At 38.5% G+C, this 1,153,433-nt stretch overlaps 3 protein-coding genes and 1 non-coding gene across 4 annotated transcripts; 1 reads left to right on the top strand and 3 right to left on the bottom strand.

Annotated features, from left to right (window-relative positions):
- The first annotated feature begins 147,817 nt into the window (after positions 1-147,817).
- LOC110678094 (mediator of RNA polymerase II transcription subunit 15-like) lies at positions 147,818-222,004 on the top strand. Its single transcript, XM_021850689.1, has 6 exons — positions 147,818-147,829; positions 148,855-148,971; positions 157,255-157,686; positions 158,125-158,206; positions 220,859-220,935; positions 221,118-222,004. Exons 1-6 carry the CDS (start codon positions 147,818-147,820, stop codon positions 221,625-221,627), a joined length of 1,230 nt encoding a protein of 409 aa, XP_021706381.1. The 3' UTR covers positions 221,628-222,004.
- A 140,174-nt stretch (positions 222,005-362,178) lies between these two features.
- LOC5564275 (dopamine D2-like receptor) lies at positions 362,179-1,116,598 on the bottom strand. Its single transcript, XM_021849536.1, is given in 13 exon segments — positions 362,179-362,483; positions 392,514-392,571; positions 392,573-392,615; positions 432,543-432,686; positions 432,804-433,004; positions 446,530-446,616; positions 462,272-462,495; positions 463,966-464,218; positions 515,694-515,803; positions 1,041,718-1,041,908; positions 1,103,311-1,103,936; positions 1,104,594-1,104,961; positions 1,115,495-1,116,598. Coding segments are annotated over 11 exon segments (2,007 nt in total). The 5' UTR covers positions 1,103,795-1,103,936; positions 1,104,594-1,104,961; positions 1,115,495-1,116,598; the 3' UTR covers positions 362,179-362,271.
- On the bottom strand, positions 419,240-420,792 carry LOC5564274. Its single transcript, XM_001648574.2, has 4 exons — positions 420,311-420,792; positions 420,084-420,246; positions 419,538-420,024; positions 419,240-419,478 (listed from the first exon to the last, which is right to left on the bottom strand). Exons 1-4 carry the CDS (start codon positions 420,664-420,666, stop codon positions 419,345-419,347), a joined length of 1,140 nt encoding a protein of 379 aa, XP_001648624.2. The 5' UTR covers positions 420,667-420,792; the 3' UTR covers positions 419,240-419,344.
- On the bottom strand, positions 467,481-467,552 carry Trnat-agu. The gene has a single exon. It is a non-coding gene; the product is annotated as a tRNA-Thr (tRNA).
- Positions 1,116,599-1,153,433: the final 36,835 nt, after the last annotated feature.

The raw sequence follows: 1,153,433 nt of genomic DNA, 5'->3' as shown, positions 1-1,153,433 counted from the left end.
GGCCGTTTTCGTTCGTAAGCTGGTGAGCGCTGAACTTCCTTATAATCGGTCTAAATTCCTCATCCTGGCCAACCTGAGCGTTGAGTTCTCCGATAACGATTTTGACATCATGGCTTGGGCAGCCGCCGTATTCACGTTCCAGCTGCGCGTAGAAAGCGTCCTTATCGTCATCATCACTTGCTAGGTGAGGGCTGTGTGCGTTGATTATGCTGATATTGAAGAAACGGCCTTTGATCCTCAACTTGCCAACCAGCCAATCACGTGCCTCTGCATTTCGCCCATCACGAGAAACGCTGTGCCCAGCTCATGTCTGTCATCGTAGCTCTGGTAGATGGTATAACCATCCCTATACGTATGTACCGTCGACCCTTTCCAGCAAACCTTTTAAATTGGATTGTCCGGAAGTTGAAGCTGTCCGTAATATGAATTATAACGGTACTTTATTGAGGCTTGGATTCTGGTGCTTGTTTTGATAGGTCCCACTTACCCCGGGTGTAATGATATTTTGGGGTAAGTTAGACCAAAGAAATTTTCATATGAAATGAAAACAAAATACCGTAAAACGGGGTAACTTTGATAGTTTTTTCAATGAAAACTTGAATATTTTTGCATGCTGTTTCAAAGATTTACAATTTATATTTTTAAAACAAGTACTGGCATCCTAGCTATCGATTACAGTCGATAAATTGACAAAAGATTTATTTTGAATGGATATATAATTTTTCATATAATCTAAAGTTGATTTTCTGTTTTGGGGTAACTTTGATAATGGAGTATGATTCGAACAAAATTGAATGAGTAACGAACATTTGTAGGGCATTGCATACCTCTAGGCGTTTAACGTTATATGGAAATTTCTGACTTAGATTACAAAAATGGTCCCAGTTTGTGAAAATGCTTTACGCTAAGAGATTTGAGACCGTATTTAAGTTCTATGATAACTAGGCTGTCAAAGACAAGTGGCCAACTATTCAAAACTATATCAAATAGTGATCGTAGAACAGATTGTTTGTAAGCGTTTCAAAAATGCTAAAATTGTGTATTTTTTTAAAATTCGTATAAAAAGCCTAACATGTTCTTGATTCAAATGAAAACCGCTCTTACATGAAGTGTCATACTAATATTCTTTAGTTTTGCATTCGTTTTGCTTAACTGATTAACAGAAATTATGATATTTCGTTTAGTATGTGGTGGGTTACGCACTATCAAAGTTACCCGCATTATCAAAGTTACCCCGTTTTACGGTACTCGTTTATCGATAGCAGCTTGTATTTACACTTAAAACTGTGGCTTACTGATGGTAATTCGATTTATAACACAATAGTTTTTGCGAGCTAATGCAAGACTTGAAACATGTCACAATTTATCAGGCAACTTAAAAATGGCGCAATATTTTTTTTGTATCTACCAACATACCAACTTTGTAAAAGAATGCCCCCTTGGAAAACGTTTCCTAAATGAGCTATGACGAAAGGTCCCACTTACCCCGGATTCCACTTGCCCCGGGGTACCATATTCAGAATTTTTATTGTTCGTATGTTACTCACATTGAATTATTGTACTTGTATTACTCACGTCTTTTCGATATCTCGTACGCTTTTTCCGCTAAAAATAAATTAACACTTGCAGTCAACCCAGTTCCCAGAGCAATCCACGCCGGTAGCAAATCATCCATACCGAGTATTCCACTTTTCTCTTCCATAGACACGTCCTGCATGTTTGTAAAGATACTTTTACCATCCCTCGTCAGTTTTAAAAACGCCCTAAAATATGTTTCGTACAGATCGCTCTCCCATTTTTTCAAAAGTCCTGCCTCGAATAACATTCGCTCGGAACGATAAAACAGTTCCAACAGGCCACTTCTCCTTCCCGTCATGTACATCCCAATCTCCATCATGATCGTTTCCGGGATGGTGTAGTAGCGGGAACGTTGTTTGGAAAAATCATAGTTGTATGGCATTCGCATTGTATGCTCTAAATCGAACTTCTTCCCATAGATGGCGTTGATACCATCTAATTTCGAACTCGTTATATCTGATTCGTCGAATTCTACGCCTCGTAACCGGCTGTCGTTCTTCAGCGCATCTTGACCATTTGTGCCAATTATGAGTTTCATCCCAGCCTTACTGAACTCTTGAAGGGATTTTAGTTCTTTTAGCGATGGTTTATCCGTCATGGTTGAAATTATCCGCGTTTCATATGCATTTAGCATCAGGAAAAAGTACAGGATCATTGCGAGAAATATCACCTTCTCCTTGGTTGAGGCATGGTGAAGATTGTAGCGTTCAAACCCGCAAAGGACCAGAAGTATTGGCTCATTTTTGAAGATATATGGTAACTTGAAGTGAATCAACTCAATTGCCACAAGAAGTATTGCCAGAAAAATCCAAGCCTCCATCGTGAATGGCCTGATGAACATTTCCCACACATTGACGTTTCTAGGGCGTGGAACGATGATGACATTGGTCCACGTAACAACATCGAACAAAGTTCTGTAGTGCGATGGTGGAAGATCGTCTCGGTGCAATATTAACAGTGAGATATCTATTTCGTTGTTCATCAAAAAGTTGAAGTAGCATGCCATCGATTGATTGTTCGAGCAGGGGTTCATTATAAACTTGGCATTGGCATTCAGATATTGTGCTGTACCCTCCATCCAACGACGACTCACATCATAAAGACCATCTGGGGTAGTGTAAGTGAAATCTCGGCCTTCCATATTGAGAAGGAAATTTTTGAACAAATGCCGTGGATGGATGAAATCTGTCAAATTGACTATCTTTGCCTTGAAACCTGAGTGAAAGATTGCTCTTTCATCGGTCTGAATAATGAGCTTTCTCGTGAATTCCACCCCAAAGGAAAACACAGCCATTAACTCAACAGTCGACCTCATATGTTGACGATCAAATAGCATCATCAAACGAGTGTTGGGATTGAAAATGTCGATCATTCTCTTAAGAGTTGGTTGGTATTTGAAAACATCTGAAATCCGAACGCTGATGAGAATAAGCGAAGGCCACTGAGGCAGAGGTGAATCAAAGCTCATCATGAACGATGAATTGACAACGTACTTGGTAACGTGATCGATGCGCGGGGATGTCAGGATTTTTTCAAATTGGTCATCGAACGGCTGCCCATCGCTGAGGTCCAGGAAAATGCACTCGAAGCGTCCATATTGATGCTCTTCGAGATACTCGATAACGGAAAGCGAATAGTCCACTACGTCTGAAGGTAAAGTTGTGGATAATATTGCTTTTGATGTCAGCAGAAGTTGAAACAATGTGAAGCTTCGAAGGTTCATTGCTGATTTCAAAGTTGTTTTGTACACTGAAACGTTGATAATGAAATCACTTACAGTATTATTTGATAGGCATCTCTATAAAGTGTAGGTTAATGTTCATTTCATTAGGCTGTATGCACTAGATTGAAGCTGAGGGATCTTTCATGATATCCATTTTGTTTTTTTTTTATTTCTCCGTAAATTCAAACGAGATATCTATTTCTTATATCTGGATTTCCGTGTTAGGCGACACTACCATCCTAATTTTGTAAAATTAAATTAGGCTCTTATTAACAACATTGACATTTTATTTGCCGTAGCAATTCTGAATTCTTACAGGTGTGATGATGTCATATGCTAATAAGAGAAAAAAAATGTTTCCAAATAACTTAACCTAACTTAATCTAAATATACAACACATTGCAATAGTAGATTGCAACGATTTTTGTCTAAAATTGTTATAAATTTGTTCGACATTTGACCCAATGTTTATGCATTGAATATTCTATGTAACTCATTGGTAGGCTTTCCTGAAAATTTTTTTAAGGATCAAGAGCTTGTTTATAAGACAAGGTTTTCATATTATGTTAGCAAGTGAATACAGACGTTTTAAATATTTGTTATGTTTGGCTCGAATGCCCCAAATGTGATTAAGAAAGTTGAATTTTTATCTAGCATGATTCCTAGATACTTATCTTCATTTGACCAATTTATTGGAATCCTCTTTCATGGTGACAACATGTCTACTTGAAGGTTTCAAATATAGAGCTTTTGTGGGAATATTATAAGTTGAGCTAATTAGCTAGCTTCCAGCATTAGGAGAAATCACCATGTTTGCAAGTATGAAGAAAAAACTTCAAACATTTTTGCAATCTACTACAAATGACACACTGCTTCGTTCTTTGTCGGAGAGACCTGTGTTAAACAAAGATTTTTGACATCCCTGAGGTAACTCAGGTAATTCAGATGTGAAAATACTTTAAAATATTGGTCCCAAAATGCTGGCTTAAGGAACACCAGCTCTTACAGGAAGTCTTTCAGACTTGGAGTTCTGATGATTAACCTGAAGTGTACGATATGACAGGTAACTTTGAATTATTCTAACAATGTATGTTGGTAAATTATTATTTTTTTAAACGTAAAAGTTGATGAATGGTCGATTGTTCATATCGGAATCCATCTTCTGTACAAAATTATCTTAATAAAAAGTTTACTGATGGAAGAAAGCAAACTGTTAAGACGATAGCTAGGATTTTTGTCTGCTTTTAAATTGGGTAATATTAAATTTATCAACTAAGAATAATAAGCTACTTTCTGGAAGTTTTATTTTCAGAAAGACTATATTTTTTAATAATCGAGAATGGTTTCAAAATCTTGAGTAATTGGATTTTAAATTGGACTAGCGAGTTCGAAATTAAAATGGTGCGCGCTTTCAAACTGCAAAGCAAGTTTGTGAGCTTTTTCGCAATTAGTTAGTTATAATTTGTTTGCCTCTTTCGATGCTGGAATTGGCTTCTGCGGTTTTGTTTTACAAAAGTTTAGATAATTTCCAAAATTGCATAGAGCCAGGGACCAAATGAGAATTTTGTTTTCAAAATCTTCGATTCTTTATTGAGAAAAACTTTTTTTAATTTCTTTTCGACTATTTGTTCTTTCGACGAAATGTTCCCTCGACGTTATGTCACCTAACCTTCTTGGACTGCTCAGGCATTTACTCAAAGGACGGTGCAAGCAAATTATAGTCAATTTTTCAAGGATTTCTCTAAATTTCTAACATAATGTTGCCCTATAACTCCAACAAGGGATTGTCCCAGGGTTCTGCTTAAATCGTGCACATCTATTTTTTTACGTGGAAATTTCAGAATTTTTCTCATACATTAAGTAAATTTGAAGAATCTTTCTATAAATTTGGCAAAAAATTTCAAATACCGTAAAACGGGGTAACTTTGATAGTTTTTTCGAAGAAAACTTGAATATTTATACATGCTGTTTCAAAGAATTATAATTTATATTTTTAAAACAAGTACTGGCATCCTAACTATCGATTGCATTTGATAGATTGCCAAAAGATTTATTCTGAATGGAATTATAATTTTTCATATAATCGAAAGTCGGTTTTCTGTTTTGGGGTAATTTTGATAATAAGGTATGAATCGAACAAAATTGAATGAATAACGAACATTTGTAGGGCATTGCATACCTCTAGGCGTTTAACGTTATATGGAAATTTCTGACTTAGATTACAAAAATGGTCCCAGTTTGTAAAAATGCTATTCGCTAAGAGATTTGAGACCGTATTCATGTTCTATGATAACTAGGCTGTCAAAGATAAGTGGCCAACTATTCAAAACTACATCAAATAGTTATCGTAGAACAGATTGTTTGTAAGCGTTTCGAAAATGCTAAAATCGTGTCAATTTTTAATATTCGTATAAAAAGCCTATAATGTTCTTGATTCAAATGAAAACCACTCTTACATGAAGTGTTATACTAATATTATTTAATGTTGAATTCGTTTTGCTTAACTGATTAACAGAAGTTATGATATTTCGTTTAGTATGTGGTGGGTTTTTTTTTTCCTCTGTGGGGACATGATACCACTGCGACCATTAAGTTGATCTATTGTGGTGTTATCCTCTTTGTTTTTGCCGTACTGTAGAAATATGTTTCTATATGAAGTAACTATCTCCACAGCTATTGGCGTGCATCCCAATCAGGTACTACGTTTCGGATAAAATGTAGTACCTGTTTTGGATGATAGTACTGAATTTCATTAGGCTCTAGCAAGCCTTTATCTAAATATCTACAACGCTTGTGGTATAGTGCAACACACTTGCACAACAAATGTTCAGTGCTTTCGCTTTCTAATTTACAGAAACGACACATATCTTCTGGCAATTTACCTATAATTTTAAGGTAACGTTTGCTGGGGCAGTGGCCTGTTAATAAGCCAGTATAAGTACTTAGATCGTGTTTATTGAGGTTTAACAACCTCAGCGTTTGATAGGCGTCTGGTTCGATGAATCGTTTGGACTGACGAGAGTCCATTGCGTTCTTCCAGTTTAGTTTAATTTTTGCCTTCATCCAGCTCTTTAATTGCATTTTCAGAGCACAAGAGGCCATTCCGAAGAACGGTTGAGGCCCTATAAATTGCATGGAAGAACCTTGTTTTGCTAACTGATCAGCTTTTTCATTTCCTTCTATTCCGCAATGGCCAGGAACCCAATATAGATTAACCTTATTACGATAGGACAACTGCTGCAGTAGCTTGGAACACTCCCAAACAAGTCTTGATGTGTAAGTTCTAGACTTCAAAGCGTTCAGGGCTGCTTTGCTATCCGAACAAATACATATATTAGCATTCCGGTAGCGCCTTTTAAGACAAATGTCAGCGCATTCAAGAATGGCATAAATTTCGGCCTGAAAAACTGTTGGCCAACTTCCCAGTGCATAAGATACATTTACTCCTGGGCCAAACACTCCTGACCCTACCATGTTATCTTGTTTTGAACCATCAGTGAAAAAAATTAATGATCCAGATCGGAAAGTTGGTCCTCCTGTGTCCCAATCCTGGCGAGTTACATCAGCAACCCCAAAACGATGATCAAAAAAGTTACGCTTCAACATATAATCTTCGTTCACTAAGTACACTGGACTTATTTTGAAATGCTTCAATATAGTCATATGTCCTTTTAGTTCACTATCAGCGCTATCTAAGGACCTTCTGACTCTGATAGCACTCTTAACTGCATCCATTTGTATATAGTCATGAAGTGGAAGAAGATTTAACATTTCGTTCAACGCATTTGAAGGGGTATTTCGTATTGCCCCAGTAATTGAAATAGTAGCAAGCCTTTGTAGTTTATTTAACTTAGCTTGAGTAGCGACTTGTTTGGTTTTTTCCCACCAAAAAATTGATGCGTATGAAATAATGGGTTTAACAATGGCCGAATAGATCCAGCATATCATCTTCGGTTTCAAACCCCATTTTTTACCAAAGGTTCTTTTGCAGCCCCAGAAAGCATTTCTTGCTTTTTCTATCTGTTGTTCTATATGCTTATTCCAAACAAGCTTACAATCTAATATAACGCCTACAAATTTGGCACTAAGAGATAAGGATAGCTTAGTATCTCCTATTTTGAGAGCTGAAATACAGATTTTACGTCTTCTTGTAAACGGTACTATTGTAGTTTTATCAGGATTTATACTTAATCCTTCATTATTGCACCATTCTAAGGTTAAGTTGAGTGCTGTTTGCATTCGCTCGGAAACAGTTTTATCGAATTTTCCGCGGACTATAATAATAATATCATCTGCAAATCCAATTATTTCGAATCCTTGAAGCTTTAGCTTTACAAGTAGGTCATCAACAATCAGAGACCAGAGAAGAGGAGAGAGAACTCCCCCTTGCGGACAGCCTTGAACAGCTGTTACCTTTACAACTGAATCTCCTAGATATGCTGATATTTCCCTTCTAGATAGCACCTCTTCTATCCACTCAATCATTTTTTCAGGAAAATCTCGATTTCTCATGGCGTTTTTCATCGATGTAAAACTAGCGTTGTCAAACGCGCCTTCTACATCGAGAAAAGCAGCCAATAGTATCTCCTTAGTGTCAAAAGTTTTTTCAATTTTTGAAACCAGCGAATTGAGAGCTGAAAGTGTCGACTTACCAGTCTGATAAGCGAATTGAGCTCTACTTAATGGCTTATTTTTAAGTATATTTGATTTAATGTACTCATCTATAAGCTTTTCCATTATTTTTAAAAATATTGATGTAAGACTTATTGGCCTAAATGATTTTGGCACTGTTTTATCTTTTTTATTAGATTTCGGTATAAACACTACCCGGACTTGCCTCCATTTAGTTGGAAGATATCCCAGAAGAAAGCTAGATTTGAATAGAGTCATTAGAATAGGGATAATAGTTTCCTTGCACTTTTGAAGATGCGCCGGAAAAATCCCATCTAAACCAGGTGTTTTGAAAGATTCGAAAGAATCCAATGCCCATTCAATCTTAGAATATGTAAAAATATCTGCAACCTCAATATTGGATCTATCAGATCCATTTAAAGAGGTACTGATATCTTGATTTCTTGATCGATTTGTTATGGGGATGGATCCAGGAAAATGAGTTTTCACCATTAATTCCAAACTTTCTTGTGTATCTGCAGTGTAGGACCCATCGTCCTTTTTTAACGTACCTAGACCATTATTATGATCCTTAGAAAGAACTTTCCGAAGTCTTGCAGCTTCATGAGAACTTTCTATGCCTTCGCACATGTATCTCCAATTTTTACGCTTTGATCTTCTTATTTCTTTATTATAATTGGTTAAGGCCTCTTTATACAGAGACCAATTTCTTGTCAATTTTGCCCGATTGAATTGTTTTCGAGCATTTTTTCGAAGCTTCTCTAACCGGTAGTTCCACCAAGGAACATCTTTACAAGTAGATCGTTCTTTTGCTGGACAGCTTTCATTGTAAGCATTAATGATGGAAGAAGTTAAGCAGTCGGCTGCCTTTTCTAGTTCCAAAGATGAATTTATCGTGTCAGAAATGGATTCCTTTAGGTATTTAAGTCGAGAACAAAATAATTCCCAGTTTGTTTTCCGTGGGTCTCTGAAAGTTTCTCTTAATATATCTTTTGCGCAGAATTCAAATAAAATTTGCTTATGGTCTGATAAAGATATTTCGTCAGATACATGCCAATTGTTTATATTATCTGAGAGTTTTGAACTACAAAGAGTTAAGTCCAATACTTCCTCTCGTATAGCATTGGAAAATGTTGGAGAATTACCCTTATTGCATATATCTATGTCATTCTGAGATACGTAGTCAAAGAGTAACTCACCTCTACTGTTGATTCCTGTGCTGCTCCATATAGTGTGATGCGCATTTGCGTCACATCCGATGATAAATGCTTTGTTTTGTTTTTTGCAGTGAGACACAAAAGCTGCAACTTCCGGAGGAGGTACTTCATCAACATCGCCAGGAAAATAAGCGGATGCGACATACACAATCGTTTTTCCTTTTGCGGTTGGCACCTCTAGGGAAATAGCAGCAATATCTCTTCCGATGAACTCTGAAATTGGTGTGAATTTAACGTTACAGTTGAGTAGAATTGCAGCTCTAGGAGCGAGCTGCGTATTATCATAAATCAACTTACATCCAGTAGTTTGTAATCCTAAAATTGTATGGTTTTTTGTCCATGGCTCTTGTAGAAGAGCCACGTCCAGTTTGCCTTTGATAAACGTTTTGCTCAAAATTGCAGAAGCAGCCTTTGCATGATGAAGGTTTTCTTGTATAAATTTTATACTTCTTTTGGTCATTTCTCTTAAATTATTTGTTTTGATTTGCAGGCAGTTTATCCGCCTCTTTTTTAAGTGTTTGTTTGTGGGATTCTATCTGGCGGTATTCCAAATTGTTGTTCCTTTTTTTAGTATGATCCGGTTGAGAAATAGAGTGTACCACAGTGCTTTTATCATTCTTTTTCTCCTTGGAATGTGGAGAGCATTGATTGACGATAGTGGTACTCGTAGTTAGAGTGTAGTGTGCGTTGTTTTCAGCACTTTTTAATGTGTTGTCCACCCCTATTGGGCCAGGCTCGCTCATCTCAACGTCTCTAGCACCTTCGAAATGTTGTCTGGATTTTCCTGTTTCATCCTTACTTGCTTTTTCTTCGTTATCTTCAATAACTTCAGCCTTCGAATTTCTTTTTCTTATATAGGCCACTCCAAATTTATAGTCTATTATAAACTTGCAGTTTTCCAGAGACTTTATGGAAACGGCATCAACAGTGAAAATGAGTTCCACGTGATGCTGTTTGACCGTATATCTCTTAAGAATCCTCCAAGCATCGACTATTAAGTCTTCATTCTGACTTTCTATTAAAGCTAAGATTTCTTCGTTAGAATCCTGTTCACTGCGTGGAAAGAATCCTACTAATATTTCAGGCCGGGGTATGTCTTTTTCTTCAACTGCAATAAGGCTTGCATTCTCCCATGGTTTGATATTGGAGATTTTAGCCTTTAGCCAGTTGACTGTGTCCTGGTTTTTGCAGATAATGATCATATGCCCTGGTCTGAACAAACAATTGCCGAATTTAGGTTTAATTGGTTCCTTCCTTTGTTCAGCAACTTTTTTAAGAATAGCATTTTGAATAGTGACCAATTGTTGGGTAGTAAATTCTGTGTTAGGAAAGCCTTCGGGAAGGATGCCAATTCTAGTACAGTTCACTACTTCTGAGAACAATGGTTTATTGAGTCTGTTGTTTCCCTCAGCCTCTTTAGGATCTAACGAGACGCCGCCCTTTGAAGCTTGTTCTAGTCTCTGTTGAACTGAGGACTTTGCTTTAGAAGACTGTCCTCTTACAACTTGACGAGCAAGCTTTTTGGGCGGATTTGTGTCGCTAGATGTAGATTCACTTAGGTCTGCATTTCTGCGACGCTTAGATGGATCGGGTTGCACCACGCGGAATGGTTTTTCCGCTAATAAACGAGCATCATTTGGACTATGTCCATGTGCTACGAGGTATTTAAACCTTTTCTTGCCAGCTCCATTGAGACGTTTCTGCTTTTTATCACTTGTAGCTACAGCGGTTGATGGTAGCTTACTGCAACCTTTTTCATCTCCATTGTTAGTAGAGTTAAGTGTAGCGATAGAAGCTTCCATCTGCTTTTCCTCTACAGTATTTTGTAAGGAATCCTTGTTCGATTCCATAATAACAGATGACGATAGTAGAGTGACATTAATCCCATCATCATAGTCGTCATCATCTACATACATGTCTTCCCGCTCAGGAGTGTTAAGAATTGATGAGGAACAGGAGCTTACTCCCTCCAACGATTCTTTCTCAATTAAGTCATTTTCTCTAGTAAATTCCATTGTACGCCGTACTTGAGCTCTGTAACAGTGAGGAATACTATATGTACTTTAATGTTGCAAAATTTATGTTTAATTGTTTGTCGTACGTATATGTGCATTAATTTTCTTATTTTTATTGTTATTATTATGAAGAACGTTTATTTGTGGAAAAAGAACAAGTTAAAAACGCTGACATAAGAAAAGCAATATGTACAGTAGCAATAAACAAAAAAGAAAACAAAAAATAAATAATATAAATAAAATAAATAAGTATATTGAAAAAAAAATAAGAAAAAAACAAAAATAAAATAAAAATTGAAATTTAATAAAAAAAAATAATAATAATAATATAAAAAAAAATAAATATTATAACAAAAAAAAGTTACTAATTTAATAAGTACACAAATTAAGAAAAATAAATAAATAAAATTTTAGAGAAAAATGATGATAAAATAAAATAAAAACAAAATTAAATAAATAAATAAATAAATAAAAAAAAACTATTGGAGAAAACAAATTATTTTAATAAAAATGTCTTTCTCACTGCACACCGTCTTTTTTTCATGTCAAACAAATCCAAAATTGGGAAACACTGACACAGATAATTTAGTAGCACTTTATTGTACGGATTTTAATGATTTATTTGTAGCTATCACAGAGTACTTCTTTTCGGAATATTAACACTATTAGGATCGATTACTATATCCTTATTAAGCAATGAATTCATTCAACTGCATTTATATTTGCAGCAGATACATCATAGTATGCACCGTATAAATATCATGCGCAATCACTATGCTTACAACGAAACTTGCATGCAAGGCTCAATACTAAGACAGCCTCTATCAATCGCAGCCTCTATTGGATTGCTTTTATACCTTTGTATGTACCGCCATAGTACTTTCACAGAGCACTTTATTCGGCACTAATAATTAATTGATTATTATCATTAAAAATGCATGCTCCTACCTTACTGCACTAGAACCACTCAAAACACCAACAAATCTCACTGTTAAACGCGCGAATTTACCGGCGGTTTACACTATGAAAATCAGCGAAAGTATAACGTGGGCGATAGTAGTCGAACACAGTAATAAGCAGAGTTGCCAGAAAAACTGGTGGTGGGTTACGCACTATCAAAGTTACCCGCATTATCAAAGATACCCCGTTTTACGGTACCGTAAAACGGGGTAACTTTGATAATGCGAGACTCTCAACATACTAAACGAAATAACAAAGTTCCTGTTCATCTGTTAAGCAAAACGAATGCAAAAGTAAAGAGTATTAGTATGACACTTCATGTTAAAGCTATTTCCGTTGGAATCAAGTACATTTGAGGATTTCTATGCATATATGGAAAATTTATAAGATTTTAGCAATTTTGAAATGCTCTCAAACAATCTGTTCTACGATCACTATTTGATGAAGTCATAATGAATTCGTCACTTATACTTGATAGCCTAGTTATAGTAGAACTCGAATTCGGTCTCAAAACTCTTAGCGAATACTATTTTTACAAACTGGGACCATTTTTGTAATCTAAGTCAGAAATTTCCATATGGCGTTAAACGCCTTAAGATATGCAACGCCCTACAAATGTTCTGTAATTCATTCAATTTTGTTCGCGTGATGCTCCATTATCAAAGTTACCCCAAAACAGAAAACCGACTTTCGATTATATGAAAAATTATATATCCATTAGGAATAAATCTTTTGGAAATCTATCAGCTGGAATCGATAGTTAGGATACCAGTACTTGTTTTAAAAATATGAATTAAAATTCTTTGAAACAGCATGCATAAATATTCAAGTTTTCTTCGAAAAAACTATCAAAGTTACTCCGTTTTACGGTACTCCTTTTTTATCTCTTTAGGAAATTCTATCAAACAATCGTCTGTATTTTGCTACTAAAATACTATATTTTAACTATAAATCTTACAGAAAATTGAATTCCTGAAGAAATAATCTTCAGGGATTCGTTTGACGATTTTTCCAGGAGTTCTTTCAAGAATTCATTATGACTATCTTGATGGAATTGCTCAAGAAAATCCTCTAAGAATTTCTTCTGGAATTGCTTTAAGCATTCCTACAAGGATTTATCCAGGCATTCCACCATATGACGAATGATTATTTCTGGAAATTCCTTCAGGAATTAACACAGAAAATCTTCCTGGAGGCTCTTCAGGGATTCCATTAAGTATTTATCCGAAAAAAGTCCACTTAAAATTTCTTGAGAGATTTTTCCAGAATTTTCTCCAGAGATTCTATAAAGTTGTTTGAAGAATTCCTTCAGCTATCGCTATTTAAACCATCAGTCATTTAATGATTTAATTTCTCCAGAAATTATTTATGGTTATGTTTCATCTTATCATGGTAAGGTTTTCCTCCAAAACTAAAACTGGCAAGTTTATTGACCATCCAATATCAAAATATGATCTGACAGATAGCGGAGAATAAAAATAAACAAATTGTCGACTACCAGCATCGAGCCCTCGACCTTCAGGATCTATGATATAAGATCAATATTGGTACGTTTAAAAATATGATTTTGATATTTCCGTCTGTACTGGTTACTACTGAAATAATTGAGATTATTACTCACAGTTCCTCCGTAAATTCCTCCAATAATACCTCCAAAAACTTCATCTTGGATACATCGCAAAATTTTCATGAGATTCCAGCGATTTTTCGTGGATTTTTTCTGGAAACTCGTTACAGACTTCGTTCGGTATTTTTTCCGAGTCTCCTTCCGCATTACATCACGGAATTTCACAGGAATTTTTAGAAGAATTTTTGGGCAAATTCTTAAACGTTTCTTTTAAAAATTCTTCCAGCGAGTATTTTGAGGTGTTCCTCCAGATATTTTGTCCGGAAAATCGTTATGAGATATCTTTATTTTCTCGTTCAAGCAATTCGTCTTGAGTTTTTTTTTTGTTTGCACTTTTCCAGGAATTCTTACCGGAATTTCTCCGCCTATCTGTCCAAGAATTCTTTGACTCATTTCTGCATAGATCACATCAAGAATTCCTCTAAAGATTCTTCAAAAAATGTCTCTAAATATTCTTACTGTAACCTTTTAAGAAATTCCTCCTTGAATTTGTCCAGGGACTCTAGTAGATCTTAAGTCAAGAATTCTTCCAAAATATGAATCTGAAGTTTTTTTTTTCAGGCATCATTCCGAACCCTCATCAGAAGCTTTGTCCAGTGATTCATTTATTTATTTTCATGTCGTCAATCAGAAGTAGACCATTTTGTTACAATTTTACACTTAATATTATATAGTTTGAAAACGTTATTTTCTTAATCTAGTTCGAATTTTGATATGACATAAATTTTTGTTTTAGTTCCGATTTCGTCATAGTAAAGTCAATAGTTTCGCAATGTTTATTGTAAACAGACATTATTTGATTTAAAGGCTCAAATTTGGCATAATTTGTGCGGTGATGGTTTGTATAAAAAATATTACGACTTCGCAGTTGTCTTGAAGGAGCATAAAAATTTAATTTTGATAAAAGTGTCATCGAGTCAATACGATGCGAAACTATATCGTTTACTAACGAGACCATTGCGAATTCGCGACGTTTCTTCAATGTTTGAATATTAATGAGCATGCATCGTGCTTCATAAGATGGTAGAGGTAACCTTGTCCAACCTAATTTTCGAAGTGCGAACAACAGAAATTGTTTTTGAACTGATTCTATACGATTTTCATGGGTTGATGAAAATGGTGACCAAACTATGCTACAGTATTCTAAAATTGAACGCACATAGGTTATGTATAATGTTTTTATAGTGTATGGATCGTGAAAATTATAGCTAAATCGTTTTATAAATGCTAACATCTTTTTTGCCTTGTTGATAATTGTATTATAGTGATCTATAAAAGTAACTTTGGAATCTAAAATCACTCCTAAATCTCTTATTCTTACGCATTTTTCTACTAGTTGATTCCCTAGGTAGACTGTTGTGTTAGGTATACTACGCTTTCTGCTAAAGGATATTGAATTACACTTTTTCACGTTCAATTGAAGAAGGCTTTTATTGCACCATTTGTAAAACATATCAATTTCATTTTGAAAAGTATGTATATCTTCATCGTTTACTATTTCAAGAAACAGTTTCATATCATCAGCGTATATGAGAGCTTTCACTTTTTTCAGAATGAAGGAAATGTCGTTAACGTATAAAATAAAGAATAATGGCCCTAAATGAGACCCTTGAGGAACTCCCTTTAATTGGAATAGATTTTACTCCTTTGTATCTAACTATTTGTTGGCGATTAGTAAGATAAGACTCTACCCATTTAAGAAGGTCCGGTTGAAATCCTATTTTTTCTAACTTAAAAAGCAACATTGGTATGTCAATGCGATCGAAAGCTTTACTGAAATCTGTATAGAGAGCTTCCACGTGATTACCATTATCCATGGCTGTCAAAGAATAATGAAAGAACTCCAGCAAGTTTGTGCATGTTGAGCGTCCCTTAAAATAACCATGCTGAGTATGAGTTATTCTGTTTTTAACCATATCGAATAAAATTTTATTTATTATTGCCTCGAAAATCTTTGGAATACAAGAGATAATGGCTATCCCACGATAATTACGTATGTCGGATTTTTTGCCACTTTTAAAGATCGGCACTAAAAATGAGCTTTTCCATGTTTCAGGGAAACTACCTGATTGCAGAGACATATTGTAGAGCCAAAATAGCGGAGATGCAAGTTCGATTGATAACATTTTCAAAAATACAGGTGGAATCCCGTCAGGTCCAGCACCTTTGGAGACATCTAGACTTTTTAGTGCATCTACAATATCATGTACTTTGATTTGATTGACGCAAATGTCATTTGGGATTTCCGGAAGAAATGAGAAATATTCACGATCTCGATTATTTTCCGAATAAGTAGTGTAAACGTCTTGAAAAAATGTTGCAAACAGATTGCAGCTTTCTTCAGAGTTCACACCATTTTTATCATCAAGGTGCATTTCAGATGGAAAGTTGTTAGATTTGGTTTTTGCTTTAACGTAATTAAAGAAATTTTTAGGACATGATTTCAATTCACGCTCAGTTCGTTCATTATACTCTTCAAATGCGGTATCAATGGCAAGATTTAATTGATCGCAAATATTTAAATAGTTAATTAAATTTGCATCATTTTTACATTTGTTGTATATTTTATGTGCCTTTTGCTTACGATTCTTTAAATTTTTGATTTCTCTACTAAACCATATAGGATACTTTGAGTTATGATTCCTTCTTCTTTTTATTAAGGGTATATCGTCGTGTATTATGTCGTTTAAAATTTTGTAAAACATTTTAACGGCAGATTCAACATTTTCTTCGTTTCTTAACACATTTTGCCAACTTACTTGATTGATTTTCTGTCTTATATTGTCATAATTTGCTGAACGATAATCATGAACTTCTTCAAAGTCGCAATCTTTAGGTCTGTTATTTCCATGCACGAATAAAGAAAACTCAATAGCTGTATGAAAAAGTTCGTTTTTCCATAAGGGAGTCAATGATTCTACCACACAGAAATCTTCATCAGTATTGGTCATTAAGAGATCTAAATAACAGTTCTGCTGATTTTTAACGTGGTTAATATGGTTTAGACCTAGACTTGCCGATGTATCACATATAAATTGCAAAGCCTCATTTTCTCCAAATATTGGCAGCAGGATGCTCTCGTTGTCGACGTCTGGGAAGAAATCAATATCACGTTGATTGAAATCTCCATATATATGCACTTTTGTTTCGGGAGGAAATCCGCCAATAACATGTTCAACAATATTGTAAAATTTCTCATAAACTATTTTACGAGCGTTTTTCGGCGGAAAATACACAGACACAAACACATGCGTTTCGCCTGCTATGTGTACTTTCATCCATATATGCTCAAACTCTTTGAATTTAGTGGTTTCTATGATTTCTGCACTAAACAATGTAGAAACAGCAATTAAGACTCCTCCTCCTGACTTCTTCTCAGACGTTTGACAGTCACGATCATTCCTAAAAACATCATAATTATTTCCAAAAACTTCTTCACTATTCACAGTTTCATCCCAGCTAGTTTCTGTTGCCAAAATAACTCTACTATGGATTTCTTTCATCTTAGAAGCGCTTTCCATACGGTTAAAGTTTTGGCAATAAACCAAAACTTCTGTACCTAACTGTGAAGAAGTTTTAAAAGTAGTAGAACAATCTGATTTACTTAGATTAGTTACCTCTTCATCTTGGAATTCGGTACTTGTTAAATTTGAAGATATATTTAGATCTAACACGTCATTGTTGTTTTCTTCATCTAGGGAGAGCGTCAGTTTCGTTGAAAACACGAGTACCTAGTACATCCACACGATTTGCATGATGCAGTTGATGTTGAAGGACAGCTCGGCTCCATCCAGTTTGTTGGTTGGTTGGTGGCGGGAACGTGACGTTGTTGACCATTGCAGACTGGATAGGGGTTTAGAGTTTTCCCCCTTTGGAATTGTATAGGTGGGTAGTTCGTTGGCGGTCTCGAGTATCGATCCTTTGCTACAGCCAGAAGCTCCCTGTCAAGTGGAAGGAAATTGTTTCCTTTTCGACATCTGTTTATGAACACCTTTGGTTTTTGGCTGTTGTCATGATCACACTTTCCGTTACTTCTGCCCCTGAAGTGACTGTCGTTATAGTTCATAAAGTTTGGTAAAATATTTAACGGCTTTTCTTTGTTGTTCATATTAGTATTTGTCGTGCTCTTGGAAGTGTTGAAGCTTTTCTTTGCTTTCTTCCGCTTTTGGGCCTTATCTTTGGCTTTTTGCTGTAGTGCACGGCGTTTCTGACGTTTGTCATATTCCGTCCAGTCCGAACGCCAAACTTTTTTAGTTCCAAGTAAACGCCAACCTGCGGTACCAGAGTTTAAATCAGCAGTTTCAGCCAACTCTTGTAATAGGCTTGGCGGTGACTCATTTTCCACAAATCGGGCAGTACCAATGCTAGCGTTATGTTCATTGCAATGAGCAGCCATTTCAATGGTTAGGCTGCTCAACGACTGAACCTCGGTACAGATCTTTTTCAATTCATCAGTCAGATCCACCGTTAACGCCTCAACAAAATCTTCAATATGTTGTTTTGAAGATTTCATTGAAATATCTAAAAGGCCAGTTAAATGGTTTTTTATAGCAATCAAATCGTTGCTGGGCATATCATTTGTATTTCCTGAATATTTTTCGGCCACACGCGATAATGCCGATACAGCATTTGATACGCTCGACGATGTGCTGCTGTTAATGCACAGCACCAATTCCTTGAGCTGAAGCTCAATTTGGTCAAATAATTCACCCATTGCGCTGAGCTTTTTCAGATCAGCAGCTATTCGAAGATTGGCGTCAGTTTGCGCCCTAATTGAATTAATTAGCTGCTGCTGTTGATGCAGCACTTTGCGGGTGTCAATGCCGGTTTTCAAATTATGTTGACAATCGTCACATAGAGGTACCATGTAGGACAAAATAAAACACTCTTGGTGCCGTTGTACTCCAATGCACGCCGCGTGGTAGTTTTTGGAGCAAAACTCGCACTTCCATAGGAACCGATCGTCACTGATATTACAGGTTTTCACACTACACTTCATTTTTGCCGGTCGCGCGCGATGTTTGTCAATAAAAAAAAATTAAATAAAAATAATTACGGAGCACTTAAAAAACGCGTCTACCTCCGACGAATGACTGAACTGAACTTGATTAAAGAAAAACAGGAACTTTCGCAGGTCTAAAGCAATTTCTTTCAGGGCTATATCTTCGGTTTTTCCGCAGAATTTTTGAGGAATCCATCTAGGAACCTTCCGAGATTGTTTTGGATTGCTCCAAGGAATTGGTCCAGGAGCTCTACTTTGAAGTTTTCTGAACTTTCTTGAGAAACTGTTCTGCAATGCTTATAGGTGATTCAAAAAACTCATACATAAAAATTTCTTTAAAAATCATCTGGAAGTTACACCAATGATTCCTCTATTCGACGAGAAATTACTTGAAGGAGTCCCTTGAATAATTCCTCCAGGAGTTCTTCCAGGGATTCCTTAAAGTTTTTTTTTTGCCAGACATCACAGAATTTCTTCAGGGAATTCAATTTTGTCTGAATAGTTGAAATTTTAAGCTTTCATTCCATACAAAAAGATTGGAAATCGGTTAAGCTGTTCAAAAGTTATAATTTTTTTTAAACATTACAAATCTAATGCGCTGAGACTTACAGCGTGTGCCGATAAAAAATAACTGATTTTTTATTTTCAAAAAACTATATCTCAAAAACTAAAAAACATACATCGTTGAAAATTTGACAGTATACGTAAAATTTTCTGAGCTTTCAAGAAAAAATAAGAACAGCGATAGTCCCTTTGGTCCCGAGGCCATCAAATCACGGAAAAAACGGAAATTATTGAGTTTTTTCATGTAAAAAACACAATTTTTGTGAAATTTTATATTTTTACTGAAAAGTCAAAATCTTTAGCCTTCATTTCGTCCAAAAAGATTAAAAATCGGTCGAACGGTTCAAAAGTAATACATTTTTTTTAAGTAAAAATTTTGCAAAATCGCGATTTTTCTGGTCACCCTATTTCGGAAATGGTCACCCTAATAAAAAAATCCAAAAATACGTGTATCCTTATTTCGGATAAGGAACAAAATAGCAAATTTTCATGGAATTCGGAGACCCACTAGATCGGTTTTTCATGGAATGGCTGAATATTAAAACAGTATTGTATGAAAAATGTTGAAGAGTTGCTTAAACGAGGTTAGTACTTAGCTTAGATTTTTTTTTATAGACCAAAGGAAGTCGCCTGGCAAAACTCCCTGCAGGAATCAAAAGAAGATCACGTTTTAGAATCACAGGTTGCTCCCTAGGAAGGTTTTCTAGAGGAACCCCAGAAGGAATTACTGGGAGAGTCCTCAGTCAAATTCTCGTTTCAATTCTATAAAGAACAAATTGCAGCACAACAAATTCTGCAGGACGAATGCCCAAAAACGTGATTTTTTTTCTGTTGCGTGTTAAAACGTCCTATTATTGGTATGCTGTCTTTGAAAGAAAATTTCCAAATAGATTCTACCTCATTACCCTGATAGCTTCTTCTTTTTTTGGCATTACGTCCCCACTGGGACAGAGCCTGCTTCTCAGCTTAGTGTTCTTATGAGCACTTCCACAGTTATTAACTGAAAGATTACTGTGCCAATGACCATTTTTGCATGCGTATATCGTGTGGCAGGTACGAAGATACTCTTTGCCTTGGGAAGTCGAGAAAATTTCCAACCCGAAAAGATCCTCGACCGGTGGGATTCGAACCCACGACCCTCAGCTTGGTCTTGCTGAGTAGCTGCGCGTTTACCGCTACGGCTATCTGGGCCCCAATACCCCGATAGCTATTTCCCCGAATGCCATTTCCCCGAATGCCATCACCTCGAATTGCATTACCCCTAATGTACCATTACCCCGAATGTTATTTCCCCAAATTTACAATTATCTTGACATGATGATATTGACGAAATTTCTCCATGATATTGATTGGAATTCAGGGTAATGTCATTCGGGGTGATGGGTCGTTCAGGGTAATGGCGCTCGGGTTAATGCCATTCGGGGTAATGGGATTCGTGGTAATGAGGTAGAATCTTCCAAATAATATACATCGGGTGATCAGAACATTTAGTTCGGACTCCTGCCACAGGTGGTCCTGCAAATATCAACTTTTTTATGTGCAAATATCAACAAATATGTTGTCTTCTGCAAAGTTGTAAACTAATGTAATTGAAACAAGTTTGTTCAATGCGCAAACTCTCCATCTGGCCACCTAAACGGAATACTATGAAATTTCATAGAAAGACCTCAAAATACCGTTTTATACTAATATTTTAAAAATTAACTTTTTGTGACAACAATGTTCTACAAAGTGATGTAAATAGTCAAAATACACAATTTAATGGAAGTGAATAGGGTTGTATACCGGAAACAGTTTTTTTTTTTTGAGTTAAATTTTAGTAAAGAGTGGTCACTTTTGATGGTTTTGTTGTTATCAGAGAGGCAGGTAAAACCTCCCTTTGTTCAAACTACATTATAATCAGTTGTTCATTCTTACGGTTTTACTCGTATCCATGAATATCCTAACGAGAAATATTCAATATTTTAGGAATTTCTCCAAGAGTTCAGCAAATGATTTATCAAAGTAATGCTCCAGCGATTCATGTAGGAATTTCTTTGGGGATTTCTCTACCCCTATTTATTTCGTCAAGGATTCATCCAGCAAACTTTTCAGGATTCCTCCTAGATGTTTCTTAGGGGATAACTCATGCGGTTCTTATATAAAATCCTTCGGGGATTCCACCGGTCCTTCCTTCATTCATTCATTCATTCATTCATGGTTGTGTATCGTTAGAAATTCCTCAAGGGAGTCCTCCAAGAAATTCTTTAGCAAAATATCCCTAAATTGATTCAGGGGTTACTTCAGACAGTCTACTTGGAATTTATTGAAAGATGCCTCCTGGATTTTTTCCAGAGATTTCAGCACGAATTTGTTTAAGAATTCCTTCAGAGATTAAATCAGCTATTCTTCCAGTCATATGATGATTCAATTTCTCCAAAAAAATTTCCAGGTTATGCTTCAGCAAATCTTGATAATGTTTATAATAAAAATTCCAAATGTTCCTTTAGGAATGATTCCAGAAAATTGTTCAAATTAAAGCAATTTAAAGACCTCCATCTGAAACCAAAGAAATCCCCAAAGGAAATGATGCTTCAGTGAAATTTACCAGGATTTTCTTCGTGGATTTCATCTAGAATAGTTTGATTGAGAATTCGTCAAAAAAATGCTTACTGCAGAAATTTTACAGTGCATTCCTTTAAGTTTTAATAAGAAAGAGAATTGAAAAGTATTTTTGGTAACCTTGAGTTAATCTTCTGGACAAATCCTGAAAACATCCCACCAAAAAAATTTCTTGAAGATATCCCTATACACTATTTTTTCTTTGATGGACGTCTATGATGTATCGTGTAAAAAATCAAGTATTCTGAATTTCTTGAATTGTTTCTAAATGCACTATCGGAGGTATTCAAAGTCAAATATTTTACTGGAATAATTCCTTAAATATAGATAATTAAAAATAATGATAACTAATGGTACCCCCTATTAGATCGTTTCTGGTAGCAATATGTTTGTATTACAAAATCCCTCATTGCGTGTAAAGCCGCTCACGAAATGGCCATCTCATCAATCCAGTGGAGGTTTAGACTACGATATTGAGATAACAACATATAGACGTTTATGCACTTAACCAAAGGGGGACGGACCTGGTGTAGTGGTTAGAACACACGCCTCTCACGCCGAGGACCTGGGATTGAATCCCATCCTCGAGATAGTCACTGAAAAAAAAGTTGTCGTGACGACTTCCTTCGGAAGGGAAGTAAAGCCGTTGGTCCCGAGATGAACTAGCCCATGGCTAAAAATCTCGTTAATACAGGAACACACACACACTTAACCAAATAGCGCTTTCCGCCTATTTTACTAGCGCTACGTTAAGCATAATGTCGGAAGTAATGCGCTGTAGAGAGCATCCGATGAATAACACAGCGCACTACTTCGGACATTATATTAAACGTACAGGAAAAACAGCGCCGATGAAAAAACGAAAGGCACTATTCGGTTTGGTGTCAGAGTGACTATACTTTAGAGTAATTGTATGCATGGGTCACGTGGAATTCATTTCGCAATTTCAGCTTCACTTTGTACATTCAAATACAGACATATAAAGCATTGCTCTAGACATGATGAAAAGAATCTTAAACAACGTTTTTTGATGATTTGGTTTTATTTAAAATCTAACATTCATCGGACATATTTACGGCCTTGAAACATCACGCAATGACCTGTTGACAGTCGTCAATTCTACATTTTTCTGAAAAATCTCTCCATCAGAAATATAATAAAACTGCTGAAAACTCCGGCCCCAAGCACAGCCCACACAAGTAATAAATCTTCCAAGCGTAATACATCCACCACAAACTTCCGTTCAATCGCCTTCCAATTTTCCACTCTCCGTTCACATTCATCCCACGTCCACTTTACCAGCAGTCCAGCCTCAAAAAAAGTTCTTTGAGTATAATACAATAGTTCCATCAACGGATCACTACGCATCACAATGTAGGTTCCCAGTCGCATGTCAAAATATTCCCTCAACACCTGGTATCTAACCAGTTGCTTTTGGTCTTCATAGTTTGTCAAACTCTGAACAAAAAGATCCGTTTCAGGATTCAAGCCAAAATAGGCACTCACTCCGTCTAACTTCGGTTGACCCGAGTCTTCCTCAATCGGAATGCCACTGAGCCGCTCTTCAAGTACTGTGAAGCGAATAAGCGGTTTACGAATTTTCATCACTACGCTCGAATGTACTAAATCTTCAATGGATTTGATAGCTGCACTTCTTGGCCTGTCAATCGTAAAGGACATTATTCTAGTCCCGTAAGAATGAAGAAATACAGCGATCGAAGCACCTACAAAAAATCCGATGAATTTATGCTTTTGACACAACATTAGCCACGATTTGTCTATCAGGTAAAGGACCGTAGCAATCGACAAACTCACTATCCATGCTTCCACGCTAAGGTTACAGAGCGGTATACTCTTCACGGATGAGACCTTTCCACCCGGAACAGCCACAACGTTCGCCAAAGGGAAAACCCTGAAAAACATCCGCGTCAAAACTGTTCTCTCCGCGGTAAACTCCTTAAGCGTAACCGATATGATAGCCCCACTGTCGGTCAAATGGTGTTGATAACATGCCATGAACACTTCTGCGTTTACACCGTCGCATGGGCTCTTCACGTATTGCGCTGTGCCGTTCAAAAACCTGCCGGTCCCCTCCATCCACTGTTCGTCCATCAGCGACAAAGCTCTCTCCGAAGTGTAGCGAATCGGACGTCCCTGCAGGTTTCGCAGCAGGTTCCGGAACAGCTCCCGGGGATGAACCAAATCGGTGAAGTCTTCAATCCCGCCATCAAAGCCCGTCCGGACGACCTTCATGATGCGTATTTCAACAAATGCGACTCGAGTGTACAGGGTTTTCTCCGTGAGGAACTTTGCCATCTCCTTCATGAAGCTGAGAATGGCCCCTGCGAACAGCACCAGGATTCGGGTGTGCGGGTTCAATCGCAGGAACATCGACGATATCCCCGAGGAGTCAATGGAGTAGTCCGGTTTTCGCAGGTTCATCACCATTAGCGTTGGACTGCGGGTAAGGTAGCTCCTGGCGGTGTTCGAATAGGTCATGTTGATGACGTAATGTGGAATGTGAAAAAGTCGTGGCGACTGAAGCAGTTCTACGAACCAGTTGTCGAACGGAATGCCTCCACCGATGTCGTACAGAATGCACTCGAAGCGACCCGGTTGATTGTTGAAGTGCTCGATTACGGAGAGGGCATAGTCCAGCAGGACGGGTGAGATCCAATCGGAAGTGGTAGAAGTTGCACAGAATGTTATGACCAATGTGATGCACAGTATTATTCGTGTCATGGTTGGGAATGATGTATGAGGTCCCGTGTGAATAAACTTATCTAATGGAAACTTCATTAGATTGATTGAAAAAGGGATAAAACAAAAACGGTTGAATATCTAATTGCGTAAATGTGATTTATTATTCACGGAAAAATCAATTTCACACAGCAGGTTTTGGGAAGAAAAAAGAGGGTCACATAGAATATTGCAAATAGTCAAATAGAATTTGCAGTGAATGATTTATCTTTATTGATATTGTCATTGGATTGTTTTTACTGAAACAAGAAGGCTAATCGACGAATCATTAATTGAATTTGAAGTAATCCGCAAGATGACACTAGTCTGAATTTCAAAGTTATTATTGGATGAGAGGTGTCTGTAGTGTCTGGAAGGAGGAACAGGCACAAGCCAATCTAATGGCTGGATCAGCCGAATTGCACCAGTAGCAATCCCAGCACAATTTCATCACTCGAATCACTTTACAAAACTGATGTGTCATCATCTCTTCCCGTTTGCACAGTTTTCCATTGTTACGGAAACTATAAGCCCTGCTGCTATATGGTAATTGATTTAACCTCTCGGGAAAATTGTTTTACCCTCTCGGGGGAATTGCCTTGCCATTTCGGGGGAACTGATTCACCCTCTAAGAGGAATTGATTTACCCTCTCGGGGGGAATTGTTTTACCCTCTCGGGTAAATTGATGTATCGGAGGAATTGATTTACCCTTTTGGGGGAATTACTTTAGTCTCTCGGCAAATTTGTTACATCCTCTCGGGGGAATTGTTTACCTTCTCAGGGAAATTGCTTAACCCTCTCAGAGGAATTGATTTACCCTCTCGGGGGAATAACTTTACCCTCTCGCTAAAATTGTTTTACCCTCTTGGGGAATAGCTTTACCTTCTCGGAGGAGTTGTTTTACCTTTTCGGGGTAATTGATTTACTCTCTCTGGGGAATTGCTTTATCCTTTTAGATGAACTGATTTACCCCCTAGGGGGAATTGATTCACCTTCTCCGGGGAATTACTTTTCCCTTCTCGGGGGATTTACTTTATTCTCTCGGGGGCATTAATTTACCCTCTCGGGGTAGATGATTTACACTCTCGGGGAATTGCTTAACCCTCTCGGAGGATTTGCTGTATCCTCTCGGAGGAATTGATTTACCCTCTCGGGGAAACTACTTTACCTGTACGGGAAAATTGTTTTATTCTCTCGGGGGAATTGTTTTATCCTTGTTGAGAATTGTTTAACACAAAACCAATAACCTAATGTAAATTTTAAACCAGATCTATATGCATATCCAAATCAAATCAAAAGCTGAACCCATTATCATATCAAAGCTTCATCAAAAGCAAAACCTTGAGCGAAATCCGAAGCCATAAGTTGAGCTACATTCAATGCTAAATCCAAAGCCAAATCTATAACAATTATCGAAGCAAATACATTCTGAATGCAAAAAGAACGACAGAGCCTAATTTAAAGTCTAATCGGAAGCCAAATCAAAGCCAAATACAAAGTCAAATGCAGTGCCATACTTCAATTTAGAATCAAATTCAAATTCAAACTCAAAACCAAATCCAAAGTCAAATGTCAATCCAAAACGGTAGGCAAATTTAAGTTTCATGTCAAATCCAAAGTGTGGTCCAAGTTCAATGTCATAACAAAAGCCAAATGCAGAGAAAATCCAAAGTCAAATTGGAAACCAAACGCAAATCTAAACCCAAAGCCAAATCCAAAGCTTGAGCCCAATCCAAAGTTAATGTAATTTAAATCCAAAGACAAATTCAAAACTAAATTCAAATGCAAAGCCAAATTTGAATCCAAAGCCAAATATAGATCCTAATCCAACGACAAAGTTAATGCTTAATGCAATAACAAATCGCAACGCAAAATACTAAACTAAACTCAATATCAAATTAAAAGACAATTAAAAAAAAATCAAATCTACTGATAAATATAAATCTACCGACAAATCAACAGATCAATCCATAGAAAAACTCATGGGAAAATTCACAGAAATATGAACATACTAATCTACAAACCAGTTTCAAGCAAATATCTTAAACAAACCCACAAATCTATGCGTATGCAAATCCACAGACAAACCCACAGATAGACTCACACAGAAATTCACAGACATATTCACAAACAAATTCACAGACTAATTCATAGACATATTCACAGACAAAAACATAGTTAAATTCACAGACAAATCCAAGGATAAAACAATGAAAAAATTTACAGACATATATATAGACAGATTCACAGACAGACTCACAGACAAACTCACAGACAAATTTACAAACAAATTCACATACAAATTCACAGAAAAATTCACATAGAGATTCACAGACAAATTCACTGAAAAAACCACAGACTGATTCATAGACAAATTCACAAACAAATTCACAGATAAATCCACGAAGAAATCCACAAATTTACATGCATATCCACAGACAAAATTACAGACAAACTCACACATAAATCTACAAATCTCAGAACAACACCAGAGTCAAATCCAGAACCAAATCAAAAAAAAATTAAGAGCCAAATTTAAAGCCATGAGTAGAACCAAATCTGAAGTTAAAGCCGATTCCAAATCCAAATTCAAGGCCAAGTCAGAAGCTAAGTCCACAGACAACTCAATATTCAAATCACAACATAAAATACAGACAAACCCATAAATATATCCCAATGAAAGTCAAATCCACAGACAAAGAGCATAGATTCTAGGATCAATCAATGGACAAATCCACATATCATTCCAAACACAATTTCACAGATAAATCTATTGAAAAGTCCACAGACAAATGCAAACATCCTCAGACAAGACATGTAAACCTACAAATAAATTCATGGACACATTTACAGGCAAAATTCACAGGCAAAATTCACAGGCAATCTACTAATAAATCTACAGATCCAGAGATAAATTCAAATACCAAAAGAGAAGACAAGCGCACAGAGAAATCTGCCAACAAGTTCACAGAAAAATTCATAGACATATCTAATTATGAATTCTCAGACACGTCTACAGATAAATCCATGGACAAATTTTCAGACATATTAAACAAACACATAAGCAAATCCACAGATAAATCCACTGGAAAATCTACATGGATAAATCAACAGACAAAAACATAGACAAATCGACAGAAAAATTTTCAGACCAATCCAAAACCAAATTCGAAGCCAAATCCAAACCCAAATGCAGTTATACAGCCAATTTCAAAGCTACCGTATCCAAAACCAAACCCAGAGGCAAAGACAAAAGAATAATCCTAAACCAGATCAAAATTGTGTTGCTCAATTATGGCCCTCTATTAGTTTTCAACTTCTACTCATTTCTCTCGTCGCTCACTTGCGATTCTATTTATTATATTCTTTCAATGCGTTCCTTGCTCCCTTCCACTTGGAGTAGTATCGCGTTCACCAAAAAAAGGCAATAAAATGCTCATTATGATTGGTGGATTTCTTCGGAAGAAATTCTGTAGATATCTTTGGAAGATCTCCTAGAGTAACAACTTGAGAATTCGTTTGAAGGATTAGCGGAAAAATATCTGAAATAAATTTTAGGATGGATGTGGAGAAAAAAAATGCTTGAGGAAATTACTGGAGGAAATTATTTGGAGTTTTCAAGGATTTCCTGGAGAAAATCAAGAAAATCTAGAAGAATTTTCGGAGAAACCCTTTAGGAGACCCCGAAAGTTTGTAACTATGATAATTCCTGAAACTTTTCCTCGGGGAATTTGAGACTAAATTCTTGATGAGCCTGTTGAACCCGTTATAGTCTCTGAAGGTTTGTTTAGAGCCTGTACAATTTTGCAACAGGATTCAATGCAAGCAGAATAAGGAAAATAGACTTTAGAGACCATTTCGATTAAAATAGATATTGTTGAGATCTTCCATTATATCATACACTTTTTATAGACTTGCATTAAATTAGAGACCAAGTCTTTAAAAAGAAGCCTACTACCAGTGCTGTCTTCAGAATCATTTATTGTATCAACATTTGTTATCATTCATATTAAAAAATATGAATGTATTTTATATTTATATCATTTATTAAACAAAAGTAGCAGTTTGATCTACTTGCCTTTACAACCAGTGAGGTTATTATTATTTTCTCATCTGTTTCTGTACAACAAATAGATAAACAGTTAAAATTCTATGAATTTGTGAAGTTTTTTTTTTGCACTAAAGTAACCTGGCTAATCGCAAAAGTTTTCACGAGAAACTGAAGATGCTAGAAACATGTTTCATCACGCAGAAACTCCATCAAATGTTTCGCTGGAATTTCTTCAACAATTCTCTTGAAAATACTTTTCAAAAAATCGTCATAGTTTAAATGTTTTTATGGAAACCTTATAGTGTTTTCCATGTTTCATAAGAATAAGTATGACGTTCATCAATGTTGTATGTTTATTGGGCTTATGATAAACAATTGTATTTATTTCTCAAGCTTTCTGCCGACCTTGTTTTTTTAAATCGTGGGTAGGACAATCCTTTAACTGTCCTTCCCAGGTGTCAAATTCAAAGCTAAATTCAAAGTTGAATCCTAAACCAAATACAATTTTAAAGCCAAGCAGCCCTGTCGTCGTAAAATTTGAGCTTCTTAGTCGTCCCCTTTAGAGCGGGGCGGTGCTATAGCCCAAAGGGCGCTTCTACTCTTAGGTGTCAGCCAGGGTAGACGCGTCACGCGAAGCGACGCGAAAATCCTTTGGAGTTTGACATTTCATTATTAATAATTGTTATTCCTTCCCAGGTAATTTTCGCGTCGCTTCGCGTGACGCGTCTACCCTGGCCGACACCTTAGGCGTTAATAAGAGCGTCCCATAAGAAAAATTGTCATAAATACTTCAATATGTATTCCAAACACACTAGAACCAATATGCATTTGCCCGTGTTTAGTTTGTGTTCCATTTCAAATAAAATGTGGAACGAAAGGACCAAGTACTTAAACATTGTTAAGTTAAAAAATGGTCTGAACATTCCCCACAACTTGAACTAACAGATGTACGTCTTTTTTACATGTCAATGTTATATGGAAGGTGCTCAAAATCAGAGAAATGTTTTTTAGTTTAAAAATTTATAGAATTTAGTATACATTTTCTAATTGTTCCTCAAGTTAGAAGTTCAATAAACTACATGAAACAACAACGCGTTGTAAATTGAATTAAGAGCAGGACATGCACTTTCTTGGAAGTTCACTGTCTTCTGTGTTGACGTGCTAAATTAGAATGTGATCATTTCTATTGCGGTACTCTTTCAGTATAAAATACTGCAGAGCCAAAAGTGATTTCAAATATTTTATTTTTTTTTACGGGTATGTACATCACAAACCATATATAGGAAAACAAAAAGTTTTTTGTATTCATCCCACAGAAAAAATGAAACAGCTGTATCATCGGTTTTCTTCTGACGTAACGTCTCTACAGGGGCAGATCCAAATTTCTATCTTCAAATTCGTTACGCTATTTATTTAATCAAATAATCATTTGAATCGGTGCATTGTAACTTATTTTCTATATCTTCTAGTCCTAAGAATAATCCCATAATAAAGGCTAATACGTGACCAGTGTTGACTGATATTACTGATTAAAACAACATTATGTATATTTGCTTCTGAATTTCAGAAACCGATTTGTATGAAAAATTCTCGCAACACCTGACGTTTTACAAGATAATAAACAAAATATGGTTAAAGTTCTAGTGGGTTAGGTCTCGTCTCTTTCTTGAGTTTTTATGACTCAATCATTTATAAACATGACTAAAATATTTAAAGGGCCTGCTTTTTTCCTCTGTACGGGAAATGTGATATTCTTACTAAAATTGAAATCATTTAAAACTAACCCTCTATCTGCAGCATCATTTTTTACTACAAACATTTGTTTAATTCACGATAAATTTTTAGTTTATCAATATTTTTTCAAGTTCTCAAGAATCTCAAAGCCCATATTTGTTTTAGGTTTATTTTTATAAGGCCGATACAAATATAATTTTTTAACTTTTTCCCATCAATCTTCAAACGGTCAAGAAGGGGGACAATTAAAAATAGACATTGATTTTTTTTAATAAATGTAATTAGTTAAGAAATTTTAATAAAACCTTCAAATTTTGATAAATATTTTTTCATCTGCCAAACTTGGCCTGATATTTTTCAATCGACCTGAATTGACTAAATAATGACGATGAAATGAAATGGGAAGAACAAAATCCACACAGATTCTCAAAATGGAAGAGAAGGGTGTCAGTATCAAGAGTGGATTACCTAACCGGAAAAAAATATTTTATTTGCAATGCGTATTTTGCAACACTCGTCGTGATTAATTAACATGGCGAGCATTGTTGAATAAATGTACAACTTGTTCTGTAAAAATAATCATTCTGTAACTTGTTGCATAAACTACTGATTTGTACATGAAATCGCTTGAGCTACTATTGATACACGAATTCCAGTAGTTTTCCCTCGGAGCTGCAACTAAAATCTCTCGAATGAAGCATAAAGATCGTCTCTAGAACTTTTCTTCATTTTTATATATCTATTGTAAAAACTGCTTTCATTGGTTGATCCACTATTGGAACACGACGGCAATTACTGATGCAAGGGAGCTAAATTGTTGCGATTCTTGATGCTAACCTCAGAATTCAAAACGAGCAGTGAGCTAATGGTGAAAACATATGTTTTTCTGATGAAATTAAAGATGGTGGCTAATTTTAAATTGGTAGACAAAAGTATTTCATATGTAAGCTACATCCACTAAGTTTGCTTTCTGTTTCAGGGGCTTTCCTGCAAACTGTTTAACTAGCGCCAATATGAGTTAAGCAAAAAGTCTATTCTAGCGAACTATTTCTAACAATATGTGCCGATGGTGGCCTAGTTTCAGCGAGAATTACTCAACCATAACAGACGTGACCTTTTTTTATAAAATAAGGTGCAAAGTTGTAAAATTAAATATAAAAACATCATTCTAAAGTTATTTTGAGAATTGATGCAATGCATAAAGCAAACTTGGAGAAATATATGAGTTGAATTAAAAAAAGAACTTTCATTCCCAAAAAAATTGAGGGTTATTGAAACAGGACATCTAGAAAGTTTAAACGTTTTTTTGGAAGAGGTTTTCAAACTTCAGCCATATATATTTTAGTATATTATTTTTTGCAAAAAAGTGAAGTGTTAAAGTTCAATAAGGAGTTTTTCAAATATATCGCTTAATTTGATGAATTTTCGATTATTTAATGAAGTGCAAAAAAAATGACTATTGCTTTGGATTTCAATATATTTAGTTATGATTTTGTATTGTAGTTTTGCGTTGGATTTATTAGTGGATTTTGGAATTCTGGTCGGAGTTCTGCTAAACCGAAGCAAGCGCCAAACACTCAATTTTGAGATATTTAACTTTAAAGCTGTACAGCTCGACAATTTTGACTGATATCATACAAGGCGTTAAGATGCACCTAATTTACATAGGATAAGGTCAAATATACACATTTATTATTATTTATTTAGTTAACATCTACACAGATAACACTGAATCAACAATTTCACGCCACAATACTCGGTTCGTGGCCGCATCTCTCCATCCTCGGTTCTGCCCCACGCTCGCCAAATCGATACGCACTTGATCCGCCCACCTAGCTCGCTGCGCTCCACGCCTTCTTGTACCAACCGGATCCGAAGCGAATACCATCTTTGCAGGGTTGCTGTCCGGCATTCTTGCAACATGCCCTGCCCATCGTATCCTTCCAGCTTTGGCCACCTTCTGGATACTGGGTTCGCCGTAGAGTTGGGCGAGCTCGTGGTTCATCCTTCGCCGCCACACACCGTTCTCCTGCACACCGCCGAAGATCGTCCTAAGCACCCGACGTTCGAAGACTCCAAGTGCTTGCAGGTCCTCCTCGAGCATCGTCCACGTTTCATGCCCGTAGAGGACTACCGGCCTTATGAGCGTTTTGTACATGGTACATTTGGTGCGGGCGTGAATCTTTTTTGACCGCAGCTTCTTCTGGAGGCCATAGTAGGCCCGACTTCCACTGATGATGCGCCTCCGTATTTCACGGCTAACGTTATTGTCAGCCGTCAGCAAGGATCCAAGGTAGACGAACTCGTCGACCTCCTCGAACGTATCCCCGTCTATCGTAACACTGCTACCTAGGCGAGCCCTGTCGCGCTCGGCCCCACCAGCTAGCATGTACTTTGTCTTGGCCGCATTCACCACCAGTCCAACTTTTGCTGTCTCGCGTTTCAGGCGGGTGTACAGGTCTGCCACCTTTTCAAATGTTCTGCCGACGATGTCCATATCATCCGCGAAGCAAACAAATTGACTGGATCTCGTAAAAATCGTACCCGGCTGTTAAGCCCGGCTCTCCGCATAACACCTTCTAGCGCAATATTGAACAACAGGCACGAAAGTCCATCACCTTGTCGTAGTCCCCGGTGGGATCCAAACGAACTGGAATATTCGCCTGAAACCTTCACACAATTTTGCACACCTTCCATTGTCGCTCTTATCAGTCTCGTGAGCTTCCCGGGAAAGCTGTTCTCGTCCATGATTTTCCATAGCTCTACGCGGTCGATACTGTCGTATGCCGCCTTGAAATCAATGAAAAGGTGATGCGTTGGGAACTGGTATTTACGACATTTTTGGAGGATTTGCCGTACAGTAAAGATCTGGTCCGTTGTCGATCGGCCGTCAACGAAGCCGGCTTGATAACTTCCCACGAACTCGTTTACTACGGGTGACAGACGACGGAAGATGATCTGGGATAATACTTTGTAGGCCGCATTTAGAATGGTGATCGCTCGAAAGTTCTCACAATCTAACTTGTTGCCTTTCTTGTAGATGGGGCAGATTACCCCTTCCTTCCACTCCTCCGGTAACTGTTCTGTTTCCCAGATTGTGCCTATCAGCCGGTGCAGACAAATGGCCAGCCTTTCCGGACCCATCTTTATGAGTTCAGCTCCGATACCATCCTTACCAGCAGCTTTATTGTTCTTGAGCTGGTGAATGGCATCCTTAACCTCCCTCAAAGTGGGGGCTGGTTGGTTTCCATCTTCCGCAGTACTGACGAAGGCATTTCCTCCGTTGTCCCGTCCTTCATTGCCTGTGCTCTCAGCACCATTCAGGTGATCGTCGAAGTGCTGCTTCCACCTTTCGATCACCTCACGCTCGTCCGTCAGAATGCTCCCATCCTTATCCCTGCACATCTCAGCTCGCGGCACGAAGCCGTTGCGGGATGCGTTGAGCTTCTGATAGAACCTACGCGTTTCCTGAGACCGGCACAGCTGTTCCATCTCCTCGCACTCCGTCTCCTCCAGGCGGCGTTTTTTCTCCCGAAAGAGGCGGGTCTGCTGTTGCCGTTTCCGTTTATAGCGTTCCACGTTCTGCCGGGTCCCTTGCTGCAGCATGACCACCCGCGCTGCATTCTTCTCCTCCAAAACCTCCTGGCACTCCTCGTCGAACCAATCGTTCCGTCGACTCCGTCCCACGTACCCGACGTTGCTCTCAGCTGCATCGTTGATGGCTGCTTTTACTGTTCTCCAGCAGTCCTCAAGAGGGGCTTCGTCCAGCTCACCCTCTTCCGGTAATGCAGCCTCGAGTTGCTGCGCGTATGCCGCTGCGACATCCGGTTGCTTGAGCCGCTCTAGGTCATACCGGGGCGGCCGTCGGTACCGTACGTTGTTAACGACGGAGAGTTTTGGGCGCAGTTTGACCATCACCAGATAGTGGTCAGAGTCGATGTTAGCGCCACGATAGGTCCTGACGTCGATAATGTCGGAGAAGTGCCGACCATCAATCAGAACGTGGTCGATTTGCGATTCTGTCTGCTGTGGTGATCTCTAGGTGTATCGGTATGGAAGGCTGTGCTGGAAGTAGGTGCTACGAATGGCCATATTCTTGGAGGCGGCAAAATCAATTAGTCGTAGGCCGTTTTCGTTCGTCAGCCGGTGGGCGCTGAACTTTCCAATCGTCGGTCTGAATTCCTCCTCCTGGCCAACCTGAGCGTTTAGATCTCCTATGATGATTTTGACGTCGTGGCTTGGGCAACTGTCGTACTCGCGTTCAAGCTGCGCGTAAAAAGCGTCTTTATCATCATCAGTGCTTCCGGAGTGAGGGCTGTGCACGTTTATTATGCTGAAGTTGAAGAACCGGCCTTTGATCCTCAACTTGCACATTCTCTCATTGATCGGCCACCACCCGATCACGCGCCTCTGCATATCACCCATCACTATAAAAGCTGTTCCCAGCTCATGTGTGTTGCCGCAGCTCTGGTAGATGGTATGGTTACCTCTAAACGTTTGCACCATTGATCCCTTCCAACACACTTCCTGCAACGCTACGATGCCGAATCCACGGTCCTTCAGCACGTCGGCGAGTATGCGTGTGCTCCCGATGAAGTTGAGAGATTTACAGTTCCACGTACCGAGCTTCCAATCGCTAGTCCCTTTACGTCGCTGTGGTCTTCGCCGATTGTCCCGGTTCGTATTCTCTCGTTGATTATTCGTTGCTTGATTTTTTTACGGCTGGCTTGCAGGGCCTGACACCAACCCCCTAGATTTCCGGAGGACCATTCCCCCTAAATGTTCGGAGGGCCATAGTGCGCAGTTTAGCTTAGAGTCCTTCTCTGGCACTCGGACGATGATCAGCCGCCCCTGACATGGGGAACAGACGCTGTTGTGAGCCGCTCCTAACATGGAGTACAGACGCTCAAGGTTTGCAAAAGCAAAAGCAAACCCCCCCTTCCCTGTCAGCATACGACCAAAGTTCCCACCGGGGGTTGGTTACCCGATCTTCCCTAAGGTTACTCGTACCCCGGCCAGTACCGCGAGGAGGTAGGGATAGGAGTTGCTGGGCAAGAGGCTAAGGACCGCACAAAGGGGTCTATTTTATTCCTTCAGGTACGCGAGGTACCAATGGTACGCCATGCCCAGCCATTTACCAACCAATATACACACTTACATCTCGCAAAGATCTTTGTTGAATAAAGTCAAATTGGTCGATCGATATCACACAGAGTGGTAAGATGCATCCGATCTACGTGGATTAAGATCAGAATACTCCAGGGCGTTGATAAAGATAGTAATTTTCAATTGTTCTACAGTGCGTTGAGATGCATTTTGATCTACACAAGATAAGGTCAATATACTCCAGGGCGTTGAAAAAGTTTGGAACTTTCAATTAATGTCTTACAGGGCGTTAAGATGCACTTGTACTATATAGTTAGGATAAAGTCAAATAACTCCAGGGCGATGATACAGCTTGATCGATTGATGACATACGAGGCGTTAACATGCATCTGATCTTCGTGGAATAATGTCAAATTATTCCAGGGCGTTGATAAAGCTTGGTATTTTAAATTGATGTCCTGAAGGGCGTTGAGATGCACTTGATCTATATAAGATACGGTCGAAATATTCCAGGGCGTTGATACAGCTTGGAAAATTTTGATTGATGTTCAAAGGAGCGTGAAAATGGTCCAGATCTAGGAGGGAGGCACAGATACTACACACGAAATATTGAACAACACTTTTCCAAATTGCTAGATAACCACCAACGACCATCAAGGCAGGCTTGGGAAAAATCGCTAGTTTTCTTGGAAAAAGGGCCATAGGTTTATGTGCATTTAATTTAAATTTTGATTGGAAAACAGTAAAAAGATGCGTATTAGGGCGATTAAAATTTTAAAAATGTTTGAAAATCCAATCTCCCATATGCTCCTTACCATCCTTACCATAAAAATAGTGTTCTGTGAAATTTTCAGCTTTCTAAGTGGTGATTTAAAGGTGACCCAAAGACAATGTAGGTTTATATGGAAATTACTATGGAGAAATTTTGAGATATGTTCCAATGACGCTAGTACTATAATGTTAGTACAAATTTATTATCTCATAGTAAAAACTCATTCTTCAAACTATAATAAAGAAATTTGCTGAAGAGAGAAATTCAATCAGACGGATAGCAGAAGAGATATTCATGAGTTTGTTTGTTATTATTTAGCTTAATATGGGATTATAGCCCTGCAAACATGTACAAAAATCCAAAACAAAATTGGCTCAAATGGTTTGGTTCTTCAGCAACATCCTTCATTAAGGTTTGAAGAATGAGTTTTCAAAACGGGATGATAAGTTTTTACTTACATTACAGTACTAGCGTGTTTGGAACATTTCTCAAAATTTCTCCATAGTGATTTCCATATAAATTTATATTGTCTTTGGGCCACTTTTAAATCACCACCTAGAGAGCTGAAAATTTAACAGAACACTATTTCTATGGTAAGGATGGTAAGGAGCATATGGGAGATTGGATTTCCAAACATTTTTAAAATTTGAATCGCCCTAATACGTATTTCAGTAATTTATATTCGATCAAATTAAAAGGGGCTATTGTGGCATTGCTTTTGGGTGTGCAGGAATTGATTTTCAACCGATTGTTGTCAACTTTGTTGAAATGCAAAAATATGTTTTGATCAATTACGCGCTTTTTTCATGTTTGTCCATTCTTTAAGATCTGGGCTCACAGTGACAGTTCGTGACAGCAGAATCTCGGCTCACTATGACATACATAAATTTTGTATCGGTTTCTCCCTCCCTGGTCCAGATCTCACAAAGATCTGAGTGTAATAAACTCAATTTACTTTAGGGCGTAAAGATGTAACTGATCTACGTGAAATAAGGTCAAAATACTCCAGGACGTTGATGAAGCTTTGATTTTTCAATTGATGTCCTACAGGTCATTAAGATGAACTTGACCTGCATAGGATAAAGTCAAAATACTCCAGCGTGTTGGGCGTTAATACAGCTCGGAATTTTCGATTGATGTTCTGCAGGGCGTAAAGATGCTCTAGATCTCGCAAAGATCTATGTAGAATATTCTCAAATTACTCCAGGGCGTTGATACAGCTTGATTGATTGATGTCATACAGGGGCGTTAAGATGCACTCGATACCACAGTGATTTTTTTTGCCCATTTAGTGATCGAAATAGCATAGCGCCTAAACCATTGATTTTAGAAAAAAAGTTTGTTCAGAGGAGTTTCTTGATTTGTAAAAGCGCTTCTTTTGGCACTAGCGGACAGGTGATTAAATCACCTAAAAGTGAGATAAAAAAATATTTTTTTTACCTGATTGAGATAGACGATTGGTGTCTTCAGCAAAGTTGTAGTACTTGTAAATTCAAGACACTTTGTCGAAGACACCAAATTTCTACCTCTTATAGATTACAAGATACAGCGTGTTTTTTCAAAATGGCCCCCAAAAATCAAAATTTTAATATAACTTTTTTTCAATATTTTTCACATTTTTCATGTCTTCTACAAAGTTGTTTGCCTACCAAATATACACGTTTTTGCCGAACATTTCAACTTAGTATCTCTCATGCTGAAAAAGTTATTTCAAAATAATCGATATTTTTTGGGCTTTTTTCTACTGACATCATGCGTTTGGACGCAGAATGACGCATTCTTAAAGGACTATCTTTTGGCTCTCAAATGATACTAAAAACTTTTGGCCGGGAGTGACCTTTTGATTGCTACGCACAACCTAGTGAAACTATATAATTGCATATATTAGCGATTCAAAAACCCTTCTTCTCGTTTTAATCACATTTTTTTCATATGAGGCATATTTGAACGGTTTCATTTGTTTGCAACGCAACCATTATTCGTGTCACTATCGTATAGGACGTTTTCTTCCTTACAAAATCACGCAATATACGACATAGCTTATAAAAAACCCTTTCACATTATATAAATTCGTGTGCGGTGTTGGAACAAAATGAATCGTCAATAATATGTGTGCTGACGCTTTTACAGTAAATGCACATGTCACTACTACTAATGCAGAAAAAGTTGTTGCTGATTTGACATTAAACTGTGACAGCGAGCGTCAGATAGATATAAATCAGTGGTTCAGTGCTATTATCAAATTCTGTTACTGCTCTGTTAGTGTTACAATCACAAACTCTGCGAGAACTGTTAACAATGGCTGGTACAACAAATACAGGTAGGTCGTTAGGAAGTTAGTTGTGCGGTTCCTTATTACCATATGATTTGTCATTTTGATTTGCTTGGTTGCTTCAATTTTCCGGATCCTTTCAGTGGAGCTCGATAAACGATATATTTTCAATTTGTGGGTTGATACTAAAGGCAGTTTTGAGGAAAAAAAGCGGAATGTTTTGACATACATACTAGAAGCTTGTGCTATTGATGCTGATGTCTCTCCTGGTGTTGCTTCTAAAATTGAGTATAAAGTCGAACTTGTTTGCTCCTACTTCAAAAAACGTTGGTGCAAGCATGGGCGCTCAAAGAGGAATGTTTTGAACCGTTATTTCAAATACTTTGAAAAGCCATTCAAACTTACTGAAAACATTTTGTTGACGTCGAGAAATATACCATCTGGACGTAAATCGATTCTTTTTGAGGAAAGCAGCAACATAACGAAGAGAAAGAAAACAGCTGACATCAGGAATCGCTTCCGATCGAAGGAGCTAGCATACGCTACGCAAATGAAGCTTCGAGAAGAAAGGTTGACAGATGCAGCAGCAATTATAAGAGAAGCTACTCAAACTACACCTTCCAGAGCAACCAGGATAAGGGATTCGTGGAAGCAAACTGAGAACAATCCAGTTTACGCTTATACGGATATGGAAGCTCTTGCTCTGATGGTAGACAGTGATTTATCCGTCTCGCAATATAACTCCATTCAATCAGGAGCGAAGAAAAGGAACGCAAACATTTATCCTCCGTATAACCGAGTACTGGCTGCTAAAAAGACCTGTTATCCTGCAGATGAATTCATTACGATTTCAGACACAGAGATTGAAATCAATTTGCAGCAACTACTCAATCTAACTTCCGAACGAATTGTTGAAGTGGTAGAAGAGCAATTGAACAACTTCACTGATGCCGAACTATTGGACATTGAGATGACAATCAAATATGGAATGGATGGCAGCACTGGTAATTAGGAGTATAATCAGGTTTTTGAAAATGATGATGGTTCGAAGACCGATTCAAGCATTTTTATGTCGGCACTTGTACCGATCAAAGCTGCATGGAAAGAAAAGGTCCTTTTTCAAAATCCTCGTCCGTCGTCCACACGTCTTTGTAGACCAATTCACATTCAGATGGCAACTGAAACAGCTGAACTTGCTATTCGCGAGAGAGATTATCTAGCTCGTCAGATTGAGATGCTTGAACCGACGAAGCTGGTGAAGAATGGCCGTAAGATATGTGTGAGGTACAACATGTTGTTGACCATGGTAGATGGTAAAATTTGTTCTGCATTAACAGAAACTAAAGCAGCAGCGAGATGTTATGTCTGCAAAGCAACGCCAAAGCAGATGAATAATGTTGACAAAATGTCAAATCTTCATGTTGACGAAAGCGCATTTCAATTTGGCCTAAGTATCCTCCACGCTTGGATAAGATTTTTGGAGTACTTTTTAAAAGTATCCTATCGGCTAGAAGTGAAGAAGTGGGCACCTCGAGGTGCAAATAAGGAAGCAATGCTTAAGCGGAAGGCTATGATCCAACAGCGTTTCAAGGTGGAATTAGGAATGCATGTGGATAAACCACGCGCAGGAGGAAGCGGAACATCCAATACAGGAAACGTGGCCAGACGTTTTTTTGAAAATGCCGTAGCTGTGGCTGAAATCACTGGCCTTAATCTTCCTGCCATTCAACGATGCGGTACCATATTACAGGTAATTGTGGTTAATATCATTAATGAGTAATATTTACAATTTTTGTGATATTCTTGCTCGTATGATAGGTAATGGCATCAGGACGAAAAATTAATACCGATGCATTCAGTAGTTACTGTGAAGAAACAGCCCGGTTATTGATTCGGTTGTATGAGTGGTACTACCTTCCAGCAAGTATTCATAAAATACTTTTTCATGGATCTGCAATCATGGAACACTTCTTAGTTCCGATTGGACAGCTTTCGGAAGAAGCGCAGGAAGCTAAGAACAAAGAGTGGAAGAGGTATATATTAAAAATATTGATTTTTTCAGTTTTAATTCTACAAAAAACATCTTGAAATAGATATCGGGAATTCCATACCAGAAAAATATCGCGGAAAAGTACAAATGAGGACCTTATTCATTGGTTGCTAGTTTCATCGGACCCGGTTCTAGCAGAAGCTCGAGGATGGCCAAAAAGCAAAATTAAATCTTTATCTGACGATGCTAAACTACTACTTATCAACTTACAAGGAATAATACTATCTGGTTGAGCATAATTACAAAATAAATCTGTTTTGTTGATATTTTACTAATTTTATGTATCAAATGCATAGTTTGAAATTTGTAACTCAATTTTTACATCATTAACCATTAAAATCATTGTTTATATATCACTACTTCTTGCAAAGGCCTAAAAAACCACAAATAAATGCATTTTTATAGTTTCACTAGGTTGTGCATAGCAATCAAAAGGTCACTCCCGGCCAAAAGTTTTTAGTATCATTTGAGAGCCAAAAGATAGTCCATTCAGAATCGCAAACGGTTAGGTGCGTCATTCTGCGTCCAAACGTATGATGTCAGTAGAAAAAAAGCCCAAAAAATATCGATTATTTTGAAATAACTTTTTCAGCATGAGAGATACTAAGTTGAAATGTTCGGCAAAAACGTGTATTTTTGGTAGGCAAACAAATTTGTAGAAGACATGAAAAATGTGAAAAATATTGGAAAAAAGTTATATTAAAATTTTGATTTTTGGGGGCCATTTTGAAAAAACATGCTGTATCTTGTAATCTATAAGAGGTAGAAATTTGGTGTCTTCGACAAAGTGTCTTGAATTTACAAGTACTACAACTTTGCTGAAGACACCAATCGTCTATCTTAATCAGGTAAAAAAAATATCTTTTTATCTCACTTTTAGGTGATTTAATCACCTGTCCGCTAGTGCCAAAAGAAGCGCTTTTACAAATCAAGAAACTCCTCTGAACAAACTTTTTTTCTAAAATGAATGGTTTAGGCGCTATGCTATTTCGATCACTAAATCGGCAAAAAAAATCACTGTGGATACAGGGCGTTGATACAGCTTGGAATTTAAAACTGATTCCCTACAGGGCGTTAAGATGCACAAGGTCAAATTACTCCAGGGCGTTTATTATTAAATTATTAAATGACGCCCTAAAGGACGTTCAGATGGAGCTGATCTATGTGCGACAAGGCCAAATTTTGTTAGGGCGTTGGTAAAGGTTGACAGTTTCGATTGATGTTCTACAGGGCGTTAGTTTGCACCTGATCTACATGGAAAAAGTTAAATTACTTTAGGTCGATGATACAGCTTGAATTTTCTACTGATGTCCTACAGGGGGCTAAGAAAAATCTGAGAAAAGCTCCTTAGTCGTCGACTAAGCGCGACTAAGCAGGACAACAGGGCTGAAGCCAAGGCAACATTCTAAACCTAATACAGATTCAAACTTAAAGCCAAATCCAGAGTTTAGAACATTGGCAAATCCAGTGCTATCAAGAGCGGAATCCTAATCCATACATAAAGCCTACTCTAAAACCTAATCTAAGAACAAAACCAGAGTAAACTGCAAAGTCAAATACAAAACCAAAGCCAATATTGAATCAACGGCATAATGTAATACTTAATATGAACCCAAATCATGATTTAAATCCAAAGACAAACCAAGATCCAAATTCAAATCGAAAGCCAAATCCAAAGTCAAAACCAAATATAAAAAAAAACCTTGTAAAATCCAAAACCAAATCCAGAGTTAAACCTTATCGTATACTTAATCCAATCCTTATCCATTCAAAATCAATCTATCATGTTTCTTAATTTGCGTAACTCAAATAATGAGTCTCATTTCAGCGATAGCATTAAACGAATCGAATCAAATTTCTCAAAATATTTCACAAAATAGTCACCATTCATCCACTTTTCATCTCTGGCTATGTCTGCCGTTCTTGACATTACTCGGAAAGATCAAATAGCTTGCATGCTTGTTTTGCTTCACACAGCCACCAGCAGCAACCGGAGGAGCCCATCAGACATATAAGTAGGGCCAATATGCGGCTAGACGTTCCACTTTTGTTGTGAGCTACTGCTGTTACGAAAATATTTTGCTTGTTCGATATTTATGCAAACGACCTACCTTCAGACTCGTCGATGGGGACCGGGTAAATATGACTTGCATAAACAAAATTTGATCAATAAGAGCCGAATCCTGGAAGGAACAAACAAGGATAATGTTATTGTAAGGACCTATTTTGAATGACTATATAAACAGATACGGTTATCAAATTGAGAGAAGCTCCCGGTTGGGATATCACACGGCACTATGGACCATAAATGGAAATTTCGCGACAAAATCGACCTGATAGGGTGTGGTCTATTGATTTCGTTACAGCCTCCTGTGGGATGAGCGACAAAATAAAGACCTATCGTGTACGGTTCGCGTTATGTGAGTGCCAGAAGATATTCGTGTTCAGTCGAAGATGGATTACCAACTAGTGAGCTCGTTCTATGCTAACGGTTACACTTTTTTTTTTCTGGTAACGTTACGTTTATGTAATTTTCAAACAAACTATTTATGGTTCGGCACTGTAAGTGTCGACTGGAATCCCAGGATCATTCCCACTGGAATCCCTGAATTTCCACTGGAAAAATATTTGCAATTAGCAATTTTGTAAAGGCAAGGTGTCACTTTACAGCATATATTTTCAAATATAAATTATATCGTAATCGGGTTTCTGTGTATCGTTCAACTATCATTCTACGATGTTTAAAAAATATGAGATTCAAAATGCTTCTGGTTGAAGAACTAAGTAGTTTTTCCAGAAACTTTAAAAAATCTATTTTGTCAAAGTTAAACATTATATTTTGCATAACAAAAATCTTCATTCTTCTAAAAAAAAATTGATTTCCTCCTCTATTCTATAATATTCCCTTCTATTCAATATGATAAGAACGATATAACAATATACATAGAAAACCGATTGTGATTAGATCAAAAAATTAAAAGGTATAATAAACGTAAGGTGTCCATTTCATAAAATGAACAGTCCTAAAAGTCTTAAATTTATGTTTTTATATAAGATGTGTAGAGTACACAGAATCTCAATAAAACATTTAATTTTTGTCACAAAATTCTGATTTCTAGACCATAACGCACATCATAGGGAGAAAACTCCCCCACGGGCGCTTATTGACATTTCCATTTTCTATCTAAGCGAGGTCATGTTCCATATCCACAAAATCCGGCCAGTACCAGCAGCTGCTGCAGATACCGAATGTCATCTCGATATGGAGGCAAAGCACCGGTCAGTGCAGTGGATGATGATGTGTAAAGAGCTTCTTGCTTCGGTCGTTTCTGTCCACTATCGAGTCCGAGCTCTATAAGCTGCATTCGAGCAACAGTCAGCGCTTGAAATTTCCAAGGATTAAACAGCAGGAAATTGCTGGCACCTGGCGGTGACAGGATTTTTATCCGGGGTTCCGTTGAAATTCAATTTCCATATCACGCCTCGTTTCTGTGCTTCTTCGCCATATCTAGTGCCCGGTTGGCTGTTGTTGGCTTGTTAGAAAAATGCTGCCGTACAATGAGTGCAATCCAAGATGACGACGGCGGCGGCGATCTCCACGTGCTTCGTGATGTCCTTCACACATATGGGGACCTTATCGTTTACCGGGTCGCTTGAAGTGGTTCTGCTTTTTGTCGATTTCGCTCGTTGAATGTTGGGATGTTCAGATTTTTCATAAAAGATGTCGAATACTGTCATATTACCATCTCCATTTTTTCTTAATTTTTCATATATATGTATGCATTCTAACTTGTACATTTATATGAATATCTCTTACAACGGATGAAGAATACAATGTTTAAAAATAATAAGAACGAAAAAGGAATCTAAATAAGTAATCAATTCAGTACATTAGCATCAATGCTAAGCAACAATTTGAACTACACGTACTCTGTTGCCCAAGCCAATTTAAACAAAGAAACAAAGAGTTTCGCCAATCGTGGTCATTATTTCCGGATTTTGTGGGTTTGATCAACGGATCTTGAACTCCTTCTTTGGGGCCTTCCTTAGCCGAGTGGTTAGAGTCCGCGGCTCCAAAGGAAAACCATGCTGAAGGTGTCTGGGTTCGATTCCCGGTCGGTTCAGGATCTTTTCGTAATGGAATTTTCCTTGACTTGGGCATAGACTATCATCGTAGCTGCCACACGACAAACGAATGCGAAATGGCAACTTTGACAAAGAAATCTCTCAGTTAATAACTGTGGAAGTGCTTATAAGAACACCAGTATTTGGATTTTGATCCGAATAAGCCGATCGAACCATATTCGGAGAGTGTAACAGTTCGAGAACCATAGCAGTTCGTGGCACATCGCATTCGAATGTATGAATGTAAACATTCACTCTCTCGTTTGGTACGTGGCACGAGAGCATAGGGGGAGATCCCCCAGTACCGGACAGCACCCAATACCGGACAAAGTCGAAACATTGAGAAATCATGGTCCAATCAAGATGGTGTATTAGTAGTAAAGGAAGCATTGCGTAGTAAAGGAAGTTTGCGTAGAATAACACATCCTTGAAATATGCATGCCTTTTTAAAAAAGTACAAAAGATTGAAAATTTCAAAAAATTTGATGTATTGCCTTAATTTTGACCCTATTTAGTAATTACTTTGTATATGAAAAAATACTTTGGATCACGCAAGCATATTCGAACATAATCCTAATTTGATAGTATGAATGTATTTTGTACCATAATTGGACTAAATATGGACAAATTACAATTTTGTTTAAGCACCTCCTGTCCCCCAGTTTCGGACAGCCTGATTTGTTATATGATATCTTTGTAATTATTGCACGAGTGTCTCAAAATACATTCATTTTTCATGGATTTCGTCGATCATGGTATCAAACATGCAATAAAATTAGGAAAAATGAACATTCAGTACAACGTAAAATGTGCTATTTTTCATCATATAAGAAAGAGGTTTTTGATGGACAATTTTGTCTGAATAGTTGAAATTTTAAGCTTTCATTCCATACAAAAAGATTGGAAATCGGAAAAGCTGTTCAAAAGTTATAATTTTTTTTAAACATTACAAATCAAATGCGCTGAGACCTACAGTGTGTGCCGATAAAAAATGACTGATTTTTTATTTTCAAAAAAATATATCTCAAAAACTAAAAAACATACATCGCTGACAGTATACGTAAAATTTTCTGAACTTTCAAGAAAAAATGAGAACAGCGATAGCCCCTTTGGTCCCGAGGCCTTCAAAACACGAAAAAACGGAAACTATTGAGTTTTTTCATGTAAAAAACACAATTTTTGTGAAATTTTATATTTTTCCTGAAAAGCCTTTCTTTAGCCTTCATTTCGTCCAAAAATATTGAAAATCGGTCGAACGGTTCAAAAGTTTTAATTTTTTTTTAAAAAAAAATTTTGCAAAATCGCGATTTTTCTGGTCACCCTATTTCGGAAATGGTCACCCTAATCAAAAATCCAAAAATACGTGTATCCTTATTTCGGATAAGGAACAAAATAGCAAATTTTCACGGAATTCGGAGACCCACTAGATCGGTTGTTCATAGAATGGCTGTATATATTTTGGATATAGTAATGCCAATGAATTCGCAATGTACATTATACTGACGCATCATACGGTTTATTGGTCAATTTTGAGCATAATGTGTTCTGTATGATTTTTCTGAAAATAATTTTCTTTTTCTTAAATGCCAAGTGGGTGTGTAGAAGTTTAATTGAGAGACAAGTGCAGCAGAGTTTACACGATTTTCATAGTTGCAGCCTCCCTTTAGTTCAAACTCTAACATAATTTCGTGACGATCGCAACATTTTAGATTTTCTATTGACACCCAGTATATTGCCGTAAGACGTAGTTAACGTCAAAAGAAGAATGCGCGAAGAAGCAGAAATTGTTCTGCTTCTATAGTGCACTAGCCAACCCAAAGGAATCGTGGAAGACAATATGAACGAGTTTGGTTGCCTAAGAAAGGGGTCGGCATTTTCCCAATTTTCGACAGTCTATCGTCAAAAATCAAAAGTTTTATCCATTTGAGTAAAATGTTGTACAAATTTCCGACCGATTGGTGGGAAAATATTGAAAATAGCTGCTCCGCGCAACACCGTAATTATAAAAAGGATTCCGCGAACGAAACCGTCTGAAAACCCCTGTTATAATGTTTATACAGGAATTAAAAGATAAATAGTTGGAAAGACTTTTAACGGATTCACAAAGAAATCATCAACACAATGAAAACAGGACATGGGTTCTCTCGTGGTGTAGGGGTAACGCACCCTATCTAGCGAACAGGGAGTCGTGAGTTCGATTCTCACCGATCAGACGTGTAACTTTTTCGCAGATTCCACATCTGTCCATATAATCCAATTGCAATGTATATGTAATGTTTAGTTTTACGGTAGTTGTCCTAAATTGTACTCGTGATTCCCGTGTGGGAAAAGTATTAACAATAATTATTTCATCTTATTATAAAACCACGATCAGCAGAACGTACATCCCTATTCAGTTTAAAATCTCCTGCCATCAGCAAAAACCTAATCCGTCCATACAAACGGCAATCCGATTTGTTACCATTGAAACGAGTGTCAGCTCAGTGAATGTGTGTTGCTGCGCCAATTGTGTGGGGGACCAATTGTTCTGCGGATGTGGGTTTCCGCTAACAATTTTTCAACCGGATTTAGCAGATCCAACCATCTTTCCAGCCAACAATAGAATCCGAGTGTTCGCGCCCCACACTAAACTCCCGCTAAACAATCAACTCCATTCGTTTTCCGACACTGACCGGTTTAGTTCATTATTGTTCTCCACGTCGATATGCCCGAAGGTGGGGGTCCAATGGCTTATCTATGAGTTATGAGCGATTTTTCGAAGCTCTAAACGGTTGTCTCCTTTTTGTCGTTTTAGCGAACGTGTCTTCTGGTGCTATCGGTGCTGGCCGCGCTGGTGGCCGGTGTTGATGTGTCCTCACAGCAATCGAATGGACAGAAGCCACAGGCCGTGCAAAAGGTCACCGATTCGTCGTCGTCGTCATCGGATTCGGATGGCGCTGTCGGGAAAGCGATTATCGCCGGTTTGGATAAGGCGCAGAACAAAAGGGGAGCTCCGGTCATTCCAACAACGATTGTCGGTAAGTGAGAGGATGCTGTTTTACGGTTTCTGCTCTAATTTACAGTGACGCAATTCCATTTTCGTACCGAGCACTGTTTCCAATGACAAACTGTATTCATTTGCTTAAATCTTTGGAGTAATGGAAAAGTATTGAGTTTGTGTCAATAATTGACCCAATTCCATATTAGTACACCTAACAAAAATGATACGTACAACATTCAAAACTATTTTTTAATGGACTAGATGGTTGCTTAATTTCTTCGTTGTGTTATTTAGATGTAGTAGAGCACATTTGGAAAATTTCTAAGCGGACATTTTTGAAACTTAAGTAAATATAAGAAAAAATACACTTTTTCAATGTTTTTTGCTAAAATATTCGGTAAGTCTATTGTTCGACTAATTTTTTTTTTTTCAACATTACGTCCTTAAGAATGATTACCTCGAATATTGCACAAGTTTCAAACAATTATAATCAGTTTTAGAGTAACTAGGAGTGGATATCGACAACTTATACTTTTGGATCTTAGGTAATATAACTTTTATAACAAATCCAAAACCAAAATTTTTAATGAATTTCTCTCAGTTTGGCTCCCAAATTGATATACATTATACATAATTAATATTTATATCAAAATATTGCGTTATTATTATTTTTAAATTTTATTTTACTACCAAACATGGTTTCAGAGATTTATAGAATATATATTATTGCCGTAACCGCAACGCAAACGCTATTGAAAATGATGAAAACAGTAGGATATATTCTATTAATAAATATATCAATGCTCTTTGCTCATCCGAGTTATTTTGTATGTTTCTTACAAAATTCATAAAACGCAAAATAGGGGGCTAGTTTGAATATAATTTGAACATTAATTCTAAGATAATTGAATATTGCGATAACATCAATTATGTGGAGGTTTGTACAGTGTTTTTTAGGGTACTTTATTGTAAAACGAAGTTCGTAGTTCAAATTCTTTTTACAGACAAGTTCAAAATTAACCATTAGGGTAAGTGTTCCCTTAGTTGTGGGTGTTCCTATAGTTGCGGTAGTGCCGTTTTCGCTGATTTTATTACATTAGCCACAGACCCGACACTGCCAATCGACGTATTGGCTTGTTGTACACGGAATAGTTGAAAAGAGCGTTCAAGTGCGTTGCTATAAAGCTGATGAAATATCACTGAAATTGCTAAAACTTGTCTTGCTTGTATCAATAGTTGCGGTAAAGTGTTCTTATAGTCTTATTCTACTTTCTGGCGTTACGTCCCAACTGAGACAAAGCCTGCTTCTCAGATTTGTGTTCTTATGAGCACTTCCACAGTTATTAACTGAGAGCTTTCTTTGCCGATTGACCATTTTTGCATGTGTATATCGTGTGGCAGGTACGATGATACTCTATGCCCTGGGAATCGAGAAAATTTCCTTTACGAAAAGATCCTCGACCAGTGGGATTCGAACCCACGACCCTCAGCATGGTCATGCTGAATTGCTGCGCGTTTACCGCTACGGCTATCTGGGCCCCTTATAGTGTTCTTATAGTGGAGGATCCCATAAGAAAACAACGTATACCGCAACTATAGGAACACAACTTAAAAATATACCGCAACTAAAGGAACAGTGTACCAATAGTGGAGGTATTATTTTTCACTGACATGCCGTGGATTACTGCGATGAAATCATTTTTCTCATAAAGTTAATAGTCGTAACTTTAACATGTACATTCATTGCGCTTCTTGAATTTAGGCGGTTAAATTAAGTTCAATCGTGCTTAGTACCTCCACTAATGGTACATCTACCCTACCTGTTGTTTAGAATGAATTTGGTTTATATTGATTAAAAAAATCATTTAAGAAGAGTTTTGAAGTTATGGCACAACAATTTTCTGAACTCATAAGTGATAAATTTCATATATGTCCGCTAATAAATTGTCCAAATGTACTTCACTACATCTGACCATCATAATAAAGCACTTCAGCAATCAAATAGAGCTTTTAAATTTAGTTTTGAATGTTGTACGTTGGAATTTTGATAGGTGTACGAATATGGAATTGGGTGAATTTTAGACATAGATTCAATACTTTTCCATTAATCCAAAGATAAATGTAAATGGAAACATTCTGTGATTCTCAAATAACAGATGACACCTATTGCCTTCAATTTGGATGAAGTATTTTAAACTCAATGCATCATTTAATAGTTTTTTACTAACCCTATGGGAAAACAATATCCTGTACGAATATGAAATTGGGCCACTGTAGATTTTGAAAAGTACATTAAGGTGATTATAAAAAGAAGCCAAACGTTGAATTATCAAGTGCACAAGACGAGAGAATCTGACAACAGTTCGCGTTGAAAACCAATCAAATTGCTTGCTTGCTGATGGTGACCCACGAGGAGCGCTGTTTGGTTCTCAAATCTTGTGCTCTTGAAAGTTTGAGGTGTGGCTTCGTTCTATAATCACCTTAACGCCTTCGCTATCTCTGTGTATTGATGCGACTCTATGACGTTATCCCGAATGCCTCTACCATTAGCACGAATGTTACATAGCCCCGAAATCATGAGAGAGTTGTATTAACTACGTCATACAAAATTTGGTCATTTCCACCCCCCTTCCTACTTCCCATACGACACATTTATGTACGAAGACTCTGAAAATTTTTAATGGCTCGCAACGTTTCCCTGAATCCCGCTCCTCCCTCGTAAATCTTGACGTAGCTTGGTATCATAATATTTGTATGGTTTTTTGTGAGCATCATTAAGTTAATTGAATTAATTATCATGCAACTCTATATGTACCAGTATTTTGTGTGTGTGTGTATTGTTTTAATAAATTGTGGTAAAATATTATAAGTTTGGCAACACATTTTCTTTTTTTGAGGAAAAAAAAGCTATGATGACTTTTGGCAAAATTTGATAACGTTACATTTTGTTTTATTTCAATATAATTTGGTATTTGAAAAATTCTATAGTGGACTATCTACAAAAGGAACACCAACCCTTTAGCCGCTATTGTTTTGCTAAATGAAATTCAAAATTGTAGCACTTACAGTATCGGACATGAAAAATGCACCAAAGCCGATTTCCCATACAAAAAAGTCAACTTCAGATAGCTATATCTCCGCCGTTTCTCAGCAAATTCGTTTCATTTTTTATGTAACTACCTACAAAATGCCTCAATTTTTGAAAAATATAATAAAAGTTGTGAAAAAACTATCGATTAAAAACTTACAGATAGGTTGAATTTTGACATAAAAATGCACCAAGACACAAAGTGATGTAGCAGAAAAACTACGCGTCGTAGCATTTTGGTGTCTTCAGCGAATTTGATCATTGAGTGACAAGAACCAAAGGCGCTGAAGACACTACAAGGATACGGTGCATAGTTTTTTTAATACATCACTTTTCATCTTGGTGCATTTCTTATGTCAAAATTCAACCTACCTGTAACTTTTAAACCAATAGGTTTCATACAACTTTCACAACTTCACAGAAAAAATGAAAAGAATCGGTTGAGAAACGGCGGAGATATAGCTCTCTGAAGTTGACCATTTTGTATGGGAAAACGGCTTTGGTGCATTTTATATGTCCGATATTGTACATACTGCCGTCACAGAGAACAGACATGGAGGCTCGAACAAAATTTCATCCAAACCATGTGTAAATGATCGAATCAACCATCAGCGCCACCAACGCAGACAGCCCGACATACAAACTCGTTTCGACAACACGATATCACTAGTGAACGTCAAAATGCATTATCACACAAAGCGACGCTAGCGACAAGTGGCAATTTTTGATATCGACACTTGCGCCAAAGTGTAAAAAGCGGCAAATTTGTAGCGTTCTTAATATAACGACAGCGCCGCGTAACAGGAGCATAACGACATACTTTATACCAGTACAATGCTTCACACATGCTGATAAGAAAAGATGAACGTCTGTTCTCTGTGCTGCCGTTCTACGTATGTGTAAGGTTTACATAGAATTTGGGACAAGTAGAATAGGTCAATTTCAAATGTTTGTTTTCGTCAGCTTACTTGGTTACTTGTACGGTTAAAATTTGATTAAATTCTACTTGACGTATTTCTTTCATTTTTGCATTTAGAAAACCTGAACACCCCTTATTTTAAAGGTGTGTGTGTGTAGAATTTTGCTGCTTTTTAGATTTTGAAATTCGCTCTTCAGTTGTCCAATTGCCGTTCAAACAAGAAGAGTAGCGTATCAAAACTTTGCTCGCGCATCGCGAAAATCGAAGCTACTTGCACACCAAGTTAGCAAAATCGCTAAAAGATGCCAAATCAACCGTTTCAAATGTAGGGTAACTCGGTGTTATACGCCCCATCCAGGCAATACGCCCCTCCTCGATATTTAACGAACCAGATTCAATATGAAATTGAAAATGACTGAGAATCCTTACAATTCATGAGACTGTCTCACTATGAAAATTTGATAGTTATAACGCGCAGCAAAACAGAGATAATGCAAACAGTATCAAAAGTCGAATTTCGATGTAATTTTTCACGTAGTGTTTTTAAGCATTTTTTGAGTCAAATACCACAACATCAAAGCAACCAATTGTAAAACGTAGACTCTTGAACTAATGAACGAATATCATTAGTTAGAATGACCAAAAAGAGTGGAAATTCACTGAAATATTCGTTTTTCAACATCTTCTCATCCCTGGGCAATATGCCCCATCACGGGCCGGATGATATGCCCCACTCTTGATGCCATCTATTCCCGAGCAAGATCTTTAGCAGTTTTTCAGCGTGCATAAGCAGCTGACAGTCCTGGGGCATATAACCCCTGTGTTGTGGGGCATACTGTCCATTTGTCATGGGGCGTACTATCCGTTTGTTGTGGGGCATATTATACTGATACTAGGGCATATTGCCCAGGCTTTTTTTGAAGTGCGTGATTCAGATGATTGAAAAAAAGATGTTATTTTCAGATAATTAAATAGATGTTGCGGAAAAGCTTACATTTTTTTAACAACTAGTAAGATAATGGTCCTATAGAAGTGCTTTTTTCATTAGAGATAGTGCTTTTGACCGAGATATATCCATTTTTGCTTAAGGGGGGGCATATTATACCGAGTTACCCTAATTATAGTGTTTTGGGATCGTTTGTCGACAGCCAGAAAGCCTGGATTGGGGGGAAATCGAAAAACGGAAACCGCTGCATCGACAAAGAGAGTGCCGATGGTTTCAAGCGGAACCTTAACCTCTCTCTCCGAGATGCCGCAAATAAGCCGGGTGTGGCATCTAAAACCGTGCATCGATCCAAAAAACGAGTCGGACTGTCGACTTACAAGAAAGTATTGGTTCCAAATCGCAATGATATGCGAAAAGAAACACTGTTGTTCCGTACGGATTTGGCATCTTGTCATTACGGTACAAAACCATGGAGTGGTACGTCGCCAACAACGCGCAGGTGGTTCCCAAGGACAAGAACCCACTCAACACTCAAGCTCCGCCCAGTTGAGAAATATTGGGCTATTGTCAAGCAAAACCTAGAGAAAAAAAACTGCTAGTGACAAGAAGCAGTTAAAGGCAACTTGGCGTTCTGCGGCGAAGAAGGTGGACAAGATGGCTGTACAAAATCTGACGACACGGGTTAAGCGAAAGGCCCGGCAATTCGAATTCGGAAAAGCAGAAGCGTAATTGAATATTTTTCTGATTTTTATACTATTTGAACTTGAAAAAGAAATTAATTTTATTAATGAACGATTTCACCAATTAACAAGTATTTTCCCTTGACAAAATTTTGACCGCATCACACTTTAATACTGAAAAACATGGAAATCCAGGTTTTCTGCGTGTTTTCGCCCATACAAAATGCAAGAAAAAGATTTTACCAAAACAATATTTAAAAAAAATGAATTATGGAAAAATAGCCCAAATACTGATCGCTGGCGATGAAAAATTCTTTCTATTTTGTTAAACCGCTATTTCAGACATAGCGTATCACAGGTTACAATTTATCTTGTGAAAATCCGAATGTAGTTAGGCAGCGTCTATTTATAACGTAACGCTAAAATTGGAAATTTTTCAACCCCGACCCTTTCTATGAAGGGATGAAGGGAATGCTTTTTGTAGGAAAGATTCGAACTTGTTGTATGAGCCGTAACGCTTGAACCTATTCCCCTCTTCCCATAGGCAATATGAAATTTGTGGACGGTGCTTTTAGAATGGTACAAAATATCACAAAAGTGTGTCAATGATCTAGAGTATCAGAGTTTGGCTAAGAAAATTTTATTTAGCAATTGGACTATAGCAATTTTTTTAAATGAAAATAAAGCCGGAACAAATTACCCCCCCCCCTTCAAATTTTTAAAAGTCAGAGGGGGGAAAATGTTTTATTTTCATATAGGTTTCCACTATTTTTCGTGGTTTTTGCTAGTTTTGTATTTCATCCTTGCGATATTACATGGGGTGTTATTGTTTTATTATTCCTAAATCTTTTTGTTGATGCCAAAAGGTTTGGAATATTTCTTGAACGTTTTTTTAGAATTGTATTTACGCCATTTTCATTGTAACAGCGTAGCCTTAGAGAATAGAATACTTTGGTGATTCACATGAATTATCATTTCTATAAAGCTTCAAAAAACATCTTGCCAAATCAATACAGCATTGGTTCTTAACATTTATGTGAATACATGTTTTCCTAGGGGATTCTTCTTCTTCTGGATATATAAATATTGAAAGTGTAATAATCATCCACAAGCTGCATATCAAATAAGTTACCATACCTTGTCTTCATTGTGATGTGTAAACGTTTTCAATCTATTTTTCTTTAAAGAATATAACCATATTTATGGGGAAAATTGCTTCATAAATATAAAAACTGAATCTATATTAATAAAAATGAAATGGTGTTTGTATGTCACGAAATGGCTCACGAACGGGGCAACGGATTTGAATGATTCTTCCTCCATTTTGTTCGTCAAGGGTTCCGACGTGTTTGTGTGTATAAAAGTTCCAGGAAGTTCACCGGGAAAGTAGGAAAAACGGGACTGAACGGAACTGTCATTTTGTATGGGACTGTTCATAGCGGTTTTTAACAGCCTACTTGATGGCAAGACGAAGTTTGCCGGGACCACTAGAACAGGGTGATTACTTTTTTCTGTCAGTAAAATAAGTAATCATAGAAAAAAGATGGTTGTATGAATTTTTATTACCAGTGCATATCCAGTTCTGGACATCTATAACATTTGCCTTCACTATACATAGATAACAGATTTATTTTTTTACATTAATTTCCAGCCACATGCGTTGTTTCAGAAGCATTACAGTTAACACGCACGTTATTCAGAAGCATATATTTTAACCAAAAAAGATATATTTTTTTCGATAAAATTGTCAATAATCACTCTTATGCTATTCCCTAGTAAGTCTAAAAGATTGTTGTTACATGCTGTTTCAATCAGACAAACTTTTCAGCGGAGTTTAGTCAAAAATACATATCTGTGGAAAACATGCGTGCCAGGTGCAATGCCTTTAAAACAACATATATGACTAAAAACCAAGGTAAATGAAAAAAGATTTAATCTTTACATTGTCAAAACAAACTTTATAGATGTACAAAACAGGATGTACACTGCAAATCAAAATTCATACATACATCTTTTATCTACGATCATTTACTTTACTGACAGGAATTAGTAATCACCCTGTATAGAATAAATGTCATCAATGCTGCTTTTCAGGACACATTATCTCACGTTCGCTAAGGTTTGCAAAGAACATTGCACAAGTGGGCATAGAAGGGCAATATTTCTCACATTGCCAATTTTCTTCAATTTTATTCAAGACTATGAAAATATTTTTACAACCAGAATAATATTACGTACATGTTCTATTTAAATTAAAACAATCTTAGTTCAATTTCACAGTGTTCTTAATATTGTAATCAGTTTGAACACAATTCGAAGTTTGCTTTTGTTGATTTTATCAATTTTATCGATCAATGTTATGAAAAAATGACGTGATAACAGTTCAAAACATTTTGATTGGCGGATATATGTTGCGAACACATTGTTATGCAGCATGTGAGAAAAAAAATGATAAATTTACCTGAATTTTCATTTTATTATATATTGCCCCACCCCCCTCGTCACATATTAATGTGAAATGACAAAAGGAGATTTTAAGATTTGTTCCGATCTATACTAAATTGGCTCAGTAATGTTTTATGGTGCTTAGCCTAAGCAACAGTTAATTGGTAATGACTTTTGCAGAATATTTTTGCATGTAGCCATTGGAAACATTTGAACAAGATTAACGGTTTTTCAGTTCCTCATCAACATATTTAAAATTAACGGTTTTGCTAATTACGTCCTAAAAACGGGCATAGCTGAAATTATTGTCAATCTATTCCTTTGAAACTCTTCCCAGAGATCACAAATAACTAGACAAACCTACTCTGAATCAAGTTTTGATGGTATATTTTTCCGATAATAAAGGTTAATGAAGCTCCGTTCAAATAACTTAGATTTTATTTGTATTTGAAGACTTATACCATGAAATGGGCGTACACGTAACCTCAAAATGGGCTCTATTTTTTAACATGCAACTTCACCATAAAAACGATTTGATGGAATTTATTTTCTGACGTTAACGGTCTGTTTATAAGTCTTCAACTCAAATAACCAAGCAGCACTTCGATTCGCCATGCGTGCCCTATGTTAGCCGTATAATAGCCCTATGAGCCTAAAAAGGGTATAAGCGGACTAGTTGTTACATGAGGAATTCAAATGTAGACAGAGTAACACGCTTTTGCTATAAGCCTATAAAGGAAATCAGAAATATTTTGAAGGGTTTTTTGTCTGCTGTAATTATCAGAAGTTGATACATTGTTAGTTTGATTATTTATAAATTTTGAAATCAATGACGGATCCTGCCCCCTTAGAGAAGATGTGCAATAAAGTAATTGATCATATTTTCAATTTGATGAACGTTAGATACTTTTAGAGCGTGATGAGCTCCCTCCAAGAATGCATGAGAAAATTCGCTGTCTTTCGTTCTTGTTTCATGAAACTTGTAAATGAAGACCTGCTTTTAGTTGCTGGATATTTTTTTTATACATGACGGATAATTTAAGAGAATGGTAAGCTCCATCCAAAATGCTTTATTTGTGTTATTTGTGATAGAACATACCTGCAATATATTAATAGAGTTTTTTCAGGTTTGATGCATGGTAGATACTTTTGGAGCATGATCAATTCTATATAAGAATTTTGGACAGACCGATATGTGTATATATTTTGACCATTTTCGACACAATCAAATGGAAATGGCCAAATTATAAACGCTTAACGCTCTGTCCAAAATACATTAAACACCCTATCCATTATGTTCTCTTATTCAGCGATAAAGTTTAATTGGAATTCAAAATCAACTGGAAGCGTATGAAGTAAGAAGAAATTAACCACATAGAAAGCAGCGGTCCGAAATAAAGTAATATAATGAAAGTTATAGGGGAAGGGGTGGTAAAATGAACACCCTAAGGAAATCATTGTGTTTCTAATAGAAAAACGAGGAATTAGTATAGTTCTATCCCACAACATCAAAAATAGGGATGTTATCTATAGCAGTGACATGAATAGACCATTTCCGTGAAATTTTTTTATTGGCTGATATGCTATCTGTCAATTTACTGAACAAACTCTCCTAAGGAATCGATATGTTTTGAAGCCTCTAACTATTGGAAAACAATGAAAAACTGGCGGCACATTAGTTTGCCCCTCGGTCCCCTACAATTTATTTCTCTCCGATTTTTATGTGACCCCTTTTTTCTCCTATGATTTTTTTCTCCACATCGTGGTGAATATTTGATCAGCTGGTTCGGATCAATCATGACAGATAGAAGCGATCATAGGGACCTCACGGAAAATTCTCCATCTCTGTCCCTCTTCCATTAACCTCCATAAGCCATTTTACGAGACGTTTCGGAACAGCAGATCGCTGAAGCGGCATCAATTGACAGGAGACCTATGGGATTAAATCCAGCGTGATTTTTAACAACGCCTCATCTTACTAAACGAGGACATGGAGAAAATGGTAAAAAAAGATCTAAAAATGTTCGTTACTGCAACATTACACCTAGATATTGTATAAGCTATCTCTTGTTCACCTATATTTCACATAAAAAGGCATGTTTGTGATCAGAAATATTTTAATATTTTTTCTCCATTTATGTTTTTGCCTGTATGAAAAGCTACGCTAGAAATGCGCACAGTCATCAGCCACCATCATCGCGAAAACTGACGACGATGATTGAAAAGTCTCAGGTCTCCTGTCATTTGACCTGCTTCGTAAAATGGCTCATTGACTGTCCTGCTCTTGACGTTCCTTCCGGAATCATTTGTTTTTGTTTATATGGAGTTGACATTCACTGCGGTAAATGTTGATATATTTATAAGGAGATCTAAGCTTGTGTCAGGCGCACAACGATCTACCTTTATTTATGTTTTCATCTGCTCAAAATATGGATTTTTGTCATAATCTGATCAAAAGAAGCAGCTTCACCGAGAGGAAAGAAGATGAGAAGCTGCTTTCTGTGCAGTCACCACTTTGGTAATATTTTTTGGATGCCGTTTTGGTTTGATCACGACGAAACGTTTCACAACCACCATCTCCTTCCCCTGGGGCTGCTGAGGTGCTCCTTGAATATAAAAAAAGTCCTGCTCTCTTCTGGTTTTATGGTCGACCGGGGGCTGGCGATGAGGGTTTCACCGCGTAGCAGCATAATGTATTCGAAGCTGTTTCATCCCAACTGGAAATCCGGAAGACTGCAAGAAGTCCTCGATTAGCACATCCACCATTTAGTTTGGATTCCCCTAGCATCCGTGGGTATCAAGTGACCAGAACCAGACATTTTTTGAGAAATCTTCGTCCCTTCCACAATTTTGGGTGGGGAGCAGAACCCTTTTTATGAACTATAGTGGTAGTGGAGCACCGCAGCGGCTGCAGGCGGGGTGATGAAGAGGATATTTATTGCGGTTGTGAATAATTTCGTGGTGGCGGAGGACCATCAGATTGGTAGAACTGACCTTTTAGGAACCCCTATGCAGGGCTGTCACATATACAGATTTATCTGTATTACACAGATTTTCTTATTCTGACACAGATTCAATTTGTATGGAACACAGATTTTCTTTCAACAATTTTTGTATGGACACAGATTTTTTTGTATGGAGCACAGATTTTCAAACCTGGTGGATATAGATTTTCTATCAAATCATCTGGCAGCTCTGCCCCTATGAGAGGAGTATATTTAACGGGGAAGCGCTCATGGTTCTGGTAAATAAACGGGGAAGCGGCCTGATGGTTCCGGCGACCGTTTGACCACATAAATACTTCTGAGCTTGCGACAGATTTCTCCGCAATGTTCTGCATTTATTCGGGTGTCGAAGATAATAGACGCGTGTCAATATTTCTCTCTTTTATTCATTTCCTGTGCTTATGCAGAGCGAATAGTGACGTAACTATTTGCTCAGGATAAACATAGCGGAAGAATAAAAGAGATAACTAGTGGCACGAATCCATGATCTTTGGACCTGACTTGATTCAGAACATGGATTTCTCCGTTCCTGCCGTGAGTCCGATTTGACACTGACATGTCATTATGTCTACAAACACTCAACGCAGGGGTGAGGTGGAAATGTGTGGAAAAATCTCCTATTTGTACACCCACAGGGTTGAAACAACTGTGCCGCACGACAGTTTCCACATAAAAAAGTGGTGAATATTCAAGTTTTCAAAAAAAATATAACAAAATAAGGAGTTCATATAAACTGTTTCTAAAAGCGTCAATACTCATGAAAAATAATCGGCTTTCGTAGCAAAATATAAAAATAGGGGGTAAGATCTGACGGAAATGGTCTATTCAGACTAAAATAGCTGAATTATCACATATTTTTGGCGCTAGCAAAAAACGGTGTAAATGTTCATTTTACCTGCACTATGTGGGTAAAATGAACAGCTGTTGGTGGTAAAATGAACATCATGAAAAAATTGTGAGCAAAACAAATATTTCTGAAAATTTTTATTGCCTTACCGAAAATATATCTATTAATAAATGTAACCCATTTAAAAAAATCCTAAAGGTATCAGATTTGACATCATATGACAACGATATTCACCTCACTGAAAAACCTCAAGTCTTCCGAGCTGAAAATTAAGTCAGTTCTAATTTTAAAACGTGGATTTCTAGAATCTTGGTTTTCGTTGATGTTTTCACTTTAAATGACTTACGTATCAACTTGAACACTCCGATTTATGCTCTAAATCGTCCGAGCGTGATTAAAATTCATCGAATTTTTGTTTTTCCTTGGTAAAATGCATGGTGTTCATTTTACCACCACTTCCCCTAGAACATCATATATTTGGGTGCAGAGATATTTGGGAACTTCCATGTTTCACTTTGGAATGGGAGATTTTTTTCGGCCGAAATGTCTGAACTTTGCAATTAGAAACAATGGTTACGGCGTAACATAAAATTTAGTTCATCATCTTGTACAAAATTCCGTCCGAGGTCACAATTAATTATACAATTCAATTTTTGATCAAGTTTTGGTGATATACTTCTTTTGACGGTGAATGAAAATTCGTTTAAATATTTCTGCTTTCTGGCATTCCCTTTATGTGCATGATTGACCGCTGAATTTTAAATGTAATATTTTTGCTGCACATAAAAAAATAACTGGCGATCACAGATTTGATGGAGATTTTTCTGATGATATGAAATGACCCGGGGAGCATCGTGGTTAAGTTTCCTTCGTGCACACCAGCAAATAAAGTTGAAAATCCCCCGTTCCTGTTGTCCATGAATAGTTTATCTGAAATGTGATTACGTATAATGAAGAGTGGTGAAATAAACATTCAGAAGCAAACAGTCTCCGGGCGATAGTGTCTGATGTATTTGTGTATTTTCATCTTCCATCCCAAACAGGAACCCCCCAGCATGCGTACATAAATCAACCGGTGGCCGCAGCAGGATCGCTTGCCGGAGCATCTGTTGGGCAGGTGGCCTACACATCCTACGGGCATCCCCACTTCCACAACCAGGCCGGGGCCATCAGCGGTAGCGCCACTTTGAACGCCGGAGGGCATCAGCAGCATCTGGTGCAGCAAAGTGGAGCAGCAGCTGTCGCAGCACCTCAGGTAATGTTTGTGTATGCCTTCGTGTCTCTTCGGTGTTTGTTGGGGGTTTGAATGTGTGTACCGAGGTCCAGAAAGATAAATAAGCTTGTGGCACAGAGAAACAGACCTAACACTTAGAACAAATCGCGATCAAAATCATAGTCGCGAAAACATGTACGCCCAATGCTAAAACTACTGTAGGTGGACGATGGACCAACAGGTGGCGGTAGTGTGTAAACGTCAAACACGAACAAAAACGACGCGAGCGCTGTGGGTGGTCGATTGACCACCTTCCATATATTCGAATCGAACGTTAAAAAGTTAGTCGATGGACAGCAGTGAGAGTGTGACGTCTGTTTGTCTGTGCTTGTGGTATGTTGTTTTGAATGGAGCTTGTGGTTTGAGGTTTTAGGATTTTTCGGATGGATCTGCGTGGATGTCATAAACGAGTACGGTTTTGCATTAGGGAAACAGGAATGCATTGAACGAGTTGTAGAATTTACCTCATATTGATAACTCATTTTGAATTAAAAACTCTTCAGCAAATATTATACATTGTTCCTTAAGTTTTATTTTCTCTCTAAAATGTTTCTCAGTTATAAGACAGAAGAATCAGCATGAGACTTTGACGGGGTTGGTACTCCAATGGCTATACAGATAAAAAAAAGTTTTTGCTTCAATCAAAAGATATAAAACTCTAGAATGGAATCTTGCACAATTTTGGTATTCAAAATTTCTTACGCTTTTATGGTGTTGAAATTTCCGGAACAACGTATAACACCATTATTCGACATTTCATATATGCATTCATTCATATATGCATTCAAAAATAAAAATATTAAATCTGAAAACAAAGCATCAATATTAAAAATGATTCTGATGATGAATGGTGAATGATCAAATGGTCTGATTAATGTTGTAATCTCGGGGTCTTTCTTAGCTGAGTGGTTAGAGTCCGCAGCTACAAATCACAGTCATGCTGAAGGGGTATGGGTTCGATTCCCGGTCGGTCCAAGATCTTTTCGTATTGGAAATTTCCTTGACTTCCCTGGGAATAGAGTATCATCGTATTTGCTATGTCTGAATTAGACGATTATAAAAATCTAATGTACATCGGATTTTTTCTTACTAGAGATCAGTATTCGGTTTATTTTTTCATAATCGGGAGGTTTTAAAATATTCTATCAGTGAATTTTTTTTCCATACATTTTGTATGGGCTCAATGGTGTTGAAATACGAGGTTTTCATGGGTTTAAGTATAAAAAATAGCTAAATTGTGTAAAAAATCAAAATTTTCCCGATATAATATTTTAAAACTTTCCGATTATGAAAATATAACCCAAATACTGCACTCCAGCGAGAAAAAATCCAATGTTCATTCGGTTTTTATAATCCTCTGGTTCAGACTTGCCATACGATATACGAATGCAAAAATGGCAACTTTGGCAAGAAAAGCTCTCAGTTATTAACTGTGGAAGAACTAATAAGAATACTAAGCTGAGAAACAGGCTTTGTCACAGTGAGGAAGTAATTCCATGAAGAAGAAGAAGAAGATTACCTCAGTATTTATTTTAGTATTGAATAATTTCCTAGGCGCCAGTTCTTCAAGTTTTTGTATGAAGCAATGGTTTCTTTGAGCTCTAGCAACTTAAGTATCAACTAATCCATATCCGACTGTTTTTTCTAACCTTCTTTTGTGTTGCTATATTCTCATAAAGTTCAAATTTACTCTGAAACAGCTTGACGGCTAGTATAGTTTTGAAACCTTCTGGGAATACGTTAATGGTGTACATTGTGAAAAACATCATCAGCTGCTGACTGCCCGTTGGACCGTACCAGATCGCAACTCACCCAACTCATGTCCTTTTATGTAGTAATCAAAGCCGTTCTTTGCACGTCGGCATCACCACCGAAAACAAGTCATGTTCAAATCATGATGATGTTCGTCCTCCGTTCACTTTCCGGGTAAGCACTAAAAAATCCCACCAACATCGCTCGGCTTCACGGCGCAAAATATTTGCCAGTTCCATGAACTAGATTATACTCTACACGCTTAAACAAAGTTACACAAAATAGAGCTCTTCTGACCCAACACATCAGGTGTGCAATATTAACACATGTTGAAAAATCTGATCTTTCTTGAAAAGTATATGATACACAAAGAAACCTCGCCATATTTAGCATTGCTGAGCGTCGTGAATTATTAGAAAATTAAGAAGAAATCAGCACTAATTGATTTTTCAAGATGTGTGAAAATAACGTACTAGGGGGCCCAGATAGCCGTAGCGGTAAACGCGCAGCTATTCAGCAAGACCAAGCTGAGGGTCGTGGGTTCGAATCCCACCGGTCGAGGATCTTTTCGGGTTGGAAATTTTCTCGACTTCCCAGGGCATAGAGTATCTTCGTATCTGCCACACGATATACACATGCAAAAATGGTCATTGGCATAGTAAGCTCTCAGTTAATAACTGTGGAAGTGCTCATAAGAACACTAAGCTGAGAAGCAGGCTCTGTCCCAGTGGGGACGTAACGCCAGAAAGAAGAAGAAGAAGAAGATGTGTTGGTCCAGAAAAGCCTGGTTTTGTGTAGCTTTAATTTAAAGAGTATTCACTAGCACTAAAAACCATTCCAACACGCCAAACGCTGACCGGCTGCTCACAGTATATGATGCTTGAGTTTATATTAACGAAGAATTTCGGCGGATGGTGCACTTCTCTGTATGAACGAACCTAGGGTGGAATCCATGCAGGAAACTAAGTAATTTTTTCTCTGAGTTATGTCTAGATTTCCCGTGGCGGAAACGCCCGATAGCAGGCTATGTTTGCGGTAACCATGAACGAAATCGGGGCCATCATCAGAGCTGATAGGTACACTTCAACACGCGATGGTAAAAAAAAAAAAAATCGGATATGATTCAATAGGATGTGGTTTAATGTGGGAAAAAATGATATGGGGCCATCATCAGAGCTGATAGGTACACTTCAACACGCGATGGTCAAAAAAAAAAAAATCGGATATGATTCAATAGGATGTGGTTTAATGTGGGAAAAAATGATATGGCAATCGACGTTTGATGATGCACTTGCCATCTTTGTGGGCGTTGAAAAGCCTACAAGTGAGTACGCTCAGTATAAGAGATATAGATAGTGGTTTTTCGATTGTTCTATGCCCTAAGAGCATTCCGAAAAGCGAAACTTTTTTTCAATCCAAAATGATTTTAGATGGGAGGCTCGAATAGCTCACCAAAATTGAATATTATGTCGTGGTTCGGAGATGCTAGATCAATATATTTTTGTGATCATCTTTAAAAATGTATCAATAAGCCTCCAACGCTTTAGGGCAATGCTAAACTGAAAAGTGCTGAATTCCAATTATTCCTCGTTTGATAATAAATCTTTGCTAAATTCATATTTGACTTTCAAATATTGAAATTAAATGAGTCACTCAGAGCCATAAGAGTTGTTCTTCATGATAGTTTAGCGTGATAAGACTGTTTTGTGTTCGTAATTTGAAAGCCCATTTTTCACTAATGATAAAAAATATGAGTTTTCTTCAAGCTTCAACGAAAGTTTGTCAAACAAAATCCACTGAATTATGGGCAAGATTCTCACAAAATTATGAGCGCCATTTTCCCATTCTGGAAAGAGTTCAAAAAAAAATCCTTAAAGTTTAGAAAGATTTCTTTAAAAATCTTGGGCAGGATTCACATAATTCTAGGCAGGCTTGATAGAAACTCCTCTGCGATGCAAAGAGGAGGCGATATTGCCGTTTTTCTAAGGAGAACAGATCCTCAAGCGATTCGAGTGAGAGAGCAAAAAAAAATGCGAGGGGTTTTACTGGCACTCTCTCTCTCTCTTATTGCGATGCTCACCTTTACTCACGCTTCGAAAGCGATAGCAATCTTTTTTGATGCAATTTCATTCTGGTGTGTTTTGTGCTGCTTCTTGCTCGCTCAATTTTCTTTGCCTCTCTGCTTAGCATTTTTTAGCTCTTTCGCAAAGAGGCAAAAGCATCTCACTGCTCTAGACTATGTCACCGTACTCTGATGATGTTGAGTAGGTATCAAGCCTGATTCTAGGTGAGGTTCTGATACCATTCCGAACAGAGTTCATGATAAATCCTAAACAAGAATTTCAATTATTCCTGATTATGATTACAAAATAAATTTTGGTCAATATTCTGACAGAATTCAGTGCACAATTTTAACAGAATCCTGCAAGTTATTCTCATATAATTTTAGGCATGATTTTCGTAAAATTTTGAGCTGCATTCGCTTAAATTTCAAAATACGATTTCAGTACAGTTCTAGTCAACACTATCAAACCTATTTGGATTTCTGACAGAATTTTGAGTAGGTTTCTCGTAACATGTTGGACCACATTTCTCATAAAATTCAGAGCACGAGTCTTGGAAAAGACTGGACTGGATGGCATTATTCTGAGGATAGTTCTTACTGAATCTTCGATGAGGTGATTAGCAGGAAGTATCGTTTTTCAATTTTTCGAGAAAAAAAGCTACTTTAAAAAAATGAATTGAAATCAATATTTTTTGGGCACGAAGGCAAAAAAATGTTTTTGTTTGTTTTGTTCTTGATGAGTCACAATACTTTAAATTTGCGTTATCCAAAAAATTCATGTCTATATACAATATATGACAAACATTTTTACAATAGGTTCATTTAATTTAAAAATGCTTTTAATAAACGTAATTTTTTTAACATTGCTCTCTAGACGAAATTTTTATTTGTGAATGGGTTTTGGCAAAGTGATCCAGAAAACAAGTTTACGCAGAGAGATACATTTTGAGCAAGCATTGCATTTCATCTCATCATTCGATCATCTGAGCAAGATACGGATCAAATAATAAGATATTATCTTAGAGCTCTTTGATCGATTTTTGAACTGCATCTTTGACTCACTTGAGTCAAGATGAAATCTTCTCATCTGAGTAATCCGTGCATCAAAAAGCCTAAATAGAAACATTACAAACAGCCCGGTGTCTAAACAGAATTGTAAATCATCTGTTGGATATTAATCAACGGAAGTAAGGCTCAAGAATCCATCATTCAATCATCAGCAATCATCAAAAATGAAAAACCAGTTTTTTCGTTCAATTTCAAAGATATCCTCATGAAAATCTATCACTACATTACAGATATCAAGTGCAATGCAATGATAGATTCTTATAAACATTTCTTCGGTTTTGAGCAAAAAAAAAACTGGTTTTGAAATCTCGCAAAACGATGATGGTTATTTTCCTCGTAAGTAGATGATTCGTACTTCGAGGAAATCAATTATAATTTTTCATATATTTATAGGTTATATTTATGGTTCCATTGTTTTGCGACTATACTCTTGATATGTTTTATTTCTGTCGGGCCACAAACGCAACTTATAAGCAGAAGAATCAAGTAATAGAGCGTTTTCGTAGAAACACTTTATATCAACCATAATGAACGATAAAGAAATTACATATAATTGAATCAATTTGGATTATCATTATTGTTAAAAATAAATATGTTCAAGGAAATGGAAGATTGCTTCATTAGGCATTGAAATAAAATAAGTCGAGACAGATATCAGTTTTTCGTTAAGCACACCACAATTCAGAAAAGCCTAAATAAAATTTCATAAAAGATCTTGTGAGATGTGTCCCAAGAAGCTGTACGCTTCTTGGTACGCTTTTCTTGTTAAAGAGGAATTCATTTTTAAGGAATTCTTCCTCTTTGGACAGAAAGTCCAAACAATACGAGTTTAGCCTACATTTCACCACCAAAAAAAGCAGCGAAAATCTAAACTCCCATTTGAGGGGTGTTTCAGATTTACTAGTTTTTTGAAGTATAACGACAACATGTGGGTAGAAAGAATCGCAAGAGTGTAAAACGCAAGTGCTGATTGGAATTATTTAAAATAACAATGGCAGTACATATTGCTCTTTATGGAACTTCAATAGCAGACTATGAAACACAGCCGAGTGAAATATATGTATACTGCTTATATTCGCATAGTCGTCGTAAGTGCCACTGACGTTTTTTGTATATTTTCATGGTAAACGACAAATAACGAATGGTTAAAGAATGTTCCTATGCATTCATGTAGATAAGGATAAGAACAAACGTCCTATCGATTACAAAACATAGTATTTTCATTCATACGCTGAATCATGTAGTAAAAATGCTACAGTTGTCAATGGCGTTTACATCGACCATGCGAACATAGACAGAATAGCCGTATAATCAAATTTAAAACAGAAATTAACCCAGATGTCACCAAACAAGCGCCAAGATCATCATCAGATAGAGAGATGACATCATATCAAAGCGCTCTTGGATTGCTGATAATATCCCTTCACCTTCTAAAGATGATCAAAGTGATCAGATGAGTTTGCAATGCGTGATTTTGAGCTTTAAGCCTGATTTGCTACTGAAAAGGAATCGCTAAAGAAATTTCTCGCCGATTCCTTGCAGAAATTTTCTACAGCTACTCCCATTTGAACTTACAGTTCTTTTCAATTGCGTACTGCGATCAGAAAAAAGCGCATTCTTGATCGATTCCTTGCAGAAATTTCTGATGCATCAAGATAGGCCGAGAAATTACTTGTCCGCAGTGAATCAGGCTTTCGAATGAAACATTAGACGAGAACGTTCTTCCACAAAGTTGTTTGTATTAGTTAAGCCCTTTGTTTGGTGTTATTGAAAATTAGGGTGGACCACATTTTCAAAGAAGTTGTGTAACTTACTTTCTTATTTGTAGAAATCATATTATATATGCTTCAGCAAAGTTGTAGACCATTCAATTTCAAGCAACTTTGCAAAAAAAGGTTTTTTTTTTGTATCTCTTAAATTGACCGATTAAGAGTTTTTTTCCTACAGTGATATAGGGTGGTCCGAACAAAAGGGGTTTGGTGGCTCTAGCGTTTCAAATATCTCTTAAAAGTAGTCTATGAAACGCTTTTAGAACTTTAAAAAATGCGAATTTTGGTGAATGCAGAACCTCGCTGTCTCCTTCCGTTTAGGAGTTATTGTGATTGTGGATATCTCTGATTGGGGCAAACTTGAGAGAGAGAGAGGAAACAGCTAGATTAGAATGCCAGCTCTTAAAAGTCAAGGGAACCTGTCACCAACTGTCACTGGAAAACCAACACATTCAGAGGACAGAATGTGTAAAAGCGTCAAAATTCAAAACGTTGTGGTTTGACGAACTGCTATTGATTTTTTGTATCTATATCCTAATAGTGAACAACATGAAGTAAATATGATTTTGACCAAAATAAGTTCATCTGACCGTTGTGCACTACCCAAGAATTGAAAAAAGAAGTCAAAGAAGGCAAAACATACCAGCGTCAGTGAGCTGTCTCCTCTCTCTTTTGACGGCATTCGAAAGACAAAATAAAATTGTATATTGTAACAAAAAATTACTGATGTGTTATTTTTGTTACTCTAATAAAACGCCTTGCAAAACAACTAATATTCATCACAAAATTTTCAATAACTTTTGAACTAAAAAAGATATCATATTTTTACAAGTAAACTTGCGTTTTGTTAAGTTCTAAAAATTCTTTGTTTTTAGATTCTCGTTCATAGCGACTTTGACGAGAAATTAATATCAAAAACACTAGAATTGAAAAATGTATTTTTGTTGAACCACCGTACCATGATAAGTCAAATTTTGAGCTGCAGAAAACTTCTTTTAGCAAAGTTGATCAAAATTTGATGCTCTACTACTTTGCTTTTTTGTCTTAAAATAAATTTTCATGCTCAAAATGCAAAATAATAAAACAAATACATACCATGGAAATCTTCAAAATAGTTTTATAGCCCTATCTTCCTTATTTCAGGTTTCTCGTCAAAGTATTCTATGAGCGACTTCTAGAACTTAACAAAACGCAAAATATTGATGATATATGTTTTAATTCAAAAGTTATTGAAGTTTTTCTGCTGAAAATCCTTTGTTCTTCAGGGCATTTAGCAAGAGTTACAAAAAAAAAACACATCTGTATTTTTATACATAATATACAATTTTATGTTGTCTTATGAATGCCGTCAAACTATATTTTTTTGTTTTCCCGAATCAGAAATATTCACAGTCAAAGCAGGCACGTTTTTGTGAGAAAAACAACAAAAAATCCCAAACGGAAGGATATAGCGATTTTCTTCACTCACCAAATTACGCAACTACTTTGATGAGATATTTGAATTGAAAACAATAGATTCAGAAAACCAGTTTTGTTTGGACCACCCTATGCCACAGTAGGAAAATAGCTCTTAATCGGTCAATTCAAGAGATACAAAAAAAAACTGTTTTTTTGCAAAGTTGTTTGAAATTGACTGGTCTATAATTTATCTGAAGCATGTATAATATAATTTCTACAAATAAGAAAGTCAGTTGCATCATTTTATGAAAACGTGGATCACCCCACGAAACAAAGGGCCTGTTTCTTTCCGCTTAAAACTGATTCCTGGACCACTGTGAACTGATCCTTGCGAAACATTTTTATTGATTTCCTAATCATTTTTTTTTTTCAAAAAGCTATGATAAGTTTTTCTTTTTCGTCTATAATGAGCCAAATTATTAAAAACCGTGCCTGATAATCTTCGATTAAGATTACACTTTGCACATGTTCTCATTATGAGCATGAGCATGAGCATGAGCATGAGCATAAATGACCGTACAATTCGTAGTTGCTACTCCGTGATTGACCAGAACAATCGAAGTTGCACAGGGATTTAGTGGATGGGGCTTGGGATTAGCTTACCATTCATCAATGTGCACAAATCGAGAGCTCAAACTTAAGAAGTCAATAACGGCGCCGGCCACGTCCTTACGGTCATCGGGGAAGGGAAGGAATGTTAGTTAGACAACCATTGGTTTTAGAGACCGAAGAATCTTCTGCATCTCCATAGTTGTCATGGAAAGGATATTGGGTTAGTGGGATAAGGTAAGGATCTGGGAGTCATCTTTAGTTGATGATGCGATCCTTGATATATTCACGCCTGACCGGATTCGCGATATTATTTGATAAATGAATTGTATGCCGAACAAATGTCCATCGTTCGCCCCCGCAAGAGCAAGCAACGCGACCAAAGGATCAAACACTACTAACTCACTTTGCACATGTTCTCATTATGGTAGAGTAAGTGTTGTCCATAGAAAATTCTGCATTTTAAATCAAGAAAAACTTTTGAAAAAGGCATCTAAGTTGTTGCATGCAAATTGTAGCTCCAAACCTGTTGGTTTTAAAGAATAAGGTTCTATAAGGAGATTCAGGTGAATCGTTTGGGCAAGCAAGACAAAATAAATAAAGAAAACATATTTTGTATTTTATCATGAAAAATTTAAAAATATAACTTTAATTAAGGTTACACAAAACTTCGTTTTTGATACATTTTAAATTTTTATCATGGAATCTTGATTGACCGGCGACCCTATTTTAAGTTCTTCAAACATCCCATGGACCCCGAAAAATGGATGTTCTTGATAGCAGTCACTGCTGTAATCTATGACAGATAATGTACGAATACTGCTACGATTCTCTGTTGTCCACTAAACTCACTAAAAATGTAGTCAGGAGCCTACCAAACTTAAGGGCCTAATAAGGAACTCGAGAATGGATCCCATCCAATACTAATTTTGTGGGTCAGGTAGTTGGGAAGGTCTCAACTCGCACAAATATTTTTTCAATGATATTTACAACAGGGCGATGCAGATTTTTTTGAGAATCGTTCGAAAGGGGTTTCATAAGTTTTGAAAGATTTTGCTTATAGATTCGAGAAAGTGTTACCAATGGTGAAAACATTAAGAATTTCTAATTTCCTGAAACTCGCTGACAGTTTCAAAAAAATTCTGGTGAAATTGGTCAAGTATTAAGCATAAAGTTAGGAATTTTCTCTGAAACCCTTAGAAATGGTGCTAGTTACAATTTCAAATCTATACTGAAAAAAATATTCAAGCAAGTTGATGAAGTAAAATTAAGGTGAATTATTGATACTACAATACTGGTTTGATTTTATAGCCTTTTTTTGCGAAGAACTTTAAACTGTCATCGTTTCATAGTCCAATTTTTTCTAAATCTTTTTAATCCTGTTCAAGTCCCTATGAATGTGCATAACATAGGAGAAAAATAAAATACATAAATTCTTAATAATGTTCGAATCCTCTGAGCAGAATCTCAATAAAGAAACTTAAAAGTATATGGAGTACCGTTTACCTTTTAATTCCGCTCCTAAATGCTTATCTTTGACAGATACGCGTATTTCGACTACCAATTGCAGTCTTCTTCAGTGTCAGTTACTCGTATCCACAATGGATACGAGTAACTGACACTGAAGAAGACTGCAAGTTGTAGTCGAAATACGCGTATCTGTCAAAGATAAGCATTTAGGAGCGGAATTAAAAGGTAAACGGTACTCCATATACTTTTAAGTTTCTCTATACATAAATTATTTAAACTTTAATGAAATACGATTTAAAAAAGGGGTGTCAAAATCAGGTCATATTTCAAAACATAAAACAAAAGTTTAGTATGTTAATTGAAATTAAATTACAATTTTAAAATTTTCGCAGTATAAAAAATCCACCACACATTTTTTTTCTTGAAGCTCAAACTGTTCACTACAACTTCTCCGTACAACATTTTTTCTCTAAAGTCAAAAGTTTTGGAGCTTGTAGTTTTCAAATTCAAATTCCAAACCAAGCTCGTAGACTAGTTTCAAAAGTTTTGAAATGAAATTCGTCTCTGTGATTTCGAAAGTATAAACGAAAATATATACACAAAATTATGTTTATTTTTTGTCAAATTTGGCCAGTGAATATTTCCAAACAGAAAAAGAAGGGTCGATTACACTCAAGATTTTTTTTAACAAAAATTGAGCATGAGCATGAGCATTGATGACCATAAAATTCGTAGTTGCTATTCCGTGATTGACCACACTAATTGAAATTGTACAGGGAACCAGCATATGTAGCTTGGGAGTAGCATCCCATCTTCAATGTACATTTTCGAGGACTCTAAACTTAGTGATGTCAATAACGGCAGCGGCCACGTCCTTATAGTAATCGGGGAAGGGAAAAAATGTTAATGTGACATCAATTGTTAGTAAAGACCGTGTATACCTCTGCATCTTCATGGTTGTCACGGGAGGGAGTTTTATTAGTGGGAGGGTTAAAAATCTACATGATCAGGATTTACCTTGGTAAGTGATGCGATTCATGTAACCAATCTAGTTATCTATCAATGCATAGGAATCTTAAACGTCGAACTATTCATAGGCTTGAATTCCGTAATTTTATTAAACATGAATAAGCGCTTATGCCGACGAGTTCACCAGTTGGTAATCCATCTGACGACGGCGTCAACACGCATAAGCTTGGATATAAAATAACTCCGATGGCGCACAAATGAAGTGCTAACCAAAGAAAAAAAAAATCGAGAAAAAAAACAAAATCGAGGAAAAAAAACACTTCAACCGCGCGAAAAAAGAATCGAACAACTTGGGCCTTCGCAAAGCACTGTCCGAGCGAATGAAATCAACCGAAAAAACTCTCCAAGCGCCCGAAAAACTAATTGTACAGCATGGTCCTTCGCAAAGCACTTAACAGTGAACGTGTTTATGCAAGATCAAAATTCTTGATAACCCTTACAAATATTTAACTGAAAAAACTTCAAAAATTGCTTGTATTTCAAATAATTTGTAATTGAGCAAACATTAAATTCGATGACATGTAGATTATTCGGAAGATCTTTGGTATTAGTGCACATGTCTGGGCAGAAACGTAATTTTCTCATAACACTTCAACATTTTTTACTTAGAAACCAACAAAACCTTTTTTTTTTCATTCGGTTTCCATATAAATGAACGTTTAAAGACATGACACCGTCCTTCGTAATAAATTTGATTTTAATAATCCAGTTAACATATTTGAGGGAAATAGATTGAGGTCTGAGTTCTAAACACATGAAGATTTTATTGAACTGTCTGTCACCTCCTTGAGACGTGATGCCAAAAATAATGAGAAGAAAAACGGACTGCTTCACAAATAGATTCTCCATAAGGACTCTTATCTGCATTGATCGACTTCTCTTCATTGTTGCTCTATTTGTATTAATGCTGACAACTGGTTAAAAAACATGATAATAAAAATCTTCGAGAGCAAGATATACCATGATTTTTTTCTAATTGGGCAAAGTTTTGAGCGAAGGAGTGAGCCTATTAAGAAAAATCGATCATGTCAGTTAAACCCTTATGAGTGATTCCAAGCAACAGCACCAAAATTTGGTAAATTTTTTAATTCATTTTTTTCTATTGAGCTGAAACTTTGCACAGTTTTCCAGTTCCATCTAAATCGTCATTTTCCGATATCAAATCTTCAAGTTGAGTCACGACTAACTTTTCAAAAGGGTGTATGTGAAAATGGTTCAAAAATATTCAAAAAGCTGCACAGCAAAAACGGTTCGTTCGATTGTTAGACAACTAAAGAAACAAAGTTAGACAACTAAATAAAGATTCCAAAAAAATACAAACAGTTAAAAATTTTTTTTTTTTTGCATTAAAAACATAATTTTTGACAAAAAAAAACTCAAATATCTCAAAACCCTATCGGAATACCAACGTAATTTTTTGAGGGAAAACGGTCCATTATATTAGCTATCTACCATAAAAATTTGGTGATGGTAAACCAATAAACAAAAAAGTTATGACATTTCAAACATGTCACAATTTTCACATTTAGTAGAAAAAAAAAATTTTTTTTCGGTGTAAATTATTACGGGAACCGCAGTTTGTTGCTGATTTTATTGTTAAGGGCCTTGCGTGAATTAAACAAGTCGTTTTCATGTATTCATTAGTATTATGTATATTATATGTATAAATATTATGTATATGTATAAATATTATATGTATATGTATATATGTATAAATTAAAATGAATTAACAGATTACACGAAAATATTTTTTTTTTACCAGGATATTTTTTTAGAGTATGATCGATGAGTTTCTAAATGTTATATATAAACTTTAAAAGTTTTGGATTTGGGTATGCGTTATGAGATCATGAAAACATTTTATTAATACTTATTTATTTATCTATTGTTATTCATTTTTTTTACAATATCGAACACTTTTGCATCATTATCAGTACAGTTCGAGTATAGTTTTGCTTTAATTTTATTTTCTGACAATGGAATGAAACAGTGAAATTTTTGGGTTCCTTGGATCGTTTTCGCGTTATTATATTGCTCGCTGAGCTCTGATGCCGTTAATTCGTACTCTTCAGTAGTAGTAAAACAAAATGATAATTTTGTTAAATCTTCTTCTTTTCTGCGATTCGCCCAATCAAATAGTTCTTTTGCAGTTTTAATTGGATGCTCACGTTCTTTGGCTAAACTTGCTCTTGTGGCCATGCGCTTTATGGTTCCTCCAATAGCATTACAAGGACCTTTGCCATGTGACGTAGCAAAGAAATGCCATTCTGCATCAATTCCGTGCTTTGATTTAAGTTGACATAGGCTCGAAAAATTCTTACGGTTTTTGTACTGCGATGCTGCTCCATCAGACATGAAATATATCTTTCTGATTTCTTTATCCTTATCAACGCGTAAAAAGTTAATCATTTTGGCAATGAACAAATTTACAGATACTGAGTCGTGTCTTAAATCTTCGGAAATTACAATAAAACTAAAATGTTCAATTTGCGTACTTCCATTGAAATAAATAACGAATGGATGAATTGTAGCTTGTTGTACGTTCCAGTGATGGGACTGCACTTCATCTTGCAATACAAAGCTATAGTTTTCAGAAAAATCACATATGTATGTATGTATGTATGTAGGTAGCCACCAATCCTTGCTTGAGTCTTGCTCTGCATGCGGCTCCACTCAACAGTAAGGTCAAATTTTATTACCAATCTGCATTCAACATATCGCTGTATGAAGGGCCAAAAGGGGGGTGGCGGACCCGTAAGTAGAAACACTTACGCGAAACCCGCGGGAAATAGAGAATCTCCTTCCAGCCATATGATCCAACAGATTGAGTATTAGAATTTGCAATACTTGTCAAGCTTTCCACGGAAAGGTTTGTTATAAGAAGGGCGCGTCAAATCTTTTACAACTGTTGGAGAGAAAAGTACTAGACGCGAACGACTAACACTTTTCCTCCTGACTCCGATTGGCACTCCACTTCATTGTCCAGTTGTAAATTCAATGATGCCCTGATGCTCCCTCCCTCCCCAAAACATGATAAATTCAATAATAGTGATATGTTATATAGTAGAGCAGATTATAATATATAGAATAAAATGAAAATAAAATGGTAGTAGCAATAAAATATGACGCAGTAAAACAGCATCTGAATGCATGCAGTATTATATCGGCCGACATATAATTTTCTTTTGAATATTTGTCCTACTGATGATATTATGCTGGTCGAGGGAAGAATGATAAAAATAAACTAATAATTTGAATAAAAATAAAAAATCAGCGATTCGTTAATAAAGTTTCCAGTTTCATCAAAAACAAAATTCCAGCTTCCATATGTTTAGGGAGGACAAACAAAATAATATTACATCCGACGCTTCTTTTCATTCGCTGTAGCCTACTGTAGTAAACAAGGACAATTACATTAAAGTCATTTTTAAGTAGGAGCATGTAGTGCAAGGATGTTACGGCACATTCCCCTAGACTCCGGCTGACACCCTACTACATCGTCCATATGTGACTTCTCTGATGTCCTAATGCACCCTCTCAAAACCCAGCATATAATAAATGAAATAATTATAATAAAATATATAAAATGGAATTTATAATTGTATATGATATGAATATAGATGTTTCAGAATTTCCATTCTTTAAATGTGATAAATATAACCTTATTAGGTAGTCTCCAAAATAAGGACGAATTACAATTTCCGGAATAGAACGACATGCTGAAATATTAATAGCAGTGATTATTTTAGTATCTCCGATGACTCCATGATGCTTCTGGAAATTATGACAATGAATTAGTATAACAAACCAATTTTAAATAAGTAGTTCGTGCACCTCCACTGGACTAGTAGCTAAAAGGAATTAAAATTATCTGTTATTTTATGAGCCAAAGGAAATATTTGTATATCTATTTATTACCTATGAACAGTAGATATTGTACAACGCTACACAATATTACATAAAATAATATTACAAACTAGTCCCTTGTATGAAACGACAACACTGTTGTTACTGATGTTACTTTCGTGCAACATCACTTCATATCCAAATTTCCCAATTTGGCGAATTATTGTTCCAAAGATCTCGTACAATGAACTACAATATAATCATGATACGTACATCCTACGTTTTGTTTTTAACTCTTGTCGTACCTAAGAGAAAAACACAGCTTCAATTTTAACACTATTTAAATGCTCACACCTTCCTGCTGCCGCCCCTACATTTTTTTTATATATAGAGAGAAGAAATTATGATATATAACTTAATTAATAACTTAATGTAGCTTTAGTCTGTTTGCAGCTCCAACATCGATCCATCGATTGTTCCTACTTTGTTCTCTATAAATTTAATAGAATTGAAATTTAATTTATTGGAATTTGGAATTCCACATACTAGTGCCAATAGAATGTTATGTTATGTAAAGGTCAGTATACTCTGTAGTTCCATCAGGTTAAACTGCAATAGATGTATAATTTACTGTTCATTGCTCTAAAAAAGACGAATATGTATTCTTACCAGTATCTCCATCAGTTAATCGCGACTAAAATTATACATACTTGTTTATCTTAACATTTATTTTATGATTATAAATACAGACAAATGAAAGCATGCTTGGATACTAGTAATACCTATATAAAAAAGGAATATTGTATACTATTTGTATTGAAATGATTATGCCTATGCGATCACAGACAATTTAAAGCGATTTTTCCGACTTGAAGCACTGTAGGCATGATGACTAAGTTTAATTTACTGAAATAATATAAAGTTATATGAAATGAAGACAGATTTCGTTCGATTTTGTTACCGCAACCAAAAATTTTATATTTTCAAAAACAATCCAAATCGACATTTTTTTGCCCAAAATATTACAAACTTCACTAAATTGTGTAAAGAAGTAATTCTACAATATTAACTTCAACTCAGTTGTAGAAACAGTTGGACTATTTGATTTAAGAATGGCGCCAAACTAGATTTTAGGTGTGTTGCTAGAATCAAATGGTTTCATGTTTCCAAAACTAAACAGTGGCAGTAACAAACCGTACCAAAATCGAACGTGTGCTGTATCATGAAGTATAATACACAGTAAAACTTTCAGCAGTCGATGTTTCATTATTGAATACATGCACAATTTCATGTTTAAAATCAGTACACCAAACATTTCTATAACTGAATCGGTAATATAATGTAATTTAATGTATCATAAAAAAATATAATATTACATAACATATCATAATACAATTATATTGTGTATATAATATAATATAATATAATATAACATAATATAATATAATATAATATAACATAATACAATATAATATAATATAATATAATATAATATAATATAATATAATATAATAATATATAATATAATATAATATAACATAATATAATATAATATAATATAATAAAATATAATATAATATAGTACAATATAACACAAAATTATATTACATTACACAATATAATATGATACAATATAATATGGCAAAATATAATATAATAGAATATAATATAAAACAATACAATATAATATAATCGAATTTAATACTTCAGTCGTCGCACTGTTGCATTTTGTACAACAGTGGTGAAAAAAAAAAACCTCGCTTATAGTACACAGCACCAGCATGGTGGATCTGACAATGGCAAACCGTGCGACGACTGAAGGGTAAATAGAACATAACATAAAAACAGAGCTCCACAATAACACATGTTCGGACTTGGTAAACCGCATACTCCACCGTCCCAGAATCGACTATCATGCCACATTGTTAAAAATCAACAACTATAATGTAAAACTATCAACATTTTAAATTTTTCTTGATAGTTATTTAATTTATTTCTAAACAGTAAGTTTCATTTTTCATATGAAAGAAACCCAATCTACACAATGAATCAAACTGTCTACCTAACAGTTAATATTATTATTGTCGAATAATTTTCGAGGACAAAAACAAGAACCACAACTTCTTGACCTTTTGTTTATAAACTCTAGAAAGATTCGCGAAACCATATAACATGGAGGACGAAAAAGCAAGATAAATTGTACAAGATATGTGGGTATTCATGATGTTTTAAAACTAGGTTTATGAAATGTGAATTATAGTGGAAAGTATTATTATCTCATTGTTATTGATTTTTCAGACATGCCCTTATCGCGAATCCCTCTCGTATTCTACTAAACTCATGCCGTGTCAAATCAAAAACGCCTTTACGGGAACAGCTTGCATGCCACGCATCGCGGTGTCTCTCAACGCTCTCAACGAACTAATCAACCTCGCATAAACAACACATATACAAGTAACATTTGCAAACACCACCACCACAACATTGAAGCACGTGATACCATGCGCTACCGAGTATGTATTAGTAAAAACCCGCTTTGGATTATTGCACCAATAAAATACACTGACACAACGATGATATGCAAATCAGAACAAACTCACCAGATCCGCATTGCATTCTCCTATCTTTATCTTCGTGTGCAGCGCTCGCTTTCTTCCCGCTTCTACATCTATAATCTGCTCACTAATATACATACTGCGCTTCCACTTATTGGCGTGGTACCACTCACACACTACTCTCGTTTTATGCATGGTTTGCTTTTTTCATTCACTCTTTGCCCAGAGACCGAACCCGGCCCCCAGCGCCGCCGCCGCTAACCCGTCCGGTCTTGGGAGTGTCTAGCGCTGTGTCCTGCTATCTCCGACATCGGCGAAAGGCCAACACCAGTGGAGCACCGTTGCAGGCAAAAAACCTGCTGATTCACAGCGGCCACTTCTTCCCCACTCGCGACAATAACCGCTGATGACCGATCTTCCCCCTCTAAAGCGAGCAAACTTTCCACGGAACTACACATCGAAATGATCGCGTCCAAATTCGTCGACGATTTGCGCTTCCGGAAGACACGCTCCTCCGTAACAACCAAGGCGGACATTATTGAAACAATCACGCCGAACCGAACCCGGGTGATGTCGCGTCGAATTTCGAGGTTATGTTTAGAATTTTCGTTTAAACAACCGAACGATCCGGAACGTGCATACAATCGCACTTTTTCCTCACTAGAAGGCCATCGTCGACTTTTCTGCAGCTTCACTCATACACACAAAACACACTGCTCAGCAAAATTGGAACCAACAAATATGGTCGAATGCTTTCAAATTCACACGAGACATTTCTTATTCACTTTTCTCATGGCTAGATCACTTGTAAAATCGATTTTTCATTACGCTCCGTAAACTCGAACACGCCACACTTATGACACTTAATTTCGCAATTTATTTTTGAAAAATACACTAAGTAATAAATAAATCTTTGGGCGCGGTACTATATCACGACTGTTGCCTAGCAATGCACGCGTTCCACTGAGTTTTCAGAAAAATCACATATGACTAAAAATTCACCATCTTGTAATGTATTTTTCGTATTTTTTAAAAAGCGGGATAGCTCTGTTTTAATAAAGTCGTGAGGAATTAAACTTTCTAATTTCAAGCAAAAAAATGACACAAACTCATCTACAGGTTTTACAATAGTTTCTAGGTCACACCTATCCGTGGTCACCCATTGCTCAAATGATAACTGATCAATATAATTTTCTTCAAACTCAGCGAATAAAGTATTTTCCAATGATGAAGAATCTGGACAATCCGAACAAAATCGTAGATAGCAATTTGATGTTGTATTTTCACACAAAAGACTACCAGTTAACATTTTAATATCCTTTGATAAATTGATTCTTTTCAAACTATGTAAGATTAGGTTAATATTTTCGTGTGTTGTGCACACACAAACATTATGTGTTCCTGAATTGGATAGAAGTTTGCATTGCCTTGGACGAAGGCTTGCAAATGAGGAAAAACCAACCTTAATATTTTCGTTAATTTCCATGAAGCGTGTATACGCTTCTTTCAAAGTAGTCATCATTAATCGTTTTTGGATTGCTTGACGCTTTCCATCTTTTTTTACAGATACAAAATCTTTTTGGCCAGGCATAGCTCTACTTACTTCATCGTCTTCAAAATATTGAATTATTTTTTCTTTTGTCTCATCTGTTAATGAAGTACTCGACCTAGCATTTTTGGTTGCAAGACAGTTATTTTTGAATTGTTTTGCCTCTTTTGCTGTATTTCTATTGGTTTTGAGCTCATCAATGGCGTCTTGAATAGACCACGAGCTTGGCAACATCGACAAAATCAATAATTTTTCTTTCCTTGTCGTGGCTAGATTCGAGAACCTTTCCTTCATATTCATAATTACCTCATCGTAGTCTGTATTTTCCACATCCTCAGGTCCTAATTTGAAGAGGTTTCTTCGTACAGCTTCGTTGATTTCACGGTATTTTTTCTCGGGATAATTGACGTAACCCATCTTCGTCCATTTAATCGGAGTCACTTTTATTCCAGCTATCCCTTCGTTGAAGCGTTCGATGTTGACCTTCTGGATGCACTCATCTTCGGATTGATTTGTTGAAACAGATGTCGCTGATGGTACCGTGGCAAGACTATCTGCACTTGGTACTTCTGGTAACTCCTCAGTTGTTGTCGGTGCATCTAGTAATTCCTCAGTTGTTGTTGTTTTCGAACTTCCTGCAACCTGATCCACCGATGATGTACAGATTGCCCGTTTGTCAACGTTTAAACGGCAGGACGTACAAATGCGTAAATTTGTATTCAATGTAGACATTGGAGCATAACCAGCCGCTTTCAGTTTATCTATGGTGCTTTCGGTGAGATTTCGTAGCTCTTTCGAACACTTTTTTTCTGCAAACGGCCTGCAACAGTTGAGAAAGCAACTACTCATGTTGCTCGTTAGATTTTAATAAACAAAATCACTTTTAAGTTTTTACTGACTAGTTTGGTGTCGTTTGCTTGACTGATGAAAAATTTTACAATTAAATCTTTTATAACCATAGTGGTAGTATATTTTTAGCTTTTTCGTGAGTATGTTCATGGTATGTACCTATCATGTTTTTGATGTTGTTGAAGTTACTCGCTTTCTCCCAAATATGATTAACAAAGTCTATTCTCTACCAAGGCGGGTCTATACCCAGGTGTAATCAGATTTTAACTTTGTGGAGAAAATCAGCGCCGAGAAAACCGACCTGCTTTACGTATACTAGATCACCTGGGTATAGACCCGCCTTGTTCTCTACGAGGTAAACTTTTTGCAGGTAAACTAGTCGTATACCTGTATAGAAAACTTTTTTTGTAGCTTTTGTCTTCAATATTAGATTTCTTATAGGTTTCTTTTATCAAACGGTTTCAACACTATTGAGAGAATTTTTCTTCAGTTAAGTACAATAAAAAATATGACACTATCAAGACTTTAGATCACAACACTGGATCGCGTCTAACTTTCTAATAGATGCTATAATAGTTATGAATAATTAAATAAAATATCATGAAAACAACTTGTTAACCTCATGTGGTACCCTTAACAAAAAATTCAGCAACAAACTGCGGTCCTAAAAAAATTAACAATGAAAAAAAAAAAAAATTTTCACTAAGTGTCAAATTTGTGAAATATTTGAAATGTCATAACTTTTTTGTTAATTGGCTTACCATCACCAAATTTTTATGGTAGATAGCTAATATAATGGACCGTTTTCCCTCAAAAAAATTACGTTGGTATTCCGATGGGGTTTTGAGATATTTGAGTTTTTGTGACAAAAATGATGTTTTTAATGCAAAAAAAAATTTTTTTTTTTACTGTGTGTATTTTTTTTGGAATCTTTATTTAGTTGTCTAACTTTGTTTCTTTAGTTGTCTAACAATCGAACGAACCGTTTTTGCTGTGCAGCTTTTTGAATATTTTTGAACCATTTTCACATACACCCTTTTGAAAAGTTAGTCGTGACTCAACTTGAAGATTTGATATCGGAAAATGACGATTTAGATGGAACTGAAAAACTGTGCAAAGTTTCAGATATTTTTGAAATGGTCGATCAGAATCGACTTGCATGCCTCCGTGGAATCCCTCTTATGAGTAAACTGTATTTTTTAACACAACGACACCTTCATGCTTCCAATGGCCTCTATTCCCCTTTGAAGCACCACATTAGACAACGGACTAGCATGCAACGCCCAAATAGCACAGTCGGAAAACATTGCTCTCGAGAAGTTTTTCGATCCGAGGCGGGAATCGTACCCGAACTCCTTAGCACGATGCGGCAAAATGCCTTGGTGACACTAACCGCACGGCTACGAAGCCCACAATTTCACAATGTTGTTTCACCATGTTTCATGCTTCCGGTGGCCTTTTCTGAAGCACCATACTACACAACGGACTAGCATGCAACGCCCAATAGCACAGTCGGAAAACATTGCTCTCGAAAAGTTTTTCGGCCAGAGGCGGGAATCGAACCCAAACTTCTTAGCACGATGCAGCTAAATGTTTTGGTGACACTAACCGCACGGATACGTAGTCCACAATTTCACTTATAAGCGGTTTCTTCATCACTGCTTAGGCCTTAAACCTGGTTTAATCGTATGGGTAAACGTGGTTTACGGCTTAAGCGAAGGTGAAGAAATTGGCCCTTAAGTACACAATGCTGTTTCACCATGTTTCGCTTAAGTATTGGAATAATTGATAAAATCTTGTAACATAAATGTCTTCCAAGTGTTCCATTGAAACTTTCAAACGATTCTGCTGTAGAAGGTGGTTTCGATTGAATGCAATTTCAGTCTAAGTTAGATATATCATAATTTTTCGAATCCACCGTAAAATGCGACTAAACTTTTTCATCTAAAACACAGTTTATTCTGAGCTATCAATGCAACTGCATATAGGTATCCACTGCAATTAATTTGATTACTCTAGTTGGGTAAAAAGGTAACCCGTAGAGTAGAAACTACGGCTCAATCAATCGAACAACTTTTATTGGTGAGTGAGTGACAGCGCAGCGATGTGAAATTTTTTCCCGAATATTCAATGATTTTTTTTTATTTGAAACTTCAGCACTCTCTGTGGGTCGTTCAATCTATTCAACCAATCGAATGGAATTCCGAAAAGCAAAAATCCCTCCACTCGAACTAAGCCCATCGCCATAGCCATTCCATTCCGATTTAATCCACATCCCGTCGTTCGCAAAATGATAAACTCGAAAGTGAAAACAATGAACAATTAGACAAATTTGTTCCGTTCGCCGAAACGGATACCTTTGTTTTCCCTTTCGTTGGGCTTTTTTCCGCACCGTTTCACATCATCCAACGGACTGAGCGCAACCCGAGCAGAGAAGTATGTCAAACGGATACCATAATTTGAATACCAGCATACATCGCATCGTTAGCAATCTTTACGTTCTTCTCATTCTTGGCATTACGTAATCAGTGGGACAGTGCATGCTTCTTATGAGCACTTCCACAGTTATCAATTGAGAGCTTTCTTTGCCAAAGTTGCCATTATTCTTAATGTCATTGCGTTGATATCCAATATCCGAACAAGGTTTGAAAAATTTCACAAAATCAAATTGAGTCATCCATATAGCATAAATAATATCAAGTAAAACAAAATCAAGGTATTTTAGTTTATATAGTTTATAAACTTTTTATAATTTATAACTCAGTTTGGTGTGTGATTGTTATAGGCTTGCCATTCGCTTTTGATCGGGAACACCGAATCGGCGAGGCGAGTGAATAAGGGATCAACAGTCAGTCAGTCAGTCAGCCAGTCAGACAGCAAGCTCATCCGAAAAGTCAGACAAGTGGAAAAAATGCGAGTTCAACAAGTCTCGCACGGAAGGCCCGCGCATCCAAAGTTTCGAATAACAAAATGATACCTTTACACAATGTTGTTCACAGTGCTGTGAAATGGTAGACGGACATGGATGGGGATAACGAAAAAATGGGTTGCAAAAGTTAATGATTCCGCGAACAAGCCTTTTTACATGAGCTGATAATTGTGCGAGTTTGGTTTTGATAATAATTAACAAAAGGGTTTCGAAAGCGGTGGTCTTTTTTTGTTGTTCGGTGCAAAAGTTAACGAAATGTGAATTAAAAAGAGGACGGCTCAGTACATTGTTCTGATCACTTCACTGGCGAGTTTCAGTTTCAATCAGGTTTCCAGACAGACTATGTAGTTCAGGCTCGGGAAGTGGTTAGGACAGGTTGGACATGTACTACGCACGAAAACACCTGTCTAGTCAAAGGATTTTCCTACCCACGAATTAACAAACCAAAAACACTTGATCAGCAGAAACTCGATCAACGTCGTACTTACTCTTATGGAGAATGGAAGATATGATAAGGATTTTCATTTTCATTTACTAGACATGAGCCTAGTAAAGTATGACATGGTTTATACATGACCCCCAAAAGTTTTGCCTCTTGAGAATCCTGGGAACTAACTGTAATAATTGCTACAAGAAACTTCTTTAAAAATTAGAAAAAAAAACAAATGTAGCAACCCTCTATGGCATTTCTGATTGAACCAATAGATGGTTTCTTAAATTTATCTACGGCCAACCCTGTATATGTTCTGGGACAAATTGCAGTGGGCATTCCTTGAAGTAATTCTTGAGAAGTTTATGGAACATCCAAAGTGAATTATCAGAAGATTTTTGAAGAATCTTTGGACGAAGTAATGGGTTAATCTAATAGCAGTCGCATCGTGTTATAAACAGCACAGGTGTGATGCTGCTAGTGATTTCTGAACGTACGATCAATCTTGATATAGTCCATTTTACGAGACGTTTTTGAACAGCTGATCGCTTGTTTTATAAATGAAGTTTTGACAGGGGGCGGTGTCAAAACGTGTGAAAGTAACAGCAATATCATCAATGTTGCCGTTTCGTAAAATGGACTATAATCTATCAAAATCTCTCAATGATGTTCAGAACAATTACTAAAAAACTCCCACAGCACACTGTCTTGAAGTTTGTGATTGATTCAGAATTGCTGTAGAAAATTATGGAAATAATTTCTAGTTAATTCCTTTAAAATTATTTGATCAAATTCCTACTGATATTTTGTGGATTTTTCGATTTTTCGAATTTTTTTTTGCAGAATTCTTTAAGAACTACTAGCGAAAAATTTGATAGAATTTCTGCGCTATGAAACATTTTTCAAGCAACTTCAGTTTCTCCTTAGAACTTTTACGATTAACCGGGTCACCGCGCAGCAAAAAAAAAACGCATATCTCATTATTTTTTTTTTTTTTTTTTTTACTTTATTTGTGTGAATTTTAACTCATCCGGCTAGTTTTTCACTCATGGCCAATTCTCAGAATTTTTGCTGTTTATCCATTTGTTGTCTAGATGTAAATGAGAAAACTAGAACAACCTCACTGGAAGTAAACGCAAGAAGTTTGGTCTAAATTTTCGAATTTGTTTGGAAAAATTGATTTCAATAGGATATACAGTTAACTCTCCCTTACTCGATATTCCGTATCTCGATATCGAGTTAGAGAACCATAGTAAAAGTTGGTTTTCATGGCTAACTCGATGGTCCTTTTGAACGCAGTTGCACTGCTTTTGTGTTCTGTAACTCAATACCTCCCTAACTCGAAGGTCCCTTCAATATCGAGTAAGGTAGAGATGACTGTAAATATAAAAAATTTCAATTTTTTTAATATGAATGCTAACAAAAGTGGATCCAATGAATGATCCTAAAGACAGGACTGATAGTAAATGTATTTTTACACACTCGGTCTCTATTTTTTGTACGTATGTATGTATGTATGTAGGTAGCCACCATCCTAGCTTGAGTCTTGCTCTGCATGCGGTTCCACTTAACAGTACTGTCAATTTTCATTATCAATCTGAATTCAACATACCATTGTATGAAGGGCCAAAATGGGGTGTGGCGGACCCGTAAGCAGAGACACTTACGCGAAACCCGCGGGAAATAGAGAATCTCCTTCCAATAATATGATCCAACGGAAAGTATAATAAAATTTGCAATAACTGTCAAGTTATCCACGGGATGGTTTGTTATAAGAAGGGCGCGTCAAATCCATTACAACTGTTGGGATAGAAGAACCCATCTACAAGGATGTTACGGTTACTTCAACCCTTGACTCCGGCTGGCACTCCACTCCATTGTCCAGCTGTAACTTCAATGATGCCCTGATGCACCCTCCCAATATCACCCATGTTATATGATTCAATTTAATGATTGTTATGCAATATAATTAAATACAATAATTTAAAATATAAAAAATATAAGAAATCATGCAATAACTCGATGATTTGACCTAGAATCGTTGAATGAAAGATGATTAATATTAATACATAATAGAAGATTGTTCCAACAAGCCTGAAAAAAAAATACGATGACAATTTATACTAAATGTTTACGACGGCTTGCTGCTGATATATCCTGAACAAAAAAAACATTTATTAAAAATATCATTTGCACTTCTTTTTCGATGATCATAGGAAATGGTGCAGAAAATCTGTAATAAATTTTTTAATTAATGGTTAAATAGCAAGGTCATTTTTTATTATTAATTTGTATTTATAATACCAAAAGGAGGTTGGTGGACCCGTAAGCAGAGACACTTAACGCAAAACCCGCGGGCAAAAGAGTATTTCCTTCCAACGGTATAATCCAACATTAGTTGGATAATAATGAGAATCGAATTGCTTATTCAGCTTTCCACGAAATAGTTTGTTACAAGAAGGGCGCGTCAAATACAGCTGGCACTCCACTCCATCGTCCATTTGCCACTTTAATGATGCCCTGATGCACCCACTCGGTCTCTATTTTTTGCACGTTTTTAGAAAAGCTCTACTTTTAAAAGAAAGTCTAAGAAAAAAGGTACTCTAACTTTTTTAACCAAAATTTAGAGAATTTGTCTCTCTTTGTCCTTATTCACCTCGCATTGAATCCTGATGCAAATTTGTACAGGCTGAAAAAAAAACTTTCAGAGGTTATAACAGGTTCAACAGGTTCTTCAGAATTTCGTCTTAGTTTTCCCGAAAAAAAGCTGCAGGAATTATTATAGTTGTTTTATTTAGAATTCTTCCATGGTCTTCCACAGGGTTCTCTTCAGAAATTATTTTAGAGATTTATCTACCATTCCTCCACTTAGTCTTTCAGCAATGTTTCAAAGGATGCTTAGAGAAATTTCTCCAGAATTTGCTCCAGGAAATCTTTGAGAACTCCAAGTAATTTCCTCAGGTATTACTATTATTTTTCCCACAGCTATCCTTGAATTTTCTCCAGATATTTTTTCACTAATCCTTGAACCTAATTATTCATTTGTTACTCTTTAAGAAACCCTGCAAGAATTTCTCCACCTGTTCATGTGAATTCCTTCAAGAATTCATCTACGTTTTCTTCCTGGAATCCAAAATTCCTTGCGGGGTTCTTCGAACAAATCTATTTTTTTATCTAGGAATTTTTCCAGCATTTTATCCAAGTATTATTTCTACAGTTTTACAAAACATTTATTAAACAGTTTCTCAACAAACTCCCATGCAATCTGATCTGTCAGAGTGATCTTCAATTTCCTATTTTTAAGGCACTCAGTCGCTACCAGCCCGGCGAAATGTTTTCTTAGTATTGTGGTAAAGGCTGGCATGAAAATGATGAGTTAGTAGCAAAGAGGAGTCAGTTACAAAAAATAGTTTTGTAAAAACCTACTCTGATTTTTTCTCAGCAATTTTTCATTTCATATAAATTTTATACTGCCGTGAATCGCAAGTTAGTCCCAGCTGTAAGAAGGATACTCTTAGAAAATTCCATGTAAATTTCAATCCAGCTAGATGCACATAAAAGAAGCGAAGCTTTTGACATAAATTTACATCCGATCTTAAAATTACATTTCTACACAAAAAAATACACGATATGACGTAAAAATAAGATACAATGATCTACTACTATCGGTGGTCGATTTTCATGTTACAGTACGAATTGTTTTGAAGTTTAAAAAAATGGAACTCTTACCATGTTATCAGCGACAAAGTTGCTCAACATAACATTTTCTAAAAGTTTGCGCAGCCACAAATTTAATCAATCAAAAATGCTTGAGTCAAAATTTTAACTTAAGTGAGGGCCACCCTACTGAACTTTTTTCTTAAAAAATGTAAAACTCAATTGCGAATAACTTCTCTGAAGACATCGAACATCTAAAATCGACAAGAACAGAGAAAACACTTTTTTCCTGCTAAATAGTCAATTCGGTCCATTATGTAATCTATGCTCAATGGATAATCCTTCTCCACAGGCCTGGATTCCGAGCCAATAGCTTCTAGCCGTCTTGAATGTTAAGGTAAAGGTGCATCGAAGCCAAAACCAGACGTTCTGACAATTTAAAGGATTGGTCACGCACTCGTGATAACCAACCGATCAAATTCTTTGTTTGGTTCTCCAGATTTGTACTTTTGAAAATTTATATTGTGGCTACGATTCATCTTCACCTGCAGTGCACTCTCAACTCCACCTCAACCGCAAATAGTTCACGTATGTGTGGCTTACCACAAACTTGGTGGCCTCTTTAGGGTTCTGTTTTCAATAACAGTGCTTGTTGTTCTTCCGGCATTCATACAACGTGACCAGCCCAACGCATCCTGCCGTGTTTTACAAGCTTGACAAACCAACTTTTTAAAGGCATTAAAAGCTTTCGGAAACAGGCTCGCATTCTAGTAGGGATCACGTGATTTGACAGCTGGTTTTGAGGCACTTTGACAATTATTGTATGAAGACGAGAGTCCCGTTTTCGCAACGGTCCTCCACCGATGTAAACAAATGCATAGGTGGACTTGTCACATGAAAAGACCTACATTATGCAACCCATGCCAAACGCCAATTCTTCTGATCTCTTCAAGAAAGCGAGTCTGCTTGCGGCAGCTGGACATACACTTCTATTTATACTTGGGAAAACTCAAGATTCATGAGAAGCCGCCAGATATCATTTCCTCGTATACCGTTATGTTTTCTTCGTAGCACCTAGAGTGACTTTAGAGGTGGCGACAATGTCAACATTGGAACACTAGCGCACTATCATTTCCGAACTAATCCGCTTTCCAAATAAGCAGGAAACCTGTCAAAACTTCAAACTCTTTCCGATCGACTTCCTCCAGCGTCCAGGATTCATGGCCGAATAGACCAAACTGTGACTTGGCAATACAATCACTGAAGAGGTCATAGTAGTCTTTTAATAGCAAGATCACGGTGCTTCAATTACCGTTATTATCAAATAAAATATACCATCCAAACGGCAGGGCTGGCATCAACTCGCACAATGCGCGCAAAGAGCAGAATTTAACCACTGCACAAAGAGGAGACAGACGCGCGCAAAGTGTAACAACACGAACACAATGAGGGCACGCAGTAGGAAAGAGAGTGTAAGCGATTACGCAAAGAGTAATGCTGACGGAGTGTGTTGGCAAAACATGCTCAAAGTGTACACAATTTGGCTCTTTTTACCTTATAACATGGGTATTTTTAAAACGAGACCAACGAATAGATGTCGGATATCGATGTCCGTTGTTGTTTTGATATTCAAGATGGCGACTTCCGGTTTGTGAAAAGCGTTTCAAACCCATGCAATATGGGTATTTTTGGAACGGGGCCGACGAGTAGATGACGGAAATCGATGTCTGACGCCATTTTGGAATCCAATATGGCGACTTCCGGTTTGTGAAAAGTGCTTCAAACCCATGCAATATGGGTATTTTTGGAACGGGGCCGACGAGTAGATGACGGAAATCGATGTCTGACGCCATTTTGGAATCCAAGATGGCGACTTCCGGTTTGTGAAAATCACTTTGAACCCATGCAATATGGGTATTTTTGGAACGGGGCCGACGAGTAGATGACGGAAATCGATGTCTGACGCCATTTTGGAATCCAAGATGGCGACTTCCGGTTTGTGAAAATCACTTTGAGCCCATGCAATATGGGTATTTTTGGAACGGGGCCGATAAGTAGATGACGGAAATCGATGTCTGACGCCATTTTGGAATCCAATATGGCGACTTCCGGTTTGTGAAAAGTGCTTCAAACCCATGCAATATGGGTATTTTTGGAACAGGGCCGACGAGTAGATGACGGAAATCGATGTCTGACGCCATTTTGGAATCCAAGATGGCGACTTCCGGTTTGTGGAAAGCGCTTCAAACCCATGCAATATGGGTATTTTTGGAACGGGGCCGACGAGTAGATGACGGAAATCGATGTCCGGTGTCGTTTTGGAATCCAAGATGGCGACTTCCGGTTTGTGAAAATCACTTTGAACCCATGCGATATGGGTATTTTTGGAACGGGGCCGATAAGTAGATGGCGGAAATCGATGTCGGACGCCATTTTGGAATCCAAGATTTGTGAAAATCACTTTAAACCGGATTTCGACATCTTAGATTTTAAAATGGTGGCAGACATTGATTTCCGCTATCTACTCGTCGGTCCCGTTCCAAAAATACCCATATTGCATGGGCTCAAAGTGATTTTCACAAACCGGAAGTCGCCATCTTGGATTCCAAAACGACAACGAACATCGATTTCCGGCATCTACTCGTCGGTCCCGTTCCAAAAATACCCATATTGCATGGGCTTGAAGGGATTTTTGCAAACCGGTAGTCGCCATCTTGGATTCCAAATTGGTGCCAGACATCAATTTCCGTCATCCACTCGTCGGTCCCGTTCCAAAAATACCCATATTGCATGGGCTTGAAGGGATTTTTGCAAACCGGAAGTCGCCATCTTCGATTTCAAAATGGCGCCAGACATCGTATTTCCCTCATCTACTCGTCGGCCCCGTTCCAAAAATACCCATATTGCATGGGTTCAAAGTGATTTTCACAAACCGGAAGTCGCCATCTTGGATTCCAAAACGACAACGGACATCGATTTCCGGCATCTACTCGTCGGTCCCGTTCCAAAAATACCCATATTGCATGGGCTTGAAGGGATTTTTGCAAACCGGTAGTCGCCATCTTGGATTCCAAATTGGTGCCAGACATCAATTTCCGTCATCCACTCGTCGGTCCCGTTCCAAAAATACCCATATTGCATGGGCTTGAAGGGATTTTTGCAAACCGGAAGTCGCCATCTTCGATTTCAAAATGGCGCCAGACATCGTATTTCCCTCATCTACTCGTCGGCCCCGTTCCAAAAATACCCATATTGCATGGGTTCAAAGTGATTTTCACAAACCGGAAGTCGCCATCTTGGATTCCAAAACGACAACGGACATCGATTTCCGGCATCTACTCGTCGGTCCCGTTCCAAAAATACCCATATTGCATGGGCTTGAAGGGATTTTTGCAAACCGGAAGTCGCCATCTTGGATTCCAAAACGACAACGGACATCGATTTCCGGCATCTACTCGTCGGTCCCGTTCCAAAAATACCCATATTGCATGGGCTTGAAGGGATTTTTGCAAACCGGTAGTCGCCATCTTGGATTCCAAATTGGTGCCAGACATCGATTTCCGTCATCTACTCGTCGGTCCCGTTCCAAAAATACCCATATTGTATGGGTTTAAAGTGATTTTCACAAACCGGAAGTCGCCATCTTGGATTCCAAATTGGTGCCAGACATCGATTTCCGTCATCTACTTATCCGCCCCGTTCCAAAAATACCCATATTGCATGGGCTCAAAGTGATTTTCACAAACCGGAAGTCGCCATCTTGGATTCCAAAACGACAACGGACATCGATTTCCGGCATCTACTCGTCGGTCCCGTTCCAAAAATACCCATATTGCATGGGCTTGAAGGGATTTTTGCAAACCGGAAGTCGCCATCTTGGATTTCAAAATGGCGTCAGACATCGATTTCCGTCATCTACTCGTCGGCCCCGTTCCAAAAATACCCATATTGCATGGGTTCAAAGTGATTTTCACAAACCGGAAGTCGCCATCTTGGATTCCAAAACGACAACGGACATCGATTTCCGGCATCTACTCGTCGGTCCCGTTCCAAAAATACCCATATTGCATGGGCTTGAAGGGATTTTTGCAAACCGGTAGTCGCCATCTTGGATTCCAAATTGGTGCCAGACATCGATTTCCGTCATCTACTCGTCGGCCCCGTTCCAAAAATACCCATATTGCATGGGTTCAAAGTGATTTTCACAAACCGGAAGTCGCCATCTTGGATTCCAAAACGACAACGGACATCGATTTCCGTCATCTACTCGTAGGTCCCGTTCCAAAAATACCCATATTGCATGGGCTTGAAGGGATTTTTGCAAACCGGAAGTCGCCATCTTGGATTTCAAAATAGCGTCAGACATCGATTTCCGTCATCTACTCGTCGGCCCCGTTCCAAAAATACCCATATTGCATGGGTTCAAAGTGATTTTCACAAACCGGAAGTCGCCATCTTGGATTCCAAAACGACAACGGACATCGATTTCCGGCATCTACTCGTCGGTCCCGTTCCAAAAATACCCATATTGCATGGGCTTGAAGGGATTTTTGCAAACCGGTAGTCGCCATCTTGGATTCCAAATTGGTGCCAGACATCGATTTCCGTCATCTACTCGTCGGTCCCGTTCCAAAAATACCCATATTGCATGGGCTTGAAGGGATTTTTGCAAACCGGAAGTCGCCATCTTGGATTTCAAAATGGCGTCATACATCGATTTCCGGCATCTACTCGTCGGTCCCGTTCCAAAAATACCCATATTGCATGGGCTTGAAGGGATTTTTGCAAACCGGAAGTCGCCATCTTGGATTTCAAAATGGCGTCATACATCGATTTCCGGCATCTACTCGTCGGTCCCGTTCCAAAAATACCCATATTGCATGGGCTTGAAGGGATTTTTGCAAACCGGAAGTCGCCATCTTGGATTTCAAAATGGCGTCAGACATCGATTTCCGTCATCTACTCGTCGGCCCCGTTCCAAAAATACCCATATTGCATGGGCTTGAAGGGATTTTTGCAAACCGGAAGTCGCCATCTTGGATTCCAAATTGGTGCCAGACATCGATTTCCGTCATCTACTCGTAGGTCCCGTTCCAAAAATACTCCCATATGTTCCAATAGAAGCTCCTATAGAAGCATTCGGTAGGTACTCAATGAGCCACACAAAGAGTGTGTGTTCACCATTTTCCATCAACACTTTGTGTCGAAGGACGCATTGCAGCGAGAGCAGAAACACAAAGAGGCGTCAAAGAGGGAAGAACCAGTGAGAAAGTGTAGCTGTCGCACTGCACGCAAATTCATGATCAACACAAAGTGCGCGCTCTTTGTGTTTTTCTGTTTTCACTGAGGAGATGCCAGCCCTGCCAAACGGCAGTCAGCAATTGATTCCTGACGTTGTGCTGCACCTCTGAGCCGAATTTGAGAAAAATCCTAAGTCAGAATTTTGAGTTAAACCCTTTTGAAATTTTTTCGATAGAAATCACATTATGTATGCCACTTTAACTTGTTCAAACACAAAGATTATAATAAAATTTTGAAGCTGGTTAAGGAAAAATACTTTTTTTTCTAAAATTTATCTAGATCAACATTTGAAAAGGGCCAATTCTATGTTTAGTTATTACTAATCAGCGAATACACGAAAAACTATATCTACAAATCTAATGCTTGGTAGTGGTTTCAGAAAATTGTCCATAGCATTCAAATATGCATGAATAATTCTTGGACAGGATATTAAGATAAGCCCTTTTGAAGTGTACGGAAAGAATATTGCATGGTGAATTTCGTTCCATCCATAATCAACGGTTAGGTGCATACATACTCATTTCACCTCTGTGGTTGTTCTTATTTCATTCAATTCAGCAAGTTGTACAAAATTTACACGTACACATGTTGTCTAGACTGCCATTATCTTAAGATAGCATCCTATCAAAATACGAGAGTAATTAATCCTCGAGACGCCAAATAAATAAGGCCCCCTTATCAGAAGCACGAATTTTGTCTTCATCTACTAACTATTCGAGACCTCTGTTGATTTCGGAGTCGTAGTAATGAACTCCGAAATCAGAAGAGCTCTTGAATAGCCAGCAGATGAAGACAAAATTGATACCTAGAAAGCTACAGCGAATTTCCTTAAATGTTCCTTGTTTCTTTAAATTTCCTTAATTGTTCATCGTAAAGTCGTTGCGAAAGTTCATTGAACCCTCTACTAGTGGAATCATGTTTTCACCACAAAAAATAGGACAGGTGTACCAGTTTTCACCACCCTAAGGAAAAATATTGTTTATAAATAAATCCAAAGGCCTTACGGTCAATACGTTAAACTTGAGCTTTCAATCTAGGTTTAGTAGGAAAAATAAGGAAATTGGCCAGAACGTTGGCTTTTGTATAGAAAACTGGGATGGCGAATCCTGACCCACTTGCACCAGTATTCGCCACGTTTCCAATTTCGGTCCCTGAATTCGCCACTTACTTTGATTTCTTATGGAGGGTGGCAAAACAGGAACAGCACGGTGAAATAAGCTGCAAAGGAGCGAACATTTTAAGGAAAATGATTTTATTCTATTATTTTCTGAGCAAATTTCAAGGTTTCTTAGAACGAAGAATATACTAACACTGAACGATTGGCAATCATTTGTGTCGTAAAATGGTATATAATCCGGGGTGGTGAATACGGATACCGATACACCTTTCCTATTTAAACCGCAATAACTTTTTGGTTTTCGATATTTTAACACCATTTTTTACAATGTCTCATTAAAACTCGAAACTCTTCTGTTTTCAGAATCTGTGTCGATTTTGATCATTGATCATATTGATTCGAAGACATTCTAAAATTCATTGGGGAACCGATGCGTAGCCAAATTTGTGTACCCGTTTTTGAGTGATACGCGTTTATGTTTCTAGTCAGTGACGGAAAGTGGCGAACAGAGTGCTGACTTACTCACATCTGTCATGATCGCGAGTAAACTAAGCCAAAGTGATTGTCAAACGTGTTCGGAGATGTTCACATTCAATTGCGCTTTTGGGAAAAAGCTTATTCCCCTCCGAGATTTCTGGTTTTAAGAGTTTTCACTACAAAAAGGTAGTTGACAGTCGACTTAATGGAATTGTCTGTAAAAAAAATGGTGCAAAAATATCAGTTATCGCAATTTGAATATGCTTTGTGGTGAAAATATTAAACTGGTGGAAGAGGGGTTAAGTTTTTCTTGATGTAATGCTTCCAGAAATAAAGTGAGTTTTTGGAAACCTTTAAAAAAAACTGGAAAGGCTGGGGAATAAATTCGTGTAAGAAAAATATTTAAAAAATGAGAAACTTGAGGATGCAGTACTACGCATATCTTTTATGTATTTCCTTATGCTTTCTGAAAAAAACTTTCATAAGAAATCCCTGAAGGAATTTCTATAGATTAGGAATAGAATAATCTCTGATTGAAATTCAGGACAGCTTTCAGGAACTTTCAGGAGCTGTACCTGGCAAAATCGTCAGAGAAAAAAGTGTGGAAACGAAGACATAATTTCATTAAATTTATATGAAATTGCAGGAAAAGTATCTTAAACAGCTCCAGAACAAGTCCATTGACCAGCTATCAATATAAATTCACCTGGCATCGCTTGGAAACTATTGTGAAATTCGTTAATGAATGTCGTACATTTTTCTCAATAATTTCTATGCAAATTTCCGACATTTTTCTTCTTCTTGGCATTAACGTCCTCACGGGGACAGAGCCTGCTTCTCAGCTTAGAGTTCTTATGAGCACCTCCACAGTTGCTAACTGAGAGCTTTCTTGCCAAAGTTGCCATTTTCGCATTTGTATGTCGTGTGTCAGGTACGATTATACTCTATGCCCAGGGAAGTCAAGAAAATTTCCATTACGAAAAGATCCTGGACCGACCGGGATTTGAACCCAGGCACCTTCAGCATGGCTTTGCTTTGTAGCCGCGGACTCTCTACTCTAACTCTACTCTACTCTAACCACTCGGCTAAGGAAGGGCCCGATATTGTAATAAAAGAGGGAAATTACAGGAATACCTTTGAAGTATTTAATGAGAAATCCACAAAGGTATTCCATGGTGTCAAAAATCACGATAATTTTCGAACTAAAATGTACCTTGGAATTTTTTCGAAATACAGTCATCTCTCCCTTACTCGATATTCTGTACCTCGATATTTCCCCTAACTCGTTGGAATGCGCGGTCCCTTCAATTTAGCATGCTTTGATACCTCTGTAAGTCGATACCTCTCTAACTCGATGTTCCCTAACTCGATGCTATCTGTTCCAGTTTCCCAAGTAAATTTACCTCTCTAACTCGATATTTTCATGAAAAGTTCCAAATGACCTCCAAATGTTAAAAAATTCATGAATTTTAATATTATGACTAAATTGATAGTAAAATTGAGGTTTCCTATTCCTGGGTGATAAAATTTTAAATTTTTGCCGACGGGTAAAAAAGTTTCACACAGGTAAATGTGGTAAAATTGTATCATATTTCACATTTAAATTACTATTTTGAATGTGTTTTGTCAAAATAATTTAATGTTTGAAATTTGGGCTGCAAAACGGTGAGTCGACAACAAGGAAGGAGCGTTCAACACAGCTCTGGTCCTCACAAGTTCCTACCTCACGCTTCCACGGGTCAAACGATGACAAAGACCGCCAGCTAAGGGTTGCGTACTTAGCTGGTAGTGCAGCCTGGGCACTGTTGTCCTTCTGACATCAGCTAGATTGAGGAGGTACGTCTCGAGCGTCTGTTCACCAGGAGGTGCGGCTCAAACAGCGTCTGTTCTGGTATCCAGCGGCTGAGCAAGAAATGCTGAATCGCGCACAGCTAAATCCAAGGTGGTAGCCCCATCAGCGCGATCGTCCTAGTGTTAGTTGGGACGTTAAACAGAGCTGGCACGATGGCGCTCCGGCGAGACAGGAGTGTTGGCGTAGGCCCAATAAGCCACCCGTAAAAAACCTTATTGCGAATAACATAGGAGATAATACGACCCGGAACAATCGGCAAAGACCCACGCGACGAAATAAGGATTACGATTGGAAACTTGGAACATGGAACTGCAAGTCACTTGGTTTCGCAGGTTGCGACAGGATAATCTATGACGAACTACATCCCCGTAACTTCGATATCGTAGCGCTGCAGGAACTTTGTTGGACTGGACAGAAGGTGTGGAAAAGCGGGCATCGAGCGGCTACCTTCTACCAAAGCTGTGGCACCACAAATGAGCTAGGAACTGGCTTCATAGTGTTGGGCAAGATGCGACAACGCGTTATCGGGTGGCAGCCGATCAACGCAAGGATGTGCAAGATGAGGATAAAAGGCCGTTTCTTCAACTACAGCATCATCAACGTACACTGCCCACACGAAGGGAGACCCGACGACGAGAAGGAGACGTTTTACGCGCAGCTGGAGCAGATTTATGACGGATGCTCGCCGCGTGACGTGAAAATCGTTGTTGGCGACATGAACGCACAGGTAGGACGAGAGAAGATGTACAGACCGGTGATCGGGCGGAACAGTCTGCACGCCGTATCTAACGACAACGGCCAACGATGCGTCAACTTTGCAGCCTCTCGTGGTATGGTAGTCCGAAGCACCTTCTTCCCCCGTAAAGATATCCATAAGACCACCTGGAGATCACCCGATAACCTAACCGAGAACCAAATCGACCACGTTCTAATCGACGGAAAATTCTTCTCTGACATTACCAATGTTCGCACATACCGCAGTGCGAATATAGATTCGGATCACTACCTAGTTGCTATATGCATGCGCTCAAAACTTTCGACGGTGACAAACTCGCGTCGAAGCCGAACGCCGCGGCTTAACATCGAGCGGCTACGGGACTCAGAAGTAGCCCAAGAATACGCGCAGCAGTTGGAAGTGGCCCTACCAACGGAAGAGCAGCTCGGCGCCGCCACTCTTGATGATGGCTGGAGGCACATAAGATCCGCCATAGGTAGCACCGCAACAGCAGCACTAGGTCCAGCGGCCCCGAATCAGAGAAATGACTGGTACGACGGCGAATGCGAGCAGTTGAAGAATGAGAAGAATGCAGCATGGGCGAGAATGCTGCAACACCGCACGAGAGCGAACGAGGCACGGTATAAACAGGCGCGGAACAGACAAAACTCGATCTTCCGAAGAAAAAAGCACCATCAAGAAGAACGAGATCGCGAAGCGATGGAAGAGCTGTTCCGCGCTAAAGACACACGGAAGTTCTACGAGAAGCTTAACCGTTCGCGCAAAGGCTTTGTGCCACAAGCCGACATGTGCAGAGACTTTGACGGAAATCTTCTCACGAACGAACGTGAGGTGGTCGAAAGGTGGCGGCAGCACTACGACGAGCACCTTAATGGTGATGTGGCCAGTAGCGGAGGTGGCACGGAAATAACTTTGGGAGCACGCGCGGACGACGAAAGACTTCCGCCTCCAGATCTCCAAGAGGTTGAAACGGAGATTAGACGGTTGAAAAACAACAAAGCCGCTGGAGTGGACCAACTTCCTAGCGAGTTGCTAAAATACGGTGGTGATGCACTGGCAAGAGCGCTGCACTGGGTTATTTCCAAGATTTGGGAGGAGGAAGTATTGCCGGAGGAGTGGATGGAAGGTGTCGTGTGTCCCATCTACAAAAAGGGCGACAAGTTGGATTGCGCCAATTATCGTGCGATCACAATTTTGAGCGCCGCCTACAAGGTACTCTCCCAAATTCTATGCCGCCGTCTATCACCAATTGCTAGAGAATTCGTTGGACAATATCAGGCAGGATTTATGGGCGAACGAGCAACAACGGACCAGATATTCGCCATCCGCCAGGTGTTGCAGAAATGCCGCGAATACAATGTACCCACACATCATTTATTCATCGATTTTAAATCGGCCTATGATACAATCGATCGAGAACAGCTATGGCAGATTATGCACGAATACGGTTTCCCGGACAAACTGATAAGATTGATCAAGGCGACGATGGAGCGAGTGATGTGCGTAGTCCGAGTATCAGGGACACTCTCGAGTCCCTTCGAATCTCGCAGAGGGTTACGGCAAGGTGATGGCCTTTCGTGTTTACTGTTCAACATTGCTTTAGAGGGTGTGATAAGAAGAGCGGGGATAGACACGAGTGGCACGATTTTCAGAAAGTCCGTTCAGTTACTTGGTTTCGCCGACGACATTGATATCGTAGCACGGAACTTTGAGACGATGGCGGATACGTACATCCGACTAAGGGCTGAAGCTAGGCGAATCGGACTGAACATCAATGTGTCAAAGACGAAGTACATGATAGCGAGGGGCTCAAGAGAAGACACGGCACGCCCCCCATCTCGAGTTCATATTGACGGTGATGAAATCGAGGTTGTCGAAGAATTCGTGTACTTGGGCTCACTGGTGACCGCCGACAACGACACCAGCAGAGAAATCCAGAGACGCATCGTTGCTGGAAATCGTGCCTACTTTGGACTCCGCAGAACGCTCCGATCGAGCAAAGTTCGCCATCGCACGAAGTTGACCATCTACAAGACGCTGATTAGACCGGTACTCCTCTATGGGCACGAAACATGGACCCTACGTGCAGAGGATCAACGCGCCCTTGGTGTTTTCGAACGGAAGGTGTTGCGGACCATCTACGGCGGAGTGCAGATGGAAGACGGAACGTGGAGAAGGCGGATGAACCATGAATTGCACCAGCTGCTGGGAGAACCAACCATTGTCCACCTCGCAAAAATTGGGAGGCTGCGGTGGGCCGGGCATGTCACCAGAATGTCGGATACCAACCCGGTGAAAATGGTTCTCGAAAACAATCCGACCGGCACAAGACGACGTGGTGCGCAGCGAGCAAGATGGGTCGATCAAGTTGAGGACGATCTGCGGACCCTTCGCAGAATGCGTGGCTGGCAACGGGCAGCCATGGACCGAGTCGAATGGAGACGTCTCCTACGTACAGCAGAGGCCACCCAGGCCTTAGCCTGACTGGTAAGTAATTTGAAATTTGAAAAATATGTGTTCTGTATCTTGATACCTCCCTAACTCGATGGTCCCTTCAATATCGAGTAAGGGAGAGTTAACTGTATTTATTATTTGGACCAAAAGTTAGTAATTGGAAAATTAAAAAATACTCATCCGGCAAAGATGTATGCATATTTTTTCAATTGGACAGATTTGGATTGACAAGAATTTTGTATGAAAAAAAGCATAAAAATCCCAAAAAACATAGATCCCAATTTACGTAACAGACTATTTTCAAACTATTGGGTTATAAATAATTTTTCATGATACTTATCCTCGTCAAAAATAATCAGAACTATAACTAACTTGAACAAAAGATGAAATTTTGACATCGTATTTTAAAGAAGTGGAGTTTTGAATCGAGTTCTATGAAAAGAGCCAAAGGCAACAAAAAACTTGAAGAGCAAAGTAATTTCTAATGAAATGCTGACCTTTTTTCTTAATAATTAATGGGAGAATTAATGGTTGAAAAAATCATAAGATACCTCTTAAGAGGCCCTTCTGGTTTAAACAAATCCTAGAGAGAATACCTGGAAAAATAACAGATTATTGAATAATTTACTTGGGTTATATTTATAGAAATTCATGAGGGCATCTTCAGAGGAACTAACCCTTTGCCGATTTTTTGTAAAAAGGCCCTAAATTTGTTTGATAAAATCTTGTTCTTGTTAAAAAACACGATAGAGCGTGTTTTTGCTTCTACTCTGACTCAAATAATGGCTATCAATTGAACCATGACACTTTTGATCGTGTTTGATGTTCATAAATGCCCCAGGGGTTTAACTTTTTAACAATCGGGTTATTTCTATCTGACATTTCGGAAAGGACATGGAAAGCAAAAACCATCCAATATTAAAGTTTAACATTTAAATTTAAACCCAAGAGGTGGGACCAAATCTCAATAACTGGAAAAAATGTTTTCTGAACCTAAACAAACGAAAAACTTTTAGAAATGACATGTTAACGTGCTTTTGCTAAAATTTTATCGTTTAGCACAAAAATAGGAACAGGGCTTTGAAACACTATTAGATGATGGTTGATAATTTCCTGAAAATAATTCGAATATTTCTTCCAAATTTACTGGACAATTCGTTCAACCTTTTCTAAAGATTTATCGATTATCAAGAAATGTTTGAACCATTTTTCACAAAATTGTTTACCGTCATCTAATTCAAAAATTTAATTAAGAATTTCTCTGAAGATCCCTCAGTACTCAGGAGTCCCACGAAAAGTTAAAGAATTCTTTGATTTATTCCTGAAGGAATCAGTAATTCTCGACTTTAAAGCTTTTAAAATTAACTATCATTCCGTGGACCCATTAAAATTAATGTTCGTGAAATGGAAATGTATGGAAATCTTCATTTATCATTATGAATCAACAGATACCAATGACAGGTACATCAAAGTTTTATGTATGTAATCCAACGAATAATCTGGCGTCTACCAAATATTTTTCGAAGAGTACAATGAGGAACTTCAAAAACTCTTCAAGAACTCTTGGGAAAATCCAACAAAAAATCTTGCGAATGAGACGATTTAAGAGTTGTAAGATTTCATAGGGAATTAGAATCCACCAAGTTCTCACCAAGAACATTTCCTAAGAATACAATACAAATCGCATCACTACATCAATCTGCTTAAGATATTCGTAACTGGTATGTGATAAGTCAGATTGAACTAAGTGTTTTGAATGATGCCTGGAAACGCTCTTACAGTGCTCTTCGGAATGCCAGAATATTTGTAGTATTTACGGTAATATTAGAACTTATCTATTGGATAAAACATCTGTTTCAAACAGGGGCCTTCCTTAGCCGAGTGGTTAGAGTCCGCGGCTATAAAGCAAAGCCATGCTGAAGGTGTCTGGGTTCGAATACCGGTCGGTTCAGGATCTTTTCGTAATGGAAATTTCCTTGACTTCCTTGGGCATAGAGTATCATCGTTCCTACCACACGATATACGAATGCGAAAATGGCAACTTTGGCAAAGAAAGCTCTCAGTTAATAACTGTGGAAATGCTCATAAGAACACTACGCTGAGAAGCAGGCTCTGTCCCAGTGAGGACGTAATGCCAAGAAGAAGAAGATCTGTATTAAACTAACATTGGAAACATATGGTATTAAGGAGTCTTTGACATATCTTTAATAGTGTATGCTGATTCTGCTTATAGATTTGAGAAGATTCCGCCAATCAACTGCAATAAAGCTTGCAACATACCAAAACAGCGATCAATTCTAGTGTTCTGAAGTTGACTAACGGCTAACTTCGCTTTTGTTCAAGTTCTCGGTTGGCCAAATGCAGCATTGGGCGTTAATTTTTGCGTGACTATGCTTCAAACAGTATGCCATTGCAACTATTTTATTAGTAATTTTGTAGATAAAAAACAGGAAATATTTAAAACCAGAAATCAGGTAAAAACGCAATTAAATATATTAAAGCTAAGACAGCTCTTAACATTTATTCGTAAATCAAGAAAATGACAGTTTTTTATAATTACTCGCGGATCCCCTGAGACCCGAAAAGAACCTCGGCTAGTATAATTCATAACCAATACTCTCATAAAAGTATTGGTTTAAATACTGAAAGAGAACTGCAATTGAATCACCAGTGTGTTCCCTAGCCAAACATTCGAATAATTCCTTTCGAAATTTATTCAAAGGTTTAATAAAATAAATCATTAATATGCTTTGTCATAAGAGTTGCTTGCAACTAGCTTAGGGACTACTCTAGAATTGCTTCTAGGAACTTTATCAAAAACTCTTTTGGGGCATTCGTTCAGAATATTTCCAACAATATCTTCTAAAAATCCAGGAATGATCTCAGAAGGATTTTTTGGAATATTGTGTTACTTGAATGCCTGGATAGATGCTTGAGAAATCTGTAGGAAGAATGTATAATGTTGTATATATCGTATACCATGATAATCTCAAGTTAATTTTGAATTTTGAACTGGCCATAGTTAAGGCTATGGTCATGAGATCGTTACCAATTCATTTTTAAAACATTTTCTTTAATTGAGTATGGTGTTGTTTGGTACAAAACATCAGGTAAAGTCCATCGTAAAAAAATCTGACCAGTTTTTGTGTCAAATGTTCATTTAGTTAGCTCCGTTTGAGGTTTTTTAACTTTGCATTAGCATTCTAAGTTTGAATACAATTCATATTAAAATGTAAACCTCTTTTAAATTAAGCGATTCTATGAGATTGGTTCAATTTTTTTTGGGAAGGTTAGATCTGGGTAGTTTGGCCAAATGCCGTTTCGCCGAAATAAAAAACCAATAGTGAACTACAGCTTGCATGTATATGTAATAAATTTCAAGGCTGAATTTCAAATAGCTTATTTAGCTTATTCTGAAAGATAGGATAAATCAATGATGATACAAACAATTTGCTTTTTAATGTTGGTTCAAGAATCAGCCAGTGCTAAAAGAAGAACATCCTAAACGTAAGTAATTGTTCACTTATCTTGTAACGGTAATAGCTGTCAGCCGAGGTTTGCGCATTGCGTTTGTAGTCAGCCTTTGACAGAAACTAAAACGGTTTACAACTTGTATAGAAAGAACAGCCTATGATTGAAAGAAGAAAAAGTCTCTTAAATCTTAGCAAGTGTGATGCATATATCCATTATATCAGTATGACTTAACAGAACTGCCGATAATTTAAAGAGGGTAAATTTTCCAATTAAAATATAAGCTAAACTTTTGCAAACAGATATGAAACCAGAAGAACTCTAAAGAATAGCATATATTTATTGATTTTATCATTATCTTGGAGCACTTATATAGAAACAAACATGGCGTCCCGTCACATAATAAAAATAATCAAATCAATTTATTGTGTCACATTTTTGAATATTACACATCATCGTTGTACCAATTTGATCATTTTTTTGTTCGTAATTCGGCCAAACGGCATTCGGCAAAAAGGCCGGACACCGAAGGTTAAGTGTATTGGTTTGGATAATTCCTTATTAACAGGTGTGAGTCAGATTTTAAAACATCATTCAGCGTATGATTTGATACCTATGTGTTCTTATTCTCATCTAGATACAAGATGTGCAAAGAAAACATCTTAAAGCATTCGTTATTTGTCGTTCAAATATCAAAAATATGCCGAAAACGTCAGTGACGTTCAAATCATCTTTGCGAACACGGGCAGTACATTGAATACAAAAATGAACATCTTCTGGATATGATAAACGATTTCCTTCAAAACAAACCTTTTCTCAAGACTAGTTCTAAGGAAGATATGAATTCAGACAAAAGATTAGCAATATCTCAAACCCGTATGGAGGTCAAACAGCTCGAATTTACAAGAATTCTTCATTTTTTTTTAAATATATGATGGTGTGCTCTCTTGTGATAATGTCTTCAACAATGGGTTATTTTGTTAGAAAATAGATCGAAAAATATTTTCAAGATGTTTCATTGAAATTTGACAAGGCATTTTTCAGAATAACCTGTTCATAAATTATTGTCAAAATGCTTAGGGTTTATTCACATATTTCATAACGCTCAAAATGGTAATTCTTGATACCCACCCACCCCCTTGTGACGCATTTTGTATGAAAATTTCACAAATTTTATATGAGCCGTAACATCAAGAAGACACCCACCCACCCCTTTCAGCGTTATGGAATTTATCAATAAACCCTTAAGGTATTTCTACAAGAGTTAAAAAAAGCTGTGATCAATGAGAGTGTTTACAAAATAACTTTGTTAAAGTTTCCAATAAATACTCATTTCTGCTTTATTGGGCTATATATCGGTATTTTGACGCTCTCAATATTTGCAACTCTATCGATCTTCCATACAAAATGCAAATTTAATTTTGATCCCTTGACCTGGTTTGTAAATTGATGTTTTGATGTAGTCATCTTCTCATTAATTTGACACTATATCCCCGTTAAATCTATATTACTCATTTTCCAATAATTTTCCAAGAACCACAAGCCTTACTCTGACTGAGCAGCTGTTTTCATGGAATCATATATTATCCTGAATATGAAAATTAGTTCGTTCAAAAATCATAAATAAATAACTTCCTATGAATAAAATTCATAGCAAGTGTTGAGCCGGAAAAAAGAAACTTTCTGTGACAAAGCTCAAACTCATAAACTACGAAATGAATCCATAAGCATGTACAGCGAGAAACAATTTCCCGAATCAACTTTGTCGAGCAGCAACTCGAAATGAAAAATTCCTCCGAATTAAAATGTTTAAGTAATATAAGCAATTACAGTCAACTTTTCATCCTGCACTCGCTCGGAGAAATACAATGGATCCATTAATCCCCCGCAGCAGTTGCACATCCATTCAGTAAAAAAGGACGACGACGATGAGGACACATACATATGGCTGGGGAGCTAAAAGAAGCTGTAGCACATTGCCGCATGCAACCAGCGACTCAACTGCTAAAAGCTCACCGTACACTGCACAGCACAAGCTGCCTTTCACAGACTACCAAACCAGCAACATACGACCAGAAAAAGTGCATTGAAGTAATTAAAGTTCATAAAAAGTTTCTTCTACAATCTTTTTCTCTCCACTTGTTTTCAATCTTGTGTCGGATTCCGCCCCCTCCATCAAGCTGTCTACTCATCTATAAGCGTTATTTTTTGCACTCATTCTATCTTAGGAACGGATTTGGAAAGAAGCAGACCTAGACCTAGTCACTCGCTGAGAAGCAGTTTTCCCAGCAGCCTTAGATAGCACAGTGGCATTTTAGACACAAAAAATTAATACTATTTTTTACGCTTTGCGAGCAAATTAACTTGCTGGTAAATAGGCAGCTATGAAAGTTTATTATCACAAGTTTCAAAAAAGTGTCAAATGAAAAAAGAAAAAAAGTCGATGTTTTATACGCCTATGAATGATGACAGCAACTCCACCGCATGCTCAATCCAGTCGATCAATACGATAAACAAAAAAGTTTGGTTTTCTTTTGAGTTTGGGTCCAGGTTTCAAATAAATTTCAGTAAAAACTGCTATATGTATGTTACTAGCTGTAATTAAACAGTTCGTCCAGCATTCCAACTCAAAGGGCGAAGGGCAATCCCAAAAGTTAGACTTATGGTTGCCTCTGCAGTTTGCGCAAACAAACTTTATGGTATCTTCCTTCACAGGGCAGACGTCCTTGACTTGAGAAGAACCTCCGCAAATAATGCATTTAGCTGCTTTTTTAGCATCCATGCGGGAAGTTTTCGTACCATGACCCCACTTTTGGCACCGATGACACTGAGAGGGGTTCTGGAAATTTCCTCCTGGCTTACATTCACCTTTTTATACATTTCGTGATATGATTTATGACCGCTTCGTTAAACAAATGGAACCACTATGCAAAGTTACTGTGTAACGCCAACCGACCCTGAAAGTGAGAGGGTTGCATGAAAAAAAAAACAAAAGCAGTACCATCGCAAGAAAAATGATGCAACAAAGTGATATGAACTTGATGGTATTAGCTGCCATACATATAAAACGATAATATCTCTTCATTCCCGTTCGTTGGTGCAGCATTTATGGGGGGTATTGGCACTGTTAAGAGCGCGCTCCTCCTCCGTAATAGACACAGTTATCAGGCCAGTGCCCATCGTCGTTCAGGGTGTTCGAAACCGGCAGAGGCGTCGGAACAGAGTTGTTTCACGCTCGGGTGGGTAAATTTTTAAAGCATGGCAGCACCAGCCAGCGGCACGTCACATCACATTTAGGGCTTCTGCCTCCACCGGCGATAGTGCCAATGAAGCTGAAAATGAAACCCACAAAAAAGGGACTAAAAGGATGGCTATTTTGCAGCGAGATGGCGATATAATGCACCATAGTGGTGGAAAACCTAAATGAGTGGTTCAAGGAACAAGCTGATAGTGACGTCCCCGCAATATCGATCTCGATGCTGCATTGTGGACTTTGTAGTCTTAATTAAGTTATTCAAGAGCCGAAAAATGTAGAGTTTTAAATTCGAAATACTTGTGAATCTTTGTATATCCTGAAGTAAAAGCTTAAGAACTAGATATGCTGTATAAGCCAAAACTGTTATCCTAATTTGTTCAGTTATTATCTTAACATTATTAAATAAACATATATGAATATCACCTTTTTCATCTTTCTGAACAAGTTTTTCAAACCTGGGTTAGTTCATCTCGGGACCGACGGCTTTACTTACCTTCCGAAGTAAGTCGTCACTCTAACTTTTAAAGTCATAAATGACTATCTCGTGGATGGGATTCCATCGCTGGTCCTTGGAGTGAGAGGCGTGTTTTCTAACCATCACACCAGTTCCATCCTAAGGAAATTATATATTTGTAACATATATTTGTTTAATAGACCTAACCTATTTGTAGAAAGTAATATGTCATTCCAGGGTTTCTCAACTGATGGTCCGCGGACGCCTAGGGGGCCGTGAAGATCTCTTAGGGGTTCGCGAATCCATTAAATAAATGCAAGAAATCGCTAAATCGTTTGTTTTGCATTGAGCATTAGTAGTGGGGTACAGATTTTTTATATTTCAATTATCAAACAATGGAATTATTTATTTTTTTGTATATAATTTGTTCATTCAGAAATTTCATAACGTTGAAAATGCCCATTTTTGGACACTCACCCACCCCCTCGTAACGCTTTTTATATGAATCTTCTGAAAATTATGTATGAGACGTAACCTAACAAGGACACCCACCCACCCCTTTCAGCGACTAATGACTGATCGATACTTGCAATGTTTTTCTGCCAATAAGATATTACAATACCAACATCAATGACTTTGCAAAGTTTTTTCGTTTGTGACAACGAACCTAATCTCGTTCCTAGAGGTACATAATTTTGGATTAATCATTGGCAGGTTTTTTTCAGCTTCCTGGCGAGACCCCCGGAAAATCTCTTGAAAGTCTTTTAGTGAACTATTGAGAAAATTAAAGAAATTAGAGATTGATCCTATACAGATTTCTGCAAAGATCTTGGTCAGACAAGACTTATAAATAATTCCGGGCGATTTTTAAACGAACTCCTGAAACGGCCTTCAGTTGGCTTCTCAAAAGCTTATTGCAAGCTTTTTTTGTCAGTAGCTTCAGGGGTAAGTACTAGGACTTTTAATATGCCCTAAGTTCCTGCTCAACAGTTGCTTTTATATGCCTCTATTACGTTCATCACATAGACGTTCCTAAGCAATGTCGCTCAAATGGTCACTATGTACCCTAGCATCAATCTGCCTTTGCCGCAGTTTTGCAGTCTAGTATTGGAGAAAACTAAACAATTATGATAAGACCTGAAATGCTACCAAAGTGATTGAAGTGAAGAACGAAATAGTTCTATTAAAATTCCCCATTCCATTTCATCAGTCACTGTCACATAATTACTTTTCATTAGAGTAAGGTGGGGCAAAAGTTCGACCTTAGTGGTATAATCGAATTTCCCAGAAAAATAATAGCTCTTGAAACAAAACATATACCATACAGCGAACCTTCAACATATTGGCTATAATTTTCCTTAACAAACTTTTGTCAAAATATTCACCCATTTTTAGGTATAACAGTTTCAAAATTGGTTGTCTTAAACGAACTTTTACCCCACCGGTGGGGCAAAAGTTCGAATCTAGTGTGGGACAAAAGTTCGTTGGCTAAAACACAAAATATCAATACTTCCATGCCAGGCATACTTTATACCAGCCGTAAACTTATGTTTTCCGAAAAATACACACTAAATTTTCATTGAAAAAATGCCCAAAACAGGGTTAATTGGAATACACCCAAAAAATAGCAGTGTTTCGCAAAACTAAGTGAAAATGTAAAATTTTTGTGACATTTTTCACACGATCAGGAAAATTTACCTAAATTTGGAGATAATATATAGATTATAGGCAATTTGAACATTTTTCCGTGAGTTTATACATGGGTCGAACTTTTGCCCCGCTATGGGCCAAAAATTGTTTCCAACCATTTATGCAAAAACTAATACACGTCAAAGCATCCTCGTGATAGGTCTAGAAATGCCCTTACATAAAATATTGAAAAAGATTTTATCTTCATTTGGTTCCATGCATCGAAAGTTTGACCAAATATTACAATATTTACGTCGAAAAACAACAAATAACCATAACTTTTCCAAATCTCAATCGATTTTTATGATATTTTGAGTGAAAGTATTTTACTTGAATAGCATTCGAACCACTATGACATTTCTTAGTTTTGTTTTGAATTGAGCTAGAAATCTTAAAAAGAAACTCTTACCCCACTCGAACTTTTGCCCCACTTTACTCTATATCACTTCACTGTCACAGCTAAAACTTTTATCAAAATTACATCATACTGATTTCATATAAATTTATTTTTATTACCATTTACCATTTGTTATCATTACTAAAAATTGAAACTTAACTAAAAAATTACTAAAAATTGAAAAGTTGAAAAAAATAACGATTTATCACTACGATCAAGAAAGTTACAGTAGAAAAATGAAATCATTTCGATCAGTTCTACTGCGCTCGCGGTCACTATGAACACTTTTATCATGAATGTGTTAAGAACTACGCAAACGTTTTTATATTCAGAGAAATGATTGCAGAACGTATTATCACCATCATTAAACTAGTAGAGTTCATATTAGTGTTATTATTTATGTGTTTCAAACAAAACTATCACAATCACTTCCAATGAATTTTTCAAATTTTCAACATACACTTCTTCAAATATCATTATCAGCACTATCACAATCACTTATTTTATAACGAGGAGTGTAACGCAGAGTTCCACCAAACAACCATTCATGTTGCATTATAAAACGATGAATCACATGTTAGCTTCAAAACTTAACCACCATAACTGACCAGGTCAAGGACCTGATAATATGCCGAAACATATTAAAAGATCCTCCGCCTGTATGCAGCCGTTTCATGATAAATCATGAACCGTTGGGGGTGTGCCAAAGTATTGCCAAGGTGACACCTTCTACTTTGGCACCGTCAAACCCTGTAATCTTAGCCAGGGCAAAATCTTTTGTTGCAAGTTTGATCTTATTTCAAGCAGCTTGCATGGAAAACATCTCGCTAGAGTAATCGATCACTTAATCACACCTTTCTATTTTTTTCAAGGACATGTAACGGGACTAGGGGCGGCAAAAACCAGTTGATGTGTCAATCTTGTGTGAATGTCAGGGGTTACTCTTAAATCACTAACTTAAGCAACGGAAAGGAAGGGGCAACTTTCGTACATCAGTCTAAAAATGTAACACTGACGAATTCATGCGAATTGCTTAGTTTCAATGCTATTTTTAATGAACTACATACATGACTTTTGGGTGTACCTGTCAAGGGTATCTGCTTATGCATAATGAGATCTTTGGAAGTCTTCCATTAACTTTCATTTCTAGACCATCCATTTTAGGGGTCCGCGGAATGTTTGTCGAAATTCAAAGGGGGTCGCCGCTGTAAGAAAGTTGAGAACCACTGGTTATTCTGTATCGGGTATTTTCAACCAGTTTTTGAATCTCTTATGACGTATGCCCCGTTTTTTTAGGATCCAATAGCTTCCTTGCCCGAGATTCTCTGAAATTGTGTCGAGATTCTCTGTTGACGTGTCTTTGTCTTTTCAAATCTGAAAATTAAAATCAAAATAATATTAGAACTTAGCCCTGGACTATTTCATAATGATGCTTAGGACGTTATATAAAAAAATACTCATCTGATATCTGCAGACGAATCCGTCAAAATACAAATCAGGCACATATGAACTCTGCACAGAGATATATGAGAAAATTATACTCGAATACTCGAATTACGACAAACAGGTTCCTTTTCAAAGCATGTACTGTAATTTGTGACAATGCTGTCCGACATTTCACAAGAATCATCCTCAGGATTCTAATACAAATGAACAAAGGATAATACAATAATTCTCCTAAAAAGTTTGTGAGAGTTATGTCCCAGATTTGTTAAAAATAATGAGAGTTCTTCCTAAGATTTTGTAAAAATGTTGCTCAAGTACTCTGTAAAATAGAGATTCCCTGTGTGAAATTAGCGCTTACTTTTATGGATCGTCGCAATCCATACTCACGTTAAACCGTGTTGGTAAAATATGTCTCACGGATATTCCAACTCCAAGTGAAGAAATTCCTCTTCGAAGGAAATTCCGAATGAACCTCCCAACGAGCCTTCGAAGGATTTTTTTTTTCAAAGACACTTACACGTTAGTGCTTCCAGGGGACATTTATGCCCTTTGAAGGAAGCACCACACTAGACAACGGACTAGCATGCAGTGCCCAGTGGCACAGTCGGAAAACATTACTCACGAAAAGTTTACCGGCCTGATGCGGGAATCGAACCCACACTTCTTAGCACGATGCGGCTGAATGCCTTGGGGACACTAACCGCACGGCTACGTAGCCCACAAGATGGAATTTTTAAGCCACTTTCGAAGAACTTCCCGAATGAACTTCATGAAACAACTTCCTGAAACAACAGGAGTAGCGACTTCCTGAAGCAATTTATCGAAGGAACAATCCAAAGAAACTTCTTAGGAAGCTTCCTGAAGTAGCTTCTTGAAACAACTTTCCGAAGAAGCTTCCTGAAAAAACTTTTCGAAGGATCTTCTCGAATTAACTTTCCGAAGGAACTACCTAGAGGAGCTTCTGCCCGAAAGAACTTCCTGAAGGAGCTTCCTGAAGGAGCTTCCTGAAGGAACTTCATGAAGTAACCTTTTGAATGAACTTCTCGAAAGAACTTCCCGAAGAAACTTTCTGAAGAAACTTTTTGAAAGAGCTTCTCTTAAGAATTTACCGATGTAATTTACCTAAGGAACTTCCCGAAAAAAAACTATCGAAGGAACTTTTTTAAACAACTTCCTGAAGCAACTTCCCAAAGGAACTTCCTGAAAAATCTTCCCGAAGGAACTTCTAGAATGAACATCCCGAAAGAACTTCCCGTAGGAGTTTCCAAATTAACATCCCAAAGGAATTTACCGAAGGAACTTGCCGAAGAATTTTCTTGAAGGAGCTTCCTTAAAGAACTTCTCGAAAGATCTTTCCGAAGGAACATCCAGAAGGAACATCCGAAAGTTACTTCTCAAAGGAATTTACAGAAAGAACTTCCCGAAGAAACCTCCCGAAGGAACTTCCTGAAGGAACTACATAAAGGAACTCCTCGAATGAACTTCCTGAAGAAACTTTTCGAAGGAGCTACATGAAGAAACTTTCTGAAGGAACTTCATGAAGTAACCTCTTGAATGAACATCCCGCAAGAACTTCCCGAAGAAACTTTATGAAGGAGCTTCTTAAAAGAATTTAGCGATGTAATTTACCTAAGGAACTTTCCGAAGGAGTTTCTAAATTAACATTCCAAAGAAATTTACCGAAGGAACTTCCCGAAGAATTTTCCTGATAGAGCTTCCTTAAAGAACTTCTCTTACGACTTGTGCGACGACTTCAACTTGACAATTTTAAACACTGGGGAAGCAACACGAGTAAAACCTCCAGCTCCACCAAGCATGTTAGACCTCTCAATCTGTTCGAATTCGCTATCATTGGATTGCACGTGGAAAGTGATTCAAGATCGCCATGGTAGTGATCACCTGCCTATCAAAATTTCTATCACCAATGATTCGTGTCAGGCCCGCCAGATCGACTTAGCGTATGACCTCACGAAACATATTGACTGGGGAAAGTACGCTGAGTTGATCATCGATGGCGTACAGTCGGTCGAGTTACTTCCTCCGTTGGAAGAGTATCGGTTCCTATCCGAATTAATCGTCAACAGTGCTTTTCAAGCACAGCGTCGACCAATACCGGGATCGGAAGTTCGACGTCGGCCACCCACCCCGTGGTGGGATGAGGAGTGCATCGTAGTATATCGGGAAAAATCCGCCACGTTTAAAGAATACCGGAAACGCGGTTCCCGGGAAAACTACGAGCGCTATACCTCTCTTGAACGCAAGTTTGGTAGCCTTGTCAAAGCGAAGAAACGAGGATATTCGCAAAATTTCGTAAACGGTCTTTCGAGGGAAACGTCGATGACAGCATTATGGTCCGCCGGGAGAAGAATGCGCAACGCGTCGTCGGTAAACGAAGATAAAGAACACTCTTCTCGGTGGATCTTTCAGTTCGCTAAGCAAGTGTATCCTGACTCCGTTCCCGTGTACAGGACGCACAGTATTTCGATCGGCCGAAATCGTGAACTTAATTCTGTAGCACCTTTAAACGTGACTTTTTCGGAATGGTGTCTTCGGACGAAAATTTTCTAAAAATATAGCGCATATATTGACGGTAAATGTTAGTTCGCAACTTTGCCACGGGCGGCGCTGCGAAAATATTTTTGCTAGCACGCAGAGCGAATTAAAGTGCTATTTGGTTACTTGGGATGTACGAAAAAACGCAAAAATCTCAAGTGAAAAATAGTTGTAGGGCGAGTCATTTCGTAAAGCGTCTTTTCAGGAGATTGAGAACTTTCTTCATAAAAGTATTTGGAACCTATTGAGTGTGTGTATAAAGATGAAAAATGTGTCAAGGAGAAGAAAAAGAAGAAGTTTGGAGTCACATAGCCCTCTACCCATCATATAACTAAGTACTACAGGGTAATAAGAGTCATTGATGAAACTTCCTCTAAGTAAAAGGGATACTCGTGGATACTAATGACACTATCGACATTTAAAACTACGAATGATGTATTTTGAATCCTATTAGGTTTCATCTGCCACCAGCTGCCACCCGAATATATACACGGACCCCAAAAATGACTGATTTTTGCACTTAAATGGTTATAACTGCTTTTCCTTGGTCTTTAGAAACCTAGTGTCTTCTAGAGAATGATTCATTTTGACTGTTTACACAATTTTGTAGAACATTGTTGCTACCGGAAACTTCGCATTTTCAAAATATACGAGAAAAACTAGTTTTAGGGGGTCGTTCATAAAATACTCTCGTATTTTGGAAATGCGGCTGAATACACACTAGGTGTCTTTGGCATAGTTGTTTGTATTTGAATTATCTACAACTTTGCCGAAGACATCATATTTAAAGATCGTCATTTCAAAAAAAATATTTTCGCAGCGCCGCCCGTGGCAAAGTTGCGAACTAACATTTACCGTCAATATATGCGCTATATTTTTAGAAAATTTTCGTCCGAAGACACCATTCCGAAAAAATCACGTTTAAAGGTGCTACAGAATTAAGTTCACGATTTCGGCCGATCGAAATACTGTGGGACGGTACGCGCTTGTTTGCCAGAGAGAAACGAAGTTGATAGACCCTTTTCGATGCTTGCCCAGTAAACACACCATCGTAAATGATGAGATATAAGAGTACAAATGTGGAGGCGATATACGCACATCTTGCATGCAGCCTTATGGCGCATGTACGTATATCGCCTCCACATTTGTACTCTTATGCGCTATCTTATACGATTTTGTGTTTAATGGGTGAGTTCTCACTTGCTCTCCTTTCATGTAACAACTCCGCCCCAGGAATGGATAGGATTAAGTTCAACTTGCTCAAAAACCTCCCAGACGTCGCGAAGAAGCGCTTGTTGGACTTATACAATCAGTTTCTTGAAGGCAACATTGTTCCGGATGATTGGAGACAAGTGAGAGTAATTGCCATCCAAAAGCCCGGAAAACCCGCGTCGGATTACAACTCGTACCGCCCTATCGCGATGCTGCAGTGCTTACGCAAGCTGTTAGAGAAGATGATTCTTTATCGGCTTGACAAATGGGTTGAATCGAACGGCTTTCTCTCAGATACGCAATTTGGTTTCCGCAGAGGCAAAGGAACGAACGACTGTATTGCGTTACTTTCAACAGAAATCCAACTAGCCTATGCTCAAAAGGAGCAAATGGGCTCAGTATTTTTGGACATTAAGGGGGCTTTTGATTCAGTATGCATAGATGTCCTTTCTGACAAACTCCATGATTGTGGGCTTTCATTATTATTCAACAACTACTTGTATAATTTGTTGTCTGAGAAACGTATGAGCTTTTCTCACGATACCTCGACAACTTCACGAATAAGTTACATGGGTCTCCCCCAGGACTCATGTTTAAGTCCCCTTCTTTACAATTTCTATGTCAGAGACATTGATAATTGTCTCGTGGAAAATTTCTCGCTAAGACAGCTTGCGGATGATGCCGTTGTTTCTGTAACAGGACCAGGGGCGGATGATTTGCAAAGACCACTGCAAGATACTCTAGACAATTTGTCTACTTGGGCCTTGAAGCTGGGTATCGAATTCTCCCCGGAGAAAACTGAGTTGGTTGTCTTTTCTAAGAAGCGTGATCCTGCAAAGGTAGAGCTTCAACTCATGGGTAAGGAGCTTGCTCAGGGTAAAATTTATGACACTGTACTACTGGTACATGAGTCTGGAGGTTTTGATCTGTCAATGAAGCAGGAAATCCATGGAATTCTAGATCATCTCCGATCGGAGTATATTCCACTAATTTTTGCAAACAAGTTCGGTCATGTCAGCAGCGACAGAACGTTTTACACTGATGGGTCAAAAACAAATGATTCCACTGGATTTGGTGTTTATAACGAATTTCATAGTGCCACCCACAAACTTCAAAACCCTTGTTCGGTATACGTCGCAGAATTAGCGGCTATACACTATGCATTAGAGCGAATAGCCTCTCTTCCCTCTGATCGATATTTCATTTTTACGGATAGCCTCAGCTTAATTGAGGCTATACGTTCAATGAGGCCGGTAAAGCACTCCTCGTATTTCCTTCGCGAAATACGACCTTCACTGAGTGCTTTATCGAATCACACCATCACCTTGGTATGGGTCCCTTCACATTGTTCGATACCGGGTAATGAGAAAGCAGACTCACTCGCCAAGGTGGGCGCTATGGAAGGCGATATTTATGACCGTCAAATCGCCTTCTATGAATTTTTCGCTATTGTTCGTCAGTAAACCCTGCTCAGTTGGCAACAAAAATGGGACAATGGTGACTTGGGTAGGTGGTTGCATTCCATTCTCCCTCGGGTGTCCAGGAAGCCGTGGTATAAAGGGTTAGACATGAGTCGAGACTTTATCAAGGTAATGTGTCGGCTGATGCCCAACCACTACTCTTTGGGATCGCACCTCTATTGAATAGGGCTCTCAGACAGTAACCGTTGCGGTTGTGGTGCAGGATACAGAGACATCAATCACGTGGTGTGGTACTGTTCCGAATACGGCATTGCCAGATCCGATTTATGTGAATCCCTCAGGGCCCGAGGGAAACCAGATAAGGAAGACATTAGAGATGTTCTGGGTAGGCTGGATTTCGATTACATGATGCTTATTTACAATTTTTTGAAGCAAAATGATGTCATTGTTTGGTTTCCCATTCTCGCTGTCCACATAGTCCCCTTTTTGGTTTCGTTTGTCCACCTTGTCCCTCGAAATACGTTTGTTTGTACCGTTACAGGTTGTCGTCATGTCCACTCTACGGTTGACCTGCAGCAACAACGATACTCACTACCACGCTGAACGTCAACATGTAAACCTTAGCCCTATCCTCTCCTTCATTTTTTTGTTATCCTTAACCTCGGCCAAACCGCGAGTTTTACGGTTCCCCAAAACTAATATAGATTATTAAGAAGATTCATGGATTTGTAAAAAAAAATCAATTGAATTCGGCTCCGTAATGCCTAGTGGCGCTTGAGCCTGTTAAATAAACGTTTAAGGAAAAAAAAAAAGAACTTCTCTAAAGAACTTCCCGAAGGAACTTCCTGAAGCAACTTTGCAAAAGAACTTCCTGAAGGTGCTTTCCGCAGCATCTTCCAGAAAAGTCTTCCCAAAGAAGCTACCTGAAGCAACTTCTCAAAGGAAGTTCCTGAAGGAGCTGCATGAAGGAATTTTTCGAATGAACTTGACGAATGATCATCATGAAGGAGCTTCACGAAGTAACTGCCCAAGGAAATTTACAGATAAAACTTTCTAAGGAATCTTCCCGAAGTAAGACCATATACTGAGAATGAACAGAAGGAATTTACCGAAGAATCTTCTCGAAGAAGTTTTCTGAAGCAACTTCCCAAAGAAACTTCCTGAAGGAGCTACATGGAGAAACTTCCCAAAATACAGAAGCAACTTGCTGATGAAACTTCCTGAAGGAGCTTCCCGAAGTAACTTCCCAAAAGAATTTACAGAAGGAACTTGCCAAAGGAACTTCCTGAAGGAGCTTCTCGATGTAACTGCCCAAAGGAATTTACAGAAGAAACTTCCCGAAGGAATTTTCTAAAGCAACTTCTCAAAGGAACTTTCTGAAGGAGCAACATGAGGGAACTTCTCGAATGAACTTCACGAAGGAACTTCCTGAAGTACCTTCCCGAAGTAATTTCTTAAAGGGATTTCCCGAAGGATCATCCCAAAGGAGTGTACTGAAGAAACTTCCCGAAGGAATTTACCGAAGGGCACTCACAAGACGCGACGCGAGACTTGACACAACACTTATTGTTCTTACAAACATAAAAAGGATTTAAGGTGAAGATGAATCGAAGCCATACTTCAAATTTTCAAGAGCACGGATCTGGAGAACCAAGCATCTGTTCAAGCTGAAAACTTAATCGATTGGTCACTAGCTGGTGGTGACCAATCCATTAGGTTTTTGGCTTAAAAGGGTATTTGGTTCTCCAGATCCTTGCCCTTGAAAAATTGAATTTTGGCTTCGATTCATCTTCACCTTAAACATTTACCTTCTTCGTCAACCGGTTTCGGGCTCGATGTTGCCCATCTACAGGACGATGTACAACTGATTACATAGAAGAGAGCAAAATAGCATCGCACTTTGTCCAGTACACGTCAGAAACAGATAAAACTATTTGAATTCCAGTTTCGTCAAGTGAAAAAGCGCAAACTTATCGGGGCATCGTCGCTATTCATCAACGATTGTTCGGCATTGGAGATGAACATAGATTCCCAAGCAGTACGCATCGTACCTTCGTGCTGTGCGTACACGAATTCTCTCTGCTCTTGGAAGTTTTTTTTTAAACTACCTAAAGCAATAAAACAGTACTTTCCAGTACTAAAATTAAAAACGGTACTTTTCAGTGCTACTATTGATCCCTTTACGATCCTTGTTTGGACCCGTGCCTTCGATTTTTCGTTGGACCCGTTGGCGAAAGCTAGCGGTGGTAATCCTTCTTGGACACCGTCTTGGGAAAAAACCTCTCGAAGGTCACTATTCTTATTCAATAAACATGGTTGCAACAACCACAACCGGAAGAGAGAATCTCTGAATTCACAACTTCCTTCCAAAAAAGTGGGATTTAAAACTGTCACTACACGTGGCAAGTATGGAAGAAAGGACGCTTCCCCAGAATGCAAGCTTTCTTCCAAGGGTGAAATGAATAATGTTGATAATTGTATCGAAATGAGCAATCAGTTCGATGCTCTAGACAAATTTTCTGAACACCAAATCGAAGCAGCCTCTAGCCCAGGCTCTTTGATTCAAGTGAGGAAGCAAAGAGTGCCACCTATCGTGGTCAGTTGTTCCGGATTTGGGGGATTTAGGCAGGAGATCTTGAACTCCATTAGGGGAATCAAGGTCTCCTTCCAAATCGCAAAGAAAGGAGACTGTCGCGTTTTGCCGGAAACTCTTAGAGATCGCGAACTTCTTCTCAAACATCTTGAAGAGAAGAAACACATTTTTTTTACTTATGACGACAAAACTGAACGTTTGTTCAAAGTCGTCTTGAAAGGTCTCTCAAGTGACTATAAGTCACCTGAAGAGATCAAAAATGGAATAAATGATTTACTTGGATTTTCCCCAGTCCAAGTAATCATTATGAAAAAAAGAACCCAATCTGGCATTGTTCGGAAAGGGCTTTCTCAAGAATATTATTTAGTTCATTTTAACAAAAAGAACTAAATAATATTAAAGCTTTAGAAAAAGCAAAATTTATGTTCGATGTCCGTGTGACGTGGGAACATTTCCAGAAACCTGAAGGAAATTACCAGAACCCCACTCAGTGCCGTCGGTGCCATAAGTGAGGTCATGGTAGAAAAAATTGTCGCATAGTAGTCGCGCGTAGTCTAAACATAATCTATGACAAAAGGTCGAAATACAAAACAAAGAAAGGACAGAAAGTCGAAAGACAGATTGCCGAAGAGGAAAAGAGAAGGGACATATGGTCGAAAACTTTGTTTCAAAGAAGGAACATTTTCCCACCATGCAAATCGTTTTCGATCTTTTGTCCTTTCGATCTGTTATCCTTCGACATTTTGTCCCTAAATATTCTGAACAAACGAAGAAAGGAATAACCAAACTGATACATCTCATAGCATGAAATTGAATCATAAGTTGAGATAATTAGCCAAGGTATATTTCTACTTCCTTTTGGTAGAATTATCAAAGGGCCAGATATGAGAAGATTTCTCAAACTCATTGTAGTCGTGTCCAAGCCACAGCGACGCGATTTCGCGTCAGTCTAGATGGTTTCATATAAAGGCTCCCCCAAATCAACGCGATTTTTTCAGCAACAGCGACGAAAACTCACCGCGATTCTGTCGTTGTGTCGCTGAACGCACTCTTATCTAGATCAACGCGACGATAATCGTAACGAAATCGCGCCTCCGTGGCTTGGGCACGCTCATAAAATTGTGCATGCAGCGAAACATCAGCGAAATGGTGCCGATTATTGGTCACTGTCGCCGTAAAGAATTCCATTGGTTCGAGGGAGCCTTAACCCTCTAATACCCAAAATTTTATTTTCGATCTAAATATTTATTTTAGTTATTTAAGGTGATTATAAAACGAAGCCAAACTTTGAATTTTCAATTGCACAAGACGAGAGTATCTGACAACAGTTCGCGTTGAAAATCAATCAACTTACTTGCTGGCTGGTGGTGACCAATGGGATAGATTTTTAACGCAAAGCGGTGTTTGGTTCTCAAGTCTTGTGCTTTTGAAAATTTAAGGTGTGGCTTCGTTCTATAATCACCTCAAAACACGTTTTGGGCAATGATTTATTTTATTTCGCAAATCTATGATTTTCTGTTTTTGATTTTTACAATTTTCATTTTTGAACATCCCTATCCTTTTTCATTTTTCTTGAAGCCTCTTCTAGTTACTGATTTTGACAATAATAAAAATTTAAGTTTTTACGGTACTTATTAGTATATTATTTTTTTATTAGTTTTCTGGAAATATTTTTATTTTCCGTGTAATTAACGGAAACAGGTTTGAAATTATTTAAATACCACCAAGTTCTTCTTCTGTGAAAGATTGATAGTAGAAGTATATAAAATTCACGATTTTTCAAATTACACGTTAAATGAACCCCATGCATTTGTAGGTTATATAAGAATACAATTTTTCAAACAATTTTCTAAATTACAAAAAAGTTTCAAAAGCTTTAAAAAACTTGTCTTATATACGTGTTATGAGTCAAAATTTGAGCCAAAAATAATATCATTTTGATTTCCGAGCTACGAAAAAATACACAAAATTCCAAAGTGTACCCCGTTTTTTTTTTTCCTTCTAAGCAATGGGGGGATAATCTGCTCAACAGACTCCGGACCGAGGTCCGGGAGTGTGGGGTTGGGGACCATTTACTACGTACAAGCAGTAAACAGGACTACACCCTCGACCCACTAAACCATTTCCATTGCCGCCAAACCCTTCGTCTCTCCGGGACCACCAAGAAGGCATTGCTTCGGAGAGGGGCTATTGCACATCGCATCCTCCAGGTTAGCTGCGTAGCCATGCAGCAACGAACATCGATGACACGCTTATGGGGGTCCACCAAGGTAGCATGCTGGCGCATTGCCAGCTTCCCGGGTGGTCCTCACCTCCCGTTGTCCGCTGAAGGCGGGCAGGGTCGACCACTAAGCCCGCGCCCAGCTGCACCGCAGGTATCAAGAACTGATACTGCGGGCTTCGCAATTTGACCTACTGAAGGCTCAGGCCCTATCAGCTAGCACCAGCTGGGATTGCTGACGAAGGGGCCTCCACCTGCCCCGAACAACCAGAGGCTCGTATCCACCCAGTAGGCCGGCGCCACGACAGCAGCGCTACCAAGATGTTTTCCCCGCGGCCACTTAATCGCTGTAAGGGTCGATTTCGACCGTAGGGCACCGGTATGACCTACGTAGCCGACTGCGAACCCTTGGACCACCTGTTGATTAGCGTCTGCACTAGTCACTCCTCGAGTCCACACGCCACCTCCTTTGGAGTTCCGAGACGATGTGGGTGATAGCCGATGAAACGGCATTCCAGCCAAACTCGTCTGCACACATCCTCTGGACCAAATTATCCGGAGTCGTGTCCCGACCGCATGTGGCAAACATGCGGTCACGCATTGTGCGGAAACGCGGGCACACGAACAAAACGTGTTCCGCCGTTTCCTCTAAACCTGCACAAACTGGACATTCGGGAGAACCCGCATGACCGAAACGGTGTAGATATTGTCTAAAGCATCCATGACCCGAAAGGACCTGTGTTAGGTGGAATGTTAGTTCCCCAAGGCTATTGACCCAGATATCTAACCTCGGAATCAACCTGTGAGTCCACACTCCCTTGGTGGAACTGTCCCACGCACGCTGCCATTTGACCATGGAGGCCAGTCTGGCAGTCCTGCGTATGCCTCTTGTGCCGCGCATTTCGAAGCACTCTATGTCTTCCATGATAAGGATACCAATAGGCACCATACCGGTGATGACGCAGAGTGCATCGTGTGACACGGTACGGTACGCGCTCGCAACCCTCAGGCACATTACCCAAGTAGCACTGGCAACAAATGCAATATTTTAGAAAAATAAAACAAATTACATTGCCGTTGCATTTCAGATAATTTGTAGCATATCTTATTGATGATTTTCAATTTTGGTTACTAAACTATTACATTGTAACTTACGCTTTGTTTACATCACATAGGTGTTGCATTTTCACTTGCATGTAACTTAACCTAGAGCTGTCAAAATGAATAAGTTACATTGAAATTGAATCTGTGGTTGCAAAGAAACAAATAACACGCTAGGTTACATACAGATTGCTAAGTCACATGTGTGTAACAGCATGAAGTTTGTTTACCATTTGTCATAGGGGAAGGGGTGAAAAAATGAACAGGATGGTAAATGAACACCGAACTTGTTACGCATGAACATCAAATTTCAATAATTTTTATTACACACGGATGATTTAGAGCATAAATAAGAGTGTTTTTTTGATACGGAGATAAATTGAAGTCAGAAGTCAGAACCACGCTCAGCAATTAAAACTGATGTAATTATAGGCACGGAGATGTTAAGGTTTTTCAATGAGGTGAATATCGTAATGATATGATGTCGAAGCAGAAAGCTTTAGAACTGTTTTCGAAGGGATTATAATCATTCATAGATGTTTTTTTAAGACTGTGATAAAAAAATTCAAAAATGTTTGTTTTGCTCCTGTGTTTTACCACCATCATAAAATGAACATTTCCATAATATTTTAATGACGATGAAAGTATGTGAAAATTTAGCTGTGTTAGTCTTAATTCGTGTCGCAGCGTTAATTAACATCTCTATTTTTGATTTTGTGCGATAGAACTAGTTATAATTAATAAACAAATTAATAAATGAAGGACAATTTCTGCGAGTAGAGATATCACAGAACATTGAGTTACATTTGTAATGTTCTCTTTACTACTTCTGTGGGAAACGCCAATCTTCGAGCCGATGACACGGAATGACGAGAATTCGTTTAAGGGTTAATTTTCAAAAGCAGTTTTTACGTTCAAAATCATGAATATATTCATATGTTCACTGTATTTTCTGTATTTTATTCTCCAACCGAAACACAGTGAACACATTTTCGACGAGTAAATTTCAGTTTTGAACAGAAAAATGGCTGTTGAAGTTTCGATGATTACGATGACGGAACCTTGAACGTTCAAGTTTTTGGGTCCTCTAGCTAGACAATTCGTAATCAAACGTCAACATTCCACCGCAAAATCGCTAGTGTTTGGAGGTGATGTTTACTTCAAATTTTCGAAATCAACATCTCCAACTTAGTTCTAATACCCTCCGTCCACGAATTATTGTGGCGCGTCGATCGTCGCAAGTTTCTCGTTAAACAGTCAATCCCGTAAATGATTATGTTTTGTTAAGCTTAATTACTTTTAGACGACAGCAGTCAGTGGCTGTCTTCTTTGTTGAAATTTGTTCTGGGATTCCAATTCCCACAGGGTCCACTTATGCATGTCATAGTTTGTATTACGTGCAATAAATATGTTAAATTTGTCCTTGAAAAACTTATCGAAGGACCTAAACTTTAATCAACTCGTGGCAAAACCTCCACCCCCCTATTTCATAACACCAAAACAGTTGTTGAATTCAAATTCTACCAAACTTAATGCCACGCTGAAGTAACGCGCAAATTAGAACCTTACAAATATAAATTTTTCGCATCAGCATGTATCTATTATTGAACAATAACAAAAGCCTGTAGGTATGCATGAGCCTATGCATGCTATAAAACGTTTGACTTTAACTGTGCGCCCTGTAATAATCAAGTTGCCCTTGAGAGAGAGCGAGACAGCACCAACACACGGCGCACAGTAAAAGTCATGAGAACAAAAGAATTTATGGCACGTACAGAGGCTCATTATATATGCAGAATCGATGAAGAGAAATCACTCATGTTAGTTAGGCCCTATTGAAGTGACAGCACAGAAATGCACAAGGGGCTACCATTAACAACGCGGTTATTTTTTCCCAATTTTAGACCTACCTTCCCCCTAGTAGTCATTTGTCCATACACAAAATTTACAATTTGTATGGACCGTGGTCATTGGGCAGAATATCTCCCCTCCCCCAATAAATGACTACGTGGTTTATGGATGACCCATAAGCACGCATTTTTCTAATTGATTTATTAACCCTAGAAATACTCAAATGGATGGATGTTGTTTCTACTATTTGATAGAGAACATATTTGTATATCCGACTATAATAAAAAAACAACCTTTTTTTCACATCTAAATCGCTATTTTCCTTATCATGGGCATATTACCCTCAGTCCCTAATATTGGAACAAATTGATCAATTTCTAAATTCAATTCGTTGTTTCACCTCAGGACGCAAGATTGCATTACTTCCTAGCGTCTTGTAGTGAAAAATTGTTAACAAACCCGCATCTTGTCACCTTTATTCACAGAAGAGAGGATCGATGAAGAGAAATCGATCATGCGACTTGCGCCCTTATCATAGCACACGCTTGAATTTGCCTTCTTTCGAGCTATTTGAGCCATTTAAGCACGTCACGAACCATGTGCTTTCTTGGACGGAGCATTTAATTTTCATACATTTGTAAGGTTCCAGTCAATTGGCTTAGAGGATTTTTGCACATTATTTGATGATTTATCGCAAATTCATCGTTTTTCCGATTAAAAGCAAGACGATATCGTTTAGGTGTTCATTTTAATACCCCTTCCCCTATTGACAGCAGTGTAATTTATGAGCAGTTTCAGTATAGTTACACATCAGTTTCAAAATAACATAAGATTTCTGGGTAACTAATGTGTAACAAACGAGTAACTTGCTGACAGTGGTCAACACTACATGTCAAAAATTTTCATACACATTGTGAATTTTGATATAAGAACTTTACTATTTTATGACTAGTTATTGTTTTCATAGATATTTTTCCAGCGATTAATTAAAATTGTTGAATTTACAATTTGTAGCCTATCTAACAGCTTTTTAATAGTTTTCATCATTTTAGATTGGCTGTTCTCAAACAGTTATTCGGAAGTGTTTCTGCAGCAAGATGAAATTAAATGGCGATTTATGATAGGCAACCCAGAAAAACCAACTGCAGGACACGAAACAAAGTGATTTTGGAATAACAATCTTCACAAACAATTAAATTAAAATCAAAAACACTGCTGATTTGAGTAACAGTTTCAATTTCCATTTTTCTTTGTCAGTTCTAATGGAATAATATCTCAACAGTCCAGGTATCATGTGTTATTCAATATGAAATTATTATCTATTTTATGAGCGCGTCAATTTTGAGCAAGTAAAATGATTGATTTCACCACAAATTCAAATCGGCATGTTAAATCTATTATGTACTTATGAATAATTACGCGTTCGAAATTCATACGTATTACTTTTATTGACATTCAATTCTAAAATGGTTGTTGTGTTACAACAATGTCAGAAAGTAACAACAACTTCAACGCCGTTTCATTTATTTTGTCGCAGGACAACCCATGCGTAATCAACAAATTACATAGCAGTCGCTTGTAAACATCTTATGTAACGAACAAACAAGTTACATAAGGCTCGGCTTTTTGCGCTTTTTCGGTTACATTGCAGTATTTTTCCATGTTGCAAATGTATCATATTGTAACTATTGAATATGTTAAGTAGCCGTTGCTGTAAGCTACTTGTAACAATATGTGCTGCTTGGGATAGCCTATAAGTACTCTCTAGCTTGCTACGGTAGCTATCGGTACTCAAAGCCGTGCCCCAAGCCGGGCCACCATACCTCAGTATGGACGAGGCGACACTGGCCAGAAGCTTACGCTTGCTGGCGTACACCGCAGAGCTATTGGACATCATCCGGGACAGTGCCACAATAGCTGTGGAGGCTCTCTTGCAGGCATAATCGACATGGCTACCGAAGGTAAGCTTGTCGTCGATCATCACCCCCAAGTGTTTGACGGAGCGCTTCGAAGTGATTGTGCAGTCGCCTACACTGATCACCGCTTGCTGCACCGACTTTCGGTTGTTGACAACAACAGCCTCAGTTTTGTGGTGAGCCAATTCCAGTTTCCTGGAGCTCATCCACTCCTCCACAATTGCGATCGAGTGGGCTGCAGTCAATTCCACTTCTTCGATCGATTCACCGTAGACCTCCAGCGTAATATCGTCGGCAAAGCCAACGATGACCACACCCGCCGGGAATTTTAATCTCAACACCTCGTCGTACATGACATTCCATAACACCGGACCCAGGATGGAACCTTGCGGGACTCCTGAGGTTATGTGAAAGCACTTCCGACCCACCTCTGTGTCATAGACTAATACCCGATTCTGGAAGTAACTTCCGAGAATCTTGTACAGGTACTCGGGTATCCCCAGACGCAGGAGCGCATCAGCAATAGCCGCCCAACTGGCACTATTAAATGCATTCCTTACATCCAGAGTCACTACTGCGCAGTAGCGAATACCCCTCCTCTTACGCTGGAGTGCTATCTCAGCGGTTTTCTTAACCGTCAGAATAGCGTCTACAGTGGACCTCCCTTTCCGGAAGCCGAACTGGTTGCCTGAGAGACCATTTACACCCTCGGTGTACCTCGACAGTCTGTTGAGGATGATCTTCTCGAGCACTTTCCCCACCGTGTCAATCAAGCATATTGGTCTATACGCCGACGGGTCACCGGGTGGTTTCCCCGCCTTTGGCAATAGTACCAGGCTCTGCCTCTTCCACGCATCTGGAAATACTCCCTCGTCCAGGCATATCTGCATAGCAGGATTGTGCTACTTTTCCCCGAATGTCGTTTCCCCGAATGTCGGTTCCCCGAGCGCCAGTTCCCCGAGTGCCCTGTTTCCCCGAATGCCATTTCCCCGAATGACCCGTTTCCCCGAAAAGTGTAGCAGTTCAAATAGGTGCTATAACAGTTTTCAGTGGCAGGATGGTGAATTTGAAAGAATGGTAAGCAATCAAAAGAAGGAGGTATTTAGTCATTCTCGACTATACACATGTTGCCAAAAATGCTGAGGGCGGAAAAACTCGTAAGAACCGCCAATCAAATAAAGAAGGGTGCATATCAGATGATCAGTACATTCACCCCCCTGAAATGTATACAGTTATGTCAGATATGAGTGCCAAAATCTTTTCGGGAAAGTGGGCTATTCGGGGAAACGGGATATTCGGGGAACTGGCATTCGGGGAACTGGCGTTCGGGGAATCGACATTCTGGGAACCGACATTCGGGGAAAAGTAGCACAACCGCATAGCAGATCTGAACATACCGGGAGCCTCCAAGATTGCGACTTTGAGGGCCAGGTTTGGAACTCCGTCCAGACCTGGTGCCTTCCCCATGCTTAGGGATTTTGCAATCCCTACAAGTTCCTCATCAGTTACTCTATCCTCATCGCCAGCCCCAATCCCCGGCTGTCCTACAAAAGGAGGCCATGGGCTAGGGTTGTGGCGCGGGAAGAGCCCCTCGATGATCCCCTCCAGCATCTGTGGAGATTGCTCCGTAGGAGCAATTGCACCTCTTGTCTTCGCCATTACGATCCTGTAGGCATCACCCCACGGGTTCGCGTTGGCACTCTGACAGAGTCCCTCGAAGCAGGCCTTTTTGCTTGCCCTTATCTCGGACTTCAGCGCGACTTTGGCAGCGGTGAACACCGCCCGTCGTTCTTCACGCTCCTGCTCGTGTGTACCCCGTCTAAACTGCCCATAACTGCATATTTGTATCATTCGACAAAAGTAGGCATTGAGTAAATGGAATACCAAGTGTGCATTTCATTGCAGTATGGGAGGAAACTATTATTTCAAAAAATTACCAGGAACTCAAAAGTGCTTATTTGAGGCTGATATTTTGTACAACTTATGTCATATACTAGGAGAATAGTCAGAAAATAATTCTGATCGAAATTTCATTGCTATTACATTACGAGGCACATTGATAATCTCAATGTGACTGTTATGCGGTTATAATTACCAATGTGACAAAACAACTTGCTATTTTTTCGAATTTTCTAGAACAATCTCACCGATTTCATTAAGTTGATCGAAAGTATTTATCATTAGATGACTCTCCATGGTATTAACTCCATTTTGTCAAAAATGTCGAATGTGAATGTTATGCAGTTATGGGCAGTAAAGGCGGCGTTGGGTATTAGAGGGTTAAAAGTGTTCTTTTTTTCGCGGCGATTTTTTGTCGCTGTCGCTAAAAAAAATCTCGTTGATTTGGGGAACCGAATGCGGAAAGTCATCCATGCGTTATCGTCCAATACTAAAAATAGGTGGCAGTACTGCGCAAACGTCAAACTCGAACAAAAGCGATATGAATGCTACAAGTGAACCGATGGCCAACTACCAAATATTAGAACTGTCATAGCTTTTAACACTTTGATGGTAAATTTACCTATTGTTCTGAAATTTTTCGGACAGAGGAACAAAAAATGTTCCAAGTCTTCGTTTTCCGAGGCCACCAAAGTGGTATGCGTCATCTTGAAACTACTCCACAGGGGAGACCGGGGAGGCTTGATCCTTTTTTCTCTATACGGCTGCATGCAAATCAACTTAGTTACCTACATCTTTTACCAGAAACTACTCGGAGAATAAATCCAAGGTATTCAATTTATTTCGAGAAATATTATTCGAGGAATTTAAAAACATAATTCAAGTATTGTGTAGAAGTTTGCTCCAGAAATTCCTATTGAAACAATTTCTCTATTATTTTCTCCAAAACATCCTTATAATTGTTTCCAAAACTTCCATATTTTTTCAAAGATTTATTCAATGCAGATTTCTATGACATTTTTGTAAATGTCCCAAATAGTTTTTACATACTACCTGAAAGATTTACAAAATGAAAAAAAAGGAATCTTGATAAGAACTGTCCAAAGTATGCTCATGACTTTTAATCAATTTCGGTGGGACTTAACAAAGTTCTTCTTCTTTATGGCGTTACGTCCCAACTGGGACAAAGCCTGCTTCTCAGCTTAGTGTTCTTATGAGCACTTCCACAGTTATTAACTGAGAGCTTTCTATGCCAATTGACCATTTTTGCATGTGTATATCGTGTGGCAGGTACGAAGATACTCTATGCCCTGGGATGTCGAGAAAATTTCCAACCTGAAAAGATCCTCGACCGGTGGGATTCGAACCCATGACCCTCAGCTTGGTCTTGCTGAATAGCTGCGCGTTTACCGCTACGGCTATCTGGGCCCCACTTAACAAAGTTATATATTCCTAAAAAAAACTCTGCACAAATATTTGAAGGAGCTCTAGGAGAAGCTCGAAAATAAAAATTGATTAACAATATGTGATAATTACTTGATTGGCAATCATGTAATATGTGAAGATTATCTACAACTCTTTAGTTTCGTCGCACTGGTTCGGAACCAATTTCATTAGCAAACGCCACCCGCCAGCATCGGTCCGATACCTTCCATTTATCCATTTTTTATCGTCAGTATCTCCACAAAACGCAAATCCGACGACAAGATGGATCAGCATAAAAAAAAACAATCAATGATCAAAATACATCGCAAAAAAAAAATGAAGTCAACTGGGCGGTCCAAAGGTGTGGACCTGCCAAATATAATCAAAACAAATCGGTTCTCCCGCCAATCAAACGAATCACACCCTTTCAGAAGAAAGGAGATTCGGCGTTTTGCTTTTCTTGCTTGCCATTGATGGGGAACTGATTCACCGTAGCTAAAAAGTCAAACTCCCCTTTTTCTCGAACAGGTGAACGAACGAGACCTGAAAAAAACTAACAACAACAACGCCACCATCAAGAGTTGATCCAATCTCTTAGCTGTCAAGCCTTTATCAAGTCGGGATCCACCCCCGTGTCAATTGACCGACCGAGGGACGGATTTTAGGGAGAGAAAAAAAAACTTGTACTTCAGTTCCGAAGAAAGAAAACTGAAACAGCTGGGTTTAGCAACAGGGGTTTGCAATTTTTGAATGATGCGATAAAAATTATTAATTTGGGAAGAATTTTCACGCAACTTGTTGAATGCCTTCTGTGAGATGCTTCTCCAGATTTTGTGAGAAGCTGACTCAGCTTTAATGAAAAGATTCTCCAGCCTCTAAGAGAAGCTGCTCCAGTTTCTAAGAAAAGCTGCCTTAGCTTCTAGAAGAAGTTTCACCAGCTCTTTTAAGAAGCAGCTTTTATAAGAAGCTGATCCAGCTTCTATAAGATTCTGTTACAGCTTCTAAGAGAAGCTGCTCCAGCTTCTATGAGATGCTGCTCCAGCTTCTATGAGATGCTGCTCCAGCTTCTGTGAGAAGCTTCACCAGCTTCTGTGAGAAGCTTCAGCAGCTTCTGTGAGAAGCTGACTCAGCTTTTATGAGAAGCTTCTCCAGTCTCTATGAGATTTTGTTCCAGCTTTTAAGAGAAGCTGCTCCAGCTTCTAAGAGAAGCTGCTCCAGCTTCTATGAGAAGCTTAGCCATCTTATATGAGAAACTTAGGCACCTTCTGTGAGAAGCTTCACCAGCTTCTGTGAGAAGCTGACTCTGCTTTTATGAGAAGCTTCTTCAGCCTGTATGAGAAGCTGCACCAGCTTCTATGAGAAGCTGCTTCTATGAGATTCTGTTCCAGCTTCTGTGAGAAGTTTCACCAGCTTCTGTAAGCTCCATCACCAGCTTCTGCGAGAAGCTTCAGCAGCTTCTGTAAGAAGCTTCAGCAGCTTCTGTGAGAAGCTTCAACAGCTTCTGTGAGAAGCTACCTCAGCTTTTATGAGAAACTGCTCCAGCTTCTATGAGATGCTGCTCCAGCCTCTGTGAGAAGCTTCAGCTGCTCAAACTTCTAAGAAAAGCTGCCTTAGCTTCTATGAGAAGTTTCACCAGCTCTTTTAAGAAGCAGCTTTTATGAGAAGCTGCTCCAGCTTCTATAAGATTGTGTTACAGCTTCTAAGAGAAGCTGCTCCAGCTTCTATGAGATGCTGCTCCAGCTTCTATGAGATGCTGCTCCAGCTTCTGTGAGAAGCTTCACCAGCTTATGTGAGAAGCTGACTCTGCTTTTATGAGAAGCTTCTTCAGCCTCTATGAGAAGCTGCTTCTATGAGAAGCTGCTTCTATGAAATTTTGTTCCAGCTTCTGTGACATTCTGCTCCAGCTTCTGTGAGAAGTTTCACCAGCTTCTGTGAGAAGTTTCACCAGCTTCTATAAGCTGCATCACCAGCTTCTGCAAGAAGCTTCAGCAGCTTCTGTTAGAAGCTTCACCAACTTCTGTGAGAAGCTTCAACAACTTCTGTGTGAAGCTGCCTCAGCTTTTATAAGAATACTGCTCCAGCTTCTATGAGATGCTGCTCCAGCTTCTGTGAGAAGCTTCAGCAGCTTCTGTGAGAAGCTGACTCAGCTTTTATGAGAAGCTTCTCCAGTGTCTACGAGAAGCTGTTCCAGCTTCTATGAGATTTTGTTCCAGCTTTTAAGAGAAGCTGCTCCACTTTCTAAGAGAAGCTGCTCCAGCTTCTAAGAGAAGCTGCTCCAGCTTCTATGAGAAGCTTCCCCACCTTATATGGGAAGCTTCACCAGGTTCTGTGAGAAGCTGACTCTGCTTATATGAGAAGCTTCTCCAGCCTCTATGAGAAGCTGCCCCAGCTTCTATGAGAAGCTGCTTCTATGAAATTCTGTTCCAGCTTCTAAGAGAAGCTGCTCCAGCTTCTATGACATTCTGCTCCAGCTTCTGAGAGAAGTATCACCAGCTTCTAAAAAGCTGCATCACCAGCTTCTGCGAGAAGCTTCAGCAGCTTCTGTAAAACGCTTCACCAACTTCTGTGAGAAGCTTCAACTGTTCCAGCTTCTATGAGATTTTGTTCCAGCTTTTAAGAGAAGCTGCTCCACTTTCTAAGAGAAACTGCTCCAGCTTTTATGAGAAGCTGCTTCTGCTTCTATGAGAAGCTGCTCCAGCTTCTATGAGATGCTGCTCCAGCGTCTGTGAGAAGCTTCACCAACTTTTGTGTGAACCTTCTCAAGATTCTGTAAGAATCTTCTCCATGCCTCTGTGAGAAGCTTCATTTTCTGTGAACTGGGAACCACTGGCGTTAAAAATCTTGCGGACAAGGCAAAAACATCATCAATTCAGTGGATAACAACAACACCTGGTGTTCATTGAAGCCGAAATACACTTGTTCCAATACCGATGCCATCAAAAGCTTCAGAACCCGGTCTGTTGCGAATCTAACTGTATGAATAATTTTATTGTGCTAGCAGTAGGATTTTTCCTGATCGGAATTTTAAATTGGTCGGACACGGTGTGGTGCAAATCCACCTGATGCTTGAACCGGTCGGTTGTCCAACTGAGACGAAGAAAAACGAAACACTTGTTTTGCGGGGTATCGATTTGGAAGAAAAAACTCTCTCCAAGAATGGGAACAAGTGTCAAAGAATGACCCTTAATGGTGATTCGAAATTCAAATCGAGATCGGTTTCCCCTGTCATTCGAACTTTGCAGCACAGGTTGATGAGGGTTTCCGATGGAGCGTATCGTCTGTGACTCGTCTGGAAATGATTCGGTTTGATTTGTGTGCCGGACGGAACGATGATGATGAAAAGGTTTTTTTTTGCGTTATTTCAGATATGTGGGTCATTTGGGAAACATGTGTTCGTGGCTAATGGGGTTTGAAAACGGTTTTTCTGTATACTACCCTGCGTTCCGTTTTCTCGAAATCAGCAATATACGATAACGCGTGGACAATGGATTTTACCAAATCTGAATCAGTTCTATTTATAAATAACAAAACCTAGAAAAATTCGACATACTCTGATGGCATATTTTTGATACTAAATGGGTTTCTTTTTTAAAAAGTCAGCGAATTTACGAACACCATGCTGTAATAAGGTGCAAGGGACCAATTACTGAAACGTATATGAAACCTGAATCCAAACTCAAAAGAGATCCAAAATTTTTTGTTTGTCGTAAAGATTGACTGGATGGAGCATGTGGGCAGTTGATATCATTATTCATAGGCGTATAAAACCATTTTTTTCGTCATTTGAAACCAAACTTCGGCTGTTTCTGTTGAAACACTGCTTGATAAATATGCTTTCATAGCTGCATATTTGCATTTTCCATCCCATGGGCAAAATGTAATTTGGTCCAAACTTACTTACAAAGATTGACTCGCAATAAGTCAAAAATTTTTGTCATTACCAAAGATATAAAATCAGACAGAAACGTAAACGATTATAGCGATATCATTATTTCAGCATCATATTTTAAACAATATCGCATGTTGTTCGTCCGGAAATTATTATTCAATAAGCAAAATCCGCACATCGAGCACGCAGCTGCGATTCCCACGAAGAAATTAACATTATCGTTAATCCACCTGCAACAACATACGATCCCACAAAGTCACGAATGCTTTGCACCAAACGTTTTATACATCACACCTCAACCGAGCTTCGACTCTTGGGACCGCACGATAATCGGTTTCAATTTTCCCGCCTGCAGAGACTGCAGCAGCACCTGTGGTGGTGGTGATGAGTGGCGTCTGGATCAGGTGAAAATTGTCTTCAGAAATGTCTGAACACGTCACGCAAATTTAGAAAAGATCTCCCCTTGGCTTGGCTTGGTGCGCCGTCCCCCGTGGGTGAACTTTCTACAAAAAGACACCTTTTACGGGTCTTTGTTTCCCTTCGCGGAACATGGTTGATTATCGTGGGTGGCGATGGAAAGGTGGCGTGCGTGAGGAAATGTTCTACATAGGATGCTACCCAGCAGCAAGCATGGCCACGGTGCTCCGCAGACCGTTATTATCAGAAAATAATCGCGCTCAAACCTGTGCTCACCAGTCGATTTCTGTAGCTTTACTGTATAACTGGGCAAAATAAAAAATGGTCAATTTCAAAGTTACCAAGTTATCTTCTTGGCATTAACGTCCTCACTGGACTGAACAGAGCCTGCTTCTCAGCTTAGTTTTTTATGAGCACTTCCCCAGTCATTAACTGAGAGCTTTCTTAGCCAAGTTTCCATTTTTCGCATTCGTATGTCGTGGGGCTAGTACGATGATGATGATACTCTATGCCCAAGAAAGTCAAGAAAATTCCCATTACGAAAAGATCCTGGATCGACTGAATCGAACCCAGGCACCTCAGCATGGCCTTGCTTTGTACCCGCGGACTCTAACCACTCAGCTAAGGAAGATTTTTTATGGTATAAATCTACAAATTCAAAGAAAAACAATGATATTCACACGATTTTTATCTAGCGTTATTTTCAGAAAAAAAAACAATATCAATGCTTGTTTCAAAGCTTTGTATGCATTGTTTGTTATGCAGGTATTGTTTACCTCAAACATTCTTTTATGAATATTGAAAATATTTCCAGGGATTACTTCGAAAATTCGTCCTGGGGTTTTGCAGAGGAAAAAAACTTAATTGATGAATTGGAACTTCGCAGGTTTCATTGGAGAAGCTCTGCTAACTCTGAGCAACCTTCTTGAAGACAGGAATTACCTATTTCCTCAACATTTCGAGACATCTCTCAGTTGCAGTACGGTACAGTTACCAAAGACTCCTGACTTGGAACATTCATTTCAGTATCAGAAGTTACATGTTCATCACTGCTCGATGAGTCATTGCTACTAGATAGTTGAGTACAATTAGACAGTTTTAAACGACAAGAATCACAAATTTTAAGCTTATTTATTCTGTTCAGCAAATCCCAACAAAACCAATTTCTGAATATTATCTTCCGTAAGATTTTGACAACTTTGTTTGAACACTTGAATACATCTTGAACTGATATAACTCATTGCGAAAAAATGATATTTGTACAGCTTCACGCACAACAATAATAAATACCTCTGTAAAACGCCTCCTTAATACACAATATAATGCTGTATCTTCTTTCGTAGCACGTCAATTTCACAGGCAAATAAACGTCACCTACAATCACTGAACAATCACTGTTGATACAACACTAATGCTCTCACGGTTTCAGACTTACCTTATATACTACATAGGTACTTCACACCACGAAGTTTTTGTACCGCATTTTGTCCAATGATGATTGCTACAGTGATAAAACTTGACAACATAGCGCATTTTTTTTGTACCCATGAAGTACGTTTAAAAAAAAGCATCGTTTTTCTTTTATTCATTTACCATGTCCAAATGTATGGGTATGGGAAACACGTGTTTGTTCATCATACCTACTAACACAGGCAAAAGTGATGAAATCCCTTGTGGAGCCTGTTTAGTAGAATGCCTGTAAATATACAAAAAGATGAGTAGTACTGTTCCTTTTAATTCTACTATTGTATCCTTCGACAGATACGTGTATTTCAACCTCAACTGTCTTCAGTGTTGTGTACTTGACTTGACTGGGTTTGTGTTGTTGAAATCAAAATAACATTTTTCGGAATGGAGAAACACGGAATATGTTTGAAAAGTGCCTATTTTTCTTTTTTTATTAGAAAATTTTGTATAAGTATGAGTATATCTCGAAATTGATGCAACCTACACAAATTTTACTTAAGTACTCATTTTCTGTACTATCAAATAAATACATAAAAAAATATTGTTTTCCTTTATTTCGATTTTTTCAAAATTGGTAATATCTAATCTAATCTAATCTAATCTAAGTGCTTGCACAGCCAGTATTGAAAAGCATCCTGGAAATACTGGAAATAATTCCTGTATTTTCTTGTCGACATTAATGTTTGCAGCATATCGTTAATATGTTACAAATATTAAAATGGCCAGGCCTACTGTGCAGACTTGGGTTTGAAGATAATTAAAAAAAATCACGACCATCAGATTATTCACGAATGAATAACATGATGAGCGAAAAATTTTCAATTTTACAAGAGAAGAAACGGGGACATCCGTACCAACCGTTTCATTAAGAGGGAAAATGTAAAATTGTTGGAAGTGACGTAGCTAAAATAATTAATGCACACTCCATTGCTGTTTGGACTTCTTTCCTTGGGATGAAACACAGGTATTTCTTCCGTATGCCCTGGCCATGAAGCCTTGGCTTAAGCGCCTTTACTCGCTCTCTGAAACGAAAAGAAAAGTAAATCTGATCTCTCTCCCATTTGTGCGATATAGGATAAATGTATGTAAAATCCAAAATTTACAATGTTGAATAAAAAGATTAAATTGGAAACTCCTCACCAAAGTTGCAGCTCATCATGTATCCACAAGCGACATCAGTAGCACTATTCAGCAGCAAATTGATATCAGAATATTGACATATTCTAGTAGGGTTTTCTAGCAAACACAATTTTAAATTTTCACAAAACGAACACTATCCCCTCGTCTTACTCACTAATCACAGCAACCCACCACATTTAAATAAAGAAGCAATCCTCCAAATGTCAACCAACACACCATCACCTTGGTAGCACATGAGGTACCCGATCATTCGCAGGATTTTTTCACCCTCCGGTCGGCAGCGGGAAACCTTTTCGATTCCCAATGCTTTTAACGAAAAGCGACTGATTGTATCTTTTATCTAAAGATTTCTCCTAATATCACTATTTCCCGTTTGAACTTAACATTAAACTGGAAAGATATTCCGAACTACAACACACGCGACTACCATCACTTGAGAATTAATTTTCAACTCGAATTTATATGTTTTCGTTGCATATTTAGCGCTACGTTTCATCAATTATATCAAATATAATAAAGTATGGCCACTTGCAATGGTAAAACACTGAAATTCACGAGGAAACTTCCGGGAATTAAATAACCATCAGCCGACATTCGGTTGACCACGAAACGCGATCGATTTTTTCAAAATTGGTAATATTTTATAAAATTATAACTTTTTTGTCCATAATTCTTCCATTATGAAACATTGTGCAATAAATCATATAAGTTGTCCCCTAAAACATGTCCAAAAATAATAAAAATCACAGATGCATTTTCATAGAAAATCGATTTTAATTTTTTTTATTAAAAAAAAATCTGTCATAATTTTTTACCGTGCATATTTTTTTTCAAATAGTCCTAAACAATTCCTACAACAACCGCAAAATATATTCAAAAATTAAAAACATCAATGTTGCGGTTTTTAAGAACTATTAGCTTCAAATTTTCATTTGAAAACATCGTTTATATTTTTTACCGTGCACTCTTTTTTTAATTCAAGTGTTGAGGTGCTGGGAGTATTCAATCACGACACTGATTTCTTGTAGCAGATCGAAAGGCCGTTTTATGTTGATCAGCTTGAACTAAATAGATTTATTGTAATATTATAGCTTAAAATTACTGCATATCTACTTACAAATTTCAGTGTTTCTATGCACTAGGTTTCAAACCGTCTAACAACTAATCGTAATGAAGCTGCTTCTCGAATTCCACTTTTTACAGACCGTCTTTTTCAACAGATCTATCATTTCAGCTGAGCTATGTATAGGGTTACCAGTTCCGACTGTTGCGCCAACACTTAAGCATAAATGTTTTGATCAAACGATAAACGATTTAGCTACAATTCGCTGAATCAAAATATTTTTTTCTGGAATGGAGAAACACGAAATATGCTTGAAAAGGGCCTATTTTTCTTTTTTTATTTGAAAATATTATATAAATATGAGTATATCTCGAAATTGATGCAACCTAGATAAAAACTGCTTAGGTACTTTTCGATTGCAATTGTTCTGTACTTTCAAATAATCACATAAAAAATTATTGTTTTCCTCTATTTCGATTTTTTTTTTCAAAATCTGTAATACATTAAAAAATCATAACATTTTTGTCCATAATTCTTCCATTTTGAAACATTGTGCAATAAATCACATAAGTTGTCCCCTAAAACATATCCAAGAAAAAAAATCGAAACTGCGTTTCTGGAGAAAATCGATTTTAAGTTTTTTTTTAAATAAAACATAATCTGTAACTTTTTTTTACCGTGCATATTTTTCTCCATATAGTCCTAAGCAATACCTACAACTTTGTAGAAGATCTCAAATCGATCGGACAAACCGTTTTCGAGTTACAGTTTTTTAAAGTTTTGCTATGCATTTTCCGATACGCCCTTCTCAAAAATAAGGCGAGGTTCAAAATGGCGGTCTGAAAGTGCATAATGGCATTTTTGGTCATAATGAATCTGTATGCAAATTTTCAGGCGATTCAAAAAATACAAAAATAATCGGGTTTGCGAAACGGCGTGGAACCACTCATCATGCTTAAAGTTTTTACGAACACTAGGGATGTGTATTGAAAAAAACAATAGAATTTGGAACTTTGAAGGATTCTTTTGAAGCGTTTTTTCTTCGAAAAACTTTCTCAAAAAAACATTTTTTTTTTGCTATATCGGAAGTAATTACGTACACTAGCGTACGTGATGTGTTGGATTTAAAAAGAAGATATGTTTGAAAACCAATAGAAATACGACGCGTCGGCTCAAATTTGCACTTAATTGATAATGATGTTGAATAAAAAACTTTTATTTAGATCTCGCAAGCATGACTGGAAATAATCATAATTTTAAAATCTGAACGTATTGTGCACCAAAGTTGAAGTAAATGTTGACAAACTATTAGTTTGGGCTAGCACCTCCTGACTCCCAGGGTCAAACAGCTCGATTTGTTACAGGATATCTTAGCAATTATGGCACGAATGTCTTTGAATACATTGATTTTGACGATCATGGTGTCAAGCATGCTATAAAAAAAGAACGAACTTTCAGTAACAAGTGTTAAGAAAAGGGCATGCTGATAAAAGTAGCTGCAGCTGCTCAATCAAGAATGGATGATAAATTTTGTGAGTTCGTTTCATACTTTTATTTAAAGTGCACAATATTATTCTGGTCAATCATGGAGTACCAACTACAAATTGCACGATCATTAATGATTAAGCTTATGCTTAATATCGTAACAAGTGTAAATTTACACTAAAGAAGATTGACATCTTCCTGGCTCTGGCTCAATAGAACTCAAATTACTCATGTAAATGTTGCAAATATTTTGAATATGAACAAAATATCTCTACCCCTGGAGTGAAAACATTCCATGATGTACACATTTAGGGAATTTCTAGGTTGTTTCTGGGATTGAAGACCACCTTCTTCTTCTTAATCTGAGACTAGGCCAGAGCCTACCTCTCAGTCTAATGTTTTTGTGAGCACTTCCGCAGTTATTAACCGAGAGCTTTCTTCGATAACACAGCGTAATAAAAATAACATTTTTGCGTGTCTCAAGGATCAAATTATGTGTCTTTAGTAGATTTGGAGTTGCTGAATCTGATGCCATTCTCAGAAATGTTCCAGCACGTCACAATTTTTAGCTACAGGTCGTCAAAGTTGTATAGAACTCTGGTTTTATTTATGTTTACATGAAATTTAAAGTACAATTTATCTATATTTTTTGAAATCTAATCCACCAAACATGCAAAATAGAACTTACGCTTTCATTCCAGATATAATTTGATTGAAATTGCGCGATTAAATTTCGATTAAACCGATTTTTTCAACATGCTTCCAGTCTCCATAGAAAATTCTTCGTTTCTCTTATATGGAAAATACAATAATATTCTAAACCATCAAAAAATAACTTTTCCGCATCGAAAGTATAATAAACTTTGATGAATAGTGTTTTTAAACACATACATTTTAAATTCTGTGTCAAATTAAGCAAATAAATTTCCGTACAAGCTGGCAAACTTGCATGCAAGTTGGGTGCAATAGTCAATTTTCGCATTTTCAACAGTCAACACCTCAAAAACTAGACGTGCTATGATATTTCTGAAAACGGCTATGAATTCAGCAAGCCTTAATTAAGTGAATAGCGGTATTTTGGTGCTGGAGACAAAAACGTGTTCCGCAGTGTAATTGACCATTGTTATATGTTTTTATCGTTTTTAAAGTAGGATATACAAATCTTCAAAAGCCTGGCCTGCAATGTGCTTGCACGGCGTGGCGTTCCTAACCATAAAAAAAAACATTTTCTTCTGCTCCTGTGCCGCGATTTATCCGGGAACCTCATCATGCTACTTTATCGGGGGAGGGCTAAGATCATGCACTTTGTCAATCTTAGCCTCTAGCTGTTCTGCTAGTTCACTGTTCGTGAAAAACGCTAGCCTACTCCGACGAAGAGTTCTTCGACGTAGGAATATCTCCCGAACCGTTGTTTGCACTACGCGTTTCATCTCGCTCCAATACTGACCGGTAGAGTGCTGAAGTTGATCCAGCGATTCCTGTTGGAGGATGGTTCCCCTTGCGCTGTGACGAGCCGGTGATACGCTCATACTATTCAGAATAGCCCCGACGGTGGATCTATCCTACTCCGACGAAGATTTTCCCGGCGACGAGTGATCTTCCGAACCGATGCTATCCATGCAGATGCCGAAGTGCGATTCCGGTTGGAGGAAAACTTTTGGTTCACAGGCGCCCGACGTCCATTTTCCGGTGCTTTTTCACGATCTAAGTATTCAGTAAAGCCCCCTACGGGGGACATAGTCTACTCCGACTCGACATTGGTCAGCCCGCTGCCAGGTTCTGTTCTGCAATTCCGGTTAACTCAGAAGCGGTCGTGCATTTAGCCATCTCCAGCACCACCTCGCTCGTGTTGTGTATGAAAAGCAACCATTCCTCAGGGTGCGTGTACTCAGTACAGGCATGCGACTGATCGTGGGTTAAAGGGTGACTTTTGGTTTGCGCCCGATGGTCTCCTTTATCTTATCTCTTCAACAAACTGACGTGTCAAGTGTCGGTCCGACGATTCCGGCTGGATGTTGGATTCCGGTTCATCGGTGCCCCCCCGATCCGTTGTCAAGCACTACTCACTGCGTCTCGTTTCGCTGCTCTGCTCGCCAGTTACGTTGTAAGCCAGACATTATTTGCACCACCATGTTGGTCTTCATATTTCAAAGATCGGGATCACTTACCATTCCGTGTATCACTCCTTCTACGATGAAGTACTCACCAAAAGCAGCCGCAAACGCGCTCCGTACTGTCGAAGACAACATGTTCTGGCGATTCTTCAATCTCCCTACACTCAGGACAAACTGGTGAAAACACATGGCCGAATAGATACACAAGTTCCTGTCAGGTCCTAGACGTGACCTGACAGGAACTGTGTCAGGTGGAAGTTCACTTCTCCGTGCTTCCTGTTCACCCAGGCCGATAGATTTGGGATGAGCCTTGCTGCCACTTAGCAAGCGAACCGATTTTTGCCAACTTCATCGCCTGTCTGGTTTCTCTTCGCTGATAGCAGTCGATGTCTTCGGTCAGGACGATGCAGTTTGGGATCATCCAAGCGATTACACATGCTGCCTCCGAAGATATAGTCCTGTACGCGCTCACTACTAGCATGGTAATGAGTCGGAATGCACTGTTCAACTTCTTTCGATTTTCGACATGGAGAAGCTATTGTTCGGAACATTTTGAGGTCGTCGGCAAAGGATAGTTTGAAACAAGAGATAAGTTCGCTCAGGTCATTAATGTAGATAATGAAAATAAGTGGTCCAAGTACGCTACCTTGCAGTACTCCGGACGGAATGCTAAAGTATCTTGATCTAATCGAGTTCACTTTTACGAAAGCGCTACGTCCAGAGAAGTATGAGTACAGCCACTTTGTAAACCAGTCGGGGAAATCTAGATGCTTCATTTTATCGATGATCAGATTGTGTGGTACAGTGTCGAAAGCTTTCGCAAAATCCACATAGACTGCGTCGACTTGGTTTTTGGTTCCCATGCCTCGGGATATTTCTGACACTTAGCACATCAGGTTTGTTGTCGTTAATCTGTTCTTCCTAAAGCCATGCTAACTAATGGAGATATACGGAGCAGAAGCACCATAGAGATTTTCGTGAACTATTTTTTCGAACACCTTGCTAAGACTGCACAGGATAGATACACCACGGTAGTTGGAGACAATGTTGAGATTCCCGGATTTGTGGATCGGTACAATTGCCGCTAGTTACCATGCATTTGGAAAAATTCCATCTCGGAGCGAACGATTGAACACAGCAGCAATGGGCAATGCAAGTGTATTGGTGCAATTCTTTAGTACCATTAATTGCTTCACAGCACTTTGCGCATTGCTTTGCCATGGTGAATCGCCTATGGCTATGCATTACGTATTACTTATTCTCGCTTCCCAGACAACCAGAAATCACATGAAAGTTCACGTTATAACTCGTTTATTTATACTAATTACATCAAACCCGCAAAACATCGTGGATAAACTCGTCAAATTGATGAGTTTCCTCGCATAAAAAACCTTTTTTCTGAGTTCATTTGTACATTTTGTTTCGTCCCGTACACTCGTACAAAGTAAGTCGAATCAATTCGTAGCAGCTGTCAAATCAACATTTGTTATCATAAGTTAAGTCGCAAAAGATAACAGGTTAGTTCGGGAGAATATTTATACACTCGCAATGTATATTATTAATCATCACATAATATATGCACGCATATCGCCTCCACTTTTGTACGTAGAAGGCCATTTCGCGACATCTTATAAGTGAAATTTTGCACATACAAAGCCTCCAGGTGATTCCGTTATGCGTACATTTTGGTTGTCTGGGTTGTATGTTGTAGTTGCAAACGTGGCTTGTATTGGAACTTGTATGCAATTTGTGCTTCAACTATTATTCTTCAGATGTCACGGTGATCATAAAAAAATTGCGTGGGTCGTTGTACGATTTGGATAGGTAGACAGCTACTAAAAATCCAGTATCACTTTTGCCACTTTCAAGCAGTTCAACATTCAAAACTCGACCGGAAAGTTGAACAAGAGAACCGAAGAAATCCGTTGGTGTGAGAATCGTATATATAAACGTTGCACGACTATCGAAATAAACAACATTATTTGGAGCTGATAACGAACATAAACCAAAAAAGAACAGAATTGCCAGAAAATTATTCAAATGTCGATTGCACGCTACATAAATGATGATATTTGAAAATATCTGAAGGTTGTAGACACAAAAGTCAATTTGAACAAATTGAGTTGTAAAATTATTAAAAATAATAGAATCGTTCTGGTGGGCTTCGATCTCACGACTCCCAACACACTGGACTGGGCGCGTTAACCAACTATGCCACAGAACGGATAACGATTCTGCATCGCAATTGGCCAACCTGAAACCAAAGTCCGTCACGACCCCATATTTCAGTTTTTGGATAAATCCCCGTTGGAATCTGTAGTAAAATTACTAGAAGATCCTGAAGATAAAAATTTGTTAATTTCTGAAGGAATTCCTGGTCGAATTAAGGAACAAGCTCTAAAAAGTGCTGGAGAAATCATTGTGAAAATTTTCGGTTATGCATTTCTTGAGGAATCTCTTGAGATGTATCTGAAAGAACTCATGATATGATTCCTGAATAATGCGTGATGAAATCGTTGGAACTATCTTCTAAAGGAATTCCTGTATAAATCTGTGAAATACAATTATAGCAATCTCTGTAGAAAGTAATAAGGAGTCAGCCCTGAGGAATTAGCTTAGCTTAGCTTAGCTTAGACTGACTAAACACACATATCAATGCACATTGGGGAAATTCGAACCCAAAGGTGGAAAAAATTGATAGGTTTCACAATAGAAAGATAAAAAAAATAAGTTTTATAGCTTATTCGAAAGGAAATTTTCTCAGGAATCGATTGGTGATGGTTTCATGAATATGGGGCCACTCTGGGATAAGCTATGGTGACCGTTTTGCCCCAATTCCTTGAAAATTTTAGATTTTCATGTTGTTTTGAGTAAAACTGTTTTATTGTGGAGATTATTTCCCATGAAATCCATCATTTATAGTCCATTCAACAATGTTTCACAGAGAACGTTATAAAAAGATGGAAATTTAGGGGATTATGGGGCCAAATGTACAATAAAATATTTTTGAAGAAGAATTTTTGATTTAATTTTTTTCAACGTGTTTTTATATTGAAATAAATTTTAAAATAGTCTAATAATCATAGATATAGGTTGCAGAAATAAGTTGTTTTAAAATTTTTAGAATATGTATGATCATTATTTATGCTCTATGCAATATATTGTGAATAATTTACCTACTTATATCACAAATTCCAAATATTTCCAAACGATGTGCGATAGTTTGGGTAAACGATATTGATCTAAATCAGCGATTCCCAAAGTGGGCGAATTCGCCCCCCTGGGGGCGATTTTCAAGCTGAAGGGGGCGAAAATTCGTAAAATAGAATTTAGGGGGCGAAAAATTCAGAAAGGGGGCGAAAAAGCTAACATGCTAGCATTTGAAAAAAAAAAAAAAATACGCGTACCCTTTGGAGGGCACATTTGAGGGTTAATCAATTCCAAACTTTACTATTTCCAGGACTATTTTAGCTTAGATTGTTATATCTTTAATCATGGTAATTTTAAAATTTTGGTAGACAACACTTTATGATTGTCAAACACAAAATATTTGTGCTATGCATTCAGGTATTTTAATATCATATGATTTTTAAGAATGGTTGGTATTTCAGTTTTCACAAGGTTGGAATGATTAGTCACGGGTAACAATTAAATCTCACAAAATATTTTGGATGCACAAAACATGTGTCTGAGATTTTTTTGCAAATGCCCAATATTTAACATAAGGAACTTTTGCATGGGATTTTTACGAGACCAAAAACACACAATTGAAAACAAAATCAATGCAGTTCACCCATGTGAAAATAAATGCGTTTTCTCAGAAAACATTGCATTTGGTTCAATTTTGGAAAGCTTTAAATGACATTTAAATGATTGAACGCAAGATATTATTGATAAAAATATTTTTGAATGTATCTTATAGTTATTGTATTATGATTTTATGGATATGCCATTCGAGGACATATTATGGCGCACAGCGTTTGATTGAAATAATTGAATCACAAATCAGGGGGGCGATTTTAGATTAATATTGGCCTCAAGGGGGCGAAAGTTGGAAAAGTTTGGGAAACACTGATCTAAATGATCGATTGCCGTTAGCCTCATTGATAGGAGATAGTGGGAGCATAACGTTTTTTGGCAATGTTTGCCCCAATTCCCCTAAAAACGATTTCTTTCATAATTATTGGACAGATATCTCCGAATTAAATTTATTATGTACTAAATTGTTTATTCAGTAGTTGATACAGTATTTAAATCCTAAAAAATAGGAGATTATGGGGATCTTTTACACATAAATAAAAAAAAAACAAATGAAAACACTCAAAAATGGATCCATTAAGTAACTATCAGCAGTTTTTTTTCCGATTGAAACAAATCACTCAGAATTAAATTGATTACACAATCATACCTGAAGAAATTTCATGAGAATAAAATTGCCTGGAAGTGCCCAAGTAGCTCTGCCTGCACCCTACTACTGAAAAAGTGATCATAAACAAACAAAGTCTTCCATATATTTCAATATGGCACATTTTGATTGAAGATGTAGTAGTTAATAATGCTTAATTCAAAATAAATTGACGCTTATATTGAGCTGTTCGGTAATCCAATCCGCATGGTTATTTAATTAATTAACTCATTACGCGTGGTAAACATGGAAAAATCATGGGTGAAATTATGAAAAAAAATCCACGTGCTCGACTGGGATTTGAACCCAGGACTCTTGTATGCTAGACGAGCGCTTTACCAACTAAGATACCGAGCCCGTAAAGCGCTCGTCCACCATATAAGAGTCCTGGGTTCAAATCCCAGCCGAGCTCGTGGATTTTTTTCATATTTTCACCCATAATTTGTCCATCTTTACCACGCGTAATGAGTTAATTAATTTAAATTTCTTCATGTTATGCATTTTAGAAGGCTCTTGAACATGCTTGAAATTCAGTCAAACAGATGTAACCATAATTACTGTTTACAATATTAACAAAGTGTGGTTTACCATTGATGTCAACCAACAAGCAATCTGTTAACAGCAAATGTAGAGGCAACATAACAAACATAGTAACTATAAATTATACTAATGAAATGAATGATCGATTTTGGAAAAATCTAGAATTCAGCATTATTAACAATTGCATTATTACTTTTATGATAACTTTTTCTGTAGTGTATGATGGCAATTGGAATATTGAATACCAAATATCCATAAAAAGACAAAATTATTTCCCGAATAATTTCTTGTAAAATGCAATTTGACTCTCATGAAATTGCTACAGTAATAATTGAGTAACTAACCTGATCCTGAGTAATTTGTTGCTATCAGAAAAAAACGGCTAATGATTTCTTGATAGATTCATTTTTGATTTTTTTTATTTGGTTATTTTTTTGTTTATGTGTAAAAGATCCCCAAAATCTCCTATGTTTTATGATTTAAATATTGTATCAGATACAGAATAAACAATTCAGTACACAATAAATTTGATTTGGAAAAAAGAGTTGAATTAATTACGAAAGAAATCGTGTTTAGGGGAATTGGGGCAAAAATAGCCAAAAAACTATATGCTCCCACTATCTCCTATCAATGAGGCTAACGGCAATCGATCATTTAGATCAATATCGTTTACCCAAACTATCGCACATCGTTTGGAAATGTTTGGAATTTGTGATATAAGTAGATAAATTATTCACAATATTTTGCATAGAGGGTAAATAATGATCATACATATTCTTAAAATTTTAATACAACCTATTTCTGCAACCTATATTCATGATTGTTAGACTATTTTAAAATTTATTTCAGCATAAAAACACGTTAAAAAATTTAAAACAAAAATTCCTCTTCAAAAATATTTTATTGCACATTTGGCCCCATAATCCCCTAAATCTCCATCTTTTTATAACGTTCTCTGTGAAACATTGTTGAATGGACTAGAAATAATGGATTTCATGGGAAATAATCTCCACAATAAATCAGTTTTACTCAAAACAACATGAAAATCTAAAGTTTTCAAGGAATTGGGGCAAAACGGTCACCATAGCTTATCCCAGAGTTGCCCCACATTCATGAAACCATCACCAATCGATTCCTGAGAAAATTTCCTTTCAAATGAGCTATAAAACTTATTTTTTATCTTTCTATTGTGAAAGTTATCAATTTTTTCCCCCTTTGGGTTCGGAATTCCCCAATGTGCAATGGTTGCTATTCCGTGATTGACCGAAGTCAGTGAAAATGCACTAAGAATCAACTAGAAGTTCGGCTGGGATTGGCCATAATCTTCTTCAGTGTGCATAATTCAGTGCATCTATTTATACAGGATCAATAACGGCGCCGGCCACGTCCTTGCAGTCAGGTGGGATTGGGGCAAGGAATGTTAGTGTGTAACCTTTGATATTTGGAGACCGTATTTGCCTCTGCATCTCCACAAAGGTCACTGGGAGGGATGTTTGTTAATAGGGAGGATCGTTGGGTCATAGAATTTACTTTGATGAACTATTAGACCATGATAAATAATTATTTATGAGATATAAGCATGCTTATATGTAAATATATATAATAATATCTTTTCATTTGATATGAACAATTTCTATGTAAAGGAAAATAATGCCGATACTTGAGGTAACGAACCATTCAAAGTTTGTTGAACAAATACTTAAATGTAACATTCCTGCAGCTGTCAGAACGAAAGCATGTGTTATTATATTTTATTTATTTGAAAAGAAACAGAAAACTCTATTGGCTGGAACATAATAGAAAACTCCTACTTTTATGCTGACACTTACAGTGGCGAACCACCCAAAGTTTGTTGGATAAAGTGACCCTTTCGCAAGTCCACACTTGTAGTGTCGAACCATTCAAAATTTTGTTTTTGATTACAAAAATAAAGGTAAAGAGAAAGGGGTTTAAAACAATGTTAAATCTCAATAATTCATGAATCAGAGTTTATGTCGACACTCACAGTGACGAACCATTCATAGTCCCACCGTTGTAACGATTAAATGTGCAGTCATACATATTATATAGATTAGAAATAGTATCATGAAACGAGCTCACCAATTGATCCGTCATTCTTGACTGAGCAGCAACAATCCACTTTCAGCTTCACTCGTTTGCTCGGCTATATAAAAGCACTCAGAGAAAATAGGCGCGCGACCCGAGAGGGAAAACAACTGACGACTGCTCAGGCTTTCTTGACGCACTGCCCAGGAGCAAGCGTCAAGGTCGAAGGATCAAAAAGAACTAATCGAACGCGGCACTTTTTCACTTAACTCGACCGATGCGCGACATGTTTGATCCTGCCCTCATCGCCTGCCCCCGCAAGAGTAAGCATCAAGGTCGAAAGATCAAACACTACTCAGTAAGGATTCAGCCCTGAACAATTCATGACAAAATCACTCAAGGATTTTTTGGCTTGATCTTTAAAGGAATAAGTGGAACTCTGAATAAATTGTAGAGGAACCTTTAAAAAAACCTCTAGAAGAATGCCACCTGAGGTATGCTTGAAGGATTTCCCCCGAAGGAATTCCTGTTTGTAACTGTAGAAAATTTTTTGGAGGGATTATTGATCAAACTAGATTCTGGTAGAATCCCAGGAAAAAAATCTGGTGGTATCTTTAGTATAATCCATGGATTCCTGGAAAAACTTCAAAGTGGAATAACTATAGTACATCACTAAAAGATTCTGGATAATATGTTTTTTATGACAAGAGTTAGATTGGCAAGAAATAAATTTTATTCTCGATATAAAATGATTTCAATTAAATCGACTAGTGAACACAAATTTGAAGGATTTTTTTTAAATAATAACGATCTGGAGAACACCGTGACGCGTCGGTTTCAGTGGGTGGGTCGTAGGCTTGGCTGCGAGCGCTAGAAGCAGGTGGCTGATGACGCGAGCGAGGCTTGTTCAATTATTTTCGCGCGTACTTGAGCACGTAATTTCTCACCCTTGGGAACAATTCAAATGATGATGCGAATTGGGCTGCTTCGAGTCGGATGGGCTGAATGGATGGTTGGATAGATAGATGGATGGGTGACTGGCAAATGGTACGTGTGCTTCACCTGATGATGTCTCGCTGTTTGTTCTTAAATTGTTTTTGTACGGGTGTAGGTGGTTCCTGGTAAATGCAATGGGTTTGTTTCTTATGAATGATTCTTGTCAGGGAATGTGATAGTTCCGAAAGAGTTCTGTATAACATTAGGCTGATGAAGTGGCTGTTAAGTTCGAGTGATACTTAGTACTTTGGAGGAAGCGTGTGAAGCGTCAGGTGTTGAACATTGGAACAAGTTGTGTCATAGGCAAATATGTTTCGAGTTGCTCTTGTTCTCGTTACCATTTGTTTTTGGAAGGGTTGAAATACAATTAGGAATAGAATTAAATTGCAAACCTAATTCCAAATGGCACATTTGCAAACAACAATCCAAAAGCTGTTTAGAACGATTCATCCATTCGCTGATTGCCTTTCCGATTCTCGATACCTACACGCAATAACCAGTAATTCTAATATTATCATTTCAGGCCGTGTTCCACAAAATCAACTACGTTGCACCGAACTCCGCCCTCAAGGTGGCCACATTCTCCGCCGCTCCGGCTCATTACGAGTACGGTCCAGCTGTTGCGCCTACACTGACTAAGGTAACTCTTCCCGGAAGCGTTTAGATAGATCGAAACCGGAACGATGATTCCAAATCACATTTTCTCGCGCAGCTTTTACACACGGCCGCCGACTGCGATTCTATAATGTTACCCGGAATGCAATTTACCGGAAAACCATTAATGAACACTTCCACAGCTATTAACTGATAGCTTTCTTTACCTAAGTTGCCATTTTCTCATTCGTATATCGAGTGGCAAGTACGGTGATACTTTATGTCCAGGAAAGCCAAGGAAATTTCCATTACGAAATGATCCTGGATCGACCGGGAATCGAACCCAGACACCTTCAGCATGACTTTGCTTTGTAGCCGCAGACTCTAACCACTCTCTTATTAGTGCTTCTATAGAAATAATAAGTCTATTATAGGTGCAAAGAAGCTTAAGTTTGAGCATGAGCAGGATTGACCGCCCGCAGGATGCTACACCGTTATTGCAAGAACAGCTGTACTTACACAGGGAACCAACAGACGCTACTCGGGATCAGTAGCATCTTCAATGTGTAAATACTGGTGCTCTCATTATAATCATAAACAATAACTGCGCCAGCTGCGTCCAAATGCAGGTCAATTTGGGATGAGAGGAAAATGTTGACGTGTTACTTGCTTTATGGAAGCCGAGGAGTCTGCACTTCCACAAGTGGGAGTTTGGATATGGGGTAGGGATTCGTTTTGGTAAACGATATATATATATATATAATTTAAAATGAAAGCGCCTTACCGGATCCGCGATATTACTCGACAAATGCATTGAACGCCGAACAAGTGTTCGTCACTCGCCCCCATAGGAGCAAGCGATGATATCAAAGGATTAAACACTACTAACGCGTTCCGCGATCTGCGACACTATTAGGTACACCGTGATACGCGAGAGGCGCGCAACACGATTGATCCTGCCCTCATCTCCCGCCCCCGCAGAAGCAAGCGTCAAGGTCGAAGGATCTAACAACACTCGGTGCAATGGAGCTTAATTTTCAAGCAGTACTTGCTTTAATTTTTCAGAGAAACAGGAATTGGTTGGCGCTGCATTCTTCTGCTCAGGCATTCTCAATAACATGGTTGATCCATATTTTGGCATCCGCTGCAGGTACTTTCTGATATAGACGGCGACTTGACCGACCAAGATTGGCCAGTATGCCTGCCTGTTCGTTGCCGTGTATTCCAGTGTGGCCAGGAACCCAAGTAAAAGTGATTCTTCTATTTCTGTCGTTTATGGTGTTCTGTATCGCTTGAATCCAGGGGTGCTTTGCCGTTGGTGATTCCAGAGCTGATAGGACACTGGCTGAATCCGTAGCAACTAAAATGGGTTTACCACTTGGTCTCGCGATTGCTTTGAACAGTGCTGCTGCCTCAGCGGAAAATACGGAGCATTGACCAGGCAAACTGTATTGAGCTTTCCAGACAGGACTGAATACGCCTACTCCTACGGTACCTTTTGCCTTAGAGCCATCGGAGTATCGGATATCGGCGTTAGAGAAACGGCTTCTAATTCTTTCGATGAACAGCAGCTTGGCCTGCGTCGGGTTGTTTCCACCCTTACGAAATAGAGACTTCATGGCCATGTCGATTTCGGGTCCTCTGGCCTTCCAGCTTCGAGGCTCAACACGGTGGACTCTCGCCACCAGGGGGAGCGTGGAAGTGGCCACATCGTTTGGGGTGCGGTTTGCCTGCTCAGTAAGAAAGCAAACTTGCCCACTACTTCTAGTTTTTTCGAGGTAGCTGATTGCTCGGTGGCATTAATTCATTGTAGTCCTGTGACGAAACGAGAGCATGCCGGCTTCTACACAGGCAGAGGAAGCAGGTGTAGAGGGGAGAAGGCCCGACAGTGCTCTGACGGTATTATTATAGATCGGGGACAGTGTAGAGACCAGGTTTTTCCAATTCCCAAGAGGTGATTTCAATCACATGAAACAGTCTACTATTGATTACGGCATCTGCGACTCGGCGACGAGTTGCCCTGCTACTTCGAGTACACCGGTTTGTAATGTTGCGGATCATACACACCCTGTTCTTACAAGCCTCCTTGACCTTGGGAAAATGGTCTAGAAAAGTTAAGTGTCGATCGATGTTAACGCAAAGAATTCTAATGCTCTTCTTAGTAGGTATTGGACATTTATTTATCTTGATAGGAATCTTTGTTTAATATTACATACATGGAGTCTAGCACTTTTTTCTGCTAAAATTTCGAAGCCTGTTTCCTGTGCCCATTTGGCGACAGCAGTAAGGTTGTTTACAGTTTTCGTCTAACGCTTCTTGGGTGCATGCCAGTGACGATTAGCAATATGTCATCAGCATACACTAGAATAAAGACTCCCTTGAGAATAGCCAAGAAAACACCGCTCATGGCCACAAGAAAAGGCGTGACCGCAATCACTGACCCTTGTGGGACGCCAGTTTCTTCATCAAATGAATTAGATTTGCAGTTTCCAACAAGCACCTGAACGGTTCGCCCGTCGAGGAATTTTTTTTCCATGCCCAATTATAGGCTTTTGCCAAGTCCAGCGATGCTATGTGATGTCCTTGAGTGCGTCGTTGAGAATCTGACCGAGAGAGGCCATGTAAGTTCCGGTTCCAAATCCGGGACGAAAAGCGTGTTGCCGGTTATCTAATTTATGATGCTTCCCGAGAAATTCCATGAGCCTTCTATTAACCATTATCTCCATTATTTTTGCTGTTCAGCTTGTCAATGCTATCGGCCGATAGCTGCTCACGATATTGGTGGGGCCAGAGTTTTTCGGAATAGGTACTATGTAGCTGTGTTTCCAATCAGCGGGGAGGGTACCAGAGATCCATTCTTTGTTGATCATAGCGAGGAGAGTAGTTTTTCCACTCAGAGGAAGATTATTGAGCATCGGGTAACCAATGTCGTCTGGGCCAACCGACTAACCATTGGCCTTTTTAGAGCGTATTTCAACTCGTTCATTGTAAATGGTGAGTTAAAAACTTGCCCTCTGCCAGCTGGAACCTGGAACTGCTGTATCGCCGTTTCAGGGGATGGGTGTCGCTTGAGAAAAGTATTGGGGTATCGCTGAAATGAAAAAATGCCATAGAAATAGTTCGCTAGGGCGTATGAGATACGATGTGGGTCCCTTGTAGTTGTGTCATCGATCTCGATAGCCACTCCTTTGTGGCGTGTTTTTCCCAAGATGCTATTGACTCGGCGCCAAAGCTCAGATGATGATTGATTTTCGTTTAAGCCATCGAGAAATTTTGTCCAAGATTCTCCATTAGCACCACGAATCACTAGTCTACATGTATTGCGGGCAGCTTGGTAAGTTTCCAGAGCGAGAGCCCTGTCAGGACGACCTTCTGGTAGTTTTTTCTCATTCGCTTAATATTCCGAAGGGATTTTCGTCGAGCTTTCACTGCATTTCGAGTGTCCTGGTTCCACCAGTGAAAAGCACGACGTCCTGGAGTAGGGCTGGTGCGCGGGATATTGATGGAAGCTGCTCTATAGATCGGGTTGGTGAGGTCCAAGATTGAAGTTGGGGATAGTTCGTTAGCAAGTTCTGTCTGGAACCCAGACCAGTCGGCTCTATCGTATAACCACCGAAGCCGCCGCGTTGTCTCTGGACAAATAGTATTTTTTAATACTATGTAGATTAGAGCGTGATCACTTCCACGAAAGTCGGTGTCTACGGATCATAAAAACCGATTTGTGATGGAAGCCGATACAAGAGAGATGTCAATTGCGGATTCAGAATGGACACGGAAAACGTAGGTGATCCATCGTTGAGTATGGTAAGGTTTATATGGTTAGCAATGTTGGCAATAATAGAACCTCGCACGATATTGTTGCTACTACTCCATGCTCGATAGTAGCTGTTGACGTCACCGAGAATTATCATCGGCTCAGGAATTTGATTGAGTACCTCATTGAATTGACTCTCCAGGTTGTGTAACTTTCCATTCGATAAGTAAATCGAAACCACCGAGATCGGAAAAGGCTGAGACATATAATGCACATAATTTGAGCGTGGAATATCATGGATATTTACATGATATGTCATGTAAATTTCAATTATACGTCATGTAATCCAGCAGGATTCTGTGTGATTACATGACATATAACACATTTTTACATGATTTCAGACTTAAATTTACATGACGTCATGTTTACATCGCATAAATGAAGTTTACATGAAGTGTAATCTTCATTATTTTTAACTGTCTGCGAGTGGCATCCATCGCAATGAGAAATGGCAGAAATTAACCGACTAAGTGAAAGCAGTTGAGGGTCCGCACGGGACTTACCGCCCGGGTTTGGGTTCCCGGGGTGCCCAGGAGTAGACCTAGCTGCAGTTTCTCTTGCGGCAAATCGATTATGAGTTGTAAAAGTGGATGTTTTGTTGTACTTACCGGCTGTATTCGATTGCCCGTGATGCTTCTGCATATTTCGTTTCGGAAGTGAAGTTCTTCGCTGTTGAGTACTGGTATGATATCGGCACTCGGTTGATGTACCAGGACGGATGGACCAAGACGGATTGGCCATAACGCGTTCTTTGAAGGATGTCATAGCAGACCGCGTTTTTGGATTTCGACAGCTTCTGAATGGATTCCTTCTAGGAGCTGGTTTGACTCCGACGTTGATGTCCACGTTATCCTCAGGGGAATAGAACATAAGTCCCTTTTGCGTCCCTCTTCCAACACTTTCCGGATGCCAGAGGTTGTCCGTCGGTTCCGGTACAGCCAAAACTTCCACACCGATGGGGCTCTGGCTGTCCGGATAGTATGTTGGGAATTCCGGGGTACAGGCGCAGTGTCCTTTATGCGTCCCGGAGACAACAGTGACGCCAAGGGGGTTCCCGCCAGTTCCGGTAGGGGTGTAGCATCCGCACTGGAGGGGCCCCGACTGTCTCTGGCCCCTGTTGTCTGTTTGGAAGCTTGGTAGTTCTAAAGATGCGGTTTGAGTATACTCAGTCGACTCCTCTCTTTTTATTATCTCGACACTGGATTGCAGAGTAAAGACGATGTAGAAAATTTGGACTCACGTGGTATGGGCTGTGTTATGCAGAACTGAGCAATATGTAGGGAGAACTTTCTTGGAGGTACGACTGTTATGTTGATGTTTGAGGTTATGGCTTTCAGTCTTAAATAATACTCAAAAACGGATTTTTGCTTACATCCGACGTTTCGGACACATGTAAAAAGGCACAATACATACTATATACATATAGCAATTACGAAAATGTCGTACTAGTTGGATTATTTCTAGAAACAGAAGATAGCCCACATGGACATGTTTAGTATCAACTCAGAGTTTTCAATCAAGTAGGCTATGATACTGTTCGCACAGGACTGTTACAAATTTTCTTTCTTCCATCGGTATCAGATTTGAACTACATTAGGAACAGGTAAGGAACTGAATTTACATGCAATTTTCTGCCATATTTTACCTACAGTTGTACCTTATGTTGGCAGATGAGGCCCACACGAACCGCCCCAGAAAAGATTGGATTTTTTGTGACTACTTGCTAACTTTACTACATCTTCTACGTCTGCTAGATTCTTAATCAGAATAGCTTGGATCGCCAAACGGATGAAGAATCAGAAATTAGTTCCATACAAAAATATAAAAATTTCCCAAAAAACAGATTTTTTTTATATTTTATAACATGAAAAAAACTTTTTTTCGGAGTTTTATTTTTTTCCTGAAAAGTTAAAATCTTAAGCTTCCATTCCATAAAAAAAGATTGCAAATCGATTGAGCTGTTCATAAGTTATGATTTTTTTTAAATAATAAATCTATTCCTCTGAGACCTACAGTGTGTGCCGATAAAAAATGACTGATTTTTTATTTAAAAAAAAAATTATCTCAAGAAATAAAAAAACACGCACCGCTGTAAATTTTACAGTAAACGTAAAATTTTCTGAACTTTCAAGAAAAAATGAGAACAGCAATAGCCCCTTTGGTCCTTATGCCTTCAAAACACGTAAAAACGGAAGTTATTGATTTTTTATGTTAAAAAACAATTTTTGTGAAATTTTATATATTTCTTGAAAAGTCAAAATCTTGAGCTTTCATGCCGTCCAAGAAAATTGAAAATCGGTCGAACGGTTCAAAAGTTTTTTTATAAAAATTTAGCAAAATCACGATTTTTCTGGTCACTTTATTTTGGAAATGGTCACCCTTATATAAAAAATTCCAATAAACACGTGTATCCTTATTTCGAATAAGGAACAAAATAGCAGATTTTCACGGAATTCGAAGACCCACTTCGGTTTTTCATGGAATGGCTGTATAATTATGTATAATATACTGTATAGTTATAAATTTCAGAAATATCTGCATCTTTCACTCACAGAAGTTTTTGAATAACTGAACACAATCGTTACCCTCCTAAGTACCGTTTTGATTCATATTACGGACACTTAAAGCCTCAGTGAAGTATAACCCAGCATAGAGCATACAAAATTGATTATTCTGTATGATTCCTTAGCGTTATCAAGCGTCGGAAGCCCTTAACTTTCGAATGGTGGGTAAAGAATACGCTTCCGCAACTTGAATAATTTTAAATAAATCAAAAAGTGTGGCCTTTTCATGATTATTATTCCGGACGCTTCCTAACTTTTGCCTCATATTCCGGATACTTTGATTTGAATTCCGGACAGCTCATGATAATCATAAATGGAACAGTCAAATCATCAATTGAAATTGTCGAATCACTAAAGAGACATCTAAGGTAGTTAGGCATTATAAATTTTCAAAGATATTCATGAAAAAAGTTTACTAAAACGAGCCTCAAAATTGAGAACTTTTGAGCGGCAAAAATTGAAACATTTCGTGTGAAATGTTTCCCATACAAAGTATATTGTCCGGAATTTGAAGCTGTCCGTAATATGAATCAAAACGGTACCTAACAAAAAGTAACAAATTATGACATAGGGTTGTTTTCGACCCAAAACTTCAAACAGCTCGCAAAAATCAGTGTGTGGACCGAATTTTGTTCTGTTGAGTTTCAGAACCTCTCCCGAAGATCCGGATTTGGTCACTGTGGCCACTGGGAACCTGCTACATCTAAAAAAAAAGTCCCTTCAGAGACCCTTACTTTGACAACATGTAGTTTCGTAACTTAACAAGTAATCTGAACCGTTCTCATATTGTTTAATAAGTATTCACGTGGACTGTGAATAAAGATTATCAAAACACTTAGTTATTCAAACCCGGTTCCGGAAACCCGGAACATCCTAAAAGTAAGTTTCCATCGAAAAATTAGTACATTAAATGATCAAACAAATTTTACAAACAAATTAAAGCAAGAAAAGACATTATAAATACAACTATCCACTACATAATTTTTAGAATGTACTGCGGAGTACTTCGCGAGACAAGTTGTAGTCAAAAAGTGACGAAACGTGATTGAAGTTTCGCTGGAGTCCATTGATAGCTCCATGTATTGCGTAGATCGTGCTACGAAGGGGCAGTCGTGGCATTGCACTGTTACGCAAAGCCCGAGGTTGAACGTTAACCTTAAAGTTATCAGTTCCAATATACACTCCCGTGCAAAAGTTTGGGTTCATCCCCTTAAGAACATACAAAAGTGTTTAGTCCATATCTCTGTGATTACACGCCCAATTGAAACTCCATATGGCGCATTCAAAAGCCAATGAGTTATTCTTACTTGTGTAGATTTGTTTTATTTTTCTAAAATATTGCATTTGTTACCAGTGCTACTGGAGTAGTTATGCGTGTAGATTTGAAGTTCTTAATTCAAAGGAGTAGTTGGATAATCTTAGATGGGCGTTGGATTGAAATCACAAAAGACCATTGTTTGTTGATTTTATATAAGCATGAATTGCAATGATAAATCTCCCGATGAGCAATGGTTACCTCTATAAATCTGAGTAGCTACACTAAAGGTATTCAGATTTGTTTAAGAAAGTATACCTTAGATCATCACGAAGGATATAGCCACCAAAATGTTCCCTTGGTATGGCTAAAGTTTCATGTTCCGAGTATACTAAACATTAATAAAAAGATATCAAACTAAAGCTGCTTTGCCTCAAATGTAGAAAAATTCAATTAACGTGTTATTAAGTAAATGGCATAATGTAAATGTAATTTAATTAAAAGATGTTTGGGTGTAATTGGTCCTTTCAGGTAATGGTTTATCGATTATTTCAGTAAATGGTTTTCTGATAAATTGCATTCCGGGTTAAGGTTTTCCCGGTAATGACGTAGAACCCCCGACTGCACTTGGCGGCTAAATGCAATTCCATTCAATTTAATTTTGAATGCTTGTTCTCTCTTCCTCGGTTGGTACAGTACAACTACGCTGCAGCAGTGCCCCAGCAGTATCAATACGCACACTACCCACATCAGACGATTCAGGTCTACCAGCATCATCATCCGCATCAGGCACCGGCAGCCACGGCAACAATCATCACCAATGCTGCCGGTCAACTACAGTACCTGCACCATCCTCAGCAACAGGCGGCCACGATCTACACGGCCCATCAACCGGCAGCCGCTGTCCATTACACGCTTACTCAACCGGCAGTTCAGCAATCGGTGGGCCAACAGGCGCAGGCTGGAACCATCCACTACCATCATGCCCACCAACCCCAGCATCCCCAGCAGACGACCTTCGTCGGAGTGCAGCCTTCGGTTCCCGTTGTTCATCAAGCGCCGATAGCCGCCATCAATCAGGTGCACCAGGCCAATCAGGTTATTGCGGCCCAAGCACAACTGGTCAAGGTAAGAATAAATGAGCGCCGAGTGACGTTCCACGCAGGAAAGGAACTCATTTGGTTGGACTCCAAACGAATCAGTCATTTTGGTTGGCTAGATCTTAGCTTATTTCTGGATTGCTTTGAATGAATTTTTTACAACATAACAAACCTTATTTGAATTTGGTGGGGTGTGTGACAGTAAGTTATATTTTTCACGAACAATTACAAACGATTTATCAGAAAATACTAAAGCCGCACACAAGAATTGTCCTGATCAAACTTGTTCATCTCGTCCAAAACTACAACTTGCAATGTTGGCAATGCATGCATCAATTCCGTATGGAAGCCATCGTCCATCGGCTGTTATACAGTGCGTTGGCGCTAAGGCTCACGCACGCATCGCAGCCGATTCCCATTTCATCAGTAAATATTTATGCGATTCTCCTTATTATCTCTTCAACAGTACCCACTGCCGACGGCTTCGCCCATTTACGCCACCAACGCGGTCCAGAACCATCTCTATCAGCAACAATCGGCCAATTACGGTGAGTAGTACCCGCTGCCACAATAATGCGTTTTCTGGGATGAAATCAGGGATTGTGTTTGTAACTAGATACGTTGTCGACTATGTGTAGTGGTTGTTAATGTCTGTGACCGGTCGAAGGTAAATCGTTCTTTACGAGGGGTCGTTCGTTCCATTCAATCGATGGGATCGTGTGCAGTGTTTCATTCGGGGTCATTTCGTAATGGGTTGTGGTAACTGCACTGAATCACCGATGACAACGTGACAATTCTAATTCCGATGCCCCATTAAATGCCGTTAAAATATGTGTGGCGATTCGGCCTATTGAGACTGAATATTTATAGCGGATAAATCATTTACTCTGAAACCGAAATTCGAGCCTTATTCCTGAAATATCATTTAACTCGATTATTTTCAGAACATTTGATTTCACTTTCTTAATTTAAAGCGCGTTTTACTTAGACTGTCCACAAAAATCGGGGGTGACCCATTTCGCATAAGGACGTTTCGCATACGGACGTTTGGCAGTTTCATACAAGAACAGGTAGCATTTTAAAGAAGGCATATTATTATGATAATGTCAAATGTCCATTATGCCAAACGTCCGTATGCGAAACGTCTTTATGCGAAATGTCCCACCCCCACAAAAATCAAGCCTGATGCACAAATTGTATAATAATATAACTGTAAGGGTTTCTAACCTAAAATGTTAGTATTTAGAAACCTTACCTATTCTGTATTTCTAACGATACCCAGAATACCAGCAAATTTTCACGTATAAGAAGTCGCTAAACAGTAGGGTGCGGCTTATTTTTCAAAAGTTCTCAAAACCAAAACTGCATGTACTCTTATGAATTCGAACCACATTAGAAAAGACACCTCAAAGTTTTAGCCAAAAATTTTAAGATTTAGAGGTGGCGCAAGCGTTTTGAAGGTGAATTTTCAAGTTATAAAAAATGGTCTCAGTGAAGTCACCTACGGTAATTTCCAACCAATTTTTTAAACTTTTAGCACTATTATCTTCAAAATTAAATTTGTCTAAAACCAAAGCTAGTTTCAATTATAAGTAAGCATTCTAAACAGTAACACAAGCTTTGTTATTCTTTGAAGTCCGTCATCATCAATGCTACGCTACAGCGATTGCATTCAAAGCTATTCGGGATTGACATATGATGTTTCACAACTGCACAGGTCAGACTCGATTATCCGGAGTATCGATTTTTATTTCACTCTGGATAATCGAATCCTCCGGATAATCGAATCACTAAAAAAAACATTTAAATCTGCGATAAAAAAACTTAAATATCATCTTTTTTCGTTGTTTTATTTATATGATGCAGTGGCGTAGCCAGAAATTATTTCTGGAAACATTAGGGGCCTTGAGAAGAAAATATATTGTTTGACCAACACACACTAAAAACCCGTTTTCAAAGCCCCTTTTTCTTACCTACATCCAAAACTGCTAAACCATTCATATTGTTTTAATAGTTAACTTCTAGTACCCTGGTACTGAATTAGGGATACAGACATTCAGAGATATGACATTCGGTGAAAAATAGCACTATCAAGCAAATTTAAATGAGAAGTAGATCTATTGAGATTCAATATCTCGGAATCCACACACACACAACGGTGAAATGTGTTCCTACTCTAGATCACCAAGGCACTTAACTAATGTTTGATGTATTTAGCTTTCTTCAAATCATAAAGCTAAAATGAGAATTGAACTGTTGTATGTCGCTTCCTTCGCAAGATCAGTGTTTTATTTTTATATATTGATAAAATATTAAAATTGGGTCCTAATGCCCTGTCCCAATTTTAGTGCCAAACGCTTAAGTTTAGGCCAAAAACACATGTTTACTCAATTTTCTAATGTTTTCCGTTGGTTTAAGCCCAAAAACATGTTTATTAGATTTTGTCACATCCTTTGGCTTAAACTCAAATTTTGGGTGTATTTTGTTTTCCGTGTCCCTTACGAAATGTCAGATAGGAACAACCCCAGTGGTCGAACTAAAACCCCTGTGGTGTTTTTGTCTACTAAGCGAACGTCAAACATGATCAAAAGTGTCAAGGTTCATTCATGGACCAAATTTTGAAATTAAAGTTTAAACATGATATAGCCATTATTTGAGCGGGAAAAATTGCTAAAGTAATTACAGTAACATGCTTTTTCGTGTTATTAAATAAAAACAAAATTTCATTACAAATTTAAGGACCCAATTGGAGTCTTAACTGTTTTAATATTAGAGAACAAGAAAATCATCATAACTGCAAACATTTTTCAATGCTGAGATGTTCAATGTTTCGATTTAAATTCATAGACAAAAGTTTCCTATCTGGTTTAGGGACAAAATGTCGAAAGACAAAACGTCGAATGCCAAATCGTCGAATCCCAAAACGTCGAAAGAGACAAAACGTCGAAAGCAGTAGTTTTTCAAGCGAAGGCTCTCGGATAGCTGGCGTTGCTAAGAAGAAAATGGTTGCGATGCGGATAGCATTGGAAACAGCAAAACCACGGTAGACACAACAAGGTAGGCTATTCCCACGTGTAAACAACGATTTTCCATCAAAACATGTGTCGTCATTCCTATCGTCAAGCATGAGGCCTTGAGGATAGTAAAGGAGAGCAGGCCTTGCTTTCTTTTGCACTTGTTTGAGTTTGCGATAGGAATGACGTCACTGCCAAACGTCATTTTTCGAAGTATAATACCTTGCTTCTTTTTACCGTGCAGCAAAACGTACAATTTTCATCACAGTAAGCATGGAACAAATTTCCCAGAAAAATGTCAAACAACTATTCATTTCTATCGAGAAAAGAAGTAGGGGAACATGGTCCAAGACGCACTGATGGGGTAAAATGGCCCACGTCATTAAATCATTCCTAGATCGTTTCAATTTGTATTCTTTGCCAAACGAAGTTAAAATACACACATTTTTCTCTTTTTTGCCTAAACATTAAGGTTTTCCGATGGTTTCATAAAGGAATAAGCGTTTCCATACCACAGAGCAAACTCATGGAGAAACATGGTTGCTAACTAGTAGTTCTCCATACTAAATGGCATTCTACCCCATCCATTTGGTCATTTTGAACCACCTCCATTTTTCAACCAACTTTTATACACGATTTAAACCCGTTAAAAAACTCAAATTTGGGAAATGTTTTCATGATGGTAGCTAGCAAATATTGTAAAGTTACTGTTAGGACTTCGAATGGCGTTAAAATGTGGATCTCATTAAGAGAAAACGACACAAATCCTTAAAGTGGCATTTTGGACCATTTTGCCCTACGTAGTGCAGCCCTTGAAGCAAATCGATTGAAGCCTAAGTTAAGGAATCTTGAGAACCGGATTAGCATGCTGAATAAGAGGAATACAAACAACTGTGTCGCTGCTCGATGGTTGGTGTTAGAAATTGACTGTTCAAAAGGTTGTTTCCTGTATTTTTCACTGCTAGCGCCAACTGCTAGAATTTCAGAACGATGTAAAAAATCATTAGTCATTACCTTATTAGTGAATTTCTTATTCTTTAGAAATGTACTCATTCTTTTGTCAAATAATTACAATTGAATGGATTGATTGATTGTCTTTTCGGAAACATATATTCACGTCCACATGTGTAGAAATCGGGATGTCCAGCAAGTATTCAATGCTAACTATTGAATTAACTTCTATACCTACATTGATTTATTATTTCTGTAGCTTATTTTCACAGACAAAAATACATAACAACTAGATAATTTTCAATTTAAAACATACTCAATGGGATGGTACACAAATAAGCACTTGAGTGAGAGACTCAAACAATTGTTTTATAATCAGAAGATTAAAAAGAATCTTCAACATTTTTTGCAAGTTTTGGCTATTTTAATTCGATCATTTTACTATCCTTTCCAATACCAGCTAAATATTACGCTATCTCGGTATTTATATAAGAAACAATATATTTTATTGGCTTTACTATTCAATACCTGGTTTAGTATATGATTATACTTTTACATTTTTATCCATTTTCGCTGACATTTGTAATTATGTTTGTTTATGTAGTTTCTTCCTTTCGACGTTTTATCCTTTCGATGTTTTGGCATTCGACATTTGTCTTTCGACGATTTGGCATTCGACGTTTTGTCTTTTGATGTTTTTTACCCAACTTTCCTATCTTAATCAGGCGATTTTTCTCTAATTAAATCACAAATAAATTACATGTTCAATGAAATGTTTTTGTATCATAACACTGTTCGACAAAAAAAAGTCGATATGAATGCACAGAGACCGGACACCCCGGGCTTGAAAGTATAAAAATAAACAAAAATAATGGCGTTTTCAGAATGTTCGTGTCTGCCCCAGGTCATTTTTAAAATAAAATTGAACTTTTTGCATTTTTTATTTAAAAATCTAATCTAATCAATAAACCGACACAGTGTTTTGTATTCAGGACAGGGGAATTCATGTGCCATATAATGTTTTCAACTTTAAATACAATATGAAGAGTTGTAATAAGATTTGCAGGGAGCCCTCCCTCCTTTTTTGTACCCTCCCCATTTTTAAAGTATCGCAAATGATGGAATATTTGATATACAGGGGGTTGTCAAAATAACTGGGACAGGCAAAAATTGGGCCAACTTTGGAATGCTGTAACTTTGACAAAAATTGACCGATTTCAATTCTTTAAGAAGTAATGGACGGGTCAACTAATTTAGTTTTGAGGTGCATCCACGGAGATGAACTATGACCACCGGATACCGGTGATAATCCGGATTTCCGGAAGCATGTCTTATGCAGTAAAATTATGACGTGGTTTTAGCAAAGGTCTCGGCTAAAACATCAAAATTTTACTACACATGAAGATAGAAGATCTAATTCTGAAGCGATTGGTGCGCCAAGTATTAATATTGGTCCAGAAACAACCAATATATGACCATTTCTCCGGAATCGGTGCCGGTAGTGAATCCGAATTGGGATCAAACAATTTATTCACTCAAAATAGGTCGCACAATATTGTTTTCTCCCTAGCTTATCATAAAATACCCTATTATAAGTTGAAAATGAGTCTTGTACAGATTTGGCCACTCATGGCGCCGCCCAGTGCCCCGGGGGAACCTTGCATAGGGGACATTTCGATTTTGACACCAAAGCATATCATGCGACGACTCATTCTTCATGTCTTGTCGTAAATAGGACAACTGTAGACTCAAAATGGATAGTTGACTACAGTGACTACTTCCGGGACCACTGGATGTTCCAGAGGGAACCTGTAATTAGGGACAATTGATATTGAACTCCAATACATATCGTGCGACAGTTCATTTTTCATGTCTCGTGCTAAATAGGGCTATTGTAGACCTTAAGTGGATATTTGACTACAGTAATATTCGTTCATAGCTATGGGCCTATATTGCGGCAAAGTGAAATTAATCAGAAAGATCGAATTGAGGTTGGTAGGATTCAATATCGCCGGTTCAAAATTATTTCTAGTTAGCAAATTTGACGACTTTTCAGAGCTACATACTTGTCAAAAGTTGTCGGTTGACAAAGGCTCTCAGCTATTAACTATAGAAATGCTCATAGAACAGTTGAGAAGCAAGCGAAAAAAAAACAACAAATTTAGTCCGTAGCAGTTCCAAGATGTCTTTTAAAAAAGTGTTTATGGAAACCGTGGGAGTCGAGAATGTCCGTGGTTAGCATGACATAATTTGTTCTGATGAAGGAGAATAAATATTGTATACTATTGTACTGATGAAGGTCGTCGAAATGGAAGATTTGGTCTTCCGGGTAATAATGCATTCCGGTAAATGGTTATTCGGGTAATGGTACATTCCGGTAAGTGGTCTTCCGGTAAATTGCTTTCCAAGTAATGTTAAAATGTTTTTTGAATTGTTCGACATTATGAGTGTTGACGTATTTTTAAAACTTCTATCAAAGACTTTTCTTCTTGAGACAAAAATGCACAGCAATACTTTTATGTAATTTTCAAACAAACTACAAGTGACGGCATTATTCCTGTTTCATATAATTTAAAATATATGCATTTATTTTTCTCTTTTCGCCATTAATAAAAACTTCTTTTGAATAATTCGGAATAATAGATGTTGACGTTTATTTTAAATCTTCTACCAAAAACTTATCGAGACAAAAATAAAAAATAGCTTTAAGTATAAGCCGTATTTTTCCTCCTTATCCATGGATCGCATCACGGACCAAAGGTGACTCCTCCTCCACTAATAAACACCCTTCCCGTGGTAATTTAGGAGATGCAGAGGTATTCTCGGTCTCTAGAAGCAACAATCATTACACCCTAACATTCCTTCCCCATCCCAACTGACTGTAAGGACTTGGCCGGCGTCGTTATTGATCAATTATATTAGATCTGCTAGATCTGGGGCTCAGATAGCCGTAGCGATAAACGCGCAGCTATTCAGCAAGATCAAGCTGAGGGTCGTGGGTTTGAATCCCACCGGTCGAGGATCTTTTCTTGTTGGAAATTTTCTCGACTCCCTGGGCATAGAGTATCTTCGTACCTGCCACACGATATACACATGCAAAAATGGTCATTGGCATAGTAAGCTCTCAGTTAATAACTGTGGAAGTGCTCATAAGAACACTAAGCTGAGAAGCAGGTTCTATCCCAGTGGGGACGTAACGCCAGAAAGAAGAAGAAGATCTGCTAAAATTGCACTCCGAGAGTAAGCGGAAACTCCCATTCCATATCTATTTGGATCGCAGTGCAATTCTCACCGGTTCCGATCATTCACGGAGTAGCAACAATTGACATGTACAGTCAGTCTATGCTATGCTTTCGACGTTTTGGGATTCAAAGTTTTGGCATTCGACGTTTTGGTATTCGACATTTTTTCCCTAGACCATGTTATTTATATCTATAAATGTATTTGTTCGTAAACTGTTGTGTGACTTCTGGTTGTCTGGGTATTATACAATATTTGTAAGTTTTTCAAACAGAATTGTTTAATCATTTCAAAATTATCAGACCACGCGATTTTGTAAAATTTTCAGTGGCGATCACAAAATTTTTAGAGTTTTTGAAACCATGATCATACACTTTTGATGTGTGAGCTGTATGCAAATATATTATATATTTGCTCTCGGGGAGACTCGTCTCATGCGCTGCTCGGCCCTGCGGCTCGCCATCGGTATCCAAGTTGTGAAACAACTGCTTTGTAACGAAAAGCCTCAACAACTATTTTCGTCTCATTATGCAGGTGTCTAGATGGTCTATATGATATGGCCAAGAGTTACAATTTCGATCCTTGTTGAAAATTTTTGTAATCACTTCAATTATTGCGCTGAATTTTAAACAGCACATATGACGGAGCGCATGAGACCGCAGTGAGACACATCCCAAGAAAAATGAGGCGAACCAAAAAAGGTCTCACAATGTACAAAGCGCCCGTGCGCTTGCAAGCAATGAGGCTCCTGCACTTAAGGCTATAGCACATGCACAGTAACTCTACTCGCTGCCCTGTACCGCTTCCTGTTCTGTCGGGTACCGGCCACAAGCATACGGCTTCTGGCGACATTCTTCATGTTTGTCACTCTCTGGCACTCTTTATCGAACTAGTCGTTTCGTCGTTGACCAGTGACAATCGATAATAAATCTTCGAGCTCTTTAGTAGAATACCTATAAGTAGATGAAAAAACGAATATAGTACTTTACCATTTAATTCCAGTAGAGTTTGAATCCTTTGACAGATACGCGTATTTAGACCTCAACTGTAAGGCCGTCTTCAGTGTCGTGTTCTAGACTTGATACTGAAGACGGCCTCACGGTTGAGGTCGAAATACGCGTATCTGTCAAAGGATACAAACTCTAGTGGAATTAAATAGTATAGTACTAAATTCATTTTTTTCATTTACTCATCTCTCTACTATCCCGTCGTTGTCACAGCTTCATGGTTAGGGTCCCACAGGCTGTCGACATCTCTAGAAACGTTGATTCTTCTCAACTGTATGAATCTCATCTGTCAACAAGCGTTGGGTGTTGAAGCGCAGTGTTCTGTTAGTTCTAGAACTCCTGACGGTGGATAACCGCTACAGTCAGATAATGACCCGAGTCGATAATAGACGCTCGAAAGGTCCTGACACCCGTTACATCTGAGAAATGTCACTTATCATCCAGCACGTGGCCTATTTGGGTGCAGACATCGCCTTTCGGGTGTCGGTGGCCAGGTGCGTTTGTGGGTATTCTTGCATCCGAAGTAGGTGCTTCTGATTGCAATCCCTCTTGCAGCAGCGAAGGTTACAAGCTGCAGGCCATTATTATTGGTAACGTAATGAAGACTTCCCGTCCAATGACGGGTCGGAAGAAGTCTTCCTTCCCGATTTGCGCATTTGCGTCACCGATGATTATCTTGACATCTTGTTTTGGGCACTCTCCGTAGGTCTTATCCAGGCACTCTTGGAACTCATCCTTCATGCCATCGGGCTTACCGTTCGTTGGCGCATATATGCTGATCAGGCTGTATTTGAAGAACATGCCATTTTTGCCATTCTTAGTTGGTGAAGGGCTTAAGCTCTGGTTCTCTATAGTTTGAAGTTCTTTTGGACATGCTAATATGGTGAGCCGTCATGCGCTAGCAATGTTAAGAAAAAGAACATGGAGCATATTCATGCTTATGATTCAGCATACGTCATCTCACTTTTAAATTTACTGTTTAACATGAATTGAAAGTTTTCGTTAGACTTATTGACAACATTCAAAACAAAGATGGTTTTCAGTATTTATTTTAGCGACGATTTTGACATTATAAACTTTGACGTCAGGCACTTAAGTCTTAAATATGATTTGATGTGGGTTAGAAAATCTATGTTGTGCTGTGTTGTACCTATATGTTCGTTTTTTTTTTTCAAAGCCGTAGATTATTGAATTAACTGTAACATCTCAAGATTTTTTAAGGCGTATGAAAATGTGTATGGTCTAGTGATCAATGAGTACTATGGGAATATGTCCAGCACATTTCATTCCCTTTTATCACCAAGCAATCACCAAACGGCGTCCATTGTCATCAAACACGCCGTTTATAGCACTCAACATTCGTCATGAGCATCTGTGTGTATGTATGGTGAACCATTACGAAAAAAATTGTCCAGCTACTCTAACATCGCGCTTTTCCGTTTCTTCCGTCGATTCTTGCCTATAGGTGACCCCGATACTCTGACCAACTTTGGCACAAACACGGATGCTCCCCAAGAAAATGACATCAATGGATATAAGTTTGGCAAAGGGTTCAAACCATACAACAGGAAAACGGACATCAAACCCATCGTGGAGTATGAAATTGACCGGGACGAGGATCGCCCACAGGAAGAAACGGAAGAGCCATGCGAAACAGAGTTCAAACCGGACAAGAAGCAGAGCTCGTTCAACAGGAATTTGTACAACCTGTTCCGTACGTATGAAGTGGCTAGCGCTCTGCTCAAGGCTTCCAACGACCAGAAAGCCAAGGAGGATAAGCAGAAAAAGAACAAAAAAACTGACGACGATAACGGGGATAGAATTCAGCTGATTCATCCACCCAGCGAGGGGGACAAGAAACTAAAACCTTCGAAAGGGAAATCAAACGAGAGGAAGTATCACTATTACTACGATCATGATCACGATCACTATCACCACTACGACCATGACGATGGCAAGCAGTACGGCAAGCACTCGTATCGACGCAACCTGGATTAGTGGAATGCGGTAGGGGCAGCAGTATTTTGAATTTCATCACGCAATCTTGAAGTTTCAGGTGTTTTGGAGAATAACAGTCTGTCGTTGTAGTGTATAATTTAACAATTTTGTGTAGCAAAATGCTCAATGCGAACTTTCCAATACTATACCTCTTTGTGAGCAAGAGATACAGCATTGGAAAGTTCGCATTGGGCATTTTGCTATACAAAATTGTTAAGTTGGGTAGTCGGGATCCTGACTTCTAGTCCGATAAATCTGAAGTTTGCACCACTGCTCAAATATAACATGAATTTCACTTAACCAAATTTCGAATTATGAAAAATCTTTCATTTTCAGTTAAATCACAGATATTTATTTTACAAACATTTTGATATCAATTTGTTTTACTGGAAAATGTTATTCTACAAAATGTTGTGTCTTATCAAATTGCCCAATTTTGCCGTAGGGCATTTCGCTCTAAATATTTTCATTCAAGAATTATTGCTTTGTGCTTTGCGAGAGAGGACCTTGATTATTGAGTTGAAATCTGATTCAGGGTCACTTCTGCGTCCAACAGTCCCCTCGTGGTGTAGGGGTTATGCGCCCTATCTAGTGAACAGGGAGTCATGAGTTCGATTCTCATCGTGAAGACGTGTAACTTTTTCGCAAATTCCACATCAATTTGTCCATTTAATCCAATTTCAAAGTTTAGTTTTTCTGAATTTGTTCAAACTTCCACTCGGCTGGTTAGCCGTAAAGCCTTTAAATGATAATTAAAAATATTTATTTCTAATTCAAAATTTTATCATGTTTGTCAACATTTAAGATTTGCAGTAACTCAACGTAATCCGTCATTGCAATCATCGTCATCATAGAATATTATGTGTTCACTGAGAGATAAGAATACAGTAAATACATTTTCATGTTAGATTTCTATAAATAAACCAAAGAACTGCTCTTGAAAATTCCCAAATTAACCCTTTTATCGGCAGCTTCATTTTTTCACCACAACAAAATATTCAAATCGGGATAACTTTTTTGTTCTTAGCTTCCTATAATAGAAGAGTTTTTTGAGAACTTGTGAAAAAATGGTGATCGAATTTTTTTTTGTGAATATAGTAAATGAAGCTGCCAGTAGAGGGGTAATGATGGATTCTGCCCTCTTAAAAGTTTGTAAGGTACCGCGGGGCAAGTGAGAATACGGGGTAAGTGGGGCGTTTCGTCATAGCTCAACTAGGAAAAGTTTTTCATGGGGGTATTCTTCTAGAAAGTTGAAGATACAATGACAAGGAATGTATTTAGTACTGAACATATTGTTATTTTTATTACCATGTGGTTCATGTAACAGTTGTCAGTTCAGCGCCATTTTCAACTTGCATGACAAATTGTGACACGTTCCACGTCTTGCATTGACTCGCAAAAAATAAATGTGTTTTAAATCGAATTTCCATCAGTATGCTATAATTTTGGGTATTATTACAAGCTGCTAACGATAAACCAGTATTTTGTTTTCATTTCGTATGAAATTTTCGATGGTCTATCTTACCCCAGAATATATTTGTACCTGGGGTAAGTGGGACCTATCAAAACAAAAACCAGAATCAAAAGTTTTCGTACATGTTTCATACATTCTCCTAGAGAGTAACACTAAAACATTCAAACAAATGATTTTTTATCAAAAAAGATCAACCTCAAATTACGTAATTGCATAGGAGGGAGAAGAACAGTGTTATTATTCTTTATTTTTAAATATATTTTTAATTTTTGAAATACGACTTTAAAATTGAACAAACACACAGCTGAACTTTGAAATGCATCATGAGAATGATTACTTTTCTATTTTATTTGAACTTTATTTGTTATTTCTACCAAATTAAGTAGAGATGGAAAACAATTCCACCCCATAAGGTGGTTTTCTGCCATGCATATAAATAATAACAAAACATATTTATAATTTCGTCAATTATTGATTGTTTATGTTCTACATTTTAATTAACACTTATAAATGAAATAAACATGTTTAATTCCTCTTTACGCTTTTATTGAGGAATTTTCAGTTAATATTAAATGTGAGGTGACATACTATTGAATAAAGGGTTTCTTTTTAAAACGTAACGTATTTTATGGTTGATCCCTTATGTACATCAAATATGTACTTAAAATTAAAAAAATATGAATTATCTATCCTATTATTGTAATGGTTGACTTACTGATGTGGATTGACGCATAAAACTGGATGTGTCCCACTTGCCCCGTTTAGTGAAGTAACTGCGTCCAATGGCTCATTCTAAAACTTTCTTCCAAGGTTTTCACAATTTTGAAATTATTCGATTAGTTTCATGCACACACCAGCAAATATGTTGCCAAAACGTGATTGTGTTGTTGGATTTGAAAAATATTGACATTTGAAAATTTGATTGAACAATTTGTTTGAACTATCGTTTTTTTCGTTCCCACTTGCCCCGCGGTACCTTATATGAAAAGCTCACAAATAAAAACTAATTAATTTTGTAGTTACTTTCAAGCTGCGTTGAAAATTTCAGGAAAATTTAACTTCTAGAAGCTGAGACATCAGCCTCCAGACTGGACCAATTTGTATGGCAAAACAAATAATTCGCACTTTTTTTTTCTGTCCAGTAAATATCCAGGTTACATTGGCAACTTAACAACAATTTATTCAACTGAACAGAGGTTGTATAAACAACATTTTAGCTGAATAAGCTGTTATTGAGCTACCAATGTTACTTGGACAATGGTAGATTTGGCCATTTTAGCGCTTTTTATCAACAGCGCTTTATTTATGCTTCCTACTGTTTTAGTGTCTTTTAGAAAATGCTCCAGTAAGTAAATGCGCTTCTTTTGGCGTATTTAGCATTGGATCTTTCTCCGTTGAAAGTGAGATAGAAAAGTCAGTTTTTAAAATTTTCAATGCTCGAGGATGAAATCTTCACAAAAAAATGTGGAAAATGCTGTTTTGAGCAACGTTGTTGGAGACACTTAGTTCATAACTTCATTACTTTGCCAGATCCAGTCGACTGTCCACAACTCGATATTGAAGGAAGCATCGAGTGAATACCCTTGTCTTGTGTTATGAGTTGTGCGTAAGTTGCATGTAGTTTTTGGAGGTTGGTTAACGACAATAACTCATAATTTTTTTTCACAATTTTGTACACCGAAATTTCTCTTACAAACTATTATTAAGAAAATGAATGCGTAAAGTGAATCAGTCCGCATAATGAGACCTTGGTGAAGTGCCCTAATTATTTCGAGTCTTCGTGAAGAAAATCCTGGAATTCCAAAGCGCTTTCATAGGACAACAAAGCATTACCAAAGGGGTACAAAAGCCAATTTCAGGGATTATCAAAGATTTATGAAGGATTCACGAAGAGGACCCAATAATTTTTCGAAGCTTTTCAAAAAGTTTCCAAAAGATTATCATGAGATTCTAAAACGTAACCAGAGATTTGTGTTCCAAAGTATTCCGAATAACTTTAAAGAAATCTGTTATTAAAAATGTTTTTGAATTTATTATTTGTACAGAATCCAACTGAATGTACCCGTAAAAATCAGGAATGTTTCGTTTTTTTTACCAAAATACATTGGCGTAATATAGGGTGTTCCAGAAAGTATGCGCACGACTTTGATAACTAGAACTATAATGTTTTTACAAACAAGTACCGTAAATTCGGGTGAAATTGATCACCGTGTCACTCGATTTTATTTCTTCCTAATGGAGCACAAATATCAATGTAACCTGCAGTGAATGAACGTTGTTGGTCGTAACTATTGTTGAATTGTGTGTAGTTAAGTTTTTTGCGTTAAAGAATGTATATTTCTATAAAAATAATGTAAAATTCCAAAATCATGTGCGGTGCAATATTGAAAAACATCCATAAACTTCTAGTTATAAACAAGGATTTGAACATGGTATAAACCTGAAAGTTTGTGAGGTTGCTTGAGATATATCCCCAAACCAGATTTCATGACCAAAACTCGTACCAATTCGGTCATTCGGTTGAAATAATTGAATTTCTGTTAGATATCGAGATATTGCTTAGGAAGTTGCATACATTTAGGCGTTTTTCGCGTAATTCTTGAAATTTAACTATTTATTATTTCTATAATTATTGTATTGTTAAGAATTTAGCAAGCATATTCGGATTCAGGGCCTTCAAATTTATTAATTAGAGTTGGTTTGAAAACCAACAATAATCGCATTTACAAGTGATCAATTTCACCCCGAAATGAGATTCCCCGATTTTTCATTTTAGAGATACAGTCGCCTCTCCACATCTCGATATCGAAGGGACCATCGAGATAGGGAGAGATCGAGACATAGAACAAAATTTTAATGAATATTGATCATTGCACGAATTTTTAGATTCCAATGAAGTTTTTCATTTGATAGATACAATTTACACACTCACTAACATCAGCAGGCGTATGCTTTAAAAGCTATGACGTTTCAAAATTATTTAAAGCAGCTAGATTAATTGCAACGAAACTTGTTTATTTTCACGCTGTGTTATGGATAAGAACAAATATTTGAACATAATTGTATATTCTACAAAACTTTTCTAGTCGCCGAGCGTCGGTAAATACCGTGTACCATGCCCTGTATGGCTACTTTTTTCTGGGGCTTTCTAAGGCTAAATTATCTAAAATTTACCGGAAGCATAAAACAACCATTGCCAACTGGATCTCAAGCTATCAACAAAATGGGTTTTTTCACGGAAGGAGTATGCCCGGGATGCGAAAAAATTCGGCACGGAGAAACGATCCTGGCTAGTTGAGTTGTATCTTTCGAAACCAACACTATATCTTCATGAAGCCAAGCATATGTTCGAAAAAACTTTCAAAATTACCATATCTGCTTCCTCAATTTGCCGAATATTACACCACGTGGAAAGCTCTTGAGAGAAGGGCAATCCAGATAGGTTCGGATTTACGGTTCTGTAATGAATTGGAGCTATTACGATGGGATTATCACAATCTCGTATTTCTCGATGAGGTCAGTTTTGATAATCGAGCAATGTTAAGGAATTATTTGATCAAGGTCTTCTTGTTCTGTAACTCGACTCGCCAATGATTCAGAAAAGGCCGTTTCTTCTACTCGAACGGTTTCTTCAGCTGCGGAAATAAACGATTGGCCCAACAAATCTCGTGTCTCCAACGCTTCGATGCGACGCTTCATCATTTGCATTTTCACAATCAAGGTTTGTACTGTTGTTTCCAAGTCATTGAAAGCTTCACGGATGGAAACAACTTCATCATGATAGCCGGCATTTACATTGTGGGCCATAGCAAAGCTACGACGGATAGCTTTCAACTGTGGCTGCTCATGGACAGCAAACAATTTGGCCAGATGTTTCGGTGGTGGTTCGTTCGTCATTTGCTCCTGAAGATGAGGCTTTGTGGTAAAAATGGCATTTGCCCACATCATCCATGCTATGTCCTGTGCTTTCCAGTTTTCACCATGTTTTTCACGCAGCTTTTTAACGAGCACCTCCACTGCTTTGTTGGAAGCTGCACCGGCCTTATCCCTTGCCGCAGGTTCCAAAAGCTTGTCTTTAACCGTTTTGAAAACACTTCGATTGTTGACAGACAACGAATAAATGTGTAAAAGCAAATAAATTTCTTTCTTCCTCCAGTTCTGCAGTAAGTTTACCGTTACTTTATCAACCGGATAGTACCGGTGATTGGATTCATCCCGAAACAATGCAAACCGAACGAAATCCGCTTCTTGTGGCATTTCCGCATTCCAAAAGGGTCAGCAACGCCATTATCGTCACATCGGAATAGGACCTCTTGCTTCAGAAATTTGCTCGAAAGCAACCAGCACTGGTGTAAAAATTCCGTCACCGTATTGTCAGCTACACCCCACTTGCTGACTTCTTTTCCCGACGAATGACCCTTGAAATCGCGAACAGAAACTAACAGCCAGCAGCCGTAAAGTCCATCCGGAAGTTTTTCCCTAGAAAACCCATTGATTGCTGGATCCAAAACGTTGGGATCAGCAACATCGTCTTCTGAATCGGATCCGGTTCCCGCTTCAAAATGCAGGTCGTACTCGAAGAGCGGATCGGCATTCCCACTGGCGGAGGAACTTCCGGCAACTTGCGATGCAGACTCGTTGTTCATGTCCATCGGTTCCCTCAAGTATTCAACGTTGAGAAACGAACTTAACTCGTTATCTGGAGGTGTGAATTCTGCACCAGGCATTGGAGCGTTCTTCCGGCAGCGTTTCTGGCAATGTTCGGACTGCATTGCGAAATTCGATGATGTTGGCTAGAACGTAAAGAATAATGAAAGTCAAACATCACTGTTGCTGACTAAAACACATTGAATTTCGAACAAAACACTTACCAGAGATGAGTGTTGAGGACGAATCACCTGATGTTCGATGAAAATCCCGATTTAAGCACAATTTTTCAAGAAAAAATGTGTTATGGTGTTATGGTTCACACAAATGATAAACAAAACAAAGACGAAAAAATGGTAGCAAAGCAGCTGTCATACTGTAATGTGAGTGTGTGTGTGAGGTGTGAAGATGTGCACTGTGCAAAAATTGTTTGCACAGTAGTCTAATAAGGTGCAAAATGCTCAATACTAGATTGAAAATCACTCCGTTACCAGGAAAACTAAAAACAAACAGATGCCATTTTGTCTTCGCAAATTGTTTTGAATCTCTAAAATCTAGTCTAGTAACCTTTGATAATGGGCATATCGACATACGGAGAGAAAATTGTGAACGAAAATCACATCGAGATAGGGAGATATCGAGATAAGAAGGATATCGAGATATGGAGCGTGAAAATATATGCTGAATGAGGGGACTGAAAAAATCATCGACATAGGGAGAGATATCGAGATGTAGAACATCGAGATGTGGAGAGTCGACTGTATTTCTTAGCACTAAAATGACATTTGTTAGAAAATTTCGGTACCGTAAAACGGGGTAACTTTGATAGTTTTTTCGAGGAAAACTTGAATATATATGCATGCTGTTTCAAATAATTATAATTTATATTTTTAAAACAAGTACTGATATCCTAACTATCGATTGCAATTGATACATTGCCAAAAGATTTATTCTGAATGGGTATATAATTTTTCATATAATCGGAAGTCGGTTTTCTGTTTTGGGGTAACTTTGATAATGGAGTAAGATTCGAACAAAATTGAATGAACTACGAACATTTGTAGGGCATTGCATACCCCTGGGCGTTTAACGTTATATGGAAATTTCTGACTTAGATTACAAAAATGGTCTCAGAGTATGAAAATGCTTTCCGTTAAAAGGTTTGAGACCGTATTCAAGTTCTATGATAACTAGGCTGTCAAAGATAAGTGGCCAACTATTCAAAACTATATTAAATAGTGATCATAGAACAGGTTGTTTGTAAGCGTTTCGAAAATGCTAAAATTGTGTTAATTTTTGATATCCGTATAAAAAGCCTCAAATGTTCTCGATTCAAATGAAAATAGCTCTTACATGAAGTGTCATACTAATATTCTTCAGTTTTGCATTCGTTTTGCTTAACCGATTAAACGAAAATTATGATATTTCGTTTAGTATGTGGTGGGTTTCGCACTATCAAAGTTACCCGCATTATCAAAGATACCCCGTTTTACGGTACCGTAAAACGGGGTAACTTTGATAGTTTTTTCGAAGAAAACTTGAATATTTAAGCGTGTTGTTTCAAAGAATTATAATTTATATTTTTAAAACAAGTACTGATATCCAAACTATCGATTGCAATTGATACATTGCCAAAAGATTTATTCTGAATGGATATATAATTTTTCACATAATCAAAAGATGGTTTTCTATTTTGGGGTAACTTTGATAGTGGAGTATAAATCGAACAAAATTGAATGAAATACGGAACATTTATAGGGCGTTGCATACCTCTAGGCGTTTAACGCTATATGGAAATTTCTGACTTAGATTACAAAAATGGTCCCAGTTTGTACAAATGGTTTTCACTAAGAGATTTGAGACCGAATTCATGTTCTACTATAACTAGACTGTCAAGGATAAGTCACGAACTAATTGTGACTTCATCAAATAGTGATCGTACAACAGATTGCTTGTGAGCGTTTCAAAAATGCTAAAATCTTATAAATTTTCAATATCTCCATACAAGTCCTCAAATGTACTTGATTCCAACGAAAATAGCTTTGGCATAAAGTGCCATACTAATACTCTCTATTTTTGCATTCGTTTTTCTTAACTGATTAACAGAATCTTTGTTATTTCGTTTAGTATGTTGTGGGTCTCGTACTATCAAAGTTACCCTGTTTTACGGTACATGAGTCAATGAGACTCACCTTCGTACTTGTTTTCCTGCATTCAATTGTTTGGCATTGTCAACATTTTAGAAATTTTACATTTTATACATTTCAATTTTTCCTTGGGGCATTTCAAATGCTGCCTGCGAAAATTTTAACCTTTACCAGTTAAATTTCTGATTTTAGAAAATCAATTCTTATCTAGCCAGAACAGTCCCTACTTTTGGGTTTTGTTAGAAATTGACTAGTTATGAATGCTTTTATTGAAGCACTATGTGATGAATTCAAGTATATTATACGATGTTCCACAACACGTTTTGTTTGAAAAAAGTCAACTTTACTAGAAAAAATATTTACAAAATCGTAAAATTCTGAAGAATCACTAGTTTTTCTCTCAACATAAGATAACTTCATGAAATCATAGCTTTTCAGGTACCTATTTTGAAAATAAATAAAATATTTCATGTCAGATGATCTTATTTAAAATATGTATACTTTTGAATGGGCAACAAAAATTTAAGATTTTTACATATTTTAACGTAAATATAAGGACTTGATTTTGACCCTCTTATAAATCAACCACAGCTGAAATCGGATTTTTAGTTTCTGTTCGATTAAAACAAGGAATAGTCAGATCATCATATTATCGACCATTATAAATATATTTTTTCAGATTTTTATTGTACGCATATCATGACCTAGCACAAATTTCACAGAACAAAGTCGCGCGATTAGTGCTGAACTGATAAGAAGTGTTTCTAGAAATATGACACCATCGACTAACAGACCAATGATTGCCCATGGATGTCATGCGAAGGAGTTTTGTAAGTTGGGAGAGATCATAGCTGCATGATCAGGATTCACATTGGTAAGTACTGCTATTCATGCAACCTAAGATCAAATAATCACCTATCAGTACTTCAAAGACAACGTGGACATAAGGTTTGTCGACATTATTGTCGAACCATTCTAAACCATTTTTTACAATAGGGCGATATTCAAAACTGAAAAGGCAATAGAATGCTCTTTTTCAGTGGTAGTAAAAACGAAATCCTGAAGCAAAGAAAGCTCTACGGAAGATGAACTAAACACAAAAAGTTATGTATTCACTTTACACTTGATTTCTAATCACTACTTTTTTGATCCAGTTTCCAAATTGCAAGTAATTTAAGTTTTTCATTATTTTGCATACGTTTTGACAGTCTCCGACTACCATTCTTCCATGCGCTTGTGTTGATAGTTTGAGAAATTTGAGAATCCAGCGTAGCGTGATCAGTGGGAGGAATACAAACAACAGTGTCGTCGCTCGGCGGCCGATGAAAGAAACTGAATGTTCAAAAGGTTGTTGCCTGTACTTTTTGCCGCTGGCGCCAACTGTTAGCGATTCAGAACGAAATAAACAGTCGTTACCCTATTATAAAAACAAGGTAAATCTAAAGGTATGAGCTTTCCACTGTTATGTAAAACATGTACAAGAATTTATGTCAACACTGTGACGAACTGTTTCATAATATATTGTATTGTATTGTAAGCATGAAACGAGCTCACCAAATTAATCGTCCTTCCATGACTGAGTAATCATAATCCACTTTAATCAGCATGCTCATTGCACAAAAAATCACTCCTGCGATGTGAAAACCTGAACTCGACTGCTTGGGCCATCGAGAAGCACTCAGAATGCATGCAAAATTAAACGAAAAAAACTGATAACGACAAAAAAATAAACGAATTTACTGCTTGGACTTCAACGAAGGACATGCCCAGCAGAACACGTGCGGAATAAACCGAAAAAAAAACTTTGACGCCGACGCGAGAATGGATGTGAGGGTTGAATTTAGAATACGAACATGATTAGTAATTGTGATTGGCATGTCTTTTGGAGTACTTCTATGGCAGGCTTGCCAAACCTTTTTCAACCGCGGGCCAAATCGCATTAACAATTTTTCGTGGGGCCTATGTTTTTAAATGTATTCGAATGAAATCTGATGAAAGTCAGTGAATGAAGCAAAATTGTTTTGGAGAAATCGAGAAACAGAACATCCTGCTGAATTTTCGAAGAGTCCCTTTCAAAATCATACCAAGGATGTTCTGAACCATTTTTAGATGCTGTGAGTATAATGCCAAGGATTAAGCGATAGCGTAGTTACGGTATACTTCGTAGATTTGATACTAGCAACATTCATGTATCATTTGATAATCTCATCCAGACTGCTTTCAAGAATAAGGCTGGGGAGTAAACCTCGGTCCAATTATGAACAACATTACTTGAAGCATGCATATTGCTTTTCCTGGCCACGCCCCATCTTTACCGTAACTTGGGATAGGGGGAGGAAATGCTGATGTAGCCCTGTTTCGAAAAATAGCTTGAAATATCCTAAAGTTCATTTCAATTGAGTCATGTACCAAAAATTATTACACTTGACAGTTAAAGTTAGCCATAACCCTAGACACAAAACGAACGTATCATTTTTCTCCTGAAGAAGACGCCATACCAGCGTCGAAACGTCGGGTTAAATAATAAAACTCGTTTTTAACAGAAAAGACTGCGTTGCCGATATTTCATCAATCATTGAAAATACAGTCGCAGCCGATATTTCATCAATCATTGAAAATATACTCTCAGCAGAAAAATTAATATCTTACATTATGAATTTTACCACAAAATATCTTCGGTAATGTTCTTAAAACCAGCAATATTTTCGCGTTGCACTTCTACAGTACTACAAAAAATCGATAATCGATCCTTCAAAAAAGTTTGTTTGGAATTTATCATACAGCTTTAAAAATCATACAAAATATGATATAATATTTTAGTTACAAATACCTTCAGTAGAAGTTTCATTCGTTTTAACACCAATCATTTTCTAATGAAAAAGAAGAAGAAAAAAGAACAAAAACTTTTGTAGTAAATACTAAAAGGACCCTTTAAGCTTTTTTGTGAGTTACATTGTCAACAAGTTTCAGACATTCCTAGTAGGATACATGTATTATCATTCAAATATTTTAAAACCTGTACTGGTTGGATGTTTATCGAATTATAAAAACGAAATTTTGACAAAATGTTTCCATAATAATAAAAACATTTTTTAGAAATCAAAATGTGGAGTTTTTGATTCCGGGGTAAAGTTGATCAGTTACTGCAGTCAATTTCCTAAAGTAAAGAGTTACGCTATTTACTCAATTTGGGGCCACTGAATCTGAATCAAGTCTCAAAAATCTTACAGCTTGTTGATAAATCGGTCAATTTTAGAATTGAATGTTGTGAATTACAGAATACACCACAGTAAAAGCCAAAAGGTATGCAATTTTCTTTGAAATTAGCAACTCGCTCACATAAAGAACATTATTTTCTCTGAAAATGATTTTTCATCATCAATGCAAATTCAAAACTGGATTCACAGAACATATATGGAATGTATGTAATAGTTTATTAAAATGATATCTTTATATAGCCTTGGCAATAGCCGATTGTTTGGAGGAGAACCCTTCAACAGTTCATCAAACATTTCCTAAAAAATATGTTTTTCCATGGTATAATTATCTTAAATGTCAAACCAAATTTAGGAACACCAAGAACATCTATCAGGTAATGCGACATCATATAAATTGTGATAATTGAAATCGTATCATAGCTCTCTTAACAGTTTATACATGTGGATACATGACTGATCAACTTCTCCCCAGTGATCAACTACACCCCGAATTACGGTACTAATTTTTGGAGAAATCCTCAGTAATTTCGGGAAATCCTTAACAAATTATTAATAAACAACTTAGGGATACTGTAAACTAACAATTGGAATTTATATGCAATAATTACCTGTAGGACCTTCCAGGAGAAATAATTAAAATAATTTCTAAAGCATTCTTTGGTGGAACTCTTGAAGAGATTTTTAAGCAATTTGATACACACTACCAAAAAATAATGTGATATACGTCTGTTGGGATGCACATAAAAGAAGCGAGTCGAATGACGAAAATATGTGTCTAATTTCAAATACGTTAGTGTCTGATTCGGGAAATGTCGATCACAGTTCCATCGTTTTTTTTTGTGTCCTTTAACATTTAAAATGACATTTCTTGTTCAATATATCTTCAAGGACACGTTTTTGTGTAGTTCTAACACTTACATCATGTCACGTCATTCAGTCATAAAGTAAAATTACGTCCACAGTAATTTTCATTATTTTTAAGAGTGTAGAGATTCTTCTAGAAATTTTATGGTGAGATCGAAAAGTCTGGGAATGATTTTCTGTGGGAATCGCAGGACGAACTTAGTGAAAACTGGTAAAGGAGTTCTTGAAGAATCTACTGAAAAGTACGAAAAAAATTCATTAAGAAAATCCCATAGTAATTCTAAGAGAAATCTCTTCAAAGCACATGGTTGAAAATAAATTAAACCAATACAATTCTGTTAAAACTACGCACTTTGTGAAAATCTTGTTATTACGACTGACATTCTATAAAACAAATATTTGCTAGGCCCCCCCCTAGGCCTCCTCCAGAAAAAAATCTTAGCTACGTCAAAGGGTAATATTTCTTGTTTCTTTAAATTTTCCCCAAGATTTACCATGAATAGCTCGCACATAAAAAAGGAGGACGATTTCCCATGGGGGCTCCTTTCGTCTGCGTTTTTACTGGATGGTTTCTTTTCGTTTCTCAGACACCTCTACAAGATCTTCATTAGAAATTTATTGCAAGGTTTTATCAAGTTAACCATCTTGAAATTAGAGGGTCTTGTTTCCCGGACTCGAAAAAATCCCGGGATTCGGGATTTTATTTTTAAAAATCCCGGGATTTCCCGGGGAATGGCCGGAGCGGGTATTGAAGCAATGTTTAATTTTATAGAGCAGTTTCAAAATAACCAAACCTGTTTTTGAAGGTTGAGTCGAATTATAATAGACAAAAAGAATGCTATCATAGATTTCATTCAACAATATTTCACCTATTTGCAGATGAAGTCAATGGGCATTTATTAAAGTTAATTTGAAACGAAAATCAAACATTAGGTGATAGCAATCACTCTCAAATTTTACCAAAATTAATTACATTATTGTGTATATGGAGTCTTCATGTTTTTAAATTATTGGTATGACAGCCACAGACATTTTAGTCTTGGAAAAGTGTAAGGTTCACAGGGCAAGCTAAAACGGTTACGGGAAGATAAAATAGCAATGATAAACTTTTAATATCATGAAAAATTCGACCTCCAAAGCATTTCTCGAAAAGAACCTGCTATAGTCTATAAAACATTATGTTACTAACATACCAGAAAAAGAAAGTATAAGTATAAGTGGCCTTCAACTTCAATATAAACGCTTTGTGAGTAAGCTAAATACGATAACTAAAATACATTCTTGCAGCAACAGTTACCAGAAAAAACATGCAGCTTATTTTATGCCATTATTAGAAAATAATACAACAGTATTTTCTAGTTCAACATGCAATTTCGGGAAATCCCGAGATTTTTGAAAATATCCCGGGATTTTTTAGCTCCTGGGATTTCCCGGGATTTTTGTCCCGGGATTCTCGGGACAAGACCCTCTACTTGAAATGTTCCTAGAATCACTTCAACTATTCATCCCTAAATTAATACCAAAAAGCATTTTGATTGGTTTTAAAATGTCTAGTAATTTATCAAAATATTACATTAGAAATCAAATTTAAGGATAACTCCAAAAAATCAACCAGAGATATAACTTAAAACACGTATAAGAATTAGGGGCCTTCTTTAGCCATGTGGTTGGAGTCCACGGCCACAGAGCAAAGTCATACTGAAGGTGTCTGGGTTCGATTCCCGGTCGGTTCAGGATCCTTTCGTATTGGAAATTTCCTTGATTTTCCTGGGCATAGAGTATCATCGTACCTGCCACACGATATACGAATGCGAAAATGGCAACTTTGGCAAAGAAAGCTCTCAGTTAATAACTGTGGAAGTGCTCATAAGAACACTAAGCGGGGAAGGAGGCTCTGTCCCAGTTAGAACGTAATGCCAAGAAGTAGTAGTACGTATAACAATTCGTTTGTGGGTTCTCCAGAAAATATTTACAAGCATCTACTAAAAACCTTTGATGACCCATTTTGCGTAAATACGTTTGGCATAAGTACATTTCGGGAAAGTTTACTAAGGGTTTTCCAAAGGGGCACTTCCAAGACATTAGAAGGAGTTTTTTTTAAGTTTTCCTAATGATTCCAAACCAATTTAATGCTAATAAATCTTTGAGCTGTTTATGTTTTGGTATACCTATAAGTAGATGAAAACCCGAATTTAGTACTATACCATTTATTTCCAGAGTTTGTATCCTTTGACAGATACGCATATTTCGACCTCAACTGTAAGGCCGTCTTCAGTGTCGTGTACTAGACTCGACTTTAGTACACACAACTGAAGTCCCGCTCGAGTCTAGTACACGACACTGAAGGCGGCCTTGCAGTCGAGGTCGAAATATACGTATCTGTCAAAGGATACAAACTCTAGTGGAATTAAATGCTTTAGTACTCAATTTGGGTTTTCATCTACTTAATTTAATGGTGTTTCATGAGATTGCAAGATGTTCCCGGTGATTATTGAAGGCTTTGAAGAATTTTGCAAGCAGCTTTTGAAGAATTCTCAAAATGCTTTTGAAATTTCAAGATGTAGTTTCAGAGCTTCTACGAACTCCCCATCAAAAGGATAACTACGAGATATCCAGAGTTTTTTAGAGCCATCAAAAAAAATCCTATACATTCCCAGAAACTCTTAATGGATGCTCAAGGAATTCGCATTGTTTATCAAGTGGTTTGCAAATATGCTTATCATGTTGTATGCAATCTCACTTGAATCGCATTCCAGAATTCGGTTGTTTAAGATTGTTTTCATACCATCCTCATGAATAGCCAGTAAAACTTTGATTTTCTTTCAACTAAAATTGAGAAATGCAATGAAACATTCAGCAGAAGAAATCAAACAAGCATTTTCCGACCGTCGTCGACATCACTTTTAAAACCGCTCCAAGCGAAACCTAGCACCCGGCATAGCGAGATTGTAATTCTGGAAAGCATAATTTTCTCAGATTCCGTCGCTTTTATCCGTCCAACCGGATGGCTCCGAAGAGTAGAAAAAAATGGAATTCCTTACAAGAACAACTATACTTTCTTTGTGGAAAGTCTTTTATCCCTTTGTCACCCCGTGTCCAACGTAAAGATGGAAAACTTGAAATAGTTTTCAATTTGCAGTAGCAGGCAGGCACCGAGTTGAGACTCCAAAGGAAGTTATGTCTATTGCATCACGCGATGATGCCCATAGTCTTCTTGGGAGAAGTCGCAGCTATTCTTGGATTTTTCAGCTCCTATCAGGTAAACGGCATCCCTCCTCAAAGGAGGACAAAGTTGGGCCTCTGATAGACGAGGGCAATGATTCCCAAACTATTCGCCACGATTCGTAGCGTGTTTGGATTTTGATCCGAATAAGCCGAACGAATCATTTTCGGAGAGTGTACCAGTTCGCGAACCATAACAGTTCGTGGCATATCACATGCGGAGAGCCGTGTTTTCGTTCATAGCTCGTTATTTTTCACGAACGATAAATGTCATGCGTGGTGTATGAATGCAGGCGGATAAATGGGATGAAATTATATTTATTATGATCGTTAAATTTTCCAAAGCCTGGGTACGAATGATTAGCAACTTACTTATAAATTAGTTCATAATCGTGGAAATTCTTTACAAATTGACCGTCAAATTAAAAAAAAAGTTGGAATCTGATTTTAATAGATGATTTTTTAGCCTCAGTGTGAGTGAAGCGCCGTGCCACATAAGGATTTTTTTGAAATAGCCATGATCACAAAAACATTGGGAAACTCTGTATAAAGGAGAAGGGGACACGGAGGGAAGAAAATGAATTCCCGGACTATCTTGCTGCCAGTGACTGTGCTGTCAAGGGCATGTCGAGGCCAGACGTTCGTCCATCCGATGGCCATTTCCATCATCGCCGTTGTCACCATGGCCACGCTGATAATACCGGAATGTGAAGCACGGGTCAAAGAATCCCTGTTCCAGCGAAAACATTTTTAATTATTTTTCAATTATGAGGATGCTCGGAATGCTTCCTTTGTTCTGGAGTTTGGAAAAAATAGCTACATAAACGGTTGAAGTAGGAAGCAAAACTTTCAAGAGCAAACTCACGGGAACTTGTCAACTTATACAATTAATCAAAGACAATTTTTCAAGTAATCAACCTTCTTAATTCATTAAGAAAACGTACTTACTCAACATGACTCGTTCGATTGTTCGAACCCTTCGGTTTTATACGATTAACTTCAAAATTCGTTAATACAGCCTAATTGCTTCCATCACACCTAGAAGCTCACGCCATTTGTGGCGCAACAAAACCCGATCCTTTGGCACCTACGCCAACCAAAAGGTTTTGTTTTCGAAGCCACGTGCAACATGTTCCACACGCCGCACAGCATTTCCATCTCCCTCAAACCCCCCGGTCTCCTTTTCAGTAAACCATTTATCGGATGCTGTTTGCAAAATGGATCCTAACGGAACGTTCTTCTTCCTCAAAACTTTTTCGCCGTCAGCTACAGAGCGGAAAAGAGCGAGAGACAGAATCAGGCTACACCCCCACGGAAGGTGAAATATGGGCTGCGTTTGTTGCTTTTACAATGAGAAAAGACGATACGAGAAGATGAACCCGCACAAATAAAGGGATGAACCGCTTCCGAATGGCTTCTTTTGTTTCGCCAGCCGAAAGCGCATAAATTGGAAGAAAAGCTACTTTCCGAAGTTTATTTATTCCTACTGGCAGTTGCGGCTCGAGGTTGATGCCGGCTTTCTGTTCTGTTGATTGCGTTTCTTGCTTTTCTTGTGCACCTGGAGGGGCTTTGAAGAGCCGTGGAATTCTCGGAATAGTTTGCGCCTTGGTAGTAATGTATAGAAATGAGTACCGTAAAACGGGGTAACTTTGATAGTTTTTTTTTTTGAAGAAAACCTCAATATTTATGTATGCTGTTTCAAAGAATTATACCGTTTTGATTCATATTACGGACACTTAAGGCCTCAGTGAAGTATAACCCAGCATGTACCATACAAAATAAATCATTCTGTATGATTTTTTAGCGTTATCGAGCGTCGGAAGCCCTTAGCTTTCGGATGGTGGGTAAAGAATACGCGTCCGCAACTTGAATAATTTTAAATAAATCAAAACGTGCGGCCTTTTCATGATTCTTATTCCGGACGCTCCCTCACTTTTGCCTCATATTCCGGACGCTTTGATTCGAATTACGGACAGCTCATGATAATCATTAATGGAACAGTCAAATCATCCATTGAAATCGTTCAACCACTTAAGAGACGTCTAAGGTAGTTGGGCATTATAAATTTGCAATGATATTTATGGAAAAAACCTAATAAAACAAGCCTCGAAAATGAGAACTTTTGGATGGCGAAAATTGAAACATTTCGTGTGAAATGTTTCCCATACAAACGAGAGTGTCCGGAATTTGAAGCTGTCCGTAATATGAATCAAAACGGTAATTTGTATTTTTAAAACAAGTACTGGCATCATAGCTATCGATTGCAGTTGATAGATTGTCAAAAGATTTGTTTTGAATGGATATATACCGTTTTGCTTCGAAATCCGGACACCTAAGAAGAAGTGTTATTTCAGACTTATATATTACAGGCAAATTCAAACATACTCGAGCCATATCGCATTTCTAAAAAGTTTGTCGGTTCTTATTTGTTATTATGAACAGAAAAATACCATATACAAAGCAAAAGTCATTGAAATATTAAAATTTCTACAGTGACTTTTGCTTCGAAATCCGGACAGCATTTTAGAGCTGATTCGAATTCCAGACACTTCTATTTATCTATTATATTTAAAAATTTTGTAAGTATTTCATTCAATTCGAACAGAATTTTGTGCATTTTATCAAAGATAATTTATGTGCATTTTATGTGCATTTTATCAAAGATAATTTCACCAGTTTTCCGTAAAAACTCCAGTTACATTTATAAATAAGCATTCAAAAATATGGTGAGCGTTGCGGGAAATTTGAACCACTCTCTCCTATTGCTGCCTCTCGTGCAGCAACATGTAGCATCTAGAACAAATCCGTCCCATTGTTAGAGAATTAGTCCACCAGAATAAAAATAAAACACACACATTTTTAACTGAGATTTTTATAAACACAACAAAAAGCTGTTTGACTCATTTTCAATTATTCTTTGAATATATTTAAAGTCACATTTCACTCCATATCCAACAAGGCTGATAAGTGACCATCTACATCAAATAGTGATCGTAGATCAGATTGTTTGTAGGCGTCTCGAAAATGCTAAATTCGAATCAATTTTTAATATTTGTATATAAAGCCTCAAATGTTCTCAATTCAAATGAAAACAGCTCTTACATGAAGTTTCACACTAATATTCTTTAGTTTTGCATTCGTTTTGCTTAACCGATTAACAGAAATTATGATATTTCGTGTAGTATGTTCTGGATAACGCACTATCAAAGTTACCCGCATTATCAAAGGTACCCCGGTTTACGGTACCTTGAGACATTTTGTTATCAAGGAAAATTAGAAAGTTAGCCTAAAATTAGAAAGTTCAAAATCGTAAATCTAAAAAAAATACTTGCTCTGGATATTCTTGGGAACCTCAATAAAACGTTATAGGTTATTTTTCTGAAGTTTTAAACCTGATTATATACAGAATTATCTAAGAACATTTTTATCAATCCCTCGAGGACCCCCGGAATTTCCTGAAAAACCTACGTTGATATCCTGATGGGCCAAACCATATTGTTTTCGATCAGTTCCCGAAGGTTAGGGGGAGATCCCCCAGTACCGGACACTTAAGCCACTAAATTCATAATTCGAAAAATATTGATTTTATGGGCTCGTGTTACCCATTTATGATAAACATTATCATTTTTGAAGTGTACAAAAATAAAATTGAAAATATAAATATGAATTTTGACAATGCATTTTGATGATATATTTCAGTACCAAATTCATCGATCTTGAAAGGTGGCACCTAATACCGGACACGATCTGGAAATGCCTCGAATTCTGCAAATTTGAACATCATTGAATGTGTACACTATAGGAATAGTTTATAATTACCAATACAATGCATTTGCAACATTTACCAGAATAATTTGAGTTTTTCTTAGTTTGCAAGATGCCTATCAAAAACCTCTTCCATATATGATGAAAAATAGCACATTTTTCGATGATGTTCTGAATGTTCATTCTTCTTAATTTTACTGTATGTTTGATACCATGATCGACGGAACCCATGAAAAATGAAAGTATTTTGAGACACTGACCTAATAATTACAAAGATATCATATAACAAATCAAGCTGTCCGAAACTGAGGGACAGGAGGTGCTTAACGAAAATTGTAATTTGTCCATATTAAGTTCAATTATGGTACAAAATACATTCATACTATCAAATTAGGATTATGTTCGATCATGCTTGCGTGATCCAAAGTATTTTTTCGTATTTAAAATAATTACTAAATAGGCTCAAAATTAAGAAAATACGTCCATTTTTTTAAGATTTCCAAACTTTTCTACTTTTTCAAAAAGGCATGCATATTTCAAGGATGTGTTATTCTACGCAAACATAAGTCTACATAATAGCTTTCTTTTCGACTAATACACCATCTTGATTGGACCATGATTTCTCAATGTTTCGACTTTGTCCGGTATTGGGTGCTGTCCGGCACTGGGGGATCTCCCCCTATTTATACCGAATCCTGCTCTAATACAACAATTGTGCGATAGGCGATGGTAGTAGTGTTATAGAATGAGGATTTATTTTATCAGTTGTAATGCCCAGTAACGCACTATGGAGGATCGCAGCAAGCCGTGCGCGCGGGCGGCTGCGTTTTGAATTTTGCGTCACGTTTACTTCGCTCTGCTTTTTTCCGATTCGGCATGTAAAAATTAGATTCGGCGGATGGTGCTATGCCACGTGCAAATGTTCTGTGGAAACATGTTTTTTAAAGAGCTAAAAGTGTTTTTTTTTTCGGGAGATGATATGCTTGCGTTTTGCTCGAAAGTGCTCTGTGATATATCCAGCGTTGCTCGCGACTCGTTTTTTTTTCTATCTCCTGTTTGTGTTAAGCGTGTTGATTGAAAATATGGAATGTGAAAAGCGACGGATTGCAAAAGAGTTTCGAAAAAGGAATTTGGTTTGTTTGTTCTGATCAGCAGCGCATGATCACACCAGTTCGGGAATAAATAATTCCTTTCCCAGGGTTGTAGGATCCTTACGGTTCCTCTCCGTCAATGATTGCTCCCGCGTACTTTTCCTAGTCAATCGATAGATGAAGATTCGATTGCATGAAACGGTTGTATGACAATTGCCAGCAAACCATTTGTCAGAAAGTCGTTTGCAGAATCAATTAGGCAGAATAGACCACTTGCCAGAAAACCTTTTGCCAGAATGGACCATTCCCCAGAAAGTCATTCTCCAGAAAGACCATTTCCCAGAAAAAGGTATTACTTCATAACTTCTTTTATGTAAAGCGTTTGAAGTCCTTCAAATTTTCTATAATTTTCAGCGTACGATACATAATTATACGAAACATAATTGTTTCGTAAGATTATTAACTTTTTGTTTGAAAAAATATTTTAAACTAAGAATGGTATTATAGACTTAGAGGACAAATAGCTGTAAGGGTAAAAGTGAAACTATTCAGCAAGACCTAGCTGACGAACGTGGTTTCAAATCCCACCGGCTGAAATATTTTTCGAATTGAAAAATTTCTCGATATCCCAGGGCACAGAGTATCTCCATATCGGAAATACAATATACACATGCAAAAATGGTCAATTAGCAATGAAAGCTCTCTGTTCATAACTGTGGAAGTGCTCGTAATAACGATAAGCTGAGAATCCCCCTCTGTCCCAGTTGGGACGTTACGCCAAATAAGAAGAAGAAGTCATTATAGACTATTAAGATTTTTTTCTAAGTGAAAACTATTTTTAAATATTACGGTGATAATCTTCCAGACTATTTTATTAGCAACTGTATTTTCAACATTCTATAAAAGATTTTCCCTTCTTTGAATACTAAGCTGTTCTTTAGGGCTACACAAGGACTTAGAGTAAAGTGGGGCAAAAGTTCGAGCGGGGCAAGAGTTTCATTTGAGATTTTTAGCTTATTTTAAAACAAAACTTATAAATGCCATGGTGGTTCGAATGATATTCAAGTGAGAAACTTTCATTGCAAATATCATATAATTCGATTCAGAATTGGAAAAGTTTTGGCCATTTTATGTTTTTTGACATGAAAATTGTAATTTTTGGTCAAACTTTGATTGCATGGAACCAAATGAAGAGACAATCTTTTTCGATTTTTTTTATGTTAGGGCGTTTCTAGGCCTATCATAAGCATGCTTTGACGTGTATTAGTTTTTGCATAAATGCTTGGAAATAAATTTAGGCCCATAGTGGGGCAAAAGTTCGACCCATATATAAACTCATGGACAAATTAGCAAATTGCCAAAAATCTTCACATTATCTTTAAATTTAGCAAAATTTGCCTGATCATGCGAAAAAAGTTACCAAAATTTTGAATTTTCACTTTGTTTTGCGAAAAATTGCTATTCTTGGGTATACTACAATTAACCTTGTTTTGCGCAATTTTTGGATAAAAATTTAATGTGTATTTTTCTGTGAACATAAGTTTATGGCTGGTATAAAGTATGCCTGTCATAAAAGTATCGATAATTTGTATTTACGTCAGCGAACTTTTGCCCCACACTAAATTCGAACTCTTGCCCCACCGGTGGGACAAAAGTTCGTTTAAGACAATCAATTTTAAAACTGTTATAACTAAAAATGGGAAACTATTTTGGCAAAAGTTTGTTCAGCAAAATAAAAGACAATATGTTGAACGTCCATTGTGTGGTATTCATTTTTTTGTTTTTCAACTGCTATTGTCTTTCTGGAAATTTTTATTATACCACTAAGGTCGAACTTTTGCCCCACCTTACTCTATATAGCTTCATAGGAGATTTGCCCTTCTTTAAATCAGTGACTGTTCTTCATAATTACACTGCAACAGTGTTTTGCTGCCTGCAGCTAACAGAAACAATGGAAGTTATTTAAACAATATTGTGTCAAATCAATTTTCAATAACTACAGTTTGAAAAAAAAAATCAAGGAAAAACTGGTGGCAATAAAAATGTCTGCAAAGAGGATTCAAGTGACACTTAAATGCGAAATTCGGTAAATGGATAGTCAACACCTGTCCTAAATAAAGAAGCTATACTGAAAGTGAGTGGACCATGGAATGTTAACCATTAAGATTGTCTTATTTGTAATCTTCAATGACTGGAGTGATTCCAAAACATAATTTTTCATAAACGACTTGTTCTGTATAACAAATAACTGAATAAGAGAAAAAAATCCGTGAGTTTTTTTGGTTTACACTCCAAATCATGACAATGTGGCACTCTTCCAAGTGATTTCTAAATATCTCCGGTACCAGATAGCCGAAACTAACAATCAGATTAAATACTGAATTGATTCTGGCAAACGGTTTTCTGGCAAATGTCATACAATCCATGAAACTATAACCGGCAAGATATGACTGATTTGAGGATCTTGAATTACTTTTCCACATACTATACGTCTATAGTGAACTCATATATATTAAGATGTCTCGGGACACTGTTCTCAACCTCGGTAACCACAGAAACACGTCTCGCTGTAAGGTGTTAGTTTCAGCGAGCTTTCCACAAGATTGGGTGTCCACGGGCCTTGTATATGGAAACGTCCTACAAGTTCCATCTTAAGATGGTGCTGTCACTCGTGTAACCTCCCTAGTGTGAACATTGTAATATTGAAGTGACCACAAAATCAATGTTGATACCAGCAATATTACAAACCGAATCTACCGGAAGACTTGACAATTTGGTATTTTCAGTGCCATGAGACAAAATATGCTTCATGATCACTAGCGCAACAATATAATTTAGAGCCAAAACTGTTTGCCTTTCGGGTGCCCTTAATTTTCAAAACAACTTTGTCGAAGACTTGAACTTGTTCAAAATACTCCACTTTCCATGTTCACTTGCGCCTCCTAGTAAAATGCAGTCGGGTCTCCTATTAAACGCGTTCCCATAACGCGCATTCCTACTACGCGTACTCCTATAAGACACGCTAGAGCGTTATAGGAGACTCAGGGCTAATAGGATTTCATCAAAATTGTGTTGTTGAATATCTCGTATGCCTAAAGAGATAGCACAGTACTATCTTGGGCGTAGTTTCAGCATTCAGTACGATCTACCTTTAGGAGTTGAAGTTCATACTTTTAGTAGATAACTTGGCCTGTTAGGGCCTGACTGATGACTATATGTACCATGAGGGATAGGAATGCAAAATTTTTAACATATGATATTGCTAGATCCTGATGTTTTGGAAGGTTGGTGTCTTCGGAAGAGTTGTTCAGTAGCTCAAAGGCTGACATGCGGTGTACGAAACATTTGTTTTGAAAATAACTGAGAACCCTGATCACATGGAAACATGACGTCTCCTGAAAAGTTGTTCAGTAGCAGAAGGGCTTACATTATTTAAGCCAAGCGATTCGAGATTTTGTCACCTGGCGACGCTTTAAGCATATAATTTTTGTTTTGTGAATAACATTAGCCTTACCACTTAGGAAGAAGACGTCTTTGGCAAAGTTGTGCAGGAAGAAAAAACCCTGAAGTTATTACTGAACCCTAGTAGCACACATGTTATAATTGAGGCAAAATAACTCTTATACAATCAGATCTGGTCATATAAGAGTTATTCTGCCTCAATTATAACATGTGTGCTACTCGGGAAGAATCCCTGAAGATATGCTTAGTAGAATTTCCAAAGTAATGCCATATGTAATTCCTGGAGGAAACCTTGGAGCTATTTCTAAAGGAATCTTTCATAGAATTCTTCTAATATATCAATCAAGATTGTTTTTCAGGAATTCTTATGTAGATTTTTACAGTGACCTCTCAAGAAATAATCCCAAGGAACGTCCCCCAGACGTGTCTCCACGAATAACATCAAAGATTCTTCCAAATATACCTCCAAATATTCCTTCAAAAGAAACTTTTCGAGTTTCTTTCAAAAGTTTCTCCGGACATTCCTCTACCAAATTTTCGTGGATTAATTCCAGAAGCTCTCTCAAATTTTTCTCAAGCGTTTTTTACAGCGTTTCTTAATTATTTTTCCAGCTATACATTCTACAATTTCTCCATGGAGTTAAACATACCTTTGAATAAATCTGTCTTAAAATTAGTTAAAAAAAACTTGTAGATATCTCTGAGATTCTTCAAAGGAATTTTTGTAGAAATATCCGAAGAATCAATCACATTAAGAAATCTCTATAAAGTTTTGGGGGATGAATACTGGTGAAATTTCGAGTGCAACACTTTACAAAACATTTGGGAAAATGTTCGTAGGAAATTGTAAAAAAAACTTATTCTATGCAGAATTTTAAAAAAAATTGTGAAAATAAAATTTTGAAGGACGCAACACTTGAGGAAATTTCTTTAAAAAAAACTTACTGAGCAGTTAAACAATATGAGATACATTCTTGGAAAAATTCCTGTAGCAATCTAGTAGAAATAATTAAGAAATTTGGATGTAGGCCGTTAGGTCAAATGTCGTTAGGCCGAAATAACATTTGATAATTTAAGGCAAAAAATACTTACTGCTGTTTCAAATGAACACGTTCATTTATCTATTATGTATCACTCTTTCGACTTCAAATGATCATTAATTTCAAGTTATATGACTGCTCATTTTGGAAATGCAAGTGATACAGGAGTATTTCTTTCCATATCCGATGGTATTTATTTCATTATACTGTTTAAAGATTTAGAAAAAATGTTCTATTTATTATTTTGAGTTTGGGTTGTGAAGGATTCCTTTCAGGCAATCCATAATAAATAACTTTAAGAAAATTTGGAATAATTGCTGGAGAAATTCCTGGAGAACTTTAAATTCTTGGAGGAATCTTCAAAGTTGCCTCTTGATAAATATTTATAAAGTTTTAAATTTAAACATTCGTAAAAAAAACGATTGTTCACTGCAGGCATTCTTATTAAAATTAAGGATTATTAAGGAAACTGCTGAAGAAATCTCTGAATTATTCGTAGAAATTAAGCGTTAAGAAATCATGGAACACAACCCAAGGAACAATTGGTAGCTTTTAAGATACTTACGTGTTTAATACAAGCTGCATTGCAGCAACCATTGCTGAACAAATTTTTAGTTGAACCATTAATTGAATAACATTAATTTCCGCTTATAAAAAAGCTGTTATTCCACTTGCAGTTTGTGTTTTGAATAAGAGCTGAATAAACCTCCGAAAATGCAAATATAGTAGCTTTTGTTCTACAACACATAAGAAGTGTAACAATTGACTGATTAAAAGCTTCTATAGGTTGTAGCCATCATTTTAGTAGCATATTAAACATTTGATTAACAACAAATCGTACAGAAGTTTCAGTGTCTAATACTTAAAATGTTGACCAGCATGATTAGTAAAACTTATAAACAATGTGAATAACAGTATATGAGTATGCTCTTATTCAAGCAAAACATATTATGTCTTTTTATGTTATTTTCAAATGTTTCAAATGTTTTTCAAATCAAATCCAAGACGTGTATGCGATGGATGGATTAACGTAATGGACGTAATGGCGACGTAATGGATCAACGAGGGTAAAGTTCGCATCACATTGGATTAAAAATATCAAAATTTAAATTTTCTTAATGTAGTGATCATCATCTGCGACGTTATTGATATCGGAAAAAGTTACTAATCATAACATTTTTATGATAATTGAAGTATAAATAATAATTTAACAATAGTTACATGAAAGTGTTTACCCAACTTACAGTCAAGTGTCACAAATAAACATACATAGTTAATTATTGTTGAATAATGTTGACAGCTGAAAAAATGCCCTACAAAGAGCTGAGAAGATGGTATTTAGATCCAAATTTAAGTCAATGATCAACATTTTTCATTGGAATGATAACAGTAGAATCAACACTTATTAAACTTCTCCAAAGAATCTCTGCCGACATGTCAAGATTGTTTTACTAATGAGTTGAACAAGTCATTTTTCCTTCTATTAAAGAGCCAATATTCCACCAAACAAATATAATTGTATAAACAGATGAACAAGAGACGAACTAACGTTTTGGTTGCTTCGCACTTCAGCTGTTTCCATGTTTAACATGAACATGATTAAAAGCTGAATAGGTATTTTATGAAGTCTTAATACAACATAGATATATCATCCGAGCAGGTCATCCAAAGAAGTCCAAAATAACGATTACTAAACACATTGTTCAGCAACAAAGAAGCCTTACAAAAGAGGTCACACCATAGCCAAATTTTTGAAAAATGGACAAAATATCAATCAATAAAAATGGACAATCTAAAAATTGCGTTGTATTCCTAATGTATTGCAATGTTGAACTTACTAATATTATTATTATTTATCTTTATTTGAGTGGCTTTTCGCCCTTGGCGAATTCGCCACTAACTTACTAATAAATAAAAACATGTTGGATGCAATAATAACTGGTGCTTTCTCAATACAATATTTAATTATGTTTAGAAAATATTTTGAATCAGTCTTCTGACATAGGATTATTGATTGAAATATATTTTATATTTGTATAATGTTCAATAGATGGAAAAAGTACGACAAATAATTAAAATATTAACCTAGTAGAAATATTATACATTTTATAAATGAATTTTAGTATAGTTAGATGAACAATTCAATTGAAGTTTTAACAAGTAAAACTTAATGAAATTCGAGTAATCATTTCAGACTGTTTTTATTTTGTGAATAAACTTTATTTTTGACCAGCATTGAAATAAATTTTCTCACTGTGCGCTATAAATAGCCGACTGAGTTCAGCTCGCATCAGTACTGAACAGCAGCAGAAGTAATGCGCTTATTCAGTTGTTGATCAGCATAGCACGTGTTGATTAGTTATTGTTGAATAGAAGCTCAAGCATGATCAATAATCAGCTACAAGAGGTTTATATTGGGCACTGGAAGGCTGATATATGAATTCAAGGATGACGCAGATGGCAAGGTATACCGCTGACGATGGGAAGGTCTCGAGTTTGAATCAAGTATTCAGGTAATTATTAAAAGTGTGGTTATTAATTCATGGTAAAGGTATACACTGCATTTGATGTATACAGTGTTAGCTATTTTTAGTCATTTATTTGTTTTCAATCAATTTTGTGGCAGTTGAATAAAAGCTGAGATGAATGCTTATAAAGCAATTTTGAAGTTGTAGAATAAAGTCAATATACAACGACACGCTTTATAACTTCTGCAAATTTGTGTGAACAACGTCTGAACAAAGGCTTCACTTGGAAATAATTAAAATGTTGTTCAACATGATGCTGAATTAAACTGCAATAATGTAGTTTGTTAAACTAGCGTTGTTAAATCATCAATCCTTATTAAGCTAAGTGAAACCTGAATAAACATCATTACAATATATGATTACAGTCACTAAATGATAAGAAGCTTAATAATTTCGCCAGATTTGCTTGAACAATGTGTGCGTAGCAGCTGCAAAGTAATATAATAAAGCAACTATTCAATATGTAGTTGTGAAAAATTGCTTAATAAATGATTTTAAAATAGGCAAATGTTTCTTGGGAAAGACCAATTATAGGTGACTTCCATATCCTTACCTTATTCCACTTAACCAATATTCTTTCGAAGACATCTGGCAAAATGCAAAAGATACTTCTGTCTCTCGCAACAATAGTGATCTACCTTATATTCCTTTGTTTCCCTGATGACCGTATGGAAGTGGTCAGCGCCGTGGTTAATTTGTAAATTTTGAGCTTTCAATGTATGTACATTGAATACGGTAGGCTAATCCCAAGTCCCATTCATGGAATCACTGTGCAACTTCGATTGTTCTGTCATAGCATCTACGAATTGTTCGGTCATCTTTGTTCATGCATAATCTTTGGAATATCTCCAGGTGAATTTCTTGAATGTTTTCTGTTCCAATTCTGGAAGAATGTATTGTTGATAAATTTATGGCGGAACTTGGACGAATTGAATAGAGCAGAATCTCAATAGAGAAACTTAAAAGTAGATGGAGTACCGTGTACCTTTTAATTCCGCTCCTAAATGCTTATCTTTGACAGCCTAGTCCTTAAATATCTTGCGGAATGACTAAAGGAATCTCTGACGAGCTTTGTGGAGGAAATTCCTGAACTCAGCGATTTTTACCTTGTAATTTGTACAAAATCTCTGCAAATCACAGTGTTTTGCGAACTTGTAAAAAATAGAGCAAAAATACCAAGAAAAAAAAGTTTCCGCCTTTTGAATATTTTTTACGATAAAAAATTAAGCTGCCGGTAAAGAGGTTAAAAAACATCCATTCCAGTATCCTTTGCGGAGATGCAGTGGTGAACACGGTCTCCAAATAGCAAAGGTTACACACTAACATTCCTCATCCCTAACTCACCTGTCTGCAAGGACGTGGCCAGCGCCGTTATTGACCGGTATATAAACCCGAGCAAAGTCGAATAACAACCGGATAACATAGTGATAACAAGATGCTCATCATGATTTCATTTTGTTATTTTTTGTTATCAACACGAAGACTCTTGTTATCAACCAATTTTGAGCTGTCAGATCGAGGATGCCACCAACGGGTGAATGACGTCAAATGTTTGATATCATAATTCGATCTTTATAACTAATTGATAACATAATGAGTTATCAATGAGGGAAATTGGCTGGATAACAAAACTTGTTATCAATGTGTTTCGAATGATAACACAATGAGCTATTTATATGATTTCTTTAGTATAAACTTTTGTTATCACGTTTGTTATGTTGCCTGCTTATTCAACCAAAATGATAACAATTTTTGTTTTCAAATGCTTGTTATCGGATTAAGGCTATGCGAAATACCGAATGATTCCGTCAAATACGCTTCGAAACGAAATTCCGCGGAATTCCACGGAATTCGCACAGGCGAAATTTGTATTTTGCTATTTCGTTTCGTTTCGCCAAATTGTTAAAATATTTCCACGGAAAATTGAAAACAAACGGAATAAAACGGAATTTCGCGAAATTCGAGTTTAATTTCGAACAAAAAAAGGTAAAGCGTTCGCTTCTACTCCTAGCTACAGTCAAAAATGGGTCCGTATTACGGATCAAATCGACTCATATCATGGATCAGAACACTATAACAGCAAATTATCTGCGAGGCAAACGAATGGTGTGCTAGTGAAAGCATACGTTTTGGCGTTTCTTTGGGAATCGTCTTATCTTAGATTCATAACTGGTCGGTGTTCAGACAGACTGAACCAAGTGTTTTTTCATGGTTCCAGAAAAACCCAGGCATGCGAAGTATCCAAATATTTGTGTTATTTGCTGTAATAATGGAACTTATCTATTTGAAGATACATCTGTATGAAAATAGCATAGGAAAAATCACATTTGATTGAGTCCTTAACGTATCTTTAGAACAGCAAAATATCATCTAGTGCGGTCTGTCTGAACACCGACCAACTGTGGTATGGGTTTCAATGCCCCACAAATATGAATCGACGCTTCTAGGCATATGTATGAAATTTTATATCCTACGAATGGAACAAAAGTGTTTAAGCATGTTATTGTTGATTGCGATGCTGTAGGGGAAGACGGGGTAAGACCGCCCGCCTAAGCAATGTAATTCATAAGTCAAAATCAAGAATCAATAAATCCTTTTTAGACGCAGCATGTCGTTTTTTGAAGCCTTAGGCATGATCAAAAATTATCACAGGTGTTGTATTTCTAAAAAATATTTATTTCTTGAAGCTTTTAAAAAGTGATGTCTTATCACGATTATTTTTAGCGACGGGGTAAAACCACCCACCCACGGAGTAAGAGCGACCACCACGATTTTCGTACACAATTTTGCGAAAAAATATATCAGTTCCCTGTGATTCATAAAAGTATAATGTTTTATGAATTCTGCATTGATTAACGTAAATATTAAATTATTTTTAGGGTGAATTATTTCAAGAAACTTAAATGTATACCGTAAAACGGGGTAACTTTGATAATGCGGGTAACTTTGATAGTGCGAGACCCCCAACATAGTAAACGAAATATCGAAGTTTCTGTCAATCAGTTAAGGAAAACGAATGCAAAAGTAAAGAGTATTGGTATGACACTTCATGTCAAAGCTATTTTCGTTGAAATCAAGTGCATTTGAGGATTTTTATGCAAATATTAAAAATTCGTAAGATTTTAGCATTTTTGCAACGCTTACAAACAATCTGTTCTACGACCACTATTTGATAAAGTCATAATGAGTTCGTCACTTATCCATGACAGCCTAGTTATAGTAGAACATGAATACGGTCTCAAATCTCTTAGCGAAAACCAGTTTTAAAAAATGGGACCATTTTTGTAATCTAAGTCAGAAATTTCCATATAGCGTTAAACGCCTAGTGGTATGCAATGCCCTATAAATGTTCCGTGATTCATTCAATCTTGTTCGATTTATACTCCATTATCAAAGTTACCCCAAAACAGAAAACCGACTTTCGACTATATGAAAAATTATATATCCATTCAGAATAAATCTTATGGCAATCTATCAAGTGCAATCGATAGCTAGGATGTCAGTACTTGTTTTAAAAATATGAAATATAATTCTTTGATACAGAATGCATAAATATTGAAGTTTTCTTCGAAAAAACTATCAAAGTTACCCCGTTTTACGGTACTTATTATTACCTTGAAACACCCATATTTTGGAAAAACTATGCGGATTTGGCTTGTATTTTTCACAAAATTGATTTCATTTCACCTGAACAGTAATGTACAACGTAGTTAAAACTTTGAAAATGGTTTACACAGTTATTTGTTATAAATTAGAAGTGGCGGTCTTACCCCGTCAACAGTGGTCGGTTTTACCCCGCTTGCGCAATTTTCACAACTATGGCCTTATATCAGAGCTTAATATTTACAATTCATATTTCGCTTCACCGAAGCATATTTCACGTTTCTGTTAAAGCATGGACGGGTAATTTGTTATGTTTTTCCAAAAAAATCCCTTCCGAAATCCTTAAGTAAGCATCTGTTAAATTTAGATCAAATTCAATATCGACGAGCAGAAACTTTGTTTTTGACATTTGTTATGAAAAATTTGATTTAAATATCACACTTAATACTCCGGTATGTCAAAAATCTTGTGTTTATGGAAAGTGCTTGATGAACTTTTAAGAAAATTGTCATTTTAATGCCAAACTGAAGGTGGTCTTACCCCGGCGGGCGCTCTTACCCCGTCTTCCCCTAAAGATGAATGGTTCGCGTAGGTAAAATAGGTTCTGCGTAATTGCTACTCTATTTGATGAGATATTCTCCGTTTAATCCAACTTTGATCCATATCTGTGTGCTATCCATAACTGTTGGATGACTGTAGTATTGACTGGTCCGCAGGATATGATAAACTACACTGCCGTTGTAAAGTTTCCAAAAACGCCAATTTGTCCTAAATTCCTCGCGGCGAATAGCCCAGGAAAGGAACAACTGCGTTTGATGAACTACCGCAATGTTATCTTCCATAAGAATGAAGAAAGTAAAACTACGGTCTCCTCCGGGAAACATCGCGTGTCCTGTTGAGCAAATCCGTTAATATATCACAAAAACTGTTTGTACACAAATGTAATAAAAGCTGCGGAGCGTGAGTCCCTGATGTTCAGGATTTGCTCAGGTGGTGCAGATTATTGATGCGCGCGCATTAGTTCTCTCTCTTGCTTTCCCGCTATGACGTCACTTTTAACACAGCATAAGAACAGCTCTCCCAAATCAACGCGATTTTTTCCGCGATGGCGACAAAAAATCGTCGCGATTTTGTTTTTGTGTCATAAAACTCTACATGTAGCAGCGATTGTTTGTCGCTGTTGCCGTAAAAAATCGAGTTGATTTGGGTGATCCAAAGCCACACCTCAAATCTTCAAGAGCACAAATCTAAAGAACCAGACGTCCATTCAAGCTGAAAACTCTATCGATTGGTTACTCGATGGCCAATCGATCAAGTGTTCAGCTTGAACCGCTGTCGGGTTCGTTAGATTTGTGCTCTTGAAATTCTGAGGTATGGCTTCGATTTATATTCACCTTAAACAAGAAAGATGCATACATTATTTTTTATCGAAAAGTGAATCTAGGTTTATTCACGCTGTACCACACCACCAACTCCTCTCTCCTCTTATAACGTGACATAATTTCCTCACGACCCCCAATTAAAAAAAATGCGAATATTGATATTGATTGATATATCATTACAAGTATTAGAAGCCAAAGGCCGCAAGGCAAAAGTCTTAACCTTTTCAATACCGACATCAAGTTTCAAAATTCTCTAGTTTCGCCAAATCAGTTATAAATTTGATTCATGCATTGCATGCACCATCAAAATTGGTTCCGGATATAGATTCAAGTTTGGTGGGGTACCTAGGGTATTTCACAATGGAAAAGCGCAACATTTTTTTTCGATTTTCGCACATCTAAATCCCGAGAAAAAAATGAGCCAAACATTAAATTTAGCTCATTGAAGACGGATTGTCTGAACGAACATGGGTGAACTTGTCAGCCTTATTTGCGGTTCCTCTATGCTATGTAGTCCAGGTTCAAAACTTTTTTTTTCGAAATTTTCAAATATTTTTTAAAATACTCTCGAGGCTCAAAATTTAGTGAAAATGTGATTTTATAGTCTGTTTTAAACAAAGAATCTGAAAATGAAATAATATCAACAATCCTTAATTCTTCCAGAAATCGTCCAGATATTCCTTCACAGATTTTGGAATAGGATCATTTCTCCAGTATTTGCTCTTCAAAATGATAGAAATACCTTAAGTATTTTATACAAGGTTTACTCTAAAAGTTTGCTTTCGTAAAAATTTGATCCCTCCAAGAATTAGTTCACAGTTTATTCAAGGCTTTTCCAGAAAATTTATTAGGAACTTCTAAATTAACACCAACAGGTAATCCTGGTTAAGTTGCTGCCGCAATATCTCTTGGAGTTTATTACTTTTGCAGTTCTTTTAAATTTATCTTGATTGATTTCTTAGGTACCGTAAAACGGGGAAACTTTGATAGTTTTTTCGAGGAAAACTTGAATATTTATGCATGCTGTTTCAAAGAATAATAATTTATATTTTTAAAACAAGTACTGGCATCCTAGCTATCGATTGCAGTCGATAGATTTCCAGAAGATTTATTATGAATGGATATTTTATTTTTCATATAATCGAAAGTTGGTTTTCTGTTTTGGGGTAACTTTGATAATGGAGTATGAATCGAACAAAATTGAATTAATAACGAACATTTGTAGGGCATTGTATACCTCTAGGCGTTTAACGTTATATGGAAATTTCTGACTTAGATTACAAAAATGGTCCCGTAAAACGGGGTAACTTTGATAGTTTTTTCGAAGAAAAGTTGAATATTTATGCATGCTGTTTCAAAGAATAATAATTTATATTTTCAAAACAAGTACTGGCATCCTAGCTATCGATTGCAGTTGATAGATTTCCAAAAGATTTATTATGAATGGATGTATAATTTTTCATATAATCGAAAGTTGCTTTTCTGTTTTGGGGTAACTTTGTTAATGGAGTATGAATCGAACAAAATTGAATGAATAACGAACATTTGTAGGGCATTGCATACCTCTAGGCGTTTAACGTTATATGGAAATTTCTGACTTAGATTACAAAAATGGTCCCAGTTTGTGAAAATGCTATTTGCTAAGAGATTTGAGACCATATTCATGTTCTATGATAACTAGGCTGTCAAAGATAAGTGGCCAACTATTCAAAACTACATCAAATAGTGATCGTAGAACAGATTGTTTGTAAGCGTTTCGAAAATGCTAAAATTGTGTCAATTTTTAATATTCGTATAAAAAGCCTCAAATGCACTTGATTCCAATGAAAACAGCTTTGACATGAAGTGTCATACTAATACTCTTTACTTTTGCATTTGTTTTGCTTAACTGATTTACAGAAACTTCGTTATTTCGTTTAACATGTTGTGGGTCTCGCACTATCAAAGTTACCCGCATTATCAAAGTTACCCCGTTTTACGGTCCCAGTTTGTGAAAATGCTATTCACTAAGAGATTTGAGACCGTATGCAAGTTCTATGATAACAAGGCTGTCAAAGATAAGTGGCCAACTATTCAAAACTACATCAAATAGTGATCGTAGAACAGATTGTTTGCAAGCGTTTCGAAAATGCTAAAATTGTGTCTTTTTTTGCACTTGATTCCAATGAAAATAGCTTTGACATGAAGTGTCATACTAATACTCTTTAGTTTTGCATTCTTTTTGCATAACTGATTAACAGAAAATTCGTTATTTCGTGTTAATATGTTGTGGGTCTCGCACTATCAAAGCTACCCGCATTATCAAAGTAACCCCGTTTTACGGTATTTGTTGATGGATTCTTTAAAATTTAATTTAATTCAATACTCCAACAAATACTAAAGCAAATATTCCAGTGATTCCTCTGTTCTAGTTATTTTTCTTCTTTCTTGCATTGTGTTCCAACTGGGACAGAGTCTGCTTCTCAGTTAAGTGTTTTCATGATCACTTATCGACTTGCGTCCCCTATCTCATTTATTCATGCCACAAAGCATACAGTACAGTAAAAAAAAATGAATATCATTATTCCATGTTTTATGGTATATATTAGCTTAACTTCACATCCACATGAATAAAAAAATTGTAAGGCATTTCTAAAAATCAAATTAATTTTGGACTCCTCTCAATATTTTTGAGATTGTTTTAAATGTTTGTAACTGCTTTTCGACCCACTTCTTAGTTGTAACATTCAAATTAAACCCACTCATTGCCTTGTGTGAATGTCAGATATGTTGAAATGGAACCTAATAAGGTTATTAAGAAAATTTCACACAAACAGAAAAGAGTCTTACCAAAACATGTAAGGATTCCGCTGAGCAACACTAAGGTTTCCATATGGTAGAGGATTTAAAAATACGTTTTTTATGCCTATGGTCAAATTTCCAGCTTTTGAAAAGAAAAAAAAACTTAAACGTGTATTCCGCGAAACAAATTCAAAAATTTCGTTTCGTTTCGAAAAATTCCGTGAGATATTTGATTTCGTATCGAGTTACACGAAACATTTTTAAATTTCGTTTCGTTTCGTCATTATCAGCGCAAGATATTCCGCGTATCGTTTCGTTTCGTATCGACATGGAAAAAATCCATATCGCATACCCTTATATCGGATAACATATTTGTGCATCTTCACTGACTTTGGTCGATCCCGGAATAGCAACCATTGATATGTGTAGTCAGTCTAAGCTTAGCTAAGCTAGACGGATAGTTTATTTAAGGATCCAAAGCTTGCTTGAGGCAAACATCGGTTCAATTTGTAATTATAGAGATGAATCTTCACTGCAATGTGAACTTTTTGGTTTCAAAATAAGATAAAACATTGCCCGTAACGCAGGTAGATCACTTTTTCGAGGTGCGTTACGGGGTAAGATCTACCATATTGTACTCTTGTTGTATCTATTCTTTTGAATACATATTAGTAGGATCGGAAGAGTATAAGAGAGTAACAAGACACTAAGACCCACCTATTTGTCCTAGATAATGAGGAGGTCGAAGTGAAAAAATGGCTCAATCAGCATCTGAGGTTGGTTTCAACTCATGAGACAATTTCTTTCTGAGTTCAAGAATTTATCTTTCGATATCTAGGAGGGAAACGATTCCGAATCAGTGGAGTAGCAGACCTCTTAACTTCTATAATAAGCTTTTTGTTTCAAGAAATCTAAATGTCTCATGGGATGAATCCTGTTCACAGTTTCAAAAAACGACTTTGAACCTTATAAGTAGAAGCAATAATTTGATACGCTAGAGTACCGATGCATGGTCAAAATCAGTATCATTCAACCAGCTTAGTCGCCGAACCTGATTAAGGGGCACGCTTTTGAGAGTTTAATGGTAACAAACTGTTTTCTCCAAAAGGTATAAATAGCGGTATCTTTTTCTAAAGAGGCTCTATGCAAAATGGTAAAGAATGATATTTGTATAAAAAACGACTACTTCATTATTTCTCAATAGTAATGGAGTAGAACGACATGCACTAAACAAAGGACACGGGTATACCACAAAAGATCAAAGAAAACTGGTCGCAGTGGTTCATCCCGAACAGAAACAGAAGATAAAACATTGGGTTATGGATTTAAATGAAATAGTGCTGCTGCATTAGAGTTACTTAACCAAAGAAAAACTCCAACTGATAGTGGCATAATGGATCACCAAAAAGATTGTCCTCGACATCTGACTCATTTTAAATTTCCCCCGCAAAATCGCAAAGTGGATTAATCCGTTTCCGTGTCTTTCTTTTGATTCCGCCACGAACAACACGCAGGGGTATTCATTTAATTGAGATGTATAAATCTTGATTACGACGCCGAATGTGCTGCTGAACCTTGATTTGCTTTCACAGAAAAGTTATTTCGGAAAACGGGGGGAGGAATGATGATGATGTTGAGGTTGGTTGGTAGAGGTGGTTATACCGACTGCAGACAAAAGCTGATTCCGGTCGTTCGTTCCGAATTTGCGGCTGGATGCAGCAGGCAGGCAGCAATAGTTCGGCCGTCCCCGGTGGAACTTTTGGCAGTGGGACTTTAATTAAGGAACGCTTCCAAACTACGATGATAGGTGTGGATGGTTTGTAGGCTGGAGCGATTTTCACCTCGGGGAATGGTGCATAGTGAAAGCATAGGCTTTGCAAGAATTTTGTTCGCTGGTGGTGGCCATTGTTCTTGAATCTAGAGTGACGTTTTAAAACAATGAGTTTCAAAAAGGAATTCAACGAATGTTTTTTTATGTTTTCTTTCCTCTTGCAATTGAAAATTAAATAAATGTTTGGAATAAATCTAACGCTCCTTATATTTGCATTATTGCAATGTGTGTGAATATAAGACATTCTGCAGACTCACATATTCGTCGTGATTGATATGGTTATAAACTCAAATGTGTTTTATTCTCTCTATTGAGATTCTGCTCAAAGGTTTCCAATACGTAAAAGAACTGATATTGGTACAATATAGGAGATAGAGCATTATCGCATTTTTGTACTTACTAGTAATAAGTTAATACTAGGTTCGTGAGAATCATTTACTAATTGTCTTGTAGCAGAGACTCTCGTCTTCTGGAAGCACGCCAAACATATTAATCAAATGCTTTCTGTTTGGCAGCAAAACTCATTCTCTGGTCCATTTGACGTTAATATATTGTAAATCCTAACACAGGTGCAGCTTGGTGTTGCCAATCCTAGAGCAAAGATGGCTAAAAGGAGAAAGATGAACGACTCTCTATAGGCCTTTTCATGTGACAGGTCCTTCTATGCATTTGTTTACATCGGTGGTAGAACAGTGCAAACACGAGGCTGTCATACCCATAGAAGAACTGTCAACGAGTTTCCCGTACAGCTGATATGGAATGTCTTATGAATAGGCCATATATGTTGCCAACGACATACTATTCATGTAACACTACTGCCATCTGTTGATTGAAAAGCGCGTTAACAGTTGTTTCGGCTGAATGCAAATTATGGTGCTATTGAAAAACGATGATGAAGTTATCAGTACACGCTTTGCCAAATGTGTAAATATTTGGCTAGGCATAAATCAACAGACAATCATCGGTCTCAAAAGTGACACAATTTCGGGTCTGTATTCATCCAAGCCAATTATTTGCAATAATGTACGCATAGAAATCAAGAAAAAGGAAAAGTTTCAATTTTCATACCACATGAATTTTTTAATATTTATGAAATATGTTTGCCCAAATTGCAAACTAGAATGAAACATCGAGATCAGAAAGTGCGTGTTCTACTTACACGCTCAACGGTGTTTCAGAAATTTATTAGGTTAAAAGTCTATGAAAGTGTTAATTCTTGGCGATAATAATTCATTTTAATATCGTATGAAAAGCTTAGGCGACGTATCTTCAGTGCCGATTTTAAGGTGAAGATGAATCGAAGCCAAACCTCAAATATTCAAGAGCACGGATCTAGAGAACCGAACACCCGTTTGAGCTGAAAACTTAATCGATTGGTCACCACCAGCGAGTGACCAATCGATTAAGTTTTCAGCTTAAACGGATGTTTGGTTCTCCAGATCCGTGCTCTTGAATATTTGAGGTCTGGCTTCGATTCATCTTCACCTTAAGGAGCCCTACAACATTAAATTTAGAGAACCGATACACCAATTACTTTATTTTTCAGTATAAAATATTCTTAAATTCCATATATATTAAGTTATATCGAATCAGCACCATGAATATTCCACTAACTTCTCTAACTTTAACGAAACTTACTTTAGAAATTTAAAAATGCTAGAATATCATTTATTTATTTTCAAAACGACATTGGCGTAGGAACAGAGGGGGCCAGGGGAGCCAGGCTCCCTCCAGAACCATCCAGGCACCCCCACCCCCCCAGAATTTTTGATGACAATAAAATTAAAAAAAAATAAAAACAAACAAACAATTAAACATGCAGCAAAATCTTCTGAATCCAATGTACAAGACTCTTGTTATAGACAAACATTTCTACATTAGTTACATTATTTTATGTTGTAGAACACTATAGCGAGAAAACCTCGCTTGTCATATATAGCATCAGCGTTGTGGTTCTTACTTTGGTGAATCACGCGATAACCGAAAGCTTATCTGTCCGGCTGTCGATCGATTGGTAACTGTTAGAACTAGCTTCTTGTTGTATGTGGTAAACGCAATTTTTCGACATATCTGTTGTAAAAAATACCGTGGTAGGGCAAACGCTCCCTTAGTGGAGGTAGCTCCAATAGTGGAGGTAGTGTGTTTTGGCATATTTCGCGCTAATAAATGATTATATGATATTTTTATATTATGTACGATGCGAAAATGATACAAGTAATCGAAAAATATTCATGACATTTGACCGTAAAACTATTTAAAACAATTATTTTGCTTATTTTTTTTGCTCCTTTGCACCTATAGTGGTGCATCAGTACCCATAGTGGAGGGTCCCATAAGAAATCAATGGATTGCGCCCAGGCGTTGCAGAATTCGCTCTCATTTGAGAATGAAGCACGATCAAAGCAAGCAAAGAAAAACATCCCATCTGTTGCGGTCCACGATCGTCATTGTATCGCAAGGTGTAACAAGTCTGATAAATGGAAGCAGCAAGCGAGAGCCCCAACGAGAGAGCGATGATAAAATCCCTTTTTCTCGCTTGTTTACCGTTGGGGATAGGTGTTTTTCTTTACTGGCACGATAAACAATCCACGAACTTCCAATAACAACAATGTCCCCCAGGCTTGGAGCATGTTTAGAGGGGTTTTATCATGCACTACTATCCCCCCAATCTGATCAAACTTGTAGCAGTATACGATAAACAGTCTCTCATAATGTGCAGCATGTTATGATACTTACAGAGAGCGATACGTGAGAGATTCTCTCAATTTTCTCAGGATTCAATCCCTGATTGCGCCACTAAAGGAACCATTCTTAAAACATACCTCCACTAAAGGAACAGTGTTCCTATTATTGGTGCAAGGCTTTTTGCAGGGAAATTTCAAATAAATCGTGATTTTTATACATTTGAATGATAGAAGGATTTAAGATCTATCGAATGATACGTTAAAATCATATATTTCATGATTTTAACACCATGTTTTAGCAGTTTTCCCTTAGGAGCACCACTAATGGTACACTTGCCCAATAAAAAATGAAAGTTTGATTCCAAAAACTCGTTTTTTTAATAATCCAAATAATTCTGTTTCAGCAAAGAGCAGCACTGCATACTGATGTCCCATGTTTTTTGGAGGATACCCTGCTCGAGGTGTGTGTTATGAGAATCCACTAAATAAATCCATACATCAACTTCAACTCGTATAATGTCCGAAAAAAATAATTGAAAAAATAGACAAAGTTACTATAGGAATTTCTCAGGCTATAAATAGCGGGAATTCTTGTCGAAAAATAAGGCTTTACTTTCAAGGAATTTCGGCATGGTCAAGTTTTCTTGAAATGAATGGTAGAAATTTAACATGATGTGAAAAAATGTAACAAAATCGACCATATTATTCTTTGATTTTGATTCAATTTTTTAAGTAGTTTTGCATGAATAAATTTATTGCTTGAATTATATTTTTTCAAGAAAGATTATTATTTCAAAAATTATTTGATTAATATTCAATAGATTTGTAGCACAATTTTTCAAAAAGCTTTTAGATTTGCATTAAGGTACACCGAGGCAAGTTGAAACGGGTGGTGTAATATGAAATGCCAAGTTTTAAATATGGTGCCAATAAATATCGGCAGATTGTTCTACCCTAAACGTTTGGACCATTTATTAACTTAATGTTTTTGTGTTAATATTTCTTATCATACTACCATTTCACTATGATATCTTTCCATTTGATCTAACACCAGCCATTTCAACTTGCCCCGGTGTACCTTATAAAATTTTAGTATAATCAAACACCTCAAGGAATATTTAAGGGTGGCTTCAGAACTTTTGCAAATCTTTTCGAAATTAGTCAATATTGTGGGATTTGTTCATACTTTCAAAGCATTCATCCTGGTGGACATCCACTCATATGTCTACTTTTTATTATCAAATTGATTTTGAAAAATGTTCCCGGATTTACCTTAAAAATGTTACTTAATCTTTCAAAAGTTCAGTTTTCGCTCGCAATTCCCTTAAAAAATCATTAATTCTGTCAAATCTAACACAGAGATATTTCGCTGAAAGTTCTATTACAAATTCTTCTTTGAATTGCTTTAAATAGTTTTCCCAAAAACTTTATTACAAATTCTTCCGCAAATTTCATCAAAAGTCCTTAAGAAATATTTCCTAAATATTGCACATATTGCGTCAAAATGTCTTCTTTGTTTTCTTTTTTAGAAATTTTGGTTCAAATCCCCGGTTAATTCAAGAATTGAAAAATAATTGTCTTGCCCTCGAATATTTTGAGGAAATTTGTTGAAAGCCCCCAGCAATATTTTGCTTCCAAAATTAGCATAGCGGTAGAAGAGTCTGTAGCAAAATAACTGGGAAGGGGAAAATTTATGAAGATATTCATAAAAGAATTTCTATTGATTTTCCTTAAACCAGTTCTGTAGAAATTGGTTCTTGGTTTGAATTTTTGTGCGATAAGAAAGCTGAAAGCTTTTAGACTTTCTGGCAGAATTCTAGAAAACCAGAAATCAAGGAAGGATAGCTTTTAAGGATAATTTCTAAAGAAGATTCTGATGGACCTTTAGAATTTTGTTTTATTTGTTAATTCATTATAGAACTTTTTACTATCCTGTAATTTACCTGTAGAAAAAATATTATAAACTATCATTCATTGTACCATTGCCCACCTATTGTTCGACTTGCTCCAACATTTTGTTGTTTCTCCATCCTTCGCATAACGCTTTGAGAAGCCTCATACAAAAATCTGTCCATACTCCAAAAAGCAGCGTTTTAAAGAATTTAAAAAAGTAAAATTATACAAGTTTTGAAAAATTACAGAATTTTTATGCGTATGGTTTCTGATTCCTGAAAATCCATTAGGAATTCCTCAACAAATTTTAAAAGTAATGTAAAAGTTTCCACTAAGATTTAAATAAGAATCTCACATTTTCGCATTGAATTTCTACAGTACAAAAAATAGTCGAAAGTAAAACCTTCAAAATAGTTTGTTTGGAGAGGTAGGAAAAAATGGTTTCTACATCAATATGTTCACCATAGTATCATGAATGTTTAAAGTTCATACCAAATATTATATAAAATTCTAATTACAAAAACTTTCAGTAAAAATTCCATACGATTTAACGCGGATCATTTTATATTTTAAAAGACGTCGAAAAGGACACGATTTATGTAGTAAATTCCTATTAGAACCACTTAAGCTTTTCTGTGAGGTACATTGTTAACATGTTTCAGAAACTCTTAAATTTTGCGGCAGGAATTGAATGATTTTTTCCGAATTATATTTAAGCTGCAATTATTTCAAAACTTACCAACAAAGTTATTTCAAACCTTTTGTTTCTTTAGAAATCTGATGTGGAGTGCTTCATAGAGGAATTCATAAAGCAATCCCTAAAAAATATTAAGTTATTTCAGGAGTAGTTTTTAAACTAAAAAATTGAGAATGTTTAAATTTTTATATGTTTTTTTTTATGGAAGAGTCCTGAGTTTTTTATTCGCAAAAAATGAATTATTTCGAGAACCTGAAAGAATACTTGATGGAACTACTAGAGATTTTTTTAGAAGTTTAATAATGAATTGCAAGTGCTTAGTGAATCTGATGAAAAATTTCTTCAATTATAATCCCAAAAAATCGTAAGTGCGGTTTTAAGAAAAAAAGAAAATGCTTAGATGAATCTTTGGTATTTTTTTCAGATAAATCTACGAGATTTTCAGATAAATCTATGAAATTTTCTGATGAGATCAAAAAGCCTGAAAATGATTATCTCGGGGAATCCCAGGACGAACTCAATGAAAACTAGTAAGCAGTTCTTGAAAAAAGCGCTGAAAAGTACGAACATAATTCATGAATAAATTCCTGTAGGAATTCTCAGAGGAAACTCTTCAAAGCACATGATTGAATACCTGAAAAGATCAAAGAAGAAACACAAAAGACAATCTTTGTGAACTTTTTGCTAGAATTCTTTAAAGATTTTTGACTGGATACAACACGAATGAATCTTTTTCGTAGCGATAATTGAAATTTACAAATATCACCGATATGCCGCGAAATGAGACAAAATAAGAAGTAAATTAAATCGATACAAATCTGTAAAAACTACGAAATTTGTGAAAATCGTGATTATTGCGACCGACATTACATCTGTAAAACAAGTATTTGCTAGGCCCCCCTAGGCCCCCTCCTGATGGATAGAACTTAAGGTAAATAAATAAATTAATGTTAATTAATAAAATGACACTAATATATGTTATGAAAATCATATAGAAAATAATGGTATAAAATAAAAATGGCCTATGAGTTTGCATATAATTATTAAAATGGCTTCGAAATTATTTATTTTAAAACAACCTCCTAAGGAGAAGTTGTAAAGAATCGTTCGAGTTACATGAAAAATACATACGCTGAATTATTATTATGGCTTTTAACATGAAGAATTCGAAAAAAAAAATTCAATTGTTTAATTCAAAAAAAAAATGACGAAGTACCTTGATAGGAAACATATATTCCGAACAAAGTTTGATGTTGGAGGCTTTCAAAGACGTATTTGAAACACAAATTTTGTTCGATTTTCATTATTTTAATACAGTGTTTAAATAAAAACATTTTGATTCTTTTTAATGTATTTGAATACTCTGAGCAGAATCTCAATAGAGAAACTTAAAAATAGATTGAAGTACCTTGTACCTCTTAATTCCGCCCTAAATACCTATCTTTGACAGATACGCGTATTTTGACTACCACCTGCAGTCTTTTCCAGTGTCAGTTACTCGTATCCACTTTAAGCGGAATTAAGAGATACAAAGTACTTCAATCTATTTTTTAGCTTCTTTACATTTTAATGATAAAATAGGAATCTTTATGTGGCTTCTCTGATTGTTAAATGGCTGGGCATGGCGAAGTTTACGAGATCCGGACAATTTGTTTGCTTCGCGGATGATATGGACATTGTCGGTCGAACATTTGAAAAGGTGGCAGACCTGTACACCCGCCTGAAACGCGAGGCAGCGAATGTTGACCTGGTGGTGAATGCGTCCGACAATTTACATGCTAGCAGGGTTGCCGCGTTTAAATCTGCATTTCTTCATTGGAATATCTGTACTTCTGTATCAAGACGCAAAATATCTGTATTTTAAATCAGTATCCCCAAAAATTGATATAATCATGAGAATATAACAAGAAATTCCAGAAAATACTATTGATTTGTAACTACAATAATAGATAGTCACAACTCAGCTTGAATTTTAAAGTTTTCAAAATTTGGTATTTTTATTTATGCTCAAAAATCTGTATAATTTTGGCAAAACTCTGTGTACAGAATCTGTAAATCTGTATTTTTCCAAAATACCTGTAATCTGTGTATACAGATTCTTGGTCACGAAATATTCGAGAAAATCTGTAAAATACAGATAAATCTGTATCGCCTAGATAGCAGTGTTACGATAGACGGGGTACGTTCGAGGTGGTCGACGAGTTCGTCTACCTTGGATCCTTTCTAACGGCTGACAATAACGTTAGCCGTGAAATACGGAGACGCATCATCAGTGGATGTCGGGTCTACTATGGCCTCCACAAGAAGCTGCGGTCAAGAAAAATTCACGCCCGCACCAAATGTACTATGTACAAAACGCTCATAAGGCCGATAGTCCTCTACGGGCGTGAAACGTGGACGATGCTCGAGGAGGACTTGCAAGCACTTGGAGTCTTCGAACGTCGGGTGCTTTGGACGATTGTTGGTGGTGTGCAGGAAAACGTAATGTGGCGGCGAAGGATGAATCACGAGCTCGCCCAACTCTACGGCGAACCCAGTATCCAGAAGGTGGCCAAAACTGGAAGGATACGATGGGCAGGGCATGTTGCAAGAATGCCGGACAGCATCCCTGCAAAGATGGTGTTTGCTTCGGATCCGGTTGGTACAAGAAGGCGTGGAGCGCAGCGAAATAAGGTGGGCGGATCAAGTGCGTATCGATTTGGCGAGCGTGGGGCAGGACCGAGGATGGAGAGATGCGGCCACGAACCGAGTATTGTGGCGTGAAATTGTTGATTAAGTGTTATCTGTTTAGATGTTACATAAATAAATGAAATGTCGCTTCTCTAGAAGAGGTCATTTTTAAATTATTACAAGTTCAATGTAATAATTTATTAATTAAATTATGAAATAGGACATTTTCATAAGTTGGTCCTGATTCTCCATCAAGAAAAATATGAAAATATGACGTGTCCTCTCGATATCTTAATGATTTTAATGAAGAATCGTGATTAACAAATGATAATGGCCTATTTATTTATGCAACTAATCATGTTTGCAATAATCTTGAAATAACTCAAAAATCATAATCTGTTATATTCAGAATAATTTCAAGATTCTTATTCTTTTATCAAAACATATTGATTAAACCAAAAATCAGTTTATTTCCAAAGTTTAATCACCGCATGACTTTATTGTAATGGTTTTTTTTTCGGTGAACGTGATAGTACTCATTGAATTTGAAGTTGCCACACCCTTCTAATGGAAAGATATATTTTCGCCACGGGAAATTCATCTTTTTTTTAATTTCTATGAAATCGTCTGCAGCATTCCCATTCAAAAATTATTTGCGCCCTATTTGATTTCCTGAAGGATTTTAAGAGTTCTCCAAAAAATCAGACTTCTGTGAAAAATCTCAGTGAAAACCGCTCGAAGAGTCTGCCAATTCATCAAAAGGTTCATGCCAAGTTATCTTAAAACGATTTCATCAAAGAGGTTTTTTAAAATACGTCAAAACATTCAAAAACAAAACTTCCAAGAATTCTTCCATAGATATTTTCTCTCGATTTTCGGAATATCCGAATTTCTCCAACATGTTGTGAACTTTTTTTAGAACACAAGAAATTGTTTGTTCAGAGAGGTACCTGTGAGAATCTCCGCAAAAGCTAGGTCTGAAATTCTTCCAGAAGTTCTACTTACTTTTCATCTGGAATTCTACTGAATTTACACTAAATTCAATTGTGTACAATCATTCTGTGCAATTCTTCATATAACTGATAAGATTATCGAATGATTCCTACAGGTATTGTGCAAGGATTCGATTATAAATGTTATAAGCATTGCCTTAGGTCTGACGGTAAAGTGTCGTTAATAAATAATAATACTAATAATAATTGCCTTAGCCTAATAAAGATAACTAACTAACTAATTGCCTTAGGTAGGGTTTCTTCTAGAAATTGCTACAAGATCCATAAGTGTTGTGTTGTGTCTCTCGTCGCATCGTGTAATTGAAATTGCTAGAGGTTTTCTTCAAAGTGATTGGATACTCTCCAAAAAATTTACCCAGAAACACCTCTTAAGCTTCTTCAAAGAAGTTTGCAAAATACTTTTGATTATTCAAATTTGTTTAGGAATTTCTCATATATATTTGTTTGAGCATTCCTTCTCGGCTTATTCTAGAATTTACTCTAGGTGGAAAATAATAACATCATATGGTGATTCATGCAGAAGTTTCTATGTGAATTGAGAATTTCTTTGAAAGTTTTTCGAAAACTCTATGAAGATTCTGGAAACTTCCAAGACATCGCTCGAAATAAATATTCCAGAATTTAACCAAAACAATCTCAAGATATATATTTTTTTTACAGGAATTTTATACAATACATTTTGCATTAATTTGTTCAACCAAATATTTAAAACAGGAATTCTCTCAAGGTGCGATAAGAATTATTTCATGGATTTCTAAATATTTAATCTTATGCTTTGTCAGGTTTTATTTTCTTTTATCTATGAATATTTCTAGAAACAACAAAACAGTCATCTGCGGAATTCAAAGGAAATTTCTCAACATATTGCTTTTTCGATTCCAAAAGTTGCTGCTATGAATTCTTGAACACTTCCTTGCAAGAATTCCTGACATTTTTTTTGTATTAAGTATTTATAGAAGAAATCGATATGAAACTTCTGGATGAGTTTCCTAAGCAATACTACTTTGGAACAGCTTTTAAAGAATTCCGTGGAGATATTCTTATATGAATCTTTGAAGGAATATTGGTGGTCTTAGATTCTTGAAGTAGTCGTAGGTGTTAATTCTAGAACAAATTCTAGAAGGCATTTGATGAAGAATATCTGAGAGAAATACTAAAAGAGTTTTTAAACTTTTGTTAGATCCTTGTATGTAGTTCAATGGGAGACATTTGATATATCATTAGTTGAACTCTTGACGCATTTTGTGCCAACGCGAATAGATATTGGCAGCACCCTCTCAGATTTCAATGAAATTTTCTGGATCTGTAGACCTTGACGAAACAAGCCGCTTTGAATTCTTAGTTTTCCCAAAATTTTGGGACTATCATTTGAAAAAAATCACACGTAATCGAAAAGTGGCAACTTCCACGAAACAGTGTTGTATGGATGACTTGTAGAAGATTGTCTCAATATTATAATAAAAATACTGAAAAAATCTCATTGTGGTCTACACTATTTTTTTTTCTAAATTTGGAGTTGATTTAAAATAATGGCCATTATTCAACGAAATTCTGTCTCAAGATTTTGATGCTTACCGTCAACCGTCCATACATCGTATCGAGATAGGCACTATTGAGTAACAAAAAAAAATGTCAATGAAAACTTTTTGAGCGTGTCATTTTCAGAGAAAACTTAACAAATTGAAGTCACCATCATGTTAGGGGCCTTCCTTAGCCGAGTGGTTAGAGTCCACGGCTACAAAGCAAAGCCATGCTGAAGGTGTCTGGGTTCGATTCCCGGTCGGTTCAGGATCTTTTCGTAATGGGACTTCCCTGGGCATAGAGTATCATCGTACCTGCCACACGATATACGAATGCGAAAATGGTAACTTTGGCAAAGAAAGCTCTCAGTTAATAACTGTGGAAGAACACTAAGCTGAGAAGCACGCTCTGTCCCAGTGGGGACGTGCATCAAGAAGAAGAAGATGATCATGTAAGAATTCAGAAAAAAAAACTCAGTACGCGAGCCAATTTTGTCTGTTCAGTTTACTTTGAATTATCGAGAATTCCATATAAAAATGGTCTCGTTTGGAACTACACTACAAAAAAAAAGATTTTCACAAACTCAAGTGGATTAAAAACAAAATGTTAATATTTCATTAGGAAGTTTTTTTTCTCTCAAAATAAGCAATTGTGTTTATTACCAACCGTCCAAACATTGTGAAATTGACACTTGTAAAGAAAACAAGTATTTTAACAAAAACTCTTCCATGTGTTAAAATAATTTCAAGATTGTTTTTTTAAACAACATTTAGCAGGTGAAAGTCATAATTATCTCAAAATTCAATAAAGCTCAATAAGCGAGTAAATTTTTCATGATTAGTTCAGTTTAATTTATTTCAGAAACCATAAAAAAATGCTTCAATAATTTTATTACATGTTGTTTTTTGGAAAATCGTCGAGATATTTCTTTAGATATCAATACTAGCATTTTCTTTTGGAATCTGGTATACATGTTCCACAATTTTATCAAGAATTCTTCTAACGAACTCTTTGAAGGCATTTTTCTAGAGATTTTTAATGGAAAACATTTAAGAATTTCTTTAAAATTTATTTCAGGGATGTCTTTAAGAAAAACTGTGAAAAATGTTTCGATATTTTTTTCAGCAATTCTTTCTTAAATTCTTTCAGAATTATCACCAACGATCAAAAGTTACTAGAGGTTCTTAGATATATTTTTGGATAAATTATTATTAGAAAAATAAAACCTGAAGAAACCATTGATTTTTTTTCTAATGTGTACTTAAAAGATTTCTTGTGTCAATAAAAAACCTAAAGAAAGCACTGAATGAAGTCCTAAGAAAATGTTTTTTCAGTGATCCATTATTTTTAAAAATATGCTTGGAAGAATTCATGTTCCAACATCTTGAGAAAAATGAATTGCGCGGAAATCACAGAATATTTTTTTGTAAAGAACAAAAACGAGATGTTCTAGATGAACTTTGTCACATACCAGGAGTAAATAAAAACATGATATGACGTTTCTGGATAAATTCATGCAACTATTGAAAATTTTCAAATTTTGGAAATCTTTTGATAAAATTTTTAAGAAATGTTTGTAAAGAATACTCCAGGGATGATTTCTATATCTTTTTCTTCTTCTTCTTCTTGGCATAACGTCCTCACTGGGACTGGGCCGGCTTCTCAGCTTAGTGTTCAATGAGCACTTTCGCAGTTATTGACTAAGAGCTTTCTTTGCCAAATTTGCTGTTTTCGCATTCGTATATCGTATGGCAGGTACGATGATACTCTATGCCCAGGGAAGTCAAAGAAAATTTCCAATGCGAAAAGATCCTGGAATGACCGGGAATCGAACTCAGACACCTCCAGCATGGCTTTGCATTGTAGCCGTGGACTCAAACCACTCGGCTTAAGTAGACACCCCAGAATTTTTATATAAAATTCTTGAAAAAATATCTGATGCAATCCAAGAGAAATGCCAGGAGAAATTTGTGCAGAAATTGTTACAAAAGTAATTCTAGAATAATCCGTGAAGGAATGCTTGGAAAAACATGCCAAATTCTTAAACAATTTTCCAAAAATCCTATGACAAACTTCGTTGGAAAAGCCCAATCAGCATTTCTGTAGAAATGCTTATGCAAATATCTTAAAACTATTCAAGGCAAACTACTGGAAAAAAAATTGGAGTATTTTATTTAAAGAATCCATGCCTATTACAATGTTTGAAGATGTTCTAAGCAAAACTCCTGGTTTGCTGTAAATATTGTATTAATTCCATGAATAAAATTGAATTTCTGCAAAGGAGTTCTGGAAGCAGCTCTCACAGCAGAACATACTTTTTGATTAGTCGCAGGTTATATTTCACCGGCGATTTTCAGTGGAAGTGGGTCTTCGAAGGAGTTTATGGAGCCATTAGAGGCAAAATTACGAGAGAGTTATCAGGGCGAATGCACAAAAGAATATCTTGAGAGATTACTAAAGATATCTGAAGGAAAAACAACCGTTAAAATTAACTCATGATTCGTTTTTTTTCTGAAAAAAAACATAATTCCTAGAGCGTCACTAATTATGGGTGTGCTTTCCAATTGAGTTCGAAACGGAATACATTTCTTAAAAGTGGAGAATATTTTTTGACAGTGGTATTTTAGATTGAAACTTGTAAGAATCCCTAAAAGCTTCTTAGTACGTTTTTTGCAACATTTACTAAAACAATTCATGATGTAGCGTTTGTAGCAATTTTTAAAAAAAATCGCGGATGATATCGGACTTCTAAAATTATTCTGGACGAATAAATTATGCATGGAATTCTTGGATGAAAAAAAAATCAAGATAACTTAACAGATGCTTGGCAAAAACCTCCGCAAAATCCTCTGTGGACAATAGATAAAACATTCAAATGATGTTAAATTTGGTCTTAATTTTAACCGAAATCATAGAACAACTTTACGTAAATATGATTTGTAAAGATCATCTGTTAAAAGTTCAAAAAATATATTCAGCCAGTTTTTTTTTTTCATTAGTCTGGGGGAAGACAGAGTACTTCGTGAAGCCCAAGCAGGACAGTTCGGTTTTGCGTCGTCCGATAGATTTTGCTCACGATTTTGCGCGTGTTTTCGTCGCCGGAGATTTTTTTTTCCTGTTTTGGAGCGTCTTGCTGGGTAGGTATTTGGGAAGGCCCAAGCAAGACTGTTTGTTTTCGGGACGCCAAGAAGTTTTGCTGTCAGTGTCAGTTTTGTGTTCAGTCGAGAATGGATTACCAACTGGTGAGTTCGTTTCATGCTTATGATAACACATTTTTTCTTGAAAGCGTAACTTTTATGTAATATCAAAACAAACTTTGTAGGGTTTGTCACTATAAGTGTCGGCATTATGCTTTTTTCTTATACGATTTCAATATACATATATTTTTCTCTTTTTGACATTATTAAAATTATCTTTTGAATTGTTCGACATTGTGAATGTTGACGTTATTTTCTAAAACTTCTACCACATCGAGACAAAATGCACAGTAATATTCATATGTAATTTTCAAACAAACTATGTATGGTTCGTCACTACAAATGTCGGCATTATTCCTGTTTTATTTTTTTTAAATATATACATGTAATTTTCAGTTTTCGTCATTAATAAAAACGTCTTTTGAATTGTTCGACATTATAGATGTTGACGTATTTTTTAAAGCTTCTACCAAAAACTTCTCGAGACAAAAATACAAAACTAGCTTTAAATATAAGTCGTATATTTCCCTCTTGTCCATGGATCGCATCACCGACCAGAGTTGACTCTCAGATCTTTTCCTCCCTCACTAATAAACACCCTTCCCGTGGTGATTGTGGAGATGCAGAGGTATTCTCGGTCTCTAGAAGCAACAATCATTACACCCTAACATTCCTTCTCCATCCCAACTGACTGTAAGGACTTGGCCGGCGCCGTTATTGATCAATTATATAAGATCTGCTAAAATTGCACTTCGAGAGTAAGCGGAAACTCCCATCCCTTATTCATTTGGATCGTAGTGCAATTCTTACCAGTTCCGATCAATCACGGAGTAGCAACCATTGACATGTACAGTCAGTCTATGCTATGCTATGCTATGCTTTTTCATTCGTCTGGGGGCAGACAACCCCCTGCCTCCTTAGACTACGCCCATGACTGTTCAAGATTTAACGTTTGGTCTTCAACCTTTTCTTATTAGAATGATAAAGTTCTGCCCACGGCTTCACATATTATTGGCGAATCAATCAAACTGACTGGATCGGTTGAAAACCATTCCTCACTAACCATTTAAATGTCCATCAAAGTACCACTTCAACCTTTCGATCACAACAAGTTCATCCATCATGGCTCAGGTCATAAAGCCACTGCGTTGTGGAATACGTTAAGCTTCTCCCGACCAGTGTTTCTTCTCCCGAAAAAGGCAAGGCAATTACCCATTTCTGTTTGTAGCGCTTAACAATACTGATGGAATTTCTGATGACATCCTTGGAGACGACTACAAACAATTGATTCGGCACTCTTTCTAATCCACAACGTTAACTGAAGCATTACTTGTTTTATATCCACTGTGCAAAAGAATAGACAGTGTTTGGATTTTGATCCGAATAAGCCGATCGAGCCATATTCGGAGAGTGCTACAGTTCGCGAACCATAACAGTTCGTTGCACATCGCAATCGGAGAGCCCTATGAATGTAAACATTCACTCTCTCATATGGTACGTGTCACGAGAGCGTTCAAGAACAGTAACTCTCACAGACTGCAACAGTAACGAGCCATTCGGGTGATTTATGTTTTGCATAAAATTGGTAATAACTTTCATATTTTCTAGTAATGCAGCCTTCAACAACCTAATCCATTGGATCATTGAACATCCTTTTGGACAGAAAATGGAAAATATTCGCCTCTGTTTCTTGATCAGGATGAGAGTGGATAAGCGAATGTTACAAGTGTTAACACACATTGATCGGCACCAAACAGTGAATGGTGTGTGTCTGTCTTGTTTACGTTCATGGTTCGTTATCTTCCACGAACGATATATGTCATGGGTGTTGTATGAATGTAGGCGTATAAATGGGGCAAAATTATGGCTCGTGTGTCAATGATCGTTAAATTTTCCAAAGCCTGGAATCTGATGTCCTTGTAGGGGTGCGTTTCATATATTGGCGTTCTTGTATGAAATTGACATATTTTGGGGCCATCCCTTCCTGTTTATAGCTACGCCCTTGAGTCTTCCGGATATTTTCAAATAAGGAGCTTGAAAAAAGCTGTATGAACCTATCTATATTTCCAAATCTCGTAGCCTAAACAAATCCTTAAATTGGGCTTCTTGAAAAAAATGTGCTTTCATATAGATATGGGCATGAAGGTATTGATCTATTTATAAACAAAAATCTCTTTAGTATATTCAGTATTAATAAATTTGTACAAACATTTCCGTCCAATTAAATAATTTTCCTATTTTGCTCTGGTTTCGTTTTCAGGATCATATGCCGTTCCAGTGGCAGCCAAACAATACCTATCAACTGTCGCTTCTCCCACCGTAGCCACCCCTTCCCATGTGAGTAACAGTCACCGCTAATTCAATTGGAAAGCGCGCGTTGAAACATAAAGCTTCTGTGGATTTACGTCCTGAAATATTCAATTTAATTGATCCTAGTCGCAAATTGAATTAATCCGAATAAATCAATCTACGCGCTAATCAATCTTCCTCACTCCCACCGGTTTTCCATTACGTTTCAGATCAAGCAGCTGATCCCGGTGACGACAGCGACCACCACGCAGCATCACGGCAAGGGCGTCAGTTATTCCACCTTCACCCAGCAGGCGAATCCCGCCTCGTTGGGCCACCAGCAAAACCAGTCTCCATACTACAACACGGTCATCGCCCAACAGTACCAACAGCAGCAACAGCAGCAAAGTCAAGCCCAGCAGCAACAGCAACAGCCACCGGCAGCCCGCTTCCAAGTGTACTCCACGTTGGCTACGCCGCTGCAGAAGCCCCAAGTTCTGTACGCCGCCCATCAATACGCCCAACCGTCCATCCCGGCAGCCATCTACGCCACTGCGGCCAGCCCTTTTCAGCAGTTTCAACATCAACCGCAGTCATCGTACCCGCACTACGGCAGTCAGTTTTTCCACCCTCAACCACCCCAGCATCAACAGCAGCTGCAACCTTACGCCCAGTTGGCCAAAATCGCGTACAACCCGGGAGCCGCTTCGCTGCAGAAGGGATACTATCCCGTTCAATAGATCCGACCAGCGCATTTCAATCCCTGCCCCCTTTTGTTCTAGCGGATCGAAGTGATTGTGAATTGGCTGCCATCATCATTGCGTTCTGTTTTAGTTTTAGGTTTTCTACCATTTAGTAGTTACGTTGCAATGACACACACACACATTCCCGACGTCAGCCCCATGGAGTCTCCTCAGCGTAGTCCCCCACTTCCGTTCTCGATGGTGGATGCGTTTGCTGGTTGGTGTTTTTGTTCGATATTTATTGGTGTTTTAGATAAGCTCCAAGCATAGATTTAGGCCTCTGTGTAGGTCGCAATTGAAATGGATTAGACAATAGACATCTGTTGGATTGTTGATTTTGATTGACTGAACGAGCAATGCTCGGGTAGGTTAAATGGTTGTTTTACGGTTTGGAAATGGTAGAGAAATCCTTCGGCGAACCTGGGGTAAATATTTTAAGGGAGTTTGGATACAAAAGAAAAGTCGGGGAAAAACGTTGATATTTTTAGATCATTGGTAACGTTTCGATCCTATTGTTCGGTTCTTCTTCAAGACTTGATTAAATTTAAGATTCACCAAACAAATCCTGAGGCAGACAAAGAGATTCTGAATACGCCATCAAGTTTGTATATTTAGCCCATCCGTGTGTATTTAGATCATTTTTTTTGTCAAACTGTGTTATAAGACTGAGATTAATTAACCCTACATGACATTATAGACTACTACACTGCCGTGAAGCGCAAGTCAGTCCCATCAGTATTTTCGTCAAAATTGAGTTGAGTTCAGTTTTTAGCATCTCTTACAATGCTCTTTCAGCTGAATCTATGACAAAAGATCGAAAGACAAAAGGTCGAAAGGACGAAAGGTCGAACATATTTTTTCAAAGAAGGAAAAATTTCCCACCGGACAAATCATTTTCGACGTTTTGTCTTTCGACCTTTTGGCCATAAACCCTTTCAGCTGTGGTGCGATTTTTTAGGAAAAATAAGAAAAAAAACAGCTAGTCAAATTATCCCATAATGATAAGTAATCGCATATCAGTCCCACTACAGACTTTCGCACAGTGAAATACAAAAATGTAACTCGTTTTGATCATCTTTATACTTTTCTCGGAAAGACATCGCAGTGATAAGCAAGTTGTGAAAGTTTTATAAGATCTTCTGGATTTTTTTTTTTTAATATTCGTATGGAAAACGAGTGGGGCCCAGATAGCCGTAGCGGTAAACGCGCAGCTATTCAGCATGACCATGCTGAGGGTCGTGGGTTCGAATCCCGCCGGTCGAGGATCTTTTCGTAAAGGAAATTTTCTCGATTCCCAGGACATAGAGTATCTTCGTACCTGCCACATGATATACACATGCAAAAATGGTCAATCGGCAAAGAAAGCTCTCAGTTAATAACTGTGGAAGTGCTCATAAGAACACTAATCTGAGAAGCAGGCTTTGTTCCAGTTGGGACGTAACGCCAGAAAAAAGAAGAAGAAGATGGAAAACGAGTTTGAAAACTTTACAATCCATTTTCTCAATGCCTACTTTTTTACAAATGGGACTGACTTGCGATTCACGGCAGTAAACTTCTGCAAAGGAGATTGGGCAAAAATGTATGGGGTTTGGTCCCGGAATGTACACAAATGACTCATTTATCATTTGAAAGATCTAAATGAGACAAGAAAAAGTTGATATGGTGCCAAAAATATTCGTCGTGGGAGAAAAAAGTTATGTGTGCTGGAAAGATGTGAAAAGGAATATGTTTTGAACATTTTTCTATAAAATAATATTTTCTTGCGCAAATGTTTTGAACTCGTGCGTATGTATGTACTAATGCATGCTTTTATTTAAACTGTTTAGATTTTTCAAACATTGTGATTTGACACAGATTTTAGGACCTCTTGTATTGCTGCAATGTGAATAATTAAGGCATACGGAGATAAATAAATAATAAGGTTATAGATATGTGCGCTTGACAAACACGTCGCTTTAGGTAACAGAACACAAATATCAAATCGAATTATCCTAATTCAGTGTTTTAGTAATATGTTTGTATAAACCAGCGGTTTATGTACTAAGGAAGGAATTTCCAGACTATATCCGTTTTAACTTTACAGTGGTTGCGTTGTTGGATTCTGTTCTACACTGGTAGAAATACCTCGCTTGTCGCACACAGCTTAAGCGTGCTCGAAATCTGCGCGACAGTTACCACACTTCTATCTTTGATATCAATAACATAATACTGTCATGCTACTGCCTCTCAGAGAAGGGAATCATTTGAACTGGAAGTAACTGTAGTATTTGACTGTTTGCTGTGTATAAACTGCCAATAATTCGAGCAGAACCATTTCAGTTTGCTATTAATGTCAGTTCCTTTGGTGACGCCTGAGCACATGTGATTCGCTAAGATCGCTAAATACTCATGACTCATGAGGATATCAATAATGTGAATGTTCTGAAGTAATCACACTTGGGCTGGGAACAGCTTTCATCGTGATGAACGACATGCAAAAACATAAAATCAGATGGTGGTCGATCAACAAAAGAATGTGCAGGTTGAGGATCAACGGTCGATCAACAGTACTGATGATGAAAAAGACGCAACGACGACGACGAAAGCAAGTAGGCCTGCCACCCAAGCTTCCACATCAAAATCATCATGGGAGAATAGAACGCCAAGATGAGGAATTGAGATGGACTTTTGGGAAGATCAGTGCTCACTGACTGGCGAACATGAATGTCCTACGCTTAATTGATTTGCCATCTCCAAGAATATGGTCATTCGCAGCACCTAATTCCAAGATAACCTCCCGTATTAATATAACTGGCGATCACTACTGCAAACGGACCCAAATCGATTAGGTATGGATTGATGGATTGCACATCTCCGACATAATCAACGTCAGAATCTATCGTGGTGCTAACATTTACTCTACCCTCTACCTGATAATAAGAAAACTGCGCTTAAAACTCCCTGTCATTAACGACGAACGGTACTGACGCCTGCCTCAGCAAGACCTTCAGCGACTGAAGTAGAAGGATATCGCCACAGCATCGCTCCGCATCTCGAGCAGTCGTTACCGGAATTGGTTTTGCTGGCTAAGGGTTGTTCTACTACAGTAAAAGTAGCTTTCAACTCACAGGTGGAATCATTGTGCCTTAAGGCGAAACTGGATTGGATTTCCATGTTCGGCTTTCACGATTTTTCATATTTTTTGGTTCATTATTTTCAAAATCGGTTTTCGTCGAAAGATAGAGGAAGGTTCAAGGTATCTTCTGATTTTTTTTCCTAATGGAAAATGTTTTCCGTTTTCGAGATTACCATTTTCCTGTGAAATTTTTTTGATTTCCCTCGAGCCAACTTTTGGCTTTGCACGCCGATATCTCGCAGAGTTGATATGGAAACGCAAAATTTGGAACTCGTCGAAAGATGGGGAATTTTACAAGGAAAATAATCGCCGAAGACACTATATGTGGAAAATGCGTTTTTCGCGAGATTACCATTTTTCTAGGGAGCGTTCCACGGAAATTTTCATCACCCAGTAGTATCATACGCATGCGTGTATGTGTAAAACAAGAAACCAGCAGCAGATGACCGGTTTGCTCGGTCGATTACGGACAGCACAAAACAGAGAACGAAAATCATCGAGGACGGGTGGGATATTTGAACAGATTCCTGCAGCAGCAAACACATTTTAGCCAAAGACTGGCGGATTGATGAAATGAGAGAGTTAGCATCATTCCTTCTGTCCTCGTTTGCCTGTTGCATCCGTACAACCGTTGTCAATTTATTTGGCTTTATAAAATCCCCGCAAGAGCCAAATCATGATCTGCTTAGAAAAATTCATGCATGTAATTTTGATAGAAAATCATAAACAGAATATGATATTTTCGCAACGATGTGAACAACTAAGTCGAAGACCTTCTTGCACATAAGTCTCTTGAGATGGAAACATTAGCAAAACTGGAGCCACTTAGCATTTCACCGCCCTTGATCTGCTGAACAATTTTGTCGAAGACACCAACTTTCTATCTTATCTTAATCTCAGGGTATTGAAAATTATTAAAATTATTTTCATTATTATTAGTATTGATTTATTTTCTTTCATCTGACAATTGTCTACATGAAATTGGGACTTAACCAAAAATCGTTTTGACGCCTGATGTGTGACGTAAATCACAGGAAAGATTCACCAAATTCGTGTAAGCCTTCAACACTAGAGAAGATGCGGATCATTTCAGTCATCGGCTCGTGGTAACCGAAAGCTGTTCGATGGAACCTTGGTTGGAGTGAAGCAGTGCTGCGTAACATTCTTGAAGCTACACGAAAATTCAAAACAGCAAGAAGTCTGGAACAGTCGACTTCTCCGTTCAGTAGTTTTGCGATAAAAGCAGCTTGTTGAGTCTTACGCCGCCGGTCTAGTGAGTCCAAATCAAGCAGTTTACACCGGAGCAAGCGTGAAGGTCGGTAGATCAAACACAACTCACATACAAAACCAGTGCTTTTCAGTGCTAAAATTAAAAACGGTACTTTTCAGTGCTAATAAATCAGTACTTTTCAGTACTATTTTTTCTACTATTGATGCCTTTACGATCCTTGTTTGGATCCGTGCATTCGATTTTTCGTTGCACCCGTTGGCGAAAGCTAGCGGTGGTAATCCTTCTTGGACACCGTCTTGGAAAAAAAAACCTCTTAGGAGGTCTCGTCTCCTTTCGTTTATTCACCAAACATGGTTGCCACTACAAACAAAAGGAAGGGCGAATCTCTGAATTCACAACTTCCTTCCAACAAAGTGGGGTTTAAAACTGTCACTAAACTAAAGAGAGGACCTTTCTCCGGAATGCCGGAGACTTTCTTCCAAGGGTGAAATGGATAATGTTGATAATTGCATCGAAATGAGCAATCAGTTCGATGCTCTAGACAAATGTTTTCGAACACCAAATCAAAGCAGTCTTTAGCCCAGGCTCTTTGATTCAAGTGAGGAAACAAAGAGTGCCGCCTATCGTGGTCAGTTGTTCTGAATTTGCGCGATATAGACAGGAGATCTTGAACTCCATTAGGGGAATCGACGGTCTCTTTCCAAATCGCAAAGAAAGGAGACTGTCGCATTTTGCCGGAAACTCGTAGAGATTGCGAGCTTCTTCTCAAACATCTTGAAAAGAAGAAGCACATTTTTGTTACTTATGACGACAAAACTGAACGTTTTATCAAAATCGTCCTGAAAGGTCTCTCAAATACTAAATTGAAATAAATGATTTACATGGATTTTCCCCAGTCCAAGTAATCATTATGAAAAAAGAACGCATTCTGGCTATCTTCGGAAAGTGCTTCATCAAGAATATTATTTAGTTCACTTGTACAAATCTGATTTAAATAATATTGAAGCTTTAGAAAAAAGCTAGACTTATGTTCGATGTCCGTGTGACATGGGAACATTTTCAGAAACCCACTCAGTGCCGTCGGTGCCAAAAATGGGGTCATGGATCAAAACATTGCCGCATGGATGCTAAATGCATGATTTGCGGAGGTTTTTCTCACGTTAAGGATATCTGTCCTGCGAAGGATGATACCACAAAGTATGTATACGCAATTAACGGGGGAAATCATAAGTCTAACTTTTGGGCTTGCCCTTCGCGTAGGCGAGTCGTCGAGGCTCGCGACAGGCAGATGAACAATAATGTCCGTTACGATAACTGTCGTTTCCGGAATTTGCCTGGTAGAGTTTCGAACAATGCTCATTTTTCTGTTAACGATCAGCTTGATCAAAAATCATAACCATTAGGAAGATAATAAACGTGAGCATTAACAAACTAATTTAAATCCATCGGATAGCCGTTCGAATCTCTCAATTTCGGAAAATCCTTTGCCAATATCGTAGCAGGTAATTTTAACTCCTCCCCTATTCGTACTATGAGTATCCATTCTACTTGTTTCAAAAGATGGAAAATCAATGGAAAAAAAACCCTGCCGCCACAGGAAACTTCTACTTCGCCTCTTTGTCTACCGAAAAATTTTACAGAAAATCTTCAGATAATGTACCCACTTCAAGTTATATGTCTGCCTCTGATTTTAATTTTCTAACTGAACAATTGAATCTAATGATTTATGAAATGTTCAAAGCCACCACTATGACTGAAGCAGTCCAAGTCGGAGTAAAATTTACTAATCAAATTGTTATTGGATTACGTTTTTCTAATGGATCCAAATAATATTTTAAATATTTTAAATTGGAATGCTCGTTCTTTTAATGGTAAAGAGGACGAGCTGTTAAATTTTCCTACAGCTCATAACGTGCATGCAGCAGTTATTACTGAAACCTATTTGAAACCTGGATCCAAACTCAAAAGAGATCCTAACTTTTGTATTTATGCTAATGATCGACTTGATGGGGCAATTGGGGGAGTTGCAATCATCATTCATAGGCGTATTAAACATCAACTGTTTTCGTCATTTTAAACTGCCTATTTAAACACCGCTAGCGCATGACGGCTCACCATAGTAGCATGTCCGAAAGAACTTGAAACTATTGAGAAACAGAGCTACAGGTCCAAAGCCCTGATAAAGGTGGATGGTTGTGATGGCTATGACCGTGGTCATCATGTAAAGAACAAGCGGACGATGCTGTATCGTGTCAGCATCGAGGAGGCAGCCCCTCTAGCACGATGTAGGTAGCGCAACCCTGGTTAGGTGGCCTATCGAAGACTCTTCACCAACCAAGATAGGCAAAAGTAGAGCAAACGGATTGATTTTACGGCAACAGACCCGGCAACGAATAAAGGACAACGATTGGAAAGTTGGATCTTTGAACGTGAGAACTTTGAATGAACCCGCGTGTGTTGGACTCCTGGCTCGTGAACTGCGGAATGTCGGCGTGAACGTGGCAGCTATCCTGGAACTATGCTGGCCGAGAACCGGAGAACGCGAATTCCGAGCGGTGGACCCTATCGCCAACACTTCATTCAAGTACCACATCTACTACAGCGGTGGCGACAGAGCAGAACGTGGAGTTGGCTTCATAGTGATTGGGAAGCAGATGAAGCGAATTATTCGGTGGAAACCGGTAAGCGACCGAATCTGTGTGTTGAGAATGAAAGGCAAGTTCTTCAACTACAGCCTAATCAGCATATATGCGCCAACGAACGATAAGCCCGATGACATGAAGGATGAGTTCTATGAGAGCCTGGATAAGACCTACGGAGAGTGCCCAAAACAAGACGTCAAGATAGTCATCGGCGACGCAAATGCGCAGATCGGGAAAGAAGATTTTTTCCGACCCGTCATTGGAACGGAAAGCCTTCATTCCGTTACCAATGATAATGGCCTGCGGCTAGTAACCTTCGCTGCTGCTAGAGGGATGGCAATCAGCAGTACATACTTCGCGCGAAAGAATATCCGCAAACACACCCAAGGCTGCTGGGAAGGACGAGATCCCGGTCAAGCTTCTCAAGCACGGAAGCGAGCAGCTTTACTAGTCGATCCACCGAGTACTTCTGAAGGTATGGGAGGACGAAGAATTGCCCACCTGCTGGTTGGATGGCCTCATCCGCCCTATCTACAAGAAAGGGCACAGACTGGAGTGTGCCAATTACAAAGGAATTACCCTGCTGAATTCGGCGTACAAAATTCTGTCGCGCATCCTGTTTAACAGACTGAGACCGCTCGAGGAGTCCTTCGTCGGCGAATACCAAGCTGGTTTTCGTGAGGGCCGTTCGACAACGGACCAGATGTTTAGCTTGCGAATGATCCTAGACAAATTCCGGGAGTATAACTTGCAGACTCACCATCTGTTCATTGATTTCAAGGCGGCGTACGACTCAGTGAAAAGAAATGAGCTTTGGCATATAATGTCTGAAAATGGTTTTCCGGCGAAACTAATTAGGCTGATACGTGCTACGCTGGATGGTTCGAAATCAAGTGTTCGGATCGCAGACGAGGTGTCAACCTCGTTTGTGACGTTAGACGGATTGAAGCAGGGAGACGCACTTTCGAATTTACTGTTCAACATTGCACTCGAGGGTGCTATTAGGAGATCTGGCGTGCAAAGAAATGGCACTATTATCACAAGGTCGCACATGCTCCTTGGCTTTGCGGACGATATAGACCTGATTGGAATCGATCGCAGGTCAGTGGAAGAGGCCTTCGTGCCTCTGAAGAGGGAGACAGCGAGGATAGGCCTGACCATCAATTCTACCAAGACGAAGTACATGGTTGCAGGTAGAGATAGAGTCAGGCATGGTGGTGTAAGTGCTGAGGTAGTGTTTGATGGGGATGTGTTTGAAGTTGTTGAAGAATTTGTTTACCTTGGAACACTTGTGACATGTGACAACTACGTTTCCCGCGAAGTGAAAAGACGTGTTGCGGCTGCGAATAGGGCCTTTTACGGACTACGTAACCAGCTTAGGTCCCGCAGCTTGCAAACCGAAACAAAATTCGCCCTGTATAAAACATTGATTCTTCCGGTGGCTCTCTACGGGCACGAAGCGTGGACGTTGAAAGAGTCAGACCGGAAAGCTCTCGGTGTTTTCGAGCGTAAAGTGCTGCGGAAAATACTCGGTGGGAAACTCGAAAATGGTGTGTGGCGCAGACGCATGAATCACGAGTTGTATCAAGTGTACAAAGATGCGAATATTATCAATCGTGTAAAATACGGCAGACTTCAGTGGGCTGGTCACTTAGTGCGAATGTCGGAAGAAAGAATTGCGAAAATAATATTCAGCAGGAAACCAGGTAGAGGTCGGCGGCTTCGGGGAAGACCACGAATACGCTGGCTGTACGCAGTGGAAGAGGACCTGGCGACCCTAAACGTTCGGGGCAACTGGAGAAGTTTCGCCCAAGACCGACGAAGATGGAGCTCTACAATACGCCCGGCAATGGCGTGATGCTACGCTGTAGCCATCAAGGTATCAAGGTAGGTAGCTGCCTATTTGTCTTTTTAATACTCTTGACAGTTTATTTGCTCCAAACTGACTTGCGAAAATTAACTCGCAATTAGTAATATTTTTTTTTGTTTTTGGTGGCTTTAATGCCAAATATCGCTCATAGACGACGGGGTTGGTGGTCTGATGACTACCGCTTCTGTTTCATAAGCAGAAGGTCATGGGTTCAATCCCAGGCCCTTCCTTTTCCTTGTACTTTGTAGTTGTATATCTCTCACATACTTCTGTCTTCCATTCTAAATCTATCACACTCAAACTATTCGTTCATAGCAAACTCTAGAACCAGAGACGGACAAACGCTTCCATTCTTCCATCATTATAGCACGCCTTTCCTTACGTCTGATATATAGGCAGTCTGCTAACCACAAAAACAAACCTCTCTGCCATGCCTTTCCCCCAATCCATACACTTCCGCATGAACTGGCTGTTGAAGCATGTGCATCGTAGTCACCTTGCAATCCAGAATACTGAAGATCTTAATCATAGTAGTCATTATATAATAATGTCAGAAATAAATTCATTCCTTCCATTACCGTTAGCCTAGCAACACGCATTTTCCTTAATTCTAAGAGGTTGTGGACCCAGTAAGAGCTAGGTAAAGAGACCGAGAGCAGCAATACGAAATGGATTCGAAGCTCGGTATAGAAAAGCTGACAAACGAGAACTACCCCCAGTGGTCATTTGAGGCGGAGATATTACTAGAGCGTGAAGATCTCTGGAAGTACGTCGTCGATGCGACTCCGAACCCGGTCACTGCAGCGTGGACAACAGGGGACAGGAAGGCTCAAGCGACAATTGCTTTATTGGTCGAGAAGCGTCAACATCCACTCATCCGAGACGTCAAGACTGCGAAGGAAACCTGGAATCGATTGAAGGAGCAGCACCAGAAGACTACAATGTGTTCAAGAGTATCGCTCAACTGCCAAGTTTGTGATAAGAAGCTTCCAGAAGGAGGAGATCTTGAAGCACATATGTACGAACTGGAGGAACTGTTTTCAAGACTTCAAGGTGCAGGAAAAGACCTGGGAGAAGATGTTCAAGTGGCAATTCTTTTGCGAAGCCTTCCGGCATCCTACGAAAGCATCCGGACAGCCTTGCTGGTTCTGAAGGACGATGAACTGAAGATGTCTTTCGTCAAAGGAAAAGTTTTGGATTACGCCCGGAAGCTACAGGAGAATGATGCTGTCGTGGATGAATCCGCGTTTAAGGTAGAAGCAAAGAAGATCATCTGTCATTTTTGCGGAATGAAAGGGCACAAGAAGAAAGATTGTCAAGCCTTCAAAACATCAAACCATCCCAACAAACCTACGAACAAGAACTCGAAACTGAAGCACAATCCTGGCACTGGTAAGGGCAAGCCTCATGACAAGCTGTACGCGTTCGTTCTTGATTCTGCTGATCGTAAAAGGGTTGACTGGATCGTTGATTCCGGCGCGACGTCTCATGTGTGCTGCGACAGAAGTTTATTCGAAGAAGTGAAGCCAAGTTCGGAGAAGAGTGTTTATCTCGCAAACGGGAAAGAGGCCAAAGTCCAAGGGATTGGTACGGTGAAAATTTTCTGCGTAGATTCCAACGGTGATCGGACGATTATGGCCTTGTCCGATGTTCTCTACGTCCCTGGATTGGAAATGAACCTCATCTCGGAGGGTAAGTTGATCGGAAAAGGCGCAAACGTGCAGTTTGGAACAAACGGTTGCCAAATATTGTCCAAGACGGAAGTAGTAGCTGTAGCAGTCAAACATGGAGGCCTGTACCGGTTGAAGATCCATGGTGAACGAGCGATGGTTGCCGGACAGAATCACACCGAGAGCTGCCAGCACACTTGGCATAGGCGTTTTGGACACCGGGATGAAGCCGTCATCCAACAAATCATCAGCAAGAATTTGGCGAGCGGAATACAGGTACGTGACTGTGGAACCAACGAACTTTGTGAACCGTGTCTCAAAGGAAAGCAAGCTAGAAAGCCGTTTCCGAAGTCCACCGAGAAGAAGTCAACGGCTACGTTGGACCTGATACACACCGACGTTTGCGGCCCCATGGATGCGTACTCACTAAGTGGTTTCAAGTACTTCGTGACCCTGATCGATGACCATAGTCGCTTCTGTGTGCTTTATTTTCTGAAGAAAAAATCGGAAGTTCCGGAAAAAAATCAAGAATTCGTACGAATGGTCAAGACACAACAAGGTCGAGTTCCGAAAGCCATACGATCGGACAATGGTGGAGAATATGTCAGTGCAGAGCTGCGGAAGTTTTACAAGCAAAACGGAATTCAAGCACAGTACACTACAAGTTACTCGCCGCAGTCCAATGGAGTTGCTGAACGAAAAAACCGATACCTGTCCGAAATGACAAGATGCATGCTGGCTGATGCCAAATTGGACAACCGATTCTGGGCGGAGGCAATTATCAGCGGCAGCGGTTTATCTTCAGAACGTACTTCCTTCGAGAGTCGTTGATGTCACTCCACATGAAATTTGGTACGGACGGAAACCAGATATGAAACATTTGCGTGTTTTTGGAGCAGAAGCATATGTGCATGTCCCGAAGCCACTCCGGAAGAAGCTGAGTCCTGTTTCGCAGAAAATGACGTTCGTTGGATATTCGGTGGACCATAAGGCGTGGAGGTTCCTGGACATGAAATCGCTGAAGTTGGTTGTAAGCCGAGATGCGGACTTCATGGAGCTCAATGCAGGAGGACATCAGGCCAATCAAGACATCGCGAGAAGACCGGAAGTTTGGGAATATGACCTGGATGAGCAGAAACAAGAACTGATTCCTGTTCAGGAAAATCCTGGAGCAGATGTCGTAGATCAGGATGAACGAGACACTGATGACAATCTTCAGGAGGAGTTTGAATCTGCTGCCGAATCGTCGTTCGAAGACCGAAGGCGGAAGTCACTATCACACCAAGGCGTTCGGATCGAATTACCAAGGGAATTCCTCCACTTCGTTATCAAGAAATCACCGGCGCGGTCGTTGGTAATTTGCAAGATGAGCCTCTTTCGTACACGGAAGCTGTCAGTGGTACCGAACGCAATCAGTGGGTTGATGCGATGCAGGAAGAATTGGACTCTCTGGCGGAGAATCGGACGTGGGAAATGACTGAGCTACCACCCGTAAGAAAAGCCATCGGTTGCCGCTGGATTTACAAACGCAAGACGAACGAACATGGTGAAATTGTACGCTACAAGGCTAGATTAGTGGCCCAAGGTTTTTCCCAGCGCTATGGCTTGGACTATGAAGAAGTTTTCGCTCCGGTTGTAAAGCAAGCCACCTTCCGGATCCTGTTGACTGTTGCTTCTCGTGAAAACCTGATTGTCAAGCACGTGGACATTAAGACGGCCTATTTGTACGGTGAGTTGCAAGAAACCATATACATGAAGGTACCTCCAGGAATCTACCAACCCAGTTCCAACACAGTTTGCCGATTGAGAAGAAGCTTGTATGGCCTCAAGCAAGCTGGTCGTGTTTGGAATAAAACGCTGGATGAAGTACGTCGGAGAATGGGATTCGTTGCGTCTACGGCGGATCCATGTTTGTACAAGAGAGTTACGAAGAAGAGGAATACGTTCATCGCAGTTTATGTGGACGACATGGTAATCGCGTGCAGCAGCGAAACCGAATTTCAAGAAATTATGGCTACTTTGGAGAAGAAGTTCAAAATGTCGCTATTAGGAAATCTGAAATTGTTCCTGGGAATGCATGTGGAGTTCAACAATGGCTGTTACATGGTGAGTCAGAAGGCGTATATTTCCAAGCTTGCGGAGAAATTCGGCCTTCAAAATGTCAAGCCGTCAGCAATTCCCATGGACCCAGGATATATCCAACGAAAGGAGGAGGATTCTGAAGCACTACCCAGGAGTGACGAATATCAAAGCCTTATCGGAGCACTATTGTACGTATCTGTGATGACCAGACCAGACATTGCTATCGCTACATCAATCCTTGGGAGAAAAGTGAGCAGACCTTCTTATGCTGATTGGACAGAGGCCAAAAGAGTGTTACGCTATTTGATGACCACACGGGACCTGCGATTGAATCTAGGCGCTAGCAAGGATTATCTGAAGTGTTTCGTGGACGCCGACTGGGCAGGTGATGTCAGCGACAGGAAATCGAACTCAGGATATCTCGTATATTTCGGTGGAGGATTGATTTCATGGGCCGCTCGCAAACAGAACTGTGTGGCGTTATCATCAAACGTAGCTGAATTCATCGCTTTGGCTGAAGCCTGTCAGGAGTTACTGAGGTTGAAGAAATTACTGGACGATTTTGGTGAAAACAATGAGCCGATCAAGATTATGGAAGATAATCAAAGTTGTATACACCAACTGGAGAACGAAAGAGTTGAGAAACGATCAAAACATATTGATACGAAATACGCATTTACGAAAGATTTGAAGAAAAACAAAGTTATCGACGTAGAATATTGCCCAACGGGTGAACAAATAGCCGATATGATGACGAAGCCTTTATCAAAAACTAAACTACAAACCTTCAGAGATGCATCTGGATGGAAATTGATCAAGAAAACTACGCTTGAGGAGGAGTGTTGAAGCATGTACATCGTAGTCACCTTGCAATCCAGAATACTGAAGATCTTAATCATAGTAGTCATTATATAATAATGTCAGAAATAAATTCATTCCTTCCATTACCGTTAGCCTAGCTACACGCATTTTCCTTAATTCTAAGACTGGCGTAGATGCAGTCGGACTCCACGGTCTACAGTGGGCCAGTATAAGTGCAACATCATATCCTCCCCCTTCCCCTGGTCGGCATTCTGACGTGGCAGGCGCCATTGTTGCCTAGAATAGAAGATCACCAGCACTTATACACTGAGGGTGTCTGTTAGTCCCAAGCAGTCATTCGGTTGGTTCCTTGTGCAAGTGCAGCTGATCTGGCGATACTGGAGAAGCATCCACGGGCAACCAATCAAGCTCAAGCTCCAGCTCAAGCTCCATCTCAAGCTCCAGCTAAAGCTCAAGCTCTTTAATGCCAAACATCGCTCATAGAATAACTCGCAAAGTAATTCCAATGGCAGAATTTTATTTGATGAGTGCTCTTCAGGATTGTTCTTAATTCAATATCCTGATAGCCCTACATGTTTTCCTCTTCTAGAAACCCTTCTACGATTAATTTGGTCTTAACCGACTCTAGTCACCTTTGTAGCCAATTAATTACTCATGCTGATTTCGATTTTGATCATGTCCCTGTTACATTTCAAATGTTTCATTAAGCGATCCGCAATCCTATCAGCTCCACTTTCAATTATTTTCGAGCAGACTGGAATATATATATGAAACATATATTGACACTAATATTGATGTTAACATTTCTTTACAATAAACAAAACTTGATATTGGCAATACTCTTGAAACTTTAACAAATTCCATTGTTGAAGCCAGGAGCATTGCAATTCCAAAATGTGAATTAAAATTTGAATCCGTGATTATAGACGATGATGTAAAACTAAAAACGTGAGGAGAAGGCAATTTCAACGCACTCGTGATCCTGCTATGAAAATTATATGGCATAATTTGCAGAAAGAAATCAAGAAACGTTTTTCACAATTAAGAAACAAAAATTTTAAGCCAAGGGCTGAAAATCTCCCTAATAAAGATAACTAACTAACTAACTAAATTTTTTTAAATAAATTAAAATCCTGCAGAAGCTTCTATCTATCGTCCAATCAGTTTGCTTTTCTCCATCAGTAAACTTTTTGAAAGGGTCATTTTGAACAGAATGATGGCCCACATCAACGAAAGTTCAATTTTTGCCAATGTACAGTTTCAATTCCGCTATGGACATTCGACCACCCATTAACCGTGTAACAAATTTGATCCGTTCCAACAAATCTGAAGGCTATTCTATTAGTCTTGCTCTTATAGACATAGAAAAAGCATTCGACAGTGTTTGACATGAAGGTTTGATTGTAAAATTTAAAAAACTTTAATTTTCCAGCATACATTGTTAGAATAATTCAAGGTTATCTGTCAAATCGTACACTTCAGGTTAATTATCAGAACTCCAGATCTGAAAGACTTCCTGTAAGAGCTGGTGTTCCCCAAGGCAGCATTTTGGGACCAATAATATACAATATTTTCACATTAGACTTGCTTGAGTTACCTCAAGGATGTCAAAAAACTGACACAGGCCTCTCCGTTAAAGGACGAGGCCAGCATTTCATCTGTAGTCTATTGCAAAAATGTTTGGATAATTTTTCTTCATACTTGCAAAAGTTGAAGATTTCTCCTAATGCTTCCAAAACTCAACTAATAATATTCCCCCATAAACCAAAAACTCTTTATTTGAAACCTTCAAGTGGACGTTTTGTCACGATGAGAAGGGTTCCAATATATTGGTCAGATGAAGTTAAGTATCTAGGGCTCATACTAGATAAAAAAAATAACTTTCAAAAATCACATTGGGGGCATTCTGAAGCATCCTCCCTGGTATAGTACGAATGAGTTACATAGAATATCCAATGTTGAAACATCGAAACAAATGGAAAATAGAATAAAATATAATTTTAGATAAAAATCGTTGCAATCTTTTGGAGAGGAACCAGCCTTCGGCTGAAAGTCTCGATAATAAAGATAATAATAATAAGTTGCAATCTTCTATTACCACGATCAATGCGTTATATATTTATCTTTAGTAAAAATTGCTCAAGATATTTTCCTTCTCTCGGATGCTTAAAGCCAACTTCAAACAAAGTTAAACTGCATTTAACCACCCGACTGGAATGCTCATCCTCCCTCCCTTTCCAGTCCTCTTGATATTACTGCCGTCTCACAGGCACGCAAGTCTTTAAGATTCTCCGTCCGGCCCGAAGCCCCACGTGCAACCACAAATGAACCTATTCCGGGCATGAAGCTTAAGTTTCCATTGCTTTCTATCGCCAAGAAGATGATGCAAAATTACCACATCTATTCATTCGATATGGATCTTGGCTCTGTTGCCGAAGATGGCTTCGGTGTGTCGTTTGCCGTTGGGGATCCTATCCTGGAGCAGCTCATCCACGCCACCGAGCAATGCTTTGAATGCAAATATCCCCATTCCGAGGAGCAGGACATGTGTGGAAGAAAATTGCAAAATGTCACACAGTCAGTGGTGTAGTTTTTCCTAGATAGGGAGAAGCTGGCCATTGCGGGGTGGCCCAAAATGTCAAAAGCTGTAAACATCTTAAGATTTAGACTCTCAGAAACTACTGTGAAAGTTTAAGCGGAATCCATCAACTTTGTGGGGAAATTAGAAGAGTTTAAAGTTTGTATGGAGGAAACCGACCAAACATAGGGGAAAAAAACCTTGGTGTTTTAACTACATTTTTGATCACAAGGTGCGCTGTAGCCGATGAAATTCTTCCGATAGTGACATAACTAGGAAGAGACAACCGTCTTTTCTTTAAAAACCAAACAAGTTCTGAGGTATTTTTCAAAATTTGATTGTAAAGACATATAAAACTAAGCCACCCTAACGTACACATTAAACTTCCTTGTAGGGATCCCCGAGATGGGATACTCGAAGTTCATTCGGGCTCATTCCTCCTCGTTGCCGCAAATGAAATGCAGGCTATCCGAGCACGACATACATTGTGCAGAACGTCTTAAAACCGGAAGGGAGTGTGCCACTTTCTTCTGTGTTCCGGATACCGTACATGTTCCGAGAGGGAGCTGTTTTTCATCTGATTACTTAGTCACACATCGGCTGCCGTATTATGGGCGGCTTTAATTTGTTTCCTAAGAAGAGTCAGACTGCGTATCAGAGGCCAACCAGAGCCAATAGTAGATACCGAATGGACGACGACGACATAGTTATTGTGACAGTTATTAGAATGCCATTGAAGAGCAAACACTCCTTCAGAAAAGCTTATCTCGGAAATGGGCTCGCCTCAGGGCCATCGGATGCAGATGTTCTGACGGAATTATCTTCAAGTTACCAGATGAAATTGAAAACAATTATTGAAAGGCCAACACTGAGCAGCAAACTGGGTAACAGTCGGGGAGGACCTTTTACCTGGAAAGCTAATATTGAATCCATTCGGCTTTACTGAGTTGGTGGTGTTTGTGCAAGCGTTGTAAGAAACAACTCTGCTTCCGATTTCAAACCAAACTGATTATTGATTCAGTTTGTTGTAACGTCGTCCAGTAAAATGTGCAAACAGTTGGTTCTAACATGTCCTGAATTGCTGCACGGATAACCAAGAGATAAGAGAAAATTAATTGCATAACACTAAGCAAGCTGCACAAGGTTGCCCACAAATATTTTTGCTGGAATACACAGATACACGAGATGCAGTTTGCATTACAGTATAATGAAATTTAATTAAGCATGGTACATATTACAATATATAATACAATATCTTGAATGATGTATAAAAATGATAAATTGACCAAAGTTATGAAAAGGCGTGATCTAGCCTAGGACTAAAAATCTCAATAATGAAGATATAAAGGACAATTCTCTGCTTGATATGTATTCCTGATTTGGGTTATACAGTCAGAGAGAAAAGTTAGTAACCAAATGTTGTTTTTCTATACAAAATTTCCAATTTTGAGGCTCTGTATCTCAGCTTCTGGTAATCCGAATTGGAACGATTGGATTGGATGACGAACTACAAATAACTTGAAGTATACTGAGCTCTTTGCATTTTAATCATTTTCCAAAGAGCTTAAGTGGGTTGTTCGAAGACAAAAGTAAGAAACCAATAAATTTTTCAATATAATTCAAAAACGGTAAATTGTGGTTGGTTAATTCGTTCGCAATTGTGGTTCACTTTTCAGACACACACTTACTATTTTGCATTTTTTATAAATCGAAAAATTTCTCGGTTATTTACTTTTGTCTTTGAACAACCCTCTGAAACTATGGAAAATTATGCTTAGCATACACTAAACTTCCGATGATTATTTGTAGTTCGTTATTCACATTATAGTCAATTCGGACAAGCAGAAGCTGACATCAGATAACATACTTAGGCAAGGTTCACTTGATGCAAGCCAAAAATTACAGAGCTTGAGCTTGATTGGCCGCCCGTAGTTGCTATTTCAGTATTGCCAAATCATGACTGCTTGGGGTAAACAGACACCCTCAGTGTATAAGTGGTGGTGATCTCCTAATTTAGGTAACACGCCAGAATACTGAGCATTGATGGGAAGGGGGAAGAATATGTTGCATTTCAAACGGGCCCACAGTAGACCGAATATATCCTGCGTCTACGCCAGTTAATGCGGGAGGGTATTAATGGTAAGGTAAATTTAAAGCAGGGAGGCTTGCTTTTGATTAGCAAATTGCCTATGTATCAGGCGTAAGGAAAGGCGACGGAAGGATGGAACCGTAGGTAAAAGGTTTCGTGCCCGTCTCTGGTTCTAGCGATTGCTATGAACGAATAGTTTCAGTTTGATAGATTATGAGTGGAATGTATAGGCAAGGGAAATATACAACTATAAAATACAAGAAAAGGGATGGACCTGGGCTTGAACCCATGACTTTCTGTTTATGGAGCAGAAGCGGTAGCCATCAGACCACCAACCCCGTCTTAATGCATTCCAAAAATTTCAACCCAGATACTTGCCACCGATCTACTGATCATGTCAAACGTACGGCCTTCCTTAGCAGAGTGATTATAGTCCACGTCTATAAAGCAAAACCACGCCAACCAGAAGTCCGAACGTGCTTTCCGGTAATTTTAGCGGAAGGCTTGAGCGCCACTCCGGTTGGAGACCATCCACCTGTTTTCAGGAATGCCCGGCTTGAGACCTCTCGAGGGAAAGAGTTTTGGGGTCCAAAAGTGGAAGGAAAGCACGAAGCACGGTTGGCTACACAGAAAAAAATATTTAAATTTAAACGACATGTAAAGCATAACAGTCGTGTTTTTACATTGCTTGAATCCAAATTTTGAATTAAAATTGAGTTTACATCAATGCACAACTTTGGAGCATTGAAAAACATACGATTCTACATCTTTATCAACATGATTTTGCAGCAAAGTGTATTTTTCAAGCATATCACACAATTATAGTATTATCGCTACAATTTGAAATGAATAAAACCATAAATTTCAATCAGCATTTAAATTTACATGACCAACCGTACTTTGAGAACAAAACTAATATGGCCGTCTGATTGTTTTGATTTACGTGTGGCGATCGTGTTCAGTGCTTCAAATGTATTTTTTTGCGTGGATATGCGCTTGTGCCACGGCGGAATAAACATTTACATATGCAGGTAAGTTCCATTTGATTGAAACGCCGTTTGTGACAGTGAACTTCTTTGAAAAGCACGAATTTTGTACATTTTTCCAGGCAACTGCACCCCACAATCTAACAAATGGTGCTAATTGCTAGTGCAAGCTTTAGGAGGAGCAATTAATTTATTATATGAGGAATACTATGGTGAAAAGCTCCGTTGAATAAATTATCCATATATAATCTGAAAACAGCATATTTTTATTTGGCGCATCTGATGGGGGGTGCTGGTGAAGTGCTTTCATAAATTATTGGAATAAACGAAAAGTGAGCAAGCAACGCAGGAGAAAAACGTGCGTGTAAAATTCAATGACGTTTAAATTTACACGCTGGACGTGGCTTTCACACTCGTGTAATTTTAGAAGTCGACGTAATTTTGAGTTTATTTTCATGCTCCAAATATGTGCATGAAAATAAACTTAAAATTACATTATTGTTTTAACTGTGTACGTTGTTGCAACAAGAAGACTCCCCTTTAAATAACATAGACTGTTAGTCCGAGAAAAGGAGATCTAGCCGATAGTCTAGACTGCTTTCGCACCTATTCTCATCACTGGCTGACTGTACACTAGGCTGTCCCTTATTTTTTTTGGAAAACGCGAAATGATATAAGTTCGGCATTGTAAAGTGCTCGTTTTGGTAAGAAAAACTGCACGCTAAGTGGTCCCCCAACGGCCCTGAAGGTATTAGGCGTAGATGATCCCGTGTGCAAAATCTAGCTCGCTGCTCTAGTGCACGCAGCATGAGTACGAAAAGCCACCAGTAACAAATTGTCCTGCGCGCGTTGGTAATCAGCATAGAATATTTTTTTTTCTTTGGGATTATTCAAATATAACGTAACACAAAAATGCCAAATTTAGACCCTCTCCCTCCCCCGTCACGTTACGTAATATTTGAACGACCCTTTTGTAGTTATGATTCTAATATCAGCGTGCAGTGTAATGAAGATATCCACAGTCAGCCCTGTCGTCCTGCTTAGTCGCGCTTAGTCGACGACTAAGAAGCTTTTCTCAGATTTTTTCTCAACGCCCTTTGGGACATCAGTTGAAAATTCAACATCAATCGAAACTGTCAAGCTGTATCAACGCCCTGAAGTAATTTGACCTTGGCTCATTTAGATCAGTTGCATTTAACATCCTGTAGGATATCATTCAATAATTACAACCTATATTAACGTACATGACTTTATTCTATGTTTTATATATGTCTTTATATGTTTCATTTAGTCTATTTTTTTATTCTTTATTCTTCTTCTTCTTCTTCTTATTCTTCTTCTTCTTCTTCTTCTTCTTGGCATTTACGTCCTCACTGGGACAAAGCCTGCTGCTTCTCAGCTTAGTGTTCTTTATGAGCACTTCCACAGTTACTAACTGAGAGCTTTCTTTGCCAAAGTAGCCATTTTTGCATTCGTATATCGTGTGGCAGGTACGATGATACTCTATGCCCAGGGAAGTCAAGGAAATTTCCATTACGAAAAGATCCTGGACCGACCGGGAATCGAACCCAGACACCTTCAGCATGGCTTTGTTTTGTAGCCGCGGGCTCTAACCACTCGGCTAAGGAAGGCCCCTATTTAGATCAGGTGCATCTTAACGGTCTGAAGACATCAATTCCTAGTTGTATCAACGCCTTGGAATATTTTGAAGTTATTGCCCACAGATCTTTTCGAGATCGGGAGCATCTTAATGCGCTGTTGAAAATCAATCGAAATTGCTTATCTGTATCACCGCGCTGTAGTTATTTGACCTTATTCAGGCGCAACTTGACGCTCTGTAGGACATCAATCGAAATTTTCAAATTGTTTCAACGCCCTAGACTAATTTGACAATATTCCACACATTTCTTTGCTAAATCTGGAGTATCCGCCTTGAAGAAAATCGAGCAAAATTTCCGAGCTGTATAAACGCCCTAGAGTGTTTTGACTTTGCCCTTTGTAGATCAGGTTCATCACAACGCTCTGTAGAACATGAATTGAAAATTCCAAGTTTTATCAACGCAGTGCAGTAATTTGATATTGTTTCACGTAGATCAGATGTATCTGAACTCCCTGTATAATATAAACCGATCAATCTGTGTCGATGCCCTGGAGTAGCTTGACTTTATTCCGCATAGGTCTTTGCGAGATCTGGAACATATCAACGCCCTGCAGAAAATCAATCGAAATTTTCGTGCTAGATTGATGTCCTGGAGTAATTTGACCTTATTCCATTTAGATCAGGTGCATCTTGACGCTCTGTAGCACATCAATTGAAAATACCTAGCTTTATCAACGCCCTGGAAAAAAATTACTTTATTCCACACAGATATTTGCGAGATCTAGAGCTTCTGAACGCTCTGTAGTAAATCAATCGAAACCTACGTGCTATAGGCCGTTGATACACCTTGGAGTAATTTGAGCTTATTCCATGTGTATCGGATACAACTTAACGCCATGTAGGACATTAATTGTAAACTCTAAGCTGGATCAACGCCCTGGATTAATTTGACCTTTTTCCATGTAGATCAGTTGCATGGGACCGCCCTCTAGGACTTAATTTGATTAATCCAAGCTGTAGCAACGCCCTGGAGTAAGGTTCCGCAAAGATCTTGGCGAGAAATGAAGCATATTTACGCCCTGCAGCAAATCAATCGACTTTTTCTTGCTGTATCAAACCCCTACGGTTATTTGACTTTATCCTATGAAGATCATGCGCACCTCATAGCCCTGTATAACATCAATCGAGTTTGTCAAGCTGTATCAACGCTTTGGAGTAATTTGATTTTGCTTCAAATAGATGAGGTGTATCTTAATGCCCTGTTGGACATCATTTAATAAATTCATTGTTGAATTAACGCCCTGGAGTATTTTGTCCTTATCCTTTGTCGATTAGGTGCATCTTAACCCCCTGTAGAACGTCAATTGTAAATTGCAGGATGTATCCACACTCAGGAGAAATTTGACGGTATTCCAAATAAATCAGGTGTATTTGAACGTCCTGTATCAAATTAAAATTGGTCCTACATCAATTAGAATTGGTAAGCTACACTCCAAAATCTTTTTACGACCGTTTTTTTTTACCGACGGTTCGTTTTACGACCACTTTTTTATGACCGAAATTCAGATTAAAAAGTATTCAAAATAGAGGGTCATGATGTTCAGCAAAATTGTTCAGTAGTTCCAAAGCTAGCATATGGTGGTCATTGAATTGTGGAATTCTGCCACTAGGTGGCGCTAGTGAACTTATGTTTTGTGGATATCTCAGGATCCTGACCACTTAGAAAATTGGCGCCTTCGGCAAAGTTGTTCAGTAGCTCTTTCTGTTCCGCTCAAGTTTATGGTTTTGAGCTTTACTTTTTTCTTCTTAAACAGTGTTGCCAGCTACATGAACATTTGTGATTCGGCCGACTGTATACACACAACATTTCCTTCAACTTTGGTGAACATTCGGTATCGTTATCTTTAAAATTTGTTGGTATTTGCATGGGGGTGTGACATAAAATTGGCTCTTTTGATCACAATGGAGCAGTGTTGCCATCTATTACCAAAAAATGAAAACTTGAACGGCCATTTTGGAAAGTTCTCAACCCATGCTTCAACTTTGCCGAATATCTCGAATCAGCATTTCTGAAATGTTCAAAAACATAATTATAACCCTGATTTTTTTACGACCCCCCGATAACAGTCGTAAAGAGAGGTTGGGGTGTACATCAATGCCCTGGAGTAATCTGACTTCATTTCACCTATTCAAGCTGTATCATTTTAAATTTGGTCATCTTGAATTTTATCAGAAAAGAAAATAATTTTCACCTTTAGTGCACCATTCGTTTTTGATTTTGTGGTCACCATCAACAAGTTAACTACCCAAGAAACATTTGCCTATTTTATAATAATTTATTAAGCAATTTTTCACAACTTCATACTGAATAGTTGTTTTATTATATTACTTTGCAGCTGCTACGTACACATTGTTCAAGCAAATCTGGCGAAATTATTAGGCTACAAATCATTTAGTGACTGCAATAATATATTGAAATGATGTTTATTCAGGGTTTCACTTAGCCTTATAAGGATTGATGGTTTAACAACGCTAATTTAACAAACAACATTATTGCAGTTTAATTCAGCATCATGTTTAACAACATTTAAATTATTTGCATGTGAAACCTTTGTTCAGACGTTGTTCACACAAATTTGGAGAAGTTATAAAGCGTGTCGTTGTATTATTGACTTTATTCTACAACTTCAAAATCGCTTTATAAGCATTTATCTCAGCTTTTATTCAACTGCCACAAAATTAATTGAAAACAAATAAATGACTAAAAATCGCTAACACCGTATATATCAAACGCAGCTTACACTTTTACTATGAGAATTAATAACCAATTTCAATAATTACCTGGATACTGGATTCAAACTCGAGACCTTTCCATCGTCAGCGGTATACCTTGCCGTCTGCGCCATCCTTGAATTCAAATATCAGCTTTCCAGTGCCCAATATAAACCTCTTGTAGTTGAACATAGATCATGCTTGAGCTTCTGTTCAACAATGTCTAATCAACACGTGCTATGCTGATCAACAACTGAACAAGCGCATTACTTCTGCTGCTGTTCAGTACTGATGCGAGCTGAATTTAGTCGGCTATTTATAGCGCACAGTGAGAAAATTTATGTCAATGCTGGTCAAAAATAAGGTTTATTCACAAAGTAAAAAGTCTGAAATGATTAATTGAATTTCATAATAAGTTTTAACTTGTTAAAACTTTAATTTAATTGTTCATCTAACTATACTAAAATTCATTTATTTCATATATAATATTTTTATAAGATTAATATTTTAAGTATTTGTCGTACTGTACTTTTCCATATATTAAGTATTATAGAAATATAAAGTATATTTCAACCATTTGTATGTTAAATGTGCTCTTTTCGTTTTTCAAAATAATCCTATATCAAAAGACTGATTCAAAATATTTTCTAAACATAATTGAATAATTGTATTGAGAAAGCATCAGTTATTATTGTATCCAATATGTTTTTATATATTAGTAAGTTAATGATGAATTCGCCAAGGGCGATAAGCCACTCAAATAGAGATAAATAATAATAATATTAGTAAGTTGAACATTGTAATACATTAGAAATACAACGCAATTTTTAAATATTTTGTCCATTTTTCGAAAATTTGGCTATGATGTGACCTCTTTTGTAAGGCTTATTTGTTTCTGAACAATGCGTTTATTAATCGTTATTTTGGTCTTCTTTGCTCGGATGATATATCTATGTAGTATCAAGATTTTATAAAATACCTATTCAGCTTTAAATCATGCTCATGTTAAGCATGGAAACAGCTGAAGTGCGAAGCAACCAAAACGTTAGTTCGTCTCCTGTACATCTGTTCACACAATTATATTTGTTTGGTGGAATATTGGCTCTTTAATAGAAGGAAAAATGACTTGTTCAACTCATTAGTAAAACAATCTTGACAAGTCGGCAGAGATTCTTTGGAGAAGTTTAATAAGTGTTGATACTACTATTATTCATTCCAATGACAAATGTTGAACATTGTCTTAAATTAGGATCTAAATAGCATCTTCTCAGCTCTTTGTCGGGCATTTTTTCAGCTGTCACCATTATTCAACAATAATTGAATATGTATGTTTATTTGTGACTCTGGACTGTTAGTTTGGTAACAACTTTCATGTAATTATTGTTAAATTATTATGTATACTTCGATTATCATTAAAAATGTTATGGTTAGTAACTTTTTCCGATATCAATAACGTCGCAGATGATGATCACTACATTTGGAAAATTTAAATTATGATGTTTTTAATCCAATTCGAACATTACCCTCGTTAATCCATAGTCACCTACATGTCTTACACACTTAAAATAAATCGCAGTATCCTGTGATATAAATCACCGAATTTGAACTGTAAACAACAAAAATACAGATTTTCCTGTGAAATCTACTATTTTACCGGCAAAATCCGTGAAATCAACGAATTTACCGGAGAAAATCCGTGAAATCTCTTATTTTACCGGAAAAAATCCGTGAAACAAACAATTTTACTGTAACCCTGTGAAATACTAACGAACAGTTCAGTAATAGCATTATTTTCACCGGACTGCTGTGAAATCGTGTGACAGCCGCTCTAGCAGGCATGAGCTTCCTTTTATTGCAGTTTTAGCACACCACTAGCAAGCAGTGAAAGGTGGCTTCCTGATCGATAGATCGGGAGTTCGAATCCCGGTCAAACCATTTTCTTGTTTGTCTTTATGATTTCATTCAAAGATTTTACGAATCGTTCGGTGATTTTTCACCGAACCTTCAGCTGTTGAGATTACGGTGAAATTTCACCGTGATCCGTAATTTTTTTAAGTGTGTAGATTTGATTTGAAAAACATTTGAAACATTTGAAAATAACATATAGAGACATGATATGTTTTGCTTGAATAAAAGCATACTCATATACTGTTATTCGCATTGTTTTTAAGTTTTACTAATCATGCTGGTCAACATTTTAAGTATAAGACACTAAAACTTTTGTACGATTTGTTGTTAATCAAATGTTCAATATTTTACTAAAATGATGGCTACAACCTATAGAAGCTTAGTCAATTGTTAAACTTCTTATGTGTTGTAGAACAAAAGCTACTATATTTGCATTTTCGGAGGTTTATTCAGCTCTTATTCAAAACACAAAGTTCAAGTGGAATAACAGCTTTTTGAAAAGCGGAAATTAATTTTATTCAATTAATGATTCAACTAAAAATTTGTTCAGCAATTGTTGCTGTTATGCAGCTTGTATTAAACATGTAAGTAGCTTAAAAGCTACCAATTGTTCCTTGGGTAAGGGGTCGCCCAAAAATGACATCCATCATTTGGAAAAAGCGTGACAGAGGGGGTGGGGGGTCTCGAAATCCCGAAAAATGCTGGACGTCACATTTGAAACTTTCCTAAGGAAATACTTAGTTCAAACAGCTGCAAAAACTAGGAGAGCAATGTTTATAAGCCGTATGAAATGAACGATTTTCTAAATTTATGAAAACAACATATTTCGTACAACATATTCCGATGTATCCGAGGGCTCGACATTATTCATATATTCTTTTAAATTAATAGGTGTTTCTCCATTTCGCATTTTAATTGCAATGAGCATTGAACACAAACTAAACACGTGCAAATGCATATTAGCTGCCATGTGTTTGGAATATATATTAATTTGATACAATTTTCTTGTGAGACTCCCTCATTAACGCCTAGGAGTTTAACCGCCCTCTGGGCTATAGCAACGCTCTTCTCAAAATGGGATGACTAAGAAGCTCAAATTTTACGACTACAGAGCTGTCCACAGTATAAAATAATAGTTTACTTAAAATTCTATGCTGATTACCAATATGTTACTAGTGGCTTTCCGTACACAAGAGCAGCGAGCTCGATTTGGCGCACGTTGGGGTCGTTGCGGGACCACTTAGCGTCCACGTACGAACTTCAAATTTTTACCTGATATTTTTTCCTACCAAAACGAGCACTTTACAACTTATTACATTTCGCATTTTCTAAAAATAAGGGACGGCCAACTGTACACGTAAACCTCAAACTGAACCCAAAAGACTAGAGAGTGTTCCTTGGTTGGATTCGGAGCCAACCTCTCCAGTAAAATAAAATAAATTAACAAGGAACTACTAATCGTACTCGAGTGACATGACATCTCCCCTACATTGCCTCTTCTCGTTCGCCTATGATTTCAACACAGGTAGATTTGTCTGTGGTACTCCCAAGCATTTATTAATAAACATCCATATTCAATTCAACTAGTTCATTTCTATATTTAACGTAGGCCTACTTTACCGACTTATCTTTTCTCTTTACTCTAGCTATTTACAAGTCTATGTTCTAAAGGGGGGTCCTTAGCCTTGAGGTTACGCTTTTGCTTCATAAGCGGAAGGTCATGGATTCAATTCCCAGCCCCTTTAAAAAAAATAACCCGTCCAGCCACCAGAAGACGCCGCACGGAGGACCGTGCTTAGGGGAGCACATCCATCCTCCGTCAGTATCAGATGGTGACTGAGACAAACTGACCCACTTCCTAGGCAGCTAGCCTCAAACGACTCAGGAACACAGCAAAACGAACCACCGCAAGAGCAAGGGACTATGGCTTATGGAAGTCGATTGGACCAACAGCAGAGCACTCTCCTACCTGCTCGGTGTGAGAGCAAAAGAGCAGAAAGGGAGAGAGAGAGCAGATGTAAATATAGATTAGTTAAAAATAGAACTGTATCGGTAAGGAAGATACAGATAAACTGATTCCGGCATAGTAGTGGCCACAAGTACGAAGTGATGTTACAGTTCACACAAAATTATTAAAATATCCATACAAAGTGCGTTACGAGGGAGTGGGTGGGTATGAAAAATGACCATTTTTGGCGTTATGAAATTTGTGAATAACCCAAATGAACTCCGGCACTTTGATGTGCAGAATCCAACTACATACGTGACATTCACCCTCATAACCGGTCTACCAAACATCCAATGTCATCACCTGGGAGGGAGAAACCAATACAAAATTTCTGTACGTCATAGTGAGCCGAGATTCCGCTGTCACGAACTGTCACTGTGAGCCCAGATCTCAAACATTGGACTAACATGGAAAAAGCGCGTAACTGATTAAAACACATTTTCGCATTCCATCAAAAGTGACAAAAATTGAATTAAAATCAATTCATACACAAAATGTAAGTAATGTCACGTGAGCACCTTCTAACTGATTGAATATAAAGCATTGAAAAACGCATCTTTTTACTTTTTCCAATGAAAATTATTATTTATTGCATAGAGAATTGTGGCCCTTTTTCCATGTTTGTCAGGAAAGATCGAAAGTACACAACAAAAGAAAACTAGCGGTTTTCCCCAAGCCTGCCTTGATTGTTGTTGGCAAGCTGGAGTTATCTTGCAGTTCAAACAAACGTTGTTCTATATTTCGTGTGTAGTATCGGTGCCTCCCTCCCAGGTCATCACCATCAAACGAACTGTCAAACTGATGGACGAGAAAAAAAAGCAACCCGCGAGTGGAAAGCTGCCAGATGGTATCGAATTGGCTGATCCATCGTTCAATGTTTCCATGACGGTAGATATGGTTCTGGGAATCGAAGCATTCTTCGATTTCTTCAGGAATGGACGGCAGATTTCGTTAGGAGAGCGACTGCCAGCACTCAACGAATCTGTTTTCGGTTGGGTGGTCTGCGGTGGAGTATCGATCCCCAATCAGTCGTTGAACATTAGCTGCAACGTGTCTGCTTCAGGAGGTCTAGAGGAGTTAATGGCCCGATTTTGGTCCTGCGAGGAGGTCGGGTCGGCTGTAAACTATTCGCCGCAAGAAGCGCGTTGCGAAGAGCATTTTGTCCGTACCGTACAAAGAGGAGAAGATGGCCGTTACACTATCGCTCTACCGAAGGACGAAGACGTTTTGGAGCGGATTGGTGAATCAAGAGAGATCGCAGTTCGACGTCTCCAGGCTACGGAGCGTAGATTGGCGAAAAACGCCGATCTACGTACGCAATACTGCGCCTTCATGGCGGAGTACTTTCAACTTGGGCATATGAGCAAGGTCGAGGATGTCCCAGGTTCGATGAAACGCTGCTATCTGCCACACCATCCAGTAGTGAAAGAAGCCAGTACTACAACCAAGGTCCGCGTTGTATTCAATGCTTCGAGTGAAACGTCTACAAAAGTGACGTTGAATGATGCGCTACTGGTGGGACCGATCATTCAAGATGATCTGCGATCAATCATCATGCGAAGCCGGACGAAACAGGTAATGCTTGTCGCGGACGTTGAGAAATGTTCCGCCAAATCCTGGTTTGCGAAGAAGATAGACCGCTGCAATCCATTCTGTGGAGGTCATCACCGAAGGAGGAAATCAGTACGTACGAGCTGAACACCGTTACCTACGGGACTAAACCGGCACCCTTTTTGGCGACTAGGGTTCTGAAGCAGTTGTCGGTGAATGAGGAAAGAAGATTTCCGCTGGCAGCCAAGCCAGTTCGGGAAGATACGTACATGGACGATGTGATTACTGGTTCGAACGACGTGAATGAAGCTGTGAAATTGAGAGTACAACTGCAGGAACTCATGAACGCCGGAGGATTCAGGCTTCGTAAATGGGCTTCCAACCATCCGGAGGCACTGGATGGAGTTCTGGCAGAGGATTTAGCCATTCCTATCACGGAGATCAACCTGGACCCAGACCCGTTGGTTAAAACTCTCGGTTTAACTTGGATGCCTAAAGCCGACACTCTGCGATTCCAATTCACGATTCCGGCATTGGAAGACTTAGAACCCTTGACCAAGCGTAAGGTTCTATCAACAATTGCCACTCTTTTCGATCCACTAGGCCTCATAGGAGCTGCAATTACATCGTTCAAAGTGTTTATGCAGCAATTGTGGACCCTAGAAGACGAAGATGGAACGCGGTTAGATTGGGATCAACCATTACCTCACACGGTGGGTGAGACATGGCGAAGTTATCATCGACAATTGCCGATACTCAATGAAATCAGGATCAACAGGTGCGTTTTGGTTCTGCAGACTGCATGGATAGAACTTCACTGCTTTTCGGATGCCTCGGAGAAGGCGTATGGTGGATGCGTTTATGTGCGAAGTGAGGATTCCAATAGAAACGTGCTGGTTCGTCTCTTCTCGTCTAAATCAAGAGTTGCACCCTTGAGTTGCCAAACCATTCCCAGATTGGAGCTATGTGGTGCACTTCTGAGTGCGGAGCTATTTGAAAAGGTCAACCAAGCAATCAGAATCCCAGCGACTGTACACTTCTGGACGGATTCCACTTGTGTCTTAGATTGGATAGCTGCCACTTCCTCTATGTGGAGTCCGTACGTCGGGAACAGATGCGCGAAAATTCAACGGTTAACGGAGGGTTGGCAAAGGCGGCATGTTCCAGGAGTTCAGAACCCAGCTGATCTGATCTCTCGGGGAATTACACCACATAAAATTTCAGAAAATCGGTTCTGGTGGCATGGGCCGGAATGGCTCTTAGGAGGTCCAGAAGCATGGCCACACTCAACGCCTCCACCGATCGCTGGGGAGGTAGAAAAGGAAAAACGTCGAACTGTAACGGTAGCTACAGCGACAGCCTCATCGGAATTTATAGAGGAGTATGTTGCGAAGTTTTCATCATATTCACAGGTGATTCGGACTGCTGCAATTTGGCAACGCTTGATAAAGCTTCTGAGAAAACCCAAGGCAGAGAGAAAGAGTGGATTTCTTTCAACGGATGAGCTAAGGGAAGCTGAATACACCATCCTTCGACATGTTCAGAAGGTATCCCTCGTCGATGAATGGCGGAACTTATCGAAAGGGTTATCAGTGTCGCTCAAATCCCCACTACGCTGGTTCCATCCCTATATTTCGTCAGATGGTTTGAATACGTCTCGGTGGCCGATTAAGGAATTCGGCAGAGTCTGAGCACTTCAAACACCCAATTATTGTGCCAAAGGGGCATCGGCTGACTCGTCTACTTGTCGAACAATATCACGAGCGACTACTTCATGCTGGACCCTAGCTGCTGTTGAGCACCATTCGGCTGAAATATTGGCCAATAGAAGGAAGTTGTTCATCGTTGCCACAAGTGCTTCAGAGTCAAACCTACAGCAGTGAAGCAGTTTATGGGTGAACTACCGGCTGAGCGAGTAACGATATCGCACCCATTCAGTCGAACGGGCATAGACTTCTTCGGACCAGTTTACGTCAGGCCAGGTCCCAGGCGTACAGCAGTAAAGGCTTATGAAGCAATTTTCATATGTTTTGCGACTAAGGCAATACATATCGAGCTAGTGTCCGATCTTGCCACGGACCGAGTCATTCAGGCGTTACGTAGGTTTGTGGCTAGGCGAGGTCGATGCGCAGAAATCTTTTCTGATAATGGGACCAACTTTGTTGGCGCCCGAAACCGGTTGCGAGATCTCTTACAATTGTTGAAGGATAAGGACCACAAGGAGAAGATTAACAACTACTGTCTTGATGAAGGCATAAAATGGCATTTCAGTCCGCCAAGTGGTCCCCATTTCGGTGGACTTTGGGGGCTGCCGTGCGTTCCACTAAATTTCAGCTCCAAAGGGTAATCGGGGATAACCCAATATCTATTGAAGATATGAATACGTTGTTGATCCAGGTGGAGGGCTGTCTAAATTCTAGACCGATCACAGCCCTGTCAAATGACCCTAATGATTTCGAGCCGCTTACACCAGCTCATTTCCTTATTGGAACATCTCTGCAGGCATTACCAGAGCTCGATGTAACTGCAACACCGATAAATCGATTATCTCAATTAGAAGCAGTTCAACGGAAAGTCCAGGATTTTTGGAAAAGGTGGAGACTGGAGTATCTAAGCCAGTTCCAAGGCCGGACGAAGCGCTGGCGACCCCCAATTGAAATAAGGGTCGGTAAACTAGTTGTGATTTGTGACGATAACCTACCGCCAATGCGGTGGAAGCTAGGAAAAATTGAAGAGCTTCACCCCGGAATCGATGGCGTGGTACGCGTAGTAACACTGCGGACGGCATCTGGAAGCTTAAAACGGCCGGTAGAGAAAATCTGCCTCTTACCAGAGCCAGTCATTGAGCAGGAGTTTTACTCAAACATGAAAAATTAAAATGCTTCATATCCCTATCCTTGTCCAATTCCCGTCCCAGCAGAAGAGGAGTTTTGTTTATTTACTTTCAGAAATCACAGGATTTCAGGGTGGGTGAGAATGTCTGAGCGATTCACCCCTACCTACGCCAGTGGATATGTCTGCTGTTGCTCAACCAGACTGATAGCTCGAGACCAGACGATATTACGTAAGGCATTATACTCAACGGTGGATCTATCGGTGGACGAACAATAGATGCCTTTGCTGCCTCACTCACGTTGTCCACTGCCGCCGAGCCAACAAGCAGCGATGTAAACATCATCTACTGGGCAATGGTCAGCTCGAGAAGTGCGAGAGCACATATTCTCGTAGCTGATCGTTGTTTGGTATAAGCAATGACGTCACTGATATTGCTCCCAGAGAACGGAGGAAGGTTGGATTGAGCTGGTGAGCAATATCAGAGGCAGTCCGCAATATACATACAATCGGTACGGTTGACCGTTTTTTGAATTCCTCAATAGTTTTGTTAAGTTAGATTAAGTTTGATTCAATATAAGTGCAGTGAGATTTAGAAGTTTAGAGTGTTCTTTTTTAATCGGTCCGAAGTGCACAAGGGGCGGGAATTCGTCCTTATTGCATCCCTATTCGCGTGTGGCGCTATATTGTAGCTGTGAAGGTGCATATTCATTTACTCTGGGATATTTAGCTGGATTGTGGTGAGGAGTTTTCGTTCTGCCCGTGATAAATTACTTAGAGCTGTCGCTTTGGAACCTTGGCGAATCCGGGAGCGGTTTAGCCAATCGAAGGAGGGTTCTGGAGCCGACAACCGGAGATATGCGATTGCAGTGGACGGATGACGGGAATAACTTGGGGAATAAGTAGAAAGGAGCCGGACAAGAAAACTATGGATGTGGATGCGAAACAGAGGAATGTTGATTTACTACGTACTACGTTGGATCGGTAAAGGAGAGTTTGGTGTCGGAGAGGAACTAAAAATGTCAAGGATGGATCGGTACAGCAGAACTGTGTATGGATACGGATTTCATCGCGAATTGGACCGATTAAGTAGAAACAAAGGGAATCGACAAGGTGAACTCATCGGAAACGGAAACTTATCTGAGAAACGGATTGTAATTCATCAGATTATGTACAAGAATGGCGAATAACTCTACTAATTCAAGATATGAACGCAATTCGGCTACGAGAAACAACAAGGATATTTACAAGGATAAGGAAAAAAAACGAATATTTACAGCTTGACGATCAATTCAAATAAAAAGGACTAATCAACTACGAATTGAATCGTGAGTAATATGGTTTTATCTACTAATCTAGTTTAAGTACTAATTCTAGTGATTAAGGGATAGGGCATTAGGAAACTAACAACTAATATTTACAGGTATTTACAAGCTCAATGATGGAGCGTCTCGTTTGGTCGTATCTTTCTCGGTATTCGAGTCCTCCTCAATAAGTTTTTGCCCTTTTAGGGGTTTTTGCAATTGATTATTGATTTTAAAGTCACTTTACAAAGTTGTTCATAGCTTAAGGTGTTGGTTAGGTATTGTTTTGGCTCAGTTTCGGTATCCTCAGCGTAGATTCCATTTGTAGATTTTCGCTAGGCGAGTCCGTCGAAACTGATAATATACTTAATGACCATATAGATGTTTTTTGGTACTTATAGTTACTCATTTAAAATTGTATAGCTTGAAAAACTAGTATTTAACTATGTCCCAGACTGCGGAAGCATTCGCTTCCAAATCGCTTCCCCTTATCTGACTGGTTTAACGTCTGCTTTAGGACTTTTTCACCGACAATATAAGTAAGGCATTGAACATTAGAGCGAAGATTATAACTTTTAGCATGCTTTGCGTAGGCGGCTTTTAGGTTCATTTTAATTCCATCGAACAACTCTTTCCGCTTGTCTTTAATCCGCTGTGCGTCTTCTTCAGGTGGTACTTGACTGTCGCGGATCCTAGAATACTCTCTGCCGTCTGAGACCTTATGTCGATCAAAAACTACGAAGTAGTGTGTAAATTTGGTTGACTCGTGAACTGATGTTCTGTTCGATTACGCAACAATTCGCATACATTTACGTGATGCTGATGTAATTTCACACGATGTGGCATTCCCTATATGTGCATGATTTTACGCTGAAATTTGAAATGGTTGTATAACCGTCTCATAGACATCCCAAGTTTGTGTTTAAATTAGCGCCTGCGAGGTAGGCAACAAGATAAAAAGTGCTCGAATCAATAATGATGAAATGATGTACAGTAGAAGGGATGGGAGTGATATTATAATGGTAATAACGAGTCGTTGGTAATACTTACCCAGGAAACCCAGAAAGAAAAGTATACAAAGGAATATTTCATCAAGAAAGAAACCGGAAACTAAATCTGAGAATGCCAAAAGAATTAGGGGTCTTTGGTCGGGGAGAAACTGAAGTCGATCTTTCCCGTTCAGACCGCCGAACTAACAAGATCGAAAACCAGTGATTCTTAGTGAAGCCGATTAGAAGTGAATACCATTAAAGTAATTAGTAATTGCTGTTAATTAAATTAAATTTCATATTAAAATTTTTAAAGCTATTTTCAGAAAGTTTATATCAAGTAATCAAAGTTTTAAAATCGTGAGTGAGTGAATTAGAAAAAAATTGAAAAAAGTAAGAAAAAATATTTTACATGTGAATTACTAAGCTAATCAATATTAATGTATTAGGAAACCATTATCGTGAGTGAATATCCAGAAATTATAAGGAAAAAAAGTGAATTGATTGAAAGTGAGGTAATTGGAAATGTTGGTTTGGTTACAAATTGTGGTGCTAATTCGTTTTGGCTTTCGCAGTCACCAACCGTGACCACAACCCATTGGGTGGTGTGGAGAGTGGGGAGACACATCTGCGTGCGAGTACCATCGTCGCCAGCCCCCGAAAAAAAAAAAGCATCTGCCTGTTATCGAGTGCTTGCGATCAGACGGAGGTGAGTCCCCTGGATATACCCTTTGCCTCGTGGCTGTGGGCCACTAAGGGTACACCCAGAGAGCGTGGTCATCGGAATAGTGGTTCGGCCTCGCGAGCACCACCCGTTACCACGTGGTTGCCGAAATTCGCGAGAGATCTGAATGAGGGAAGTTTGCCATCGCCAGAGCGGCTCGCCTACACTCACGTCCCGGGAATAAAATCCATGGTAAACACCGTCTCGATCGAACCTCCTACCACCCCACGAACCGGCCCACGATCGGGTTGTTGTTGGGATCGACCAGAATCAACAAGTGGTCGGGATCTTACCCGACGGCCCAGCGACGCCACTTCGAAGCGACGCTAAGACGCCCCCCAGCCGAAGTCATCATTCGTCTGGCTGCGAGGAACGACGACCGGGCCACAGTCGAAGTCTACTACAACACGATGAGCATGGTGGGGGTATCTTTATGACGAGCTGTAAGTACCAAACCAATTTCCCCTACAGAACCGAAACACAAACCGAAAAGTAGTAGTAAGAGTAGTAGTAGTAGTAGTAGCAGGGAGAAACCAATAGAAGAGAGAGAGAGTACTAGTTGAACCGCTCACGATGGAGTTTTTATGAAACGTGACGTCACGAGTAGGTTTTTTTTGGAAAACGAATTACACAAAACCAAAATTACAAATGTTGCATGCAACTTCAGCCAATAAATCTAATGCGAAAGTAGCTTTGAAGATTAAAAACCCTTTCTTTTGAAAGTTGTAAAATTGTATGCATGGTTCTTCTCATCAGCTTCAATAAATATAATTTAACGTTGGGGACTTCGAATTTTGCGAATATATAATCAGTTTCGAATGAATTTTAAAACTAGAATTTTTCTAATTGGGAAGGAACACCAGTTTGGGAAAGAAGTCTTGGGATTATTGGGAGACGACACAAGGTGGATTCTGCATAGGTTTAGACACTGAGTTAGCTGGGCAAACAAAAGTGAATTCTAGCAGACGACTTGCGTCGTCTGGCGTTTAAGCTGGAATTTAGAGGACCTAGCAGGATCCTTCTTACAAATTTACATGGATTTTCTTTCTGTGCGGCTTGACAGAAACTCCTCTGCGATGCAGAAATGGAGCGATTTTGACGTTTTTTTCTGAGGAGTAAACATTTTCCAAAATTTCCCCAAACGATTCGAGTGAGAGTGCGAAAAATACGAGGGTTTATTCTGGTACTCATTCTTCATTGTTGCTTCTTCTTCTTCTTGGCATTAACGTCCCCACTGGGATGGAGCCGGCTACTCAGCGTAGTGTTCTAAGAGCACTTCCACAGTTATTAACTGAGAGCTTTCTTTGCTTGAATTGCCATTTTCGCTTTCGTATATCGTGTGGCAGGTACGATGATACTTTATGCCCAGGGAAGTCAAGGGAATTTCCATCACGAAAAGATCCTGGACCGACCGGGATTCGAACCAAAACACCTTCAGCATGGCTTTGCTTTGTAGCCGCGGACTCTAACCACTCGGTTAAGGAAGGCCCCATTCATTCATTGTTGCTCTGCTTTCCTTTAATCACACTTCAAAAGTACTCTTGAGTGTCCCGCCCGAACAAAACAGCCCTCGCGGAGTTGTGAGCACTCTTTTTTGATGGAATTTTGCTCTGTTGTATTTTGTGCTACATCTTCCTCGCTAATTTTTCGTTGCCTCTCTACTTGGTACTTTTTCGCACCTTCGCAAAGAGACAAAGGCAGCACGCCGCTCTAGAATATGTCATCGAACTTTGATGATGTTGAGAAGTATTATCAAGCCTGACCAAAACTAGGCATGCGACGGCTCAATCTCCATGATTTTCAATAACTGTGACTCTTCTAGTTCAATTATAGATAAATGATCACTTTGATTCTTCTTTTTCCACGGGATGTGCGCTGGTTATTAGTTCCGTATCACAGAGAAATTTTATGCCAAAATATCCATCAACCGAATAGTATTGATGTGAATTACATATACAAAACTGCGATGGATACTTACTTCTCGGATTTTCCGGGTTTACGGAACCGGGTTTGCGTAAGAAGATGATTTGATAATCTCTATTCACAGTCGACGTGAATACCTATTCAATATTGTTCAATATTGAGGATGGTTCAGATGACTTGTTTAGTTACAAAACTATCGGTTGTAGCAGATTCCCACAGTGACCAAATCCGGATCTCCCAAAGGTTTCTGAAACTTGATATGTGTGCCTTCCTTTTAAGTCCAACAAAACTAAATTCGGTCAACACACTGATTTCAGGTCGAAAATGACCCAAAGTCACAATTTGTAACTTTTTGTCAGGGACTTAGGAAAGTTGAAAAAAGCGCAAGTTTTGGTGGAATTGAAAAAAAATCCGTTGTCCGTCTTTTGAATAATATTTAAAGAAATTGATGGAGAGGAGATATCATTTGTAGTTTTCTTTGATTAAAACATCGATGAAACTTTGAAAACGTTGTGATGAATTCCTCGGAGTACATTATAATATCTCTGGAAGCTTTTTTTGGATATTGCATTCCTTGTACATGAAGCAAAATGTTTTAAATACATCAAGGAGATTTTGGATTAATTTCTTGAAGGAACTGAGAAGAAATTGCAGAATTGATAAAACAATATCTACTGTGGGATCAACAATGTTGTTGCAAGATATTTGCACAAACATTCGAGAGATGTGTCTCAAGAACTTTTTGGTGTTGTTTTTCTGGAAAGATCGTTAAGAAAAATCTGGAGAAATTCCTCGACCTTTCCTTTGAGAGATTCTGACATTTTTGTATATTGCAGCAATGGCATACCGTACCACGAATTAACTTCTTCTTTTATTTTATTATAGAGCACTGAGCTTATTCGTCTCTTATCATTAATTCAGTTCTTTCTTCATTGAAAAATTGTTCAATCCGTCAGCTAAACCATTAGCTTGCCATGAACTGTAGCCTTGTCGTAGTTTTCCGAAAGGTAAGGATGGATTCTATATATAATCAGGGTATTCCCTGAAGACTGCTCAGCCAACATTGGTTCAATAACATAACCTCAGTCGAAGCTCATCTAAAAAATAAAAAAATGAGAAAAATTCAGGGTCGCCTATTTTCTCGGAAAACTCAGTTGGATTTTTTTTGTTTTCCCATGACACTACTTGCTTTGAAAAATCATAACTCAAGAACGAAGCATCATAGAAACAAAGTTTTTTTGTGAAAATGAAAGCAAATTTTTTAAGGAATAGAAAAAAAAATTAACTGGAAAAGATCTCCACAAAATTTTCTATCGTTGAGAAAATTCGTAAAGAAAAGCCGGAAAAACTATGTTCCAATTAAACTTTCTAAAATATATTTTTGAAAAGGTAATTTCATAAGCTTTAATCGCTGAAATTTTTGAAATGGTATTTTTTTTTTTCGTTTTTGAGTTATGGCCAATTTTGTAAAAAATGTGCAAATGTGCCATTTTGAGCCTTTTCTTTGAAAAATCATAACTCAAGAAAGAAGCATCGTAGAAACAAAGTTTTTTATGAACATAAAAGCAAATTTTCTAAGGAATAGAAAAAAATGTTAACTGGAAAAAGATTTCCACAAAATTTTCCACCGTTGAGAAAATTCGTAGAGGAAAGCCGGGAAAACTATGTTCCAACTCGTGTAAGATTTTCAAAGAAATATTCTTTTGAACAGAATTTTATAAATTTCAATCACTGAAATTTTTAAGATATACTACTTTTTAATTCCTGCGTTTGGCCATAATTTGGTGAAAAATGCCTAGATTTCTCGTACAAGTCTTTTCGTTCGAAAATCATAACTGAAGATAAAAGCGTCACAGAAACATTTTTTTGTCAAATCGGGATCAAATTTACTCAAAACTTTGAGATTTTTTGAAATAGAATAAGTTTTCCAGGACTTTTTTCACCGTTAAGGAAAGTAAATAGTGATAACCCGATCAGCTATTCCAGCTTACAAACAAAGTATATTTGAAAAGAGCGATTAATAAGATTAAATTCTAAACATTTTTTAAATACGCTCATTTTTCGTTCCTAAAACATGATCAAATATTGCCAAGGTGAACTGTTTACAAATTTATACATTTATAAGTTTATGAAGGTTTTTTTCAAATTTATAAGTTTATAAACAAAACTACTTAAGAACGAAACAGCATAGAAACAAAGATTTCTTCAATCATAATGTAGGCATTTTCTCCAGCAGCTGTAAGGTAACTACAAAATTGACAGTGAAATCAATGGGTAGACAATATGGCAATTAGGTATTCACCAATTCTGGTATAAAGCGTTGAAATGGCTTGAGAAACATAGGTTTACCAAAAAACTACTTATACTTCAAAACTTATACCAAAAAACGACTTAAAACCAATCCCAAATCTTTTTTCCAGATGTTTTTGAAAATTTGCAATTGCTTTGATAAAAAATCTTTGTTTTTCCGGTGCTTCGATTGAAATATGGGTTTTCAAAGAAAAGCCCAGTAAACACACCATCGTATATGATGGTATATAAGAGTACAAAGGTGGAGGCGATATACGTACATCTTACATGTAGCCTTATGGCGCATGTACGTATATCGCCTCCACTTGTGTACTCTTATGCGCTATCGTATACGAGTTTGTGTTTACTGGGAGGCTTATATGGTCATTTTCCACAAAATTGGCCATAACTCAAAAACGAAAAAAAGTACATTTCAAAAATTTCAGTTATTAAAGCTTATGATATTACCTTCTCAAAAATATATTTTTGAAAGTTTTCCACTAATTGGAACATAGTTTTTTCGGCTTTTCTTTACGAATTTTCACAGCGGTGGAAAATTTTGTGGAAAACTGTTTCCAGTTATATTATTTTTATTCCTGAGAAAATTTGCTTTCATTTTCATAAAAAACTTTGTTTCTACGATGCTTCTTTCTTGAGTTATGATTTTTCAAAGAAAAGGCTCATAATGGCACATTTGCACATTTTTTACAAAATTGCCCATAACTCAAAAACGAAAAAAAAATACCATTTCAAAAATTTCAACGATTAAAGCTTTTAGAATTATCTTCTCAAAATATTTTTTGAAAATTTTCCACGAGTTGGAGCATAGTTTTTCCGGCTTTTCTTTACAAATTTTCTCAACGGTGGAAAATTTTATGAAAAACTTTTTTCAGTTATTTTTTTTTTATTTCTGAGAAAATTTGCTTTCATTTTCGTAAAAAAAAACTTTGTTTCTACGATTCTTCGTTCTTGAGTTATGATTTCTCAAAGTAAGTAGTGTCAGAGGAAAACAAAAAAAAAATCCAACTGAGTTTTCCGGGAAAATAAGCGACCCTGAGTTTTTCTCAACTTTTTTATTCATATATTGATGAGCCCTGCCTGTGGAAAAAGTTTCATGAAAATCTGAGACCCTTCGGCCCACTTTGTACGGAAATAAAAAAAAATCCCCCCTGTTAATAATTATTATAATGTAAAACTTTCTCCATTTAAACGCCTTCGCAATTTTGCACTGATTAGGAGATTATCAATGAAGGCTATTTAGCTACACGAATTGATGACTTTGAGATACCTGTAGATTGCTTCGACAATTAAAAATTTATGAGTTGTAGCGTCATCAACGGTTTTGACGAGTATAGTCGGCCAGTAATTAATAAATTGGTTTCTCATCGCCTCTCAAAATTTGAAGTTTGATGGGCAGTGATTGACATAATACTTTATACGCAGAAGAGAAAGAGAAGTTTTAGCTATCGTTTGTCAGTTTTGGAAGCTCTTTTCGTGCAGTTGATGTCAAACAAGCATTTATATCAATCACGATGGAAATTTCTTCAGTATAAACTCTAACAGAAAAGGAACGCAATATATGCGAAACATTTTGCGGAAAATATTAAACGTCCTCCATCCACGTGACCAAAATGAGATTGTCAGTTCACTATATATGTTTTCCACTGTCCTTAGTAGTGCAGTTTGACTAGTTCTTCATTTAAAAGATTGCAATCTTTCAGCTCAAGTTTTTAGTTTGCAGAACCCACAAATCTTAATTAATATCAAATGACGTTTTCTTATCAAATATATCGTGTCGCGCGCCATTATCGGCAATAAATTTTTCACAGGGTTAATTTGTTTGCCTCTCGAAACGTCACGATATAAATTACATTTAACAGAATTTAATTTGCCATCAATATTGTATAATTGCATTGACACAGCTTTCCCAGACTGGCTTCCCACCTCAGCGGGTTAATGAGATTTATTTGTTCAATGACTTTTATAATGAACTGCCATTTTTTATCACTCTCTCCCTCTTTCGCCACCGTTGATTTCTATGTTTCCACGTTTTTTTTTAATATGTTCAAATGTGGTTTTTCAACAAGCTGACGATTGAATAATTCATCAAACGCAACTTCGACAAAAGCGAGTTGCGAATGAATGGTTTTGTGATGCAACAAAAATTAATTAGCTTGCGCAGAACAGAAGGCAAAAAAAAAAAACTCAACCTGTGAACGGAAAATTTCAGATTACACAAAAGTTTCGAAATTGGTGCTTCATTGGGTAATAATAATACATGCCCAACAACGCGATGGAACGGGAGACAAATTGGTGTGGTTTATGTGAAGGTGTTACCGAACAAGGACAATTCAACTCCAGCTCATTGAAGGTCTCATTAAAATACCATAGGCGAGAAATTAATCCTCGTAGTAGTCCAGGTGTAACTTTTTTTTTAGCAAAGTAAGGAATGGTAAGTACATATGGCACAATTTTCTTCTTTCTGGTACTACATTAAACTAAATATGTGTCTGTATTTAGATATTTAGGGGTCGTGGGGGTTGGGAGGGTTCTGACCTCCCTAACCTCCCCTACGTTTCCTCGCCAATGACAATAATTGCAAATTTATAATGAGACCTTCGACTGTTCCACAAAAAACCTTCTCTTTCAAATGTTTGTACGACCTTTCATAACATCCGATTCAGCTAGAAGGTCAAACAAACACAAAACAATATCCGGGAAAAGTGGTCCCGCAGCGTGGTATGCAGCCATACCACCGGGAACGAGTGGCGGGGATTAATTATGGTTTTTAATAAACATTCGTTATCCTCTCACCGGGAGAGGTTTTCCTCAAATAAGTTGTTAATTATGGATAGAACGGTTCATTTGCCATTTGCTCAACCTAATTAGACCTCAATTATGATTGCACTCGCGTTTTGAGGTTTTGTTCCCGTGTAGTCAATAAGGTTCAATTAAAATGTGCGGTGTGAATTTGAACTCGGTGTGGGAATCGTTACGCAATGCTTTATTTGGTTAACGAATGTTATGTGTTATTTGAGATTTTATCGGAGAAACTCTGCAAAATTATTTCATCACCGAGGTGTCGTGAAATGATGTAGGAAGCAATCACAAATGACGATTGTTTAGGTTTTCATAATTAATTTTCAATGTGTCCAATACGCAATTAACGCTACATCGCTGTAAATCAAAACCGCATTGAGAACGATTGAATGAGTATACTGATTTTTGATTGGACATTATGCTACAGAGAACTACAATTTTTAAAATACAAACAATTTCGTTCAAAATTATCAATTATTCAGAAAAGTAATTGATCAAGTCATCGGATTTGAATATTTCCGATTGGAGAATGTCTACTGTATCTATGAAATGACCATCGAGAATTATTCGATAAATTATACAAAAAGAACTTTGGTGATTCATACAGATAACTTACCCAAAGTTATTCGTGTTATTTTTGAATAAAAATCTGCACAAAGTCTTGATAACATTCCTCCAAAAGTGTCTGGAAGAGTTCCCAGAAGAATTTCTGAAAGCATTACTGTGTTTCCAGCATTTTATCCAAGTTTAATTCATGAAGACTATTCAGGAAGGAGTCATGTTGAGTCAATTGTTGAAAGAGAAATGATTTTTATTTTTAAATATAAGACACGGACACTGCCTTCAGTCATTTAGCTGAACAGACACTAAACAAAGGACAAGCATTCTCCAGTGGCACAGCCGAGAAGCATTCCTGACAAAAAGGTTCAATGGCTGAAGTGACACTATGCGCTAATATAGCTCACGGCGTGTCTGGTGGAACAATATTATCACAAAAAAATAGGCATCGCTAAATCTTTCACCATTCGAAAATACAGGTTTTTAGCTTTCATTTGACATCTTAGTAAAAGTGACGTTTAGTAACGGCACCCAAAGGTGCTGTTTTAAGTAAACTTGATGTTAGGCTGACATATCAGTTAAAATTAATTTGCTTACCGCTCAGCTGTGCGCATCTTGGTAAAAGAATGAAAATTAGTTGAACTCAACTGAGTGTGTCCTCCACTGTACGAGTAAGTGTCGTATCCCCAAGATCACATAGGACAGTTATGTCTATTACAATATGTAATCTTATATATCTATGTAATATCAACTTTCATTTGAAATTTGGGCTACCATCGAGCTTGAGAGAAAAAAAAACTATCTTTTGCAATGATTACATTTAAAAATAATGTACTCTAAAGAACAAAACTTTTAAATAAAAAAAAATGTTCGGGAACCCTCGGTGGATTTTTTTGGGGAACACGTCAAATGAAAGCTTAAATCCTATATTTTCGAATGGTGAAAGATTTAGCGATGCCTATTTTTTGTGATAAACCTTTCCCATATACACGCCGTGAGCTTACAGCCACGAGGCCCACGATTGTTCTTTCAATGAATTCTGGAGAAAGTTCTAACAACATTTTGCAGATATTTATCGTGGAAGATATCTTGATTTTTTTCTAAAGATTTTCCTACCGATTTTTTTTTTTTTTCAAAAATTGTCTTTTAAATCATTTCACAAATCACAGTGTTCACGCTTTCAAAAATTATAGTAGAAATGTTTTACTCTTATTTTTTAATTATCTTTTTAGTTTTTTCTAACAGAATTTTACTGACAAATATTGAACGACCCCATACCGCATATTGAGGTGCATGATTCCATATATTCCTCAATCGATTCCTAACCGAATTTTTCACGATATCCCACAATTCGTTCTAAGATAACTATTCTGGATTGCACTGTTATATTTGAAGAAATTCCTTCATCAGTTCTTCAATTATTCTTACAGGGGTTTCTCTGGTAATTTCTATAGAAATGCCTCAATATATTCTCCACGTACTTCTCCGGAAAAAATCTCTGAAAGAATTTCAAAAAGAATCCCTGAAGGAACTTCTGCATTCGTCCCTAGAAGAATTCCTGGAAAAATCCCTAAAAAATACTTGGTGAATTGTTTGGTGAATTCTACATGGAATTTCTAGAGGAATTCCTAGAGGAATTTGCTGAAGGAATTCTTGGAGAAATTTGTAGAGGAATTCATGGATAAATTCCTTGAGGAATTCTTGAAGAGATTCTTGGAAGATTTCATGGAGCAATTTATGAAGCAATTCTCGAAGAAATTTCTGTAATAATTCTTACAGAGAATTACTGAGGGAATTCTTGAAGCAATTCCCGGAGGAATTATTGAAGGTATTTCTGGAGGATTTCTCGAAGCACTAAAAGGAAGAATTCCTTAAGGAATTCTTGTGGGTATTTATAAAGAAATTTGAGGAGGAATTCTTGGGGAAATTTTAAGAGGAACTCCTGTAGAATTTCATGGAGTTTTTTTTGTAGGAATTGCTGTTGAATTTCTTATACGAATTCCCTTAGAAATTTTTGAAAGAGTTCCATAAGGGATTCTCGGAGAAAATTATCAGAGAAATTTATGGAGAAATTCTCAGCGGAATTTCAGTAGTAATCTTGGGGATTTGATGAAGAATTCTTCCTGGAAGAATTCCTAAAGGTATTCCTGGAGGAATAATTGATGTAATTCCTTTCATAATTCTTAGAGGACTTGCTGGAGGAAGTCTCGGAGGATTTTTTAAGGAGAAATTTGAAGAACAATTCTTGGAAAAATTGATGGAGGAATTTCTGTAGTTATTCTTGAAAGAAGGTGTTTTTGGAGGAGTTCTTAGAGGAAGTCCTGGAAGAATTATTTGAGAAACTCCTGGGGAAATTCTTGAAAGAATTCATGGAGGAATTTTGGTAGTAATTCTTGAACTAATACCTGACGAAATTCTTCTAGAATTTTGTGGAGGATTTCTCAGAGGAACTTCAGGAGAAATTCATGGAGGAATGCTTGGAAGAAATTCCTGAAGGACTCATGTAGGTTTTAATGGATAAATTTCTGGAAGAATTCTTGAAGTAAGATGCATTGTGGAAGGAATTTATGAATGAATTGCTGGAGGAATTCCTGTAGGATTTTTTGTTGGAATTCCTTTTGAAATTTTTGAAGGACTTCCATAAGGAATTCTTGGAGAAATTTTCTAAGCAAATCCTGGAGGAATTCTTTGAGGATTTACTTGAGGAGTTCTTGAAAAAATTTCTAGAGCAATTCTTGGAGGAACTCTTTGGAGAAATTCCTGGGGGAATTCAAAGAAACATTTCTGATAGAATTCTTGGAGAAATTGTGGAGGAATTTCTGGAGGCATTCTTAGAGGAATTCGATAAGGAATACTTGAAAAAGTTTCTTGATGAATTCTTAAACAAGTTCCTGGAGGAATATTTGGAGTAATTCTTGTAAGAATTCTTACAGGAGGAAATACTAGAGAAATTTTTTGAGGATTTCCTGGAGCAATTCTTAGGGGAGCTTCTGGAATATTTCTTGTAGGAATTGCTTTAGGATTTATGAAGGAATCCCCGAAGATACTTTTGATGGAACTCCTTGAGGTATTTCTGGAGGAATTTTTGGAGAAATTCTTTGATTTGTTTCGGGAGGAATTCTCGGAAGAACTTCTGGAGGTAGTCTTAGAGAAATTGCTGTTAGAATTCTTTGAGGATTTCCTTGAGAAATTCTTGGAAGAATTTCTGGAGGAATTCACAGAGGAATTTCTGGTGGAATTCTTGGAAGAGTTCCACGAGACATTGTTGGAGGAATTCCTGGAGGATTTCTTGGAGAAATTCATAAAGAAATTTCTAGAGGAATTCTTGGAGTAATCCCTAGAGGAATTTGTGAAGAAATTCCTGGAGTAATTACTTGAGGATTTCCATGAGAAATACTCCAAAGGATTTCTGGAGCAACGCTTGGAGAAATTCCTTGGGAAAAAACCCGGAGGCATTCCTAGAGGAATTCTTGGAGAAATTCCAGCAGGAATGCATAGAGTAATTTATGGAGGAATTCTTGGATGAATTGTGAAGGAATTTCTGGAGGAATTTTGAGAGGAAGTGTGGAGGAATTTCTGGAGGAATTCGATGAGGAATTCCTGAAGCAATTCCTGGAGAAATTCTAAAAGGAATTCCTAGAAGAATTCTAGTAGTAATTCCTGGAAGAATTCTTGGAGGAATTTGATGAAGAATTCCTGGAGGAATTCTTGGAGCAATTACTGGAGAATTTCCTGGAGTAAATCTTGGGAGAATTCATGGTGGAATTACTTGAGGAATTTATGAAAAATTTTCTTGAGGAATTTCTGGAGTTATTTTCGGAGGAATTCTTGAGGGAATTTGATGAGAAATTCTTGGAAGAATTCCTGTAGTAATTTTGCAAGGAATTCCTGGACGAATTTCTGGAGGAATTCTTGGAGGAAGTCCTGGAAGAATTCCTTGCGAAATTCGTGGATAAATTATTGGTAAAATTCACGGAGGATTTTCTATAGAAACTTTCAATGGAATTCCCGGAGAAATTATTGGATAAATTCCTGGAGGATATTTCGGAGGAATATCAAGAGGAATTCTTAGAAGTATTCTTGGAGAAATTCCTGGAGGAATTCTTGAAGGAAGATGAATTTTGCTAGAAACTTCTGGATGAATTCTTTGAGAAATTTCTGGAACAATTACTAGGGAAGTTCCTGGAGAAAATCTCGTGGAAAATGCTATAGGATTTTTCTAAGAAATTGCTGTAAAAACTTTTGGTGAGGTTCCGTTAGGAATTCCAGGTGGAATTGTCGGAGGAAATCCTGGAGGAATTCTTGGAAAAACTCCAGGAGGAATTATTTGACTATTTCCCTGAGGATTTCTTGAAGGAATTCCTGGAGCAATTCTTGGAATTAATTCCATGAGATATTTTTTGAGGAATACTTGGAGGAATTCTTGGAGACATTTTTAAAATAATTTTTGGAGTATTTCCGGAATAACTCTTGAAGAAATTGCTGGTAAAATTCTTTTAAGATTTCCTGGAGGAATTCTTTGAGGAATTCTTTGAGAAACTCCTGGAGGAATTCTTGAAGGAATTTCTGGAGGAATTCTTGAAATAATCCTGGAGGAATTCTTCCAGAAATTCTAGGATGAAGTCTTTGAGGATTTCTTTGAGGAATTATTGTAGGAATTTCTAGAGCAATTTTTGGGGAAATTCCTTGAAAATTTTTGGAGGAATTCCTGGAAAAATTCTTGTTGAAATTCCAGGAGAAATAAATAAAAAAATTTCTGGAGGAATTCTAGGAGATTTTTTTGAAAGAATTTCTTTGGGAATTATTGGAGCAATTCCTGAAAGAATTCTTGGAAGAATTCCTGGGGGAATTATTGGAGGACTTCCTGAAGAAGTTCCTGGAGGAATTCTTGGAGGAATGGCTGGAGAATTTCTAGTAGGAATTTCTTTTGACATTCTGGGTGGAATTCCGGGAGAAATTTTTTCGGAGTAATTCTTCCAGAAATTCTCAGAATAATATCCCGGCAGAATTCTTGGAGAAATTGCTGATAGAATTCCTTGAGGAATTCTTGGAAGTATTTCTGGAAGTATTCTTGGAGGAATTCCTGGAGGATTTCTTGGAGAAATTCCTGGAAAAAATTCAAAGAGGAATTTTTGGAGGTATTCATATAGGAATTTCCGGGGACATTTTTGAAGGAATTCAATACGGATTATTTAATGAAATTTTTTAAGAAATTTTAGTAGGAGTTGGATAGAGAGTTCTGAAAAGAATTCCTGAAGGAATAAATTCTTGAAGGTATTCCTGTAGAAATTCTTGAAGGCATTTTTGAAGGAATTCTTGAAGAAATTCCTGGAGAAAATCTTGCCAGAATTCCTGGAGGAATGCATAGAAGAATTTCTAGAAGAATTTTTGGACGAATTGAGGAGGAATTTTTGGAGGCATTCTTGAAGGAGGAATTTGATAAGGAATTCTTGATGGAATTTCTGGAGAAATTTTTGGAGGAATTCGATGAGAAATTTCGGAAGGAGTTCAAGGAGGAGTTTATGAAGTTGTTTATGGAGAAATTCTTGAACAAACTCCTGGAATTCATTGAAGAATTTCTGAGGTTATTCTTGGAGGAATTCCTGGAGGAATTTTTGGATGAATACTTGAAGGAATACCAAGGAAAATACTCAAAAGAATCCATGGAGGAATTCTCGAAGGAAGGTCTGGAGGTACTATTGGATGAATTCCTGAAGGAATTTTTGAAGCGATCATTGGAGGAATACGTTTTTCGAATGAAAATATTTGAAAATTTTTGCTCAAAATAATCTTTTGTACCATTTTTAGAGAATTCCTTGACAAAATTTAGTAATCATGGATTAATAAATTGTTTAGTTAACAGTTTCTGAAAAGTTATTGTAAGAGCTTCTTGATATAAAATACAACAGCTATTTTTTTGTCACATATTTGGGCAATATTCCACGGAAAGAACCCAGAAAAATTTCAGGAAAGGTATTTAAATCGCATATTTACTGGATTTTGTTGGTAAATTTTGGGAGCTGCATTTTTAAAGCATCAATGCGATTTATACAAATAAACTATTGATTTAGAAAAAAAAGGAATCTTGGTTGGTCATTCCAAAAACGTGAATAAAGGAAGGCATTCATTGGAAAAATTCTGAATCAATTTTCTAGACGCGTCATTGCCAGAAAACTTTTAGAAATTCTAAAAAAATCGTTTTTAATTTTAGTTATATCAGCGTTATTAGTAGAAATATTTCATAAATCATATTTTTCCGTTTTGACCCAATTTCACCCACTAGACCCATTGTCACCTCTTCGACGGTACCTAAAACAAATAGAAAAGGTTAGAGATATAATTATTATTCACTAAATTTTCTACTAATCATCGAGATCATTCCAGATCACAACATTGAAAAGCATTGTTATTGTTTACCTTCGCATTGTATCATTCTCTGACAGTTCCAGAAGATTTTTTAGTAGCCTTTATTGTATAACAGTTAAGCCACAATACATTATTGTATGCAACAATAGGATACTAGAATGTTCCATACATGCTACATGGGAAGAGCGGAGTATAGATATGACACCATTACTTTGTACTAATCAGTTGGAAATAAATTGTGAACTCGAAAACATCTCTCATTATTCCCTACCGGATCGTATCCGCGGGAACAGCAGCATTTAGGCTCTCTGTGAGAGAGCGAAACAATACTAAGCAGAGTGGCAACAAAAAATGAGCGTGAAATATGCGATACAAAACACAACGGTGGGAAATTCCATCAAAACAGAGTGCCATCACAACTCCGCGAGGCCTGTTTTGTTCGGACGGGTCACTCAAGAGTTCTTTAGAAGTGTGAGTAAGTAGCAAGAGAGAAAAAGAGTACCAGAAAAAATTCTCGCGTTTCGATGCATTCTCACTTGAAACGTTTAAAAAATCGTGTTGTGAATTTTCAGTTCAATATTAACTCCTAAGAAAACCCTCTAAATCGTTTCATTTTTGCATCGCAGAGAAGTTTCTGGTAAAAATATGGAATTGTCCTTGACATCCCTGGGCATAGATTATCGTCGTACCTGCCAGACGATATACGAATGCGAAAATGGTAACTTTGGCAAAGAAAGCTCTCAGTTAATAACTTTGGAAGTGCTTATAAGAATAAAGCTGAGAAGCAGGCTTTGTCCCAGTGAGGACGTAAATGCCAAGAAGAAGAAGAAGAAGAAGAAAAAGAAAAAGTTTCCGTCTAACCTGGCCAAAACGTCATGCATGTAATGGATCATTCATTTGACTCTACTGGGAATATAGTTACATTGGGTTTTGACAGAATTCCGATGGGTTTTGTTATTGCATAATTTTTGGTAGCGTGGGCACGAAGCAATTGATTTTGCACCAAAATTTCATCAGTGAGTTCTTCGAAGCACATCTCAAATGAGTTTGCTCTCGCGCATGAAATCAATGATTGAGATTTGAATGTGAGTTCACCAACACTGGTTAAACATTCTAATACTCTTAAACCTTAATGATAGGTACTCTGATATGCCATGAGCGTTGTCCTCTCATGTGTCACTCGTATTCAATTCATGATTTCACGATAGTATTCTTGATAACGTTACCTCTAAGGTTTGGCTAGATAATGAACGTACAGGAAAAACTTTCAAAATTTACTTTCAATTTAATGATGATGGTTATATCAAGGTGATCAAAGTTTTCAGTGATTTTGCTATTTGAATTCGGAACATTTCTTGCTCTTATATCCACTACATTTTTTTATCCATCGCTGAAATACCGCCCTCTAAGATGGCTGTGTGTAATCCACCGCACATAAAAAAGCATCGAAGACCATCGGAAGCCCCGCACTGATAACGACAGTGGCGAACACCCCAGCAGAAATTGATATCAAAATGATAAGAAATCTTGTTATTTGATTATCATCATGAAATAACTGAGATTTTTTATCATCCTGGCTGAATTAACAGCCAACATGACAAAACTGGGATCACAAATTGTCGAATGTCAAAATAATTTGAAACAATGTTATATTTAAGTTGATCAGTTGATGAAAAGCGTTTTTTTAGTTTCTAGTCACGTTTCGTTACAATTTTTTGAGATATGAGAGGATTGATTTTAACTTAAGCTTTTTAAATAATTATGAAATTCAATAGAGAGAAAATTGTACTGAATTTAAAACCAAAAATTTATAATTAATTTATACAAAAAATGAAGGAAAGCTTTGTTATTACATATTTTGTTTTCAATCTGTTATCACAAATATCTGTTGTATACAATAACTACAGATACTGAAAATATATTTTGTTATCATTCGGTTATCGTCAATAATAATGATTTTCATCAGTTTGATATCATCCTGTTATCCACGTTTGCTCAGGAAACTCTTCCTCTATGAGTACCCCAGCAGGAATGAATCACTCGCACCTATTTGTACATACCATACTTTGGTGTCATACCATAATTAGGTATTATTTAGTAGTTCAGGTATAACTATGGTATTGATGATATTATTGAAAAATATTAAAATAACTCATTGTGGTATATGAAAGATAACGACGTCTGCTCAAGGTATTGAGCTACTATTGAAAAAATAAATTCTATATGAAAATTCATCATGTATTTTTAAGGTATTGCAATACTTGACCCTATTATTAGTTTGGTGTTTCTACAATTTGCATGCGATATTATTTGAGGTTTTCCACTTATGCAGGACTTTTTGTACCTCATTCAGGTAATGAGTATTGAAAAAATATGAACCTGGTGGAAAGCCTTAGTTTTGTATTCAGAAGCAATTTTCTTCTCCTCGGGTATCCGTCGTGGGAAACTAGCTTCTTCTGCTAACCGTCGCCACGTACCATCTCAAGAAAAGAGGTGCCAGCAAAGCGGAAATATCATTTCCTTCCTCATCCGGTAGGTAAGCCATCACCGCAAGAAGCACAAGAAGTGGAGGTGCAGCTAAGGACGACTTGATGTTAGGTACGCTTCGTGAAAGGAAATTGGATCTAATTGATACGAGAGAAATGATCAAAGCTCTCCGATTCTAGCACGGTGGCGGAAGCCAATCGGGATTTCTGGCACAGACCCGGTGGCCATAAGGGAGAAATGTTATCGTGCCCTTGAAAGTGGATAGCCTTTACTATTTTGTCCAAAAACTGCCAATAAAATAATGATGTTTGAAATTATACGAAGCAAAATCAAAATAAGCATTTAGATTTCATTGGGAATTTTTGATATTCATGTTCCTTGTTTTATTTTTCCATTGGTGTTTTTTGAATTTTATGTGCTTAGTTTCGATTCATAATTTGTTTTTATTTTTTTTATTTAGCCCTTATTATTTTGTTTTTCAGGGTTAATTTTCAACTTTTTTTGCTTATTTACAATTTGCTGTACGAATTGGTTTTTACAACTGGTTTCTATTTTATAGTTGCTTACTTTTATTGATTTAACGATAAACAAATATGTGTTATAGTCCTTTTTTCTGTTCTTTTTGTTTGCTAAATATGTTCGAACTATTGCTAATGTTCAATTATTTTATTTGCTACTTCATGATAAAACACAAAATTTGAACATTCTTTAAATACTTGTTAATTTTACTCCTTTTGCCATAATATTCGTCATTGTCGTCGGGCAAAGACGTTGACGATGAAGACCCGGCACCAAGGACGGAGACGATGGTAAATCCCGTCGAAACATCTTGCACATTGATCGAATATATGCTCTTTGTGGGTCCGCTTTATGATCAGAGAAAAATGTATAGAAGAAAAGAGGGAACGATGGCTTTCTGAAGAACGTTGTTTGTAATGTTGGGGTTGCAGACGATGGCGGGTGAAAATCCATCAGAGTCTCTTCGAGTTGATGAATTGAACTTCCAGTGCGGTGGACGAAATTGGGACAGAACGGGGCATAAATAAGCAATGTTTAACAAAAAAAAAATACTTCTGGTTTATGAATAAGTGTAAGCAGACACTATTTCAAGCGGAAAACACAATGGGTTAGTGAACGGAACGATGACGAAATACGACGATAACTATTTTGAATTGACTCGATTGGAAAGACATAGGTTTAGTCGCCAAATATTAAACATCTCGTGCTTTTCATATTAGGTGTTGAACAATTCTTCCACGATTGATTTCAGGAATTCCTGAATGCATGTTGTATTCAAATGAAAATCTCCAGGAATTCTCCTTAATTTTACCAACGATTCTTTCAATAAATCTCCTTGTAAATACTCTATTTACTATTACAGTTTCCAATATAAGTCAAACGAATCCTTAACAATTTACGAGAATTCTACTTGGGAATAATTAAACAATTCCTCTCTTAATTTTTCGATCTTCGTATTCATTCAAAGTAGTTATTTCAAAACTCCACAACGATCGTCGATAAGTATTCAATAATCCATAAAATGGGACCTGTCAAAATCCTGCTTCTGTAACCTAAAAAAAAAAAATAAAACATTTTTTTTTTCAATTCTTCTAGGACTCTAGGATTTGAAAAGAGTTATTACTTAGCAGAGTGTAAAGCAATAGCCACATGTTGAAGGTCACATTACAACAACTAAGGGTAGCTACGGGCCTACGGGACTAGGTTTGCCGCAAATATTTGATCAAGCCGTCAAAGAAATCTTAATTTTGAAACAGACTCCAGCATCTTTGACGAAATATGTTAACGACGCGGTCTACGTTGGGTCGTCTCGAAAAACGTTTCGGATGCTACCTGAAGTCCCGTACATCTGCCTGGAATTTTCGTAAAGCGGGCATATTCATATTACGTGTTCAACTGTGTTGTTTGTATCGCAGACCTCACTGATTCAATGAAAAGGTGTCCCTCCAAGATCGTCGTGTGGCCCGCTCTCAACCGAGAGCTGGCTTTCTGGTCCTATATTGACTTTGTATCCGTCCAAGCATCAACAGTAACAGAAAGTTAAAAGGCCAACCTCGGAACAGGCTGCGTCGGCCGAAGTGGACGGGAGGAGACCCGAAACTATTCGTACATAGCGGTTATAAATGGGAGAGAGTGTCTCAAATTGTCTGTTCATTGCTAGGACAGTGGTTTCTAGACCGTTAAAACGTCGATTGTCAATGAGAGCGGCGGTGACACGGAACAGGATACCTCGGTTGTTCCTGCGTTGCGGTCAGATTTCAGTAAGTTCAGGCGACTACGACAGTTGACTGTGACTGCTTCATAGTGGGGCTTGAAGGTCAGACCGCTGTCGAAGATGACTCCAAGAACTTTTGTTGTCCTACGAAAAGGATTAGCTTGGTTGTTGATGATGATCATTGGCCCAACAAGTATCTTCAAGACGTCAGAATTCCACAGCCTACTGCATTGGAGTAGAGCCCGTGACGTTCCTAGTGTTCCCAAGTCTTGACTTCTCAGGGTTGCAGGCGTAGGTGCCAGACATCCCTTTTCCAGGTCTCCCCCCAGCGCCAAGGGTTGTTCGCCAGATCCAGTGTGGCAGAAATCCGCACGAACGGGGCCTCGGCCGGCATCCAGGGCATATAGCTGGGCAGCGGTGATAGTTTTGCAGGAGCCCCTAATTTGAGTCTATTGCGGTCGGCCAGATCAGGGCCTACACGGCGATTCCGATTGGGACAATACTTCCCGACAAGCTGAGACCATTTGTTCTGCGCTGCGTTGTTGGCTGGATGACTTGTAACGGGACGATGAGGTATGGTTGGTTATCTTGTGTATTTAGGGTTGCGGTGGGAAAAATAAGTTGGGTTGATGGTATTACCGTGTCTGAGTACTGGGCCCAAGCTATCCGAGCTTAAGAAATTATTCCAGAAATAACTTGAGGATCTTACACTTAATTTATATTTTTTTAATCTTCTATATAAATAAAAATGGAATGGTGTTTGTATGTCACGAAATGGCTTTAGAACGGGCCATCAGATTTTGAACTTTTTCATTTAGATATGATCCTGAAGTGTTCCGACGTGTTTGTGTGTATAAAAAGCTCAGGATGTTCACCGGGAAAGTTAGAAAAACCAGGAGTGAACGGAACTGCCAGTTTTGTATGGGGCGTTCTATGACGTTTCTCAGCAGCCTACTTGATGGCAAGACGAAGTTTGCCGGGTCCACTAGTTTTAAATAATTTTTCAGCATATTCTACAGGAGTTTGTGTTAAGATTTTGCCAGAAGTTTTTCAATGATTTTTCAAACGATTTCAACGAATTATGTCTCGATATTAAAATTCAAATACAGTAAATGGATTTTTTTATCTATATTATCGAGATTTTAAGCCTTGGGCCAAGTAGAAATAACTCTTAAATATAATCCCAGTCGTTACTTCAGACGTACCCCTATTCTATTATCTAAGTCATCCATCTCAACATGCTATAAATCAGCATGTTATTGCTTACTTCATCCCAAATTGGAATGTAAAAACAGTTGTGATTTGACGCATCAGATCATCTGGAAGTATTTGGTGCACTTATTCCTTGAACTACAAGAAATAAGTGCATCGAAGACACTAAAAGGATTCGACGTAACACTAAGCTGCTATCACACTTTGAAGCAGCATGCACACCTTAGTGGTGGTTCCGGGTCATTTGGCCGAACGCCGTTTGGCCGAAATTGGAAACAATAGTAAACTTCATTCAGTATGTATTTCCAATGAATTTAAAAGAACTGGTTCATCGTTGATATTCAAATAACTAGCTCTTTAGTAACGGTTACTACTGAAAGAAACACATTCTAAATGTAAGCAATTATTCACTTCTCTGCTAGCAGTAAGACGCTTTCGACTATAACTAAAATGGTTTATGACTTATTCGTACTTCTGCTGGATCGGGTTGCCTTGTCCCTTCAAATCAAACTAAATAAAAATCTTCATAGTTCTAGAAATCACAAGTTTTGGCTTCTTCTTTTTACAACGAAGAAAAAGTGAGCTTCTTTTACGTATGTGTTAATCGAGTCGCCATATGCATGCAATGAGTTCAGTTCACACGTTGCTATCTGAATCTTGGAGGAGAATGACATCTCACCCAATTTAACCCCAATGGACAAAACAAGGAAACATATCTAATGGAAATTTAAGTAAGTGTAATGAAAATCATCGTTTTATCAGTATAACTACAATAAAGTGATCAGACGTCCAAGATTATCCTAGACAGAACAATTTTCAACTTGGCAGTACAGTGTCAATACATTTTATTTCAATTAACTTACATATATAGAACAGGACTTAGATTGAATATGAATTTAAATTGCACATCGAATATAGGCTTCATTTGGGATGAGATCTGACAAGCGTCACGGATTTTTTCCGGGACACATCTGCTCACATTAAACTACAAAGAACTGTCAATGTTTTAAAGAAAGCATATTTTCCAACAGAAATATAAACTACATTTTTACCGATAGAGATAAAACCGGTATAACTCGAAAGAATAGCCTATATTCAGAAGAAAGAAAAAAATCTGATGAAATCATTAAAGACACTTGAAACCCTAGCACACCGTTGTTAACCCAGATGCGAATGAACCATCGGCTTAGAGTCTTGTCCTGAATTAATGGGTCATTTTTTTCGTTCTATCAAAGCACTTACATAGTGACAAACATGAGGTCCAGTCACATCAAACAAATCAACAAATTAATTAGTTACTGGGCCACATTCAACGTTGAGGCAATTTTTTTTGTTCGTAATTCGACCAAACGGCATTCGGTCTAACGGTTTTCGGCCAAATGGCCGGACATTGTTTCTATCTTATTTAGAGTTCAGAAGACCGATCCATTAAGGGGGCAGGATCCGTCATTGATTTCGGAATTTTCAAAAGCAGTTTTTTCGTTCAAAATCAAGAAAATTTACACGAAAATGTGTTCACTGTATTCTGTTCCCCTCCCGAAACACTGTGAACACATTTTCATCGAATAATTTTTAGTTTTGAACAGGAAAACTGTTTTTCAAGTTTCGATGATGACGATGATTACGATGACGGAGCGTTGATCGTTAAATAGTAAGAATATGGTTTATATAGTACAGAGTTAGGAAATTAAGCGGGAGAAACGATCTGAACCGAAGTTGTGAATAATGGCTATCAGCATGATTCATAGAATTTGCATTATAATTTAATTTCAATATTAATGGCTTTACAGTGGATTTTTTTTAAATTGGTCAATATTCGGTCAAAAGTGGTAAGAATACTCAAATTTTCAAGAGCACAAATCTAGAAATCCAGACAACCTTTTGTCTTGAAAATTTAACTAACCGATCACTCGCTGGTGGTGACCAATAATATTTTCAGCGCGAACGGTTATCAGATTCTCCAGATTTGTGCTCTTGAAAATTCGAAGTTTGGCCAAAGTTCAAATTTTCAAGAGTAGTAGTAACATTTATCAGGGGGTTGGGACATTTCGCATATAGACGTTTCGCATAAGGACATTTTTCATACGGACGTTTTGCATAATCAAAAATATATGCCTTCTTTAAAATGCTACATGACGGATTTCACGCCAACTCGACACGCGATTGGCAGCACCCCTTCAGAATTCAATGAAACTTTCTGGATGTCAAAAGTTTGTGAAACTAAGATACTTTGCATATTTTGTTTTTTCAAAATCGATCTAGACTAGCATTTGGAAAGGGTCAAAGTTTTTTTTTTACTTTTTTTTATAAACCCGTACAACTCAAAAACGGTAAGACCTACAAAAAAGTGTTGTATGGGGGATTGTCGTGATATTTCCTGACGTTTTAGAAAAAAAAATTGAAAAAATAAAAAAACATTTTCTACACTGAAAAAAAAAATGATTCAAAACTTTAAAGTCGATTTCAGATTTTGATCATCCTTCAGCAAAACTTTTCGTAATTAAATTTACTAAAAGTCATCCATACATTGCAAATTGGGCATATTTTAGAGAAAAAAGTTTTTCTTACATCGATTTTTTTAAGTCCAAAATGAATTTTTTATTTTATTTTTATTTCGCTTTAAATAGTCTAGTAGGATCACATTTTCAAGTGATAAATGAGTTTTATTCACACAATAGATCATATTTGTTTTATTGGGAGTAGTTAAAAGAAATAAAACGGAATTATACAGAGTTTTTTTTAATTAAATTCTATTGATCTCGCACCAAACCGCTAATGAGAAAATCAACTCGGTCTAACAATCCGATGGGTTTTTTTATGGTTGGAAAGATATCACAATAATATTTAATTTATTATTTGGTCAAAGCCAATCTTAACAGGTGTCTGGAAAGGGTCAATATTATGCTTATGAAAAAAGTCCTGGTTTGTTTTTATTTTTATTATTGCTATATATCCTTAAACGTAGTATCTGCACATTATTTTTGGGCTTTACTGAATAATATTTTTGGTTCATCCTCTGAATTGGTATACCGTTTGGCTGCAATTTGTGTATCACTAATAGGCATAAAACAATGATATTTTTGGGTACCAGGGACAGTTTGAACCTTATCAAAAAATTCCACCAATTCCTCTAGGATTTTAGCATATTGTTCATTAGATATATAATAGAAATTTATTTTGGTGATACATGTATCACTTTGTTTCACTGCCCAGTCGAATAGTTCTCGCGGAGTTGCGATTGTGTTTCCATAGTATTTTGCAAGACTTGCTCTTTTTGCCATTCGCTTGAGAGTGCCACCTATAGCGTCACAGGGGCCTTTGCCGTGAGATGTGGCAAAAAATGCCACTCTGCTTCCAATCCATGTATTTTCTTGAAATTACACAAGCTGACATTTTTTTTTTATTTTTATAATGAGCTGCAGTTCCATCTGACTTAAAAATTACTTTTTATTTTTTTTTTAACAAAATTTATCAATTTTGAAATAAATAGCTGAACTTCTACTGTGTCATGGGTCTGATGTTATAATAAAACTAACATTTTCCAATTTATTATCTTTTTTATGGTAAATCTCGAATTGGTGTATCGTTGCTTGAGAATTATTCCAGTGATATCCTTGAGCAGCGTTATAATTTTCAGAAAAGTCGCTAATTACCAGTATTTAACCTTGTTTTAAGGAGTCTTTTTTGTTTCGTAGAAAAGAAGACTGTTATTTGCAAATAACAGCATGAGTTTTGAGCTTATCAGCTTTTTAGGTAGATAACAATACAAACATATTCATTATTTCTTATTTATTTGGCGTTTAACGCAAGTACGTTTAGTAAGTTTTTTTTCACAAAACTTTTTCTAGAAGAGAATTTAATGGGGTATGGATAAGGTTGTTACTTTTCAATGTTTGCAATACTGTTGTGATACCTATCAAACCATAAAAATCCGTTGGATTGTTAGACGGAGTTGATTTTCTCATAGGCAGGGGCGAAGTTCATTGATTGCCTGCATTTAAAAAACATAATCATTGTATAATTCCGTTTTTAAACTATTCTCAATAAAAAATACAATCTATTTTCTGATTCAAACTCATTTATCACTTGAAAACACAATCATATTTGACGGTTTAAAACAAAACCTTTGAAAAAATAAATTTCAAATTTTTTTTTGGGACTTAAAAAATTTGAAGTTAGAAAAACTTTTTTCCCTTAAATATGCCCAATTTGCATTGTATGGACGACTTTTAGTAAATTTAATTACGAAACTTTTTGCGTAAGGATGATCAAAATTTGAAATGGCCGTTTTTTTAAATCGACTTTAAAGTTTTGAATATTTTTTTTTTCAGTGTAGAAAATGTGTTTTTATTTTTTCAATATTTTTCTCTAAACCTTCAGGAAATTTCACGACAGTCCCCCATACAACACTTTTTTGTAGGTCTTACCGTTTTTGAGTTAAACGGGTTTATAAAAAAAGTAAAAAAAAAAACTTTGGGACTTAAAAAATTCGATGTTAGGAAAACTTTTTTCCCTAAAATTTGCCCAATTTGCAATGTATGGACGATTTGTAGTAAATTTAATTACGAAACTTTTTGCCTAAGGATGATCAAAATCTGAAATGGCCGTTTTTTTAAATCGACTTTTAAGTTTTGAATTTTTTTTTTCAGTGTAGAAAATGTGTTTTTACTTTTTCAATATTTTTCTCTAAAACGTCAGGAAATTTTACGACAGTCCCTCAATTAGCTTTTCACCAATTCTGGTTTAAAGCGTTGAAATGGCTTGAGAATAATAAGTTTACCAAAAAAAAAACAAACAAAGAGCAGTGAGAAAGTGCAAGTGTTGTCAGCTGTATATTACTCGTTATTACCGAAGCTGTTGAAATGGACAAAGTTCAATACTACGAATACTATTCGCTATGCTGTAACCCCTTCGGACTGGACGGCCACAAATCAGTAAGGACAAATTTACGCTCGATTAGCCATGGTCTCATGACCAAGTATCATTCGAATAGAGTTCGGTGGATTACGGAGAAGATGAAAATCTGCATGAAGTGCATGATTATGATTAACCAGAAACGAAAATCTTCTGGTGTTAGCAACCAACGACAATCTTCCCGGTTGAAAAAATCGATAGTATTAAGATGAATATGTAAGTTATATACTGAATAATTGAATAAAAAAAATAAAAAAAAAAATAATAATAATCTTATTTGTTCCATAGAAAAGAAAGAATCCCTTTTCAGTGTAATGAAAAATTGAGGCAGAAACAGTTTTTTTTTTCAGTTTTTCTTAGCGGTGTAATTTTTCATGAAAAATATCATCCATTCCGACTTATACTTCATTAAAACCAATCCCATATCTTTTTTTCAGATGTTTTAGAAAATTTGCCATTGCTTTGATAAAAAATCTTTGTTTTTCCGATGCTTCGATTGAAATATGGGTTTTCAAAGGAAAGGCTTGTATGGTCATTTTCCACAAAATTGGACATAACTCCAAAACGGAAAAAAAGTACATTTCAAAAATTTCAACGATTAAAGCTAAAATATTTTTCTGAACATTTTCCACAAGTTGGAGCATAGTTTTTCCGGCTTTTCTTTACGAATTTTCTCAACGGTGGAAAATTTTGTGGAAACCTTTTTTCAGTTAATATTTTTTTTTATTCCTAAGAAAATTTGCTTTCATTTTCAAAAAAAACTTTGTTTCTACGATGCTTCGTTCTTGAATTATGATTTTTCAAAGTAAGTTGTGTCAGGGAAAACAAAAAAGTTCCAACTGAGTTTTCCGGTAAAATAAGCGACCCTGAATTTTTATCATTTTTTTTATTCATATATTGATGAGCCTTGCCTGTCGAAAAAGTTTCATGAAAATCTGAGACCCTTCGGCCCACTTTGTACGGAAATAAAAAAAAATCTCCTTATCTAACGAAGATTTTTTTTCTGGAATCTGCATTAAACCCTAACAATGCTTTCTCAATTAATTGAATACCGATTAGGGTCAACTTTACTGCAAAAGTTCCCATATTCCCACACCGCTTTATCAGAGAAAGTTTTCTCCCAATGCTCAATCATAGAAAACTCAACGATGAGATGCTATCGGTAGTGAAGAAAAGAAGATTTCCCATCGCCTTGGATACCGCAACAACAACACCAACCTTCCGTACTATGTAAGCTATGTGCTGTCAAGATTGGAATAACATCAACCGATCGCCACTCTACTGACTGGTCGGTCCATCTTTTTCATCACATCCACCTCCTCTACGGTCTGTGGCTTCCGTCCAAATTCGTCTACAAGCTGTGCCAGTCCATCATCATCGTCGTCGTCGTCGTCGTCCTCAAAGTCCGTTGAAAGGAGCTTGTTTATCTCAAAGGCGTGCCGAGAAAAGTGATTGGAGCTATTCCACAACTGTTCCGGACTGTTCCCTGGCTCTCCGTTGCCAGATGATACATGTACACTGTGAATCTGGATTCTTAGTCATATTTGCACATGGACGTTGAAATATAACACTGCGAAACATTGTTTGTCTCAAGCACCAGAATACCGCTTTTACTTAATTTAGGTTTGCAGAATCCATTCCCATTTTTCCAATAACCATAATTTTTGAGATTTCGCCTGTTGAAAATACAAAATTTGACAAGTTCAGCAAAATTGCATCCAAGTTTACCAGCTTGTATGCTGATTTATTTGCCTAACTTAACAGACAACAAACTTCATGGGATGAACAATATTTACAAAATATGGTCTGCTCCAAAATATTTCTAGAAAATTTAGAAACATTTAGATAGAAAATGTCATATTGAAAATGTCTACATGTCTAAAATTTTATTCAACTCGGAATGTAAATGTAAATGTAAATGTCTGCTGTAAATGCCAATTCTGGGTTAAAATCTGAGAAAGTGGTTTTTTCTATTAAATGTCCATGAGAAACCGAGCGTTGAGTAAATTCCTTTTAGCGTGCACGACCGTTCATTCGATTCGTGGAAAGAAAAGTCGTTTATCTGCCATTGATGGATCTCGTTTCGGGGGGAGATCTCCATTCGACCGACGACGATGTGATGAATAGCAGATGAGGGGTGAATGCCCCTTTTTTTCCTGGCCTTTGCCCTACCGACCCCTTAACCCTCATCATCATGGGAAAATAATAGCCGAGTGGGACGAGCCGAAGCGTTAAGCTAATTATCGTCGGCGTAACGAAATTTGGCTACAGCAAAAGCCGACTCGGAATAAGAATATAAGCAATTCAGAATTGTATGTGTTAGATTAGGCTTCTTTCGTTCGGTTTCCGAAAGATTCCGATGAATTGAAACATGTTTTGCGTAAAAGCTTTTTCATAGCCATTTGGTTTGGCTTTGGATGGGAAAGTTGTTTGGCTTGTAGGGAATGAGTAAGTGCAGATGAGTTTTTGTGGCTTGATGGTTCTTTTTCGATAAACCCGATTGGTTGATCCTTCTTGAATTTAGGATTTACTCTAAAACATATACTGAAAGAGAGTAGTTTTAAATATGCAAATGAAGTTTGAGAAACAGTTACAAAGCAAATGTTACATAGTATAAATAACTCATTTATAGTTTTTAAAGTGCCACGGAGTTTTCTACCGACAACCATAGATGTTGCATTGAATTGTCCCGACTAACAATAGTTTTTTCCTCTGAACACCTTGAAACAATATGTTTCACATTCCATCTGTCATACATTCCATCCCGTGTTTCCCTTCACTAGAAGCAAGTGGACTTTCACCGCTCAGAAACTGTGGCAACTTGTTTTATTCCAGTTTGAGAACTGAAACTCAGTGTGGGGGAGCAGAGGGGTAAAAATCCAGCTTAGGGACAGCCCCGAAGGAAAGTTGGTCGTAATAAAGTGACTGCTCTAGCTAGAGTTTACAGCGCAGTCGTGCAATAAAATGTGAAAAGCTTTCGACAAGCTCAATCGAAAGTTTTATTGCAAAGAGACGAATGTTATGAATCAATTTAGTAAAAACTTGTTGACCTTTTGCTCCGGGTGGAATCATATGGAAGAGAAATAAAAACATATGGACTTATGATGAAACATCTCGGCATTACAATGGCCGACTTGTGTCCCTATTCGCGTTTTCAAAGGCAATACACTGGTGAAATAGTAGGCCGACATTTCGGATCTTCTTATTTTAGGAGGACAATAACCATCATGGTTTTACATTTCTTCAAAACCAGTTTTTCTGCTCAATATTCAAGAAATGTTCAGGAAAATCTATCATTGCATTGCACTTGCTATCCCTAATGCAATGATAGATTTCCATGCAGATTCGTGGTAATTTGAACGAAAAAACTTATTTTAAAATGTTGATGATTGCCGATGATTGAATGATGGATTCTTTTGCCTTCAGCTTTCTTGTAGTGCACAAAGCCGAAATAAAAAGTGCACTTTTATTCTTGGTAGATATATCCTCCGTGATGTCTTCTAGAACTCACGAACTCCTTGGAATTTATAGGTATATAGATATATTAAGGTAACCAGTGTTTATCGGGAGCTTTTCCATTACAATTCTTGCAAAGGATTTCATAAAGTTCATCTGAGAATTTCCAAAAATAGATTTCTTACGCATTCCTTATAGGAATGACTGCCAGATTTCTCCAGGCATCTCGCAATTAGTTCTTTCTTCCGACATTCGCACTAAGTGACCAGCCCACTGTAGTCTGCCGTATTTTACACGCTTGATAATATTCGTATCTTTGTACACTTGATACAACTCGTGATTCATGCGTCTCGCCACACACCATTTTCGAGTTTCCCACCGAGTATTGTCCGCAGCACTTTACGCTCGAAAACACAGAGAGCTTTCCGGTCTGACTCTTTCAACGTCCACGCTTCGTGCCCGTAGAGAGCCACCGGAAGAATCAGTGTTTTATACAGGGCGAATTTTGTTTCCGTTTGCAAGATGCGGGACCTAAGCTGGTTACGTAGTCCGTAAAAGGCTTTATTCGCAGCCGCAACACGTCTTTTCACTTCGCGGGAAACGTCGTTGTCACATGTCACAAGTGTTCCAAGGTAAACAAATTATTCAACAACTTCAAACACATCCCCATCAAACACTATCTCAGCACCTACACACAAGCCTAACTCTATCTCTACCTGCAACCATGTACTTCGTTTTGGTAGAATTAATGGTCAGGCCTATCCTCGCTGTCTCCCTCTTCAGAGGCACGAAGGCCTCTTCCACTGACCTGCGATCGATTCCAATTAGGTCTATATCGTCCGCAAAGCCAAGGAGCATGTGCGACCTTTTATCACAAGTGCCATTTCTCTGCAAGCCAGATCTCCTAATAGCACCCTCGAGTGCAATGTTGATCAGATTCGAAAGTGCGTCTCCCTGCTTCAATCCGTCTAACGTCACGAAAGAGCGGCCCTCACGAAAACCAGCTCGGTATTCGCCGACGAAGGACTTCTCGAGCGGTCTCAGTCTTTTAAACAGGATGCGCGACAGAATTTTGTACGCCGAATTCAGCAGGGTAATTCCTCTGTTATTGGCACACTCCAGTCTGTGCCCTTTCTTGTAGACAGGGCGGGTGAGGCTATCCAACCAGCCGGTGGGCAATTCTTCGTCCTCCCGTACCTTCAGAAGTTCTCGGTGGATCGACTGGTAAACCTTCACTCATTCGTGCTTGAGAAGCTCGACCGGGATCTCGTCCTTCCCAGCAGCCTTACAGTTCTTCAGCTCGATGATAGCCTTTTAAACCTCTCCTATGGTCGGTGGGTCCACAGCTTGATTGTCATCATCCTATGTTCATCCTGTTCCTCGCTACATTTCCATTTTCACCGTTCAACAATTGCTGAAAGTACTCCTTCCACCTGGCAGCCACCGCCGTTTCATCGTTCAGCAAATTCCCTTCTCGATCATTGCACATGGCGGGCACATGTACGGTATTGTGCCGCGCACCATTGACCGTTGCATAGAATCTCCGTATATCATTCCGGTTCATGCTTTCATGAGCGTCAGCTACCACACTTTCTTCGTGCTGTCTTTTCTTTCTGCGGTGGATTCGCTTTTCTTCGGCTTCCGCTGCCCTGTACCGCTCTCTGTTCTGTCGGGTACCGGCCTCAAGCATACGGCTTCTGGCGACGTTCTTCATGTCTGTCACTCTCTGGCACTCTTCATCGAACCAGTCGTTTCGTCTTCGTCGTTGGCCAGTGCCGATCACTTCCCGCGCCGTTGTTGTCACAGCTTCGTGGATAGGGTCCCACAGGCTGTCGACGTTTCCAGCAATGTTGATTCTTCCCAACTGCTCGTCTAGTTGCTGACGGTACTGCGCAGCTACTCCATCAGTCGACAAGCGTTGTATATTGAAGCGCAGCGTTCTGTTTGTTGTGGAACTCGTGACGCTGTGTAACCGCGCCCGAATTTTAGTTACAACGAGATAATGATCCGAGTCGTTTAGGGCCTCGGAAGTCCTGACATCAATGACATCTGAGAAATGTCACCCATCAACCAGCACTTGGTCTATTTGGGAGCAGGCATTGCCGGATGTCGCGGATGTGTTTGCGGATATTCTTTCGTGCGAAGAAGGTATTGCTGATTGTCATCCCTCTAGCAGCAGCGAAGGTTACTAGCCGTAGGCCATTATCATTGGTAACGGAATGATGGCTTTCCGTTCCAATGACGGGTCGGAATAAATCTTCTTTCCCAATCTGCGCATTTGCGTCGCCGATGACTATCTTGACGTCTTGTTTTGGGCACTCTCCGAAGGCCTTATCGAGGCTCTCATAGAACTCATCCTTCATGTCATCGGGATTATCGTTCGTTAGCGCATAGATGCTGATCAGACTTTAGTTGAAGAACTTGCCCTTCATTTTCAACACACAGATTCAGTCGCTTACCGAATTAGAAATTTTTGGAAGAATCTTTGAAAGACTACTCCTTCGTAGCAAATTAGTTGATTTTGATTTTTTTTACCGACCAAAGAGCATGACGAAGTCTCGTCCACCACCCACATACATGATTTCGATTCTTCAAGCGTTTAACAAATCAATCTTATCGGCTTCGCCGAAAAGCCATGTTCGGACTTAGTTTGCTACAACTGCATCATAAGCTGCTTTGATATCTACTAACAGATCATGAGTCTTTAAAACTAGTTAGGTTTTCGCGGACAAAGGACTACTTATCCTCCTTCCTCTATCTGTTGAACAGAATTCCAGACAAGGTTTTGTACACCGAATCAAGGAGTGTTGTCCCTCGATAATTAGAGCACTCCAATCTGTGCTCTTTCTTATACAAAGGGCAAATGAAATCATCCAACCAACTAATAGGTATTTGTTCTTCTTCCATATCTTCGAAATGATACGGTGAAAGAGTTCGTGCAGCTGTTCAGTTCTGTGTTTGGGAAGTTCGGTCGGGAGCTCGTTTTTCCTGGCAGCCTTGGTGTGTTCCAGCTCATCAATAGCTTTCATTATCTCATCTATCGTTGGAGGTCCCACAGCCTGTCTATCGTCATCAATTTGAATTCTGCTACCAGATACACTTCCGTTATCTCTATTTAATGACTCAAAGTATTCATTTCCACCTGGCGGCCACCATTGCTTTATCCATCAGCAAGTTTCCTCCACGGTCGTTGTTCAGGAGACGGCGCTGTTTTTCTCCGCACACCATTGACAGAATCGTAGATCCGTCGCATGTCGTTCTGTTCCATAGCTTCTTGCGGCTGAGCAACTACCTCTTCATGCTCCTTTTTCATTCTGCAATGAATTCGTTTTTCGGCTGCCCTTGCTTCCTTGTACCACTCTCTGCTCAGATGGTTACCAGACACCAACATCCGGCTTCCAGCCATGTTCTTCTTGTTCGTCATTCGCTGGCACTCATCGTCGAACCAATCGTTCCATGGTCTTCGTTGAGCAGTACCTCTTAGGCACTACTGTGCTCACCACACCGGATATCAACATACTCCTTTAAACTCAGGACTCCAAATCTACACGCATAACCACTGATCTTTCTGACGTTAATAAGTAAGGTTCACACCCAAATATGCTCAACTGATTAAGTGCTATCGAGATTCGAAATCAACGATAGATGTCATAAATCCACAAACGTCTTTGAATGAAGGCTTTGATATATACATACGTTACTGGAGATCTTTCGAAATATATGAATAAGGTTCATACCCAAGCAGACTTAAGCAAACATATTCTTTTAAATTTGAAGTCCAACGGCTTCCTAAGATTATCCAAGGAAAAAGTTTACTATTATCCGGTAATTATTGTACTCCTCTAAGTAAAAGCCTTCAAATTTACAAGCGTAACTTGTAACGTTTCTGACATTAAAGAGTAAGGTTCACAGCCAAACAGGCTCAATAAAATATCCCTCTCAAGTTTCGAAATCACCGTTTGTTAACGATTACCCTAAAACTTATTTAAGTGGAGGTCTTCGTGTCTACATACGTAACCAGAGATCTTTCGAATATGTTTTGATGAGCCGATATGGGTATAAATGTACGAAAGATAACTTGTTAAGCTTGAAGATCTGAACGCATGTACTCGAAGAAGTTCTTGTACAACCTTGAACGGTCGTTGAACCCAGAACTTGACGGAATATGTGTTCATGATACTTTTTAATACCAATGTTTTCGTACACCTTCGAGAAATCACTAGTTACGTTTGTATATCTGAAGACCTGAACTAAAAGGAGTTCAAGAATAATCTCAAATAGTCGCTGAACTCAAAACTTGATAAACCTAACTACCGTTTTGATTCATATTACGGACACTTAAGGCCTCAGGGATGTATAGCACAGCATAGAGCATTCAAAATAAATCATTCTGTATGATTTCTCAGCGTTATCGAGCGCCGGAAACCCTTATTTTTCGAATCGTGGGTAAAGAATGCGTATCCGCAACTTGAATAGTTTTAAATAAATCGAAATGTATAGCCTTTTGATGATTCTTATTCCGGACGAGTCCTCACTTTTGCCTCATATTCCGGACACTTTGATTCGAATTCCAGACATCTCATGAAAATCGTTAATAGAAAAGTCAAATCATCAAATGAAATGGTTAATCCACTAAAGAGACATCTAAGGCAGTTGTGCATTACAAATCTGCATAGATATTTATCAAAATAGCTTATTCAAACGCGCCTCGAAATTGTGAACTTTCGAACGGCAAAAATTGTCTTTCACTCCTCCGAGGAATTAGTAAACAACAAGGCCAGTAAACGTCAAAATCCCATACACAATCAAAACAGTGCAGAGGCCCATAGAGCGGCATGTGATCCGTCTGACTACTGCAGATAGGTTGAATTTGGACATAGAAAATGCACCAAGACAAAAAGTCATGTATCAGACAAACTATGCGTCGTATCCTTTCGGTGTTTTCAGCGCATTTGGTCCTTATCATATAATGAATAAATGCGCTGAAGACACCAATATGCTACAACGCGTAGTTTTTCTGTTACATCACTTTGTGTTTTGGTGCATTTTCTATGTCAAAATTCAACCTATCTGTAACTTTTGAATCAATAGTTTTCACTCAACTTTTTCAACTTTTTGTGTGATTTTTCAATAAAATCTCAACAAAGCATTTTTTAATCATTCATATTTTTTGTAAATTATTTATTATTCCAAACATTACATTCTTATATTATTTCTTATATCTAGGTGGTGTGTGTTAGGCAAGATTTCAGATTTACGTTATGATTCAATTTATATAATATCTAATTCATATACTATATTCAAGTTCCAATCCTATTCCAACTGTAATGTTGTCAAACAGATTACCTTATAAAGGTCATTTCATAACTGAAAATCTATTTTCAAATGTATGCACATTTTTTGTTGAACTCCAAATATAATTATTTCGCAATCTTTTAACCCGTATAGACCTGAGTGAAAGCAAAAATACTGAAACTTTCACCTCTTAGCGTAATCTCAACGGATTCAAATGATTTTTCGTCAGTTCACTGGCCCACATATCTAGTTTTTAGAAATAGCCAGAGAAACTCGGAAATATTCTTGTGGCCGGAGTTATTCCAGTGGGTCTAGTCGGGTAAAAAAGGCCTTTATTTTTGGAAAATACCAAGTTACCTTTATTTATCTGCAATGATAATCATTTTAATTTGCATACATCAATTATATCTGATATTCAACATTATGAATGAATAGTTTTGCATCGTTTGAAATTTACCGGATGTGGCCATTCGGACGTAGTGCCCAGAAGAACCGGCTATAGATTTGTTGAATACTAAACCGTTTCTATTCTCGAAAAGTAGAAATCAAAAATAATTGTGCACTAAAATGCGTTCCTATATGCTTGGCACAGACTTTCAGATACAAATTGGCCACTTTATCGTAAGGTTGAGGCGTCCCGGGACCCGAAAATGGTCATTTGTAGGATTAATCAAATGCAAAACTCATAGTTATCCAATTCAATCGTTTCTCAAAAGGTTTACACTGATGCAATTTTCTTAAAATTCCGTCATGTAGCGGCCATACTATAACCGGTTCCGGAAATTATCTGTGGCTTGAAATTTGCCTTACTCGAGGGGCACAAATGCACAGTACCCTTCTATCCCGACCTGACCCAGTGATCCTCCGAAATAACTCCGGCCACAGAATTTTTGCTTTCACTCAGGCCTATACGGGTTAACTGCAAGTAAGACCTATGATACCAGAAATTGTTTCAATAATATTAAATAAAAAAAATAAGGCTAATTCATATTCTCTTCCAAAAACTATCAAAGTGACCCCGATCTACGGTCCACCATACTTAAGGTACATAACCTCAGTCTCAGATGACGTTTGTTATCGGTACATCGCCCCGCTCGAAAAGCTATCATTCGCATCGGTCCAAACAAAATCCATAACTCCCGTTGGACGTGATTCGATACCATGAGATTTATCGTCAATCGAGCTATTCCTTTCAATCTGTCACCAGCTGTTGCGGTGACAGTATCGAAATCCACACTCTGCTGCATTATTGTACCAAGCGCAAAAGTGCAACGCAACCTGCATGTGAGCTCGTTATAAGTGCGAACGTTCTCAAACACATAAATATACTGCACTACCTTCATTATAAGCAGTCGTTGGATTTCACGACTTTGCGCACTGTGGACGTACTTTCTTTGGTCAAAGTCTGTATTGTTTAGATATTTTATGAAAACTGATAAGGGAAATTCGGTGGCAAATTTGGAAAAATATAGGCCCTGTTAAGAATATCTTTCGGGATACTATTTGTCATTTAAGATTATACTGTCGAGTGAGATAAGTGCTTAGCAATACAAACGAAACGAATTCATTAAAACATCTATCCAGAACGTAAATAATCATGAGCACGTCTTCTTCTTCTTGGCATTAACGTCCTCACTGGGACAGAGCCTGCTTCTCAGCTTAGTGTTCTTATGAGCTCTTCCACAGTTATTAGCCGAAAGCTTTCTTTGCCAATGTTGCTATTTTCGCATTCATACATAATTTGGCAGGTACGATTATACTCTATGAACAGGGAAGTCAAGGAAATTTCTATTACGAAAAAATCCTTGAATTTTGACCACGTAAGTTTTGATTTTTTTTTCCCACAGTGCCTATCGACAACGGATTTGATCTCATTCGACAAGCTAGATACCTACTCTGTGCTCAAGTGAACTTTGCCTGGCTTCTGTGGTGGGTGTTATTCGTTTGGTCGTTTGACTGTCCAAAAACGGAGCAATGGTCGTTCGATGCGAGAGCGCGTCCGCGTGGAAAATCTGCTTCGTTGGCTTCGTCGGGGTCAGGACAGTATCCAACAAACCCAGATAAAATGATGCTCGATATAAATGCGAAAGTGCTTTGGTGGAATTTGGTTGGCACTGTGGTTCGCCATCGAGGTGAAGACCATCATTGATATTGACTGAGCAGTAATAATGGGGAAGGAGTCCACCAATGTTTGAAAGACACTATCATTACGAGTTAATGTTCTTAATCTTTCGAAAAACTTTGGTTTGATTAACCCGTAAATATCCACGACGAGCTTACTTTGCTAAAAGTGACATAACTAGGTGACTTTTTTTTAACTATTTTGAGTACGATTTTGTTTTAAATCATAAGGATTAGTTGTGCTAATAAGTACATGTTATATCCCCCTCTGAGAGGTATTTTGTTTAGGCAGCCATGTTTTAGTCGCGTTATTTTTCAAATTTATGCAATCTATTTTTCATAAATAGTATTATAATAGAATGATTCCATCTGACTACCATTTAGCCATATATAATCACATTTCCCAGGCTGTGATAGCCTTTTTAAAAAAGGTTTTCTAACACTATTACACCTTGCACTTTATTCATTAATCAATCTAACTGAATCTAACTAGTTTTACACTGTTCAAGAGTTACCGGTAAAAGAGAGCGAGCTCGACAGCGACTACCTGTATTTAAAAGAAAAAACTGATTAGTCTGCTATTTGTCACCTCGCGCGTGGAATCAGGGCGGCGTCGTTCGATGCGTCCAAAGTCTAAGGAATCTGCTGACCAGGCTGTTGGCTATTTGCGTGTGCTGTTGGCCGTTGGTGTTGACTCGGCGGAATGGGAGGCAGGTCGTCTCGTAACTCCTCCGGGGGGTGAAAAAGCGTGGCCTCACGCGTTTCTGTTCTGGGTTGATGCGTCTCCGTTATCCTTTGTGAATTTGGTAATGATGTAACGAACAGTCTTTCTATAATAAATGAGAGTGAAAATGGCTAATGATATAATGAGGGTCGTTGAAAAAGACAATCCTCCTAGTAAGCTCCAGTTCCAAAATTGGTGTGCGTATTGATTCAAGTACACATGGTCGATCAATTTCCTGTTGGCTATCGTTTGATTATTGATGTAAGACATACTATCTTCCTCCAGTCTATGATGGGTAAGGGCGCCATGCATTGCTCCTTGAAGAATCGGTAGATGAATAGTTTCGTCTGCTGATATGAATTGTATATCTCCAATAGTTATGTTACAGTTCGAAAAGGATATGAGAAAATTTCCTTTCAGTAGTCGATCGTCTGGACCGCAATTAGATTGTAGTTTGAGCAATCTTGCATTGTTAACTATTATGAGATTATCTGTTATTAGGCGGGTTTCTGTTTTGTTTTCTCTTCTTGTAACGCAGAAACTTTGCTTGCCTAATATCAATTTGGAAATACATTCATCTGAGTACTTACTTATGTAATTGCTGCGTTGTACGTACTCTTCAGGTTTGATGGTAGTGAATAATTCATTTCCTCTCCTGATAAGGTGCGGTGGGGAATCTTGTATCACGGAATCGTTGTTGATTAGTGGGTGTAGTTCTAGTATGTTTGCTTCCTCCTTGTCTAGTTGTGGGATGCGTAGGATGTATAATAAGGTATCCTTATTAACTGCTACCTTTGGTTTTACTAGACTCAGTGCTTCATCCGGTAGTTCGACTTGTAAGCCTTGATCATACATGAGATTTGTTATTGTGTTCATTTCCTGGGCTGAAAGGAACTTGTTATTTGCGACTGAAACTTTAGTCCATAGTATAGCGTCGTGGATATTTTCTAGGATTTTGTCGATCAGATCGATGTTCATTATTGTAGTTATTGTTTCAACCTCGTTTAACAAAATTTGGTTTCCATTTTTCCTCTCAATTATCTTGTTGACTGCATTCGTTAAGAGTTGTAGTCGGTTTCCAAGCTGCTCGTTGATTTTGTATTGTTGGTTATTGCTTTCTACCAGGTCAGCCAAGGTCGAGTTGATAATTTGAAGATCATCCGCATCCGGGCTTCCACTGATCCATTTCCAACCTGTCCCTATAGCATTTAAGCTCCTTACTGTGCGAAAATGTTTTTGAGGTCTAAGCTGAGCAAGATTTGTGTACATCTTCTTAATTTTGAATTTAACTAGCTCTAATAGATGGTTGTCAATTTTGCTATACGCTAAATTTGTCAGTGAATCAACGGTTATTTGTAGATCGGTAATGTTAATTGGGTGAATTAAATTAATGGTCCCTGTCTGTATCCTACATGTTCCGTATTTTAAAATCAGCAGAGAGTCTTCATGCATATTCGTTATTGATAGATCTTGAGAAATTATTCTAATAAATTTAAAAACGATAAGTATCATCAAAATATGTAACTTCATTGTCGCTATCGAGCAATTCCTAGTCTAACTGAGTTCGAGTGTTTATTTCGGGATATGTAATTTATTATTTATTCGTTTTGACCGTTGGATTTGGTTTCCTGTAATGAGAATTTACTTGTATAAGTTTTGGAATGATAATAATAGTTTAATAGTTGTATGAGTTTCGGATGGCAAATTTCCATAAAGCTTCCCCCTAATGTTCCTAAATGGACCTGAAACGAAAAGAATAGATACATTAGTTCTGCTTCCTTAAACGCTTGAGTTTATTTTTATTTCTTTTGACATTCCTTTTTATGCGAATACTTCGAATATTATTCTGCAAACATTTTGTTTCCGAAAAACGATTATCTAATTTTTTTCTGGTGTCTTTCTTTACGTAGACGTCTGAATTGACTGGAAACTCAGGTGGGTCTTCTTTAGAGGAATTGTATTTTTTCATTTTCTGAGTTGCTTTATTAAGAAAATTTGATACCTTTTTAAAAATGTCAGTTGCTTCTTCGGCGATCTGTTGAGGATTGACGTTATTTCTTTGATTGAATACAATCTCATTGGGTGTGAATGAGGTTGCGGAGTGGACTGTATTGTTATACAGTGCGGTAACTATTGCAATTATTTCGGATGATTGCATTTCAGGAAATTTGTGCTTATTTGTATTAAACAATTCGATAATGGTGCTGTGGGTTTTCTCAATCTGACCATTAGATTCTGAGGAAGAGGCAAATTCTATTTCAGTTCCCAAATTAGCCAAGAATGTTTTTAACTGTAAGCTTGTAAAAGCTGCTTCGTGGTCGCATATTATTCTGTTGGGTGCACCAAATGTTCGAATGTATTGAGCCAAGGCATTTTGAATATCTGTGAGGTTTCTGGATGCGATTTCCATTATTTGTAGATGTTTAGAGAATGCACAAATTAATGTTAAGTAATTATTTTTATCTATGCCGAATATGTCGATATGGACTCTGTCAAATGGTTTGGTTTCTATTGGTCTAGGTGATATCTTTATATTGTAAGGTCTTCGTTCGTATTTATGTTTTGCACATATTGTGCAAGTATTGATAATTTGCCTGATACATTTAATCATTTTTGGAAAAAAATATGATCTCTTCAACTTTTTTTCAACTTCAGATATTCCACGGTGAGCTCTTTCGTGTTCGGTCTGGACCAGTAATTCCTGTCTTTCAACCGTAGTTACGTCTTCCACCATATTTTGCGTTAACACAAAATGTGTGTTGATAATAGAGAAGTGTTCTCTGTGTACCTCTTGTATTAATTGGAGTAAACTTTCCGGTGCCAGAATTGCAGTTTGTGAATCAGAAGCATACTCTTTCAACCATTCAGCTAAATTGTTTTTATTGTAAGTAGTTGAGCATATGACAACTCGTCTAAACCGAGGAAAAGGGTTTTCAGTTATGATACTATTAAATGTTGCACTTCTGAATACAATTTGGTTTTTGTAGCTATTGATAGGTTTCTCGGTGAAGTGTATGAAAAAATCGTCTGATGTATCTGCGGAGTGATTTGTATCGATTGATTCTTCGTCTACCTCATTGGCATTGGCGTCAATTTTACGGCTTAGCGCATCCGCGACGACGTTTGTTTTCCCTGATTTATAGATCACATCGTAATCATAATTTTCCAGTTCAAGGCTCCAGTTAATTAGTTTGAGATTCTTTTTTGAATTTTTAATGTATGTTAGTGGTTTATGGTCCGTAATGAGGGTAAACTTATTTCCACAGAGGTATGGCTTGAATTTGTTGATTGCCCATATTATGGCTAAAGCCTCTTTTTCAGTAGTGCAGTAGTTACATTCTGTATTATTTAGTGTTCTGCTGGCGAAAGCTATTGGTCTTTCTAGACCATCTTGTTTTTGTGAAAGTACGGCGCCGAGAGCGTAATTGCTCGCGTCGGTCGTTAGAATAAATGGTAGTTCGAAATTAGGATAGGCGAGAACTTGATCTGAAGAGATAATTGTTTTTAATTTTGAAAAGGATTCAACATAATCTTTGTCATTGATATTGATTTCCATTTCTTTTTTCAAATATTTTGTTAGGGGTTTAGTAATTTTAGAATAATCTTTGATAAATCGTCTGTAATACCCGGTAAGACCTAAAAATTGTTTTATTTGCTTTGGTGTTGTGGGCAATTTCCATTCTAAAATTTGTTGTATTTTGTCTGGGTTTGGTTTGATGCCGCTAGGGGTAATAACATGGCCCAAAAATTCTGTCTCGGTTTTAAGGAACTCACATTTGTCCAACTGAATTTTAAGGTTAAAATCCGCTAGACGTTTTAATATTTTCGAAACGTTTTCAAGGTGATTTTGTAGATTGTATCCGATAATAATAATATCGTCTAGATAAACGAAGCATATAATTCCAATGTAGTCGGCTAATATGCTGTTCATCGCTCGCTGAAAAGTAGCGGGCGCATTTTTCAGGCCGAAGGGCATTCGTGTGAACTCGAAATGTCCTTGTCCTGTTGAAAATGCTGTTTTTTCGATATCTTTACTATTCATCTCGATCTGGTGGAAGCCTGATTTTAAGTCAAGTGTAGTAAAATAAGCAGACTTTCCCAGATTATCGAGGATTTCCTCAATTTGAGGTATAGGGTATTTATCGTCTACCGTTTTCTCGTTGAGTTTACGGTAGTCAATAACAACTCTAACTTTCTTTTTTCCCGAGGCGTCTGTTTTCTTCGGGACTACCCACACGGGAGATGAATATGGACTCAAGGAGTGTCTGATAATTCCACATTCCAACATTTCACTGATTTGTTCGTCCACGTCCTTTTTATAGTGGTGCGGGTATCTGTAAGACCTTGTATAGATAGGTTGGTCGTCTTTCGTGATTATGTTATGCTTGACTGCAGTGGTTGCGGTTAATTTTTCGCCTGTTTTCAGTAGTGTCTCTTGGTGTTTAAGTATGACATCGATAAGCATTGATTTTTCGTAAGCCGATAAATGATCAGTACGAATTAATTTCTCTATGTCATTTTTGTCAAGAGCTTCGTTATTGACATTTGGAATTGGCGATATGACTTCAAAATTATTTACGGTAACGGCGATTTCTGGAATGTATTTTGGTGTTTTTTTGTTGTGGCTTTGAATCATCACTGTTGATTTCTGATCCTTAGAGGTGTAAAGACCCGGTGCTAATGTTAACCCATCTATGAGTTTAGTAAATTTTGGCACGAACCATTCCCCATCGTTTATGGTTTGAATAGTCACGATGTGGTTGTAAACCTTTTCTTTTTTCAAATGATACTTCTTAAACGGGAAAATTATTTTATTGATTCTTATTTCCTCTTTCTTGTAATTTATTGTTGCATTTGTTTTCGCTAAAAATTCGGAACCAATGAGGCCATCAAAAAATGTGTGAAAATTCATTTCGTAAAATGTTTGATCTGGTACGTTTGGTCCTAATAAATTGAGTTTTCCTTTACGTGATACGTTATGCTTGCCGTTTATATTTTTGATGGTTGTGGAGTTTATTTGTTTCGCATTTTGCAGAATTCCAGGTCGAATAAGGTTTTTATTTGCCCCCGTGTCTATTAGAAGCTTAAATTGGTTTGTTTGTAGGTATGGTAAAAAATTTAATTTGGATTTTTGTTTTGTTGTGTCACACAAAAATTTACTTCCGGCGACTCATCTTCATCTTCTTCGTCCGAATCCGAGCTGTTTTCCGGATCCTGGGAAGTTTCATTATTGTGGACCACTTTTTTGAAGCTCAATCTGCTTCTTAAAGAAGGATCAATTTCCATTGGTTCGGGAGTTTCTGTTTCCTTCTTAAATATTGAATCAGGCTTAAATTTTGATTTTTGATCGTTATTTTGAGTATTTTTGAATGGTTTCTGGTTTCCAAAGGATTTGTTCTGGTTCCCTCTATTTGAACTTTCTCCCATGTTGCTTGCCGTGATTTCTTGTGATTTGAATTTGCACAAAAACGCATATGCGTCTTCGATATCTTTGGGTCGCGCGGCTTGAGCATGTCCGAAATAATTACCGCGGAGTCCCGATATGAAGGCGGCTAGAGCGTCTTCATCTATAAAGTTATTTATCGCGTCCCAATGATTTTGATACTTGGGATTTTGTTTCGCTATTGTCTTAATGTTTTGCACGATCTCCTTGGTTTTGTTATAATATTTATGAATGCTCATGTGTTCTTGCATTCTGTTTTGCCACAATTGGCACTTATAAGTTGAAAGCTCTTGGCGGTCTCCAAGGGCGGCCGATAAAATTTCTTTTATTTCGTCAAAATTTTGTGGGTTTCCGGCGAGACACAAAATGTCTTTGGCCTTACCCGTTATTTTATTAGTGACGGCTGTCACATACATCTCAAAAATTTGGTCACTTACTAAAGGTTTAAAGCGGTTGAGTGTACTCTCCGCCGTCGTCAGCCATGATTGCAATTGTTTACGATTACCCTCGTAACTAGGGATAGATTTTATCGGATCTGGGATTTTAAATAAGTCTCCCATTGTTCCGATATTAGATGCGTTATGTGCTCCTAGTGCACCTGGAGCGTGGGTTTCCATCTGTTCTTGCTTCTGCTGAAGCATGGCGATGGCAGCCATCATCTCAGACATTTTGTCGACGATTTCTTGCATCTCGTCTGTATCAGTGTCTGATTCTGATTCGGAAATGTGGGTATCAGCTGTTTTATTTGCTTTTGCCCTACGAAAGAATTTGATACGGTCTACCTTAGGCATTCGCCTCAAGCTAGGTTTATGCAACAGTCCGCTCGTGCGATTCTGTGCTTATTTGAGATTCACGGTGGTAGCGGCCTTCCGCGACTGAAATAAAATTTCAATCAGCGCACTGCACTTGTGAACAAGAGAATAAAGGAATTGAACACACGTTCTCTAAGTACTCGTATGTCCGATGAAATAACGTTCTCTCAGAACTCGTTAATTTCAATTACTGATGCACTATTCCACTTGTGGAGGGTGTAACAGACGTGGGTAACACTTTTTATCACTTAGAAAAAAAAAATTGTACTCACGGTTTTGTCGTGTGGAGGCTCGGCGAAGAACGTTGACGGTGCTCCGTGTGCTGCAGAAGCGGGGGGTCCTCGAATCAATCCAGCAGCTTATGCTTTCAGCTGGCGACGTTTTTCAACGGGTACCACTTTAGAACTGTTTTATTAGGACAGTCTTTTCCACTGTTTATCTTCTGAAATCACTTCTTCACTGGCCTATCCGGCTGCGCCAATCACATTTCCCAGGCTGTGATAGCCTTTTTAAAAAAGGTTTTCTAACACTATTACACCTTGCACTTTATTCATTAATCAATCTAACTGAATCTAACTAGTTTTACACTGTTCAAGAGTTACCGGTAAAAGAGAGCGAGCTCGACAGCGACTACCTGTATTTAAAAGAAAAAACTGATTAGTCTGCTATTTGTCACCTCGCGCGTGGAATCAGGGCGGCGTCGTTCGATGCGTCCAAAGTCTAAGGAATCTGCTGACCAGGCTGTTGGCTATTTGCGTGTGCTGTTGGCCGTTGGTGTTGACTCGGCGGAATGGGAGGCAGGTCGTCTCGTAACTATATAACTATGCTTGAAATGTTCAAATGGCTGAGGCTGATGGACTTTTTTTGGCGGTGTACAGGAGGTGTATGGTGGTGGAAAATAAACCGCAAGCTTACCATGTACTATGGTGAACCCAGTATCCAGAAGGTGATGAAAGCCCGGAAGTATACTCTGGGCAGGGCATGTTGCCAGAATACCGTACAAAAACCCTGCAAAATTACACATTGAAGAATGAATGTGTACAAATGGAGAGCTCATATTTTAAAAGTCAATAACGGCGCCGGCCACGTCCTTATGGACATCGGGGAAGGGAAGGAGTGTTACTTAGACAATCGTTGTTACTCTGCATCTCCACAGTTGTCATGGATAGAATATTGGGTTAGTTGAATAAGGTAAAAATCTGGAAGTCACCAATGGTTGGTGATGCGATCCATGATATAATCACGCCTAATCGGATTCGCAATATAATTCGCATTGTACGCCGAACAAGTGTTCGTCACTCACTCACGCAAAAGCAAGCGACGCGATCAAGAGAACATACACTACTAACGAACCGTGTCGTTTTTTTGTTTTACTACGCGAGCATCGCGCTACATGTTTGATCCTGCCCTCATCGACCGCCCCCGCAGGAGCAAGCGTCAAGGTCGAAGGATCAAACACAACTCTTTGATGGATAAATTTTCTTCTGGAGGATTTGTTTTACAGTTCAAATTAACTTCAAGCCAGAGCGTCAATGATTAATCATAAATTCAATCATGAATAATGATTAATGATTATGATTAATCAAAAATGTTAATCATTAATCACGAAAAATCAAGAGTTAATCATTAAGCACTAATCATAATCATTGCAACATTATGTTTTACTCATTAATCATTAATCATAATCATAAAGATCGTTAATATTATTCAGTAATCATAATCTTAGTCATAAGTCAAACATTTAATCAATCGTCAATCAACCATTGAACAAAATTTAACAAATTTTACAACATTGCCTTCTAATGTATTGAAAAATGTTGCATTTCTCATATCTTGTGACACGAACAATGAGATTTTATGCCCAAGGAACGTCGAAATCCAACCAAGTACAGCATGGCTTTGCTTTGCATCCGAAGACGTTATCATAAGACTAAAAAAGACCCTTAAATATTTCCTCCGTGTAAGACGGCGCATTTCTTAGTTGTATGTGATCCGAATCCGAAGACGCGGTTGGAAGCTTGTGAGTGGTACCATTCTACATGAAGGATTGCTGTTTATAGGGGGCAGATCACAACATTTCGACCTCGCACTAGTTTTTTGGCTGTTCATAAGATTGTTGTATACTTTGTATGAAAAGCCGAAAATTGGCACAACATATTCAATATCAAAGTCCATCGCTGTATTTGCTCACGTTTGATGTTTGCAATCTAACATCGCCTGTAGAAATCCACTGAATATAGCAGAGCGTTAAGTTGATTTTGATTAAGCATTCGATGATTATAAACGATAAACCATGCCTAAAGCTTTTCAATTTGAATTGTTCTCTCAATAATGAGTAAAGCTAAAAATTGAGTTTTTGAACCCTGGGGAAAGCCCTCCCCTCTTCATAATGCTTTTTGTATGAGCATTTTCAAAATTTTGTTTGAGCCGCACCGTATGAGCCTACCCCCTCCCCCTTCGAACATTACGTGATTTGTGGACGGTGCTTTAGAAAGATGCCATTTAATTATTACATTTATTAATAATCATTGATTAATCATTCAAAATCTAATGGGTAAATGCCCAAAAGCATGCTCTAAACGCCTTGAAGTATGCAACTAACAAGTTATACATTACATAAAGATAAATTTTTCCCTTGATTAGCAATGAATCTGATATAAAATATTTTAACTTCGTTACAGCAAATTTTTAATCGTGAACCGTTTTAACTAAAAATTATTGATTCATATCAAAGGAGGGCGGAAATTTCTTTAAAACATTGTTTGAAAAGATATTTTTCCAGTTTTGCATAAAGATCTCGATAGGAAATTCCTAGCAAATGTTCAAACTGATTTCGCCCAATATTTCTCCAAGAATTGGGTTGTTTAGTGATGAAATATTTGCAGTGTTTTGTAGCCTGTTCGAAAGATCATATTTTCTGAGTATATCAAGTATATCAAAAAAGATGTCAATCCGTAGACTCAAAGACATTTCAATTTGAACAATGACAGCTCGCTCGAAGTCAAATTTGCCGGGGGTGATTCAAAAGTGATTTCCATACTAATATCGAACGCGTTATTTAAATAGTTGCAGGGCACGGACAATTTTGAAATTTTGGGTTCTGATTCAAACTTTAATGTAGATTCAGAAACTACAAAAAACTGGATACATCTAAACGAGCCAATTCTTCCGAAAAATCTAATATCAAATACTTCAATAACTCCCTTGAGAATTCATTCAATGACTTGGTTTGCAAAATTCATGAAGTTTATTATATGGAAAGCTAGGTTTCAGAACTACCAATATAGTGCTTCTCTTTCATTTTGGAAGATTTTTTGGAGTATGAATAAACAACTTATTGAATTTTCACATTTCGCTTTACAAAAAGGATACTTAAAATCACTAGAAAGGCGAGCAAATACCATTCAACTTTTATATGTATAATTATAATATAATCACATGATTAGCAGAATATTAGAGTAAACCGGGGTTTGCTCGCCTTACTAATGATTTTTTCAACAACAAATATTTTGAATACTTTCCCCGGGAAATCGACAATCCTTAACAACCCGGCATATGTTCAAGTTTATCAATATCGCTTGAAACTTCCGTTTAAAATTTAATAATTCATGAAGTTGGATTTGTCGCAAGCTACGCTTCCCAGATCCAATATTGTGACCACTACATCCAGGATACTGGTTCTTGAACCAGAGCAATTAATCACAATTTGTGATTGAAAACTCCCTCCCCTAGGACGTGTAATCTTGCCGCGATGGGTGGGCTTATCCCATTAGCACTTATATGGGAACCAAAGACATGTCCAGTCGTGGTGGTATCACATCAGGAAATATTTGTTTAATGCCGCGTCATCAACCATCTGGCATAGATGCATCAATCTTACGGATGTCATCCAACGGTTATCCTGTTACCAGGCATCGGGGTAACAGGAGCCGTAGCCACGCTTTGATGCAGATAGGTTAGATTTTGTTTAAATGGTTATAATATTGTTAATGAGGAGAATGACTAAGGATCCATCGAGTAGAATGTGACACATATGTTAATTTGTTATGCTTCTCTCATTAGAATCATAATAAAAAAACACATTTATTATTAAGTAGTTAAAAAACCGAATTTAGTACTATACCATTTAATTCCACTAGAGTTTTTATCCTTAAACAGATACGCGTATTTCGACCTCAAACTGTAAGGCCGTCTTCAGTGTCGTGTACTAGACTGGAAGTCGAGTCTAGTACACGACACTGAAGACGGCCTTACAGTTTGAGGTCGAAATCCGCGTATCTGTCAAAGGATACAAACTCTAGTGGAATTAAATGGTATAGTACTAAATTTGGTTTTTTCATCTACTTATAGGTATTCTACTAAACAGCTCGAAGATTTATTATCACATTTATTATGTTGGTATCATAAAACTACAACAAATTCATTCTCGCAAAATTATAAGAAATAGATAGGGCTTAGGCGCGATGAAGCTTTATTTTGTCACCGAAAAGTGGATCCGGACAATAAAAAATGACTTTCTTTTTTTTATTTTTTCTAGTATAGTTTTTAACACATAGAAATGTATTTACGATGGTTCTAAATGAAAACAGACGAGACCAGATTTGAATATGAATAGATGTATAAAACAAACTGATCAAAATCATTATTGACCAACATGACAAAAGTAGTAAACTTAAAATAATGAACTTGTCCAAGTACTAATAAACATGTTAAAAAGGACCTTTAGCAATACTGACTAACGGGACTGAGGAAAAACTAGATTAACAGTCAACACAAAAAGTTTCCGATGTCGTTGACTATAATCAGCGATGTAGTCAAATGTAATTCAATGAAAACTCACTAAATCCTGTTTATTCCTAATACTAATAGCTTTCTTTCTTTCTTTCTTTTCATGTATAACAACTAACAACAACACCATCACGAGAGAGCAAGTGGTCTGTCGTATGTATCAAACGTCGTGTTAGGAGCCGAAGCACATAGATCAGCACGGACACGGATCGAATTAACATCAAACTGAGGTAAAAACGATCCATATGCGTTGGTGGGTATACTAAGAAAATTTTTAGCGAACGCATATTGTATACCATTTCAGCCCCCCTATATATTCATAATACCGTACCAATAACTTTGTCTATCCAAACTGTAAACTAACTTGAGACATTATTCAATTGAATTCTCATTTTGAGAAGACCTCAGAACAATAACAATAAGACGAACATAAAGCACATTTACAGTACATTTAGATTTGATACTTCTCCTCACATTAATTATCTACAACTTGGATTCGGTACTACAAGATGGCAACATATACAGTCGTCTCTCCTAGAAAAGTATTGTATTGATTAGGATTCCTTCGGAAGATAAAGACTATTTAAAACCAAACACTTGATTCATATTTTGAAATTTATCCATATAGTATAACACATCACGTTTCAGACTAGTAGCATAAACGACTAAAATACTAGAGAATACATGACGTACAATGACCAGGCACTTCAGATAGTTCTTGTTCGCGTATAGATGGAAGTACATTTCATGTTTTTCACTTCAATAACCTTAATTCCATTCGGTAAAGAAGGATCTCCCTATCGCTATCGTTTGATATACGACCGCATTCTGTATAATTAACATTTTCTGTCTATCATTGTCAAAAGATGCTTGGAGATGACATCTGTGCTACAATTTGTCAACATAGACAACTACAACATAGCTCTGTATGTTAATTCCAAGAAATGCATTAATTAATAACATAGGGGGCCAGATAGCCGTAGCGGTAAACGCGCAGCTATTCAGCAAGACCAAGCTGAGGGTCGTGGGTTCGAATCCCACCGGTCGAGGATCTTTTCGGGTTGGAAATTTTCTCGACTTCCCAGGGCACAGAGTATCTTCGTACCTGCCACACGATATACACATGCAAAAATGGTCATTGGCATAGTAAGCTCTCAGCTAATAACTGTGGAAGTGCTTATAAGAACACTAAGCTGAGAAGCAGGCTCTGTCCCAGTGGGGACGTAACGCCAGAAAAAAGAAGAAGATATATTTTCATGTCGCTTCTCCATGCGTAAACAAGAATCCGAATGCTCAGAACTAAAGGATGACTATACAAACATGACTACGGGAGGGAAACTGAAGCAAAAACAATTTAATAAAACTACTTTTGCACAATATTCAAACAAAATAGTGTTAAAGCGGGCAACATAGCCTATTCCGTCTAAATATTGGCAAAAGAAGAGGTAAAAATTTGCACTACGGGGTCCAGTAACCCACTGGTTGCGTACTTTAAGTCGTTTAGCGCATATTTTCGGGTATTTAATCATTCGTTATTGAATGATTAATGATGAATCAAAGATAAAATATAAAAACAAAAATTAAATGACATGAGATGCCCAAAACACCTTTAAGTATGCAACGAATTTCGTTAGAAGACGACTGAAAAACATAATTTGGAAAACTACCGTAAAACAACATTACATATACTTTGCATATGGATTAAATGGAAAAAATGATGTGAAATTTGCTATAAAATTACACGTCTTCTCGGTGAGAATCGAACTCACGACTCCCTGTTCACTAGATAGGGCGCGTTATCCATACACCACGAGAGGAATCACGGATGCTGAAGTTAACCTGAATTCGATTTCAACTCAATAATCGCACACTACTCGCCATCACTTTGAAAATGCTGCATTTCATCTTACCCATCCGTTTCAACTTGCCCTGGTGTACCTTACATGCAATCTAAAGTCTTCGAGTTTAATGTGCTGGCACAAGTTGACCGACTTATTCTCGATTTAAATTATTGTAAATTTTATTCCGCCTCAAATTTACCAGAAAATAGAAATAATGTAAGGTAAAAATGTGTAATACGCCCCCCCCCCTTAAGGAAAAACTGCTCTCGCAGTAGCAAATGCATCAGTCCTAAACTTTCTCTTTTCAGGTTGCTTCTAAAAAGTGTACAATATGTTTTTTGAAACCGTCCCAATGTTCACATTTCAAAACAACCCGGGCAATATGCCCCTCCCATAGAAAAAAGGCCCACAGCGTTGAAGAAATGTTTCCAAGGAGAATTCCACCATTTGCTGAGCTTAAAGGGGTCCATTTTCAGTCGTCTGCCGGTAATAGTTTTTGTAATATGTACCATAGTAAAGGAGAGGCTTCATTTACGGCAAGGCTTGCTTATCGGACACATAATTTTACGCCAAAAACTTGATTTTCGATATTTTTGAATTTCTATTGATTGTTTATACTTCTCAAAGAACACAAATGCGCAACGATATTTTTCCATGAATAGTTAAGAAATGTAATCGTATTTACGTGTAAAAAAACCTCAATCCGGTGAAAATTCAGAGGGCAGTATTGCCCGGTTGGGGCGTATTACACCGAGTTACCCTAATCTCGGGTGATATTCTGATGTCGTGTGGCATCCGGTTGTGGTCAAGGTCACTTTATGGCCCTCCGGAAGATCGGGAACATCCACGAGAGTGGACATATCCTGAAAATTGATCTAGAGAGCTAGGGTTTCGCCAAATTGACAGAACATTTCCAGCACCCAGAGAAAAAGTAGAGCAATTGTCAAAAAATGTTGTTAACCTTTACGTTACCGGCCTCCGACAAGGCATTTTCAAACTGCTGCCATTTCGTCAATTTCCATTCGATTATTTTGAAACTACCCTCAGTTTACTTTAAAAAGGTTTCAGTTATTTGTCATAAATGGACAATTCTGTATTCGGAACCATGTCGGAGATATTCCGGATTGTACTGAGGTCAGGGTGCCAAATTCGGCATATGTGATTATTGTTTTATTTATTTCAGCTACATCACTAAAGTTTTAACGTAAAACGTGAGATAATAGTCGATTGTCATCATTTCAACATAATTTGAATAAGTGCACCGTTCCGGAACATCGTAGCCGGTTCCGCCAGGGCCAGTTTGGGGACATTTCCGTTTCATGTCCAAAACATACCGTGCGACGTCTCAATCTTCATGAATTCTGGAGAACATGTCAATAAAGGAAGAAAAAACTAACTTTCAATAGATTTGGCCACTCCAGAGCACCTGACACAGATTCCGCCAGGGCCTCTTTGAGGACATTTCCGTTTTTTGTCGGAAACATACCGTGCGACGTATCAATTTTCGTGAATTCGAGAGAACTTGTCAATAAAAGAAGAAAAAGCTCGGTACGAACAGATGTGGCCACACCAGATCTCCAGGCACAGGTTCCACGAGGGCTTTTTGGGGAACATTTCCATGTCATGTCCAAAAACGTACCGTGCGACATATCAATCTTAATGAATTTTCAATAACTTGTCAATAAATGAAAAATAACACGGTAATAAAAGATTTGTGATGTGATGTGGCCACTCCATAGCTCCAAGCACAGGTTCCACCAGGGCCTCCTTGGAGATATTTCTGTTTTAAATCCATAACAAACCGTGTGACGTGTCAGTCTTCTTTAATTAGAAAGTACATGTCCATTAATGAAGTATGAACTAGGTATCAACTAATAAGGTCACTCCTAAGTACCTGGTACTGGTTCCGCCAAGGCCTCTCAGGGGACATTTCAGTTTCATGTCCAAAACCTATTGTGCAACGTTTCAATCTTCATAAATTCAACAGAACATGTCAATTAATGAGGAATAGACGCTGTGTTTTCCTCCTGAGCATAACGTTCAGGTTCCAGAAAGGCCTATTTTATGACATTCCGTTATTTGAACAAAACATGATGTGCCACGGAATTTGACAAGTATTCAAATAAATTTAGAATAAAATACATACAAACGGATGTGGCTTCTCTTCTTTGATGCAGTCTTAGGCAGGATCTTTAAGGACAGGTGTTTTCTACGATTTTTGGAAAATCTGTTAAACAGATCTTCATGAATACGCCAGGAATGAACTGTGCAACTAGTTAAAACAGTGCATTCCTGGCGTATGCATGAAGATCTGTATAACAGATTTTCCAAAAATCGTAGAAGAAAACTAACAAGGAATCCACCAGAACTTTGTTTCGAACATAATCAAAAATCCAACAAGGTTTTGGTTAGAATGTTACCAAGAATCTACTTAAACTTCGAAGAAATATTTCTATTAATTACTCAGGGTTCTCAATAAATCTGTTGATAAAAACTTAACAGGAATTCGCTTTGGAACTCCTTATGAATACACCATAAAAGCAGTGTTATGATTTATGAAATCCCTTTGGCTTACTGACCTTTTGCATATTTACTGCCAATAATTGTTTTAACAGTATAAGAAAAGAACAGCGTATTGCCCGTTTAAAGAAGAGTAAATTCAACCAAACGTCGGTTCCGTCAAATTTCTGTGCATCTCTGTGCTCCGGACAATCACGGAGCGCAACTACGAGGCGATCATCTATGCTTGAGCTCATGCTCATTATCTTACAAATTCTTCATGCATTTTTTTTCTTTTTTATTGCTTGAAGCTTGAAACTTACCCAGACAACCAGAAGTCGCATAACAGTTTACGAACAAAGTCGTTTATTTATACAAATTGCATCACACCCACACTACATGGTGAATGGAATCGTTTGATTGTTGGGTTTCCTCGCATAAAACGTTATTTTATGAGTTCATATGTACATTTTGTTTCCTCCCGTATACTCGTACAAAGTTAGTCGGATCAATCCGTAGCAGCTGTCAAATAAACTTTGTTATCATAAAATAAGTCGCATAAGAGTACAGATTAGTTCGCAATAAAATCGATACACTCGCATTGCATGCTATTTTTCATCATATAAAAATGCACGTATATCGCCTCCACTTTTGTACGTATAAGGCCTTTTCGCACCATCTTATACGTGAAACTTTTCACATATATGCATCGCATAATGCAAAAGGTGATTCCGTTATACGTACATTTTGGTTGTGTGGGTAATAAGCCTGTTTATTCGCCCCAATTCAAATTGTATTGCTCTGGAGTGGCCAAATCTTCGTTTATTGACAAGTTCCCTCGAATTTATGAAGATTGAGACGTCGCACAGTATGTTTCCGACAAGAAACGGAAATGTCCTCAAAGAGGCCTTGGCGAAACCTGTGTCAGGCGCTCTGGAGTGGCCAATTCTATGAATATTTAGTTTATTATTCCTTTATCAACATGTTCTTTTGAATTCAAGAAGATTGAGACGTCGCACGGTATGTTTTGGACATGAAACGGAAATGTCCCAAAACTGGCCCTGGCGGAACCGGCTACCATGTTCCGGAACGGTTCGCTTATTCAAATTATGTTGAAATGATGACAATCGACCATTATCTTATATTTTACATAAAAACTTCAGTGTTGTAACCGCAATAAATAAAAAAATAATCACGTTTTCCAAATTTGGCACTCTTGTGACCCCAGTACAATCCGGAATATCTCCGGCATGATTCCGGATTCAGCATTCTCCGTTTATGACAAATTACTGAAACCTTTTTAAAGTAAACTGACGGTGGTTTAAAAAAAATCGAATGGGAATTGACGAAATGGTTGTTATTTTAAAATGCCTTGTAGGAGGCCGGTAACGAAAGGTTAATTTTATTTTTAACCGATAATTTGAAATGATTTGAATTAACAGAAAGCGTTACAGATTTGATATTTTAACATTCTGGAGTCCTATTAAGCATGGAGAAAATGGTTCCTTTGGCAATTGATGATCTTCTAGAATTCTCTACTAAAAATGTGGCAAAAATCATACAGAATCATAAAAGCAATAATAAAAAAAAAAACCCGAAACACGCTAAAGGAAGAAAGACTCAAAGTAACAGCTCTTAGCAAAATGGTAAAGAATGATGAAATGTATAAAAACCGACTACTTCATTATTTCTCAAGAGTGGAGTAGAACGACATGCATTAAACAAAAGGCACGGGTATACCACAAAAGATCAGTGATTCATCCCGAACAGAAACAGAAAACGCCATTTATTTAAAAATACACTGGAAGTTTCTTATTTTTGGACAGATATCGGGACTTGACTTTTTGTTGTAAAAGCTTTTTCGATATGTTGATTAATACAATGTCACAGTTGTTACTATAAAGCGCTTCACTCATTGGGAATTCTGGCCTTGACATGCTTTGAATATGTCCTTTGAATCGGTATTTAAATAACTGAGATCCATGCCTCCAAAAATTACCATGTATTGCAATCGAATTAGTTGCAAATGTATTGTCCAATACTGTACATTAATTGAAAGTTTTTTTTTGTTTAATTTTTTTTCTCTTTTTTGTATACGGGCTAAGGTAATCCTAAGGCCCAATAAACCATTTAAGGATTGATATTTTAGAGCTAACATTAGCATTTTGAAAATTCAACCATTTGTTCACAAACCTGGACAGTTTACAGGGTGATTACTAATTCCTGTCAGTAAAGTAACTGATCGTAGATAAAAGATGTATGTATGAATTTTAATTTCCTGTGTACATCCTGTTTTGTACATCTATAAAGTTTGTTCGACAAAGTAAATATTAAATCTTTTTTTCATTTACCTTAGTCCTGGCACGCACGTTTTCCACAGATATGTATTTTTGACTAAACTCCGCTGAAAAACTTGCCCGATTAAAACAGTATGTTACCACAATCTTTCAGACTTACTAGCGAATAGCATAAGACAGATTATGGAAAATTTAAGCGAAAAATATATGTCTTTTTTGGTTAAAACATATGCTTCTAAATAACGTTCGTGTTAACTGTAACGCTTCTGAAACAACGCATGTGGCTGGAAATTAAGGTAAAAAAACAAATATGTTATCTATGTACAGTGAAGACAAATGCTATAGATTTCCAAATCTGGATATGCACTGGTAATTAAAATTCATACAACCATCTATTTTCTATGATTACTTATTTTACTGACAGGAAATAGTAATCACCCTGTAATAAGACAGTCTCCCTCTAATACATTGCCTAGAGATAGATATTTGGTACTTTTCACTTACTATAAAAAAAATTGAGGTATCATCCAACAATCGAGCAGTGCGATCTGACTGAACATGCCATCCGAAGAATTGGTAACAGAAAGGATGATTAAATGGACACCTATTTATGAAAGCTGCATAGACCTCCAGATCTTTTCAGAGGATTTACAGCGAGTTGGAAGTTGTAATTGGTCATAGGATAAATTTGTACTAGGGATGGCCTAGAATTGAACTCATGACCGCTTAAAGTTATAGAGTAAATAACTTCTTAACTTAAGTAGACCATCATTGTTTTTGTTTTATGTGTGATCTGAACCTGATATTGGTCACGAAATATGTTCGGTATTTCGCGAAATGGGTTGTAAAATGGTGAGTCGACAACCAGGAAGGAGCGTCCAACATAGCTCTGGTCTTCGCAAGTCCCTACCTCACGCTTCCACGGGTCTAACAATGACAAAGACCGCCAGCAAAGGGTTGCGTACTTAGCTGGTAGTGCAACCTGGGCACTGTTGTCCTTCTGACATCAGCTAGAGTGAGGGGGTGCGTCCCTAGCGTCTGTTCACCAGGAGGTGCGGCTCAAACAGCGTCTGTTCTGGTATCCAGCGGCTGAGTATGAAATGTAGTATCACGTCAACCAACCTAAGGTGGCAGCCCCATCAACGTGATGTAGGTAGCGCAACCCCGGTAAGGTAGCATACCGAATTTCTCACCTACCACGAAAAATGGAGAAAGAAGAAATAACGAACGACATTTTCGGCAACCGACCTGGCAACGAAATAAGAACTATGAATGGAAACTTGGTACCTGGAATGTCAGGACGTTAAATGAACCCGGACGAGCGAGCCTTTTGGCTCGTTAACTGCAGAAGGTTGGAGTGGGGTGGCCGCCATTCAAGAAGTGCGGTGGCCTAGATCTGGAGAAAGTGAATTCCGGGCGGTTGATTCCATCGCCAATACTACGTTCAAATATAACATCTACCACAGCGGCGGCGATAAGGCAGAACATGGAGTCGGTTTCATAGTGATCGGGAAGCAGATGAAACGCGTTATGAAGTGGAAACCGATTAGCGAACGAATCTGTGTACTGAGGATTCGGGGCAAATTCTTCAACTACAGCCTGATCAACATCTATGCACCGACGAACGACAAACCTGATGACGTGAAGGACGCGTTCTATGAAGGCCTTGATAAGGCTTATGAAGAGTACCCAAAACACGACGTGAAAATCGTCATCGGAGATGCGAACGCGCAGGTCGGAAGAGAGGACTTTTTCCGTCCGATCATCGGTAAGAAGAGTCTTCACTCCGTTACCAATGACAACGGCCTACGACTAGTGACTTTCGCTGCTGCCAGGGGGATGGCCATCTGCAGCACCTACTTTGCACGCAAAAATATTCGGAAGCACACCTGGAGGCATCCAAATGGAGATATTTGCAACCAGATAGACCATATTCTGGTGGATGGCCGACATTTCTCAGATGTCATTGATGTTAGGAGTTTCAGGGGTCCTAACATTGACTCGGATCACTACCTCGTTGTCAGTAAAATTCGAGCGCGGTTATCAACTGTAGCGAATTCAAGACCACAGCGAACAATGCGATTCAATATCCAGCGCTTCTCAGCAGACGGTGTTACAGCTCAATACCACCAAAAGCTGGACGAGCGGATAAGTGAGGTCAATGTGAGCGAAAACCTCAACAATCTATGGGATGCAATCCATGGAGTGGTGAGTGAAACAGCGCGAGAAGTGATAGGTACTGCTCGAAGACGCCCCAGAAGCGGAGGGTTGGACGAGGAGTGCCAGAGGGTGACGGATGAGAAGAACGTGGCCAGACGTCGGATGTTAGTGTCTGGTACCATGCTAAACAGAGAGCGGTGCAGGGAAGCAAGATCAGCCGAAAAGCGAATCCATCGCAGGAAGAAAAAAGAGTTTGATGAGAACGTGACAGCCGAGGCGCAAAACTGTATGGAACAGCTGTGTCAAGCTGTGAAGCCTCCATTTCTAAATGAGGTTAAGAAGGCGATTAAAGAGCTGAAGAACAACAAAGCTGCTGGGAAGGATGAGCTCCCGGCCGAACTTCTCAAGCACGGTAGTGAGCAGCTGCATAGAATAATTCACCATATACTACTAAGGATATGGGAAGAAGAAGAACTGCCTGCTAGCTGGATGGATGGTCTCATTTGCCCTCTCTTCAAAAAAGGGCATAGATTGGAGTGCGCCAATCACCGAGGAATAACGCTCCTCAATTCGGCGTACAAAATAATGTCACGCATTCTGTTCAACAGATTGAGACCGCTTGAAGAGTCCTTCGTCGGCGAATACCAAGCTGGTTTTCGTGAGGGCCGATCGACGTCGGATCAAATGTTTAACCTGCGACAGATCCTCGATAAATTCCGGGAGTACAACTTGCAGACTCATCACCTGTCCATTGATTTCAAGGCGGCATACGATTCAGTTAAAAGAAACGAGTTGTGGGAAATAATGATGGAACATGGCTTTCCGACGAAGCTGATTAGACTGATTCGTGCAACGTTGGAAGGATCGAAATCAAGTATACGTGTTGCGGATGAGATTTCCACATCCTTCGTAACCTTAGACGGATTGAAGCAGGGCGATGCACTGTCAAACCTATTGTTCAACATAGCGTTAGAAGGAGCAATAAGGAGAGCTTGCGTGCATAGGAATGGCACTATTATCACACGTTCGTATATGCTCCTTGGTTTTGCGGACGATATCGACATAATCGGGATTGATCGCCGAGCCGTGGAAGAGGCATACGTGCGAACAATACTCGGCAGTAAGTTGGACAATGGCATCTGGCGGCGTCGCATGAATCACGAGTTATACCAAGTCTATAATGAAATGGATATTGATAAGCGTGTAAAACACGGCAGGCTGCGGTGGGCTGGGCATGTAGCTCGCATGTCGGAGGAACGTCAAGCTAAACTAATATTCAGCAGAGAACCAGGGAGAGGCCGTCGCCTGCGTGGAAGGCCGCGCACCAGATGGCTTTTTGCAGTTGAGGAGGATTTAAGGTCGCTTAACGTTCAGGGCAACTGGAAGCGATTGGCCCAGGACCGGGTCCAATGGAGAAGGCTTCTTCATTCGGCGTGGATTCAACGCAATAGCAAGGAATTGTTGCCCATCAAGTAAGTAAGTATTTCGCGAAATGGTAAAATTTTATGGAAAATACTGATAATGCACTGAAGGTCTTTTGAATGCCTCAAAATGTCAATTCACAGGAGGGTATCCCGGGGCAAGTGGGACCTAAAGGAATAGCTGAAACAAATTGTTCAATATAATTTTCAATTGTTAATATTTTGAAAATCAAGCTACACGGTCACATTCTGGCGATATATTTGCTGGTGTGTGCATGAATTTTACTTCGCTAAACGGGGAAAGTGGGACCTATCGAGTTTCTAGCGTTGATTTGAGTACATATTTGATGTACATAAGGGATCAACCATAAAATACGTAACGCTTCAGGAAGAATACGTACATATAATGGCATGTTAATTCGCACTTAATATTAAATGAAAATTTCTCACTAAAAGCGAAAAGAGGAATAATACATATTCAAAACATCTAATTTATAAGCCATCAATTCAAAGTAACACGTAAACTTTCAATAATTGATGAAATTTTAAACATGTTCACTTATTATCGCTATACATGGCAGAAAACCACTAAATAAGATGAAATAGTTTTCCAAAACTACTGAATTTGATAGATATAACAATAAAAAATCAATAGAAAAGAAAAATAATCGTTCTCATAATGCATTTTAAATTTCATGTTTTGCTCATTTTTGAATTCGCATTTCGAAAATAAGAAACATTAAAAAATATATAAATAAATTAGACGATTTTCTCCCTTTCTAATAATGTCGTAATTTAAGATTGATCTTTTTTTTGGTAAAAATCTTTTGTTTGAACGCAATTATTTTTGCGAGCTAATGCAAGACTTTAAACGTGATCAGTAGAAACCATATATTAGATGTACAGGGGATAGGCAAAATGATTGAGATAGGCAAAATTTTGCCCAAATTCAAATGCTTATAACTTTATGAAAAATGAATGAAATTGGATGCATCTGGAAGCAGTCGACGGCAAATTTGGTCCAGTTTTAGGAACTTTCTTGGCCATGCATATTGTCCACTGGACACCGGAGATGTTCCGGATTTTCTGAGGTCATGTCCAAATGTCATTTTTTCTGTCGCTTGTATTTTTGTGTGGTGTAAAGTAAGATAGATGTTTGCAATTTTCCTAGAAACTAGAACTAATAGGAAGTTGAATGCCACCGGACGCATTAAGATTGGTTGGAAATCTTCAGAAATATGACCATTTCCGTAAAACTGGTTCCGGAAAGCATGGTCAGTCATGTTTGTATTTCCAATCATGTAAATATTATCCGGAGCTATATCCAAGTGGACATCAACCTTAAAAATGATGTTTCCTGCAGCGTATTCAGAACCATTAGATGCACAGACCACTCTATAGAAGGTTCCAGGTGCCCTGGGGGAAGTGGTCAATTAGGAACATATCTGGAACCATATCAATATGGGCATTAAACTTCATGATTTTCAAAGGTTATGCTTTCCGAAGCATTTCCAGCACCACCGGCTGCCATGACCACTTTATAGTAGATTCCAGGTGCCCCGGGGATGTGGCCAATTCAAAACATGCCCGAAAACAAAATATGGGTAAAAACATCAGGATTTTTGAAGGTGATGCTAATAGAAGTATTTACAGCGCAACTTATTTATATGACCACTGTATAATAGGTTCCATGGGCCCTGGAGGATGAGGTCATGTTTCGAGTTGGCCACATCTCTAAGAGCCCTTGGAATATACTATAGAGTGATTATTATACCTTGTGGTTCTGAAAATGCTCGCCATTTTCCAAGTCACATGGATCTTACTGTTTATGGTAGAATGTGATTCTAAGCAGATGAACGGACATGTTCCGAATTGGCCACATCCCCCGGGGCACCTGGAACCTACTATAAAGTGGTTATGGCAGCCGGTGATGCTGGAAATGCTTCGGAAAGCATAACCTTTGAAAATCATGAAGTTTAATGCCCATATTGATATGGTTCCGGATATGTTCCTAATTGACCACTTCCCCCAGGGCACCTGGAACGTTCTATAAAGTGGTCTGTGCATCTAATGGTTCTGAATATGCTGCAGGAAACATCATTTTTAAGGTTGATGTCCACTTGGATATAGCTCCGGATAATATTTACATGATTGGAAATACAAACATGACTGACCATGCTTTCCGGAACCAGTTTTACGGAAATGGTCATATTTCTGAAGATTTCCAACCAATCTTAATGCGTCCGGTGGCATTCAACTTCCTTTTAGTTCTAGTTTCTAGGAAAATTGCAAACATCTATCTTACTTTACACCACACAAAAATACAAGCGACAGAAAAAATGACATTTGGACATGACCTCAGAAAATCCGGAACATCTCCGGTGTCCAGTGGACAATATGCATGGCCAAGGAAGTTCCTAAAACTGGACCAAATTTGCCGTCGACTGCTTCCAGATGCATCCAATTTCATCCATTTTTCATAAAGTTATAAGCATTTGAATTTGGGCAAAATTTTGCCTATCCCCTGTACTTCAGGCTGCTAAAATCAGTGGAAAAGGTGCAGAAGGCAGAGATACCATGTATCTCTAAGAACAACTAATTCACTTGATTTCGATGAAAATTGTTCCTAAGATGTAACACAATCACTAATTTTTAGGCATTCTGAGCCAAGTCCTGGGTATTAGGGTGCGGCTTATTTTTGAAAAGTTCTCAAAACCAAAAATTCGTGTGCTCTACTGAATTCAAATCACATTAAAAGAGAAACCTCAAAATTTGATCCAAAAATATTAACATTTAGAGGTGGCGCAAGCGTCTTGAAGTTGAATTTTCAGGTTATAAAAAATGACCTTCAGTAAAGTACACATAACTTTGTTATTTTTCAACCGATTTTAAAACTTTTAGCATCAATACCTTCAAAATTTAATTTGTAAAAACTTTGTTGAACACCAAATTTGTCTAAAATCAAAACAAGTTTTAGATAAAAGTAATTTATTCCAAATTTTTCCTCATTTTACTAAAAATTTCAACTTTGTTTGACCATAACTTCATGATTACTCAACCGATTCCAAATCTTTTTACATGCTTTTGAAGCTAATTTAATTGTTTTCAAACCTTTCATATATCACATTTCACTAAAAAAATGTCTTGACCAAGTTATTCAGCAAAAACTGCACAAAAACATTATTTTTTAAAGAAAAATGCCAGTTTTGTCAAATTTTTGGCAGTTAATTATTGTCTCTTAAGCTGAAACTGATTTTTATCATTTGGTAAATCTTTGGGAAGGACTTTGCAACAATTTTTAAATAATTTTGAAACAAAATTATTTTTGCATATGTTAAAAAATATATGCACTATTCAACTCGTAACTAAGACAAGATGCTTCACATATTTAAGTTTTATAGAAAAAATACTGTTTTCGGCAAAAAAACTTAAATAATCCAAAGAAATTTGATTTTTTCATTGAAAAATCGTGTTTTTGGGTAGTTTTTGTTGAATACCTAAGTCAAAAATATTTTTAAGAAAAAAATGTTGTATGTACAGTTTGAAAACAAATAAATTTGCTTCAAAAGTATGTAAAAAGATTTGGAATCGATTTAGCTTTTATGAAGTTATAGTCAAACAAAAATTATTTTTTAGCAAAATGAGGAAAAATTTGGATATAAGTATTTTTAACTAAGACAAGTTTTGATTTTAGACAAATTCGATGTTCTTCAAAATTTTTATAAATTTAATTTGAAAGAAAATGGTGCTAAAAGTTTTGAAATCGGTTGAAAAATAACAAAGTTATGTTTACTTAACTGCAGGTCATATTTTATAACTTGAAAATTCACCTTCAACACGCTTGCGCCACCTCTAAATGTTAATATTTTTGGCTCAGATTTTGAGGTTTCTCTTTTTTTGTGATTTGAATTCAGTAGAGCACACGAATTTTTGGTTTTGAGAACTTTTTAAAAATAAGCCGCACCCTACTGGGTATACATAGTTGATCATATTGAATTTTGAGTTCCTGACAAGTAAAATATTATAACAAACGATAGTTTCTATGCCCAATAATTCTGCCTTCAGTTCACTGTTGGCTTGTCCCGTTAAAGATACATGTACCGTCCTCTTTTGTGTTCGTGAGCCCACGTATTCAAGAAAAAAATAATATGCCCCAATGAAAAACAATCTCTTCTGCCGTATCCGTAAAGTCGATGGAAACACGCATCAATTTGGTGGCGGTTTACGCTTCATCCATACGAAAAACCCTTTCACTGTATGACAACGCTGCTGTCGTCCACATCGGCGACGTCTTCGACAACGATTGATGTCAGTCGATAGATAGGGTAAACGGGTATAATTCGTCCTAACGGGGAAAATGACTCCCTTAAATTATCTACCAGTGATTCCATAATTATTGTAGAATAGAATCGATTCAAAGATTTATAACAATGTTTCCGACGCGAAAGTGGATAAATAGTGATGACTTGATCCATGATTGTCTCCATGAGGACATCGAATATGTCAGAATGGCCGAGTTGTACTAGGCTTTGGTGAATAAATCTAAATTGAAGTAGGCATTGACTTAGACTAATGGCTGACAATGATCATTACGCATTAAACTATTGAAGAGAGAACATCTCAATCTTATTATTTCCTGCAACATTTCGTGCGAAATGGAGTAGAACGTTCAGAGATCCATTTTTTTCTTAAGGGTCGTATTATACCCACTAACCCTAGAAACAGTCGACGCAATTCAAAACGGTAGGACATCGGTAAGCACATACCACAGGGAAAATGTTTTTCCGTGGTGCCGTTCTTCCGCCGGAGCGTGAAGAGGCTTAGTGACGGGATGAGTCTATACTATTCGGTTTATTTTCTGGGTAGGCTGTCGTGGGGAGGGATAAAAAGATGCCGCCGCCGGTCGTTTGGTTTATGCGTAACGAGTTCCCCAATGATCACGGTTATTGCTTATTTTAGGGTCGATAAACTGGCTGTTTATCGATTGGGTGATTTTCGTGGTATATCACGTTTAGAGTTTGTGCGTGCAACAAACGAAATGTTGAAATGTGCGCATCTTATTATCATGTAGGGTGCCTGTATCAGTTCACATTTCATACACAGTGCTATTCCAGACGTATCACAAAGTTCTGCCTACACATTGCAAATAATTACAGTTCTCATGGTTGTTTTCTGAGGTTTTCACGCCTTGTTATGATGAAAACCCCAAAAACTCACCAATTTCAGTAAAAAGTACCCAACTGCATGAATCCCAACAAGAAACGACTAAATTATTTCCTCCATCAACTACTTCCACCTCTCCACCCCACCATTTGCCCATTCAAAACATTTAGCAGATATTTGGCCACCCCGCTGTGCTTGTGGATGGGCACTCGAGCAAAAGATGAGATTCCAGATTATGCAGATGAGGCTTCGCCGCTCCACTCAAATGGAGCATGAATTTAATTGTTTGTTCTCGGCTTTGGATTTACGTTATACGCTTTCGTCTGCTTGTCCAGAGATTTCGCCAATCGGGTTTCCCAGAAATGACTGCGCCTTGAAGCAAAGCCCATTAGCAATTCCTACGTTGATCTGCTTTGTTTCGAAATGGTGGTAGGGTGGGGGCCAAAATGCGTTTCTATCGTTTCATCCATCATGATGATAACGCCGCTTCTATTTTCCAATTTCTATTCCCAAGGTGCTCAATTCCAGGTAGGGCACTCACGAAGGCGCCGGAAACAACTCATTTGCGCCGCGCTTTCATTGATGTCCAATCAAGCACAGTTCAATTCCCTGGACTCTTTGTCTTGGGTGGCCGTTTAGTGCAATCACGGAGCTGCTGCGCACACCTTCGAAGGGTGGGTTTTCCCTCGAGATTGATCAGTTAAAGCGTGTGTATGCATCGCACCTTCGTTGAATCGATGCCCTCCGTGAAATTACGATAATATTTCCCACTGGCACATGAAGCGTTATCGTGAATTGATAATTGGATCTTTCATCAAGCGTGTCCGAACGTTTTCCCATATCAACAGACGCATCAGGACAAGACTGTAGCCAGGATTCGGAACAAGACAAAAAAGTTCTGAAATCAACCTAGGGCAACTCCTTCAGAAATCCATCTAGTAATAATTTCAATTTCAGCAAGTGTCCTGCATAGAATTCTTCATAGGATTTGTCCAACTTTTTCTCATGAATTTCTTATTTTTCTCTCTCAAGATTCCTGTACAAATTTGCGACAGTGTGACATCTCAAGAAATTTGTTCTCTATCTCTATACAATGCTAAATTAATATCATGATGTTAGTTTTTCGTATTCTCATGAGCATGAGCATGAGCATGCTTGACCGCTCGCAGATGCTACTCCGTTATTGCAAGAACAGCTGTACTTACACAGGGAATCAACAGACACTACTCGGGGTCAGTAGCATCCTCAATGTGTAAGTACTGGTGCTCTCATTATTATAACAAACAATAGCGGCGCCGGCTGTGTCCGAATGCAGGTCAATTTAGGGATGGGAGGGAAATGTTGACGTCTTACTTGCTGTTGAGAAGTGGCCGATCTGGGGTTTAGTGGACTGTATGTGGGTTGGTGAGGTATTTCCCAACATCGTTTGGGGCCATAGAGTTTCCTTGATGGTAGTGTTGGCCAGGCCAATTTCATAGCACCAAAGATTTACATTTACACTTTTTGGACTTAAAGGCAATATATATTTTACACTTAAATTCCACATATATTTACAGGACTTTTAAAGATAGTTAACATTTAAAAACACGTACTACACACATAATGGTCCTAGATCTACTGACGTCATGTTCCTAGCTTTGTATCTTGAATGGCATTCGTGGATATTTGGCAACGAAGTTTTACGAAGAGTTTTCTTATCTTATACGAAATTAATTTTACTGAGTGCCTACACTACCGGTCGAAATAATTCGGATTGGAGTGAGGTATGCTACAATCCAACATCCTCACCCACCCTGAAATTTCTAAATTTCTGAATTTTGTCTTGAAACATTTTATCAGTATCCTAAACAATCTATTTTAATTGTCAATTATGCTGAGTAATTTGATATGTGGTCTCACCCACCATCGAAAAACAACAGGAGACTGAAATCGTCGAGTGACGTTTGCATATCATTCCTTCAAAATTATTTTCAGATTGAACGCCATAGGCGGTCTGTGAAACCACTGGTGCCGTAGATATGGCCTTATCTCTCCTCATTCTCCATTTTCTCTTGGTGGAGATGAATTAGTCCTCGCCGTGTAAATAAGCTGGATTCATCCAGGTGCTCGCATTCCATTTGCGATGGTTGGAATAAACACCCTGTGTGTCCATCCGTGGGTGCAAATTGGACACCCCTAGTGCCCGAAATCCCTTGGAATGGGTTGAACAGACGCCCTATGCGTCCACCCTTGGTGATAGTTTATACACCCATGGCACCTTGGGAATGGATGTATCCGACGCCCTATGCATTCTAGCATAGACGTAGGTTGGGCACTTCCTGGAGCCCGTAATTCTTGGAGTTGGCAAACTGGACGCCCCACAGTGGTTCCACTTGTTCTACGAAGCGGTCATAAATCATTTTATTCAATATCCGGTGGCAAATACCATGAGAAATCGCCAAATTAATTATTTTTTATTGTTAAAATGACGAGGTTGATGTCATAATGCATATCACTTCAAAAAATTCTGATTAGGATGCGGAGATCATCATGCGAAGGCTCTGTTATATGAATGATTATATGTGAATAAAACCGACTTTGCAATTATATCTCTTTCCGTGTCCAAAATAAACTACAGTATTTATATATCTTGAAATATCTTGAAAAGGACCATGAAATCTCTACATTGAAAATAATATATCAGGACTTTTTTTTTCAACTTGAGAAGATTCCCAGCTCAGAGTTGCTTCACATGCTCAAAATCCTAGTTTTTAGTATATACCAAATAGATACCTGAAATATTTATTAATTGATAAAGCCAATTTCACATCAAATCTCTACCAAAACCAAATAACGAACATGTCACCGAATGTAATTAACCTTATGTTTCAAATACTTAAAACTAAGAAATAATTAATGAATTATTATTAACAAATATATTGTTGCTTCCTAATATATTTTTTACTCTCACAGTTTTATTTTTTTAGCGCTGGATCTATAGATACTAGAATTTTTTTGAAGATCTTGTTTTGATGTACAAAATAAATAACATTTTCATTCTGTTCCTCCCACACTTTGGGAAGTCATGTCAAATATGACTGTTGTACCATTACTAATATATAAGGATTTTATTGTCTCAGCGCTCACTAAAACTACTCATTAAATCAAAGTACAATGTTGCAAGTATATTCATAGTGAATTGAAGTATTAGTAGTGAAAATTTTATTATTTTGTCCATTCATTCCAGTTAGCTACAATTATACTGGTATGTAATAAATTCTTTGAATATTTTTATCATTGCTATTATTGGTAAAACTAACAACTTTGAAGGCACGCTGCTAACTTATTTGCAAATATTTGCAGCTAGAACCTTCACAGGTTCATTTTCCTACTCAAATATGATCATGTGATGGCAGAAGTTTGATTAAATGTGATTAAGAACATATTCAAAAACGTACTTCAAAAAAAGTGATGTAGTTACCAAGTGAGTATATCTCTATCCTCATTACTCACATCAATACTGACTCCTTGATGTCACATAACACTCTAAAATGTATTGGAAGTGATAGATATTCATCTGTACCAAGGTTATGTAATTTAAACTGTTTAAAAAATCAATTGATTTTGGTTTGCGAAGACAATGAACAAAGTGCTAAAATCGCTCAATTTTCAACGTATTTTTAACACATGAAAAATACACTCCATCATTCATAGCCCTACTATGAATATTATACAGGAACGCCATCAATGTTTTTACAATCTTGAGATCATAAATGATCCATGAAAAGTTAAAGGAGTGACAAACAAGACATTTTGTTTTTTGATTTATGACCTATGGGCGGTACCACTATGCGCCCTGTGCGTCGCCGTTCACGTTGTGTGGACACCCCTGGTGCCCGGAATCCTTAGGTTTGAATTAAATGGACACCCTGTGCGTCCTTTAGCATAGTTGAGCACCCCTGGTGGCCAAATTCCGTCGGTTTAGAAGAAATGAACACTGGCACCCCTTGATGCCCGGAATCCATAGAGGATGAATGGAATAAACGCCCTATGCGTATTTCCGTGAGTATGATGCTCACAATCCATTGAGATGAGTGGAACAAACACCCTGTGTGCTTATCCGTTGAACAAGTGGACACGCCATGGTTTCCAGAATCCATTCGGTTCACCTTGCGTCCTTCCGTGAGAATATTCTGATACCCAAAATCCGGTAGAATTCAGATGAAACAGACGCCCTGTACGTCCTTCTAAACTTTGGTGGCCACAATCCATTTTGATAGATGGTATAGGACGCCCTGTGCATCCTTTCTTGACATCCCTGATATCCAATGTCCGTTTGGAACGCCCTGTACATTCTTCCATGAGAGTAGACGGGACATCCTATGGGACCTCAAATCCGGTTGGTTCGGATTAAATAGAAGCCCAGTGCATCCATTCTAGAGAGTTGGACACCCCTGGTGTCTGGAGTCCAGTTGATTAAAAGGACGCCCTGTGCGTACTTCCGTAAGATTCGGACACCCCTGATGTCCAAAGTATTGTTGATTGGGATTAGATAGACGCCCTGTGCGCCTTTCCGAAGGAGTTGGACACCCCTTGTGTCCAGATTCCAATTGTAGTTTCTCTATCCTATTGGGCAATTCCACGACAGTGTAACTACGGGATGTAGATGGGTTTGCAACCGTCTCCAAGGCGGCATCGTTATTTCCACAGCATAAGTTGAAGTGATGTTTTCGGCAAGAGAAAAGACGTTATAGTATGGGAATAGGTCCGGCTTCGGCCGACATTTACCGTTCCTACTAACCTTACAAAATAAGCTAAATCGCCTGTCGACCTAGATGCCCGTAGAATTCGGAAGTGGACCTTTTTGGAAATGGTTTCCTTCTTCGTCGTTCTCTTGCTGTCCTGTCGTATTGCTGACGTCGAGTAGATCTTCCTTTGCACATGACCTTGTCGTCCTTGGTTGCCTTGCTCACGAAGTGTGTGGTCCCATATTGATGCGCTACTGATCATAACAATCAACAGGACTTTCCGATACAAAACATTTCAGCTTCGGAAGACGAAGGTTTGTTGATGTTCATCCAATTCAACCACCCAAATCTAATGACCATTGCAGAAGTGTGCGAGATACCCGTTCAATACCAAGAGTGATTTTTCGCATACACCATACAGATGACCAAATGAGCTCCCTTGAGTGTGGAGATCTACAGATACGTTGCTATTGTCGTTTGAGGTTATGGCTTTCAGTCTTAAATAAAACTCAAAAACGGATTTTTGCTTACATGTAAGCAAAAATCCGTTTTTGAGTTTTATTTAAGACTGAAAGCCATAACCTCAAACATCAACATATCAGTCGTACCTCCAAGAAAGTTGCTATTGTCGTCACCATACTTTGTTGCATCCATCGGTTTCGAAGCCAGTTGATCGAGTACCGTCACGTCGAAGTTGTGTTGAATTTGAAGGTTTGATCGAAAACAAATTTCGTGCAAAGTAGAGTGCATATCTGTTGACCCTTGCTGCGGGTTAGTTATGGAACCTTCTCGTGACATTTTTATGATCCGTCGTGGACTTCCGTACCGGGTGATATTATTTCGGAGTTGTTATTTTGTGTACCCGAAGTGTTCGGACAAAATTCCGGAACCTAGACCTGGGATGATTCCGCGTTTTCCCTTGAGACCGCGTACCGAGTAGATTTTTCCGTCTTGCACATCCCATGACGTAAATAACAACGGATGGATTTCCAAAAAACCGTACATCGTGGATATTAAATATCATTCGTCTTGATGCATTGTGAGTGACCTTGGGTAGTATGTTCCTACATCTTATCAATCGGTGGAGTTGATCGATCACGTAGATGTTATCGCCATTGTTAAATACAACTCCTTGCCAGTTGTGCCGCAAGTCATTTGTAGAGGAGCCGAGAGAAATAGAACGATGTAGTATGCAGAGTGAACCCTAGCTTCGCTAGACATATACGTGTAGCATTACCTGAGCAGACAGGTTGTTCCGTACAACCAATGTGAATGTAGATCTGCGTCCAAGTATAGGTGAGTGTCTCAAGTGTTCATCCAGCAGTCGAATAGTGTGTATATAGGTCCCCAAATATATTTCGTGTGATAGAGTCTCGTTAACAATCCATATACGGCTCTGCAGGATCCTCAGTGGTCCAGAAGAGTTTGTTGCATCGATTTGTATTGGATTACTTCGAATTGGTGGTGAATTGCCTAACTAGTTGATCGTGTGAGTGATAACAGTGATAGCCGAAGTTTGATCGTTCTGCTGATGATCGATTAACGCTTTTGCTGCTGGTTTATCGAAACAGAATCATCAATCATTCCGTTATTTAAGCGATGACGAAACGCAGTCCAATGATCGTTTCTGATGGAGCACACATCCATCTTCCATCCTCCATCCAAAGTAGTGGTGTGAATCGAATGAGAATGTGGAAAAGGTGAGTTAGAAACTGAGTATTCCATACTCCGGCTGGACATATACACTGAACACTTAATTTACCTGGAAAACCAGTCTGGAGGCCTGGTTCAGTGGTCCTTGATCCAAATGGTGCAGCAGTCCAGTGTATGCAGTCCGAGAGCTCCAGGAAACCATCCTTTTTCTATTTGTTAATAATTTTCAACTCACTTGTTGAACGAATCCACCATGGTGTAGCAGTTGTATAGGGTGCTCCCAGTGCTGATGTTCCAGAGTCACTTTGATGTTTGAGTGACCAGGTTCCATTGTCGCCAATGGCGAATCGAGTATCCCAAAATTGTCACCATCCACTGCTTGCATCGTCCATTACAAGAGTTTCTTGCAATCCTTTATTACCGTCGGTGTAAGTACTTCGAGACACGCGCGTCTTTAATATATCCAATTCCTGGCTCCATCCGGCAGCCGACCCTATCCGGCTCGAAGGACCATAATGTTGGGAAGTGGCCGATCCGGGGTTTAGTGGACTGTATGTGGGTTGGTGAGGTATTTCCCAACATCGTTTGGGGCCATAGAGTTTCCTTGATGGTAATATTGGCCAGGCCAAATCCGTCCTTTTCTCATTTTTCATAGCACCAAAGATTTACATTTACACTTTTTGGACTTAAAGGCAATATATATTTTACACTTAAATTCCACATATATTTACAGGACTTTTAAAGATAGTTAACATTTAAAAACGCGTACTACACACATAATGGTCCTAGATCTACTGACTTCATGTTCCTAGCTTTGTATCTTGAATGGCATTCGTGGATATTTGGCAACGAAGTTTTACGAAGAGTTTTCTTATCTTATACGAAATTAATTTTACTGAGTGTCTACACTACCGGTCGAAATAATTCTGTGGAACCGGAGTCCTCTGCACTTTCACAAGTAGCCACTGGGAGTTTGGATATGGGAATGGTTTGGGTAAAGGATTTGTTAACGATAAATGTATAATTTGAAATTAATGCGTCTGACCGGATTCGCGATATTACTCGATAAAAGCATTGAACACCCCCCAGGAGCAAGCGACAAGATCAACGGATCAAACACTATTAACGCGATCCGCAATACTACTCCACCGTGGTACGTGAATGACGCGCGTCATGCTTGATCCTGCCCTCGTCACCCGCCCCCGCAGGAGTAATTAGTTTTTCATCTTCTCATGGATAGAAATTCCAAATGTATTGCTGTGTGCGTTTGAAATGCAAATATCAAATGCGGGAACTCCAAACGCGGTAAGATTTTCTACAAGCAATCCGTAAGATTTTCTATGCTTGGTTGGCGGTGATGTGTCTAATCGTTGCTAGGTGTCCTTTGATTGTTTTGTCTTACCGCATTTGAAGGACATTTAGTGAAGATTTGCACCTCAAATGCAAACAGCAATATTACTTTTGGAGCTTCTAAAAAATCATGTGGCCTCCGATTAAACATTGTTTTGCTTACTAGTGATTACGAAAAACATCGTCTTTCCATGAAGTAGGCTGTTGAAATATGGCACGCTCCTCCCATACAAAATGACGTTTTTTCCGGCTATTCCGAAGATTTTTCTAAACTACTGCAACGCACCAACACGTTGCAGCCCTCAAAGATGATCATAGTAGAAAAATTGTGTGAATCTGTTGTTACTTGGGAGTCGGATGACCCCTCAGCAAGACCTGAGTACCGGCGAGCTAGAGCGTGAGCTTTTTGCTCTCAGGATCGGCTTTTCGAGAGGCTAACCAAGGGCTCAATTAAAGGCAACACTCTAAATGCTTTTTACTAGTTTATTTGGGTGTTACTCACAAGATCTGTGTGGGTTGTGTGGGTGTTAGGCTATGGGATGCATGCTTATTGTATAGGTTTCTTTTAAGTTTTAATTACTTTTTAGTACATATATAGTTTAAGTTTAATATAGCTTTAAGCGACTCACATTTTAACCTTACTGACAAACTAAACACATAATAGATTTTTCTTTTTATTCGGCATTATGATTTTGGATTTTATGCCCCAACGGTAACACTGTTGACCCGTTTTCCCGTCATTTCGTGATAAACAAACACCATTCCATTTTTCTTTACTTAGAAGAAGATATATAAAGCAGTCTTAGTCTGAATTGCTATTTTGGACACATTTTGAAGTTTACCATCATAAGGAGCTCTTTTATAACAAAGTTTATCAGGGGTTGCCAATAAACAATGCAGTCATTTTTTGTAACAGAATGGATTCAACTGGCTGCGTTTTCTACCACAATTTGTTTTTCGGTTTAAAAGATATTAAAACGATTGCGTTGAAGTAGTCAACGCTATCGTTTTAATGACTGTGAAGCCGAAAAACAAATCATTTTTTTATTTTCAAACCTCTCCCCCTTGAAATCCCTTCGTTGAGTGTTGAAGAAATGGTTTTATTCTTGAAAAAAAAAAACAAACAAAATATTTGGAAAATTGTTTGACAGGCAACTTTTGAACGCATTTTTCATTGTTTAAAAAAAAGCTTATGTTGATAAAATTTGAAAAAAAAAAACTCAAGAAATACCTGTATACTTATGGAAAAACCTTAGGTGGAATCGTCGAGTTAGTCTTGAAAAAGTTCCGGAAAAAACCCACTAAGAACCTTTATATGTAGCTACATATACTACATGTACTTACTTGATACTTGATGGGCAACAATTCCTTGCTATTGCGTTGAATCTACGCCGAATGAAGAAGCCTTCTCCATTGGACCCGGTCCTGGGCCAATCGCTTCCAGTCGCCCTGAACGTTAAGCGACCTTAAATCCTCCTCAACTGCAAAAAGCCATCTGGTGCGCGGCCTTCCACGGAGGCGACGGCCTCTTCCTGGTTCCCTGCTGAATATTTGTTTAGCTTGACGTTCCTCCGACATGCGAGCTACATGCCCAGCCCACCGCAGCCTGCCGTGTTTTATACGCTTAACAATATCCATTTCATTATAGACTTGGTATAACTCGTGATTCATGCGACGCCGCCAGATGCCATTGTCCAATTTACCGCCGAGTATTGTTCGCAGCACTTTACGTTCAAAGACCCCAAAAGCTCTCCGGTCGACCTCTTTCAACGTCCAAGATTCGTGGCCGTACAGAGCTAACGGAAGAATTAGAGTCTTGTACAACGCGAGTTTGGTCTTCGTCTGTAAGCTGCGGGACTTTAGCTGGTTACGAAGTCCGTAAAAAGCCCGACTCGCAGCAGCAATACGCCTTTTAACCTCGCGGGTAACATCATTATCGCAAGTCACTAGAGTTCCAAGGTACACAAATTCTTCAACTACTTCAAATATATCACCACCTATCACCACCTCACTACCAACATCACCTATGGGCCCACGATGTCTACCAGCGACCATGTACTTTGTCTTCGTGGTATTGATAATGAGCCCAATTCGCGTTGTCTCCCTTTTAAAAGGCACGTATGCCTCTTCCACGGCTCGGCGATCAATCCCGATTATGTCGATATCGTCCGCAAAACCAAGGAGCATATACGAACGTGTGATAATAGTGCCATTCCTATGCACGCAAGCTCTCCTTATTGCTCTTTCTAACGCTATATTGAACAATAGGTTTGAAAGTGCATCGCCCTGCTTTAATCCGTCTAAGGTTACGAAGGATGTGGAAATCTCATCCGCAACACGTATACTTGATTTCGATCCTTCCAACGTTGCACGAATCAGTCTAATCAGCTTCGTCGGAAAGCCATGTTCCATCATTATTTCCCACAACTCGTTTCTTTTAACTGAATCGTATGCCGCCTTGAAATCAATGGACAGGTGATGAGTCTGCAAGTTGTACTCCCGGAATTTATCGAGGATCTGTCGCAGGTTAAACATTTGATCCGACGTCGATCGGCCCTCACGAAAACCAGCTTGGTATTCGCCGACGAAGGACTCTTCAAGCGGTCTCAATCTGTTGAACAGAATGCGTGACATTATTTTGTACGCCGAATTGAGGAGTGTTATTCCTCGGTGATTGGCGCACTCCAATCTATGCCCTTTTTTGAAGAGAGGGCAAATGAGGCCATCCATCCAGCTAGCAGGCAGTTCTTCTTCCTCCCATATCCTTAGTAGTATATGGTGAATTATTCTATGCAGCTGCTCACTACCGTGCTTGAGAAGTTGGGCCGGGAGCTCATCCTTCCCAGCAGCCTTGTTGTTCTTCAGCTCTTTAATCGCCTTCTTAACCTCATCTAGAGATGGAGGCTCCACAGCTTGACCGTCGTTGTCGATGTTCATTCTGTTCTCCGATGCTCTATCGTTCCCTCCATTCAGTAACGTTTCGAAGTGCTCTTTCCACCTGGCAGCCACCATCGTTTTATCTGTCAGCAAATTACCTTCACGGTCGTTGCACATGACGGGAGACGGCGCTGACTTTCTCCGCACGCCATTGACAGTTTCATAGAATCGTCGCATATCGTTCTGTTCCATACAGTTTTGCGCCTCGGCTATCACGTTCTCATCAAACTCTTTTTTCTTCCTACGATGGATTCGCTTTTCGGCTGATCTTGCTTCCCTGTACCGCTCTTTGTTCAGCCTGGTACCAGACACTAACATCCGACGTCTGGCCACGTTCTTCTCATCCGTCACCCTCTGGCACTCCTCGTCGAACCATCCGCTTCTGGGGCGTCTTCGAGCAGTACCTATCACTTCTCGCGCTGTTTCACTCACCACTCCATGGATTGCATCCCATAGATTGTTGAGGTTTTCGCTCACATTGACCTCACTTATCCGCTCGTCCAGCTTTTAGTGGTATTCAGCTGTAACACCGTCTGCTGAGAAGCGCTGGATATTGAATCGCATTGTTCGCTGTGGTCTTGAATTCGCTACAGTTGATAACCGCGCTCGAATTTTACTGACAACGAGGTAGTGATCCGAGTCAATGTTAGGACCCCTGAAACTCCTAACATCGATGACATCTGAGAAATGTCGGCCATCCACCAGAATATGGTCTATCTGGTTGCAAATATCACCATTTGGATGCCTCCAGGTGTGCTTCCCGAATGTGCTTGATTGGCCGCCCGTGGATGCTACTTCAGTATCGCCAGATCAGCTGCACTTACACAAGGAATCAACCGAATGACTGCTTTGGCCTAACAGACATCCTCAGTGTATAAGTGCTGTTGGCCTTCTATTTTTAGGAGACAATGGTGCCTGCTACGTCAGAATGCAGACCAATGTGGGGAAGGGGGAGGAAATGATTTTGCACTTATACTGACCCACTGTAGACCGTGGAGTCCGGCTGCATCTACGTCAGTTCATGCGGAAGTGTATGTATTGGGGGAAAGGCATGGCAGAGAGGCTTACTTTTTGTGGTTAGCAGACTGCCTATGCATCAGGCGTAAGGAAAGGCATGCGCTTGGAAGAATGGAAGCGTTAGGGAAACGGTTTGTTGTCCGTCTCTGGTGCTAGCGTTTGCTATGAACGAATATTTTGAGTGTGAGTGTGAAGTATCGGTCATGGCCGAAGTGGGCACCTTGCCTTTGATCTTTTGGCAGTACAGTCGTCAGCGCGGACGGCAATTTGCATCATAGCAAAGAATCGCGACAACAACAATTTCCCTTTGATTCGACGAACATAAGATCGTATGGAGGAACTAACGGGAGCAGCGCTCCTCACCATCGGTTACCTTACGAGGCCAAGCGATCGAGCGTGGCATACGAAAAATCCATCAGTAGTGTGGGACATCAAACGACATGTTCGAGCCGGTGACCCACTAGAAAGAGTCCGTCCGATTGTTCAACAGCTACTCTCGACCCGTTTCCGTCAATCAACTGGACGGCGTTAAGTCAGAGGGGACCAAGTACAAAATCTGGGAAAATTGGATTATTCTTTCATTAGATGCGAAATTACCTTACCTTTCACTTTGATCAGATGTGATGAATGCTGTAAATTGTGAGAGATGTGTAATAAATTTACTTTGGATGATCAATAAAAATCGATGAAAGTGTGCAGTCAGAGTGGACCAAGTGCTTATTACCATACCAGTGAAAATGATCAGCGCGCTGAGGAATGCGAGGAAATGAAACCATTTCAAGAGATTTGTCAGATTTGTCGACATCGAATGATTCTTCTACTCATCCATCAATATAAGTTTATAAACATTACTCAATTCGATGCATTTGATTTTGATTTTTGACCATTTATCATATCTTGATGGGTGGTAAGAAATTGCAACAATTCCTGTGCAGACAGAGTGGACCAAGTGTATAAGAGCAATAAACTGATTGATTATTGTTTTTTACAGTTGATTTCAAAGTCCGATAGGAGTTCAGGGTAGTTATATGGTGTATGTATGGCATGTCCTAGAACTCGCTTATTAGACAAGTATATTTTTGTCGGTACTCAAGATTTTCACTTGGTCCATTCTGACTGAACGTATATTTGAATATTTCTGGTCTCCAATGCTCTGACCCTGCAAAACCAAGCTATCAAAATGCCACTGATTTGCACTGATATCTCGCGTTTAGTATCATACGGGCGTATCTGCATTGATCGATTTCTCTTCGTCGATTTTCTTTTTGGACAATTACAGGAAATTCAATCGATTTTGTTAACATTTTTCGATGTAACATGACGAAGGTGATGAGTACTTTCTACTGAATCGAAAAATGCGATCAAAAGCAGTCGCCCGGCTGAGTAATTAGCTAAAGAGAAAATCGATTAAGAGAAATCGATTATTGCAGATACGCCCTTATGATACTGAACGCGAGATATGGATTATTGAAGAGTTTAGACCACTGGTGCCGAAGGGTCTTGATAATCTTTTTATCTTAGAGGCATGCACCCAGTTTGACCATGCAAGTATTAAATGATTGTTATTTTCCTAGAAATTGTTCAGTCAGAGTGAACCAACTCACTGAACGGTGGTCTTTAGTTCAGTCAGAGTGAACCAAGTACACATAGTCCATCAAAAAATTGTCCTATCCGCGGTTTGGGTTATGATTTTTCATGATTATTATTCTACATTGAAAGTAATACAAAGATGTGTAGAAATATCGAACCAAAATGTTAACGAGGTCAAACATTACAGAGCGTTAGACTTTAAGCCCATTTTTCTCAAAATATGAAAAATGTCACTTGATCCACTCTGACTTAACGCCGACCAACTGTCGTTTACACCGATGGATCCAAGCACGAGGATACGGACCGCACCGGATTAGCGGGCACGTACAGCCTTCCCAAAGAATGCAGCGTCTTTTCCGCTGAAGCATACGCCATGACAATGGCAGTTTCAATTCCAAATGTTCATCATGAAATAGTGATCCTCACAGACTCGGCAAGCTGTCTGCAGGCCCTGGAAGCAGGAAAATCAAAACACCCGTGGATCCAAGAAATCGAAAATGCGGTGAGGATTGAACAGGTTCGATTCTGTTGGATCCCTGCACATTAGACTGATGCAAATTTTGAAGTTTCTCCTATGCTTAGACGCAGTGTTGACCAGACTCATTTCCCCGAAATTCGAATTGTGAAGCTATGAACTGTTATAACTGTGCGTTGTATTCCTGAGATGGAGGGGGAGGTGGTTGGGCTTGAGTGTTGCACATGGGATCCGACAGTTTCGATCTCGGTGGGCCGCAATTCAAGTTTCGGTGAAATGATTCGCACTCACTCACTCACTCATTTCATTTCACCGAAACTTGAATTGTGGCTCTCTGGGATCAAAATTGATCGATTTTGTGTGCAGTACTCAAGCTTAACCATCTTCAGTTCGCATCGATCTATCACCAAGTGCAGTCGTGTTCGCGCATTGCTTCTTCAAGCTGTACAAGTTTAATAGTTTTGCTGTTATTTATTCCGAATGCGAGACGAGTGTCGTGAGAGCATGAAAATGGAATTTGGATTGTGAAGAATATAAAGTGGAAATGTGTGATGAAAGAAAGTAGAACGTGAAATAACTTCGTTAATTTCGTTAGAAACAAGAAGTAATGGTTGCAAAATTGATGGCATAGGATATATGCCTGTGTGAGTGAAACAAAATGGTGCCGTTGTTGCTGCACTGTCGAAAACAGTTCATGTGTTTGTGAAATGATAAAGAAAATGTGCGTTTGGGTTATATGATGCCAGGCACAGTGGTGTAATAGAGTGGGAGTGAAAGTGCGTCCATGCAGCGTCGCTGATGCCGGCACCTTTAGCGTCGGTGGAAAATTAAAACATGGCAATTAGCAGTGCGGGAATGCAGCTAAGTATTATTTAAATAATATATATTTTATCTCGTTTATAGGAGCAGATTACACATTGTTTGCCTATATCATATATTTTTCCTTGAAAATTGTGGTTTTGCACTGTTCAGCGCTTCTTCTCCTCCTCATCATCATCATCTCCATCGACGTTATTCTTTAGCATTAGGGCGCTGCCATAGTGAACGCGTCATGCGATGCGTGTGCGTATGCAAACCCGCAAAGCAGAATATCAGCAATATGAAATATTTGATCGCAACGCGTTTGTCCTTCCATGTTTAGCGCTTTTTCTTCTTCTCCTCATCATCATCATCATTGACGTTTTTTTAGCCACACATACATACAACTGAAGTATGGTAAGATACGGATTGCTGTTCTCTATCTCTCTTTCTTTTAGCAGTTTGACATATCGACCACTACCACAATCCAGTCAACGCAACGTTGTGGATGTGAACCTTTATTTATTCATTTTTTTTTTGTTGTGTTGTATGCTCACGAACGTCTGTACAGTTGTTTCACCCTTTTTTTTTTGTACCGGTCGCGGTGGATCAAGGTTTGCTCACATCCATGTGTTAAACCTTCGCCCAATATTACACGGAGGGGGTGGAGGAGCTGTGGGTGAGGAAGGGATGTGTAGATGTGTAGCTGTGGGACTCTGTTCTGTTTTGATCATGTATAGGATTTTGACGTTTACTGGCCTTGTTGTTCACTAACTTCATGGTAGAGTAAAAGAGAGCGAATGATTTTTGTGCATAGCCCACTAGGGCAGATAGGTGCAACTTGGACACATGCTCCGTGTGAGCGATTGTAATATTGTAGTGACGTCATTACTTGCAGTACACGCAACGGTAGGTTTGGTAAATTTTCATATTGTTTTATTCTAAGTTTAAAATTCATATGTAACCTCTTTGTGTTATAAGTAAATGTTTTCTAGACAGCTGGTTTTGAAACTTTGTTATTATGTTCCGTAATTCTTATGCTTATTTTGTGCGGCATTCATTATAGTTGGTAGATTATATACATATTCAAATTAAAAAGTGATATATGATGAACTATTTTGACAACACTTTTAATTATGTAACATGCCATTGAAGAAATTCATCAATGATAACTTCCTACCACAACAGCTACTTCACGGTTGTTCTTCAATCTTCATCATAGGCGCATCAACGGGATTATATTGTATTTTTTTTTATATTATATTAAACCATATTATATTTTATAATGATTTATCATTTTAAATTATATTAGGTGTTCTAGCTGACCTTATACTGCCTCCAAATGAGACTGAAACGCATTTTTATCCCCATCACAAATTATCTAAACTGTTTCCACGCAGGTACATGTAGGCATGCATTAGTGGAGAATAATATGTTGTTTTGGTGATCTATTTGGAAGATGAACATTTACAAACAAACAAATTACGTTTTTAACTTTTACAGATTATATAATGTTTTATTGCGGTATTATATTGTATTATATTATATTGTATTGTATTGTATTATATTATGTTATATTGTATTATATTATATTATATTATATTATATTATATTGTATTGTATTATATTATATTATATTATATTATATTATATTATATTATATTATGTTATATTATATTATATTATATTATATTATATTATATTATATTATGTTATATTATATTATATTATATTATATTATGTTATATTATATTATATTATATTATATTATATTATATTATATTATATTATATTATATTATATTATATTATATTATATTGTATTATATTATATTATATTATATTATATTGTATTATATTATATTATATTATAATATATTATATTATATTATATTATATTGTATTATATTATATTATATTATATTATATTATATTATATTCTTTTATATTGTATTCCATCATGTTATATTATAGCACCGCCACCAAACCGGATCGCGCCAGTGAGACTCGCGACGCGCTTCAACTCGCCGCATTTTGAAATCAGTGTTTTAGTGTAGCGCTGCATTCTTACGATTTTTGTGAACAGAGCGCACTATTCACATATTAGCTGCGACGCTCGGGGCCTGAGAAAACAATAATTTGAAATAAGTGTTGGCCTTGATTTCTACCGGATGCATAATATTATATAAAATTTGTTATGCCTAATGACTTTTGTTAATTTTACAAGTTTCGTCTAGGGGATGTACAGAAAATGGAACAGTTACAAAACACAAATAATTCTTCAAATTCATCATCAAACCTTTCAGGAAAATGACCAGCGACTCAATTTGAACAACTCGTTCTCATAAAATGCGCGATTGCACGAACACCAGTCATTTTATATGCAGATATATTATTTGGTTTGTATTATATTGCACTTTATATTATTTTGTTATATTGATTTATATTATAGGTTCTCAGTGATTTTATTTTTGTATGCTAATACTAAATTAATTTTGAATCTTTGTCAGCTGAAATTTTGTTTTGATGTAGCCGTAAACTTTATTAACAAATCGATGAGTTTTTGTTTTTATTCAAATTATTTGTTTTACCATACCATACCATTACCATTTACCATTCTTCCCTCGATCAGCCCAATATCATCAGTAGGACAAATATTCAAAAGAAAAATAGGTGTTGGCCGATATAATACTGCATGCATTAAAATTCTGTTTCATGGCGTTATATTTTATTGTTACTACCATTTTATTTTCATACTTTATTACCATATTATTATATATTATAATTATAACTATATAAAATTTCAATATTACCGAATATAACATGTTTTGGGAAGGGAGGGAGCATCAGGGCATCATTGAAGTTACAACTGGACAATGAAGTGGAGTGCCAATCGGAGTCAGGAGGAAAAGTGTTAGTCGTTCGCGTCTAGTACTTTTCTCTCCAACAGTTGTAGAAGATTTGACGCGCCCTTCTTCAAACAAACCTTTCCGTGGAAAGCTCGACAAGTATTGCAAATTATAATACTCAATCTGTTGGATCATATGGCTGGAAGGAGATTCTCTATTTCCCGCGGGTTTCGCGTAAGTGTTTCTGCTTACGGGTCCGCCACCCCCCTTTTGACCCTTCATACAGCGGTATGTTGAATGCAGATTGGTAATAAAATTTGACCTTACTGTTGAGTGGAGCCGCATGCAGAGCAAGACTCAAGCAAGGATTGGTGGCTACCTACATACATACATACATAGTACTCAAGCTTAACCATCTGCTTTTCTATCTTAGGAGGATAGAGCATGGTTGTAGTAGTTCGTGGCTTCGTAGTTCGGAAAATGTTATTTTCGGGGAAATGAGTCTGAACAACACTGCTTAGACGATGTCAATTTTGATGAAAATGATCCTCCCAAAATTTGAAGTCATTCGGAAGAAATTTGGTTGTGCACACGATGTTTGGATGGAACACACGATGGAAATTACTATGGGAAAGGCAAACCTTTTGTGTTCAGTCCTCGTTGCAGTTACTCGTCATAAAAATCTATGGAAAAGTGAACATTCTCATTTCATGTGAAAACTTCCCAGCTACAACTTTTCGATGGGACGTAAGGATAATTTGTTATTATTGATAACAAAGTCTACATCATGCCGAGATGATCATTCAATTACTTGCTACATGCAAACCAACTTTATGATGATTAACAACAATTTATCCTGAGGTCTAATCAAAAAGTGGTCTTCGGCAAAGTTGTAATTGGGAGGATTTCACATTAGAATAATTTGTTAACTTTTCCATAAAACATTATAACGAAGAGATAGAGAGCTGTACACAAAAGATTGGCGTTTTCCAAAGTAATCTCCATATAAACTTCAAATGGCGTGTGCACAGTCAAATTAATTCCGAATCACTTCAAACTTTGAGCGGATGCTATTTACCATATTTAAAATCGTTTAAGCATGGAGCAGCTAATGAGGACGATAAGGAAAGAAAGTTACTGAAGTATCTATACGATACTGTATATTGAAAATGCTCTAAAGTAACAGGATTGCAATCAATTTGAGAATTTGAGAATTCGATGCAAAAGTGAATAACAAAACTTGAAAATGTGAGAAATAAAAGTTAAAACTACTTGGTTTTGACACGAATGCACCCCTCTGGTGTAAAGTGTCGGTAATAGAAAAAAAATCGCAATGGTCCATAAAACAAATACAAAATTTCGGATAACGATTAAAATCTTCATCCTTTAGGAAATAAATAGTTCGTCATTTCCTTCACTAATAGTTGGATGCACATTTGCGTGATAGCGTTCAATTACTTTTTGCCTTTTTTGTTCTTAAATGTTTTTTAAGTTTTAAATGATGAGAATGATTGATCAGCGCACGATTCTATACCATTACCCGGAATACCATTACCCGGAAAACCCATTTACTGGAATGTACCATTTACCGGAATGCACCATTACCCGGAAAGCCAAATCTTCCATTTTCGACGACCTTTTTCAATACATTTGTATTAAGTAGTTATTCTTTTTCATTGATGTTCAGTACAAATTATGTCACGCTAACCATAAACATTATTGACTCCCTCGGTTTCCATAAACACCTGTTCAAAAGGCATCTTCAAACAGCTGACAAGTATGTAAGTACACTAGCACTGAAACGTCGTCAAATTCGATAGATCAAATTTGCCCACCAGAAATAATTTTGAAACGGTGGTATTCAATTCTACCAACCTCAGCTTGATCTTTCTGAATAGCTTAACTTTGCCGCAACGAATATTACGATACCAAAATTTAATTACACATGTCATTTATTTGCGATTTAATTAGAAAAGAATTGCCTGATAGGGTGCAGAACTACTTGGGCACTTCCATGATTCACTTTGGCATGGGAGGTTATTCTCGGTTGAATTATCTGAAATTTTGCAATCAGAGGCACTACAGTACGACGCACATTGTGGCCAAATATGAACTAAGTAGTTTCCGAAAAACCCCACTGCCGAAGTGAATCAAAAGAATCAAGAATAGGATCCGGCTCCCTATAGATCGAAAAACTATGTCTTAAGAAACTTCGACAAAAAATCGACGTGATTCCGTTGATGAGTCGTTGCAAGCACTCTTATATGGAACCATCTAGACCGACACGACGTAAATCGCTGCGAAATTGCGTCGCTGTGGATTAGACACGCTCATCAAACTCTAAGACATCAAACTATGCATGCAGCGCATGTGCATGTCACTGTCGCCGTAAAAAATCGCCTTGATTTAAGGGAGTTTTTATGGTTTGAAAAAATCTAAAAAATCAAGACGAAACTAAGAGTGCTTTAGTGATCGAGAGTAGGAACAATGTGACGTCCATCTCTGGATTCTGAAATATTGAACCTCAATAGATCTACTTTTCCTTTGAATTTCCTTAATTGCGATTTTTTTCTACGAATGTCATAACTCTGAATGGCTGTACCCCGAATCCAGGATAATATACTAGAAAGAATAGTAAGCAATCATAACAAGAAGATATTTGGTTATTTTGGACTAAACACATTTTGCCAAAAAATCCAAGATTGGTGGAACTCGAAAGAACCGCCAACCAAATAAAGAAGGTCAAATATCAAATGACCCTAAATGGGTCATTCCAGAAAAAGGGATATACGGAGGATTTGCATTCGGTTGATTGACGTTTACAGAAACGATTTTCGGTGAATTGACACTCGGCGAAAAGTAGCACAACCAATTGTGTTAAAAATTCTAACCATTGTTTATTAATTAAAATATGGACACTTGGAGAACCGACAGTCGAATGTCAAAAGTAAAGTTACATGGTTGTAGCCAAATTTAGCCAGTTTAGCCAAGACATGCTGCAAAGATAAGATGAAAGAACAGCTTATTTTTAAAAGAAGGGTGAATCATCTATGAAATGCAAATATATGAAGATGGTCCATATTGACATGATCAATTACGAAGATATCTTAGACTCCTCTTCAATGCTTACGTATTTTGAAGGAAGAACATCCCCTGTCCATTATCGTTGGTGATTATCATAAATATTTCAAGTAATATACTGACCTGAAGGACCGTAAAACGGTTAAAAGGACGTTATTGAAAAAGGCGAAAAATAGAGAAATAATTTTCCGGTAAATGGTCCTTCCGGGTAATGGTTTTCCGGTAAATGGTTCATTCCGGTAAAGATTGTGCGATATTTGCCAGAAAACCATTCGCCAGAAAACTATTCGCCAGAATGACATCTGCCAGAAAACCATTCGCCAGAATGTACCATTTACCAGAAAACCATTTGCCAGAATGTACCATTCGCCAGAAAGTACCATTCCCCAGAAATATTTTTCTTGTCGATTTTGATCATGAAACATCTCGGAATCCAAGGATGGCCGTCACAATTTTCCACTTGTGCTACTTTTTACATGTCCAAAAGCACTAAATTGAACAAATAGTACGGTAACTATCTCGTTCTTCTCATTTTAAGCTTTCTGCTAGTGCACAGAGCGGAGACAATATAACACTGTTATTCTAAATCTTCTTCTTTCTGGCGTTACGTTCCCACTGGGACAGAGCCTGCTTCTCAGCTTAGTGTTCTTATGAGCACTGCCGTAGTTATTCACTGAGAGCTTACTATGCCAATGACCATTTTTACATGTGCATATCGTGTGGCAGGTACGAAGATACTCTATGCCCTAGGAAGTCGAGAAAATTTCCAATCCTCGACCGGTGGGACTCGAACCCACGACCCTCAGCTTGGTCATACTGAATAGCTGCGCGTTTACCGCTACGGCTATCTGGGCCCCTATTCTACATCTCTCACGAGATTTTTGGCTATGAGGTTTTGATACAATATTCTAAGCTGTTTTACCTAGTTTTAACCTTCCAGTCGTCGCGCGGTTTCCTACCGTCAGAAGCACCACGCTACTATTGTGAACGAAAAGCGAGGTTTTTTCAGCGGTGTTGTACAAAATACAACAGCGCGACGGCTGAAGTGTTAAGAAAATTTCATTTCCTATCACCGCGAGCTGTTCTTCTTCAGAATATTGTATTGTACAGAATTTCTCGTGCAACTACCAGATATTTTTTGCTTTTCAATTGACAGTTTATTGGGGTTGTGCTACTTTCTCCCGAATATCGATACCCCGAATGTCGTTTCCCTGAATACCCCGTTTTCTCAAGTAGCCTATTTCCTCGAAATGTTTTGGCACTCATAATTATCAGAACTTATAGATTATTTCAGGGTGATGAACGGTTCATATGAAAAACACCCTTCTTTTTTGATCAGCGGTTCTTTAAAGTTTCTCCGAATTCAGCATTTTTTTATTGTTTTCTTTATCGTTCTTTCTAGTTCACCACTCTGTCTCTGAAGATTGTTTCTTATCCATTTTGAACTACATCTATTTTGGGGCCGTCCATGAATCACGTGGTCGTTCAAGAGGGAGTAGAAGTGGGTGGTTCTATCATAATACCATGATCCATACAAATTTCAAATTTCAAATGTCATTCGGGATAATGGATTGCAGGAAAAAGTGTCATTCGGGTGTCTGGAGTTCGGGGAAATGATATTCGAGGGAACAACATTGGGGTAAAAATAGACCAAAAGGTTTTTAGTAGTAATTTCAGTACATGAAAAAGTATTCAAAAAAGAGTATTTGCTTACCGCTACTTGACATGGTGTTTGGCAAATAAGAATTCTCCATTATCCATGTATAGGATGTTCTTATTAATTTTACAACTGTCTTATTTGTCCTCCTCCTGAAAAATGTTCTAGTAAATGTAAATTTGGATTGCGAGTGGAGGCATTAATAACTTCATCGAACTGACGGCACAAATAGTTGCAACGTATATCGAAATCTTGTAAATATCCATTGAACTAGCCCTTAAGAAGCAACAAAACTTTTAAGAACAGCTTATGATGAAAAAAGGGAGCAATACTTGTGAAATATTCCAAACCATAATTTCCTGTAAAACTTATTAATATATAAATAAAAAATTAATTGAAACTGAAAAAACAGAAGGATTGAATTTAATAATTATAAAATAGCATAATCTCATGCTATAACATCTGTAGAACGATTGAAAATGTATATTGAAATCTCGTAAACATTAAATGAATTAGTCCATAAGAAGCAACTAAACTTTGAAGAACAGCTTATGCTGAAAAGAAGGGTGAACCTCTTGTGAAGCCTTTCAAACCATAATACCATTTTACAAGGACAACGTATATTAAAAAAAACTTACTATGCTATCAGTCATGCTAAGTATTAAACTTTACATCAGTAAGCAGTATCTTTCATGCATAGTGAAGCTGCTTTAAATGAATGCAACTGTTATTCTATTGTATATTCTTTCTAGTTCCACGGTCCCCCAGTATTAAGTGTTGCTTTTTCAATTCATATTTATAAAACTTCAAATATTGATGTTGATCGTTGAATGCTCTAGAAATCGATATTTTCATAATATGTACAGTATTGGACAAAACATTTGCAACTTTTTCGATTTTCCATACAAAATGACCAACTTCGGAAAGCTAGATCTCAGTTATTTATGGACCGATTCGAATGAAACTTTCACAGAACATCAGATATAACTTGAATTTTAACATATATTTTTGAATAATTTTTACAATCACGAGTTTATAAGAAATAACGATTTGACTAAAGTGTAATTTTCGACAAAAAATTCAAAACTTTTTATCTCAAGATCTGATAGCCCAACACAAAAACTGTCTTTAGCAAACTTATTCATCTCGTCAAAATCTACAACTTTGCTGAAAATACCATGAAGCTATTCCTTCAATATGTTTAGTTAAGTCAAATATAAAAAATCGTCAAAAAATTCACTTTAGTCAAACCGTTACTGCTTTTCAACTTGTGATTGGAAAAACCACTCAAAAATATATGTTAAAATTCAAGTTATGTCTGATAGTCTGTGAAAATTTCATTCAAATCGGTCCATAAATAACTGAGATATGGTTTATCAAAGTTGGTCATTTTGTATGGAAAATCGAAAAAGTTGCAAATGTTTTGTCCAATACTGTACCTAGTCCTACAATTAGAATATGGATATTCGTAGCTGGCTAACTAAGTCAACGGTAGATTGTGTCCAAGAGAGCCTGTACTTTTTTGAGTATATTACCAAAATAATCTGACACATTTTTTTAAGGCTCTACAATTGCAAACTTGATTTACCTGAAAATAAAATAAAAAAAATTCTAGGGGATAGTAAATTCTGGGGAATGGTACATTCTGGCGAATGGTTTTCTGGCGAATGGTACTTTCTGGCAAATGGTTTTCTGGCATATGGTACTTTCTGGCGAATGTCATTCTGGCGAATAGTTTTCTGGCGAATGGTTTTCTGGCAAATATCGCACAATCCCGGTAAATGGTTTTCCGGTTTATGGTCTTCCGGTATATGAGTCGAAAAAAAATCGGAATTGCAGATTTTTAAATATTCCCAGCTCATAGACGAATATATGTAACTTTTCATGTTAAGAACGGAATCGCTATTCCCTTTGAGCTTTCTTGAGGATTTTATTCGTAATCAAAGAAAACTATAGAATTGCTTCTCCGAGAATTTGCGTGCCCTGAAGGTGGCAAAATACGTCGTAATGCTGAGCTAACTAAAAGACTGTAGAAGCTGTGTGCCTATATGTATGTTTGACGTTATATCGTTCAAAGCCAACAGTGTATTCATTAATAAAAGTGAGACATTTACGTTTCTTTGAAATTTTTTGAGGTCCTATTAAAAAGAAAGGCACAATTTAGATGGACGCACCAGGTAATACAACTTACTGCTACGGTGTTTGTAGATTACAGTGTTGAATTTCAAAAATGTTTAATGTTAGTCATGAAAATTTTTCTGCTCTAGGGGAGGGGATTATGACCCTCAAAACCCCCCTTGGCTGCACCACTGTTCCAGAAGTCCCAGAGTTTTACTTCAGAAGAAGATTGGCTCCTCATAAAATAACATTAATAATAAAATCAAGATTGTTATATCCTCCTAGATCTGCATAAAAACAACAACAAATATTTTTTCCGTGATTTGCGCAATGCCAGGATTTGTCCAGTGATTTCACTACATATTTACCTATGAATAATTCCAATTTCACGAGTCTTTAAAGAAATCTACTAGGAATAATCATAAGCATACTAAACACCGTACAACACAAAGGAAGTTATCCAAGAATATCTTTAAAGATCTTTTTTAACATAAATATATATAGAAACATCTGAAGCAATCGGCTTATATATATATTTTTTGATTCCATGAGACGTAGCAACAAAAACTATTTCTTGTCAGAAATTGTGATTTGTGAAATTGTGAAAGGTTTTCAAGAGGGTAATGAGTTATGGACAAGGTACGTTTTTTGACGTGGCATTTAATAGCAAACCATGCTCAGCAAATTTTCAAAGGATCTTTACTTTTTATTAAATAATAAGCATTAGCATTTGGCAATCCGCACAAACTCGTAGGTGGTGCCGTCCTATACCATTGAATGAGGGTTACCTCCTTACCGTCCGTTGCCAAAATCGGAGATTTGGGACTAATACTCGATCCTAATCGAGAGCTGTCCTGGCCTCACCCTTACGAATGCTGGGGAATGGGATGAAAGATCAATTGAACACCTACACAGAACTCTAAAAACTATTATAAATGTTACGGGGTATTGTGAAATTAACGGGACGGGAAAGGCCACAGGATACGTTTGGTAACCGTTATGGCAAGTGTATTTCGATATTCCCAACAGATTACCGAATTTCGCCTTCAAAACTCCTCAGCAAATCACGGTTTATTCCAGAAAATTCTACGTACTCAGTACTTTTGATTAAATAATTTCACAAAAAAAAAGAATAACTCATGAGCAGTTAATTCTGTTAAGATAGATTAATAAACTGTTCACCAGATATTCATAGTTATAGCAGGTCAATAATAAGCCGAGGTATCTTTTGTAGCTCATTCTATTTTTTTCTTCTGATTAGGCATTCAAAGCATATTCTATCAGTGGATTGACTGTAGCACAACTATATTGATGTTTGTTTAAGTTGAACTTCATACAATTCATCGTGAAGCCATTTTAATGAATTTAAACACTGGAGACAATTTTTGAAAAATTTAAACAACGCTGTGTTCTTCGTAATAAACTACCGCCTTGTCTTACATTCCAAACATGACTCGTATTCCGTACAGCAGTGATTTCAAAAGTTAAAATTGATATGTCCAATGATTTAGAGCTTCTGTCAGTGCAAAAAAAGTTACGTTGTCTGTGTTTTGGGGTCATATTGAACCCGAATTCAAATAACTGCCCTAAATTTGAACGGATATTCGAATTTTCTGCAGCTTTGGAAAGCCAATTTTATTGAATTTAACTGAAAAATATTAAAAAAAAGAAGAGGATATTGACCCCAAGCACAGAAAAAGGGTTAGTATGAACAACCTAAAATGTACAAGAATTGATCATCCTGTGCAGAAATTTCGAAGATTTAATTGAAAAACTACTGTTGAATTGAAATACGAATGCTCTGAATATCTGTTATGTTCGGAATTTGAGTAAAAACGGTTGATTACTTTCTTCTTTGGGCCAGGGGGATGGTATATCGTCTTGCTCCTCTTTTGCTACGCCCATGCATCAAGGTAACTGATGACAGGCACAATTCTACGCGGAGGGAGAAGTGCAATGAAGCATTTTTGACTAGATACCATTTCCTCGGGGGTTTCTCTTAGCTCAGTCTACTGGGTCATTCCACGAAAGAAAATATTTCAAACCTAAAAGTATTCAAACAGCTTTAGGCGATGAAATGATTAGGGCCTCAGTTTCCTCCAAATTCCTTCATGTCATCCAGTAATTAATTTATCATCACATCCTAGTTCAGGAGGAACGGTAACCAAAATGCCGTAGCTCTTTGTGATGATACAAAGTATTAAGGCTCAGATTGATTCTGCCAAATGGAAATCCCTAGGTGGCGAACAGTGACCTCATCTTGAGACGAACAGGTAATTTGCTATTCTAGATCCGTCTGTTGATAGACAGTGGACGAGGAAATTGGCATTATCGATGGATTCGGGTTGGCTCCTGGCATTTGGCGGCTGAGGATATTGCAAATTAATTTCGATAACGGAGGCGATTTATCAGGAACTAGTTAGCTTCCCGGGCCGGCTGTGAATCATTTGTGTGCAGTATGGACGTTATTTGCATCTGATCAACGCATCCGACGGATTGAAGCCTTCTGCGGTGGATTGTGTGTTCTGTTTGCGGGTGGTTAAAATTAATTCCTTTCAAATGCTTGGAAAAGCCTTGCTTGCAACGTTTGATCGCAGGTGAGTCAATTTCAACGTCGATGTTATCCATCGGAACGAGGGGATTATAGAGAATTCTGATTTCATCGTTTGCATTGCAGTTCTGCGGAATTTACAAAGCGCATACATATATTAAAGTACAAGCTTTCATATGTGTGCTAGAACATTCCAAATTGGAGTAAGAACCGAAAGTAGAAATCATTTGCAAGAAATTTGGATTAACATATGCTATCTATCGCTCAGAACTATAAAGGATCACAAACAAGAACAGCTTTCCCGGGAAGAAGACTGATAAGAGCGAGAATGGTAGGTGTGTGAAATAGTAGAGTGATTCCAAGCAACAGCACCAAAATTTGGTAAATTTTTTAATTCATTTTTTTCTATTGAGCTGAAACTTTGCACAGTTTTCCAGTTCCATCTAAATCGTCATTTTCCGATATCAAATCTTCAAGTTGAGTCACGACTAACTTTTCAAAAGGGTGTATGTGAAAATGATTCAAAAATATTCAAAAAGCTGCACAGCAAAAACGGTTCGTTCGATTGTTAGACAACTAAAGAAACAAAGTTAGACAACTAAATAAAGATTCCAAAAAAAATACACACAGTAATTTTTTTTTTTTTTTTGCATTAAAAAACATAATTTTTGACACAAAAACTCAAATATCTCAAAACCCTATCGGAACACCAACGTAATTTTTTGAGGGAAAACGGTCCATTATATTAGCTATCTACCATAAAAATTTGGTGATGGTAAGCCAATAAAAAAAAAGTTATGACATTTCAAACATGTCACAATTTTCACATTTAGTAGAAAAAAAAAATTTTTTCGGTGTAAATTATTACGGGAACCGCAGTTTGTTGCTGATTTTATTGTTAAGGGCCTTGCGTGAATTAAACAAGTCGTTTTCATGTATTCATTAGTATTATGTATATTATATGTATAAATATTATGTATATGTATAAATATTATATGTATATGTATATATGTATAAATTAAAATGAATTAACAGATTACACGAAAATAAATTTTTTTTTTACCAGGATATTTTTTTTAGAGTATGATCGATGAGTTTCTAAATGTTATATATAAACTTTAAAAGTTTTGGATCATTTTATTAATACTTATTTATTTATTTATTGTTATTCAATTTTTTTACAATATCGAACACTTTTGCATCATTATCAGTACAGTTCGAGTATAGTTTTGCTTTAATTTTATTTTCTGACAATGGAATGAAACAGTGGAATTTTTGGGTTCCTTGGATCGTTTTCGCGTTATTATATTGCTCGCTGAGCTCTGATGCCGTTAATTCGTACTCTTCAGTAGTAGTAAAACAAAATGATAATTTTGTTAAATCTTCTTCTTTTCTGCGATTCGCCCAATCAAATAGTTCTTTTGCAGTTTTAATTGGATGCTCACGTTCTTTGGCTAAACTTGCTCTTGTGGCCATGCGCTTTATGGTTCCTCCAATAGCATCACAAGGTCCTTTGCCATGTGACGTAGCAAAGAAATGCCATTCTGCATCAATTCCGTACTTTGATTTAAATTGACATAGGCTCGAAAAATTCTTACGGTTTTTGTACTGCGATGCTGCTCCATCAGACATGAAATATATCTTTCTGATTTCTTTATCCTTATCAACGCGTAAAAAGTTAATCATTTTGGCAATGAACAAATTTACAGATACTGAGTCGTGTCTTAAATCTTCGGAAATTACAATAAAACTAAAATGTTCAATTTGCGTACTTCCATTGAAATAAATAACGAATGGATGAATTGTAGCTTGTTGTACGTTCCAGTGATGGGACTGCACTTCATCTTGCAATACAAAGCTATAGTTTTCAGAAAAATCACAAATGACTAAAAATTCACCATCTTGTAATGTATTTTTCGTATTTTTTTAAAAAGCGGGATTGCTCTGTTTTAATAAAGTCATGAGGAATTAAACTTTCTAATTTCAAGCAAAAAAATGACACAAACTCATCTACAGGTTTTACAATAGTTTCTAGGTCACACCTATCCGTGGTCACCCATTGCTCAAATGATAACTGATCAATATAATTTTCTTCAAACTCAGCGAATAAAGTATTTTCCAATGATGAAGAATCTGGACAATCCGAACAAGATCGTTGATAGCAATTTGATGTTGTATTTTCACACAAAAGACTACCAGTTAACATTTTAATATCCTTTGATAAATTGATTCTTTTCAAACAATGTAAGATTAGGTTAATATTTTCGTGTGTTGTGCACACACAAACATTATGTGTTCCTGAATTGGATAGAAGCTTGCATTGCCTTGGACGAAGGCTTGCAAATGAGGAAAAAACTACCTTAATATTTTCGTTAATTTCCTTGAAGCGTGTATACGCTTCTTTCAAAGTAGTCATCATTAATCGTTTTTGGATTGCTTGACGCTTTCCATCTTATTTTACAGATACATAATCTTTTTGGCCAGGCATAGCTCTACTTACTTCATCGTCTTCAAAATATTGAATTATTTTTTCTTTTGTCTCATCTGTTAATGAAGTACTCGACCTAGCATTTTTGGTTGCAAGACAGTTATTTTTGAATTGTTTTGCCTCTTTTGCTGTATTTCTATTGGTTTTGAACTCATCAATGGCGTCTTGAATAGACCACGAGCTTGGCAGCATCGACAAAATCAATAATTTTTCTTTGATTTTTCAATAATTTTTTCTTTGACTATCTGCACTTGGTACTTCTGGTAACTCCTCAGTTGTTGTCGGTGCATCTAGTAATTCCTCAGTTGTTGTTGTTTTCGAACTTCCTGCAACCTGATCCACCGATGATGTACAGATTGCCCGTTTGTCAACGTTTTATCGGCAGGACGTACAAATGCGTAAATTTGTATTCAATGTAGACATTGGAGCATAACCAGCCGCTTTCAGTTTATCTATGGTGCTTTCGGTGAGATTTCGTAGCTCTTTCGAACACTTTTTTTCTGCAAACGGCCTGCAACAGTTGAGAAAGCGACTACTCATGTTGCTCGTTAGATTTTAATAAACAAAATCACTTTTAAGTTTTTACTGACTAGTTTGGTGTCGTTTGCTTGACTGAAGAAAAATTTTACAATTAAATCTTTTATAACCATAGTGGTAGTATATTTTTAGCTTTTTCGTGAGTATGTTCATGGTATGTACCTATCATGTTTTTGATGTTGTTGAAGTTACTCGCTTTCTCCCAAATATGATTAACAAAGTCTATTCTCTACCAAGGCGGGTCTATACCCAGGTGTAATCAGATTTTAACTTTGTGGAGAAAACCAGCGCCGAGAAAACCGACCTGCTTTACGTATACTAGATCACCTGGGTATAGACCCGCCTTGTTCTCTACGAGGTAAACTTTTTGCAGGTAAACTAGTCGTATGCCTGTATAGAAAACTTTTTTTGTAGCTTTTGTCTTCAATATTAGATTTCTTATAGGTTTCTTTTATCAAAAGGTTTCAACACTATTGAGAGAATTTTTCTTCAGTTACGTACAATAAAAAATATGACACTATCAAGACTTTAGATCACAACACTGGATCGCGTCTAACTTTCTAATAGATGCTATAATAGTTATGAATAATTAAATAAAATATCATGAAAACAACTTGTTAACCTCATGTGGTACCCTTAACAAAAAATTCAGCAACAAACTGCGGTCCTAAAAAAAATTAACAATGAAAAAAAAAAAATTCACTAAGTGTCAAATTTGTGAAATATTTGAAATGTCATAACTTTTTTGTTTATTGGCTTACCATCACCAAATTTTTATGGTAGATAGCTAATATAATGGACCGTTTTTCCTCAAAAAATTACGTTGGTATTCCGATAGGGTTTTGAGATATTTGAGTTTTTGTGACAAAAATGATGTTTTTTAATGCAAAAAAAAAAAAAATTTTTACTGTGTGTATTTTTTTTGGAATCTTTATTTAGTTGTCTAACTTTGTTTCTTTAGTTGTCTAACAATCGAACGAACCGTTTTTGCTGTGCAGCTTTTTGAATATTTTTGAACCATTTTCACATACACCCTTTTGAAAAGTTAGTCGTGACTCAACTTGAAGATTTGATATCGGAAAATGACGATTTAGATGGAACTGAAAAACTGTGCAAAGTTTCAGATATTTTTGAAATGGTCGATCAGAATCGACTTGCATGCCTCCGTGGAATCCCTCAGTATGAAGAATTCAATAAAAGTTCAAGTTCAATTGAACATTATCGAAGATTTCGACTACCTATGTGATGGACTTTGGTGTATGTTGTTCAATATTTCGCTGGAAGGTGCTATACGAGGTAAGATTTTCCACATTTTCAATCAATTTGTTTGCTTCGCGAATAATATGAACATTTCAGGCCGATGCATGTAAATATACAGGAACATTGCTGACGGCATATAATAACGTTGGTCGTTAAATACAAACGCGTTTCATTTGTGGAAATAAGGTTAGCAAGGCTTTCTTCAAAATAGGCCACCCAATCGAAAATTCGGAATCTTTTTGATATTCATCATAGATATAGATTTATTTTTGCCTTCCATTGTAGCATCTTTGTTTCTTCATTTGCATTCACCCTAGTTTAGATGTCTTTGAGTTTTGAGTGCAGTATTTATTTGTTTTTTTTCGCTAATACATTATTCTTACTATTATAAGTTATTGGAAGTTGTAGCTCACATCTTTCCCATTCTCATAAGCTTAAGACTGTGAATGAGATTTCTTTGGTCTATACAGCATGATTCTTGTGCTTTTGTTATAACATACCGAATATATGGAAATTTCTGGAGCTGAAAAGAAGTCACTTGCCGGATTGACGAGATTCGATGGATGGTGGTCGGAAAGCCATCTGTATTGGTGTCTTCGATTTCGCTCGGAAACAACGTACGGGGCTCAAAACGAACGTGTTAAGTTTGCTCTTTCTTCGGAAGCGGATAATGGGTGAATTAAGAGACCATTCTTCGAGCCGGAAGCAAGTGCAAAAGTTTTCCGAGCATGGTCTCAGTAGTCCAATCGCTCGTGCGAGTTCTTCTCAGCTCGACAAAACACAAATCAACAGTACAGGGTGATCGTCACCCCCCCTTATAACACCTCTACCTAAATAGTTGCTTTAGTTTTGCGAATCTGGAAGCGTTTAGTTCTTGATAACAGAACGAACATAATCAACGATATTTTTCATAAACTACACCTCGAATAGAAACTCAACCACAATCAACGAACGGATGCGACGACTGGGCGTCAGCTTTCTAACAAATATAGGATTAGCGAATGCAGGCGCCTAGCAATGTAGGAAACAGTTTACCCTATCTCTTCAAAGTTCCATTGGGAAGTCTCAAATCGATTAGCATTCTTAATATATTGGATATCCCATCTCATATATTTGATTTTGTTTTATTTTGATTTAGTGATAATTTGTACTGAAGTCTAGAGAATTTCTGTGTGTTCATAAATTTTCTCATTTCCTTTGATTGATTAATAGCAGTTTCTGCTTTTGAATTGTATTAACACTATATCCCACCGCTAATACAGTTGATTTCGATTATTCTACAACAGTGACTTTTTTGTTCTATATCGTTCCACTCACCTTTGATAAATTTGGTTTACTTCAAATCCGCGGATCCTTTTCGCAGTATAATTCCTAAATGATTTCCTCTTGTCCTCTTCACTATTTAATTTATTGATCGATTTTTAGTTCCTCTAGAAAGTATCGAACTATCTCAACCTAGCACTTGGAGAAAAATAAGACTTTCTGTGTCATCTAATAGAAAAATAGCACTAACTTCTTGAGTTGTTATTCTTGTTGGTTTTTTTTTATGGTTTGGACTCCCACGCACGCGATTCGCGTCCTTATCAAACTACTATTACACCGTTTTGTTTCCTCACGAAAGTAGCTCTAGCTATGTACAGGTTTGACCTTTGCCTTAGTTGCCTAAACACGCTAAACGTATCGCTAAATATGACACACGTGCTTCGTCTCTTCGAAGTGATTTGCTGCTGCACGAGTTTCTCTTCACAAGATTTTTGATTTCACTTTTACGTCTTCTTTTGGTGGATGCGAGAGCTTGAATGTACAGTTGGGTTTTGAGCTCTCCCCCGCTTTCCGTTAGGTTTCTATACTTACAGAACGATAATAATCTACGTAGAGTCCTACTGAATTTCAAATCTCATGCTCCCACTTAGCTTATGTACACTCACAGATGTAATACTGTTCGGTTTCCGTGGCTGTTCACACATTCATACAATTTTCCGCAAGATGCATTCATATTTTCTCACGTGTATCAAGTTTAAAATATAAAAAATATCCCTAGAGACGAACATTTCCCCTCCCGTTCTAAAATTATTATCGTCAGCGATATTGTTTTCATTCGTTCAACGGAGTTCAATATCATTGGTCTGAGTTGTTAATTTGTTAATTTATGTCTTTTATTGAGTGTATTTCGTATCGCATGCAAGCTTTTGAGCATTTTCGGCTGCTTTACTCCTATAATTTGGCACTAATGATACTTCGAATACAGAATGGGAACGGTTCCATGGCAACATTTTATTGTGTTTGAGTTATAACCAAGCAATAGTTTTAGAATCATTGATTAACTGAATCAAAAATAGAAGTTAACCAATGCAATCATTCAAGTAGAAATAATGAAAAATAAAAGTGAGTGTTATGAGAAACGTTTGATACACAACACAACCATAGTTTTAGCAAAGTTACTAAAGTTCATATTCCTTTTGATGAAAATCATGATGAAGTCGTGTCTAAGTTCGATTTGAATCAGCCTTTAAGGTGAAACATCACGGAATCCAAAGATGGCCCTCTCAATAATCGACTTCTTCCCCTACTCACGTTTTCAAAGGCACAAAACTGGAGAAATAGTTGGCAAACGTTCCTGATCTTCTTATTTTAAGCTGTCTGCTAGTGCACAAAGCCAAAATAAAAAGTGTACTGTTGTGGGATGCTTTCTTCGCGACAATTGTGCTTTTGAAGTTTCGGTGCAATCCTAGAAGTTGTTTCCAAACTGTTTCGCCTTAAGTAATAAAAAATCTCTTGACATAGAATCATAGAATGACATTTTGGGCACAGAATATTATCGTACCCGCCTTACGGTATACAAATGGCAAAGAACTTTGACAAAGAAAGCTCTCAGTTAATAACTTTCGATGTACTCCTGTGAATCAGACTCAGTCCCAGTAAGAACGTTATGAAGAAGAAAAGAAGAGAGAAATGTCAATAACGTTGAGCGGAGTCAATGGCACATAAGAAGAGAAAGAATTCAGAGAAAGTTGAGAGAATCTCTCAACTCTTATCTCTTATCGCTCTTTATTAAAATCATGATTTGCAGCACATCATAAGAGACTGTTTACTGCGTATACTGCTACTGCTCTAATTAGATCTGGGATATAACAGTGCACGATAAAACCCCTTGTGTAGAGGGGTCCCTGTTCCACTTTAAACACTATTGCTATAGGATGTTCGGAGATTGTTTATCGTGGAGATATCTCAAATATATCAAAATATACATCTGGAAAACTTTGACATTTGGTAGATTAAATATAGCGTATTTAGGAACATTGATAAGTTTTTGCAAAAACTTGCAACTTTTTGAGTAAAGTTATGTTAAAAATTATGATATTTTTATAATAATTTGTTCAAAAATTCAAATATTTATATAAAAATAAGATATTTTTTTCATACCGTACATGCATTTTATCGAAACCAAGCGACGCATGGTTTTTAAAATGAAACATTTTACGATTTTGACATAAAAAGTAGGAAAAAACGTAAAATTTAAGTGATTTACACATTTTTTACCATAACTTTGTAATTTGAAGTCCTAGAACTTTGGTGTCTTCGACAACTTGTCGTATTTTTACACGTTCTAAAACATTGCCGAAGACGCGAAAGCTCTAGGACGTAAAACAAAAAAGTTTGCATCGCAGCGCCATCTATGCGGCGAAATTTCCAACTAACTTTTATCATCAAATTGAAGAACACACAAATTCAAGATAAGCCTCCTTTGACACCAAACCGGAAAAATGCACTCCTAATGCGCTAGAGGTTTTGTCTGGCTAAATTCTGCTCCTGGCCCAGTGTGCATTGGCTATCATGGACCGCTACAGATGGGATGTTTTTCTTCGGTCATCCAATACTGGATTGACATATACTTTCTCTCTGTCTTAGAGATCGATAGGAGACATCGCTAATGACTTACAGTAACACCTCAGAAGGAGTAAACACTAGTGGCTTCCAATCAGTAGCGCGAAAAGTGGGTGGGACAGGTAGGACATGTACTTCGCACAAAAATACCTGGGATAGTCAAAGGATTGTCCTACTCACGATTCAACAGAAAAATAAACAGCGGAAAGCCTATTAATTAAATTAAACTTATTATCACCTGTTCAATATACAAACAAGCTCGTGTGAAGAACGATTGAGAATTACGATAGGGAGCTATCTGTTAGAATTGTTACAAGAAACACTTGAACCCCTATAAAAAAAAACAAAAAAAAAAAATACAAAATAAGCAATCCTTTATGGCATTTCTGAATGAATCAATGGATGGTTTCTTGAAAAAATATATTCTATTTTATGAATAAATATTTTGGGACAAATTGCCATGAGCGTTTCTGGAAGTAATTCTTGACAAGTTTCTGGAACTTCCATAGTAGTTTCTTTAAAAATCTTTGGATGACCAGTCCCATCGTGTTATACAAAGCACGAATGTGTTGGTACTAGTGATTTCTGAAAGTACGAGCACTCTTTATATAATCTATCAAATTATTACTAGATTTTTGTCGATTTTAAAGGTTATTCCTTAGTTATTCCCCCACAGTTTGTTTCTGAAAAATGATTTGATCAAATTCCCACTGATGTTTGTGGCATTATTCAAACAAATATTAAGAGCAGATTATGACGATTTTCTGATTTTTTTTTTCAAGATTGTTAAATAAATTCCAGTCAAATATTTGATGGTATTTTTGCGAAAGAAAAAACGGAGGCGGGACGTTACGCATAAAGACGTTTGGCATAAGAACGTTTTGCATATTTTTATTGGTGGACGTTTCGCATCATGAGAACTATATGTCTTCTTTAAAATGCTACCTGTTCTTGTATGAAACAGCTTTATGGGAAGCGTCCATTATGTTAAACGCGAAATGGGTCACCCCAAAGAAAATAACTACACAAATTATCACAATTTGAGCTGTTTACCAATTTGTTATCTAGGGAAGTAGAACAATCTCACTGGTTGTGAAGACAAACAGTTTGGTCTATGTTTGTCAAATTTGCTAAATAAAATTAATTAAATATATATATATATATATATATATATATATATATATATATATATATATATATATATATATATATATATATATATATATATATATATATATATATATATATATATATATATATATATATATATATATATATATATATATATATATATATATATATATATATATATATATATATATATATATATATATATATATATATATATATATATATATATATATATATATATATATATATATATATATTATATATATATATATATATATATATATATATATATATATATATATATATATATATATATATATATTATATATATATATATATATATATATATATATATATATATATATATATATATATATATATATATATATATATATATATATATATATGTAGGAGACTCTGAAAAAAATCTAAATAAAATCACTGTGATGATTCCTGAAGCTTTTCCTCCAAGGCGAAGTTCTTGAAAAGTCTGCTGGACCTGTTATAGTCTCTAAAGGTTTCTCTGCAGCCTGTGCAATTTTGCATCAGGAATCAATGCAAGCAAAATTAGGAAAAAAGAAACCTCCCATTAGAAAAGAGACTTGCATTAAAATAGGGACCAACTCTCTAAAAATAAACCTACTATCAACCTTGTCTTAAAGATCAATTCTCTTTATATATATATATATATATATATATATATATATATATATATATATATATATATATATATATATATATATATATATATATATATATATATATATATATATATATATATATATATATATATATATATATATATATATATATATATAAAGAGAATTAATATATTTTAATATGAATGATAATACAAGTTGATCCAATGAATGATCTTTAAGACAAGGTTGATAGTAGGTTTATTTTTAGAGAGTTGGTCCCTATTTTAATGCAAGTCTCTTTTCTAATGGGAGGTTTCTTTTTTCCTAATTCTGCTTGCATTGATTCCTGATGCAAAATTGCACAGGCTGCAGAGAAACCTTTAGAGACTATAACAGGTCCAGCAGACTTTTCAAGAACTTCGCCTTGGAGGAAAAGCTTCAGGAATCATCACAGTGATTTTATTTAGATTTTTTTCAGAGTCTCCTACAGAGATCTATTCAGAAACTCTTCTAGAGATTTCTCTACCAATTTTCTTAGAAATTCTTCCAGAGATTTTTCAAAGCTTTGAAAAATTTCTGCACAATTGATACAACAAATCCTTGATAACTCCAAAACTACTACCTTTAGTTATTTCCACAGGAATTACCTTAATTTTCTTTTGTTGTTACTCTAGGAGATCTTCCTTAGATTTCTGCGGAAATTCTCGAAAGTTTATTTCAGATTTTTTTTTATTAAAAATGGTTCAAAAAAAAGCTCAATAAACCCTGCAAGAAATCCTCCGCCTAGTCATAAGGATTCCTTCAAGAATTCATCCACGATTTTTGCCCAAAAATCCAAAATTTCTTGAGGAGTTCCTCGAAAAAAAAATTTCTACGAATTTCTACAGTATTTCATCCGAGTATTACTACTGAAGTTATTCCAAATATTTCTATATATTTTTTTTTTCAAATACCGCGCGATCTTCAAAACTTTATTTAACTTTTCAAACCAGCTAATACAACAATGATGCTCCCAATAATGCGTCCGATCATTCCTACACAAACTTCTTCAGAGATTCTGTCCAATGTTGTTCAAGAAATTCCTTTTGAAGACTTGGAAATATTATCCCGAGCAGTGTTGACCAGACTCATTTTCCGCAATTCAAGTTTCGGTGAAATGATTCGCACTCACTCACTCACTCATTTCAATCCACCAAAACTTCAATTGTGGCTCTCTGGGATCAAAATTGATCGATTTTGTGTGCAGTACTCAAGCTTAACCATCTGCTTTTCTATCTTAGGAGGATAGAGCATGGTTGTAGTAGTTCGTGGCTTCGTAGTTCGGAAAATGTTATTTTCGGGGAAATGAGTCTGAGCAACACTGATCCCGAGTTTCGATTGATGTTTTTTTAGATTATCTAAGGAAATTGTCTAGGAAATACTAAAAATTTCTCAAGAGTCCAGGCGTTATTTCAGACATCATTGTTTATTAGCAGAGACACTAGGTTTATATGAGGTTACTTCATGATTTTTTTAAGAAGTGCCTCACGGATTTATTTTCAGAAAAAAATCCTTGGCATTTCTCTGTAGACATTGCTTAAAAAAAACTTTGACTTGCTAGAGAAAATCTCAAAGTTTTACAGGAGGAATTTCTGCAGAAACCTTTTTAGAGAAATCTCTATTTGAAATCTTATTTAAATGCTCATAGACAGTTTTACATTTAAACGATTGGTCACTAGCTGGATGTGACCAATCGATTGAGTTTTCAGCTCAAACGGGTGTTCGGTTCTCCAGATTTGTGCTCTTGATAATTTGAGGTTTGGCTTCGATTGATCTTCACCTTAAATACTTCAGGAGAGAAATATTTGACAAAATATATGACAGAGTCCATGAGGATGTTCCAATAATGATCTGTAAACAAATATACTGAAAAAAGATAAAGCACTCTGAAAGAGATTGATAAGTTTGTTTTAATAGATCAAACTGCAGTATCTAGAGACATTGAATAAGGAAGAAAATTGTTGAAGAATTTGTAATGTAGTTCATTCAGGCTCCATTAGAGGATTTCTGAGATAAATGAGATAACCTTCAAAAAAATATATGAGGAATTTTTTTAGTAGTTTTTCGTATGCTGTTCCTAGTGTTTTTTGAACAATAACTTGAAAAATTATAAAGATTTTTTTAATGAACTCCTAGTTAATTCCAAGAAGTATTTCCTGAACAGTTCTGATTTTAATGTCTAGTAATGTCCCAGGAAGGAATTCCAATTGAATTCGATGCAGGAAAACAAAATAGCGAATTTTTCATCTGTGGATTTCAAACACAATTTCATTTTGGATTCAGAATTGTTGGTTAAAAAAACATGTCAAGAATGTAGACGTGGCTTAAGGTGAAGATGAGTCGAAGCCAATCCTCAAATTTTCAAGAGCACAAATCTAGAGAACCAGATAGCGGTTTGAGCTGAAAACCTCATCTATTGGTCACACGCTGGTGATGACCACTCGATTAAGTTTTCAGCTTGAATGGCTGTTAAGTTCTGTTGAGTGCACCTTAAGATATCCAGTTTTTTTGTAAAATTTGAAGATGTTTTTGAGATGAGAATGTGTTTCTCTGATGTTTTTTTTTTCAAAACACCACACACAGCGCCTTCCTTAGCCGAGTGATTAGAGTCCGCGGCTACAAAGCAAAGCCAAGCTGAAGGTGTCTGGGTTCGAATCCCGGTCGGTCTAGGATCTTTTCGTAATGGAAATTTCCTTGATTTCCCTGGGCATAGAGTATCATCGTACCTGCCACACGATATACGAATGCGAAAATGGCAACTTTGGCAAAGAAAGCTCTCAGTTAATAACTGTGGAAGTGCTCATAAAAAAAAAAAAAAAAAAACAAAAAAAAATGCACACAGCGAAGTGGACTATCGAATTTTATACATTTCGCCTTATGAAAGATGGAACGATTATTGCAATACGAGCGCTTTATGTATCGTTAAAGCATCACTACTGGTGCTTTATGCATCGATAGGCGCGTGGTGTACGCTCGGGCCTATCGATCGCAAGGTTCTTGGTTCGATTCCAGGTTGCCGCGTAAACATTTTTTTGTTTTCAAATTCTGGTTTCATAAGGCAAATTTATGAATTTCAACCCGATTTATTGTGGCGAATTTTCATTATTGGTAACAGAGTGTGCAGCTGTTTGTTTTTAAGTAAAAAAAGGATAACGATAAAAACTATCACCATTGGTAGATAGAGGAGTATCTTTTCTTAGTCTTGGCATTGTTAAATGACGTGTAAATATATTCGTTTGGTGAACAACAACAGGAACAAGCAACGCATTTGGTTACCAATGGGTTTTAGGGCGAGATCATAAGTTACACTAGATATAGTTTTAAGAGATATCCCTTTATAAGTATTTAAAGTAAACATGGACACTCTGAGTTTCAAATCTCTCGTTTTTTTTTTCAAAATAACAAAACCCAAACTATTGGTATGTTTAATTTAATTCGTTATGTGAAATGTGCATAATAATATATCGACACATATAATTACGTCAATATTTGTTATAGGGTAGCACTGCCCCAGCAAAACGCGTAAACCGGAAAACCGTTGTCCAATGTCAAAACAGTGACGAAAAACCAATTGCGATTCAATTTTTACTCTTAGAGCCTTCTGAGCTATTGAGTATTTAAATGAACTATGTTCGCATTATTATTAATTATTTTTTTTGTCGCATAACTTGTCCATCTTTGAACTCGCACAAAAAATGTATTATCCTTCCCATTGTACGTATTCATGCAAGGGATTAATCCAACAATCGGTTGTCGTAAAGAAAACTGTTTGCCTCTTACTGGTTGAAAAAGATTGACACTATATAATCTACGTAGGAGGGGTTTGTAGCAAGGTCAATCCCGTGGTTCTATTGGCGTCCTGAAACTATTGATTGGACACATTATAATGTTTTGGGTTTAGTATGCATGCGTAGCGGGACAAGTTTTTGTGCCAAGCACCAAAATACCGGCGTTAGCTTGATTGGAGGTCGCTGAATTTATTGTCGTCTTTAAAAATGTTGAAGTACGGGTGGTTTTGAGATATTGACTGCGGAAGATGCAATATTTGTTTATTTCAGTTAATTTGCATGGAAGTTTTACAGCTTGTGTGCTGATCAATGTGCTAAATTTACCAGAAATATCAGTTTAAGGTGCTCACGTGTAAGAAACAACAAAGTCTGTGATAATGTCGTTACTTGAAAGCTACTTTTTAATGGTTTTGTCTTACACAAAAGTTGAAGTCCAATTTTGCATGATTGATGAAATGAATTGCCAAAATAATGATAAATCGTACTTTAAATTTCACTCAAACATCATTAAAACTAGTATTTCCTACAACTTTGAAAAGCCATAGCACAAAATTATTCGGCTTTGTAATTTGTTGGCAAATTCCTCATACTCATCATTAATATTTCGTCGGATTTCCTTAGCATTCAGACATAACCTTTGATAATTTTAGATTTTCTTTAATTATGACCGATTGGTTTACCATGATTTTCCCAAGGTTCTTTGGATAATATCAGAATTTGTAAAAATTATCTGACGTTTTAATATAGAAAGATTTTTTTTTTCTTTAAAAAAAAACGGGCACGTTAATACTTCCAGTGGGCATTTTGCCCTTTGAAGGAAGCACCACACTAGACAACGGACTAGCATGCAACGCCCAGTTACCCAGTCGGAAAACATTCCTGATGAAAAGTTTTCCGGTCTGGGCGGGAATCGAACCCACACTCCTTAGCACGATGCGGCTAAATGCCTGGAACTAACCGCGCGGCCACGAAGTCCACTAATTAATTAATTAAGACATGTCTTCAATACAACATCATAAAGCATCTAGGAAGATGTCTTAATTATTACTTCTAAAAGTTTTCGTTGGAATCTATATAGGAAACAGAAATAATGGGTGGGTGAAGCTATATTTTACTTTTATCAAAACCTCTATAATTATTGCAATTCAGCGTAGTTCTCAGAGAGTTTTTGAAAAAAAAGAGAGTAAACCACAGATACTCTCCACAACAATCATGATGATACTTGTGGACGAATTACTGAAAATTGGTATAGAATTGTGAAGGAAATTTAGGTTAATTATTTGTATGTAGGAGAACTTACGCATACTCCGCAATTTTGCTCTCTTCGCCATGTTTTTTTTCCGTAATATTCTTCCCAGAAGTCTCAACAAACGCCAAAAATTGAACCCAATTGGGTGCACCTAGAATTATTTTCTTAAAACGCTCTGAAAACTTGCTTGAAGTATTTCAGAATATATTGCAAGAAGAATTAATCGAGAAATTTTCAGAAAAATATCTGATGGTAAATTAGTAGGCTCCATTAATTTTCCGAGTTCAAAAAATCTCATTTTGCTAAGAATATAGACGGACTTTGAATGAACCGTAAGCTGATTGTTCTTGTTTGGAAAAATGTCTACATGAACGTTTGGATAATCTCCCTTGCCCCTTTCGAAGACTAACGCAGAGACTTTGGAACAGCACATTAACTTTTGAAATCCACTCCCCCCAAAGGTCTACGTAGTTAATAGGCAGGATTCTACCCCATTACTCCGATTGCCATTACCCCGATTGGCATGGAACAATGTCTTTCGAGGTAACAGCATTCGGGATAATGGAGTCGAATCGTTGTAACACGCGAAACAGCCATTGCCATTGTTGACACCCATCGCTTTTTGAATGTACGTTCTACAGTCAAACCTCTACGAGTCGATATCTGAAGGGACCATCCACTCATAGAACATCGACTCATGGAGGTTTCAATATTTTTATGTACCATAACATCTCAAGGACATCCACTCGCCCGTTTCACTGTTGTAAAATTTATGAATACATGAGCATCGATATTAATTGTTTTGAAGCTTCAGAGATAGAACAGGGACCCATTCCATCTCTGAAGCTTCAAAACAGTTAATATCGATGCTCATGTCGATGCTAATCAAGCCACGTGACTATCCAATCAGAAGTTAGATCAAACGAAACTTTTATAAACAAAACCAACTAATCAATACCCAATGGCTACAACCGTTGAGTAATCATAGAAATTAAACCACAGCAAAAATATCAATGATGTCTCTCTTTTTGCCACGCAACCGTCACCATTTCCATCGCGGACCCAACCGTCCCACTGGTGATGCCTCGCGTTTCCATCCCACCGGACGACAGTTCATTCGTACCGCTAACATCCGCCCCACTCACTCCTGCAACGCCGTTGTTGCGTTTCCCTGCAGCTACCCTTGCACCCCCATTTATGTCGCCGCCCGGCACGATGCGCCGCACTCACTCGATGTTCATGATTTTTTTGAACGCCTTCCGGAACTCCGGGTTGAAGATGGTGTAGATGACCGGGTTGACGAAGCTGTTCATGTACCCGAGCCAGGTCGTCAGGATGAAGGCCGTCACGCCCGGCTGGCAGGTCATGTCCAGCTTGGTACACATCGCGTCCATGATGTTGCAGGTGAAGAACGGCACCCAGCAGATTAGGAACACACCTGGAAGGGGAAGCGGGGGAGAAGATATGGAACGGTTAGTATCAATGATCGAACGTGCTCCGGGATGACTGTTTGTAATCTTCGTTTGCTACATGGGCCGGTAATTGAATTCAGTGCAGCGGCAATTGTCAATGCTGTCCATGCGTGTAGCCAGAAGGCCATTGGTAAAAGTTTCCAAAATAACTAAATTGATACAAAGTTAAATCTAATACTTCACTTTTTCAATAAGTCGGCGTTTAGTTAGAGTGTACCAAATACAAAACTTGGAAAAAAATTGAATTATTCTGTCATTAGATGCAAAACTACCAATATCACTTTGATCAGATTTGACGAATGATGTAAACTGCTATCTCCTGCAACAAATTTACTTTAGATAATGAAATGGTTTTAACCATAACAACGAACACGATCAGCGCGCTGAGGAATTCGATAGAATGCAAGACATTCCGAGTGATTTGTAGGATTTTTTTTGGCATGCAGTGATTCTTCTTCTCATTCATCAATATAAATTCACATATATAACATAATTCGATGCATCTGATTTTGATTTCTGGTCATTTTCCATGTATGGATAGTTTTTCAGAAATCACAACAATTTTTGTGCGGACAGAGACCAAGTGTCAAAATGCAATGAACTTATTGATTATTGAATTTAATTAAGTCGAGTCCAGAGTCCGATAGAAATTGTAGTAGTTAGTTATATGGTGTCTTTATAGAATATCCTAGAATTCGCTTTTTGGACCAGTTTATTTTGGCTTGTACTCAAGATTTACAATTGGTCCATTCAAATTGAACGCATATTTAAATTTTTCTGGTCTTCAACGCCATGACCCAACAATACTTTAGTTTTCAAGCTATTGTAGTGTCACTAATTTTAGAATTTAAGGTATGGATTCTTGAGGAATTTGCTTGCTGATGTCGAATAATGTTGATAATATGTTTATCTTAAAGCTTTTATCCAAGTTTGACTATAAAAATATTAAATTATTGTTATTTTCCAAGAAGTTATTCAGTCAGACTGAACCACATCACTGAAAGGTATTCTTTGGTTCAGTCAGAGTGGACAAAGTGCACTTAGTTCATCCAACAATCGTTCTATCAGTGGTTTCGAAAATGTTTTTCCATGATTATTACTTTTCATCATATTGTTTCCAATTAACACAAAGGTAAGTGGAAATATTGAACCAAAACTTTCAAGAGTTCAAAAATTGCAAACTGGCAGACTTAAATCCCATTTTTTCAAGAGATAGATATTGTCATTCCACTACACTCTGACTTAATACCGGCCAATTGTTTACGGCATTCAACTTCCTAAAATAATTGGGTCATTCGAAAATGATTATAGTTCACCATAAATTCAAGTTGTTGGATTTTCCAGGAATTCCAGGCACTACTTCGGAGAATTCGTTCAATTATTTAAGCAACGTTTTCTCCAAAGAATTCTAAGCGATTCAACATAATACTTACTGAAGTGTTTGAGGTGTCAAAAGTTGGTCGATAAAATCTTAAAAAAAAAAACAGAATATATATCATGTTTTCAGGTTTTACTAGATTATAAAGCATTCTCTATAAATTTATAAACGAGAATTTCAACGCTTAAGTTTTTCATTCAGTTTTTATCAAAATACTCCAAGAAATATACCAAAATTCCTTTTTTTGGCATTAATTCAATCATTATATATTGATTTCTCTCTGAAACTACACTAAAAAACATTTAAAATGTGTTAAAGGAATTTCTTTAAAACCCACATGACATCTGGAGATTTTTTTTTCCGTACGGGTTTGGGCCGAAAGGTCTCAGATTTTCATGAAACTTTTCCACAGGCAGGGCTGATCAAAATATGAATAAAAAAAATTGAGAAAGATTCAGGGTCGCCTATTTTCCCGGAAAACTCAGTTGGAATTTTTTTGTTTTCCTCTGACACTACTTACTTTGAATAATCATAACTCAAGAACGAAGCATCGCAGAAACAAAGTTTTTTTTTCATGAAAATGAGAGCAAATTTTCTGAGGAATAGAAAAAAATGTTAACTGAAAAAAGTTTTCCACCAAATTTTCCACCGTTGAGAAAATTCGTAAAGAAAAGCCGGGAAAACTATGTTCTAACTCGTGAAAGATTTTCAAAGAAATATTTTTCAGAACAGAATGTTATAAATTTCAATCACTGAAATTTTTAAGATGTACTAGTTTTCAATTCCTGCGTTTGGTCATAGTTTTGTGAAAAATGCCCAGATTTCTCGTACAAGTCTTTTCGTTCGAAAATCATAACTGAAGATAAAAGCGTCACAAAAACATTTTTTTGTCAAATCGGAATCAAATTTTCTCAAAACTTTGAGATATTTTGAAATGGAATAAGTTTCCCAGGACATTTTTCACCGTTAAGGAAAATAAATAATGAAAACCCGATTAGCTATTCCAGCTTACAAACAAAGTATATTTGAAAAGAGCGCTCAATAAGATCCAATCCTAAACATTTTTTAAATACGCTCATTTTTCGTTCCCAAAATATGATCAAATATTGCCAAGATGAGCTGTTTACAAATTTATACATTTATAAGTTTATAAAGCTTATTTTCAAATTTATAAGTTTATACACAAAACTACTTAAGAACGAAACAGCATAGAAACAAAGATTTCTTCAATCATAATGTAGGCATTTTTTCCAGCTACCTGTTAGGTAACTACAAAATTGACATTCACATCAATGGGTAGACAATATGGCAATTAGGTATTTACCAATTCTGGTTTGAAGCGTTGAAATGGCTTGAGAATCATAAGTTTACCAAAAAACTAACAAAGAGCAGTGAGAAAGTGCAAGTGTTGTCAGCTGTATATTACTCGTTATTACCGAAGCTGTTGAAATGGACAAAGTTCAATACTACGAATTCTATTCTATTCGCTGGACGGCCACAAATCAGTAAAAACAAATTTACGCTCGATAAGCCATGGTCTCATGACCAAGTTTCATTCGAATGGAGTTCGGTGGATTATGGAAAAGATGAAAATCTGCATTAAGTGCATGATTCTGATTAACCAGAAACGAAAATCTTCTGGTGTTAGCAATCAAAGACAATCTTTCCGGTTGAAAAAATAGATAGTATTAAGATGAAAATGTAAGTTATATACTGAATAATTTAATAAATAAATATATATATATATAAAAAATAATAATCTTGTTTGTTCCATAGAAAAGAAAGAATCCTTTTTCAGTGTAATGAAAAATTGAGGCAGAAACAGTTTTTTTTTCAGTTTTTCTTAGCGGTGTAATTTTTCATGAAAAATATCATCCTTTCCGACTTATATTTTATTAAAACCAATCCCATATCTTTTTTTCAGATTTTTAGAAAATTTGCAATTGCTTTGATAAAAAATCTTTGTTTTTCCGATGCTTCGATTGAAATATGGGTTTTCAAAGAAAAGGCTTATACGGTCATTTTCCACAAAATTGGCCATAACTCAAAAACGAAAAAAAAGTATATTTCAAAAATTTCAGCGATTAAAGCTTATGAAATTACCTTCTCAAAAATATATTTTTGAAAGTTTGCCTCTAATTGGAACATAGTTTTTCCGGCTTTTCTTTACGAATTTTATCAACGGTGGAAAATTTTGTGGAAAACTGTTTCCAGTTAGTTTTTTTTTATTTCTGAGAAAATTCGCTTTCATTTTCATAAAAAACAACTTTGTTTCTACGATGCTTCTTTCTTGAGTTATGATTTTTCAAAGTAAGTAGTGTCAGAGGAAAATAAAAAAAATCCAACTGAGTTTTCCGGGAAAATAAGCGACTCTGAATTTTCCTCAATTTTTTTATTCATATGTTGATGAGCCCTGCCTGTGGAAAAAGTTTCATGAAAATCTGAGACCATTCGGCCCACTTTGTACGGAAATGAAAAAAATCCCCAACTCTAAAAAAAAACTTCCAATGATATTCTTCAGGCTCCCGTTGAAGATTTAAACGTAGTTTTTCCAAAAGGATTTTTTTTTCTCGAAAAATAAATGTTATGCGATTACTCCAAAAATGTCCAAAAGTTCCATGGGAAATTTCTGAAGGGACTATGTCAATCATTTTCCTACCAGCATAGTAAAATTTTTCTTAGAATGTCACCTAGAAAGTCACCGAAAAATTTCAGAGCTTTATCAGAAGTCATCTAAAATTTATTTATCTATTTTTTCAACATATCAACTATTTCAACATATGTTTTTCAGCATGAATATTTTCCAAAAATTCTGCTGAATCAGATTACTATCAAGCGAAGATCACGACGGTGTTATACAGGGGTTTTAACATTTTAAATAAAGGCTTTTTTGGTGATGGTCCAGTGGTGTAGCCAGAAGAGACCTTGAAAGCGGTAATATTGTACTTTTATACTATTATTGAGTTATTTGAAAATTTGAGTAGAAGCATTTTTTCAGTATTTATTTTGATGGTAACAAACATTATATATAGAGAATTGTAACAAACCAGTATTGTGGTCAGTAGTGGCAACCCCATAGATAGATGTAAATACCGTTTTGTTTCAAATTTTGAACATGACCCATTCCGAATAGTGGCGATTTAAGAGGTAAGGATTGATATTTTCACAACTTTTGAACGTAGAGCACTTGAACATTAAAAGTATTGATTATTTTGTGAATTAGTTCGAATAGTTTTCTTGAAAAAAAATCGCTATAAAAAGTAATGTTTTGAAGTTTGGACAAAACAGGTTTTTTCTCAGATTAATTCCTACTATTTGAAATATACAGTCGCCTCTTCACATCTTGAGAGCAGGCTTGATAATTCTCCTCAACATCATCAGAGTTCGGTAACATACTCTAGAGCAGCGTGCTGCCAGTGCCTCTTTGCGAGGGAGCCAAAAAATGCTAAGCAGCGAGGCAACGAAAAATGAGCGAGGAAGATGCAGCACAAAAAAAAACCGAGTTAAATTCCATCAAAAAAGGGTGCTCTCACAACTCCCCGAGGACTGTCTGTTCGGGCGGCAGACTCGAGAGTTCGTTTGAAGTGTGAGTGATGGTGAGCATCGCAACGAGAGAGAGAGAGAGTGTCTGAAAAAATCCTCGCATTTTTCTGCACTCTCACTCGAATCGCTTGAGGATCTGTGTTGAAAATTTTGAGTTTATTTTTTTCTCCTCAGAAAAACGGCAAAATCGCCTCCTCTTTGCCTCGCAGAGGAGTTTCTATCAAGCCTGCTTGAGAGTTGTGTGTGGCCTTTCGATTCAAGTGCATGCTGCTGTAGGGCGAGCGACGGAATCAGAACCAATCCATATTGGTTAGCTCTTTTCATGCTTTTATTTAAAATCTGTAAAATATGTATGACTGTACATTTAATCGTTACAACGGTGGGAATAAAATATGATTTTCCCACAAACTATGAATGGTTCGTCATTGTGAGTGTTGGCATGAACTCTTATTCATATATTTTTATGTTTTACATATTTTTTTTTCTTTCATAACACTAATCATTTTTTTTTATTTTTCATATGAGTAACACATGCTTTTTTCCTGAAAGCTGTAGGAATAATGCGTTGAGCTATTTGTTGAACATATTTTTTTTTTGAAAAGTTTGTTAATTTTCTGAGTAAAATTATTGTCATATTACATCACATAACAAACTAAATTCCACATTGTACATCAAATTCAAGTACATCAATGTCAATAATATCATTACAAATATTAATAAAGGTGACATAAAGGGAAAACAAATTCAAGATTTTAATTCTGTTGTTTCGGTTGATTCCAATCAGGGTCGATCGCAGTGAGTGTGTAACGTCATTTAGAACCCTATTCGTAGTTTTCGTTCTCATTGATAAAATTTGTTTGTATTTGTTATGTATACTAGAGTTCGTCGTGAATGTCGCTGACAGCATAACTTCAAGTTTAGTCCGAGCACCAACCAAACAAGACGCCACCTAGCACATTAAACAGAACTAAAGAAATATTTCTGAAATTCAAATCAATTGCGTCTTAGAGAATTGACCAGAATTTCGGGTGGAAATTGCGTTCATCTAAATTAGCTCAACCCTTTTTTAAGTCTGTATCACGATTGTTCTCTGATTATAGTGGAGTGCGTCAAAGCGAATAGATCGCAAGTTGTCGGAGTGATTTCTAAAGTTAATTAAAGTTAATTCAAGTCAGGTTTGGAGTAGTGAGTTCGATTTTAAACTAAACTCGAAAACTATCGAATTTGTCGAGTTGATTTGAGATTTTATTTGAAAGTGCCTGATAATCAGTGTGTGTCAGCTAATAAGAATTCAGGACCTCCTTGCCCAATCAACGTGGGCGGCTAATCTGGGCTAGTACAAATCGGAAGCCCTCCCTCGGATACGGCTGGGACTACAATCGGCCGCCACCAAGAGGCTGTGAGTTCCCGAGAACGCCACCGATCCGAATTGCTGTGTAACATCGGCTACCAACGTCTCGAAGCTCGTGTGACATTTCGCTCTCCAATAAGACGTCCGGCGTGAGCACCGTTCCAAAGCTCTTCACTCCACTACAAGGGGTCGCCTTTACCCCTTATGCGACGCCGACGCGCGAATCACACGTTGGCTTTACCGGTCGATGGAGTAAGTTTGACCCTCAGCAATTGGTGAGTAAGGACGTGAAGTTTTACAATCGGTGAACCGCAGGGGATAACCGACGAGGGATTGTCGCCGAGAAGAATATGGTCAGATCTGACTATAGTAAATAAGAATTGGCTCAAAGATAAAATCAAAATTGATTTAAATCGTGACGTCACAGTAGGGATTAGGCCTGCTTGAATTTAAATAAATATTTACTCGTTAAATTTAAGGCAATCGATTTGAACTCGATAAATTTGAAGTTTTATAAAATAAAGTAACTTTGGTTTGAATTTTTGATTTAAATAAACTTACTTCTAGATTAGTTAGATTACTCCACTAGTTTTTTTACGTCACGAATTGATATTTTGGCTAGATTTAAGATTGGTGTTTGGGTTCTTTTAGTGAGTAAGCATTTCCCCCATTGGCTAAATTTGGATTTATTTTTCGGTTTCGGTATTTTTTATGATTTGGAATTGGTTCTGGTTAGTTTTTGGAGACGTTTGGGTTGTTTTAGTGCGACATCGGTGCTCATTTACTAGGTGACCTGCCCTGAGAGGGTAGTTTCATGCCGGGTAATTAGAAAGAGCTAACGGTCCTTCTTATTGGAAGGTGGCGCGTAAGCCGTTTGCTTAGCGTAACAGAACAGAACGTTACAAGTGCAAGTGTTTTCATTTTTGGCATGTGTTTATTACGATTTCTGCGATTCCGCTGATGATTCGGCTGGAGCTACGCCACCCGGATGGTAGCGTACCCAGGTGTTCAGTTAGGGATCGATCAGAAGTCGAGGGCTCTGTCGCTGAGTGGATAGTGAATATTGCTGGCATTGAATTGACGTTTATGAGCGATGATTATGTGTTTTCGTTGATTTGTGTTCTCGGTACTGCGAATCAGCTAGTTTTGGATTGCTTCAAGCTTTGTAAGGAATCGTCCGGAGGTTACCGGCAACGCATGATTTCTAAGATCAATCCGGTGAGTTCGTTCCATTAGGATAAGAATCGAATTCCTGCTAAACTTTTCATTCAGATTCCAACACTACATGTTTTCCTGTGAAAACTTTTTTTTGTAGGCCTTCCGAGACTTTTTTCACGTTGTGGTCGTTTCTTGTATTTGCGTTAGTTTTTGGAGTTCGATATTTTTGCTTGCTTCAATGGGCACGGTTTTTTTTTCTACCGGTTGATATTGTTTTCTGTATTATTATTAGCTGAAAAACAGACCTGTGTTGTCCTAGGGTTTTAAGTCCAAACGCGTTTTTTTTTCTGACTATCCAAGAGTATCTAAGGGTATGCGATATGAGTATTTTCCATGGCGATACGAAACGAAACGATATGCGAAATTTTCAGAACTGATCGTAGCGAAACAATTGAACGAACAATTGAAATATTTTGTACAAACCGATACGAAATTCAATTCCTCACGAAATGTTTCGAAACGAAACGAAATTTTTCTGAATATTCCGCGAAATTTTTTGTGTAGTGATATTTTTGGTATACATACACGTAGGGTGACTTCTTATATTTTTGACAGCTTCATTCAATTTGTTAAGAAAAGGGAGTCTTTTTATAATCTATCGGGTTTAACGTATGTTTATTATATTACGTGCATCTCACTACCGAATTTCAGTCGATTTGGGTGACAAACCGGAAAGAACTAAATATGACAAATATAACTAAACTGCCGAAAATTCGCATGTTCCCCTATCTGCAATGAAAAGGAGTCGCAAATTTCTCAAAAATTTTGAGTTGAGCCCACAAGCAATTTAATTTTAGAAATGCCTAAACAATGTATTTAGAAATCATGGAGTGGTGGTGTTATTAAACTAACTACAATTGAACATGAAATAATAGTTTTCGTTTTTATAGATATTGGCCATATGTATGCTTTGTACCATGAGAGAATAGGAATGAATAGGAGTGCCTGTGAAGTCGATAAGTGCCCATGAGAACACTGAGCTGAGAAGCAGGCTCTGTCCCAGTTGGAACATAACTCCAGAAAGAAAAAAAAAAAGAAAAACGGAGGAATTGCCGGAAAAAATGCTGCAGTATTTGCTGAAGTAATAAACTAAAGTTAGTTTTAAAGAATCCATGAATTATATATGATAATTCAACCAAGATAAATTTGAAAGAACTACAAGAATTCTTGGCAGTATGCTGCGGGTCGTTGTTCTAGAGAAATATGAATTTCTCTTCAAGGCCCGTCTGGATTAGCGAAACCTCCAGATTTTCCCGCAAGATGTTAATGTAGGAATCTGCCGTCATTATTCCGTCGATTTTCACGAGGCTTCCTACTCCACTCCATGAAAAACACCCCCAGACCATCACATTTCCTCCTCCATGCTTCACCGTTCCTTGGATGTGACGCTCTGCATCACACACGAGCCCGCTGCTTTCGGTTAGACAGTTCGAGCTTCAGGAGCGCCACATCCAAGGAACGGTGACGCATGGAGGTGTGACGTGATGAAATGTGATGGTCTGGGTGTGTTTTTCATGGAGTGGAGTAGGAAGCCTCGTAAAAATTGACGGAATAATGACGGCAGATTCCTACATTAACATCTTGCGGGAAAATCTGGAGGTTTCGCTGATCCAGACGGGCCTTGAAGAGAAATTCATATTTCTCTAGAACAACGACCCGAAGCATACTGGAAAGAAGACCAAGTCTTTTTTCCGGTCTTGTCGGATTAAACCGCTGGAATGGCCTCCACAAAGCCCAGACCTCAACCCCATCGAGAATTTGTGGGCAATTCTCGATGCCAGGGTTGACAAAACTGGTTTTACCAACAAAAATAATTATTTTGAAGCCTTGGAGCGCGCCTGGGAAGAACTAGATCCACAACACCTACAAAACCTGGTGAAAAGCATGCCGAAGAGCCTCCAGCAAGTCCTTAAGGCCAAAGGAGAACACATTAACTATTAAATTGCTTTTTATTTTTCTTAAATCATCTTTTCTGGGGCCAAGAAGGAAGTGGGCACTTATTTTTGTCACTGCTTATTTTTCAATACCAATTGATTTTCTTTTTCTTTGAGTAATTTTTTTTATCTAAATTTCATAAGTGCAACTTTGAAAGAGCATCAAAAATAAAATATCACAAAAGATTTAGGTGTGTTAACTTTAATCTAAACCAATTTGGTGAGAGAAATTCGAAAACTGGTAAGGTGGGCACTTTATTTTGCCTATCAGTGTATATACCACACGCGCGCAGGTTCAGGAGCACAAATCTAAAAAACAGACAGTAGTTTTATGATTGCTGTTATAGATTTATATAACGAATTCAGTGAATATATCATGGATTGCATTAACCATAGGTGGCTCCCAGAACCTATCCTTATCCTTTAACTGTGGAGATGCAGAATCCCAAGCTCCATTCATTAAAACTCTGTTCAATTTCGATTATTCTGGTCAATCACGGAGTAGCAACTACGAATTTTACGGTCATCTGTGCTCATGCTCATGCTTAACATTGAGGACTCTTGACCCACGATAATATCGCTAACTGGTTTTTTTACATTTCTGTGGGTGATATACTACAAAGGAGTAGAAGCGTGTGCTATGCCGTTACTGTTCGAAACTAAACTCGAAATTTCGCGAAATTCCGTTTTATTCCGTTTGTTTTCAATTTTCCGCGGAAATATTTTTACAATTTTGCGAAACGAAACGAAATCGTGAAATAAAAATTCCGTTTGTATGAGTTCCGTGGAATTCCGCGGAATTTCGTTTCGAAGCGTGTTTGACGGTATCATTCGGTATTTCGCATACCGTAAAACGGGGTAACTTTGATAATGCGGGTAACTTTGATAGTGCGAGACCCACAACATATTAAACGAAATAACGAAGTTTCTGTAAATCAGTTAAGCAAAACAAATGCAAAAGTAAAGAGTATTAGTATGACACTTCGCGTCAAAGTTATTTTCATTGGAATCAAGTGCATTTGAGGCTTTTTATACGAATATTAAAAATTGACACAATTTTATCATTTTCGAAACGCTTACAAACAATCTGTTCTACGATCACTATTTGACGTAGTTTTGAATATTTGGCCACTTATCTTTGACAGCCTAGTTATCATAGAACTTGAATACGGTCTCAAATCTCTTAGCGAATAGCATTTTCACAAACTGGGACCATTTTTGTAATCTAAGTCAGAAAACCAACTTTCGATTATATGAAAAATTATATATCCATTCATAATAAATCTTTTGGAAATCTATCAACTGCTATCGATAGCTAGGATGCCAGTACTTGTTTTAAAAATTTTAATTAATTTTAATTTTAATTTTAAATTATTATTCTTTGAAACAGCATGCATAAATATTCAAGTTTTCTTCGAAAAAACTATCAAAGTTATCCCGTTTTACGGTACCCTTAAGAGTACCGTACTGGCTGATTTTTATTTTTTAACAGCGGCTTTATATTTTCATGTCTTACGCATTTTTTTTAACTCGATGACCCTTGAGGGATCGGGTTTGCTTTTTACTGGCTATTGAGCAAAAGCAAATACCACAGCATACATAAACTATTGTTTTCTCTTTTGATTGCCGGCATTCAAAAGATTAAGTTTAAAAGACTTGATCAACAAATGCTCACGCTCTATCGCCAGCTTTTCAGGCGAATCCTGACCATATACCTCTCCCAATCACCAACTCCGTAGCACTTATGAGGGTGTCGCTGAGTCGGTGGCCTTTCATTAAGTAAGTGCTACATGAACAGATCGTTCCCCTATCCTAAGTTACGGCAAAAATGGGCGTGGCTGGGAATAGCGATATTCATGCTTTTAATATTATTGTTTATGATTAGAACAAGGTAACCCTGCCTTGTTCCTGAAAGCAGTCTGGATGAGATTACTAAAAGAAAACAAAGAAACATGAACATTGCTAGTATCCAATCTACGAAGTATACCGTAACTACGCTAACGCTAACGCTATTCCAATTAGAGTTACATGTTTCTCAGGAGCACAGAAATGTACTGACGAGCTTCCAACCAAACCGTCTCTCAGCTCAACGGAATCCTAGTGTGCTGCGCTAGACGGAGGCTCACGAAAATTCTAAAAGCGCGCGCTAGGTGATGTGCTCTCGGGGAGACTCGTCTCATGCGCTGCTCGGCGCTACGGCTCGCCATCGGTATCTAAGTTGTAAAACAACTGCTTAGTAACGAAGAGCCTCTACAACTATTTTCGCCTCATTATGCAGGTGTCTAGATGGTGTACATAATACGATCGAAGACTCGCGATCCAAGAGTTACGATTTCGGCCCTCGTTGAAAACTTTTGTAATCACTTCAATTATTGCGCTGAATTTTAAACAGCACATGTGACGGAGCGCATGAGACCGCAGTGAGACACATCTCAAGAAAAATGAGGCACACCAAAAAAAAGGTCTCACAATGCACAGAGCGCCCGTGCGCTTACAAGAAATGAGGCTCCTGCACCTAAGGCTACAGCACGTGCACAGTAACTCTAATTCCAATCAGGGTCGGTCACAGGAAGTCCACAAATGAAAACCTCCTCCACCCGCCTCCAATCGTTGAGATTCTTCGTTGCACCAATGCCCATGCCTCCGTGACTCGTTGGCACTCGCTGTGTGTGTGAATAACCGTCTCTACTCGAGCCCCACAGTGCACGCAGTTTTCTCCGTCAGTCCGTCCAAGTTTGTTCATAAGTCTTCTCGTTTCTATTTTCTCGTTGACGATCATGAACAGCTCACTTCTTGTCTTAGTTGAAATCTTGGAGTCATTGATGTTTTGCCATATCCTATCCTTTTTCAATCGTGCCTAGGGTTGTTCTCTTCTACCTTTCGGTTCGGTTGCTTGAAGATAAAACTGGAGAATGCTACCAGCGGAAGGATTTTGTTGGATATTCTGGGGATGTATCCTAGTTGATGATGCAGTAGCCTCAAGCACTGGAGCTAAGCTGGAATGGTTACAGGGGTCATGTTGTTTCCATCATTGAACGATTTGTGGAACGGCATGCAATTGAACTCCTGTAAGTGTCTATTCACTAAGAGGGCTTTACATTTGATAGCTGGCAGTTGTAGTTTGAGTCCTCCTTCTTATAGATTCCTAGCCAACTGCTGCATAGGGACACGAGCTGGAACTCTGCTCCAGAGAAATGTCCCCATTGTGGCCGTCATCTTTGCAGTATCAACGCTTTATGGTGGCAATATTAGCCAAATCTTAGAAGTGATGAAAGTATTCAACACTAAAACCTTTTGGTTGAGATTAAGGCAACAAAGTGAGTTTAACCACGTTAGCCGAGCAAAATTGTTTATAACTGCATCCCAGTTCAGTTTGATCATGACGAGTATTGAATTTGCAAAGATCACCCCAAGTATTTTGATTTTTACTTCGGTGTTTAGTCATGGAACGACTAATGTCCCTTGATCGATGAAGCCCACATCTATTGACGTTGTTTTCATCATGTTCAACTTTGCCCCAGCTGCACGTTTGAAGCAGAGGAAAAGGCGTCTCATTCGCTCAATTTCTTGTGTCGATGTAACTATCACAGTGATGTCATCAGCATAGGCCATTCGCGATGACGAAGGCAATTACCACAGTTGACCTTATGCGTGAAGCTCCGATTCCTTTACATGGAAAAGTATAGGAAGTCAATTTTCAAATGCTTCTAAAAAATTCAAAACATAATTTAATTAAATTCTGTTAAGTGTACGTGGTTAGATTTATGATAAGCTATAGAACCCGCAGATTATTGAGGGAAAAAAACAAAATCAAAATAATGCGTCTATAATGTAGCCCACCAAAAGTCTATCAACATGTACTGAAAAGATTTTAAATAGCTATTGTAATTTATTTTAAATAAGCATTTGAAATTTCACTTCCTATACATTGCCGGGTAAAATTTTCGACGCTTCACGCATAGAGTAAACTTTTTTTCAGATGGTAGCCCCGTACCTTCGTTAGAGCGTATTCGATCAGTATCGCAGACGAGTTATAGTTATCACAGCAGTGAATGCAAGTAGGTCACGAATAAACACATCGATAACGGATACCCTTGTCGTTGTGTAGGAAAAGTTTGTGATTGTCTCCCGTTGATCAGTATTCGAGACGAAGAACGTTCTGCAATAGCGTTTAGTATTTTTTATCATCTGCCTATTTAGACCAAGAGAAGTCATCGTGCGTGATAGGATTCTCCGAGAGACACGGTCAAAAGCTTGCTCCAAATCAAATGAGATGAGTTTCCCAGGCTGTTTACGGCGAATCAGGTTAGCGATTCTATTTTTGATAGCGAGAGTCACTTGAAAAATGTTTTTGTCAGAGCACCTTTTTCCTTAACTAGTAATAATCCATGCTACCATTTGCCGCACCATGCCGTTCTCCGAGAAGAAAGCACGACCATCAAACTTCGCGTCGTTTTTGATGCGTCGTGTTAAACCAGTCGAGGGCCATCTCTAAATGACGCTCTCATGGTGGGCCCAATTGTCCAAGAGGAACTGAGGTCCATTATCAAGCGTGCTAGAACTCATCCAATTATGCTGATTGCTGATATAAAACAGATGTTTCGTCAGATCCTGATTGACGAAAATGACACTCCCTTGCAACGAATTGTATGGCGAACTACTCCTGATCTACCTCTAGACACGTACGTCTCAAAACAGTTACCTACGGAACTGCAGGCGCACCGTTTTTGGCCACTAGAGTGCTGCACAAGCTGGCTGACGATGAACACGAAAGTTTCCCAATGGCTACCGAAGTACTGCGAAAAGATTTCTACGTAGATGACCTTTTTTCTGGAGCAGACAGCGTGGAAGAAGCGATTGAACTACGAGATCAGCTCGACACACTGCTTTCCAAGGGAGAATTTGTTCTAAGAAAATGGGCTTCCAATATTCCAGCAGTTCTCCATGGTGTTTCATCTGATAATCGAGAACTTCAATCGTCTGTTGATTTCGATGCTGACCAGTGCATAAAAACGCTTGGTTTGCATTGGGAACCTTCTACCGACTACCTCCGCTATCGAATCAGCTTCCCTTCCACCACGACAGAAGATGCTATCACCAAACGATCCGTTCTCTCTAAAATTGCACGACTCTTCGATCCAATTGGACTAGTTGGTCCAGTAGTTACACCAGCTAAACTGTTCATGCAAGAACTTTGATTGCTCAAACACGAAAACGGTGAATCCTGGGCAGGGATGAGGAAGTACCTGGAACAGTCAAGGAGCGTTGGCTGGTCTACTGTGAGCAACTACCTCGACTAAATGAATTGCGGATAGAACGGTGGGTTCTCTGCCCAACACCGTCCTCGATTCAACTCCACCTTTTTTCGGACGCCTCAAAACTTGCATACGGAGCTTGCTGTTATATCCGTTCCGCTAACAGTACTGCTACTGTCAAGGTCGCCTTGTTGACAGCCAGGTCCAGAGTTGCACCTATAAAGCAAAAAAGCATACCCCGGCTGGAGTTGTGTGGAGCTCTTCTGGCAACTGAATTTTTTCAAAAGGTTTCCACCTCTTCGAAGCGCTTCGACGAAGTCTAATTTTGGATCGACTAAACAATTGTTCTCTGCTGGTTGAAGGCAACACCTACCACATGGACAACCTTTGTCGCCGAACGCGTTACTCAACGACGAATTGTGGTGGCGTGGTCCTCCGTGGCTACATTTCGAACCTTCGTCATGGCCTAAACAACCTGTTCCAAATGTATTGAATGAAACTGAATTCTTTGAAACTCAAGAACAGCCGGTTTCAGTCTCTGCAACAACTATAGAGTCCTCCTTCGTCGACGATTTAGTGGCGAAGTTCTCCAATTACCATAAACTTCTGCGTGTTGTCGCATATTGTCGTCGGTTCCTACGAAGGTGCAAGCCATCTTCGTTGACCAGTCAACTCTTTCTGAGTTCAACCGAAATCCAAGAAGCCAAAGCTGTCATAATTCGACTGGTTCAGCAGCAGTTCCACAAGGAAGAATGGAAGGCATTAGAAAAATCACGACCAATTTCGCCCGCATAAATCAAGCTTCCCAACCTTTCGACAGTAAACACCAAATCAGTTTTGCCTGCCAAACATGCCCTGTCATCCCTCTTGCTTCGTACTCTACATCAAAAGCACCTACATGCAGCGCCCCAGCTCCTGCTGAATATCCTACGCCTGCGATACTGGATCGCAGAGGCCAGAAATCTGGCAGAATACATCGTCCACAACTGCGTAATCTGCACTAGACTGGGGTCCAATTTCTCTACAGCCACCACATCGCCGCGCCGGCCCTAGAAAAGCATTTGTGGCGGTGTTTGTATGCTTTGCAACTCGAGCAGTTCACCTGGAGTTAGTGCTCGATTTGACTACAGCGAAGTTCCTGCATGCACTGAGACGCTTCGTGTCACGGCGAGGACTCTGCTACGAAATCTACTCCGATAATGGTAGAAACTTTCTTGGCGCAGCTAACGCGCTGCGTAAGCTGATTCAAAGCAATGAGCACCACAACGCAATTGCCAACGAATGCGCCTCCAACAATATTCGCTGGCAATTCAACCCCCCAAAAGCATCGAACTGTGGGGGCCTATGGGAGGCAGCAATTTATTCCGCACAAAAGCACTTCGTACGGGTTCTTGGTACAAGCACCCTGGCCCACGACGACATGAAGACGATTTTGTCACAAATCGAGTGCTGCTTGAACTCACGCCCTATTACACCTCTAACTGACGATCCAACAGATTACGAAGTGCTTACTCCGGGCCACTTTTTGATCGGGTCCTCTCTCAAGGCTATTCCGGACATCGATGTCTCTGACGTTCCCTGCAATCAACTAAATGGCAGCAAGTCCAGAAAATGTTTCAAACTATCTGGAGAAGATGGCATTTGGAATATTTCACCACCAGCGAGTGACCAATCGATTAAGTTTTCAGCTAAACGGATGTTTGGTTCTCCAGATCCGTGCTCTTGAAAAGTTGAGGTTTGGCTTTGATTGATCTTCACCTTAAGGAAGCCAGATTCTACTCCCGCACGTGACGACTCTACAACCTGATCTCAACTTAATCCACGTCAGAGAATACCTAGTATTGGACGATCGGTGGGCTCCCTGAAGACCTCTCCTTCGGGGGTAAGTCTCACCCAACCAACGTAACTCCTAACGCAACCGCACCATCATTTCAATGAACCTGCAAGAATCTTCACACCGCCGCGACCGGTGGGCTCCCCGGAAGATTCCCATCCAACAACAAAGTCATCAATCGCAACCACGCCAACGATCCTTTCTCTTTTTCTCGGCTGCAGAAGACGTCGACCCAGCAAAGGTGCACATACCCCTTTTTTAAATTGTTTTTATCATCCTACGTTGGAAACCCACAATGGTGATACCCCATGGTTGGGCTCAAAGGCTGGCCCCTCTGACCATCCTTCTTTACTCATTTTTCGTGGGATTCCCATCTGGCATTCCCAGTCAGGTGAAGAACTAGCCATACGTCAATGTGCTAAAATTCACCTCAATAAAGAAAAAAAAATAATTGTTCGACCAAATGGAAGGTCTGTTCTGCTCCTGGGAAACTCCAACGCTTACCACATTGCATGGAAATCGCACCAATCAAGCGCGCTTGGGCGATTCATAGCCGAAACAACCTTGATGAAGCAAATGGTGATCTTGAACGATGGCTCAGCTACTTGGATCGACCCGCCTTCGAGCAACACTTCAGCGGTCGATGTGACCATTAGAGTGATGCAAATTTTGAAATGTTTGCTCCCCTATGCTTAAACGATTAAATTATGGTAAATAGGATCCTCCCAAAGTTTGAAGTGATTTGGAAGAAATTTGACTGTGCACACGCCATTTGAAGTTTATATGGAGATTACTATGGAAAACGCCAATCTTTTGTGTTAAGCCCTCTATCTCTTCGTCATAATATTTTATGGAAAAGTGAACAAATTCTTCTAATGTGAAATCCTCCCAGCTACAACTTTGCCGAAGATTACTTTTTAATTGGACCTCAGGATAAATTGTTATTCATCATCATAAAGTTAGTTTGCATGTAGCATGCTTCTCCAACTGTTCGGCAGGCAACAGTGGTGCTCCTGGCGGGAAGAATAGATCAAAGTAATCCAGGCTACTATGTTCTACAGCAAAAAAAGCAGTGTTGCTCTGAAAGTAATTGAATGATCATATCAGCATGATTAAGACTTTGTTGTCAATAATAACAAATTATCCTTACGTCCCATCGAAATGTGGTCTTCGGCAAAGTTGTAGCTGGGATGTTTTCACATGAGATGAGTGTGTTCACTTTTCCATAAATTATTTTGACGAGCTGTTAGGGGACTGAACACAAAAGGTTTGCCTTTTTCATAGTAATTTCCATATAAACTTCAAATAGCGTGTGCACAACCAAATTTCTTCGAATCACTTCAAATTTTGGGAGGATCATTTTCATCATAATTGACATCGTTTAAACATAGGGGAGCAAAAACTTCAAAATTTGCATCACTCTAATGACCATCTGCTTGAAGAGTCTGGCTCGGAGGTTCACCTGGCAAACCTTATCAGACACATACAACAGTGATTACTTCCCAATGTATCCATACTTGGGTGGTCAAATCACCAAACAACGCGACGGAAATGGCTGTACAATCCAACTGGTTTGGAATTAGGAAGGTACGTTTAGGAAGGTTCACATCCAGCGGGCTAGTGGCCGAATCGGACCGCAAGCGGTACCGTGGTGGTGCTTCGAGACAAAGGCGGCAAATTGTTGGCGACGAAAGTGTCTTCGCTCGCTTCGACGTCTACAGCAGGTCAACCCAGATCAACCCGAAGCGTGGACGGAATTCCAAGCAGCAAAAGCGTAGGTACGAAAGGCGAAGAAGCGACGGAGCAATAACCGTTCGAAAACTCCAAGGGCACGTTGATCCTCTGCACGTAGGGTCCATGTTTCGTGAACGGCTAACGCACTGCGTGAAAATCAGCAGAGGCGCTCAGTTGTTTTCATGAGCTTTCCGGGAAAGCTGCTCTCGTCCATGATTTTCCATAGCTATACGCGGTCGATACTATCGTATGCCGCCTTGAAATCGATAAAAAGGTGATGCCTTGGGATCTGATATTCACGACATTTTTGGAGGATTTGTCGTACAATAAAGATCTGGTCCGTTGTCGATCGGCCGTCAACGAAGCCGGCTTGATATCTCTCTACACGAATTCGTTTACTACAGGTGACAGACGGAAATGATCTGGGTTAATACGTTGCAGGCCGCATTTAGAATGGTGATCGCTGAAAAGTTCTCACAATCTAACTTGTCGCCTTTCTTGTAGATGGGGCATATTACTCCTCTGTTCTGTTTCCCAGATTGTGCCTATCAGCCGGTGCAGACAAATGGCCAGCCTCTCCGGGCCTTCTTTATGAGTTCAGCTCCGATACCATCCTTACCAGCAGCTTGCTCGGAGTTCGTCGGAGATGCTGGAAGCAGCATCCACCTTTCGATCACCTCACGCTCGTCCGTCAAAATGCTCCCATCCTTATCCCTGCACATCTCGGCTCGCGGCACGAAGCCGTTGCGGGATGCGCTGAGCTTCTGATAGAACTTACGTGTTTCTTGAGACCGGCACAGCTGTTCTATCTTCTCACACTCCGTCTCCTCCAGGCGGAAAACATGACCAGTTAAAGTAAAAGCAAAATTTATGAATGAAATTTCGGAATCTGTCACCTCCCACTGATGCCAAACCTTGCTTTGCACTTGACACTGTCCATCCCGATCGACAATCTAACTAATGCGAAATGTTCATTTCGTTTGTCAAACAACAAATCACAAAATTTAATCGAGCTGCAGTTGTTTGGTTCATTAGAGCGCAACGTCGGAAATAATGGTATTTCTAAATAAAACTTTCACATGATGTGATTCAGTTTTCGGTAAACAACAGCCGGCACCGAAGCGCATGGGATAATATGCATAAATCCGAATAAAAGTTTTCCTTTGCAATTTAACGTTCTCGTTTTAGCGTTGTTGTATCAACAGCAGTAAGCAGCGCTCAAAATGGCATTCCGCAGTTTGCAGTATGGCTGCGGAACTTATATTACAGTTTCTAGCGCTGATCAGGGGCGTTTCCAGTTATTGCAGGTTTTACCGAAGAATTGTGTACCTGTCCAGTAGTGCAGCATCATCAAGTGCCAGTTTCAACACCCAGTTGGTAACCCCTGTGGAAACTGGCCATGCTATCAGAATTCAGAATGCAGCCTACAAACAAAGCATCACAAAAAATTGCACCCCAGATTTCAGCTCCAGTTGTACAATTGAAAACTGTCAGCAAGAAAAACCAAGCTTAGCACTAGGGTGCGGCTTATTTTTTGAAAGTTCTCGAAAACAAAAGTTCTAAAACAACATGAATATTTGCCTTAAAGTAGCTTGTGGTACATCCAGGGTTGGGAAAAAGTATGAAATTCATTCTACAGTAGCCAAACAAAGCCAATCGCAGTCAGCGAAGCCAGTGAAACTCACGCCTATCGCTGCTGTAGGCAAAGAGCCTTGCAAATTGCAAAACATCCGTTGCTAAGGGCAACCCAAAATTACTGTAGAAAAATGTTCTATTTCTCGCTGCATTTCCCTCAACTATGGTACTGGGAAAGCCTCGTGATTTTCGCGAAATTCAAGCCTACTACTATTACCGTTCCCAGCACTGGGTACATCTATATCTGAATGTTTTAACTCAAATTATGAGGTTTCTCTTTCTATTTATTAAAGTTAAAAATAAAAATACAAACTTAAGTTTTTTTGAAACATGTCTATAAATTGGAATCACACCCTACTCAACACTGGGACCATAAAAAAAAACTTTTCACCAACGATTTCACTTTAGCATACAGAAATGCACTCCACGGATCGAGCAGCAAACCGAGCAACTATCATCATCACGCAGAGCAGTCACTGTTCACTGTGTGATGCCCGGTCCTATTTGTCTTTCATGGCTAGGAGAATAGGATGGAGTCCTGGGAAAAGGGGGTGGGGCGGAGGGCCCAGATGGAATTTATTTTTATAATCCACTCATCTTTCTCGTTCATCCACATGCAGCCGCGAACGCGAAATGTTCTGCAACAAAACAGCAAACTATCATCTGTTGCCGGATCGTAAAAAAGCGGGAGAGAAAAAAGAATTCACATCCCCGGAGGCGTCGATACCCCTAGAAGAGGGGTAAAAGAGGGGGCTTCAGTGGGGCATAACGGTGGAAAATATGTAAACCAGAAACATGAACCAGACTTCCCGCCGCAACCTGTTACAAAGTGGAGCCCGCTAGAGGGAGTTGTTTGCATTTTGAATATCATCGTAATTTCAGACGATCAAAATTGGGAAAAGTTTTCTTCGCAATGAAAAATTTACGCTCAGTCGGTTGCAATTGATATGCAGGGGCGCAAGTGATGGCTTGGGAATGGTTTCGTAACTATAGGGACAGAGAGACAAATTATTTCAACTTCATCAGTGAAGTTTAGCTGGAGGACAATCGCAAATTATTCATAATGTTAAATATAATTCAAAAGTTTTAATTTTCGAACTAATTTAAACAAAGTAAAATTGAAATCCGATTTGCATTGGATTAGGATTTTGGATTGGATTTGGATTAGGATTTGGATGGATTTGGATTGGATTTGGAATTGGATTTGGATTGGATTTGGATTGGATTTGGATTGGATTTGGATTGGATTTGGATTGGATTTGGATTGGAATTTGGATTGGATTTGGATTGGATTGGAATTGGATTTGGAATTGGATTGATTGGATTTGGATTGGATTTGGATTGGATTTGGATTGGATTGGATTGATTTGGATTGGAATTTGGATTGGATTTGGATTGGATTTGGATTGGATTTGGATTGGATTTGGATTTGGATTGGATTGGATTGGATTTGGATTGGATTTGCGGATTGGATTTGGATTGGATTTGGATTGGGATTTGGGATTGGATTTGGATTGGATTTGGATTGGATTTGGATTGGATTTGGATCTGGATTTGGATTGGATTTGGATTGGATTTTGGATTGGATTTGGATTGGATTGGATTGGGATTTGGGATTGGATTGGATTGGATTTGGGATTGGATTTGGATTGGATTAGGATGGATTTTGGATTGGATTTGGATGGTTGGATTTGGATGGGATTGGATTGGATTTGGATTGGTTGGATTTGGATTGGCATCTGGATTTGGATTTGGGATTGGATTGGATTGGATTTGGATTGGATTTGGATTGGATTGGATTGGATTGGATTGGTTAGGATTGGATTTGGATTGGATTTGGATTGATTTGGAATTGGATTTGGATTGGATTTGGATTGGATTTGGATTGGATTGGATTGGATTTGGATTGATTGATTGGATTTGGATTGGATTTGGATTGGATTTGGATTGGATTTGGATTGGATTGGATTGATTGGAATTTGGGATTTGGATTGGATTGGAATTGGATTTGGATTGGATTTGGATTGGATTTTGGATTGGATTTGGATTGGATTTGGATTGGATTTGGATTGGATTTGGATTGGATTTGGATTGGATTTGATTGGATTTGGATGGGATTGGATTGGATTTGGATTGGATTTGGATTGGATTTGGATGGATTTTGGATTGGAATTTGGATTGGATTTTGGATTGGATTTTGGATTGGATTTGGATTGGATTTGATTGGATTTGGATTGGATTTGGATTGATTTGGATTGGATTTGGATTGGATTTGGATTTGGATTTTGGATTGGATTTTGGATTGGATTTTGGATTGGATTTGGATTGGATTTGGATTGGATTTGGATTTGGATTTGATTGGATTTGGATTGGATTTGGATTGATTTTGGATTGGATTTGATTGGATTTGGATTGGATTTGGATTGGATTTGGATTGGATTTGGATTGGATTTGATTGGATTTGGATTTTGGATTGGATTGGTTGGATTGGATTTTTGGATTGGATTTGGATTGGATTGGATTGGATTTGGATTGGATTTGGATTGGATTTGGATTGGATTTGGATGGTTTGGATTGGATTGGATTGGATTGGATTGAGATTTGGATTGGATTTGGATTGGATTTGGATTGGATTTGGATTGGATTTGATTGGATTTGGATGGATTTGGATTGGATTTGGATTGGATTTGGATTGGATTGGATTGGATTTGGATTGATTTTGGATTGGATTGATTGGATTTGGATTGGATTTGGATTTGGATTGGATTGGATTTGGATTGGATTTGGATTGGATTTGGATTGGATTTTGGATTGGATTTGGATTGGATTTGGATTGGATTTGGATTGGATTTGGATTGGATTTGGATTGGATTTGGATTGGATTTGGATTGGATTTGGATTGGATTTGGGATTGGATTTGGATTGGATTTGGATTGGATTTGGATTGGATTTGGATTGGATTTGGATTGGATTGGATTGGATTTGGATTGGATTTGGATTGGATTTGGATTGGATTTGGATTGGATTTGGATTGGATTTGGATTGGATTTGGATTGGATTTGATGGATTTGGATTGGATTGGATTGGATTTGGATTGGATTTGGATTGGATTTGGATTGGATTTGGATTGGATTTGGATTGGATTTGGATTGGATTTGGATTGGATTTGGATTGGATTTGGATTGGATTTGGATTGGATTTGGATGATTTGGATGGATTTGGATTGGATTTGGATTGGATTGGATTGGATTTGGATTGGATTTGGATTGGATTTGGATTGGATTTGATTGGATTTGGATTGGATTTGGATTGGATTTGGATTGGATTTGGATGGATTTGGATTGGGATTTGGATTGGATTTGGATTGGATTTGGATTGGATTTGGATTGGATTTGGATTGGATTTGGATTGGATTTGGATTGGATTTGGATTGGATTTGGATTGGATTTGGATTGGATTTGGATTGGATTTGGATTGGATTTGGATTGGATTTGGATTGGATTTGGATTGGATTTGGATTGGATTTGGATTGGATTTGGATTGGATTTGGATTGGATTTGGATTGGATTTGGATTGGATTTGGATTGGATTTGGATTGGATTTGGATTGGATTTGGATTGGATTTGGATTGGATTTGGATTGGATTTGGATTGGATTTGGATTGGATTTGGATTGGATTTGGATTGGATTTGGATTGGATTTGGATTGGATTTGGATTGGATTTGGATTGGATTTGGATTGGATTTGGATTTGGATTTGGATTGGATTTGGATTGGATTTGGATTGGATTTGGATTGGATTTGGATTGGATTTGGATTGGATTTTGGATTGGATTTGGATTGGATTTGGATTGGATTTGGATTGGATTTGGATTGGATTTGGATTGGATTTGGATTGGATTTGGATTGGATTTGGATTGGATTTGGATTGGATTTGGATTGGATTTGGATTGGATTTGGATTGGATTTGGATTGGATTTGGATTGGATTTGGATTGGATTTGGATTGGATTTGGATTGGATTTGGATTGGATTTGGATTGGATTTGGATTGGATTTGGATTGGATTTGGATTGGATTTGGATTGGATTTGGATTGGATTTGGATTGGATTTGGATTGGATTTGGATTGGATTTGGATTGGATTTGGATTGGATTTGGATTGGATTTGGATTGGATTTGGATTGGATTTGGATTGGATTTGGATTGGATTTGGATGGATTTGGATTGGATTTGGATTGGATTTGGATTGGATTTGGATTGGATTTGGATTGGATTTGGATTGGGATTTGGATTGGATTTGGATTGGATTGGATTGGATTTGGATTGGATTTGGATTGGATTTGGATGGATTTGGATTGGATTGGATTTGGATTGGATTTGGATTGGATTTGGATTGGATTTGGATTGGATTTGGATTGGATTTGGATTGGATTTGGATTGGATTTGGATTGGATTGGATTGGATTTGGATTGGATTTGGATTGGATTTGGATTGGATTTGGATTGGATTTGGATTGGATTTGGATTGGATTTGGATTGGATTTGGATTGGATTTGGATTGGATTTGGATTGGATTTGGATTGGATTTGGATTGGATTTGGATTGGATTTGGATTGGATTTGGATTGGATTTGGATTGGATTTGGATTGGATTTGGATTGGATTTGGATTGGATTTGGATTGGATTTGGATTGGATTTGGATTGGATTTGGATTGGATTGGATTTTGGATTGGATTTGGATTGGATTTGGATTGGATTTTGGATTGGATTTGGATTGGATTTGGATTGGATTGGATTGGATTTGGATTGGATTTGGATTGGATTTGGATTGGATTTGGATTGGATTTGGATTGGATTTGGATTGGATTTGGATTGGATTTGGATTGGATTTGGATTGGATTTGGATTGGATTTGGATTGGATTTGGATTGGATTTGGATTGGATTTGGATTGGATTTGGATGGATTGGATTGGATTTGGATTGGATTTGGATTGGATTTGGATTGGATTTGGATTGGATTTGGATTGGATTTGGATTGGATTTGGATTGGATTGGATTTGGATTGGATTTGGATTGGATTTGGATTGGATTGGATTGGATTGTTGGATTGGATTGGATTTGGATTGGATTGGATTGGATTTGGATTGGATTTGGATTGATTTGGATTGGATTGGATTGGATTTGGATTGGATTTGGATTGGATTTGGATTGGATTTGGATTGGATTTGGATTTGGATTGGATTGATTTGGATTGGATTTGGATGGATTTGGATTGGATTTGGATTGATTTGGATTGGATTTGGATTGGATTTGGATTGGATTTGGATTGGATTTGGATTGGATTTGGATTGGATTTGGATTGGATTTGGATTGGATTTGGATTGGATTTGGATTGGATTGGATTGGATTGGATTTGGATTGGATTTGGATTGGATTTGGATTGGATTTGGATTGGATTTGGATTGGATTTGGATTGGATTGATTTGGATTGGATTTGGATTGGATTTGGATTGGATTGATTGGATTTGGATTGGATTTTGGATTGGATTTGGATTGGATTGGATTGGATTTGGATTGATTGGAATTGGATGGATTTGATTGGATTTGGATTGATTGGTATTTGGATTGGATTTGGATTGGATTTGGATTGGATTTGGATTGGATTTGGATTGGATTTGGATTGGATTTGATTGGATTTGGATTGGATTTGGATTGGATTTGGATTGGATTTGGATTGGATTTGGATTGGATTTGGATTGGATTTGGATTGGATTTGGATTGGAATTTGGATTGGATTTGGATTGGATTTGGATTGGATTTGGATTGGATTTGGATTGGATTTGGATTGGGATTTGGATTGGATTTGGATTGGATTTTGATTGGATTTGGATTGATTTGGATTTTTGGATTGGATTTTGGATTTGGATTTTGGATTGGATTGGATTGGATTTTGTGATTGGATTTGGATTGGAATTGGATTTGGATTTGGATTTGGATTTGGATTGGATTTGGATTGGAGGATTGGATTTGGATTGGATTTGGATTGGATTTTGGATTTGATTTTGGATTGGATTTGGGATTGGATGGATTTGATTTTTGGATTTGGATTGATTTGATTGGATTTGGATTGGATTTGGATTGGATTTTGGATTGGATTTTGGATTGGATTTGGATTGGATTTGGATTGGATTTGGATTGGATTTGGATTGGATATTGGATTTGGATTGGATTTGGATTGGATTTGGATTGGGATTTGGATTGGATTGGATTTGGATTGGATTTGGATTGGATTTGGATTGGATTTGGATTGGATTGGTGGATTGGATTGGGAATTGGATTGGATTGGATTTTTTTTTTTTGGATTGATTTGGATTGGGATATTTGGATTGGATTTGGATTGGATTTGGATTGGATTTGGATTGGATTTGGATTGGATTTGGATTGGATTGGATTTGGATTTGTTTGGATTTGGATTGGATTTGGATTGGATTTGGATTGGGAATTTGGATTGGATTTGGATTGGATTTGGGATTGGATTGGATTTGGATTGGATTTTGGATTTGGGGATTTGGATTGGATTTGATTGGATTGGATTGGATTTGGATTGGATTTGGATTGGATTTGGATTGGATTTGGATGGATTTGGATGGATTTGGATTGGATTTGGATTGGGATTTGGATTGGATTTGGATTGGATTTGGGATTGGATTTTGGATTGGGATTTGGATTGGATTTGGTTGGATTGGATTGGATTTGGATTGGATTTGGATTGGATTTGGATTGGATTTGGATTGGATTGGATTGGTGGATTGGATTGGATTTGGATTTGGATTGGATTTGGATTGGATTTGGATTGGATTTGGATTGGGATTTGGATTGGATTTGGATTGGATTTGGATTGATTTGGATTGGATTTTGATTGGATTTGGATTGGATTTGGATTGATTTGGATTGGATTTGGATTGGGATTTGGATTGATTTGGATTGGATTTGGTTGGATTTGGATTGGATTTGGATTGATTTGGATTGGATTTGGATTGGATTTGGATTGATTTGATTGATTTGGATTGGATTTGGATTGGATTTGGATTGGATTTGGATGATTTGGGGATTGGATTATTGGATTGGATTTGGATTGATTTGATTGGATTTGGATTGGATTTGGATTGGATTTGGATTGGATTTGGATTGGATTTGGATTGGATTTGGATTGGATTTGGATTGGATTTGGATTGGATTTGGATTGGATTTGGATTGGATTTGGATTGGATTTGATTGGATTTGGATTGGATTTGGATTGGATTTGGATTGGATTTGGATTGGATTTGGATTGGATTTGGATTGGATTTGGATTGGATTTGGATTGGATTTGGATTGGATTTGGATTGGATTGGATTGGATTTTGGATTGGATTTGGATTGGATTGGATTTGGATGGATTTGGATTGGATTTGGGATTGGATTTGGGATTTGGATTGGATTTGGATTGGATTTGGATTGGATTTGGATTGGATTTGGATTGGATTTGGATTGGATTTGATTGGATTTGGATTGGATTTGGATTGGATTTGGATTGGATTTGGATTGGATTTGGATTGGATTTGGATTGGATTTTTGGATTGGATTGATTTGGATTGGATTTGGATTGGATTTGGATTCGGATTTGGATTTTGATTTTTTGATCGGATTCGATTTCGATTCGATTTCGATTCGATTTCGATTCGATTTTCGATTCGATTTCGATTCGATTTCGATTCGATTTCGATTCGATTTCGATTCGATTTCGATTCGATTTCGATTCGATTTCGATTCGATTTCGATTCGATTTCGATTCGATTCGATTCGATTTCGATTCGATTTCGATTCGATTTTCGATTCGATTTCGATTCGATTTCGATTCGATTTCGATTCGATTCGATGATTTCGATTCGATTTCGATTCGATTTCGATTCGATCGATTTCGATTTCGATTCGATTTCCGATTCGATTTCGATTCGATTTCGATTCGATTTCGATTCGATTTCGATTCGATTTTCGATTCGATTTCGATTCGATTTCGATTCGATTTCGATTCGATTTCGATTCGATTTCGATTCGATTTCGATTCGATTTCGATTCGATTTCGATTCGATTTCGATTCGATTTCGATTCGATTTCGATTCGATTTCGATTCGATTTCGATTCGATTCGATTCGATTTCGATTCGATTTCGATTCGATTTCGATTTCGATCGATTTCGATTCGATTTCGATTCGATTTCGATTCGATTTCGATTCGATTTCATCGATTCGATCGATTTCGATTCGATTTCGATTCGATTTCGATTCGATTTCGATTCGATTTTCGATTCGATTCGATTTCGATTCGATTTCGATTCGATTTCGATTCGATTTCGATTCGATTTCGATTCGATTTCGATTCGATTTCGATTCGATTTCGATTCGATTTCGATTCGATTTCGATTCGATTTCGATTCGATTTCGATTCGATTTCGATTCGATTTCGATTCGATTTCGATTCGATTTCGATTCGATTTCGATTCGATTTCGATTCGATTTCGATTCGATTTCGATTCGATTTCGATTCGATTTCGATTCGATTTCATCGATTCGATTCGATTTCGATTCGATTTCGATTCGATTTCGATTCGATTTCGATTCGATTCGATTCGATTCGATTTCGATTCGATTTCGATTCGATTTTCGATTCGATTTCGATTCGATTTCGATTCGATTTCGATTCGATTTCGATTCGATTCGATTCGATTTCGATTCGATTTCGATTCGATTTCGATTCCGATTTCGATTCGATTTCGATTCGATTTCGATTCGATTTCGATTCGATTTCGATTCGATTTCGATTCGATTTCGATTCGATTTCGATTCGATTTCGATTCGATTTCGATTCGATTTCGATTCGATTTCGATTCGATTTCGATTCGATTTCGATTCGATTCGATTCGATTTCGATTCGATTTCGATTCGATTTCGATTCGATTTCGATTCGATTTCGATTCGATTTCGATTCGATTTCGATTCGATTTCGATTCGATTTCGTTCGATTTCATTCGATTTCGATTCGATTTCGATTCGATTTCGATTCGATTTCGATTCGATTTCGATTTCGATTCGATTCGATTTCGATTCGATTTCGATTCGATTCGATTTCGATTCGATTCGATTCGATTTCGATTTCGATTTCGATTCGATTTCGATTCGATTTCGATTCGATTTCGATTCGATTTCGATTCGATTTCGATTCGATTTCGATTCGATTTCGATTCGATTTCGATTCGATTTCGATTTCGATTTCGATTCGATTTCGATTCGATTTCGATTCGATTTCGATTCGATTTCGATTCGATTCGATTCGATTTCGATTCGATTTCGATTCGATTTCGATTCGATTTCGATTCGATTTCGATTCGATTTCGATTCGATTCGATTCGATTTCGATTCGATTTCGATTCGATTCGATTCGATTTCGATTCGATTTCGATTCGATTTCGATTCGATTTCGATTCGATTTCGATTCGATTTCGATTCGATTTCGATTCGATTTCGATTCGATTTCGATTCGATTTCGATTCGATTTCGATTCGATTTCGATTTCGATTTCGATTCGATTTCGATTCGATTTCGATTCGATTTCGATTCGATTTCGATTCGATTTCGATTCGATTTCGATTCGATTTCGATTCGATTTCGATTCGATTTCGATTCGATTTCGATTCGATTTCGATTTCGATTTCGATCGATTTCGATTCGATTTGCGATTCGCATTTCGATTCGATTTCGATTCGATTTCGATTCGATTTCGATTTCGATCGATTTCGATTCGATTTCGATTCGATTTCGATTCGATTTCGATTCGATTTCGATTCGATTTCGATTCGATTTTCGATTCGATTTCGATTCGATTTCGATTCGATTTCGATTCGATTTCGATTCGATTTCGATTTCGATTTCGATTCGATTTCGATTCGATTTCGATTCGATTTCGATTCGATTTCGATTCGATTTCGATTCGATTTCGATTTCGATTCGATTTCGATTCGAACATTTAAGTTGGACTGTGAATGGTCCTGATAAATTTCACATAAATGTTTTTCACTTACCTAACACAATTGCTAACGTCTTGGTCGCCTTCCGTTCCTTCTTCGCCGAAGACTTTTCCCCGCTTCTTCTTGGACGCCTTGTTAACCTTGTAGATCGTAAACCTGTAAGTACAAAAAAGAGTGAAGAAAATGAAACATAACGTGAGACGAGTAAAATCTGTAAAATTTTACGATGTTTTCAAAAGTCTTGTTTTGCAACAAAATTGCACCGAAATCGTTACGTTCAATATTAGCAACGCACACGCGAGGGAAGCTCTCCTCAACGTTGATTGGATTTAGCTCACCAGACATTGATGCAATTTGTTGGATTTATTTTTATGGTTTGCCGTTGCAATTGCTTGAGCTTTGACTCGGATTTCGGTTTGATTGAATGGTGTAATTTCGGCGTCGTTGTTTGCTTCCAATTGGCCACCCATTGGTCACACCGCACGAACGAAAAATTTATCTCCCATGATTCATGGCTGCTGGCTGGCCAGAGGGCTGGATGCCAAGAAATGGAAGCACAAGTGCGTGAAATTGGCCCAGGCAGGGTGCTGTTTGCTGTTCCGAAAAAGAAGCAGACCCATTTTGTGGTTTCAGTGAATCATGACTGCAGGAGATCTTCTGTATCAGGTTTTTCGTTTTTGGTTTAATGGGGTCCCCTGCGACGATTTCGATGAATTATGGGATGTATGCGTTACCTTGTTGTTGGATGTACAATCTAACACTTTTGTACAATTTGGGAGGATGTTCATGATTTGAAGGGACAATAGGAGATAGCCACCATCAAACTGTATTCATCATGGCCATTTTTGGAACCTAAAATGTAACAATTGATGCCAGCTATATATTTAAAAAATCGGTAGATCATCAGAAAAGCACTAGCGAGGCTCAACTCACAAATGTCAGTTTTGTCATCATAAATAAAAAAAAATCCTACTTCTTTCCTTCAAGATGTTTGAGAAGAAGAATTTAGCCCAAAAGAGTACTGTTTTAATGTTTTAAGTAGTTCTAATAACTTCCAAAAGCAGAAAAAAATTGTGAACGCACAGTACGACGATACGATGCGCACCGAACCTACGTCCTATTGCTAGTTACTCCCCTCTTTGCTTTCCAAAACCATCCAACCACAAAAGGAGCTACCTTAAAATAAAATATTATGAAGCATATAAAAATTTCACTTTCATTGATCCAATTTTGGCAAACGTACCCTCTTTTGCACCCACTCCCTCCCGAGAAGGCATATGCCTCATGTTGAAAGAGTCCCTTCCGGTTCCGACTCTCTGAAGAAGGGTGCTGTCATTTGCATCCAACGACCAAAATGGACTCCCTCGGGTATGTTTCCCCCAATTCTCACAGATTTCTCGCATTTGCACTACAGGATGGCAGGAGAGAAGAAGTGGGATTCCACCATTGCGAAATCAACAACGGCAGCCAACAGTAATCGCCGAGCCAAGCGTAATCCTGAATAAAAGATGAGACCTAATCCTTTGCCGCCTTTATGGCCTGTCATAATTTTTGCTGGAAAACATGGCACCCATTTCCTGCGCTCCGGTGTTTTATTTTACCCCGTTCAGTTCCCCTTTCGGGTGCCACTTTCAGTTGGTGGACTTGTGTTTGTTTGTTTGCTTCGTTAGGACGATGTTGGAGGGGCTCAGATAGCCGTAGAGGTATTCGTGCAGCTATTCAGCAAGACCAAGCCGAGGGTTGTGGACTCGAATCCCACCAGGAAGGAAATTTTCTCGATGTCTCAGGGCATATAGTGTCTTTGTACCTGCCACACAACTTGCAATGAAAGCTCTCAGTTAATAACTATGGGAGTGATCATTGAAGCTGAAAAGCAGACTCTGTCCCAGTTGGGACGTTACATTAGAAAGAAGAAGAAAAAGGACGATGCGACGATGGCGTCAAACACCTAGCAGTATAAAACGAGCTTGGTATTCCATTTATGGCATAGTCCACGTTGTCTCTGCTTTATGATGAGTTGTTTAGCTTTTAATGCCAGCAAAAAAATGTGGTTGCTCAAATATTTTTTTATGTTCCATGTAAAGTTGCACTGAATTGACGACACTCTCTTGTCGAATTAAAGTGATTCAATACCATGGAAACTGAATGACGGATAAACATTCGAGGTAAATCTTTCATTCATTAAGATATGATTTCGTTACTCAAGTCGAGGTTTTTCGTTGCAAATAATATTTTAAAAACTACCGAAAAGCTAAACATTACATATAATTTGCAATTGTATTAGATGGACAAATTGATGTGAAGATTTACGAAAAAGTTACACGTCTTCTCAGTGAGAAACGAACTCACGACTCCCCGATCTCTAGTTGGGGCGCGTTACCACTACGCCATGAGAGGACTCATGAACGCAGAAGTTAACCTGAATTCGATTTCAGCTCAATAATTACGTGGTCCTTTTTCGCAAAGTGCACCTCTTTCGGAAGAATTAGATGCCCATCCAAACACAACGCTTTCTATGTATATCCAATGTCTAGCCCGAGAGCGCATTGTTTTTTAAGTATAGGAATAGCACACTACACTAGCCAGCAACTGCGCTGGCTGAGGTATCGATGGTGTGGGCTTCCAACGGGTCGCGACGTTCTCAAACGACCGGTTACGGAACATGAGTCCGTTGCTCGATAAATACTTGTTTTTAATTATGAATCGCGGTTTACGGCTAACCAGCCGAGTGGAAGTTTAACAACTACCGATAAGCTAAACATTACATATAATTTGCAAAAAGGACCACGTGATTATTGAGCTGAAATCGAATTCAGGTTAACTTCTGCATTCATGAGTCCTCTCATGGCGTAGTGGTAACGCGTTCCAACTAGAGATTGGGGAGTCGTGAGTTCGATTCTCACTGAGAAGACGTGTAACTTTTTCGTAAATCTTCACATCAATTTGTCCATCTAATACAATTGCAAATTATATGTAATGTTTAACTTTTCGGTAGTTGTTAAACTTCCAATCGGCTGAATAGCCGTAAACCACGATTCATAATTAAAAACAAGTAATATTCTAATGTTTTTTATACCGAAATTTCATGATTTTTTTTTCATAGGATGTGTAATCTTAACACGATGGATGGGCTTACTCCATTAGCATTTATATGGGAACCAAAGCCATAACCAGTCGTAGAGGTCACATAACGATATTTTTGTTTATAACGTGTCCAAGAAAATATAAATTACAGTGATCCCTCCATGAGTCGATGTTCCATGACTCGATATCGACTCATGGAACCATACTGGAAACAAAATTTCATGGTTACTATGATGGTCCCTTCAAACAGCTTTCCAAAGGATTGCTGTTCCATGACTCGATATTTCCATGAGTCGATGGTCCCTTCAATATCGACTCATGGAGGTTTCACTGTATAATAATAAAAAAAAAACAAATATTTTTAAACTTTTGTGTTTAACTTTGGGGCATTTTAAATGCTGCCTGTGAAAATTGTGTTCGAATTTGTATAGATGTTTACATTTTTCCTAGAAACTAGAACTAATAGTAAGCTGAACTCTGGCGCGTTTAGATTCGTTGGAAATCTTCAGAAATATGACCATCTCCGTAAAATTGGTTCCGGGGCCTTCCTTAGCCGAGTGATTAGAGTCCGCGGCTACAAAGCAAAGCCATGCTGAAGGTGTTTTGTAACTGAATTTTCCTTGACTTCCCTGGGCTAAAGTATCATTGTACCTGCCACACGATATACGAATGTGAAAATGGTAACTTTGGCAAAGAAAGCTCTCAGTTAATAACTGTGGAAGTGCTCATTGAAAACTAAGCGGAGAAATAGGCTCTAATCCAGTGAGGACGTAATGCCAAGAAGAAGAAGAAGATGTGGTTCCGGAAAATATGGTCAGTCATGTTTGCATTCTTAAACTTGATGGTGGTAATCCTTCTCTTTTGCAGGTAATTAACCGGATATTGATTGCAAATCACCATGCCAGCAGATTGATTAGTAAGTGTGTACATTTTAATATTACAATTTCACTATTCTAGTCTTCCTTGCTTAATAATCACTTAATATAAGGCACTTTGGAATAAACTTAAAGCTCACTGTTATCACAGCGATGTATTGCGATGGCGAAAACTACTTTTTTTTCAATCTCAGACTAATCAACTTTCACTTCATCCACATACCTATGTTTCTGTTTCGCTCTTGCTCTTTTTCTACACCAGGGGTTTTCAGAGGATTTGTCTCGCGGAGCACTTTTAAGAATAAAATTGTCTCTCGGAGCACCTTTGGCTAATATTGAAATTAAAGGTCCTTTCATCGTTTTTGAAAGAATATTCAGCATTTTTTCTTAGCTACATACGCATTTATTAAACTTAACAAAAAATTACAACAAAATACATTCCAACTAAACAGATTCGCCTTCTTCAATTTTGCAAGCTGTTTCAAATCTGGCTTGATTTGTGACAGCTATAGTCGAACATCAGATTTTGCATCCAAACGGGATCTGTATTTGGTTTTTGTTGCCAAATATGTCGAAAATTCTGACTCACACAGATAGGTTGTTGCGAACGGCAGAAAAATTAGTTGGGCTTTTTCGAACAAGATTTGATATTCATCTTTCATTTGACACCAGAACTCCTCCAACGATTTCTTTCTTTCAATTTGCTCCTTCAGGTTTGAATCCGATGTCAGATTAATCAAATACTTGTATTGTTGTGATGTTAATGTTGCTGGCTTTTCCAATAGGGGATATTTTTTTTATTTCCGTACAAAGTGGGGTCGCTCATTTTTTCCGGAAAAATCAGTTGGATTTTTTTGTTTTCCTCTGATACTACTTACTTTGATAAATCATAACTCAAGAATGAAGCATCATAGAAACAAAGTTTTATTATGAAAATGAAAGCAAATTTTCTCAGGAATAAAAACAAATATATACTGGAAAAAGTTTTCCACAAAATTTTCCACCGTTGAGAAAATTCGTAAAGAAAAGCCGGAAAAACTATGTTCCAATTAGTGGAAAACTTTCAAAAATGTATTTTTGGGAAGGTAAATTCATAAGTTTTAATCGCTGAAATTTTTTTATGTAGTTTTTTTTTTTTTCGTTTCTGAGTTATGGCCAATTTTGTGGAAAATGTCCATATAAGCCTTTTCTTTGAAACCCCAAATTTCAATCGAAGCATCGGAAAAACAAAGATTTTTTATCAAAGCAATTGCAAATTTTCTAAAACATCTGAAAAAAAGATATGGGATTGGTTTTAATGAAGTATAAGTCAGAATGGATGATATTTTTCATGAAAAATTACACCGCTAAGAAAAACTGAAAATAAAACTGTTTCTGCCTCATTTTTTCATTACACTGAAAAGGGATTCTTTCTTTTCTATGGAACAAATAAGATTTTTATTATTTTTTTAATTTTATTTATTCAATTATTCAGTATATAACTCACATTTTCATCTTAATACTATCTATTTTTCCAACCGGGAAGATTGTCTTTGGTTGCTAACACCAGAAGATTTTCGTTTCTGGTTAATCATAATCATGCACTTCTTGCAGATTTTCATCTTTCCCGTAATCCACCGAACTCCATTCGAATGAAACTTGGTCATGAGACCATGGCTAATCGAGCGTAAATTTGTCCTTACTGATTCGTGCCCGTCCAGTCCGAAGGAGTTACAGCTTAGCGAATAGTATTCGTAGTATTGAACTTTGTCCATTTCAATAGCTTCGGTAATAACGAGTAATATACAGCTGACAACACTTGCACTTTCTCACTGCTCTTTGTTAGTTTTTTGGTAAACTTATGATTCTCAAGCCATTTTAACGCTTTAAACCAGAATTGGTAAATACCTAATTGCCATATTGTCTACCCATTGATTTAACTGTAAATTTTGTAGTTACCTAACAGTTAGCTGGAAAAAATACATTATGATTGAAGAAGTCTTTGTTTCAATGCTGTTTCGTTCTTAAGTAGTTGTGTTTATAAACTTATAAATGTGAAAATAAGCTTTATAAACTTATAAATGTATAAATTTGTAAACAGCTCACCTTGGCAATATTTGATCATGTTTTTAGAACGAAAAATGAGCGTATTTAAAATGTTTAGGATTGGATCTTATTGATCGCTCTTTTCAAATATACTTTGTTTGTAAGCTGGAATAGCTAATCGGGTTAGCATTATTTATTTTTCTTAACGATGAGAAATGTCCTAGAAAACTTATTAAATCTCAAAGTTTTGAGAAAATTTGATTGCGATTTGACAAAAAAAAAATGTTTCTGTGACGTTTTTATCTTCAGTTATGATTTTCGAACGAAAAGACTTGTACGAGAAATCTGGGCATTTTTCACAAAACTATAACCAAACGCAGGAATTGAAAACTAGTACATCTTAAAAATTTCAGTGATTGAAATTTATAAAATTCTGTTCTCAAAAATATTTCTTTGAAAATCTTACACGAGTTGGAACATAGTTTTTCCGGATTTTCTCAACGGTGGAAAATTTTGTGGAAAACTTTTCCAGTTAATTTTTTTTATTCCTGAGAAAATTTGCTTTCATTTTCATAAAAAAAAAACTTTGTTTCTATGATGCTTCGTTCTTGAGTTATGATTTTTCAAAGTAGTGTCAGGGAAAACAAAAAAATTCCAACTGAGTTTTCCGGGAAAATAGGCGACCCTGAATTTTTCCCAATATTTTTTTATTCAAATATTGATGAGCCCTGCCTGTGGAAAAAATTTCATGAAAATCTGAGACCTTTCGGCCCAAACCCGTTCGGAAATAAAAAAAATCCTCAATACTGAAAACGGCTGTTCCACCCATGTCATCTGCTCAATTCTGTTATGATGTTCGTCCGGAAAATATTGTTGAAAACTGTCCAACAAATCCTTCAAATGCGTGTGGAACTCCTGACAAATCTTTGACGAAATTTTGATTGATAATGCAGATTGAATTTTCAACAAATTTGAAAAGCTTTGAAAGTCTCAATTTTTAATTGGTTCTGCCCAAAATTTTATTTTTCTCTTGAAGCCTTGGATTTTTCCATTTGCGTCGAATACTGTGATTACCTTGCCTTGCATATAAACACTGCACAGTGGTCCAGGAATCAGTTTTACGCGGAAAGATGCATTTTGAGCTTTAGAATGAAACATTAGACAAAAACGGTCTTCTACAAAGTTGTTTGTATTACACGGCGTGTCTGGTAGAACAATATTATCACAAAAAAATAGGCATCGCTAAATCTTCCAGCATTCGAAAATATAGGTTTTCAGCTTTCATTTGACGGGTTCCCTAAAAAAATCCACCGAGGGATCCTGAACATTTTTTTTTTATTTAAAATTTTTGTTCCTTGAAGTACAATATTTTCAAATATAATCATGGTAAAAGACCGTTTTTTTTCTCTCAAGCTCGATGGTAGCCCAAATTTCAAATGAAAGTTATTATAACATAGATATATAAGATTACATATTGTAATAGACATAACTGTCCTATGTGATCTTAGGGATACGACACTTACTCGTACAGTGGAGGACACACTCAGTTTAGTTCAACTAATTTTTATTCTTTTACCAAGATCCGCACAGCTGAGCGGTAAGCAAATTAATTTTAACTGATATGTCAGCCTAACATCAAGTTTACTTAAAACAGCACCTTTGGGTGTCGTTACCAAACGTCACTTTTACTAAGATGCCAACAACGACCTTTTACCGAGATTTGCACAGCTGAGATCGGCATTCGGATTAAAGTGTGTATTTGATTCTAGTGTATAACTGTTTCTGTTCATATTTAGAAAAGATTAATTTTCTTTTCCTTCTTTCTGGAATTACTCCCCCATTGAGACAAAGCCAGCTTCTTAAATAAGAGTTCTTCGGTTACTCATTAACTGAGAATTTGATTCGCCTATCATGATTGTTTTTTTTTATATTGTGTGTAAGAAAAATATATTCGACCGATGAGATCTAATCAACCATCCTGAAAATTCCACAAACTACGTAACGCTCTAGGGAGAGGGGGGAATAGCGTTTAGTTTTGACGTTACGGAGGGGGATGGGGTGAGGTGGTCAAAAATTTCCGATTTTAGCGTCACATATAAATGGACGCTGCCAAACGATTGATACGAAAAAGAGCTCTTTTGAACAATTTTTACATATCAATATCACTTGCTGCTGGGTTATTATTGTCATATTTTCACAATTAATATGATATAAAAAAACAACATGCCAAAATAGTGACTCTTTGAATTGAAAATAGTCTTGCAGTTGTGTTAACTCAACTGTTATATCCTTGAAAATATCAACAGGCACAATCTGGCTTCATAAATAAGCAAAAATGCCACATTTGAGGAACAGAAAATCTATTCAAGATTCAAGAAACGCCATTCCATGACCAAGTAAGTACTAACAGTTTGGACCAGACCAAAAGAATCATTGAGTCAATTTTTTTTTTCAAACAGTACGAAACAGTCGATAAATTCGATATCTTTGGAAGTTTGTTCATTATGTCTCTGCAACGGAAATTCCATGGACATCTGACATAAAAAAGGGACACATGATTTGAATTTGGAGATCCTAATTTGACTCCTCCTGACTTAAGTTTATGGAGCTACTGTAAAAACAGAGGCAGAGCTCAAGGCAGACTCTTGAGTCGCTGTCATCGCAAAACCCCCCAATAAGCTCCAAAAGGTAATGTAAAATGCATACTGTATGGAGCTCATTTTGCTACGACCAATAAATGCAGCCACTTGATTGATGTTGCTTTCATGAAATAGCCCAAAAAATTGCAAAAGTTGCACCCTGTATTCGCTGATGGCCGCACGAATGGGAAGGTATCTTTTCGAGATATTGAAACCCTTAGAATAAAGTCATAAAAATCTACTGTAAATTGCAGTTACTCAACTCTACGGGACAAGTGGGCACATGAAATTTAACTTTTTATTCTTCCTCATAATACTTACCGTTGCCAATAATCACATAATTAACCATATTTCATGTTGAAAACATATATTATATGAATATGATATCATTCTAAAAGGAGTATAAAATGGTAAAACTTTGTTGTTTGTAAGCTACTTACGTGTTTTAATTACTGCAGTAATTGTGAAAATTGTATTATTGTTGTTCTGCTTGTCAGAAAACCACTTTCACGGTGGAATTATTTTTATGATTTGATTTAACAGGAAATATCTTCCACTATATTCTTATTAAATTTTGAAATTCCAAGCTAAAAACATCAAAATAACTTCAATACTATCAAAAAAGTCTATGTAGTGTCACTTACTCCGGGTGCCTGGATAATATTCTTAATGAGGATTTTGTAAGCTTTTTGCTAAGGCTTGGGTAACAGGGCGTTTAAGCATATTCCATTTACTTTCATAGGCTGTTGTAATGTTGATCCATTCTATTTTTAATCTTTAACGGTTGATTGGCAAAGAAAAATCTCAATCAATAACTAAGTACTTTACGAACTCTAAGCTGGGAAGCAGGCTATGTCCCAGCAGAGGTGTAATGCCAGACAGAAGAAGAATAAATTTAATGTTTTCTAACCATGAAAAGAAACAGTGCTCGGTTAGATATACTTCCACCGTATGAATAAGTAAACAGTCGAACTTACAACATATCTAATCGAAAAAGTGTCCTATAGCTCAATAAATCCTCAAAATCACATAGGACAGTTTTGTTTTTTTTTACAAAATGAAACTCAATAGATATGTATATATATTTATTTTATGAACTTTTATATGGAAATAAAACTTTTATCCAACGAAGCTGTCTTTTGCAATGATTACATTTAAAAATAATGTGCTCTAAAGAACAAAAAATTTAAATAAAAAAAAATGTTCGGGATCCCTCGGTGGATTTTTTTGGGGAACACGTCAAATGAAAGCTAAAAACCTATATTTTTGGATGGTGAAAGATTTAGCGATGCCTATTTTTTTGTGATAAACCTTTCCCATATACACGCCGTGATTAGTGAAGCCCTTTGTTTGGTGTTATTGAAAGTTAGGGTCAACCACATTTTCATAGAAATTGTGTAACTAACCTTCTTATTTGTCAAAATTATATAATACATGCTTCAGCAAAGTTGTAGACCATTCAATTTCAAGCAACTTTGCTAAAACAGTTTTTTTTATCTCCTAAATTGACCGATTTAGAGCTATTTTCCTACGGTAACATAGGGTGGTCCGAACAAAACTGGTTTTCTGGCTCTAGAGATTTCAATTCAAATTTCTCATCAAAGTAGTCTATGGAACACTTTTAGAACTTTGAAAAATGCGTAATTTGGTGAGTAAATAAACTCGCTATCTCCTTCCGTTTGGGAGTTATTGTTGTTTTTCTCTCAAAAACATGCCTACTTTGATTGTGAATATCTCTGATTGGGGCGAACATAAAAAATATCTTTTGAAGGCATTCAAAAGACAAAATAAAATTACATATTATATAAAAAAACTACAGATGTGTTATTTTTGTAACTCTGATAAAATGCCCTAAAAAACAAAGAATTTTAAGCAGAAAAGCTTTAATAACTTTTGAACTAAGATTGATATCAACAATCTTTTTTCTTGAAAATTTGCATTTTGTTAAGTTCTTAAAGTCGCTCATAGACCGCTTTGACAAGAGATCTGAAAAATGACTAATTTAAAATTTAAATTTAAACTATTTTAAAGATTTTCATAGTATGTATTTTTTGTTATTTTGCATTTTGAGCATGAAAATGAAATTTTAGATAAAAAAAAAACTTTCACAAAATTGTTTCTTAAAATGTAAGCTTTCATACTGTGTCATTTAAACCTAGGGTGGTCCACAATATCACACAAACCATGTACAAGTATGTTCCTTTTTTATCACGTTCCGATTTTGTCACGTTCCGATTTCGTCAACAAATTATTCCGTTTTTATCAACAAACAAAAATTGACTTTTTTTTTTATTTTCAAAACGTTTAGAATATAAGCTAAATGCTTATTTTGAAGCAAATAAAATATTTGTCGATAGCCTCAGAGTTGAATTTTCGACATTATATTAATGCTGAGCACGATACGATACATGGTAAGTGTGAAGTCATATACGATTCAATAAGGTCTGACGTCTTCTTATCCATTAATCAACTAGAATTTTCAAACTAAGCATGGTCTGTTGCACAAGATTGACTCATTTTTCAGCAAACGAGCGTTGCTTTGGCCATGTCCTAGCAACAACAAATGGAATTTATGATTAGTTGAAAACGTACCTAAAAGAGTTGAATAGACCTCTTATTTTTCTTATATAATATGGCATCGAAGAATTTTCTATGTATATTTTATTGACAAAGGGGCTGTCCATTAATTACGTTAGACCATTCTGGCGATTTTTCAAGACCTTTTCCCTCTATGGTATGATTTTTTGTATGAAAATAAAAAAAAATATTTGTGTGCCACGTAAGATATCTCAAAACCCCCACCCCCATAACCCCTTACGTGATTAATTGGTGATCCCATATATGTTCAGTTCTTTTTATAAGGGATACACTTGAGAATGAACTCAAAAATGTTTGAGCAACGGCAAAAGACAATTTGAGAAACTGTTGATACTGGACGTTTCCACGTCTCGCACGTTTACATCCCAAATTTTCTAGGATCTTGACCTTTGAGCAGACATGAACTTCTTCCCCTCATGAAGACTAAAAAGTTAATTAGCAGTGTTATACGCTTGTTCATAAAACTTTACAAAAGAGTTTCTAACCAAAAAGTTCTAATTTGGTGATGCTTGTGTACTCTTTTGTGTTTTTGATGAACTTCTATATAAACAAACATAGAATGGTGTTTGTATGTCAAGAGAAGGATTAAAAGCTGATGAATAGATTTACATGATCATTGCACTGTTGCATTGGTCAAGTGTTCCGACGTGTTTGAGTGAAGGAAATGATTTGGCAAATTCTCTGAATAACTGGAAAAATAACTGAAAACTAATCTGTCGTTTTGTATGCATGCCATTTTTCAGCAGCCTAATTGATGGCAAACCGAAGTTTGACGGGACCACTAGCATTTAATATTATTTTTACTCAACAAAAAACTAAAACTTTAGGTTAGTTTATTGCCAGTCTCTTCGTGTTCTAATGTAAAGCTAAAAGGCGATGGTGGCGCTATTCTAGATTGGCGATTAGTTTGATCCCTGTCGAAATTGGTAGTAATAACTTTAGAATGAAGGTCAGGTCACCATAATCATTTTATTGATGACATTTTGGCAATTTAAAGCACAGGAAACCGTAAATATTCATTTGAGATTGCAAAACTTTCGCAACATAACTCCACATTTAATTGCCAATCGGGTGTGGCCAAAGATGCAAAAATTGAACCTTGGCAAATAAACCGCTCAGTTGATAACCGTGGAAGTGTTTATAAGAATACTAAGTTGAAATATAATTCCAAAAATAAGAAGAAGAAGCAGAAGGATGAGGATGAACAGTGAAAAAGAAGTTGTTTCTTGTTTCATTTTTATTGAAAAAAAAAAAACAACAATGATAAGCTTGACCCACTTCCTTGTAGTTTTTTTTCACAAATATGACGCACGTTATGATACAAAGGACATTTATGTGATTATTGTTTTAATATTCTATATTACATTTATTGAAATTCTAGCCAAGAAAACTGAAACTAATAATGATTTATTACAAAATCCTATTGATTGATAGGAGTCTTCAATCAACTTGCATTACGAACCTGTAGAAATAAACAATCTAAATGCTCCTCACAGTTCCTAAACATCAATACTGTGCATTTATATTATGAAAATGTGTACTATCCTGATATATCTGCATTTTTATTTTCGAATTTGGAAATAATGACCACGATTGGTGGAACCCTTTGCATCCTTATTTGAACTGAAAAACCTGGATTGGAAACTGCTTCGGTTTACTGATCGGAAAAGTTATTCAAAGCATCGAACTGATAGCTCACGTTGACACTGTTTTTAGAAAGGATGCACGCGTTCGGAAAAAAATCACTTTCTTTATGTTTGCCACAGTTTGCGATGATTTTAAAATCTACTTTGTGGATATTGCTGAGTGCGTTTGAAATGCAAATTTAAAATGCGGGAACACCAAACGCGGTAAGATTTTTAACAAGGAAGGCGAAGTCAAATATCGATTTTCTTTGCTAGGTTGGCGGTGATATGGATCATGGTTGCTAAGTATCCTTTGGTTACTTTGTGTTACCGCATTTGAAGCCCAGTTAGAGTGGATTTGCACGTCAAACGCAAACAGCAATATTGTAGATCACGGTGTCTCTGGTAGAAAACCTTAATATAAAAAAATCAGTATCACTGAAACACCCACCAAATGAAAGCTTAGGCTTTCTCCTTTTATTTGAGACCGGTTTGAAAATGTTCTATCGGGGGGTCCTGAACATTTTTTTTATTTTAGTAAGAGATACGTACCATAGGTGATGTTCTTCCACCAATAGTATGATACAATGAATCGCTTGTACCATATGATGACAACTCAATCGAACCGTAGAAGGCCATGACAAATATTTCTGGACAAACATTTGAAAAGGGCTGGAGAGGTCTTGACCCAGACAACCAGAAATCGCATAAAAGTTCACGTAATAACTCGTTTATTCATACAAAACACATCAAACCCGCAAAACACGGTTGATAAAATCGTCAGATTGTTGAGCTTCGTCGCATAAAACGCTCTTTTTCTGAGTTCATTTGTACATTTTGCTTCGTCCCGTACACTCGTACAAACTAAGTCGAATCAATCCGTAACAGCTGTCAAATCAACATTTGTTATCATAAGTTAAGTCGCATTAGATTACAGGTTAGTTCGGTAGAAAATTTATACACTCGCATTGTATGCTATCAATCATCACATAATACATGCACGTATATCGCCTCCACTTTTGCACGTAGAAGGCCTTTTCGCGACATCTAATAAGTTAAATTTTGCACATACAAAGCCTCCAGGTGATTTCGTTATACGTACATTTTGGTTGTCTGGGGAGCTTTTTGTTCAGAAACGTTGCTGTTGAGCCCTTTTTAGCTCGCCCATGCAAACTAACACCACTATCAGAAAGATTAGTGTTAGCTCTTCCTGATAGTAGTATTGGTGAGCGTGATCGAGTTGAATTGGGCTCAACAGCGTCTTACAAAGCCATTGTTTGCCAATGTCGATGTGCCCTTTTTAAATGTTTGTCCAGATTTCCATGTAACAAGCTTGTTTTTGTTAATAATTACAGTGATACCTCCATGAGTCGATGTTCCATTACTCGATATCGACTCATGGAACCATACTAAAAACAAAATTTCATGGTTACTATGATGGTCCCTAGAAGCAGCTTTCCAAAGGGTTGCTGTTCCATGACTCGATATTTCCATGAGTCGATGGTCCCTTCAATATCGACTCATGGAGGTTTCACTGTACAATAAATATATCCCAATTTCACACATATCAATAAATATATATTTACGCTACACTCTGTCAGGAGACCTAAAACATGATACCGAAAAGCCACGAAGACAATCGTTCGCAGGTTTGCGTATTGTGTTTAAAGAATATGTATCTGCAACCGTTATCAGCAATAGTGGTTGATATTATTGAACAGCACATTCTTCACGACATCAGGATTACAGTCTGGAAGTGTCCTACAAAAATATGTCGAGCTTGCACGTTTATTCGTTCAGTAACCATTTTAAACTTTTGAATTTAGTACTGTATAAATATAAATACAATTTAAAACCTACCACTCGAAGCATGTAATGATATGAGAACAACAATCTCACCAAAACTAAAGGGAAAACGTGGTAGACACATCTTGCTTTGGTAGCGTCGGCGATTCGTGTGTATCGTAAAGTTACGGAATGTGAACGCACTTTTAATCATGTTATTTTTGTCGTATAAACTGTAAAGTGATATCTGTGTATTCAGTGTTTGACATTGTCTCTATCGAGATATTAATCGAAACCGATAAACCTAAGAAGATACGATTTTATCCAAAAATATAATTTCTTGTCGACGGAGATTGCAAAGCAAACAACAGACAGTCTATTGAATTCATCATCCAGCCCGCTACAGGGCGACCGAAGACCGTTCGAGATGACGTCGGTGCTGTGTGATGTGTGTGTACAGAGCATTGTTGCCGAGACCGATCGTGTTTACTGCTTTGGTGGATGCAACAAAATTCTGCATGTACGATGTTCTGATCTGACTAGAGCTGGTGCCAATGCACTGAAAGACAACGTAGGTCTAAAGTACATGTGCTTTGACTGCAGGAAAGCACAAATATGCCTCAACAAACTGCAGCAAAAATGTTCGGAATTGGTTGAAAAATTCGACGCACTGAATTGTAAGTTCAACGATTTGACGTCGAATGTTGAAAGTGGAATCAAAACGCAACTTCAGGCATTTGAAAATAGCATATCCAGAATCGAGTCAACAATTCATCATCAGCTGCTAAACAGCAACAGTTTTCTGAGCGCCGCTAATATTAACTGTATTAGCGATGAGGATCAAGAAAAAGAGTCTTATGCTGCTGTATGTCGTAACAATATCAATACGAAAAGGAAAAAGTCCACATCAGAGAAACCTACTGATAGTAACTCAGCTCAAACTCAGCATGAGATTGGCGGAACACTGCGATCTGGTAAACGCAGGTTGCCTGCACCAAGAATTGTTGTCCAAAGTGATGCAGCTTCTTGTGCCTCTACAAGCCATTCAAATCAGCCAATATCACCACTGGTTAAAACAAAACGCATTGAGAGATTTGAAAAAACTGTTCTGTTGCGTCCCAAGTGTAGTCAGCAATATGAGGTCACTAAATCGGACATGTGTGATAAACTAGATCCCATTGCTTTTGCGGTTAAGGAAGTGCATTTCCGAGATTCCGGTGAGGTTACCATTCAATGTGACTCGAAAGAACATGCATCGAAACTTGTTTCTGCAGCCACTGATGCACTGTCGGATAAATACACAGTTGAAGTTATGAAACCACTGAACCCAAGAGTGAAGCTGATTGGTCTAACTAGCAAATTCGACGAAAGTGTTCTAATCCAGAAAATCAAAACTCAGAACAATCTTCCATCTACGTTCAAAGCTTGGTTAATACGCATTGCAGAACCACAAAATAAGAATTTAAATAAATTCAATGTTGTTCTTGAACTTGACGCTCCATCTTTCGATGCAATTATGAAACTCCAACGTGTCTATATCGGATGGGAAAGATGTCGTGTAGTTGAGAATATCAACGTTAAACGCTGCTACAACTGTTCTGAATATGGCCATTTGGCATCTTCGTGTGAAAAGCCTGTCTGCTGTCCAAGGTGCGCGGAATGTCATGAAATAAGCGAGTGTGTCTCAGATTTTGTGAAATGCGTCAACTGCGACAAGATGAATAGCCTGCGAACTGCGAAGTCGGATCATCTGGCTGATATCCATCATTCCTCCTGGAGTCAGAAATGCCCTATTTATATCAAGCGTTTCAACAAGGCACGTCAAAATATAGACTACTCCATCTAGCAATCAACATTACCTTCCCCGCTAGCAGTGCGGACTGCGGACCGTGTTCACCAATCTTCTGTGGATGATCCTGTTCTTTCAGGTAAATATAAGATTGGTATATGTCCCGCCGAAGTGGGGACGACCGCTACACTTTGTCATAGGAAAAAATCGATCTTGCAGAACTTGACTCTAGTGCAGAGTAATACGTCATCTTCCGATGTGGCTCAACTTTCGACTGATCAACCATCGCCACTCTCATTGTGTGCTCCTGAGCAAATCAACGATCGTGTTTTCGACCAGTCTTCGGTGGATTCTCCTGTTCTCTCAGGTAATTATAGGACTGGTATATGTCTCGCCGAAGCGAGGAAGACTGCTACACTGTGTCATAGCGAGAACCCCATCTTACAGACTTCACTGCCAGTGCAAACTTATACGCTCGATGATACTCAACCACCCACAGACAAAACTGCGTTGCAATCCAGGAGCCCGATTGTAAACGATACAGAGGGAAAGTTTACGACGGATAATGAGTCCCACGTTGAGGGTACTCACGGCAGTCTCAACATCTTCTACCAGAACGTGAGAGGTTTGCGCACGAAGGTGGATGAATTCTTTCTTGCTGCAACGGATTCGGATCACGACGTGATTGTTATCACCGAAACCTGGTTGAACGAAGACTTCATCTCACAACTTTTGTTTGGCGACAGATTCACTGTATACCGAAAGGATCGAAACGCTGAGCTAACCGGCAAAAAACGTGGTGGTGGTGTTCTTATCGCCGTTTCGAACCATCTGAAGTCTAGCTCTGTAGCTCTCACCATGCATATGGAACTGGAACAGCTATGGGTTCGCGTTACTACAGCTAGCAGTAATGCTTACATTGGTGTAATATACATATCCCCTGAACAAGCAATGGATTCCAGCAACATTGAGAAACACATAGAATGTGTCAGTCATGTTACCGATCGTTCGGGGCCACGTGACTCTATTCTCTTATTGGGTGATTTTAACCAGCCTGGTCTGGTTTGGAAAACTGATTTCAACGATTATTTTTACCCCGACCCAAGTGAATCAACTTTCAGTAGATCTAGCTCGGCACTCATTGATGGTATGTCACTACTCAATATGAAGCAACTAAATCCAGTTGTGAATCACATGAATCGTAAACTGGACCTTGTTTACTGTAACGAACAATCCGCTAGGCAATGCAATGTTACAGAAGCAGTTGAGCCGCTGGTTGAGATTGATGCATTCCACCCGGCATTATTGGTTTCCTTTAAATGTCCGAGAATCGTGTCTTTCGTAGAATCTGCTGTAGTACCTCAGCTCAATTTTCGCAAAACTGATTTTACTGCGCTAAATCTTGCTCTTTTGGAAACCGATTGGACAGCACTGCACGCTGCAGACAATGTCAACGAAGCTGTTCGAATTCTGACTAATACTCTCACTGAGTTGTTCCGTGTGTATGTCCCTTCACATCGAGCCGCTCGTAGCCCTCCATGGTCGAATTCTGGGCTAAGAATTCTGAAAAGAGAGCGGGCCAGGTATCTGCGTCTCTACTCTGCAAATCGAAATCCAGCCACCAAACGACAGTTTCAGATGGCCAGCAACAGATATAAGAATTACAATCGCTTGCTTTATTCACTGTATGTACAGAGAAAGCAAAATGAACTTAAAAATAATCCTAAAAAGTTTTGGTCGTTCGTAAATGAAAAACGTAAAGAGAATGGACTTCCGGCCATTATGTCCTACGGTACTGACTCAGGAGCTTCTCCGGCTGAGATATGCAGACTCTTTGCATGTCATTTTTCAAGCGTTTTCAAACCAGGCGTGACATCGTCGCAACACATTACTGCCGCTTTGCGGAATGTTCCGGAGGGTATACTCAATATGCAAAACATTACGTTTTCTGAAGAAGATATCGGTAGCGCCATTAATAAACTTAAGTCTTCGTATCAGCCAGGCCCGGATGGTATCCCGCCAATTGTGTTCAAAATGTGTGGAACTGCACTTGCTGGTCCATTGACAGCAATTTGTAATTTATCAATGGCACAATCAGCTTTCCCAGATGAATGGAAAGAATCGACTCTGTTTCCTGTGTACAAAAAGGGGGACCGTGGAAACGTATCTAATTACCGTGGCATTACTTCATTATGCACAGGCTCTAAATTGCTAGAAATTCTTGTGAGCGATATGCTATTCCACGAAATTAAAAATCACATCTCGTGTGATCAGCATGGATTTTATGCTGGCAGGTCAACGGTCACAAACCTAACTGAATTTACTTCATTTTGCATACAAAACATGGAGAGTGGAGCTCAGATTGATACCATCTACACAGACTTGAAAGCTGCATTTGACCGTGTAGACCACTCGTTGCTGCTCGCAAAGATACAACGGATGGGTGCCGCATCAAACTTCGTCAACTGGCTGCACTCATATTTAACGAACCGTCGTCTGTCTGTTAAAATAGGAACATCTCAATCCAGCTATTTTTCCAACAGTTCTGGTGTTCCCCAGGGGAGCAACCTCGGTCCACTGCTATTTTCTATGTCTTTCAACGACGTTTGTGCAGTTCTACCGCGTGGATGCCGGCTCATGTATGCCGATGATTTGAAGATATATCTCGTCGTTAGATCATCTGAAAACTGCCAGGAGCTTCAAAATTACGTTGATAGTTTTTCAGATTGGTGTGAAGTCAACGAACTTACAATTAGCACGAATAAGTGTTCGATAATATCTTTCACTCGCAGAAAAAATCCAATTATCTGGAACTACAATATTCGCGGAGAGCAAATAGATCGAGTGGCTGTTATCAAGGACCTTGGTGTACATTTGGACACGAAACTGTCTTTTAGAGAGCATTACTCCATCACAATTGCCAAGGCAAACCGAAATCTGGGTTTTATATTCAGAATCTCCAGTGAATTCAGAGACCCACACTGTCTCCGTGCACTGTATTATTCTCTAGTGCGCTCTGTGCTCGAGTACGCTTCTGTGGTTTGGAGCCCGTACACCGGTATTTGGACATCTAGGATAGAAGCCGTTCAATCTCGATTCATCCGTTATGCGTTGAGGTTTCTTCCATGGCGTGATCCCGCTACTCTTCCGCCGTATCAGAACCGATGTCGACTCCTTGGAATGGACACATTACAGAGGCGGCGACAACTTGAGAGGGTATTGTTTGTGCAAAAACTGCTAATAGGTAGTATTGATGCACCTAATATTCTTTCGCAAATCAATATCAATGTAGTTTCTCGTAGCTTAAGACACACTGACTTTCTTAGATTAGATTTAAGACGTACTGATTATGGTCAAAATGAGCCAATTCGTGTAATGTGTTCTTTGTTCAATCGTGTGTACAATCTGTTTGACTTCTCTATTAGTACTCATACTTTTAGATATCGACTACTTGTTTCCAATGCGTTTGTTTAGTTTAAGTTTTATTCATGTAGACAATGATGTTAGATGAATGTAGCAAATAAATAAATAAATAAATAAATAAATAAAATGCAAAAAGTAAGTGCCAACTGAATTGGTTGGGTGTTCGAATCTACACGGTTTACCACCCAATTGAGAATCAACATCTGTGCAACCTGAAAAAAAACATTTGTTCGCTGATTACTTGTTTTGGATAAAAAAAAGTGATTTGAGCACCAGATAAGCGTTGCAGTTGAGAAGCTGTCTAAGGGGTTTGGATGTTGCAATCGCCCCAAACATCTCTTTCAAACTTAGGAGACTTAACCAATCAGATCAGGGGTTTTTAGAGGTAACACATCTGCACTTTGATTTAAACGTTAATTCATAAACTAAATTAAAACCTGTAATATACTGTAATAACGTTCAGGGGTTAGTAGATTATGTGACGTCCAAAAAAGGGGGTTGGCCTGGGCAGTTCGATCTGCCAGCGATGGAGAAGGGTCCTTTTATCCTCTACCCTGTCGATTATCGAGCATAATTCCGACGTCATCGGGACTCAAGGCCGATGTAAGGATACTGGTGTAAAAATACTGTTTCTGCTTGCTGTTGCTTCTGGCGTTCCAGAAAAATATGGCAATATTGAGAATATCTGGAAGACACTGTTGCTTTTGAATAATTTTAGGTGCTTCATTGCTGGAGATTTGAAAATCGTCAATCTGTTTTGCGTAATAATGGGAGATAGTTCAACATTTCCTTGTCCATACTGTACCACACAAAAAGGATTAATCCAAAGTAGCTGGTCATCCACGAATACTTGGTCACATACACGTCCGCGAAATGGAAAAGTCTCGGCTTGGACCATAAACTGGCGGATTCATTAAGATGACCTTAAAATTAATTCTTTTATCACAGGTGAGGATCATCATTTGCCAACGCCGCAACAAATGTGGATTCACCAGCTGAAACTGTCAGAAGCTTTTGAAAAATCGGCATGTTTTGGAAGTGTAATGGGATCTAAGTTTGCTAGTAATTGTAATTTATCGTACTGTTCTGTAAATTATCTCTTTTCAATGAAAAAATGTATTTCAGGCGCTTGATCGTTCTGATCAGGCACATAAAAGTTGTTTTCAAACGAATCTAGATGATGATTTTGCAGAAATGTTGAGAACTTTTCAAAAACGCGGATTGCTTACCCAATAGCTCGAAATTCCATATTTGCACTATCATATCCCGGAGTTTTTTAAAATCACAGAGAGTGGTTTGAGCAAATACGGGAAACACGCCAGTAAAACCGTGCATTTCGATTTTCAAGTTTCTTGGAATCATGTTAAGGTTCCGGAGAACTCCGAAGGATATGATCGACAGCTTTTTTGAGCTGTAGTAATGTACAATAGTGAGCAGTTGTAAGCCGTATTATCCGTATTTAATTTATCGATATGTCGTGTATGTAATTGGTTTAAATAGCATGGTATAATGCTAAATCCTTTTTATTAATTGGTTAACTATTCGTAGTAAAATTTCTCATGGCTACCTTGATAAGCATGAATGAAAATGACTGTGTGAACCATAATTAAGAAATCAGTACTGAAAAAACGGCATTCTGCTGTTTTGAAAAAAATGTTCAGGACCCCCCGATAGAACATTTCCAAACAATTCTCAAATGAAAGGGGAAAGCCTAAGCTTTCATTTGGTGGATGTTTTAGGGATACTGATTTTTTATATTAATGTTGTTCTACCAGAGACACCGTGTAGATAAGTTATGCAGCATGAAGATCGCAGCAAGCTGTACGCGCGGGTTGCTGCGTTTTTGAGCGAGCTGTCACGTTTTTTTTTCGGTTCCACATTTGTTTCGATTCGGCCTGTGAAATGTTGAAGGGGATGATGGTGCTATGCCACCCGAAAATTATTCAGAAAGAAGTTATTACATAGTGATGTTTTGTGACGCAATGAAAAAGGACGATACAAGTGAGAGCGCATGAGAAATTACTTTTACAGTGCTGCGATCGAGTGTGTGCTGTGCTCAATTTGAGAGTAGAAATTGTGGTACGGAAATCCGGCAGTTAAACCAGATAAACGTTGAACGTAGGACGTTGAACGGTGGACCAGTTTGAAAAAAACCGGATTTCAGATGTTACGACCGTCGTGTTCAGATTTTTGCGTTTAATACGGTGAAACGCCTAATCGAAATAATGTTCCTTATACTGTAAATAAAATGCTGTTTTCGCTTTTGATTGCCGGCGTTCAAAAGACTAAATTACTAACCATTAAACAACATATGCTCTGGGTCTATCGCCAGCTTTTCAGATGAATACTAATCAAGGGTGGAGGACGGCTGTCAAATGGGAGTAAAATTGAAAAGCCGAAAACCTAAGTCCAGAACCAGGCTTAATGCGGAATAGTAAAAAATATTATTCTCAAGATTACAGGTAATAAATGCGTTTGAAGGATATTGTTTGCAAACAGTTATATCACAGAACAGATAGCCATCTTAGAACAAAAAGCCATTTTCGGCTAGAATACGAGGAAATACGTAGAAGAGTAGGCGAATAAAACATTGTTTGCCCATCGGAATTTAGAGTGCAGGATATTGACGTTAATTTCGTCTAAAATGGTTTCCTTCGCTCGTATAATTTGTTTGACGTTATATAAACATTATTGATCTGCCATCACAGTAAGCCTTGAACCTAAATCGGAACATTTGTCAACAAAGCCCGAAACTTTAAGCATTACAAATATAAACAGTTTTCCCCTGATAATTGGCTTTCACATCTTATTGGATTGGGAAAGTGTAGAAACATGGTATGGCAACTGGTTACATGCTATATGTGGGACCGGAGTTTTTGACATGAACCAACAACTACCAACCTTCTTCAGCCCCTTGCGGCACGGTGAATAAATTTGTTATCGAAAAAAACGTTAAATTCAATCATGTGCACATTTTTCTTCCATCGTGTAATGCTCAAGCATCAACCATTCAAGCATGAGCAATCATCAAACAAAATTTCGTTCGAATTAAAGCCAATTCTCATGGAAATATATGAACGCATTTCAAATTTCATGTGAAGTGCAATGAAACACGCAGCGGCTCTTCCATCACGATCGCATTAACACTCTCGTGAAGGATGCGGTTAACATTATGGACCTATGCACGGGTTCACTATTTGACGTTTTAGCGGTGCCGTGTTGTTTATGTGACCATGGAAACCAGTGAATTTGGCACCGCTCAAACGTCAAAATAATGAACTCGTGCATCGGTCCATTCATTCATTCCTATGACCACCAAAGGTTTGCTATGATGTAAGTAAAGCAAAAAAAAATAGCTGTCAGTCTGTTGTGCAAGTTTTTAGACGAGTGCAAGGTTGATTAATTTATCGTGGTGTTATGTTATTATATTTCATTGATATAAATGAATACAATTTTATTTTGCACCGGCACCATTAGTTTGAAATGCATGAAAAAGATTTTTCTCCAAATCCTCAGACCGCCTGTCATGGCACGTTATATAGCGCATCAGATTTGCTATCCAGAGGACAATTGATGGCTGACTTTTGATTCATAGCCAGTGAGGAGAAACGATTACCTAATTCTGGTATTCTACCAGAGTGCGTTCTCCAAAATTAAAAACAAATAGTGTATTTATTAGTTGTTGTCTCTGTAGTTTATTAAATGGAATTTATACTAATCGTTGGTAATTTATCTCCACGAATTTCTTAAAAAATGCGGATCGAAGTGCGGAATTATATCGAACCGATTAGGCGTCTTAAGCTAAGTATGCTGTTTCGCTCAAGAAAAGTAAAGAAATTCCCTGACTGAATGGGTCAAGAAATTTCCTACAGGGAGCCCTCTTTGAAATGACATTTCTTTTCTCAATTGCGTACTGGGATCAAAAATGTGATTTTCTTGACCATTTCTGGGGAAAAATTTTTCCACGCATCGAAATAGGCGATTCCTTTTCTTGTCAGTGGGAAACCAGCCTTTAACCGCAATGTTGAGCGTAGATACCAAACTAATCCGATATTTCTAATATGATTTGTGGTTGTATCATAATGGTCGCCAACTCTAAAACTAACTCCACTTCATTGTTTTTTTTCTCAATATGTACAGAATAATTATTGTTTGTATAACTGATATTAACATGGATGAACATGTGCCTAGTTCAGTAAACCAGCAGGCCGATCAAACGTCAAAATGTTTCGAGTCAAGAGACAATATAAGAAAAAGTTTAGAATATAGTTTTTGGTGAATTTACGTACAATTGCTGACCCGACATCCCCAGTATCACTATATTAACCGAATAACTACTCTACATATTCAAATAGGCGAATTAAAAATCATTAGACCTGATGAGAAGTTTTTTTTTGTTCAAAATCCTATGAATCGCAAAAAAAAAATCTGGAGACTCTTGAACAAATACACCAAGCGTTTAAGTCACCTACCATTTATTTTCAATTTAAAAAATGTAAGTTTTAAAGAAATCTTCCTTTACTTTCTTCTTAGTCTGATCATCAAAGAAAAGAAAGACCCGAAAAAGTTGAGGAAATGTTATCGAAAATAATGTTCAAATTGTAAAATAACTTACTACACACATTGTTGTATAAGAAAAATAAATTCCAAATCTGGAATATTGTGTGAAATTTGCATGGTATTATTTTCTTAATACAATACTACACAATTGTCGAGTTTGAAGGCTACTAGTGCTTCGTTTGACCTGAAGTTTTCACCACAGCTTGTAAATAACTTGACAATCGCGCAGTTGGAAATTTACAGTAACTCACAAAAAAAAACTTTTGAGTTATAACAAAACACAAATTAAGACGAAAATGCCAATAAATCCTCCTCTGCAAATATGATACATTTGTTGATAATTACAAGTTTGGTAATAAAATTTTACAGTAAAATTGCTTGTTTTCAAAAAATTATATGCCGTTTTTGCTAAATGTTATATTTGCAAAAACTGAACAACAATGTGTGTAAAAATAGTGAATTTAATTTCAGGAAAAGTTATGTCTGAGCTACGGTTAAAATTTCAAGTTAATCGGAGCACTAGAAGCCGAGGTCTATGCTTCCAAACTTGACCATTTTGTGTTCAGTAACTGTAATTTAAATTTCCGGAAAAATTGCAGATTAACGTTCAAGGCTCCGTCATCGAAATCTTCGCCATCATCGAAACTTCAAAACCAGTTTTTCTGTTAAAAACTAAAAATTATTCGATGGAAATGTGTTCACTGCATTTCGGTTAGAGAATAGAATACAGTGAACACATTTTCCTGATAATTTTCTTGATTTAAGCCTGATTTGCTACTGAAAAGGAATCGCTAAAGAAATTTCTCGCCGATTCCTTGATGAAATTTTTCCACAGCGATTCCCATTTGAACACGGCATAAAAAATAACAAAGCAGGCTCTTTACTGATGTAAATATCAAGTGTGATTGTAAACATGTGACGTCACTCCTATCGTACCATATACCTTACGGACCACTAGATAATTTTTTATGAAATTTGTTCGAGGTGGATAGGAATGACGTCGTCAAGTAGCTGTCAGTTTTCAGAATATATCACCTTCTTAATATTTGTACATCGTGCATTCTAAAGCCCTCAGTACACTCTTTGCCAAGTGTGCAAATTTTTCCACACGCATAAACTAACACTTCAATATCCACTTGACACTTCAGATGTTTCGTTATTGTTGAGACCGATGTTTGCATGTTGGTTTATGCGTGCGGAAAAATTTGCACACTTGACAAACAGTGTACTGAGGGCTTAACTGACATTTCTTTTCAACTGCGTACTGCGATCAGAAAAAAGCGCATTCTTGATCGATTCCTTGCAGAAATTTTCCATGCATCAAGATAGGCCGAGAAATTACTTGTAAGCAGCAAATCAGAATTAGAACGAAAAAACTGCTTTTGAAAATTCCGAAATCAATGACGGATCCTGCCCACTTAAATTAAAGATAATGGTATTCCTGAAAGATCTAAAAAATGATTTTAACGAACATTTATCTCATTCGCATTTGAATTCAATTCTATAAAATATTGTACGATCTTATTACTAAAACAGGGAGGAAATTCAAAACCATCTATCGTTAGACTTAGACTTAGACTAAATGAATACATTCCACTTTTTCTGGAGATTACCTTTCTTTTACAACAACCTTGGAGTAGAGATCTCAAAAAATATTAAGACGAGTTTTTTTGTCTAATTCAGTACATTTTTCGAAAACTTTACAGTGTAAAAAGCTTGCCCGCCGCCACCAGGTGCGCTAGTGTTCGCGTATATTTTGGCAGCTGTTTTTGTTGCCATCTTTCCCATCTGTTCTGTGGTTATATGCTACGTGCTACTACAGTGCGCTGTTGGCAATTTAATCCGAAAATTCTGCTGAATTTTCAAAATGGATGTTTTTGACAATATTGATTACGCCTTCACCATTGTTTGATCGTAATTTTGTTTGGTTGTTTACATTTTAGAACCAGCTACACGTTGGGGTAGCAATAATGAGCCGCCAGTACCACCATTGATCCTAATACCTAATACTCTTTCCAACCCCCAACTCTGTAGCACTTATGAGGGTGTCTCTGAGTCGGAGGCCTGTCGTTAAGTAAGTGCTACATCAACATTTTCTTCCCCAATCCCAAGTTACGGTAAAGATGAGCGTGGCCGGGAATAGCGATATTTATGGTTTGGTATTCTTATTTAATATTGGATTAAGGTCAACTCCCAAGCCTTGTTCCGGAAAGTGGTCTAAATGAGACTATCAAATAAAAACATAAATATTGCTAGTATCCAATCTACGAAGTATACCGTAACTACGCTAACGCTATTGTAGATAAGTTATGCAGCATTTCTTCAGGTGGCTGTTTCCATTACCATTCCACTGATATCAAAAAAATGTCCATATATGTACATTTATTGATTGATTTATTTTTCGATTTAGTGGACAAATATTTTTACTGATAATCATTTGGTGTGTTTATTTTCAAGTTTTGCAAGCGTTGAAAAATAAATTTTAATCAAGGATGCCTCTGCGCATCAACTCGCTCAAATCCTGCTGTAGCTCATCATCAGCTCCCCTGTCAATTCTGTTGTCGTCTACATGACTGTCTCCTTTTCGTTGAATTCGCATTGCCAAGTGCAGCAGTTCTGTGAAAAACAAACAAACATAACAAATGTTCGTGATAGATTCAAAAATGTTCAATTACCAAGAACGACGCAACTGCGAAGCTCCTTTACAAGCTCCTGCAAGCTGAATGGCGCCCCTCTATATCCCAACCGAGCAAGAGAATCCGTCAGCCTTTGATGATATTCGCGAATCAATCGATCACTCTGCGATCTTCTCAGCTTCCGATCCAGAACCAAATCAAGCAAACCCAACAAATCGATGGCCGGCGTTCCCCAGTGGCAGTTTTGGAAGTCGATCATCGCCACTTTACTGTCCGGGTGCGATTTGTACCAGAGGTTGCTCACATTGATGTCACCATGGTTCAGGATGCAGACGAAATGATCGCGATTCGCGGGACTGAAAATCTGTTTCAGCTTAGCTTGGAATTGTGGTTTGAGGGAGCGTAGTTTCGATCCAATCTGACTGCAACCAGGTCGCGTGCAAAGGGACTCAATCAGCGAGTCTATTGCTGAAACCATTTTCTGGATGTCCACGTTTCCACGCGAAATGCTAGAAACTAGTTTGGACTAAAAACTATGAGATTAGGAAATGATTGAGAGACAAATTCAGATAACAAGTTACGTACTTTCTTGTCCAGAGCGTAAGCTGTTGCGTGAAATTTAGAAATTGCTTCAATGCACAATTTTGCATCATCGAAAGAATGCAGCTCCCGTTTTTGAACCCATCCAGAAGGGAACAAATCTTCCATTACGATCAAATTGCGAGGATCGCTGGTCGAAAAAAAGTATCTAAAATATAAAGATAAAATCTATCATGAATGATTCCTTCTCACTATGAAATGAAAGAACGAACTTTGGAACGTCCATAGTTTCTCCGACATCTCTCAGCACTTGCTCCATCGCCGGCAGAACCTCCTTGTACATCCGGATTTCCGTCGCAAATTGCGCATCACTTCTCATCCCACGGTCGATCTTCATTATCAAATCGATCGCCTGCTCCCGCGGCTCTCGTTTGGACCGATAATGAACAGTGGTGCGGAAGAGATTGCTCGCATGCTGAACACCATCCCGACCACCTGGCCGAACCTTGCAGCTATGGTAGAGCGAAATCGTACCGTCGGTTTTGGCTTTGCGTATCACTTCCTGCAGAAAGCGATCGTTCAACCAGTTTGGAGCTGCGGCGGAATCTTGCTGCGCGTCGAACTGCATCTCTATTCAAACTGCAAGCCTACGCGTGTGCGGCATTCGATGTCAAGTGACTTCCCGGCGGCCGGTTAGGTTGCTATCCGAGCCGAGCAAAGCGATGAAGTGCAACGTCGTCGCGAAGCAGTTAGCTTGTGGGTAGAGCTACTTTGCAGTATGGAGTGTGCGTTACAACAATCTGACGATGACCATGACGCGATACGTTTCAGTTAGATAATTACTCGGGAAAATGGCTAGTTGAATGAGGCATGATTTGCATATCGTTTCCATCCAATTAGATGCATCGTGCTAAGCTGTTATGCGTACGCGTGCGGGGGTTTTCTATTCTGGGTACAGGGGAGTCTATCATAAACGTTTCGTTGAATGTACTTCATGGTATTTGATGTTCGGACAACTTGCATATATTCATGATATGGTAAATGACGGATTTCACGCCAACTTGACACGCGATTGGCAACACCCCTTCAGAATTTAATGAAACTTTCTGGATGTCAAAAGTATGTGAAACTAAGATACTTTGCATATTTTGTTTTTTTTTTCAAAATCGATGTAAACTAACATTTCGAAAGGGTAAAAGTTTTTTTTTTACTTTTTTTTTATAAACCTGTACTGCCGTGAATCGCAAGTCAGTCCCATCTGCATTTTCGTCAAAGTTGAGTTGAGTTCAGTTTTCAACATCTCTTCCAATGCTCTTTCAGCTGCACTATTGAAATGATACGATTTGTTTGGAAAAAATAGGAAAAAACAGCAAGTCAAATTGTCCCATAATGAGAAGTAACCGCATATCAGTCCCACTACCGACTTTCGCAACGTGGAACACAAAAATGGAACATGTTCTGATCATCTTTATATTTTTCTCGGAAAGATATTGTAGTGAAAAGCATGTTTTGTAAGTTTCATTCAGTAAGGAACATGTTCCAATTCTCTGGAATTTTTTAAATATTCGTATAGAAAACGAGTTTGAAAACTTCACAGTCCATTTTCTCAATGCCTACTTTTTTCAGATGGAACTGACTTGCGATTCACGGCAGTGTATAATTCGAAAACGGTAAGACCTACAAAAAAAGTGTTGTATGGGGGACTGTCGTGAAATTTCCTGAAGTTTAAACAAAATATTCAAAAAATAAAAAATAAATTTTCTACACTGAAAAAAAATGATTCAAAACTTTAAAGTCGATTTAAAAAAAACGGCCATTTCAGTTTTTGATCATCCTTAAGCAAAGAGTTTCGTAATTAAATTTACTAAAAGTGGGCCATACATTCCATATTTTACGGAAAAATGTTTTTCTAACATCGAATTTTTTAAGTCCAAAATGATTTTTTTATTTTATTTTTATTTTGCTTTAAAGAGTCTAGTATGAACACATTTTCAAGTGATAAATGAGTTTCAATCACAAAATAGTTTATATTTGTTTTTTTGGGAGTGGTTAATAGAAACAAAGCGGAATTATACAGAGTTTTTTTTTAATTAAATACAATTGATCTCGCACCAAACCGCTTATGAGAAAATCAACTCTGTCTAACAATCCGATGGGTTTTTTTATGGTTGGAATGATATCACAATAATATTTCATTTCTTATTTGGTCAAAGCCAATCTTAACAGGTATCTTGTGAGGGTTAATATTATTCTTATGAAAAAAGGGCGTGGTTTGTTTTTATCATGCATTATTATTTTTATTATTGCTATATATCCTAGAACATAGTATCTGCACATGAATATTTACATTATTTATGGGCTTTATTGAATACATTGAATATTTTTGGTTCATCCTCTGAATTGGTATACCGTTTGGCTGCAATTTGTGTATCACTAATAGGCAAAAACAATGATATTTTTGGGTACCAGGGACAGTTTCAAACTTATCAAACAATTCCACCAATTCCTCTGATATTTTAACATATTGTTCATTAGATATATAACAGAAATTTAATTTGGTGATACATGTATCAGTTTGTTTCACTGCCCAGTCGAATAGTTCTCGCGGAGTTGCGATTGCGTTTCCATAGTCTTTTGCAAGACTTGCTCTTTTTGCCATTCGCTTGAGAGTGCCATCAATAGCGTCACAGGGGCCTTTGCCGTGAGATGTGGCAAAAAAGTGCCACTCTGCTTTCAATCCATGTATTTTCTTGAAATTACATAAGCTGGAAATTTATTTTTAAATAAATAATGAGCTGCAGCTCTATTTGACATAAAAATAACTTTTGTGATTTTTTTTTGTTTTTGTTCAACAATATTTATCAATTTTCAAATAAATAGCTGAACAGCTACTGTGGCAGAATAATATTTTGATGTGTAATGAATTAATATATTGATATGGGTTCTACGTAAACAATCTTTCTCGTTTAATGTTGCAGCACAATAACTTTTTCTTACCTAGCATTTCATTGGAGGCCTGACCGCTTGTTGGTGGTCGTGGATCTTTATTCACTTCGCCTCCACCCGAACGTCGTTTTTTCTTAGGCGGACTTCTGTGGAGCCTGATCACTAAGCGGCATGACTCACAAATATGCATCGTCTCATCAAGCTGATCACTAAATCCCATAGCACGTATGTTTTCGATCATTGTTGGTGACAAGTTTCTTAACTGGCTACGCCTGCACTAAGGATCGTTTATACCGGAGCAACACCTCTAAATTTTAACCCGTATAGGCCTGAGTGAAAGCAACCCAAAATGGTTATTTCAAGGGTCAAACAAATGCAGGACACAAGGTTATCCAATTCAATAGTTCCTCGAAAGGTTTACGCTGATGCGTTTTTCTTAAAATTCCTTGATATAGTGGCCACATTATAGCCGATTCAGGAAACTATCTGTTATTTGAAATTTGTCTACCTCCAGGGGCACAGAAGAACAGCACCCTTTTCAGCCGACCTGACCCAGTAACCCACCGGAGTTAGACACATGAACATTCCCGAAATCCTTTGGCCACTTTTAGAAACTAGATATGTGTGCCAGTATACTGACAAAAAAATAATTTAAATCTGTTAAGTACTCGCTGAGCGGTGAGAAATTTAGTAATTTTTCTTCCACTCAGGCCTATATGGGTAAATGCACGATTAACCTTAACGTTACCGGCCTCCGACAAAGCATTTTCAAACAGTTGCCATTTCGTAAATTTCCATTCGCTTTTTTTGAAACCACCGTCAGTTTACTTTAAAAAGGTTTCAGTTACCGTAATTCGGGGTGTAGTTGATCAGCGGGGAGAAGTTGATCATTCCCGTACCCACATGTATTGACTGTTATAAGAGCTATGACACGATTTCAATTATCACAATTTCATTGTTGTGGCGTTACCTGATAGCTACTCTTGATTTTCATAAATTCGGTTTGGCATTCAAGGTAATTATTTCATGAAAAAACAGATTTTTTAGGAAATGTTTTATGAACTGTTGAAGGGTTCTTCTCCAAACAATCGACTTTTTCCACGGCTATACAAAGCTACACTTTTAATAAACTGTTTCATACATTCCAGATATGTTTTGTGTACCCAATTTCGAATTTGTATTGAGGATACAAATTCTTTTGTTTAGAGAAAAAATGATCTTTTTGCAAGAGGGTTGCTAATTTCTAAGAAAATTGCCTACCTTTAGGCGTTTAATGTGGTGTAATCTGTAGTTCACAACTTTCAATTAAAAAAATACCCGATTTAACAATAGGTTGTAAGATTTTTAAGTCTTGATTCAGATTCAGAGACCCCAAATTTAGTGAATAGCATACTTCTTTATTTTAGAAAACCTATCGCAGTAATTGATCAACTTCACCCCGGAATCAAAAACACCACTTTTTGATCTCCAAAAATTGTTTTTGTTATTACGATAATAATTCGTCAAAATTTCGTTTATATAATTCGTTAAACATTCAACCAGTACAGGTTTTAAAAATTTTGGATGATAATACATGCATCCCACTAGGAATTATAGCACAGAATCGCTCAAAAGTGATCAACTTCCCCCCAGTTTACGGTATTTGTCATAAAGGGAGAATGCTGGATTCAGAACCATGCCGGAGATATTCCGGATTGTACTGGGGTCACGAGGGTGCCAAATTGGGGAAATGCGATCAATTTTTTATTTATTGCAGTTACAACACTGAATTTTTTATGTAAAATATAAGATAATGGTCTATTGTCATCATTTCAACATAATTCGAACAAGTGAACCGTTACGGAACATGGTTGCCGGTTCCGCCAGGGCCAATTTGGGGACATTTCCGTTTCATGTCCAAAACATACCGTGCGACGTCTCAATCTTCATGAATTCGGGAGAACATGACAATAAAAGAAGAAGAACCCCGGTACAAACAGATGTGGCCACTCCAGATCTCTTGGAACAGGTTCCACGAGGGCCTCTTTGGGGACCATTACATGTTCTCCCGAATTGAAGAAGATTGAGACGTCGCACGGTATGTTTTGGACATAAAACGCAAATGTCCCCAAAGAGGCCCTTGTGAAACCTGTTCCAGGAGATCTGGAGTAGCCACATCTGTTTTTACCGGGGTTTTTCTTCTTTATTGACAAGTTCTCTCGAATTCATGAAGATTGAGACGTCACACGGTATGTTTTGGACATGAAACGGAAATGTCCCCAAACTAGCCCTGGCGGAACCGGCTACGATGTTCCGGAACGGTCCACTTATTCAAATTATGTTGAAATGATGACAATCGACCATTATCTCACGTTTTACATAAAAAAAAATTAGTGTTGTAGCTGAAAAAAATAATCACATTTCTCGAATTTGGCACCCTCGTGAATAAAATATCTCCGGCATGGTTCCGAATACAGAACTGTCCATTTATGACAAATAACTGAAACCGTTTTAAAAGTAAACTGAGGGTAGTTTCAAAAAAATCGAATAGAAATTGACGAAATGGCAGCTGTTTGAAAATGCCATGTCGGAGGCCGGTAACGGAAAGGTTAATATTGTTGATCCATTTTAAACTTCTTTTCACAAATGACTTAGATAAAATGAAAAGAGTACCATCAAAACATAAAATCCGTCGGATTGTTAAACGGAGTTGATTTTCTCATAAGCGGTTTGGTGCGAGAACAATTGTATTCAATTAAAAAAAATTGTATAATTCCGTTTTATTTCTCTTAACTTCTCCCAATGAAACAAATATAATCAATTTTATGATTAAAACTCATATATCACTTGAAACTATTTGAAGCGTATGTAAAGTATTTTAGTTTCACATAATCTTCACACCCAGAAAGTTTCATTAAATTGTGAAGAGGTGCTGCCAATCCCTTTATCGAGTTGGCGTGAAATCCCTCAAATACATTTTTATTTCATACTAGTGGTCCCGGAAAACTTCGTCTTGCCATCATGTAGGCTGTTGAAAAACGCTTTTGACCGTCCCATATAAAATGACAGTTTCGTTCACGCTTGTTTTTTTTTTTCAACTTTCCCGGTGAATATCCTGGGATTTTTATACACACAAACACGTCGGAACCCTTGACAAATAAAACTAAGATAGAATCACTCAAATCCGTTGACCCGTTTGTAAGCCATTTCGTGACATACAAACACCATTCCATTTTTATTTATATAGATAATCGTAAAATATCCTCTGTTTTTTAATTCTTTATTAGTATCATTCCAATCATTAAATTCATTTCTTATATCTAGGTGTTCTGTGTTAGACAACACTATCATCCTGATTTGGTAAAACAAATTTAAGATTTTATTAACATTTCATTTTCCGTAGCAGTTTAGATTTTTTACATGTGAATTGATTTCACCTGCTTTACCTAAATATATGACGCATTAATCGTGGCAATAGGAGGTTGTAACGATTTTTGCCTGAAATTATTAATTATTTTAATTGACATTTGTTCCAATTTTTCAACATTGGATATTATATGTAACTCATTGGTACTATACCAGGGAGCAAGCTTCAGAACCTTTTTTAAAATTTTATTTTGAATTGTTTGCAAAGCTTTCTTCCTGGTATTACAACAGCTAGTCCATATTGGTACAGCATACAACATGGCTGGCCTGAAAATTTGTTTGAATATCAAGAGCTTGTTATTAAGACAAAGTTTTGATTTTCTATTAATAAGGGGATAGAGACATTTTACATATTTATTACATTTGGCTTGAATGCCCTCAATATGATTTTTGAAAGTTAAATTCCTATCTAGCATGAGCCCTAGATACTTAACTTCATCTGACCAATTTATTGTAACCCCTCTCATAGTGACAACATGTCTGCTTGATGGTTTCAAATAAAGAGCTTTTGGTTTACTTGGGAATATTTTTAGTTGAGTTCTAGAAGCATTAGGAGAAATCTTCCATTATTGCAAGTATGAAGAAAAAATATCCTAACTTTTTTGCAATCGACTACAGATGACACGCTGACTTCGTCCTTTGGCGGAAAGGCCTGTGTCATCCGCAAACAAGGATTTTTGTCATCCCTGAGATAACTCAGGTAAGTCAGATGTGAACATATTGTATAATATTGGTCCCAAAATGCTGCCTTGCGGAACACCAGCTCTTTCAGAAAGTCTTTCAGACCTGGAGTTCTGATTTGTAAGTGTGTAAAAGATTCGACAGATAACTTTGATTTATTCTAACAATGTATGTTGGAAAATCAAAGTTTTTAATTTTTCAATCAAGCCTTCATGCCAAACACTGTCGAATGCTTTTGCTATGCCTAGAAGAGCAAGACCAGTAGAATATCCTTCAGATTTTTTGGTACGAATCAAAATTGCTACACGTAAAAGTTGATGAATGTTCATGGCGGAATCCGAACTGTTCAATGGCAAAAAATGTAATATGCAATTCCGTTGCAAATCGATCAACTTTTCATTGGCCTACTTTTCCTACCAAAAAAACAGTACTGAAAAGTGCTACTTTTCAACACTCATTTCGATACTGAAAAGTAGCCCTTTTCAGTACTGTTTTGGTAGGCGTCAACATAATAACCCACTATCTTCATGCTTGTGCTTATTCTACGCGGCCTGTGAATCGAGACGAGTCGTTCTCATCTCGGGTGACGTGAGGCGAAAATGTTAATCAAATGGGAGCGAGTCGACAATTGTCACCTATATATATATCGGCGAGCCTCGTTGGATAAATATACAACTCGTGCTGAAAAAATCATCATTTTGCGACTTGTTGCATAAATAACTATTTTGCAATTGCTCATCGTAATAGACTGTTTTTCGTCACGCCAGTCTGTCATGAAATGGCCTACTTTCCTGCACTGAAGTATGCAGTGCGGGAATAGTCATAACGCAACTGAAATCAATGCTGTATGCAACGCTTTCTCATCACGCAACTGTTTGAGTTGCGTAATGAATCATAACACAACAATTTTTAAGAAATTGTAAAATAATGGTGAATGCATTCCGATATCATTTCTGATACCCTCAAGTGGTCTTCTACGGAATTGCAAAAAGTTCTCACTTTTTCCAAATCAGTCTCCCAGGAATTTTTGAAACGTTCTCTTGATTGAGAATGTTTCAAGTCCAGAGCAACTTGATTTTCTATTGGACTAGTAAGTCCTAAATTAAAATTGTGCGCGCTTTCAAACTTCATAGCAAGTTTTTGAGCTTTTTCGCAATTAGTCAGTAATAATTCGTTTTCCTCTTTCAGTGCCGGTATTGGCTCTGAGGCTTACCAAAAATTTAAGATCATTTCCAAAAAGGCTTAGAGCCAGAGTCCAAATAAAAAAAAATATTTTCAAAATGTTTATTTCTTAATTGTGAAAATCGTTTTTTTAATTTCATTCTGCAGATCCTGCCATAAAATTTTCATAGCAGGATCGCAAGTTCATTAAAATTGCCTTCTCCTCACGTTTTAAACACGAATCAAAAGTTCAAGATCGTCGTCTGTAATCACGAATTCAAATTTTACTTCACATTTTTGTATTGCAATTCCCCTGACTTCAATAACACTGCGGAACACGTTTTTGTCTCCCGCACCATTATTCACTTAAGTACGTGTTGCTGAATCCATTGCCGTTTTCAGAAATATCATAGCACGTCTAGTTTTTAAGATATTGGATGTTTAAAATGCAAAAAATGGCTATTTCAGCCAACTTCAGCCAGCTTGTAAGGTAATTTATTTGCCTAATTTGTCACAGAATTCAAACATTATGTATATAGCAATACTTGTCATCAAAGTTTATAACAGTTTCGATGAAGAAAAGTTATTTTTTGATAGCTGTGTTTTGCCATATAGAAGAAACGAAGAATTTTGTATGGAGACTGCAAGCATGTTGAAAAAATCGGTTTAATCGAAATGTGATCGTGCAGGTTCAATCAAATTATATCTGAAATGAAAATTCAAGTTCTATTTTGCATGCTTGGTGGATTAGATTACAAAAAAGTTTGATAAATTGTACTTTAACTTTCATGTAACCATAAATAAAACCAGTGTTTCATACAACTTTGGCGACCTGTAACTAAAAATTGTGACGGGTTGGAACATTTCTGAGAATGGCATCAGACTCTTAGCAACTCCAAATCTACTAAAGACACATAATTCATGGCCGCTTCAGCCATTGTGGTGGTTTTGAACATTACATCAATCATTCAATTCCATTGTTCATTTATCAAATCAAAATCAAAAGGAAACATGTAACTAGACTAAGTGCATTTTCTATTTGGATTTTCCGTTGATGAGGAGGCAGAATAGAAGTTGCCTGCGACGACAAGAGTATTTACATTCGATTTGAAACAATTAGAACGGTTAACCGAAGACAAAAAAATGTGAACGGGAGGCACTGGAATTTCCTGTGACAATATAAGCATAGGAGGTTCCCGGCTACCCGACCGAAGAAAATTTTTTTTTTTAATATTGCATGATTATAGTTTTTCTGATGGGTATGATTACTAAGCAAGCGATCGTTAACTGGAAAATGAAAATTGTTGGAGATTCTGCCTGGGAAATTCCGGCATCGAAAAATATTGTCATTTATCTGCCTGGTACGAGCCTTAACGATTCGTTTGCGGGAAGGGCAATTAGAAAAATTAGACTTATGGTTGCCCCCGAAATTTGCGCATACATAATTTTTGGTATTTTTTTGTTTCGAAGGACAGACGCCCTTAGCGTGAGTAGAACCTCTGCAAACCATGCATTTAGCATCAATGCAGCAATATTTGGTACCATTATCCCACTTTTGGCATTTACGGCACTGAGTGAGGGTCTGAAAATTTCTCGCAGCTTTCTGGAAATGTTCCAATGTCAAACGGATATCGAACATAAGTCTTACTTTTTCTAAAGCTTTAATATTATTCAGATCAGTTTTGTTAAAGAAAACTAAATAATATTCTTGAGAAAGCCCTTTCCGAAAAATGGCAGATTGGGTTCTCTTAATCAAAATGATTCCTTGGACTGGGGAAAATCCAAGTAAATTATTTATTCCATTTTTGATCTTTTCAGGTGACTTATTGTTACTTGAAGTTTTTCGTTAAGTTTTGTCGTCATAAGAAAAACATTTGTGCTTGTTCTCTTAAAAATGTTTGAAGAGAAGTTCGCGATCCGTGACTCTTATATACCGTGCTACGCGAGCGACGCGCAACACGATTGTTCCTGACCGCGTCACTCGCCCCCGCAGGAGCAAACACTACTAACCTTCGGTCCGAGAAGTTTTGGAGCAGAACGAATAAAAGCTTATGATCATTGATTTTGACTAGCAAGTTGTGCTGGCTATGGTTTTACATAATAAGTTGCCTGGAGCCGCGCTATGCGAGTGCGTCCGTCTCGTGTGCCGTTCGATGAGCGAAAAAGGAAGAGTCGTGGCCTACTGCGCGTTGGTCGACGATTGCCCCTCACGAGTGACATGAGCGCCACACAACGAATGAATGCGAGCTCATTCGTATATCGTCATGCTAAGGAGTAGTACTACAAAAAAAATTATCTCTGGGTGGCGGGGGATGTTGACCCTAAACCCATCCCCCCTTGGTTGCGTCACTGACTGCTATATCAGTTAACGCACGGTACCTTTGATAGAAATTATTAAAAAAAAAATCAATAACCATAAAACAGCGATACCAAACAAACGAATGTTTAGACTGAGACTTTACCAGTTAGATGTTAAAATAAAAAATGCAGGATTATGTAGAATTAGGATTCTTGTACGGACTTTTTACTAAACCGTGGTTTCTGAGCAAACTGTAAGCTGGATTCATTGGGTGTTTTCACAGAACGTCAGACCACATTTAAATAAAATTAGGACCAAGATTCGACGAAATCCTGACACAATCACTGCACAAAACAAAGCAGTATTTAAATAAAATTGTTATAAAAATTCATAGAAACAACAATTTTATTTGTTTCTGTATTTCAAAAAAAAAAAACAAGAGATCACCTCTTCAAGTCTCATTGATAAATAAATTTGAAATTATTTCATGGTTCTTGGCAGATCTAATCGAATAATTCTTCATTATGGAGAGTTTAAGTTTTTTAGATCAACAAATAATACTAAATAAATTGTATTTAAGAGATTAGCTTCAATTTTCTCAACATTTTAGACAAATGTCGTAGTAACCTATGCAAATGTTTCATAAATGTTTGCAAATTTTTTTATAAGAACATGCATTCTATTGATAAAAAGGAAGTTGTCGGTTTATAAATTTAGCAGTTTCTGGAGATTTATCTCTGGCCATACCAGCAGTAATTTTACTATCAGTTGATTTAGAACATCTTCATGACAATTACTTGAATTTTATCATGAAGCTTTGATGTCGGTGGTCAAGACTTTCGAAAAGAATCTCTGATGTTTTTATCTGGAATGTCGATCCAAGAAAAAAAAAATGCCTTTCATAATTGATGGCTGGCTGTAGAATAATAATATAATGATAAAATGTATTCGGTTCAGTGTCACGGGAAATTACGCTATTTGTAAGTCAAATCCACGTCGCTTTACTCGCTTTATTATGTCGGGTACTTATGACGTTAGTTTACATGATTGTTTGTTAGTAGCAAACTTTCATCTTTCAGGTTTTTTAGTTTAAAAACATAAATCTTGAAAGCATTTATAACACGATGAATTATACCACTCGCTGTTACTGACACGATTTGAAACAATTCCACAAGCGGGAGAAAACATATGTCGCTGGATGCTAGCATGTAGCGGAAGAGAATCTAGTAATCCTAAATCTTCGTGAAACTATGCAATGATTGCCTGCGAACGAAGTTTATTTTCAATTCACGAATATATTGAATGGAACCTTATTTCATGATCTTAGTTTACAGTTTCGAATTTTTAGCTGCGAAAGGGTTAACCCTTGTTAATCTTCAAAGTAAAAAAAATCTCGTCTCAGATTTTAAACTGTTCCCTAATTTGTCATCCTTATCTCATTAAAAAATTTGATTTATGATGTTTAATTAATCATCACCCCTGACGCAGCCAAGCTGCTTTGTCTTTTGCATGAAATTAAAGGAAATCCAAATTATTCACTTCGTTAATTAGTCAACCGGTAGCCAGTTCAGGTAATCACTCACCTTTAGTTAAAACAAGAAAAAACCTCTTTGTCGCGTAACTTTTATGAAAAAAAAAAAAATTTACAGCCTAACTCGAAATCGTTACGATGATTAATTCATCGCCTCCTGGCGTCATATTGGCAGGCAGCAGAGCCACGAGAGCATAATTTAATTTGAGTTATACGGCTCATTAAGAGTCAACAACGTCAAGGGGTGCACAGAAAATTGGCCTTTTATGGCGGGTCATATTTTCTTCAACGTCAACAGCAGAACCATTATTGCGTATAATTTAGCGAATAATAATGTTGTTTTCATTACCTTCCAAAGTGCTCCCCGGAGATTCAAAGCCCACAATTGCGACAGCACCTCTCAAATGTTCATTATTCATCATTCCCGGGACCGACCGGTGGGTGATATCAATAAACCATCTTAAGTCAAGTCACTACTCACCTGGAAGGCTGCTGGATGCTCTTCTTGTCTTTCCGGGTGCTGTCCCTCGAGTTGGAGTTCGTTGATAGCGTGGAGTCGTTTCGATTGAGCGATAAGGCCTGCTGAACTCCGCACCGCACTAACGACAGCGGCTTCAGCGTCACACTGTGGAGAAGCATCAAAGTGCTTTAAAATTTCTCGTATATGCATGCCATTTTTGTCTATTTTATGTAACAATAATGAAATGGACACCTAATTATGGCGGTGACTCCGAATACCAACCTGGCTTCCTTCCGCGGTGAACCGTTCCTACTGCTAAGCGTAGCGTTTCTATTTACAATGACGGTGGCGGCCACATTCGGGCTGCCGGGAGGACTCGCATTCGCCGCCAGCACGTCACCTATGCTGGAGGGCGCATAGCCCGAGTCGTGATTGCCGTTCGGATCGGAGGGAATCTGCGTTGTCGTTATCTGAGCCATCACACTGCGGCAGGTGTTTAACGCGGTTTGAAAAAGGGGGAAAACGAGAACAACAATCCAGTTAGTGTCAGGTTAAAAATCTGCGGTTCAGCAAACTTCAAAACTTGATTGGGGAAACAAAACAATATTCAAAACGCAAGCACAAGCACAGGATAAGCATAACACCAAACGAACAAAAAAAAAGTTTCTACCAAACAGGCAATAGTTAAGTACATTGGTTTACATGCAATAGTTTATTAAATTAAATTGAAAAAAAAAACAGTTACAGAAATAAAGTGCAAGGCGGTAGTTGAGCTGCATACGGGTCCGCACACACTTGGTTGATTTTCTCCAGTTTGTCCTTCTCGTTGTTCGCTCCCCGAAAGCATGTGGCATTATCGGAATAGATTTGGTGTGGCTTTCCATGATTGCTACTGAAGCACGTGATCATCATCCGGCACGATTCCGTGTTAAGGCTGTGCACAACCTCGAGGTGCACTGCTCGCACAGCCAAACAGGCAAAAACTGCCACCCAACGCTTCTCCTTCCGACTTCCCACCATGACTTCCACCGGACCAAGGTAATCTAGGCCGATGTTGAGTGGTGACTCGTTCGACGGGAATGGGAGCCACTCTCGGTGATCTCGGTCGACACTTGTTGACTTTGCACCAGACGCAATGTTTCACCTCCTGCTGTATCACTGGCCGCATTCTCGGGATTTGAAATCGCTGCCTCATCTCGTTGAATACGGTTTCCGAATGGGCGTGCCCGTACTCTTCGTGGTAGTGCTGTATCAGCCTTTGCGTGATTTGGTGGGTCCGCGACAGAATAATCGGATGCTTATTTTCGAAGCAGCTCTCCTTCTAATTTGCAAGTCTGCCATCCATGCGCAGCACTCCCTCGTCGTCCAGTACCGGAGAACTTTTGTAGATCGAGCTACGCTTCTCAATGTTCTTCGCCGGTCTGTCGGGCTGGCGCTTGAGTTTGTTGGTGAGCGCGCTCATCTCGTCGGGAAAACTGTTCCACTGTGCCTAACGCCAGAGCAAAGTTTCCTCTCGTTGAAGCTCTTCTCGCTGTAGTGGTGCATGCAGCGCCGCGTAATTCGCTGCTGTTGCCTCGATCATCTTCCGCTGCTTTGCCATAGCCCGTGTAGTAACGATCGTCTCTCCTCTTTTCTTTCGCCGGCATTTGGCGATAAAGCGTACTATGCTGGCTGTCACCCGCAACAACTTCGTCCAGCGTGATATCGGATCGAAGTCTATCACTCCGTGGAACAACACAACGCTTCTCGCTTCTTCGAGGTTCTCTTCGATAGTCGCTTCTTGTGTTGGCCACTGCTCTTCTGGTCGGTACAGAAAATATGGTTCGTTGAACCACTCGCCGTCATTTTGCAGTTGAGGGCCTTTCCCCACTTCGTTAGCACGTCCGCAACGTTGAGCTTCGTTGGTATCCACCGCCAATCCGTTACCCAATCGGATCTCGCCGACGTGGAAGGGAACAAAATTTTTGTAGCGGTGTTAATCGGAGTGCAGCCAACTATACACAGTGCGGGAATCTGTCCAGAAGACAGTACGGCAAATCCGGTACGAATGCATGTCGAGTACAGTTTGGCTTATCCGCGCTCCCAGGACCGCGACCATCAGTTCCAGCCGGGGTATTGACTGTCGGTTTATTGGCGCCACCTTGGCCCGAGAAATCATCAAACTGCAGTGGACCGCTCCATTGATAACCGCTCGCAAATATGCTACACATCCGTTACCATGCTCGCTGGCATCGGTAAAGTTGTGGACTTCCAGAGAATCAACATCGGCAGATTTAGCGCCACCAATCCGGATAGCTTCAACCACCGGTAACAGGGCTGTCCAGCGCTTCCACGGCTGCCAGTAGTCAGGATCGATCTCTTGGTCCCAATTGCAGCCGGATCGCCACATATACTGTATGACGATTTTTCCGTGGATGGTGAACGGCAACAGCAGTCCAAGCGGGTCGAAACATCCCATCACGCAGCTGGCGACAAGTCTTTTTGTCGGCCGTTTACCTTCGTAGAGGTACGGCAATAACTCCTCGCGGAGTCTCATGGTCCCGGCCTCAATGCACCGGCGCCGCTGGCTTCTCCTCTCCCAGACTGCGAAGGACTTCTGGTGAAATCGACAACCAGTTCCAGATCTTGAATCATCCTTTTTGGTGGACCAGACCTCCTGAGCTCGCTTTATAGCTTCTTTTTCCGTATCAACGCTATCGAAGTAGTCGTGACGTAGTGTCGGTGAATGATCGCCATCGATGCTTCTGGGTATTGTGAGGAGGGTTCTTCAGCGTTTCGATTCTTCACGAATTGGGCCGAGCAGGGAGAGCTCTTCGACTCGAACGTCGCTACGTCCATGACGTAGACACTTGGTGGCCTTTGAAATTTTCAAAAAATGAACCGCTGCTTTTGTTTGTCTTCGGTATGAATCTTCAGCGTGTGGAATATTTCCTTCAAGTCACCGCCGAATGCGATGCTTCATTCGCGGAAACCAGCGAGAAATTTTACCAATGGGGTAAGCATGTCCGGTCCTGCTGGCGATTGCGAGTTCAGGGAAATCCCTTGTACCGTAACCGTGGCGTCCCAGACGAGGCGGACCTTTCCAGGTTTCTTTGGATTTTGGACGACGTTAAGTGGGAGGTACCAGACTTGATCGAAAGCAGTAACGTTCAGCTCTTCCGCAGTGGCGAGATGTGCATTCCCCTTTAGCTGCTACTCGTCGATCTGTCTGCAGACGTTTTCCCGCAACTCGTTTTTCTCGAGTCGCTTCTCCAGCTGCTTCATCCTCCGAAGGGCCATTGGATAACAATTTCCTTCAAGTCGCCGCCGAACGCGATGGTCTATTCGCGGAAACCAGTGAGAACTTTTACCAATGGAACAAGCATATCCGGTCTTGCTAGCGATTGCTAGTTCAGGGAAATCCCTTGTCCGATAGACGCGGCATCCCAGACGAGGCGAACCTTTTCATGTTTCTTTGGTCCGGGAATTGTGGTCATCCATTTTCCACAGCAATCCGGTCTCAAAGCGATCGCCGAAGCGTTTTGTTGTGCGCTCCAATATTCCCCGGGCACCTTTCTCCTCTGCTGTTTCTTGCGGAATCGCTACGACGGGCTCTTCCAACGCGTAGTGGCTTTTCAGTAGCTCGTGCAGATCATCGTTGGTGATTCTCTGGTTGTAGCGAAGAAAGTTGCCCGACGCAACCGTAGTGCTTTGCCTCGGCCCGAACACCGTCCATCCGAGGTTAGATGATTGGCTCCATTATAATGCCTCTCTTTGCCTCCATCGGAGTAAACCAATGGATGTTATTCGCTCCGATGAGCAACTGCGGCTATCCGTCGTCGTCGATAGGCAAGCCTCGAATGTGCCCGTATTCAGCGGCGAGTTCTTCGCTGTCCAGCTTCTGACGCGGTAGCATCAATTTACCAACCGTTTAAACCATTTGCAGGAGCATCTTGTCGTTGGAACCGGCGTTTGTGCTCGATATCCACAAGCTTGTTCTTCGCGGGTTTCCTCCACTCTCGATACGTTTCCCGTCCACCTGATGGTAAGTCGCTCTTGTATTTTGAAAGCACCCAGGTGATCGGCGCGCCTTTTCTCCACCAGCGTGACGAAGGCACTTTCGTCGAGGAATGCGAGCACCATAGCGGTTTTTCCACCGAAACGGAGTTGTACCGGTACGATCCGGAATATAACCGTACAGTTGGTCCTAATGTGTGCACTTGATCCGACAGTGTTTTCAACCGGGTGCATCAGCGGGTTGTGTGATTCTCTGCATTCGCCGACATTACAGCGAATTCTAAATTTGCACTGCCCGCCGTGCTCGTTGAGGCAAATATGGCACTCATGTCACCAGTCTCAACCGGTTAACGTACCGCAGCTTCTTGAAGTCTGCACAGTGTCGCAGTCGGTGATTGGTTCCCTGACACATTTTGCACAGTTTGAGCTTCTTCTCTTCGCTGGACGTAGCGGCTGGGTTGCTGACTTCGCTGGGGAGGTATAGTCCACCCTTCTCCTTATACAGCTTCGACGGCAACGCTGGCATCACAAGCATCTGCCACGATGTCCATCAGGAAGTTCGCAACGTCGTTTTGTCACGGCCTCTTCGGAAGGGGACCCACTCACACTTCTCTCGATCTGGCAGCTTATCGACCAATGATTTGATCAGCAGTGGGTTGACAAGGTGTTGATGAAGTCCCGCGGCCTCCATATGACTACAAAGTTGCTCCACCGTAATTCCAAATGAAACGAAGCTCCGGAGATCATCCGCTTTTGGAGGTTGCAGATGATTCATTTTATCCAGCAGGTTCGAGGGCATCGCCTTCCAGCGCTTCTTGCACTTGTGTTTGTGGTTCATGCAACCACAGGCGTCGTTACAAGCTTTGTAGGCAGTATAGAACAGAGGTCACTGCGCTGGCTTGCCAAAGAATGTTGGGAGTTTGGTTAGTCCCTTCCTCGTGGCTAGGTGCGCCTTGGTCGGTCCAGTCTGCTGTTGCTCAAGCCCGTTTTGGCTCACATCATCCACCTTCTGCATGCCTTTCCGATTGAGGTGCCTGGATGGCGGGATGGAACATTCCTTCGGGTTCTTCATCGTCCTCGCTATCCTTGTCCAAGTCATCGTCGCCAGCCGCTAGCTTCTCGACGTTCTCCTTGCTTAGCTTCAACACCTTTTCGTTGATTTTGCTGGCACGACCGTCGCCACCGAGTTTTGACGCCGATTTTGGCCCCTTTTGGATCGAGAACTCCACCAACTTCTTATCCATGGACGCTATCTTGAACGACTCCTGATTCGTCTTCATCTGCTCGATCTTTTTCGCCTTCTTTCAGAGAATTTCCGCTTGCCAAGCCTTTGGCTCCTCTTCTTCTTCGTCACGCATCTGCAGATCCAATTCCATCTTTTTTCGCTCAAATGCGCGCTGCATCTCCCTTTCTCTTTTCTGCAGCTGCAGCTCCACTTCCATCTCCTCATACTGCCACTTTTGACGTTCCTCTAGTTCTCGGACATTTGCTTCAACGCTAGCTGCGCCTAAGCTGGATTTGTGTGACTCGTCGACTTCCTTGCGGATGCGCTGCTGCTTCCTGGCTTCTCGTTGCTTGCGGTACTCCTCAGCTTTCCATCGAACACGACATGCTCCGCTGTTTCCTCCACACCAGCACAATTTGGGCACGCAGGAGATTCTGAATGCTCAATCCTATGTAGGTACTGCCTATAGCAACCATGTCCTGACAGAAACTGCGTCAGGTGGAAGTGCACATCTCCATGGTTTCTCCCGTACTATTCTGACAAATTTGGTATTAGTCGAGGGATCCATTTACCCTTAGTGGAGTTATCCCATTCCTGCTGCCAACCTCTGAGCGTTGCTTCTTCACACACGTTGTAGACTCCTCTGGTACCTCTTTGGTTGAAGCATTGATGATGAGCCCGATGGGCGTCATCCCGGCTATGATGCACACGGCCTCTTTCGAAACTGTTCGGTATGCATTGGCTACTCTTAAGCACACAATCATATACGTGCTTTCCAACCGCTTTAGGTTTCTGCCAGTTCTAAGCGCTTTTGACCAGATTGGTCCTCCATACCTTAGTATGGATAGCGCCACGCCTGCCAGGAACTTGCGTTTGCTGGAAATTACAGCAGACATGTTAGACATCATCCTCGAAAGCGCGTTTATAGCCGTAGATGCACTTTTACAACAATATTCAACGTGGCTAGCAAAGCTGAGCTTGTCATCGATCATTACTCCGAAATGCCTAAGGGATCGCTAGGGCTCTATGGTGCAATCACCTACCGAGATAAGCGTTCGTTGCTCACACTTTCGGTTGTTGACCACCAGCACCTCGGTCGTGTGACGGCCCAGTCCTAGTTTCCTAGACCTTATTAATTCCTCAACTATGGAGATAGAGTGCGCTGCTGTCAACTCTACTTCCTCCATCGATTCGCCATAGACTACTTGGATGATATCATCGGCGAAGCCAACAATCTTAACACCCATCGGAAGGAGCAGCCTCAGTATGTCATCGAACATCGCATTCCATAACAGCGGGCCCTGGATTGAACCTTGAGGTACTCCCGCGGTAATTCGAACGCTTTTCTGTCCCTCCTCTGTGTCATACAGTAGAATCCTACCGTCAAAATAGCTTCCTAGAAGCTTACACAACTGCACCGGTACCTTGAGGTGGTATAGTGCGATGGCTAGCGCTTCCCAGCTTGCGTGGTTGAACGTATTCTTCACATCCAGAGTGACAACAGCGCAGTAACGGGTGCCGCTCCTTTTATGCTCGATTGCCACCTCAGCTGTCTGAACGACCGACTGGATAGCGTCCAGAGCAGATTTACCTTACATAAATCCAGACTGATTGTTAGATAAGCCGTCAACACCTTCGGTGTACGGTACTAGCCTGTTGAGGATCAACCTCTCCAACAACTTGCCCGTCGTGATGTCTAGTAGACAGATAGGTTTAACGCCAATGGTTCTCCTGGTAGTTTCCCCGCCTTTAGTAGTAGTATCGATTTCTGTCGCTTCCACACATCCGGGAAGACTTCTTATTTTATGCAGCGTTGCATCGTGATTCTGAACATGCCCGGATGCGCTTTCACTGCCGCTTTTAGGGCAACATTCGGGCTACCATCGGGTTCCGGTGCCTTGTTTGACGCAAATGATTTCATAACTTCTGCCAGCTCTTAGTTCGTCACCCTCGCCACTTCTTTTCCTTCATCTGCCGCATACGGCGTTGGAGAGTGTTCCGTTCGCTCCTCAGGGCTTCAGTGAATACTTCACCGTCGAAGCGCGCTGTTTTCCAACCTCGGGCTTTGGTCGAGTTACGTCGCACTGCCCTCCGCCTGCCTGGCCTATAGCAAATTGAATGATGATCGCTATGAGTATAACCGTCATCAACGCGCCAGTTCATGGTACCTAAAAGGTTAGGACTACAAAACGTCACGTCGATAATCGATTCTGCACCATTTCTGCGGAAGGTACTCACTGTATCCGCATCTGCCAGCACTACATTTAATGCGGCTAGGGATTCCAACAATAGCTGGCCTCTTGGTTGGCGCAGCGGCTACCCCACTCCACTGTCCATGCATTAAAGTCGCCAGCTATCACTACTGGCTGCCGATTAGATAGTTCGGCTATCATCCTGTCGATCATGTCTCGCTTCCGAAACAGATTGCCAAAGCAGCTGCTGAGCTGCATCACAGTGGTTTAAATTTAACTTTGCAATTCCACGACTTCCACGACGGCCATTCCCGAAACACTTGAAGCAAACTTTAGAAGGATGTTCTACGCTCAGCCGGCAAACCGACCAGCCTACCTTAAGTATGGCCAAGTTCTTCGCTTTGTTGGCCTCTGTTTCCGGCAGCCTGATCGCCGCCACCTGGATGCCCTGTGGGATCTTTCTAAAGTGGATGGTCTTACTGGTTACGCCGATGTCACACTGCATTCTGAGGGCAGCCGAGACCTTCGCTGCAACGGTGACCTCATTCAGATTCTTAAACTGGAGAGTCGCTTCTGCATTCAGAGATCTTACATTAACCTCGTCGCCAAGTACTTCTTGCGCTAATTGCTTATATGCTGCACCCTTGTGCTTGGCGTCCTTCTTGAAGACTATGGTCATTTCACCAATCCTGGTCCGTCTTATTCTCCGCACATCTGCGCCCAATGGCGATAACTGCTTGGTGCATCGCCTTGCCTTCAGAACCTCAGCGTATTTCACCTCCTCTGTTTTGATAATGAGGGCCACGCCGAAGTTCCTGCGGAAGCACTGCCTGGTTCGCGCTATCCCATGGCTGTTGTTTCTTGGCTTTCTCGGTCTTAGGTTTGATGTTGGCCTCTCCACAGTTGGCATGTCCTCTTGATAGCATAGCTTGGCTCGTGCCAGCTTTCATGCTCTGGTGGACGGCCGCATAGGTCACGTTTCCCTTAGCAATTAAACCTCTTTCCGTCACGTACTCATCTTGGGAAGGTCCCTTATTTTGCATCGCGTATCGAATAATATCATCGGAAATATTCGCGTTGGCTGTGAAAGAAAACACTTCGGTCTGGCACGGCTTAGTGTCTATTTTGCTTTCTACCTTGCCAACATGTGCCTTGGCTTTTTCTTAGTCTTTTACAAATTGTCGCAATTTCAGCAGATTTGTTTTCAAGTTTTTACTGATGTTGTTTTATATTTCAACAAACTCGATAATGAAATCGAGTAGCTCAGCAGCTACCTGCATTTTCAGGACCTACTCCCTATTACGATCCATGACCTCGATTAGTTCCGGGCCATCGATCATCTCACATGTTGCACTGGAGCGGCCAGTGCCTGCCGTCGTCACATTGCACAGTGAGAAAATCGGGCTCCAAAACGCGACGAAATGCAATATCTCAGCTGGGTAATGGTTTCAGGAAATGATTTTGACCATTCTAGATCAGAAAAAGGCTGCTGAATCGATTGGTGGCGGTCCCATTGACCGGAGACTTCGCCCTGGCCACCTATAGCCCTGGAACCATCCTGAGTTCCTTACTGCAAGTAGTAAGGTATTGGAACTGATATAAACTGTCATGATTTCGTTTTGCTGCGGAACAGCAAACGACAATATTCTTGCATGGCGGATTTAGTGATATGAATTATTGACCATTTTGGCCATTTTATGGTTCCGGAACTAACCCGGAACATCCGTAAAATTGGCAATATTGAAAAAATAAAAAGTTCTCATGGTTCCTTTGTCTCTTGTTGATAAGAAAGAAGTACTCTTCCAATTCGTATTCAGTAATCTGAATGTTTGACCATTACGGCCATTTTATGGTTCCGGAACTAACCCGGAAAATCCGTAAAATTGGAAACATTAAAAAATATGTTCTGATAGTTCCTTTGTCTCTTGTTGATTATAAAGAAGTATTCTTACAATTCGTATTTAGTAATCTGAATGTTTGACTATTACGACCATTTTATGGTTCCGGAACTAACCCGAAACATCCGTAAAATTGGAAATACTGAAAAAAAATGTTCTGATAGTTTCTTTGTCTCTTGTTTGTTAGAAAGAAGTATTCTTACAATTAGTATTTAGTAATCTGAATGTTTTACCATTAGGGCCATTTTATGGTTACGGAACTAACCCGGAACATCCGTAAAATTGGAAATATTAAAAAAAAATGTTCTGATAGTTCCTTTGTCTCTTGTTTGTTAGAAAGAAGTTCTCTTACAATTCGTATTTAGTAATGAAATCGTAAATGGTTTTCTGTACATCGTCCAACTAGTATTCGACGATGTTGTGGATAGTTGAGGTCTTTGGTATAACATATAATTAGTTTTCTCTTAAACGTCAAAGTTAAACAAAGTTTAAGATTTTATTTCGCAAAACAAGCATCTTCAATTCTATAGTAAATCATATGTTGTTCTTCTTCTCCGTCCTGTAAAAGGTAGTTATTTAAAACTTTCAATGGTATTCCTTCAATCTCTTATATGATACCCCTCTTGAGACATATTTATGATAAAAAAAATCTGAATTACCAATTCGTAAACTGGTTGTTCCAAAAATTCCGATTGGTACTTAAAGAATAACATATCATGTAAATTCTACATAGGAAAAAAAATATATGAAATGTGAGAATGGAAACAAAATATTTATTATTTATTTCTTATTGTTATTTTTAAGAATTCTAGTCACATTTCTTATGCCTATAAAATTAATCAAGTATGAACAATTAAACAATAAACGTTAATAAACAAAAATACAAAAAAAAAAACTATAAAAATCAAATACTAACGAAGAAAAATCAACAATTTTTAACAAACATTGACAAAAAAAAAATAAAACAAAAATGACGCTCGTCATTCGTTATCAGACATTGAACTCTCTTCGCTAGACAATTCTTCAGAGCTTTCTATGTCAGAGCTTTCCTCATCCGTTTGTGCTGATTCCTTGTTTTCGATCTCCATTTGATGACCTTCATAATATTGCGCCAAATCAATATCATGGTCTTCATTAGCGTTGCAATTTCGTCGTTTTTTAAACGTAGTGTACGATATTTTGATGTCAGACCACGGAGTTGTTTTTCGAGCTAGGTTAGGCCTCGAAAATTTATGCCGTTTGTGCATGCGTTCACCTGCCTGCTCATCAACAAATTTCATAGTGTAAGGCAAGAATAAAAAACCAGATAATATTTTATACACTTTAAGCTAACAGTACACTTACCAATTTGGTAATGTACTCCGATAAGTGTTTGTACTTATGCAAGCAAGGTGGCAACTTTTTTATAAAAGGGAATTCTGTCAGTATGTTTTTTTTTCTAACTTCTCGTATAACATTTTAAATTTCTCGGGTTTGAGCCTTTGCAATGAGAGTGCCAAACTGCTTATTATTTTTAAATTTTCCACCAATTTTCTATTTATTCCCAATATATCAGAAAACGCTGTAGGATCGGTGAGTAGAAGGCGAGCAAGATTTCCGTTATTCGAGCTTCCACATCCACCTGGCTTTGGTCGGTCAACATGCGCTTTGAAACGATCTTCAAGTTTGTTTGAAATTCATCTATGCTCTGACGGCACTTCCGGATGTTTCAATGCTGGATTATTGGAAATCCTCTTTTTGGCAGCGTTACGAATCAACCATTCCGTGGAATTCAACCGGGAGTGAAATTATGATGGACCTATAACTCCAACTGGTCCTGAAATACACACTGGACAGGCGTGGGTATTTTTATTGCCGACGATAGCATTAGAAGCTTTGTCGTCTATCAAAGAATATACCGCTTTTGCAGTTATTTGAAGACGAATATTATCCACAGTGATAATCACGGGGATAGTTTTTATTCCATTCACCTCTTCATAAAAGGTCCATAAATAACTGAGATCTAGCTTACCAAAGTTGATCACCTTTTTTCAATATTGCTAATTTTACGGATGTTCCGGGTTAATTACGGAATTATAAGATGATCAAACATGCAGGTTTTTTTTTTAATATGGAAAATTTTACAGATGTTCCAGGTTCCAATATGTAACAATACTTAATTTTATACAAAGAACATATGAATTATCAGGTTTTTTTTTTTTAATATGGAAAATTTTACAGATGTTCCAGGTTAGTTCCGAAACCATAAAATGATCATAATGGTCAAACATTCAGATTACTAAATACGAAATGTAAGAATACTTCTTTCTAACAAACAAGAGACAAACGAACTATCAGAACTTTTTTTTTCAATATTACCAATTTTACGGATGTTCCGGGTTAGTTCCGGAACCATAAAATGGCCGTAATGGTCAAACATTCAGATTACTAAATACGAATTGTAAGAGTACTTCTTTCTAATCAACAAGAGACAAAGGAACCATGAGAACTTTTTATTTTTTCAATATTGCCAATTTTATTTAGTTCCGGAACCATGCTAATTTTATTTAGTTCCGGAACCATGAAATGGCCATAATGGTCAATAATTCATATCACTAAATCCGCCATTTATTGTCGTGTGCTGTTCCGCAGCAAAACGAAATCATGACAGTTTATATCAGTTCCAATAATTCTACTTGCCGTAAGGAACTCAGGATGGTTCCAGGGCTCTAGGTGGCCAGGGCGAAGTCTCCGGTCAATGGGGCCACCAATCGATTCAGCAGCCTTTTTCCGATCTAGAATGGTCAAAATCATTTCCTGAAACCATTACCCAGCTGAGATATTGCATTTAGTCGCGTTTTGGAGCCCGATTTTCTCACTGTGCAGTGTCTAGGCATTTGCCCACACTGTTTTCACTTAGTTGATGTTGGTCACCTCCTTTCTTGGCGGGAACCTTAGCCAGTTACTGATGGGTCCTGTAGGCTAACCTTCACATTCCGCTAGTTGATGTATCATCTCTTATGGGTCTCCCCTATCCATCTCCGCTGGAATAGTCGCCTTTGTGTACCCGTGGTTATCTATGCAAGCAGGGAGGCCATGCTGGGGTTAACATAGTCCTTCATGGGATACTATGTTCAGAGCCAAATCGGCGCAAGTCAGGTAATGGCATCTGAGCCTACTCCCGCCCAGTGGGAACAGCCCAGCGACAGATTTGGAACGTACTCTAAGGTCTGCCATGGTTTTACGGGACAGGAGCAGCCTGCGCTCTTAGCCCATTCGTCGCTTAAGGCCAGCTGTCAGCCTCAACACATATTATCCAGTATATTTACCGTTACATATCCTTAGTCGTGCGCTGCACGACTGGGGTCCGTACTGGCGTTAGTCGCAATGTGCTCGATGACATCTAGTCTTAGTTCCATGCCTTGTCCGTTTGTGTCACGACCAGTATGCCATAATCAGGATCTAACTGGCATCAATACTGCCGGTTGGCTCTCCTGTTAGTTTAGGCTGGGGTGCTTTGGTACTTTAATCGGCACCGGTCGATTGGACAGAGTTGCATTCGGATTTTTGTGGTATTTATGAAGGTTCATCAGAGCCCATTGTGAACTCCACCACATCCTGAGCAACACCTCAACTCACAAAGGTCGCTGGGGGGTCCATTAAGCCCCTGGACTTTCATCCCTGCTACCCCGGTGGTGTACAGTCTGTGTCTTTCAGGTGTTCATCGTAGTGCTGCTTCCGTCTTTCAATCAAGATACCATCCTTATTCCGGCACATTTCGGCTCACGGTACAAAGCATCTGTCTATAACCTATCTGCCTAATGAATGTGAAAGAGAATTTCCAATTTTAAAACAATAAAGTTGAGAATTTTTATATTAAAAACTTGATTAGATTAACAAGGTGCCAATGGGTCGATGGCAAGTTATTTCCAACTATTCCTAGATATAAATGAAAACTAATCAATGATTGTAAATTTATTGAAGTAAATTAACAAACTATGAATAATTCTCAGTATACAGATGATGCGATCGATGTTACACTATTTTATCCTAAAAAGTTCAATATTACTCTCTTTTAAATTTGTGTTCAGATCGATGTAGGTACATTTGCTACAGTGAAAGTGAATACTGACAATCCATGATTGGTTGCACATTTGTCATTGAGCAGAGATACACTTGGGCCAAAAATTCAACAAAAATCGCCCATAGGGGATGTAATCAAACAACAAAACAAAAAAATAGTGTTTGAAAAATCACACATGCAATGCAAACAAATCCATGCACCAAAAGCACTGCCAATCCAACGTAACACAAAGCACACATCATTCTGACAGCACATCACGCACATCAAAGCCGTCAGCTTGGCGTAAAAAAAAACTAGAAGGGTAGAAGCACCGGTTTTGACTTGCATATTTTTTATGAAAGAACATGAAAACTGAGCAATGTTTTCCTTAGTTTTTTGATGAATTCGGATGAGTAAATTAATGTAGCTCTATAATGTGAACGCGGTTTATTGAGAACGAAATTATTTACTGTGCTATGTGAAATAGTATATAATTTACTATAACTATGATAAGCGCTATGATCACAACCGGAGCTTTTACTCTAAAGGGAGGTGTGCATGAGAACTTGCTAAAAAATCAACTTCAGAATATAACACTCGAAAAAAAAAACGTAATGTAAAACTAAAACCAGCAGCGGCGGTGTTTGGGACATACTTTCCGGCTTCTTCCACGACCGTGGCCAACATAAATTCTGTTGATTTATCGTTCACAATCACATGACAGTCATCAATGTCAGGGGACCTGTGAAGGACCAACCGGGAACGGCACAAGTGAGCATTGGGGATCAGAGAGACATATATAAATTGCAACGACGGGGCGAATGGCGGTGTGAGGTGGTCATGGGAGATGAATAAGCAGCATCAAAAGCGCGGATAACGACTTTGTTGGTGAGGGGTGGAGTGTACATTGGGACGGTTCAAATTAAAAATAGTTTCATAATCAATCTTTCAAATACTGCCTATCCATTGATCCATTTTTAACAAATTTGAGACGAGTTTTCACTTTGACATGAATTTTTGAATCACCACCTTAACAGACTGAACATATCACAGAACACTATTTTTAAAAAGTTTTCTGTGAAATTTTCAGCATTTTTGGTGGTGGTTCAAAAATTTATGTCAATGTGAAAACTTGTCTCAAATTTGTTAAAATGGATCAACATAGATACCATAGTTTTACCAGTTATTTGTATTTTTTTTCACTCAACTTTTGATGTAAATCTTTAATAACGTTTTTGGTTCACTTTTAAATTCTTATAAAAAAAGCTGAAAATTTGACAGCATTCTATTTTTATTATCGGGATTGAAAGAGATAGATTTTTTTTAACTTTTTTTAAATTTTAAACCACTCTAGTGTACATATGTGTGAGGGGGGGTGTGATATGGATGGGACTTTGATGGTGCCACGAAAACTGCCCAATGAGGGGGCTTTGCTGTGATTCTGACACTGACAGTGATGCGTCTGTAAATGGCGCGGTCGGGTGGGTGTGATTTGGTTTTGTTTGCCCGGTGTTTGATTTCGTTTGAAGGGATGAGTTGCGGCGACGGGTCATTCCATGTGAAGTTTTGAGGATAAGTTTACGCTGTATTGAGGTTTTTTCATACACATAATTAAGGTTTGTTTTTATTAATTCAAAACATTAAAGATAAGGCTAAGGCCTACACAGTTAAAAATAATGAAGATTACACGTCATGTAAACTTCATTCATGCGATGTAAACATGTCGTCATGTAAACTTAAGTCTGAAATCATGTTAGAGTGTGTTAAATGTCTTGTAATCACACAAGATCCTGCTGGATTACATGACATATAATTGAAGTTTACATGACATTTCATGTAAATATCCATCATATTTCACGCTCCAATTATGTGCATTATATGTCTCAGAAATTTACACGTTTCGTTCTTACTGTGTAGAAACAACATAAAGGGAACTATTCTGCACAGCGCTGCAAAAATTAAAATGCTTATTTCTCATTTTTGAGATTTTTCATTCTTGAGGTGTAACTCACTTAACTCAACAGCCAAAACATCATGCATGAGCTGGCCCATCCGTTTAACTCATTGAATTGTATTTCCGAAAGAGGTGCACTTTGCGAAAAAGGACCACGTGATTATTGAGCTGAAATGAGTCCTCTCATGGCGTAGTGGTAACGCGCCCCAACTAGAGATCGGGGAGTCGTGCGTTCGATTCTCACTGAGAAGACGTGTAACTTTTTCGCAAATCTTCACATCAATTTGTCCATCTAATCCAATTGCAAATTATATGTAATGTTTAGCTTTTCGGTAGTTGTTAAACTTCCACTCGACTGGTTGGCCGTAAACCACGATTCATAATTTAAAAACAAGTATTTCCATAGTTTTTTTTTCACGCAAAGTACTAATTCTTTGTTTTTCTGTTGTACCAAACTTTCTAATGTAAACAATAACATTGGGTTTTGAGAGATTTCTGATGGGTTTTATAAATGAAAAATTCTTTATTACATAAGCATGAGCAAGTGATTTAGCATCAAAATCTCATGCGTGAGTTTTGCGAAGCAGGTCTCGAATGAGTAAGCTCTCGCGGAAGAACTCAATTATTGAGATTTGAGTGTGAGTCTGCGCAGGATAAAAGAACTTAGCAATTTTCGTTGAAACCAGGCCGCTATTAGCTCACATCGTTAGAATTCTAATTATATGCCACTGATCGCTGGTATATGTTTAACCTAAAGGGTGGCCCTTTCGGTATTCTCAAATTGATGAATCCCTCGTACGCCAGGTAGCTAACGGTTTGTGAAAAAGCCCATTTTTTATATATCTTAGGTATTTCTTCGCGTGATATGCTTTATATCCTCTTTAAACACATAGCAAACTTCGTGGCATCGTATAGAGGAAGGATATATAACTTTCATATGAAGCTCAAAATATATTGGCGATCATTTCAAATGTGGCAACTATTTAAATTTCGTCAGATATACCGTTCTTTTATCTTTAGCGCACCGCTAGTTTTGAATTATGAGATCAACATCATGTTTTTGAAAAATGCAACGTCTAGATGTGAAAATACTGATGCGAGATATACACACTCAGATTTTTTTCACGAGCTCGGCTGTGCGAATCTCGGTTTCCCGATTTTAACCGAGACTCAGCTAACAATTTGTCCTGTTGCTTAGCAACGAAGCACGATTAACTGATACTCGGCATTTATTTACTGAGATCCCAGGAAATTTGTTTGCCGACTTCTCGGCTGTGCGGATCTCGGTTAAAATTAGCCGAGATTCGGCATTCTAATTTAAGGTGAAGCGGCGTGTAACTCAAAGAATCATTAGAATCATCATTGATGTAATAGTAGTAGTGTCGCCTTTCCATGTATATTTTCAAAACAAACAAACAAAAAATATAACATTTGTGTTTAGCATATTTTTATGTAAACACATGGTAAATTTAGTAGATTGACGAGTATTGGAAATCAAAATCAACTCTTCAATCGTACATATCAAAAGAAAACATTACAATTTAGTGAAGGGCAGCGGAATTTCTCTGTTTTTAATTGAATTTATCGCATATTTTTGTTATGCATCGGTACGGTTTATGTTTGCAAGGGATGACGGTGTTGCCAGGTGATTGGTGACAGATTTTTCTAGCAATTGTTATATGCTTGTTTTCGGAACATTTGCTGCATATTATAAAAACTTATCATTTTGCAAATAGTTTTCCATCACAAGATCACTGATTTAATAAAATTTCAATGATTTTTGTGATCAATTCACATTAAATGCTATGATTTTACAGATAGCAACTCTGACATCACTGCGCTCAACGATCGCGATGATTGTGCACACACGATAGACGCGTCCCGACGCATCGTACTGTGGAGCTTTTCTATTATTTTGGGTGGTCCAAATTGATAAACTCTTGGTTTGATTTTATGCTTCGTAGAGATGGTTTTCGTAATTTGAGAGAATCGAAAAACAAACAACGTATGAGTTTCAAGTTTCTATGCTTTGCCCAACCTTTCCGTACTGAAAATTAATACAACAGGAAAAAATTTGGATATTTTAGACTATAAACACAGGCATGCCTCAGTGTGCGGTGGCGGCGTCGATTCGCAGCAAGTGAAAACAACCGCCATAATAGTTTTGAGTGTTGCGGTTGATAAAACTTTATAAATATTTGATTCCCGTTTGAAATGTGTTCCTTTAAGGAAAGTGAATGAAAGATTTGTTTAGTGGAAGTTTAGTGAACGCAATATAAAATCCAAAATACAAATGTTTGCTGCAGAATTACAATGGAAAAGGTAAGCACCTTCTATTTACAAGTGTAGTTGTGTGAGGCAATGAAATGCGGCATAAAATCGGAGATTTTTTTCGAGAATATAAATCTCATGTATATTGTCGCTAAATTGATAATGCTGTATCTGAAAGTGTTGTTTATATATTGAAATACCACCTGAAGCATTTTTCTTCGCATAAATTATCCATTAAATCAGGTGATAAGCAGTTATATTTCATCGATGCTGCAAATACCAATACTATCATAACAATATGTTAATGATTTTGGAAGAAGCCATTTTGTGATGACGCACCAAAAGGCCTTAAGTGTGTAGGTAAAGTTGAAGCACGGATTGAGAACTATCAAAAAGGGCCATTCAATTTATAATAAATAATAGATGGCAATATTGCTCTATCGTCATAAAAAAACAGTTATATGGGGGTGTTATATGCAGATACCAGAAATTTTAAAGATAACCGTACCGAATGTTAATAAAAGATGAAAAAAGTGTTGCATGTCATACAGTCGGCTAAAGCATAAATATTCAACACTGTTTAAGAAGGAATAGGAGAAGATCAAAACCATAAAACTTAAGCGGAATAGAAAAATAATATAGTTAGCAACATAGGAAAAATCTTCAACTGTAATCTAGTTTTTCATGAAGGGTTCGAATGTTTGTCAAGTTAAATTCTGCCACCAGGCGGCGCTAGTGAGCATGAATCTTTTGTTTTGCGGATATCTCAAGATCATGACCATTTAGAAAGATGGCGTTTTGGACGAGTGAGTGAGCATCTTGTAAAGAAAATAACAAATTATGTTATTATTCAGTTATGTTATGTTAAACAAATAACAAATTGAGTTATATTGTTGTTCAAATTCTAACACACTTTGTTTCAATTTTGATTAGTGTAGAAGAAATTGTGTTATAATTTTTGTTATTTCAACTACTAATCAGCCAAAATTATAACATATTTTGTTACAGAAAATGCGTTAACTGAGTAACAAAATCTGTTATAATGCTGCTGTAATCCACTGATTGGGCATGTTTGCCCTGCTACTGAACAATTTTGCTGAACATCATGACTCGCTATTTTGATCACTTATGTATAAAATCGGTCATTAATCTGAATTTCGGTCGAGAAAAAATGGTCGTAAAAAGAATCGTCGTAAAAGGTTGGAGCGTATTTTTCTTGTCCTAGGATATTCATACGTATACATCATACGTATTCTCCGGTGTCTAAAACATTAAAAATGAGGGAAGGAGAAAGGAAGAACGATGGTGAATGAAATCACAAATCTACTCTTTTGTCGTTTTACGCAATCTATGACATTTGGTCGAATGACATTTAGTTGAATGACGTTTGGTCCAATGGCATTTAGTCGTAAGTACATTTGGTCGAAAATAATGTGCTTGCCTTAAGAAATATATGACATTTGGTTGAAAAGACATTTAGTCGAATTGGGATTTGTCAGATTATTTCACAGAAAGACATATTTACGTTAATTCACAGTCATTGTGTCATTGCAAAGGGGACAACTTGTATGGCAGGTACTGATACTGGAGGTTATAATCGCTAGAACAACATTATGCTAGAAATCTGCATTGGTGTACTGTTATTTCTTGAACAAACTTCAAGCATTCTATATACGACGATCGATATTTCAGGATAACAGATGATCAGATTCGCCTACAATATTGATTGACCCTTGCGTTGTTGCCGTTAAACGATGTCATATTTCTCATTCCGGCTGATTCTGCAGATCGGATGAATCGTGACAAACTGATCTCAAATGGATGCAAGTCGACTTTTGTCAGCTAAATTGACTCATCTAATCTCACGTGATACATCATAAATATAGTTCTATTGTTGGATTAATTTCGATTTAATTAATAACGAATCGATGTCACTGACTCTACCATCTAAGTTTTTCTAAGAAATTTAATTTAGTTGGAAGTCACATTCACAGCAATAATTTACCACGAGTAGAAAACCGTATCCTACAGGCGGAACCTCTGATGCACTTCGTCAACATTTTTTTTTTAAAGCCATCAAAATTGCCCCCTTTATTCTACGTTTAAAAGTGCATTATAAATAGACCATTCATAGTGACCAAGTTGTTCTATGTTTAACTGTATCAGATCTGGTCCCCACATTCCTAATTATTAACCACGGTCGTACGCTGTGAAACTTGATACTTGATAAAGCTGTCGAGCACTTACACTGGATGTTTTGTATAAAGATCAATAGTTTTTTTTTTGAAGAACGATGTCATTTTAAGAGAATAATAAATTCAACAATGTTTAATATTCCAAAAACTGAGCGTATTTTTTTCTTTTCAAAAAATGATCATATTTTGAAAGAATAATAAATTCAATAGATGATTATGTTTCCAACGTTGAGCAATAAATAGACACGATTACCTTTGAACTTCTTCCCGTCTTCCAACTCAAAAACTACTGAGGAATAAGTGCATCTACAAAAATAAATTATCCTATATAGACACTATTACATAAACTCACCACCTTGTAGGGTGTAGATAACTCGTGCAAAAAATCTATTTCGATCAAATGTCCATTCGACCAAATGTCCCTTCGACCAAATGTACTTTCGACCAAATGTCACGAATGACGAAACTTAACGTCATTTGACCAAATGTCTTTCGACCAAATGTTCCAAAGCACGTTTTTCCGTGTCACATGTACACTTTCCTCATAACGATGTGTTTATTCTTCCTAAATATAGCATTGCTTGTTGAGGATTCCGTGCATTGAATAACAATGGAACGCATTTTGACAACTTGTCATACCAGCAACTGTTTTTTTTTTGTGCGCAACAACGTCGTTTTTTTTTAAATTTAATTATTTATGAGTGTTTTATCAAATGGATTTTTTTTTAATTTCATTATTTATTAGTGTTTTCATATTATAGAAACATCCCACGGAGGTACAAATTAGTTGGATCGCTGAAATACCGGGATTATGACGTCAGCATATGCCTGAAATGTATTGATCGTGGAATGTCGCGAAGGTTTAAAATAATCACTGAATTTGTTAACCTTTGGGAATGGTTTGCAATCATATTCTCAAAAACAAGTTATTTCAATTACAGTGACCCAATGTCACCCCCTCTATGGGTGAGATTGGGTCATTTTCCATTCACATGTAGTGCCACAGTCAATAAATATTTTTCTTTATTTTTTTGGGAATTTGTTGATGTATCATCAAAGTACCTACGCACCAAATTTGAAGTTTATTGGAGTTAAATTGCGATAGGGTAAAAGCACCGGTTTTGGCCAGCCTAAGAGAAAATATCAATAAAAAATAAATGGGAAGCCGTATTTATACTACAAATATGTCAGATGCAAGCTTTCAATCCATATTATGTGTGTAAAATATCAAAACTGAGCTTCGACCATTTTTTCGCTTTGAAAATCCCGTTGGTCAATATAGGCCAACGGAACCAGTTTCGGCCAGAAATTTATTTTCGGTTCCTGAATTGGCCAATCGCATTGATTTCTCATGAGAGTGGCCAAATAAGGAGTGCCCTGGCCAAATAAGGTGTATGGGAGTTAAAATTATAAGGAAAATGAGTTGTTTATCTTATGTTTTGAGTCAATTTGGACGAGTAAATGAATGTAGCTCTATCATGTGAATGTGATCTACTGAACACAAAAGGTTTCATGCTGATTGGCTATGTAAAACGGTGTATAATCTCCTATGGCTACAACTAGCGTATGGCCAAAACCGGAGCTTCTACCCTAGTTATTCAAAAAATAAATCGCACATATCCCTTTTTGACCCATTGTCACCCCCAACGACAGTATGTTATTTTATTTTGGTTAAGTAACTAATCAAAAATCAAGAATAATTCCTACTATTTTATGCATGAATTTGTTCCAAAATGCCTTCGATACAAACTCTGAAATTTTTATTCGAGCTTTCAGTCAAACTTTTGATATAAATGTTCCTTTTCCCATTGTTAGGAAATAAACAAGCTCATTATGGGAGTAGTAGTCAGAAGGCATTTAGTTTGAATACTTCTATACAAATATCAACAAATTTTACTTAAAAATCATGATATTATTAGGCATGTTTCACCGAACTGAAATTTATTTACATTCAAGTTAAGACTCAAGCAAACCTATATCAATATAATTTAATAGGCTTGTCCAAGGGCTGTTTACGGTTTTCCAAAAATCCATGAAATACAGACCTTCGGTTTAAAAAGTATAACGAATATCCTTTTGAAAGTTCCTTTACTGGTAAAAAAACAAGAGCCCAACCGTAAACGTATTTATTTAATGCAAACTGTCAGTTTAAATGAAAAGATATTAATAACTTATACTATTGTAATCTTGATTCTTAATCAGCGCTTCCCAACAACCCTAACAACTTCAAGCACCTCTGAATATTTAATAAAATTTCTACGGAAAATTTTGAAACTTGAGCTATCTGATTTGAAGCATTCCTCAACTCCTGATTTCTAGAGGTGGAATATTTGTAGGACCTCAAACAGGAGCGTAACTCTGAAAAGTTGGGAACCACTGTTCTAATTAATCTTACCGGATGAATTTATGTAATTTTAACAATACTTTTGCTGGTTTCTCAATAGGATAATCAAACATAGATATTCTTTCATTAACAAATAAGCATTTTGAAATAATACTTCCTTACCCCTTGAAAGGCAAACACGACTTTTATGCATTTTTTCCTAATCAATTGATCAATTTTTAAAATTCAAACAGTTTTATGTAGAGGAGTAATTGCACGTCCAAATGCATCCAAAAAGATTTGAATACTGTTGGCCAAACCGGATACACTGCAGGACATATAGTGTACACTTTCTATTCCACCAGTTGATAATATTTCATTATATTTCGAATGTGTTTATGTGAAAGTTTATTAATAAAGTATGTATCAAGTCATGCAAGCTCATGTGAAACATATTTAAATCACAATAATCACTTGGCATATTGACATGCTCAGCTACAGGAGACCGAAATTCTTAGTATGTGATCCCGTAGAAAAACCCTAATCAAAAGCTGATTTCCATACTGTGGCAAATTAGATCATATTTATTAGATAAAATGTGGCCATTGGAAGTCTTTCTGCTAATTTTAAATATGCAGGTGACCAAATAAGGTTCAGTTTAAGAGTCACTTTTTTAGTTCCAAAAGGTAAGAAAACATCCATTAAGCGAAACATCAAATAACACTGTTTCAGCCAATTGGAACTTATAAAGTTGGAACACTCTGAACATATAGGGTTCATTTGGAGGTTTGTTAAGTAACTCCAGTATTTAGTTCCGGAATACCAATATTTCTAACAAAGAATTATCTTGTGGCACAAAAATGCGAATTTCAAGGATACATTCATCAAGGGAAATATAAAATACAACTGTTTCATAAAGGTAAATCTCAAGAAGGATGCTAATCAGAATACTGGAAGGATTTAAATACAAATTCCGGAAGGATTCTGTTTCGAATATTTATAATGGAACGATTCTGATGAGAATCCTGGTGGAAGTATTCTTAAAAAAATGGAAATCATGTAAGGATTCATATCCTGGAGTCCTGTAGAGATACTTATGAAAATGCTGAAACGATTCCTATGAGTATCCTGGAGGGATTCTGATGATAATCCTGGAACGGATCTGCTGAGAATTCGACATCAATGATGGTGGAATCCTGGAAGGATTCTGATGAGAATCGTGAGAGGAATCTGACGAAATTCTGACAAGAATCCTGAGAAAAACTTTGCTTTCTACGAGGATTCTGACAAACATCTGGAGAGATTATCTCCAATAAGAATTTTGAGAAAATTCGAATGAGAATTCTTAGAGGATTCTGATCAGAATTCTGAGAGAATTTTGACGAGGATCCTGTAAGGAATCTGATATTAAACCTGCGATAATTTTGATGAGATTTGATTATAATCATGAAAAGATTCGTATAAGAATCTCGCGAAGAATCCTGAATCCTGCGAGGAATCCAGTGAGAATCCTGAGAGAATACTTACGAGAATACTGTGTGGATTCTGAACGATACCTGATAAGAATTATCAGATACTTGCTGTGATTTTCATCTCAGCTCGAAGTTTCGCATCCTTCCTTCCAGGATTCTGAATGAAATCAGAGTTTCCAAAATAAATCATTAGAACTTTGTTACTCAACCTGAGTTTAAGCACAATGATTAAAAATATCCAAAATACTCAAATTTAGCTTCTTCTAGTTTTACATTTACGAAACAGTTAGATTTACTCGCGAGTATTGAAACATTATTTACATTTGATTTATTATGATTTTGACAGACAAGGGTTTTTTTTAATTTCCGTACGGGTTTTGGCCGAAAGGTCTCAGAGTTTCATGAAACTTTTTCCACAGGCAGGGCTCATCAATATATGAATAAAAAAAATTGAGAAAAATTCAGGGTCTTCTATTTTCCCGGAAAACTCAGTTGGATTTTTTTTGTTTTCCCCTGACATTACTTACTTTGAAAAATCATAACTCAAGAACGAAGCGTCGTAGAAACAAAGTTTTTCATACGAAAATGAAAGAAAATTTTCTAAGGAATAGAAAAAAATGTTAACAGGAAAAATTTTTCCACAAAATTTTCCACCGTTCAGAAAATTAGTAAAAAAAAGCCGGGAAAACTATGTTCCAACTTCAAAGAAATATTTTAGAGAACAGAATTTCATAAATTTCAATCACTGAAATTTTTAAGATGTACAACTTTTTAATTCCTGCGTTTGGTATAAGTTATGTGAAAAATGGCCAGATTTCTCGTACAAGTCTTTTCGTTCGAAAATCATAACTGAAGATAAAAGCGGCACAGAAACAATTTTTGTCAAATCGGAATCAAATATTCTCAAAACTTTGAGATTTTTTGAAATGGAATAAGTTTCCCAGGACATTTTTCACCGTTAAGGAAAATAAATAATGATAACCCGATTAGCTATTCCAGCTTACAATGTATATTTGAACAGTGATGCATTTTGAACTGAACGCGAGCCAAAAGTGAACTGAACGCGTTCTTATTTTGCACGAGAACCTAGTAGACATTGAACTTTTGTGCAAGATTCTGAACCTGCTCATGAACGGCCCGTTCATTTCAAAATGCACATTGAAGCTAATAACCGAAAAAAACTACATCAGTACATATTAAATTCCTATTATTACAAATATATGGAACCTTAAATATTTATTAACATCTTTGCAAAACTTCCGCATTGAATATGTCGTGTGCCTGCCATGCCATGACAGTTTTCATTCCGTGTTCAATTTTCAGCTCGCACGGGTTCAATATTTTGAACTGCTCAATGTTCAAGCCTACTTGATCGCTCGTTCAAAGGTTTGAACTGGAACGCAAACTGAACGCGTTCAAATGCAACACTGTATTTGAAAAGAGCGAGCAATAAGATCCAATCCTAAACATTTATTAAATACGCTCATTTTTCGTTCTTAAAGTGATCAAATATTGCCAAGATGAGCTGTTTACAAATTTATACATTTATAAGTTTATAAAGCTTATTTTCAAATTTATAAGTTTATAAACAAAACTACTTAAGAACGAAACAGCATAGAAACAAAGATTTCTTCAATCATAATGTAGGCATTTTTTCCAGCTACCTGTTAGGTAACTACAAAATTGACAGTTAAATTAATGGGTAGACAATATGGCAATAAGGTATTTACCAATTCTGGTTTAAAGCAATGAAATGGCTTGAGAATCATAAGTTTACCAAAAAACTAACAAAGAGCAGTGAGAAAGTGCAAGTGTTGTCAGCTGTATATTACTCGTTATTACCGAAGCTGTTGAAATGGACAAAGTTCAATACTACGAACACTATTCGCTATGCTGTAACCCCTTTGGACTGGACGGCCACAAATCAGTAAGGACAAATTTACGCTCGATTAGCCATGGTCTCATGATCAAGTTTCATTGGAATGGAGTTCGGTGGATTACGGAAAAAATGAAAATCTGCATGAAGTGCATAATCATAATTATGATTAATCAGAAAAAATAGATAGTATTAAGATGAAAATGTAAGTTATACACTGAATAATTGAATGAATAAAATTTAAAAAAAATAATAATAGTCTTATTTGTTCCATAGAAAAGAAAGAATTCCTTTTCAGTGTAATGAAAAATTGAGGCAGTAACAGTTTTTTTCAGTTTTTCTTAGCGGTGTGATTTTTCATGAAAAATATCATTCATTCCGACTTATACTTCATTAAAACCAATCCCATATCTTTTTTTTTAGATGTTTTAAAAAATTTGCGATTGCTTTGATAAAAAAATTTTGTTTTTGGGTTTTCGAAGAAAAGGCTTATATGGTCATTTTCCACAAAATTGACCATAACTCAAAAACAAAAAAAAAGTACATTTCAAAAATTTCAGCGATTAAAGCTTATGAGATTATCTTTTCAAAAATATTTTTTTGAAAATTTTCCACGAGTTGGAGCATAGTTTTTCCGGCTTTTCTTTACGAATTTTCTCAACGGTGGAAAATTTTGTGGAAAACTTTTTCCAATTAGTATTTTTTTTTATTTCTGAGAAAATTTGCTTTTATTTTTATAAGAAACTTTGTTTTTACGATGCTTCGTTCTTGAGTTATGATTTTTCAAAGTAAGTAGTGTCAGCGGAAAACAAAAAAATTCCAACTGAGTTTTCCGAGAAAATAAGCGTCCCTGAATTTTTCTCAATTTGTTTTTATTCATATATTGATGAGCCCTGCCTGTGGAAAAATTTTCATGAAAATCTGAGACCCTTCGGCCCACTTTGTACGTAAATAATCACCCCACAAATCACTTTACCTTCGTTTAATCGCGAGCACTCTGATGCTCGCAAGACATTTTCACCACTTTCCATCACTACTGGGGCTATTGAAAATAACCTAAAAAAGTTCTTACACGTCCAAAATTGCTCAACTTTACCTCTAAAAGTTTTCAATTACTGAAACAGTGTTATTTGATGTTTCGCTATGGCTGGTCTTATAGAACGAATAACGGGGTTCCGAAACTGGACTTAAAATGGTCACCTGTATTCAAAACAATCAGAAAGGTTTCCGATGGTTATCTTTTGTCGAAAAAATGTGGTTTTGTTTGACAGAGTATGGAAATCAATATTTGATTTTGATTGGTTTTCCAGGATCAAAATTCCGTTGTCCTGTATCTGAATTTGTCAAGTAGCCAAGTGATTAGAGATGATTCAAATGTTACGTAACGCAAATTTAGCCAACTTGAGACTCCTTCCCCCACATAACAGCTTTTGTATGGAAAATATATAATTTTTATATAAGCCTTAACACCACGGAGGATTCTCTTCTTCTTCCTGTTGCATTACGTAATATTTGAATCATCTCTTATTGTTATTATAAAATGTTTTATATGAGCTCGCATGACTTGGTACACACTAGATTAATATTTTTTCACATAAACCCATTCGAAATATAATGAAATTTTATCAATCACTGGTGGAATAGGAGGTATACACTACATTTCCGGCCGTGTATCCGGATTGGCCAACAGTATACAATATTTTTGGATGCATTTGGACGTGCAACTAATCTCCTTCACAATGTCGTTGAAATTTTGAAAATTGATTAATTGAAACGCAAAAGATATGAGTGAAAGAGTGCAAAAAAGTCATCCAGCCTTTTTAAGGATTAACACGCCTTTATCTGAATTATTGCAACTGACACACGTTCATGCTTATTTCTCTTGATCATGCATTTTGTGCACTTTTTTTCTTCCAAAAGCAGAAAGAAAAATATAAAATAAATGATTCCTATCTCAAATTATACGATGATTTTTTTTGGTTCTATTTTTCCATAAAAAAGGTAATGTTTTGCCTCAAATTGGTAACAAAAGTATCGTTTTGTCGCAAATTCCGAGCATGACTCATATTCCAATCACTTGACGTTATATATCGATTTTGCCAGAACAACACTCAAATTTCTTCTCAGGAAGATTCAACTTTCAATAATTCAAGTCGTTTACATTTTAAAAGTTATGAAAAACAACTATGCATTAGGGTGCGGCTTATTTTTCAAAAGTTCTCAAAACCAAAAATTCGTGTGCTCTACTGAATTCAAATCACATTAAAAGAGAAACCTTCAAAACGGAGTCAAAAATATTAACATTTAGAGGTGGCGCAAGCGTTTTGAAGGTGAATTTTCAGGTTTTAAAAAATGACCTTTAGTTAAGCAAACATAACTTTGTTATTTTTCAACCGATTTTAGAACTTTTAGCATCAATACCTTCAAAATTAAATTTATGAAAAGTTTGTAGAACACCAAATTTTGAGGTTTTTCTTCTAATGTGATTTGAATTCAGTAGAGCACACGAATTTTTGGTTTTGAGAACTTTTGAAAAATAAGCCGCCCCCTACTATGCATACATATGCAAATCAGCTTATAGCAGACAAGGCTTTACAAAAGCTTTGTCACACAAGACTCATTTTTCAGTTTGTTTGATATCACCATCACCATGAAATTCCTGAAATTTGTATTTCAAGGGTGATAATTAGTTTTCGTAATACAAATTACCTTTACGTATATGTGGAGATTTCAGTATATAATATTATACTAGTTACTAAGATTATTTGTTTAAATTATAAAATTAAGAGCATATTAGAAAATTCACAGTTCTTCTATCGTAGCCTCACAGAATGAATGACATGGAATGACCCGGCACGGGGATGTGTAAGATTTCCCTGTTTGGTCAGTGTAAATTGGTTTGGGTTTGCACAGACTGCGATCCACCTGCGACTAGGCTTTGTCTACTGTGAAGCTTAGACATCGAGAATTAAGTATGTGTGTGATCGAAATAAGGAGCAATACGACGACCAGACATCAAGCTGAGGTGTAGGTGGAAGCGTATGGTGTCACGTTTGGTGGCCAACAGTAGCATTTACGAGAAATAGGAATGGTGGTTAGGGTGTCCCAGAAAAAAATCAAGGTACTAAAAGTCATGATGCTCAACTCTACAATGGAAATTATGCTTGTTCTTAGCATTTTTGCAGAACATAACAACTTTCTAAAAAATCGTTTAGAGGTGCCACTCAATCGATTTCTGTCAATTTGTTGAAGATGTACCGTGTTGATTCATATTACGGACACTTAAGGACTCAGTGAAATATAACCCAGCATAGAGCATACAAAATAAATCATTCTGTATGATTCCTTAGCGCTATCGAGCGTCGGAAGCCCTTTACTTTCGAACGGTGGGTGAAGAATACGCTTCCGCAACTTCAATAATTTTAAATAAATCAAAATGTGTGGTCTTTTCATGATTCTTATTCCGGACGCTTCCTCACTTTTGCCTCATATTCCGGACACTTTGAATCGAATTCCGGACAGCTCATGATAATCATTAATGGAACAGTCAAATCATCAATCGAAATTGGTAAACCACCAAAGAGACATCTAAGGTAGTTGGGCATTATAAATTTTCAAAGATATTTATGGAAAAAGTTTACTAAAACGAGCCTTGAAATTGAGAACTTTTGAACAGCAAAAATTGAAACATTTCGCTTGAAATGTTTCCCATACAAAGTAGAGTGTCCGGAATTTGAAGCTGTCCGTAATATGAATCAAAACGGTAATGTGACGTTTTGCGAAAATGTTTTTAAACCTTACTTTTATTATTAAATATTCTTATTTTTAAAAGAATAATAAAAGTTTTCAAAAATGATTAATATTTTATAGTGATGTCCTCAAAACTTTTTAAATCTCTGAAAAATTTTATTTTTCAGTCAATTTCTTTGTTGATTTCAATTCAAAATAAAATTGCAATTTATTAAACGATTGGGCGGAACCTCTAAAAGATTTTTTTAGAAAATTGTTGTCTTCTACAAAATATGCTGTGAATAAGCATATATTTCATTCAGGGGCTGAGCACCATGACTTTTAAGGCTTTAACTTTTTTTCAGGAACACCCTAATGGTGGTGTTATTTCTTTAGTGGACTATTCCAGCGAACCATCTGCCGATCAGTCATGCAAACATTTGTTTTATGGCCAGCCCATGTAATGCGGTGTGTGCTAGTTCCAATATTCACGTGTCACATGTAATGTATCGTTTTATATGTAGTGGGGGATGAGGGGGGATATTGAGGACGCTGTGACAGAAGATGTTAAAGTTACCCCGCATTGTCGTCGTCTTCCTCGTTGGAACCGGACGCCGTATTGGTGGGCGCCTCGTCTGGCAGGATCTTACAGGAACCGGCACTTTTCGTACTGCCGTCCAGGTGCGTCTCCGTGGCCACCTTGGTTTGAGCAATGTTCTCTATCAGACTACCGCCGGCGGTGATCTCCGATATGTGGGGCTTGCGGGCTGCACGTTGCTTTTTCGCTCGCGTTCGTAGGGCCTAGAGGGTGAACAGAAAAAAGAATGTTGCATTAGAAAAAGGTAAACATAGTTTTCATAATGTAATTAAAAGAAAATTTAAAAATAAGCCGGTGGCGACTAATTGATCTAAATTTCAGCTCAGAACGCCATTTGATTCATTTGAACACTTTTAGGTTTGATAATGGCTATGCTACTTTGATGTATTCAACAATTCTTTTGAAAATTTCAGTAGAATTCGTCCGAATAAACTACCGAAAAGTTCCGCAGAATTCTGCTGCTGCTTTCTTAGGCAGTTAGTCCAGGAAACTTTTAAAGAGATCTTCAGAGTAAATCTGGAAAAACTCCACCGGAAAATTTACTAAGATTCCTTGGGATGCTTGAAAGGATCGGTATTTACTTCTGGAGATCTTTTTAATAATTTCTCCAGTGGTTTCTGCGACGTATATTTTTGCTGCACAGGAAATACTAGAACAGTAATTGCATTGATTTCTCTAGGAATTAACGAAAATTAATTTTGCTAAGAGAAAATCATTGACTCAAAATCGTAGCATGGAACGAGCTCACCAGACTGATAATCTATCTCTTAGGCATCAGCTCTCTACTGGTTAGAGGATTCATTACTACTAGTTTTGCACTGCTGACCTTGATATTCAATAACACCCTTTGTCCTGCATTGAACTTGATTCGCTACCTTTTTTCATCAAAAACTGAAAATGACAACAACTTTATTCAAACTATTTTAATCGACCAGATTCCATCGCTGAATTGAATAATTTTTGCTACGCTATCAATTCGATACCCATTATGATGCTGATACCTTTGAGCCTTCGCAAATCCAATATTCAGCTTTGATTATTTCCTCCCATCGACGGGCTGTGCGAGAGCGATAAACTGCTCCTGTTGCGCACTGGAGCCTGAAGCCACCGACAGTTTATGAATAATAAAATTTCAATTTCTGAATCAATCTTAGCTATATAGCTCTCAATGCAATCCACGAGTATCTACACTTCCAGCAAATAAACATAAACTCTCCCACGGGAACCAAGCGGGAGCCAGGTTTTTTTTTTCTAGTCCATGCTATTTCAGTGCACTGCATCCCCCTTAAATCGACAACGGTTGGCGTTCCGATCCAATCTAGCGGGATGCACAACAAGTAAAATGGATATATCGTGAATGGAATTCTGCATAAACTAAATCCGGTGCACCAACATCGACGACGGTGGGTGTGCGATATGCATTTTTTCATGTCGACACGAAAAATTGCACGGAGTTCCTATTCTCAATTCTCAATCGATTTTAATGATTCTACCACGGTTAGATCGGAATTCTAACAAAAGCTATTTGACGGAATCATCCGAAATATCGCATACCCTCAAAATGCAGCACTCATAAGTGAAATAGAATAACATGAAAATATCTCCGCGACCCGTTTTGCCATCCACCCACACGCCATGAATATAAAATTCCATCCATGCACCATCATACTCACCTTAAAAATATTCCAGTATAAAAACACCATTATAATACACGGTATATAAAAACTACTTAGCGACGAGTACACTATAAAATCACTATTGTAGAAAACGCACAGATCGGGCACCCGATCGGGCGTATTGTTTAGTCCTAACACGATCGGGGACCCGATCGCAGCCGAAATGGCCCACACCAGCAGGATCGTCAGGCACACCCGGCGGCTGTTTTTGTGCTTCGCGTACTTGATCGGCTGCGTCACGGCGATGTATCTGCAAGAGAGAAAGCGGGAAACGGAAATGGGAACCATCAGTTCGATTTGTGTGATATGTTTATCTGGGAAAATAAACTACGAGTGTGATATGGTTTCTAGTAAAAATCGAAATCAAATACGTAATTAAAATTTTGGTGGTGATTGTATCAAACGACAATTTTGTTTGAATAAAAATTATGTAATACGAAACAATTCGATTAAACTTAACATCTGAATACAGATGAAAATACCTGATAGTCGTAGACACAAAAATCAATTTGGACAAATTGAGATGTAAAACGTGACTTACATTGCACATTGGGGAAATCCGAACCCAAAGGTGGAAAAAATTGATAACTTTCACAATAGAAAGATAAAAAATAAGTTTTACCATGACCCCACAGTTATGGATCAAATAGTGTGGAGTCCAACCTATAAAATTCAATAAAATGACATAGAAAACGTAAGATTGTAATTGAAAAGCACGAATTGAATCGTTTCAAATTGGAACTTCGGTTAGTAAACTGTTTTGAGTGTAATATTTAAATAGGATTACATAAAAATTAAAAACTGCATCGGTTTCTGAACCTGAACCTGAACCTGAAAACCATATTATGGATCAATTTTCATATTATGGATCAAATTGTGACATATTACGGATCAGTGAGCAAAATTAAGAGATTTTAAACTCAATGCATCTGTATTGCATGATTTGGTGAAAGTTAACAATGTGTAACAAATTACTGCAAAAAATAGCATTGTTAGAGCTGGAAACAAGGGTAAAATGTCCTTTTTTGTGATATACTGCATTGTAGTAACTGAGGCATGAACTGTTTTCGCTCCACACCAAGTTTTCCACCCATTTTTGTCTGCTATAAAATGAAATTTACCAACCTTGATGTTGTATTAGTTTTATCCTTAGTACTATTGTCTGAAAATGTCGAATCCAATGCTAAAATAGTAGAAATCTACATTCTTTGGTAGTGATCCATAACCGTGGTAAACAATCTGTCCGATCACGGACAGTAGTTGACGAGGGCAATCCTTTCGGTTGAAGGATCCCTGCTTCGGCGGCCAATTCCTCTTCGGAATGCCAGGGATGATCGGCCAATTCCTCTTCGTAATGCCAGGGATGATCGGCCAATTCCTTCTCCTGAAGGAATGCCTGGGGTGTCGATAGCTCAGACTGTGAATATGATTTCGCAACAACAGTCCTGAAAAGGACTACTAGGTTGGGCTGCTTTCGGTGAGGGAAACGCTTTTGGTATCGGTTTTCGAACTACGACGGTTTATTCGCGTGCCATACAACGGCTAAATACTGAATGAAATGAATTCTGTGCACGCAAGCTCCTTAAGTAGGCTGCAGGTAGAAGGATTCATTGCATGCACAGTGAAATGGCTTCGGTGGGAAATTTCCACTGTCTTATGTACTACATACTGGATGCTGCAATCGGTGGTCCGGGTGATGTGATGATGGAGAGCTCAAGCTAGTCGGTCGGATTGCGTGAAGTAGTGTGTGTGTGTGAGGTTCAGGTAGGAAAGGGTTTTTGTTAGTGGTGGTAGCCGAAATACTCGCGGCGACTCGAGGTTAGCTATGTGGTTGTTTTACATGAATGGGAATAGGGGAAATGGATTACATAGACAGGATCAACAACAAGATGGTGAAAACGATGACTGAACTGACCAGGGTTGAAATGTTGCACACTGTTCGCGTTTTGCGTGAACACAATCATTTCCTGGTCCATATTATGGATCACTAGTTAGAAGTGCTAATATTCGGTATTTATAATCAACAATCAAGAAAACTGTTTTCTAAAGATGAATCCACACTAAATCGAAGCGAACGAGCATGTTTTATGCTATAACATATGAATTTTATCACTTGTGGGAGCTTATGAATGCTGACGGCACTTCTTACAGCAAACGACCATATAATGATAGCTGTGTGGTACCAACTAAACATTTGTCAAATACACTGTTATTAAGCGGTTGAATGTTGTGCTTAACTTTACAAATGCTAGAAGACAAATTGTATAACATGGGAAAAATATGTTTTACGTCAACGTTTATGTTTTGAGCGAGTTATCCGATGTTGAACGCCAAAGTGATCCGTCACTGTGGGTGATCCGTAACTGTGTGGGCATGGTATAGCTCATTCGAAAGGAAATTTTCTCAGGAATTGATTGGTGATGGTTTCATGAATGTGGGGCCACTCTGGGATATGCTATGATGCCCGTTTTGCCCCAATTCCTTAAAAATTCTAGATTTTCATGTTGTTTTGAGTAAAACTGTTTTATTGTGGAGATTATTTCCGATGAAATCCACCATTTCTAGTCCATTCAACAATGTTTCACAGAGAACGTTATAAAAAGATGGAAATTTAGGGGATTATGGGGCCCAATGTACAATGCAATATTTTTGAAGAGGAATTTTTGTTTTAAATTTTTTCAACGTGTTTTTATATTGAAATAAATTTTTAAATAGTCTAATAATCATGAATATAGCTTGCAGAAATAAGTTGTATTAAAATTTTTAGAATATATATGATCATTATTTATGCTCTATGCAAAATATTGTGAATAATTTACCTTCTTATATCACAAATTCCAAACATTTCCAAACGATGTGCGATAGTTTGGGTAAACGATATTGATCTAAATGATCGATTGCCGTTAGCCTCATTGATAGCAGATAGTGGGAGCATACAGTTTTTTGGCTATTTTTGCCCCCATTCCCCTAAAAACGATTTCTTTCATAATTAATTGAACAGATATTTCCGAATTAAATTTATTGTGTACTAAATTGTTTATTCAGTAGTTGATACAGTATTTAAATCCTAAAACATAGGAGATTTTGGGGATCTTTTACACACAAATAAAAAAAAAAACAAATAAAAACACTCAAAAATGGATCCATTATTCTGCATTTTTTTTTCTGATTGAAACAAATCACTCAGATTTAAATTAGTTACACAATCATACCTGAAGAAATTTCATAACAATAAAATTACATTTTGAAGAAATTTCAAGAGAATAAAATTGCGTGGAAGTGCCCAAGTAGCTACTACAGAAAAAGTGATCAAAAACAAACAAAGTCTTCCATATATTTCAATATGGCACATTTTGATTGAAGATGTAGTCGTTAATAATGCTTAATTCAAAATAAATTGACGCTTATACTGAGCTGTTTGGTAATCCAATCCGCATGGTTATTAAATTAATTAACTCATTACGCGTGGTAGAGATGGACAAATCATGGGTGAAATTATGAAAAAAATCTACGTGCTCGGCTGGAATTTGAACCCAGGACTCTTGTATACTAGACGAGTACTTTACCAACTAAGCTACCGAGCCCGTAAAGCGCTCGTCTAGCATACAAGAGTCCTGGGTTCAAATCCCAGCCGAGCTCGTGGATTTTTTTCATATTTTCACCCATAATTTGTCCATCTTTACCACGCGTAATGAGTTAATTAATTTCAATTTCTTCATGTTATGCATTTTAGAAGGCTCTTGAACATGCTTGAAATTCAGTCAAACAGATGTAACCATAATTACCGTTTACAATATTAACAAAGTAAGGTTTACTATGAGGAACATTGATGTCAACCAACAACCAATCTGTTAACAGCTAATTTAGAGGCAACATAACAAACATAGTAACTATAAATTATACTAATGAAATGAATGATCGATTTTGGAAAAATCAAGAATTGAGCATTATTAACAACTGCATTATCACTTTTATGATAACTTTTTCTGTAGTGTATGATGGCAATTGGAATATTGAATACCAAATATCCATAAAAAGACAAAATTATTTCCCGAATAATTTCTTGTAAAATGCAATTTGACTCTCACGAAATTGCCACAGTATTGATTGAATAACTAACCTGATCCTGAGTAATTTGTTGCAATCAGAAAAAACGGCTGATGATTTCTTGATGGATTCATTTTTGATTTTTTTATTTGGTTATTTTTTTGTTTATGTGTAAAAGATACCCAAAATCTCCTATGTTTTAGGATTTAAATATTGTATCAGATACAGAATAAACAATTCAGTACACAATAAATTTGATTTAGGAAAAAAAGTTGAATTAATTACGAAAGAAATCGTGTTTAGGGAAATTGGGGCAAAAATAGCCAAAATACTATATGCTCCCACTATCTCCTATCAATGAGGCTAACGGCAATCGATCATTTAGATCAATATCCTTTACCCAAACTATCGCACATCGTTTGGAAATGTTTGGAATTTGTGATACAAGAAGGTAAATTATTCACAATATGTTGCATAGAGCATACATAATTATCATTCATATTCTACAAATTTTACTACAACTTATTTCTGCAAGCTATATTCATGATTATTAGACTATTTTAGAATTTATTTCAATAAAAAAATTCGTTAAAAAAATTTAAAACAAAAATTCCTCTTCAAAAATATTTCATTGTACATTTGGCCCCATAATCCCCTAAATGTCTATCTTTTTATAACGTTCTCTGTGAAACATTGTTGATTGGACTAGAAATGATGGATTTCATGGGAAATAATCTCCACAATAAAATAGTGTTGAGGCAGGATCGTGGTTTCCGGCTGGGATTGGGCTCACACACGGACAGGGTTGGACACTACCGGGGGTGGTCACTATCGACGGAACTGGGCACCAAAAGAATCACCACTCAAACAACTTTTAACTTTTCTGGCACTTCAACTCACTTTATTTGCGTTTAGAAAGGATAACTTTATTTCTCGAATGTTCGATTTCAACTGACAAATTTTTATTCTTCTACATCGTCTTTTAACCCTACGTTGTGTGAAATAATTCAATTTGAACGAGCTATAAAATTTACTATAATTTTAAATATTTCATTAGGCTGCCAGTCTTACTAACAGCACGGCATACCTTCTTTCGGCAGACATCAGTTTTGAGAACTGTCATCGCCGCCACCTGAAATTCCTGAATTTCACTACCTGACTCCTATCATAACAAACCAATTCATCTACATATCAATGGGCAAACATTTTGTTGACATATCAAAGCTAAACATTTTCAGGATTCATAAACATCTTCAAATGGCAGCATGCAGATCTTGGTGATTGGGCGACGGATAATCCCTCTGCTGGTTCGCAGGTCCACAACTCGGATGAGTCCATCTGGTCCAGGGATGACATTGACGATTCTCGCTAACGGCCACTTCACAGGAGCGAGAAACTCATCGACGACGACGACCATTCTTCCGGGTTGTATCTCTGTGTTCGGGATGATACGTTTGCTCTCTTTTTGCAGTTCTTGTAAATATTCCGCTTGCCATTGGTGCCAGAATTGTTGGACACGATGACGAAGACCTCGGTAATGATCCAAGCGATTGATGGGAATTTGGCTGCAGTCATCTTCGGGGATAGCAGACGGCGTTGTCCCGATGAGGAAGTGTGCCGGGGTGAGGACGGCCAAATCATTCGGATCTTCGGTGAGCGGTGTCAAAGGACGTGAATTCATCGCAGACTCGATCTCTGCTAGTGCTGTTGACATTTCTTCGAAGGAAAGTCTTGAATCGCCAAACTGCCTGTGCAAGTGTCTCTTGGCAACCTTCACTGCCGCCTCCCATAACCCACCGAAGTGCGGGGCTTTCGGTGGAGTCATGTGCCATTGGATGCCTTGGTTAGCACAGAAGGTGGCGACATTGCCGGACGATTCTTCCTCCTGTAGCAGTTGATATAACTCTCGCAGTTCATTTCGAGCACGCTCGAAGTTTTTTCCGTTGTCGGAATGGATATGCGCAGGACAACCTCTACGAGCGATGAACCTTCGGAGTGCGGTGATGAATGCTGGAGTGGATAAATCGCTGACGAGCTCAAGGTGTACTGCTTTGGTGACGAAGCAGACAAAGACGCTGATGTAAGCTTTCGTCGGTGATGCTCGCTTGTGGATCGCTCTTATGTAGACTGGTCCGGCGTAGTCTATGCCAGTGATGGAGAACGGACGACTCGGGGTGACCCTCTGCATTGGAAGCTGTCCAGTCTGCTGTTTGGCGGGAACGGGCGAGGCACGAGCACAGCGGTAGCAGTTTCTCATGACGGTATTAACTACACGTCGTCCTTGTATGGGCCAATATTCTTGGCGGATGGCTGCTAGTGTAACACGGCCGCCACCGTGGAACAATCTTAGGTGGTAATGTTTGGCAACTAACCGTGTAAGTGGATGGGAACTAGGAAGGAGGATGGGGTGTTTGGTAAGATAGGGCTGCTCAGATAGACGCAATCTACCTCCGACTCTGAGGATTCCATCCGGATCGACGAACGGACTCAAAAGGCGCAAGCTTGAATGTTTGGATACCGGCTTCCCCTTCCCCAAGTACCTTATCTCTTCTGAAAACGCATCAGTTTGGGCTAGTTTGATTAGTATCATTCGGACAATCGACATTTCTCCCACAGTGATCGATTTTGGTATTGAATCCAATTCGGGTTGAGACGACATTGACACTTTGCGTCGGCAAGCATTGACAAAGCGAAGACAGTATGCTGTCACTCTAATTAGGCGATTGTAGGAGGATGATGTGTTGAAGATTGGATTCGCTACGGGTTTGTTTTGGATCGCCGCCACCATCTTTCGCCGTTCCAGTACGTCTTCCGGTGCACTCAACTGTCCCATTGTAATTGGCCATGCTGTTTCAGGATATTTCAGCCACGATGGTCCACAATGCCACAGATCGCTGTTAAGAAAATCGTCCACCTTCATTCCTCTGGTGATAAGATCAGCAGGATTGTGTTTGCCAGCAACGTGATGCCAACTAGATCCCTGTGTGGTGTTCTGAATTTCGGAGACCCTGTTGGCAACAAAGGTGTTCCAGGTGTACGGAGGTGAGCGTAGCCATTCCAGGGTGACTGTCGAATCGGACCAAAAGAAGGATGCGGAGATTGTCATATCGAGTGCTACGACCACTTTTTGGTGCAGCCGTGCAGCGATGACGGCAGCGGACAATTCCAATCGGGGGAGAGAAATTCTTTTTAGGGGAGCCACCTTAGATTTGGCAGCAATCAGCTGAATCTTAGTTTTGCCATGGGAGTTGGTGGATCGCGCATAGATGCAAGCGCCGTAGGCTTGCTGGGATGCATCCGCGAATGTGTGCAGTTGGACGGAAGCATTTGGTAAGAAGGCAAAACGGTCAGTTCGGTAGGATACGATTTTCGGTAATTCGGTGCGGTAGCTGTCCCATTTTGTTCGCATGGTGTCAGAAATCTCCTCGTCCCATCCGCAGGGTTGCAGCCAGAGCTCCTGCAGTAGCATTTTGGCTTTTATGACTATCGGAGCTGTGAGTCCCAGCGGATCGAAATGCTTCGATACTGCTGACAAAATTGACCTCTTTGTTGGCGGGCCGTTACCTAGTTCGGGAGCGGAATCGAAACGTAGCTGATCTGTTCCTGGCTCCCAACTCACTCCAAGTGCCTTCGTGGATTCGTTGTTGTCCAATTTCAGGGTTGGCTGGGTACCAATTTGTGATGGGTCGAGTCCTTCTAAAACGTTGGGATTGTTCGATGTCCACTTTCGTAGCTGGAAGCCCCCTTTGGCCAGCAGCTCGTCCAGCTCCTCTCGGGTTTAGATTGCCTCTTCTTCCGTGTTCGCTCCCCCTATATAGTCGTCCACGTAAAATCCCTTTTTTAGCGCTGGGCCACCGCGTGGGTAGGCGTCTCCTTCGTCTGCCGCTAGCTGCTGCAGCGTTCGAGTGGCCAAGAATGAGGATGGAGCCAGGCCGTAGGTAACTGTTGCCAACTCATATGTTTCAATTGGGTCGTTCGGATGAAATCTCCAGAGAATTCGTTGCAATGGGGCATCGTCAGGATGGAGTAACACCTGGCGGTACATTTTTGCTATATCCGCGACCAGTGCTACCGGATATTTTCGGAATCTAATAATGAGGGTCAATAGTTCATCCTGAACAATCGGACCTACTTGGAGGGCATCGTTGAGGGAATATCCGGTGGATGTTTTGGCCGATCCATCAAACACTACACGGACTTTTGTCGTAGTGCTGGCCTCTTTTAGGACGGCATGGTGGGGTAAATAGTGCACCAGATGTGGTTCGATTTCGCTTGGTGGGACAAGCCGCATGTGACCGAGTAACAGGTACTCCGACAAGAAAGAGTGATATTCATCCTTCAGATGTGGTTCTCTGCCCAGTCGTTTTTCGAGTAAATGAAAACGTCGAAGGGCTGCGGATTTCGATTCGCCGAGCATATGATCGAAATTCTCCCGGCGAGGCAGACGGACGATATATCTTCCCTCTGGAGTGCGGGAAACATGGGAAAAGTAATGGGATTCGCATTGCTGTTCTTCTACGGAGTAATTTGGCTGATTTTCGACTTCTTCGATACGCCAAAAGCGCTCCAGTGCTTCATGGAGTGGATCGGAAATTGAGACGTGACATGCTACGGGGGGCGATCTGAGGGGTTTCTGATTCCTACCGGTGACAATCCAACCAAACACGCTTTGCATGAGGGCGGGATTTTCACCTTCTTCGATACGGGTACCAGGGTTGACATAGGTGAAAAAGTGCTCTGCTCCGAGGAGCATATCGATAGCACCGGTCTTGTTAAAGGTAGGGTCAGCCAAAGGGAGATCATTTGGGACATGCCAGCCTTCGGCAGGAGATGACACTACAGGCAAGTCAATCGTAATGCGGGGCATAACGAGGAAGTCGAGTCCGAGTTCAAAGTCAGAATTTCTCGATTGGATAGTGGCACTGACGGAGTGATTCACGCTCGAGGAGGACTCACCGACACCGAACACAGGGATGTTGATTTTTCTTCGCTTTAGTCGTAGAAGTTGGCATAGACGATCGCTGATGATATTGGATTGCGATCCATTATCTAATAACGCTCGTGCGGGGTGTTTTTGTCCATTGCAATCGAGCACCATCAACACAACGGTCGAAAGCAAAACATTCGCGTTTGATGTTTGTGAGGAATGGGTTGTCTGGGCAGTGACAGCATTCGTGGATGTGGGTGATCGTTTGGTGCTATTTATTATAGCATCTTGCTTGACGATGGGCTTAGGTGTGTATGCTGCTGTGTGCGAGGTGGTGGATGGTTGATCGGCATTTAGTGGGTGGTAACCGGGGTGTAGCAATGAATGGTGTCGTTTTTTGCAATGACGACAGGAGAATTTCGATTGGCAATTGCGAGCGAGGTGGTCTTGGCGAAAGCAATTGAGGCAGAGGTGATGTTCATTGACAACTTTGAGGCGATCAGCGATGGACATTTTCTCGAATCGTGGACATTGGAAGAGTGGATGGTGTTGGTCGCAAGAGTAACATTTTCGAGAAGTGGTTTCGGTTACAGCATGGGAAACGGTTTTATGAAACGGTGGGCGGCGAAACATAATTGGTTGTTGATTGGATGTTGGCTGCGCTTGGTGATTCACCGACATGGATTCAAGTACGCGGATGCGTCGCTGAAGAAAATCAATGAGACAACTGTAGTCGGGGTTTGTGGCTGTCGTAGCGAAATCTTCCCAAGCCTTTTGAGTGTTGTCGTCGAGTCGGAGGCATAGGAGATGCTCCAACATAGTGCTCCACGAATCGATTGGTTCGCCAAGTTGGCGGAGGGTTTTAGTGTGACGTTCATATTCGTCAACGACTGAATGAAGTGCAGCGGCGGACTCTTTCTTCATTCGCGGGCAATCGAGGAGGGCTTGCAAGTGGCGTTTCTTAAGAAGGTAGTCGTTAGCGTAGCGAGAGACGAGGGTTTGCCATGCAATGGCGTAGTTGACGGAGCTAATACCGATCGATTCTATGAGTTGGGCCGCTTCTCCCTTTAAAGCAGCGCGGAGATAGTGGAATTTTTGTATGTCGTGAACTTCGGGATTGGAATGAATCAGGGCGACGAATGTATCATGGAAAGGTAGCCACTGATTATAGTCGCCGTCAAACTCCGGTAGGGATATGGTTGGCAATTTGATACCGGACAGCCCGGAAGTAGACGATTGAGGGATTGCGTTCGTTGTAGGAGGTACATTGGGGAGGAATGATTGCAGAGCAGCTTTGATTTGGAAATAGCGGGTTTCGTTATGGGAACGGAAAGTGAGGTTTTGTGCCATACCTTGATTGGTTAGTTCCATGTCCTCAAGTTGGGTTTGAACTTCTTCTAGTCCCATCCACACGGTATTGAGGTTCTCGAGACGTAGTTTCACCTGGCCTCGGTCCCGTTCCGCCACGTATTTCTCGACAAACTGTTCTGCTCGTCCCAGCGCAGCGATGAGAGTGGTACGGCGGTTGATGAGCTGTTGTCTCGAACGTTCTTCCGCCATTGCGGAGTCGGGTTGCACTGGATAGGGGATACAGAGAAAGACCCGGTAGAGCCGGACAAGCGGAGTAGAGATGTAGGAACGATACTAACCTTCTCAAGGCTAGATTTAAGCCTTGTATTTAATTCGAATCTGCTTGCGAATCCGGCGTAGTAGATCCTCGGATGAAAATCGGTAGACGGATGGCAATGGCGTAGCTTTCTTGCTAACAGCGACAGCTGAACGGTTCCAGAAGGTTCGGCGAAAACTCCGGAACGAGTAGGAGAAAAACAGGACAAAATCTCAAGGCACCCGCGGTAAACTTCTGCGCACTTCGGAATTATACGTACCGAGTGCCTAATTGAATTAGGCCTTGTATTAAAGAATTCAATCGGGAACTCCGGAGAAGCTTCTCGATGGCGGGTGGGCACAATAGGATCCGGGGAAGATGGCGATCTTATGAATGCCGTCGGGGCACACAATGGTGCGGAACGATGGCGGTAGATAACGTCGGCGTCCGTAGTATGATGGCGGGAATTCTGGGAAGAAACCTGATCCTGGTCACGGCACCAAGATGTTGAGGCAGGATCGTGGTTTCCGGCTGGGATTGGGCTCACACACGGACAGGGTTGGACACTACCGGGGGTGGTCACTATCGACGGAACTGGGCACCAAAAGAATCACCACTCAAACAACTTTTAACTTTTCTGGCACTTCAACTCACTTTATTTGCGTTTAGAAAGGATAACTTTATTTCTCGAATGTTCGATTTCAACTGACAAATTTTTATTCTTCTACATCGTCTTTTAACCCTACGTTGTGTGAAATAATTCAATTTGAACGAGCTATAAAATTTACTATAATTTTAAATATTTCATTAGGCTGCCAGTCTTACTAACAGCACGGCATACCTTCTTTCGGCAGACATCAGTTTTGAGAACTGTCAAATAGTTTTACTCAAAACAACATGAAAATCTAAAATTTTCAAGGAATTGGGGCAAAACGGGCACCATAGCATATCCCAGAGTGGCCCTACATTCATGAAACCATCACCAATCGATTCCTGAGGAAATTTCCTTTCGAATGAGCTATAAAACTTATTTTTTATCTTTCTATTGTGGAATTTATCAATTTTTTCCACCTTTGGGTTCGGAATTCCCCAATGTGCATTGGTTTCAGGTTGGCCGATTGCGCTGCAGAATCGTTACCCGTTCTGTGGCGTAGTTGGTTAACGCGCCCAGTCTACCGTATTGGGAGTCGTGGGATCGAAGCCCACCAGAACAATTCTATTATTTTTCACAATTTTACATCTCAATTTGTCCAAATTGACTTTTGAGCAATTCCACCGAACATGACGAATTTTTATTTAAATTTAGTTTTTGTATCTTTTGAATCGTCTGAAAATTTGCATACAGATTCTTTATGACCAAAAATGCCATTTTGCACCTTCAGACCGCCATTTTGAACCTCGCCTTACCAGGGCGTATCAGAAAATGCATAGCAAATCTTTAAAAAACTGTAACTCGAAAACGGTTTGTCCGATCGATTTGAGATCTTCTACAAAGTTGTAGGTATTGCTTAGGACTGTATGGAGAAAAATATGCAAGGTAAAAAAAAGTTACAGATTATATTTTATTTCAAAAACAACGTTTTAAAATCGATTTTCTTCAGAAACGCAGTTTCATTTTTTTTTTTGAATATGTTTTAGGGGATTTATTGCACAATGTTTCAAAATGGAAGAATTATGGACAAAAAAGTTATGTTTTTTTAAAAAATTACAGATTTTGATAAAAAAATTGAAATAGAGGAAAACAATAATTTTTTTGTGATTATTTGAAAGTACAGAAAAATTGCAATCGAAAAGTACTTAAGTAAATTTTTTCTAGGTTGCATCAATTTCGAGATGTACTCATATCTATATAAAATTTTCAAATAAAAAAAGTAAAATAGGCCCTTTTCAAACAAATTTCATGTTTCTCCATTTCAGAAATATTTTATTTTGATTGAGTGAATCGTAGCTGAATTGTTTATTGTTTGATAAAAACCTATATACTTAAGTATTGAAAAAAGTATGCACGGTAAAAAAATAAAACGAAATTTTCAAATGAAAATTAGAAGTTCATTGTTCTTAAAAACCGCAAAATTGATATAATTAATTTTTGGATATGTTTTGCAGCATATTGTTTGTAATTTCTTGCATATTGCCTTAAAAAGGAAAATTTTTGGATAAAAAATAAATTATTAAAAAAAATAAATAAAACAAATTAATGTTAAACGATATTTTTGGTGCGTTTTTTTTTTGAGTACAGCAAAATAACTTTTTTTTTAAATATGAAAAATTTTTATCGAAAAATACTCAAGTAAAATTTAGCTGAGATGCATCACTTTCGAGATATACACGGTAAATCATCATACCTACTAACACAGGCAAAAGTGATGAAAACCCTTGTGGAGCCTGTTTAGTAGAATACCTGTAAATAGACAAAAAGATGAGTAGTACTGTTCCTTTTAATTCTACTATTGTATCCTTCGACAGATACGCGTATTTCAACCTCAACTGTAAAGCCGTTTTCAGTGTTGTGTACTTGACTTGACTTGGTTTGTGTTGTTGAAATCAAAATAAAATTTTCCAGAATGGAGAAACACGAAATATGTTTGAAAAGGGCCTTTTTTCCTTTTTTTATTTGACAAATTTATATAAGTATGAGTATATCACAAAATTGATGCAACCTAGAAAAATTTTACTTAAGTACTCTTCCAATGCATTTCCTGTTCTCTAAAATAAACACATAAAAAAATATTGTTTTCCTTTGTTTTGATTTTTTTCAAAATTTGTAATATTTTATAAAATTATAACTTTTTTGTCCATAATTCTTCCATTATGGAACATTGTGCAATAAATCACATAAGTTGTCCCCTAAAACATGTCCAAAAATAATAAAAATCACAGATGCATTTTCGTAGAAAATCGATTTAAATTTTTTTTATTAAAAAAATCTGTCATTATTTTTTACCATGCATATTTTTTTCCAAATAGTCCTAAACTGTTGTAGGTAAACAACTGCAAAATATATCCAAAAATAAAAAAATCAATGTTGCGGTTTTTAAGAACTATAAGCTTCTAATTTTCATTTGAAAATATCGTTAATATTTTTAACCGTGCACTCTTTTTTTAATACTTAAGCATAAATGTTTTGATCAAACAATAAACGATTTAGCTACGATTCACTCAATCAAAAAAAATTTTTTTGTGGAATGGAGAAACACGAAATATGCTTGAAAAGGGCCTATTTTTCTTTTTTTATTTGAAAATTTTATATAAATATGAGTATATCTCGAAATTGATGCAACCTAGAAAAAATTTACTTAAGTACTTTTCGATTGCAATTTTTCTGTACTTTCAAATAATCACATAAAAAATTATTGTTTTCCTCTATTTCGATTTTTGAAGTTTTGACGTTTTGACAGTTTTGAGAGAGAAAATCCCTTCTCAGTAAACTTAACCTTAATATAATCTAGCACTTGTCGAACCAATTTTTGTCTTAGGTTGTTGATTTTTACGTTTGTACCAATGTTTCAACATTGGATACTCTACGTTATTCATAAGTACTATGTAGTGTAGCCCCATATTCAAAAATAAAGGCATAACAGTCTCTATATGATCTTCAAACCCCAATAGCAGCTGCAAATCTTGAATTATGTCTAAGCTTATTTTTTTTGCTGATTAATAGTAGTAAAATAAGTAAGCTGTGCTATTGTGCTAAATTATTATGGCATGCAAATATGTATTAGTAAATTGAAAACATTTGTATGAGAAAGCAAACTTCAAGCTCATTTTCAAGAATCATTTTTTTTTATCCTCTGACAGCTTTATTCGTGGTACAGTGGAATTCCGTTTTTGGCAATATGATCAAAATTTCAGTTGCAAGAAATGGATACGTGTCATTTATTTTTTTTCTGATTTCATTTTAGAATTGTTGATCACATGTCTTTAACTTATCCTTATTGAACCATATGGTCGGCGTTAAGTCCGAGTGGATCAAGTTACAATTTTCATATTTTGAAAAAATGGGTTTAAAATCGAACACTTTGCATATTTTGAACTTGTGAAAATCGTGAAAAAAAAACATAATCCAAACCTCTGATAGAACGATTTTTTTTGATGGACTAAGTGTATTTGGTCGACTCTGAATGAACTAAGGAACACCGTTCAGTGATTTGGTTCACTCTGACTGAATTCAATTTGTTGGAAAATAAAATGCATTTAAAATTTGCACGGTCAAACTGGGTTCATATCTTTAATGCAGCCCACAGACGCTCAGACGGTTTGAACAACATTGACTCCACCCTCAAGTTAGTCAAACCGTTTGACCGACTGTCAAAGTTCGTTGCAGTAACACTATATTGCTTCGCATGTTTTGAATAATCACGGAAAGTCTAGTGATTATGTGATTCTTATTTTTTCGAATTGTGTGGCTGTGGCGGAAATTGTTTACGATTTTTGGGCAATAGTCGTAGTGAGGAACAGCTGAATTTTCAAAAATGAAGTACCAGATGAAATTGATATTGATGTAGAAATCCAGTTATAATTCGCACCAAGTATTCCCGCAAAACTCAAAAATTATGAAGGGTCTCTGTCGGGGATTATTTTGAACAGTCATCGATATGTGAATGGCTTGTGTTAATTCATTCAAATATTTTATACGACGGATTTCACGCCAACTCGACACGCGATTGGCAGCACCCCTTCAGAATTCAATGATACTTTCTGGATGTCAAAAGTATGTAAAACTAAGATACTTTGCATATTTTGTTTTTTCAAAATCGATCTAGACTAACATTTGGAAAGGGTCAAAGTTTTTTTTTACTTTTTTTTATAAACCCGTATAACTCGAAAACGGTAAGACCTACAGAAAAGTGTTGTATGGGGGACTGTCGTGAAATTTCCTGAAGTTTTAGAGAAAAATATTGAAAAAATAAAAACACATTTTCTACACTGAAAAAAAAAATATTCAAAACTTGAAAGTCGATTTAAAAAAAACGGCCACTTCAGATTTTGATCATCCTTAAGCAAAAAGTTTGGTAATTAAATTTAATAAAAGTCGTCCATACATTGCAAATTGGGCATATTTTAGAGAAAAAAGTTTTTCTAACATCGAATTTTTTAAGTCCCAAAGTTTTTTTTTATTTTTTTTATAGACCCGTATAACTTGAAAACGGTAAGACCTACAAAAAAGTGTTGTATGGAGGACTGTCGTGAAATTTCCTGAAGTTTTAGAAAAAAAATATTGGAAAAATAAAAACACATTTTCTACACTGAAAAAAAATTATTCAAAACTTTAAAGTCGATTTAAGATCAATTGAATTTAATTAAAAAAAAAACTGTATAATTCCGTTTTATTTCTTTTAACTACTCCCAATAAAACAAATATAATCTATTTTGTGATTAAAACTCATTTATCACTTGAAAATATGATCATACGAGACTATTTGAAGCGAAATAAAAATAAAATAAAAAATTCATTTTTGACTTAAAAATTCGAAGTTAGAAAAACTTTTTTCCCTAAAATATGCCCAATTTGCAATGTATGGACGACTTTTAGTGATTTTAATTACGAAACTTTTTGCTTAAGGATGATCAAAATCTGAAGTGGCCGTTTTTTTAAATCGACTTCAAAGTTTTGAATCATTTTTTTCAGTGTAGAAAATGTGTTTTTATTTTTTCAATATTTTTTTCTAAAACGCCAGGAAATTTTTTGTAGGTCTTACCGTTTTCGAGTTATACGGGTTTATGAAAAAAAAGTAAAAATAAACTTTGACCCTTTCCAAATGTTAGTCTAGATCGATTTTGAAAAAAACAAAGTATGTAAAGTATCTTAGTTTCACATAGTCTTCACACTCAGAAAGTTCCATTGAATTCTGAAGGGGTGCTGCCAATCCCTTTGTCGAGTTGGCGTGAAATCCGTCATACACAATATTCAGTTCTTCTAGCTATTCTATTTTAAAGTTTTTCCAGGAATCCATGAGATTTACTAGGGATTCCACCAGATATTCTTTCTGGGCTTCCACCAGAAATGTTTATCAATGATTCACTTACAAAAATTTCTCAAAAGATTTAACCGGAAATTTCACCGGGGAAAATTCTTCGGGTACACCTTAAGGTGGCATTCTTCCAGAGATTCCGTCAAAGGTCCCTCTACTGATTATTCAGTATTTCCGAAGATCAATCAGAGTTGCTTCAGAATTTCCAAAAGGGATTTCTTTAGCGATCCTTTCTTGTAAATTGTTTACAGAGTCATCCAGGGATTTATCTTAAAACTTCCCAAGGGTTTTTCTTTAATGATTCATCCAATATTTCCTTCAAGAATTCCACCAAAAAATCATCAAAAGATTTATTTAGGAATTCCTCCAGCAAAATTATTGAAAGATTTTTTTGCAAGGAATCAGCCAGGAATTACCTTCAGGGATTGTTTTTAAAGTTCTTCCAGAGATATATTAAGGAATTTCTCTGGGAATTTGGTGATTTCTCCAAGGAGTTCACAATAAATTGTTTCATGAATTTTTCTAGAAATTTTCCAAAAAATACTTCCGGGGATTCAACCTGAAGACATTCAGAGAAGTTCTTTGTTTAATCCTCTCAGTGGAATCCCTTAAGGAATGCTTTCCTGATGGAATACCTAGAGAAGAGAAAGGACGAATTTCTATTTCAATCCTTCGAGGAATTCCTAGCCAATTCTATCGCGGAAATATTGGTGCTTTTCCAGAAATCAAATCTTGTGAACTTGTGGATTTTTGTAGTTAATTCCATGAATTCCTGATAACCCTGGAAAATTCCAAGTGAAATCCTAGTAAAACCATTGAAGTATTTTTTGGTAGGATGTCTGGTGAAACTCTGGTGAAAAATCAAAACGATTTTTTTAGGGATTCCTATTGAATTTACTGAATATCCACTGAAGAATTCGTTTTTCGAATCGCAGGAGGAACTGCTTATTGAGTCACTGGGGAATATATTGGTGGATTCCCAAATTGCATGCAAAATCCTTATGAGAAATTTTTGGAAAATTGCTGGACGAAACGTTGGCAATGATTTAAAATAATCAACGCTGAAAGCCGAAATCTCCAATGATCATATTCAAAGTCCAGTCAATCTTCCTTAATAATTGCTGGAAGAATTCCTGAAAACCCCAAAGAATCCCTGGAGATATTCCGCGAGAAATCTCTCAACTAATTCCGGTAATAAAATCCTCATAAGAAATTTCTGGTTATATCCCAGGTTGAATTCCTGATAACCCCTCGGAGGATCCTCGGAGATATTGATCCAAGGGAGAATTTGGGAAGGCATCCTTTGATTGAATCCGGGAGCACTCTCTTGAAGAATCCATGGAGGAATCACTTGAAGAATTCCCTAGAAAAATCTTTGGACGAAAATTCTGGTAGAATCCCTTAATAAATTTCGGGAGGATTCCATAATAAATATCCTGGTGGAACTCAGATTAACCCTAGAGGAATAACTGAAGGAATTCCCGATGGAATCCCTGACAGAAATTTTGAGAGAATTTTTGAAGGTGATCATGATAGAGTCCCCGGAGGATTTTATAATGAAATCTTACAAGTAGCTCAAAAGGAATCCATGGAAGAACTTCTGATGGAATCCCTGCAGAAGCTTCTAATGAAATCTATTAAAAGTCTCCTAATGAAATCACTTAAGAAACTTCTGATGGAATCCTTGGAAGAACTAGAGAAACTTCCTTGGAGGTACGACTGTTATGTTGATGTTTGAGGTTATGGCTTTCAGTCTTAAATAAAACTCAAAAACGGATTTTTGCTTACATCCGACGTTTCGGACACATGTATTGTGCCTTTTTCAAGGATCTGTGGACAATGATACATTACGTCGTGTTATGTGTTGATTATGTTGGATGTACTCACTAGCTGTGTTCCGTTTTATCGTTTGCCCACAGCATAGGCAACATTTGTCCAACAGCATAAAACGCTACAACAAGAGTATCAGTTACCAGGCGATCAAAATGTGCAGGCGGACTTTCATATCGTCCGGATACTTACCTTACCCGTTCGGGTACTATACGGGAGTAGAAATCCGAAAACGATCCGGGTCGCAGAACTGAAAACGCAGTTGCCTGTTTTGGCGCCACTTTTACTCTTGTTGTGTCGATTCTGTTTGTATTGTTTGTTGCTGAACAGCATTTCTACACCTATTGTGCTTGAATGTGTGTAGTACGCCAGCGTACGTGTTGCTTAAATTGTCTGTATCTGTGCGCTTGTTGACTGTGTGAGGTGTATTTATAATGTGGCATGTTTCGAGTATTGGTAAATTCTGTTTCTTAAAACTAGAATCAACAATCTTGGTACGATCGAATGCAAAGTTGTGTTGGTTTGCAGCCGAGTGATCTAGCAGCGCTGTTCTTTCTCGTAGTTGCGCTACCTCCAGGTCCTCCGTCGTCTTGCCTTGTTCCACATGTTTTGTAGTCGGTTGGAACAGGAGCGGTGACTTGTGATCCTCGTGTGCAGCTTGTTCGTCGTCATGCCTATGTAACACGCAGAGCAGTCTGCGCATGGGATGTTGTAAATCACGTTGGATCTACTGTTTTGATCTGCAACATCTTTCACCGGCGGCAGCATGTTTCCCACGGTTTTTACGTTTTTCGAGCTGATGATGACATTCGGAAAGTCTTTTTTGAGGAATTTTTGAATGTTTCCTGTCAACTTTCCGATGTTCACCATTGATCGATAGACGTTTTCTTGCAGTGGAGTGACGTCATTGTTGGTGGTGTTAATCGATCGTTCTCTCGATCGGTCGATGAGGCGGTTGATCATTGTGGGGGGATAATCATTCAATTTTAGTTGAGTGAAAATGAGGTAGCGTGTTGTGTTGGGATCGATGTTGGTGGAGAATGTTTTGACGCGGTGGATGAAATTGTTTGCCACGGAGAAACTCTTGACAGAATTCCTATAGGAACTCCAGGTAGAATCTCAAGAGGAAATCCTACAGAAACTTTGGATTGAAATTCCTACAGAAACTCTTGATATTCTTCAAGGAACTCCTGATGAAATCATTGGAGGAGATTCTAATAAAATCCCTAGAAAGACTCCTAATGGAATCCGTAGAAGAACTCCTGCAGTAATCCCTAAAAGAACTTCTGATGTAATCTCTGGAGGCACTTCTGATGGAATCTCTGAAGATTCTCCTGTTGGGATCCTTACAGGAATTCCTGATCAAATCCCTGGAGCGATTCCTGTTAATATGCCTGGCCTAAAGCCCTAAAGGTACTCTTGATAGAATCCCTATAGGAACTCCTGATGGAATCCTCAACTTCTGATAGAGGAATTTCTAAAGATATTATTGAAAGAACTCCAGATGGAATCATTGGAGGAACTCCTGATGAAATCCCTTGAAGAGCTTCTGGAGAAATCCCTGGAGGAATTCCAGGTAAGATTCCAAATAGAACTCTTGATAAAAACCCATGAGGGATTCCTTATGATACGTTTAGAAGAAATGTTGATAGAACGCCTCGAGGAGCTCATATATAATCTTTGGTGGAACTCCTGATGGAATCTCTGAAAGAAGTACGGGTGGAATCTCTGAAGAAACTTTTGATGGAATCCCTGGAGAATCTCCTGGTGAAATCCCCAGGAGAACTCTGATTAAAGTCCTAAAGATGCTCTTAATAGAATCCCTATAGGAACTCCTGATGGAATCCCTGAAGGAATTCCTAATAGAATCCTTGGAGGAATTTGATGAGCGCGTCTTAGCCACAGTGACGCGATTTTGCTGCGATTCGTGTCGTGTCAGTCAAGATGGTTCCATAGGAGAGTGCTTGCAGCGACACTACAACGAAAACGCGACGATTATTTGTCGCTGTCGCTGTAAAAAGTCGCGTAGATTTAGTTCTAATGAACCGGAAGGTCGAATGGGTAACTAACAGGGATAAGTCATGATAATTTGAATTACCTAGCTGCTGATTGAATTTTCAGGTCGATTGTGTTGTTAGTTGTTAGATCAGGATAATCTAATTTAATTTACCTAGAAACCTACAATATCCGCTATGAAATATAAGTAAAAAGAACAGCCTTTGATTACAAGAAGGAAAATACCGATTGGTGCAGCGGTCTTTGAGTAAGGAGCATTTAGGGGAAGGGGTGGTAAAATGAACACCTTAAGGAAATCATCTTGTTTCTGATAGAAAAACGAGGAATTTGTATAGTTCTATCGCACAACATCAAAACTAGGGATGTAATCTAAAGCAGCGACATGGATTCAAACTAAAATAGCTAAATATCCACATATTTTCATCGCTATCAAAAAGCGATGCAAATGTTCATTTTACCTGCACTCTGTGGGTAAAATCAAAGATGGTTAGAAGGAAAAAGATATCCGACTTCCATCTTTTCTGGGCGACATGAATAGCGCCGCTCTGGTGAGTCAAAAGCCAACGAATATGCAACGTTCTCCTAGTGACCACCAGATGCTGAGGTGTTCGTTTATGACATTGACGCTTGAAAAGAGCTACACAGCTCAAACGGGGATGTTCGATATTGCCAATTATCTCTAAATGGCATAAAATGTGAGAGAAAGAAGAAAAACCAGCACATGAACATTTTTAGTACGCGTAAAAATTACTCAAATTTTGTGTTGGTCCATAAAAGCCTGATGTTATGTGAGTCGAACTCACTTCTGTGTAACCATTTTTAAGCGTGGTTGTTTTGATTTCTTCCACTTTTTGTTTTTTGATTGCACGATGATTTAAACTTAACTTAGCTGAATATAATGTTTACGCGCTTTTGACTCAACAGATGGCAGTAGTGTTACTTGAACAACGTGTCGTCGGCAAAATATATGTCAAAATAAAGAGTCGGCCATCTTTTTCCTTTTAACCATCTTTGGTAAAATGAACAGCGGTTGGTGGTAAAATGAACACCACGCAAAAAACGTGAGCAAAACAAATATTTCTGAAAATTTTCATTGCCCCACCGAAAATACATCCATTAAACGAAAACGTGGTTTTCTAAAATCTTAGTTTTCGTTGATATTTTCACTTCAATTGACCTACGTATCAACTCGAACACTCAGATTTATACTCTAAATCGTCCGTGCGTGATAGAAATTCATCGAAATTTGTTTTTTTCTCGTTAAAAGATACGGTGTTCGTTTTACCACCCCTGTTCATTTTACCACCACTTCCCCTATGTGTCTAGTACCACCCTGGACAAATAAAGATCTTGAAAGCTCTAAAAAGCCTCATATCGTAATTTTCAGATTTCTCAAAGAATATTGAACTGATTTGTATAGTTTTTTCAGAGTAGCTCCTTATTGCCTGGTAATGTATAGTGCACATTTTATTTTTATGATAAATTGATCAAAAACAGAATGGCCGCCAAAGACATTTTATATGGAAAATGTCGGTCCCCCAATGAATATCTCAATATCTTCTAAACCAGATCATCAATAATTTATATCGACACGGCTTCTTAAAACAGAAGAGTTTTTTGAGATCTGGTGAAAAAATGGTGCAAAAATATCGTGATTCGAATATTTTTTGGCGGTAAAAAATGAAGCTGCCGGTAGAGGGGTTAACAACTCACGCTTGAAAAATTTCAACTGTGTGTTATGAGAATATGAAGGTTCAATTTGCATTAATTTCTAATAATCATTGAAATGATTTTGACAGTTAAAATAAAATACCTGATGTGTTGGTCCTGAAGAGGTTCCAGCAAGTTTCACGCACTACTCCACATTCAGTTATCCAAAGATATTGGGGAGAACACCAAAAGTTTCTGTATGGAGGGATCTCTAAGAAAATAGTTCCAGTGATTACTTCTGGAATAACTCTAGGAATTCTTCCAAAAATTTCTTCAAATTTTCTCAAAGATATTTTAATACATTTCTTCTTAAATTAATCCAGAAGTTCTCCCAGAGATTGTTCTAGGCGTTCTACCACGAGCTCGCCCGTAGAGTTCGGCGAACCCAGTATCCAGAAGGTGGCCAAAGCTGGAAGGATACGATAGGCAGGGAATGTTGCAAGAATGCCGGACAGCAACCCTGCAAAGATGGTGTTCGCTTCGGATCCGGTTGATACAAGAAGGCGTGGAGCACAGCAAGCTAGGTGGGCGGATCAAGTGCGTATCGATTTGACGAGCGTGGGGCAGAACCGAGGATGGAGAGATGCGGCCACGAACTGAGTATTGTTACGTGAAATTGTTGATTCAGTGTGATCTGTCTAGATGTTAACTAAATAAATGAAATGAACTGGTTCCAGGGACAGCTTAAAACCGGAATATAGATGCATAGTAACAATTTAAGACCTTCAAACATTAAAAAATCGCATTGGCAGAAGCACCTTTAACAGAATTTGATAACCAAGCAGGCAACCGACCATTCCCATCAAACTTACCACCGAGCGACCAGAAAGAATGAATCACTAAAACCAGTAATTAGCGCAGCACGCATCATTAATTTTCATTTGCTCCAACCTCCGACCACTTTACTTTGGAAAAGCGGGAAGATGTCCTCTTGAGACTGAACCAACTTCTCTCCATGCTGTAGTGTGCCAATGGCGGTTGCTCGAGCTATTCACAACTCACTTCCGCCCACTTCAAGCGTCGAAAATTCCGAACAAGAAAAGGATACTTGTGTGACGTCTCAATCGATCAAAACTTAACGCAATCGCAACGTCGTCGGGATGCTGAGCTGTACCGTCGCTCGCGTCATATCTTGCCACTGCCTTGGCATCCCGCTGACGGCAAAGATGGTCGATAGCTTGCATTCTTCTTCTCACTTTGCGCTGGAGCGGCGCCACAGAAGGGCAACTCAAACAAATTCGTGGCTATAATTTCAAATTAGAAAAATGGATTGGTGGTCGTGTGGATAGTGTTACCAAGCATTAAACAGCATCGAGCTATGGAGTGTGGGTTCGATTCCTGCTTCAGTCCGGAAAACTTTTCGTCAGGAACGTATTTCGACTGTGCCACTGGGCGTTGCATGCTAGTCCGTTGTCAAAATGGCAACATTGGCGAAGAAAACTCTCAGTGAATAATTGTGGAAGTGCTCATAAGAACACTTAAATGAGAAGCAGGCTCTATCCCAGTGAGGACGTAGGGCAAAAAAAGTAGTTGAATGATGCACAGAAAACCAATTAGGATTTCATCAATAATTGAAAAGGCTGCTTTATAAAATGATCAGTCTTTAGGGAAAAGAAAGATCATTTTGGCCATGATTGCCCCAAATTACTCCTGTGTCGCGCCAGGAAAAGTTACACGATTTTCCCCCGGCCATACTGCCAAGAAAAGCATCTCACCTCACCGCTTGCCAACCGCGACAAGCGGAAGAAAACATTTGGAAGAAATATTAAAACAATCAATCATAATCATCGGCTACCGGAACCAGCTTGCTTGCCTTTCGGTTCTGCACACTTCGTCTTTCTCGGCTTAACATGCGCGCGTGGTCCTTTTTCGAACGGCAGCCAGCGAGCGGTGATTTATCATTATTGCTGCAAGTTTGGTTTCTTGTGTTTTTTCACGCCTCGAGCTGTTACAGCTGGAATGAGAACAGTATGTTTGCTGTTGTTTCCGATTCCTTGGGAAGCGTTCAACAGATAGAAAAAAAATAATAATATTTTGATTCAGCATAATAAGTATAGTAAAAGATCCAATTCTCAACTTAACGTGAAGATGATACGAAGCCAAACCTCCAATTTTAAAAAGCACAAATCTAGAGAACCGAACATTCATTTCAACTCAAAATTTGATCGATTGGTAGTCACTACCAAGTGACCAATAAGTTAAATGTTCAGCCTTAACCGGTGCTTGATTCTTCAAATAAGCTCTCTTGTAAATTTTAGGTTTGGCAAAAGGGCTTAGAGCCAGGGTCCAGTTGATACATTTTATCTTCAAAATTTTAGTTTCTATACTGGGAAAAACTTTTAATATTTTTACAGGCAGTTTTCATAACAGGATATCGCTTAGCTTCTTCTCAAGTTTTCTGTTCAAGATGTTTGAGAAGTAGCTCGTATGGGTTTCTGGACAAATGCGAAGCACGGAGAAGTACTTTCTTGTTGCTTTAGGTAACTGCGATTTCGTACTTCTTTAGAATGTATGAAGAATGAAGAATAAAAAGCTTTATATCAACATTTTCATCATCAGTGCAAAGTAAAAAATAAACAGATACACAAAAGTAAAAATATGCAATAAAAAAATGTTCCCCGTTCAAATTTACACATCACACCGTGCCGAGTAAATACAAACAGAAACAATAAAGATTGGTCATCAAATTTCCCGAATGCGGAACATTCATCGCGTGGGCACGTGTCTAGGACCAAATATACAAACCCAGATCCCACGGCCAGCAAATGATTGGTTGCGGTTGGAAAGCTTCGGATACGTACGCATCGCCGCATTTCCCAACGCAATCTTTTATTCATACACATTTTCACGACTGGCGCAATAAATGGCGTGGAAAAGTCAATTTGGCAGCCAGAGCCATCATCATTATCATCATCATCATTATTAGCTGGGAGGGGCCTTCAGCCTAGTGGTAAAGCAAAGCCATGCTAAAAGTGTATGGGTTCGATTCCCGGTTGGTCTTAGATCTTTTAGTAATGGAATTTTCCTTAATTTCCTGAGCACGAAGTACTATCGTACCTGCCACACGATAAACGAATATTATAATGACAACAAACTTAGCAAAAAAGCTCTCAATTAATAACTGTAGAAGTCTTCATTGAACACTAAGCTGAGAAACATGCCCTGTCTTAGTGGGGACGTAATGCCAAAAAGAGCGAGATCATTAGCCGAGAGCAGTCAGCCCAACGCAGTCACCGCATAATTGTGGCCAGATTCCTCCCCAATTGAGTCCTCCCCACACTCATACGGAAGATACGAAATTGGCGGGAAGGAGGCGGTATCTGCGTTTTAAAATGATTGTTCCTCGCATTAATGCAGTACCGAGCAGCGATGAAAGTTATTACTTTCATGACGTTTATACAATTAAAAGTTATGGTGAATCCATCGCGCTACTCGGCAAGTGTGTCTCACTCTCTACAGTAGTGGACATTCGTTTTGTCGAGGAGACAAAATTCCAAAATTAGCCAGAAAATTCCAATAAAATGGTTTTACCGAAGTTCTAGCTGAACGGCGGTAGGTTCGGCGTAACACGCGAATCCGGAAGTGGAGCCATCCTGGGATTTGTCGGGCAACATTTGTTCACTTTGCACCAGACGTTGAATTTCCCGATCTCTGCTTTCAATTTTGCGATGCTGAACCGCTGCCGGATCTCGTTTACGGCAGTTTCCACGTTCCCGTGGGCTACTCGCTGATGGTAGTACTCTAGCAGCTTGTTCGTCACAGGATGCTGCTTCGGCAGAATGATCGAGAAACGCAGCTCTAAAGGTATCGACGATCCTCGCGTCGCTCTGCCTTCCATCAGCTACACTCTATCTTCGTCCAGGAATGGACTTAGGCTGTACAAGCTGCTGGATTTCTCCAGCTGGTGATGTTGATATGTTGGGAGCTATTGGTTCTTCGTCAACGTCCTTACTTCGTCTTCGAAGTAGTCGGATTGGGCCGACCACCAGAGGAACGCCTCCGTTTTCCGGGACTCCTCACGCATCAGTGGTACTACAGTCGAGCGAATTTCCTTCTTCACCACCTCCTTCACTCTCGCCGTGCTTGGAACGGCCTCGATCACCACACCACCTCTAAGCGAGGGATTGATAGGTGATCTAGTGGGGCCAACTTTGACCTCGACATCACGAGGATACACAACGGCCCGTTTGTCGTCTCGATGCGGACGTATGATGCTGCACCGTACGCGTCCTGGCTTGCGTAGATGAAAACGTGGAGCTGAAGCTGCTGTAGTCTAGGGTCACGAACCTTTTCGAAGGGCAGCTGCTGACCGTAGAGAAATGGCTCCACATCTTCTCTCAACTTAGTGGAGAACGAAAACTCGTTTCTTGCCGGGCTCCACACGATCCCCAATACGCGCTCGGCGCCAGACTCCTTGTCTTCGCTGAACCGGACGCACTGATCCGCTTTCCATTCTCCCATCTCTACCAGGAACTGTTCGGAGTTGGAGACCCAGTTGCGGAGCTCGAAGCCGTCCTTCCTTCGCTCGCTTCACTGCTTGGTCGACCGTATCTGCACTATCGAAGTAGTCGTCGACGTAGTGGTTCTCGACGATCGCCTTCGCTACCACCGGAAACTGTCCGGCAAACTCCTTCGCATTAAATTCTTTACATATTGTACGGACCATGGCGAACTCTTGGATCCGAACGTCGATCTCCTTGATATCTGCACCGAATCCGACCGCTCGCTCTCGGAACTTACAGATCACTGCCGGCAGGGCAGTTAGCATTATCCGAACCCTTCAGTAGCTTGGAGTTCAACGACACCACACCATTGTAGATGATGTGTAGTGGTACATACCGCACCTTGCTGCAGTCAAACGTCACTTGTTCCGACGGTGTTGCTTTGTGTGCGTACCGTTCGACCAAATACTCGGCAATCATTTAGCGAACTCTGACGTAGAGATCTGGATCCTTCCTCAGACGGTTCTCCAGGCACTTCAAACGCCAGCGTTCAGCTATCGGGTAACTCCGAGTCATTGTCTTTCCAAAGCAGTCCCGTTTCGAATTGATCGCCGATCCGCTTCGTCGTTTTATTCAAAATTTATTTCGCTCTTCTGTCCTCCTCAGGCTCGGGAAGCAATGTGACGGAAATGCCGGACTCCTCCAGCGTATAGTGGCTCTTCAGGAAGTCGTGTAGATGTTGGTTTGTCACGGTGGGTGGTGCCCGATGATTACTCCTTCTACATTTTCCACTTCCACCTACCGCCCATCCAAGCTTGGACCTGTTCACTATCGGTTCTTCGGGGAAGCCTATCCGCGACTTTAACCTAACATGGGTATAAATGTTAACACTGATTAGTTTAGTAAAACTGTAGCCAATATTTTGAAGCTTCACTGTGTGGTTTTCATTTTTTTTCGATTGTTATAGTTCTCATGAAATGATTTATTATTATACTAAGGTTGAACTGTTGACCCACTCTATGTTTGAACTTCAAATGAAATTGCACTAAAAGTCCCGAAGAAAAACATGACTAAACTGTCAATAATACATTAAGCTAAAGAACTCATTATTCATCAGCAATTCTCGAAAACTAAAAACAAGTTTTTTCACTCAAATCCGCATGAATTTATCATCGCATTGCAGATAGCAAGTGCAATGCCATGGTAGCTTTTCTTGAACATTGCTCCAATTTTAAACAAAAAACAAACCGGTTTTGTTATAAAACGATGATGGTTATTTTCCTCTTAAACATTCAATCGTCATTGTTGGATGTTCATGACTGCAAAAGATATAATCAAAACAATATTTATTGAGAAATTTATTCTGGAAGCGATAAGAATGAAACTGCCTTCGTAATATGAAAAAAATGATTTTTTTTTATTAAATATTACTTTCAGTTACACCATTGAAATGATGTTATATTCGAAACACTAAGGGACTACTATGGTTTATTCATTGCCAGCTGTTTAATTACTATATTTCTGACACATTTTGATCTCTATCTGTGTTAAGTCATATTAATATGAATATGAAATATATGAAATATGATTAAGATAATATGAAAAAAATACCGTTGAGGTTGAAATACACGTATCTGTCGAAATATATAAACTCTAGTGGAATTGAACGGTATAGTACTAAATTTATTTATCATCCAGTTGTTCATTAATAATTTAACAACACTGCGGAACGCGTTGTTGTCTGCAGCACCAAAATACCTATTCACTTAATTAAGGATTGCTGAATCCATTGTCGTTTTCAGAAATATAATAGAACGTCTAGTTTTTGAGATATTGACTGTTGAAAATGCAAAAAATGACTATTTCAGCCAACTGGCATGCAAGTTTGACAGCTTGTAAGGTAAATATATTGGCTTAATTTGCCACAGAATTCAAACTCTATGTGTATAACAATTACTTTCGATGCGGAAAAGTTATTTTCTGATGGTTTAGAGAATTGTTGTATTTTGCCATATAGAAGAAACGAAGAATTTTGTATGGAGACTTCAAGCATGTAAAAAAAATCGGTTTAATCGAAATTTAATCGCGCAATTTCAATCAAATTATGTCTGAAAGTTCTATTTTGTCTGTTTGGTGGATTAGATTACAAAAAAAATATAAATTGTACCTTAAATTTCATGTAAACATGAATAAAACCAGTGTTTTATACAACTTTGGTGACATTAGCTAAAATTGTGACGTGCTGGAACATTTCTGAGAATGGCACCATATTCAGCAACCTCAAATCTACTAGAGACACATAATCTGATCCTGACATGCAAAAATATCATTTTTGTTACGCTGTGTAATCATCCAAACCATCTTCAAGATCACCAAGTAAAGATTTTTTCCACAAATTCATCAAAGAGTGCACCAACAGGTTTTCCAAAAATGCTTTAAAATGTTTCTTAAAGTTTCTATCCACATTCCTTCAACAAATCTCTTAGAAAATCTTTCAGAAATTCTTCAAGGATCGTTTTAAAAGTTAACAGTAAAAATGATTCAGTATTTCCTGCAAAAAAAAAGTTAATTGATTCTTCCAGGATACTTTAAGGATTCCTCCTAATATTCCACAAGACTTGCATAGACAAACTAACAAGTTATGTTACATAAAAAGGTATCGACCGTGATTATTATATTTTGAATTTGTTTAACGGCATATCGGTCTATTTTGCTCGATCCGTCTATTGGAGAAGAAAGCAATGAATACTAGATGGATAAGTTGCAACCATCTAGTATTCATTGCTTTCTTCTCCATGCTCCCTCTTACTTCGAGCAAAATAGACCGATATGCCGGTAAACAAATTCAAATGAACCAGATTCAATAAGAAAAAATGTTCGAGCGATTTTTCAGAGAAGTTCTCAACATATCTATCTGTATTTTATCACAGAAAGTTCTCTGTGTGTTTCTTTAGATTTATGTCAAAATCAATTGAAATTGCTCTCAACACTCCTTCAAATTTCTTCAAAAATACCTACTCTATCATGCGTTTTTCAGGTTTTAATAGTTCTAATCATTCTTGAATAATATATTAAAAAATCCATCTGCTCTCAAAAACTACTCAAGGAATCCCATAATATATTTTAGGGATTTCGTAACAAATTACTCCATATCAATATCAGATTTTGGTATGATACCAAAATATGGTATGCATCAGTTATTGCGAGTTATATTTTCCTCCTCGGGTATCTAACACATTGGAAAATGTGTTTCATATAATGCGAAGTTTCATGATACCATGGCGAACAGATTAATATAGAAACAAAGTTCTTCGTACTGGCAGAAACTACAATCCAAATTTTTTGGAGGGACTATTTTAAACTTTTGTGGTACAAATACAGAAGATTAACGTGAATATATTGCTGGAAATTTTTCAAGAACAATGCAAAAATGTTATATGTTAATATTCGTAATGTTCAATTCTATCGAATTTAAATCACGAAGGAAGTTCTTGCATTACTTTGAAAAATTGTTAAGGAATTTCTACTGGACTTCCATGAAACCATACGTATAAAAATCCAAAATTTTTTCAAAACTTCCGTATTTTTTTTATTTTAGTTACTTGAAATTTTGCTTTTTAGAGTATGATTTTTTTTTGCTCAAGAAAAAGGCATGTGAAAGAAGGAGAAAAAACAAAATATTTGGAGCAGGTAGAAAATTATGGATAACGGGACAACTAAAGTTAAATGATTATCTATTAGTTTTTTTATAGATGTGAATGACTTCCGGATAGTTGAAACCTCTCTAATGAATTAATGACACATTTCTAATGAAGCTCTATAGAAATCTTCTTTAGAAACTATGTTTGAAATCTAGCCGAATTTCTATGTAATGATTTCCTATAGTTCTGCCAGAAAGCTTCTTAAGTTAATTAAATTATTTCTAAAGTAATGTTTCAAGAAAGATACTTACAAATTTCTTTCAATAAATCCCTTCCCAGTTATTTTGCTAAATTTTTCTACACTGATTCCTTCACCTATATGCTAGTTTCAGAAAAGAAATTATGCCTGGGGTTTTCCAACGGATTTCCACCATTCCAATAATTATTTTCGTAGATAACCCAACTAACATTCACTCATTTAACAAACACCATTATGGCAGTTTTATCCAGTATCATGTTTTATAACATTTTAATAATTTCCATGGCCAACCTTTGCTAAAGCATTGTTCACACAAATTTGGAGAAATTTTAAAGCATGTCCTTGAATACCAACTTTATTTTTCAGCTTTAAAAACGTTTTACAAGCATTTAGTTCAGCTTTTATACGGCTGGTCTAAAAATAATTAAAGACTAATAAAAATAAAAAAATATTTTTCTAGGCACTTTATAATTGTAGTGTGCACTATTAATATGATAGTACCTATAACAATCTTATTTAAAAATCGCCTGTATATTGGATTCAAACTCGAGACCTTCCAATCGTCAGCGGTATGCCTTGCCATCTGCGCCATCCTAGAATTGACGATTATACCGTCCAGTGCAAAATATAAACTTCTCATAGCTGAATATTGACCATGTTCGAGCTTCTATTCGACAACGTCTAATCAACACATGGTACGCTAATCTACAACTGAACAAGCATATTATTCAGCTACTGTTTAGTGCTGATCCAAGCTGAGTTCAGTCGGCAATTTTTAGCGCACAGTGAGAAAATTTATGTCGATGTTGGTCAAAATAATGTTTATTTACACAAAGCAAAAACAGTCTGAAATGATTAATCTAATTTCATAATAAGTTTTAGTTTGTTAAAAACTGATTAATTAACTTAAATATTTTTATAAATTATAGTTTGATTATTTTTTTATTTGTATTTTTCATAAACCTCTTACATATGCATTGAAGTAAAAGTTCTCTAGTCCTCAGAACCCATCTGAATAGAAAAATATTCGATTATCTTGATGCGATTTTTATTTTCGGAAATGGCCGAGTAAATCATTTTTCTTAGAGCGCAGTATTTATTCAGTTGTGAAGAAATGTCATTTCAAATGTAGCTGGCTATAGACATTTATTTAATCAATTCTGTCAAAGAAATTTCCATTTTTCTTGTACGGAAAAACATCCCAAGCAGGCGAAAAAAGCTTAGCCATAGAAAATATAACATGGGTTGCTAAAAGTGATATTAACTTGATATTATGGGATGTTTGGACACGTCAGGAGTTAATCATCAATGTTAACTTCCTTTTCCCGATCAGCCTAGATAGCCGCGTAGTGCCGGTAGCGGTTGTTTCAACTGGCTAAGAATTAACACAACGGACTGCCTGTTCCGGTGGTAAAAGTCCACCTCACAGGTGACCCCTAATTCATACGGCTTTAAGCTTACCGTGCCTAAGAATGAATGGTTAGGGGGGTCTATATAAAACCTAGCCGCAAACGGAGCCTGTGGAGTTCCAGGGCGCCCTCTACAGTATTATGCCCTTCCTGTGCTACCCGGAGCAATGGTGCAGGTGACCTTGTGTTTCTCCGAGATAATCGGCTGCCCTTCTTCAGTCTCAAGCCTGAGGCTAAATAAGGGTGGGATTATTAATACATTGTAATTTAGTTTAAATTTTCACCTATATGGTTTTGCATTATGCGTTTTATGCAGTGTATTCTGTGCTTTTCGCCTTTGGCGACTTCTAAGAGATACCGATCTGGTTTTTGTTCGCTGCTGATCTTTTTCGTTCTGAGATTGCGAAAAGCTTAATCCTGCCTAGTTTGGGTAGTGGCTACGGCTAGGATAGCTTAGTTAGATCAATCTCCAGCATAAAATTTCAGAAACGATCAATCTTTGTAGACTCATGCAAATGGTACAGCTCAAGTGGCGCTAGTTCAAAAACATTACTTTTGTGAACTTCTATCTAGGTAACCTAGTGGACCCAGTTTTTGCTACTTTCAGAAACATGAAATGACATACTCGCGTGCCATGCCTCGTGCATGCGTGCTCGTAAATAGCGCTGACGTCACTACACTCATTTCTGAGTTAACAACCAGAGATGTATGTGCTGTCACAATTGATATTTCTGCATGTGACCTCAATAGGAAATACGTCTTTCGTTTTGTTGTATATTTACCACATGATGAACCATCCCAAAGGATGATTTCAAACGAGTTGTCGTTCACTGCCTATGAAAAGGCCTTCTGCTGATTGTGGGCAGTGATGCTGATATTCATCACATCATCTGGAGCAGCTCAGATATCAATTTGAGAAGCTCCAGTCTGATGGAATGCCTAAGTAGTTCAAATCTTGGATTACTTATTGTAGGAAATCACCTACATCTCTATATGAACATAAGAATGTAAATTCGCAGACTTTGCATTTGTTATACTCCACAAACTGTGAATTGGTTGTGACCAAATTCCATGGATTTTCTCCGTCCATTGGAAATCCTAGAGATTTGGATGTTTCCACATCCCGTGAATTGGGACACAATTGTCCTTGCTTCGAGTGATCTCAAAATTGCTTGTCACTTTGCTTATAGTAAATGTTCCTCACAACTCCCTTCGCGGGACGCGTGGACGTCTGTACATTACTGAGCCACCCCAAAGGCGGCTAAGTATTTAAAAAATCTGTCAAAGCAGAATTGCAGTCGCTTGGTTACAACTTTAACTGGCTACTGCTGACTCAACTATCACATGGCAAATATTCAGTGTGTTGATACATTTGTGTGTGATGGTTGTGATTCCGATTATGGAACTTCTTATCACCTGATATGTAACTGTCAAGTTCTCGCGTAATTGCGATTCCAATTACTTGGTAAACACTTATTAAGTGAAACTGATTTCAGTAACCTGAATCTTCAGGACCTTCTGTTATTCTTAACCCGCTGTGGTAATGAGCTATAGGCTCTCTTTACGCTCATGCGTTTTGCAGTGCCCTTTTTAGGGCGCTGTTCGAACCCATTGTGGTATGGAGCTACATGCTCTTGATTCGCTTATGCGATTTTCCCTCTTCAAGGGACCCCACTCCTATTTCCTTCCATCTTCCCCTTCCCTTTCCTCTCCCATCGGGTAGATGATGAAATAGGCTCAAATATGGCGATGGCACAAATCTCCCAAATGGCGGGGAACGTGCCTCTGGAGCCGGCCTTCTGATGGGTAGCTAAAAGTTATATTAACTTGAAAGATATATGATATAAAATATCTGGAAATGATATCGAAAATAAACTACTAAAATAAAATTGGCATGACATATTTAGATTTTACCAATAGCTGCGAGCTATTCATTAGATCTACGTACATCAAATTTTTCATAGGTTTAGAAGTTCCAGGAACAAAATTTTGATATTGTTTTCAGATATTTTATCTCTTATGTCAATCAAGTCAATATCACGCTTTGTTTGTCAGTACTTTGCTCCTACTCAGAATACTTAGTTTAAATGTTTATTTTTGTTTTTCACAATAATTCTGCATTTTTGGAGACTGACCATGTTTATTTTCTGAACAGCTATTTCAAAAGTTTTGAGAAAGCATAATTTATGAGCTCTGAAATGCATTCGGAACTCAACACGAATTTCGGATATTTTGTCCATTTTATGAAATTTAGCTATAGTGTGATCCCTCTAAAAGTCTTATTTATTGCTGAACAATGTGTTTATTAATCGTCATTTTGACCTCTATTGGATCAACTGTTTTTATAATATACTGAAGCTGAATTAGGATTTTATAAGATACTTATTCAGCTCTTGTTCATGCTTAGAGTAAAGTGGGGCAAAAGTTCGAGTGGGGTAAGAGTTTCTTTTTAAGATTTCTAGCTCAATTCAACACAAATCTTATTAATGTCATGGTGGTTCGAATGCTATTCAAGTAAGAGACTTTCACTCCAAATATCATAAAAATCGAATAAGGTTTGGAAAAGTTATGGCTATTTGTTGTTTTTCGACGTGAATATTGTAATTTTCGGTCAAACTTTCATTGCATGGAGCCAATTGAAGATAAAATCTTTTTCAATATTTTATGTAGGGGCGTTTCTAAACCTATCATAAGGTTGCTTTGAGGTGTATTAGTTTTTGCATAAATGCTTGAAAACAATTTTTGGCCCATAGTGGGGCAAAAGTTCGAGTCAGCGGGGCAAAAGTTCGCAAAAGTTCGACCCATGTATAAACCCACGGAAAATTTTGCAAATTGCCTTAAATCCACATATTATCTTGGAATTTAGTTAAATATGTCTGATCGTGTGGAAACTGTCATCAAAATTTTACATTTCCACTTAGTTTTACGAAAAACTGTTATTTTTGAGTATATTACAATTAACCCCGTTTTGGGCAATTTTTTGATGAAAATTAAGTGTGTATTTTTGGGCAAACTTAAGTTTACGGCTGGTGTAAAGTGTGCCTGTCATAAAAGGATCGATATTTTGTGTTTTAGCCAGCGAACTTTTGCCCCACACTTGATTCGAACTCTTGCCCCACCGGTGGGGCAAAAGTTCGAATAAGACAATCAATTTTGAAACTGTTATAACTAAAAATGGGTAAATATTTCGACACAAGTTTGTTCAGCAAAATTATAGCCAATATGTTTAAGGTTCACTGTATGGTATTTGTTTTGTTTTAACTGCTATTGTTTTCCTGGAAACTTTGATTATACCACTAAGGTCGAACTTTTGCCCCACCTTACTCTATGTTAAACATGTGGGAATAGGTGAAGTGCGACGCAAGTAAAACGTTAGTTCGTCTTCTGAATATTCTTTTATACATATACATTTGTTTAGTGGAATATTGGCTTTTTAATTGGGGGAAACATGTCTTGTTCAGCTCATTTGTAGAACAATCTTGACTAGTCGAATGAGAATCTTTGGAGACGTTTAATAAGTGGCGATTCAACTTTTGTTCATTCTAATGCATAACGTTGAACATTGATCTAAGTTTGTGTTAAAAAAGCACCTTCTCAGCTCTTTATAGAGCAATATTTTTATTCAGCTGCCTTTACCATTATTGAACAATAATTAAACATGCATGCTTGTTTGTGGCTCTGAATTGTTAGTTGGGAATTCCTGTATAATCCGGGAATTTGAAGTAGAATATACAGAAAAATAATAAATAAGAATTTGTGATGGATCATTTTTGAAGGACTTTAGGTATAATTCGCGAAAGAATTTTTATTTTTATGAAAAACAATATGGAAGAATTTGCAAGAATTCATGAATTTTTGGAAAAAAATAGGATTAAAAAATTATAAATTTTAAAAGACCGAGTAACTTTTTTTTCAGTTAAACTCGAGAACATATTCTGGAATCAATTTTGAAATAAAAAGTAGACATAAGAATTGCCGTTGAAAGTATGAACACATCCGACAATATTTTTTGAATAATTTCCAAGTGATTTCCTCGAGGAATTTGATTTTGCTAAAATGTTAAGGTATAAAACTTTTCCGTTAAAAAAACGTAGTTTAGAGTTTAAGCAAAACGTTCATTGATAAGAAATTATTGGAAAATATAGGTGAAATCAGCGAAAAAATTAAGTGCTGAAATTAAAAAAAAAAAATACTATGACCGATTTTTTTAACTTTTCTTAGAAGCCTTAGCCAAGCTGGTATTCCTTAAAAAGATTTGTTATGAATTAGGCTTTATTTTTCGTATAAAAATTCCAGCTATATTTTGTCTTAGAAGTTATTTTTTGTAATTTTGGATATTTTTTAAAATAATTTTGCTGGACAAAAACCAAAACCAGTATTGTTCGCATAATGATTCAGGGATGATTCAGGGAGGCCTGCTACCCTGCTGATGGACGTCATGTTTGTAAATTCCCTTAAGTGCCTTAAATATCACAAACTAAAATCTGCAGCTAAAACAAAAACTCTTTCTATTGCCTTGTACTTGTAGACTAGATAATTCATGATAGTTTTTTTAAAATCACTCATAAAAAAATAGCAATCCAGGAAAATCTAAACTTAAGGGGGCAGGATCCGTCATTGATATCGAAATTTTCAAAAACAGTTTTTTCGTTCATAATCAAGAAAGTTTACAGGAAAATGTGTTCACTGCATTCTGTTCTCCAACTGAAACAAAGTGAACACATTTTCATCGAATAATTTTCAGTTTTGAACAGAAAAACTGCCTTAGAAGTTTCGATGATGACGATGATTACGATGACGGAGCGTTGATCGTTAAGAGCTGTCTAATGTCTATGTCAAAAATGACATATATTTTGTATTTATTCTAAATTTAATATTTTTAACTGTGGTACATCGCGCACACATGAAAGAGTATAAGTTATGGTAAAAATACGACCAAATTGTCAAGTTATATGACATTTTAGAAAAAAAAAACAAATACGGTACTCTACTTAAAGATTGCCCATCACTGTAGTCGGTTTTGGCAGTGCGCTCCCAGTGTCTGCGCGTAGAAAGAGGAACTTTTATTTTGAAAACGTTTCAGGACTCACAGGATAATTGGTCCCGCCCCCCTTGGCAATTATGGCTTATTTTCTGCTCCGATGAGATTCCGCGATACTGTAGCTCGCGGAGGTATTGGGCTTTCGGACATTTAAATCGCGGGAATGTGACGGTATCTGAAGATTGCTTTTCGTGAATATTGTGGGAATATTATCTAAATTGAAATCACTTATATATCGTTGTAACCGAACTGCAGTAGACGATACTGCCTGAAGCAATGGTGGGAGGTAGCAGATCATTTGAATCGAATTCAGTTTTCTTGAGGGATGCTGGGGAAGCTTCTTCTTCTTCTTCTTCTTCTTTTTCATCAGGGTTCATTTACAGCTAGAAGAAGAAAAAATAAGATGTTTGCCTTTTAAAATTGATATGCTTTATTCACTTCCATAGTTTCCACCATGGAATTTCTGAACGTAATCGGGGTTTTGCAAATTCAATTGATTCGTAAATTGAATCAGTTTGTTGAGAAGGAAACTTCTGGAACCCATTTGATTGAAATTCATCAAAAATATTTTAAAACCGAAAACCGACTTTATATGAAATATGAATTAATATGAAAAAAATAAAGGGACAATTAAAATGAATCCTTATGTAATCTTTCAATTGCAATCGGTAACTAAGACATCAGTACTTGTCTGAAAAGGAAAAATACAAATCTTTGAAACAGAATGCGGAGAAAATGTCGTTCTACGGTAGGTGATTTTCTATAGTGAAATAAGAATGTGACAGTTTTCAACGCATGAATTCTAACGAAGAGTTGAAATACTTTATTCCACTCACACAAATTGATTGCCAAAGAAATCAAAGAAAATCACGTAGAAGCGATTCATCATTTCGAACTCAAAGTTTACCTGATTTATGCAGTCTATCTCGGTAACAGATATACTTAAAAGTTGTTCAGATGCTCTCCTTTCGCAGACCTACATTGTGTTTTTTTTTTCTTCCAGTCCATATTCAACCTCAGTAACTCCTTTCCGAGAAACGACAAAACACAAATAAACGACCGTCGACGACCCATCACCAGAGCCGAGAATCATGTGACAAAGGCAAAAAATTGAATAAATTTCAATGGATTCAGCTAATTTTATTTCCATCTTCTTGGAATACAAAATCAACCCCAGCAGCAGCAGCACTTTCGGAGATGGTCGCGCTTGACTCCCAGCTTTGTGAATATGTAGGTCGAGGGGCTTACGATTTCGCACGCGTGAATAATGCAAGCGCAAAAAAGCAGAAGCATTCGAATGGGGATGCTTACTTTGCTGCCACCTCCACATGCCCCAGTTGAAGTCCCTCCTCACACCACACCAACACACGCATCAATCATTGAAAATTTACGACGAACGTTTTATCCCCGTCCCAGGAAACCGCTACATTCTGCGGTTGGTGCCGCCCGTAATCGCATTAATGCGACGGAATTCGTATTATCCTTCGGGCCGAGCCCATAAGACTTTGAATCGGATGGAAATTGTCTCGCAGTTCCTATCAGTGGTAGGGTGCAGAGCTACTTGGGAATTTTCATGATTCACTTCGGCATGGGGGGTTTTGATCGGCCGAATTGCTTAAAACTTTACAATGAGAAGTACCTTGATACGATGCATATTGCGGCTTAATATAAGCTCAGTAGCTTTCAAAAAACCCCCGTGCCTAAGTGAACCAAAAGTGCAAAAAATGGGATCCGGCTCCCTATCTGTAGTAAATCTAGTGGTTATAGCAGTGTCGCGTGAAGTTTTGACAATTAAATTTATAAAGAAATAGTAATCAAGAGTATATTAATTGTTTATCAATAATTTTACTATTAAAACAGTTAGTTTACTCTCGGGCTGATATGATCAGACTTTTGAAGCTGTTTTTTGACCCTTGACTGATCTGATGAGTATGGAGTGCAGTTTGTTTCAAGTTCGTTGAAAATTAATGGAGCGCTGGAGCTGGGATTAGAATATAAGTTGGATCAGTCTCAGTGGATCGAGAAGAGCTTAGAGAACATAGTCTCTAAGGTTACTCTACAATATTTTGTTAGACTTATGGGTTTGGAGACAATTGGTTTATGTGCCTTTTTAATTTAAGGTTTAAAGTTTAATAAAACGTAAATTCAGAGTGTAGCTCGTAAAATACGGCTAAAGGCTCAAAAACCAGACCGCTTTAGCGCCAGGACCCCGGCAAGAAATCCAACCTCAGGGCGGATTTATTTTATAAGAGTCCAAATAGCAATTAAGTAAACGATACAGAAAACTCATAAGGTATAGTGGATCGAGATTTCTCAGTTATAGAGGTCGCCTTAAGCGATTCACGAGAAATAGTTGATGCTGATCGTCGTTCTATCGACACACAAAGACATCACTCACGACTATCATCACTGAAAGTACACACTAATTCAAATTTCACTGTCCGCTTCAGACACGTGAGTGAAGAGACTGATTTACCAACCAGTCTAACCTGCCGTACAAAAAAAAAAAATAAAACAGAAAAAGAAACAGGTAGAACGACGCGAAACGTGAGAAATTTCGAAGACCAAATCTGTTACAGGGAAAACTTTAACATACTACAAAAATACATAATTTGTGAAGGTAAACATCAAAAACGTTGGATATTTATTCAAATTTTATAACCTAGGTTTCTATTCATATTTGCGTGCTCCTTTTCTTTACACTCAGAATCAGAAAAAATCGTAAATAATTTAAATTTCACGCTTTTTTGTCTTTCGTATTGTTTATACTTGACTATGTTTAAGAAGTATACTTACTTCCCCTAAAAAGTTAATCTAAGATCGTTTTCAGCTATATTATTTTTTCCGTGTTTTGCTGACGATGTCAGTTTGCTGCAATCACCAAGTTAACAAACGCGTTCGGAAATTTGCTCTTGGTCGGATGTGATTTTGTAGGCGAAATTGCTTAAAAAGAAAATGTTTTTCGAAAGGTAAATCAAGTTTATAGTTTTGCGAAAAGTGAGAAGTGTCTTTTGAGAGCCGTGGTACCCGATTTCCTCCGAATATCAAGCGTAATCCGTCGCGGTTAGTTCTTCTTCTTCTTGGCTCGCGGTTAGTTGTGACCTCAATTATCCGATTCGATAAATCTGACATTTCGCTGCCCTTTTGACGATTAGCCATTGTGGAATGTCCGGATCTCTGCTCCTGAAATAATCCTGAAATGTTTCCGGTGGTTTCAGTGTCCTAACCGGAACGCCCCAGAAACTCAATACACTTCTGATTGCTGCACAGCAAGAAAGGTGAGTTATTTTTTAATTGTTCGATTTATCAAATAGTGATTCATTTTTTTTTTTTCATTTTCAGTAAGGGAATCCGACATCTGCAAATCCAAGCACTCGCGGGCCGCCGTTGGTCATCACTTGGTCCGTTTTTCAACCGGCGTGAACGTGCCGCTGCTCAACTACCGTAGAGTGTGCTGAGTTACTTTTGGTTTTCACTGGACAATGCTTCCCCGGACCGTCCCGGACGCCGAACCAATTTGAACCGCACCGCCCCGGACCCTGAACCAATGTGAACCGGAACACCCTGGACCCCGAACAAATTTTAACCGTACCGCTCCGGACCCCGAACCAATTTGCACTGGAACGTCCCGGACCCCGAACCAACTTGCACCAGACCGCCTCAAAACGTCAACAGCCTCTTGATTGCTGCATAGTTCTTTCAGCATGGACAGGTTGCCACAAGAACTTGGTCCGGAGGTCGCAGCGCAGTTAGCTGGTAAGTCTGTATGCATTTTAGTAAGTGTCAACAAAGAGTGACATGGTCCAAACCAGACTCTTCAGACATACAGTCAGGTTTTGTACCCGACGCTGTCACTCACTTTACGCTCACCATAACTTCTCATATGTCTTTCAATCGATCCAGGTGAAATTTAGTAGACTCTTTTACATATTACGCTGCAACCATAAATTAAAAGTTAAATTGACTCCATTACTGCTGAGAAATTGCTATGGGAGTGTCTTACAGGGAGACCTGACTGTAGTATGGGCTATTACAAATAGCCTCGATTTTTCCAATAGTTAGTCTAGCAGGTTTATTTCAGAGTTTTTGAATAAATACGTTAAGGATTTTTTCCAAGATACTCTGCAATAATGGAACACCTGCTTTGCACTTGTCCACAGTTGATCAGCAGGAGTTTTCTCATTTAATTTTGTATGGGGAAAGGCATCTAACTTCAAATTTCTTGTGAGTGGAAGCCGTAATCAAAAATATTTGGTAGGCGTAGCCATCATCATCACGCACAACCGGTAACAAATATTTTTTTCGAAAATGGTTCCCAATTTTGAGAAATAATTCGTTAAATGCATTTCGCCATACAAACATTTTTCGCGTTCCCTGTTAGCGATTTTTCGTACATAGACACTAGCGCATGTGCGTTACTGTGTGGCGAATAGCGAATCAGGGCATGAATGTTACCCATTCCGCAAAGAAGGGAATTTTTGGGATTGCGTTCGAAATTCGTACTGGATATTATCCAAGAATGCGACTGATTATTTTTTCTATAGTTATCTTAGGCAGGGTGTACTTATTACGCTAAAATAGAAAATTCCGATGGGGAACGTCACCTTAGACATTTAAGCCTGATTCGCTGCTGACAAGTAATTTCTTGGCCTATCTTGATGCATGGGAAATTTCTGCAAGGAATCGATCAAGAATGCGCTTTTTTCTGGTCACAGTACGCAATTGAAAAGAACTGTCAGCTCAAATGGGAGTCGCTGTAAAAAATTTCTGCAAGGAATCATCGAGAAATTTCTTTAGCGATTCCTTTTAAGTAGCAAATCAGGCTTTATCATGAAAAACTACCTGGACTTCATTAGGAGCTACAGTATTGGACAAAACATTTGCAACTTTTTCGATTTTCCTTACTAAATGACCAACTTTGTTAAGCTAGATCTCAGTTGTTTATGGACCGATTCGAATGAAATTTTCACAGAACTTCAGACATAACTTTAATTTTAACATACATTATTAAAATATTTTCCAATCACAAGTTTACAAACAATATCGAATGAACTAAGGTGAAATTTTCTACGAAAAATCAAAACCATTTATCTCAAAATCTGAAAGCTTTACACAAAAACTGTTTTCAGCAAACTTGTTCAACTCATCCAAATCTATAACTATGCTAAAGATATCGTAAAGCTATTCCTTCAATATATTTAGTTATGTCAATGAGGAAAAAATCGTCAAAATACACTTTAGTGAACTCGTGATTAAAAGAATCGCTCAAAAATATATGTTCAAATTCAAGTCATTTCTGAAGTAAAATTTCATTCAAATCGGTCCATAAGTGACTCAGATATAGCCCTCTAAAGTTGATCATTTTGTATGAAAAATTAAAAAAGTTGCAAATGTTTTGTCCAATACAATATAGTGTTTTTAGGAATCCTTGGAAGAGTTCATAAGGAATTTTTACAATGATTACTTTATGGTTTATTTTAGAAACACCGCCTGGATTTCAAAAGAAATTCAATAATTTCTATATAATATTTTTGACAATTACCATGATTTTTGTTTATTTTTCCATTCATCATAATGGGCTCCGCTGGTTTTACTCCCTCCTTCCTTCACGGTTCCGGAAGTCTCCGTAATCACCGCGGAAACCACCTTCACCGCTTCGGCCGGTTTTGACCGCATCCGGCGAACACTACACGGTTCTGTAACGCAAGGATTGTAGTCGACAGATGCCTGATCTCTCTGTTTTGTGTCGACGAGGATTGAATAAACCGGAAGATTCCCGCCTAGAGGCAGCAACAGCCGCTCAAATTTTCCTTGTGCGGTTGTTGCTGCCTCAAGGCGGAGATCTTCCGGATCAACATCCAACAGATAGATTTAGGCATTTCCCGGCATGAATAGTAAAAATAGCCTCTAATAGAACTAGCGGTACCGTAACTGTTGGGTGGATGAGAGATTTATTGTTGGGGTGGTTTTGAAATTTGAATCTGTCGAGGAAAATATATTTTCCTAAGCCTGAATCGGGTTGGAGTTGAAACTGTGATTCGGAACGGGTTGCGCCAGTTCCAACCTGGTTCAAAAACGTTTTTTGAGTAATTTCAGGTTAGTTTCGTTGGCGCTCCTGATTGAGGCACCCAGACTGGGATCATGGTCAGTTTGAGCGCGCACCTCACTTGACGTTTTCAAATGTAAACAAGCATCCTAATGCTGAAACCCATAGGGTTGAACAAACTGTGCCGCATCTCGAATTATTTTTCAAATTGTGGTGAGTATCTATGTTTTTCAAAAATTTTGTAAGAAAATCAGGAGTATATAAACATAATCTGAAAGCGTTAATATTCATTAAAAATGATTGTCTTTCGATGAAAAATACAAAAACTGGGGGTTAGATCTGACGGAAATGGTCTATTCAAAAATAAATTTAAGAGGAAATTCAAAAATAAATTTCAAAGGTAATTCAGAATTAAATTTAGAAGGAAATTCAGAATTAAATTTCAAAAGAAATTCCGAAGAAAATTTCCATTGAAATTCCAAAGAAAATTTCAATGGAAGTTCTATAGGAAATTCCGAAGAAATTTTATTAGGAATTAATAAGGAAATTTTGAAGGGAATTCCGAAAAAAATTCAGAAAGAAATTTCAAAGAAACTTCCAAAGGAATTTCCAAAGGAAAATCCGAATAAAAATTTAAGTGAATTCCGAAGAAAATTTCAATGTAAACTCTACAGAAATATTCCGAAGAAATTGCAAATGGAATTCCGAAGGAAATTCTGTAGGGAACTCCAAAGTAAATTCCGGAGGAAATTCCGAAGAAATTTTCGAAGGTAATTCCAAAGAAAATTCCGAAAGGAATTGCGAAGCAAATTTCGTAAAAAGTCTAAAGGAAATTCCGTAAAAAATCTATATAAAATTCCGAAGGAATTTTAGAAGCTAACTCTAAGCAATTTCGAAGGAAATTCTAAAAGAATTACTCAAAGGATATACCGAAGAAAAATTCAAAGAAAATTCCGAACGAAATTTCAAAGGAAATTCAGAATTAAATTTCAAAGGAAATTCAGAATTAAATTTCAAAGGAAATTCAGAATTAAATTTGAAACGAAATTCCGAAAAAAAACAAAAGGAAATTCCGAAGAAATTTTCTGAGGAAATTTCAATAATAATTCCAAAGAAAATTTCAATGGAAATTCTGAAGAAACTTCCGAAGAAATTCCAAAAGGAATTCTGAAGAAAATTCTGAACAGAATTCCAGAGGAACTTCCTATGTTATTTTCAAAGGAAGTTTCGAAGGAAATTCAGAAACAAATTTTAAAGGAAATTCCGAAAGAATTTCCAATCGAAATTCCAAATAAAAAAATAAAGTGAATTCCAAAGAAAATTTTTAAGGAAATTTCAATGTAAATTTTAAAGGGTGGTTCTAAAGAAAATTCCGAATGAATTTTTGAAGGTAATTCCAAGCAATTACGAGGGAAATTGTGAAAGAAATCCTTAAAGGAAATTCCGAATAAAAATCCGAAAGAAATTCCAAAGAAAACTCCCAACGAATTTCCGAACAAAAATTCCAAAGGAATTTCCAAACAAAATTTCAAAGGAAATTTCTAAGGAAATTCCAGAGGATAGTCCAAAGAAAGTTCAGAAGGAAATTTCAAATAAAATTCCAAAAGAAATTAGGAAAACAAAATAAATTCCTAAGGAAATTTCAATGGAAATTGCAAAGGCATTTTCAATGGAAATTCTATAGTAAATTCTGAAGAAATTTCATTAGGGATTCCGAAGAAAATGTTGAAGGTAATTCTGAAGGAAATTTAGAAAAAAAGAAATTCCGATGGAGATTCTAAAGAGAAAATAATTGAAAATGCATACAGTAATACACGTAATGCCACAAGGAATTTAAAAAAAAGTTTTAGAAATATTCTCACAGAAATGTTAGGTCTGATTCCATAAAGAATCTAACATTTTTTCTCCGGATTCCTGTTAGGTTACGTATCGTTATTTTTTGTTATTAATGTATGGTCTTTTTTCAAGCTAGTGGTTTCTGAAATTCCTATTTTTAAGACACTCGCTACTAGCCCTGCTTCATGAACATTTTTTTTAAATTATTGTAAAATATTTGATTTCGGGAAAGCCAATGCCGGAAAAGTAATCTGGAATTTAAGCAACTTTCAATTTCATAACGATAATAATTGATTCAGAGCTCTTGAACGTTTTCGAATGAAATGCAAACAATTCATCATTTATATAAATTACCACATTTAAAAGATAATAAATCTTCGAGCTGTTTAGTAGAATACCTGAGGTCGAAATACGCGTATCTGTCAAAGGATACAAACTCTAGTGGAATTAAATGGTATAGTACTAAATTCGGTTTTTTCATCTACTCACATTTAAATGTTATACAGGTCGGATTCGATTAACCAGGAGCTTGATAATTCGTGTTTTTAAGACGATGATGGACAGAGCTTTTACGAATGAAATTAAAGATACCATCATTATTAAATACAATTCATTTGAATACATAAAACTGAAACTTTGATATTGTTAGCAAATTGCTTTAAAATGTCTAGAAGAGTTAATACGCTTCAAAAATTGTCATTAGCTCGTTTTAGACATATAAAAAGAAAGTATATCTTGAACCTGAAATTATTCTATAAACCTGGAAATAGCTGGGAATTTCATTTCGGTAAACAAGTAGACACACTACGAGATCTCAAGCAAAAATTAGGTAGGATTGTCTAAGAAAACAATTGAGCCACATCTGTAAATTGTAAGTATTTTCTGCAAAAAATATAAAATGAACTCTTTTAAAAGAGTCCAACAGGAAATTTAAAAAGAAATAACGAAAAATATATTAATAAATTCCTGAAAATCTTAGGATTTCGTTGAATTTTTTTTTTTTGGGAATTAAGTAATTTCTGAAAAGATCCTTGGGAGAAACCCAGATAAATTTTTGTAGGTATCATTGAGAAAGTATGTAAAAAATCACTACATATATAGACTCCTGAAGTTCGGAGTAATATCGCAAAGAATTTATGGAAAATAATCGAATTTGTTTCCAATGAATCTCATCTCTTGAATAAAATTTTGAAAAATACATACAGTCATACGATCAGAAATTCTTTTCATGATGTCACGAGAACTTCCCAAAAAATTTTAGAAATATCATTAGAGAAATGATCGGATTATTTGAAAAACCTTTTTAAAACTCTTCATCTTCTGCTTGTTTCTGGTTTCACGGTTTTTATTTAATTTATTTTTGGTTACTGTTGATGTTTTTTTGTCTCTTTTAGGTTCATGTCCGGTATTTTTTTTCATGCATGAAGTTTCTGAAGATCCTATCCTACACACAATCGCTACCAGCCCTGGACCTTACAATTCTTAAACAGGCGGAACAAGACAAGTTGGCCGGCATCGCTAAGCACCAACTCCTATCCTAATCGAAGGATTCATCAACGGCAAGCGGAATGAATGGAAAAACAGCAACAAAATGCTCACTGCAGAAGGAATGTTTACGTCTCCAATGAACGCAAATGGAGGATCAAGTACGGGAACTGCAGGAACCGCCTCCGTCCGCCCGGGTTGGGACCGCGGCCAATATGATCTCGCATGTGGCTCGTAGTTGAACTTGAAAGTACCAGGAGGCAGAACTCCCGGCCATCTCACCGGGGTGACATTTAATCCCGTTAGCATTCAGTAAAGCAATCTTTATTAATAAAACATATATTTTTGAACGAATTTAGTATTATTTGATTTCTATTAAATGAAAAGAGGTCCATTTTTAAGCACGGTCAAAGTTAATCTAGACAGTGATGAATGCAACCTAATCTTCGGGCCGATTTCATCAAAGTTATACTAGGCCCGTTTAGTAGCAGGCTAAACAAGGTCTAGACCCAACCAGGTGGATAGTGGTTTAGTGTGGCATTTAAACTATTTAGTTTTGATTTTTTTCAGAGTGTACATTTACCTAGCTTCCCCTTATGTGTGTACTGATTCTCTAATCTACTTCTATCGACATTTTCTTCTTTCCGAGCTCGGTTCATTGTGTGGAGTTCAATGCATGCGCATGGTTAGTTGGTTTTGGTTTGCACTCACAGATCCTTTTGCATGCTGCGATGAATGCCGCCGAAAAAGCAGAAGCGACGACCGTTGAATACGCTGGCAAAGCAGAAGTGCCTGCCGGAGAATGAGACGGCAAAGAAGAACTCCGGATTTAGCACATCGATGTTGGTGGTATTACGCCTACCACTCCAAATACGGCTATGAACTGCGACCTTTTGATTTACCTCTGGATGAAGTGTCGCACGCTGGTAATCACTTGCGTCGGTGACGGGTGACGCAGTTGACGACGGTGGAGATCGTCGGGGGCTTTACACGTGGCCTGTCCACGAGGTAATAGAAATGGTGGTGGCCGCTCTGTCAGAATGGTTTGTTCCCTTCCGGCTTTCCCCTCAAAACGGGACTTTTGAGCGCTGAAGCGTGGGGTCGAGAGCAACGTTTGACGAGTTGGTGTAGTGTGCCGAGCTTAGGCCGTTGATCGCTAGATGCAGATCCTGGATGAAAAGCCGTCGAACGGCTGTTCGACGCATTCAGCAAAACATTTCTCCACACAACAAAAAATCACAATTACCTTTTTTTTATTTAAACGCACACATAAACTAGCTTGACCGCCCTAAACCTTTTCAATTTAAGCTAACACCTTATTACTCTACAGAAAGGAACAAAAAGTAACATTAATTTTAATCTAAAAGACTTCTCACATTTTTAAACTATTACCAAATTTAACACACCGCGGGACTAAACGAATTAACACGCACTCTTGCCACTTCCACGGTCTAGGTCAAAATGGACGAGTATAAATTCTGAAAGTCCTCAGATAGGGTATGATTTTACATCTTCGTGGACGAAAGTACGTAAAATTACCGAAGTAATTTTACCTGAGGGGTGCGGTCCCGAACATTTTGGTCATTCAATCTGAACACAAATTTTTCCACCAGTGCTAACCGTTGTTTGTTTCCGTGTATCGCAGGAAACCGTTTTCAAGGTGCACACTTAAAATGCTTCACACTAAGCTTCTGCAATTTGACGAGGGCAATAAGTCCAATGAATCAGCTGATACAGATAGTTTCAGACCGTATGTTAGTATACAGCCATTCCATGAAAAACCGATCAAGTGGGTCACCGAATTCCGTGAAAATTTGCTATATTGTTCCTTATCCGAAATAAGGATACACGTGTTTTTGATTTTTTTGATTAGGGTGACCATTTCAGAAATAAAGTGAGCAAAATAATCGCGATTTTGCCAAATTTTTATTTAAAAAAATTATAACTTTTGAACCGCTTGACCGATTTTCAATTTTCTTGGACGAAATGAAAGCTAAAGATTTGAACTTTTCAAAAAAATATAAAATTATACACAATTTTTTTTTTTTTTTACATAAAAAAATCAATAATTTCTGTTTTTTTCGTGTTTTGAAGGTCTCCGGACCAAAGGGGCAATTACTGTTCTCATTTTTCTTGAAAGATCAGTTTATTTTACGTTTATTGTCAAATTTTCAGCGATGCATGTTTTCTATTTTTTGAGATATATGTTTTGAAAATAAAAAATCAGTCATTTTTTATCGGCACATAGATCTTAGCGGAACAGATTTTTTTTTAAATCATAACTTTTGAACCGCTCAACCGATTTCTAATCTTTTTCTAAGGACTCGGCAATATTTTATGTTTTGAGAAATATTATTTTGAAAATAAAAAATCAGTAATTTTTTATCGGCACACAATGTAGGTCTCAGCGGAATGGATTTATTATTAAAAAAAATCATAACTTTTCAATAGCTCAACTGATTTCCAATCTTTTTTATAGAATGAAAGCTCAAGATTTCAACTTAACAGAAAAATATTAAACTCTGATTTTTTTCAATGAAAAAATATAAAGATTTCCTAAAAAACTAGATTTTTTTATATTTGTCATGTAAAAAATAGGGTTTTACTTTTTTGTTTCTGAAAAGTTGAAATCTTAAGCTCTCATTCCATAAAAAAGATTGCAAATCAGTTGCGCTACTGAAAAGTTATGATTTTTTTTTTAAATAATGAGTCCATTCGGCTGAGACCTACATTGTGAGCCGATAAAACATGACTGTTTTTTTTTATTTTCAAAATAATATTTCTCAAAATATAAAATATTGCCGAGGCCTTCAAAACACAGAAATTATTGATTTTTTTAGACAAAAAAACATTTTTTGTGATATTCTTTATTTTTCTCGATAAGTCAAAATCTTTAGCTTTTATTTCGTCCAAGAAAATTGAAAATCGGTCAAGCGGTTCAAAAAATATGATTTTTTTTTTAATAAAAATTTTGCAAAATCGCGATTTTTCTGGTCACCCTATTTTGGAAATGGTCACCCTAATAAAAAATCCAAAAACAAGTGTATCCTCATTTCAGACAAGGAACAAAATAGTAAATTTTCACGGAATTCGGTGACCCACTAGATCGGTTTTTCATGGCTGTATAAATATATTTCACAAAAGTTCTGAAAATATTATACATCAATAAGACCAAGTGAAACGTTTATTCAACAGTTGATTGTTTCTGTGTGTATAACATGTTTAGCGTGACGAAATAATGACCACACACTTCTAGGCATACTCGGATAATTTTGATGAAAATTTGAGCTTGACAGCAGCCTGGCTGCTTGTGGATATCCAGTTCGCACCCCCTAGAATTTTACGAGCTTTTCAAACGACGATCCTCAGCAACTTCGAATGAGAACCGATTAAGGCGCTATCATTCCATCTGAATGACCTGTATTGTTCCGTCTGTTTTGGACTCCGATCTATTTATAACGATCGTAAACGTTCGGGCTTGCACTTTGAACCTTACGCTTATTAGTGGTGTAGTGTGTAAGGCGACAGGGACTTTTATTTTATTTATTTATTTATTTATTTATTTATTTGACGTCAAGCATTTGTTGAAGGCGAATTGTATGCAAATTTTGTATGCGGTTTTGGAAAGTTGCATTTTATTTTGAACTTTTTTGTTAAGTGAACTATAGAATATAAGTTAATTTTGACAATGAAATAATATATGATTAAATAAAAAATAAGTTAACATTTCAGAACATGAAAATATAATATAATTATATTACAATTTATGTACGTTTACATTTATATTGAATAATTCTTAAAATAATATTTACAAAAGTGACCATCTATGTATATCTATGGATCTTCATGAAATTTTTAGCACTGGCCAAGCAATTCTTCCGAATCTGTAAAAGGCTGTAAAAAGTTTCTTAGCTGACGCCTGATACATTGGTAAGCTGCTAACCAAAGCCAGCACTTGCTTTACCTCTAAAACCCTATATTCTCACATGAGTTTGTGTAAAATCAGTAATACAGTCAACTCTCCCTAACTCGATATTGAAGTGACCATCGAGTTAGGGTCACTACAATATCGAGTTAGGGAGGTATCGACTTACAGAACACAAAACCAGTGCAACTGCGATTCAAGAGACCATCGTGGCAGTTATGAAAACCAACTTTTACTATGGATCTCGAACTCGATATCGAGATACGGAATATCGAGTAAGGGAGAGTTAACTGTACATACGGTTCGCAGTGGATGAACTTAATTCACCATCAATTCGTTCCCCTTCTCTTCATTGGCTTGCAATCCGATCGGATAATTGTCTGAATTTTTCACAGATTTGGCTTCGTTCTATATTCTTGCATATTGTTAAAAATATATCCGCCTCAATCATTTTGTCAATATTTGCACACTTCATCGAAATTTCCAAGATCTAAAACAAGACCACCAATAAATTTACAATCAAGTGGTCCTCATTCTCAACATCAACTGTCAAATACCATTCAAATTCAATCCAATCACCAAAACAACAGGTTTTTATTCCATCCAATGCAAGCTTTCTTCCCCTCCCCTCACATTTTAAAATACAAGAGTAACATATGAATTCCCTCATAGAGCCCTCCCAGCCTCTAAGTCTCACATCATGGAGAACTGATCATCTTTCCAATCAAATATGTATGAGGAAGCAATAATGGTTAGATAGATAACATAACATGTGTGGATCTGCAGAGGCCAAGAGGAATTGCGGAATGTTGGAAGATGTCGGTCGGCAAACTCCGAGCAGAAAGCGGAAGACGAACTGCAACTGTGCACCGGCTATATCGTTCAGGAGAGCAGCAGCGTTTCAAATCCCCATTCCTGGAGCAAAAAAAGTCTTGTCAGGAAGTGCGGCTCTTCCTCGTACGTAGAACGCATGCAATTTTGATTGCATCGGAAAAACATGGAAAAGCAAACGGAGAAGAAGCTGCTTTTCTCTTCTTGCGGAAGAAAACCCTTGCAAAGAATTCCCATTTCCATCGTCGTCAAACTGCACGGATGATTCCCCTGTAAATACATTGCTACATCGCTATTGTGTAACTAAAGTGGAGGAAATCTGTGTGTGTGTGATTGTTGGAGCACGCCGGCTAGAAGGGAGGAATCGTTTTCAATCGTGTGGAAAAAAGCAAATTTCAACAATTCCCATGTCCATTAAAATGATGAGCTAAACATTGATGGAGAGAGGGGTTTATTGCACCGATGACCTCGGTTATAGGTCATATAAAATAAGAGGAGCGAGTGTTTGCTTTAATTTGCAAAGTGTTGGAGGTACTGAAGTATCGATATCAAGCTGTGAAACTAGTTTTTTATCGTCTGAGCTTGGAGAATTTTCACCCAATCTAGAATCGAGCTACAGGCGACACCATTGCCAACTTGCTGTAAATGGGAATGTCCACTCGAGCGGAAAAAGTATATTGGGTGCCCGATAAGGTCACTTACCTGTCTATTGATATTGCCACTAGATTAAATATAGATGACGTTGAGCATATCACATCCATTGCTATGTAGAAATCACAAACAAAATTTGGCAACGTCCACGCTCCGTTCACCTGAAATTGAGAAGAGAGGAAAGTTATCGTAAGTAGGGTGATTATTGATTTAATATCCATAACAAATTGATGTTCACATTTCGACTATTGAGCGATTTAATGAAATCATAAAACTAAAACTAATGTAGAATTCTTCAACAAACCATGAAGCAGAATTCTTCAAGTGATCCGAAGACTATATTTGACTAAATCCTGAGACAGGATTCGTCTGAATCCTGAGACAGGATTCGTCTGAATCCTGAGACAGGATTCGTCTGAATCCTGAGACAGGATTCGTCTGAATCCTGAGACAGGATTCGTCTGAATCCTGAGACAGGATTCGTCTGAATCCTGAGACAGGATTCGTCTGAATCCTGAGACAGGATTCGTTTGAATCCTGAGACAGGATTCGTCTGAATCCTGAGACAGGATTCGTCTGAATCCTGAGACAGGATTCGTCTGAATCCTGAGACAGGATTCGTCTGAATCCTGAGATAGGATTCGTCTGAATCCTGAGACAGGATTCGTCTGAATCCTGAGACAGGATTCGTCTGAATCCTGAGACAGGATTCGTCTGAATCCTGAGACAGGATTCGTCTGAATCCTGAGACAGGATTCGTCTGAATCCTGAGACAGGATTCGTCTGAATCCTGAGACAGGATTCGTCTGAATCCTGAGACAGGATTCGTCTGAATCCTGAGACAGGATTCGTCTGAATCCTGAGACAGGATTCGTCTGAATCCTGAGACAGGATTCGTCTGAATCCTGAGACAGGATTCGTCTGAATCCTGAGACAGGATTCGTCTGAATCCTGAGACAGGATTCGTCTGAATCCTGAGACAGGATTCGTCTGAATCCTGAGACAGGATTCGTCTGAATCCTGAGACAGGATTCGTCTGAATCCTGAGACAGGATTCGTCTGAATCCTGAGACAGGATTCGTCTGAATCCTGAGACAGGATTCGTCTGAATCCTGAGACAGGATTCGTCTGAATCCTGAGACAGGATTCGTCTGAATCCTGAGACAGGATTCGTCTGAATCCTGAGACAGGATTCGTCTGAATCCTGAGACTGGATTCGTCTGAATCCTGAGACTGGATTCGTCTGAATCTTGTGACAGGATTAGACCGATTCCTGAGACAGGAAAGTTACTGAATCCTGAGACAGGATTCTACTGAATTCTGTGACAGGATTCGATTGAATCCTGAGACAGGATTCGACTGAATTCTGAGACAGGATTCTACTGAATCCTGAGACAGGATTCGACTGAATTCTGAAACAGAATTCTACTGAATTCTGAGACAGGATTTGACTGAATTCTGAGGCAGGATTCGACTGAATTCTGAGACACGACTCTACTGAATTCTGAGACAGGATTCGACTGAGTCTTGAGACAGGATTTGACTAATTCCTGAGACAGGATTCAACTGGATCCTGAGACAGGACTCAACTGAATATTGTGACAGGATTAGACTGATTCCTGAGACAGGAAAGTGACTGAATCCTGAGACAGGATTCGACTGAATCTTGAGACAGGATTCGACTGAATTCTGAAACAGGACTCAACTGAATCTTGTGACAGGATTAGACTGATTCCTGAGACAGGTTTCGTCTGAATCCTAAAACAGGATTCTTCTAAATTTTGAGACAGGATTCGACTGAATTCTGAAACAGGATTCGACTGAATTCTGAGACAGGATTCGACTGAGTCTTGAGACAGGATTTGACTAATTCCTGAGACAGGATTCAACTGGATCCTGAGACAGGACTCAACTGAATATTGTGACAGGATTAGACTGATTCCTGAGACAGGAAAGTGATTGAATCCTGAGACAGGATTCGACTGAATCCTGAGACAGGATTCGACTGAATTCTGAGACAGGATTTAACTGCATCTTGAGACAGGATTCGACTGATTCCTGAGACAGGATTCGAATAAATCCTGAGACAGGATTCGTCTGAATCTTGAGACAGGATTTGTCTGAATCCTGAGGCAAAATTCTTCTGAATCCTAAGACAGGATTCTATCAAATCCTGAGACAGGATTCTATCGAATCCTGAGACAGGATTCGACCGAATCCTTAGACAGGATTCGACCGAATCCTAAGACAGGATTCGACCGAACCCTGAGACAGTATTAGAATGATTCCTGAGACAGGTTTCGTATAAATCCTGCGACAGGATTCGTCTGAACACAACAGAGGGCACCAATGGCATCGATAGTAATTATTTCACATTATCCTTTATAGCTTCGTTAATATCCCATAAAGTCCTTAACTCTAGTGAAGATATCATAGTGGGAGATAGCCATCAACTATTGTCCCACATTCAATGTAGTTGCCTACAACAACTCAAATATTTTTATTTCCACTTTTAAGATGCGGCGAAACAGTAAACCCTAATAATCGTTCCCAGCTAGGGCGCAGACCCTTCCCGAATCGAAATGTATCGGTCGAAAGTCCGAGAAACGCGGGAATGGTTTCTCTTTTCCTTGCGGCAAATTGGTGCGTAATTTCCCAACGGAACACCCAATTATTAATGATCGAGTGCCGAAAGCGAAAGCGTCCGAAATAATGTGCCATAATTGCCATTCCTTGAGGAGGAAGATAGAGGAACGGTCTTCTGGTGTACTTTGGGGACATTTTCGGATGGGTTGTTTGTTGAAATTGAAACAAATCGATCATTTTCTGTTGGGGCTTTAGCTCAAAAACAAGGGTAAAGAAACGCGATATTTTAAAATGTGCTGCGTGGGCTTCATCGGGATTTTTTGAGGTGGGGTTTCGATTTCTAAATTGGATTGGGAATTGATTCGGTCGTTGGGGATAACGAAGGTACACTGATTCGGAAGTTTTGTTCGATTGGACTGTATCAAGTATCGAGAAAAATAACCCTTATGGTTTCAAAGATGTCTTTCAGAAAACTTATTGGCATAGTTTATTATTTTACGAAGGTTTGTTTCACGACCAAAATTCAGTCTAACAGCTGTCTTGATAAACCATCAATATCTTCACAAGTTATCAAATTAGACAGTGACTGGAGTCGGTTAAGACCAAATCTTTCATAGAAGGGTTTGTAAAAGAGGAAAAACAAGTAGGACTATCAGGGTATTGAATTGAAAAATATCTTGAAGAGCACTCTTCAAATAAAATTCTACCATTGGAATTGCTTTAAAATTGTTCCACGAGCGATGTTTGGTAAAGTTATAAATGGTATTCAAATTTGGCGAATTGCGAGTCAATTTGCGCAAGTTTGTTTGAAGCAAATTAATTTGCTCTCCATTGCATTGAAAAGGCAAATAAGTAGCTATGAAAGTATTTTTACAAAGCTCTGTTTTAATAAAAATACCCAAAGTTTTTTTTAAATTATGGAATGAAATGACGAAAAATTGGTCAAAGTTGATGTTTTACACTCCTATGAATGATGATTGCAACTCCACCATATGCTCCACTCAGTCGATCATCCCGATAAACAAAAAAGCTTAGATCTCTTTTGAGTTTGGATCCAGACTTGAAACTCAGAAATAGCTGCTAAATGCTAGTTATTTGCTGTTAGAAAATTAGACATATTGATCTTAGTCGTCTCGTTCGACCAATTTTTCCAGCATCAAACATCGATATCTATATTTTCAAAATTTATTGTTGATTATTTTGGATACATTTCAAATCATGTTTCAACTTGGCAGAATATCATAAATCTGGGTTTTCATGTCCAGACGTTGCATTTTTTCTCAAATATTTCGTTATAATTATTTTTAGTTTACGACCAATTTTGTTACGATCCCCCAATAATGGTTTTAGGAAAAGTCGGATTGTATATGATAAACCGAAAGAGGTTGAGTATGCGTTCAAATTGACAACTGGATGGGTCACTCAAAGAAAATATTTCGATGTAACCTTATTACGACTGCTTGTGTAAGCTTTCATTGACAACAGCATCCCTATCAAGCGTAAGATTTCTCATTTGAATTAAGCAAGCTCAAGAGCAGTTTCGCACACATTACATCCCTTCAGTTAAAGGAAAGAAAATACAAACGCCAAACGGAAACACATTTTGCTCCAGTTAGAGCAAACATCATCCAGCAAAGCAAACATACTTCAAAGTCTCAGCTATTTAATTGCGATTTGCCGTGAACCGGAGGCTTGTGTATATTTGCATGTAGCTCCAATAGCTGACGGTACCTACTCCGGGAAGTCGCGTCTGCCGGCTCGTCTCGCGCGCTATTTCGATGGGCTTGGGACTGTTTGCTGGATAAATTAGCATATATGGCGCCCCCCGTGGCAAATAACCCTCTGCGATCGACACGAAAGTGTTTATCGTTTTGTAAAATTATGTTTTCGCGTACCTTTGCGGCGGAGAAGTCGTCATCAAGTCGGCTCTCCAGCTGGCTGTCGTCATTAGCTGTGTAATTACCATACTTGTGTTCCGATCCGAGGAACATGTTTGAATTCTTGCTTTGATTCCGGTCGGTAGCAGAGTCTACCTCTTTCGCTGGCATTCCTTTCTAAACGCAAAACTAGACATGGTGGATGGAAGTGGAAGCTGAAGGAGGTCACGTTACAATCCAGCGGCGCTCATCCGTCTAGTAAAGAACGCGAATATTTACACACTGGAATTTTCGGTTCGGGGAAATTCTCAACCTGTTCCAGCTGTTTGGATGTCGGAAGCTCGTTTTACTCTGAGATGGGTTAAGGAATCATAAAGCTAGGAAAGAACGACTAGAGAAATATTTGTGAAATTTACAGGAATGCTGTGTTCAACCAAATATGTTAACTGTCTTATTGCTAATTGGGTTTTGATTTAATATAATTGTTGCTATACTAAATTCTCAATTAAATACGAGAGACTTGAAGACTGGAAGTCTAGAAGACTAGAAGACTAGTAGACTAGTAGACCTGAAGACTACAAAACTAGAAGACTAGTAGAACAACAGACCAGAAGACTAGAAGTTTAGTTTAACTGTTTTCGTTCGTAGTTTCCAGAGGATGAAAACATTGCAACCTTCCCTATTATGACACTGCTCACGAAACATTAACACTTTCCGGTACCATATCATTTCAAGCTCCTCGGATCAGGTTCTTTTCAGTGGCTTATGAAATTATCAAGGTGAGCAGGACAATTAGTAAAAATTGGCACATTTCCAGCGATTTTTCGACAAATATGTCGTACAACACTACTGCTAATGATAGTGAACTGGCCACAGATTCCCACGCTTCGTTTCGCTTCAGGAAAATAGAACAAAATGCCAAAGGATAATTGCACACAAAAACGGTGATGCTGCTGTGATTGGCACGTTTATTATCACATGCCGCTTGGTGCGATGTTTCTCAATTGGGCATAATTTGCACGTACGAAGAGAGGTATGCCGAACACGGAGTTTAACGATTTTAAACTTTTTTTTGCATATCTAGAAAATGCTTGCATAACGAGCCGTGTTCGATGAAAACTAGCAGCCAAGCTTGTTTGAAACATCAAGGCGAGGGATTGTATGATGAACTAGAATGCCTTTTGAAGGGACTTCCATGACAGATCCTAACTCGGTGTTCATCTAATCCTCGATATCAAATCAGCAAGTTTTGGTACTAGATGCGTTTAAGAATCTAGTCTATATGATTAGAAGGCTAGAAAACTAGAAGACTGGAAGAAAAGAAGATTAGAAGATTAGAATACTAGAAGACTTGAAGACTAGAAACTAGAAAAATTAAAGCCTAGAAGACTAGAAAACTAGAAGACTAGAAGACTAGAAGACAAGAAGAGTTGAAAACTAGAAGACTACAAGACTGGAAGATTAGAAAACCAGATATCTAGGAGACTAGAAGCCTAGAAGACTACAAGACTAGAAAGCTAGAATTCTAAAAGACTGGAAGACTAGAGGACTAAGAGGTGGGTGCTAGGGACTTGTTCCCTAGCGCCAATGAAAAACCATCAGTTGGCTTGCCCGTGACTTGGACTCAGTTCACCGGTTTCTAGTCAGCCCAAGGATAGGTTGCCTACGGCTATCACCGTCCCGTTAAAACCTTTGCAAACCTTCAAGTACGTTATAAACCCGCAACCTTAGCTAGTGGGAGTAGGCTTAATTGAACCTTTCCTGACTTGCGCCGATCTTGCTCTGAACTTCCCAACTAACATTCACTCATTTAACAAACACCAACAGTTTTATTGAGTATCAAGTTTAATAACATTTTAATAATTTTCATGGCCAACCATTGTTCAGGCGTTGTTCACACGAATTTGGAGAAACTTCAAAGCACTGAATATCAACTTTATTTTTCACCTCGAAAAACGTTTTCCAAGCATTCAGTTCAGCCTTAATACGGCTGGTGTTTAATAATTTAATAATTAAAAACAAATAAGAAGCAAACACTTCTAGGCATTTTATATGTAGTGTACACAATTTTCATTATATAACAACCACATTCAAAATTCGGTTCGATACTGGATTCGAACTCGAGACCTTTCATTGTCAGCGGTATGCCTTGCCATTTGCGTCATCCTCGAATTGATGAGAACACACTGTCTAGTGCAAAATATAAACCTTTCATAGCTGAATATTGATCATGTTTGAACTTCAATTCGATAATGTCTAAACAACACATGGTACGCTTATCAACAACTGAACAAGCATAACATTCAGCTGATATTTAGTGCTTGTCCAAATTGAGTCCAGTCGGCTATTTTTAGCGCATAGTGAGAAAATTTTTGTCAGTGATGGTTATAAATAAAGTTTATAGCGTTAGCGTATACTACGTAGATTGGATACTACATAGCAACATTCATGTGTCATTTGATAATCTCATCCAGACTGCTTTCAGGAACAAGGCTATGGAGTAAACCTTGGCCCAATCATGAACAATATTATCAAAAGCATGGATATTGCTATTCCTGGCCACGCCCATATTTACCGTAACTTGGGATAGGGTAAGGAAATGTTGATGTAGCACTTACTTAATGAGAGGCCACCGACTCAGCGACGCCCTCCTAAGTACCATGGAGATAAGGGGTGGGGGGGGGGGTGTGTGGTTATAAGATAAGGTCAGGATTCGCCTGAAAAGCTGGCGATGGACACAGAGCATTTGTAGTTTATGTGTTGTATAATTAATCTTTTGAACGCCGGCAATCAAAAGAAATACATGCTTTATTAATTATATTTATAATTAAATTGTGCATAGCACTACTCAATTCTTTGGATAGGATGATTGAGGTCTATTTTTCTGCTTAGAAAGAAATGCAAGCAATCCATCCCGGGTTATCGGATCGCTGAAAAAAAACACGCATTGAATACGCGCACAAAAACTGGCTAAAAAGATACGTCAGTCAGCAACTATCAGTTATCCAACAATCATCGCACGCGCAAACGGAAAAAAATGTCAACTTCCAAAAACCAGCACAATAAGAAAAAAAATTGCGGGACGATGATATACATAACTCCGTGATAACTAACTGATATCGAAATGCGCAAATCGACCCGATGTATATAGTAATGCGATTTATAGAAACATGCAACAAACTCACCGGATTTGTTTAAATTATGTTGTGTATGTTTGGTATGTAACACATCACGGCCTCTAAATGGCAGCATAAAAAGCTGGATCCCGACAAACGGCACACAAGTCACATCATTAATAGTGATTCACTTTTTCACTTCACACTACAACTTTTATTAACAGAACATGAGCATTTCAATGTATTAAAAAAATAAATCAGTGCGCATCGTACTTTCGTGCTGTACGTACACGAATTCTCTCTGCTCTTGGAAGTTTTTTTTTTAAACTAACTAAAGCAATAAAACAGTACTTTTCAGTGCTACATAAACAGTACTTTTCAGTGCTAAAATTAAAAACGGTACTATTCAGTGCTGCTAAAACAGTACTTTTCAGTACTATTTTTTCTACTATTGATCCCTTTACGATCCTTGTTTGGACCCGTGCCTTCGATTTTTCGTTGGACCCGTTGGCGAAAGTTAGCGGTGGTAATCCTTCTTGGACACCATCTTGGGAAAAAACCTCTCGAAGGTCACGTCTTCTTTCGTTTATTAACTAAACATGGTATCAACAACAAACAAAAGGAAAGGTGAAACGCTGAATTCACTACTTCCTTCCAAAAAAGTGGGTTTTAAAACTGTCACTACACGTGGCAAGAATGGAAGAAAGGACGCTTCCCCGGAATGCGAACTTTCTTCCAAGGGTGAAATGAATAATTGTATTGAAATGAGCAATCAGTTCGATGCTCTAGACAAATTTTCCGAACACCAAATCGAAGCAGCCTCTAGCCCAGGCTCTTTGATTCAAGTGAGGAAGCAAAGAGTGCCGCCTATCGTGGTCAGTTGTTCCGAATTTGGGGGATTTAGGCAGGAGATCTTGAACTCCATTAGGGGAATCAAGGTTTCCTTCCAAACCGCAAAGAAAGCAGACTGTCGCGTTTTGCCGGAAACTCTTAAAGATCGCGAACTTCTTCTCAAACATCTTGGAGAGAAGAAGCATATTTTATTTTACTTATGACGACGTTTGTTCAAAGTTGTCTTGAGAGAGTGACTATAAATCACCTGAAGACATCAAAAATGGAATAAATGATTTACTTGGATTTTCCCCAGTCCAAGTAATCATTATGAAAAAGAGAACCCAATCTGGTATTGTTCGGAAAGGGCTTTCTCAAGAATTTTATTCAGTTCACTTTAACAAAAAAGAACTAAATGTTGTATTCGGGGAGTTCGGAGGCTGGGAGTAACTTTCACACGCGTTGTTGGTTTCACTTATTTATTCTTACCAACTATACTTACAACGGTGTTGTTCGCTCGAAGAGCAATAGATAAAAGAGGCCTTCACAATCTCTCTGATTGCTTTTATACTATAGCAATAGTATTGCCTGATGAGAATCTCATTTAACATTAGCGGATATGAACTATCGCTGAGTTTCTTCCCTAGATCAATATCGATGAGTTACATTGTGATATCTAGATACATAACAACTTTCCCCTTTTTTGATTTCTTACTACTACCTTTCATAATCTTCAAATCTAAACCACTCTGGTAACTTTCTGGTTCTTACTGATCTTCTGAGGAAAATTGATTCATTTGATCCGCATCGATTTTGTCTCTCATCAGCTTGAAATTTTCTAGGTGGTGATTCACCTAACGATTCACTACGCCTACGCTTAATAGTTATATTTTCTGATGATCTTTCTGGCACTTTTGCAAAATTCGTTTTTACAATTGAGCTTGGATATCTTAACTGGTTTACATGAACATTTTTAACACTATCGTTCTCCAACAACTTTATTTTATACAAAAATTTTCCGATTCTCTCAAGAATGATTGCTGGAATCCACTTGACTAATTCTTTAAAATGGTTTCGGTACATAACCTTTTCCCCTTTTTTAAAATCTTGGTTGGGGTTACAATTTTCTTTCAAACAATTTTTCTTTTTGACATCATAAACATATTCTGCATTTTTGGATTCATCAAACGTTACGCTCTTACGATTGACCTTATCTGTCCCTGTCTCACATAAGCTTGTCTTCGGGTTTATACTTGTCAATACAGTTCTTGGTTTGAATCTAAAAATCATCTAACTGGGTGACTTCTCAGTAGCTGTCGAAGGAGTACTATTATACCAAGCTAAAATGTCATTCAGTTTCCTTGATAATAGTTCTCTTGCCTTGTTTCTCTAACAATCTCTTTTTCAAAAAGTTCTTCACGGTCTGAACACCTCGTTCAGCAGCACCATTCGATTGTGGGTGGTACACTGGAGATTTGATAATCTTAACGTTACGCGATTCCCAATATTGCACAAACTCAAACGAACTGAACGGAGGCCCGTTATCGGATACCATTTGCTCTGGCAATCCCACAAACTTGAAAAAATCTTCTAACCGTTCGTTAACCTGTTCTGCATTGGTTCTATTCATCACTCTTGCTTCAATGAACTTTGTGAATGAATCTATAATCAGTAACACCATCTTGCCTTCAAACTCAAAAAAGTCTATATGGATCCTTTCCATTGGACGCGTACAACTTGTCCACTTAGATGTTACCTTTTCTTTAGGAACGCTTCGTCTCTGATCACACACTGAACACTGTTTGAAATGCTCTTCAATGTCCTTTTGCATACCTTTCCACCAAAATAATCCTCTACTTAACATCTTTTCTCTAACTATTCCATCATGATTAGTGTGAAGCATTTTAAGCACAATTTTCTGCAACCTATCTGGAATCACTACTCGATCACCATAGAACAAGCAATTATCTTGACAACTTAACGAATTACGCAATTTGTAATAATAGTGCAAAGAATCTGGGATTTTTCGAGGCCATCCATACAGAACATAATCATATACCTTCGAAAGAACATCATCTTTCGCTGTGAATTCCGCTACATCACAAGTTTTCAACGGAAATTCTGGACATTCTTGCAATCTATTGATGGACAGTTCTTCAATTTCTGTGCCACCTGACACAGGTAATCTGGATAATGCATCTGCATGAGCCAAATTCCTACTTGGCCTGTATTCCCATTCGTAATCGTACATAGACAAAATCACTGCCCAACGTTGAAGTCTAGATGCTGAAATCACTGATGTTCCTTTGCGAGGATGATAAATTTCCTTCAACGCTTCACAATCTGACACGAGTTTAAAACGATGTCCATAAATGTATTTGTGGAAACGCTTCACAGCAAATATTATGGCTAGAGCTTCCCTATGAAGCTGCGAGTAATTTTTCTCAGCAGGCGATAATGTACACGAGGCAAAAATGACTGGTTTTTCTTCTCCATCTACAATATGAGATAACACAGCGCCTACGCCATATGGGCTGGCATCCGCTGCAACCACGATTGGTTTGTTTGGATCGTAGAGTTGCAACACATTGTTCTTCAAAATCAGCTCTTTGCTTCTCACAAAACACTTCTCACAATCACTATCCCAACTAAACACTACATCTTTTCTCAATAGTCTGTACAGAACTCTCAACTCTGAAGAGATGTTCGGAATGAACTTTGAATAATAATTTAACAGTCCCAAGTACGATTGTAATTCACTAATGTTTGTAGGAGCTGGTGCATTCACAATTGCAGTTACTTTGGACTGATTTGGACGAATTCCATCGCTACTAACTGTGTGACCCAAATAGTCCACAGACGTTACAAAAAACTTGCTCTTTTCGGTATTGATTTTCACGTTGAATCCGCTTAAACGTTCTAGCACCTTGTCTAAAACTTGTTTGCACTCTTCTAATGTTCTTGCTCCTATCAGCACGTCGTCTAAATACGTTACACATCCTTCTATGTCTCCTAAGATCTGATCCATGATACTTTGGAAGATCGATGGAGCAGTCGCCACGCCAAAGGGCAATCGCACATAATGAAAAATCCCTATGTGCGTATTAATTGTTAGATACGCTTGAGAGTTTTCCGAAACATTCAACTGCTGATACGCACCACGAAGATCGATAACGCAAAAGAAATTACAGTTTGCAAACTTGGCAAAAATGTCGTCGATTCTCGGTAACGGGTAATGTTCCGAACGCAAATAAGGATTTATGGTTACCTTACAGTCAATGCACAGTCTCAAGCTGCCATTGGGCTTAGGCACAACAACTATGGGAGAAGCCCACTTACTAAACGCGACTTTCTTCAGAATGTTTTCCTGACACAATCTATTCAACTCAGCCTCAATCGCTGGTCGTTGTTGAAAGGGTGGTGAATAAGCAACGTGGAAAATAGGGCTAACGTTGTCTTCCATGACAATCTCCGCCTCAAACTCACGAATTGGAGTGTTATCGTCACAAATCACATTGGGGTATTTCAAACGAATCGAATCAAGGAGGGTACTTTCAACACGGTTCATACTCACGATACTTTCCTTGAACTTGTTCCTCCATCCGGGCCAGAGGACGTCCATCCACGTGCGCCCCAGAAGCGGTCTGAAGGTTTTGCTGCTTTCGATCACTACTAGCGCAAGTTTTTCACTCGGACCACGCTGACACTTGGACACATCTGCACTGAATCCCCCAATCACTTTAATACCTTGTCCCGTTACAGTTGAAAAATCATCGTTTATACTGAACAACGGACGACTCGAGAACCACTTTCGGTACAAACTGTCACTAATCACTGTAGCACATGCCCCACTGTCAATTTCAAACTCAATCGGTCGGTTGTCCACAAATAACGTTTCGGTTGCTTCCTTGCTCTTCACTAACAAGGTCTCGTTCTTCACCGAATTTAACTGCATCCGAAGATTTGCTATTTCTGTTGCCAAATCTTCACCAGCACCAACCGTGCCTACGGTCTGGTTTCTTCTCGAATCCTGGCTTCCACTACGATTTTGCTTCGAATTTTTCGAAAAGCACACATTTGCAGCATGTCCTTGCCTGCCACACGCAAAACATTTCCAACTTTTCGCTGGACACTTCCCTTGTTCGTGATCTCTACCACACTTTTCACACACTCTTCGCCGGCCATATTGATTTTTCTGACCGCCATTGCTATTCGCGAACTTCGAACGACTTTTGCTACGACTCCGGTATGACTTACCAGATTGCACCACGTGCGCACTCAACACGTTTTCCCGCACTTTATTATCCTTTTCGGCTAATTCACAGTTCAACGCTTCATCCACCGCTTTTTCGAAAGTTAGGTTTTTCTGCTTGAGTAGGTGGGTACGGAGCCTACTGTCGTATATACCGAACACGAACCTGTCTCGGAGGGCTTCCGTCAAAAAATCACCGAATTCACACTTCTCCGCGAGAGCTTTTAACTCGACCACATATTCCGACACTATTTGACCCGCTTTCTGATCTGCCTGATGGAATCGATATCGCTCACTAACCTTATTCACATCCGGCCTAAAGTGCTTTTTGAGCGCTGCTACTAATTCCGCGTACGTTTTAGTGCTAGGATTCACGGGCTGCAATAGCTTCTTCAGAATGGCATACGTGTCCATTCCGAGGTGCGTTAAAAGAAACGCTACTTTTCTGCCTTCCGGAATGTCATGCAGAAGAAAATGTTGAAGCATTCTTTCCTCATACACTTCAAAGTCATCACCCGCGACGTAGTTATCAAACGATCCGAAATTCATCGCGATTTTAACATTACCGGACGGTCCGGCCACCACGTGTTTGGTATTGTCTTCCTCGGTCATCTTTGGAAGGTTCCACACTGATCAAACGATAGCAATAACACACTTCGTTTCGCGATACGTGCTCTTCAAAACTGAATACGCTTTTGTATATCAGCCTATTGTGCACTGAACAAACGGTAGCACTTAACCTCACTCCGTTTCTGCGCTCCACGTGATTTTCGCCATGCGGTAGGTACACTTTCGTCGATCGTCACTACACTCTCCACTTTACCTCGTCTCCAACTTTTGTTGTATTCGGGGAGTTCGGAGGCTGGGAGTAACTTTCACACGCGTTGTTGGTTTCACTTATTTATTCTTACCAACTATACTTACAACGGTGTTGTTCGCTCGAAGAGCAATAGATAAAAGAGGCCTTCACAATCTCTCTGATTGCTTTTATACTATAGCAATAGTATTGCCTGATGAGAATCTCATTTAACATTAGCGGATATGAACTATCGCTGAGTTTCTTCCCTAGATCAATATCGATGAGTTACATTGTGATATCTAGATACATAACACTAAATAATATTAAAGCTTTAGAAAAAGCAAATCTTTTGTTTGATGTTAGTGTGACATAGGAACATTTCCAGAAACCTGCAGGAAATTACCAGAACCCCACTCAGTGCCGTCGGTGCCAAAAGTGGGATCGCATGGATGCTAGATGCATGATTTGTGGAGGTTCTTCTCACGCCAAGGACGTCTGTCCATTGAAGGAAGATACCACCAAGTTCATATGCTCTAATTGCGGGGCTAAACATAAGTCAAATTTTTGGAATTGCCCTTAACGCAAAAGAGTCATTAAGGCTCGTGCCAGGCAGAAGAAGGATAATATCCGTTACGATAACGGTCGTTTCCGGAATTTGCCTGGTAGAGTATCGAACAATGCTCATTTTTCAGTTAACGATCGCTTGATCATGAATCATACCCATCAGGAACATCATAATCATGATCATTCACAAACAAATTTTAATCCGTCGGGTAGCCGTTCAAATCTTTCATTTTCGAATGTATCTACCTTTGTCGATATCGTAGCTGGTAATTTGAACTCCTCCCCTGTTCGTACTATGAGTACTCATTCTACTTGTTTCAAATCAAATGAAAAAAAACCCTACCGCCACAGGTAACTCCTACTCCACTTCTTCGTCTACCGAAAATTCCAATGGGAAATCATCAGATGTACTCACTTCAAGTGATATGTCTGCCTCTGATTTTAATTTTCTAACTGAACAATTGAATCTAATGATTGATGCAATGTTCAAAGCCATCACTATGACTGAAGCAGTCCAAGTTGGTGTAAAATTTACAAATCAAATTGTTATTGGATTACGTTTTTCTAATGGATCCAAATAATAATTTAAATATTTTAAATTGGAATGCTCGTTCTCTGAATGGTAAAGAGGACGAGCTGTTTAATTTTCTTACGGTTGATAACGTGCATATTGCAGTTATTATCGAAACGTATTTAAAACCTGGATCTAAACTCAAAAGAGATCCTAACTTTTTTGTTTATTGTAATGATCGACTTGATGGGGCATAGGCGTATAAAACATCAACTATTTTCTTCATTTGAAACTAAAGTTTTTGAAACTTTAGGTGTTTCTGTTGAAACACAGTTCGATAAATATACTTTCATAGCTGCCTATTTGTCTTTTCAATGCTCTGGACAGCAAGTTAATTGCTCCACACTGACTTGCGAAAATTGACTCGCAATAAGTCAAATTTTTTTGTCATTGGTGACTTCAATGCCAAAAATCGGTCATGGAATAATTCTCAAAGTAATTCCAACGGCAGAATTTTATTTGATGAGTGCTCTTCAGAATATTTCTCAATTCAATACCCTGATAGCCCTACATGTTTTTCCTCTTCTAGGAATCCATCTACGATTGATTTAGTCTTAACCGACTCTAGTCATCTTTGTAGCCAACTGATTACTCATGCTGATTTTGATTCTGATCATGTCCCTGTTGCATTTCAAATATTCCATGAATTTCAATTATTTTCGAGCCGACTGGAATATATATGAAACATATTTTGATAGTTATCTTGATGTTAACATTTCTCTACAAACAAAACTTGATATTGACAATGCTCTTGAAGTAAAATTTGAATCCGTGATTATAGGCGATGATCTTAAACTCTTGATCCGTCTTAAAAACGTGAGGAAAAGGCAATTTCAACGCACTCGCGATCCTGCTATGAAAATTTTATGGCAGGATTTGCAGAAAGAAATCAAAAAACGTTTTTCACAATTAAGAAACAAGAAATTTGAAAACAAAATTTCTCAATTGGACCCTGGCTCTAAGCCCTTTTGGAAATTATCTTAAATCTTGAAAAAACCTCAGAAGTCAATACCGGCATTGGAAGAGGAAAACAAATTATTACTGACTAATTGCGAAAAAGCTCAAAAACTTGCTGTGCAGTTTGAAAGTGCGCACAATTTTAATTTAGGACTTACTAGTCCAATTGAAAATCAAGTTACTCAGGATTTCGAAAATATTCTCAATCAAGAGAACGTTTTCTAAAATGCCTGGGAGACTGATTTGGAAGAAGTGAGAACTATTATTTAAAAAAATCAAAAATATGAAAGCTCCTGGCGATGATGGAATTTTCTACATCCTCATCAAGAAACTTCCAGAAAGTAGCTTATCATTTCTAGTTGATATATTCAACAAATGTTTTCAATTAGCATATGTTCCTAACAAATGGAAAAATGCTAAGGTTATTCCAATTTTAAAACCAGACAAAATTCCTGCAGAAGCTTCTAGCTATCGTCCAATCAGTTTGCTTTCCTCCATCAGTAAACTTTTTAAAAAGGTCATTTTGAACAGAATGATGGTCCACATCAACAAAAATTCAATTTTTGCCAATAAACAGTTCGGATTCTGCCATGAACATTCAACCACTCATCAACTTTTACGTGTAACAAATTTGATCCATTCCAACAAATCTGAAGGCTATTCTACTGGTCTTGCTCTTCTAGACATAGAAAAAGCATACGACAGTGTTTGGCATGAAGGTTTGATTGAAAAATTAAAAATCTTTAATTTTCCAACATACATTGTTAGAATAATTCAAAGTTATCTGTCAAATCGTACACTTCAGATTCATTATCAGAACTCCAGATCTGAAAGACTTCCTGGTGTTCCCCAAGGCAGCATTTTGGGACCAATATTATACAATATTTTCACATCTGACTTACCTGAGTTACCCATGGGATATCAAAAATCTTTGTTTGCGGATGACACAGGCCTCTCCGCCAAAGGACGAAGCCTGCGTGTCATCTGTAGTCGATTGCAAAAAAGTTTGGATATTTTTTCTTCATACTTGCAAAAATGGAAGATTTCTCCTAATGCTTCCAAAACTCAACTAATAATATTCCCACATAAACCAGAAGCTCTTTATTTGAAACCTTCAAGTAGACATGTTGTCACGATGAGAGGGGTTCCAATAAATTGGTCAGATGAAGTTTAGTATCTAGGGCTCATGCTAGATAAGAATTTAACTTTCAAAAATCACATTGAGGGCATTCAAGCCAAATGTAACAAATATGTAAAATGTCTCTATCCCCTTATTAATAAAAAATCAAAACTTTGTCTTAAGAACAAACTTTTGATATTTAAACAAATTTTCAGGCCAGCCATGTTGTATTCTGTACCAATATGGACTAGCTGTTGTAATACCAGGAAGAAAGCTCTGTAGAGAATTCAAAATAAAATTTTGAAAATGATTCTGAGGCTTCCTTCCTGGAATAGTACTAATGAGTTACATAGAATATCCAATGTTGAAACATTGGAGCAAATGTCAAATAAAATAATTAATAATTTCAGGCAAAAATCGTTACAATCTTCTATCTTCTAAAAAAAACAAATAAGCAAAACAAGAAAATAAATGTTTTTTGACGGCAGCAAACATTTTTCGCGTCCAATGATGGTCATAAATAAAGTTTATTCACACAAAGTAAAATCAGTCTGAAATGATAAATCTAATTTAATAGTAGGTTTTAGTTGGTTTAAAACTTCTTTTTGAATATATTTTTATAATACATTTTAATGGTTTGTATTTTTCCTTAACCTATTATGCATCAAAGAATTAGTCCAATGTATAAAAATATTTAAATTATTTGAAGGGTTCTAAGAATAATGCACCTGAAAAAAAAGTTATCAAATATCTGGATGCGTGGGATTTCAGGAATGGTCAATGTTATCATTTTTCTTTGATCGCAGTATTCAGTTGAGAAGAAAGTTTATTTCAAATGTACCTCGCTATAGTAATATCTTTAACCAATTCTGTCAACGAAATTTCCTCACATCCCGAGCAGGCAAAAAAAGGTAAGCAATGGCAAATTATAATATGAACAGCTAAAAATGATATTAAATTGAGAGATATAAGATATAAAAGATGTGGAAATGATATCTAATACGTATTCCTAGAACAACATTGGCATACCACAGAGGCACGTCCACATTCAAAACCATGGGTAGGACATATGTTGGTAAATTCTTTATGTCCAAGGAAGTCCAAATGATTTTTATATTTATGGAATCCTAGGCAACTTTAAAGTAACTTTTTTTATGCCCAATCATCAACATAAGACTGAGAAAGCTTCAATACCGTTGATGACAATAACTTCATAAGTGATTTATTATTTGATAAAATTTTATGTTCTTTTTTGGACCAGTTCTCTTCGCAGATTTGTCAAAACAGCCGAAAAGTGACATTGCTCTTCTTCTTCTTCTTCTTCTTTCTGGCGTTACGTCCGAACTGGGACAAAGCCTGCTTCTCAGATTAGTGTTCTTATGAGCACTTCCACAGTTATTAACTGAGAGCTTTCTTTGGCGATTGACCATTTTTACATGTGTATATCGTGTGGCAGGTACGAAGATACTCTATGCCCTGGGAATCGAGAAAATTTCCTTTACGAAAAGATCCTCGACCAGCGTGATTTGAACCCACGACCCTCAGCATGGTCAAGCTGAATAGCTGTGCGTTTACCGCTACGGCTATCTGGGCCCCTATAGTGACATTGCTCTATAATTTCTTTATTAAAACATTAAAATGATGTGAATCTGTATACTTCTTTGGATTCTTCACAGAATTCCAGAGGTAGCTTAACAGATCTTACTGAAAGAAACAAATAATTTATGCGCTATCGTGAATCACAAGTCACATATGTAAAAATCAGGCATTGAGATTTTGTACTGCAAAGTTTTTGCGCGTTTCTGCCTAATTTGACGGAAAAAAGTCGTAGTGTGGCTAAAAGATCCTCGAAAGAAATTTTGAGGAATCATTCCAAAATTTCTTACCCACTCACCCGCTGGTGACTCATTTTGTATGAATGTTTCTCAAATTTTGTATACATTGTAGCACATCAAGGACACCCATCCACCCCTTCAGTGCTATGGGCCCTAAAAACTGATATCTCGCGTAACTTTTCAAAGGCAAGCATCTGGCATCGAGAGGCTTACTTTCTCTTGAATCAATAATTGAGTCACATTTATTTCTTCTGTTGAGTAATTTGTATGAAACGCTAGCCAAGAACCTTGTCTTTAGATCTATAATGAAATGAACACCCGTCAGTAAAAAATGAGGGCGTATTTTTTCCCTCTAAGAGAATTGCTTTCTGGACACTCTAGATATGGGTAGCATGTTTCTTTTCACACAGGAGCTGTCAGTTCAATCTAAGATGGCGTCGAAACAGCAAGCACTCCACGAGCGTGTTGTACGGTTTTACGAAACGCCGTTCGTGCCGAAAGAAAGAAACCCGACCAACTTGCCCCAATGCCGTCCCATTGAGGTTTTTTTTGCGGTGCCCTAGTGAACAAAAATTATAGGCGCGACAACAGCGATGGCAAGGGCATATGACGCAACGATGCCACGAAAACTGGAGCCCCGCCAAAATCGTCGTCCCGCGTACTGGTGGAACAAGGCACTCAACGCCCTTCGCACTGTTTACCTTAAGGCCAGGAGGCGTTACCAGAGAGCAAGGAAGGTTGAAGTCAAAGAGGTGTGGAAGGTCGTATTTCAAGCAGCCAGAGCAGCTTTCAAACGCGAGATAACGCTGAGCAAGTCTGAGTGTTACAAGGAGCTGTGCCGAACAGCTGACGCATACCTCTGGGAGACGCTTATCGAGTAGTCATGGCGAAAGTCCAGGGTCCATCAAGGCCGGTTGAAACGTGTGCTGAAAAGCTGAGGGTTATAGGCGAGGGTCTCTTCCCAATGCATGATCTGACACCGTGGCCATCCACACCATATGTCGACGAGGAAGAAGCAAACGTCGAAGATCGTCAGGTCTGCAATGACGTGCTTGTAGCCGCGTCAAAAGCATTGAAGTTGAAAAAGGTCTCCGGACCACATGGAATACCGTATGCGGCACTTAAAACGGCGATCCTAGCGTTCCCGGATACGTTCCGGAAGGCAATGCAGAAATATCTGGGCGAAGACTATTCCCAGATACATATATGAATGATCCACAATCTGGTGCTGCCACCGAAGTCAGGAAAACCACGCGGTGATCCATCATCATATGACCTATATGCTTGCTAGATACACTGGGAAAACTCTTAGAACAGGTCATCCTAACAGGGTCGTTAAATGTTCGGAGAGCGAGCACGGACTATCAGAAAGGCAATTTGGATTCCGGAAGGGAAAGTCGACGGTAAATGCTATTTGGACGGTCCTGGAGAGGGCCGAGAAGGCATCGAAGCAAAAACTAAGACGAAGCGTTACTGCGCCGTAGTTACGATAGACGTTATGAACGCCTTCAATAGCGCCAGTTAGGAGGCCATCGCCACAGCGCTGCTTAGAATATGGGTTCCTGAATATCTGTGCCGGATTCTGCAGAGCTAGAATCGGGTGTTGCAGTATGCAACCGACGACGGCTGAAAAAAGTCAAGAATAACGGTGGGAGTTCCACAAGAGTCCATACTGGGTCCGTGTAGCGGTGGAATGGAATGTACGACGGGGTCCTATCACTTGAGTTACCCATGGGCGTCGAGATCATCGGTTTTGCTATGAAGTCGTCCTAACAGTAATAGGTGAAACGCTGGAGTAAGTGGAAGTGATAAGACAATGGGAACGTTCGAGAACTGGATGAATGGTGAAAATTATCCACCAACAAACAGAAAGCGGTTCCACATGTTGAGAAATAGAAGAATAATAGAAGTGCAGATTCACAGAATTACAACACAGAATATTCTTCTTCTTCTTAATTAACGTCCTCACTAGGACAGAGCCTGCTTCTTAGCGTAGTGTTCTTATGAGCACTTCCACAGTTATTAACTGAGAGCTTTCTTTGCCAAAATTGCCATTATCGCATTAGTATATCGTGTGGCAGGTACGATGATACTCTATGCCTAGGGAAGTCAAGGAATTTCCTTTACGAAAAGATCCTGGACCGATCGGGATTCGAACGCAGACACCTTCACCATGGCTTTGCTTTGTAGCCACGGACTCTAAACCCTCGACTAAGGAAGATTAAAAGACTGGAAGACTAGAAGACTAGAAGACTAGAAGATTAGAACAATAAAAGAACTTCACTTAAAGACTAGAAGATAAGAAGTCTAGAAAATAAGAAGACTAGAAGACTGAAAGAGTAGACGACTAGACTACCAGACTTATGGAATGTTGGCATAATTTAAATTTATTGTCCATGTCAGAAACAACTGATTTATTAGGCCAAACTTTCTTGTGGCAGCATTTAATATCAAATTAGCTGCTTTTGTTACGGAAAACAAGCCAAAAAGGACATCACTAACTCTTAAAACGTTCCTCAAGCCAGGAATGAGCGTTGCTATCCTGATCACTATTCGCTCAGCAAAACTATGCGCTTCACCGGGGCAACAGGTTCGTTTGTGCAAAACTTTTCTGAACAGGTTAAATTAGAACGAATTGGAAAGTTTTGCACATCCAGCATTCCCTTTCTTTTCCCATAAACTCAAACTGCTGCCACCACACAGCTGATTGCCCCAGCAAGGCGTTGCCACGGTGCAAAAGGTTAAACTCTCGGGAGTGAGGAGCAACGTCTAGTTTTTCTGTTCCCGGACAAGCCAAAGAACGGGACACAACGGGACGTCATGTCCCGGGACTCTTTCCGCATTCCTTCCCTCACCAGTGGTGGGACAAACGATACCTGGGTGAAAATTACGCGACTGACTGCCGTGCAACGCTTCTGGCTATGGTGCCATGCTGATGAAAAGCACAAATCTCGACAAATGGCTCACGGAGCGGTGCACTCGGGAGGGCAATCCACTATCTGCTAGGGTGCGGCTTGGTTTTTGAAAGTTTTCAAAACCAAAAGTTCGTTTGCTCTTTTCAGAAGAGTCTTCTGAAATCTAGTCAAATATAAAAGAAGTCTCAAAGTTTGAACCAAAATATTTGGATTTTGAAGGAACACAACTTTGTTTTAAACAATAATTTTGGTTTTCAGAACATCCGAAAGCTTAGCCGCACCCTAATACCTATGGTGAGGTGACCCTACTGGAATGGGTGGAATGGAAATGTTGGCAATTTCTTCACCGGTTAGTCTTGTTCATTTAGTTTTATTTCACAATCACGGTTGTAGCTGGCAGGTGGGACACGAACGGCTATTGCATGGCAGCAGCCGGCGAACTCCAGGTCCAGAGTGGTACCTAGTCATGTTGAACGGAAGCGAAGTGCTTGTTCCGGCGAAGACACAACACAGTTGTGTTAACACGGTGAACATAAAGCTGTGCGCTTGTTAGAATGAAATTGAGATTAGAAAGAGGTAGGATGGATGAGTTGGAACATGATTTAGTGTTCGTTTTAGTGGCTACAATTTCAGCGTAACATAAATCGAGAATGAGGTAGATGGTAAATTTAAACTCTTATAAATTTTATTCGAAGTTTTACACAAAATGTTGAATTTTATCGGCAACTAGAAGACTAGACGACTAGAAGAGTAGAAGACTAGAAGATTAGAAGACTAGAAACCTAGAAAACCAATCCAAATCCATCCAAATCCAATCCAAATCCAATCCAAATCCAATCCAAATCCAATCCAAATCCAATCCAAATCCAATCCAAAATCCAATCCAAATCCAATCCAAATCCAATCCAAATCCAATCCAAATCCAATCCAAATCCAATCCAATCCAATCCAAATCCAATCCAAATCCAATCCAAATCCAATCCAAATCCAATCCAAATCCAATCCAAAATCCAATCATCCAAATCCAAATCCATCCAAATCCAATCCAATCCAATCCAAATCCAATCCAAATCCAAATCCCAATCCAAATCCAATCCAAATCCAATCCAAATCCAATCCAAATCCAATCCAAATCCAATCCAAATCCAATCCAAATCCAATCCAAATCCAATCCAAATCCAATCCAAATCCAATCCAAATCCAATCCAAATCCAATCCAAATCCAATCCAAATCCAATCCCAAATCCAATCCAACCAATCCAAATCCATCAAATCCAATCCAAATCCAATCCAAATCCAATCCAAATCCAATCCAAATCCAATCCAAATCCAATCCAAATCCAATCCAAATCCAATCCAATCATCAATCCAAATCCAATCCAAATCCAATCCAAATCCAATCCAAATCCAATCCAAATCCCAATCCAAATCCAATCCAAATCCAATCCAAATCCAATCCAAATCCAATCCATCCAATCCAATTCCAATCCAAATCCAATCCAAATCCAATCCAAATCCAATCCAAATCCAATCCAAATCCAATCCAAATCCAATCCAAACAATCCAAATCCAATCCAAATCCAATCCAAATCCAATCCAAATCCAATCCAAATCCAATCCAAATCCAATCCAAATCCAATCCAAATCCAATCCAAATCCAATCCAAATCCAATCCAAATCCAATCCAAATCCAATTCCAAATCAATCCAAATCCAATCCAAATCCAATCCAAATCCAATCCAAATCCAATCCAAATCCAATCCAAATCCAATCCAAATCCAATCCAAATCCAATCCAAATCCAATCCAAATCCAATCCAAATCCAATCCAAATCCAATCAAAATCCAATCAATCCAATCCAAATCCATCCAAATCCAATTCCAAATCCAATTCCAAATCCAATCCAAATCCAATCCAAATCCAATCCAAATCCAATCCAAATCCAATCCAAATCCAATCCAAATCCAATCCAAATCCAATCCAAATCCAATCCAAATCCAATCCAAATCCAATCCAAATCCAATCCAAATCCAATCCAAATCCAATCCAAATCCAATCCAAATCCAATCCAAATCCAATCCAAATCCAATCCAAATCCAATCAAATCCAATCCAAATCCAATCCAAATCCAATCCAAATCCAATCCAAATCCAATCCAAATCCAATCCAAATCCAATCCAAATCCAATCCATCCAAAATCCAATCCAAATCCAATCCAATCCAATCCAAATCCAATCCAAATCCAATCCAAATCCAAATCCAAATCCAATCCAAATCCAATCCAAATCCAATCCAAATCCCAATCCAAATCCAATCCAAATCCAATCCAAATCCAATCCAAATCCAATCCAAATCCAATCCAAATCCAATCCAAATCCAATCCAAATCCAATCCAAATCCAATCCAAATCCATCCAAATCCAATCCAAATCCAATCCAAATCCAATCCAAATCCAATCCAAATCCAATCCAAATCCCAATCCAATCCCAAATCCAAATCCAATCCAAATCCAATCCAAATCCAATCCAAATCCAATCCAAATCCAATCAAATCCAATCCAAAATCCAATCCAAATCCAATCCAAATCCAATCCAAATCCCAATCCAAAATCCAATCCAAATCCAATCCAAATCCAATCCAAATCCAATCCAAATCCAATCCAAATCCAATCCAAATCCAATCCCAAATCCAATCCAAATCCAATCCAAATCCAAATCCAAATCCAATCCAAATCCAATCCAAATCCAATCCAAATCCAATCCAAATCCAATCCAAATCCAATCCAAATCCAATCCAATCCAATCCAAATCCATCCAAATCCAATCCGAAATCCAATCCAAATCCATCCAAATCATCAATCCATCCAATCCAATCCCAAATCCAACCAAATCCACATTCCAAATCCAATCCAAATCCAATCCAATTCCAATCCCAAATCCAATCCAAATCCATCCAAATCCAATTCCAAATCCCAAATCCATCCAAATCCAATCCAAATCCAATCCAAATCCAATTCCAAATCCAATCCAAAATCCATCCAAATCCATCCAAATCCAATCCCAAATCCAATCCAAAATCCAATCCAAATCCAATCCAAATTCCAATCCAATTCCAATCCAAATCCAATTCTAAATCCAATCCAAATCCAATCCCAAATCCAATCCAATCCCAATCCAAATCCAATCCAAATCCAATTCCAAATTCCATCCAAATCCAATCCAAATCCAAACAAATCCAATCCAATCCAATCCAATTCCAATCCAAATCCAATCCAAATCCAATTCCAATCCAATCCCAAATCCAATCAAATCCAATCCCAAATCCCAATCCAAATCCAATCCCAAATTCCATTCCAAATCCAATCCAAATCCGAATCCAAATCCCAATCCTAAAGTCCAATCCAAATCCATCCAACCCAATCCAAATCCAATCCAAATCCATCCAAAATCCAAATCCAATCCAAATCCCAATCCAATTCCAATCCAAATTCCAATCCAAATCCAATCCAAATCCAATCCAAATCCAATCCAAATCCAATCCAAATCCAATCCAAATCCAATCCAATCCAATCCAATCCAATCCAAATCCAATCCAAATCCAATCCAAATCCAATCCAAATCCAATCCAAATCCAATCCAAATCCAATCATCCAAATCCAATCCAAATCCAATCCAAATCCAATCCAAATCCAATCCAAATCCAATCCAAATCCAATCCAAATCCAATCCAAATCCAATCCAAATCCAATCCAAATCCAATCCAAATCCAATCCAAATCCAATCCAAATCCAATCCAAATCCAATCCAATCCAATCCAATCCAATCCAAATCCAATCCAAATCCAATCCAAATCCAATCCAAATCCAATCCAAATCCAATCCAAATCCAATCCAAATCCAATCCAAATCCAATCCAAATCCAATCCAAATCCAATCCAAATCCAATCCAAATCCAATCCAAATCCAATCCAAATCCAATCCAATCCATCCAATCCAATCAAATCCAATCCAAATCCAATCCAAATCCAAATCCAATCCAATCCAATCCAAATCCAATCCAAATCCAATCCAAATCAATCCAAATCCAATCCAAATCCAATCCAAATCCAATCCAAATCAATCCAAATCCAATCCAAATCCAATCCAAATCCAATCCAAATCCAATCCAAATCCAATCCAAATCCAATCCAATCCAAATCCAATCAATCCAATCCAAATCCAATCCAAATCCAATCCAAATCCAATCCAAATCCAATCAAATCCAATCCAAATCCAATCCAAATCCAATCCAAATCCAATCCAAATCCAATCCAAATCCAATCCAAATCCATCCAAATCCAATCCAAATCCAATCCAAATCCAATCCAAATCCAATCCAAATCCAATCCAAATCCCAATCCAAATCCAATCCAAACCAATCCAAATCCAATCCAAATCCAATCCAAAATCCAATCCAAATCCAATTCCAAATCCAATCCAAATCCAATCCAAATCCAATCCAAATCCAATCCAAATCCAATCCAAATCCAATCCAAATCCAATCCAAATCCAATCCAAATCCAATCCAAATCCAATCCAAATCCAATCCAAATCCAATCCAAATCCAATCCAAATCCAATCCAAATCCAATCCAAATCCAATCCAAATCCAATCCAAATCCAATCCAAATCCAATCCAAATCCAATCCAAATCCAATCCAAATCCAATCCAAATCCAATCCAAATCCAATCCAAATCCAATCCAAATCCAATCCAAATCCAATCCAATCCAAATCCAATCCAAATCCAATCCAAATCCAATCCAAATCCAATCCAAATCCAATCCAAATCCAATCCAAATCCAATCCAAATCCAATCCAAATCCAATCCAAATCCAATCCAAATCCAATCCAAATCCAATCCAAATCCAATCCAAATCCAATCCAAATCCAATCCAAATCCAATCCAAATCCAATCCAAATCCAATCCAAATCCAATCCAAATCCAATCCAAATCCAATCCAAATCCAATCCAAATCCAATCCAAATCCAATCCAAATCCAATCCAATCCAATCCAAATCCAATCCAAATCCAATCCAAATCCAATCCAAATCCAATCCAAATCCAATCCAAATCCAATCCAAATCCAATCCAAATCCAATCCAAATCCAATCCAAATCCAATCCAAATCCAATCCAAATCCAATCCAAATCCAATCCAAATCCAATCCAAATCCAATCCAATCCAATCCAAATCCAATCCAAAATCCAATCCAAATCCAATCCAAATCCAATCCAAATCCAATCAAATCCAATCCAAATCCAATCCAAATCCAATCCAAATCCAATCCAAATCCAATCCAAATCCAATCCAAATCCAATCCAAATCCAATCCAAATCCAATCCAAATCCAATCCAAATCCAATCCAAATCCAATCCAAATCCAATCCAAATCCAATCCAAATCCAATCCAAATCCAATCCAAATCCAATCCAAATCCAATCCAAATCCAATCCAAATCCAATCCAAATCCAATCCAAATCCAATCCAAATCCAATCCAAATCCAATCCAAATCCAATCCAAATCCAATCCAAATCCAATCCAAATCCAATCCCAAATCCAATCCAAATCCAATCCAAATCCAATCCAAATCCAATCCAAATCCAATCCAAATCCAAATCCAAATCCAAATCCAATCCAAATCCAATCCAAATCCAATCCAAATCCAATCCAAATCCAATCCAAATCCAATCCAAATCCAATCCAATCCAATCCAAATCCAATCCAAATCCAATCCAAATCCAATCCAAATCCAATCCAAATCCAATCCAAATCCAATCCAAATCCAATCCAAATCCAATCCAAATCCAATCCAAATCCAATCCAAATCCAATCCAAATCCAATCCAAATCCAATCCAAATCCAATCCAAATCCAATCCAAATCCAATCCAAATCCAATCCAAATCCAATCCAAATCCAATCCAAATCCAATCCAAATCCAATCCAATCCAATCCAAATCCAATCCAAATCCAATCCAAATCCAATCCAAATCCAATCCAAATCCAATCCAAATCCAATCCAAATCCAATCCAAATCCAATCCAAATCCAATCCAAATCCAATCCAAATCCAATCCAAAATCCAATCCAAATCCAATCCAAATCCAATCCAAATCCAATCCAATTCCAATCCAATCCAATCCAAATCCAATCCAAATCCAATCCAAATCCAATCCAAATCCAATCCAATCCAAATCAATCCAATCCATCCAAATCCAATCCAAATCCATCCAAATCCATCAAATCCAATCCAAATCCAATCCAATTCCAATCCAAATCCAATCCAAATCCAATCCAATCCAATCCAAATCCAATCCAAATCCAATCCAAATCCAATCCAAATCCAATCCAAATCCAATCCAAATCCAAATCCAATCCAATCCAAATCCAATCCAAATCCAATCCCAAATCCAATCCAAATCCAATCCAAATCCAATCCAAATCCAATCCAATCCAATCCAAATCCAATCCAAATCCAATCCAATCCAATCCAAATCCAATCCAAACAATCAATCCAATCCAAATCCAATCCAAATCCAATCCAAATCCAATCCAAATCCAATCCAAATCCAATCCAAATCCAATCCAAATCCAATCCAAATCCAATCCAAATCCAATTCCAAATCCAATCCAAATCCAATCCAAATCCAATCCAAATCCAATCCAAATCCAATCCAAATCCAATCCAAATCCAATCCCAAATCCAATCCAATCCAATCCAAATCCAATCAATCAATCCAAATCCAATCCAAATCCAATCCAAATCCAATCCAAATCCAGCAAAATCCAATCCAAATCCAATCCAAATCCAATCCAAATCCAATCCAAATCCAATCCAAATCCAATCCAAATCCAATCCAAATCCAATCCAAATCCAATCCAAATCCAATCCAAATCCAATCCAAATCCAATCCAAATCCAATCCAAATCCAATCCAAATCCAATCCAAATCCAATCCAAATCCAATCCAAATCCAATCCAAATCCAATCCAAATCCAATCCAAATCCAATCCAAATCCAATCCAAATCCAATCCAAATCCAATCCAAATCCAATCCAAATCCAATCCAAATCCAATCCAAATCCAATCCAAATCCAATCCAAATCCAATCCAAATCCAATCCAAATCCAAATCCAATCCAATCCAATCCAAATCCAATCCAAATCCAATCCAAATCCAATCCAAATCCAATCCAAATCCAATCCAAATCCAATCCAAATCCAATCCAAATCCAATCCAAATCCAATCCAAATCCAATCCAAATCCAATCCAAATCCAATCCAAATCCAATCCAAATTCCAATCCAATCCAATCCAAATCCAATCCAAATCCAATCCAAATCCAATCCAAATCCAATCCAAATCCAATCCAAATCCAATCCAAATCCAATCCAAATCCAATCCAAATCCCAATCCAAATCCAATCCAAATCCAATCCAAATCCAATCCAAATCCAATCCAAATCCAATCCAAATCCAATCCAAATCCAATCCAAATCCAATCCAAATCCAATCCAAATCCAATCCAAAATCCAATCCAAATCCAATCCAAATCCAATCCAAATCCAATCCAAATCCAATCCAAATCCAATCCAAATCCAATCCAAATCCAATCCAAATCCAATCCAAATCCAATCCAAATCCAATCCAAATCCAATCCAAATCCAATCAAATCCAATCCAAATCCAATCCAAATCCAATCCAAATCCAATCCAAATCCAATCAAATCCAATCCAAATCCAATCCAAATCCAATCCAAATCCAATCCAAATCCAATCCAAATCCAATCCAAATCCAATCCAAATCCAATCCAAATCCAATCCAAATCCAATCCAAATCCAATCCAAATCCAATCCAAATCCAATCCAAATCCAATCCAAATCCAATCCAAATCCAATCCAAATCCAATCCAAATCCAATCCAAATCCAATCCAAATCCAATCCAAATCCAATCCAAATCCAATCCAAATCCAATCCAAATCCAATCCAAATCCAATCCAAATCCAATCCAAATCCAATCCAAATCCAATCCAAATCCAATCCAAATCCAATCCAAATCCAATCCAAATCCAATCCAAATCCAATCCAAATCCAATCCAAATCCAATCCAAATCCAATCCAAATCCAATCCAAATCCAATCAAATCCAATCCAAATCCAATCCAAATCCAAATCCAATCCAAATCCAATTCCAAATCCAATCCAAATCCAATCCAAATCCAATCCAAATCCAATCCAAATCCAATCCAAATCCAATCCAAATCCAATCCAAATCCAATCCAAATCCAATCCAAATCCAATCCAAATCCAATCCAAATCCAATCCAAATCCAATCCAAATCCAATCCAAATCCAATCCAAATCCAATCCAAATCCAATCCAAATCCAATCCAAATCCAATCCAAATCCAATCCAAATCCAATCCAAATCCAATCCAAATCCAATCCAAATCCAATCCAAATCCAATCCAATCCAATCCAAATCCAATCCAAATCCAATCCAAATCCAATCCAAATCCAATCCAAATCCAATCCAAATCCAATCCAAATCCAATCCAAATCCAATCCAAATCCAATCCAAATCCAATCCAAATCCAATCCAAATCCAATCCAAATCCAATCCAAATCCAATCCAAATCCAATCCAAATCCAATCCAAATCCAATCCAAATCCAATCCAAATCCAATCCAAATCCAATCCAAATCCATCCAATCCAATCCAAATCCAATCCCAAATCCAATCCAAATCCAATCCAAATCCAATCCAAATCAATCCAAATCCAATCCAAATCCAATCCAAATCCAATCCAAATCCAATCCAAATCCAATCCAAATCCAATCCAAATCCAATCCAAATCCAATCCAAATCCAATCCAAATCCAATCCAAATCCAATCCAAATCCAATCCAAATCCAATCCAAATCCAATCCAAATCCAATCCAAATCCAATCCAAATCCAATCCAAATCCAATCCAAATCCAATCCAAATCCAATCCAAATCCAATCCAAATCCAATCCAAATCCAATCCAAATCCAATCCAAATCCAATCCAAATCCAATCAAATCCAATCAATCCAATCCAAATCCAATCCAAATCCAATCCAAATCCAATCCAAATCCAATCCAAATCCAATCCAAATCCAATCCAAATCCAATCCAAATCCAATCCAAATCCAATCCAAATCCAATCCAAATTCCAATCCAAATCCAATCCAAATCCAATCCAAATCCAATCCAAATCCAATCCAAATCCAATCCAAATCCAATCCAAATCCAATCCAAATCCAATCCAAATCCAATCCAAATCCAATCCAAATCCAATCCAAATCCAATCCAAATCCAATCCAAATCCAATCCAAATCCAATCCAATCCAATCCAAATCCAATCCAAATCCAATCCAAATCCAATCCAAATCCAATCCAAATCCAATCCAAATCCAATCCAAATCCATCCAAATCCAATCCAAATCCAATCCAAATCCAATCCAAATCCAATCCAAATCCAATCCAAATCCAATTCCAAATCCAATCCAAATCCAATCCAAATCCAATCCAAATCCAATCCAAATCCAATCCAAATCCAATCCAAATCCAATCCAAATCCAATCCAAATCCAATCCAAATCCAAATCCACAATCCAATCCAAATCCAATCCAAATCCAATCCAAATCCAATCCAAATCCAATCCAAATCCAATCCAAATCCAATCCAAATCCAATCCAAATCCAATCCAAATCCAATCCAAATCCAATCCAAATCCAATCCAAATCCAATCCAAATCCAATCCAATCCCAATCCAAATCCAATCCAAATCCAATCCAAATCCAATCCAAATCCAATCCAAATCCAATCCAAATCCAATCCAAATCCAATCCAAATCCAATCCAAATCCAATCCAAATCCAATCCAAATCCAATCCAAATCCAATCCAAATCCAATCCAAATCCAATCCAAATCCAATCCAAATCCAATCCAAATCCATCCAAATCCAATCCAAATCCAATCCAATCCAATCCAATCCAATCCAATCCAATCAAATCCAATTCCAAATCCAATCCAAATCCAATCCAAATCCAATCCAAATCCAATCCAAATCCAATCCAAATCCATCCAAATCCACAAATCCAATCCAAATTCCAATCCAAATCCAATCCAAATCCAATCCAAATCCAATCCAAATCAATCCAAATCCAATCCAAATCCAATCCAAATCCAATCCAAATCCAATCCAAATTCCAATCCAAATCCAATCCAAATCCAATCCAAATCCAATCCAAATCCAATCCAAATCCAATCCAAATCCAATCCAAATCAATCCAAATCCAATCCAAATCCAATCCAAATCCAATCCAAATCCAATCCAAATCCAATCCAAATCCAATCCAAATCCAATCCAAATCCAATCCAAATCCAATCCAAATCCAATCCAAATCCAATCCAAATCCAATCCAATCCAATCCAAATCCAATCCAAATCCAATCCAAATCCAATCCAAATCCAATCCACCAATCCAATCCAAATCCAATCCAAATCCAATCCAAATCCAATCCAAATCCAATCCAAATCCAATCCAAATCCAATCCAAATCCAATCCAAATCCAATCCAAATCCAATCCAAATCCAATCCAAATCCAATCCAAATCCAATCCAAATCCAATCCAAATCCAATCCAAATCCAATCCAAATCCAATCCAAATTCCAATCCAAATCCAATCCAAATCCAATCCAAATCCAATCCAAATCCAATCCAAATCCAATCCAAATCCAATCCAAATCCAATCCAAATCCAATCCAAATCCATCCAAATCCAATCCAAATCCAATCCAAATCCAATCCAAATCCAATCCAAATCCAATCCAAATCCAATCCAAATCCAATCCAAATCCAATCCAAATCCAATCCAAATCCAATCCAAATCCAATCCAAATCCAATCCAAATCCAATCCAAATCCAATCCAAATCCAATCCAAATCCAATCCAAATCCAATCCAAATCCAATCCAATCCAAATCCAATCCAAATCCAATCCAAATCCAATCCAAATCCAATCCAATCCAATCCAAATCCAATTCCAAAATCCAATCCAAATCCAATCCAAATCCAATCCAAATCCAATCCAAATCCAATCCAAAACCAATTCCAATCCAAATCCAATTCCAATCCAAATCCAATCCAAATACAAATCCAATCCAAATCCAATCCAAATCCAATCCAAATACAATCCAAATACAATCCAAATACAATCCAAATACAATCCAAATACAATCCAAACACAATCCAAATCCAATACAAATCAAATCTATCTTGTCATTAAATAACTGTTACTCGTGAAAATTTTGTTGAATTTGATCTTTCAGTAATAAAATTGACGTTTGGCTCTTCATCGTCGTGACGAAACCTTCTATAAAAGTGACTTTTAGTTCAAGGTTAGAGCTTGAATGATTTTTCTCACAATTGAAATAAAATACCACATCTAAGCCCTTAACTGAATTAATCTCAATGCTTCCCGACCCAGCATTGGGTCAATTATAGCCGAGCCCATTCCAAAAGGTCGTAAACCACTAGTCTGATTGGTATTTTTTCATAAAGCAACAAGCTGATTAGGATTTGCCACTACTCGTCCCCGTCCCTATCAGCATCTACAGTTCATTCTCTATTGGGCAATTTCCCGGGAATGTTTCGCTTTTTTCCATTTCCATTCATTGCAATTTTATGGACAAACGAACTCCAAATGGATCTGATGGTAGAACGGTCAGTAACTGCCAAAGGATGACGACGGCGACGGGTGTTATCGATGATGGTGCTGGTGATGTGGGTGAAAGTGTTGATGTCGAGGTTTCCACTCGATAAACCACCCCCTGCGTTCAACGGACGTCGATGGATTGTGGTTGTAGTGGGAAGTCAAAGGAGTGGGGGATGCGTGCATTGAAGTGCGGTTCGTTCGCGCCATCATCCAGTACTACAGTGCGAGGTGAAATAAAACGGAAGCCTATCCTCACTCACTCAGTTCAGCGAAGTGCTGCGGTGGATCCGAGCTGGTGAACGAGCTAGTGTTTTATGGGTCGTCAATCGGTTGAGTTATGGCGGCCATACGGTTGAGGCGGGCTCATCAATGATGGTAGAACCTCGAGAAACAATAAAAATCGGATATGGAAGCCGAGAATCAATAAAGATGAAAAAAGGGGTTTTCGAAGCGTATTTACGAGACGTCTGGTTTCGGAGGCTATTTGATTTCATTTGAGAGGGTGTTCGGTTCACATCCTTGGAGGTGTAGAAGATATGAATTGTGTTCATATTTCAGACTGTAGCTACAGGTTTCATTAATCTTACGTCTTCTGTTTCGTTTTTATTATTCGTTAAGCCTCTGTAGTTTTTTCTTCGGTATTTTAACAGCTAGTTTTTTTTTTCTATCTTTATTAACAAGATTTTTAGGCCTGAGCTAGTTCATCTCGGAGCCAACGGCTTTACTTCCCTTCCGAAGGAAGTCGTCTCTATAACTTTTTTTTACATTATAAGTGACTATGTCGGGGATGGATCCTCGGCATGAGAGGCGAGTGTGACCTGAAAGTTTGTTTGAAGATCAAAATGTTGTTTCTAAGGCAAAGTTTAGATTTTCTGTTAATCATTGGATACAGACTTTTTATATTTATGTTACATTTGGCTTGAATGCTTTCAATGAGATTTTTTAAGGTTAAATTTTTATCTAGCATGAGCCCTAGATACTTAACTTCATCTGACCAATTTATTGGAACCCCTCTCATCGTGACAACATGTCTACTTGAAGGTTTCAAATAAAGAGCTTTTGGTTTATGTGGGAATATTATTAGTTGAGTTTTGGAAGCACTAGGAGAAATCTTCCATTTTTGCAAGTATGAAGAAAAAAATATCCAAACTTTTTTGCAATCGACTACAGATGACACGCAGGCTTCGTCCTTTGGCGGAGAGGCCTGTGTCATCCGCAAATAAAGATTTTTGACATCCCTGAGGTAACTCAGGTAAGTCAGATGTGAAAATATTGTATAATATTGGTCCCAAAATGCTGCCTTGAGGAACACCAGCTCGTACAGAAAGTCTTTCAAACCTGGAGTTCTGATAATTAACCTGAAGTGTACGATTTGACAGATAACTTTGGATTGTTCTAACAATGTATGTTAAAAAATTAATATTTTTTAATTATACAATAAAGCCTTCTGCCGAACACTGTTGAATACTTCTTCTATGTCTAGAAGAGCAAGACCAGTAGAATTGCCTTCAGTTTTGTTGGAACGTTAAAATTTGTTACACGTTATAGTTGATGAGTGAGTGATAGTCCTCAGAATCCATACTGTTTTATTATCAAAAATTGAAATTTCATTGATGTGAACCATCATTTTGTTCAAAATGTCCTTCTTAAAAAATTTACTGATGGAGGAAAAGCAGACTGATTGGACGATAGCTAGATGTTCCTGCAGGAATTTTGTCCTCTTTACCATTTAACGATCGAACATTCCAATTACAAATATTCAAAAATATTTTTGACAACAGAAATGGAGAGACGGAGAAATGGGTAGATGTCTGTATTCCATATTTCCACAGGTGTCGAAAAAACTATGGTTCATGGGGTTGGGCATGAGTCATGATTTCATTCGTGTCATGTGTCGGCTTATGTCCAATCACTATTCGTTAAACGCGCATACCCACCGTATTGGGCTCTCAGAAAGCAATATCTGTGTTTGCGGCGTGGCTTACCAGGATATCGAGCATGTCGTATGGGGATGCGGTGAGCATCGTGCCATCAGATCTGAGCTGACTGGAACTCTCCGGATCTGACGACAACAGCAGAAACCTGTTAGGCAAGTGTTGGCGAGCCTTGATTTGGAATATATGAATTTTATCTACCTGGCTTTGAAGCGTATCAATATCCGAGTTTGATTGTCGTTCGTTCCCTGTCTTTCTTTCTCCCCTTAAAATTGTCCTCTTCTCGTCGTATCTCCCAAAACAGTTTCAGTTTAGTTTCGTTACAGATCAGGACATCCTGTAGCTTAAGAAATCCCGAAAAATCCTTTCCTTTTGTACAAATGTATTTCCTAACCTTTAAACTTCCTCAAACTAACATAGTTTTAAAAAAATACAAATTTTCAAATCTAAATACAGTCATCTCTCCCTTACTCGATATTTCGTACCTCGATATCGAGTTAGAGAACCATAGAAAAAGTTGGTGTTCATGGCTACCTCGATGATCCCTTGGATCGCAGTTGCACTGATTTTGCATTCTGTCCGAGTCTGTCAAATAAACACGATATGTAAAATAATAAATAATCAAGAGAATTTACTACAACATTCCCGACTAAAAATACGGAAATTTTATTGTCAATGGAAATGGAGATGAACATAGCCAATCAAATTTTCGTAGGCCAAGCAAGATGCATCAGATCAATATTTTTTAAATATTATTATTTCATTGTTGACCGAAGTAAACTTCTTCTCTATCTACAGTTCAGTGGGCTTAGTGGGCTTCGTAGCCGTGCGGTTAGTGTCACCGAGGCATTTGGCCGCATCGTGCTAAGGAGTGTGGGTTCGATTCCCGCCTCAGGCCGAAAACTTTTCGAGATGAATGTTTCCTGACTGTGCCACTGAGCGTTGCATGCTAGTCCGTTGTCTAGTGTGGTGCTTCCTTCAAAGGGCAAATAGCCCACTGGAAGCATTAACGTGTAGTGTCTTTTTTTTTTTAAAGTTCCATTACAGGGCTTGTCTACTACTGAGCATCAACGACGCTAGTCTCCGGACTCCAGCGAAAATCCAATAATTAGCTTTCAAATATGCTTACTGTGAGAAAAAGAAATAGAAGCAGGCCGAAAATTCGCTCGAAAGTCTAGGTAAGAATTGTTACAGAAAATATTATTCCATTTGTTTCCAATATTTTTTATGATAGTAACATAAATATCCACTCTTTCCATCCTTTAATTGATTTATCTTTAGGAGATTTAGGTACGGGTTAGGTCCGAAGGGTCTCAAATTTTCATGAAACTTTTTCCACAGGCAGGGCTCATCAATATATGAATAAAAAAAAATGAGAAAAATTCAGGGTCGTTTATTTTTCCGGAAAACTGAGTTGGATTTTTTTTTTTGTTTTCCTGTGACATTATTCACTTTGAAAAACATAACTCAAGAACGAAGCATCGTAGAAACATTTTTTTTTATGAAAATGAAAGCAAATTTTCTCAGGAATAAAAAAAAATATTACCTGGAAAATGTTTTCCACAAAATTTTCCACCGTTGAGAAAATTATGGTCTTTTATGGTCATTTTCTACAAAATTGGACATAACTTAAAAACGAAAAAAAACATTTCAAAAATCTCAGCGATTAAAGCTTATGAAATTACCTTCTCAAAAATATATTTTTGAAAGTTTTCCACTAAGGCTTTTCTTTACGAATTTTCTCAATGGTGGAAAATTTTGTGGAAAGCTGTTTCCAGTTAATATTTTTTTTTATTCCTGAGAAAATTTGCTTTCATTTTCATAAAAAAAACTTTGTTTCTACGATGCCGTCTTGAGCTATGATTTTTCAAAGTAAGTAGTGTCAGAGGAAAACAAAATAATTCCAACTGAGTTTTCCGGGAAAATAGGCGAACCTGAATTTTTCTCAATTTTTTTTATTCATATATTGATGAGCCCTGCCTGTGGAAAAAGTTTCATCTGAGATCTTTCGGCCCACTTTGTACGGAAATAAAAAAAAATCTTCTTTACACATGGAATTGAAACAAATTCCAAATCATGTGCATCTTCATTTTTCAAATTTATTATTAGAGCGTTAATTTAATGGATTTGATAGAAAGCAAATATTGCATACAGATAGATCGCTCATTAATAATAACGCTGGTTTTGGTGTTTATCTTGTAGACGTCACACATTTTTTTCAAATTGCAATCTCCTTGTTCCATTTTTATTGCCGAATTGATCGCTTTGTATTTTACAAGTAACTTAATCAAATGTTTTCATTATATGTACTCCAAATGTTTTCATTATATGTACTGATAGTATGATTTGTATAAATGCTATTAAATCCATTATTTTCATAATAGAATACACCATTTGTTATTATTGTTGAGAAATATATTGTATAATTTTCATAATCAAGGATTCGTTATTATATTTGTCAGGGTTCCAGCTCATTGCCAAATATTTGGTAACGAGCAAGCCGATTGTTTAGTCGTGATATATTTTATTCAGAATATTTTTCAAAATTGAAAAGAGTCACAATGGAGTTTTGGCATATTGATTGGATTTCTAGTGATAAAGAACGTTGGTGTCATTCCATTTGTCCAAATTTAATAAAAATCCCTGGTTTAAGTATTTATCTGTTGGTAGAAATTTTATTTGCCTTTTTTCTAGGTTTATATCTTATCATTATATTTGCGAAAGCTATTTAAATCACATTAATATTGTAGATTCTAATTTATGTGACTGTGGGGAGTCTTATCAAGATATCGGTCACATTATTTTTAATTGCAAGAATTATGTTTTACCTTGAAAGAAAATTCTTCATAATTGTCAAACATTAGGTCACTTTGTACCTTCATCCATTCTGATATTATTGGCAGTAAATCTCTTTCTATGATGAAAATTATTTTTCAGTATTAAAATTAAATTTGTTATGTTGTATGATACCGCCTTTTTTAATTGTCTTTTCTGAGTTCAAGAAACCTATCTCATCGTTTGTCCGTTGACTACCACAGCTTATTGATGTTATCCCTTCAAGATCTTGGCTCTATTATGGATTATTTCCGGTTAGTAGTCTAATCCTATTTTAAAACGTTTTTTTTTTTTAATGAAGAGGTTTTGCGCCCTGTTGAGAAGTATTTAAAAAATCACTCAAAGGGGCTTTGCGATCTTTCAATTTTTTTTGTAAAAAAAATAAATATATATAAATAACATGAATTACTAAAATTTTATTTTAAACCAGAACACTGCGATCAACAAATAACGTTTACGAAAAACATTCACATGAACGAAAGCTAGCAACTTCCTGACTAGAAGGGTCCGTTTCTAATCACAATTCGCAACTACGGAGTCTTTCATCTGCAAAATGTGCTCACTGTAACATCGAAACTAAAATTTTTTCTTGAAAGAATCTTTCTACGCCAGAATTAATGCTACTACCAAAAGATCTCTAAAAGAGAAGAACTAGCTTATAAGTTAAAATTCTCGTTAATAAAGAAATAAAAAAAAAAATAGATCTCTAAGGAATACACGAAATCGCAAAAATGCCAATTACTCACTCATATCATACACTCAAATCATACCAGAATCCAACTTCTGTTGAACTCCGACATTTTTTGGCAACACTACCGTGCTGTGAAGTTGTGCTCTCAGATCGTGTCAACAATTTTATCATCAAAACGCTTCGAAATCACCTCCCACTATCACCTAACGACGCATCAAATCGCTCGCAACTGCTCATTTGCCCAGAATCACGAGATAAAGCAACGCTCAGACAGGTAGGATTAGTGAATATCAATATTATTCCGAGCAGGCTAGAGTGTGGTATGAGAGATCTGCCCACCGCCATTGCCCAATAAAATTCCGTAATCTACCACCTCGCCGCTCTCTAACTTTTCTGATCTGCTACCCGCATCGATCGTCAAAACAAAAACTACCACCGATATCAATCGAACAAATTCCGAAGATTTCCGAAAAACTTACCAGCTGTTACCCACTTCGAGACAATATATTGTTCCCGCTCTTTTCTTCTCCCTCGATAATCCAAAAAACCCACCGGAGGTTCACCAGTTTTCATCCTTGGTAATCTTCCGTTCCGCTGACTGGACATCATCGTCGGCATCCTCACGATCGTAAAGGTAAACAAATCCAATTGCTTCGACACATCGACATCCGTGTGAGTGAACAGCTATCATTGCACTGAGACAAAATACTTAGGTTTTCCATAAATCAAGACTTATGAACCAGCCAAATGATGGTTTCATTGCACGCCTTAACATTTCGAAAATGGGATCATAATTTTCATAAGTGAGAGCTTTGAATTCTTTAACAAGAATTACTTGAAATAATTACCATAGCAATCGCTAGAAGAACTACTCCGCTTTCGATGTTGGCTACAAGTTAATCGTATACAAATCGTATACTGTTATCAAAACATGTCAATTTTTGAGCACGCCTGAAATAAAAGGCGAATAATTTCATCAATTGATAATTCGAATTAAGTTATTATCATTGCGTTTATTTCGGAATTTCATTGATTGACTTATGAAATTTATTACTTTAATTCTTCACCAAAATCATAAGTAAAACTTAAAAAATTCAATAATAATCGTTGTGGCGCCAAATCATAATTATTCCTTAAGAAATTATTAAGTTTTTTTGCCTCAGTGTGCGTTTGACACAAACAGTGTGGCCAGTTTAACCGCGAGATTACGGTGCAACGCTCGAGTGACGCTTCAAATTTCAGCTACGATTTTCGAATTAACGGTTGAGTGCCTCTTTCGATGCTATTGTTCGTATCCTTCGAAGTCGGTGTTCACAAGGACCTTAAATCGAAGGCAATGGATCCAGCTACCAGTCCTCGAGGAATACAGTTTCGGGAGTTCATCGACCACGATACTGATGCGCGGAATTTTTGGAAACTAGCCAAACGCTTAGAACTGGGAGCAATACCATAGAACATAATGCAGCATCAGCCGACCGGCCAATTGTCAACGTAGAATGCCAATCTGTACGCCCAAACTGCTCATCCTGCTCTTCAAAATCGACTCGGAATCATCTGACTGTGTATTACCAAAATGTAAGAGGGAACCGCACCAAAACGAACGAGCTGTTTATGACATTATCATCTTGCGACTACGACATTGTGGTTCTCAAGGAAACATGTTTGCACGCAAACATCTCCACTTCGGAGCTTGCAACTACCTATTGGATCTTTCGATGTGATCGGAGCTTAGCCAGCAGTAACCTTCAACGTGGAAAGCCGCCCTCAACTGCAGTTTAGTGGTCATGCAAAACTGTGAGCACCTCGAGCAAGCTGTCGTGTGCATAAAACTACAAAACTCATCGGTGTACGTTTGTGGTATTTATCTCCGACTCAACTCACTGCCAGCGTTATATGCGACGCACGCCTCAGCCATTCAGCAACTATCTGAACGTTCATCGGCATCAGACTCGATCGTCGTCGTGGGTGATATTTGTCAACGGACATGGCGTGTTTGAAGGATTAGTTCATAAGGCTATGTAAGCTGCTGCCAAACAGATAATATCCGAGTCTCAACACGGTTTTGTTAAAAACCGTTCAAAATTCTTGGAATTTGTTGTCCTTCACGAATGACGTCTCAACTGCGTTGGAGATCAAACAACAAGTCGATGCTATTTGTTTCGATTTTTCCAAAGCTTTCGACGGAGTTCCGCACGACCTTGCTGTTGCGAAGTTGCACCATATTGGATTTCCTCGATGGATTACAGATTGGTTGCATTCCTATTTGATGGATCGCAGCGCATTTGTCTATTTCAACGGCTCACGATCTCGTAATTTCCCCATGACATCCGGCGTCTCACAAGGCAGCGTCCTGGGACCGCTGGTATTTGTTCTGTTCGTGAACGATCTCTGCTTTCGCTTGAAATCAGGCAAAGTGTTCTTCGCCGACGATCTGAAGATATATCGAACAATCTCGTCTCTTCCTGAATGCTGCGCGTTACCAGCCGATATAGACGAGCTTCAGCAGTGGTGTATCGAAAACGGTATGGAATTGAACACCAAAAAGTGCAAGTGCATTACCTTCACCCGAAAACAGTCACGAATTGAATTTGAATACTCTGTTGGATCAGAAATCCATTCGCGATCTCGGTGTCAGCAAATTACAGTTCAACGAACACATAAGCATCGCCACAGCTAAAGGGTTTGCTGTCCTTGGATTTATTCGGCGTTGTACACACAACAAATTGCGGACTTCCTACGGATATAATAATCCGTCGGATAAATGTTTTCGTTCGTTTAATAATGTGAGTGCTGTTTTTGATTTCAATATCTCAAAGTATGTGTAGAATAGGATAAGGAACTTAGAATAAACTACAGTCTGGGGAATTGTTTTTATGATTCAAAACAATGACAAATAAATAAATGAATAAATAAATAAATTTCCCTTCACAGGACAGACGTCCTTAGCGTGAGAAGAACCTCCGCAAATCATATATTTGGCATCCATGCAGCAATGTTTGGTACCAAGATATCACTTTTGACATCAACGGCACTAAGTGGGGTTCTGAAAATTTTCTTCAGTTTCCGGAAATGTTCCTAAGTCACACGGACATCGAACATAAGTCTTGCTTTTTCTAAAGCTTTAATATTATTTAGATCACTTTTGTATTGGGGCCCAGATAGCCGTAGCGGTAAACGCGCAGCTATTCAGCATGACCATGCTGAGGGTCGTGGGTTCGAATCCCACTGGTCGAGGATCTTTTCGTAAAGGAAATTTTCTCGATTCCCAGGGCATAGAGTATCTTCGTACCTGCCACACGATATACACATGCAAAAATGGTCAATCGGCAAAGAAAGCTCTCAGTTAATAACTGTGGAAGTGCTTATAAGAACACTAATCTGAGAAGCAGGCTCTGTCCCAGTTGGGACGTAACGCCAGAAAGGAAGGAAGGAAGGATCACTTTTGTATAAAATCATTTCCGGCGAATGTCAGATTGAGTTTTCTTTTTCATAATGATTACTTGGACTGTGGAAATGCCAAGCCAATCATTTATTCCATTTGTTAACTCTTCAAGTGACTTATAGTCACTTGAGAGACCTTTGAAGATGACCTTGAACAAACGTTTAGTTTTGTCGTCATAAGTAAAACATAATGTGCTTCTTCTCTTCAAGACATTTGAGAAGAAGTTTTGGATGTTTAAGAGTTTCCGGAAAAAAGCGACAGTTTACTTTCTTTTCGATTTGGAAGGAAACATTGATGCACCTAATTGTGTTCAAGATCTGCATAAATCCTCCAGATTCGGAGCAACTGAACACGATAGGCGGCACTTTTTGCTTCCTCACTTGAATCAAAAAGCCTGGGCTGGAGAAGCTGCTTCGATTTGATGTTCGGAAAATTCGTCTAAAGCATCGAACTGATTGCTCATTTCGATGAAATTATCAACATTATCCATTTCACCCTTGAAAGAAAGCACGCGTTCTGGAGAAACATCATTTATTCGATTTCTGCCACGTTTAGTGATAGCGGACTTTGGGGCAAGTGTGCCATAGGGGCAAGTGTGCTTTTTATAAAAACTACAATACATATTTTCTTTTTGAGCTCAACAATATGTTCCCTTATAGTTCATAATACAATGATGGAAATATGATGAAAATTGCTCTATTTTTTACGTATTTACATCGACTTGTACATAAACAACCAAATTTGAGTGGATTTTTATAAGATTTCGTTGTTTCTAAATAGCATGGTGAAAGGTAAATTATTAACAGATTTTTCTAACGTACTGTACATCGTGAAACTATTCAAATGTGTAAGTTATTGTGGCATTTTAACGAAAAAAGTATTTAATTTTACATACAAAATCCAGTTTGGTTGAAATGTATACTTATTGGGGCAAGTGTGCCACCTATTTGGTGAACAAAAATTATTGGAGTGAAATTTATAAAAATGTAAACATCATCAACAAAATCATAATAATAAACCAAAATGAGACCCCCGTAGTAGTTTCTGAAATATAGTAGGGAAATAACTGACATTTTTGCCTCCCCTAGTGTTTTTTCTCAAAATATTCAATAATAACATGTTTTTCGGTTCATAAAGTACCGTTTTACATATCTACATCGATATTTTACCGTTATTTAGTGCTGATCTGATTGAATATTAAACATATTCGCCGTAATATAAGGGTATTACATATATTATTTTGAATGGAGACGAAAATAACCATTTTAGTTATACGAATTGAGTAATAGAGAATTACGCATGTTTTGAACCTTGTTATAAACCATCCCCTTATTACGGTAAACTTAAAATTATTTTTTAAATTATCGATAAGCGTCTGCTTTGTAAGTAATATTAATAGGAAATAAATAAAATTTCATTACAAGTAGAATTAGATGCGATGTTCATTCGGTGGCCGTCTTGCCCCATATGGGTGGCACATTTGCCCCATAGTGTCGAAAAATAGGTTATTTTGGATGATATTTGAGAAGCTCCAAAACTAATACTTTTTGAAATTATTTTCTTTTTAAAAGGCACAGTGGTTATGAAAAGATGTGAAACTAAGATCATGAGGCTAAATTGGTGGATTTTATAGGCTTTAGGCAAAGTTAGAGAACAATTTGCACACTTGCCCCAAATTCCGCTAGTTGTAAAACCTATTTTTTTTTTAAGGAAGTTGTGAATTCAGAGATTTACCCTTCCTTTTGTTCGGGGTAGCTACCATGTTCAGTGAATAAACGAAAAAAGATGTGACCTCCAAGGTTTTTTTCTAAGGACCGTGTCCAAGAAAAAATCCCACCACTAACTTTCGCTAATAAAAAGTAGACTCTATTTTTGAAATAGTTATAATCTTCTACATATAAACCGCATATGAACAATGTTAGAAATTCATCGTTTAAACCAATGTTTCAATGTTAAGAGGTCATTATTCAATTTAAAGAGCTGTACAACCGTATGCAATTTGATTCAAATTATGCAATTTATAGAATGCGGGACATTATCCATATAAAATCTCAATTCCATATGCAGATAGCTCCGTGCCTAAATGATCTTATCGCACTCTCTCCACACTCTGCTGGTGTTAATCATAGCTGATTTTCAAAATCCATAATTCATATAAGGTACACATTCCCTTGGAGGAGAAAACAAAACCCGCATGCATATTCTGGCCCTTGATCCAAGAATTCCAACGAGTTGTATACATTTGCATACATTCCCTCCGCAAAAGGGACCTTTGCCGCATCACCCAATGGCAGCCTAATTGATGAGCATTTAAAGGAGGGCAACACTTTTCGTTTTTATAAAAAACTTACTAGACTAATTTTATTAATTTGAAAAAGCATAAAAGCACCTAAAATATACTTCCTACCAGTAGAACGATTAAAATAAGCAATGATGTTTTGAAAACTAGCTCTAAAAACTAATCGATATTCCTATGAAAACTTGTAAATGAGCAAAAAAAACTTAAATTTTAACACTAGAAAAAAAATTTATTTCTCAATGCTAACTTTCGATTTTTTATTGCGTAATGTTTTCGACAAAAATATGTACATAAATGCGACCTTGTAGTCTTTAATGATTATTACTTTTTTCTTCTTGGCATTGAGTCCTCACTGCGACAGAGCCTGCTTCTCATCTTATTGTTCTTATCAGCCATTCCACAGTTATTAACCGATAGCTTTCTTTGTCAAAGTTGCCATTTTCGCATTCGTATATCGTGTGGCATGTGCGATGATACTCTATGCCCATGGAAGTCAAGAAAATTTTAATTTAGAAAAGATCCTGAACTGACCGGGAATTGAACCCAGACACCTTCAACAAGGCTTTGCAACGGACTCTTATCACTCGACTAAGGGATGCTTATTTATACTCAATTATTGCTTATCTTAATTTTGTTTATTGGCGATTTTTGGATGTATAAGTGATGGTTATCCCTTTTCCAAGAGCATGATAATTTTCCCCCCTCAACCAACCGCCATCCGAAGCGAGAGAACAACCCCGGGGATGTAATGGTGCCTACAATTTAACGGATTACCTTCAACCATAAGCCGTTCCCGTTCAATTCAGGGGATATTTCCCCGCAGAGAAGAAGCTTTTATATGTATGTACACAGATAAACGTATGACTCCGAATACCGGAGGGATTTGTTCCGTTTTCAATTTTCCCGGCACGTAGCTCCAATGTGCTAGCTGTGTGTTTACTCGGAAGATTGTTCGCGTGCCTTGCCGAGACATGCAGAGACACACGCGGCCGTACTTTCCGAGAACACACAAACACACATGAATCGAGTCGGCGAATGCAACTTTTGAACCAGGCATGTCCAACGTACGTACGCGGGCCACGTCTGACCCGTGGCTATATTTTGTGCGGCCCAAGAAAAGTTTGATGACTCTGTATATACAAATTTGGCCCGCTGAGTAATTAAAATTCAATTTTGACGTATTTATTCTCAAGGGCTAAGGGACCTTCCTTAGCCAAGTGGTTGGAGTCCGCGGCTACAAAGCAAAGCAAAGTTATGCTGACGGTGTCTGGGTTCGATTCCCGGTCGGTCCAGGATTTTTTCGTAATGGAAATTTTATTGACTTCCCTGGGCATAGAGTATTATCGTACCTGCCACACAATATAAGAATGCAAAAATGGCAACTTTGGCAAAGAAAGCTCTCAGTTTAATAACTGTGGAAGTGCTCATAGAGCACTAAGATGAGAAGCAGGCTCCATCTTAGCGAGGACGTAAAAACCAAGAAGAGAAAGAACATAATCACTAACAGAATGTAGAACTGCAATTATCACAAGACGTAACTTTTGTCGCCAACTGACTTTCGTTAAATTTAACAAAGATTTTGAATATATTTATTCTGAGATATGACCCGTGGCTCGAAAACGTTGAGCATGGCTGCTTCATACCGAAATCGCTTCCCATCCCGGGGTATTAACGTAGCTGTTAGCCGAAAGTGGATAGATCACCGGAACACGATGAATCGGATTCTGTTTCAAGCCGGGGCAAACGCCATATACATAGGACTTGACTAGGAAAAGCCCGCTCGTCGTCGTCGAATCGGTATTCAAAGTGCATCGTCACGATTGGAAAGGTAAACACAGGTGGAGTAATTTTCATGCAATTTTGAGAGCGTGTGTAGACGACGATGCAACGATGCAACGTGCAGCTAGTTATGCAGGCAGGCGAAGAATCAGTTTCCGTTAAGTTGTCAGGAACGCTCGTGGGTGTCTGTGGCGTATTAACAAAGAAATCACGAGTAGAACAAATCGAAATCGAATCGAAATCGAATCGAAATCGAATCGAAATCGAATCGAAATCGAATCGAAATCGAATCGAAATCGAATCGAAATCGAATCGAAATCGAATCGAAATCGAATCGAAATCGAATCGAAATCGAATCGAAATCGAATCGAAATCGAATCGAAATCGAATCGAAATCGAATCGAAATCGAATCGAAATCGAATCGAAATCGAATCGAAATCGAATCGAAATCGAATCGAAATCGAATCGAAATCGAATCGAAATCGAATCGAAATCGAATCGAAATCGAATCGAAATCGAATCGAAATCGAATCGAAATCGAATCGAAATCGAATCGAAATCGAATCGAAATCGAATCGAAATCGAATCGAAATCGAATCGAAATCGAATCGAAATCGAATCGAAATCGAATCGAAATCGAATCGAAATCGAATCGAAATCGAATCGAAATCGAATCGAAATCGAATCGAAATCGAATCGAAATCGAATGAAATCGAATCGAAATCGAATCGAAATCGAATCGAAATCGAATCGAAATCGAATCGAAATCGAATCGAAATCGAATCGAAATCGAATCGAAATCGAATCGAATCGAATCGAAAATCGAATCGAAATCGAATCGAAATCGAATCGAAATCGAATCGAAATCGAATCGAAATCGAAATCGAATCGAAATCGAATCGAAATCGAATCGAAATCGAATCGAAATCGAATCGAAATCGAATCGAAATCGAATCGAAATCGAATCGAAATCGAATCGAAATCGAATCGAAATCGAATCGAAATCGAATCGAAATCGAATCGAAATCGAATCGAAATCGAATCGAAAATCGAATCGAAATCGAATCGAAATCGAATCGAAATCGAATCGAAATCGAATCGAAATCGAATCGAATCGAATCGAAATCGAATCGAAATCGAATCGAAATCGAATCGAAATCGAATCGAAATCGAATCGAAATCGAATCGAAATCGAATCGAAATCGAATCGAAATCGAATCGAAATCGAATCGAAATCGAATCGAAATCGAATCGAAATCGAATCGAAATCGAATCGAAATCGAATCGAAATCGAATCGAAATCGAATCGAAATCGAATCGAAATCGAATCGAAATCGAATCGAAATCGAATCGAAATCGAATCGAAATCGAATCGAAATCGAATCGAAATCGAATCGAAATCGAATCGAAATCGAATCGAAATCGAATCGAAATCGAATCGAAATCGAATCGAAATCGAATCGAAATCGAATCGAAATCGAATCGAAATCGAATCGAAATCGAATCGAAATCGAATCGAAATCGAATCGAAATCGAATCGAAATCGAATCGAAATCGAATCGAAATCGAATCGAAATCGAATCGAAATCGAATCGAAATCGAATCGAAATCGAATCGAAATCGAATCGAAATCGAATCGAAATCGAATCGAAATCGAATCGAAATCGAATCGAAATCGAATCGAAATCGAATCGAAATCGAATCGAAATCGAATCGAAATCGAATCGAAATCGAATCGAAATCGAATCGAAATCGAATCGAAATCGAATCGAAATCGAATCGAAATCGAATCGAAATCGAATCGAAATCGAATCGAAATCGAATCGAAATCGAATCGAAATCGAATCGAAATCGAATCGAAATCGAAATCGAATCGAAATCGAATCGAAATCGATCGAAATCGAATCGAAATCGAATCGAAATCGAATCGAAATCGAATCGAAATCGAATCGAAATCGAATCGAAATCGAATCGAAATCGAATCGAAATCGAATCGAATCGAAAATCGAATCGAAATCGAATCGAAATCGAATCGAAATCGAATCGAAATCGAATCGAAATCGAATCGAAAATCGAATCGAAATCGAATCGAAATCGAATCGAAATCGAATCGAAATCGAATCGAAATCGAATCGAAATCGAATCGAAATCGAATCGAAATCGAATCGAAATCGAATCGAAATCGAATCGAAATCGAATCGAAATCGAATCGAAATCGAATCGAAATCGAATCGAAATCGAATCGAAATCGAATCGAAATCGAATCGAAATCGAATCGAAATCGAATCGAAAATCGAATCGAAATCGAATCGAAATCGAATCGAAATCGAATCGAAATCGAATCGAAATCGAATCGAAATCGAATCGAAATCGAATCGAAATCGAATCGAATCGAAATCGAATCGAAATCGAATCGAAATCGAATCGAAATCGAATCGAAATCGAATCGAAATCGAATCGAAATCGAATCGAAATCGAATCGAAATCGAATCGAAATCGAATCGAAATCGAATCGAAATCGAATCGAAATCGAATCGAAATCGAATCGAAATCGAATCGAAATCGAATCGAAATCGAATCGAAATCGAATCGAAATCGAATCGAAATCGAATCGAAATCGAATCGAAATCGAATCGAAATCGAATCGAAATCGAATCGAAATCGAATCGAAATCGAATCGAAATCGAATCGAAATCGAATCGAAATCGAATCGAAATCGAATCGAAATCGAATCGAAATCGAATCGAAATCGAATCGAAATCGAATCGAAATCGAATCGAAATCGAATCGAAATCGAATCGAAATCGAATCGAAATCGAATCGAAATCGAATCGAAATCGAATCGAAATCGAATCGAAATCGAATCGAAATCGAATCGAAATCGAATCGAAATCGAATCGAAATCGAATCGAATCGAAATCGAATCGAAATCGAATCGAAATCGAATCGAAATCGAATCGAAATCGAATCGAAATCGAATCGAAATCGAATCGAAATCGAATCGAAATCGAATCGAAATCGAATCGAAATCGAATCGAAATCGAATCGAAATCGAATCGAAATCGAATCGAAATCGAATCGAAATCGAATCGAAATCGAATCGAAATCGAATCGAAATCGAATCGAAATCGAATCGAAATCGAATCGAAATCGAATCGAAATCGAATCGAAATCGAATCGAAATCGAATCGAAATCGAATCGAAATCGAATCGAAATCGAATCGAAATCGAATCGAAATCGAATCGAAATCGAATCGAAATCGAATCGAAATCGAATCGAAATCGAATCGAAATCGAATCGAAATCGAATCGAAATCGAATCGAAATCGAATCGAAATCGAATCGAAATCGAATCGAAATCGAATCGAAATCGAATCGAAATCGAATCGAAATCGAATCGAAATCGAATCGAAATCGAATCGAAATCGAATCGAAATCGAATCGAAATCGAATCGAAATCGAAATCGAATCGAAATCGAATCGAAATCGAATCGAAATCGAATCGAAATCGAATCGAAATCGAATCGAAATCGAATCGAAATCGAATCGAAATCGAATCGAAATCGAATCGAAATCGAATCGAAATCGAATCGAAATCGAATCGAAATCGAATCGAAATCGAATCGAAATCGAATCGAAATCGAATCGAAATCGAATCGAAATCGAATCGAAATCGAATCGAAATCGAATCGAAATCGAATCGAAATCGAATCGAAATCGAATCGAAATCGAATCGAAATCGAATCGAAATCGAATCGAAATCGAATCGAAATCGAATCGAAATCGAATCGAAATCGAATCGAAATCGAATCGAAATCGAATCGAAATCGAATCGAAATCGAATCGAAATCGAATCGAAATCGAATCGAAATCGAATCGAAATCGAATCGAAATCGAATCGAAATCGAATCGAAATCGAATCGAAATCGAATCGAAATCGAATCGAAATCGAATCGAAATCGAATCGAAATCGAATCGAAATCGAATCGAAATCGAATCGAAATCGAATCGAAATCGAATCGAAATCGAATCGAAATCGAATCGAAATCGAATCGAAATCGAATCGAAATCGAATCGAAATCGAATCGAAATCGAATCGAAATCGAATCGAAATCGAATCGAAATCGAATCGAAATCGAATCGAAATCGAATCGAAATCGAATCGAAATCGAATCGAAATCGAATCGAAATCGAATCGAAATCGAATCGAAATCGAATCGAAATCGAATCGAAATCGAAATCGAAATCGAATCGAAATCGAATCGAAATCGAATCGAAATCGAATCGAAATCGAATCGAAATCGAATCGAAATCGAATCGAAATCGAATCGAAATCGAATCGAAATCGAATCGAAATCGAAATCGAATCGAAATCGAATCGAAATCGAATCGAAATCGAATCGAAATCGAATCGAAATCGAATCGAAATCGAAATCGAATCGAAATCGAATCGAAATCGAATCGAAATCGAATCGAAATCGAATCGAAATCGAATCGAAATCGAATCGAAATCGAATCGAAATCGAATCGAAATCGAATCGAAATCGAATCGAAATCGAATCGAAATCGAATCGAAATCGAATCGAAATCGAATCGAAATCGAATCGAAATCGAATCGAAATCGAATCGAATCGAAATCGAATCGAAATCGAATCGAAATCGAATCGAAATCGAATCGAAATCGAATCGAAATCGAATCGAAATCGAATCGAATCGAAATCGAATCGAAATCGAATCGAAATCGAATCGAAATCGAATCGAAATCGAATCGAAATCGAATCGAATCGAAATCGAATCGAAATCGAATCGAAATCGAATCGAAATCGAATCGAAATCGAATCGAAATCGAATCGAAATCGAATCGAAATCGAATCGAAATCGAATCGAAATCGAATCGAAATCGAATCGAAATCGAATCGAAATCGAATCGAAATCGAATCGAAATCGAATCGAAATCGAAATCGAATCGAAATCGAATCGAAATCGAATCGAAATCGAATCGAAATCGAATCGAAATCGAATCGAAATCGAATCGAAATCGAATCGAAATCGAATCGAAATCGAATCGAATCGAATCGAAATCGAATCGAAATCGAATCGAAATCGAATCGAAATCGAATCGAAATCGAATCGAAATCGAATCGAAATCGAATCGAATCGAAATCGAATCGAAATCGAATCGAAATCGAATCGAAATCGAATCGAAATCGAATCGAAATCGAATCGAAATCGAATCGAAATCGAAATCGAATCGAAATCGAATCGAAATCGAATCGAAATCGAATCGAAATCGAATCGAAATCGAATCGAAATCGAATCGAAATCGAATCGAAATCGAATCGAAATCGAATCGAAATCGAATCGAAATCGAATCGAAATCGAATCGAAATCGAATCGAAATCGAATCGAAATCGAATCGAAATCGAATCGAAATCGAATCGAAATCGAATCGAAATCGAATCGAAATCGAATCGAAATCGAATCGAAATCGAATCGAAATCGAATCGAAATCGAATCGAAATCGAATCGAAATCGAATCGAAATCGAATCGAAATCGAATCGAAATCGAATCGAAATCGAATCGAAATCGAATCGAAATCGAATCGAAATCGAATCGAAATCGAATCGAAATCGAATCGAAATCGAATCGAAATCGAATCGAAATCGAATCGAAATCGAATCGAAATCGAATCGAAATCGAATCGAAATCGAATCGAAATCGAATCGAAATCGAATCGAAATCGAATCGAAATCGAATCGAAATCGAATCGAATCGAAATCGAATCGAAATCGAATCGAAATCGAATCGAAATCGAATCGAAATCGAATCGAAATCGAATCGAAATCGAATCGAAATCGAATCGAAATCGAATCGAAATCGAATCGAAATCGAATCGAAATCGAATCGAAATCGAATCGAAATCGAATCGAAATCGAATCGAAATCGAATCGAAATCGAAATCGAATCGAAATCGAATCGAAATCGAATCGAAATCGAATCGAAATCGAATCGAATCGAAATCGAATCGAAATCGAATCGAAATCGAATCGAAATCGAATCGAAATCGAATCGAATCGAAATCGAATCGAAATCGAATCGAAATCGAATCGAAATCGAATCGAAATCGAATCGAAATCGAATCGAAATCGAATCGAAATCGAATCGAAATCGAATCGAAATCGAATCGAAATCGAATCGAAATCGAATCGAAATCGAATCGAAATCGAATCGAAATCGAATCGAAATCGAATCGAAATCGAATCGAAATCGAATCGAAATCGAATCGAAATCGAATCGAAATCGAATCGAAATCGAATCGAAATCGAATCGAAATCGAATCGAAATCGAATCGAAATCGAATCGAAATCGAATCGAAATCGAATCGAAATCGAATCGAAATCGAATCGAAATCGAATCGAAATCGAATCGAAATCGAATCGAAATCGAATCGAAATCGAATCGAAATCGAATCGAAATCGAATCGAAATCGAATCGAAATCGAATCGAAATCGAATCGAAATCGAATCGAAATCGAAATCGAATCGAAATCGAATCGAAATCGAATCGAAATCGAATCGAAATCGAATCGAAATCGAATCGAAATCGAATCGAAATCGAATCGAAATCGAATCGAAATCGAATCGAAATCGAATCGAAATCGAATCGAAATCGAATCGAAATCGAATCGAAATCGAATCGAAATCGAAATCGAAATCGAATCGAAATCGAATCGAAATCGAATCGAAATCGAATCGAAATCGAATCGAAATCGAATCGAAATCGAATCGAAATCGAATCGAAATCGAATCGAAATCGAATCGAAATCGAATCGAAATCGAATCGAAATCGAATCGAAATCGAATCGAATCGAAATCGAATCGAAATCGAATCGAAAATCGAATCGAAATCGAATCGAAATCGAATCGAAATCGAATCGAAATCGAATCGAAAATCGAATCGAAATCGAATCGAAATCGAATCGATCGAATCGAAATCGAATCGAAATCGAATCGAAATCGAATCGAAATCGAATCGAAATCGAATCGAAATCGAATCGAATCGAAATCGAATCGAAATCGAATCGAAATCGAATCGAAATCGAATCGAAATCGAATCGAAATCGAATCGAAATCGAATCGAAATCGAATCGAAATCGAATCGAAATCGAATCGAAATCGAATCGAAATCGAATCGAAATCGAATCGAAATCGAATCGAAATCGAATCGAAATCGAATCGAAATCGAATCGAAATCGAATCGAATCGAATCGAAATCGAATCGAAATCGAATCGAAATCGAATCGAAATCGAATCGAAATCGAATCGAAATCGAATCGAAATCGAATCGAAATCGAATCGAAATCGAATCGAAATCGAATCGAAATCGAATCGAAATCGAATCGAAATCGAATCGAAATCGAATCGAAATCGAATCGAAATCGAATCGAAATCGATCGAATCGAATCGAAATCGAATCGAAATCGAATCGAAATCGAATCGAAATCGAATCGAAATCGAATCGAAATCGAATCGAAATCGAATCGAAATCGAATCGAAATCGAATCGAAATCGAATCGAATCGAATCGAAATCGAATCGAAATCGAATCGAAATCGAATCGAAATCGAATCGAAATCGAATCGAAATCGAATCGAAATCGAATCGAAATCGAATCGAAATCGAATCGAAATCGAATCGAAATCGAATCGAAATCGAAATCGAATCGAAATCGAATCGAAATCGAATCGAAATCGAATCGAAATCGAATCGAAATCGAATCGAAATCGAATCGAAATCGAATCGAAATCGAATCGAAATCGAATCGAATCGAATCGAAATCGAATCGAAATCGAATCGAAATCGAATCGAATCGAATCGAAATCGAATCGAAATCGAATCGAAATCGAATCGAAATCGAATCGAAATCGAATCGAAATCGAATCGAAATCGAATCGAAATCGAATCGAAATCGAATCGAAATCGAATCGAAATCGAATCGAAATCGAATCGAAATCGAATCGAAATCGAATCGAAATCGAATCGAAATCGAATCGAAATCGAATCGAAATCGAATCGAATCGAATCGAAATCGAATCGAAATCGAATCGAAATCGAATCGAAATCGAATCGAAATCGAATCGAAATCGAATCGAAATCGAATCGAAATCGAATCGAAATCGAATCGAATCGAAATCGAAATCGAAATCGAATCGAAATCGATCGAAATCGAATCGAAATCGAATCGAAATCGAATCGAAATCGAATCGAAATCGAATCGAAATCGAATCGAAATCGAATCGAAATCGAATCGAAATCGAATCGAAATCGAATCGAAATCGAATCGAAATCGAATCGAAATCGAATCGAAATCGAATCGAAATCGAATCGAAATCGAATCGAAATCGAATCGAAATCGAATCGAAATCGAATCGAAATCGAATCGAAATCGAATCGAAAATCGAATCGAAATCGAATCGAAATCGAATCGAAATCGAATCGAAATCGAATCGAAATCGAATCGAAATCGAATCGAAATCGAATCGAAATCGAATCGAAATCGAATCGAAATCGAATCGAATCGAATCGAATCGAAATCGAATCGAAATCGAATCGAAATCGAATCGAATCGAATCGAATCGAAATCGAATCGAAATCGAATCGAAATCAAATCGAAATCGAATCGAAATCGAATCGAAATCAAATCGAAATCAAATCGAAATCGAATCGAAATTGAATCGAAATCGAATCGAAATCGAAATCGACTTTGGGTCAATGTTGTAATAAAACTTTCAGGGGAAATTTGGGGTAAAGCTTCTAAGAGAAACAACATGAAGGAATTTCGTACTAAATTCAATCTATCTAATCAATACTGCCTTCCTACCGAAATGAATTTTCATCCTGCCCTTACTTCAATCTAAACAGTAAACGAGGCAATGAAGTACAGCAAAAATATATCTCATTTTCGATAATGAGAATCGAGCTTCACGCCCCGAAGATGCCTTTCATCCCCTCAGCACTGATTCATTCATTCATCTATACCAAGTGGAAGAGACATTAGGTGACTGTGTTCTAAATGAAAAATGAACATTCCGATGGGGAATTGGAAGCCAAATGCTGAATGAAAAATTTCAATCTTCCTCTTAGAAATACTGTAGTTTTCCAATGATGAGCTTTTTTTCTCATTCACTCAGAAACAATGATTCAGTCTGAGTCGTGTCGGAAAACTTCAGTACTTGTTGGGATCGAATTGGTACGTCTGCTGAATGATTATTTGAAAACTTTTGATTGGGGCTCGGTTAGATTCCGAAAGAGATGGTACCGTTTGGTGGCACTCAGATTTTTTTACTACGGGAAATTTAATAAAATTATTCTTTAAAAGGATCATAAAGCACTTCCCGACAATTGTATGGAAAGACGCGTCGCACTGCAGGAAAGCATAATCAAATGAAGAGAAATTTTTGCACTTATCTTTTCGTAATGGCACCTTGCAGCGGTAAGGTTGGTTTTCTCGGGAAACCATTAATCTTATCATTATCATCAGTCGTACGAACAGGTAGCGAGGTCGGTGTGGGATGTAATTGAGTTGGTTTGCGCGAGTGCCACATTTCGAATCGTGAGATATGGGTAGCTTTTGGGGGTCTTACCTGAAACGATAGAAATGAGAATCGGAAAGTGCTGCGTAAGATATTGAGAATGGGGTTTTAAATCAAGACAGTTGATCTATATTAGCGAGGGAGTTGTAAAATTCTGAAATGAGATATGTGAAAGACGCTTGGGAATTAGAGAATGGAAAGGACTAAATTTGTTTCTCGATTTGTTTTTCGATTTCGATTTCTATTCTTTCAGCTTCCTATGAAAATTATTATAAATTTCATTAACTTAAAGCATCGTACCGTTAGAAGTGAGTTTATCCCACTCCCCTGGAAACTATCACATGTCCTGTCGGCTTCCGGTGCTACCGAGCAAATCCCTGCGTACTTTCATCGCCCATCAGTTCCGACACCTAGCACCTTTCCTCGCAGCTAAGGGAAACATTCCTGGGAGCTGTCGGCACAGCAAAAGTAGGGATAATTAATGCTCTCGAGTAGACTTTGCATCCCACATGGTCGTTTGCAGAAAAAGGGCAGAACCTTTTCTCAGCAGCAGCAGCAGCTCAACGAGGAGGTCCGGTTTTTATTAGCAGTGAATTTTCCAGCACCCGATGTGGTTCTACATAGTACGGCTTGAGTCGCCATAAGAAGGCTCAGTCCGGTACAGCCCATCCGCCAGACGTTTGACCTTTGTGCACACAGACTTAGGTTGATGGCGGGACAGCACTTTATTACCCCGAACGCCATTACTCCGAATGATCCATTACCCCGAAAGAAAAACATAGTTTAGGGATAGAAATCAGAGCGTAGACGAAAAATGCAGTACTCCATTACGTCGAACGGAGATAATTTGAAGGAAAATTATTTCATAAATTTCATGAAATAATTATTCTGGAAAACTGGAAATGTTCAAATTGATGATGAAAATATGTTTACACATTTTTTTTAATTTCTTGCGATATATTAGGATACGACGTTAAGGTTTTTTACTCTTTTTTTCATTTTGTTCCTAAATCAGACTGAGCACGGTTCGTATGTGTGCATTTCTAATGTGAGCTGATGCGCATATTTCAATTAGCGAGCCTTTCATCAACAATATGCCATTTATGCTTTAGAGTTGATCTATTGGAGAATATTTTGTGCCTCTAATTGTGATAAGATTTTCTTCTATGTTGAACCGCCTATGTTCCTTCGATTAATACTGTAAGAGTGATACTTGGCATTATAGCTGTAAGTGTATCATATAAACAAAACAGCCATCAATATTTTTGTTATGAACTGTGAATAGTTTCAATGATAAGGGAATCTGGGGTAATAGGCACCTTTGAGGTAAAACGACCCATAATGCATTTTAAGATTACTTATTTGCAAATTAATTGAAGGTAAATAGAAAGTATCCCCGACATCACATTTGACAAGAAAAACTGGTTCTAAGCACCCTTCGTTCGAACACTCCAAGTGCTTGCAGGTCCTCTTCCAGCATGGTTCATGCTTCTTGTTCATAGTTGACCGACGGTCTTATTAGTGTCTTTAACATGTTACATTTGATGCGGGGGTGAATCTTTCACGATCGCAGCTTCTTCTGGAGCCCATAGTAGGCGCGACTTCCATTGATGATGCGTCTCCGTATTTCACGACTAAGCATATACTTTGTTTTTGACGCATTCACCACCAAGCCGACTTTTGACGCTTCACGTTTTCCACCGTTCAAAATGTTCTGCCGACAATATCCATATCATCCGCGTAGCAAACAAATTGGCTGGGTCTTGTGAAAATTGTACCTCGGTTATTGAACCCGGCTCTCCGCATGACACCTTCTAGGGTGATGTTGAACAGCAGGCACGAACGTCCATCACACTGTTGAAGTCCCCGGCGGGATCCGAACGAACTTGAATGTTCGCCCGAAATCTTCACGCTATTCTGCACACCGCCCATCGTTGCTCTTATTAGTCTTGTGAGCTTCCCGGGAAAGCTGTACTCGCCCATCCAGCTCAGTGCGGTCGATGCTATCGTAAGCCGCTTCAAAATCTATATACAGGTGATGCGCTGGGGCTTGGTATTCACGGCATTTCTGGAGGATTTGCCGTACAGTGAAGATTTGGTCCGTCGTCGAGCGGCCGTTGATGAAACCAGCTTGATAACTTCCCACAAACTATTGCTATTAGTGATAGACGACGGAAGATGATCTGGGATAGCACTTTGTAGGCGGCATTCGGGATAGTGATCGCACGATAGTTTTCACATTCCAGTTTGTTGCTCTTCTTGTACATGGGGCATATGACTCCTTGCTTCCACTCCGGCAGCCTTTCCGTTTCTCAGATTCTGACAATCAGCCGGTGCAGACAGGCGGCCAACTTCTCCCGGCCCGTTTTGATGAGTTCAGCTCCAATACCATCCTTACCAGCTGCCTTGTTGTTCTTGAGCTGGTTGGTGGCATCCTTAACTTCCCTCAATATGGGAACAGGTTGGTTTCCTTTATCCGTCGTGCTGACGTAGTCACTTCCTCCGCTGTCGTGACTCTCTGCGCCTGTGTTCTCCGTGCCATTCAGATGTTCATCGTAGTACCCTAGTAAACACGAACTCGTATAAGATAGCGCATAAGAGTAAACATGTGGAGGCGATATACGTACATGCACCATAAGGATCCATGCAAGATGTACGTATATCGCCTCCACATTTGTACTCTTATATCCCATCATATACGATGGTGTGTTCACTGGGACTGCTTCCACCTTTCAATCACCCCACGTCTGTCCATCAAGATGCTTCCATCCTTATTCCTACACATTTCGGCTCGCAGCAGCTCCATTTCTGCATATCCAGGCGGCGCTTTTTGTCCCGGAATATGCGGGTTTGCTGCTTTCGTCTTCTTTTATATCGCTCCACGTTTTGTCGTGTTTCTTGCTACAGCATTGCAGCCCTTCCTTCATCTTCTCCTCCAAAACCTGCTTGCGTTCCTCGTCGAATCAATCATTACATGTCCTCCTTTCCACGTATGCGACAATGCCCTCGACTGCATTGTTGATGGCTGCTTTTATGGTGCTCCAGCAGTCCTTAAGAGGGACTTCGTCAAGCTCGCCCTCTTCCGACAACGCTGCCTCGAGATGTTGCGCGTATGCGGCAGCTACGTTCGGTTAGGCCAGTCACACTAGGTTATACCGAGGCGGGCGTTGATACCGTACATTGTTGATGACAGATAGTTTTGGGTGTAGCTTCACCATCACTAGATATTGGTCAGAGTCAATGTTAGTGCCACGATGGGTTTTGACGTCGGTTATATCGGAGAAATACCGTCCATCGTTCACAACGTGTACTGATACGGGAGACTGTGAAGGAAATAGGTGCTACGAATGGTCATTTTCTTGGAGGAAGTGAAATCTATCAGTCGTAGGCCGTTCTCATTCGTCAGCCGGTGGGCACTGAACTTTCCAATCGTCGGTCTGAACTCCTCTTCCTGGCCAACCTGAGCGTTCATACCTCCTGTGATGATCTTGACGTCGTGGCTTGGGCAGCGGTCGCAGTCGCGTTCAAGCTGCGCGTAAAATGCGTCCTTATCATCATCAGTGCTTCCGGAGTGTGGCCCATGCACGTTGATTATGCTGAAGTTAAAGAATCGGCCTTCGATTCCTAAGTTGCACATTCGTTCATCAATCGGCCACGCGCCTTTGCATATCACCCATCACTCTAAAAGCTGTACCCAGCTCCCAGTGTGTTGCCGCAGCTCTAGATAGTATGGTAACCTCTAAACGTTCGCATCATTGCTTTTGTCCCGCTTGTGCTTCAGTACATTGGAGAGCATGCGTGTGCTTCCAATCAAGTTGAGAGATTTGCAGTTCCACGTACCGAGTTTCCAATCGCTAGTCCATTTCCGTCGCTGTGGTCTTCGCCGATTGTCCCGGTTCGTATTCTCTCGTTGACTTTTCGTTGCTTGATTTTTTACGGCTGGCTTGCAGGGCCTGACACCAACCCCCTAGATTTGCGGAGGACCATTCCCTCTAAATGTTCGGAGGGCCATAGTGCGCAGTTTAGCTTAGAGTCCTTCTCGAACACTCGGACGATGGTCAGCCGCCCCTGTCACGGGGAACAGACGCTTTTGTGAGCCGGTCCTAACATGGAGTACAGACGCTCCAGGTTTGCTGAAGCAAACCCCCCTTCCCTGTCAGAATACGACCAAAACTCCCACCGAGTTTGGTTACCCGATCTTCCCTAAGGTTACTTGTACCCCGGCCAGTACCACGAGGACGTAGGGATACGAGTTGCTGGGCAAGAGGCTAAGGACCACACAATGGGGTCTATTTTATTCCTGTAGGTACGCGAAGTACCAATGGCACGCCATGCCCAGCCAATTACCATTCCTCCGGTAGCTGTTCCGTTTCCCAGATTCTGACTATCAGCAGATGCAGACAAGCGGCCAACCTATCCGAGCCCATCTTGATGAGTTCGGCTCCGACATCATCCTTGCCAGCGGCATTGTTGTTTTTGAGCTGTTAAATGGAATCCTTAACTTCCCCATAATAGGAGCTGATTTGTTTCCTTTGTACGCTGTGCTGACATAGCCGTCAGCTTCGCTGTCCTAACCTTAGATAGTGCTGCTTCCACCTTTCAATCACCTCGCGTCCTTCCGACAAGATGATCCCATCCTTATCCCGGCACATTTCAGCTCGCGGCACGAAGCCATTGCGGGATGTATTGAGTATCTGATAGAACTTTCGCGTTTCTTGAGAACGGTACACTAACTCCATTTCTTGGAATTCCACCTCTTCCACGCGGTGCTTTTTGTCCTGGTGTAGGCGTGTTTGCTGTTTCCGCTTCAGTCTGTATTGTTCCACGTTTTTCCGCGTACCATGCTGCAGCATTGCAGCCCGCGCTGCATTCTTCTCCTCTAAAACCTCCTGGCACTCCTCGTCGAACAATCGTTTCTTGAGCTCCGTTCCACATATCTGACAATGCTTTCGGCAGCGTCGTTAATGGCTGCTTTGACTGTCCTCCAGCAGTCCTCAAGAGGGGCCCTATCGAGCTCGCCCTCATCTGGCAACGCTGCCTCAAGATGCTGCGCGTACGCATTGGCGACATCCGGTTGTTTCAGCCGCTCGAGATTGTACCGGGGCGGGCGTCGGTACCGTACATCATTGATGACGGATAGTTTTGGGCGCAGTTTCACCATCACCAGGTAGTGGTCGGAGTCAATGTTAAGGCCACGGTAGGTTTTGACGTCGGTTATGTCGGAGAAGTGCCGTCCATCGTTCAGAACGTGGACGATTTGTGATTCCGTCTGCTGTGATTATCTTCAGGTGTACTGATACCGGAGGCTGTGCTGGAAGTAGGTGTTACGAATGGCCATATTCTTGGAGGCGGCAAAATCTATCAGTTGTAGGCCGTTCTCGTTCGTCAGCCGGTGGGCGCTGAACTTTCCAATCGTCGGTCTGAATTTCTCCTCCTGGCCAACCTGAGCGTTCAAAGCTCCTGTGATGATCTTGACGTCGTGGCTTGGGCAGCGGTTGTACTCGCGTTCAAGCTGCGCGTAAAATGCGTCCTTGTCGTTATCAGTGGTTCCGGAGTGTGGGCTATGCACGTTTATGATGCTGAAGTTGAAGAACCGGGTTTTGATACTTGCACATTCTTTCGTTGATTGGCCACCACCCGATCACGTGCCTTTGCTTATCACCCATCACTATGAAAGCCAGCCCTGTAGTCGTAAAATTTGAGCTTTTTAGTCGTCCCTTTTTGAGGGGGGGCGTTACTTTAGCCCAGAGGGCGCTTCTGTTTCCAGGCGTTATGATGTTTTCTCATAAGGAAGATCACACATATATTAGTATGTAGGGATCAACTATGACGGAGGTTATATTTGCTATGGGTTTTCGACTTTTAGTATGTCCAGATCATAAACGGAAATCCAAAAACCCTAAGCAACATTTAATATATAAAAAATACAAATATCGCAAATACTTCAATATACATTCCTAACAAATGAGAACTAATATGCTTTTGCACGTATTTAGTTTGTATTCCATTTCTATTAAAATATGGAGCGAAGATATCAAGTACATGGGCCTAAAATGATTCAGTTGATAAATTTGCTAATGTGAAAAGTGAAAATAATTTACTCCTTGTACCAATTGAAACTAATGCATGAGACTATTTATTTGAGTCTAACTACTAAGACTATTACGGTGTGCACTTTAATCTCAATCCATGAAATAAACTCAGTCTTTTAGAACTTATCACTCAATATAAAACGGATCATCGAGTGCAAATCCAAAAACCTCATCGAACCGTTTATTTGAAAACATTTTTGTGTCCGCCTCAATTTTTTTTTCTTATGTTCGGCATTTTGCTATATTGTTATAAAAATATATTCTTATTGCATCTCGCTTTTTAAACAAAATAGTGAAAAAGTTTAGCAAATTGATGCAACAGTCAAAAGTCAAAAGCATAATTTTGACAATACAACTGAATAGTATGATATTTTTTATTACTTGACTTTCTTGTATTTCTTTTTGTTTGATAAATTGACTAAGAACGAAATGGCCTTGTACAAAATATGATGTTTGGATTCAATCAAAAATTCGTTCATTCGGTTAATATTATTGGACAGTTTATGCAGCTGCTAAAATTCAGTTTTTTATAAGCTTTTTGATGCTTATCTCAGAAGCGCTAACGGTGAAACACGTTTTTCTGATAAAATTCAAAATGGAGTCGAATTCGAAATGCCCCTAAGATTGCTTTGTATTTCAAGGAATATATGAGAAGAAAGATACGTGAAGAAATACAAAGATTTTTTTTTTTTTTCAAAAAACTGAGCTTTTTGCAAACTGTCAAGCCTAGGGTTCAGCATTTTGAGTTATTTTTTTATTTTTTATTTATGAGGGTTTAAACTTGATTAGCCAGTTCATTCGCCTCGCAATTTTAATTAACCAAAACGCTTCTCCTCTAGTTTTATGAAATTGAAGCGAAATACGACACAAACTGTAATTCTAATTATGTATGCCAATGGTAATCACATTTCAGCGATAATTACTCAACCATAACTCGAAACATTTTTTACGAAGTATTATGCGTATTCTCAGTCCTGTCAGACTAAGAAAATTTGATTAGGAAGCAAAGAAAAGTTTTAAAGTTAAGCATTAATAAATTTATACTTAATATTCAATGTTTCATATGATTGATTTTATTTGAACGTAAAGTATTCATATACTATACATACATATAGAAAAACATTATATTTTTTTCTTTAAAAAAATAAATTAAATAATTAAGTTAACAAAGACTTTTTTTGAGTTTTCTAATAGCAGGACACTAGAACGTTCGAACTTTTTTTAACTTTAAGAAGAGGTGTTCAATTTTCAGTCAAATCTTCTTTCTGGCATTACGTCCTCACTGGGACAGAACCTGCTTCTCAGCTAAGTGTTCTTATGAGCACTTCCACAGTTATTAACTGAGAGCTTACTGTGCCAATGACCATTTTGGCATGCGTACATCGTGTGGCAGGTACGAAGATATTCTATGCCCTGGGAAGTCGAGAAAATTTCCAACCCGAAAAGATCCTCGACCGGTGGTATTCGAATCCACGACCCTCAGCTTGGTCTTGCTGAATAGCTGCGCGTTTACCGCTACGGCTGGCTTAAATTAGAATAAAATATCGCTCTTGAAGTGATATCAAAATGAAAAAAGTCAACAATTGCTCTGATTTTTTTGTAGTTTTACGTTGGATATATTTGTGAATCTTGGAATTGTCAAGTATCAATTACAGAATTTCATCAAATTTATTAACACGAAAATGCTACTCTTTTACATACTTGATTATGAAAGTTCACTTGAAATTTATTGGTCCAAAATAAACAAAGGTATGAACTGACTATCTTAAGAACATATAAGTTGAAATTGTTTTCAGCTTTAAACATTAACATATTTCATCAAACTTTGAGAGTGGTCTTGGGCCTCTTAATAATCACGTGCTGTTATCGAAGGATCTCTCAAGATAATTTAACCAACAATTTATTTAATAATACCGAATATTTGGGATATGCGCCTAATAAAATGCGCTGTACAGCCCATTTAATTAAGGGATTGAGCTACTTTGCCCTACATATTGATTCCCCAAATGTCGTTTCCTCGAACGTCAGTCCCTTGAATGTCTGTTATCCGAATATCCCGTTTCACAACTTCCTACATTTCAGAGTAGTGAACGGACCAGTAATCTGGTAGCACTCTGTCACTGAGAACTATTCTTGCACCTTCATGAACTGCATCACTTCTCGAAGTGACAGGTCATTCGGAAAAATGGGATTCGAGGAAAAAGATTATTCGGGGAACTGTCATTCGCAGAAGCGACATTCGAGGAAAAGTAGCAAAATCGTTTGACAAATAGTATGGAAATATAATATGAGACAAAATATAGATATAATAAACAACGTGTGGGCCCATTCACAAATATCATAGCGCTTGAGGGGGTGGGTGGGTGTCCTAAAGATGTTACGGCCCATACAAAAATTGAATAATGTTCACACAAAAAGCGTTACAAAAGGGTGGGTGGGTGTCCAAAATGGTCAATTGGCGTTATGAAATAAATGAATGAGCCCTATAAAACGGAAAGAACTTACCAATAATACAGTGTAACTAGCGCATAAGAAACTCTCTGAAACGGTCTACAAACATGATTGACAACAATAAATAAATTAATTAATTAATAAATTAATTAATTAATTAATTAATTAATATAATTAATAAATTGCTCAGCATACACAATCAACATTGATCTTGATTATATCGCTCGTTCTCGCAAGAGCAGACGACGCAACTAAAGTACCAAATACTACTCTCCACTTGATATACGTTAGTTAAGGTCAGAGAGCAAACAAAATTTAATTGTTTTTTTTTTTACAGGACGTTAGGATGCAGCTGATCTGCGTGAAACAAAGTATTATCACTTCAGGGCGTTGATAAAGAATGAAACATTTGATTGATTTTTACAAGGCGTTACGATTCAATTCATTAATGTGGACTTAAGTTAAATTACTGCAGGATGTTGATAAAGCTTGGAATTTTCAAGTAATGACCTACAGAGCATTGAGATATACCTGATCTACATAGAATAAGGTCAAATTACTCCAGGGCGGTAATACAGTTTGGAATATTCAATTAATGTTCTAAAGGGCGTTAAGATGCACCTGAACTACATAGGATAAGCTTGAAATATTCCATGGCGTTGAACAGGCTAGAATTTCCAATTGATGGCATATAGGACGTTAAGATATACGTGAGAAAGGAACAAATTAATCCAGGGCGTTGATACATTTTGACAATTTCGATGACATCAATCAGAGCGTTGAGATGCACCTGATCTTCAAAGGATAAAGTCAAATTACTCCAGGGCGTTGATACTACTAAGAAATTTCTATTGATTCTAAACAGGGCGTAAATATCCTCCAGATCTTGCAAAGATCTGTATGGAATAAATAGAATTACTTCAGACCATTGATATAGCTTGGTCGATTGATGTTATACAAAGTGTTAAGATGTTTCTGAACTATGTAAAATAAGGCCAAATTACTCCAGGGCGTTGCAAAAGCTTGGAATTTTTAATTTATGTCCTACAGGGCATTGCGATGTACCTGATCTACATAAAATAAGCTCAAATTACTCCAGGGCATTGATACAGCTTGGAATTTTCAATGGATACAGGGCATTAGGTTGCACCTGATTTACGTAAGACAAGATCATTGGACAAGGTCGTAAGACAAGGAAAATAGATATCAAACAGGGCGTTAATATGGATTGATTACATGACACGAGTCCAAATTACTCCAGGACGTTGATACTGCATGGAGTTTTCAATTGATGTCCTGCAGGGCGTTAATGTGCACCTTATCTAAGATCTACGTGAGACAAGGTCGAATTACTCCAGGACGTCAATACAGATTAGAATTTTCAATCGATACAGGGCATTGAGGTGCACCTGATCTTCGTAAGACAAGGTCAAATAAGTGAAGGGCGTTCATACATCTTAACATTTGTCCCACAGGGCGTTAAAATGCAACTTATTAACAAGTAACAAGGTTAATTCACTCTAGGGCGTTGAATATTCAATTGGTGTCCTACAAGGCGTAAAGATGCACTTGGTCTACGTAAAATGAGGTCGCACACAGGACGTTGATAAAGCTTGAATTTTCGATGGATGTCCTAAAGGGCGATGAGATGTATTTGATCGACATAGGATTAGGTCAAATCACTCCAGAGCGTTGATAGTGCTTGGAGTTTCTATTGAGGTCAAACAAGGCGTCAAGATGCACTTGATTTACTTGGGATGAGGTTAAATTAGTCTAGGGCATTTAAACAGCTTGAAATTTTTAAATAATGTCCTACAGCCCTGTACGTTAAGATGTTGCTGATCTATATGAGACAAGTTCAAATCACTCTGGGGCGTTAATAGATTGTAGCTTTTAATCGATGCAGGTCATTGAGGTACACCTGATCTACGTGAGACAAGGTCAAATAAGTCAAGGGCGTTTGTACATCTTGACATTTGTCCCACAGGGCGTTAAGATGCAGCTGATTTACATGGCACGAGTCCAAGTTACTCCAGGGCGTTGATAATGCTTAAAATATTCAAGTGATGTGGGGCGTAAAGATGGGCGTAAGGATGCACTTGGTCTACATAAGGGAGGTCAAGTTACTCTTCGGCGTTGATAAAGCTTGAATTTTTAATTGATGTCATACAGGGCGTTAGGATGCTACGGATCTATATGGGACAAAGTAAAATTACTCCAGGGCGTTGATACAGCTTGCAGTTTTTAATTTTGATCTACGTGGCATAATGTGAAATTACTCTAGGGCGTTGATACAGCTCAAAAATTTCGATGGAATTTTTACAGGGCGGTAATATGTTCTATATGAAGTTCTGAAAGAAATAGGGTAACAGAGCGTTGGTAGGTACAGGTTGGAAATTTCGATTGTTATCTTATGGGGCGTTAGATTGTTGTTGATTTTGCACATTTTTTTCTATGACTTCGGGTGAAAAATTCAAAAAAAATCTGAGAAAAGCTTCTTAGTCGTCGACTAAGCGCGATTAAGCAGGACGACAGGGCAGATGAAAGCTGTTCCCAGCTCGCGTGTGTTGCTGCAGCTCTGGTAGATGGTATGATTACCTCCAATGCCCCTGTCCAGCACACCTCCTGCAGCGCTACGATGACGAAACCGCGGGTCTTCAGTACACCGGAGAGTATGCGAGTACTTCCAATGAAGTTGAGAGATTTGCAGCGTATACTTAACGAATTCAAATATTTTTTTGTCAGTATACTGGCCCACATATCTAGTTTCTAGAAATGGCCGACGAAACTCGAGAATACTCATGTAGCCGGAGTTATTGCGGTGGGTCACAGGGTCAAGTGGGGTAGATAAATGCAATTGCTTAGGACATGCCAAGTTATCTTTATTTATTTCCAATGGCATTCATTTTATTTTACATAAATCATTAAGATCTGATATTTATCATTATAAATGAATTGTTTTGCACCGTTACTCTAATCCGATGCGATCACTCGGGCTTAATGTCCTGAAGAACCGGTTCTTGATTTGTTAGGTATTAAACAGTTTCAAAACAGTAAAAGTATAGATCGAAATAATAGTTCACTAAATGTCATTTATAGGATCAATCAAATGCAGTTGACATAACTATTCAATTTAATCGATTATCAGAAGGTTTACGCTGATACGTTTTTCGTAAAACTCCTTGATATGGTGGCCACATTATAGCCGAATCTGGAAATTGTCTGTGACTTGAAATTTGTCTACTTCCAGGGGCACAGAAGCACAAAACCCTAGTCACCCGACCTGACCCAGTGATCCACCGCAATTACTCCGGCCACATGAACATTCACGAGATTCTTTGACCACTTTTAGAAACTAGATATGTGTATGAGTATACTGACAAAAAATAATTGAAATCCGTTGTGTACGTAGGTATTCGCTGAGGTATTCGCTGAGCGGTAAGAGTTTTAGTAAATTTTCTTTCACTCAGTTTTCCCTTAGGTGCACCACTAATGGAACATTTGCACCATCTTTTAAAAGAAGGAAACATTTCAGATACAAATCAGCAGCTAAACCATCAAATTGACATGAGACAGCTGCGATCGGCTGTGTTTTTTTTTATTGTTTTCCATGAATCAGTCGTATGGCGTTAAATTGTTTCGCTATGCGATGGACTTTCTCACGTTTTCGGGGTTCAGGTTGGTGTCGCTCGTGGTAACGGCATTCCGGGTAATAGCGTTCGGGGTAGTATCATAGAGCATGACCGCGGATGTAGAGCTTATGTGAACTAGTTATTGTTCCACGTGCGTTTCTCCGCAGGCAGGATGTCGGACGGTGGGAACGGCTTGTACAAGATGAGATCGTATAATCTGCCACGCCAGTCATCTCCGGAGAGCCCTGAGACTTTTAGAGTGCCAATAAATAAGTGGCTCTCCGACTGCTGAAGCCGAAGGGAGAAGGTTCATAATTCCGGCGCTCGTAAATTGGGATATGAGCACTGGAGTTCCGGCCAAGAGCCAAAGTCAGAGTCAGAGTCAGTTGGCGCTTGTCGGAAATCAAGTGGGTGAAAGTTGACTGCACGGTTTCAATTTATGGTCATTTCGGAACGGAACGTGCCCGGATTGTGGCCACTGACTGCTTACTCCATGTATGTGGTGGGATGAGATACGAGCGAAAATTATTACTCCTGGGCAATAACAGATGAACTTTGGCTTCAGTACCTACTGCTGCAGTGTGGCCCATAGATGAAATTATTGACGAGGCAGAAGGCATGCAATGAGTTGGAAAATAAGTGCCGGTAATGAAAACGTGATAATCTTTTTGCGGCATGCAGTTGCGATTAACGGGTGAATGCTTGTTCGGTAAAAGAAATGCCTGCAGAGGATATAAAATACCATGGCAAAAGCTATTAAAATGATGATAAATAACTGAGACAGACAGTTCTATCAATGGATTTTATACGCTTTGAAAAAATCATGGATGCATGGATATTTTTTGTAAGCTTTTCGCAAATATCAAAGAGGCTTGAAGATGCTTCCAAATCCGATCAAGAATGCTTATTAAATCTTCAAAGGATCTATCCAGAATCATTCAGAGATGATACCACAGTGTTCCAGTTGTAACGTTGTTACATAGTTGTAACCGTTTTCTTTATTTTCGATTGGTTCACTTTTCGTCTCGAAAAGTTGAGTGAAATCGTTTTATAGTTGTAAGCAATAAGATTGAATTATACCTTTTGCATCGGTAGCGCCTCCAGTGGTCGGTTTTAGAATCACTCCAAAACCTCTTTCAGGCGCAATTTTAAGTCACTCGCCGTTTTTCTTAAAAAACTGATAAGTAGATGAGAGAAATTTGACCAATCTTTTATTTAAAATAATTGCGTAAGAATTATAAAAGAAAAAGAAAAGCCAATCAATAGCTCTTTTCCGAGTTGAACGACTTACAAAGAGGACGTTGTCCCTAAGCAGTGGAAGTTTTGTATAGAATTGTTAGAAAATCGTTCAACCACGCTATAGTGAGTTTTAATAGTCGAGTGATTGTTCTTTAAATGTTATATAGAATGTTTTAAAACTACTGACAGTTATCGGAGAAATATAGGAGAAATCAGTGGAATAGCTAATAGGCCCATGTGTATGGAAACACGAATTTCCATTGTGAGTTGTTTGTACTAGTTGTTTGTAGAACGTGGTTTAATGTTGCAATTTTTGTTATAGTCTTTCGTTAGAATCTGTGACTTAGATTATTAACAAATTTAAGAAGTGGCTGCTCGAGGCTCAGGTAAGACTGGAAGAAAATCTTCTGTGGTGTGCTGTCAAATGTCGAGGTTTCTGGTGAAGTGATTTTAATGAACATGTCTGTGGTTTTTGTTTTTTTCTTTCGTGAAGGAACTTAAATCCTTCACGCAAAGGTGTTTCTGCCGGGTCTAGAACCGGACAGTAGGTCGCCAGAGGATTCGAACGCTCCGGATTCTTTTAGCGGATCCAGAAGCTTGGCGGTTTGTAGGCTATAGGCCTCATCGTCCGGCCAGTGATACGCCAGTGCACCTACGGGCCAGGGAGAACCCCCACGACTCCCGGGAATTGTCACCAGCAGCCAATTACTGGACAAATTCCCCCAAACTCAATTGGCCTCGAGTAAGCTGGCGAATCGAGCCAACATCAACTGCTCGAATCGCATCGCAGCGCAGATCAGCATCAGCGCAGCCGAGACTCAATCCAGCTGACAGCATAGGTTGGATTCGTGCGTACCACACCACTACCATCACGACTATCGCCACATCAACCACCACTACTACCGTCACCATCGAGCATCTGTACCACCATCATCACAACCGCCGTTGGATCGCCTGAGCTCGAGCCGGAGCCGCACACACAAGGTTAGATCCACCCTTTTCTTCTATGTATTTTCTGCTAAAAATAGAACGGTTAGAGTAGAGTCAGTCTGGAAATTGTTTATGTGCCAGCTGGCAAGGGACAAAACGAAGCACGGCCGTGCGTTTGAAAAGTAATAGTAGGAGTAGAGGAGTTGTTTGTTTGGATCAATACACTCGCAACTAAATAGCGGTCTCGGAGTTGTCTTTGATGAGGAAAGAGAAATTGATTGGTTCGGGGTTGGATTAGCTTTCCGAGTTACATCGGATTAAATAGGGTTGTTTGAGTTTCAGTAATTGCGTTTGAATTGGGTCGGTTCGGTCAGGAATTTCGAGACTTTGAAGGACTCGCCCTGAGTCTCGCCGGGTAACAGAACCTGCTGCTTCACATGCAAGCGACTTCGTCGGCTTGCTTGGCGCTTAAGTGAAGCCAGTTAATCGAAATCCAGGATCGGTTCCAACACCAAAATTCGAACTGTTACACAGTATGCTTTTGCAATTATTTAAAGACGCTTTATTACGTTTGTTTGCCTCTAGAATCATTGAAGATGCTTCTCTGATCATTTATAGAAGATTTTGACTTCCTATGATGATTCATCGTTAAACCAGAATTCACATAAAAAACTTCTTAAATACGAAGAATATTTATGAAGATGCTTTTAAGTGTAACCCTTCAAGCTTGCTTCAAAAATATTGCTTGAATGTGTAAGTAACCGTTCTAGAATTAGGAATTAGAAATTCTCCTGAGATGCTGTTGCTTCCAAAATCATTCCAAGCTTCCTCCACAATTGATAACGAAAGATTCGAAAATCGATAAATTCCAAGAATGCTTCATGATGATTCTGGAAACCTTCCAGGATATTTTTGCGTTTCTTCCAGAATTTTATCACAATGATTTTTGATATCTTTCTATTCTTCTGAAAACCATCACGAATATGTCTGCAAGCCGTAAGCTGTAATTATTTAAGGATGATTTTGGATCCCAGCGTCTCGTAGGGCATATTTTTGTAGTTCTTTCAAGATGCTTCAAAGATTCCTCTAGGATTATTATGCGATATTCCAATTTGTTTCTAGAAACCTTCCTGAAGGCTTCTGGAATGTCTCTTGAATTAATTTTGTGGCATAAATTTCTCGCGCTCAATTTCACCACAAAATCATGCCCAAAAATCGCAACCATGACAGTGAAATTCTTCCATCTAGACAACGAAACAGAGCACAAATCCCTAGCGACATCATAAATAGGTTCCATTAATTCCGTCATTTTATGGAGCGAACTCCCACAGTCTTACCATGTCTTTTGGAGCCATTAATTAGCACTGAAATGCTCCACGAAACAGAACTCCAACGTAGGTCCCAGTAACGGAATTTCAGAAAGCACCCGTATCTATTCGAAAGGAGGGAAAAAATGTTACATGGACAGTAACGATAACAAGCTTGCACTGGCTGAGCTGCACTAAATTATCACCAGCAAACAACACGAGGCATGCTGCACAAAGAGACTAGTGTACAAAAACCTTTTTTTGCGAATGAAGATGCCCGGAATGGCTTGTGTATGGGGGAGGAGAACATAAAAAAGGATGAAATAAAGCTTTGCAATGGGAGAGCAAAAACTATTTCAATTCACCTACTGTGAGATTTACACGTTCCGAAGCTGTAGAAAGTACCTATTGGAAAACTACTTCTAGAAATGAATGAAAACAATATTGACTATAGTTTGTCTTGCTGAGGAGCTCTTTCCCAGAGGAAATCAAAATTGAAAATGGAACTCTTACGTATTAAATGCTTTTCAAAAAACATACATTATCTACACTAAACCAATACCATTCTGAGTGGAAACGTATTGGCCCGAAAACCAGATACGAACAAACAACAATGCGAATCTGTTTTCAATGTTTTTGTTCGGTTCCAAATGTAGGGGGAGAGAACCCGCACAGATAAAATTATTTAAATTCCAATGTAGTGTAAACTGAAGCAAATTCATTTATTTTTACGGCATTTCGTTTAATTTTCAACTAAAGATGGTTGAATGTTACATGATCGTGTAAATTTAAAGTGCATTTGATTGAAAAATAAGCGATTCATCCTTGACATTCCAGTTTATTTTTATGCTCCAAATATGTGCATGAAAATGAACTTAAATTCACAACATATTTTTAGCTGTGCGGTTCCATAATGACATGGAGCTATCTAACGAAAAACTTGCAGAAGCACTTGCTCTTTCAAATGAGTTTTTCGGTTTTCAATTTAATTAAGTGTGATTTTCCATAGACTACCCGATAGCCATCGGGTTAAATGGATTGGAACTATGTACTATGTGCTGGAAGCACAGATGTATAACTACAAAGAATAATGATTTTTTTTTGGTGTTCTGAAGTTTTTTTTTTAAATATTTAACGTTTAGAATTTTCCGATTCCAGAAAACTAATTCCTTGAACATTGTTATGCTCTTCGTAGAATTTCGACAGGAATCTCATCAAATTAATTGTGAGATCACTTGTCGACAAAAACGTTCCAGATGTCTTGATATTTCCTATGATTTTAAATATTGGACTCATTGGGGAGATACTTAACTTCATCTGACCAATTTATTGGAACCCCTCTCATCGTGACAACATGTCTACTTGAAGGTTTCAAATAAAGAGATTTTGGTTTATGTGGGAATATTATTAGTTGAGTTTTGGAAGCATTAGGAGAAATCTTCCATTTTTGCAAGTATGAAGAAAAAATATCCAAACTTTTTAACAATCAACTACAGATGACACGCAGACTTTGTCCTTTGGCGGAGAGGCCTGTGTCATCCGCAAATAAAGATTTTTGACATCCCTGAGGTAACTCAGGTAAGTCATATGTGAAAATATTTTAACAATATTGGTCCCAAAATGCTGCCTTAAGGAACACCAGCTCTTACAGGAAGTCTTTCAGATTTGGAGTTCCGATAATTAACCTGAAGTGCACGATTTGACAGATAACTTTGAATTATTCTAACAATGTATGTTGGAAAATTAAAGTTTTTTAATTTTACAATCAAATCTTCATGCCAAACACTGTCGAATGCTTTTTCTATGTCTAGAAGAGCGCTTCATGGGATATTTGAAATGTAACAGGGACATGATCAGACTCAAAATCAGCATGAGTAACTAATTGGCTACAAAGATGACTAGAGTCGGTTAAGACCAAGTCAATCGTAGAAGGGTTTCTAGAAAAACATGTAGGGCTATCAGGGTATTGAATTGAGAAATATCCTGAAGAGCACTCAACAAATAAAATTCTGCCGTTGGAATTACTTTGAGAACTATTCCATGACTGATGTTTGCATTAAAGTCACCAATGACAAAACATTTTGACTTACTGCGAACAATTGACGAAATTCAGTTTGGAGCAAATTAACTTGCTGTCCAGAGCATTGAAAAAGCAAGTAGGCAGCTATGAAAGTATATTTATTAAGCTGTGTTTAAACAGAAACACCTAAAGTTTCAAAAACTTTAGTTTCAAATGACGAAAACAGTTGATATTTTATACGCCTATGAATGATGATTGCAAGATCTATTTTGAGTTTAGATCCACGTTTCAAATATGTTTCAGTAATAACTGATATATGCATGTTATTACCTGTAAGAAAATTAAACAGCTCGTCCTCTTTACCATTCAAAGAACGAGCATTCCAATTTAAAATATTTAAATTATTATTTGGATCCATTAGAAAAACGTAATCCGATAACAATTTTATTCGTAAATTTTACACCAACTTGGACTGCTTCAGTCATAGTGGTGGCTTTGAACATTGCATCAATCTTTAGATTCAATTTTTCAGTTAGAAAATTAAAATCAGAGGCAGACATGTCATGTGATTCCCCATTAGAATTTCCGGTAGACGAAGAAGCGGAATTACCTGTGGCGGTAGGGTTTTTTTTTCATTTGATTTGAAACAAGTAGAATGAGTACTCATAGAACGAATAGGGGAGGAGTTTAAATTACCTGCTACGATATCGGCAAAGAATTTTCCGTGGGTTGATACATTCGAAATTGAAAGATTCGAACGGCTACCCGACGGATTAAAATTAGTTTGCGAATGAGCATGATTATGATCTTCCTGATGGGTATGTTTCATGATCAAGCGATCATTAACTGAAAAATGAGCATTATTCGATAGGAAAATTCCGGAAACGACCGTTAACGTAAAGGATATTATCTTTAATCTGCCTGGCACGAGCCTCAATGACTCTCCTTCGCGAAGGACAATCCCAAAAATTGGACTTATGATTGTTCTCGCAATTTGAGCACTTAAACTTGGTGGTATCTTCCTTCACTGGACAGGCGTCCTTAGCGTGAGAAGAACCTCCGCAAATCATGCATTTAGCATCCATGCGGCAAGTTTTAGTACCATGACCCCACTTTTGGCACCGACGGCACTGAGTGGGGTTCTGGTAATTTCCTCTAGATTTCTGGAAATGTTCCCATGTCACACGGACATCGAACATAAGACTTGCTTTTTCTAAAGCTTTAATATTATTTAGATCTTTTTTGTTAAAGTGAACTAAATAATATTCTTGAGAAAACCCTTTCCGAACATTGCCAGATTGGGTTCTCTTATTCATAATGATTACTTGGACTGGGGAAAATCCAAGTATATCATTTATTCCATTTTTGATCTCTTCAGGTGATTTATAGTCACTTGAGAGACCTTCCAAGACAACTTTGAACAAACGTTCAGTTTTGTCGTCATAAGTGAAAAATTTCTGCTTCTTCTCTTCAAGATGTTTGAGAAGAAGTTCGCGATCTTTAAGAGTTTCCGGCAAAACGCGACAGTCTCCTTTCTTTGCGATTTGGAAGGAAACCTTGATTCCCCTAATGGAGTTCAAGATCTCCTGCCTAAATCCCCCAAATTCGGAAAAACTGACCACGATAGGCGGCACTCTTTGCTTCCTCACTTGAATCAAAGAGCCTGGGCTAGAGGCTGCTTCGATTTGGTGTTCGGAAAATTTGTCTATAGCATCGAACTGATTGCTCATTTCGATACAATTATTCATTTCACCCTTGGAAGAAAGTTCGCATTCCGGGGAAACGTCCTTTCTTCCATTCTTGCCACGTGTAGTGACAGTTTTAAATCCCACTTTTTTGGAAGGAAGTAGTGAATTCAGAAATTCACCCTTCATTTTGTTTGTAGTTACAATTATGTTAAATGAATAAACGAAAGAAGACGTGACCTTTGAGAGGTTTTTTTTTCCAAGACGGTGTCCAAGAAGGATTACCACCGCTAGCTTGTAGCACGTAAAATATGGCTAAAGGTTTTCCTGTTCTCCTGTTTCGTTACCTGGCTCAAAAAACAGCCGGCTTTAGCGCCACCTCCGAAGAGGACCGTCTGTCGAGTTATGTTTGCCCGGCAAGAAACCCAACCTCAGGGCGGGTTTGTTTTATAAGAGTCCAAATAGCAATTTAGGAAACGATACAGAAAACTCAAAGGTATAGTGGATCGAGATTTCTCAGTTATAGAGGTCGCTTTAAGCGATTCTCAAAAAATAGTTGATGCTGACCGTTGTTCTACCGACACAAAAAGATACCACTCACGAGTATCATCACTGGAAGAACTTCAAATTTCCCTGTCCGCTTCAGACACGCGAGTGGAGAGACTGATTTCCCAGGCAGTCTTTCCTGACGTACAAAATAACAGAAAAAGAAACAGGTAGAACGACGCGAAACGTGAGAAATCTCGAAGACCAAAACAACTGTTACAGGGAAAGCACTAATATATTACAAAAATACATAATTTGGTTGTGAGCAGCAAAAACATTTAGAAATTTATTTAAATTTGATAACCTAGGTTTTTATTCATGACGTGTGTTCCTTTCTTCTACTTCTTCATACTTCCTAGCTTTCCCTAATGTGTGTGCGAATTTCTAATCTGATTCTATCGACATTTATCGATCTTCTTCTTTCTGAGCTCGGTTAGTTGTGTGGAGTCTTAACGCATGCGCATGGTTAGTTTGTTTGGCTTGTACTCACGGACCCCTTTAGATGCTGCAGCCGGCAAAGCAGAAGCGCCGGACGAAGAATGCGACGGCAAAGCAGGATTCCGGATTTAGCGCATCGACGATGGTGGTATTGCGACTACCACCCCAAATACAGCAACGAACTGCGACTTTTTCAAGTTACCAAATGATGAAGTGTCGCACGCCGAAAATCACATGCGTCGGTGATGAATGACGCAGTTGACGACGGTGGGGATCGTCGGAGGCTTCACACGTGGCCTGTCCACGCTAATAGAAATTGATAATGGCCGCTCTGTCGGAACGGTTTGTTCCCTTCCGGCTTTCCCCTTAAACCGGGACTTTTGAGCGCTGAAGCGTGGGGTCGAGAGCAGCGTTTAGCGAGTAGATGCGGTGTGCCGAGCTTGGGCCGTTGATCGCTAGATGCAGATCCTAGATAAAAAGCCGTCGAACGGCTGTTCGACGCATTTTGCAAAGATTTCTCCACACAACAAGAAAACACAATTACCTTTTTCATTCACAAACGCACACACGAAACTAAATGACCGCACTTAACCTCCTGACTTAGGTTACTGACTTTTCTACTCTAACGAAAGGAACAAAAAGTAACATTAATTTTAATCTAAAAGACTTCTCACATTTTTAAACTATTACCAAATTAAACACACCGCGACACTAAAACTATTCACGCACTCTCGCCTCTTCCACGGTCCAGGTCAAAATGGACGAGTAGAGATTCTGAAAGTCCTCAGATAAGGTGTGATTTTACATCTTCGTGGACGGAAGTACGTAAAATCACCGAAGTAGTTTCACGACCTTTTCAAACGACGATCCTCATCAACTACGAATGACAACCGATTGAAGCGCTATCTCTTTCGCTACCATTCCTTCTGAATGACCTGTATCGTTCCGTCTATTTTTGCAATCCGATCTATTTATAACGATCGTTAACGTTCGGGCTAGAACTTTGAACCTTAGGCTTATTCGTGTTTCGTGGTGTAGTGTGTAAGGCGACAGGAACTTTTATTTGATATAGTATTGGTAGAAGGCGACTTGTATGCAAGTTTTGTATGCAGTTTTGGAAAAGTGCATTGCATTTTGAACTGTGATATTGAATATCGCATATATTTAAGTGAACTAATGAATTTGTTAATTTTGACAATGAAATAATATATGATTAACACGAAAAATAAATTAACACGAATAATAAATTAACATTTAAGAACATGAAAAACAATATAATTATATAACACTTTATGTACATCTATATTTATATTGAACTAGTGGTCCTGGCAAACTTCGTCTTGCCATCAAGTAGGCTGTTGAAAACCGCTACGAATCGTCCCATACAAAATGACAGTTCCGTTCACTCTCGTTTTTCCGGCTTTCCCGGTGAATATCCTGGAACTTTTATACACTCAAACACGTCGGAACCCTTGACGAACAAAATGGAGAAAGAATTATCCAAATCCACTGACCCGTTCGTAAGCCATTTCGTGACATACAAACACCATTCCATTTTTATTTATATATAAGATAAGATAGATAGATAAATCTTAAAATAATATTTACACAAAAGAGACCATGCTACAAGCCAACGGGTCCAACGGAAAATCGAAGGCACGGGTCCAATCAAGGATCGTAAAGGGATCAATAGTAGAAAAAAATAGTACTGAAAAGTACTGTTTTAGTAGCACTGAAAAGAACCGTTTTATTGTTCAATGTTAATTCCCAATATCAGTCATCGATCGATAGAACCGTTCGGTTGATTGCCGTCAGTATAAGAGCACATTGAAGCCTCCTGTATTTTGCCTGTGTTGGTAGCAAAGCTCGAAGCTTTGAGCCAACCCTTTTCCAGTAGAGAAGCTAGGCAAAATACAGGACGCTTCGATGCTTACTGACTTTAAAATGGCTTGCTCAACTTTCACCACCTAATTAAATTTCAATCTTGTCGCTCCCTTGCGACGCCTATCCACCTATTCATTTCCATCATTTGCTTATATTGACTCCCTTTAGCTTTGAGTCGCATGACCGCTAAAGCCATAAAACAATTAAAATAAAAAAAAAACAAATCACGGTCGATACCTTCTCCTAGGTACATATTAGTACACGGTAAAAAATCAGCACGTTCGATTGAATAGATTGATCACTTGACTCAATTCAAAACACCAATCACCATGATTTGAAGAGTTTCAACTTTGGATTTGCTCTACTGTCTCTAGAACTAGACTCTGAAGTGAAAAGCCGTTGATTTTGAACATCATGTCTTTTATATGAGAGCAATCATTGACAGCTCGTTGTAGAAAGTGATTGAGATCAATTCAATCCATTTCAACAGATGCCGAGTTAGTGTCGAGGTAAGACACTAGACTTGCACTCCGAAGGTTGGTGGTTCAAATCTGGGTCAGGCGGAAATGTTTATTTTAACTTTTTTTTTATTTCAAATCAAAACATGCAACGATGAATTCAAGTGCTGTTACCTTGATTTTGTCAAGATTCAACAGTAGTGCAAATCCAAGTGCAAAACTATTGATAGCATGGTGTCTATTTTTTACCGTGTATACGCGGACGACATCTTGCTCCTAGTCACCGGAAAACCGATGTCAAAGCCCGTGTTGCCAGCCCATTTGGTGACGGAACTCACTGTGATATTATTGCGTAATGGAGGGTTTAGAGCTTGCTTGAGCTTGATTGGCCGCCCGTGGATGCACTCCAGTATTGCCAGATCAGCTGCACTTACACAAGGAACCAACCGAATGACTGCTTGGGACTAACAGGCATCCTCAGTGTATAAGTGCTGGTGATCTTCTATTTTTAGGCAACAATGGCACCTGCCACGTCAGAATGCAGACCAATGAGGGGAAGGGGGAGGAATTGATGATGCATTGAACTGACTCCCACGTAGACCGTATATTCCACTGCATCCACGTCAGTTCATGCGAGAGTGTATGGATTGGGGGAAAGGCATGGCAGATAGGTTTGCTTTTGTGGTTAGCAGACTGCCTATGTATCAGGCGTAAGAAAGGCGTGCGCGTGGAAGTAGGAAGCGTTAGGGAAACGGTTTCTTGTCCGTCTCTGGTTCTAGCGTTTGCTATGAACGAATAGTTTGAGTGTGATATATTTAGAATGGAAGATAGAAGCAAGTGATAGATATACAACTACAAAGTACGAGGAAAGGGACGGGCCTGGGATTGAACCCATGACCTTCTGCATATGAAGCAGAAGCGGTAGCCATCAGACCACCAACCCCGTCTATTATTGCGTAATGGAGGGTTTAGGGACAAAACGTCGAAAGACAAAACGTCGAAAGCCAAAATGTCGAATGCCAAAACGCCGAATCCCAAAACGTCGAAAGGGACAAAACGTCGATGAGACAAAACGTCGAAAGTTGTTTTTTTTTCTAACGGAGGTTTTCAGGACTAGGGTAAGTGTTCCCTTAGTTGTGGGTGTTCCTATAGTTGCGGTAGTGCCGTTTTCACTGATTTTATTACATTAGCCACAGAACCGACACTGCCAATCGACGTATTGGCTTGTTGATACACGGAGTAGTTGAAAAGAGCGTTCACATTGCTTTAAAACTGATTAAATATCATTGAAACTGCTAAAACTTTTCTTGCTTGTACCAATAGTTGCGATAAAGTATTCCTATAGTGGAGGATCCTATAAGAAAACAACGGATACCGCAACTATAGGAACACAAATTAAAAATATACCGCAACTAAAGGAACAATGTACCAATAGTGGAGGTATTATGTTTCACTGACATGCCGTGGATTACTGCGATGAAATATTTTTTCTCATTAAGTCAATGGCCGTAACTTCCCGGTAAAATATTAACATGTACATTAATTGCGCTTTTTGAATTTAGGCGGTTAAATGAAATTAAATCGTGCTTAATACCTCCACTATTGGTACATCTACCCTAGCGTTGCTAAGGGAAAAAATGGTTGCAATGCGAACGGCGTTCGAAACAGCAAAATTTTCACTTTTCATCAAAGCTAGCATGGAGAAAAAAATTCAGTAAGATGTCAATTTCACATCCATTTCTGACCAGAGGAAAAGCAGTGAAGCACTTTAAGAAGCAGAATCGCCGCACCTTTGGATGCTCATAACGGCTAATGAAGAGAATCTCAATAACAGTGTAAGGTGCACAGGGGCAACTGAAAACTGGTGGGGCAAAATGAAATTAGAAAGTTTTGTACATGATTCCTATAGATTTGAGTAGGTGTTTCACCCCTAAAGGTGTATTTCGTTTGGTGGTTCGGTGTTCCTGTATCTAAAATTCTCATCTAAGTAAATTTCACTATGATACCTTGCCATTTCATCTTACCCCAGCCATTTTAACTCGCACCGGTGAGCTCACATTTTTCCTTTTTTCTACAATTCGTGGGCGAACTAAATTTTAATTTCCACCAAAGCAATATGTTTCGAGATGTAGGAATTACACCTGTTTTGTAAATTTGGAGTGCAAGAATTTTTCTAAAGATTATTTGGTTTTTATTTAAACATTCTGTTTTACTTCAAGGGGCTTATTTTTTTTATTTGTGGATATTTTACGGTTAAATAACTTCTAAAAATAGATGTTAGCAATTGTTCGCAGGTAAATTGGATTTGCTACTAGTTAAGCTATCGGTTGATAAATTATTCATTTTTATGGAATACACTCAATGTTTAAAGGAACCTTTGACATCAATTTTATCATATATACAATTTAACTTTTGATAATTAATGAATTCTTTATTCTTTGAAAAAATACTCATTCTTTTATCGAATAGATACAATTGAATCGATTTAATAACTTGCTTTACCAAAACAGATGTTCTTCATCAGGGTTTTCATTTCAGGAACGTTTCAGCATATTTTTTATATGTACTATCCAATTGATTTCTATACATTTGACAGCATGATTTTTTACAGAGATCGGCTATAGTCATATCGTTTAAACACTAAATAATAAGTTTTGGATATATTCAATCGGAAGAAAAGTATTTTTCACGACCTTAACTGTTAAAACATTGTTAAGCGTTTGGATTTCTGCTTTTCTGATTAATCAAGGTCAACATTTTGCAAGAAAAACACGTATATTTTTCTTTTCGACATATGTACTGCACTTTAGACGTTTTGTCCATTCGACGTTTTGTCCCTTCGACATTTTGGCATTCGACGTTTTGGTATTCGACGTTCTGGAATTCGTCATTTTGTCCATTCGAATTTTTGCCGTTTCGACGTTTTGGCATTCGACATTTTGTCTTTCGACGTTTTGTCACCCAACCGTATTGGAGTTGGTTATGCCCCAAGAATTCCTCTCTTGTGGGTTTATCCATTGCAGAAGTCTACACAAAAACCTGTACGTAAATCTTTATAAAAGTATCCGTAACAATTGAAGTTTTCAATTAAGTCGCCAAAAAAGTTTCGAATTCAGCTTCCGTAGGATTTTAACAGAAGTCTCTACAAAACTATTAACATAATTCTACAAAAAAGTCGCTACAGAAGGCCCTGCAGAGGTTGTAGGACAAAAGGTCGAAGGACAGAAGGTCGAATGACAAAAGGTCGAAGGACAAAAGGTCGAATGGACAAAAGGTCGAAGGGACAAAAGATCGAATGGACAAAAGGTCGAATGGACAAAATGTCGAATGAAAAAAAAGGTCAAATGGACAAAAGGTCGAATGGACACAAGGTGTCATAGATTAGGTCGAATGACATTTAGTCGAATGACGTTTGGTCGAAAGTACATTTGGTCGAATGGACATTTCGTCGAATGGACATTTTGTCGAAAAGGTTTAGTTGCAACAGAAAGCATGATATTTGGTTGGCATGAATAGTATGGAAACGAAGTTTTACGTAAAGTTTGACTATCGTCGAGAGTAGCAGTTTATTGCTTTTCAAGTGATTGAATAATTGAAAAAGTATCAGCCATTTTGTCAACAATCTATATGCGATTAGCAAAACTTTCCCAACATATTGATCAAACTCTGTCGTTTTTGACGTTTTATGGTGCATTATTTTTGTTATTTTTGTACATGCATGTTTTGCGAATCGAGATAAGCTGATCATAAATGGAAACAAGTTTACTTTTGTCGCCTCAGTCAACTCGACCTCCGTTACGCAATACATAGAATTAGCACAACTTTCAGTTTTAACAATTCAAAGTTTCTACTGCGAACTCTGTTATGCACCCAAAGTCATCAACACTGTCAACAAAGCTTGAGGAATGTTATTAAGCTGGAGTCTACAATAAGCCGATTGGCCATAAATGACACCATACATTCATTTCGCCATAAAGGTTTTCCTTAAGGGTTCATTCACATATTTCATAACGCTGGAAATGGACATTTTTGGCACCCACCCATCCCCTTGTAACGCTTTTTGCATGAATGGTCTACAAATTTTGTTTGAGCCGTAACATCATGAGAACACCCACCCACCCCCTAAAGCGTTATGAAATTTGTGAATGAGCCCTAAAGCAAATTTTTCCTGACGTTTTAATTCTGATATCTGCATCAAAAAATCTTACCCTCGTCCGTAAGCTGCAAGACCCAGAATTCAAAGAAAGATCTCGAGCATTCTCTCCGAATGCTACCATCAGATGAAGATCAGCAGTTCATAACGAAGAACGATGACATTTCAAAAGAATAATAAATAATTAAAACATGATGTATACATCGTCGAGTAATAACATAATTCGTTAAACAGTTTCCAAAGAATGATGATAGTTTCAAAAAATAATAAATTCACTAGAGCTGAATACCGTTTCGATTCATATTACGGACACTTAAGGCTTCAGTGAAGTACAACTAATCACTACACATATGAATTGAATCGTTCTGTACAAAATTTTAGCGTAATCAGACCTTGCATATACTTAAATTTCGAATGGTGGGCGAAGATTCGGATTCCACATCTTTAATTCACTTTAATCGCTTAAAATGTTCGGCCTCTTCATGATTTTTATTCCGGTCACAATCACACTTTCGCTTCATATTCCGGACACTTTGTTTCGAATTCCGGACAGCTCTTGAAAAACACAATCAGAATAATCGAATCATTAATTAAACGCACTAAGCCGTAAGAAAAACGTCAAAACTAGTTGAATATTGTAAATTTTCATGGATTGCTATGTAAAATGTTTATAAAAATCATCATTCGAATTGGGAACTTTTTGACGGCGCATTTTGAAACATTTCGAGTGAAATCTTTTCCATACAAAGTAGAGTGTCCGGAATTTGAAGCTGTTCGGGTTTCGAATCAAAACGGTATTTCAGCCAGTGCACAAAAAAAACTACTTCTAAAAAGTTCCTTGAAATAATCATCGAAATCCTAGATTTTGACATAACTTCAATTACAAATAAAAAGTAGAGTATGTTTATTCAACAACAGGTAATGATTCAGATTATTCAAAAAAATACGTTATCCTATCAATTTTGCAAAACTTAGAAAACAAAATAATTTTACCAAATGATCTTCCAATAAACAATACAATAACAATAAGCTTTCAACCAAATTTCCGTTCAACTGAACGTCATTCGACCAAAAAAATGTACTAAAGCAATTCGACCATTCGACCAAATGTCCTTTCGACCAAATGTCATTCGACGAAACGTCATTCGACCAAATGTCATTCGACGAAATGTCCTAAAGCCGTATTTGGAGACAAAAGTAGTGCAAGAAAAAAGTAGGTTTAAACGTTGAGCATAGCAATGATAGTATGATATAGTATGTGAGCGTTGTATTCAACAAATAAGAAAAATTTATCGAGATTCTAATATTTTGTCTATAAGATTTGCAACCTCCAAATTTTTTTTCTATAGTTTGATTTTTACAGTAAAAGCTGCACCCATGATTCCAAGAAATCTGAAGAATCCTGTAAATGAACATCATACATAACTTTCTTAAGACACAGAGTAAGCCTCCATATGTGTGTGATTTTTTCCATCAACTGAATCCCCCGAGATGTAAGGTCACCAGTCAAAAAGGCCAACTCCAGTATCCATCCTTCCCGCCAGCCCAAATGCTGAGACCTAACCCAAAGATAATTCATCTGTTGGCTGTCCTATACGACCAGTCACCATTCGACTGACTTATCATTTTCACATCTTTCCACGACGTCCGTCTATCTGTCGTCGGCCACCCGCCCGAAGTGGCTGATTGGCTTCCTGTGTATGTGTGTGCTATGTGGTCAGTTTTCGGTGGCCATTTCTCACACATAAGAGAGATTTAGTTCGTTGTGCGACTAGAGATCTGGGTGTCCCCTAATGAGTGTTTGTAATCGTGATGAAAATAATAACGATGTCCTTTGCTGTTGGGAAATTCTTGTTCCCTTGAGGTTGGTCTAGTTTCTCTTGTCAGGCAGCGCAACAAAGGCCATGAATCGCCGGGGACGCGACAGGAAAGCAATAATAGTGATTTGATGCGGTAATTACCGAATTTGTTTTGTCACGGCTTATCAGATTTACGGCTGCCATCATCGTTTCTTGTTGGTCTACGACAGGCGAGATTGTCTTTCTGGCTCCCATAGGAGCTCCGGGGCGGATCAGCAGTAATGGTTATTGGTTACAACTTGCTCCCCATTTTGGGGCAAGCAACGAGCTTCCCAATTTATCACTCTAACTCCCATCGGGTATGAATGAAGTTCTTCCTCTCAGGCCATCTTCTGTAGTAACGGAAAGCATGTCGGACGTAGGTTTAACATCCCAACTAATCAAAGCCTTTAGCCCCTTCCGGGTGAAACAAATCACTTTTCCCGGTGACAAATCACCTCGTTGACCTGAACAGTCACCTAATCAACACCCGGTTCTTGGGGCTACGCAAACAAGACGAGTGACCATCACTAACTCCCAAAGCAATTTTCACTCCGGCTGGCTGAGGCGATTCGTCTTAGAATTGCAAATACCCCCAAAAGGCGGATAGTGCTATCAATTCGGTTGATGTGCTTTCTTGCTGAGGCCTACGAAAACTTTTCTCAATTTGCAGCCCTTTCCATGTCAGCTGGATACGATTGGCACCTCCTTGTCACCTCTTGGACGAAAAAGCCCAAGACGAACTGAAGAAGGACGGAAAAAAAGTTGATCACAATCACAGTTGACATCGTCATCGTCATCATCATCACCATTATTCATTCCGACTGTGTTCCGTCGGCAACACGAGAATGTCTCCGGCTGGAGCCCTGCTCTGAGCAAATGAGGAAAAATGTTTGCCCCAGACAGTGAGACAATGAAGGCCGTGTGGAGAGGGGGAGAGGGCTGCCAGGAATGAACAACCGGATGTGATTTCCGGTGGAGAGTATCAATCAGAGATTTCTGTCATGTTCCGTAACAGATCGTGGAATACTGATGTAATAACGGGGTTTGATAAAGTTTTTTTTTTAATCTTTGCAGAATGTCTCATAGCTTTTCGCAGTTTTTTTAATTGATTTTTTTTTATTTTTTTTGTATGGGATCAATTATTACAGGACTGTTGCGGCAATATAAAAAATGTTGCCTACACTTAATTATAGATAAAATGACAAAAACTCGAAATTTAGTTAACTAAGGTTAAACAATTGAGCGATCAATGCATGGTTGAACAACCGCTCCCCAAACTTCCTCGCAAAATGTTCATCAACTTTACGGTAATCGTTATTGTTACAAGTGTTCCAAGTAGAACAAATATCTTAATTATTTCAAACCCTTCCTCAGAACCACTAGACCTAGCCCTAACCAGTGTTGATGGACTCTCACTCAAATCTCAATCAATACGCTCTCCCGTGAGAGCAAACTCATTAGAGATCTGCTTCGTAAATCTCACGCTTGAGATTTTGATGCAAAATCAACTCAAACCGTAAAAAATGATTCAGTCGGAAAACCCGGCAAAAACTAGTGAAACCCGAATGTTGTTGTTTACGTTAGAAAGGATTACTATAATTTTACCAGACTAACAAGAAATTATTGCCGTGTGTGAGTAAACTGTGGAAATACGAGACAATGAGTCAAAAAGGTGAGCCAACTCATCCATGATTTTTTGACTGCTGAGTTGCATGATTGAGAACTCACGCATGAAAAATATCAAGCGTGAGTTATGAGAAATTGAGTGTTTCACAACACTGGCTCGTTGTTAACTCGCTTTTCAGAGGCAAGAATGCTCCCTTCACTGAATTGCAATCGATTCAACCCAGACAATCAGAATAAAAGTATATTGAAATACCTTTTGCGTCAAACGATGCTTATATGTTTCAAGATTCTACCTCTAACACTTGTATACATTTTATTTCGAACTATTCAGTGACTTTATGCGACTTAATTTATGATACCAAAGCTGATTTCACAGTTTGAGAAAAAAAAAAGTTTAAAACTCTTAGATCGGTTTCACGATTCACCATGCCACATTAAAGAATAAATTTCAACCGTTCATTGCTTCTGCCACTGCCTTTCGAAGTCGTGTGAGAAAAAACAAGTGAAAGTGCACTGAAAGATGAACTCTAGTTCCCACACAATATTCTCAATATTCTTCCACTCCCAGCAGCTCGCTCCGCGTACCACAAGAGGACATCGATGAGCTTCGTCGACCGATGCAAAGCACAATTTCTGCCGCTGGCTGGATGAGAGTCAGTGTCAAGGGATCCATAAAGACTCGATTTATGATCATAATTTAAAGTCTATTACTTATGGCTGGCGGTGCTGCTGCTGCTCCTGCTGGTTGCCAATGTCAGAGACCGTCCCAAAGGGAAAACGAGAAAGAACGAGCTGCTGTATTAGTTTCAGTGTGTCAGACGGCCAATATGGATTAGTTTGAATATTAAGCGAGGGAGTTTGTAAGTTATGACTCAATTGGAGGGAAATTGAACATTCGGATGGAGACTTTTTAGGGGAACAAATAGTAACGCGGTGCTAACCAGACTGTTATTATCAGAAAAACACTCCATCGAATCTGTGTTAACCAATAGTTTTCCATGCGTTTGAAAAAAATGAGAAAAACGTAGGGCCCGTTTTAAAGCTGCACCCTTTTGATTTAATTTTAATTTAAAGTAAATAACATATGTCTGAACAGGTTTTCATTAAGCTTGGTTGTCAGAAAGAAATATATCATCAAAACTTGATTTAATAATCAATTATCAAGTTATTTGAAAATGGAAATGTTTGAAAAAATTGGAAGTGTAGTGGTTAGAACACACGCCTTTCACGCCGAGGACCTGGGATCGAACCCCATCCCCGAGATAGTCACTAAAAATTTCAGTGACGACTTCCTTCGGAAAGTAAAGCCGTTGGACCAGAGGTAAACTAGCCCAGGGCTAAAAATCTCGTTAATAAAAATAGAAAAAAATGTTTAAAAAAAAATCAACAAAACTTGGAATTATGTTTTTTGAAGCGTAACCATCTGAAGCATAAATTTCAAATAAATTAACATCTCAACTACTAACTATTCAAATCGTGATAACTTTTCGATCCTCAATGTTTTTGCATATTTTTTTTCATAAATCCCCAAAAAACTCTTCTTTTTTCGGAATCTGTGTCGATATTGATCATCAGCCATATGGCTTGGATGATTTCTCATAGGCTCAAGCACTATCAAACAATACAGAGCCAAATTTAAATTATTACTAGTGTTAATCAAAGAGGCTGCTCAAAAACGCAATGGAACGTCCCGAACAAAATGACAGTTACGTTCACTTCCATTTTTGCGACGCTTGCAATCAATATCCTGTGCTTTTTATACACACAAACACGACGGAAAACTTTAGGAACTAAACGACTTTGACAACGAAAATCACAATATTTTTTCAAAAAAATAAATATTTTTTATAATTTTGTATTTTTTCTTGTGTTATTTCATATGCTGCCTGTGAAAATTTTGTTTGATAAAACAACTTTTTAAAATGATTTTTTTGATTTAAAACAATAATTTCTTACCTAGCCATCTCAGACCAGACTTTTGTGTTTTGTTCGAAGTTAACTAGTAATGAAAGTGTTTATCAAATTTCTTCGATGCGATGAGTTCAAGTACATTGTACCCAAGATGTTCCACAACAATTTTTAATTAAAATTTTATTTGAATTTGCTAGAAAACCGCTTGTTCATAGCTGTTCGGGAGTAACGTGGCTCACCCTGAACTACATCCCTGAAATCGTTTGATTAGCGGGAGCCTTCGTTATTCTCCCATTTCAGCATCGGCAATTAAAAACTGTATTTTCTATCCTTTCTATATAAGCGAGCAGTAATGATCAGTTCTTTGGTTCAAACGGGTGCCTATCCCATAGAATATATTAACATGTTACTTTAAGCGTCCTGTAGATATGTTTCGGTTACAAATAAATGTAGATATGTGTATAGTTTTCGTCAAATATATGTAATGAATCGGATGTCGCGTGTGAATAACGAGAACCTAAGAAATATGACCTGAAACTCTGGAATCTACGGATCGGAACCATGACTTCTAAGGAATCAAAACGAAGTCTTCCCAATCTCTTACGATCACCTAATCCCATTCGTGTTGGGGGATTGACGGCCCAACATACAGTCCACTCCAAGCAACCGCAATCCCAAGGACTCTCCCCCAACAATAGCTTTTCTGGTATTTTCAATATAGATAAACATATTTTATTTCAAATTTAATTATATCAACTATCTATTCTTTTGGATAGACCACAAAAATGTTGGTTGGACTTGGTTTGGATCCATTTAAAAATCGAGTATACCGTCATAATCACAACAGCGTGAAAATAGAAAGATTTATTCAGATATATTCCGCGCAGAGTTTTGTTTGGTTATTTTGATTAATACTGATGCAATATAGAGTTTTAGCATCATTTTATAATCACCTTAAAACTTTTTGAAATCAACTGTGCTCCAAAACTACTTTTGCTTATGATTGTGTGCTGGCATCCATTCCTCGTTGAACAATCTTTATTTCTGATTTTGATTCAGATGAACTTTAAAATCTGAATGAATGTGATTTCATTTTGAATGAAAGAAATTATGTGAAACCAGCAATACTTATCTGCGAGTTTGGTTGGTAACCCTATTACAGACAAGTTTGTTTGCATATGAAGTGAATTTTCTAAGAACTTTTTCGAAGCGTTATAAGTGACAGAAAATTAAGCTTCCAAGAATACCATTTGTACGAGAGTTCAGAGAGTCAGTAGAGCGCGGAGAATATTACTAGCATTCTGTAGTTTGCTTATTTCGACTGTTTCAATAGTGTCAATAAAAGCAAAACACCAGTCCAGTTTGCTGTAGACAATTGTACACAAGTCGACTAGCAAGCGCACGCTTGCGTGCTACATAGCACGAAGAAGCGCTGCCCAGTGCATTGCCACCTGCTAGGCGCAATCGGCAGCTTCACCAGAAACAAATCTCTCCGTGGTTTGTGGAGAAACCACTGTTTGCGTGGTGGAGATCGTAGTGACTAAGAACTACCAAGCGTCCCCATCGAAATTGATTTTCTGTGAACGCGCGCTCAAACTATTCACCAGGACCTTCAACCCTTGGGTGATATAGTAGTTCTAGGTAAAAGGGTAGTCGTTACTTGCTACGGCAAGAACGCAGTTGGGAGTGTAGAATATTCAATTTGAGTGACCAGCAAACATAAGCTGACAGAAGGAAGCTAGCTAACTCTTCGCTGTTGGCCAATATGGCCACAGCTATTTCGTCTTTGGACCCCCCCTGGGGTGGCCATTCGAAGCATGGAGCGGATAGAAATGATCGAACCATACCAGTATGGATGGACCGTCACGGAATGCACGGGCAACGCATTATTTTGTCTCTACGAGCTGCTGAAGGTGAAAACTTGCCAGAAAATCCTTTCATTCTCAGTAAGTCTATCGATCAAGTCTGTGGAGGAAACGTTGAAGCTGCCAACACCGAAGAAAAGGATACAAAGTATGTACTAACGACCAGGAGTGTGAATCAAGCGCAAAAGCTGCTGAAGATGAAACAATTGATCGACGGAACTAAGGTTGAGGTAGTCTTACACCCAAAGCTGAACGTTAGAAACTGCGTTATCACCTGCAGAGCGGCCATCAAAATGACTGAAGAGAACCTACTGGATGAGTTGGCACCACAAGGTATTAGCAAGGTGAGAAGAATTACCCGTTACGAAAATGGACAAAAAGTGAATACTGCGACACTAGTACTGACCGTCAATGGAACGGTAGTACCGGAGTACATCAACGTCGGACTTTTGAGAGTGCCAACACGATTGTTCTATCCGGCACCAATGTTATGCTTCAACTGCTACTCCTTCGGACACACAAAAATGAGATGCCAGAACACACCCGTGTGCAAAGTATGCTCCGGTACTCATACACTTGGAAAAGATGTAAGTTGTACCCAACAGCCTGCATGCAAAAACTGCAAGGATAGTCATTCACCGGCGAGTAAGAAATGTCCATTGTACATGAAGGAGGAGGAAATTATAAAAATAAAAGTTGAAAGTGGTGTGTCCTTTGCCGAAGCCAGGAAAGAAAATCAACGAATGCATGGAGATCGTTCGTATTCTGCTGTGACTGGCGCGCAGGCGAGGGTTCAAGACATTAGGAAAGAAAACGAAAAGGACGTGGAAATTCGAAAACTCAAGGAAGAATTAGCAAACCTCAAGGAAGTGATGTCACAAAAATCTGAAAAGGAAAAGGAGGATGAAACAGTTAAACTGCGCGAAGAAGTAATTCAACTCAGAAAGATAATTGACGACTTCAAGAACGGTCCAGCAAAGCAACAAATGGATACTGAGGAGCGAAATGAATTTTCCATCAGTGAAGAAGAAATGTCTAATGCAGAGTCGCAATCTGTGAACAACGATAACGAGAGTGAAGGATATGCACCAGTTGCTAAAGCTGTTCGTAGGAAATCAAAAAGAACGTTAGCAAAAAGTGTGAAAACTGTAAGAGAAAAGGAAGGAGATGACACCGACCGAAGCAGAAGTAGCAGAAGCGGACATGAGCCAATCAACAAGGAAAAGTCAAACCCTAGCCAAAAGAAGCGAGGAAGGCCACCCAAACATAGAGATGACCAGTGAAAGGAATATGCTAAATGACGGAAATAACGATATGGACCGAAGCAACGGAAATGGCACCGAGAACGACATCTGTGATGAAGGAAGGAGCGAAACGGTAAGTTGGTTGGGGTTAGATGAAGAGAAAGTAGTCTCCCCACTCTTCAGAAGAGGAGAGAATAGTCCGAGGAACGAGAGCGAGGACGTTACACTCCCACCTGTGCTCTGTCAGTTGCCTCGGAGTTCTGCCAACTACGCCGCAACGAATGAAGCACAATTAAGAAATGGCACCACCCAAGCAAGCAGGATTCGAAATCAAGCAACTAAGCTACAACCCGCAATATTATCATGGAACATCCAAGGAATACAGACAGGAAGACAAGATTTGGACCTTATAATAAAGGATAGAAAACCACTAGTGATATGTTTGCAAGAAACAATGTGCTCTCAACGCACTCAGCCTCGGATTACAGGATACACCATTTATAACCGACCACGGCCTAACTGTCAACGAGCGTCTGGAGGAGTACTGATCGCAGTTAAGAACGGCATTGACAACGTAGAAATCGAAATGGAGACCACGTTAGAAGCCATTAAAGTAAATATTGGTCCTCCTTTGAATTTCTCCATCATAAATGTCTACTTACCACCCGGAGCAAACCTTAATATATCGGAAGTTGAAGCACTTTTTGCGGGCCCAAATCCTGTATTACTAGTGGGAGACATAAATGCTCATCATCCAGTATGGGGTTCCAGTTTTAGCAACAAAAGAGGGAAAGAATTAGAAGAAGTATTTGACAAAAACGACTTAGTGATTCTTAACAGCGGAGAACCAACATACTACAATCAAACAACAGGTAAAGGATCATGCATCGACGTAGCAGTCTGTTCTACACATCTGACCGGAAATTTGAAGTGGGAAGTCCTAGGAGATAGCTACGGTAGTGATCATATGCCAACTCTAATCTGTAACCCAAGAGAAACGCAAGAGAATCCAACCAGACCTAAATGGAAAATTCAGGAAGCGGACTGGGAGCAGTATCAACGTATCGTTGATTTCCCTTTAATAGGGGACCCAGAAGAACAAATGAAGGGAATTACTTCGGGAATAATATCTGCAGCTGAGCAATCGATACCACGAACGAAAGAAGCACCGTCGCGTAGAGTTGTCCCATGGTGGAACGACGAAGTCCATGTTGCGGTAAAGAAACGACGAACGGCATTAAGAAGAATGAAATCAGCACCAAGCGACGAACGTAGAGAAGAGCTTGCCAGAGACTTCAAAACAGCTAGACGTGAAGCACGCCAAGTGATCAAAAGTGCTAAAGAAGAGTCGTGGAAACAGTTTGTGTCTTCTTTCAATGTGCATACTTCAGTTAAAGATATGTGGAACAAATACAGGTCGCTCCAGGGAAGATGTAGGCAAGCTTGCATTGGAGGCATCAAATATGAAGGTCGCGAAGAAACGACAAGTGTGGGAGTAGCTGAAGCAATTGCAGAAGCCTTTTGCAGTGTCTCTAGTGATACCTCGTACAGTGAACATTTCCGTGATGTTAAACAGCAAACTGAAAGTAACCCTTTTCTTATGTTCGATGCACCGGAAGAAGAGTACAATAAAGACTTTTCAATGTATGAATTGGATGAAGCACTGGAGAGTCTAAAGGACTCTGCCCCAGGTGAAGATAATGTGCATTATGGAATGTTGAGTAACTTACCGCTAGATTGCAAATACAAGTTGCTGGAGACTTATAACAAGTTATGGCAACAATCGGTGTACCCTGTAGAATGGACTAAGTCAATTGTGATCCCAATATACAAGGGTAAAGGGGATAGAACAAATCCACTGAACTATAGGCCAATTTATTTAAATAGTTGTGTTGCAAAAATTTTGGAAAAAATGGTGAACAATCGTTTAATTTTCATTTTGGAAACCAAAAAGTTATTGCACAAATATCAGTATGGATTCAGAAAGGCGAAATCCACCACAGACCATTTAGTGGAATTGGAAGGAACAATTAGAGAACATCTCAGGCTGTTTTCCTGGATATATCGAAAGCCTATGACACAACGTGGAGGAGGCTCATACTGGAAAAGTTGAAGTTCTGGAAAATAGGTGGACATCTGCTCAGATTCATAGAACGATCTCTGGCATGTCGAACCTTTCGTGTGCTCGCAAACGGTACGCTTTCTAGTGAAAATAAAATGGAAAACGGATTGTGCCAGGGGTCTGTGCTCAGCGTTACACTCTTTCTGGTGGCCATTAACACTATTGTAGAAAAACTACCTGGTGAAGTAAAGTGTTTAATCTACGCTGATGATGTCGTTATCATTTACGGTGGCAATGACTTTGAGAAAAATGAAGAAATACTACAAAATGCGTTGAACACAATAAGTGACTGGCAACAAAGAACTGGATTCAACGTGTCCGCGGAAAAATGTGCTACAGTGACTTTTAAACTAGCTAGAGCTAGAAAAGTGCCTCTGACAAGCTCCCTGACAATAAATGGATCGAAAATACCGAAGGAAAAAACATTCAAGTGTTTGGGTGTTTGGTTTGATCAAAGTTTAAGGTTCAGAGAACATGTTGAGAATATTAGAGCATCGTGTTAGCAGAGAATGAAAATATTAAAATGTGTAGCTAGTAGCTCATGGGGTGGTGATCGAGAAACAATATGTAAGCTGTACAAGGCGATGATTCTCGAGAAGATGTTGTACGCTGCACCTCTGATCTCTTCAGTGTCCAAAGATATTTTGAAAAAATTTGAAGTGGTACACAATGCTGGAATGAGGGCTATAAGCGGTGCATTTCGTTCAAGTCCATCGGAAAGCATAAGGGCTGAAGCAGGAATGCCAAGCTTCAATACATACGTGGATCAACGGACAGCCTTGTATGCAGTGAAACTGAATGCTCTGGATCCCCAGATAATCGAAGAAACATGTGAAACAACAAGCAGCGAAGATGAATCACAAGAAACAACAACATATGAAAGCAGTTCAGGAGAAGAGTGGGGATCAGTGAAACCGGTACCAGAACTGACAATCAGAGAAAGAGGAGGCCATCTGCTACAGGAGCTTGAAGTTCAGGTTCCTTTACTTAACATTTTTACTCTACCATCTTGTGCACCATGGAAACGTAAGAAAATTCTCGTGGACAAGACCCTGTATACAGCAATGCGTCGTAAACAACCTGAAATCATGTTGCGGAAGCTCTTCAATGAAAGAAGAGTAACAAAATACAGGGTTTATAAAATGTCCAATAAATGTGGGTATAGTGTAGTCATTGATAATATGTCAATTCGTAAAAGGATATATGATGAGAGCAGTATTTATGGAGCAGAAAGTCTAGCTGCAAAAGAGGCAATAATGTTGGTAGCAAATGAAGAAGGGGCGGGTGCATATTTAATTTGTACTGATTCACTAAGTGTTGTAACATGTTTGGAGAGTAGTAAAGTTAAAAGTCTATGGAAAGATCAATTGCTTGAGATTTACACTCAATGTTTACAAAATAGAAAAGAGGTCACATTCTTTTGGGTACCGAGTCATATAGGTATTGGAGGTAACGAGAAAGCGGATCGAGAAGCGAAGTTAGCCTTAGAACAAAGAATAGACATCAGCATAGCATTGGACTATAAAGAAATGAAGAAAATTTTAAACAATAAAATAATAATTAAATGGCAATACGAATGGGGAAAGATTAGGGAAAACAAATTACGAGAAGTAAAAGACTCGGTCATCCCGTACAAAACTAGAGGCAAGACTCGGAGAGAAAATGTAGTCCTTACTAGAATACGTATCGGTCATACGGTCCTAACTCACAAACATCTATTCGAACGAATGGCAGCACCAATGTGCCAGTGGTGTAACGAATTGCTCACTGTTAAACACTTATTAGTTGAATGTATAAGTTTAGACGAAGAAAGGAAAAAAGTAGGATTGCCAATAAGTTTGAGGGAGATTTTAGCAAATGATGAAGAAAGAATTGAATCAGTTATATGTTATCTGAAAAATATCAATGTATACAATAGTTCATAGAAGGTTCCACCATACACAAGACCTGAATGACAATAAAGTTAAAGGGTCTATAATAATAAAAAAATAATTATCTGCTGCTTATGAATGTACGGAATGTTTTTTTTTTCTGAGTTAGAAATTCGATCATTATTAAGACTGGACAGCTCGTAACGAATTTCAAATATATGTACAGTATTGGACAAGCATTTGCATTTTTTTTAGCTTTTCCATATAAAGTTATCGACTTTGGTAAGCTAGATCTCAGTCGGTCCATGACGATTTGAATAAAATCTTCACAGCGCATCAGACATAACTTAAATTTTAACCTATATTTCTGTGTAATAACTATTTTACTAAAGTGAAATTTTCCATGGAAACTTCAAACCTATTTATCTAAAAATCTAAGAGACCTACACAAAAGTTGTCTTTACTCTTCCAAATAAATCGCACTCGCTCGCTCCGCGTGTGTAGGAACATGAGATGGATGGATATTGGTTATGAAAGGGGTCCGGATTTGAATTCTAAAACTTGTAACCAACTCAGTTATTGGGTCACCAAGTGGCTCGGTAGCTTAGTTGGTAAAGCGCTCGTCTAGCATACAAGAGTCCTGGGTTCAAGTCCCAGCCGAGCACGTGGTTTTTTTTTATAATTTCACCCATGATTTGTCCATCTTTACCACGTGTAATGAGTTAATTAATTTAATAACCATGCGGATTGGATTACCGAACAGCTCAATATAAGTGTCAGTTTAAAAGTCTGTTTTTCCATGGTATAATTGTCTTGCATGTCAATTCGAATTTAGAATCATCAAGAGCAGCCATCAGGTAATACGATGCCACATAAATTGTGCTAATTGAAATCGAATCATAGTTCTCTTTTCAGTTTATACATGTTAATACGTGAATCGTCAATTGCTCCCCACTGATCAACTAAACCCCGAATTACGGTATTGAATTTCAAGTTAAATCTGAAGACTTGTGAAAATTTAATTGGTTCATAAATAACTCGAATCCAACCCTTGAAAGTTGACCATTTTGTATGGAAAATAGAAAAAAAGCTTTCCTGGTCAGCGATACGGTACTTATGATATTCTTCTTCTTATGTCTGCACTTCGTCCCAACTGAGAAAAAGCCAGCTTCTGAGCTTAGCATTTTTATAAGCAAATCCCAAATTATTTACTAAGAGATTTGTTTGTCGTTTTTGAATTCGTATATCACGAAGCGAGCATAAAATACTATTTGCCCTGGTAAGTCGATTACTTCCATTACTAACATATTCTTGTTCGGCAAGGCTCAAACCCTCGATCTTTAGCATGGTGTTGGATAGATGTGGGTTTAGCGCTGCAGCGTTTTGGGCCCAGAACTTTTAATCTTCGAACTATTCAAGACAATTTACACCGTCTTCAGCCAAAGACTGCACGGACTGAACAATCACTTACATTAGGCAACGGATAACACGGAACACCAAGTGGCCCAGTGATGAATTTTTCGTTTGACGAAAAGTTTCCACCAACTGGAGCGGGAATCGAACCCACACCTCGTAGCACTATACGCCTAAACAACTGACGCCGCTAACCGCACGGCCACGAAGCCCACTCAGAATATTCAGAATGTTATGTTGAAAAATAAAGTTTGTAAGTAATTACAAAATTAATCAACTCCGTAATGCCTTACAGCACTTGAGCCTGCACATAATAAGTTAACTATGGTAAGCCCTTACAAAATTGAATGATTTTACATATTTGAAAAGAGTACAAACCGGCTTCCGGCATTGAAATACATTGTTTATGAATTGATAATCTACAAGGAAGTTCTCAAAGAAAATACCCAGGAAATAGTGAAAAACATTTTTAAAGAAATAATTAGAAAAAAAATACCTGAAAAAATTTAAACGTATCGCTACTCTACAGTAATATCTGATGAAGCTTCTGTAGAAATTCCTGGCGAGCTCTTGTGAGGACCTCAGAAAAACTCCCTTACTTATTAGGATTTCTTGATGAAAAAATTGCATGCTGGAGGCATTCCTTGAAAATCATTGAAAAGAATCGCTAACGACATCTGTGTAAAATGCTTGTGGTAATAGATGCAATGTTCGCTAGTGTAAAAACTCAAATACATTGTTTAAGACTTCGGGGAGATTTTACTTTGAATTTTACTCAATATATTTTAGAAGAACTGCAGGAGTAATTCATGGATGAAATGTTGAAGAAAATTCTAGATAAATTTATGGAGGAACTTATCGATGTATCACTGGTCGAATTTAAAGAATTCCTCCACAAAAAGAAATTAATTGATTTCTGAAAAATACCTGAAAGAATTTTGAAGCAATGCCTGAGATAAGTCGTAAATGAATTTATTTGGAAAAGGCTGGAGAAATAACTGGTAAAATGGCGTAGGCACTCCTTGAGGAATCATTAACGAATTTCTTTGAAAGCTCTAGAATAAACCGTACGTACTTCTTAAAGCTAAGGCTCTTACTGAAAAATTACTGGAAAACTGAAATTGGTAGAAAAATCTTCAAAGAAAATTCAGATATAACATTTTGGAACACTTGTAGAGAAGTCCTTTGGAAATTCCTGGTAAGCTTGTACAAATCAGAATTCACTGCAACGAGAACTAGTAACTTTAGATAAAATTTTGAAAAAATAAGACCTTTCTAAAAAAGAGACTTTTTGGGGAGTTGCAGTAATGTAGAAACCTATTACGTTACACATAAAACATATGTGGAACTTAGAAGTTAAAGCGTGTTTAATTTGTTATCACTTTCAGGTGCTGGCAAGTGGTATATCTAGTAAAGAAGACATCGAACTGTCATTGTCAATAGTAAACAAAAACTATATGATTCGAACAGTAGACCAGTTGCTGAAAAGATTATAGATATTAAGATCGTGAGACGTTCGACAACGTTGGGAAGCGTTGAAGACAAAATATATTTTTATTTTTTCATAATATGTGATTTTTTTCTCTCATCCTCTCCAACATTCTAGATTAATTACTACATAAACCATGTCAGGAGCAATTTTTTACTGCATATTTCATCTGATTCCCAGACAACCAGAATACGCATAAAAGTTCACGTAATAACTCGTTAATTCATACTAATACCATCAAACCCGCAATACACGGTGGATAAAATCGTCAAATTGATGAGTTTCCTCGCATACAACGCTTTTTTTCTGAGTTCATTAGTACATTTTGATCCGTCCCATACACTCGTACTAAGGAAACCGAATTTATCCGTAGCATATCCGAATAAAGAGCGTAACTATAAAACGTGACTTATAATACTTATGAAATCTCATCAAGACTTGCAACTCAGTTATCGAACCCGACTGGTCAGTACAGATTTGGTAGACATTTTTTTCTAAAAATAACGGTCAGTTAAGCACCATGTAAAATATTTTGTTCAGAGAAAAAAACCCTTAACTTTAAAGAGTTTTATACCAATGCATTGTTAAATTTCAAGATGCGTCAAGATCATAAGCAGCGTAGCTCATCCTTCAAACGCTTTTTGCCATCGCTTTCACGAAATCGGTGCGAATACATTAGATAAATCATGTCAGCTTCTTACGTCAAACCACTCACTCCGAAGAAATATACTTTCTTTCTCGCTGGATTCCGCATCAGCACCTAATGTTTGACTCGCGTCTGATTGCCATCATGGGTGCCTTTCGCTGACAGTGTCACAACTTCCAGTCAAGCGTTCTTTCGCTCACATCAACCCCCGCAATGGCACCCCGATTAATTGAAAATGGAAGAATTATAACCCGAAGGGTTATATTTACGATATCTTTCCTAACTACTTGATATAACGCACTGGAAATGAACTTTGCAATGTCGAAAGGTAGACAATTATATGCCCATGTTATACAATTATGATATCATTTTAACATGATTTGCTAGTCGGGACGTTTCGAATCGACTGACGAAAACGTGCATGTAAGTATGTGTCTGGGGGAGTTCAAATATTCCGATTGAACGTTCGATTTGAATCTCTCTAGAGATCTTTTGACTCCGAGACTTGAAAGTGCCCCTTTTTATCGTGAATTGTACGTCCCCTCCTTCCTCCCACTGCATCCCGGTCTAACCGAGGAAAGTACTTGTGCGATTATTGCTTTCCGGGAAGTACGGATCAGAAGCTCACTTTTCGATGCTGTTTTTTTTTGGAGGGAGTACTTTTCCATTAGTGATGGGAACCGGGGAAAGGGATGTAGTCAGTTTCACTTAAGGATCAAGTAAAATTAGAGCAGAATTTTACTTGATCCTTAAAACAGAATCTGATTGAAAATAAATAATTTCATACAATTTGAACGATTGTGGATAAGATTAAATTTGAACAACTACCTTTCGTGACTTTGGATTCGTCACTGTATACAGGAATGGATTTCTAACAAGGAATATGAAAACTTAAGAAGCACAACGAAATGACTTCGGGCAGGGGTTGAAGTGACATTCAAAATAGAAAGTATACTTTTTGATGAGGGTACTCATTTGGGGGATGGTAAAATGCGAAATGCTCAAGTGATTATTTTGCCGATTTCGCAATTGTGTCATATTTCACAAACACAAAATTGCTGGAATTGATTGCTTCTATTGGGATGGAAGGTTGTCGCACCGACTAAAATGACTAACCAATATTTGAAACCACCCTACATTGTCGCACATGGAGTACGAATATTTTTTCCGTGAATTTAGTAATGAATCACTCTATTCTGGGGCAGCTCAGATATCAAACCCTCTTCCAGCAGCTTTTTTTTATCACAAAAAATTCAAACCGCAAGATTTTTCATTTCTTGTTTTTTTTTGCACCATTTGCAGTTTTGCAGTTCTCAAAAAACTTCAGCATCTGTTTGTCCGATCATGGACAGTAGATGATGAAGGCAATCTTTTCGGTTGAAGGATCCCTGCTTGGGTGGCCAATTCCTCTTCGGAATGCCAGGGATGATCGGCCGATTCCTTCGCCTGAAGGAATACATGGGATGTTGTTCGTTCTCTGCGACGGCTATCTGGGCCCAACGAGAATTTGTCTCATGTATTTCACCAGGGATTCCACTAGGAATTCCTCCAAGTATGCCACTAGATATTCCCCCATGGATTCTTACATTATTTTTCAAAGGTTCCTCAAACAATTCTTCCAGAGATTTCACGAAGAATTTCTGAACGAAGTGCACCATAATTTTTTTCAGGCGTTCAACCAAAAATAACATCAAAGATTCAAATAGGAACTCCTCTTGAGATTACACTAGGAATTCCTCCAAGTATTTCATTGGGAGTTCTTCCAGAGGTTCCATAATAATCTCCATAAAGAATTCTCCCATGAATTCAACCAGTTGAACCTATTTTTTAGCCATTCACCCAAAATACGATCAAGAAAATCTCCCAGGGATTTTTCTTTCAAGGGTCTCCAGCAGAAATTCCAACAGGTATTTCACTTGATATTACTACATATATTTAACCATAATCACTCCGAGGATTAGAAAGGGAATTCTTTAAGTGATTTCACCAAAAACTTCCAATGAATCAGGTTTTTTTCTGCGAATTTCACCGGTAATGAGTCCAGGTATTCCACTAGGGATTTATCCACCAGAAACTCTTGCAAATGTTTTACTAGGAATTCTTTTAGAGATTCCAACAGAATTATTAAAAAAAAAAAAACTTTCAAGGATTCTATCAGGAATTTTTCTGGGTATCCAACCATAAATTCTTTCAGAATTCCACTAGAGTTATAACAAGGAATTCCTCCACGAATTCCTACAAAAATTCATCGTGTGATTTCAACAGGAATTTATCCAGGGATTACATGATTACATCCAAGATTTCATAATAATTCTTACAGTAAATCCACCAGAAACTTTATATAAATTCCACAAATAGTTCTTTATGTCATTGCACTAGCCATTACTCCAGAGATTCCAGCAAAAAAAAATAATTAAGAACGCGATTACGGTGGCATCTCAAAAACAAATCTTGCTAAAGATAATCTTGTCTAAGATTTATGGAAAGCATTTTCCAGTAGTGGGGCAGTGGGAGAGAGATTTCTTCAGAAAGCCTATTGGGGATCAGTATGAAATTGCAGAAAATATTTTCAACATTATTCCTTACATAAGTTTTTACAAGCTCTGCGATTTTTCCAATTCCAGTTTCAAAATTCAACTAGGGATTTCTCCAGGAATTGTTCCAGGAATTTTTGCATAAATCTTTACAAGAAATTTCAGAAATATCTAAATTAATTCCTCCAGGAAATAACAGGAATTTTACATAAATTATTCCAGGAAATTAATGATGAAACTTCAACAGGTAAATCTACAGAAATTATTTCATGAATTTCACCAAGAATTCCTCAAACAAACCCAATAATATTTTTCTTCAAGAATTCTATCCGTTGATTTCCTCAAGAACGTGACCAGGGTCATGGAACACCTTCAGGACTTTTTTTTATTGATATTTCTACAGGAATTTCAACATAAATACCGTTTTGATTCATATTACGGACACTTAAGGCCACAGTGAAGTATAACCCAGCTTGGACCATACAAAATAAATCATTCTGTATGATTTTTTAGCGTTATCGAGCGTCGGAAGCCCTTAACTTTCCGATGGTGGGTAAAGAATACGCGTCCGCAACTTGAATAATTTTAAATAAATCAAAACGTGTGGCCTTTTCATGATTCTTATTCCGGACGCTCCCTCACTTTTGCCTCATATTCCGGACGCTTTGATTCGAATTACGGACAGCTCATGATAATCATTAATGGAACAGTCAAATCATCAATTGAAATCGTTCAACCACTTAAGAGACGTCTAAGGTAGTTGGGCATTATAAATTTGCAATGATATTTATGGAAAAAACCTAATAAAACGAGCCTCGAAAATGACAACTTTTGGACGGCGAAAATTGAAACATTTCGTGTGAAATGTTTCCCATACAAACGAGAGTGTCCGGAATTTGAAGCTGTCCGTAATATGAATCAAAACGGTACTTCCCGGGAATTTTTAAGGAACTTTTCTAGGAAATTTTCAAGCATATTTTTTCCAGTAGCTTCTCCCAAAATTTCTACTGGAATTTATTCGGATATTTTGCTATGAATAATTAAGATAGAGATTGCTTTAACAGTATCTCAAGGAATTTCACCTGTTAGTCGTTCAAGAGTATTACCTGGAATTCCGTACGCAATTTTTTCAGAAGTGCTTCAATGATTCTTCCAGTACATCCACAACGATTTTTTTCCACGGATTCTTCCATAGATCTCGCCAGGAATTTCTTTTCTTCTTTTTCTTTCTTTTTTTTTCTTTCTTCTTTTTCTTTCTTCTTCTCAAATTTAACCAGAGTTTCTTTAGGAGTATCTCCAGTGATTTCTACAAGAATTTCACCGGTAATTATTCTACCTTCAAGGATTTCTCCATTTATATCATCCAACGATTCTTCCAGAAAGTTCTCCAAAGATTTATCCTGCGATTTCTCACGAGAGTTCTTCAATAGTTTCTTGGGAGATTCCGCCAACACTTTTTTCGTGGGATTTTATCAGGGATAGCTTCAGTAATTCCTATAAAGATGCCTCAAAAATCCTCAAGCAATTTCACCAGAAATTCCAATAGAATTCCTACAACAAATTCATCCAAGAACACTTTCAGGAAATCCTCCCGTTATCCAACTAGAAATTCCTTCAGGAATTCCACCAGTGGTTTTACCAGAATAACCGCAAAAAATCTTTCTGGGACTCCACTAGGAATTATTCCAGAGTATGCAACAGTAATTCCTTCAGGGATTCTATCTGGAATTTATGATGGGATGTCAAAAGAAATTTTCTCAGTTTTTTTTATTAACTATTCATTTCAGCTACCGAAAAGCTAAACATTACATATAATTTGCAATTGCAAATTATATGTAATGTTTAGCTTTTCGGTAGTTGTTAAACTTCCACTCGGCTGGTTGGCCGTAAACCACGATTCATAATTAAAACAAGTATTCATTTCAGGATTCCCCAGGACTTTTTTAGTAAATCCACCACAAATTTCACGAAGAACTTTTCAATTCATAACACTAGGCATTATCGCAAGGACTTCATAAGGAATTTCTCCAAAGATTCCATTAAGATTTAATTCCAGTAAATTTGGTAAGCTGGATCAGAGTCGTTCAAGTCAGCTCGCAAGGCTTACAAGAAGGCTCTTCGTTCTGCTGAACGATCCGGCTGGAAAAACCTTTGTACAAATGTTTCCAGTTTGAGTGAAGTCAGTCGGTTGAACAAAATTCTTGCAAAATCTAAGGATTTCCAAGTGAACGAAATTCGCTTACCTAATGGTGACTTTACTTCTTCCGATGAAGAAGTTTTAGGATGTTTATTCAATACACACTTCCCCGGATGTGTGGACATAGCATCTACGGATGAACCAAATGTCTTTTCATGTAGTTACGAGTCTCTGGCCTCGGCTCGCAGTATCGTAACTACTGAATCGATTCAATGGGCACTTAATAGTTTTGCTCCTTTCAAATCTCCAGGAGCGGATGTTATTTATCCTGTTCTGCTCCAAAAGGGATTTGAGTCTATCAAACATGTTTTGAAAAAGCTACTTGTAAGCAGTTTTGCTACCGGGTACATTCCCAAATCCTGGCGTGATATTACTGTAAAGTTTATCCCAAAAGGAGGACGTGCGTCGTATGAGGAAGCGAAGAGTTTTAGACCAATCAGTCTGACCTCTTTTCTTCTGAAATGTCTGGAACGCATTATCGATCATCACATCCGTGATGTTTATTTGGCAAACATGCCTCTTCATGTGAATCAACATGCTTACCAATCTGGAAAGTCCACTGTGACTCTTTTACACAAAGTTGTATACGATATCGAGAAAGCATTCGCTCAGAAGCAATCGTGCTTGGGTGTTTTCTTGGATATTGAGGGTGCCTTTGATAACGTGTCTTTCGATGCCATATTGGAAGCCGCACGAAACCATGGGCTACCTACAATGATTACCAATTGGATTCATCAAATGCTCAAAAACCGACATCTCTTCTCGACATTGCGTCAAGCAGCGATTCGAAAATTGAGTGTTTGCGGATGCCCCCAAGGGGGAGTCTTGTCACCACTTTTGTGGAATCTCGTAGCAGATACGCTATTGAGGCAACTCAATAATTGCGGTTTTCCAACTTATGGATTTGCCGACGACTATCTAGCTCTGATAGTTGGTATGTGCATAAGCACCCTATTCGACCTGATGCAAAGTGCTCTTCAGGTAGTCGAGAGTTGGTGTCGCCAATATGGCCTTTCGGTTAACCCGAATAAAACATCTATTGTTCTTTTTACGGAAAGACGAAACCGCGATGGAATTAGACCTTTACGTCTTTTTGGCACTGAGATTAATGTGACTGATCAAGTAAAGTATGTCGGAGTCATTCTAGATTCCAAACTTTCATGGACACCTCACATTGATTTCAGAGTCAAAAAAGCTTGCATGGCCTTCGGTCAATGCCGGCGAACCTTTGGTAAAACTTGGGGCCTCAAACCCAAATATATCAAATGGATTTACACAACAGTTGTTCGACCAATATTGGCATATGGATGTCTTGTGTGGTGGCAAAAGGGCGAAGTGAGAACAATCCAATCAAAATTGGGCCATCTCCAAAGGATGTGCTTGATGGCGATGTCTGGTGCGTTCTCTACAACTCCCACAGCAGCGCTCGAGGCCCTTTTCGACGTTGCGCCACTACACATATAGGGGGAGATCCCCCAGTACCGGACAGCACCCAATACCGGACAAAGTCGAAACATTGAGAAATCATGGTCCAATCAAGATGGTGTATTAGTAGTAAAGGAAGCTATTCTGGAGACTAATGTTTGCGTAGAATAACACATCCTTGAAATATGCATGCCTTTTTAAAAAAGTACAAAAGATTGAAAATTTCAAAAAAATTGACGCATTGCCTTAATTTTGAGTCTATTTAGTAATTATTTTGAATATGAAAAAATACTTTGGATCACGCAAGCATATTCGAACATAATCCTAATTTGATAGTATGAATGTATTTTGTACCATAATTGGACTAAATGTGGACAAATTACAATTTTGTTTAAGCACCTCCTGTCCCCCAGTTTCGGACAGCCTGATTTGTTATATGATATTTTTGTAATTATTGCACGAGTGTTTCAAAATACATTCATTTTTCATGGATTCCGTCGATCATGGTATCAAACATGCTATAAAATTAAGAAAAATGAACATTCAGAACAAAATCGTAAAATGTGCTATTTTTCATCATATAAGAAAGAGGTTTTTGATGGACATCTTGCAAACTATGATATACTCAAATTGTTCTTGTAAATGTTGCAAATGCATTGAAATGGCAATTATATACTATTCCTAAAGTAAACACATTCAATGATGTTCAAATTTACAGTATTCGAGGCATTTCCAGATTGTGTCCGGTATTGGGTGCCACCTTTCAAGATCGATCAATTTGGTACTAAAATACATCATCCAAATGCAATGTCAAAATTCATACTTATATTTTCAAATTTATTTTTGTACAGTATAAAAATGATAATATTTATCATAAATGGGTAACACGAGCACATAAAACCAATATTTTTCGAATCATGAATTTAGTGGCTTAAGTGTCCGGTACTGGGGGATCTCCCCCTATCTTAAACAAGAAGCACTTTCTTGCTCTTACCGTTTATGGGTACTGGATCTACTGGAGAAAAATCCAGTGAATCGTAGATCTACACACACTTCGTTGTTTCCACTTTCGGTGAATTGGGACAAAATTGTCCTTGCTCCAAGTGATCTCACAATTGCTTGTAACTTTCCTTACAGGACATTTACCACACAATTCCCTTCACGGGAAGAGTGGACGTCTGGCTATTTGGAAAGAAGTATATCAAACAATATAGTATGTTACACTGATGGCTCCCTTCTTGAAGGTAGAGCTGGTGCAGGAGTATATTCTCGTGAGCTAAGGCTGAATCAGTTTTACTCACTTGGTAGAAACTGCACCGTTTTTCAGGCGGAAATATTTGCTCTTATGTGTGGAGTGCAATCAGCACTTCAACAGCGCGTAATGGGTAAAGTCATATACTTCTGTTCAGATAGTCAGGCTGCTATAAAAGCTCTCGCTTCGGCCAACTCAAGGTCGAAGCTTGTTATCGCATGTCGAACTCAAATTGAGGAACTGAATTCAGTCAACTCTGTAAACCTTGTATGGGTACCTGGCCATTCTTCCATCGCTGGAAATGAATTGGCTGATGAGCTAGCTCGCGATGGAGCATCGCATGACTTCATTGGCCCTGAGCCGGCTATTCCAATTTCGAAGTGCTGGGTGAAGCTTCAAATAAACTCTTGGGCGGCAACTCAGCACAAGCAATATTGGAATAGTTTGGAGTCGAGTCGTCAAACAAAAATGTATATTACTGAGCCATCTCCAAAGGTGGCGAAGTATTTAACAAATCTGTCAAAGCAGAATTGCAGTCTCTTGGTCAGAGCGTTGACAGGCCACTGCCGACTCAACTATCACATGGCAAATATTCAGCGTGCTGACTCATTTGTGTGTGATAGTTGTGACTCCGATTATGGAACTTCGTATCACCTGATATGTAACTGTCCAGTTTTTGCGCAAATGCGATTCCAATTACTTGGTAAACACTTATTAAGTGAAACTGAATACAGAAGCCTGAATCTTCAGGACATCCTGTTATTCTTAACCCGCTGTGGTAATGAGCTATAGGCTCTCTTTACGCTCATGCGTTTTGCAGTGCCCTTTTTAGGGCGCTGTTCGAACCCATTGTGGTATGGAGCTACATGCTCTCATTTCGCTTATGCGATCTTCCCTCTTCAAGGGACCCCACTCCTATTTCCTCCCATCTTTCCCTTCCCTTTCCTCTCCCATCGGGTAGATGATGAAATAGGCTCAAATATGGCGATGGCACAAATCTCCCAACTGGTGGGGAACGTGCCTTTGGAGCCGGCCTTCTGATACCCAGGATTCCCCAGGACTTTTTTAGTAAATCCACCACAAATTTCACGAAGAACTTTTCAATTCATAACACTAGGCATTATCGCAAGGACTTCATAAGGAATTTCTCCAAAGATTCCATTAAGATTTAATTCCAGTAAATTTGCTTCAAGATTTTCGTGATTTTTTCTTGAGATTACACCAGGAATTCATCAAGGGATTCCGTCTGGAAATCATACCAGGGATTTCAGCATGGTTACCACAAGAAATTGTTTCAGGTATTTCACCAGGTATTATTTATTCTTCTAGAATTTCAATATGCATTCCTTCAAGAATTCCGCGGTAAGTTTCTTTAAATATTCTACAAGGAATTCTTCCAGAGATTACACAGGAGTCCTCTTAGGAATGCCAACAGTAATTTCTCGAGAAATTTCATATAGAAATTTTTAGACATTGAATTCGTATAGAGATTCTATCAGATGTTTTTTCTTAAATAACTCTTCCAAGAATTATCAAGGAATTTCTCAGGTGATTCCAATATAAATTTATTCACCGATTGAACCAGTAATTATTTCCCTCTAAAGATTTTGTTTTTCCTCTAGAGATTCCTCCATCTAGGACATTTTTCAGGGATGGCTTCAAGAATTCTTCCAGGTTATTTTCAGTTATAAAACCAGAAGTGTGTTTAAGTGTTCCAACTTAGATGCCCTCATTATTTTTTCCAGGAATCTTCTAGAGAGTCCGCCATGAATTTCTCCAGAGATTTGTTGGGAGATTCGTCAGGCATTTTAACAGGAACTCCTCGAAGGATTTATTGAAGAGTTTCTTTGGGATATTTAGAGTGAACTGACTAATGATTTCGCTACCATTCACTTCTCATTTTCTCATACAATTCGTCTACGCATTCTTCCAGGTATTCGGTCAGGAACTTCTCCAATATTTAAGCAGGAAATTCTTAAGATATCCTTCTATGAATTTTGACATGAATTTTACCAGGAATTGCGATAGGCATTCCACCAGGAATTCCGTCAGAGACTGCTTCAGGATATCCCCTAGAGACTCAAGTAGAAATTTCTTCACGGATTCAATGAGAAATTCGTTATGGGGTTGTACTAAGAATTCCTCCATGAATTCCAACAGTAGTTGCTTCAGGAAGTCCACTATGAATTAATATAGTGATTCCATGCATTGTTACAGGGATTTCATCAGGAATCCATACAAGAATACCTCCAGGAAGTCCACTAGTGTTTGCTTCAGGAATTCCACCATAGTATTCTCTCAGAGATTCAGGAATTTCGCTTCCGTTTTCATCATGTGTTCCGCCCAGAATTACATCAGAAAACCCTTCAGGGGTTTCTCTATAACCTTCCCTAGAGATATGGCCATAAGGCTGTTGTAGAAATAACTGGAAGAAGTCTTGGAGGAGCCATTTGTCCTACCATTTGTCTGAAAACAGAACTTGTCTTGGTTACAAGTAGTTTTCTCTAATTTTTTTCCTCATTATACTTTGATTAAAGATGTTTTGTTAATCATCTCTTTTGGTCATAATTTCATGAATGTTCAATCAATTAGAGTTAAGTGGGGCAAATGTTCGAGTGGGGCTAGAGATTCTTTCTAAGATTTCTAGCTCATTTAAGGTGAATCATCTCGGAATCCAAAGATGGCCGGCACAATGGCCGACTTCTCCCCCTACTCACGTTTTTAAAGGCACAAAACTGGAGAAATAGTTGGCAAACGTTCCTGATCTTCTTATTTTAAGCTTTCTGCTAGTGTACAAAGCCAAAATAAAAAATTCACTGTTGCGTTGTGTTTCTTCGCGAGATTTGTGCCTTTGAAGTTTCAGTGCAATCTTAAGAGTTGATTCCAAACTGCGTCACCTTAAATACCAAACTTAAAAATTTACTACAAATATCATAAAATTCAATTGAGATTTGGAAAAGTTATGACTATTTGTTGTTGTTAGACGTGCAAATTGTAATTTTTGGTCGAACTTTCATTGTATGGAAGCAAACAAAGATACAATCTTTTTTATTTTTTTTATGTTAGGGCGTTTCCATGCCTGTCATAAGGAAGCTTTGACGTGTATTAGTTTTTGCATAAATGCTCGGAAACAAATGCTGGTTCATAGTGGGCAAAAGTTCGAAATAGGGGGCCAAAACTTCGACCCATTTATAAACTCATAGAAAAATTATCAAATTGCCTGAAATCCTCAAATTATCCTTAAATTTAGCGAAATTTGCTAATCGTGTTAAAAATGTCACCAATATTTCGATTTTTTGCGAAAAACTGCTATTTTTGGGTATATTACAATTAACCATGTTTTAGACAATTTGTGATGACATTTTTTCTGTGAACATAAGTTTATGGCTGGTATAAGGTATGTCTGTCATAAAAGTATCGATCGTGTTTAAGTCGGTGAAATTTTTCCCCTTACCAGATTCGAACTCTTGGCCGATTGGTGGGGCAAAAGTTCGTTTAAGACAATCAATTTAAAAACTGTTATAACTAAAAATGGATCACTATTTTGAAAAAAAAAGTTCAGTTAAATTAAAGCCAATATGTTGAAGATTCACTATGTGGTATTTATTTATTTTCGACTGCTATTGTATTTCCGGAAATTTTGATTATACCACTAAGGTCGAACTTTTGCCCCCCCTTATTCTAAAGATATTTTTACTTGTCTTTGAAGCTAATTTAGTTGTGCTAAAACTTTTAACACAACACATTTTATAAAAATGAACAATGTTCTGACTCGATTATTGGACGAAAACTACCCAAAAGTTTAATTATTGAATTTAGGGAAAACAATTTTTTTGGCTCGTTTTTCCGACGGAAATTACATTTCACTCTAGTTAAGAAAGTTTTTAAAGTATCTTGTTATAACTACGAGTTGAATAGTGCATATATTTATTAAAAAATGTAAAATATTTTTAAAAAATTAACTTTTTTTTAAACCATTTTTAAAAGTTTAACAAATGAGTAGTACCAGTTTCAGATTACAATTAAAAAAAAAATATTTTAATTTTTTTCCCTGAAGCTTATTATTTTTGGACAGTTTTAAGTTAAATAATTAAGTTAAAAGGTTTTTTTTTATCTGTATGTTGCATTCACAGTTTTGGTAGAAAACCAAACTATCGATGATTTTCCTGAGAACTTTTATAATTTAAAAAATAACCTTCAAATCGTTTGCGCCTACTTTAAATTTTAGCCCTCTAATACCCAACCCCGCCTTTAGACGGGGTACACTTTGGAATTAAGTGTAATTGCCCGTAACTCGGAAATCAAAATGATTTTATTTTTGGCTAAGACCTTGGCTCATAACACGCATATAAGGAAATTTTTTATGACTTTTGAAACTTGTTTTGTTTTTTTGGAAAAATGTTAGAAAAATTGTAGTTTTTCATAACCTACAAATGCATTGGGTTCATTTAACGTGTAATACAAAAAAAAATTACCTTTTGTATTTTTCTATGATCAACCTATCACAGAAGAAGAGCCTGGTGATATTAAAATAATCTCAAACCTTTTTTCCCATAAGGTACACGGAAAATAAATATACCAAACAGAAAAAAACTACATATTTTCAAGAGCACCATAAAACTTAAGTTTTCATTATTGCAAAAATCAGTAACCAGAAAAGGTTTCAAGCAAAACTGGAAAAGCCTAGTGTTAGGGCAGGAAAAAATCTCTCAGCAGCGTTAGTTTGGCGCAGCTCAAAGCTGGAAAAATTCATTGATTATTTTATTGAATCGAAAGGGATAATACAGCGGTTCTTACATTTAGTTTTGCCTACCGGTTCAGAACCCTACCGATTGACGCTATTGTACCGTATGTAGTACTGTCTGTTTATAAGTAATTTTGATTAATTAATTGGAACCTTCCATCAATTGAAACTCGTACCTGGCACTACTTAATAGGAAAATCAATTATTCGTTCTTTTAGGCCCAATTTAGCAATAATTAGAAAACCTTTATGCCTGAAAGTTAGATAGGACAATTTAGCATAATGACCTATTTTGTTCATCGGTTTCTTACCGATAATATATAATGTGTAATTCACTTGATTAGCAGCTTTGAAGAAAAAGTCCACATTTAGAGCAATTAACAATCGTAATATAACTAATGAACGCAGAATTAATAAAAGCTAAACTATCGTGGCGCACATTCCATCAATCTTATGCCGTTAACAATAGCCATTGTCACGGCATTCAACCCGTGTTGTATGCCTCACTCTCGTTCGGATTCTGCAGTACGTACTCACCCGTGCTGCCAGAACATCCCCCGCCCCGTGGATCGAGGGGAGGGTCTTCCGTTGATCCACCCAACTCCATCACCGCTAACTTTACGACTGGCCGTTTTAGCATACCAGACGCCGTCCGCACGATCGCTTGTCGTACTCTTCCGTCCTTACCGCAGATGACTGCATCCACGATGCCTCTGGTCCAGGACCTTCTTTTGCCTTCCGCCACGTAAACCATGTCACCAACCTTCAGGGACTTCATTTCATCTAACCACTTGCTTCTTCTGTTGATTGTCGGGAAATATTCCTTTGACCACCGCTTCCAGGCGACTTCCGCTAGTTGTTGTGAGCGTAAAAAACTGCTGCGAAGTGTCTGTCCCAAATCTATTGGTGGTTCCAGCGGTTCGTGAGCACCAGACGAACGACCGAAGATAAAATGATTGGGTGTTAAGGCCTCTGGACTATCCAAGTCTTGAGGCATATAAGTAAGCGGCCTTGAATTGATCAATCCTTCCACTTCGACCAACGTAGTCCACAAGATTTCGTCGGTAAGTTTTCGACCATCGTCCAACATAGCCATTGCTTCTTTCACACTCCGCACCATGCGCTCCCACACTCCGCCCATATGTGGAGCGGAGGGGGGATTGAACGACCATTTCGTCCGGGCATCAGTGAACGTACCGGCGCACTCCAGATCTATTTGCGTCTGCAACTCACGACTGGCACCGACAAAATTAGTCCCGTTGTCGGAGAAGATTTGAACGGGAGATCCACGCCTGCGGGTGAATCTTCGGATCGCCATTATGCATGATTCGCTAGAGAGATCGTACGAAACCTCTAAGTGCACGGCTCGTATGACAAGACACGTGAATACGGCCACGTACCGCTTCTCCTTGCGCCGACCAATGGTTACTTCCAGCGGGCCCATGTAGTCGATACCGACGTAACTGAAGGGTCGCACGTTCGGTGTCAATCGTTGCTCGGGAAGGGGAGCCATTCTAGGAGGGCGAGGTTTACACTTATTTACCTTGCAAAACTGGCAGTTGCGTGAGGTGCTGTTTATGGCCGACCGTAACTGCGAAATCTGAAACCGTTGACGGACTTCGTTTACCACGGTTTCTTTGTTCGCATGACCGTAACGACGATGATACTCGTCTAGTAGGAGGCATGTGATGTCACTATCTTTGGGGAGAATTATCGGGCATCTTGCGTCGAAATCGGCATAAACGGCATCGACGGTTCTCCCTTCCATTCGTATGACTCCGAGTTCATCGGCGAATGGTGAAAGTCTATACAGAGGGCTGTTTCTCTCAACAGCTATCCATTTTTCGATCGGTTGATTCCGGTTCTTCAGCAGAATCCGTACTTCGTCAGGATAGTGCTCGCCCTGCACCATTCTCCAAAGAAACTGCTCTGCCCGTAGAAACTCCTCTTGTTTCAATGGTACAATAGAAACGGTCAGTGAACATTTCAACAACTTCTCCTGATTCTGCGTCGCCCGAATGGTTTCTATCGGACTTCTCGCGATGCGTAAACGGCAGTTGCCAATGAATCGGTAAACGTATGCCACCGTTCGCAATAGCACACTCCACTTTGAAAATCTACGAACGTCTATCATTCTACCGGGTAGAAAGATATGAGCGAGAAGGTAGCTTGAACGCAGTTCTTCCGCAGTGTTCGTCTTCACGCGCTGACGCGGCCACATCTCTTCGGAGTTGTACAAAAACGCTGGACCCTTGAACCATCTACTGTTACAGTCAGGCTCAGTGTCGCGCACCCATTTCGTCAAGCAATCAGCTACGTTGTCTTTTGACGGTACCCATCGCCAGCTTTCCGTTTCGGTCAAAGACAGAATTTCTCCGATACGATGAGCGACGAACTGCTTATAACGTCTGTGGTCCGAGCGTATCCATGAAAGCACGGTCGAAGAATCGGTCCACAAATAAACTTCGTGAGGTTGTAAGGAGTGATTTGTTTGAACGGTGTGAAGCAATTTCGCACCTAATACAGCTGCCTCTAATTCCAACCGTGGGATCGACAAATGTTTAAGAGGAGCAACTTTACTCTTTGCCATCACTAGGGAGCACCGCACTTGTCCGGAGCCGTCTACAGTACGGAAATACACCGCGGCACCATAGCAAACTTCGCTGGCATCAGTAAAAACGTGACATTGCAGCATGAAGTGGGGAAGACGATCGGCTTCGCTGAAATAGTAGCGTGGAATGTTCAGCTTGCTTATAGCGGGCAGCAACTCCACCCATCTGGTCCATTTCTCAAACTCTTCATCTCTCATTCGCTCATCCCATTGCACCCCACTTCTCCATAGATCTTGGATCAAAGCACGCCCGTGGATTAGATACGGTGCTAATAATCCAAGAGGGTCAAACAGGCTCATTATGATTTTTAGAGCAATGCGCTTCGTTGGGCGTTGTTCACCTAATGTGTAGGGTAGCAACTGTTCCCCCAAATCCGTTGAAAATGTCAGTGTGTCCGATTCCGGGTGCCACAACATTCCCAAAACTCGTTCCCATCTCGCTTCAGTAGTAGACTGCAGAGGACGCGGTTCAACAGTGGCACTTTCTCCGAGCTTCTTCAACACTTCTTTACAGTTGCTTACCCAGTTTCTCATTTCAAACCCTCCACGGGCGTGGATGGTTTTTACTTGTACAGCCAGCGCAGCCGCTTCTTCGGGAGTATCGGCGCTGTCGTAATAATCGTCCATATAGGTCTTATTTTTAATCGCTGCCGCTGCCAATGGAAATTCGTCTGCCCACTTATCGGCGTTTACTCGCAACACATGTTGAGCGACGCACGGTGAGCATGTGGCGCCGAACATCGCTACATCTGCGATGTACACTTCTGGGGGTTGTCGTGGATCGAAGCGAAACAAGAAGCACTGGAAATATTTGTCCGCAGTTCTCATCCGAAGCTGTAGAAACATTTCTCGGATGTCACCTCCAAATCCGATGCGCTTTTCACGGAATTTGCAGATCACCGATGGAAGGGACACTAGTAGATCGGGGCCTTTTAATAGCTGAGAGTTGAGGGAAATTCCATTAACTTGTGCCTTTCCGTCCCACACGAGCCTCTTCTTCCGCTTCTTCGGATGCGTCACCAAACCCAACGGTAGATACCACACTTGCCTTCTGTTGATCTCTCTAAGCTCTTCTTCGGTGGCCTTGTGGACGTAGCCCTTCTGTATGTAGTCAACGATTTGTTCATTCACACTTTCTCGCAGATCGGAATCCTTAGCTAATTGGGCCTCAAAGCTTTTCAACCGCTTCATTGCCATGGGAAGGCTATCAGGAAGATCGATGTCGTCGGCTTTCCAAAGCAGAGCGGTTTCGTATCTCCCGTCGACAAATTTGGTGGTGTTTTCTAGCAATTCGCGGGCGCGTTTTTCGTCGTCTGACTCGAGCAAGGGAATTGTTGAAATCATCGTGTCCTCCATAATGAACTGCTGCCGAACTAGATCGTTCAGTTCCTTGTCCGCACCGCAGTTGCACTCGTGCAGGTTCACAAATCCTTTCCTGGGTTGTGTATTTGCTTCCGGACCATAGACTGACCAGCCAAGGAGCGATTTCACCGCAATGGGTTCTCCTGGTTGACCGATGCAACTATCCAGTGGTGCAAACAGACTAAGATTTTCCAAACCTAGAAGAATCCTGGGGACAGCCTCGGTATATGACGAAACAGAGAGGTTACGGAGGTGTGGGAATCTCTCGGACAGATCGTTGATGACCAAGCTCTGGCTCGGAAGGTTTAGTTCTCCAACAGTGTGCGCATTTTTCAAAACGTAACGCTGGAGCTGTCCTCTTCCGGAAATTTCAAAATCCACTCTTTTAGAACTGTCCTCGTTCCTCTTCACACTTGACGTCCATCTTAGCTCCAATGGTTCTGGAACGCCAATTGCTCCAAGCTGCCACGCTAAACTCGATTCGATTAGTGTCAAGGAGGAGCCTTCGTCTAAGAAGGCGAAAGTTTCGCATTTGCGGTTCCCATTGAACAGGGTAACCGGAATTATCCTAAACAGGACCGATCTTTGCGATCGCTCATGAGCGTTGCATTCCGAGGCTCGAAATTGTCGCTGACGCTGCTCTTGTACTGGACCGCGCCCTGAACTGTGGAGTAGTGGGTGATGGCGATCACGACAGTTTCCTACATTGCATCGGATTCTTGAACGGCATCTCCATTGGCCGTGGTCAAATAAACAAACCTCACACAATTTATAACGATCAACGGCCTTAAGGCGAGCTTGTAGATCCAGTTGCTGGAAGCGTTCGCAGTTCCGAACGCGATGATCGGTTTTACCGCATATTGGACAAGGTTGTCTTTCCTCTCTGCGGTTTTGTACTTCGACAGCATCTTCGTGGGAAAGGACGTGTCCCTTCTCTTTCGGCTTATCCTTTTCGGTTCTCGAAACCGCGGTCTTCTGCTGGATTGTCGACGTGACTTCACTAGCGTCATACACTAGTTCTTCCATAAATGCTCCGAAGTGTTTGAGAGTAGGTTCCGCGTACGCTCGCTTGAATCTCGCCCACTCGAGCTTTATTGACGCAGGCAGCTTTTCCACTAGCTCACTAAGTAGCGTGGGATTGGACAGGTGGCCTTTGAGGTTCGCGGCCTCTAAATGATCACACAGCTGTTGTACCGTTAACCCAAAGTTGATCAACGATTCCAAACGTTCTGGTTTCGGTGCTTCTGCTCGCCGCACTTTGTTAAGCAAATTCTTCACTAGGAGCTCAGGTCTTCCGTACAATCGCCGCAGCGTTTCCATTATCGCTTTCACGCTCTGGGGAAACATCAGTTTTGTAACGACAGCATCTCGCGCTGGGCCACGCAGACACTCCCGCAGACGAATGATGTTTTCAACGTCTGAAAAACCACAAGCGACGTTGGCTGACTCGAAGCTGTGGACGAAAATCGGCCACTCTTCAGGGTCACCCGAGAATACGGGTAGCTTCTTAGGCCAGATCTGTCTCGCAGCTATCTGTTCACTATTCGGCCCCGCCCCATGTGAAACAGGTTGAATCGCCACACCCGCCATCTCATGCAACGACGGTGACTGGCTAGCATTGGATCTAGCTGTATCATAGGAATGTCTGAAACGATTACCGTCAGACTGGTTATGGTTGATAGCGATAGTGTCACCGTGGGTCCGAAGATTCGGAACTATTTCTGGATTGACTGGATCCTCTTGCTGTCTCCGATCCACTTCCAATTCCGAAGGACGCTGATGGTGATTCGGCCCCGCCAAATTGGGCCACTCCGAATACTGCGACAGGCTTTTGTCTTCCTGCTTGCTCAGTTCATGCTGGCTTTTCAACCAGGCGCTTGTCCTATCTTTCCTACTGAGCACGCTAGATTTGCGACTGCTATCATCGTCGGCTATCTGTTCCTCCAGCTCGAATTTCTCCCTCAAGTATTTCTCCTGCATAGCAAGCTCCTTGGCTTTGATAGCGTGCTCCTGTTCCTTCAACTGCCTCTCTTTCTCCAGACGAATCCGCTCTTCTTCCAATCGCTCCCGTTCTTCCTTTAACTTCTGTTCCTCCAAACGTCGCTCGTCTTCCAATCGCTGCAATGCTAGTTGCGCTCGAGCTCTGGCGGTAGAAGTGCTGGATTTGGAAGATCGCATCTCCCCGCGGGTCGATTTCTCTAAAGCGAGAACTTCTGGATGTTTCTTTGGGGTAGGGTTGTCACTAGCCGCAAGATTGGGAACGACCAAGGTTTTTGATTTTTCGGAGTTCTTCGACTTCTCCGAGGTCCTTTTCTGGCTGGCATTATTTGACTTCGGATTCTCACTCGATGCAGCACCGAGGACGGCCAAACTCGCCGGCTGTTTCTTACCTCCTTTCTTTTTCGCTCCGGTAACTTCTGGATGCACTTCGGGTGGGCACTTACAACATCTCCACGATCGTTGTTGGACTCCCGGTGACACTTTAGCACAAGTGTAGTGGTACCATACACTGCATCCGTCGCATGCCACCATGCCTACGTCGGCGGAATTCGGCTCATCACAAGCACCGCAATCGTGGGCGTCGCTTTCTGCTCGCATCTCGGCTTAAATCTTTGAGTTTGTTAGGGCAGGAAAAAATCTCTCAGCAGCGTTAGTTTGGCGCAGCTCAAAGCTGGAAAAATTCATTGATTATTTTATTGAATCGAAAGGGATAATACAGCGGTTCTTACATTTAGTTTTGCCTACCGGTTCAGAACCCTACCGATTGACGCTATTGTACCGTATGTAGTACTGTCTGTTTATAAGTAATTTTGATTAATTAATTGGAACCTTCCATCAATTGAAACTCGTACCTGGCACTACTTAATAGGAAAATCAATTATTCGTTCTTTTAGGCCCAATTTAGCAATAATTAGAAAACCTTTATGCCTGAAAGTTAGATAGGACAATTTAGCATAATGACCTATTTTGTTCATCGGTTTCTTACCGATAATATATAATGTGTAATTCACTTGATTAGCAGCTTTGAAGAAAAAGTCCACATTTAGAGCAATTAACAATCGTAATATAACTAATGAACGCAGAATTAATAAAAGCTAAACTATCGTGGCGCACATTCCATCAATCTTATGCCGTTAACAATAGCCATTGTCACGGCATTCAACCCGTGTTGTATGCCTCACTCTCGTTCGGATTCTGCAGTACGTACTCACCCGTGCTGCCAGAACACCTAGGGATGTGCAAAAATAAAAAATATGAAAATCAAAAACCAAAATTCACAAATAAATTTAAATCAATGCCCAAAACGTGTTTAGAACAATTTTGGATTACGAAAAAAGTTTAGATCGAAAATAAATACGTTTTAGAAATTACTGAGAACTTCAAATAAGTGTTCAGTTGATGTAAAATATAAGAAAAAATTAAAATATTTTTTCCATTTACTCAAACTTAACAAGAACTTTTGAGTGACCCGTCCGAACAAAACAGACCTCGCAGAGTTGTTTGCTCGCTCTTTTTTGTTGCCTCTCTGCGTTGTAGTTTTTCGCTCCCTCAGAAAGAGGCAATGAGAACACGCTGCTCTAGAGTATACTATCGAACTCTGGTAATGTTGAGTATTATCAACCATGTCTATGACTTGCAATAGGCCACTTGTAAAGTTTTCCAGATGCTAGTGCATATGAAACAAAGTGTATAATTTCCAGTAATTGACCAAATCATGTATTGACAATTTTTCCTAGGGACTCTCAATAGGTTTTCTAGGGTTCCTAAGAAATTTTCAATAGTTTTTTTTTCATAGAAGGAAACCTTATGGCGTTTCCCAGGATTCTGGAGATTCCTTCTAGATATCTCTTTAAGCACTGTAATCCTGTGATTACAAGAATGCCCAAAAAGCTACTCAGTCTCATGAGTAGACGTCCAATAGATCTCGTGTGCCTTCAAAAGCTTCCAATGTAATTTAATGTATTATTTATAAGAGCTTCTTAGGGTTTCCTTGTAAATTTCAGGAATTTCTAATGATTCCCAAAAGTTTTGTCGTTTGTTTTAAACATTTACAGTGGTTTTAAGGGAATCTCAGAAGTTCCTATGGTTGCGTTTCCGGATGTCCAGAAGTAATTTTATGGACATAATGGGGCCATCCATTAATTACGTAAGAGGTCATGGGGGGAGGGGGGGGGTTGAAAAACCGCCAAAAATGTCTTACGTAATTAATGGATCGCCCCAAGGGGCCTTCCTTAGCCGAGTGGTTAAAGTCCGCGGTTTCAAAGCTTCGATTCCCGGTTGGTCCAGTCGTTTGAAAATTTCCTTGACTTCCCTGGGCATAGAGTATCATCGTACCTGCCACACGATATACACTTGCAAAAATGGCAACTTTGGCAAAGGAAGTTCTCAGGTTATAACTGTGGAAGTGCTCATGGAGCATTAAACTGAGAAGCAGGCTCTGTCCCAGTGAAAACGTAATGCCAAGAAGAAGAAGATGTTTCATGAATTTAAAAAGTTTTATTTATATCGGAAATCATTTTCATGAAATGATTAATGAAAAACTGCTTTCTTCGGACACTAAGGTAAAAATCCGGGATTTGTCCGAAACGAAGATCAGGGCAGATATCTTTGTTTCAGAAACATACCTTACGGGTATCAACCTTCCATATAAACTGACTCAGATAGTAGTAAATCATTGAAATCATCAATAAAGGAACGCATCAATGAGGAATAATGGTGAAAGTTAACGCTTTATCTCTAAAGTTTATTCCAGAGGTGCTTGAACTACTGATGCAACCTTCGCAACTTTGACTGGTTAGTTTCTAGCTCCCCGTCATTTCTCTTAGTTTTTCACGTTCTGGCAATCGAGTACAAAGCTAATTTATGATGATAACTCCCCCAGTATTCCACGCTCGAAGCAATCCATAGAAAAATCGACAAAAACAAGCAAGAAAATCTGTTCCACTACAACATCAAAAACATCCACATAGAATGGCTAACTCTGGCCAAATTTAGGCCACCATGTCTGCAGCAGCAGATATGCTTTTGGCAGAAGCCGAAACGTTTTTTTTCTGTCACGGACATGTGTTCTACAATGCTTTTGTTGTCGTCGCCATCGTCGTCATCATCATATGTATTTGTGTATGACATATTTACAAATCGGGATCCGGATGGCAACCTTGCATTAGAGGCCATTTGCCATCGTCATTCATCTCCATCAAAACAAATAATATGTGTGGGGGACTAGGTATGAAACGCGCCACCCAGTTTCTACATAAAAAACGAACATTCAAACATTCCAGCTATGTTGCAAAAACCCAAACTCAAATAAGGCATAGAACTGTAAAGAACATACTGTACACATGATGGTTAGAGAAAAAGCTGGATTTTGCCACAAAAAATCCATTTGGAGCTGGGTGGCGCGTTATACTTGTTTAGAAAATCGTTGATTAAAGTTCATTTCCTATGAATTTAATTCCTTCGATAATATTGCCTCAATCCAATGTTTCTAGTAATTCTGAGCTTATTTATTCTACTTCACTGTTAACACAATAAAAATAACATTTTCGACGGTTTTCACAGTTCAAATTGAGTATTTCCTCAGTGAGCGCATATTATCCCATCTTCCCCACCGTACAATGGCAACACGGTCAAAGTCCGCAAATGGTTCCTGGTACCATCCATTGGCATGTTCGTCGAAAGAGATGGCGAGTGTGCTTGATGGTACAACAAATAATGCCGCCACTTTCTTCGGGAGCAAGCAAACCAATCGGAAGTTAGGTTCCTTTTGAACGAACGAACATTCACGGGAAATGAAGGCAATAGAAATAAAATAATCATTATGTTATTTGATTCAGAAGTGAACCCCATGATGTCATGAGGCATTCACGGAAACCCGTTTCTTGAAGTTGAAGGAAAAAGTCGTGTGGTGCTAGCAGAGTGAACATCATCAGTAATTTGGATGGTTTTCCGTATAGGAAGAATCTATCAAACCAAATACTACTCCAAAAAAATTGTCAGCACACCTCCCATTAGCCCCCAGAATGTTTTTGGGGAAATCCCAAAATGTTCTTTATAGAAATTTATCCAGAGAATCGCTTAGAAAATTCATTGAGATTTGCGCTATAGTTTATCACAGATCTCTTCTGAAATTCACAAGTAATTCTTCAAATGATTCTCCCATGAGATCCTAATCAATTGCTTCTTGAAGTTAGTACTTTGCTTTATCATCGAGTCTAAAATTAGCTTTTTTTCTTCGATATTTCTCTTGCAGAATTTTTCAAATTTAACATGAATGGCAGTTTCATCAAGATTCTCCGAAGAATTTTACTCAACTTTGTAATGATACTGGCATGAAAAACTATATTGAAACTCTGAATAATTCCATAGTTAAAAAAGATATTGTGGTTGAATTTTTAATTCTGTATCAATCAAAAGATCCCGACAAATTGAAAAGTGTTTAATTCATCCATAAATACAAAATTAATTCGTAATTGAAAATGTTGCCATATATGAATCCATTTTGTTACCAAAACCGGAGAGAGCCAAAAATGGAGTATTCAATAAATCTGTATGAAAAAGCGGAATCGTACCTAGACAGCCTCAGGCATTATCACTAGGCTAAAATGCTCTCCCTGGCGTATCCTTCTACCTTTAGACCCCTTCTAAATGCCCAGATTTCCACACACTTGAGCGCGCATAGGACAGTCATTATGTGCAAGTGTAAAAATTTTGAACTCGCATCCTGCTAATCACGCTATTCAACGCATGCAATCTGTCGTCACATTCGAACTCCTAACCTCTGTTCATCTGTTCTCTTCCGAAATGCAAAATCTAACCTCCAGGGAGACTCAAGCTTCCCACCCGCACACAATAGCAGTAATCGGATCACATCAGACAATGGGAGTCGTTTACCTTTACAAAGCCAAAGCCTCTAGCCTAGGACCCGGTATGCCCTTGTGGTACCGATTTTCGCGAGACCTTCCACGCCCAATATGTAGATGACTATGCTCCACATACACACACAGGAAGGTACAAAATAACGGTTCTATTCATGAGCGCCAACCATTTTATCCCCAAGGGGAGCGGGATTCTCTTCTTTGCTGGAAGTATCGAATGCGAAATTGGGATGCTGCCGAGTCGTTACGAATGCGCGTGTTATCCAGCGGATTATCACCTCTGAATAACTAATGGCCGTTCGGTGAGTCATGATTGGTGTGTAATGATGATGCTGTCTGTGAATTCCGTTGGTGTTTCTTTGTGACGGGTGGATTGAATCCTGTCTATCGAAGTCTTTAGTTGCATTGAAAACCGCTATTGAATAAGCCATTGCTTTAATAACCATCAGAGTAAAGTTACCAATTATCACGGGGTTTGAATTTCTGAAAGCGGGAAATGAAATTGTCATTTCCCGGGAAATTTTTAAAAGTGTAAATTTGAATATAAAGCTAATTTGATGTATTAATTTTTCAGAGATGTGTATTATTTATCTCTTTTTTTTCTAAGTAATTAATATATGGCTTTTTACGTTTCTCCAAAAAAATCTCTTAGATTCGATTATAAAATAAATCAAAAGTTTATGAAATTAAAATAAAAAACCTCAGTCTTCAATGCAACTAGATAAAAAAAAATGACCTGAATTCTAAGCTAGGATTCATCTGAATTGACCTGAATTCTAAGCTAGGATTCATCTGAATTCTGAGCAAGGATTCGATTGAATGCTGAACCAGGATTCGTCTGAATTTTGAACCAGGATTCATCTGGATCCTGAGCCTGGATTCGTCCGGATCATGAGACAGGATTCGTCTGAATCCTGAGACAGGAATCATCTGAATTCTGAGACAAGATTCTTTTAATTCCTGAGACAGATTTCATCTGAATCCTGAGTGTAGATTCGTCGGAATGCTGAGCCAGGATTCGTCAGAATGCGGAGATAGAATTCATCTGAATTCTGAGCCAGGATTCGTCTGAATCCTGAGTCAGAACTCGTCTGAATCCTGAGAAAGGATTCATCTGAATCCTGAGACAAATTTCGTCTGAATTAAGAGACAGGATTCGTCTGAATCTTGAGAGGGTATTCGTCTGAATTCCGAGACAGGATTCATCTTGATCCTGAGACATAATTCGTCTTAATATTGATCCTAGATTCGTTTGAATCCTGAGACAGATTTCATCTGAATCCTGAGTGTGGATTCGTCAGAATGCGGAACAAGAATTTATCTGAATCCTGAGCCAGGATTCGTCTGAATCCTGAGACAGAACTCGTCTGAATCCTGAGACAGGATTCGTCTGATTCTTTAAACAAGATTCGTCTGAATTCTGAGACAGGATTCGTCTGAATCGTGAGACAGGATTCGTCTGAATCCTGAGACAGAGAGGTTGCGTCTCAAAACCAATATTTTGCAAAATAAAGTCAAGTAAATAGCATTGATAACATATTCTGAATCGACCGGAAGTCGAATTCAGGCACCTTCAGAATAATATTGCTTTGTAACCGCGTTCGTTACCAATACGCTAAAGTAGGCCATTCCTCAGTGTCTTCCTAGTTATTTATTACGGTATTCTGCAGAAAATATCAAAGCCAAGCATGAAAATCTAATTTTCACCTCCTTGAATTTTGTACTATAATTCACCGATTTATTTAGACGATAAAGTTAAAACTTGTTTGAAGGAGACGAAAACTAGAGCAGAGCGATAACTTTGATAACGTTCGGATGCGCCACTGCGACCATTATTTAGATCTATTGTGGCATTACCCGTATACTTAATGTATAGTGCATGTCGCATTACTCCATTTCCATTGATAGGTAATGAAGCATCGATTTCTGTACAGTTCTTGTTTTGATTTCTCAGAGATTGATAAAAATCGAATGTGATGAAAAGGTCCCGCTATTTACTCCCTTCATAAAGACTTACATCTCAGCGAAGGTGCGCCCCTTAGCAAACATAATCGATTTAATTTCGGAGGAACCAAAACGGTACTACTGATTTTTGACCATGCAACGGAACTCTAGTCCCATCTTTGTTTCGCTTTTAGTTTAGTTCCAAAAAATACTAGAAAAAGGGGCTTTGTACTAGCAGCGACACCGAATCAAGCTAGAAAATTTGTTTAGTAATCAGCATTCACGTGAGTCCTTGAATTACCAGTATTTAGCAGTCCTTGTTGAGTTAATACTCATGATTGTTATCCTGGCTTCAAGTGTAGTCTCGGGACTGGCAAACTCCGAGTCTTTAACCATATGCTAGGTAAAATAGATGCAATTTCAGAAACTGAAAACCTAAAAACCCTAAAAACCCATCAGAAACTCCTCAAAAAATTTATTTTAAGGAAATTTGCGGAGAATTTTTAAATCCTGGAAAGATCTGTAGAAGCTTTCTTTGAAACAACGTAGGAATTCATTTAGATTTTGTTTCAGTAATTTTGACACTTAGGTAGCTGGCGCAATTAATTTACTTCGGCAGTAGGGTTTTTAGAAAGCTACTGAGCTCATATTTGGCTTCAATATCTTACTTCGAAGTTTCAAATAATTTGGCCAAGAATAACCTTCATGCTAAAGTAAATCATGGAACTGCCAAACTAGCTGTGCATCCTATTTCTCAAATTACTTCTTCAAGCACTTCTTTTTGAATTTTGCAGATAGTTTCCTAAATTTAATTTATAATTTCATTATAAATAATAAGTGAATACCCTTCAGAGCATTTTTCAAAACAAGTTTCCTCAAAAATCCTTTCGCAATTTCTCTGGGACTTCATCAAGGATTTTTCTTATAATCAGTTTCGAAGCAACTCTGCTCTTGATTCACCAAGAACTTTTCAAGCGATTTTGGAAGGAATTCCTTCATGATTTCTTTAGGATTTTTTCCATGAAATCCTTTAAAAAGTTCGTCAAGATATTCCTACAAAAAGTTTCAAGATAATTCAATAGTTAGTCCATCTGAAATATATTCAGAAATTTTTCCTAAAGTTCTTTCAGATACTCTTGAAGCAGATTGTCCAGGTTTCCATGCAGAATCAAATATTTTATTATATACTTTTTTAAGTTTTTTAGAAACTACTGCAGTGGTTTCTCCAGAAAATCATCAAGAAATACTTAAAAGGGATCCTGTAGAAATTGGTCCAGGAGCTCTCTCAAGTCTCCCTCCAGAAATCATTCTAGAATTTTTAAAACATTTCTCCAGGTTTATCACGAAAGGATTCTAGAGGGTTGTGGGTTCTTTCAAAAATTTCTCAAGAGGTTTTACAATACTTGAACACCTATCCTTTGAGTGCTCCAGGATTTCAGGACATACTTTCATTCATTCTTTAAAAAAAAATCTACAGCTATTCCTCCAGGAATCTTTCCAAATCGTCCTTTGGTGTTTCATTCAAGAAATCTTTGAGATGTACTCTTACAAAGTTCCTCCAAACCTATCTGTGAAAGTTACTCTTGATTTTCTCCAGAATTCCTTCAAACTAATCTAAGGAGCCCTATACATATTTTTCCGGTGAATATTTCCTGAAGATATCAGAGGGAATTACTTCCTTTGATGAATGATTCATTATCAACATTCACAAATATATTACATATTTGAGTATTTTTAGTTACTTTTCACGGTGTCTCTGGTAGGAAACATTAATATAAAAAAATCAGTACCGATGAAACACCCACCAAATGAAAGCTTAGGCTTTCCCCTTTCATTTGAAACTGGTTTGAAAATGTTCTATCGAGGAGTCCTGAACATTTTTTTTTTATTTTAGTAAGAGATACGTGCCATAGGTGATCGTCTTCCACCAATAGTATGATACAATGAATCGCTTGTACCATATGATGACAACTCAATAGAACCGTAGAAGGCCATGACAAATATTTCTGGACAAACATTTGAAAAGGACTGGAGAGGTCTTGAGCCTTTTTTCAGAAACGTTGCTGTTGAGCCCTTTTTAGCTCGCCCATGCAAACTAACACCACTATCAGAAAGATTAGTGTTAGCTCTTCCTGATAGTAGTATTGGTAAGCGTGATCGAGTTGAATTGGGCTCAACAGCGTCTTACAAAAACATTGTTTACCTATGTCGATGTGCCCTTTTTAAATGTTTGTTCAGATTTCCATAAAACAAGCTTGTTTTTGTTTTAGCAGTGTTGCTGTTCAGTTGATTATAAATTCAGTAAATAGTAAAATTGTATATCTTTAATCAAAATTTATTCATTTATACAAAACTAAAATGGTTGTAAAAAGTATTTAAAATTTTGAATAAAAAAAATGTTTAGAGATTTTGAAGATTTCCAATAAATAACCATAATTTAGATTCAGTTGTATGCTACCGTTTTAAAATTCAAATATATTTTCATAAGATATTGCTTTTTACGATTAGTAATAACCAAAGCGTTTGAAAACATTTACTCATGGATCATTACATTACCAATGGTTTCACAGATTGCAAAAAACAACTAAATTGGCATCAATGGTAGGGAAATCGGCGCTGCTTTATAACGCTTCATTGCTTAAGTTGTCGCGTTCTAAGGTGGTATAGCGAAAAATTGGTGCTTGTGTCGCGTGATAAGTTTATAAATTCATTGATTTGGGTCAACATTTTGGTTTGCTGATTAGAGGTATGCCTGTTAATAATTACAATAAATATATCCCAATTTCACACCTAATAATAAATAAATATATTTACACTATGTACACTTACACTATATTTACACTACACTTACACTCTGTCAGGAGACCTGCAACATGAAACCGAAAAGCCATGAAGACAATCGTTCGAAAATTTGCGTATTGTGTTTAAAGAATTTGTGTCTGCAACCGTTATCAGCAATAGTGGTTGATATTATTGAACAGCACAAGGGCCTTCCTTAGCTTTAGTGGTTAGAGTCCGCGGCTACAAAGCAAAGCCATGCTGAAGGTGTCTGGGTTCGATTCCCGGTCGGTCCAGGATCTTTTCGTAAAGGAAAGTTCCTTGACTTCCCCACCACACGAGATACGAATGCGAAAATGGCAACATTGGCAAAGAAAGCTCTCAGTTAATAACTGTGGAAGTGCTCATAAGAATACTAAGGTGAGAAGCAGCCTCTGTCCTAGTGAGGACGTTAATGCCAAGAAGAAGAACGTTCAGGGGTTAGTTGACTATGTGACGTCCAAAAAGAGGAGTTGGCCTGGGCAGTTCGATCTGCAAGCGATGGAGAAGGGTCATTTAATCATTTACCCTGTCGATTATCGAGCATAATTCTGACGTCATCGGGACTCAAGGCCGATATAAGGATACTGGCGTAAAAATACTGTTGCTGTTTGCTGTTGCTTCTGGCGTTCCAGAAAAATATGGCAATATTGAGAAAATGTGGAAGACACTGTTGCTTTTGAATAATTTTAGGTGCTCCATTGCTGGAGATTTGAAAATCGTCAATCTGTTTTTCGTAATAATGGGAGGTAGTTCAACATTTCCTTGCCCATACTGTAGCACACAAAAAAAAGATTTATCCAATTTAGCTGGTCATCCACGAATACTTTGTCACATACGCGTCCGCGAAATGAAAAAGTCTCGGCTCGGACCATAAACTGGCGAAGCAGTTGTTCAATTGTATTTACTATCCACTGCTCCAAATTGATCCAAATAATGTCGAGGAATGAGTAAGCATCAGCAGTTTGATTGTGTGATTCATAAAGATGACCTTAAAATAATTCTTTTATCACAGGTGAGGATCATCAGTTGCCAACGCCACAACAAAAGTGGATTCACCAGATGAAACTGTCAGAAGCTTTTGAAAAATCGGCATGTTTTGGAAGTGTAATGGGATCTAAGTTTGCTAGCAATTGTAATTTATCGTACTGTTCTGTAAATTATCTCTTTTAAATGAAAAAAATGTGTTTCAGGCACTTGATCATTCTGATCAGCAGTGGCGTCTCGTCCTAAGGTGCACTTGGTGCACTGCACAGTCAAAGATTTCAAACTAACAAATTAAATATACATATTATAATTCGCAATACTTCCAACATTCATAATGTGTAATTGCTTGAAAATGTTGTTTGATTTCTTCACCTTCAACTGGTCCATCGCCCTCAGTGAACAAACCGTTTGATTCTCCCCCCCATGGTCTTGCTCAACCAGCAAGCGAAAACAGCGAAGCAAACAAGACAAACTGCCATGCGTCTCCATTGTATTGCAGAGAATGTTCATTTCAGCCGTGCACTCTTTCTTGTGCACGAAAATAGCGTGTATGGACACAGCAGGAATGTGAATTTATATTGACATTTCTAGAGCAACAGTGGCGTTGTATAGGTAAAATCTGGTTCACTCCAATTTGTGCACCCGAGAGAGAAATAGCCCATGACGCTCGCATTGGTTTGCAAGAATTGAGAAAGCGCGCGCAACTGGCGTCACGACGTCTGCTGTTGGAAGAGAAAGCGTCAACGCCATACATGCTTTGTGTGTATGTATGTTGCATGGAGCTTCCAGGTGTCGCGCGATAGTAGGCGCAATATTGATTGGAACCAATACTAGATGCTATAAACATATTGGCCAAATTGATTATGTTTTATTTTATTAAATACACAAAATTCATGTGGCTTTGAATTGATTTATAAACTATGTGTTAATATAGTTTTTCTTGCTCAACAGACCGACAACTGATAAATTGCGGTGGGCGTAAAGTGGGTTTCAGCGTTCAACAGTCAGTCATCATTTCACTTGAAAGCTTTGATGTATCCACAAAAGTATACAAAGAGATGTACCAGCGCTGGACATCGTCAAAAATACAATGTCAATGATACAATTGACAAGCTGCAAATAACAAGAATTATTATATAGAATAACAACGTTAGGAATAATGGAGATTCGGAATTTCGCGAAAGCCACGAAATCCACGGAATTTATCCTTCATCCGCGAAACTTGGAAAATAACGCGTAAATAGTTGAATTCTGAAGGTTTATATGATAATCTCAGAAAAGTTCAGATTTTTGCTCATAAAAATGGTTTATTTATTTGTAAGTCGAGTTTCATATAAAAAAATGTGCTAATCGTTTAGTTTCTAGTTAAACGTCTTTCTTCTTGCTTTAAATTTGATAATATGATATGAAACTTATTATCTCAGTTCGCAAAATACGAAAAATGATTGAAATGTATGCATATAAAGGTCATTTTTACTGTAAATATACATTTTTATGTCAAATATTATCAAACTATGGGACCGCGATTAATACGCAATTGTTTTCTTTCATCGCCTTGGTATCAGCGAAATTCCTTTTTCCGAATTTTCCTTTTCCCTAAACATTGTATATTGGAATAATCCAAAATTCTTAAAACTTACAACTAGTGATTGAAACGAAGAAAACAAACAAAAAATATGTCCAATAAGCAACAAATATAATAGCTTCCAGACACCTCAAGATTGCATACAGTATTGGAAATTACATTTTAAGGTGTTAATAATAAGAAATTACATTTTAAGCTGGAATACATTTTCAAAAATCAATTGAAAAATTTGTATTCATAATTCAAAATAAACGGTTTGTGCGAGTCAGTGCACAGGTAATCAAATTCCTCACGGGACGCCTCTGCTGCTCAGGTACATAAAAGTTGTTTTCAGTCTGGAGTGATCATTTTGCAGAAAAGTTAAGAACTTTTCAAAAACGTGGATTGCTTACTCAATAGCTCGAATTTTCATATTTCCGCTATCATATCCCGGAGTTTTGTGAAATCACAGGAAGTGGTTTGAGCAAATACGGGAAACAAGCCAGTGAAATCGTGCATTTTGATTTTCAAGTTGCTTGGAATCATGTTAAGGTTCCGGAGAACTCCGAAGCATATGATCGTCAGCTTCTTTGAGCTGTAGTAATGTACAATAGTGAGCATTTGTAAGCCGTATTATCCGTATTTACTTTATCGATATGTCGTGTGTATAACTAGTTTAAATAGAATGGTATAATGCTAAATCTAAATCCTTTTTATTAATTGGTTAACTATGTGTAGTACAATTTCTCATGGCTATCTAGATAAGCATGAAAGAAAATGACTGTGTAAACCATAATTAAGAAATCAGTACTGAAAAAACGGCATTGTACTGTTTTGAAAAAAATGTTCAGGACCCCCCGATAGAACATTTCCAAACAGGTCTCAAATGAAAGGGGAAAGCCTAAGCTTTCATTTGGAGGATGTTTTAGCGATACTGATTTTGTTATATTAATGTTGTTCTACCAGAGACACCGTGTTTTCAAAGTACCCTTCCCAAAAATCTGCTATTTCTTCGGGTTAGTTAAGAAATTGCGCTAGAAAAGAAAGTGTTTGTCATTGTTTCATGTAAACCGCCTATTGCAGACACTCTAATATTTAAGATTTTTTTTACTGAACCTATTCCTGGTCTGTTTGTAATTTGTAACAAAAGTGAGGAAGGACGACAGAAAATAATGCTCGAAGCTCGCACTCGCTTATATTCTAAATATCTTCATACGCCATATCCATATTTCGCTAACTGTGCACCAATACTGCGGCCTCTTACCAATCTCCCCTCCGGAATAAAAGTCGATAGAGTGTGCATAAAATTTTCAACGTAGTCATCAGTATGCAAAAAAAAAAAGTACAGCTTGTAGCTTTCAGACAACGTCTCCATACCCAATCTAAAAGATACCTATCTTTCGCGCAATCTTATGGGCCACGTGTCTGCGTAAGACTCACATGAAAATTGAACAATATCGCTAAGAAAACTGAATTTCCCCTGAGTGCCAACAGGGCGGTGCGCAATTACCAAAGCTTTCTACGAAACCTCCTTATGTTCTTGGTTTTACGACCTGCTGATGACGTTATGGGAACCACGAATGCTGCAGACTTTATCATTAATGAAAAGAAATCCTACCTTCCGTAACTTTCACTTATCGTTGACATTGAATTGGAGGGGTTATCTGATCATCCGTTCTGCCCACAACCCGAATAACAATGGAAAGATGACAGAGCTTCAGATTATATTTGAACTCGCTTTTTATATCGATGACGTTCACACCCCTTTCGAGTTACTACAGTCACAAAAGGATTTTTCTTTCTCATGAAAAAAATCCGATCGCACAGTATCGCTTAATATTTCATCAAAGCATATTGCCGACTGCAGTGCACTCAAAGAAGGCGACCCAAATTAAAAGGAATTCCTCGGAAGCCAAACATTTCGACAAAAAAGACTACATGGGCGTGGCCAGCAAGGGACTAGTCGGAAAAAAAACCAACATTTACAAGTTTGTTAAGAATAATTGAATGTTGTCTTAAATTTTCAAATATTTCATGATCATGAATTCATACACTAATATTTGAAAAAAAAAAATGCGCTGGAACATTTTATAGTTCTTTTAACGGTTTTACCAGGTATTCATGGAGCAATTCTACTAAACGATATTCTTATCACATTCGTTAAGTAATCCACAAATACTATCATAATTTTCCAACAGAATGTGTTTAAAGTATGTTACGATATAACAAAATTATTGCAAACCATGTTTCTGTTCATTACTTTGGGCGTTACTTAGAATAAACTTACAAATGCAATGTCAAAATAACAAATGTTGTCATATCAATATAACAAGTTGAGAACAAAATTATATCAACTTCTGTCATCCTCAACTGATGGTGATACGAATGTGTTATAATCTTGTTTGGTGATTCTATTCGGGATCGTCAAAATGGTCGCTCATCCTCCCCTGACGGAAATCCTGGCAACGTCCTTAAAAAGCCATCGCCCAAAACCTCTTTGAAGCCCATTTCGATCGACATGAAATAAAAGGCCAAGATGGAACAGACCGGAACGCCCCTTATCCCCCACCTTCACCCAATAATGCAATGGAAGGCCCTGGTCTAGAGTGGGGGGGGGGCGTGAAAAAGGTATCGCTTTCGTCTGATGTTATCTTAACTAATCCAATTTGGTGTTCTTTGCCACTTGCTCGTTTCGCTGTCCCGACACATTACTGTGCGCTTGCCGTATATTTCGTTTGATCGAATTGGAAATCGGAAATCAAGTTTCCACCACCGCGCACCGACCCCGACCAAAGAAGTGACAGAAAATGGTGTGCCTCTGGAGATTTTTTTTTGTATTTAGAGAAGACGGAAAATTGCAGCTCGCAACATGGGTTTATGATTGTGTTTTCTTAAAATAGTATGGAATAGTGAACACTTATATTGTTTTATCACCGCTACCGCTGATGTCGAAAAGAACCTAAAACCATCTAGAAACAGAAGACTGAAATTTCATTACAAACGTTTAAAACTGATAATTGTTAACTGTGCTTCGTCATATTTCGTCATTTTCGTCATATCACACATTGCTTTCCTAAAAAGTATAAAATATGTTATGAAAGTTTCCTATCTCTTAATTCTGGTACAAACTAAACAAATGTCAAAATGACAATGTTGCTCAAAAGACACTCAATGAGAACATTATAAGAAGATAAGTAAAACTTATAAGAGAAAGATAGAGAAGAAAACGAAAGGAAATAGTAGACAAAAAGAGGGAAAAGAAGGCCATAATAAATGACGAAGACAATTATCTATCATAATCTCTCGTTGTATAAACACCATACATTTCCTTACATCACAAACCATTTACGGTCGCCGATTTCAATAAAAAGGACCAATTCAGTCAATGGAATTTCCCCTCCCCCCTTAATTCATATAATTCACAAACAGTTATCACTCGTTTTTATTACGAATTCAAAACGTTCATGGCATGTATGGTTAAGGCCTATTCTCTATGTTAGTTTATGTCACCAGTCTCATATTTCAACTCTTACACAAACTAGACCACCCGTGGTGGTCGCTTGTGGTAACCCAATGACAGTGTCGAAGCACTTAGACGTCCCAAGCACAGTGGTTCAGGTTTAAAAAAAAAATAAGATGGAAATTTTACGTTCTCACCATTTGACAAGTTCTGTTAATGATAAGGGGCGGTCCATTTATTACGTAAGACAATTTTAGGGGTTCTTCAAAGCCCCCCCCATAGTAAAAATTTTGTATGAAAATTTGAAACAAATGTATGGCGCGTGAGAAATCTCCGACCCCCCCTCCCCCCATAAACCCTTACGTAATTAATGGACAGCCACTAAATATTATGGAACATGTTTTAGGGTTACAGACCCTGACTTTCAACATTTTCCGAATTAGGATGTTTAGGAAACCATTGACAAGAGCTTTCTTCTATAATCGGTTCCTTGGACTTCTAATACCTCTTGTAAAAATAGTTAAAAACCAGGTTCCTTATTCGATTCAAGTAGATTTTTTCAGCATTTTTCTATTTTTCAAGTTTTATCATTTGTTTATTTGTGAAGTAATTTTAAAGTAAATTCATTGAGAGTGACTACGAGCGTCCATCGTTTTTCGGGATCCTCCCTCTGTTTCGCTTCCTCCCCCAAATGTCCTCTCCCCCTCTGTCACCGTCCTCCCTCAAATGATGGACGTTATTTTTAAATGTTCCCATAACAATTTTATTTGTTATCGAATCAATAGTATCGAGTTTTTACTCGTATTGACTTGGATCGATTCATCCCTTTGGTCAGAGGGGTGGGAATGGGTCAAATTATAATTTTAAGTTTCTCAGCAAATATTTGGAAGATTTACCTAAAATTTCTCATGGCACATATCGCACGAAGCTATTAACGGTTTACAAAATGGTTTATGCCATTTTTGTTATGGGCTGATATGGGGTAGCAATGATTGGTAGTATTAAAAAGTTCGTGATTTCTAAAATCATGGACCTTGAAGTCAAATACAGTCAACCCTCTATGAGTCGATATTGAAGGGACCATCGACTAATGGAAATATCGAGTCATGGACCAGCAATGCTATGGAAAGCTGTTTGAGGGGATCATCATAGTAACCATGAAATTTAATTTTTAGTATGGTTCCATGAGTCGATATCGAGGAATGAAACATCGACTCATGGGGCTCTGCACAAGAAATTAGTAAACAACAAGGCCAGTAAACGTCAAAATCTCATGCAAAATCTAAACAGTGCAGAGCCCCATGGAGGCTTAACTGTTTAAAGGCAAAACTCCTATAAGATATTAACTTTTCAAGTTCTTGTAAAATTGGGGCTTTGAGTCGTTCAAAACTGACACCAAACCAAATTTGAAATAAATTTTGAGATTTTTTTCATATCCGTAAATTTTGAAAATGTTTTTTGAATCCGGACAACGTATTGTTGAGGAACTGCAAATAAGATTGAAAAGTTTATCCTTGTTCGTTTCGAAAACCTATATTTTCCACGCTTCATGGCCTCCTTTGCAATTTGTGAACAAACTGTACACGATAATACAAAAAAAAAATATTTAAGCTTAGAAAATATTATGAAACCATGCGAAAAAAAAATTGAAAATTCAAAAACCCACTTAAATTACCTTGTATCGTGGAGTACGACTACCCAGTGAACCACGTATTGTATAAGAATGTGCATCCATAATCACATATTCGTATATCACAAAATCATAATCGCACAAGATACCAAATAAGGCATTGTAAATGTCAACACAACTCGTATATAAATACTTGAGTTACCACTTGGCAGGCTATACGTAAAGCCAAATAAATCTAAAGAAAAAAAACTCGTACACAGTTCGAACGAAACGTGTAAATTTCTGAGACATATAATGCACATAATTGGAGCGTGGAATATCATGGATATTTACATGATATGTCATGTAATCGAGCAGGATTCTGTGTGATTACATGACATATAACACAATTTTACATGGTTTCAGACTTAAATTTACATGACGTCATGTTTACATTGCATAAATGAAGTTTACATGACGTGTAATCTTCATTATTTTTAACTGTGTATATAAATCCCCACCACGATTCATAAACGACAATCTGTGTTGACAACAAAACATGTCGTAAATAGTGTAACACAGAATCTCGTCAAGTTGTAAAAACTGACAGATCATATATCAATCCAGAAATCGTCATATGAAATCCCAATAACTTGGCAAAAACTGCCGCCCAAACTTTGTAGGTATCTGCTAACGATGGGCTTCAAAGAACAACAAAGTAAGTGTCGCTGTACATGAAATATGCATTAATATTGGCAAATAACCATGAGTATATTATGTAACTCTTGGTGGTACAGTGGTAAGCAGTCCGATTCCTAATCAGGAGGTTCCACGTTTGAGGATTGCTGGAAGCTTTTTTTTTATTTTCATTCAAATTTTGATGCATCGTATTTCTGGTCGCAGAGAGTCTGAAAATGTCGTGTCAAGTGCGTATATAGCCTCCACTTTGGTAGGTATATTGCCTTTTCATGCATTCTATACGAGTGAATCGTTTCATATAGAATGATGTATAACAAAACTTATACCAACCAAAATGTTGACTGGGTTAACGTAGGTAATTTTCTAAGAAAGTTCTCCATTCTTTAGAGTAATTCGTAAAATTTTGACAACGGAGTCGTTTTCTGCTATGCTATTCTTAGTAAAAACTGCATTTCCTTGTCTCTATAATTTGCAGAACTCACGCGAGATATGATTCTTTGGTTAAGTCATCCATAATCATTAACAGCATTAATTTGAATTTTTCACGAGGAGGGTAATTCCGATCAATTTTACCTTGTTTAAGAGTTGTTTTTTTTTAAGATTTGCAAATGCAATTTCCTCGAAAGTATTCCTATATTGGATAGAATATATTATATACCTTAACTTTAACCCATTCTCATCCCTAATTATAGTGCCTAAAAAGCACAGTCCAATACACTATATGTAAAGCCGTTTACGCCATTTTAAACCATTTGATGCCGTTTTAAGCCATTTAAAGGCGTTTTAGTCCATTATTAGCAGTTTTGTATCAGTTTAAGACATTTTAAAACTTTTTGAGATATTTTTTGCCATTTTATGAAGATTCAAGCAATATTCAGCCATTTGAAGCAATCTTAAGTCATTTTCAGCCCTTTTCAGTCGTTTGGTACCAGTTTCAAGCCAGTTTTAACCATTTTATGCCTTTTCAAGCCGTTTTTTCGAAGCACTTCAATACATTTAAGCCATTTTAAGTAATTTCAGTTAGCCGTTTTTGCCCCTTTTATGCCGTTTAAGACATTTAAAGGAATTTTAAACCATTTATAGCTGTGATAAACTATTTTAAGCAATTTCTAGTTAATTTAAGCCTTGTTGAACATTTTCAGCCATTTAAAGCCGCTTCAAACCGTTTCAAGCGGATTTTAGGCTATTTTAAGCCATTCTAACCCACTTTAAGATATTTCAAGCCATTTTTAGCCGTTTCAGGATGTTTCAAACAGTTTTAAGTCATATTAAGCCTTTACAAACCATTTTATGATATTGTTAGCAAATTTTAAAGTGCTTTAAGCCTTTTCAAGCCAAATTATGCCATTATAAACCATTTTATACCACTTTAATCCATTATAAACCATTTCTCACTATTCTAACCTATTTCAAGTCGTTCAAAGCAATATAAGTCATGTTAAGCTATTTTAAGCTTTTGAAAGACATTTTAAGAAAGATTATGCGTGTTAAACCATTTTTCGCCATTTTAAGCCACTATAAGCGCTCTTAGCCATATTTAAGCCATTTAAAGCCGTTTTATGCATTTTAAGGCAATTTTAGCTATTTTAAGCAATTCTAAGCCATATTACACAAACCCATTTTAGGACATTCCAAACCGTTTTAAGTAATTTCAAATCATTTCAAGCAAGCTATTTTAAGCCATTTCAAGCTCTTTGAAGCCATTTCAAGCCGTTTCAGGCCATTATTAGCAGTTTTGTACCAGTTGAAGCCATTTTAATACGTTTTGAGACATTGTATACTTATAAGCCACTTCAAAAGTTTCAAGCAAAATTTAGCCATTTTAAGTCCTTAAGCCGTTCTAAGCCAATTTGATCCACTTTAAGCCTCTTTAAGCCATTTCAAGCCACATTATATTGTAATCCGTTTCAATGCACTTTAAGTTATTTTAAGCAAATGTAAACCATTTCTAACCATTTCAAGCTATGTTAAACAAATGCATGCCTATGTTTAGCCATGTTAATCCGTTATAATTCATTTTATGTCATATTAATTCGTTCCTCGCCGTTTTAAGCCATTTTAATTTTTTTTTTTTGCTGTTTTGAGCCATTTTAGCCAATATGAATCTTTTTAGGTCATTTTAACGGTTTTCTCATTTTTCGTAGTTCACAGTTTTTCACACTTGATTGTCTTCGACAAAATAAGCTCTTAATCATCCGAAGCAACCTTGCTGAACATTTTGATAGCTTATAAGTTTGTGAGTCTGTTAGTTTGAAAGATATAGCCGTATTATGGAAAAATCATGCTGATATGTTGAAAAGGGAGTAACTCTTATTTCAAACTAATCAAATCAAAAACAAATGTGAGGCATTGTTTTCAATATTTTCATCACTAACCTGCTCAAAGTACTAAATAAAACTAAATTGTCAATGTACTAAATGTATTGAATTGAAAGATTAAACATTCTGTACTCTAAGTGTAGGAAAAAGCATTTGATAATCGCATGCTGTTTGCGAGAAAATGTAACGACGTTCAATTACATACGATAAATTATGTTATTGAGATGCCGTATTTGATCTTTATAAGAAGATTCTGGTATCGGCGCACCGCATGATTGCAAGAAGGGATAGGTAGGAGCTTTTTCTGTGTAGAGTATTTGCGCGCCTAGGTTGAAAGCTAGCCAGAAGATGTGTAGAAGAGTGAAAGTACAGTCCATTCAAGAAAAAGGCAATCATGAATGAACAGGCAACAGTCCACTTATAGGCTTCGCGGAGTAATGTTCTCGCGAAGAAATCGCAGTTAGTAACGTTGAAGTGATTAGAAAAATCAACCCACGCATTTCAGTGCAATTTAAATCGAATCCGGTGAAAACCCCAAATCCCCTGATGGTAGAACACATTTGTCTTCTTTCTGGCTTTACGTCCCAACTGGGACAAAGCCTGCTTCTCAAATTAGTGTTCTTACGAGCACTTCCACAGTTATTAACTGAGAGCTTTCTTTGCCGATTGACCATTTTTGCATGTGTATATCGTGTGGCAGGTACGAAGATACTCTATGCCCTGGGAATCGAGAAAATTTCCTTTACGAAGAGATCCTCGACCGGTGGGATTCGAGCCCACGACCCTCAGCATGGTCATGCTGAATAGCTGCGCGTTTACCGCTACCGCTACGGCTATCTGGGCCCACATGGTAGAAAACATGCTATGGTTAACAACTTTCAACCTATAAAAATTGCATCTAATCGATGAAAATTAAGAGTGTGCGGAATCAAATCGCACCTCTTTAAAATGTCTGTAACTTTTTACCCGTTGGGTATTTTCTATTGACATTTTTGGTATAGTTTGTTCAATGTGTATTTGTTTACGCTATGTAAGTTTCACTAGCAGATGTGTAATCGTTGTGAAGATGGAATCGGAAGAACAGTAGCGGCGCAAAGAAATTTTACGCACATGCCTCTAAAATCCGGATCTATCTCATTGCGCCATCATCAGAATGTTGGGAATGGTACATTCTACGGTGTCTCGTGTTCCAAATCGGTACCACGAACGTTTGACCATCGATCTGAAAAAAAACCAGTGGCAAAAATGGATCTCCGTGTAGTGTCAAAAATGTCTGGCAAAATTTTTGAACTATCCAACATAAATTTTTCATTGTGGAAGCGTTAATAAAAAAGAATCGCCTAATTTTGAAGGAAGGGAAATTTGTAATTGGAATAATTATTTTTGGTGCATATCTCGAAGCAAGATCCAGTGTTTGTAAAATTAAATGTGTGCAAAAATGTTAGAAGGATTTAAAGCAATGATGCGTACGTTTGGCAAAGCATATCTCGAATGAGATTGCTTTCGCAGGAGAACTCAATGATGGAGATTTTAATTTGAGTCTACCTCACGATTTTAAAAGGAGAAATATTTTTCCTTGGTGTTGATCTTTAGGATCAACACGGGTTCACAAGACAGGGCCGCATATTACTTTGAATGAAACCTTAATCACGAATCTTCAGAATAAGCAGTTTAAGCAGTTTCTATAATTTTAGATAAGCGTATGTTGGAGACAAAGTCTTTAAGAATCTCACCCCATTCGTTGACGTTTTAAAAACTCTAACAACAAAGATATTAAACTCGAGGACTTCTCGTTTGAATAAGATGGTATGTTTCCAAATACTGTTTAGTAAAGTATTGACCGCCCGCAGTTGCTTCTCCGTTCTTGTAAGAACAGCTGTACTTATACAGGGAACCAAAAGACGTTACTCAGGATCAGTAGCATCTTCATTGTGTACATACTGATAATCTCATATAGAAATAATTTGAAATGAAAACGTGAGCATATTCCGTGCGGGATTGAAATCCGTACACCTAAGAAATGAATCTAAATCCATCCACTTCGTGCAAAACGCCTACTATTTGTATGAAGTGTATGAATTTTGAGCCTGTAGGGATTTCGGTCCCCCACTGTAGACGGATAATCGATACCGATAGTGCGGTTACTACGCGAACCGGACATGATCCGGATTCCGTCGCTTACTCACAAAGGAGCATGCAACAGATTCAACGGATCACTCTCTGTAATAAAGGAAAAGTCATAGATAAAAATCATGTCCAAAACTAGAAACATATTAAACTAATCAACTGATTAATGAGCATGATGATTCGTTTGCATTTCTCATATAAAACTATGTATGCATATGTATGCATAATATGTTGATTTTCGTACTTTTTATGGATCATACAGTAGGATCAAAAGATGAAGAAAAAAATTACCCTTTTTTCTTAACTGTCGGATGTTGTAGATCAATGCTTGATATTGTTTATGAAATAAACACAAATTTGAAAATTGGGTATTGGCCAGTTTTTCAGAATACTGTACCTCTGTGCTAATCCATCATCCAGCAACACCAAGATCGGGCGTACTGCTAATTGAAACTGGTATTAATGATTCGGACTTGTATTGTTGTACCCACTAGGCTTCTTCTATACTTCGGATGGCGATGAATGGAAAAGCAGCAGCGGGTGGTCCGTCTGGTTTATGGTTCGTCAGGCCAGGATTCACGTTTATGAACCCACTGACTGACAACGTTACGACCATCAGCCCGGCAATGCGAGGAATGCTGACCTCCCCTTCCCCTTGCATGGTAAAACCCCATTTCCACTCTTCGCACCCAAGGGAGAATGATGGGTCCATCCAAATCACCCAAGGGTCGAGATTAAGTTGCTGGGATTCTTCACAGGGAAATAGCTTTGTTTTGCTCGGAATTACTGTTTCGATCCCGGAGAACATTCCTTCGCTTTCAAAAACTTTAATCACAACCATTTCATCACTTTAATGGCACTGCTTTTCATGTTCTGGGAAAAGCCGAAAATCAAGAGGCTTATAAACAAGAAAAAACAATGAGTCGATGATAAGCAAAGTGGCTGCCCATTAGGGGGTGAGAATGGAAAAAGAATTATGGCAAGTGGCAGTGCAAATAAACATTTTTGGGAGACGAAAAAAACTGCTTTTCAGATGGGTTTGAACTTGACATGGGTTGGGGGTTGAAAAAATCTTAATTAATGACTAAAATTATGTGCAAATGGGCCGTTATTCAGCTTCGTTCTCTATCGGTCGAGACGGGATAGAAATTATGACCGGCTGGTTTATTGGCTGTTGATTTTATATTCATTAATTATTGTTTTGGATTTAAACTTGGTCAACAACTCTAAGATATGGAACGAAAAGTATCATCAAACAGTACGCAAATTTAATGGAATCAATTACAATGCGTATCGTACCCTCATGCTGTGCATACACAAATTCTTTCTGCTCTCGGGAATTTTTAAAACTACCTAGAGCAATAAAAATTCATAAGTGATAAAAAAGTACTTTTCAGTGCTTAAATAAGGGAACTTCTTTGTGTTAAACACAGTAATCTTCAGTAATAATTGTCTACTATTGATTTCTTTTCAATCTTTGTTTAGAATCAGCGCAACCGTTAACTCCTCCGAACTCAAGTTCAGTATCGGATCTTCTCTTCTGAGTGCTTCAACAAAAAGCTCTTCATGGAACTGCTTCGTCTTCCGCATCCTCTCACGTGGTTGCCTTTCGCTCTATTTTGTGTCCGTTCACCGATTGTGAAGTGGGGCTCCTGATGGTCGCTATGGGTATATCCATCGCAGACTCTCCAGTTCATGCTTCCCGCTTGCACTTGGCTACAAAAGGTGATATCGATTTTTGACATTTTTGTGGGATGGTATAGTCTTGTGCCCTGTGGCCTTCCTCACCATACTGTTTACTTCTGGCGACACTTTTACAGAATCGGACCAGATGGCCGTATTCTACATCCGACCTTGATTTTGCCAGTTTTCATCGCATTGTTGGCTGCTTCTACTGGAAGCTTTATCGACACTGTCGGCATTCCGCACAGCGTATTGTCAACTCTACACCATCCAGATCGCTTTGTTTTCTCACGGCGGTCCCCACCTCGTCTTCAGTGGTGATTTAGTCCAAATCTTTGAATTGTAGTATTGGTGCAGGACTCACGACTCTCACCTTCACCTTCTCGCCCATTACTCTCTTCGTAAGCTTCTGCTCATCGAGTCCTTTTTTCAACTCAATAATCACGTCCCCTGTTTACGGGCGTCTGATTTTCTGCACGTCAGCTCCAAACTCCTTGATTTGCGGGTCTGTTCTCATGGCCCGCAATACTTCGAGGTATGTACCTTCGCTAGCTTTTACGATAACCGCTTCACCTTTTCCTTAATTCCTGGTGGGCTCTTGTTTTTTCGAACTATCCATCCTTCTCCTTTCTTTCCTGCTTTGAACCATTCGCCAAGGGGTGTCACTATTTTCACCGCCGGTTGCTTCGACCTGCACTCTTTTGTTTCTTGGATGCTTCCAATCTTTTGTCACCTGGTGACCTCGTTTTTCCACTTCTTGATGGCTGATCCAAGAGTAACTTGGATTCATGTCACGAGGTTCTTAATGTCCTTGTGTACGTTATGCATTTTACAGACGTACTATCTGAGCTCATTCGCCAGGGTTTTCGTCGCTTTCACCTTCCCAAGTAAACTCCGTACGCTTTGCAACGGCTGTTGCTTCTCTCTCTCTCTCTCTCTCTGATCTTGTTCGCGTTGCTGCTTATCGCGTATCTCCTGTCCACACTTTTGCTGCTCATGCAGCTCTTGTTCGCGCTTCTGCTGCTCCATCTGCTGCTGTTGCATCCTTTCGTTTCGTTCTGTCGGTGACCTTGGTAAACCACTCTTTGCGAACGGATTCGCCGCATCTTCTCCGTCGGTGTTGTTTGAAATATCTCTTTCCATGTTTCCAGAGTCCCCCCTTCCGAGCCGCTATCTCCGCCGGTTTATGGATAAAAAGTCGAAAGGACAGAAGGTCGAAAGACAAAAGGTCGAAAGAACAAAAGGTCGGAAGTAGTTAGCTTGGTGGGGATTTTTTCCTTCTTTGAAAATATATTTTCGACCTTTTGGCCCTTATTTTTGTTCTTCGACCTTTTTTCCTTTCGACTTTTGTCCTTTCGACCTTTTTTCCTTTCGACCTTTTGTCCTTTCGACATTTTGTCTTTCGACCTTTTGTAATAGATTCATCTCCGCCTGTCGTAAGTAGTCGTCTTTGTGATCCCATGGTTGTCTTTGCGAGCAGGGAGGCCATTCAGGGGTTGACACGCTCCTGGAGTAGCTTCTGGGAAGCTCCTGATAGGCTTCTGTGGAGCTCCTGGAGAGGCTTCCAGGAAGCTGATGAAGAAACTTCTGGGAAGCTCCTGAAGATGTTTTTGGGAAGCTCCTGGAGAGCCTTCTGGATAGCTCCTGGAGAGGCTTCTGGGAAGCTCCTGGAGAAACTTATGGGAAGTTCCTGGAGAAACTTCTGGGAAGTTCCTGGAGAGGCTTCTTGGTAGCTCTAGGAGGGGCTCCTGCAGAGGCTTCTGAGAAGTTCCTTGAAAGAACTCTGGAAAGCTCCTGGAAAAGCTTCTGGGAAGCTCCTGTAGAGGATTTTGGGAAACTCCTGGAGAGGCTTCTTGGGTAGCTCCTGAGGAGGCTTCCAGGAAACTGATGGAGATACTTCTGGGAAGCTCCTGTAGAGGCTTCTGAGAAGCTCCTTGAGATGCTTTTTAGGAAGCTCCTGGAGAGGTTTCTTGGGTAGCTCCTGAGAACGCTTCTGGGAAGCATCTGGCGAGGTTTCTGAGAAACTCTTGGAAAGACTTCTGAGGAGCTCCTGGAGAGGCTTCCGGAAAGCTCCTGGAGAAACTTTTGGAAAGTTCCTGGAGAGATTTCCTGGGATGCTCCTCGAGAAGTTTCTTGGGTAGCTCCTGGAGAAGTTTCTTGGGAAGCTTCTGGAGAGGTTTCTTGGGAAGCTCCTGGAGAAACTTCTGAGAAATTCCTGTAGAAACTTTTGGGCAGTTGCTGGAGAGGCTTCTTGAACGCTCCAGAAGAGGCTCCTGGGAAGCTCCTGAAAAGGCCTCTGGAAAGCTCCTGAAGAGACTTTTGCGAATTTTCTGGAGAGGCTTCTGAAAAGCTCCTTGAGAGTATTTTGGGAAGCTCCGGGAGAGACTTCTGGGAAGCTCCTGGAGAAGATTTTGGGAAGCTCCCGAAGAGGCTTCTGGGTAGCTCCTTGAGATGCTTTTTGGGATGCTCATGGAGAGACTTCTTGGTAAGCTCCTGGAGAAGCTTCTTGGAAAGCTCCTGGAGTGCCTTTTGGAAAGTTCCCCAAGAGGCTTCTGGGAAGCTCCTTGAGATGCTCTTGGAGAAGCTTAGTAGAAAGCTCCTTGAGACGCTTCTTAGAAAGCTCTTGGAAAGGCTTCCTCAAAACACCTGGATAGGCTTCTGAGGAGTATCTGGAGAAGCTTCCAGGAAGCTACTGAAGAAACTTTTGGGAAATTCCTGAAGAGGTTTCTTGGGAGGCTCCTGGAGAGTCTTCTGGAAAGCTCCTGGAGAGCCTTCTGGAAAGCTCCTGGAGAGGCTTCTGGAAAGCTCCTGGAGAGGCTTTTGGAAAGCTCCTTGAGACACTTCTTTGGGAGTTCCTGGAGAGGCTTCTTGGTAAGCTCCTGGAGAAGTTTCTTGGAGTCTCCTGAGGACGCTTCTGGGGAGCTTGTGGCGAAGTTTCTGAAAAGCTCCTTGAGATGCTTTTTGGAGACGCTTATTGCGAAAGCTTCAAGAAAGGCTTCTGAGAAACTGCTGGATATGCTCGTCAAGCGCCTGGAGAGGCTCGGGGAAGCTCCTGGAGAAACTTATGGGAAGTTCCTGGAGAAACTTCTGGGAAGCTCCTGGAGAGGCTTCTTGGAAGCTCCAGAAGGGGCTCCTGGGAAGCACCTGAAAAGGCCTCTGGGAAGCTCTTGAAAAGATTTTTGCGAATTTTCTGGAAAGGCTTCTGAGAAGTTCCTTGAGAGGATTCTGGGAAGCTCCTTGAGTGACTTCTGAGAAGCTTCTGGGGAAGATTTTAGGAAGCTCCCAGGAGGCTTCTGGGAAGCTCCTTGAGATGTTTTTTGGGATGCTCCTGGAGAGGCTTGTGGGAAGCTCCTGGATAGGCTTCTGAAGAGCTCTTGGGGAGGCTTCCGGGAAACTCCTGGAGAGGTTTCAAGGGAAGGTCCTAGAGAGGCTTCTTTGGAAACTCCTGGAGAGGCTTCTTAGGAAGCTCCTGGAGACGCTTCTGGAAAGCTCCTTGAAAGGCTTCTTGGGAAGCTCCTGAAAAGGATTCTGGGAGCCTTCTGAGAAGTTCCTTGAGAGTATGCTGGGAAGCTCCTAGAGAGGCTTCTGAGAAGCTCCCGGAGATGTTTCGTGGGTAGTTCCTGAGGACGCTTCTGGAAAGCTTTTGGGATCTCCTGGAGAGGTTTCTTGGGAAGCTCCTGAGGACGCTTCTGGAAAGCTTCTTGACATGCTTCTTGGGAGCTTCTGGAGAGATTTATTGGGAATCTTCTGGAGAGGTTATTCGGGAAGCTCCTAGAGAGGCTTCTTTGGAAACTCCTGGAAAGGCTTTTTAGGAAGCTTCTGCAGACGCTTCTGGAAAGCTCCTTGAAAGGCTTCTTGGGAAGCTCCTGAAGAGACTTTTACAAAGCTCCTGGAGAGGCTTCTGATAAGTTCCTTGTGAGGATTCTGAGAAGCTCCCGGAGAGGTTTCTTGGGTAGCTCCTGAGGACGCTTCTGGAAAGCTCCTTGAAATGCTTCTTGGGAAGCTCCTGGAGAGGTTTCTGGAAAGCTCCTGGAGAGGCTTTTGGGAAGCTCCTTGAGACGCTTCTTGGAAAGCTCCGTGAAAGGCTTCTGGATCTCCTGGAACTCCTGGATATGCTTCTGAGGAGCTCCAGAAAAGACTTCCGGGAAGCTCCTGAAGAAACTTCTGGGAAGTTCCTGGAGAAACATCTGGGAAGTTCCTAAAGAGGCTTCTGGGAAGCTCCTGGAGAGACTTTTGCGAAGCTCCTGGAGAGGCTTCTTGGGAAGCTCCTGGAGACGTTTCTGGAATGTTCCTTGAAAGGCTTCTTGGGAAGCTCCTGAAGAGGATTCTGGGAAGCTCCTTGAAATGCTACTTGGGAAGCTCCCGGAGAGGCTTCTGGGGAGCTACTGCAATGGCTGCTGGAAAGCTCCTTGGGGTGCTTCTTGGGATGCTCCTGAACCTCTTCTTCCTGAACTTCTTGTGGGAAGCTCCTGGGTAGGTTACTGAGGAGCTCCTGGAGAGGCTTCAGGGAAGCTCCTGGAGAGGTTTCTTGGGATGTTCCTAGAGAGGCTTCTTTGGAAGCTCTTGGAGAGGTTTCTTGGGAAGCTCCTGGAGACGCTTCTGGGAAGCTCCTTGAAATGCTTCTTGGGAAGCTCCTGGAGAGGCTTCTGGGGAGCTACTGCAATTAATTAATTAATTTATTTATTTTAAAGCTCCAGGAGAGACTTCTGGAAAGCTTCTAACGAGGCTACCGGGAAACTTCTTCAGATGCTTCTTGGGAGATTTGTGCGAAGCTCCTGGATAAGTTACTGAGAATTTCCAGGAGAGGCTTCTGGGAAGCTTCTAAAGAAACTTCTGGGAAGCTCCTGAAGAGGTTTTTTGGAAGCTCATGGAGAGTCTTCTGGGAATCTTTTGGAGTGTCTTTGGGAAGTTACTAGAAAGCTATTGGAAAGCTTTTTTGGAAGCTTCTGGAGAGGCTTCTTGGGAAACTCCAGGAGAGGCTTTTGGGAAGCTCCTGGAGAGTCTTCTGGGAAGCTCCTGGAGAGGCTTTCTTAACAGGCTGCTGGGGAGCTCTTAAAGTCGATTTCGCGAAGCTCTAGAAGAGGCTTCGGGGAAGCCACTGAATAATATTTTTGGCAGTTCTTGAAGAAAATTCTGTGACGAAGGGATGGAGATGCATCTTAGTTTTCCAGTTTTCAGTAGAGCTTCTGGGAAGCCCTTGGGGAAGATTTTGAGAAGCTCTTAAAACTTCTTTAGGAAGGCCCTTGTTTGGACAAACACTATTGTGCTACCGGCGGAGTGCCCTACCCTATCCTATACATCATCATCACCATCTCAATCATCATCACTTTAGTATTAGACACAACGTAGGATAAGCTAGATGTACATCCATTGTGATCGTTATTTTATCAATAAAATGTAGTTCGAGTATTTACACTGTACGGAGTTTTCGAGCCTTAATTCCTACCACTCGCTCGATCAGCCCTTTTTAGAAGTGTCGGAAACATCGAGAGAAACTTTCGAGTAGCTGCTACAGGCTCTTAAAGCTTCTAGGAAGCTCTCAGAGTAGGTTTTAACAACTCAAGGTTTATTCGATCTAAAACATTAAAAAGGATAAGACAATGATGATGTATCAATGTCTTATTAAACAATTCCAAATGTGATCGATAACAAAAGAATTCTTGTGAGGTTTTCTGAGGGCCAATAAATGTTACATCAGATAAACACTACTCACAAACTGATCGTGTGTCAACAATTTTGAAAGCAGTTTACGATAAAGTGTTGACAAATTCAATGTAGCAGATAATGTCTGCTACATGGTTTTCAGACGACACTTATTTGGCTAGTACATGCTACGCTAGATGGCGTGAAATTAATATTTCGCATCAAAATTTCCCCAGAAAAGATTTCAATTAAATTATAAAACAATTCAAATATTTTGCACTTAATCCATGGTTTCCCTTTTTCGGATATTTTTCCTTTAGTTATTAGCTTTTCTTTCTATTGTTTAGCTGCGGAAAGGGATCATTTCATTTTTTCCTGTACTGAAGGAATGATTGACTCCTTAAAATATCAAGTAGTGGCAGTGATGCATTTGAACGCGTTCAGTTCGCGTTCCAGTTCAATTTTTTGAACGCAGCGATCAAGTAGGCTTGAACATTGTGCAGTTCAAAAATATGAACCGGTGCGAGCCGAAAATTGAACTCAGTTCATTTTGACTGATTACTACAGTAAACTTTGCCAAAGATATGTTTTTGGTATTCCATACACCAAGGGCTGTTTGATTTCCCTAACCATCAACATTTGCAGCGATCAATTCATTAATTTTCTACTCGAGAGGGGCTCTCGCAATTGCAAACTAAACGGGCCGTTCTTGAGCAGCGGCTAGCTCTTGCTCTGAAGTTCACTGTCTACTGCGTTCTCGTGCAAATTTGGCTCGGGCTCCGATCATTTTTGGATCGCGTTCAGTTCAAAATGCATCACTGAGTAGTGGATCGCACATATGTCGTGAACCTATTTAAGCAACAAATGGGGAGCTTGATTTGAATATATTTCTATGGGTCGAAAAATGGTAAAATTCATTAAATTGCCTTACAATTGATGGAGATATAGATACCTGTTAGATGGAATCATTTGTTTTTTTTTTTTTGATGACGTACCTGAAAAGAAAAAAGAAAACATCATGTTAGAGCTCTGCTGTTTCACGTGTTCGTTAAAATCAGCTGTGTTTACTCAAAAATCTCAACTTATCAAAACACGTTCCCATCAACTGCCATCATCTCGACGACGTTTTAATTCCACATCGCAGCAGCGCGAAAGAATCCCTCATTTTGTTGAAATTACCCCTTCCCACCTCCCCCTCGACGACGATGGAAGACTGCGACTTGGATGATGAGCGATAGAACCTCCAACAGAAAACAACATACTCTCTCATGCTCAACCCTCAACTCAGCGGAGTATGGCATCACTTCCCGAGCAGAAGAAAATAACTACTGAATACCAAATTGAGGTATTCCATACCAGATAATTTCCAATACTACATACCTGAATGAGGTATGAATTAGCCCTGCATAAGAGGTAAAATACCTCAAATAATATCTCAAGCATATTCTACGAGCACCAAGCTGATAACTAGATCAGGTATTGTAATACCTCAATAATACTTGATGGATTTTCACATAAAAATGAAATTTTTCAATTGTAGTTCAATACCTCCAGCAGACCTCAATAGCTGTTTAATACCTCAATGAAGTATTTTTAATTGTTTTAAAGATTTTTTTCAATACCATTATAATACCAAATTGAGGTATTGACAACTGAACAATACCTAATTTTGGTATGATACCAAAAAATGGTATGCATAAGTTATTGGGGAGTTATTTGTTCCTCCTCGGGTTGGGTTGCGCCCGGATTTCCAACGCATCGAAGTGTAAATTTTCACATTACTGTCATAACCATCACTTAGCCTCCGTGCCTTCCATCACTAAGACCCTCGCCAAGTTGGCCCATGCAGTTTGAGTACCTACCCACAGTATGGGTCAGAAAAATAAATGTAAATTCAGTGAAAAATCGTGTACATGGAACGAATACCACATGTGTCACAAATTTACATAACAATTCACATAAAATTACATCAGCATCATGCAAATCCTCGTAAAAAAAAACACGCTTCTTCTTTCCTTAAGATCGAAAAAAATCATATTTTAAACAATTTAATGTGATTTTTGACGAGAAAAGTCTATCTCCAGAGTATGTAACGATCATATGATTTTTTCTGATAAAGAACAAAATATACGAGCTGTTCTGCTTTGGCAAATAAACTAGGTTGATAAAAATAAATAAAAAAAATGTCCCATGTGGCTAGTCATGTCAGAGTATGAAACAATGATCAGAAATTACATATACTGTGTTCTTCTTCTTGGCATTACATCCTAACTGGGATAGAGCCTGCTTCTCAGCTTAGTGTTCAATGATCACTTCCACAGTTTTTAACTGAGAGCTTTCTTTGCCAAAGCTTCCATTTTCGCATTCGTTTATCGTATGTCAGGCACGAAGATACTCCATTCCCAAGGAAGTCAAGGAAACTCCCATTACGAAATTGTTACATGTAACCTAAGCCAACAATAAAAAAAACTCATGTATGCTTAAAAAAAGTTATCTTATTTTATAACAACCCATACTGTACTACGGTACTTGGTGACTACCGTTCCGTTCCTCGATCAAATTGTTTGAAAAACCCCCATTTTAGTCCTTGACTTTTCCTTTCAAGCGGACGAACCATCGCACTATGATGGCACACCACGCGTGGCGGCAATGGTCGAGGAGGCGGTGGGGGTGGTATTCGACCAAGCTGAAAAAATACTTCCTGCCGCTCCAGCATATTTTTCCACAGCACTCTGTGCTGATTGTTGTTGCCTTTGCTTGCAACAACGCAATGATGATGACGACGACGATGACAACGGAGACGATGCTGTATGGTCCCACCGACTAGGTTAGGACTTTGGGAGGTGTATCACTATTGTGTGTAGGTAGAGGCATTTGAAAGTTAGAACGAACGTCGTCGTCTTGGTCGTAAAAGCCGGAATCGCTTTGAGTGGCATCCTTTCGCATGAAATCGCAATCTTTCTCTAGTTTTTTATTTTGGGATGGGATGGAATGGAGGAAGCCCTTATTTTCCTTTTCGCCACATGACGGTAAGTGAGCAGGAAAAATGAAGAAAATTCGATGGCCACCGAATGCGTTGCACATTTTTCAGCCGGGTGATTTCGTTTCTGGAAGTGTCTTGGGTTGATTTTGTGAGATGAGGCATGAAGTAGGAAGCAGTGATGCCATCGAATTCGGAAAAAAATTCTGTGGAAAAATAGTCTAGGATAAATTTCATTACAAGCATAGGAGTACTTTGTCGAATTGAATATAGTTATTAGATATCTTATTCCAATAAATAATTGTTTATTTGGGGTATATATTAACCTATATATAAACCTCCACATGAATAAGAGGAACTTTGAACATAGAATTTTTCAAAACATCCGGCCTATTTTGCCTATAACCAATTCAACTTTAATGAATTTCGTCTAAATTTTCACAGAAGCTTATAAGGATCCTGAGAAAAGAAACCGGAAGTTGATGGATTGACTTCTTCTTCTTGGCATTTACGTCCTCACTGGGACAGCCTGCTTCTCAGCGTAGTGTTCTTGTGAGCACTTCCACAGTTGTTAACTGAGAGCTTTCTTTGCCAAAGATGCCATTTTCGCATTCGTATATCGTGTGGCAGGTACGATGATACTCTATGCCCAGGGAAGTCAGAGAAATTTCCTTTACGAAAAGATCCTGGACCGACCGGGATTAGAACCCAAACACCTTCAGCATGGCTTTGCCGAGGACTCTAACCTTTCGGCTAAGGAAGACCTCTTGATGGATAATGAGAGGTTAAATTAATGATAAAAGGTAGTTCCATTAATCGATGTCCTAATCCAATATATTGAAGTATTTCACGGATTTCACGCCAACTCGACAAAGGGATTGGCAGCACCCCTTCAGAATTCAATGAAACTTTCTGGGTGTGGAGACTATGTGAAACTGAGATACTTTACATACTTTGTTTTTTTTTCAGAATCGATCTAGACTAACATTTGCAAAGGGTCAAAGTTTTTTTACTTTTTTTTATAAACCCGTATAACTCAAAAACGGTAAGACCTACAAAAAAGTGTTGTATGGAGAACTGTCGTGAAATTTCCTAAAGTTTTAGGAAAAAAATATTGAAAAAATAAAAAACATTTTCTACAAGGAAAAAAAGAGATTCAAAACTTTGAAGTCGATTAAAAAAATCGGCCAGAAGCCGGAATCGCAGATTTTGATCATCCTTAAGCAAAAAGTTACGTAATTAAATTTACTAAAAGTCGTCCTTACATTGCAAATTGGGCATATTTTAGAGAAAAACGTTTTACTGACATCGATTTTTTTAAGTCCAAAATGATTTTTTTGTTATATATTTTTTCGCTTTAAATAGTCTAGTATGATCATATTTTCTAGTGATGAATGAGTTTTAATCACAAAATATTATATATTTGTTTTATTGGGAGTAGTAAAAAGAAATAAAACGGAATTATACAGAGTTTTTTTTTTTTTTTGAATTAAATTCAATTGATCTCGCACTAAACCGCTTATGAGAAAATCAACTCCGTCGAACAATCCGACAGATTTTTATGGTTTGAAAGATATCACAATAATATTTCATTTCTTATTTGGCCAAAGCCAATCTTAACAGGTGTCTGGAAAGGGTCAAAGTTTTTTTTTTAAATCAGCTTTAAAGTTTAGAATCATTTTTTTTTCAGAGCAGTATTTTTTCAATATTTGTTTTCTAAAACTTCAGGAAATTTCACGACAGTCCCCCATATAACACTTTTTTGTAGGTCTTACCGTTTTTGAGTTAAACGGGTTTATAAAAAAAAAGTAAAAACAACTTTAACCCTTTCCACATGTAAGTCTAGATCGATTTTGAAAAAAAAAAGAACAAAATAGGCAAAGTATCATAGTTTCACATACTTTTGACATCCAGAAAGTTTCATTGAATTCTAAAGGGGTGCTGCCAATCGCGTGTCGAGTTGGCGTGAAATCCGTCATTTATCTTACCTAACAATTGCTAAAAATTTTCCAAGCATTACAAGAGCAGTTATCTTATAATCGTCCATGGAAACCTACAAATATTTCAGAAAATTTTCCAATATATTTTGCAGGATTTCTGTCAAATTCTCTTCTTTTGAATTCTTCCAAGAAGTTCTTCAGAAATTTCTCAAGAATTATTCCAGGAATACTTTATAAGATTAAAGAAACTTTTTCCACAGGCAGGGCTCATCAAAATATGAATAAAAAAATTGAGAGAAATTCAGGGTCGCTTATTCTCCCGGAAAACTCAGTTGATTTTTTTTTGTTTTCCTCTGACACTACTTACTTTGAAAAATCATAACTCAAGAACGAAGCATCGTAGAAACAAAGTTTTTTATGAAAATGAAAGCAAATTTTCTCAGGAATAAAACAAAATATTAACTGGAAAAAGTTTTCCACAAAATTTTCCACCGTTGAGAAAATTCGTAAAGAAAAGTTGGAGCATGGAAAACTTTCAAAAATATATTTTGAGAAGATAATTTCATAAGCTTTAATGGTTGAAATTTTTGACTTGTACTTTTTTTCGTTTTTGAGTTATGGCCAATTTTGTGGAAAATGACCATATGAGCCTTTTCTTTGAAAACCCATATTTCATTCGAAGCATCGGAAAAACAAAGATTTTTTATCAAAGCAATTGCAAATTTTCTAAAACATCTGAAAAAAAGATATGGGATTAGTTTTAATGAAGTAAATATCGGAATGGATGATATTTTTCATGAAAAATTACACCGCTAAGAAAAACTAAAAAAAAAACTATTTGTGCTTCAATTTTTCGTTACACTGAAAAGGAATTCTTTCTTTTATATGGAACCAATAAGATTATTATTATATTATTTTTAATTTTATTTATTCAATTATTTAGTATATAATTTACATTTCTGGTTAATCATAATCATGCCCTTCATGCAGATTTTCATCTTTTCCGTTTCGGAGACGAACCATGCACTGGCTGAAAGTTTCCTTAATAAAGATAAAATAATAAGTAATCTTTTCCGTAATCCACCGAACTCCATTCGAATGAAACTTGGTCATAAGACCATGGCTAATCGAGCGTAAGTTTGTCCTTACTGATTTGTGGCCGTCCAGTCCGAAGGGGTTACAGCATAGCGAATAGTATTCGTAGTATTGAACTTTGTCCATTTCATTTCTTCGGAAATAACGAGTAATATACAGCTGACAACACTTGCACTTTCTCACTGCTCTTTGTTAGTTTTTTGGTAAACTTATGATTCTCAAGCCATTTCAACGCTTCAAACCAGAATTGGTACATACCTCATTACCATATTGTCTACCCATTGATTTAACTGTCAATTTTGTAGTTACCTAACAGGTAGCTGGAAAAAATGCCTACATTAAGATTGAAAAAATCTTTGTTTCTATGCTGTTTCGTTCTTAAGTAGTTTTGTTTATAAACTTATAAATTTGAAAATAAGCTTTACAAACTTATAAATGTATAAATTTGTAAACAGCTCATCTTGACAATATTTGATCATGTTTTAGGAACGAAATCAAATATACTTTGTGTGTAAGCTGGAATAGCTAATCGGGTTATCATTATTTATTTTCCTTAACGGTGAAAAATGTCCTGGAAAACTTATTGCATTTCAAAAAATCTCAAAGTTTTGAGAAAATTTGATTCCGATTTGACAAAAAAAAAATGTTTCTGTGACGCTTTTAACTTCAGTTATGATTTTCGAACGAAAAGACTTGTACGAGAAATCTGGGCATTTTTCACAAAACTATGACCAAACGCAGGAATTAAAAAGTAGTACATTTTAAAAACTTCAGTGATTGAAATTTATAAAATTCTGTTCTCAAAAATATTTCTTTGAAAATCTTACACGAGTTGGAACATAGTTTTCCCGGCTTTTCTTTACGAATTTTCTCAACGGTGGAAAATTTTGTGGAAAACTTTTTCCAGTTATTTTTTTATTACTGAGAAAATTTGCGTACGGAAATAAAAATAAAATCCCCATATGCGATTCACATCAAGAGCTTGTGATCAGCTTGCCATTAGCGCACAAAAATATCTGCGTGCTATGGTGAGCAACATTTTTTTAAGATCTCATGTAGCAATGTACTAGCTCAAATAATCACATCTGCATTTGCTCATGCGCCGTCTCATGAGAAAATCTCAATGTGACAGCGCATTTGATACTCGCAGGCAAAAGATTCAGAAGCAAGGAAAAGGGATTAAACCATGGATTAAACCGCCCGCATTTTCAGTCAACGCGGTTGGAATTCTAGCACTTGTGCTTTCCACCGAAGAAACATAGTCATAGACCGAAGCCGTATGCTTCCGTATGGTTATTGTACTAGGCAAACATAACTGCATGGAAATACTCGTAAGCGCAAGTGACGACATTCACGAGACGTCTCATGAGACTCGCTCACTAAGATATATTTTGTACGTATCTGCATCTCGAACCTCACATAATTTGTGAGATGCGATATGGAATATCGCATGGCACACTAGCTTATTCATAAGAAACACGACACTTTGCTTCTGTCATGAACAATTTCAATCAAGGATTGAATCCTGAGAAAATTGAGAGAATCTATCACTTATCGCTCTCTGTAACAATCATGATTAGTAGCCAAGCATGGGAAAATTCACTCACTCACCCGAACGCCACCGATATAAAATAGCAAACAAAAACTGCTGCTACCGAACATTCAGTGATAGCTGAACCGTATTGGGTGGAGTGTAGCATGAAAGCGTCGAAACCGATTTAGTAAAAGCGAGAATCAGAAGAAACACGAAGAGAAGTGAATACCAGTGCACTTATATCTGCGAGGCACGAGTGAACGCATTTAGCATTCATTCGTCGAATGCATTGAACTGACTGAGCGTATTCCCACTCACTGAATCATTCCGTGGTGTGAATTGCCAGTCAGTGAACGCTCATTAGCACTCAAACCCGAATGCCACTCGAACGGAATGTTAATAAATTTCATAATGTAAACAATCATTCGGTATTGCATTCGGCTTTCAGAATCGGTAGCGACTCAATCAGTTGTCATTTTCTTGTTTCGTGTTCTTAAAAAAAAATCAAGATTTAACAAACATTTTAGGACACTTTCCTTGGCATGGTATAACTGCCTAGAGCTAACTGTTGTAGCTCTCACTCGCTTGACAAAAGTTGGAATTCAATCCGAATTTTAAGTCTTTCTTATTTATTTGTTGAATTGATGCCATGGATTTTCAGGCAATAAATTGATCTTACCTAGTAGGTATTTTGACAAAAAATATTTTCTCAATTTTGTTAAACAATTTTCTACTTAAGGTTATGATATTTAAAAAAACGCACACACTGCAGTACACTGGGAAAAAAGTGGCTAATTTTCTCAGCATGGTATTAGAGTTTTAAATTCATGTGTCAGTAGAACCGTAATTTCCATAACGAAAAGATCCTGGACCGACTGGAAATCGAACCCAGACACCTTCAGTATGGCTTTGCTTTGTAGACGCGGACTCTAACCACTCGGCTTAGGAATTTTCCCAAAACGCAACGCCTTTAAAACCAACCATTTACACTAGCAACACTTCCCCCGGCACAAAACTGCAGTTTATTATTAAACAGCCAATTCCGAGAAGATCCCGTGCAAATGATGTTACTTAACCTAACGCTGACAATACTACCGGAGGGATTTTTCCTCCGTTGCCCGTTCACTACATCACTACAAAGGACAGCGAAAGCCTCCAGGCCTCGGGCTTCTTGGGTTGTTTTGATCCTGCCGGCGGAAAAAACGGAAATGTGCACATTCTGGCTTTTCTTTCCTGCTTCCCACATCGGATCTGCTGCAGTGAGAGGAAGAAGCATCGAAAGTAGTGGCCTCCACTTATAAATTGCTAGACATAACGTCCAACGCCGGGCCTACATAGCTCTAGGACTAGGACCAGGAGGACTCTGTGATGGCATTTGATGGGAGGAAAAATAACACCCGGCTGAAGATCAAAACGAGTCTCGGCTTCATTCGTAGTTATTTCTTTTTGCCTCGTGGACCGCCTTACCGCAGCAACCGGACCCACTTTCTTGCTACTCTCTACTCGTCCTGAAATATTGAGTGAGTGCTGGAAATAGGCACTTGTCGACGACGTCCACGACAAGATGCGATGCGATGGTGGTGGCTCTCTGGCGATGATGATTATGATGGTTGTTGGTAAGGGTGTGAGATAAAATTGGGCAAATGAATGATTGAATTAGACCTGCTTATGCCGCCGAATGTAACTTCAAATCCTCATCTTCATCTATGGAAAATCCCAAAAGAGAATCATCAGAAAACGCACCTACTTCTTGTAATATGTCTTCCTCTGGTTTTTGTTTTTTAACTGATTAATTATAATTCAATTATCAAATGATTTATGCAATTTTCAAAATCTTATGGCTGAAGCAGTCTAAGTTGGTGTATATTTTACTAATAAAACTGTTATTACATAGCATTTCTCTAATGGATTTGATTTTTTTTAATATTTTGTGGTAGAATGCTTGTTATTTGAATGGCAAAGAGGACGAGCTATTTAATTTTATAACAGATAATAATATACACATAGCAGTTATTACTGTAACTTATTCAAAACCTGGATCCAACCTTTTTTGTTTATCGTAATGTTCGACTGGATGGAGTATGTAGAGGAGTGGCAATCATCATTCATAGGCGTATAAAACATCAACTTTGGATGTTTCTGTTGAAACACAGCTTTGTAAATATACTTTCATAGCTGCCTTTGTGCCTTTGCAATGCACTGGGCAGCAAGTTTATTTGCTTCAAAATGACTTGCGGAAATTGACTCGCAATAAGGAACTTTGTTGTCATTGATGACTTTAATGCCAAACATCGCTCATGAAATAATTCGCAAAGTAATTACAACGGCAGAATTGCTCTTCAGAATATTTCTCAATTAAATATCCTGATCAGTTTGTGTTGAACAACCGAAGTGTATGATCGTTCTCCTATAAATCGGAGCTAAGACCCCTGTTGGTTCGTACCTCGTTAACTTCTCGGTGCGCTAGCGCTACGCCTTTCAACGAAACGATTTCGTGAGTTTAGTGTTGACTGCTCATAGCTGCATATTTGTAATATTCGACAAAAGTAAACATTGAATAAATGGAATACAAAGTGTGCATTTTATGGCAGTATGGTAGGAAACTGAAATTTCAAAAAATTACCAAGAACTCAAAAGTGCTTATTTGAGGCTGATATTTTGTACAAGTCATGTGGCTCAATGTGACTGTTATGCGGTTATAATTACCAATGTGAAAAAAACAACTTGGTATTTTTTTTTCGAATTTTCTAGAACAATCTCACAGATTTCAGTAAGTTGATCGAAAGTATTTAATATTTGATGACTCTCCGTGGTGTCAACTCCAATTTGTCAAAAATGCCGAATATGACTGTTATGCAGTTATGGGCAGTGCTAGTGGTCAACCTAATCGCAAAGTTTTGCCACCTCTAACCGCGATTTTATTAGCGAGTGGGGACCTTTCGTACCAAGCGATCATACGAGTGAAAATTGTCGGGGTACCGTGTGGGACCGAAATCCATACACCTAAGCACTAAGCCAGATAAAAGCCTATGATTAAAATGTGTGGGTTTGTATGGAGAATCGATCAGCCTTTTTTCAGTTACCTTAACATGTTTTTAGATGTAAATAATTACATGAAGATCTAAAAGTTGAGTATAAATCATTAAAAAATAGGAATAAAAATGACTTGCCTTGAATCGAAATCCGTACACCTGAATAAGGTTGAATCAAAATCCGTACACCTGTGATTCGAAATCCGTACAGCTACTTACAATTCAAAACCTGGATGCTAAAGATGGCATTTTTACCTTCTTCTCCCTACTACTGACATTACATACAAAATTGGACCACGCCTCATTTTCAGCTTTGTGTTCTAAGAGCACTTTCATGGTTTGTAATTCTTTGCAAAAAACATATTTTGCATTAGCATATCGTATACTGTGAATTGTATGTGAATAACAGCAGTGACGTACGAAGTTACCTACACATTAATGCATAAATGAACAGACGTCACCAAAATCGATAGATTTAACATACCTGCTTTTCACCCACCGGCAATCCTGCTGCGGCCGTTGCAAGGATCCAGTTCACAATTCCGGCTTCTTCATCGGTTGTGAAAACTGTGGGAGCACATTTTTTTGAGCATACCGATTTATAACAGCATCTCTGACAGTAGTCTTCGGTATACCAAAAGCATCCGAAGCTTTCCGGAATGCTGGCCATTGCGCAATGCTTCAGCTTCTTTCTCCAAATTTCCAGCACTATATTTGGGCTTCATTGTATCATGTAGTTTTGCTAAATAATGATGATATATGTTAAACTTTTCCTGTGTACGGATTTAGATTCAAATTGAAAATATGAATCAAAATCCGTACAGTACAATAAACCTCAAAAATAGTTATTGCACTGGTCAGAAACGGCATATACCGCATTGGAATAACAAATTCTTACTATTCAACGACATCGTGACAAGCAGCGGGCTCAAAAATTTAGGAATTTTACTGTTAATCAGTTGAAAACTATATCCACTTTTGTTAGCAAATCGCTAAGAAGGCAAACAAACCACACAGCACAATGGCAAGCGATCACGTTTTGATTTTTATAATTTTCAAATCATGGCCTACTTATATACAGTTGGCATTACCAGCAACTTATAACTTATTGTGATTAGATGTGTCCAATTAATAATGAATATTAAGTTATTTAAATACCAAAATAAGGATAATTAGGTCAAGTGTACGGATTTCGGTGCTGTACGGATCTCGGTCCCTCACGGTATTGTAAACCACCAGTTTAAGCGACAAAGCGTCCACACTCCGTGCATGCCGTGTATGTATGTGAATTACGAAGGACCATGCTGCTCCTTAATACAATAGTGCTTGTGAAGTGTTAGAAGTAGAGTGCAAGAAGACATCTGTAGGCAATAAGCGACGAACTTGATCGCTACTGAGCAGCAAGAACATCGCTTAAAAGGAAGGGTCAGATTTTCCTCCGCGCTGGGGTAGGTAGTGGATAACCACTATCACTTTATGTGGTATTTGATCTCGCTAAAGTTGTTGGTATCAAGTTGAGTGTTGAATGGCCTCCACTAGTAGGAGCGACCCAGAAGGGTCAAATAGAAGAACTTTGCCGTTGTATATGGACCCCCACAACGAGCTCTGAGCTGTGACAACCTTGCTAATGACCAATAAAGATGGGACAAATCTCCAAGTTGAATCATTCATCATTGGGAAAAGCCTTGAGGACTCGGCAGGACCAATAGAAGACTCCAGAAGTGTAAGCAGATGTACCAAGTATGTACTACGGACCAGGAAGCCTGCGCAAGTTGAAAAACTCTGGAAGATGATGCATCTCTGTGACGGAACCGAAGTTTCAGTACTGTTACATCCAATGCTTAACATTAGCCACCTATGACGTGATAGAAAAGGACGAACAAACGATTGTGGAGAACCTAAACATCCAAGGAGTGATCAAAGCCCGTCGGTTATTAAAATGCAACAAAAATAGAACTGCAGCTATTATCTTGACGTTCATCAAAAGCGTATATCCCGCAAACGTTCAAACTGGAGTACTCTACTTCAATACACGCCCATATTACCTAAATCAGATGCTATGTTTTCGCTGCTTTGAATACGGAAATCCTCGTTTGAGCTGTAAGAATTCCAAACGCTACTACAACTGCTCACAGGATCACGAACAAAGAGAGAAATGCGAAGACGCCCCTTTTTTAGAAACTGCGAAAAAGATCACCGACCCACCCAATGCCCAATCTACAAAAAGGAGATGGAGGTCATCAAAACAAGAGTCGACTGCAAACTGGCAGAGGCTGATGTGAGAAAGCGTGTTGAGGCGGAAAATTGCATTCATGCTAGGATCGCTGCACGGCCGCGATTGGATCAGAAAAAGTAATTGACTTAACAACTCAACTTGCCGACAAACAAAAATATGAGAAACTTGAAGGTAGCCTGGTTCATGTCACTAAACGATATCGTTACCAAAAACGTTGAGAAAGACACGCAAAAAAAGGAGTTGCTCGATGACTTGAAACAACGAGACGAAAGGATCGCCAAATTGGAAGCGGGCAACAGAAGTATGAAAAAGTACATCGAGGATATAAAATGTGAGCTAGAACTAATCCGCCTAACGGAGCCTTCCTTAGCCGAGTGGTTAGAGTCCGCGGCTACAAAGCAAAGCCATGCTGGGTTCGATTCCCGGTCGGTCCAGGATCTTTTCGTAATGGAAACTTCCTTGACTTCCCTGAGCATAGAGTATCATCGTACCTGCCACACGATATACGAATACGAAAATGGTAACATTGGCAAATGAAGCTCTCAGTTAATAACTGTGGAAGTGCTCATAAGAACACTACGCTGAGAAACAGGCTCTGTCCCAGTGAGGACGTTATGCCAAGAAGAAAAAGAGCAATCCAGCAAATTATACTTCAAATTATCTTCAAGAAATGATGACAACCAGAACAAATAACCTACTCAGCAACAACTACGCATGGTTGATCCGCAATCGACCGAAAAGCATTGGCGGCGGTATCAGCGGACTTGGCATTCGTCGTGATATTCCTCACCATTTCATCAACTTTGCATCTAATCTTCTCGTATGTATCGCAAGAATAGGTAAACCTTGGAACCTCACAATAGCGTCAATTTACGTCCCACAATCCGTAAGTAGTTGACTGATTATGTACAATCCCTTTAGCCGCCATTCCGCTTGTGTAGCGATTTCAATGCATCTCATGAAGTGTGGGGTAGTTCACGTTCTAACAATCGTGGGCGATCTCTCTTGGAATGGGTAGTTGCTAATAATCTCAATAACGGTTCACCAATGCACTATCATGCTTCTTCGGGGAGTTTTTCTGCAACCGACGTGTCGTTTTTTCTCAATTTGTCTCGCATCCAAGTTTTCTTCGATTAGTGATGAAGACTTACATGGAAGTGATTATTTTTCCAATTTCAATTTAATTGAACAATCCGCTCCCGACCTATCCAATATACGAGAAGATGGATTTACAAGGATGCTGACTGGGATAATTTGAAACAATACTGGCTGATAAAATCCCTCCAAACACCGGTCACCTCTGTAGAAGAAATAACACAGGCCATTCACGAAGCAGCAATAGAGTCCAATCCTAGAACTAAAGGTATGCCCGGGAAGAAACGACAAATTCTGGGGGTCCTGGACAAGTTTTCAGGAAGTAATCACAACTTAATCTAGTACTTCACAGCTATGCCAAAGCTTTAACAAGCTCAGTTGTAAGAGGTGCACTAATAAAATAGGAATGATAATCATTGAAGAATACAATAGCAACCATTATAACCATTTTCCATTACAGAACTTTTTCAAGCTCTTGAAAGCGCAAATGGATCTTCAACGAGTGTGGACAACAAAGGCTATCCCATAATAAAACATCTGCCTTTTCACTGTAAACTAACTATCCTTGAAGCCTTCTGGACGACTGCTGGTATTCCATTGACATGGAAGAAGAGCATAATTATTCCAATAACAAAACCAGGAGAATCAGCATATGGTGCTCATGGTTTTCGCCCCATTTCACTTACTAGTTGCGTCGCCAAGACAATGGAATAGATGGTAAACCGCCGTCTAATGGAGAACAACGAAAGACTTCATCCACGTTAGTTCACGTTCCGCAAAGGAAAAGGCAGTACTTGCTATTTCACCGTACTAGATGAGTTTGTCACGGAAGCGGCGAAGACAGAAGAATATTGTGAAGTCGTCACCCTTGAAATAAAGAAGGCTTACGATAAAGTTTGGCTCAGGAACATCTAAGAAACTATCATCGAGAACAATCTTGGAACAAACATAAACAAATTGCTCAACAATTCTCTTAAGCACCGATCAGCCAGTGGCTAGTGGCTGCAGGAAAACGTGCTACCTAAGAAAACTACTACAAAAAGCGATTGATCTAGTCGAAAAATGCGCTACAGACATCGGATTCGACTTTTCTAAACCATCCACAATTCACTGCCGCAAGCTGAAGCGTCACCGTAGATAGTATCTTGAGGGCGCCAATATTCTTTTAAACGATAATGAGTTCGATATACCGAAGGTAACGACAATCCTTGGAGTGCTATTTGACCGTAAATGCACCTTCAATCCATATACGAAGCACGTAAAAGAAGAATACAGTAGGCGACTGAACCTACTCAAAGTTATATCGAAAGGTGCGGATCGGAAAACTTAGCTATGTATTGGAAACTCGATTGTAATTTCGGTTTTTGTTTTTACGGAATGAAACTATTAGGAAATGAAAATATCAAAAAACATTCTCATGTATACAATCAAGTTATCAGAACAGCCTCTGGGGCTCTCAGAACGTCTCCAATACTATTTCTGATGGTGGAAAGTGGATGCCTTCCATTTCAGCACACAGCAACACTGACAATCATCAAAAAAGCGTGTGCAACTCTAGAAAAATCTGCAAGCGAAACAAGTAATCAGAGCCGATACTTTATTCTATACGCTAACAGAAAAACCATTGCCAAAATTTAGTAAACTGTTCACAATGTTCTACAGAGCGTGGAATAAGGAAAACCCTTCTATAGACTGAACAGTTAAATACAAAATCAGAGCTGAACAGACACCTCATCTGGCACAGGATATTTTCCGCCGACTAGTTTCGGAAAATTATGAAAACTTTGACCATTGGTACACAAATGGCTCACTTGCAGAAGGAAAAACAGGATATGGAGTTCTTGGACCTGGTATTATAATTGAGTAAAGTCTTCAGTACTCGCGGCGGAAGCTGCAGCTTTGGCCCATGCAGCTCATCGTGCTAAAACCAGGTCTGTAATGTTCAGTAACTCAGTCAGTTCCCTTCAAGCATTGGAGTCAGGGAAATTAAGAAATTCGTACATACAAAAAAATCAAAAAAGTGATAAAAGATAAAGACTTGAGATTTTGCTGCATACCGGGACACTCTAGGATTCCAGGAAATGAAGAAGCGGACAATGTAACAAACTGCGGCAGACACAAACCAAATGGAGAAGAAGATGTTCCAGCGCAATCATATATTGCCATCATGCCAGTCGTACAACGCGGCGCGTCGAGAACTAGGAGTTAGTAACGAGTTACGAAGCATTCTTGAGAATGAAAAAAGAAAAGCCGGAAGAAAACTCATTAATTTTACTAAAAAGATAGGAATTTTCAAGTGCATAAAATATGTCTTCTTCTTCTTTCTGGCCTTACGTCCACACTGGGACAGAGCCTGCTTCTCAGCTTAGTGTTCTTAGGAGCACTTCCACAGTTATTTAACTGAGAGCTTACTATGCCAATGACCATTTTTGCATGCGTATATCGTAATCGCTTGGGGACGGACCTGGTGTAGTGGTTAGAACACTCGCCTCTCACGCCGAGGACCTGGGATCGAATCCCATCCCCGACATAGTCACTTATGACGTTAAAAGTTATAGTGACGACTTCCTTCGGAAGGGAAGTAAAGCCGTTGGTCCCGAGATGAACTAGCCCAGGGCTAAAAATCTCGTTAATAAAGTCAAATCAATCAAAATCTGCGTATATCGTGTGGCAGGTACTAAGATACTCTATGCCCTGCGAAGTCGAGAAAATTTCCAACCCGAAAAGATCCTTGACCGGTGGGATTCGAACCCACGACCCTCAGCTTGGTCTTGCTGAATAGCTGCGCGTTTACCGCTACGGCTATCTGGGCCCCTAAAATATGTACCAGTTACGAATTGTTTGTTTTTCAAATAAAGTATTCAAAAGAGACAAATGCCCCTTCTGGATAAAGTCTCTCCAAACAAAAAAAAAAAAAAAACAAAAAATACTTCGATAGTTCTATTTATTTTTCCATTTTTAGGAACCCATTTACAATTGATTTGGTCTTAACCGACTCTAACCACCTTTGAAGCCAACTGGTTATCCGTGATTAAAGACGGCGATCTTAAACTCTTGATCCGTCCTAAAAACGTGAGGAGAAGGCAATGCCAACACACTCGCGATCCTGGTATGAAAATTATAAGGCAGGATCTGCAAAAGGAAATTAAAAATAGGCCCTAAGCCCCTCTTGGAAAATTACCAAAAACCTCAGAGGCCAAATTTGGCCTTGAAACAGGCAATAAAATTTATAACTAACTAATTGCGAAATATCTCAAAAACTTGATATGCAGTTTGAAAGCATTCTCAATCAAGAAAATGTTTTCGAAGATTCCCGAGAGACTGATTTGGAAGAAGTGAGATCTATTATTCAAAAAAAATCAGAAATATGAAAGTCCCTGGCGATGATAGAATTTGGTACACCCTCATCAAGAAACTTCCAGAGAGTAGCTTATCATTTTTGGTTGATATATTTAACAAATGTATGCAGTTGTATTATTTCCCTGACAATTGGAAAAATGCTAAGATTTTACCAATTTTAAAACCAGACGAGAACCCTGCAGAAGCTTCCAGCTATTCTTTAATTAACGTTCGAATCTTCTGAGCAGAATCTCGATAGAGAAACTTTAACATCTACTTTAAAGTAGAGTACCGTATACCTTTTAATTCCACTCCTAAATGCTTATCTTTGACAGATACACGTATTTTGACTACCACTTGCAGTCTTCTTCACGTGGATACGAGTAACTGACACTATTAAATTATTAGGTATACGGTACTCCATCTACTTCTAAGTTTCTCCTTCCAGCTATTGTCCAATCAGTTTGTTTTTCTTCATCAGTTAACCTTTTGAAAAGGTTATTTTGAACAGAATGATGGTCCACATCAATGAAAATCCAATTTTTGCCAATGAACAGTTCGGATTCCGCCATGGACATTCGACAACTCATCAACTTTTACGTGTAACAAATTTTTTTCGTGTCAACAAATCTGAACGCTATTCTACTGGTCTTGCTCTTCTAGACATAGAAAAAGCATTCGACAGTGTTTAGCATGAAGGTTTGATTGTAAAATTAAATAACTTTAATTTTCCAACATACATTGTTAGAATAATTCAATGTTATCTGTCAAACCGTACACTTCAGGTTAATTATCAGAACTCCAGATCTGAAAGGCTTTCTGTAAGAGCTGGTGTTTCTCAAGGCAGCATTTTGAGACCAATATTATACAATGTTTTCACATCTGACTTACCTGAGTTACCTCAGGGATGTCAAAAATCTTTGTTTGCGGATGACACAGGCCTCTCCGCCAAAGGTCGAAGCCTGCGTGTCATCTGTAGTCGATTGCAAAAAAGTTTGGATATTTTTTCTTCATACTTGCAAAAATGGAAGATTTCTCCTAATGCTTCCAAAACTCAACTAATAATATTCCCACATAAACCAAAATCTTTTTATTTTAAACCTTCAAGTAGACATGTTGTCACGATGAGAGGGGTTCCTTTCAATTGGTCAGGTGAAGTTAAGTATCTAGGGCTCATGCTAGATAAGAATTTAGCTTTCAAAAATCACATTGAGGGCATTCAAGCCAAATGTAATAAATATGTAAAATGTCTCTATTCCCTTATTAATAGGAAATCAAAACATTGTCTTAAGAACAAGCTTTTGATATTCAATCAAGTTTTCAGGCCAGCCATGTTGTATGCTGTACCAAAGTGGACTAGCTGTTGTGATACCAGAAAAAAAGATAATTCAAAATAACATTTTGAAAATTATTCTGAGGCGTCCTCCAAGGTATAGTACCAATAAGTTACATAGAATATTCAATGCTGATACATTCATCATCAGACAAAAATCGTTGCAATCTTCTATTGCTACGATAAACACGTATCTAGATTAAGTTAGGTTGAGTTAATTGAAAGCGTTTTTTTCCTCTTATATGATGGTGGAATCAACAACCCTGGATGATAGTGTAGACCATGTTATAGCTAGATATAAGAAATGCATGGTTGGAATGATACTCATGAAGAATAAAACAAAACCTAGCCATTGAAGTCCTGCTGTTCAAACTCAGAACAAAATTTCACCTCATTGGATTCTGTAGAAATCCACGTAATTTCGTATCGAGCGATGATTGACGGAATCAACCTATATATCGCATACCCTCAATGGTTGGTGTCGTTGGTGAAGACATTTCCAGGCTTTTGATTCCGATGGAAGGAAACCGGAAAGTCGTATTTATGAAGAACGTGGGAAAAAGAAGCTTACTGGTGAACGTCTGCATGGCGAGAGAGTGAGAGAGAGAGAGGCACCGGAGTTGTGTAAGAAATGGGCTTGAGTGCGCTATATAGATTCACGATTAAGGGATATTAGGAGAAAAATATCGCAGACATTTTCCTCGTAATAGTCTTAAGAAGACTGTATTAGATTCTTGTGAGTGAAACGTGTATCAAATCGGATTACATTTTCTGGATAAAATACTCTGTTAGTTCTTTCTTCGACTGTGACGAAGGAAGACCCCAAGTGCCAGAAAAATCCCAATTCGTAGTTTAATTGGGTATAGATAAATTCGTCGAAAGTACCCTCACATTCTGACATGACTTCTCAGCAACGATTAATGCCGCCACTTCTCCGAAAGCGGCTTACACCGGCCCGCATAAATTAACCCTTTCTGTTAGCAGCCACAAAGGTAGTATCCTCTAAGCAGATTCCCCCTATCCAAAATTCACCACAATGAAGTCCCTTCCAAATATTTTCACTGCCTTAGTAAAACACCGTTGTCGTCGTCACAGAATCACTTTGATTCTACCTTGGTGGTGTGAATGACGACCGTAGCTTTCACCGGCAACTATCGCATTGCAACCCCTGATCCCTCCGTAAAAACAACCTGTCCAACCAAGCACCACCGGTAAAAACGGTATTGTTTGCCTTTTCGAGAAACGATGATCCTTCATTAAACATTCTCCGGTTGGTTGAGGTGACCCTTGTGAAACTTGTCTCGTCCACCTAAAAAAGGCGTCATATTCAGTTCAGGAGCGAATGATGAAACTTTCCACCTTCTCCTCGGTTTGCTTTCCACACACCTTTTTTGGGTCCATGTTTAGGCAATTTACTTATAATTTACTTTTAATCTTGAATCTCAGGTAAAATTAACGGAGCAATTTGTTGGGAATAGACGGAAATTTGTCAATCGCATTGTAAGTAAGCAAATCAGATGATTTCAAAAGAAAATTTTGGATGGGAAACCACGCTTTTTTTAATTTCTCCCCGCCATGCTTTGATAGCATGACCATGAACATGAGCATGAGCATGATTGACCATCCTCAGTTGCTACTCCGTTATTGCAAGAACAGCTGTACTTACACAGGGAACCAACAGACGCTACTAAGGATCAGTAGCATCTTCAATGTGTAAGTACTGATTCTCTCATTATTGTAACAAACAATAACGGTGTCGGCTGCGTCCGAATGCAGGTCAATTTGTGGATGAGAGGAAAATAATGACGTGTAACTTGCTTTGGAATTCAAGGAGTTCTCTGCACAAGAAAACACTGGGAGTTCGAATATGGGAAAGGGTTCGTTTTGGTAAATGATAAAGATATAATTTATAATGAATACGTAAGTATTTACACTGATTACCGATACAGATAGTGCGGTTACTACATGAACTGGACACGATCCAGATTTTGTTGTTCGCTCCAAATGAGCATGTCACAGATTCAATGCTATATGAAGCCTCCCATGAAAAAAACATCTACATGCACTGCAACACAAAATGTCTAGTAAATAAAATTTGTGCAAATTTGAAAAAAATAAAATACTTTAAGCTTATGACTAGGTCCACCTCCAGATAAAACTCTTGTTGGATCTTCAGAGCGTAAAGTAAATGAAACCCAAAAAAGCAGATGTCGGCTGAAAACACATGCTTTCTCATAAGGATCAATCTTCATTTCATTACCTCTTGGTACCTTTTTCCCAATTCTCACATTTCATTAAATTTTCTCATTTTCCCCATGGCGACGAATTGCCATTCGATCTTATCACGCCAAGTGGATGCTAATTCTATTTCTGAACTTGGAGCCTTCCTTAGCATAGTGGTAGCGTCTACGGCTTCAAAGCAAAGCCATGCTGAAGGTGTCTGGGTTCATTTGCTGGTCTGTTCACAGGATCTTTTCATAATGGAAATTTCCTTGACTTCTCTGGGCATAGAATAGCATCGTACCGGCCACACGATATACGAATGCGAAGATGGAAACTTTGGCAAAGAAACTGAGAGCTCAATAACAGTGAAAGTGCTCACAGAACACTAAGCTGACGAACAGGTTCTGTCCCAATGGGGACGTAATCCCAAATAAGAAGAGCACACATCTGAACAAAATTACGAAACCATATGTGATGTGCGTCGTCGTATGAGCCCTGCTGAGCGGGGAAAATTAATCCTCTCGTCGTCGTCGTCCGTCATCATCTCCGGTTGTCCCACGGCAGATTACGATGATAAATCAAATTTAGGGTTTAATCACCTTCCTTCCACCTTCCAAACTGCGTTACGACGAGGGAGGCGGACATTAGGTGAAATGGAAGACTTTCTACCCAGAGTGGAAAAGCACGTTTAAGCAAAGAAGTGATTTATCCTTTCTTGCGACAGGATACAATCTTTTACCGCAGGATTACCCCCGTCGACGGGGGTCATAACTGCAATAAATGGAAAAGTTTTTGCACGTGATGGCATGGATGAATGGGTGCGTGAGGTGATAAATATTGGACAAGGCAAAACTGAAGTTTATAGACTCTATTGGATAAATTCATTTTAAAGTGAGAATGGAACTTTTTTGAGGTTATTGGATCTACAATCCACTACAAATGATCTCTCACAGAGTAAAGAACAAAGTTTTGGGTGGGAGCTTGGGTTTCTTGCCTTTCCCAAGCGAAACTCATCCATACAGCTGTATGGAATACCACCTTTGGCACTTCCTCTGGATGGCGGCCAAGCTTCTGGTCCATTTGACCAGAAGCTCAAGCATGGTCTTCCTAGGATGTAGGGGGGGGGGGGTTCATCAGTGGATTCTGTTGAATCTCTACAAAAAAAAAAACACATATCTGCAAGTAGCTCTGAACCAGCGACCTGGTACCGCTTTGAAAGTGATGTAGCCCCCTGGCGTGTCAACCGGCACAACAGGATGGATGCCTGTAAAATCCTGGTTATGATATACTGGCCGCAACCAAACATGGACACAATTAAAGAACACCTAAAGACACTGATAATGCAGAGCTAAAAGCGGTGATATTTCACTTTCCACCCAAAACGGCTATTTAAAACTTTGGCAAGCAGTGGAAGCAGGCACAGTTGAACGTTTCCTGTTTTGTGCCGATCTGTATTGGAAATACCCATGAAGGACCGTGTAATCCCTAGCATGGCGCTCACTGGTTGCAAAGATCACCATGGGATCACGAAGGCGAATACTTACGACGGAGGAAGATAGCGGCTTTGAGGGGGGGCCAACAAAATGGAGAACATCTCAGACAAAACCGTAGTGGAGGTTGTAGCAGCAGAAGGTTAGAACGCAAACGCGTTCGCGAGAAGCTGAAAGCTACAACATTCACCAATAGCACATCAGGAGACCCCAGCAAGTAGCAGGAGGGCGTTACAAGGGGACAATCGTTCTCACTGAAATCGAGTAACAGAATTTGCCAAGAAGACTTTTCTTCGGGAATTCTTAATGGGGAAATTTTCTGATTCCATCGAAGAATTTTTACAGGGATCTTTCTTATTTTTTTAGTGAATTTCAGCGACAATTTTTTCTAAGATTGCTACGGAAATTCGTTCAAGGATTCCTACAAGAATTTTTTATACGAAAATTTCTCCAGGAGTTCATCAAACTATTACTGCAGGGATCCATTCGGAAATTTCTCTGGGGCTTACTCCGAGAATTACACCTAGGATTTGGAATTTTTCTGGTATTCCTCCAGGGATTCCTGGAAAACCGCCAAGAAATCTCTGTATGGATTCTTCTAGGAGCCATTCAGGTATTCTTCAAAGGATTCAGGGATTTCTACAGGGGTTACTCCAGGTATTCCTTCAGGACTACCTCCACTGGTTTCTCAAGGACATCTTCTGGGAAATCCTTTAGAATATTCTTCAGGAAATGCTTTGGACATTACAGGCAGATTTGCATTAGTGATACTGTCATAGATCTCTTCGATGATTCTTTCAGGGATTCTCCTATTAATTCCATCAAGGATTCCTTTCAGAATTCCTCCTGAAAATTCAGGACTACCTCAAGGTAACTCCAAGGATCCATCCATTATATTCTTCGGAGATTTCCTCGGTCATGGTTCCTGAAAGCCTTTCCTTCAAGTATTTTTCAGTGGTTCCTCCAGAAAGAAAAGTTTTTTTGAATATTTTTTCCGAGTTCTTCTAGGAATACTTCCTCCAGGAATTATTTTAGCCATTTTTGCAGTTACTCTGTAATTTTACAGGTAATCTTGTTGAAATTTCTTCACAGATTCCTTCAAAATATTCGGAAGAGATTTCCTCCTCCAGAAACTCCTACAGCAAATCCATCCAGCAAATTGTTTAAGAAATTCTTCCAGGACATTTCAGGATCAAGAAATTCCTCCAAGCACCCATCCACGGATTCATACAGAAATTATTCCAGTGGTTACCCCAGAGATTTTCAAGCAAAACGTCCAGGAGTATTTTCCCAAATTCTTTTCAGGGATTTCTTCATAAATTCTACCAAGGATTCCTTCATGAGTTCCTACAAGAATTCCTCTTGGGGATTTTCAGAAATTCGTTTTGGAATTTGCCCACTTCTTCTTCTTTCTTCTTTCTGGCATTACGTCCCCACTGGGGCAGAGCCTGCTTCTCAGCTTAGTGTTCTTATGAGCACTTCCACAGTTATTAACTGAGAGCTTACTGTGCCAATGATTATGTTTGCATTCGTATATCGTGTGGCAGGTACGAAGATACTCTATGCCCTGGGAAGTCGAGAAAATTTCCAACCCGAAAAGATCCTCGACCGGTGGGATTCGAACCCACGACCCTCAGCTTGGTCTTGCTGAATAGCTGCGCGTTTACCGTTACGGCTATCTGGGCCCACTTATTCCTTCTCAAATTCCTCTAATTATTCCTTCTCAGGGGGGGGGGGGTTCTTCTGGATATTTCTTTAGGAATGTCTCCAGATTTTCCTCCAAGAATGCAAGAATTTTTGTCAGGATTTCTTCTAAGGGTTCCATCAGGATGCCTTATAGAAATTTCTAGAGAAATCTTCCAGGATACTTTGGAGAAATTCCTAAAGAAATATCTGGAAGATTTCTCGAAGAAATGCTTAGGCGAATTCCTGGAGTAGTTCCCTGAGAAATAACTCGCGCATTGGCTGGATGAATTTCTTTTATGTCGTGGAAAGGATTCCTCAAAGACTTCAAGGATTCCTTTTCCCTTAAACTTTTGATGGAATTCCTGAAGGCATCCCAGAAAAAAAATCATTAAGGAATCCCTGGAAAAACTCTCAGAGGAATTCTGAGAGAAATCCCTGAAGGAGCTCCTGGCGGAATCTCTGAAGAAACTTCAAGAAGAATGCTATGAGAAATCAGGGATTCCTCCAAGAAATTTCTCTAGCGATTCTTCAAGGACTCCCAAAGGAGTTTTGCTAGAGACCAGGAGTTCGGTCTCGAGCAGAACTCCTCTGGGGGTCCTCGAGGAATCGCTGGAAAAATTCCTGGAGGAATCCCTGAAGAAACTCCTGGAGAAATTTTTGAAGGAATTCATGAAGGAATTTCTGAAGGAACTTTTGGAATTTCTGTAGATACTTCTGGAAGATTTTCCTTAAGGAACTCCTGAAGGAATTCATGTAAGTACTCCTGGAAGAATTCCTGAAAGAACTCCTTGAGGAATTCCTGAAGGAACTTTTTGAGAAGTTCCTGAAGAAACTCCTGGATTATTTCCTGGAGGAACTCATGAATCTGTGCAGGAATTCATTAAAGAATCCATGGAAGAATTCCTTTACAAATCCCTGGAAAACTCCTGCTAGAATCCCTGAAGGAATTCCTTGAAGAATCCTTGGATAAACTCCTGGATGAATTTCACGAGGAATTTTTGGAGGAAACCCTAAAGTAACTTCTTCAGGAATCCCTAAAGAAATGCTAACCCTAAAGAGTACTTCAAGGATTTTCTTTATACACACCTGGAGGAACGTCTAAAGGAATTTGAAACTCTGTTAGTCTCAATCCCATTGTTTTAACATTATTAGTGAATCGAACAAAGGCCAAATAATCAATAACCCCGCAGCTAGTCTTGAAACTAGGAATATAATTTTTTTTTAATTTCTTTATTAGTATCATTCCAAACATTACATTCATTTCTTATATCTAGGTGTTCTGTGTTATTAGACAACACTATCATCCTAATTTGGTAAAACAAATTTAAGATTTAATTAACATTTTGTTAACAACATATAACATTTCATTTGCCGTAGCAGTTCAGATTTTTTACAGGTGAGTTTATTTCACTTGCTTATAAGAGAAAAAAAAAACGCTTTGAATATACATATAAACATATAACGCATTAATCGTGGCAATAGAAGATTGTAACGATTTTTGCCTGAAATTATTTATTATTTTATTTGACATTTGTTCCAATGTTTCAACATTGGATATTCTATGTAACTCATTGGTACTATACCAGGGAGGAAGCCTCAGAATCATTTTCACAATTTTATTTTGAATTCTCTGCAGAGCTTTCTTCCTGGTATTACAACAGCTAGTCCATATTGGTACAGCATACAACATGGCTGGCCTGAAAATTGCTTGTTCTTAAGACAAAGTTTTGATTTTCTATTAATAAGGGGATAGAGACATTTTACATATTTATTACATTTGGCTTGAATGCCCTCAATGTGATTTTTGAAAGTTAAATTCTTATCTAGCATGAGCCCTAGATACTTAACTTCATCTGACCAATTTATTGGAACTCCTCTCATCGTGACAACATGTCTACTTGAAGGTTTCAAATAAAGAGCTTTTGGTTTATGTGGGAATATTATTAGATGAGTTTTGGAAGCATTAGGAGAAATCTTCCATTTTTGCAAGTATGAAGAAAAAATATCCAAACTTTTTTGCAAACGACTACAGATGACACGCAGGCTTCGTCCTTTGGCGGAGAGGCCTGTGTCATCCGCAAACAAAGATTTTTGACATCCCTGAGGTAACTCAGGTAAGTCAGATGTTAAAATATTGTATAATATTGGTCCCAAAATGCTGCCTTGAGGAACACCAGCTCTTACAGGAAGTCTTTCAGATCTGGAGTTCTGATAATTAACCTGAAGTGTACGATTTGACAGATAACTTTGAATTATTCTAACAATGTATGTTGGAAAATTAAAGTTTTTTAATTTTACGATCAATTCATGCCAAACACTGTCGAATGCTTTTTCTATGTCTAGAAGAGCAAGACCAGTAGAGTAGCCTTCAGATTTGTTGGAATGGATCAAATTTGTTACACGTAAAAGTTAATGAGTGGTCGAAACCATGGCGGAATCCGAACTGTTCATTGGCAAAAATTGAATTTTCGTTGATGTGGGTCATCATTCTGTTCCAAATAACCTTTTCAAAAAGTTTACTTATGGAGGAAAGCAAACTGATTGGACGATAGCTAGAAGCTTCTGCAGGATTTTTGTCTGGTTTTAAAATTGGAACAACCTTAGCATTTTTCCATTTGTCAGGAAAATATGATATTTGAATACATTTGTTAAATATATCAACTAAAAATGATAAGCTACTTTCTGGAAGTTTCTTGATGAGGATGTAGAAAATTCCATCATCGCCAGGAGCTTTCATATTTTTGATTTTTTTAATAATAGTTCTCACTTCTTCCAAATCAGTCTCCCAGGCATTTTCGAAAACGTTCTCTTGATTGAGAATATTTTCGAACTCCTGAGTAACTTCATTTTCAATTGGACTAGTAAGTCCTAAATTAAAATTGTGCGCACTTTCAAACTGCATAGCAAGTTTTTGAGCTTTTTCGCAATTAGTTAGTAATAATTTGTTTTCCTCTTTCAATACCGGTATAGGCTTCTGAGGTTTTTTCAAGATTTTAGATAACTTCCAAAAGGGCTTAGAGCCAGGGTCCAATTGAGAAATTTTATTTTCAAAATTTTTGTTTCTTAATTGAGCAAAACGTTTCTTGATTTCTTTCTGCAAATCCTGCCATATAATTTTCATAGCAGGATCGCGAGTGCGTTGAAATTGCCTTCTCCTCACGTTTTTAAGACGGATCAATAGTTTTAGATCATCGTCTATAATCACCTTATCAAATTTTACTTCACATTTTGGAATTGCAATGCTCCGGGCTTCAACAATGGAATTTGTTAAAGTTTCAAGAGCATTGTCAATATCAAGTTTAGTTTCTAAAGAAATGTTAACATCAAGATTAGAGTCAACATACGTTTTATATATATTCCAGTCGGCTCGTTAATAATTGAAAGTGGAGCTGATAGGATTAAGAATCGCTTCATGGGATATTTGAAATGTAACAGGGACATGATCAGAATCAAAATCAGCATGAGTAATCAGTTGGCTACAAAGTTTGGCATTAAAGTCACCAATGACAAAAAAAATTGACCTATTGCGAGTCAATTTTAGCAAGTCAGTTTGGAGCAAATTAACTTGCTGTCCAGAGCATTGAAAAGGCAAATAGGCAGCTATGAAAGTATATTTACCAAGCTGTGTTTCAACTGAAACACCTAAAGTTTCAAAATCTCTAGTTTCAAAAACAGAAAACAGTTGATGTTTTATACGCCAATGAATGATGATTGCAACTCCCCCACATGCCCCATCAAGTCGATCATAACGATAAACAAAAAAGTTAGGATCTTTTTTAAATTTGGATCCAGGTTTTAAATACGTTTCGGTAATAACTGCTTTATGCACGTTCTAAACCGTAAGAAAATTAAAAAGCTCGTCCTCTTTACCATTCAGAGAACGAGCATTCCAATTTAAAATATTTAAATTATTATTTGGATCCATTAGAAAAACGTAATCCAATAACAATTTGATTTGTAAATTTTACACCAACTTGGACTGCGTCAGTCATAGTGGTGGCTTTGAACATTGCATCGATCATTAGATTCAATTGTTCAGTTAGAAAATTAAAATCAGAGGCAGACATATCACTTGAAGTGGGTACATCTGATGATTTCCCATTGGAATTTTCGGTAGACGAAGAAGCGGAGTAGGAATTACCTGTGGCGGTAGGGTTTTTCCATTTGATTTGAAACAAGTAGAATGGGTACTCATAGTACGAACAGGGGAGAAGTTCAAATTACCTGCTACCGTTAAAATTTGTTTGTAAATGAGCATGATTATGATCTTCCTGGTGGGTATGATTCCTAATCAAGCGATCGTTAACTGAAAAATGAGCATTGTTTGATACTCTACCAGGCAAATTCCGGAAACGACCGATATCGTCACGGATATTATCCTTCATCTGCCTGGCTCGAGCCTCAACGACTCTCTTGCGTGAAGGGCATTCCCAAAAGTTAGCTTTATGAGGGCCCTTGCAATTGGCGCATTCAAACTTTCTGGTATCTTCCTTCACAGACGTCCTTAGCGTGAGAAGAACCTCCGCAAATCATGCATTTAGCATCCATGCGACAATTTTTTGTACCATGACCCCACTTTTGGCACCGACGGCACTGAGTGGGGTTCTGGTAATTTCCTCCAGGTTTCTGGAAATGTTCCCACGTCACACGGACATCGAACATAAGTTTAACTTTTTCTAAAGCTTTAATATTATTTAGTTCTTTTTTGTTAAAGTGAACTTAATAAAATTCTTGAGAAAGCCCTTTCCGAACAATGCCAGATTGGGTTCTCTTTTCCATAATGATTACTTGGACTGGGAAAAATCCAAGTAAATCATTTATTCCATTTTTGATCTCTTCAGGTGACTTATAGTCACTTGAGAGACCTTTCAAGACAACTTTGAACAAACGTTCAGTTTTATCGTCATAAGAATTTGTGCTTCTTCTTTTCAAGATGTCTGAGAAGAAGTTCACGTTCTTTAAGAGTTTCCGGCAAAACGCGACAGTCTTCTTTCTTTGCGATTTGGAAGGAAACCTTGATCCCTAATGGAGTTCAAGATCTCCTGCCTAAATCCCCCAAACTCGGAACAACTGACCACGATAGGCGGCACTCTTTGCTTCCTCACTTGAATCAAAGAGCCTGGGCTAGAGGCTGCTTCGATTTGGTGTTCGGAAAATTTATCTAGAGCATCGCACTGATTGCTCATTTCAATACAATTATTCATTTCACCCTTGGAAGAAAGTTCGCATTCCGGGGAAAAGTTTTTAAACCCACTTTTTTGGAAGGAAGTTGTGAATTCAGAGATTCACCCTACCTTTTGTTAGTTGTTGATACCATGTTTAGTTAATAAACGAGAAAGACGTGACCTTCGAGAGGTTTTTTTCCCAAGACGGTGTCCAAGGATTGAAGGATTACCACCGCTAGCTTTCGCCAACGGGTCCAACGAAAAATCGAAGGCACGGGTCCAAACAAGGATCGTAAAGGGATCAATAGAAAATATAGTACTGAAAAGTACTGTTTTAGTAGCACTCAAAAGTACCGTTTTTTAATTTTAGCACTGAAAAGTACTGTTTATGTAGCTCTGAAAAGTACTGTTTTATTGCTTTAGAGCAGAGAGAATTCGTGTACGAACAGCCCGAAGGTACGATGCACACTGGAATATAAAATATTTATCCATCCTCCAACAACCTTAATTTCCAGTATGTATTAATGTAAAACATATTTAAAAATGAAATAGAAAAACTAAGAATTTGCCAAGCAATTTGTTCCGGGAATACGCATGATATATTCCCTAAGTTGAATTCCCACTAAAAACTTAATTCAATAGTATTTTCAAATAACTTCTAGAGATATTCGTGTAGATGATTTTTTGATGAATGCTTGGAAAAGTTTTTAAAAAATTTGTGGAGAATACCGGTTTACTCTATGAATGCTTCTTGAACAATAAAAAATCCTTATGAAATATCAATGAGAGATTCCACAAGAAAAACTAGAAGAATATTAATACACAGATCCCATGTGAATTTGCTAGTGGAATACTGGAGGTTTCCTTGAATGAATCTTCCGGAAACCACCTCTGGAAACACCGGGAGAATCTTTGGCATTTTCTAATAATTCTGGAGACATTTCTTTACAGAATTATTTGAGTAATGTGTAATGGCCCAATATGATCCGGTGTACCGCGGTGGTTGCATACTGTAAGGAACTTTATTCTTCAAAATGATCCAAAATGCTGGCATATAAATTTCAACCGCAATGCCCACACCGTAGATAAAACTGTTTGCGTATAAATTTTGCACTATTGTTTTTGATAAAAAAAATGACTTTAAAACCTTTAATCTGATTGGATTTAATCAAATTTGCACACTAGTGCTTATGGAACCATGGAATACTATAGGGTAAAAGCACCGGTTTTGGCCAGCATAAGAGATAAAGTCAATAAAAATTAAATGGAATGCCGTATTTATACTACAAATATGTCAAATGCAAGCTTTCAATCCATATTATGTGTGTAAAGTATCAAAACTGAGCTATAACCATTTTTTCGCTTTGAAAATCCCGTTGGTCAATATAGGCCAACGAAACCAGTTTCAGCTAGAGATTTATCTTCGATTCCTAAATTGGCCAATCGCATTGATTTCTCATGGGAGTGGCCAAATTAGGAGTGCCTTGGTCAAATTAGGTGTATGGGAGTTAAAATTATAAGGAAAATTAATTGTTTTTTTTTTTTATGTTTTGAATCAATTTGGACAAGTAAATGAGTGTAACTCTATCATGCGAATGTGATCTACTGAACACAACAGGTTTCATGCTGATTGGCTGTATAAAACGGTGTATAATCCTCTATGGTTACAACTGGCGTATTGCCAAAACCGGTGCTTCTTCCCTACTTGCAGCAGGCTTCGTCCCAGAAGTTAACGACCCTAAAAAAGTTTTCGCATAAAAATCAAAACCCTTCTCGGGTTTCATCTTTTCCACGAGCGTTGATAAATAACTTAAATATAAACAAATCTGTCACCTCTCTTCAAATTGGTAATGCACAGCAAACTCACAACTATACGCACATGACAAAGAATATGCTGCCAGTCGTGCCCCGGTTTGATCCCGGGCCCGGCACGGTAGCTTTGGTGTGAATGCTCACATGACGACGTTGCGATTTTAGCTGAGCTGTATCGAGTACCGCTCGATAATGCCAACTAGGTGGCGGACATGGTGTAGCCCATCGCTAGCGGGCAACATGAACTGGAGGATAAGTTAAGAGTATACCCATAGCGATCACCAGGCAATCCACTATACCATTGGCCGACGGGACTGTGTGGCAACGTCGAGAAACACAGCTATCGTGCAGCTGTGGAAGACGAAGGCCTTTGACAAGGACGTTTTCGTCGAAGCACTTCGTGTAGACAGCAATATCCCGACTCTCGATGCTGTGAAGCTGACAAGGACAATGGTCAGGGCGTGTGACATAAGAATGCTGAGAAAATGGAAGCCACCAAACATCCGGCGTCCCGTATACTGGTGGAACGAGGCACTCTGCACTATTCGCGCTGCTTGTCTTAAGGTGATTATAGAACGAAGCCACACCTCAAATTTTCAAGAGCACAAGACTTGAGAACCAAACAGCGCTCCGCGTTGAAAATCTATCCCAATGGTTCCCACCAGCAAGCGAGCAATTTGATTGATTTTCTACGTGAACTGTTGTCAGATTCTCTCGTCTTGTGCACTTGAAAATCCAATGTTTGGCTTCCTTTTATAATCACCTTAAAGTCAAAATACGATAACAGAGCGAAGTACGAGAAGAGTGGAGAAAGCGGCTTTCAAACAAGAGATTAATCTGAGCAAGTCTAACTGCTCCAAGTAGCTGTGCCCAGCAGCTGATGCTTATCCTTAGGAGGGTGCTTACCAAGTTATATTTGCAAATATCAAGGGCCCATCGACGCCGGTTGAAACGTGTGCGAACAAACTGAGGAGTCATCGTCGAGAGTCTATTCCCAAACCATGATCCTATTTTGGGGCCGGCCACACCATATGGCAATGAAGGTACGAAATTTCGAAGCACGTCAGATCTACTGGATATACTCGATAAACTTGTGTAACAGGTTATCCTTAACAGAGAGCAAGAATGGACTATATGAAAGGCAGTTTTGATTCCGGAAAGGAAGGTCGATGGTAGACGCAATTCAAACGGTGCTGGAGAGGCAACAGTGGCCGAGAAAGCATTGAAACAAAAGCATAGATGGTGTCGTTACTGTGCCGTAGTCACGATAGATGTGAAGAATGCATTCAACAGCGCCAGCCATTGCCACAGCGCTGCACAGTAGGCGGGTTCCCGACTACTTGTGCCGGATTTTGAAGAGGTACTTCCAAAACCGAGTCCTAAGGTATGAAACCGACGCCGGCCTGAAGAAGTTAACGACAGGTCCATACTGGGTCCAACGTTGTGAAATGCGAAGTACGACGGGTTCCTATCATTGGAGCTACCCAAGGGGGTCGAGATCGTCGGCTTCGCCGATGACGTTGATCGAATATTGGAAGCAGGAAGTCAAGCTTAAGATAGCTCACCACAAAACGGAAGTGCTACTAGTTAGCATCTGCAAAGCAGTCATGCACAGCTGCAGCGAGGCCGGCAAAAGCAAGCAATGCGCACACAAGTATTATGCCCAACATAGGTGGCTCTAGAAGCAGTCAGAGACTTCTTTTGGTTGGCGTATCAACATCGCTTCCAAAATAAAGTGAACCAGCCTGGGGCGCGGTGCTACAAACCAAGTGGAATCGGGAGCAGTTAAACAGCGCGTTCCGATTCATAACCATGCGAGTGGTGAGTGCAGGTGGTCATTTGGTATAAAGTCGTTTGGCATAAAGCCATTTGGCATAAAGTCGTTTAGCATAATGGTCATTTGGCATAAAGTCGTTTGGCATAATGAGTCTGAAACCAAGAATTTTTTAAGATGAGATTCGTTTTTACGTTTCTATTTAATCTTTCTGATGACATCAGGATTGTTGTGGAGTCAATAATTGACAATAATTGATACAAAATGTCACTTTATTCTACAATCATATGCTTTTGAATAAACTAAAGTATGTTAGGAAAGTTATTGTCAAAAATATTTTATAATTTATGCAGAAATTACCCTTCTTTTAAATATTAATTTTTCTTTTGAGTTCCGCTATTGGAATAATTTTCTGCACTGAAGATTTTGATATATTTAGCACTAATTTTCCCTTCTTTGAAACATTGGATTTTTTTAAATATGATGCAACCATAAAAACTGTTGATTTGAAATTGAAACACATTTCACCTTCTTTTATACATAGGCTGTTCTTTTAAGATTTCTTTATTTTTTAGATACTTTGTTGTTCCCAACTGACATAATGGCGGCAATTGATAACATTGATCTGCTCAAGTTATCAGCGAAAAGAGAAATCGATTACTGCAGTTACTTTGATGGGTTGTGCTACTTTTCCCGTAATGTCGGTTCCCCGAATGTCGTTACCCCAAACGCCAGTATCCCGAATACCAGTTCCCCGAATTTCCCGCTTCAACAAAAAGTCCACTTCCCCAACAAGTTTGTTGCACTCATACTTGTCGTAACTTTAAACATTTCAGGGTGGTGAACGAACAGGCCATCTGATATGCACCCTTCTTTATTTAATTGGCGGTTCTTTCGTGTTTTACCGTCCTCAATATTTTTGCCAACATGTGTATAGCCAAGAATGACAGAATACCTGCTTCTTTTGATTGCTTATCGTTCTTGCTCGTTCACCTTCCAGTCACTAAAGACTATTATAGCACCTATTTAAACTGCATCACTTTTCGGGGAAACGAGTCATTCTAGGAACTGGCATTCAAGGAACCGACATTCAGAGAAACGACATTCGGGAAAGTAGGACAAGAGCTATGATTCTGAACGCAATTTTTGATGTCTTTTCGTTTTATTATGCCGCAATAGTTTTTGGCTAACGCTAATAGTTTTACGCTAAGGCTAACGCTTATTATGCCACAATAGTTTTTGGCGTTCAATATTCCCTTGATTTAATCATAAATTTTGCCTTCTCCTAAAAATAGGCTGTTCTTTATATATATACTGTTTAAAATTTTATTATTTAGTCAAGCTAAATGTTCACCCAATTCTTGCAAGATGTGCTAGAAAAATAATGTTTTTTTAGAACCTGTAAATATTCAACATATATTTTTGCAAACACAAGATATCCTCTCAAGATATGCTGGAAAAATATTATTTCAATCAAAAATTTTCCCTCCTTTCGATAATAGACAGTGTTTTTGATGTACACTTTCAAAATTTATATTGAATCGTTCAAAAGTTTTACCACATATATTTTCTTTCAAAAATGTGTTGTTCATTTGAGTTATGTTGTGAGAAGATATTCAGTATTAGAGCCTTAAACATTTTAAACGAAAAATAATTTGCTCTCATATATAGGCTATTTTTGCATTATGCTGCAATAAAATATCTTTGGATAAAAGCTTTTAATATTTTGCAAATAAATTTTTCCTTTTTCTACCAAGTAATTTTCATCAAGTGTCACGTACAAACTGGGACAGAGCTTGATCTGCAGCAAAATATGTGCGTTCCCTTTGCGAACTTTCTTTGCCAGCTTGGATTGTCTCTGAACGACCACCACGCTTATTGATAAACTACGAAAAAATTTTGCTATGGGCTCAGTGGTGTTGATCTCGGTAAAAGCTTCGAAAATGCCGATATTCATTCTAACTCAATCATTATGCCAAATGACCATTACGCCAAACGACCATTATGCCAAACGACCATTATGCCAAACGACTTTATGCCAAATGGCTTTATGCCAAACGGCATTATGCCAAACGACTTTATGCCAAACGGGGTACAATCGTGAGTGCATACGGGATTATATCGTCGGATCGGCATGCGTAATCGCTAGGATGATCTCGATCTGCATCATCCTGTCCGAAGACTATCAGCGAAAAGGAACCTGGAAGGCGAGGAGGTTGACAAGTCAGTCATTTTAAGAGAGAACACGAAGGAGACCATCGGGCGCGATCGGAAGGCTAGATTCTCCGTCGGGGACTAGACCGAGTAGACGAGCGTAACGTAGTATTGGTAATAAGTCGTCGAGACGGCTGAAAACCGGAAGTTACTCTCCAATTGGAATAACAGAATCAACCCTGATTCTTGGCCGACAACCATCAAGTCGGAGTAGTAGTGAACCGGAAGCACCGGAATAGCAGGACCGACCTCGGCATATGCCTGGATAGCAATAGATCTTCCGCATATGACATATTGATGGATAGCCTACATTCAATGGAGTTTTTGGAGGATCAATATCATCGGTGCAAAAAGGCACAATATTCCGTTCTTAAACGACCTAAGGTAGTGAAGACAGTCGAGGAACTGAAGAAAGTATGGGTTTACATGCAAAAAACGGTTGATTCACAGGTTGTGCAGAATCTTATGGCCGGGGTTAAGGCCAAGATGCGGGCATTTGCGTATGGACTGTAAATAATATACGAGTAAAATGGTAAAATGAAGGCAATCGGATGAAAACTCGAATTTTGCGAATCAATTTTGTGTGTGGCAATTTCATCGTGGACACCCTTTACTTCTATGAATAGTTAGGGGCACAAATAAAATCAATACTTAGTACACTTATACGAAGGGTTAAGAGACATATGCCAAGATTCAAAATGATCAATTAACAACTGCTTATCTATGTAGATATTAAAACCTGTAGGATCAAGCACATCGGTACGAATCAAAACGATAGGGGAAGTGGTGGTAAAATGAACAGGGGTGGTGAAATGAAAACGGTGCCTTTTATCGAGAAAAAACAAATTTGGTTGAATTTTTACCACGCACGGACGATTTAGAGCATAAATAGGAGTGTTTGGGTTGATACGGAAGTCAATTGCAGTGAAAATAGCAAAAAAAACTAAGAATTTAGAAAATCTCGTTTGATAATTAGAACTGACGTAACTTTTTGCTCGGAGGTTTTGAGGGATTTCAGTGAGGTGAATACCCGAGCAGAAGAAAATAACTACTGAATACCAAATTGAGGTATTCCATACCAGATAATTTCCAATACTTCATACCTGAATGAGGTATGAATTAGCCCTGCATAAGAGGTAAAATACCTCAAATAATATCTCAAGCATATTCTACGAACACCAAACTGATAACTAGATCAGGTATTGTATTGTAATACCTCAATAATACTTGATGGATTTTCATATAAAAAACAAATTTTTCAATTGTAGTTCAATACCTCCAGCAGACCTCAATAGCTGTTTAATACCTCAATGAAGTATTTTTAATTGTTTTAAAGATTTTTTTCAATACAATTATAATACCAAATTGAGGTATTGACAACTGAACAATACCTAATTTTGGTATGATACCAAAAAATGGTATGCATAAGTTATTGGGGAGTTATTTATTCCTCCTCGGGTATCGTTATGATACGATGTCAAATCTGATACCTTTAAATTTCTTTTCGAATGGACTACACTCCTTAATGTATATATTTTCGGAAATGCAATGAAAATTTTCAAAAATATTTGTTTTGCATGATGTTCATTTTATCCACCAAGAGCTATTTTAGTCTAAATTCGTGTCGCTGCTTTAGATAGCATCCCTACTTTTAATGTTATGCGATAGAACTATAGCAATTTCTCGTTTTTATATGGAATTACTATGGAGAAATTTTGACAAATGTTTTAAATCCGTTAGTACTGCAATGTAACAACAAATTTATAATCTTACTAGCTTACCCAGCGTGGCTAGCCAAGCTCTAACAAAATTTCAAACCAAAAAGCTATGCATAATTTTTCAAAGATCGATAATGTTTATGTTCAACTGCAAAATGACAACTTGGATAATATAATTAATCTCTGTTCACAACTGTGAAAGTGCTCTATAAATAATAAGCAGGGAAACACACTCCGTCCCAGTAGAGCTGTAACGTTAGAAGTAGAGAATAATGGTTATAATATTATGACCATGATAGTAATGACCACTAAATCGCCTACATTGATGCTCTGACCATACTCTATTGAGCACGTGGCCTTAATGCTGTTGTAATGTTCTAATTTGAAATAATTACAGCTCTAATGCTGTTGTAGCGTTTCTCCGGCTGTGAAATATTTCGAAATTCCAGAACATTCTATGAATGAGAGAGAATAACATTCTCGAATATTCTAATGAACAGCTGTTGCAGTGTTCCATAATTTATTGTCTCTCAAAATCACAGTTGCAATGACGCATGGAAATATCGACTCATAGAACAGTAATGCTTTTGAAAGCTATTATGGGGGACCATCTTAGTAACCACGGTATTGTATTTTTAGTATGTTTTTAGTTTCACTGTAAAAAAATAAAAACTCGATTTGGGGGACAATAATCTGATTCATGTGTATATTGCTTTTCCACATGTCAAATTCATGTTTATAGGTTGAAACTGTTGAAACCCCTTCTGAATCACATATTTAGCCCCAATCCAAGTTCGACCGAACTACAATTTGCTTAAAGTTACAGTGGCCCAATTTCATATTCGTACAGGATACTGTTTTCACATCAAGTTAGTAAAAAACTATTAAATGAAGTATTGAGCTACAAATACTTTATCCACATCCAGGTAATAGGTGCCATTTATTGTTTGCCAATCACAAAATGTTTCTATTTACATTCATCTTTGGATTAATAGAAAAGTATTGAATTGATGTCTAAAATTCACCCAATTCCATATTCGTACACCTACCAAAATTCAAACGCACAACGTTCAAAACTAAATTTAGAAGCTCTATTTGATTACTGAAGTGCTTTATTATGATGTTCAGATGTAGTGAAATACATTTGGACAATTTATTAGTGGACGTATATAAAATTTAGGTAAAATTATGAGAAATGCCAGTTTTCCAATGATTTTTGCCATAAAATCCAATAATTCGAACAATTACGTTTATTTTTGTCATTGAATCCAATCTATAGATTATACTCGTAAGCTCTGATAGAAATTTAGTTGAAATATATACACTTTACAGAAATCATAAACAGTTTTTATCCCTTTTGAGTTCAGAAAATTGTTGTGCCATAAGTTCAAAACTCTTCTAAAATAATATTTTTAATCAATGTAAACCAAATTTTCATTCTAAACAACAGGTAAATGTTAATTTCGAATTTGTCTGTAAAAATAATTTGAACTACGAACTTCGTTTTACAATAAAGTATCCTAAACTACGCTGTACATACCTCCACATAATTGATGTCATCGTAATATTCAATTATCTTTGAAATAATATTTAATTTATATTCAAAATTGCACCCTATTTTGCAATTTATTGATTTTATTAGAAAAATACAAAATAACTTGAATGAGCAGAAAGCATTGATACACTATTTAATAGAATATATCCTGTTGTTTTCATCATTTTAAAAACACGTTTGTGTTGCGGTTATGGCAATAATATTTATTCTATAAATCTCTATAATAATGTTAGGTAGTATAATGTAAATTAAAAATGATAATTACGCAATGTTTTGATAGGAACATTAACTATGGATTATGTATATACATTTAGGAGCCAAACATAAAGAAATTGACTAAAATGTTTGGTTTTGGATTTGTTATAAATATTATATTACCTAAGATTCAAAAGTATAAGTTGTCGATATCCACTCTTAGCTACTCTAAAACTGATTATAATTTTTTGAAACTTGTGCAATATTCGCAATTACCATTCTTAAGGAAGTGATGATGAAAAATATGCAATTTATTTTTCGACTTACCGAATATTTTAGCAAAAAACATGGGAAAACTGGTATTTTTCTTAAATTTACTTAAGTTTCAAATATATCCGTTTATAAATTTTCCAAATGTATTCTACTGCATCTGAACAACACAACGAAGAGCTTAAGTAGTCATCTAGTCCATTAAAAATTAGTTTTGAATGCTGTATATTTCTTTTTTGTTAGGTGTACGAATATGGAATTGGGTCAATTATAGACACAATCTCAATACTTTTCCATTATTCCAAAGATTTAAGCAAATGAATACAGTTTGTCATTGCCAAACAATAGATGACACTTATAACCTTCATTATTGATAAAGTATATTGAAGTCCATGCACCATTTAATAATTTTATACCAACTTGATATGAAAACAGTGCCCCGTACGAAAATGAAATTGAGCCACTGTATATCTGCACAAAATTGATTTTGTAGCATCAGTGAAAATTACACATAGATAAATTTATCCAGAAGAGCTCGATTTTGTTTAACGTTTTCTTAAAAGCGAAGTTCCCAAAAATGAAAACAACAACGATGAAAAATTCTAGAACATTCTACGAATGAAGGAGAAATGTGTTACTCTAGAATACTAGCTTACCCGACGTGGCTAGCCACGTTCCAACGAAATTTAAAAGGTGTGAGCCGTTTCACCGATTCGTTTAACTATTATTTAAAATTTGACAGCTCGATAGTTATTTCTCCTCCGGTTGAAAGTAACCCTGCTCTGAAGCATGATTAAACTTGACAGTTCGAAAGTTATTTTCCGCTCCCGAGATTTTGAGAATAACTACCGTAAAACGGGGTATCTTTGATAATGCGGGTAACTTTGATAGTGCGTAACCCACTATATACTAAACGAAATATCATAATTTCTGTTGATCAGTTAAGCAAAACGAACGCAAAACTAAATAATATTAGTATGACTAAGAGCGGTTTTCATTTGAATCAAGAACATTTGAGGCTTTTTATACGAATATTGAAAATTGACACAATTTTATCATTTTCAAAACGCTTACAAACAATAGGTTCTACGATCACTATTTGATGTTTTTTTGAATAGTTGGCCACTTATCTTTGATAGCCCAGTTATCATAGAACTTGAATACGGTATCAAATCTCTTAGCTCTTAGCATTTTCACAAACTGGGACCATTTTTGTAATGTAAGTCAGAAATTTCCATATAACGTTAAACGCCTAGAGGTATGCAATGCCCTACAAATGTTCGTTGTTCATTCAATTTTGTTCGATTCATACTCCATTAACAAAGTTACCCCAAAACAGAAAACCAACTTTCGATTATATGAAATATTATATATCCATTCAAAATAAATCTTTTGGCAATCTATCGACTGCAATCGATAGGTAGGATGCCAGTACTTGTTTTAAAAATATAAATTATAATACTTCGAAAAAGCATGCATAAATATTCAAGTTTTCTTCGAAAAAACTATCAAAGTTACCCCGTTTTACGGTACTCGACTGTCAAAGCTCAAATGGGTTGACCGCGAAGTTCAATTTAACCATTTGAGGGAAAATAACTCAAAAAGTCAAATTTTAACTAAAAATTAAACAAATTGATGAATCGGTTCACAGCCTAAAGCGGAAAGCTACCTATAATCTTTCAAATTGTATGATACTGATGACCTAAAATCGCCTAAACTATGCTCAGGCAATTCTCCATCGAGCACGTGGCCTCAATACTGCAGTAGTGTTCTAATCTGAAATAATTATGGTCTTATATGCTGTTATAGTGTTTCTTATGTTGTGAAATATTTCAAACGTTCCAGAAGATTCTATGAATTGGAGAGTAGAATCGTACCGTAAAACGGGGTATCTTTGATAATGCGGGTAACTTTGATAGTGCGAGACCCACCACATACTAAGCCAAATATCATAATTTCTGTTAATCGGTTAAGCAAAACGAATGCAAAACTAAAGAATATTAGTATAACACTTCATGTAACATCTGTTTTCATTTGAATTGAGAACATTTGAGGCTTGATATTGTTGGTTTAGTTGAGGAATAGATTCTCGTGCACATTTTCAACGTGGAAAAATAAATACTCACACGTCAGTTTATATGGCACTTTCATAGAAGCACGCACCTTGCATTCAATGTACAATCCAACATAATGCGTTACATGTGCGTTACTTGTTGGTTTTGTTAGCTACGACGCCATCCAATATATGGCAAACATGGTGGGAGAATATTTTGGTGGGACGAAATTATTTAGGTGTGAGTCTATTGGAGGGCAAAATCCTCAATATAAGAATTTTAAAAATTGGAACGATTTTAGCATTTTCGGAAAGCTTACCAACAATCTGTTCTACGACCACTATATGATGAAGTTGGTAACTTATCTTTGACAGCCTGGTTATCATAGAACTTGAATATGGTCTCAAATCTCTTAGCGAATATCATTTTCACAAACTGGGACCATTTTTGTAATCTAAGTGAGAAATTTCCATATAACGTTAAACGCCTAGAGGTATGTAATGCCCTATAAATGTTCCGGGATTCATTTAATTTTGTTCGATTTGTACTCCAATATCAAAGTTACCCCAAAACAGAAAGCCGACTTTCGATTATATGAAAAATTATATATCCATTCAAAATGAATCTTTTGGTAATCTTTCAACTGCAATCAATAGCTAGGATGCCAGTACTTGTTTTAAAAGTATAAACAATAATTCTTTGATACAGTATGCAGAAATATTCAAGTTTTCTTCGAAAAAATTATCAAAGTTACCCCGTTTTACGGTACCAAAAAATCTAGCATATCCTCTCAAAAAGCTGCTGTAGTGTACTATGATTCATTGTCATTTTTCAAAATTACAATTGTGAATAGACCATCGACTCAGAGAAATACCATGTCATGAAACAGAAATGTTTTAAGTAATCATCATAGTAAGCATTAAATTTTGTATTAAGTTTGCATCCATGAGTCGATATCGAGTCATTGAGCATCGACTCTTGTAGGTTTCAATGTAAATTATGTGTTCAATGTTTCACATTTTCAACTCACACCCGATTCAAATTCGACTGAACTGCAATTTGCTTGAAGTTGATTTATTGACGTTTTGATCACCAACCAAATTTCAAATCAGACGACAATGATGAAATGTTCGAGAATATTCTACGAATTGGAATGAACAAAGTTCCAGAAAACTCCAGAATATTCTGCCAAAGAACTATTGTAGTACCCCACAATTTGCAATTGAAATGTTCTAATATTAAAATGTACCGTTGTAGTGCTCTTAAATTGCTGTTGTGGTGCTCAACGAAACTTTTCGATGAAACATTTCAAAGCGTTTAACAGACAGACAACTCTGGGATTTTATATATATGATGATGATTTTGTCAAATAACTGTTCTGCCCATAACTGCATATTTGTAACATTCGACAAAAGTAGGCATTGAGTAAATGGAATACGAAGTGTGCATTTTATGGCAGTATGGGAGGAAACTAAAATTTCTAAAAATTACCAGGAACTCAAAAATGCTTATTTGAGGCTGATATTTTGTACAACTCATATCGCATACTAGGTGAATTGTTAGAAAATAATTCTGATAGAAATTTCATTGCATTCAAATTACAAGGCCCACTTATAATCTCAATGTGACTGTTATGCGGTTATAATTATCAATGTGACAAAACAACTTGGTATTTTTTCGAAGAACAATCTCACAGATTTCAGTAAGTTGATCGAAAGTATTCATCATTTGATGACTCTTCATGGTATTAACTCCATTTTGTCAAAAATGTCGAATGTGACTGTTTTGCAGTTATGGGCAGTGTTGTAGTTGTTTGAAATTGTAATGTTCGAACAATCAAATCTACTGCTGTAGTTTTCTAAAATTGCTGTTTTAGCGCTCAGTGAAACTTTTCGGTGAAATATTTCATAGCGTTACTGACAGACAGACAACTCTGGGATTTTAAATATATGATAGTAAAAACACATTCTCTCAACCATAATGAAGGAAGCTGCTGAAGAAACAATCCTCTTTTGAGCCAATATTGCTGGTTATTTTTATAGAATCTTGCGGGGCTATAATCGTACATGTAGCTGAATAATATATAACAAGTTCATGAATATATCTTCTCCTATTCGTCGGGTTGAATTTCTCTCTTGATAAACTTCATTTAATAGTGGGCTTCGTGGCCGTGCGGTTAGAGTCACCAGGCATTTAGCCGCATCGTGCCAATAAGTGTGGGTTCGATTCCCGCTTCAGACCGGAAAACTTTTCGTTCGGAATGTTTTCCGACTGTGCCATTGGGTGTTGCATGCTAGTCCGTTGTCTTGTGTGGTGCTTCTGTATTAATGTACAGTTTTATATTCAAATTGTCATTTGAAATGTCATTTCGCCTGTGTTTCTATTTTAAAGCCATTTGTGTACTTTTTGTGCCATTTGTGTATAACTTACTTCAGATCCACGGTTGTAACTAAAGCGCACCTCCTGTTTAGCAACAGACTGATATTTTTCTATACAGAGCCTCGTAAGGCTGCACACGTGGAGCACGAAACGCCACCCGGCAGCCGTGTGCGAGTTGTTTCGAAATTCAAAGAAAACAGCTTGGTGCTTACGACACGGAACAAAGCTCAACAACAACAACACAATCCACCTTTGAACAACTTTTTTTTTCAGAACGAGCAAAGCGCGAAAATCACTTGAAGCGTCTCTGTTTTGGAGCACGAGGAGCTCAGCTTGCGGCAGCTTAGTGTTTCTTTTGTCGAATTGTATTTTTCACAACGGGTGGCAAGTGCTTGTGAGTTTCGCTTTTTCTGATTCCTGATGTTTTGCCCCTAACACATGTCGGTATACAATATTCAAGGCGCACTTAAATAAGCGAAGAATCATGCTTTTCGTAACCGGCAAATAAATTGTGTAATTCATTACACTGAGCAGAATGACCCTTGGAGCCCTTTTAGTACTGCTCCGCAATAAAAGAGCAATTACTTGCCCGGTTTCATTTTATTGCCCTACAAAAGACTCACGACGCCTGTAAGACACCTCCGCCCAGGTGGGAACCCATTGCTTCCAGCTCGGTGAAATTCAATTTCGCTCCCAGAACAACTGTTCATACAACCGTCAATTACTCCCTCAATGGTCACCAGTGTTAATTCAATTTGTACCTTTCCCCGCAGTCTCATATTGTAGCAATTTGCACGTCAGGCAGAGTCAGCGAAATTAAATTCACAATGCTCTCCGATGCTATCGTTCGTTGCCAATAAAATGCCTCTTAGGTATATTGCCTCCACCCCTGGCTAACCGCCCGGGGAGGTGAGTTCAAATCCATCCCGGAAGGCGGAAAACAATTTTCCGAGCTTGACTTGGTTCGAAACGCACCCGTCGTGATTCAAGAACCCACAATTTGCCTACCTCCCCACACCACCCATCAAACCTTGTGGAAGTGGAATCCTGATTTGCCACCTATTTGAAAGTTACGCGCTTCCTTCATCGGTGCCTGTAACCGAAAACGGCGAAACTTTTACTTTTCGGGTTCGAAGCCGTTTATTGCCGTAGACGGCAAGAATGATTCCGGAGCTCGTATCGGATGTGCGAAAGATAAGCAACTCAAACAAACCTTCCAACTCTAATTAAACTTTTCCCCGTAGAAGCAGCCTCACCCCCTAGCCCGTAGAGGAGCCAAGTCTTCCTCATCGGATGGTGCAGTGGAATTTGGCGAAGGAACTCGCTGACACGGTGAGAAATGTTTCGATTCGAGGATATCTTAGGAATTAGTTCACAAAACTATTCGTTCAATGATTTTTTCAAGATATCTTCATGAATCCTTGCGGAATATGTCTAGCGCGCCTCCCAAACATATCTTCGAGGAGTTTGCCAAGGTGCCAACAAGAGTATTTATGCAAAAAAAACTTAAATCTTTTTCTATAATTTGTTAGAGAAAGTTTTCTAGGAATCCGTCTTGGATTCATTCCAGAACTTTTCCCATAAAACCGAATTTGCCTCCAGCCATTTGTTCAGTTTTTTGTAAAGAAGTTTTTAGCAGAAATCGTCCGGGATGCAGTATTACCACTGAAAATGTCAGCGAATTATTTATTGAACAATTTTACAAGAATTCATCTTGAAGGTTTGAATTGTTATGTTCTTGACCATTGCAGTCTAAGGACCGTATTCATTTTATTTGAAAAGAAGAAAAATCACAATCTGTCGGATATTGAAACGAAACAGTTCTTGTATTTCCTAAAGACTTCATCGGCTAAATACAGAAAATTTCCTGGAAGTAATCTCCAAGCTATTCATGAACAGAATTCGAAAGAGAACGCTGACAGCCTCTTGATCACTGGGGTTTAAATCAGAAACCTGAAACAGAATCAGCAGCTCCATTCTGGGATAAATGGTGTGGCCACAAGGCAGTTCACAGCAATTATTATGGTGATATGGTCTTACTGCTTATAATTATGTTTTTACTCCTTTTTATTTTTACCACATTTCATTGATTACTTTGCCAAAATCTCACAGCTCTGGAAGTTCCTCTAAGAAGTTTCTTCTAAAATCCTCCACCTCCAGATGTTTATCGGAAAAGTTCGTCCCCCTATCAGGTTCGTAGTTCCATCAGAAAGTTTCTCCGGAAGTTCCTTCTAATAGTGTATAATTGAGAATCCTCTGAAAGTTCTCAAAAGCAATTCTATTCAGGAAGCTCCTTCGGGAAGTTGAATTGGCACGTTCTCACGGAAACTTCCTTCGTAAAATTCTTTCGAGAAGTTGGAATTTTCTTCGGAACTTCCTGTGAAATATTCTTTGGAATTGCCTGCAGAATTTCCTTTGGAAAGTTGCTTCAAGAAGTTCCTTCGGGGAATTCTTTCGGTAAGTTCCTTTGAAAAATTCCTTCGAGAAATTTCTTTGGAATTTCCTTTGTTTTTTTTTCTATTCTTCCTTTGGAGTTTTCTTCGAAATTTGGTTTTGATTTTCCTTCGCAATGACCTTTGGAGTTTCTTTAAGAATTTTTTGTGCAATTAACATCAGTCAAATTTTCCTCAGGAATTTTCCTTGGAATTTCCTCCGTAATTTCCTTTGGAGCATATTTTGCAACATCTTCAGAATTTTTTGTGAGTTTCCATCGGCATTTCCTTTGAATTTGTTTTGGAGCCTTGGGATTTATTTCGGAATTTCCTTTGAATTTTCTTTAATTTTTTTTTTTTGGACTACCTTCGGAATTTCCTTTAGAATCACCTTTGGAGCTTCCTTCGAAATATTATTTGGAAATTCATTTGGACTTTCTTTTGCAGCTTTGAAATTTTCTGTGGAATTTTCTCCGGAGTTAACTTTTGAATTTCTTTTGAAATAATCCTTAGAATTTCTTCTGTAATTCCCTTAATTGTTCTTTGGAATTCACTTTGGAATTTTCTTTGGAGTATCCTTGGAAATTCCTTTGCAGTTTCTTTCGAAACTTACTGTTTAATTTACTCCATAATTTGGAATTTCTTGTGGAATTTCTTTCGGAAAGTTCGTTTGGTTCTTTCAGTAAGTTCCTTCGGAAAATTCCTTCGAGAAGTTTCTTCGGAATTTTCTTTGGATTTTTTTTCGGAATGTCTTTTGCAAATCGGAATTCCCTTTGCGCAATTTTCTCCAGAATTTCTATTGGCATTTCAATTGGAGATTCTTGCGGAATTTCCTTTGAAGTTTTCATCCAAATTTCTTTCGAAGTTTCCTAAGGGATTTCCTTTGGAGCTATAAATATATGTGATTTGTGCTAACGTAAGAACAACACGACATTCATGAAAACGCGACGTGAGAAAGATGGGCCGAAACCGGTCGACAGAAAGGTAATTTTTAAGCTTTTTTGACGTAAGTAAGAACTATAAGTGTTATGTCTTGTCTCACGTCGCGTTTTCGTGAATTCCTTTGGAGCTTCCTTCGAAAGTTTATTCGGTGTTTCATTAAGATTTTCTTTCGGAACTTTGGAATTCACTTCGGAATTTCATGTCGAATTTTCTTTGGGATTCTCTACGAAATTTTCTTCGGAAATTTCTTAGAAATTTTCTTTTCCATTTTCATTTTCTGGGAAATTGTCTGAGGTTTTTGGGGAAATCCTTAGAGTAATTTCCAGAATAATTTCCGGATTGATTCTAAGTTAAATTCCTGGAAGACTTTCCAAAAGAATCACTGCAAAAACTTTTGTTGGCAGATGAAATCCGGGAGAAATTCGTTGGGTAATGCAAGGAGATATTTCCAGAGGAATTTACGATTAAATTCATGAAAAAATTCAGATAAATCGGTGGATGAATAAATGGGAGTGTTGCTGAAGAAATTTTCGGAAGTATTGTAAAAGTTTTCCGGGGAATCTGTAAAGGAATTTCTGAAAAAAACTCTCCGAAAAATTCCTGGAGTAATTCCTTGAGGAGTTCACGAGCGTCCCGAAGAAAAAAAAAATCTCTGAAGAATCTCTTGTACAATATGTATTAGTTCCCGTTTTGCGTATTTGTTGAATGAATTTCTAACAGAAACTATCAAATACTAAAAGGAAAAATTGTAGATTTGTGCAACATCTAAATATAGTAATGTATGCTACAAATGATCACAAAAGTACTGACAGTGGTCTAGAGTTCTATAGTTTGCCCAATATTTCATTACTCAGCGATTGAATATGAGAATATTTTTTGAACAATGATAATGTCATAAAAATGGCTCTGTAATGCCTTACAGCGCTTGATGCTTTGAAAAATTAATTAATTGTCAAAGACTTTGGCGACATGTAAGTGCAATGTGTCATTGAGATTATTTGAACATGCTTATCGGTATTAGAATGCCAAATTAATCTATTTGAAATTTGTGTTTTCAATGGCTACACCTCAAATAGGGCGTAACTCCAAATTTTCCATTTATTTTTGCATTCAAAACTCCACTAAGAGGTTACAAATTACTGAAGAAATCTACTTTGAACCAAATTATGATGGCATATTTCTTCTGATAATCACAGCCAATGGAAATCCGTTTGAATACCTACCTCAGATTTCCTTTGAATTACTAGACTTATACAATCAAAAAAGAGTAACTTCAAAACGGGCCCTACTATTTTTTTTTTTTAATTTTGCCCAGACATTTAGCATAGCTTTAGAAAACGACTGGTGAACACAGATTTGATAGAGATTTTTTTCTGATAATAACGGTCAGGGGAGCACAGTGACGATGGTTCTTTCCAGACGCGCGTTCACGTTCGAAACCATGGGTAGGATAAATGTTGGCAAATATTTTGTGCCCAGTGAAGCTAAGAAAAAATTTAACCCTAGACTGGAAACTGACAGTTACATACTATATATGAGGGGCTCAAGCGCAAAGGGTGTAAGAGACATTTTGGTCGGTGGTTCATTTCCTAGGAAATTTCTTCAAGATATTTTGGTTTGAATACCTAAAGAATTCTACCTGGATTTTTCTAAGGAGAACCACATTAATAAATTTTCTCCAAAGAATGTTTTAGAAATCATCTGAGTTTCTTCAAAAATTGTTCAAGATGTTTTAAAGACAATTTTCGACTTCTCCAAGATTTTATCCAGTGATTCATCCATCGATTTCTCTGGAGAATCCTCCAAGATACTTCTTCCTGAAATTTCTAGGAATTTCCTTTATATTATCCTTCAGGATTTATTGAAGATTTTAACTAGGGATTCTCTCTAATAATATCTACAGCAGTTGCTCCAAAGATTCCTTCTAAGATGCCTGCCAAAATGAAACAATCCTTTGAGATTTCCTCAAGTAAGTTTTGAAAGTTTTTTTTATGATTTTTTCTAGAAATGTCTCCAAAAAATTTCGAGGATAAAAAAACGATTTCCGTGAGGTATTTCTTTAAAAAATTCTTGGAGTAACCTCGGATAAAACTAATGTATGTTTTAAAGTCACCATAAATGAACAAGGATCTCTGAAAAAAACTCTGGACTCTTTAGGAAATTTTAGAAGATTTCTTAGAAAAATTGCAAAGATAATCGAAAAATCAATCCAATCCCGGGATAGAATTCCGCAGGATTTCCTAAAGAAATTTCTTGAAAATATTAGACCCTATAAAAATTTGTGTAGGAATGATTAAACAATTGCTGTAGTATAAACTGGTGTTAAAATTTAAAGAAACTTATGAAGTATTGTATGGAAATTTTTGAAAAACTTTTAAAGATTTTTTTGGTGAAACTGCAAACTTTGATGAATTGCTGAAACCTAAAAATCCTGCTAAATCCTGATGAAAATGTATATTTGTTTGGAGAACCCCTCAAGAAATTTTGAATTTGTGAGAGGAAACGTGGATGAATTCGTATAGCAATCCATACGAACAGGTGGAGGAATTTTTGCAGGGTTTCTTGAAATCAAAACCCTTAATCATTTTTTTTTTCAAATACTCTGGAACACTTTGGAAGATCTCCTAAAGTAGCAACTGGAGAATCATGTTGAATGATTAGTGGAAAAATTTCTAAAGGATTTTCTAGGATTGTTCTGGACAAAAAAATCAAAGTAATACCTAAGGAATTTACTGGACGTAGTAGCTTTCGAGTTCTCAAGGATTTCCAGGAGCTAATTCTGGAGAAATTATAAGCAGAAGAATCCTGGGAGACTTGAAATCTCTAGAAGAATTTCTGCAGAAATCTCTGTAGGAGCCCCGAAAGTAATCTAAATAAAATCTAAATAATTCCTGAAGCTTTCAATCGAGGAATTTGAGACGAAATTCTTGAAGAGCCTGTTGAACGCGTTATAGTCTCTAAAGGTTTCTTTGGAGCCTATACAATTTTGCATCGATATTCAATGCAAGAGGAATAAGAAAAAAAAGACTTAAGAGACCATTTTGGATAAACAGAGGTCAAGAGATTCAGCAAAGCTTTCATAGATCATATCAAGAGTGATAACTCGTTCATAAATCGCTAGCACCATCACACTTCTGCTGTGTATAGCAAGATGCGACTGGAATCAGCTTAATCCATTGGAGATGAATTATCCACATGCTGAAAATCTCCCTAATAAAGCTAATTATTACAATAATTACAATAATAGCTTAACCCATTACTTCATCCAATGGGATCTTTCGAGGATCATGCATAAATCATGTATCGCTTAACTTGGCATGAGAATGCAGTCAACTTTCGTTCGTTGCACTAAAGCAGTAGCCCACTTAGTGAAAAACTTTCACTAATTGGGCTAAGTTTTGAGCTGTGAAACTGCCAAATACAATATAAATTCAGGCAGTGTTGTGAAAAACTCAATTTCTCACAACTCACGCTTGAGATTTTTCATGCGTGAGTTGTCAATCACGCAACTCAGCAGTCAAAAAATCACGGATGAGTTGGCTCACCTTTTTGACTCATTGTCTCGTATTTCCACAGTTTACTCACACACGGCAATAATTTCTTGTTAGTCTGGTAAAATTATAGTAAGCCTTTTTAACGTAAATAACAATATTCGGGTTTTACGAGTTTTGGCCGGGTTTTGCGACTGAATCATTTTTTACGGTTTGAGTTGATTGAGTTGATTTTGCATCAAAATCTGAAGCGTGAGATTTGCGAAGCAGATCTCTAATGAGTTTGCTCTCTCGGGAGAGCGTATTGATTGGCATTTGAGTGCGAGTCTATCAACACTGAATTCAGGGATACCAGCATTGATAAATCGAAAAGTATTTGGTTCTTAAAAGTGTCATAACTTCCATTTCAGGGTCGGAATGAATTGCACTCTTAAAAATAATGAAAATTACTGTGGACGTTAATCTCGTTATGACTGAATGACACATGATGTAAGTGATGGAACGTGTAATTGTAGATGCTTTTAACAAAAAATGTAATTTCACATGTTAAAGGACACAAAAACGATGGAACTGTGGTCGCATTTCCCGACACTAATGTATTTAAAATTCGACAAAAAATTACGTCATTTGGCTTTCTTCTTTTATGTGCATTCCAGGCGGTTCTTCTGAGTTCCACTGTCGTCGGCATCTTTGGAAATATCTATTTAGTCGAGGATGACCAAATATCTGCCATTTTCGATTGCTCATCGTTCTAGTTTGCCATCATGTCACTGAAAGCTATTCTAGTACATTTTTCAAAAGCATCATTTTACGGGGAAACGGCTCATTTGGGGAAAAGTAGCACAATCCAATTTGAGTAACAGCATAGTCTTGTCCATAGCCAAAGCAGCCGCCATTCTAATTTAATGAAAGGACAGACGAATGTAGAGCACTACCATATATGTACAAGAGAGGGTAGTTTCTGTAAATAATAGGGCGGGTCAAAATTGATAAGTATCTAATTATATGCAAAACTTTTGAGAATTCTCGAAAATGGTAAAATAAATTACAAAAAACATCTAATATCGAAGCAAAACTGTTCATGCTGCTCTCAAGGACTGAAATGGTCGAAAACATCTCGATTCCTAGGTGCAACATTTCCCTTACACATTGCACAGTGCTTCCAAGGGCCTAATTTGTGATCAAAAATGTTTTGCACCCGAAAAGTGGTTCTAGAGGTATGGTGTTTTCAAAGAAGTTGTTTGCCTTCTTAAGAAAGTATTATTTTTGTGATGAGTCCATTTAGCAGTGAGACATATTTTCATTTTTTTTTTAAATTACAAAACACCAATGGTGTCTTCGGCAAAGTTGTAGATAATTCAACTACATGAATATTTTCTGAATACACATTAGCCTTACAGTTAAGGTCAAAATACCTGTATCTGTCAAAGGATACAAATTTTAGTGGAATCAAGTTGTACAGTACTAAATTTGGATTTTCTTTTTTTTCTATCTTTTGAATTTTAAGATACATGATTCACTTTTTGTGAACGACCCCTTAAAACTAGTTTTTTGATTTTATTTTTTTTTTAGATTTTTCTTATGTTCTACAAAGTTGTTTGAATCGATAAAATACGCACTTCTTTAGAAGACATCAAAAATGTATCTCTTATATATTCGGAGTTATATGATATATTATATCAGCCATTCCATGAAAAACCGATCTAGTGGGTCTCCGAATTCCGTGAAAATTTGCTATTTTGTTCCTTATCCGAAATAAGGATACACGTATTTTTGGATTTTTTGATTAGGGTGACCATTTCCAAAATAGAGTGACCAGAAAAACCACGATTTTGCAAAATTTTTATTTTTAAAAAAATTATAACTTTTGAACCGTTTGACCGATTTTTAATCTTTTTGGACGAAATGAAGGCTAAAGATTTTTACTTTTCGGGAAAAATATAAAATTTCACAAAAATTTTGTTTTTTACATGAAAAAACGCAATAGTTTCCGTTTTTTCGTGTTTTGAAGGCCTCGAGACCAAAGGGGCTATTGCTGCTCTCATTTTTTCTTAAAAGTTCAGAAAATTTTACGTAAACTGTCAAATTTTCAGCGATGTATAATTTTTAGTTTTTGAGATATATTTTTTTTGAAAATAAAAAATCAGTCATTTTTTATCGGTACACACTGTAGATCTCAGCGCATTAGATTTGTAACGTTAAAAAAAAATCATAACTTTTGAACAGCTCAACCGATTTCCAATCTTTTTTATGGAATGAAAGCTTAAGATCTCAACTTTTCAGAAAAAAAAGAAAACTTTGAAAAAAAAATTTCACATTAAAATATATGAAAATATCTAAAAAACTAGAAATTTTTGTATTATTTCACGTTGTAACATATTTTTATCAGATTTTTCAATTTTGTCTGAATAGTTGAAATTTTAAGCTTTCATTCCATACAAAAAGATTGGAAATCGGTTAAGCTGTTCAAAAGTTATAATTTTTTTTAAACATTACAAATCTAATGCGCTGATACCTACAGTGTGTGCCGATAAAAAATGACTGATTTTTTTATTTTCAAAAAAATATATCTCAAAAACTTAAAAACATACATCGCTGAAAATTTGAAAGTATACGTGAAATTTCCTGAACTTTCAAGAAAAAATGAGAACAGCGATAGCCCCTTTCGTCCCGAGGCCTTCAAAACACGAAAAAATGGAAACTATTGAGTTTTTTCATGTAAAAACACAATTTTTGTGAAATTTTATATTTTTCCTGAAAAGTCAAAATCTTTAGCCTTCATTTCGTCCAAAAAGATTGAAAATCAGTCGAACGGTTCAAGAGTTAAATTTTTTTAAAAATAAAAATTTTGCAAAATCGCGATTTTTCTGGTCACACTATTTCGGAAATGGTCACCCTAATCAAAAAATCCAAAAATACGTGTATCCTTATTTCGGATAAGGAACAAAATAGCAAATTTTCACGGAATTCGGAGACCCACTAGATCGGTTTTTCATGGAATGGCTGATGTAGAAAAATCGACTATTTCACATTCCTTTAATATTTACAGAGGAAACATTTTTAGCTTGCATAAAAAAATAGCTCTCCAGCTATCAAATTCATGGTAACTTACACGTGGCACTGTTTTCCTTGACTACAAAATATGTTCCGAAAAATGTTTAAAAATTGAAATTATGCAGCTAACACCGCGTTTTTTTTTTTAAAACGCCATTTTTCATGGGTCTGGGTCATTTCGCATAAAGCCATTTGGCGTAACGGCAGCTTCTCTGACCACAAACTACAGAATTTTTATAACTCCCATGGTATAAAAAGTTAAAAGACATTGAATTGGAGCTGCAATTGAGAACCAATTTCTGGAAATTTTATTACATATTTCAGACAAATATCTCAATTAAATTGCAATACAAAAACTGAGTTCCCGGAGTATGAGGATGTTTGGAATTTAAAACATACACGAGATTTTAGTACCACTTTTTCGACAGCCCTTTGGATGGATCAGAACATGTTTTGCTTCATCGAATTACGTAGTTGAATTCTTTAAACCTTCCTGAGTATGTACTGAATTCGAAATTGTGTGTAGACCCTAAAACCTAAGTTTCAGGGAATTCTTGAATGATTTGAACTGTTCATGAACCTTATTTTTCTATCACATCGATTTTGACTTCATTAAGCTCAATTCTTTCAACTGTTTTGAGAATGTATAGTAGCTATAATCTTTCAAAATTTCACTAACTAGGCAGGTAGATATAATTTCTTATGTTTCAGTAAATTATTAGATAAAGAGGATAAAGAAGTAATAATCCGTCGAATTCGACAATTCACTCTGCTTCAATGCAAGAGTCTACTGGACGTATGATAGTCTCAAAAATTCAAACAACCAGTTATTACACTAGTAAATTCCATTATATATATTTCTTGGGCCCATATAGTCAGACGCGTAAACGCGTACACTACCCACCATAAGTATGGAATCGTTGCAATACTGAGTATTGCAGCACTTTTAAGTTAAGCATCACCCAAAATCCAAAAATGTTTTCAACAAAAATTTAAAATCGCAGGGGCTCAAAGACGTATTTTTTTTAAGATGACCTCAAAAAAACATTGATCTAGCACTTCAGAATCACGAGATAATATTATTTTGTGTGATGCAAAACTTTTCAAGGTGCTGCATTATTCAGTATGAGTGTTGCAATACGCGATTCAATACTTATGGTGGGTAGTGTAGCTATTCAGACAGACCAAGCAGAGGGTCGTGCGTTCGAATCCCAGCGGTCGAGGATCTTTTCGTAAGAGGAAATTTTCTCGATTCCCAGGGCATAGAGTATCTTCGTGCCGATATACACATGCAAAAATGGACATTTGGCAAAGAAAGCTCTCAGTTAATAACTGTGGAAGTGCTCATAAGAACACTAAGCTGAGAAGCCGGCTCTGTCCCAGTTGGGACGTAATGCCAGGAAGGGTCGTGCGTTCGAATCCCAGCGGTTGAGGATCTCTACGGGTTGGAAGTTTTTTCTGCTCCCATGGCATCTACGTACCTGCTACACAATATACACATGCGTGTCAAATGATCATTCGGCAGAGAAAGCTCTCAGTTGAGATAACACTGCGAAACACGTTTTTGTCTCAACCATCAAAATACCGCTATTTACTTAATTTAAGGTTGTTGAATCCATTGCCGTTTTCAAAAACATCTTAGCACGTCCAGTTTTTGTGATATTGGCTGCTTAAAATGCAGAGTTTGGCAATTTCAGCCAACTTGTATGGCACTTTATTTGCTTAATTTGCAGCAGAACTCAAATTTTATTATAAAATTAGTACCTTTCAACAAAGTTCACAATCATTTTGATGCTCTAGAGCTATTTTTGGATGGTTTAGATTAGAATTGTATATTGCCATATAGTAGAAACAAAAAAAAATGTATGAAGACTTCAAGCATGTTGAAAAAGTCGATTTAACCGTGCAAAACAAACTAAATTGTATCTAAACTGAAAGTTGCAGTCCTATTTTATATGATTGGTAGATAAGATCACAAAAAATGGTAAATCATAGCTTAAATTTCATGCAAACATCAAGAAAATCAATGTTTGTACAACTTTGGCGACATGTAGCTCAAAATTGTAACGTGCTACAACATTTCTGAGGACGACATTGGATTTAGCAACCCCAAATCAGTTAGAGACACTTTACTTGATCCTTGAGACACGCAAAAATGCTGTGTAATTGTGGAAGTGTTTAAAAAAACACTAAGCTGAGAAGCAGGATCTTTCCCAGTGGGGACCTAAAAGTAAAATAGAAGAAGTAGATGTTTGCGGAAGCTCTTGAGTCTTGAGTGACTTATAATATCTGTTGTATTCACTGAATATTAATTTAAACAAGAATTTAGTAGTGGTAACGCGCCCCAACTAGAGATCGGGGAGTCGTGAGTTCAATTCTCACTGAGAAGACGTGTAACTTTCACAGAATCTTCACATCAATTTGTCCATCTAACCCAATTGCAAATTATATATAATGTTTAGCTTTTCGGTAGTTGTTAAACTTCCACTCGGCTGGTTGGCCGTAAACCACAATTCATAATTAAAAACAAGTAAGAATTTAGTATCGTTCCTCATAGACAGAAAACAATTCAGAGTCTAGTGCTTTTGATCACTTTCATACACTACAGACCTTTTTGTTGTACAATTTATCTCTCAGTGTACACCAAGAACAGACAAGAACCTAGATGGACTTAATTTGGCGGGGTAACTAAAACCCTTTTTCACTTCAGGCCTACTCTCCATCCCTTTTCCGGTCCAATAGCCCCGCAGCGACCAGATCATGTAATTAACAGGTAATTATCGCAACATTACAAAACATTTAAGAATGCTTGGTTTCGTTTACTTTGCAATTTTGAACTAAGAGTGAGCTGCTTTACAAACTGCGAACGGCACTTTCACGGAGAAACTTTCAAATCACACCGGTTCTGAACAAAGTCTAAGCCAATGGCCCTTTTCGATAGATGAACGTTCCCCCGAAGCTTCAGGTCAACCGCAGCCCATGGGGCGTTGATTGCTCGTGTGTGCTAACTGGCTGCTACACGGCTAAACACCGATCCACCAAACACTAAACTAATCGCATCAGCAAACTTCTTGACTGTTAGCCGGGGCTAAGCTGCGAAAATCACTGCCAAAACCTTGTTTCCGGTCGTTTTGTTGGGTTGGGGGGCCTGAGTTGGGTTCATGCAACAGCACCAGTTTGTGAAAGACTTTCGCTCGATGGAAGGATACTCAAGTACCACACCCATGTAACACACACTCCTGGGAAGATTGCTCCGGGGATGAACCGAAGCCGCACCCTTTCCTGGTTGCACGGCTGGGTTCTTCACACCACTTCTCGGAGGGGGAATCTACGGGTGAAGCTCGACAGGTATACCTCTATGCAACAATGTTTGCTTGCGAAGTGGATTTTCCAACGCCCCACGACCTGGAGTGGGATTGCGGAGAAAGCGGAGGAGGTTGGGTGCTTCAGCGCAGACACTGACTTTTGCCGGTGCTTGTTATTGTTCTGGAATGGCAAACAGCTTCAGTTTCCCGGAGCGAAGAAGATTACTTAGCACCAGGTAATGGCACCGTGTGTTTGTCTGTCAGCAAGCAGAAGAGTGTTTACAAGATGAGTGGGATAATAGTTTGCCAACGTTGGAGCGAAGGTGTTGTGAATCATTGCCGCCGAATGAAGTTCTACGTTAATGGTTATTGCAGCTGGCGGAAAGTTCGGTGGAATTTATTACCGGGGAAGTTTTGAGGTGTGCGAATGTTTGCGCGAAAGACATTAAGCGGAGATGATCTTCGAGATTTTCCAGGGTGAAGCTTCTGCATGGTGTAAGTATTTGGTACTTACCCTAATTGAAAGGAATTTTGAATGCTTTGTATAATATGGTGAGTACTTCGTTTGAAACCATCAATAAAGTTATAATCTTTGAAGTTCACTACATCAAATATACTCATTTGCACAGTTATTGCCCGAAACCTTCATTCTACCTCTGAACCCTTGAAGGCACCATATTAGGGAAACTCAACCCAAAGCACAACATAACGACAATCCTTCGGTAATCCCCACTCGATTCTTGGTAGGCTCACGACGCAAAAAAGTCGGGCCAAAACACTTTCCTAAGTCTCCAATAAGTCCCCCATAAATAAAACGACGATGGCTGCGAGCAAAATCTCCTTCGGCTTTAACACGCAACCGAAACGTTACCACCCCAAGAGGTAGGCATGTGAACAATCTTACCTTTTTCGTTCTTCGGAGCAACTCTGAGGCTGGGGAAGCGGTACTGTTCCCCAACTGTTAGGAAGACTTTCGCGTCGAGTTGTACCATTTACGGTAAATAAAAATGTCGAATGAGCATAAGCCAACGAGGGCTTCGCGAAGGAGCCTGTTCATTCATACCGAACCGAAGAAGCTCGTAAATCCTTCACAGGTGGATTCTTTTTTGTCAAATATATTGGTAGGTGTTGTGATTCGAATGCGAGATTGGGCAGAAATCAGAAGGCTTGTGAATTTGCATCACGCTTTGTGAGAGCATGAAGATTGAGTTTGAAATCATCCTTAGTAAGGACTAGACTGGCCCTTAAACAAAAAAGTTGTAAAAATCAACTGGGCACCCCCTAGATATGAGCCTTAGGGTAAGAAAAACGCTTTCTCAAAATTTCAACTCAATTGGTTGCTCCACCAGCTGGCGCATTCGATTTGGAGTTTGCATGGAATATTCGTCTTAAATATATTGAAAATTGATCCTATGTCACTGGCTCGTTCCGTATACTAATTGTTCGCGTTCAAATAAGCCCAGAATGACAAATACACTAGTTGATACCCTAATGAACATAATTGCAGAAGGTTTTGTCCGGATTTAATCTCATTTTCATTACTCTTTCAGTTGTTGAAAGTTAGGCTTAGATCAGCACTCCCGTACATTCACTTATATGCATGCGACATGTTCCTCAGCTCGCCCAGCGTCATAGGTGGCTATGATGCGCTCAGTGGCTACCTACAAGCTATGTTGAAGAAATACAAGCAGTAGTGCATGATATACTTCAGATAGTTAAAACACCAACTTTATTAATTTTGATCATGGTACAATCTTCTACAATATTCTTCGCTATTACATCAAGTAGTATTTTTGGCATTCTGGATCCAATTGAACGCGATCATCAATTTTCCTGAACCAAACAGTAGATGACGTGCTGTTGCTCATATGTTTGAGCTGAAATACCTATATTAACTTCAATTCAAATGCGCCAGTCTAGTAAGGACCTTGGGTCTTTTTCGACTCATTGAAAAATTCAAATCAATGTAACTTTCGAGCGAAATAAACTATCAATTTGAAATTATGTGACAATTTTTTTTGTGACAAATTTCATTTTTGCAGAAATAAAAATTTTGAATGAAAAAAGTGACAGATTATGACTGAGGGTCGTTTCCAACCCAAAATCACTGTGTTGACCGATTTCAGTTTAGGGAAAATTTCTGAGCCCAACCGCTTAATTATAAGGAACACAGTTTCAGAGATCCAAATTTGGTCACTGTGGCCACCGGGAACCTGCTACCTGAAAAAAGTCCCTTTAGAAACCTTTACTTTGACGACCTGTAGTTTCGTAACTAAACAAACAATCTGTACCGTCCTCATATTGTTAAATAGATATTCACGTGGACTGTGGATAGAGACTCTCAAATCATTTACTTATCGGAAATTAAGAACATCTTAATAGTAAGTTTTCATCGCAGATTTTTGTATTTGTAATCGATACTATTCGGTTGATGGATATTTTAGCATGAAGTTTATCTGTCAAAAGGAAACAATTATCGGAGCACATCCTCTGAAAAATTCGATCAAGTATGGTCCATGCGGAATCGTTTTCTGGAGTCCCGGAAGGTGGCCTATCTGGACAATTCGATGAAATTACTCTGATTTATGCCTCAAAACCAAATGAATTGTGTCCAATTCCTTACGATATATGTTTGGATGTCTTTTGCCAAAAGGATGAATGGATGGTTATTCTGATCATTTCGGAACACCAGAATGGCCACCGGGGAACCCGTAATATAGGAGTTTCAGAACACATCTAGGCATGCGATGGCTCAATCTTCATGATTTTTAATCCCTGTGACTATTCGAGTTCAATTGTAGACGAATGATCACTTTGAGTCTTCTTTACCACTGAAATAACCCACACAGTTCGAACGAAACGTGTAAATTTCTGAGACAAATAATGCACATAATTGGAGCGTGAAGCATCATGGATATTTACATGATATGTCATGTAAACTTCAATTATATGTCATGTAATCCAGCAGGATCCCGAGTGGTTACATGACATATAACACATTTTTACATGATTTCAGACTTAAATTTACATGACGTTGTGTTTACATGACATAAATGAAGTTTACATAACGTGTAATCTTCATTATTTTTAACTGTGCAGGAATGACTACCGGAGATACCCGAATTTTGCAACATTTAAGTTTTTGTACCAAACCTAGGCATGCTCATTCTTCATGATTTAGAATACCTATGACTCTTCTGGTTCAATAATAGTTGAATGACTCCTCTGGTTCATTGTGGCCACCAAAATAACCAGGAATTACCACCGAAGGAACCGTCCCAACTGGGCACAACTTGTTTTATATAGTTCTATAAATTGAGCGGTTCCATTTGAATTCGAATGTCGGTTTACTTTTGTGTTTTTTTTTATTTGGATGAAATTTGGCATATGCTTTCTTTATACCCATCGGTTCGCCATTTTTATCCTAGCGTTACTTTTGAGAAGGGCCTAAGAAAAAAAAAAGCCTTAACAATTTTCAAAAAATTAAAACTCAGAAACTATTTGTCTGATCGGTTTGGTGTCTTCCGCAAAGTTTTAGGTTATTGTTGAAACTATCTGGAAAAAAATACACTGTAAAAAAATGTATATTTTTTTATTTCGAATATAAAGCTTGAAAATCCATTTTCTCAAAAATCGTTTTTTGATTTTTTTTATATATATTTTAAAGAACGCAAAAAATGGACAAACAAGTTATAATTTTTTAAAAAAAGTTTGATTTTTCAATATATATAAAGTTTTTGAATGCTTTTCGACCCAATTTTTTGAAAGTACGCAAAATTTGCAACAAAAAAGGTACATGAGAAAATTTTGATAATTGCTACCGTTTCCGAGATACAGCGAATTTAAATATTAATTTACTGAAAATTCACAACTTTTGGTTGTTTTCGGATGTTTTTCGAGTTGATAAAATAAAGAATATGTTTTTTCTGGAAGCATTTTATTTCATGTTCTTATACAATGATGGAGCGTCCTATTTTGATACAGATTTCTTACTTTTTCATAATGTTTACATTTTTTTACTATCATTACAGTTTGAAAATTGCTCAACTTCTATTTTATCTACGGAACTGAAATAAATGAATGGTATTTTTGTGTTCCCTAAATAGTTATTGCTTTCGAATATTGTTCATTAAGCTGCTCCTTGATATGTTCATACTCTGTTGTAGTTGCATAAGAAAAGAAAATTTGTTTTAGTTGCTCCTCCTTTCGCTTCTGAGCCCAATCAAATAATTCCTTGGCATTTTTGATGGGATGTTCACGTTCTTTAGCTAGACTAGCCCTTATAGCCATGCGTTTTATTGTTCCCCCTAATGTATCGATGTTGCTGACGTTGCTTCTAATGTCTCCTTACTAGAAACATTCAAGTTCGAGTTCGTTGATTCTATTGAAGTTGCTGGCGTTGCTTCCAATGACTCCTGACTAGGAAAATTCATATTGGAATCCGTTGACTGTATTGAAGTTTCTGATGCTGATGCTTCTATTGTTTCCCCTTCCATGCAAATATCTTCCTCTTCGCTACTTGATAAGTCATCACTGCTTTATAATGCTGTTCTTTAGGCCAATTGTAAACGACACGAATCGCAAATTTTAAATTGGTTATTAAGCTGATTTTCATCTGCAAATCCTAGTTCAACTAATTTGACAATATTAATTTCCGTGAGATTTCGGTAACTTTTTGAACACATTTTTGAAAACACATTTACACAACCTATGTTGATGGTGTTCATTTTATACTTCATTGTTCTAAGCTATCTTTTACTTTTCACTTGATTATCACTTGCTTGTGTCTTTGCTGCATCAGCTCTTTTTTATACCAACATGGGTACTTGAATCAACTATTAGGTAAGTTTCTGTCCGACCACAAAAATATACCAACGTGCTGTACTTTAAGAAAACACCAGGTATATTTGTGTGAGACAACTGGGCACGTTACTCCTCTACTCATAAAGCTTTTGTTTTCGAACGGAAATATTTCATTATCTTAAATCGATATAAATGCATTTCACGTTTTGATTGCTTTATATTCGTTATTTTGTTATCTTTAACATTTAACATTTTGTTCCACATTTTCTTGATAATTACATATAAAAATACCACAATGTTGAATTTTAATGTTGTGTTTCGTTAAAAAATAAAGAAATAATTTTTACAGGGCACATTTTTTATTTCGCCTCATACCATAAAACATTACCAAATCAATATTTTTTCAAACATTTTAGTCAAAAATTATCTGCTCTTTCAGACAATGAACAAATTTCTAGGCTTACTTACTTACTTACTTATTTGGCTTTACATCAATTATCTTGATAAAGCCTCGCCAACAATATTTCGCCAATTCCCTCGGTTCATGGCCGCTTCTCTCCATCCTCGCCTGTGACCCACGCTCTCCAGGTCCTGGTGTACCTGATCAATCCACCTAGCTCGCTGCGCCCCACGCCTTCTTGTTCCGACCGGATTCGTGGCGAACACCATCTTTACAGGGTTGTTGTCCGGCATTCTTGCAACATGCCCTGCCCAGCGTATCCTTCCAGCTTTAGCTACCTTCACGATACTGGGTTCGCCGTAGAGTTGAGCGAGCTCGTGGTTCATCCTTCGCCGCCACACGCCGTTCTCCTGCACGCCGCCGAAGATCGTCCTTAGCACTCGGCGTTCGAAAACCCCAAGAGCTTGCAAGTCCTCCTCGAGCATAGTCCACGCCTCATGCCCATAGAGGACTACCGGTCTTATGAGCGTTTTGTACATCGTGCATTTGGTGCGGGGGTGAATCTTTCTTGACCGCAGTTTCTTCTGGAGCCCATAGTAGGCACGACTTCCGCTGATGATGCGCCTTCGTATTTCCCGACTAACATTGTTGTCAGCCGTCAACAAGGATCCGAGGTAGACGAACTCGTCCACCACCTCGAAGGTATCCCCGTCTATCGTAACACTGCTTCCTAGGCGGGTCCTGTCGCGCTCAGTTCCGCCAACCAGCATGTACTTTGTTTTCGACGCATTCACCATTAGCCCGACTCTTGTTGATTCGCGTTTCAGGCGGGTGAACAAATCTGCCACCGTTTCAAATTTTCTCCCAATAATATCCATGTCGTCCGCGAAGCAAACAAATTGTCCGGATCTCGTGAAAATCGTACCTCGACTGTTAAGTCCGGCTCTCCGCATGACACCTTCAAGCGCAATATTGAACAACAGGCACGAAAGTCCATCGCCATGTCGTAGTCCCCGCCGAGACTCGAACGAACTGGAGTGTTCGCCCGAGATCTTCACGCAGTTTTGCACACCGTCCATCGTTGCTCTGATCAATCTTGTGAGCTTCCCGGGAAAGCTGTTCTCGTCCATGATTTTCCATAGCTCTATGCGGTCGATACTATCGTATGCCGCCTTGAAATCGATGAACAAATGGTGCGTAGGGACCTGGTACTCACGGCATTTCTGGAGGATTTGCCGCACGGAAAAGATCTGGTCCGTTGTCGAGCGGCCGTCGATGAAACCTGCCTGATAACTTCCCACGAACTCGTTTGCTATAGGTGATAGACGACGGAAGAGAATCTGGGATAGCACTTTATAGGCGGCGTTTAGGATGGTGATTGCACGATAATTTTCACACTCCAGTTTGTCGCCCTTTTTGTAGATAGGGCATATAACGCCTTGCTTCCACTCCTCCGGTAGCTGTTCCGTTTCCCAGATTCTGACTATTAGCCGATGCAGACAAGCGGCCAACCTGTCCGGGCCCATCTTGATGAGTTCGGCTCCGATACCATCCTTGCCAGCGGCTTTGTTGTTCTTGATCTGTTGAATGGCATCCTTAACTTCCCCCATCGTGGGAGCTGGTTGATTTCCGCTATCCGCTGTGCTGACGTAGCCATCGCCTTCGCTGTCCTGACCTTCTGTGCCTGTGTTCTCTGCGCCATTCAGGTGTTCATCGTAGTGCTGCTTCCACCTTTCGATCACCTCGCGTCCGTCCGTCAAGATGCTCCCATCCTTATCCCGGCACATCTCAGCTCGCGGCACGAAGCCTTTGCGGGATGTGTTGAGCTTCTGATAGAACTTCCGCGTTTCTTGAGAACGGTACAGCAACTCCATCTCTTGGCACTCCACCTCTTCCAGGCGGCGCTTTTTGTCCCGGAATAGGCGGGTTTGCTGTTTCCGCTTCAGTCTGTATCGTTCCACGTTTTGCCGCGTACCATGCTGCAGCATTGCAGCCCGCGCTGCATTCTTCTCCTCTAAAACCTCTTGGCACTCCTCGTCGAACCAATCGTTTCTTGAGCTCCGTTCCACATATCCGACAACGCTTTCGGCAGCGTCGTTAATGGCTGCTTTGACTGTCCTCCAGCAGTCCTCAAGAGGGGCCCTATCGAGCTCGCCCTCATCCGGCAACGCTGCCTCAAGATGCTGCGCGTACGCATTGGCGACATCCGGTTGTTTCAGCCGCTCGAGATTGTACCGGGGCGGGCGTCGGTACCGTACATTGTTGATGACGGATAGTTTTGGGCGCAGTTTCACCATCACCAGGTAGTGGTCGGAGTCAATGTTGGCGCCACGATAGGTTCTGACGTCGGTTATGTCGGAGAAGTGCCGTCCATCGATCAAAACGTGGTCGATTTGCGATTCTGTCTGCTGAGGTGATCTCCAGGTGTACCGATACGGGAGGCTGTGCTGGAAATAGGTGCTACGAATGGCCATGTTCTTGGAGGCGGCAAAATCTATCAGTCGTAGGCCGTTCTCGTTCGTCAGCCGGTGGGCGCTGAACTTTCCAATCGTCGGTCTGAACTCCTCCTCCTGGCCAACCTGAGCATTCAAATCTCCTATGATGATCTTGACGTCGTGGCTTGGGGAGCGGTCGTACTCGCGTTCGAGCTGCGCGTAAAATGCGTCCTTGTCATCATCAGTGCTTCCGGAGTGTGGGCTATGCACGTTGATTATGCTGAAGTTAAAGAATCGGCCTTTGATTCTTAACTTGCACATTCGTTCATTGATCGGCCACCACCCGATCACGCGCCTTTGCATATCACCCATCACTATAAAAGCTGTTCCCAGCTCGCGTGTGTTGCCGCAGCTCTGGTAGATGGTATGATTACCTCTAAACGTTCGCACCAATGCTCCTGTCCAGCATACCTCCTGCAGCGCTACGATGTCGAAACCGCGGGTCTTCAGTACATCGGAGAGTATGCGAGTACTTCCAATGAAGTTGAGAGATTTGCAGTTCCACATACCGAGTTTCCAATCGCTAGTCCATTTTCGTCGCTGTGGTCTTTGCCGATTGTTCCGGTCCGTATTCTCTCGTTGACGTTCCTGTGCTGATGTGTTTTACGGCTGGCTCGCAGGGCCTGACACCAACCCCCTAGATTTCCGGAGGACCATTCCCCCTAAATGTTCGGAGGGCCATAGTGCGCAGTTTAGCTTAGAGTCCTTCTCTGGCACTCGGACGATGATCAGCCGCCCCTGACATGGGGAACAGACGCTGTTGTGAGCCGCTCCTAACGTGGAGTACAGACGCTCCAGGTTTGCAAAAGCAAACCCCCCCTTCCCTGTCAGCATACGACCAAAGTTCCCACCGGGGGTTGGTTACCCGATCTTCCCCAAGGTTACTCGTACCCCGGCCAGTACCACGAGGAGGTAGGGATAGGAGTTGCTGGGCAAGAGGCTAAGGACCGCACAAAAGGGTCTATTTTATTCCTGCAGGTACGCGAGGTACCAATGGTACGCCATGCCCAGCCATTTACCGCGCCAAATTTCTAGGCTTACGAGCCTCGAAAAACATTCGAAAATGACCGAAAATTGAAAATTATATCATAATTTTGTATTAAAATCGCTGTATCTTTAAAACGGTAAAAGTTAGGCTGATTTTCTCATGTACATTTTTTGTTGTAAATTTTGCGTACTTTCATAAAATCGAGTTGAAAAACATTTAAAAAGTTTATTACCGTGATGCATCAAAATCCGGACGGGACCAATATCCGGATACTCAGATAATAATCGTGGATATCACTGTTATTTTATTTAAATATAATATAAATTTTATATCTGTTCGATAATATGAATTATAAGATCTCATATTCCTTTTAAAACCAATCTAGTAATCCTTGTAATATAACAGAAAATAATAAAAATGACAAGCTTGCCCCCTTCAGCAGTCGTTGTTCATCAGTGCAAAAGTGCATATCGGAATCAGTAGCTAACGTGTGAACGTACTTTAAACATGAAAATAAAAGAAAAATATGTCATTTTATGTTGATACTATGCTCTACTGTGTACATAGCAGTTAAAGGCTTCGTCGATGTCATAAAAAACAGAAACTTATGTTATTTTATGTGTACATTTGGCTGTCCGGGAGTTAGAACCACTGTTTTCAATTCCGGACGAATAGTGATTGCAGTCAATGTTCTTGATAGGAAACTGTGTACAAATGTAAAACTGAGAAGAAAAAAAAAATACACGTTACATAAACTACAAATAGTGCATATAAAGTGGAATAAAGTAAAATATCTGTGGATTCTCCTCCTATAACGGCAATGCAGTCGATGTCACATGGAAAAACAGACTCAGGTAAATAAAATCAATTTTAGCGAAGTGATTAGCGCTCTTTTTTATTTTACCGTGACAGAAATTTTGAGGAAGAGGTTAAATAAGTATGAATTTGCAGATTTTTGGTTAATGTATACTATAAATTCCTTGTAAATGTGCTAATAATACAAATGTCCAGATTTCGATTCCAGTGTGTCCGGTTTTTGAACCCATAATTGAACATCTGTCCTGATTTAAAAACACGACGAGCAATATAAATTCAACGGTTTTTTGTGACTAAATCTTAATAAATACTACAAAATATGTTACATTCATCAAACATAGATCTCAACTTGTAAGTTTCGAAGCAAAACTTTTGAGAAACTGAACTTGAGCTTGTTGCAAACTGCGTTTGAGTATATGGCTCGTCTTAAGCGTCCGGGTATTGATGCATCACTGACCATTTTCAAAAATTCACCTTTTTTAAAAAAAAAATCATAATTTTTTTGTCCATGATTTCTTTATCTTGACCCACTGTGCAAAAGACTCCATTTTCTGTCTACTTTAACATATACACGAATAAAAAAATCAAAAATACGATTTTTGTGAAAATTGATTTTAAGCTTCATTTTCATAATATAAAAATTTACAACATATTTTTTTACAGTGTATATTTTTTTCCAGATAGTCCCAACAATAACCTAAAACTTTGCGGAAGACACCAAACTGATCAGACAAACCGTTTCTAAGTTATATTATTTTTAAATTGTTAAGGAATTTTTTCTTAGGCCTTTCTCAAAAGTAAGACTAGAGTCAAAATGGCGAACCGATGATGCAAAAAGGCATTTTTGGGCATTAAGAAAGCATGTGCAATATTTCATCCAAATCAAAAAAAAAGTCGTCATTTTCTGTGGAACCGCTCAATTATCCTATTAGTACTATTGTGCCAAATTTCCAAAGGCTCTAATAACTCTATTCCATATGTTAACATTCTTTGATTAGGTAATGCTTCACAGTTGCTGAGTAAATGCTCAGTAGTTTCGTCCTGAGCTTGACAAAAACGACATTAAGAGATTTGAATTTTCCATATCTTCTTAAGATAATACCTACTTGACCAGTGACCGGTTATCAGGCCAATTATTACCCTTCTTCTTCTTTCTGGCGTTACGTCCCAACTGGGACAAAGCCTGCTTCTCAGATTAGTGTTCTTATGAGCACTTCCACAGTTATTAACTGAGAGCTTTCTTTGCCGATTGACCATTTTTGCATGTGTATATCGTGTGGCAGGTACGAAGATACTCTATGCCCTGGGAATCGAGAAAATTTCCTTTACGAAAAGATCCTCGACCAGCGGGATTCGAACCCACGACCCTCAGCATGGTCATGCTGAATAGCTGCGCGTCTACCGCTACGGCTATCTGGGCCCCTAAGATTTTCTTTATTAATATTTGGTATAGCCCGAACTTTTGCTAGACTGGGTTTTATGAATATTTTCGCTAGCTTGGATGTATCCGTGGCCTTCCAATTGGATCCTACCATGGACATTTCCTAATTTTTCAGTTTCATCCTGAAAGTGCACTCAGGAACATCACAGAACGGTTCAGGGCCGACAAAGCACGAAGCTGCACCCTATCTTGCTAGATTGTCGGTGATATTATTTCCCCTAAATTCCACAATGACCGGGCACCCAGTACAAAATAACTTCGTTACTGTTGGCCTATTGCTTCAGAGAAAGAATGCATTCGCACACTAACTTTGATCTACATGTTTGTACAGTCTATGATGGCTTGTATTTAACCCCCCCAAAGCCCAGTGTCACCTCTAGGTGGTACAGTATTGGACAAAACATTTGCAACTTTTTGGATTTTCCATACAAAATGACCCACTTTGATAAGCTTTATCTCGGTTGTTTATGGACCGATTTGAATGAACATGTGTCAGAACATCAGACATAACTTGAATTTTAACATATGTATATTTTCGAATGATTTTTACAATCACAAGGTAATGAGCAGTCACGGTTTGACTAAAGTGAATTTTTTGACGATTTTTTAACTATGACATAACTAAACATATTGAAGGCAAAACTTCATAGTATCTTCAGCAAAGTTGTAGATTCTAACGAGATGAACAAGTTTGCGGAAAAGAGTTTTTGTGTAGGGCTATCAGATTTTGAGATAAATAGTTTTGAATCTTTTATCGAATATTAGACTTTAGTTAATTCGTTATTATTTATAAATTCGTGATTGGAAAAATTATTCAAAACTATATGTAAAAATTCAAGTTATATCGAATGTTCTGTGAAAATTTCATTCGAATCAGTCCATAAATAACTGAGACCTTGCCCAAAAAAATTTGGTCATTTTGTATGGCAAATCAAAAAAATTGCAAAAGTTTTGTCCAATACTGTATCTGTTTTGTTTGGCTTGTCAAAAATCCAATTCATCAGTTGTAAATGAAAGCTATACTTATCTTGTTTGATTTCTGCTTAAGGTGGCACACATGAATCCGGAGTGGTCACCGGGATTCGACTCCAAGCAGAAAAAGTTAATTTTCTATGTTCAATGATAACAGGATATCAAAACATTTTTTTTGGGCTTCGTGGCCGTGCGGTTAGCGGCGTCAGTCATTCAGGCGTATTGCACCACGAAGCGTGGGTTCGATTTCCGCTCCAGTCGGTGAAAATTTTTCGTCAAAACGAAAAATTCATCTCTGGGCTACTAGGTGTTCCGTGTTGTCCGTTGCCTAATGTTCGTGATTGTTCAGTCTGTGCAGCCTTTGGCTGAAGACGGTGTAAATTGTCTTTTTTTTTAAACTTAACGTGGTTTGCATTGTATTCAGATGTGCTTCAAACATATTTGAGGTATTTAATTTTTGGACGCAGTATGTTCTTTTTATTCCGATTTTTTCATGTCTGATAAATTTCCATTTGACATGACAATGGATTGTAATAATATTCAGAAAGTAACTGCAAGAAGCGATAAATAATAGTCGTAAGATATCCAGAAAAATCAGAAATGGCCACCGCGGTCTTTATTATGGTACCCAAAACCTGTTCTGGGAAGCATCTCAGATACCCAAAACTGTTTTTATCGAAATAATGAATACTGCGGTTCTCAGTTCAGTTCAAATGAGCTGTATTCAGTAAGGTCTGATCTAAATACTATCATGAACTGATGTTGGACCTGCCTGGTCACAGTTTGGCCTTCTGGGAGGTCCGGAACATCCGTAAAATGACCAATCCATCAATATTGTTCTTGTTATTGTTTCAGATATATAAATGTACTGTTTCGGAAAATTACGTTGTACTTTCAAGATCCCATCACAATCATCACATTACATCGCACGACTAAACCGATTTCAAATTATATTTGCAAACTTTACTAGCAATGTACTGAACAAAAAAATAAATAGTTTTACCGATTCAAAAGCGAATCGATTAAATGAATCAGTTCAAAAAGATACATATTTCAGTTAACGATTACGATTAAACTGCTATTGAATTATAACAAACTATGTTGGTTATCTTCTGAAATAAAAATTAAGGATTTTGCCGGATCAAAAAAATCGGTAAAATGCACTGGTTAAATAAGTAACACATTTCAGTTGTACGACTGAACATCCATTAAATTAAACAGCCAGTAGGCTATCTCACACAATAAATTTAAAAACATGTACAGAATGAAAAGTAAATTGGTAAAATGAATCGATACAAGGGGCTCAACATTAGAGTGGTATGATTAATTTGCTGTCCATTGAAAACAGTAAAGTTTAAGGGATATTTTTTCAGAAAAAAAGAAATATTTTACCGGTTCAAAAGTGAGTCGGTTCAAAAATTTACATGAACGATATGACCTAAACGAAATTATAGCAGCAAGCTTAAGCGGTTATACTTATACCTCTTGGTTATGCTTATACCTCATGCTTGAGATTTTTCGCGCATGAGTTGTAGCTAAGGCAACTCAATAGCCAAAGTCCAAAACATCACGGATGAGTTGGTTGGTCCGTTCAATCTACTAGGTCTGTTTCAAAAGTAAACCGATAAATGAGAAAACAGATTTTTTTTTTAATTTTACTTCCCATCGAAATAAAATGTTTTAGTAATCGGTGATATCGAGTAAGCGGTCTATATGATAACAAGATTTAACATCACACATCGATTTTTATTATTATTGAAATACTTCCAACTAAAGAATCACTGAATGCATAAGTTTTCCTCTATGCCTGCTCAAAAGTGAATCGGTAAAATTAACTGGCTTAAAAACAACATCTTTTATGGTTGTACGAACTTCACACGAAAAATAAATGATTTTACCGGTACACAAGTGAAACTGTAAAATGAATCGCTACAAAATTATAGCAGCAAAATTCAGCAATTATCTTCTTTAAAAAAACTGTTCGAAAGTGAAGCGGTCCATCTAAAATCAAGATTTAGCATGATATTTCTTCTCCCATCGAAATTAAATTTGGAGTAAATCGATATAAACCGACTCATCAAAAAAAAAAAGTTATAACCACAGACAAACAGACGTAACACTCAGAACAAATCTCGATGATTTTCGTCACGGGGACATGTACGCCCAATGCTGAAATAAGTGTTTTGGCCGACATGCCAACAGATGGCATTAATGTGTAAATTTCAGCACTGAAATGAATTTAATTGAAGAAACTACTGAATCCATGGTAAAATTGAGAACTGCACCAACGATTTTCAACCGACTACATTAATCTGTTAACTCTACCAAAACATGGTCAACATCACTACACAAGAAAATTTCTTCTGTTGATTTAACCAAAGTTGTAGTATTTTCGACTAGAAACATTCTTGATTTGAGAAGTTTAGCATCATACTTTTGACCACACTGTGTTGTACGGTGGGTGTCACGGATTGAAATACAATGCTTTGTAGTGGGTGCTACTATGGACATAGTCAAATTTACTGCACTGCTCAGTGATTTTCACCAGATTATAGTAAACTTAACAGATTTTTGTAGTCGGTTGAAAATCGTTGGTGCAGTTCTTAATTCTACCATGGATTCGGTAGATTATACAACAAAATTTGTTTGCGTGAAACGTGAACAAAAACGATGCGAGCGCTGCGAGTGGTGAATTGGCCACCTACCATATTTTTGAATGGACCGTTAAAAAGGGCGACGATGGACAATGATGAGAGCGTGGCGTCTGTTTGTCTGTGATATAACATTACACTTCCATTCTTATTGTTATAAAAATACGTCCAACCAACGAAACATCGCGAATTGTACAAATGTTCTTGTTTGCTGGCTCAAAAGTGAATCGGTAAAAATTATTTTGAACCGGTTCAAAATGTAACACTGATGGGCCGGTTGAATATGTTCAGTATAATTACTTCGTAGAAGAATGTTTTAGGGTGCTTCGGGGAAGCCCAAGCAGACGTGTTCGTTTTTTCGTAGTCCTTTGATTTTGTTCCATGTTCCTGTAGTATCAAGGTTAGTCGTAACCGGTTCACGTTGTGTGAGTGCAAAAGGATGTTAGTGTTAAGTCGAGGATGGATTACCAACTGGTGAGCTCGTTTCATGCTTATGATTACACATTTATAATGAGACATTGTTACGGTTTTGTATTTATCAAACAAACTATGGATGGTTCGTCACTACAAGTGTCGGCAAAAACACTTATTCTGTTTTTAAGTAATGATAGTATACATATGCCTATAATTTTCGTCATTACTGCAAATATCTTTTGAATAGTTCGACATTATGAATGTCGGCGTACTACAAGGTCACGTGTTCTTGAAGATATCATATACGGTTTCTTTTATAAAATGTTCATGACTATTTCACTAATTAACTTTCAACTGTTTTAAACTTCAATTATTATTGTTCTAGTATTTTTCAAACAAACTTTGCATGGTTTGACACTTTAATTGTCGGAATAAACCCTTACTTAAAAAAATAAAAAAAATTCACACATAGCTTTCTGTTCTTGACATTACTAAAAAACCTTTGAATAGTTCGACATTTTGTGTGTCGACGTATTCTCTTAATTATCTATCTTAAAATATCTTTTCACCGCTAGAAAAAAATAAATGCAAAAATAGTTTTATGTAAAAGTCGTATTTTTCCCGCATCGCATCACCTACCAAAGGTGACTTTTTCCTTCCTCACTAATAAACACCCTTCCCGTTGTGATTGTGGAGATGCAGAGGTCTCTGGAAGCAACAATCATTACACCCTAACATTCATTTCCCATCCCACCTGACTGTAAGGACTTGGCCGGCGCCATTATTGATCAATAATATGAGATCTGCTAAATTGCACTTCGAGAGTATGCGAAAACTTCCATCTCATATTCATTTGGATCGAAGTGCAATTCTTACCTGTTCCGATCAATCACTGAGTAGCAACCGTTGACATGTACAGTCAGTCTATGCTATGCTGTACTCTCAGAAGAATGTTTTGAAAATTATTTTCTATTTTTTGTGAAAATTTCATGATTTATGAATCGCTTGTTAAATCGATAAAAAGCGTTTTGTATCCAGCTCGTTCAAGTCTTTATTTGACTTTTTCGAGCCCGCTTACTAGCCTTTTGGGATTTATAGGGCTACACGTCTAATTTAGGGTATTTCAGCCCTATATTAGCACGCGAGACGAATTAAAGTGCTATTTAACTACTTGAGATGTCCTCTCACATTTCCGCATGTTCCATGAATCCGCTATTAAGCACGTTCGCATAAACCTCTACTCCTTACGATCCAATAAAATCTCCGACGAACAAAGCAATTGCGCCAAGCTCACCTCATACTAATTTAATTTCAATTAGTTATTTTACTAGCAAGCGTGTGAACACCTCCAACACACACACATGGATTTAACAACGTAGGTGGCCTGAAAATTTAACGAATACCGGCTGCCAATGATGGGGTCCCATAAAATCGAATCCCTATATCTTCAGAGAAGCATCATAACAAGGAGCGGGCGGAAAGAAATTGACGACTGCGGCACCGGTAATAAAGGTATTACGATATTGTTTACAGCGAAATACATGCTTCTTGGTTGGAGCTGTTTTTTGGGGCGAAACGGCGGCCGGGATGATAACACAGCGCAACAAAAATGACATTTTTGCGTGTCTCAAGGATCAAATCATGTGTCTCCAGTAAATTTGGGGTTGCTGAATCTGATGCCGTTCTCAGAAATTTCCCAGCACGTCACAATTTTTAGCTACAGGTCGCCAAAGTTGTATAAAAAATTGGTTTTATTGATGTTCACCTAAAATTTGAAGTATATTTTATCAAACTTTTGTGTGATCTTATCCACCAAGCATGCAAAAGAAGACTTAAACTTTCGTTTTAGATATATTTTGGTTGAAATTTCACGATTAAAGTTAGATTAAACCGATCTTTTTCAACATATTTGCAGTCTCCATACAAAATTCTTCGTTTCTCTTATATGGCAAAATACAATACTTTTCCAAACCATGAAAAAATAACTTTTCCGCTTCAAAAATATTATAATCTTTGATGATAAGTATTGTTATACACATAAAGTTTGAATTCTGTGGCAAATTAAGCAAATAAATTGCCTTACAAGCTGGCAAACTTGCATGCAAGTTGGCTGAAATAGTCAATTTTTGCATTTTCAACAACCAATATCTCAAAAACTAGACGTCCTACGATATTTCTGTAAACGGCAATGGATTCAGCAACCTTTAATTAAGTAAATAGAGGTATTTTGATGCTGGAGACAAAAACGTGTTCCGCAGTGTAATTTAGCGGATTCAATTATCTTTATCGAACCAAGAGGCGCTTTTGGATTTTGAGGCGTCCCCTCGTGGCTGCGGCAGACGCGGTGAAGGATACAGAATAGAGTGTTCCAAAACAGTAAATGTGAAAAAGATAACTTGCTCACTCCTTGAATCATTAATTATAGTGTCAGAAACAAATGGTTCATACACGATATATCAATATAAAAATGTCAGATTTTTTTGTATTTTACCAACAACGTAGTCAGATGAGTGGAAAAATAACCATTATAAAATAAACAAATACTCTATAATCATATTTAAAAATAAAGTTTGGCGCTAATTTACTAAAAGAAATTGTATTCTTGTGGATTGGGTTAAATAACCCTATGGTGTAAGCTTTAAAGCCTCTATAATAAAATAAATAGGTCAATAAATATGCACGGAATAATTTCCGGATGAACCGTTTTTTCGACAACACATTTTTTAATACAAATTTTAAAAAGATATCAAAATTTTCCTGGTAGGTGCTAATCTTGTAGAAATTTTGATGTAGATTATTTCTTGAAAAAACAATCTCTGAGTCAAGATATATCGATTATACTGAAACCAGAATGAAAAATAAATCAGTACAAAATCAATTGTTGGTCAACTTTCAATGGACCCAGTGCATTCATATAAACAAATAACATAGTTTGATGCACCAGTGCATCAATTCAATCGTTTCCGATTTGTTTTAGAGGAAATAAGATTGCAGATTGAGTTTTTTAGTTCTTAAGATTCGATAATCAATGTTACCATATTTCACGGTTGACAAGTATGGATAGTTCTGTTGGTATTCTTCTACATTATGGTTCTGTCCTAAATTCGGAAATTTAGAATTTTAAATTTGGAATTTGAAAGTTTGAAGTTGGAAGTTAGAAGTTGAAAGTTTAGAATTGGAAGTAGGAAGTAGGAAGTAGGAAGTCGGAAGTTGGAAGTTGAAAGTTGAAAGTTGAAAGATGGAAGTTGGAAGTTGGAAGCTGGAAGGTGGATTTTGGAAGTTGGAAGTTAGAACTTTGAATTTTGTATTTTGAATTTTGAATTGGGAATTCGTTGAGTCTTCATGTGTGTATGAAAGTTCTGCTTCTTATGCACCAATGCAAATGCAAGTGCTACCATTTAAGGGGTAAGCAAGTGAACTTATTGGGACTCTTTTTGGAACATCCTAATAAAGAAGCGCTCACCGCATCCAATTCTGGGAAGCATGTTCCAATGGAAATTTCATCCTGGAAAATGATGACGATGGCCAAGCAAGCCGGTGGGGTTTGAGAATGTGCTGTTTTTAAGGCCCCCCTGTCATAAGCATTAGAATTTATGTGCTGTTGATGGCGGTTTGCAGCAAGGAAAAACAACGCGGTGCGGTTCCATGGTTCGGAGCTGTCAGCACTAATCTGTCACACCGTGTGCCTCTTGGAGTACGCCATCCTGCGGCATCCACCATCAGCAGCCAGTAGTTAGCAATCAGGTCCTGTCGGCATAATGGAGGATATAGGGAAAAGTGATTCAAGGTGCACTCATGGGGTAAAGTATCCCAATGTACATATTAATTATTAATTAATACTCTTTACAGTAGAAAATACTTGAAATTCTTCTAATACGATTTACAGTAGACAATGACTTAAAGTGATTCTTCATTGGTCATTCCTAAAACTTTTATTTAAATCTATTGCACATAAACGAAAAATTATCACTTAAATTAGCAAAATTTTGAAATGATAAAAAGTTCAACATTTTATTAAAGCAGCTTGTGCAGTTAAAAACATAATGGTTCCACAATTTAGGCAGCCATCTTAGGCTTAAATTATTAGTATTGTTTCATCAGTCTATTAAGGCTATTTGTAAGATTCTCAAATAAAAAATAAACCTCTCATGTCGTTATTCCATGAGAAAACTATGTGACACTTATAAGTCTCGTTTCGTCAGAGATACGTTATATCTCTGCAAAATGAGATTAAGCTTAAGTCGGCATTTTGAACCATCTTTCCCTAGAGCATGCAGAGGGACGTAGTGAAAATCGCGCACTTTTTAGCACCATCAGCAAACAAAACGTCAACCTGCCAACAATGCGCGGTAATTGCGTGATTGCCGGGAAGTCATTTCCGCTAATTGTGATTAACCCGTGTGTGTGTCTATGTGTGACGACGATGATGGCGACGGTAACATGCCGAGATGGTGATGCCTTTTTCATGAAATGAGCAAATGTGTGGGAATTATTTTTAATGGATATGCTTATGTGGACGAAGCCAGGAAAGGGGAATTTCCTCTGGAACAATGGTGTCTTCCTATCGGGCTCAATCTCTTTGAAACAAATCTGATTATAGCCATTTACGAGTCATTTGCCTGTTAATGTAATTTCGTCATTGTCAGGATAATGTCTTTCATTGATCGATAGAAGCATTAATAGATTTATTCATTTACGATAATGAAGTGACCGTACCGGAATAGTTTAATGTTCGTTTGATTGTTTGTTCAGTAGGAATTCGTAGGGGTACTTCCAAGTCATTAACATACATTGGAATCCTTTTGCTCAATTTAGCTTTGAAAGTGCATTCCATTATTATTCTGGACTAAATTTGCTTCAACACATCAATGGATAATAGTTGGATTTTAGTCTGATACCACAGCGTACCAAAAATAGCATTAACGTGTCTCAAGGATCAAAGAATGTGCCTCTTGTAAACTTGAGGCTAACTAATCTAATACAGGTCTCAGTAGAGTAAAGTGGGGCAAAAGTTCGAGTGGGGTAAGAGTTTCTTATTAAGATTTTTAGCTCAATTCAAAACGAATCTTAAAAATGTCATGGTGGTTCGAATGCTATTCAAGTAAGAGACTTTTACTCCAAATATCATAAAAATCGATTGAGATTTGGAAAAGATATGACAATTTGTTGTTTTTTGACGTGAATATTGTAATTTTTAGTCTAACTTTCGTTGCATGGAACCAATTGAAGATAAAATCTGTTTCAATATTTTATGTAAGGGCGTTTCTAGGCCTATCATAAGGTTGCTTTGAGGTGTATTAGATTTTGCATAGAGGCTTGAAAACAATTTTTGGCCCATAGTGGGGCAAAAGTTCGAATCAGCGGGTTCGACCCATGTATGTAAATTTGCAAATTGCCTAAAATCCACATATTATCTTCAAATTTATTCAAATTTGTCTGATCGTGTGAAAACTGTCACCAAAAGTTTACATTTCCACTTAGTTTTGCGAAAAACTGATATTTTTTAGTATATTTCAATTAACCCGGTTTCGGGCAGTTTTTTGCTGAAAATTTAGTGTGTATTTTTCGGCAAACTTAAGTTTACGGCTGGTGTAAAGTATGCCTGTCATAAAAAGATCGATATTTTGTGTTTTAGCCAGCGAACTTTTGCCCCACACTAGATTCGAACTCTTGCCCCACCAGTGGGGCAAAAGTTCGAATAAGACAACCAATTTTGAAACTGTTATAACTAAAAATGGGTAAATATTTTGACACAAGTTTGTTCAGCAAAATTATAGCCAATATTTTGAAGGTTCACTGTATAGTATTTGTTTTGTTTTAACTGCTATTGTTTTCCTGGAAACTTTGATTATACCACTAAGGTCGAACTTTTGCCCCACCTTACTCTACGTCACAAGTTTGAGCTACAGGTACCAAAATTTTATGAAACTCTGAGTTTGGATGCAATTTAAACAACGGTTTTTCAATCTTTTAATGTAATTTTATCCAACAAACATACCAAAAAGGACTTTAACTTTCATGTGGGAAACTCTTGAGGGACATACCGGAACTTGGAAGAGGGCGAACACGGATTTACAACTAAGCTACGGTGGGTGTACCAGTTATGAACATACTGATTCCCTATTTCGCCATACGGGAAAATTTGATTATCTACACATTTTTAATCATTCTGTGTGTTTAAGTAGTTCAATATGAAATATATCTTGTTGTTGAAACATTCAAAAATATTCAAAATGTGAGAGTTTTCAAGAAAAGAAATATGGCCAAATAGGGAATCACTATAGCCATAACTGGTACACTTTCCCTAATTAAGTTTATTAGGGAACGATCTTGACTGCACGGTGTGCGGAATACAACTGATGTGTCCTTGTTAATTATTGTTTTCACAAACAGCTTGTGAACGTTGCTAGGGGTTCCTAACAACTTGGACATGGAATCTACGGCTGATTGCCTACTATTCCAGCAGAAACCAATAATCACATGATGCACCAATAGCCGACTTTTTGCCCTTAAACCAGTAGTCATGGTCAGGTACTAAAGAACTCAAATTCCAAACTAATTATGAACCAATTATATTTAGATAAATAGTTCCGGTTGGTAGACAAAATGTCTAAATGAAAGAATTGGAAGCGAGAAAAAATTTCTTTAAAGAATAATTCTTTTCAGAAAAAATAAACACTTGGATATGTTCTACTTTCGACGTTTGAGGATTCAAGCAGCGTTCAAGCACGGAAGTGGAAAGCTTTACCAATCAATTCATCCAGTACATCTGAAGGAATGAAAGAACAAGGAAATACCTACTGATTGTTTGGATAGCCATATACGCCCAATCTACTAGAAAGGGAACAAACTGGACACAATCACAGTTTAATTCAGTGTACAAAATACAGCTTCGCAAGAAGTGGCAGATAATGTCTGAACATGGTTTCCAGGCGAAACTTATTAGGTTGATGCGTGCAACGCTGGATGATGGGGTGTCAACCTCGTTTGTGACGTTAGACGGATCGAAGCAGGACAAGGACACGCACTTTCGAATTAACTGTCCAACATTGCATTCGTGGGAGCTATTAAGAGTAAAACGCACTAATTATCACACGATCACATATACTCCTTAGCTTTGCGGACGATATCGACCTTATTGGAATCAATCGCACGTTAGTGAATGACGCCTTTGTGCCTCTAAAGAGGGAATCAGTGAGGTTAGGCCTGACCATTAATTCCACGAAAACGAAGTAGATGGTTCCAGGTAGAGATAGAGGTATGCTCAGTGGCTTTGGTGCTGAGGTACTGTTTGATGGGGATTCAACCATGCGCTTTTAGGAGATTCCTCTGACAAATCCCAAGGAAAATCATTGATTGAATATTTCTGTACTTTTTCAGTGCTTTGTCCAAGAACTTCTCCACCATTTATAACGGAGTTCTTCCTATGATTTCAACCAAAAGTCATTCCTGGGATTAGCAGTTATTTTTCAACAGACTTTTCCTTAAGTTTCTTTGGGCCTTCTGATACTATCAGAAAGCTTATCAAATAATCTCTATCAAATTGCTTGAAAAATCTCTTGGAAAACTCCGCCTGAGAATACTTTAGAAATCCTTTTTAAAATTTCTACAGGAGGGTCCTCTACGTACTTATAACGTTTAAAATCCAAATTGTAAGTTTAAAACATCATCCAGCTAATTATTAATAATTTCTTTAGAATTTTCTGGAATTACTGAGGGTTTTTACAATAGAAATTACAAGCAAGGACTTTTTCCACAAATTCTTCAAAGTTGTTCCCCTTTTTTCCAACATATACTTTGAGGTTCTTCTTTTTCTTTTAATTCTTTCAGGAGCCTTCCTTAGCCGAGTGGTTAGAGCCCGCGGTAAACAAAGCAGAGCCATGCTGAAGATGTGTGGGTTCGATTCCCCATCGGCCCAAGATCTTTTCGTAATGGAAATTTGCTTGACTTCTCTGGGCATAAAGTCTCATTGTACCTGCTACACGATATACGAATGCGAAAATGGCAACAATGGCAGAGAAAGCTCTCAGTTAACAACTTTGGAAGTGCTCATTGATCTCTAAGCTGAGAAGCAGGCTCTGTCCCGGTGAGGACGTAATGCCAAGCAGAAGAAGAATTCCTTCAGTAAAGCATTCAGAATATGTCTCGGAAATTATTCAAGGATTGCTTCGAAAATTGGCAGCAAAAATATCCAGGATTTCATAGAAAAAAACATGTAATTATCCTTCAAGGTGTTACACAAAGGTTTCCTTCTAATATTCCACAAGATTTTCATCAGCAATTGAACAAGGTTCAATTGGGAAAACGTTCTGAACGATCACTCAGAGAAGATCTCCGCAGATCTATCTGCATGTTTTTTCCACGGAAAATCGTATAAGTGTTTCTTAAGATTTCTTTAAGTAGATGTTGCTCTGTACATTTTTTTAAACTTCTTTTGAAAATAACATATTAAAATTTCTTCAGAAATGTCTTTTTTTCTCAAAAACACATTTCTAAAAAGTTTCTAGTGGAAATACGTTCAAATTTTCTTTCTTTTATTTACTGTAAAGTATGTAAAGTACTCAAAAATTTCCCAAGTAATTTGTTAAGAGATTTCTTTAGAGGATTACTTTATTATTTCTCCAAAAACCGTTCAAGAATTGTTCCGTAAATTTCTCCAGAGATTCAATCAAGTATTTTCCATAGATATTTTTTTTAAACAGCACTAGCTGTTCATCTGGGGATTTTTCTAAAAAAAAATTGCAGGTTTACTGAAAAGCTTTGCATTTCGTTCAGTTCCCTAATAAAATTCTCCAGAAATTCTGTCAGATATATTTTCAGTTGCTAGAAATTTCTCCATCCATTTTCCAAATGTTAATCCCGGGATAACATAAATCTACCAACTCTTAATATTGGATTAAAAACTACTCCAAGAATACTTCAATATTTTGTTTGAAAATTTCTTCACTAATTATTCTACGAATCATCTATCATATTCAATGTATATCAGATTTTTTGAGTAACACGTTCAAAAAAGTTTTGGAAAAATCTCCAAAGATTTTTTTGGTTAATTTAGGCTTAAATTGTATTTGTAAATATATACTAAATTCCAATCGAATTTACCGAAATTCACCGAAGGTTTTTCGAAAAGGAAATGGAAGGAAGGAACTGAGAAAATATTTTGCATAAACTGATATTTTGGCGAAAAAAATAATGTAGAAACCATTTTTTTTACTACTTGCAGCAATTCAGGAAAGTTCAGGAACAGTTGGCTAATAAGCCAGACCCTTCGATAACTCCAATTAGAGGAGTGCGCCGAATTAAATTTTATCGGCGGCGGCGTTTGTGGCGACGTGATCGGCGTCACGCTGAATTAATTTTCAGTGGCGGTGGCGGCGTGAATCGGCGTGGCTAAATTTCAATATCTCTTTGTCAAAGAAAATATATTATTTGTTCAGAAATGTTGCTCATAGAGCAAAATTCTAAAAAATTCTGTTTTCCATACATTTTTAAGATCTCTTCTTTTTCAACCAATTACCGTTTAGGCAAACTTAGGCAAGAAGAATCATCTTCCATAGTTATTCCTTAGCATTGAACGCGCGTTTGAGCAAGATTTCTCCACGTGAAGTGGCGGAAAGCGATTTGTACGGTATAAAGAAGTTTACTTACTTTACTTTTGCTGGTTCTACGTCCTTCAAGACATGACCTGCGCCACAATGTTACGCCAATTAACTCGGTCCATGGCTGCTAACCTCCAGTTTCTCGAACGCCCCACACTTCCAAGATCCTGCTCCACTTGGTCAAACCACTTAGCTCGTTGCGCTCCCCTTCGTCTTGTACCGGCCAGATTTGAGGTGAACACCATTTTTGCGGGATTGTTGTCCGGCATTCTCACAACGTCTCCCGCTCATCGTACCCTTCCAGCTTTGACGACTTTCTTGATACTGGGTTCACCGTAGAGTTGCGCAAGCTCGTGGTTCATTTTTCTCCTTCATACGCCGTTCTCACATACTCCGCCAAAGATCGTCCTAAGCACACGTCGTTCAAAAACTCCAAGCGCTTGCAGGTCCTCTTCGAGCATTGTCCACGTCTCATGCCCGTTGAGGACTACCGGTCTTATCAGCGTCTTGTACATGGTACACTTAGTACGGAAGTGAAGTTTACCAGACCTCAAGGTCTTGTGGAGTCCGTAGTAAACACGACTTCCGGCAATGATACGTCTTCGAATTTCTCTGCTGCAGTTGTTATCCGACGTTATCAATGATCCGAGGTAGATAAATTCGTCCACCACCTCGAACTCATCCCCGTCGATCATCACGCGTCTGCCAATGCGAGCGCTATCGCGCTCGGTTCCTCCAGCCAGCAGATATTTCGTCTTCGACGTATTTACCTTCCAATCCAACCCTATCTGCTTCACGTTTTAGCCTGGTATACTGTTCAGAAACCACCTGGAACGTTCTTCCGACAATGTCCACGTCGTCAGCAAAGCAGATAAACTGGCTGGATTTATTGAAGATCGTGCCCCGCATGTTGAAGCCCGCCCGTTTCATAACACCTTCTAGCGCAATACTGAACAGGAGGCAGAAAAGACCATCGTCTTGTCGAAGTCCTTTGCGTGTTTCAAACGGGTCCGATAATGCACCCGATATCTTCACACAGCACTGTACACTATCCATCGTTGCTTTGATCAGTCTAGTCAGTTTCCCGGGAAAACCATTCTCGTCCATAATCTTCCATAGCGCTTCGCGGTCGATGGTATCATAGGCCGCTTTGAAATCGATGAATAGGTGGTGCGTAGGGACTTGATATTCGCGACACTTTTGGAGGATCTGCCGCAACATAAAGATTTGGTCTGTCGACGTCCACAAAACCGGCTTGATAACTTCTCACAAATCTGCTTGCCAGTGGCGATAGACGGCGGAAGATGATCTGGGAAAGCACTTTATATGCTGCGTTAAGAATGGTGATCGCTCGATAGTTCTCACATTCTAACTTGTCACCCTTTTTGTATATTGGGTATATTATTCCCTCTTTCCACTCCTCCGGTAGCTGTTCTGTATCCCAGATCCTGGCTATCAATCGGTGCAGACAAGTGGCCAACAAGTCATGGCCCATTTTAATAAGTTCCGCTCCGATACCATCCTTTCTAGCTGCTTTGTTGTTCTTGAGCTATTTGATAGCATCCTTAACTTCACCTATTGTGGGAGTTGGCACGTCTCCTTCATCCGCCGTACTGATGAAGCCATTCCTCCTGCTATCTTGATCTTCCTGCTCTGCGCCGTTTAGGTGTTCATCGTAGTGCTGCTTCCACCTTTCAATCACCTCACGTTCGTCCGTCAAGATACCTCCATCCTTATCCCGGCACATTTCGGCTCGCGGCACAAGGCCTTTGCGGGATGCATTGAGTTTCTTGTAGAAATTTCATGTTTCTTGAGAACGATACAGCTGCTCCATCTCTTCGTATTCCAAATCTTCCAGGCGGCGCTTTTTATCCCGGAATAGATGGGTTTGCTGTCTTCGCTTCTGTTTGTATCGTTCCACGTTTTGATGGGTGCCTTGCTGCTGCATCATCGCCCGACACTCCTCGTCGAACCAACCGTTCCGTCGATTTCCTTCTACGAACCCAACGGCACCTTCCGATGCGTTGTTAATGGCTGCTTTGAGACTACTCCAGCAGTTCTCAAGAGGGGCTTCGGTGAGCTCTCCCTCTTCCAGCAACGCAGCTTCAAGGGTTTGCGCGTAATCAGTTGCAACTTCGGATAGCTTGAGTCGTTCCAGATTGTACCGTGGCGGGCGTCGGTACCGAATGTTGTTCACAACGGAGAGTCGTTGGCGCACTTTAACCGTCACTAGGTAGTGGTCCGAATCGATGTTTGCGCCGCGATAGGTTCTGACGTCGATAATGTCCGAGAAGTGTCTTCCATCAATCAAAACGTGGTCGATTTGCGATTCAGTCTGTTGGGGTGATCTCCAGGTGTACCGATACGGGAGGCTGTGCTGGAAGTAGGTACTACGTATGGCCATGTTTTTGGAGGTGGCGAAATTAGTCTAAGGCCGTTTTTGTTCGTAAGCTGGTGAGCGCAAAAATTCCTCTTCCTGGCCAACCTGAGCGTTGAGATCTCCGATAACGATTTTGACATCATGGCTTGGGCAGCCGTCGTATTCACGTTCCAGCTGCTCGTAGAAAGCGTCCTTATCGTCATCGTCACTTGCGAGGTGAGGGCTGTGCACGTTAATTATGCTGATATTGATGAAACGGCCTTTGATCCTCAACTTGCACATTCTGTTGTCGATTGGCCACCACCCAATCACGTGCCTCTGCATTTCGCCCATCACGATAAAAGCTGTGCCCAGCTCATGTCTGTTGCCGCAGCTCTGGTAGATGGTATAACCATCCCTATACGTATGTACCGTCGACCCTTTCCAGCAAACCTCCTGCTGCGCTACGATGTCGAACTTGCGCACCCTCAATAATTCGGAAAGAATGCGGGTACTTCCCAAGAAAATGAGAGACTTACAGTTCCATGATCCGAGTTTCCAATCGTTAGTCCATTTTCGATGCCTGGGTCTATGCCGATTGTTCCAGTACGAATTTACATTGTATGCTTCCTGTACTGATGGTTTTTACGGCTGGCTTGTGAGGCTGCACCAATCCCCTGTCTTGCCGGAGGATCATCGTGCACAGCACTGTTTAGAGTCCCACGCTGGCACTAGGACGATGATCAGGTGCTCCTAACATGGAGAACAGACGCTGTTTTGAGCCGCCCCGGACATGGAGAACAGACGCTCTGATACGCTACACCCTTAGAAGAGAGGAGCCCCCCTTTCCTGTCAGCATACGACCAAGGTCCCACAAGGGTTGGTTATCCGATCTTCCCTACGGTTACTCGTATCCCAGGCGGCACCACGGGGAGGTAGGGATAGGAGTTACTAGACAAGAGGCTAAGGACCTTAAATGGGGTCTATTTTATACCTGCAGGTACGCAAAGTACCAATGGTACGCATTGTCCAGTCATTTACCACCCTACGGTATAAAGAAGCTCTTATTAATTTGAAGTACCTAGAACAATAAGTAATTAAGAGTAACGACACCTGAATATGAATTTGCATCCGAATTCGAATCCATATGAGAATGAGTTATTAACTAGAGAAAAATATGCTGAAACCCAATTTTGCATGGGTTTTGGTGAAAATGGATTAGTTGAGTTTTGAAGCAAAAACTTAGTTTTGTCTGTAGCAAAATAGTTTATTTTTGAATTCTCGTATGTATTCTTAACTATCTGATATCAGATGAATGTTTGACATTGTATTTCATATAAAAACTAAGATTGAAAATTGGGTTTTGCCAGATATTTGAAAATCTGGACCTATGTGCGTCTATCGCTTCTCGACAACTGAAAATATGTGCACAAGATCAAAATTAGTTCTTTGACATGACACAAAACACATCCATTGTGGAAATGGCTGGAATGGGCGGTGTGATGTCGGCAAAATCTCTAAGAGTAATAAGTAGTTTTAGACAGCGAAGAACATGTTACTCTTTATCCTTCGTTTTCCAGCTGTGCGGCATAGTCAAATGGTTGGCATCTCCGTGTATAAATCTGAAGGCCGAGATTTCGACCACGACCAATAGGTTTATCAGCTTCTAGATTTTTTGTATTATTTGTCATCTGTCAAATCATATTTTAATATTGATTTGTTGGTCAATCAATAAACTTGCCAGATGTTGTCACGACCTAACTAAAGAAAGCTTACATTTCAGCTTAGTATTTAATTAAGGCTTTCATAGTTATTAATTGATGCCTTTCTCTACCAAATGACAGTATTAGTTTTGTAGGACTTTCTCCATACACACTGTTGCACAGGACACTTGACTGATAAGTGCTTACGTTATCACTCATTCGTAAGATTTCAAATTGATCAACGTACGTATCAACAGGACTAAGACCTGCCACTAAATTTCCGCAAAACAAATAAAGCACATCGGCAAAATTGCGCCGATAAATGCCAAAAGTGCCTTCCTCTATAGATTGATCGGGTCATTTACGATGAGCTAGGAGCTGTGCCACCTCCAATAAATCGTCCCCCCTGCTCTTGTTCCTCGCTGGCTGGAGGCTATTCTGCAACCGGTTGGCTTAGCGGCACAAGTGGGGAACGTTTATTGGCGACAGGCAAACCATCAATCTTCCTTCCGTCGTCGTCGTCCGCTGTGGTGGCATCGAAGTAAGAAAAACGCAGACTTCGAGCTCGACCGCTAGGCTAAGTGCCATTCAATAAACTTCTTGAACAACTCCAAACTGTATAACCATCAGCCTCCAACTTCCGCCCAGACTGAGCGAGGCTCAGAATCGATTCGAGGGTGATAAGGTATGGTGGTCCGAGAGGAAACGACAATACCCCAAGTCAACTTTTCCCTAATAGGATCAATGTTAAGTATTTATTGCCGGCAAAGGGAAAAAAAAACTCACCCGTAATTCCTACAGTTACGAAGTTTTCCGCAACAAGATGACGTGCAACACACAATCTCGTCTGCAGTCAGGACCTGTACGTGACGACACGAAATGCCAAACGAACGAACGATGCAATCCGTCTCTCATCCGCCTTCAGGACGTGGATAAATAGAAAATCGATTCTGCTTGGTCCGACTCAATAGCGAACGGCGAGCCCGCAACAGTCGCACACGTTTCTTTGCGGTAAACGTGGGAGATTAAATTCTGTATAGGTTAGGTACCTAGTGCGGGATTGCCGTGACGAAGCGCTCTACACGCCGAAATTGGAAGAAAAGTCAGAACTTTACGCAGAGTGTTTGGTTCAGAACAGATCGTATCGCTTGATGTCCTTAAAAATCATTGATACCATTGGACCTTTTCTGCTGTGGATCAACTCTGGTCAGGGCTGTTAAGTATCATGACCGACTTGCGACACTGATGAAACGGTTCTTCTCACCGTTGCTACACGAAACTATATTTCATGCGCTCTCTTCGTCAATTCGCAATGATGGAGCTCCCATGAGAGCGACTTTAATGTTGTTTTGCTAATATAATTTCTATCTCGTTTGAATGAATTTCGGGAGGTAGATGTATTTGATTAGTTAAGTGGATATTCCTTCGTGATTCCAGCAATATAAATAACAATCATACCAGATAATGAACTAAACATTATCAAGTTAATGATTCCGTCACGAGCCGTAGCGACGAAAAAATGAAAGATAATTTTAAAAAAATCGCTGCCATTGTCTCGCCGTCCGATGACAGTGAGGGAAGCATCTATGCCGCACGACACACTCTATTTACATTGACGCTTTCCAGCCCTGACTCTGATGTAAAAGCGCTTACCTATAACACAATAGTTTGTGAAGGGCATATTGCAAGAATGCTGGACAACAGTTCTGTGAAGATAGTGTTCGTTTCGAATGAAGCAGGATATAGGTGGCTACGAAGAGCATGGGTTGTAGTCGAGAATGAAGAGAGGCGGTCATTAACTGAATTAATTGGTTGGCGAGGTAGCTTGATAATTCCTTGATAATTAATGTGAAATCAAATAAATGAAAAAAAAATATATATATATATACAATCGTTTGGAGCTTCATTACACGTAGCGGTAAACATGCAGCTACAAAGCAAGACTAAAGACTGGAACGCGCAAAAATTGGTCAACTTTAAATTGATTTTTGTACATACAATGGTTGTCTTTTGCTCTTCAGTTTTCAAAATGACGTCCAACTTAGAGGAGCAGCGTGTCAAAATTTTGCTCGCGCAGCAAGAGAATCCGAAGTTCTTGCACGAAACTTATGTGAAGGTGGATTTCAAGCTGCTTCCGGGACAGGAGTTTTATACCGCATCAGGACATGGAAAGATGCCTGAAATTTTCAAAACTATCCAACTATCGAAATTCCCGAAACAATACCTCATTTGACATGCCATATGCACAAGTGGTCTAATAAGTGACATTTTCATCACCACAAAAACCATCAATCTAACGATTAACGTCTAGGAGTGCCTAGGAAAAGCGACTGCTACCATTCCTGAAGCAACATAATAGACCTCTGATGTTCTGGCCAGACTTGGCCAGTTGCCATAATGGGAAAAAGGCAATCGAGAAGTATGATGCAAACAACTTCGTTTTGGTACTTTAAGACCACAACCCTCCCAAAAGCCTGGAACTCCACTCTATCGAATTGTATTGGACCTTGAACAGAAGAATTAAAAAAAAAAAACTAATAAATCAATGTAAAACGAGCAGCAGTTTGAATCAAAATGGCGTTCGGAGGCGAATAATACCACTGATGAAACCACTGTGCAAAATTTAATGGAAGGGGTTAACCTTGAGGCGCAACAGCTTGGATTTGGCAAATCAAAATAATAAACTTATATTTTTTCCTTCATAAACATGAATTGAGCTTTAAAAAAAAAAAATAAAATAATGTTTTTGTATTATGAATCTATACTGAAAGATACGTTTTTTGATTGCGCGTTCTAATCTTTATGCTGAGGGTTGTGGGTTCGAGCTGTCCAGTGATTATGATTTCCCTGAAAGAATTTATACATCGAAAAAAATCCGTTGCCGGATTCATGAACAAAAAGTCATGATTTCATAAAATTTTATGTTTCATGATATCATGACTAAAAGTCATGAAATCGTGACAATTATGCAAGAATTCGTATACTCAGCAGGCTTCAAGTGCGTGAGACTTTGTTTGTGAGACTCACCGAAAAGAAGCACACGATCATCGTTTTGACGTGCGCTTGAAATGAGACTTCTCTCGTCTCTCTCTTTTACTGTTTGTCGCATCGCACGTACATAGGAAACCCGAGCGCTGTGCGACTGCATCGTTTGTCGCATTTAGCAATTTGTGAACCGCATGTCACCGTAGCGCATGTATCGTCTCATGAGACTTAGCTCATGAGGCTTCCATATGTACGAGGCAGCTGCGTACATGTGTAGTATACGGAGAGCGACTGCCGATCGGTATTCTAGGAGCATTTTCGGAATAACTTTTTTCACAAGTGTCGGATTGTGTCGCGGTCTTTGGCAATGTTTTTCATATCGAGGGCTATTTCTAGATTTTTCTTAGTAAACGTTAGTTTTCCCAAAATAAATCCCATATAAACTTTGAACGGCGTCAAATTATAGTTTCACTGGTCGAGCTGAAATTTTGCACAGTTATTATGGGACCCAAATGCAATCCAAAAAGTGAACTGAAGCGATAATCTGAATTTTGTCCCACGCTACTGCCCAATGTTCAGCTTGCGGGCCGCGTCTAACCCACGACTTAATTACGTGCGGCCGCGAAGGTCTCGAACACATTTCTTATGTTTGACCCGTTCACTATTCTTCCAATCTGTTTTAGTTTTAAGTTTAGTTTTACACTTTTTTTTTCGAATCAAATATTAATGATTTTATTCCGTATCCGACCGGGTTATGAAAAAAAAATTAAAAAATTCTCGTGAAGCTATTTTTTTTTCAATTTGCAAACTTTTTTCACTATATGAAATCCAAACTCTTCTTTTTTCTTATGCTGGGGAAAGTGGTCCAAAATTTTTCCTGTGGCCGGAGTTATTCCGGTGTCCTCCTGGGTCGAGTCGGGTAAAAAATTGATCAACTTCCTTTCCCGAGCAGTTTTATAATACTAAACTGTCATTTAACAAATCATGTTTTGTAGGAACAGGCAATCGTGCAACATGAAAGATATTCAAGTGATTTAAGGAGTCACTTTCAGGGAAGCTTCTTTTAAAAACTGAAATATGCCTTCCGGAAGATCCGGAACATCCGTAAAAGTGGTCAAATCGTTAAAAATAACTTGGAAAGCCGCGGTTTTTTCAATCTCATTAGTTTTCAACATACATAGACATAGCCAATGCTTTGAGTGCATAAAACCATATATGGCCATTGGGTGCTCACCGGAAGATCCGGAATATCCGGAAAAGTGGACAATCCGCGTGATTTATCCCACAACACCGCAATTTTAGAAAATTCATTGTTTTCACTTGCCATAAACAGTATCGGTATTTAGGCCACCATGTGACTCTAGTTGCCTACTGTATGGTCCCACGAACGATCCGGAACGTCCTTGAAACTGGCCTTATCATGGAAGATGCCTTGGAAATTCTCGTTGTTTTTTTATTTCACTAGTTTTCTACATTACAAGACGAAACTAATATTTCGAACGCTTTATGATCAGCTATGGCCGCTTGGGGGTTTACCGGAAGATCCGGAACATCCGGTCGGTCCAGGATATTTTCGTAAAGAGGGGGGGGGGGCACAGAGTATCATCGTACCTGTCACACGATATATGTACGAATGCGAAAAATGGCATAAATTTTCCAAAGAAAGCAGTTAATAACTGTGAAAGTGCTCATAAGAACACTATGCTGAGAAGCACGCTCTGTCCCAGTGAGGACGTTAATGCAAAGAAGAAGAAGAAGCTCATTACGCGTGGATTTTTATGGATAAATTAAGAGTGAAATCATGAAAAAGAATCCACGTGTTCAGGTGGGATTCGAACGGTTTTTTTATAATCCTGTGCAAGATTGTAATCTTATTCAACATTTTGATAGAATCTTAAATGATAGATTTTTTAGCAGTTTTATTTTAAAATACACACTGAAAAGCCTTCTTTAATATTTTCAAAGTAGGATACTCGCAAAAGATTGATGACAATTTTCATAAATTTTGAGTCATGCTCTCACAACATCTTAAGCTGGATTTTGAATAATACTAAGTCGGATTCTGAATATGTTTTTTTTATCTTAGGAATCATTCTCACTGTCCACAAAAAAATACGATAGATCCTTCAAAATATTCTTGGTGAGATTGTTATATAATTTCGAAAGGGACTTTTGAAATATCTAGCGTCAGAATATTTAGCAGCAATTTTTTTCCTAATAAAACAGCCATTCCATGCAAAGCCGATCTAGTGGGTCATCCTCATCCGAAATAAGGATACACGTGTTTTTGGATTTTTTTATTAAGGTAACCATTTCCGAATTAGGGTGACCAAAAAAATCGCAATTAAAAATATAATTTTTTTACAAAAATTGTTTTTTACATAAAAAAATCAATAATTTCCGTTTTTTCGTGTTTTGAAGGCCTCGGGACGGGGCTATTGCTGTTCTATTTTTTTCTTGAAAGATCAGAAAATTTTACTTTACTGTCAAATTTTCAGCGATGTATGTTTTTTAGTTTTAGAGATATATTATTTTGAAAATAAAAAAAAAGTCATTTTTCAACGGCACACACTGTAGGTCTCAGCGCATTAGAAGTCGAGCACTCGACACTGAAGAAGTCTGTAAGTCGCAGACGAAATAGGCCTATCTGTCAAGATAAGCAACACATATTAGAGTTTAAAAGTAGTTGATCGCCTTACAGTGATTTTAGTATTTTATTTTTTTGCAAAAAGTGAAGTGTTAAAGTTCAATTTGTAGTTTTAAACATACTCTAATAGTCCCTCCCCTAAATTTAATATAAAAAAGTGTAGCATTAGATTTTTTATTTTTTAAAAAATTATATCTTTCGAACAGCTCAACCGATTTCCAATCTTTTTTCATGGAAATAAAGCTTAGATTTCAATAAATATAAAACTTAAAATATATTTTTTTACATTAAAATAAATGGAAATTTCTATAAAAAAAATGAATTTTTATATTTTTTCATATAATATAATATTTTTATAATTTTTTTTTTTAGATTTTTCAATTTTGTCTAAAAAGTTGAAATCTTAAGCATTAATTTCATAAAAAAAAGATTGGAAATCAATTGAGCTGTTCACAAGTTATGATATTTTTAAAAATAAAAAATCTAATGCGCTGAGGCCTACAGTGTGTGCCAATGAAAAATGACTGTTTTTTTTTATTTTCAAAAAAAAAAATATATTTCAAAAACTAAGAAACATAAATCGTTGAAAATTTGACAGTAAACGTAAAATTTTCTGAACTTTCAAGAAAAAATGAGAACAACAATAGCCCCTTTGGTCCCGAGGCCTTCAAAACACGAAATAACGGAAATTATTGATTTTTTTTCATTAAAAACAACATTTTTTTTTTGTGAAATCTTATATTTTTCATGAAAAGTCAAATTCTTTAGCTTTCGTTTCGTCCCAAAAGTTTGAAAATCGGTCGAACGGTTCAAAAGTTATAATTTTATTTAAAATAAAAATTTTGCAAAATAGCGATTTTCCTGGTCACCCAATTTCGGAAAAGGTCACCCTAATCAAAAAAATCCAAAAACACGTGTATCCTTATTTCGGATAAGGAACAAAATATCAAATTTTCACGGAGTTCGGTGACCCACTAGATCGGTTTTTCATGGAATGGCTGAATAAAAAAAAGACTTTGTCAAATTTCAAGAATTTGATTTATTAACTTTTATCAGAATTCATGCGAACATTTGTGCACTTAAAAAAGTAGCTCGCTACACATAATTGTTTCTGCGATTTGGCCCGCAATTTGTCTTATGAGATTTCATCAATGGATTGCATTTTTCTTTCATGTCCACAGTTGATCAGCAAAAGTAAATTAATTTTATTTTGTATGGAGAAAAGCATCTAACATCAAATTTCTCGAGTAACGAAACTGTGGCTAGGCTGATCATAAGCAAATCGGATAAAAACGGGACAAATGAAGAACAAAAAACGGAACAATCTTGAAAGACGAAACGTACTTCAATTGTTGTTGTCCTAATCTATTCAACTAAAATCTTAACTAAACATGGCTGAAGGTTAGTAAATATATTATATGAGACAAGAACACCATAATTTGTATTTGAATCTGAAGAATCAGCACGTTGATTTTGTTATGAAAAACTAACGTGTAATTGAATTATCGATTCAAAAAATTGTTCACATTGTTCACGCTAAATCATGCACAGACCCGGAACAAAGTCCAACATCAAAAAGAAAGCAATCCGAAAACATATCCTGTTTTCAGCATCGAGTTGATGTCAAAATTTGATATCAATTTAACATTATTATATTCAGTATCATATTTTGTTTTCGTTTTGTTATCTTTTATTTTTTTTTATGTAACAGTTTAATATAATTATATATTATTACTGTTTCATCTTTAAAAGCTATGATAATATACAATATACTGCATTCTTCTTTTTGCAGGCTTGTTTTGGTATCAAACAAAAATATTAATATCTCAGTAAGTTCTCAGTTTGTCCTCAATGATAGCAGAACTGTTTTCAATTTGCTGTTACTGATAGCAAAAATAGTTTTCAATTTGATTTCATGGGAACATATTTCTGCTCTCCGTTTTGATATTGTAACCGTTAAAACGACCAAAATGACAACCAACTAAGTTATCAAAATCCGCGACATTACAACATGAAAATAAGCTTTCACAATGATCTCAAGCTTTGTTCGGGACTTGCTTCTAAGTGTGTTCTTTAAGAGGTCTGCAAGATACAATTGCAACTAACTGCAACTTTTAAAGATTTTTGAATATTTGCAGCACAGTCCTTAACCAGCACAAGTATAAACATGGGTTTTATGCAATAAAAAAACATAAAATCTTCTAATCCTATGTTGTATCGGCTACCAGACTCTACACCAGAGTAAATTTGTATCAAAAATGATACAACATAATATGTGTAGTTCCCAATATTTTATTCAATTTTTATATTGAAAACCGGAAAATATACGATTTTTTAGCATAAAGGCGTAAAAGTAAAAGTGACATGTTTGCAAATAATTGCTTGCGTCTTTATGAGCAATTTAAGTACATTTTACAGGGTTGTTCATGGAAAACAATGAAATTGGTGCTTGAGACAGTTTTGCGATTATATTTATATAATATGTCATTTATGTAAATTACAGCTCTTTTAGTTTAGAACAACTTTCCCTTCCATACCGAGGTGTTAAAATGGCTTGATTTTACAGATTTGATTTTTGTCTCGCATCTCTTTGCATTCAACGCACTGTGGAACGTCTCGTACAATGGGGCTCTGCACAAGAACTATTCGCTCTCCTTCGCTCCTTCATGAAATTAGTAAACAACAAGGCCAGTAAAAGTCAAAATGCCATACAAAATCAAAACAGTGCAAAGCCCCATGCAGTTCAAACCGTTGTAAAACAAAAATAACGCGCTAAGTTTTTGGAGCTTTGAAACCAGTACCTATCGCATGAACAGCGCATGAGACATGTCACATATCGGATAGCGCATGAAACAGCACATGTGCAGTAAAGGCCCAAACGCAATGATAGCGGAACGGCAACGGAATGCGGAACCGGTTCGCCAGAACGAATCACACCATCTCGACTGAGCTGACAACGAATGAAATTGAACCAACACTCAGTCGACTAGCATGTTATAGATCATGCTGGCGAACCGGTTCCGCTTTCCGTTGCCGTTCCGCTATCATTACGTTTGGGCCTTAAAGCTCGTGTACACATTGCGACAATGTTGCGATGAGATTTTACTTCGTGCGACACATCGGAATATTGAGAGCATGCGATTTGTCGCACTCATAACAGTTTAGTTGTGTATGCTCTGTTTGTTTCGCTCTCCATAATACAAAGAGAAATGCGACAGCCGATCGCATTGCTCACGGTCTCATCGGTGCGGTCGTGAGATTTCGGGAAGCCTGCAGTATGGCGTTACACAAATCTAACTGTCACTTTCTTCACCTTAGTCAACGTGTCTCATGGCGATCGGTGATCTTTTCTAGTGAAATTATAAAAAAAAGTTTTGTTTTGAAAAAGTTTAAATTCTTCGGAACCTTGTCATCATATCGATGACATTCTTGGTGAAATTCTCGTGAGTTCCCACATTGTTTCATGACACAATCAATGCAATTACTTACTTACTTTGCAGTACCGGGCAATGTTTGACTTTGAGCGAAGATTTTGCTTGCCAAGCTCGTCGGCGATTTTAACTGTTCGGAAGTGATGCATACCCCACGTCCTATAACAAAGCAGGTCACAAAAGGCCTTCGGCAGCCGGATGCTCCAGTTCCACTTTCCACATCTGCAGAGTTATTAAGGAGTATTTCATGAGTCATGCAATCCACCAGCCCAGGGACTATTTACCAATTCAACTGATGCTCGAAACAACATTTTGCGTACAAACCTAACCACCGAATGTTTGCTTTCCTGCTAAAGATGTCACACTCGTTAGGTTGACATTTGTTGTTTTTGTGCCGATAGTTTCGAAATAATCCGTGAAAACATTTCACGGATTATTTTGAAACTATCGGCACAAAAACAATTTTGATCTTTATTTTATTTGTTTACCAATGGCAAATATAAACTGGGTTCTAAATTGACGTGTAATGTTTCGTTTTCATGAACTGAGTTCATGATTCAGGGATCCTGCTTCATGATTTCATGGCTCAACTTGCCACTTTTCAGCACCAAAATTGTAATCATAAATGACAGGCATTTGAATGCATGAAAAGTGCTTATATTTTCATGACCTGTGTTCATGATATCAGATCCTGCTTCATGATTTCATGACCGAAATTGCCACTTTTCGTATCAAAAATAGGAATCATAAACGACAGATGACTAAATCCATGAATATTGCTTACACACTAAGAAAATATCACCGACTCTGGTATTTTGACGTTGGATAACGTCTTACGGCAACATATGGGGGTACAATTCAGAAAAACGAAAAATTGAGCATGTAACGAAAAATGGTCAAGTTTTGACCGCTAATAACTCAGTCATTTATCGATAGATTTTCAATATTTATCAATGAATCGATTGGAAATTTATCTACGCGTCGATCCAAATGGAGGACACTATTGATTATTAGCAACAAACTATTGAAATATCGTAAAACGTTGACCCCTTTCTTATCTAACCAATCACGTTCAAGCACATTTTTCGGTTCCGCTTCCCACTATAAAAGCGCACCGCACCCTGCTTCTTCCCTCATTCTTCTTTTTGCCGTCTGACTGTGAACACGGTCGGCGAGCAAATTTCGAGAGTCATTCGCGTCCTCAGTTCAGTTTTCAATAGGACGCGAATCAACACGCATTAGAACCGAAGAACCACGCATTTCGGAGCCGCAGCAACTGAAGCCGATCATTTGAGTGCACCAGCCAGCATAATCGTTTTCGGCCGGAAATCGTCGCTACCAGCCAGTGCTCCGCTGTCATTGCCATGCGGGAGGCTAGCGCGGTCATTCTGGTTCATTAGATCGAGCGGCACAGCCGTCACCGTCCGTGTAATATTCCCTAATTTGTACGAGATGGCTGAAGAAAATCGACCAAAGCCGCTTGTTGAAGCGCACATCGTCATCCGCACCGCAAATCTCATCGGGCGAGGAGGATTGAAACCAGTGCGCCGTCAAAGTGTGTCTGTGTTACGCAAATTCAACAATTCAATCGGCACTTTTCAGAGCCAACAAATGTGTTTTAAAGAGTTGATTGTGCAATATTCTTTAATTTGTTCGAGATGGCTGAAGAAAATCAACCAAAGCCGCCAAAATGTGTCCGTGTTACGCAAATTCAACAATTCAATCGGCCCTTTCCGGAGCCAACAAATGCGTTTTAAAGAGTTATTTGTATAATATTCCCTAATGTGTTTACCACATACTTGCTATAATCTCTTAATTCATCTCATAGCATCATACAATAATGGATTTATTACGAATAATTGACAATACGGCAATTTGTAGCTGTTTCCGAGGATGCTACTGCAGTGCCGTCGGGTTGCAATAACAGCATAATGCTAATCTGTACATCCCTTACCCAGACATCAGTTTCATATAGCCTATTTCCCAGATAAGAAAACGAAGAATATGAAAGGAGGAGCATCATCTGCTATTCTAAGGGTATAAAGCATCCCTCCTTCGTTGAATCTGGTTTCATTCTGTTTTCGCTTTCGAGCTGGTAAGAGCTCCTCCAAACCTGCTCAGCTCCTCGCCACCAGAGGCAAGCTGTTGTACGAGATGGCTGAAGAAAGTCGACCAAAGCCGCTTGTTGAAGCGCACATCGTCATCCGCACCGCAAATCTCATCGGGCGAGGAGGATTGAAACCAGTGCGCCGTCAAAATGTGTCCGTGTTACGCAAATTCAACAACTCAATCGGCCCTTTTGAGAGCCAACAAATGTGTTTTAAAGAGTTATTTGTATAATATTCCCTAATGTGTTTACCACATACTTGCTATAATCTCTTAATTCACCTCATAGCATCATACAATAATTGATTTATTACGAATAATTGACAATACGGCAATTTGGAGCTGTTTCCGAGGATGCTACTGCAGTGCCGTCGGGTTGCAATAACAGCATAATGCTAATCTGTACATCCCTTACCCAGACATCAGTTTCATATAGCCTATTTCCCAGATAAGAAAACGAAGAATATGAAAGGAGGAGCATCATCTGCTATTCTAAGGGTATAAAGCATCCCTCCTTCGTTGAATCTGGTTTCATTCTGTTTTCGCTTTCGAGCTGGTAAGAGCTTCTCCAAACCTGCTCAGCTCCTCGCTCCCAGGGGCAAGCTGTTGTACGAGATGGCTGAAGAAAATCGACCAAAGCCGCTTGTTGAAGCGCACATCGTCATGCGCATCGCAAATCTCATCGGGCGAGGAGGATTGAAACCAGTGCGCCGTCAAAATGTGTCCGTGTTACGCAAATTCAACAATTCAATCGGCCCTTTTCAGAGCCAACAAATGTGTTTGAAAGAGTTATTTGTATAATATTCCCTAATGTGTTTACCACATACTTGCTATAATCTCTTAATTCATCTCATTCCATCATACAATAATTGATTAATTACGAATAATTGACAATACGGCAATTTGAGGCTGTTTCCGAGGACGCAGCGTAGTTAACGTCATGCAATCGGGTCTTGTACACAGCCCCCTTTGATTTTTGTATAGAAATAAAAATAAATTAAAATATAAATTGTATGGCGCGTGAGAAATCTGAAACCCCCTTCCCCCATGAACCTTTATGTAATAAATGGATGGCCCCTAAGAATATTATTTCCATCTATTAAATGTAAGGGCTAAAGAATATGATTATCTCTGGGATTATTCATAAGGAACGGTCGCATTTCCCAAGTGATCCATTTCATTCATAATTTTCTTGTCAATTATCGCAGTCATGATCATTGATTAGTTGCGAGTTTGGTGATGCATTCCCTATTACGGACATCATTTTCATACTACAAACAGATCACCCAAAACTCTTTCTCTGTTTATTTGGAGAGCAAAAGTTACCGCCCATGCTTCTTCTTCTATCGACCGGTTCTATCGGTGTTGAAGTGTTAACCGAACCAACCAAATAATAACACTCAATATCCATAATAGATCAGAACTGACGTGCAACAAATAGTTTGAAAATTGATTAGATTTTTAGATTTCTAGGTAAATCTTTCATAAGTTCGTGACGGTCCTAAATCAGGAAATAGAAGAAGCTAACGTTTTCCAACGTCAACTTGGCGGTCGTATCTCGGAAACAACCTCTTACTTTTTTTTACCGAAATATAAACCGCTGAGCGCTCGGTAATGCTTTCGGTAAAGTTAAGAATTACTGAACAATCTGTAATTTTTACGACAGGCAGCTGTCAAAAAATTACAATATATTCGTGAAATATTACCGAGAGAATTGTTAAATAATTTACCGAACGCATCGTAACAGCAAGCAGTCAGAATCGGACAGGCTGATCGATAAAAAAATAAAAACAATGAAGTTTATATTGATGTCAAATATAATAAATCAATTTATTTCGCGTTTTTCTTTTCAAATCGTTTGCACTTGTTAGAACTATTTATAAATTTCAACTGTTATCAGGTTACAGCAATGCAGAGCCGTTTAGTTAAGCGAATGGTGCAAAAGTTTCGCTCCTATGAAGGTTCCGTCTGACATTAGGCCCCGTTGTTAATCAGATTCTACAACTGCTTGTCTGTTGGTGAAGGTGGGATATGCTGCAAATCTAGCGCCACAGGAACAAGCTAGTTATGCCAGTTAAGGAAACAATTCTGGTTCATCTGCAGTTCTTCACCCCTTGCGAACAAAACCGGTGCCATTGATCCCGTCATCCGTGCTCGTTAATGTGACGCTGCAATCCGGAAACATAATATCGCATTTATGTAACAATAAAAAAAATTAATTCCATCAATCATGACTCATACTTACGGATAAGAAGTACCAGACGCTCATCATGTTGCTGTAGTTTTTTTTTTAAACACTGTTAGACAGTACTGGATCCAATACGATCGAGTACTTCGAAACAAATATGGCGGCCTCAGAAATTTCAAATTACCATTTGTTCGGTAAAGCATTGTAACACTATGAACTGATGTACGGTAAAAAATTACAGTCTACGGCAAATCGAAACGATTTACTGGTTTTTCGGTGAATGAAACGACGATTTCGGTAAAAGTGGGCAAACATTGTTTTGATTTTTTCATTTATTCAAGGACATTCGGTAAATTAAGTTTGTAATACCGAAGCTTCAGTAAAATATATATTTACAGTACGTTTTCGGTAAGAATATTTACCGAACAACGAGAAAAAATCTAAGTGTGTATGTTTCTATGAATTTTATTCATGGTTCCAGCATACATGCTTCATGATTTGAGAATTTTAATTGCCATTTTTCTTCGTTTAAATTTGAAAACGTAACGTACAGCCGACGTTACGGTAAAATGCTTCATGATTTCATGACTTTTGGTCATGGTGTATTTTCATAACATGAAAACACACTTTCCTCCCGAAATCATGACTCTATCTCCTGTTTTAAAATGCCGCATTTTTACCCGTGTACATAAACTTCAACTCGGAACATATAATTCAAAAAATAGACAAAACTACTAAAGGATTTTCTTCGATAATTCATACATAGCGGGAATTTTAGTCGAAAAATAAGACTTATCATTCAAGAAATTTCGGCATGGCCAAGTTTTCTTCAGATGAATAGCGGAAACTCAACTTGGAGTAAAATATGTAGCTAAATCGACCATAATGTTTTATTCCAGTAATAAATTCTACCTTTGATTTTGGGTCATTTATTTTAATATTCTCGCATGAGTAAATTTATTGCCTAAATTATATTTTTCCCAGAAAACATGTTATTTCATATATTATTTGCTTGATTTACAACAGATTCGTAGAAATTTTTTTAAAGAAACTTTTCGATATGCTTTATAGAATTTAAGTATAATCAAATTACCGTCGTGCGGGGTGGCATTGGTCCATAAAGGTAATGTGGGATACTCCCGGTTCGCACTTCAGCGAAACACCCGCGAATCAACTGTCCGTACACTACGCGACCACTTGTGATACGATCACACGAAAATTAAATAAACTAATTGCACTTCAATAGAAACCAAAAGAAACTAATTTTTTCACTTCACACAGCGGACTGTATTTACGTTACGCGACGGAACGGTCCAACGGTCGATACCGATGCCGCCGGTGGTTTGGTTATAACTAAATCTCCATCGTATCTCTGCATCAAGGGATGCTGCAAGAGATTAACTCGATCCCTCATCGGGTTATCTCTCTCTGGGAATTAAAATATGAGCTATTGATATCTATCTAGAGCATTGCGGTCACTCAATTGCCGATTTGTTTTGTGATACAGTGGCGCGTAAAAATATCGTACCTATCTATATCTAACAGGTGACTTTGGGCCAATATTTTCACAGCAAGCTAATGACAGAATAATGAAAACAATGTGTCAAGATTCAAGATTACATTACAAATAGCTAATAGATGGCCATTAGACTGGCCCAGCTCAGTATGGGAGAAAAATAAAGTTGTATGATTCCACGGGGCACCCCCCAGGATTATTTCTTGGGGTTAGACGAAGCCTTTCTGAAAAATTCAGCTCATTTGGTCGTTCCATGAGCTGGCGAATTTGAGTTGAAGTTAATATGGGATTTTCAGCTCAAACATATGAGCAACAGCTCATCATGTACTGTTTGGTTCAGGAAAATTGATGATCGCGTTCAATTGAACCCAGAATATCAAAAACACTACTTGATGTAATAGCGAAGAATATTGTAAAAGATTGTACCATGATCAAAATTAATAAAGTTGGTGTTTTAACTATCTGAAGTATATCATGCAACACTGCTTGTATTTCTTCAACATAGCTTGGAGGTGACTACTAAGCGCATCATAGCCACCTATGACGCTGGGCGAGCTGAGGCACATGTCGCATGCACATTAGTGACTGTACGGGAGTGCTGATCTAAGCCTAACTTTCAACAACTGAAAGAGTAATGAAAATGAGATTAATTCCAGATAAAACCTACTGCAATTATGTTCATTAGGGTATCAACTAGTGTATTTGTCATTCTGGGCTTATTTGAACGCGAACAATTAGTATACGGAACGAAACAGTGACATAGGATCAATTTTCAATATATTTGAAACGAATATCCCATACAAACTTCAAATCGAATGCGCCAGCTGGTGAAGCAATCAATAGGGTCCTAAAGCCCTGTCCCAATTTTAATGCCAAACGCTTAAGTTTAGGCCAAAAACACATGTTTACTCAATTTTCTAATGTTTTCCGTTGGTTTGAGCCCAAAAAACTTTTTTTTTAGATTTTGTCACACCCCTTGGCTTAAACTCAAAATGTGGGTGCATTTTGTTTTCCGTGTCTCTTCCGAAATGTCAGGTAGGAACAACCCCAGTGTTAAAACTAAAACCCCTGTGGTGTTTTTGTCGACTAAGCGAACGTCAAACATGATCTTAAGTGTCAAGGTTCATTCATGGACTCAATTTTTAAATTAAAGTTTAAACATGATATAGCCGTTATTTGAGCGGGAAAAATTGCTAGAGTAGTTGCTGTGAGATGCTCTTTCGTGTTATTGAATAAAAACAGAATTTCATTAAAAATTTTAGGACCCAATTGAGTTGATATTTTGAGAGAGCGTTTTTCTTATCCTAAGGCTCATATCTAGGGGGTGCCCCGTTGAGTTTTACAACTTTTTTGTTTAAGGGCCAGTCTAATGGTCATAGTTTAAGTTTTTTGGCGTTTCTACTAGCCATCAGATACATCGAAAGAGGCGGTCGAAGTCACCCTCTAGGCCCAATGTCACCCCGCACGGCGGTACTCAAGGAATATTGATGGGTGGTTTCTGAACTTTTGCAAATTTCTTGGATATTGGTAAAATAATATTAAGGGACTTGTTCATACTCTAAAAGCGAATTCCTCTAGGTTTACATTTATTGCTTCTATGTCTACTTTTTATTGGCAAATTGATTCCGGAATATTCCCAGATTTACCTGGAAATGAAGTCGAGTCTAGTACACGCTACTGAAGACGGCCTTACAGTTGAGGTCAAAATACGCGTATCTATCAAAGGATACAAACTCTAGTGGAATTAAATGGTATAGTACTAAATTAGGTTTTTTCATCTTCTTAAAAAATGTTACTTAATCTTTCAAAAGTAAAGTTATTCCTAGGAATTTCTCCAAAAAACATTGAATCTGTCAAATCTAAAACTGAGCTATTTGAAATTTCTACTAGAAATTCTTCTGTGAATTTATTTAAATAATTTTCCTAAAAATATCATCACCAATTCTTCGGCAAAGTTCATCAAAAGTCCTTAAGAAATGTTTCCTAAATACATCACAGATTGCGTCAATTACTCTTCTATGTTTTTTTTTTATCTAGAAATTTTGCTTCAAATCCCCGGTTTGTTCAAGAAATGGAAAGAAAATTCCTTTTTAAATGTCTCTTGCTTCCGAATCTTCAGAGGAAATTTGTAAAAAAAAAACAAGAAAACTTTTGCTTTCTAAACTAGCATAGCGATGAAAGAATCTGAAATTCCTTTAAATAATTCTTAAAAAATAATTTCCCCAATTATTTCCAGAATACATATTCTTGGTTTGAATCTTTGTGCGCTACGAGGGCGGAATTTCTAGAGGTTTTCTGGCAGAATTCTAGAAAACCAGAAGTCAAGGAAGATTCTGAGAAGGATTTCTAAAGAAGATACCGAGAGTCTTGAGAAATTTGTTTTATATGTGATATTGAATTCATTGAAAAGGTCTTAACCATATTGTAATTTTCCGTCTTGAAAAATGATTGTAAATTATCTCTCAAATCACCATTGGCTATCTATTATTCTACCTGTTCCGACATATCGTTGTTTCTCATTTCTTCGCATGACGCTTTTTTGTCATGCTCCACAAACCAATATTTTGAAGAATCTATAAAAAGGTTAATTATCCGAGTTTTTAAAAAATTACAGAATTCTTATAGGTATGGTTCCTGATTTCTGAAAGTCCATCAGGAATTCCTCCAAAAACTTTCAAAGTAATGCAAAAGTTTCCACTAAGATTTATATTTTTAATTTACCTACAATACATCTTCTTAAAAAATACCGCGGATATTTTCGCCTTAAACTTCTACAGTACTGCAAAACATTCGATAATAGACCCTTCTAAAAAGTTTGTTTGGAATTCATAAGGCTGATACAAATTTTAATTTTCTATTATGTCCGAGACCACTTGGAAGGGACGAAAGGGGGGGATAAAAATAAATAAGGAACAAAAAAAATGAAAAAAAATTTGGAATTTTTATATTTAGCGATAGTTGTAAAAATATATTTAGGCTTTTTTTTACCTTAAAAATAAAAAAAAACTAATCGATGTCAAAACAAAATGATGAACCTTTTATTTTTCTTCCCTTCAAAGTTTTAGGATTTTTGAAGGGGGGTAACACAAGCGAAAATTAATATTTATATCAGCCTAAAGGTATGAAATATAAGGTTCTTTCAACATCACCTTGAAACTTCATACAACATATTATCCAAGATTTTAATTACAAAAACTTTCAGAAAAAATTCCATCCATTTTAACCCTTCCATTACCAACCCCCCTAAACGAGTGTTGGAAAAAACACGTTTTGGGCTGTAACTTTTTTGTTTTTTGATATTTTTAAACCAAATTTTGACACAAGAAGCACATATACTTCTAGTTTGAGGGCTTGGACAGAATTTCAAGATTGGTCACCTGGTTCCGGAGTTATTCCAGAATCAAAATGGGTGTTTCGAAATGGCCACTTTCGAAAAAGTGAATTTGCAATATGAAATCAGCTGATTTTTTACAATGATTAGCTCTATAACGATGAGGACGGATGTCTACAAGGCCATCATGGTCATTGCATGCCGCGGATCACAATTTCCGGATGTTCCGGGGAACCGGTTCCGGGGCCATTTTCGGAAGCGAGTAAATACTATCATGCGACACATCAAACTTCATGATTTTTCAAATAATTGCATTCTATGACTGAGCTGCACAGTTCAGAACCCATTTGGCCACTTTGGAACCGGTATCCGGGTTCCGAGGAACCGGTTCCGGGGTCAATTATTAAAAATCAGTGAACACTGTCATGCGACACATCAAACTTCATGATTTTTCATATGATTGCATTCTAAGACTGAGCTGCACAGCTCAGTACCCATTTGACTACTTTGGAACCGGTATCCGGGTTCCGAGGAACCGGTTCCCAGGGTCAATTATTGAAAATCAGTGAACACTGTCATGCGACACATCAAATTTCATGATTTTTCAAATGATTGCATTCTATGACTGAGCTGCACAGTTCAGAACCCATTTGGCCACTTTGGAATCGGTATCCGTATTTCCGAGGAACCGGTTCCGGGGTCAATTATTAAAAATCAGTGAACACTGTCATGCGACACATCAAACTTCATGCTTGTTTTAATTATCGTGGTTTACGGCCAACCAGCCGAGTGGAAGTTTAACAACTACCGAAAAGCTAAACATTACATATAATTTGCAATTGGATTAGATGGACAAATTGATGTGAAGATTTGCGAAAAAGTTACACGTCTTCTCAGTGAGAATCGAACTCACGACTCCCATTAGATGCCCATCCAAACACAACGCTTTCTATATATATCCAATCCATTGGAAGCCCACACAATAGAAACCTCAGCCAGCGCAGTTGCTGGCTAGTGTAGTGTGCTATTCCTATACCTAAAAAACAATGCGCTCTCGGGCTAGGCATTGGATATATATAGAAAGCGTTGTGTTTGGATGGGCATCTAATTCTTCCGAAAGAGGTGCACTTTGCGAAAGAGGACCACGTGATTATTGAGCTGAAATCGAATTCAGGTTAACTTCTGCGTTCATGAGTCCTCTCATGGCGTAGTGGTTAACACGCCCCAACTAGAGATCGGGGAGTCGTGAGTTCGATTCTCACTGAGAAGACGTGTAACTTTTTCGCAAATCTTCACATCAATTTGTCCATCTAATCCAATTGCAAATTATATGTAATGTTTAGCTTTTCGGTAGTTGTTAAACTTCATGATTTTTCAAATGATTGCATTCTATGACTGAGCAGCACAGTTCAGTGCCCATTTGGCCACTTTGGAACCGGTATCCGGGTTCCCGAGGAACCGGTTACGGGGTCAATTATTAAAAATCAGTGAACACTGTCATGCGACACATCAAACTTCATGGTTTTTCAAATAATTGCATTCTATGACTGAGCTGCACAGTTCAGAACCCATTTGGCCACTTTGGAACCGGTATCCGTATTTCCGAGGAACCGGTTCCGGGGTCAATTATTAAAAATCAGTGAACACTGTCATGCGACACATCAAACTTCATGATTTTTCAAATGATTGCATTCTATGACTGAGCTGCACAGTTCAGTGCCCATTTGGCCACTTTGGAACCGGTATCCGGGTTCCGAGGAACCGGTTCCGGGGTCAATTATTAAAAATCAGTGAACACTGTCATGCGACACATCAAACTTCATGATTTTTCAAATGATTGCATTCTATGACTGAGTTGCATAGCTCAGAACCCATTTGGCCTTTTTGGAACTGGTATCCGGGTTTCCGAGGAACTGGTTGGGAGTCAATTATTAAAAATCAGTTAACATTGTCATGCGACACCTCAAACTTCGTGATATTGAAAGTCATTACATTCTATGGGTGAACTGCAAAGCCTGGGACCTATTTAGCCATTATGGAACCGATTTCCAGGATTTCAAGAATCCGGTTCGTGGTCAATCTTCAAAGGTGACTAAATACTATAATGCGACACATCAAACTTCATGATTTTTCAAATAGTGCAGAACTCATATGGTCATTTTGGAACCGTTATCTGGGTTTCTGGGGAATCATTTGCGGGATCAAAAGATGCGTTTATACTGTCATGCGATACATCAAACATTAAAATTTTTAAAGATAGCATATTTCATAAATAAGTTGCAATGTCTGGACCTATGTGGCCACTTTGGAACCGATATCCTGGTTTCCGAGGAACCGTCTCGAAGGTGAGTAAATATTATCTAGCGACTTAATGGATGTCGTATATATTTTTTTAAATTTCCATAACTCGCTCTTGAGAATTTAAAACGCAGGTTCCATAAGAAAGTTTCTGGTTCAAGCATCATATAGCTGTTTTTTTTTAACACCAACGCGATAAAGCTTCCAGTGCACGATTTTCCCTTTGAAGGAAGCACCACACTATACAACAGACTAGCATGCAACGCCCAGTAGCACAGTTGAAATACATTTCTGACGGAAAGTTTTCCGGACTAAAGCAGGAATCAAAGGGGTCAGCTAAGGGGTGTGGACCTCTTAACTCGATGCGGCTAAATGCTTGGTAACACTAACCGCACGGCCACGAAGCCCACAAATTGTTTCACTTCAGTATTACCAAAGATACTGCATACTGTAGCAATACTGCAAAATTTAAAACTCGTAAAATATGTTATTCAACAGTTTTTAGTCGAAAACATGTAACACCCTCAATTGAATTAATTTTAGGAAATTAATTAGGAGAGTTCAGCTGATCATGACATTGTTCGGAATAACTACAGCCGACTCCCCACATCTCGATGTTCTACATCTCGATACCTCTCCCTATGTCGATGATTTCTTCGGTACCTTCATTTTGCAAACATTTTCACTCTGCATATCTCTATATCCTCCTTATCTCGATATCTACCTATCTTGATGTGAATTTAAGGCTAAGTAGCCCGTCATTCGTTTTGGCAAAAATGATGACTTTTCAGCTTGCATTTCAAAGTGATAAAACTCAGTCTTTATAGTTTATATTGACTTAAAAAAGTATCAGTGTACGCGCTAACAAGCATAAAGTAAGCTGATACTTTTTCATCTGTGTCAGTGCAAAACCAACTGATTTTCTTTGAGTCGAAATCGTGAGATGAATTTGCAACAATCATCAACGTTCCGTACCGTTTTGACTCATATTCCGAACACTTAAGGTCAACAGTGACTTCAAATACATCTGATTGGCATAAATTGACTGATATTAGTGTAAATTTCATTTCTTCGCAAAGCCTAACTGTTAGCTGTTGGGTGTACCAATAATAATGTTGATTTAATTAGTTTTAGTATTGTTTTTACGCAAAAGTATGAAACAACATTTTGATTCAAATGCCGAACACTGTGTTCATTCTGTCTCATATTCCGAACACCTTGATTCAAATTCCGAACAGCACGAATAAATCGTATCCAAATGGATAATTTCGCAAATAAATTCATCTGAGCTTATTTTACTGGTCTCAAACTAGAGAATCATCACTACTGCCGCGGTATAAATTATATTGTAGACGCTAAAATTTATTTGCAGTTGACTGCAATTTCCTTGTTATTTGGTGACATATTTCAGCGAAACATTTCAACCAAACTGCCATACAAAAACTGAGTGTTCGGAATATGAGTCTGTTCGGAATTTGAGACAAAACGGTACAAATTTCAATGACGGTTTCAGTGATCCAAAACAAATTTCAAATACGAAATGACGTCTGTTTGTTTATTATTTTCCTGGTAACGGAGTGATTTTCAATCTAGTGTTCATTTACACAAATGTTCTTTGTTTCGATCTCTCCTTATATCGAAGGTCCCTTCGATATCACATCTCGAGAGTAGACTGTATCACATTTCTATAAAGATGTCTTTCAAAAATTCCTCCAGAAATACTTATAGAGAAATCTTCTCTTGCGAAGCAATATTTTGAGAAATTCTTTACACTGAAAACATTCTACAAGCTCGATCAATGTGTTTCACACGAGCATTTTCTCTAATTGTAAAACACATCATTCGATGGTGTAAAACCAGTCGCTATCGGCAATCCGAATTCAAATGTAAAACACATTACAGCTCGGACTCGATTATCCGGAGACTCGGTTATCTGGGGACTTGATTATCCGGAATTTTAGACTCGATTATCCGGAATTTATTTTTCGATGTTTTTGTTTTTCAATTTTTAAGCATAAATCTGAGATAATTTGGTATTGCAATTTACAATATGAATGCTTTTGCAGTTTAGAACGTATTTAAGAAAAGGGGGGTTGTTTTTTTGTGTATGCTGGTCATTTTTTTTCTTGTAAACACCCCTACCACCGCTCCTTCTAGCTACACTACCACATCATGTAAATAAAATAACGAAAAAAGATAATATTTAAGTTCTTTTATCAAAGATAACATTTTTTTTCTTAGTGATTCGATTATCCGGAGTGGAAAATAAATCGATACTCCGGATAATCGAGTCCGACCTGTAGCGATTGCTTGATTTTCTGATACCAGGCACCCATTACGGGCGCACGGTTTCCCAAAAAATAACATATTAATAAACATGTCATGCGTCACATGTAAGTCCTTGTCATGTTAGGCAAACTAGTTCTACTAGTGATTGATATCGCAATCACAAAACACGTTGAAATTGTATGTAAAAGCCTTTGCTATCGAACCAAAGTCAACCCTTAACAGAATTACAAGTTTTACACGTTATTTTAACTTGCCATTTGTCACGACAGATCCACGTTGAAAAGAATATGGATCGAACGTGTGGGTTGTTTTCAGTGTAGAGCTCTATAAGTGAAAATTCAGAATTCTATAGAAATGTTTTTAGAAATTTCCATGATTTATATAAGGTATTTCTTTAGAATTTCTGCAAAAAAATCTGTATACAAATTTCATTAGATTGCAAGATGTCATATTTGAATTTTGAATTTCTGAAAAGATTCCTGAAGCTATTCTGATTTGCTGATGAATTTTTAAACCAATTTGTGTTGCAATTTCAAGAGTTAGCTCAAAGTATTCTTTCGTATTTTTTCAGTATTTCTCCTGTAATTTTAGTCATTTTGCCGTTTATGCTTCGGTGTGATGCAAACGCAATAGTTTTTTTTTGCTCAGGTCATGTGATAGCTTGAACGGTTTGCGCAAGTTTGATGTAAACACTGAGTGGAATAAAAAAAACTCAGCAATCGCAGAAAAAGAAGACCATCTCCGTGAGTCTCGTCTCAGGCCGGGACCATTAGTTTTAAATAATTATGAGCAATCAAAGGATGTAAAACTAGCACCCAGTTAAACTTATATCAGTCTCAGAATAATCATATGTACTTCGACAGCTTCAAAATCGTTGCAGTGATTTGATCTGTCGTATGAAAGTATTAACACGGCTTCGAAAACTGGTCCAAGAACTGGTTCTTTGGAAATCACATTATGATTTCTAAGTGACCGAATGAGTTCTACATTGTGCAAATCACCCATATGACGCAAAAGTTGTTGGTATATTATTTTGTTTGATATGCCGCTTGATAGCATATATTCCTTGAAAATCAAATGGGTCAATACAGAGCAGTTCAGCCATGAAATACAATAATTTGCAGAATATTGAAGTTTGATGTATGGCAATATTTACTTACCTTCGAAGACTCATCTAAAAAATATTACTCCGAAACCAGTTCCACAGAATCCCAATATATTAATAATAACAATATGTCGCATGACATTGTTTACTGATTTTCAATGATTGACCCTGGAACCGGTTCCTCTGAAACTCGGATACTGGTTCCAAAGTGGCCAAATGGGTTCTGAACTGTGCAGCTCAGGCATAGAATGCAATCATTTGAAAAATCATGAAGTTTGATGTGTCGCATGACAGTGTTCACTGATTTTTAATAATTGACCCCGGAACCGGTTCCTCGGAAACCTGGATACCGGTTCCAAAGTGGCCAAATGGGTTCTGAACTGTGCAGCTCAGTCATAGAAAAATCATGAAGTTTGATGTGTCGCATGATAGTATTTACTCGCTTCCAAAAATGGCCCCGGAACCGGTTCCCCGGAACATCCGGAAGTTATGACCCGCGGCATGCAATGACCATGATGGCCTTGTAGACATCCGTCCTCATCGTTATAGAGCTAATCATTGTAAAAAATCAGCTGATTCACTTTTTCGAAAGTGGCCATTTCGAAACACCCATTTTGATTCCGGAATAACTCCGAATAACTAGAAGGATATGCGCTTCTTGTGTCAAAATTTGGTTTAAAAATATCAAAAAACAAAAAAGTTACAGCCCAAAACGTGTTTTTTCCAACACTCGTTTAGGGGGGTTGGTAATGGAAGGGTTAACAGCAATCATTTTCTGTTATATAAAACGAAGAAAAAAGAACAATATTTTTTGTGATCAATCGTACAAGGACCACTTATGCTTTTCTGTGAGGTACATTGTCAACAAGTTTCAGAAATTCCACGATACAATGCAGTAAATGTTGTCATATTATTTTCAAGCTGCAATTATTCAAAAAAAAAAATACCAACAAAGTGCTTTCAAGCAATATAAACCAATATGTGTTTCTCTAGAAATCTGATATGGAATGATTCGTAGAATTAGTATTTTCGTACCTGCCACACGATATACACATGCAAAAACGGTCAATCGGCAAAGAAAGCTCTCAGTTAATAACTGCCCAAGTAACAATTTCAATGCTCTTTGATCTTAGATGTTATTTATGGAGGTTATTTTTAGAGATGCATTAAATCCCAACAGATTTAATAATGGATTTAAAAGTGCTAAACGATCTTTCCAGTAAAAACAACTTTAAATTGCTTTGTTGACACCTTTAAGTGCTTCTGTTTAAACTTGTATGCTAGCTAAATTTGTTAGTTATAAGTTATATGTTGAAGGACAGTTGGCATCAAGACTTGAAGGCCTGTGGTCACACTGTGTGGTGTTGGCTTTGGTTTTGTAGAAAACAGCTATTAGTTTGGCGAATTGTTAAAATTATTTTGATTATCGGCAAGTAGTGTGGATTCTGCATTTGTGGGATATATTGTGTGACGGCTGAAGATCAAAATATTAGCTTTTGGCACAGGGAATTAAGTGCAGAACTCGGTAGTGAATAGTGGAAAAGCAGAACGCCGGCATCACGCCGCCGGTTTAGTTGGGGGAGAAAAAACAAAATGGTGTTGGATTGAATAATGGGAGAGTGACTGCCGGAACGTTTTTGCGAAGCTATTGGTGAGATGAAGCGGTGGAGGTCAGAAAAAAAACACGATTTTGGGATTATTGTTGTATGGTTGTGTGGTGTCGCTTGGGAGAGGTAATACGGGTTCAGTGTGTGACTGCGAACAGGAGGTTTAGATATACGAATGCATGAACGGAGCTAGCGAGCGATAAACCTTATGCGCGTACGGGAGAGACAAAGTGAGAGGTAAATATATAGAAACTGGAGTGAAGTGACCATTGGATTAGTAGTAGTGTAGGCTGCTTACCGTCAATCAAGAAGTGGTGAAGGTAGTAGTGACGATGACGATTGGGATGACATCGATGATATAAAGCGACTTGGTTGTGATGAAGAAACAAGGTGAAGAGAAGAGCGGAAAAGAAAAGTGAATTGAAACACAGGGGTGTTCAAATGAATTGGATTACGTGACAGGTGAAGACTGGAGCGATAAATGAAAAATAAGTTAAAGTTATTAATTATTTTAAACTAAGGTAAGACGACTGTTGACTGCAATGCATTCTAAGACACTGATAAATTAAGGTCAGACTAGATGTAGGCAAATAAAAATTATACATTTTCTTTTACTTTTACAATTATAACATAACTTTCATAATTACACCAAGAATACAAAATGGATTTATTTAATTTTGAAATCAATGATTTTCAAACCGCTGTTGTGCAAAAAAAGAAAATACCAGCAGGATTTTTTATCACAGCTATTAGCTTAGCTTAGCTTAGCTTAGACTGACTACACATATCAATGGTTGCTATTCCGTGATTGACCGAAGTCAGTGAAAATGCACAAAGAATCAACTAGAAGTTCGGCTGGGATTGGCCATAATCTTCTTCAGTGTGCATAATTCAGTGCCTCTATTTATACATGGTTAATAACGGCGCCGGCCACGTCCTTGCTGTCAGGTGGGATTGGAGGAAGGAATGTTAGTGTGTAACCTTTGCTATTTGGAGACCGTGTTTGCCTCTGCATCTCCACAAAGGTTACTGGGAGGGATTTTTGTTAATGGGAAGCATCGTTGGGTCACAGGATTCGCTTTGACAAGCGATTTGACCATGATAAATAATTATTTGTGAGATATAAACATGCTCATATATAAATATAATATTTTCGTTTGATATGAACAATATCTATGTAGAGAAAAATTATGCCGACACTTGAGGTGATGAAGCTTTCAAAGTTTGTTGAATTAAGTGAACCATTCATAGTTTGATGAAAAATCATATTTACGTCTCACCGTTGTAACGATTAAAGGTGCAGTCATAAATGTTTTATAGATTAGAAATAGTAGCATGAAACGAGCTCACCAATTGATCCGTCATCCTTGAGCAGCAACAATCCGCTTTCAGCTTCACCCGTTTGCTCGGCTATATGAAAGCACTCAGAGAAAGTAGGCGCGCGACCTGAGAGGGAAAACAACTGACGACTGCTCGGGCTTTCTTGACGCACTGCCCAGGAGCAAGCGTCAACGTCGAAAGATCAAAAAGGACTCCAGGATCTTTTATCACAGCTATTATGCTTCAAATTGAAAAAAAAAATTCACGATGCCTGAAAAAATTCTTGAAGAAATCTTCTGGGGATTTCATTGCTCATTGATTTCAATCCTCTAGAGGAAATTTATGTAAGATTTATAAACCATCATCTAGAAAATCCATAAATTTATGAAGGGATTTTGGGAAGTACTGTTTGGTGTTTCTTAGTCTTCGGGGTAAGCGAGGGAATCAGGATCCTCGTGTCCGTTTTCACTTAGGTAGTGCGGTGAAGAAAAAGTATCTTTCATTTATGTTCATGCTCATGCATTCATTCCAAATTATATATATATCGTTTACAAAGACGAATCCTGCAAACAAACGACCCTTTCCCATATCGTAAATCCCAGTAATTTCTTGTGGCAGCGAGGAAGCATTATTTTAGTTTTTCGTATATTTCAGGAAAGTACTATCCGAACATCCTGTACTAAATTTACCAAGTAGGTATGTACTGTACATTTGTTTCACACTAAAAGCTTGGCGAATCTTCAGCGTATAGGCCGATATGCTTGCTGGATACGTCCAGCAAACTGCTCGAGAGAATAATCCTGAACAGGCTTACGAAGCATGCGGAGAACGAGAACGGGCTGTCGAATATGCAGTTCGGCTTCCGGAAGGGAAGGTCTACTGTGGACGCCATCCAAACTGTTGTGGAAACGATGGAGGCAGCTCAGAAGCAGAAAAGGAGAGGAAACCGTTATTGTGCGGTGATCACACTAGATGTGAAGAACGCTTTCAACTGCGCTAGCTGGAAAGTAATCGCCGATTCGTTGCATAGCATGAGAATACCTGAGTACATATGCCGGATTCTAAAGAGCTATTTTCAGAACCGGTTACTGATATACGAGACAGACCAAGGAGTAAAAAGTATTCAAATTACGGCGGGCGTTCCTCAGGGCTCTATTCTCGGCCCGACTCTGTGGAATATCATGTACGATGGTGTCTTGAAATTGAATCTTCCCAGGGGCGTGAAGATTGTTGGCTTCGCGGACGACGTGGTGCTATTGGTAGTCGGTGAATCAAGAGAGGAGGTGGAGGTACTCGCCACCGAGACGATCGAGACTGTAGAAGATTGGATGCGGGACAAAAAGCTGGCGATAGCTCACCACAAAACTGAAGTGGTTATGATAAGCAATCGTAAGGTTGTGCAGCAGGCAAAAATCACGGTTGGTGATTGCATCATCGACTCGAAGCGAGAAGTTAAGCATCTGGGGGTGATGATTGATGATCGACTTAACTTCAACAAACATATCGACTATGTATGTGAAAAAGCAGCAAAGGCGATAGGGGCGTTATCCCGGATCATGGCAAATGACTCTGCGATTAAAAGCAGCAAGAAGCGGCTGCTAGCGAGCGTCACAACATCGATCATCAGATATGCAGGTCCAGCATGGGTGACTGCACTGAAGACCGAAAGGAATCGATCGCGTCTGAGCAGTACGTATAGGTTGATGGCTATGCGGGTTTCAAGTTCGTACCGCACCATTTCATCGGAGGCAGTCTGTGTGATAGCAGGGATGATACCTATCAGCCTTCTTCTCGAGGAAGATCGCATGTGCTACACGGACCGCCACACAAGAGGAGTCCGAGAAAGAGAACGTGCTGACACCATCAGAAAATGGCAACATCAGTGGGATCAAGCTACGACTGGCAGATGGACACATCGTCTTATCCCAAGTCTGTCGATGTGGATAAGAAGACCATATGGTGAAGTAAATTTTCACCTGACGCAGTTTTTGTCTGGACATGGTTGTTTCAGACAATATCTGCACAGATTCGGTCACACAAGTTCGGCATCCTGTCCCGAATGCAGCAACACGGAGGAAACTGCGGAACATATATTTTTTGCATGCCCGCGGTTCGGCCTGGAACGAGAGGAGATGAAAGCCATTCTTGGTGAAGATGTAAACGTTGACAATGTCATCCAACGGATGTGCAACGACGCGGATAAATGGAATGCGGTGAACAGGATAGTAACGCAGATAATGTCGACACTACAGCGGAAGTGGAGAGTAGAGCAGCGACATGAAGCGTAAAGATCAGTGCTTGGCTTCGGGTCGTCGGAGCGCCAACGAACCGGAAGCCATTCTCCAACCGGAATCGTCGGACCGACTTCGGCACTTGAATGTCAGCCTGACGAAGAAAGAAGAAGAAGAAGAAGAAGAAGAAATTAGTGCGGTATGGCCTTGGGTCGTCGGGGCGCCGATGAACCGAAAGTTATCCCCCAACCGGAATCGTCGGACCGACCTCGGCACCTGACAAGCCAGCCGACGAAAAATGAAGAGGAGCTTCGGGTATGTAGGGCACCCACAGTGCGGACGTCATCTCCAAACCGGAACTGTCGGACCACCTCTGCAACCCGGAGATGAAGACTGCGCGTGAAATTTCCCCTGCGATATCCGCCGGTAGACGGGGCCCCACAGTGCGGCAGTTTTCCCCCACCGGAACTAGTGGACAACCTCCGTCGCCGGGGGGAGACAGGAGGGCCAAAGAGAGCGAGAGGGAGTCAGCCTAAGAAAGCAAGAAACAGAAGCGGAGAGCTTAAAGTATGGCGGCGTTAAAAAATTTGAAGCCCCCGTCTCCCGAAGTAATACCATGAGGTAGTTCCGGGGGACACATAGGCTTCTTTCCAAAAGCCGATTATATGTGGTGTGATTGAGTTTTTTCCCCTTTTTTCCTCTTTCACAACAACTCAAGCGAGCCGGAATAGTTATAGAAGACATACGAATGAGAACCACAGAGCCAAATCCCAATCGGCGCCAAGACAGCCGTGGATGGTGAATGTTTCTAGCTTTTGCTAGAAGTGCGAGAAATCTTTAAAAAAAAAAAAAAAAAAAAAAAAAAAAAAAAAAAAAAAAAAAAAAAAAAAAAAAAACACTAAAAGCTTAACTTAAATAACTACTCAAATGAATTAATGTTTCGAAAAATCTATAATTGTAGAGATCTGGAATGGTATCTGAAGGTATTGAGAAGTCAAATTTTCAGAAATAGAATTTCAAAACATTAGATCAGCATGTTTCTTACTTCTGCGAGCGTGTCCATTTCAGTTCCGATCCAAGCTACTGTTACTGATGGATACAATTAACGTTAAATCCCTGCCAGAAGATTTCCCAACCAACAACACTATTCAATCAGAGGGCAGGATGTTGCATATGCACACCACAACAAACGTGGCTAAGTGCACAACAGTATCCTTCTACACTGAGAGATAAGGACTGTATCGATATTGAAAAAGCAACACTTTCGTTTCTATTTTACAATTTCTAGCAACATATGAAAAACTTTTTTAACGTATAACCCTTTGAGCAGAATCTAAATGAAGAGCATAGCATAGCATAAACTGACTGTACATAATAATGGTCGGAACTGCGAATTGATCGGAACTGGTAAGAATTGCACTTCGATCCAAATAAATAAGGGATGCGACTTCCCGCCTACTCTCGCTTACATTTCAGCAGCTCTTATATTATTGACCAATAACGGCGACCGCCTAGTCCTTACAGTCTGTTGCGATGGGGAAGGAATGTTAACGTGAATTGATTGTTCATTTTAGAGACCGAGAATACCACTGCATCTCCACAATGACCACGGGAAGGGTGTTGGATTAGTGAGGGAGGAGAAAGATCTGGTAGTCACCTTTGGTCGGTGCTGCGATCCATGGATACGAATGTAAAATGCGACTCTTACTTAAAATTATATGAAACAGATTCTTGTAGTATCTAACCATCAGAAGATTGTTTGAAAATTACACGAACACGAATGTCTTTTCGCACTCGCTTAACATTAAAAGAACACGATTGATCTTGATTCCGTCGTTCACTACACAGAATCATGCAACGAAATCAAAATACCACACAATACGTATATAATGAAAGCTCGTTAAAAATTTAAGTAAAAAAGTTACATTAAGCTTGAAGAACAAGCGTCTTGCATGTTGCTAACTTCTTTCCAATGCAGTCCTCACATTCCTCCCACCACAGTGCCGCACCCGGAAGACAAAAGATATAAGTTACATTTTCCAGCGCCATCATCCCCATTTGACTCCATTTCGTCCCCCCAAGGATCTCCTTCCCATATAATGGGCCAGAGGAGCAAGAGAGCTAGAAGCTGTTAATTGCTGAAAGCTGTTGACTTGTACTTCAAAGTTTGAGTCTCAGAGATGAAGAAAAGCTTCGGCCCGAGTGGTTGTTGGTTGGATGTATGTTGAACCGTTGTTTGCCGGAAGATAAACCGGATGGCGGAAGTGGTAGATGCGCCACCAACAAACACGAACAACAACAGCAAACAGCTGTTGCAAACTATTTAACTCTGTCCATCCCGGAGAGGGCAGTAAGTTTCTGACTAAATGGTGCTCCTTTACGTTTGTTGTTTAATTTAAATGCAAATTTTATGTGCAACATTACCCCGTTCGTCGTTCGAGCTTCTTGTAGAACTTTCAATTGAGATGCGTTCCTGGTTATGAATATTCACGGTTGGTTTTAATATTGGGACGATGTGGTAGTTTAATTGGAATTTTATTGATATCAATGTATTTATGTATGATTCTTGATTTGCAGCTCGTTTTTACGAATCACAGCTTAGTATTCAATGAGCAATTCCACAGTTATTAACTGAGAGCTTTCTTGTCACAGTTGCCATTTTTTGCATTCGTATATCGTGTGGCAGGTACGATAATACTTAATGCTCAGGAAATCAAGGAAACTTCCATTACGAGAGGATCCTGGATCGACCGAGAATCGAACCCAGATACCTTCAGCATGTCTTTGTTTTGTAGCCACGGACGCCGACCACTCAGCTAAGAATCACCTCTATGTCATTTAATTAGCAGATCTGTATCATATTTCCCATCCGTTAACAAATATCCGAAAATTATTCCCAAACAAACTTCTTCTGCACTAGACATCTCTGTCTCATACCTTCAGAAAAAAATGAGAAAAAGGAGGTAGATAATAGATAGGCGCAAAATACAGTATAGGTCCCGGGAGAAGCATTTCTCTTTTCTTCATCTTTTCATTTTCTTATTACATACGATTTAAGCTTCGTCTGTGTCGTCGCATACTGGTTCCTGGTAATTTCCCAAACCTCTACCGCCTTTGAGTTTGTTTTATCAAAAGAAATCCAACCTTCTACCAGTAAGAAGACGCACGGAAAACAGAAAGGTATATCTTGCTTCCACCTTTGAAAAACCACCCAGTGGGATGTTTACGAGTCACCCTGGGAAAATATTTCACTCTTTTTCCGGGAAATCAGATTCCACCCGTTTTGGCCAAGAACGTTAGTCAACCAGCTAGTCGTGCCCATGCTTGCTGTGGTATCCCTTGGGAAGACTTCCTAGTCATCAGCATCATTGTCAACGCAACGCACGACTGGTGCCGAACACTGTTCCCTATTCGAATACGGGATGATAAATTGGTCAAAACTCAAAACTTTTTTCACAAGTGTCGGATTGTTTCGCGGTCTTCGGCAATATTATTCGTCGTAAAAATACCTATCGAGGTCTGTGTTCAGAATTTTTATAGAGATCAATGGGCGACTCTCGCGATTTTTCTTTGCAAAAGTAAGTTTTCCCATAGCAAATCCGATACAAACTTTGAACGGCTGGCGCTAAAATATAGTTTCTCCGATCGAGCTGACATTTTGCACAGTTGTTATGGGACCTAAATGCAATCCAAAAAGTGGACTGGAGCGAGAATCTAAATTTTGTCCCACACTAATGATCAACCGATCGGCTACCTATCGTCATTAGTGCGAGAAGTTCTCTCATTCTCACCATGCGCAACAACTCACGCGTGTAAACTGTTCGTGTCATTTTGACCGTCAATACAGGTTGATTTATTTAAATTATTTTAACTACACACAATAATAACTCTTATCAGCAGACTGTGTTGGAACTGCCTTAGTTTCGGTCATCAATCCAAGAAGTGTGGCTCCAAATTCACCTGTCGTACGTGCCGTGAGAAGCACCATTCGCTTATGCACGACCCGCTCCAGTAAAGGTATTCGCTGCTCCAGCCATGCAAGGTAATTCTGCTGATTTAACCGTTTCATTAAAGCCGGATGTTTCAAAATATCCATTGGTTCAACAACCGCTACCATACAGGTCTCAACATGTGGAAGCTTCTGGCTCTTGTCAAGTCAGCATGGCAGTCCAAACAACTCTGCTGGAAACGGTTGTTCTCAACATCGTCAATGACCACGATATTACACACAAGGCCCGAGCTCTCCTCGATTCGGCATCGATGTCGAATTTTATTTTGAAACCGCTGGAGAAGAATCTCCACAACCGTCGGTCTACAGTGGATGTGTCCGTCACAGGCATCGGATCATCTACACAGAAGATTAGTAGTGACATTACTGCAAACATCGAATCAGGAGATCGAACGATCTCGATGAAACTGCAATTCTTGGTACTGAAGCAGCTATCTTCGGAGCTGCCAACAACGCCGATATACATTTCGGCGTGGAAGTTTCCCAATGTCAAGTTAGCAGAGCCCCAGTTCAGTGTTCCCGGATGTGTTGATCTTGTTATCGGTAGTGAAAAAATACAGGTGATTACATACAGAACGGAAGATTTCTCTGGGCAAATGTTTTCCGTGGGTAGTCAAAACTCCATTGGGTTGGGTGATCTCTGGTTCCGCTTCTCATCTGCATTCTACGATTCTGTTATCTTTCTACTGTCAATGATCAACTGGAATCCGCTCTACGCAAATTCTGGGACATGGACATGGACCATTCCATTGGGTCCAGTTCGATCCACTGAAGAAAGCCGTTGAGCCTCCAGCAGCAACTTCTCGATATGCTCGGTTCCGCTGGATTTAACTTCAAAAGTGATCGTCCAACGTCCAGGACGTTTTGCAGGATGTATCGTCGAAGATCTGGCCAGACAACCCCTCCACGATTTACATCGAGAGCAGACAATCTCCACGCTCGGTCTTCTATGGGATCCGAAGGCCAACGATCTCCGATTTAAGGCAGAAATACCTCACCCTGCTGCCATTCTTACCAAGCGGAAAGTGATGTCGTACATCGCTCAGATTTTCGACCCGAGGCTAGGTCCAGTCATCGCAAAGGCAGAAGTGTTTATACAGTGCCTGTGGGCGTTGAAGCAGGACGGTGTTTCCTGCGAGTGGGCTTCTCCATTGCCAGAGAAACTTCACGAGTGGAGACAATTCCACCCTGGAATACCCATATTCGCTGAATTTCGAGTTCATCGTTTGGTGCTCTTTTTTGGCGGTGACAGTATTCTTCGCCGACGCTTCGTCCATTGCGTACAGATATTGTTGCTTTGTCCGCATAGTTTCGCCTGTTGACGTCGAAGTCAAAGGTAGCCATTGTATACACACTATTTCATCGTCAGACTAGAACTTGCCGTGCATCTGGCAACACAACTCTTCAAGAAAGTTGAAGCATCGTTGACAATTAACTCCATCGCCTATTTTTGTACGGACTGTAGTACCGTACTTCAGTGGTTGCACTCATCACCAATCCGCTGGAAGACATTTGTAGCGACAAACGGGGGGTCTAAGCTCCAGAATACTACGTGCATCGACCACTGAAGGCATATCGCTTGTTCCGATAATCCTGTTGATGACATTTACCGCGGTCTCAACACAACAGACATCCTATGTTGTTTCCGCTGGTGATAAGGCCCATCTTGGTTGTCTATGGTTCCGATTGCAGGCCGAAGATTATTATCTCCCGCCGTGTCCGAAGAAGGAAGCAAAAACCCAATTGTCACATTAACCACCGCTCAAACTAGTTTTTGTGCTGATTTATTTTCTCGATACTCCCGCTACAACAAGTTACGCCGAGTGGTGGCATTCTACAGTCGCTATCTGCCTCGTTTGACGCAGCGCACAGCAGTGCCAGTCCAAGCCAGACATCGCTACATTGGTTGTTAGCATCCGATCAAAATCACCACCAGTTCCACCTCTTACAACTACCGAACTCCAACACATTGAACATCTACTCTACCGTTTAGCACAGTGAGAAACATTCGCTGAGGAGATAACGGACCTATCGAATGGCGAACGTTTCGCCAAGTCGTCCGCACTCAAGAGGCTGCAACCGTACGTCGATGTAGACGGCACTCTTCGCGTCGGCAGTCGTCTGCATAACGCCGCACTATCTGTCGACAATAAGCACCCAATCATTCTGTCCGCCAAACTTCCGCTGTCTGCTGGCTAGCAGTTAACACGTAAACCTACTGCACGCAGGGCGCCAACTCCTACTAGCCACTATCCGCCAGAAGTTCTGGATCTTTGGCGGCAGAAATCTGGTTGAGTTTATCTTCCGTTTTCCGCGTGTGGGGTCGACTACTGTGGACCATTTTATGTGAAGTCATCAGTTCAAAATCGCGGTCCAATAAAGGTCTGTGTGGCCATATTCGTCTGCTTCTCAACCAAGACTGTTCACATTGAGCTAGTGAGCGCCTCGTCGCCCGCCGTGGAAGGATCGTCGAACTCCATTCCGAAAATGCCACTACCTTCAAAGGTGCTTCACATGCGCTCAACGGAGTCTACCGGATGCTGAAGATTGAAGCCACCGATCATCAGCAAATCTTCGACTTGCGTTCTGGAAACGAAACCCATTCCATCTAGGGTACCACACTTTGGGGGCCTCTGGGAGGCCGCCGTCAAGTCGGCGAAACACATCTTCTGAAGGTCGTCGGTAACGTCAATCTAGCCTACGAGGATTTGTTGACCTTGTTAGCGGAAGTCGTCTGCAGCAAATCTGGTTCCATTGGTATCCAGATTACCTGCAGCCACTACAATCTCGTGCAACTAAAGGTTGCAACCCGCCGGTCGCCGTCGAGGTCGATGCCATCGTCATCATTAAGGAGGACAACGTTCCCCCAGCAAACTAGCCGCGGGGAAAAATTGTGGAGCTTCATCTTTGGAAAGGCGGTTTCGTCCATCAAGACAGCGAGCGCCAACGAAGTGTTTTCTTTGTTCCCGGTAGACGATGATGAACTTTCAACCAGTTTCTCTGAATCCGATGCAAGAATTGGAATGAACTGAAGTCCCGTGTCAACGCAGTGAAGCTTCCATCAACGGCCGCGAGAACTACCCAGTCAAGGACTAGCGAATGAAGTCCTGCGAAGATCGGTAAGGTGAGTATCGTCATCAGTGTGTTCAGCAAACTGCCATGTAGTGGAATTATCTACAACTTTGCCGAAGAACCATTGGTGTATCATCACTTTTTGCAAAAAAAAAAAGTAAAAATGTACCTCACTGCTAGTTGGATTCATCACAAAAATAATAATTTCCTAATAAGTGCTTCTACATCCCGAACAACATCTCTGAAGACACCAAACTTCTGAAACCAACTTTTCAGGAGCAAGACAATTTCGATCGCGAATTCAGGCCCTGGAAGCACTATGCGTTGGGTGCTTGTTTTAATAAGCATTTTCCATAAATATTAGGGTGCCAATGAAAAGCGACTTTTCGAATTTCAAAAAATGGTAGTGCTCAAAAGTTTTGTATCCTCGAAAAAAGTACCCATGCAAAATTTGAGCTCAATCGGACTTCATTAAGTGGTCCCCCAAAGCGGTCAAAGTTTGGCTTTTTTGACCCATGAAAAATCTCCACATGAAATTTCTGAAATCGAAATTTTTTTTTGATGCCAGATGTCTTAGAAATGCATGAAACGTCGAGATCTGGTGTTACTTGGAATTTTTTTTTGAAAAAATCGACCTTTTGGGACTTAGTAAATTTTTGAGTTGGGGAGTGAATTGAATTTGAAATGAACGATTTGAATTCAATTGCTGAGAAATTCAAGGCAATAGTATTGAAACATATCCTTTATCATTGTTGGCCACTGAAAGCATATAATATGTGATATTTCATTAGGGTGGTTCATTTACTTTCCATTAGGGTGGTCCTTTTTGTTAAAAAAATAAAAATAAAAAAATAGAATTTTAATTGAATATTGAAGACAATAGTATTGGAACATCTCTCACATTATCGTAAGCCATTTTCTACATTTAATATGTGGTATTTTATTAGGGTGGTTTACTTATTTTCCATAACGGTGGGCCTTTCTGTCGAAAAATCGTAATTTGAATGGGATATTAAGAACAATAGTATTTTATCACCTCATTCATCATCGTAGGCCATTTCCTTCATTAGATTCGTGATGTTTTATTAGGGTGGCTCACTTATTTTCCAATGGTGTTTGCCGAAAATTAAAAAAAAAAAAATCAAGAAATTTTGAATTTGATCCTTTTAGTATTTTAACACCTCTTTTATAATTGTAGGCCATTGTCTTCATTTTTGTTTAGAGAGGCTTTAAATTCCTCTGAATTCATGCGCCTCTAGTTCCATTTGATATGCGACATCATCGTAGGACACTGTTAACATATTTCATTAGGGAGTTTCTCTCATTTTCCATTAGGGTGCATCATTTTTCGTACAGTATGAAATCATGATTTCTCGCAAAAGTCTCGTTCACTTTCCTTAATTATGGTGTCATTGTAAAAATTTCAATCTTAATATCTACAGACCGAAAGATTATGGTGTGGACTACTTCATAATATTTGCGTAATGTTCGACGAAAAATGTAAAGGTAACTTAGTTAACAACAAAAGAGTTTTCTAGAAAGCCTCTCATTATTAGAAAGGTCCTTTTGAAAAGTTTTGCGTGATTTTCATTCGGAATGCAACACTTCACTAAGCTGAACCAGTTCGAAGTCCTCGTCTCATACAAAATCCGCTTGCTACTTCGTGATTTCAGATGCACTCATCTCAGAGATCAAGCATTGAGCCTCAGTGACCTTTCCAATTTAGTATTGCAAATTCCGAAGGAAATTCCAGAGAAAATTCTGAAGGAAATACCGAAGAAAATTCCAAAGGAAATTCCAACGGAAATTCCAAAGGAAATTCCAACGGAAATTCCAGAGGGAATTACGAAGGAAATTCCAGTGGAAATTCTGAAGGAAATTCCAGTTGAAATTCCGAAAGCAATTCCAGAGAAAATTCCGAAGGAAATTCCAGACGAAATTTTTCAGGAAATTCCAGAGGAAATTTCGCAGGAAATTCCGAAGGAAATTCTAGAGAAAATTCTGAAGGAAATTCCAGAAAAAATTCGGAAGGAAATTCCTGAGAAAATCCTGAAAGAAATTCCAGAGGAAATTCCAAAGGAAATTCCAGAGATAATTTCGAAGAAAGCTCTAGGGGAAATACGGAAGGAAATTCCAAAGGAAATTCCGAATGAAATTCCAGAGGAAATTTCGAAGGAAATTTCAGAGGAAATTCCGAAGGAAATTCCAGAGGATATTCCGAAGGAAATTCCAGACAAAATTCCGAAGGAAATTCCAGAGAAAATTCCGAAGGAAATACCGAAGGAAATTCCAAAGGAAACGAAAATTATAGAGGTACTTACGAAGAAAATTCCGAAAAAATTTCAAAGCTTCAAAAGAAATTCCAAATCAAATTTAGCATGAAGCTCCAAAAGGAATTCCGAAGGAAACTCCAGAAGAAATTCCGAAGCAAATTGCAAAGTAAATTTCGACGAAAATAACGTAGAAAATTCCAAATCAAACCAAGGTAGCTCCAAAAGAAATTCCAAACGAAATTCCAAAGCAAATTCAAAAAAAAAAAAAATTCCATAAAAATAATTCGAATGGATTTTTGAAGGATGTTCCGAAGCAAATTCCAAAGAAAACTCGGACGAAAATTGCGCAGAAAATTCCAAATGAAATTCCGAAGCCAGCTCTAAAAGAAATTGCAAAGCAAATTCCATAAGAAATTTCATATGAACTTCCGAAGCGAATTCCAAAGGAAATTCCGAAGGCAATTCCAGAAGAAATTTCGAAAGAAATTCCAAAGGAAACGCCGAAGAAAATTTTGAAGAATTGAAGAAGGAAATTCCGAAAGTAATTCCAAAGAAATCCAAAATAACTTCCTGAAGCAACTTACTGAAAAAAATTCATGAAGAAATTCCAAAGGAAATTCTGAAGTAAATGAGATATGAAATTCCGAAGAATACAAAGGAATTTTGAAGGATACTCCTAAGAAAATTCCGAAAAAAACAATTCGAAGGAAATTCCAAAGTAAATTACGAGAAAATTCAACGGAAATTCTGATAAAAATTACGTAAAACAGTCCAAAGGAAAATTCCGTAAAAAATCCAATCAAAACTTCTCAATAAAATTCCGAAATTTCCATAGGAAATTCCAAAGGTTATTCCAAAGGAAATTCCGAGGAAACTCTATAACAAATTTAGAAGTAAACTTCAAACAAAATTCCGAAAGAAATTTCAAAGAGAATTTTGAAGGAAGTAATAAAGGAATTCCAAAGGAAATTCTGAAGAAAATTTGATAAGTAGCCTCAAAGAAAACGACAAAGGAATTTTAAAGGATACTCCTAAGGAAATTTCGACGGAAATTCCAAAGTTAATTCCGAAGGAAACTAAAAAAATCCAACGGAATTTCCGAAACAAATTTCAGAGGAAATTCTGACGAAAATTGCGTAGAAAATTCCAAAGGAAATTCCAAATAAAATCCAAAGGAAATTCCGAAGAAAATTCCATCGGAAATTCCAAAAACTCCATAGGAAATTCCATAAAAAAATTCAAAGCAAATTCCGAATGAAATCCAAAAAGGAATTTCTAAGGAAATTGCGAAGAAAAAATCACAGCTTCAAAAGAAATTCAAAAGGAAACTTCGATGGAAACTTTCAAAATATAAGGGAAATCCCAAAAAAAAATAAAATAAAACTGAATAAAATTCGAAAAGAAATTCTAAAGCACATTCCAAAGGACATTCCGACGACAACTCTGAAAAATAATCAAAGTATATTCAAAAGGGAATTTCTAGGGAAATTCCAAATAAAATTCCAAAGCAACTCGAAGCAAATTGCAATGAAAAAAGGAAGTTAAAAGGAAATTGCGTAGAAAATTTCTAAGCAATTTTCTATGGAATATCCAAAGCAAATTTGTAAGGAAATTCTCAAAAAAACTGTAGAAATTCAGAAAAAAAATTGTAAAGGAAATTTCTAAGAATATCCCGCATTAAATTTCAAAGGTTCAAAAGAAATCCCAAATGAAATTCCGAAGAAAGCTCCAAGGAAAATTTCGAAGGAAATTCCAAAGTAAATTTCAATGCTTCGAAAGATATTCCAAATAATATTTCGAATAAAGTTCTGAAGGAAGCTCCAAATATAATTACACAGGAAATTCCGAAACAAACTCTAGAAGAAATTCGGAAGGAAACTCCAAAGTAAATTCCAAAGCAAATTTTTCGAAGGAAACTGAAAAAGAAACTCCGAAGTAAATTTCGAAGAAAATTTCAATGAAAAGTTCAGAATGAAATTCCGAAGGACACTTCATAGGAAATTTCGAAGGAAATACCACAGAAAATTCAAAAGGGCACTTCTAAAGATACCGAAGAAAATTCCTCAGGATATTCCGAAGCAAATGCAGGATAAATTTCCAATTTTGATGAAAATTCCGTAGAAAATTTCAAAGGAAATTTCGTAGAAAAGTCCAATAAAAAATTTTAAAAGGAATTTCGTAGGAAATTCCGATTAAAATTCCAAAGGAAACTCCAAAGAAAATTCCGTTGAAAACTCCAACGAAAAAATCCATATGAAATTCCGACGAAATTTCTATAACGAACTTTGTTACATCTTTGAAGAATAAACGAGAACTGATTGTTAAAACTGGAATTGCCTACGTTGTCACAACCGAATCGCGTGTACTATATCAAGCAGAAGGCAACGTACTTTTGTTTCGGTAATGAAGGAGCCCAAGGCTGAGAATCACTTTTGAAAATATAAACTAAAAACTTTCGTTGCCGTTCATCGTCGCCCATCAAGCTATTGTCATAATTTGAATACGTCAAAAATTATTTCATTCCTTTTTTATCTGTATTTTGATTATGGCAGTTAGAGTTGTGCTTCACTGAATTCACTGATTATTGTTATTGGAACGTTTTATTTTAACTATTCAAAAGAAAACCTTAATGAAAATATCTTAACGAAGAGTTGCATGCCAATGAAAAATCATGATTCAAAACTATACAAACAAAGTTGATTTGTTAGATCTGTTGAGTATATTTTTTTTTAATTTACAAATTAAATGACAAATTAAAAGCCCCAATGAGATATGACTTATTATATGTTAACAGTGGCCTACGATGACATAGGAGATGTTAAATTACTCTTGTATTTATTATTCCATTCAAATTCTCAATTTTTTTAAGGAGCACCGTAATGGAATATAAGTGAGCCTTCCCAATGGAATATCACGAATCTAATGAAGGAAATGGCCTACGATGATGAAAGAGGTGATACAATACTATTGTTTTTAATATCCCATTCAAATTATGATTTTTCGACAGAAAGGCCCACCGTAATGGAAAATAAGTAAATCACCCTAATAAAATACCACATATTAAATGTAGAAAATGGCTTACGATAATGTGAGAGATGTTCCAATACTATTGTCTTCAATATTCAATTAAAATTCTATTTCTTTATTTTTATTTTTTTTACAAAAAGGACCACCCTAATGGAAAGTAAATGAACCACCCTAATGAAATATCACATATAATATGCTTTCAGTGGCCAACAATGATAAAGGATATGTTTCAATACTATTGCCTTGAATTTCTCAGCAATTGAATATCGTTCATTTCAAATTCAATTCAATTGGGGGACCAACTCAAAAATTTACTAAGTCCCAAAAGGTCGATTTTTTCAAAAAAAAAAAAATTTTTCCAAATAACACCAGATCTTGACGTTTCATGCATTTCTAAGACATCTGGCATCAAAAAAAAAAATCGATTTCGGAAATTTCATGTGGAGATTTTTCATGGGTCAAAAAAGCCAAACTTTGACCGCTTTGGGGGTCCACTTAATGAAGTCCGATTGAGCTCAAATTTTGCATGGGGACTTTTTTCGAGGAGACAAAACTTTTGAGCACTACCATTTTTTGAAATTCGGTGGCAAAATTTACATTACATTACCCATACATTCCATTGGCACCCTAATAAATATCTATGAATATTGGAAATGTCCAACTGACGGTGTAGTATAAAGGATGAAGCATATCAGATGAGTTGAACGAAAAGCAATATATCTGAATTAAATTATTCAAATATTTCTCAGTGTATTCTTTCTTCGCACAGATCTATTGAGAGCCGAGCGTGAGGGGTCTTAAAAGTGTAGAAACAAACGAAACACTAAGATGTTCATCGATACTCGGGAAGCAAACTCACGTTATGCCGGGATGATGGTTTGCCTATTCAGCGTGGCTACGAATTCGAGAGAAGAGACGACTACGAATAGGGTCCTAAAATTTTCGATAAAAACTTGTTTTTATTAAACAACACGATAGAGCGTATTCTTGAAACCATCTTGACAAAATTTATTTAAACTTTAATTTTGAAAATGGGTCCAAATTTGAACTTTGACACTTTTGATCATGTTTGACGTTTACGTAGTCGACAAAAACGCCACAGGGGATCAACGTTTTTACACTGTGGTTGTTCCCTGGGAGGGAGACACAGACACTGCACACGAAATTTGACACAAAGTTTTTTCAAACTGCAAGAAACTCCAGTTTGCCAACGCCAATCGAGGCGGACTTGATGAAAATCGCTCGTTTCCTTTTGTTGTGTACCTTTGATCCTTTCGGACATTCGTGGAAAAAGGGCCAAAGTTTTCTATGCATTCCATTTCCGTTTTTATTAAAAAAAAAAAAGTAAAATGATGCCTATTTGAATATTTTATATTAAATCAGAATAGAAGGTGCTATCGTGGCAATACTTTAAATAAGCATGAAAAGCTTATTAATAGATTTTGTTGTTGCATTTGATGATATGCAAAAAATATGTTTTGCTCAATTACGCGCTTTTTTCATGTTAGTCCATTGCTTGAGATCTGGGCTCACAGTGACAGTTCGTGACAGCATAAATTTAGTATCGGTTGCTCCCTCCCAGGTTGTTCCTATCTGACATTTTGCAAGGGACACGGAGAACAAAATACACCCAAAATTTGAGTTTAAAGCAAGGGGTGTGACAAAATCTAAAAAATCAGAAAAAAAAATGTATGCTGGAGACCAACGAAAAGCATTATAAATTGAGTAAACATGCGTTTTTGGCCTAAACTTAAGCATTTGGTACTAAAATTGGGACAGGGCTTTAGGACCCTATTCGAGAGAATGTCTTCAAAAAAGAGACAGAAAACAACTTCGAAGACGGGATGAATTTTAGGGTTCGACGAACAGGTTTGCGTTGAACTTAACCAGTTTATTGACGATTTTCTGCGCGAATTGTTGGTGCGTGCTCTATGATGTAAATTGTGATAAAATAATCTTTTGACGCGATTTTTGATATGTTTAATATAATAAAATAATAATTACCAACGTCAGGGTTTGCAATAATGTATTCGGTTTTATTAATATTGATAATGTGGATGGTTTGTGCTTGTGACATCATGGAAACGTTACTTCCTTGTGGATACGACAAGAAGGTTAGAAGCAAAGGGGTGTCAGTGACAGAAACCAGTTTTGAGAAAACATCTTTGAAGCTTTTACTGTAATGTTTCATTCCATACAAAGTGTATGACAGCCAAAAAAACAAGATATGGTCTATGAATTATGTAATTTTGCATGTTAGACGGGAAAATCACCTAAAAATACTCTTGGAAAGCTAAGAAATAGTAGAATTTTCTTAGAAAGAGTATACTCAACTCAAAACCGACTAAAATTGCACTTACACCCTTTTGCATTTGGGCCTCTCAACTGCCTCTTACACCTTTCTAATAGCTTGATGATTTCAATAAATAATTTGAGTTTTCCATCTAAGATTTTTATGAGCTGCCCAGAATACGAAGCAAACGTGCGGTAGCGGAATGAGAATCATGAAAAGGCTACACATTTCTATTTATTAAAACTCATTCATGTTGCGGAAGCGAAATCTTTACCCTTATCGAAGGATAAGTGTTTTAAAAGCACGACAATGCTGAGGAATCATACAGAATGAACCAAAAAGGTACACGTGTTACGGGTAGGCTTTTCTTTTGTAGTCTGAGATAAAAAACATTGTTAGCCGACTATTATGTCACAAGAAATGGGTTCGCATAGGTGCATTAACCGTGTTCATAATACGAACATTTTTCATAATGCAAAGCTATATTGCTGTTTGCATTTGGGATGCAAATCTAGACTAAAAGTCCTCCAAATGCGGTAACACAAAACAATCAAAGGACACCTAGCAACGATTGAACAAATCACCGCCGCCCTAGCAAGAAAAATTTATCTTTGACATCGCATTTCTTGTGGAAAATCTTACCGCGTTTGGTGTTCCCGCATTTGATATTTGCATTTCAAATGCACACAGCAATACTAACCTCTTTCTCACTACGAAAACACACTGTGTGTCGCCCAGATTCGCCTCTTTTCATTCCATGCTCCATGCTGCTTCCGGATTTCGTTTACCTTTCACCACCGCCGCAGCTACTAACGAACGACGCCAGTCAGCAACGAATTTCATTAGCTTGTTATGAGATTAGTATGATACTGCAAATCGTTTCTTCAATCCCTTTGGCAGTAATCGACTAAGCGATTCCCACCACCACCAGTGCAATCCTTTTGCTTCCGGCCAGTGCGGCGGTGGCAGCGACGATTACGGCTGCTTCGGGACTCCTGGAAGCTCACAATATTAAATCCGGAAATCGATTCTGTGTGTGTGTGGGCGCTCGCGGTCGTTTGAGTGATTCCCAGGGCCCTTGTCTATTTTAGGTGTAATTTCGTTCCGCCTTACCGTCGTCCTGAACAGTTTTCTTCCGAACCATCCATCGAAGAATATTGCCACAATTCAGATTGTTTGCGATCAACGGAGCGCGAGGTAGGAATTTCTCCGGTAATTGTTCGCGTTATATTGTCATTGTCGTGATAAATTAGTGCCGACAATGGCCCCGTCCGTACAACAAAGCGACTTCGCTGGAATTGCACCATCACAAACCTGCATCGGGGAGCTTCCCTTTGTTCTCGAACAACAGGCTCACGGCATGGTGTTCGGGCTGTGTGGTGTATTCACAGGGTTTTTCTTTCGACCTGGCACCTATCTCTCCATTGCAACAATTGGCACGTGCTCCGCACGGTTTCCGTTTCAGAGATCCCCGAGGCATGGAAGGTGGAGGAGAGCTTTTTTCTAGTAAACGTTTAGCGGGCACAATAACCAGCCAGCGGAGAGAAAAAAAACGCACTGCTGCTCACACTAACTGTAAGGCTCGCTAACCGGTTCCTTGAAAGGATGCTGCTCGGCATGTTTCGCAGAATGTTGGGAACAAAAGGATGTACATCTTGAAAATTTACTACAAACAAAGAACAACGGAAAGCCTTTTCGGTGTAGCAGGACGATTTGTCAGGAGGACGAATGTCATATTTATTTGTTTTTATTCGCACGTATGCAAATATTAAACTTCTTTTATGCAACACAGGTGTGCTGTACAATGCACAGAACCATTAAATGTACTTTAAATTGATATCATGCTACTGGGAAGGACGAAGTACTTCATGACCTTCCACTTTCAGTACAGAGCAACTACATCAAACGTAAATATAAACCTTTGAGCCAGTTAGTGGAAGAAATACTCATACTTTAATAAACATTGAAATTAGTGCTGTATTACCTATTTGATACAATCTCGTTTCACAGAAAACTATTTTCACTTGAGACTACGCAGCTTTAGTTTGGTACATTAATTGTTATTTATTTATTTACTGTAAAACAATCATCGAACAACGTGGTCTACATGATCAACATAGTCTAAAACACCTAGTATTAACCTGAGACGAGACTCGCGAAGACGGTCTTCTTTTTCTGTGATTGCTGAGTTTTTTTCTTATTTCACTTTGTGTTTATACCAATCATGCGCAAGCCGTTCAAACCCTCACATGAACCTCACAGCAAAAAATGATTGCGTTTGCATCACACCGATTCATGAAAAGCCTTTTGAGTAAAATTTCATGCCAGCAAACGTAGCAGCTGTTAGAAATAACTAATCTGATGTTAAGATTTATCTGCAACTTTGGAAAAAAACTACTCCGCCAATTGAGGTTTTAAATAACAGTTTATTTTGAACACAATACTTTTCACTTTTTCAGCCATAAAAACAGCGGGCTGCATTTGACTTTTCATGACATCGGAATCTGGGCTGCATATGACGTTGAAATTTTTCCACTTCGCGAGTCTCTCTCAGGTATTAACTAGCATTATGGGGTCAATTTTTTAAAATTTCTATTCAGCTTTTAACGCTCGCCATAAAAACAATATGCTATAAAATATCTGACAGAAGCTTGCAACCACCACTGAACTGAAACTTGGAAATATGTCCTCAGCAAGCCCTGACAAACAGTTAATTTTTATAGTCTTCATTTTTTTTCTGTCAGTTTACTTCCGCATGCTCGCTTCGTCCAATTGCTTAATTTAGAATTTGTCCTAGTCGGTCCTGTGCATGACCAGGTCTAAAAGCATGCTGTCGACGATCAATACTTTTGTGAGTTTCGAGTAATTTCATCAATATTCGGTTAACCATTCTTTCCATAATTTTTGCTGGACATCTGATTAGGACGATTGGCTGGTAATAGGGTCCTAAAGCCCTGTCCCGATTTTAGTGCCAAACGCTTAAGTTAAGGCCAAAACCACATGTTTACTCAATTTTTCAATGTTTTCCGTTGGATTAAGCCCGAAAAACATTTTTTATGTTTTTTTTTTAGATTTTGTCACACCTCTTGGCTCAACCTCAAATTTTGGGTGAATTTTGTTTTCCGTGTCCCTTCCGAAATGTCAGATAGGAACAACCCCAGTGTTAAAGCCAAAACCCCTGTGGTGTTTTTGTCGACTAAGCGAACGTCAAACATGATCTCAAGTGTCAAGGTTTATTTATGGACCCAATTTTAAAATTAATGTTTAAACATGATAAAGCCGTTATTTGAGCGGGAAAAATTGCTAAAGAAGTTGAAGTAACATGCTCTTTCGTGTTGTTGAATAAAAACAAGATTTTATCAAACATTTTAGGACCCATTCGCGACATTCGCTGGACCCGAACCCTTTGGTAATTTATTTATTTATTTATTTATTTCGTCAGGCATAGGTAGACTACATACAATAATTACAATACTTTCTTACATGCTATGGATTACTTCTATTGTTCTTTAGTTGTGTTTTAAGCTGCTCTTTGGACATAGTCATGCCAATGAATTCGCAATGTACATTATACTGACGCATCATACGGTTTATTGGTCCGTTTTGAGCATAATGCGTTCTGCATGATTTTTCTGAAAATAATTTTCTTGTTCCTAAATTCCGAGAGGGTGTGTAGAAGTTTAGTTGAGAAAGAAGTGCAGCGGAGTCTACACGGTTCGAAATAATGTTGTTTATAAAGAGAATCATTGCGAATTCCAGGCGTTGCTTAAGTGTTTCCAAGTTGATGAGCATGCAGCGTGCTTCATACGACGGAAGTGGCAGCACAGTCCAATTCAATTTCCGAAGGGCGTATAAAAGGAATTGCTTCTGTACTGATTCTATGCGTTCTTCGTGTACGACAAGATACGGGTTCCATACTAGGTGACAGTATTCCAGAATTGGTCTTACATATGTAGTATACAATAATTTAATAGTATATGGGTCTTAAAAATTGTTGCTGAACCTCTTAATGAAGCCAAGCATGCTGTTTGCTTTGTTTATTATGGAATTATAATGTTCTACAAAAGTGAGTTTAGAGTCTAGGATTACGCCCAAATCCCTTACAATTTTACACTTCTGCACTACTTGATTTCCTAAAAATACTTCAATTGGTGGTGTTACATATTTTCGACTAAATGCTATTGAATTACATTTTTTGATATTGAGCTGAAGTAAATTTTTTTGGCACCAAGTGAAGAATAAGTTAATGTCATTCTGGAATTCTTCTGCTTCGCTAGAATTACTAACTTCCATGAAGAGCTTCATGTCGTCTGCATATATAAGAAATTTTATTTTTCTAAGTAAAAAGGAAATGTCGTTTACATACAAAATAAAAAGAAGTGGGCCTAAATGAGAACCTTGAGGTACTCCAGAGGTTACAGAAATGGGTGCTGATAATTTATTTTGAAAGCGCACAATTTGTTTCCTATGTGATAGATATGACTGGATCCAACTCAAGAGTCCTGGCTCCATTCCTATTTTCTGCAATTTGAAGATTAATAATGGTATGTCGATTCGGTCAAATGCCTTACTGAAGTCAGTGTAGAGGGCTTCTACGTGCTTGCCATTGTCCATTGCGTTGAGAATAAAAGATACAAATTCTAGCAGATTGGAAGATGTTGAGCGGCCTTTAAAAAAGCCATGCTGCCTACAAGTAATTTGGTTTTTTACTTGCTGGAAAATTTTGTCGTTTACGAGAGATTCGAAGAGTTTGGGAATACATGAGATAATGGCAATTCCGCGATAGTTCCTTATGTCAGATTTTGTACCTGATTTGAAAACAGGCACCAAATATGAGGATTTCCAAGCTACTGGGAATTTTCCATTATTTAGAGACATGTTGAAAAGGCGTTCTAAGGGAAGGGTAAGTTCTTCTGAGAGATTTTTGAAGAACACGGGTGCAATGCCATCCGGTCCTGCTCCCTTAGTTGCGTCCAGGTTTTTTAGTGCCGATAAGATTTCTTGTTGTGATAGTTTTTCAATAGATATACTATTAAAAATTTCTGGGAAAAAAGAAAAGAAATTGCGGTCGCGGTCTTCTTCAGAGTAGGTGGTATACACTTCTTGAAAGAAATCTGCAAAGAGGTTGCAGATATCGGAAGAGTTTTCACCTACGTTTCCGTCAAAATGCATTCGCGAAGGGAAATTGCTACTTTTTAATTGTGTGTTTACATAATTAAAAAAGTTTTTAGGACATGATTTGACTTCGGATTCGACCTTACGATTATATTCTTCATGTGCGGAGTTAATGTCTGAGTTGAGTTGGTTACATGTGTCATGATAATTTTGTAAGTTGGTGGCAGTATTTTCTTTTTTGTATAATTTATGCGGTTTCTGTTTCTTGTTCTTTAGGTTTTTCAGATGTGGGCTAAACCACACCGGTAATTTGTTATTTTGTATTCGTCTTTTTCTTCTTGTTGGCACAGTTTCATTAATTATTTGTTGAATAATTGAATGGAACTTGTCTACTTCGGTGTCGACATTTCCATCAATACTTATAATATGTTGCCAATTAATTGTACATAGTCTACGTTTGGCTTCTTTGTAATTTGCTTTATTGTATTCCGGCACTTCCTCGTACTCCCAGTCGCTGGGGAGAGAAGTTTTATGTATGAAGATTGAATATTCAATTGCTGTGTGAAATACTTCATTTTTCCATAGAGGTGATAATGATGTATACACACAGAAATCTTCAGTGCAATTTGTAAATAAGAGGTCTAAGTAAGAATTTTGCTGGTTTTTTACGTGATTAATTTGATTTAGGCCAAAATATGATGTTTTGTCGAATAAAAATTGTAAAGTACTGTCTTCGCCTACGACTGGGAGTAAAAGTGATTCATTTTCATTGTCTGTAATGAAGTCGGCATTGCGTTGGTTGAAGTCGCCATAAATATTCAGTTTTACTTCAGGTTCCATATTTGAAATAATTGTTTCGACAATTTTGAAAAATAATTCAAAAGAATGTTTGTTAGCGTGTTCAGGTGGAAAATACACGGATGAAAAAATATGCGTTTCTCCATTAATTAGAGCTTTAGTCCAAACATTTTCGAATTCTTTGTGTTTGAAAGTTTCAATTTCTTCAGAAGTAAAGTCTGCATTAATGGCTATGAGAACTCCACCACCGGACTTCTTATCACAGTGTTGCAAATTTCGGTCGTGCCGAAATACATTAAAATTGTTTCCAAAAATTTCTTCGCTTCTTACGCTTTCGTCCCAGCTAGTTTCGGTTCCAAGAATTATATTGAAAGAAGAAGATAAAAGTTTTTGATGAATTTCCTTCATTTTGGCTGAGCTTTTCATGCGATTGAAATTTTGGCAATATACCAGAATTTCAGTCGCATTCTGTTGAGAAGACAAAGAAATTTTTGGATTATTTGTAATACTTACATTACTATGTGCGTCAGGTAGCGTGTGTAGGGTGGATGTTGTGGAGACGTCAGTGATGTCTGCTTCCAAGGAATGCGTCTTTATTTTCGAAAATTTTGTAAGCCGGCTGAGTAAAATTTATTAGCACTCTCCCTGGTAAGCTGCAGTCGCTGTATGCGCTCGCTGGATAAGAATGCCCGGTACGACTTCAAGTCTTCTAAGGTGTCGCTTCGCGAAATTCCGAGTTCTTCGTGAACGTCCAAGAAAATTTCGCGCAAAAGATTAGTGTCCGCTGGTAGTCCTTCTGCTGCTAATGTCAAAGATGCGCTAGTTTTGGTAAGTCCACGAATACATGTTGAAGGGGTCTGGTCATGCAAGAATGAAAGATAGGTCCGCACTATGTCCATGATTTTCGGGTCCCGTAGACGTGCTTTCAGGAAGCGTTGGTCCCCGGCTGCAGATTCTTCCGTGAGTCTGACTATAGGTGGACGCATGGGGTCAAAAAGTGGAGGGTTTTCAAGCCTGGCAGGTTTTTCAGGGCGATAAGGGTTGATGGTTTCCCCTTTTTGGAAATTTATGAATTTCGGTCCATTGTCCTTCTTCGGCGGCTGAGAAAATTGTACACGTGCCGCTGCCAAAAGTTCTTTGTCCAATGGTAATGACGAATTTCCACGCACAGAATTCATGTGCGTTGAAGTGATTTCTGTGTTGTTAGTAGTACTTTTGTCGATATTGTGGTTGTTGTCGTTGATGTTGCTGATGGTACTGTTATTTCTGCTATTGCTATTGTTGTTGATGTTACTGATGCTTCTGTTGTTGTTGTTTTTGTTATTGCCATTGTTGTTGTTGTTGTTGTAGTTGTAGTTGTAGTTGTTGCTGTTGTTGTTGTTATTGTTGTTGTTGATGTTTCGGTGGTTTTGATTCCTGGCGTAAATTTCCTGGCGTTGTTTCCTCCTTCGTCTGGCCTTCTTTTCCTTCTTTTCCTGTGTACGACGTGAACGCTGTTTAGCGTCATATTCAGTCCAGTCATGCTTCCATACTTTTTTATTGCCTAGCATGCGCCAGCTGGGGGAGGGTTTGATGATGTCCCCCAATTCATTGGCTAAGTTGTTTGCCATTATTGGTTCACATGTATGTGTATGTGTCGCCGAAAATGTTTTTGCCATTTCTTCGATGTGCGATTTTACATCGGAAGCTAGAATGGCATTTTTGTCGACCAAGTCATTAATTAATTGGGGCAGTTGGTCAATGGAGTGCGCTGCAGCTGATGTTGATATTATTATTTCTTCTACTGCTGCGGTTGCTGCTGATTTGACCGCTTTTTCTACAGCAGCGCATGGGTCTGTTGGAGGTGTGTCAAGAAGTGCCGATAGTTGATGTTTTATTTCTGCGGCACTTGTCTTGCTGCTACTGTTGACGATGGAAATGCTCCGTTTAATTTCGCTCAGCATTTGTTCAAAATGTGCCAGCGTTTCGTCGTGCATAGCACTAAGGCTATTAAAATTAGTTGCTAATTTGTGGTTTGCTGTCAATGAATGTCCAATACTTTCCGAGATATGTATGAAAGATGTGGACAGTTCATTAAGATTAAATTCAGGAATGAATTTATCCTGACAGTCTTGGCACAAAGGAAGCATGAAGGTACGTAAAATTTCTTCGTGGTGTCGTTGTACGCCAATGCAGGCAGCGTGATAGGTCCGCTTACAGTTGCCTTGGCAGCGCCAAAGAAAACGATTGTCGTTTTGTGTACAGTTCACAACACCACACTTCATTTTGCACACGTGTCGATAAAAAAAAATGTAAATTAAAAGCTTACGCGAGGTGCGCGCGCGGGTCAAATAAAAATGTTTATTAAAAAAAAAGTTAAAAGGTAAAAATATATACAAGAGCGCCGAGACAGCGCGTCCGAACACAACGGAGGTTCGTAATGCAATGCAATTCCAGCTGTCTGGAAGGATTTCGTTAGACCATTCTCGATCCTGTTGCACCTGATCAGGCCACCTCACTCGCTGTGATCCACGCCTCCTTGTTTCAATAAAATTCCACGTGAACACCAGTTTTGTAGGATTGTTTTCCGGCAGCCTTGCAACATTCCTTGCCCTGCGCACCTTTCCAGCTGTCGCCATCTGTTGGATACCGGGTATGCCTTGAAGTCTGGCGAGCGCATAGTTCTAGTGAATAGTGGGGGGGTTTTCCTTAGCCTAGTGGTAAAGTATGCAGCAACCAAGAAAAGCCAGGTTGAAGATATCTGGCCTCGATTCCGGGTCGGTCCGGAATTTTCGTAAAGGAAATTTCCTTGACATCCCTGGACATAGAATATCATCGTTCCTGCCAAATGATATACGAATGTGAAAATGGCAGACTTGGCGAAGAAAGCTCTCAGGTAATAATTTAGGAGGTGCTCATTAGTACACTTAACTTAGAAGCAGGGTACGTCCCATTGGGGACGTAATGCCAAGAAAAATAGCAGAAGAAGTTAATTACTAAATCTTTGTTATAAAGGCCAAAAAAGTTCAACTGCTCAGCAGAAAAATACTACCCCAACTGGTAATGGCCATTTTTCACTGGTGACACGGTCATCCAATAAAGACGCCGAAACATGAAAACATGTGCTTTTGACTGGTGGCTGACTGTGTAATTCGGGAGGCCAGCTGTTCCGTCGCAATCAAGTGCTGAAGAAAAATGGCCCCGTAAATATGGTAAGTGACCAAGGCCGGTGCTCCAAACTGGTAATTACTGCGACTGAAAAAATATGAAATGACAGACACAGAAGCTGAACCGACATATTCGCTAGATGAGATATGGAAATTAAGCGTTCTGAGGTGAAATAGACCAAAATGAAGGCAAAAAACATGGTAATAGCTTCCTAATGAAAAAATCGTATTTCCTGCACGTAGAATGACGTCGGAGAAGAAAAAAAAACCTTAGAACTTGAACTGCAATGTGTTAGTTTAACAATCAACCGCACTTACCGACGTTCGCTACGAAACACACTCCGCCGCCCTGAAATGGGATCCCATTTGCACCACTTTGGAGTGCTAAACTAACTTTGTCCATGTTGCAGCACCCAAACCATCAAACGGAGCGTAATCGAAGAGCCATTTATGGAAGACAACAATTTTCTCCGGGCTTTTCCCCCCGAACCTCGAACGGCAATGTGATTTTACACAACCTCTTTTCACCCGTCGGTCGAACTCTTGCATTCCCAAACATTCCGACAGCGTGATGCGCAAACCGACAACACGGTGCTCCCCAGATAATAAAAATTCCCATCAAAACTTTGTATATCAGTTGATTTCTACAGTCTAACTACAAGTAAAGAGAAAACTTAAAAAAAATGTTTGGGCCAGTCTTAGAGTTACGCCCTTTTCATGAGACCACGAGTTCTTTGAAAATACTGTGGACAGTTTTCATTTTCTTTTATTATCAGGAGATATATATCATCAAGCTTGTTTTATAAACGAAATAGTCTCCAAACTGAAGCAGATTAGCATTGTTTCTATTTTGAGAACCCCTAGGTACCCTAAAAAATTATGACCTAAGTCCAAAGCCCTCATCGAATTCAATATTTTCATTGGATGCATAAAAAATGACACTCATTTGGGACGTTTCCTGGAAATTGAATCAAAATCTGTCGAACAATGACGAAGCTAGAAAATTTAGAATCTTCGATATCGGATCCCAGTACTGCAAAGGTTGAGTTTAAGGGTTGGATTCTGTGAAAATTGAGAGTTTCTCTCACTTATCGCTCTTTGTAATAATCATGATCCGCAACACATCATGAGAGTCTGTGCATCGTCTACTGCTGTAGCTCTGATTATATCGGGAGGATAATCTGGAGAGGGAAACATTGGTATAGGATGCCCGGGGATTGTTCATCATGGCAATAAAATATAACACCTATTCCCAATGGTAAATTAGCGAGAAAAATCATCGCTCTCTCTTTGGGGCTCTCCTTTGCTGGTGCTTTTTATCAATCTAGTTACAACTTGCGGATCAATGCCCATCATGGACCGATAGAGATGCGATGTTTATCTTCGCATCGTACTCTTTGATCGTACTTCGAAATCAATAGAGAACGAATTCTGCAATGCCTGGTTAAGCTACATAAATCAAATGGTGAGTAATGTTTGAATGGAGATTTTTTTTTCTGATAATAACGGCCTGGGGAGCATCGTGCAACATCCGATGAGGACCAGAGAGAAATTGCGGAAGGCTCTTCAAGAAAGCTTTTCCATGTAATCAATACCACTCGTAGGAACAACTCTTCCTTCGTCGATGTCTTTCGATGGCATTACACCCGTTCCAGCATCACTCCCTCCCCTTCCCACGATCACGTACACCTACTAAATACGGAAGGAGGTAGGTATCTTCCAGGCACCAGAAGTTGTGTGCCGACGTAAACGAGTCGAGTCGAGAGTGGAACATCGTAACAGCGGTGCTACAAATTGCAACGATCCAACGAGTCGCCTCCGGGCTTCTTCGGTGTAGAAATTGCTGACGACACTCTGGCTCTTGCTTCGGCCACTTCTTTGCTGCCATCCAGTTAGGGAAAAGTGGTCCGAAATGCACTCATGGAATTAAATGGTTAATGGGAACTTCTGCCTTGTGTGAATTTTTCTTTAGTAAGTCTGAAAGATTGTGATAACATACTGTTTCAATCAGTCAATTTTTTCAGCGGAGTTTAGTCAAAAATACATATATGTGGAAAACCTGCGTGCCAGGTGTAATGCCTTTAAAACAACACATATGACTAAAAACTAAGGTAAATGAAAAAAGATGTAATCTTTACTTTGTCAAAATTAACTTAATAGATGTACAAAACAGGATGTACATTGGAAATTAAAATTCATACATACATCTTTTATCTACGATCATTTACTTTACTGACAGGAATTAGTAATCACCCTGTATTATATCTATATCAGCTCGAAGTGAGGCCACTTTTACTAATTCTATTGTCAACTCAAGCACCCTTAAAAATCTTTTATGATCCCCACTTATAATATGAATTTTGCTTGCAACACATTTGTCCAGGAGGTTTGTAAAACATTCACGACCCTTTGAGGGAATTCTGAGGTAAGGGAATTCTCAGGTGAGTTTATACACGATTCCAGTATGGACGTAAGTTTAGCACTTTTTTATCGGTTTTTAAATTTTATTTCATCATCTCAAATATCGAAAAATTGATATATTGAAGCATCCCCATATCATGATGACAATTAAGCAGTAAATAATACCCCAATATTCTGATTTGTCCTACTGTAATGTTTTTTGCTCGTTCATTTGGCATTTATTTTTGAATAATTCAGTAATATAAATATTTTTAGTCAAAAAACAGTCACAAGCGAAGTAGGAGACAAATTTGTCACCTTTATGGCATCATTATCATCGATCTTCAAGTTGCGCTCGTCAACTACTACAAAAACCTCACAGCCTGTGTTTTGACGTTTCAACTTTTCCGTCTGCCATGAGCTTCCGTCAAGTGGCACCTATATTAGTCTTTAGCGGCCTAGATACCAGGTGTGTTGTAATATTCACCAAAATAGCTTTGATGAGTGAATTTGGTGGAACGCGCCGACAAGTTTTGTTGCATAGAGTTTATCGAATGTAGCATGGTTGTTGCCAGCGTTGCCAACCTTCCAGATTTGTCTGGAAAATTTCAGATTTAAGAGGCCCCAATTTACAAAAATGTGGAAGATCCAGATAAAATTTGTAATGATTTTGCAAGGTTTTGTACTAAATTTGGAACATAGGAAATCAAGACTTATCCAGACAAATTTTCAAAATCTTTCAGATTTTTGAAAAATTGACTTGGCATCCCTGGTTGTTGCATCATGGCCAGATTCATTTCTCGAGCGAGTGCACGGAAAAACAAAGATTGTGATTGGAAACAAACCGGTTTGGGAAAATCAATCGAGTTGTTCTACTACTATCACACTATATTGTACTTGCACAAAACATTTCACAACAAAATGCTTATAAGTGGCGAATGCCCTTAGATAGAACCACTATAACAAATAATATTAATAATAATATGCCTCTGGAAGTGCACAAGAAACCTTATCTTCGACTGGGATTTTTCCGGATACTATAAGGAAATTCATCTGAAAAAACCTCCGTCTTTCTTCCATATTTTTTTAAAAGATACTTTCGGACAGCTCTCTAGAAATTCACCTGGGATTTTTTGGTAAATCTAACTGAGATTTTTCCTAGAATCTCTCAATAATTCTTCGGTAAATTTCTCGGGGATTATCACAAAAATCTCTCTAAAATTCTTCCCGTAACTCTTATGGAGTCCTTCATAAGAAATTCTTCTGAAATTTATCAGGAAATCCCTCAGCAGTTCTTTCGTATATCTATCTGGAACTATTCCGTCCGAAAATCCCTTTCGAATTATTCTAGAAATGCTTCTGGGATTCATATCTCTTACAATTTAATTAAAATTTAACAGAAAATATTTCGGAGAATCTTTCAAGAATCCCTGTGGAATTCTCCCGAAAATCCTGCTGGGATTCTTTCAGATATCAACTAAAATCTCTCTAATCGCTCTATGTTTCTTCTGTGAGACTTCCTCTTGAATTATCCCGGAGATCCTTCTAGGATTATTAAGGAAATCCTTCCGGGATTTTTCCGTAAAACTTCCCTGGAATTTTGGCCGAAAATGTTTCCATAATTTTCTTTCCAGTGGTAAAAGATCTGGGACTCTTCTGGATAAATTTTAGAGATTCTTCCAAAAAATTTTCGGAGATTGTAGCAAAAATCAATCCAGATTTCTTGCAGAAATCCATTCGAAATTATAATATCTCCGATATTTAAAATCCATCAGTAATTCTTCCGCTCCGAGAAGATGGGACTTTTTCGAATATTTCTCTTAGATTCTTCCAAAAACATGTCTTCCGATTCATCTGGGATGCTCGCGAAAATCCGTCTGAAACAATATTACAATCTTTTACTGTCAGAATTTTCCATTCACATTTTTGAAATATTATTCCACAAATTCCTTTAGGATTCTTTCTCGAATCCTTATGAAAAACTTCCGGAAATCCTGTTGAAATGTATCCAGATGTCTTTCGGGGATTTATTTGGAAATCTTTTTTATGGAAACCCCTCCGGGTTTTTTCACGGAGTTACTCTGAAATTCTTCCGAAAATTCCTCTTAAATTGTTCGGGAATCCTGCTTCAATCAATCTTAACAAAATATTTTCGAATAGCCGTTTGGAATTTTCAAAACAATCTTCCTATTATTCTTCTGGAAATTCGTAGGGAAGTGTGATTCATTTTTTTGTGATTTATCAGTTAAAATAATAAACAGTTGGAAAATTCCTAAGACCCTTGGCGGAATCTTCTTAAAATCTCTCTTGAATTGAAATGGAAATCCCTTAAGAAAACATCTGTACAGCCATCTGGGACTCTTAAAATATACCTTTAAGATTCTTTCGAAGGTTTTTTAAGACTCTACTGAAAAATACTCCTAAATAGTTCCGGATGTTCCTTTTGCAATTCTTCCGTAAGTCTTCCTGGAATTCTTCCGGACATCGCTCTGGAATCATTCCGGAAAATTTTTGGAATTTCTTCCAAAAACCCTGCGACTTACCTAAAAATATTCCAAGAGTTCTTCCAAAGTAATTTCTGGGATTCTTTTGGATTACATTCAAAAAATCCGTTTAGAATTCTTCCGAAAATCCACATGAGATTCTTTCAGATTTTTACAAATCCTTAAGTGATTCTTCCATAAATCCCTCTGAAATTCTTTCAGAAATCTCTCTATAAAACTTTCGCAGATCATCCTTAAGTTCTTCCCTAAAATCTTCTTTAATCCCAAAGAAATGCCAAGAAGGATTTTCAGAAGAATACTGCAAAGATATTTGGAATAGTCCTAGAATTACTATCTGAAAAATCCCAATGGATGAGATGATTTGTTTAAAAATCCAGGAGGAATTGCCAAGAGCTTCTTAGAAGCAATTCCGCAAGAACTTCTGCAAGAATGCACGTAAAAATTTAGTAGGAAGTATTCAGAGGACCCTCAGAAATATTTCCGAAAGTGTCTTAGAAAGTTTTCCGAAATAATCCTCTTAAAATATCAAAAAAAAAAAATTCAACATGCTTTTCAAAAGAGTCCCAGAAGTATTCCAAGGATAATAAAAAAAATGATAGAGGCACTTGTAGATTTTTTTTTTGGAAGAATCCTCGAAAGATATCCGATAGTATTCCGAAAGCATCTCAGATAATTCTCGGAAGAATCCCAAAGGCATTCTCGTTAGAAACCCAGAAGTATTCCCGGAATAATCTTAAAAATATTTTCGGAAGAATCCCAGACTTATTTAGGGATGAATTTCAGAAGAATTCATAGTAGAGCCCAAGAAGATTGATTGAAAGAATCCTTTAAAAATACCCGGAAAAATTACATCAGGATTTTCGGTGGAATCATCCGTAGTATTTCCGAAAGAATTTTGATGAGTTCCGAATCATTTGATTTTAAGGATTTAAAAATAACCACATGATACACGCAAAAATAACAGAGAGATTTCTGCAAGAAACCCAAAAAAGTTGTCCAGAAGAATCACATACATGTTTTACGGAAAATGGGCCGCTCTAAATAAATTGTAATGATTCTCTCAGGTCCCAATGAATTGTTTCCACTCTGAAGACAGTTGAAGTCGATGGGTATGACAGAACGGTCATCTGCTCGTACCTTTGAATAAACGGTTGTATTGAGGCGTTCGTTTTTTCAATGCATTGTCCGAAAACTTAAGAGAAGTATAGGCTAATTTGGTTTAATTCCCTTGAATCCGACATACATATAGATTTCCACAAGAATACCAGAAGTAATACCGGAAGGGTGCCGTTTTTTTAAGGATCCCAGAGCGTTATTTACAAGAGTTCTGGGGTTTCAAAAAGATCTTTGAGAGATCCTAAGAGGAGTTTTGAAAAATTCAAGAGGGATTTAAGAAAGAATCCCGGTAATTGCAGATCAATTTCTGGAAGAAAAATTGAAGATTTTGTCTTACAATATTGATCAAACTATTATGATTTAATTTTTGTTGTGTAGCATTGAAATAAACTGTAGAGACAGTTCGTAACATCAATATTAAATGTAATTATAAGTCTTTTTCAGGTGGACGTAAGCATACCGTTATAAAATATCAGTTCAAAGAGTACATTCGCATTCTCATCAGATTTCGAGGATCTAAATATATTTGTTATTTGATATTTAAATTATATTGTATTAAAACTAACAGTTCAATTCTAAAAATATGTATGTATGAGCTGCGTACCGGGGTACGCATGTACGGTATGTATGTTGTATGTGTATGTGTATGTACTTGCTTGATGTTTCTTTTCCATCTAGTTTCATTTCCATCAGATAGGAAAGGCAAAAGCAACTGTGCGCGGGCGATTATCGCGTAGAGCTTTTATCGAAAAGCGTAGGTGCAGGCGAAAGCTAGTTTAAAAGCCCAGTGAAATATTTCGTAATACAGTGAGAGCCACAAAGAATGATACGCACATAGTAAGTTAAAAAGGTGAAATGTTAACGATCAATTTTGAAATTAATTTTGAAACATTAGTAATAGTGGGACGCCATTAGAAATTTTAGGCGGTCACAAGTCGGACAAGACACCAATATACACAACAAAACGCAGCCTCTGTAAGTCACACAACAAAACCACCGTTGTTCGAAAATTTGTATCAATTTTATTTTGTACTTTATAAATCACCGCACTTTTTTATGATTGTAGAAACCCTTGAAGAAGGCGAAATATACACCGAAATGTCGGAGAAGTAGAAGCAAAAGTCGTTTTAGCTGCCTCAAGACTGATGGAGCCGATAAAACTATAGAAAGAAATTAGTCATCACAGTCGAGAGCATTCATCAAAGTAAAGAAGTAGTAAATGACTGAATTTCTCACAGGACAAGAAGTTAGTGGGAAAAGTGAAGATTTCTGAGAATATTTCTGTGTAGTAGTGTTTACGCTCAAGTTGCCATTTTGAGCCATCTTCCCCTAGCTGTATGGGAACGCTACTCCGGCAAACGATGCAGTGAGGAGAAGGTCGTCCATAAGGCGATGGGTGGTGGTGGGCGGTTGGGTGCCAGAGGCCGGGGCATTGTATTCTTAGTTGTGATGCTTAAAATGAAATCAAAGGAAAGGAAAACCATTCTGCGATCTTTTCAATTATGAGGCAGAGGAGCGGTTGGTTTGCCTTCGTTTTCTCAATTTTATTAGAAACACAATAGCGCAAGCAATAGTAATCACGAGGACCCCGGGAATGAATGGCAGGCTTCTTTGATAGTTTTTGTAGTGTCGTTTATATGTGGTTGAAGTACGGAGGACATTGAAAAGGAAATGGAATGTTTATTATGCAATTGATTCAAGAGTTTGTAGAACAGATTTCTCTGCTTGTTACAATTTAAATTAAGCTTTTTTTATGGTAAGTGAGAAGAAAATTTTTATTTTGGATCTTAAATATTCTTTCTTAATTTTTGCAACATAAAATAATGTTTAATTTGGATCTCTTTTGATTTTACCTGATGGTACGATTATTAAGCAAGCGATCGTTAACTGAAAATGATAATTGTTGGAGGATCTGCCTGGGAATTTCCGGCTATATCTGTTTCGTTTGCGAGAAAGGCAAACTTATCGATATTTTCCTTCACAGGACAGACGTCCTTAGCGTGAGAAGAATCATGCATTAAGCATCCATACGGCAATGTCCCATTTTTGGCACCGAGGGCTGCTAGAGGCTGCTTCGATTTGGTGTTCGAAAAAATTGTCTAAAGCATTGCACTATGGTCCAGGAATCAGTTTTACGCGGAAAGATGCATTTTGAGCTTTAGAATGAAACATTAGACAAAAACAAAAAAAAACTTCTACAAAGTTGTTTGTATTAGTAAAGTCCTTTGTTTGATGTCATTGAAAATTAGGGTGGACCACATTTTCATAGGAATTGTGTAACTAACTTTCTTATTTGTAGACATTATATTATACTTGCTTCAGCAAAGTTGTAGACTATTCAATTTCAAGCAACTTTGCCAAAAAAGTTTTTATGTATCTCTTAAATTGACCGATTTAGAGCTATTTTCCTACGGTGACATAGGGTGGTCCGAACAAAATTGGTTTTCTGGCTCTAGAGTTTTCAATTCAAATTTCTCATCAAAGTAGTCTCTGAAACACTTTTAGAGCTTTGAAAAATGCGTAATTTAGTGAGTGAAAAACCTCGCTATCTCCTTCCGTTGGGGAGTTATTGTTGTTTTTCTCTCAAAAACATGCCTACTTTGATTGAGAATATCTCTGATTGGGGCAAACATAAAACATATCTTTTGACGGCATTCAAAAGACAAAATAAAATTGTATATTATATCAAAAAATTACAGATGTGTTATTTTTGCAACTCTAATAAAAATTAGATATGAAAAACAAAAGATTTTAAGCAGAAAAGCTTTAATAACTTTTGAACTAAAATAGATATCAACAATCTTTTTGCATGAAAATTTGTGTTTTGTTAAGTTCTAAAAGTCGTTCGCTGACGGGTCCAACGAAAAATCGAAGGCATGGGTCCAAACAAGGATCGAAAATGGATCCAAAATAGAAAAATAATACTGAAAAGTATTGTTCTTGTAGCACCGAAAAATACTGCTTTATTACTTTTCAATGTTATAAAAACATTCAAGAGCAGAAAGAATTTGTGTAGGTACGCACAGCAAAAGGGTTCGATTCGCACAGAAATTTCAGCTTTTGAAGAGTTTTCTATATCTTTGCCTCGATTGCCATCTTGCTCACTTTTTATTTCTCACCATCCCGCAAGAAACAGCTTGCGATACAAAGCGAAAATTATTTTCACATCCCCAAAAATGAATTGCTAGTTATTTTTCCCAAGCTTCATAAACCCACTTAATCCCAAAGGGCTCATCCTTTTCCCCGGAATTCAAATGGTTTGTGAACCACTTTGCGTCTGCTTTGTAAGTGCGTGAAAAAAATCCAACCAAAGTAGCAGAAAAGCCATTCTATATCCCTTACGCAAACAGTCCCCAGCTACTCCTCCACTTTTGTCGGAGGCAGCGGGTTTTTGAGTGCAAAGCATACACGCACATATGAACGAAAGTTGAACGTGAAATAAGTAGTGGCCAAGACCCAAATTCAGTTTCCCAAGATAGAAAAAAAGAGTAAGCAACCGAACACTCGAGCACCATCGTAAAAATGGGTGACAAATTGACGATGAGGTTTTCTGTTTTCTTTTGGTTTGGGTCTTTGATCGGGTCTCCGGTTTCCTTCGTCGTAAAATATTTGACGATTGGTTCGATGCGAAAAGGAATAAATAAAGGATAACCATTTTATCTCAAGGTAAAGCGAAAGAATGCCGAAGAAAAGGGATCAGACCATGGGCGTAGACAGGATTTTTATTCAAGGGGTAGTTTTACTACCACAAAGGCATTTTACATCATTTTTTTACAAAACGTCAATCTTTGACACTGGTGAAGACGAATTCCATCCAGAATGAGTCGAAAGTAATAAAATCGTGCTCGTGATTATCTTCAATTTGGTTTAAATTTTAAGCATCTTTCCAGTATTTTACATAGCTGAATCGATCATTTTGACTAGGAAAACGTTTGAAAATAGCTTATGAGCTTTTGCATGCAATTTGAAAAATTCTTATTCTGAACCTGTTGATTTGAGAAAAAAAAAAGTTTTATGAAATGTTTGGACCACATGAAAAAGCTACACATTAAAAATCAGTGTGTGGAAAATTCAGAAATAAAATTTAAATTATAAATTACACTAAAACCTCATTTTAAATATTTATTTTCGATTTCCGCCATAAGATCTTTATGAGGACCAACTGACCGACTATGCTTACGCCCACGGATCAGACGCCCACTGGAATCGATTTACGCTTGACAAAGTTTACTCAATGTTTCCCAATTTCAAACAATAAGGCACATGGCCACCGGTATCTTTTTTCTTTTCGGGGAAAGCAGGAAAGTTTGATGGAAATCTAATCGGCAGCAGGGATTTGAGAAAGGTTCGAGGGAAACCTCTTTCCGCTGTGTCTGCGACAAAGCAATCAAAGAAGGTCTCGAGAAGGGATGCAAACATCGAAAGACGAAATGCGAAACCGACTGGCGGGCTGATCTCTGTCCGGAAGGCAAAGAATCAATCAACGGATAATCACATACACGGGCGATACAATATAGACTCTGTTTGGAGGGAGTTGTGCTTCCGGAATCGAGAATAGCGAGAAAGGGTTGACGTGAATATCAACAATCAATCTTTCGGGAAGGCAATTTCATCGGGAAGCAAAGAACTTGTTGCGTTTCATAGCGTGAAACTATGAATTTCATGGTCACGCTTATTGGATTTGAGGAGTGGGACGCATTTCATCGCCATAATAGAGCCGACAAGGAAACTGGTGTTTTTGGCAGCAGTCCAAACAACGGGCAGCAGCTAATTGTGTGGATTAATATTCAGTGTACTGAGCGTATTTTTACTGCAGAACTTTTCTTGGCTCCTGACAGCAGTCTTCCGGGAAAAAGGGAATTGTGAAAAACACCAGCAAATGATGGAAAAACATGGTGTTTTGGTTTCTAGCTTGGTTAATACTTTGAGTAAGAAGCATTTCGCAGTCCCCTTAAAAAGGAAGTGGTTTAACATCAAAACACATGTCAACAAACGATTAATTGAGTTTTTCTAGAATTAAAGTACTACCGATTTCTTACTAATCTTTAAAAGTCTTTAAAAAGGATCTCATGAAGGTTTTGCATTTTCGTTTTCTGTGAAACCAAATCATTAGCTACAATAAGAAAACCGCAAAGTTCATCTGAATTCATTTTCCTTTATTTCCGCATGCCAGTCACATCAAATCTCTGTGGCGAGCACATAATCGACCGAGATCATCAATGCAATAAAGCTCATTGCTTTATGAGGGAAAAGTTTACTTTCCATTACTCTTGCTGGTTGCAATTCGATTCGTTTCATTTTAAAAACGAACAATCCATCCACCCACCCAGGCTCTACCAATGATGGAACTTGGAGGACGATGAAAAATGCGGTGTATAAAAGTGACAATCGTGAAGACGACAAACAAACGCGCGCGCTGGGAAACGAATGAGGGTGGATAAAATCGAGTAGGGAAATGTCACATAACGTGAAACATTCTGGAATCTTTCCATATTCCAATATGTTTTAAAATCCTATTGCTCATTGTTATCTTTACAATGAGCAATAGGATTTTGAAAGGGGTTGAATTCTAAGAGAATGAACGCTCTCTGTATCAATCATGATCCACAGCATGTCTGTTAATCGTCTTCTGCTAAAGCTTTGATTATATCGAAGGAATAATAGTGCACGATAAAACCCATCTAAACAAGCTCCAAACCTAAAACACCTTTGTCATACCTCTCTCCTTTGCTGGTACCATTTATCAAGCTTGTTACAACATGCAAAACCATGCCGATCATGGACTAATACATATGCGATGTTTTTATTCGCTTGCTCTGATGCATCGAAATAAATTTAGAACGAATGTTGAATTGAATTGTGGAATTGAAAAAGCTTCGGAAAGCATTACCTTTGAAAGTCTCGAAGTTTGATACTTATTTTGATATGGTTCCAGGTATATTGCTAATTGGCCACTTCACCCAGGGCACCTGGAATTTACTTTAAAGTGGTCAGTGTATCTAATGGTTCTGAATATGCTGCTGAAAGCATCATCTTGAAGTTTGATGCCTACTTGGACAAAGCTCCAGATAATATATACATGATCGAAATACAAACTTGACTGGCCGAAAATATGGAACCAGTTTTACGGAAATGGAGATATTTCTGAAGATTTCCAGCGAATCCTAATGCGTCCGGTGGCATTCAACTTAATATTAGTTCTAGTTTATAGGGAAATTGTTAGCATCTAAACAACGTCACACTGCACAAAAATACAAGCGATTGCATCCAATTTCATTAATTTATCATATATTTATTAACATTAGAATGTAGGCAAAAATTTTCTCATCTCAGTTATTTTGCCTATCCGCTGTACTTTGGATTTGTTCAAGATAAATTGAAATTTATCTAAATAAGTTTAACCTATTAATAGGATCAAACGAAAGACTTATGTCTGCAAAGTTGTTCATTGTGGAGTTTTGAACATTTTTTCCGAATACATTTATGGCCTTTCACTGCAGTGCACTGACGTGGGCGGCGCTGTATGATATTCTATTTACACTTTGAAAAAATCAAATTTTCAGATTAACCCTCTAATACCCAAATTTTTATTTTCGATCTAAACATCATTTTTAGTTATCTAAAATCGGTCTAAACACGTTTTGGGCAATAATTTATTTTTATTAGCAAATCTATGAATTTTGGTTTTTGATTTTTATAATTTTTATTTTTGAACATCCCTATCCTTTTTCATTTTTTCTTGAAGCCTCTTCTAGTTACTGATTTTTGGCAATGATAAAAATTCAAGTTTTTGTAATACCTACTTTAAAAAATATTATTTTTTTTTTCTGGGATTTTTTATTTTCCGTGTAATTAACGGAAAAACAGGTTTGAAATTATTTTAATACCACCAAGCTTTCCTTCTGTGAATGGTTGATGGTAGAAATATATAAAAGGTACGATTTTTTATATTACACGTTAAATGAACCCCAGGAATTTGCAGTTTATATAAGAATATAATTTTTCAAACAATTTTCAAAAATACAAAAAAGTTTCAAAAGTCATAAAAAACTTTTCTTATATGCGTATTATAAGTCAATGTTTAAACCAAAAATAAAATCATTTTGATTTCCGAGCTACGAAAAAATACACAAAATTCCAAAGTGGACCCTGTCTAAAGGCAGGGTTGGGTATTAGAGGGTTAAACGGTACTTTTAGTTGAAATAGACAAACATCGATGTGTTAAAAAAAATCCTGAATAGCATAAAAGCAGCCGCCGTTTTTTTTTCGGCTAGTTGAGAACATTGGCTTTATTGTCACGAAGAAAGAAATGTGGAATCACGTGGAGATTTTTTTCTTAGACAAATTTAGATTCAAGATAAAAGTTATTGCAATATGTGATTTAAAATAGGAGAATTATTATTTAATCATTATGACTTTAATTCATACAATACATTGGTTTATATCGTAGAATTTTTTTTTAATTAATTAAACTTTGATATTTGTTTAGTTTATGTATCAAAATAAAAAAAATATCTATGAAATACAGTACACAACTAACTTTTTATATTCAACAATATTGTATTGTAAAAATTTTACTTCCATTCCAACAAAAAAACTAGTTTTATCGAACATCTGAGAAATTTAGGGATCCCGGGATTTCCTGGAACAATTTTCAATGCTTGTCCCGAATCCCGGGACAAGCAAAACAGCCAGGGAATGGACACTCTAGTTAAGGTGAAATAGTTTGGAACCAACTTCTAAGATTGCAATAAATCTTCAAAGACACAAATCTCGGGAAGAAAGCATCAGAAAACAGTGTTTTTTTTTATTTTGGATTTGTGCACTTGAAAAAAGCTTCAAATAAGAAGATCAGGTAGGTTTGCCAAATATTTTTTTCCAATTTCGTGTAGTTGAAAACGTGAGTAGGGGTACAAGTCGGCCATCTTTGGATTGTGAGATATTTCACCTTATATTTGGTTTCCTTGAGCTTATATGTATTTTAATGAATAGCTATCTATCAATCAATATATCTCATAATATTTAGCTGGAATTTTTTGGAGGCAATCCGGGTCATCGAAGAACTTCTTAAATGGTCTGACGGTCTTGAAATCATTGTCTATAGTTTGGAATCTAATAATGAGTTTTGAATTCGAAATATAATCAGAAAAGTCAGGAAATCTTTAATTCATATCTTGATGAATACTAATGTTCTAAAGTCGTCTTAGAACATCCAGATGTTGACTAGTACGAGTGATTATTTTTTGATCTAATAGCTTCCTGATTAAATGTACATTGGAGTGCGGTTTATTTTTCAATAGTTCTCAGAATTAGTATCTCGTAAGCTCTTCTGAATTCAAATCACATTAAAAGAGAAACATCAGAGTTTTAGCCAAAAATATTAACATTTAGAGATAGTTCAAGCGTCTTGAAGGTGATTTTTATAGTTATAAAAAAATACCTTCAGTGAAGTATAGATAATTTTGTTATTTTTAAATAATTTCAATACCTTCGGCATCATTCTCTTCAAAATTAAATTTAGGGATACTTTGTATAACATTCGATTCCAAATCTTTTGACATGCTTTTGTATGTTATTCAGCTGTTTTCAAACTTTCTACACAACATATCAAACTAAACTAATGATTTGACCAAGTTATCTAGCAAAATCTGCATAAAAACATGTTTGCTTTTTACGAGAAATGCCATTTTATTTTTCGTACCGTCGTGTGGGGTGACATTGGTCCATAAGGGTGACTTTGGGCCAAGATTTTTACAGCAAACTAAAACCCGAATAATAAAAACAATGTAGCATGTTGCAAGAATATGTTATAAATAGCCACTGAATGGTCATGGGTTGGTTTTTGACACCCACATTAGCCATGAGATGCATCGAAAAGGGCGGTCAAAGTCACCCCCTAGGCCCAATGTCACCCCGCACGGCGGTACGTTATCTCTAAAACTGAACTAGTTTTTCTCACTTGTTGAACCTTTGGAAAGATCGAGTGCTTTGCGAAGGCCCAAGCTGCCCGATTCATTTTTCGCGCGCTCGGAGTGTTTTTTTTTTCAGCTTGCACTCCATTCTAGCGCCAACGGAGTTATTTTATACTCCCTGCTTATACGTGTTGACGCTGCGCTTGTAACTGTTCAGTCGAGGATGGATTACCATTTGGTGAGCTTGTGAGTTGAATAGTTAGTCACTTTAGGTGTTGACATAAGCGCTTATTCATGTTTTATAAAATTTTGAGATTCAAGGCTTTGAATAGTTCGATGTTTAAGATGTCGACGCATTGATAGATAACTTTTTAAACGCATCACTTACCAAGATGAATCCTGATCATGTAGCTGAAGCCACTAACAAAACTCTTTTCCGTGGCAACCATGAAGATGCAGAGGTATACTCGGTCTTTAGTAACAATGGATGTTGTGTGTATTGGTGTATTGTCCGACTTATGCTGCGTCCCAGCAATTTTAGACGGTCACAAGTCGGACAAAGCACCAATATAAACATCAAAACGCAGCTTCTTAACCCTTGAAGAAGGCGAAATATACGCGGAAAAGTCGAAGAAGTAGAAGCAAATGTCGTTTTAGCTGCCTTTAGACTGTTAGAGCCGATAAAACTTTAGAAAGAAATCAGTCATCACAGTCGAAAGCATACATCAAATTGCAACAAACATGTTTTTGCATTTGTTAAAAGTTATACGCACTATTCAACTCGTATTCAAAACAAGATGCTTTATAAACTTTAGTTTATTACGAAGATACTCTATGCCCTATGAAGTCGAGAAAATTTCCAACCCGAAAAGATCCTTGAACGGTGGGATTTGAACCTTCGACCCTCAGCTTGGTCTTGCTGAACAGCTGCGCGTTTACCGCTACGGCTATCTGGGCCCCTGATCTATTAACGTGGCCCTTAATTTCGTGGAAAAAATAAAGGCTTCATTTGAATTTTAAAAGAGTTTCTATTGTGTTTCAGAAGCTTCGATTGATATATGCTATAAACCAATCATATAGAATCAACAGAAATTAATAGAATTCCGCTATGAAACCACAAGTGTCCGATATAAATCTTCAGGTGCTCGTTAGGAATCCAAAGGAATCCGCTGGGACGCTGAACCATTTCCATAGAAATCCACAGGAACCCGTCTAGAATGATTAGGATCTTACTTAGGGAATTGATATATGCCGCTAGGAATTGTGGGGATATCGCTTAGAATTCTAAGATTGCGCTATGATGTTGCTGAAAATAGTCAAATCTTCAATTCACAACAGACACGTCTCTTATGAATTTGCTCACCACTTTTCTGCCATCATCATTTCTTCATTGTCTTGAAAAAAAAATTGTTATCACATCGAAATTAAAAATTAATGATCCCACAAACCAACGAAAGTTTTTACTAAAGCGGCAATCAGAGGCCGCCATTTTTCTAGCATGTAAAATGTATTAACGTTTTCTTACTCTAGTGGAACGGTTGTCTATCAGGTTGGTCGTTAAGTGGGTTCCATAGAACAACACTTGCAGCAACTATCTCAGGGTGATCTTCCATTACCATCGTTTACGAAACAAAATCTTTAAGAAGATCTTAATGCTAGTAGCCCGATATCTACAAAAATAAATATAGGAAGTGGTTACCGACGTCCAATAAAAGACTTATCCTAATTTTGTGCACATTTTAGCTATCCTTTTCATAATAAATTCACCCTTCTTTTCGAAAAAGGCTGTTCTCTAGAGCATTGCGATGTGGCTGTGTGGATCTCTTCAAAATTAGAGGACAAGTCCAAACAAAACTTAGTATGTAAAAATTATTTGCTGAAAAAATAGCTGCTTTTCTATCTTCTAATATTTGAAAAATACATTGTAGAGCTAAACTCGTTAAATGCTCAAAAGGAATCGTACAATTATCCCCTCACTCTCTAACTAGAACAAGTCCCAAAATGTTATGCATTCGGGGTAATGGCATTCGGGGTAGTGGCGTTCGGGGTAATGTCATAGAGTTAAATCCACAGTATTCTGCTAGGGAATCATAGAACGTCATTGAAGCTCCAAAAAGTTTTCTAGGAACCGCCAGAATTTACTAAGCATTTACAATCAGTCCTGCTTAGTCGGGCTTAGTCGACGCCTTAGAAGCTGTTCTCAGAGATTTTTTCAACGCCCTTTTCCACCTTTTTCCATCGCAACATTCATGTTTTAAAGTAAAGTTTACTGTGTATATAAAAATTAACACACTTTGTTTGAAAAAGTTGTGTAAAAATATGAGGTTGTTGCAGTCCCATATTGAATAATAAAGGCATAGCAGTCTCTATATGAACTATCACCCCAAATATCAACCTTAAAACGAGAATTGTGTAAGTTTATATTTTTAGCTGATGAATGGGAGCAAAATGTGTTATCTGTGGGGTGTTGCAAAATGAATATGGCTTGCAGAAATGTACTAGAACATTATGAACATTTCTATGAGAATACAAACTTCAAACTTTGAGCGGTATTTTCTCAATGACTACTTATTCCATATGGGACAGTTATGCTTTTATGGGCAGTGTAGGTCAAGTGCAACTTAACGCCCAGTATGACACTGATCAAAGTTATCTAGCTGCATCAATGTCCTGGAGTAATTTGACCTTGTCTCAAACAGATCAGCTGCATATTAACGCCCTGTAGGATATGATTTAATAATTTTAAGCTGTATAAACGCCCTGAAGTAATTTGACCTTATCCTATGTAGATCAGGTGTATCTTAACGTCCTGTAAAACATCGATTGTAAATTCCAAGTTTAATCAACGCCCTGGAATAATTTGACTTTATTCCAGCTTAACGCTCCCTATAACATCAATCGATCAAACTGTATCAACGCTCTAGAGCAATTTGACTTTATTCTACAGAAATATTTGCAAGATCTGGAGCCCCGTAGAGAATTGCATCACCATTCAGGATTATTTTGACTTTTTTTCATGCATTTATTTCACGTAGATCAGATGCATCTTAACGCCCTGTATGATATCAATCGAGCTGTATCAACGCCCTTGAATATTTTGACTTTATTCCACACATACCTTTGCGAGATCTGTAGCATGTTTACGCCCTTAAAAAATAAAAAAAATAATCATAATTCCTACCTGTAGCAACGCTCTGGAGTATTTCGACATTGTCCTATGTATATCAGGCGCAACTCAATGCCCTGTAGGACATCAATTGGAAATTCCAAGCTTTATCGACGTCGTAGAGTAATTTGGCATTATTCCACGTAGATCAGGATGCTTTTTAACGCTATGTATGACATCAATCGATGCAGCTGTATCATCGCCCTAGAGCAACTTGACTTTATTCCACATAACACTCTGAAGAAAATCAATCGAAATTTCCATGCTGTATAAAGGCGCTGGAGTAATTTGATCTCATTCCATAGTAGTTTTACAATTCCACGTAGATCAGATGAATTTTTACGCCCTGTATGGAATCATTCGATCAAGCTGTTTCAACGCCTTGGAGTAATTCTCTTGTCGACCAAATGCATCTTAGCGCCCTATAGGACATCCATTGTAAATTACAAGCTGTATCAATGCCCTGGAGTAATTTGACATAATTCCACGTATATCAGATGAATCATAATGATCTTTATGACATCAATCAATCAAGCCTGAAGTGATTCGACTTTATTCCACTCAGCTCTTTGCGAGATCTGGAGCATCCTTAAACCCAGTAGAAAATCAATCGAAACTTCCAAGCTGTATCAACGCCCTTGAGTTATTAGACCTTATTTTGTGTAGATCAGATGCATCTTAACGCCCTACATGACATCTATTGAAATTTTCAAGCGGTATTTAAGCTATTAAGTAATTAGACCCTGTCTCAAAAAGATCATCTGTAACTTAACGTCCTTTAGAACATCTTTCAATAACTCCAAGCAGTATAAACGCCGTGGAGTAATTAGTCCTTATCTTTTGACGATCAGGTACATCCTAAAGCTCTGTAGAACATCAATTGTAAATTACAAGCTGCAACACCGTCCTGGAGTAATTTGACCTTTTTCTATATAGATCAGGTGCATGTTAACGCCCACTAGGACATCATTCGAAAATTCCAAGCTTTATCAACGTCCTGTAGTAATTTGACCTTAGTCCACGTAGTCTACACTTTACGCTATGTAGAACATCCATCGATTACGCTGCATCAATGCTCCGGAGTAATTTAATTTTATTCAATTGATTTGATTTTATCATATGTAGATAAGATGCATGTCAACGCCCTGTATGACATCAATCGAAATGGTCAAGCTGTACCAACGTCCTGGAGTAACTTTACCTTGTTCAAATAGATCAGCTGCATCTCAACGCCCTGTAGAACATATTTTAATAAATGGTAATTGTATAAACGCCCTGAAGTAATTTGTCCTCAAACTTTGTCGATGATGTGTATCTTAACGTCCTGTAGGATATCAATTGTAAATTCCAAGTTGTATCAACGCCCTCGTCTAATTTGACTTTATTCCACATAGATATTTGCGAGATCTGGAGCATCTTAACACCCTGTAGAAAATCAATCCGAAAATTTCCGTTCTGTATCAACGCATTTGAGTATTTTGACCATGGGTCATGTAGATTAGCTTCAACGCCTTGTTTGACATCAATTGCAAATCCTAAGTGGTATCTACGCTATGGAAACAATATCTTATCCTATGTGAATGAGGTGAATCTTAACGCCCTGAATCAATTAAAAATCCAAGCGGTATAGACGCCCTGCAGAAATTTGACTTTAGATTAGGTACATCTTAACGCTCTAAAGAATATCAATTGAAAATTCCAAGCTTAAACAACGCATTAGAGTAATTTCACCTTTCCCTACATATGTAGATCAGGTGCCTCTAAGCGTCCTGTATCAATCGAAAACACCAAGCTCTAAAGACCCTGGTGTAATTTGACATTATCCTACGTAGATCAGCTGCATCACAACGCCCTTTATGACATCAATCGAAAATGTCAATCCATATTGGCGTCCTGGACTAATTTGATCATCTCATTGAGGTCAGTCCAATGAGACATCAATTGAAAATTTCAAACTGTATCAACACCCTGGAGTAATCGAAAATTCAAAGCTTTATTAATACCCTGCACTAATTTGACCATAGCCCACATTGATCAGGGCACTTTAGCGCTTGCTAGGACATCAATAGAAATTGTTAACCTGTATGAACACCCTGAATAATCAGGAGCACCTTAACGCCCTGTAGATCAATCGAAATTCCCGAGCTGAACGACCCCTTTCCACCAATAAATTTTCAAGTCCTGGTATCTTTTTGGTATACAAATCACCTTTTTGGTATGGCAAGCAAAATTATGTTGAAATGTGTGTGTATACATTAATCTAGCATGAGTGAGACAATATCGATCGAATTATCTCAAGCAACTCTTGAAGATTGTTGAGTTATGTGATAGTTTGAAGCAAAAAATTCTTCAACTCTTATTTTAGAGCATACGGGTTGACGATTTTATTAGTTAGACAATTAGTTCATATTCTTGTTCATTGTGGACCAATCTGTTTTATGTCATAGTGACCAAAAATTCATTATTCAGTAAGCATCTAAAACAGCATTTTCGGTTTTATTTTATTTTTTTTTAATTTGATGATTGAATTAAGCGATATATTTGGCTGAATTTCAAAAACCTCTTGTTTTAATTCCAAAATAACGTGCAAACTTCCTAAACGTCACACCTAGTTCGTAAACTAGACACTTGCAAATGCATATTTTCTTATGAGACGCCCTCATTAACGCCTGGGAGTAGAAACGCCCTCTGGGCTACAGCAACGCCCCCCTCAAAAGGCCACGACTAAGGAGCTTAAATTTTATGACGGCAGGGCTGTTCGCAATTACCAATTATGCATTCTCAGGATACCACAGAAAAACCCCGAATGTTCACTAAGAAACCTAAAATCCCGTTCCGTATCCTCAAGACTCCACTGCAAATTCTCAGAAGTCTACTAGAAAAACCTAGGATCCCGTAAAAAATCTCTAGAATCCAGTTTGAAAACTGCTAGACTCAATTAAGGATTTCCAAGATTATGTTATGCGGGTTCTAGCGTTGTTTAAAATCTGGATATGGCAGGCAGTATATCCTAGTCTGAGTATCACTGCAACAGAATGTTGAATCGTTTTCAAAAACATCGAACGTCATGGAAATCTTAACTTAAGAGGGAACAAAACTCTAAATAATTGACGCATATAGATCTACATTATATGTACACCCATATTGCTGCTAAATCGTATTAGTCGCATGCTTTAGTGATTTTATCTATTGTCACCTGAACTCGTGTTTGATAAGATGGCGCTACAATACGGCGTATTTTCAATAATTCGCTATAAGCGGCGTATCAAAAATGAAGCATTCCAAAAACGGAGCATGCCAAAAACGGAATCTCACTGTATTACTTTGAAACCCACAATATCTGCTGTGGAATATATCTAGAAAGAAAAGACTTTGTTTAAAATAGGAACAAAAAAACATTGATAAATGTGTGCCATTTGAAGCAGTAATTTATACTTTCCACCATAAAAAAAATCAAATGTCATTTCGGCCTAACAACCTCTTCAGCCTAATCGCCTTAGGCCTATAGATATTCGGATTAACGGCCTTCGGCCTAACGACCTGCTACTTTCCACCAAATCACCCTCTCGATCCAATGACCTTTGTGTTCTAATAACCTTTTCTGACTAACGGAATTCAGCCCAACTGAATTCAGCCTAACGACGTAACGTCTCACGAGATGAAACTTCTCCTTGCGTAATAATTGGATGCTTGGATTTTTTTTGATATCTAGTCCAGTAGATTAGTATATTTTAGGTGGATCAATTGTTGGCTCCAACAGACGTTCTTGTTTTATGCAATAACTTTTTGAAATAGAAGTGTTGAAATTTTCGTGAGTAACAAGATACATTTAGATAGACTTTTAGTGCAGTACATGCTCATACTAATAAGATGAAGCCATTTCATAAAATCTAGACAGAATATGATAAAATATTGCTCATGGATAATCTGGGCCATTGAAGAAGTTTCTGATATATAGGAAAGTGGTATACGTCTAGTAGACGTAGTAGGATTCAATCACAGAACTAATTCGTCAAATGGTTCCAATGTATAATCTTTACTAAATTCATAACGTTATCTTAGTCCAATCTCCTACTCGGATAACCAAGATGATGAAAGCTTCCATTCTCCGATCGTTCATTCCTTCCATTTCTTCGTGCCTACCCCAGTGACAACCGCCAAGAATCCAATAGTGACGACAACGCAACGATACGTTAGTATTCTGCTGGTGTATGAACATCTCGTATAGCCTTTACTAGGACCTTCGATCAAACTTGGATGAAAGGATAGAAAGAAAAAACTGAAACATTCCTTCTTCCATCAACCAGCACACAAGGCGACACTCTGTCACTCGATGGCTCGGGAAGATGCTCGGAAGAAAACGTTCACCAGACAGGAAATGAATGACAGGAATATGATTCCATTCACTTTTCGCCATTTCAACGAAGGCAACCCATATTAGGTTCGCGGTACCCATCTACCTACTTGCTAAGTCGTCAGTTTTCTCTCAATTTTCTCGTGCAGTAGGGTGCGGCTTATTTTTCGGAAATACGCAAAACCAAAAGCTCGTGTGCGCTTCTGAATTTGAATCATATAATGAAAAACGCTAAAATAAAATAATTAAACTATTTTTAGGGGAACCTGGTCCAATTCGGACCCTGTTCTAATTCGGATCATCAAGCATTTCTCAATACTAGCGTAACTGTAGAGATCGTGAGTACCGTTGTTCTACCCACCGTCTGGCTTGGATCTAACACAATAAATTTGACGCCTTTCAGTTAATTCGTTTGACTTTTATAATAGTTTGTTGTTTTGTGGTGCTCTGGTGTGCTGTCGGTTAGCATTTTTCCCAAGCTTCTGTAAGTGACAATAAATCTCCAATATTTCTGTGTTATTTTATAATCGAATCCTCCAAGCCTAAATTTTCATCTGATCATATGGCTTTGATATATCTATGCACTGTTTGTGTTCAACTAGTTTGAAAATCACAAAATGGTTCAATCCGGACCTTTTGATATGGTCCAAAAGGGACCATAATTAATGCGAGTAAATTTTTAGATGGGTGGCGATTTAGAAGTGACGAGAATTGATATTTTCTGAATTTTGAAATGTAAAGAATTGATCATTCTGTGAAGAAATTTCTATAAAAGTCGAGTATTTGGAGTATGAGTAAACTTCACTGTAAGTTATGATTAATATTTTGAAAACTCATCTACAGGTCAGTTGCGCCACTTTTCAATATTGATATTTTAATTCAAATATTCAGGATTATCTTCTATGTGAGTTTTATTTAAAAAAAACAAAAAAAAAAGCTATTGATTTTGGGAATTTTCTAGAAATAAATCGCACTCTAACGTATAGGTTTTGCAGGGAGGATGGGGGATTCATTCTCTAACATGTGAAAATGAAATTTTCACTCAGGCCTAGGCTAGGCAACCAGAAAGGTGGCGACGACGTCAAGCTCGAGCGCGCTTCCACACACAAATACCCACGAACAGACAGTTAAGATGAATTGGTTTTGCGCTAAGAGGAAAAAAAAGTGAAATTTGATGACGTCCTTTGTCTTTGAGAAATGGAAAATATATTTATGTCTGTGTGTAACGGCTAAATGGGACGGTGTCGAATCCTGACTTCAGCCGACCGGAAACAGCGGAGAACCGTTTCACACAGGCCACCCTTTGACGATGAAGGGGGTGACACTCGAACATGACTTGCCGAATTAAGTGCCTCTTGGGCTTGATGATGTCACGCTTTCGGAGTTGTTCGACGATGGCACTTACCTGAAAGAGAAAAAGAAAAAAAAAGACTTATTAGTCGGGTATTTAAAATAAGAATATGGGAATACGTCTTAACCTTACGTGTATTAGAACGTAGATAAATGTTGATTTGTATTCAAACTTTATTAATGTGAATTTTAACACAGAACAGCAAGTCCTTTACTCAGAAATGTTGTATAATCTCATCATTATAATCACTTCTTCTTGGCATAACGTCACCACTGAGACGGAGCCTGCTTCTTACCTTAGTGTTTTTATGAGCACTTCCACAGTTATTAACTGAGCGCTTTCTTTGCCATTTTCGCATTCGTATATCGTGTGGCAGGTACGATGATACTCTATGCATAGGGAAGTCATGGAAATTTCCACTATGAAAAAAAACCTTGACCGATCGGGAATCGAACTCAGACACCTTCAGCATAGCTTTGCGGACTCTAATTACTCGGCTAAGGAAGGCCCCCCTTAATATTTTGTTTTCAGTGATTAGTGGACCTCAGTTGGTAATCTCTGCTTTAACATAAGATGTTTCATTCAGTTATTTCTTAACGGATTTACCGCCATTTCTCTTCGGTTACGATCCTGAAAATTCCCTGGAGGAATTTCTGAAGAAGTCTTTGGAGTTATACCTAAAGGGCGAGTTCCTGAAGGATTCTCTTGACGAATCCCTAAATGATTTATCTGAGAAACCCCTGAACGATTTGCTGTAGGAATAACAGGATGCGTAGTCACCAATTCACATGGGTGGAGCACATTTTACGCCATATATAATTTTACAGCGATGTATATTATCATTTGGAACCCCCACCCTCAATTCTTGTTTCTTTGTACCTGTAAACAGAGAAACTCACACAGCAGGATGCAACACATCGACACTATAGCAAACTTATGGTTCTCGCAACTTTGAGAAGGTATTTTGTGATCGGTTGTTCGGTTATCAGCTTAAGATATATAATAGCAGGTTTTACTGCAAATGTGGGTATCATTTCTCGTTTTTTCATGTAACACAAACACAAAACTAACCTCGAGTGCCTATTTCGGCTACCCCCACTAACAAACACCATTTCCTCTGTACCTCACACACACTACTTCACGCAACCAAACTGACCAATTTAAGCTCTCCATCAACACGCCATCCGAAGTTTTTTCAACTTTCTAGCGCTAATTGGTTGGCGCCTTTTCCAATCACCAGAAAAAGGACGAAGAAAAATTCTGCTTACCTCGGTCGTCTACAGCGGTAGATACACGAGAGCGGTAACATTTCGACACCAGGGAGGTCTGAATGTGTTGTCAGATTACTTGAACAGCTGTAGGATCTGTATCATCGCGGCGAAGGCCCAGGTCATCCTCTTCTCCTATTCCCAATCCACCAGGCTTTTTTCGTCTGAGGGTTGTAGAATCACCATCAGTGGATTAATGGTGGAATGAACCGATGTGGCTGACTACCTTGGCTTAGTTATACAGCAAGCTCTCTCTTCAGACACAGCTAGCTTATACCAATGTAGAATTCCTCGACGGAGGAATAACTCCCGAAACCAGTAACGTTACGCGTTGTTCTTATTCTGTGTTCAGTCGGCAGAGTGCCGAAGTTGGTCAAGCGATACCTGTTGGAAAATGGCTTCCGGTTCAATGGCGCTCCGACGACTCAGCCCGATGAATCGCTACGGACTACTCAGAATAGTCCCCGAAAGTGGATCTATCCTATTCCGCGAAGACTTCCCCGACGGCGGAAAATCTCCCGAACCGATGCTATCCGAGCAGATGCTGAGGACGGTCCTGCGATTCCGATGGAGAGAAACTTTCGGTTCACAGGCGCCCCGACGAACATTTGCCGGTGCAATTACGCGCTAGTCCCCGACGGTGGCTACTCCGACACGATGTTGGTCGGTCAAGTGCCAGGGTCGGCACTGCAATTCCGGTTGGAGGATGACTTCCGGTTTGCAGGCGCCTCGGCGACTTATTACCGATACTACGCTACGCCCGCTCTACTCGGTCTACTCCCCGGCGGAGGATCTAGCCTACACCGGTCGCGCCCGTTGGTCTCCTTCATATGCTCGCTTCAACAGACTGGCTTGTCAAGTGCCCCAACGACTCTGAGTCATGTGCTGTCCGCTGCATTAAATCCCGCTGCTCCTCTCGCCATCTACGTTGTAAAAGAGACATCATCTAAACGATTGTCCCATTTCTCTTCGTCAGCACACATTCGTTGAACGTTCGACGTCGACATGCACGCCAGTAGTCGCTGCTCCTGCTGATCGCTGAGTTGTTGGACATGATCCGGGATAGAGCTGATATCACCTTCACGGCCCTTTCACATGGTTGACATGGCTGTTGAAGCTCAGTCGATCATCGATCATAACTCCCAACCGAGATATGCTGCACTACCTTTCGGTTGCTTTCATCACTACTTTGGTTTTGTGACGGGCTAACACAAGCTTCTTCCCTCGCATCCATTATTCCACGGCGTCTACTGCTTCAGTAGCAAGAATCTCTACTTCCTCTAGTGATTCGCCGATGACTACGAGCACCACGTCATGCGCAAAGCTGACGATCTTCACACCCCGGGGTCATACATAGCGTTCCAGAGGGTCGGGCCATGAAAAAAAAACCCTGTGGGACGCCCGCCGTAACTGATGTGCACCTTTTCCCAGCGTCTGTTTCGTAGATCAATGTGCGATTCTGAAAATAGCTCCTCGAAATCTTACAAAGATACTCGGCGACCTCCAATCTGCGCAGCGATTTGGCGGCATTTTTTACGTCCAGAGTGACCACTCCGCAGTACCGATTACCTCTCTTCTTTTGTTTCCGCGTCGTCTCCATAGCATCCACAACCTTTTGGATGGCATCATCGGTCGATCTGCCTTTCCGAGAGCCGAACTGCATGTCGCACAAGCCATTTTCTCCCACCGTGTATTTCGTAAGTCTGTTTAGGATCACTTGTTCCAGAACTTTCCCAACTGTGTCCAGCAGACATATCGGTCTATATGCTGAAGGATCTCCAGGAGGCTTGCCTGGTGTCGGTGAAGTTACCCTCATCGATACATTTTTGCAGCATGACCCTAAACATATCCGGGATTTCTTGAATCGCTGCTTTCAAAGCTACGTTGAGGATACCGTCTGGTCCCGGAACCTTCCTGGTTTTCAAGGCTTTCGCCACCGCGATCAGTTCATCGTTCGTTATCTGGGCTCCATCTTCTTCGTCATCCTGAGCTCTCGTCGGTTCGTGCCGTGGGAATAGCGCTTCAATGATGGTCTTCATGTTCTCCAGACACCTATCGGGTGGTACAGCTGGGCCCCTCAACTTCGCCATTGCAACTCTGTAGGCGTCACCCCACGGGTTTGAATTGGCGTTGCGACAGGAAAGCAACTTGCATGCAGATCGGCAGTCGCCGAGTTCAACCAGTAGGCTGGGCGGCGAACATACCTTGGCTTACCCTCCCTCGGCATTGTTGCATCGTACGCTCGTGCAATTGCCGCTGTCAGCTCACTCGCAGTGAAGTGCTGAACACTTAACGCTTCAACGAACACCTTCTTGTCAAACTGCGACGTTTTCCACCTCCGTTCCTTTGATAGAGTCGCACGCGCTTCCAACTGCCGTCCGCTACCAATATTGTACCGATGCGTTTGGTGGTCACTGTGCATATACTCCTCATTCACTCGCCAGTTCAAACTTCCTGGCCGCCCAGGGCTACAGAAAGTTACGTCAATAATTGACTCTCGGCCATCCCGATGGTATGTGTTTTTGTTAACATCTACGTTTAGCCTAGCTAAGGCCTCCAGTAGACTGTTTCCTCTTAAGTTGATGAAGCGACTGCCCCACTCTATGGCCCACGCGTTGAAATCGCCGGCTATGACAAATGGTATGCGGTCTGTGTGCTCTTCAGCCAGCTTGGCGAGCATCTCGTTGAACTGGTCAATAGATCATCGCGGGGATGCGTAGCAGCTACAGAAGAAGACTCCGGTCATTTTGGCTATAACAAAGCCTTCATTTGCACGATGTACCACTTCTTGGAAAGCATATCTTCCCACCGCCCATATCACCACTGATTTCGCGTTGTCTGCTATCCCATTATCGGCCGGGACACGGTATGGCTCCGATATGATAGCTACATCGCACTTGCACTCTGCCACAGATTGCCTCAGCAAGTGTTGTGCTGTGTCACAGTGGTTGAGGTTAATTTGAATAACCTCCACTGTGGTTTGGTAGCAGTCACCTTAACCCTTTGGGGCCGGCGCGGTCATATATGACCGCAGTACAAAAAAAGCTGTAAAAAAAGAACCAATGAACAAATGTATATACTGTCTTCGGCAAAGTTGTCCCAAATTACCCCCTCCAAATTACTCTGAAGTTCAGAACTTCAGGTCTGCACTTGTTCAAGTAATTTATCTCGCTAAACTGAGTGAAGTTATAAAATCTAAAATGTTCATTGAATTTTCTCACGGATCAATTAGCTGTTTCAAGGAACGTTTGGGGTATTCCGAGCCACCCAGATTACCCCGGAGTTCAGAAATTCAGATCTACAATTGTTCTAGTAATTTTTCTTACTAAACGATGAAGTTATTTAATGTTCACTGAGCTTTCTCACGAATCAAAAAGATATTTCAAGGAACGTTTGGAGTATTCCATGCCTTCCAAATTACCCTGGAGTTCAGAACTACAGGTCTTCCCTTGTTCCAGTATTTTTTTTTCTAAACTGAGTGAAGTTATATAATCTACTATGTTGACTGAATCTTCTCATGGATCAATATGCTGTTTCAAGGAACGATTGAGGTATTGCAGATCCTTCAAAATTTCCCCAGGACTTCAGAACTTCGGGTCCACTATTTTTCCAGTAATATTTCCTTTTAAACTGAGTGAAGTTATATAATCTACCATGTTCACTGAACCTTCTCACAGACCAATTGGCTATTTAAAGAAACGTTGGTGATATTCCAGGCCCTCCAATTTACCCTGGAGTTCAGAACTTCAGGTCTACCCTTGTTCCAGTAACTTTTCTCGCTAAAATGATCAAAGTTTTCCCTTTGGGGCCGGCACGGTCATTTATGACCGCAGTCGGAAAATGGCTGTATAAAAAGAACCAATGAATCAAATTTACTGTCTTCGGAAAAGTTCTTGCAAATATACTTCCCTGTCAGGGAAAAATTTTAGGTGTATGCCTTAATGTCCTACTTGGCAACCTAGAACATCCTGAACATGCAGAAGTCTGACGAATAGAATAATTAGTATAAAAGTAGCTTAAAATGCCTTTTGTAAATACAATTGATGTTCGTACTTGGTAATGCATACCTATTGTGTCAAGAAAAACGCTGCTTCACATGCCTTTTCATGTCCTGGGATATTCTACGACGTTCAGACTATCCCGAAGCTCAATTCTCGAAATTTACAGCAGTAGTTGCTTGCGCTAGAAATAATCAGCGATGCCAGATATCTTTGGAAATCATTCCGTAGACGAAAAGTGATAAGCGGGGGGAGAGATCCCCGGCATTGCAATTCCGTAGATTTCCGTTGGAAAAATCCGTAAATTACCGTAGAATAATGAGAATTTCCGTAGCTTTCTGTAGAAAGTATACATTTTCTGTAGAATTATCTTACGGATCCGTAGATCCCCGGCAACCTGTTTTTCACGGCCAATGATAAGTTCAGCGTTCCGAAGCATGTCCGCACTCAGAAGAGGTCCAAATTTGCGAAGAAATTCCTGGTTTGGCAAGCCATCTGCACGTGCGGGAAGTGGAGTGCATCTTTCGTGACCTAGGACACGATGAACGGACAAGTGTACATGAAAGAGTGCCTCCAGAAGCGGCTGCTCCCTCTCCTGAAGGCCCACAACGTCCCAACAATCTTCTGGCCGGATTTGGCCTCATGCCACTACTCCAAGGACGTGCTGAAGTGGTATGCGGATAATAAGGTCAATTTCGTGCCGAAAATGTTCAACCCTTCCAACACTCCGGAGCTCCGCTCCATCGAGAAGTACTGGGCGATTATGAAACAGCACCTTCTTACACACTTAAATTATTTTGCCGACCTCAGCAAACGGATTGCCGAGAATCCAACAGCTGAGAATTCGGTAAAAAATTGCCGAATCTCGGTAAACTTTTTACCGAAATATCTTTAAATTTTTACCGAATCTCGGCAAACCAAATTTTTTACCGAGATTTCGGCAAACGTTACCGAGATTCGGTAATGGTTTACCGAAATCTCGGTAAAAGTTTTGCCGAGATTCAGCAAATATTTTACCGAGATTCGGCTGTTAAATTCTCGGCAATCCGTTTTACCGAAGTCGATTTCGGAAATTAAGTGTGTAAACGACCTAAGGTAGTGAAGACAGTGGAGGAACTGAAGAAAGTATGGGTTCACATGCAAAAAACGGTTGATTCACAGGTTGTGCAGAATCTCATGGCCGGGATTAAGGCCAAGGTGCGGGCATTTCCGTATGGACTGTTAATAAAAAACGAAGAAGAAGAAGAAAAAAGAAGAAGATTCGTCGACAAACACATATATTCAAAACGTGTTTCAACTCGTTTACGCATTTAGACTCTACTGACATTTTCACAAATTGTTCTCAAACAAAAGGTGAAAAGCAGGGGGGTTGAAAATAGTATATTTTTACGTGACATAATTTATGGATGCTTCTCAATAGATGTCGCTAATTATGACTGGAAACTTTGTCGAATACACCATGTTTCGGAAGTGCTTCGTTTCGTGGTTATTAATTTATTCCCACTAAATCCTGACTCTCATCGCGTTGTAGATCTTATGTACTGAACATCCCGACAAGTTAGATAATCTAGAACATTCGAAATGATCTGATAATATTTGCTGAACACTCAGAAGGTTCAGAATATACGGTAGATTACAGTTCATCACCTTGTATGATGAACAAGGTTGTTATGACAAGCATAGACTTCAAGTTATGAACTCAAGAGCAGTTTGGAAGACCTAGCACCTCCAAAATAAATATTTGTCATCATTCCTTGTTATGATTAGCATTTTGAGCACCAAAACTATTGAAAGGCGTTCAAAAAACTGTATAATAGTTCTTGGAAAAAATCAGGCCCCAAAGGGTTAATGAAGACCGGGCATCGCAGGCCCGTATTTAGTGTCTTGACGGACGCTTTAATTGGAAGCCTGATTGATGCTATTAGCATTCCAGATGGCCCCTTTCTTATGCGGATCAGCATCTGCACTTCCCCTAGCTCACACTGCTCCTTCGTGGCCCTTACATCTTCGACAATTGAGATTGCGTCCAAGTTCTTGCATTCAAGAACCGCCTCCGGACACACGGTTCTCACTTGGACCGTATTACCCATGGCTTTCTCGGTGAGCTCTTTGTAAGAAGAGCTGCTGGCCATCGGGTCTCTTTTCAGCTCCAGGATTATATCTCCGGTGCGGGTACGACTGACTTTCCGCACGCCTGCACCTAGCTGTTCGAGCTCCGAGTTTGTCCGCATTGCACGGAGAACATTCTCGTACGAGTCATCGAGCTTGCTTTGACCTTAAGCGCCTCGCCTCTCTTCCGGCCCTTGAAGAGGTTTTGTTTTTTGGACCTGCTCTTGGTTTTCGTCTTCCGGTTTTTTGCTTTGACGATTTCCCATGGGGTATTGTTGCCTTCCTTGGTGGTTGCTGCGTTCGCTGGGCCTGACTCGTTGACGCGAGTGTCCTTGTGTTTCTTGGAACCACCCGGTCTTGCATCTCCTGGTGACGCTCTTGGCCTCTTCGGCGTGAAGGGCATGCTCTCCGCCCTCTGCGATTTGTCCTTCTTTGCGTTGATTTCCCTTGTAAAAGTGATTGGCATCGCCGTTTGTTGAGTCGGCACTTGCCTTATTTCTAAGGCAGTCTTGGCCGCCGACAACTCCTTCTCAGTCGACTCCATTTTCTGTGCAACGGCCGCCCATTCCTTGACAACTAGTCCAAGAGTGCTTTGGATCTTCAACACCAGAGTCTTGATGTCTTTGTGCAGATTACTTCTTTTATCGATGAGCTCGTGCAATTCGTCTACCAGTTTCTTGGCTGCTACCACTCTCGGTAGCTTTGGCACCTTCGATCATGCACTGACCTGAGCCTGTTGCTGCTGGTGAAGCTGTTGCTTTGCTGCTGTTCTCGAGGCTGCTGCTGCGGCTGTTGAAGCTGCTGCTGTTCCTTCTGATTGCGCTGCTGTTGCCCTAGCTGCAATAGTGGTGACCTTACCAAGCCACCTTTAGCGATAGGGCATTGTTGGAGTCATATATTTTGACATTACTGTAAGAATCTATGATAAATTACTGGAAAAATCCCTGAAAACATCCTGAAGGTTATTCTGCATGAACTCTCCAAGCAATTCTTGCAGTTATTCCTGGTGGAATCAATTTTGGTGTTCCAGAAGAAAATATGGGAAAAAAATCAGGGAAGATCACTGTAATTTTGCAAAGTATTTGCCATGGTGCCTGATCAATACTATTTATATTCAAAGAAGCAAGAAGTTCAAGGGCCCAAAAATTAATGTCAGCTAACTAAAAGCAGCTAACGAATGTTCGTTTAGCCTTAATAGAGATAATACAAGTTTGAATGGACATGTTTCTGGTCTTTGCTAGTCCAACTGTGGAACAATGATATATGTATTTTGTGCCTCACGTTACGCATCATTCATCGAAATATTTAAGCAAAAGGTGAACAAAAGTAGTCAATTTCCAAAAAAAAAAACTTTTAGTGGAAGAGAAAGAAGTTGATTGGACCGAAGCTCTAGAGCATTTAAAATTGACATAAGAGGCAGCTTTCAGTATAGAAATGGTATGACAAGTATATTGCTTTGCTTGCATGAATAATCTGAATGTTGCATTCTTCGTTACTTCATAAAGACACCACTCCGAACAAAGAGCTTTCAATTCCGAATAACTGCTTTGCTCACTTGTGGTCCGTTTGTCCCCTAACAATAAAATAGCATTCATTCTGCTCATAATTTGATACATCCAATTTAAAGTTGTCGACATTTGTCATAGTGCGGCTAACTGCATGGTTTACCACAGCAACGTGATTTAATCACGTATTACCATAGAGCAACACAGCAGAAACAGGGAAAAAACTTTTCTCCGTATAAGAAAAGTCGACATCCGTGATGGATACCGTATATTACTGCATGAATGTCTCAGAGCTCTGCTCTTTTGTCCGGCTGGGACCATCCCAAATGTGCTGCTCCATGCCCAAAAACCAAACCACAAAGACCGGAGTTAAACTATTTACCGATGGTTCAAATCTCTGAACCGAGATCCGAGCACTGAAGTGTAAACTTTCGTCCTCTTGCTTGGAAGCGGAAAGTGTGCAACGCACAGTGGCCCAGAGCTGGTCAGATGTCCAAAAAAATAAGTTAGCAAATTATTCCATTGGTATTTTTCGTGATCTCTTGAGTATTGAGTGGTAATAACCCCAAATAACTATTAACTACTCAAGAAAGCAAGGAAAAATCAATAAAAGAATTTGTATTTTTTTTTACATTTAACCATCAAATCCTCAGACTTATATATTTATTTATTTATTTATTTTGACTGATAATTTTGAAAGAGGGAAAAGCCCCTTTGAGTGATTTCCTTTCGAAATCTTTCTCAAAAAGGCACAAAACCTCTTTATCTTTTCTTATAACGTTATAAAACAACAACAAAAAAAATAACTGAAACTATAGGCTCATACGGCAAAAAAGAACCATAACAGAGCCAAAAACTGCAATATAATCTAGACTTGAGTGACAAATCCTCAGACTTGTTTCAAAGTTTGCATTATTTGCCATTATCAGCTGAAAAATGTGCTTCAAATGTGTATGCAATTAACAACATTTCAATGAATTTTAATGTGGTTACGGGTTTATTAATTATAATAACGAAATATAATTATTTTAATCAGATACTCCCAAAATTACCAATAATATGGATTATTTTATTCAGTCAATAAAAATTGTCAATAAAATCAGATTTCGGCCAATTTTAACAAGGAGTGCAACCACTATGCTTACGGCAGCATTTGCATTCGTGCACACTCCATTCAGTCAAAGAGTGCCAATGCAACGTTCCGTTCCGGAGGGGTGTCAAAATATTGTCAGCTGAAAAGTTGAACCCAGGGAAGGGGACTGCAGGAAAACCACAAAACTGTATAGTCTAATATCTTTGTGCTTTTTCCGTGAGAAGGAAGGAAGGAACCGAAATTTCATACAGGATAACTGAGATGATCATGGGACGAGCTTGCACCGAAAACCACACCCGATGGGGCTGGCTTCTTTTATCCATGGCTGGCTGCTATGTTTTACGGAGAAGATTTTCGGGACTCTATGCATATGTTAATGCCTGGGACTGCAACACGTCTCATTCGGATTGCATTGAGGATTGCTGCTGAGTTGCGATAATGGGCAGCATGGACGTAGCCAGGATTTTTATTCTGGAGGGAAGGGTTTTTAAATGTTCATTCAACTAAAAACTATGAAACTAAACTATGAAAGATATCCTCCCTCCGTTTTTCACAGAGAGAGTAAAGTGGACTGACTTGATAAATTTCAGCTTAGAAATTCAACTATACTTCTTCTTCTTGGCATCACGTCCTCACTGGGACAAAGCTTGATTCTCAGCTTAGTGTTCATTGAGCACATCCACAGTAATTAATTGATAGCTTTCTTTGCCAAAGTTGCCGTTTTTCGCAATCGTATATCGTGTGGCAAGTACGATGATACTCTATGCCCAGAGAAGTCAAGGAAATTTCCTTTGCGAAAAGATCTTGGACCGACCGGGAATCGGGCCCCCTGCCCCTCTCTGGCTGTGCCCATGATGGACAGAAGTTGACTGCTGAACGAGACGTTCGGTTTCGAACTTTTAGAACTTCTAAACGACGACGTTCGAAATTGTGGGATCTAGTTTCGGAATGGTTTGCACCGCAAAACCCATTATTTGCGACAATCAGACAGAGTGCAATTTGCTGATGATTCCATATGTAATGGAAGATGTCCTGAAGCTTAGCTAATTTCAGACCATCTGAGCTTTAATTCCGAAGCAAATGACATAACTTTTTAATGTACCCATTTAGCGTTGAAACAAAAGCAACAATCAGCTTCACACCACACAATCTGATTCCACGGTGGTAGAAAAAAAAAGTTTCCTCTCATTCGCATGAAATTGCACCCACTAACTGGCAGGGGGTGGCGATAAGTAGCAACTACTCAAAATGATTGCTTCCGTCATGCCATGTGGGAATCGGAAGCAACTCGGGTAAATGCAGTGCCAGATTGTGTTGGCACTTGAAAATCATGGCTTCACAATGCAATGGTTGAATGGTAACATTGTTGCTTTTCGCTGCCATTATTTTGGGCTCAGCGTGTATTGCTTTACAGTTCGGTTGTGCTTTGGTGTTTTCGTTTTTTTTTTCCGGTTACCATTTCGTTAAAATTGCACGAAATGATGAATAACAAGAGGGTTTGGGGAAGAGCAGTTGTTGTGCTCGAATAGCAGCTGTTTCCAATTGTGAACGGGAAAATGGTTTTATTTTTCAGTGGCACTTGCAGTTGGTTCTGTTTCCGGTTCGGGTGCATATTTTTTGGTTTTCCTGTGGAGCTTCCGAAGCAGAGAGGCGCGATAAAGGGTTGTGTACATCTTGGGCTTTTTCATCATTCACTTTGTTGTGGAGTGTTTTTTTTTTCAGAAAATTTTCCATCCTCATTTGAAATTATCCTGCGAATTTTTTAGACTCTTGTACAGGTATAATTTCAAGCTGACGGGGTTGGTGGTCTAATGGCTACCACATCGGCTTCATAAGCAGAAGATCATGGGTTCAATCCAAGGGCCGTCCCTTAACTCGTACTTGGTAGTTGTATCTTTCACTTGCTTCTATCTTTCCACTCATAATCTATCACAGTTGATCTATTTGTTCATAGCATTTGCCAGAACTAGAGACGTACAAAAAAAAAACTTTTTCCTTTGCTTCCATTCTTCTTTCATTATAGCACGCCTTTCCTTACGCCTGATATATAGTCAGTCTGCTAACCAAACAGCAAGCCTCTCTGCCTTAAAAATTATACCAGCCTTACACCTTCTTGCAAGAACTGGCATAGATGCAGGGGTATATACAGTCTACTGTGAGAGCCGCCAGTTGCAATGCATCATCAATTTCTCCCCTCTCTCCTCATTGGTCTTCATTCTGACGTGGCAGACGCAATAGTTGCCTAAAAATAGAAGATCACCAGCACTTACACACTGAGGGTATCTGTTAGTCCCAAGCAGTCATCTGGTTGATTTGTTGTGTAAGTGTAGCTAATCTGGCTATACTGGAGTAGCAAGCACGAGCGACCAATCAAGCTTAAGCTATTCTGCAGGAATGATTTCAAGCTATTTTCCGGAAATTTCTCCTGAAATTCCATCAGGGATTATTTCAGGAATACTTTCGGGAATTATTTCAAATAATTCCCTCAAACATTCCTCCAGTGATTTTTTGGGGATTCCTTCAGAAATTCCCCCACGAATCCCTTTAGCTACTTCTTTGGGGTGTCCTTCGAGAATTCAGAAATCCTTTCCATGATTTAGGAATTCCTTCAAAGTTCCTTAAGGAATTCTACCAGGGTCTTTTCAGAATTTTTTTTTCGAAGATTCCTTCAGAAATTCTTTACCGGATTCTTTAAAAAATTCCTACGGTGATTGCCTAGGAATTTCTCCGGAGATTTCTTTAGTAACTCTAAAGAGCCTTCAGGTATTCCTCCGGGAATTCCTTCAGGCATTCTTTCACGGATTCCTTCGGGGATTTCCTTAGGAACTCCTCCAGGGATTCTTTCAGAAATTCCTTCGAGGGTTCTTTCGGGGATTCCTTCGAAGATACTTTCAGGAATACCTTAGTGGATTCTTTAAGGAATTCCTTTAGGATTGTTTAAGGAAATTCTCCTGGGATTTTTTCAGTAATTTCTCCGGGATTTTGTTACGAATTCCGCCTGGGATTCCTTCAGGAATTCCTGGGTGGATTCCTTAAGGAATTCCGCCAGGAATTCCTGCGTGGATTCCTTAAGGAATTCCGCCAGGAATTCCTGCGTGGATTCCTTCAGAAATTCCTCCAAGAATTCCTTCAGGCATTTATCCGAAAATCTTTTTAGGAACTACTTTAAAGATTTCATCAGTAATTCCTCCGAGGACTCCTCCAGAAATTCCTAAAGGGATTTTTTCAGGTGTTCCTCCGGAGATTCCTTCAGGAACTCCTTCAGAGATTCCACCAGGAATTCCTCAGGGAATTCCTTCTGTAATTCCTCCGGGCATTCCTTCAGGTGTTCCTCCGACGATTGATTCAGGAATTCCTCCGGGTATTCTTTCAGGAATTCCTCCGGGGACTCCTCTGGGTACTTCTTTGCGGTTTCCCTAGGGAATCCTTCCAGGAATTCCTTCTAGAATTCTTCCGGGGATCCCTACAGGAATTTCTTCGGGTATTGCTTCAGAAATTCCTGTGAAAGTATTTCTAAAGGAATAGAAATGTTTTCCGGGGATAAATTCAGCAATTCCTCCAGGGATTCCTTCAGGAACTCCTCCGAGTATTTCTTCAAGAACTCCTTGTGGGATTTTTTCAGTAATCCTTCCAGGTTATTTCTTCAAGAATTCCTGTGATTGTTCCCGGGAATTCTTTCAGGAATTCCTCTGGTTATTCCTTCAAGAATTCCTTCCGGGAATTCTTCAGGCATTCCTCCTGGGATTCCCTCAAGAATTCCTCCGGGTATTCCTTTGGGATTTTCTCATTCCAGGAATTTCTCCAGGGATTTTTCAGGAAATCTTCCTATGATTCGTGTAGAAACTCCTCCAGGGATTTCACCAGGAATTCCTTCGAGGATTCCTTCTTACATTCCTCCGGAGATTCTTGCAGCCATTCTTCAGGGGAATTTCTTCAGGAGTTCCTCCAGGTATTCCTTCAGAATTTTTTAGAATGTAACCTTAGCTATTTCTTCAGAAATTCTTTCAGAAATTCTTCCGGTATTCCTTCATATATCCCACACGGGAAATCCTCCAGCCATTTCTCCGGGTATTTCTTCAGGAATTTCTCCAGCTATTCCTTTAGAAGTTTATCCGGTTCCATCAAGAATTCCTCTGAAGATTCCCACAGTAATTTCTCCAGGGATTTCTTCCCGTGATTTCTTCAGGAATTCCTCTGGAGATTTCTTCAGGAATTCCTCTGGAGATTTCTTAAGGAATTCATCCGGAAATTTCTTCTTGAATTCCTCCGGGATTCCATCCCTTTGCAATTTCTTCGGGAATTCTTTCAGGAATACCTCAGGGTATTTCTTCAGAAATTCCACTGAAGAATATTCCTTTAGGAATTCTTCCGGGGATTCCTTCAATAATTTATCCAGGGATTCATTCCCAGGTGTCCTTCAGGAATTCTTCCGAGGATTCTGGAATTTCTTCGGGGATTCTTCTAGGAATTCCTCAAGAGATGCATTCAGGAATTCCTCCGAAGATATCTTTAGAAATTCCTCCGGGAATACCGTCAGGAATTCCTCCGGGAATCCCGTCAGGAATTCCTCCGGGAAAACCTTTAGGAATTTCTGCGGGGATTCCTTCAGGAATTCCTTCGAGGTTTACTTCAAGAATTCCTCTGGTGATTTTCTCAAAAATTCCTCCGGGGATTCCTTAAGGAGTTCCTCCAGTGATTCCTTAAAAAATCCTCCGGGGATTCCTTAAGAATCTCTCCCGGGGATTCCTTAAGAATCTCCTCCAGGGATTCCTTCAGAATTTCCTCCTGAAAAAATTCCTGAAGGAATCCAGGAATTCTTTCAGGGATACCCACAGCATTTTCTCCAGGTATTCCTTTCCGGGTTTCTTTCAGGAATTCCTCCGAGGATCTCCTCCGTTTATTTTTTCAAGATTTCCTTCAGGAATTCTTCTGGGGATTCCTTCAGGAATTCCTTCAGAGATTCCTTCAGGAATTCCTCCGGAGATTCCTTCAGCAATTCCTCCAGCGATTCCTTCAAAAATTCCTCTTGTGATTCCCTTAACCGCTCCTCCGGGGATTCCTTAAGAATCTCCTTCGTGTATTTCTTTAACCTTCAGGAATCCTTTCAAGGATTCCTAAAGAAATTTTTTCAGGGATTCCTTCACAGGATTTCTTCCCGGGTTTCCTTCAGGAATTCCTCCGACGATTCTTTCTGGAATTCCTCCGAGGATTCTTTCAAGAATTCCTTCGACGATTCTTTAAGGAATTCCTCCAGAAATTTCTTCAGGAATGCCTACGAGGATTTCTTTAGGAATTCCTCCGGGGATTCCTTCAGGAATTCCGCCGGGGATTCCTTCAGAAATTCTTCAGGCTGTTTCTTCAAGAATTCCTTGGGAGATTCCTTCAGGAATTCTTCCGTATATTGCTTCAGGAAAATTCCAGCGAATGTTCCCTTTGCAATTTCTTCGGGAGTTCTTTCAGGAAATCTTCTGGGTATTCCTTCAGGAAATCCTACGAAGAATCTTTCAGGAATCCTCCAGAGATTCCTTCTGAAAGTCCTCCGAAGATTCCTTTGGGAACTTCTCCAGAGGTTCCTTTAGGAATTTCTCTGGTAATTCCTTCGAAAATTTCCCCGGGAGTTCCCTAAAGAATTCCTCCGGGGATTCCTAGAAAAATTCCTTAAGGATCTCCCCCGGGTTTTTCTTCAAGAATTCCTTGATCGATTCCTCCAGGGATTCCTTCCTGGGTTTTCTTCCTCCAGGAATTCCTCCGGGGATTCCTTTAGGAGTTCCTCCAGGGATTCCTTCAGGAATTCTTGCGAGGATTCCTTAAACAATTCCTCCGAAGATTCCGTCAGGAATTCCCCTGTTGATTCCATCAAAAACTCCTTAGAGGATTCCCTAAGAATCTCTTCCGGGTATTTCTTCAGGAATTCCTTTGGAGAAACCTTCAAGAATTCTTCCAGGGATTCCTACAGCAATTTCTCTAGGGATTTCTTCCCGGGTTTCCTTCAGGAATTCCTCGGAGGATTCTTTCAGGAATTCCTCCGAGGATTCTTTCAGGAATTCCTCCGAGGATTCTTTCAGGAATTCTACCAGTGATTCCTTCAGGAATTCCTCCGAAGATTCCTTTAGGAATTCCTCCGGGGATTCTTTCCGGAATTTTTCCTGAAATTCTTTCAGGAATTTCTCCGGGGATTCCTTCAGAAATTCCTCCGGGGATTCTTTTAGAAATTCCTCCGGGGATTCCTTCAGGATTATCTCTGGAAATTCCTTCAGGAGTTCCTCCGGAGATTTCTTTAGGAATTTCTCTGGTGATTCCCTCAAAAATTTCTCCGGGGGTTCCTTAAGGAATTCTTCCGGGGATTCCTTAAAAACTCCACCGAGGATTCCTTAAGAATCTCCTCCGGGTATTTCTTGAACAATTCCTTGGGGGATTTCTTCATGATTTCTGCCAGGAATTCTTTCAGGAATTTCTCCAGGGATTCCTTTCCAGGTTTCCTTCAGGAATTCCTTCGAGGATTCTTTCAGGAATTCCTCCAGAGATTCCTTCAGGAATTCCTCCGAAGATTCATTTAAGAATTCCTCCGGGGATTCTTTAAGAAATTCCTCCGAGTATTTCTTCAAGAATTCCTTGGGGGATTCCTTCAGTAATTCTTCTGGATATACCTTCAGGAATTTCTGCGGACGTTCCCTTTGCTATTTCTTCGGGAATTCTTTCAGGAATACCTCTGGGTATTCCTTCAGGAATTCCGCCGAAGAAACTTTCAGGAATTCTCCAGAGATTCCTTCTGGAATTCTCTCGGAGATTCCTTCAGGAATTCCTCTGGTAATTCCTTCAAAAATTCCTCCGAGGGTCCTTAAGGACCTCCTCGGGGTATTTCTTCATGAATTCTTTGGAGGATTCTTCCAGGGATTCCTTCCCGGGTTTGGCTCGGGGATTCCACCAAGGATTCTTTCAGGAATTCTTCCGGGGATTCTTTCAGGAATTCTTCTTAAGATTCCTTTAGGAATTCCTGCAAAGGTTTCTTTAGTTATTCCTCCGGAGATTACTATAGAAATTCCTATGGAGATTCCTTTAGGAATTTCTCAGGATATTCTTTGAGAAATTCCTCCGGGTATTCCTTCAGGAATTCCTCCGGAGATTCCATCAGAAATTCATGCGGGGATTCCTCCGGGATTTTCTTCGGAGATTCCTTCAGGAGTATTCTTCTGAGTATTCCTTCAGGAATTCCTCTAAGGATTTCTTCAGGAATTCCTCCGGGGATTCCTTCAACAATTCCTCCGAGTATTTTTTCAGGAACACCTCCGGGTATTTTTCAAATAATTTCTTGGAAAAATCGGGAATACTTCTGGGTATGCTTTCAGGAATTATTGCGAGTGTTCTTTTAGATTTTTTTTTCGAGAATTCTTTTACGAATTCCTGCAGGTATTTCTTCAAGAATTCCTTCCAGAATTTCTTCCGGGATTCCTTCAGGCATTCCTCAGGGAATTTCTTCAAGTGTTTCTCCGGGTATTTTTTTTAGGAATTTCTCCGGGTATTTCCTTAGGATTTTCTCCGGACATTCCGTCAGAAACTCCTCCGAAGTTTTCTCCAGAAATTTCTCCAGGGTTTTCTTCAGGAAATCTCCCGAGGATTCCAGTAGGAACTCCACCAGGGATTTCACCAGCTATTCCTCCGGGGATTCCTTCTGGCATTCTTCTGGAGATTCCTGCAGCCATTCTTCCGGGGATTCTTTCGGGAATTCCTTTAAAAATTCTTCAGGAATTCCTCCTCTCAGGATTCCTGCAGGAATTCCTCCGAAGATTCCTTTAAAAACCCCCGGACTCGGAGTTCCTCCGGGGATTCTTTCAGGCATGACTCCGCGCATTCCTTCAAAAAAATTTCAGATGATTTCTTCAGCCATTTTTTTTGAGGATTCCTTTATGAACTCTTCCAGGAATTCCACCAGAAATTCCTGCCGGGATTCGTTAAGTGATTCTTCCGGGTATTCCTTCAGAAATATCTTAGGGGATACTTTCGTGGATTCCTTTATATGCTCCTCCAGGGACTCCATCAGAAATTCCTCCAGTGGTTCCTTCAGGATTTTCGCTACAGGTTCCTTCGCAATCTCTGAATTCCTGAATACCTCCAGAAATGTCTTATGGAATTCCCTCAGAGATTTCTTCGGGAATTCTCCTAGATATTCCTGTTTCCCTGCGATTCCAATGGTAATTTCCCCAAGGAATCATTCAGGAATTCCTTTAAAGATTTCTTCAAGATTTTTTGGGGGATTCGCTCAGGAATTCCTTTGGAGATACCTTCTGGATTTTTTTCTGAAAGGCTTTTGGAAAGTCCTTCTATAATTTATTCGGAGATCCCTTATGGAATTCTTTATGAGTTTTTCGCTAGATTTAAAGACTTCTTCAGAAATTCTTTTGAAAATTCATTCAGAATTGCTCCAGGAATTCGTTCGGTGATACCTTCAGATTTTTTTCTGGGATTCCTCCAAGGATTTGTTCGTGGATCTCTGCAGGAGTTTATCTGGGGTTCTTTCAAGAATTACTTTGAGTATTATTTCAGGTACCGTTCAGAAATTTCTTCAGGAATGCCTCCGGTGATTCCTTCGAGAATTTCGTCGAGTATTCCTTCAGGAATTTGGTGGTAATATATCCATAAATGTCTCCAGGGGTTTGCTCAAGAACTACTCTTGGTATTTTGATTATAACTTCTCATGAGATCTCTTCAGAAAATTCATCGGGGGTTCTTTCAGGAATGTTTGCGAACTATTTTTGTTGAATACCTGCGGTTATATCTACAGGATTTTTTTTCCGAGATTCGTTCAGGTATTCTTTCGTGGATTACTCAAAGAATTCCTCCAGGAATTTCTCCGGGGATTACTCATGAACTTCTCTAGGTATTTTTTCGGAAATTCCTCATGAGACTTCCTCAGCAAATTTATTGAGAATTTTTCAGGAATTTTACCGATTTTTTTTAGAATTCTTTCAGTGATCTTTTTTTTCGGAATTTCTTCTGCAAAATTCTTCTGGAATTTCTCAGGAAATTTCTTTAGAAATTCTATCTCATGGAATTCCATCTCATTGCTCCGAAATTCATACATCCAAATGTCAATATCCCAAATGTATTACTACCCTTAATTCTGAACGGTAGTTATAGGTATCATGTGTTAAAAGTATTCAGATAAAAGAAGTTCGCGATAATAGAAGCATCCTAAATCTGTGCAAAGCCATCATACATAATGTTAAACTACACAATTGGGTCTATTCTAATATATATCTGCAATTTGCAATGCTCTATCTAATTAAGAGTAAAGAAAAATGGCTAGTTCTTGAAACCATTTGCGAATATATCAGCACTAGGGTAATTCAAAATTTAAAAATATTTGGAAAATCAATCTCCCATATCTTCCATACTATTCTTTCCATAAAAATAGTTGTCTGTGAAATAATCAGCTTTTTCGGTGGTGATATAAGGCGAAGATAAATCGAAGCCAAACCTCAAATTTTCAAGAGCATAAATCTGGAAAACCAAACATCCATTTAAGCTGAAAACTTAATCGATTGGTCACCACCAGTTTTCAGCTCAAACGGGTGTTCGGTTTTCCAGATTTGTGCTCTTGAAAATTTGAGGTTTGGTTTTGATTTATCTTCACCTTAAAGACAAAGTAGGTTCATATGGAAATTACTATGGACACATTTTTAAAAATGTACAAACTTATCATCCTTTAGTGAAAACTCATTCTGATTTTGCTGAAGAAACAAATCCATTTTGAGCTCATTTTGTTTGTGTTTTTTGTAGATGTTTGCAGGGCTAATCGGTATCAAACTCTCAAGTCAACTTTAAAAATAGTAGCCATACCCGACAATGGGTACATAACAATATTATATCAGCGTATGTTATAATGATATAAAGATTTTATCGGTTTTTACAAACTTGATGCAGGATGTTGTTAAAATAACTAAAAACATAACAAAAAGTTGTATGAATTGAAACATAAATATAACAAAGTATGTTGTATATCTATCAAAAACATATCAAACTTAGTTATAATTTTTGATACAAATTATCATAACTATAATACTGTCTGATATACGGGATATTACATTCAGTTACGAGTATTTTGATCAATTATAAGAAAATTCTAACAAAACTTTATATGTGGAGCAATAGACAGAAAAATGTACATATGTTTTTATATAAAACAAGCAATTGAAAATTGGGCTTATAGTACAACAAGTCAATTTCCAGTCATTTGCAATTTAGTCAATAATTGAACTAAGATGATAACAATTTGTTATCACTTGGTTGGTTTAAGAAGCCCATATGTAGGTATATAATTTTATTATAAAATTTTAAACATAAACAAATAGTAATATATTCAATAGAAATAACATATAATGTTATTTTTTTGTTTGAATATTTTCTTTGAATAACAATGCCTAACAAAATTATATCATAATAAGATATCCATATCATATTCAGATAAAATTTTACTCTATTTTTGTTATGTGCCTTTAGTCGGGTATTGCTGATTTGGCTCTTACAGAAATCCTCAATAAGTAACAAATCACCAGGAATTTTCTAAAATTTGTGTGCCCGGACATTTTCATTGAGCATGGGCATGAGCATGATTGACCACCTGCAGTTGCTACCCCGTTGTTGCAAGAACAGCTGTACTTACATAGGGAACCAACAGACGCTACTCGGGATCAGTATCATCCTCAATGTGTAAATACTGGTGCTCTTATTATTATAATAAACAATACCGGCGCTGGCTGCTTCCGAATGCAGGTCAATTTGGGAATGGGAGGGAAATGTTGACGTGTTACTTGTTTTACAGAAGCCGAGGAGTCCTCTGCACTTCCACAAGAAAACACTGGGAGTTTGGATATGGGAAAGGATTCGTTTTGGTAAACGATAAATATATAATTCGAAATGAATACGTGAGCATATACACGAATGACCACACTATTCAAACCAGACACGATACTGATTTCGTTGCTCTCTCGACAGGAGCATACAACAGGTTCAACGTATCAAACTCTACTGACGCGTTTTTTGTTTGTTTTTCACCGGCGCATTTCGTTTTTTCTTCCGCGCAACGCGAACCGGACACAATTGATCCGGATTCCGTCGCTGGCCCACAAGGAGCATGCAACAGATTCAGCGGATCCAACATTACTCTGTGTGCCCGGACATTTTTATCACAATAAAATTCCAATCTTGCTAAAATCGCACACTGCGTAACTGCAAAAGCCACAACAATGTTTAGTTAAAATAATTTAAATCTCATCCATAGAAATTATGGAATATGGATAAGAAACCTCAAGCGGCGAAATCTACGAAAAATTAAATAAAACTTTGGAATTTCAACAGAGTTGATATCTTTCGTACAATAACCTTTAATTTAAGTCAAAAAGTTGCTGAAAAACTTTCCGTAACCTCTCACCTCCTCAGACTGCAACTGCACATCATTCAAACCGAAAGTTCACCAGCGACGACATGAACAAACACATTCATTTCCGGTCCCAAAAGGGGTGCAGAAAAAAAAAGTTTAAATGAACGGAAAAAGCCAATGAAATGAAAACAGCGTCTAGCGTGTGCCGCTAGATCGATGTTGCAAAAAGTAGCGAAAAGCCGGAACAAGATTTATGAATGTGAGCTCTGGTGCCGATGAAATGATGCTGGAAGCTTACCACGGGTTCCAGTTCCCATTTTTCGATGGCGCTCCAGTGACCCGCGATGACTACAACTAAAGGCAAATAAATTGTCGGTCGCACGGAGGGTCAGTTTTTCAAAAAGCTGGCATAAGCCCCTTTTTCAAATAAAGTTTTAAGTTGAAATCCAAAGTCATACATTTCTCGGGGATACGACTATGATGATTATGTTCAGGTTATGGATTCCAGTCTATTACGTTCTAATTGATGAAAATGCTCAAAGCACGAATTTTTACCTTAAATTATGTTCCAAAACACTTTTCATTGTTGAAAATAGTACAGTATCCAAAATGTAAAATTGCTTTTTTTCAAAGCAACACCACTGTGCCTCGTTGGAAAAATGGCCCGGCATCGGAAAACTCCCCAAGCTCAGAGCGGAATAAATGGGATCGCGCAAGTAAACCGAGAAAGCTAATAAATTCAGTAATTAAATTTCAGGAATCAGCCATGGGTCCGCCCCCCTCGGTGAGCGATAATTTTTCGGTTTGTACTCGTTTTTTTTTTTACTTTTTCCATTTCGCACGATGGCCAGTATATTTACTTAAATCGAGCTGAAATAACGATGCCGATCAATCGTCATCCCCCCCTCCAAAGTTGGACACAATCGTCGGGAAGCGCAACAGCTGGACGCTCGAATGGATCTGGAGGCACTCACTCTCTGTATCGAATTTGGGGGGGACAGTAGAGGTCAGCAATCATCGAACTTTTTTTTAATGGGATGGCAAATTTAACAATTTTTATGGCAGTTTAACGAGGTGTCGGGAGAACGGGAAAATCCCATTTAAATAATTGATTGTCAAGTTTCGTTTTGTGTAGGTCCATTGCTGAAAGTTGGTTCTGATTTCGGAATTGATTGGAACAGTACGTGATTAACGGGTTGATGAAAAACTGTTATTTCTGAAATGACTATTCAATTATCATCTAGGCTTTCAATTTTGTCCATTGGCTGAGAGGCCTGTGCGTCAACTACAAACAAAGTTTTGTCACCCCTGAGATAACTCAAATAAGTCAGATTATGTTGTTATATTGTATAGCATGGGCCCCAAAATGCTGTGTTGAGGAACACCAACTCTTACAGGAAGTCTTTCAGACCTGGAGTTCTGATAATTAACCAGAAGTGTACGATTTGACAGATAACTTTGAATTATTCTAACATTTTTTTAATTTTACAATCAAACCTTCATGCCAAACACTGTCGAATGCTTTTACTCTGCCTAGAAGAGCAAAACCAGTAGAATAGCCTTCAGATTTGTTGGAACGGATCAAATTTATTACACGTAAAAGTTGATGAGTGGTCGAATGTCCATGGCGGAATCCGAACTGTTCATTGGCAAAAATTGAATTTTCGTTGATGTGGGCCATCATTCTGTTCAAAATGACATTTTCAAAAAGTTTACTGATGGAGGAAAGCAAACTGATTGGGAGATAGCTAGAAGCTTCTGCAGGATTTTTGTTTTGAAATTGGTACAACCTTAGCAATTTTCCTTTTGTCAGGAAAATATGCCATCTGAAAGCATTTGTTAAATATATCAACTAAGAATGATTAGCTACTTTCTGGAAGTTTCTTGATGAGTATGTAGAAAATTTCATCATCGTCAGGAGCTTTCATATTTTTGATTTTTCAACAATAGTTCTCACTTACTTCCAAATCAGTCTCCAAGGATTTTTTTTTCGAAAACGTTCTTTTGATTGAGAATGCTTCGAAGTCCTTAGTAACTTGAATTTCAATTGGACTAGTAAGTCCTAAACTAAGATTGTGCGCGCTTTCAAACTTCATAGCAGTTATTTGAGCTTTTTCGCAATCAGTTAGTAATAATTTGTTTTCCTCTTTCAATGCCGGTATTTGCTTCTGAGGTTTTTTTTTTTTTTCAAAATTTCAGATAATTTACAAAAGGGCTTAGAGTCAGGGTCCAATTGAGTAAATTTTATTTTCACATTTTTTGTTTCTTAAATTTTAAATTCGTTTTTAAATTTTTCAGATTATAACTTCAGATCCTGCCATATAAGCTGGATCGCAAGTGCTTTGAAATTATCTTCTCCTCACGTTTTTAAGACGGATCATGAGCTTAAATGGTCGGCGTTAAGTCAGAGTGGACCAAGTGACATTTTTAATATTTTGAGAAAAATGGGTTTAAAGTCTAACGCTCTGTAATTTTTGAACTCGTTTAAATTTTCGTTCAATATTTCTACACGCCTTTATATTACTTTCAAACAATAAAATGTGAAGTGAGAATCATGAAAAATCATAATCCAAACCTCTAATAGAACGGTTTTTTGATGGACTATGTGTACTTGGTCCACTCTGACTGAACTAAAGACCACCGTTCAGTGAGTTGGTTCACTCTGACTGAACAATTTCTAGGAAAATAACAATCATTTAATACTTGCATGGTCAAATTGGGTGCATATCTCTAAGATAAACAGATTATCGAGACCCTTTGACACGAGTATGGTGAATTCCTAAATAATGCATATAGTAATTACCAAAATCAGTGACATTACGATAGCTTGAAAATGAAGATTTCCCAGGGTCAGGGCATTGAAGACCAGAAATATTCAAATATGCGTTCAGTCAGAGTGGACCAAGTGAAAATATTGAGTACCGACCAAAATATGCTGGCCCAATAAGCGGGTCCTAGGACATGCCATACATACACCATAGGACTACCATAAACTTCTATCGGACTCTTAAATTGACTCAAAAACTGCAGTAATCTATCATTTTATTGCTTTTCAACACTTGGTCCGCTCTGTCTGCACAGAATTTGTTGCAATTTCTGACCACCCATCCGAATATGGTAAATGGTCAAAAATCAAATTCAAATGCATCGAATTAAGCAATATTTATAAATTTCTATTGATGGATAAGTAGAAGAATGATTCGATGTCGAAAAATCAGACAAATCTCCTGAAATGTTTTTCATTTCCTCACATTCCTCAGCGCGCTGATCATTTTCGCTGTTATGGTTATAAGCACTTGGTCCATTCTGACTGCACACTTTATCGATTTTTGTTGATCATCCAAAGTAAATTTATTACATATCTCTCGCAGGTTACAGCATTCTTCAAATCTGATCAAAGTGTAACGGAGGTAAGTTAATTTCGCATCTAATGAGAAAATAATCCAATTTTTCCAAGTTTTGTACTTGGTCCCCTCTGACTTAACGCCGACCAAATGGTCATCTATAATCACGGATTCAAATTTTACTTCTTATCTTGGTATTACGATGCCGCTGGCTTCAACAATGGAATTTGTAAAGTTTCGAGAGCATTGTCAATATCAAGTTTTGTTTGTAAAAAAATGTCTACATCAAGATTAAAATTGAAAATTTTTGACTTATTGCGAGTCAATTTTTGCAAGTCAGTTTAAAGCAAATGTGCTGTACTTTGTCGTAGATACTAAACCTCTAGCATACATATACAAAGCACTAGAGGGTTTAGCTGTCAATATAAGAGACCTACCCAAATAAGGCTCTTTTGGGATGCTCGAAATATTGTATAAAATACATGTGTTATTTTTCTTAATATGTATTCATTTACATATTCATGTAAAAAATTTCAAATCTTAGAAATTTCATATACTAACTTTTTCCGGTAGGATTTGACATGATTCTCTTCCATTTTCAGTTAACAAAAAACGGGTTGGGTTACTTGCCTCAGGGGAAGTTTGACACCCCGAAGAGCAGTTTTATCAAACCGTACAAAAACCATGTGGATATAGACATGTGATACGTGAAAAAAAAATCGAAAATCGTTTCAGCCATCGCTGAGATTGTTCCGGGACATTTGGTCGAATGCCGTTTGGCCGAAATTGAAAACAATAGTGAACTACAGTTAGCATGCATTTGTTATGAATTTCTAAGCTGAATTTCAAAGTACAGCTAATTCTTAAAGATGGATTAATCATTGATATACAACTCTTAAGTGTTAATTCAAGGAATAGCCAATGCTGAAAGAAGAACATCTTAAATGTAAGCAATTATTCACTTCTCTGCTAGCTGCCAGTATAGGTTTTCGCTTTGCGATTGTAGTCAGAGTTGACAGCATCGATTTGCTTCATTCATTCTGCACTATCAATAGTACTTGGTAAATTGAATAATTTCTAGCAACCACAAGCTTGGCTTCTTCTTTCTACAACGGCTTCTTTAACGTAAGAGTTCACACGTTGCAATCAGAATTTTGAAGGATAACGACATCTCACCTTAAAGTAACTCTTGTGCGAAAAATAAAAGTAATAAGTCTGTTTATTAACGTATTATAAGCCTTAATTCCAAAAAAAAACTATGGAAAATATTCAAATAAGATAAAAAAGCACAGCCTATGATCAAAAGAAGGAAAAATATCTTATAAGAACTCAAGCAAGTGTAATACAAATAAATGTTGTATCGGTATGCCTACAAAGAACTGTCGATGATTTAAGGAAGGTAAAAATCCTAATTTAAACAAAAGCTTAATTTTTGGCAAAAGTAATGAAACCAGTACAAAAGTGAAAAATAGTTTATACTTAAAAGAAGGAAAAATGTTTGATGAAATTATCAAAAATCACTGCAAACCCTAGTACACCGTTGGTAGCCCAAAAACGAACTATTAAAAGTCTTAACGTAAGTTTACAACTTCGTCCCAAATGTATGGATCGTTTTAATTATTCTCTTGGAGCACTTATATAGCGACGAACATGTGGTCTCGCCAATCAATCAGCTGATTAGTTATTGGGCCAGACTTACGAATCCTATACATCAGTGTTAAAATAATTGGATTAATTATTTTTGTTCGCAATTCGGCCAAATGGCATTTGGCCAAATGGCGTTCGGCCAAACGACATTCGGCCAAACGGCATTCAGCCAAATGGCCGGACACCTGCTGAGATATAACCAAACATCCGTTTAGATATTTTTGATCCCGGGTTAAGATCACATTTATTAAGGTGAACAAAATAGTATCATTGAGAAAGCTCTTTGCGAACAACGTCAGATTGTGTATTTTTTTTCAAAATGATTACTTGGACTGCGGAAAATAAAAGTAAATCATTTATTCCATTTTTAATCTTTTCAGGTGACTTATAGTCGCTTGAGTGGCCTTTCAAGAGGACTTTGAACAAACATTCAGTTTTGTCCGTCATAAGTAAAACATATGTGCTGCTTCACTTCAAGATGTTTGAGAAACAGTTCGCGATCTTTAAGAGTTTTTGGCAAAACGCGGCTTATGGCAAACTGAGACTTCTGAGCGGTTCCACAGAAAATGACGACTTTTTTCCCAAATTTCATTTTTATATTTTTTGATTTGGATGAAATTTGGCACATGCTTTCTTTATGCCCAAAAATGCCTTTTTGCATCATCGGCTCGCCATTTTGACTCTAGCCTTACTTTTGAGAAGGGCCTAAGAAAAAAATCCTTAATAATTTTCAAAAAAATATAACTTAGAAACGGTTTGTTCGATCAGTTTGGAGTCTTCCGCAAAGTTTTAGGTTATTGTTGAGACTATCTGGAAAAAAATATACACTGTAAAAAAAATGTTGTAATTTTTTATATATCGAAAATAAAGCTTAAAAATCAATTTTCTCAAAAATCATATTTTTGATTTTTTTCATTCTTTTATATGTTAAAGTAGACAAAAAATGAAGTATTTTGCACAGTGGGTCAAGATGGAGAAATCATGGACAAAAAAGTTATGATATTTTGAAAATAGGTGAATTTTTAAAAATGGTCGAATACGATTTTTAAGAAAATTGATTTTTAAGCTTTATTTTCGATACATAAAAATTACAACATTTTTTTTACAGTGCACATTTTTTCCAGATAGTCCCAAAAATAACCTAAAACTTTGCGGAAGACTCCAAACAGATCGGACAAACCGTTTCTAAGTTATATTATAATGACCGAACATTGACAATTATATCATAATTTTGTATTAAAATCGCTGTATCTTTAAAACGGTAAAAGTTAGTCTGATTTTTCCTTAGGGATCATCCAAAAATGACGTCCATCATTAGGGGGAGGGGGGGGGGTCTACGAAAGTGTGACAGTACGTGTAGAAGGTATTGGAAAAAGCGTGACAGAGGGGGGAGGGGGGTCTAGAAATCTCAAAAAACGATGGACGTCATATTTGAATCGTCCCTTATACCTTTTTTGTTGTAAATTTTGCGTACTTTCATAAAATCGAGTTGAAAAATATTTAAAAAGTTTATTATGACCATTTTCAAAAATTCACCTATTTTCAAAAAATCATAAATTTTTTGTCCATGATTTCTCCATCTTGACCACCTGTGCAAAAGACTTCATTTTTTGTCTACTTTAACATATAAAAAAATTAAAAAAAATCAAAAATACGATTTTGAGAAAATTTATTTTTAAGATTTATTTTTGATATATAAAAATTTACAACATTTTTTTTACAGTGTATATTTTTTTTCAGATAGTCTCAACAATAACCTAAAACTTTGCGGAAGGCACCAAACTGATCGGACAAACCGTTTCTAAGTTATAATTTTTTGAAAATTATTAAGGATTTTTTTCTTAGGCCCTTCTCAAAAGTAAGGCTAGAGTCAAAATGGCGAGCCGATGATGCAAAGAGGCATTTTTGGGCATAAAGAAAGCATGTGCAAAATTTCATCCAAATCAAAAAATACAAAAGTAAACCGACATTCGAATTCAAATGGAACCGCTCTTCTTTCTTTGCGATTTGGAAGTAAACCTTGATTCCCCTAATGAAGTTCAAGATCTACTGCCTAAATCCTTCAAATTCGGAACAACTGACCACGATTGGCGGCACCCTTAATTTTCTCACTTGCATCAAAGAGCCTAGGCTAGAGGCTGTTTTGTTCTAATGTTCGGAAAGTGTGCCTAATTCTTCGAACTGGTTGCTCATTTCGATGCAATCATCAACATTAACCATTTCACCATTGGAATAAAGCACGCATTTTGGAGAAACGTCCTTTCTTCCATTTTTGCCACGTGTATTGACAGTTTTGAAACTCACTTTTTTAGGAAGGCAGTTGTGAATTCAGAGATTCGCCTTTCCTTTCGTTCGTGGTTGCAACCATGTTCAGTGAATAAACGTGACCTTCTAAGAGGTTTTTTCCCCAAGACGTCTAACGAAATCGAAGTCCAAACAAGGATCGTAAAGCGATCAATAGAAGTAAAATATTGCTGGAAAGTACTGGTTTATTGCTTTAGGTAGTTTCAAGAACTTTCGAGAGCAGATAGAATTTGTGTACGCACAGCACGAGTGAACAACACGCTCTCTAGGCTTTAAATGAATAAAGAACATACCGTAAAACGACCTCTTAAAGTAAGCAGCACCCACAAACAAACTTTCCAAGTAAGCAATTTCAAAAACAGAGCGAAATTTATTGAGGTGGATAATTACCACCCCAAGCTCGTGATACATCACGTTCAAATCACTACTGCGAATCACCCTCCGGAAACCGCTAAAATATTACACACTAATAACAACGGAGCGCACAATAGAGAGCGTATTAGCAGCAATTCCCGGCTCTGCCTTCTTATCGGCCCAACTATTTGCTTGTTAGGCTTCTCAGCGCGAAACATTCCGAAGCACAGTTATTTGGCGGTGCCGCCCGACTTTCCCCGCGTAGCTCTGAAGTCACCCACCACATAGCATGCAAATAGATGATTTGGTCCCGCAGCAATTCCTATTCTCCGCTGGAAGGCGGCACCAGTGAGCAGGCACATCCGTTTGACGCTGGCGGAAGTCTACGATATCTCCGACTCACCAATTACCGCCACGCAGAGTCAACAGCGGCTAAACATGCCTGGTTGGGTGGCCCATTTTAATATGAAAAAAAAAATGGTGCCTCTGAAGCGACAGTGGAAATTTGAGCAGAATCCGTCAACTCGAAACAAGCTTGAAGTTGAGAAAAAAAAGCTTGTTTGTGAGAAAATCTATATAGCCACATTTTTTACCGTAGGATGTGTTGATGAAGTCCTTTGTTAGTGACTTGATGGTTCTGCTATCGATAGGGAAGAGGCAGCAACAAACTGGAAGCCGATTTTCTCCATGTGAATTCCAAACTCGTTGACCTCTCCTTAAAGTTGGCGAATTCCACTCAAACTTTCACAGTCGCCTCTGAGGGTTCAAGTAATCAAATTTAACATAAGAATTTTCTAATTTGAACCTTCAAGGGCCACCCTAATATTTTCACTTGCGCCTTTCGCGAATTTGCGGACGCACGAAAAGAGCTTTTGCGGTGGCGGTCGATGTGCGGCCTGTGTGGCGTTCTTACGAAAGTTATGAATAATTCCGTGGCTGTTTGTCGAGCACCGCAGGAATGCTTTTCTGGAAAAAGATAGAGAATGTCTGCTCCGGGTGCGATAAGCTGGCTTGCTCTACGGGATAGGGATAGCGATGACGAAGTTGTGTGTGTGTGTGTGTGTGTGTGTGTGTGTGTGGGTGTTTGGTCTAGGTAGGAATCGGAATGCAGAGAGCGTTGATAACTATGCAGAAGTGGTTATAAATTTTGAATTGCCAGAATATAATTAAAGTTTAATTTGCGTAAAACTAACAAAATTTCACTGAACGGTGGAATGACGCCATTTAAAAAGCGAACCAGATCTTACGACATCAATTCATATCTATTCATGACAACGTGTAACAAATTTGATTCATTCCAACATATCTGAAGGCTATTCTACTGGTCTTGCTCTTCTAGACATGGGAAATTCATACATTGTTAGAATAATCCAAAGTTATCTGTCAAATCTTACACTTTAGGTTTATTGTCAGAACTCCAAAACATCTTGTAAGACCTGGTGTTCCTCAAGGCAGCATTTGTGGGCCAATATTATTAAATACTTTCACATCTGAGTAACCTCAGAGATGTCTGTAGTCTGTAGTAGTTTGCATAAAAGTTCGTATATTTTTTCTCCATACTTGAAATAAAGAAAGATTTCTTCTAATGCTACCACTCCTCAACTTATCATATTCACACATAAACCAAAAGCTCTTTTTAGAAACCTCCAAGTAGTTATGTTGGATGATGAGAGGGATTCAGATGAGGTTGAGAATCTACGGCTCATGCTAGATAAGAATTTAACTTAAAAAAAAAACACATTGAGGACATTCAAGCCAAATGTAACAATTGAAAGAATATTCTGAATAGCAAGATGCACTAACCACTTTCTAGTAGGTTCCAGGTGCCCGTCTGGGTAACGTCAACATAGAAATTGTTCAAAATCATATCAATAAGTGTTTCAATCATCAACATATCATAACCCCTGTATCTTAATAATAAGTTCACCTCAATGCATACCTAACAACCTTCAGCCTCAAACGAGTAACACACGAATTGCGTGAAGGGTCTTTCGTTCCGAGTGAATAAATTTCAAAACTTTATATATAGATCCTTTCGCTCACCGCCGGAGCTCCGCCGATTGCCAAGTTTCAAGCTGTTCGTCCGTCGAAAGTACGTGAATATAAAGTGGATGGAAATATTACGAAACTGTAGTAGCAAAATAAATTATGACTCGCTTGTAGTGCCACCAACCGATGTTCCCCCAAAGTCCAGCCAAAGTACCGTCCTGTTCAGCTTTTGCGTTGAATAAGACACACTGAAACCTCTACTTACTTAGGGGGTGGAAGATACTAAAATAGAATTTTAAATGAATGGAATTTTTGTTTTTTAAAAGGCTTTCTTGCCCTCGAAATTCAGTTTGTGTGAAGTTTCGTAAATACATTTAAAACAGACGACAAACAACATTATTTGTACTCATGCTAGTGGTGAAGGCCTGCTTCCTCTTTGTCATCAAGAAGGCTGTTGAAAAACGCCATACACAATTTTAGATGAGTTTTCTCGCGTTTTACTGACTATTTCGCCGACTTTTCAAAAAACAAAAAATCACACATACAGGCAGTGTTGTCATGGTAAATTCGGTTCAGGTTACCTAAAATTTTGAAATTTTGCGCTCTTGGTGTGCTCTTATGAACATAAGCACAAAAGTGCGTCTCAAGTACCAAAATACTGTTTAAATTAGTAAAATTTATAAACTGGAATCTACAAATATCGTCCTCATCTTCTTCTTTCTGGAATTACGTCCCAACTGGGACAAAGCCTGCTTCTCATATTAGTGTTCTTATGAGCACTTCCACAGTTATTAACTGAGAGCTTTCTTTGTCGATTGACCATTTTTGCATGTGTATATCGTGTGGCAGGTACGAAGATACTCTATGCCCTGGGAATCGAGAAAATTTACTTTACGAAAAGATCCTCGACCAGCGGGATTCGAACCCACGACCCTCAGCATGGTCATGCTGAATAGCTGCGCGTTTACCGCTACGGCTATCTGGGCCCCAATGCTTCATATCGCCCTCATAACAAAATTGAAATTTCAGCATAATAATTAGCGCTTTGCACTGAGCACTCAATCCACTACCTAAGCTCTTGTTATACGTGCATATTATTTAATGTCAGAATTAACTAAGAAACCGTATTTGTTGCTGAATAAGTAGACTATAAAGTATGTGTTCTTTGAATGACGCGTCTTTATTGTTCTCAATTGTACAGCTGTCCTCTATGCTGGACAAGATTTATGTATTTGAGAGAGAAGCTTTCCGCCTATGCGAGTTATGGATTTCCACGCGTACTTCTGCGACTCTGATTAATCTAAAATCGATTTTAAACTTACGATTTATCATATATCATTGATATAACAATCGTTGACGGCCGATCGACAACGGACCAGATCTTTACTGTACGGCAAATCCTCCAAAAATGTCGTGAATACCAGGTCCCAACGCATCACCTTTTCATCGATTTCAAGGCGGCATACGACAGTATCGACCGCGTAGAGCTATGGAAAATCATGGACGAGAACAGCTTTCCCGGGAAGCTCACGAGACTGATAAGAGCGACGATGGAAGGTGTGCAAAATTGTGTGAAGGTTTCAGGCGAACACTCCAGTTCGTTTGGATCCCACCGGGGACTACGACAAGGTGATGGACTTTCGTGCCTGTTGTTCAATATTGCGCTAGAAGGTGTTATGCGGAGAGCCGGGCTTAACAGCCGGGGTACGATTTTTACGAGATCCAGTCAATTTGTTTGCTTCGCGGATGATATGGACATCGTCGGCCGAACATTTGAAAAGGTGGCAGACCTGTACACCCGCCTGAAACGCGAGGCAGCAAAAGTTGGACTGGTGGTGAATGCGGCCAAGACAAAGTACATGCTAGCTGGTGGGGCCGAGCGCGACAGGGCTCGCCTAGGTAGCAGTGTTACGATAGACGGGGATACGTTCGAGGTGGTCGACGAGTTCGTCTACCTTGGATCCTTGCTGACGGCTGACAATAACGTTAGCCGTGAAATACGGAGGCGCATCATCAGTGGAAGTCGGGCCTACTATGGCCTCCAGAAGAAGCTGCGGTCAAAAAAGATTCATGCCCGCATCAAATGTACCATGTACAAAACGCTCATAAGGCCGGTAGTCCTCTACGGGCATGAAACGTGGACGATGCTCGAGGAGAACCTGCAAGCACTTGGAGTCTTCGAACGTCGGGTGCTTAGGACGATCTTCGGCGGTGTGCAGGAGAACGGTGTGTGGCGGCGAAGGATGAACCACGAGCTCGCCCAACTCTACGGCGAACCCAGTATCCAGAAGGTGGCCAAAGCTGGAAGGATACGATGGGCAGGGCATGTTGCAAGAATGCCGGACAGCAACCCTGCAAAGATGGTGTTCGCTTCGGATCCGGTTGGTACAAGAAGGCGTGGAGCGCAGCGAGCTAGGTGGGCGGATCAAGTGCGTATCGATTTGGCGAGCGTGGGGCAGAACCGAGAATGTAGAGATGCGGCCACGAACCGAGTATTGTGGCGTGAAATTGTTGATTCAGTGTTATCTGTGTAGATGTTAACTAAATAAATGATGAATGATATAACAATTGAAAAACCCTTCTGAGAAGTTCTGATTCGACTCTTTTATTTGTTGAAGGTTTTTCTGCATGTTCATTTTTAACCTTAAAAGTGCCTGTCGTAAATATGTTTCAAATATTATTAAAACCTACAAGCGCTCATGTTACTTTTCACTTGTCACGCCCTTCTGCCATTGTGAGCTTACTCTGCATAAGCTCTATTCATGCAGACTCATTTTCAATTAATTTAATACAAAATTTTATCGTTCTTATTTATCCAGCATACATGTTCAATTTTATTTATGTTTTAACCTTCTGATATTTTGGTTGATTTGAAATATCTACTACATCTTGTATTCACTTTAATCAATATAAATGTTCAAGCTCTTCGTGATTTTTATTCCGGACACAACCCCACTCTTGCTTCATATTCCGGATACTTTGGTTCGAATTCCGGACAACTCTTAAAAAACACAATACGAATAGGTAAATCACTAATTAAACCCACTAATCCGCAAGAAAGTTGTCAAAACTAGTTGAACATTGTAAATTTCCATGAATTGCTAATATCATCTTTCAAATTAGGAACTTTTAACAGCAAATTTTGAAACATTTCGATTGAAATCTTTCCCATACAATGTAGAGTGTCCGGAATTTGAAACTGTTCGAGATTCGAATAAAAACAGTATTACTATAAGTTGGAGGTGGAAAAGTTGTCATTATTCCTGAATCAAAGGGGCGCCATTTTGAACACAGAATAAAATAAAAAGGTTATCAATAAGGTGAATTATTCATTATATAATACAAGTTAATTAGGGATGTTGGGTAGAAAAAACTTCAAATCATGGAGGCGCAGGTTTCATTCAATAACAGTATTCTGTTGTGAAGTGGAAGGAGCGTAGTTTTCATAACATGATAGAAATTTTTTAGTATTTGATCTTTTTTTTTATAATTATTGAACCAAACGGGCGTAGTTTTTTACGTGATAAAATTCTATCGGAGTGGTGGGCGCAAAAACTTATTTTTAATTTTTGGATTATGAGGTCGCTTTTCCATCAATTAACAGATCTTTTTAGAGTAGTGGATGATAAAATTTGTCATTAGCCCTGAATTAAAGGAGAGCAAATTTTATGATATGATATTACTTCATAATGAGAAGTGGGCGGAAAAATGCTCATACTTTGACAATCCCAAGTGTGTAACTTTTATCATATGAAAGAACTCAATAATTGGAATTGCCATGAAAGATTGTCATAAATTCTGAACCAAAGGAGCACAATTTTTATTACATTATATTACTCGATAGGGAAGTGGTCGATAAATTTCCAAAATTCCTGGTTCATAAGGGCGTAATTTGCCTCAAATAATAATGATGTTTTGTGCAGTCGATGAATAAAAAAAAACACCTAAACATAAGGGCACAATTCTCATATTTTGAATGAACCTTATTGAGTATTATTATTCGTGGAAGTATTAAAAAATATTTTTTTCATTTCGTCACACATGATATTACTCTTCAAGTAGGTCGGCACTTTTTCATTTTTCCTTAATAACAAGGGCGTAATTTTCGTTTCATGATTTAACACTAGTCAGTGGTGGGCGGAACCAATTTTCCAGCAATAATCCAAAATTATAGGGGTTCAATGTGCATTAGATGATGTTAATCTGACAAAAAAAGTTCAAATGAATAATTGGTGATAGGGATTGCCATAATTTCTGAAACATTGGGGCGCAATTTTCATTCGATGAGTTTTGAGCTTTTTAATAATTTCTAAATCATAGATGCACAATCAGAGAATTGCAGAAAACTCGGAGCGGTGCAAAATATGCATGCAGATCTTAACATCAACAATTGTAATCAGTGTTCCATCGGAGGAAGATGAACAATGTTGTTGCTTATACAGGCCTATTTGATTATACTCTACCAAGATTTGAGTTCGACGACTGCTTGGGGTATGAGATGGACAAAAAGAACCGGATCACTCAAAAGAACGTGGCTCTTATCTGTACAGAGTTGGTCAATTTATTAACACTGATAAAAAAAGTGACGTGGAAAAAGAACGAACCTTCTTTGCATCCAGAGATTCCATCGAAAGTTTCTCTAGAGAATCCATCGAAAGTTCTTCTGGGGATTTCATCATATATTCTTCTAGGGATTCCATCTGGGATTCCTCCGAGGATTCCATCAGGAATTTTCTCTAGCAATTTCATCAGAAGCTTCTCCAGGGATTCCATCAGTAGTTCCTTCAAACACTCCACCTGTAATTCCTCCAGGGATTCTATCTGGATTTCTATCAGTTCCTCTACGAATTTCATTGGAGTTCTTCCAGGGATTTCATCAGGATTTTCTTAATGAATATCTCTAGGAATTCTTCCAAGGATTCCAGCAGGAGTTCCTCCAGGGCTTCCATCGAAAGTTTCTTCTAAGATACAACCTGGAATTACTCAAGAAATTCTATCAGGAGTTTCTCTTCTAATTTTATTACAAGTTCCTCGAGGAATTTCATCAGGATATCAAAAGGAATTTATCTAAGGATTCTATCAAAAGTTCCATCAAGAATCTTATAAGGAATACATCCAGGGATTTCAACAGGGGTTCTTCTAGGGATTTGATTAGGAGTTCATTCAAGAATATCTTCAGGTATTCCTCCAATTATTTCATAAAGAGTTCTTCCAATGATTCCATCCGGAGTTCCTTGAAGAACATCTTAAGGATTTCCTCAAATGAAATGTTTCAGGATTTCTTTCACGGATTTCATAAAAAGTTCCTCCACGGATTACGAATTCCTTTAGGAATTTTACCAGTAATTTCTTCAAAAATTTCAACATTGATTTCTATAGAAATTACATAAGAAGTTTCTTCTGAAATTTATTCTGGAACTCCTTCAGGGATTACATCAGAAGTTTTTATAGGCATCAGGAGCTCTTCTTAGCTTAGCTTAGCTTAGCTTAGACTGACTACACATATCAATGGTTGCTATTCCGTGATTGACCGAAGTCAGTGAAAATGCACAAAGAATCAACTAGAAGTTCGGCTGGGATTGGCCATAATCTTCTTCAGTGTGCATAATTCAGTGCCTCTATTTATACAGGGTCAATAACGGCGCCGGCCACGTCCTTGCAGTCAGGTGGGATTGGGGGAAGGAATGTTAGTGTGTAACCTTTGCTTTTTGGAGACCGTGTTTGCCTCTGCATCTCCACAAAGGTTACTGGGAGGGATGTTTGTCAATGGGGAGGATCGTTGGGTCATAGGATTCACTTTGATAAGCGATTAGACCATGATAAACAATGATTTGTGAGATATATACATGCTTATACGTAAATATAATATTTTCATTTGATATGAACAATTTCTATGTAGAGGAAAATTATGCCGAAACTTGAGGTGACGAACCATTCAAAGTTTGTTGAACAAATACCTAAATGTAACATTCCTACAGCTGTCAGGACGAAAGCATGTGTTATTATATTTTACTCATTTGAAAAGAAACAAAAAACTCGATTGGTTGGGACATCATAGAACATTCTTATTCTTATGCCGACACTTACAGTGGCGAACCATCCAAAGTTTGTTGAATAAAGTGAACCTTTCGCAAGTCTACACTTGTAGTGTCGAACCATTCAAAGTTTTTTTAATTACAAAAATAAAGGTATATAAGAGGTGTTCTGAAAAAAAAATGTTAAACATAAATAAATCATGAATCAGAGTTTGTGTCGACACTCATAGTGACGAACCATCCATAGTTTGTTGAAAAATCATATTTACATCCCACCATTGTAACGATTGAATGTGCAGTCATACATATTTTATAGATTAGAAATAGTAGCATGAAACGAGCTCACCAATTGATCCGTTATCCTTGACTGAGCAGCCACAATCCACTTTCGGCTTCACTCGTTTGCTCGGCTATAAAAAAGCATTCAGGAAAAAAAATAAGCGCGCGACCCAAAAAGAATAAAAAAACTGTTCGGGCTTTCTTGACGCACTGCCCAGGAGCAAGCGTCAAGGTCGAAGGATCAAACAGAACTAACCGATCGCGGCACTTCTTCAGTTACTCCAACCGAACTCACCGATCACGCCACTTTTTCACTTACTAGAACAACGCGCGACATGTTTGATCCTGCCCTCGTCGCTCGCCCCGGCAAAAGCAAGTGTCAAGGTCGAAAGATCAAACAGAACTAACCGATCGCGGCACTTCTTCACTTTCTTCAACCGAACTCACCGATCACGCCACTTTTTCACTTACGAGACCGACGCGCGACATGTTTGATCCTGCCCTCGTCGCTCGCCCCGGCAAAAGCAAGTGTCAAGGTCGAAAGATCAAACAGAACTCTTTATAGGCATCAGGAGCTCTTCTGGGAATTATATCAGGAGTTCCTTCAGGGATTTCATGAGCAGTTCTTTTAGATGTTCCACCTGGAATTTAACCAGGGATTCTATCAAAAGTTTGTGTAGAGATTCCATTAAAAATTCTTCCATGGATTCTATTAGGAATACTTCTGGATTTCATTATAAAATCCTTGTGGGATTCCATTGTTCTGGGATTCCTTCAGAAGTCATTCTATCAGGCACTTCCTTATGGTTATTCTGGGTTCCATCAAGCTATTTACTGCGGATTCTTCTCGGAATTTATTAAGGGCCTCTACCAGACTTTTTTTTCTAGGAGTTTCTCTAGGAAATTCTTCATGAGGTTCCTCCAGGAATTCTTCAAGGGAGTCTTCCCTGAATTCTTCAAGGTACTTTTCCCGGAACTATTCAAGAGATGCCTCCCGAAATTCCTCCAAGAAAAAATCTCAGAATTCCTGAAAATATTCCTCCTTGAATGTCCCCAAGGATTTTCGAGGGTTTCCTCCCGGAATTCCGTAAGGAATCAATCCCGATAATCCCCAATGAATTTCTAGGGACTTTTGGGGGTTCTTAGAAATTCCTCCAGTGAGATGGGCGTTTTTATTAAATTCCAGGGACGAGTTCTTCCAATATTGGGTCAATAGTGAGGATATCATCAGAGTTCCGCTAGAATTTTCGCAAAAAAAAAACCTATCGGAGTTTTGCCAGAAGTGCTACCAAAAAACACTTCAGTCGTTTCAATAGAATTTCCCTTCTTAAAATTGATTCAGGATTCTTCCAGGGAATTAACCAAACAAAAATTCAAAGAGTCCACAATTTTTTTTTTCTGAAAAACCACCAATACTTCCATGAGAGAATCGACCTTCCTTTCTCAGCTGTAGATATTCCATCAGGAAGCTTCTACAAAATTTTAAGAGATTATTCCTTCAGGGATTACTTGAACAATCTGTTTGAGAATTTCTAGGCCCAAGCAGCACATATTGTTACAAGTAGCTTACAGCAACGGCTACTTGACATATTCAATAGTTACAATATGATACATTTGCAACATGTAAAAATACTGCTATGTAACCGAAAAAGCGCAAAAAGTCGAGCCTTATGTAACTTGTTTGTTCGTTACATAAGAAGTTAACAAGCGACTGCTATGTAATTTGTTGATTACGCATGGGTTTTCCTGCGACAAAATAAATGAAACGGCGTTGAAGTTGTTGTTACTTTCCGACAATTTTGAAACCGAACAACCATTTTAGAATTGAATGTCAATAAAAGAAATACGAATGATTTTAGAACGCGTAATTATTCACAAGTACATAATAGATTTAACATGCCGATTTGAATTTGTGGTGAAATCAATCATTTTACTTGCTCAAAATTGACGCGCTCATAAAATAGATAATAATTTTATATTGAATAACTCATGATACCTGGATTGTTGAGATATTATTCCATTAGAACTGACGCAAAAAAATGGAAATTGACTGTTACTCAAATCAGCAGTGCTTTTGATTTTAATTTAATTGTTTGTGTAGATTGTGATTCCAAAATCACGTTGTTTTGTGTCCCGCAGTTGGATTTTCTGGGTTGCCTATCATAAATCGCCATTTAATTTCATCTTGCTGCAGATACACTTCCGAATAACTGTTCGAGGACAGCCAATCTAAAATGATGACATCTATTAAAAAGCTTTTAGAGAGGCTGCAAATTGTAAATTCAACAATTTTGATTAATCACTGGAAAAATATCTATGAAAACAATAACTAGTCATAAAATAGTAAAGTTCTTATATCAAAATTAACAATACGTATGAAATCTTTTGACAAGTAGTGTTAACCACTGTCAGCAAGTTACTCGTTTGTTACACATTAGTCACCCAGAAATCTTATGTTATTTTGAAACTGATGTGTAACTATACTGAAACTGCCAATAAATTACACTGCTGTCAAAAGGGGAAGGGGTATTAAAATGAAGACCTAAATGATATCGTCTTGCTTTTAATGGGAAAAACGGAGAATTTGCGAAAAATCATCAAATAATGTGCAAAAATCCCCTAAGCCAATTGACTGGAACCTTACAAAAGTATGAAAATTAAATGCTCCGTCCAAGAAAGCACATGGTTTGTGACGTGCTCAAATGGCTCAAATAGCTCGAAAGCAGGCAAATTCAAGCGTGTGCTATAATAAGAGCGCAAGTCGCATGATCGATTTCTCTTCATCGATCCTCTCTTCTGTGAATAAAGGTGACAAGATGCGAGTTTGTTAACATTTTTTCACTAAAAGACGCTAGGAAATAATGCAATCTTGCGTCCTGAGGTGAAACAACGAATTGAATTTAGAAATTGATCAATTTGTGCCAATATAAGGGACTGAGGGTAATATGGCCATGATAAGGAAAATAGCGATTTAGATGTGAAATATATGTTTTTTATTTATTATAATCGAATGTACAAATATGTTCTCTATCAAATAGTAGAAACAACATCCATCCATTTGAGTATTTCTAGGGTTAATAAATCAATTAAAAAAATGCGTGCTTATGGGTCATCCATAAACCACGTAGTCGTTTATTGGGGGAAGGGAGAGATTCTGCCCAATGACCATGGTCCATACAAATTGTAAATTTTGTGTATGGACAAATGACTACTAGGGGGAAGGTGGATCTAAAATTGGGAAAAAATAAGCGCGTTACTAATGGTAGCCCCTTGTGCATTTCTGTGCTGTCACTTCAATAGGGCCTAACTAACATGAGTGATTTCTTTTCATCGATTCTGCATATATGATGCATACCTACAGGCGTTTGTTCTGATGTTATTGTTCAAGAATAGATACATGCTGATGCGAAATATTTACATTTGTAAGGTTCTAATTTGCGCGTTACTTCCGCGTGGCATTAGGTTTGGGGCCGTCCATTAATTACGTAAGGGTTTAATTTTCATACAAAAAATCTTACCATGGGGGGAGGGGGGTTCTAAAAACTGCCAAAATTGTCTTACGTAATTGATGGACCGCCCCTTTGGTAGAATTTGAATTCAACAGCTGTTTTGGTGTTATGAAATAGGGGGTGGGGTTTTGCCCCCACGAGTTGATTAAAGTTTAGGTCCTTCGATAAGTTTTTCAAGGACAAATTTAACATATTTATTGCACGTAATACAAACTATGACAGTACATTAGTGGACTCTGTGGTAGTTAGAATCCCAGAACAAATTTCAACAAAGAAGACAGCCACTGACTGCTGTCGTCTAAAAGTAATTAAGCTTAACAAAACACAATCATTTACGGGATTGACTGTTTAACGAGAAACTTGCGACGATCGACGCGCCACAATAATTCGTGGATGGAGGGTATTAGAACTAAGTTGGAGATGTTGATTTCGAAATTTTGAAATAAGCATCACCTCCAAACACTAGCGATTCTCCGGTGGAATGTTGACGTTTGATTACAAATTGTCTAGAGGACCCAAACACTTTAACGTTCAAGGATCCGTCATCGTAATCATCCAAACTTCAACAGCCATTATTCTGTTCAAAACTGACATTCAAAAATGTGTTCACTGTGTTTCGGTTGGAAAATAAAATACAGTGAACACATGAATATATCCATGATTTTAAACGAAAAAACTGCTTTTGAAAATTATTGAGTTGATGACGGATCCTGCCCCCTTAAACGAATTCTCGTCATTTCGTGTCATCGGCTCAAAGATTGGCGTTCCCCACAAAAGTAGTAAAGAGAACATTACAAATATAATTCGATGTTCTGTGATATGTCTACTCGCAGAAATTGTCCCTCATATATTGACTTGTTTATTAATTATAACTAGTTCTATCGCACAACATCAAAAATGAAGATTTTAATTAACGCAGCGTCACGAATAGGCGGGGGGAAGTGGTTCACCCAGAGTGAATTTATAGCAGAGAAAAAGTAGATTTTGTATGAAAATTGACAGGAAAATGAATGACAAGTTCATCCATTTCTCCTGGCCTATTAAGACTAAGACTGCTAAATTTTCACACAATTTCATCGTCGTTTAAATATTATGGAAATGTTCATTTTATGTTGGTGGTAAAACACACGAGCAAAACAAACATTTTTGATTTTTTTATCACAGTCCTAAAAAACATCTATAAATGATTATAATCCCGTCAAAAACAGTTCTAAAGGTTTCTGCTTCGACATCATATCATTACGATATTCACCTTATTGAAAAACCTCATCCGTGCCTAAAATTACATCAGTTTTAATTACTGAACGTGATTCTGACTTCAATTTATCTCCGTATCAACAAAAACACTCCTATTTATGCTCTTAATCATCCGTGCGTAATTAAAATTATTGAAATTTGTTGTTCATGTGTAACAAGTTCGGTGTTCATTTTATCATCCTGTTCATTTTTTCACCCCTTCCCCTATGACAAATGGTAAACAAAATTCATGCTGTTACATACATGTGACTTAGCAATCTGTATGTCACCTAGCGTGTTATTTGTTTCGTTGCAACTACAGATTCAATTTCAATGTAACTTATTCATTTTGACAGCTCTAGGCTAAGTTACATGCAAGTAAAAATGCAACACCTATGTAATGTAAACAAAGCGTAAGTTACAATATAATAGTTTAGTAACCAAAATTGAAAATCATCAATAAGATATGCTACAAATTATCTGAAATGCAACGGCAATGTAATTTGTTTTATTTTTCTAAAATATTGCATTTGTTACCAGTGCTACTTGGGGGGGAACTCCTGATGGAATCACAAAAAAAGAATCCTGATAGAAACTGTTTAGACATTCCTGAAGTTTTGCTGGAGGAATTCTATGATAAATCTCTAGAAGATTTTTTGGTGAAATTCTTGAAAAAAACATGGATGAATCTCTAGAGAAAACCTTTGGGAAGTTTTTGGAAGTATCCCTGTAGGAATCTGTAGAAATATTATTAGAAAGAATCGCTGAAGAAATCCATTTTGGAATTTTTGAAGCTACTCCTGGTGGAATTTAAGGAGGAAGCCCTCAAAACAGTCCTGATGAAATCTGTTTGGGAGTAAGAGCACCCACTCTAGCTACCTCATTTCTTAATTATTGAAGCCTCTCCTCGGAATATTTCTCTCCTCCCAAAGCGCAAGTGAAGTAATGACATCATCATTATGAGCGTCAATAATTTGTACATGAATTTTTAAAGACATCTCTGGAAGAATGCCACCGTTAAATATTCCTTAAGATATGCCTGAAGGACAAATGTGTAGAGGATTCATTGACTAAATTTCTGGTAGAGCCCAGGAAGAATTTCTGGTGGAATCCCTAGTGTAACCCACGGATTCCTGGAAAAAAATTCAGAGTAGAATAACTAGAGGAAATCACTAAAATAGTCTGGAAATTTCCATAGCCATTTCCATATCGATGACTGTACAGAATAATCCCCGAAAGAGACCCCTTATAGTTTAAGAGTTTTGCCGGAATACTTAACTAATTATTACTAACTGTAATTCCTAATCAATATATATTTCTTCCAGCACATAAATTTTGAAAATTCTGCTCCTTCTTACTACGATTATTGTCCAAAAATCGTAGAGATATTACTTCGGAAGGGAAGTAAAGCCGTTGGTCCCGAGATGAACTAGCCCAGGGCTAAAAATCTCGTTAATAAAGACAGAAAAAAATGCATAACGATTGACACGTGGGGATTTTCTTTTATTTCCATACAAAGTGGGCCGAAGGTTCTCAGATTTTCATGAAACTTTCCCCACAGGCAGGGCTTATCAATATATGAATAAAAATAAATTGAGAAAAATTCAGGGTCGCTTATTTTCCCAGAAAACTCAGTTGGAATTTTTTTGTTATCCTCTGACACTACTAACTTTGAAAAATCATTACCGTAAACTGGGGGGAAGTTGATCACTTTTGAGCGATTCTATGCTATAATTCCTTGTGGGATGCATGTATTATCATCCAAATATTTTTAAAACCTGTACTGGTTGAATGTTTAACGAATTATACAAACGAAATTTTGACGAATTGTTATCATAATAACAAAAACAATTTTTGGAGATCAAAAAGTGGTGTTTTTAATTCCGGGGTGAAGTTGATCAATTATTGCGATAGGTTTCCTAAAATAGAGAAGTATGCCATTCACTCAATTGGGGGTCTTTGAATCTGAATCAAGACTTGAAAATCTTACAACTTATTGATAAATCGGGTAATTTTTTAATTGAAAGTTGTGAATTACAGATTACACCACATTAAACGCCTAAAGGTAGGCAATTTTCTTTGAAGTTAGCAACCCTCTTGCAAAAAGATCATTTTTTCTCTAAAATAAGAATTTGTATCCTCAATACAAATTCGAAACTGGGTACACAAAACATATCTGAAATGTATGAAACAGTTTATTAAAACTGTAGCTTTGTATAGCCGTGGAAAAAGTCAATTGTTTGGAGAAGAACCCTTCAACAGTTCATGAAACATTTCCTAAAAAATCTGTTTTTCCATGAAATAATTACCCTGAATGCCAAACCGAATTTATGAAAATCAATAGTAGCTATCAGGTAATGCCACAACTCGGAAATTGTGATAATTGAAATCGTGACATAGCTCTTATAACAGTCTATACATGTGGGTACGGGAATGATCAACTCCTCCCCGATGATCAACTACACCCCGAATTACGGTACTCAAGAAAGAAGCATCATAGAAACAAAGTTTTTTATATGAAAATGAATGCAAATTTTCTCAGGAATAAAAATATAAAAACTGGAAAAAGTTTTCCACAAAATTTCCCACCGTTGAGAAAATTCGTAAAGAAAAGCCGAAAAAACTATGCTCCAACTCGTGGAAAATAAAAAAAAATATATTTTTGAGAAGATTATTTCATAAGCTTTAATCGCTGACATTTTTGAATTGTACTTTTTTTTCCGTTTTTGAGTTATGGCAAATTTTGTGGCAAATGACCATATAAGCCTTTTCTTTGAAAACCCATATTTCAATCGGGAAAATAAATATTTTTTATCAAAGCAATTGCAAATTTTCTAAAACATCTGAAAAAAAGATATGGGATTGGTTTCAATGAAGTATAAGTCGGAATCGATGATATTTTTCATGAAAAATTACACCGCTAAGAAAAACTGAAAAAAAAAAAACTGTTTCTGCCTCAATTTTTCATTATACTGAAAAGGGATTCTTTCTTTTTATGGAACAAATACGATCATTATAATTTTTTTAATTTTATTTATTCAATTATTCAGTATATAACTTACATTCCTGGTTAAACATAATCATGCACTTCATGCAGATTTTCATCTTTTCCGTAATCCACCGAACTCCATTCGAATGAACAAAGTCATGAGACCATGGCTAATCGAGCGTAAATTTGTCTTTACTGATTTGTGACCGTCCAGTCTGAAGAGGTTACAGCATAGCGAATAGTATTCGTAGTATTTAACTTTGTCCATTTCAACAGCTTCGGTAATAACGAGTAATATACAGCTGACAACACTTGCACTTTCTCACTGCTCTTTGTTAGTTTTTTGGTAAACTTATGATTCTCAAGCCATTTCAACGCTTTAAACCAGAATTGGTAAATACCCAATTGCCATATTGTCTACCCATTGATTTAACTGTCAATTTTGTAGTTACCTAACAGGTAGCTGGAAAAAATGCCTACATTATGATTGAAGAAATCTTTGTTTCTATGCTGTTTCGTTCTTAAGTAGTTTTGTTTATAAACTTATAAATTTGAAAATAAGCTTTATAAACTTATAAATGTATAAATTTGTAAACAGTTCATCTTGGCAATATTTGATCATGTTTAAGGAACGAAAAATGAGCGTATTTAAAAAATGTTTAGGATTGGATCTTATTGATCGCTCTTTTCAAATATTCTTTGTTTGTAAGCTGGAATAGCTAATCGGGTTATCATTATTTATTTTCCTTAACGGTGAAAAATGTCCTGGGAAACTTATTCCAATTCAAAAAATCACGAAGGTTTGAGAAAATTTGATTCCGATTTGACAAAAAAAATCCAACTGAGTTTTCCGGGAAAATTGGCGGCCCTGAATTTTTCTCAATTTTTTTTCATTCATATATTGATGAGCCCTGCCTGTGGAAAAAGTTTCATGAAAATCTGAGACCTTTCGGCCCAAACCCGTACGGAAATAAAAAAAAATCCCCGTGCTTTGCCTCGCGCGCACATGCAGACACAGTTTGCTGCAGCTCCGCGCTCTCAGCACACGCAGCCAAACAACTTATTTGCCTCGCCCACTTGCATACATGCATGTATACGGTAGAGAGAATAAGCGAAATAATCGGCCGAGAGCATCGTGAGTTTCTGGAGAAGAATGTGAGTAGAATGAGAGAGCGAAGGATATGAATGGTACGACGCATGTCGCGCAACTGAGAGTGAGCCGCTCTTTTTTCCATTACTTAGTTCGGATCGCTCTTCCTTTGCGAGCCGCTGAGCCACTGAATCGTACAAAAGTTCCGGTTTACTAAAATGAGAATTACGGATCGGATCCGTTCACTAAAATGAGCCGTTTAGCCAATATCTAGTATGAACCTTGTTACCAAGAATAATACCCATACAGGCTCATATATTTAGGTTTTACATTTCGTTTGCCAACCCCAAGTTACAGTAAAGATGAGCGTGGCCGGGTATAGCGATATTCATGGTTTTGGTATTCTTGTTTCAGGTTATTATCTATTATAACCTATAGATCAAAGGTTAAGAGCCAATCCTTGTTCCTGAAAGCAGTCTAGATGAGAGTCTCATCATGAGACTATTAAAGAAAAAACATGAATATAGCAAGTATCCAATTCACCAAATTTAGCGTAACTACGCTAGCGCTTTTCTATTCATTTTTTCCTACGACCTTTACTTGACTTCTAGGAAGCACATTAGCAAGTTTTCTATAATATTCAAAGCAGTTCAAGAGGTAATGCTCGGTAGATACAAATGGATACCTAAACCTTCTTATGAGGTTTTATAGAAGACATCTTTATTGTATCATCGGACTAATCTGTGAATATTTTTGACAAATTGCTGGCGGAAGTTCTTTTAATCTTATCAACTACATACCGTAAATTCGGGGGAAATTGATCAGTAGGGTGAAATTGATCAGTGTGTCACACAATTTTATTTCTTTCTAATAGAGCACAGAAATCGATGCAACCTATAGTAAATTAACGTTGTTTGTCTTTACTATTGTCGAATTGTATGTTGTGAAATTTTTTGTGTTAAGAAATGTTTATTTCTATGAAAATAATAGAAAATTCCATAGTGGTGTTCTGTGTGGTATTGGCAGACATCAATAAACTTATAGTTTGGACATGGTAGCAATCTGAAAATGTGTAAGGATGCTTGAAATATATTGTTTATTATTTTCATAAATTTTGCATTGTTAAGTATTTGGTAAGCATATTTGGATTCACGCAGCCTAAATTAAATAACTACAGTCGTTTTCAAATCTAACAATAAATATTTTGACAGGTGATCAATTTCACCCCAAAATGAAATTCCTTGATTTTTTATTTTAGAGACGATTTTCAGCACTGAAATAACAACAGTATGAAAATTTCAGTATATAAGCCAATGAGGCTCACCATCGTACTTGTTTACCTGCATTAAGTTGTTTGGAATTGGCAACATCATAGAAAACAGACATGGAAAACAGTGAAAAGTGATCAATTTCACCAGAAATTACGGTGCCTAATTGTTTGTGTGATTTTGGCAAGATCATTTTTTAAAGTTCTTTATCGGAATCTTGGAAAGTTGTTACGTAGACTTCTGGGAAGATACTTAGTGGACCCCAATGCAGAAGTCTTCTATGGCCTTTGATGGATTACAGACGGGACTTTAGAGTGTGCTTACCGAGTATACCTGTTGATTCATAATGACATGGATGATAATGGAAAGCTTACAAGTACTTCTATATCAGGATCATTCGCTTTGGGGGTCCTCGGGACAATTGTAGAACTTCAAAGTTGCAACAACTTCAGAAAGTTTGGGAACCACTGCTCTAAGGAGTTTGTACGTTCAAAGAGACATATCTTAGAACATTATGGACGATATGTCCGTTTATGATGTTCCCTTGGCTGAGCACAAACTTCAATCTTTCTAGTATAAAACATTTTCATGATAATGCATCAAACTAATGCTACATTTTCGCAAATGCATTTACGTAATATTACGTAAATGGAATTTATGTGGAGTTAACGTAAATGAAGGTATCAGTGTAACCATGTTGAATAAAAGAGTACGAAGCATACCGCGCTATTCGTGAAGGTACTGTTATTGTAACTGTTATTACTCCAATCCGGAGCTCATTATTACCTTGAACGTAGTTTCGGAGTGGAGTGATAAACCCCCGCGAACAAATCTGGACCCGTGAAGTGCTCATTTCCTGGTGGAGAAATGTGGCTTTTAAGCAATCTAACTTGTGTGCCGTTCGCCCGACCAAACAAACAAGCGAAGGTATGCTCACCGAAATTATGCACTATTAATTTCACTTTATGTGTTTTTTCCTTTCGAAATGACGGTCGGTTGTGATGGTTTGCTCAAGGGAGTAGGATTTGAGGAGGGAGCCTCGCCGGATGTCAGCAGGTGGTGGTGTCGAGTCGAGAGAATCTCGTATTCTGCTGCGCAGTGGGAAGCATCACTACGGAATGCCATTTCGGTGTATTTTATTCGTCATAAATTTCAATAATTGTATCCTCATTCATTACGTGTGTCTGAACGGGGAACGACATGGCTCGGGACAAGAAAGTTAGAGCAAGAATCGTATCGTTGTTCGGTATTACGACGAAGTGGGGGCAAAAGTAGGACAGTGTGTCGGCCATAGATCTTGTAGTTTACTGGGAAGTAAGAGGAATGGTTTGTTGAACCTTGGCAATAGGAAATCGGAACCCTTGGGGGAATCGTGCCATGGGTTGGTCCCTCAAGAGAAGTTGGTTTGAATTGCTAGGAATCACAGAGAATACGAAGAAATGTTTTGGACCGTCGGACGAGTGCGAACAGGGAATAGTTTATGGTTGCCGTTAGGGCCAATTTGAGGCATAATCTTGGAAGCGATGTGGCAGATGAGCTTGTAAATCTCAGAAATATGTTGTTTCGTGTTCGCTGATTGACTTTTAAGAAGGGACACTATATTTGAAACCTGAAGATTACTTTCACCCAGGTGAGAGGAGGCGCAAGAAATTTGAACAGTATGTTGCAATGATTATCTTTTCGGCTCGAGTTCGTGAAACAAGTAGAATATCGGATCAGAATCTTGTTAAAAAAATGTCAAAAGATCCTGCAATTTGCTTTTGCTTTAACCCTGCCTATTTCAACTTGTATTCATAGCATAATCAAGCGATCAGGCAACTGTAGGCTAGAATGTCGGACATTCTGAATACCCGCACCTTCAATAGAATTTTCAACAGATTCCGCATTTCGCCAAATTTAAATTCATAACGGAACACCGCTACTGGATGCCATAATTAGTAAACAGATAATACACAGCCGCTCGTGTTCAGCCATCCGGACATACAGTCCTAGCCATTTATAGAGCTCTTCCAAAACGGCGGAGGAGCCCTGTCGGAAAAATCGAGCTGAAACATCGTCGCAATGGCTTTGCTTAATTTTTGCAATGCTAATAAGCTGGAGCACAAATCCCCATCGCTTTAATGTGCCCCGTCATGCTAATAACGATTTGTTCCACCCCGACAGAAAGGATTCGCTAGAAGACGACGACATTTACGATGAAATCGCGGGCGAAGCGCTAAAAGCAAGAAATCCGGTACTCTGTCGGAGATGCTTTAAGTTTTCCGCAGCCAGTCGAGTCGAGTCGAGTCCCATTTCCCGCTATTCGACACTATTCGCCTGCTGCTTGCTGCTGCTCCTGGTGCTCGTGGGGTTGTAATAAAGCTTTGACTCGAAGTGGTGCACTCTCGGTACATTCTTCTTCCCGTGTGACCCTCGCACAGTGGCGCGTTTTCATACAAAGGTCGGATAAAACTTCAGAAGTGAACCAAATCGATTGAGAACTTAAGTTCTCCAACTTTATCTGATCTTTATCTGAAAGTAAAAATAAATCTCAATTTTTCTATGCCATTTTTAACCATATTTTTTTTCTTGTTTTTATTATACGCAAGCTTGTGTAACATATTTTAATAAATGACTAACAATACAAACTTCTTACATTTCTAAACAAGGCATTTATTTCCCTTCGTTAAGTGCTGTCAACAAATATTTAAATAATTTCCAAATTCCGTTTCAAATCCATTTTGATTATTCCATCGTATCTCCCGTTTTTCCTTTTTTAAAATAAACAATGATGGTTCACGTGCCTTCAAATTGAAGGAAACTGCTTTAGCAGTCAACCACAATGCAACTTTCAACTGCTTTGAGGATGAATGGATTCTAAATTGGAGAATATCCTCTATATCATTTACTTTCATTTTTTGCCTAATTATATTCGTACACCAATCACCAAGCTTTGGGGCATTGTTTGATACGATGTTCATCATTATCTGACAAACTGCACTTTTCACAGACTGTAGCATGTATATTAGACCTATTCATATTTTCAAAAATGTCTGGAAACTCCCCATTCAACCAATACTTTGATTTTTCATTGCGAAATGAACTTCTGGCCAAAATTTCACTCAATTTAGAGTACATTTAGGTGTGCTTTAAATCAATTATGTGTTTTTGGGCTATTTTCAAGCTTTGAAAAACCATAACTACCGAACGAAACATCAAAATCTATCGGAAATACCTCTACATAGTAGTTTATCCAATTCTACGAACTTTTTCCGAACACTATTTCAAGAGTGGAGCAAGTTTTAACATAGTTTGGTTGAGGTTTGTATCTCGAGGATCTTGAAAATCTCTTTTTTCGGGAAGTGTTTTCACTGAAAAGCATGCCTGCATGAAAATTTCGGATTTTTAATTTCCAGACATGATGACTATGCATATCTTAAAGTCAATCCCGTTCAAAGTTACCATTTATCTTAAGAAGATAAGTTGTAAAAAATAGGTAATTATGAAGCACATTTGTAAATCCACTGTGGGTGAGCCAAGAGCACCACCGTGAGCTTCAAAGAACACAAAAAATGAACACGTTAGCACTGCCTTTTCTCAGTCGATGATGATGATTGTTTTCAAATCGTTCTAAATGATCAGTGAAATGCGATCAAAACAATCATCACTCAGAAAGAAAAAGCAATGCTAACTTGTTCAATTCATTCGTTTCCGGTACATGTGTCATGCATGATTAAACTATCATCAGGTTGCGCTGCGGTGTTCGATCTTTGGGCATTTATTGTAATGTATTGCCTTAAGCAACATGTAAGCTGTCGATGGTCAATGAATTCATAAATGTATTATGTTTGATTCCCGTTGACTAGGGCCTGAAAAAATAATGTCAATGGGTGTTTTATATACCATGTATATTGAGAAAACTGCAATTTCTGGGTACTTTGGAGAACAAATTTGGATCAAACAATGTTAAAACTCAATTGAATCTTATTAGCGTGTTCGACAAACTTTGACAGAATATAATTAGCTTTCAAATAGTGATAATAGCAAGTAGTTTTGATTTTACACATGCTAGTTATGATTTTCCAAACCTTGAAATAACCCCAAAAACACATTTTCAACTTGAAGCATACTGAAATCTTTATCAAATGAGCTGAAAATTTGACCAGACATTGTTCTTAACATGAGAATTTCGAATACTGCTTGACCGGTAGATTTCCAGACATTTTTATAAATATGAACAGGTCTAATGTATATGACCTATATTGTATGCTTTAAGCTTCTCTTTATTAGGCACAAGATCGTTAACAAAAAATAATAAATTAGCTCGTTTGTTAAGAGGTAAAAAATTGGAACTCATATTTTCTCATACGTTTTCCCAATCAAGCTGAATCTTGCGTTCAATGGCTGGAAGCTGTCTGTTTCTATCAATCAAATATTCATATAATAGATGCGTTGTTTGAAGATTAAGATTTTCATTTAGAAGCATACCTTCACGCAACCATTCACGAGCATTACCCGATAATTTTCCACTAATGCTTCATAAGATAACACTCTTCCATGTTACGAACATTTTTATCGTAGTTATGAAACACATTTTTCAAAAAAAAAAGTGCTTTTGTTTTAGCTTCCGGATCGACTAGGCGGAGACCACCTTTCCGGTGATCCATATAAAGCTGGTTCCTGTTCAGTTTGAATATAAAACTGGTCCAAATAAATTTCCCACAGGCTGATTTAATTTGCGCTAGATGTTGGCTAGATGGTGGTATGATCTGAGCCACATACCAAAGTTTTGACAATATTTAAACATTGAAAACTATGCATCTATCTAAAATGTTGAGTTGACGCACATTGTGCATCATCAAAACAGCTTTCAAATTTGTTATTAGTCGTCTATAGTTAGCGTTAACCATCGAGCTCCAGGTTTTTTTTGAAAAACTACACCCAGAATTTTCAAAGAATCAACTTCGTGTATACGTTGAGGACCATATACATTGTTTGGACGTAAAAAGCTAGATTTGTGGTAATTCAAATGAATTTGAGCCACTAAACCATAAGAGTCGAGAATTGAAAACAGTTTATCGAACTCCAAGTCGTTTTTGATGAAAACTACAAAGTCATCAGTATCGAAAGCTTCATTCAAATCTAGACTGAAAAAACAACCTTTGAACCTTTTTGTTTCGCACGATCTGGTAATTAATCTTCTAATGGTCTTTAAATTATTGCCGCATGACATGTTGGAAATACAAGCAGTTTGCCCTGGACCAAGTAGTTTATCGAGAAACTTCATTATTCTTTCAGCAAGGAGCTTCATAAAAAGTTTAGAATCACAGTTGAGTAAACTAATTGGACGATAGTCATCAAAACTCGATCTGCTACAATTGCTCTTAGGAATAAGAGTAATAATTCTATCTGAAAAACTTTTTGGTGGTGTGTCTGAACCGTCAAAATAAGAGTTGAAAACTAGAACTAAATCTTCATTGTAACAATCAAAATTCTTCAAATAGAGCTCATAAGTGAGGCCATCAGGGCCAGGGGATTTCTTTTTAGAACTAAGCTGTAAAACCGATTTCAGCTCATCTTCTGTAATTTGTCTAGTCAAATCTTCTCTATCACAGTGTGTTGAAAATCTAGTGATATGATTCAAAGGATCATCGAAGGATGACGAGACTGCATGTGATACATGGGGTTGTAAAACACATGAAAAATGATCGAAAGCAAGGCGCTCTAGCTCTACAGGATTAGTTATCAATGTTTCGAATTTTAAAAATTCCATTATTCTCAAAACGTTTGATTTGAGCAGCATCTTGAACTATATTAACCATCTCTCCTTGAAGGAGGCTGCAACTGTCAATGTTGTTTCCCAAATGAGTTAGTCTCTGGTGTTCTATTTTGAACAAGCGTGATTTGATCACTTTTATGTCTAACAATGTTGGTTGTCCGGTGCTTTTCTTTTGCATCCACTCATTCATTTTATTATAAAAACTAGCTCACCCGACGTGGCTAGCCTCGTTCCAACGAAATTTAAAGCAAAATGCTACGTATAATCTTTTAAACTAGCTTACCCTACGTGGCTAGCCACGTTCCAACGAAATTGTATAGCGAAAAGCTATGTATGATTGTTCAAGAGTACGATACACTTTTCCAAACCCTGTTATCAAGAGGACGCCGACACATACAGCAGTGCAAGCCATCAACGGTGATACGAAATCCACTACCAACAAACCGAAGCCCAGCTATCACGGTTGGCTACTCCACGCTCATCTAGCCAAATCTCCCTATCTCTACATCAACAATCATCAGTCATCATCAGAACTATCGATTCCACATGAGTGATAAGGATGACCGATACCACAACAGCATGTGATAAGAGCGGTGAGAATATCACTCGCTCACAGAACCGACGATAACATCGCAGCCTCGAAGGAATGACCTACGAACAGTGATCTTTCGGAAGCATCGGGCAGTTCACTTCTACCAGACCGCCGGAGAGCATGGAACCGATTAACGTCCGATTTTAACGTGTTTTTATGTAACTAGTTTTTAAGAATAAATATACGGTTTAAGCATGTTTAAGTGTTAAATTTAGATAATAAAGTGTTGTGTTTAATGTAAACCGCCGCGAGTTTAAGAATGCAAGGAAACTAGAATCCGAGGAGTGATCCCTAGCCGGAATATCCTACCACCATTGTTTGGATTTAGTGGCAAATATCCAACCAAGCCACCATCATTGCTGCAGGATATCATCTCTATTCGATGTCGGGGAATTAAAGGCTCAACCACTTCTCAGCTGAGTGAACGTCGAAGGTAACTGGCTCAATCCCCGGTCATTTTGGTCCTTCGAACCGGATCAGGACCACTCCGGACCCTGGAAGTATTCGTATTCTCGGCATTGGGCCGAAACTGGAACTTTCGAGTAGATCGCCATCACCCATCGAACGCCATCATTCGAGGAACAATTAGGCGTTGTTCCATTCAGGACATCAGCGCGCCCAAACTTGGCTTCACTTGTGTCGATCGCCATCGCTACTGATCCCGCTTGGCTTGGCTTGGACTTCAGCCGGGAGGATTATTGTGCAGGTTAGTGAACTCTAGTACTATATGTCCAGCCAAGCTAGGGAATTACTTCAAACTAACACACGATTTTCTCTGTGTAATTTGGATTGCCCACTCAACAACGGTGCGTTTGACGAGGATACACGTTTGGAAGGTTTGCCTATCTGGTTCCTGATTTGCCGCCCATTCAAAACCGTCGATATTGGACACGAAAACCACGGACGTGGTAGGAATCCCTCGCTATAGTTGGATATTTTCGCCGACTTCTGTTCTATCCGGACCACTGTTCAGAATCATCCGAGGTCATTGACCGGCTACCTAGCTGATGGAGGTCATCGACTGGTATTGTGACTGATAGAATCCAACGTCGACTTCGACGGGCGGCCACCCACGCAGACGAGGAGTATCGCTTCGACAGCCAGAACGTTTTCGGCGCAGAGAGGGAGCATCACACGAATTTAGTCCAGGTAATTTAACATATTTAGTGTACTGCCGAAGCTAGACACTCAGAAATACACCATTTTGACTTGGATTCAATCCTCTTCGTGTTACCTCTCTGAACGCTGAGCCCTGCTTGCCTTTTTGGGCTCCTCCGTCTTGAATTTGGATTCGTTGATTGAAGTTGGAGCTGGACGTCTTCTTTGATTGGTACCTATCGCTAGGATTGATTGATAATTTAGAGCATCATTTGTTTCCTGTGGTGAGTTGTGCAGTATATGCCTGGCCGAAGCCATTCCCTTTGGATACTACATAACTGTTCTCCTCTTCGATCATCCCTTGCTTGAGTGCTGTTTTGAGACGATTTGGATTCAAGGCTGCTTGCGAATTGATGAAGCTAAACTTGAGTACCGCTTGCTGTTTTGTCGGGTAAATTAATGCAGTATATGCCTAGCGAAGCTAGGTCTACACTTTGGCTACTACACTGCATCTTTTCCTCTTCGATCCACTAATTATTGCTGAGTTGTCGTCGATCGAAAATCGGACGCGTGACGTCACGCTACTGTGGTCAATTTTCTTGAGGTTTTGGAGTGCAACTACTCGTTTCTCCGGGTAAATTAAAATAGTATATGCCTGGCGAAGCTAGGCCATTGCAGTATACTACACCGCATCTCTCTTTTTCTGCTGCATTGTATCGACGACGACAACATGGTATTACCTGGCGGAGCATCAGCAATGAAGGCGCCAACGATGAGGGCATTGACGGCGAGGCTGAAGGAAATCCAGCTGTCCTTCAACGACATCTATCGGTTCACTCAGAAGTTCTCCGAAGCCAACAGTATCACCGAGGTGGAAATACGGATGGGCAAACTGGATGAGCTGTGGGAAAGTTACAGTGCAACTATGGTGGAAATCTTCGCGCATGAGGACTACAATCCAGAAAAAATGTCGTTGGAGAAGGAACGTGTGGCATTCAGCGACCAATACTATGAGGTCAAAACCTTCCTTCTGGACAAGGTCAAGGAGCTTCAGAAACCTTCAGTTTTGGAGCAATCCAGCCGAGCTGGTGATGGGGCAGCATCGAATACCAGCGATCACGTCCGTCTTCCACAGATCCAATTGCAGACATTCAATGGGGACATCGACGATTGACTGAGTTTTCGCGATTTATTCACCTCACTCATTCACTGGAAGGTGGATCTCCCGGAGGTGGAGAAATTTCACTATTTGAAGGGCTGCCTTCAAGGGGAACCCAAGGCCCTGATTGATCCACTCCCAATCACGAAAGCCAACTATCAGGTGGCATGGGACTCGCTGTTAAAGCGCTATAATAATAGCAAGCAGCTGAGGAAGCGGCAGGTGCAAGCTATCTTCAAGCTACCAACTCTATCCAAGGAATCTGGAGCCGATCTGCACATTCTACTAGAAGGCTTCGAACGCATCGTGCAGACCCTCGATCAGGTCGTTCAACAAAACGACTACAAGGACTTGTTGTTCGTCAACATCCTCACAGCACGTTTGGATCCGGTCACGCGTAGGGGGTGGGAGGAAGTTTCTTCTACGAAGGAGCAGGACACTTTGGAGGATTTGTTCGAGTTTTTACGTCGAAGAATCCAGGTTTTGGACTGTCTTCCATCAAAACCAACCGACACTAGGGGTGCCGGCCAGTTCCAGCAGCAGCCAAAGCCAAGGACACAACCAATGAAGGCTAGCTACAGTTCCACCCAATCAATCCAGGCGTCTAGGGGACGCTGTGTGGCATGCTCTTCGGATCATTTCCTCTACCAATGCAGTGAATTCCAGAGGATGACAGTATCGGATAGGGACAGTCTCTTGAAATCCCATGGACTTTGCCGCAATTGTTTCCGGGTGGGGCACCAGGCCAAGGATTGTCATTCAAAATACTTCTGCCGAAACTGCAAGGCGCGTCACCACACTCTGGTCTGTTTCAAGCAAGAAAGGGAAAAGGAAACCAAGGTTGCGACCGTTGCTGGGGGCAACAAGTCGTGCAATTCCAAGGATCACCAGGAATCATCCAATATCCAAGTGGCAAATGTGGCAGCCACGGAAACTGCAGTGTCCGCTGCAGCTCACCAACATCCAACGCAGGTTCTCTTGGCGACAGCAGTTGTGATGATCGAGGACGACGTAGGCAATCGTCATCCTGCTCGTGCTATGCTGGATTCCGGATCCGAGAGTAATTTTATTACGGAACGACTGAGTCAACGGCTACAAGTCCATCGAGATCGGGTAGACATTTCGGTGGCAGGAATTGGCCAGGTGGCCACCAAGGTTCGACAAAGGCTTAGAGCGGTTCTTCGGTCACGAGTTTCGGACTTTTCTCGTGAGTTAGGTTTCCTAGTCCTTCCAAAGGTCACAGTGAACCTCCCAACAACCACTATCAAAACGGATACTTGGACACTCCCAAGTGGGATTCAACTGGCGGATCCCACATTCTTCGAATCGAGCGCGGTGGATCTCGTACTCGGTATCGAGTGTTTTTTTCGAATTTTTCGAAACAGGAAACAGAATTTCCCTGGGGGAACAACTTCCAGCTTTAACTGAATCAGTGTTCGGTTGGATCATCAGTGGTGGAAATGCATTTCCTGCACGTTCTCTCCACATAAGCTGTAATGCGTCCACCCTTGACAGTTTGGATACCTTGATGACTCGCTTTTGGTCCTGCGAGGAGGTGGAATCAGGCAAGGCTTATTCTCCAGAAGAGGCACGCTGCGAAAAATGGTTCTCCAGTACGGTTCAACGAGATTCCGGTGGTCGTTATACGGTTGCATTACCAAGGATGGAAGACGCTGTGTCAAGGTTGGGCGAATCGAAGGACATAGCGTTTCGGCGCTTCCAAGGTACTGAAAGAAGACTGGCTCGGGATCCATCACTCCGACAACAGTACGTCGCCTTTATGGCGGAGTATCTTGAGCTCGGCCATATGAGAATTGTAAGTGAGACAGACGATACCTCAACAAAACGGTGCTATTTACCACATCATCCCGTGGTGAAGGAATCCTCAACGACAACTAAGGTTCGAGTTGTCTTCGACGCCTCCTGTAAAACGGCAACAGGAGTTTCGCTCAACGATGTACTATTGGTAGGGCCGGTAGTACAGGAAGATCTTCGATCCATAATCCTTCGCAGTCGGACCAAGCAAATCATGTTGGTATCGGATGTCGAAAAAATGTTTCGTCAAATCAATGTTCGCCCGGAAGATCGCCAACTTCAGTGTATTCTATGGCGAAACTCACAATCGGAAGACGTCCGTACGTATGAACTGAACACAGTGACGTACGGGACGAAGCCACCCCCCTTTTTGGCCACTAGAACACTCCATCAACTTGCTTTGGACGATGAAGATCGATTTCCGCTTGCAGCACGGGCGGCCATTGAAGATACCTATATGGACGACGTCATAACGGGAGCAGATGACGTTGAAACCGCTACGGAGCTACAGTTGCAACTGAATGCTATGCTATCGGGAGGAGGTTTTCTACTTCGGAAATGGGCATCAAACTGTCCGTCCGCGCTTGATGGGATTTCCCAAGAGAACTTAGCTATCCGTTCCATGGATGGTATTAATTTGGACCCAGATCCTTCCGTTAAAACCTTAGGGTTGACCTGGTTCCCTACCACGGACATTCTTGGATTTCAATTTTCCATCCCTCCTGTGGTCACAGGAGTAATCCTCACCAAACGATCCGTATTATCAGTGATTGCAACCCTATTCGACCCTTTAGGCCTCCTGGGAGCCGTGATTACTACGGCGAAGGTTTTTATGCAACAGCTATGGACCATACGTGACGAAAATGGGCAACCACTTGACTGGGACAAGCCGCTTCCGCCAACGGTGGGTGAGGCTTGGTGGAAATTCCACGAACAACTACCGCTTCTTAACCATCCGCGAATTGAATGATGCGTAATCATCCAAAAGGCAGTAGGCGTCGAAATCCACTGTTTTTCTGACGCCTCGGAGAAAGCTTACGGAGCCTGTCTGTACATCCGAAGTACAGATGAAGACGGAAGGGTGAAGGTTCGACTTCTTTCATCCAAATCGAAGGTTGCTCCATTAAAATGCCAGACCATTCCAAGGTTGGAACTGTGCGGAGCAGTTTTGGCCGCACAATTATTCGAAAAGGTTCGCGAATCGATTCGGATGACCACAACTTGCTATTTTTGGACGGATTCCACGTGTGTCCTTCGTTGGATTCAGGCTGCACCCACTACATGGACGACGTTTGTCGCCAATCGTATAGCTAAGATTCAGATTATCACCGAAGGTTGTCGATGGAGTCACGTACCTGGAAAGCAATACCCGGCAGACCTGATTTCCCGAGGCGTTACTCCCGAAGAGATTCTTGAAAATCATTTCTGGTGGCAAGGGCCAACCTGGTTGCATGAGAGTTCGGATCGGTGGCCCAGATCAACGGAAATCTCATCTGTAGAGGAGGTCGAAGAAGAAAAACGGCGAGTTGTTGCTGGAACGGTTTCTACAATCACCGAGTTCAATCAGGAGTATTTCCGGAAGTTTTCGTCATATTCAGATCTCGTTCGTCGCACTGCTTACTGGTTGCGCCTAATGAAACTACTTCAACTACCGGCTACACAAAGAAGCAATCAAGGATTTCTCTCCATATCTGAACTACGAGAAGCGGAAAAAACCTTGGTTCGTTTGGTACAAAAGGAAACATTTGTCGAGGAGTTGAAGGCGCTCTCCAAGGGTGAGACAGTTCCAAGGGGTTCACATCTTCGCTGGTACAACCCCTTCATCTCGGAGGATCATTTACTCAAACTAGGAGGACGGTTGAAACATTCCCTGGAAACAGAAGAGACGAAGCATCCCGTCGTTCTACCAGCTCGCCATCCATTCACTCGACTTCTTCTTCAGCATTATCACGAACGCCTGCTTCACGCGGGTCCCCAGCTGATGTTGAGTGTAGTCAGGCTCCGATTTTGGCCGTTAGGAGGAAGAAGCGTTGCCCGAAACATTGTCAATAAGTGCCAAAAATGCTTTCGCTCAAAACCGTCTCCAATTCAACAATTCATGGGAGAATTGCCGGCTTCCCGAGTCACCATAGCACGTCCATTTTTGAACACTGGTGTGGATTACTTTGGTCCTATTTACCTACGCCCCGTTCCACGCCGTGGTGTAGTTAAGGCATACGTGGCAATCTTCATTTGTCTGTGTACGAAAGCAGTTCATTTAGAGCTAGTATCGGATTTGTCCACAGACCGTTTTCTTCAGGCACTTCGACGGTTTGTGGCACGGAGAGGACGTTGTGCGAAAATGTATTCCGACAATGGCACAAATTTCGTCGGCGCGCGGAACAAACTACAGGACCTGTTGAAGTTGCTGAAAAGCCGAGACCATCATGATTCGGTTTCAAAGGAGTGTGCCAGGGATGGTATCCAGTGGCATTTCATCCCACCAAGCGCGCCTCACTTCGGAGGTTTATGGGAAGCAGCCGTTAGATCTTCCAAACATCACCTGTTACGAGTATTGGGAGAAACACCGGTATCACCCGAAGATTTCAATACGCTGCTTACCCAGGTTGAAGCTTGCCTGAACTCTCGCCCCCTTACGCCACTGTCCGACGACCCTAATGATCTCGAACCACTGACGCCTGCCCATTTCCTGATCGGTTCATCTCTTCAGTCGATCCCTGAACCAGATTTAGGCGAACTTCCAATCAATCGTTTAGATGCTCTGCAACTCATTCAAAGGAGGCTGCTGGATTTTTGGAAGAGATGGCGCAGAGAATATCTCTGCCAATTGCCAAGGACCAAGCGATGGCAGCCTGCAATTCAAGTCGAAGTTGGCAAGCTGGTAGTTATAAAGGATGAAAATCAACCACCCATGAAATGGAAAATGGGACGTATCACGGAGGTTCACCCTGGAAGCGATAAGATTGTGAGGGTTGTGACCCTTAAAACTGCTACCGGTTTCTTAACCCGACCGGTAGAAAAGCTTTGTATCCTGCCGCTTCCAGAAGACGATAGTGCACAACAAATTACAACAGCCGATCCATCTCAGTAGCCCTTTCCCATTCCATCATCCCATTCCGTCGAAGAGGATTTCCTTTCTATTTGCAGAAATTCGACGAATTTCAGGGTGGGTGAGGGTGTTCAAGAGTACGATACACTTTTCCAAACCCTGTTATCAAGAGGACGCCGACACATACAGCAGTGCAAGCCATCAACGGTGATACGTAATCCACTACCAACAAACCGAAGCCCAGCTATCACGGTTGGCTACTCCACGCTCATCTAGCCAAATCTCCCTATCTCTACATCAACAATCATCAGTCATCATCAGAACTATCGATTCCACATGAGTGATAAGGATGACCGATACCACAACAGCATGTGATAAGAGCGGTGAGAATATCACTCGCTCACAGAACCGACGATAACATCGCAGCCTCGAAGGAATGACCTACGAACAGTGATCTTTCGGAAGCATCGGGCAGTTCACTTCTACCAGACCGCCGGAGAGCATGGAACCGATTAACGTCCGATTTTAACGTGTTTTTATGTAACTAGTTTTTAAGAATAAATATACGGTTTAAGCATGTTTAAGTGTTAAATTTAGATAATAAAGTGTTGTGTTTAATGTAAACCGCCGCGAGTTTAAGAATGCAAGGAAACTAGAATCCGAGGAGTGATCCCTAGCCGGAATATCCTACCACCATTGTTTGGATTTAGTGGCAAATATCCAACCAAGCCACCATCATTGCTGCAGGATATCATCTCTATTCGATGTCGGGGAATTAAAGGCTCAACCACTTCTCAGCTGAGTGAACGTCGAAGGTAACTGGCTCAATCCCCGGTCAATGATCTTTTAAAGTGTATGATACTGATGACCGCAATATCGCCTAAATGTATGCTCTGATCATACTCAATCGAGCACGTGGCCTCGATGCTGTTGCAATGTTCTAATCTGAAATAATCGCAGCTTTAAATGCTGTTGTAGTGTTTCTGCTGTTGTGAAATATTTTAAAAGTTCCAGAACATTCTATGAATTATAAGATAGACTCTTACCGAAAATTCTCGAATATTGCAGTATATACAGTCATCTTTCGAAATCACAGTTGGAAGGGAACCATTAGGGGGGAGTTACCATCGCCTCATGGAAATATCAAGTCGTGGAACAGAAATGCTTTGGAAATCTGTTTAAGGGACCATAACTGTAGCCATAACATTTTGGTTTCAGTATGCTTCCATGAGTCGATATCGAGTCATGGAACATCGACTCATATAGGTTTCAGTGCAAGAAAAAAACTCGAATATTTGTTGCACATTCCCTTCATTATCTGGCTTTTGCATAAGTTGGATTCGTATTTGAACCTAGAGTGGAAATGGCAAACACCGTTATTAATCAAATATTCAACCGCAACCCGAATTAAATTCGACTAAACTACAATTTACATGGAGTTGGGTTTGATCATCTCCCAAATTCCTAAAAACGAAAATGACAATGATGAAAGTTCGAGAATATTCTACGAATTGGAAAGAATAATATTCTAGGAAACTCCAGAATATTCAATCATATAGCTGTTGTTGTGATCTAAATAAGCAGTTGTAATGTTGTAGTATTCAGATTGACTGTTTTAGTGCTCTCAAATTGCTGTTGTAGCGCTCAATGAAACTTTTCGATGAAACATTTCAAAGCGTTACTGACAGACAGACAACTCTGGGATTTTATGTATATGATGGCATGATACTGATGACCGCAAAATCGCCTAAATTTATGCTCTGGCCATATTCCATCGAGAACGTGGCCTCAATACTGTTGTAGTGTTCTAATCTAAAATAATTATAGCCTTATATGCTATTGTAGTGTTTCTTCTGCTGTGAAATATTTCAAAAGTTCCAGAAGATTCTTTGAATTAGAGAGTAGAATCTTCTAGCATATTCTCCCGAATAGCTGCTGCAAAGTAGTATGATTCATTGTCATTTTTCAAAATCACAGTTGTGGTGACAAGGCCATCAATTCAGGAAAATATCGAGTCATGGAACAGGAATGTTTTGGAAAGCTGTTTTAAGGGAGCATCATATTGTGTATTTCTTTCACTACCGTAAATTCGGGTCAAATTGATCAGTAGGGTGAAATTGATCACCGTGCCACATGATTTTCTTTCTTCCTAATGGAGCACAAATATCAATGTAACCTGCAGTGAATGGGCGTTTTTTGTCGGAATTATTGTCGAATTATGTGCTGTGATGATTTCAGCGTTATAGAATGTTTATTTATATGAAAATAACGCATAATTTCAAAATCATGTACAGTGCAGTATTGACAAACATCCATAAACTTCTTGCTCTAAACAAGGTTTTGAACATGTTATAAACTTGAAAGTTTGTAAGGATGCTTAAAATGTATTCCCAGATCAGATTTCATCACCAAAACTCGTACCTACTTGCTCATTCGTTTGAAATAATTGAATTTCTGTTCGACACCATAAAATTCCTTGAAAAATTGCCTACATTTAGGCGTTTTCCGCGTAATTCATTACATTTAATCATTCATTATTTCTATTAATATTGTATTGCTTGGAATTTGGCAAGCATATTCGGATTCAGAGAACTCAAGTTCAGTATGTAGAGTTGTTTTAAAAACTAACAACAATCGTATTAACAAGTGATCAATTTCACCCCGAAACGGAATACCCTAATTTTTCATGTTGGAGATGATTTTTAGCACTAAAATCACATTTGTTAGAAAATATCGGTACACGAGCCAATGAACCTCACCGTTGTACTTGTTTTTATATACTTAGTTGTTTGGCATTGTCAACATTATTGAAAATAGACAAGGAAAATTGAGAAAAATGATCAATTTCACCCGAAATTACGGTTCTGGACTGCAAAGTGCGGTCTCATAAGTGAGAAAGCGCGAATAAAAGTGCGGGATTGCAATGAATCCTGTTGGTGTCTTCAGAGCACTTATTCTTTGATTTACGAAGAATAAGTCCCCCGAAGACACCTACCCGATTTGACGCATTTCCGCACTTTAACTTCTGCGATAGTCCAGTGGTGAAAGAAATGCGCGATAGAAAGCATACAATTTTGTTTTAAGTATGTAGTATGAGTCGATATCGAGTCATCATTGAACATCATGGAGATTGCGCTGTAAATTAATAAAACTCGAATATTTGGTGCACATTCATCTCATTCATGTTTATCTTGCTTTTATCGAACTTGTTTTTGAACCAGAGTTGCAACCGGAGAAACCCGTTTCACATTTTTAACTCCAACCCGATTCAAGTTCGACCGAATAATAATTTGCTTGAAGTTGATTTGTTCACGTTTTAGTCACCAACCAAATTCCTAAACAGAGGACAATGATGAAGGGTTCGAGAATATTCCATGAATTGGAATGGAAAAAGTCCCAGAGAACTCCAGAATATTCTATCAAAGAGCTATTGTAGTGCTAAACAATTTGCAATTGTAGTGTTCTTATACTAAAATTGATCGTTGTAGTGCTCTTAAATTGCTGTTGTAGTGTTCAACGAAACTTTTCTATGAAACATTTCAAAGCGTTACTGACAGACAGACAACTCTGGGATTTTATACATATGATGATGATAATATTTTTCATTCGAAATCCTCAAATTCAATAAATAACTTTCATGTTTGAAAAGCTGTTTAATCTTGTGTTTTGCAACTTCATTCCTCCACCTTCTACTATCAGCAAGATAAACGTGACGCAATTTCCAAGCTTCGTACTCATCTACCAATCGAGCGCAAACCAAATCATCTCTGGCTAATGGGCTATCGATTTCCCAACATCCTCGTCCAACTGGGGCTACGTTATCTAAAGATCCATTCACTTTCATCAAAATTGCAAAATGATCGGAAAACGGCACGGGAATAGTCATAAAATCAAGTATCTTTTGAATATAATTCGAAGTGGTGTAAAAACGAACTAATCTTGATGAGCTGTCATTTCTCATAAACGTAAACGTATTCTTTTTTAATTCCATTCCTACATCTTTAAGATGAAACATTTCAGTAAGTTGCTTTATACCCGTGCTAAAGTTTTAAACGGAGCTATTTGAGTCACAATTGTTTAAAATGCAGTTAAAATCGCCACCAATAACATAGATCTTCTTTCCCCCTTTACCAAGATGAACGGATAAATCATTAACAAATATCTGATCGCTTTCTTTCTTCCTATTACTTCCCAAAAACGCATAGATGTTGATGTAATTCATACCATTTACAACCACAGATGATATTCTCTCATTTGGATCCAATAAGGGTTGAGAAAACTCAAACGAATTACAGTGAATCCACAATTAAGAATCACCCACAATTTATGAATCAGCTGCCTTTAAAGGACAAAATAACAGTAAAAAATAGCACAAAACATCACGGAAACATTTTCACATATAATTTATTTTGAGTAAAATTGTTTACGTGATGTTTTGTGTTGATTTTTGTTGTTATTTTGTCATTTAAAGTCAGCTGATTCATAAATTGTGGGCGATTCTTAATTGTGGATCCACTGTACGTATCAATATGGCGGTACCTGAACCATTCTCACCAATATTAACTAGAGGAGAGTGAGACCGAATAAAAGAAAAGTTTGCATAACGAACTTCCTGCAAAAAGTATTCATGATTCAACACGAATTCTCTCAACAAACTTTTGTTGATAGCACTTGACGAACTATTTAGATGCACTGATCCAACCTTGAATACGAAATTCATAATAATACAGAATGATATTATCACTAATACAATTACTTGCCTTGCTCCACACTACACGGCAACGCAGATCTACTCAAATTTGAGTTGTTTCAACGCAAAACCGTAGTTGAGCCCAATAACCCAAATTTGGCTAAATTTCCTAGGCCTTCATTAGGTACTTTGCCTTTTAAGCCACAAGCAAAATTTACTTAAATTTGGTTTGATTCAACGCAAAATTGAGTTCATTCAACCCAAGCTTGAGAATAATGCATTTTACCCAAATTTGGCTTATTGGGCCAAACTACCCCCATTGGGTAGGTGCAGCTCTCTCTATTTTTGACAACATTGGTGGGGAAGAGGGAGAATACCGAGAGATGTTGGGTTGAGAGAATAATCGATATACTTAATTTTGGGTAAAGTCAACTCAAAAATTAGGTAAAATAATTTTTCCGTGTAGGTACCATCATTTTGAACAATATCTCTTACTCGCTTCTCCATGGATTCTCCGTCTCCAGCATCAACACACGTGGACGTCGTTGTGTGCGGCACACTAAGACCGTCTGTCTCGCTTGTACCGTTTTGATTCATATTACGGACAGCTTCAAATTCCGGACACTCTCGTTTGTATGGGAAACATTTCACACGAAATGTTTCAATTTTAGCCGTCCAAAAGTTCTCATTTCCGAGGCTCGGTTTATTAGGTTTTTTCCATAAATGTCATTGCAAATTTATAATGCCCAACTACCTTAGACGTCTCTTAAGTGGTTGAATGATTTCAATTGATGATTTGACTGTTCCATCAATGATTATCATGAGCTGTCCGTAATTCGAATCAAAGCGTCCGGAATATGAGGCAAAAGTGAGGGAATAAGAATCATGAAAAAGCCACACGTTTTGATTTATTTAAAATTATTCAAGTTGCGGACGCGTATTCTTTACCCACCATCCGAAAGTTAAGGGCTTCCGACGCTCGATAACGCTAAAAAATCATACAGAATTATTTATTTTGTATGGTCCAAGCTGGGTTATACTTCTCTGAGGCCTTAAGTGTCCGTAATATGAATCAAAACGGTATGTGAAACACCATCCGTCTCCACCGCGTTGGTATGAATAACCTCCACAGGCGCAACTGGTAGGGTAACTGGGGGTAAAACGCGCCCTCTAAGGAAGGAAGCGTTTTTAGCTATGAAGAACATTATTATAAGCCTTTTTTATTCATTATCTCATAGCAAATTTTTCTTGGATTAATAAATCAATTTCTTTAAAATGCTTGCTTATCTGCATTTTTATTTTTTGCGGCGTTAGTTGTTCGCGCGCACGCATGCGCAATCATGCCTGCAAATAGGGAGTCGATGCCGGTTATGGACCCTTTGCGTATTATGGATCCCCTACAGAAAAACATAAAATTAACACTCAAAGCAACCTTATTCCTATGAAAATCCACCGGGAGAACTTCGATTACATTGTTAGTCAGCAGTTTCAGGCAAAATATTTGGTTTGAGACGCATAAATACAGATATTTGAACAGTTTTGTAAATGACAAATGACAGTTTCGGACAACAGTTTTCCAAATGCATATTTCGCTGGAAAAATCGAATGATTTTGTATGTTTCATAGGCGTAGTATGAAGTAAAGACATTGAATTTGTTGTTAGACTCCACAAAACGTATATGCGTCTGAGATATCATTGCGGAAAAGCGTCGAGAATCAATTTCAACTACTAAGGGGTCCATTACTAGCATTGAAACCCTACGTTGCATACATAAGGGCGTTTGATCAGATGTTATTGTTCGATTATAGTATACATGCTGATTCGAAAAATGTGCATTTGTAAGGTTCAAATTGGCACGTAACTACAGCTTGGCATTACGTTTGCTGGAATTTGAATTCAAACGGCTGTTTTGGTGTTATGAAATAGGAGTGGCCGTTTTGCCCCACGAGTTGATAAAAGTTTAAGTCCTTCTATACGCTTTTTAAGGATTCAACACTTCTTTCGCATGGAATACGAACTTTGGGAGTGCACAAGTCGATTCTTGGTGATAGTTTCAAAAGTTTTGTTGTTTATCGGCCTGAAAAATGGCCTCGAAAATAACACAAAATTACAACGAAAACAGCAAAAAACGTTTTTTCAAGTTTTTCACGTTTTTTACCAGGAAAACACTTTCTAGTTCTCGAATATGTGTCAATATTGACAATTAGTCATATGGATGCGGAGATATTCCAAAACTCCTTGTGGGACCGACGCGTAGCCATAACCCACGTAAATAGTTCAGGCTACAGATTTTTTATCGTATTCGGATATCCTCTCTTCGAAATGATACATTAATATGAGTATGTTGTGAAAAAATGAAGCAATTTGGAGCAGCCGTCTTTGAGTAATGAGCATTTATGTTTCTGGTACTAAGCTGGTCAAATAAAGTTCTTGAAAGCTATATAAAACATCATATCGTAATTTTCAGATTTCTCCAAAAATACTGAACTGGTTTGTATGTTTTTTTTAGAGTAGCTCTTTATTACCTGGTATTATATAGTACACATTTTATATTTTGATAAATTGGCCGCCAAAGACATTTTATAAGGAAACTGTCGGTTTCCCAAGGAACATCGGAATATCTTCAAAACCAGATCACCAATGATTAATATCGACACGGCTTCTTAAACTAGAAGAGTTTTTTGAGATCTTGTGAAAAAATGGTGCATAAATATCGAGAAACAAAAAAGTTACGCGATTTGTATATTTTTTGGTGGTAAAAAATGAAGCTGCCGGTAGAGGGGTTAACCGTTGTTGAACTGGAACTTGCTTCATCATTTTCCCATCGATTCCCTTGTCATGACGGCTCGGGCCTACTGTAGCTTTGAGGTTACTCCATACTCCTTTCAGAGCACCACTATATGAGTCGGTTCGGTCGGCTCTCAATCTCTCATTAACGGAACGCCTTTGTGGGCAATCCACCTTAATATGCTCCGTACTATCACATTGGTAGGGGGATTAGGGGCATAATGAACATACGGGGCGAAATGGACACCCTCTCAATATCTGATAATACACATATTTCATCAAAAGTTCATTCACTGCATGCAATCTGTAATGCATTTGAAATGCTTGACGGTAAAAAGTTTTATTTTTTGCTTCAATTGTTCTTTAAAATTTGACTTAAAATTTTTCTCAGTTTCAAATTGGCATATAAGCAAGACCGTGGAAGAATCTAATTTTTGAGCAAAGTAACGAACCCAGAAAGGTTCTTTTTAGCTATTATGATTGAGGGAGAGTCCTTTTGCATATCGGAATGATTGACAGTCATTGAATATGTTGGAATAACTAAATTTCATACAGGTGTTCATTTCGCCCCGATACCTTTTTAGCAGCCTTGTTTTCGACCCAATTTTCTATCTCGCTTTTCTGACATATGATATGATTTCTATCACTATGAATGAATGTGGCACGTCGTACTAACATCAAACTTGAAAACTAGCCGGGGGTGAATTAAAAACATTGCCATTTAAGGGTCTTAAAACGAACATTTGCTTAACGTGTCCATTATGCCCCTAAGTCCCCTAATATTTGTTAACCAAGCCTTCGTAATACACTCTTGCACGCATGTTCAGAACGTTGACCGATGCTGGTATCTCTTCCCCCTCCTTAAGCTCCACGTAGAGGCCTCGAACAGAGTTCCATATAGGGTAACCGGTTTCAGCTCCGTATGCTTCACGAACCATCCGCTGAATGTTCCCATATTTGAACATAACGGCCCAAATCTCTTTGTCTTCAATTTCTGGCGGCAAATTGAAGAGGCGGACATACCGAATCACAGAGTTGGCTACCGATAACGTCACCTCGCTGCTTCGATACTTATCAATCACGAAATCCAACGATCCGGGTAGTCGTTCTAGTGTTTTCACCATTTCTTCTTCCCTTTTTAAACTTTATGATCATTGAAAACAATGGTTTGTCCTAGTAAATAGACAGCAGGTCATCAGACCACAGCTTCATTTTATCACGCATAAACGCAAATATGTGCGCATCTGTGGGCTCCACGTTCGAAACGCACACGCAAAGAGTTGACCTTGAGCTCAGCATCTGAGTTTCTTTCTGTCCTATTGTTTCGAGGACTCCGTTCGAAAAATAAAATGGAACAAAGAGACTTATTCAACCACACTACTGAAAACAAAATAGAGACCTGCTTGCTTGCTCTCGAAAAAAAAAACGTCTGCACCGCACAAAGCCTAGACACGAACTGTCCAATTCGGATAAAATAAACGATCTTGAAATTTTCCTATTACCCTACAAACCACAATTCGTCAAAATATTAAACCATAAATCCTAAGCATTCACTAACACATTTTAAATAATCCTCTACTTGCTTTTTTATTTCATATTTGGTCATCATAAGATTACGCCAAATATTGAATACCAATTCGATGAATCTTAAACATTTGGGAAAACATCAATCAACAGTAAAGAAACGTATAAAAAGGTGAACTGTCAATTTGAAACTTTAAATTTTGAGCCTTTATCCGATTATGCGCCACTGCACCACGCTGAAAGGCATGAGCTGCAGTACGCGAGTGTTTTCCTATCTCGGCTGTTGCTGCTGCTGGAAGGACACCAGGAGCAGGAAACGGAACGAAGGAGCAAAATGCCATCTAAATTAATTTCCCTGCCACTAGTATCAATCTTGGAAGAAGGCTTTTCGTGCAAGCACCTCGGGAAAGAATCGCGAACCAGGAATGGGGTGGGGGGTGATAATTGTCCGCTGCTGCTCGCTGCAAGCACAAGTACCGCTGCACAGTGCACAGTGCACAGTTAGCTAGTAAATGCGGTGGGGTTTACAGTTCGCAATGGGCGGCATAGCACAGCAGTTGGAAGGACTTCGCGCGTTGGTTTTTGCTCTTGAGGCCCAAGGCGGAAGATACGTGTAAAAATGGGTAGGAAATGATAAATGACAGTTTTCATTATGAATTTCCGGGCTGAGCTTTGTGCGATGGGAAGTCGGCTGGCAGTTAGTTGGGTGTTTAACATGACGGCTAGTTTTGTAATAAGTTTCAGCTGCCGCGACGGTGTCTTGGGGAAGAGGGAAATCCATGTGGATATCATCACTTGAATTGGAAGATGTGTTTTTGGCGTGTTTTTTTCTTTTAATCAGGTTTTTTTTTCGTTAACTATTAAAATAATTAAATTAAATTAAATTATTAAACTATTACAAATTTTGTAAAGGATATATATTTTTCTATTTTAAGGAACCCAGCGTATAAAGACGTCATGAATACAAATTAACTCAATGGATTTAGAGACATTGTTCAATGTAGTCTCCAAAAACAAATATGTTCGAAATTTTATTGATTGATTGACTCTTTATCATGGGGAAATTCAGCCCGAGGCTGGTTCATCCACGTATTTGAAATTGAACAACTCAGTCACCTTACGGCATCATATCTGCTGAAGTTAGCTTGGATGGTAAGTCATAGTTTAGAAACAGTAAAAACTTTAGAAAAAAGTCTGAAAACATAGCTATGGGACACGCTTAAAATGCTTATGCGCAATAACTGGGAAACATTCAGTTCAATTCATCAATCCACATCAATTCATCAATCCAGACAATGTTTTGAAAAATTAACTAAATGTTTTAAGAGGGATTGCAAAAAAACATGTTTTGTTACAAATAGCAACTTAATGAGTTAAAATTTATGTTATTATAGCCAAATCAAAGGCTTGAGACTACACTTTCGAATGTAGCCTATTGAGCTTAAATCGGTTATGATTTCGTTGAGATACAGCTGTTTGAACACTAGTGCATGACGGCTCACCATAGTAGCACGTCCCAAAGAACTTGACACTATTGAGAACCAGAGCTACAGGTCCAAAGCCCTGATAAAGGTGGATGGTTGTGATGGCTATGACCGTGGTCATCATGTAAAGAACAAGCGGACAATGCTGTATCATGTCAGCACCGAGGAGGCAGCTCCTCTAGCACGATGTAGGTAGCGCAACCCTAGTTAGGTGGCCTATCGAAGACTCTTCACCAACCAAGAAAGGCAAAAGTAGAGCAAACGGATTGATTTTACGGCAACAGACTCGGCAACGAATAAAGGACAACGATAGGAAAGTTGGATCTTGGAACGTAGGTACTTTGAATGAACCCGCGCGTGTTGGGCTCCTGGCTCGTGAACTGCGGAATGTCGGCGTGAACGTGGCAGCTATCCAGGAAATACGCTGGCCGAGAACCGGTAGAAACCGGTAAGCGACAGAATCTGTGTGTTGAGAATGAAGGGCAAGTTCTTCAACTACAGCGTGATCAGCATATATGCGCCAACGAACGATTAGCCCGATGACATGAAGAATGAGTTCTATAAGAGCCTTGATAAGGCCCACGGAGATTGCTCAAAATAAGACGTCAAGATAGTCATCGGCAACGCAAATGCGCAGATCGGGAAAGAAGATTTCTTCAGACCCGTCATTGGAACGGAAAGCCTTCATTCCGTTATCAATGATAATGGCCTGCGGCTACTAACCTACGCTGCTGCTAGAGGGATGGCAATCAGCAGTACCGCACGAAGGAATATCCGCTAACACACCTGGCGACACCCGAGTGGCGATTCCTGCTCCCAAATAGACCACGTGCTGGTTGATGGGCGACATTTCTCTAATGTCATGGATGTCAGGACCGTCCGAGGCCCTAATATCGACTCGGATCATTATCTCGTTGTAGCTAAAATTCGGGCGCGGTTATCCAGCATCACGAGTTCCACAACAAACAGAGCGCTGCGCTTCAATATACAACGCTTGTCGACTGATGGGGTAGCTGCGCAGTACCGTCAACAACTAGACGAGCAGATGGGAAGAATCAACGTTGCTGGAGACGTCGATAGCCTGTGAGACCCTATCCACAAAGCTGTGACAACAACGGCGCGGGAAGTGATCGGCACTGGTCAACAACGAAGAGGAAACGACTGGTTGGATGAAGAGTGCCAGAGAGTGACAGACATGAAGAATGACGCCAGAAGCCGTATGCTTGTGGCCGGTACCCGACAGAACATAGGGCGGTGCAGGGCAGCGAGAGGCGAAGAAAAGCGAATCCACCGCAGAAAGAAAAGGCAGCACGAAGAAAGTGTGGTAGCTGATGCTCAAGAAAGCATGAACCGAAATGATATGCGGAGATTTTATGCAACGGTCAATGGTGCACGGCACAATACCGTACCAGCGCCCACCATGTGCAATGACCGAGAAAGGAATTTACTGACCGATAAAACGACGGTGGCTGCCAGGTGGAAGGAGCAATTGTTGAACGGTGAGAATGGAAATGTAGCGAGAAACAGGATGAACATAGATGATGACGATCAAGCTGTGGACCCACCGACCATAGGAGAGGTTAAAAAGGCTATCAGCGAGCTGAAGAACTTTAAGACTGCTGGGAAGGACGAGATCCCGGTCGAGCTTCTCAAGCACGGAAGTGAGCAGCTTTACCAGTCGATCCACCGAGTACTTTTGAAGGTGTGGGAGGACAAAGAATTGCCCACCAACTGGTTGGATGGCCTCATCCGCCCTATCTACAAGAAAGAGCACTGAAGTGTGCCAATTACAGAGGAATTACCCTGCTGAATTTGGCGTACAAAATTCTGTCGCACATCCTATTTAACAGACTGAGACCGCTGGAGGAGTCCTTCGTCGGAGAATACCAAGCTGGTTTTCGTGAGGGCCGTTCGACAACGGACCAGATGTTTAGCTTGCGAATGATCCTAGACAAATTCCGGGAGTACAACTTGCAGACTCACCATCTGTTTATTGATTTCAAGGCGGCGTACGACTCAGTGAAAAGAAATGAGCTTGAACATTGATGATGACGATCAAGCTGTGGACCCACCAACCATAGAAGAGGTTAAAAAGGCTATCAGCGAGCTGAAGAACTGTAAGGCTGCTGGGAAGGACGAGGTCCCGGTCGATCTTCTCAAGCACGGAGGTGTGCAGCTTTATCGGTTGATCCAACGAGTACTTCTGAAGGTATGGAAGTACGAAGGATTGCCCACCGGCTGGTTGGATACGCCCAATCTACAAGAAAAGGCACAGACTGGAGTGTGCCAATTACAGAGGAATTACCCTGCTGAATTCGGCGTACAAAATTCTGTTAAACAGATTGAGACCGCTCGAGGAGTCCTTCGTCGACGAATACCAAGCTGGTTTTCGTGAGGGCCGTTCGACAACGGACCAGATGTTTAGCTTGCGAATGATCCTAGACAAATTCCGGGAGTACAACTTGCAGACTCACCATCTGTTTATTGATTTCAAGGCGGCGTACGACTCAGTGAAAAGAAATGAGCTTTGGCAGATAATGTCTGAACATGGTTTTCCGGTGAAACTAATTAGGCTGATACGTGCTGCGCTGGATGGTTCGAAATCAAGTGTTCGGATCGCAGACAAGGTGTCAACCTCGTTCGTGACGTTAGACGGATTGAAGCAGGGAGACGCACTTTCGAATTTACTGTTGAACATTGCACTCGAGGGTGCTATTAGGAGATCTGGCGTGCAGAGAAATGGCACTATTATCACAGGGTCGCACATGCTCCTTGGCTTTGCGCAGGATATAAACCTAATTGGAACCGATCGCAGGACAGTGGAAGAGGCCGTCGTGTCTCTGAGGAGGGAGACAGCGAGGATAGGCCTGACCATTAATTCTACCAAAACGAAGTACATGGTTGCAGGTAGAAATAGAGTCAGGCATGGTGGTGTAGGTGCTGAGGTAGTGTTTGAAGTTGTTAAAGAATTTGTTTACCTTGGAACACTTGTGAGATGTGACAATGACGTTTCCCGCGAAGTGAAAAGATGTGTTGCGGCTGCGAATAGGGCCTTTTACGGACTACGTAACCAGCTTAGGTCCCACAGCTTGCGAACGGAAACAAAATTCGCCCTGTATAAAACATTGATTCTTCCGGTGGCTCTCTAAGGGCACGAAGGGTGGACGTTGAAAGAGTCAGACCGGAAAGCTCTCGGTGTTTTCGAGCGTAAAGTGCTGCGGACAATACTCGGTGGGATCAAGTGTATCAAGATGCGAATATTATCAAGCGTGTAAAATACGGCAGACTTCAGTGGGCTGGTCACTTAGTGCGAATGTCGGAAGGAAGACCACGAATACGCTGGCTGTACGCAGCGGAAGAGAACTTGGCGACCCTAAACGTTCGGGGCAACTGGAGAAGTTTCGCCAAAGACCGACAAAGATGGAGCTCTACGCCCGGCAATTGCGTGATGCTACGCTGTTGCTATCAAGGTACCAAGGTAGGTAGTTGAACCATAGTTGATAAATTTTAAGCAGTCAAGTTTTGCTGACTTTTCTGCACTAACGATACTGCCATAAATCAAAAAGAAAACAGATCAATCTCAAAATTTAAGAAATCGTCACTCAATAGTATAGAAGTCAATAGAAAATATTAACAGGCGATTTTGAAAACATGATTTTTTCAGGTTTTGTCCTGTCATGCGCCACTGTGCGAACGGCAAGCCCAAAAATTTGACTTATGATTGCCCCCGCAATTCGAGCATTTAAACTTGGTGGTATCTTCCTTCACTGGACAGACGTCGTTATCGTGAGAAGAACCTCCGCAAATCATTCATTTAGCATGCATGCGGCAAGTTTTTGTACCATGACCCCACTTTTGGCTCCAACGGCACTGAGCAAAGCTTTAATATTATTTAGTTCTTTTTTGTTAAAGTGAACTAAATAATATTCTTGAGAAAGCCCTTTCCGAACAATGCCAGATTGAGTTTTTTTTTTATCATAATGATGACCTGGACTGGGGAAAATCCAAGTATATCATTTATTCCATTTTTGATCTCTTCAGGTGACTTATAGTCACTCGAGAGACATTTCAAGACGACTTTGAACTTTCAGTTTTGTCGTCATAAGTAAAAAATGTGTGCTTCTTCTCTTCAAGATGTTTGAGAAGAAGTTCGCGATTTTTAAGAGTTTCCGGCAAAACGCGACAGTCTCCTTTCTTAGCGATTTGGAAGGAGACCTTGATTCCCATAATGGAGTTCAAGATCTCCTGCCTAATTCCCGCAAATTCGGAACAACTGACCACGATTGGCGGCACTCTTTGCTTCCTCACTTGAATCAAAGAGCCTGGGCTAGAGGCTGCTTCGAATTGGTGTTCGGAAAATTTGTCTAGAGCATCGAACTGATTGCTTATTTCGATGCAATTATCAACATTATTCAATTCACCCTTGGAAGAAAGTTCGCATTCCGGAGAAACGTCCATTCTTCCGTTCCTGCCACGTTAAGTGACAGTTTTAAATCCCACTTTTTTGGAAGGAAGTTGTGAATTCAGAGATTCACCCTTCCTTTTGTTTGTAGTTGCAACCATATTTAGTCAAAAAACGAGAGAAGACGAGACCTCCTAAGAGGTTTTTTTTTTCCAAGACGGTGTCCAAGAAGGATTACCACCGCTAGCTTTCGCCAACGGGACAACGAAAAATCGAAGGCACGGGTTCAAAAAGGACAGTAAAGGGATCAATAGTAGAAAAAATAGTACTGAAAAGTACTATTTTATTGCTTTAGGTAGTTTTTAAAGAGCAGAGAGAATTCGTGTACGCACAGCACGAAGGTACGATGCGCACTAGCGAGAGATCTATGATTACATTGATTGTACCATGCTTACATAACTTGATTTGTAATTACTCATCAATCACATATATAGCAAGTCAATCCACTCGCAGTCTTACCTGAAAAGAAAAGAGAAAAGGATTTGTATAATAATGGATTCCTTTATTAGGATATTATATTAATTGCAAAAGATAACGCTTTCAAAGAACTTTCAGAAAAAAAAGTGAGATGGATGAACGAATAGCCCAAAGTTCAATCGAAGAAATTGATTCACGTTCCAACACTGCATCAGCGCAATCCGACAGCAGTACCCGTTTAAAGGCAAAATGCATTTCCTGCTCAGCACGTTCCAGTCCCGAAGAATGAATGCACTTTCTTAAGCCTGGAAGGTAATCATGCCGATATCGTAATCCCCCTCTAGTAGCAGCTCACTATTCGTTACACTCGATAAAAGAAAATCTCCGTTTACCACCCCCCTTCAGTTCCATCGCAGCATCTTCGATTTCCGTCACCTCTGAAAGACATTCCTGTTCGCTTTCGCAGCCATGGTAAGCTGTAAGAAAAACACTGTCTTTCAAAGCACTTTTCCGCACCCTCTCGCTGAACCGCTTAAGAAAGTACATACATTGAAGCGACCGGATCCACAAAAAGATCAGACTGTCGTATTCAAGAAGGGGATTTCCAAATTGACCTACTTCACCGACCCACGTCGAAGCTTACCCCCGTCTTGCTTTGCCTGCTGCATTACTCAATCAGAGCGATATGGGGCACGAAAAAGTTTCCACTTGGACATGACTTTCCTTCTTGCACTGCAGTAGATTGGTGTCAAAGTTTCCCGAGCTGCATCGAAAGAAGCGAGGGAAACATTTCACAGAAACTCAGATGTTTTTTTTCTTATTTGGCGAATCTTGACTTAATGCCGACGATTTCGTGTCGAAGCGAATAACACATTATTCGCGAGGCTGACGAATGAGCTTACTTCGTCCTCTGTCGTTGATTTTCCCGGGCCCAACAGCGCACACTGGAGTAGTTTGGATCAGTCATGGCCAAATTTGTTTCCGTCTTTTATCAAATTTCTTGATTTCTTACGTTTTTTAATGTCTACACAACTTCGGAAGTTCCAAAATAAGTTATTATCAAATTTGAAATTATGACCACGTATTTGTTATAGTAGCTCCTCTGTGCCTCCGGCCTGATCGCTGATTACAGAGCCATTCTTGCGCGCTAGTTGAACGGAAAACTTTTTCACCGCAAAGGGAAACTTTTGGAGAAATTGGAATATTTACATTTGATTTTATGCTTTTCACCATCTGATGCAATCAGCAACGACGACGTATCGTTAGCGAATGGTTTTCCCCGAGCGGCGAGCCTCACTTCGTCTCCAGGAACCCAAATGCTGATTGCAAAAGATTTAAGTGGAAATCGGTACCGAGAGCCACATCTTATCGCGTGAAATCTCAACGAAAGTATAATCCGCTTACTGTGATCGATCGCATTAAATAGCGAAGAAATGGCGAAGTTACTTGATTTGAGTTCGCGACTTTTTAGGCTGGCATCAGATGTTGCGCTGAATGCTTGCCATCAGGACAAATTTCCATCGGTGATTGGCATTTGTGGGAAGTTTCTGACACTTTCGGAATAGTTTTATATCGCTTGTCAAAAACAACTCGGGGAAAGTATTTCACTTGCCAATTCATTTAATTCACACTCATTTTATATATTTAGCTAACATCTAAACAGATAACACTGAATCAACAATTTCAAGCTACAATACTCGATCCATGGCCGCATCTCTCCATCCTCGGTTCTGCCCCACGCTTGCCAAATCGATACGTACTTGGTCCGCCCACCTAGCTTGCTGCGCTCCACGCCTTCTTGTACCAACTGGATCCGAAGCGAACACCATCTTTGCAGGGTTGCTGTCCGCCATTCTTGCAACATGCCCTGCCCATCGTATCCTTCCAGCTTTGGCCACCTTCTGGATACTGGGTTCGCCGTAGAGTTGGGCGAGTTCGTGGTTCATCCTTCGCCGCCACACACCGTTTTCTTGCACACCGCCAAAGATCGTCCTAAGCACCCGACGTTCGAAGACTCCAAGTGCTTGCAGGTCCTCCTCGAGCATCGTCCATGTTTCATGCCCGTAGAGGACTACCGGCCTTATGAGCGTTTTGTACATGGTACATTTGGTGCGGGCGGGAATCTTTTTTGACCGCAGCTTCTTGTGGAGCCTTCGTATTTCACGGCTAACGTTATTGTCAGCAAGGATCCAAGGTAGACGAACTCATCAACCACCTCGAACGTATCCCCGTCTAGCAGCTACGATACCTAGGTGAGCCCTGTCGAGCTCGGCTCCACCAGCTAGCATGTACTTTGTCTTGGACGCATTCACCACCAGTCCAACTTTTGCTGCCTCGCGGTTCAGGCGGGTGTACAGGTCTGCCACCTTTTCAAATGTTCGGCCGACAATGTCCATATCATCCGCGAAGCAAACAAATTTCCTGGATCTCGTAAAAATCGTACCCCGGCTGTCTAACCCAGCTCTCCGCATAACACCTTCTAGCAACTTCATAGAAGTTGGTACGAAGGTTAAAATTTAATGTTTTTTTTCCGATTTACAAGAACATCAAGAGAACCAACAATTATATTTGGACGGATTTGGTCAGAGTATTCTGGAACCAGTTCCGGTAGAGTGTGATTTTTACATTTTTTCACCATCAAATAGTTTCGCCATGCGACAGCTCAAAAGTCAAGATTTTTCATCCAGATCTACATGGACACCAAGGAAAATATTAAAAAATAAAATTATTCTTCTTGTTTCCGGCGTTATGTCCCAACTGGGATAGAACCTGTCTTCTCTGCTAAGTGTTAATTTCACAGTTATTTGCTGAGAGCTTTCTTTGCTTTTTTACCATTTTTGCATATGTATATCGTAGGCAGGTAAGAATATACTATACTCTATGCTCTGTAAAGTTGAGAACATTTCCTATTCAAAAAGAGCATCGACCGGATTCGAACGGCTTAGCATAGTTTTTCAGAAAAGCTGTGCGTTCACCGCTACAGCTGTATGGACCCTCAAAATATGAAATCGTAATATGTGAATACAATTTCCGTTACTCTCAAATAAGTGAAGAAAAGTATAATATAAGGAATCGATATCTTTCAACAAGTCATAATTCATGTTTTCAACCAATGTACCTAAGGACTTCTCCAGGAAAATCTCTACAAGGATTCAAGCGGAGACATCCTTAAGGCTTTCTTCAGGGTACACAACAACTACGAGGATTCTACAAGAAATTATTTCACGTATTTTCATAGATATTCCTCAAGAGTTTCAGTAAAGTCATGCTGCAGATGTCTGGGTTCAATTTACGGTCGGTCTACGATCTTTTCGTTATGAACATTTCATGGACTTCCCTGAGAAAATTGTGTAGCAAAGGAATAAACAATGTTTTTTCGAGGAATTGGTGCAAAATCATCCGGAAGTTATATATCGATAAAATCCTAAAGATATCTCTGATGAAATTTCTGCGAAAAATCTGGTTGACTCAAATGGTCATCAACACACAGTAGCGCAAAGTTGGACGAAAAATCATAAATTTAAGTTTTTGAAATTGTTTGTTACTATTTTTCATACAATTCTATACTAATAAATGCTGTTTCCTAAAAATTTCACATCGATCGGTTTCAAATTTTGGTGCTAATTTGGTCAATAAAATTTACTTACTTGAATTTTACCAACTACAGTATATTTTGCTCACTTCAAACAGCTGTATCTCAACTATGGGGCTCTGCACAAAAATCGTCCTCTTTCTTTCACTCTTACATAAAATTTGTAAACAACAAGGCCAGTAAAAGTCAAAATCCCATACAGAATCAAAACAATGCATAGCCCCATAACTTCTTCTTCTTGGCATTAACGTCCCCACTGGGACAGATGCGGCTTCTCAGCTTAGTGTTCTTATGAGCACTTCCACAGTTATTAACTGAGAGCTTTCTTCGCCTCAGTTGCCATTTTCGCATTCGTATATCGTGTGGCAGGTACGATGATACTCTATGTCCAGGGAAGTCGAGGATATTTCCATTACGAAAAGATCCTGGACCGACCGGGAATCGAACCCAGACGGTTGTGCTACTTTTCCCCGAATGTCGGTTCCCCGAATGTCGTTTCCCCGAACGCCAGTTCCCCGAATGCCATTTCCCCGAACATCTCGTTTCCTCGAATAACCGACTTCCCCGAAAAGTTTTTGGAACTCATAATTGTCATATATTTATACATTTCAGGGTGGTGAATGTAATGGTCATCTAATATGCAGCCTTCTTTATTTGGTTGGCGGTTCTTACGAGTTTTACCGTCCTCAGCATTTTTGGCAACATATGTAGGGGAACTTACGTATTCTCGGCAGCTTAAGCCGATGCCGTGCTTTTTTTGTAATTTTCTCGGACATCAGCAGACAAATTCCGTGTTTGTCTATTTACATTTATACGTTGCTCAATCCTCTATTGATTCACACCGACAGACTTGTCAAAATGCTTTTGGAAACGTTTTTACAGCGCTGCGAACATCCCTTGTCAGTGTGACTATTGTCGGCAGCGTCAATCTCTTCGGCAATTTTCCCATAACAACTGCTGGTGAATCTCTTCGGCAGCTCCAAATCAGTCGCATTTTGAGGCGTGCTCATTTGAATTGATGACATCTCCGGCGATATCGTTTGCTTAGTCTCGGAAATCTCGCCAGCGGGAAGCGGACAGAACAAAGAATCATCAGAATGTTTCTACTATTGTGTTTTGATAGAACAATACTGTATATTTGGCGTTTGAAATTTGGTTGCCGATAATAGTCGAATGGTGCCGAAGCCGTAAGTCTCCCTATAACCCCGAAAATGATCAAATACCTCCTTCTTTTGATTGCTTATCGTTCTTTCTATTCACCACCTAGCCACTGAAAACTATTCCAGCACCTATTTGAACTGCTCCACTTTTCGGGGAAACGGGTCATTCGGGGAAATGGCATTCGGGGAAACGAGTCATTCGGGGAACTGGCATTCGGGGAACCGACATTCGGGGAAACGACATTCGGGGAAAAGTAACACAATCAACCCAGACACCTTCAGCATGGCTTTGCTTTGTAGCCGCGGACTCTAACCACTCGGCTAAGGAAGGCCCCCAACTATTTAAAATGTACGTCTCAAAACCTCAATTTTATGAAAGCCTTACAGTTTTCAACAAGTAATGTCTTCAATTGTAACAAAAAAAGTTTAAATAAATCTTTTATAGTAAATTTCTGCTAGCATAGCCAATCTAAAAATTAGTATAAGCACCTATAGAAAATTGAACCTGTATGTTTGTGTAATCACCATTCAATTTTCTTGTATTTTAATTGAATGTTGTGTAAAAACGACTTTTTTCGAATTGAAGAAAAATTTCAATCGCACAGAATACAACTAAGAGTTTGAACTTTAATTGTTTGTTTATTTTCATGAAGATTACATTGAGGATCAAGTAAAGTTTGTAAATCATCGGTTTGGAGAACTTTTGACGACAATTGAATGAAGGCGGGTCAATGTGTAACGTAGCAATAACTAAGAGGTATCCTATGAAGATTCTCTGAATAAGTTGCTTAAATATGTATTGAAAAAAATTACGGCTATATACCTGGAAATGCATGGGAACAGGGATTCAATGCAAGAATTAGCAGATAGACCATAAAATCTAATAACGTCTTTGAAGCTTGTGGAGAATAAAATTTAGAAATTACTAAAGATATCTTGAGAATAAGAAGCTGAATTAGAGGTTTTGATTAAATTTCCGGAATAAAAATAAAGACTATGATGGAACCCAAGTACCCATCCGAGTTGATTTTCTGGAATCATCCCTGAAGCAAGTATTCGTAGTTATTCCTTCGGGCTTCGTGATCGTGCGGTTAACGGCGTCAGTCGCTTAGGCGTATTATGTCACGAAGCGTGGGTTCAATTCCCGCTCCAGTCGGTGGATACTTTTCGTCAAACAAAAAATGCATCACTGAGTTACTGGGTGTTCCGTGTTGTCCATTGCCTTATGTTCGTGATTGTTCAGTCTGTGCAGCCTTTGGTTAAAGACGGTGTTAGTTGTCTTATTTGTTAATAAAGGAATTTCAATCAAAAAAATAACTTGAAAAACATGAGAACTCTTGCCACAGTTCTCATGAATTTTTTTTTATGAATTGCTGGATGTACTTTTCAAGGAGTTGCTAAATGTATTTATAAAAAATAAACGAAACATTGACAGAATTTCTGGAGAACTTTTACCCTAACTCTGTGTTTATGGACAAGACCATAGAATTTTTGAAATTTGTTAAATGTGTAATATCGAAAAAAAAACTGTTATTGCGATGACAATATTTTTTGTGACGAAAAATGTAAGCTACTGTAAGAGAGATTAATTAATGTTAGAGCTAAAGATGAAAATGACAATAATTTTCAATAGCACAAATCAGGCGATCACCATTACCATTTGTGATAAAAATTTGATGAGTTGTGTAATGATTGGTTCACTAGATTTGTGTTTTCGATAATTTTAAGTGTAGCTTCATGATGTCATGGTTGAGCCGAATGTCATTTAGCCAAATGCCATCTGGCCACCCGTTCGTTTGTATGGCCGGATTTACAAATGTGGGATCCCGGAGGTCATTGTCTTGTGGGGGCCCTTTACTCATATAAACGTAACGTTCAAAAAAACGCTTTAAATCCCTTTTGAACGTATAACATTTTGTATTCGAAATAGTGTAACTGATTCATTCTTCAATGTTTTATATAGCTTTGTAGATTGAATATGTCTTCAGGTTTAGTTCAATAATTTTTAAAGCTAACTCATCAACAACTAAATTCATTTCATGAATCACTTCTTATTGGTACCTTAATTCAAATAACGCTTATTCTATTCAAGTTTCAATATACATGTTTTGAGTTGAAGAAGAAGGAGTAGAGTTGGTAGTAGTTGTTTTTTCTAGAAACTTGGCCTCTTTTTTAATGCAAGTCTCTAAAAAGTCTATATTTTCAATGGAAGGTCCCTTAGATCTCTAATTGAATTGAAATGGTATTCAAATGTTTTTCCCTTATTCTTATTGCTGTGAATCCTGATGCAAAATTCTTAAAGTTTTTGAGAAAAATTTCGTCTTCCATTCTTCTTCTTCTTCTTCTTCTTGGCATTAACATCCCCAGTGGGACAGAGCCTGCGTCTCAGGTTAGTGTTCTTATGAGCACTTCCACAGTTATTAACTGAGAGCTTTCTATGCCAAAGTTGCCATTTTCGCATTCGTATATCGTGTGGCAGGTACGATGATACTCTGTGCCCAGGGAAGTCAAGGAAATTTCCATTACGAAAAGATCCTGGACCGACCGGGAATTGAACAAAGACACCTTCAGCATGGCTTTTCTTTGTAGCCGCGGACTCTAACCACTCGGCTAAGGAAGGCCCCGTCTTCCATGTTTGGAGAAAAAAACTTTAAGAAACCTTTTAGTGATGTGTGTAAAGATTTCATCTGGAATACTTGCAGAGACCCCTGTATGGATCCCTAGAAATTCTTCTAGAGATTCCTCTACCAATTCCCCCCGAAATATTTTAAAGGATGCTTAAAAGTTCTTCTTCAGATTTTTTCCTAGAAATCCTTGAGAGCTCCAACCATTCTGTTTTCAGTTATTTTCTCAGGGTTTTGTTTTTGACAAATACTATGCTAAGAGACATTTGTTTACTTATCCTTAACCCGAATTCTAGAGTTTTTACTCTAGGAGGATTTAGGACTTCCTTGAAAAATCTAGAATCTAGAATCTTTGAAGATATTTCTATGGCTATTTTTGGAATAATACAGATTTTATTCCTGAGATATCCAAAGCAAAATTCTTAGAGGAATTCCTTGGGTAAATTTTTGGGGGAATTCCACGGGAAATAATCATTCAATCAACAATGGGAACACCTGTTTGCTCTACTTCCAGTCAATTGTTGGCCTCTTTTATTCAAACTCTAAAATTCCTTTGTTCAAGGCAATTAAACATCACCAGCCCCGCAGTGTGATCGATGTTACACTGTCATTTTAAAATTAAATATTCAAATAATTAAGTCCTATTACTTGATGTACCGTAAAACGGGGTAACTTTGATAGTTTTTTAGAAAAAAAACTTGAATATTTATGCATGCTGTTTCAAAGAATTATAATTTATATGTTTAAAACAAGTACTGGCATCCTAGTTATCAATTGCAGTCGATAGATTACCAAAAGATTAATTTTGAATGGAAATATCATTTTTCAAATAGCCGAAAGATGGTTTTCTGTTTTGGGGTAACTTTGATAATGGGGTATGAATCGAACAAAATTGAATGAATAACGAACATTTGTAGGGCATTGCATACCTCTAGGCGTTTAACGTTATATGAAAATTTCTGACTTAGATTACAAAAATGGTCCCAGTTTGTGAAAAATCTTTTCGCTAAGAGATTTGAGACCGTATTCAAGTTCTATGATAACTAGGCTGTCAAAGATAAGTGGTCAATTATTCAAAACTACATCAAATAGTGATTCTAGAACAGATTGTTTGTAAGTGTTTCGAAAATGCTAAAATTGTGTCAATTTTTAAAATTCGTATAAAAAGCCTCAAATGTACTTGATTCAAATGAAAACCGTTCTTACATGAAGTGTCATACTAATAGTCTTTAGTTTTACATTCGTTTTGCTTAACTTATTAACAGAAATTATGATATTTTATTTAGTATGTGGTGGGTTACGCACTATCAAAGTTACCCGCATTATCAAAGATACCCCGTTTTACGGTACAAATAAATATATTGCATTCGAAACTACACTTAAAGCACTGAAAAGAGGACTTGTTTATCCAAATCGTTTATGAATCTTTCTTAATCTTCTTTTTTTCGTGAGGTCAACAAAAGTCTATTCGAAATGTTTTATATATGTGTTATTTTAGTGATTTTATTTGAGTTTTATCGCAAAATTTCGCCCATTATTCCGGATTTATCAAAAACATCGAATAATTTAAATAATATGATGCAATTCCAAAAATAATGCATTTATTTTAATTAGGTAATGTCCCTTCTTTTAAACATAGGCTATTCTTTCCAGATATAATTTAGGAAAAATTTCGCTTATATTTCGATTTTGGATTTTACCTTCTCTTGTAGCTCTTTGTAGTTCCAGTGAAACTCATGCAGGTTTATATATACTGATATAACGATTATTTGCATTAACATAACTGACATTTTCATAAATGATTTGTCCTTCTTTTGATCATAGACCAAAACAATTTATGAAGAAATGATTACCGTTTTGATTGTTTTGATTCATACCATGGACAGTATCAAATTCCGGACATTCCATCTATAAAAAATTCTAATGCTCAACTGCCGAAGACGCCGCTTGAGCGGCTTTCATGAGCTGTCCGGAAGTCGAATCAAAATGTCCGGAATATGAAGCAAAAGTAAGGAAGCGTCCGAAAGAAGAATCATGAAAAGCCAACTCATTTCGATTTATTTAAAATTATTCATGTTGCGAAAGCCAAGTCTTCACCCACCATTCGAAAGTTAAGTGTATTGAAGGTTCGATAACGCGGTGATTTGTTCTCAAAAGGATGATTTATTTCATATGTGTTCTGATGTAATATGAATCAAAACGGTATTTTTGACCCAAACTGTCATACTTTTCCGTTGTGAGTAGAAGTTTTCCAAGCCTTCCAATATATGATTTTTATTTTATTTTTAACAAGTTATCTACAACACTTTTGGAAACCTGTGAACATTCAATTTTTTCTTGCATGTTTTTGGTACATATTCAAACATGAATGAAAACTCGGTTTTTTATCCCTAAAAATTTGAACCCAATCCGATAGCACAAGGTTCATAATGCGAAAACGATGTTTGAAAAGATTGAATCATATGTTTTATGCACGTTTTTTATGCGAAAGCACCTTTTATTACATGTAGTAAAGAATCACAATTGTACGTTGCTGCCTGTAGAATTCTATTACTAGTTCGACAAGCTTTGCCGTTGTTTGATTAAGTGCTAATCCACACTGAACAATGAGAGCCATCCAAACCGCAAAACCTAACTTTGTCGGAAACCATTACCCACATAATCCACATGCTAGAATTGAGTCCTGTTCACAAATTGCAAAATTACAAACATAACCTTCATCTGTTGTGAATGCTGAAGAGAAATTTGGTTTTACGAAACGAAAATCGACCCATAAATGCTGTATGGCAATGATAATATTCTCACATGGAAATTAGCAGCATAGCATAGACTGACTGTACTAGTTGCTACTCCGTGATTGATCGGAACTGGTAAGAGTTGCACTAGGATCCAAATGAATAAGGGATGGGAGTTTCCGCTTACTCTCGGAGTGCAATTTTAGCAGATCTAATATTATTGATCAATAACGGCGCCGGCCAAGTCCTTACAGTCAGTTGGGATGGGGAAGGAATGTTAGGGTGTAATGATTGTCGCTTCTAGAGACCGAGAATACCTCTGCATCTCCACAATCATCACGGGAAGGGTGTTTATTAGTGAGGGAGGTAGAGATCTGGGAGTCACCTCTGGTCGGTGATGTGACCCATGGAGAAGGGGGAAACATACAAATTATACTTAAAGCTAGTTTTGTATTTTTGTCTCGAGAAGTTTTTGGTGGAAGATTTATAAAATTACGTCAACAGCTGTAGTGTCGAACCATTCAAAAGATTTTTTTATTAATGACGAAAACAGAAGAATATATGTTTTAAATTATATGAAAAAGAAATTATGCCGACACTTGTAGTGACAAACCATTCATAGTTTGTTTGAATATTAAATATGAGTATTACTGTGCAGATTTTTCTTAAATGCACGGTGAATGGTACCTTGTCGGTAGGTAAGAATCTTTATTATTGCATTTTGATGTCTGCAGACATCTTTTGGTTATTCGTCAAGCTTTGCAGTTGTTTGGCAAAGTGCTAAGCCACACTGCACACTGAGAGCCATCTAAACCACAGAACCCAACTCTGTCGGAAACCGAAAGCCACAGAGTCCACACAGTATGATTATGTCCTGTTCACTTATTGCAAAATTACAATCATAACTTTCTTCTGTTGCGAGAGAAATCTGCTTTTTCGAAACGGAAATCGACCCATAAATGACGGCATCGATGATATTCTCATATGAGAAATAATGGAGAATAAATAATGATTTAACATTTCTCACATGAGAAATAATGTAAAAATGATCAATATTTAAAAAAAAGCTTTCAGTTCATAACTGTCGAATTTCTAAACTCAGATGCAGCCTCTTTCCCAGTAAAAAAAAGGTGAAAAAAAGAAAGTTAGTTTAACGAGGTCGAACTAAACTGCACCTTCAATTTTTTTTCAAGATCACCGCTCATCCTGTATTAGCTCATACAGTTGTTTTGAAATTTTTGCACATTACACACAATTTTATTATGTTATAAACTTAACGGTGTTTTATGATGAAAATATGTGTTTGCCTGTTATCGTTATACTTTATATTCCTTTTTTTCATTAAATTTCCTTTGTTATTGTTGTCTTCAAAGTAATCCCGAGATGTATCTCCCAAAATTAGCAAATCTTCTGCAGATGACGGTGCAATTAGAAAGGCACTTCTCGTGTGTTTGAAATTACCCAGAATCAACGTGCTCAGTCACCCCAACCGAGTGTAATTAACCTCTCGGCGAGCAGATAAGCTTTGTAGTAAACCATTCGGTCCTCGTCCATTGTTCTTTGTTAATTCCATGCCAGCATTCGTTCGTTCGGTTTAGGTAGGTAGGTATGTGTCCTCCCCTCTTCTGTACGTATATGATGGTACGCTGCAGTAGCTTCTGTCATCCGGGCGAGCAGAGACCATTGTCACGGCGTGTGTACGGGTAAGGTTTATTACAACAAATGGGTATTGCTAAATCTTTCGTTATTCGAAAATATACATCTAGATATAATAAATGAATGTAATGTTACAATAATATACAGATTTAGTTTTTTTAGAATGTTGCTTCACCAAACACACCGTGTCGTACCATCGTCAACGTCGTCCCATCCCGCGGTTGACATTGCAGCTGAAGTTGAGAAACATTCGTAAATAAATTAGCGACATTTCCATGTGGAGAATACTAATTTTGCCTCTTCTGAAACACAATGTTATTCAATTTGTCAGTGCTGGAAAATTGCGCCATGTTCCCGAGAGGGAAGAGGATATATCAGCAAGGCGACAAGTGCCGTCGAAAAGTTTGAGTGCTGGTTTGAGCTTCTGCTTCGAGGTATTGCGGCAAAGGTGGAAAATTAAACCGTGTTTACGAATGTATTAATAAAATGAATAAATTAAACACTTCAATATAGTTGAGAAGACAGCGAGAGAGAGAGAGAGAGCTGGGCGAGAAAAGGGCAACCGAGAGTAGCAAAGTGGTTCAAAGTGGTTCAACACTCGTCCGCCGTCGTTTTCCGGCCCCGGAGGTGATGATGGAAGAAAGTTTCCTTTTTAGCGCCTTCCGGAGCACTCTCTTTGATCTCTTCAGCGAAGAAGGCGTGGTGGTTGGCCACCGGTGGCTGAGCGCCGGGATTCCTTATGAATGCGGTTATCGTTGTGCTGCTTTTTACGATTCCGTTTCTTGGAGGGGCGCTGCTGTTCGGAATGGGGCTAAATTACCAGCATGCCAAAATGCCAACCAAGTGCTGCCGGTGGGGCTGGCTGTGATTACGCTTTGATATCTTAATACCAAAATGGGGGATGGAAGTCACACTCAAAGAGGCATCTTTCCGCCACATTCCACGGGAAAGTAGGGCCTTCCATAGCCGAGTGGTTAGAGTCCGCGGCTATAAAACAAATCCATGCTGAAAGTGTCTGGGTTCAAGACCCGGTCGGTCCAGGATTGATAGATTGTTTTGTTTATGATCGAAACTTTACACCAGTGTGGTTCATGGAGAGCTTTCTTTGCCAAATTTGTCATTTTTGCATTCGTATATCGTGTGCCAGATACGACTATACTCTATGCTCAGGGTGGTCAAGGAAATTTCCATTACGAAAAGATCCTGGACCGGCCGGGAATCGAACCCAGACACCTTCATCATGGATTTGCTTTGTAGCCGCTGACTCTAACCACTCGGCTAAGGAAGATCCACACGACCTACGAATGTGGAAATAGCAGCTTTGGCAAGGAAAACTCTCTATCAATAATAGCGGAAGTGCCCATTGAACACTAAGCTGAGAAGCAGGCTTTGTTCTAGTGAGGAAACTGTCAAAAAAAAAAAAACAATGCCGTCCCTCGCCATGTGCAACGAACGCGAAGGAAACTTGCTGACGGGTGAAATAATGGTGGCCGCCAGGTAGAAAGAGTACTTTGAGTCATTATTGGTCGGAGATAACGGGAGTGGATTTGGTAGAAGAATCCAAATCGATGACAATGGACAGGTTGTGGAACATCGAACGCTAGATGAGGTTAAAAAAGCTATTAATTGGCTGAAGAACAACAAGGCTGCTGGGAAGGTCGAGCTCCCGGTCGAACTTCTCAAACAGGGAAAGAGCAGCTGCACAAACTTCTTCTCCATATCATTTCAAAGATAGGGGAAAAGCACCAATTTTCGACCCAGTATCAGGTATCAGAAGGCCGGCTCCAAAGGCACGTTCCCCACCAGTTGGGAGATTTGTGCCATCGCCATATTTGAGCCTATTTCATCATCTACCCGATGGGAGAGGAAAGGGAAGGGAAAGATGGGAGGAAATAGGAGTGGGGTCCCTTGAAGAGGGAAGATCGCATAAGCGAAATGAGAGCATGTAGCTCCATACCACAATGGGTTCGAACAGCGCCCTAAAAAGGGCACTGCAAAACGCATGAGCGTAAAGAGAGCCTATAGCTCATTACCACAGCGGGTTAAGAATAACAGGATGTCCTGAAGATTCAGGCTTCTGTATTCAGTTTCACTTAATAAGTGTTTACCAAGTAATTGGAATCGCATTTGCGCAAAAACTGGACAGTTACATATCAGGTGATACGAAGTTCCATAATCGGAGTTACAACTATCACACACAAATGAGTCAGCACGCTGAATATTTGCCATGTGATAGTTGAGTCGGCAGTGGCCTGTCAACGCTCTGACCAAGAGACTGCAATTCTGCTTTGACAGATTTGTTAAATACTTCGCCACCTTTGGAGATGGCTCAGTAATATACAATTTTGTTTGACGACACGACTCCAAACTATTCCAATATTGCTTGTGCTGAGTTGCCGCCCAAGAGTTTATCTTAAGCTTCACCCAGCACTTCGAAATTGGAATAGCCGGCTCAGGGCCAATGAAGTCATGCGATGCTCCATCGCGAGCTAGCTCATCAGCCAATTCATTTCCAGCGATGGAAGAATGGCCAGGTACCCATACAAGGTTTACAGAGTTGACTGAATTCAGTTCCTCAATTTGAGTTCGACATGCGATAACAAGCTTCGACCTTGAGTTGGCCGAAGCGAGAGCTTTTATAGCAGCCTGACTATCTGAACAGAAGTATATGACTTTACCCATTACGCGCTGTTGAAGTGCTGATTGCACTCCACACATAAGAGCAAATATTTCCGCCTGAAAAACGGTGCAGTTTCTACCAAGTGAGTAAAACTGATTCAGCCTTAGCTCACGAGAATATACTCCTGCACCAGCTCTACCTTCAAGAAGGGAGCCATCAGTGTAACATACTATATTGTTTGATATACTTCTTTCCAAATAGCCAGACGTCCACTCTTCCCGTGAAGGGAATTGTGTGGTAAATGTCCTGTAAGGAAAGTTACAAGCAATTGTGAGATCACTTGGAGCAAGGACAATTTTGTCCCAATTCACCAAAAGTGGAAACAACGAAGTGTGTGTAGATCTACGATTCACTGGATTTTTCTCCAGTAGATCCAGTACCCATAAACGGTAAGAGCAAGAAAGTGCTTCTTGTTTAAGATATATGTGTAGTGGCACAACGTCGAAAAGGGCCTCGAGCGCTGCTGTGGGAGTTGTAGAGAACGCACCAGACATCGCCATCAAGCACATCCTTTGGAGATGGCCCAATTTTGATTGGATTGTTCTCACTTCGCCCTTTTGCCACCACACAAGACATCCATATGCCAATATTGGTCGAACAACTGTTGTGTAAATCCATTTGATATATTTGGGTTTGAGGCCCCAAGTTTTACCAAAGGTTCGCCGGCATTGACCGAAGGCCATACAAGCTTTTTTGACTCTGAAATCAATGTGAGCTGTCCATAAAAGTTTGGAATCTAGAATGACTCCGACATACTTTACTTGATCAGTCACATTAATCTCAGTGCCAAAAAGACGTAAAGGTCGAATTCCATCGCGGTTTCGTCTTTCCGTAAAAAGAAGAATAGATGTTTTATTCGGGTTAACCGAAAGGCCATATTGGCGACACCAACTCTCGACTACCTGAAGAGCACTTTGCATCAGGTCGAATAGGGTGCTTATGCACATACCAGCTATCAGAGCTAGATAGTCGTCAGCAAATCCATAAGTTGGAAAACCGCAATTATTGAGTTGCCTCAATAGCGTATCTGCTACGAGATTCCACAAAAGTGGTGACAAGACTCCCCCTTGGGGGCATCCGCAAACACTCAATTTTCGAATCGCTGCTTGACGCAATGTCGAGAAGAGATGTCGGTTTTTGAGCATTTGATGAATCCAATTGGTAATCATTGTAGGTAGCCCATGGTTTCGTGCGGCTTCCAATATGGCATCGAAAGACACGTTATCAAAGGCACCCTCAATATCCAAGAAAACACCCAAGCACGATTGCTTCTGAGCGAATGCTTTCTCGATATCGTATACAACTTTGTGTAAAAGAGTCACAGTGGACTTTCCAGATTGGTAAGCATGTTGATTCACATGAAGAGGCATGTTTGCCAAATAAACATCACGGATGTGATGATCGATAATGCGTTCCAGACATTTCAGAAGAAAAGAGGTCAGACTGATTGGTCTAAAACTCTTCGCTTCCTCATACGACGCACGTCCTCCTTTCGGGATAAACTTTACAGTAATATCACGCCAGGATTTGGGAATATACCCGGTAGCAAAACTGCTTACAAGTAGCTTTTTCAAAACATGTTTGATAGACTCAAATCCCTTTTGGAGCAGAACAGGATAAATCCCATCCGCTCCTGGAGATTTGAAAGGAGCAAAACTATTAAGTGCCCATTGAATCGATTCAGTAGTTACGATACTGCGAGCCGAGGCCAGAGACTCGTAACTACATGAAAAGACATTTGGTTCATCCGTAGATGCTATGTTCACACATCCGGGGAAGTGTGTATTGAATAAACATTCTAAAACTTCTTCATCGGAAGAAGTAAAGTCACCATTAGGTAAGCGAATTTCGTTCACTTGGAAATCCTTAGATTTTGCAAGGATTTTGTTCAGCCGACTGACTTCACTCAAACTGGTAACATTTGTACAAAGGTTTTTCCAGCCGGATCGTTCAGCAGAACGAAGAGCCTTCTTGTAAGCCTTGCGAGCTGACTTGAACGACTCTGATCCAGCTGAACGGCGTCTGTTCCAACTCCTTCTACATTGTTTCCTGAGTCTAGTCAGATCGGAATTCCACCATGGGGTCCCTCTTGTAGTCTTTACAGACCGCAGAGGACATGCTTCTTCAAAAGCTTCCATAATGTAGGATGTTGTAGTATCAACGGCATCATCCAGATCACTTGGATTTTCAATGGACGGAGAATATCCATGAAATTTGGTCGCAACCAATTCAATGTAGAGTTCCCAGTTTGTTGACCGGGGATTCCTAAAACGCAAAGTCTGCGCAGTTACATTTGAATGTTCAAAGAAGATGTAGCGATGATCAGATAATGATTCCTCATCTGATACATGCCAATTCGTCAACTCGTGACTGATTCTATTCGAGCAGAGCGTTATGTCTAACACTTCTTCTCTATTAGAAACCATGAAGGTTGGGCGATTGCCTATGTTAAGTAATCCAAGGTCTGTACTACTTAAGTATTCCATCAGACTGGAGCCTCTCAAATTGATATCCGAGCTGCCCCAGATGATGTGATGAGCATTGGCATCACTGCCCACAATCAGCGGAAGGCCTTTTGTTACGCAGTGTACGACAACTCGTTTGAAGTCATCCGTTGGGGATGGTTCATCATGTGGTAAATATACCGAACAATAGACGTATTTCCTGTTGAGGTCACCAACAGAAACATCGATTGTGACAGCACATACATCTCTGGTAGTTAACTCAGAAATGAGTGTAGTAACGATTGCTTTATTAACGAGCACGCATGCGCGAGGCATGGAGCGCGAGTTTGCCATTTCAAGCTTGCTAAAAGTAGCAAAAACTGGGTCCACAAGGTTACCTAGATAGAAGTTCCCTCTACGAAAGTAGGGTTCTTGAACTAGCGCCACTTGGGCTGCACCATTTTGCATGAGTCTGCAAAGATTGATCGTTGCTGTTCTTTTATGCTGAAGATTGATCTGAGCTAACCTAACCGTAGCCACTACCCAAACTAGGCAGGATTAAACTTTTTGCAATCTCAGCACGAAAAAGACCAGCAACGAAAAAACCAGATCGGTATCTATTTAAAGTCGCCAAAGGCGAAAGAGCACAGAATACACTGTGCAAAACGCATAATGCGAATCCATATAGGTGATAATTTAAATTAAATGTCAACATATTCATAATCCCACCCTTATTAAGCCTCAAGATAGAGACTGAAGAAGGGCAGCCGATTATCTCGGAGAAACACAAGGTCACCTGCACCATTGCTCCGGGTAGCACAGGAAGGACTCAATACTGTGGAGGGCGCCCTGGTACCCCACAGGCTCCGTTAGCGGTTAGGTTTTATTTAGACCCCCCTAACCATTCATTCTTAGGCACGGTACGCATCACACCATAAATTAGGGGTCACCTGTGAGGTGGACTTTTACCACCGGAACAGGCAGTCCGTAGTGTTAATTCTTAGCCAGTTGAAACAACCGCTACCGACACTACGCGGCTATCTAGGCTGCTCGGGAAAAGGAGGTTAATATTGATGATTAACTCCTGACGGGCCCAATCAGCCACCAAAAACTTCTTCTCCATATCATTTCAAAGATAGGGGAAAAGCACCAATTTTCGACCCAGTACTAATTTTCGACCCATTTATACAATTTTGGCCTACTTTGTACGAAAATCCGAAAATTGACACAGATTTATTGTAGGTCGAAAATTACAGTCATCTCTCCCTTACTCGATATTGAAGGGACCATCGAGTTAGAGAGGTATCGAGTTACAGAACACAAAAGCAGTGCAACTGCGTTCCAAGGGACCATCGAGTTAGCCATGAAAACCAACTTTTACTATGGTTCTCTAACTCGATATCGAGATACGGAATATCGAGCAAGGGAGAGTTAACTGTAGTGCTTTTTCCCTATAAAATACAAATGCCTACTAGTTGGTTGGATGGTCTCATTTTCCCTTTGTACAAGAAACCGAGGGATAACACTCTTTAATTTGGCGTATAAAATCATGTCTGGAATTCTGTTCAACAGATGTAGACCGCAAGAAGAATCCATTGTCAGTGAATACCTGAAGGAGACGAATTTTGAAATGGTCTACACCCTCAATTTCGGCTGAACTCTTACCCCTCGATTTCAACAAACAGATCTTATCCCTTCAGTTTAGGTTCAGTGATTTGGGAAAGTTTTGTAGAGTATATACGTTCACGTTCCCGCCAGCACACTTCCTGTTCAGCTAGCGTAGGAAAAACATCCCGAAATATAATACTACAATTTTTCAGAAGTGGGATGGCGGAGAATATTTCCGCAAAAACGTAATTCGAGCGTAAAAAAGTGTACCGCGACGGTAGTGCAAATGTTAATACAAAGCTAGCTACGGACATAACGAAATTTCAACGTAAAACGAAATCATCGGAACGTTATTTTGCCGGTGAAAACGAAACGTTATTTTGGAACGAATGCCGAAAATCAAACGTCGGCGAAACGCGACGGACGAACGAGAAGAAGAAGAGGAAGCGGTAATTAAGCAGGAGCACCAAGGACAACAGAACGTCTTGCCGGTGTGCAGCAGTAAAATGTCGCTGAACCCAATACCTGAAGCCACGGAAGTCCGAATGCCACGACCAATGCATCCGGAAGAAGTGAGAGCTTTAATCAGTGAGTATGATGGATCGTACGATGCAGCCATTTGGATACGGAAAGTGGAACATTATCAGAAACTGTACGGATGGACGGATAATGCCACTCTTCTATACGCAACGACGAGGTTGATTGGTCCAGCGAAGTTGTGGTACAGTTCAGTAGAAGAGAGAATCTTTGGGTTCCAAGGATTCAAAGTGATGTTATTGACAACCTTTCCGAGTTACCACGACGAAGCGGATATAAATCGGGAGCTAATGACGGTAATGAAAGCTCCACAGGAAACGTACGACAACTACGTATTTCGAGTTCAAAACGTCGCCAGCAAAGGACATGTTTCGGAAACCTCGGTGGTCAAATATATCATCAGCGGCCTTTCACGTGACAAGCTGTATCATCAAATCGCTGCAAACGAGTACACCACGGTTTTCGGTTTGTTGAAAAGGATCAAGTGGTGCGAATCCAATTTTTTGATGAAAAAAGCAGACGCAGTAGGATCCCGTCAACCAGTACGTCAATCCGGATCGGTTGTTAAAGGCGGAGCAAGTGGACCTCCCTTAGGAGCGTCCGGCTTCATATGTTTCAATTGCAACGAAACTGGGCACAAGTCTGTCAATTGCCCAAGACCCCAACGACGTCCGCGCTGCAGTTCGTGTTTGAAGGTTGGACACAGCGCAGACCAATGCTTCAAGGTGGCGAACGACGGTGGAACGGGTACGACAGGTACGTCCAAGACAACGGTTTCTTTGATCACAGCGGGTGAAGGAGAGAATACCAAGCAGGATGCAGTACCCAATGAGGTGATCGACACTGACGAGGATGGGATGACAACATGCGATGCAATTATTGGCAGACGATTGAAACAGCTCAAGTTGCTGGTGGACTCTGGCAGCGCGGTGAGTCTAATAAAACGATCTGATCTTTCCAATTTGATTAGGTTTAATAGTAAGATAGGGATCCGTACCGTAAATATAACTGGTATCAATCAGTCTAAAGTGAAAATTTAAGGTTGCTTGAAAACAAAAGTGATCGTTAAGGGTGAACTGGTACTAGATGTCTCGTTTTGGGTTGTGGGTAACGATACTATGGGAGTGAGCGCTATTTTGGGTCGTGATTTCCTCAAACAGAACAATATAACGGTGATTCGTTTCGAGAAACCTGAAATATCTGCATTTAGTACTAAGTTCGATCTTAACCTGATAAACGATGCTTTCGGTGATAGTTTGCTCGTAGCAACAGACTGTGGTAATCTTGATTTGATGGTGAGTGATATCGATGAATCAAGGCAATACACAGATCAAATTAATGCTGATTTTGAAACGTTTTATCGCCAAAAGCAGCCGGACGCCGACAAGACTGTTAAGTATATGGCAACGATACGTTTGAAAGAGGATAAGTATTTCAATGTTTCCCCTCAACGAATGGGAAAAATTGAGAGAGATGCTGTTGAATTAAATCTGGAGAAATGTCGATTTTTAGTTACACAAGTTGAATTTGTGGGGTATGATATTCGATCAAATCAGATCAGTCCATGTGAACGCCATGTAAAAGCTGTCTGAGATTTACCGATTCTGTAAAATATCAAATGTCTGCAAAGATTCATGGGACTGTTAAGCTATTTTCGATAGTTTATTAAGGGGTTTTCCAGTATTGCGAGTCCTCTGTACGATCTCCTTAAAAAGGATTCGGTTTATAAGTTCGGTCCTAACCATCTAGAAGCGTTTGAAACTTTGAAATCCTTGCTAGTGTCGCGTCCCGTACTAAGCATTCATTCGCCAGTAGCTGAAACGCAGTTGCACACTGACGCACCAGCGCAAGGATTTGGTGGCATTCTTATGCAACGGCAATCGTATGACGGCAAGTTTCATCCTGTGATGTTCTTCAGTCGCAAAACAAATCCGGCCGAGAGTCGATTGCACTCGTTTGAGCTGGAAACCTTGGCTGTCGTGTATTCCCTTCAACGTTTCAGACATTATCTCATAGGAATACCGTTCGAAATTGTAACGGATTGTAAAGCACTCAAGCATACGCTAGAGAAACGGGACACCAACAGCAAAATTGCTAGATGGGCGGATTTTATCGCTGAGTTCGATAAACAGATTGTTCACCGTTCGGGAGATCGAATGCAGCATGTTGATGCGCTCTCAAGGATGTATGTTCATGCGGTGGAGGTAGATGAATATGGAAGTCGAAGTTTGTTTGAGGATTCATTGTACGTTGCACAGATTAAAGATGAAAGGCTAAAACGTTCTTTCTGGTTTCCTAAAATGACCGAAAAGGATCTTGCACACACGAAAAAGTGTATTTCCTGTATCATGTTCAATCCGAAGTCTAGGAAAGCAGATGGAGAACTTCAGAGTATCGATAAAGATAATCGCCCCTTTTGGATGGTTCATGCAGATCATTTAGGGCCGTTGGAAACTACGAAGGGGAAAAACAAATACGTTTTGGCGGTGGTGGACGGTTTTTCCAAATTTATTAAGCTTTATCCCACCAAGACGACGAACACGCATGAAGTTATGAAGCATTTGAAGTCTTATTACATCAACTACAGTACTTCTAGGATACTTGTCACAGATCGTGGAGCATGCTTTACTTCTCAGGCGTTTAAAAGTTTTGTTGAGACGCATGGAGTTGTTCATAATCTCGCAGCAGCGTCTTGTCCACAAGCTAATGGGCAAGTGGAAAGATATAATCGCACATTAGTACCCTTATTGGCAAAGCTAGTTGAGTCCTCCGGTTCTTCTTGGGATAGTGCCTTGATTGACGCCGAATATCTTTTGAATAATACAACCAACCGTGGATCTGGAGCAATACCGTCGAAACTGTTGTTTGGTGTTCTGCAGCTACGCAAAATATCCAATGATGCCGTCCAGTATTTTCAGGGTTTGCTAGAATCTCCAGATTGTGTTGACTTGAAGTCTTCTCGGAATAAAGTAAATGCTTGAAAACCGTTTATTTGGAGGGGGACCTAGTCGTGATCCGTAGCGTTCCGGTTGTACATGGGGATTGTTTTTTTTTTTTATTTCCGTACAAAGTGGGCCGAAGGGTCTCAGATTTTCATAAAAAAATTTCCACAGGCAGGGCTTATAAATATATGAATAAAAAAAATTGAGAAAAATTCAGGGTCGCTTATTTTCCCGGAAAACTCAGTTGGAATTTGTTTTGTTTTTCTCTGACACTACTTACTTTGAAAAATCATAACTCAAGAACGAAGCATCGTAGAAACAAAGTTTTGTTTATGAAAATGAAAGCGAATTTTCTCAGGAATAAAAAAAATATTAACTGGAAAAAGTTTGCCACAAAATTTTCCACCGTTGAGAAAATTCGTAAAGAAAAGCCGGAAAAACTATGCTCCAACTCGTGGAAAATTTTAGAAAATATATTTTTGAGAAGATAATTTAAAAACTTCAATCGCTGAAATTTTTGAAATGTACTTTTTTTTCGTTTTTGAGTTATGGCCAATTTGGTGCAAAAAACAAAGATTTTTTATCAAAGCAATTGCAAATTTTCTAAAACATCTGAAAAAAATATATGGGATTAGTTTAAATGAAGTATTAGTCGGAATGGATGATATTTTTCGTGAAAAATTACACCGCTAAGAAAAACTGAAAAAAAAAATGTTTATGCCTCAATTTTTCATAACACTGAAAAGGGATTCTTTCTTTTCTATGGAACAAATAAGATTATTACTATTATTTTTATTTTTTGTATACAATTATTCAGTATAAAACTTAAATTTTCATCTTAATACTATCTATTTTTTCAACCGGGAAGATTGTCTTTGGTTGCTAACACCAGAAAATTTTCGTTTCTTTGTATTACAGTGGGATTCCGTTTTTGGCAACAAAGTCGAAATTTTCAGTTGCCAAAATCGGAACCCATTTTTTTAATTTCAAAAATATCATTTTGACGTTGTTCCATCATAATTATGGAACCAAATGATGGCCAGACTTCCGAACGGTCCATTTTGAAGTAGATTTCCTTAGGATATGAATATGTTATAAAACTGAAGACCCGTCATATTTATTTTTTATTGCTGGAATATCTTCAATAATGTTTTTTATGCTTTATGTATACTATTTGCATATGTACCATGGTCATGTAAAAACAATAATCTCATAAGTGATTCTCATAAGTAAGAAAAGTTCTATGTGTTACAAAACTGAATGTTTCTAGTTGAATAAACTTAAAGAAAATCTGATTAATTGATTAATCTGATGTCAAATGATTGATTACAGTCAAAGAGCACACATTAACAGCTGAAATCAATTGCTGTACAAAAAAACTATCATATTTTTGGAACATAATATTGACTAAACCTTCAATAGGATTTCCCATAGAAATTTGAGCTTCGTAACCCTGCGGGAGCCCAGATAGCCGTAGCGGTAAACGCGCAGCTATTCAGCATGACCATGCTGAGGGTCGTGGGTTCGAATCCCGCTGGTCGAGGATCTTTTCGTAATGGAAATTTTCTCGATTCCCAGGGCATAGAGTATCTTCGTACCTGCCACACGATATACACATGCAAAAATGGTCAAGCGGCAAAGAAAGCTCTCAGTTAATAACTGTGGAAGTGCTCATAAGAACACTAATCTGAGAAGCAGGCTTTGTCCCAATTGGGACGTAACGCCAGAAAGAAGAAGAAGAAGAAGAACCCTGCGGTTAGCGGCGTCAATCGTTTAGGCGTATTGTACTATATAGGTTCAATTTTGTGGAGGTTCGTCCCTGTCGGAGGAAACTTTTCATCAAACAAAAATTCTTCATCTTCAAAGAATGGTTGTTCCGTGTGTCCGTTGTATAATATAAGTGCAGCCTTTGGTTCAAGACGGTGTATATTGTCTTTCAAATATGGATGGAAAATTCCTCTAAAAATTATTGGTTAAGTGGTATAGAACCCGTTTGTGTTCTAAACTAGCTTGCTAGGAATCCACAGAATCTTGGTCAGAATTCTAAGGATCTTACTTAGTAGTCAGATAGGAATTCACATCTAGCTTGCTTATAATTTTGAGGATAACACTAAAACTTTTAAGATTCCGCTGCGATATTGCTGAAAATTTTCAAGTTTCCGATCGAAATTTCCAAAAGTTCACAGGAACTTTCCAGAGTGCCACTAGCAATTCTCACATTCCGCTAGGAACCTATTCAGAATCCTCAAGATTTCAATCATATTTAAAATACAATTAAGAATCCACAATATTCCTCTAAAAAATTACAGACTGCCTTAGAAATCTTAGGAGTTTACTAGGAATCGACAGATTTTGCACAGCATCCGCAATATACATTCTCAGGTTCCCGCAAGAAACCCTTAAGTAATATCCGTTAGGAATTAATAATAATAATAATAATAATCCATTTATTTATCTTTTTGATAATATACAATAAATACATACAAATTCACTTAATTATCTATACTTATTTTTTATCCACATTGCACAATTTCTTTTAAACTCTGAGACAGATCTTGCATTTCTAACTTCGATTGGTAATTCATTGAAAATTCTAATTCCATTATAATAAATTGATTTTTGAGTACTTGTCATAGTAAACGGCACAACACGTAAATCATCTCTTCGTCTAGTTCTATGGTTATGTATATTTCGTCCTCGTATGATGATATTCGTCAAGTATTCTGGCAAGAGTTCATTGGTCATTTTGAAAATAATAGTTAGCACATTAAAAATTATACGCTCTTTCACAGAAAGCCATTGAAGCGCCTCTAACATGTTTAATATTGGTGTATACCTGTTACAATTTAAAATGAATCTCATTATTTTATTTTGTAGTCTTTGCAATCTATTTAGGTGCGTTTCACTTGCCAAGAATAGCACTGAAGAGCAATAATCAATATGTGGGGCCACTAAGGTTTTATATAAAAATATTTTGCTCCAAAACGTGAGTTGACTGCTCAAACGGATCAGTAAACCATATTTTTTTGCTACTTTTTTTACTACGTTATCTATATGCGCTTTAAATGTTAATTTTTGGTCAATTAGGACCCCAAGGTATTTAAAAACATCAACTCTCTCAATTTCATCTCCTTCGATACAAATTTTTAATTCTGAATAATTTAATTGCTTCCTATTACTTATTACCATCGATTTAGTTTTTTGAACGTTTAATTTCAGCTTTTTTATTTTTAACCACTTATTCAATAATTTTATATCACTTCTAATTTTCTTAATTGCTATCTTTTCATCTTTTTCTGCAATAAAAATGACAGTATCGTCTGCGAATAAATTAATATCACAATGCTGAATAGCTCTCTTCATGTCATTAATATATACAATAAATAGAATCGGCCCTAAAACGCTACCCTGTGGAACTCCAAGCGGCACTGATTTTGGCGAAGAAATATGATTTCCGTATTGACATACTTGTGTGCGATCAGCTAAATAAGACTCAAACCATTTGAGGACGTTTCCTCCCATACCATATTTACTCAAAGTTTTAATCATTTCCGGCCGTGATATAGTTTCAAATGCACGCTTAAGGTCTAAGAACAAAACAATAATAGTTTTCTTTTCTTCGATCATTCGTTTCCATTTGTACAACAATAAATTCAACGCAGACTCACATGAATGATTTTGCCTAAATCCTGACTGTTCATTTATTATAATTTTATGGTCGTTCAAGTACTCCAGCAATTGGTCTTTAACAATGATCTCCAACACTTTCTCGTAAATAGGTAACATGTTAATCGGCCTATACTCCTCAGATTTCGTTGTACCGGATACTTTTGGCATCGGAATCACTGTGGATTGCTTCCAACTACTAGGGAATTTGCCCTGCTCAAGAGAATCATTAATTATTCCTAATAAATATTCTCCAGTTATTTCTAAAGAATCTTTAAGGACCTGTAAATTTACATTATCAATGCCCGATGAACTACCAATTTTGTCAATAGCTTTTATCAAAGTTTCATAAGAAACTCGATGAAAAACGTTCCAGCAATTTGTGACATGACTTTCATTGTTTCCAAAGCAGTCGTAAACATCATCTATGCTTTCATTTATTTGTTGTACGCTGTTAACGAAATAGTTGTTAAAGTTTTCACAAATATCTTGATCGTTATCAACATCAACTCCATTGAAACTAATTTTACTTTCCGGTTTTTCTTTACTCTTCCACAGTGACTTCAATGTTTTCCAGAGTTGTTTACTGTTTCTTCTATTTTGCTCTATTTTTCTCTGCGTATATTCTGCTTTTGCTGTTCTAATCAAATATGTATATTCATTTCTCAAAACTTTGTATCTTTGCCAATCAACTTCATCCCAACTTACACTAGCTTTCTTGTACGCGACATCTCTTGCTTCTTGTAGGGTTTTCAATTCTAAAGTGTACCATTTTTTCCTGTTACTACATTTTATGTTTCTTACAACTACCAGTTTGTTTATATTCTCCTTTAATACAGTTTTCAAAACTTCAGATTTTTCGTCTAATTGTCTTTCGCTGTGATTTGGCATACAATTTCTTAGTAATGCAATAAGTGCACTTTTTGAATACTTCTTCCAACATTTAATAGTAATGTGGTTCTCTACTGGTTGGAAACATTCGTTAAACTGAATTGTTATTGTTTCATGATCTGAAATCTTATTATCGTGATGAACAGTAACATTCAGCTGATCGTCGTTACAGAAAACTAAGTCTATAATAGTCTGTGATCTTATAGTACATCTTGTCATTTCTTTTACTTTTTGGTCTAGATTAAAACACTCCATTACACTGCGAAGGTTTCTACTGTCAATGCTGTTTTTCCAATTGATGTTGAAATCACCGGCAATAAGGTTCATTTTATTGGCATCAACTATTTTTTCAAGCCACCTTTGTTCCAAATGTAACAAAAAATCTTGTTCGTTTACACTCGGCGAATGATACAACAATCCGTACACTCCAGCGTTAAGCCCTTTGACTACATTTATTGCCATAAACCAATTTAATCCACAAGTTGAATTGTCAACAACATGATATTTCACCGATTCATGGATATACATTATCACACCTCCAGTGTGCCTGGATACCGACAAGCAACATAGCATTTTGTAATTTCTTATGCTGTACTCACTTATATCAATATCTGATGTGAGATGAGTTTCCGTCAACATTAGAATTTTGGGTTTTTTCTACTCACCAACATTTCCAATTCAGTGAAATGCGACGTTATGCCAGCAATATTTAAAAGAATGACATCCGTCGCTCTTTTTGATTGCTATGACTCATAGTTTATGTAGCGCCTTGAAATTGTGATTTTTTGCAAATAAATTGGACAATCCACACTCCAGGATGAGTGATTGACATCAAATTGGGTTTTTCTTTTACTGTTGGAATGGATACAATTAACACATAACTCTTGTTCAGATGAACAATCCTTAACATCATGCCTCTCAGCACACTTAGCACAATGGAGGTTATTCTTGCATTCGCTTGACTTATGTCCATATCCGCAACATTTGAAACATCGAAACAAATCAATACTTTCCAAAATACGGCACCTTTCAAAATCAATATTGAGCTTACCTTTTCGAATTACCCTCTCAAATGTGATCGAGTCAATTTCGCATATTAATGAGAACTTATTTTCTGGGTTTTTCTTCGATGGAACACATTTCAACACATTTAGGTACTGGACATCTTCAATGTCATTCTGATTCCGCAAAATGTTAATTAATTCATTTGAATTATAATTGCCGCCCACTCCAAGTATTTTTATTCTTGGTCTTCTTGGTTGTTCAATATCTGCAGAGTAGCCTTCGCTTAATTTATCTTCAATGATTTTAGCAAGCCCTTCAGCTTCACTTTCATTATTACATTCAACAATTATTGACCCATTCAAACCATTTCGTACACTTTTTATTCCAACTTGGGCTGGATTGACTATACTTCTCACTTCTTTTTTCGTTTGATGATTGGTGTTCCGTCCCGACGTCACAAGGAGCAATTCGAGAAACGCTGACAGCAGGCAGCAGCGGAATATTCCATGATCAACATCCTTCATTTCGCTACCCGGTTTGCAGCATCAAAATAGGGAGCGGAAAATACCCCAAAGGACAATTTGCGTCCCTTTTCTGTTCATTTAATCGCCATCCATCTAGCCAGCTATGTATAGCGTGAACGCATCAACCAAACAGATTGCACCACCACTAGCACAACCTTCATCATCATCATCATCATCATCGAACCCACTGCAGTATCTTCCAGGCAGTGGAAATTTCCATCATTCCCCACACCGTTGCGCATGCAAGACTTTGTTTACCTGCAGCCTATATAAGCAGCTTGCATGCGCAAGAACATTATCAGTTTCGTTTGAGTTAACATCAGTTTCCTTTCAACCTGTGTAACATAAGCAAGTTAAGAATACAGTAGTTCAAGTGAATTCAAATCATCTTTTCCTCCTCCATCATTGGAAGCCAACAAGCCTTCCGTGAAGGCTTGAGTCATTGAGAACCCATTCCAGTTGAGCTATCGGTCCTGTGCCCTGTTGCACCAAGCAACAGGTTAGCTGACGATCAACAGATCGTTTCGTTCAAGCTCAACAGAGCAAACCCCGTTGCACGCCGCAACATATGGTCCAATCGAGCCGGATACAGTTCCGTGGAGGCTGCAACAGCAGCAGAGTGTGTCGTCAATCAACAGATTGAGACAATTCCATCCAATTGCTATCGCCGATAGCAATCAGCTTTCCTACCAAGAGGATTGCTGTTGTTCCTGCCCGGTAGCTCGACACAAGAGCATAGAGAACACATTCCAGGTTTCCATTGGCGGAGAGGAAACGAAATTCCCAAGTGTAAGTAGTGAGAAAGTCCAAATCAAGACAAGACGTGCGCGTGTGAAGTGTTGCGAAATGGCCAACGTGAAAAGGCTGTTCGCCGAACGTAGCCTCGTCGAGGCTAAAGTGAAGAAGCTGCAGCAGCAGCTAGTGAGAGACAGTACCGTTCAACCGAGTTTGGCACATGTGAAGAAGTATGGAAGAGAGCTCCAGTTCCTCTACAAGCAGTACCAACGAGTGAACGGTGAGATCTTGTCCGCAGTCCCAGTCGAGAGGTATTCGGATGTGGATAAGGATTATGAGCGCTTCGATGACCTCCACGACGATGCCTGCCTACTGGTGGAGACCATGTTGCTTTCTTTCCCGAGCACCAGTGACTGGTATCAGATGTATCATTCACCATCATCCAACTATTTCGCTGCGACCACTGCGCCACGTTGGCGCACCCCACTGAATCGAAGCCGATCACCGAGTCCACCGCCGGAACAGCCCGTTCCGATTCCAGACGTGATGGAGAAGCCAAACACGTCGCCACCGAGAGAACTGTCCCCAGAGCAGCTGTTTCCAGATCAAGCCAACGAGTTGAAGGTGAGCCATTTTGCCATCAACCCAATCCATTCCGTGCAGCCACCAAGCGCTGAAACTTCAGCCATGAAGTTGAATCCTGTGTGTGGAGCAGCCCTGGTCCGTTCCGAGGGTGATCTCGCCGAGGTCATCAAGTGCAAGTCAGCATCAACGCCGATTGTCCTGCCTTCTGTTGCTCCAATAGCTCAGAAGTGCCATCGAGAAGAAGAAGTAACACAACGAGAGAAAGCAACCCAACGAGCAGGTGTGCCAATCCAACAAGGAGAGGTGCTAACCCAATGTGAGCTACCAAAGCTACCAACCCATGAAGAATCCACCCACCATGGAAAAGTGCCACGGAGATGTGTAGAGGTGACAACAGTTGCCTACCAACACAAGTCCAACCCTCCAAGCAAGCAGAGTGAGCATCATGCTAATTCAGAAAATCCGACACCAGCAGCGGATTTTCACGTCGGCAATGAGTCAACCAAGTTTGTCGAAATCGAGAGCAACCTCCCATCATGTGAAAGCAATCAACCATACGATGATGATCCTGCAGCAGTTCATCAAGCGACGAAACCGTGTCCAATTCCAATCAACCAGGTTGTAATCCATCCGAGGCCAACAACATTCGAGAGAGTTACCGGATTTGGTGCGTTGCCGAAGACGTTCCTTATGCCACCCGGTTTCCATCCAACGCCCAGGTTGGCACCGATGCCAACAGAAGTACTTCCAGTGCCCAAGCTAATCCAGTATCCAGCAGTAAGTTCGTTCCATTGCGCAACCGGTTCCCGTCCGGTGCTCCAGCGGATCCCTTGTGTGACTGGATTCCGCTCAATCAACAGAGAGTTCCCAAGTGCGATCGGATTGTGTCTGGTCGCGAAGCGATTCCCATGTAGGACCAGATTCCGTCCAGCGTCCAAGCAATCATCCCGTTTGACCGGATTTCATCGAACGCCGCAGCGATTCACATGTGTGACCGGATCCATTCCGGCACTGAAGTTTCCATCCAGCCTGATCGAATCCAGTTCGGTAATGCAGCCTATCCAGCGTGTAGCAAGATTCCAACCAGTGTCGAAGCATCCCAGCTTCGTGACCAAGTTACTTCCGGTACTGATACTGCCATCCAGTGTGACCAGATACCAGCCGATGTCCCAGCGATTTCCAGCTGCAAGCGAGTTCCATCTGGTGCCCAAGCAGTTCCTGTGTGTGTCCAGAATCCATCCGATCCATAAGCAACCAGCTTGTGCGACCGGACCTCAACCGGTTCTGAAGCAGGTCCCGAGTATTGTCGGAACCCATCCCATTCCAGAGAAGCCTCCAGATTTGACCGGTATCCATTTTCCGGTTTTCAAGCAGTTTCGATCGCCAACCGAAATGTTACCAGTGCTCAAGACGTTCCTATTGCTGACTGGTATTCCTCCGGTAACTCAGCTAGCTCCTGCGAGTATCAAGCCGAATCGGATGTCAGCAGGCATCCCTCTGATGATCAAGCCAATCCCGAAGATGAACGAGATGTATCCAGCGAAGCAGTCGTGTCCAGAGTCAACCGGAAGCCATCCGGTATCCAAGTGGTTCCAGCGTTCAACCACAATTCCACCGATCTCGATGTCAATCCCGACGACAGCCGGAATCCGTCCAGTGAGGGAGACAATCCTGATGCCCACCAGATTACGTCCGGTATTGAGAGAAGCTCCGTACCAGAGATCGATCGAGATGATGCCACCGGTCAAACCGACAAGTGGTTCAAGCACCCCCATATCAACTCAAGGCAGGAGAAACCACCAGATGAATCCACCATGCAATGTCGAGTCAGCGAAGCCATCCCGGAGTGCGTATTCCGTACGCATCCACCCAAGCAACCAAGAGATCATCCAGAGCATACCAACCGAGGATCGTGAGCAGCAAGTACCAATCAACGAGTACAGTCCTAACAAAGTCAGCAAGCAACACCAACCATCAGAGGCGAGTCATTCCAGTTCGTCAATCACTTCAATTCAACATAGCCGCGAACCACGATCAACCGATTGTGGGCGTGAAACCAATACCACCCACAAACTACATCAATCTACAGAGATAGCCATCAAGTCATCAACAGAAATTCATCCAGAAAAGTCGGGCCAGCGAAGTTTATGCCAACAGTTCAACATTTCATCGAGCAATCAACAAAGTTCCTTCCCATCGAGGACAACATCAACCTTCGCTGCAAGAAATTGTTGATACGAGGTCTCAACCGGGGGGAGAATGTTCCGTCCCGACGTCACAAGGAGCAATTCGAGAAACGCTGACAGCAGGCAGCAGCGGAATATTCCATGATCAACATCCTTCATTTCGCTACCCGGTTTGCAGCATCAAAATAGGGAGCGGAAAATACCCCAAAGGACAATTTGCGTCCCTTTTCTGTTCATTTAATCGCCATCCATCTAGCCAGCTATGTATAGCGTGAACGCATCAACCAAACAGATTGCACCACCACTAGCACAACCTTCATCATCATCATCATCATCATCGAACCCACTGCAGTATCTTCCAGGCAGTGGAAATTTCCATCATTCCCCACACCGTTGCGCATGCAAGACTTTGTTTACCTGCAGCCTATATAAGCAGCTTGCATGCGCAAGAACATTATCAGTTTCGTTTGAGTTAACATCAGTTTCCTTTCAACCTGTGTAACATAAGCAAGTTAAGAATACAGTAGTTCAAGTGAATTCAAATCATCTTTTCCTCCTCCACCAGTGGAAGCCAAATAGCCTTCCGTGAAGGCTTGAGTCATCAGTAGTCCATTTCAGTCGAGCTATCGGTCCTGTGCCCTGTTGCACCAAGCATCAGGTTAGCGGACGATCAACAGATCGTTCCGTTCAAGCTCAACAGAGCAAACCCCGTTGCACGCAGCAACAATTGGACTGCGACGCAATTGGTTTGACCCGCACTGTACAGCCGAATTTCTTATTAGAATTACTTCCACTCTCATTCACTTCACTCACTTTTCTATTACTAACTTGCTGTGCCCTCGCACTCATATTTCTGTTCTCATTTGATTTTGGAGTAGCAACACTCTTATTTCTAACACGTCCAGAGCGCAAAATGGAATCATTTTCTTGCACACGCTTCTTTCTCCTCACAACTTCAACAAAGGTACCAGAAGATGGATAACTATCGCTGTGGATTGGGCCGTTGCCCATAGCAGGACTGCATGCTGAATTCACAATTTGTGTCTCCAAATTCTTCAATTGCTCACCATGCAACTTTGCGGACTCTTCCACCACTAACTTTACATTTTGTTCACATTGTTTAACTGCTTCATCACAAACGTTTCGTTCAATCTTTGTCTCAATTTTCTCCAAACGATTTTTAATTTCGTTTATCGCAACGAGAATATTATCGCATTTACTCAACATGTCATTCAGACTCACTTGTTTCTTCCTACAATCATGGCACAAGTATTTAATTGATAAATTTTCTCGCAAAGCTGTTTCCCCCGCACTGGTTAAGTCAGCACATTTTGCATGTAGGATCTGACCGCAGCCACCGAAACAGAACACTCTTTCCTTCGCCACATTTATTGCTTTGCAGCAAACGGTGCACTGCACAGACATTATTGCCGCCACTCTTTCGTGTATTGTCTTCACCCGGCCGTAGGCCGCTTTGTTCGGTTAATTGATTCCACTAATCGTTTCTCGATAGCACTTTTTGTGGAAAATTAATTTCACTATAGTTCAATATCACCTACGTGTTCGAAAACGCACCATATATTGTTAGACGCAAAATTGTATTACGCGTCGACTGATATACGTATTGTCGCGATTAAAATTATTTGACACGTTTTAAAAAGTATTTATTTTACAGCTCGAAATTAACACCTTATCTCACGCACGGGTAACTCATCGTCAATTCCCAAGTTTCGCTCAGTATTTCCAAGAATTCGCTGAAAATTCTCAGAAGCTCATATTAAAAACATAGGAGTCAAAAATCGTAAGGATTCTCCAGAATCCAGTCAGACAACACCTAGAAGCAGCCAGGGGTCACCAGGATCTCGTAAGGAACATTTTGATTATTTCATGCGGCAGGCATACTTGAATAAAATCTTGATATGGCACGTAGTATACTCTAGCTTGATCAATACTAAAATATAATGTTGGATCGGTTCTTAAAAAGTGATTTGCTTCTTTTGGTATGGTATGTTCTACATTAGCAATGCATGTAAATCTACAATAAAAAGAACAGTGAGCTGAAGAGGCGAAACGAAATTGTAGATGAAAACTCTGTGTGATTTTTAGACTTTTTGTTCTTCTTATGTCAATGTTGTTTTGCTTAAAAAAGCTGTTCAAAATCTGAAGAAAACCGACTTGTACTAATTACAATTATCTACCGGCATACTCAAGTGGGCTGGTCATAAAGCGTGATTGCCTGAGAAAAGATGTTGGAACTCTAGTTGATACTAGTAGATACTCATAGAGATTAATGACTTCGCGACTATACGGCCATCTAGAATTGAATACGCGCATATGGTGCTCCTAGAAGTTGGTGAGATTTTGAGGAATATCGGCGAAAAATGAACACTGAAATGCGGTGAGCGTGAAGCTGGATTGCTTTTCAAATGACTAATACAAACCACACAAAAATATTTACAGAAAAATACAAATTTTAATGATATCGAAAAATGTTGCCAAAAACGGATCCATTTTGTTACTAAAATCGGGGGGTGCCAAAAACGGAACATGCCAAAAACGGAGCGTGCCAAAAACGGAATCCCACTGTATTAAGAACAAAGCATGCTGTATTTTCTTGGTTTTCATGTGCATCTGAGAATTCACTAGCAAAAATGCTTCGTTCGTCTTTTGGTATAAATGAATGATATTTTTTTGTTCCAGGAATTGGAACAAAGTTAGAAAATCTTTCCTGAAGAAATTTTTCAGCCTCTGAATAGTCATTTTCAGTTGCGTGAGCATGAGCATGAGCATAGATGACCGTACAATTCGTAGTTGCTACTCCGTGATTGACCAGAACAATCGAAGTTGCACAGGGAAATAATGAATGGGGCTTGGGATTAGCTTACCATTCTTCAATGTGCACAAATCGAGAGCTCAAAATTTAAAAGTCAATAACGGCGCCGGCCACGTCCTTACGGTCATTGGGGAAGGGAAGGAATGTTAGTTAGACAACCGTTGCAACTAGAAACCGAGTATACCTCTGCATCTCCACAGTTGTCATGGAAAGGATATTGGGTTAGTGGGATAAGGTAAAGATTTGGGAGTCACCAGTGATTGGTGATGCGATCCATGATATAATCACGCCTAATCGGATTCGCAATATAATTCGATAATCGTATTGTACCCCGAACAAGTGGTCATCACTCGCCCACGCAAGAGCAAACAACGCGATCAATAGTTCAAACACTACTAACGATCCGCGGCGCTTCTTCATTTCATTATACAACCGACGCGCGACATGTTTGATCCTGCCCTCATCACCCGCCCCCGCAGGAACAAGCGTCAAGGTCGGAAGATCAAACACAACTAACTCTGAATAGTCATTTTCAGTTGCATAGATAAATTCCCAATTTTTTTAAATTGGTCTTTCACCTTTTGCGACACAGCCCAGTCGAAAAATTGTTTGGCCTTTCTTAATTTCTACTGACTTTCTAATCTCTAGTCATTCGCTTAATGTCAAATTTCAAAAATGTATGCAACCATGAAAATGATTTTAAAATTAAAGCAGTATGGCACTTTTTCCTAACCTCACATGAAAAAGGTCTTTGTGATGGTATCGGTGGCAACATTAAGCGTTTTCCGTAAGTTACCCCAAAACAGAAACCCGACGTTCGATTATATGAAAAATTATAGATCCATTTAAAATATATCTTTTGACAATCTATCAATTGCAATCGATAGCTAGGATGCCAGTACATGTTTTGAAAATAAAAATCAGGTTTTTTTCGAAAAAAAAACTATCAAAGTTACCCCGTTTTACGGTACTTTAACCGGTATTTTAAGGCCATCTACAGTAGAGTAATAAAACGTATGACGAATGACAAACAATATTCAACTCGCCATACAATTTGTAGCTTCGCTGGACATGCCTCATCATGTTTGAATCACTTTATTTTTCCGGTGTGTTTAAAAAAAATCAGGTTATTACCAGTAATCTTCCCGATCATTTGGAAAGTCCGGCTTTTTTTGGGATGTCCAGGATTGTTATTCTATGTCAAGGATTGTTAAAACGATAAGGGATTTTGAGATGCCTTTCATCTCCATATTTCTTCTTGAAACGCTGTCATTCTTTCATCTATGGTGTCGAAAAATGACAACTTTCATCGGTCTTCTAAAGAAAGTTCCAGAGATTCGTTTGTAAGAACCATTAACAGCACATCATTCCAAAGCCACAAAGCACATCACTCGCCACCATCCGCCCCCTCCGGCAAGTGATCAATTTTCGGAGCCAATAATTGCCCTCAATAAATATTTCCTCTTCAATATTTCGAAAATAATCGGCGCAGTATCGGTTTGGCTCGGTGCCAGCAGCAACACCAACCACAATCGATGACCGGGGGGGAAATTTAGAACACCCACATACATAAACACATACACACACGCCACACTTGACCACAGACCGGATACACATTCGAAGCACGTTCGCCACGTCGCGCGGAAACTGACCCTCATACTTCATTCTAACTGCTCCCATCCTGAGCTTCTGCAATAGGGTGTTCCATAAGGATCAAACTACAAACTACAATATTCTATGTAGCTCATTAGAACCATGCCAGGGAGAGCTTTCTTCCTGGTATTACAACAGCTAGTCCATTTTGACACAGCATACAACATGGCTGGCCTGAGTATTTGTTTGAAGATCAAAAGCTTGTTCTTATGACAATGTTTTGATATTTTGTTAATAAGGATAGAGACATTTTACATGAAATTAATTAACTCATTACGCGTGGTAAAGATGGATAAATTATGAGTGAAATTGTGAAAGGAAAACACGTGATCAGGTGGTATCGAAACCACGACTCTTGTATGCTAGTCGAGTGCCACCCTACTCTGCAAGCTTCCAAATAGAAAAAAAAGTATTGACCAGGACAGTCCCCAGAATTGCCAGTCGGAAGTCGTCGGGGGGTGCGCGGGTGGTAAAGCCTAGACACAATCAATTTCGAAACCGCAATAAAAGCGACTTTCTTTTTTGGCAGTTTCTCCCCCCGGTTCGGATCAATGGTTGGCCGACCAATAATGGTAGGAAAAAAAAAAGCGCACACCGAAAACACAGAGACAGCTTTTCTCTTTCATTGTTTTCAACTTCAGCGTTGGTTGGTGTCGTTTTCCGCTTCGGCATTCCGGATTGGTGTCAAATAGATCCCATTCATTGCGAGCAAATCCAGAAAAGAATGGCAACGCAAAGTCCTGGATTGTGCCAACTCGGGTCCAATCGGAAGCGCTTTATTATGGGTGGTTGGGATGCTTCTGGATGGTGGAATCGTTTCCTAAAAAACCTTCATCGAACGACGGAAAAAATCGATTGGAGTAGGTCCACGGCCAGCTGGAGGCAAATTTCCCTGTAAACTGAGACGGTTTCTCAGTGGGCAGAATAGAATCCAAAATTCAACTAAATTCAATGCCTGCGTAACGAATTTAGTTAACGGTTTAGGCTGATTTTAATTACACCAGACTGGAAACGCCTACTGAACTAATGGTTAGCATACCCGTACCAATAGCATCTGAAGTGAGTTTTTAATGTAGTAATATTGGTTTAAATAGTTTCGATTATGTATGATTCATGAGCAGGATTCTCTCAGAATCTGAGTAGGATTCTCTCAGAATCCTGAGCAGGATTATCTCAGAAACCTGAGCAGGATTCTCTCAGAATCCTGAGCAGGATTATCTCAGAATCCTGAGCAGGATTCTCCCAGAATCCTGAGCAGGATTCTCCCAGAATCCTGAGCAAGATTCTCCCAGAATCCTGAGCAAGATTCTCCCAGAATCCTGAGCAGGATTCTCCCAGAATCCTGAGCAGGATTCTCCCAGAATCCTGAGCAGGATTCTCCCAGAATCCTGAGCAGGATTTTCCCAGAATCCTGAGCAGGATTCTCCCAGAATCCTGAGCAAGATTCTCCCAGAATCCTGAGCAGGATTCTCCCAGAATTCTGAGCAGGATTCTCCCAGAATCCTGAGCAGGATTCTCCCAGAATCCTGAGCAGGATTCTCTCATCATACTGAGCAGAATTATACCAGAACCTTGAGCATGATTCTATTACAATCCTGAGCAGGATTCTCTCAGAATCTTGAGCAGGATTCTCCCAGAATCCTGAGCAGGATTCTCCCAGAATCCTGAGCAGGATTCTCCCAGAACCCTGAGCAAGATTCTCCCAGAATCCTGAGCAAGATTCTCCCAGAATCCTGAGCAGGATTCTCCCAGAATCCTGAGCAAGATTCTCCCAGAATCCTGAGCAGGATTCTCCCAGAATTCTGAGCAGGATTCTCCCAGAATCCTGAGCAGGATTCTCCCAGAATCCTGAGCAGGATTCTCTCATCATACTGAGCAGAATTATACCAGAACCTTGAGCATGATTCTATTACAATCCTGAGCAGGATTCTCTCAGAATCTTGAGCAGGATTCTCCCAGAATCCTGAGCAGGATTCTCCCAGAATCCTGAGCAGGGTTCTCCCAGAATTCTGAGCAGGATTCTCCAGAATCCTGAGCAGGATTCTCCCAGAATCCTGAGCAGGATTCTCCCAGAATCCTGAGCAGGATTCTCTCATCATACTGAGCAGAATTATACCAGAACCTTGAGCATGATTCTATTACAATCCTGAGCAGGATTCTCTCAGAATCTTGAGCAGGATTCTCCCAGAATCCTGAGCAGGATTCTCCCAGAATCCTGAGCAGGATTCTCCCAGAACCCTGAGCAAGATTCTCCCAGAATCCTGAGCAGGATTCTCCCAGAACCCTGAGCAAGATTCTCCCAGAATCCTGAGCAAGATTCTCCCAGAATCCTGAGCAGGATTCTCCCAGAATCCTGAGCAGGGTTCTCCCAGAATTCTGAGCAGGATTCTCCCAGAATCCTGAGCAGGATTCTCCCAGAATCCTGAGCAGGATTCTCCCAGAATCCTGAGCAGGATTCTCTCATCATACTGAGCAGAATTATACCAGAACCTTGAGCATGATTCTATTACAATCCTGAGCAGGATTCTCTCAGAATCTTGAGCAGGATTCTCCCAGAATCCTGAGCAGGATTCTCCCAGAATCCTGAGCAGGATTCTCCCAGAACCCTGAGCAAGATTCTCCCAGAATCCTGAGCAGGATTCTCCCAGAACCCTGAGCAAGATTCTCCCAGAATCCTGAGCAAGATTCTCCCAGAATCCTGAGCAGGATTCTCCCAGAATCCTGAGCAGGATTCTCTCATCATACTGAGCAGAATTATACCAGAACCTTGAGCATGATTCTATTACAATCCTGAGCAGGATTCTCTCAGAATCTTGAGCAGGATTCTCCCAGAATCCTGAGCAGGATTCTCCCAGAATCCTGAGCAGGATTCTCCCAGAACCCTGAGCAAGATTCTCCCAGAATCCTGAGCAAGATTCTCCCAGAATCCTGAGCAGGATTCTCCCAGAATCCTGAGCAGGGTTCTCCCAGAATTCTGAGCAGGATTCTCCCAGAATCCTGAGCAGGATTCTCCCAGAATCCTGAGCAGGATTCTCCCAGAATCCTGAGCAGGATTCTCTCATCATACTGAGCAGAATTATACCAGAACCTTGAGCATGATTCTATTACAATCCTGAGCAGGATTCTCTCAGAATCTTGAGCAGGATTCTCCCAGAATCCTGAGCAGGATTCTCCCAGAATCCTGAGCAGGATTCTCCCAGAACCCTGAGCAAGATTCTCCCAGAATCCTGAGCAGGATTCTCCCAGAACCCTGAGCAAGATTCTCCCAGAATCCTGAGCAAGATTCTCCCAGAATCCTGAGCAGGATTCTCCCAGAATCCTGAGCAGGATTCTCTCATCATACTGAGCAGAATTATACCAGAACCTTGAGCATGATTCTATTACAATCCTGAGCAGGATTCTCTCAGAATCTTGAGCAGGATTCTCCCAGAATCCTGAGCAGGATTCTCCCAGAATCCTGAGCAGGATTCTCCCAGAACCCTGAGCAAGATTCTCCCAGAATCCTGAGCAAGATTCTCCCAGAATCCTGAGCAGGATTCTCCCAGAATCCTGAGCAGGGTTCTCCCAGAATTCTGAGCAGGATTCTCCCAGAATCCTGAGCAGGATTCTCCCAGAATCCTGAGCAGGATTCTCCCAGAATCCTGAGCAGGATTCTCTCATCATACTGAGCAGAATTATACCAGAACCTTGAGCATGATTCTATTACAATCCTGAGCAGGATTCACTCAGAATCCTTTTTCTTATATGATTTCCGTCAACTAAATTCGTAACATAGCCCAGATATTCAATTTAATTGCCTTTTGAACCCCACTGTGAGTGCGTTGAACATCGAATGCCAAAGATTTATGGACTACCGAGCGCCAATTCGCCGACGATGGTACGAGGTTTACCCACAATTAGGTGCCGGGCGGTTATTCCAGTGTATCGAACATCCCACTAACTAAGCCACGCACTTCCTTTGCTTCGTGGAAAACATTTCTCACCATTTCTTCGAATCGACGATCAACTAACTCGAAGGGGGAGGGATGTGGAGTTTTATCTAGCATTTTGGCACTGGACGTCAATTGGTTCGACTGCTGGCTTCTCTGGTGGCGTGTGCCATTCGATGTTAACGGACACATGTTTGGGTGGCTTGAGTGCTGTTTAACTTTTGAGCTGCCGTTTACCAGAGCTCTGGTTTGATATGTGAGAACGAGCCATGGTACAGGAACAAGGTTTGATGGCTCAGAAGAGCTACCAGCAATTGACAATTGTTGAATGGAATTTGACGTCAAAAACCATTGTCACTGTGGAGAGTGCTTGGAGAACGGAGCCAGGTCATTTTCCCGGACTTTGGAAAGAAGCAAGAGGACTGTGTCTTGTGCTCGGTAAAGTTGAGGTTAAACTGTGTGGTTATGGCGGAAACTGGACTGCTGATTGAGAGGAAAGGTCAAATCACAGCTTGTTCGGTGAAGCATTTGTGGTTTTTGATGTTGAATAGTTGGTATCGAATAGTTTGCTTTCGGTAAGAGGAAAATTAGAGTTCATACCTCACCATTTCATGCGTATGAAGGAAATAATCGTTTTTGGGACAAATGAATCGCATTTAGCATTTAAAATGGTTTGTTGTCTATAATGTCAATTATTTTTTCATGACAAAGCTACTTCTACGTAACAAATTCCATTTCATTTGCCTTTTTTTCTTTAATTTATTTATTAGTATCATTCTGAACATTACATACAATTCTTATACAGGGGATAGGCAAAATGATTGAGATAGGCAAAATTTTGCCCAAATTCAAATGCTTATAACTTTATGAAAAATGGATGAAATTGGATGCATCTGGAAGCAGTCGACGGCAAATTTGGTCCAGTTTTAGGAACTTCCTTGGCCATGCATATTGGCCACTGGACACCGGAGATGTTCCGGATTTTCTGAGGTCATGTCCAAATGTCATTTTTTCTGTCGCTTGTATTTTTGTGCGGTGTAAAGTTAGATAGATGTTTGCAATTTTCCAAGAAACTAGAACTAATAGGAAGTTGAATGCCACCGGACGCATTAAGATTGGTTGGAAATCTTCAGAAATATGACCATTTCCGTAAAACTGGTTCCGGAAAGCATGGTCAGTCATGTTTGTTTTTCCAATCATGTAAATATTATCCGGAGCTATATCCAAGCGGACACCAACCTTAAAAATGATGTTTCCTGCAGCGTATTCAGAACCATTAGATGCACAGACCACTCTATAGAACGTTCCAGGTGCCCTGGGGGAAGTGGTCAATTAGGAACATATCCGGAACCATATCAATATGGGCATCAAACATCATGATTTTCAAAGGTTATGCTTTCCGAAGCATTTCCAGCACCACCGGCTGCCATGACCACTTTATAGTAGGTTCCAGGTGCCCCGGGGATGTGGCCAATTCAAAGCAGTCAGTAATTAAAATTGTGCGCACTTTCAAACTGCATAGCAAGTTTTTGAGCTTTTTCGCAATTAATTAGTAATAATTTGTTTTCCTCTTTCAATGCCGGTATTGGCTTCTGAGGTTTTTTCAAGATTTTAGATAATTTCCAAAAAGGCTTAGAGCCAGGGTCCAATTGATAAATTTTATTTTCAAAATTTTTGTTTCTTAATGGAGCAAAACGTTTCTTGATTTCTTTCTGCAAATCCTGCCATATAATTTTCATAGCAGGATCGCGAGTGCGTTGAAATTGCCTTCTCCTCACGTATTTTTTTAGAATCAAAAGAAACTAAAGCATTAAAAAAATAAATAATTAAATAAAATCAGCATAAGTAACTAATTGGCTACAAAGATGACTAGAGTCGGTTAAGACCAAATCAATCGTAGATGGATTTCTAGAAGAGGAAAAACATGTAGGGTTATCAGTGTATAGAATTTCATTTGCCTTTAAAACCGTTATGTGGAATTCAAAAGAGCGACTAATGGAACAATATAAATAATCACAAAAAAATCATGGATCTTGTTTCTTTCAGAGCTTCCAACATTATTTCCATAGATTTTTCATCAGAATTCTTTTAGAATTGGATACTCTCAAAGTAACAATCATTACAACTTATCATTCTGTCCGAATCCTGAACAGGTTTCAATCTGAATCCTTAACAGAAATCTATTCGAATTCTAAGAAGGATTCTTTCTGAAACCTAAAAAGCTTTCTTTTCGATTCCTGAGCAGGGTTCTGTACGAATTCTGAGCAGGATTCTCTCAAAACTCTGAGCAGGATTCTCTCAGAATCCTCAGCAGAATTTTCTCGGAATGCTGAGCGGTATTCTCTCAAAATCCTGAACGAAATCTTGTAGAATCCTCAACAGGATCCTCTCAGAATCATAAGCAAGATTCTCGTAGAATTCTGAACAAGATTTTTAATGAATCCTGAACAAGATTTTCAAACCATCCTGAGCAGAATTCTCTCAGAATCTCTCAAAGCAGGATTCCCGCCGAATCCTGAGTAGGGTTCTCGCATAATTCTGAACAGCATTCTCTCGAAATCCTGAGCAGTATTATCTCCTGAGCTGGATTTTCATAGAATCCTGAGCAGGATTGTCTCAGAATCCTGAGCTAGATTCTCTGAAAACTCTTCGAAATCCTAAACAGGATTGTCTCGGAATCTTAAGTAAGATCTGATAGAATCCTGAACAGGATTCTCGTAGAATACTGTGCAGGATTCTCTTGAACCCTTAGCAAGATTCTAGTAAAATCCTGAGCAGAATTCTCGAAGAATCCCTCAGAGAAGGATTCTCGCAGAATCCCGAGCAGGATCTTCTCGGAAACCTGAGCCGGATCTCTCAGAATCCTGAGCAGGATTCCCTTAGAATCCTGAGCAGGATTCCCTCAGAATCCTGAACAGGATTCCCTCAGAATCCTGAGCAGGATTCCCTCAGAATCCTGAGCAGGATTCCCTCAGAATCCTGAGCAGGATTCCCTCAGAATCCTGAGCAGGATTCCCTCAGAATCCTGAGCAGGATTCCCTCAGAATCCTGAGCAGGATTCCCTCAGAATCCTGAGCAGGATTCCCTCAGAATCCTGAGCAGGATTCCCTCAGAATCCTGAGCAGGATTCCCTCAGAATCCTGAGCAGGATTCCTTCAGAATCCTGAGCAGGATTCCTTCAGAATCCTGAGCAGGATTCCTTCAGAATCCTGAGCAGGATTCCTTCAGAATCCTGAGCAGGATTCCTTCAGAATCCTGAGCAGGATTCCTTCAGAATCCTGAGCAGGATTCCCTCAGAATCCTGAGCAGGATTCCCTCAGAATCCTGAGCAGGATTCCCTCAGAATCCTGAGCAGGATTCCCTCAGAATCCTGAGCAGGATTCCCTCAGAATCCTGAGCAGGATTCCCTCAGAATCCTGAGCAGGATTCCCTCAGAATCCTGAGCAGGATTCCCTCAGAATCCTGAGCAGGATTCCCTCAGAATCCTGAGCAGGATTCTCTCAGAATCCTGAGCAGGATTCTCTCAGAATCCTGAGCAGGGTTCTCTCAGAATCCTGAGCAGGGTTCTCTCAGAATTCTTAGCAGGATTCCCTCAGAATCCTGAGCAGGATTCCCTCAGAATCCTGAGCAGGATTCCCTCAGAATCCTGAGCAGGGTTCTCTCAGAATTCTGAGCAAGATTCTCTCAGAATCCTGAGCAAGATTCTCTCAGAATCCTGACCAGGATTCTCTCAGAATCCTGAGCAGGATTCCCTCAGAATCCTGAGCAGGATTCTCTCAGAATCCTGAGCAGGGTTCTCTCAGAATCCTGAGCAGGGTTCTCTCAGAATTCTTAGCAGGATTCCCTCAGAATCCTGAGCAGGATTCCCTCAGAATCCTGAGCAGGATTCCCTCAGAATCCTGAGCAGGATTCCCTCAGAATCCTGAGCAGGATTCCCTCAGAATCCTGACCAGGATTCTCTCAGAATCCTGACCAGGATTCTCTCAGAATCCTGACCAGGATTCTCTCAGAATCCTGACCAGGATTCTCTCAGAATCCTGACCAGGATTCTCTCAGAATCCTGACCAGGATTCTCTCAGAATCCTGACCAGGATTCTCTCAGAATCCTGAGCAGGATTCTCTCAGAATCCTGAGCAGGATTCTCTCAGAATCCTGAGCAAGATTCTCTCAGAATCCTGAGCAGGATTCTCTCAGAATCCTGAACAGGATTCTCTAAGAATCCTGAGCAGGATTCTCTCAGAATCCTGAGCAGGATTCTCTCAGAATCCTGAGCAGGATTCTCTCAGAATCCTGAGCAGGATTCTCTCAGAATCCTGAGCAGGATTCTCTCAGAATCCTGAGCAGGATTCTCTCAGAATCCTGAGCAGGATTCTCTCAGAATCCTGAGCAGGATTCTCTCAGAATCCTGAGCAGGATTCTCTCAGAATCCTGAGCAGGATTCTCTCAGAATTCCTGAGCAGGATTCTCTCAGAATCCTGAGCAGGATTCTCTCTGAATCTTGAGCAAGATTCTCTCAGAATCCTGAGCAAGATTCTCTCAGAATCCTGAGCAAGATTCTCTCAGAATCCTGACGCAGGATTCTTCTCAGAATCCTGAGCAGATCTTCTCAGAATCTTTGAAGCAAGATTTCTCGAATAATTCTGAACAGGATTTTCAATGAATCTGAACAGGATTTTCAACAATCTTGAGCAGGATCTCTCAGAATTCTCTCAGGATCCTGAACAGGATTCTCTCAGATCCTGAAAGCAGGATTCTCTCAGAATCCTGAGCAGGATTCTCTCAGAATCCTGAGCAGGATTCTCTCAGAATCCTGAGCAGGATTCTCTCAGAATCCTGAGCAGGATTCTCTCAGAATCCTGAGCAGGATTCTCTCAGAATCCTGAGCAGGATTCTCTCAGAATCCTGAGCAGGATTCTCTCAGAATCCTGAGCAGGATTCTCTCAGAATCCTGAGCAGGATTCTCTCAGAATCCTGAGCAGGATTCTCTCAGAATCCTGAGCAGGATTCTCTCAGAATCCTGAGCAGGATTCTCTCAGAATCCTGAGCAGGATTCTCTCAGAATCCTGAGCAGGATTCTCTCAGAATCCTGAGCAGGATTCTCTCAGAATCCTGAGCAGGATTCTCTCTGAATCCTGAGCATGATTCTCTCAGAATCCTGAGCAGGATTCTCTCAGAATCCTGAGCAGGATTCTCTCAGAATCCTGAGCAAGATTCTCTCAGAATCCTGAGCAAGATTCTCTCAGAATCCTGACCAGGATTCTCTCAGAATCCTGAGCAGGATTCTCTCAGAATCCTGAGCATGATTCTTGCAGAATTATGAGCATGATTCTTGCAGAATTATGAGCAGGATTGTTTTAGAATTCTGAGCCTGATTCTTTCGGAATCCTGACCAGGATTTTTTTTTTCAAATTCTGGAGCAGGATTCTCTCAGAATCCTGACCAGGAAACTCTCAGAATCCAAAGCAGGATTCTGTCAGAATCGTGAGCAGGATGCTCTCAGAAATAATAGCAGGATTCTTTCAACATCTTGAGTAGGATTCTCTCAGAATCCCGAACAGGATACTCCCAGAATCCTGAGCAGCTTCTCTCAAAATTTCGAGCAGGATTCTCTCAGAACCTTAAAATCCTTTGCAGGATTCTCTCAGAATCCTGAGCAGGATTCTTCCCGGATCCTGCGCATGATTGTCTCAAAACCCTGAGCAGGATTTTTTTTTTCAAAGTCCCGAGCAGTCTCTCAGAATTCTGAGAACGATTTCCTCCTAAGCATGTTTCTCTCAGATTCTCTCAGAATCCTGAGCAAGATTCTCTCTGAATTTAAAGCAGAATCTCTCAAAATTCAGAGCAGAATCGTCTCAGAATCCTTAGCAGGATGCTTTCAGAATCCTGGAAGAATTCTTTCAAGCGTTGTTTGAAAAATCAATGGAGGAGTCCTAAGAAAAATGTTTCAAGATATACCTAGACTATTCTGGGAATGATTTTTTAAATAATAAATATTGCTTAATTAATCTACTATTTATCTTGAATAAATAATCGATTCCATGTTATTATGCTGAGGTTCTTCCTTCTAGCACAGGCTTATGCAAGTCTTCTTCTTTCTGGCGTTACGTCCCATCTGGGACAAAGCCTGTTTCTCAGATTAGTGTTCTTATGAGCACTTCCATAGTTGTTAACTGAGAGCTTTCTTTGCCGATTGACCATGTTTGCATGTGTATATCGTGTGACGATTCTACCCCATTACCCCGAATCCCATTACCCCGAATGCCATTAACCTGAACGCCATTACCCCGAATTCCAAAACCCCGAGCGTCCCATCGCCCCGAATGACATTACCCCGAATTCCAATATCGCGGGGAAATGTCATCAATATCATCATGTCATGATAATTGTAAATTCGGGGAAATTGCATTCGGGGTGATGGAATTCGGGGTGGTGGTACATTCGGGGTAATGGAATTCGGGGTGATGGCAATCGGAGAAATGGCATTCGGGGTAATGGGGTAGAATCCGTGTGACAGGTACGAAGATACTTTATGCCCTGGGAATCGAGAAAATTTTCTTCAAGAAAAGATCCTCGACCAGCGGGATTCGAACCCACGACCCTCAGCATGGTCATACTGAATAGCTGCGCGTTTTCCGCTACGGCTATCTGGGCCTCTGGGTCTTATGCAAGTCGTTATCACCAATTCGAACCAACCTTCTGTGAACATGGAGTACAGTAAACATTGCCATGGTACGGTCTCATCTACTAAAATCAGTCAAATTGATAGAAGACACAAATGCTTGTGACACCAACCTTACTATCTTAACCAAACCTGTCAAGAGCGCTTCCAAGCTCGCTCTCTCCCAAAAGCCACCAACAAGACCAAACTGACGACATCGACGGACGAGATTCTGTGCGGTGCATAAATTTGCATTCCATTAAAATAATATATCACTAATAACTGTGATTACACGTGGTACAGCTCATCGCTCTCGTCATCCATCAGAGCCAGTGTGCCAAGTCCTTCGTGGTGTGTCCATTTGCCATAACCTATACCTTAATAGATACCCGACTAAGGGTACATAACAAAATTATATCAGCATATGTTATTATGTTATAAATTTTTTTCGAACATAGGTTGTTACAGACTTGATGCAGGATGTTGTTAAAATATCTAAAATTATAACAAAAAGTGTATGAATAGTAACACAAACATAACAAAATGTGTTTTAATTCTATCAAAAACATATCAAACCAAGTTATAATGTTTGATACAAAGTATCAAAATTATAATACTGATCGCTATACGATAATATTGTATATTATTGAAATGAATAACTATCTATTTATTTTGTTATAAAGTTGTTAAAAATGAACAAAAAAATATCTTAAAGAAAAATAAAACACATTATGTTATATTTCTGTTTTAATTATGTTCTATGGATAACGGAGCCTAACAAAATTATATCATAATATGATATGCATAACATATTCTGAAAAAATTTTATTATATTTTTGTTACAAGCCTCTAGTCGGGTACCTACTCGTAACAACCCGAAGGCACGAATCACATCTGCTACAGACTGTCTCTTCCGTTTCCGCTGCTTTTTGCCTTCGCAATTGAGTGAAGTGGCGGGTGGATCCAGTTACAGGAAGTGATTATGCGATTATATACGATTATCCCGTGCGGTGTCTTTTGCCTTTGCCAGCCATCCATATGTAGATATGAGGGCGCTCGAGCGGAAGCGTGGCCAGTGGTCTTCGAGGCACTTGGCAGAAGGTGTTTCGGTGTCGATAACGTGTAGAAATTTGCACAATAATGCTTGTTGTAATTGGCGTTGCAATTGGTGCCAGCATTGTTGAAATTTCTAATGGAGCATAATAGCATGCTTGCGGTCGGTTGATTGCTCGAGGAGAACGAGAGACAGCTTATCTGCTTGGGTCACCTTCTGCCACAGATTGGTCGGAAAGTTTGCATTTGAAAATGGTCCACCGCAGGTATCTTGTGTGGTAGAAAAATACAAGCAATGCATACCTTGAAGCCATCTGTAAACTACGAGGAGAGGTGTCTGGGGCAATCATCTTTGGGTTTCTGAGAGAATCTTCCAAACGATTCTGAGAGAATCCTCGTCAGAATCATGAGAGAATACTTCTCAGTATACTGAGGAGATCATTTTCAGGATTCTGAGAGGATTCTTAGCAGAATTCTTACAGGATCCCTTGAATTCTGAAGGAACTTTTTATTAGGATTCGAGAGAATTTGTGTTAAGATTCTAATAGAATGCGTTAATACTACCTGAGGGAATCTTCATCATGTTTCTGAGAGAATTTTCTCTAGGATTCTAGGAAAATAGTTTTTCAGATTCTGGAGAAGCCTTTGCGATGTTATGGGTTTTGAAATAATCCTGTCAAGTGTTTGCAATAATCGTCATAAGTATTCAGAGATGAGGTTCAGGGTTCTGAGATTTTGAGAAAATCCTTCGTTAGTGTTCAGGGAGAAATTTGTTGGGGTTATTCTACAGAGTTTTGAGAGAACCCTTAAGTAAGGCAATGGCCCTTATCTCCCAAATTGTGGGACACGTTCCTCCTGAGGCAGTCTTCTGTGCTTGATACACTGATACCATCATAAATTATGCCGTTAATCTGCTCAGATGTTCCTAATAAATTCAAACAGAATTTTAATATTTTATTAAACAATATAATCGAGAACAAGTCAATATGGTGTACCTACACAAGAGCAAATCGCTGATCAACCGTTTCTGACACCACTTCATTAACGCGTTTATCGCTTCCATAATGGTTATGGTCACAAAATCAGAACTTTTATAAACCAATTTTCCCGCACTCTTCTCTTTTGTCTGAACTCATTTGCTCATAATTAATATATTCACCACCGTTGAATCCGTTCAAAAGCCACACCACCCGCTCGCTCGACCTTGCCTCCTCCCCAAAGCTGTCCTTTCATGGAACAAATTTTCTTCCAAACAAAAGAAAAAAGCTGCGGCTAACCTGCCCTTCACCCATATTATCCTCACTCTGAACGAAAAAGGAAACGCCAAGGGGCAAAAGACAACTAACATCCTAAATAAACAAAATTACCCAAAGCGATCGGTTCAGACCGCGCGCTCGCTCGAAAGAAAACATTCTGGAAACATTCTGGCGGTGAAAAGAAAAGAACCTCCTTTCAATGTTTCCCCTTTTCATGGATTTTTTTTTTTCTGCTTAACTCCGGCTCCATTCTCGCCCACTTCCGTCCAGACGTTGTTCTTCGTCCATCAACGAGACCAGATGTTCCAATCACTCCGGCGAATGATGGTGCGGCTCCTTTAGAACATTATTTCTAATCCCCGTCGGTCAGAACGAGAATGGGAGTTTGTATTTCTTGATTTTCAGCCAACGTTTTTGTGCTTTCTTTTGTTTAAGGGTATGAGGTATTTCGAATGATTAACCTTGAGAAAGCTGAGAAAAAAAACTGAGTAAGACAGGCTATGATCCTATGAAGTAAGCCATTTTCTAAATCATGTTCTACGATTATGACTTTAAGGGTAACGGTCGTATTTTGGACCCTCTAAGGAAGTGATTTTAGTTTTTTGTCCCAATTGATTAATTGCACAGCGTAACCAAGTCAAAAAAATATGCCAAAATGTAGAGAAAAACTTCCTGTACGAGATACAAACGCCCATACGGTCATGTGGGATCCAAAAAACGTCGAAAATAATTGAATTGTGAAGCACTGTTTTTCATTATTTTGGACACACCAATACATTTTGGACCCTCAAAGTATATATTTTGGACCCCCGGCATGTTTTATCGTTTGGCGACAAAGTCCACGACACTGGGTTGTATAATATGCTTGCCCATAGTTTAATCAATCGATTGACAATGGAAAACCGAAGAAATTCTACGCTATTAGTCCAGAAATTTGAAAAAAGTTTTTGTTTACATTTGAAAAATTTCTGACGGCTTTCATTTCTGTGTGTAACATGTTGTAACGGTTGTATGGATTAACCGATTAAATTAAATTAATTTCAGATGAAATAAACACATTTTCTATGTACAAACGGTTGATGCAAGTGCGGAATAGTCCTATCTTTCGAAATGGCATGCGAATTGAGTGGGTCTTTTGATTTAAACTGGGAAATTTGCAGGAAAATGGCCCAGGGGGTCCAAAATATATAGGGGTCCAAAATATATTGGTTACCCTATTGTGTGTTCATCGAATCGATTGGAGAATAAAAGTGTTTATTTAAGTGAAGCGGCCATCTTGGAATTTGACGCTTCTTGATAAGTAGAGTAAGTTTTTCACTTTATTAGCACTTGTTGAACTGTCCTTGTCAATTTACCATTCTTGTACATGTGCCTCTATGCCCAGGGACGTCAAGGAGAAGTTCAATCCATAAGATCCACCACCGGAGGAATTCGAACCCATAACCCTCAATATGGTCTTGCTGAACAGCTGCGTGATCACCAGTATTTTTGTTTTAAACAAATATTTTTCTTTCTTATGAATATAGGTTGTGTCATAGCATCACGTTGTTACAGTGATAACTCACGTCATAGCTGCAAGCATTTCATCAGAAACTTGCCCTTCTTTTTAAATAAGCTTTTTTTCTTTTTAGTTTTCGTTCAATAAACTTGTCACTTATATTGTCATATAGAACAGATTTTTTTTTGAACAGGGTATCCTTGAGGCATTCATTGAAGTTAATCCTGATATAATTTTAATCAGGTTTTACTTCTTTTATCTTTTTGTATTAAAACAGTCAGGAACTGTTTTCTACTTTTCTCGTCATTTTTTCTTTGTTTTGAAACAAACACAACTTTTTTTGTGGCTATCTTATCAATATTCAGCTGAATGATCCCACGAACCAACGACATTTTTACAGTAGCGGCTTACATGTACAAGTGTATAAACGTTTCTAGGCCACAGCGGAACGATTGTCTATCAGGTTTGTTATTTTGGCGGACTCCAAAGGACGTCTAACATAAATTGAGTTTAAGTAGTGGGTACCAGCGTCCAATAGGAGACTTTACTACATCGTAGTTTGCATACTATAGAAATTCTTTCATAATTAATTCACCCTTCTTATTGAAATAGGCTGTTCTTCAAAGCATTGCAATGTGACTGTGACTCATCAAAAATAAGAGGACAAATCCAAACAAAACTTAGAGTGTAATAATTATTTTCTGAAAAGCTAACTCCTTTTGAATTTTCTAATATTTGAAAAATACATTGTTTAACCAAACTCGTTCAATACTCATAAGGAACCGTGCAATTAACTCCTTACTTTCTAAATAGAATTAGTCTCAAAATGTTATGCATTCGAGGTGGTGGCGTTAGGGGTAATATCATAGAGTCACTAATACAACATTTTAATAAACACAAACAAATAGTAGATCCAGATACTATCGAAACTTCGGAAACAATTCCAAATTCTATCAGAATTGAGTATTCAAGACCAGCATTACACATTAGGATTCCTATGTCTGAATCATGAACAGGATTTTGTCCGAATCCTGAACAAAATTTTGTCCTTATCCTGAACAAGATTCTCCTCGAATCCTGAAAAAGATTCTGTCCGAAACTTGAACATAAATTCTCTTAGAAGTTTGAGCAGGATTCATTTAGAATCCTGAGCTAGTTTCTCTTAGCAATATTCTCACAGAATCCTGAGCAGAATTCTCTCAGAATCTCTTAGAATCCTGAGCAAGGTTCTTTTAGAAACCTGAGCAGGATTCTCTCAGAATCTGGAGCTGATTTTTCGCACAATCTTAGGCATGATTCTCGTAGAGTCCAGATCAGGATTCACGTAAAATCCTGAGCAGAATGCTTTCATAATCCTGAGCAAGATTCTTTCATAATCCTGAGCACAATTCTCACTGAGTCCTAAGCAGGATACTCATTGAATCCTAAGCAGGATTCTCTCTGAAATCTGCTCAGGATTCTGTCTGAATCCTGCTCAGGATTCTAGCTGAATCTCGTTGAGTCCTGAGCGGGATTTTCGTAAAATCATGACCAGGATCCTATGTGAACTCTGAACAAGATTCTCGAAGAATCCTGAGCATGATTTTCTCAGAAGCCGGACCAGAATTCTCTCAGAATCCTGAACAGGATGGTCTCAGATTCCTAAAACAGGATTCTCTTATAATTCTGTGCACTATTCTCTGCGAATCCTAGCCAGTATTCTCTCAGAATCCTGACCAGGATTATCCTAGAATCTTTAAAAAAATGGTCTCAGAATCTTGATAAGGATTCTCTCAGAATGCTGACCAGGATTCACACAGTATCATGAACAGATTGGTCTAAGAATGCTGAGCAGGGTTCTCTCAGAATCCGGAGCACTATTCTCTCAGAATCTTGAGCATGATTCTATCCTGAGCAGTGTTCTCTCCATATACTGAGCAGGATTCTTTCACAATCCTGACCGTGATTCTCACAAAATCCTGACCAAGACTCTGTCAGAATCCGGACCAGAATTCTCTCAGAATCCTGAACAGAAAGGTCTTAGAATTCTGAACAGGATTCTCTCAGAATCTTGAGCACTATTCACTCAGAATCCTGAACAGGATTCTCTCTGAATCTTAAGCAGGATTCTCTCTGAATTCTAGTTCCAGAGATGAACTAGTCCAGGGCTAAAAATCTCGTTAATAAAGTCAAACCAACCAATCTGAATTCTAAGCAGGATTCTCTTTGAATCCTGTTCAGTGTTCTCCTAGAATCCTGAGCAGGATTCTCCTAGAATCCTGAGCAGGGTTCTCCTAGAATATTGAGCAGGATTCTCCTGGAATCCGGAGCAGGATTCTTCTTGAATACTGAGCATGATTATCCTAGAATCCTGAGCAGGGTTCTCTCCCTCAAGATTCTATCAGAATACTGACCAGCATTCTCTCAGAATCCTGACCAGGATTCTCTCTGAATCCTGAACAGAACGATCTCAGAATTCTGAACAGGATTCTCTCAGAATCCTAAGCAGGGCTCTCTAAGAATCCTGTGTATGATTTTCTCAGAATTCGGATCAGAATTCTCTCAGGATCCTGACCACTTTTCACAGAATGGTCTCAAAATCCTCAGATTCTCTCAGAACCTTGTTGAAATTTAAGGCTACCGTTACGCTTACTCTTATTGTTCTTCTTTTTTCCTGGCGTTACTTTTTTACTGGAACAGAGCCAGTTTCGCAGCTTTATTCGCTAAAAACAGGTAATTAACGCATTAACGCATATGCGGTACCAGAATGACCTTTTGATTTATCTTCGAGTTCAGGAATAGTATTCATAATCTCATTTATTGAGTCTAAAATTGTTGATTGGAATGAACAATCAATTGGACAGCTGAATCAAGAAAAAAATGAGAGAGTCCCCAGACAACCAGAAATCGCATAAGAATTATCGTAAAAACTAGTTTACTTGTACAAATAATATCACACCCGCACAAAACGGTAACAGAAATCGTTTTAGTGACGAGTTTTCTCGCATAAAACACTATTTTCTGAGTTCATCAGTGCATTTTGTTTCGTCCCGTATACTCGTACAAAGTAAGTCGGATCAATCCGTAGCGGCCGTCAAATCAATTTTGTTATCACAAATTAAGTCGTATTAGAGTCAGATTAGTTCGCAATGAAATCTACACACTCGTATTGCATGCTATATTTTATCATACAAAATATGCACATATATCGCCTCCACTTTTGTACGTTAAAGGCCTTTGCACGACATCTTATGAGTGATACTTTGCACATATAAAGTATAAGGTATCGCATAAGGTAAAAGGTGATTTCATTATACGTACATTCTGGTTGTCTGGGTCTGATTGTTTTTTTCAACGGTGGCCTCATAATTCAACATGATGAGCGCTAAGATGGTAATAAAAATGGTCACCAGATTTTTTCGCTTAAATTAATACCCGATTTATTCTCGACTCGAAAAAGACACCAACGATTGAAAATAAGTTTCTTTTTTGTGCAAATTATATTTGCCACGATTTCACTCGCCATAAACATCGAAATCGTAGTACATGATTTAGGAAGACGTTCACAATTTTTTTTCTCAGTTTGCTGATGGTGATCTCAGAATTCAAAACTAGTGGTGTGCGAATGAAAAAAAAAGTATTTCCGACGTAATTCAAATTGTGGTCAAGTATAAAATGACCACCAAAAATTATTAAGCTTCGAATGAAAGCTATATCTTTCCTCTATACGATGTCACTTAGTTTACTATGTGTTCCAAGGGAAATATGAGACATATCACCTTAAGAAATGCCTAATATTGATCAAATAATGGTCTTTTTGGCAAACTGTTTTGATAGCTGACGTACGAAGGATTCACCGATTTGAGAAACCGAAACCACCACAAGCTTTTGCATATACTAGCAATCAGTGACATTAAATTGAAATTCTAATGATGTGTGCCAATGGCGGCCTGGTTTCAACGAGAATTGCCCATATGTTCGTTTGTTTACATTTGTTTCTCCATTGTTTATGCAGATCATCCCTTAGAATGGTAATGTACCTTTCTAGTGTGTTTCATCTCCAATTGTGATTAGTCTCTCAAGTTTGTTTTTGTTTTCAGACATACATTATTGATGAAAAACAAATCACTTGTAGAAAAAGTACAAGTTAAGAACTTTGCAAACCAACTATACCAATAGATGTATGGAAAACTCGCTTTCAATTTGTTTCGCAATTTTCGGAGCTGATAGTCCCCTGTCCAGCTCCGCCCTCTTCACGATAGATCTGTCAATTCGGCCAGTTGTCTTTGAAGGACGACCCGATCGCTTAGCTGGTAAGATAGAACCACTTTTCGTACATCTGCACAATCCTAGCGACCGTATCTTTGTGGAGCTGCACAATTCCGGCAATATCACGGTAGCTTTTGCCAGTTTTGTGATGTTCAATAATCAAATTTCGGATGCTGACCAAAATTTGTGCTTTTTTGGGCATTTTGCAACAAAAAAAACCTCCAATTTTAATACGAAACTGAAACTTTGAGCACGAAAACTTCAAGAGCACAAAATGGATGCTAGACACAATGTTTACATTCGAGAAAATTGCAGAATACACATTAATACTCAGTAATACACACTTAAATCTTAGTATCCGATTGGGGGTGGACAAACTTTTTTTTGCGTTATTTTTTACCCTTTTTCATAATTCATCACATAAAATCTCAAAAAAATATATAAACGTTATTTTTTTAATGGCAATGTGATAAATAAACATAAATTGATATACCATGGCGAACTAAAACAACCAAATAAACCAGTATCTAAAACAGTTCCAAAATTCCATTTGAAATTGACTGCTTTTGACGTTTAGGAGGTCACCATTTTGACATTCGACTTTTTGTATTTCGACAGTTTTTCTCTAAGTCTGGTAAGCACGTTGGTTTGACCACAATGAATATGAGCACTTTGATTTGCACCCTGCTAATTTGCACATTCTTTAAATTAAAATGGTTCAAACGATATGTTGCTCATGGAAAAAAGAGAACTGAAATGTAACGCTGCGGAACGGATAGCAGAATCAAAACAAAACCGTCAAAGAGGTAATCAGAAACACGACCATGGGGTGACCAAACTTTCAAATTAAAAATGAATCTCGATGATTTGCATGAGGTAGCGACACCCAGTGAACCACGAATCGTATAAGAATGTGCATCCAAAATCACAACGTTCGTCAAAAATCAGAATCGCACAATATGCCAAATAAGGCGTTATCAATGTCAACACAACTTGTATATAAATCAACACTACGATTCATAAACGACAATCTGTGCTGACATCAAAACAAGTCGTAAGTATTGCAAAATAGAATCGCGTTAAGTTGTATAAACTGGCAGATCATATATCAATACAGAAAGCATATTATGAAATCGCGTTAACCCCCTAATAGCCAAATTTTTGTTTTCGATCTAAATATCATATTTAGTTTTCTAAAATCGTTCTAAACACGTTTTGGCCAATGATTTATTTTTGTTCGAGAATTTATGAATTTTGTTTTTTGAGTTTTATTTTTTTAACATCCCTTTTTTTCATTTTTTCTTGGAGTCTCTTCTGGTCATTGATTTTTGGCCTTAATAAAAATTCAAATTTTTACGGTACTTTTGAAATTTTATTTTCCGTGTAACTAAAGGAAAAACAGGTTTGAACATATTTTTGTACCACCAGGCTCTTCTTCTGTTATAGGTTGATTGTAGAAAAATATAATAGGTATGATTTTTTCTATTACACGTTACGGTGAAGATGAATCGAAGCCAAATCTCAAAATTTCAAGAACACAAAACTAGAGAACCACACACTCGTTCAAGCTGAAAATTAAATCGATTGTTAATTCGCTGGTAGTGACCAATCGATTAAATTTAGAATTTGCAATCCCGGGAACATTTCCCGGGAAATGAGATTTCCCGGGATTTTCGTTTCCCGGGAAATAATTTTCTGTTCCGATTCCCGGTCGGTCCTAGATCTTTTCGTAATGGAAATTGCCTTGACTTCCTTGGGCATAAAGTATTTTCGTACTTGCCACACGATATACGAATGCGAAAATGGCAAATTTGGCAAAGTTCTCAGGAAGTGTTCATAAGAATACTAAGCTGAGAACAATAGGCTAGGAGAAGTGGATGAACAAGGATGAATCTGTCATTCAAATACTTGTCAAATTTCATACAAAATCTACTTTTTCTCAGCGATAAGTTCATCCCTCATTCATGGTAGGTGAACCACTTCCCCTAGCCTATGTTGCTAAACAACGATCGGAAACGCGAGGCACGATGAATTTTCGTAGGCATCAAAACAGAATCTGCGAATAAACACAAACATCTGTTCGGGCGCTTCATTCGTTCGTGTTTCATTTTCGGATCGCTGTTTCTCCCGACGCTATCATCGGGTGATTTTCCATCGCTCGATAATGTGAACGGTACGATCCACGCTGCCTGTTCTTCGCGAAGAACAGGAAAATATTCATTTCGATCATCTTCATGCGGGCTTGCAACAATCACGCTAAACTTGCTCCGCTCAAAAATGAGTGCCGAGCGCACAAAATTGGCCTCTTTTCGTGCAGCACAGATTCTGTGCAAAGGGGCTGTACACAGTTTTGTGCAAACGGTGGTAAACAAAACTGAATGAGTGAATTGCGAACAGAGGAGGAACGCTTGGAATGCGGAATTCGTTTCCATTTTTGTTTTGCTTCTGGAAAAAAAAAAATTATTCCAATTTTAAAGATTTTCAGAGATTTTTTCATTTGAATAGCCGAAGTGGAAGCAAATGGGGAAAAAACTTTCGCATTTGCGACCATCTTCCGGCTTTTCGCTAGAAAACATCTCAAAAAACTCCCCATCTTACCAACGGCCAACTGTTTGCTGCCACGCGGGATATCATTGACAGTTCCATTTCCATCGATCCCGGACAGCCGAAGGCCAAAACGTCGGCAACTCACAGAATGAGTGCGACCTACACAGAATTTTCACTCAGTCAGCCAGTTCTGCATTGGTATCCTCATTCTGTGTAGTTTTAACGCATGCGCTGCGTGGAGCTGGCTTAGCGTGAAGTGTTTGCTTGACTTTACGAGAAGAAGCAACCTTGCCATGAATCACGAGAATGAACAGCGCGTGGATAAATGAATCCTACGAGTGGAAAGGCTTCGCGAACCACTTATTGGTGTGTTCATTTTGCTTCTTCGGCATTGCATCCGTTCGCTTTTTGACGCAAACATGAAAAATGAATTTTGGCGAATGTTGGATCGCGAAGATGCGTCGATCATTGTTCACGAAGAAGATCCATCGCAACCCTGGCTGAGAAGCAAGCTCTGTTCCAGTGGGGACGTTATACCAAGAAGAAGAAGAATACACTTTTCTGCTTTGAAGCCTAGTGTTCAAAACGAAACCAAAATATTTTTTGAGTAACATGAATACATTACTAAAAAAAGAGAAAATACATATGTACTGGCATAAATTATAACATACATAAAATGCGAATAATTAAAAGAAATCAAATCCCGGGAAATTTACTCTAATTAAATTTTCAGCTTGAACGGATGTTTGGTTCTTTAGATTTGTGCTCTTGAAATTTTGAGATTCGGCTTCGATTCACCTTCACCTTAAATGAACCCCAGGCTTTGGTTTTATAAAAACTCAATTTTTAAAAACATTTTTCAAAAATACTAAAAAGTTTCAAAAGTGATAAAACAATTTCCTTGAATACGTGTTATGAGCCAAGGTTTAAGCCAAAAATAAAATCATTTTGATTTCCGAGCTATGAAAAAATACACAAAATCCTAAAGTGTACCCCTTCCAAAGGCAGGGTTGGGTATTAGAGGGTTAATTTAGAATAAATTGACACCAAAACTTGTTAGTTGCTGATGATGGGCCTCATAGAACAACATAGCAAGTGTCACTGTACATGAAACATGCATTAATATTGGCAAATAATCACTCATCTGTTGTGTATGTATTGGTGGTACAGTGGCAAGGTGTCCTAATTATGATCAAGAGGTCCCGTGTTCGAGGCTTGGTTGAAACATTTTTTTTAAATTTCATCCTAATTTTGTGGCATCGTATGATGAAAGTCTGGAATGATGTTTTCAGAGAAGTTGTTTATAATACAGTTTTGCATCTTATAAACAAAAGTTGGATAGGTTGGCCCTTGTTCATGTATTTTTTCATAATCAACCATTGTGTTTGAAAACACTTTGTGCTTGCGTTCTTCTTCAAACTTTCAGAAAATGTTATCATAGACACTTTTGATCTTACTCTTCATATGAGCTTAGTTAATTGATTCTGAAAGTTTAATTTAGGGTGGACCTCAAAAACTAGTTTATTTTTGTCTACCATTTTTGCTTTCAGTTTTACATTAAAATGGTCTTCAGAAGAGCTGTAGAGGAAGTTTGATGAACTTTACAAGTTTGCAAATGTTGTAATTTTGAAGTTACATAAACAAATTTAAATGAAAACTATGAAATCTGCTGAGGCTCATAACTCATGGAGTTGATTCGATTTACTTTATTTTAGTGGCGCTCAAAAGGCCATGCATTCTTAATTTTTGTAAATTGAAAAAAAAATCATCAAAAATACTAATTAAAATCTCCAGCAGAAAATGTATATTATTACTTCCTTTACAACTTTTCAAAAGACCACATTTACGTTAAACTGAAAAACAAAAAAAAATGACATAAATAACTTTTTTTTGGGTTTCACCCTAAGTTAAAAGTTTTTAAATTATTTTAATATGGTCAAATAAAGAGCTAGATTAATATTGTCCCTGGCAAAGTTGTTCATTATAACATTTTTTTGAAAGTTTGCAGAAGAATACAATCATCAATTTCTTTAGAATAAAAGTTTGATCAAAATAAAAATCTAAATAAAAGCCACCCTCTTCAACCTTTATCTAAGAAGACGCAACACTTTTTCACGAACAACGTGTCTGAGAACATTTTATGTCTAAAATCAACTTGAACAGAAAAAAAAACAAATATTTCCTGCGAAATTGTCAATTCAGACCATTGTTCAATGTTTGCTGCTAATTACGAACATGAAATGCCAGAACAAAAATTAATTTCGTAGACCAAGAACAGGCATGCTAATAGTTTTGCATGCCTTTGGTGAAAATCAAGATAAATAATATTGATAAATGCACAACATACTAAAAATAACATTTTTGTGTGTCGCACCTGTAAATTTATGCTTGCTGAATCCATTACCGCGTTCCATCATGCCAAAGTAAAAGTTGCCAAAGTTGTAAAACTGATTTTGTTCACACTTGAATCAAATTTGAACTATGATACCGTAAATTCGGGTGTAATTGATCAGAAGGGTGAAATTGATCACCATGTCACGCGATTTTATTGCTTACTAATAGTGTACAAAGCTCATTGCAACTTATAGTAAATGAACGTTGTTTGTCTTAAATAATGCCTAATTGTGTATAGTGAAGTTTTTTGTGCCACAGAATGTTTATTTCTATGAAAATAATGTAAAATTCTAGAATCCAGTTTATTGTGAAATTGATCATCATCTATAAACTTCTAGTTCTAAACAAGGATTTGGACATGGTGTAAACCTGAAAGTTTGTAAGGATGCTAATAATATATCTCCAAAACAGATTTTACTATCAAAACTCTTACCAATTTGCTCGTTTTCTTGAAAAATTCAATTTTCTGCAACAAAGTAGGGAAATCCTTTGGAAATTGCCTACATTTAGGTGTTTTTCGCGGTATTCTTGAAATTTAATTATTGATTATTTCCATAAATATTGTCTCGTTAAGAATTTGGCAAGCATATTTGGATTCGGGAGGCCCAAATTAAGTATTTAAAGTTGATTTCGAAACTAACAATAATGACATTGACAAGTGATCAATTTCACCCCGAAATGGGATTCCCCGGTTTTTCATTTTAGACCAGATTTTTGGCACTAACATCACATTTGTTCAAAAATTTCGGTACATGAGCCAATGAGGTTCACCGTCGTACTTGTTCTCCTGCATTTAGTTGTATGATATTGATGACAGTTTAGAAAGCATACCAAGAAAACAATGAAAAATGATCAATTTCACCCGAAACTACGGTATTAAACTTATTCGTGACCTAACCTATCGTGCATACAAAATGGGACTTTAACTTTCATGTAGGTTGTTGTTTAATTTAAATTGCACGATTTATTTTTGACCAAATCGATTTCATAAGCAAGCTGTTGTCTCCATCCAAAAATCTCCAGTAGTATGCTGTGTATCTATAGACCCGAAATTGTAATTGTGACAAAAGTTCCACATACTTTTTATCGCTTAAAAGTCTGTGATTTTTTGTAACCCTTATGTTTGCCATTATTATGATGAGCCATGTAAAAATAATAATTTCATAAGTGACATTTATTCAAGAACTAGATATTTTATCAACAAAACTTTGTAAGGATATAGAAATTGGTCAAAAAAGTGTAAAAAATGCATGTATCTCATATCGAATGATACTCCAGTCAAAAGTGCAAATATGAACAGGCGGAACCAATTATTGTACAAAACAATCAAAGCATTATTAAAACACAGCACAATGTTTTCATAATCTTTTTATGCGGCTGCTGATTTCGTAGAATACACAAATTGGCTTTTTATCATACAAGAGTGTTAATTGTGTTTTAAAAGCTGAGCTTGTTATACTTTTGAATATCACTTTTGAATATCAATCCTCTGAAGCATCTCGCAGGGGTTCCAAAGGAACCCACCTAGAATGCTCAGGATCAAGATAGGAATTGACCAAAAATTTTGAGGACATCGCTTCAAATTTAAAGATTCCGTTGCGATATTCTCCTTGTTCTAGTCTCCGATGGAAATTCTCAAAAGTTAATTTTCCAGGCTACTGCAAACTATTCTAAACTTTTAAAACTATTCAGAATCCTAAGGATTTTGATAAAAATGCTCTATATCCAGCTTAAAAATCTAGTCTCCTGCTAAGAATTCATAGGACACCAGAGGAGTTTACTAGAAATCACAGGATATTACGAAACATCTGCAACAATCAATAGATTCTCAGGATCCCAACGGAGTGAGACCTCTATTATCCGCTAAGAATTCCCGGATTTCGCCCAGTATATTCCAGAACCGTTTAAATTCTCCAGAATCTAAATTGGAAACTTCTACTCCTACCTAAGGATCGCCAGGCAATAGGAAGTGTGTGAAACTTAGGACAGGGTATTGGGTAGCAGATAAATTTGGCTTCACTGGCTTTTGTCTTGGTGCATCGTTGTTTTTCATTTATTCCGAAATGCATAGTTCACAATATCGATTTATTTTATTCATATTTACGTATTTTAAATGAACATATAAGCGACATATATGACGCAGACCCATAAAAGAAGCCGGTTGCTTTATGAAATTCCATAAAAAGAACTTTAGAGACACGATTTTTTGTTCCATTTGTTCCAATGACTGTGATAAGCTTTGACACGAAATTCGTGTAATTCCATGATAAAAATGAAAAGTGAAATCAAGAGGCGGGGCGAAGCTTATGGTTGAAACTTTATGTGAATCATAGATTTCTGCTGCTATTCTGTCAGTGCTTGTGCTTTTTTCGAACGAGTTGTTCTAAGTCAGAAGAAAAATTATTATATTAAGTGGTCTCACTCACCGGAAGAACCATGTGGGCTGGTTGCACAGTATGAATGCCCGAGGAAAGATGTTGGAACTCTAGATGAGAAACTTATAGAAATCAATGTGTTGATTGCAAATTCCTTGCACTCTGGTTCGCGGTTACGTGAAACTGAACTTCTCTTCAAATGACCAAACCAAAAAAACACGATCATCTTTACAAAAACGGTAATAAAAATCTAAAAATGTTGCCAAAAACATCCATATCGACTCATGGAACCATACTAAAAACAAAATTTCATGGTTACTATGATGGTCCCTAGAAGAAGTTTTTCAAAGGATTGCTGTTCCATGACTCGATATTTCCATGAGTCGATGGTCCCTTCAATATCGACTCATGGAGGTTTCACTGTATATAAACATCGCATAACGTAGGAGGGTATTTCGTTACGCTTACATTCTGGTTTTCAGGGGATAAACTAACTCCACGTTTCCAAGAATAGTGGTATCAAAGCCGATAAAAAATAATATAAAATTAGAGCTGCGTTTAGCTGTTTTGCAGGGGAACAATTCACCTAATTTTTTTTTTTACTGTTCCTCGTTTTTAATATCTGACAAACTTCATTTAATGCTTGGATAATATTTAAATAAAATTATTGACATTTTTCTTATACCAATTTCTCTTTCTATCATGCAATTGTTAAAAAGGGGATCAAGCGTCATTATTTTTTTAAATAATTCCGAAAACATGGCGTAATTATACGAAGTTTTCAATACCTTAACAACATTTTAAAGTTAATCTTGACAAGACAACCTGTGCTGCAATCTCATCAAATTTTGATTTACCTACAGTGTTTCAACTGCATTGAGAAAAGGGGCAAGGCTCCTCATTCATATCGCCATGAAAAAGTTGCATATCACGTACCCTTACTTTCGTTACCAAAATGGAAGCGAAGTGGAAAATGAAAAGAAAAATGTGCTGTAAGAAAGCAGGCAGGATCGAATCACTTTGATGTTGTGACTTTTGTTCAATTTTTGAAACACAGGTGTATCTAAAAATTTTGAATTCAAATAAAAAAGTTGGATGACACCACGCGGTTGTACTTTTAAAGGTAAAAGCCCAACAGTAGAACCGGCCCTGATCCAAGGCCGTCTCAGCCCGCCCAAGCCAACCATCTCGCCCTGCCGCCTGAAAGCGATGAATGGAGATCCTGAATTGGAATTAATGTTTAATAAGCGGTTTTATTAGCTAACCGAACTTCTTTGGGTTAAAAGTTTGCTCCCACCTGCGACTGTTGTTTGGTCGCTGCTCAGTTGGTTGGTTGGTACGTTGAAGAGCCCCTGCATCATCAGATGGTACGAAACCCCCGAAATGGTACGGTTGTTGGAGCAAGAAACTTTCCCGGAATGTCGGTACGGTATGGGATCCTTGAGGTTGCCAAAAGTTGTTAATATTGCGCAACAAACTATCATCGTCGTTTTCGGTGAGGCAAAATAATTTTCTCCAGGGCATGCAGGCAGGTAACTGCCAGCAAGATGCTGTTTACCTAAACTACTCGTAACAAGCTGTCGTCGTCCTACGCGACGGGCAAAGTCGGGCTCGAGTCTTGAGCGCAGTGGGGCGAAAACTTTTTAATTTGAAGTTAGTTGAAGGCGCAGCAGGGGCTTCGGCGAAACTTAATTGCTCACTTTTTTGGCGAAGTGTTACCTGGAACGTGATCCAAATAGGGGATAGGTGTCTGCAGAAAGAGAGCGGAACACTTGAGAAACAGCATGGTTCAATAAACTTATCAATTTGGACGAGGATATTCTAGAATATTTATTGTTCCCCTCCTTCAGTAGGGTCAGGAGTATTAAGTCTGAACTATTCATATACAGTGGACTGAAACAAATCTTGAATTTTGGGCTCCCATATACTCAAGATGATTCTATCTCATAATTCCGAATTCGAAATGAAATTGCTTCGAAGAAGAAGAAGAACTGGATTCAAGCTTGCCACACAACAATGCTTGCTAATTTTGATATCGGTTTTAGCAGAACCAATATTGAATATAGAAAAATTCGTATAAAAAAAAGGTGCCGAGCCTTCGATGTATTATCACATTTTGGTAAATCTGTAATATATGATTTGTGTACGCGTTTGATCAATTCCTGCGAAAAATATTACATTCAAACCGGTGATGCCACTGTATGGCACAGCAAATATTGGACCTGCTCGTAATTTCAATTAAATTTTCATCGCCCACTCTCATCGGGAAATTTTCCATAAACATATGGTAAAATGAACCACAGATGAATTCGCGGCAGAAACGCGGGATAGTGAGAGCAGCGCGAGATGTATATATCAATTTCAAATGCCAGCGTCCGGAGTCCGTTGTGAACGTGAGCAAACAATAACAAATACACACAACAGTAGGGTGGATACAATTTCAAAAAGTTTTCTATATTTCATCTCTTAAATGTTTTCTTTCTCAATTTTTAGACTTCTGTAAAATGTTTAGTTATTTTGATAACAATTTAAAAGGTGGTCCTAAGACTTTGAAGGTTCACAAAAAATCGTGCATGAAAATAGAAAAACTACTGCTAAGACTGGTAAAACTATCTTATCTATGACTTTTTTACTGAAGCTTAAATTGTTTCTGAAGAAAGAAGTGCTTTTTTAGCTTATTTTTTATTTTTTGTTAAAGCTAACTGGACTAGAACTCACAATCAAGCATGGGAAACATTCACTCGAATATTGCATTTCTCTCGCTCACATCCACAAGCGGTCAAGAGTGAGATTGCCGTTTCTCCGACCAAGCTGAGTGTTTCAATTTCCAATGCGCTTTCTTCTTGTTCACCGAGCGACAAGTTAGACAAAAACGGCAACAGAATGATTCACTACCGACTCCTTGTGCCGAAGGCATCCGATTGCTGTAGCGATTACGATTCCGCACGAGTGGCATTCGTATTTGAGAGCTGAAGAGCGTTCACTGACTGGTAATACACAACACGCTAAGCCTGCTCAACGCAGCCCATGTGTTAAAACTACACAGAATGAGGCAACCAATGCAGAACTCTCTGGCTGAGTGAAAATTCTGTGTAAGTCGCACTCATGCTCTGTGTAACCGATTGGTTGGCCTTGGATGTGCGCGGATCGATGGAAATGGAACTGTCAGTCATCTCCTGCGCGGCAGCAAACAGTTGGCCGTTGGTAAGATGGGGAGTTTTCAGGGATTTTTTCCAGCGAAGGCGAAATGTTTCGATGAACGCAAAATCTGTACATTTCGCAGGAAACTTTCAGTGATCGAATGGCGAACGCGTTCTTTCGTACACGCTAAACTTCATCCGCTCAAAAATGAGTGCCGAGTACACAAAATCGGCCTCTCTTCATGCAGCACAGATTCTGTGCAAAGGGGGCTGTACACAGTTTTGTGTAAACGGTGGTAAACAAACCGAATGAGTGAAATGCGCACAGAGGAGGAACGCTTGGAATGCGGAATTCGCTTCCATGTTTGTTTTGCTTCTGAAAACATTAAAAAAAACATTCCGATTTTAAAGTTTTTCAGAGATTTTTTCATTCGAATAGCCGAAGCGGAAGCAAATGGGGAAAAACTTTCTCATCTGCGACCATCTTCCGGCTTTTCGCTGGAAAAAATCCCTGAAAACTCCCCATCTTACCAACGGCCAACTGTTTGCTGCCGCGCAGGAGATGACTGACAGTTCCATTTCCATCGATCCGCGCACATCCAAGGCCAACCAATCGGTTACACAGAGCATGAGTGCGACTTACACAGAATTTTCACTCAGCCAGAGAGTTCTGCATTGGTTGCCTCATTCTGTGTAGTTTTAACACATGGGCTGCGTTGAGCAGGCTTAGCGTGTATCTCCAATTTAAGAGAGGATAGCTGCTCTCTCCGCTTCGTATATCTTTTCATTTTCGGTTTATCTCAATCGTTTACGCGCTCACTCTAGTAGCGTTCGGCAGTCATTGAACATTCGGTGGCAACAGTTACTTTGCAGATATTTTATCGGTAGCGTTCGGGTGAGTGAGTGAATTTTCCCATGCTTGCTCACAATACAACATAATACAACAAATTTATGAATCTACTCGTCGTTTGCTCTCTTCATTAACTTTTTTACTTTGTTTTGGAGAATGAATTTTTACTTCGAGATGATAAATTTGTATATTACTAGGTTGGTTGGGACATTTTTCAAAAACATTTCATAGTTGTTCCCATATAAAAATCTATCGTTTTTGGGACAGCTTTGAAATCCTACCGAAAATGCTGAACATTTGATAGAAGACTATTTTCAACGTGAAGATTGAAAAAAAATATGGGAGGTTGAATTTGCGATCTGTTTGTACTTTGTACCGCCCTAACCGCCACTGAACCATCGCATATCGTTGCTCGACCATCACAAGTGTGTTATTTGTGCGCAATCATTTGCCGAACTCAAACTGAATCCCGAAACGGAACTTCACCTCTTCGAGCGGTATCATCATCGGAGTAAACAGATCGGAAAATAAATAGCCCTTGCAGCAGCCAGCAGCTCATTCCACCTCCAAAAACTGGGCCTCATTCATATATGATGGCATTGTCGATTCCTGCAAACAACACTTCTGTTTCTGCATCGCTGACCTCGAACTTGGTGCGAGTTGGTGTGAATCGAGAGGGGGAGGAGTATACATCAACTAAGAGGAGTAGGTAGGATTTGTTGGATGTCCTTAAACGCCCAATGTATGAGAAAGTGTACAAAGGGCGTAGTGTTGCGCATCCTGTTTAACAGGCAGAGACCGCACAAGAAGTCATTATTCGATAAATATGAGGCTAACTTCTTGAAAGCAGCTCGACAAACGGGTCATATAATTAACTTGCAAATTATATAAGGTAAAATCTAAGAGTATAACTTGCAGACTCATCATCTGTTCTTTGATTTCAAAGCAGCGAAAGATTCAGTGAAAAGCAATGAGATGTGGTAAATAATGTATGTACAGGGGGACGGACCTGGTGTAGTGGTTAGCACACACGCCTCTCACGCCGAGGACCTGGGATCGAATCCCATCCCCGAGATAGTCACTAAAAATTTCAGTGACGTCTTCCTTCGGAAGGGAAGTAAAGCCGTTGGTCCCGAGATGAACTAGCCCAGGGCTAAAAATCTCGTTAATAAAGATAGAAAAAAAATGTATGTGCATGGTTTTCCAGCAAAACTAATTAGACTGATACAGATTACATTCGAGATGTCAACCTCGTTTGTGACGTTAGACGGATTGAAGCAGGGAGACACACTTTAGAATTTGCTATTCAACATTGCACTCGAGAGTATTATTGAGAGATCTGGCGTGCAGAGAAGCTGCACAACCATCCAACGGTCGCATATGCTTCTTCTTCCCCTCTCATTTAAATCGATCGATAATGCAATACAACCAGTTCAACGGAAATGATCATATTTCTGAAGATTTTAAACGGATTTTAATGCATCAGTCTGCATTCAACTTCCTATTAGCTCTTATTTCTGGGAAAATTGAATAGAAATTGAATATGAAATATTTATAGAAGTTCACACCGAAGAAAAATACAAGCGACAGAAAAAATGCCATTTGGATATGTCCTTGGATGATCCGGAACATCTTCGGTGTCCAGTGACCAATATTCATAGCCAAGCCAGTTCCTGAAACTAGACCAAATCTTCCGTCGATTGCTTCCTGGTGCGTCCAATTTAATCCATTTTTCATAAAGCTATAAGCATTTGAATTTAGGAAATTTTTTGCCGATCTCAACCATTTTGCCTATCGCCTGTAGGTCTAGTGGTGTTGGTTCTGAGATAATGTTTGATGAAGATGTGTTTGAAATTGTTGAAGAATTTGTTAATCTTGAAACACTGCTGAAGGAGATGGACCGGAAAGCTTTCGATGTTTTCGAGTATACCAAATAGGTGTACCCTACAAAAATTATTGACGAAAGAGCTTCTAGCGTTTAGTCAATTTTGTTGAGAACATTTGAATTTCAACAAGAATCCGGCAAAGAGTTCTTCGGACGATTATTTTAAGAAGTTTGTTATGATTTTACTTCAAGATTTATAAACAGATTTCTCCAGGACTTCTTTCAGACATTTATCCGGCAACTTGAGTTTCTTTCAGACTTTACACAGGCAACTTGTCCAATGATCTAGATGCTTCTGCCAGATTCATAAAACACCTTCAAAGATTCATCCAAGGATTTATCCAGAAAAATCATGGGAAATTCATCCAAAATTATAATACTTATTTCAATAGGAGCATTTCTTGTAACTTTTTTAAGCATCGTCTATAATTTTCATGTGCTGAGTCTATAATATTTACTTACAAGGATTCCTAGTGGATTTGGTAATAAGATCCTGAACAAAATAATAGGTTTTCGATAGGTAATGATGGATTTATAACTGAACAAAATACTGCATCCAACATTAATGGAGAAATATCTGGAAGAAATTGAAACCAAATACTAAAGAAAATTCCTGTTAATGGCTCTATTGAAAAAAAAACTGTAATGTTTTCCTGAAAATCAAAATAAAATCCTGTAAAATTTTGATGAGGAACTTTTTGAAAATTCCTCACGAAAACATCGAATAAATCCTAAAAGAGATTCTTAGTAAAAATATCAGATGGAATAGCCGGGAATTCCATGAAAAAAATCCTGCAGGAACTATTGGAGGAATAATACTTCGTATATCAATTCTTTCCAAGAAGAATCCAAAAAGGTATGATTTAGAAAATAATTAAGATACATATATTTAGCTATTCCTGTCGGCTTTCAAGAATGAATCCTAGAAATAAATAATAAAAAATATTCCAGGCAAATTGTGAGCAGATATCCCGGAAGCAGTTCTAGAAAAAATTCAAGGACAAACTTGCTGAAAATTTCCTTAAGTTATTATTTATTTAGTTGGTGTTACATCAATTAATTTGATAAAACCTCGTTAACGATGTTACGCCAATTTACTCGGTCCAAGGCTGTGTCTCTCCAACCTCGATTTTGGCCCACGTTCTCCAGATCTTGTTGCACCTGATCAAGCCACCTCGCTCGCTGTGCTCCCCGCCTTCTTGTGCCAACCGGATTCGACGCGAACACCATCTTTGCAGGATTGTTGTCCGGTAGTCTTGCAACATGCCCTGCCCAGCGCACCCTTCCGGCTTTCGCAACCTTCTGGATACTTGGTTCGCCGTAGAGCCTAGCGAGCTCGTGGTTCATTCTCCGCCGCCACACACCGTTCTCCTGCACTCCGCCAAAGATCGTCCTAAGCACCCTTCGTTCGAACACTCCAAGTGCTTGCAGGTCCTCTTCCAGCATGGTCCATGCTTCATGTCCATAGAGGACCACCGGTCTTATAAGCGTTTTGTACATGGTACATTTGGTGCGGGGGTGAATCTTTCTCGACCGCAGCTTCTTCTGGAGCCCATAGTAGGCGCGACTTCCACTGATGATGCGTCTCCGTATTTCACGACTAACGTTGTTATCAGCCGTTAACAAGGATCCGAGGTAGACGAACTCATCAACCACCTCAAAAGTATCCCCGTCTATCGTAACACTGCTTCCCAGGCGGGCTCTGTCGCGCTCGGTTCCGCCTATCAGCATGTACTTTGTTTTTGACGCATTCACCACCAGGCCGATTTTTGTTGCTTCACGTTTCAGGCGGGTGTAGAGGTCTGCCACCGTTCCAAATGTTCTGCCGACAACATCCATATCATCCGCGAAGCAAACAAATTGGCTGGATCTTGTGAAAATCGTACCTCGGTTATTGAACCCGGCTCTCCGCATGACACCTTCTAGCGCGATGTTGAACAGCAGGCACGAAAGTCCATCACCCTGTCGAAGTCCCCGGCGGGATTCGAACGAACTGGAATGTTCGCCCGAAATCTTCACGTTATTCTGCACACCGTCCATCGTTGCTCTTATTAGTCTTGTGAGCTTCCCGGGAAAGCTGTACTCGTCCATGATTTTACATAGCTCTTCGCGGTCGATGCTATCATAAGCCGCTTTGAAATCGATGAACAGGTGATGCGTTGGGACTTGGTATTCACGGCATTTCTGGAGGATTTGCCGTACAGTGAAGATTTGGTCCGTTGTCGAGCGGCCGTTGATGAAACCAGCTTGATAACTTCCCACAAACTCATTTGTTATTGGTGATAGACGACGGAAGATAATCTGGGATAGCACTTTGTAGGCGGCATTCAGGATAGTGATCGCACGATAGTTTTCACATTCCAGTTTGTCGCCCTTCTTGTAGATGGGGCATATGACCCCTTGCTTCCACTCCTCCGGCAGCTGTTCGGTTTCCCAGATTCTGACAATCAGCCGGTGCAGACAGGCGGCCAACCTCTCCGGGCCCATTTTGATGAGTTCAGCTCCAATACCATCTTTACCAGCGGCCTTATTATTCTTGAGCTGGCTGATGGCATCCTTAACTTCCCTCAATGTGGGGGCAGGTTGGTTTCCTTCATCCGCCGTGCTGACGTAGTCACTTCCTCCGCTGTCGTGACCCTCGTCGCCTGTGTTCCTCGTGCCATTCAGGTGTTCATCGTAGTGCTGCTTCCACCTTTCAATCACCTCACGTCCGTCCGTCAAGATGCTTCCGTCCTTATCCCTACACATTTCGGCTCGCGGCACGAAGCCTTTGCGGGATGCGTTGAGCTTCTCGTAGAACTTTCGCGTTTCTTGAGAACGATGCAGCTGTTCCATTTCTTCACATTCCGCTTCTTCCAGGCGGCGCTTTTTGTCCCGGAATAGGCGGGTTTGCTGCTTCCGTTTTCTTTTATATCGCTCCACGTTTTGTCGCGTTCCTTGCTGCAGCATTGCAGCCCGCGCTGCATCCTTCTCCTCCAAAACCTGCCTGCATTCTTCGTCGAACCAATCGTTACATGTCCTCGTTTCCACGTAACCGACGATGCTCTCGGCTGCGTTGTTGATGGCTGCTTTTATGTTGCACCAGCAGTCCTCAAGAGGGGCTTCGTCCAGCTCGCCCTCTTCCGGCAACGCTACCTCGAGATGCTGCGCGTATGCGGCAGCGACGTTCGGTTGGGCCAGTCGCGCTAGGTTATACCGAGGCGGGCGTCGATACCGTACATTTGTTTTTTTTTTTTCGATACCGTACATTGTTGATGACGGATAGTTTTTGGCGCAGTTTCACCATCACTAGATAGTGATCAGAGTCGATGTTAGCGCCACGATAGGTTCTGACGTCGGTAATATCGGAGAAGTGCCGTCCATCGATCAAAACGTGGTCGATTTGTGATTCCGTCTGCAGTGGTGATCTCCAGGTGTATCGATACGGGAGGCTGTGCTGGAAGTAGGTGCTGCGAATGGCCATGTTCTTGGAGGCGGCAAAATCTATCAGTCGTAGGCCGTTCTCGTTCGTCAGCCGGTGGGCGCTGAACCTTCCAATCGTCGGTCTGAACTCCTCCTCCTGGCCAACCTGAGCGTTCAAATCACCTATGATGATCTTGACGTCGTGGCTTGGGCAGCGATCGTACTCGCGTTCGAGCTGCGCGTAAAATGCGTCCTTGTCATCATCAGTGCTTCCGGAGTGAGGGCTATGCACGTTTATGATGCTGAAGTTGAAGAACCGGCCTTTGAGCCTCAACTTGCACATTCTTTCGTTGATCGGCCACCACCCGATCACACGCCTTTGCATATCACCCATCACTATAAAAGCTGTTCCCAGCTCACGTGTGTTGCCGCAGCTCTGGTAGATGGTATGATTACCTCTAAACGTTCGCACCATCGAACCTGTCCAGCACACCTCCTGCAGCGCTACGATGTCGAAACCGCGGATCTTCAGTACATCGGAGAGTATGCGTGTGCTTCCGATGAAGTTGAGAGATTTGCAGTTCCACGTACCGAGTTTCCAATCGCTAGTCCATTTCCGTCGCTGTGGTCTTTGCCGATTGTTCCGGTCCGTATTCTCTCGTTGACGTTCCTGTGCTGATGTGTTTTTACGGCTGGCTTGCAGGGCCTGACACCAACCCCCTAGATTTCCGGAGGACCATTCCCCCTAAATGTTCGGAGGGCCATAGTGCGCAGTTTAGCTTAGAGTCCTTCTCTGGCACTCGGACGATGATCAGCCGCCCCTGACATGGGGAACAGACGCTGTTGTGAGCCGCTCCTAACATGGAGTACAGACGCTCAAGGTTTGCAGAAGCAAAAGCAAAAGCAAACCCCCCCTTCCCTGTCAGCATACGACCAAAGTTCCCACCGGGGGTTGGTTACCCGATCTTCCCTAAGGTTACTCGTACCCCGGCCAGTACCGCGAGGAGATAGGGATAGGAGTTGCTGGGCAAGAGGCTAAGGACCGCACAGAGGGGTCTATTTTATTCCTTCAGGTACGCGAGGTACCAATGGTACGCCATGCCCAGCCATTTACCAACCTCTATCCTTAAGTAATTGCTTTGAAAATTCTTGCCAAAAAATGCTTGAATGTATTCAGAGTAATGCTTTCAGGAGTTTCAGGAGGACATACTGTAGATATTCTCAGAGAAAAATTTTAACGGGTTCCTGGAGAAAATTCCAATGAAGTTCCTGGAGGGAATCCCAAAGAAGTTTCTGTGATGGTAGGATTTTCTGGAAAGAAAGACATAAAGGAGTTTCTGGATAAATTTTAAAGAAGCTACTATAGAAATTCTTGAATTAGTTCCTATAGGAAACCCTCACCCTAAAGTAGTTCCTGGAGGAAATTATAAAGAAGTTCCTGTAGGCAAACCGAAAGGATTTTCGTGGAAATCCAAAAGGAGTTCTTGGAGGAATTTCTGAATTAGTTCCTGCAGGACATCTCGAAGAAGCTCCTGGAAGAAAGTCTAAGGGATTTCTTGGAGAAAATCATGAAAGACTTTTTAAAGAAATCTCGAAGGATTTCCTGGAGGGAATCATGAAGGAGTTCCAGGAGGAAATCATAAAAAAAAGTTCCTGGAGGAGTTCCTTAAGGAATTTCTGGAGAAAATCCTGTAGGTGTTCCTGCAGGAAATCATAAACGAGTTCTTGAAGGGAATCCTTAAGAAGTTTCTAGAGGAAATCCTGAAGAAGTTCCAGGAAAAAATACTGAAAGAGTTCCCAGAACAAATCTTGAAGAAATTCCTGAATGAGTTCCTGAATTTAATCCTGTTAGGGAACGAAATTCCAAAGGATTTTTTTGAAGAAATCCCGAAGCAGTTTCTGGGAGCAATGCTGAAAGATTTCTTGGAGAAAATCCTGAAGGATTTCCTGGTAGAATTCCTAAAAGATTTCCTGAAAAAAAAAACACAAGAGAGCTGTTCGCGCCCGAATCGACCGCTCCGGAAAATTTTTCAACTCTCTGCTGTTACTTCACGAGCAATTTCTCTTCATCGATCCTCTCTTTCGCAAATAACTTTGCTAAATTTGATAAATCTGTAAAACTTCTTGTCAGTGAAGCAAGAAATAGTGCTTCTTCATCCTACAGCACAAAAATATGTTACGATAAGAGAACTACTTTTCTGCTGTAACGCAAAGAGAGCAACGATGAAGAGAAATTGATAAATGCAAATACGCCCTTATAAAAAAACAACACACAACTAACCAGACAACATACACAGCCGTAGAGCGAAGCCGACCGATCAAGGGTGGAACTGGCGGCTCTTTACTGCTACCCCAACGTGTCGCTGGTTCTAAAAAGTAAACAACCATACAAAATTCCGACCAAACAATGGTGAAGGCGTAATCAATTTTCTAGAAAACATCCATTTTGGGAATTAAGCCGAATTTTCTGATCAATTTGCCAACAGCGCACTGCAGTAGCACGTATCAAATAACTGCTTGCAAACAAAATCTTACAAGTGCATTGATTACCAGAAATTTTGCGAATAATAGTTTTTACTTTTCCGCGTTAAGCCTTAAAACTGGTTCTGGACTTAGGTTGGCGGCTTTTTAATTTTACTCCCATTTGACAGCCGCCCTCCACCCTTGCGACCGATGACTCGACCAGTTGATAATGACAGCTGTTAGTGAGTGAACGTCGTCTGGATGGCACTGAGTAGGAGTGTATATAGATCGACAGCGAGAGTGACTAGCGAGCTACTCTGTCTACCCGAGGAGGAAAGAATAACTCGCCAATAACTTATGCATACCATATTTTGGTATCATACCAGAATTAGGTATTGTTCAGTTATCAACACCTCATTTTGGTATTATAATGGTATCTTAAAAAAAATGTTTAAACAATGGATCATTAAAATAACCAAAACGGCCGCTATGGAAAGCATAGATAGCGCATCCGTAGCCTTGTGTGTTTGACAGAACAGCAATGCTGTCACAATGTTAAATACCATATACAGTGGCGCCTTTGTTTTGATGCGGTGAGCACTTGCAAAAACTACCTTCAATGATCCATTAAAAATACTTCATTTTGGTATTCGACAGCTATTGAGGGCTGCTGGAGGTATTGAACTAGTATTGGAAATTATCTGGTATGGAATACCTCAATTTGGTATTCAGTAGTTATTTTCTTCTGCTCGGGTAGCAGTGCATTCAGATTCAGATAGTGTAATTATTAGTATGTAATAAAGTGTTCAGTGGAATAGTAATTCCTGTTGAAATCCCAGCTTAGAACACTGTTACACAACCCAGCGAATCGACCGAAAAACTTGTTCCAGGATTTTAGCGTGACACGAAGAAAATAAAACTATTTACAATAACTGCGTTATCATCTACATCTATTTCTCGCAAGTGAATAGTACGGACTAAAAACAACAACAACACAAAAAATGTTGATGAGCAAAAGCTTCGTTATTCTATTACTTCTTACACAAACACATAAACACTCAAGCAGTCATCGGAGTGACAGTTGTCATTACATCGACCAGGGTGCTGACTCTACTCTTTAATACCATATCGTCCCAGGGGGCTGTCATTACTCTAATTCAACAATTCCACCCCCGTGTTCTTTCTTTGCGAAGAAACAAATTCCCGCTTGAGGAACTGCGGCGCCTCAACATTTGGTCCTTCGAGACGGATACCGTACCTGTAGATTGAACCTGCCTACAGTCCCCGGTTCAATATCGAAGCATTCTCGCTGGTCAGACGAGAAACCCCCGCCGATCGGTGCCAACGATGACATCCTTGTCGCCGGCGAGGACACCAGAGAATGTGGAATCTCCGTCACAGCAGACCATGCGAAATTCTTATCGATCATCGAGAAGATCGGTAACTTTGAAGTCTTCTATTGGTCAAGCAACGAGGTGCACAGTAGAAGCATACGTTTTCCCTGGTTGACGATGTGACCAGTTGAGAATTCCCCGCCGATCAACGAGTCGATCGGTAGTACTGCATTTTTTTACTAGTCAAAGAGGCGAGATCGGTACGAAGCGCTTGATTCTTGTCGCCGGCAAGGATACCAAAGGAGAGAAAAGCATCTACCGTTCTACCGATACAGAAACTTATTCATCTACGTGACCAAGTCACCCGAAAGGCCACTTATTTAATTCGTAACCTTGAGGAGGCGAACGATGACCTATCCAAGACCAGATAACGGGCCTATAAAAGGATGCTGGAAATGTACCATCGAGAGTACACCAACCTTTATCAGGAGATCTTGAAACGAATTCTAACGACGGTGTTCGAAGATCATGATGAGCAGCATCAAAGGTTCGACCAGCTTCACACCGAAGTTCTGCTGAGGATCGAGCAGCTAATCGCAAGCCTGGCTGATGAGTTGGCAATAGGTGAGAGTGAATGCCTAGTTTTGGAGGGCTTCCAAAATAGGAAGTGGTCAGAATACGGCCATGAGAAATGCTCTGACACTTTCGGCGTGTGGAAACGCCACATCACGTTGTGACAACCGAAAATCAATTGGAGTCTATGCACTCTCATCCGTCCAGCAGAAAGCAACTCTACGCTCTAGAATCTCTTGTAAGCCACCAGCAGAATCGAGTTAGACTGCTGTTTGCATGAGTCCGCTCAGAGAGAGCTCTCTTACACACCAAGAGCAAAGACGTCGTACATCGTTGCGAAACCCGAGACCCTGTTGGAGTATCATCTGCACCAACTCATCAAGCCGTCCAGCGTGAGCACGTTCATTGAGACTACAGCGACGGTTGTTACAACCTGGACAACTCTTCCAGTACTGCATTTCTCTCCTAGCACTTTCAAACGACGATGGAAGCAAGACTCTGCTACGTCAACAGGAAACCAATGAAGACAACTGACATCAGTATGCCAATACTTCGAAACAAGTTACTGCCAGCCCGGGAGGAATATGTTCGCACCCGAATCGACCGTTCCGGATGTTTTTTTCAACTAACAAGACAACCGACACAGCAGGTTTCTCGTAGAGCACGATTCACCACCCATTCGTCACCCACTAGTTGTAAACAATAGTCAGCGGCAACGAAGGCAACCGATGACTCGACTAGCTGATAATAACAGCTGTTAGTGAGTGAACGTCATCCGGATGGCACTCAGTAGAGGTGTACATCGACCCACAGCGTGAATGACTAGTGAGTTACTCTACATGGCAGTGCATCCAGATTTCCGACATTTCTGGAATATTAAATGCTAGAATATAATCAAATGCTCCAAAATTTTTCGGAAATATCTAGTGTAAAAGACGACGACCAACCTGATACGAGCAAACAGTTTATTTTAACTCGGCTAACGGTCAAGTAGTGTGAAGTAGTAATAAGTAAGCTGGCTAAAGCTTAAGTGATAGTGTAATAAGTAGTATGTAATAAAGTGTTCTGAGGAACAATAATACCACCACCGTGGAGAAAATCAAAAAAAAAAAGTTTCTGGACCAAATCTTGAAGGAGTTCCTGGAAAAAAATGTGAAGGAGTTCCAGGAGGAAATTCTGAATGAGTTTTTGATTTCAATCATAAAGCAATTTGTTGAGAAAATTTTGAAATTCTTGAGAAATTCCTGTAGTTAGTCCTGGAGGATTTCTTGTAAGAATTCCTGAAAAAGTTCCTAGAGGAATTCCTTAATGAGGCTGTGCTGGCTAGTAGCACTGCGTGAGCAGGTCCACCATAGCGCCAGAAGCTTATGCGTTGACAACCGGCGAGTACGGAAACTATCCACGTCAAGATAACGTTTCCTGCCATCAGATATCACTTTGTTTCATTGAGCTGCGAGTGAAGACGTTATAATTCTTATTCCTAAATTTATTCCTAATGAAAATGAACTTGTTGATACTTATAGACTAGAATTGCTACTTAAACGAAATTTGTTACTACTTCATCTAAATTTGTTTCTACTTAAAACTATTGGAACACCGAATTTGTAAGTACCGTTTTGACTCATATTCCGAACACTTAAGGACGACAGTGACTTCAAGTGCATCTGATTGGCATAAATTAGCTGATATTTGCGTAAATTTTAATTTCTCCGCAAAGTCTAACTGTTAGCTGTTGAGCGTACCAATAATAATGTTGATTTAATTAGTTTTAGTATTGTTTTTACGTAAAAGTGTGGAACAACATTTTGATTCAAATGCCGAACACTGTGTTAATTCTGTCTCATATTCCGAACACTTTGATTCAAATTCCGAACAGCACGAATAAATCGTATTTAAATGAATAATTTCGCAAATAAATTTATCTGAGCTTGTTCTACTGGTCTCAAACTAGAGAATCATCACTACTCTCGCGATATAAATTCTATTGGAGACGTTAAAATTGAACTGCAATTGACTGCCATTTCCATGTTATTTGGTGACATATTTCAGCGAAACATTTCAACCAAATCGCCATACAAAAACCGAGTGTTCGGAATATGAGTCTGTTCGGAATTTGAGACAAAACGGTATTAAATAAGAAAACCTATTGTGCAAATCTAACAAATAAAACACATTTCAGCACAAATAAAACACATTGTGCTTGCTAAAAAGAATCGGTGAGAACCCAAAAGAACCAACCCCAGTCGAAACAGAGGCGATGAATAAAATCATGAAACAAATCCTGAAGGAATTTCTAGAGAAAATCCTAAAGGTTTTCCTGGGCGATATCCTGGAAGGAAACGGGAATAACTTCGAATAATGATAGTCCTCTGAAAGAATAAATAATGTTGCAATGGGTTGTAATCGGTGCTGAAAATTAACTGCTTCCAACGTTTTGTTTTTTTGACGTTTTGTCCTCTTCGAAGTTTTGTCTTCCGACATTGTGTCCCTAAACCACCTGTGACTCATCCAAAATTCTCGTAAGATCCCTTTAAAAATTTGACTCCTTTGTTTTTGGTATGTTTTCAGAGCGATTCAAAAATTCCTTAAAGATTTGTTTTCATAATTTATTTTGGTGAAGAATTTTTGGAGAGATTTATAGAGAAAACTCATTGAGTTATTCAAGAATAGAATCTAAAAAGAAAAACTAACGGCTATTTCAAAACAATCGAGAAACATTTGAACAACATGAATATTAGAAATAATTCAATAATTTAATAAGGATTAGTAAAGTTAAAAAAATTTTCTTAGGAATTGGTGTTGTAGTTGCTAGACGAGTGCGGGAGTAAACGTCTGAAGAAGTTTCCTAACAAATATGTGAAATTCGTGCAGAATTCCTTAAAACAGACTTTTTGTGTTTTTAACAAATCTTCGAAAATAAATACCGCACAAATTCATAAAGTTTTTTTTCCTGGAAGAAATTTAATAAAGGAACATTTAGATATTCTAAAGAGGAGTAATTACATAAATTTCTTCTGATTTTTTTGCAAAATACTTTTCTGTAAAAAAACTTCAAAGATTCGCTGAGTGCTCCTCAAATCAATGCAAAATGTTTCCTGAGAAAAAAAAAATCAAGAAAATTTGTTGGATAATTTCCAGAAAGAAAACGTCAGAAAAAAACATTAGAAGGAATATCTTCAAACATATTTTAAGAGACTGTTTAACAAATCCGTCGCACATCTTCACTGAATGGTTTTATTGTAAAAAAACTATTAGTTCTGCTGGCAAGATCCTTGGCAGAATTCAGTTGATTTCTATAATTATTATTTCCGTTGATTTTTTACAGGACCCGTTGACAATATCTTTGAATGATATTCATAACGAGCCTGATGTTTAGTTAGAATCCAAGAAATTATAATAGATATGAAAGCTTAAGACAATCTTCGAATAATTTAAAAAATGTGTTAACCTTTATAACAAACAAGTTTATTTTTTACTTAATTTTTGACAGTAAGGGGAGTTAAAGGGCTTCCCATGTCTCCCTCTGATTACGACCATGCATCCACTTGTCAGTATTACACCCACCACCTGTTACTGCATCTGTTCAGATGCGGAATGAGATCTTTCCTCCCATAGGACTTGTCCGGAATAGCTTCCACCGAAACAATCGCCATTACACCAGTAAGAGAGTAGGGGACAAGAAGGACCAGTACTGTCACCCAATTGTTACAGATGACCTTTTCCCCGAATACGATGCTGTTTTACACGGGTCGAGTGGCTCCGAAACGGACATTGTCACACAAGTGCTGATGATGCGCTCAATGAGTGCAATTGACACGTACAGTCGGCAACAGCTGTTGGATAAAAATCGAACATCGAATTCCCCGTATTGGGGGTTTGGGATCGGGTGAGATTATTGTTTCTTGGGGATGGAAGGGTTTATCCGCTGCATGAGTTGGAACAGACAGTGTTTTCTATTAGGAAGAATTACTAGCAAGTGGTTATAGGCCTGTGAGTTGCTGTTCCACGTCGATTTATTTTACAAATATTCTTCTACGGATTTAATCGAGAATCGTTCCAGAGATCTTTTTGATTATATCTTTTGGAGTATTTCCAGAAATTGCTTTAAGAATTTGAATTAGCTCCATAAGAGCGCATAATAGCCGTAGCAGTGAACGTGCAGCTATTCAGCAAGACCAAGCTGAGGCTCGTGGGTTCGAAACCCAATGGTCGAGGATCTTTTCGGGAAGTAAATTTTCTTGACTTCCCAGGGCATAGAGTATCTTTCTATTAGCTAACAAATATACACATGCAAAAATGGTCAATTGGCAAAGAAAGCCCTCAGTTAGTAACTGTGGAAGTTCTCATTAGAACACTTAGTTGAGAAGCAGGCTCATCCAAGTGGGGCGTAACGCTGGAAAGAAGCAGTAGATTAACTCTCAAGTAAGTAGCTGGAGTGGAAACAAACCAATTTTTTCTGAAGAATGCTAACATCCTCATCAACGAGAATAACTAATTCTAGGAACACGCTTCGAAAATAAACTAGTAAAAAAAACCTAAATTTGCGAGGATTATACTTAGAAAAAAAAAAACATGAACCACAAAAACCGAAAGGAGATGGAATTCAAAATTACGCAACAGGAAACCGGCTCTTGAATTATTCATGCCAGTCGTCGTCGTTGGCCGTCCGGCAATCAGCAATGAGTGGTCCCCGCCTCTGTCGAACAAATTTCTACATGTCCTAAAGAGTTTATTACAGACATATATACATACATGCTTCCCACCACAGTAGCTCCGGGCTTAGCTGGACGGAAAGGTTTAAGTAATCTGGCCGCGAGTCTCACGTTTGCTGTTTTTTTCGTCCTGCTCTCTCATAAAAATATAAAATCACACAACCAAGCCCTAATTTAGAGTTTGGCTTTCCGGTACGGTACGGATAACCGCTAAACCGACATGAAGGCTACAGCTACTCCGCGGCACCACAAAGAGTCGCTTTTGGAAGCTTGGACATGTGCATTAGACTGGTCCATTTTATTGTGTGTTTAATACCTTTCGAATTTGAAAGTGATTGCATTAGAAGTTTGTTTGTTTGTTTGTTTGTTTTTATTGTCCAGCAGCGTAAGATATAAATCTTTTAAAATTGCTACCTCCGGTTTTGCAAAGAAATAACTATTATACTATTGCAGTTCTTATTTAAATAAATAAACTATTTTTAACTCTAACTATTGCGGTTCCAATAGTTGATGCAGCCTCTTTTGAAAATTGCCCCCGACGATGAACGCTTTATTTCGGGTGGTAATTTGTTCCAGTTTACCACACCTCGAACGAACAATGATCTAGCATAACATGTGGTGTTGTTTGCTGGAATTATTAAGTTATTTAAACGGCGACCTCGGGTTTGAATGATCCTCTGATACAGTGTAACGGGAGACTGTGTTGTTAGCAGGTTTCGCAAGAAAATGCAAGATCGATGAGCCAGGAAACCTCGTAGAGTAGAACCAATTAGGTTCTGTTGTATGTGACTTACAGGGTCAAGACGGTGTAATCCAAACACGTACCGTACGCAACAGTTTAGCGCCACACGGAGTCTTTCAAAGGAATTTGCACTTGGATGAACGTGTAGAACATCACCGAATAGGAAATGTGGAAGAATCAACGATTTAAACAGCTTCAGTTTAGTTGCGGTTGGCGCCGCCAAAGTACAATTATAAAGCGTACGCAGGCTAGCATAGATTTTCCCACACTGTTGAGCAACTAGGGCATCCCATTGCAAATTGCTTTGAAAAATAAACCCTAGGTTACTTGCACTCTCCGACCATTCGATGGACTGACCATTCATAACAACTGGCGATACAGGAAAACTTGAAGCTCTCCGTTGGTTCCCTGTGACGTATATCGCTTTACTCTTCGCAGGATTCAAGTAAAGGCTGTTTCGTCGTGACCAATCCTCCACCGCTTGAAGATCTGAATTTATCATCCTAACTAGTTCTCTCGTGGAAGGTCCATATCGTCTGACGTAAAGCTGAACATCATCTGCATAAATCTGAATAGAACAGTACTTCAATACAGTTGGTAGGTCATTGATGTGACAGCAGAAAAGAAGAGGGCCTAGTACTGATCCTTGAGGAACACCCGATGAGACCTCTGCACTGCTTGAATGATGATCGCCACAAAAAACTGTCTGCTTTCTCCCTCGCAAGTATGACTCTATCAGTCTTATTGCAGGAGAAGAAAAGTTGAACTGTGCCTCCAGTTGGCTAAGAAGTTTGCTATGAAGGATAGTATCGAAGGCTTTGGAAAAATCCAGAAGAAGAGTATTCCAGCACCCTTCTTATCCACGGTAGCACCTAGGTCATCGTGTACTCGCAGAACTGCGCTTTTAATACTTTGGCCTCTACGAAATCCAGCCTGACAGTCAGACAACAATTTGTTATCCTCGATGTACGATGTCATTTGTTGCTTGAGCAGCTTCTCGAATGCTTTCGATAATGCACAAAGTATACTAATAGGTCGCAGATTGTTGATATCATTCATGTAAGCTTTCTTTTTCAGTGGGATAATCTTTGCGTGCTTCCAGCACTCAGAAAACGTAGAAGTTCTGATGAATACGTTGAATAAATGCGTTATGTGATGGACAATCAATGGCAGAGCGATTTTAATAAACTTAATCGGGAAATCGTCCGTCCCAACTGCATTAGAGTGTATGTCCCAGATTGCGTTGACAACTTCCCAGTATTGAACAGATCGGAAAGAAAAATTGTACGGTGAAGGTGGTGTTGTTCTTAAAGGTCTAGACGCCCGATGATTACTTTTTATGTAGTTAGCCAAAAAGGTACGATTTACAGTCTCCGGGTCAAATTCACACGGTTTAGATGTTGTATCTTTGCCTACCCCAAGGTTCTTCACGCGCTTCCAGAGGGTCTTGGACGGGACATTGATGTTCAAGAACTGGTTCAAGTACTGCTGTTTAGCTTCAGTAATTTTCGTGTTGGCACGGTTTCTTAGGATCTTGTATCTTTGTCGTTTAGCATTCTTCACATGTAATGGGGCTTGTAACCAGTCCTTGTATGCCAAGTCCCGCTCGAGTAACACTTGGCGTACGGTATCAGAAAACCACGGATTATGTTGATGGCGTCTGGTACCAGTACGGAGAGGAATGCAGGAATCATGAACTGTTTTCATATGATCATAGAAAAATTCGATTGCTTCGTTTGGGTCATCCATTTGATAAAAACGGTTCCAGGGAATAGATAGAACAGCATTTTCCAAAGCATGGGAGTCAAAATTCGTGTAATCACGGTAGGTGTACCGGCCGGTGGGACGAGAGATGGCAAAATCCATCGATGCAAAAATAAGATCATGGTGCGACAGTCCAGGAAAGCTGACCTGGCCAAACCTCAAAACCTTATCCGTGCGGTTGGTAAGAAACAGATCGAGTTGGGAGCATCCGCCATTGTGGAAAAATGTCGGCTCACTACTGATAGATGTCAATGAATAAGCACAGAGAATCGCTTCCAATTGCTCACGTTTGCTGCTCGGACGATGCAGATCGATGTTGAAGTCGCCTACCAGGAAAATGCTGTCATAGCGAACAGACAAATCAGTCAGTTTATCTGCTAAGAAAGGTGAACAGTCATTTCCTGGAGGGTTGTAAACCGTCATCAACATAAATTTTTGACCGCCTACACGAAACTCCAATGCCAAATACTCGGTTTTATCCAGCGATTCCGAAGTGAGAACAGTGCCGAAGATTTTGTAGCAAGATAAGTGTTCTTCATAGTAAACAACGATCCCTCCACCTCGCTTGAAAACTCTATCGTTTCTAACAACAGAGTACCCCGGAATACTGATGCTACGGTCGCTGTTTTTAGAGGATAACCATGATTCAGTGAAACATGCTATCTCGATTTTGGAGTTGGATAAGAGATTTCGAACTTCGTCAAGTTTGTTAGAGTTACGTGCACAAAGACTTTGAGCATTTCCGTGGCAGATATTTAGCTGATCAGGAAATAGAGCTGCATTCAATACCGCTCCTGGAATGTTCGTGGAGGTGTGGTTATGTGGTGGTAACATCAAGTGTAATATGGGAAGCAATTCTCAGAGGGCTGCATTATCACAGAGGTACATAAAACATTAATCACAATCATACAATCTTCAACTCACAATACAACAAATTTGGAACAATTATATAAACTTAACTTCAAAAGTGACGGGAAAACAAAAGGAAAAAAAAGAAAAATATCGCTATGTATATTCATTCAAGTCTCGCTCTGACTGAATGACGACTGATGACTCATTGGTTGCGGGCTTCACATAAAGAACGCCTTGTTTGGTGTACACCGATGTCAGTCGACCTTCTTTCTTCAGGTGTAGTGCCCTAGACTTCAGTTTGCGCGCTTCGATGGTAAGGCTTTCATTAATATAGATACGACGATCGGAATCCAGTCCAATGTGTCTCAGCTTGAGATCCCGCTTCCGCAAATAAGCACTATAGAATTCGTCTCGTGTAGCCCTGATCGCAAATTCGACGACAATAAGACCAGTGGTATCCGAGTTTCTACCAGAAATCATCCGCCTGGATTCTGCCATCAGAGTGGACGTTTCTTTGACTTGAAGATGCCTACCGATAGCTTTGAGCATTGAATCAAGATTCTCTCCGGTTCTGTATGGAATACCACTTATGATGAGTTCGTTGCGGTTACCTAGAGCACCGATTTTCTGGGTCACAATATCCACTCGTTCATGTAACGATGCCAACGCAGTATCGTGTTGCGAGAATTTTGCAGCACATTCATCTCTCACTGCTTTAATATCGCATTGAAGCTCTGTCTTGACAGTATCAATTTTGATGTTTACATCGTGGATTTCGCATCGGACAGTGGCTATCAACTCTCGGATCTCCGTGAACTGCTGCATCATCGTCCTCATCACGCATTCCAGGGATAACGAATTTGAAATTGCATCGCCGTCTGGTGAAGATGCATTCTCCCAGCTCTGATCACTGGTTCGCAGTCGCTTGTTCGTTGATGGTGTGTTGTTATTTACTCCACTAACAGCTGGAGGAGTACGTTGCAGACTCGACATCGTGTGAGTATGGACCGTATGGGCAAACGGAAAATAACAGTCTGATATGCGTGTGTGCGGCAAGCAAAGAGTTTATTGGTGATGGCAACACAATAGCAATGGAGAAATCACAGCCGGGTTGTAGCACGAAGCGAAAGTTTTGATGCACTATCTATACCGAAATAATTAACGAACCGGCTGGATAACGCGTGATGTACTAAAACGGACCTTACGACTCGCGATGGGATATTTCTACCGGTTATTTGTGCGATGTAACATCACTTTTAAAGAAGTTTATCCCGCGAAAATTATCGACACATACTCGCGTCTTGTTTTGATTTTTCGAACTGTTTGCCAAAGATTTCATCAAAAACATGCCTGGGATCGTTCAAACAATTCGTCACTTCAAGCATTTAATTATGATTTGGGAATCTACCAAAAATTTAATAACAGGAATTAAGAAGAAGAATTAAGAATCTTCCTAGAAATCTTCTCAGGAACCCACCAAGGTTCTCCCCAACGGTAACGCTAAGGATGTGACCACAATTGAAAGATTTGGACCAGAAGTTACCTCAGAAATAACTTAAATATCTCTTGAAGAATTTTTTTTGACAACGTTCCTTATTTTAGACCATCTTCGCATGACAAATTCTCTTTTTATTGGAACAACAATTCCAATTTAAATTTCTTAAACATGTCGGTTTCCCAAATGTCGTTTCCCCGAACGCCCGTTCCCCGAATACCAGTTCCACGCATATCCCGTTTACCCGATTAGTCCACTTTCCCTAAATGTTTTTGGCACTCATAATTGTAGTAACTTTATACATTTCAGGGTGGTGAACGCACTGGCCATCTAATAAGCACCCTTCTTTATTTAATTGGCACTTCTTTCGAGTTTTACCGTCCTCAGAATGTTTTGTCAACATGTGTAACCGAGAATAACAGAATAACTGCTTCTTTTGATTGCTTATCGTTCTTTCTCGTTCACTTTACAGCCACTGAAAACCAGTATAGCACCTATTTAAACTGCACCACTTTTCCGGAAACCGGTCATTAGGAGAAAAGGCATTCTGGAAAAAGGGTCATTCAGGGAACCGGCATTCGGGGAAATGTAGCACATCCAGTTCGATGATTCTGAACGCAGTTTTTGATGTCTTCTTTTATTATGCCGCAATAATTTTTGGCGTCCAATCTTCTAGTGGTTCTATCATAAATTTTGCCTTCTTTCAAAAATAGGCTGTTCTTCATATATATACAAAATTGCTGTGATATTCATTGCTAGGAAAATCTCTGAACGAACACCACGCTTATTAAGAACCTGCCAAAACATTTTGCTATGGGCTCGATGGAGTTGATCTCGGTAAAAGCTTGAAAAATGTCGATATTTATTCTAAGTCAATCATTATGCCAAACGGCCGTTATGCCAAATGACTATTATGCCAAACGGCCATTATGCCAAACGACCTTATGCCAAACGACTTTATGTCAAACGAGGTACAATCATTCAAACTACTGTCTCAGCAGTGGGGCAAAAGTTCGTATAAGACAATCAATTTTGAAACTGTTATAACTAAAATTAGGTTAATATTTTGTCGCAAGTTTGTTCAGTAAAATTATAGCCAATATGTCGATGGTTCACTGTATATTTTTATTGTTTTTCTGTTAACTTTGATTATATCATTTGATTATAAGGGCGAACTTTTGTCTCAACTTATTTTGTTTCATGCAATGAAAGGTAAACCGAAAATTACGATTTTCACGTCATAAAACAATAAATAATATGTATAATATGTATGACTTTTCCGAATGCAATTTCTTCATAAAAGGTGCTTTAAAAGATAATGTTACCAATGGGCTTAATATTTTGAAATCAATTGAAACTTTTGAGTTTGAGTTTTTCAAAGCAAGTTATAGCTTGTTTATCAATAATTTTACTATTAAAACAGTAAGTTGATTATTGACTGATCTGATGAATGTAAAATAATATTTTACTAACAGTTGTACACTAATCCGCTGATTCGAGCTGTCTCATGTCCATCGATCACCAATGCCATTGAGAAAACAGAATTCAGGTTTTGTTGGTGTTGTTTTTGACCGACTTTTAAAATTAATTTCTGGAACGATCTTGGAATATTTTTTTAAGTAATTTATGAAGAAAACTTGGCTCAAATGTAGAAAATTAAGCATTTTATCCATTCTATTTCAATACAATATATTTGAATAAAAAAACATGATTTAATTTATGTAGGTATGTAAGGAGTTCTACGAAAAATACCTGGAGGAAAAACTAGAAGAATTTATGATTAAATGTCTACAGGAATTACAATAGGAGTTAGTGATGAAATTCAAGAAGGTTCTCTTGGAAGGGCAAAGAAAAACTTTTTGGGAATACCTGGAGAAATCTTTGTATTTCATCCCATAAATTTTAAGGAGATACTTTGACATTTACTTATTGAATTCATCGAGAAATTGTGTAATATCCTTTTAGAATCCTACTGTCACCTAACATAGGTTAATTCCAAATTTCTTAGTGATCCCCTAAAAATTCTATTCCACTTTTCTAGAAAGAAAAAGATGAATCTACTTCATGGTGTAACACGTCATACAAAAATTGCAAAAATTGAAACATATGAAATTACTTCTAATAAAAATAAGAACATATGCCGAATGAACTCAGCTACTTCATCTGATATAAAATGTAATAAGATCTCAATTATTGAGGTCATCGAGAAAGATAAACGTATCGTTTTGTCTTCAATTTCGAACATGACTCATATTCCGGCATGGGATTTCAAAGGCAAGAACTACAGGAATAAGAAGCGAACACCATATCGACACCATGTGTTGTCTGGCAAACTAATATGCCTCTTCGAGTCGTTCCAGATTTAGATATTGGTTACTCCGTCAAGTTGAGTGAGCTCGTGGTTCATACTTTGCCACCGTTCTGTACACTCGTCACTCAAAGACTCTGGGTGCTTGCAGGTCATCTTCAAACATGATCCAGGTCTCATGACCACAGAGGACCACTGGTCTTATGAGCGTTTTTTGCATGGTACGCAAGTTTTGTGTGGAAGTGAATTTTTATGGCCAACCTTTCTTTTTGAGCCTATGGTATATATATACAGCCATTCCATGAAAAACCGATCTAGTGGGTCAACGAATTCCGTGAAAATTTGCTATTTTGTTCCTTACCCGAAATAAGGATACACGTGTTTTCGGATTTTTTATTAGGGTGACCATTTCCAAAATAGGCTTACAAGAAAAATCGCGACCATGCAAATTTTTATTTTATTAATAATCATAATTTTTTAACCACTTGATCGCCTTTTCAATTTTCTTCGACAAAAAGACAGCTGAAGATTTTAACTTTTCCAACTTGGGACCAAAGAGGCTATTGTTGTTCTCATTTGAATTTTTATGCATAAATCTGAAATAATTTGGTATTGCAATATACAATATGAATTATTTTGCAGTTTTGAACGTATTTAAGAAAAGGGGGGTTTGAAAAAAGTGGTTTTTGTGTATGCTGATCAAATTTTTTTTCTTGTGAAGGCCCCTACTGTTCCTAGGAATAATTTCTGGGTACGACACCGCATCATATAAATAAAACAACAAAAAAGGTAATATTTAAGTTCTTTTGTCGAATCAATTTTTTCTTAGTGATTCGATTATCCGGAGTGAAATAAAATTCGATACTCCGGATAATTGAGTCCGACCTGTATTTTTTTTTTTAAATAAAAAGCAGTCATTTTTTATCGGCACACACTGTAGGTCTCAGCGCATTAGATTTTTATTTTTGAAAAATCATAACTTTTGAACAGCTTAACCGATTTCCAATCGTCTCCAATTTCTTTTTTATGGAATGAAAGCTTTAGATTTCAACTTTTCAGGAAAAATATAGGAACTCTTAAATAAAATTCGTTTTACATGAAAATGTATAAAAATTTCTAGTTTTTTAGGCTTTATGTTTTTTTATGTACAAAAACAATTTTCAGTGTTTTATATATTTTCTAAAAAGTTTAAATCTTAAGCTTCCATTCCATAAAAAAAGATTGGAAATCGGTTGATGATTTTTTGAAAATTAAAAATCTAATGCGCTGAGACCTACAGTGTGTGCCGATAAAATATGACTGATTTTTTATTAAAAAAAAAATGTATCTTAAAAACTAAATAACAAACATCGCTGAAATTTTGACAGTAAATGTAAAACTTTCAAGAAAAAATAAGAACAGCAATAGCCTCTTTGGTCCCAAGGCCTTCAAAACACAAAAAAAACGGAATTTTTTTATTCTTATTTTCATGTGAGAAATCAATGTTTGTGATTTGTTTTATTTTTCTTGAAAAGTCTAAATCTTTAGCTTTCATTTGGTCGGCATTAAGTCAGAGGGGACCAAGAACAAAACGTGGGAAAATTGGATTATTCTTTCATTAGATGCGAAATTACCTTACCTCCATTTCACTTTGATCAGATTTGATAAATGCTGTCAATTGCGAGAGATATGTAATAAATTTCCTTTGGATGATCAATGATCAATCAAAATCGATAAAAGTGTGCAGTCAGAGTGGGTCAAGTGCTTATTACCATATCAGCGAAAATGATCAGCGCGCTGAGGAATGGGAGGACAGGAAAGACATTTCAAGAGATTTGTCAGATTTTTCGACATCGAATGATTCTTCTATTTATCCATCAATAGAAATGTATAAGTATTTTTTAATTCGATGCATTTAATTTTGATTTTTGATGGGTGTGTGGTCAGAAATTGCAACAATTTCTGTGTAGACAGACCGGACCAAGTGTAGAAAAGCAATAAACTGATTGATTATTGCATTTTTTTGAGTCAATTTCAGAGTTCGATAGAAGTTTATGTATGGAATGTGCTAGAACCCGCTTACTGAACCAATATGTTTTGGTCGGTACTCAAGATTTTCACTTGGTCCGCTCTGACTGAACACATATTCAAATATTTCTGGTCTTCAATGCCCTAACCCTGAAAAACCTTAATTTTCAAGCTATCGTAATGCCACTGATTTCGGTATTGACGATATGGATAATTGAAGAATTTACGGTACTGGTGTCGGTTTATGGACAAAAGGTCGAAAGACAAAGCATCGAAAGGACATAAGGTCGAAATTTGATTTGCTTGGAGAGAAATTTTTCCTTCTTTGAAAAAAGAAAACAAAAATCTATGACAAAGGTCGAAAGGGCAGAAGGTTGAAAAACAAAAGGTCGAAAGGACAGAAGGTCGAAAGACAAAAGGTCGAAAGGACAAAAGGTCGAAAGGACAAAAGGTCGAAGAACAAAAAAATAAAAAAAACTCGTTCCATCAGAGGTTCGGATAATGATTTTTCATGATTATCACTTCACATTATATTGTTCGAAAGTAACACAAAGATGTGTGGAAATATTGAACCAAAATTTAAACGAGTTAAAAAATGCAGAGCGTTAGACTTTAAATCCATTTTTCTCAAAATTTATAAATGCCACTTGGTCCACTATGACTTAACGCCGACCAATTGAGCGATGAATTTTGAAGGAAATTGTTCTATGTGGGATTATTAAAATATGACGTCCATCATGTTGGGGAGAGAGGGGGACTACGCGAGTATGACAGTGCATGTATTAGGTTTTTTTAAAAGGCGTGACAGAGGAGGGAGTGGGTTTTAAAAATCCCGAAAATAATGGACGTCATATTTGAATCGTTCTTTACGTCTGTATATAATATTAGAACCAGTGTTTGGATTTTGAGTTGAATAAGCCTATAGAACCATATTCAGAGAGTGTAACAGTTTGTGGTACTTACATTGCAATCGGAGAACGCTATGAATGTTAAAATTCACTCTCTTGTTTGATACGTGACGAGAGTTCCTTCAAGAACAGCAATTCTCACTGACTACAATGGCATTGAGCCTTTCGAGTGATTTAAATTTTGTATACATTGGTAATAACATTCATACTTTATGGTAATGCAACCTTTAACAACTTACTATTGGAACAAGCAACACCCCTTTGGTTGTAAACATAGAACAGAAACAGGAAAATATTCGCCTCTGTTTCTTTATCAGAATGATAATGTGTGTTACAAGTGGTGACACACAGTGACCAGCACTAGATAGCGGGTAGTTTGTGTGTTTTCTTTCGTTTCTTGTTATCTTCAACGAACGATAAATTTCATGCATGTTGTGTGAATGCAGGCGGATAAATGAGAGAAATTTATGGCTCGTCTGTCAATGATCGTTAAGTTTTCCAAAGTCTGATCAGAACAAAACGGTCAAAATAAGCCCTTCTCAAAATTATGTGGTTGACAACGATGATAGAAGCGTTGTCAATTCCTACCATGGCTGCGTATGAGGCCTTCGTTGTGAGGCCGAACAACACATGCATGTTAAACACCATCTTGGCCTAACAATTAAACAATTCCTTTCTCGGTGGTAAACTTTCCATCTCTCTCTACTACCCTTTCTCCACAAATAGCTTCCTCTTTGTACGTTGGGTTTGCGGTGGTGTGTATTCTCGTGAACTAAAGCTGGACCAGTCATCATTTTTGGTAAACACTGCACTGCTTTCAACTGATAATTATATTCGGCATTGTAATAGCACGTAAGGAGTAAAGTAATATACTTTTTCTAGACAAGCCACTATGCAATAGCGAACTCAAATTAGGGAACTGTATTCAGGTAGCACTGTGAACTTTGAAGAGGTATTTGGCCTTTTAGGAACTCAATTGGTTAGACGATTAACTCGCAAAGGAGCATTACTGGCTTCATTGTTGCTAAGTCAAATTATTCAATAGCAAAGCATTATCAACAGCTCATAGAACAGGGTACATACCGGGTACCCCCGTTGGTTTGACTACATTTAATCTGAACACTTTTTAATTTGCATCCCGCTAATTTGCACATCGTTCAGATTAAAAATAGTTCAAACGTCATTCTGTTCATGGAACGGAGTAAAGTTGAAAACAACTTTGCAAAACGGAACATAGAATCAAAACAAAACAGCCAAAAGGGTAACCAGAAGTACGATTTTCTGTTGCTCGTAGGGTGACTAGAAGTTCAAATTAAAAATGAACCCCGATGGTTTGCATGAGGTATCGATCAAATTAGCGGGGGTACACGGTAATGGTCAAGACCTGTTGTAAGGCCTTGTAATGAAAACGAACTCATCATCCTAACAAAGTATAAAAAACAAGCATGCTTGGTTAGTGGAGTTGCAATCAATCCTTTCAGCTCTTATTCTGAAAATAAGCATTATTTTTACCAGTATTCAACGAAATACAAAAGAATTTTTGAACCCGTCTATCGAATACACACGCGCACCAGATTGTGTGCGTTTGAGCCGTGAGGATAAGCTTCGAGTGGACGCCACTACTGGCCCTCGAGTGAGTTGACGTGACTGCTAGAGCATAACTCGTTCGCAAAGAAAAAGGTTTCGGCTCTGGTGGATTTTGGAGGTTAATATGGAATTTTCACTGGATGAATCCTCCAAGGATTTGACGTGAGCCGTCCCGAGCGAATGTCTTTTAAGCTACACGAGAAACATGCAAATGATTGGGGTAATATATGGAAGTGGCGACTTGATGGAATGGTGGATATTAATGAAGAAGATCAAAAGAGATTCATATGGTTTGTGGATTACAATGATTCGAAATGTTTATTCATTAAGTTAGGGGCCTTCCTCCGAATGGTTAGAGTTCGCGGCTACAAAGCAAAGTCATGCTGAAGGTGTCTGGGTTCGATTCCCGGTCGATCCAGGATCTTTTCGTAATGGAAATTTCCTTGACTTCCCTGGGCAAAGGGTATCATCATACCTGCCACATGATCTACGAATGCGAAAATGGCATCTTAGGTAAACAAAGTTCTCATATAATAACTCTGGAAATGTTCATTGAACACTAAGCTGAGAAGCAAGCTCTGTCCCAGCGAGGACGTAATGCCAAGAAGAAAGAAGAACTCATTGAGTTGCGAGTATAATGAAAGGACGTTAAGTTGAAGATGAAGCCAAATCTGAAATCTAAAAGGTGATTAATCGATGAAATTCCGACACAAACCGAAAGCTGGTCCTTTAGATTCGTGTCGTTGAAAATTTCCCAGAATTACTTTAAAAATGGCTTCGTTCACCTCAAAAGAAGAAGATGAGCTTGTTTTGTTACTTAACAAGAAAACAACAAAATTTTCTCGATTAGTTGGAAAGACAGAACTCACAATTTGTTTCATCATGCAATTATTTTTAACTATTCAAACACAAAGATTTCCGCATCGTAAACAGGCAGTACAAATCCAATAACAACATGCCTCTGAAATGCAGAATTCATACATTAAAATGCTGTTTAAACTGAACTGAACACAAAGCTATGCAACGAACAGCCATAAAGCCAGCGGGCACTTGAATGCATTTGAAATATTCAGTTGAGCCAGAGAATAGAAAAACCCAACGTGGAAATATGCTTTCCGAAACAACATTCTCGAAGCCATTTTCTCTCATGGAATGCTCAACGAACCGTGAATTCCTTTCACAGACAGAGGGTTCTTCGGGATCCTTCATCTCGCTGCAAACGCCCTCCGGGAAGCCTCTGGAAGCAAGCATAAATAATTTATGGCATCCACCTAAGGTCTCCGAAAAGACAAATGCGACGACGCTTTAAAAGTTCAAGCAGTTTTTCGCACAAAAGATTAGAAAGGACCGGGATTTACCATTCGAGTTGAGCTAATGTTAAGTTGTTTACCAAATCGGAGATTTATCTCTTTCCTCGCTCTTCATTGTCATTCGAACGCATTCAATAGAGTACACAACAGCCAGCAGAAAGTTTAATCTGCCCTGAAAGCTAATTCCATTTGTGGATCCATCTTGATGTGCCCGAAATAAACCGCTTATGAATTTAAATCTCTACTTGTTGCTTTAAGACTGGTCGTTTCTGCCTCATCATGTCGAACACTGGGAGCGTTTTCGCCATTCGCCATTCATCCGACTTTTCGTCCATTAAATCAACGGAGACCTTTTTTTCCTTCAGAATAAAAATCCCCTCCCCCCTCGAAGACCGACCGTTCAAATTCACCAAGGAACGATCGAAATTTTCCAGTGCCAGTCGTGGGTTTCCTCTCGCAGCACTCCTCATGAATAACGAATGACGGTGTAATATTTTCAAATTATCGGATATAAAAAATCCAATGGACCCAATCGGGTCCCCATTTGTGTTTACGTCGTCTTCGGTCGTCTGTCCGCGTCCCTTTTCTCACCCGTGGCTTGGCATTGTCTACTGCTGGCAGGGATCTCTCTGCATAGTGGGGAAAAATTGACCTGTAATTGGACTTATTTAAAAATGTTTGGAGCAAGTGCCATGGCGGTTACTTTCAGAAATCACGGTCAGACCTCACGGATTCATCCAAATTCGAAAACATTCCTTTAAAATCATTGGGCTAATTTAATCAGAAACATATTATTTTTATTTCAAAGAACCATCAAATGAATTGACTTGTAACGGTGGGGTGAATTGCAGCACATGGTAATTTATCATCATATTTCACTATACAATACATTTATCAAAACTTAATTTGCCATAAATCGGTCATACAATAGCTGTGAACCACAATTCAAGTTGTGGATACAATTAAAGCTATTATTGTTGTTATTTTTACAGATGAAACATAATTCTTGAAAATTTCCTTAAACCTTATCCTTGATAGAGGTTTAAAATCGTGGCCTAGAAACATGAGATAGTTTTAATTTACAAAATTTCCATAACTCAAAAGTAATAATAACCCTGCATTTTATTTAACGAAATTGTAATCAAGCATGATAAAATTCACTCACTCACCTGAACGCTTAAAAATAGCAAAGTATCTTCTGCCACCAAAAGTTCAGTGACAGCCTAATGCTACTAGACGAATCGCAAACGATTGAAATAGCTCGAAATTCAAAAAACTCACAGAGCGGAGAGAGAACGAATCTGCTCTTAACTGGGAGACACGTAAAAACGCGTTCACCATTCAATCACTGAATGCATCCAACTGAATGTATGAGTTCGCGTTCACTCAATCACTGCCGGGTGTATTTCCAGTCAGTGGCCGCTCATCAGCTCTCAAACACGATTGCCACTCCAGGGGAATCAGAATATAAATAATCATTAGCTACTGCAATCGGAAGCCTTCGGCACACGGAGTCGGTAGTGAATCATTATGTTGCCGTTTTTGTGTAGCTTGTCGCTTGGCGAAAAAGTAGGAAGCGCATTGGAAATTGAAACACTCAGCTTGGTAGGAGAAACGGCAACCTCACTCTTGACTGCGTGTGGAAGTATGCGAGGGAAAGGCAACAATCAAGTGAGTGTTTCTCATGCCTGATTGTAGCAAAAATTTTCAATTAGAACAGTTTTTAAACATGCTCCTACGCGCGGTGACTAAAAACACTACCTTTCAAGAAATTAAGAGCTCTAAAAAAGTGAAATACTTTAGCTCTAGTCTACTTCATAATCCAAAGGGTGATTATTCATTAATCAACTGCGAACACTCGGTAGAAATATTGTTACGATCCTGATGATTACCACCTCAATTTCTCATACAAAATAACTTATTTAGTTTCTTGAGAATAGAATAGAACTCCATACCATTACTTCAGGAATTTCTTTAGAGACACCTCCAGGGATTCTTCCAGAGGCATCTCTGGAGATTCCTCCAAAATACTTTCTACAGGGCTTCTTCTAGAAGTTTTTACAGGTGTTTCTCCAGAAATTTGGATATTTCTCCAACGATTTTTTCAGAGATTGCTTCAGGGATGTCCCAGCATAGTATTTTCAGTGAAGAAATTCTCCAGGAATTCCTTCAAAAATGCCTGTTTCAACTATTTAATCTTTCAGAGATACCAACTAGAGTGTCCACTTCCCGGCCATTTTGATCGTCCCGGGATTCGGGACAAAAATCTATGCTTGTCCCGGGAAATCCCGGGATCCCGGGATTTATCAATTTTTCAATAAAACGAGCATTTTGGTTGAATGGTGTGGTTTAGTTGGTTGAAAATGTAAGTTCAAATTTAAAAATACAATGTTTTTTCAATGAAATAAACAGATAATGCAAAATAATATGTTAATTAAAGAAAATCACATTTCAGATATTCTGGTGAAGAAACCTAACAAAAATCAAAACTTAGTTTGACTAATTACGGGTTTGAAATGGATTTTTTTTTCAAATTCTCTATAACACTTATGAATGGAAGTATGATAAAAACTTAAGTCCTAATATTAAAGCAATTTACTTCAAACATTTGAGAAGCCATAAAAACCTTAAAAACAAAAGAAACGATCAAAGATCATGCTAAAAGTTAATTACTAAAAATTAATGGCTGAAGTTTACAGCCGTGAATCGCAAGTCAGTGGTATCTACATTTTGGTCAAAATTGAGTTGATATAAGTTTTTATTTTATCTCCTAATGATCTTTCAGCTGCACTGACGAGAAATCACTTTTTGTTCAGTAAAATTAGGAAAGAAAACCAAGTCGAATTGTCCCATAATGAAAATTTAACGCATGTCAGTTCCACAGCAGATTTTCGCATCGCGTAACACAAAAATGAATCGTTATTTGGTCATCTTTATATTTTTCTTGGAAAGGTAACGGGGTGAAAAGCAAATTATGAAAGTTTCATTGAAATCGAAACATGTTCCAATCTCCTGGAATTTTTTGAATATTTGCATGGAAAACGGAATTGAAAACTTCTCAGTCCATTTTCTCAATGCCTACTTTTTACAGATGGTACCGATTTGCGGCAGTTTAGGTGTACTTTTAAATTTGTTATCTCAGCATAGGCTTATAAAAATGACTAATGTTGAAAAGATAAGCATTAAAACTTTATAACTAGACACATAAAAATATGTGTTTCTTACTTGGTAAATGGATCTTTTCATGAAACTAATACAGTGACCCCACGCAGTTGAATCACCAATAATTTATGAATCAGCTGATTTCAAAAGACAAAATTATTATCAAACTTGTCACAAAACATCATAGAATTATTTTTACACATAGTTTCTTATCAGTAAAAATAATTCTGTGATGTTTTGTGACGAGTTTGATAATAATTTTGTCTTTTGAAGTCTGCTGATTCATAAATTGTGGGTGATTCAACTGCGTGGGGTGACTGTAACTCGTTTATTCTCTTTTTCACTATGCTTTGCTACTTTACCAAATAAGGTTGATAGTGAGGAAAAATGACATTGTTTTTCATTGAAATTTAATGGTTTACATCAAATTCTACGTACATTTCGGGAATCCCGGGATTCCCGGGATATCAGAAATAAAATCCCGGGAAACGGGAAATCCCGAAATTTATCAAATCCCGGGATTTTTTGTCCCGGGATGTCCCGGGATGGACACTCTAATTCCAACAGATTTTTTTTTTCTGGAGACTCCTCTAGGGCTTCATCTGAGAAAACTTCTGCAAGGATTCTTCCTGAGATTTGTTTAGCATTTTTCAAGTAATATCTTTAGGGATTACTTCAGATATTCCTAAAGAGATTTCCCTGAGTGTTTTTCAAAAACTCCGTTTTTTTTCAAGTCTTAAGTTCCTCTAAGGATGTTTCTCCATGAAATCCTACAGAGATTTCTCCAGTATTTTTCAGGAATTTATCCTGATATTTCTTTAAAACAAATCTTCAGGGAAAGAAATCTTGGAGGTATTCCTTGATAAATTCTCGAGGTTATTTCTGATACGATTACTGGAGGAATCCATTTCAAATCTCCGGAGGAGTTTCTAGAGGAATTCTTGGATGAATCGCCAAATTGGACAAATTGGATATTCAGAGCAATTCTGTAGTAATTTTTTTGAGTAAATCACTTGAGGATTACCTCGAAAATCTTTGGAGTAAATCCTCTAGGAGAATTCATGGATGAGACTCTTGACGCGTTTGTGAAGTAATTACTTGTAGAATCTTTGTAGAAATCCTTGGAGAAATTCCTGCAGGAATTCCTGGTAGAATACCTGGAGCAATCCCTGCAGGTATCCCTGAATCTGAAAAATTCCTGGAAAAAATCTTTGGTCGCATCCCTGTACTAGCTTGTGGAGGAATCCAATTAAAAATATTGCCGGAGCAATCCATGGGGGAATCATTGGAGGCATTCCCACAGGAACTCCTCTCTCGATGAATTTTTGGACGAATCTTTGGAATAATTCTTGATGAAATTCTGGAGCAACCTCTAAAAGTAGAATTCCTAGAAAAAATACTAAAGAAACTTGAACCCTATATGGACCAATCTGAAAGAATCTGGTTGCGATTGAAAGTTCTTCTGAGAGGAATCTCTGCATAATCTCTAGTGTAACCACTGAAAAGTTCGCTGTATATTGGTCCAGATTATGTTGGAGGATTTTCTGGTAGAATCCCTTGAGAAGTCTTATACTAGAGACATTTTTTTGCGACATCAATTTTTGTATTTATCAATCTGATCAAGGCAAATAAGTAATTAGCTTTTCTTTCGTACTACACGACTCTCTATGATTGCTATGCAATGCAAGGTCGATGAACCAACATGACTGCATGTACGAATATGTTTCTACAAAATGTTTGCACATATTACACAGTTTGCACGAACAATCGTGCAATTTGCACAAATATTCGTGCATTGCACGCCTTGTGGTATCACTGCTTTTAGTAAAAAAAAAAAACAATTTTACAATATATTTTTTCAAATGTCATCAATTTTTTTGTCAAAACCATATAATTATAGCTAATTTGTATCTTTGGGAGACGTATTGAAGCTATTTGCGATAGTTTATTAGTCAACGCTTGAAATTAAATAAGGATAAACAACCTTGAGACGGTCAATATATTTCTGAGGAGTTATCCATTGATTTTAAAATACAATTTTAAACCGTCTTCAGCCAAAGGCTGCACAGACTGAACAATCACAAACATTAGGCAACGGATAACACGGAACACCCAGTGGTCCAGTGATGAATTTTTCGTTTGACTAAAAGTTTCCACCGACTGGAGCGGAAATCGGACCCACGCTTCGTGGCACAATACGCCTTAACGGCTGACGCCGCTAACCGCAAGGCCACGAAGCCCACACATTTTTAATGACTTTCTTGAATAAATGTTTGTGTTCTCTTATTTTTATATAGATATGTCCATAGCAGATAGCACTGACAAACTCATAGAACACCAATGAGTTTACATTTTTCAGATAGGATCACGTTATTGTTAAAACATGTACTGTAAAAATTCCAAAACCTTTTACTCTGTTAATTTGGTCAGCAGACGTTAGAAAGAGAATGGTGTCTATGGAGCTCAATCCTAAGTTTCACAAAATGTTATATATTTTACAGTATTATCGTTTAATAAGATATGTGTGGGGTGTAGCACACTTGGTCGAATGACATCTGGTCGAAAGTACATTTAGCCGAAGGGACATTTGGTCGAAATGCCGTTTGGTCTAATGAAAATTTGGTTGACAGCTCATTTTGAAATTTTTTATTTAAATATCATTTGATGTACAAGAGGAAATGCCTTCGTCGGTACTGCGGGCGATAGAACCCAACCAGCCCCCACTTTGAGGAAGGTTAAGGATGCCATTCACCAGCTCGAGGACAACAAAGCTGCTGGTAAGGATGGTATCGGAGCTGAACTCATAAATATGGGCCCGGAAAGGCTGGCCATCTGTCTGCACCGGTTGATAGGCAAAATCTGGGATACTGAACAGCTACCGGAGAAGTGGAAGGAAAGGAAAATATGCCCCATCTACAAGAAAGGCGACAAGTTAGATTGTGAGCACTTTCGAGCGATCGCCATTCTAAATGCGACCTACAAGGTATTATCCCAGATCATCTTCCGTCGTCAGTCACCTGTAGTAAACGAGTTCGTGGGAAGTTATCAAGCCAGCTTCGTTGACGGCCGATGGACAAAAGAGCAAGATCTTTACTGTACGGCAAATCCTCCAAAAATGTCGTAAATACCAGATCCCAACGCTTTCCCTTTTCATCGATTTCAAGGCGGCATACGACAGTATCGACTGCGTAGTGCTATGGAAAATTGGGATGGACGAGAACAGCTTTCCCGGGAAGCTCACGAGACTGATAAGAGCGACGATGGAAGGTATGCAAAATTGTGTGATGGTTTCGGGTGAACATTTCAGTTCGTTTGGATCCCGCCGGGGACGCTATTGCGTTAAACGGTGTTATGCGGAGAGCCGGGCTCAACAGCCCGGGTACGATTTTTACGAGATCCAGTCAATTTTTTTGCTTTGCGGATGATATGGACATTTTCGGCCGAACATTTGAAAAGGTAGCAGACCTGTACCCCGCCTAAAACGCGAGGCTGCAAAAGTTGGACAGGTGGTGAATGCGTCCAAGACAAAGTACATGCTAGCTGGTGGAGCCGAACGACAGGGCTCGCCTAAGCAGCAGTGTTACAATAGACGGGGATACTTTTGAGGTGGTTGATGAGTTTGTCTACCTCAGATCCTTATTAACGGCTGATAACAACTTTAGTCGTAAAATACGGAGGCGCATCATCAGTGGAAGTCGGGCCTACTATGGCCTCCACAAGAAACTGTGGTCAAAAAAGATTTACACCCGCACCAAGTGTATCATGTACAAAACGCTTATAAGGCCGGTAGTCCTCTACGGGCATCAAACGTGGACGAAGCTCGAAAAGGACTTGCAAGCACTTGGAGTCTATGAACGTCGGGTGCTTAGGACGATCTTTGGCGGTGTGTGGTGGCGAAGGATGAATCACGAGCTCGCTCAACTCTACGGTAAACCCAGTATCCAGAAGGTGGCCAAAGCCAGACGGATACGATGGGCAGAGCATGTTACAAGAATGCCGGACAGTTTGCTTCGGTCAGTGTTATCTGTTTAGATGTTAACTAAAAAATTATACTAAATAAATGATGAAATGTTTTGAATAAAATTGTTAATAATTTTAGTTCAGCCAGATAAAATGAATAAAATTAAGACTCGTGTGTTAAAAATCGTTATATTTTCCAAATCCTGTTCGTCATCCAAGGAAAAATCCTCATCCAAGAAGTATGGCGTACGGAAACAGAATAACTGCCTGGTCCTATTAGAAATAACGCCTCGCTGGACCAAGTGGTTCTCGATACTTAGGAAAATGGACGGGTTGCGTATGCCTCGGTACTATTTTCCGGAGTATGATCCAGAAAATTTATATAACTTGGGACTACATACGATATGTATAGTTAGTCGCTTTCAGGGTCTACGAGATATTGAGCCTCTGAGATTAGACGAACAACCTAGAAGAAGGTTTAAATGAGAGTGGTGGACAATTATTTGCCCAAGTAACACAGTTTGTCATAAATAAGGTCAAAATGCACCTTTAATACATCGCCGCTGTTTTGGTTCGAATGTACAACACTAAATTTCATACATCTTTATAACCGAAAAAGCGCAGAAATTGAATATATTAAAACATCATCCATAGTTCAATCAGATATTCTACAATACCTATTTCATACTTCTCATAGCACTCTGATTTGTTATATCTAAGTTATATCACAATCATTATGACCGATAAGTTATAATTAAGTTATCAAGACGTAATTTGTCGTGTTTGAAAACAAGTGCAAATTGTGTATTGCTTGAAATGTTTTGACAGCTCAGAAAAGTAAAACAAAATTTATATATAACAAATAATCATTGACTTCAAGTGGTTCAACAAACGGAATGAAAAACGAATATCTTGCTGCAGGAAATTTAACTACGATTTTTTTTATCAATTTACGAGTTCCAAAATATAATGCAACGATTGTGCATGTATGGTGTACTGTTTTGTAGGTGCCGCGTAAGATTTTCGGTGAAACTGAGTGTTGTACTCCGTATTTATTGATGCGCTATTTATTAGATGCGCAATTGTAACTTGCGTTCCATGAAATTTATCAGATTGTGAGAAATTTTAATCTGAAGGAACAAGCGAGAAACATGGTGGATTCAGTCAAATGCGTACATGGCAGGTAAAAAATCTTTGTAATAGTTATTCGTTTAGGTACCTACGATAATTCAATTGGTTGATATGTTTTGAATCAAGAGATCATAAAATTCAATACTAATCAAACTTGTTAACTGGGCTACACACATTCTTGACCTGCCGTGCTGAAAATCGTTATTCAGCTACATGTCGCTTGAAATGAAAGTTCAACATTTATTGATTTTTATGACCGGTGCTGTAACATGACATTGCTTTGGAAGGGATAGAAAACACGGGTGTTGGAAGCAATTTTGCGTTTGAATAAAGTTTTAAATGCGTATTAAGTACGTGTTTAAAACAACAAATATAAATGCTGTCAATATCGTCAATGAGATGAAATGCTCGTTCACATTGAAAAAATCACACCTGGTGAATTATCATTTGCGCACAATTTTCGTGTAGGTATGTTTTAGATCATTTTCTCTCCGCTTGCATTTTTTACCATTTTGCTTAATTGTTCGCTACGGATTTTGTTTCACTACATCGATTACGTGCATCCATCTTCGAAGATAAATTGAGATTACAAAGAGACAAATGCTAAATATGTTTTTCAATTGACAGAAGAAAGCATAATTATAACATCTCTATCAAAACAATCAAACATATATGTTCGGAATATGTATTCAAAAGCAACTTTATAACTTAATTTACATCGACTGAAGTTTAGTTATTGGGAGTGCTTTAATTAAGTAATATATGCATTTATCAATCAGGAGTATAACACAAATGCGGTTTCTGTGTTTGCCGAATAGGGTAATTTGCCCATTATTGCGGTATTCCCTATTATTGCGGTATAAGAATTAAACCCTCATTATTAATCGAAAACTCTATTTTCTATGGATATTATTGATGATGATGAAAGTTTATAATATTCCCAAGCTGTACCAAATGAATGCTTTAAAAATTAAACGATTTTGATCGTTGAAAGAACAGTTTTAAATGATGCATCAAGAAAAGCCTATATCTTTAACCAGTCTCTCTATCTACGGGTGGGTTTTCATAAGCTTCAATTTTTAAGTTTAGAACCAAAACAATTATATGTAGCGGGTATATCAGTTCAGTATGGATGTAGTTACATGATAAATATTTAATTTTGAATAAAAGTTCTATATTTTTGAGAAAAAGCATATACCGCAATAATAGGACAATTAAAATAGCTTTTTGCCTATTATTGCGGTATCTGTAAATCTCATTCAAAAATTCGATATTTCAATAGTCATTTTAAATGTAATTGCTGGAAACATTAATTATATTATTAAGATACTAATTAGGGACATAATTTAGAGTTATTCATACATTTATTTAGTCAAACAAAAGGTTTATGTTTATTTTTACCATGTAATTCCTCTTATTTACAAATATTTTGCAAATAAACACAATGTTTACCAAAAATCACGTAAACTGACTGAAAATCGGAACATATGCCAAAAATATGTTGACAAACTAAGATATAAGATGATCGCAAGGAAGCAATCCTTTAAAATTGTGTTGCTAGTGGAAAATATTGTTAAAAGCATCAAAATTGTAGGTTATACTTAAGTCAACAAATTCATTTATTATATAGCGACTAGTGGTCTCAGATGGATGAACCTTGTCTATTCACTTTAACATTGTCCACCTACGACGAAAGAGGAGACGAAACCGGTAGAAAATCATTCGATTCTGTTGATTTATGTTCGAATCGTGACATAAAGTAATGAATTAGTTTTCCTCATAGATATGTCCAAAGTCACACAAACTGACAGTTCCGTGCAGTGTCATTAACATGGAGGGAGCATAATTTCAGTGTTCGAACATTGTGTGGTATTGAATGTATATGGATTGTAATAAAATCTATGATTTTTGGTATACCGCAATAATAGGACGGCACTACCGCAATAATAGGACAAAATACCGCAATAATAGGACAGAGAAAGAGCTTCAGATTTATGTAAAAAAATGTATGTATGATTCCAAAAATTACTTTTTTACTTCACTATACTCCAGATAAAGGATAGTTTTAACAGTTGACATTGCAAAATACTATAATATTTAGATTTTGGACACTGCAATACGATTTTAATTCCAACACCGTGCTTAAGTCCTCCATAATAGGACGGATACCCTAGATATGTTTTTCTAAAACATCACCAGAACTGTCTTTAAACAGTATTGAATTTCATCTTTAACACCTAAATATAGCATCATTTTCAAATAACTGACCGGGAAGATGTTTTCTGTGTTACTTGGGTGAAGCGTACATTTGCAGCCATATAATAAGTTACCTGTTGATGAACGCTCACAGATTTTCAAGGTTCGACAGAATGCTACGTTCAATGGCGTATGTACACCATTTCGTGGAGTATTTGCGATCCACAGATATTGTTGGACTGACTGGTTCGGATATCCAGGAAGCTGAAAAGGCTTTATGGGCGCTAGCACAGTCGCATGTGTTTCCGGAGTTGTGTTTGAGCCTTCGACCTTGACGCTTGCTCCTGCGGGACCGGCGACTAGGGCAGGATAAAACATGTCGCGCATCGGTCGAGTAAAGCGAAAAAGTGCCACTTTCAAATAGTACTTTTTGATCTTTCGACGTTGACGCTTGCTCCTGGGCAGTGCGTCAAGAAAGCCTGAGCAGTTGTTTTACCTCTCGAGTCGCGCGCCTATTTTCTCTGAGTGCTTTTATATAGCCGAGCAAACGAGTGAAGCAGAAAGTGGATTGTTGCTGCTCAAGGATGACGGATCAATTGGTGAGCTCGTTTCATGCTACTATTTCTAATCTATAAAATATGTATAACTGTACTTTTAATCGTTACAACGGTGAGACGTAAATATGATTTTTCAACAAACTATGAATGGTTCGTCACTGTGAGTGTCAACATAAACTCTGATTCTTAAATTATTTATGTGTAATTTTTTTTTAACACACCTTTATCTTTTTCCTTTATTTTTGTAATTAAAAAAAACTTTGAGTGGTTCGACACTACGAGTGTAGACTTGCGACAGGTTCACTTTATTCAACAAACTTTGAATGGTTCGTCACGTCAAGTGTCGGCATATTTTTTCTCTACGTTGATACTGTTCATATTGAATGAAAATATTATATTTACATATAAGCATGTTAATATCTCACCAATAATTATTTATCATGGTCTAATCAAAGTGAATCCTGTGACCCAACGATCCTTTCCATTAACAAACATCCCTCCCAGTAACATTTGTGGAAATGCAGAGGCAAACTCCAAATAGTAAAGGTTACACGCTAACATTCCTTCCCCCAATTCCACCTGACTACAAGGACGTGGCCGGCGCTGTTATTGACCATGTATAAATAGAGACACTGAATTATGCACACTGAAAAAGATTATGGCCAATCCCAGCCGATCTTCTAGTTGATTCTTTGTGCATTTTCACTGGCTTCGGTCAATCACGGAATAGCAACCATTGATATGTGTAGTCAGTCTAAGCTAAGCTAAGCTAGCACAGTCGCATGTGTTTCCGGACGAAGTTTCCCCCCCTTAAACAGAACTTGAAACGAGAAAATCGAGAGTAAATAGAAGTTTCAAGCTGCCTTGCGAAATTATTACTATTTTTAGACGAGTTTGGAACGTTGCGAGCAGGCATCAGAATAACAGAAGCACAAGTACTAGCCTTTGATACTAAGTTTCCCATTATTAAAATAAAAATGCTATAAGAAGGTTCAAAGGTTCAAATCAAAGCTATAATTTAATTTCTATGAGTGACTTGTGTAAAAACGTTTTATAGTACAGGTAAAAAGCGATTGGAGTGGTGTCTTTTAAATTAAACATAACGTTTTTGTGTGATTTGTTTGTTCTTTTGTGATTCGTTTGTAATCAGTGCTTCCGATATTCGTGACTTTTGGAGTAATATTTCAGTTTTACTCTCAAAAAGGTTTCTATTATTTCTATTATATACTTGATTTTTTTTTTTATTTCAATTACTACATATCCAAACTCTTGGCTACAAAAATGATATCCCTGTAGCTACTGAACAACTTTGCCGAAGACGCCATCTTTCTAAGTGGTCAGACTACTGAGCTACGCGCAACACAAAAACTACATGCCCACTAGCGCCGCATGGTGGCGTAATTCCGTATCAGAATGACCACCGCATGTCAGCCCTTGAGCTACTGAACAACTCTTTCCAAGACACCAACCTTCCAAAACATCAGGATATCATATGTTCCAAAACTTTGCATTCTTATCCCTCATGGTTCATATAGTGCAAATCAGAAAAAAACTCCCCTACCGTCCAAATTCTCAACTAAAAGGATGATCCTCAACTCCTAAAGGTAGATCGTACTTAGCACTGCCACTTCGCCGAAGACAATACTGTGCTATCTCTTTTGGCATACGAGATATTCAACAACTCCTCCAAAGTGATAAAATCCCATAAGCCCCGGGTCTCCTATAACGCTGATTCCTATAACGCCCCCCAATAGGACACCTTTCTGTATTTGTCATCTATTATTCGTCGCACAAAATGGTTCAACCAATCGAAGTTGGAGATCTAGTGCTCGTCGTCAATGAAAATGTCCAGAATATGAGGATTAGTGTGGGACAAACTTTAGATTCTCGCTCCAGTCCACTTTTTGGATTGCATTTAAGTCCCATAACAACTGTGCAAAATTTCAGCTCGATCGGTGAAACTATATTTTAGCGCCAGCCGTTCAAAATTTGTATGAGATTTAGGTACTATGGGAAAACTTCTTTTGCAAAGAAAAATCGTTAGAGGTCGCCCATAGGTAAAATACCTATCGAGTTTTGTGTTCAGAATTATTATAGAAGCAAATCTCGAGTTTTAGTGAACCGATTAGGCTGAAAATTTATTGGGTTGTGCACTACATATATAGAATCATAGTGATACATTTTTTCATCGATATATGGAGTGGTTCTTGGGATTTGCTTTTTGAAATGGATAGGGTGATTATGATGGCGTCCCGTGCGGCCTTAACCTCCTTCTCCTGCTGCTAGACCTCCGAAAGAATCCGTTCTTAACAAAAACCGTCCGACCCAGCTACTTTGTTGTTCTTGACCTGTTTTATGGCATCCTCAACTTCACTTATTGTGGGAGTTGGCACAGCTCCATCATTCGCCGTACGGATGATACACTTTCTCTTGTCGCCTTGGAATTCCGCCTCTGCGTCATTCAGATGTTCATAGTTTTACTGATTCCACCATACGATCACCTCTTGTTTGCTCTGTCAAGATACCTACATCCTTACCCCGCCACATTTAGGCTCGTGGCACAAAGCCTTTGCGGGATGCGATGAGTTTCTTTAAGAACTTCCACGTTTATTGAAAACGATACAGCTGCTCCATCTTTTCGCACTACAACTCTTACAGGTGGCGCTTTTTATCCAGGAATAGATGGGTTTGCTGCCTTCGCTTCTATTTGTATCGTTCCACTTTCGACGGATACCTTGTAACAGCATCATCGTCTGTGCTGCATTTTTCTCGTTCAAAACCGTTTGACACTCCTTGTCGATCCAACCGTTCCGTCGAATTCATTCAATGAACCCAATAGCGCCTTCTGCTGCGTTGTTAATGGCCGCTTTGATACTACTCCAGCAGTCATCAAGGGAGTCTTCGTTGAGCTCTCACACATCCGACAACGCTGTTTCAAGGCTTTGCGCGTAATTTGTTGTGCCTTCGGGTAGCTTGAGTCGTTATAGATTGTACTGCGCTGGGCGTCGGTACTGAATTTTGTTCACAATAGAAAGTCTTCATTCATCGAGACTTCTGTGTCGATGTTTGCATCGCAGATGGTTTTGACCTCGATAATAACCGAGAAGTGTTATCCAACAACTGAGGCTTTAAAACTTCTAAATAAATTTGATTCCATATCCGATTTCACCCACTGTGAATTTAAGGAATCCAATTTGAACGCCCACGCTCGCTTCCCATCCCATCCCAGTGTGCCGGGGTCGAACTTCCTGCTAGAGACACACAGCCAGCGTGAGGAACGAGCCGTGACCGTGACAGCCAGCTGCTTCTGATGGGCCATCATTAGCGTTCAATAAGGCCTGTTGTGTGACGATGGCGACCCTCCCGGTTTGACGGCTTCCGGTTCAGCCGACGGAACGAACCTCGCAGAAGAGATGAGCAATAAATTAGGCGCAGCTAGTCGAAGACGACGACGAAATAAAAAAAAGGAACATATCTCAGTTCATCCCAAGGAGCAAGAAGGAACGGGGAGGCTGATCCATCACGAAATAGCGGAGCTTTGCATCTTTCACAAGGATCAGTCAGTCGGTTACCGTTAACCGGGGGTAAACTGATCACTATTTTGTTACTTCTTGCTATATTTTACTTGAGAATTCAGATATTTCCCACATAATGTCGACAAAATCAGTGCTTCGGTCAACTCATTAGTTTCAAGTAAATGAATTTGCTTGAAGTAGAATTCAACATTTCATAAAATTAGCCTGAATATTCAAAATTCAGAACTACACAAGGAATCGAAATTGATCGCCATAAAACTACACGATTTTAGAGTAAACAAATCCCTAATCCACTGAATTTGGGTCTCCTGAATCTGAAAATGATGTTAAAATTGTCACAATGAATAATTTTGATAATTTTATTGCAAAATTTTACTTTGGAAATTATAATAAAACGTCTAAATGTAGGCGATTTTTTTTAAATAGGCACGTTTTGTGAGAATAAACGTTTTCATGGTTGAACAACTTTGCTTGTAATGCTTTATTTTTCAAAAACGAGTTCAGTTGTTCTCACTTATGCTTACACAACATTTTAAACACTCGAAATTTACTGTAGGCTTATCATCAGTGGATCGTTTAGTAATAACTTTTTCAACAATATCATTTATATTTTAAAAACTTTGAATATATGTATAAAAAAAAACTAATCATTATTAAAATATACAAAAATAAAATCATTTGACATCTATAATCTAGAAAACATGGAACGTCCATGCTGCTGAAGTCTGATCAAATTCTCCTCAGTAATCAATTTGACCCCAAAATACGGTACCGGTAGTGGTTTGGATCGTTTTTTGAATATTTCATACAGTTTTGGTTCGTCTTCTTGCACGGTCATTAGGCGGAAGGGCAGCATTGGACCAATCGATTTCGGACCAACGTCGAATGAAGACTAATGAAGGTTGCCGGGAATGGGAAATGAACTGCAATAACAATCAGTGAATCCGATTTTCGCTCATGTCCGGAGAGGGGGTGGTAAGCATGGTTGGGGCTCGGGATCTGGATGGTTAATTTGAAATATACTTTATGGGGATGAAGATGGAGATAAACTTGTCTTTACTGTGTCGCAAAATTACAGCAGATAGAAACATTCTTCGACAAGGTTACTAAAAATTTATCGTTCTTTAATTTTACGGAACATTGCACAAGTCAACGGTGGTCTTATGGTTACCGCTTCTGCTTCATAAGTAGAAAGTTATGAGTTCAATCTCAGACTTGTCCTTTTTCTCGTACTTTATACCATGCCCACACAGTTACGGATCACCCACAGTGACGGATCACTTTGGCGTTCAACATCGGATAACTCGCTCAAAACATAAACGTTAACGTAAAACATATTTTTCCCATTTCCTATTTGCCTTCTAGCATTTGTAAAGTTAAGCACAACATTAAACCGCTTAATAACGGTGTATTTGGCAAATGTTTACTTGGGATAACACAGCTATCATTATATGGTCGTTTTCTGTAAGAAGTGCCGTGAGCATTTATAAGATCCCACAAGTGGTAAAATTCATATGTTATAGCATAAAACATGCTCGTTCGCTTCGATTCAGTGTGAATTCATCTTTAGAAAACAGTTTTCTTGATTGTTGATTCTAAATACCGAATATTAGCACTTCCAACTAGTGATCCATAATATGGACCAGGAAATGATTGTTTACCACGGTTATGGATCACTACCAAAGAATGTAGATTTCTATCATTTTAAGCATTGGATTCGACATTTTCAGACAATAGCACTAAGAATAAAACTAATACAACATCAAGGTTGGTAAATTTCATTTTTGAGCAGACAAAAATGGGTGGAAAACTTGGTGTGGAGCGAAAACAGTTCATGCCTCAGTTACTACAATGCAGTATATCACAAAAAAGGACATTTTACCCTTGTTTCCAGCTCTAACAATGCTATTTTTTGCAGTAATATGTGACACATTGTTAACTTTCACCAAATCATGCAATACAGATGCATTGAGTTTAAAATCTCTTGATTTTGCGCACTGATCCGTAATATGTCACAATTTGATCCATAATATGAAAATTGATCCATAATATGGTTTTCAGAAACCGATGCAATTTTTAATTTTTATGTAATCCTATGTAAATATTACACTCAAAACAGTTTACTAACCGAAGTTCCAATTTGAAACTATTCAATTCGTGCTTTTCAATTACAATTTTACGTTTTCCATGTCATTTAATTGAATTTTATAGGTTGGACTCCACACTATTTGATCCATAACTGTGGGGTCATGGTAGTTGAATCTTTCAATTGCTTCTCTCTTTTACTCTCAATCTATCACACTCGTTCTATTCGCTCATAGCATTTGTTAGAACAAGAGACGTACAAAATTTCTGATTCCATTCTTCTATCATTATAGCACGCCAATCCTAACGCCTGATACATAGGCAATCCGCTAACCAAAAGCAAGCCTCTCAGCCATAGCATGCTAACGTGACAGGCGCCATTGTTGCCTAAAAATATAAGATCGCCAGCACTTACACATTGAGTGTATCTGTTAGTCCCAGGCAGTCATCTGGTTGAATTCTTGTGTAAGTGCAGCTGATTTGATTTGATTATCTGTTGCGACGAAACTGGGTATCGGAAATATGCAAAACCGTAGCGATTGCCCTCACAATTGCCATTCATGTTCCCGGAAGGACTCCGCAGAAGGCGAGATGGTGCAGTGCAATTCCTGCATGCTCTGGGACCATTTCGGATATTAAGTAAGCCATGTGAACACCCAGCGGTGTCCAATGATCGTCTCAAGATCCCTTCCGGCGATTTGCGCTCCAAGAGAGGAAAGGTAGGATCGAAGAATTCTAAGGCAAGCTCGAGAAAAGGGAAGAACGTACGTGCGGCAATGATGGCTGAACAGCTGAAACTTATCGAAGAAGATCAAATGTTGCAGGAACAAGAGATAGGAAATCAGGAAGAAATCCAGAAACATTTATTGGAAAAAGAACGCCAGTACGTAGCCAGGTACGAGGACGTATTGAAGAAGTGATTCCTGGGCGAGACGGAAGAGTGTGACCAAGCACTGGTACGAACATCATCAGAAGTGTTACAAAGAGCAGCTGTTAACACTTCAGTCGTCGCGTTGTTGTATTTTGTACAACACCACTGGAAAAACCTCGCTATTCGTTCACAACAGCAGGTGGTTCTGACGGCGGCATACCGCGCGACGACTGGAAGGTTAAATTAGCTGTACTTGACGTCGCAGAGAATACTTAATCTTGGTCCAATTCATCTGGAGCTATAGATCCTCACGAAAGGTTTGAGGGCGGGGGTATGTTGCGACAAAACTCTTCACCTCGGCAACACTGTCAAATCTGTATGTGTAGTAGTAGGGCGGTTCAAAATTTTAAAATGTTTGAGAATCCAATCTCCCACATGATCCTTACCATCCTTACCATAAAAATAGTGTTAGGTGAAATTTTCAGCTTTCTAGGTGGTGATTTAAAGGTGGCCCAAAGACAATGTAGATTTATATGTAAATTACTATGAAGAAATTTGGAGAAATGTTCCAAACACGCTAGTGCTGTTATGTAATTACAAACTTATTATCCCATAGTAAAAACTCATTTTTCAAACCATAATAAAGAAATTTTCTGAAGAGATAAATTCAATCCGACAGATAGCTGAAGAAATATTCCTGAGTTTGTTTGGTATTATTTTGCTAAATATGTGATTATAGCCCTGCAAACTTGTACGAAAATCCCAAACAAAATTTGCTCAAAAGGGATTTGTTTCTTCAGCAACATCCTTCATTAAGACTTGAAGAATAAGTTTTCAATATGGGATGATTCTCCATAGTAATTTCCATATAAACCTAAATCTTCTTTGGGCCACCTTTAAATCACCACTTAGAAAGCTGAAAAATTCACAGAACACTATTTTTATGGTAATGATGGTAAGGAACATATGGGAGACTGGATTTTCAAACATTTAAAAAATTTGAATCGCCCTAGTGTAGTAGCCTGGGACACGGTTATTTGTAAAATTTAGATTCTCGCTCCAGTCCACTTTTTGGGTTGCATTTAGGTCTCATAACAACTGTGCAAAATTTCAGCTCGATCGGTGAAACTATATTTTAGCGCCAGCCGTTCATAGTTTGTATGGGATTTACTTTGGGAAAACTTACTTTTGCAAAGAAAAATCGCCCATTGTCCTCTATAAAAATACTGAACACAGATCTCGATAGGTATTTGTACGGAGAACAACATTGCCGAAGACCGCAAAGCAATTCGATCCATGTGAAAAAAATATTAAACAAAGGCTATTTGTAAATTTTCCCCGATTTTGTTATTATTGTTATTTCTTTACGTGTTAATCAACGTCGCCTTGCCAAACAGTTTTCATTAAATAACTTTTTTCACAAGTGTCGGATTGTTTCGCGGTATTCAGCAATATTATTCATCGTAAAAATACCTATCGAGGCCTGTATTAATATTTTTTATAGAGGTCGCCCTCTGGCGATTTTCCTTTGTAAAAGTAAGTTTTGCATAGTAAATCCCATACAAACTTAGAAACGGCCTTCGCTAAAATATAGTTTCTCCGATCGAGCTGAAATTTTACGCAGTTGTTATGGGACCTAAATGAAATCAAAGAAATGGACTAGAGTGAGAATCTAAATTTTGTCCCACACTAATGTGTAGTGGACCGGAACGTGAACAACCAAGAAACGTTAGCAGGAGTGAACATGCCAAAAACAGATGCACAACAGTCCGTCGAAGAAAGTGTTCCTTAGTCAGCAAGTCACTATTATCGATCTACTTAAAGCTATTAGAATTAGTTATTATAATTGTCAAACTATTCTTAAAGTACTAATTCTACTACTTACAGCTATTCACAGTTTCTAAACCTACAAACTACTGCTCATATGATATAAATACTGTAGGTACGAAAATAATGAAATTGAATATTCACAAACTAACTATGTAATGTTCACTAGATCCACATTATTCGGTTTCTCAGATTAAGAACACCAAATTTGTAAGCAATTGGATCGAGTCTTTGTCACACGATATACACATCACATGCAAAAATGGTTAATTGGGAACGGAAGCTCTGAGTTAATAACTGTCGTGAAGCTCATAAAAACCCTAAGCTAGTAAGCAGGATCTGTCCCAGTAGGGACGCAATGCCAAAAAGAAGAAGAACAACTGAAAACTCGGTGAAAATCTAAATTGTTCAGCCATTCTAATTTCGTCAGGAAGTACCAAACGGAAGTACCGAAACTGAATATGTAAGATGGATGTCTTCATACCCGAAATCAGTATGACTCTTTCTAAATTGATTGTATTCAAGTATTAATTTGGGGTGTGTTCCGAATTCACTTTAACCAAGCACCAAGTTATTTCAACTATATTAAGATTGAAGTTAATGTGACGTACCTCTAAGCGTAAATTTGTTTGCTATGCACCACTGGGTTTACATCGTGATTTGCGTAATGAAATGCTTAAATCTGCAGAACGAGCACATTCCACCTATAATAACTTTATACTCAAAGGACGATGCATTTCGCAAGTTCTAATCTCTAACGTCCATCGGCTTAAAGTGCAATCATTTCCGATGGAATGGCCAATATCGACCGACCGACAATTATCAACGTTATGGCTTCAACTTTACGAAACCATAAACTGTGCGCTCCATGCCAAGAGAACACCAACCAAGTCAATCCAGTAGTGTCTCTCTCGCCTTCCCATTTCAGCGCGCTCCGATGCAATCCAATCCAATCATACGGCACCACTACTCGATGATGACGACAACGACGACGACGATGATGATGAAGATGACCACCAACCGCACTGTTTGCTCGGTGTCCTGCTCTGAAGCTAGATGAGGGCATCGATCCCCGTGTCACCTCTACTGCAAGCCATCCGACCATCGTCATTCGGTACCAGTGATGCTAGATCTACGGAAATGTACGTAAATCTGCAAATTTGAAGAGTTTGAACGGATTTTCTTTTTCGTTTTCTTGGCATTACGTTTCCACTGGGAAGAGCCTGCTTCGCCGAAGCGAACACCATCTTTGTAAGGTTGTTGTCCGGCATTCTTGCAATACGCCGTGCCCATCGTATCCTGTCTGCTTTAGCCATCTTCTGGATACCGGGTTCGCCGTTGAGTTGGACGAGCTTGTTGTTTATCCTTTGCTGCCACTCACAGTTCTCCTGCACACCACAAAAAACATCCTAAGTACCCGACGTTCGAAGACTCTAAGTGCTTGCAGGTCCTCCTTGAGCTTCGGACTACCGGTTTTATAATCGTTTTCTACATAGTACATTTGTTGAGGGAGTGATTTTTCTTTGACCGCGGTTCTTGTGGAGGCTATAGTACGCCCGATTTCCACTTATAATGCGCCTCCGTACTTCACGGCTAACGTTATTGTCAGCCGTCAGCAAGGATCCAAGGTAGACGAACTCGTCGACGACCTAGAACGTATCCCCGTCTATCGTCACACTGCTTTCAAAGCGGGTCCTGTCACGCTCAGTTCCGCCTACCTGCATTTACTTTGTTTTCGACGCTTCCAGTATATCCATGTCGTCCGCGAAGCAGACAAATTGTCCGAATCTCTTGAAAATCGTGCAAGACACCTTCAAGCGCAAATCTACGCAGTCAATGCTCTTGATAATTTGGCACCACTGTCCGGGCACAGCATCAGCTCCGAACCAACTTGGACAAACAAGCGACAGAGGACAAAACAAGGGAAAATCCTTATCCGGCTACCACCAACATCCTACCGGACAAGCGACGGACGATGATCACGAAGCGATGATGATGTACCACCACCAACCGACCGTGGCGCAATTGTCGGATGGTCGGTCGGTCGGTCCGGAGATAAGGAGACTCGTTTCGCCCTGCGGAAAGACAATGGAATTGATGATGGAAAATTTTTCACTCTCTTCTCTGGCTCCCCATCTCCTTTGTGAGCAATCTCGGGTCTTCTTCGGTACCGGCCGGCCGGCGGTGGCAGAAAGGCAAGTGGCACCATTACCGGCAGGAAGCTTTTGTTCTATTTTCAGCACCATAGCGCTTCTTCCCCTCGTTATCGTCATCGGCGGCATGTTGTGCCTCTTTACATGGGAAAGTTTTCATCACTGAGGAAGCGTGCAGGGTAGGCCTGCAATGGGCGCTCGATTGATTCTGACCACTCCAGCGATGATGATGGTGGGTCCTTCACTGTCTTGCATCTGCTGCTGCTGCTGCAACTGACGGTTCCAAGTGGTTGAGACTATTTTCAAGTAATAAATCGATAAATTTTATGAGAGGTTGGCTGCCGTTCAGGTGAAGAAGATGGAACGGAAATTTAAGGTCAATGGTTGACAATGCAGGTAGGCCTCATCGGACAGTCAATATCTTATGGAGAAAAGCTATTTTATATGTATTTTTATTTTCGTTCCATTACATTTGAAAAGTATCTAACGGAAATCGCTTCTGTAAGCGTAATGTCACCATGCAACTTTTTCTATTTTTCACAATTTAGACCTAGAGTAACGTGGTACAAAGTGTTACTTTAAGGGTTTGTGTTATTTTTCGTAATAATATCAACATTAATTACCAATCACTATGGGGGCTTTTCCCAAATAAGAGCTTTTCCATGATTTTAAATTGTGTCGGAAAGTTGATTGAAAAAGGGCCTGGTTCAGACTGACCCAATGAGTGGGTTGTTACGCCATTTAGTTTGGAGGATTAACAGTCAGCACCCAAGCTTCTCCTGGAGTTTACTCCGTAGCATGGGAACGCTTCAAAAATGTGAGTTAGTTTTTGGGTGAAAAGAAAAGGATGATTAAAACACTGCAACACATTCTCAGTACAGTTGACGCCCAGCGTTCTCAATTGAGGATGGTGCTTTGCACAAATAACTTGAAAACGTCACAAAATATTATGGTATTATATGAGCTTGGTCATAGACCTGATATCTTCCCCTCGGTGGACATTATATTTCGGAATTCACTCACCAGGTGACGCTACAAATGTACCTTACACCTTCACATCCAACCTTCTGAAAAAGTCGGAAGTCCAACTTTGACGATGCACATCTCTGTTGTTTTCGAATCGATTTCGAGCATCATCATCACTATCATCAAGATCAACGTTCATTTTAATTGGCTCTAAATGAATGCATCTAGGGGAACTGTGGGTAAAATAAACAGGGGGAGTAAAATGATCAGGTTTGTGTTTTACGGTAATTATTCTATAAATCTATGCAAAACATAGCACCATCCTTAATACTCAGATTAAGAAACTATTTCGACAACTCAAGCACGATCTAGAACTGTCAAAAGCTGAATAAGTAAACAAAAACAATGTACGCCTCTTGGTTTTCTCATGTGATGTAATTTTTCACTCTTGGAATTTAAGGTTTTTATGACTAAAATCATCAAAAATCTATTGAACTGCTTAGCACATTATGTCTTTAAGGTTTTTTATGATAAGTAGACGGAAATTGAAAGTATTTTTATCATTTAAATTTTTTGGACCAATGATTTGAATATGTTGATTCTTTGGGGGTAAAATGAACCACTCGAGATGGGGGTAATATGAACACCATGGCAGGGCGAATATTACCGGATTTTATTTCAGATGCCGAGAGCTTTCCGGAGAAAATACAAAGACAGGCATCGGCAGCCATCGAAATGGTCGCAGCTAAACGTTCCATTGATTCCAGAATTCTGTGAGATATGCATTGTTCATGTACCAGATGCCGAGAATCATACCGCAACCCGTTCAAATTAAATGGTGTTCATATTACCCCCAATGTATGTTCATTTTACCCCCAAGTATATGTTCATATTACCCCCGTTACATGTTCATTTTACCCAAATGTTTGGAACATTGACTCTATGGAAAGAAATTTTCAAAACTATAATAATGTTGATAAAATTCTATTTCCATCACAATATTTCAACTTGTTACATGGCATAAACATCCTTCTTCAATTCTGAGCTATTGAAAAATAATCTGACAAATTCATAAGCAAGAAAACATGCGAATTGCTTAGGGTGTTCATTTTACCCCCAGTTCCCCTACCCAAAGTTATTTTAATGGCACGATGAAATCGAAAAACCCATATTTGAGCATTTTTTAACTTATATTCAGTAATTTTTCTCTTCCTATTTCATTCGCTCCTTCTATTGTTGTCAGAAGGCGAAGAGCAAAACAACCCAAAACCCTAACCTTAGGGCGTCAGTATAAGTTTAAGTAAGTGGCATAGTACTGGTTGTTGAGTTATTCAATCTGCCAGTTGAGTGAAAAGAACCTAGTCAGTGGGTATATTTTTTCGCATGGTTGCAAGTGAAAACAACTCCTACACCATCAACTCAAAATTAGGTTAACGCAAGAACCCCCGGAATTGAGTGAAATGAACTGACTTTTGAGTACTTTATTTTCTCCATGTATAGTTTTTTTTTTGATGAAAGTTATAGTAAAAGTGCGGTGAAAATGTATTAGCACAAATAGGGTTTTTGGTTACACTAGAAATTCATTTCCCTAGAAAAATGATAGCAAATACACTTTATTTTAAACTGTTTGGCTACAAACAAAATTGAAGGGAATGACATGTAGTTTCATTGACTTTAATTTGGCTGCAGTACTGTGCCGTTAAACGCATAATTGTCCCATGTTATTTCTCGTCATAGTTGAGTTGTTGTAGCCAATAAGTCTATTTTAACCTACATTATTAGAAAAAAAAAATATATACTTCGAAGACTCTATGAAAAGCATTGCAAGTCAGTTTGTCTCACTGTTGAATTTCTACGCATATCTGTCCCTAAGGGGTGCGGTCTCAAAAAATTTGGTCATTCAATTTGAATACAATTTTTTCCACCAGTGCTAACCTGGGAGGGAGGCACCGATACTACACACGAAAAATAGAACAACGTTTGTTTGAACTGCAAGATAACTCCAGCTTGCCAACAACAATCAAGGCAGGCTTGGGAAAAACCGCAAGTTTTCTTTTGTTGTGTACTTTCGATCTTTCCTGACAAACATGGAAATAGGGCCACAGTTTTCTATGCAATAAATAATAATTTTTTCAATGCGCGTTTTTCAATGCTTTATATTCAATCAGTTGGAAGGTGCTCACGTGACATTACTTACATTTTGTGTATGAATTGATTTTCATTCAATTGTTGTCACTTTTGATGAAATGCGAAAATGTGTTTTAATCAGTTACGCGCTTTTTCCATGTTAGTCCAATATTTGAGATCTGGGTTCACAGTGACAGTTCGAGACAGCGGAATCTCGGCTCACTATGACGTTCAGAAATTTTGTATTGGTTTCTCCCTCCCAGGTGCTAACCATTGTTTGTTTGCTTGTATCGCAGGAATCCATTTTCAAGGTGCACTCTTAAAATGCTTCACACTAAGCTTCTGAAAATTGATGAGGGCAATAAGTCTAATGAATCAGCTGAAACAAATAGTTTCTGACCGTATGTTAGTATGCATATATTACACAAAAGTTCTGAAAACATTACGTACCTATAAGACCAAGTAAAAGGTTCCTTCATCAGTTGATTGTTTCGTGTCACGTAAAGTACATAACATTTTTTAGCGTGACGAAACAATAATCGCACACTTCTAGGCATACTCGGACCATTTCGATGAAAATTTGAGCTTGACAGCAGCCTGGCTGCTTGTTGATATCAAGTTCGCACCCCCAAACCGGTCCCACTATGTATTCCTCTGCGTCAACTTCAAATACAGTCGTCTTCTTTTTGGCATTATGTCCTCACTACTGTCCTGCTTCTCAGTTTAGTGTTCTTATGAGCACTTCTACAGTTATTAACTGAGAGCTCTCTTTGCCAAAGTTGCCATTTTCGCATTCGTACATCGTGTGGCAGGGTACGATGATACCTCATGCCCAGGGAAGTCAAGGAAATTTCCATTACGAAAATATCTTGGACCGACCGGGAATCGCACCCAGACACCTTCAGCATGGCTTTGCTTTGTAGCCGCGGACTCTAACCACACGGCTAAAGAAGGCCACAAACTCCAAATACAGTGCTAAATTGATAGGTTTTATTATGGTGGACGCATCAAGGTTCGTTCAAAATCTTCCGAAGTGGCCATTCCCGGAAACATATTCTGAGAAATATGGTCAGTGATGCTTGTATTTCCAAATTTAATCTTGTACATATTATACGGAACCACGTTCATAGTAGGTTCCAGGTGCGCTAGCGGAATGTTGCTGTCGAAGTTTGCTTCGACCGAGAATTACGATTCGTGACTTTGACTGAAAGGGTAATTCTTCCGTTTCGGTAACCTCCAGAGCAGGGACTGTTTAATCGGCTCTTTATTTGGGAGATTACTAATTTCCTGGGCAAGTGTGACAAAATTGTATAAATATTTCAGAGATTAGTTTCATAATTTCAGTTATGTAGGCCACAGTTAACAAATTTTGTTCTGAGAACATTATATAATAGATACTGTTGATCAACACTTTCGATTAGTTCCCCTAATTCAGATTCAGCGGGTAGTAGGGGTCTTTTACTGTTAAAACGGAGCTGCAATAACATGTACTTAAATTTTGGAAGAAATTTCATAGTTTTTCATCGCCTTACCGGTTTAAGTTCAACGTTTGATTTGAAAGGTACACTTTTAGATTAGACACTCGTCTAGGATGCTTTGCCTGGTTGTTTTAGGTTATAATAAGTAGTTCTAATTAGTTTTAAGATCTGGTATAATAGATTCTAGTTTACCTCGCAGCGCAATTAATAATTCAATTAGTTTAGCAGTAGATTTTAAGTTATCACCATAAATAGATTAAGTATCAAGCTAATAAACTCAACGTGTTTATACTTCGCTAATAGCTTTCTTTTACTCCTTCTGTACTCACGGACAGTGACAGACGGTCGTTCTGTCACTCTTTACCAGTGTTGCTAAAACCGCAGGGGCAGGGATGCTGTTGAGGCACTATCAGAAAGGGCGCGTGCTGTCCAATAGGGCAGTCCACAGTTGCCAATTTTGAACAATCCGGAACCATACAAAATGAGTATCAAACTTCAAGATTTTTAATTTTCGGGTCATTTGGGGAACGACATCTGGAGAAACGAAAAGTAGAACAAACGTGACACTCTGGGAAAAGGGTCAATCGAGTCACCGGCGTTCGGAAAAACGACATTCTGGAAACGACATTCGGAGAAAAGCAAAAGCTCTTATATATTGTTGTACGAAAATTTATTAAAATTACAAAGTTTTCTGTAAGAGTTAAACAAAAAAAAAACATTCTAGAAATACTTGTAAAAATTCCTATGTAGACTCATTTGAAGGTTCCTGCGAAAATTCCTTGGGAACCTTTTGAGAAGTCCTAAATGAAGACTGTGGAGACTTTTGTGGAAGCTTCCTTGAAGACTTCTATTGAGATCTCTGTGAAATGTTTGTGGAATCTGCTGTTGAGACGTCTGTGGTCACTTCTGTGAACCTCCATGTCAGTACAGCTTCTGGTTGAGAACTATACACACGACATTCCACAACTTTTTTTTTGTGGATCGTTGAGAGCCGAAATGTTGACAGAAATTTGTTATTTTAAATTATTTGAATAAAATTCAATCATAAGATCTATGAGAAGATTTCTTCTTAGGCTGTGATCCTGAACTGGAACTGGAGTTCGAAAAATGAGCCCGCCGTATACTTGCTGTTTTGTTTTCAAACACTTCCTTGATGGCAAGGGCAACCACTTTCAGCTTATCCATGCTCTCCTGTTGTTGCACAGGTTCATTCACACACGTGTTTGACACAATTTGTTCAATGTCCTCCATTTCCGTGGATTGATCAAGAAACACCTCAATAACTTCGATTACTTCGTCCGTCGGAATGACTTGCTCGGCCGGTATCACCTGGTTTCCGGAAACGACTGCGGCGTACGAAGTCATTGCTGGCTTTTCCTGCTTCTTGTTATCCTGCTTTCTATCCTGAGATTTCCGTTGAGGGCACCAAGACAACCAGAAATCGCATCAAAGCTAACGTGTTAACTCGTTTATTCATACAAATTACATCAAACCCGCAAAATACGATGGATGAAATCGTCAGATTGATGAGTTTCCTCGCATAAAATGCTTTTTTCTGAGTTCATTTGCACATTCTGTTTCGTCCCGTACACTCGTACAAAGTAAATCGAATCAATCCGTAGCAGCTGTCAAATCAACATTTGTTATCATAAGTTAAGTCGCATAAGATCATATGTTAGTTCGGTAGAAAATTTATACACTCGCATTGCATGCTATTATTCATCACATAATATATGCACGTATATCGCCTCCACTTTTGTACGTAGAACGCCTTTTCGCGACATCTTATAAGTGAAATATTGCACGTACAATGCCTCCAGGTGATTTCATTATACGTACATTTTGGTTGTCTGGGCACGTATCCCTCCGATGTACAACAGTGTGACACAAATAGCAATTGTCTTTTAGACCGTCGTAGAAAATATTTGCTATCGTGCCCAACCATCAATGAAGGAGCCGCACTCCAGTGAGCATATAATCGAGGCCCAAATTCGGAGGGAATTTTTCCCGTACAACGCGTTCTATTTTTTCGGATTCTCCGAGCACTGACAGTGGGCTTTGTGGCCTTGCGGTTAGCGGCGTCAGTCGTTCAGGGGTATTGTGCCACGATTGTGGGTTCGATTCCCGCTCCAGTCGGTGGATTTTCGTCAAATGAAAAATAATATAATCGAATATATGATAATAATACTTGATCCATTTACCCTATAACATCGAAAAGTGCGGGGAAGTGTACTGTGAATCTATGCCATTTGGTCGAAATACATTTGGTCGAATGTACATTTGGTCAAACGGACATTTTGTCGAATGGACATTTGGTCGAAAAGATTTTGTTGCAACAGAAACTATATGATGTTTGGTCGAACCAAACATTCCGTGCAAAGGATAGTGGTCGAATCTAAATAGCATGGAAAAACGTTTTACGTTTAGTCTGACCGTCGAGAATAGCATTTTGTCGCGAATACAAGAGTGATATAATACTTTAAAATATATCAGCCATTTTACTAACAATTTATATGCGAATTTTATTATCCAATTTGATGGACTCTCTCCCAACATATGTATCAACCTCTTGCGTTTTTGACGATTCATTATGCTTTTTCGTTCAGGCATGTTCTGCAATTCGAGATAAGCTGATTTTAAATGGAAGCAAGCCAACATTTGTCGCATCAGCCAACTCGTCTTCCCTTTCCCGATACATAGAATTAGCACAATTTTCATGTTTAATAATTCAAAGTTCCTACTACAAACTCGGTTATTTGCCCAAGGTCATCAACACTGTCAGCAAAGCCATATATTTGCTTGAGGAATGTTAATAATCTGAAAATCACATTAATACAATTGGTTATAAGTAGAGTTACCGACACCTAACACTCACTTTACCATAAAGGTTTTCTTGAGAGAATTTTTGTCCTGCCGTTTTAATTCTGATTTCAAAATTCTTACCCGTATCCCTAGGCTGCAAAACCCAGAATTCAAAGAAAGATCCCGAGCCCTATCTTCAAATATTTCCATCAAATAAAGATCAGTAGTTCATATCATTCATTCATCAGAATTTCAAAAAAAATAATTAATACCAGAAAAATTATGTCTACATCGTTGAGTAATATTAAGCTTTTTTCAAAGAATGATGATATTTTCAAAGAGTAATAAATTCACTAGAGTTAAATTTTTCAGTCAATGTACAACAAAACTTGTTCATTTGGATAATCTTCACAATCCTAAATGTTGGCATAACCCTAACTTACAAATAAAAAGATAACAAGCGAAATTTAAAAAATAAAACTACATAAAATGTCTCATTTTTTTATTGAAAAACAGTTGATGATTCAGATAGTTCAAAAGAATAATCTCACCAACTTTGCAAAACTTAGAAAACAATAATCAATTTTACCAAATGATCTTTCAATAAACCATTTGGAAATAAGCTTCCAAGCAAAGCTCCGTTCAACTAAACGTCATTCGACCATAATAAATGCTCCAAAGCAATTCGACCAAATGTCCATTCGACCAAATGTCCTTTCGACCAAATGTACTTTCGGCCATATGTCATTCGACCAAACGTCATTCGACAGAATGTCATTCGACGAGATGTCCTAAAGCCGTGTTCTGTGGCCAATGTATCCGTGTTTATTTTCATAAACCACATTTTATCATTGTGATTCATTCAATTAGAACTGAAATGTTCACCATGTGTCGAAAAAAAAAACTAATATTTTCCAATTAAGGCAGAGATAATTTTTTTTTTCAGACAGAAAACAATTTTGAAATTAATTTATTTTTGCAATTAACAAGTTTGCTTGTTAGCACGTGTAATACTATTTTTTCAGTACTATCAGTGTGAACGGGAGAATATATCCTAAAACAAAGCAATGATGCGGAAAAATCAAAATATTCAAGTATTTACGCTTAATATGGACAAATGATCAATTTGACTTGCTGGTACACTGCCTTCACAGTACTTTATAGATTATTCGGGAATTCAATCAAAAACATCAACCCAGAGCCTCCACAAATTCCATATATATATTTTTTTTCCAGAAATTCAGCCTGAGATTTTTTAAAATTGTTGCCACAAGACCATCTCTATTCCATATCGATAAACGTTAAACTTTTGGGAAAACTAGTGAAATGAAAACAGTGAAGTGAATGAGAAGAATCTTTGAAATTAGTCTAGAAAGATTCAAGGGCCAATGAGGTTTAGTCTGAAACGTTTTGAAACGAATGTTGAAGTAAAATTTTATGTTATAGAATTGATGTTAATAACGATATGTTAAGCTATCACAGGATTTAAACTATTATACAGCTTCCCACCATTTCCTGTGTGAAAATCTTTCTTCCATACATTAGGTAAGTCAAGAGAAATGTCCCAATTCAAACATCTCTATGCCACAATACCAGGAAACGATTCGTGTAGCAAATATTAACCCTGATTAAACGATTCAACTTTCATGACCGATTGCAGTCGTAAACAGTTTCGGAAACTTTTCAGAAATCATCACCACCAGCACCACCACCATTGGCACGAGAGTGTTCCATTATTCAATTTCGACTCAATTCAATCACCGACCGGCTCCACCGAAACTAACTGTGGGAAACTTGAGCGTCTGTTTTTTTACCCATTCCTTCCCGAACATTGCACAATGGGAGGGGAAAAATAAAATTTTCCCATAACTAATTTTATCGCTTAAACAAAAGAACTTCTAATCCTGATACGCTATTTGGTGCTTTCTATTATTTTCTATAAAATTCAATTTGGCTTTTCGACCACTGTTCGATCAATTTTGGTGGTTTTGACCGCTTTTTCGTATTGTTCCCGACCATTGTGCATCATCCGGACATCGAGAGCGGACTGTTGAAACATACAATTCCGGTCCACTTCCCAAACTCCCCCTCTTCAACTCGTCAAAACCGTTCGGAGCTGAATTCATCCTCTGGAAACTTTTCAACCGGGAGGAAAGGAAAATTGTGAAAAGCTCTTTACCGATCCTTGCTTCCCTCGGTGGACCCGCTCTACGTTGAAGTGTCCATTGTGAAGTTTGCTCCCTCTCTCCATCTGTCCATCCATCATAACAGGCCTGCGATTGCCTCCATCATCCGGAGGAGAGATTCCTTCGCTAGTCCTCCGCCACAACAATCGTCTTATCGCAAGCATCAACATCAACATCTCTCCGAGTTGGGAATTGGAGGGATCTTGCTGCAGCATGCCGGCAAGGACGACTTTGAGTTATGAACCCTTTCCATACATGCCACAAACATACACGGTCGCCGATGCGATGTGGGTTCAGTGTGGCGATAGGGTGGCCCAGAATGTTATCAAATTAATTTGATTTTGCTCAAACCACCGGTGGGTGGATCCAAATGTTTGATGAACTGATCATACTGTCTGCAGGGATGTTGCATGATCATCGACATCAGCATGTCAAAGTGAAGCTTCGACGTCCCATGAAATGCCGATGCAGAGGGGTGGCAAGTCAAAAGTATTTACGCAGCGTCGTCGCCTTTGTTGTCAAAGACAAGGTGCGGTCTTGAGTTGTTTCTATATCTTCCACTAGCGATTTCCCACCACCTTTAATCTATTTCTCAAGCACATCCAACGGCTGTTCTACCTACGATTCCATCAACAGTTTAATAAGTATTTTTTCAGGGATTGTACCACGAATTTGTAAAAGAATCTATCAGAAATTTCATCAGAAATTCCTCCAGGTTAAGCTGCACGAATTTCTTTAGAAATTCAACCGAAGTTCCATCGTGGATTACATCGGTATTCGCTTCATGATTCTACCAGGTGTCCTGCAGAAATTTGGAGATTCCACCAGTAAATCCATCAAAATTTCCTCCTGGGATTCCATCAGCAGTTCCCTCAGAGATTTTATCAGTAGTTCCTCTGACCTGATCATGAGTAATTCTAGGGAATGAAACACGAGTTCACCCAGGAAATCCATCAAGAGTACTTCTTGTGTAACATCAAACTGTAACTCGGAAATCACCCATCACGCAGACAACCATTTCGAAAGGGAACACACATCTTCCTTTGTAATCCACTCCACTATGACTGATTCATCGGTGAGCAACGATCGGGCCAAGACGACACAAAACACATGTTGTCATCTCGTCCCACACATTTCTAAAGATTCAATCGTGAATTCCTCGAAGGGTTCCAGCAGGAGTTCCTTTGAGGTTAACACTAGGAGTTCCTCTAGGGATTTCATCGGAAGTTCCTTTAGGGATTCCATCTAGAGTTGTGATGGTGATTTAATCAGATGTTCTTCAAGAAATTCAGTCTGGATTTCTCTCAGGGATTTAATCTGGAATTCATCCAGAGATTCCATCAGGAATTCCTTCAGAAATTGCACCTGGATTCTATCAGGAGTTCCTCCAGCAATTCTTTCAGAAGTTTCCCTAGGGATTACATCAGGAATTATTTCAGAGATTCCACCTGGAATTCCATCAGGAGTTCCTCCAATGATTTCGAGTACCTTCAAAAATATCTTCAGAAATTTCTACAAGCATTCCATCAGATGTTCCTCCAGGGATTCCATCAGGAGTTCCTATAGGGATTCTATCAGGAGTGTCTTTGGGGAATCAGGAAATTCATAAGAGTATCTTCAGATTATCTTCAAGAATGCCTCCAAAGATTCCATTAGCAGTTCCCCCTGGGATTCTATCAGTAGTTCCTCTAGTGATCAGGAGTAATTCTAGGGAATGAAACACGAGTTCGTCCAGGAATTCCATGAGGAGTACTTCTAAAGAATCAATCAGGATTTCCTTCTGAGATTATATCTGGAATTCCTTCCGAGACTCCATCAGGAGTTCCCTCAGGGATTGCACCTGGATTTAGTCGATCAAGTGGCCAATAATCGAAAAAAATGACTTGTTCTGATAGGTTTTTATTGTACATCATTCCATAGTAAACACTTCTATTAAGTTATTCCTGGAGTATTTGGGCACGATCTTTTATATTTTTATTGATACAGTAGGTCAAAGTTAGAGTTTTAAAGAAAAATGAAGAATTTAGTGCAAACACAAGGAACACATTGAAAACAATATACTGCATAACCGTAATATTTTATACAGATCTTTATACACTGTCCGAAAGCTTATTCAAAAAGCTATCTTTGAAAAATAAAATGAAATAAAAATTCGTACATGTTTTTCATTATGAATCGTGGTTTACGGCTAACCAGCCAAGTGGAAGTTTAGCAACTACCGAAAAGCTAAACATTACATATAATTTTCAATTGCACGGGTAGAAATCAGAATCCAAAAACAAGATTATGACTCATGATATCATGATTCCAGCGTGTTTTCGTCTTATGAAAATACACCATGATTTGGACTCATGATATCATGAGTCTGATTGCCGTAACGCAACACACGCGTTAGGTTTTTGTAGCTGATTGCTCAGAATCATGATTCAAATGCCAAAAATGCTGAGTCGCGCATCCGTTTATGATCGACAAAATAAAAAAAAAAGTTAAAAATGGCATGCATTGAGATTCGAGCCAAGAACCTTCCGATTGTGAGCCACGTACTCTACCACTCAACCGCTTCGTCATCTTGTATTAAGAGTGATCGAAACGAATGTGATGAAGCAAAGTGCACCGCTTAGTGTTTTCACACTGGATGTTACGCTTATGAGGAATCATGATTATGACTCCAGGAACCATGATTTGTGATCCTGATATTATGACCTAACCAATTTATGAATTTCATGATTTGTTAATCATGGTGTGGTGATCAGATTTTTATACGTGTGGATTAAATGGACAAATTGATGTGAAGATTTGCGAAAAAGTTACACGTCTTCTCAGTAAGAATCGAACTCACGACTCCCTGATCTCTAGTTAGGGCGCGTTACCACTACGCTATGAGAGGACTCATGAACGCAGAAGTTAACCTGAATTCGATTTCAGCTCAATAATCACGTGGTCCTTTTTCGCAAATAATTAATATTAAAAGATTATTTAACGATTCATAATTAAATAAAAGTATTTATCGAGCAACGGACTCATGTTCCGTAACCGGTCGTATGAGAACTCCGCGACCCATTGGAAGCCCTCACAATAGAAACCTCAGGTAGCACAGTTGCTGGCTAGTGTAGTGTGCTATTTCCATACCTAAAATATAATGCGCTCTCAGGCTAGGCATTGGATATGAATAGAATGCGTTGTGTTTGGATGGGCATCTAATTCTTCCGAAAGAGGTGCACTTTGCGGAAAAGGACCACGTGATTATTGTGCTGAAATCGAATTCAGGTTAACTTTTGCGTTCATCAGTCCTCTCATAGCGTAGTGGTAACGCGCCCTAACTAGAGATCAGGGAGTCGTGAGTTCGATTCTCACTGAGAAGACGTGTAACTTTTTCGCAAATCTTCACATCAATTTGTCCATTTTATCCAATTGCAAATTATATGTAATGTTTAGTTTTTCGGTAGTTGTTAAAAATTCGTACTTTAGGTCGGAAAAATGCGGGAAATTCACTGGAAAAAATATATTTGATCCTATATCGAAATTTTACACATCCCATACTTTTTTGTCCCAAGTTCTTCTTCTTCTTCTTCTTCTTCTTCTTCTTGGCATTAACGTCCCTACTGGGGCAGAGCCGGCTTCTCAGCTTAGTGTTCTTATGATCACTTCCACAGTTATTAATTGAGAGCTTTCTTTGCCAAAGTTACCATTTTCGCATTCGTATATCGTGTGGCAGGCACGATGATACTCTATGCCCAGGGAAGTCAAGGAAATTTTCTTTACGAAAAGATCCTGAACCGACTGGGAATTGAACCCAGACACCTTCAGCATGGCGTTGCTTTGTAGCCGCGGACTCTAACCACTCGGCTAAGGAAGGCCCAAGTTGTCCCAGGCTAAAATGTATTTCCAAGGGTACTTTGAGATGTAAACTAAAGGATCGTTAAGAATTTAGCAGCACAAATTTGCACTTTTTTAATATAGAGCATTTTGATTTTTTCCAATATTTTTAACCATTTTCTATGAAAAAAAAGCTAAAGAATAATTCATGAAATAACTGAATACCGCTAAATCATTCATATCATCATTTCTATGTAGAATCTAACATTTATAATTGTTTGCACAATGTAAATCGCATAAATGGGTTATATGCATCATTAGTAACAAGGGACTTATTATTTCGCTATAGGTCCTATTCAAAAGTTAGTCTCGGAAATTTGTTTTTGAAAATAAAACATCAAATTTGTATCACGAAACTCATAAATACGACATGGAATGGAAAAAATATTCTTGGCCGCCAGTCTGTATGGACACCGCCCACAGTGCAGGAGTTCCTCCAGGGATTTTATCAGGAGTTCCTTCTATCTGGAGTACCTTTAGGGCTCCTCAGAATATCTTTAGGATCTTTAGGAATGCCTCCAAAGATTCCATCAACGGTTCCCCCTGGGATTTTATCAGTAGTTACTCTAGTGATCAGGAATAATTTTAGGGAATGAAACACGAGTTCGTTCAGCTATTCCATCAGGAGTACTTCTATAGAATGAATCATGAATTCCTCGAAGGGTTCCATTAGGATTCACGGTTCACATCTGGAATTCCTCCAGAGATTCCATCAGGAGTTCCTCCAATGATTCCACCAGGAGCTCCTTCAAAAATATCTTCAGAATTGCCTACAAGGATTCCATCAGGAGTTAATCCAGGGATTTCATCAGGAGTCCCTATAGGGATTCTATCAGGAGTACCTTTAGGGCTTTCATAATAGTTCTTCTGGGGATTTCATCAGGAATCCCTCAAAGGAATCCATGAAGAACCCCTTCTGGGATTCCACCTGGAATTTCTCAAAAGAATCTATCACGAGTTCCACCAGACATTATATCAGGAGTTCCTCGAAGTATTTCTACTAGGAATATCATAAAAAGTGCTCCTAGGGATTCTATCAGGAGTTCCATCAGGAATCATATCAGAAATTCCTCCAGATTTCATCAGATGTCCCTAAAGGGGTTTCATCAAGAAAATGAGTCCTTGCAGAATATCTTTACGAATGCCTCCAAAGATCCCAACGGCAGTTCCACCAGGGATCCCATCAGGAGCTACTAAAGGGATTCTACCAGGAGTACTTTTAGGACTTTCATCAGGAGCTCTTCTGGGGATTTCATCAGGTGTTTCTCCACGGATTCCATAAAGAGTTGCTTCTGAGATTTCACCTAGAATTCCTCATGAGATTCTATCAGAAGTGCCTCTAGAGATTTTATCTGGAGTTCCTCGAGGAATTCCTTCAGATTTTCTACTAGGTATATCATAAGGAGTTCCTCAAGAGATTCAATCAGGAGTTTCTTCAGAAATTCCACCTGGAATTCCTCCAGAGGTTATATCAAGAGTTCTTCGAGGAAATGCATCAGGATTTCTTTTAGGGATTGCATAAGGCGTTCCTCCAGGGATTTTATCAGAAATTCCACCAGGGATTCCATCAGGCATCTCATCAGTAATTTCTTCAGAAATTTCAGCAATTTCTATAGTATACATCGGAAATTTCTTCGGAGATTTCACCTGGAACTCTTCCAGGGTTAACATCAGGAGTTATTCTGGGGTTTACGTGAGGAGTTTTTCTAGGGATTTCGTCTGGATTTCCTTCAAGGATTTCATTAACATTATCTTTAGATATTCCACGTGGAATTCCTCCAAGGATTCTATCAAAAGTTCCTGTAGGGATTCCACCAGAAGTTCCCCTAAGTCTTTCAACAGGAGCTCTTTTTGGGCTTTCTTCAGGAGAGGGATTCAATCAGGAGTTCCTATAGGAATTATATTATGAATTCCTACAGGGATAACAACAGAAGTTCTTCTAAGGATAACATCAACAGTTCCTCCTGGAATTCCTCAAGGGGTTCGTCAAGGAATTCTATCAGAATTTCTAGGGATTTCATCAGGAGTTCTTCAAAAGATTTAATTGGTAGTTTCTGTAGGGATTCCATCAGAAGTTCTTTCATGGATTCCATAAGAAATACTACTAAGATTTCATTATGAAATCCTCCTGTGATTCCATCATGAACACCTTCTGGAATTCTATCACAAGTTCTGTCAGGGATTCTATCAGCAATTCTTCTAAAGGTTCCTGCAGGAATTCCTCTTCCGTTATTCAGGGTTCTATCAGGCTATTTATTATGGATTCCTGCCAGAACTTATTAGGGATTTTAACAGAATTTTCTTCCAAGGATTTCTTTAGAAGATTCTTCAAAAAAAGTTCTTCATGAACTCTCCAAGGGTGTCCTTTCGGAATTCCTTAAAGGATTCCTCCCGGAAATATCTTCCGAAATTACTTTTGTTAATTAATTCTTAAGGAACTCCTCCCGGAAAACCTTCAAAGATTCTCGAGGGTTACCAGGAACTCCGCCTGGGAATTTACCTAAAATTTATGATAAGCATTTCATCACCGGAATTACTCAAGAGATTCCTTCCGAAATTTCTCAAAGGATTCCTCACAGAATTCATCAAATGATTCCTCTTGGAATTGTAAGAAATAAATCTCTGAAATCCTCAATCCGGATCCGGATTTGTTCGAAGAATTTCTCGCGCAAAATATCTCTATGGATTCTTGAGGCTTTTCAGGAATTTCTTCAGCGATTTTACCAGAAATTTCTTACAAGGATTTCAGTAATTTGGGAATTAACTAGTTTATCATCCAGTGACTCCATTAGGAGTTCCTCCTGGGATTGAAAACAATAATTATTTCAGGGATGGTTCTTTAAGGCAATTTTTCGAGGATTCCTTGAAATCATCTTCAAGAAATACTGAAAGAAAAGATTGATGGATAAATTCCTTTAGGAATCCTCGGATAAATATCTGACAGATTCTTGAAGTAATTCCTGCAAAAATCCAGGACGAATGCCTCGGAGGGTCCCTTCAGAGAAACAAGGAAGAATCTTTGAAGGAAACACGGGTAGGAGTTATGAAAGAATTTATTGAAAATATCCTAGAATAATACAGGAGGATAACCTGGAGGAAACACTCATAAAAATTACAAGTGGAAAACACTAAAGGAATTCCTGGTGATGGTGAAAGTTTTGATGATTGTTTTTGCAGTATTTCTCATGGAATCTCTGAAGGCTTCCTGGTGAAATACTTAGAGAGACTTCTTGATGAATCCTTGGAGAAATTCTTGGTGGAATCATTGTAAGAGTAGCTAGGGTGAATCTCTGCATGTATTTCTGTAGGAATTTTAAAAAAATATTCTAGAGGAAATAGATGAAGGATTTTCTGAAGGAGCAATTTCTGGTGGAAAATCTAGGTTGAACTTTTGATAGAATTCTGCATTAATTTATTTCAAGAGATTTCTTGAGTAATCTTTTTGAAAATTCATAGAGAAATGCCTGGTGTAATCGAATAAAAAAATCCTGAGAAATTCCTGATGTTTCACTGGAGGAATTCTTGAACAAATCTTTGGAGGATAATTTTGTGAAATGCTTAAAGGAAGCATTGGACGAATAACTGCAGAAATCCCGCGGTAAGCTTTTGTATACATCCTTGGAGAAATATATAGAAAAAATACAAGAAAAAATCGCTGAAGAAATTCCTGGTGGAAGCTCTGAAACAACTCATTGTGGAATTTAAGGAGGAAACCTTGGAGAAAGCCCTGAAACAGACCTGGTGAAATTGTTAGGGGAATTTCTGGTAATAGATTTCTTGAAGAATCCCTTGAGAAGTGTCTGAAAGAATTCGTGATGTGATTCCTGGGTAATGGATGATGGAATCTTTGGAACTTACTTCAAGAGGAAATCTCTGGAGGAGTTTTTGGAGGCAGCCTTGGAGTAAAGCTTTGAAGAGTTACTGAAAAAATTGTTTGAGGATTTTTTTTTTTTGGATTGATCTTTGAAAGAATCAAAGGGGAAAATCCTGAATAATTTGTAGAGGAACATTTGAAGGAAACTCTGGAAGAATGCTACCTGAAGATATGCCTGAAGGATTTTCCCCGGAGGAATTTCTGGCTGAATCTGTGTTCTATGTAGAGTAATTATTGATGAAATCCCTAGTAGACTCCCAGGAGGAGTTTTTGATGGAATCCTTGGTATTACCCATAGACTCTTGAAAAAAAATTAGAATAACTAGAGAAAACCACTGAAAGATTTTGGAAAGAATGTTTGAGAAAATATCCCAAATTGGCGATATAACAATTCAGCGTGTTAATCACATGAGAGATTTGGGTGTATTCCTCGACTGTAAACTGAAGGTGACTTCAACGATCATCGTTCGGAAATCTTGTTCGTGCAATTTCGGAATCCTGTTCCGTAGTATGCAGTCCGTATCTATACTTTACGGCTGCTTCCGTGGAGGGACCGTTCCAATCTTCCACCATATGCTGCCCGGCGTTGCTTGCTTGGGATGGAAACCCTTGAACAACGTCAAATGATTTAACAAGCTGTTACAGCTGCCAAGGTATTGAACGACGAGATAGACCGCCTGAGTCTTCAAGCAAAGCTAGCTCTTAACGTCCCAAACCGGATTCAACACAGGGGTCTGGAAAGGATGCTTGCTCAACAGTTCGCTTTTCAGCTACAACGGACCATTGTCTTCCATAATAAGAGCATTCAACAACGAAGCGTACCAATTTGACTTTGGAATATCTTGAACAGTATTCAGACGAAACATTTTAGATCCTATTAGACCAAGATTTGTTTAAATTGGTATAAGTAACACATAAATATCGACACCAAGGTATCTAGAAGGGAGGTAGTTCAATGAGTGAAATCGCTCATTCAGCCATATTGGAAACGCATATGACAGCTGGCTAGTTTGTTTTGATAGGACGGACTAGCATGTCATGAAATCCAAATAATTGATTAACAATAGATTTTCAACACCTCCAATGAAATCTCAACCCAACAGTCTAAATTGATAACAATCAATTTAACTCAAATCACTGAATATTCATTTCATATACATTCTAAGAGTTAGTTATCTTCTGTGATATGTCTGAAGAAAGTTTTATCTTTATTTGAAATCTTTTTTTCTACTTAATAGCATAAGGTTTTGATACGCTTCCCAGCGAATCCTCAGGAGTTTCTTCGAAAATACGCTCAGAGTGCACGCTCTTATCCGGTTGAGAATTTGCTAGAGAGACTTTCCACATTATGGTAACGCCCTATTTGAGGCCATCCCGTTTTATTCTGCTGGAATAGTTTTGAAAGCCTTCCGATTAACGGCAGATGCTCTGCAAGTTGAATAGGAAATTCAACTAAATTTCACGCCGAAGACACCGAAAATCAGCTAAATCTTGTGTTGTAGGATGGTCACAAGTTAATAAATATAAAGGAAATTTCATGTAATATGAATAATGTGATAATTACTTGAAGAACATACTTGTCAGGACAGACAAACAACGCAGCAAATTGCGAGAATGCTGATGCGCGAGAAATTTTCGCTTGCGTGATAAACAAACAAGCCCTAGCAACTGAGTTTCCAAGTGATTGAAAAGATACTCATGAACACAAACTCGCCACCTGTCAATTCCCCCTTCCCCTCAGTGTACCACACTCCGCATCCACTGACTGCTTAGATCAATGTACCTAGTATTACAGTATCGACACTTGTGGTGACGAACCATGAAACGAGCTCACCAGTTGGCAAACCATCCTCGACTGAACGTGAATATCTGTTTGCACTCGCGTGACGCAAACCGAGCACGATTGATCTTGATTCCGTCCCTCACCCACAAGAATCAAAAGATCGCGGTTTAAGGACAAAAAGTCTAAACACGAAAATGCAAACTTTTTTGGTCGACAGAACAAAAGGTTGAAAATAATTAGATTGTTGGAAAATTTTTCCTTGTTCGAAAAAATATTTTTGGCCTTTTGCCCCTCATTATATCTTTCTCCATCTTTTGTCTTTCCTCTAACAGAATCTCAAAAAGATTAATTTTGAAAACAAATATGAAGGAGGCTACCCAGTTCATAAAGTCCCATATTTGGAACACCCTAGTGGTGTTTGTCCGCGCACATGGCAAGTTCGAATTGGAAGTAAATCTCACAATAACAATACCGATACCGTTGTCGTCTTCGCCGTTTATTTGTCCACTCCCAAGCGGTCGCTAGTGGTTCAGTTCCACCACAGCCCTGCAGCGACATTTTGATACACACTTGATTGGGAGTATTTTCCCGGCTTTTACATTTATGGCAGAAGCAGAGGCGATTTCAGAGGAGAAAAAGTTAGGGAACAGAATTCTAACGGTTTTGTAGATACTTGTAAATTTTCAAACCATTCAGAAGAAGACGTACTGAAAAAGTGGTTAAGATTCCAAAGAAGGGACCCTTCTTATTCTTCTGGTGTTATGTCCTCACTGTGACAGAGCCTGCTTTTCAGCTTCAAAGAGTGTTCAATGAGCTTTTCCACAGTTAATAACTGAGAGCTTTCTTTGCCAAAGTTTCACATTCCTATAATGTGTGGCAAGTACGATGATGCTCTATGCCCAGAGAAGACAAGGAAATTTCCATTACGAAAAGATCCTGGATCGACCGGAAATCGAACCCAGGCATCTTTAGCATGGATTTGTTTTGTAGCCGCGGACTCTAACCACTCGGCTTAAGAAAGCCTCTTGCTGGTATAGATTTTATTTGAAAATTTTGAATCAAATTTTTACAAATTCTCCTTCATCAAGCAACATTTGACACCCCCAGCCCCATGTAACACAATTTGTTTCGCCATTTATCTTCAAAGTTAATCTCCCAAGCCGCTGAAGTGAACGAGTAAGTTGTGCTGAAAACTTTCCCTAAAACGACACCATCTTAAAACGAGTACACGTGGCCTTTCACAGCCCCCTTGGAGCCACCGGTGGTAACTTTTCCAAGCCCAATTGGGAACTCTCTCTTCCTCTCTCGGTATATGGCTATATGGAGCCACTCACTCCGGATTTACTGTGTTTGTATAGGATATGAATTTATTATTAGCCTTAGCCGTCTGGATGAATGAGTGTTCCACATGAGCACGAGTAGACGTTGTTGACAAGCGCAAGCGAATCCATCCTGCCTGAGAATATTATGGCAACGAACGGAGCGCATACAGCATCCGACAGGAACGAAGAAGGAAAGCATTCAAGCGCAAACATATAGGGTACTTAGGGAATGGGAAAATAAGCATCCGACCAACAACGGAGAGTGGGTAACAAGGGTTCCAGTGGCCGGTAATCTGCTATGACAGTTGGAATGGTTTGCTAATTTTTGATGAGGCAACTATGAATGGTGTAACAGTATATCAAACACATTTTGAGTAAGAAAATTAAAACGTTTCGAGTAAAAGTTGAATTTTTGTTAACGTGAAGCATCATTCTGTACAAAATGACCTTTTCAAAAAGTTAACTGATGGAGGAAAGCAAACTGATTGGACGATAGATAGAAGCGTCTGCAGTATTTTTGTCTCGTTTTACAATTGGTACATACTACCTTGGAATTTTGACAATTGTCAGGAAAATATGCCAACTGAAAACATTTGTTACATATATCAACCAAGAAAGATAGGCTACTTCCTGGGAGTTTCTTGATGAGGATGTAAGAAATCCATCACCAACAAGTGCCTTTATATTTTTTACTTCTTAATAAGAGTGCTTACTTCTTCCAAATAAGTCTCCCAGCAATTTTCAATAACGTTCTCTTGATTGAGAATGTTTTCGAAATCCTGAGTAACTTGATTCTATTGGACTAGTAAGTCCTAAATCAAAATTATACGCGCATTCAAACTGCATAGCAAGTTTTTGAGCTTTTTCACAATTAGTTAGTAGAAATTTGTTTTCGTTTCTCAACCCCGGCATTTTCTTCTGAGTTTCTGTTTTTTTTTTTTCAAAATTTTACATAATTTTCAAAAAAGCTTAGAGCCAGGGTCAAATTTTATTTTCAAAATTTTTATTTTGGTTTCAAATGACGAAAAAAGTTGATGTTTTATACACCTATGAATGATGATGGAGTGGCTATCATATTCCCAATTCAGTCAATCATTGCGACTCAATTATGTATCTTAAGAAAGTTTGAACATTTTCTCAATTTTGTATGTTTTAATCGGGATTGATTTTGAAATTCTTGATTGAGATCGATAAATTTGCCCAAGGTTTTCTTAAAATCAGTTTCTAAATGAACTCCAATGATTTATACAGGAGTTCAAAGATTCCATCTTGATTTTTCATGAAAAACCATTAGTGCTCAAGGAATGTTCCCAAAGATTTTACATTCTTTTTTTAAACTTCCGTCTAGACTCTCTGTTACAACAGCTTCAAAATTTCAACCATCATTTTAATCCAAGAATTTCATATAATTCGCTTCAAAATTATCGTTCAGATTTCAACCAGAAAATTCCTTCAGGAATTACTCCAGTTTTTATTGCTAAGATTCCTCCAGGAACCATTCTGGAAATTAAAGAGAAATTTCCCAATGATGCCTTCAATGAATTTCCTCAGACATTTTCTCAGTAATATCTTGAGACAAAAATTAAGGATTTTTTCACAAATTATTGGTGAAATTTTTCAAAAATCCGGGAGATATTTCAGAAGGAAATCTCAAAGTAACATCTGATGAAACTCGATTTGGTTTGAAAGAAACCCTTGATGAACTTCCACAAAGTTCTCTGGAAGAACTATTGGGTTCTTGAGAAAGTTTCGCATGATTTCGTAAGTGAATTGCTAAAATGATTGAAATTACTAGCATATTTACTGTAGTATTAGCTGTGGTATGGAACCTCATATGAAATTTTGAATAAACCGTGAAGATTTTCTGGAAGCGTATTAATTATATATCCTCGAATTCGAACTATTACTCTCTTAACTATTAATTGGAAGAAATTACGAACGGGATGAACTGGAATCACCTGCGACAACATTGGAATAGGTATTTCCATTCAAGTTGCAAAGATTCAAACGGCTTCCCGTCAGAAGAAAATTGTGAGAAAGCATGATTTCAATTTACCTGAGGGGTATGAATTATTAGCAAGCGTTGAGTTACAGAAAAATAAGAATTATTGCAGAACTTCAATAATTCTTATTTTTCTGTAACTGTGGAATTTTGGTTGCGAAAAACGTTGCCGTTCATCTGCCTTGTACGAGCCTCAACTATTCGTTTACGTGAAGGGCAATCCTAAAAGATATACTAATGGTTGCCCCCGAAATTTGTGCATACAAACTTTTTTGTATCTTTCTTTCCAGGACAGATGTCCTAAGTGTGGGAAGAACGTCCGCAAATCATGCATTTGGCGTCAATGCGGAAATGATTGGTACCATGACCTCACTTTTAGCACCGACGGCACAGAGGGTTCAGGAAATTTTATCCAGGTTTCTGGAAGTGCTCACATGTCACAAGGACATCGAATTTTTTGTCGTTGTCTTGCTCTTTCCAAAGCTTCAATATCATTTAGGTGACTTTTGTTGAAGTGAACCAAATAATATTCTAGGAAAATCCTTTCCGACGAATGTTTGATAGGGTTCTCTTTTTCATAAAGATAATTTGGACTGAGATAGCCGTAGCGGTAAACGCGCAGCTATTCAGCATGACCAAGCTGAGGGTCGTGGGTTCGAATCCCACCGGTCGAGGATCTTTTCGGGTTGGAAATTTTCTCGACTTCCCAGGGCATAGAGTATATTCGTACCTGCCACACGATATATACATGCAAAAATGGTCATTGGCATAGTAAGCTCTCAGTGAATAACTGTGGAAGTGCTCATAAGAACACTAAGCTGAGAAGCAGGCTCTGTCCCAGTGGGGATGTAACGCCAGAAAGAAGAAGAAGAACTTGGACTGAGGAAATCTAAGTAAGATATTCCAGTTTGATCTCTACAGGTAGCATGTAGACACTTGAGAGACCTTTCAAGACGACCTTTAACCAACGTTCAGTTTTGTCATCAAAAGAAAAAAAATGTCTGCTTCTCTTTAAAATATTTGATAAGAATTACGTGAACTTTAGGAGTTTCCGGCGTTTTCAATTCAAATATCTCATCAAAGTAGTATACGAAACACTTTTAGAGCTTATAAAAATGCGTTATTTGATGAGTGAAGATACTCCCTATTTCCTTCCGTTTGTTATTGTTGTTTTTCTCAAAATGCCTACTTTGATTGTGAATATCTCTGATTAGGGCAAACGTAAAAGAATATCTTTTGACAGCATTCAGAAGACAAAATAAAATTTTATACTACTGTATTTATTTAAAAAAAAATGCAGATGTGTTATTTTCATAACTCTAATGGACTGGCCTGAAAAAGAAATATTTTTTATCACAAAGACTTTAATAACATTTGAACTAACTAAGATATCAAAAATCTTTATGCATGTAAATTTGCGTTTTGTTAAGGTCTTAAACTGCCCATAAAGGCATAACTGTCCCATATTGAATTAGTAGACATTGAGAAAATGGCGCTCCAAGTTTGAGTTTTTTCTACTCATACAAATGTTTATAATTTTCAAATGCATTTCTACATGCAATATCCATTAAACACAATAGCACAGATAAGTATATATTAAAATATGGATGTTGCAATAAAAAAAGGTGTTGGTTCGAAAATCCATCTGGGACAGTTATGCTTTTATGGGCAGTAAAGTTGTTTATAAACCACTTTGACGAGAAAGTAATATTTGAAAAACTAGAGTTGAGAAACTTATTTTTGTTGGACCACCCTACGATGATTGGGGAAAATGCTCTAGATTGGTTAAATTTTGTGTTACAGAAAAATTTAGTTTGGCAAAAGTGATCAAAATTTGATGTTCTACTACTTTGCCTAAGAGTATATACCATTATTTTTGCAAATAAAAAAGTTAATAATATTATTTATGTGATATTGTGGAGCACCCTGGTTTTAAATAACAAAGTATGAAAGCTTACATTTTTATAAACAATTTTGTAGGAAAGCATTTTGTCGACAATTTCATTTTCATGTTCAAAATGCAAAATATTAAAAAAAATACATACGATGAAAATCTTCAAAATAGTTTTATAGCCCTATCTTTCTTATTCCAGATTTCTCGTCAAAGTAGTCTATGAATAACTTTTGGAACTTGACAAAACGCAAATTTTCATGCAAAAGGATTGATAGTATCTATTTTAGTTCAAAAGTTATTAACGTTTTGCTGCTCAAAATCCTTTGTTTTTCAGGCCATTTCATTAGAGTTACGAATATTACACATCTGTATTTTTTTTCAATAGTATACAATTTTATTTAGTATGTCTTTTGAATGCTGCCAAAAGATATTTTTTATGTTTGCCCAAACATGCCTACTTTGATTGTTTTTCACAATCAAAGTAGGCGTGTTTTTGTGAGAAAAACAACAATAACTCCTAAACGGAAGGAGATAGGGTGTTTCATTACTCACCTAATAACGCATTTTTCAAAGCTCTAAAAGTGTTTCATAGACTACTTTGATGAGATATTTGAATTGAAAACGCTAGAGCCAGAAAACCAATTTTGTTCGGACCACCCTATGTCACCGTAGGAAAAAAGCTCTAAATCGATCAATTTAAAAGATACAAAAAAAAACTGTTTTTGGCAAAGTTGCTTGTAATTGAATGGTCTATAACTTTGCTGAAGCATGTATAATATAATCTAAATAAATAAAAATGGAGTGATGTTTGTATGTCACGAAATAACTTGGGAACGGATCAACGGATTGATGTAAGTTTTTCTTTGTTGCACTCGACAAGGGATGCGACGTGTTCGTGCAAGGAAAAAGTTTGGGAAAATCTCGGGAATAATCGGGAAAACGGGAGAAGACTCAGGTGTCATTTTGTATGGGGGATTACATGACGTTTTGCAACAGCCTACTTGATGGCAAGACGAAGTTTGCCGGGACCACTAGTTTCTAATAAGAAAGTTAGTTACATAATTTCTACAAAAATGTGGTCCACCCTAATTTTTAATAACACCAAACAAAGGGCTTAACTAATACAAACAACTTTGTAGAAGACCGTTTTCGTATAATGTTTCATTCGAAAGCTCAAAATGCATCTTTCCGCGTAAAACTGATTCTTGGACCACTGTGCATTGGCGGTCGAACAGCAGCCTGGTTCTACAGCAACTGGATAAAGATAAATGATTTGTCGAATGTTTAGCTATTCCAAAATTGAGGTTTAAATAATAGCTTTTGTTGTCTTGTAAATTTACCATTAATTTACATATTGTAATGGTTAACCCTTAAAATGAGTTTTGGGATCAGTAGAATCAGCTAACTGCGTTGACCAAAAATCATCCCATAAAGATTTTCAAACGAGAGCTGTTTGACCGAAAAACTAGAAAGCTCATATAAAGTCACATTCCAGCAAAACTTCCATTCAATTCCGAACATTCCTTTCGGTCCCATCCTAAACCACAAATGTTTTTTGTATCTCTTAAGCACCCGAGCAACTTTTCTCTCTAACCCCTGCTCTAGAGTCGACTCGGGTTTTCTTTTGGTGCTTGTCGCAGCAACGGGAAAAACGAGCCCGCTTTTCAAAAGCATCTGTTCTTTCCAGCTACTTGGGTGCGGTCTTTCGACTGGCAAAAGCACATCCGCCCAAATAGACTGCCTGTTCACCAACCGTGCAGGGCTCAAAATTTAAACCTGTGCATTAGGATGTGGCTTATTTTTAGAAATTTTTCAAGACAAAAAATAATAATCTAAAAGTTTGAGCCAAAAATGAAGATTCGGAGGTGGTGCAAACGATTTGACGATAATTTGTCAAATTATATGATATGAACTTCAGTAAAATTGACAAACAATTGTTTTTTTTTCTGCTTAAGAATTATTCAGCACTATTCTCTTAAGTTGAGCTTGAGTTGCCTGTGGTTGCTATTCCAGTATCGCCAATTCTGCTCCACTTACACAAGGAATCAACCAGACGACTGCTTTGGACTACTAGACACCATCAGTGTATAGAAGCTGATGATCTTATATTTTTAAGCAACAATGACGCCTGCCACATCAGAATGCAGACCAATGAGCAGAAGGTGAAGAAATTGATGTTGCAGTTGGCCCTCAATAGATCGGATATACCCCTACATCTGAACCAGTTTATGATGGTAGGTATAGGGGTAAGGTAATTTTATGGCAGAGATGCTTGCTTTTGGTTAGCGGGCTGCCTTTGTATCATGCGTAAGACTAGGCGTGCTATAACAATGGAAGAATGAAAGGGTAGGGCAACGGTTTCTTGTCCGTCTTTGGTTTTAGCGATTGCTATATCATCGAATAGTTTAAGTGTAATATGTTAGGAGTGGAAGATTGAAGCAAGAAAAAAAATTAACAACAATGTACGAGGAAAGGGACGGGCCTGGAATTAAGCCCATAACCTTCTGCTTATGAAGCAGAAGCGGTAGCCATTAGACCACCAACCCGGTCATGTGCGATTTAAATTCAGAAGGCCACGCAAACTTTTGAAAAATAATCCACACCCTACTGTATATTCGTAGAGATCTCAAACAGTCGGATGTGAGGTACTTACCAGGACATAGACGGCGAACGGCATCACCACCACGGCTACCAGCAGATCGGCCAACGCGAGCGACACTATGAAGTAGTTGGTCACCGTTTGCAAAGTCCGCTCCCGGCACACGGCCAGTATCACCAGGACGTTTCCGAACAGCGTCAGGATCGGAAACAGCACCAGGATCAGGCCCCAATAGTTGTAGTGGTCTGCGGGAGAGGAAAGAAACCAAATTGGGAAATATGAGCATTGAGGGGATTCAGTTGAAGTGGCTTTAGTGGCATTAAAGTGCATATATGTGAGTATTGTGAGGTAAATTCTGAACACCGTTTTTGGAAATGCAGTTGTGCAGTCGCAGTTTATTGTCGAGGCAAAGAATCACTTAACGGAAAATAAATCTTCGTATGTATTTGCTTAAAAATTCATTCCGCAAAAAATAAAACGATTTTTATTAATTGGAACATGTTTTTGTATCATTTACCATGTCCACACAGTTACAGATCACACAGATTATGAATGAATCACCTAAAACATGATTCAATAAACTAACCTACCTCAGTTTCGTTTCTACAACGTGGACTTTCATCTTCGTCAAATTCACAACTGGCACTGACAGTGTGAACAAACGTATCACAATTGCAAAATGTCAAGCGACAGTGAAGTTTGACTTCAGAAGTCATTTTCAAACATGCCAAGAGCTGTCGACTCAGCAAGCCCGTACCTACCGCCAAAACAAATATCCGGAACTCCGGTTTCTGGTGGATTGTTGCAGCAGCAGCCGTGTCCAATGTCGTTTACTGCATGCACTGCACTCGCTCATTTGTTTTCCACAAACCCGAACGAATGCAGGGCGGAAAGGTAACACTTCTGCTAAAACCATTTACTGTCACGCCGAAACTTGTACGGCAGCCCGAACCAACTTCTATAACTACCAGGAATGGAAGCAACAGTCGCCGCCATGTTCTGTTCCAGGAACGGGTGCGAAAGAGAAGGTATACCGTACCGGCGCATAAATTTGATTTCATTCTGGACCGTAATACAAAATTATGACATCTCAATATTAATAAATTTTAATACACGACACCGGCGGAAAAGGTGCGAGGCAGGAGGATACGTCGTCGGTTCCAACATTAAGCTAGGCAACACTACGGTCACGGTGTGCCTCAGACCGTTAGTATCAGAGAAAATTTCCTTCCATTCGTTTTCTAATGTTTTACACAGACGCTCAGACGGTTAAACCAACATTGACTCAAACCCCATATTGGTCGAACCTATTTATGTTGAAGCAAACGGTTGTCCGACTGTAAAAGTTCGTTGCAGCAACACTATAATTCTTCGCATGTTTTGAATGATCTCGGCCAGACTAGTGGATATGTGGATGTTTTTCCGAATTCTTTTACAGTGGGGGCAGTTTTTCTACGATTACGATACGCAAGCAGAATTTTCTTAATTTATGTACCAGAAGAAATTAATATTGATGAGGAATTTCACTTCCGCACGTATTTCGGTAAAACTCTAAAATTATGAAGGGTCTCTATAGGTAATTCGTTTGCTCTACTTTTGCCTTTCTTTGTTGGTGAAGAGTCTTCGATAGGCCACCTAACCAGGGTTGCACTACCTACATCTTGCTAGAGGGGCTGCCTTCTCGGTGCTGACACGATACAGAATTGTCCGTTTGTTCTTTACATTATAATCACGGTCATAGCCATCACAACCATCCACATTTATCAGGGCTTTGGACCTGTAGCTCTGGTTCTCAATAGTTTCAAGTTCTTTCGGACATGCTACTCAGGTTAGCTGTCATGCGCTAGCGGTGTTGCAACTAGCTGTGGTATGGGTTCCAATGCCCCACAGATATGAATCAACGTTTCTGGGAATACGTTTGACATTTTTTTCCTACGGACGAAACAAATATGCTAAAGCATATTATAGTTGACTGCGATGCTGAACAGATTTATGGTTCACGAAGGTAAAATGAGTACTGCGTAATAAAAACTCTATTTGATGAGGTATTCCCGTTTCAATACAATTTTGATCCATATCTGTGTGCTATCCATGAGGTGACTGTAGTGAGGAACAGGATGAACATTGATGATGACAATCAAGCTGAGGACCCACCAACCATAGAAGAGATTAAAAAGGCTATCAGCGAGCTGAAGAACTGTAAGGCTGCTGGGAAAGATGAGATCCCGGTCGAGCTTCTCAAGCACGGAGGTGAGCAGCTTTATCGGTTGATCCACCGAGTACTTCTGAAGGTATGGAAGTACGAAGAATTGCCCACCGGCTGGTTGGATGGCCTCATACGCCCAATCTACAAGAAAAGGCACAGACTGGAGTGTGCCAATTTCAGAAGAAATACCCTGTTGAATTCGGCGTACAAAATTCTGTCGCGCATCCTGTTTAACAGACTGAGACCGCTAGCGAGCAGTTCTTTGTCGGCGAATACCAAGCTAGTTTTCGTGAGAGCCGTTCGACAACGGACCAGATCCTAGATAAATTCCGGGAGTACAACTTGCAGACTAACCGTCTGTTTATTGATTACAAGACGGCGTACGATTCAGTGAAAAGAAATGAGCTGTGGCAGATAATGTCTGAACATGGTTTTCCGGCGAAACTAAATAGGCTGATACGTGCTTCGCTGGATGGTTCGAAATCAAGTGTTCGGATCGCAGACGAGACCTAGTTTGTAACGTTACACGGGTTGAAGCAGGGACACACATTGCACTCGAGGGTGCTATTACGAGATCTGGCATGCAGAGAAATGGCACTATTATCACAAGGTCGCACATGTTCCTTGGGTCAACGGACGATTAGGTTCTATAACTGGAATCGATCGCAGGTCAGTGGAAGAGGCTTTCGTGCCTCTGAAGAAGGAGACAGTGAGGATAGGCCTGACCATTAATTCTACCAAAACGAAGTACATGGTTGCAGGTAGAGATAGAGGCAGGCTTGGTGGTGTAGGCGCTGAGGTAGTGTTTGATGGGGATGTGTGTTTGAAGTTGTTGAAGAATTTTTTTACCTTGGAACGCTTGTGACATGTGACAACGAGGTTTCCCGCGAAGTGAAAAGACGTGTTGTGGATGCGAATAGGGCCTTTTACGGACTACGTAACCAGCTAAGGTCCCGCAGCTTGCAAACGGAAACATAATTCCAACTGTATAAAACATTGATTCTTCCGGCGGCTCTCTACGGGCACGAAGCGTGGACGTTGAAAGAGGCAGACCGGAAAGCTTTCGGTGTTTTCGAGCGTAAAGTGCTGCGGACAATACGTATAAAACTCGAAAATGGTGTGTGGCGCAGACGCATGAATCACGAGTTATATCAAGTGTACAATATGCGAAACCACGAATACGCTGGCTGTACGCAGTGGAAGAGAACCTGGCGACCCTAAACGTTCGGGGAAACTGGAGAACATTCGCCCAAGACCGACGAAGATAGAGCTCAACAATACGCTCGATAATGGCGTGACGCTACGTTGTAGCCATCAAGGTATCAAGGCATCTCTATGGGCAATTCTACTGAACAGTCTGGATATGGGAATGGCTATGGAAATTTCTCCAAACATTCTATCCAGAATCTTTTAGTGGTTTCTTCTAGTTATTCTTCTTTGTAATTTTCCCAGGAATCAATGGGTTAAACTAGGGATTCCACCCAAATTTCTTCCTGTTATTTTTGCAGGAATCAAATCAAAACTTTCTCTAAGAATTTATCTTCAGATTAACTCAAAATAACCTCTACAAACTCACGATTTCCTCCACTGATTCAAACAACGATCAATCCAAATTCCAAATTCCTCAAGTAATTTGGCAAGTAATTCTTCAGGGCTTAATCCAAGGCTTACTCCAAGAGTTCTTCCAAAGAAACTTCTCCAGGGATTCATCAAGAAATTCATCACCAGAAATTCCCCAAGGATTTCACCAGCATTGTAGGGAATTACTTTTCGGATTCTTCCTTAAATCCCATCAAAAGTTTCATCAGAAACAGAATTTCTTGCATATATTTTTTCAAGGAATAAACAAAAAATAACCTTAGGGCATCCTCTAGGAATTCCTATTGAGATTGCTTTGATGAGTTAAGAGATATATGTGAGAATTTCTCAAGAAAATTCTCTAGGAATTTCTCCCGTCATTCCTTCAGTAATTCCTCCAAGGATTTCTCAAGAAATTGCTACATGGATTTTTCCAGAAACTTTCCAGAAAAATCATCCAGGTTTCTTTTCAGGGATTCTACCTGGAGGCATTCAGAGAAATGCTTTGTTTAATCCTCTGAGTAAATATCAGAGGAATCTCTGGAGGAATAACCATTTGGAGTTTTGTAGAAACTTCCTGATGTAATACCTAAAACAGGGTTCCGGGTCATTTGGCCGAATTCCGTTTGGCCGAAATTAAAAAACATTAGTGAACTACAGCTAGCTTGCATGTGTAATGAATTTTCAAGCTGAATCTCTAAGGACTTCTTCAGCTTATTCTAAAAGAAGGATAAATCATCAAACAATTAGCTTTTTTGTGTTAGTTCCAGGAACAGTCAGTGCTGAAAAAATAATATCCTGAATGTTAGCATTATTCACTTCCCTGCTTAATGCAGCCAGCAGATGTTTTCACATTGCGTTTATTGTCAGCTTCTGACAGTAGAGCGGTTCCACGCGAAATCGTCCATAAAATGCTGAAATCTGACATGTACCATTCCAATTTGGATGAAACTGCGCAGATGTATTTAGTATATGAGACGAAAATTATCTCATATAATTGGGGATCGTTTAGAATCGAGAGTAACTTCTGATAAGGGCGTATGTATTGTTGGCACCACCATTTAAAAAAATCGTACCTCGGAAACCGTTTGTTATAGAGAAATAGTGTCTGAGGAGGGATGGCAGCATCAAAACGCCTTTTCTATAACCAGAAATTGAATTTTCAGAAATACACCAAAAGTTGTCCTTAGAAAAACTTTTTTATTTTAAATTGCACCATGTTGAAACTGCCCTTAAAACATGGGATATTAATGTGGAAAGAGATCAACGTAACATTGTTGATGGAGCATCTGGAGTAACTTATGAAACGGGCGTATTTTCTTAAGTTTTATGATATTAATATAATTGAATCCTAAATATCTAGAAAACGGCTAGTTTTAGGAAGATCATTGTTATTAGATTTTTGAATTTTTTTGGGTGAAAAATCATATTACAGCATCAAAACGTCTTTTCTACGGCCAGAAATTGAATTTTCAGAAATGCACCAAAAGTTGCTCTTTGAAAAACTTTTTTTATTTTAGATTGCACCATGTTGAAACTGTGCTTAAAACATCTGGTTTTACATTGAAATTTTACAGAAAAAAATTGAAAAAATCGAAGATACCTATTTTTTGCAATTTGTGTTTTAAGGTTTAATTTCGATTTTTTCATGAAAATAAAAGTATTTTTTTTTTCAGTGTATATTTTTTTTACAAAGCCTATTTGATTGCCTACCATCCCTCCTCAGTCACTATTTCTCTATAGCAAACGGTTTCCGAGGTACATTTTTTTTAAATGGTGATGCTAAAAATACTTACGCCCTTATCAGAAGTTACTCTTGATTTTAAATGGTCTCTCCACCAGTGGAATAAACTTATTCTATTATATCGAAACTATGTGCAAAATTCCATTTGAATCCAAGGTATTCGAGTTTCATCGTTTACCGATTTGGCGTGAAACCGCTCAGTAACTAAAACGATTTACGACTTCTCTTGAAAGAACATCTATGATCAAAAGAAGGAAAATATCTTATGAAAATTTTAGCAAGTGTAACGCAAATAATAATTAAATCATTATAACTAAAAAGAACTGCCAATGATTTTAAGAAGGTGAAATTCCCAATTAAAATATAAGCTAAATTATTACCAAATGTTATGAAACCAGTAAAAACTCGAAAGAATAGCATATGTTGAAAAGAAAGAAAAAAAAAACGATAAAACCAATAAAAAAACACTTAGCAAAAACCTTAGCACACCGTTGGTAGCCCAGAGACGAAACAACTATCAGCTTAGAACATTGACGAGATGTGTGAAGTTCACAACTGTGTTTTGCGTTAACGGGTTGATTTTATCATTCTCTTGGAGCACCGATATAGCGACAAACATGACGTTTTGTTATAGGGTCCCTATGAGAACATCTTCTCGGACTCCTTGAAGGATTTTTTATAGAATTTTGTGGAAGCACCTCTGGAGGATTTGATGAATTCTCGGCAAAATCACCGGAAAGAACTTCTAGTGGAACTCTTAAAATAATTTTAGCTAAAATTCTTGGAGGAGCCTCTGGTTGGATCTTTGGATGAATTCCTGAAGGATATATGTAGAGATTTTTTGTTTAAATCTTTGGAGGAAATTCTAGCGGAATTTTTGGAGCATCACCTGGAGGAATTACTGAATAAATTCTTGGAACAATCCCTGAAGGAATTCCTTTTTCGAATCCCAGGAGGAACTTCTGATAGAGTCAATGGAGGATATATCGATAGATTGGTAGATTCCCTAAATACTAGCCAAATCTTTATAAGAAATTTCTGATGACCCCCAAGAATCCTTGGAGATATTCCGGGTGGAGTTCCGAGAGAAGTTCTTTAAGGAATTCCAAGATTAATTCCTTGAGAAATTCCAGGAACCAACCCTTTATCAATTCCGGGAGAAATGCTTTGACGAACTCCGGGATGAATCTCTCTAGAAATTGCGGGAATACTTCCTTGCGAAATTCCTTAAAAAAAATCCAAGAGAAATTCCTTGAGGACTCCGGGGTTTATTCCTCTATGAATTTCGAGAAAAGTCCAGAAGGAATCTCTTCAGAAATTCCGGTGGGAAAATCATCATAAGAAATTTCTTGTAAAATCCCTGGAGCAATTCCTTATAATCCACGGGAATCTTGGAGGCATTCCAGAAGGAATTCTTAGAGGAATTGCGAGATTAACTCCTTGACGGATTTTGGGAGGCATCCCATGGTCGATTCAGGGAGAAATCCCTTGACGAATTTCGGAATGAATCGCTTAAGGAATCCCGGGAGCACTTTTTTGAAGAATTTCTGGAGGAATATCTTTAAGAATTCCCCAGAGAAACCCATGGATGAAAAGTCTGGGTGAATGCCTTAAAAAATTCCGGGAAAAATTCGCAGTAAATAACCTGATGGAACCCAGAATAACCCTAGAGGAATTTCTGAAGAAGCTTTTGAAGGAAGATTTCCTAATGAAATCTTTGAAGTATTCATAATGGAGTCTATGGAAGATCTTCTGAGGAATCCCTGCAGAAACTCCTAATCTATTGAAGAACTTCTAATAAAATCTCTAGGGAATCTTCTGAAGGAATACTTTGAAGAACTTGTGATGGTGGAATACCTGATGGAATCCCTAGAGATACTCTTGTCAGAATTCCTGTAGAAATTCCAGGTAGAATCTCTAGAGGAACTCCTTATGGAAACTCTGGAAGCACTCCTGAATAAATCCCAAGAAGAACTTTTAACGAAAACTCTGAAGGAACTCCAGAAGAGATCCCTAAAGCAACTTCTGATGAAATTACTATATTTTTAAGATGCCTGGCAGAATTCCTTGAACAAGCTCAAGAAGAAATCCCGATGGAATTCCTTGAGGAACCCTTGATATAATCTCAAGGGGTATTCTAGGTGCAATCTTCGAAGGAACTCCTCATGATATCCCTAGAGGAATTTTTTAGACAAATCTCTGTAAGAATTCCAGGTGGAATATCTAAAGAATCTAAAAAAATCTGATGGAATCTCTAGAAGAGCTCCAGATCGCTTAATGTCAAATTTCAAAAAAGTATGCAACCATGAAAATGATTTTAAAATTAAAGCAGAATGGCACTTTTTCCCAACCTCACATGGAAAAGGTCTTTGTGATGGTATCGGTGGCAACATTAAGCGAATGGCTAGAGATGCTAGTATTAGGAAGTCAGCAGAAATTAATAACGCCAAACAATTTTTCGACTGGACTATGTCGCAAAAGACGAAAGACCAATTTAAAAAAATTGGGAATTTATGTATGCGACTGAAAATGACTATTCAGAGGCTGAAAAATTTCTTCAGGAAAGATTTTCTAACTTTGTTCCAACTCCGTGCTTGTGGCCACTACTGTGTCGGAATCAGTTCATCTGTATCTACTATACCGATACAGATCTATTTTAAACTAATCTATATTTACATCTGCTTTCACTCTCTTCTACTCTCTTACTCTCACACCGAGCAGGTAGGAGAGAGCTCTGCTGTCCAATCGATTTCCATAAGCCACAGTCCTTTGCTCTTGCGGTGGTTCATTTTGCCGTGTTCCTAAGTCATTTGAGGCCAGCTGCCTACGAAGAGGGTCAGTTTGTCTCAGTCACCATCTGATACTGACGGAGGATGGATGTGCTCCTTAAAGCACGGTCCTCCGTGAGCAGGCTTGGGAACTGTGACCACAATTTTTCACAGTTCATCGATTCTGCCAGTCAACCAAAACACAAAGCAGCAGCAGCATCAATACCATCAGGCGTTGCGGTGCCAACGGTTCACACACTGCTTGACTGTTTTTGTCTCTCCACTATGACAGTTTTCGGGCAGCCATTCCAAGGTGAATTGAAAAAATTGTTAAATAATTCAATCGCTAATATTTTGCTTGTGTTTTCAACCAATTGAAATCTATTAGCGCTAACAGCAAGAGCACACTCATTCTTTTGCGATACATATGAACAAGTTCAATTTCATGCTGCCTTTATCGAGCAAAAATGCAAAACCCCGAAAACCGGAAAAATCGGGTCACCACTGTGCTCGAGTCATTTCGCATTGGGGTTTGAAAAAACGTCGCGAAGAAGAAGATTACAGTTTTGAAGAGCCGTGACATTTTTTTTGCTGTGACCGGTCATGGTTTGCTTTGGATTTTGATGGTCGTGTAGAAACATGTAAATGTAGAGGTGGTAAATGTTGGCTACAGTACATTTCCCATCCCTGTCCGTGAGGCGTCTACTGGTGGCTGGACGGTTTTTTTTTTGTGGAGGGGCTGGGAATTAAATCCATGACCTTCTGCTTATTTATTTATTTATTTATTTATTTATTTATTTATTTATTTATTTTCATACCTCAACTGATCGATGTCTTAATGCTTATGAAGCGAAAGCGTAACCTCAAGGCTACGGACCCCCCTATACAGCATGCTTTGTTCTTAATAACACAAAGCAACGGAAATCTTCTGGTGTTAGCAACCAAAGACAATCTTCCCGGTTAAAAAAATAGATAGTATTAAGATGGAAATGTAAGTTATACACTGAATAATTGAATAAAAAAATAAAAAATATAATAATCTCATTTGTTCTATAGAAAAGAAAGAATCCCTTTTCAGTGTAATGAAAAATTGAGACAGAAACAGTTTCTTTTTTTCAGTTTTTCTTAGCGGTGTAATTTTTCATGAAAAATATCATTCATTCCGACTTATACAGTGATACCTCCATGATTCGATGTTCCATGACTCGATATCGACTCATGGAACCATACTAAAAACAAAATTTCAAGGTTCCTATGATGGCCCCTAGAAGCAGCTTTCCAAAGGATTGCTGTTCCATGACTCGATATTTCCATGAGTCGATGGTCCCTTCAATATCGACTCATGGAGGTTTCACTGTACTTCATTAAAACCAATCCCATATCTTTTTTTCAGATGTTTTAGAAAATTTGCAATTGCTTTGATAAAAAATCTTTGTTTTTCCGATGCTTCGATTGAAATATGGGTTTTCAAAGAAAAGGCTTATATGGTCAGTTTCCACAAAATTGGCCATAACTCAAAAACGAAAAAAAAAGTACATTTCAAAAATTTCAGCGATTAAAGCTTATGAAATTACCTTCTCCAAAATATATATTTTTGAAAGTTTTCCAATAATTGGAACATAGTTTTTCCGGCTTTTCTTTACGAATTTTCTCAACGGTGGAAAATTATTTCCAGTTTATTTTGTTTAATTACTGAGAAAATTTGCTTGTATTTTCATAAAAAAAAACTTTGTTTCTACGGTGCTTCGTTCTTGAGTTATGATTTTTCAAAGTAAGTAGTGTCAGAGGAAAACAAAAAAAAATCCAACTGAGTTTTCCGGGAAAATAAGCGACCCTGAATTTTTCTCAATTTTTTTTTATTCATATATTGATGAGCCCTGCCTGTGGAAAAAGTTTCATGAAAATCTGTTAGTCAAAAACCCCTAAAAACCAAAAATCTCGAAGGAGAAATTGATTCTGCACGCTCACGAACAGCTTTAGCTTCGTTTACTCGCGAGCAGGACAGATGCTAGTAAATCAGCACTCTAATGCTTGCGAGAATATTGATTTGTTTTTCTTCCGGTTTAGCAAACATGTTCGCTACTATCCATTACTGGTAGTAATCCTTTGATAATCTTAGCAGTTTTCTTAATATTTTTGATGGTCACGCCACAAATAGAGCGTGACAGTTCTCAAAACTGGAAGCTGCTTAAAGCAGGTATTTCATGCTGTCAGTGAAACTGACAGCAGCCTGAAATATTTAAATTTATAGTAGTTTTTTATGGTATATTCAAAATGGAATTATTTCACACAACGTAGGGTTAAAAGTAGATGTAAGACAATAAATTTTAGTCAGTTAGAATCGAATCTTCGAGAAATAAAGTTCGTTTGAGTTCAAAGCCAAATAAAGTGATTAAAAAGTCGATAAAGTGGTGATTCTTGTGGTGCCAAGTTCCTCCGATAGTGACCATCTCCGGTAGTGTCCAACCCTGTCCGTGTGTGAGCCCAATCCCAGCCGGAAACCACGATCCTGCCCCAACATCTTGGTGCCGTGACCAGGATCAGGTTTCTTCCCAGAATTCCCGCCATCATACTACGGACGCCGACGCTATCTACCGCCATCGTTCCGCACCATTGTGTGCCCCCGCCGGCATTCATAAGATCGCCATCTTCCCCGGATCCTATTGTGCCCACCCGCCATCGAGAAGCTTCTCCGGAGTTCCCGATTGAATTCTTCAATACAAGGCCTAATTCAATTAGGCACTCGGTACGTATAAATCCGAAGTGCGCAGAAGTTTACCGCGGGTGCCTTGAGATTTTTTCCTGTTTTTCTCCTATTCGTTCCGGAGTTTTCGCCGAACCTTCTGGAACCGTCCAGCCATCGCTGCTAGCAAGTAAGCTACGCCATTGCCATCCGTCTACCGATTTTCATCCGAGGACCTACTACGCCGGATTCGCAAGCAGATTCGAATAAAATACAAGGCTTAAATCTAGCCTTGAGAAGGTTAGTACCGTTCCTACATCCCTACTCCGCTTGTCCGGCTCTACCGGGTCTTTCTCTGTATCCCCTATCCAGTGCAACCCGACTCCGCAATGGCGGAAGAACGTTCGAGACAACAGCTCATCAACCGCCGTACCACTCTCATCGCTGCGCTGGGACGAGCAGAACAGTTCGTCGAGAAATACGTGGCGGAACGGGACCGAGGTCAGGTGAAACTACGTCTCGAGAACCTCGATACCGTGTGGATGGGACTAGAAGAAGTTCAAACCCAACTCGAGGACATGGAACTAACCAATCAAGGTATGGCACAAAACCTCACTTTCCGTTCCCATAACGAAACCCGCTATTTCCAAATCAAAGCTGCTCTGCATTCATTCCTCCCCAATGTACCTCCTACAACGAACGCAATCCCCCAATCGTCTACTTCCGGGCTGTCCGGTATCAAATTGCCAACCATATCCCTACCGGAGTTTGACGGCGACTATAATCAGTGGCTACCTTTCCATGATACATTCGTCGCCCTGATTCATTCCAATCCCGAAGTTCACGACATACAAAAATTCCACTATCTCCGCGCTGCTCTAAAGGGAGAAGCGGCCCAACTCATAGAATCGATTGGTATTAGCTCCGTCAACTACGCCATTGCATGGCAAACCCTCGTCTCTCGCTACGCTAACGACTACCTTCTTAAGAAACGCCACTTGCAAGCCCTCCTCAATTGCCCGCGAATGAAGAAAGAGTCCGCCGCTGCACTTCATTCAGTCGTCGACGAATATGAGCGTCACACTAAAACCCTCCGCCAACTTGGCGAACCAATCGATTCGTGGAGCACTATGTTGGAGCATCTCCTATGCCTCCGACTCGACGACAACACTCAAAAGGCTCGGGAAGATTTCGCTACGACAGCCACAAACCCCGACTACAGTTGTCTCATTGATTTTCTTCAGCGACGCATTCGCGTACTTGAATCCATGTCGGTGAATCACCAAGCGCAGCCAACATCCAATCAACAACCAACTATGTTTCGCCGCCCACCGTTTCATAAAACAGTTTCCCATGCTGTAACCGAAACCACTTCTCGAAAATGTTACTCTTGCGACCAACACCATCCACTCTTTCAATGTCCACGATTCGAGAAAAATGTCCATCGCTGATCGTCTCAAAGTTATCAATGAACATCACCTCTGCCTCAATTGCTTTCGTCAAGACCACCTCGCTCGCAATTGCCAATCGAAATTCTCCTGTCGTCATTGCAAAAAACGACACCATTCATTGCTACACCCCGGTTACCACCCACTAAATGCCGATCAACCATCCACCACCTCACACACAGCAGCATACACACCTAAGCCCATCGTCAAGCAAGATGCTATAATAAATAGCACCAAACGATCACCCACATCTACGAATGCTGTCACTGCCCAGACAACCCATTCCTCACAAACATCAAACGCGAATGTTTTGCTTTCGACCGTTGTGTTGATGGTGCTCGATTGCAATGGACAAAAACACCCCGCACGAGCGTTATTGGATAATGGATCGCAATCCAATATCATCAGCGATCGTCTATGCCAACTTCTACGACTAAAGCGGAGAAAAATCAACATCCCTGTGTTCGGTGTCGGTGAGTCCTCTTCGAGCGTGAATCACTCCGTCAGTGCCACTATCCAATCGAGAAATTCAGACTTCGAACTCGGACTCGACTTCCTCGTTATGCCCCGCATTACGATTGACTTGCCTGTTGTGTCATCTCCTGTCGAAGGCTGGCATGTCCCAAATGATCTCCCTTTGGCTGACCCTACCTTTAACAAGACCGGTGCTATCGATATGCTCCTCGGAGCAGAGCACTTTTTCACCTATGTCAACCCTGGTACCCGTATCGAAGAAGGTGAAAATCCCGCCCTCATTCAAAGCGTGTTTGGTTGGATTGTCACCGGTAGGAATGAAGCACTGGAGCGCTTTTGGCGCATTGAAGAAGTCGAAAATCAGCCAAATTACTCCGTAGAAGAACAGCAATGCGAATCCCATTACTCTTCCCATGTTTCCCGCACTCCAGAGGGAAGATATATCGTCCGTCTGCCTCGCCGGGAGAATTTCGATCATATGCTCGGCGAATCGAAATCCGCAGCCCTTCGACGTTTTCATTTACTCGCAAAACGACTGGGCAGAGAACCACATTTGAAGGATGAATATCACTCTTTCTTGTCGGAGTACCTGTTACTCGGTCACATGCGGCTTGTCCCACCAAGCGAAATCGAACCACATCTGGTGCACTATTTACCCCACCATGCCGTCCTAAAAGAGGCCAGCACTACGACAAAAGTCTGTGTAGTTTTTGATGGATCGGCCAAAACATCCACCGGATATTCCCTCAACGATGCCCTCCAAGTAGGTCCGATTGTTCAGGATGAACTATTGACCCTTATTATTAGATTCCGAAAATATCCGATAGCACTGGTCGCGGACATAGCAAAAATGTACCGCCAGGTGTTACTCCATCCTGACGATGCCCCATTGCAACGAATTCTCTGGAGATTTCATCCGAACGACCCAATTGAAACCTATGAGTTGGCAACAGTTACCTACGGGCTGGCTCCATCCTCATTCTTGGCCACTCGAACGCTGCAGCAGCTAGCGGCAGACGAAGGAGACGCCTACCCACGCGGTGGCCCAGCGCTAAAAAAAGGATTTTACGTGGACGACTATATAGGGGGAGCGAACACGGAAGAAGAGGCAATCCAAACCCGAGAGGAGCTGGACGAGCTGCTGGCCAAAGGGGGCTTCCAGCTACGAAAGTGGACATCGAACAATCCCAAAGGTTTTAGAAGGACTCGACCCATCACAAATTGGTACCCAGCCAACCCTGAAATTGGACAACAACGAATCCACGAAGGCACTTGGAGTGAGTTGGGAGCCAGGAACAGATCAACTACGATTCGATTCCGCTTCCGAACTAGGTAACGGCCCGCCAACAAAGAGGTCAATTTTGTCAGCAGTATCGAAGCATTTCGATCCGCTGGGACTCACAGCTCCGATAGTCATAAAAGCCAAAATGCTACTGCAGGAGCTCTGGCTGCAACCCTGCGGATGGGACGAGGAGATTTCTGACACCATGAGAACAAAATGGGACAGCTACCGCACCGAATTACCGAAAATTGTATCCTACCGAACTGACCGTTTTGCCTTCTTACCAAATGCTTCCGTCCAATTGCACACATTCGCGGATGCATCCCAGCAAGCCTACGGCGCTTGCATCTATGCGCGATCCACCAACTCCCATGGCAAAACTAAGATTCAGCTGATTGCTGCCAAATCTAAGGTGGCTCTCCTAAAAAGAATTTCTCTCCCCCGATTGGAATTGTCCGCTGCCGTCATCGCTGCACGGCTGCACCAAAAAGTAGTCGTAGCACTCGATATGACAATCTCCGCATCCTTCTTTTGGTCCGATTCGACGTCACCCTCCGTACACCTGGAACACCTTTGTTGCCAACAGGGTCTCCGAAATTCAGAATACCACACAGGGATCTAGTTGGCATCACGTTGCTGGCAAACACAATCCTGCTGATCTTATCACCAGAGGAATGAAGGTGGACGATTTCCTTAACAGCGATCTGTGGCATTGTGGACCATCCTGGCTGAAATATCCTGAAACATCATGGCCAGTTACAATGGGACAGTTGAGTGCACCGGAAGACGTTCTGGAACGGCGAAGGATGGTGGCGGCGATCCAAAACAAACCCGTAGCGAATCCAATCTTCAACACGTCATCCTCCTACAATCGCCTAATTAGAGTGACAGCATACTGTCTTCGCTTTGTCAATGCTTGCCGACGCAAAGTCGTCTCAACCCGAAGAGATAAGGTACTTGGGGAAGGGGAAGCCGGTATCCAAACATTCAAGCTTGCGCCTATTGAGTCCGTTCGTCGTTCCGGATGGAATCCTCAGAGTCGGAGGTAGATTGCGTCTATCTGAGCAGCCCTATCTTACCAAACACCCCATCCTCCTTCCTAGTTCCCATCCACTTACACGGTTAGTTGCCAAACATTACCACCTAAGATTGTTCCACGGTGGCGGCCGTGTTACACTAGCAGCCATCCGCCAAGAATATTGGCCCATACAAGGACGACGTGTAGTTAATACCGTCATGAGAAACTGCTACCGCTGTGCTCGTGCATCGCCCGTTCCCGCCAAGCAGCAGACTGGACAGCTTCCAATGCAGAGAGTCACCCCGAGTCGTCCGTTCTCCATCACTGGCATAGACTACGCCGGACCAGTCTACTTAAGAGCGATCGACAAGCGAGCATCACCGACGAAAGCTTACATCACCTTCTGCGCAAACCAGGGCATCCAATGGCACATGACTCCACCGAAAGCCCCACACTTCGGTGGATTATGGGAGGCGGCAGTGAAGGTTGCCAAAAGACACTTGCACCGGCAGTTTGGCGATTCAAGACTTTCCTTCGAAGAAATGTCAACAGCACTAGCAGAGGTCGAGTCTGCGATGAATTCACGTCCTTTGACACCGCTCACCGAAGACCCAAATGATTTGGCCGTCCTCACCCCGGCACACTTTCTCATTGGGACAACGCCGTCTGCTATCCCCGAAGATGACTGCAGCCAAATTCCCATAAATCGCTTGGATCATTACCGAGGTCTTCGTCATCGTGTCCAACAATTCTGGCACCAATGGCAAGCGGAATATTTACACGAACTGCAAAAGGAGAGCAAACACATCATCCCGAACACAGAGATACAACCCGGAAGAATGGTCGTCGTCGTCGATGAGTTTCTCGCTCCTGTGAAGTGGCCGTTAGCGAGAATCGTCAATGTCATCCCTGGACCAGATGGACTCATCCGAGTTGTGGACCTGCGAACCAGCAGAGGGATTATCCGTCGCCCTATCACCAAGATTTGCTTGCTGCCCTTTGAAGATACGAATGATGCCTAAAATTCTGATGTCAACAAAATTGTATCATTGAATTCCTTGAATGAATTGGTTTGTTATGATTGGAGTCAGGTAGTGAAATTCAAGAATTTCAGGTGGCGGCGATGACAGTTCTCAAAACTGGAAGCTGCTTAAAGCAGGTATGCCATGCTGTCAGTGAAACTGACAGCAGCCTGAAATATTTAAATTTATAGTAGTTTTTTATGGTATATTCAAAATGGAATTATTTCACACAACGTAGGGTTAAAAGTAGATGTAAGACAATAAATTTTAGTCAGTTAGAATCGAATCTTCGAGAAATAAAGTTCGTTTGAGTTCAAAGCCAAATAAAGTGATTAAAAAGTCGATAAAGTGGTGATTCTTGTGGTGCCAAGTTCCTCCGATAGTGACCATCTCCGGTAGTGTCCAACCCTGTCCGTGTGTGAGCCCAATCCCAGCCGGAAACCATGATCCTGCCCCAACAGAGCGTAATTCAAAATTCTGTTGATATTTTTATTTTATTTTACTCAAAATAGCTTTGAAACGGATCTCACGATAAATTTAAAATTTCGTCCAGACTTGCAGCTTATACAAAAAAAAAAATACTGTTGAGCATAGATATGATGGAGTTCTTTTTTTCTGATAATACGGTCCTGAAGATCACCGTGCCCCTACGACAACCGGTCGGAAAACCAGACGACAAGTTTATTACATGGCGATGCATGGATGCAAGGACGTCGTCGGAGTTGGCACGTCGGCTACCGGTTTTCCGAGGATTGTTACTGCTAGTTTTCGAGAGTAGACTGCTGTTGCTGGCAATGATCGTTTTTGGATGACGATGCTGGAGGCATTATCCAGGAAGTTACTTGGAATAGCGGGCGGGCGAGTGGGAGTCTGTTTCTAAACGTTCGACTCCTCTGTGGAGGAAATGTAGAGGCGCGAGGTTTGCCTGAGGAATAGGCAATAAAGTATGGAAACTGTAAGACATTATAATTTGTGGTGAAAGTGACACTTATGGTGTCCCTTTTCCATGGGAGAGGCCGTATTCAGAGTATGGTTTCACATGGTGGAAGAGCCTTGAAATTGGTTGATTGAGGATGTGCATGCGTGGGGGGCAATAAACTGGTTTCGAAAGATAAACGCTCAGTTGCTGGCTGAACGTCAATAATTTACGAGTCATAAATTACAGTAAATCAGGTTTTTGGTAAGGTTTTGCGCAGTTTGATCAGTGAATCGGAAATATTTTTTGGCCCAAAAGGATAATTTTAATTTATATTTTGTACGGTTATTTCGGCTTGGCCCTATTTGAAGAAGAATTGAATACTGTTCGGTTTGTTGTGCTGTTCACGTAGGGAGTTGATTATTTGTGTTACCTTGTTCTCATCGAAAGACTAGAAAGCGGGGCCTCCAGTGGTAAAAGTCTGTGGCGAATAGAGTTGTTATAGATTGAGCTATAAAAAATAAAGTTAATTGTTTTCGATTCTGCTTGTATTATGCTAAGTGTGTACAAGAGATGTCAAACAACTAGCGAAAATGAACGAAAAGCACACGGTAAAAAATCAGCACGTTCGATTGAATAGATTGATCACTTGACTCAATTCAAAACAGAAATCACCATGATTTGAAGAGTTTCTACTTTGGATTTGCTCTACTGTCTCTAGAACTAGACTCTGAAGTGAAAAGTCGTTGATTTTGAACATCATGTCTTTTGTATGAGAGCAATCATTGACAGCTCGTTGTAGAAAGTGATTGAGATCAATTCAATCGGTTTCAACAGATGCGAGTTAGTGTCGAGGTAAGACACTGGACTTGCACTCCGAAGGTTGATGGTTCAAATCTGGGTCAGGCGGAAATGTTTATTTTAACTTTTTTTTTTTCATTTCAAATCAAAACAGTCAACGTTGAATTCAAGTGCTGTTACCTTGATTTTGTAAAGATTCAACAGTAGTGCAAATCCAAGTGCAGAACTATTGATAGCATGGTGCCTATTTTTTACCGTGCAGATTAGGCGAAACGAGAACTGTGCGAGAAAGAAGCCAGTTTTGAAAACAACTCGATCAGTTTGGTGACAACTTTTGTAGCGAACGGACAGTGTTTGGAATAGCTTGTTTATTTGTTGGTTCGGCTCAAGTTTGGCCGATCAGTTAGGTTTTGGTGACTACAAGTGGTCGGGGTTCTGCTAAACCGCACCAAGTACCAAAACCATTATTTTGAGATATTTAACATTAAAGTCCACTCTGATGCGAATAAATCGCGAATGACTCTTTTCAAAATTTTATCGCTCATAAATGACTAACAGGGTCCAATAAATAAGTCAAGGAAGAATATTCAAGAAAATCATCATATATTTTCTATGTAATTAGATTTGATTTCAAATTAAAATGCACATAGTGCACTCTGGCTGAACAAAAATTGAAGAATGTGTTTTTCAGTTCGGTTTGGCTGAATGTGTTTCATGATTTCCAGCAATACAAGAAAATAAAAGAAGACGAATGCTTCGTATCATCGCCATGCATGTTGAAATGCATGTTACTAATGTTTATGTACTATGCTTGGGAAAGATTTGTAATTTCCCATAGAACTGGCCCACAGTATAATGTTGGAGACCTATGTGAACAATAAATTGGTACAAGGCATCCAAAACGTATTCTATCTGTCTTTCTCTAGGTGGATTATCTATTTTAACAGAAATTATGTTAAATCAAGGTCCAACTGCGCTCAAAGATTCGAAAGAGACAATAACGATGTAGTTAAAAATGTAACGATCGAAGAAAACCATGAATTTGTTCTGCCAGAGCGCACCAAGTTGACGCATTTAGTACACTTTGGCTGAACAAGTTCATGATTCTTTATGTGAAGTGGATACCAGGAATGACACGAAATTCGGCATTCCTGCTGTGCATGTAACTGTTTGTGCTCTATTGTTTAAAAATAGTCACATAAGCTGAAAGTTGATCAATTTTTATGACAATTTTTAAGGACAACGAAAAAAATATTAATCGGGATTCGAACTCGTGTCCTTCGATTGGTGATATGGATTGCTACCTCTCGGTCATTTCGAACTGTTGAATTGAGTGCAAAAAACTTGAAACAACTTCTGCGCACTCTGATCAAATAGGCTTGATGGTGAAAACGTCATTAAATGAACAGCTAAAGCGCACCAAGTGCTACCAAATTATTCGAACAACATCAAATTTAAATGTCTAGTTATTTCATTACTGCTCCTGCATCAATTCATGAACATATTATATAAAAAGCAAAGGCGAGCGTTAAGCGCTATCAACACGCACTTTTGTTTATGCAAAAACACGATTTTAATATAAATGGTACTTGGTGCGGTGTGGCTGAACAAAATTTGAATGAAAACACATCAGTACCACCGAAACAATATTTTATTATACATGGCCGTTCGCTTACATTACATGCTAAAATCCGTTGGCGTTGACCCTTTATGTTGTCCGGAATGACCACTTTGCAATGTTTAAGGAAGAATTTGAAAAAATGTCGTTTTAAATCAGAATACTAGATTACCTTTAATCAGATGCTAAGGTTTATGGTTCGCTCTGGTTGGATACAATTTTAGTTTTACATATCCCGCCAGAGAAAAATTATGAATTTACACAACGAGGGACGGTTTAAATTATACGATATTTGTAATGTGAAAAGGTTATGATAATCTAAATCCTCTTGTGTGGATAACTCGTTTTTGAAAAAAAATGGCGCTTGGTGCGGTTTGGCAGAACCCCGACCAAGTCTACCTCCAGATTTCCCCATATTCGTGATGTAATATGGCTGCATGCGTACTGTGCCTAGTAATTATGGGAGTCATAGTAAAATATAACAATAATCGGGTACCCTTCTTAAGTCTCAAGCTTGAGGCTAAATAAGGATGAGATTATGAATATTTGCTAGTAACATTATCACCAATCTTAAATTTTCTAAGTTAAATTGTCTACTATGTATATGATTCCACATAATGCGAACTGCACAGTGTATTCTGTGCTTTGTCGCATTTGCCTACATTCAATTGATAGCAATCTGTTCTTTCGCTGCTGGTCTTATTTGCGCTGAAAGTTGCAAAAAGCTCAATTCTTTCTAGATTAGGGTAGTGGCTTCTTCTTCTTTCTGACGTTACGTCCCAACTGGGACAGAACCTGTTTCTCAGCTTCTCAGCAGTCCTTATGAGCACTTCTAGAGTTATTTTCTGAGAGCATTTGCCGATTGACTTTTTTTGCATGTGTATATCGTTTTGCAATTACGAAAAGATTCTAGACCGGTAGGTTTCGAACCCATGACCCTCAGCTTGGACTTACTGAATCGCTGCGCGTTTACTGCTCTAGCTATCTGGGCCCCTTCGGGTAGTGGCTGTGGAAAGAATAGCTCAGATAATTCTGCAGCATAAAAGAACAGCAATAACAAATCTTTGCAGACGCATGGCAAAAGGTACAGCGGTGTTTTCGTAAGGGGAACTTCTATCTTGATAATCTTGTGGACATAGGTTTTACAGTCGCCTCTCCACATCTCGATATCGAAGGGAGCATCGAGATAGGGAGAGATCGAGAAAAAGAACAATAATTTAATGAACACTAGATTGAAAAACGACTCCGTTAATAGGAAAATAATAAACGAACAAACTTCATTTCGAGTTTCCAAATTGTTCTGTATCGCTTAAATCTGGTCTTCTCTTCTTTCTGGCGTTACGTCCCCACTGGGACAGAGCCTGCTTCTCAGCTTAGTGTTCTTGTGAGCACTTCCACAGTTATTAACTGAGAGCTTACTATGCCAATGACCATTTTTGCATGTGTATATCGTGTGGCAGGTACGATGATACTTTATGCCCTGGGAGGTCGAGAAAATTTCCAACCCGAAAAGATCCTCGACCGGTGGGATTCGAACCCACGACCCTCAGCTTGGTCTAGCTGAATAGCTGCGCGTTTACCGCTACGGCTATCTGGGCCCCTCTGGTCTAGTAACCTTAATTAATGTTCATATCGACATATAGAGAGAAAATTGGGAACAAAGAATCAACAGGAATACATCGAGATATGGAGATATCGAGATAAGGAGCATATCGAGATATGGAGAGAGAAAACGTATGCAGAATGTAGGGACCGAAGCAATCATCGACAAAGGGAGAGATATCGAGATGTAGAACATCGAGATGTGGAGAGTCGACTGTATATAACAAAATATTAAATATTGAGAGCAAAACGTTTTCCTCAAAGAATGTTGCATACAAAATCGCTCGGTTTACATGATTTTACGTTAAAAGAAATGCAAATTTTTGCACATGAAATGACCAAGCTGTCGATTTCTTCATGAAGTGATAGGAATTTCTAATTAATTCAAATTCAGCAAATACCCCTTCAAAACATGTTCATAGTCCTACTCGTCCTTAGATTTCGGAAACAAAAAGAAAACCATCAAAAATCATGTCTAACGTTTTCCCTGCCTTTTTTTGTGGATTATCAGAGCATCCTTCGTTTGTCTAGAGAATTTCAGTAATTTTTAAACGTTAATGATTATCTGCCTCATCCAATTCAAATCAGAACGAAAACATCACTTGACAACGTGTTAAATAATCCTAACTCTACTGAAAATTAATTCCCGTCAACCGAACGTCACCCGAATTCACCGATCGTTCTCAAATTTCTATTACCTCACCGGCGACTGTCAAGCCCCGGTAAGTGATGGTAAATTTTCTATGAACTCGTGTAACACGTCGTGTAAACAATCTCTCCGCCATCTGAAACGTACCACGCTAAAAGTGTGCAAACTCGGCCGGTGTTTTCTTCCCCCATCGGAGCCTCAGCTGTTGCCCTTTTCGTCACTATTCTTCTCAAGTCCAGCCACTCGGGCTCGGTGATGTCGCGTTCTTTCGCTAACACACTCCCACTCGGGTCCCTTTTCACTCACTTTGAAGAATCACCCACCTGGGTCTCGTAAAATGTTCTGTTTCGTCGCTTCGTTTCCCCCACTAGGTACCGTTATGTTGGGTGAAATTGATAAGAAGTGCGAATTCGATCAATGTGTCGGTTTCATGTCTAGCAAAATAAGTACAAGTAACATTATATTTGTAGGACTGAGCATAGCGTGTCTTAACTGTAATTGATTTGTAGTTTGTAAAGATTCATACGTTTCGAAATGTTATCTGTCAAATTGTACACTTCAGGTTAATTATCGGTACTCCAAGTCTGAAAGACTTCCTGTAAGAGCTTATTCCTCAAGGCAGTATTTTGAGACCAATATTCTACAATATTTTCACTTACCTGAGTTACCTCAGGGATGTCAAAAATCTTAGTTTGCGGATGATACAGACCTTCCCACCAGAGGACAAAGCCTACGTGTCATCTGTAGTCGATTGCTAGAAAGTTTGGTTTTTCTTTCGTACTTGCAAAAATGCAAGATTTCTCCTAATGCTGCCAAAACTCAACTAATAATATTCCCACATAAACCAAAAGATCTTTAATGAAACCTTCAACTAGAAATGTTGTCACGACGAGAGGGATTCCAACATTGGCGTAGGAACAGGGGGGGGCCAGGGGGGCCTGGCCCCCTCCAGAATCTTCCAGGCCCCCCCCAGAATTTTTGATGACAATAAAAAAAAATAACAATTTTACATGGAGCAGAATCTTCTTAATCAATTTAAATAACTCTTGTTATTGATAAAAATCTCTTCAGTAGTTACGTTATTTTATGTTAGAGAGAAAATCTCGCTTGAGTTACACAGCATCAGCGTGGCGGTTCTGAGTTCGTTGAACCGCGCGACAACCTTAAGTTTAACCGTCCGGCTGTCGTTCAATTGACTGCTGTTAGAACTAGCTTCTCGTTGTATGCGATAAGCGCAATTTTTCGACATCTCAGTTGCAAAAAAAAAATACCTTGGTGTAAAAAAGCGTCAATATCCTGGAAATTTGATTTCTAAAATTTCTTTTTTTTTTTCTTAATAACACTGTGGAACACGTTTTTGCCTCAAGCATCTAAATACCACTATTTACTTAATTAAGGGTTGCCGAATCCATTGCCGTTTTCAAAAATATCACAGTGCGTCTAGTTTTTGAGATATTGGCTGTTGAAAATGCAAAATTTGACTATTTCAGCCAACTTGCATACAAGTTTCCCAGCTTGTATGACAATTTATTTGAATAATTTGCCACTGAATTCAAACTTTATGTGTATAACAACACTTATCAGCAAAGTTCATAATACTATCCATGTTCAGAAGTTTGTTTTTGGTGTTTTAGAAAAGTATTATATTTTTTCATATTAGAGAAACAAAAAAAATTGTATGGAGACTGCAAGCATGTAGAAAAAATCGATTAATAAAAATTTTATCATACAATTTCAACCAAATTATGTGTAAAATGAAAGTTGAAATCCTATTTTGCATGCTTGCTGGATTGGAGCAAAAAAAAGTTTGATAAATCATACTTTAAATCTCATGTAAACATCAATTTAACCAGTGTTTTATACAACTTTGGTGACCTGTAGCTAAAAATTGTGACGTGCAAGAACATTTCTGAGAACGGCATAAGATTCAGCGGCCCCAAATCTACTATAGACACATAATTTAATCCTTGAGACACGCAAAAATGTAATTTTTGTTACGCTGTGTAATCCAAATGATTCTGTTTCAGTATAAAGCAAGTGAATATGCACTGTTTTTGGTTTTTTTAGGATACCCTGTTCGAGGTGTCCGGTGATTTCTTTTATTCTCATAAATTTCGGCATAGCCAAGTTTTCTTCAGATAAATGATAGAAATTTAACCTATTCCAGCAATAAATTCTCTCTTTGATTTTGATTTATTTTTTTAAGTATTCTCGCATGAATAAATTTATTGCTTAAACAATATTTTTTCAAGAAATCTTATAATTTCTAGCAAATATTTAAAAAAAACTCTTAGATGTTCTTTATACAATTTTAGTGGCTTCAGAAATTTTGCAAATATCTTGGAAATTAGTCAAATAATATTGTGGGACTTGTTCATCCTTTCAAAACAAGTCTTCCTATTGGACATCCATTCCTGCCCTGTCCATGTCTACTTTTTATTAGCAAATTGATTCCGAAATATGTTCTCAGATTTACCTAAAATATGTTACCCAATCTTTCAAAAGTTCAATTTTCCCACACAATTTCTCCAAAAAATAATTGATTCTGTCAAATCTAATACTGAGGTATTTCGCTGAAAATTCTACTAGAAATTCTTCTGCGAATGTCTGTAGTTTTCACAAAATTGTTATTACAATTTTTTTCACGAAGTTCATCAAAGTCCTTAAGAAATGTTTCCAAAATCTGTCACAAATTACGTCAAAAATTCTTCTATGTTTTTTTCTTGAAATGTTGATTCAAATCTCCAGATTAGAAAAAAAAGATTGATTTTAAAAATGTCTCTTGCCTTCGAATCTTCAGAGGAAATTTGTTGAAAAACCCTAGACAAACTTAAGCTTTCGAAACTAGCATAGCGGTAAAAGAATTTGTAGAGAAACATGTAGCAAAATAATTGAGAATGGGGAAAGCATTTTTTAAGATATTCATGAAGAAATTTGTATTGATCTTCCTTAACACACTTCTCTAAAAATAATGTATTTGATAGTGTGTCAGAGTCCATTTTTTGTTCCGCCCTCGAACTTCTAGATGTTTTCTGACAGAATTCTAGAAAATCAGAAGTCAAGAAAGAATAGATTTCAAGGATAATATCTAATGAAGATCCGAAGGAACTTCTTGATAAGTTTTGTGTTTTATTTGTAAATTCATTAGAAAGGTTTAAATTATCATGTAATTGCACCTCTAGAGAAAAGATTATAAATTATCTCTCAATGTATCATTGCCCATCTACTGTTGCACCAGCTTCAATATTTTGTTTTTATCCTTCCTTCACATGATGCTTTGAGAAACTTCGTACAGAAATCTTTCCATACTCCAAAAAACAACATTTTGAAGAATCTTAAAACGGTAAATTGTAAGCGTTTTGAAAAAATACAAAATTCTTATACATATACGTTTACGTTCCTGATTTCTGAGAGTCGATCAGGAATTCCTCAACAAATTTTCAAAGTAATGTTAAAGTTTCCCCTAAGATTTAAATTCATTAAATTCTTACATTATGAATTTTACCACATTACACCTTTGGTAATGTTTTAAAAATATACGGGCAATATTTCGCGTTAAACCTTTAAAGTACTACTTTTTTATAAAAAGTCCATCTGATTCAACACCAATCATTTTCTATTAAAAAAGGCTAAGAAAAAATAACAAGATTGTTTGTAGAAAATTCGACAAGGACCACCTAAGCTTTTCTGTGAGGTTACATTGTCAACAAGTTTCAGAATTCTTAAATTCTTGCATTTTACGGCAGGAATAAGGTATTTTTTCCGAATTATATTTAAGCTGCAATTATTAAAAAATACCAACAAAGTTTTTTCAAACCTTTGTTTTTTGTAAGTGTTTCCTTAGGAATCTGAGGAATTTGTATAGCAATCTCTAAAGATATTGATATATTTTTGGAGTAATTTTTGAACCAAAACATTATTTATACCAGAAGCCTGAGATTATAATTCGGAAAAAATGGTGTTATTTCTAAAACCCAAAAAATAGTTGTTGCAGAAGTTTTTTGTGAAGTTCAAGAATGAATTACAAAATCTTAGTAAATCAGATGAAAATTTCTTCAAAAAATTCCCCAAAAAAATCGTTAGTGCAGTTTAACGAAAAAAGTTTTCGGAAAATACTTAGATAATTCTCTGTTATTTTTTTCGGAAGAGTCTTAAGGAAACAATAATATAATTCTGTAAGAATAAATTACGTGCCAATTCTCTGAGTATTTTCACGGAAGAGTTTTTGAAAGAACAGTTGAACGTATTCCGCTAGGAATTTTATAAATTGTTAGAATAATTCAAACAACGTAATTTATGAACAAAAAAAATCGAGACAATTTTTTACGGAATATTGCTCATTGATTTTAGAGAATTCCAAAAAATAATTATCTGTGAAAAAATGCAGACAGATCTGCGGAAAACTTCTTTAAGAAATCATGATTAACATTTTTCCAATTGAATTATTTTTAATTGCTAATGGAATTCTTGTGGAATATTACGAGGAATCCTTAGAGTTACACGTGGAAGAATTTATGCAGGAAGTCTGGAAAATTTTTGCTGAGATTTTTTCAAACAATCCTGTAGAGGAGATTTTGGAAGTTTATAAAAGCAAAATTATAAAAACTGTAGACGAACTCTTTGAAAAATTCGTGGAATGAATCCTTGCTTTGTACTATTTTCTGGGAGAAATCTTCAGTAATTCCTGAAAATCCTTAACAAGTTGCTAATGAACAACTGCAGGATATTTTAAACTAACAATTGGTATTTATACGTAATAAGTGCGTAGAGAACCTTACAGGAGAAATTATTAACATAATTTCTAAAACATACTCTGGCGGAATTCCCAATGAGTTTTTTAAACAATTCGAAAGAGTTTCTTCGTGAAATATTTTAACGCTTTTCCGTGGGAATCCCAGGACAAACTCAATGAAAACTGGTTAAGGAGTTCTTGAAGAAAGCGCTGAAGAGTACGAAAATAATTCATGAAGAAATTTCCGTAGGAATTCTCTGAGGAATCTCTTCAAAGGACATGGTTAAACACCTGAAAAACGTGGAAGAATCACAAAGGGCATTCCTTGTGATATTTTTTTTTTTTTTTGCTAGAATTAAAGGAATTTTGACCGGATTACAAAAAGAATAAATGTTTTCCGTAGCGAAAATTGAAATTTACAAACATCACCCATGTACCACGTAATGAGACAAAATAACAAATAAATAAAATCAATACAAATCTGTTAAAACTAAGAAATTTGTGAGAACCATGATTATTGGGACCGGCATTACTTCTGTAAAAGAAGTATTTGCTAGGCCCCCCCTAGGCCCCCTCCAGAAAAAAATTCTAGCTACGCCAATGGATTCCAATAATCTGGTCAGATGAAGTTAAGTACCTAGGGATCATGCAAGATAAAAATTTATTTTTCAAAAATCACTTTGAAGGCTTTCAGGTCAAATATAACAAAAAAGGTCAATGTTACCCCAATTTACGTTACTTGTTGTCAGTTGCTGTCCGCATCTGTGGCAAATTGTGTCTACGGCCAGGCGGAGCGTTACACATGGTGTACCATAAATAAAAGTAAATTGTCTCATTGTGATACGATCCTACTCGCAGCAGCAGCAGCAACAACATCACGTTCCCTAATACGACGGCGAAGGGTCATGAAGGAGGGAAAGGTTCTCTCGACTCGTTCGCTGCTTTTGCTGCTGCGATAAATTTTAATTACGGCATACACTTTGTCTTGATGGGCAGTGCCCCCAGAGAGGCCCATGTACAGTAATGGAACAGTATACGCGACAGGTTCTGTGTAACAAGCGCTCTTGTAAGCAGGAATGAGTCTCCACCTGTTCTAGCAATGGAGACGCCTGGTGGTGTACTCAACTTCAGTTCTGTAAATTGGCGCTTATATTGAGCTGTTCGGTAATCCAATCCGCATGGTTATTAAATTAATTACCTTATTACGCGTGGCAAATATGGATAAATTATGAAAGAAAATCCACGTACTTGGCTGAGATTCGAACCCAGGACTCTTGTATGCTAGACGAGCGCTTTTACAATTTAGCTATCGAGCCACTTAGTGACCCAACTTAGTTGGTTGTGTTCGAAACCTAGCCGAGATTTTATTAATTATTCGAGATTAATTTATTCATCTTTACCACGCGTAATGAGGTAATTAATTTAATTCTGCAGTGGAAACATACAAATGCTAATAAAGCTCAAGCTACAAGCTGTTTAGGCATAGTTCACAAAAAAGTTACGCTAAATTAACACTTTTTTGACATTCTCTCAGATCCGATGGAGAAACATCTTGAAGAATCTCTTAACATTTTCCTAATAGGAACAATGAAGGCCCTTTTTCTAACTTAAGCTCTTCTAATGAATTTTCAAAAGTAGTTTTGAATGCACAGCAAAAAAAACGTATCCTGCTCTAGGCCGTCATTAAAATTTGTACGCGTCGTTGATGATTGTTGCTAATTCATCTCACGATTTCGAATCAAAGAAAATCAGTTGGTTTTGCACTGAAACAGCTGACAAAGTATCAGCATACTTTATGCATGTAGGCGCGTACAGTGATACTTTTTCAAGTCAATATAAACTATAAAGACTGAATTTTATCACTTTGAAATGTAAGCTAAAAAGTCATCATTGTTGCCAGAACGAATGACGGGCTACTTAGCCTTAAGTGGAATTTTGACAGAGAGATTTCTATAGAAAACAATGGTGGGGTTAGCTCATCTGATGAGCCCACATAGTTCAGAATTATGTTCGTGCAACAATCTTCTGACCTGTCATGGACCTAGAATAAACTCATAGGAAAACTAATATCAAAATGGTCATTTCGGGGTCTGCTTATATGATTGCCTCTTACAGATTATCTGTCCCAGTTGAGATGTAACTCCAGTAAAGCCAAAGGAAGAAGAACGTATTTAACAATTACTGAGAAATTTGAAACCGCATAAATGAGAGATCCGCTGTAGATGGTTGTAAGGCTATGCGATAATCAACGAGCAGCACCTTCGTACAGATCTTACAAAGCGGAGATAAATGAGCACACGCTCATTTTCGAGGGAGAGTGCCAGGAATCCAATAACGAAATTCATGGGACGTGTGTAGAAGGTACAAAGTGGTAAGTGCTACGAAACGGGATATCGTCAATTGGCGAACGGACAAGCAATTTGTTTCCACACCGTCGAGAAGCACGTTCAATCGGTGCATATTGCGCTATAAATTTATCACGGGAACAGAGGCGGAACATGCTTCCTGGGATATTTCAATGTAAGATGTCTTCAAGTTCGAAGTAGTCGATGATCCATTGTTATTTTCTTTTATGAATTTGTTATTTTTAATTCATTTGTTCGTTGAACTATTTGTCTAATAATATCTACCCAAAATCTAGACATTCCATATACTTTGAAGTTGTATTAAATGCATAGTTTTGGATTATATTTGTGAAAAAGTTAAACGTATTCTCAGTGAGAATCGAACTCACGATTTCCAATTCATTGTACTGGGTTAGTTATTGCTACGCAAAGAGGGGACTCATAACACACAAAGCAATATGAATTCAATTTGAACTCAATCACGTCGTTCTCTTTCATAATAATGTAATGTGCAATGAAAATCGATAGAACTTAAAAAATGGATACAAATACGTTAAAAAAAGAAAACTGCGTAGTTGGTATATCCTCATCGGGACTATTTGCGGGATAGTCTGAAAATTATTCGAAATCAAAAAAAAAATCATTCCAAAATTAACTATGTAATCAAATCAGTATTTAGATTTTGATCCGAATAAACCGATCGAACCATATTCTGAGAGTGTTATAATTCATTAACCATACAGTTTGTGGCACATCGCAATCGAAGAGCCCTATGAATGTAAGCATTCACTTTCTCGTTTGGTACGATGCGCAAGAGCTTTCAAGAGCAGCAACTCTCACATACTACAATAGTATCGAGCAATTCAGGTGATTTAAGCTTTGCATAAAATTGGTATTTACTTTCATATATTCTGATAATACAGCCTTCAACAAACTAATTATAATTCATGATCCATGAAACACCCCTTTGGTTGTAAACATCACACAGAAAATGGAAAATATTCGCCTCTATTTCTTGATCAGAATGAGAGTGTGTTAGCGAATGTTACAAGTGGTGACACACTGTAGGGTAGATGTACCAATAGTGGAGGTACTAAGCACGATTGAACTTCATTTAACCGGCCAAATTGAAGAAGTACATTTAATGTACATGTTAATGTTGTAACAGAAAGTAACGACCATTGATTTAATGAGAAAAATGATTTCATCGCAGTATTCCATGGCACGTCAGTGAAAAATAATACCTCCACTATTGGTACAGTGTTCCTTTAGTTGTGGTATATTTTTAATTTGTGTTCCTATAGTTGCGGTATCCGTTGTTTTCTTATGGGATCCTCCATTATGGGAACACTTTACCGCAACTATTGGTACAAGTGAGGAAATTTTAGCAGTTTTGATGGTATTTAATCAATTTGGAAGCAATTTGAACGATGTTTTCAACTATTTCGTGTATCAACAAGCCAATACGTCGATTGGCAGTGTCGGTTCTGTGGATAAAGTGATAAAATCAGTGAGAACAGCACTACCGCAACTATAGGAACACCCACAACTTAGGGAACACTTACCCTAATCGGTACCAAACAGCGGTTGGTATGTTTTGTCTTGTTGTTGTTCATGTCTCGATATCTTCCACGAACAATAAATGTCGCGCGTGTTGTATGAATGCAGGTAAATAAGTGGGATGAAATTATGGCTCGTGTGTCAATGATTGTTGAATTTTCCAAAGCCTGATTCAAATGTAATTTTCATCTTGAAAAATACAAGTATTCAATATTTCTTTCTCACTACCAAACATTATTCAAATGTTTGTCCTGATTCTGCTTGCAACTTTTGTACCCCCCATGTCCATTCGACAAGATGTGCCTAACCCAATCTTGGCACACTCCACAATATCTAGAAAAGTTGCACGTTGAATTTTCCATAAACATAAATCTCTATATGAACTACTCGTTATTGCTATTAGTTAACGAAAAGACAATTTATCATGCTTTTCCTTGAGCTGTAAATTAACAAGTTTGTTTGAAAGATATTCCAATGAATTTCTCAAAATTTTCAATCAATGGGTAAACCAAATGCTTCGTCGATTTCGGCACAATATTTGTATTTCTCGACAAGTTCAAAGTTCAATTTCTATACCGATTAAACTCCCTCTAGAATACAATTTTCTCCCACACCTTTCAAGTTTCGCAAAACCACCGCAACTAAACTCCTGGAAGCCCAACTTCCCACTATGGTGCCGTTAAACAGCAGTAGTAAATTGAAACAATTCACCGGAATCGATGTAACCAATCTCGCTCGCAATTTCGCTTGGACCGGAAAAATCGCCACCGAAAGGCAACCTTCAGAGTCGGATTAAATTTTCATGAAACCAAACAGCCAGAAGCCCTGACGACGACGCGAACTGAGTGAAGTTTCTTTCTCGCCGTATCTGGATGGGGCAGCAATCCTTTCCTCTCAACCTCCGCCTTTCGCCGTTGTCGTGCTCCAACTAATTAATAATTGAATTAAGCTGCTTGCCGGAGTGAGTAAGCACATCCAAGTTTTACGTCCGTAAGCTGCTTTTTTGCTTATCATTGCGTGGTGTCCTTGCCGACGACGACGCGCCAGTAGGGGAAGGTGGTTCGACATGCTATCTTCAGCTCAATCGCTTTTTAAAGAGGATGAACAAAGTATTTCAAGAAACTTGTAACGCATCAGAGTTGTTTACAATATTTTCTATTGCCTGAGAAAATATTTTTCTATGAAAACAGTATTTCGTGTTGAAGAAACTGGTTTTACAGAAACATATTTAATCTGGCAATAGAAAATATTGTAAACTACACTGCTGCGTTACAAGTTTCTGATAATTGATTTTTCTGAAGTAGCCGAGTGGTTAGAGCTCACGGCTACAAACAAAGTCATGCTGAAGGAGTCTGGGTTCGATTCCCGGTCGGTCCAGGATCTTTTCGTAATGGAAATTTCTTTGACTTCCCTGGGAAACATTGTACACAAGCTCCGTTCTGATATCAACGTGAAATTTTGAAATGAATGGAAAATTATGATGAATGTGATGGAGGCCATTTTGTCTCGATGTAACACTGGTTAACTGTATGGTATTCCCCCACCTTTCAAACCCCTCAAACGAAAACCTATTTTATCCTCCTAAATCCCTCAAACGAATATCTGAAAATCAATGTTTGTCCTCCTAAACATTCTTATGAGGCCCTGAATATATCATAGGAAGTTTCAAAAAGAGGTCATAATGGATTTTTAAGGATGCATGAGTTGGAAATCAAATACATAAAAAACAGGGATGTTGAAAATTTTACTATCATCGGCCCGTTCCTCATATAGACCTTCTGACATGCTATATCCTGGAAAACCCCACATATGGCCCTAGAAATCATTGTTTACCCTCTGAACCCTTAACGATATTATAAAACTTTTCCTAAGGTCAAAAAGGGGTCACAATAGAAGGAGGGGGTCATAATCAAGTTCAAGCGGATTGGAAAAAGGTATTTTATTTTTAAACAGATACTGAATTCTGAAATGGCATCTGTTGAAAACAATTGGAACGGCACTTGAATTCAATTTTGGGCTTCCTAAAACTCTCTCTGTCATTAAAAACTCCCCCATGAACCTCATAAGGGAATGCGAAAAGAGGGTTAGAATGGAAGGCAGAGCCTCAGAACCCTTATAAGGCATAAGGAGGAGATTTCGAAAGCTTGGGAATAAAATTTAAATTGTTAAACCTGAAGAATAATGAGAGGAAACAAAATAAATTGTTCCCCTTTATTGGAATGTAGTATGCCTCCTATTCTGGAAAGCCTATGGAATAGCCCTGGAACACAATTTTTGTGTCTTTAAAACACTTATAAATTCCCTCTGGACCTCATTAGGAAGTGCAAAAAGGGGTCATATTGAAAGTGAGTGTAGTGTTGATGAATCTAAATATATTTGAATTGGTTAACATGAGGAACGTTAAAAGGAAATAGATACAAAAAAATCAGCTACATACAAAATTGTCCTTTCAGAGTCCCTCCTAGTTTCACTGGTTCATCCCGGAAAGGCTCTAGGTTTTTTCATGTTTTTCGTGAATCTAGCAAAAAAAAGTGTAACACCATCGTGATTGAATTTCCCTCCGGATACTTTGCACTCTTCAAGAAGTTCTTTCAGGAACTTCGAAATGATGAAATCAAATGTTTGGAATAAAAAAAAATAACGCATTAGTTTTATACTAAAATTGTTGCAAACATTTCAACGCATTTTTCTCCAAAGGTTTCTCTAGTTCTTTTCCTGGATTCCACTCACTATTTTTCAAAGAGTTCAATTAATGATGTACAGTCAATTCTCCATAACTCGATATTGAAGGAACCATCGAGTTAGGGAGGTATCAAGTTATAGAACCCAAAACCAGTTCAAATGAGCTCCAAGGGACCATCGAGATAGCAATGAAAACCAAGTTTCAATATGGTTCTCTAACGCAATACCGAGATACGAAATATCGAGTAAGGGAGAGTTGAGAGTATGTTTAAAAATGTTCAACCGATAGTTTCAAATATTTCTTCATGAATTCCTTCAAGAATTTGTCTTAAAATTTCTCTACAGGAGCATTTTTGACGATTTTTTCAAGAAATCAATTCAAAAGATTTCAAAAATTTTACTGCTGAAATTTTTCTTTGAATTCCATTAAGATTTCATCTATTCCAGAGAAATTATTTTGGAGATTCCTAATTAAATTTGATCAAATATTTTTTTAAAACTTGTTTAAATTAAAAAAAAAAAAACTTTATAACTTCTTTTAGAATTTATTTCAGGAATTCTTCTTGGCACATGATCCAAGATTTTTTTGGGCAATACTCCAAAAACTACTCCAAGAACCTCTGGAATGATTTGAACATTCATTTTCATTAGAATGCTTCAAAAATTGATCCATGAGTTCATTAAGGAATAAAATTTGGTATGATTGTAATCACCATTAATAAATGCAGCACTTTGTACTTATATCAAGGTTGAGAACAAGCCGGATGTAACTGGCAACAATTGCCATTTTTTTTTTGTATAAAACACTCCGTGCTCGTGGCCACTACTGTGCCGGATTCTGTTCGTCTGTATCTGCTATTCCGATACAGATATATTTTTTACTAATCTATATATTTACATCTGCTTCCACTCTCTTCTACTCTTTTACTCTCACACCGAGCAGGTAGGAGAGAGCTCTGCAGTTCAGTCCAATCGATTTCCATAAGCCTTTGCTCTTGCGGTGGTTCATTTTGTCGTGTTCCTAAGTCGTTTGAGGCTAGCTGCCTACGATGAGGGTCAGTTTGTCTCAGTCACCATCTGATACTGACGGAGGATGGATGTGCTCCCCCAAAGCACGGTCCTCCATGCGGCGTCTTCTGGTGGCTGGACGGGTTTTTTTGTGGAGGGGCTGGGAATTGAATCCATGGCCTTCCGCTTATGAAGCGAAAGCGTAACCTCAAGGCTACGGACCCCCCCAATTGCCATTTTATGGTCTTAAAATAAGTATTTTCTTTATGTGTCCATTATGCCCGTTATCTTTCAAAAGTTTGTCACCTCCCCAGGGGAAAGGTCGCATGAGACGGAGACAAAGATTGGAAAGATGGAAGTAGTGATATTGGTCCCCACGACCCACATACCAATTCTGCCTACTAACCAGGTTCAAATTAGCGGAACCAGAGACAAAGAATCGAGTCACTTCGTATCAAAAGAAAAGGGATAAATTTTACATGCAAAAGAGTGGGTGTATTTATTAAAGGGTGCTACTTACTATTTGTGTCCTTAAGTGCTATTGGTTTAGTACTTATCCTAGGGTATGCTGTCAGTGTTGTGAGTATATCCCACGGCGGCAGCATATGGTCATTAGGAGCAAAAGGAGTCATGCTCACCGGCATCAGGCCGGACTCTCCAGAAACAGGCCAATACAGCGGCCATGGTGGGATATCGCGTCACCAAACCGTTGGACAAAGCGAATTACCGCCATCACCAATTTTGGATTGAGAGAGAAAGGCCTATACAGAACGAAAGCGGCACTATATTCGTCCATCACAGCACTATTTGGGAATGGGTTTAGAATTGGCATCTACTGCTTACCGATCTCAGTAATTATTCCACTTTTATTCCATCGTCCTCCTTACATCCGTTGATGCCATCATTGGAACGTGAATGGCTGTTAATTATAAACACATGAAGTTATCACCAATCTCTTCTAAGATCTTCAGAGTTTCACCTTGTAGTAACCTCCACACTTTGCTAATTTTGCGAAACCACAATTCACCACTTTCTAGCTTTCTAGTCAGGCTACAAAATAAATCTAGCACACTGCCTGCTTGACGATCAACTAGCTACTGAATCCCAGGCTAATGATCGGAGATCAATTTATGATCCATCGGGAATATCGGTGAGTGCAGTTCGATCACTCAGCGGGTGGTGATAAGTAGAACACAGCTGGACTCATGAGAGAAACTCCTTCATGACGGGTTACTGAAACCACTTTATGGCATTACTGCTATGAGAATGGTATTATTGACTTCTAGTTCTGGGTCCAGCGATTCCTATTTTCCGAGACTCACTCTCTGCTCTGATAGATACCAATCTGTGATGTGGGAACTGAGAACGGGTATGGACCGAACGGCGAATGTGAGCGAATAATGACCCCTGATACTGCAGATGTTCTGTTGTTCTGTTGGTTTTCTGTGTGTAGTGATTAACACATGGTAAGGAATGGAATCTATACCTTTTATTTTGCACTCTAGACATATAGAGCTACAAGTTTGCTCTCGCGTTGCAAAATCGGTAATAGTGTACAGGTTACAAGTTCTCAAAACCAAAAATTCGTGTGCTCTAATGAATTCAAATCACATAAAAAGAGAAACCTCAGAGTTTGAGCTGAAAATATTAAGATTTAAGTCGAAGTAGGCCGTCATTGAAATTTGTACTGGGCATTGATGATTGTGGCCAACCCGTCTCACGATTGAGAATTAAAGAAAATCACTAGGTTTTGCACTGACATTGCTGAAAATGTATCAATATACTTTCTGTATGTAAGCGCAAGTAGCGATACTTTTATGAATCAACATTACTTAAGATGACTGAGTTTTATCACTTTGAAATTGCAATCTACAAAATCCAAAATAAATGACGGGCTACTTAGCCTAAAAAGTGGCGCTAGCGTCTTGAAGGTGAATTTTCAAGTTATAAATATAGCCTTCAGTGAATTCACCATAACTTCGCGATTTCTTGACCCTTTTTGGAACTCAAAGCATTATTATCTCTAAAATTAAAATTATAAAAACTTTGAACAACAACAAAATTGTCTGAAATCGAAACTAGTCTTAGTTAAAAATAGTTATTTCCAAATTTTTCCTCATGTTACTAAAAAAATAATCTTTGTTTGACCATAACATCATAAATACTCAATCGAATCCAAGTCTTTTACCATGTTTTTGAAGAAAATTCAATTGTTTTAAAACTGTTTATACAACACATTTTCTCAAAAATAGTTTTGACTTAGTTAATTATCAAAAACTACCCAAAAACATGATTTTGTAATTTAAAAAATATTTCTTAGGATGATTTAAGTTTTTTCGTTGGAAATTGCATTTTTTCTATGAAAGCTAAGTTTTTGAAGCATCTTGTTTTAATTGCGAGTTGAAAAAATGGATATATTTTTTAACAGGTGCAAAAACATTTTTGTTTCAAAATTATTTAAAAATTTTTGCAAAGTCCTTTTCAAAGGATGAACAAATGAGAAAACCCTGTTTCAGCTTTAGAGATTATGTTTAACTGAAAAAATCTGGCATTTTTAGTTAAAAATCATGCTTTTTGCAGTTTTTATTAAATAACTTTTTCAAAACAATATTTTAGTAAAATTTATTGTTTGAACAGTTTGGAAAAAAAGAAACTTAATTTGTTTCATAAACATGTTAAAAGATTTGAAATCGATTTAGTATTTAAGAAGTTATGGTCAATCAAAGATGAAATTTTTAGGAATGAGGAACAAATTAGAGTAAACTTCTTTTAACTGGAACTAGTTTTGATTTTAGACAAATTTGATGTTCCACAAAATTTTTCAAAAATTTAATTTGGAAGGGAATGATGCTTAAAGTTTTAAAATTAGTTGGAAAATAACATAACTTTGCTTACTTTACTGAAATTCATTTCTTATAACTTGGAAATTCACCTTCAAGTCGCTTGCGCCACCTATAAATGTTGATATTTTTAGCTCAAATTTTGAAGTATCTCATGTTATATGATTTGAATTCAGAAGAGCATACGAATTTTTGGTTTTGAGAACTTTTTAAAAAAAGCCGCATCCTACCCTACACCATTGTGAAATCCTAAAATTAATGCTAGGACAAATCAAGCCTATTAAATATATTTGAGATATATTTACCCTATGGGGTATTCTTGATCAAATTCTTTGATTATTTTCCCAGGAAATTTGTCAAATTTATGTAAAATATTTTGACGAAAAATCAAAATTTTGAAAATCGACTAAAAGTTGTTCTTAGAAAAACTTTTTTATTAAAAATTTCTCCATCATGAAACTTTGTCTCAAACATCTGTTTACTATCATGATGCTATGATAAAAATTTAAAAAATATTAATAATGGGGTTTTTGCGTATTGTAAAATTAAATTTTATTTTTGAATTTTTCATGAAAATAAATAAAATACTTTTTCAGTGTATATATTTTTTCTTATAGTTCAAATGGTTCACTACAACATCTTCGTAGAACATTTTTCTTCAAAATCAATAGTTTCGGAGTTAGAATTTTTCAAATAAGTTGCATGCAAAAATTTATAGGCCATTTTCAAAAGTTACACTTGAGTCAAAATGATCAATTTTTCTATGGAAAACACTTATTCTACTATACCAAAAGCTTGTGCAAAATTTAATCCAAATCGAAGACTATCGAGCACGATTTTTATTTTTTTTCGACTCATTCTGGATGGAATTCGTTTGTCACAGAAACAACCTGATATTTTTTTTTCGAATATTCTAGAACAATCTCACATATTTCAATAAGTTGGTCGAAGGTATTAACCATTTCATGACTCTCTCCGGTGTTAACTCGAAATTTCCAAAATGTCGAATGTGACATATATGCAGTTATGGGCACAATAGTTCTTGCATAAATGCTAGGAAACCATTTTTGGTCCATAGAGTGGCAAAAGTACCACCCATATATTACCTTGTTTGATCCTGAGCCCGTCGCCTGACCTGCAGAAACAAGCGACCAGATCAAAGGCTCAAACACTATAAAATCCACATATCACCTTGCAATTTAGTGAAATTTGCCTGTAAGTGTGAAAATAGGTACCAAAATTTCACGTTTTCGCTTAGCCTTGCGAAAAATTGCTATTTTTGGGTATATTACAATTTACACTGTGTTGCGTAATTTTTGTATGAAAATTTAGTGTTCATTTGTCTGCATTAGATGCAAATATTTAAGTCTTCTTCTTTGTCATCATAATCTCCTTCTTTTTCCTTTCATTCTTCTTTTTTTTTTGGCTTAATATTAGCACTGGGAAATGCCTGCTTCTCAGCTTAGTGTTGAATGAGGGGTTGCCTTTTGTACCACTTTACCCTACTCGTCCGATAAAAGTGCTGGGGCGGTGGCCGCCGTCGTCAGATTTTGCCGAGTCAGTTTTCCACCTTGGAACGAAAGGAAAATCGAAATTCTTCTCTCTAAAGCTCAGCAAACAGACAGGGCCTCAAAGCGAAGGGAAATATTTACCGTTCTTTAGAACGGGGTAAGGTTTCAGCCATGAGTTTTGGATGAGGGGGAAAGAGCGCAGGTTTCCTTCAAAGATGTTGATTTTAACAATATTTAACCGGCCGCTCGTTCTTTCGCTCGTTGGTTCGTCTGCTCGATGAGAAGGTTAATTCATTTCAGGCTTCTTTGAGGAGACAGTGATAGTCTCGTTATTGTTGAGAATGGGTGGAGTCGCAAACGCCTGATGGCCAAGGAGAAAACTGGCGATTCGGCGAACGCGTGAAATGAAAATCCGGCTCCATGTTTAATGCAATTAAGAATTAGTCTAATGGGAGAAAGTTTTCAGAATTACTCTGCCTAGACGAGGTGGAAACACGATTAGCATTTATTAGGTTAGAAGCTGAAAGCTTCTTCGTTACTAATAGTTTCTTTGGTTCACTGCTGGGGTTTCTGGAATCTGCTCTAGAACAGTGGTAGTATCAATGTGACAAACATTGAGTCAGGAAGTCTCCAACCTACTTTACATCAACCTTTTTGGATCAATGCATAAGATATTTGAGCAGATTTTTTATTTCACGAAGCTATACAGTTATTGGGTTTAAGAACTGTCACAAAAAAAGCAAAAATAAAAATTTTCCGAATAGCGAATCAAATCTGTCTCTCGTCCTGGCTCTTTGATTCAAGTGAGGAGTTGTTCCGAATTTGGGGAATTTAGGCAAGAGATCTTGAACGCCATTAGGGGAATCAAGGTTTCGATCAAGGTTTGCGAATTTGCTTTGCAATTTTGTTTAGTTTTTCTTTGGAACTTCCTTCAGAACTTACATAAAAATTTCTTAACTTTCTGTGGAATTTCTTTTTTAATTTTCTTCGGTGTTTCCTTCGGCACTTCCATTGAAATTTTCTTCGTGATTAAGAACTCCATTGCAATTTCATCAGAACTCTCATAATTTCCTTCGGAATTTCCCTTTGGAATATCCATTAGATTTTTTTTAGGAATTCTCTTAGGAATTTCATTTGTAATCTTGCTTTGAAAATTTTCTTAGAAATTTTTCCAGAAAATGGTCTTGGGTTTCATCGAGGAGTTTTCTTCCGGAAAAAATCCAAAAAGAACGGTTGAAAAAAAAAAACACTGCGAGATTTTAGGAGAAAATTCCAAAAGAAATTTCAAAGAAAATTCCAAAATAAATATTTAAAGGTATTCCGAAGAAACTTCCTAAGGAAATTTCGAAGGAAATTTAAATGAGAATTCTAAAGGAAATTTCTAAAAATTACAGAACAATTTTACAAGGGAAAATTTTGAAAGAAATTCGGAAGGCATTCCAAGAGAAATTCCGAAACAATTTTGGAAAGTAATTCCGGAGAAAATTCTAAAGGAATTTTCGAAGGTAATTCTAAGTATATCCGAAGGAAATTCGAAAACAAATCTTCAATAGAAATTTCAAGCGAAATTCCAAACGAATTTCCAAAGCAATTTAAAAAAAAATTCCGAAGAAAATTCCAGAGAAAATTCCGAAGCGAATTCTGGAGGAAATACTTTAAGAAAATTTCGGAAGAAATTCCAAAGGAAATGAGGAAAAATATTTTTAAGGAAATTTGGAATTCCATAGGGAAATCCGAAGGAAATTGCGTGAAATGTCAATGAAGATCTAAAAGAATTTCCTAAGGAAATTCTGATGAAATTCTCCCAGTTCCATTCTCATTCATGGAAAAATGTTCTAAAGAATTTCTGTAATAACTTCTGAAGGAATTTCCAGTAGTCATGCTGGGAATGCTTGGCAAAACTTCCAAAAGAATCCTTGAAGGAGTTAATGAAGAAATTCCATAAAGGAACACTCAGGAGGATGCCATGATAAATTACTGGACGAATATTCCGAGAAACTTTTAAAAAATCTTCCGCGAACTCTTGGAGGATTATGTGGAGAAAATTACTAGATAAATTCCTGAAGATATTTTCGAAGCATTTTCTGGGGAAATTGCCGAGAAATTACAAAAAGGAGAAATCCCAGAAGAATATCTGTAGGAATTATCTAAAGGAAGCTGAAGGAATTCAAGAAAATTCCTCTGCTAAACTTCCTTTCTCTGTAGTTTTCCACCACACTAATCACATCACTGGATCTTTTAAAAACACATCCGTGCATGCCAAAATATACAATATTGTTTTTTACCTTTCCATCTTCAGCTCACTTGGGCAAAGTATTTTTTTATTCGCCAGCTCCACCAGAGCATCCAGCGATCGCATTTTCAGTTTTCTCGTCCATCTGTTTCGGAATGAAAACAATAATTCAGAATGGCATTTCTGTCAAAAACCCACAGGGTTGCTGCAAAATTTGCAGTTGAGCAGCACATTCATGATATTAGAAATATCACCTTCAAAAGGTGATAATGGAACTGTCAAAAATGTATGAAAATATCACGTTCCAGAAACATGATATTGGCCCAACCGCTTGTATCATGATACAACTCCGTAGTCTGAACATAGAATAACAGTTAATAACATAAATATGGTGGTAGGCCATTTGGCATAAAGTCGTTTGGCATAAAGCCGTTTGGCATAAGGTCGTTTGGCATAATGGTCATTTGGCATAAAGTCGTTTGGCATAATGGTCGTCTGGCATAAAAGTCGTTTGGCATAATGAGTCTGAAACCAAAAATTTCTTAAAATGACATTTTTTTACGTTTCAATTGAATCTTTCTGATGACATCAGTCTTGTTGAGGGGTCAATTGATACAAAATGTCACTTTATTCGACAATCCTATGCTCTTGAATAAACTAGAGCATATTAGGAATATTATCGCCAATAGTATTTTATTATTTATCCAGAAATAACCCTTCTTTGAAATAGTAATTCTTTTTTTTTGAGTTCCGCTATTGGAATAGACTTTTGCACAGAAGATTTTGATATATTAAGCACAAATTTACCCTTCTTTCAAACATTTTTTTCTTAATATGATATAACCATAATTATAGGTATGATTTGAAATTTAAATAAATTTCACCTTCTTTAATACATAGGCTGTTCTTTGGAGCTATACTTTTTAGATATTTTTTTGCTTCCAGCTGACAAAAGGGCGGCAATGTTTAACATTGATCTACTCAAGTTATCAGCGAAAAGAGAAAGCGATTACTGCAGTTACTTCGATGGGTTGTGCTACTTTTCCCAGAATGTCGGTTCCCCGAATGCCAGTTCCCAGAATATCCCGCTTCCCCGAATAGCCTACTTCCCCGAAAAGTTTGTGGCACTCATAATTGTCGTTACTTTATACATTTCGGGTGGTGAACGAACTAGCCATCTGATATGCACCCTTATTTATTTAATTGGCGGTTCTTTCGAGTTTAACCGTCCTCAGCATGTTTGCCAACATGTGTATAGCCGAAAATGACAGAATACTTCCTTCTTTTTATTGCTTATCGTTCTTTATCGTTCACCATCCAGCCACTGAAGGTTTTTATAGCACCTATTTGAACTGCACCACTTTTTGGGAGAAAGGGTCATTCGGGGAACCGGCATTCGGAGAAACGACATTCAGGGAAAAGAAGCAAAATTACTTCGATGATACTGAACGCAATTATAATTCATTTTATTATGCCGCAATAATTTTTGGCGTCCAATCTTCTATTGGTTTAATCATAAATTTTACCTTCTAGGCTGTTCTTTATATTTATACTGTTTTAAATTTTATTATTTAGTTAAGCAAATGTTAACCATGTAAATTTTGTGTTGTTTATCAATTCTTGCAAGATGGAATGATAGTTACTTTAGAACCTGCCTATATTCATCATATTTTTTTTTTGCAAACTCTTCTTTTGAGATATGCTGGAAAAAAAATTTCATTCACAATTTTTTCCTTCTTTCGATAATAAACAGTGTTTTTGTTGTACACTGTCAAAATTACAATTTATATTAATTCGTTCAAAAGTTTTGCCACAAATTTTTTTTTTAAATATGTGTTGTTTGTTTGAGTTATGTTGTGAGAAGATATTTTGCGATAGAGTCTTAAATATTTTAAACGAATTTAAATAGCCTGAAATATTTTAAACATATTTAGGCTATTTTTGCAGTATGCTGCAATAATAGATCTATGGATAAGAGCTTTTAATATTTTGAAAATAAATTTAACCTTCTTTTACCAAGTAATTTTCACCAAGTGTTACGTCCAAACTGGGACAGAGCTGGATCTGCAGAGAAATATTCTATGCCCGTTCCCTTTAATATAACTGCGAACTTTCTTTGTCAATTTACTATGTTCAAATATGTGTATCGCAAAAAGCTCAACAATACTCTATGTTCTGGGATGTTATGAAAAGCATTATTCGGAAAAGATCTTCCACCAGACCCGTCACGAGTTTCATTTAGTTATGCTCTCTACAATTTTTGACATTCATAGCTTGGAATATCCCTGAACGACCACCACGCTTATTGAGAGCCTACGAAAATTTTTGCTATAAGGTCGGTGGTGTTGATCTCGGTAAAAGCTTCGAAAATGCCGATATTCATTCTAAGTCAATCATTATGCCAAACAACCATTATGCCAAATGACCATTATGCCAAACGACCATTATGCCAAATGGCCATTATGACAAACGGCCATTATGCCAAACGACTTTATGCCAAACGGGGTACAATCCATAAATATAGCAGTTAATACTGAAACTTATTTGGATCCTGGGTCCAAACCCAGAAGAAATCCAAACTTTTTTTTATCGTAATGATCGAGTTGATCATTAATAGGCATATAAAACATCAACTTTTTTGAGATTTGAAACCAAAAATTTGAAACTGTCTTAAGAACAAGCTTTTGATCTTCAAACAAATTTTCAGGCTAGCCATGTTGAAGGCTGTACCAATAGGAACAAACTGTTGTAATACTAGAAAGAAAACTCTGCAGAGGATCCGAATAAAATTTTGAAAATGATTCTGAAGCTCCCTCCCTGGTATAGTACTAATGAGTTCCATATAATATCCAATGTTTGAAGATTCAGACAAACGTCGGATAAAATTATCAATCGTTTTAGACAAAATCGTTACAATCTTCTAGTGCCACAATTAATGCATTATATATTTAGGTCAAATTGATTGTGAGCGTTTTCTTCTAAGTAGGTGAAATCAACTCACCTTTTGAAAGCTGCTACGACAAATGGAATATAATATATTGTTAAAAAAATGTTAATAAAAGCTAAATTTAGTTTTTACCAAAATAAGATGATAGTGTTTTCCAACACAGAACACCAAGATATAAGAAATGAATGTAATGTTGGAAATGGTACTTATAAATAAGTAAAAAAAGTGTCTAGTTCAAATAAAACTGATCCCCATCAATTGGCTTTGTGATAAAAATAACGCCAAACTGAGACATCTCACGGTTGCTCAGCAGTAGCAACTTTTCAAATTTAATCTCAAATTGGAATTAGATTTGGGAATTCATAGCCATTTGAAAGCACACAAATCACATCTACCAAACTCGTAAACCTCGCATATCAACACCGCAGAAGCTGGTTGTCTCCTTACAAGCCCAGAGACCAAATTATTCAGCTTCCTTTGCTCATCAACTGACCGTCCGACCACGCGAGATGGCAGTGGCAGCTAGGGAAATGATCAACCACATTTTTCGGTCGGTTTCTTCGCTGAAGTTTTTCCATTTGCGCTCTGCCATTCCGCGGTCCTGTCCATTCGACGGGGCCACCAAAACACGGCTGGTTGCTTTATTTGGACATTAAATTTAACGATTCTTGTTGGGTTTGTTTCGCACAGTGGCGCACATGACCGGACAAATTATCAAAATGGCCACTTCTTAAGAGCAAGTCTCCAAATTCATCTTAGGTTTTTTTTTCAGGAACAACGTTTTCAAAATCGAAAAAAAAATTCAAAATATATTTTTCAAGACATTTTATGTTTCCATGAAGATAACTTCAAGCGTCGGTAATTTTTAATTTCCAATCGATTTGGGACACTTATGAAGTTTTGTCCGACTTTTGAACAAAGGCGCACCACTGTGCACCGTGTAGACATCTCCCACTGGTGGGCCCTTCGCAGACATCTTTTCCGGCGCATTTCGCACACATAAACCAATTTCGTAATAAGGATTATACGTGTAATTTGCTTCGTAATCTTCCTTCGGGAATCATTCTTCCCACAAAACACAAAAAAGTCCAAACATTGCTTTTGCAATCCGGAATCCTAATTGTAACTAACTTAGGCGGGAAGATTACGAAACGTAAATGGGGAGCAATCCACTGTGCCATTTCTCATAAAATTTGGTGCTGGATATTTTGGTCCTTTTGTTACTATTTCACCTCCACGATTCGGCCCAATGTGATATGAAAAGTGAATCAACTCGGACCTCTGGCGCATGAAGAACTGTTCGATGGTCCGCTACTGTCTTTGAACATCTGAAATAAAACCACAGAGCGACGAAAAAAGGGTCGAACAATAATCATTTTATCTGCAGTCGAGTGGAAAAAGAGTTGGGCCGAACGGCTTTTTTTCTGTAAGGAAGAGGTGCTGAGTCAAGTGACAAGATTTAGGAAGAATTGGGTGGTGGGGCTGTGGGATTGACCAGAACCCTCTGAATTTCAATCAATGGAAGCGAAAGATGGTTAGGAAGATGTCCCTAATGGATTTCAATTGCTTTCTTTTTGAGAAAGTAATGAATTATTGATCAATAGGAATGAAGAAGATTTAAATCCATCTAAACTTTTCTCATTCTTTATTTTACTGCTTAAAGCTATATCTACTTCTTCTTTTTGGCTTCTTGTCCCAACTGGAATTAATCCTGCTTCTCAGCTGAGTGTTACAGTACTAACAAAAATCTCGGCTATCTTTATATGACATATTTTATTGAGTCTTCAAGGAATGCAAACCTTATTCATTGAAATCAAATAAGTCACTGGCCTTAACAAAATTAAAGTATTTTTCCAGCACACTAGGTTTGCTATAAAACTATGAAATGTCCAAACTTTTTGTGCTTCAAGTTTAGCTGCGTTATTCAACCTAACATTGAACTGCTGTATTCAATATTCACCGATGAAACAGATCATCCACGTGGTATATGCAAAGCACTGCAATTCTCCTCTAATGGATCGCGGTCAGCATAGCTAAGTGCAGTTCATTTACTTCACAAAGCAACTTTATTCCCCTGTTCCCGTATAAAGGTAGCTCTAGCTACCGACTACACTGCAATCGATGTGGCGATAACAGCTCTCGCTTTCAACCGGGTCCTCTCGGAAGCTCGGAGGCCCGAGTCCATTAAATTAAGTTTTAATACACATGGCCCAACAACTTGTTGTTGTTGTTTGTGTTGGCCGGAGTGGACAAACAAGCTCGAAAAGTGCAACACATCGGACAGTGAAACCTCAATTTACGCAATTAATACTTACGTAAACTGCAGTAACATTACAGACACCGATACGTTAATGCTTCCAGTGGACGACCTTTGAAAGAAGCAACACACTACACAACGGACTAGCATGCAACGCCCAGTGGCACAGTCGAAAAGCATTCCTAGCGAAAAGCTTTCCAGACTGAAGCGGGAGTGGAACCCTAACTCCTTCATTCGATGCGGCTAAAATTTTGGTAACTCTAACCGCACGGCCACGAAGCTTTTTAAGGAGATACAAATGGAATTTTCATCCAAAAAGCCCAAGCAGGCCAGTTCGTTTTGTACGCCATCGGAATATTTTTATTCTCGTTTTCGGATTTGCTGTCCAGTGTTTTTTAAGCCGTCATGATTGTTTACACAACTCCGTGCGTATACATTTTTTTATTTGGACAATCGATTGAACGTTAAATTTAAGAGAGTTTTCAGCTTAGCTTAGCTTAGACTGACTACACATATCAATGGTTGCTATTCCGTGATTGACCGAAGTCAGTGAAAATGCACAAAGAATCAACTAGAAGTTCAGCTGGGATTGGCCATAATCTTCTTCAGTGTGCATAATTCAGTGCCTCTATTTATACAAGGTCAATAACGGCGCCGGCCACGTCCTTGCAGTCAGGTGGGATTGAGGGAAGGAATGTTAGTGTGTAACCTTTGCTATTTGGAGACCGTGTTTGCCTCTGCATCTCCACAAAGGTTACTGGGAGGGATGTTTGTTAATGGGGAGGATCGTTGGGTCAAAGGATTCACTTTGATAAGCGATTAGACCATGATAAACAATGATTTGTGAGATATATACATGCTTATACGTAAATATAAATGTTCATATAATTTCTATGTAGAGGAAAATTATGCCGACACTTGAGGTGACGAACCATTCAAAGTTTGTTGAACAAATACCTAAATGTAACATTCCTACAGCTGTCAGTACGAAAGCATGCGTTATTATATTTTACTCATTTGAAAAGAAACAAAAGACTCAATTGGTTGGGACATCATAGAACACTCTTATTCTTATGCCGACACTTACAGTGGCGAACCATCCAAAGTTTGTTGAATAAAGTGAACCTTTCGCAAGTCTACACTTGTAGTGTCGAACCATTCAAAGTTTTTTTAATTACAAAAATAAAGGTATATGTTAAACATAAATAAATCATGAATCAGAGTTTGTGTCGACACTCACAGTGACGAACCATCCATAGTTTGTTGAAACATCATATTTACATCCCACCATTGTAACGATTAAATGTGCAGTCATACATATTTTATAGATTAGAAATAGTAGCATGAAACGAGCTCACCAATTGATCCGTTATCCTTGACTGAGCAGCCACAATTCACTTTCAGCTTCACTCGTTTGCGCGGCTAGCACTCAGAAAAAAAAATAGGCGCGCGACCCGAAAAAAAAACACGGACGACAGCTCGGACTTTCTTGACGCACTGCCCAGGAGCAAGCGTCAAGGTCGTCGAAAGATCAAAAAGAACGAACCGATCGCGGCACTTTTTAACTTACTCCAACTGAACTCCCCGATCACGCCACTTTTTAACTTACTCCAACCGAACTCCCCGATCACGCCACTTTTTCACTTACTAGACCGACGCGCGACATGTTTGATCCTGCCCTCGTCGCTAGCTCCGGCAAAAGCAAGCGTCAAGGTCGAAAGATCAAACAGAACTAACCGATCGCGGCACTTTTTCACTTACTCCAACCGAACTCCCCGATCACGCCACTTTTTCACTTACGAGACCGACGCGCGACATGTTTGATCCTGCCCTCATCGCTAGCTCCGGCAAAAGCAAGCGTCAAGGTCGAAAGATCAAACAGAACTAACCGATCGCGGCACTTTTTCACTTACTCCAACCGAACTCCCCGATCACGCCACTTTTTCACTTACTAGACCGACGCGCGACATGTTTGATCCTGCCCTCGTCGCTCACTCCGGCAAAAGCAAGCGTCAAGGTCGAAAGATCAAACAGAACTCCACTGCCCAGCAAAACGCGCGAAAACGAAACACAAACTCCCGGCGTCCCGAAAACAAACTGTCTTGCTTGGGCTTTCCGAAACACTGCCCAGCAAAACACGCGAAAACGAAATACAAACTCCCGGCGTCCCGCAAACGCGCGAAACTAAAAACAAAAACAAACTCCTGGCGTCCTGAAAACAAACTGTCTTGCTTTGGCTCTTCCAAGCACTGCCCAGCAAAACGTGCGAGAACGAAACACAAACTCCCGGCGTCCCGAAAACAAACTGTCTTGCTTGGGCTTTCCGAAACACTGCCCAGCAAAACACGCGAAAACGAAATACAAACTCCCGGCGTCCCGCAAACGCGCGAAACTAAAAACAAAAACAAACTCCTGGCGTCCTGAAAACAAACTCCGTTAAATTTAAGAGAGTTTTCAAATGCAAAATTCGATGAGTTTGTTCCAATATGAACCAATGCCCAAATATCATTCATTTGTGTCAGAACGTCTACTAAACGTTTCCTATGGCCTTTTTCATCCTAATATAATTTCAAAATATCCCGTCATACCTATGAGAGGTCGTAGAGCTCTCTCTATTTCTTTTCTAAGTACTACCGAAAAACTAAACATTACATATAGTTTGCAATTGGATTAAATGGACAAATTGATATGAAGTTTGCGAAAAAGTTACACGTCTTCTCGGTGAGAATCGAACTCACAACTCCCTGTTCTCTAGATAGGGCGCGTTACCCCTACGCCACGAGAGGACTCATGGACGCAGAAGTTAACCTGAATAATATTTCAGCTCAATAAGGGACAATTCAAATATGACGTCCATCGTATTTTGGAATTTCTAGACCCCCCTCCCCCCTCTGTCACGCTTTTCCAATACCTTATATACGTACTGTCACACTTTCATAGACCCCCTCTTCCCTAAATGATGGACGTAATTTTTGAATGACCCCTTATCACGTGGTCCTTTTTCGGAAAAGGGCACCACTTTCGCAAGAATAAGATGCCCATCCAAACTCAACGCTTTCTATTTAAATCCAATGCCTAGCCCCTCCCAAGAGCGCATTATTTTTAGGTAACCATATTAAAAATCAAATTTAATGGTTACTATGATGATCCCCATAGCATTGCTGTTCCAATACTCGATATTTCAATTAGTCGATGGTCCCTTTAATATCGGCCTATAGAGGGTTGACTGTAATAATGTTTGCAGAACACATGTGAGACATGAATCTTCGGTAGCACCATCCATTATGATAGAAATTGACTACGCGAAGGTTAACAGAGAGAAATGAGTCAATCGCAAACATGTTCCACAGATAGTGATACTGCTGATCTCTGTCTGCCATATGCGTTTAAGCTACCCCTTTCATAGCGAGATGGGCGACATGAGAAGAGAAAGTTACTGATAGGAGCAGTTGATCTCTCAGCAGCCAGCTGATCTTGTACATAGGAGATTAAAGTTAGTTACATTCAGACCGCCCGGAAATATAGCCCTCGTTCGTTTTCAGTCCGCGCAATAAAGTTGTTTTTAATTACCGTGGTTTATTGTGATTATTAATTGCCAGAATAAAGTTTAGTTATACGGAGTGAAGTTGAACCTGATTTCTATGTAATCCGAACCGATCCGTTTCCCGCGCGTGCAAACAGAAACCATTGCTTCAAATTTACGCATGCACTAAACGCAATTTTCTCAAAAATCCCAATCATTAGCGCATGAGTATAAGAGAAAGAAGCATTTTTTATGCTTTGAAAACATTCTATCAATAAATGCTGATTCGAACTTTTTACGAAATGAGTCATTCCGGTCAATGTTACCCCGGATTACGATAACCAGTGATCATCGGTTACACAGCGTAACAAAAATATAATTTTCGCGTGTCTCATGGATCAAATTATGTGTCTCTAGTAGACTTGGGGTTGCTGAATCTGAAGCCATTTTCCGAAATGTTCCAGCACGTCACAATTTTTAGCTACAGGTTACCAAAGTTGTATAAAACACTGGTTTGATTGATGATTACATGAAATTTAAAGTATAATTTAATAAACTTTTTTGTGAACTTATCTATCAAGCATGTAAAATAGGACTTAAACTTTCATTTCAGATATAATTTACTTGAAATTTCACGATAAAATTAAGATAAAATCGATTTTTTCAACATGTTTGCAGTCTCCATACAAAATTCTTCTTTTCTCTTATATGGCAAATTGCAATACTTTTCTGAACCACCGAAAAATAACTTTTGAGTATCGAAAATATTGAGAACTTTATTGATAAGTGTTATTGATCTAATCTAATCTAATCTAATCTAAGCGCTTGCACAGCCAATATTGAAAAGCATCCTTGAAATATCTTAATTAATTAAGGTGTTTTCTTGTCAGTATTAATATTTGCAGAATATCGGCAATATGATACAAATATTAAAAAGGCCAGACCCACTGTGCAGACTTTGGGGTTGAAAGCAATTGAAAAAAATCATGACTATAAGGTTATTCACGCATGAATAAACTGATAGGCAAAACCATTCCAATTCATGAAAGGAAGAAACGGGGACAACCGTTTCGATTCAGGGTTCTAGGTAAAATCGTTGGAAGTGGCGTAGCTAAGAAAGTTGATGCACACTCCATTGTTGAAATCCTCGGATGGGACATAGGCATTTCTTCCTCATGTCCTGGCTCTAGAGCCTTGGTTTAAGCGCCTTTGCTCGCTCTCTGAAACGAGATGAAATTTTATTTTGCCCCTTACCCCTTATAAGAAACCGCTATATAGAAGTTGTTTTCCATGAATTCATGTGTGCAATTTGACCCAAAATTATAATATTGAGTATTCAAAACGATCTCACCAGATTTCATGTGCCGACGTTAGTTGTTTTTACTCCTGGATCGTGCATCCCGCTGTAATCGCCAATGCTTGCTAGTTGCGCTTTGACAATCAACGGTAGCTTTTTGGTGGTCAGCAAATGCAGCATTTTTCGTTTCTGGTCGCCTTGGGTTTTTGGTGCATTGTCCCGTCATCTATGTATATGTCCGGACGCCAAGACCGACACTAAATTATACTTCTTTATGATACACCGCAAGCCAAAGTCACTTCCTCCGACTGAACTCAGGCACATTATTGGAAGTTCACTTTTTTGAAATTGCAGCAATATCGCTTTAAAAATCATCTCAACAAGAATACTACTGCTTAATACACTCACTTATAAACGAAATACATGCAGCAATTACTAATTATAAAATAACTGTAAATTCTTGAATTTGACGCAAGGAATTTTTTACGTCCTTCGTTTACCACAGCACACTTCGATCCTCCTTTATTGATAAGTGTTATTATACACATAAAGCTAGAACAGGACGTGACAGCTCAACTAAGACTGCCCCGTTGTTTTTCAGTCAATAACCTTGTCGATGCAAAAGCCAGTGCATCCTTTTTAATCAAATCTTCTGAACAAATTCAAATATCAAAGCTCATAATTTGGTAGTTTTTTGTACCCTTCATTCAATCCATGCAATAGAGTATGTTAGCTTTTTTTTTAAAAAAAATCAGGTTTATTTTCAAAACCGGCGATATTTTTTTGAGAAAATTGAAAAAATACCATTATTTTGCTCTTAATTAAGTATTTTATAGTTATTTTAGCATTGTAGGAACACATGCGGTAAACTTGACATCGAATTTAAAAATATTGGAAACAAAAAGATCTCATGCAAAATGTTCAAACTTTTGGTGAAAACTCTAATTAATGAACTCTAATTAATGGCTAGCAACAAAGTGCCCTGTTGCAATTCAACTCAACGATGTGAAAGTAGGCCTTTGCCAAAACGACCAATGAGGAGTGGTCTGTTTTGACAGGTAATTGGTTTCATTTTTGCACTATTACCTGACACGTCTTGTCTTAGACATAAAGTTTGAATTATGTGGCAAATTAAGCAAATTAATTGCCATACAAGCTGGTAAACTTGCATGCAAGTTGGCTGAAATATCCAAATTTAGAATTTTCAGTAGTCTCATCAATATCTCAAAAACTAGACGTGCTATGATATTTTTGAAAACGTCAATGGATTCAGCAACTCTTAATTTAGTAAATAGCGGTATTTTGGTGATTGGGACAAAAACGTGTTCCGCAGTGTTATCATCCAGCTTATTACGACGCTTATGGCTGCTGCAAACATGCTCGCTCTTTGGTAGGGACCAGTTGATTTGCTGTTTGTCTTGGGTTGTTGTATATTGAACGGACCCAAGCCAAATGTCAAATCGTTCTAGCCCTACCAGAAAGCGAGGCTGTTTGAGGCAGCCACTAGCGTCGTGAAAAGCTGAATTGCAATTATGCACGATCACAGAACTAATATCTTAAATGTTTTAAGTCTAACTTAAAGTTTTCTAAATACTTATTTAACGCTCAATGCTCTGTCATCGTAATTATCGTCATCATCGAAACTTCAATAGCAGTTTTTCTGTTCCAAACTGAAAATTATTCGATGAAAATGTGTTCACTGTGTTGCGGTTGGAGAATAGAATACAGTGAACACATTTTCCTGTAAATTTTCTTGATGTTGAACGAAAAAACTACGTTTGAAAATCCTGAAATCAATGACGGATCCTGCCCCCTTAAATATTTGATATCATATGGAAAATATGGCTCTCCACTATGGGCGATCAGGTGGCCAATAATCGAAAAAAATGACTTATTCTGATAGGGTTTCCTTGGATATCATTCCGCAGTGAACACTTCTGTTAAGATATTGCTGGAATATTGGAGCACGATGTTTTGTAGTTTGAACGAAACATAATATAAAAGTTCGTTTTTAAGAAAAATAAAGGAATCAGTGCAAATATAAGGTATACATTAAATTAAATATACTGCATTAGCTATTTAAGAACAAAGAAGCGAAACAAATTTAGTTCTCAACTTTACAAATCCCATACATTTTGTCCCATGATGTCCCGAGCAAATAATTATTTTCAATGTTATTTCAATATGTAAATATCGTCAGGAATTTAGCTGCACATATCTGCACTTTTATTTATTACTTTTTCACTTTTTTAAATATTTTAACAGTTTTCCTTTAAAACCAGCTATTTTTTTCCGAGTATAATTGAGAAAACCAAAATGGCTCAAAATCATTACTATGAACGTCCTAATATTTATAAAAAAAAATCACACCTTTAACCTTCCTAAGGTGTCCAAAAAAAGCTACGTTTACGGTGTTCGCGTCATATTGACCCACATTTGACATACAAATTTCGTAGCCGTTTTTTTCACCAAATATAAATGTTTTTGTACTCAAATTTATCGTCAAGGCTTATGTTTTGTGAATTTGGCTTGAATTTGGTTGGACTTGGCCGCTCAGAACCGGTGCCAAGAGGACCACGGATTGGTCATATTTGCAAGAGCATTTGTAAGAGCAAAATGCATTTGTTGTGAATCGTATCAACTGGATAGTTGTTCAGGTTACTACTGGTTACCAAGTGGCCAAGGGGCAAATCCCGGAGGCCATTAACCCTCTTATATCCAACCCCGCCTTTAGACGGGGTACACTTTGGAATTTTGTGTATTTTTTCGTAGCTCGGAAATCAAAATGATTTTATTTTTGGCTTAAGCCTTGACTCATAACACGCATATGAGAAAAGTTGTTTATGACTTTTGAAACTTTTTTGTATTTTTGAAAATTATTTGAAAAATTGTATTCTTATATAACCTACAAATGCCTGGGGTTTATTTAACGTGTAATATAATAAATCGTACCTTTTATATTTTTCTTTTATTAACCTATAACAGAAGAAGGGGTTGGTGGTATTAAAATATTTCCAAACCTGTGTTTCCGTTGATTACACGGAAAATAAAAATATTTTCAGAAAAATATTTGAAATTTATTAATTTTAAAAGTACCTCGAAAACTTGAATTTTTATTGTTGCCAAAAATCAGTAACTAGAAGAGGCTTTAAGAAAACATGAAAAAGGATAGGGATGTTCAAAAATAAAAATTATAAAAATCAAAAACCAAAATTCATAGATTTGCGAATAAAAATAAATCATTGCCCAAACCTTTTTAGAACGATTTTAGATAACTAAAAATGATATTAAGATCGAAAATAAAAATTTGGGTATTAGAGGGTTAAATAGTTCCCAGGGCATCCAGAGTAGTGGCCAATTTATGTTTTCGGTGGAACCAAGCCGTTGCTATCTGAGTATGGCAGCATTGCCCATATGGATTCCCGAGGCAGATTTTTGGGTTCCCTGGGGGGTCCTGGGAAAGTGGCCAATTCATTCATTTTATAGAACCATATCGTGCGACCTATCAAAATTTGTAGAATTTCATACAGAATCAATTAGAGATGCCTTAAGTTATCTAAAGCAACGTTGGCCACCTATTGGATCCGTAACAAGTTCCGGGATGCCCTGTGAAGTGGTTAATTCATGCATTTGATGCAATCATATCATGTGACACATCAAACTGTTCAGAATTTCATACAGAATTCATGAGATGTTCAATTAGTTATCTAAGTCACTGTGGGTCGACACAGTGGTTCCGTAACAGGTTCCGGAATTCCGGAGAAATGGTAGTGCCGATGCACTGTGTATTATTTTCTCGATTTCATGCGCTTTTTGAATAGCGCCCAAACCGTTGATTTAAGCGATATAGTTTGTTCCGAGAAGTTTCTTGGTATATTAAAGCGCAACTTTTGACGAAAAAAGTTTTGTGATCAATCCATCTAGCAGTGAGATAGAAAAACTATTTTTTCAAAAAATTAAAAGACATATGGTGTCTCCAGCAAAGTTGTAGAATTGGCAATTTGAAACAACTTTATCGAAGACACGATTTTTCTATCTCTTATACTTTTTTAAATATATGCCGTTGTACATACATCATACTTTTTATCATAACAATTTTCCAAGATTTTTAACATTTTTTGTGTTTTCTACAAAGTTGTTTGTCATGAAAAAACCCGTGTTTTTGCTGAACATATCATAGCTCTATCTTTTGAAGTAACAAAGTTATTCATGAATCACTCTTTTTTCAATTCTTTTACTTTAAGAGATAGAGAGGTGCGATGTTTAGCAAAAACACGCGTTTTAAGATGTTGAACAACTTTGTAGAAGACATGAAAAATGTTAAAAATCTTGTAAAAGAGTTACGAATTTTTTAACACAAGGTACACACATTTGTATGAAAAAACTCGTTTAAAATCATTTATTCTCATAACTTTTTAATTAAATTTTCAACATTTTTCATGTCTTCTACGAAGTTGTTAAACATGTTAAAACGCGTGTTTTTGCCAAACATCGCACCTCTCTATCTCCTAAAGAAAAAGAATTATCAGTCGAATTCGTTTTAATAAGGCTAATTTGTTTGATAGTAAAAACCCATGCAAAGACACTTATAGACAAAAGTTTTTATCAAATGCCGAAAGGGGAAATATGGTACTTTCGTGATTTGTAAGAGTTGTCTGCGCCATTTTGCGCCGAAGCCAGTTATAGAGACCTAAACTACCCCTTGAAAAAAGAGTGATTCATGAATAACTTTGTTACTTCAAAAGATAGAGTAATGTTATGTTCAGCAAAAACACGGGTTTTTTCATGACAAACAACTTTGTAGAAAACACAAAAAATGTTAAAAATCTTGGAAAAATGTTATGATAAAAAGTATGATGTTTAGGGGCCATTCACATACAAAGGCATATATCTCAAAAAGTATAAGAGATAGAAAAATCGTGTCTTCGACAAAGTTGTTTCAAATTGCAAATTGTACAACTTTGCCGAAGACACCATATGTCTATCCAAAAAAAATTTCTATCTCACTGCTAGGTGGATTGATCACAAAACTTTTTTCGTCAAAAGTTGCGCTTCAATATACCAAGAAACTTCTCGGAACAAACTATATCGCTAAAATCAACGGTTTGGGCGCTATTCAAAAAGCGCATGAAATCGAGAAAAAAATACACAGTGCGATGGAGGAATCGGCCGAAAGTGGAGTGAAAGGTCGGATTCGGATACTACAATGGCTAACTCGAGAGACCCTTAGATCGCAATTGTGTTGGTTTTGTGCTCTGTAACTTGATACCTCTCTTACTCGATGATCCCTTCAATATCGAGTTATGGAGAGTTGACTGTATATGGCCCTTTTTAAAAGTTTGTCTCGAAACATAAAATTTGTATCACGAAACTTATAAACATGATATGACATGGTAAACATATTTTTAGCCGTTAGTCTATATGGAAACTGCGCAGTTAGTTATATGGAAACTGCGCATAATGCAATGGCCTGCATGGTTCATGGATATATTGTCAAAAAAACAAAACGTTGATAGAAGAAAACGTAGCATAGGCCTTTTCATGTGACAGGTCCGTCTATGCATTTGTTTACATTGGTAGAGGACCGGTGCATACACGAGACTGTCATTTTCATAGAAGAACTGTCAAAGAGCTTCCCGATCAGCTGTTTTGGAACGTCATGTGAATAGGCCTATTGATTATTGTTCCAGAAGAGAAGCATTCTTCCATGAAATTTTCGTTCCCTTTCAATTCTGTCATTTCGACGTTTTGTCTCTGCAACGTTTTGGCATTCAAGTTTTAGGAATTCGAAGTTTTGTCTTTCGTGAATGTACCTCTACTCACGATTGCAAATGCGCTAATCTGCAGAAATAATGAAAATATGAAGTCGATCATCTTATTTAAAACTTTTTTTGAAAGCTGAAATAGGAATTGCAATGTCGTTCGATGCTTCTTTCGCGAGATTTGTGGTTTCATAGTTTTGGATTCCAAGCTGTTTCACTTTCTTCTTCTGTCGGGTGTGTGATCACTGCGTCCATTTGTTAGGACTATTGTGATATACCCTATTACTCTATGTACACAATGTTTTCCAGTAGCAAATGTGCCTCCGGAATACTTTGCGTATTTGACTGAACTTTGAACTATCTGCCATTGATGGGCAGAAGTCCTAGGTTGCAGTGTTGTAGTTCCCCCAATCTGGCGTGATCAGCCTGATAAAGCTAACCACCTCCCTGGGGGATGCGTTCCAAATATCAGCTGGCTGTAAGTAGTGCTTGCCAAATATTTTGAACCTACGATGGATGTGTGCACTGCAAGAGCAGAGAAGGTGTTGTGAGGTTTCGTCCGTCTCGTCACAGAAACGGCAATTTGTGTTTTGGACGACACCGATCTTGTATAAGTGGTATCTGCTTGGGCAGTGACCAGTTATTAGACCGATGTATGTTCTGAGATCCCTCTTGTTGAGACCTATAAGTTTTTGTGTTTGTGTCGTGTTTATTGCTATGAACCTTTTGGACTGATTCGCATTGGAAACTGTATTCCAATTTGATTGAATTTGACCGAACAACCAGTTGTTCAATTCCGTGTTTAGTGCAGAGTTTGAAACGCCAAGGAATGGCTCTGGACCAATGAACATATTGGTTGATCCATCCCTTGTTACCCTCTAGACTCGTATGTCCTGGGATCCAATATAGTTTAACTCGATTGCGTTCAGCTAGGGATTTCAGTGCAAGAATGAATTCCCACACAAGTTTTGAGTTGCAAGTGAAAGCCTTCAAAGATTGCATAGACTTCTGCTTGAAATACTGTAGGCCACTGTCCAAGAGAGACAGAGATTTTGGTTTTCGGTCCGTATACTCCAGACCCTGTCAAATTATTAATTTTTGAACCATCTGTGTAGAATTAAATAGATCCCGGTGAAATGGTGGGTCCACCTCCTTCCCATTCCTCACGAGAAGGAAAGACCACCGTGAATGGCGAGTCATAGTTTACCACTTTTTCCATCCAGTCACTACATTTTTCAACAATAGGATTTATCGAAAATTCGTTTAATATACTGAGGTGACCTGTTAAGTCCCCTGACAGTAGGACTGTTGATCGTTTTAGCCGAAGAGCACTTTTCTCAGCATCCAGCTTTATGAATTGATCCAGCCGGGGCAGATTGAGTATAGCATCTAGGGCAAACGAGGGGGTACTACGAACTGCACCGGTTATGGCAATACAGGCAGTACGTTGAATTTTGTTCAGCTTAGCTCTAGCCGTAGCTTCCTTTGTCTTAGGCCACCAAACAAGGGACGCATAGGTTATTCTAGGCCGAACGATTGTTTTATAGATCCACATGATCATACTGGGTTTTAGACCCCATGTTTTACCACAGGTCTTTGAGCAAACCCAGAGTGAATTGAGACCTTTATTTATGATTGTTTGAAGATGGGTGTTCCAATTTAGTTTTGCGTCAAGTGTGATGCCAAGATACTTGACCTCATTTGAGTAAACTAATTGTATTTGGTTCAAGAAAAGAGGGTGGAGTTGTACCTTTCGTCTTTTTGTGAACGGTACAATTGTTGTTTTTGAAGGGTTTATTCCTAGTTTCTCTTTTTGACACCAGGAGAGTGTGTGATTGAGAGCAATTTGCATCCTTGATGAAATAACGCTGTCAAATTTGCCTCGTACAATAATGACTACGTCATCTGCGTATCCAACAACTTCAAAACCCCTTCTTTCTAAGCTATCTAGCAGTTCGTCCACAACTAATGACCACAATAAGGGAGAGATTACTTCCCCTTGAGGGCATCCCCTTGTAGCCATTACAGTAATGCGCGAATCACTCAGCTCAGATGAGATCTGTCGATTTGCTAGCATAGCATGTACCCAGGTTGCAATGCATGGGTCGAAGTTTCTCCTCAACATTGCCGAACCTATAGACGAATAAGAAGCGTTATCGAACGTGCCCTCAATATCAAGAAATGCTATAAGAGCGATTTCTTTTGCATTAAAGGTTTTCTCGATCTTGTTCACTAGCGTGTGCAGTGCTGAGACCGTTAATTTTCCGCTTTGATAAGCAAATTGGGATTTAGAAAGAGGCATAGTTTTCATAAATTTAGAATTTATACTCGCATAATACCTTCTCCATGATTTTAAGCATTACCGAGGATAGGTTTATCGGTCGGAATGCTTTAGGGTTGGTTTTGTCCTTTTTTCCTGATTTTGGAATAAAGACAACTCGAACTTGACGCCAATCGTTTGGAATGTGTCCCAGAACTAGATTTGCCTTAAAAATCTCTACCATGTGTGGAATCAGTGTCTTTTGCTCTTTTTGGATAAGCGCTGGGAAGATTCCATCCATGCCAGCAGATTTGAATGGCTCGAAAGATCTCACTGCCCTAACAACCCTATCGCGAGTAAAAGCTTCTTTGGCTAAAGGTTGCGTCCCTTTTTGTTCCTGAATCCCCTGATAGGAACCCGTGTGGAACTGAGACGTCAAGTCTGGCACCTTCAGCATTTAGACTCGTTTGTGGGATTGAATCAGGGAAGTGAACTCTTAGCATTTCACTCAGTGTTTCACGAGGTTCCACAGTGAGTGAACCGTCAGTCCTTTGAAGACTTCCCAAACCATTGGAGTGATCCTTCGAAAGAGTTTTATGAAGTCGAGCAGCTACGGGAGTTTTCTCAATGCTTTCACACATGAGAACCCATGATTTCCGTTTTGCTCGTCTCATTTCTTTGTTATACTCTGTCAGAGCCTTTCGATATAGACTCCAATCAGAAGTGCGTTTGGCTCGGTTGAATTCCTTCCGAGCGGTTTTTCTGAGTTTATCAAGTTTGAAGTTCCACCATGGAACATCTCTGTTCGAACTAACTTTTTTGATCGGACAGCTCTCTTGATAAGCATTTAGAATTTTGTTTTTTATAGAATCCGAAGCTGCTTCTAACTGTATAATAGTCTGAATATTCGGCTCTATTTTATAGTCTTCAGAACGGAGAATAGCTGAGTAGGTTTCCCAATCAGTTTTCTTGGGATCTTTAAACGACTTTTGAATCATTAGACCCCCTTCCCACTCGAAGACTATATGTTTATGGTCTGACATAGATATTTCATTAGAAACATGCCAGTTTTTTATTTTATCCGAGATGGATTGACTGCATAAAGTCAGATCAAGGACTTCTTGTCGTAAGATGTTTTCAAATGTAGACTTATCACCGACATTGCATATGTCAATATTTTTGGAGGAAAGAAACTGCAAAAGATGCTCACCTCTGATATTTGTGTTTGTACTTCCCCATACAAGGTGATGAGCATTGGCGTCACAACCGATGACGAAGGGGATGTTGTGTTTTTGACTGTAAGAGACAAGAGCAGCCATCTCTGGAGGAGGAATGTCTTCTGCGTCGCCAGGGAAATACGCCGAAACCATAATGATCTCAGTACTGCCCCTAGCAGTAGAAACCTCCATCCTGACCGCCACGATGTCCCTTTTGATGAATTCTGTAATTGGAAAACATTTAGTATCATTGCGTATTAGAATAGCTGCTCTGGGAGAGAGCTGGCTGTCATCATATACCAACCTACACGAGTTTAGTTGAATACCTTGTATTCGAGTTTTGTTGACCCATGGCTCTTGAATCAGTGCCACGGAACGGTGTTCTTTTGTGAATCTCCTGCAAAGCACATCTGTTGCGCACTGAGCATGATGGAGATTCACTTGGAGGATTTTAATCATTGCTGAGGCGTTCCGCATTTTCCGGACGTTTGCCGTCCTTCTTTGGATGTTGCGGATCATCAACTTTTGATTTTGGGGGATGTCTTAGATTTTGGTATTTGTCCTTTCCCTTACCTAGGCCTGCTGGTTTATCCCCTGTGGTCAATTTTACACTTTTGACATTTCCACTGCCCTTATTGGGAGCCATTGAGGTGACACCGCTTAGGCCAGGAAGTGAGGTCAAACATGCATCTTTTCCATCAGAGGAAGACAAGCTAGCTGTTTCACTTTGATGACTACTAAAAACAAACAAGTTTTCAATCGTTGGTGTTTTCTTCGAGTCGAGTGAATAATAAAAGCATTAATTTAAGTTGAAAAATTTTGCAGTCACCATGGATTTTGACGCCATCTTGATTTTAAGCAGTAGAATGAGTTTTTCACCTTGTTATCACTCAACATGTTGAATTTCGAGGCTTCTACTAAAACAGATTACGCATACTCTATTCTTCTTATTCCTGGCCTGGTCCCTTTCTAACAGAATAATGTTAGAGTACTCAAGGAGATTAGTGGAACAAATTCAGCAGCGTAGTAAACTAAATCTTCTATCTTCTTTCGATCAATTTAGAGTACTTATCACGTAGGGAATATTAGCTCCACCGATTGAAAATTTGCTCCTTTGCTGTATAAATGATTTTTTCATTGATTGCATTCGACATATACATTAAAATTGTAGAACATGATATAGAAAATCGTTCAATTCCTAGGGTAAATACCATTGCTCACCTAGTTTCTGTAGCCTATCTTACTCAGTTTTTTTTTCAGCCTTTTGATGTTAAACTCAGAACTCTAATCGATTGGTGCACTTATGGCGAAAGTTCTTAGGTGATGCTAAACTTTTTAGGGGGTGCTGCAATATTCAACTGAGGTGTTGCAATACTAGGTGATGCGATTCCATACTTATGGCGGGTAGTGTATGTAACTAACATAATCTTTTACAAGCTTTGTCATAAAAGTTTCATTTTTAACCCATTATTTGAAAAAGCGCAGTTTTATAAAAACTGAATTTTGCGGGCGAATATTCCATCCATATAACAGATATTCAATTTACGTAATGATTCTACTTGCGTTAAGCTATATTACGTATCCCACGACCCATTACGTAAATGGAGCATTCACTGTACTCATATAACCCATAACCTGCCTACATTTCTAATCACCGGGCTTACCTTCGCTTGGCAGGTCGCAGGTCGTGTTGGCGACCGTACAGTTGATGGGGAATCCGGCACTGGTGCCGCCGAGCCCGAGCGTATCGTTCGGTGGTCCAGTTCCATTATAGTTGTAAAAATATTCACCGAAATCCTCCAGCAGTAGCATAAAATTGCTTCCGCCTCGTTCCCGGTCGCCTCCCGAAGCCGCCCCCGCCCCAAGTCGCGTTTCATTACGGTCCCCGTAGAACGACACCTGGTAGACACCGTTGGCAACCGCAGCAGGGCTGGCACTACTATTGCTACTGTTGGCACTGGACCCACCTACTACCACTACACCCCCGTTGGACCCACTCTGATTGGCCGGTGACAGCCCGCCGAACGGCGAGGACCTCCCAGGACGAACAACGGCGCTCTCGTTGGAGGCTGCTGAACCCTCGCTAAACAACCGAAAATAGTCCGGTGAATCCCAACCGGGGACCATCGAGTCGTTCACCGTCACCATGGCAGGAACGAACGCGAAACACACTACACCGTACTTTTTTTCTACGTATTTTTTCTTCTCCAGGACACTCTTCTTGTTTGGTTTGAATAAACGAATCACCACTGTTGCAGTCGGGATATGCAGCTCGGTTGAACCATTCGCACTAGGGTGTAACAGAAAAAAAACAGTGTTAGAAAAGTCAGTGCTGAACCTTAGGATGAAAAATATGCTTTTTTATGGCATTTTTAAAAAGAACAAGTCAACTTTCTAATAAATCGGTTTGAGGTTCCGCCAGTTCAGTTCATGGAAAACGATTATATTTTATCTAAATTCTCTTCAAACATAAAATTTCGTAGCCTACAAAAATTTCAATAAAAAAAGGTAAAAAATAGTTTTATTTATTTTTTATTAGTCGTTAATTATTAAATATTTAACATGAAATATATGTACTTTTTTATTCCAAAATCCATACCTGGTTAAACAATTCATAACGAATGTTTTTGATAAAAAAAAATCGGAAATATGTTAATAGATGTCCGGGAATGTCCCGTTCAAGTACGTCTACACTGTTCATTCATAAGAGTAACTTCATATCTGCTATCGAATTAAGATTACAAATTCAGAAAAAAAATGAGTACATAAATCATAATTTCAAAATCTACTTCAAAAAGAACATAAAAATCAATTTTGTACATGTCTTAAAAATTATCCATAGATAAAGAAAAATCAGAGAATTTCAAACGATCATTTTTCTGGCGGAAGCTCTTAATTTTTTTTCGGAAGTTGGATTGTTCCTCAAAAATGCTATAAATAGGCATACCTTTCAATTTGGAGTTGAGCACTGAGACTTTTAGAAAATTGTAATATTTTCTGAGCCACTCTAATCCGCACCTGGTTTTCAACGTTCCCCGAATAGTCACTCAAACGCTGGACAGCACCCCTCCCGGTCGAGTGGGAGCATCGCGGACGGGACGGGATGAATTTTTTGGTTTGAGTTGTTATTTTATGGTTTCTGCTACGCACTCGGTCACTTTGTGCCTGACATCATTGTTGCAGGACGACAACGAACGCGTCGGCACATTTTAATTCAATTTTTCTCGTATCCCTTTGGGAAATGCAGGTGCTGACTGAAGGGTGCGCGGTGGTTTGTAGTGATGACATTTTATTTATTTGCGCCGGGGTCAACATCTGCGAAAAAAACAATCAGAAAAGAATAATAAAGTTAATGAAATTGTATTCAATTTTCATATCGAATGGATGCTATTGATAGGATAATAGAAGAATAGGCTTTTAATTCAATTGTTGGATTTTTGTGACTGGAAGTATATTTTTAGGAACTATGCCAATTTATTTTGAAATTGAGAGGATTATCATTGTCATGCTTTGAGTGGGATTGATTTTTTGCATTGCAGTCACCCTGCTGAAACAAGATATTTTTTGTTATAACCTCCATGGCATCCCAGTTGGTTTCAAAAGTAAATCTGGAGTACAACCTTTAAATTGTTGGTAAATGCTGGGTATGGCGTACAATAGGTACTTCGCGTACCGAAAGGAATAAAATAGACCCCTATGTGTGGTCCCTAGCCCAGCAACTCCTATCCCTACCTCCTCGTGGTAGCACTACAGGAGGTGTGCTGGACAGGAACAATGGCCGATCAGAGAAAAAAATAGGCAAGTTGAGGATCAAAGGCTGGTTCATCAACATTAACATAATAAATGTGCATTTCCCTGACTCCGGAAGCACTAATGATGACAAGGACGCACATACGACCGATGCTCATAATATTGATCAAAGGAGATTTGAACGTTCAGGTCAGAGGCAAGAGTTCAGATCGAAGATTGGAAGGTTCAGCGACCACCGAACGTGAATGGCCCACGACTGATAGATTTCGCCGCCTCCAAAAATATGACAAGCATTGGTGAATGAGGACAGCCTTTCTTAATCTTCGAGCAGTCGCGCTGTTATGCTTTGTAAAACAGTTGGGAATTATAAACCAAAATGTATTCCTCAAGAACCGGTATATCGCAAAATCCAGATAACTTCACAACTTGGGGTCTTCAGTAAAGTTATTCTAAAGGTGGAGTGCTATTTAACCCTTTGGGGCCAGCACCGCAGTACAAAAAAGGCTGTAAAAAAAGAACCAATGAACAAATGTACATACTGTCTTCGGCAAAGTTGTCCCAAATATACTTTTTTATCAGAGAAAAATATGAAGTATATGCCTTTATGACCTAATTGACAACCTAGATCATCCTGAACATCCTGAAGTTTGGAAAATTGAACTATAAGTACATACGAAGCGTGAAATGCTGTTTGTGAACATACATGATGTTCAGGCTAGATAATACAGAATTACTCTTTTAACAAAAACACTATTTCACTTGCTTTGCTATGTCCTGGGATGTTCTAGGACGTCCAAACTGTCCTGAAGCACACTCTTTGAAATCTACAACCGTAACAGTAATTATTTGGGTTAAAACAATAACATTACAAATTCAAAAAGAATCTACCAACCTCTGAGAATCTCAAGAGCTATTTCAAGGAACGTTTGGGATATTCCAGGCCCTCCAAATTACTCTGGAGTTCAGAACTTCAGGTCTACACTTGTTACAGTAGTTATTCTCGCTAAACTGAGTGAAGTTATATAATCTACAATGTTTACTGAACCTTGTCACGGATCTAAAGGCTACTTCAAGAAACGTTTGAGGTATTTCAGGCCCTCCATTTCTTGCTAAACTGGGTGAAGTTATATAATCTACCATGTTCACTGAACTTTCGCACGTATCAATAGGATGTTTTAAAGAACGTTTGGAGTATCCCGGGCCCTCCAAATTACCCTGGAGTTCAGAACTTCAGGGCTACACTTATTCCAGAAATTATCTCGCTAAACTGAGTGAATTTATAAAATCTTTCCTGTTCACTAAACCTTCTCATGCATCAATAGGCTGTTTCAAGAAACGTTTGGGATATTATAGGTGCTCCAAATTACCCTGGAGTTCAGAACTTCAGGTCTACACTTATTCCAGTATTTTTTCTTGCTAAACTGAGTAAAGATATATAACTTACCAAGTTTACTGAACCTTGTCACGGATCAATAGGCTAATTCAAGGAACGTTTGGGGTATTCTAGGCCCTCCAAATTACCCTAGTGTTCGTAACTTCAGGTTTACATTTGTTTCAGTAATTTATCTCACTAAACTGAGTAAAGTTATATAATCTAACATGCTCACTAAACCATCTCATGGATCAATAAGCTCTTTCAAGGAACGTTTGGGATATTCGAGGCCCTCCAAATTACCCTGGAGTTCAGGTCTGCACTTGTTCAAGTAATTTATCTCGCTAAACTGAGTGAAGTTATAAATTCTAACATGTTCACTGAATTTTCTCACGGATCAATTAGCTGTTTCAAGGAACGTTTGGGGTATTCCGAGCCACCCAGATTACCCCGAAGTTCAGAAATTCAGATCTACAATTGTTCTAGTAATTTTTCTTACTAAACGATGAAGTTATTTAATGTTCACTGAGCTTTCTCACGAATCAAAAAGATATTTCAAGGAACGTTTGGAGCATTCCAGGCCCTCCAAATTACCTTGGAGTTTAGAACTACAGGTCTTCCCTTGTTCCAGTAATTTTTCTTTCTAAACTGAGTGAAGTTATATAATCTACTATGTTGACTGAACCTTCTCATGGATCAATATGCTGTTTCAAGGAACGATTGAGGTATTGCAGATCCTTCAAAATTTCCCCAGGACTTCAGAACTTCAGGTCTACTATTTTTCCAGTAATATTTCCTTCTAAACTGAGTGAAGTTATATAATCTACCGTGTTCACTGAACCTTCTCACAGACCAATTGGCTATTTCAAGGAACGTTGGTGATATTCCAGGCCCTCCAATTTACCCTGGAGTTCAGAACTTCAGGTCTACCCTTGTTCCAGTAACTTTTCTCGCAAAAATGATCAAAGTTTTCCCTTTGGGGCCGGCACGGTCATTTATGAACGCAGTCGAAAAATGGCTGTATAAAAAAAACCAATGAATAAAATTTACTGTCTTCGGAAAAGTCCTTGCAAATATACTTCCCTGTCAGGGAAAAATTTTAGGTGTATGCCTTAATGTCCTACTTAGCAACCTAGAACATCCTGAACATGCAGAAGTCTGACAAATAGAATAATTAGTATAAAAGTAGCTTAAAATGCCTTTTGTAAATTCAAATGATGTTCGTACTTAATAATACATACCTATTATGTCAAGAAAAACGCTGCTTCACATGCCTTTTCATGTCCTGGGATATTTTAAGACGTTCAGACTATCCCGAAGCTCAATTCTCGAAATTTACAGCAGTAGTTGCTTGCGCTAGAAATAATCAGCGATGCCAGATTTCTTTGGAAATCATTCCGTAGACGAAAAGTGATAAGCGGGGGGAGAGATCCCCGCCATTGCAATTCCGTAGATTTCCGTTGGAAAAATCCGTAAATTACCGTAGAATAATGAGAATTTCCGTAGCTTTCTGTAGAAAATATACATTTTCCGTAGAATTATCTTACGGATCCGTAGAAAGGGCTCAATTCCGTAGATCTACGGAAATTTCCGTAGATCTGGCAACGCTGCAAATTATAATATTTTCAACTCAAACGGAATCTATTGACCTCTGAGAATCTCAAAAGCTTTTCCAAACTATCCTGGAGCTCAGAACTTCAAATCTGCCCTTGTAGCAGTGTTTTTTTTCGCTAAATAGAGTTCAGTTATATAATCTACCAGGTTATATAGGGCCCCCATAGCCGAAGCTGTAAAGACGCGGGTATTCATCATGACCATGCTGAGGGTTCCGGGTTTGATTCCCGGTCGGTCCAGGATCTTTTCGTAATGAAAATATTCTTGACTGCCTTGGGCATAGAGTAAAGGATGTCCACGATGAAATTGCCACACACAAAATTGATTCGCAAAATTCGAGTTTTCATCCGATTGCCATCAAAACTTCAGGGATTGAAAAATAACTATTAAACTTCATTTTACCATTTTACTCGTATTTTATTTACAGTCAATACGTAAATGCCCGCTCCTTGGCCTCAACCCCGGCCATGAGATTCTGCACAACCTGTGAATCAACCGTTTTTTGCATGTAAACCCATACTTTCATGGACAACGAAACATATGTGAAGGCCGACTTCACGGCCAAGGATAAGTTCAGCGTTCCGGAGCATATCCGCACTCAGAAGAGGTCCAAATTTGCGAAGAAATTCCTGGTTTGGCAAGCCATCCCAACAATCTTCTGGCCGGACTTGGCCTCATGCCACTACTCCAAGGACGTGCTAAAGTGGTATGCGGATAATAAGGTCAATTTCGTGCCGAAAATGTTCAACCCTTCCAACACTCCGGAGCTCCGTTCCATCGAGAAGTACTGGGCGATTATGAAGCAGCACCTTCTTACACACTTAAATTATTTTGCCGACCTCAGCAAACGGATTGCCGAGAATCCAACAGCTTTGATTTCGGTAAAAAAAAATTGCCGAATTTCGGTAAACTTTTTACCGAAATATCGTTAAACTTTTTACCGAAATATCGTTAAAATTTTACCGAATCTCGGCAAACCAAATTTTTTACCATGATTTCGGCAAACGTTACCGAGATTCGGTAATGGTTTACCGAAATCTCGGTAAAAGTTTTGCCGAGATTCAGCAAATATTTTACCGAGATTCGGCTGTTGGATTCTCGGCAATCCGTTCTACCGAAGTCGATTTCGGAAATTAAGTGAGTAAACGACATAAGGTAGTGAAGACAGTCAAGGAACTGAAGAAAGTATGGGTTCACATGCAAAAAACGGTTGATTCACAGGTTGTGCAGAATCTCATGGCCGGGGTTAAGGCCAAGGAGCGGGCATTTCCGTATGGACTGTTAATGAAATACGAGTAAAATGGTTAAATGAAGTTTAATAGTTATTTCTCAATCCCTTAAAGTTTGATGGCAATCGGATGAAAACTCGAATTTTGCGAATTAATTTAGTGTGTGGCAATTTCATCGTGGACACCCTTTATCTTCGTGCCTGCCACACTGTTGAAATACTCAAAGAACACTAAGCTGAGGAGCAGACTTTGTCCCAGCGGGGACGTAACGCCAAGAAGAAGAAGAAGAAGAAGAAGAAGAAGAAGAAGAAGAAGAAGAAGAATCTACCAGGTTCACTGAACTTTCCGTGTGATCAAATGGCATTAATAAATACTTTTGAGATACTCAGGGTCATCCGCAATGCCCTGCAGCAGTCCCTGAAATCTACAGTCGTAGCCTAGTCCGTAACAGCAGTTGTTTTCGCTTACATAACCAATCGCTATCTGTGAACCTGGGGGTCGGCTCTGGTCGCATGGTTTGCTGCTAGGGTTTGATTAACATCAATAAAGAGGAGTAAATATCAATAGAATGATTCGTTTATAAGGATTCAAATTCATCGTTAAACGCATGTACCATGAGCTTCTCAAGAGTGTTACGTCTGTTTGTCTGTGACAGTACAGTAGTGACGCCTCTACACGGATAGTCGTATTGCACGATTGCAAAAAAGAAGTAGAGCTCGAGATTTGTATGTCGATTACCGGATCTTTTCGTAAAGGAAAGAGTCTTGACTTCCTTGGGCACAGAGTATGGGCGCATGCCTGCGACATATCCATGCAAAAAGGTCATTAGCTGAGAAAGATTTCAGGTAATAAATGTGGAAGTGCTAAACTAACATTAAGCTGAGAAGCCAGCTATTATATTATATTATATTAGATGTTGAAAATAGTATATTTTTACGTGACATAATTTATGGATGCTTCCCAATAGATGTCGCTAATTATGACTGGAAACTTTGTCGAATACACCATGTTTCGGAAGTGCATCGTTTCGTGGTTATTAATTTATTACCACTAAATTCTGACTCTCATCGCGTTGTAGATCTTATGTACTGAACATCCCGACAAGTTAGATAATCTTAAACATTCGGAATGATCTGATAATATTTGCTGAACACTCGGAAGGTTCAGAATATACGGTAGATTACAGTTCATCACCTTGTATGATGAACAAGGTTGTTATTACTAGCATAGACTTCAAGTTATGAACTCAAGAGCAGTTTGGAAGACCTAGCACCTCCCAAAAAAAATATGTGTCTTCATTTCTTGTTATGTTTAGCATTTTTAGCACCAAAACTATTGAAAGGCGTTCAAAAAACTGTATAATAGTTCTTGGAAAAAATCAAAGGGTTAATGGTACGTCATTTGACTCGCAATTCAACCGCAAGGTGGCACTAGTGGGCATAAAACTTTTGCCTTCGTTTTGAAGATATCTCAGGAGCTTGTCCATTTAGAAAGATGACGTCTTCGGTAAAGTTGTTCTGAACCTGAAGGGCTATCATAGTTCGAGCTAGTTGATTTAAAATTTTGCCAGTAGGCGGCGCTAGTGAGCAAGAAACTTTTGTTTTGCAAATATCTCAGGAGGCCGACCACTTATAAAGAAGGCTTCTTCGGCAACGTAGTTTGGTAGCACATGGGCTGTCATTTATTGAGCCAATCTCGAATTTCAAAGCTCAAATAAAGATAGGCTTCGAGCTACTGAACAAATCACAAAGACGTCGTCTTTCCAAGTGGTCGGGCCCCTCAGCCCTTGGTTTATGAATCAACTTTGCCGAAGACGTTATCTTTCTAAGTGGTCAGGATCCTGAGATTTTTCCAAAACAAAACTTTCATGCACACTAGCGTTGCCTGGTGGCAAAATTCCATATCTGAATGTCCATCGCATGTCAGCCCTCAATCTCCTTAACAACTTTACCGAAGTTGGATTTTCTATATTTATTCAAGATCGCGAGGTACTTCTTGTTGAACATGAAAAACCAAGGGTGTAGTAAAATGACAACGCGCGACTACTTGCTTTGCAAAAATACGCGCAACAGCCGAAAGGTTAAGGACTCTTGAAGGACAGTAAAAATAGCCATCAATAACGTCTAGAGGTTTATTGGCTTGGAAGCTCTACCAGAAGCTCAATGCATTCCACAACGGCTTTGTGCCGCAAACTGAAATGTGCAGTTATAAGAATGGCAGCATCTTGACAAACGGACGTAAGCTGATCGAAAGGTGGAAACAGAACTACGATGAACACCTGAATGGCGCAGAGAACACAGGAATAGAATGTCAGGACAGCGAGAATCAATGATTTCGTAAACAAAGCGGACAGGGAAAACCACTTAGCTCCCATTATAGGGAAAGTTAACGATGTCGTAGATTAGCTCAAAACTGACACGGCCGTTGGCCAAGATTAATAACCGAACTCGTCAAGATGGACCTGCTTTCCTGACTGATAGTCAGAATATATGTCATATCTACAAAAAAGGCACCATACTGTAGTGTGATTACCAACGTGCAATCAATATTCTAAACCCACTCTATGATTGATAATTACCTTTCGTTGCCTATCCTTTTATATCAATCGAATTCTTGGGAAGTTATTAAGCGGATCCCATTAATGGCCACTTGACAACTGGCCAGATATTTTCATTCGCTCAGAAGTAATCCTGTTTATGTGTTTTCTTGGATATTGAGGGTGCCTTTGATAACGTGTCTTTTCATGCCATATTGGAAGCCGCACGAAACAATGGGCTACCTACAATGACTACCAATTGGTTTCATCAAATGCTCAAAAACCGACATCTCTTCTCGACATTGCGTCAAGCAGCAATTCGAAAATTGAGTGTTTGCGGATGCCCCCAAGGGGGAGTCTTATCACCACTTTTGTGGAATCTCGTAGCAGATACGCTATTGAGACAACTCAATAGTTGAGGTTTTCCAACTTATGGATTTGCCGACGACTATCCAGTTCTGATGGGGCTAGTTCTGATCTAGAGCTGTGAAATGGTGAGCCGACAACTAGGAAGGAGCGTCCAACATAGCTCTGGTCCTCACAAGTCCCTACCTCGCGCTTCCACGGGTCAAACGATGACAAAGACCGCCAGCTAAGGGTTGCGTATTTAGCTGGCAGTGCAGCCTGGGCACTGTTGTCCTTCTGACATCAGCTAGAGTGAGGAGGTGCGTCTCGAGCGTCTGTCCGCCAAGGAGGTGCGGCTCAAACAGCGTCTGTTCTGGCATCCAGCGACTGAGTATGAAATGCTGTATTATATCAGCTACACCTAAGGTGGCAGCCCCACCATCGTGATGTAGGTATCGCTACCCTGGTAAGGTCTATCGAATGTCTTACCTACCACGAAAAATGGAGAAAGGAGAAATAACCGACCTGGCAACGAAATAAGGACTATAATTCGAAACTCGGTACCTGGAATGTCAGGACGTTAAATGAACCCGGACAAGTGAGCCTTTTGGCTCGTGAATTGCAGAAGGTTGGAGTGAGCGTGGCTGCTATTCAGGAAGTAAGATGGCCTAGAACTGGAGAACGTGGATTCAGGGCGGTGGATCCCGTCGTCAACATAGCTCTCAAATACAACATCTACCATAGTGGCAGCGATAAGGCAGAGCGGGAAACAGTTGAAGCGAGTTATGAGGTGAAAACCGATTAATGAACGAATCTGCATATTGAGGATACGGGGCAAATTCTTCAACTACAGACTGATCAACATCTATGCACCGACAAACGATAAACCCAACGACATGAAGGATGCGTTTTATGATTGTCTCGACAAGACCTAAGGAGAGTGCCCTAAACATGACGTAAAAGTTGTTATCGGGGATGCCAACGCTCAGGTCGGAAGAGAGGATTTTTTCCGCCCAATAATTGATACGGCCTAAGACTAATAACTTTCGCTGCAGCTAAAGGGATGGCCATCAGTAGCACCTACTTTGCACGCAAAGACATCCGAAAGCACACCTGAATGCATCCAAATGGCGAGCTCTGCAACCAAATAGACCACGTTTCGGTGGACGGTCATTATTTCTCGGATGTCATCGATGTGAGGAGCTTAAGAGGCCCAAACATCGACTCTACCGTGGCTAACACAAGAGCGCAGCGACCATTGCGTTTCAATATCAAGCGCTTATCAACAGAAGGTGTAGCAGACGAGTACCGCCGGAAGCTTGATGAGCGGATAAGGGGATACAACGTAGACGACAACCTCAACAATCTGTGGGAGTCTATCCACGGTGCGATGAGCACAGCAGCGCGAGAGGTGATAGGTACTGCTCAGAGACGACCCAGAAACGGTTGGTTTGATGAGGAGTGCCAGAATGTGACGGATGAGAAAAATGTTGCCAGAAACCGGATGTTAGTGTCAGGTACCCGGCAGAATAGAGAGCGGTACAAGGAAGCTAGGGTAGCCGAGAGACGAATTCACCGCTGAAAGAAAAGGCCGTATGAAGAAGACATCATTACTGAGGCGCAAAACAGCATGGAACAAAATGATATGCGGAGATTTTACGAAACTGTCAATGGCGTACGGAGAAAAACTGCGCCGTCTCCAGTCATGTGCAATGACCGCGGAGGTAACTTGCTGACAGACAAAATCTTGGTGGCCGCCAGGTGGGAAGAACACTTCGAGCAATTGTTGAATGGAGAGAACACGAGTGCGTCTGAGAACGTCATCAGCAACGATGGACAAGCTGTAGAGCTCTCGACGCTAGATGAGATTAGAAGATCGTTTAAGCAGTTGAAGAACTGTAAGGCTGCTGGAAAAGACGAGCTCCCGGCCGAAATTTTCAAGCAAGGTAGTGAGCACCCGAGCAGAAGAAAATAACTACTGAATACCAAATTGAGGTATTCCATACCAGACAATTTCCAATACTTACAACCTGAATGAGGTATGAATGAGCCCTGCATAAGAGGTAAAATACCTCAAATAATACCTTATGCATATTCTACAAATACCAAGCTGATAACTAGATCAGGTATTGTAATACCTAAATAATACTTGATGGATTTTCATATAAAAGTGAAATTTTTCAATACCTCCAGCAGTCCTCAATAGCTATCGAATACCAAAATGAAGTATTTTTAATTGTTTTTCAAATATCATTATAATACCAAAATGAGGTATTGACAACTGAATAATACCTAATTATGGTATGATACCAAAATATGGTATGCATAAGTTATTGGGGAGTTATTTGTTCCTTCTCGGGCAGCTGTACGAAATACTGCACCGTATTCTGTTAAGGATATGGGAGGAAGAAGAATTGCCTGCTGGCTGGCTGGAGGGCCTCATCTGCCCTCTCTATAAGAAGAGCCACAGATTGGAGTGCGCCAAATATTGAGGAATAACCCTCCTCATTTCGGCGTACAAAATAATGTCGCGTGTTCTGTTCAACAGATTGAGACCGCTGGAGGAGTCGTTCGTCGGCGAATACCAAGCTGGTTTTCGTGAGGGCCGAGCAGTACAGGGCAATAATGAAGCGGGAACTTCGGAAGAGCAATAAGACAGTCAAAGACGAGAAGGACATGTTAAGAAAATGGGGAAAAAAAACTGAGAAACTGGTACCGGATGACACTGTAAAGACTTTGATGGAGGGCATCAAGCGAAAATGCCTTCAATTTTACACTCAAGGCTGCATCGATTAACTTTTCTTTTGATTTTTGAAGTAAATATATGTATGAAACTACCCTCAAATTTTGGTTCGATTCTAAACATTATAAGAAAATTGGCATGAAATTTTCGGTGTCGCAATAATTTCGTGTTCGCCCTTTAAATAACCGAGATAAGAAAAACTTTATAGAGTTTGTTATTATACTCTTTTCATACAGAAAAATAGTATAAAATCAATTACCTGAGTTCATTTCACATATGTCGGAATTTTTTCAGCTAACAACCACACTTATCATGAATTATTCTTGTTTCAGGCTAGAACTGAATTACTATCATGCTCCACTTCCTCCCGGTGGAGTTAATCTTCACCACGCATCACATCAACTCAAAAGGGCGTGTCCGTTTTCGGAGGTCCACAAAAACCACACTCGCTCAAAAATGCAAACAAATCACCCGAAAAATTAAAATCAACCGAACTCTGCAATTCGCCCGTTTAACCTCCGGTAAACGTGTACATACTGGTGTGCCCCCCTTGGGTCCGATTATACCAAAAAAAGGTAATTACTGCCCCCCCTGCCCGTAACCGGATTATTACGCAATCAAATCTTCACTCGCACCGGAAAAGGTTCGCTCCACCATCAGCTTCAGCCTGCTTCTGGATTCCGGTTCTGGACGAACATAGCAGCTTTGGGTTCTGCTCCAGGGAGTCCCATCACCACCCGTAGCCGATAATTAATTATTGATTGCGTTGAATTTTTCATTTCGGCAGCTGCACGTTCTTCCGGGGACGCCCCTTCCCATGTTCCCATCCACCGAGGTCTAGGTGAGGAAAACGAGCCAAATATTTCACATTCTACAGCGAGTCCCGATTCCGGGGCTTTGGTGGAGCATTAATTATACTGCTGCTGGCTGCGCTTGTGACGAAAAGCGTTGAGGGGGGCATTAATTCACTGGCAAGGCAGTTGCGTAGATATATTGGTGGGGGGAAGGTCACCCGAGGAACGGAAATGGTCTATGCCGGAAACCACCACTCGAGTGGCATACTTAATCTTATTATTTCGGCAAATTATTTCTGCTATTTTTGTTGCGTGCTCTTGCTCCGCTCGTCCGATAATGATGTCGAGGGCCGAGTTTCAGTGAGATTGTCTTCCCAGGGTTTTTGTTTGTGGGCCACTCATGTGCGCAGTGGCGTAGCTTTGTAATTGAATTAATTTTACTTGGGTGATGGGCACAGAGGTGCAGCTGAGCGGAAGAATGTTCCAACTGCAGTGTGCGCGTGCAATCCAGCACGAGGTGGGCTTTTTTATTATTTTAATTCAGGAATCCGGATCAATTTCATGGTGCAATGCCTGGAATGATGAGAAAATAAGGTTAATCAGTACAATGTATGCAATGTGGAGTTGGGATGTAATCATTGGAGGAATGTATTGGAATCAACAATAGGCTCGTGAAAGTGAATGCATGAGGATCAACTTACTGTTCGTAGGAGTATATTTCTCCTTAAAAATCTGATGTTTCTGAATGTTAAGTTCAGTTTTCTTAATTTTCATTTTCAGCTCTCGATTTGTGCATATTGAGTATGGTAAGCTTATCATAAGCCTCATTCATTGAATTCTTTGCAATTTCGATTGCTCTGGTAGCAACTACGAATTGTACGGTCATGCATATGCTCTTGCTCTCATTTCACAGGTAGCAGGTAGGATGGCCCAGTGAAATCAAGAAAATGTATCATCTGCTGCAGAATCAACCAAGGTAAAATTTCCATATCGAAATTGTGGTTAAATCCTTACTAATTATCGGTAATCTGTTGTTGTTAATCGGGATTATAATTCAATTACATTAGAAGTCACCTGATGGCAAAAACATTCGTAGACTAAAATTGCTGAAAATCTGATCCAATTTTATGATGTTCGCAATTATGAAATCCAATCCAACCCCTCGCAGCTACCCGATGTCCATTGTAGCAGCGAACAAAACCAATTTCCGCAACAATTTCCTCAAACTTCATCGGATAGGAGAGAATTTCCCTGCATCATCCATACTTCCATCTACCTCATCTAATCGTATTCATCTAGCTTTAAACATCCCGGTTGCCGCATTCCTCCTTCTCTCCCCCTCCTGGCACACATAATGCGGTATCCCAAGGCATTCCACCGTCCCACACATAAATACTCATAAACAGCATAATGCGATGTGTACACAACGCCTTCGCTTTGCATCCTCCCAACTCCCTCCCAATTCGAGTGAAAGCTCTAGCTGCTCTTCCCCATCCCATCAGTCAGTCAGCCAGCCGGCGGACGGTTCGTTCTATTGCTCGTCCTGCAACTTGGCTCTGTGTATGTTCGGTGGGGTACGGTACCTACTTTGGCAAGAGTCTATCACCCGGTGGCGACGCATGTAACGGTAATGTGCGACGCAGGCAGGTGAACCTGAGCTTAATGTTGTTTTTCTGTTTTTTCTTTCAGTTTGCCTCGTCTGCATACGCAAACACATTGCGTCCCACCAAGGGAGATTGTGGTGCAAAATGGGGTTTGTAGATGTGTTTTTCATTTATTTTCCAATTCCTCTGTCAAACCTTCGAACCAATCGTTCCGTTAACTCCATCCCAGGGGATTTTTTTTTTATTTCCGTACAAAGTGGGCCGACGGGTCTCAGATTTTCATGAAACTTTTTCCATAGGCAGGGCTCATCAATATATGAATAAAAAAAAATTGAGAAAAATTCAGGGTCGCTTATTTTCCCGGAAAACTCAGTTGGATTTTTTTTGTTTTCCTCTGACACTACTTACTTTGAAAAATCATAACTCAAGAACGAAGCATCGTAGAAACAAGAGTATTTTATTATGAAAATGAAAGCAAATTATTAAGCAAATCTCAGGAACAAAAAAAATACTGGAAAAAGTTTTTCACAAAATCTTCCACCGCTGAGAAAAGCCGGAAAAACTATGCTTCAACTCGTGGAAAATTTTCAAAAAAATATTTATGAGAACATAATTTCATAAGTTTTAATCGCTGAAATTTTTGAAATGTACTTTTTTTTCGTTTTTGAGTTATGGCCAATTTTGTAAAAATGTGCAAATGTGCCATTTTGAGCCTTTTCTTTGAAAAATCATAACTCAAGAAAGAAGCATCGTAGAAACAAACAGTTTTATGAAAATGAAAGCAAATTTTCTCAGGAATAAAAAAAAATCAGAGAGGGTTGTGTACAAGATTCGACCGCATGACGTTAACTACGGCCCGCGGAGTGATTTTGAATATTGGAGTTGTGCGGCCCGCATCTTGTGATTTCAGAAGTTGAAAAGATATCTTCTGTAATATCTGGCAAACGTTTCTCTGTAGTAAATCATTCGATAATTTTCCAGATTTTCTCTTCCTTATGCTTTAAGCAAGAAACGAAGGAAAACAATTTCAATTTATTATTTCTTTGCTTGTTTGATAACCCAAAGTTTCTTCAAGTCTGATATCATCGTTTCTTTAAAACACCAAAGTTCTAGTAGCGCAGTTTTCAAAGTTCACGTAACAAAAAGATTTTCCAAGTATTTCTATTTTAATTCTAAAATAACGCTGAAGTCATAGTTTTTATACGGCTAAGATGTTTTTTCGTCTATGGAGGTTAATTGTTGACATTATTCTAATATTACAATTATTGTTAAAAATGTTTATAATATTGAAAGTTTATCAAACCCATCCTCATCTTTAAAGAAATAATCCATCCGCCTTATCTCTTGAATCGGTATTAAATTAATTATGATCATGATGTTCCACTTTCGGAAATCCTATAATTTTATCTTTGCACGAAGGATGAACTCTTGAGAATCTAGGGACATCAGTGTTATTTGGAAAAATGATTGAAACCGCTAGTAACTGCCAGACATAATAGGCACGCAAATTCCAGAAATCACCTGCCGACCCCTAAAACAAGATGTGACACCTGGCTTCTTATTAGTTTTCTTCTTCTCTTGTATGATCCTTGTGTTGCCAGAAAACTGGTACAAATCATTGAACATTGAAAAAGAGAGAGAAAAAAAATCTGAACACAGAAGGTGCTGAAGCTATCGTACAATAATCATTGCTGATAACGCTGTCTGACTGACCAATCAGAGGCTGATTCATTTTGGCACGAAATTTAAGTAAGTGTTGTCGAGTCTCGTTTCAAAACAACCCCAATCGATACCCATTCAAGTTGATTAAAAAATGTCAAAAAACTCGATTGAATGAGTCGTGCCAAGCGAATTTTTTGGTCGAAACTAATTCTAATTGAGTCGTTTTGGTCGAACTTATATGTTTACATCTAGTGGCCCGCGTCGTGTTTTAAGAGCAAAGGGGTGGCCCGCAGAACCAGTTAGGCTGAGGACCACTGCTTTAGTCAAACTCTAACATAATATCGTAACGGTCGCAACATTATAGATTTTCAATTGACACCCAGTATATTGCCGTATGACGTAGTTAACATCAAAAGAAGAATGAGCGAAGAAGCAGAAATTGGTCTGTTTTTATAGTGTGCTTCCCAACCCACGTGTTTGGTAGCGTAAGAAAGGGGGCGACATTTTTACAATTTTCGACAGTCTATATCTATAGTCAAAAATCAAAAATTTTCTTAATATGAGTAAAATGTGGTATAAATTCCCGACCAATTGGTGGTAAAATATTGAAAATCTACCGATAAATGGCTGAGTTAATAGTATTCAAAATCTTACATAATTTCGTGACGGTCACAACATTTTAGATTTTCAATTGACACCTAGTATATTGCCGTAAGACGTAGTTAACGTCAAAATCCAAAAATGTGCGCTACATGTTTCCACATGCATGTTATTCTTATCATGACAACCAAATTATAAATAAATATATTATCAGCAGTCACAACAGAGCCACTTCGAAGCTCTCTTATAGGGAAAGTGTACCAGTTATAGCCATAGTGGTTCCATATGTTTGGCCATATGTGAAATATCGAAATATTTCTCATTTTCAATATCTTTGAATGTTTTAACATCAAGATATATCTTGAATCTATCTACTACCTATAACACACTAAACTTATCAAAATTAGAAGACGTTCAAGCAATCACTTATGGCGAAATAGGGACCCACTATGTCCATAACTGGTACACTTACCCTATAAGTGGTTTACCAAATTGCTTATTATTAGAATTAAGGAAAACTGTTCGAAACAACTCTTTAATCGAAAAATTGGCCCTGAAAAGGGCCATTTTATTATCACATTATTAGACTTTTCCGTACGTGATAGAAACGAGGATGTTACTACCCCGTCGGAAAACCCTCCTGTCGATACTTACAAACTTCGTTTGCAAGTATTTCCTCCTCCTGCGTTGGCGTGCCTTTTTCTTGATCATAGAAAGATTTCTACGATCAAAGGTCATGCATTTCTTTGTGGCGACACCTTCTGGTTTCGTCATCTCGAGCGCTTCAAATGAAAATGATGGCAAACAGCTGATGTCTGTATCTTTTATACCCCCAGAATATAGACTTAAGCTCCTCCCCTTCTAGAATTTATCATAGACATCATGAAACAAGATTATTTTTGCTGCTGTGAAAAAGAAGAATTTGCATCTTGTGATTTTAGGCAAATTTGTATCTTGGCTTTGGCAATGATGGTGAATCACAATGGAAATTGGGAAACATGCGTTCAAATATTACGTACCACAACCTCAAAAAGGGGAACCAAAGCTGGCAAATTTTGCGTTACGTAATATTTGAATCATTCCTTAACAATAGAAAATATATTGCATCCCAACGGCACTGCAGCAGCGTCCTCGGAAACATCCTCAAATTGACAATTATTCGTAATTCGTTTTATTCCTCAAATTGACAATTATTCGTAATAAATCAATTATTGTATGCTGCTATGAGATGAATTAAGAAATTATAGCAAGTATGTGGTAAGCACATTAGGGAATATTACACAATTAACTCTTTAAAACACATTTGTTGGCTCTGAAAAGGGCCGATTGAATTGTTGAATTTGCGTAACACGGACACATTTTGACGGCGCACTGGTTGCAATCTTCCTCGCCCGATGAGATTTGCGGTGCGGATGACGATGTGAGCTTCAACAAGCGGCTTTGGTCGATTTTCTTCAGCCATCTCGTACAAACTTACCTTTGCGCCCTGATTCCTGCAGCGCGAGTCCATTAGGAAATCTTGAGCGATTTCACAATCCGGACGCTGGTGTTTTGCCGCCGCTTGATGATCAACAGCTTGCCTCTGGTAGCGAGGAGCTGACGGCGTACTGGTTGAAATCCTCCTCGCCCGATGAGGTTTGCGGTGGCGATGACGATGGGCGGTTCAACAAGCGGCTTCAGTCGCGGCGGCGTGTTGTTGTTCCATTCGCGTTCCATTGAAAACTGAGCTGAGAATGCGAAAGGCACTCGAGACTTGCTCGCCGACCATGTGCACAGTCTGACGGCAAAAATAAGAATGAGCGAAGAAGCAGGAATCGGTCTGCTTTTATAGTGCGAAGCGGAAAGCAAAAGAAGCGTGGAAACATTTGAGGAAATTGTTGTATACATTTCCGACCGATTGGTGGGAAAATACTGAAAATCTATCGATAAATGACTGAGTTATTAGCATTCAAAATCTTACATAATTTCGTGACGGTCGCAAAATATTAGATTTTCAATTGACACCCAGTATATTGCCGTAAGGCGTAGTTTACGTCAAAAAATATTAACCGGAAACAGTTTTCCACAAAATTTTCCACCGTTGAGAAAATTCGTAAAGAAAAACCGGAAAAAACTATGTTCCAATTAGTGGAAATCTTTCAAAAGTATATTTTTGAGAAGGTAATTTAATAAGCTTTAATCGCTGAATATTTTGAAATGTACTTTTTTTCGTTTTTGAGTTGTGGCCAATTTTGTGGAAAATGACCATATAAGCCTTTTCTTTGAAAACCCATATTTCAATCGAAGCATCGGGAAAACAAAGATTTTTTATCAAAGCAATTGCAAATTTTCTAAAACATCCGAAAAAAAGATATGGGATTGGTTTCAATGAAGTATAAGTCGGAATAGATGATATTTTTAATGAAAAATTACACCGCCAAGAAAAAAGTGAAAAAAACTGTTTCTGCCTCAATTTTTCATTACACTGAAAAGGGATTCTTTCTTTTCTATGGAACAAATAAGATTATAATTATTTTTTTCAATTTTATTTATTCAATTATTCAGTATATAACTTACATTTTTATTTTAATACTATCTATTTTTTCAACCGGGAAGATTGTCTTTGGTTGCTAACACCAGAAGGTTTTAGTTTCTTTGTATTATTAAGAACAGAGCATGCTGTATTTTCTTGGTTTTCATGTGCATCTGAGAATTCACTAGCAAAAATGATTCGTTCGTCTTTTGGTATAAATGAATTAAAATTGTTTGTTCCATGAATTGGAACAAGGTTAGAAAATCTTTCCTGAAGAAATTTTTCAGCCTCTGAATAGTCATTTTCAGTTGCATAGATAAATTCCCAATCTTTTTCAAATTGGTCCTTCACCTTTTGCGACACAGTCCAGTCGAAAAATTGTTTGGCGTTATTAATTTCTGCTGACTTTTTAATACTAGCATCTCTAGCCATTCGCCTAATGTCAAATTTCAAAAATGTATGCAACCATGAAAATGATTTTAAAATTAAAGCAGAATAACACTTTTTCCCAACCTCACATGGAAAACGTCCTTGTGATAGTATGAGGCAGAAACAGTTTTTTTTCGTTGTTCTTAGCGGTGTAATTTTTCATGAAAAATATCATCCATTCCGACTTATACTTCATTAAAACCAATCCCACATCTTTTTATCAGATGTTTTAGAAAATTTTTAATTGCTCTGATAAAAAATCTTTGTTTTTCCGATGCTTCGAATGAAATATGGGTTTTCAAAGAAAAGGCTTATATGGTCATTTTCCACAAAATTGGCCATTACTCAAAAACGAAAAATAAGTACATTTCAAAAATTTCAGCGATTGAAGCTTATGAAATTACCTTCTCAAAAATATATTTTTGAAAAAATTACACTAAATGGAACATAGTTTTACCGGCTTTTCTTTACGAATTTTCTCAACGCTGGAAAATGTTGTGGAAAACTGTTTCCAGTTAATATTTTTTTTTATTCCTGAGAAAATTTGCTTTCATTTTCATAAAAAAAACATTGTATCTACTATGCTTCTTTGCTTTTTTATGGTTCTTCAAAAAAAAGACTCAAAATGGCACATTTTCACATATTTTTCAAAATTGGCCATAACTCAAAAACGAAACAAATACCATTTTAAAAATTGCAGCAATTAAAGCTTATGAAATTATCTTCTCAAAAATAATTTTTTGGAAATTTTCCACGAGTTGGAGCATAGTTTTTCCGGCTTTTCTTTACGAATTTTCTCAACGGTGAAAAATTTTGTGAAAACTTTTTCCGGTTAATATTTTTTTCTATTCCAGAGAAAATTTGCTTTCATTTTCATAAAAAACTTTGTTTATACGATGCTTCGTTCTTGAGTTATGATTTTTCAAAGTAAGTATTGTCAGAGGAAAACAAAAAAATTCCAACTGAGTTTTCCGGGAAAAAAAGCGACCCTGAATTTTTCTCATTTTTTTTACTCATTTATTGATGAGCCCTGCCTGTGGAAAAAGTTTCATGAAAATCTGAGACCCTTCGGCTAACTTTGTACGCAAATAAAAAAAATCCCCGAAATTATTCTAAAATTTTAAGTTTATTTTTTGTTTTTGAAGAACTCACAGAGATATTTTCATTGAAAAGTCTTTTGAGAGCCATGGTGGTTATTCCTGCATGAGATTCCTAAATAGTTCAGAAATAATTTGTTAGTTTACCCCTTAAGACTGAATAATTCGAATCAATATTGTATCGTTTAAAGAATTTGTAGAAAACCCCTGGTGGAAATCCAATAAGATTATTCATTGATAAAATTCTAAGCGAACCCTTAGGAGTTCAATTTGAAATCCTTAAACAAAATATTAGGCTGATACAAATATTAATTTTCTTTTATGTCACCCCCCCCTTCGAAAATCCGAAAATTTTGAAGGGGAGAAAAAAAAAGATTCATCATTTTTTTGACATCAGTTAGGTTTTTTCAATTTACAAAGTAAAAAACAAGTAAAATAATGATCCAGAGGATGATTAAAAACAGTTTAACAACTATCATTAAAAATAAAAATTTCGAAAAAAGAACTTTTTTTTCATTTTTATTTTTTTGTTCCTTATTTATTTTTATCCCCCCCCTCGTACCTTCCAAAAGGTCTCGGACATAAAAGAAATTTAATATTTGTATCAGCCTTATTTCTGGAAAAAAATTTTACACGTTTTTTTTTATTTCGGGGTTATTTAAAACATTATTTGGGGAATATTAACTAAACTCGATGCGATACTTCAAGCAAAAAATTCTGCAGAAATTTCAGGAAAGACTTACAAAGGTTTTGAAGGATAATTTTTTTATGAGAGCCTTTAAAAATTATTCAAGAAATTTGTATGGCTGCTTCACCTTATAGGAAAATTCTTGGGGTAATTCGTGGGAAAAATGATTGATTTAACGCTCCTTCATCTTCTTTTTAAAATTTTGTAATAAATCCGAAATGAATTTAGAAATATTTGTTAGTTATGGGTTTCGAACGAAAGTTTATTTAGTGATTTCTAAAATAATATCAGAAGAGGCTTCTGTAACCTATATAAAGTGCAATCGTTGGAAAATCGCTAGAAATAGTAAATTACTTCAGATTCAATAAGTCATCTCGTAAATAATAGAATATAACAGACAGACCAAAATGAGTTTTTTTTAATGAAAACTTGTTGGCATATGCTAAGAAAAATTATTCTTAAAATCTAGTAGAAATTCTTATAGAAATTGAAAAAAAACAGCAAAAGTTGGAGCAAAAGTTCGAGTGGGGTAAGAGTTTCTTTTTAAGATTTCTAGCTCAATTCAAAACAAAACTTATAAATGTCATGGTAGCTCGAGTGCTATTCAAGTAAGAGACTTTCACTCCAAACATCATAAAAATCGATTGAGATTCTATTTGTTGTTCTACTCTATTTGTTGTTTTTCGACGTGAAAATTGTAATTTTTGGTCAAACTTGCATTGCATGGAACCAATTGAAGATAAAATCTTTATCAATATTTTATGTAAGGGCGTTTCTAGGCCTATCATAAGGTTGCTTTGAGGTGTATTAGTTTTTGCATAAATGCTTGGAAACAATTTTTGGCCCATAGCGGGGTGAAAGTTCGACCCATGTATAAACTTACGGAAAAAATTGCAAATTGCGTAAAATCCACATCTTCTTCTTCTTTCTGGCGTTACGTCCCCACTGGGACAGAGCCTGCTTCTCAGCTTAGTGTTCTTATGAGCACTTCCACAGTTATTAACTGAGAGCTTACTATGCCAATGACCATTTTTGCATGCGTATATCGTGTGGCAGGTACGATGATACTCTATGCCCTGGGGAGTCGAGAAAATTTCCAACCCGAAAAGATCCTCGACCGATGGGATTCGAACCCACGACCCTCAGCTTGGTCTTGCTGAATAGCTGCGCGTTTACCGCTACGGCTATCTGGGCCCCTCCACATATTATCTTCAAATGTAGCTAAATTTGTCTGATTTGGGCAATTTTTTGATGAAAATTGAGTGTTTTTTTTTCGGCAAACTTAAGTTTACGGCTGGAGTTATGTATGCCTGTCATAAACAGATCGATATTTTGTGTTTTAGGCAGCGAACTTTTGCCCCACACTAGATTCGAGCTCTTGCCTCACCGGTGGGGCAAAAGCTCGTTTAAGGTAATCAGTTTTGAAACTGTTCTAACTAAAAATGGGTAAATATTTTGACATAAGTTTGTTCAGCAAAATTATAGCCAATATGTTGAAGGTTCACTGTATGGTATTTGTTTTGTTTCAACTGCTATTGTTTTCCTGGTTACTTTGATTATACCACTAATGTCGAAGTTTGGCCCCATCTTACTCTATCGGAAGAATCCTTTGATAAATCCGATTGTTCTTAAACAAATTTTCAATATGTTGAAGAAATATTGATGAGAATTTAGTGATGCACTTATGAGAGAATGTTAGTTAATTATTATCGAGTAATTAAAAAAACACGGTCCAGGAGAATTTGATATTTTTTTTTTAAGTAATTCCTGATTCCCGATAGAACGTGTGGAAATATTTTTCAACCTTCCTTCAGGTGCAATTCAGCAAAACTTAAAGACTGTGCTTGGATTCCATCAGTAATCTATGAAAGCAATTGGGATATAATTTCCAGAGAGATCTCTAGATTTCTGGACAAATTCCAGGAATAATCTCAAAAATAAATTCGGAAATTATTCGTAAATTTCACGGATGATTTTCTTCCGTTTGAACCGATTTCCTTGCATTTTTTTAACATTTTCTGCAAAATCTATTGAAAACACTTCTGGGAAAATCTAAAACTACTCCGGGTGAAGTCCCTTAAAAATAATGTTAAAAAAGTGTATGGAAGAATTCCATGAATATCATCAAATGAATCCATACTACTTTTGAGATTGTTTTCCAGGAATAGAATAGAAAATAATTTTTTTTTTTTTCTAAATGAAGTTTTTGCAAAACTTTCAGAAGATATTTTAAAAGAAATGACATTGAAAAAAATCTTGATCAAATGTCGTGAAATTTCTGTAAGCATTTTTTTTTTGTTTGTTTGTTGGGGCGTACAACCACTGCGTCTATTGAGTTGAACTTTTTGGGTTATACCCCTGTTTGCTATTCGCATATCGAAGGTTAATCACCATTTATCAAGTGAACAGCCAAAGATGCGTCTTTTCTCAGTTAGGTAAAATTGTAGAATTACCTTATGAATGTAAAATTGAGTTTATGAATCCAACAAGCTTCACATGATTTGCAGTCCAAATTTCTCTAGGTTGCAAGCTATTTCGAAATCTTTAATAAGTTTTAAAAACTGATTCTGAAATTATTTCTTTAAATCTGGTGTCTTTGAAATTATATTTTAAAAACCAGCTGGTGGTTTTCTGTAGCTATATCTGGAATAGTTTGTTGGAAAATCACTGATATAATCCTGCAAAAAACTTCTTGAACTTACTAGAAGTACTATAGAAAAATATATCAAATCTAACAAAAACAGGGTGGGAATGTTAGTGTTTAGCGATTGTTGCATCTAAAGACCGAGAATACCTTTGCCTCTCCAAAATCATCACGGAGAAAATGTTTACTGGTGAAAGAGAAAAAAACTTGTCGGTGATGCGATCCTTAAACAAGGAAGAAAAACACGATTCTTACTCAAAACTAGTTTTGCATTTTTGTCTCGTGGTGAAAAATGTGGTGAAATTGCTAGAGCATGGAACGAGCTCACAAAGCACACGATAAATAGGGTAACGACTGTTTATTTCGTTCTTAGACACTAACAGTTGGCGCCAGCGGCAAAAAGTACAGACAACAACCTTTCGAACATTCAGTTTCTCTCACTGGCCGCTGAGCGGCGACACTGATGTTTGTATTTTACTAACTGATCGCGCTACTCTGGATTCTCAAATTTTTCAAACTTCCAACACAAGTGCATGGAAGAATGATAGTCGAGAACTGTTAAAACGTATGAAAAAAAATGAAAAACGTGAATAACAAGCAATAAGGAAACTGGATCGAAAAAGTAGTGATTAGAAATCAAGCGTAATGTGCAACAACAGTAAGAGGGCGAAAAACAACATAGTAGCAGGGGTGGGTGTAAAGAATTCTATTTGAAGAGATCAGAAAAATATCTTCGTAAGAAGTTTCAAAATTTTTTTGGCATAACTTTATTATATGCTCCTCACTGACAGACCGGAAAAAATACAGGAACGTAAATTCGGTTTCAAGCATGACAGAGTTCTCCACAATATTCTCTACATATAGAAGTCTACACAGAAATCTCTTCCCAGCTCATTACTGCATATTTGTAACATTCGACAAAAATAGGCATTGAGTAAATGTAATACCAAGTGCACATTTTATGGCATTGCATCTACGTTACGTGGCTTATGTATAATCTCCATGACTGTTATTCGGTTACAATTTTCATTGTGACAAAACAACTTTGTATTTTTTTTTTTCGATTTTTTTCAAAATAATCTCACAGATTTCAGTAAAGAGATTGGAAGTGTTTAGCATTTGAACTCTCCACGGTATTTATTCGAAATTGTCACAAATGCCGAATGTGACAAATATGCAGTTATGAGCAGTACTTAGGTTCAAAAATAGATATTCAAAACTGAATTTAAACTTAATAGGGTAAAACACAAGCGCATGGAAGAATGGTCGTCGAGAAATTAAATTCATCGTCGAGAAAGTAAATTACTTGCAATTTAAAAAATGGATCAAAAAAGTAGTGATTAGAAATCAAGCGTAATGTGAATACAACACTTTTTGTGATTAGTTCATGTTCCATGGCACTATCTTTGGTTCAGGATTTCGTTTTTACTACAACTGAAAAAGAGCCATCAATTGAACATTCAGTTTTGAATATCGCTTTATTGATTCTGAAGATATGTAAAAACTGAAACCATAAGCTTTTGGCAAATTCTTAATCACGAGAAGTGATGCTAAGCGAATGAACGTCTGATCAAAATTTGGTTGGAATTTGTAATAGTTGACTAAATGTTTGTACTTTTTGTGATCCCTTTGTGTATTTAACTACCTAAATTTTCTTTACAGTTTTACTGAAATCACGACAAACCAGCAATCTCACCCCACGTTCCCCACCCGACTGAACACACATAATCTCATACACTTCCATTGCCCTTCCACAGTTGTCGACGTGTCCTCATCAGCAGCCGAGCTTCCCATCGACAGTCAGCGTTGGGCTCAAATTTCCCTCTCTTCTTCGCCTGGGAGGTCGTAGAGCATTATGGCACCTCGCTGGGGCTGATTGTACCAGTAGTCGGCCGTAGGTATCGTTCCGTTGTCCCTTGATTTCCCTTTCAAAGAAACACCGGCAGTGTTTGTCGTTTGTGCTTTGCTCGTCTCGGCTCGGCTCCCGGCTTCCTGGAGGAGGAAGCAGGTGTGCAACAAGAGCGGAATGAACAAACAACCGCATGCAAGCTTTTGTTTCACAGTTAGACTTTGCTGCTACCGACGACCGGTAGGCAGTGATGCCAGTTAGGTGACCCTCGATTTCGTTGATTTGACTTACAAGACACATGAATCATTATGAAGAAGAAAAGTTTTATGTATTTTTCTTAATAAAATTTATCCAAATTATATTCAAAAAGTAAAATAGGTTTGTGTTAGATTTGTAATGAAAATTTCTAATCAAGGGCTAAAAAGATGCAGAGCAATATTAATAACTGATATATATGCTGGATACACATAGCTGTTTTCTGGATTTTTTTTAGAAAAAATTTCTAAAGAAATTCTTCGTAGAAATATTCTTAGACGAAATGTCTTACATAATTTTGTGTTAATGGGTAGAATTTTTCTTGCAAATTACCTGAAAGCTATATATTGGTAGGCCTGGCCGCCCCGCCGACCAGGCAAACCTCTGCAGTTGTGGGTTTGCGGGATTGCGGAAAAGCCTCCAAGAGGAGACCATTGCGAGGAGCGGAAGCGAAGGCAGTGATAAATAGACACAAGATGCGTTTATTTTTTGGGTCGATGGTAGCCGCCGTTTGTCCTTGTAGGCTGTCGTCATTGAACACTGTCTACTACTTTTGGGCGCAAGGACAGGAAGTGGGCTATAGGCAGGCACCGGTGGTAGACAGACTCATTGAACCACGTCAGTTGCAGCACCAACAACGGTAACCTTGAACCAGCCAAAGGCACTGCTGTTTTACGCTTATTCTTCTTCTGCTTCTTGGCATAACGTCCTAACTGGGACAGAGCCTGCTTCGCAGCTTAGTGTTATAAGAGCCCTTTCAGTTATTAACTGAGTGGTTTTTTAATTAAAGTTTCCATTTTCGCATTCGTATATCGTGTGGAAGGCACGATGATACTCATAGATCAGGGAAGTGAAGGACATTTCAGTTACAAATATCTTATACCGATCGAGAATCGAACCTAGACGCCTTCAACATGGCATTGCTTTGTAGCCGCGTATATTACCACTAGGCTAAGGAAGGCTGTTTCACGCGTCTCGATTAGATCTACCCGAGGGTGGGATTTTGCGTCGAAATAGGTGAATCAAGTAAAATGAGGCTGGTATTTGCTCGAGTAGCGGTATCAGGTGTGCAAGTAATAACAAAGCAAGGATGCGGAATGAAAAATCGATTGTTTTCGGGATAATCCTGGTGAGAAATTGGGAGGAATCTGGGAGCGGGAAGTTAAAGCTGCGTAGAGCCGGATATAATCGACTTGATAAACGATGGATTAGGAGTTTAATTTATCAGCTAAAGCCTCTCGTTTTTTTGTCGCTGGATTAGGTCTTTTGGAAAGAAACAATTTAGAACAAAAAACCAACATATTACGTTACAATCGCCGATCTTATGCTCTATATGGCACACATTTCCGGGTCTAAATTTGTTCCATTAAAAGCTTTGATTTCACAGATGTTTCAATTATTAAAGAAAGAAAAAATAGTAGTTAATTTCATAGATTCTATGTATTAGAAAACACTATCATCTTAATTTGATGAAGCTTAATTGAGCTGGTATTGAAATGTTATCCTAACACATTTCATGAGCCGTAGCAGCTTAGAACTTAAACGCAGAAATTGAAATCAATTGATTATTACTAAAAAAATACTATTTAAAAACGCAGTATAAACTGCACTTATCGTGGAAAAAGATTGTGACGATTTTTTTTACATAGAATGCTTGATAGTTTTATTCCAAATTTGCAACACTGTTTTAACATTGCATATTCTATGTAGTTCATTAGTACTATATAGAAATGGGGAATCAGGATCATTACCAAATTATATTTTGAATATACCTATAGAGCTTTCTTCGTGATATTACAACAGCTAGCCTATTTTGGTACATCAAATAGCATGACCGGCCCTATGAGGAAAGCTTTAGGAAAACATAAATTCAAACTTTTTGCAGGGTTTGTCCTTTGGTGGAAAGATCTTTGCCATCTGCAAACAAATATTTTTGAATCCCCTGAGATTAATCTGTTAAATAAGATATGACAACATTTGTCCCTGAACACTACCTTGAGAAATATCAGCTCTTGCAGGAAATCTTTCAAACTTGTATTTCTGATTTTCAACCTTATGCGTATAAATTGATAGATAAATTTAAATTATTCTAACAATGTTGGAAAATAAATGTTTTTAAATATAAAACTCTCAAATTCCATTTCTACGTCAGGGATAACAGGGACAACTGAATAGCGTTTAAAATTATTGGAATTAATCAAAATCGTTACACGCAACAGTTGATGAGTGTTCGAATGTCCATGTCGGAATCCGAATCATTGATTTGCAAAATCTGAAATTTCGTTGATGCGATTCATCAAAATAATAATAAAAAAAAAATGATGCTGGAAGCAAGCTGATTGGACGATAGCGCTAGAAGCTTCGACATAATTTTTGTTAGGTTCGAACAACCTTTTTTTTCGAAATATATGCCACTGATATGCCGAACTATATATCAACCAAGAATGAAAATTTCTTGAAGCTCATTGATGATTATGTAAACGAATGTATGACATTTGGTCGAATGATGCTTGCTCATTTCGTACATTTGCACATTTACATTTACAATTTTGTAGAATTTTCAGTCGAATAGGGATTTTTAGATTAAAGTACAAAGTGACATTTTGGGATTTTTTTTTATTTCCGTACAAAGTGAGCCGAAGGGTCTCAGATTTTCATGAAACTTTTTCCACAGGCAGGGCTCATCAATATATGAATAAAAAAAATTGAGAAAAATTCAGTGTCGCTTATTTTCCCTGAAAACTCAGTTGGAATTTTTTTGTTTTCCTCTGACACTACTTACTTTGAAAAACCATTACTCAAGAACGAAGCATCGTAGAAATAAAGTTTTTTTTTATGAAAATGAAAGCAAATTTTCTCAGGAATAAAAAAAAAATATTAACTGGAAACAGTTTTCCACAAAATTTTCCACCATTGAGGAAATTTGTAAAGAAAAGCCGGAAAAACTATGTTCCAATTAGTGGAAAACTTTCGAAAATATATTTTTGAGAAGGTAATTTCATAAACTTTAATCGCTGAAATTTCATTGCTTCACCAAACTATCCAGAATATTGTTTATAGAAAAAATTATTTGGTCACATGATGCAATTAGCTCCGTTATACTTTATATCGCCTTGAGCCTATGAAAAATCTATCAATTGTGAAAGACTTTGATGGCATGTCAGTGCAATGTATCATTGAAATCATTTGAACATGCTTACCGATATTAGATAGCTTAATTAATCTATTTCAAACTAGCGAATTTAATAGTTACACTTCAAAAAGGGCGCAACTCATCATTTCAACGGTCTTCTCATTCAAAACTCCGCCCAGAGGTTTCAAATAACAAAAAACACCTACTTTGAATCACATTTTGATGGTTTATTTCTTCCGATAAGCACGGTCAATAAAAATCAGTTTAAATATCTAAGATTTCCTTTGAATTTGTGGAATTACACAATCAAAAAGGCGTTACTTCGAACGGGACCAACGATTTTTTTTTAAATTTTGCCCAGATGTGCAGCTTAGCTATAGAGAACGACTGGTGAGCACAGATTTGATGGAGATTTTTTTTGTCTGATAATAACTGTCAGGGGAGCACCGTGATTATTGTTTCCCTGGGATTCTGTCCTAATACTTTACCGAAAAATTCACCAGAGTTATCTCAAAGACTATTTAATTTTAAACAGCATTTGCGATTCTTATAGGATTTTTTTTTAAATTAATGTTTCAACAGATTTACAAAAGAATTTTTTAGTTCAATTTCAAACTTTTCGAGAAAAAAATCTCAAGAAATTTAATATAGCAATCTTTTAGGTTTAAAAGTTATTCCATATTTTTTTCCGAATGTTAATTTGGGGATTCTCCCATAAATAATTATCCAATCTGTTCACTCTCCATATTTGGTTAGAAACCTACTCAACCTACTCCAAGAGTACCTGCATATTTTTGGGAGATCTTCACAAACTACTCTATAAATTACTTCATATTAATGTCCGAATTAAATATTTTTTAGAGAATTGGAAAATTGGTTTGTCGTAAAAAATTAAAAAACTCATCGTAGAATTTCTGAATTTTTGTACGAAATTGTAGATTTTTCAAATTAGATGTTTATATTTTTCATTATAAGTCAATTAAACCCATTTCTTCCTACTTGCAGAATATCCAAACAAACTGTTTTGAAAGACTTTTATTTAACTATTGTGTCTACCACTACAAAGTTTCACGTAAACAAATTGGCGGTATTTCTTTAGAACATTGCCAATTTTCAATTTAAGCGTTACGTAATTAATGGACGCTGCCAAAGGGGATTTTTTTTTATTTCCGTACGGGTTTGGGCCGAAAGGTCTCAGATTTTCATGAAACTTTTTCCACAGACAGGGCTCATCAATATATGAATAAAAAAAATTGAGAAAAATTCAGGGTCGCCTATTTTCCCGGAAAACTCAGTTGGAATTTTTTTGTTTTCTCCTGACACTACTTGCTTTGAAAAATCATAACTCAAAAACGAAGCATCATAGAAACAAAGTTTTTTTATGAAAATGAAAGCAAATTTTCTCTGGAATAAAATAAATATTAACTGGAAACAGTTTTCTACAAAATTTTCCACCTTTGAGAAAATTCGTAAAGAAAAGCCGGAAAAACTATGTTCCAATTACCTATTTTTTTCAACCGGGAAGATTGTCTTTGGTTGCTTACACCAGAAGATTTTCGTTTCTTCGTATTATTAAGAACAAAGCATGCTGTATTTTCTTGGTTTAGATAGTATTAAGATGAAAATGTAAGTTATATACTGGATAATTGAATAAATAAAATTAAAAAAATAATAATAATCTTATTTGTTCCATAGAAAAGAAAGAATCCCATTTCAGTATAATATCATCCATTCTGACTTATACTTCATTAAAACCAATCCCATATCTTTTTTTCAGATGTTTTAGAAAATTTGCAATTGCTTTGATAAAAAATCTTTGTTTTTCCGATGCATTGATTGAAATATGGGTTTTCAAAGAAAAGGCTTATATGGTCATTTTCCACAAAATTGGCCATAACTCAAAAACGAAAAAAAGAGTACATTTCAAAAATTTCAGCGATTAAAGCTTATGAAATTACCTTCTCCAAAATATATTTTTGAAAGTTTTCCACTAATTGGAACATAGTTTTTCCGGCTTTTCTTTACGAATTTTTTCAACGGTGGAAAATTTTGTGGAAAACTTGTTTCTGTTTTTTTTATTCCTGAGAAAATTTGCTTTCATTTTCATAAAAACTTTATTTCTACGATGCTTCTTTCTTGAGTTATGATTTTTCAAAGAAAAGGCTCAAAATGGCACATTTGCACATTTTTTACAAAATTGGCCATAACTCAATAACGAAAAAAAAAAAAGTACATTTCAAAAATTTCAGCGATTGAAGCTTATAAAATTATCTTCTCAAAAATATTTTTTTGAAAATTTTCCACGAGTTGGAGCATAGTTTTTCCGGCTTGTCTTTACAAATTTTCTCAACGGTGGAAAATTTTGTGTGTTTTTCCAGTTAATATATTTTTTTATTCCTGAGAAAATTTGCATTCATATTCATAAAAAAACTTTGTTTCTACGATGCTTAGTTCTTGAGTTATAATTTTTCAAAGTAAGTAGTGTCAGAGGAAAACAAAAAAAAATCCAACTGAGTTTTCCGGGAAAATAAGCAACCCTGAATTTTTCTCAATTTTTTTTTATTCATATATTGATGAGCCCTGCCTGTGGTAAAAGTTTCATGAAAATCTGAGACCCTTCAGCCCACTTTGTACGGAAATAAAAAAAATCCCCAAAGTTAAAGTTTCAACAAGAGAGGGATGGAATGTATCTAACAGCTTCTTCAAGAGAAATTATTCATATAATCTTTATGATTAAGAATCATTTCAAGATTCTTATTGTATCATCAGAACGTATTTACTTTGACAAAAAATAAAAATAAAAATCGACCAAAAAGTTGTTCAGTTGTTATTCATGAGAGATTATGTTGAAAAAAAATGGAAGTCAAATCAAAGAACAAGTTTAGTGCATAAAAAAAATATGGCCGATTTGGTTGGACATTCCTTAGAGCCTTAGAAAGGCTGAAATTCTTTGAAAAGATCTGTTATGAATATAGGCCTCATTTTTCGTGAAAAATTCCAACTACCTTTTGTCTAAGAAGCCTCTTGGTAATTCTGCCTATATTTTCAATTAATTTTGTCGGACATTATACGACTTTTAGTTAATATGTGCATTTATTCATAGAATACTTATAAGGACAATCATCATCACCGGACGCGCTTTAGTATCACGTTCATTTTTACAACGGAAATATCGAAAAATTGCGTTTCTCGCATACAACAACAAGCTGGTTCTAGCTGTTATTAATTGAGCAACAGCCAGATGGATAGTCTTTTGTATATCGCTCGATATATCGAAGACAAAACCGCTACAATGATACTGTGACTAGCGAAGTTTTCCCATTATTTTACAAAATAAAAAAAGTGACCACTGAAGAGAATTTGTCAATTAATTCTGAAGAATTCTTTTCACGTTAGAATCGAAATAATTATTATTTTTAATTATTAGATATGATCATCCAAAAAAATGTCCGGGACGATTCTGGAAGAATATTTCGACCAAATGCTCGTACGACTAAATATCATTCGAAGAAATGTTCCAATGCAACTGTCCATTCGACCAAATTTCTCTTCGATGACATGTACTTTCGACCAAACATCATTCGACTAAATCTCATTCGGCCAAATGTCCTAAATCCTTCCCCGCAGTTATCGAAATTTAAATGTGATTTTCATGATGACATATTTTCGGGGGTCGCGTGCGTGCGATGAACTAATGATTTCCTCATGGCACATATGTTTATACTGATGAGATTCCATGAAAATATAAACTCATTTATAATGTCAACTTTCAAATCAAGCAGTTAAATACTGTCAATATTCCATGCTGTTTTAAATTAAATTCAAAACATCTGGAAGAACAGATTTCGGCAAGAACTGATATGACCAGTGTTTTTATTATTTATCAATTCTAATCCATAACAGTAAATCCGATGTTGCCAAATTCAATCGAGTATCGTAATTAGCAGCTGCTGTAGTACAGATGCGTTAAACATTCACTGAAAATAACGCGCAACTTTAGCAATGGAAACCACCGCAAAAATATTTCCGTCCGGCTCTGTGAGCAGTGGCACCGAAAGGAACAAGTTGCGATGCAATCAACCAAAAATTTCAAGTGTACGTGCCTAACGACCGTTTCGAATAATAAATAGAGCATGACATAGCACTTTCCGCAATAATGTTGAAATATGGAAAGCACGCCACGTTGGATTTCCTTTGCAAATGATGCAAAGCTCACAACACGGCACCAATTCGAGCTTTTCGTGATTTTGGCAGATGATTGAGGTATAAAAATACCCTCCTATGAGAAAGCCAACCAACAATGCTACTCTAACATCTGATTCCGGTGATGTCTTAATGGTACCGTGCTACCTTCGTGCTCATCAAACTCATATCTTGAGCAACATCTCCTGATCATTTTTGCATACATTCCCATACACTTAATCATGCCAAATAGTCGATAAAAATAGATGGAATACCGTCCCGAGCACGGAAACGAGGAAGCATTCCGTTGCCAAAGTCCTCCTAACCCATAATCGACCCATCATCACACGAGCAAGACGTCGACGACGACGACGCACAGTGGCCCAAAGCTGACACAAAATAATGAAAAAAGTTTATCTTGAAGAAAAAAATGCACGAAAGTTTTACTCATGGCGACAAAACTAAACGTTTGTTCAAGAGTATTGATTAGTTTTTTTTTTACAAAAGTGATCTCAATAATTTTAAATCCTATTAAAAGAAACACAGTTCCGTCGGTGCCAAAAGGGGTCGTGGTACCAAACAATTTCACAGGCAGAATCTCCAACAATTATAATTTTTCAGTGAACGAGCGCTTGCTTGATAATCGTACCCATCAGGTTAATTATAATCATGCGCATTCACATCACTCTTAAAAAAAATGGAAATTATTGTGGATGTAATTCATGGTATGACTCAATGACACATGATTTGAATGATAAAACGACACAAAAATGTGTCCTTGAAGATGTGTTGAACAAAAATTGTAAACTTACATGTCATGGGACACGAAAACGATAGCACTATGATCGGCATTTCCCGAATCAGACGCTATGGTATTTGAAATATGACATAAAATCACGTCATTCGGCTCGCTTCTTTTATGTGCATCCAAAAGACGTAAAATCACATGATTTTTTCGGAGTGTGAAGCTTATTTTCTTCCGTCGAGTAACTTGAACGGTTACTTTCAATTTCAAATGAAAATACCCAACGGACTGTATGGCCTTTTTTAAATAATATTTTGCTTCAATGACCATTACCATTGAGTTGCTTTAAAAAAATATGTTTCGTAAATGAATTCTAATTTCTTAACGGTATGTATTTTCGGCCAGCATTCGAATGAAATGCGGCCACTGTGCACCACTGAGCAACTCAAGCAAAAAATAACGGAAAGCAACCGAACCGAACCCATCAGCATATCACAACCGACCGCAACCGAGCAAGAAAGGGTCTCCCTCTGGTCCTTATACTGGAGCCCGGTAGATCGGAGAAGAGCGATAGTCCTTTCCCTACAGTAGTAGTGCAGTAGTAGTAGAGCGGAGGACCTTTTCTATGCCGGGGCCTGCCATCATGTACCTTCCGGGCGAGAGCACCTCGTATCTGATCATGAATACGAAATGTGCTTCGGTTTCCTAAATTATGTTTCATTTTTCTTCCACCTGAGATGGAGCCTTTTTTCCGCTTCTTGGACGATCTCCATGGGACGAGTTTTTTTTGGGTTTTATCGCATTCACACTCCCACCGTCATTTCTGTGGTCGTCGTCGTCGTTTTCGTCGTCTTCGTCACTATGAAGGCAGCAACCACTTCTACCGCGACCTATTTTGCGTGCTCTACGGACGAATTCCAGAATGTCTTCGTCTTGTTTTTGCCGTAACATCTCAACTGGGATAGAACCTACTTCTCTGCTTAGTATTTTTATGAGCACTTCCACAGAGCCAATTGCTAGTTGACCATTTTTACATGTGTATATTGTGTGGCAGGTACGAAGATACTCTTTGCCCTGGGAAATCGAGACAATTTGCTTTACGAACCGGTGGGATTCGAACCCATGACCCTCTGTTCGACATTGTTGAAAAGCAGCTCGTTTACCGCTATGGCTATCGGGAAATTCCAGAGCTATGGGCAGCATTTCTTCTGCAGTGCTGCGACGACTCGTTGCTAAAAGCGAAGGTTTGTCCCAAAGGTGAAAATACCGTAACGAGTCGAAGAGCTATGAGACTTCCTTGAAACTGGTGTACGTTTTTCCAATTGAAAAAGCAATTTCTCCAGCAGCAGTGTTTTGTGAGCATGTTTAGAAGTAAAACGGCACTGCTTCTATGCTTGCATGGATTTCCATGGGAATACAACCTCTTAAGCGGTAACTTTTTGTACAATAAAGGTACTAACATAACTGCAATTTTCATATTAAATATGTCATAATGTGTAATGCAATATCTGGCAGTTGTATTACTATGATAAAAAGCATACATATTTCTTTAATCACATTCATTGTGAGAAGCTGGATTGAGAGTTTCTACAGCAATCCATAGTGTACATGAGAAAAAATATTTCCTATGCAAATGGTTTTAGCTCCTTGAAGAATTTTTTTTTTATCAGTTGGGAAATATGAAGCAAACTTAGGGTACGTTTGATTTTACGTAAGCATAGATCTTTCGAAGGCTTATGAATAAGGTTGTAAACCAAGCTGACTCAAACAATGGATGTGATGTGTCATCAATTTTTGTGTCCAACGGCTTTCTAAGATTATCCAAAAGATCCGTACAGCTTAGGTATTCAGTTCAAGAAACGTAATCAATAATCTCTTGACGATAAATCAACAAGGTTTATGCACTATACTTGAGCTTTTTTGTTGAATTGCTCAAGAAGTGTACAGAGTTTCCAGACATTACCCTTGGCCTTGGACACTTATCTCCCCGGAACTATCTTACGGTATTTCTTCGGAAAGGGGCCAGAGCATGTAGCACTTATCACATGTAACAGAAGTAGTTTAGGTAAACTGCTTTTCCTAGTCAACCTCAACAATGTTACAAGGGACAGCCTCGGCAGGGCTAATGCTCTGCAGCCAACTCTTGGTCGGCGCGCCATAGGCACTGCAATTCTAACATAATGTGAGTGACAGCCGTAGTTACTGCATTCCAGCACTCGGCATCCGCACACGTTCTGTCTATTATATTGTCGACCTGTCCCCTCCGCATGTAGCGAACATGCGATCTCTCACAACAATGAAACGCGGGCAATCGAACACGACATGCTCAGTTGTCCTCCACACCTGCACAATTGGGGCACGCAGGAGATTCTAAGTGCCTGAACCTATGCAGGTTCTGTTTAGAGCAACTATGTCCTGACAGAAACTGCGTTAGGTGAAAGTTCACTTCCCCATGGCTTCTTTTATACCAATCTGACACATTTGGTATTAGCCGATGGGTAAATCTACCTTTAGTGGAGTTATCCAATTCCTGCTGCCAACCTCCAAGCATTGCCTCTGTACATGCGCTGCAGACTCCTCTGGTACCTCTTTCTTTTTTTTTCCTTCTTAGCAATGGGGGGATAATCTGCTCAACAGACTCCGGACCAAGGTCCGAGAGTGTGGGGTTGGGGACCATTTACTACATGCAAGCAGTAAACAGGACTACACCCCCGACCCACTAAACCATTTCCATTGCCGCCAAACCCTTCGTCTCTCCGGGACCATGGAGATGGGCTATTGCACATCGCATCCTCCAGGTTAGCTGCGTAGCCATGCAGCAACGAACATCGATGACACGCTTAGGGGGGCCCACCAAGGTAGCATGCTGGCGCTTTGCCAGCTTCTCAGGTGGTCCTCACCTCCCATTGTCCGCTGAAGGCGGGCAGGGTCGACCACTACGCCCGCGCCCAGCTGCACCGCAGGTATCAAGAACTGATACTGCGGACTTCGCAAATTGACCTACTGAAGGCTCAGGTCCTATCAGCTAGCACCAGCTGGGATTGCTGACGAAGGGGCCTCCACCTGCCCCGAACAACCAAAGGCTCGTATCCAACCCAGTAGGCCGGCGCCACGACAGCAGCGCTACCAGGATGTTCTCCCCGCGGCCACTTAATCGCTGTAAGGGTCGATTTCAACCGTAGGGCACCGGTATGACCTACGTAGCCGACTGCGAACCCTTGGACCACCTGTTGTTTAGCGTCTGCACTAGCCACTCCTCGAGTCCACTCGCCACCTCCTTTGTAGTTCCGAGACGAACGGCATTCCAGTCAAACTCGTCTTCACACATCCTCTGAACCAAATCGTCCGGAGTCGTGTCCCGACCGCATGTGGCAAACATGCGGTCACGCATTGTGCAGAAACGCGGGCACACGAACAACACGTGTTCCGCCGTTTCCTCTAAACCTGCACAAACTGGACATTCGGGAGAGCCCGTATGACCGAAACGGTGTAAATACTGTCTAAAGCAACCATGGCCCGAAAGGACCTGTGTCAGGTGGAATGTTAGTTCACCATGGCGCCTATTGACCCAGATATCTAACCTCGGAATCAACCTGTGAGTCTACACTCCCTTGGTGGAACTGTCCCACGCACGCTGCCATTTGACTATAGAGGCCAATCTGGCAGTCCTGCGTTTGCCTCTTGTACCGCGCCTTTCGAAGCACTCTATGTCTTCCATGATATGGATACCAATAGGCACCATGCCGGTGATGACGCAGAGTGCATCGTATGACACGGTACGGTACGCGCTCGCAACCCTCAGGCATATTAGCCTACATGTACTCTCCAGCTTGCTACGGTAGCTGTTGGTACTTAAATGCCGTGCCCCAAGCCGGGCCACCATACCTCAGTATAGACGAGGCGACACTGGCCAGAAGCTTACGCTTACTGGCGTACACCGCAGAGCTATTGGACATCATCCGGGACAGTGCCACAATAGCTGTGGAGGCTCTCTTGCAGGCATAATCGACATGGCTACCGAAGGTAAGCTTGTCGTCGATCATCACCCCCAAGTGTTTGACGGAGCGCTTCGAAGTGATTTTGCAGTCGCCTACACTGATCACCGCTTGCTGCACCGACTTTCGGTTGTTGACAACAACAGCCTCGGTTTTGTGGTGAGCCAATTCCAGTTTCCTGGAGCTCATCCACTCCTCCACAATTGCGGTCGAGTGGGCTGCAGTCAATTCCACTTCTTCGATCGATTCACCGTAGACCTCCAGCGTAATATCGTCGGCAAAGCCAACGATGACCACACCCGCCGGGAATTTTAATCTCAACACCTCGTCGTACATGACATTCCATAACACCGGACCCAGGATGGAACCTTGCGGGACTCCTGAGGTTATGTGAAAGCACTTCCGACCCACCTCTGTGTCATAGACTTATAGCCGATTCTGGAAGTAACTTCCGAGAATATTGTACAGGTACTCGAGTATCCCCAGACGCAGGAGCGCATCGGCAATAGCCGCCCAACTGGCACTATTAAATGCGTTCCTTACATCCAGAGTCACTACTGCGCAGTAGTGAATCCCCTTCCTCTTACGCTGGAGTGCTATCTCAGCGGTTTTCTTAACCGTCAGAATAGCGTCTACGGTGGACCTCCCTTTCTGGAAGCCGAACTGGTTACTTGAGAGACCATTTACATACTCAGTGTACCTCAACAGTGTGTTGAGGATGATCTTCTCGAGCACCCTCCCCGCCGTGTCAATCAAGCATATTGGTCTATACGCCGACGGGTCACCGGGTGGTTTCCCGCATTTATTTTTTGTTTTTTGGCAATAGTACCAGGCTCTGCCTCTTCCACACATCTAGAAATACTCCCTCGTCCAGGCATATCTGCATAGCAGATCTGAACATCCCGGCAGCCTTCAAGATTGCGACTTTGAGGGCCAGGTTTGGAACTCCATCCGGACCTGGTGCCTTCCCCATGCTTAGGGATTTTGCAACCCCTACAAGTTCCTCATCGGTTACCCTATCCTCATCGCCAGCCCTAATCCCCGGCTGTTCTACACGAAAGGAGGCCATGGGCTAGGGTTGTGGCAAGGAGAGAGCCCCTCGATGATCCCCTCCAGCATCCCTGGAGATTGCTCTGTAGGAGCCATTGCACCTCTTGTCTTCGCCATAACGATCCTGTAGGCATCACCCCACGGATTCGCGTTGGCACTCTGACAGAGTCCCTCAAAGCAGGCCTTTTTGCTTGCCCTTATCTCGGACTTCAGCGCGACTTTGGCAGCGGTGAATACCGCCCGTCGTTCTTCACGATCCTGCTCGGTACGTGCACGCTGCATCCGCCTCCTGGCCCGTAGGCAGGCACGGCGCAGGTTCGCAAATCTCAAAGTACTTCGTCATTGAAGTACGATGTCTTCCACCTACGAGGGCTTGGCCTTGACCTAGCCGCTTCCTCAACCCGCTGCCTGCTGTTGTTGTAGTCGATACTGTAGCGAACCGCCAGGTGGTCGCTGTGAGTGTAGGCATCGTCTACCCTCCAGTTTCGAACTACTCGTTAGGCCAGGACTACAAAAAGTAACGTCGATAATCGACTCCACTCCGTTACGGCTGAAGGTACTTTTGGTACCAACATTAGCCAGATCGACATCTAGCACGGCCAGCGCCTCTAGCAGGATTTGACCTCGCTGGTTCGTGTTACGGCTTCCCCATTCCACGGCCCAGGCATTGAAGTCACCCGCTATTACTACTGGCCTTCGCCCTGTCAACACGGTCGTCATGCAGTCCAGCATCTGCGTGAACCGCTCGGTCGACCAACTCGGAGGCGCATAGCAGCTACAGAAGAGAACCTCGTTTACCTTGGCGATCACGAAGCCCTCGTAGGTAGTAGACACCAACTCCTGGACGGGGTATTTACCCGTCGTCCATATCGCCGCCATTTTTCCGGATCCATCCACGACCCAGTTGCCGTTGCCGATGGGTACTCGGTATGGGTCTGATATGACGGCGATATCCGTCCCCCAATCAGCAACTGCCTGATACAGCAGTTGCTGAGCTGCGTCACAGTGGTTCAGGTTCAGCTGCGTTACCTGTACTGTGACTTTTCGTTTATGGCTCTTTTGAAGGTCGGGTACCTTGAGCCTCCCGTTGGATGCTTGTAGTTCACGGACTTCCCGGAACAAATCAAGCACTTGGAAGGGTTCTTGCAGCCAAGTGCCTTATGACCTTCCTCACCACATCGCCTACACAACTTGGTCCTATCAGGGCCTTTACAGCCCCAGGACTTGTGTCCTGGTTCCCTACACCTAAATCATATCATCGGTTGCTCATGTATGTTTAGTGAGCATACTGACCAACCAACCTTGATCTTACATACCTTAGCGGACTTATTTGCGTCCGCCACAGGTAGGTGTACTAAGGCCACCTGAGTTCCTGCCGGACCTTTCCGTAGCTGAACGGCAGCGGTGGGCACCTGAATCTCCCACTGTTGCCGCAGTGCCGTGACGAGCTCTTCTGCGTTGGTGATCTCGTCAAGGTTCATCACCTTCAGAGTCATTTACTGCGTTAGAGCCCTCACCTCGACACCCTCGCCAAGGACCTCTTCCGCCAAACTTTTGTAGGCGGCGCCCTTGCGCTCCTTGTCGCGCTTAAGCTCGAGGATCATTTCACCTGTACGAGTGCGTCTGACACTGCGTACGTCGGCTCCTAGATCTGCGAGCTTCGCGTCACTGCGCATCGCTTTCAGGACTTCCGAGTACTTGGACTCTTCCGTCTTAATGATGATCGCATCGCCCTTTTCGCGCTTGGCGCCTACCCTCCTACCTTTCTTTGGTCTGCTATCCCTGCGCTCCTGTACTTCCTGCTTTTTTTCTTCTTCTTTCGCTCTACGGTTGTCCAGGGGGCGTCCCTCCCCCCCCGATACGACTTACCTGTGGTGATTGAGGACCTCTCAATGGTCACAACCCCCTGTTCCCATCAATCCGTGAGGGGCCAGCCTTTTAGAGCCCACCCTTCTCGGCTTTCCGGGACGCCTGGCTGGGGTCCGATTATCCGACACTTCTGCCGACTTTCGGGGTTAATATTCGCCTGGCCTTGCGAGCGCCGCCGGGTAGCTCCTCCCCTGACGGCTGCCTCACACGCTTCTGCGATTGCTTGTTGTAAGCATTCGCTTCCGCACTTTTGGGGCTACCCGCGAAAACGAAGGTCTCCGTCTGGGTAGACTTCGGCACCTTCAATTCCACGGGTTCTGCCGCTGCCACAGTCGCCATGGATTCAGCATGGTTCTGCTTGGCCGCCAACATCGACTTACGAAGTCTGAACAGGGCCTGCTTGAGGTCCTTGCTGATGTTAGACTTCGAGGACGCAAAGTCAATGATGGAGTCAAGCTGCTGTACAGCCACTTCTATCGCAGAGAGCCCATCTCTACTTTTATTGATGGCCCTCATCAACCACGCTCCATCCATAACCTCACCCGATGCGTTAGCCGGGGATGAAATATGGTGTCCAGCACTGGCACTATGTGCACTGCTGCCTCCTCCTGCTTCCACTCTCCTCAACGGAGACCTAGCTAACCCACTTCTTGCGAAGGGGTTCGCTTCCCTACTACAGCTACTACCTGCGCTACTACTGCTATTTTTATTTGAAATTGAAATCATTTTGGATCCCACGAGTAGCACGGGAAAAGAGGTCCACCACGCCAGAGCCCTGCATTAACGCGGTAAGGGACAAAATACTGTGAGGGGTGCCCAGGTGCCCCACAGGCACCGTTAATGGCCGAACATCTTTTTCACCCCCTCGACCACTCATTCCTCAGCACGGTTTTTCGCTTCACACCTTGAATTGGGGTTACCCTTTTTGGTGGACTCTTACCACCGGAACAGGTCATCCGTAGTTCTATGCTATAAGCCGGAAACTGCACAGCACGGTGAGTTTGAGATTAGGGATTTGTGTAGCTCCCAACAAGCCGTCCAACTTGGAGAAGTAGAGCAAAAAACCATCATCGAATACTTTGGGACACTATAGCGTCCGAATTCCGAATCAACACGTTAACACCTGAAGACGTTGCCCAGCTACGAGAGAACACAATCAGGCCAGCAAAATGCCAGCTAGCAAGATGTGCCTTGGTATTCAAAACACCTGACGCGAAGGAACTGGTTGGGATGAACAAATCAGTGACGGAACGTTTGTATGATGGAAGCAATAAATTTAATATGTTTGATAACATCGACGGTGTAAGATTTCCAGGATGCTATTTCTCTTCGGGAGATCATTTAACATTTAAAATCCACACATTTGTGGATGCGAGAGAGATAGCATATTCATGCGTCTCATATTTCCGAAAAACTCATGGCATACACAGACAAGACAGTCTCTTTACTTGTGTAAGCATCAAATTTGGTTGTAAACATGTGACGTCATTCCTATCGTAACATATACAATCTGGATCAATAGATTAATTTTTCAACAAATTTGTTCTAGGTGTATAGGAATGATGTCGCCAAGTAGCTGTCAGTTTTCAGAATACATAACCCTTTAAATATTGTAAACCGTGATCGTATGCACATAACGAATTATTCGAATTTTTCTCAAGTTGCGAGGATCATCATCGCAAATTACTGCACGCCAACCATGAAACTGTCATCAACGAAGCACGGCAATGCCACTACATAGCTCAACTACGCACCCAAGCTCGACTTAGGTATCCAATCAATGTCAAATGTGCAAGATACATCGAACCAAACCTTCTGTACTAGGATATCTGTTTATATATGTCCATTTACATACTGTGGCCTAGACTTTTTTGGGCCTCTGTTGGTGAAGGTCAATCGCAGTCACGCGAAGCGTTAGGTATTCACATGTTTAACGATACGCGCGGTTCTTGTGGAAGTAGATCACAAACCGACTAAACAATCATGCATCGAAAGTGTCATCTACCAACGTGGGAGCCCCCCCAAAATCTAAAACGATAACGCTACTTACTTTGAATGTCGCTGACCATCTTTTTAGAGTGCAAATAAATAAAGGACTTGCAATTGAATTCATCAGTACTCAAACTGAGTGGAAATTCAAACCATACACTTAGCAAAAATCATGTAAATTTACGTCACATGTGCCAGACACTGAGGTAAGTGAAATTACGTAAATTTATGTTACAAACGACGTAATTTTCCGTCACATGTAGCTTTATATTATACTAGTGTTCACAGAAAACGTTATATCGCCTTGTAGTAGGCTGTTGTTTTTGCTCTGCAAGATTTTCAGACAAACTGACAATTCCACTTTGTTATGAGAGGCCGTATGGCGACTGATGATTTAAATTTGGTTGTATTGCTGTGTGCGTTTGAAATGCAAATATCAAATGCGGGAACACCAAATGCGGTAAGATTTTTTACAAGAAATGCGATGTCAAAGATAGATTTTTCTTGCTAGGACGGCGGTGATTTGTATAATCGTTGCTAGGTGTCCTTTGATTGTTTTGTGTTACCGCATTTGGCGGACGATTAGTCAAGATTTGCATCTCAAATGCAAACAGCAATATCAGAATGTGTTTCAATAATTATTTTTAACGAAATCTTAAAAAAAAATATTATTTTTTAAATCAAATAATGAAATCATACAAAGTTCAATCATTACCTTAAGCACTCTAAAGCGTCTCAAAAAGGAACAAGTCCTAGAACACTACCCACACTCTGCAACCCATCATGGTCGTTATCCTAGACTACTGGCGATACCTTTCAAGTGACATGAGCCACTGGTTATGGATAGAAAAACACACAATTTTTTTGTGAGCACACGCTCTTTTCGTCCCTTTTTGCTTCTGTGCCACACAATTTAGCTTCGTTTTGACTGTTTGTACACAAACAAAGTTATGCGTCTTTTCCATTTCAGCGACGACTGACTGCTCTTTCGCCCAATGAGATCTCCACATCTAGGTACCACTCGTTTGTTCTACACACAGTTCAACAGATTTCTTGTATGGGAAGGTCGTTCATTCAGTTCTGCGGAATGGTAAAGTGCTAGGGTAGAAGCACCGGTTTTTGGACGACATGGTACTATTTGTAATCACCATCAGAATTTATTTGAGAAGGAAGCCGAAGTAAAAGATGTGTCCAAAACTGGTTCTTGTGGCTCATATCGAACAACGCGAAAAGCAATTTTCTATCCAGTTTCGATATTTTTCGTATATAATAGGGATTCAAAGTTTTCATTCAGGAATACCTTATGTAATGCTCGAAAACCAGAGCTTCTACCCTACACCTCGTTCTGGTCCTGTTTTCATTCAACGCTCGAGCGAGTTTAAAAAGCGGGGTGTGGAAAGACGGCTGCCATTCACTAGTAGTGCTTTTTTCGGTTTTTAGAAAGCAGAAATGTGCACACAATCCGGCGAGGTTCCATCTTTGTGATACAATCTACTCACTTAGACGAGCCATCACGTGTAACCGTTATGTAATATGATGTTTCTGCTTTCTAGAGAGAGAGATATGTACTTATGACATTCTAGAGAAGATGTTTGACGGATAAATTGTCGGTAGATGGAGCTTCGTTAGAAAGGACCTTTCTTTCCCAGTAAATGACTTTGTTTTGTGATTCTGTTTGAAGAAAAACAAGCGGGATTTTATTAGATTGTGCATGTACAGTGTCATATGGGGAATAGTGTTGATATTGAACAAGTGGATATTGCAGTCAAGAACGTTCGGATTTGTGCACTTGTTTTGCAGTTTACTGCACCAGACTTTAATAACGCGATGGGTTTACTGCATGGTTCAAGGCAAATTCTGTATTTTTTTATTAGCTGAGAGTGTTAATAAGTGGATGCAGACATTTTATATATTAATTAAAATTGACTTCATAGCCCTTCATGCGATTTTCCCTTTTTCGAAATCAGTCCCCCAATAATATTAGACAGGGACGAAAATACTCAATCTACCCTCGCCTACATTGAAACTTGCTGGGTAGAATCTTCGTTGATTTTTATTTGTTTTTATCCTCACCTTGACAACACAACAAAGATTGGCAAAGCGCTTGCGCAAGATTATCAGTTTCCTTTTATCTTGCTGCTACTCAACCGCTTTTTCATAATCGGAAACAAAAAATGATATTCATTCTAACCAGCTTGACTTTTTTACATTCCGCTTCGGAAAGTTGTATTTTTCGCACGAGGCACATTAAAGACGCGTCAATGTAATCCATTCCGTGCATCGGATCCTTCATTACTCGTATAGCAGCATATTTTTTATTTAATTTGAACCTCATTGATAATCAATTTTCTAAAACTGACACTCTTCTGCTTCTGATATTCAAAAACACCAACGACATACGGGCATCGTTGTTTGTTTTGCCCATCTACTTTTGTGCCATCTTCATTGGTACAATCATATTGGTGGTGGTGCGGTTACTTTGATGGTGGCATAAATTCAGTGAATTGAGTATAGTGAGCATGATTTTTTTCGTCCCTGATATTAGAAAACGTACTTTTGATTGAGAATGCTTAGTCCATAGTAACTTGATTTTCAATTGGATTAGTGAGCCCTGAAACTGCTTTCAAACTGCAAAGAAAACTTTTTAACTTTTTAGTCATTCATAATTAATTAAGGCAGTGCTTCAAAAAGCCCAAACAAGACGATTCGTTTTCGGGACGCCGGGAATTGTGTATCGTTTCGCGTGTCTGCTGGGCAGTGCTTCGAAAAGCCCAAGCGAGACGGTTCGTTTTCGGGACGCTGAGAAGTTCTACGGTTTGCGTTGTGTGAGTGCGAAAAGATATCTGTGTAGTCGAGGATGGATAACCAACTGGTGAGCTCGTTTCATGCTTATAATGACACATTTTCTCATGACAGCGTTAATTTTATGTAATATTCAAACAAACTTTGTATGGTTCGTCACTGCAAGTGTCGGCATTATGCCTGTTTTATATAATTTCAATTCACATATATTTTCTCTCTTTAACATTACTAAAAACATCTTTTGAATGGTTCGACATTATGGATGTTGACGTATATTTTAGAACTCCTATCAAAAACTTTTCATCTCGAGACAAAAATGTACAGCGTTATTCTTCTGTAATTTTCAAACAAACTATGTATGGTTCGTCATTACAAGTGTTGCCATCATTCCTGTTTTATATAATTTAAAATATATACATATATTTTTCTCTTTTCGCTATTGCTAAAAACATCTTTTGAATGGTTCGGCATTATAGATGCTGACGTATTTTTTTAAATCTTTTACCAAAAACTTCTCGAGACAAAATGCAAAACTAGCTTTAAGTTGTATCTTTTCTCCTTATCCATGGATCGCATCACTGACCATTGGTGACTCCCAGATCTTTTCCTCCCTCACTAATAAATACCCTTCACGTAGTGATTGTGGAGATGCAGAGGTATTCTAGGTCTCTAGAAGCAACAATCATTACACCCTAACATTCCTTCTCCATCCCAACTGACTGTAAGGACTTGGCCGGCGTCGTTATTGATCAATAATATTAGAGCTGCTAAAATTGTACTTCGGGAATAAGCGGACTCTCCCATCCCTTATTCATTTGGATCGTAGTGCAATTCTTACCTGTTCCGATCAATCACGGAGTAGCAACCATTGACATGTACAGTCAGTCTATGCTATGCTATGCTATGCTATGCTTTTAGTCATTCATAATTAATTAAGTAGTTAGTAATAATTTGTTTTCCACTTTCAATATCAGGATTTACTTCAGAAGTTTACTAAAATTATACATAGTTTCCAAAAGGGCTCAAAGGCCGGGTCCAACTGAGAAATTTTGGTTCAAAATTGTTTGTTTCATAATTGAGAAAAACGTTGCTTAATTTCTTCTTGCAGATCCTGCCATATAATTTTTACAGCAGAATCACGAGTCAACGCACTCATTCTTCTCTTGATGTTTTTAAGACGTATCAAGAATTTAATATCCTCGTCTTTAATCACTGACAGGAATTTAACTTCACATTTTGGGTATAGCAATCCTCCTTGCTTTTGAGAGTGTTGTCAATTGTGTTTGTAAAGAAAAGTGAACATGGAGATTACTATCGTTGTATAATTCACATGTATTCCAGTCGGCTCGTAAATAATTGAAATTTGAGCTGAAAGGATTGAGAATCTCAGGATTCTCTTGAAATCTTGAACAGGATTCTCTCCAAATCCTGAACAGGGTACTCTCCGAATTCTGAGCAGAATTCAATTCGAAACCTGTTCAGAATTCTGTCCGAGTCATGAGCAGGAGTCTCTCTGAATTCAGAGAAAGAATCTCTCTGAACCTTGAGCAGAATTCTCGGCAAATTCTGGGAATGATTCTTCCTGAATCCTGAGCAGGATTATTTTGGATATAATTTGCTAAAAGTTCCACAATTGAATTCGTGAAACTCAATTTCAAAAGCACAATCGAAAACACGATATAGCCATACACCTCTCATTACTCACTGGAATGTCCCCAGCGAAAAAAAGAAGCAAATCGAGTTTCCTTCTTTTATCCAGAAACGGACAAACGATGACGTCACATCCCTCGTGGGGAGTAAGGAAAACGTCTTGGGACACGTTTCGAGTCGTTCAACCGGGCGACCACCCGCCCGAAGGCAAACCGGTAGCAATCAGCCAGCATTATCACGCCCAGAATTCATCCCTTCCGGCGGAAGACGGTCCAAGACGGACATTTCTTGCTTGCTTGCTGGGTTTCCCAGCCCAGCATCCGATCCCATTTCTGTCGGTCTGTCATCATTTCACTTTTGTTCCATCTTGCCGCTGTCAAGTAATGAATTTAATTACGCGTCCCTCGTCATCGTCGTATATTTTCGAACAGCCGAGCCGAACCCGGCTGGGGTTTTGATTTTTTGGAGCCCTTCCCAATTTCTGTACGTGTTTCTAATTTACGGGGGGATGAATCGTTGCCATATGGAAATTATGGCGAGTTGAGCGATTTGTCAGAGTGATGGTTTTGGCAAGAAAAAATCCAAAAGTGGCTTCGTTTGAAATTCAACAGTGCCGTCAGCGATTGAGCCTTTGGTCGGAATTCATCATTCTTTTGAAGACAAAATGCCGAAAATTAGATCAATTTATACTTGACGCATTTTGTAGTGATGAAAGGATGTATTGGATCACAGTGTGCTGATGAGAATTTCCAAACTACTTAAATCAGGAAAACAATACTTCTCAGTGCTATTACTATTCAGAGAGAATTTTGCTCAGAATTTGGAAAAAATCTTGCTCAGAGCTCGAAGAGAACCCTGCTCAGGATTCTGAGACAATCTTGCTTAAGGTGCAAGAGAAAATGACACAAAAGTCAAAACTGAAAAAGCAGTTTTCTCTTTTTAAAACAACAAATTGATGAAAATAAAAACACACAGCCTTTTTATTTGGCAAATAAAAGAGCTGTGTGTTTTTATTTTCTTCGATTTGTCTATTAAAAAAAAAAACTGCTTTTTCATTTTTGACTTTTGCACCATTTTTACTTAACATTCGGTAAAAAATCTTCCTGAGGATTCGGAGAGAATCCTGCCTCGGGATTCGGAGAGAATCTTGTCTCAGGGTTCAGAGAGAGTCCTGCCTCAGGATTCGGAGATAAACTTACTTCAGCATTCGAAGAGAATCCTGTTCAGTATTCGGAGATTCAAAAAAAATCCGAATTCGAATGAGAACCCTGCACAGAGTTGGGAGAGAATTCTGCTCAGGATTAAGAGAGAATGCTGCTCATGATTTGGAGTCAATCCTGCTAAGGAATCTGCAAGATTACTGCTCAGTATTCTGCAACAATCCTGCACAGAATTCTGAGATAATCCTGCTCATGATTTGGAGAAAATCATTGGAGAGAATCCTGCTCAGGATTCTGAGAGAATCCTGCTCAGGATTCTGAGAGAATCCTGCTCAGGATTCGAAGAGAATCCTGCTCAGGATTCGAAGAGAATCCTGCTCTGGATTCGAAGAGAATCCTGCTCAGGATTCAAAGAGAATCCTGCTAAGAATTCGGAGAGAATCCTGCTCAGGATTTGACGAGAATCATGTTCAGGATTCGGAAACAATCTTACTCAGGATTCAGAGAGAATCCTGCACAAGATTCGAAGAGAATCCTGCTCAAGATTTGGAGAAAATGCTACTCAGGATTCGGAGAGAATCCTGCACAGGTTTCGGAGAGAATCTCGCACAGCAGGATTTGGAAAGAACCCTGCAAAATGTTTGAAGAGAATCCTGCTCAGAGATTGGAGAAACCCCTTCTCAAGATTCGAAGAGAATCCTGCACAGTATTCGAAAACAACCCTGCTCAAGATTCAGAGAGAATGCTGCTCAGAATTCGGAGAGAATCATGCTCAGGATTCGGAACAATTCAAAGAGAATCCTGCACAAGATTCGAAGAGAATTCTGGTCAAAATTTGAAGGAAATGCTGCTTAGGATTTAGAAAGAATCCAGCACAGGCTTCGCAGAGAATCTCGCACAGGCACAGCAAGATTCTGAGAGAACCCTGCACAATGTTTGAAGAGAATCCCGCTCAGAATTTGGAGTGAACCCTTCTCATGATTCGAAAAATTTCTGCACAGTATTCGGAGAAAATCCGGCAAATGATTCGGAGAGAATATTGAGAAGGACAAAGGATTCGGAGAGAATTCTTCTCAGAATTTAGAAACAATCCTGCTCAGGATTTGGAAAGAATCCTGCACTAGATTCGGAAAGTACCCTACTCAGGATTAGAAGCTTTCGGTGGGAAACCTGCTCAGGATTCAGACACAACCCTGCACAGAATTCGGAGAGTATCCGGCGCATGATTCGGAGAGAAATCTGCACAGGTTTCGGAGAGAATATCGCACAGTGTTTGGATAGAATCCTGCTCAGAATTTAGAGATTCAGAGAGAATCCTGCACAAGATTCAGAGAGAATCCTGCTCAGGATTCGGAGAGAATCCTTTTCAGGTTTCAGAGAGAACGCTGCTCAGGATTCGGAGAAAATCCTGCCTAGGATTCGGAGAGAATCCTGCTCAGGATTCGGAGAGAATCCTGCTCAGGATTTGGAGAGAATCCCGCACAGGATT

This window comes from Aedes aegypti, chromosome 3 (assembly GCF_002204515.2).
Source record: "Aedes aegypti strain LVP_AGWG chromosome 3, AaegL5.0 Primary Assembly, whole genome shotgun sequence".
NCBI classification, from domain to species: Eukaryota; Metazoa; Arthropoda; class Insecta; order Diptera; family Culicidae; genus Aedes; species Aedes aegypti.
The sequence above is the reverse complement of the archived record's forward strand: the minus strand, read 5'-3'. Positions and strand labels throughout refer to the sequence as shown.

Excerpts from the sequence above, each read along its gene's own strand:
- LOC110678094 (XM_021850689.1), top strand. Across the intron at positions 148,972-157,254 it reads TTGCGCCTACACTGACTAAG|TACAACTACGCTGCAGCAGT; the intron begins GTAACTCTTCCC and ends CGGTTGGTACAG. Across the intron at positions 220,936-221,117 it reads CCGTAGCCACCCCTTCCCAT|ATCAAGCAGCTGATCCCGGT; the intron begins GTGAGTAACAGT and ends ATTACGTTTCAG.
- LOC5564274 (XM_001648574.2), bottom strand. The coding sequence starts at position 420,666 with ATGCAGTTCGACGCGCAGCAAGATTCCGCCGCAGCTCCAAACTGGTTG. Across the intron at positions 420,247-420,310 it reads GAAACTATGGACGTTCCAAA|ATACTTTTTTTCGACCAGCG; the intron begins GTTCGTTCTTTC and ends TTTATATTTTAG. Across the intron at positions 420,025-420,083 it reads CTTACGCTCTGGACAAGAAA|TCCAAACTAGTTTCTAGCAT; the intron begins GTACGTAACTTG and ends CATAGTTTTTAG.